At 46.9% G+C, this 1101993-nt stretch overlaps 14 protein-coding genes, 3 non-coding genes and 7 pseudogenes across 46 annotated transcripts; 9 read left to right on the top strand and 15 right to left on the bottom strand.

Annotated features, from left to right (window-relative positions):
- The first annotated feature begins 19741 nt into the window (after positions 1-19741).
- On the top strand, positions 19742-118241 carry USP48 (ubiquitin specific peptidase 48). Of its 2 annotated transcripts, none has more exons than XM_075551965.1 (27): positions 19742-20062; positions 49940-50060; positions 52417-52573; positions 55231-55358; positions 58191-58315; positions 58938-59046; positions 59637-59770; positions 60334-60416; positions 65156-65335; positions 68707-68832; positions 71965-72114; positions 76001-76198; positions 77424-77538; positions 78366-78496; positions 80780-80851; positions 89128-89252; positions 89402-89524; positions 89793-89854; positions 90186-90296; positions 91891-92021; positions 92328-92434; positions 101303-101407; positions 108971-109126; positions 113596-113721; positions 115322-115370; positions 117149-117175; positions 118045-118241. In XM_075551965.1, exons 1-27 carry the CDS (start codon positions 19929-19931, stop codon positions 118065-118067), a joined length of 3108 nt encoding a protein of 1035 aa, XP_075408080.1. In that variant the 5' UTR covers positions 19742-19928; the 3' UTR covers positions 118068-118241. The 2 variants fall into 2 exon arrangements, with proteins under 2 accessions (XP_075408080.1, XP_075408070.1); XM_075551955.1 differs by having other exon boundaries at positions 68704-68832.
- On the bottom strand, positions 24530-24590 carry LOC142438309 (U7 small nuclear RNA). Its single transcript, XR_012782709.1, has one exon. It is a non-coding gene; the product is annotated as a U7 small nuclear RNA (small nuclear RNA).
- LOC142437885 (small nucleolar RNA SNORA40) lies at positions 24914-25038 on the bottom strand. Its single transcript, XR_012782388.1, has one exon. It is a non-coding gene; the product is annotated as a small nucleolar RNA SNORA40 (small nucleolar RNA).
- Positions 41758-43326, bottom strand: LOC142450235 (glucose-6-phosphate 1-dehydrogenase-like). The gene has a single exon (XM_075551941.1). It carries the CDS (start codon positions 43261-43263, stop codon positions 41758-41760), a length of 1506 nt encoding a protein of 501 aa, XP_075408056.1. The 5' UTR covers positions 43264-43326.
- A 60447-nt stretch (positions 118242-178688) lies between the features above and the next one.
- On the top strand, positions 178689-202218 carry RAP1GAP (RAP1 GTPase activating protein). Of its 3 annotated transcripts, none has more exons than XR_012784921.1 (23): positions 178690-178879; positions 181177-181212; positions 182140-182187; positions 183019-183057; positions 183775-183960; positions 187014-187117; positions 187294-187372; positions 187792-187845; positions 188892-188975; positions 189187-189287; positions 189420-189549; positions 190304-190459; positions 191019-191090; positions 191535-191621; positions 192470-192607; positions 195083-195214; positions 197866-197975; positions 198921-199034; positions 199832-199955; positions 201106-201208; positions 201486-201620; positions 201778-201819; positions 202124-202218. XR_012784921.1 is itself a non-coding variant. In XM_075551918.1 (23 exons), exons 1-22 carry the CDS (start codon positions 178805-178807, stop codon positions 201784-201786), a joined length of 2085 nt encoding a protein of 694 aa, XP_075408033.1. In that variant the 5' UTR covers positions 178691-178804; the 3' UTR covers positions 201787-201819; positions 202124-202218. The 3 variants fall into 3 exon arrangements, 2 of the variants coding, with proteins under 2 accessions (XP_075408042.1, XP_075408033.1); XM_075551918.1 differs by having other exon boundaries at positions 178691-178879; positions 201517-201620; XM_075551927.1 differs by lacking the exons at positions 197866-197975; positions 198921-199034; positions 199832-199955; ... (2 more) ...; positions 201778-201819; positions 202124-202218 and adding an exon at positions 197105-197829 and having other exon boundaries at positions 178689-178879.
- Positions 202219-217344: 15126 nt separating this feature from the next.
- On the bottom strand, positions 217345-243439 carry ALPL (alkaline phosphatase, biomineralization associated). Of its 2 annotated transcripts, XM_075538443.1 has the most exons (11): positions 243293-243439; positions 235889-236008; positions 235544-235659; positions 233376-233550; positions 232312-232487; positions 228980-229123; positions 227249-227318; positions 221631-221765; positions 219714-219905; positions 219148-219267; positions 217345-218307 (listed from the first exon to the last, which is right to left on the bottom strand). In XM_075538443.1, the coding sequence occupies exons 1-11, from the start codon at positions 243351-243353 to the stop codon at positions 218042-218044; spliced, it is 1575 nt and encodes a 524-aa protein (XP_075394558.1). In that variant the 5' UTR covers positions 243354-243439; the 3' UTR covers positions 217345-218041. The 2 variants fall into 2 exon arrangements, with proteins under 2 accessions (XP_075394558.1, XP_075394561.1); XM_075538446.1 differs by lacking the exons at positions 235544-235659; positions 243293-243439 and having other exon boundaries at positions 235889-235995.
- An 85579-nt stretch (positions 243440-329018) lies between these two features.
- On the bottom strand, positions 329019-329778 carry LOC142461170 (tRNA wybutosine-synthesizing protein 5-like; annotated as a pseudogene).
- A 13665-nt stretch (positions 329779-343443) lies between these two features.
- LOC142461098 (perilipin-3-like) lies at positions 343444-345513 on the bottom strand (annotated as a pseudogene).
- Positions 345514-379163: 33650 nt separating this feature from the next.
- ECE1 (endothelin converting enzyme 1) lies at positions 379164-500231 on the top strand. Of its 2 annotated transcripts, XM_075551903.1 has the most exons (19): positions 379164-379322; positions 439732-439818; positions 448396-448537; positions 455290-455502; positions 468221-468342; positions 471997-472143; positions 473257-473322; positions 473768-473959; positions 479091-479233; positions 480571-480685; positions 485496-485606; positions 486893-486991; positions 487413-487490; positions 490043-490146; positions 494095-494205; positions 494775-494842; positions 495258-495448; positions 497289-497384; positions 498006-500231. In XM_075551903.1, exons 1-19 carry the CDS (start codon positions 379320-379322, stop codon positions 498180-498182), a joined length of 2265 nt encoding a protein of 754 aa, XP_075408018.1. In that variant the 5' UTR covers positions 379164-379319; the 3' UTR covers positions 498183-500231. The 2 variants fall into 2 exon arrangements, with proteins under 2 accessions (XP_075408018.1, XP_075408009.1); XM_075551894.1 differs by lacking the exon at positions 379164-379322 and having other exon boundaries at positions 439675-439818.
- A 24179-nt stretch (positions 500232-524410) lies between these two features.
- On the top strand, positions 524411-907171 carry EIF4G3 (eukaryotic translation initiation factor 4 gamma 3). 13 transcript variants are annotated; one of them, XM_075551768.1, is made up of 36 exons: positions 524411-524877; positions 622759-622834; positions 670648-670767; positions 725430-725504; positions 726879-726992; positions 730300-730332; positions 743856-744035; positions 744615-744729; positions 753074-753171; positions 755191-755313; positions 765431-765539; positions 773689-774519; positions 815240-815328; positions 819597-819843; positions 824507-824640; positions 826845-826964; positions 827292-827402; positions 832153-832323; positions 840144-840341; positions 854371-854517; positions 855015-855251; positions 859370-859474; positions 860770-860902; positions 865537-865631; positions 869100-869193; positions 870592-870709; positions 872673-872893; positions 880733-880851; positions 885028-885200; positions 891767-891892; positions 892957-893038; positions 895820-895918; positions 899288-899434; positions 902390-902471; positions 904529-904675; positions 906302-907171. In XM_075551768.1, the coding sequence occupies exons 1-36, from the start codon at positions 524693-524695 to the stop codon at positions 906481-906483; spliced, it is 5436 nt and encodes a 1811-aa protein (XP_075407883.1). In that variant the 5' UTR covers positions 524411-524692; the 3' UTR covers positions 906484-907171. The 13 variants fall into 13 exon arrangements, with proteins under 13 accessions (XP_075407883.1, XP_075407872.1, XP_075407899.1 ...); XM_075551757.1 differs by having other exon boundaries at positions 725409-725504; positions 765434-765539; XM_075551784.1 differs by having other exon boundaries at positions 725409-725504; positions 870649-870709.
- On the bottom strand, positions 601085-601399 carry LOC142433670 (BBSome-interacting protein 1-like). The gene has a single exon (XM_075538439.1). It carries the CDS (start codon positions 601397-601399, stop codon positions 601175-601177), a length of 225 nt encoding a protein of 74 aa, XP_075394554.1. The 3' UTR covers positions 601085-601174.
- On the bottom strand, positions 654511-655104 carry LOC142433659 (ER membrane protein complex subunit 8-like; annotated as a pseudogene).
- On the bottom strand, positions 777202-777335 carry LOC142437744 (small nucleolar RNA SNORA42/SNORA80 family). Its single transcript, XR_012782269.1, has one exon. It is a non-coding gene; the product is annotated as a small nucleolar RNA SNORA42/SNORA80 family (small nucleolar RNA).
- Positions 784778-785022, bottom strand: LOC142450199 (protein CEBPZOS pseudogene; annotated as a pseudogene).
- Positions 804617-804772, top strand: LOC142450204 (NADH dehydrogenase [ubiquinone] 1 alpha subcomplex subunit 1 pseudogene; annotated as a pseudogene).
- LOC142433648 (protein N-terminal glutamine amidohydrolase pseudogene) lies at positions 848421-849489 on the bottom strand (annotated as a pseudogene).
- Positions 907172-923269: 16098 nt separating the features above from the next.
- HP1BP3 (heterochromatin protein 1 binding protein 3) lies at positions 923270-958471 on the top strand. Of its 7 annotated transcripts, none has more exons than XM_075551675.1 (13): positions 923270-923403; positions 928765-928959; positions 929407-929503; positions 932184-932337; positions 933371-933530; positions 942345-942488; positions 944374-944454; positions 945286-945437; positions 951493-951583; positions 952299-952458; positions 953752-953863; positions 955952-956065; positions 956541-958471. In XM_075551675.1, the coding sequence occupies exons 2-13, from the start codon at positions 928864-928866 to the stop codon at positions 956833-956835; spliced, it is 1656 nt and encodes a 551-aa protein (XP_075407790.1). In that variant the 5' UTR covers positions 923270-923403; positions 928765-928863; the 3' UTR covers positions 956836-958471. The 7 variants fall into 7 exon arrangements, with proteins under 7 accessions (XP_075407790.1, XP_075407799.1, XP_075407781.1 ...); XM_075551684.1 differs by having other exon boundaries at positions 929404-929503; positions 945289-945437; XM_075551666.1 differs by having other exon boundaries at positions 929404-929503.
- LOC142450145 (protein cornichon homolog 4) lies at positions 948571-949137 on the bottom strand. Its single transcript, XM_075551737.1, has one exon. The coding sequence runs from the start codon at positions 949126-949128 to the stop codon at positions 948709-948711; it is 420 nt and encodes a 139-aa protein (XP_075407852.1). The 5' UTR covers positions 949129-949137; the 3' UTR covers positions 948571-948708.
- On the bottom strand, positions 949157-949946 carry LOC142428818 (small ribosomal subunit protein eS6-like; annotated as a pseudogene).
- Positions 958472-971356: 12885 nt separating the features above from the next.
- On the top strand, positions 971357-985861 carry SH2D5 (SH2 domain containing 5). 4 transcript variants are annotated; one of them, XM_075551648.1, is made up of 10 exons: positions 971357-971478; positions 978065-978396; positions 978785-978868; positions 979303-979377; positions 980007-980153; positions 981335-981544; positions 981706-981880; positions 981997-982105; positions 982458-982617; positions 983342-985861. In XM_075551648.1, exons 2-10 carry the CDS (start codon positions 978310-978312, stop codon positions 983543-983545), a joined length of 1251 nt encoding a protein of 416 aa, XP_075407763.1. In that variant the 5' UTR covers positions 971357-971478; positions 978065-978309; the 3' UTR covers positions 983546-985861. The 4 variants fall into 4 exon arrangements, with proteins under 4 accessions (XP_075407763.1, XP_075407745.1, XP_075407755.1 ...); XM_075551630.1 differs by having other exon boundaries at positions 981296-981544; positions 983342-985860; XM_075551640.1 differs by having other exon boundaries at positions 978788-978868; positions 981296-981544; positions 983342-985859.
- Positions 985862-986890: 1029 nt separating this feature from the next.
- Positions 986891-1028528, top strand: KIF17 (kinesin family member 17). 3 transcript variants are annotated; one of them, XM_075551569.1, is made up of 15 exons: positions 986892-987472; positions 993031-993177; positions 994272-994373; positions 1000846-1001035; positions 1003393-1003845; positions 1006653-1006762; positions 1011222-1011369; positions 1015661-1016355; positions 1017109-1017189; positions 1018103-1018299; positions 1018888-1019119; positions 1023203-1023461; positions 1025002-1025069; positions 1026602-1026719; positions 1027862-1028528. In XM_075551569.1, the coding sequence occupies exons 1-15, from the start codon at positions 987242-987244 to the stop codon at positions 1028038-1028040; spliced, it is 3210 nt and encodes a 1069-aa protein (XP_075407684.1). In that variant the 5' UTR covers positions 986892-987241; the 3' UTR covers positions 1028041-1028528. The 3 variants fall into 3 exon arrangements, with proteins under 3 accessions (XP_075407692.1, XP_075407684.1, XP_075407677.1); XM_075551562.1 differs by having other exon boundaries at positions 986893-987472; positions 1026599-1026719; XM_075551577.1 differs by lacking the exon at positions 1017109-1017189 and having other exon boundaries at positions 986891-987472; positions 1026599-1026719.
- A 2350-nt stretch (positions 1028529-1030878) lies between these two features.
- Positions 1030879-1038532, top strand: DDOST (dolichyl-diphosphooligosaccharide--protein glycosyltransferase non-catalytic subunit). Its single transcript, XM_075551616.1, has 11 exons — positions 1030879-1031080; positions 1031248-1031358; positions 1034755-1034841; positions 1035654-1035757; positions 1035884-1035978; positions 1036219-1036312; positions 1036545-1036693; positions 1037099-1037246; positions 1037764-1037884; positions 1037961-1038067; positions 1038155-1038532. Exons 1-11 carry the CDS (start codon positions 1030927-1030929, stop codon positions 1038302-1038304), a joined length of 1320 nt encoding a protein of 439 aa, XP_075407731.1. The 5' UTR covers positions 1030879-1030926; the 3' UTR covers positions 1038305-1038532.
- A 1667-nt stretch (positions 1038533-1040199) lies between these two features.
- PINK1 (PTEN induced kinase 1) lies at positions 1040200-1050038 on the bottom strand. 2 transcript variants are annotated; one of them, XM_075551592.1, is made up of 8 exons: positions 1049581-1050038; positions 1046542-1046817; positions 1045141-1045241; positions 1044428-1044610; positions 1043621-1043784; positions 1042963-1043156; positions 1042406-1042642; positions 1040200-1040497 (listed from the first exon to the last, which is right to left on the bottom strand). In XM_075551592.1, exons 1-8 carry the CDS (start codon positions 1049971-1049973, stop codon positions 1040240-1040242), a joined length of 1806 nt encoding a protein of 601 aa, XP_075407707.1. In that variant the 5' UTR covers positions 1049974-1050038; the 3' UTR covers positions 1040200-1040239. The 2 variants fall into 2 exon arrangements, with proteins under 2 accessions (XP_075407707.1, XP_075407718.1); XM_075551603.1 differs by having other exon boundaries at positions 1042963-1043090; positions 1049581-1050036.
- Positions 1050039-1068981: 18943 nt separating this feature from the next.
- On the bottom strand, positions 1068982-1101315 carry CDA (cytidine deaminase). Its single transcript, XM_075551547.1, has 4 exons — positions 1100845-1101315; positions 1080180-1080291; positions 1075660-1075717; positions 1068982-1071103 (listed from the first exon to the last, which is right to left on the bottom strand). The coding sequence occupies exons 1-4, from the start codon at positions 1100996-1100998 to the stop codon at positions 1070987-1070989; spliced, it is 441 nt and encodes a 146-aa protein (XP_075407662.1). The 5' UTR covers positions 1100999-1101315; the 3' UTR covers positions 1068982-1070986.
- Between the last annotated feature and the right edge of the window lie 678 nt (positions 1101316-1101993).

The raw sequence follows: 1101993 nt of genomic DNA, 5'->3' as shown, positions 1-1101993 counted from the left end.
TGGGGATCCCACAGCGGGGCTTTGAACATGCAGTGACATGATTTGCATTGATGTTTCAAAAGGCTCTCCTAGTCACCGAGGTCAGAGGGCATCACATAGTCCACAAAGGTAATGCTCTATAGCCTACTCCGATGAGGCGCGACTAGGGTCTTAACGATGAAAAGGATTGAAGATAAGCATCCCAGTGGGTTAATGGACCATCCAAACACCAGGTCTCCATGATCCTGGTACCAGAGGAATGAAATGGTGCTCAGCTCCTCTTACCAGACGCTTGGAACATGTCAAAAGGTCCTACATGCACAGGGAGATCATAGACAGAAAGATCTTCTATTTAATCCTAAAACAAACACCGAGGCTTAGTGCTTGCAGACTCCCCCCCCACCCCGTGGCTCAGTGTTCAGCCCGGTACTAAGCATGTCTGTCAGGACCACCGTCACATGAGGGAAGTGTGCGTCCCTTGGAAGCCTCAGCCATTTGTGGTGACGGGGCAGCATCTCCCTAAGGACAAAGCTCAGAAAGGCAAGGGAAGAGGAGTCACAGGAAGTGATGGTCCACTGTGGGTTTGGCGGTCAATGACATGAGACGAAATACGGAGGAACTGTTGAATGGAAAACGGATCTTCTCGCAAACCTTCATCCCATCACAATAAAAGGCCTTTACAGTGCTCCCCTGGGCTCCTTACATGTGGTTTGTGCACTGTGACTCCCAAGTGACACCGAATGGAAAGAGGGAGAGAGGTTATGTTAGATCTCTCTGGAGCTAGATCTATACCTCGGTCCTTGGCTCTGCGTGAGAAAGAATTCACGCCGAAGCCTGGTTTGTGATCCAAGTGAGTTTTATGAGAGTCAGAAGAAGTTTCAGGTTTACAGGGCACCCATAGGACTCCTCCCAAACATGCAACCTGGCTGGAAACTGCTCGGTGTCACGCAAAAGATGTTGCTCCACTCTGGCCTCTTGCCTTTTCAAGGATTCCACAAGGAGGCGTGGTGGACGACCCCTGATCGATCCCATTGGCTGAACTGAATTCACCTGGCCTAGGTGGGCCAATCCAGGTTCAGCGCCCACCCATGCCTACCGGCGGGAAACCTGAACCTCTGAGCATGTGCAGTGCGCCACTCCTTTGTTTCTGTAGCTTGGCCCTCTGGGCATGCATTACTGGACATTCCCAGCCCTGCACTAGCCTGCCTAACAGTTTTAGTGAAGAAACCAGAAAACACTCCCTCGGGTGAGAGGGCCCATGTCAACCATCTCAGTGGTCCTCTTCCCCACCCCACTCCCATCCGGGAAGAGAGTGTATGCCCACAAACTCTCAACATTCATGCATTAAGGAGTCTGGGAGGCCAAGGCTCCCGGGAAGGAAACCTTCACGCCTGGGTGGGAGATGAGTCCCACTCACATTCTCCTAAGTCAAAGTCATCCCCCAAGGTGTCCCCCCATAAAGCCAATTTTAAGATGCTGTTTGCAAACACTGGTCACTGAAGATACACTTAGAGGTCAACTGCCTGAAGGTGATCTACCTGAATGTAATGTTGTCAGCCATCAAAAGCAATCAGACCCCTGAGGAGGGTCCACTCCCTTCTGATAAAGTCATGGATTGTTCTCCTGGAGAAGAGCTCAAAGACATCTAAGGTCAAGCCAATTCAGGGACCACCAAGGTTAGGCTGCCATCCTGATTCTAAAGTCCATCTGCCCAACTTTTTACATTCGTGCCTTCCTGTCACATGTGTGCCTCTAGCGCCTCCCCTTCCTATTGCATGTACACCCTAGCTCACTCCCCTCCTGTTAGGTGTATGCCTAGTGTACAGCCCCTTCCTGTTCCATATGTGCGTGCCGTGGCCTATGTGCCCATGATTAGATAAGCTCAGGGGCTTACCTTTCTCTCTGCTTGGACCTGGCTCCTGAAGTCATGACTAAGGTGAGTCCTAGCATGCTTTATCTTGTCAAATGTCTCTACCCCGCAATTACATAACCGCCCCTTTGACCCATTCAGTTGTGGGGAGGCTGGCCACCCACAGGGAAGAAAAACAGACAACTTCCAATAATGAGGTGTCCTCCAAAATGCCTGACCAGGACTGGCAAGGCCATCAAAGAACCAGGCAGCCTGAGAAACTGTGCAGCCAAGAGAAGCCTAAAGAAAACAGTGAGGGGAGGGAAGGAGATACCTGGATGCCACCCCAGGGGTGAAGGGGAAATTAAAATCTGAATAAATGTGGACCTGGTTAGTCATTGCCACTGAGCTGGCCCATGCTCAATGGCGTGAAATGCTGCCGGTTCTGCACCAGCCCCATCATCAGTAGCCGATCAGAGGTGGTCCGTCGGTTTATCAGTGGCTAATTGTCAGAAGTAGATCACCAGGCCTTTCTTCCTAGTCTGTCTGAATCTGCAAGCTCCACTCAAACCTGTCCAACATCCTAGCAGCACACTGGCAGACTCCACGGACAGACAGGTGGTGACTGCACCCAGTGCTTTGGTCAGAAATGGATCTCTACAGAAGCAGACAGCTTCATCTTCCTGATGGATTTGAACTGCCAACTTTTCCGTAGCAATCCAGCGCCCTAACCGCAGGGCCTGCAGGGCTTCTGAGTGTAGACGCCGTGGGGCTGGTGTGTGTTCTGCTGCGTCCATTCTCGCAGCAGCAAATGAATTATTTTCAACAAGAAGAAAATAGTGTGTCCATATTGACTCCTGGGTTGGAACAAATACCTCCTCCTAATGTAAGACGCTACAATAGAGGGCACTTGGGCGGAGGGGGTGGGGGTGGAAACTGTCTGCAGTGTCTCCCCAGGGCTGTCAGACATAAAGTGTATTAACAGTTCAAAGAATGAAGGAAAGGTCAGCGTGTGTGAGAGGGAGGGAGGGAAGAAGGATGCGGCGGAGGACGGCAAGGGAGGCAGAGAGCCCTCTGCGCTTTAGTGGGGAGGAAACTCAGCAGGGTCCAAGAACAAGGGAGGAGGCCAGTGGGCAATAACTGCCAAGATCTGGACAGGAGCTGAGAGGGTGGCTCAGAACAGGCAGTGACCCTCAGGTATACGCAGCAGAGTCTTCTGGAAGCTTCTAGATGGGCTAAGAGAACAGCGCAAGTGGCTCTGAAGTCGCCCCTTGGTGAGAAGGGGAGGACGTCCTGGGGCGAGGAGGGGCTTGTTCCCGAGAGTTCGGTTTCCAGTGCTGCCCACACATCCTTGTGGAGATGTCCAGACAGGGGGTGGCTTTGTGACGAGCTCAAGGACACGTCCTGCTGGCCGTTAGATTCAAGGATGTCAGCAGATGAGGTCACTGAGGGCATGGGCGTGGCTGGAGGAGAGACACCACCACCACCACCCAGCAGGGGACAGCGCTGAGTCAGGAGGTGGCCTTGCTGTCTTTGTGGCCTCAAGTCCATTCTGACTCAGGGTGGGGGTGGCCCCCAATCACCTCCCCCACGGCCTGCTCCACGGGGGTGGGGGGTCAAGGCTGTGATTCCCCAGCCTGCCTTCCAAGGTCCCTCTGGGTAAGGTTCGGCTGTCACCCTTTCAGCCAGTGGAGCACATAACCATTTGTGCCACCAAGCCAGGGGGTCAGGAGATGGTGAGGAACTGGCCCTGGAGACTCAGAAGGCGGGGCTTGTGGGTCCCTCGAGGAGGAGCGCGGGGTGGGGTGAGTCCAATGAATGTCCTGGGAGGCCACCTCAGCTGGGGACTGAGCCCTGGTCTTCTGGTGGCCTCTGAGAGCAGTCTCAGTGGCTCGGAGAAGTGAATGCCTGCTGGGAGTGGGCTCTGGAGGGGCTGGAGGAACCACACAGTCCTACTAGACTAGCAGTTCTCAGCCTGTGGGTCGTGACCCCTTTGAGGGGTCAAATAACCCTTTCACTGGAGTTGCCCGATTAATAACAGTAGCAAAAGGACAAGTATGAAGTAGCAATGAAAATAACGTTATGGTTGAGGGTTGAGAACTGCTGTTCTAGACTGCTCAAGGAAGGGGCGGAAAGATGGGCTGGAGGAAGGAGCTCTACCCAGACTTCCCAGCTGTTGTTTTCATGGTAGACACGACCCTGCCTGGGACAGCAGCGATTCAGTCTGATGGTGCAGAACCTCAGAGAGAAGAAGGCCTAGGGGGTGCCCATGCGGAGGGACTGGCTTCAGAGGAGAGGCATGCAAAGTGTACCCTCGGAAACCAGAGAAAGGCCGCGATGCGCCCAGATGCAAGGTCAAGAGCTCGCCATTGGGAAGGGCTGTCAAGTCAGGCATCTGTCCTCCAGGGATGAAAAAGTCGGCAATCCAGGCAACGTCAACGCCATCCTGGATGTCCACGCTGCTTAGCATTCTCTTCCCCGGCCAGTCCCTGCATGCTCCCACCCTCAGAGAGCCGCTCTAACTGCCCCGTCCCAGATGCCTGCCCTCACCACTCCAGAAGAACGACCCCCGTGCAGTGTCCTGACCGGCGTGCCTCTATCTCCCCAACCAAGCATCTCTGGTGGCATGGCGGGTTAAGCAGTAGATTGCTAAGTTCAAAGTTCAGCATTGGCTCTGTGGGATAAGGCTGTCTGCGCTCATCAAGATTTACCGCCCTGGACAGCAGAGGGAGCCTGCTCCCAAGGAGCATGCTGGTCGTAGCTTCTAAGACTGAGTGGCTTGTTCTTTTGGCAGTCCCTGGCACGTTCAATGTTCTTCACCAGCAGCACGATTCAAATACATCGATTCCTCTCGGGTCTCCCTTATTCAGTGCCCAACTGTCACACGCAGAGGAGGCAGTTGCAAATGCCTTGGCTTGGGTCCGGCACACCTCAGTCCTTAAAGCAACAGTCTTACTTTCCAACACTTTAAAGAGGGCTGTGCGGCAGATTTCCCTAATGCAGGGTGTCTTGACCACTGCTTCCTCCAGCATCCACATGGCTCCAATCTTGTCTCCGTTTAGCATGATCCAGGTGTGAGGATTTGGGTCTTCTTTGCTGAAGGTGCGTTTCATCAGCACGTGTTTTAAGTCCTCACTTTCAGCAGACGAGGTTGGGTCATCTGCGTGTCGCAGGTGTTGCTGTGATGCAGACGGCTATGTCACAGGAGCAGATAGCCCATCTTAGTCCAGCGGAGTGCCTGGTGGGTTTGTAATACCAACCTTGCAATTAGCATGTGTCAGTCCGGGTAGACTAGAGAAACTAATCCATAGACTCTCATATGTGTATAAGAAAGATGGTGCCCGGCTATCAAAAGATATAGCATCTGGGGTCTTAAAGGCTTGAAGGTAAACAAACGACCATCTAGCTCAGAAGCAACAAAGCCCACATGGAAGAAGCACACTAGCCTGTGCGATCACAAGGTGTCAAGAGATCAGGTATCAGGCATCATCAGAACAAAAAAATCTTATCATTGTGAATGAGGGGGAGTGCGGAGTGGAGACCCAAAGCCCATTTGTAGGCCACTGGACATCCCCTTACAGAAGGGTCTTGGGGAGGAGACCAGACAGTCGGGTTGTGATGTAGCAACAATGGAAAATACAACTTTCCTCTAGTTCCTAAATGCTCCCCCCACCCCCACCCACTGTCATGATCCGAATCCTACCTTGCAAGTCTGACTAGATCAGAGGATGTACACTGGTAAAGATGGGAACTGGAAACACAGGGAAGCCAGGGCGGATGATCCCCTCAGGACCAGTGGTGCGAGTGGCGATACTGGGAGGGCATAGGGAGGATGGGTTGGAAAGGGGGAACCTATTTCAAGGCTCTACATGTGACCTCCCTGGGGGACATACAACAGAAAAGTGGGGGAAGGCAGATGTGGGACAGAGTAAGATATGACAAAATAATAAATTATCAAGTGTTCATGAGGGCAGGGAGAGTGGGGAGGGAGGGGAAAAAATGAGGACCTGATGCCAGGGGCTTGGGTGGAGAGCAAATGTTTTGAGAATGATGATGGCAACGAATGTACAAATGTGCTTGACACAATTGATGTATGTATGGATTTTTATAGGAGTTGTATGACCTCCTAATAAAATTATTTCAAATGAGCTGATACCAAGGGTTCAAGTAGAAAGCAAATGTTTTGAGAATGATGATGGCAACAAATGTACAAATGTGCTTGACACAATTGATGTATGTATGGATTGTGATAAGAGTTGTATGAAACCCAATAAAATGATTGGGGGGGGGGAGAGCTTGATGTACAACAGTAGTTGAATATTGAGGAAACAACCCAGCCCAGTCCACATCAAGTCCATAAGTCTGATATTAGCCCATATGTCCGATATCAATCTATAAAATCCTCTTCAGACCCAAGAAACACATGCAATGATGCTCAATGCAGGAAGATTACAGGCCAGGGGTTGGGAAGTCTTGTGGATCCAATGACATTGTAAGCATCTCAGCACTGACAGGGGTCTCCACGTGGCTTCTCCAGCTCCAAAGATCTGGCTCCATCAGCCTCTCTCCATGTGTCTTCTCCGCAAGGATGTCTCACAGGGAGTGAGCATGTGTCCCACCTCCAGCGAGCTATTTATCTTCTTAGCACCTCCAAATGAGGTCATCAAGCTGCGACCCGATTAACAGGCTCGACTGCACGCTTCCACAAATAGACACCAGATGATGTAACTACCACATAGCAGCCTAACGCTTAGCCAACAGCGCCCCAGAGAGCCTTTTCTGAAGCCCATCTCTGCTGACAGTGTGGAGTAGCCACAGCGTGCCTGGCCTCCCTGGGTGACCGCTGCACCCGGATGAAGGGCAAAGCTCTATGGAGGGAGAGCGGGACAGAGGAGGGCAAGGGCCTGGGGAACTGTTTGCATAGGAACAGAGATCTTCCACTGCCCGTGACCTTTCACAAGGTGTGCATTTCACATCGATATCTGAGAGCTAGCATCTCCCATGGAGCAGAGAGAGAGTCTAAGGCCCAAACTCAGACCTTATACCAATCTAGAAAGAACGAAGGTGGGGCTTGGCTAAAGAGACCAGTGCGTCTTCCTGGGAGCACTCTCCCATTATCTCAGGCATGAGCAGGCCCCCCAGGACCAGGCATGCCAAGGTCTGCTCTTGGGGAACCCGTGTTGGCTCTCAGAGCCCCCATGTTCTTGTCTCCATGTGCTCCCAAGTCCATGTGGAATGGCTCGATCTGGATGTCAGCCATCATGGGCCTGCCATCTCTGGAGACGGCCAGCCAGGGCCCCAGTCCAGGCAAGCCTGGTGGTCCTGAAGTCCTGAACTCGATCTGCATGCGGGAAGACATGCTCCAGTAGCTAAAGGGCAGCTGCTTCATGAGCAGGAGGGCCCGGTCACCTTACGCCACCTTCCTAAGCCTGTGCCCCGTCTGTAAGTACAATGTTGCTTCAAGGGACCCATTCTGATAGAGGAGCTCCAGCGGGCCAAAGGCCAAAGCCAACACTCGCTAACTTGTTCTTAATGTCAACTCTGAGAGGTTCCTTGTGTTGCTTGGTGGGTTTCCGTGACGTGTAACGTCAGGAGTCCTGACTCCTCCCCTCTGTGAGCATCTGACAGACTGGCTCCAGAGAGAGGAGCCGGTGTGAGAACAGGAGTGTGGATGTGTGAGTGTGCAGGGCGTCTTGTGGGTGAAGCATGTGTGCAGTGAACTATGGGTGAGTGTGAAGTGTGAGGTATGTACTGTGTATGAGAAGCATATGTGACTTGCTGTGTTTCTGTGATGTGTATGTGCATTGTGTGGTATGTGTGAGGTATGTGTTATAGGAAGTGTGTGTTGTGTATGGCCCTTGTGTCCTGTGGTTGTAATCATGTGGATGTTACTGTGGGAAGTCTATGTGTGTGAGGTGTGCGCGCGTGCGTGTGTGTGTGTGTGTGTGTGTAAGAAGCGTCTCCATGTTCTCAGGCCTGGTAGGACAGTCTGGCATACAGGGCCGCCTCGGGGCCTTTGCCCTCACTGTTCTCTCAGCCTGGAGTGGCCCCCGCAGTCTCCAGGGTTGGCTGGCTTCTTCAGGGCACTTAGTTCTTGCCTCACCTGTCCCTCAAACCACAATTCCCTGACCATGTCACTTGGCCACATCCCAAAATGTACGATCTCAGCACTCTCTGGAATGGCTTTACTTATGGATATGTCTGTGTTGTCCATCGGTCCCCTAGGAAAGTGTACATTCCACGAATACCTGGTACTGCTCTCTGAGCGACCGTGAGCAGCACAGAGCCCAGAGTGAACAGACACCCAGCGACAATAGCCTCATGGAGCAAATGGCCTCCACTGCTCGGGGCTTTCTTGAGGATTTTGATTCCTCGTGTATAAAAATGCGATGACAAAATAATAAGAATTTATGAATTATGAAGGGTTCATGAGGGAGGGGGAGTAGAGAGGGGGAAGATGAGCAGCCGATATTAAGGGCTTAAGTAGAAGGCAAATGTTTTGAGAATGATGATGGCAACAAATGTACATATGTGCTTGACACAATGGATGTATGTATGGATTGTGATAATAATTGTACAAGCCCCCAATAACATGATTTTTTTAATGGATATTTGATGGCTAACAAGGTTGGTGGTTCAAAACCATAAGCCACTCCACAAAAGAAGTATGAGGCTATCTGTTCCCATAAAGATTTACAGTCTTGGAAACACCATATAGGGTCGCGATGAATCAGAGCCAACTTGATTGCAGTGGGCTTGGGATTTTTGGTCTTGTGGATCCGTGTAAAATAAAGTGCTAATTCAGGCTTCCCCAAAACGTGTTATTAGAACTTTTTCCCAAAAAAAAGACAGGTTACCTAGAACATTAATATTGACAACAGACACTTTTCAAGTCTCCTATTCCTCATTTGTAAAACAGGATGACGGTCATTTCAATGTCAAATGAATATTGTAAGCTTAAGTAGATCAATACCAGTGGGGTACTTAGAGTCACGTCTGCCACATAGTGAAGTACCCAACACACGTCAGCTTGGACAATGACTACTAACGCATTTAAACCAAGTTGAAGAAGCAGGGATCGGGCAGGGGAGGACATTACAGCAAACAGCAGCCCGAGACATCCCCTCAGAGTGCCAAGACTCAAACCCGTTGGACCGGATGCTCTCTGAAGGGCTGACGCTCAATGCAACCTTGATTGCCTAGGGTGGGTGCCATCCAAAGGTGTGAAGAGTTGCCCAGCTTGGCTAGTGACTGAAAGGTTAGAGATTGGAGCCCACCTAAAGGTGCCTTGGAAGAAAGGCCGGGTGTTCTGCTTCTGGAAAACTACCCATGTCTTGAGGCTGCCCTCAAGGAGGGGTTTGACACCACGATGCCTCAATGGGCTCAGGCGTAGGAACGATTGTGAGGATGGCGCAGGACCAGGCATTGTTCACTGAGTCGCGATGAGTCAAAGCCGGCTCAAAGGCACCCAACAACCACCGCCACCACCCCTGGTCTCTTACCACATACTTACAGCATTAAACTCAGTGGACTGCATGGAAGATGGATACTCTCCCTGCCGTCCTGATCAACCAATCAATCGCTCCTGGGTTGCAGAGGTCAAAGGGAAACTGGACCAGAGGATATGATCATATATATGCTCATGCATCATGGTGGTGGGGCAAGTGCCAATCATGTTTCCACACTGCCCACCTCAGGGTACCTCAGGTACAGAGCAGCCCAGGCCCGTCTGTCCTCCTCTTCCTCAGGTGATGAGACACGAGAACCCTGCACTTCTCTTTTGGCCTCTGGACTCTCCTCTGATCGTCCACACTTGGAAAAATTGGTGAGGACATTACAAAGAGCGTGAGCGTTAGTCATCCTTTGTGTGTCTCTGTCTAGGTAAAGGCTCTTGCAATTAGAAAGACGAACCTATTTCTAACCACATCTCTGGAACAAGAACATTAGCCCTTAGCCAGACTGGCACGTACTCATTCTCTTAGCAAACTGTGGTAGTGACATAATTTCATGTCTACTTGATAAGTAGAGTGAAGGGGTAGAGTCTAGCCTGTCAATCAGGTCACAGCCTGATGATGCCTCCTGGTGGGCGTGAACTTCTCATGAGGATTCTGGGCATTTTCCCTCTTTCTCCTGGAGGAGGGCCATGCGCTCTCTGCTTTACCTTCTTGTTGAGGAACTACATAGAGATCCTCACCAGCGCTGAGATACTTCCACCGCCACTGGATCCACAAGACTTTCCAATCCACCAGCCTGTGATCTTCCTGCATTCGACATCATTGCATGTGCTGTGCAAGTCTGCAGAGGAATTTATAGACTAGTATCGGACATATGGGCTAATATTGGACTTATGGACTTGATCTGCACTGGGCCGCGATGTTTTCTCCATATTGACTCTATGACAGTGGGTTTTGGTTTATTAAGTGCCTACTACGTGTCAGGCTCTAAAATTATCTGGGTGACAAACAGCTTGTGCTCTATGACTATCCCAGAGGTTGGCACTCAGCAATACCACAGGAAAAAAATTGTCCATCTGTTTTGGTTGAGATTACAAAACCCACTGCCATCCAATTGACTCTTAGGGACATCTCAGAACGACATAGGGTTTTCTGAGACTGCATCTTTGTGTGGGAATAGACAGTCCCCTTTTTCTCCTTCAGAGAGTGAGGAAGCTGTTGGCCGTTAGTAGTCCAATGCCTGGCTCAGAGTGCCCCAGGGCGCCAAGGAAACTTGGTGGGCAGCTCTACAGTGTAACACACGGGACTACCATGAACATGGAATGGCCTCAACTGCGGAGGTCACGTGTCAGCCACTGCTCTGGGTCTGGGAACACAGCCATGAGCATGGTTCCCTCTGTGGAGGAGCGGATAACCGAGAGGGGAAGACACACAGCGAGTATTAGGTATGCAACTATGTCCTTCTGTGGGGTCCTGGTTTACGACTGCCGGCACCAGAACCATGACAGTCTGTATAAAACCAAAGTCTGGGGCAGGCTTAAGCTCTAATTTCAGATTCCTGGACACTGAGGTAATTCTGTCAGAGAAGGCATCCCCTGTCCCAGACTGACCAGTAGGGAGCAGCGACCCCCCCCCCCCCCCACCTCCAATTGACCAGTCAAGAGAATACGCACAGAAGTACTCACCAACCACTACTGGACAACGCTGATGCCAGAACTTTTCTCCAATAAATTTAAAGAACAGCAACACTGGACTGCCCCCCGTCTCTAGCCCCATAAAAGCCCAGGGAACTAAGAACTCAGGGCTGATTCCCTTTTGGACGCTGGGTCCCGCTGAGCTGGGCAGTGCAGGGGAAAAAGCCCTAGCTCGAGGAGCTAGCAAATAAACTCCTTTTGCCGTGTTTACATCTCAACTGGTCGTAATTCTTCCGTGCACCCAAGGTGAGCTCACGTGTTCCCTTCCCCAATCTAACACCTCCCCGGGAAATGCTGACATCCCAACTCCTACACCTAGGGGTGTTATCTCGTGTCATTTAACACCTTTCCATATGCAATCTACTGTAATCAACTAGGTGAATGAGGCCAGACCAGTGTAGGGTGGGTCCCAAACCTAATCCTCTTGAGTCAGGTGAAGAGCAGCAAAGACTCAGAGACCTGCACACACAAAGGCCAGGGGAGGAGCCCCAGGAACTAGAAATGGCCGCGGGGGCTGTGGACGAGGAAACAGATGGACATGGCTGAGACTCTGAGTAGCACTTGGGCTGCCACGGCTGTAAGAAAATCGATGTCTGTTCTTCACAGCCTCCCTCTTGCGGCATTTGTGCTGTGGCTTGCACCACCGGGCAGCCAAGAAAGCAACGCGACAATAATGCTTGCAGTCTCTTCAGATGTGAGGACTATTAGGACGGAAGCAAACAAGGTGGGGGCAGAGGGGGTGGGGGTATGAGACCCAGAAGTGTTTCCACTTCACCAGGCTGGCTAGGGAGGCCTTCCCTGTGGAGGTAACAGTTGAGCTGAGAGCTGAAAGCAGCAAACATGGGAAGAGCTGGGGAAGAAGAAATTGTAATGACAGAGGCCCTGAGGCAGGAAAGCACTTGACTGTTGTGGCCAATGCACAGGGAATGAGGGACACCAGTCACGTGACATGGTAGAATTAGGAGGGACTGTCGTCGTAAATAAGCTTCCTGTCCATGCTGCAAGGGAACCCAAGGGGAGCAGGGGGTGCGGTCTGTGCTGGGCTGTACATCTCAAGGTCGGCAGTTGGAAACTACCAGTGCCTCTGAGGGAGAAAAAGGAGGCTTTCTCGCATACCATCTCAGCACCTCACAGGGGACGGTTTCGCTTCGCCCAGCACCGTGAGTGGGAATCAGCGTGATGGCAGCGAGTCCCTGATACTGCAGAAGGTGGCATCCTGGGTTACTAATTGGACAACTAATTGTACCACCAGTTGCTCGGTGGGTAGAAGACAGGGCTTTCTGCTGCCATCAAGATGGGCAACCCCAGAAACCCAGAGGGGCCTCTGTCTCTCAAGCAGCTATGATTTGGAATCCATCCGATGGATTTGCGAATTTGAATGTTTGGGAGTTAAATGTACTGCAACACATTAGCACAAATGTAGTGACTTAACACTATTCGTCTTGCTGTTCTGGAGACCAGCAGGCTCTGAAATGGGTACCACTCAGCTGAAAATCAAGGTGTCCATTGGATTGCGTTCCTTTTGGGACTCTGGGTGAGCTCTTTTCCAGCATCATGCATTGTTTGGCTCTTGGTTTCCTCCTCCCTCAAATTGGTGACTCTGACAGCAGCACAGTGTCTTCAAATCAGTGACTGACTCTTCCCTGCCTCCTACCTTCAGCTGTGAGAACCCCTGTGAAGACATGGGGCCCACAAGATGATCAAGCATAATCTCCCCACCTCCAACTCTTTGACAGATCCCATCTGCAACTTCCCCCTTGTCACCTGAGGCAGCAAAGCTCTCCCCAGGTTCCAGGAGTTAGTGGATAGACCTCTTTGGGTAGCCATTGGTTCCCTGTGAAAGCCCTGCAGGTCAGAAAGGTTTCAGTGTTATTCAAAATGCAATGGAGTGCTAAGAGGAACTAACATGAATCTAAATGGATACCTTCTTTTCTTTTTCACTTGACTGATATAGAAGAGGGTCTGGGGCATCCTTTAGAAAAACTCCAGCATTTGGAAGACCGATAGAGAAGAAAACCTACGCTCTCTGCCACCAGTCAAAACCAACTCGAAGCAACCCTCCAGGACAGGTAGAACTGCCCGGGGTGAGGAGCTCTTCACAGAAGTAGAGAACCCCTTCTTTCCCCTGCAGAATGGTTGGTGGTTTCAAACTGCAATATGTATGGACTACGGCCCCCCGGGGCCCCACTAGAGGAGAAGCAAGTAACAAAAAGGAGCAGACATGGAGAGTTGGAGAACCAGGAGACGGTCCTATCCAGAAACCGAGAGATGTACGTGTCGAGGTGACAGGGCATTTTCATCTGTGCTGGTGATGGCTGAGAGGAGGTGAGTGCTGAGGTCCAGGAGAAGGCCCTGGATTTGGACCTTGCCAAAAGCAGCTAGAGAGGAGTGGCAGAGTCCTCCAGATGAGAGACAGCTGATGAGTGAACAGAGGTGTGGAAACAGCGAGGGCACACCCATCCAGTCCACGGTGTAGGCACTTGCCATCTGTGGCTATGAAGCATTTGAAACGTGACTAGTTGGAATTGAAAGGAGCTATGAATGCATGAGCTCCTCTTTCCACGGCAGAGCAGCTGGTAGGTTTGAACTGTTAACCTTGCAGTTAACATTCCAAAACTTGCCCAACAGCACTGCCATGGAAAGAGGAGGCTGTCTGCTCCCATCTACAGCTTTGGAAACCCTCCACAGGGCTGCTTGGAGTCGGAATTGGTTCAGTGACAATGGATTTGATTTTTGGTCTTGGACCTTTCCAAGTAAAATACATACCAGCTTTCCAAAATAGTGTTATTTTTCCTTTGGGGGGGCATAATATGAAAGATCTCATTAGTATTTTATATTTATGACACATGAAAGGTAAATATTTTGTATATATTGGACAAATGTTATATTAAAATAAATTTCACCTAACAAAAAAGCTTTTAAAACTGTGGCTACTTGAAGATGTACACAGCTCATAGTACATTTTTCTCCAAAACATATACCATACCATTTCTTTTTAATAATTTTATTAGGGGCTCATACATCTCTTATCACAATCCATACATACATCGATTGTGTAAAGCACATTTGTACATTCATTGCCCTCATCATTCTCAAAACATTTGCTCTCCACTTAAGCCCATGGCATCACCTCTTCATTTCCCCCCCTCCATCCTCCTCCCTGAGTCCTTGATAATTTATAAATTATTATTATTTTGTCATATCTTACACTGTCCAATGTCTCCCTTTGCCTACTTTTTTTGTCCATCCCCCAGGGAGAAGGTTATATGTAGATCCTTGCAATCAGTTCCCCCTTTCCACCCCACCCTCTCTCCACCCTCCCGGTATCGCCACTCTCACCACTGGTCCTGAAGGGATCATTCACCCTGGATTCCCTGTTTCCAGTTCCTGTCTGTACCAGTGTATATCCTCTGGTCTAGCCAGATTTGTAAGGTAGAATTGGGATCATGATAGTGGGGTAGAGGGGAGAGGAAGCATTTACGAACTAGAGGAAAATTGTATGTTTCATCACTGCTACCCTGCACCCTGCCTCATCTCCTCCACGCAACTGGAAGGTACTCAATTCTTACCTTTCTCCTAGGACTACTGTTCCACATCTGGACCTTCTTCCCAGGCTCCTCTTCCTGTCCCCCTTGTGCAGCAGGGGAAGGGGCGTCATGGAGGGAAGAGTGTCCTCAGCAAAGGGAACAGCAAGTGCAGAGGCTGGGGATGTACACGGTGAGGGGACATACGCTGTGTTTCTTTGAAGGCATCATGTCAAGATCTGCGGAAGGACTCTGAGGGCATGAGACAGAGGGTTCTGGCTTCTCCTGAGATTTCAGGAATGATCGAATGGCATCTACATAGATGGGAAAGCTTATAGGAGGGTATGTGGAGTCTGGGAAGTGGCCGTGTTTCTCGAGAGCTCCGTGGCCCACTGGAGAGGTCAAGGACGTCGTAGGAGGTACAAAGGTGGCATTCAGGACAAAGATCAGTTGTCATCCTTGGTAGGTGCTGTCAAGTTGGTTCCAACTCACAGAGCAAACCGTTCCACAGACCTGTGCCAACTCGCAATAATGGTAAGTTTCAAGCCCTGGCTTCAGCTTTCCATGCAGTTCACTGAGGGGCTTTCCTTTTTTCCCCCTTTCCCTTTGATGACCTGCTATCAAGCATCATGGTCTTCTCCAGGGATTGGACCCTGCTGATAACATACTCAAGGTGAGACAAAATCTTGTCATCTTTATTTCTAAAAAGCATTCTGACTATACAGCTTACAAGACAGATTTGTTCACTCCCATAGCAATTTATGGACCATTCAATATTCTTCACCAACAGTGTGCGGATTCTTTTTCCTCTGCCCCCTGCCCCACTGTTCAACTATTGCATGCACGTACGGGAACTGAAAAGACTCTGGCTTGGATAAGGTATATTGAATCCTCACAATGACATCTTTGCTTTAAAACACTTTTTAAAGAAGTCTTTGTGGCAGATTTTCAAGAAGGTGGAAATTTTCAACACAGGAATGGAATGGAAAACTATAAGAGGCGTAAGAGCTGAACCTTTGGCCACACAACTTTATAGGCTGGGGAGGTCACAAAGATCACCCACAAAGGTGCAATGGGAAAACCAGAAGCTTGTGGTGTTCGGAAAGGTGAGAGCCCCCCCCCCCCCCGCAGTGTCTCATTCTGTTGTACATAGGGTCGCTACAGGTCAGAGCCAACTCCATGGCACCTAATAACAGCAACACTGTTTAAGAGCAAATTTATATGGTAAAGGGATTGGTTCACTGGGTCAACTGCTGCGGAGAGGTCAAAGAAGAGATGCTCTACGGGTACCACTGCCTTCTGGTTCACGTACAGGTCACACATGAACACAGTGCTCTGGGACTCTTGTTCTCAATGGTATCCAGAGTGCCTTACGATCCACATGGCTGAGTGCCTTTATCTAGACAATAGAACACAAGTAAACATCTTTCTGGTATTCTGGACTTAGAGGCAAGCTCCATCTGACTGCAGCAACGCTATCTTTAATGTATGCTATCTCTATTGTTCTGAAGTACCTCGAAATTCTGGCAGCTCCTTTATGATGTACTGACTACTGCAGCCATTTGTTAATGCTCTCCGGCAAAGTTTTACTCGCATGTCACATTAATGATATTGTTTGATAATTTCTTCATTCTGCTCGGACATCTTGCAAATTTATTTCCAGGCATAAACTAGTACGTGCTTCCAGTATATCAGTTTGTGGAAACATTCCCGCTGATGTTTTATCCATTTCTGGAGCCTTGTTTGTGGCTAATGCCTTCAGTGCAGCTTAGACTTCTTTCTCATCATTCCTTCTTGATCATAGGCTACCTCTTGAAATGGTTGATTGTTGACCAGTTCTTTTAGGTGCAGTGACTCTGTATTTTACCTTCATCCCCCCCCCAGGGTTAATTAATTTTTTGTTATGATAAAATCTGCTGTGTGGTGGTCAAATAGGAGCCTATGTCCTCTGAGGACTTTTGTGTGGGTTTTCACAAGATGGACACTGTCTCTTTCTGCATGGCAGGGGCCCAGTTGCATTTCTAGGAGATGGCATCAGAGTGGTCTGGTCGAAGTTGCTCAGGGTGGCCATGCAGTTCTTGGCCGAGGTGCAGCTGTCATCAATACCTGTCCCTATCAATGTCAGAGCTGATTTGCTTTAGCTATTCCATATTCTGCTTCTTCTGTTGAGGCTTTCAGTATCTGCCTGTGCTTCAAAGCTCTGCATAAGGTTTGCAGAGGCTTCTTCCTCAGAAGTGGGGAGCCGAGCATTTCTTCATTGTCTGTTCTTAGTCTGGAAGCTCCGCTGAAGCCTGTTCAGTTTGGGTGACCTGCTGGCATTTGAAGTACCAGTGACATAGCTTCCAGCAGCACAGCGACACATAAACCACCAGTGTGACAAACGGACAGACAAGTGGAGAGTTAAAAAAAGAGAATTACATGAAGATGAACGTGGTATCAGGATTCCAGGAACATGAACAACCTGTGATATGCAAATGACATAACCCTGCTTGCTGAGAGTGAGGAGGAATTGAAGCCCTTGCTGATGAAGATCAAGGATTGTAGCCTTCAGCGTGGAGTACAGCTCAATGTAAGGAAGACCAGAATCTCACAACTGGACCAATAGTAATATGACAAATGAAGAAAAAGGTGCCATTGTCAAGGATTTTGTCTCACTGAGATCCACAATCAATGTTCATGGAAGCGGCAGTCAAGAGATCAAATGACACATTGCATTAGGTGAATCTGCTGCACAAGACCTCCGTAGAGTCTTAAAGAGCAAGGAGGTTACTCTGAGGACTAAGGTGCGCCAGACCCAAGTCATGGTGTTCTCCATCGCATCGAATGTTTGTAAAAGTTGGACATCGGGTAAGGAAGACTGTAGAATAATGGCTGCATTGGAAAGGTGGGCTGGAGAAGAACATTGAAAGTACCATGGACTGCTAAAAGGACAAGCCAATTCATGTTGGTCGGAGTCAGGCCAGGATGCTCCTTAGAAGCAAGGATGGTAACACTTTGTCTTATAGACTTTGGATCCATTGTCAGGATTGACCAGCCCCTGGAGAACAATATCATGTTTCATAAAGTGCACGGTGGTGAAAAAGAGGAAGGCCCTTGAGCTGGACTGACACAGTGGCTGAATCAATGAGCTCAGGCATAAGAACAACTGTGAGGCTGGTACAGGACACCCCCCCTCCCCTGCAGTGTCTCACATTCTGTTGTACATAGGGTCGCTACAGGTCAGAGTCAACTCCATGGCACCTAATAACAGCAACACTGTTTAAGAGCAAATTTATATGGTAAATCTCCATATAAATTCGGCCTCCAATGAGCTCTTTCTAAGGCAGAGTATGTTTGAAACAGTGTTGCTTCTCTAGGGCAGCCAAGGGAAGGGAGGTCTTGCCCTCAGGGAGTTGCCTGGGTGTGTCCTAGATGGAAATAAAGTTACCAGGGTTGAAAGGTGGAGTCCCAGGCAGAGCAGGGTGGTTTCCTAATCTGCAACAGTGCCTGGATCCCAATCATGGTCCCCTCTCCTTTGGTAGTCCTGCCTGTAAATGGATCTGTTGTCAATCATGACTGTAACAATTTTTTAACCTTCTAAAATTAGCTACATTTTCATGAGCCCTTTGGACATGTTTTAGGGCACAAAAGAGACCCCATCTCGAATATAGTGTAAAGATAACCTTTATTAAATTTTAAAAGAAACGAAGACACAGCCATATTATTTAGATGAGGGTGAATGGCAGGTGGCTCACAATTGAGACTTGAGATAAATAAGATATAGGGGTAGGCAAAAGAACCTGTCACAAAAGCATGATTGGTGGCGGATCAATATTACAGAAGCAGGAGACCATAATTTGGACAGCATGCAATGTTAGCTAGAAGAGCTTACAAGATTGATTCAGGGCCGTTGAACCAAAGCAGTCAGGGTATGACTCAAAACTATGGGACCCCTAGTACCTTTTCCAGTAGGGTGACTTCCATCAAGGATACACCTAGGTTAGCACTGTTTACTGGAGTAGAAAGCCAAGTCTTTCTCTTGCAGAATTGCTGGTGGTTTCAAACTGCCTATCATGCGGATTGCAGCCCAAAGCATAACCATCATAGCACCAGGGCTCCTAAGACTTAATCAAAGGTTCTCTGTAGAATACACTTGCGTTTGGGGTATTCCCCCTTACAACAATGGTCCTCATACATCAAGGGGTTTCTCTCCCTTGTGTGCCTACTGTGGCTTTGTTTAGAATGGTGACTTATTTTTATCCTGGTAAAGAGCTACTCATTTTTGAGGGTGGTGGGCTTAGGGTTATTGCTCCTAATAGGCCTTTATCCAAGTACTCCATATGTCGTTCCTAAGACTGAGAAGGGACCTTTGTGTTTCACTTCTTCTCCCCTATAACACCATGACCCCCAGCTTGTTCACAATATGCCTTCAGTGAATGTCTGATTGATAGCACATCACCGGAGGTTACCCAGCTGGAAAGCAGCTGTATCACGTTATGTGTAGTATACCTCGCAGGGCTGTCGTTCAAAGGTAAGGACTTCACTATTCGCACTCCATGTCCTTTAGAGTTTGTTCTGATAAAGCTATTCTTTTATGTCTGGGGGCAGGAATTGCAAAACGGAAGTATTGTTAAACCTGGAGCACTCACGAAAGAATTGTAAATAATTATATGCCATTTTGAGTTCCGGGGAGAATCATTGGGCTGCAACGTTGTCACTGCATTTGGAGAAACTAGGCTTGGACCCTGGCTTAATCAGGAATCAACAAGCTCATTTCGAAGACTACAAATCCCGGCATGCCTAGCATTCAACGAGGGCCCAAGCCCAAGGCATGACGGGATATGTAGTCCCGTTCCAGCTCAAGAAAAGTCCGGTACGTCCCTTCAGCGCACTGACCTGTTTTTTATTTTGGTGACCTGGTTTATACTCTAAGCAGGCCCCCACCAGTATTCCAAGCGTTGAGTAGTCTCTTGCGTGGTTAAAGGGGAAGGCCATGGCCGGAGGGCCAGAATAAGTAGCCTTCTGCTATTGAGACGCGGGATGATTATAGAGTAGGTACGCAGGACGCTACCCGGGACAATAGTTGAAACGCTGCTTTCTCAGATTTGCACCGCCGCTTCCCCTAGCCCCGCCAGTCGGGCAGAGGTGTGTCAGGCGCAGAGGCTGCTGGGAACGCGCATGCGTCCACCACACCAGGAAAGTACATTTCCAACGTCCGCAGGCGCGGGGGTTGTCGGGTGTCGGCGGCGGCGCTTTGCGGCTGGTCGTAAGGGTGGGGCGCGGGCGGGCGCAGCGGCAGTGGCGCGCACAGGTGATTGACTGGCCGGCCCGCTGGCTGAGGGAGCGCCTGGTTCCCGTCGGTGGCAGGTGGCGGGAACCATTTGGGCGGCGTTGGAGGCGAAGGCGGCGGCGGAGGCCCGGCTCTGGGAGCATTCCGCGGGCCGAGGCCATGGCTCCGCGGCTGCAGTTGGAGAAGGCGGCCTGGCGCTGGGCGGAGACCGTGCGGCCCGAGGAGGTGTCGCAGGAACACATCGAGACCGCCTACCGCATCTGGCTGGAGCCGTGCATTCGCGGCGTGTGCAGGTGAGGCTCGGGCACCGGTCCGCGAGGCTCCTTCAAGCCCGGCTTTGGAAAGCGGAGCCCGAGGGCAAGGAAGACGACCGTCGCTGCGTGCATTGGGCGGCATGGAGAAGGGGCAAGGTGGAGGGTTCCTCCTTTCCGTTGCCTGGGCGTTCTGGGAAACGCAGGATTCCCGGGCTCTGCGTCGTGGTGATGTCGAAAGCCTTTTAGAAAGGAAGGGTGCTGGGTTCTCATCTTGAAGATGGCGGTGGAGATGGTTGAAGTCAGAAACGGAGAGCTTACTTATTTCGTATACGCTGCTGGTTCGTATATCTTCACTAGGGTTCGGCTTTTCTTTTGTAAAAAGGGAACTTTTTCAAAGTAAACTTCCTCACGACTGGATTTTGTATTAGTGTTGGCGCCGAAAGCTTGATCACCTTGGTATTATTTTTGGAAAAGGCAGCTTTAGGAAATGGTATGGTTAGCCTAAGTTATTGGTATCTTCCACCTCCATTTGATTTGGTGTTTCTTTAGCTTTTGTTTTTTAAATCGTCCACAGTTGGTACCACTTAGTATCAAGTTTGAGCTGGAAGTACTGCCGTTGAGTTTTGCGTAGTCGCTGAATTTTGCCTTTTGTTAACTCATTTTAGATCTAATCTTTCGACTTTGCGTCTGTTTCTTCTTGTCTTTTAACGCGGGAACGATAGTTTTTGTTCCGGAATGTTGCTTGAATAGGCTTTGCCAAGCCGGACATGCTTTTTACACCCTCCAGGGGGGTTTCCAAGGAATGGAAGGCATGGGTCTCTGGCTTGGGAATTGAAGAAAAGAATAATTTCCAAGCTCTGGGCTTCCGACTCGAGCGGGGTACAATTGTGACTACAGTATTAAATACTGGAATGACAATAGCATATATCAAGGCGTAGTATCTCAGTACAAATAGGTTCCAGGTTAGCCAAAAGATTTAAATGGGTTCTTATAATAGTTCTGATTTTAACGGAAGTAGAGGGGGAGCAGAAATTGGCTGTGAATGTCTTCGATTAAGCTTTAAATTGCGATTGCAAAGTTAATCTTCCAAGTAGCTAAAAAACAACTGCAAAAGTTTTATTGAAGTATGTGTAATATACTATGCAGTTCGTCTATTTAAAGTGCACAGTTCACTATTTTTAAAAGTGTATTTGTAGGATTGTGCAACAATTTTCTAACGTTTTGTTCGCCCCTTAAAAGAAACCTTTTACCCATTAGATTAGCCCCAGTGCCCCTCTCCCACCCAGTTACATGCAGAGCTTTAACCTCCTTTGTCTAAATTTACTTATCCCCAGTGCATTGGTTGGAGCCCTGTTGATATAGTGGTTATACATTTTGGGCTGCTCACTGCAAGGTCAGCAGTTCGAAACCACCATCTGCCCCATAGGAGAAAGACAGAGTTTTCTATTCCTGTAAGTCTTGGAAACACAGTTATACCTTGTCTTATGGGGTCACTGTGAGTTGGCAACGATTCGATGGCAGTGAGTTTGGTTTTTGGTCTGACCCATTGGATGGGGAGCACTGTGGCTCAGTGGCTAAGTAAGTACTTGACTGCTAAGGGAAACGTTTGTGGTTCGAATCCACCTATCCGCTCCACGGGAGAAAAATTACACCGAGGAAACCTGATGGATAACCCTCGGGCAAAATGGCATTTTTATTTTATATTTATTAATCACCATGTGGACTTCTATGGCTGACTTCGAGGGTACAGTCCATATTGTGGCTTGCGTTAGTACTTCATTCCTTTTATGGTCAAATAGACCATTTTTATATAGCCATTTAAAGTTGATGGACATTTGGATTGTTACAAGTAATGCACCTCTTAACATTTGTATACACGTTTTTACTTGGATGTGTGTTCTTGTTTCTCTTGGGTCCAAACCTAGTAGTGGAATTGCTATGGCAGTATAGTTAACATTTTAGACAACTGTCAAACTTTTTCAAAGGCAGTGTGTCCGGGAGTGGGCGGGAAGGTAGCAGTTCACGTCCATAAGCAGTGTGTAACGGTTCCAGTTTCTTTACAGTGCTGATGGCTTGTCTTTTTCATTATAGCTGCCCTCGTCTGTGGGGTTACATTGTAGTTTTGACTTGTATTTTCCTGGTCACTAATAAAATGTGGAGCATGCTTTCCTGTGTCATATATCATCTGCCCAGAATTGTCCGTTTAAATCTTTTGTTTAAGTTGGATTATTTGTCTTGTTACCGAGTTATGACAGTGCTTTATATAATTTGGATACAAATACTGTGCTAGATACATGGTTTACATTCCCCCCTTTTTGTGTTGTCTTTTCACCCCTCTTGGTGTGGCGTGCAGCACAAACGTTTTAAATGGTGATGTAGTGCAATTCTTAGCTACTTTTTCATTTGTGCTTGTGGTTTTGGCTTCCTAAAAACCCCTACTTAACCCTAGGTCTTGGCAATTTTTAGTCAGATATCAAAAAAGCTCCCTCCTCCCGTTCCTTTTCCCCTATAATCATATATTTTCACCTTTTAAATTTGTTTTCTTCCCGAATAATTTTGCATGGGGAATCTCTAGGCCAGTGGTTGTCAACCTTCCTAATGCCGCAACCTTTTAATATAGTTCCTCATGTTGTGACCCCCCCAACCATAAAATTATTTTTGTTGCTACGTCGTAAATGTAATATTGCTACTGTTATGAATCGGGCAACCCCGTGAAAGGGTTTTTTGACCCCCAAAGGGGTCGAGACCCACAGGCTGAGAACGCTGCTCTAGGCTGTGCAAATGGCTAAGTGCTCACCTGTTAGCTGACAGGTCGGCAGTTTGAGCCTCTGGGTCAGACCGACACAGAGATCTGCTGTAGGAAGATTCCCCTGGAGCGGTTTCATACTACACATGTTGGGTTGCCACGACTCTGGTAACTAGCGAATTCATTTGAGTATATTTAATAATACATTATGTACTTGACACCAGGGTATGGAAAAGGGGGATTCATTTTAAGCAAGCTTATCAAACTACTTTTGTCCATCCACACTTTCATTTTCTTATTGTAACAAAATACCTGCCATTTGAACTACTTTTGCACGTATATTTTTACATGTATAATTACATGTAAAGTTGACATTAATTAGTTTCAGGAACCCTGGTAGCACAGTGGTTGCACATTGGGCTGCTCAGCACAAGGCCAACCGTGTGAAACCACCAGCCGCTCCACAAGGCTTTCTGCTTCATAGAGTTCAAGAGTCTCGGAAACCCACAGAACAGTTCAGTTCTACACTGTCCTACAGGTTGGCTACGAATCAGAATAGACTTGCTGGTGATGAGTTGAGTTTAAATTACATTTACCATGATATTCAACCAGTGCTCCTGTCTCTAATTTTTTTCCAGCTCCCTTAACGGAAACTCATCATCCATTGCACAAATAACTCCTCACTTCTCCCTGCCAGCTGCCCCTGTTAACCACGAATAAGCTTTGGTCTAGTCTCTTCTAGCAAATTCACTTCAACAGGACTATGCAGGATTTTGCCCTTATGTCTGACTTATTTTACTCTTCAAAATGCTTTCAAGATTCATTTAGGTCACAAATTTATCAGGACGTCATTTATCCTTATAGTTTGGTAATATTCCAGTCTTTAGAGAGACTGCATTTTGTTTTTAAAATTAATTTTGCTCATGGATGTGAGTTATTTTCACCTTTTGACTTCGGTGAATGAATAATGGTACAGTTAGCAATGATGCACATGAAACTGAGTCCTTTCGATTCTTTGGGTGTAAACAGAAGTGAACGAATGGTTATAGTGTTTTATGATTAAGTTTCCAAAGTGACTACACTATCTCATCAGAATATCCTTACCAGCACTTTAAAAAAAAATAGTCATTCTCTCAAAAGGCAAACAATCAAACAAAGCACTCACTGCAAGGAGTCCATTCTGACACATGCTGACTCCATGGGTAGGGCTGGGAAGAACTGCAGTCTGGAGTTTCTGCGGAGGTGATTCTACAAAAGTAGAAAGCATCTTTCTCCCCTGCTGCTGCTGGTGGCTGATGACTGCTCACCTTGCAGCCACCTTGTAATACACTCCAATTGTTCCCTTATTTTGGTTTTGATTTGTATTTCCTTAATGACTGCTCATGCCAAGAATCTTTCCGTGAGTCTATTTGTATTTATCTTTGGGGCAAGTCTACCCAAGTCCTTTGCCCATACTTTGATTATTTTTTGTTGTTGCTAATGTATATTGGATGGCAAATCTTTAATAGATAAATCTCTTCATTTTGTTGGTAAAGTATTTTGTTACGTAAAAGTTTTAATGAAGTCCCAATTTTGATAAGCCCTAATTTTCTTTTTTAAATTTTCTACATTGTAAACATTTTTATTTTATAAATTTTATTTAATGTTAATAACTTTTATTTAAGGAGTTATACATGTCTTTGTCATCCATCGGTTACTATTTAGTTCCTCTAAATCTTGTAAAAGTTCATTTTCAAGATAGCCCTTTTTTTTTTTGGGGGGGGGGTTTTCCGGGAAGACCAGAAAACCTGCTAGACAAATTCTAAAAGAGCTGTAGCACTAAGATAGCCCTTTTTAAGGAACCTATGCTAAAATCCACCATTGTCAAGATACTGTCCAGTAGGCATTAATCTCAGATCTGTCAATTCTTCTGGTTACACCACATTAACCTCCATTATGGACAAATGTCAAACATTTCATGCATCTTTGGATCTCATTCATTCTGCATTCCTCTCAATTTCAGATATCCTGAACATTGAGTTGAAATCCTTTGCAGTCCCTGGTTTGTGTTTCGTCTGAAGCACCTCAAAAGCAAGGCTTGGGAGCAGTGTCCACATTATCAGACACTGACAAGTCTTACTGTGCTCTAGTGACTGGTGTAATGACATGTCCCTTCTTACCTGTATCAAAACTCATACTGCACAATGAGTTTTGGGTGGCAAAAGAGGATTTATTCTTGTACCTGTCTTTCAGTGTTTGTCCACTAATTGAACAGACACGTGCAGATAATTTTCTATTTATGCTTTAAAAAATTTTTTTCTATTTATGTTTTGATGTTAAATTTTTTAAGGCACTCGGCAATATAGTGGTTTCATATTGTACTGCTACATGCAAGATTGGCAGTTCAAAACTACCAGCTGCTCCTCCTTATAAAGATAAGCCTTTCTTTCCCATAAAGAGTTACAATCTTAGAAACCTGGAGGCACAGTTCTGCCTTGGGCCCTGTTCTATATGATTGCCATGAGTCAGCATCCAATCAGTGAATTTTGGTTTTGTTACTTTGATGTTGCAGTTAAGGCTAGTTGTTGACAACTTAGGCTACATTGTTGAAAACTAAGTTTTTAAGTTTTGTTTCAAGAGTTGTGAATTAAGTTTTGAGTTCTTTACTCATTGAATTGACTTAGTACTTTTGTCAAGATCACTTGCCCCCTGCAATGTTTGAGGAATGATGAGTTTTTCCATTTCCTTAAAGAAAGGCTGTTGGATTTTTGATGGGAATTCAGTATGGATTGCTTTGGGTAATAGTGACAGCATAGCAACAGTAGTAAGTCTTCCGATCCATGCACACAGAATGTATGTGTTTAAATTAAATTATTGCATTTCTATCAGTAATATTTTATATTTTTCAATATATTTTACCTCCTTGGTTAAATTTATTGCTAGATGTTTTATTCTTTTAGACACTAGTATAAATGGACTTATTTTCTTAATTTCCTTTTCCTGTTGCTGATATGTATACACTCACCTGATGTATATGTGTGTCCTTGTACTTTGCTACTTTGCTGAATTCATTTTTTTAACTCTTGTACCTTTCTTGGTGATTCTTTGGGACTTCTGAATATGAGGGGGCTTCAGATGCAATTTTACTTCTCAGTTTGGAGATAGTATGTTTTTCTTGTGCTTTTTGTATGTGATATACCCACCAATGTCCATGATAATTTGAGAATCCTGGATAAAATGAAATTAATTTTAGTTATACAAGGATAAGTCAAAGGATATTACTGCTGGTGTTCCAGTTTTTCATATGTTTATTATAAATATAATGTTTAAACATGCCTCTGATCTGGGGATGGCTGCAGGCATGTTCACTCTGTAATACCCTTGTCTCAGTCTTGGTAAACCAAAATTTATAGTTTGGAGTAATCAGGATTATACTTTTGGAATCTCAAAATACAGTTTCCATTCATAAACTTTTGAGCTGACCTTTCTGCTTTGAATTGAATTGCTGACGTCCTTGGAAGCCATCGCTTTGATGGCATCTTCCCTTTTTAAGCCATTGCAGTGGACCTGAAGGAGCCCTGGTGGTGAGGCGCCTTACACACTGGCCTACTCTGTTCTGTAGGGTCGCTATGAGTCGGAACCAACTCAGTGGCACAGAATTCGGTTTTGTTGTTTTGATGGGAGAAAGATGAAGCCGTCTCTGAAACCACTCTGCCCTATAGGGTTGCTCTGAGTTGGAATTGACTTGATGGCAGTGAGTTTGGAGTTTTATTGTAAATATCTTTTAAAAAGTTGAACTTATCTTACATAGAAAAAGACCCAAAAAATTGCCCAAGGAATATTTCCCATCATGATGAAGGATGCACCTGCTCATTCTTTGAGGGTAGCAAGGACTGTCCTATGGGAATTTTGTTGGGACACCTTATCCTATACGCTCTACAGCTCTGATTTTGCCCCTTCAGACTTCTTGTTACTTAAAGTCTAAGACTATTGAACACATTTCCCTAAAGGGTCCCAAAACTGACATGACAGGACAAAGTTGATATGTTGCAAATTGAAAAGCACAAATGTATTTGGGGGATGGTTAGATGGAAAACCACTTTAGAAGTGTATAGACTTATATATGAAGGTTATGCTGGAAAACAATAGCTTCACATTTTTGATATTTTTGTTTCATAAAGGTTTCTATGATTTTATAGCAATGGTTTTTTATTTGCTCTTCTGAGGTTTCTTGTGAGTCAGATCTCATTGCTGAGTTAATAAACTCATGTCCAATAAAGACTACCACTCAAAAAACATATCTAGATTATAATGTATTCATATACCTCTTGATTTTTTGTACTTACATAAAAACAAAGAAGCCTTATTGAGTGACTTCCCCAGCTACTAATCAGAAGGTCATCAGTTTGAAACCACCAAGCCACACTTGTGGCGAAAGATGAAGTTTTTTACTTATATAGAGATTTAATCTCAGAAATTCACAGGAGAAATTCTGCTCTGCCCCATAAGGTCTCTATGACTTTTAGTGGGTTTTTAGACATGAAAAAAAGACATGTTATCAACACCTAATACTATCTATTAGATTTTAATTCTTAACAACTCTCTAGAATAGAGCAGAGCTGCCCTGTAGAGTTTCCAAGGCTGTAATCTTTACAGAAGCAGACTGCTACTAATTTTCCTGCAGATTGGCCATTGGGTTCGGAAAACATCTTTCAGCTCACAGCCAAGCTTTTAAACTACTTGTGCTACCAGGGCTCCTTTGTATGTATATTTGCTTGTTTTAAATATTTTCCCCCAGGACATTACATTGTTTGAGAAGTAATTTCTAATCATTGCATAATATTACATATTAAATACTCCAAAGTACTTAATCATCTCCCTGTTAGGGTATTTGTCAATTTCACCTTCTTTCTTTTCCTCCTCTTGTTTCTTCTATTATTTATTGTTTTTTTGGTTAAGATCTTTTAATGCTTGAGTCCAAATTGACTCATTGGCATTGAGTATGTTTGTTTGGGGGCGTTCTTATAAATATATTGTCTTCTGCTTCTCTAGTTGTTAGGCTCCTACCAACTGTGTATGAACATTCCTGTTTTTCTGGCCTTGCCTTTGATGAATGTTAACTTTTAAAAAATCTTTGTCAATATCATAGGTGAATGATGGTGCTATCCAAATTTAAGGATCCAAATTTAAAACAAAGATTATAGTAGAAAATGTCAGTGACCACCTCAGGTCCCTCTCGTATAAGTGCATAAAGTAGTTTTCCCATCTCTCCATGGAAGATCATTACATTATATCACACTCATATATAGGGATTCAGATTTGAATACATATTTTATGGAGACTTGATTTAGTCCATAGTAATTTCCTGAACAATCATGGTATAGACCTGGATCAACAAAGGTGTATTAGCAGTAAGGTGACCAGGGGATACACAGTGCAGTCTGTTTGACCTACTATTACTGGCTAGAAGCCAAGTGCTTGAAAGAGGAGGGGAAAGACATTCTACCGAGTATGAGATTGATGGTTTTATATATTGAGGTGTTTGCCTTTTATTATGAAAAAACAATAGATGATTTTTAAGTAAGTTTGAGCAAGCTCGCTTTTGAAATCAAGGCTTCTAACCAATTAGAACCCATTCATTCATGGCCAACAGATGCAAAATCTGGATAGACCTGAATTTTAGAAATTTGCTAAATTGGAATGATAACTGGAATGGGAAACATTAATAGACTGAAGCTCTGGAATGGGAGGCTCAAAAAAGTAGTGAGCCCTTTTAGGAGCATGATGTGGGGGAATTGGATACGTGCCTGGACTATGGAGCTCGACAAAGCTTAGTGTTTGGCTGCCATCTTTGAGTGGAACACTGTTGTTTCCAATTCTTGTCAGTCAAGAGTTTGATTGCTACGCAATCCGTACACTCCCTTGTCTTCTGAGAGGGAGACTAATTAAGATTCTAGTAGGGTATTGACCCATAAGTTTCCCCATTTTGGTTATGGTTCTGGTTCACCCACATTTTCGAAGTGTGGTTCCATTCATGTTTTGCTTCCTCAGTAATAACTGAACAAGGAAGAACTGGTTCAAAGCCCATCTGACCATAATGGGTGAAAGAGGAGTCTTTCTGCTCCTGTAAAGATTTACAGTCTTGGAAACCCTCAGGAGCAGTTCTACTTTGTCTTAACCGGTTCTCTGTGCGTGGTGTTTCCTTATGTGATGTATTAGGCCAGCAGTTCTCAGGTGTCACCCGATTCGTAACAGTAGCAAAATTACAGTGATTGAAGTAGCAACGAAAATAATTTTATGGCTGGGGGTCACCATGATGTGAGAAACTGTAGGGTCACGGCATTATTAAGGTTGAGAACCACTGTATTAGATTTTCACCTCTATGCCTGTGGCTATAATCCCACTTGAGAGTTTTCGCTTATGCTACTGGACAGTTGAGATTAAGCATCTACTTAGAAGGTATGAACCCCGTCACTACCCCTTATTTCTTTGGGGATATGGTCTTCAGAGAGACAAACCTCTATATAAGAGCCAGCTTGGAGCACAGAGAAGTCTCAGAATTGTAAAGGAAGGAGAGCTCGAGCAGTGGAGCTTGTTAGGGATTCTGTTGAAAGTGGTGGAGGCAAGATCAGACACTGGCATGAAGACCATGAGACAGCTAAGGAGCCAGGTCTAGTCCAGAGGCTGACAGAAGGAGACCATGAGAGAGAACAGAGGAGCAGCCCTGAGACTATGAGGCCCACCAGCTTATGAGGCCCACCAGCTAGCTATCTGACTTCCTTGACCACGGAGGCTGAGAGGTTGAGAATTAGAGGAAGACTTGGCTATTGGCTGAGCAGGAATTGCTGTGAACTAAGAATTAATGACTCTATCCTTAATGTTTTCTGATCCTGGCTTGTTGGTAACATGTTAATTTCCCTAAACCCCTTTAATGGTAAGTATTGCCTGTGAGTTCTGTTTGGCTATTAGTTAGAATGAAATAGCAAACCCAGAATAGAAGTAGAATGTCATGGGAGGAATGATTTGATGTCATAGTAGGTAAAGAGGGATGGAAGCATGTCTGACCTTGGCCTCTTGCCAATAGGGAAGCCAGAACATGTCAGATGTGCCTCTCCTGAATGGACATTCTTTTCCCAACTGGACATTCTTGTTAATTGTTAATTTTAACACCACCATCTTACTAATGAGTTGTAAATCCAGTATTTTACCTCAGAGCTCAAAGTTAACTATTGTTCTGAGGGAAAAAGACCTCAAATTCAAATGTATTTGAGAGATTCCTTTATTTTTAAATAGAACAAAGATAAGTCAAAGACAAATCATCTAGAGAGGGAGACAGTCTGCATGAGGCCATAATGGTGTCCAAGGATTCCGTGTCATGTGGTTACTGAAATAGGACACAGAACACAAAGGAAACTCACAAACTCATAATTGGTGGCAGATCATCACAATTGCAGGCAGTACTACAGAAACTGGAAGACAGGCCTTGATATCTATACATACACTATTGCAAAATGGAAAGCTTCGAGATTGGTTCAGACCCCTTCTGCCACCTTGGTTGAGGCTAAGACTCAAAATAGACAGGTGACTAAAAGGTGACCAGACGCCCCGCTTTTGGCAGGACTGTCCCGATTTTTAATATTTTTCCCCGCGTCCCGTGGCGGTTTACAAAAGCCTCAATTTTTGGAAAGAATGCACGACAAGCTAGGGTATACGGTTTTTGCCTGCCATGTGGCTGTTTTGCCAGGATATGAGTTTTATCAATGGTGTCCCGCTTTAGCAATGTTAAAACCAGGTGACTCTCATATTTCCACAAAGAGCACACCCAAGCAAGTTCCCGAGAGCTATCCACCCTCCTCACCCCCCAGGGAAGTAGCAGCAAACACTGCCCGAGGACAAAGCTTTTCTGGTCGCCACTCTGAAAGAACTCAGATAGTCAAAGTGGATTTAGAGCTCCCACCGTACCTTCTGAAAACCTCCAGTGCTTAGAGTGTCAGGTCCAGTGCATTGTAGCAGGTGTGTGTGCATTTTTATTTATTTATTTATCTATCTATCTATCTATTTATTTATTTATTTTAACAGTTTATTGGGGCTCATACAATTCTTTTCACAGTTCATACATATACATACATCAATTGTATAAAGCACATCTGTACAGTCTTTGCCCTAATCATTTTTTTCTCTTTTCTTCTTTTACATTTTATTAGGGACTCATACAACTCTTACCACAATCCATACATATACATACATCAATTGTATAAAGCACATCCATACATTCCCTGCCCCAGTGTGTGTGTATTATGTACACTTTGTTTCCTATGACTTACCATACAAATTATAAAGAGTATGTTGAACTTAGGATAACGGAAAGCTGGCTCAATATTGTTTGTAGCATCTTTTTATTATTATAAACATTATTAGTTTTAATAATTTTATTGGGCTCATACAACTCTTATCACAATCCATACATACATCAGTTGTATAAGGCACATTTGTACATTCGTTACCCTCATCATTCTCAAAACATTTGCTCCTCATGTAAGCCCCTGGCATCAGCTCCTCATTTTCCCTCCTCCCTCTCCTCTCCCCCCTATAAACATTTATTTTAAAGTTAGCAGTCTAGACTTAGTCCAAGATTTCTCATTTACTTGGTGCACATACATTTTGGTATGTTTAATGTTACAATTAACTGTCAAATACCAGTGTTTAGTCACGTTGACTTTTTTCTATTTTTCCTACCCCATCGAATCAATTCTGAAATTCTTTCATTGCTATTGCACTGAATCTGTCTAGTGCCCATGAAAACAGTACGCAGACCATGTCTGACCGCCTTTGCTACTGCACAGCGGAGGAGAATCCAAGTCTACTTGATTGTCATAGAGAGGCCAGATATGCTTCTACCCTCCTTTCTCCTCTCCCCTATTCTGACACCAACCATTCCTCCCATGACATAGTTGCTTTTTGGGTTTGATAATCAGTTGCAACCGCTACATAAAACTCAACAGACAGTACTTAAAATTGAGGGAGTTTATTGGGCATGTTTAACATATTACAAGTCAGGATCAGTAAATAGTAAGGATATAGTCATTGGTCAACAGCAACACCTTCTCCAGCCAGTAAGTAAAAGTCTCTCTTTAGTCCCCAGCTTCAGCCTCTCAGGCACATAGCCTCTTGCGTGTGTCTCAGTCTCTCTCTGGCACCAGGAAGTCCACCTGCTTGTTCTGCCTCATTGTCTCTAGTTTAAGCAATGATTCACTTTTTCTCCCACGATAGTCTTGCTTTAGCCTCTGTTCTTTGCTTGGTTCCCCTGCTCTGTCCATGGCCTTTGTGCCACAGCCTCTGGTCTTGGCCCCACCACTTCATACACAGATCTCAAATGAGTTCCACTAGTGGCTCTTTTGATGGTCCTGGGGTTTCTCTCTATGTTTCCACTTCTGAGACAGTTCATTCTCATGGAGGTGTGGTGTTTGGCTTTCCATAGAACACATCCTCAAGAACAGAAATGGCACATTGAACACTAATGACAAGACCTCATGAATTGTAGAATGGCATAAAGAACATGACACACGAAGAAGCAAGAGATCTTTAAAAAGGCAAGAAGACTGAAGTGGATTTTGGAAGAGACACTGAAACTGTCATTTGGGCATGGTTTTTCCATTTTCATAAAAGCTGAATAGAAAATGTCAAAGAGCAGCCAAAAAGAGACAAAGCAGTGTAATGAAATGTGCAAAGACCTAGAGGTATAAAGTCATACAGGAAGAACATGCTCCTGTTTCAAGCTGAAAGACCCGAAGGGAAAAAGTTTGAGTCTTGAAGGATTCTGTGGGAAAATGTGGGATGATGCAGGAAGCATCGAAATAAGCTGAGGGAAAGAAAGAGGAAGGAATACAGTGTACCAAATAACACTGTAACAAAAATAACCAGTCCACACTCAGCCATTTCAAGAGGTAATGTATGAAAAAGAACATGAAGGCATTAGCCAAAACAACAACAACTAGGCTCCCCTAATTGAGAGAATGCCAATTGAAATGATTCAACAAGCTGATAGAAGCACTGGAAACATTAATTTGTCTATGTCAAGAAATTTGGAAGCCAGCTACCTGGCCAACAAACAGGAAGACATCCACATTTCTACCCATTCCATAGAAAACTATCCAATAGAACAGGGCTCCTCAAACTTTTTAAACAGGGGGCCAATTCACTGACCCTCAGACCAGTTTTTTTTTTTTTTTAAAAAAGTTGTGAACAAATTCCTATGCCCACTGCACATATCTTATTTTGAAGTAAAAAAACAAATGGGTAAAAACACCCGGCAGGCCGGATGTGGCCCGCAGGCCATCATTTGAGGACACCTGCAGGAGAATGTGGAAATTATCAAACAACATCATTGATAGCACCTGCTAGTACAATTTTGCAGACGCGCATTCACCGGTGGTAACAGCAGTACATTGACACAAGATTCAGAAGAGGGTGTGAGACAAAGAGACGGCATTGCTGATGTCAGATGGAGCTTGGTTGAAAGCAGAGGATTCCAAGTAAATGTTTAATTGTGCTTTATTGACTTGTCAATCATAACAAACTTGGATTATGAAGAACAGGAATTCTAGAACACGTAATTGCGTTTATGTGAAACCTGAACACAGATCAAAGTATACTGCATGACTTAAAATCAGGAAAGTTGTGAATCAGGGTTGTATCTTTTTACCATACTTACTTAATTAATGTATGTGCTGAACAAATAGAAGCTGGACTATATGAAGAAATTCATAGCATCAGGAGTAGAGAGAGGCTTTAGAAAATGTTTTTAATCATTTTATTGGAAGCTCTTACAGGAACCAAGCTGATTTCAAGGAGTTCAAGAAGACAGAACATGTTTCTAAACTGATTGTGGTAGCAATTGTACAATACTGCTTGATGTGATTGAACTGTGGAATGTTATGATATCTGTAAGAACTTCCAATAAAATAATTATTTTTAAAAAAGCATTCTCCTGACAGTTGCCATCTCCGTAAGATTGCTTATCCTGCCTATCTTTTGTAGATAAACACCAAAAATAAACCAAAACAACATACAGGTGATCACAAGACTCCCTTTCTTCCAGAGCTACATATCAAGAGTCCGCTTGTCTAGAAACTGGTACACCCGTATAGTCTTCAGCATTTGTGTTTAAAGTCAGAGCCCATGGTACACAGTTAAAAGACATACTGCATTGGACAGATCTGCACAAGACCTCTTAGAGTGTTAAGGAGCAAACGATGTCACTGTGGGGAGTAAGTTTTGTGTGATCCCAGTCACAGTGTTGTCAGCTGTCTCGTGTGCATATGAAATCTGGACAATGAGTAAGCAACACTGGAGAATATGGAAATTACTGTGGATGGTCAGAAGAGCAATGAGATGTTTTGGAAGAAGTACAGCTAGAATGTTGCTTGGAGGATGATGAGACTTTATCACACATACTTTGGAGATGTTCTTGGAGAGAGCCCAGTCCCTGGCAGAAAGTCAGCAAAGAGATTTTAATTTTTTTAGAATGTCTTATTAAGTATTTTATTTCCAAACAAGATTTGAGGACAGTATTTTATGCCTTCAGAAAATATATCTAACAGTGTCTCGTGATACATAATTTTTAAAGTGAATTTTTAAAAATAAAGCATTTTATTGGGGCCTCCTACAGCGCCTATAACAATCCACATATCAGTTGTAACAAGCACATTTGTACATATGTTGCCATCATCATTTTCAGAATATTTTTTTTCTCTTAGCCCTTGGTATCAGCTCCTCTTTTTTCCCTCCCTCTCCAGCAGAGAGATTCTTGATGAGTTGATTAGAAGCAGTGGCTGCAACAGTGGCCTGAAGCATAACAATTGTGAGGCTGGCCTAGGACCTGGAGGCGCTTCCTTCTGTAATTCATATGGTAGCCAAGATTCCACTGAGCAAACAAAACAAATAGTGCTTGTGTGAAATACCTTGAAGTCTTTATTTGCCCTTAAGTTTTGAGTTGGGTCTGCTTATACTTAGTCTTTGCTTGGTTTCCTGTTCTTTGACAGATTCTCCCTCCCACCCCCATGACCTGTCCCTCCCCTCCCCAAAAGAGAGAAAAAAAACCCAGCTACACACTTCCATATGGGACTTCTGTCCTGAAGGTTGAGCTACAATTTGGAAAGCTTCACTGGTTAAGCCTAAGTCCCATTTAATGCAAAGCATGCCTGTGTTTTTGTTTTGCTTCACAGTTCAAGTATGGGAACAAGAAAGTTACGGGTCTACCCTGGGACTGGGACTGTTCAAGCCTTCCTAACAATTACTTTCCCTGCGGTGTTTAGCAATACTTAGGCAAAAACCCACCCATAGTTTCTGATACTGTAACACTTAACAGGAGTAGAAAGCCTCCTCTTTTTTCTGTGAAGCCAGCTGGTAGTTTTGAACTGCTGACTTAATGGTTAGCAGCCCAATAGTTAACCATTAAACCAGCAGGACCCTTCAATGCGTAGTCAGTTAATAATTAAAGAAGAGGCTGTAAAAAGAACAATGCTAGCATTCTTGGGCCAAATCATGCAAACGATCTCCAACCTCTCACATTAGCCTTTGAAAGTCTTTAACATTTTTCTGTTTAAAAGGCCTATTGTAATTTTTTTAGACATAGATTTGTATTTGTTTGTACCTTTTGAAGTCAATTTTGGGTGACTTTACCAGCCTCCCCCTCTCCCCTGTGTGGGGGCAGTGAGAGATTTTCCCTTTTTATCCATTTTCTTTATTATTTTGCCAACAGGAACCAAAAACAATCCCCACCAAACTCACTGCCTTCAAGTTACCTTCCAGAATAGGGAGAACTGTGTCTACGGGTTTCCTTGACTGTAGCTCTTATAAAAGCAGAAAGCCTTGTCTTTCTCTCCTAAAGCCATTTCAAACTGCTGATCTTGTAGTTAGCCCCACACGTAACCACTACACCACCAGGAACCAGAAATGGAAATCTGAATGGTTTCAGTGGAATCTTCTCTGAAAGAATGATGCAGATCTTGTATGGCGTATGTTTTTCCCAGCCAATGTGTCATGGGGAAAAGTCCTCTTTGTTTAAGTGGAAGTAAGAGACTTGTCTTTATACTTTTGAAAGCACATTTGAAAGAATTAGCTAAATTAATGGATACATTTTCATTCCTGTTACTGATACTATCTTTCAAAGACCTTGTAGACCTATTTCTGTTTGTTGTGATTTTTTTTCCCTTGAAAAAGCACTTTAGTAACCCTCCTCACTACTCCAGAGAAAGATTGTATCCTTTTTGCCATCCTAGTCCCTGGATTAGGATTTTTGTTTGTTTCTTTGTATCTTCTTTTTGTAAAAGAGAAAAATTACTTTTGAAAAAATAACATTCAAAAACTCTCACTTATTAGACTCGTAGACATTAACGATACAGAACAATTTTTCCATTTCTTCCTGGCAAACTAGCTTTTGACATAAACCTAACAAAGACTCAAATTGGTCAAGCTTGTTTTTATTTCTTTAAATCTAGAAGACAATATGTTTAAGCAGAACTTTAAAAACACTTCATGTATTTTTACATTGTTTTAGAGCAGGGATCCTTAAACTTTTTAAACAGGGGGCCAGTTCACTATCCCTCAGACCCGTTGGAGGGCCAGAATATAATTAAAAACAAAAAACAAACGATGAACAAATTCCTTCCTATGCACACTGCACATATCTTATTTTGAAGTAAAAAAACAAATGGGGCAAAAACACCCGGCGGGCCGTATAAATGTCCTCAGTGGGCCGCATGTGGCCTGAGGGTTGTAGTTTGAGGACCCCTGTTTTTGTTTGTTCGTTTTTAAGGAAACAAGTAAAATTTATTTTTATCCTATTTTTTCTTCCAAAGCTGAAGTTTCATTTGGAATGATCGGATCTTTTTTTTTAAATCAGTTAATTAGGGGCTCATTCAACTCCGATCACAATCCATACATACATCAATTGTGTAAAGCACATTTGTACATTCGTTGCCCTCATCATTCTCAAAATATTTGCTCTCTACTCAAGCTCCTGGCATCAGGTCCTCACTTTTCCCCCCTCCCTTCCCACTCTCCCCTCCCTCATCACATGAACCCTTGATAATCTATAAATTATTATTTTGTCATATATGCTCTGTCTCACATCTCCCTTCCCCCACTTTTCTGTTGTATGTTCCCCAGGGAGGAGGTCACATGTAGAGCCTTGAAATAGGTTCCCCCTTTCCAATCCATCCTCCCTATGCCCTCCCAGTATCGCCACTCGCACCACTGGTCCTGAGGGGATCATCCTCCCTGGCTTCCCTGTGTTTCCAGTTCCCATCCTCTGATCTAGTCAGGCTTGCAAGGTAGGATTCAGATCATGACAGTGGGAGGAGGGGAGGAAGCATTTAGGAACTAGAGGAAAGTTGTATTTTCCATTGTGGCTATATCACAACCTGACTGTCTGGTCTCCCCCCCAAAACCCTTCTGTAAGGGGATGTCCAGTGGCCTACAAATGGGCTTTGGGTCTCTACTCTGCACTCCCCGCTCATTCACTATGGTAAGATTTTTTGTTCTGATGATGCCTGATACCTGATCCCTTGACACCTTGTGATCACACAGGCTGGTGTGCTTCTTCCATGTGGGTTTTGTTGCTTCTGAGCTAGATGGCCACTCGTTTACCTTCAAGCCTTTAAGACCCCAGACACTATATCTTTTGATAACCAGGCACCATCAGCTTTCCTCGCCACATTTGCTTATGCACCCATTTGTCTTCAGTGATCGTATCAGGGAGGTGAGCACAAAATGATATGATTTTTTTGTTCTGATAATGCCTGATAACTGATCCCTTCAGCACCTTGTGGTCACATAGGCTGGCGTGCTTCTTCCATGTGGGCTTTATTGCTTCTGAGCCAGATGGCCACTTGTTTACCTTCAAGCCTTTAAGACCCCAGACGCTATCTCTTTTGATAGCTGGGCACCATCAGCTTTCTTCACCATATTTAGGGAAGGTGAACATCATAGAATGCCAATTTAATAGAAGAAAGTATTCTTGCATTTAGGGAGTACTTGAGTGGAGGTCCAACCTTATAAATATATGCACATAGATCTATTTCCCCATAGATCTATTTCCCCATCCTAATGTATAAATATATTTGCATATATACATGTCTTTATCTAGACCTCCATAAATACTCTCTGCCTCCCAGCTCTTTCCTCTATTTCCTTTGACTTCCTTCCTGTCCCACTATCATGCTCAGTCTCCATCAGGGTTTCAGCAATTCCTCTTAGTTACATTACCCTTGATCATGCCCAACAAGGCCCCCCACACCCTCCTCATTTGGATCTCTTGTTGTTCCCTTTGTCCCTGGGTTTATTAGCACCACTACCTTTGCCCCCACCCCCTCACCCCTGTCTCCCATTTTCCCCACGGAACTATTGGTCCCATTGTTTTCTACTCTGATTGTTCATCCAGCCTATCTTATTTAGACAGACCTGCGGAGATAATTACATGCACAAAAACAAGATAGATCACAACCAAGCAACAATATACAACAAAACAGCAACAAACCAATGACAAAAACACAACATGAAAGAAAGTTGTAGGATTGTTTGTTGGCCTTTAGGAGTGTTTTCCAGTCCAGTCTGTTGGGGCACCATGCCCTGGCCCCAAAGTGCACCTTCAACATTCCCTGGGGACCTCGCCACTCCATTCCCTTGCTGTTCTGTTGCACCCCCTTAGTGTTTTGTCTCGGTATTCCGCTGTACTCCCCCAATGCCCTGTCTCGGTGTGGTGGGATCAGGTCAGGCATAATTCCCACATGTGTCTCCAGTGCTGTCCACCGCAGGGCCATGGGTCAGTGAGGGACATCATGTCTCAATAGTGGAGTTGGCCATGTGGGAGGACCCCTGTTTTAGAGTATAAAAGAGACCCCATCTTGAATATAATTTAAAGTGAACATTTACTAAGTCTTAAAAGAGACAAAATTGGAAGATATGGAGCAGGGCTACAGAGAAGGTTGGTGATTAAAAAAAGAGAGACAAAACAGCACAAAAACACAGACACATAATCAGTGAGGGAGGCCACCAACATGAGGCTGAAATGGCATCCAAGGACTCACAATTGAGATGAGAGATAATAAGATAGGGGACGAAGGGAACTCATGAAAGCATGTTTTGTTACAGGTAAAAATTGCAGAAACCGGAACCAGGACTATGATTGGGATTACAAGGGATTACAAGATTGATCCCGGGGCCTTGTGACCAAATTGATAGTGTATGATTATGACTGGAGGAGAGAGGGGGATGCGGGGAGAAGACACCATCTCCAGCATGGGGACCTCTTTCTAGGACACACCTAGGCAAACCCCTGAGAGAGAGACTGCCCCTCCCTGGACTGATAATGGACAAGATTATGTACACCCTTTGTTAATGATCTAAAAGCACTCAGTGACATCGCAATCTATGTGGGGATTCTGCAAATAGATTTTGGGCTGTTACTGCCATCATACTCTTTCACAAACCAGGGTGCACAGGCATTTAAGCTCTTAACACAGCTCTCTGTATATTGTGTAATTCAGAGTTAGAATGATATAAAAGGATAGGAACCTGTACACAACCTTTACCCTGGCTGGCCTGCAGCTAGAAAGTACCCAGGCGCCTCAACATAGATGCTTATTGCCAGCTTAATCCTTCTGTTGCCATTTTGTGCATATATAAACAAACAGGTGTATCCTCACCCTTTTGTCAGTTTATTAGATTTTCCCTTTAGTAATTTTTATACCACTTGTTCCTAGCCACTGGTTACAATTTGTACACTGTGTCAGCGTTCTTAGAATTGCCATTCTGCTATTGCCACTGATGTAGCTTCTTTCCATCCCCCTCCCCTTTGCCTTCTTACCTTTACTTTCGGTTAGATGTTGCTAGTGTGGACTCACACAGTTCATTGATTGAAGGAACCCATTACTGTTTATTTTAGAAAAGTCAATCTAGGAATTGGTTGAAAGATTACTTCTCAGAATAGCTGCAATTTCATGTTGAAAGGTAATCTTAGCTAGTATACTTTGATTAAATTAATGATACTGTTTGAGTTAGTTTATTGTGCCAACCTGCTTGATAAACGCATGTGGGGTTAATTGAAGGACGGAGGGATAAATTGCTCAGTGAGCCTTACCTTTCCGGTTCTCAGGTCTCTTGCTTTGTGATGGTCGGATCAGGGTGCAGCTGCCTTAGCAGTTCCCTGCTTCAGCTCGCAAGGCTCACTTCCTGAAAGATGTCCCCAAGGAGAAGCCACATGGACCTACCCTGATGCAGCCTGGGCGCTGGAGCAGCCGCATGGAGACCCGTGTGGAGACCCCTGCTAGCGCTGAGATTCATTGACTTGGCTTTTCTCTTGTCAGTGTTACTGCGTCTGTTTTGTGACACGGAGGAGGACTTTGTGGATTGGTGTTGAACTTATGGGTTAATGTTGGACATGTGAGCTTGGGCAGCACTGGGTTGGGAGATTTTCTTGATGCGCACTTAACCTTTATATAAAACTCTTATACATGCATTTTTGAGGATTTGTTTCTTGAAAATACTCAGACTAATAAATACACTGTTACTTTTCACAACATATAAAATTTTTATGTATTTGGGAGGGATAAGAGCAATACTTTCTGTTTGATAAAATTATACTTTATTTTTTTAGCTGCATATTATTTTAGGGTACAGAAGAGACCTCAATCTCATAATTTAAGGAGAACATTTATTAATTCTTAAAAGAGACAAAGACAACATGAAAACATGGACACAGACACCTCATCCCATGAGGAAGGCTATTAGTCTGAGGTCAAAATGGCTGGCACAGATTCACAATTGGGACAAAAGGAACTGCGACAAATTCACTATTGGTGGGGACTCATGACTGTGTGACCTCTCTCCTGTTCCTAGTATGGTGACCGCCAGCCATCAAGGACAATCCAGGCCAGCCCCTAAAAGAAAGAGACTGTGTCCCTCCCTGGACTGGCTAGATAAGGGTGGAGGCTATCCATTCTCCAAGACTTTGTACCGGAGGGCAAGATTGTGAACCCAGTTAATGAGAGGAAAGAAATCCATAGAGACTTAAACTTTGTGGGGACTTTGCTAATGGATTTGGGGCTCTCATTGCCTCTTTAGCCTTTTGCTCAGAATTTAAGCTTGAATACACCGTTGATGGGCATTATTTTGTGTTTCCAGTTTTCTATCACCAGTAACAAATTTGTAGTACACGACCTTCAGAAATACCTAGCTCATAATGTCCTAACATGTCCGTAATAGGTAAAGATAATTCTAGCTAGTGTTTCATGCAGTTGTCCTGTCTCTTTAATTTCTTTTCATCTAGAATGATTACTAAACCTTTTTATTTGATGACATTAGCATTTTTGAAAAGTACTGAAACTAAACCCACTACTGACGACTTGACTCAGACTCAGAAAAGCACAGGTCACTTGTGGAAAGTTCCTTAAATCACTCAGTCATTGCTGTCTGTGTTAAGTTGAATGATTTGATTAAGACGGTGTCTTCAGTGTTTCCCCACGGAAAGTTTATTTCCTCTTGGAATTAATAGTTTGGTGAACTACTTTGAGATTATATGTTAATATTCTGTTACTCCTCATTAACATCTATTGATTTTTTTTTTTTTTTGGTGGCATGTGGCTTTAATGGCAAGGGGCGAGGGGGGCTGGCTGCTGGCCTTGAGGAGTGTGCTGGAATGTCTAGTGGTGCCGCAGCACGTTCTCAGAGATGGAACCCCTCCTTTCTGAGGGGGCTGGGTAAGCCCATAGCTTCCTGGTGGTGGCCACAATCTTGCCTCTTGTCCTGGGCCTGGGAACAATGGATGGGGCCCCGCAGGAAGGTCTTTGCCTACAACCTGAATTTTGGAATGTATGGAGAGCTCAAGGCTGAGCTCAGGGGGTTGGGGAATGTGAGGTTGGTGCCTGGTCCCCAAGTCCTACTGAAGTGAGGGAGGCACAGATGCCAGGGTGGGGGAGCAGGCCTTCAGAGCTTGTGAGGGTTCACCCACTTATATAGGTGCCTTCATACTGGAAGCCGACTCTTCACCAGCTCGGCTGCCATAAATGTAGGAGATGGGCTTGGGCTTCTCGCGCTCAATCTTGCGCAATAGTGGGGTGAAGATGCGCCAGGCCTCCCGGAGCTCGTCACTGCGCACGAAGTGCATCTGGCTCCCGCAGAAGACGTCCAGGATGAGGCGCTCATAGGCGTCAGGAAGCTTCATGTTCTTGTATCTATTGCCGTAGGTCAGGTCGAGCTCTGACTCCTCGGGGTTGAAGAACATGCCGGGCTTCTTGGTCATCAGCTTGGTGTACATGGCCTCGTTGGGCTGCACTCGGATCACCAGCTCATTGCGCTTACACTGCTGGTGGAAGATGTCGCCGGCCACATCTCGGAACTGCAGTCGCACCTCAGCCTTGTGCTCATTCAGGGCCTTGCCGCAGTGCAGGATGAAGGGCACGCCGTCCCACCTATCGTTCTTAACATATAAGACGACAGCAGCGAAGGTGGCCGTGGTGGAGCCGCGGGGCACCGTGGGGTCGTCCAGATATCCTTTTGTGGCTTCACCTTCTCCGCTAGGGTTCCCCACATACTGCCCCAGGACCACATCCTCAGCTTTCACTTCAGAGATACACTTCAAGACTTTGACCTTCTCGTCCTGGACGTCGTCTGAGTCAGTGGAGGCGGGCTTCTCCATGGCCACCAGGCACAGCATCTGAAGCAGGTGGTTTTGCATCACATCCCGGATGATTCCAAACTCATCAAAGTAGCTGCCACGGCACTCAGTGCCAAACAGCTCTTTGAAGGTGAGGATCACACAGGCAATGTTGTCTCGGTTCCAGATGGGACTGAAGATCCTGTTGGCAAACCTCAGCACCATGAGGTTCTGGACCATCTCCTTGCCCAGGTAGTGGTCGATGCGGTAGATCTGGTCCTCCCAGAACAGCGAGGCGATGTGGTTGGACAAGCGGTCAGAACTCTGCAGGTCCTTGCCGAAGGGCTTCTCCATGATGACACGGCTCCAGCCCATGGGGCTCATGCAAGTCTCACGAATGTTCTTGGTGATGACCACCTCATAGACAGTGGGGGGCAGGGCCAGGTAGAAGAGGTGGTTGGCCTGGGAGCCCTGGTGGAGGGCGTTCACATGGCTGTTGAGATGCTGGTAGGAGGCAGGGTCATCATAGTGGCCGGCCACAGAGGAGTTGCGGGCAAAGAACTCCTCCAGCTTCAGCTTCTCCTCTGGGGTTGCTCTGAAGAAGGGCTCGCTCTGTTTGCGGATATCAGCCACGCTGAGGCGAGAGCGGGCAAAGCCCACGATGAAGGTGGCTCCAGGCAGAAGGCCATCTCGGAACAGCCACCAGATGGTGGGGTAGATCTTCTTCTTTGCCAAGTCACCCGAAGCGCCCATGATGATGAAAATGTGCGTTTCAGGCTGATGGAAGTCATCACCCTGGTACAGCTCTTCCCGGAGGATGCCGTACACCTGTGTCCGGCTCAGGGCCACCTGCTCAGCCATGGTGTTCTCTCAGTGTCCTCAGACGCCTGCAGCGATAGAATGTCCTCAGCCCCGAACGCGTGGCGGTTTTCTCTATTGATGATTTTTACCTGATAGCTATCAAATTGGTGTTTTCTAATTCTGTCATTCCTTAGGAATGAACTCTTTACGTTGAAAAGCCAACAAATTCCATCATTGCTGTTGAGTGGATTCCAACTCATAGCAGCCTTACAGGACAGAGTAGAGCAGTTCCATAAGGTTCCCAAGGCTGTAATCTTTACAGAGGCTTCTTTTTTCCTGCAGAACAGTGGATGGTTTTGAACTTTAGCTCTTTTGGTTAGCAGCCAGGCCAGTAACTAACCACTGCTGTACTGAGTAGAATTGACTCATAAGGTTTTCCAGACCTAATTAATTAATTAATTCTTTTAATGTGACTGCTTATAAGTCTTATTTAGCAAAAATAAATACAGGGTACCCCAATGTGAATTTCAGCCAAACAGCACAAGTAATTTTTTATTCTGAACATGTCATTGGTCTAAAATTCACATAACCATTATCCTCTGTTTTAGTCTACCTACTTAAATAAATTCAAACCCCTGAATTTAGATTTATACCTGTAATTATACTTAGAGTTCATTTCATTTAAAAAAAAAATAAATTTCTTCTTTGGAATTGGATTTCCTTTTCCCCATATGTTTGCCTATGTGTGTATATTTAATTGCTCCCAAAAATTTTGGCTCTTTTGGGTGGTGGTGGTAATCCATCCCTTTCTCTTTCCATGGTTACTCTGTACCTTGACAAACTGATTAGTTTTCACTTTTGTTTCTATAGATTGTGCTGCTCCAGTATATGTATTTAATTGTTAAGTTGTAGATTCCCCAGAAGGTTGTTAACCTATGCTGCTGGAAAAGAAGCTTACTGAACAGAGTTCAGTATTTGTATCTTATGTCTTCCGTCTCAGGATACTGATCTTGCCAACATTTGTGTTCCAAAGTTAATGTGGGTTTTTTTTTTAATTTTAACAATTTATTAGGGGCTCATACAATTCTTATCACAGTTCATACATATACATACATCAATTGTATAAAGCACATCTGTACTGTCTTTGCCCTAATCATTTTTTTTCTCCTCTTTTCTTTTTTTACATTTTATTTGGGACTCATACAACTCTTATCACCATCCATACATATACATACATCAATTGTATAAAGCACATCCATACATTCCCTGCCCCAATCATTCTCAAGGCATTTGCTCTCCACTTAAGCCCCTTGCATCAGGTCCTCTTTTTTTTTCCCCTCCCTCCCCTTTCCCCCCTCCCTCATGTGCCCTTGGTAATTTATACCTCGTTATTTTGTCATATCTTGCCCTATCCGGAGTCTCCCTTCCCCCCTTCTCTGCTGTCCTTCTCCCAGGGAAGAGGTCACATGTGGATCCTTGTAATCAGTTCCCCCTTTCCAACCCACTCACCCTCCACTCTCCCAGCATTGTCCCTCACACCCTTGGTCCTGAAGGTATCATCCACCCTGGATTCCCTGTACCTCCAGCCCTCATATGTACCAGTGTACAGCCTCTGCCCTATCCAGCCCTGCAAGGTAGAATTCGGATCATGGTAGTTGGGGGGAGGAAGCATCCAGGATCTGGGGGAAAGCTGTGTTCTTCATCGGTACTACCTCACACCCTAATTAACCCATCTCCTCTCCTAAACCCCTCTATGAGGGGATCTCCATTGGCCGACACTTGGGCCTTGGGTCTCCACTCTGCACTTCCCCCTTCATTTAATAGGGTATATATATATATATATACACACACACATATATATACATATACACATACAAACACACATATCTTTTTTTTTTTCGCATGATGCCTTATACCTGGTCCCTTGGCGCCTCGTGATCGCACTGGCCGGTGTGCTTCTTCCATGTGGGCTTTTTTGCTTCTGAGCTAGATGGCCGCTTGTTCACCTTCAAGCCTTTAAGACCCCAGACACTATCTCTTTTGATAGCCGGGCACCATCAGCTTTCTTCACCACATTTGCTTATGCACCCATTGGTCTTCAGCGATCCTATCATGGAGGTGTGCAGTCAATGATATGATTTTTTGTTCTTTGATGCCTGGTAACTGATCCCTTTGGGACTACTCGATCACACAGGCTGGTGTGTTCTTCCATGTGGACTTTGTTGCTTCTGAGCTAGATGGCCGCTTGTTTATCTTCAAGCCTTTAAGACCCCAGTCACTATCTCTTTTGATAGCCGGGCACCATCAGCTTTCTTCACCACATTTACTTGTTCACCCACTTTGGCTCTAGCCATTGTGTCGGGAGAGTGAGCATCATAGAGTTCCAATTTAATAAAAGAAGGTATTCATGCATTGAGGGAGTGTTTGAGTAGAGGCCCAAGGTCCTTCCGCCAATGTGGGTTTGTTTACTTGCCATTTTTTTCTCATTTTATTGGGGGCTCTTACAGCTTTTATCACAATCCATACATACATTCATTGTGTCAAGCACATTTATACATATGTTGTCATCATTTTCAAAATATTTTCTTTCTCCTTGAGCCCTTGGTATCAGATTCTCATTTTTCTCTTCCTCTTTCCCTCATGAACTCTTGATAATTTATAAATTATTATTTTTTTCATGTCTCACACCAACCACTTGTCTCCCTTTACCCACTTTCATGTTGTGCATCCCCCTGGGAGGGGGTTATATGTAGATTATTGTCATCATTTCCCCCTTCCTCCCACCTACTCTTCCCCCTCCTGTTAGCACTATTCTCATTATTGGTCCTGAGGGGTTTATCTGTCCTGGATTCCCTGTGTTGTGAGTACTTATCCGTATCAGTATATATGCTCTGTTCTAGCCAGATATTTAAAGTAGAATTGGGGTCGTGATGGGGGTGGTGATGGTGGGAGGAAGCATTAAAGAACTAGAGGAAAGCTGTATGTTTCATTGGTGCCATACTGCACCCTGACTGGCTTTTCTCTTCCTTGTGACCCCGACTTATTTTCTTAGTGTGGGTTGCCTGTTCAATGGAAATAGGCTTATTTGTTTTTGTTTGTATTGAATTTTAGAATCCCATAATATTTGTGTGTTTGTGTGTGAGAGAGGGAGAGAGAGAACAGGGAGAGGGGTACTGGTGGAGAGAACAGAGAGAGAACATAAGATGATAAAAAGTCAGCAGTTCATAAAAATACATTCAGAAAAGTGCTCTAGCCCCTCTTCCTCCAAAAACTTTTATTCGCATTCATATATTTAAGGAAACAATGTCATTAGCCTCTGGCTTATCTTGTGTGTTTTTTTTGTTGCCTAAATGAGCAGATGATATGATGCATACTTTCTTGTTTCATCAGTTTTACACAAAAGATACCTTTTTGGTCCTGTGTTCTTCCTCCCTTTGGTTTTAACATTCTGGAAATCACTTCACATCACTGTGCAGAGCGCATCCTCATGTTTTTATTGGTCTTTGTTTTGCAGTTGCAGAGCACTTCATAGTGTGACTAACCCGTCAGCGGGGGGTTAGGCAGTATTTCAGCGCTCTCGTGACTGACCTAGTGAGTGTGTGGGAGACAGACATATCACTGGAATAAATTCTCAGAAATTAGGTTGCTAAGTCAAATGGTAGCCACTTAAGTAGATTTGTTAGACAGTGTGAAATTCCTCCCCCAAAGTCCTTGTAGTTGGGTGCCGTGAGTCAGTGCTGGCCACATGTGCAGTAGAAGGCAGCAGCACTATTTGATCCTATGCTCTCAACATTGTTGGCATGTTTGAACCCTTTGTGGCAGTCCCTGGGTCATCTACCACTCTAAATTCATCCCTTCAGCAGAGCATTCTCAAGCTTCTTTTCCTACAACCTTTCAAGTTAAGTGTGTTGTTAAACTTTCTCGGTTTTGCTAATCTTAGAGGTGAGACGTGTTGTTACGTGTCATGGAGTGGGTTTTGACCCAAAGCACAAAAGAACGAAATATTGTCCGATCCTGCGCCATGCCAACCTCACAGCTATTCCTGGGCTTGAGCCCATGTTGCAGCCGCAGTGTCCATCCACCTCCTTAAGGGCCTTCCCCTTTCTCACTGCCCCTTCACTTTTCCAAGCCTGGTGTCCTTCTTTAGAGACTGGTCTTGCCTGACAACATGTCCAAAGTATGTTAGATGAAGCCCGACCACCCTTTCCTCTAAGGAACACTGTGGCTGTACTTCTTCCAAGACAGATTTGCCTGGCCCTTTGGCAGTTCAGGGTACTCTTCATTATTCTCCAGTACCACAATTCAAATGCAGTCTTCAACAGTCTTCCTCATTCAGTGTCCACCTTTCACAGTGTATGAGGCAGTTGAAAATATCATGACTTGAGGCAGGCACACCTCAGTCCTCAAAGTAACCTTGCTTTTCAACACTGTAAAGAGGTCTTGTGCAACAGATTTGCCCAATGCAACATGTCTTGATCTCTAGACTGCTGCTTCCAGGAGCACTGATTGTGGATCGAAGTAAGACAGAATTTTTGACAACTTCAACCTTTTTGCCATTTTATCATGATATTCCGTTGTTCCAGTTGTGAGGACTTTATTCTTCTAAGTTCTAGTTCATACTGAAGGCTGCTGTAATCCCTGAAGATCAAAGATCATCAGCAAGTACTTGAAGTCTTCACTTTCAACCAGCAAGGTTATGTTATCTGCATATTTTAGGCTGTCAATAAGCCTACCCCCAATCCTGATGGTGCCTTCTTTTTCCTGTAATCTGGTTTCTCAGATTACTTGCTCAGCATATGGATTGAATAAGTATGTTGAGAGGCTACCTTGAGTAACATGGCGAGAGGTGAAACCTGGCATCTCCAGAAACCAACAAAGCGCATCGCCATCAAATCAGTTCTGACTCAGAACAACCCTACACGGCAGAGAGTAGAACTACTCCTTAGGGCTTCTAAGAATGTAAATCTTTATGCAAGCAGACAGCTTCATTTTTTCCCTGTGTGTTTGAACCACTGGCTTTTATGGTTAACAGACTAATGCTTAAACCACAGCACCACCAAGCCTCCAACTAGTATCTTGGTATTATTTTAATATGGATGCTCCTTGTCTCAGAACTGCCGTCCCGCATGGTGACTCTGTGGGTTAGATGATGGGCTATTTAACCACAGGTCTGTGGTTTAAACCCATCAATTGCTCTGTGCGACAACGAGGAGGCTTCTATGCTTCTGTAAGGTGTACAGTCTTGGAGCTCTACAGAGAGCTGCTCTGAGTTGAAATCACTTTGATGGCAGTGAGTGTTTGAATTAACAAAGGGTGCTGTCACAGTAGAAGACCGTCCTGGCAGCATGCTTCTTTAGGGAGTGTATTGAGAAAGCCCATGGCAGGCGGCTCAGCTCTGTAATGTATGGGCTGCTCTGCGTCACTGGTCATACCAGTGGTTTATTCTTTCTGCTTTTAATCATAGAACTACTCAAAGCAAACCCACTGCCATCGGTTCTGACTCTCAGTAACTCAAAGTGAATCCTGTACAGGGTTTTCCAGACTGTCAGTCTCAGCTTTTCCCCAAGGAATGATGGGATTGAATGCCTAGTCCATACAGTATTTTTTCCAACCGTTTTATTGGTACATAATTTACATATCCTGCAATTCAGTAGTTCATTCATATCAAGAATTGTACAATCATTATCATATCAATTTTAGAACCCCCCAGTTTAAACATCTTTAAAATGAGTTGTGCAGTCGCAATCAGTTCTAGTGTGCCCTCCCTCCTCCCCCTTCATTATTTACTCCCTAAATCCCCTTTCCCTCCCTATCACCTGATCCTCACCCCTACATTCCCCTGTAAACTCTTACATGAATTATCACTATGCATCCACTCCTGTGCTGACAACTGGGAAACCCAACAGAAACAACAATAAACAAGATTGAAATAAGATGATAAGGAAAAAATAATAATATAAAGATAACAATACAAATAACAAGTAAGAAAGAAAAGATCTCCATCAACATTCAAAATGCCAGGGAAGAAATTTATGTCATGGAACAAGAGATAACACCCAGAACAAATTCAGGTTTGTCTATAGCAGAGGTTCTCAACCTGTGGGTTGCAACCCTTTTGAGGGTCACCTGTCCCTTTCACAGGGGTCACCCGATTCATTTATGAAGTAGCAATGAAAATAATTTTATGGTTGGGGGTCAACACAACATTAGGAACTGTATTAAAGGGTCGAGGCATTAGGAAGGTTGAGAACCGCTGGTCTGTAGGGAGGTCATCTGGCCAAGTATCAAGTTCAGTCCAGCATAATAAAAATTACAAGGTTTCTGCCTGAAAGTAAGACTGTCTGAGCCTCTCCTGTGACTAGAGGGGGTCTGCCAGCATCTCACATGGGGTTTGGGCTCCCACTGTCCTTCGCAGCCTTCCACAAATTGGGGGTTCACAATTTTAGCTCGGATACTTTTAACTTTCACCATATTTGAATTTTGGAATTTTCATCTTTGGATCACACAAGTTGGCGGGCTGCTGGTGGACTTCTCTGTTAACTTCTTCCATGTTAACTCCTTGCTTAGAAGGCTGCTTGTTTGATTGACTACAAGCCTTTAAGATCCCAAACACGATGCCAGTTGATAGCTGGGCACCATCTACTTTCTTTACCCCACTTTGTTGTCCATGCAGTAATTTTAAATGAGGCAGTAATAATATGTTTTCTTCTTTCCTTTTTTCCTCTTTAAAAAATAGGCGAAACTGCAAAGGAAACCCGAATTGCTTGGTTGGGATTGGTGAACATATTTGGTTAGGAGAAATAGATGAAAATAGTTTTCATAACATCGATGATCCCAACTGCGAGAGGAGAAAAAAGGTAAGCCATCCTTTCTAAGTGATTGCTTGCTGTATGTGTTCTTTGCTCCTGTTCACATCCCAGGACCAAAAACACTACTGGTTTCATATATCTATGCAGCTTTAAGCTAACTGGTGGAACTTAAGACCCTAAGCAATCTTGAAGTGGGATAGTCTTCGGTGGTCTGACTTAAAATAGGCAACTTTTTAAGTCTTTAAGTAGTCGTTTTAGTTTAAATGTGGGTTTTATGTTTACTTTACCATGTCATGTTTTCTTTTGAATTCTTTTTTTTTAAACATTTTATTAGGGGCTCATACAACTCTTATCACAATCCATACATATACATACATCAATTGTATAAAGCACATCAGTACAGTCTTTGCCCTAATCATTTTCAAAGCTTTTTGCTCTCCACTTAAGCCCTTTGCATCAGGTCCTCTTTTTTTTCCCCCTCCCTGAATTCTTTTTTAAGTGTAAAACCTGAATTCACTGAAGAAACATTTCTAGAGTGTGTCTTTATTCTAATGAGTGCTCGGCAGTTTAGAAATAAAACAAATGAAAATATGCACATGGTTTCAAAGTTGATCCTTCATAGTCTCAGTATGTTTTTCAAGTGAGTGAAGAAGATGACATGTAAAGGGTTTCAAACTGCTTATGGAGAAATGAAATTAAGAAATAAGGAATTGTGTCATGAACCTTTTTACTGGCACAGTGGGTTTAGTATTGGCTGCTGGCTTTAAGCTGGGTGGATTAAGATCTCCTCTGCTGGTCTGTAGGAGAAGGAGACTGCTCCTGGTAAAGATTTAGTCTTAGAAACCCAGAGGAGTAGTTCTTCTCTGTCACTGAGTGGAAATTGGCTTGTTGGCTATTTGTTGGTTTGAGTTCAAGGTGAAAGGCGCTGTCCTAAGTGCTGTCACCGGTTTCTATTGAGTCAACGCCCACTCACAGCATCCTTCATTGTGAGGGTAGAGCTGTGCTTCACAGGCTTTCCCGTGACTGCAGAACTCTCTCCCGTGTGGCTGGAGGGGAACTTTTACTTCTAACAGTTCACGTAGCACCATATACTTAGTATTGCTACCTAACCTATAGATTGTTGCCCTGCTCTATTGGCCAATTGAAGTAAAGGGGACATTGTGGGCAAGATCAGCAGAAGAGGATTTTATTGTCTGCGCAGGTCTCATGACCAAAATTCTGGGGGCACCTGGGTCTTTTATCCCCTTAGAGTTCTAGGATTCTGACTTTTTCCCCTTCCTGCCCTTTAACCCCTCTTCTGTAAACAGAAGTCTAGCTTTTGAGTCTTGTTTTCCCTAAGGTTGTAAAGATGCACATCTCAGTTACAAAACTTGGAGAGGAGGGTGGGTCAGAGACTGTGCTCCCTTCTGGGGACTCCTGCCTTGAGGTGAGCTGGAGGCCGACAGCATGTCTGGATTGCACCCATTCTCCAATCTGGTTTAGGCTGGAAGGAGCCAAGGGCTGTTCTTTGCAGGAGGGTCTTGTGAGGGAATGCTGCTAACCAGGGTATGTACGATCAAAGATTTAGATAATAGAGGGGTGGGTAACCGTAACATACCACAGAAAAGATGATATTGATCTAAAGCAGTGGTTCTCAACCTTGGACCCTTTAATACACCTCATGTTGTGGTGACCCTCCAACCATAAAATTATTTTTGTTGCTACTTCATAACTGTAATTGTGCTACTGTTATGAATTGTTAAATAAATATCTGATATGCAGGATCTATTTTAATTGTTACAAATTGAACATAATTAAAGCATAGTCATTAATCACAAAAACAATATGTAATTATATGTTATGAAATATTTATTTCTAATTACAAATAAATGAAATTTTGTCTTGAAGCATGGGGTAGTATGGGTAACAGTCTTCATGCTGGGCCCTCATAGATGGGCATATCTGCATGTGGGCGGATCCACTTGGAGACGAACAGAGCAGCAGTCTCTCGGTTCCTAAGACCATCGTTTTCTGATAGTCTTAGGTGACGCCTGTGAAAGGGTTATTCGACCCCCAAAGGGGTCGTGCCCCATGGTTGAGAACCAGTGGTCCAAGGATTTCAATAACAGTTTGCATCAACCCAGGTATATACTAAGCTAGTCCTATCAAAACCAAACCAAACCCACTAGCAGTTAAGTCAAATTCAACTCAGAGGAAGTCTATACTGTATCTAGTTTCCCTGGCTTTAAATCTTCACGGAGATAGACAGCCTCATCTCTCACAGAGTGGTTGATGGATTTCAGCCAGCAACCTTTGGTTAGCAGTTGAGTGTTTGACCATTGTGTCACCAGGACAGCTTTACCCATTTTTTTAATCCGAGAAATTAAGCAAATCATTTTATAATGAAAATGTCTGTTTTTATTAGAACTCCTTTGTGGGCCTGACTAATCTTGGAGCCACGTGTTATGTCAACACATTTCTTCAAGTGTGGTTTCTCAACTTGGAGCTGCGGCAAGCACTGTACTTATGTCCAAGTACTTGTAACGACTACCTGGTGAGCGATGGCATCCAAGAAGAGAAAGGTTAGTGTCCCACCTCGCGGTACACTGCAAGCTAGCTCAGTTGTTGTGAACACACCCCAGAGAAGAACGAACTGACTCTGGAGTGCTCACTATGTGCCAGGTACAGAGCTAAGGCCTTCACAATTATTGTCATGACTTCTCCCCATACGGCTTCATTTATGCACCAAAGGCTAATATGCAAATGAAGGATGCCTATTGGATTATTTTTATATGATGTACAGCTGTGATTTCTCTAGGCAATAAGTGTTATTAGCATCCATTTATTTCTGGAGATTAATAAAAATCTGTTAAATATAAGATTACATGTGTTCACTTGAAGAAACTTCATGAGTACTATGATAAAACTACACCGAAGTAGCCCACTAACATTTCTGACATCGTGCCCCGTACGACAGAGCAGAACTGCTCTGTAGGGTTTGTTTTTTTAAGGAAGCTGATTGCCACCTCTTGCTTTTACAGAATGGCATCAAAATTTTCTCGTTCTCAGAGCTGAAGGGAGTAAAGAGAGTGGGTGTCTAAGATTATTTAGGTCTGGAAAGCTCCAAAGTGGACATTCAGACTCTTGGTCCTCTCTGTAAACCTTATCTGGTCTTTTTCCTACCTGATTTGGACTGACGGCTCTTGTCTTTGGCTTTAGCATCTTGCCATCTTGTAGACAGGAGTCACACCTCAATGTTCACCCTACTCAGTAGTCATCTTTGTTTTAAAAGTGTTTCAAAATTCTTTTTTAAAAATCATCTTATTGGGGGCTCATACAATTCTTATCACAATGCCTATACATACATCCATTGTGTCAACCACATTTGTTGCCCTCATCATTCACAAAGCATTTGCTTTCTACTTGGCCCTCAATATCAGCTCTTCATTTTTTCTCCCTCCCCACAAAATTCTTATACTGTTGCTCCAAAAATTTATCCATGTAATTCTGAATATTTAAGTCCAAGTTAATTGTATAGTATATAACATAACAGGGTATGTAAAGATGAGTGATTTGAGATACTTTACATTCTTAGCAGTTTTGCTGGTGTAAAATTATTGAGAACATTAAAAAATAACAGTTTCTATTTTATAAAATTAGGTACTTTGGCCACCGTTGGATACTGTAGCTTTAATGTATATCTAAGCAATATGTTTCTCCCCTTTAAATACGTAAATTTTTGTATTTCACTATATTCTCTGACATGAGTCCTTACTGGTAGTTCCCTCCCACCCTCCCTCCACCTGCTTTTCGTAAACAGATTTGACTGTGTACATCTGAGACTCAAGCTGATCATGATGACACATGTAGTGGGCAGGGGTTTGGGAACTGAGTTCTACTTGTAGCTCAGAGTTGCTCCCTCTCTTAGAGATAGGAAAACTAGCAGAGTATGAGTTATTTAAAGTTTGTAATTATAATACATTCCGAACTATAAAATGAGAGAGCTTAAACAGATATAGACTTACCCAAGAAGCTTTTAACAGCTTGCAAAGCCTTTGTAACCCAAGAAATTAGATTTTATCTTTATTTTACATTTGAAATGCAGATTTACTCAAAGTCACAATCGGTGATTGTGCGCCATTGTGCATGGCTTTGCCATTCAGAATCTGCTCAGGAGACGTAAACTTCACAGTAATCTCAAGGCTAAAATAGAATTATCCACAAAGAATTAGAGTCGTGAGGAATTAGAATGAGAGAGATTAAAAGAATATCAGCTACAAAGAGTTCCTTGGACACTGAGAGTGGAAGAAAGCACTGCAGGGACAGACCCACAGGTCCACTGCTAGGCCTGCGATTTAACCCTGGTAGAAAGAACACTGACTAAAAAGGCACCAAAATAGATACCTTGTTAGTGGAACTTGATGGAAGCTGTCTGCAGGACTCTAGGACCTCTACAAAGTCATCTGAAGGGTTCTCGGGAGGCCACGACCAAGGGAGCCTCACCTTAGGTTTTGCACTGTGGAGCTACAGCAGACGAGCTGAGGAATCTCTGGGCATGGTGTTCTGCAGAAAACTGCAGCCTTGGGCTGGTGAGAGGCACAATTGAACCTGCTAGAGAAAACCCCTCTGCCAGTGCCTCTCCAGTGTATTCGTCTAACAAGACTCAACTTTAGAGCAGCTGACAGGGAAACTATTTTGAATTCATCTTCATTATCATGGAGCATAAATTAGGAACTGAGAGGCCATACGTTGATAATTGGCCTAGGAAGCCAAACGAATTGGGCCTTTTAGGTCCCAGTGGTGAGATCTTGTGATTTATATGCTCTCGCAGCTAAAACCCGCAACTCTAAAATTACCGCACTTCATTGTGTTCTTTATGCAGGTGAGTTGCTGTGCTTGAGATTTGTCACTTGCTCTGTATGTGGGAAGTGTCCATTAAAGAGGTTACATTAAAGTATGAGTGAGTATGTGATTGGAAGCTAGAAACTGTAGTCAGATCGCCATTGTGACTGTGAGGAAGGAAGGGTCTGCTTTTGTGGATCTGGTGAAAGTCCGGCCTCTTGCCTTCAGGAACCATTTATGTAGACATCATTTCTAAGACAGATAATTGGGAATTTGTTCCTTTCAGAGTTTTAAAGCTATAATAAATTATTAACATAGTTTGGATATATGAATGTTTAATTAGGTCCTCATGTGAAGAAATGGCATTTTACAGCTTTTAAACACATTTTTCTGATAGATTATGAGCCCCAGACCATTTGTGAGCATCTCCAGTACTTGTTTGCCTTGTTGCAAAACAGTAACAGGCGATACATTGACCCATCAGGGTTTGTCAAGGCCTTGGGATTGGACACAGGGCAACAGCAGGTAAGACTTTTCCCTTGTTAATATTAAAAGGTACCCAGATGTTTATAATACTTATTAAATGAACTGAAATGAAACACTTTATTTTAAATGGTGGTAAATATGTAGCACAATGTTGGCCATCTTACATTCCGCTCATGTACAGTTGAATGACACTAACAGCTGAATACCATCACTATCACTTGTTTCTTATTTCCTCATCACCCTTAATAGACACTCAGTTTCTCCTAAGCAGTGAGTTCCTCTTTCCCCTTCTCAACCCTGGTGGCCACTTAAAAAATGTTACTCTGTACACACGTGCTAATCCAAGATATTTCACTTAAGTGTGATCATGCAATGTTGTCTTTTGGTGACTGACTCAAGTTACTCATAGTCTTAGTTATCTAGTGCTGCTGTAACAGAAATACCACAGAGGAGTGGCTTTCACTGTGAGAGAAATTTAGTTACAGCTCAGTTTCAGAGCGCCAACTCTAGGGGAAGGCTCTCTGTTGGTTATGGAAGAAGCTCCTTCACCCTACAACTTTTGGTTCTTGGAAATTTGGTATCTAGCTGACGAGATCTCTCATAAGCCCCTAAACACAATCCCTCTGTCTTTTTAAAAACTTTTTATTGGGAGCTCTTGCAGATAGCATAACATTCCACCATTCAATTATATCAAGCAGTATCATACAACTGCTACCACAATCGTTTTCAAAACTTTCTTCTTGAGCTCCTTGATTTCAGCTCCCCTTTGTCCTCGCCCTCCCCCCATAATCTCTTTTTTTAAATCATTTAATTGGGGGCTTATACAACTCATCACAATACATATATCCATCCATGTGTCAAAGCACATTTGTTGCCCTCATCATTCTCAAAACATTTGCTTTCTACTTAGAGCCCTTGATATCAGCTCCTCATTTTCCCCCTCCCTCCCCGTTCCTCCTCCCTCATGAACCCTTGATAATTTATAAATTATTATTATTTTGTCATATCTTACACTGTCCGACATCTCCCTTCACACACTTTTGTTGTCCATCACTCAGGGAGGAGGTTATATGTAGATCCTTGTAATTGGTTCCCCCTTTCTACCCCACCTTTCCTTCACCCTCTGGGTGTTGCCATTCTCACCACTAGTCCTGAAGGGATCATCTGTCCTGGATTCCCTAGAAGTTCCTATTTGTATTAGTGTACATCCTCTGGTCTAATGGGATTTGTAAGGTAGAATTGGGGTAGGGGATGTCCAGCTGCCTACAGATGGGCTTTGGGTCCCCAATCTGCACTCCCCCTCATTCACAATGCTATGATTTTTTTGTTCTTTGATGCCTGGTACCTAATCCCTTTGACACCTCGTGATCACACAAGCTGGTGTGCTTCTTCCATGTCCCTCCACAATCTCAATATGTCACTGGTGTTAGGTGCTGTCCAGTCTTCAACTCCGAGAGACTCTACAACAGAATGAACTATTCCTTGGTTCTCCACCAGCTTCACAATTATTGTTATGGTTGAACCCATTGCTGGAGACCAACCCACCCTGTGCCAACCAGCCCACCCTGTTGTGGGTTTTTTCTTTTTTGCTGACCCTATATACAAGATCCCTACTGTGCTAGTCTGGGTTGGCTAGAGAAACAAATTTATAGACACTCATGTGTATAAGAGAGCTTTATATACAAGAGCAGTTGAATATTGAGAAAACATCCCAGCCCAGTCCAGATCAAGTCCGTAAGTCAGATATTAGTCCAATTGTCCGATACAATCTGTAAAGTCCTCTTCAGACTCATGAAACACATGTAATGATGCTGAATGCAGGAAGATCACAGGCCAATGGATGGGAAGTCTTGTGGATCCAGTGGTGTAAATATCTCCGGGCTGGTAGGGGTCATGGGCTGGCAGGAGGGGCAAAAGAGAGGGAGACCAGGAGAAAGGAGAGAGTCTCCCACCTAACCAGAGCTCCCCAAATCCTCAGTAGAATGCCATGCCCACACAGAAGCCTCATTGGCTATCACCTGATTGACAGGCTAGACTCCACCCCCTCCACTCTTAATTCTCTCAAATTGGAGATTATATAACTACCATACCTACCCACTTGTCAGTTTGTCCTACAGTGATCACAAGCCTTTTGCTTGTGACACTGGAAGCTGTGCCACACGAGTCAATAACAGTAGAGTAACCTGATAAACATGTTCCAGTGAATCTTCCAGACTAAGAACAGACTTAGAAGAAACAGGCAGACTACTTCTGAGGAATACGCCAATGAAAACCTTAATGAGAACAGACTGATGAGATCAAGGATTTCATTTTACTTGGGTCCATGTTAAACGCTGTTAATGCCAGCAGTGAAGAAATCAAAGTATTATATTGGGCACATTGGATGTGTATGACCTCTTTTAAACACTGAAGTGCAAAGATACCACTTTGAGGACTAAGGTATCTTCCATCGCCTCCTCTGCATGTGAAAGCTGAACAGTGGTGCTTGGTAAAGGAGAGGGTCAGTTGTACATTTGTTAAGCATCTGGCTACTAACTGAAAAGTTCAGTCTAAACCCATCCAACTTCTTTGCAAGAGTATTGCCTAGAAAACCCTGTGGTGCAGTACTACCCTGCGACAAAAGAATGCTATTTGCCAGTACCGAACAACAATAAACCAACATTACACTTTTGTGTAATTATACTTGGTGTCTGGTTCTTGAAAGTTCATTGGTAGTCACTAATGGTTCAACACAGCCGAAGTCTGTCATAGCTGATTGTTAATACTAAGTTCAACATACAGGTGTTTTTTGGAATTTTTAATTTATTCCTATTTGTTAAGTTGAAAGGAGCAAATACAGCTTTTTAAAATTAGTCCAAACTTTTATTGTAGGATGCTCAAGAATTTTCAAAGCTCTTTATGTCTCTATTGGAAGACACTTTGTCTAAACAAAAGAATCCGGATGTGCGGAACATTGTTCAACAGCAGTTCTGTGGAGAGTATGCTTATGTAACAGTGTAAGTATGTCAGCCTTTTAGTGTAAGGTAGAGCCCTAGTGGGTTGTCCTGGGACAGGAAATCTTTATAGTAGTAAGTTTCTATGGGAACCTGTAAACAATTGAGTTGATAATTGCTGATGATCTCACTTAGGTGTTTGGAACTATCTGGTTGAGCGCTTGCTATTTATTATATGACAGGGTCATGTGACCTGAAAGAATAAAACGGAAGCCAGTTAGTATCATACAATACAAAGAATGAATGTAAAATAACTTAAAAATGAAATTCATTTCTTAATCATGAAATACATGTTTGGTCTCACCAACTTGTATTTTGCTTATTTTTAGTCTACATAGTATAAATGTGGAGAAATTAAGGTTACTGATGCTTCCTTTCATGTTTTTAAAAATATTATTAAAAGTATTTATTGGGGTTCTCTTACAGCTCTTTTAACAATCCATACATCAATTGTATTAAGCATATTTGTACAGATGTTTCGCTTCATTATTTTCTAAACGTTTACTTTGTATATAAGCCCTTTGTACTAGCTCTTCTTCCTCCCCTACCCCCTTTGTTGTTTTTAAGGTCTATTGACACTCTCCTTTTCTAATCTGAATTTTACCACTTCTTTTTTAAATCATAGTTGCAACCAGTGTGGCAGAGAATCTAAACTTTTATCTAAGTTTTATGAACTGGAATTAAATATCCAAGGCCACAAGCAGTTAACAGATTGTATCTCGGAATTTTTGAAGGTACTAAAGTTTTAGTGTATATGTTTTGCTCATTAACAGTTAAGTACTGTCCTGACTGATATTTTCATTTAATGGGTGGATCAATTATTCCAGCTTTTTTAGCATAAGATGCGTTTCTCGTTTACATAATGGCTTTGAAAATCCTTATATGTAATGACCTAGAAGAAAAATATTGCATTAATTTGAAAGAAGCAGGTTGCATATTAAAATAATTTTTGGCCACTTCAAATTATTTTATATTCAGATTTGTATATGTGTGAAATTTATGTTGGGATAGTGGAGTATTTAAGGAAATCAAAGTTCAGTTATAGGAGTAGTTTGCCTTTTCATTTAGTGAGAGCTGGTTTATGTGAAATGCAAACTTTTTCTTCATCAATGTGGTTCTTCTTCAGTTGAGGAAGGGGCAGGTCAGCTAATAGTGGTGTCACTGTTAAGTAGTGCCTCCTCACTCTGTGTCCATTGTTTTTAACACCTTGAGTTTTAAATGACTTGAATGAAATTGTTAAATGAAATGAAATTTTTTAAATCAGAGATTTTAAATCTTCCCATCTTCTTTTATTTTAGAACTAACATGCTTTATTCCTCACCAGGAAGAAAAATTAGAAGGAGACAATCGATACTTCTGTGAAAACTGTCAGAGCAAACAGAATGCAACAAGAAAGATACGACTGCTGAGCCTTCCTTGCACTCTGAACTTGCAGCTGATGCGCTTTGTTTTTGACAGGTAGATCTGGGCACATGCGGTGGCTGGGAGCACACCATTCCTAAGCCAGGGGTCTGTCATTGAGACTTTAAAAAATAAGTCCTTAATATTTTTGTTTGAAGAAATTATTATAAACAGCAAAGATAAAGCAACTATTTAGGTAGAAATGGAATTAATCTTTAGACACTCTTTACTGTATATTTAAGTAAAATTTCTACTTATTACAAATAATGCTCCCGTGAGAACATATTATTGCTTTATAAAGTCTATCCAATGTACATACCTTCTATAAAGCAGGAATTTCTGGTGTGTGTGTGTGTGTGTGTGTGTGTGTGTGTGTGTGTGTGTGTGATATTAAATGAAAATTTCTGGAAATAAGCATTGTATTTAGAATCACCACTTTTTAATTCATACCTTTTAACTTGTTATTTTTCCCAACCATATTAGTTTTATGGTGTTTTGCGCATGGTTACTAAGTGAAAAATCTACCTTGCTTTACTGTTAAATTGATTAAAACAGCTGATAAGCTCGTGCATTTTATGGTTTTTTAAAGTGTAAATATAATAAAATTTCCTCTTGGGTAGGCAAACTGGACATAAGAAAAAGCTGAATACTTACATTGGTTTCTCGGAAATTTTGGATATGGAGCCTTATGTAGAACATAAAGGTAATGTATTTGCTGAGCAATGGGAATTATAATGCATAGCGACTATAACTGTTGATCTGTTGGTTAATACTGTCACTAGAGTTGATGTGTACCCCATTGTAGTATGTCCTGGTGTCTCTCCCTCCCCTGAGGAGCGCCTGTACCAGACCATTAGAATCCTTAGTAATGTTTATAATTTTTAATTCTTGGATAATAGGTGATATTCTAAATTGATTAGATAGGAAACAGGAAAGGTGTAAGAGAGAAGGATAAATGGAAATGGGAGACGGATTAAGTGGGATTACTGTTATTAAATTGTTGCTATTGCACTGTCATGACACAAACTGCGTAGGAATTGTTGAATATATAACTTATTAATTTTTGTTAAATGAAATTTCTTAGATTATATGCATACTAACAATGAATTTCTATTTTAAATTCTTTCTACATTGAATTACAACATTATCTGTGAAGACACTTGTAGTAAATGGAGTAGAAACCTTTTAAGATTTTTCTTGAATTTTTCCATTAATTACCACTAGCTTCTCAAAGCAGTTATTGACATAGATTCATAAGTACAAATTTCCCCAATATAGAACCTGAGGCACCAGACTATTAAAACCCGACAGAGACAAAAACACAGTGTTGAGTGCAGCTAGAACCACATGGTTTGATGCGTGATTGTGATGAGACAATGATGACAGCTCTGCAGGGTCAAAGAGTGAATCAGTGTGGATTTAACTGTGCAGGTCTAAAGGGGTTTCAGAAAGTTTGCAGAAAATGGAATGAAAAGATAGTGGAATTTTAATGAATTTTGAACCCCCCTTCTATACTGATACACATAAGTTGGGACTTAAGAAAAATGTTTTTGTTGTAAAACCAACTCTGGAGATTTCTTTATTTAATAAACAAGTTTTTCCGGAAACAGTGCAAAAATGTTAAAGGCAGTTAGTTTATGTCGCCCAGTGCAGAGTGCTCCCCTGCATCTCCGGAGCAACACAGCGGCTGCTGTAATTACAGAATCGCAGTCCATTGCTAATTTTCTGGTGACACCTGTGGGAACCCAGCCTTTTAGGTGTGCTGAAATACTGGTTTCCTTTTCAGTGCGTAAGCATGTAACAAAGATTAGCTCATCAATAGCTATATAGTTAAGGGTATAAAAGACTAAAAAATGAAAAGGGTATTTATTATTCCCTCACTTGTCACCTTAGTCTTAAGAGCTACGTGTCCTCAAGAAAACTGGGGCTCTGAAAGTCGTGTTATTTATTCCTTCTCTAAAATTTTATCAAGCATTGGGTGGCATGATCCAAAGTTTATGCTGTCTGTCCTTGTTTATGTCTGTCCACTGAGATGTCCTAGGATTCTGTATCATTATCTCCACCAAGAATTAATGACCCCGTTTATCTTTTGGTAGGTTTCATTTTACCATATTGCAGGATTCTTGCTAGAGGAGATGAATGTCTTCTTATTCTTTGGTTTTCTTTCCCTGACCTAAAGGACTGTTGTACTTTCCTGTTAGGTTGATTTTGTGAAATAATGAAAATATAGAAATTATAGCTATTCACGTGAAGAATGTGTTAAAAGTGCGCACGCCAGCATGTCACCAGTTTACAATTCAGTGGCGTTGATTACATCATTCACGTTTTGCCTCCGTTATTCCTACTCTTTCTCACCACTATGGACATAAACTTGGGGTGTTCCTTCCCCAAGCACAAACTTTTCTCTTTCATACCTCCTTCTCATCTCCGGTAGCAGATGGCACCTTGTTTTTGCTCATGTGGACACGTGCTGTCCTTTTTTGGCGATTCATTATACAGTTCACTTAGCATACGTATAGTCAAGATTCATCCCTATTGTACCATGCATAAGAACATCATTTCTCTTCTTGGCTGTGCGATATTACATTGTTTGTCTGCTTGTCTAGTCACCTGTTGATGACATTTTGATTTTTTCCCCCATCTTTCAGCTGATAAGAAAAGTGCCTTCATGAATATTGATTGATGTACACGTTTCTATTTTCTTCCTGTCCTCACTTTTTTTTTGGCGGGGGGTGTATACATACCTAGGATTGGGTTGCCTGGATCATTTGATAATTCAGTTATTTTGAAGAACTGCAAAACTTTCCCACAATGGCAGCATCATTTTACATGCCTATTAGCAATGGAGGATGGTTCCACTTAGTCTACACTTAATGTTCAGATTTTTTAAAAAACATTTTTCAGATTTTTTCATTTCCCATACAGTCTTGAAAACCTACAGTGGGTAGGTTGACCCTACCCTAGAGGGTTGCCATGGGTCAGTTTGTGTCTAAAGATGATGAGCATTTTGTTGTGGGCTTGTTTTCCATTTGAATATCATCTGTTCCAGTTGTTTATCTTTTTTTTTCTTTTGTTAAGTGGTAGAAGTTGTCGATAATATTTTGGATATGAGCTCCTTATCTGGCACATAATTTTATAATTTTTCTTCCAATCTGTGTGTTGTCTTTTCTTTTGGTTGATAAAGTCCTTTGATGCATTCGCATCCTGCAACACCGGATTTAAGTCTGGTCCCTCTTTCCCTGTGGAGACACAAACAGTACTCTTTGCTTGGCCGGGTCAGTTTCCACCACCAATCAATCAATCAATCAATCTCTCTCTCTCTCTCTCTCTCTCTCTCTCCCTCTCTCTCTCCCTCTCTCCTCTCCCTCTCCTTTTTAGTTGGCTACCATATGTACCCCTGGACTTGGTCTGGCCCCTGCCATACTACCTGGACCTCACTCCTAGAGTGTTTGTATACAGTAGCTTTTTCTCTGTGCCCCCCTCCCCCCCCCTTTTTTTTTTCATTTTTCTTTTCTCTTATACCATGATAGTGGGACAAGAGGAAAGTAAAAGGAAGTAGAGGAACTAAGAGGCAAAGGGTATTTAGAGGTCTAAATACAGGCATGTACACATGTAAATGTATTTATATAGGATGGTGGGGAAATAGATCTATGTGCATATATTTATAGGTGTAGTATTAAGGCAGCAGACAAGTACTTACTCAGTGCAAGAACACTTTGTTCTATTAAATTGGTGTTCTATGATGCATACCTTCCCGACAAGATTGCTGAAGACAAATGGGTGCATAAACAAATATGGTGAAGAAAACTGATAGTACCCAACTATCAAAAGATATAGCATCTGGGGTCTTAAAGGCTTGAAGATAAACAAGCTGCCATCTAGCTGCGAAGCAACAAAGCCCACATGGAAGAAGGACACCAGCCATGTGTCGAAGGGATCAGGTATCAGGCATCAAAGAACAAAAAGTCATATCCTAGTAAATAAGAGTGAGTACAGGTAGAGACCCAAAGCCCATCTGCAGGCAACTGGACACCCGCTTAAAGAAGGGTCACAGGGAGGAGTGAGCCAGTCAGGGCGCAGGGTAGCAACGATGAAACATACAACTTTCTTCTAGTTCTTAAATGCTTTCTCCCCCCACTATAATGATCCCAGTTCTGCCTTACAAATGTGGCTAAACCAAAAGATGTACACTGGTACAGATAGGAATTGGAAAGACAGGGAATCCAGGGCAGATGACCCCTACAGGACCAGTGGTGAGAGTGGTGATACCTGGAGGCTGGTGGGGTAGAAGGGTGAACTGATTACAAGGTTCTACATATAACCTCCTCGCTGGGGGATGGACAACAGAAAAGTGGGTGAAGGGAGACGTTGGACACAGTCTCAGAGAGTCACCTGGGTGGTCCTATCCTGTCCCATAGGATTGATGAGTTGGCATTAACTTCCTGGCAGTGAGCTTGATTTGGGTGGTGGTAAAGTGGGTTAAACATCAGAGTGCTAAAGGTGAGATCAGAAGTCCCAGCCCAGCAGCTGCTCCCGTGAAGAACAACAGTGAGACTTTTTGACCCACAGGGATTTTATAGTCTTGAAAACCCTAAGGGGAAACTATTCTATTCCAGTGGGGTTTCTATAATTGACTCATCCACGCATCCATGGGGTTGTTGTTTTTATTTTTTTGGTTGTCCACATTGTAGTCAAAGTACTTTGCTGCTAACCAAAAGGCTGGTGGTTCAAATCCAACTGTACCGCAGGAGAAAGATAATGGCTGTCTGTTGCCCTATGAATCACATCTTTGGAAACCTACAGCAGTTCTGCCCTGTCTTTTAATGCCACTGCGAGTTGAGATAGGATTTGCAGAAGGCTGTGGATGGCAGTGGGAGCCCAAGATACTTTTGTGGGATCCACTCAGGAAATGAGTCTCTGTTAAACTCCCTCTATTCATAATAGAGGGATGGGAGGAGAGTGGTCACTAAGTAGAGTACGTTGGAGAGATGACTATAGAATATCAAAGGGATAAACCCGACTTAATATGGTTAAACCTGCTGAGGCATGCTGGACCTGATCTAGTTTTCAGCATTTTCTGTATTGTTTTGTTTTGTTCATATTGGGGTTTATCTCAGATGTGTTCTGGAGGGTGGGTGGTCACCATCTTGAATTTGTGTTACATGTTTTTCTGTTCTTTGGTATATGAAACCCAGGATGGATGAATCTGTAAGGATAGCAAGTAGAATAAGAATTTTGGGGGTAGGGGTAGGTACAGTGATGGGTGGGTGGGGGACATAAAAGAGAGCTGGTGTCAAGGAGACTGGGAAGGAAAATAATGTTTAGAAACAGATTATGGTATCAGTTCAATATTTTTTTGTGTTTATTCAATATTTGATGTGATTGAACTATGGAGTGATATATCTTAATTCCAAATTAAAAATAGAGTTTTTTCTTTTCCAGGTGGGGGCTATGTGTATGAACTCAGTGCAGTCCTCATACACAGAGGAGTGAGTGCTTATTCTGGACACTACATTGCTCATGTGAAAGACCCTCAGTCTGGAGAATGGTACAAGTTTAATGACGAAGACATAGAAAAGATGGAGGGAAAGAAATTGCAACTAGGGATTGAGGAAGATCTAGGTAAAACCTTTAAGTTGTGAGTGCCCTTTTAAAATATAACTTCTTTTAAACCAGAGATCTTTGTGATACAACGTTATGGCCCGAGGTTGTTACCTGTTTTCAAGAATTTTTGCATTTCTCAAACACATAGAACATGTCTGCTGATCTTTTGTTATTAAGGGCTCATTTTTTTTCTTTATCTTTTTTTAATGTTTTTATTTTATTTTTGTTTTGTTTTAAACGTTTTATTAGGGGCTCATACAACTCTTATCACAGTCCATACATATACATACATCAATTGTATAAAGCACATCTGTACATTCTTTGCCCTAATCATTTTCTTTTCTTTCTTTTCCCTTTTCTTTTTTTACATTTTATTAGGGACTCATACAACTCTTACCACAATCCATACATATACATACATCAGTTGTATAAAGCACATCCATACATTCCCTGCCCCAATCATTCTCAAAGCATTTGCTCTCCACTTAAGCCCTTTGCATCAGGTCCTCTTTTTTTTTTTCCCCTCCCTCCCCGCTCCCCCCTCCCTCATGTGCCCTTTGTAATTTATACATCGTTATTTTGTCATATCTTGCTCTATCTGGAGTCTCCCTTCCCCCCCTTCTCTGCCGTCACTCTCCCAGGGAGGAGGTCACATGTGGATCCCTGTAATCAGTCCCCCTTTCCAACCCACTCACCCTACATTCTCCCAGCATCGGCCCTCACACCCTTGGTCCTGAAGGTATCATCCACCCTGGATTCCCTGGGCCTCCAGCCCTCATATGTACCAGTGTACAAACTCTGAAGGGCTCATTTTTAAAAGCGCAAAAGATTTAGCTTGAGGTCGAGTCACTTTCAGTTACCAGGGTAATTGGGGTAAGGGGAGTTTTAAGCTAAAAAGGATGAATCATGGGGGCTCACTATAATAGGATTCATAGTCCATTTCTCTGGGTCAGGACATTTATTTTTGGCAAACAAATATAGCATTCAAACAACTCTGAGGCCAATGCCTTGTCTTGCCTGTTACATGTCTCACCCCTTCCCTGGAGTGTGTGTACAGTACAGCGGGGCATCTGTGGGAGCGGCCTGCTGTTTTGCAGCAGTGAGATCTGCCAGAGAAACTGTTTCCTGAAATTTTATCCTACAATGTAGCTGTCATTGCTCACTTTTAATATCTGGACCAAAATATCCTTTTATTCCCCTCAAAAGAGTGGATAAATCTTCTAGTCAGAGCTGTCTCAGCTGACCTTTTCCTCAGTCTTCTCCTGCATGTCATTTTGAGGTGGGGGGGACTGGGTCTGAAGAGAAGAGAGGCATGACAGTAGATGCCGTCTCCTCCCACTGCTCTGACTAGATCAGAGCCACGAGCCCCTTTGCTTCTCTAGCTGACACAGGGAGGAATGCGACACTGCAGACTTGGCTCAAGATAATGGATACGTTCTGTGTTGTAACTCTTCCTGTAGTTTAGAGGAATTTTTATATTTTCCAATCTTATTAACTTGTTTTTAGACTTTCTATAATCTTTTTCTCTCTGATAATCAAGTTTTAAAATTTGCCTGTATTTTTTACTTGTGTAGCTTGTCCAAAATAAAGGTGTAGCTTTAAATTGTCCATCTTTGTATGAGATAATGAATAAATGCTCTAACTTGTAATACGTTTCAATGAGAAGTTAATAGCCCCTCTTTGTACAAGCTCCTGATATTTTAATTTTGTGTAACAGTGTTCTTCAAATTTTCTCACTTGTGCATTTGCTATCAGAATGTTGGACAATTTTATATCGTGCACATTTTTTATGGCATCACATGTTTTTATTATAAATTTAAGTAGCCAAAAATAATGTAATTTCTAGCATATTATAAATATTGAAACTGACATTTTCCCAAAGTGTTTAAATAAAATTAAATAGCTAAATAATATTTCATCCTTTTCAGTGGTATATACTTGTTTTATAGTAGCATATTTTTTCATTCTTATAGAATTGTAGCTAATGGATTATATTATGGTTTTTTTGTGAATACAGAACTCCAAATTGTGTGGGGAACGTTCAGAACTAAATGTTTTTTTAAAATGATAAATACCACTATATAATTAGCCACTTATGTAGTGATACTTCTGAATTATAAATTTTTATATTTTTAAGTATAAATTTTATTATGTGAAGTACAAAGGAAAATTTTACTGTGAGTATACTTTAAGACAATGGATGAGACTAGTTTTGTTAATTCATGTATGTAAATTAATGTTAGAGTAAATCAAATGTTCGCATTGCTCTATTCCTGTGTTTTTGTTTTTTAATACAGAAAGCACTGAAGAAATTTGTTTACATATAGTTGTAGGTGAGATAAAAATGAATTATTAATAGCAGTGTCAATTCTTTCTTAGTCATATACCAAAAAATATATAGTACTCTGTGAACATAAATTATATCTAATACTCTATTGTCAGTTGATATTTTTAAACATCATTTGGTTGTTGATCCTTTTACAAGTAGTCCAGATCTTTCCTTTGTAAAAAGACAGGTGAATATGAAAGAAGAGGTGGATATCACCATGTAATTAAATTCATTTCATATCAATTTAGAGAGTTAATATTGAATTGACAATCTGGTCACTGATTTCCTCTTCCAAATGGTCCATGACCTTATGCATTTGGAACATTGTCCTGGGATACTCACACCCAGTTTGAAGATCACTGTCTCGGTATACTTGTGATCTGAATGCTTAATAATGTTTTCTTTTTGGTACTAAATTCATTATGTTCATGGCTAATCCACTTGCCCACTAGAAAGAATTCTATTCCATTCTTCTGGATGTGGTATTTTCTTTTTCTTTGACATGAATTACTTTGTCACTAAAGACTCCCAAGTCCATTTCAATTTTACTTACCCAACTTTTATTTTTTTTTTCCCCCATGCAGCTCAAACTACTATTTAGGTCTGAGGGATAAGAATCTGGAGTGATGTTTTTTAAAAAGGAAACATATTATATATATTTACACAACCTATTTCAAGAAATGAAATAAGTAATATCGCATTAAGGCCCCCCACCCCATGCTATTTTCTTTGGCCAGTTACATTGTCCCAATTTATTTATTTTTTTGTCCCAATTTATTTTGTAAAATTAATTCATAGTGCTTTGCTCCAGGTTTGTCCTCATGAAAGTTTCTGTCTTAAAAATGAAATGTGGTAGTAGACTTAAAAACATTTGAAAAGTCTAAAAAGCTTACCACCTTTGCCTGGTCTTTTAGTGTTCAGAAGTTATTGGAAAGTATCTGAGAGCACATTCAGAAAAGTTTTTTGTGGGTTTTGTACTCTTTGCCCTTATCTCCTAGGAAAGAATGAACAAACTATAGGCGTTGTTGGTTTAATCATCTGGAATTTTCTACCTCAGCAGAGCCTTCTAAGTCCCAGACACGTAAACCGAAGTGTGGCAAAGGAACTCATTGCTCTCGAAATGCGTATATGTTGGTTTATAGACTTCAAACTCAGGAGAAGCCAAGTGCACCTGTTCAAGTACCAGGTAACCACAGTGTCAGAATTCTGCCAGTTATTTAATTTAAAACATACTCAGTAACAGGGAGCGGTTTTCTGTTATTGATGATAAGTTGACTTCATGTAGTCATCACTGGTAAAAGTAGATATTAATCATAAATTGGCCTTATTGTTTTAAAAATAATAATAATAAGACCCATAGCAGTAAGACATACATCTAAAGATCAATTTATTTTTATTTAGAGAATGCTTACATGCATTTGTGCCACTTACTTATGAATAGACTGGGGTTTGGGGATGGATATACAGTACAAAGACTACACGAATAGTTACTGACGTCAAGCTGAGAGGCATAATTTCACTCAACCCGGTTCTGTGCTCAGTTCAATTTTGGAGTGGTATTTTCCAACCATTTGGTGAGTCTGGGTGGCCCTTGAAGTTGTGGAATGCAATTTAGATTCATCACCTAGTATTGTTACACTGGATGTTTTCAGCCATCAGGTTAGACGTCTCTTAGGAGAAGGGAAGGCTACAGCGGGAATTGTCTAGCAAAGTATTAGGCAACATTGGATATAATTTAGAGAGATTAGCATAGTTTCTTTGAAAACCAAGGTTCTTCCCCTCAGGACCAATATTGAGAGTAGCAATACCAGGAGGGAAAGGAGAAGGTGGTGGGAGAAAGGGGTAACTGATCACAATGATCTATATCATATAACCCCTTCCTAAGGGGATGGACAACAGAAAGTGGGGGAAGGGAAATATCAGTCAGTGTAAGACATGAAAAAAACAATTATAAGTTATCAAGGGTTCATGAGGGAGGGAGGAGAAAATGAAAAGCTGATACCAAGGGCCCAAGTAGAAAGAAAGTGTTGTGAAAAGATGATGGCAACAAATTTACAAATGTGTGTGGCATGATGGGTGTATGGATTGTAACGAGTTGTATGAGCCCCCAACAAAACGATTTAAAATAAATAAATAAATAAAATACAATTTTAAAAAACCCTAGATTATTCCAACAATTACTATATATACTTGAATATAAGCCGAGGTACCTACCATATATTCTCGTGTATAAGCCGAGTTTTTCAATACCAAAAAATGTGCTGCATCCCCCGCCCCACGGACGCCCCCACCCCCCTTTTCTGGCTAACACGTGGGGTTGGGGGCATTACCATGAAAGTTCTTTTTCAAAGTCTTGTTTTTTTATCCTATTATAAATGGGTACTCTTGAACCAAAACAAAAACGCCAGTCATATGAGGCTGGTTTCAAAATGAAGGTTGTATCAAAAGTAGAAGAGAGCAATAACAGTATTGCAAATAGGGGATTCTGTGTTGATGAAAAGCAAGTGAGGGAGTGGCGGAAAATGAAGGCTGACTTGGAACAGATAACAAAAGCTAAAAAATCTTGTGATTTAATGTCTTTTTATGGGACTCTAGAGAGTGAATTGCATAAATGGGTTCTGGAGTGTCAAAATGGTTACTGCATAACACATGGTAATCCGCATACATGCTCTACACATGGCTAAGGATGACAAGTATAAAGCATGAGGCATTGTAAAATTTGCTGCATCAGCAGGATGGTGTACCCGCTTCAATGAATAGGTTTGACCTACTATGTTTGAGACAAAGAACAAAGATTTCCCAGAAATTGCCACGAGACCTTGAGGAAAAAAATTATGTCATTCCAGTCATTTATTATAAAACAAAGAAGGATTTATAATTATGACCTGGCAGATATTGGGAATATGGATGAAACTGCCATGACTTTTGATCTTCCAAGCAACAGAACTGTGGCAAGTATAGGAGAAAAAAACATTTTTCTCAAAACCACAGGAAATGGAAAAAAAAAAAACCACTTTACAGTTCTATCATGTTTGGCTAATGGAACTAAGCTGCGTCCTGTCATTTTTAAAAGAAAGACCTTGCCTAAAAAGATCAATTTCCCACCAAGAATTACTGTGAGTGCACATGTTAAAGGCTGGATGGATGAAGACAGAACAAAAAAATGGCTGGAAGAAATTTGGAACCGACGACCAGGAGCAGCCTTAAAGAAAAAGCCATCGTTACTTGTTTGGGACATGTTCAGAGACCATCTATCAGATGACATAAAAAAAATTGACAAAATCTAGTACAGTTACTTTAGCCATTATTCCAGGTGGGCTTACATCTGTACTGCAGCCTCTGGATGTATCTTTGAATAAGCCTTTTAAAGACCGTGTGCGAAGGATGTGGCATGAATGGATGTCATCTGGTCAAGCCCGACTAACAAAAGGAGGAAATCTCATGAAGCTTGACAGAGAGTTAATAGCAAAAGGGGGTTTGAGATGCATGGGCAGACATTCCAGAAGACATGGTGCGACGTGCCTTCCAGAAATGTAGTATTAGTAATGCCATGGATGACAGTGAAGACTACGCTTTGTATGAAAATGACAGCAGTGATGGTGATGACGGCGATCTCAGTGAGGACAGCGTCTATGATGACCTCACACCAGCTGAAGCTCTGCTTTGGGATACGGATGATGATGAGGAATCCAGTTTTGAAGGATTTTAACTCTTTACATTTTAGCTTGGTTGCTTATTGAGCTCAGGGAATAGTACTCTTAAGGTATTGTTGATACCTTATTGTTTCTGTTGAACCTATTTTTCACTTACTGTGCTGGTTTACTAATGTTAAATGACTTGTCCTTTCATTTATGTTTTTTATTTAAAATAAATATTTAAATACATCACTCCACTGATGTCTCAATTTTTAGTAATTTTATTTTCATTTGTTTTGATTATTGAAACTCACCAGTAGCTTCTACATTTTCTACCCTAGGCTTATACTCAACTCAATCAGTTTTTCTGGTTTCCCAGGTAATAATTAGGGACCTCGGTTTATACTCGGGTCGGTTTATATTTGAGTGTATACGGTAGGTTTTAGTATTTTCTGTTTCCTTTTTGATTGAGGCTTTACTTTGTTATTGCTGTTACGGTTGGGTTTTTTTCTGCATGTGAAATGCAGGATCGGTAGATATACAGAGATAATGTGATGAGTATTCAAGTCTTAAATATGATGGTACTATTGAATTGTATGATAGTGAGTTACATGCTAATAAAACTGTAAAAATAGTACAAAAGTGAAAACCAAGATTATTTTTTCTCTTTCTGTTTTGAATAGCTTTCCTTCAAGAGCTGGTAGATCGGGATAATTCCAAATTTGAAGAATGGTGTATTGAAATGGCTGAGATGCGTAAGCAAAGTGTGGATAAAGGAAAAGCAAAGCATGAAGAGGTTAAGGAGCTGTACCAAAGGTTACCTGCTGGAGCTGGTCTGTAAGATAGTCTGGGCAGCACTGTTGCCATTAAGTGCCTTTTTTTTTTTTCCTTAATGGTCACAACTGTATGGGAACAGATACTTGTGTCTATCCTTTCTTACAACCCACTAAAGTCTGCTCTTAGGCGTTCTAAAGGTGCAATGGAAACCAGCAACAATTTGACGTGCAGAATTTCATATAGCTTTCGTTCTGATACACTTTTTAAAAGTGGGAGGCAAGTAGTACATTAGAAAGTTTAGGTCATCCTCTGTGTAGTATTATTGTCATAGACATCCTCACAGACGTTTCTCAATTTGTTCTTAAATCATAATCTGACTGGATTACTTGGAAAACAAATGGCCCGTTTCTTCGTGCCCTTACGGTCATGTCTTTATTATGGATACTAATTTTTTTATATTATTAGTAGACTGATTTGAAATTTAATTTGAAGTATTTGATAGAGTAGGGAAGTTTTCTGCTGTCTCCTGATTTCCTAAGAATTATCCTACATAATCCAGCTTATTTTACTGTAGATATTAACTCACATTGACTTAGTGCCTCAGAAACAAAACTTCTTTACAGCTGATAATCCACTTGTACAAATCTTTGTCATTTTATCAACTTATCAGTTCCCTCAAGGCGGGTTGTGGAGAGGAATACTCAAGTATAATTGTACTTGGGATTTTTGTCTTTGCTGCTGGATATGTAAACAAAAGGTTAATATAAATTGCTAAATCCGTAAGAAGAGCTTTTACAAGTTCTAAATGACATCCTAATTTTACTTTGCCTTTTCACTGTAACCTTACTCTAACACTGTCCCAAAGGTTGAGACTATCCTAAAGAATTGAATTGACCTAGTTTTTCTGGAATTAATTTGGTAGTGAGCTGCAAATTGCTCAATCTTTGCTCAAAGGAACTGGGACCTAGAAAGGTGTTTCTTGAACATTATCCTCAGTGTGTTATGTAACTGAGCAAATCTAAGGAACCTGGCTTATAATGAAAGGCTGTTCCAAACCAATCTTCAGAATTACATGATCCAAAGATGTTATATGTCAAGTTAATACTGTGCTTCTCTTGGCCATTTTCTCCCAGTTTATAAAAACCACCGGTGCTTATATTCCTAAGAATATGTTTATATGTTAACTATCCTCTTACACATTATGAGTGTGGCAGTTTTTTCCGTATACAGTAAACTTTCGTAGCAGGAAGTCAATGATGTCCTAAAATGTTGTAAAATCTCAGCCAGCTGGAATCTTTTTTAGACATTTTCTACAGCTTATTTTGCTTGAACATATTTAAAGAAGGTTCGTTTATTTTAAAATGTGAGCCTCACTGGGGACATGCGCTGTTTAGCCCTTTGTATTGAAATAAAAATATGCTTGAATTTTTTAAAGCAAAGCATTTCAGATGTTTTTAATGCAATGCTAGTCCTAGACATTACTTTCCGATAGAAAATTTCAAGTGTGCTTTCTTCTGGTAAATACTCAAAAGAGTTTCTGACCTTGTTTATCAATATCTCCAATTGTACCGCGTTCTCACTTCAATTTGGTAGCTGATTGTACATGTCTTTGGAAAGCAGTTCTCAGGTCTACTCAGCAATGTAGGGGCAACATATTTGAAAGACTGACAAGAGTTTTTCTCTAGAGAAGAAATATACCTACTTGGATGCTGAACTGTAAATTCTTTCCTAATTATAAGATGTGCTGCTAGACCATTATTCTCAGAGAGAAACTCTAGTAGAGATGGATGTAACATTTTTAGTGGCTTTGATTGAAAATAGGAATCTGGAAAACTTGTAGTGTTGATGTGGATTGTATTGAATCAGAAATAGGAGCTCTGTCTCTGCCTTTGTCCTTCCTCTCCTTGCTGTAAAGCCCTATGATTTTCTCATCTTTCTATCTTACATGGAATTCTTAGACTATTCACAACCAGTACAATAAGCTACAGTTGGAAATTTTTGTGGGATTCTATTATGAGATTAAACATTTTATCTTGAATGAAGTATCTTTGAGCCATGCTATTATATGGTTTATGCTCACTGCCATCGAGTCAGTGCCAACTAATTGCAGCCGTGTAGTTGCCCTGAATTCCAGCAGTGCATTGTACACATAGTACTCCTGAGGTCCCTTCTTAGTAAGAGTCAGGATTCTTTCAGATTATTTTTCCAGTTAGCAATGGCAGACACCATTCTCTTTTCATCTCTTCCACGCTGCAGGAGACACTCAAACCCCCTAGTGAATTCTTGGATGTTGTTGTGTACCACAGTCCTGTCTCTCTCCCACCCTCACCCCTCACCCCTGATAGCCTTCAGAGTGTACAAATTTTAATCTATGTAACAACACTTGTGAAAAGGTTAGGTAGACTAAGAGTTTAATTTTCTCTCTTTGACAATGTTCACTTCTTAAAGATACCCAGTATACTCTATCCTTGGCAGCTTAAACTGAATAAATGAAAAAAATAATTTGGAAGTATATTGAGTATAAATGACCATGCCATTTTATATATATAATAAAATAGCCACCATCATGTTACTTGTACTGCATCTTACGGTCTCCACTTTTATATATTGTGTGAATGTATAATTAACTTTTCTATATCTCTTTTCTTCCAAAAAGCTCAAAATGCTTCACATATCTTATCTTTTACACTCAGCAACATCCCCGTGAGGTAGGTAGAAGGCAGGTATTATTACCTTCATTTTGCAAATAAAAGACCCAAAACATAGAGAGTTTAAGTGACTTGCTCAAGTTCAGTTCAGTTTCTTGGTAGCAGAACTTGGATTAGCTCTTGATCTCAACTTGCAGTTCTTCGCTCTTCTTCTGCAGCCATGTTAGAACCCATTCATCATAAGGGTCCCCACTGATGTGTAGTTTGCAATTCCAAATTTCTTATTTGTAAAAATTGAAATGTGTTACACTAAACTGGGAGTTCGTTTTCTAAAGCTGTAGTCTCAGGATAGTGTTAAATTGATCAAATTGGGCTTTGAGTCGAAGTATCTGGCCTTTCAGATCTCATTGGTATGTACCATAAACATAAGTTCAACCTCTGTATGTTTCCTTCTATATTTTATGCTGGGACTCGCTGGAGATCGTTGTAAGTAATCAACAGCTGTCCCTCTATCTTTAATTTTGGCATTTAGGAACACCGGAACTCCTTTTCCCTGAATTAATGTTCATTTTAAGGTATTTAGTTTGTCTTTTAATTTTCACAACTTCAAAATTGATAATTCAGTTCTAGTGTGCTTCATCCTGGAAATTGATTAAAATTGCTTCCTGTCTTGAAATAAATAGCAATGAGAAAAGATTATAATACTGATTAGGGTCAGGGATTGAAATACCATTTTTAATATCCATATATCATCTTAGCTGAAGAAAAGTTCAGTGGTTGAAGTGTGCTTTAGAAGTGTGATTATAGTAGATGAGGTTAATTTATAGCTTAAAATGAGAAGTCCGGTTGAGGTCTCAACTTCAGATATAGATTATAAACTTAGGAAAATAATACTGGTGAAGCTTGATAGTGGTTGAGGTTGTATTGTTTGTGAGCTAGTGTGGAGCATGGCTTATACTTGGCAAACTTGAGTGTCGTGATCAAAGCTCTGCTGTGCTATCAAGCGAGACACCTCTCTCTGTGAATGCCTCTTTATAGAATGTGGTTCATAATACCGGCCAATCTCATAGGGCACTGTGCAGTCTTGTATTTATCGTGTGCAGATGGTTGAATTCAGAAGAGCAGTTCATCCTTGCTTTGTGTTGTAGTCATCACACATCTTCCCAGCACAATGATTCCTTCTGATTCTGTAACTCTGTAAGAGTTTGCATCACCTTTTGAGGAAAATGAGAGTATCACTTGGTTGGGAAGTCAGTAAGAATACATAGGCTTTTCCTGTTGCTTTCTTCTCCAGAGCCCTATGAGTTTGTCTCTCTTGAGTGGCTGCAGAAGTGGTTGGATGAATCGACACCTACCAAGCCTATTGATAATCATGCTTGCTTGTGCTCCCATGACAAGTTACATCCGGACAAAATCTCCATCATGAAGAGAATATCTGAGTATGCAGCTGACATTTTCTACAGTCGATACGGAGGCGGTCCAAGACTGACTGGTAACTTGAGGATATTTTCTTAGTTTAAAAAAGAATAATGCAGTAAGTCCTTCTAATGTGAGCTTTAATGAACAGGGCTTTATGATTATTAGGCTCTTATACTAACCTAAATGTTTATTACTCTTTGCAAAAAGGACTGGCCCAGTAAATGAGAAGTTAAGCAATATCATACATGTATATTTAATAATGTTATTTTTTTTAATCCTGATAGTGAACATTAAAGGCCTTTTTTTTTCTCTCAGAAAAGTAGTCGAACGGGAACACTTTTAAGAGGAGTATATGTTATCTTGACTCTTCAAAGTAATAGGTTTGCATCTCTGTGACTTAAAGTGAGAATTGAAACTTGAACTCTGATCTGGTTGTTTACAAGTCATTTGTCTCCATGTCATGGCGATGGATAATAGTATGAGATGTGTAGATTGCTACTTAGCTTCGTGCACGGGAGCTGCTTGACATCATAGAGTTTTCTACATAAGCATGTAGTTTACATCCCTGTCTATTTGATTCTGGCTTCCTGCCTACCTTGAAAATGTGTATTGTATCTTAATGAGCATCTGGAAACAACCCTATCCCACTCCACAGATGAAGCGAAACAAAACTGCATAACCACCACCTTCTCGTCTTTCTTATATTAAGAAATTTTTCTTTTTGATTGTGCACAACTTATTACATAAAAAGTGCCACTTAACTACATGCTGCAGGCCTTCCCTGTATACGTTTGAACTTTTGTGTGCTAAATATCTCTTTCTGGTTCAGAACAAGTAACCTTCAAATTGGAAGATCTTTAGATAATCACATTTTATGATGCTTAGAACTCGTGTTTTAAAATCAGACCCTTGATGTTTTCTTTTCCTTTAATGTTCTTTGCTTTGAAGTGTTATATTCAATAACCACAAGAATTTGCCAAATAATTGCCATTACATATTTGGTTGTCATATATACCATGAGACCCTTCCTTCTCGCCTGCTTGGTTTCAGTTTTGTAAAATTTGTGTCTACACTCTGCAATTTGATAATATTCTGTGGTATGGACGATTTAGCATATTGTAACAGTTTACTGCTGTCTTGATAACTATTATCACCAAAACAATTTGGTGGTATATACAATTTTCTGTGCTGTAACATTTTGTATTACTGGTTTAAAGTTTAATTATAGTGCAGCAAGCATTTTTTTCCTAAAAGGTAGTCAATGTGTGAATAAATTACTTTCTTCTTCATGACTCCAGTGAAAGCCCTGTGTAAGGAATGTGTAGTGGAACGTTGTCGTGTGTTACGTCTCAAGAACCAACTCAATGAAGATTACAAAACTGTTAATAATCTGCTAAAAGCAACTGTAAAGGGGTATGTTTCATGATTTGTCCTGTTTATGATGAACACTTAAAAAAAGTCAAAAACCAAGTCACTGATTTCTGGGAACAAGGGAAAAGGAATGGTAGGTTTTGTAGTACCAGATCAGAAGTGAAATTACACTGATTGCCACTGCAGCAAAAACAAAGCTAAGTCAGACAGCCTTTGAGATTGTGTCCTGTCCATCAGAGTGAGATTTAAAACTGTGAAGCTGAAGCTTCGCCAAATCAAAGGACAATCTTAGCTTCTGTTCTGGCATGGGATTACTGAGACCTTACAGAAACATCCTGAAAGGCATCCGGGGGAGTTCCTCTTTGTGTTACCGAAGGGTACCCAGTGAAATGTGTGTCAGAGAAGTCCTTGCAGTACCTTCGACCAATGGTATTTATTAAGATTGAGTTCCATTTAAATTTTAAAGAAAATATCTTCCAAACTACAGAGTAATCTAGTTTACTATTTTTGGTTATTCCACAGATGTTTGGGTATAGACATGTATGTGCATGCATAAAGATACACCTGCATGTAGTTGTGAATGGAATCAAGTGAAAGAAAGTAACTGGTTGGTTGGTCTGATTGGTATGAATCTAAAAGAGGCATCAGAGTCAGGATAAGATTGAAGATGGACACAAAATACCTTCAGTTCCATTAAACAAAACCTTTGAGAATAAGGAGTAAAATTGCTCATAAACAGAAGCAGATCTAAAAAGAAATCTATGCAGAAGCAGTTGATTTGAATGTTTATAGTGTGTCCTTTACAAGGAAAGAAAGGATGGAGACGCCAGAAACTGTTCTGCAAGTGTAACAATTTCTGTGCTTCACAGCAATGATGCATTTTGGGTGGGGAAGTCCTCCTTACGGAGTTGGCGCCAACTAGCTCTCGAGCAACTAGATGAGCAAGATGGTGACGTAGATCAAAGTAACGGGAAAATGAATGGCAACACCGTGACTAAAGGTAATGACTCTAACCTGGTATTTAGATGCTTAAGATTGAAAGTCAGCATTTGTTATTGCGCATTAAATTTTCATCCCTATATATAGTAATTTCATTTTTTTCCTATAGTAATTTTAGACACATTTTTTTATACCAAAAACTTTTAAAAGTCTTTAGAGAAAGAACAGATTTTCAAACTGTTGAAATTTTAGCAAGATCTCATCAAATCACATGTGGAACTATATATAACTTAGCATGTTTCTATATAACTATATTATTTAGCACATTTTGGGGATCAGGCTCTCTCCAGCCAATTACATGCAAAATTAATTGTCATTTCATTCCAGGCTAATATTCTTGAAAAAGCAAAGTCTGCTGCAAATTGCATAGTACCTTCTGACTTCCCTTATTTTTATTTTAGATGCTTTGCAGCACTTTTAAAAGTTACCTTGGTCAAGTGAAAAAGCAGGTACCTCTCATAGTCAGTCACGGGAGGCAGTTTTTGGGTAGCCTTTTGTTTATATATGCTACCTAATTTCTTTTGATCTCCAAAGCTGTACTTTCAAATAGAAAATTATGTTCAGTAAACCACTAATTTTTATAACCAATGCTTATAAGAAAGATATATTTAATAAAGGCCTCAATAGTATTTTAAGATATAAAGTCAAGATTAGTATTATGATTAGTTTTATTAATGAAGAGAACTAGCACATTTCCTGAAACCAATTATTTCACTAAATTTTCTAATCCAGAGATTGGCAGCCAAGATGCATAAATGTGTGTATATGTGGATATAAAATACTCATTTTGCTGAATGCTTTGCTGTTTTTTTGTTCTCAACAACAAATTGAGCTTAAAATATTTTCTTAATAATAATTTATGAATTATGAAGGGTTCATAGGGAGGGGGAAAAATGAGGAGCCGATATTAAGGGCTCAAGTAGAAGGCAAATGTTTTGAGAATGATGATGGCAACAAATGTACATAATGTGCTCAACACGATGGATGTGTGGATTGTGATAAGGGTTGTACGAGCCCCCAATAAAATGATTAAATTTTTTTTCTTAAAATATAAAGCAGTACAAAAGTATGTGTCGTAGAAAAAGTCTTCTCACCAGATATGCTTACTATGGGGCATTTTTATAAAATGGAGCTCACATAAAGCATAGCTGTGGAGCTTTCTCCTGTCAAAACATATGATTCTTTACATTTAATGGCCACATTTCATAATTTATTGTATTATAATTTAGCTTTTTATCATTACTACATAAGCACAGAGAAACTTCACATTTTAAAGATGATTATTATTATTTGGGGGGGGGCATGAGGCTTTATTGGGAGGAGGCCATCCGTCCTGGCCCACAGCTCGCTGTCCTGGTCAGGGACACACCCCTACCCTTGAAACTCCGGGCAAGCAGTCCACTCAAAGATTATTTTTCTAAAAGATAAATTCCTAGAAATTGCAAAGCAGAGATTTATGTTCATGTGCAGTTGCACATGCATTCATCACTGTGATGAATTTCCCTCAAAAGTGTGTTAAGATGGTTGGTTCTGCGTGTTGTCGAAATAATGATTGCATCAGTGTTACCAGCAGTCTGTACTGGTCTGATAGATGCAAATTGACTTCACCAGTGTTAAAGTTTATGTTTTCAAAATTATAATTGATATTGATCATCTTCACATATTTGAGAAGTTATTTGTGTGTATGGAAGAGTAGTTATCTGGTCATGTCAGTCTTCTGCCCATTTTTCTAGTCAATTTTTAAGATTATTAGTGTTTTTATTTTTATTTTGTATGGTAATGCTTACAGCTTTATTGTCTGTGTGCATGTACACTTGGCCAGTGACACTGTGGAGACAAGGAGGTAACGTAATTACTGGAGGAGAAATGTGTCTAGGAAAAGTAGACTTAATATATTTTGTTTGACCTTAAAGATTAAATTCTTATTTCATTAGCCTCTAAGCTTTCTGTTCAACCCATCAAAGAAGTAGGTAGGTGGAAATGACATGGCATATAAATGATTAATTTGGCTTATGACTAGAATTAATAGATTGATATGTAACTGAGTTTTTTTCCCAAATTAAAAGAGGCACATTTTCTTGCATAACCTGATTCTTTAAAACAATAAAGCTGTAATTGAGGGGTCTTGTACCCCCTTTTAAATGCAGAGGAAATGTGACCTCTTTTCAGAACAGTGTCAGGATCACTTGGGTGGTTTGCACAATGCTGTTCAAGTTTCATCGTTCAGAATTGTGTGTTCTTGTTATTCTGACCAGCACATTATCATCTTTCTGTTTTTTATTAGAAGAATCAAAAGAAGAGAGAAAAGAAGAGGAAGAAGAATTAAATTTTAATGAAGATATTCTGTGTCCACATGGTAAGCTAGATATAGGTACTTGTTTGCTTCAGTTTTGCACATCAATGTTTCACTGAACATTCCCATTCTCTGTTAGGGTCTAAGCCAGTGGTTCTCAACCTTCCTACTGCCGCACCCCTTAAATACATTTTGGCATGTTGTGGAGGCCCCCTCCCCCCTCCAACCATCACATTATTTTTGTTGCTACTTCATAACTATAATTTTGCTACTGTTATGAATTGGGCTACCCCTGTGAAAGGGTCCTTCATCCCCCACAGGGGTCGCGGCCTTCAGGTTGAGAACCGCTGGTCTAGAGCAGCCATGGTGGAACAGCTGGTTTTCTGAACGGTTCTTGTTTGAATGTTTCCTAACATTTTTTCAGCTGTCAGCTTCTTCTGCCTGTTGTCAGGCTTTGTGTTTTCTTCTCACCGTGCTATAACAGCAAATTCAAACTTCCCATTCTCTGAGGTAACTCTTGAAAACTAAACTCTTTATGACTTGTCAAATTGAGGGCCATTCTGGATATGAGAAACAGAATTTCAGTTATTCCCCCTTGATTTGTCTTTTTCTAATTTGAGTATTTGGAGTAGAGCTTTGTATGTCTTTTAATCTAATTTATTGAATTCTTAACTCTCTACTTATGTACCTGGGGCAATAAATCCCAAATTCTTATAAAGTCCTACCTAGTTGGTTTATGTTTGAGGGAGGCTTCAACAAGTTAATGGAAAAAAATTCGTTATCTTCTTTTTTTAAAGCATTTTATTGGTGGCTCATACAACTCTTATCACAAGCCATACATCCACCCATGTGTGTCAAGCACATTTGTACATTTGTTGCCCTCGTCATTCTCAAAACATTTGCCTTCTACTTGAGCCCTTGGTATTAGCTCCTCACTTTCCCCCTCCTTCCCCCTCCCCCTCCCTAAATTCATTATTTTTTATTCCATTTTCCATTAACATTTTGAAGCCCCTCTCATGCAACAGACTCTTCTATATGAGTCATGATTTTCATAACACTCTGAAAGTCTGCTCCTGGCTTTTTACTGTATTTTTTCCATTTCTTCCTTACATCTATCCTTAGAAATATTGAATCTAGGGAAATTAGAATATCAGCGTTTAACAATATTAGTTTTAGCTAATATATTGCTAATATTAGAATTTATGTAGGTTCTCCTTTGGTTTTTGTTGTTGTTTTGTTTTTTTAATGGTATATTTTGTATTTTACCCTCCCAAACTCTTTTATTAGGAGCGAATCCAGAAATCATTCCATTTCAGTCACGTTCAGCAGTATTGCACATTGGTACCATTGTCGTTCTCTTTCTTTAATTCCTTGATGTGAGCTCCTCTTTTTACCCTCCTTTCAGGCTACCCTTATTCTAGTCGTCCTCTCCACAGATTTCTCAATCCTCGGTTTCGGACAGCGAGAAATAGAAAAACTCAACATGAACATTCAAGGCTGCCCACAATGACAAAATACATCAGAGTTAGACCCAAAATGCATATGACTTTATATAATATATGTTGTCTAGTTCTTAATTTGTTTTGTTTTTTTAACCAATGGCTGGTGTCTCCCACTTAGTCCTGTAGATGCTAACATGTTTCTATTGCCTGTCTGGGTCCTTGATCACAGCAGGGATAATAGTTGTTGCTCAGAGTGGTATCTTTGGTGGGCGTTCCTTACTGCTCCTGAGCCTGTGAGATGAGCGGCGTCGTTGGTTTACAAGCCACAGAGCTGGTGGAGAGGGGTCATCTGGGTTGTGGATCCCAAGCCAATCATCATGCAACCTCTCCGTTTGTCTCCCCTTACACAACCTTCTTAGTGGTAGACAATGGGAGTAAGTAAATTGGAAAGGAGAAGTGCGTAGCCAGAAGCAGGTTAGTTTCTCCAATGATGCGTTCACATCAGCTCTTTTATTTTAGCACCATAGGCAGTAAAAAATAGGACCTATACCTCTCCATTTTGAGAAGATTCTTGCTTTTTCTGCCAGCTTGGTAGCGCAGTGAGAGAATGTCGATTGCCATCTTACTCCTTAGCTCATTGACTTCCGCTCTTCCCTTCGCACTCCCGTCTTCTCTTGTCACGTCAACAGTGGCAGCTTTGACCAGGAAACGTGACAGCGTTGATATGATTTCAGGATTATGCTGCTCTCCGTGGCCTATGAGAAACCATATATACAAGCACTATTTTTTTGACCTCTAGTTTGATCTGCAACTCATTGGCATTTGATTACATACTAGCAATTTGGTGACTTTTAAAAAATGGGTTTCTGTATTTGTGTACATTGTCTGTCAGAGCACTGTGCCCAAAGCGTCAGGTTATTCTGGGGCAGAGCATCCAACCTTCCATAGGAACCATTTCACCCATGATGTTAATGTTAGCACCTGTTTTTAGAGATATGTTGATAGACGTTGGTAGGTGTCACTATGATGGCTTTGTGTATAGCAGCAAAATTTAACTGGTCCTGTGTCATCTTCATGATAGCACAGTGAAACCCCTGAGAGCTGTAACTGGATAGGACGGATTGGGTTTTCTGCAAGTTTTCCGCCTCTAACAGGGTGAAGTCTTCACCACTTATCTGTCACTGTGTTGGTCGAAAATATCTTAGTTTTCCTTTCCTGATAAGTTTCTACCTCACACAGACGGATTCTGGCTTTCCCAGGTTTCCCTGGTTGATATGTTTGTGTCCATTGTTGTGGTTGTTGTGTTATTCCACTTTATGGAGGGTGTCCCTCGCTTTTATTGGTGTCGGTTTACCAAACCTGATGTCTTAATCTAGCATTGGTTATAGTAGTATCCATACATACAGTAATGGTGGTGATGACCAAGGACACTGGGTGCCTGCCAATTTTCAAAATGTTTCAGACATGAACTTATTACGCTACACCATTCTGGTAAGGCCAGTAATATTGTCACCTCTAGTCTGCTGGTGGGTAATTAAGTGAGGCACCGAGTAAAAGTCATTTGCTCAGGGTCGCTGCTACACTTGATCGATAGTTGTGCTTAGGAATTGGATTGTCTTTCGGACACTGTTTTTCTACAGCAGTTTGGAAAGGTTTAATGTGCCTTTCAGTGTGTCATCCTTAACGTCTAAAGCTGTTCTTTGCAGGTTTTTCACCCCACCCCACCTTTCCTTTTAAACTAGTGGGAAGTTTGCCCCCAACGTAGTGGAATTTCGCACTCATCTGCCTTGATGTTGTTCCTATGTAATAATATATCCTGCTAGGTGTCCAGTGAATTAAATCTCTCTTGACTGGTTTGATCTTGTATCGAGGGCTGTCTCTCAGTGGGTGAATTGAGTTGATTGACTTTTTCTTTTCAAATTTAAGAAGTAATATTGTTGCAGAGTAAATGTCTTTTTAAGATTCCATATATCACAAGTAAAAGTTAAATATTATGAGATTATAGACAGTATTAGAATATATTAAGTTCTGACATGAAACTGAATTTAGAAACATGGCTAAGACATAAAGAACCTTGTGTTCAGGTTGTTCTTAACGACTCATGAGAGTAAAACATATCCAACAAAAGCCCAGCTGTGAAGTTAAAATATTTCCACATCAGAACAAGAGGCAACACATCCATAGTCTTCTGTGGAATCTTGTGTAAACTTATGTATTAAGTAATAATAAAATATTGTTTCCTTTATTCTTTCTGTGTCAGATGGGGTCATACTACATAGGAAGGAACCTTAGAAGTAGAAAGTTTTAAAATGAAACCATTTAAAATTTTAAGTGCCATAGAGTTCTTTTAATATCAAGTCATGATCCAGTAACCTGACATTCTGTGTTGCTCACCTTCCCAACATAATCGCTGGAGACAAAATGGGTGCATAAGTATTGTGGTGAAGAAAGCTGATGGTGCCCAACTATTAGAAGATAGAGCATCTTGGGTCTTAAAGGCTTGAAGTTACACAAGTGGCCATCTAGCAGGGAAGCAACAAAGACCACATTAAAGAAGCACACTAGCCAGCGTGATCACAAGGTGGCAATGGGATCAGGCATCAGAAGACACAGAATAGTCATATCGATGTGAATAGGGGAGTTGGAGTGGAGACCCAAAGCCCTCCTGTAGACAGTTGAACATCCCCTCATAGAAAGTTCATAAGGAAGGGATGAGCCAGCCAGGGTGCAATATAACTGATGAAAACATACAACATTCCTCTAGTCCTTTTTAAAAAAAAATCATTTTATTGGGGGCTTGTACAACTCATACCACAATCCATCCATATATCCATTGTGTCGAGAACTTTTGTACATTTGTTTCCCTCATCATTCTCAAAACATTTGCTTCCTACTTAAGCCCTTGGTATCAATCAGCTCCTCATTTTACCTCCTCTCCGTACCCCCTTCCCCCATGAACCCTTGATAGTTTTATAAATTATTATTATTTTACTTCCTCTGTTTCTTTAATACTTCCTGCTCCCCCCCCCACTATTATGACCCCAGTTCTACCTTGCAAATCCAGCTAGACTAGAGCATGTACATTTATTTAGATAAGAGCCTTTGATAATAGAATCTAGGACAGATAAACCCCCCAGGAACAGTAATGGGAGCAGTGACACCATGAGGGTAGGAGGAAGGTGGGGTGAAAGGGGGAACTGGTTGCAATGATCATGTATTACTACCACCGCACCCCAAGGGGATGAACAGCAGGAAAATGAGTGAAGGGAGACAGTGGACAGTGTAAGATATGAAAACAATAATAATTTATAATTTATCAAGGGTTCGGAAAGTGGGGGAAGGAGGGAAAAAAAGAGCTGATACCAAGGGCTCAAGTAGAAAGAAAATGTTTTGAAAATGATGATGGCAACATAAGTACAAATATGCTTGATACAACTGATGTATGGATTGCTATAAGAGCTGTAAGAGCCCCAAATAAAATGATTTATGGGAAAAAAAACCCAACTAACAACCATTAAGTTGATGCTGATGCATAGCAACCCTGTAGGACAGAACAGAACTGTTCTTATGGGTCTCGTAAGCTGTAAACTCTTTATAGGAGTAGAAAGCCTCATCTTTCTCTGGAGGAGCATCTGGTGGTTGCAAACTGCTGGCCTTGCGATTAGTAGCCCACCCTGTGGTTTTAGCCCAACTCTGTAACCACTATGCCACCAGGGCTCCATTTCATCCCTATATACTTGTATAACTATTTTTTTTAATGTGTAACTATTGGTTAGAGTGTATAAAATGTAAGCGTTCCAAAGGAGGGAAAAAAAATAATAAAATCAAGTCATGGATATCTTCTGCAACCAACTTTTCACTGCACTCTGAGAGTAAGGCTGTTCATACCCTATTCTGTGGTCAGAAGTTCACTGAAGGTCTAATGCATTTTTCCTCTTTTTTTTTTTTTTAAATGAGCCTTTGGAATGTGTCAAGGGAGATCACACGACATTTTAATTTAACTGCTTCTGTCGTAATTGCGTTTATTGTCTTAATAGTAAGGCTACTTATATCCCTCAACTATGTACGCTGTAAGTGAATTTTAGGCTTATACTGTCATCTATAGCCCTACTTCAAACCAGGTGTTCACAGTTTAAGCTCGGATACCATTCCCTCCTTCACTTTGGGATTTTATTACTAAAATCCTTGTATTACATAAATGGCATGCTTCTTTCATGTGGATTTAAAGCACACCTCATTTAGATGGCTGCTTGTTAGAGAACAAGCTTTGAAACCTCAGATGCTATTCACTTGAAAAAAAAAAAACAGGTACTATTTAGTTTCTTTACCACACCTGGACAAAGCGCCCGTATCTTCAGTGCTATCTTTGTGAGCCTGAATACCAAGCAGGACTATGTCTTAAGAACTAATTGTTCTTATATTGGGGTTAGAATTAAGTGCAAGTCCAAAATCCATCCATAAATCTACAGTTTGTATATGGTTAACCTTAGAGACCTCATTATCATTTTATGATAGAGAACATTATTAATCATCCATAAGGTAATTCTATTGATAGTGTCATTAATTTACCCATTGGTATAAAATTTAGCACACTGCTGAGAAGAGGAAATTATGTGTGTATAGGAATTGCACAAATTCTTGGCCTATGCATATCAACTCAAGTGATTCGACACCACTCAGACATCAACTGTGGCGGGTTGGTGGTAGGATAAATTTTCCAATAGCACTCACTCATTCACAAAGCCATGCCAGAACCTTAATCATTTTTATGACTGCATTGTATTTCATCTTAAACATATGCTAAATTCAGCTTTGATGAGCCAATTAACCATTAAAAATTAATTTCCTGATTATGTCTCAGAATAGACATGCTAGGAGTAAGTTTTGCTCCAGAGGAAAGTGAATTTTCTATTTAGAAAGAGAGTAAATCTTTACATTGTGACCTATATTCTAGTTAGACGTTTATTAAAGCAATCTTTCCTAGTATTATTCAAAGCCCAATTAGAGATGAAGGTTTGAAGATAAGAAGAGACATTTTGAGCCATTAGAAATGATGTGCTTTGCTTAAGACATACCAGAGCTCACATCCCAGCTTGTTATTTTCTACCTGTAATGAACTTGGCCCTATTATTTAATATGAGTGTCAGTCTGTTTATTAAACAAAACCATAAAACAAAGAGTAATACTTCATTAGAAAGTCCCTAGTTCATCACTCTTAAAGCTGCAGACACCTATGATATCGGGCAGAAATACATGCCTGGCTGTGGAAACGGATTTTCAAGGTAACCCTTATGCTCATAGTTAGTCCACTAATCTGTCAGATGGAAATGACTCATGGAATCAAATGTGTAAACACACTATCAGTGTGGAGTCGTGAGAAAGGCCCAGTCATTTAGAGCTGGTGTCCGTTTGGATTGTAGATTGCTCTGACCTGGGCATTTCTGTAAGGAGAATGGTGATTAATATTACCATTCTCATTCCCTTCTGGAATGTTCGAAGCGATTTGAGTTATGATTATGGTATTGGCAGATAAGTTGAACTTGAGTAGAATTTTCAGATTGAGTACTAGATTGCTGCATTATGTCACTTTAAGTTGATAATGTGGAAGAATGGGCCTGTGAGGGATGAACACAATCTTCAAACTGCCATTTCAAGTGAGAATGGTTTTGGTAAAGTAACAGTTAAATAGAGATGGATCTGCCGGAAATTATAGCACCTGAGCCATGTGGGGTTGATGGAGCTCTGTGAGACTGACAGTCCCGGAGAAGACTATTGAGAGCACCAGGAACTGCTAAAAGGACAAACCAGTCTGTGTTGGAAAAAGTAAGGCCAGAATAAGCTCCCTAGAGGCAAGGATAGCAAGACTTTGCCTTACATACTTTGGACATACTGTCAGGAAAGACTAGTCCGTGGAGAAGGACTTCACGTTATAAAGTACAAGGGCAGTGAAAAAGAGGAAGACCCTCCACGAGATGGACTGACACAGTGGCTGCATACATGGAGACAATTGTGAGGATGGGACAGAAGTAGGCAGTGTCATTCTGTTGTGCACTGGGTCGCTATGGGTCGGATTGGAGCCAATTGGATGGTACCTAACAACAGTAACCCCTGGCCATGCCTCAGGCCTGCCTCTCTGGAAGCCCCTTTTCACTGTTGTCTTACTCAGCTGGGAAAAGAATGTGCAAGATACTCTCCTCACATGGAGCTCTAGTGGCGATCTGTTTCTGAAGGAGGGGAGTGCTTAGGTACTGCCGAATTGGGGCTGACTCAAAGTGACCCTGTGCACAGTGATTCTGTGCCATCCTCACCATGGTTCCTAGGTTTGAGTTCAGTATTGCAGTCTGGGTCGGTCTCTCCTTTTCCCAGATCATCTACTTCTATCCTAAGAGCATGCCCCAAATACTCAAGACAAAGTCTTGCCATCTTCGCTTCCAAGGAGCATTTGGCTGTACTCATTTCAAGGCAGATTTGTTCATTGCCTAGTAGCCATGTTCTAGGGAACTCTCGGGTAGCCATGCTCTGTTGTGCAGGGCCTTTGTAGATAGTCACGTTCATTCAGCAGTGCACATCAGTAACTGCCACACCCAGCCTTTCTTGCCATAGATCTACATCAGGGACACAAAATCGAGGTTAGTGGCTAGCTACAAAATTAAATGAAATTTAAGTTTTGGGAAGAAATAAAGTGAGTAGTGGCCATTGAGTGACTCCCTAGGAGTCAAACTCATTTATAAAGTACAAAAAGAAGGGTACATCCTGATTTTATTTACTTCAGTGTAAGGAATGGGAAGTTGGATGTGGGGGCTGTATATCGATCCTTCCCCCCATAGCATCCCCTTTCCCCCAACCAATTTTGATATGTGTATGTGTTTTGGTCTTTTTTTTTTCTTCCTTAATCAGGGGAATTGTGCATATCGGAAAATGAAAGACGACTTGTTTCTTTAGAGGCATGGAGTAAATTGCAGCAATACTTCCCAAAGGCACCTGAGTTTCCAAGTTACAAAGAATGCTGTTCGCAGTGCAAGGTACTGAGCTGTTGACACCTGTGGAAAGTGCAGCGCTCCCTTGTGACAGCCCCTCCCCCTCCCACTAACTTCCCAGAAGCCTGAGCTTGAGCTTTTAACAGGACTGTGCTGTCAGCAGGAAAGGGTTGATTGGCTTCATTCTCTTTCAGATTTTAGAACGAGAAGGGGAGGAAAACGAAGCCTTGCATAAGATGATTGCAAACGAACAAAAGACTTCTCTCCCAAATTTATTCCAGGACAAAAACAGACCTTGTCTCAGTAACTGGCCCGAGGTACAGTGACTCCCACAAAGGGAAGAAGCTTTCCTACCTTGAGAAGGCCTTTGCCAGCCTCCTGAAGAACTGCTTCAGAACAGCTCTCCATTGTTCAGTTACCTAATGGGAAGATTCACTCTTCCCGAGCTGTTTCTTGGTAGAGAGCTGTAGTTTTGTTCATAAGCCTGGATAAAGAAAACGGCAGTTTATGACAACAGCATTGGCCTCGGGCACGCGGGCCCAGCGGGCGGTGGGTTTAACGGAAGCGTGTGGTTTTGTGTTCCAGGGCACGGACGTCCTCTACGTTGTGTCGCACTTCTTTGTAGAAGAATGGCGGAAATTTGTTAGGTAGAAACCAAACTTTTCTATTTCCTTTTTGTTATTAGCTGTCCTGTAATTTAAAAATCATGGATTCTGTGAGTGATCTCTTTGTAGTTACTTTTAATGGCATACATCGACAGCTGTCTTCACTATTAAATTACATGAATAATCTCATAAACACACTTAATTGCTGATACCCCTTTACATATGAGGGGGCCTCAAAAGTTTAGGGGGGAAATGCAATGTTCTTCCACAGACTTTTGAAGCCCCCTTGCGTAGTTTTAAATAATTGTTGAAGACCGTCACTTTGGGCATACAGTAGTGAGGTGTACTTATCCTCCTTGTCTCACCTGAGTAGAAAGCCCACGAGATGTACGCCAGTGTCGTCGGTGGGAAACAGCGCTCTTCTGTGTCCCCACGGGGGCCTCATGTTTACATTTGCTTCCATGACCAAAGAAGATTCTAAACTGTGAGTTTCCTCTCTTCGTGAGATCTTTGTGTTTATAATGGTGAATGAAGTGTATTTAGGGAATTTCCCTTCTGATCTAAATCCAACTGCTTTGAGAATCTCGTTCTTTTCTGGGTTGAGGGCTTTTTTCCTTCTTCTCCTTTTATATATACTACCAGAGTGGACACTTGTGGGGGTTTTTTTTAGGGGTTTCCTTACCCATAATAGCCAGAGGCTTCCTAAGATTACCCCACTCTGTGCTTCTTCAAAACCCCACCTGGAAATGGGTGCTGTGCCTCCTTTCTAAGCTGCTGATAGCACAGTGACGCGCCAAACTCTCCGCCAGACTCACATAACCTACGTGGTCTACACTGTGGTTGCTCTCTCTGTAGCTGCCAAGCTTCAGAAAGTAAAGGACCAGGAAGTGGTTAAGAGTACAGCCATTGAGGAGCTGGTCAACTGGAATTCTTAGGCCCCCCCCAAAAATTTATTCCACTCCCTAAATGCTTCCCAAAGAGCTCATCTATGAATTTCACTCCTTGTGTTCCAGTTTTGTCCTCTTAAATGGTTTGAAAATAACCATATAAAACGTGGGATGCTTCTGACATTGCCAGTAAACTCTGGAAAGAAAATTCAGACAAATAAATAAATAAAATTCCCCTATGACGGACTAGTGGTTGGTAAAAATACTGGCTGCTAACCAGAAGATCAGTGGTTTGTACCCACCAGTGGCTCCAGGGAAGAAAGATGTGGCAGTCTGCTTCTGTAAAGACACGAGGCCTTGGACACTCAGAAGTTCTACTCTGTTCTTGTAGCATCAGTCCTTCAGAATCCCATCGTGGGAAGTGGATTTTGGGTTTATGCTAGCGTTTACCAAACATTCAATGCCAACAAGTCGATTCCGACTAATTGCAGCTTTACAGTAGAACTACCCTGTGGGGCTTCCAAGGCTGTGTCACTGGAACAGTGCCAGGCTGCTGCCACCTTTTCTCCGAGCCAACAACCTTGTTATTAGCTTCGTGCCTGACCTCTCTGACGCCAGGGTTTCTCAGTCTAACAGTGTATTATTACATATCGATGCTCGGCCCCCTTTCATGTAGGTAAACATCAATACATGTGTTCTCCTAGGTATTTTTCCCCTACCCTTTTTAATCCCTCCCTCAAAGCTTCCCGTTGCTTGTTGTAAATTCCAGGCATCCAGCAAAGTAGGCAAACGATTCGGAAGCACTTGAGGCGCTGCAGTGCTCCTCCTTCTTCCTTTCACACACAGCCCCCCCCCCTTTATTTCCTCTAAAGCAACTGCTCTCCGTCCTGAATGTGAGAGCTACACAACCACATAGTGCTGTTTTATACACCTTCGCTTTTAGGGAAACAGACTCATACTGTGTTACTATTCTGCAGCTAACTTAATTTATGTAACGTAATGTTTTTGGAATTCACTGGCGTAATTCTAGTCTATTTTGTTCACTGCCGTTACCGCCTCCCACGGTATGAAAAACGTCCGTTCTTTCTCTATCGTGTTAGGTACTAGTGGACTTTGGTTCAGGAGGCTACTGAATGACACTTGTTTTTGTAATTGCGATGTGTCTTAGGCATGTTGTGTTTTTTTGCACAGTATAGCTCTCATATGGCCCAGCGAGTGGCAAACAATACAAAAGCTCTTTGTCGTGGATCATGTCATTAAAATCACAAGAAGTGAAGTGGGTGATGTAACCTCTTCAGAAACACAGTATACTTCCGATCCTCGTAAGTTTTCGCATTGTTTATGATTTCGGTAATTAAAAGTTGACACTACGGAGAAAGAAGGGTGGCATGAATGTTCTATTCTGCGTTTACAGTGAAAGAACATGTGTTCGTAGTATAAACATATCTTCCTCAAATAGGAACTGCAAACTGTTCATCTCGTTACTTACATACTGATTTGTGAACAGTAAACTAACTTCCTTGTTTGCATGCAATGGAATACAACAATTACTAGGCAATGTTATTGATATTTAAGTGAACACTCACTTGTAACTTTGATATGTCTTGTTGGCGTTTTGCTTCTCTTAGAGCTCTGTCCAGAATGCAGAGAAGGCTTGCTGTGCCAGCAGCAGAGGGACCTGCGGGAATACACACAAGCCACCGTCTACGTACATAAGGTTGTGGACAATAAAAAGGTACTGCTCCCCCTTGTGGCCACGAGGGCAATAATTGAGATTGCTTTTTGGCGAGCTGTTGTGTTTTCCCTGAGAACTGCTGAGGACAGTGTTTTTGTTTCCTCAGAGCTATTTGGCATCAGCATTGAAATCGGACAAGAAGGGTAAATGAATAGTTGTGTGATTATATATGTGGATCTAGTGAGTTATTTCCTATGCAAATATTTATTGACTGTTCGCTGTGTGCCAGGAATGATTTTGCTGCTAGAAGTACAGTGATGAATCCAAACAGGAACATGTGCGCATGATGAAGACAATCCAGAAGACTCCACCAGATTCACAGAATTGTATCACCTGGGAATGATACTTTTTAAAGAAATCAAGCAGAAAAAAGATGGAGGGCAGGCTGCGGGGTTAGATGGGGGTAAATGAAGGGCCGCCTGGAGGATGAGAGTTGATGGGGGATAGTAACAGTAGCATCGACTGAACCCTTCTAACTTCAAGGTAAATTAAGAGACTCAGCCGTCAGCCCAAAACTAATATCTATGAGATGGAGGGTCAGCCATTACCTCCACTCTCCAACCATTTTCCCAAGCCCCACGCCAGCCACCTCCACAGCACCTTCAGATTCCTTGCTGGACTTGATAAGGCATGGTATTGGCCACATAGAACTCAGACCACGCTTAGACTGAAGTGGTTTATAAGGAACTGGATAAAATCACAATCAAGATGCTGCAACTCATAATCAGGAACCAATGTCGTGCAACTCTCGAAACTCCTCTTGACCACACAGGCCCCCCCCTCATTCTCTCCTTCTCGGCTCCTCTTTGCCACCGACGCCGTCACTGGGTCTCTTCTGCACCTCGTGATGTCTTCACTGTCACAACTTTTGACCTTTGTTACTGCTCTTTTAGGAGGTATGTGCCACTGTGCGCCACCCCCCGCCCCAGCTGCTTCTTGCTTCCTGATTCTTTCTGTGCCAAGGAACCACGTGGATTCCTCATCACTTTTAAGGCATAGGCCACCCATAAAGCTGTGAACTATTTAACTCATAGTCCTCTATCAGTAGGTCATGGATACTTTATTTGTACTGTAGGCTAAAGATGCCGCATTTGCATAGTTTCTCCACCAGTGAGAAAACAGGCCTTATCTGATCTTCTCTGGCCACAGAGGGAGGAGAATCCAGCTCTATACCAACCTCTCACCACAAGGCAGAGCTCAGACATGCCTTCACCTGCCATCCTTCTTTTTACCGCAGCCTGACACCAACCACTCCTCCCACACCACTCTACTTTTCTCATGTGGATCTGATAATCCCTTGCAATGACTACGCAAAGCTGATAGACAGTACTCGTGGTCCTGGAGGTGTATTAGTAGGGACGTTCAATGGTCCTCAGCACACCCTCTGCTGAGCCAGCAGCAGTGACTTGTTACTCTGTCCCATGGTCGCCATGTCACGGCTTCTGTTGCCACTTTCTCCATTTGTGGTGTTACCTCCTTCTATCTTCTGAGCTGCGCATCCTTATTGCCATGTTGTGGGAATAGCAAATAAAATGGACCAGTTCTTACTTCTAGTGCTTCATACACCCTGTCTACATGGTCCTACCCAATCATTTGAGAGGAGTTGCAGAGGCATGGATCGAAGAGCTTATTAAGAAATATCACATCACCACAACCAATCCCTGCAAGGGGCACACCTACCACAGGGCACACTGCAGTCCAGAGCCTTAAAAAATGGATCAGACCAGGTAGTTTGCAACATGCTCTTGCAAACCAATCTGGCAAAAGTAACAGCCCCTTTGGGGTAGCAGGTAGCAAAGGAGGGCTATGGTAGCTCCTCCAGAATTTGGGGGCGGGGGAGGAGACATCTCGCAAACTTTTCTCCAAAGAAACAACACAAAAGGCCATAATAAAGAACCTCATTTCACTACGGCAGAAGATTAGTTTTACCCCGAGTTTTGACTGTCAAATTTCTGGCCTTTTAAAGAGCCAGGAAAAAAGCTCCAGGCAAAGGGAACTTAAGTCCTCAAGGAAGCCCCAACATGCTCCAGTAGCAGAGGAAATGCCAGTCCTGGGCAGGAGAACTTTCAGCATGGTGGGATGCTCTGAATCTGTGTTGTATGCTCTGGAAGCCCCTAACTCCAGATGGCTTTGGAGCGACTGAGGAACTGCGTTTTTATGTGTTCTTCCTTTAAATGTAGGTAACCACATGTGGTTCGTGGACAGCACTAGTGGAGAGTTCATTCTAAGGAAGGTTAATGATATGAGTTAAGTGGCTGTACTCTGTGGACACCATTCCAAGCATGTGATGTTTTATACTAAGTGCTGATGGAAGTTCCAATGAGTTTCCAAGCACGGGCATGACCTGCTCTGAAGTTTGCTCTCAGGATATGCTGACCAATGCTTAGCATTGTCACGCGTATGACAGGACCAAGGAAGGCTGGTTTAGAAGTTTTTGCAGTCGATCTGCAAAGGCAGGTGATTTAGACATATTGTGACATGTTTTTGAAAGAAGAACATTAGGAGTTGCCACAGATTGGATTTGGAACATTTTTATTGTATTTTGGCTCTTAGATTCTAACCCAGATATCTGGATGTCTTACTAATTAATGCCAGCTTTTTAAAGAATTAAAGACAAAATAGAATACAGTTTCTTTGACAGTGGTTGCCCAACACGTTGCTTTAAAAGACTGACTTTCAATTCATGCACCAGGGATCTAGGATTCTGCCCTAGAAATTGAACTAGCACCTAGCACTTCCGCTTCCTAATTTGCAGAGAAAATAAGTTACTGAGTGTGACGGGTCTGTTTTTCCTTCTGGAGTTTTCTTTGTATTTGGTTGCACATACATACTAGTATATAATAACCTCCAATTATTTGCAGTTTTATTACTTATAGAATTCTGTGGCAGTATTTAGTGATTTTCAAATGAATATTCTCAATTCTTGATCATTGTCCTTGTGGCATTCTGCCATCTGAACAAGTTTGACAAACTAAAAGTTTGGTAGAGTGTTAGAAAGCTACAGTACATCTTTAAACTTTCTGAAAAACTACACCTATTTTTAAATGTTCAATAATTCTTCAGAAACCTCTTATGTACATACATTAAATAAAAGACTAAGTTATCAGGTTAAAATACTGACACGTTAACAAGACCGTACTCACTAAAGAGAGGCATTAAGCTCTTGGCAGATCCATACTCGAGCCACAGGCCAGGGACTCATTTTGCTATCAGACAGAGATCACTGTCGACCTGATTATGCTGGATTGAATTTCATACTTGGTCAGTTGATCTCCCTCTTGACCCGACCTGAATTTGTTCTAGGCATAAGTAGTTCTCATTTGTCCGTGACAAAAATTTCTTCCCCCAACTTTTAAATATTGATGGTGGTCTTTTCTTTCTTACTCATTACTTGTATTTTTATCTTTATATTATTTTTAGTCTTACCATTTAATTTTGTTTTTTATTGTTTTCTGTTGAGTTTCCCAGTAAGTGGAATTGAAAATATTCTTTTGAAAATCACTAAGAAATGCTGGCACAGAGCTGTTGTGGAGGGGCGCTTAGTTTATGCCAGTGGTCGTAGCGTACTTCGAAAAGAGCCGTGATCGTGGCTGCACAGCACGAAGAGTCTGACCAGTTACACGAATTATACGTGTAGAAGTTGTGGAATTGGAGATTTGTTGTGCACATTTTGCCACAATTAGAAAAAAATTACATGAATAACAGTCACTATAAGGAAGAAATGTTCTGAAATTGAATATGAAGACAGTTGAACAACTCTTCTTGATCTGGTTGAATTATTGAATTGCATGACGGGTGGATAAAATGCTAGTAAAACTGTTACAAACGAGAGGTGGAGAGGTTTTCACTTCAGGTCCAGATGAAGAGAAGGATGCCATCCTGGCTGCTGATACCACATGTTTTACTGGAAGTCCTCAGAGCAGGTTGCACAACAAAAGAGAATCGAAAAGCCAAAAGCTATTCAAATAGGGAAGGAAGATGTAAACCCACCTCCTTTTGAGGTAACATGATGCTGTGTATATGTAGAAACTTCAAAGATGTCATAGGAAAGCTACTAGTGAGAAAAAGTGAAGTCAACAAAATGGCAAGGTTCAAGGTGAGCACATGAAAATTAATTGAGTATCTTCTGTATGACAACTTGCCATGTGAAAAGAAAATATGAAAATCATTTTAATTTATACTGTCATCTAAATCACCACTTGCTTGTCACACTGTGCTGGCTGTGCGTTGCTGTGTGCTGGAAGCTATGTCACTGATATTTTACATGCCAGCAGGGTCACCCACAGTGATTGAATAGATGTCAGCAGAACTTCCAGACTCAGGACAGACAACTAAGAAGGAGTTGGCTCCCCACTTCAGAAGATGTAGCCATGGAAAATTACCAAGCATAGTGTCCTTTTCCAGTGACTGCTCTTGATCCTGACATGTTCGAAGTGGATGAGATGAAACCACCTCTTCCTTGCCTCCCAAGAGCATTCTGACTGTACCTCTTCCAAGACAGATCACTTTGTTCCTTTGACAATCTGTGGTAATTTCCATAGTTTTTGCCAGCACCACCATTCAAATGCATTAATTCTTTTTTCAGTCTTCTTTATTCAGTGTCCAACTTTAACATACATATGAGGCGATTGAAAATACCATGGGTTGGGTCAGGTACCTTAGTGCTCAAAGTAACCTTGCTTTTCAACACTAAAGAGCCTTGTGCAGCAGACTGACCCAGCGCAATGCTTCGATTGATCTCTTCACTGCTGCTGCCCCGTGTGTTGATTGAGTTGTCATCCCCACTGAAGGCTGCAATTCTTCATCTTCATCAGCAAGTGCTTCAAGTCCTCCTCACCTTCAGCCAGCAAGCTTAGGTCATCTGTGTACATCAGGTTGTTAATAAGCCTTAACTCCAATCCTGACATGATATTTCTCTTCATATAATTCAGCCTTTCTTCTTCACGAAGTCTAGTTTACAAGTGAGAAGCTGAATGTTCAAGCATTTGATCAGGAAGTACCTGAGTCCTCTTGGCTTTCAGGAAGCACGGTGTGTCTTCCTGCAGCCCAGATGCCATTTTCTTATTCATCGAGTCCAACTTTCAAGTAATTTGCTCTTCATTGAATACATTGGGCACTTTCTAGTTTTAAGTCCCATTGTTTTGTTCAAATGACTACCTTGTGGTCCGTGTACACATTCTTTTCCATGGATACCTGAAGTGTCCTGCCATTTCTAATCCTTGTAATACCCATAATTGGTTAGGATTCACGCATTCAAGTTCCTTTACATAAGCAATGGGGGTAATCATCTTTCTAGCAGTCTGCTTTCAGCGAGAGCCAGCTAACGTGAGCAATGATATGCTTTATGCCTCATCTTCTTCGGGCTCTCCTTTGAAATTTTAGCAGTTCCCTATTGATGTACTGGTACAACTGTTTTTTAAATATTTTCACCAAATGTTTACTTTAATATGTAGTAATATTGTTTTTATAAATTTCCGTAGTCATTTGGAATGGACACAAGTAAGGATATTCCTGAGTTAGTGATCCATGTTTTGCGGGGTTGGGGGGTGGAATAGATGAATGTGCATTTCCAGCAGAAGTTTTAGAAACATTTCAGTTTATATTCTGTCAGTTCCTAGAACCTTGTTTTCCCCTCGTGACTTCAGTGCACCATGGACTTATTCCTTTATTACCGTTGATCATATATTACCTCCTTATACATCACCTCCTTAAATGCTTTAATGGCAACCACTTGTTTTTGGTACAGTAGTACTCTGTTCCTTTTATCTTCCATTGATGCGTCCTGTGTTCAATTTTTCCCCCTACAGACTCCTTCAATATTGCAATTTGATCCTTGAATTTGTTTAGTTCTTTCCGCTTGAGAAATACTGAACATGTTCTTCCCTTTTGGGTTTCTAACTCTGTAAGTCTTTGCATGTCTTACTATAATGCTTTCCAACGATCCTTTGTTATTAGGGAAATGCAAATCAAAATCGCTGTAAGGTACCACTTCACTCTCACTAGGATGACAATTAGTGGAAATCAAATGTTGAACACTTAACTATTGCTGGTCGGATTGTAAAATAATGCTAATGCTATGGAAAACAGTGTCAATTCCTCCATGAGTTAGTTATAGAATTACCATGTGGCTCATCAGTTATCTCCCTGTGGGACCAAGAATTACTTCATAGGACCCTGTTAAGTGTGAGATGATTGGGTGGGACTATGTAGATAAAGGACTTTTGGCCCCTATGTGGATTGAACAGCTTGCTACTAATGCCTGGGGGGGGGGTGACCTACAAACAATATGTATGTATGAGATCCTGCCAAAGTGACTCGTCAGCTTTGCTGCCATCCTGCTAGACTTAAGGGAACCAACTCTAGAAGTGGAAAAGGGGATGTCGCCACCACTAGGAGAAGAGCCCATGCAGAGCACAGCCTTTGGATCCAAGGTGCTTGAACTGATAACTTGCTTGACCAGGAGACAGCCATAACAATGGAGATAGTCGAAACAGTGGCACACACAGCACAGTCTAGCAATCTTGGCATGAGGCAAAAGAACCAGGAGACTGGCCAGAGTTGGTATGGTGGGCTTTCAGGCTGTCAGAATGTGACGGCTATAGTGGGCTTGCAGATCCACAAACTCGAGAGCTAAATGAATGCCTTTGGGCAGAAGGCTTACTGACAGAGTGCCATGTCACAGACCATCAGTGGAGCTAAAGAGCTGCTGACACTTGCCAGGCTGGAGTAGGCTTCTAGACAGGAGGCCTGTGTGGCTGAGAGAAGCTGAAGACCAAAGAAAGGAGGAGTATGCTGCCTTTGGGGCAGTCCTTCCTTCTATGCCTTCGGATCCTGAATTGTAATCTTGCTTCCTTAATAAAGCCCAGTATGACCTATGAGTTCTCTGTAACAGCTGCAACAGATTATTGAACCCAGCAGAGGAGAGAGTGCCATGGTGAGACGTAGTCCATTAAAGTGGATGGGCCTTTTAGCCATATAATCCCTTTTGTGATGTATTATAAATTCTGGCCTCTGTGCCTATGACTCTAATCTCCTTGGGAAGGGTGTTCTCTGTTAGACTAATGGATTGGATTATGGTGGGGTAGATTCTGAGTCTCCACATTATTCGAGGATGTGAACCAAGTCTCGGGGAGCATGGCCTGCTGATAGACCAAAACCACACCTCTATATCAAAGAGGTAACGCAGAATGAGGAAGAGAGAGTTCTGGAACTATCAAGGGAGAAAAGCTACCAGCAGGACACAGATTGAAGTGGTAGAGGCAGCATACGCCATGCCCCACTGAAACCAGAGGCCACGGCAAGGGGGCCGTGAGACAGTGTAGCAGAGACGGCCAGACTGTGACGTAGAGCAGCAGGTGGGCCACCTGGCCCAAAGAAGCAGAATGAAAGGGGACAGAGATTTAGACCATTGACTATATATTTACTGTTAACTGATCCTGACTTTGGTGACCTGTTAATTCCCTAATAACCCCCCATAATTGTGAGTTCTGTGGCCATCATAAGGAACTATTAAACCCAGCAGAGAAATAAGAGTGCCTCCTATAGGAGAAATGGTTGGTGTCGGAACAGGGTACAAGGAGGATGGGGTTGAAGTGTATCTGACTTCTGCCTTTGCCTCTTGGCCTTAGGTTTATGTGGAGTTAGCTTGCCCTCCTCCCTTGTGTAGCCAGAAGAACACAGGCAAGAGCTATGCATTATTTTCTCAGGTGGCTATTGTCAGGTTTGGTAAAAAGGTTGGAGAAAGAAAGTATGCCCCACCTCATTGAGACCTGCTTTTGGTTCATGTTGAATGCCCTTCCGGCTTGTGCAGTTAGCTGAGGAGGTCTGTCATGGTATTTTTACAAGACCTAAGAGGTTTGACAACCAGGACTTGGACATGCTTCATACATTATTCATTATGGCTAATTGGCTGTCGAGTTGGTGCGAACTATTAGCAACCTTGTGTGTAATAAGAGAGTGCTTTTAAAAGTTCATGAGGAAATCCCATTATCTTTTAATTCCGTTTTCCCACAAACTTTTTGAAGCCCCCTGTGTAATGAAATATTTCCTGGTTTTGTTCTGTCTTATTAGTTCAGTGATTGGACACAGGTGTTCTCTGCTTCATCATTCACAATAGCCAAAAGATAGAAGAAACCCATGTGTCCATTAACAAATGAATAGCTAAATAAAATATGATATTTACAGAGAATGGACTACTACTCATCCATAAAAAGAACTGAAGTTCTCTTACATGCTGTGACCTGGAGGAACCTTGAAATCATACTGAGTAAAAGAAGTCACGCACTAAAGGGCAAATATTGGATGTTCTGACTTGTATGAAAGATCTTGAACAAAGAAAAGGAGCTCGGTGGACATAGTAGTTCTGTGTTGGTTTGCTAAACACAAGGTCAGCAGTTTGAAACCACCAGTTGCTCCATGGGAGAAAAACTCGTCTTTATTCCTGTGAAGACTTACATAGTCTCAGAAACCCACAGGGGCAGTGAGGACCTGCTTTATTGGGTCACTACAAGTCAAAGTGGACTTGATGACAGTAAGAAAAACAAGCAAATACCAGGGATTTGGGCAAGCAGAAGCTAGTGCTTAAAGGACACTGGCTGTCAGAGTAAGGACGACTCTGGAAACGGTTAACGGCGATGGTTACACAGCGTGGTGAATGTGATGAATGATAACCAAATGTGACAAATGTATTATGATAGATTCTAACACAATAAAAAAGGGAAAGGATATCCAGTGTCTGGTCTCTTGCCCCACCATGGATGCAGGCTTCTTTCAAAAAAAAATCTACAGGGAATCCCCACATCGAACCCCTCCATAGCATAGCCTCTTAGGATCTGACCTACTTCATCTCTGTTGTCCTGGTCCGTCCAGGTGATGAAGGATTCTGCTCCGGAGCTGAACGTGAGTAGTTCTGAAACTGAGGAGGACAAGGAAGAAGCTAAGCCAGATGGAGAAAAGGATCCAGATTTCAATCAAGTAGGTGTTGAAGCTGCCTTTTATCACTACATCTCTCCCTGTTCTGAAAGATCAGCTACTCCATGCCCTGTACACCTCTCTGTACTCTGTGGGATGTGAGTCCTCAGTGTTTCCCCACCCCCACTCATCCTTATTTCCTCAGTTTTAGTAATGCACTATAGCTGTTGTGATTTTTCATGAAGAGCTCTGGACTACATTCCAGAATTTCAGAAATGATAAAATATATGTGATGATTACGTTAACTAGGAAAACAGACTAAGACATTTCTGAGATTATTGCTTAGTTGTGAAAGCTTTTTTAAAAGTATGAAAAATTTGCTTAGCTCACATTCCCTCATTACGGGTACCTTAATAATGAAGTAAATGCAAGAGCTTTTCGGGGATCCCTAGGAACAGAGTGGCTTCTGTATGGGCCTGCTAACCTCAAGGTAAGCAATTCAGACCTACCAGATAAATTTTATTCCTGTAAAGATGTACAGCCTTTGAAACCCAGGGAAACAGTTCTATTCTGTCCTATAGGATTATTATTAGTTGCAATTGACTTCGATGACATTGAATGAGTTAATTAAAGTGTTAATGCCAAAGCAGTTCTCATTTCCTATTATAACTAAAGATTGTTTTATTAAATTGGACTCTTTGCTATTGGGATTTTCTACACCTCTTGTTTAGTTCCTTGGTTGTGTTCTACATGTCCATAGTGCTTAACTGAGAAAATTGTGTAAGAACAGGAAGTAATGTGTGGATGTGTTTCGTTGGTTTGTGATGTAGACAAGTTTAACCTCTCAAACAGACAGTTTTTTTCTGGGACATTCTAAGACACTTTAAATTCAAGAAATGTTTGATATCTTGTGGATAAGTTTTGAAAGCTGAGAAATCAATTTTCTTTTTTTAATCATTTTATTAGGGGCTCATAGAACTCTTATCACAATCCATACATACATCAGTTGTGTAAAGCACATTTGAACATTCACTGCCCTCATCATTCTCAGAACATTTGCTCTCCATTTAAGCCCCTGGCATCAGCTCCTCATTTTCCCCCCTCCCTCCCTCCTCCCCCCTCCCTCATGAATCCTTGATAATTTATAAATTATTATTTTGTCATATTTTTCCCTGTCCAACGTCTCCTTTCACCCACTTTTCTGTTGTCTGTCTCCCAGGGAGGAGGTTTTATATAGATCCTTGTAATCAGTTCCCCCTTTCCAACCCACCCTCCCTCCACCGCCACTCGCACCACTGGTCCTGAAGGGATCATCCGCCCTGGATTCTCTGTTTCCAATTCCTATCTGTACCAGTGTACATCCTCTGGTCTAGGCAGATTTGTAAGGTAGAATTGGGATCAGGATAGTGGCGGGGAGGAAGCATTTAGCAACTAGAGGAAAGTTGTATGTTTCATCGTTGCTACATCGCACCCTGATTGGCTCGTCTCCTCCCAGAAACCCTTCTGTAAGAGGATGTCCAATTGCCTACAGATGGGCTTTGGGTCTCCACTCCGTACTCCCCCTCATTCACAATGATATGATTATTTGTTCTGATGATGCCTGGTACCAGATCCCTTCAACACCTCGTGATCACACAGGCTGATGTGCTTCTTCCATGTGGACTTTGTTGCTTCTGAGCTAGATGGCCACTTGGTTACTTTCAAGCCTTTAAGATCCCAGACGCTACATCTTTTGATAGCCTGGCACCATCAACTTTATTCGCCACCTTTGCTTATGCACCCATTTATCTTCAGCAATCGGATCAGGGAGGTGAACACACAATGATAAGATATTTTATTTTTTGATGGTTGCTAACTGATCCCTTCAGCACCAGGCTCGTGACTACGCAGGCTGGTGTGCTTCTTCCATGTGGGCTTTGTTGCTTCTGAGCTAGATGGTCACTTGTTTACCTTCAAGCCTTTAAGATCCCAGACGCTATATCTTTTGGTAGCTGGGTACCATCAGCTTTCTTCACCACATTTGCTTATGCACCTGCTTTGTCTTCAGCAGTTGTGTTGGGAAAGTGAGCATCATAGAATGCCAGTTTAATAGAACAAAGTATTCTTTCATTGAGGGAGTACTTGAGTGGAGGCCCAATGTCTATCCGCTACCTTAATACTAATACACAGAGAAGACCACATGGCCGGCCCCACTATGAGACACGACATCCCTCACTGACCCATAGCCCTACAGGGGACAACACTGGAGACACAGTGTGGGAATTCCGCCCAATCTGATCCCACCACACCGAGGCAAAACACTATGGATGTACAACAGAACAGCAAGGGAACAAAGCAACAAAGTCCCCAGGGAATACCAAAAATAGACTTTGGGACCAGGGCTTGGTGCCCCAACAGACTTGACTGGAAAACTCTCCTAAAGGCCAACAAACAGTCCTTGAACTAACTACAAGCTTTTCTTTCTTGTTGTGTTTTATTTTTGTCATTGGTTGCTGTTGTTGTTTTGTTGTATATTGTTGCTTGGTTTTGCTCTGTCTTGTTTTTGTACATGTTATTATCTCTCTAGGTCTGTCTAAATAAGATAGGCTGGATCAACAATCTGGAGGAGAAAACAATGGGACCGACAGTTCCGGGGGAAATGGGAGAAGGGGAGGTGGGGGGAAATGTAGTAGTGTTAACAAACCCAGGGACAAGGGAACAATGAGTGATCCAAATCGGTGATGAGGAGGGTGTAGGAGGCCTGGTAGGGCATGATCAAGGGTAATGTAATAGAGAGGAATTACTGAAACCCAAATGAAGACTGAGCATGATAGTCGGACAAGAGGAAAGCCAAAGGAAATGGAGGAAAGAGCTAGTAGGCAAACGGCATTTATAGAGGTCTAAATAAAGGCATGTAAATATATTTATATATGAGGATGGGGAAGCATATCTGTGCATATATGTATTGGACAGGGTTCTCTAGAGAGACAAACCAGATTGCTAGTAATTATATATAAATATATTTATAAAGATAGATATATAATTCGAGAAATAAACCGTTAAATAATATACAGATAGATAATACAAGAAATTAACAGTTAAATTATAAAGCAGTGAGACACTAGCAGTCCTTCAAGTTTTGAGAGCTGCCAGATGCCAGTCCCCTTCTGTAGAGAGAGCTGGGCTATATCTACCCAGGCAGCAAACAGCAAGGCAGGTCCCCAACTGTCATCAACTGTCAGTCCCCAGCTCCAGAGATGAACATTCCGATCGTGTGGGCTTAAAGGGACCTCAACTTACAGCGCTACAGTCCACAGGCTAGGCATCCCACAGGTAGTGTACCCCTTTAAACTGAGACACAGAACAACCAAGGTGAGGCTCACCGAGTCATTTATCCCTCTGCCCTTCAGTTAATCCTACTTGTGTTTATCGGCCAGGCTGGCACAATAAACTATAGCAATATATTTATAGGTTTAATTTTTAAGATAAATCTGTTTTACTGCTAAAATACATTGTAGTCAAGTCAACGTTAACATTCTCCTTGAAGAAATAGTATTATGGCCATCTGCTAAAACTGTTCCTGAGCCTAGATAGTTGGGCTTGTTGGCCTTTCTAAGCAGACTGATATGGTTGCTTAATTTTCAACATTGATTAATAAAGTCTGAAAACCTTCTCTACTTAGACTTTGGTTTCCCTGAGATAAACGTTCCGTGTAGTTTCCCAGCTGGCGCAAAAGAGTATGTCAATATGGAGTAGTTCCATTTGTTTTCCAGGGCTTGTTGGATCTCCTAAAAGGTTAATTTTTAAACACCCATGAAAGAATACACCAGGCTGTTGCTATGCACCAGCTCATGTATTACAAGACCCTTGCCACGTTTGTATTCCAGTCCATCAGGATTTTACAGTCCCTTTGCATTAGTGCAGGACCAGTCCTACCCATTTTATAGGAATGTTACTTTCTTCACATAAGCAGATTTTCAGAATTTTGTGTTTGTGTTCATGCGGGGGACAAGGATGGGCATGTTTTTCTGGAGTGTAAAGTCTGTACATGTATATACTTGTGTTCCTTTGAAGGGAAGGCCTTTTGAGATTGCTTAGTCAAGTTATAGCCTCTTAGCCCATTCTCTGCTCTTTTCATGCCCTGTCACCATGTACAGTTCATTTTCCAAACCACCGTCCTACAAGGCAATGTTTTTCCTTTTGTTTTTAAGTTTGTTCACTGAGTATTTATTGAGCACATATAGTGTACCAAGAATTTCTCTAGGAAAGGAGACAATCCTCTTCGCTTAGAAATGTCCTTGGTAGATCTTAACCATTGGCAGTAACTCCTACAGATAGTGCTGCAGCCCTCTGGTTGATGAGCAGTCACATGCCAACCCCACAAAAAAAGAAATCTGATATATAAAGATCCCGGTAATAAAAGACAATACTAATATGGGGTGGGGGGTGTTAATAAGACTGAGACCCAAATGAAGAGAACTATTACAACAAAAGACCCTGTCATGCACTGGGAACTACCGTGTGTGCGCGCGTACACAAACGCACACAAAAAAAAGTTTTGGGGGAAATGTTATTAACCTTTCGTTTTACAGCCCTTCCCCACCTTTTTTTAAAATCATTTTATTAGGGGCTCACACAACTCTTATCACAATCCATCCATACATCACTTGTGTAAAGCACATTTGTACATTCATTGCCCTCATCATTCTCAAGACATTGGCTCTCCACGTAAGCCCCTGGCATCAGCTTCTCATTTCCCCCCTCCCTCCATGCTTCCCCCTCCCTTATGAACCTTTGATAATTTATAAATTATTTTTTTGTCATGTCTTGCCCTGTCCGACCTTTCTTCTCACCCACTTTTCTGTTGTGCCCCACCTTTTTCAACAAACTTGTATTTCACAAAGGATCCAAGTTTGTTTCCTCCTTTTGTAGACACTCAAACCATGCTTAGATCTAGTAGCTAAGGAACCTGGAGGGTGTTAAGGCTATATAACTCTCAGCTCTTTGTTAATTTTAACTGTGTTTTTGTTTGTAGATATAATATATGTTTACCTCCATGTGTTTGTGGGATGGAACACTTGCAAAGACAGACGTCGTCTGTGTAGTTGCAGAGCCTGTCCCATCAGATCATGCAAACAGAGCCCCGTTTCCTCCCCTCCTCCTTGCCGCCACATTCCTCCGTGTGACCCCTCAGTCTAGTCTCTGGACGCTTTAAAGCTCCCTCGTATGTGTTTGAGTTTGTGCTCACACATGTACCCATCTAGATTCTCCATTCTCTTTTGTTCATCTGCCTGGCATGCAGTACCATGCTCTTTTAATTATTGCAGCTTTGCAGTATAGTTTAATACCCATTTGAGACTCACATTTTTTAATGATGCCTTTCTTGTCTGTTGTTACTTTAGTCTTGCTAGTAACTTTAAATTAGTTTGCAAAACTTTGTATGTTCATATTGTCATTAGTTTGTTATATTTCAAGCTTTGCTTCTCAGCCAGCCCAAGGGTTATTGAGAAAACTGCATTTTGAAATTACTTAGATTTGGGAGAGACAATTTTTTTGAGTGTCTAGTTTTTACTCACTGTGGTCATAACCACAGCAGTTTTTGCAATGTGGATATGGAATTACTGCTCAGTTGTGGGTCGCAGCAGATTTCAAATTTTTAAATATGATAGAGAATGTTGGGAAGCTTTTATGCTATAATCATTGTTTTATACTTTATAATTTTTTCTTCTCCTTGATGAGATGTAATACTCTAGAATGTTTTTAATGTTTTGGGTCCACAAAAGATCTCACGGCCAACCTTCTTTAGAAAACAGTAGGTGGTACCTGAAGAATAGCTAGCCTTTTCCATTAGGGGCTGCCCTCTTTTCTTAGTAATGTGCTACAGGACCATAATACATAGATATCTTCTATAATTGTTATTTTAAATCTCTGCAATAAAAAATGATGCATTTCTGCCCCTTTCTAATGGGGTGAACAAATCTCCTTTCTCTAAGCCAGATCAACCCAGTTCCTTTGACTTTATCTAAAATTTAGGTTAATGATCCAGGTTTGGATCTCATTTAGATAATTGGAGGCCTTGTAAAACCATTGGGCTGGCTTTTGTCGATTAAGTTGGATTTGTATTCTGTGTATATTTCTTTTTAAACCCATTTAAAATCCAAGCCATTATAAAAGCTGTCTTGTATGGTGCTCAGGACTTTGTTTTTCAGTTGAGTTTTCTATTTCTAAAGGACAGTTGTATTTCATTGTAGATACTTTCTCATGTTTTTATTTATGAATTGACTACTTTCAAGGGTCAAGAACCCTTTTTTTTCACTCTCTTTTTTGGGTCAAGTTCTTCTGAATGTATCTTAGAATCAGCTATGTATCTATGTAGACTCGGTGGGAACTGAAGCTAACCTTGCGCCCGTGCCTACGCCCCACCCTCTCACCTGCTTCATGTTCTTGTTTGTGTCTTCTTCCTCTTCTGCTTCTTAAGTCTGTGATGAGTATGTGGAATCTGTGCCCACAGTGATCCCCAAGCCACTCTGCCCGGCTACGGCCGAGACCAGCGACAGACAAGAGCAGCAGCGAGCGCTATGGCCTTGGGGTTACCCCATCCAGAGTTCATTAAACCGGAGAACATGGTTCTCTAATCCTCCTCCTCTCGCTCTCTGGCCTGGTTCACAGCAAAAGAATCTTGACTGTTGCGTATTATAGATGAACTTTTGACCCTTGTTTATCAATTTTTCTTAACGTTGTGGCAAAAAAAATACATGTTTCAGATCTGTGTGTGCCCTTTTATAAACTATTATCAGGCAAATGTGGCCATCATGACATTTGACCCTTAAATAAGAAACAGTATCTTTATAGCAGTAATTCTATGCTCACAGAAAAGTATCAAATTCCCTAATGTACACAAACCCAAATTTTCCAGTTATCCCAAGTTTGTCTAAAAATGCCCCTCGGACCACTGTGCCATCCAGGTGGGCATTGTTTATGCTGGGACCGTCCTGAGTGGTCCTCTTCTGCCGCCTCCCGTGTTTTCTCTTCCTGACATTGACTAAGAGACCCCTCTGATTCCTTGAAGATTATCCCACACTCAGGGTTTGACTGAAGGTCTCCCTTGAGCCCTTGTATTTTCTGTGTGTGTGTGATTTTTCAGAGGGGAAGCCGAGTATTACATCATCATAACCTCAGGCACACTGCTCATCCTACTTTTGGTTAAAACTAAATTTGATGGTTTTGTTATGTTACTATCTTTGATTTTTAAATTCACAGCAGTTTTTTACTTAGCTTGTACTGTCATTCTCCGAGAAGAAAAGATTTAAAACAAACGAGAATTTAGGCAATTTAGTAGTTTTGACCTTTTCTCCCCAGTTTATTGTTTATATTTGTTTTCTGATTTAATATTAAGCTTCTAAATACCCCCCTTTAAAAAAAAGATAGTGAAATGAAAAGTCCTGGAGCTCACGTGCAGTTTGAAGTGCATCTTATGTAGTATGCACCCTTCCAGCTTTCTCCGGGTCCTCTGGCTCCGTAGTTACATTGCATTTCAAGTGGTTAAGGGACCATTAAACCAACAGCTGATGCTTGCAGGATGAACTTTATGAACAAGGGTCACTGGATCAGTTCACTGTGTTTGTTCTGTGTTTTGAATCTTTATAGAGCAATGGAGGAACTAAACGGCAAAAGCTATCCCATCAGAATTACATAGCTTATCAAAAGCAAGTTATTCGACGAAGTATGAGGCATAGAAAAGTTCGTGGTGAGAAAGCGCTTCTTGTTTCTGCTAATCAAACATTAAAAGAATTAAAAATTCAGGTAAGGAAAAGGGACCGTTTGTTTAAGTGCCCTGTGGACTTGTGAGGGCCGGGGCTGGACTGGGTTCCTGCTCTCATTGATATTGTTGTGCATATCTGTTTTCTTTCTGGGTTGGTCTTTAACATCTGTCTGTTCACTGTCAGAAGGCATGGAGAGAAGCTTTTTATATTTTCAGAGTAATGCTTACATTGTAAAAATTATGACCATTTTTTATCTGTAACAATCAAAGGTGTGTTTTGAAAACTTGAGCAAGCCTGAGCAGCCTTCTGATAATGAGAAACACTAAGAACCACTTAATTAGTCACATGTTGAGGTTGTTCCAGAAGAATTGTTCTCTGGCTTTATTGTGCTGTATGCTTGCCTTTGTCCACGGCTAGGTATTTGAACCAGGTGACCAGGATCTACTTTGAGATGTAAAAGGTGCAACTCCTTAATTGAGTCAGAAATTCTTTCTTACAGTATTTTTAGTGGCGGATAAATCTGCTTGTTAGAATTTTAAAATTCCTTCTACCCCTTGTAATACAGTGATTATTCAAACTTAAAAAGGTATAAGGCTTTGTTTTGGATGTTTTTTTTCCCCTCCCATTGATAACACTAATTGCTTTCTGTGTTTTATCAGTTGGTGACCATTGTGGAGGTGTTATGAAAATGCTTGGGATAATAATATTTCTTGGTATTAGTTCTAATGTACTGTAATTGAGTATTGCACTATTCAAAGCTTAGACAGACGGATCAGATAAATTCAAGGTGTCTCTAAAAACAATCTAGTCCCTAATCTGTTTCAGTCAGAATCCATACCCAAAAGTTTGATCAACGTCTTCCCCACTTTGCTACCGCGATGTGGCACAGTTGACTGGCTGTGCATTTTTCTTGTTGCTGATGTTTATCATCGCAATCGCAGCAACAATACAGGCTTCCTTTGAGGGTGTTGTGTGTGCCAAATTGTCCTGAGTACAGTACTTCCCTTGGTTGAACCCAAGGCTCTGAAAATAACCATGTTGGCATAATGTCTTTACTCTGTTATTGTACTTTTTATATCTGAGACAGCTTGTTTTTATCACCAGCTTTCTGCCTGTCAGTGGTAAACCTCGAATATGCAAGCCCTTTAAATTATAAAAAGAGCCCCTGTGGCTAAAGACATTTTTAAAGCAGCCTCTGCTGCTTTTATTATGGACTGCCATTTTTGAAGAATAAATCATAAGTCAGCAGAAGTAACCTCTCCATCTGAGTGTGTGTTACCTGCACGAATGAGCTGCTGAAAGACAGCAGCTGTCGGTGAAGCCCCAGATGTGCAGGCCCTTTGCAATGTCCTCCCTTTCATTTCCCATTCTTGCTTCCAGGATCACTGTGATCCACAGAGAGTTAGAAGAAAGGGCAACAAAATGTGATTTTCCCTCTGCGCTCAGTGGTGGTCTCTTCTGCAGCCTGAATAGCCATGGCTGTTCTATAGCATTAGGGCCTGTAAAGGGGGGGGGGGGGTTCTCAGTTTGCAGCAATGGGTGGGGTTTTTTTAATTAATGAGTATGCAATACATTTCATATGGATGAATAGTTTTTCTCTGGGTGATAATAAGATTACAGCCTCTATAAAACTAACTGTTCATTTAGACAGAGATCCATGTGCAGCTGCTTAGAAGTATAATGCTCCTTAGTTGTCCTTCATCCTCCTCTGATGCCGTAAAGTGAATGAAGTACAGTTTATTCATTGTTGCCCAGAAGACGCCATGTGTAATGGGACTGGTAAATTGAGGCTCTGAGCAGGTGATAGCCCCGGCCGCAGAGGGGAATCCATTTTGACAGCACGTTGAAATGGGTGGGCTGCTGAGGCCCCGTGCCTGCATTTCCCTCCTTAGCTCTGCCCTTGGCGGGCAGAGAGCTGCTCACCTTCAGGAACAGGCTTTTCATTGCTGGTGTTACACTCCCTGGATCAGGAATGCCGCACCCGCTGCTTAAACAGATGTGCTGGGCGCCTGAATGATTCATTAGGGATGATCCCAGTTTCCCTGGTCTTCAGTTCACCTTCCTCAGTCGTCTCCTCACTGCAGACACACGCTCATGTTCCGTAGCACCACTTTTGGGAAAGCTGCCTTAGCCCCTTGTCTTCTTTCCTCATGCACACATTAGACCACGCATGCACTTCCTGCCACATTGGAAATACTTTATGGCCTTCATTCTGATGAACCCCTCTAGTATGGGATTGAACATTTTTTTTATACGAGGATAAGTTACCAAAAAAAGTATTGCTACTGGGATTCCAGTTCATGCATGCACTACCCGTTTATTCCAAGCAAAATGTGCTTGTACTTGTCTCTGCCATAGCGGGTGGTCCAGACAGTGAAGAAGGCACTTTAGGGTGCCTTCAAATCCAGGGTCCAATCAAATAGTGCCCTCCGAGGGGATCTGCAGAGAGGTCAGCTCAGAAGGCTATGATGACTGTTGGGGTCCCAATTGGGTAATCTTGACAGATTTGAAGAACACAGGACTATCTTGAGGATTTTTCCCCCTTTTTTTGTTTTAATCACAATGGTGCACCTGCACATCAGGAGGCCATACCCCAGCCATCCTCTGGCCCTGATAATGCCCCCTTCAGACTTCTTTCTCTTCCCCAAATGCTAAGAACAATTCCAAGAAACGTGACTTAAGTCCTTTGAAGACATGAAACTTACCATTTTGACAGGATGTGAATTAAAGAGCACAAAATTCTTTGGGGAGGGGTCAGAGAGGAAGAAGAACTGCCTTCAGAAGTTCAGTTTAACAGAGATTGCTGTCCTGTGGTTTCATAGCTATACTTTTTTACTTACCCTTGTATTTTGAGCACTTAGCGTGTGGCACACAGTCGCTTCTTAAAGTACTAAATGAATTTGTATATTGTTGCCAGCACCTCTCTCCGATACGCCTGTCTGGAGGTGAGTGCTGTTTACCGCCACACAGGGGAGGGCGAAGACCCTCAGCATGTAGGAAGTGGACATGGATGCTCACCATCCAGCAGCTCGCACGGCGCCCCCAGCACTTCCTTCTCCTTTGCTCCCATTTGCTACCCTGGGCCTGGATGCCCCTTCTTCCTGCCTGTGTGTGAAACTGGGAGAGAGCTCTGGCCAGTAGGACTTGCTCACCAGAAATAGACTTATTGCTCAATATTGCAGGTCATTAACCATGCCAGTACACTTCATTTTGTTAGCCATAGATCCTGTTTAATCCGTTCTTGCTTGCATCTTGAGGCGTGATGCATATTTGAGAAGTCCAAATAAGATTCTGGCTCTCCAGCCAAGGAAGAAACTAGTGCTGTTGTCATTGTACTTCTTTAGCTCTGTGCATTATCAAAATGATACTTTAATTACAGTCTCCCAGCTTTTAAAGCTCTTGGGTCTTATTATACACACAGTTGGATCAGAACTGCTTTGCTAATAAGTTCCAAAAGTGTGTAGGTAGAATGGTTTCCCGTAACACCATAGACCAGCGGTTCACAACCTTCCTCATGCTGCAACCCTTTCATGCAGTTCCTCATGTGGTGGTCACCCCCAACCATAACATTATTTTTGTTGCTGCTTCAAAACTAATTTTTCTACTGTTACGAATCAGGCGACCCCTGTGAAAAGGTCGTTTGACCTACCCACCCCAAAGGGGTCATGACCCACAAGTTGAGAACCACTGCCATAGAGGTTGGTGTAATATAAGATATATGCAGTAGAATATGCAGCCAAGTTAGGAAGCATAATAAATGAATACTCGTCAACTTGCCCTCTCAGCTAAAAGTTTCCTCTCTGTGTGTCCCAGCCTCAAGTCTGCTTGTCTTACCCCCACCCCAAGGTAACTTATTACCCCAAATGACCATGCACACACAAAAAGGGAGAGACCACTTTCTAAATGGGGGTGGGGAGATACATTACATTATTAAACATAAAGGCAATTCTGAATATATTTTATTTTTGCCTCTTAGACCAGAACTAGAGTTGAGTGTAATACTCCCTACCTTTCAGGAATACACATTTTGTTTTATAGGATGGACACACAGTCTAAGAATAGACCTGAATTATGTATCACAGGCTACTTGCTAAAGGAGTGAAAACAAATAGGAGAAAAGTCCAAAAGGATGACTATTTCATATGAAAATGGTTTATGAAAGTTAAATTTATACTGCTTTATTAAATGACATGGACCTGACAGAGGTAAAAGTGGTAGTGTTGACCTTGCCCGTGCCTTATAACGGGAGTAGTTGATGGCTGGGTTTCCCCCACACCCCACCCATGAGTTGGTGGTTAGGTACAAAACAAAAGACTGTGTAATTGTTTCCTAGTTCTTGTGCAGCTATATTAGGGAGATCTTCTCAGTGGGAATGTAACAAGTGGGCAGACTGCACATTGTATCCTTTGTACGCTGGATTCTAAGCGTTCCTACATTATTGATTCAATGAGGATATAGGTCTCCATGTTTTTCTTAATGCAAGCTTACTGTACTTTTATATTGTCACAGATCATGCATGCGTTTTCAGTTGCTCCTTTTGACCAGAATTTGTCAATTGATGGAAAGATTTTAAATGATGACTGTGCCACCCTCGGTACCCTTGGCGTCATTCCTGAGTCTGTCATTTTGTTAAAGGTAAGTGTCAGCTCCTGACTTAAGGAGCTCTAGGGAAGTCTCGTGGATACACACCCAAGTGTCAGCTGCAGGGAATGGTGATTGAAGGGTGCCTAGATGCCTCCGCAGGCTGGACTGAGACCCAGTTGCCAGGAGTTTTTACTGGCTTCTGTATTCCCCAGGTCCAACCAATTCTTACGAGACTGAGAGGCGATTAAGACGTCTTTGGTCTTGATTTTGTGTGTCACCGTAGGCTGCAGTGGCACCAGACCCTCACCAGCTGCCTGTACCTAAGAAGGCCAAAATCAATGTCCATGCCTTTGTGAGGTCAGGTTCCTGATGCCTGCAACTTACTTGGAGTGGATTGAGGTTGCAGGCGTAAGTGATCATAATTTCCCTAACACTTCATGCCTGAAAACTGGTGTCCCTGTCCCATGGGATCTTTGCTGACTGACTCTTGAAGGTCTCAACATCCTCCCTAACTTTGGAATCAGGAGAATTAACAATCTGCCTCCTAATAAAGTACCCTCTCTTCTTGGCTCAAAAGTACCACACAATCAAGCCAGGAAACACGAATAAAGGACAAAGCTCTGTCAAGACAGTCAAAATCCTTTCCATTGGCTTAATGAGATTCTTGTCCAGGATATGGAAATTGGCTTTGGGAAGAATGTGTTTAGTAGTAGACGTGGAAGGTACTTTAGAAAAGGTGGGGGGTTCTGAGAAGTTGCGGAGAGAGAATCATTGAACCAGCCTCATTCGCATGGTCCTCCTCTCCCCAAGGACCTCATTTAGTCAGCTTTCCTTTGCTGCCTTTGTTTCTTGGTGGCCAAAAGGATCCTATTGTGCCAAACACCACTGCATCATGTGCTAAAGTAATTTTTCAGGTTTTGAGCTGTGAAAGCTATGCTTTTTATACCCTAATTCTAATTCTGATGTGATAAAGCTCAGCCCTGAAAATGATGAAGCAGACCCACACCTGCCCCTACCTGCGCACACACACGCTGTTCACGTCTGGACACTAGTAGGAGATTCAGTGACATGATTTTGAAAACCATTTGAGATGCTGAATCCCAGTGATGCTGTCTTAAAAGCCTAGCACTGGCCAGCCTATGTTATGAAAGGTTTGTTCTCAAGGTAGATCAGGAATCTGGTCACTTGCCCCTTGCTGGAAATCATACAGACTCCCTGATTCCATGCCGACTTTGCCCTGAGAAAGAAATGAGTATGCTTGTCTTTAATCATTTTAGAGTAGAGGAAAACTTATTTTCAAAGGTCTAATTTTACTTTACATCTCCCTAACTCCTTGTGCTACCACGAGCTTCTTAACTCATATTAAATATTTTTCTTGTCTCGAACATTTCTGTAGCCAAAAGCATTTTAAGGGGCCAGAAACATACCGCATGCATCCTGTAGGGCAAAGAGTCCAGATCCGCACTTGGCAGGTGAGCTGTGTAAACCTGGACCTTGCCAGCCAGGACTGGAGCAGGGCTCTCCACTGCATCTCATAGCTATCTCCCCGTATTTGAATCATAGCCCATACTTGAATGTGATGAATATCTGACATTCTTCCTCCTGGATCCAACTCTTGTGTGGTTTTGAATTGTCTTCGTTTGTTTTCCAGGCCGATGAACCAATTGCAGATTACGCTGCAATGGATGATGTCATGCAAGGTAAACATGAATTTGTTTTAGGAATATCTGTTGAGGAACTGTTGGCAAGAGGTGGAATTAGAGATACTGCGATGCTCTAACCTTCTACCTTGAAAAAACTAATCTTACAGTATGTCCACCAAATTTTGGAAACTGGAAGCAGAGAGAAAAAAAATGTATTAGCCTAACCAGAGGAAATGAAATAAATAAATATAAGCCTGAAAACAGGCATGATAAAGAAGAAGCAACTCACTGCCATCAAGCAGATTCTGACTCATGGCAAACCTATAGGATAGGGCAGAACTGCTCCTGCCGAGTTCTGAGACTAACTCTTCCGGGAGTGGGAAGCCTCGTCTTCTTTCCACAGAGCGACTGATGCTTATGAACTGTTGACCTTGACGTTAGTTGTAACCACTATGCCACCCAGACGCTTACAAGAAGCAAATCCCACTGCTGAAACAGGCAGCAATGGGAGGAAGCAGGTACCTCTGACGGAGGCTTGAGAAGGAGATGTATACCTAAACCCTGGACAGCTGGTGGAAAGGCAGTGTCAGATGCAGTTACTACCTAGCCCACAGACCTTCGGGTACCCCTTCCTTCACAGTTTTGTTACTCCTTCTCCACTTTAGAAGGACAGTCAGTGCTGATCCATTTCCAAGAACTCCATGAAGACATTGGACTAGAAAGATGGGAATAGGCATTGTTAAAATGCTGGCAGCCAACCTCATAGCTCCAAGATATCAGCACGGAACATCTCTGGGGAAGCTGGCCAATTTTACGAGAATAGTCTCCACATTTTTAAACACCAGTTCATCTTATGGGTACTTTTCAGTGAAGGCCACATCGCATACCCATTGTGAACAGAGCTCCAGGGAATGTTCTTAGTACCTTGCCCTTAAACAGATAGAAGTGGACAGTGGAGGCATGAAATAAGAGAGGTCCACCAACTAACTGGAATAAAGGAAGTATAAAGAAAACTTAAATTTTCCTACCAAAAAAATTAATATTTAAAGAGCAAACTAAGCTAAGGCTTAGATAAAAGGGACAGTTGAAGAAAAGAAGGAATTTGGGGGGATACAAAGGCTCCATATGAATGAAAACTCATGCCTAGAACAATCCTAAACGCTCTAGAAATAGTTACAGAAACAATAGGGCATAAAGAATGCAGCAGTGACCAGGTCCAGAAAGATAGAAATGTGCCAGGCCGGGAAGAAATCTCACCCAGGTATTCCAGGGGGCTCAGCAGTGGGCAGCATCAACAGTGAGAATGATGTCCGAGGTGGAGATGGGTTTAACGGCAGACATTTCTGTGTCAGAAGACTGCCTTGGCAGGTAGGTAATATGTAAAGCTAAATTTTATCTTAGCAACGTAGTCGTCATCTAAAATGACAAAAGAACAATGTGTGCATGTTGTTCAAAAATAAAGAGGTGAGAACCAGAAGAAACAGCTGCCACTTGTGGAATTGGGGTCTAGCAGGCAGGGAGGGGGGAGGTGTCACACTCTCCAGAGGATGGCACTCAGGGTGCCCCTCCAGCCCTCCTCTGGCATCTTAGAAAACGGTGGCCCTGTCACCAAGTTTGCTCCACCAGCATTTGACTTTTTAGATGCACTGCTTCCATCGAAGCAAACTGGTGGGGAGGGGGCTAGTTATCAGATGAATATCGCCCATAATTTACAAGTAATGATCATAGGTGAGTAAGGTAACGAAAGTTATTTTAAACTCTACATCTTTCGGCATTGAGTGCTATCACTGTCACAACAGTCTTTTTAATTTAGAATTCTTTTCTTCCCTCCCCAGTGTGTATGCCAGAAGAAGGGTTTAAAGGTAAGTTATATTTGTCATGTGTGGTTCAGGAATGTCAGGGTTATGTTCTAATTTTCTATTAAATCAAGGCTACAATTTGATTTAAAATTTTGATCCCGTCTCAGTCTTGTGACTGAAGTTAATTATCGTTAAATGTGCGTTATTCGAGCTCCTTTACTAACTCTTTCAGCATCAGGCCTCAGATCGGGTCTGGGTGTTGGAAGCATCTACCGCCAGATGGCCGCTCACTTTCTCCATCTCATTTCATGGGAGGAGTTTGGGAAATTAGCTGGTGGCATTTCGAGATTCATATTTAACCTTTGCCGAATTCTTCCTATCAGTCCCATTCTAGAGCATGTCCGTTTGTATCTAACTGATTGCAATTAGAGCTGGAAGAACTCACCAAATTATATCAGGTTTAGTGTAAAGGTTTAATGAATTTATTTGGAATGTATGCATTTCTTGGATTATTTCTTGGCTCCTGTTCTGATCAACAGAAATACTTCTTATTCCATCCTCTGACGTTTGTAGCTGTCAGTGCTGCTATTCTGCTTGGGGTGTTGGGTGGGTGCGGGGGCCCTCCAGAGTTCCACTGGAGCCGTGTAGGTTTGAATAGAATACTAGGGGGGTCTTTTGCCAGAGCCAACAGATGGACAAAGCTCCTGGCCTCAAACCTCCTCTCAGCCCAGCTGTCTATCTGGGCCACTGCAAGAAACTCCTGATTGATTTAAAGAAAACACAACTCTATATATTCTTCAGCAGCAAAGGTCTGCTGTGTTCATTTATTAAACTGGACATTCCCGATTGGGGGTGCGTTCTTGACAAATGGAATACGGTAACACTTAATTTGTAGTTCACCACCGTGCCTCCGTGTGTGTTTCTTTTCCCAGGTACTGGTCTACTCGGACATTAATCTGTGAACACTTGCTGACTGCTCAGAGTGACCAGAGAGGAAGAAGAGTTTGACATGTTAGGGCATTGAAAGAAAATTAAACTGCTACCTGACTCTTCCAAAAGGCAAACATCCATCCGTTCGAAAGTGACTCCCAAATGCCTTATGTCAAATAAAACAGATTGCACTGAAGGACATCAGACTTGAAGGAAATGTTTCAGATTTTATATTTAAGGCCAGGGGTGGCGGGAGGGAAGAGGGTCAAGTGAAGATTGAACAAGTGTCGTAGCAGTAACATAAATCATGCTTACATGCGATTTCTAGTCGTGGGAGGGAATAAAGTTCTGTGGTATTTCCTTGCTCAAGTTTCACATCAGATGCATTGGTCCATAAGGAAGTATATCACTATAGATGGAACAACATTCTGCTCTGAACTAAAATCATTCTTTAGAGACGTCAACCTGCTTACCAGTCCCTGTCTTTGATACATACGCTACTTTCAATAAAGCATGAACATGAAGAACCTGCCATAATTGTGGAAAACTGTCTTCAGAACTAGACTCGTCGGGGCAGTGCCAGCATACTCGCCTTACCTGCTGCCCGCCCACCCAGCGGTCTATCTCTTAGCATTGGGGACAGGAGGGGCCCCACCACTCCCCCTCCTCTTGGGCACAAGGAAAATGCCTCAGTGCTGGCTTCATAGGCGCTGCGGCACGGGGCTTTTCAGGATGCAGGAGCAGGTCCGTCCCGAGTGGCGGCACCCTCCTCCAGTCTTGCCCGCCATGGCTTAAAAGTGGGAGATCAAAGGCACCCTGCACGTTCGTTCCAGAGATCCGACCGCCTTCCCCAAGGAGCCAGTTGGACTGCAGCACATTTGGATAACACAAGGTCTCCCTCAGACTGTGCCTGTCTCTTGGATCTCACGTCTGTTTTTGAAAACATTCTTCCACAGTGCCCAGACAGGGTCTACCTTTGTTTAAAAGAACGAAAATAAGGGATGGGGCTGCTATTGTATCCAACTCAGGATTATTGTTACTTGCAACAATAACTGAAGCAATATTCCTAAGAATATTGAGGGGTTTTCTAATGGAACTTTGAGGTTGGAGTTTGTTTGTTTTCAAATAGTCTCCGCTGTTGAGTCCGTATATGTTATGTATATGTTTGTGACAGAGGGACTGTCACAGGCAGTTTCCTTGTTAACACTTTTGGGGGCTTTGTACTAGGCGCTTTTTTTCTTCCCTCCCCCTGAACATTTAAAACTCAACGGATCGGGAAGGCAAATTTTAATTTGAGGACCAGTAACCTTGGCAGCACCTCTTCTGAATAGCCCTTTTTTATCAGAATAATTATGGCCGTGTGGCAAAATTATAACTTCTTGTTTGTGGTTCCCCTCTGTAATGTACTCAGCCAGTGCCCCCTGGGAAGGTGGGGGAGTGGCTAATGAGCCTGTTGGGGGAGCGAGAGCTGCACAAAGGACTCGCCCACACTGCCTGTAAGAAACCCCCAGGAACCAGCCGAGCTGGCCCCGAGGTCATCCCAGAACAGGAATCCGTTGAGATGATGGATAGCTAATCCAGGTTTTTAAGATTTCAATCTTCTCCTTAGCTCCAGAGACATGGCACCGGAGCACAAGATAAAAGTTCACAAAGCATCTTACTCTCCCCCAAGGTAAGGACTTGTGTGCACGCTCCCTCTGTGCCCGCCGAGCTGGAGCGGCTTCCTGTCTCTACACGTTAGCTTGCCAGTCAGATGGACAGACGGCATCAGTGGCCCAGAAAGCGGATCTATTTTTCCCCGATTTGCTGTTGACAGCTTTTTCTTTTGTTATATGTGTCTCATCCCTCATGCAGTGGTACCAAGTAACTTTCTCCAAGTCTAGGCCCCTGGGCAGTGTGGCTGCTGGCGCCTGTGCTAGCGCTCAGGGCAGAATGGGCTCAGTGGGCACGGGATTGCCAAGAAGTCTGTCCTCAGAGCCACAGCTGCTGCCTCCTTCCTGGCCTGGCCCTGGCTGATGGTGACCCGGCAGCACCACCAAACCCTGATCCTGTGTTAAAAATGCAGAAGCCCAGGCCCCCTGAGCCAGAACCTGGGCCAGAGCCTCTCTTGCCCCACAGTAGGCAACAATAAAAGGAATCGTTTGTTCACCCTGACTGCTTTGTACAGGGAAAACTGGCTCCAAATCGGGAGAGCCTGATTCTTGTTTTGTCTGTATTTACAAATAGATGGAGTCCAATTGTCCTCTGGGCTGTGACATTAAAGTAAAACCTTGTCCACTGGGTTTTGAATGCAGTGCATGTGTGCTTTTTTATATTGGTGCAGCCCTCCTATAAATGGTATTCCAAAACTTGCGGTGTGTCATCCCCCGTCCCTGTTTTTGCCCCTTCTTAATCCCCGCCTCTGTGCACGTCATCACTGCTGGCCTAACCTGCCCAGATTGGTGCCAGTAACTGAAACGCAGGTTGTAATTTTGCTGTCTTCATTCACTGGGGGAGTAAGCCTCTGCATTGGTGACGTTTGTTGTTTGGAATTATTGATACCTTTCTGCCAAACTAAAAGCACCTGCTCTCCCTTTATTTCCCCAAACTCACAATCCCGGGTGAGTTGTTTTATGTCCACTGGGTCGGTCTCAGCCAGGACTTATCAGACCCTGGTTAATATTTGAAGCTAACTCTGAGGTTGAATTACCTGTTTTAAACACCTTTGTGGTGATTTATCTCTTGTCTACACAAACTGCTGAAGTTAAATGATCATGGAAGCCAGCCTTTCCTGCTACCGCGGCATAGTGGGGCATCACCCCTTTAAGCCTGCAGGCACTGGGAGCAGTGTTCAGTCAGCCAGCCAGCCTTTTCACTTAACGAGATGCTCACCCCAGTGCCAGTGTCCCCCTCCCCCAAGGTAAGATACAGCTGCCTTATCCTGAAAGCTGGCAGCGCAGCACCACCCCAGGTCTTGCAAGGGATTGTCAACACAATCGGAATCCTTTGTTTTATTCCCTAAGATGTGAGCTATAAACAATTGTAAATAGATGCCACTTTGCTTGACAGACCTTTCCTTGAGCATCAGCCAGGGAAGCAGTTTTGATAGAAAGCCATCTTCCCATCCCATCCTTTTGTTTCCCACGTCTGGCGGTCGAGTTTATTGGGCCTGGCTCTGGTAGCCATCCAGAGAACCCAAGCATCAGTAAGGCAGCGGTGGTGGTGAACGGGCAAGTTTCACCATCCATCTTACGGAGGTTCCTGGGCCTCGCTCTACCTTTGTGTTCTCTGAAAGCAGGGCAGCCAGCGCTGCCTTGTATAGCCTGCCATGCTGAACATCACCTGGCAGTAAAGGCCGCTCCAGAGGAACTCGTTTCTGGAAATGCTATAGAATATCTTCAGCTGTCGCCTGGCAGTCCAGTGGCACTCAGGCTGCTGGAGGGGCCCCTTGAAGTTGCCTCTCAGGCCTGTGAACTCCCTGTGCATTCAGCCACTGGACGATTACCAGCCATGACACCGAGACAGGACACTCGGAATGTGAGGACATGTCTTGCTGGAAGCTCTTGGGACTAAGATGACCACACAGCTGCTCCTTCCCCGCCCCCAAATCATTTTTAGTTATGTAATTTTTCTCTTGGCTCATGGAAAATGAAGCTCAGACCTAAGCAGTAGGCCTCCTTGGTTCTCTATCTATTTGCCGGGTTTGTGTTGAAAGGTAATCCAAACCCCTGGTTTTAGAAGGCACTTTGAAGATGGCTGTCTTTTCCCGGGAAGAGGAAGTGTCTTCATTGCAGGGCTTGATTCGTCAAGCCGGGGGTCTGCTTATGTGGTGCCGCGCTAACAGTCACCACCGGAGCTGTGCTCACAGTGGAGGGGACTGAACATTGTTGCTTCCGGGGGATGGTCCTTGCCTACAGCATCTGTGGAGCCCGCATCTCTTGGCGCTCTCCCTGTTTCCTGATGCCCCCTGGGCCTAGGAGTTTCTCAGCACAGGCATCCAGGCCCGCGAAGGACCAGCTCAGTGCCCTGCTCTTGGTAGGACCAAGGTCCCCATGCTGCTTTCCCCTTGATTGATTTTCACGATTAAAGGATTAGTACGGAAGTTAACAAGTTGCAATGGCAGGGTTGACTTGTTTGCCCCAGGACATATCACTACGTACTTTCAAGTCTGCAAACAAACAAAGAAAGCCCCACGGGTATACCACTCTGCTGTAAGGCTCAGTCTAAAAGCACTCCACCAGCCAGCCTCCTGCACACAAAAGCCCCCACCTCAAACTCATCCATCCAGGCAGAGCTGTGGTCTCATCCTAACCCTCTGATAGGCCATGTCCCTGGATGCAGTGCCATCCACGACTCCGAGAACACCAGGAGCAGGTGCCGTGGGCACCAGAGGTTTCGTGGTACAGAAGATGGTCCAGCACTTAAAGAGCCACCTCCAGACCGGGAAATAGTGTTGTGCATTCTTCATTTAGACATGCTGTTCTAAAGTACTTGAAACAAGTCTTTCTTGTAGGAAATACCTTTGCAGATAGCTCCAACAAGCTGCAGAACCAATTTATCCGTAAACTTGTTTTTAAGGATGTGTACATTTCGGATCAGCTGGTGACCTCACCCGTGGGAAGGTGTGTGTGTCTTCAGCTCCACACTAGACTTGCAGAATGCATCGCACTGTGACCTGCCAGGGGTGCTAGGTCACACTGGACTGGTGTTAGTCGAGGTCTGGACCCAGCCTTGCTTGTGCCCCTCTCAGTAGAGGCTGCTGTCTGCAGAAGACCTGAAGCCACCTGCCTCTGAGTTCATTCCTGCACGTTTGCCCCGCATAATTACTGTGTTGCGCTCGGCATTATGTGATGTTTTCCCCCGACGTGTGTAAAACATGCAGATGGGAGGGCTGCAGATCTGCTCTCAAGGACTTGACTGAGGCCGCACAGGCCAGGGCCTTTGCAATGAAATTGCTCTTGTTCAAGTGAGCCAGCCTTATACCAGCTGGAATGGCTGTTTGAATTCCAGGCCCACAGTAGCGCTGCCAGGCCCGAGGCCACAGGAAGTGGGGCCGCACTCCAGGGCAGTCAGAGCCCAGGCAGCCTTGCTACATCAGAAGCGCTGCAGGCTGGCATATTGGCATCTGCATGCCTGCATCTTGGCTCCCCCAATCCCATCCCCCTTGTCTCGGGCGTTTTGTAACCGAGGGAACTGCCATCAGCTCTTTTTATGATCCTGGGCAAGTCTGTGCCCCTTCAGGGAGCCCACTTGGAGAGTTTCCAAAGTGGACTGCCTCTAAGAACCTTCCCTGTGTTCAGAGTAGGAGTCACCTCTCTGGCCTCTCGCATCCTCAACACCCCTCAGCTTCTTGGGGTGAGAGAGGCTCTAAGCTCCTGTACACAGATGACAAGCATTCTGGAACTAGAATATACGGTTGGGTTTTATCCCAGGCAGAACCAGTGCTAAAACTGTCTGCTCTTGACACCAGAAAATGGATCTGCCTAATTAGTGCTAAGGAGCCCTGGGGGGGAGCAGGGGAGCCCTGTGTTAGGGTGGACCTTGGGGTAGCAACTCAAACCCACCTGAGCTCTAAGGGAGAAAGAGGACACTGCTTCTGTAAAGATTCAGGCTCGGAAACCCTAGACAGGGTCGCTCTGAGTCAGACTTGACTCAGTGACAGTGGGTTCGGTTTAGCTTGGACCCTTGGTGGTGGTGTGGTTATGAGTGGGCTGTGGTCCGCATGGTCGGCAGTTCAAAGCCAGCAGCAGCTCCGCAGGAGAAAGACTGGGCTTTCTATTCTGGCAAGCTGTTACAGTCTTGGAACCCCACCAGGGGTCCCTACGGGTCAGCATTGACTGGATGGCAGTGAGTGAGAGACTACCGGGCCCCCAGGGCAAAAAGCCCTGGCCCCGCTGGTTCCCCATGTGAATGAACACAGCGTGAACCTTTAGAAGCTCCCCACTGAACTCAGGACCCAGGAGGGATCCCTGGCAGCATAGTAGATGATGCATCAGGCTGTTAACTACAAGGTCAGCGGTTCTGAACCACCAGCCGCTTCACTAAAGAAAGATGAGGCTTTCTACTCCCATAAAGAGCTACGGCCTCAGAGACTTGGAGGGGCATTCTGCCTTGTCCTGTCGGCTTGCTGAGTCAGAATTGACTGGACAGCAGTGAGTTTGCTTGTTTCTGTTTAGCCCTCGGCTTTGAGCTTCTCCCCTTTGCCTTCAAAATGGGGACTTCCTAGGCATGTTTACATCTGTAATCCAAAGGCCACTCCCGCCCTGTCTCCCGACAAGCAGTAGCTTGGCTGCCTCCCAGCCCAACCGAGGTCTCAGGTCCTCCTCGGTCGGATGCGCCCTGGCACAGACTCAGGCCACAGCTCTTGTATTCTGACCATTCTCTTCCCTCAGCCACTCTGAGACCTTCCTCCAGGATCCCTTCCCGCCAGCCCCACCCCATGCCTGCTTTGATCTATGGGCAGTCCCATTCTCCTCTCGCTTCCATTTGATCTGGCGGGCAGAGTGCAGGGGCAGGGTGCGTGTGTGAGGGGGAGGATTTGAGGGGGGGCATGGTAGTCCTGAGAGGCGTGTTATCTATACCCACGTTAGGACTTCTGCACCTTGCCACCGTGTCCATTTTCAGAGGTCCTTGTTGCCCCACCCATATTTTCCTTCTCCAGCTGTCTTACATGTCTTTGCTTGGAGGGCAGGGGTGGTGGCTGGGTCAGGACGCATTAAGGATTTGAGAAGGAAAAGTCTTGTGCCGAGGCGGCCATGCATGTGTGGTCAATCCTGAGTGGTTTGGATTGAAATAGGGCAAGAACGCAAAGCCCTGGGCGCCTCGCTCCAATGTTTGCACCAGTACCAGCCTTCTCACCAGCCCTGCGCCCCGCACACTCCCAGCATGTGTTGCCTCCTCCAGGGGGCCCTGGCAATCTCAGAAGGGTGCCCCTCAAGACCCACAAGGGATTATAATTGTGCATTGAGGGAGGTTTTCTGCAAATAGGAAAATGCTATAATTGAAAAGCTCCTTGATTATAAAGAGAGAGGCCTGGCATGGAAGCGCCTTCATTCTTGGGCCTACTCAGCAGGGCCGGGTGCATTCAGTCTCCCAGAACTGACAGGCTCCTGGACTTAGGGAACCTTGGAGCCCGCTGATCCAGACCCCTGAAAGGATAGCTGACCAAGAAAATCTCAGAGCCATAACTGCTTGCTGTGTGCATCTCCATCTGCCCCTCCCCCCGGCTCACCTGCAGCATCTCCCTCCGTCTGGCCGACTGCACTAGCACTATCGGTATTTTGTGTGAGAGCTGACGGTCTCTGCCTCCCATGTGGAGCTGGGAAGAGGGTTAGGAGGCAGGGCAGGCACTAGAACTGGGAGGAATTGCATTCAGGGAGAAGCTGGCCCCATCTAACAAAAATTGAAGGCTGGGTGGGCGGTGCCAAGCTTGAAAGACTCATGGAATTCCCACCCACTTCCTGAGGGCTGAGTCCACCCTCAGCGCACTGCCCCTGCCCTCTAATCTTCAGGGACTCAGCTGGCATTTCCAGGGCATGGTTTTCTTTGGCTAGGCATCTCCCAGGACCAGCGCCCTGCAGGACATACAGACAATCACCACACCATGCAATTCCTTCCAGAAGTGCCATGGCCAACCTCGTCTGACTCATGCCCTCTCATTAGAGCTATCCACCAGAACCCTGGCCCCAGTGTGTCCTGAGAGGGATCCATCCGGTCCTGGGACAGGCAGGAGATCAAAGGACTCCAAGGACAGGTATGAGCCCAGGTGACGGATGTCCAAGGACTCTGCCCTTGCCCTCAGTACTCTTCTTCCTCTTGCTCTGACCTCGGCTGCTAACCCCTTTCTTCTTTTACCAGCACTACTCAGGGGATTGCACCAACACCTGCAAGAAATGTGAAAGCGTAGGCCCGAGACTCACTGAATTCAGATCCGCATCCACGCTGCTAGACTCTTAGAAGTTTTCAAAGCCCCTTTCGACCCACACCCCAGCTGGGAAAGGGGGAGAAATTGATATACAAGAGGGATGTGCACCTCCCCAACCTCTGCCTTTTCACATTTAAGGAGTGGGGTGAGGTGAGGCATTTCCCATTTTTCCCCCTTAACTCATCCCTTCTCCCTTGGGATGAGAGTGTTGACCAGGAAGCATGTCCTGGACCTCAGCCCCTGTGAGACAGAGAGGAAAGCCCAGGGAGGGACCTGGGTACCTCAGATCCTGAAAGGCCCACATCCTCAGTGACCTGCAGTCCCGGCGGCTGGGGAAGCAGAGGGATGGTAGGTGGTCTAATGGTGGCTGTGTGTGTTGGTTAAAGGTTGGGTGTCAGATGGGCCAGGCCACGCTGCCAAGCATTCTGTCATTCTCCCTTGATGTATGTCAGGAATCCGATGTGGAGCTCTGCCACTTGTTAAATATTTCAATTCCATCTACACACCCTGGAAATGGGGGAAATCAAGCACCCTAGGATGAACTGGGGGACCCACCAGATCTGCTATGAGACGAACCTGAACTACGACTCCACTAATAACCACCATGTCTTTATTCTAACTGGCGGGCCACAGTGGCATGTCGGGTCTCCTAGAAATAGTGCCAATCCAGAGCCATTGTCAAATTATCCTCCAAAAGTCTGATTACCCTCCCTGCCCCAGTGGACTGCCACTCTTAGAAAAGGCCACAAACTCATCCATTACAGGCAGTGTAGTGTAGAGCTGTGGGAAAAACCAAGTGGAGGGGTCATGAGGGAGGGCGAAAAAATGAGCTGATACCAAGGGCTCAAGTAGAAAAAATGTTTTAAGAATGATGATGGCAACAAATGTACTTTATACAATGGATGGATGGATTATAATAAGAGTTGTATGACCCCCAATAAAATGATTTTTAAAAGAAAAACCGAGTGGAAACCATTAGAACAGTCCCTAGTTAGAAAAGGGGCAAGCCAAGCGCAGTGCCACGTGTCTGGAGTGAGGACAGAGACTAAGCCATCATCAAGGACTTGACGGACGCAGCGATCCCACCATGTCCCCATTTAGCCAAATCCATCCCAACGATGCATGGAGCTGGGCAAATGATAGCGGGTCATCGTACACGTGAGCAGACGGTTACTCCAATTACAACTGCGCTTCCCGATGTCTCAGTGCTCAAGAAGTTTGCATCTGGCTCCTGGTATGCAGCTATTGGTCTGGCTAACTCCTTTTTCTCAATTTTGGAATCAGGAGAACCCCCTAGCTAGATACCTGGCCCATGCACTTGGAACTTGCCAGCCTCTACAACTTGATATAAACAAGAGGGCTTCAAACAGTTCAGGGGACAAAATATTATCTTCTTTTAATTCCTTCCCCCACCCCAAAGCTTCTGAAGCCTCCTCATCTCTTTCTGTGTATACATAACGACCGACATATATAAGCTTCCACTGACTGGTCTTGCTTCTGTAGAGAATCCAGCCTAAGACAACTGCCCTCCTTGCACCAGTGACTTGGGAATGAGCTATTGGTCTGGCCAATGCCTTTTGGTTGGTACCGTTTCAAAGGACCACCAGAGAAGTTTGCCTTCAGATGGTCCGGCCAGCAGTTCAGTTTTACAGTCCTACCTTAGGTGCCTATCTGCTCCCCAGCCTGTGTCATAATTTAACCTGCAGGGACCCTCATCACTGCTTGCTTCCACAAGATGTCACAGTGATCCGTTACTCTGAAGGCGGTGTGCTGAGTGGACCTCGGAAGCATCAATGACTCTCGATTTGCAGGGAAGTCACGGGAGTGAGTGCAGAGAGTGGGAAATCAACTGAACCAAATGCCAGGCCTGCTCCGCCTCCGTGAAATGGCTAGGGATCAGAGGATGTGGGAAATGTCAAGATCTTTCTTCTAAAGGATAGCTCGTTGCATCTGGCCCTTCCTTCAACTCAACAGGAAGCACAATGCTGGTGCCCCTGCTTGGATTTTGAGGTGACATATCTCTTATTAACAAGCCACCTGGAAAGCTCCGAGGTCTGAGTGGGGCTCAGAACAAAGAGGGCTCTGCCGCTTGTCCGTGTGATCCGGCTGATGCAATGGTGTGTTGCTGTCGGTGACAACTAGAGCTGCTGTTTGGGGTGGCTCGTTATCGGTGAATCGCCACTCCGACCCTCAGGATTTGGGAGCACTTCCCTGCCCACCTCTGCCAGTAACCACTCTCCTCGTGAGTAATAGCGTTTGGCTTGTGACTAGGCCTCAGAAGAGACTGAGCACTGAAGGCACCCGTGATGTGCCCTGAGCTGCCATCGCAAACAGGGTGTTGTCTGGCCCTTGAAGCCCCCTGCCTGTCGGGTGTACACTCCATCGTGAAATGAAAGTGGTGTCTGTGAGGTTGGACTCACGCAGAACCCAGCGGACACAAGTCTGCTGCACGAAGAGGTGGCCACAGTTCCACATGGCTTCCCCTCCAGCCGCATTCCCTTCCCTGTCCCGGCCTGCCCCACGGTCCTCAAGGGGAATGCCCTATGATATCAGTTAACTGAGGAAGAACACGCGTGCCTGTGGACAGGTGTTTTTCTGCAGGCTGTGCAGGCACCGCTTGAAAGGGGACAGCGGTGAAGGGAAATACTCTTGACGGATGGAGCAGTGAGCAACGCGCCTGCTGGTTTCTTTGCTTGGAAGGAGAAGTGGCCAGACTCATGGGCTGTGGCCAATGGTTTGGCTAGATGGCCAGCATCCTGGGGGGGACCTGATTAGACATTTGATGACGAGTATGTATGGGAAAGAGGTATGTGGCTAAACCTCTCTGACAAAGTCAACGCAATGAAGGTACTGATAGGTGAATGCTCACCAGAGGGTGACTTCAGCAGAGAGGGTTTTAAAAATCACGGGGAGAGGGTGACGTGTCCTGTGGAAATCGGTCACTCTCCCCAGCCACCTCTCATTGCTCAGGGACCTTATGAACAAAGTGGCCGTGATGGTAGTTATGCCCAGGCTCAGTAACACCGACTTCTCACCAAGACCTATGGCTCCAGCCACTGCCAAGTGCCCTCTTTTGCCGGCAGCGGAGACCAACACAGACCCGAAGCGGCGGCACCAGTCCTCGGGATGACCAGCCAAGAACACGGTGGCAGGTTGATTACCTTGGATTGCTTCCATTGTGAAAATGGCTGCTTTTTCTTCTTACCGGACACTCGCGATATGGATCTGCCTTCCCTGCATGCAATGCTTCTGCCAAAAGAGCCATCTGTGCACAGACAGGACGTCTTAGCCACAGTCATGGTACCCCACGCAGTGCTGCCTTGGATCGAGGGGCTCACTTCACAGCAACTGAAGTCCAGTAACGAGCCCGTGCTTATGGAATTCACTGCTCTTCCCAGTCCCCGCCATCCTGAAGAGCGGCTCGCAGACTAAAGACACCATCTAGGTGGCAATGCCTTGCAAGGATCGGCCAGTGTTTTCCAGGTGTCTGTACATGCCCTGCAGGAACTCTGGTGGTCTGGTGGTTACGAATTCAGCTGCAATCTGCAAGGTCAGCAGTTTGATACCACCGGCATCTCCTTGGGAGAAAGACAGCTTTCTACTCCCGTAAAGACTTACAGTCTCAGAAACTCACAGGGACACTTCTGTCCTGTCCTGCAGGTTCACTATGAGTCGTCGTTGACTCAATGGCAGGGAGTTTGGTTTGGGTTGTTCTTGTTGTTTGGTATATGCCAATGTAGTATTACTCCATGTAGCGAAGCCCCACATCCTCACAACTGGACCATGATCCGTGGACCAAGTATTTAAATGATCAAGGATTTTGTTCTGCTTGGATCCACAATCAATGCTCAAGAAGCAGCAAGCAGTCAAGAGATCAAAAGACCGAGTGCATAAGGCAAGTCTGCTGCCCAAGACCTCTTTAGAGGAGAGTGTTGCAAAGCAAGCAGGCTCCTTGGAGGACTAACGATCGACCACCTTGGGGTCTTTATGCCTCTGGATCCCCCAGCAAAGAAGGGAGCTACATACTGGTTGGTGTGATAAGTCCCAATTGCCAACTTATTATTGAATGGAGGTGACGAATAATATGTCCTGAAGACAGGAGAACCCTTAGGAGGTCTCTCAGTACTGTCGTGCCCTGTGACTAAGGTCAATAGAAAGAAAACTACAGCGACGCAATTCCCACATGACAACTGAGGATGCAGACTCTTCAGAGTCACCCTGCCTGGCAGCGAACCACACCCGGCTGAGGCCTACTAAGGACAGAGGGAATACGGAATGGGTGGTGGAAGAAGGCAGTTCCACACAACCATTTACAACCACATGACCCGTTGAAGAAACCAGGAACATGATGGTTATGAACCATTCGTCCTTTATTCTGTGTATGCGTGTGTGTATGTGGACACATAGCATTCTCTGTTGCCCTCACCACCTCATGTATAAAATGTAACATGCCAATAGGGCTTGTGTTAGGCACAAGCATGGATTTGGAATCGCCTTTACTCAGAGGAAATGTGTGAAGGTATGGACGGTGGGATGGACTAGGGATGCACTGGGCTAGCCCATGCTGTCAACGTGGTTCGACCACAGTCCTCAGGATTACATCATGTCCCTCCGTATGATGATTTGAGATCAGGGAATTTCCTTGGAGACACGGCCTGCGTTTAGTAAGTCTAGGTGCTCTGGCCAAGCTCCTGATTCTTATCCGACCTTTCATCACCTGACCTGTGTTCATCGGGACGGGAGCCAGCAGCCTACATCTGACCTGCCAGTTTGGGCTCATCGGTCATTCAGGGCCATGCGGGTCAGGAGAAGCCTCCAGCAGGGTGCCTGGCCCGTGGTTTTGGACTTGCCAGGTGCCACAGCAGGAGAAAGCGTCTCCTTGAAATGAATCTGCCCTCTCTAGAGAACCCGGCCTACGCCACCGTGATGAGCACCCTACAGGTGCTCGATAAACTTGCTGAGTAAGTAAATGCCTGTGACCCTCACCCCAAGCCCTGTCTGTGAGGTGGCCCCTTTTGGACTCTCTGACCTTAGAAGGGCCCTGTTAACTTGGCCAACTAATTCCACACGGTGGATGACGGGGAGACTTGTCCCACTTCCTGCCTCAGCTGCTCCCCAGTTAGAACAAGGAGAGAGGGCCACAGGATCACAAGACCGCCACAAACATGAATGTTCTGTGACTTAAGGCCAGCACCCACACTCTCCTCAATGTCCCCCACAGCTCTGGCCTCTGGAATTGTCTTTATTTAGACCTGCAGCTTGTTTCTCTGGAGTTGGCCCTTGGAGAGAGGAACCATGGAGCAAAGAAAGGGGTCTGACGCCCTAACCCACTCTCCCCTGTGTGCGTGTGTGTGTGTGTGTGTGTGTGTGTGTGTGTGTGTCTTCGGGGGTGAGAGTCCCACTGGAGTCTCAAGTGCAGTAAGCAGACTTAAGTGTTGGCACTGCTGTTCACTTGCTGGGTGACCTTGGGCAGGCCTCTTCCTCTCTGTGGGCAGCAGGGTCAGACCGAGGTGATGTGAGCAGGGCCTTTTCTTGCCATCGGCCCTCCACTCTTTCTGCTCTGGAGTGTGGCCTGCGAGCCGGTGATCTGCGGGCAGGAGATGGGGGCGTGGCGGGCTGCCAGGAGACCATGTCTGAGAGCCAGGACCGACTGCAAGGGTGGGAGTGAGGGGGTAGGGGGGCGCGCCCCGCCCGCCCCGTCTCCTAGGGCGTGTCCTCTGCCCCTCCCGCCGCCCCACTGGCCTTGAACCTGTCCCCCTCCCCTCGGGTCCTGGGCTGTTCCACGCTGAGCCCTGACCCAGGCCGAGTCTCCGTTAGGCTCTGTAACCCCGGTTCCGCCCCTCCCCTTTAAGGCCCTCAGTTTCCCCACGGGTAAAGTGGGGTGCAGAGCTCCTGCCGCCCGGACCTTGGTGAAGGGGGACGCGAGCCGGCGGCGGCGGCCGGCGGGCCGCTCCTGCGCGCGGCTCCGGCTCCGCAGTGATGGTGGGGGGGGGGGCGGGGGGGGCGGCGCCGGGAAGGAGCGCTCCTCGGTCACGTGACGCCCCCTCCCCGAACTGCGGCGGCGGCGGCGGCCGCGTCCAGGCAGAGCTGCAGCGGCGCCGCGGGCAGCGGATGCCGAGCCCAGGGCGCCCCCGGCGCAGGCCCACGGGTGAGTCCGCCCCTCGCGGGCGCGGCCCCGGGAAAGGGAGGGGACCCGGGGGGCCCGGCGCCCGCGGCCAGGCTGGGAGCCAGGGGCAGCGCAGCGGGGGACCCGGGTCCCCGGGGAGGGGTGCACAGGCACGCGCAGACCGGGGTCGGCGGCGGGCGGGCTAGGGGAGGCCTGCGCTGCTCCGACTGAGCCCCCTTCCCGGAGGCTGGTCAGGCCGCAGCCGAGCCGGGGCCATCGGTCCCATCCCTGGGGTGGTGAGGGTCCGGTTTCCGTCCACCCCGGAGGAGGGGCTGCTTGGGATTCGGAGCAGAACTGAGGGCAAGTGGGCACGTTTGCTGGCCCTCTGGGGAGGTGCTCTGGCCGAGGCGCTCTGTCTTTAGAGGGAGGAAGTTGGGGTCCACGGAGCCCGACGACCCTGGTCGGTGTGATGTCCTTGCGTCCGCGGAGAAGAGCGTTCCCCCGGCTCCCACCCTACACCCGCCGCCCTGTCCCTGACCCGCTGCGGAGCCGGGCACACGCGTCACGCAGCGGGGCGCCCCCTTGTCGCCTCCCCTGGCTAGGCAGGATCTGAGGACTCGGTGGGAGTTCACAGGGCGGTCCCCGTGCCCTGCAGACTCTTCAGGGTCAGCCCGGAGGCGACCCTGTATCCATGCAGACAAACACGCAAACACACACGTAAACACGCCAGCTCCGGAGGTGAGTGCGGCACCCAGCAGGGCAGTGAGACCCCAGCGCTGTGACTCCTCGCCCTTGTTGGCCTCCCACTGCACCCTGGAGGAAGGACAGCACCCTTATCTCAGCCACATGGCAGGCTGGCATCTGCCCCCAGTGCATCTGCCCCCCAGCCCCCACCAAAGTCAGAGGGTTGAAAGATGCTTCTGGAGCTGGTGGGGGCCCAGAAGCTGGCTCAGGGTCAGCAGGAGAGAGGCAGAAGGGAAGAACCAGGTGGTTTAATGTCTTCAAATCTGCCAGGCAGCTCTCCCCTCTTCCTGAGGGAGTTTTTTTTTGGGGGGAAAGGAACCCTGAGTTTTCTGGCTAATAAGCGGAAGCTGTGGTGCAGGATGTCCTGAGAGGATACCTGGACTGGCACAGGACCCGGAGGGCCAGCAGGTTTGTGGTATCGTGGTGGCCAGACCCACCAGGTCCCCAATCCCTGAATCCAGGGCTTCAGCTTCACTCTGAGGTTGGGGCAGTTGTGGGGTCTGGGTCTGGGGTGAGAGTCTCTTCATGGCCTTGGAAAGGATTTCAAGGTAATAGCTCACACTCAGACAGTGGGGCGCCTTTCCAGTCCAGGCACTGAGGGCTCCAGTTCACAGATGAGACTGAGGGTCAGAGGGGCTAAGGAAGCTGCCTTCATCCCCCAGAGTCCTGTGTCTTCCTCCAGGAGCTCCCTCTCCACAGTGGTGGGCTGCGGGAAAGGCCACACTGCACCTGCTGCCCTTTGCTGTCTAGGGGATGGGGTGCACCTGGCTGGAGGGGGGGAGGCTGCGCCATGTCCCCTCAGGGTCCCGAGCTCAGCTCCCGGAGCTTTGTCCTGGCTTTGCCACCTTCTACCAGGGCTGGGGTGGCGTTCCTTAACACACTGCCAGCCCTGGAGGGAAGCTCTCTCTTCTCCCAGAGAGCAGGAGACCCCTGTCCTGGAGCTGACCATGTCCCTTCTTTTGTCCTCTGGGAGTATGCCAGGTCCCCTTTCTGGCTCAGGATTAGGGGGATGGGGTCCGCTGTTTAGCCTTGCACTGCCCCCCCCACCCCCCAATCCCATTCCCAGAATCTCCCCTTGCCTAGGATTTAAGAGCCTGGGATCCTGCTGTCTGCCTTCCTCTCACCTGCCTCCACTGCTTCACTGCTGCCTTCCCCCAACCCCACCTGCCTGTCACATTCCATGCTAAAGGCCCTTTGAAGACTCTGGGGCTGGTCTGTCTTCCCCACCACCTGTCTGTCTGAAGAGGCCTTTGTCCTGGCTGTCAGGAGCTGAGGAGAGGCCACGCATGCTGTGCAAACAGTCAGTACTGCGCACACACAACTCTCATTCGCTCTCCCTCCCTTCCTCCCTCCCTCCCTCCCTCCAGCACTGTCAGGGCCCTGAGACCCCAGCACACCTAGGCTGAGGTGCCCCCTTTTCAGCCCCGCCCCACAGACACTGCCCTGTGTTCACTCGGGCAGGCGGCAGCAGGGCTGGCAGGTTTTCGGAAGAGGAAGTCCGTTCAGGGCTGCTCTCTGCTTTGCCTCCATCATCTGCTGGGCGCATAGACGCACTCACATATGCAAGCCCGGCACCTTAAAGAGGAGCCCGGCACACACGTGCACCCACTACAACCAGGCCCTGTGGGTGCTCACACTCGGGCCTCACATCAACCTCCTGCGTGTGGGACATGAACTCCTTACCACCCCTGGGGAGGGCGTGGGGGAGGGGAGGGGGCATAGCAGAGGCCCTGTTGGTCACCCCCAGCACAGCTCCACCGTCTTCCCTCTTTTCAGCCTTCCCCTGACCCCAGCTTGGAGCTCCAGAGGACACTGGGAAACTGCCTGGTAGGTGGCCCTTGGTGGGCACACATTCCTGGCCCCTCCCGAGACAGGACACCCCGCCAGGGGTTCCCTTTGCCTTGCTGTTCCTGACAGAAGGCCTTGCTCGAAAAGTCCCACTTCAGCCCTGTCCTCGAAGCAGGGCTGAGGGCCAGCTGGTGTGAGGTGGGGGCCCTCAGAGTTCTCGCAGGGCAGGACATCTGCCAGACTGGGTCCTGGCATCTTGGTCAGGCCTCTGAGAGGCTGGCACCTCTGGGCAGCAGCTGTGGGAGGTGGTTCTGGGGGGCCCAGAGGGGCCTGAGGGCAGGCACATGGCCTAAGAGCTCCAGGACAGATGCCAGGTGAGGTACAGTACAGGATTCTGGGGGGCGGACCCAAAGTCCAAGGCTGGCCCTGCCTCTCAGCTGTGTGGCCAAGGTAAATCGGTGGCCCTCTCTGGGCCCAGCTCCAGCTCCAGGGTGGCCACTCAGGCTGGCTGGGGAGTGAGGTCAGTGTGAGTGAGGTGGCAGCACTGTGCTCATGAGAAAAGGAAGCCTGGCAGGCCTGGGCAGCTCCAGACCGAAGAGGCCCCTGCCTGTGGATTCCCCGAAGGCAGCCAGCGCCCTCCCTGAGTCAGCACAGAGGGCAGGGGCTGCAGGCCGTGAGTATTTTTATCCCCCCAACGAGCTCTCTATTTATAGGTCAATTGACTGGTATTGGTAAGCATGGCTCAGCAAAGAGAGGTGAAGAGTGACAGAGGGGTGCTGGCGGGAGGTACTCTGCAACATGAGAGTCCCTGGAATATCAGCCTTCCTCGTTGGGAGAACATGTTCAGAACCCTTCATGCCCGTTCACTTGCTAAGGATCCATTGAGCACCTAGTGTGTGCTTGGAGCTGTGACCATACGCAGAGAGTGCTGAGGTGAAGGCTGGCATCGCTATCCTGCCACTGGGGCGTGCACGATGGTGGCCGTGATGGTGTCTCAACAGACAAGGTGATCTTCCAAGACATCAAGGGACTTGCCCACTCCACTGTGAAATACCTGTGCCAGGTATTCCCAAGTCCCCGTTTGGAGGAAGCAGGCCCGAGTTCAGATTTGGCCGTTGGCACTGCCTGGCTGCCTGACTTGTTCCAGCAAGCTGCTTCCCCTCTCCGACCCTCCGTTTCTTGACCGTTTTCCTTTTGTGTGTGTAAAGCTTTCAAAGGCGCTTCCAACTGCCACCCAAAAGACAGCCAAACTTGGTCGATGGCACCTCCTCGTGACCCTCTAGGACCGAGCAGGACTGCCCCTGTGAGGTTGCGAGACTGTCACTGTGGACAGAGAAGAAAGCCCCATCTTCCTTCCCGAGACTGACACAGACTGGGGAAATGGCCCGTCAACCTGCTCCCGGGAATCCAACAGGGCAAGGGGGCTTCTAGATACTGGTAGCCAGGACGCGGCAGGGCTGGGCAGCCATTCACGCCGCTTCCTGCAGTTCCGCTGGGTGGGAGCGGACTTACTGACAGCCACCCAGACACAGCGGATGGACGGGCTTGGAGGATGGGAGGTGTTGGGTGCTCTGATCGGAATCGCCGACTCACAGCGGCCCTGTGTGTCAGATTGCGATCTTTACAGTTACAGATTGGGCTGCTAATCTCAAGGTCAGCAGTGCGAACCCACTAGCCACTCCATGGGAGAAAGACGGGGCTTTCTACTCCTGTAAAGAGTTCCGGCCTTGAACTCCTACAGGGGCAGTTCTACCCTGTCCCATAGCCTGTAAGTGAGCATCGATTTGATGGCTGGGAGTTTGGTTTTTTGGAATCTTTAGTCTTGGATAGCAAATCAACTCACTGAATGTGGGCTTGGTAATCTCTGCTGAAGCAGACCACAGGCCTTTATCCCTAAGAGCTGCAGGATGGATTCGAGCCATGAACCTTTCCGAATGGCTGCCAGAGAGTCGTTGTGCCCCAGGGCTCCTTATTTTGAAGGCTTATGTGGGCAGCGTAGGCCAAGCAATGCCCAGCTCCTTGTGGACCTTTGCCAGAATTTGGAAGGAAGTCCCAGTTCTATGGCCACCTTGTTGTATGACTGGGCAAGGGCCTCTGGTTCTCTGAGTTCCTCTCCATCTCTGCAGGCGAGGAGGGAGAAGCTCTTGCCTGCCTGCCTGCCTGCCTACCTGGGAGCGTAGCCTGTGAGGCTCCGACATCTCGGGCTGGCGGGGGCTGCTTTGACACACAGGCGCAGCTCTCAGAGATGGGAAGGCACAGAAGGAAAATCAAAACGGCAGAAAAATCTGGAGAAAAGGATTTTTTTGGAGACTTCAACTATTTTATTACAGCAAGAAAAAAAACCCCAAGCCTTTTGGAAATGTTCCCTGTTGCTTCACGCTCCCAAGGCAGTTGGCATTGCTATTGGCACTCAGGATGGGTCTTTCCCTCTGGGGGAGCTGGCCCTGTGGGTGGTTAATCAATGGCCGAGTGGTCATTCAGAGAATTGTGAGTGAGTCGCACGACTGGAAGGAGGGGGGAAGGCATTCCTCATGGCGTGGCCGGCTGGGACCTGGGTGGTGATGAGGACACAGGGTGTGCAGCGGTGGGCTGGGACCGATGTATGCACGACCTTGAATGCCAGGCCTAGGAGCTTGTGTTTCCCTGAAAGCCAGGAGAGAACCATTGGAGGCACCTGCAGTGCCTCCTGTGGGCAGGCTTGGGTACCTGGTCAGGCCCACCAGCCAGGGAGCGTCCCCAGCCCGGATCTCTGCCTGCCTCTGCGCTGTGCTCTGTCTGCAGCATGTTGTCCTCCGTCTTCTTTCCCTGTTTGTGCAGAGGAGGGGGCTCCCATCTCAGAGGGCCAACCTGTATGGAAACCTGGGGTCTCTCACCTGTGCTGGGAGTCAGGAAGCCCGTGTCCCATCCTCCCCAGCTTACCCCTGTGAACCCCATCTGCAGTGTGGGTGGATGTGGTGTCTCTGGAGCGAGCCTTGGGTGTGTCATGTCTCTGGGGAGAGTCCGTCTGTTGCTTGCAGCTACCTGTTCCCCAGGCTCTCCTGAGACTGTGGGGGCCACTGGGGGCTGGGTGAACGAGTGAGGAGAAGCCCGGCGGGAGCCACCTGCGAGGGTATGACCTTCTCAAGGCCACAGGACTGCGCTGCCGCAGCCAGGCCCGTGCGTGTGCATGTGCATTCGGGGAGTGGAGGGAAGAGGAGTGGAGTGGCGTGCAAGTCCAGCGTCTGCTACCCCTCAGCGTTGGGGCCCAAATCTGTGAGGGGGAGACACTGGTCCTCAGGTCAGAGGAGGGTACGCCCAGCCCTGCTCCTCCATGTTAGAGGAGAGAGAGGTGACTGATGGAGGTGACCTTGGGGACATGTTCCCCCTGTAAGCCTAGTGCCACAGTTGCTGGGTCAGCCCCCGTTTCAAACACGGGGAGAATGGGAGTGTGAGAGGCTGCCATGCTGAGGCTTGGAAGAGGGTCCCTGCCTGGCACCTCTGAGGTGCAGAGGGAGGCCACCTGACCCCCAGGCCCTGCTGCAGGCAGCAGTTCTGGGTAGGTGGCCTCTGCCCTTGCCCTGTTCGCCACCCACTTGTCTTTCCTCTGGTGTGAGAGGCTTTTCCAGAGGCAGGCTGGGAAGAGTCCTCTGAACCAGAGACCTTCCTAAACTGTCCATCATTGGCCCTTGTCCTCCCTGGCTGGGCAGGTGTGGCATGCTCCTCTGAGGCGGGGAGGGAGCTGGCAGGGGGGCTTCTGGGGGAGAAGCAGCATGTGACCCAGTGGTGGGGCTCCCCAGTGAGGGCCTCTGGTCCAGCACCTTGTCTGGGGTGCCGGCCAGGGCTCTTGAACCCTCAGAGCAGCCCTCTGAGGCCCCGGTTCCTGGCCTGCCCTGTCACCCAGCCCATTTCCCACACTCCTGTTCCCTGCGTGCAGAGGGCTAGGCTGTGCCCTGCGGGGTGGGAACAGTTCTTTGGGAGGGGATGGCCCTACTCTGGGCGACCCTCAGACCCGAGGGCCCTAGGCAGGAACCTCCAGTTCCCTGAAGATCGGGCTGAGGTTCCCCTGGACCTACACCCCCAAGACCCAGTCTTCCTCTGTCCGCTCAGACTCCCAGCTTGGAAGCCCTGGAAGCCCTCAGGCCTCCGAGCTGGGGAGGGGCCGTGGACAGCAGCTGGCCCAGGCCCTGGTGTGACAGATGATTATTATGATTACGACGGATGGTAGCAAATCCCCAAGGGCTTCCACATCTGGGTTACCGCTGGTGCTCAGCTGAGCCGGGGGGGGGGGGAGAGGGGGGGAGGGGGGGAGTGGACTGACAGACTGGGGGGGGGGGCGTGCTTCTCCTCCCCATGCTGCAGCTGAGAAAAGGGAGGCTCAGAGAGGGGACAAGATATCCTCACGGCACACAGTGGGCTCTCACAAGCCTGGCCCACCACTCCTGCTGCCCGGGTTGTGTCCGGCCTGAGGCCAGGCAGTAAATCCGGCTGCTTCCGAGAGAGGGGTGTGTGGAACTGAGGAAGAGTCTGACCCGCGGTGGCACCTGCTCCTTTCTTGGCAGGGATCCCCTCCCCCTTCGTGTTGGCAGTGACAGCCTGGCAGGCAGAGCCATCCCAAGCGGCCCCGCCCGTCATGCCCATGGGGCCCAGGATGCCCCAGAAATGAGAGGGAGAAGGAGGTGGAGCCCTCATTACACAGAGAAGGAAACTTGGCTTCAGGAGAGTGGAGGCCGGCCAACAGTCACCACCAGTCAGGGCCAGAGCCGAGCCTAGAAACCAGGTCCCTGGTGCTGAGTGGCCACTGCCCTCTAGGGACAGTCCTAAAGTTAGTCCATTTGTCGGGTGCCACTGAATCCCCAGAGCCAGCCTCCGCGGCGAACGCTGTTATTATCACTGATAGATCTACACACATCAATGTACGCACATAGATTTGCCCCAACTCGTGACTAACTCGTCCAGGTCGGAGTAGACCCGCATCTCATCTGGCGCTCAGTGGTGGGTACCCTCCACATGTGGGGGTTCACAGACCAGGGAAACGTACTGCCCGGGCTTGCGCAGCTCCTGGCTCCAGAACAGACAGTACCTCCCTGTCAACCTCTCCACCACCCACGTGGTTCTTTCTTCTTCCCCACTCCCCTCCCCGGTTCTCTGTCCCTCTCCCCTCCCCACTCCCGACCATCCCTCCCTAGATGTGTGTACGTGGGGGTGCGTGGGGGTGGGGAGGTGGTAGATCACCAGGCCTTTCTGCCTGGTCTTGACCATCCAACATCTCAGAGCACTCAGTGCTGCCTCCTGCAGGGACTCTCCTTGTCATCTTCCTTGTGTGCCACTGAGCCCTTTCTGCCTGGTGGCAACCTCACAGCGCACAGGGAGGCCGCCCCACAGGGTGTTCTAGATGAAATCTCTACGGGAGGGGTTGGGTCTCCCTTTTTCGGAGGAGAAGGCTTTGGGAGGTTACGGAACTGGCCCAAAGTCACCGGCCAGGAGGTAGCAGATAGTTCCCTGGACCCGAGTCTGACTGACTCCAAATCCATGCCGATGCCAATCTCCAGACGTGTTGTTAGGAGCAGGAAAATAATCCGTCTTGTTGTTGTTCAAAGTCCACCCAGAGCGGCATCTGTCCACTTGTTCCTGCATTGAGCTGTTGGTGGGGAGTGCTTACCGTGCTAAGGAGACCAGGAAGTGAGGGCAGTGGTGTCTAAAGTCTCTGCTTCACCACGGATGGCTGCCCTCTTCCTGTCCCTAACCCAGCCACTTCCTTCATTCGCTGCCCCTTCACATCCTTGACCAAAATGTATGTCGTAGCCTGGTTTGTCCTTACAGGAAATGGGACATGACTCAGTGGGGGCTCCTGGGCTTTGAACGCCCCAAAGAATGCCTACTGCTGATAGCACAAGCAAGTACCACCATGCTAGCCCACTATGGGCACAAGGCTGCGCCGAGGAGGCCTCCGCAGCATCTCATGGAAAGCTTGCCGCCACCCTCCGAGCCAGAGCTGGGACGCGGGTCCTTCAGACAGTGGTGCCACAAGGCTTCCGGGTCATACACATGCGTGCGCTGAAAATTCCAAACAAAACGTGTTTGACCAGGTATCTGTGGTCAGTGGAGAGCTGCATACACGTCCTCTAAGTAACACTTTGATGTCAGTCTTGTTAGGGTGAGCCAATGCGGGGCTGGTTCAAGTCACGGTGGAGATAGGCTTGGAAGGTTGTGGTGTCGCAAAGAGGTCATCTTGATAGATGTTCTCAAAGGACACAGGATGGCCATGGGGGCTTTTAAGGAAACGGGAAACCATGTTGGTTAGAACAAGGTCAGAAAAGTTGGGCCTAAGATTGCTTGGTTGACTTTCCCATGACAATTGTGCACTGGCTTGTTCTTGGAGGACAGCAAGCGTTGCCGTGGGGACTTCGCTGGGAAACGTTACCCCCACACTCGGACCTTACTCACCCCCTCTCTGACCTTACCCCCCCCTCAGATATTAACCCCTCCCTCGGATCTTTCCCCCCTCTTGAGCCTGGTCTTGTCCCTCCACACTTGTCAGTTTTTGGGTCCCAGGTCTCAAAGAACATTCCAAGGGAATGTCCCTGAGGACGCCCTAAGTGCCCTTTAACCAGGAAGTAGACAGGAGAGTGCAGGATTATTGCGGGGAGGGGTTACAGAGATGGAAGCTCCCCCTTCACCTGTGAATGGACATGCTCCATGTGGGGGTGGTTTTGTTTAATAAGGGGTGATGCGATAGTGCAGTACTTTCTGACTGACCCTCGGACTGTGGCCCTAACTCCCAGGGCCTTCCGCGGACGAGCTCTGAGCCGCTGGCCTGGAGCCAGCAGGCCTGCCTTCCCTGAGCAGTGGTGCCTGTGTGTGTGTGCCCGTGCGTGTGCGTGCCTGGGGGGCGGGAGCTGAGGTCCCGTGGGGCGTCCGTCGAGTTGGATGGGCCTGCGTGTGCTCTGTTAAGAGCCTCAGTTTCCCTCCAGTCACGGCGGCGACATAAACCTCCGCATGCGCCGCCTGCCGTGGGGCTCACAGCGGGCTCAGGTCGCGTGGCTGCCGCTGTGTGCGCGGCCCCAGGGGCGAGGGGGCGGCCGGAACACCGTGGGCGGCGGCACAGGTGTGCCTTTGTGGGCGGGGAGAAGAGCCGCGATTCGTGCTGGGGAGCAGGGGGAGCTCGGGATCTGGGGGCGGCCACCGCGCTCGGGGAGCGTGGGGTGGGGGGTGACGAGGTCGCGGTGGGGGTCGCCCAGCACGTCTTCCCGTGGGCCACGGGGTCCGCACCTTTTCCGGATGGCGCGCGGGGCGCTGTCCCTGGTCCTGGAGCCCGGCGGGTCCCCGCCCTGCAGTGTCTGCGGTGGCCGGTAGAGGGTGCACTGGACCACGGCGAGCTCTCAGCCCTTAACTTTAATCCCCGTTTTTTTTCAGTGCAAAGCATTCATTTCCCTGTAAGGAAATTCCTAAGCAATAAGTCTACCTACACACCGGATTTCAAAGACAAATTAATCATCTGTCTTAAGAGAAGTACCAAGCGCTCTCTATTTCCAGCAATAAATTCTGTGACCACGCCACAGGACCTAATGAAGTCACAACCTCCTGCCACCTGTTTAGCACAATAAGATAAATACGAGCCGAAAATCACACTGATCTACCTAAATTCTGGAGTCCCTGGGTAATGCAAACCATTAGGTGTTCAGATACTAAAGAGAAGGTTGGCAGTTCAAATCCACCTTCTGGAAGAGGGCCTCATTGGAGACCCTGACATCCGTGGCTCTCCAGGAGTCATGCCAGCTTTCTCTGGAGGGATTCTTTTTTCTGGTTCATCGTGATCCAGTCGTGGGGTCTCTGGAAGAGTCCGTATGTCAGGACCACTGTCTGAAAGCGCTACATTGGCTAAAGGAGTGGTTCTCAACCTGTGGGCCTCGAGCCCTTTGGGGGTTGAATGTCCCTTTCACAGGGGTCACCTAATACATCCTGCATATCAGATATTTACATTACAATTCATAGCAGTAGCAAAACTACAGTGATGAAATAGCAATGAAAATAATTTTATGGTTGGGGTCACCACCACATGAGGAGCTGTGTGAAAGGGTCGTGGCATGAGGCAGGTGGAGAACCACTGGTCTAGAGCATCCCACCACTAACCAGAAGACGAGCAGCTGTGAGAGATGTGGCAGGCTGCTTCCCTACAGGGCCAGCCTTGGGACGCCCATGGGGAAGTCCCCCTCTGTCCTACAGGGTGGCAGCAAGTCAGGATGCCTGGACAGCAGGGTGGTATTAGTACCAGGGCTGTTGCTATTCACTGTGGACTTAGCTCGGACACATGGCAGAGGGGAGCCATGCCCAGCCCTGTGCCATCCTCACCACCACTGGTCTCTTGAGTCTGTTGTCATGCCAATTGTGTCCCCTCCATCTCAGTGAGGTTGTCTCTTGTCTTCTTGGAACACACAGAATGCACTTTGCTAGCAACTGCTGAAGTAAGAAAGCCAAAGTCAGGGAGCTGAAGTCTCACCATCTTCTCTTCTAAGGAGCACCCGGGTTCTGATGTTCTATTTCTTCCAAGACGATGTGCCTGTTCTGCTGGCAGGCCATGGTACATTGATTAGTTGTCACGAAGGCCACACCAGATAGTCACAGGTTCACCTGAGTTAGGGTCTAGGATAGATTTAGCAGGCTTTTCACCTACCTGGATGTCTGGGTTGTGGGAGGGGGCTGTGGGTGGGGAGTTATTTGCTGCCTGAAATGCTGCCCTTGGGTGGGACTTTCCAAAACAGAACTTTCACCCACTGACTGACAGTGGAGATCTGGGTCACTTTGTTGTGGCATGCCGTCAAGTTGACCCATACTGACCCCATGACAGAGCAGAGCTTCCCCGTGGGGTCCCCAAGGCTGGCATCTTTATGGGAACAGACCACCAAGCCTTTTCTCCTCTGCAGTGGTTGCTGGGCCCCACCTTTCAGTTAGCAGCTGAGCACTTAACCATTGTGTCACCAGCGGTCATCTCCCAGGACTTCAACCCATACCTGTTGCCGTCCACTCTGACCATGGAGACTGACTCTTCAGGACACAGTAGAACTGCCCCACAGGGTCTGACTATGGTGACTGACCCTTCAGGACACACTAGAACTGCCCCGCAGGGTCTGACTATGGTGACTGACCCTTCAGGACACAGTAGAACTGCCCCGCAGGGTCTGACTATGGTGACTGACTCTTCAGGACACCGTAGAACTGCCCCACAGGGTCTGACTATGGTGACTGACGCTTCAGGACACACTAGAACTGCCCCGCAGGGTCTGACTATGGTGACTGACCCTTCAGGACACAGTAGAACTGCCCCACAGGGTCTGAGTATGGTGACTGACCCTTCAGGACACAGTAGAACTGCCCCCATAGGGTCTGACCATGGAGACTGACTCTTCAGGACACAGTAGAACTGCCCCACAGGGTCTGACTATGGTGACTGACCCTTCAGGACACACTAGAACTGCCCCGCAGGGTCTGACTATGGTGACTGACCCTTCAGGACACCGTAGAACTGCCCCACAGGGTCTGACTATGGTGACTGACCCTTCAGGACACACTAGAACTGCCCCGCAGGGTCTGACTATGGTGACTGACCCTTCAGGACACAGTAGAACTGCCCCGCAGGGTCTGACTATGGTGACTGACCCTTCAGGACACCGTAGAACTGCCCCACAGGGTCTGACTATGGTGACTGACCCTTCAGGACACAGTAGAACTGCCCCGCAGGGTCTGACTATGGTGACTGACCCTTCAGGACACAGTAGAACTGCCCCCATAGGGTCTGACCATGGAGACTGACTCTTCAGGACACAGTAGAACTGCCCCACAGGGTCTGACTATGGTGACTGACCCTTCAGGACACAGTAAAACTGTCCCCATAGGGTCCGGCCATGGAGACTGACTCTTCAGGACACAGTAGAACTGCCCCGCAGGGTCCCCAAGGCTGTAACTTGTCTGAAGCAGACTGCCACATCTTTCAGTGACAGAACAGCTGGTAGCTTTGAACCAGTAGCTTCTTGGTTAGCAGTCATGTGCTTAATTACTGTGCCACCAGGCCTCTGACCCCATAATGGTCCTGAGGACCAAACCACCCGCAAGAATGTCCCAAATGTCCTGTAGGAGCAGAGCTGCTCCTGTTGAGGCAAACTGCCAAGGTGAAGGCCTGGGTAGGTCGGTGTAGAGGGGACCACAGACTGGCAAGCTGAATGGTGGTCCTTAGGGGACTCAGAGGCTGGAAGAAGGAAGGGACATGTGCTAGAAAAGGACACAGGGTCAGCTAAGCGGCAGCCAGAACCTGCGCCCCCTCCCCATGAGGACAGGGTAACTCTGGGCATCAGCAGTCCCCCTCACGCTCAGTCCCAAAGCTCCAAAGATGGGCTGGGAGGGCCATGTCCTCAGCAGGAGATAGGAAAAGAGGGAAGCATCTGGGCCCTCCCTTAGCTCTCCTTAAGGCTTCACAGTTACACACCTTGCTGGCCCCTGGCCTCTCTCCTGCCTTTGTTTCTGCTCTCGAGAGCTGGGTCTCTGAGTGGCTGTGTGTGTGTATGCCTGTGTGGATACCTGTCTGTGTGACCCGGTGAGAGCACAGTATGATCCGAGGACGGGACTGCGTGTGATTTCTGTGCCTGGCTCTGAGGGCAGCGGTGAGTGTGCACAGGTGGATACAAACCCAGGAGATGAATGTATGCTGAACTGGGGGCGGTGGGGTGAACTTGATTTGACCTCTGCACTTGTGTGCGCAGGGCAGGGGCTGATGGTCCTGTGAGCACGTTCACGTGCATTGGATCCTGGTCTGAGTCCTCCAGGCACCCATCAGCTGTTGCTGTGGGCATGCAGGTGTGCACACAGGTCCCAGGACACCTCGCCCGCCTCGTTCATCCTCTCGCACCAGAGTGTGAACAATGCCAGGCTCACAGCAGGTGTTGTATACATGTATTTGCTGAATGCCCGAGGGGGGAGGGGAGGAGGCTGCACAGGGTACCTGGTTTCCCAGGGACCCTCCAGGCGCACACTCCAGATGGAGAGCTCTGTGGAGGGAGTCTAGATGGGGACATTTTCTATTGGCCATTGTGGCCTGGCTACTGCAGTGGTCCCTGATGAGGACACCTTGAAGGGTGAGGGGTCTCGGGAGTCCACTGAGTCAGTGGGAGCCTCAGAGTCGGGCCAGGGGAGAGTCAGAACAGTAGTGCACAGGACAGCTGCTTGGGGAACTCACAGTTTGCAGCTCTGAGTGGCTGCGGTTTAGCTAGAGAGGCCAAGGGCCAAGGAAATGCCGCGTCTGGCCTCTGAGTTTATGGGATCCACTCAAGGCAAATACATTTTCCCACTTCTATGTCTCCACCTCAGAGATGTGGGGACTGAGCAGTGCCAGGCAAAGTCACACAGCCTGGTGTCCCCCTCTCTTGCCCAAGGGGTCCAGGCAGACAACCAGAGTCTGATGAATGGTGAGGGGGAGAGGGTTGTGGGGACAGGCAGGAGTTAGGCCCCCTTACCCCATCTGGGGCTCAGGCCTGAGGTCCTCCCAGGAACCTGTGCCTAGCACTTCCCTGCAGAGGGAGGGGAAGAAGGCGCTGGAGGCAGGTGGGTGGAACTCCCAGAGTTCAACCCAGGGTGAGCACAGGGAAGGGAACTCAGCAACCTTCTGTCCCCCGCCCTCCCTCGTCTCCTCACGTGGTCTGGCACCTGTTTAAACAACTTGGGCACAAATCTCAGAGGCCCAGAGAGGGAGGCTCCCCCCTTCCCATCTGAAGAGCAGCCAGCCCAGTGTCTAGGCAAAAGCTGGGGTGGGGGTTAGGAAGAAGGGGCTTTACCCATCATGCAGGTAGCAATGGCTTGTTTGTGCCGCCTGTGCTGGCATGGGAGTAGGGAGTTCCCCAGTGGGGGAGCCAGGTGTCAGCGGGTGGTTAGGTGATATGTTTGCGGTTACACCGCAAGGGAGCGTCCAAGCTGGAGATCCTGGTCCAGTACGCCCACCCTTACCCACTGTGCTGGGTCTGTACACCTCTCTTCCTGTCCTGGAGGAGGTTCCTGGCACTCACACATGGGGGGGGAGGGGAGTATTGCCCAGCTCGTGCCAATAGCTGCCAAGCACTGGGTGCCGTCAAACCAAATCTCGGCCATGGGCTGATTCTGACTTACAGTGGCCCCACAGCGCAGGGAGAACTGGCCCTGGGTGCGCCCGACTGTGCCGGAATAGAAAGCCTCGGCTTTCCCCCACGCATGCGGCTGGTGGTGTGAAACTGCCCATCTCACAAGCACTGCGTCACCAGGGTTCCCCGGTGGCATCAGGGGACGCTGGGTTGTTCACTCAGTTCCCTCTTGAGGAGTTTTTGGTTTGGTTTGGAATGCTAGATTCGAAATCTCCCCCAGCCCGAGGGGAAAGGGTATTTCATAGCCTCGGGCCTCATTAGCAGACACTGCGGCACACGCTCTACCGTGTGTCCAAGATTGGTTTAAAGGCCTCGCCCATCTAAGCTGTGTCTCATCCCTGGCCCAGCCGTTTGAGTGGGGACTGCTTGAGAAGCAGTCTTTGGCGGATGGAGACACGGAAGCACAGGTGTTTAGGTGCCCTGCCGAGTCCCAGGGCTGACAAGTGGGAGAGCTGGGACATGAACACTGGGAGGGTCACAAGACTGAGGATGGAAGCAGGGACTCCGCTGTCCCTGGTCCGCGGCTATTACAGCATGGGAGGGTCCTGAAGACCCCTTTGGGGTGACCCCTTTTCTGTTGACTCACAAATCCGAATGAACGAGATATGTGAGTCACACACACACACACTCACACATACACTCAGATATACACACATGCACCCTATATAACTTCTTTTTTTTTTAATTTTTTTACATTTTATTAGGGGCTCATACAACTCTTATCACAATCCATACATATACATATACATACATCAATTGTATAAAGCACATCCGTACATTCTTTGCCCTAATCATTTTTTTAAATCTTTTTATTGGGGCTCTTAAGGCTCTTATCACAATCTGTACATACATCAAATGAGCAAAGCACCCTTATACATTCGTTGCACTCATCACTCTCATAATTCACCTTCCACTTGGGTTCCTGGAATCAGCTCGGTTTCCCTTTTTTTCCCCCCATCCCCCTCCCTCCCCGATCCCACCCCTGGTCCCTTGATAGTTTATAAATAATTATTATATCTTATCTTACACTCCCCGGCGTCTCCCCTCACCCACCTCCCCCTTGCCAATCTCCCAGAGAGGAGGTTACACATAGATCTCCAAGATCGGTTCTCTATAACTTCTTTTTAAATCATCCATCCTCATTCCTTAACTGTCCATGTATCGGGTGAATGTAGCAAGTAGTAGATTGGATAGCCCCCCCCCCTATTTATTAGAAAGAAATACTTCCAAGAGACCCCTTGAGATAAGGAGAGTGGATTCCCCGGGAGGAGACCGAGGCCGCTGAAGGTGTGGAAGTGGTCGGGGTCTTGTAGCTGAAACCAGCTTGCACGTGGGCGCCCTTGTGGCCCTGCGAGGACTCTGTTTCCGGGCAGCCTGCTCTTGTGCACTGGACCGGGCGCAGTGCCACTGAGTGCCCCGCCAGCTTCCTCCCCTGGCTGCTGGCTTTCCCTGGGGGTCCTGTCTGTTGCTCATTTGCTGGGGTTCTAAGCACGTACTCGCCTTGCCTATTGGGCAAGCCGTCCCTGGTTGTGATGCAGAGGGAGTGTGCTGGGGTGTGCGGTGGTGGGCTAGGACGGTGCATACAATGCCGTGGCTCCAGGGTCCGGGCTAGAGTGGGCAGTGGGGAGTGTACTGCAGCATCATGGCCCCAAGAAATGACCCCCACCAACCACCCCACCCCCAGCTCCTGCCAACAGGGCAGCTGCGGCCTAAGAGGCCCATGCCCACACTGGGCTCTTTGTCTTCCATGGGAACCCTGCAGCCCCCACGGCCCTTCTCAAGGGCCCACTGTCCTGGCACTGGTGGGGCCTCCTGGGGGCCAGGCCCGGCTGAGAAGCTTGGCACACTGGAGGCCCTGAGCCTCCGTGCCAAGTGGACAGGCGGAGCCCACTCAGGAGTTATTCCCATGGAAAAGACAGTGAGGTGCAGCAAGCCGATGGGGTGACACCTCTGGCCCAGCTCCTGGTTCCCCTGCCTCCCCCCGCCACCCCCACAGTCTGCTGCCACTAGCCACCCCCACCAGGGTTTCTGTGTCTCAGAGCATCTGTCTAGAGGAGCTGGGCCCTCTGAGGGGTGAGGGCCGAGTGTGTCCGTTCCGGGGGTGAGAGAACTCCTCTGCCCACTCGGGCGCCTCCATCGGCCTGGGTCCAGGCGGGCGCAGGGAGGTGAGGTGGTAGTTGGTGGGGTGGGGCTCCTCAGAGTGAAGGAATTGCTTTGTGTGAACTGATTCTTCATGTCTGCAGTGGTGAGGGGTGGGGTGGGGGGATACCCTGTGCTGGCTCTCCTCCCCTGCCCTAGCCCTTTGCCAACCATGCAGCCTATTGGCAGCACTGGCCCAGCCCTGCCCTAAGGCCAAGGAGGAGGAGTCCCTGAAAAGTAGCTTTGTCTTCCCCTCTTACCCCTCAATGCCTGTTCCCCAGGTGGTAGCTTTCCACTGAAACCCCCTTAGGAAACCTCCATCCTTGGGGCCCTGCCTAGGTGCTAGCATGCCGGAGGTGGAGGGTGTCCTAGGTGAAACCTGGGTGGGCTGGTCAGAGCCGGCTCCGAGTGTTTGCTGAGTGAATGAGGGACACAGACTAGAGTCTGGAGGGTTGTTGAGTCAGGGGACCTGCGCTTCCTCCGCCCCTGCCAGGGCCTTGGGGGCTTCTGGAGCAGGGGGTGAGAGGGCAAGCCAAGGACCAGGAGACTTCCCTCTTTCCCTCCCTCCTGGGCCTGAAGAGCAGCTTCTAACCAATCTGATGTTGGCCTTGAGGGAGTGCTTGCTGTGGGCCAGGGTCAGGGCGGAGCACTTTGTACGCACTAACTCAGACCATCACCAGGACCCAAGGAGGCAGAGGGACAAGTTGGAGGCTCTCGGGGAGGGGCGGTGGCTGTGCCCAGAGCGGCCATCTGCAGCCTGGATGTCAGGGCCCTAGCCCTGCCCACTGTGAGCCTCCCGCAGAGATGAAGGGGAGGTCCCCTGGCCAGAGGGGGCCCACGGGAGGGTGTCCCTCCAGAAGGACGGCGCCCTCCATACGTAGCGACTCCGGTGGTGGTGGTGGTGGTGGTGGTGGTGGAGGAGGAGGAGGTGTGGGCAGCGGGTCAGTCCCGCGGAGCCCCCGCCAGGCGCTCCTCGAGGGCGACGCAAACAAGCGGCCTCTCTGTGCCCGGTGGCCCAGCAGTTGGAGCGCTGCCCGCGGGGGCGCGGACAATCCCGGGGCTTGTGGCCAGGGCGGAGCGGCGGGGTTGCCAAGGTGACCCGGGCGCTGGGCCTTGGCTCGGGCTGGACGTGGGCCGGGCGGCGCGGCACCATGAGCGGCCGCAAGCGCAGCTTCACCTTCGGCGCCTATGGCGGGTAGGTGCGCCGGGCGGGGCGCGCTCCGGAGTGGGAGGCTCGGCGGCGGGACTGTGAGTGTGCGCGTCATCTTGAGCCGTCCGTGTGGTTCCTGGTGCTTACCCACGTGCTGGAGCGAATGCTCGTGTTCTGGGTGTGACAGTGTGGATGTGTGTGTGCACTGACAGGTGGTGTGTGGTATGTGTATGATGGGTGTGTATACTGACAGGTGTGGTGTGTGTGTGTGATAGGTGTGTGCACTGACAGGTGTGTGGTGCACTGAGTGTGATTGGTATGTGCACTGACAGGTGGGGTGTGTGTATATGCATGTGTGTGTGAATGGTGTGTGCAGACAGGTGGGGTGCGTGTGTAGGGATGTGTGTATGATTGGAGTGTGCTCTGACAGGTGTGTGTGTGTGTGTGCGTGTGTGCGCAGTGCACTGACAGGTGTGGGTGCATGTGTAGGCATGGGTGCCGGGGGAGGTCAGGGGAGGCCTGCACCGCCCCCTTGTCCCAGTGCTGCAGACCACCCTGATGGTGACTGTTTCATTTGGGGCTTGGGGTCCCTCCTGGCTCTGAGTGACCCCCATAGGGGTGGGCCGACTCCTGTCTGAGGCCAAGATTGGGCAAAGCAGAAAGAAGGGGAGGCTGGCAGCATGGCTCTAGAGCCCTTCCTGCTGCAGCGGTATATGTGTGATCCTCACCAGGTCCCTGCCTCTGGGCACAGGTGCCAGCCGGCAGAGGAACCCCCAGGACCCACCTTTGGAGTGTGGAGGCAAATTGGGGCTCGTATGAGGGAGATGTTGGTACATAGTAGGTGCTCACTGAACTAACAGGCTTGTTTGTGTCCTTGAGATGTCCCCTGAGGGGTCTCAGCCCAGGGCTGGGGTGGGAGGTGAGGGCCTTTCTGGGGACCTGCTAGGTGTCAGGGAGTGTTTTCTGGTCAGCTGAGCCCAAGGGGGAGTCCAAGGGGGTGTGGCTGGGTTCTGTTGGGTGACCTTGAGCAAGTCCCAGCCTCTCCGTGGCTTCATTTTCCCTGACAGTAAGCCAGCCTCCCACACTAGGTGTCCCTGGGCCTCCACCCTCCCTCTGAGAAGACACCCCTTGCTGGCCGAGTCCAGTTCTGGCCTCTCCACGGTCCCCTCTGACCCCTTCCAGACAGGAGTGGCTTGTTGTCCCAACAACTGTAGGAGCCCCTCGGCTCCCCACTGGGCCGGAGGTGGTGGCTGCTCCAGCCCTCCCCCACCCCAAGGTGCCCTCAAAGGCACTGAGTCTGCAGGGGTCACTAGCCACACATATGCATTCTCTGAGCTTTTACCTAGAGGGCTGGGGGGAGACAAAGTCTGGAGGTGTCCTCTAAACTCTGGGGGCGAGAAATCTTCCCCAGGCTGTCAGGATGGAGGGAGGAGACCAGTTTCCCCTCAAACTCTTGCTCCTGAACGTCTAGACATTTGTCCCCTGCATAGAGGCAGGATTGTGAGTGGGGTCGAGGCAGGCTGTGAGTGGGGTGGCAAGAGGACAGACAGGAAGACACATAGGGAAGGTGAGGGTGGAGCACTGTGGGGAGGGGGTGCTGGGCGCATCCCGCCCTCTACAGCATGAGCACCCAGCACACCCTCAGTTCTGTGCAGAAACAACCCCAACTGGTTTCAGTTGCATCCTCACATTGCTGACCACTTTCCCGCCCACCTGTCCCAAGACCCCTTCCCATGGCGGACCCCCATCCCTGCCAACACTCACAGCCCAGTCCTCAATCCCTGCTGCTGGGCCCCATGACCCCAACCCTACTTCTTTTCCTTCATCTTTAACCCCCACCCTTATCCCTAACCTCTTATTCCCTCCTATAATGCTGCCTGTTCTTGGGGCACCCTAGCTTGGTGAGGGTCCCCACAACTTAAGGGAGATGGTGAGGGTGTTCAGCACCCCCTGAAACAGCCCTCCCCCAAGGCCCTCGGCGAGGTGGGCCCATGGGTACAGGGAAAGGCTGCTCTGACCTGCTGCCCCTTGCTGTTTTTCAGGGTGGACAAGTCTTTCAGCCCTCGCCGGAGTGTGTGGTGAGTAATGGGCTCCTCAGCAAGGCTGGGTTGGCTTGACTGCCCCCGGGGACCCCTAATCCCATTCTCATTCCTTACAGTGCCAGCCCGCACCCTCTGGCCACTTTCATCAGAGCGGCAAGACCCTCTTACTAGTTTTGTGCTCAGATGTTCTTGTGCTTTCCAGAGCTCAACCTTAGAATTAGACAAATCAGGTTCAACCCTTACCTCTGCCTCTGCCTGGGTAACCTTCAGCAATCCAGCGAACTTCTTTGCACCTACTTATTTAAGGGTGGATGTTGTGAAGGACAGGACTGTCTTAGTCTTGGTTGACTAGAGAAACAACTCCAGAGATACTCATGTGGATAAGAAAGAGCTTTATATAAATAGGAATTGTATATTAAGAAAACATCCCAGCCCCGTCTGGATCAAGTCCTTAAGTCCGATATTAGTCCATATGTCTGATACCAGTCTGTAAGTTCCTCTTCAAAATCATGCAACACATGCAATGTTACAGAATGCAGGGAGATTACAGGTCAGTGGGTGGAAAGTCTTGTGGATCCAGTGGTGGTGGAAGCATCTCAGTGCTGGTGTGGGTCTTCATGTGGATCCCCCAGCTCCAGGGCTCTGGCTCCATATGGCTTGTTAATAGGAATGTCTCGCAGGGAGACAAGCAGAGAGAATGTATCTGGCCTCCAAATGAGGTCATCAAACTGCTACCTGATTGACAGGCTAAATTTCACCCCTTCACTCCTAATAGTCTCGAGTTGATACCGGGTGATGTAATGACCCCAGGAGCCCTGGTGGTGTCGTGGTTACGTTTTAGGCTGTGATCTGCAAGGTCTGAAGTTTGAAACTACCAACTTCACTATGAGTTGGCGCTGCCTCGATGGCAGCAAGTTTGGTTTTGAGTATTGGGGGTGTGATAAAGGAGTCCCTGAGTGGTGTAGGCTATTGAGTGCTCGCTGCTGGATGGAGAGGTTGGTAGCTCAAATCCTCCTCCAGGTGCCTTGGGACATTGGCCTGACAGTCTATGCTGCCTGCCTCCCCCTTCTTCCCCCTGTCACCCTACAATTAGTCATTGAAAACCCCCTGGAGCATACTTTTTCTCTGGGGTCCTGTGAGTCAAAATGCCCTTAAAGTTGAAGAGCCAACCACCACCCAGCCGGACCTGACATCTCATAGGGTCTCCCTAAATGTGCTTCCTCAGCCCTCTTCTTCTCCATCCCTGGACACCTCTCCCAGCTTGGACTGGGCCGGAGGTACCTTTTCACAGTCCCCAACCTGGCTGTCCCATCTCTTGCACGGTTCTCAAAGGCCCGCTCAGCCCCTCCTCCGTCCCAGCTCCCTGGTCTGCTTTGGGGGAGAGACAGCTGCATGGAGGCTTCCCCAACCCCGAGAAGTGGTAGGCGGAGGTGCAGCCGCACCTCGCCTCGGGAGTTACCACACCTCCGATGCCCTTGCAGGAGGGCGCCTCTCGGCTTCCCTGGCACCCACGTCACATGGGCCCAGCTGGCTGCTCCCGCTGTGAAGGACTTCCAGGGTCCCAGGCTCCACAGGGGTCCCTGGCTGATGATGATTCCTCTCGGGCACCATGGGGTGGGGATGGGGTGGGCCAGGCTGAGCTCCAGACTGGTCGTTAGATGCTCTCTGCGGGGCCTGGAGGAGCCCCGGTGGCCTGGTGGGTTACACACTGGTTACAGGTCGAACTTTCCAGCCACTCTGCAGGAGAAAGGTGAGGTTTTCTGCTTCTGAAAGATGTACAGTTCAGAAACCCACATGCGTTGGTTTGCTCTGTCCCACAGGGCTGAAATGAGCCGGCACTGACTCAGTGGCAATGAGTTTGGAGTTTGGGGGTATGACTGGGGCAGGGCCTCTGCCTCTCTGTGCTCCCTCACACCGTGGGCACTCCGGAGCTGCTTCTCTGGGCAGTCCCCAGAGCCCGGCTAGGGCGAGAGGAGGCCACCGAGACAGGCAAGGCAGGCATAGTCCTTCCCTCCAGGGGTTCAGTAATAAGACCAGCAGCAACCCTCTCTAGTTGAGCAGGTATAGTAGGCACTGCTGGACACGCTTGCTCTGCAGCTTAAGGCCACGCAGCTAGTCAGCGTCAGTGCTTCCATTTGATGGTGGTCTTCCAGACAGTGCCGAGCCCAGCTCCTCACGCTCGGGAGGGTCTGAGCTAGGGGTTCATGTCCAGGAAGACTTGGAGACAAAAGGATGATCCAGAAGCCCCCCTTGGGGACGGGGTGAACCGTGGACCAAGTCTCAGACGAGCATCCAGGGTTGGTAGTTGTGACTTTGGGCACGCATGTCCCTTTCCTTCTCTGGGCCTTAGTTGACACATCTGTCCCTTAAGAGTTGAGATTCCTCAGGACATACCCATTTCCCACAATGCCTTGCCCTGCAGCCCCCTCAAGGTGCTAACCCCTAGGCAATCCCGTCCCAACTACAGGAAGCCAGTTCAGCACCAGTGTGAGCTTGGCTTCACTGCCTTGTTGTGAGCCATGTGGTCCATTCCCACGCGCTCGCCAAGGCGCCGAGGCTGGATCTCTAGGGAACCACACCGCCATGTCTTTTCTCCCTTAAGTCTGTCTCAAAACTCACTGCCGTCGATTCTGATGCACAGCGACCCTACAGGACAAGGTAGAACGGCCCTGTGGGCTTCCAAGACTGTCACTCTTTATGGGGCAGAAAGCCTCATCTCCTCCTGTGGAGCAGCTGGCGGGTTTGAGTTGCCCATCCTGTGGTGAGCAGCGCGATGTGGGACCTGCTCTGCCCCCTGGCCCCCCTCTTGGACCTGTAGGTGGGGTACACACCGACTTTTCTGTTTGAAGGCAAGCACTTTATCCATTGTGCCACCAGGGCCCCTCAGCACAGGGCCAGGGCTTGGTAAGCGGTGGTCATTTGTGCCTTTAACTGACATTTCCTGGTCTGTCTCCACCTCTTTCCAGCTTGCCCTGTGTCCCCCCACTTCTGGTCAGCAGTCATGCGTGGGGGGGGGCAGCTGGCATGCCATGCTTCTGCTGGTGGCATGCCTTTCCCTCCCACACCACCAGCCAGCCTCACCCGCCAGCCCCCTTTGGCCACCATTGTTGAGCAGTCCCTTTCCCACCCCATCTCATCCCTCTCCCTCCTTGGGTCAGAGCGCCCCAGAGCACCCACACCAGGCTAGTGCAAAGCTCCTGGGCCTGGGGTCCGGCAGGTGGCTGGAATCTGGCCCCGGGCGCATCACTTCCCCTCTGAGTCCCACAGGGCCAGTCCTACTGGCTCTCTCCCGGGGTTGTAGCGGCAGGCTCTGAGCTCCTGGAAATCAGGTGTTGATTGAGTTACCTCAGGGCTGGATTTAGCCCAGTTCCAAGCAGCAGGCGCTCAGTTTTTTCATCTGTCAAAGGGGATCAAAATATCTACTCAAAGGCCAGCAAGGCTGCAAAACGGGAGGAGAGGCCAGACGGAAGGAAGGAAGGCTGTGTTCGCTCCCTCTCCCTGTCCTACAGACTCAGAGATGCCATGGGGAGGTTTGTGACGTGTAATGGACCATGTTTGGAGAGTGCATGGGGTCGAGCTCTGTGGAATAGCTGGGAAGGCTTCCTGGAAGAAGCCTGGTTTCCCCCCTGGGTCCCTTGACCTTTTCCCTCTTTTTTGTTTGTTTGTTTGTTAAGGGTTAAGAGATTAGGGTTTAGATAAGGAGACCAGCAAGGCCTAGTATTGACCAGAAGCATTTAAGGTTGGTTCTCCTTCCTGGTCTCCATCAGCAGGTGGCTTACAGTGGGGGCGGGGAGGGGGAGAGGGGAGGTATCAGGCATGCAAATGTGAGAGGAAATGGGACTCAGACAGAGGTTTGCTGGTTCTTCAGCTCCCTGGGGCCCAGAAGTCCAGTGGAGAAGAAGGAGGTGGCGGGAGGAGAAGCAAGTCTGACAGGGAAGCTGGGAGCCTGGGGGAAGGAGGCAGGACCCTCAGGGACTGAGCACCAGTGGGGCCCGGCCTTCTGCGATGGTGGCCTCATGAAGTCACCCCCACAGTCCTGCAAGTTGACCTTAAAATACCAGTGGCTGCCGAGCTGCTGCTGGCTCATGAACGGCTTCATTTCTCATGGCTGGTTTTTCCAGAGTGGGTGGCCTGGCCTTTCTTCCGGTGCTTCTGTGTAGCCTGGACCCTCTAGCCTTTTGGTCATACCAAAGTGCTTTCACCATTCACACTACCCAGAAATCCATGGTGATCCCTGTTCTCCCCATGTTACAGAGGCCAAAGCCACGGCCAAGAAAGAGGTGACACTTCCAAGCCCAGTGTTACACAGCTGGCCAGGACTGGCTTTGAACCCAGCTGTTTTTTCTTTTTTGTTTTTTCTTGCCATGGACAGGACCTTGGTTGGAGGTTAGGAAGCCCCTGAACTGAAGGAAATCCTGGTTATGGGGTGAGATGGCCCCCAATGCCCACTACATAGGACCTCCTGCCCTGTTTAGATGTAATCCCCTGGGCAGTGAGGCTGCCAGTTGCACCTGGAGGACCACATCTCATCCTCACACTACCCAGCTCCGTCTTACAGATGAGAAACCGAGGCTCAGAGAGGGCGCATAGTCAGCGGGTGGCGAACCAGGGCTGGCAGTGAGGTGGGCCGGATGCCTGAGCCTCAGATACTACTGTGCCGACTGGGGGCTTGGATGGGCAGGCGCTGTCCTCAAGTGGCTCCTCTAGTCCATCACTGAGCAGCCGGAGGCCCGGGGACCGTGAGCTGCGGCAGGAAGCATGAGCTGCCTTCATTAGCAGCTCTGAAATGCCAAGTGGGTAGGACCTGCTGGGCCTCCTCATCTATTATGCATCTGGTGGGCAGGCCCCCAGCAGGCAGCTGGTAGGGCAGCAGCAGCTGCTTCTTGAGCCCACACCTGCCACCGGGCTTCTGGGCAGAGCTCCCCTGGGGCCAATGCCTAGGCGTCGCCTGCCTCCTTCTCTTGGACTCGCCCAGGTGAGAGAGTCCCACTACTGGGGTCAGGAGCAGGGACGCTGGTCCCCAACTCATTACTAGGCCGTTCGCAGCAGCCACTTCCGGGAGAGACAGAGACCCCAGTGAGTCTGGGGTGATCTGGGACCAGCTGGATAGGGATGGGCTGAAACACCATCTTAGAGACGAGGTCCCTGGCTACACAGACCTTCAGTATGATAAGCTGGGACCATGATTCCTCATTCTCTGAGTCAGTAGCTACCGAGCCCCTTGTGTGTGCTTCGGGCTCATTGGAAAATGAGAAAGTTCCAGTGCCGGACATCACAGAGAGAGCCTGGTTTGGCCAGGTCACCTCGCTGAGCCTCGATTTGCTCTGCTATAAAATGGGGATGTAAGATCCAAAAATGATGACGGCTGCTAGAATTGTACAGCCAGGTTGCATGCTAGCAAGGTCATGTCCTGGGGCTCTGTGTGGCGGGCTGCTTCCTGCCCTTCACACATCGCTGGAAGCATCCTCATAGCAATCCCGCGCCTGCTTTCGCCGTCAGCGCCGTGGACTGGATTCCAGCTCACCGCGGCCCGCGGTACTGCGGAACGAAACTCCACCCTCACGACGGACTGTGTGAGTCACTGTTGCGGCCACTGTGTCCGTCCATCTCTCCCAGGCCTTTCCTCTTTCTCATCCGGGCCCCTCCACTTTACCGAACACCACGTCCTTCTGACTGTGTGAGTCACTGTTGCGGCCACTGTGTCCGTCTGTCTCACCCAGGCCTTTCCTCTTTCTCTCTACCCCTCCACTTTCCTGAACACGATGTTCTTCTCCAGGGACTGGTTTCTCCCGACAGCGTTCCCATAGTATAAGACACCCAATCTTGCTATCCATGCCCCTAAGGAGCATTCTGGCTGTACTTCTTCCAAGACCGATCTAGTTTTGTTTTTTTGGGGGGAGAGGGGGTTTGGGCAGTCAATGATACTTACAATATTCTTTTCCAACACGATTGTTCAAAAGCATCCATTTTCCTCCCATCTTTTTAATTCACTGTCCAACTTTCCAACATGCATAGGAGGCAATTGAAAACACCATGCCTTTGGTCAGCTACATCTTAGTCCTCAAAGTAACACCCTTACCTTTCTAAAGAGGTCTTGTGCAGCAGATTTACCCAATGTAATGTGCCCTTCGATCACTTGGCTGCTGTTTTCATGAGCATTGACTGTGGATCCAAGCAAGGCAAAATCCTCGACAACTTCAGTCTTTCTTCTGTTTATCATCATGTTTCCTATTGGTCCAGCTGTGAGGATTTAGGTTTTGCATTTAGATAGAGCTGTGGAAACCGAGGTGCAGAGGCCACATCAACCAAGTGTTGATGGAGCTGAGATTTAAGCCTCAGCCACTGAACCCAAGCTTGCCCGTGACCCTATGCTGTCAGCCTGGAGAAGGAAGGTGGTGAGGCATGACCTTTATAAGGAAGTGGCATGTTACTGAAATCCTGACGAAGGAGAGGAGACAGCCACAGGAAGAGCTGGGCTTGCAGTCCAGGCAGAGGGACAGCAGGTGCAAAGGTCCCGAAGTACTAAAGAGCTCAGTATGTCCCAGGAACAGCAAGGAGGCCTGTGTGGCTAAATGGTGAGGAAGAGTAAGGTTGGTGATGGTTTGGAGAGGGGACCAGATTGAGCAGGACTTTGCAGGTAGGGTAGGAGTTTGGATATGATGTCAGGGGCACATAGAACCTTTAAGTCTGATTCCTGGCTTTGGTGGAAGAGACCTTCGAAGTACCTCCCATGGCTCTCACTCAGCAAGAAACCCTGTTCTTTAATTCACAATCCCTTTGAGTGTTGGGAAAATTGGTGGGGGGAAACATACTTTTATTCTCAGTAACTTCATGGACCTCTTGAAGCCCACCACTTCCAAGCTGAGTCTACCATGACCCCTTGGTATTTGCTTTCTTGTATACTCCCAATAACAAGAGGATCACTACCTTAAAAGTAGCCCTTTCCATTGCCAGTAGCTCAGATGGATGGAGGAACCTCCTCCTTACTTCGAGACAATGGCCTGATCGGAGGTCCACCCACTCCCACGTTGGCAACCCAAAGATCAGGGCAGGGATTCCATCTCCCCAGGTTTGCTCTCTCTGGGCTTTGCCTTCTGTGCCTCCTCCATTCGGCTCATCTACTGCAGGCCTCCAACTCCCAGCCCCTTCAGTTTGCCCTCCCCATCTCTTGAGTTCCAGGTCACCACCCACCTGAGGAAGGCTACCCCTTTAGGGGGAGTTTCTGGAAGGGACACAAGGCCATAGAGAGCCCTCCTTCAGCGAAGATCCCTCTAGTGTAAGGAGACATGAGAAACCCCCTCCAGTGGGATTTGATCCTGGGGCGGCCAACTTGCTGGGCATGTGAGTCTCGGCCTCAGCCTCAGCCTCTGCCTCTGGGCACGTTCCACCCCCCGCCTTGGCACAGTGAGGAGACCCTGATGGCCTCTGGGGTCCATGATCAGAGTCCCTGTCTCCTGGAGATGCTTGGGCTTGGGCCCCGCATGTCTGTGGTACATAGACAGGCCCAGAAGGCTTGGGGTCTGTAGCTACCTGAGTTCAGTACCTCACTTGAATTTACTTGCTGTGTGGTCTTGCCCTAGTTAATTTGCCTCTCTGAGCCTCTGGGCATTCATATGGCAGAAATAGCATTGCTTACCGCCCCCCCCCCACCCGGGGGTCTTAGGATAAGATGAGATTCCAGCTGGTGCATCAGCGGTATTTGCATTTAGAGAGAAAAATCTCATTAAAGCCAAGAGAGCCACTTGTGGTGGGATCAGGTGGTGGGCTGGTCTATGGAGTAGAGCAACACCCCCCAAAGGCTTCCTGATTGCAAAGTCTCCCACAGGCAGCCACTCACTCACTTTGAAAATTAAATCCACAACTACTCATGTGGAGGTGGGGCATCTGAGCGCCAAGCCTGCCTGCCAGTCACTGAGGATGTGGCATGGAAGGAGCAGACACAGCCACTCTCCTCTCGGGGCTCATATTCTAGGGAGGACAGGGAAACAGGTGGCATTGATGGGGTGATGAATATCAATGGGGGAGACCTGGTTGTGGGGGACAGCTCAGAGTTCAGAGAAGGACTCCTCCAGCCTGACAATCAGGGGAGGCTTCCTGGAGGAGGCGGCTCAGAAAACCAAGCCCAAAGAGCAAGCTGGAGTGGGCCGGAGGGGTGCTTGTCTGGGGTGGAGTGGGGGCAGTGCCGAGAGACTGTTCCAGGCTTGTCAGGAGACGTCAGGAGTGGGTCGTGTCCCTGCTCACGTCGTCAGGAGTTCTGGCAGGGTGGTCTGGGAGGGCTCCAAGTCCCCATGCTACCATGGGACAGAGACCTGCCATCTGTCCCTGCTCACAGCTCCAGGAACTGCTCTGTGCTTGAAGTCCCTTGATCCACTTGTTCTGTGCTATTGGGGCGGTGCTGTGTAAGCCCTGGAGCCGGGATTCTGGACCGGATGGTGCTGTGTTATTGGGGTGGTGCTGTGTGTGTCCAGGAGGCCTGGCTCTGGACTGGATGGTGCTCTGTGACTCCTGCATGCTATTAACGGCTCTGAGTACCTACCTGAAAGGATTGTGGGGGGCATTGAGACCCTAAAGCCAGGCCTGGTCCAGTGAGTATAGCGGCTCCCAGATGCCAGCTGCTACTGTTACTGCTGTCGTATGACGTGTGTGGGCTCTGCCCTCCATGCTCACCACCTGCCTGAGCATGAGCATGCCCTAGCCCTCGGCACTGGCCTTGACACTGGCCCTGCGTCAGGCAGGCCTGGTCTTGGGTCCTGGCTGGTGACCTTGGTGTCTCCCATGTGCAGTGGGGGTATTAATGGTCCCTCCTGCCAGGGAGAAGGTCCACATAACAGGGACGTGTCTCAGGCCACGAGTCATTGGAGGTAAGAAACCTGCTCCGAGATTCACATCTTACCTATAAAACGGGACATTTGTTATGACACACTCCGAGGGACTGGACTTCTAGTAGCATCAGACCGTCTCTAAGTTTTACCTGGTCCAGGTGTTGGCTGTGTGACCCTAGGCTAGAAACTTAACCACACTGAACTCTAACTTCCACATCTGTAAATAAGGACAGCAATATGCGCCTCCTAGGATTCTTGCGGGGCTTCCTTCCATTAGCTATCTGGTCACTCACAAAAGCTTCCTCAGTTCCCACTAGGTGCCAGGTACTGGCATCGAACCCAGGGTCCTGGGCCCTGGCCTCATGCAGGCTACATTTCAGTGTCAGAGACAGAGAAAGAAAACATTCCCGATGGGCTGAGGAGGAGCCCCCTTTGCTAAAGGGCAAGGGAGGGCCTTTGGAGAGGGCTGCAACTTGGGAAAGGAGGCACCCAGGCAGCAGGTGTAAAGTCCTGGAGGCAAAAATGGGACCCCTTCCCTCACCCCAGTCCTGGCACATTCCAGACCATCTGGTCACAGGGGATGGGGACTGAGAAGGCAGGGATTTGGAAGCCCACTGTGACGCAGGTCAAGCCCGGAAGACAGGCCCAGGAGGTGGGCAGGCACATCTGTCTCGGGATGTGGGACAGGCCTGGGCTGGGCCTGAGGAGATGAAGTGTGTGGATAGAGGGCTGGGCCTCAGAGCTGTTGGAGCAGTCAGGGGTAAAGTCCATGCCAGTCACAGGGGGTGGGGTAGCCTGGTGCTCACTTGATGGACCCCATTGCACAGAGACCCTGGGCCTGGCTGTCTTAGGAGAGGCTTGGGGGCGGGGGTGGGGGCAGGGGAATGCAAACCCACTCTGCCTCTCACTCTAGCTAGTCCCCGGCGGTCCACAAGAACAGAAGCTCCTTGAGCTGACCCCCACACATGCATACACACCCCACTCACATGCATACCTCACTATTCATGCCCATGAACTCTTGTTCAGTCAGCTGTGGCATTAACAATGAGTCATACACACACACACACACACACACACACGGAGGCTCATTCCTACCTCAGATCCTCCTTTAGCTCGGACTATGTGCCCAGCCCCCGTGCTGACCCAGCCTTCGCCAGAGGAAGCTCCAGGCCCCTGGGGGAGACAGGTTGTAATCCTGCCATCACCCAGGAAATGTGCCAATGAAGTGGGCAGATCTCTGAGGGCTCCGACCTGGGGAGGGGCATGGTCAGAGATGGGGGAGGGTGCAGCTCATGCCAGGGCCCTGAGGGGGGAAGAACACCTCAGGCTTGGGGAGCTGAGAGGGCCTAGAGAAACAGGTGGGGCAGCCACGCAGGGAGCCATGGGCCCCTCGAGGCAGGCGTCTCCATGCCGTGAGCTGTCAGGAGCCCTGGGGACTTTCAGGGAGGCAGTGATGTGCTCAGATGCAAGCTGCGTGCACACAAACCCACGCAGCCCAGACACGCGCTCTTTGTCCCACCCCAATTCACGTGCCTGCCAGGCCTACCACCCACGCTCTCATCCACCAGTCCCACACACCCTCTCACACCTCCAGGCAGAGCCGCACAAAACCAGAGCCTGGCTCCCGACAAGAGGAGCACGTTACTGGCCTCACCCATACGTGGAGGGGCCATTTCCACAGCGCACCATTGGTCAGGACTGACCGTGCCACAGGCCCACAGACATAGACAGACACACACACACACACACACACACACACACACACACACACACACACGGGAGGTGCCTTCCAGCTGAGAAGTTCTCCTGTACCACTGGCGCTGCATTCTGCAGGCATTGAGTTGGCGATTGGGGAGGTGTTCTCAATCTTATTTTCCAGCTGAGGACATGGGGCTCCCAGACAGGGAGCGTGGAGGGACTTGCCCCAGGTCCCACGCGAGGGCTTGACTTGGCTGGGATTTGAACTCAGCTCTGTTTGACGTCCAGGTGTGTGTGCATACATCCTGACCTCTCGCCCAGACTCACAGGCATGTGCAAGGTGAGCTTGCCACCTCGCCAGGCTTTGGCTTCCAAGAGGACATGTGACCTTCAACACCAAACTCTTCCAGAGACATGTTGACCCACATGGGAAATTATTTAGAGCCCTAGGAAAGGCCCCAGGCCAGTGCGTGCCCACCTGCTTGGTGACCTTGTGGTCTTGTGGGGTGGGACTGGACGCCTGCCAGCTGACCAGGCTGAGGCAGCTCAGGGCATGAAGTTGGATTGGAGAAGCAGAGCCTGTATTTGTATTTGCATTTGCATTTGCAAATGAGCCAGACAGCCCTCCCTGTCCCTGCACAGACTGACCCCAGCTGGCCTGGCTCCCGGGATGTGACAGCCGAGGTCCCAGAGCCCAGCCCTGTGCCCAGTTGCTGGGGCCACTTCTATACTGCCTTCCCCCTCCCCTGGCCCTCAGAGCAGGTTGCCTAATGTCTACTCAGGGGAAAGACCATCATCTGTGCAGTCTGCCAGCCTGGGTTTATGCCCCAACTATGTCGCCTCCTGGGTGCGGGATGGAGGTCAGTATTTACCCTCTCTCAGAGTCAGCAGACCAACACGCCCAACCCCATCGTCGTGGAATCGATTCCAGCTTACAAGTCTGGGCATTAAAGGGCAGACGTGCTCCGTGGATTTTTCTTGGCTGTCGTCTTAGCAGAAGCAGATGACCAGGCCTTTCTTCAGCAGCACCTTGGGATCGGTTGGAACCACCAACCTTTAGACAGAGCCATACAAATCCTTCGCACACCCCTAGGGACCTGCTTGGAAGAGGGAGGGGTGGATTGTACCTCGATCTCAAAATGGTTGAGAAAAGTAAAGGAGGCAAGTACCGAGGGGGCTGACTCATAGTGGGTGCTCAAGGTGTGAAGACCCTGAATGCTTTTCTCCCGATTAGAAAACTAACACACGCTCACGGAAACAATGCGAACAAGGTAGAAATATGCACCATGTGGTGGTCCCCCTGGCCAGGGGCAGCCCCTGGGGACTTTCATTTTAACTTTACTTTTAGACACACGAGCCTTTTCTCTTGCACCCTGCCATTCCCATCCAACTCTGTGCCGAGGCCCTTTCTTTGCCAGGACCAGAGAGAGCCCACTGCCACGCCTGCGGGACATTCCCGGCTTCGCTCTGCGTGGCTTTGCGGGATGCTCCCAGCCTCTTCCTGTGGATGTGCGGCGGGCTTCCTCCTTTTAGCTACTGCAGACCCTGCTGCCCTTTGTCCGTGTGTCTGTGTGCCATTTGTGTAAGCATTTCTGAAGGACAGATGCTGATGTGGAACTGTTAGAGCCATTGCTTCCCAAATTTATTTGGCCCACCACCCTCTTTTCACTTTTCAGGAAAAAAAAATTACTCAACAACATCCTACCTCCACCTCCACTGTAATTAAAAACCGTCGTATTCCGGTCCGTAATCCAGGATAAAGTTTAAGAATCTGATTCTGCAGCACGGCCCTCCCCATTGGCCTAGTGACCCCCAGGGGGCGCTCTCCCCCACTTTGGGAAACTGCGTTAGGCACAGCTTTAGACAAAGAGCAGCACATTTTAATCTCAAATGATTTTAACAGTGATAGACCGTTGCGACCGAGTCCTCGCCAACTCCTGGCCACCGTGTGCATCTCAGAGTAGACGTGTGCTCCGCTGGTCTGATACGGGCTGAGTCTTGAGACGTGCTCGGGCAGGCCTTTTTTCTGAGGACGTGGGAGGCCTTGACTGGCCAGCTGAGCGTGGTAAGCATTGGCACCCTTGCCCCCACGCCCAGACTCACAGGGACCCTCTAGGACAGGGGATAACTGCTCCCGTGAGTTTCCGAGACTGGGACTCTCTGTGGGAGCAGAAGGCCCTGTCTTTCTCCCGTGGCCACCCCGAGGCCTCTCTAACCAGAAGTCCTTCAGAGAAGTGGTAACAATTGCCTGAGAGTCATGAGAATTCACACCCCCAGCTTCTCGCTGCGGCCACACAGTCATAGCGTCATCGTGTCAGTGGGAGTCACAGAACCCAAACAGGGAGGCTCCTGTGGGTCACCCTCTGATCCAGTCCTCCTCCCCACCCTGTTCTCCCGAAGCTCAGAGCCTTCTCCGTACGGGGACTCCCTGACTCTGCTTGTCCCAGAGCTTAGTGCCGCCTTTCATGGCTGGGGAGTGCTAATGGTCACGCTGTTCCTGAGGTGAACGCCAGCCTACCTTTCCACCACGAGGGAGCCAGGGAGAAGACGGGGGCGGCTGCAGGTGCTCCTCGTTAATGTTTATCAAGCCCTCCGTCCGCACAAACTCATTGCATCCTGAGGACAACCCTTGGAGGCTGTCGCTGTTGCTGTCCCCATTCTACACATGTGAAAACTGAGACGTGGAGAAGTTAGGAACTTGCCCAAACGTGCATAGCTGGTGAGTGGCCGAGGCAGGAGTTAAACTCTAGAGCGCCCATCTCTGATGCTATACTGCTCTCCAGGCAAACCAAGCCCTCTGCTACTAGTTGATCCTGACTCCCAGGGCCCCCCAGGACGGAGCAGAACTCCCCTGGGGGGGTTCCGAGGCTGGGTCTTCACAGGAGCAGACCGCCTTCTCATTCTCCTGCACAGCAGCGGACAGGTGCGCACTGCTGCTCCTGAGCGTCAACCTGTGGGCTAAGCCAGCCACGCCCAGCTCACAGTCCCCTGGAGGTACCTAGCACCTCAGGCAGGACCCTGTAATGAACAGAGCCCTGCTGTATATTCAACTCTGAGCTAGTCAGGGGGTGCGTGTCATAGCTAATTGATTGCACACACAGACACTACTACCATCAAGTCAGTTCCAACCCATAGCCACCCTATAAGACAGAACTGCCCCTGGGGGGGTCCCAAGGCTGTAACTCTTTACAGAACCAAAAAGCCTCATCGTCTCCTACAGAGTGGCTGGTGGTGTTGAACTGCTGGTCTTACAGTTAGCTGCCCAATTTGTAACCCACTAGGATTTCTACACACACACACACACACACCAACTCCCTCTCCCTGTAAAGTAGGTATCACCTTCCACTCTGAAGAGGAGGGCTCTCAGATGCCCTCTCCAGCCCCCCGACCCCTGGGTTCTACTTGCTGGGCTCTCACCTGCTCCCTGCAGAATGTTAGTCACCTCACCGCTGAGTCTCAGTTGCACTATCGAAACAAAGCCTTGGGGAGGTAATCACAGACACGTGGTGACTTAGAGCCCGGCCTCATCCCAGGAGATGATGGCTACCTCACCTGGTAGAGTCAGGAGAGGCAGGACTTCCTGCTCACCTGCCGGTCCTGGGTCCCATGAGGCAGCAGGCCCAAGCTCCAGGTCCTGCTGGGGTCAGGGCGGCTGGAACCAGGCTGTCCTGATGGTGAGCAGTCAGGGAATAGTCAGGTAGGTATCACGGGCTTGCTTTGAGGCGAGGGGAGGCCTGGCTCCACTGTGGGTGCGCGGGTCCTGGATGAGTGGCTGCATTCGGCAATGAAGGGCAGGCAGGAAAGTGGGGATTGAACCAGCGGGCAAGCGAAGGAACACCTGCAGTTCAGAGGGGGGCCCCTGGGCCACAGAAGCCAAAGAAGGACAAGAAGGCTAACAGAGTGGCTGGGATGGAGTGTGCCGGCTCAGGTGCTGGGGACACATGTGGTTGGGCTCTCAGGCTGGGCGGCACAAGCCAGGCCCATTAGTGGGCGGTGTTCCAAGCCTCTGGGGCCAGGAGTAGGCCTGCTGGCTTTGAGCCTCAGGGTGGACCCTGGGGCCAGTCACTAGCCCTGTCTGGGTTTCAGTTGCCCATTCCCCCACCCATGGAAGGGGAGGGCTTCTCCCTGCCTAGCCTGACCTCTGTTGGGAGGGTCTGCAGTACAGATAGTCTGCCAGGGCGTGTGAACAGATGCCCTGCCCGTTTACCTGAGCAGGAACAGCATGGCTGTGGCTGGCCTTTCTTGGTCATCTCCCCCCCCCCCCCGCCCCGTACTCCAGGGGACACCCACAGAGCTGGAGGGTCAGGGTTAGGACACAGCAGGTCAAGGGACACCTGAGTAGGGGAGGTGATAGGCAGGCAGGCAGGTGGATGGCAGGCTGGGTGCCCAGGGGCTGTGCCTGCAGGGGAGGGGCGCCCTGTGACCTCCTCTCGGGCTGCCAGCCTGTTGTTTGCTCAAGAAGCTGCTGCCTGACCCAGCTCTAGGATCCGGGTGTCTTGGCACCCAGCCAGCTCAGGGTGATGGTAGGGGCCCCAAGTGGCACCTTCTTGCTGGGCCTTCTCTGTCTACCCTTCTCCCACAGGGGGTCTCCTCTACCCACCCCCAGCGCCAACATGCTCTACCACTTGCAGGGGTAAGCCCCTGGCCTTCCGGCCACCTCTGGGCCCCTGCCACCTGACCTCTGAAATGGGCTGACTCCAAGAGCAGGCCTCTCGCCGCTTGTTATTGTAGATCTAAGTGACGTCACAGCGCTTGGCCCACAGACCGCGGTGCCCGCCTCCACACCCTCCCCCTCCAGCCCCAGCAGAGGTCACAGGTACCTGGGAAGGACATTGGGCTGAGCCTGTGTCTGGCTACCTGGGTCCCTGGTGAGACCAGGGAAGAGGCATCTCCTGAAACTCGCTCACCCTGTCCTGGCACATTGGCAGGGGCAGTTCCGGGGTGGCCACTTGGCTCTGGTTTCAGGGATTACTGTTCCCTTAAACCTGAAACCCATGACTGGGAGATGCGGGCACTGACCAACCCAGGCCCTCTCTTGGGGGTGGGGGCAAAGGGTCTCTGGGAGCACTTCTCTGCAGCACCCTACTTTCTTTGAGGTCTGAACCCTTCCCCCCACTGCTCCATGGGAATCACCAGTTGGCTCAGGGAGGCTTGGCGTCTTCAGGGACCCAGATGGTGGGTGACCGGTGCTGGGATGGCCTGACCCCCTCAGCTACTTGAATTAAGGTGACCAGATTTTAACATTGGTAAAGTAGGACACCATTGTTAAAATTCATATCCTGGCAAAATAGCCACATGGCAGCCAAAAACTGTAAACCCTAGCTTGTCATGCATTCTTACCAAAAATCGGGACTTTTATAAAACGCCGCGGGACACGGGACAAATTGTTAAAAATCAGGACTGTCCTGCTAAAAGCAGGACATCTGGTCACCTTATACTTGTTATGCACTGTGCTTCTGTGCCATTGAGTCGATTTATACTCCTAGTGTCCCCACGGGGAAGGCCAGAGCTGCCCCACAGGGTTTGCAAGGCTGTAACGATCACAGAAGCAGACTGCCTCATAGTTCTCCCTAGGAGCAGGCTGGTGGCTTTGAACCCCTCACCTTTTGGTTAGCAATGCTCTGCTTAACCACTATGCCACCAGGGCTCTCTTGTCATGTGATCAAATTAAACCAAACTCACTGCCCCTGAGTTGATTCTGACTCATAGCAAGCCCATGGGCCAGGATAGAACTGCCCCTGTGGGTTTTTCCTGAGAAGGTAACTCTTTACAGGAGTAGAAAGTTTTGTCTTTCAGGAGAGAGACAGCAGTGTACCTGGTGGTTTTGAACCACCGGCCTGATGGTTACCCGCCCATGGCGTAAGCATCACGCCACCGGGCTCCTTGTCCAGTGATAGCCCTCCACCAAACTTTCCCAGCTCTAGCCGAGTCCCTCCTCCATCTTGACCAGCCTCATTTGGTTTTTCAGCCATGCATGTCGGGCAGCTGGTCCTCCTGGAGGTTCCTCTTCTCCAGGTTTTGTCACCTGCTCAGCACACCTGCTCTCTCTCTCACAGTCCTCCTGGCTTGGTGGTCACATGTCACCTTCCCTGGCCACCACCTGGGCTGCCCCTGTGTAAGCTGTCTTTCACTGAAGGAGAGCAGGCAGGAAGGAAAAGGGAGTCCCCCACCCCCAACCCCGGCAGCCCAGCAGGGCCTGAACAAGTGGGCTGAGGCAGGACGGGAAGTTGGGGGAGTGTGGAGACTGGGCTGAAGAGCCAACAGGGGCCAGCCCTGTCTGGAGACTTCTATCTAGAAGTTCTTTCTGAACGGTCTGAGTGCCAAGTCCTACCCATGAGCCAGCCAGCCACCCCTCCGTTCCCCTACGGTGAAGAGCAGCCACTTCCTTGCTGAGGAGCCTGTGGTGCACAGTGAGCCTCTGACCTGGCATATTGCCTCTCACCTGCAGATGAGAGCACAGGTAACAGGTGCGCAGCCCCCCAGGAAGCCTCTGAGTACCGTCCCCTGTGCCCCACACCATGCCTGCAATTTGTAGAATGTGGCGTCCCCTGGGATGCCTCCTGCCCTTTTGTGGCATCTGGAGCCCTGGTCTGGGGGACGGCCCAGGTTCTAGCCTCTGAGCTACTCCCCCGCCCCCACCGAGCCTCACTTTGCCCTTCTGGGAATTGGGTATCCTAGCGACGTCTTCATCCCTTGTTCCAGTCCCTGTGCGAGTCCCAGGAGGGAGCAAATGAAGAGGGCTTTTGATGAGCATGGAGAGCTTCCCTCACGGCTGCGCGGTGATTATTGTTCGCGCAGTGCCGAGATAAGGGTGGGGAGGAGGCACAGTGACAGTTGCCAAGAAACCTGGGAGCTGTCAGCAGTGCTTCCGGCTGGCCCAGCCCACTCAGCCCCAGGAGCTAGGCCCACGGGGCCCTCCCCCACACCCTGCCTCACCCTTTCCCTGGGGAGAGATGGGTGCTCTGAGATGGGGAGGGGCCTGGGGCCAGCTGGCAAAGGGCTGAAGGTGACCCTGGAATTTGCCAGGTTGGCGCTGGCTTCCCATGTGACCTTGGGCAAGTTACCTCTCTGGCTGCCACCTTTATCTGTTGAAGAGGCGGTGACTGGGCATCTAGACTGGTCAGGGCAGGATTGGACCTGGAGGGAGGAAAGATCCTTGGAGGTGGTTACGGGAGCCCTGGACTTTGGTGGGGAGGGGCCAGCCGACAGGGTTGAGGACCGGGACTGGGATGCCCGGCTGGGGATCAGACCTCGGTGCTGCCCTCCTCTCAGGTTGACCTGGGGCGTGCCCCGCAACCTCTGGGCTTTCTCACCTGAAAACAGTTTGTTAATAGTGAAAGCTCACAGAGCGGCCGGGTGCTTGAGTGACCGGTGAGGAGGACACTGTACAGAGCTGTGCAGACTTGACTGTGGCCATGGAAGTGGGGAGGGAAGAGGGAGCTCTCCCCACATCCCAGCATGCTCCCTGCTGCTCCGTGTAGAGAATGCAAGTACCGTTAGCTGAGCCAGGCCAGGGAGTTAGGAAGGGTCTCCAAGAAGGGGGAGGGCATGGGGCACCAGCAGGGGGCCAGGAGGACATGGGGGACAGGGGGGATGGGAGGGACAGAGAAGTTGGGCAAAGAGAAGTTGGGCAAAGAGGCCAGAGGCAGAAGGGTGGAGGAAAGGAGGGTTCGAGGGGCAGGGAATGAGATGCTGGGGGACAAGGAGGTGGGGAGGGTGGAGAGGGAGGTAAGAGACTGAGGTCATCCATTTCTCCTTCGAAGTATTGGTTGAGCAACTCTCCAGCGTAGACCATGCTGACTCACAGCAGCGCAATAGCAACCGTGAGTCATGAGTTCAACTCAGAGATGTGTTCAGCCTTCAAGGCACAGCGTCTAAAGCCAGCTGGTCAGGGGTTCAAATCCTCAGCTCTGACTTACTGGCAGTCTGATATTTCACCTCACTGTGTCTTAGCCCACTCATCTGAAAGGTGGGGGCTCAATGACAACACAAGCAGAGTCACTTGAGCAGCAGCGCCTGTGCCCAGGAAGCCCCCTGCTCACCCCCCTGACCGCCATGCTGGCTGCTGCTGCCCTGCGACTAGTCTCATGGCCTACCGGCAAGGCAGGGCTTAGAAAGGACCTACTGGGTTTAACCCACAGGGTGGACCACACGTGGTGTGAAGTAAGATGGTGAGATTTGGAGTTGAAAAATCTGGGTTCACACATCTCTGCTTCACTACACAGCCTTGAGCAAGCTGCTGCTCCTTCCTGGGCTCCGTTTCCTCACCTGTAAGATGGGTACCTTCCTCGCGAGGAGCTCATAAGAAAGAACTGGGGGGAAGCTGTGGCTCTTGTACACCCTGCTAGCCGGCAGGGCTGAGGCTGGATGAGGCAGGCCATTCTGGAGCCAACGGTTTCTGACGCCCTGCCCCTGAGGGAACCCTGGCAGCTCAGTGGTTCAAGTGCTCGACTGCTAACCACAGGTCGGCATGTGAACCTGTCTGTCCACAGAAACCTTTACGAATGGGACCAACAGAGAACATCCTGATCACCGGAGAAAAGGTTGACGTGGTCAAGGAGTTCATCTTGCTTGGATCCACAGTCACTGTTCTTGGAAACTCATCAGGATATCAAACGAGGCACTGCACTGGGTAAACCTGCTGCACAGACCTCTTCAAACTGCTGAAAAGCAAGGAGGTTACTTTGAGGATCAAAGTGGACCTGACCCAAGCCATGAGGTCTTCAATGGCCTCATGTGCATGTGAACGGTGGACGCTGAGTAAGGAAGACCGAAGAAGAAGCGATGCACTTGAATTATGATGTTGATGAAGAATACTGAAGAGATGATGTGGACTGCTGGAAGAACCAGCAGATCTGATTCGGAGGAAGTGCAACCAGAAGGCTCCTTGGCAGCGAGCATGGTGAGACTTGGTCACACATACTTCGGACATGTCAGGAGAGTCCAGTCTCTGGAAAAGGAGGTCATGTCATGTTCGGGAAAGTAGAGGGTGACAAAAAAGAAGACTCTCAAGGAGATGGACTGACCCCGCGGCTGCAAAGGTAGCCCAATAACACTTGTGAGGGTGGTGTGTGCCCGGGCAGTGCTAGGCTCCACTGCACACAGGGCCACTCAGAGCCAGAGCTGACTGACAGCACTTATCAGTGACGGCAGGGACAGCCAGCTCTAGGGGAGGGCCGTGTGGCAATCTGCTTCCATAACGATGTACATCCTTGGTAAACAAGCGGCCATCCAGCTCAGAAGCAACAAAGCCCACATGGAAGAAGCACACCAGCCTGTGCGATCACGATGTGTTGAAGGGATCAGGTACCAGGCATCAAAGAACAAAAAATCATATCATTGTGAATGAGGTGGAATACGGAGTGGAGACCCAAAACCCATCTGTAGGCAACTGGACATCCCCTTACAGAAAGGTCATGGGGAAGAGACAAGACAGTCAGGATGCAGTGTAGCAATGATGAAACATACAACTTTCCTCTAGTTAGTTCTTAAATGTTTCCACCCCTCAACCCTCACTATCATGATTCCAATTCTACCTTACAAATCCAGATAGACCAGAGCATGTCACTGGTACAGATAGGAACTGGAAACACAGGGAATCCAGGACAGATAAACCCCTCAAGACCAATAATGAGAGTAGTGATACCAGGAGGGTGAGGGGAAGGTGGGGGGAGAAAAGGGGAACTGATCCTCCCTAGGGGATGGACAACAGAAAATCGGGTGAAGGGAGACATCAGAGAGTGTAAGACATGAAAAAAATAATAATTATAAATTATCAAGGGTTTGGGAGGGAGGGGAGGGGAGGGAAGGGAAAAATGAGCCGATACCAAGGGCTCAAGTAGAAAGGAAATGTTTTGAGGATGATGATGGCAACAAATGCACATATGTGCTTCACACATTGGATGGATGTGTGGATTGTAATAAGAGTTGTACGAGCCCCCAATAAAATAAAAACAAAATAAGATTTACAGCCTTGGGCCCCCATGGGGCTGTTCTGCTCTGCCCGGTAGAGTGGAGTGGACAACAAGGCAGTGGGCTTGCTGTCCTTGGTTCTCCTGCCTTTTCGGGCCTCAATAATGACTTTTTAGATAGAACTGCCGGAGGAGGGAGAAGGATCCCTAGTGGCCTTTTGGGTTAAGCTTCGGCTGCTATATGGAAAGTTGGTGGTTCAAACCCACCAGTCGCTCAACAGGAGCAAGGTGAGGCTGTCTTGCTTCTGTGGAGATGTGTAGTCTCAGAAACCCCAAAGAGTGGCTCTGCTTATGCCATAGGGTTGCTATGAATCGGAACCACTATTTGGCCATTGTCTGGCTCACAAATCCTCAATGACTCCTTACTGCCAATCATCCGAGACCATGGGGGAGGCTGGGGTGGACCGTGTATGAGTGAAGAGGCAGGTGTTCGTTGAGGGAACCCTGAATCGTTGCCAGACTGTGACAGAGTTTGTAGGAAACGGAGGCTGGGAAGGCCTGTACCACGGACTCAAAGGCATGCCGTTGTGGAGCGTCTGGGAATTCCTGCCATGTACTGATCTCATCATCAGCCTTCTCGGGGCTACCAGTGCCCATTACAGACTGTCCCTGAGTGTAAGGTGCTCATGCCTCTGGGAGAGAGAAGTACCCATGCTACAGGAGGGCTGTGGCTGGGCTCCCCTCGACCGTGTCTCCTGATGGCATGGCCAGGAGGGGCTCAGAGTTTCCTCACCGTCTCCTCCCCAAGCCAGGTTCCGGCCTTAGGGTGTGGCAGCCCCAGCCCTGCCTGACTCAAGCCTGCCTGCCGTGGGCCTCTGAAGATCATCTGGCAGCCCTGAATGACTCACCCCTGTAAGACCAGCCTTTTTCCACGGTCCTGGCAGGGGCGCAACCCCATCAGGGTACAGCCACGTCAGGCTGGCCCTAGGCAGTGATGGCAGCAGGGCCTGCTGGTCCTGGCTCTCAGGAGCTGCTGAGCATTTCCTGTCCCTGTCCCAGGTGCCTTCCTGGGCGGTGGGGCTGGCCACGCCCTCACCAGGCCCCTTTCCTCAGGGGCAAGGGTATGGGCTTGGGCACACAGGTCTTGCTTCGAGGCTGGCTCAGCCTCAGAGCTGCTGTGTGACCCCTGTGTGTAGACCCGGTGCACAGTAGGCCAGTAAGCTCCAATGCTGGCCTCCCCCTTAAGGTTCAAGAAGGGGATTATAGGGAGCTTGTGGACCACCCTCCACAGCCACCCTTACTGTCTCTGTCCTCAGTCTACCCTTCCCGGAACGAACTGGAGTATACTTTTATTGTTAGCTGCTGACTCATGGACCCCAGGCCCAAGGGGTCCTGTCCAGCCTTGCACTTGCCCTCTGATTGATTGTGGATCGGACCATTGTAATCCACAGGATTTTCATCGGCTGATTATCCCCAGGAGATCACCAGCCCTTTCTTCCTAGTGTGTCTAGAAGCTCTGCTAGAACCTGTTTAGTGTGACAGCAACCAATATGCACGTCACCACTGATGGACAGAGGGCAGCTGCACACGAGGTGCACTGGCTGAGTCTCTGCTTGGAAGGCGAGAATTCTACCACCGAACCACTGCTGCTGCTAAACTAACCTGTGCTTGACGGCGGCCTACTGGGTCCACAGTTAACACTTGTGGCAGCGGCAGTCAAGAGATCAAATGGCACGTCGCACTGGGTAAATCTGCTGCATAAAGACCTCTTTAAAATGTTGACAAGCAAGGATGCCACTTTGAGGACTGATCTGTGCCTGACCCAAGCCAGGGTCTTTCCATCATCTCACCTGCAGGTCTAAGTTGGGCACCGAGTAAGGAAGACCGAAGAGGAATCGATGCATTAGAGTTACCGTGCTGGCGAAGAACATTGGAAGAACTATCAAAAGAAGAAACAGATGTCTTGGGAGAAGTACAGCCAGAATGCTCCTTAGGAGCAAGGATGGCGAGGCTTTGTCTCGTGTACTTTGGACATGTTGTTGGGAGAGACCAGTCCCTGGAGAAGGACATCCTGCTTGGTATCGTCGGCCCTCAGTGAGATGGACTGGCACGGTGGCTGTGACAATGGGCCCCAAGCTATGAACAGGTGTGAGGATGGTGCAGGCCTGGGCACTGTTTTGCTTTCTTGTGCAGGGGGTGGCTGTGAGTCAGAGCCGATTCAGTGGCATCCAACAACCACAACTATGGAGCGAGGGCTTGGGAAGAGACCCATCCGTGTCTCTGATTCCTGGGGTCTGAGAGCCTGTTGGGTAGTCCTGCCAAAGAGACCGGGCCTCCCTCTACCCGCAGGGCACTCAGAAGTCCTTCCTCTCCAGAGTTCTGCCCTCCCTCCCTCCCCTCAGCTCTGAAAGGGATTCTTCTTTCCAAAGGTCCTGAGTCTACAGACTTGGGGCCCCCCCTGACCTCAGACTCATTTTCTCTTCCAGGAGGAGTGATGGGCAGAACCAGCGCTTCCCTCAGGCACTAGACCTGCCACGCGTGGACTTGGCTCCCACCCACAGTGCTGCACTGCACCCTAAAGTAAGTTCCCCTTCCCCACAGCCCTAGGGCTGGGGAGACTCCCACCCCACCTGACCTCCACCTTTGTGTGGGGCTGGGAGGTGTCCCTGAATAACTACCTGGCAGAGGTGGAATGTTCAGGCAGAGGTGGCTCCGTGTTAGCTTCCCAAGGGGATTCCTTCCTGAGCCCTGGGGTGAGGGGGCGATGGGAAGGGGGTGGGGGCTGGTGCGGAGAACTGTTGGAGGGCAGTCGCAGACCTTAGTCTCAGCAGCATGGAGGGCCACCAGCTCTTCCTCGTGCTCTGCAGCCTGGGTCCGTCGGGGATCATGACTTCGACAGGGCTGCCGTGGGGTTCAATGCAAGAGTGCTAACCAAGCCTCTGGCACAGGGTCAGCGCCCTATCAATGGGCCCATTATCGCTCCTATCAGTGGAATCAAATGTTGGCCCAGCACCTGCTTTGTGCTGAACCCGGTGCTGGGTGCCAAGGAGCTGGGAACCAGCCTGTCACAGACCTTGGCCTCCTAGTCCAGTCAGGAGAGAAGCACGGAGACACCCTATGCAGAGTGTCCAGCACCAGGAATGACCGCCCGTTGCGATCGAATGGGCGCTTTTCAGGCGTTACCGAGCTCCCCCGCTCGTCCCCAGCTCCTGTGCCAGACTCTTAGATTAGTCCTGTTTCTCAGAGGAGCACACGGAGACCCAGCGGTGAGGTTCTTGGCCCAAAGTCAGGTAGCCAGGATGTGCTGAGTGAGTGCTGGCGCACAGGCTGTCTGTCCAGAGTGGTCTGACAGCCTCTGGATACAGAGGGTGCAGTAAGTGGCCCCTTTTGCAGTACACGCTGCAGTTCATGGGAGACAGAAGGGATGTTCGGCCCCCATCAGGAGGGAGGGACCGTCTTGAAACTCACAGGGGCGGTTCTACTCCGTCCCCTGGGGTCGCTGGTGTCAACTTGAGGGCAGTGGGTTTGGGGGTTGCAGTTTTTGAAGTGTGCCCACAGATGTCGTGTCTCCTAGTCTTTTCAGCAGACCCGAGGCGGCAGACATTCTCGTATGAGGCTCTAGATGCTCAGAGAGGGGAAGTGCTTCTCCTGAGGTCCCACAGCCAGGAATTAGTGGAGGCAAGTTTGGCTGGATTTCTCCTTGCCCATGCTTGGGCCCAGAACAAGGGCCAAGCACCTCTCTGTGGTTGGGAGGGCCACTAGCCAAGGAAGTGTGGGGAATCAGGGGGCTCACGTGGGGGTCCTGAGGGTAGCAGCAAGGGAGTTCCTGAGACCCTCTCCTGCTCTGTGTGTCTGGGCCACAGCCCAAGACTGGGCCACATGGATCCTGGGGCTTGGCACAAAGGGGAGAACCAATGGCAGATTCTCACTCTGCGCCTCTGGGTTCCGATGAAGCTTCCAGCCTCTCTCCCTCTAAGCATCCTGGAAGCGGGCCTGGGTTCTGGCCAAGGGCTGTGTGCCCTTGGGCTGCGTTGTCCCCTCCCTGGGCCTCTGTTTTCAGGAAAATGAGGATCAGAGCAGCCTTGCCTAGTCCTGCCTGCTCACACAATATGGGACTGGTCTTGGGCTTCCTAGCCTCCTCCTAGTCTGGCCAGAAACCTCCATTTGTGCCAACAGAGCCCAGACGGCGGCTCCAGGCAGCTCCATCCTGATAGCCACCCCACTCCAGAATCAAGGCAGCCTGAGGCTCATCTTCCTTCCACAGGAAAAGAAATTGGCCCGGAGAGACGGACCCATGTGACTCCCCCACAACTAACAGTGAGGCTGGGGGAACTCAGACACACTCCTCACTTGCCTTGCCTACCCCCAGCCTAGCACTGTTATATCTGTAACAGACTGAGCAGTCTGAGGGGCACATGGCCCAGGACCCCCTGCCCCTGTCGGGGCCTCCGTGGCCTGCTCTGTGCAGTGGAGGATGATCTCTCCTCATCTATCCTGCTCTCGGGTGGCGATTGGGAAAGTCAAAATTAGGAATCTGGACTGTTATCAGTGTCATTCCATTCCCAGGGCTGGATAGACACCCAGAAGGGATAGGTCCTTTCCGCTGGAAAGCCTCATGGGTCCACAGACAGAGCTATTCAGAATGCCCCCTCCTCCTTCCAAGGTTTCTCCATTCAGGGATTCAGAGAGTCGCCCACGTTTCACACACAGACTACTCACCCCCACTCCACCCTCACAGACACAGCAACTGACATAAAACACAGACCCGTCTGCACATATATCAGAGATTTGCGCATGTGCACACCCCTGTATATATAGACACATAATTAAAAGCACACAGGCGCACACACCCAGGCATTCTTATACACACCGAGACACAATATATTCATGCACACACATCCCCAGGCCCCAGCCACAAAAACATGCCCACATCCATGCACACACGTGTGAATGTGTGCACACCCTCCCCTCCACCTTGCACACAGCCATCTCCACTGAATCAAGAAAGCCTTGCCTCCCTCAGGGGCAGTGTCGGAATGGATCTCTCTGGCTGCATTTCGATGGGTGCCCGGAAGCGCTCAGGCTTGGAAGTGGCTGCGTAAATCAATATTTGCTGCTGTTAATTATTAAAACCAAAGCTACACTGTGTCTGGAACACACGTCTCCGGGGTTCCCGCTGGCTCCCGGGGCCCAGCCTGACTCAGGGCCAGGTCTGGGGAGGAAGGGAGGGAGGGAGGCACAGTGGCCCTGGGGAAGGAGGGTGGTGGGCAGCTGTTGATGCTCCTTCTGGAAGCTTCAGAGGGTGGGCACTCAGTTGGGGGCTGACCCTGTCCTGCAGCATTCAAAGCAGCTGGTGTCGACTTGACCACAGCTCAGGCTACACTTGCCCAGTTCCCACGGTCTCTGTGGGGGCTGGCTTGGCTAGGCCACCCCCTGCCCGTGCTGTGCACTGGAGTTTTCCAGGCCACGGACACACTTCAGGGTCAGCTGGAAAGGTCTACAGATGGGGAAACTGAGAGCCAGAGAGAGGTAGGGACCCACATGAGGCCACTCAGAGAGCTGTAGCAAGGCCAGCCCTGTCCCCATGTCTCAGGAAGCCTTTCCTCCATATCCTGGGAGCCAAGAGCAGGGCCAGGGGCAGTAAAGACAGACAGCCTCCCTTTCCCTGGGTTCCCTGTTCTGCTTTTTCCTAGCTTTGAATGCAAACGATTTCGCCTCTTGGAATCCGTTTTCTCGTTGTGCTGGTACCTCCTGGGGTGTGGTGAGAGGTTTATGAGAGATGAGACATGGCGCGGGGGCTCAGGAGTAAGTAACTGCTCAGAAAAAGCCCTGTTTTGTCAAGAAACTCGTTCCTTTTCCAGACCCACTTCATGCCCGTCCAGCGAGCCCTTCCTTGAGGCCCTGAGGGGGGAGCACAGAGTTCCGGAGAACCGACAAGCCAGGGTCAGCGGGGCGCGCGGGGCAGAGCCACAGAGCCCCAAGGTGTCCCAGGCTTTGAAAACATCCAGCACCCCGGGCAGGAGCGCGCAAGCGCAGTGTCCAGTGGGCACGGGCGGGCCGGACAGAGGGGCGGGGCCTATGTGTCCCCGCCCCCAGCTCGCTGCAACCCCGCCCCGGTGCCTGCGCCTCCCGTACCTGGCGCCCCGCCCCCTCCGGGCCCGGCCGCCCCGGCGAGCCCAGCGCAGGCAGCGCCGCCGGGAGCCCGGAGCCGGGAGCTCGGCGCTGCGGGACGCGGGCCGCGGGCCGGGACCCGGGCGGGCGGGAGCCGGCGGGCCAGCTGGAGCGCCGCCGGGGCGGGGGCCGGGGCCGGGCCGGTTTCGGGATGGCGCAGCCGCGGCCCCCGGCGCCCTCCGGCCGTCCGCGGAGGGGCTCGCTGCCCGCTGGAACCGGCTGGCAGGTGAGGGCCGGCGCGGGGGCGGCCTGGCCGAGGGGGCACCCGGGGACCCGGGCTGCAGGACTTCCTCGGAGCCTGGCCGGCTCTGCCCGAGACAGGGCGGGTGTGCGAGGCTCGTCACGGTGGGTGTGTTAGCTCCAGGGCTGACACCCGGCCGCCTGGCCGCAGGGCTCACCCCTCCCCTGGGGTCCCGGGCTTCGGGGTTCTTTTTGCACTAACTGCTCCTGGGACAGAATGCCCGTGGTGACAGTGTGGTTCTGGGCAGCAGTGGACAACCTGCGCGCACCCGTGTGTGTGAGAGTGTGTGCGCGCGCCCAACCCAGGGTCCTCTGCCCCACGTCCCTGAGCCCTTACAGGGGGTCTGAGGAGCACAGCATAATCTGTAAGGGTGCCTCTAGAGTGGGGATGCCCCATCTGGACCTGCTTCGCTCACAGCCTTGGCCATGTGTCAGGGCGTCTGCTGCTCCCCGTCAGTCAGGTTGTGACTGTGGGTGTTACTTGCTGTGTGTACACTCTGGGTGACAGTACCATGTGTCAGTGTTGATGTGACTGTGAATCGCAGTGCAACAAGGCATGTGTCGTCGTCGTTCCCGGCTGTGTTCAGTCACCCCAAGTGGGGTGCCTTGGGGACTGTGAGCTGACAAGCCACTGGACTGACCCAGCCATGGAGGCTAGCATTGCTCTTGCAATGTGTTGGGTTGACAGGTGTGTTTGTCTACCTAGGCTGCAGGTATGTGTGTGGTTTCTGCTGGAATCACCTGTGGAGTGGTTTCTCGGTGTGGGGTGTGGCCACATGCGACTGTGGGTCAGCACCTCCTGTGCATGCCTGTGACGGACCCTACAGGCTGGCTTGTCCTGAGGGCAGGCCTCAATGTGTGCACATGGGTGTGTGTGTGGTGTTGGTGGGGGTGTTGTGTACTGTGGGTGGGTTGCGAGGTTTATGCAGCGCCCCCCATCTTTGGTGATTAACCACACTCACCCTTGTTGGTGGTGCCTGTCACCTGAAGGGTGTCTTTGAAGTGCAGGGGAAGCTTAAGTGTGTGAGGCTATGGGGTCTGGGTTTAAAGTGTGTACACACACCTGCTTGTAGCTGGGAGTGCCTGCCACTGCATCTCCTGGTGTGCCTATATCAGTAGCTTTGTGTGTTGTGTAGCTTTGTGTGTAATTATTGGTGTGCCAACCTGCACACAGGTGAGTTTGCATCTGTGTGTGTGGCTCTCATGGTACCAGCGCCCCACGTGTGTAAGTGTAGCTTTTAAGTCTTGTGCACACCTGTGTGTGTGTTTGTGAATACTTGGGACACAGACATGAGCATGTGTGTGTAGGCATAATTCTGAGTCTCAGAATTGGTGTGCACAGACCATGTGGGATTGTGTGTGTGTTGCAGTCTTGGTCCATATATGGTGACATGTGACAGTGTCATTTGGGGTTGAACTATTGAGGCACAGGCATGTGTGTCTGAGCAAACGTGAGAGATTGTGGGGTGTTTGCTGCTGTTCAATCCCTAGGACACGTGTGAGTTTGGGCAGTGTCTGGAGTTGGGGTCTGTGGGGGAGGGGTACCCCCAGAGACTCTGGGGGCTCCCCAAGCCCAGCCCCACCAACCGGCAGGGATGCCTGCTGCCTTCCAGGAAGGCTTGGAGAGAGTTGGCACTGGAGAGGCCAGTGCTGCCAAGTGCAGCTGGCAGATGCCCGGATTAACCCTGCATATGCCGATACCAGCCTCAGACCAGGCTGACTCAAGGGCGCGAGGGGGCGAGGTGCTTGTGGACTCACAACAGATACTGGGACCGTGGGCACTTCTTCATCCTCCCCCCAGAGAGGCCCCCTCCCACTGCTTGGGGGCGGGGTGTCACTGTCTGAGGAGGAGCCAATGAGCTGGCTTCACTGAGAACTCGCCCACTCCAGGGACTCCCGAGGGACACCTGTGGAGGAAAGAGAGCACCCACACACCTCTGGATGGGCCTGGGGCAGGGACCCAGCTCTTTTGAGGGATTTGTGCATTCACCTCGCCACTGCCAGCCCTCAGTGGCATGAGGAGATTTGGGTGTCCATCAACCTTGGCTCTTGACCCTCCCCCAAGGAAGCAGGGTAGTGGGGTGGGGCAAGGTGCTGTGGGGGAGGGTCTGAGTACAGAATGACCTTCACTTGGCAATTGGTCTGATGCACAGTCCCTCCCATGACTCCCCTCCTTCCCCCTGGCTGCCCCTTTCCTGTGTCATAGTGGTTAATTAGAGTTGGGGTGGGAGCAGGAGACTGGGGACCCCCAGGACTGACCGGATGCCCTCCTCTCCGTTGCAGAACACAGAGCTCTTTGAGATGATTGAAAAGATGCAGGTGAGCTGGGCGCTGGAGCCTGTCCTGGGGACCTGGAGGGTGGAGGGCTGGGGTCCATTCCTGCATCTCTATCCCTGCCCTTCTGTGGACTGGCCAAGAGCCTCCGCCCCCACCAGACAGTTAGGGGCAGGTGGTGACTAGGTGTGGTCCAAAGTACCCTGTGGCTTGGGTGTGGGTGGTGGGGTGCTGGTCTGGTCCAGCTTCTTATCAAACCCAGGGGCCCAGGCACCTTTGCTGGGAGCAGTTGCATAGACCTCACTCCCACCGCTCACAGAGAGAGAGAGAGAGAGAGAGAGAGAGAGAGAAATCTCCCTCCACCCATGCCCTAGGGAAGCTGAGAGTGTAAGTCCTGAACCTGCCCCAGTGCTCGCCCACCCCACTGGGGACACTGTGGTGGTGGGGTTGCAAATGAGCCCAGCATCCTGGGGTTCAGCCAGCCCCCAGGAACCCTGCTCACGCCCATTTTCAAGCCCTGGTCTCAGAAGCCCTGGTCTGAGGTTTGCAAGCGAGTTGAGTACCTTGGAAGGTGGGCCGGGACTGGCAGGGGTGGGCTTGCCTGTCAGCTTCCCCTCCCCCCACCCCTGCAGCTCTCCTGCCCCCTCCTCAGCTCTGCCTCTCCTCTTTCTGTCTCCACCTTTTCCTCTTAACCACACACATCTGTGAGGAGCCTGTGCTCCCCGCCCCCCCTTGCACAGGCTGCGCACAGCGCCCCTGCCCCCACTCCCAGAGGCACTCGCATTCCGGTACAGAACCCAGCCCCCACCCGCTCTGGCCTCCCTGGCTCAAGGCTTAGCCAGCCCCAAGGAGAGGCTCAAGCCCCCACAGGGAGCACTTCCCATCTACAGGCTCCCCAGGGCTCCCCCTTTCCCACTAAGGGGGTGAGCCTCCAGTGGTGGGGCTGATGTGTATGCTGTCTTCTTTTCGCAGGGAAGCAGGATGGATGAACAACGCTGCTCCTTCCCACCACCCCTCAAAGTAGGCCCCGCCCCTCTGAAGAGGGTGGGCAGGGGGGGTGGGTGTCGTGCACCTGTGAGAGCAATACCCAGGAGACTCCAGCCCCCTTTCTGAAAGGGTCTCTGTGTTGGGTCAGAGCTGCAGGATCTGAGATGGTTGGGGCAATCTGGGACTTGAGAAGGACTCCCTTGCCCCTTTGCCCTGGGGCCGGACTTCCATGCCAACCTCTCTCCGCCCCACTCTTCACCTTCTCACCTCCAGCTTCCCAGAGTGCTTGCCCTAATGTCAGCACCCCCGCCCCCCACCCAAGGCAGCCTGCCATAAGATGTGCTCCCTAAATCTAGTTAGGTCAGCCATCATGCGAAGACTGACTGACCCCTGACCTAGAGAGCTATGGCTCCCACCTGGGGAGGGGGCCGTGCTTTGCCCGTGTTTTCCCCAGGCCAACAGCATCAGCAGTTAGACATGCGAGCTCTCAGACCCTGCCCCAGGCCCGCTATAGCAGACACTCTGTCTGGGGGTAATCCATGCTTTCACGAGCCTTCTGCTTGGTACAGTGAAAGCTGCTGGTCCAGAGGTTTCTTCCCCGGGGGGTGGGGGAGGGCAGACAGTGGGGGACACAGGGTGCTGAGGAGGGGGGGGTAGAAGGCAAGCAGGCAAAGAAGGCTCCAGAAGATGCCGGGCCTCAGCTACCTAAGCCTGCTGCAGCCTCTGCCTTGTGGAGCCTTGCAGACACCTGGCCGGCCAGCCCCACGCAGCCCTGTGCTGGCTGAAGACAGAGTCCGCGGGAGAGTGGAGGATGTAGGGAGGCAGCCCCGCCCCAGCTGACTCTTCTCCACTTGTGTTTTGCAGACGGAAGAGGACTACATTCCCTATCCGAGTGTCCATGAGGTGACCATGTGGACCCTAAGCCCTGAACTCACCTTCCCCCTGAGCCCCAGGACCTCAGCCTGCTCCTGCCCCGTCCTGGCTGTGCCCTCTGGGAACTCAGACTTCAGAGGGAACATGTCTGCCTGCTCCACTAGCCCCTCTCCCGCCCTTCTTGCCAGGGACCTGGGGCTGGATAGGGCTCGAGCAGGTACCCTGGGAGGTGGACCACACAGGCTCCAGTGCCCCTTGGTGGTGGTGGTGCCATTGAGTCTGTTTGACTCAGTGACCTCCTGTGACAAGGGGGAATGGCCCCATAGGATTTCCTAGAAAGTACTCTTTCTTTACAGGAGAATCTCTGGGGCCATAGTGAGTGAGCCCACTCAGCTGCTAACCAGGAGGTCAGCAGTTCGAAACAACCAGTTGCTCTGAGAGGGAAAGATGAGGTTTTCTGCTCCCGGAAAGAGCTACAGTTTTGGAAATGCACAGGGGCAGTTCTCCCTTGTCCCCCAGTGCTGCCTTGCATTGGCATCGAGTTTGAGCTGAATCCGTAGGAGCAGATTGCCCTCGGAGCTACCAGGTGTCTTTGAACCACCCACCTTTTGATGAACAGTCAGCTGCTCCATCGCTGTGCCACTCTGTCCCCTTCTGTACCCTTCATTGTGGCAGAAGTGGCTCCAGACTGGGGATGTATCCCCAGGGCCCAGGGTGGGGCTTAATGTGGGGTGGCTCCCCCTCCAGGTCCTGGGGCGAGAAGGGCCCTTCCCCCTCATCCTGCTGCCCCAGTTTGGGGGTTACTGGATCGAAGGCACCAACCACGAGATCACCAGCATCCCGGAGACGGAGCCCCTGCAGTCCCCCACGACTAAGGTGAAGCTGGAGTGTAACCCCACAGCCCGCATCTACCGGAAGCACTTTCTTGGCAAGGTGGGTGCCTCCCGCCCAGACGGGACCCGGACCAGGAGCAGGACCCATCGGCTGGGCCTGGGTGACAATCTCAGAGCCCTTAGTGTCAGTTCATTCACTCGTCCCCAAATAAAAGGCAGCCCTATGACAGCCAACACTCTGCTAAGGTTTGGATCCTGGCTCTGCCACCTACTACCTGGACACCAGACAAGCCCCTGTACCTGTCTGGGCCTCCTTTTCCTCAGCTGTAGAAATGAGGTTGTTAACGAGTCCATTTCAGGAGGTGTTTGTGAGGCTCACATGGGAGGATGCACACGTGGTGCTTAGAGGGGCGCCTGACACAGAGTGACCATTCCGTCAGGGTCAGCAAATATGAGGCCAGTGAGTGCCCGCCTCTGCTCTAGGCCAGGTTTGGGGGCGCTTTAAAAGTTTGTGAAAAAATCGAATGAAAAGAGAATGTCATTCCCCACCCACCCACACACTTTCGAAATCTCCCGTATGTGGTAGCCCCCCATAAAAGGGCCCTGGGCAGCTTGTGGTGGGCTGCAAAGACTGGCTTGACCTGGCCTGGGTGCAGCCCCTGCCTTTCCAGCAGCCCCAGGCAAGGCCCCTGCCTGGTGACAGTTCATCAGGGTGCTGCCCCAGACTGTGCCAGGTGAGAGCGGCGAGGCTGTGTAATACGGAGGCGCTCAGTTGGAGGGGTGGGCATACTCTGGGCTCTGGGCCCTGAGCTGTCTGAGCGCCAGCACCACAGACCGTACCGGTGTCGCTGGGGCTGGCGTTGCATGCTGGGGGGCGCATCTTGGCTCTTCCATGTCTTAGTACTGCGATCTCGGGGGAGTGACCTCACCTTCCGGAGCCCATTCCCTCCCCTGTGAAAACAGGGTACACGAACCAGTAAAGTACATAGAGCCAGCCCTGCCTGGCCTGTGTCAGTCACTACGCTTTCGCTGTTAGTGCGGGATCTTCACAGTTACCCTGTGAGATCAGCGTTAATCTTCTGCTCTTTTCAATAAGCCACTTTATTGGGGGCTCTTACAGCCCTTCTAACAACCCATACACCCATTGTTCATTTTCAAAGCATTTTCTTTCTCCTTGGTATCAGCTCTTTTTTCCCCACCCTCCCGACCCCTTGACAAATTATACAATATTATTATTATTTTCTGCTTGAACGGAGGAAGGGGAAGCTCCGAGAGGTGCAGTGACCTGCGAGAGCATTGATGACTGAGAGGATGACTGGACAGGCCTGCGTATATGCGCGCGTTGCGTGGGTATTTGTCCCCGCATGGTGGGGGATCCACAAGACCGTGACTAAACCGGCAGGTCCAGTCTCAGGGACTTTTGGTTGGGAACAAACCCAGAACACAAAACCCGGATCAAACCAGTAGTGGTGTTGATTCCAACCCATGGCGTTTGCACCCGTACTCAGGTTTTAATGGCTGGCTTCTCAGGAGGGTGCCATGCCTGTCTCTCTTTGGAGGAGCCCGAGTGGCCTTGAATGGCCAGCCTTTCAGCTGGCAGGTGAACGCAATCCTCATTCGGTGACAACTAAGCATGTCAAACCCAGGACAGGACATGCGCGTTCAACTTTGCACCCTGTGGGCAGAAACAGCCTGCATCCCTCTGGCCCGCTGACCCAAGGCTCCCCAGTGGTCCAGATCTGAGTCTGGGTCTGGGAGGCAATACTGAGGAGTGATGAAAGCTAGGTTGGAGCTGGCATTGGTATGGGATGCTGAGGAGAGATACAGAGTAGGGGTTCAGATGCTCCATTTGCAGGGCAGGGCAGGGCAGGGCCTGGGCCACTAGCACCAAACCCAAGGGAGGAGCTTGTGCTTTGGGGGCTGGGCTTGGCCTGGAGCATTCAGGGACAACTTCCTGGGAGAGGCCTGGTAAGCAGGGACAGGCTTTCAGTACAGAGGCGGGGAAATGATGGTGGTGGTGGTGGGGGGGGGGGGGGTTGTTCCAGAGCTGAGCAGAGCGGAGACTGTCCACTCCCCTTTCCCCTGCTGGCAGCAGGGCAGGGCATCTCCTGGATCCTGGTAGAGTGACTGCCCCAGCATTGGGTCCTGCTCTGGTGGAGGGAGAGGCTTCCTGGGGCCCCGAGCCCACTCTCCCACTGTGTCCCTTGAGTTCCTCTGGCTGGGTTTGGGGCTCTAGGGAGCTGCCTCACCCCCGTCAGTGGTCTCCTTGCTCAGTGCTCACACCCCCTCTCTGTGGTGGGAGCCCACATCTTTGGGTCTCTGCCACTCTGCCCAGTGGAGTTGGGGGGACTCTGCGGCACTACATGCAGAATGCCCCTTGCTGCATGAGACTCTCTGGGGCACAACCCTGGCCTCGGCCTCCCTGCCGGCCTTCCCACTGTGCACAGGTTCACGTTTAAACAGGATGATTCCTGCAGTGGGCGTGGCTGGGAAGCCAGCTCCACTCCCAGGGCTGGAGCCGGGATTGGGAACCCAGGATCACACTGGCCCTGGGTTGGTGTCTCCCAGCACCCACTGCCCTTGGCTTCAGGGCATCCCCTCTAGAGGTGCCAGCTCTGGGCACCTCTGGGGGTGCCATTCCTGCTGCAGCAACCCCTGTGCCCTTTGGAGTATTTTCTCGCCAACCCTATGACTGGCTCTCCAGGTGAGCAGTGGGTGAAAACCTGCCTGGTCAGCTGCCCGCTGTACTCATGAGCCATGCACTTCCTGTTTCCCACAGCCCTGGCTGCAGGGCCTTCAGAGCAGTGCGTTAGGGTGCTTTTCTTGAGCACCCTCTGGTGGACAGGTAGCTGTCACACAGCGGGCTCCTGAATGTGGGAGGACCCCAAAGGCCAAGGCTGCCTCATTGCATAATCCCCTGTGCCAAGTGCTGTGTCTCCTTGGGAACCAAGGCACAGAGGGCTAAGTGACCTTCTCAGGCCACTCAGCTGCAAGGGGCAGAGTTGGGACTAGAATGCAGCTGTCTCCACAGTCAGCCTTCCGCTGCGGCTCTTACTACCAGGCCCAAGGCCCTGGGCTGCACGCAACTCCTCTGGTCTGGGGGCCCCGGCTCAGCCTCCTCCCCTATTCCCCTGCCCTCCCCTCCCACCCCAGGAGCATTTCAACTACTACTCCCTGGACGCTGCCCTGGGCCACCTGGTCTTCTCCCTCAAGTACGATGTCATCGGGGACCAAGAACACCTGCGGCTGCTGCTCAGGTAAGGTCGAGGGAGTGACCAAAGCCGACCTGCAGGGCCCAGGCTTTGCCCTCTGAGAGCCTGGCTACTTTGAACTGCTGGGATCGGAGCCCGGGGAAGCCCAGGCCCTGTTGCCCCCAGGTCTGCCCGCTCTAGTCTTTCCCACCACGTCATCCTCATGCCGTCTGACTCCTCAGGACCAAGTGCCGGACGTACCATGATGTCATCCCCATCTCCTGCCTCACCGAGTTCCCCAATGTGGTCCAGATGGCCAAGGTGAGACTACTGCTTCTCACTCGGGCAGTGCCCTTGGGCCCAGCCCCCTCCGGGAGCCCAAGTGGGTACACGCCGGGCTGGGGCTGTAGCTGCAGGTCCTGCTCTGGGCAGTAGCCAGCTGGTGTGGTATTGCTGCCATGCGCCCACTCTGCTCCGGTGCCCATGGCTCCTGTGCCTGTTTGGGGCACACTCTAGAGCACTCTCAGGCACTAGGAGACCCCAGTTCTCTTGACCCCATTCAGAGCAGCAGTGAGCTGCTCTCCCCCCGCCCCCCCCCCCCCCACCAACCTTGGCTGCCTCGGTGTGGCCTCTCCCTGGGCCTTTCCGCTGATGTCCTCCCCCTTTCTGCTGTTGTCCTCCCTGTGGGTCCAGGTCCCCACCCTGCCCTGACTTGGGCCCTCCCTTATCTCCTCCTGCAGCTGGTGTGCGAAGATGTGAACGTGGACCGCTTCTACCCTGTGCTCTACCCCAAGGTATGGCCTGCTGTCTGGGGGGTGGGGAGCTGGGGAAGGAAGCAGTTAAGGAGCACCCACTGCAGGCTTTTCGTCAATTCTCTCACGTCATCCTCCCAGAAACGCTGCACAGTTCTCAGAGGCCCAGAGAGGTTCCCTGCCCTATCGAAGGCTGCACAGCAGATACGGAAGGCCTGCATAAAACCTGTGTCTGTCTGCAGGCCACAGGGCCAGGTCTGCCTTACAGTCAGTCATGCCTCCTGCTGCAGGAAGCCCCTCACCCGTGTGGCCTGTGCTTCCTCATGAGGGCCTCAGAGCTCCCTGGGGAAAGACCTTTCCTCACTAACCTTGCCCTCTGACCCCAGAAGAGACAGGGTGGAAGGGTGAGGGGTTACAGACACCCAATACGTGCTGCTCACAGAACGTGGTTGTGCTGCAAACCCAGTGCTGGGTGCTGGTGTGTAGGTTCTGTGACAACGTGGGGCAGCAGGGGGCAGGGGCTTCTACCTCGGTGAGCCAGGAAGGCTTTCTGGAAGAGGTAGGCTTGACAGTCATGTGGCTTTGCCTGACTTTTAGAATCGGGTGAGATCCCTGCAGAAGAAATCAGGTTCTTCCTCTCAGGTTCGGAAGAGGAAATTGCCCTGGGCCCACAGCCCAGTGGTGGGACTCGTCTGTTCTAGAAGGATGTGCTGAGAAGGAGTAGGGTGGGTGCAGAGGAGTGGAATGGGGCTGGACCCCCCCTCCCTGGCAGAAGGGGCTCCTGGGCAGCCTCAAGAGCAATGCACTGAAGCTTTACAGTCCAGCAGACTGGGGTTCAAGTCCCACCTCTGCCGCTTGCAAACAGCTGGTCACAGGCAAGCTCCTTCTCCAGCCCCCGAACTTGGTATCTCCGTCGGTGAGCTGGGGACACAGGCCGTCGGTGAGCTGGGGACACAGGCGTGTCTCCCTCATGGGCTTGTTGGCAGAACTCAGTGGGTGGGATCCACAGAGGGCCTGGCCGTCGTTAGAGTTCTCTCTGAGACAATCTGAAAAGCCACCCCATCTTGTGCTCTGTCATCCCCACCCAGGCTTCCCGCCTCATCGTCACCTTTGACGAGCATGTCATCAGCAATAACTTCAAGTTTGGAGTCATTTACCAGAAGCTCGGGCAGGTGTGTTCCCCTTCCGCTCCCTGCCACTCCTCATTGCCCTGGATCTGGGACCTTACACCTGGGGCCAGCAGAGATAGCCTGCAGGGCGTTCTGCTGCTGCTGCCCAAGGGCTGCCCGGGAGCCTCCCTCTGACTTTGGGTACCAGCTGAGTGGGAGGCAGGGCTGCTCAGCGGCGCCAGCCTGGTGACCTGGCTTGTGTGTGTGGTCCCAGACCTCTGAGGAGGAACTCTTCAGCACCAACGAGGAAAGCCCAGCCTTTGTGGAGTTCCTGGAGTTTCTTGGCCAGAAGATCAAACTACAGGACTTTAAGGGGTGAGCGTGAGCAGGGTCAGGCAGAATGTAATCTGACCCGCACCCCAGGGCAGGGAGGGAGCCCCGGCCCGGGCCCTGTGGAGGCCTGACTGGGGCAGGAGACTGAGCCGTGGCCTGGGGGCCCCGGGACAGGTTCCGAGGAGGCCTGGACGTGACCCACGGGCAGACCGGGACCGAGTCTGTGTACTGCAACTTCCGCAACAAGGAGATCATGTTTCACGTGTCCACCAAGCTGCCCTACACAGAAGGGGATGCCCAGCAGGTAGCCTGGCCACCTACCCACCTGCCCACCTACCTACCTATCGACCCAGGGCTTCTCAGCGATGGGCCTGAGAGGCAGACGCCGCAGTCCCCTCACTTCCTGTCTGGAGTGCGCAACCCATTTGGGCAGGGGAGACAGGCAGGGCCCACAGTTTCCCAGTCTGTGAAGTGGGGTCATCGGTGCACTCCCTCACAGGTGCTCATGCATGAGGGGGCACACAGAATGACGAGAGCCCGGCCTGGCCCGCAGCACGTGCGCAATAACCGTGAATGAGTAAGGGCCTGTGGTGGCCCCCGGGGCACGGAGACTTGGAAGAAGGGAAGCATGGCGTGTTCAGGCCGCTGGACCGAGACCTGTGCCCCTTCCCGGGCCTTCCTGCAGGGTTGTCCACCTCACCCTACCACGGCCCTCTGGCTCAGCAACACGAGCTTATTCCCCAGAGGGCTTGTTCCTTCCTTCCGTGAGAGGCACCCTTGGGGGTGACCCTTAGATAGAAGGATGGAAATGTAGGCCCTGGGGACCAGGAGGCCTGAGCGCAAGTCTCTTAGCTCACTATTGGGTGAGTCACTTCCCTCGAGCCTCCGTTTCCTTATCGGTCTTGGGATTTCCAAGACAGTTATAATACGTTGAAGACAAGTTTTCACCACTTTTCTTGGAGGGGAAGCCCATCTTAGACTCCTCCCCTGCCCTGCAAACCCCGCTGCTGGGGGCCCCTCTGGCCGGCTGGGTGTGAGGGCCGTGACCCTGTGCTCAGTTGCAGCGGAAGCGCCACATCGGGAACGACATCGTGGCTGTGGTCTTCCAGGACGAGAACACCCCCTTCGTGCCCGACATGATCGCCTCCAACTTCCTGCACGCCTATGTGGTGGTGCAGGCCGAGGGCGGGCCCCCCGACGGCCCCCTCTACAAGGTGAGTGAGCCGGGAGCACCATAGGCATCGTTGCAGCCCCATTCCCCAACTGTAACTAGGGGGTTCTCTCTGCTCTGATGAAGGAGGAGTCTCCTCCCCACTCTGCCTCTCCAAAAGTCAGCCTTCAAAGGTCAGCCTCAAAGGGGCCAGTTGCCTTCCTCCACTCCTGGGCCAGGAACCGCCTGCCCTGCCTCCTTCAGCCTCCCTGCATTCACAGCCGCCCCTGCCCCTCCCCCTGACTCCTTCCCACCACATCCAGGGCAAAGGGTCCAGGAGGCAGGACTCTCACCCTACCAGCAGTTCCTGAGCCCAGGGAAGGCAGGGGAGGAGGGCTCTTTAGGGTTCCTCATGTGGCCCAAGTGGTTTGGGCTTGGTTACTGATCAGTGGACCTTGGCAGAAAGGCCTGGTGATCTGCTTCCATCGAGATGACAGCCAAGAACACCATAAGGAACAGCTCTGCTCTGAATGTGGGCCAGCTTTGTGGCAGTGGGTGGCTTGGTTGGGTTGGCTGCTGTGAGGCGGGGTTGGGGCAGAGCAGACAGCTGTCTTCCCTTCCAGGTCTCTGTCACCGCCAGGGATGATGTGCCCTTCTTTGGGCCCCCTCTCCCGGACCCTGCTGTGTTCAGGAAGGTGAGTGGCAGCCCTGGGCAGAGGGGCTTATGCTACCAGATGAGGACCTGAGGCCTCGAATCTGCAGCTGGGCCTGGCTTTTCTGTGCCATCTGGGCTGCTTTTGCCAGGCTACACAGAAGGCAGCTGCAGCACTTTCCATTGTCACAGCAGTCCCCCCCCAACTTTCCTCACCTCTCCTCTACGATGATTGGGGAGTAGGGCACATGATTACCCACCTCTCAGGAACTCCAGCCCTGAGCTCCTGCTCCCCATGGAGGCAGGAGGAGACCCCAGGCCTTGTATTTATGGGTTGATCCTTTTGAGCAGATGGGTGGGCATGCTGGGGGCTGAGCCCCAGACAATGACTCCCTTCTGCAGTGAAGTGGGGGTAGGTTCAGTCCCCTGTTTCTGGGTTCACCTGATTCCATTTTTCTCCTCTTCTACCCTATCCTGGTACTCCCAGGGGCCTGAGTTCCAGGAATTTTTGCTGACAAAGCTGATCAATGCTGAATATGCCTGCTATAAAGCAGAGAAGTTTGCCAAACTCGAGGTGAGGCTGCGAGTCTCCTGAAGGGGGGACCCCGCTGCCCCCCAACTCACTCTCAGCCTTTCTCCTTGAGGGAGAAGCCTTGTGCTGGCTGTGGAGGGGCAGCCGTGGGGGGCTTGCATCGGCCCAGGGGCAGGGCTTAGGAATGCATTGTCAGGTGCCCTCCAGTCGGTTCTGACCCGTAGCGGCCCCATGCACAAACATGAAGGAGACACTGCCTGGTCCTGTGCCACCCTCACAGGTGTTCTTCTATTTGAGCCCATTGCTGCAACCCCCGTGCCAGGTCACCTTGCCTGGGCCTTCCTCTCTCTGCCCTTCCACTTTCCAGGCATGATGCCCTTCCCTGCCTCTGGTCTCCTGACCACTTTTCCAAAGTACGCCTTGGAAGCCCTTTGGAGCCTTCTCCCTCCTACCTGGGCTCAGGACAGCATTGACTCCGCAGCCACCAGCACCAGGGCTTGGGTGGAGCCCCTGGGACTCCTGGTTGAAGCACTTGGCCACTGTCATGGAGAGGTTGGAGGTTTCAGTCAAACAGAGGCCCCAGCTTTCCAAGAGCAGCCGTTGAAAACCCCATGCAGCAGGATTGTGCGCCAACCACCAAGGGTCACCAAGGGTTGGCATCTCCAGGGCAGCTGGATAGGGGCCCTGAGTAGGAGGGGTCTCCGAGGGGCAGGCTGCTGAAAGGCTGGGGGATGGGATATAAGGCACCCACCCTGGAGGCTCAGACTGCCCAACTCCCTGCTGGCACCGTTGCTTGATGGTGGTGGTGGTGGTGTGAGCTGGAATGCTGCCGCCACCTCCCCCACCCCGCACCGTCTCCTCACCTCACCCACACCTTCCCGGGCCCCCAGGAGCGGACACGGGTCGCCCTCCTGGAGACGCTGCACGAAGAGCTGCATGTCCACAGTCAGTCCATGATGGGCCTGGGCGGGGACGACGACAAGATGGAGAACGGTGGCGGGGGCGGAGGTTTCTTCGAGTCTTTCAAGGTGCGGCCTGGGAGATCAGAGGTGGGGATGTGGCATGTTTCTGGGGTAAGGCTCTGGCTTATGCCTTGAGTCCGCATGGTCTCCAGTTGGAATCCACTGCCTGTAGCTCCGTGGGAGAACCACGGGCGTCGCGTGGCTTTCGATGGTAGAGTAGAAGGTGCACTCTGCTCTGGGTCGGAGTCAGACAGGTAGGGGTAGGGGGTTTCGAAGGTATGGCACCCACCCTGGGCACCACTAAGCAGTTTCAGTAAACCTCTTGCAGCCCAACCCTTCTTGGTTGAAATTCAGAGGGTATGGGTCAGGAATGGGTGTGGGGGAGTGTTTGGCTCATGTGCAAGTCCAACGTGGGAGGAGGGGCAGATGAGGCACAGCATGACCGGATAAAAGGGGCTGAGGCGCCTCCCTCAAAGGCATGTCTGCTGAAGGCGAACTCCCTGTCACGGTTCAACTCTGACTCACAGTGACTCTGTGGCTTTCAGAGACTGAATCGTAAGCCTCAAGCCTCCAAGCGGCTGGTGGTTTCGAACTGCTTGCCTTGCAGTTAGCAGCCAGACGCTGCTCTGCAAGGTCTACTCATTTTGACATCGTGGCCGCAGGCTTGTTACCCTTGAGTAGTCGGGGGGGGGCGCTACTGAGGGGCCCCAGGGGGTGGTTGTCCGTCAGTGTGCTGAGCAGGTGGTGGGGGCCACCCTGATGGAGGTGTGGAGACTCAGCGGCCGTTGGTGAGGCACCCGGCCTCGGTGCTCCCCTAGTAGCTATCTCTGGCTTAGCTCTGCATGAAGGGGGCAGGCTCTCTGAACCTCAGTTCCGTCGCCTGCTGAGCTGGGTCATAGTGCTTACTTCATCGTGCTGGTGTGTTGGGTTAGTACTGCCCTTTTCAATAGTTAATAAGCAGAACTGCCCCTGCTGCTGACTCAGCAGGTTTTTATTGTTCCGAGTGAGAGGCAGAGGAGTGTGGTATGAGTTGGGTGGGGCTGGCCCCCCACCACTAATCACGGGTTCAGTAAGCACAATTGTACGGTTGAGAGATATAAATCTTATACTAAGGTCATCGAGAGCACGAGCGATAGAAGAGACATTGCAGCATGGTAGCATTGCTCACCTCAGCCCCACCTGGTGGTCCTTGTGGAGAGAGGGGGAGGGGAAGGAGGACAAGGGGAAAGGGAAACAGGGGAGAGGGAACCCAGGAGAGGCGGGGAAGGTGGGGAGACCAGTGAGAGAGGCCTCTGTTGCTAACTCAGGCTTATATACCTTTGGGGGCCGTGCAAGCCCACTAATTACAGGTAAAGACATACGTCACAGGAAGGCGTTGTGCTATAGGTAGTACAATAGTGGAAGGGGGTGATCTAGGGGGATCCGCCGATAGGCAGAGGAGGGATTGGGGGTACACATGTGGCAAGATGGGTGATCCTAGAGTCAGGATGGCAGCGGGGACCTCCATAAGAACCATTAGCAGTAGGGTGTAAACCCCACCTAGAGGAACCAAGCCATGGTTGCAAGCTTCAGGGAGAAATAGTCCATTGTTCCCAGCAGCAGGGAGTGGGGCCACCCCTGTGGTGGGGTGAGACAGCAGTCTGGCAGACTGCCTTCAGGGAAGATATCTGTAAGCATCTGACCTCCCCCCACAGAGGAGGGAGGGGGAGGGGCCTGGGCTCCCCCCACTGCAGGTCCCTAGGGTGCAAGTGCTACATCCCTTTGCTTCCATGTTCTCCACCCATAGGAGGAGGACTGCCCATGGGTGCCTGACCAGACCCTGCGGAGAGCTCTTTTTTCCCAGGGCGGCCGCAGGGCTGGAGCCCTGGGTTTGCGTTAGGGAACTGCCCCCAGAGCTGGGGTGCACCAGCCTGGCTTTTGAGGAAGAGGCTTGCCTCTGCTCTCTGGAGGTGGCCTGAGCATAGGTCTGGGATGCCTTCTTTGGGACCGGCCTTGGTGGTCCCACATCTGCCAGGTGCCAGATGGTGCAACTATATGAAGTCACCGTGTTTCTAAGAGCCCACACTGAAGGGCAGAGAATTTGGCTCACCCCTGCCTCAGTTTTCCTCATGGATAAAACGGACATCATCATAGTCAGCCCTCCACAGGGTCAGATAGATATGTGACCTGTGTGGTAGGGTCACTGGTGAAAGGAAGAGGGGGAGGAAAAAAGGGGCCCTAAGAATCTTAGAGGGGTGCCAGCAGGTTTCGGGAGGACTCTCGGTTTTGGGGTCCTTACACCTCAAGAGGAGGAGAGAGGCTCAGAGGAGTGATGTGGTTTGCCCGAGGGCACCCTGTTCCTTGGTGGCAGAGCCAAAGGACCCACAGGTACCACATGGACCAGCCTCTTGTATGACAGATAGGGAAACTGAGAACTCACGAGGACAAGGGACTTCCCAGCATGACATTGGTGGCAAAGGACCAGAGGCTAGCTCCTGGCACTGCCTAGGCTTTCCTGGGGGTGGTGCCTAATGAAGCTTGTGCCCCATCCCCACTCTACAGCGGGTCATCCGGAATCGAAGCCAGTCCATGGACGCCATGGGGCTGAGCAGCAAGAAGCCCAGCTCTGTGTCCACCAGCCACAGCGGGAGCTTCACACCCAACAACCCCGACCTGGCCAAGGCCGTTGGCATAGTGAGTGCCCTTCCTGCTGCCCCCGAGGGACCCTTGGCCCCAACCCCCTTCCTAAGGCCAGTGTCATCCTATTGCCCTGCTGTCCACGTGCCCATGTGGCATTGGTCCAGTCACTATCTGCCATGGGACTGAGTTCCTAGGCTGAATCCTGGGCAGCTGATAGCCCATAGCCCCCTCCCCAGTTCTTTATCACACCCTTCGGCCCAGCCCCTGCTCTGGGTGTGGACTCCCTTCTGGGTAGCTGGGGCAGCTTCTCTCTCTTCCATTCTTCCTGAGCACCTACTGTCTGTTATGCGGTGGGCCGGGCTGCTGTGTGGGGCACCCACTATCCAGCCGTGGGTGACTGTGTGTCAGTCTGTGGGTGCCTTCGGTGTGTCAGGACCCGTGTGACCGCCAGCTGTATGGCTGGCTCTGGGGCACTGGGTGTGTACCTACTGTGTGTCAGGACTGGAGCTGCTGTGTGGACGTGTACACTGTGAGCATCTGGTGTGTACCTGGCCCCAAGCTTCTGTGAGAGAACCTACTGTGTGTTGGGTCCTGAGCTGCTGTGTGAGCACCTACTGTGTGTCAGGACCGGAGCTGCTGTGTGGACATGGTCCCTGTGAGCATCTGGTGTGCGCCTGGCCCCGAGCTTCTGTGTGAGCACCCACTGTGTGTCAGGTCCTGAGTTGCCGTGTGGATGGCTACTCTGAAGACCTACTGTGTGTCTGGTGCCTAGCTACTGTGTGGGCATCAACCCCGTGAGCATCTACTGTGTGGCCAGCCCGGGGCTGCTGTGTGGAAACCTTCCATGGGCCCGGAAATGGGCTGTCGTGTGAGCACGTGATGTGTGCTAGCCCCTGGATTTCTGCAAACGCCTCCTCTGTGTCGGGAAGCGAGCTGGTCTGTGGGCATGGACTCCGAGAGCCCCTCCCATGTGCCTGGCCCTGGGCTGCTGTGTGCCCGGGCCTCTGTGGCCCTGTGACTACCTGTTGTGTCAAGACGGGGCTTCTGTGGGACAGCTCCTCTGTGAGCACCTACTGTGTGGTTACTACTTCCTGTCAGCTAGCCTCTGATTCTGCTGCTAACACCTAAGGGGATGCTGGGGCCCAGCCTGCTAGACGCGGCCTCACTCCCAGCCCTCTCTGCTTTCTGCCACCCAGTGGCTGCTCAGGGCACTGCACCTGTTGCTTGGCTCTCCTGATCCCCGCCCATCCATCTATCCATCCATTCTTTCATCCATCCACCTTCCCCCTCCCACCCCCACCCACGTTTCCTCATTTAGTAACTGACTGCTGCATGCCAAGCTTGTGCTTGTGCTCAGTGCTGTGAGGCTGTGTCATAAGGCAGTAGGGGGCCCCCCATCCCTGCCCAGTGGTCCCACCTGGCCAGGGGGACGAGCTAGGTTCTCCGCTAACTAGCACTGTCCACAAGCCCATTGGTGCTGGGGTGCTGGGGGACAGGCCCAACCCCCCTCCACCCACTTACATTCACTCCCCTCCCCTTCTGGAGGGCCCAGCTCCTGTGGGTGGCCAGAGAGGGGCCCCAGGGGCAGGCCAGCAGCACCCACCATGGCAGTAACCAGACTCATTTCTGTTTTTGTCTCTGCACAATTCTCCTCTCTTCTTGTCGTGCCTCCACCTTCCACTCTCAACTCTTTTGCTTTCTGGCTCTCTCTCCCACTCCCTTTCCCCCCTCCTCTCCTCCCCCCTCTCTTGTTCTCTTTGTTGCCTCTTATCTCCCTACCTGTGCCTTCTATCCTTGCCTTGCACCTTCTCTCGGTTCCCTTTCCTGACTCTGTCCCCTCTTCCCTGCCCGCCCTGCCTCTCTTCTTCCCCTGATCTTACCGTCTATCCCTCTTCCCCCGCCTCACCTCCGGGTCTTTCTGCTCCTGCCCTCTGCTCTGGGCAGTCATTGCTTATTCCTGGGAAAGGCGCGAGTAGGTTCGGACGCCGGGGCAGTGCCATAGGCATAGGAACCGTGGAAGAGGTTGCTGTCCGCGGGGCCGCCAGCTCTGGAGGCCACCTGCACGCGCTGCTCTCGGCTCGCTCTCAGGACGGAGGCCATATTGGGGACGTTCCCCCCATCCCCTGACCCCTGGGGCAGGTCCAAGGGTGTGCAGGATGGAGTCCTAGCAGCTCTGGTGCCCCCAACACCCTGCCCTGATCCCTGGGACCCTAGCCCAGTGACTGCTGGGATTGTGTACCCGAAGACCCCGTACCCAGCCGCACGTCCCCCAATATCGCCAGTTCTGTATGGAGCTCCATCCTTCCCCTCTGCCCAACTGCACCCTCCTTCCCCACCATGACCTGCCCTGGGGGCCCTGCCCTGATTCCTCCCTGGGGCTCCCCAACTGCTGTGGGAGGGGGGACCGGGTGGGTCTCTTGGCTGCTGTGGCAGGGGCTTGTGTTTTCCTGTGCCCACCCTCACCACCCCTCATTGGGCAGGTCCCACAGAGACCTGGGGGGAGGGTGGCAGAGGATGGCTGTTTTGAGGCCTTGACCTCCCCCCTGCTGTGGCCCACTTGGTGAGCTTGCCCTCGCTGGACCTCAGTCTCCCACCCTGGAGATGGGCTGTCTCTGAAGGTGGACTTCTCTTGCTTCTGGCTTGCTGCTCTCTTCAGGGGCTGGGGCAGGCAGGGTGGCGGGCACTGAGCCTTGCTCTCCCTGCAGTCCCTGATCGTCCCTGGGAAGAGTCCCACGAGGAAGAAGTCGGGCCCCTTCGGCTCTCGCCGCAGCAGCGCCATTGGCATTGAGAATATACAGGAGGTGCAGGAGAAGAGGTGGGTGGGCGAGCCTCGCTGAACCCTACCCCCTGGCAGAGAGAAGCAGGCCATAGGGGGGCCATACCCCCATCCCCATCAGTGCCAGCTGGGCAGTCAGGTGTCACCCACCCAGAAACACCGTCACCCCCTCAGCAGCTCCAGCTTTGGGGGTCACAGAAGCCACCGGATGGGGGGCTGGGGATTAGGCCTGGCCACACCGCTGGGGTACGTCCAATGCCAGGCCCGTGCTTCTGGCCCAGTGGGTGCAGGCTAGTTCACTGCCACTGTCTTGGCATGAGGGCAGTCATCCATATGAGGACCAGTCGGTGAGCAGACACAGGGCAGCAAACTTGTCTTCTCAGCTGAGCAAACTTTCCCCTGCCTGGGAAGAGTAACCTGGCCTGTAGGAGTGGCATGCAACTGGGCCATGTGACCTTGGACAAGTCAAGGTAGCTCTGAGCCTCAGAGTCTGAATGTGAGCAGTGGGTTCAGAAGTGGGATGCTGAGCCGGCATCGTGGTGTGCTGGGGGCATTGGGCATGCTGCACACAAAGCTCTGAGCTTGGTGTGCCACGCTGAGGAGGATCTGCGAGGAGCTGCTGTGGTTGGCCCTTGTCCCCAGGCTTGAACCTGGCCTTGGTCTCGTCCTAGCTGGGCGTCCCAGGACATGTGCCTTCCCATCTCGTAGTCCCAGTGATGGGGTCGTTGTCTGCCATGGTGGTGGGGGCTTGGGCTGTGCCCTGTCACGTGGATGCTCCAGCAGCACCAGCTCCCTCTTTGCCAGCATTGCCCCAGGACCCACTGGGACTGGTTTGGGCAAGAGGACTCCCGGAGTCAGGCCCATCGAGTACAAGGCATGAGGTGCCCATGCCCTCTGCTCACCACCCGGGCCTCATTCTGATCCCAGGTCCAGTGCTGAACCCACCCCTCCCCTATTGCTCGGCTGTCCCCGTGTGCCCCACAGGGAGAGCCCCCCAGCTGGCCAGAAGACCCCAGACAGTGGACATGTCTCACAGGAGCCCAAGTCAGAGACCTCATCCACTCAGAGCTCTCCGGAGATGCCCACGACCAAGAACAGGTAGGACACATGGCACACCAAGCTGGGGCTCTGCCTTCCTCCCTCAGCCTGGACACGGGCCCCAGAGACACTGGTGCTGCCACACCAATCATCCCCCCAGACACACTCCCGAAGGCTCTGTGCACACCAGACCCCCGCCCAGCCCTGGCACTCTGCGGCCAGCAGCTGGCCCAGCCTCAGAGCTGGCAGTGCAGTGTTCAGAGGTCCTGTAAGTGCTTGCTTTGCAGAGACTGCTTACTGGTGGGGGCAGGAAGAAAGCAGGGCATCGGAGAGCATGCCAGGAGTGAAGTGATGCTCAGGGCGGACTTCCCCATGGGGTGGTGTGTGAGGGGGACCCATGCGAGGCACCTTGCTGAGGCGGAAGCAGCCTTTGCTGAGAGGGAGAGACTTGGCGCTGCCGCACTCAGGGAACGGGATGGGGCCCCACAGGCTCTCCGGGGGGAGGTGGCTATAGGGACCTAGGAGCCTTTGGAAGAATGTGATTAAGGGTGACCGCTGTATGAGGGCTGGGGCCAGCGCAGTGAGACTGGGCGAGAGTGCTGCAGACGTGCAGAGCGTGGCCTGAGCTTCAGGGAGATGTGTGGGGCCTGGCCTATGTTTGGGAGGTGGAGTTGGCCTGGGGGGCTGCCCCTTGGGCATTGCCCCTTTCATTGAGCCTCTCTGCAGGGTTCCAGGGATTGGGCGAGAGGGTCACAGAAGCACTTGCTGGCTGTGGGCCTGGCCTCTGGGCAGAGATGGGAGGTGTGGCCCTGGCAGTGCCCTGGGCATTGCTGGTTGATGGGTCCTGTTTGTGGCAGAGCGGAGACCTCGGCCCAGAGGGCGGAAGTGCTGAAGGACTTCTCCCGCTCATCGTCCAGTGCCAGCAGCTTCGCCAGCGTGGTGGAGGAAACGGAAGGGGTGGACGGGGATGACACCGGCCTGGTGAGAGGCCCCAGGGGCAGCTCCACAGGGGTCTGATCTTGGGGAAGGGGCTCTGTTTTCTCTGGAGATGCTCCCAACGGGAGCATGAGCCTAGCCCAGTGGCTGGAGATTAACACTGACACTCCCTCCCACCCCCCTGCCCTGAGCTGTGGTTCCTCTCCAGCACCCTCCACAGGGGCCCACTGTCAGAGACCATCTGGGGTCTCGCTGGTTCCTTCTCCAACTTCGTCTCTTACCACTGCAGCCCCTGCGCAGTCCCTTGCCATCCACCAGGTCTCCTGAACCTCAGGATCAGCCTCTGTCCGGAACAGCGCTCTGCCGACTTCTATTCATCCTTCTCCACTCAGTCTCACATCCCCTCCTCCTGAAAGTCCTCCCTGACTGCCCAGTCCTAGGGGAGGTTAGGAATTCCCTCTAGACCCACAGACACTCAACCGTTGTCCCCTGGTCATTCTTCAGTCAGTGAACCTTACCTACCTGGCCCTGGCACTGGTGCCACTGGTGCAGGTACAGCAAGCATTGATGCAGTCCAAGACCCTACTCTGGGGTGAAGATTCTAGAATGATTCATTCTCTTCTGACCTATTCAAGACTTGGAGCTCCCCAAGGCCAGGGTCAAGTCATAGAGAACATTAAGGAATATATGCTGCAGGGCTGACTGCATGGATGGATTTTGGATAGATGGATGGATGCATGGGTGGGTTGATGGGTGGATAGATGAATGAACGGGTGGGTGGATGAATAGATGGGTGAGCAGGATGATGGGTGGGTGGGTGGATGGATGGATGAGTGAGCAGATGGATAAATGTAATTGGATGGTGAGTGGATGGATGGATGGATGGATGGATGGTGAGCAGGTGGATAGATGGATATATGGGTTGGTGGGTGAATAGGTAGCAGGATGAGTAGATGGATGTATAGATGAGTGGATGGATGGTTGAGTGGATGGATGGATAGATGGATGGATGGATGGGTGAGCGGTGGATGGATGGATGTGAGTGACTGGTTTGGGTCTGTATCTGAGTCCGCTCCCAGGCCACCCTCTTCTCTGTTCTCCTTGCAGTTGGGTTGCTTCCTCAATGGGACAAGGGTAGGAAGTGAAATGTAGGTATGTGGTGGGGGTTGACCTCCTTGCCTCCCTCCTCCCCCAGGAGAGCATCTCATCATCAGGGACCCCCCACAAGCGGGACTCCTTCATCTATAGCACGTGGCTAGAAGACAGCGTCAGCACCACCAGTGGGGGCAGCTCACCAGGTACCCGGCCAGGGCCACAGGGCTGGGCACGGAGCATCTGAGACCAGGTTTCCACCTCAGTTGGGGGCAGATGGGCAGCACACCCAGAACAGCCACTACTCTTTGGCCTCCTGGGAGACCCCGCCTGCACAGTGGGCTAGGGGTCGGCTGGGGGTGGGTCTTGGAAGGTGAGGTTCAGGGTAGGGGGGTCCCCGAGGGAGGTACTTAGCCTGGTTGGGGAATGTGGTGCCGACCGCCCATCCATGCCCCCGTTTCCCTGGTGCCTCCCCTTGGCCAGTGAGGTGGCTCCCTCCTGCCCCCCTCCCCAGGCCCTTCACGGTCACCCCACCCAGACGCCGGCAAGTCGGGGGACCCTGTGTGTCCCGAAATCAAGATCCAGCTGGAGGCGTCTGAACAGCACACACCCCAGCTGGTAGGTGCATCCCCTGGGGGTTGGGCTGGCGGGCAGGGTGGGGAGCTCCCGGGGAGGGCATCGGGGGGGGGGGGCAGGAGTGGGGCTGGGCTGGTGCAGCTGGGGTGTGTCTCCTGCCCCACACCATCGCCTGCCTGGCTATCTTGTCTGTCCACAGGGCTGTTAGTCGGGCCTCCCTCTCTGAAGACGTACCGAGCAGGTCAGAGCCTGCTCCTGAATTCTGCTTGGTGCGGGAGGTTGGGTCTCTGGCCTTAGTTCTTGACAACCCAGTTGCTGTGTAACTTGAACAGGTCATGCCCCCTCTCGGTCTCAGTTTTCTTTTCTGTACAATGGGGCTTTGTCTTTGCCCATAGCTATCAGGAGGATGCAGGGGGAATTTCGGGGGTTGCGGGGAGCAGGGGTTTAAGGGTTCCCCGTGGGCAGAAAGTACCCCGAGGCCCAGAACTCGAGGTGAGTTCCCCTCCTCCCTGCTTCATGGGTACCCCCTCCCCAATGCCCTGCAGATGAGGCGGCAGAAGCACAAGGTGAAGCTGTTGTGTCCAGTCCAGGCAGAAGAGACCGCTGCCCTCCAGGCCCGCCCCCACCGTGGCCTGACCCCGCCTCCTCAGTCCTCCCCCGCCCACCTGTCTGGCTGCTCTGCGGGGCAGAGCCCTGCAGACCTTGAGCAGGGAAGCTGCTGGCATACTCCCTGCCCGCCCCCCCCCCCCGCCAGGCCAGGGTTCTGGGCTGGGGAAGGGAGTGGACACCCCAAGCTCCCTACTCCATTGCCCCTGGACATCCTTCAGACTCAGGGCACCCCCTGGAGGGGCCCCTGAGCTATCTCCACCGTGCAGCGGCTCCCAGGAACAAGCAGGGGGAAGCACAACCGGGCTTCTATGGGGTCTGCTGAGTGGCTCTCAGAACTCTCTGGGTATCTCTGCTGCAGAGGACAAGGTGTGTCAGACTCTGAAGCCTGTGCTCTGTCCCCAGCAGAGGGCACTCCCAGGGACCTCTCATCGCCCTGCTCTGCTTCTTGGGGTCCCTGGGGTACCAGGTAGGCTGACAGGGGCAGGGAGCTGGTCATGCTCACTGACCCCCGCTCCCCAGGCCCTCAGACTCAGCCACAGTTCTGCCAATGCCCTGTCCACTGCCTTCACAAGATGGACATATGAGACCCCTTGCAAGGGGAAGGTGGCCGACCTGGCTCCCCAGCTGGCACCCAGCTTAGTCCCCATCATTCCATGCTGCTGGGTGCCCCCGGGCCGGCACAGATCCATAGACCTCCCTTCTGCACCCCTCCCCCACGGAGGGAGCCTCGTCCCGGCTGTGTGCGCAGACTCCACGTCCTTGTGTGTGTGCATCTGCCCACACTTTTTAGGCGCCACGCCAAAGGCCAGCCTTCCAGCCCCAACACCACCCGTTTGGGACGCTCCCGTGGCCGTGTGAATGTGTGTGTGTCAGTAACAGGTGTACAAAATAAATTCTATTTATCGCTATTGTATCCTGCGTTGGGCTGGCTCTGCAGCGTCCCTGCCCTAACGGACCTCCGCAGGATCTCCTGGGTGCCATGGGGGGGGGGGCGAGCCCATCTCCTCAGCGCTGCTGGATCGGGGGCACCTCTTGGACCGGCTGCGGACCCCATGACGTGATCACAGCATGGCATCCCCTCTTGTCACTGCCTTTCTTGGCCCCCGGCTGCCCTCCCCCATGAGAAGGACAGCATTTTAAGAGCCAGGCTGTCCCAGTAACGATCTTAGGGCCATTGGACAGTTTAGGCAGCTTCCCTGAGCTTCAGTTCCAGGCTGGCTCTGAGGGTCTCAAGCATCCAGCAGTGTCTGCCCCAGAGGAATGAATTGCTTCCGTCTTGCCTGCTCAGTGACGCCCAGGAATTTCCCCAGCATGGCCAGCAGGGGGCACCAAGGGACCGCTTACAGGGGTTGAGGCCACCCCAGCACCTGTGGGTGTAGCCTCTGCTTCCAATGAGATCTTGGTCTGCACCCTCAGGGTAAAGGGCCATCTGGGAGCTAAGGGGCCGGCCCAGGGGCAGGGCCCTCCTGGAGCAGCGAGCTCACTCTTAGACCTGGTTACCTGAGGTGTGCCAGGCTCAGAGGAGAGCCTGCATAGGAGGAGGGGAGGGAGGGCTGCAACTATTTTGCATGATAGGAATGTTGCCAAGGGGGCCATCCTTGCCAGACCCTGGGCTCTGCAGTGAGGGGCTGTGAGCAACTGGGAGGGATCAGGGGAGGGAGTGTTGGGGAGGCTGTTGTTGGGGGACAAGGCATGGCCAGGAGGAAGGTGGGCTGGCCTGGGTAGTGGGTGCATGAGCAGTTGAGGGGAGGGCTTAGTGGGCAATGGCGCTGAGGGAGGGTCTGGTCTGGGTGTTGGGTCAGGGGATTGTCTTTGAGGCAGGACCACCAGAGGATGAGCCAGCAGGCTTGGAGGGCAACTTAGGGACAATGGGGACAGGCCCAGGCTTGGCCCACCTTGACCTCCTGATGTCTCTGTGGCCTGTCACCCCTCCAATCCCACCCCTCTCCAGGGCAGGGTGAGTGTACCCCAGGGGCTCTCCCAGAGTGCCTGCCACCCTCAGATGCCTCAGGCCACCCAGTGCCTGTGACTCAGTCACACCCCAGTCCCACCCACCTGAGTTTGGTTCCAGACAGCCTCAGGCTCCACGGATCCCGAGCTAACCCCACTGTGTGCCCTTGATGGGCCTCACCCCCTCTCTCACTTCAGTGCCCTGCCCCAGCCCCCCAGTGCCACCCACTGGGGCCCAGTAACCACAGCCCAGTCCCCAGGTCAGAAGCTTATCCTTGTTCATCATCCAGCCCTGTGGCCCTGGTGTGGAGCGTTTGGCTCGCTGGACCTCAGTTGCTACATTTGTCCAGCAGGGTTGCTAACATTGCCATTCATCTGTGCCTCTTGAGTAGTCCTGTACACTGGTAGCCATTTAGGGTGCAGCCCCAGAACACAAGGTGCTGAAAAAGTAGCATGGTTGGGTGGTAGTTCAGAAGAACCCCATCGGGCAACCTTTGGAGTCAGACAACGCACCCCGTGTCAGACCCAGAAGTCCCCGGTGCATTACTCTTGGCCTTTCATGGAAGAACCCCGATGGCCCCTGCACCCCTCCTGCCCAGCTTTGTCTTATAGTGGAGGAGGAGGATGGAGCCAACTGGAGACCATGGCAGGCAGCTTAGCAAAGGGCCCTGCCTCTGCCACCCCCCTGCCCATCTGTGGGAAAGGAAGGTCTCTGGGTGTTGTCCCTCCTGGCTCTGCGGTGGGACCTGGGGAGGCCAACGATCAAAGTGTCCAGGGCTGTTTCTCTTGTGCCTTCGCCAGCGCCAGGCCCGGGCTTTGAGGTGGGGAGGGCGAGCCAGGACTCTGACCCGAGGCTGGAATTAGGACTTGGGCAGGCGGGGGGCACTGGTTCCGGGAAGCGCTGGCCTCTGCTTAGAAATAGCTCTGGTGGTGGCCATGCAGCCAGAGGGCTCCTCACACCCTGCTGCTGGAGACCAGCGGCCTCTGTGGAGGGACCTGGGGGCTGGCAGCCTGGCTGTCTGTCACAGCATCCCCTCTCCCTAGCTCGTCTCCAGGGCGTCTCCGACTTTCAGAGCCTGTCTCCTCACCTATAACCTGGGTTACAGGTGTCCCTACTTAAGGCTTTGAAATGACCACCGAGCCTGCTGAGGTTATAGCCAGGTGCTTGGCACAGAGCCCATGTCCAATAGGGGGTCCTCTGCCCCCTAACTGGGCTGTCTCCTGAGATCTATGGCCAGCCTGGGACCACTTTTTCACAGAGATGGCCAGAGGCCCTGGCCTCCCCCTGCCAGGGGACTGGGACTTGGATGTTCTCTGCCGCTCAGGCCACTGAGGGTGGGGTAGGGGGTGCCCAGCCAGGACCCTGGAATGTGGCAGGTCCCTCCCTCCCAGGGCCTGCCCTGCCAAGGGGACAGCCTGGGACGGAGCCGCCGAGAATAACCAGAGCTGGTCAGTGAAGAAGCTAATTTTAAAAGCCACTCTGACTGCTCTGAATGCCCTGTGTGTGCCCCTGGGAGACAGTGCCCTGCCTCCCCACTGTGCCTGACCTGCCCAGGTGAGCCCTGGAGGCCTTTCAGGGCCCTTCGACCCACACAGAGTCTCCCCAAAGCAGTTCTGGGGGGTGGGGGACGGGGGCTTCTGCTCTCCATCTCACTGTGGCCTGGCTCTGCCTGCTGTCTTTGCATCTCTGCCTCAGACACACTGGGTCCCTCCCACAGGGCACCGAGCGCAGTATCTGATGGCTCATATGCTGGGCCACATGCTGGGGGCCGGGCAGGTGTCCTCGGGTGGGGCTAGGGTTTCAGACCTTTCTGGACGGGCATGGGCCAAGTTCAGGCAGGACTTGGGCCATCTGGTCAGGCTGGGTGCCAGCAGCAGGAGTGAGCAGCAGGGGTGCCAGACCCAGCAGACAGGAAACACAGGTGCCCAGAGAAATGCGAATTCCGGGTAAACAACCATCACTGGCAGGGTCAATCCCCTCCCGCCCCCCCCCCCACCCCCCACCCCCCCCACCCCGCCATGCCAGGAGATCTGGAGATCCAAGCCCCTTCCACTAAGGCAGCGGTTCTCAACTGCAGTCAAGGGTCACGCCATTAGCAAGGCTGAGAACACTGCACTAAAGCATCATGCACTGAATATCTGCCTCTGGCAGCCTGTCCAGGGAGGTTCTGGGAGGGAGGAGAGTGGTTTTAGAGAAAGTGCGAGTCCCCAGTCAGGGGGTGTCACCACCATGCATTGGGGGGCCCCAGTTTGAAGAGGGGCCCCAGTTGCTGCCCACCAGGGGGGAGCTCAGTTTTCTGGGATGGAGAGAAGACACAGAGACACCAGCCTCCTCCCTCAGTGGGATGACAGGAGTGTGTGTGTGTGTGTGTGTGTGTGTGTGTGTGTGTGTGTGCGCGCACTGAACCCCAACACAGGGCCTGGAAAGCCGGCAAAGCACTCTCACAGTATTCATTTTCTTCTTTTTTTCTTTTTCTTTTCATTTTCTGAATTAATGAGGAATGGTCCCCTCCCCTGCCCACACAGGGCATATGGCCAGCAGGGGGCCCCAGTTCACTGGTTCCTCTGCTTCTGGAACCTCTGGTGTGGGGGAAGGGCATCCAGGGGTCTGGGGAGAGCTGCAGAGGGGAGGGGGCAGGCAAAGGGGTAGGCACAGCTGCCTCCTGCCCAGATCCCAATCCTAGGGGGAAGCCAGTGAGCGGCTGCTCAAACAGCAGGGAGCTGCTGAGGACCTGTCAACGCTGTGCCCGCTCAGTACCAGTACTCCTTTGGATCAGCCAGGGGGTCCCATGGACCGGAAAACTGAGAATGCTTGTTGCTAGGGAGGTGGGCTTTGGGCTGTGGTCTCAGGGGTCTTCCAGGAGGAGGGGCTGTGTCCTCCCCAAGGGCAGAGTTCCCTTCTTCATTCACTCACTTGCTGCCTCCCACCCTCCGTGTGCACCCCGCCCACCCCCAGGCCTGTGCTGGAGGATTCCAGGAGCCAGACCCATCCCAAGGGTTACCCTTCTGTTCCCCGCCCAGCATTGCTGAGGCGAGCCTCATTCTCCCCATCCCTACAATGGGGGGGGGGGGGACCCTAGTCACTTCCTCCCGGTTCCTGTGGGGGTCAGGGAGCTCTTGTCTGTCCCTGGGAGTGCTTGATCAGGGGGTGAGGCTGTGACTGTTACTGGTATGATTTTAAGGCCCCTGTGGATTGGGCTAGGCGCCCTGGGGTCCCAGTGCTAATGGGAGGCTGGTGTAGAAGTTACGCAGGAGGAAGACTTAGCATCTGCTTCTATAAAGATCCACAGACTTGAAGACCTCAGCAGGCAGGTCTACACTGCCCTCTCGGGTCATTATGGACTGGAGTCGGCTCAACAGCAATGGGTTTGGTTTGGTGTGTGTGTGTGGGGCGGGGGATTTGGACAGGGAGAGTGGTTGGCTGGCCCCTGGCCCTGGCCTCTGGCCACTGCAGGCAGGCCCCACTTCCTCTGGGGTCCCCATCCATCTCAGCCCCACACCTCCTTGTCATGGAATGTCCGATCCTTCCAGGTGCCTTTGGCCTCCAGACTCGGCAATAAATTCTTCAGGGGAACACAAGTGACAGGTACAGAGGGAGCTTGGAGCGGCTGCCGGGAGGCTGAGCTTAACCTGTGGTGTGAGCTGGAGCCTGTCCCTTCCTGCCCTGGGCCTCAGTGTCCCCATTGTGCAGCCAGGGCCTGGGCTGGACACCCTACCCTGCCGTGCCCCTGGAGGCCGGGAAAGGGTCCCTCTGTGTCATCCTGTTAGTAACGCTTTAGCCTGGAGCCTGTAATCACCTCTGTCCGGGAGGGAGGGAGGGACGGACACAGCTTTCTTTTAAATTGGGCTCTAATTGTGGCTTCTAGTGGAGTCAGATGTGCCCATCCCCACGCTGGGCTAAATCAGTAGGTTGTCCTGGCCTGCCCTGCCAAGACCCAGGGTCCCCCCCAAGGGCTCTGGCCCCCACAGATATCCCTGTGGCCCCACTGTGCACCCTGCCTGGCATCGCTGACTGTTGTCTCACCACACCTCTGGGGAGAAGAGACTACAGGGCTGTTTTTAGAGGGAACCGAGGCACGGAGGCACTCACTTGCTCACAGCAAGGATGTGGCAGAGACTGGATGTGAATGTGGGTCTGATTCCAGAGTTTAGTTTCTGGCCCGAGGCTGGGAGGAAACTACCACCTGGCTGCAGGCTTAGGACCACCTGAGCCAACGGTAGCAGGCTTCTCCATCTCCCCAGCCCTGGCTGTACTGCCCCTTCCCTTCCCCCCTGGCTTCCACAAACCTATGCAGCCTTTCTTTCTGCTCTGCGGCCTGCCTTCCCCAAGCTCAGAGCCCTCTAGCTGCTCGCTGGCTCCCCTCTGCCCCGCCCACCCCCTCCCCTTCAGAAATGCCTGGGGAGTAGGGTGTTGGCAGGGAGGCCAGGGGCAGCTCCTTGTCCTCAGCCAGTGGGGCCTGCGGTCTCCCTGTTTGTTCTGGAGCTCCCAGCGCTTCCCCAAGGAGACAGCTAGTGGCTCCCAGGCCGCAGGCCCTCAGGCGGAGCCAGACTGTGGCTGGCCAGCCTGGGAGCGTGGCCCACCAGCCCCCGCCGGGCTCCACCAGGCTCAGTCAGGCTCTGGCGCTGGGTGGTCTGGACAGGAGCCAGGAGGCCTCCATCCTGGTCATGGGGTAGGAGTCTCCACCAGAGCCAGGCTTAAGGTCACGCTGCCAGGGACCTCAAGGGGTTCTGACCACCACGGAGGATGACCTGGTGGGAGAGGGGCAGGCACACAGCCCCTTCGGGCATCAGGAAGGAAGACCTAGGGTCCCAGATCCCTCTAAGGGCTCCCAGCAAGACATCTCATCCTCAAGAGAGCCACTGTTGGATGCTTTCAAGCCATCCGGCGAGCTGGTTCAGACAGGAGCTCACCTTGGATGCTAGTGGAAAAGTCAGGGCTGGCAGATGTAGCTCTGTAGCCCTGTGCTCTGGACAATGGGCAGGAGCCAGGCCTCGGTGCTGAACAACAGCCTCTCCAGGCTGTGGCTGAGGGTTGGACACCCAGGGCTCCTCCTTGGCCTCCCGCCTCGGAAGTCCCAGGCTCTGCGCTATGCCTCAGGCTCCCCAAGGCTGTCGATTGCTAGAGTCAAGAGAGTTCCCACCGGCTGACAGACCCCAGGGCCACCCCTGACCGTTAGTCACGTCCACTCTGCCCTGTCCCTCTACCATCAGACCCTCACCCTTTGGTCTCCAACCTGGACTGCACTTCTGAATGCTAGACATTCCCTGCCACCACCACCCCTCCCTGACGCCACCCAGCCCCGTCAAGCGCCCTAAGCAGCTTCTGCACTTGGGTCCCCACCGGGCACCCCAGCCTAGAGTGGCCCACAGAGCTCTGCGGTCATCCCAGATCTGCCCCCCTTTTCCCACCACCCAGGCCACTGGCCCCAAACCTGGGGGATGTCTGATTCCCCCGTGTTTTCCCCTCCCCTCCCTGCATCCGCTACATCTAAAACCCCTTGTGGGCTTCAACTCTGAACAGAGCTGGGCCCGACTGCTCCCACCAACCACCCCCAGCTCGGTCAAAGCCACCACCATCATGTAGCCCTCCAATGTGTGCTTCTGCCCGAGTCCAGGCCCCCTCTGCTCGGCAGCCGGGTGAGCCTTTCAGAGCCTACCTGGCCTCCAACCTCCTGCCCCACCCCAACCCATGCATGGCTGCCCCTGTGAGCAGGAGAGTAGGACACCTTACCGCCACCCCAAAGCCCCATCCTGCATTTCTTGCCCATTCCTCCCATCTGGCTGCACCCCTCCCCCTTCTCCATGGGTTCTGGCCACGGCCACGGGGCCTTCTAGCCTCAGGACAAACAACCCCAGTGGGCAGTGGCTCAAGTGCTCAGCTGCCAACCCAAAGCTTGGCTGAATCCGCAGGGGAGTGTGTAAAGACTGACAGCCTTGGAAACCCCCAGGGGCAGGGCTACCCAGCCTGAAGGGGGTGCTGGGCGTCGGAGTTTGGCTTGGGGTCAGCCGCGGGTCCTGCTTTATTCTCTGCTTGGGATGTGCTTCCCAACAGGCCTTTGCAAGACTGCCATCTTGCCGGCTGGCCACCTCCGCTGGACGCCCAGCGCCTTTGGAACCAGACGCTCTGACCTTGGCTTGCCTGTCTGTAAAGTGGGGCCAAGGCACTCCCTTCCTCCGATGCTAAGAAAATCCAGCTCTTGTCACGTCCGTTCCAACCCCCAGCCACCCCTCCGGTGCCAGAGATGCACCGCGTGCTGTTTGGGGTTTTCAGTGGCTAATGTTTCAGGCTTCCTTCTGAGGCAGCTCCGGGCAGTCTCAAGCCACCCAGTCTTCCTCTTAAGGAATGAATGCACCGATCAATCTTAGGGAGCTGCCCACAGTTGGAGAAGCAGCACGGAGTACACAGAAGGCAGGCACGATACACCTAGGGGTCCGCCCTTCTCACCAGCACCCACAGTCCCAAGGCTCAGGATACAAGAAGTCCGCCTGACTCGTGGTTGTCTCATGAGGGTGCCAGCAAAGCACTCTCGCATGCCCCAAGGAGGGTGGCTTCCCAGGCGTTGGCTCAGAGCTCTCCCAGGCCCCAGCTGGCCAAGCCCCTCCTCTCACCCTGACCCAGCAGGCTGCCTCAGGACAGAGCCTCAGAGCTGCTGTTTTCTGAAATCGGGACTGGAGCAGTCAGGAGCTGTGTCCCTCAGGCTGACCCAGGCACGGAGGGGGAGGCAGGGGCTTGTCCCCACCTGGACAGGGACCCCTCCCTGTTTCTAGACCCAGAGGGCAGACTCAGCCGCTGCCTGAGCACACCTGGGAAGATTGCCCTCGGGGTGTCCCTTTCTGCGCCTCCCCACCCCGGGGTGTGCAGGAGGCTGTGGCTGCAGCCGCCCCCAGGCCTAAAGTGGGTAAGACTGGGGCCCAAACCCAGGACAAGAGGCCCAGCAAGTGTTTAGTGACTAGCCCACCAGACACGTAATCCTCCCTCCTTGGCTTTGAACTTGGCTGCTAGGTCCAAGTTCATATACCAGGTCAAGGCTGAAATCTGCAGCCGAAGACCGGGTTTTCAAGTCTCACTGGTCCTGTCTCTGTGGCTGGGAGGGTGAGTGAGCTCCTGTGTGTTCCGAGGGACTCAGTGTGGGTGAGCAGGGACACTATAGAAACAGTCCCCAGCTCCTACCGACTCCATCATTCATTGGTCCATCGGTCGGGGGAGATAGTGACAGCTCAGTCAGGGACCCCAATCAGACTGCCTCCTGCTTGGCTGGGAGGGCATATGTGACACCCCTCCCCATTGTCCCCCATTGAACGCTGAGGAGCCAGGAGAAGCCTGATGCCGTGAGCAAGACCCAGAGGAAGCCACCCAGGACTGGGGAGCCCTTGTCCGCTGACAATCCCCTTCCCAGTGCAGGGTGCTGAGGCTTGGTGGGAGGGCTCCAGTCCAGTCCAGTCCAGTCATTATACATGCTGCCAACTCTGGGGGCTCTCATTTGGGTCTGGGAATTGGGTGGGAGGTTCGCAGTGGGAGGTCCATGGTCTGTGGCTAATGGGTCAGGGGTAGTTTCCCTGGGCAAGATTAGCACCCCAGGGGTAGCAGGGAGAATGTCGATTGGGAATCAGGCAGACTCAAGCTTAAATTCTGCCTGTCACTTACACACCATGGCACCTGCAATGGGTCCCCATGCCCTGCTGGGCCTCGACAATGGGGATGCTGCTGCTCACCTCCCAGGACAGACAGAAGGACTCCAAAAGACAGGGCATGAGGACATGTCTTCCAAGAGCCACGACCCTGGTGTGTTAGTCTGGGTTTGACTAGTGAAGCAAATCCAGAGACACTCATACGTGTAAAAGAAAGAGCTTTAAAAAAATAGAAAGAAAGAGCTTTGTATAAAGAGTAATTGTATGTATATGTATGAACTGTGATAAGAATTGTATGAGCCCCTAATAAATTGTTAAAATTAAAAAAAAAAAAGAGTAATTGTATATTAAGAAAACAACCCAGCCCAGTCCAGATCAAGCCCATAAGTCTGATATTAACCCATATGTCCAATACTAGTCTGTAAATTTCTCTTCAGACTCACACAACACATGCAATGACACCAAATACAGGAAGATCACAGGCCAGTGGGTGGAAAGTCTTGTGGATCCAGTGGCAGTGAAGCATTTCAGTGCTGGCGTGGGTCTCCACCAGTTCCAGGACTCTGGCTCTTTCAGTGTGTCTCCATGTGGCTTGTCAACAGGAATGTCAAGCAGAAAGTATGTCCTGAATCCAGGGAGGAAGACAGGAGTTCCCAGAATCCTCAGGAGAAGGCTCGCCCACACAGAGGTCTCATTGGCTATGATCTGATTGACAGGCTAGACTCTACCCCTTCCTCAAGTTGACAGTAGATTATGTGTCTGCTTCACCTGGCCATCCCCATGCTCAGATGAATGGGCCCATTGACCTGCTACCTCCTGCGCACATGCTCCCAGCAGTCAGTTTATTGGCACGCTGAGCCAGCCTTCTTGACTTTTAGGGACAGATTGGAGGTCTCTACACGCTGTCCCCTCATCACACACCCCACCCCACCCTGGCCCTGACCACAGTCCAGCTTCTCCAACAGCCTCTTTACTGCACCCCTAGCCTCTAGATCAGCAGTTTCAACCTGTGGGGTCACCTGATTCATCACAGTAGCAAAATTACAGTTATGAAGTAGCAATGAAAATAATTTTATGGTTGGGGGTTCGCCACAATATGAGGAAGTGTATTAAATGGTTGCGGCATTAGGAAGGTTGAGAACCACTGCTCTAGTTCCTTGGCTCACGGCCACCTGAATGATCTTAAAAGGGATGCTCACTCCCCTGCTCCAGAACCTTTGATGGCTCCCCAGGGTCTCCATGGTCGACCCCCTGTTCCTCTCAAAGGCATTTGAGGTTCTCTTGCCCATTTCTCCAAGCCCATCCGCCACAGAGCTGCCTTTGGAATCTCAGCCTGCCCCTCCCCTGCCCTGCTTTCATTCTCCCTCCCCTCTTCTACTCGCCCCGTCATTGCCCACTCTGTCTCCACTCCCACTGTGTCCCAGCTGAGCCAGGTGTCTCCACAGTTCCCTGCTCCCACCACCCTGGATTGTCTCTGCCTCTAGCTGTGAGCTCCTTGTGGGCAGGGCAACAAGCCAGGCTCCATGACAGCCAGATGGGGGCTCAGGGGAGCCACCCCTGCCCCCGATGGGCAGTGGCTTCTTGGCTCCAACTGACCACGGCCCTGCAGAAACATGGGGCCAGCCAGACTCCTCATTTGTCAAAAGGACCAGAAATTGTGAGAGAGAGGTGGCCAGTAGACCACCCACCCCATCTTCCCACATCCCTTCTTTACTTTAGAACCTGGACGTGCACTGATTTTATGCCCAGGGGCCATTGGGCAATGTCTATGGCCATCTTTGGAGTCACACCAGGAACAGTGGTGCTACTGGTGGGAAGTTGGAAGGGGCAGGGACCCGGCTGAGGATCCTACAATGCACAGGGTCATCCTGCGAAAGAGAACGAGATGACCCCAAATGGCCATAGCACTGAGGAGGCGGAAAAACCTGTTTATGGGCAGAGGTGGGAAGCAGCTGCCCAGTCAGAAACTACGTTTCCCAGCCTCCTTTGCAGCTAGGCAGAATCATGTGATGCGTTGTCGCCCATGGAATCTGAGTGGAAGTGATGCCTTCAGGTGAGCTTCATTGTGGAGTTGCTACATGCCTCTGGTGCGGACTGCTCCCTCATGGAGTGAGTGCTGGCCGGTGGAAAGGGCATTCAAATCTGAAGTGGGATCCTCGGTGTTCATTGAGGGAGCTACAACCAATGGCATGAGCCCAAACGTGTATGAATTGTTAAGTGGAAATCTGACCTGCTCTATAAACCGTCCCCCCCCACCCACCCTCCGTCACACACACACACAAAAATGCCTGGCAGCCGAGGCACAAGACGGAAAGAGCCTGCGTCTTCTCATCACCCGGCTAGAGGGTCTGGCACTGGGCTGGTGTTTATCACATCAAGGTACTGAGCTCTCTGGTAGTCTGCAGCAGCAGCCAGGTGACCACTGTGAATGGAAGAGGACGTGTCTCAGCTTTGTCCCTCCTCCCTGAGAAGGCCTTGAGGACAGCAGACAGACAGACACTCTTGCACTGTGATCACTGATTGCCCATCCTCAGCTTCCAGGTCTACAGCCAAGGGTTTTGATAGATGGGGTGGAGCGCCTGCTTCTAATACAACTCAGCGGAACTGCCAAGAGTTACTTACCACAAAGCGTGATGAGCGACCCCGGACCAGCCTAAACGAAGGAAGAGAGGGGAGGACCGTGTGCAGAGGCAGCTGCTCGGCATCACTGGTGCCACATCATCCCATCGCGCCTCAAGTGGGGCAGGAAGACCTCCTTGTCACCAAAAGTTTCCTAAGAGTTTATTGTGTGCTAGACAGAGGGTGTGGCAGTTACATAATTTCCCACCAACTTGAAGGTGTAAAAGTGAAGGGGTGGAGTTTGGCCTGTCCATCAGGTCACAGCCTGATGGTACCTCCAGGCAGGCATGGCCTTCTCAGAAGGAGGCTCCTGGGAACTTGCCTCTTGCTTTCCCTTCGCCTTCCTGCTATTAAATGGCTTGTAGAGGTGCTGAGTGCTGTGTGAGGCCTGGAGATGCGTCCACCGACATCGGATCCACAAGAGTTTGCACGCACGGGCCCGTGATCTTCCTGCATCATTGCGTGTGGCTTCGTGGGTCTGAAGAGGTTTATGGGCTAGAAATGGATTTATGAACTAGTACCAGACTTAGGGGCTTGAGTGGGACTGGGCTGGGATGTTTTCCTTATATACAATTAATTATGGATATAAAGCTCTTTCTTATACATATATGAGTGTGGTAGTCACCTAATCTGGTGTCAATTTAAAGATTAAAGTGTAGGTGTGGAGTCTAGGCTATCAATCTGGAGACAGCCAATGAGACTTCTGGGTGGGCATGGCCTTCTGAGAATTCTGGGAAATCTGGTACTTCCTCCTCGGAGGCAGACAACGCCTCTCTCTGCCACTCCCTGGGAGACACTGCAGAAGACAAGCCACATGGATGTAACCAGACCTCAGAAGCCACCACTGGACCCAAAGACTTTCTACCCACTGGCTTGTGGTTGTCCTGCATTTGGCTTCATTGCGTGTGTTGTGTGAGTCTGAAGAGGACTTTATAGATTGGTATTGGACATATGGGCTAATATCCGACTTCTGGCCTTGGACTGGACTGGGCTGGGCTGTTTTCCCAATGTTCACACGCTCTCGTATATAAATCTTTCTTATACACATGTGTGTGTCCATGGATTTGTTTCTCTAGTCTCCCCAGATGGACACAATGAGTGTCCATGGATTTGTTTCTCTACTCAAGCTGGCCTAACACAGGGTCAGAAAAGTTAAATAACTTGATTCAAATGACAGATACCAAGAAAGGGGTGGCATAGAGATGCACATCCCTGCCTCACAGCCCATGCTTTCCAACCCTGTCCATGTAGCCCAAGGTGTATTAGATGCTGTTGGCCATTTGTATTCTCTGTGCATTTGATGCTCCAGCACGTACCTGGGGTTTTCATTCCCCCAGCGGCAGGCAGTCCTCCTTAGTGCAGGACGCATGAGTGCTGGGGACTCTGTTCCCCCTCCCTCCCTCTTCAGGGAGCAGTTTCTATGCGGTCTCCCAGAGTGGCCAAGGCGCAGTCGCCCACAATGAGAGCAACACAACGATAGCTTTGACAGCAGTATCGACAATACGCTTGTTCAGCTTCTTTCCCTTCCCCCCTCCCCCACTTCGCTGGGTCCCTTTCAAATCCTGCCTCAGGACCCGGGGAAAACCCAACCTCCTCCACGAAGGACGTGGCCACACGGGAGAAATACAAGTTGGGTCGACACTTCGGAGGTCTTTAAACCCAGCTTCTTACCGATGTGACTTTAAAGACGCCCTCGAGGCACTGAGAGTGCGGAGGTGCCGCATCAGTGGCAGAGGTGGTGTGCGAAAGGCAGCAGGGAAACTGTGCTGTGCAGGGTCCAAGATGGGCTGGCTCCCTGTCCTCGCACTGAAGTCCTTTCACTGCTTGCCCAGCCCAGCCTGGCTGGGCTCCTCACGTTTCCAGGGCTGCTGGGAAGCTCCGAGTGGACTGTTCCTGCTGGGTTGCATTGCCCCTTCTGAAGTTCTCCTACTTCCTACCGGCTTTTCAACTTTCCGAGCTCGCATTTAACTGGTCGTGGTGTTGGCTGCCGGAGAACTTGGTTGGCAGGTGGTTGGGCAAGTAAGTCAAGGCTGGCACGGAGTGCCCTGAAGACAGATCTGGATTCGAACCCCAGCTTCACCGCTCATCTAGAGGGAAGCCACTTGGGCAGCAGCAGCACTAGCCACACCCACCCTTGGTCTCCGGTCTGTAATGTGCATGGGAGGTCTGCTTCCTAGGGAGGAGCTGGTAAGATCAAGCCCAAGCTTCAAGTTCAGGGCCCGCCCTTCAGGGGACCATAGTGCTCAAGGAGCAAGCGTCATGCTGTCACATGCTCACCCTGAGATAAAATACGCCAGGCAGGGGTTGGTCCCTGAGAACTTCCACACCGGAGGCCACTTTTACTCCCAGAAGCCATGCTGTGTGAGGCCTGCTTCTCCCTCCTCCCAAGGGCCCGGGCAGGAAGAAGAGGGTTTATGTTGCAGCAGGAGGGCTGTCGGTTAGCTAGGGCTCAGGGCAGAAGGCTGGGATAGAGCATAGTGCAGAGCTGGGGCCGATTTCCCAGGGCTTCTGTGGCCCTCGCTCCGAGCTCTTTAGAGACCCATCACCTCAGCCTTCCGCTTTCTGGAGGCAGGAAGATGGCCCAAGGGACCCAGTGGGACCTTGTGCAAAACCTGCAATCCTGTCATTATGAAAGAACAACCTGGACCCAGGCCGGCCCCAGCTGCAGGGTTGCTGTGGGACTGCCATGCCCTCTCTGCTGTGGATTTCTTAACACAGGGATGCTTCGTGACTCCCCATCGCACCCCACACGCTGGTGGAAACGGAGCCGTAGAGACACAAATCAATACAGTGGCAAAGGCCCCAGGCTGGCCAGAGATCCCCAGCCCCACCTGTGGCCCTGCGTCCAGCTATTCCCAGAGAAATGAACTTAATTCAGTATGTTCCTCACTGACCACAAAGACTCTGCTCTGTCCTCAGAAATATTTGGAAAGTTTTATTTAAATGTTTTGAGTTCCCTTTTAACCAACACCAAAAAGAGAATTTTTTTTGCCATTCCAAACAGGAGAGCCACTTCAGGGAGGAGCTGGCTTGCGTGCTGGGAGTCAGGAATTGTAGGCCCAGCTTGGCTACCCTGAATTGGGGGGCCAGTCCCACGAACTGACTTCCTAGTCACCCGAATGGCCTTGGAATGAGTCAGGGAGCAGACTTCTTCTTGCGAGAGGGATTTAGTCTCCTCTGTAGCAGGACGGGGCTTGAAGGCAGGGACAGAAGCATAGTAGGACATTGGTGGGTTCCGGGGGCAGGGAAGGGGACAGCAGTGGGGGAGGGGGAGTCAGATCTGGAATGTTCCATAGAGGCTCTAGGGCCTCCAAGTCTGGAGAAGCATGTTTGTTAGAAAAATAAGATACTTTGAGAATTCTGCAGTCTGTACTTGCTGTCTGTATGCTCAAGAGCTTCCCACCCTGTTGGCCGAGAGGTGATGGGGAGGGAGCAGAGGCCGGCGGGGGGTGGGGGTGGCAGGAGCAGTCCGGCCTGGTATTGCAGAGCTTGGCCAGGCAGTGGCAGGCTTTGGTTTCCTGGGTCCCCTCTGAGGCAGCTGTGGAGGCCACCTAAGCCTCCCCAGCCCTGGAGGTGTGGGCTGCCAGCAGGAGGGCAGTGCAGGGAGAGGGAGGTGGCCATTTCTCATGGCTGGTGTGTGCCCAGGCCTTGGGGGCTCAGAACAAGGTGATCGTGGGGAGCAGGGCCAGCAGGAGCATCAGGGGCCCAGGAGAGGGGCCGTTCGTCGAGCTCTCCAGGGCACAGTGGTCTTGGTTGGCACCGATGCAGGCTGCGTAGGCCATCACGTGGGGAATGTAGTTCTGCTCGTGGACACCGTGGAGCAGGTGGGCCATGGGGCCCTTGGCGAAGACGGCCACGTCCTCCCCGCCGTGGGTCTCATGACGCAGGGGCACGGCCGACTGGGCCTGATAGTTGTTGTGTGCTGTGGGCCAGAAGAAGCACTTACTGAGAGGTGCCAGCCTGGGAGTGGCGAGGCTGGCGCTGTGTGTGCCCAGTTCCAGCCCCGTGCCCGCCACGCCCCTGCTTCAGAGAGCAGGAACAGAAGCTCATTGGCTTCCTTTTGTTCAAAGCCGTGGGTTTTGAACCCGAGTGGGTTCTTGAGTCAGAAGCTTGCACTGCCCCCCAAACTCCCCACCAAAAGAAGAGCCTCTTTGGGGTCACAGAGAGCCAAGGCTTCTAAGGGGCAGGTTGGCAGCTCCAATCGGCCCAAAAGAAAGGTTTGGATATTTACTTGCCCAAGGTCAGTCCTTGCAGACCCTGTAGACCCTGTGGGGCGCAGGGTCATCTACTCTGACACATATGGTCTCTGGAGGTTGACAGCTTGTTGGGCTGGGCAGGGCAGGGTGACAGGAAGGATTGGGGTTTGTCACTAGACACCCCCCCCCCCAGCGGTCTCTGAGAGCAGTGAGAACGACTAAATATGCCACTGTCTTAGCTTATTAGGGAAAGGTCTTTGAACACTACGCAGCCCGGAAAACCGGTAGAGTACCATCTAGGCCCTCTGCATATGGCAGGTGCCCAGCTAAGCTCTTCACGCCCGTCTCGGACTCCAGACAACATGTGGAAGTAGACTGCTTTTAAAGGGGAAACTGAGGCTGGGGAAGGTGGATGATTTACACACCCAGTCACACTGCTGCTAACATGTAGAGCCCGGGTCTGATTCTGATGCTTCTGCTGGCCTTGCCCCAAAGCCTGAACTCTGCTCCCAAGTGCCTCCCGGGGCCAACTGTGTCCCCTCCCAGCCCTGGCCCGGCAGCCTCACCGTAGTCCACCATGGAGACGTTCTCTCGCTCCCCGCCCACCACTTTGTAGCCAGGTCCGTTGCCATACAGGATGGAAGTGAAGGGCTTCTTGTCGGTGTCACTCAACATGGGAGCCAGACCTGCACGGGACGGAGTAGTCCAGGGGTCATGTTGGAGCACCAGGAGCCCACCCCTGGCCCAAACCAGTTTGAAACCCAATTTCTTTCTAACCAGCCATTCCCAGTCCTCTGTGCCTCCCTCCCTCCCGCCCTCCCTTCCTCCCTCCCAGCATCCTCTCTGGTTTCCTCTCTACGTGATCCTCGTCTGCCCCCTTCTTCTGTCCACTCTATTGCATTCATCTTCCACGGAGCCTTCTACTCTCCCACCCGTCCATCCACTCAACCCACTCAGCCTCTCATCCCTGTTCTGCCACCGGGAGCCTTTCTTCCCAGCCAAGCGCCCACGGAATGTCCACCATGTGCCAGGCCCTGGGCTTACTGGCTCTCCCCCAACGCTCCTGCTCCCAGGTGGGCACCCAGGGGACCGTGAGCGAGCCCGGTGCCCTCACTAATGGAGGCCTACCTACCAAAGATGGAGTTGCCACGGGGGGTGTAGCCACCGAAGGTGAAGACATGGGAATGGTCAGCCGTGACCACGGTCAGCGTGTCCTCCAGAGAGGTCATGGTCCCTGCCAGCCCTATGGCCTGGTCCATCTCCACCGCCTCGTGCAAGGCCTGCTTGGCTTTGCCCTCATGATGTCCGTGGTCAATTCTGCCTCCTTGGGATATCAAGACAAGGTCTTCAAGTGAGGAGAGAGGTGGGGGCAGGGGGAAGATCCGTAGGTACCCCCATCTTTCCTCCCTTTCCAGCCCAAGTAGCCTTTCTTGGGGAGAGATGAGCAATCAGCTTCATCGGGCACCTCCTATGCTCCAGACACTACAGTGGGCATTTCCTGTTGCCCTTGGACCTTTTCAGGCGTCCAGAGAACGAGGCTCGTGATCGCAGTCACACACATGGACCGTGTTGAGCACCCACCGAAAAGTGTGGGCCTTTCCCCAGGCCCCTCGAGCCTAGCTCTGCTTCTTCAGCTGCCCGAGGAGCTGTGGACGGTTTCAGGGCCACAGGGGAGGGCAATGGGCATGTCTGAACACCTACTGTGTGCCAGGCATGCCACACGGATGTCTCCTTCACCACAGTCCTGGGCAGAGGTGGGTACCATACGCCCCACAGAAAGAGGGAGCCACCGAGGTCGCCCAGGAAGGGAGCTAATGTTCTGGGCGGGATTCGATGGGGTTGGAGTCAGGGTGGAACGTGCCCTAGCTCCTGTTTTTCTACCTCTGCCACGAGTGCGTCCCTCCAAGCATGAAGACCAGGGCGGGGGAAGCCCTGGGGGACCGCTTCTTTCTGCAGGCCAAGGCCTGCTGGCTGTGTGCACTCCGAGGGCGACGTGCTGTGTGTGCGGCCCTGGGTGGGAAGCCAGCCTGGGTGGGTACTTTCAGTTCTGAGGGTCGTGGAACCAGCTGCCTGGCTGCCCTCTCCTCCACCAGCCTGGGCCTCCACCACACTGGCCTGGCAACCTGTCAGGGGTCTGCCCTCCCTTTGTTGTGGTTCCCGAGTCCTTGGCCTGGAGGGCCCAGCCCTGCCCCTGCTTACAAAGACAGTCACTCCCCAGGGAGCCCATGCCTCGCCAGGGCGGGCTCCTGGCATCAGAGGCCTGCTCGGGGCCAGGCTGAGACTGCTAAGCTTGAGTGGGAACCCCGGGGTTTGGCAAGAAAGCAGCCAAGCCAGGCTGGCAGTCACGGGCCTCTGGAGGGATGCGTGTGTGTGAGAGAGAGACTGTATGTGCACATGCGCATGACTGTGTATGTTTACATATGGATCCCATGAGGTGGCAGCAGGAACCACAGAGGACAATGCTGTTAGAGTGGGGGAAGATAGATTTCAGACTCTTAGTCACAGCCTCGCATTTCTTACTGTACTAGCTTAGCCCTGCTGAGTGTCCGGGGAAACCCACAGGTTGCAGTCTCTGCTGGGCCCCATTCCCAGGCTCACAAGCCTCTGGGAGTGAGAGCCGTTGGTATCTGCACTTTATAGAAATGTTCAGGTCACGACCATGCAGCCAGTGACAGCCACATCAGGAGGCGACCCCGTGTGCCTCTGGGCCTCCAGACAGCACGGGGGCCGCTGTGCGCGCTGTGCTCAACATCCAGCTCTAGAAAACGTGCAACCCCCCAGCCCCGCCAGGCCTGGGAGGCTGGGCTGGAGAAGAACGATGTCTGTCTCATGCCTCAGAAGCTCCCTCATCTGCGGAGGCCCACGTGCCCTCTCCATGCCCACGCCTCCGACTGCAGGCCCTCCCGGCAGCTCCAAGAGGAATGCTCTCCCGGGCCCCATGGAGGGACAGTTCTCCCCGAGGCTGGGCACCCCACCCCTGGCCCACAGCTCCTTTCTCAGCAGCCACCCCCAATAGTGTCCCTGTGGCCAGGCCCGGGGGGGTCCCTACCTTCCACCAGCAAGAAGAAGCCTTTGGGGTTTTTCTTGAGGATCTTGATGGCCATCTCCACCATCTCGGAGAGGGACGGGTCCGTCACATTGTCCCGGTTCAGCTCATATTGCATGTCCCCCGGCTCGAAGAGACCTGAGGAGGGCAGGGGGCACTGGATGGTGAGGACCCCGGATGCAGCTGGAGTCTCCCAGGGAACTCACATTCCCCATAGGCCAGAGGGTGAGCGTGTAGAGAAAGCGGCAGGGAGCGTGTCCGTGGCTGTGTGGCCCAGATGGGACCGGGTGCTTTGGGAAGCGCTGTCTCCGTGAGCTCGCGCAGCCGCCATGCCCATGGCAGAGGCGGAGAGCGAGGCTCTTCGGATGGTCACAAACCCCAACCAAACTCACCGCCATTGAGTCCAGGCTGACTCATAGTGATGCCCGTGGATTCTGACCCTGCAACTGTTGACAGGAGTAGAAAGCCCAGGCTTTCTCCCCGGGGAGCTGCTGGTGGTTTCGAACTGCCAACCACGTGGATCGCATCCCAGCTCGTAAGCTCTACACCACCAGGGCGCCTCGAGCCACTTGCTAGTTCAATAGGAAGTTCAACAGATCTGACTCAAGATGAGAGGAAACAGCTACCAGCAGCCCTCAAGCATCGGAACTTGAAATGTATGGAGCACGACTCCAGGAAAGCTGGAAAGCGTAAGCAATGCAGGGAAGTCATAGAGATCAATGTCTTAAGTATTAGTGAGCTGAAATGGGCTGGCATTGGCCATTTTGAATCAGACAATCATGTGGTCTACTAGGACCACAAAAGCAACATGTCACGATCTATCCTGAACTGGAAACACAGGAGGACCAGTGGTGAGAGGGGTGATACTGGGAGGGTGGAGGGAGGGTGAGGTGGAAAGGGGGAACCGATTACAAGGATCTACATATAACCTCCTCCCTGGGGCACAGATAACAGAAAAGTGGGTGAAGGGAGACGTCGGACAGTGCAAGATATGACAAAATAATAATTTATAAATTATCAAGGGTTCATGAGGGAGGGGGAAGCGGGGAGGGAGGGGAAAAAATGAGGAGCTGATGCCAGGGGCTTAAGTGGAGAGCAAATGTTTTGAGAATGATGAGGGCAATGAATGTACAAATGTGCTTTACACAATTGATGTATATGTGGATTGTGATAGAGTTGTATGAGCCACTAATAAAATGATTTTTTTAAAAAAGGTCTATCCTGAAATATAATGCCATCAATGATAGGATAATATTCACATTCTTACATGCAAGACCAATTAATATGGCTACTATTAAAAAGTATGCATTACCAATAACCACAAAGACAAAGAAATGGAATATTTTTAAACGATTGTAGTTTGAAATTGATTAAACATGCCATCAAGATGTGTTAATAATTACTGGTGGGGTGGGATTGGGGAGGGAGGGGGACGGGGGAAAAAAAGGGAAACCGAGCTGATTCCAGGAACCCAAGTGGAAGGTGAATTATGAGAATGACGAGTGCAACGAATGTATAAGGGTGCTTTGCTCAATTGAGGTATGTACAGATTTGGTAAGAGCCTTATGAGCCCCAATAAAAAGATTTTTAAAAAATTACTGGTAATTGGAGTGTGAAAGTTGGAAAGAAAGAAGGCTAGGTAGTTGGAAACTATGACTTTGGTGATATAAATTTTGCTGGTGATTACATAATAGCATTTTGCAAGTTCAACAACAGAAATGGTGACTCTGCACATAGACCATACCAGATGTCATATACAGAATCAAGGGACTACCCCTGTGGGAAGAATCAATGGAGCTCTATACCATCACTCAGAACAAGGCCAGGGGCCAACGCCAGAACAGACATCTTTCATTCATAAGCAGGTTTTTATTTCCCAAGATTAACTTTTTAAAAAATTGATTTATTTTTTAATCATTTTATTAGTGGCTCATACAACTCTTATCACAATCCATACATACATCACTTGTGTAAAGCACATTTGTACATTCATTGCCCTCATCATTCTCAAAACATTTGCTCTCCATTTAAGCCCCTGGCATCAGCTCCTCATTTTTCCCCTCCCTCCCTGATCCCCCCATAAGCAGGTTTAAGGCGAAATTGAGGAAAATGAAAATGAGTCCATGAGAGCCAACGTATGACCTTGTGTATACCCCCACCTGAATTCAGAGGCCATCTCAAGAACAGATCCGATGCATTGAACACTAATGACCAAAGGTCAGATTCGTTGTAGGATGACATCAAGGACATCATTCATACAAGAAGATAGTGAAAGGTCACTAAAAATCAGAAAACAGAAAACACTGAAGTAGATGTCAGAAGAGACTCTGATATTGGTTCTTGACCATTAGCTAGTTAAAGAGAGTCAAAGGAATGATGACGTAAAGGAGCCAAACAAGCTGAACGGAAAACTTCAGAGGTTGCTGGAGCAGACAAAGGAGAATCCTATCATGAAATGTGCAATGCTCTGGAGTTAGAGAACCAAGGGAGAAGAACACCCTCAGCCTTTCCCAAGCTGAAAACATTGAAGCCTCGAGTTTCAATATTAAATAATTCTACAGGCAAAATATTGAACAATGCAGGACACACCAAAGAAGATGGAAGGAATACACGGTCACTATATAAAGAAGAATGAGTCAATGTTCAGTCTGTTTTAGGAGGTGGCATATGATCAATAACTCAGGGTAATTTTACCCATGGAGATTATTAATGTTCCCCAATAAAATGATAATCATTTTCTAAAGTGGACCAGGGATCTATATAAACTGACACTCTATGAATGGATTTGGAGACTGCATTTAGCTGTAAGCCCTAACCTAAGAACAATTAATTCTTATGATACGGCCCTTCTCAATACTTGTCCTCATGAAGAGATCATTAAAGATAGGGGTGCTATAGCAAACTGTGGTGAAGAAACTAGACGGTGCCCGACTATCAGAAAGAATAGTTTCTGAGGTCTTACAGGCTTGTCTTAAAACAAGCAACCATCTGAGGTGTCAGCTAAGTTCATATGGAAGCAGTACACTAGCCTTTGTGATCCAAGGACTGTAAATAATAAAAACCCAGAGGAACTGACAAGGGCTCAATAGAAAATAAATGTCTAGAAAATGATGGTGATGGCAACACATATACAAATGTGCTTGACACAATTGATGTCTGGCAATAAAATGTTTTAAAAAAACCCACATGTTATGACTAAACATTTTTAAGAAGTAGTAATTAAAAAGTTTATTCAATTATAAAATAATAATAAAGTCCAAGACTGGATGAGGGAATTGTACTAGAGCTCAAGTTCTGAGCACCAGTTTGCAGAAGGCAATAAATGACAATGAAAACCAAACTCATTTGCAGAGTCTCCACATCAATTATGCCTCCTGATTAATTAGTTAGGTTAAAATTTAACATCTTATCATTTGTTCTCCCTTTTGTTCTCCATTTTAAATTTGTTCTAGTCCCCTCCAACCTTTCTTTTGGATTGAGGTTTTCCTTTGTTTTATTTTTTAGGATATGATTTTCTGTCTATGAAACCTATAGACAGTAACTGGATTAATAGTTTCTTAGGGCTATGCAAGGGAGGTTGGGGGAAATGGGGAACTAATGAATACAAGAATGAAGAAATGTTTAAAAAACAATTGCATTGGTACATTAACAGGGACTGGTCAGAACGTCAATGCTGGATTTAGAAGAAGACACAGAATGAGAGATCCTGCTGAGAAGCCCTGAAAGAAGTGGACTTGTGCTCTAGTGACCTTGCAAAGACATTGGCCTTGTGAATCTGATTCTGTGGAGCATGTATTATGGATGACATTGCAAACACTGAGAATTCCAGAACACTTGGCTGTGCTCATTTGGATGGAAGCTGTCCACAGACCAAGAGTCCTTCGACTGAACAGAAGAAAGGGATACTGGGCGCCATCGGATCAGGACAGGTGTGAGTCAGGGTTGTATTATTTCACCAGACTGTATACTGTATATTGAGCAAAATCCCCGAGAATCCTTGCTTGCTGCAAATGAAGACGACTTGAAGCGCTTACTGAGGACGATCAAAGACCGTCCATCCTTCAATGTGAATTATGCCTCCACACAAGGGAAACAAAAATCACAATCGTGCCAATTAGCAACGCCAAGACCGGCGTTGTCAGGGGTTGCGTTCGATTTGGAAGCGGTGGTCAAGAAATCAATTGCCAGGGTGGATCGGATACATCTACTGTAAAAGACCTACTAGACGTGTTACAAGGCAAAGATGTCATTTTGAAGACTAAGGTGCACCTGACCTAAACCATGCGAATTTCAATAGTCGCCCATGCATGTGAGCGCTGAACCACGGGAAGAGGAGACCAGAGAAGAATCGCTGCCTTTGAATTATGGTGTTGGCATAGAATATCGAATATGTCCTAGGATGCCAGGCCTTCCAAGTAGTACAGCCAAAACGCACCTCAAGACGTGAACACATTTCATCAGAAGGGACAGTCTTGGAAGCGTGTCAGTCATTGGTAACATGAGCGCAAAGACAGGATCCCCCATCAGGGTTGTCGTTGAGGGTCAGAAAGAGCACGAACGTGATGAAATGGATTGACACGGTGGCCGCACAACGCAGCCGTCGTGAAGATGGTGCAGGACAGGACAGTGCTTCATTCTGCTGAGCACAACGTCACGGGGTCGGAACCAGCAGCACCTAACAACCATGCGCTCCAAATCATTAAACCTAGGGGAATTTGTTACACAAGAAGACATCATTTATGGTGTGGGTTAGCTTACTTCATCCTCACGACAATCCTGATGTGAATCCTGTCTGTGCGCTCCTGTTGCAGGTGAGTCCTTAATCTCACTGAGCCACAGAGAGAAGCCACTGAGCCATGGTCAGCCTCTCATTGGTGGCAGAGCTGGATCCCACCTGCTGCTCTGGCTTTGAGCCCAGTCCGTGGGCCTGGGTATGCTGCAGGATGGGCCTGGCTCTGTGTGTTGTGGGGCCATAGTCTGCGGGACCCAGACAAGCAGAAGGGTGTGTGTGTGTGTGTGTGTGTGTGTGTGTGTGTGTGTGTGTGTGTGTCCTCCAGGAGCTCATAATCATCGACAACACACCCAGGACCAGGGAGCTGTGCCTCCAGGGAGACATTTGCTGCAGGTGTTTGCTGCCACGTATGGGTGCCAAGCCAACTGGGGACAGGACCCAGGTGTCTGCACGGTGGTCCCAGGGACTTGTGCTCTCAAGCCTGGCAGACCCCTGGTAGGACTGCCAGGGACAACACGCTGGCTTCTCGCCCTGGTTGCACGGGAGAGCAGACTCGAGAGCCCTCTCCACAGCCCAGGAGAAGTTCAGGTCCCAGCTGCCAGCAGGGTGGGGCTCGCCCGCCTGGGTCATAACTCTATGATCAGCTGTGTGCCGGGCCCAGGCTCCCTCTCCCTCTCTGGTTTCCTCCCGATTTTGCCCGAGGTGAGTCACGCTGCACAGCCATCCGATCCTGGCCTCTGTCCTTACTTCTCCCACAGGCTGGAGCCCAAGGGCAAAGTGAGGACAGGGTTGGGGGGCTGTCGCGGCCTCACCCCAAATCTGACTCACTCAGCCCTGGCCTTGAAGACTCCACTGGGTGTCCCCCACAACTCCCTCTCCACTTACTTACCCAAGAGGTAGTCCACAGCACGGGGGTCAAGGGCCAGGAGCTCAGTGCGGTTCCAGACGTAGTGGGCATGCTAGAAGGAAGGGCCCCGGTTAGCACTTGGGTGAGGGGGGGCCTGGGCAGAGCCTGGAGGAGGACTGCATTTATTTCTTCAGTCGGTTAACAATCCTTCTCTGTAGACCTACTCTGGCTGATCTCAAGAAATCACTAGTCAGCAGGCAATTGATTCTGCAGGGGACGAACCCTCGGGGGTGTGGCTGGCAACTTTGGCCGGGCGAGTCCAGATGCAGGGATCAGGGCATCCGGTTGGCAGTTCTACCTGGGACCTGAGCGTCCCAAAGTGGAGGAGGAGGGCCACAGGCAAAAGTAGGGGCAGGGGCAGGTGATGAGGAGCTTGGGGTGCCTGCTAAGGGGTATGAGTTGTGTGTCTGGGGGTCATGGAAACCCATGGAGGAAGCAAAGGCGGATGGGAAGAAGTGGGGCTTCCCCAGGGCATGGAGACCACGGGAAGTGGTGGGCCGGCGCAGCTGGTAATGGCACCATTCAGGGCCCGGCCTCGGGCTCCCGGCAAGACCAAGGCTCAGCATTGTGTCCTTAGGAAGTGAGGCTCAGGATGGATCCCTGCACCACTGAAGAGGTTCTCATGCCTTATCTCATTTCAGCCTCACGTCAGCACAAGGGGGGCACAGTTAGGATGATTATTTATTAATGAGGGCACTGAGGTACACAGGATGCAATGAGGAAGTAGTCCAAGTTCATCCCACTCTTAAGAAATGTGCTTCTCAGAATATGTTTTATCTGGGACACTACAACACTATCTTGACAGCTCTAGGGACAGCACCCTGCCTAGGCAGGAAGGATTAAGCTCTGGCCCCACTTTCACATGGAGAAAATGAGGCTGGGAGGGGACGTGTCCCCTGGGGGTGGGCCAGATGCAGCTCCCAGGAGCCTGAGCTGAGTCAGAAGGGAAAGGGTTGAAAGCCACCCAGGGCCCCACCCCACCCCCATCCCGTGGGGGCCATTCCTGGGGCCTGCCTGCACCAGGCTCTTGGCCCAGCCCCATCCCACAAGGCCTCCCTGAGGACTAGTCCTGGAACCCTCAGAAACCCAAGCCCAGAGTGACATCAAAGTGGCTGCCAGACTGCTCCCCACTGTCTTCAGCCCTGACCACAGTCATTTCCAGACCCCAGCTGCCCCGTGCCATGGATTTAAAGGGCCGTTCCCACGCCCCCGGACTCCCCCGCCCACTCTATGCTCTGGTTAAAAGGAGCGCCAGCGCAGGCTTCCCCCCAGGCAGCCCACTGGGCCGTCCAGCTGCCACTGCTACTGCAGCCACCTGCCCCTGCCTTGGCCTCGCCCCACTGTCTACCTCCCCCTTCCACCAGGGGACTTCTCCAGCCCTTCCTGGTGCGTGTGCAGGGCTAGAAGCCCTCCTGGGACTTCTCCCGGCCTCCCCTGGGCTTCTGGGCATCCACTTTCAAGTCCCAGCCCCACCTGATTCACCTTTGGTACTGCTGCCCAGCCAAGGCCCTGAACACAGTAGGTGTTCAGACTGTCAGAAAAGCCGTTCAGGTTACTCTCCCCACCCTGACAGCCCCCTAGCCCTCTCTAATACCTGCCCCGCCGCCCCCTCCCCCCAACCCCCTGGGAGGAGCTGCTCCATTGCCTACGATGACCCAGGAGAGAGCACCCCCATGGGTTAGCACAGTGACCCTCTGGCCCTGGAGGCAGTACCTTGTGTCTCGGCTTGAAGCTCTTCCAGATGTCGATGAGGTTCAGGCCATCCAGCCTCGTGCCCCTGGCCTTGTCGTCCATCTCATACTCCACGTCAGTTCTGTTCTTGGGGAACATGTACTTCCGGCCGCCCCCCATGATCACCTGCAGGGGACAGGAGCCATCAGTGTGCCCTGATGTCCCAGGACATCTGGGGTCTGGGGGTGGTGGGAACACTTGACAGCCTGGTGAGTCCAGTCTGTCTGCCCCCCGCTGAGCGGCGACCTTGCCCACCTGGGAGGGAAAATCAACTTCCTGCTGACCCCCAGCATGGAGTCAAGAGCGTCCCGGGGCTGTGGCTTGGGCTCAGACCTGAGCTCCCTGAGCTCCCGCGAACCTGTGGCCATTGTCACTCAAGGGACCTCACTTGAGTCAGACTAGAGCTGAACTCCACCGTTACCAGGGGCTGCGTTTTTGGAGACAGGCCATCAGTACTTTCTTCAGAGGCACTTCTGGGCAGACCTGAACCCCTAGTCCTTCAACTAGCAGCCGAGTGTGTGAAGGGTTTGCACCCCGCCCCCCAGCAGCCTCATTGACTGGCCTTCCAGCAGGCTCCCACTGTATCCACAGAAGGCCAGGTCCTGGGTGATGAGACAGGGAACTACCCACTGCACGGCACAGCCGCATATCACGGCACCGACTGAGAAAGTGGCTTCTATTCCCCAGGCTAGCTAGTAAATGCACGGTCCAAATTCGAACCCAGGGCTTCTCTGACCTGATGCCCGCCGGAGGAGCCCTCTGAGGGCAAGACCCTTCTGCCAGGGAGGTCTTGGGGCAGCCCAGCTGGGAGCCGGCCCGCCGCAGGCTGGGCAAACAGTGGGGCTGGCCTCCCCGTCTGTGTAATCAGGGCCAGGCTAATTTTACCCACCCGGCTGGCGTGTGCGGGCGGATGGACGTGGGGCTGTTTGCTTTCCTTGGGAACCCATGTTTGAAGTCCCGGCTATTTTAAAAATGGGGGCCAAGAGCAAAACAGCTGCCGCCCGCGGTGACCACCACACCGCTGTCCTCCTGTCACCGTGGGCTCCGGCCCAGGCCACTGACCCTGGCCGACACCTTGGGAGAGCAGAGCCCAGCTGGGCTGATGCCAGCACGCCAGTCTCCAGGCCTGGTGCTTCACAGCTTCTACTCTGCCTTGCACCCCATTCCCCACCTCACCACCTGGGGTCTGCACGGCAGAGAGGGGGCCTGGAGGCCAGACCAGGGGCGCAGGGCAGGGCAGGGCAGGGGCTAGGGTTTGGACCCTGGCTATGTCGGTTTTTGAGCCCGTTACAGAACCTCAGATTCCATGCCTGTAGGTGGAAGCACCCTACTACCCCAAGAATGGTCACCGGGAGGAGAGAAGAGGGGCCTTCAGGATGAATGTACGTGGAAAAAAACAGAATGGAATTTTTCCACGAAATTTTTTGAAGTCCCACCTGGCCCCATCATAGAGCTATTCCACACGGTACCGGTGGCCCTGATGGGGACTCTGGGAGCCAGGCTCCCTGCCAGCAGTAGAAACGCAAATACTCCTGAGGGGCAAGCTCCTTGCTCGAGCTCCAGCCCTGAGCTCTGGGGCAGGGAGGCCATGTGGAAGAAGGGGACCCCATGTCACTGCCTGCGCCCTTTCTTCTTTCCCCCACCCCCTGTTCCCACAGAACCTGGCCCCTTGGCATTTCCAGGGTGGGGAGTGAAGCCCCCAATCTTCTTGCTGGAGCCGCAGTGCTTCCAGCCCAGAAGGGCCTTCACACGGGCTCATTAACCTCCCAAATAACAGAGCGGCTGTTTGGCTTTGGGGTTTGGGTTGGTGTCTTTTTCTCTCTTTCTTCTTTTTTAGCAGAAGCTATTTATTTTCAGGGCGGACACCAGGATTTGTGTTTCATGAACGGACAGCCTGGGGACTGAGGGGCTTTGGGCAGTGATGGTGAAGGGGGAAGTGGGGCTGAGGCGGAAAGGGTGAGAGGAGAGAGAGGAGAGCAAGGGGAGGAAAGGCCTCACAAGTCTTCCCTCACTCCTCCTGTGAGTGACCCCCCTACCTTTCCCCAGCTGGAAAGCCTCCCCCCTCAGGCTCCGGTCCCCCAGTTCAGGCACTGTCTGCCAAATCTCTCTGAGGATCAGTCCGTAATTACAGCCTGGGTTTGTCCGACACATGTTCTCACATCGGTGACCTCACTGTGCTCTCCAAGGGCCCCGGGGAGGAGGGGGCAGGTGGGGCTCTCGGCCTTATCACACAGGTGGGGAGGGAGCGCACTCTAGGATGGGGTGACTTGGCCTCAAAGAGTTGCTGGCTGGGCAGGCTTGATTGGGTGCTGTCCTCCAAGGTGGTCCATGATCCACAGCTTGGAAGAGGGAAGCCATGGGTTGGTAGAGGGATGAGGTGGCATTAGGTGGCACTTAGAAATTGGGGGAAAGGTCACAGGAGGAAGGAAAAAGACAGAGCTGGTAGTGGGGAGAAACAGTGGTGGGGGTATCTGGGGCCTGGGTGTCTGAGCCTCAATGAGCCCCCATTTAAGGTTCAGGGCCTTACACCCCCTTCCCCCCTGCCATACCCTCATTTCAGGCAGCAACGAGGAACAAGCCAGAAGTTCCTCTTTCAGAGCCCAGAGTTGGGACTGTCTGTGCATCAGGCGGACAAGGTCCTCGGGACGCATGCTATGCCTGTGTGCCCGGGCGCGCTTGGCATGTTGGAGCAGGGGCACTACCACGGTCTGGCCACCTTGAAGGATCAGGTCCTGTGCTGGACTCTCTGTAGAAGGAACATTCTTTCCTTCTTGCTATGGGGTTATGGAGGTGAGCGCATTCCAGAAAGGGGCAAAATGAGGCTCAGAGAGGTCAAGTCACCGACCGAAGACCACACAGCCAGCAAACAGCAGGTCCACGATGCAAAGGCTTGCTGTTTACGACGAGAGCGTTCACTCACCATCGTTCACCCTGCCTCCTTCCCAAGTGCATTTGAGTGTGTGAGACACCTGGTGCCTCTGCCCGTGGGAATATGCAGGGCATGCCCTCCCCTCCGAGGCCACGCTGTACCCCCCTCCCGCCCCAGCCACCAGCTCCCGTGTTGAGGGGGCCGCCACACCAGTTTCCAGTGTTTGCAATAATCCCTTGGCGCCGGGCTTTGGGGGCTTCACCCCCAGCCAACCACAACTAAATCCCCCAGTGCCTCCCTGCTCCAGCCACAAATCCCCTCAGGGTGGGGAGTCCTCCTCCCAGGTGTGTGGGCAGCCAGGCCAAGCAGCTTGTCCCAGGCCAGCCCGGGCGTGAGGCAACCCGCTCAGGAGCCCTGTCCCCGGGCTGCCCCAGTCCGCCCTCACCTCAATGTCCTTGATGTTGTGCATGAGCTGGTAGGCAATATCTTTGCAGCCCTGGCTCAGGGCCTCCGGGGGCATCTCGTTGTCTGAGTACCAGTCCCGGTCGGCAGAGTGGGCGTAGGTAGCGCTGGGTGTGGCATGGTTCACTCGCGTGGTGGTCACGACGCCCACAGACTTGCCTAAGGGGCACGGGGGGGGGGGGTTGACCGTGTCGGACATGGGGTGTCTAAGCTGCCTCAAAGACTAGCTTCCCAGCAGTTCCAGTGCCTGGGTCTCAATATCCCCATATGGACAAAGGGTGTGGCTTCCAAATGCTTGTGACCCTCTTGTGCTGCGTGACCCTCTTGAACTGTGAGCACCTGGGCTAGACACAGCAGAACCCCACTCCTCTGGGAAGCAGTCCACCCCCAGGAGCCCTTACCAAGGGGCCCCAGGTAGGATCATTTGGGTGAATCTGCCTTGTACCCTGAGTCACCAGTTCCTGAGGGTATGGGTCAGGTCATCCCAATTCCAGGTTCACCTCCTTTAGGGAGGAGGGTCAGGAGTGGGGTGAGGGTCTCTGTATACAACATCTCATTTCCTCTTCACACCCCACCTTCGAGCGGACTGCTTTTCCACGCCCATTTCCTGCCCCGGCACACAAACCATCAGCTAACCAGTTGTCATTGAGTCAAACCCAGCTCATGGCGACCCATGTATCAGAGGAGGGTTGCCAAAGGCCGGTTGTTGGAAGCAGATCACCAGGCCTTTCTTCCAAGGAACCTCTATGGGGTCTTGAATCACCAGCCTCTTGATTGGCAGCTGGGTGCATGAACCATTGGCACTGCCCAAGGACTTAGAGAATAAGGCTGTCTGCTTGGGGCCTCCTCGGCTGGTCAATGGCTGAGCTAAGGCTAGAACCTACTCCTACCACTAGACTTTCCTACCGCACTGACTTCTGGAACATCAGAGCGGAAAGCGTCCCGGAGAAGACCTTCTCAACAGTCTCCCCATTGCACGGTTAGAAAGACTGAGGCCCAGGCAGCTCACAGAGCTGGATCCAGCTCCCTGTGGAGGGCCCCACTCACCAGCGTCCTTGGCCCAGCGCAGGATGGACGTGACCTCGTTCCCCTGAGTGGTGTTGCACTGCGAGCGCTCAGTCGCTGCACTCACCCCCACGGTACCCTCGTTGGCCTTCACCCCACACAAGTAGGCGGTGGCAGTGCCCGCGCTGTCGGGGACCTGAGCATTGGTGTTGTACGTCTGCAGGTGACAAAGGAAGTCAGGAGATGGCCAGGCCTTGCCCCACACTACTGCCCACCCCTGCTCTACACAGGCATGACCTTCTGAAGCTCCCCCCAGGACCAACAGGCTGTCTGCTCCCTGCCCTGTGCCCAGGCAGCCATGGTGAGGCAGGAAGGGACCAGAACCTGGGTCTCCAACCTACATAGAAGAGAGGGTTTGGTGGAAGAGAAGGGGGCAGGGAGCAAGCTGGGTTGGCTGAGGTCACTCTGTGGGAGGGGGCAGTCGTAAAGAAGGAAGGAGTCAGGAGACTGGGAGCAGGGGCAGCAGCAAGGGCTGTTGGGATACAGAGCAGTGGTTCTCAGCCTTCTGAATGCCGCGACCCTTGAAAACGTCCTCATGTGGTGGTGAGGAACTGTGGAAACAGTTCCACAGCTTGAGAACTGCTGAAATCCACAGCTACGGAACCGAGGCCGACTCACAGCAGCCTGACAGGACAGTCGATCCGAGCCTGTCACCTCTACAGAAGCAGACGGCTACAGCTTTCTCCCACAGGGCACGGTGCGTTCAGACTGGCCACCTTCGGGCTAGCAGCTGAGTGTTTGCCCATGGTGCCACCAGGACCCCCCTGTGAGCAACTAGAAGGCACGCACACATGCACACACACACAACTATGAGCGCATGCATCTGCTATTTCCCAAGCAGTGCGCCGGGGCCGGACCCTGAGTGTCCAGGGGACTTGCTGTCACCCACCAGCACCAAAAGCGAGAGCTACTGCTGCATGTGTCCTGCCTCCAACCCTTCCCATCAGCTACCTGATTCCTCTCCCAAACCACCTCAGGACAGATGCATGAAATACAACGAACAAAACAAAACTCACTGCCACAGAGTCAATTCCGACTCCCAGGAACCCTATAGGGCCGTTTCCAAGACTGTCTCGAAACCGAGTTGATTCCAGGAACCCAAGTGGAAGGTAAATTATGAGAATGACGAGTGCAACAAATGTATAAGGGTGCTTTGCTCAATTGATGTATGTACAGATTGTGATAAGAGCTGTATGAGCCCCAATAAAAAGATTTATTAATTAAATTAAAAAATTACCACTAAAAAAAAAAAAAAGACTGTCTCTATGGTAGAAGCTTTATCTCTGAGCAGCTGCTGGTTTCAAACTGCTGACCTTGCAGTTAGCAGCCCAATGTGTAACCACGATGCCACCGGGGCTCCATGGCTGGCGCACAAACAATCCTGAGTGTACGCGCACCAGCTGGTGTTTCATTTACACAGCAGGCCCAGTGCACCTCTGCTGTGGGAAGGCAGGCGGGTAGTGACTCTTGGTGGGGAAAGGGGTGGCCCGAGGAGACTTGGGGTGACCTTCAGCTGCTGTCACGTTCAGTCTCTTGATCTGATGATGGGTAGACAGCCATGTTGACTGTGAAAATTCAAACTGTCGACTACCTGCGCCCTTTTAAATACACCATGCCATCTTTTACTTAACGAGGCAGGGGTGGCTCCGTGGGTAGAATGCTCGCCTGCTGTGTGGGAGACCTGGGTTCGATGCCTGTCTATCAGCGGAGGCTTGCAGGCTGCTGTGATGTGGAATGGCTTTCGGCCTAAGACAGACTAGGAAGAAAGGTCTGGCACGCTACTTCTGAACACCAGCCAATGAAAACATGCTGGGTCATTACAGAGCTGCAACCAACTAGGGGGCTTGTGCAGGACTGGGTAGCACTTTGTCTGCGGGGTCACCAGGAGGGGGTGCTGACTCAATGGATGTTAATAACGCACTGCAATGCAAAGTGGCTTTGTTTGTTCATGAGCTAAACTTTCGAAAGTCTTGCAAAGAAGCGTTGCTGCCCTCACTTGACAGCAGGGCCCTGGGAGCCAGGCAGCGGAGGCAGCTGACAGGATGTGCGCAACTCAGCCATGTCTAGAGGACCCCATGCCTCTTCCTTCCTCCCCACGCTGTTGTGTTGAGGGGTCAGCTTGCGGACAGGACGGCTTGGGGTAGGCTCACCTTGGAAAGGGCGACGAAGGGGAAGCGGTCCATTTCCAGCCTGGTCTCCTCCCCGGGCCTGTGGTGGAGCTGGCCCTTGAGGATGCGGGCGGCTGTCACCGTAGAAACGCCCATGCCTGCAGTGGGGAGTGGAGGGGCTCTGTCTCTATGGCTCCTTGCTCCCATAATCCTGAGGGGCAGGGGTTAGTTTGGTGCCAAGGCAGGCTTGAGTAGTGGGGACCAGAGGTGGCTCTGGGAAATGGTGGTGCTCAGGGGACTCCCAGGAAAAGCAGACTTTTTGGTCCCTCCCATGCCTTCTAGATAGACCCCATCACCTGAGATCCTCCCTCCGCCCCCAAGGCTCACCATCTCCCAAGAACATGATGACATTCTTAGCCACATTGGTGTTGAGATTCTGAAGTTCCAGTGCATTCTTCAGGGTCTGCTGAGCCTGGACGCGCCAGTAGTTGGGGTCTTTCTCTTTCTCTGGACAGGACAATAGCAGATTAGTTGGCAGGGTAGGGATGGCTTCCCTTCTTTTGATTTAGGGACACCCCAACACCTCACAGGGGAGGGCTGAGCACCCTGGACGTGGAGAAGGACGCCATGGTTGCCCATTTGATGGCTTACAAACGTTACGCTGGTCAATTCCTCCAAACACATTGTGAGCCACATCATAGATTGAAGAAACAGACACTAAGCGACTGGGCCAAGGCCACACAGCACTGGCAGACACCGGCGGAGCTGGGCTTTCCTGCCACCCAGGTGAGAGCAAGGTTCTGCAGAGACAGCAGATGACTTGTGCCAGCTCCCTGAGAAGGGTAATATCTAACCTCTCCGAGGGATCTGACTCCTTCCAAGTGCAGGGATCCCCAGATGTACCCAGCCATCAATTATAAACTCTGCTCGGCTTAGCCATTAATGCAGGTTCAGCACAAACTCGACGTAGCCGTGATGAGCAGTGTGGCCAAGCAAGACTTCTTGCCTTTTCTGTGAAGTGCCGAGTTTAAAGCAGTCGCCCTCATTTTCAGCAATTCTTATCCCCCTGTCTCACTTGAGCCCCTTGGCATCTCACTCCTGATAGGCCAAGAGTGATAGCCAGGGGATCATGTTGTGTCCCTGCCTCCGCATCCCTCGTTCATCCTAATCAAAGCTTCCCCTGGGCAGCACTTTACCATCTGAGACTAAAACAAGGGCCAGAGCCACCCCCTTCACTCACTCGTGTATGTGTGGGCCCAGCAGTCAGCCCGCCGTGGGAAGAATCTGACAGAGGCAGCGGATTAAAATGAAAGTCAAGACCCAGGCTATGCCAAGTGGTAGCTGTGTGACCCCGGGCACATTACCTCCTCAGCCTCAGTCTCCTCTCCTGTCAAACAGGGTTGCGGTTGTTGTGAGCACTGAATTGGATCAGATAAGGAACATTCCTGGCTCAGAGGAAGGGATCAGAGTGGACAGCCTCTCCACACCCCCTACCCCATAACTCCTCCCCCAGGGCTGGAAGCCCTGCTCTCCTAGCAGAGGCCTGGGATTCCTGTCCACGGGAGCCTGGCACTCGGAGGCAGCTTGGGGAGCTATGACTTTTAATGGCCTTCCATTGCACAGGAGGGAAGACCGAGGCCAGGAGATGTAGGAGGGGTCTTGCCCAAGGTCACTTTGCATGTGGGTGAGCTGAGGACATAGCTCCTCCCCTTGGCCCTGCTCAGGTGAGGGTGAAGAGCCGCCTTCCGCACGCACTTCCTGCTGCGAGCCAGGGTGCAGAAAGTCAGAGTGGGTGGAGCGGGAGAGCTGAGCAGAGGCGCCACAGGTAGTTCCGGGAGACTAAGTGAAGCATAAGCAAAGTGAAAGCAGAGTTTAGAAACCAAAAGGGAAGACCCCGCCCAGCACTTCTCAAACTGAACACACGAGGGGACCCTCCAAGCCTCAGGCGGAAATCTGGAAGGAACACACAGTACCAGAAAGAATTGGCCAGCATGCCACTATTTCAGGAGGTGGCCTGTGATCAAGAATTGATGGCCTTGCGACTGGACATCGCCTTACGGAGGGGTCGAGGGGAGAAGACGAGCCAGTCAGGGTGCAGGGTAGCATCGATGAAACATACAACTTTCCTCTAGTTCCTAAATGCTTCCTCCTCCCCACTATCATGACTCCAATTCTACCTTACAAATCTGGCTAGACCAAAGCATGTACACGGATACAGATAAGAGCTGGAAACACAGGGAATCCAGGACAGATAAACCCTTCAGGACCAATAATGAGAGTAGCGATACCAGGAGGGGAAGGGGAAGGTGTGGAGGGGTGGGGGGTGGGGGAGTGGGGGGAACCGATCACAAAGATCTACCTATAATCCCCTCTCAGGGGGATGACAAAAGAAAAGTGGGTGAAGGGACTCATCGGACAGTGTAAGACAGGACAAAATAATAATAATTTATAAATTATCAAGTATTCATGAGGGAAGGAGGGGGAAAAATGAGGAGCTGACTCCAAGGGCTCAAGTAGAAAGCAAATGTTTTGAGAATGATGATGGCAACAAATGTACAAATGTGCTTGACACAATGGATGGGTGTATGGATGGTGATATGAGTTGTATGAGCCCCCAATAAAATGATTTTTAAAAAGAAAGAATTGATGGCCTTGAAGGAAGAAGTCCAAGCTGCACTGAAGGCCCTGGTGAAAAACAAGAAATTGGTGGGAAACCAACCGAGTTGCTTCGACAAATGAGTGTGCCACTGGGCGCAGTCTCTGGTCCATGCTCAGGCATTTGGAAGACAGCTGCTTGTTTAAGTGGCTAGAGGGGATCCCTTTTTGTGCCCGTTCCCAAGAAGGGGGCTCCAAAGGCTCTGGAAATCACCAACAATATCGTTCATGTCAAGGCGGCCCAAGTCAAGTTTGACTGAAGCCAATAAACAAAACCTGCTGCTGCTGCTGCAGTACATTGACAGGGAGCTGCCAGAAAGTGCAGCCAGATCCAGGAGCGGGTGTGGAACAAGGGGTAGCTTTGCTGAGGTCCGGTGGATCTTGGCTGAAAGCAGGTGGATCTTGGCTGAAAGCAGAGATCGCCAGAGAGATGTTTGCCTGTGCTCGGTGGACCATACAGACATTAGACCGTGTGCTGCCTATAACAGATTACAGGTAACATTGTGAAGAATGGATATTCTGGAACCTTCGATCATGTGCCTGCAGAACTCATACATAGACCAAGAGGCAGAAGTGCATGGGCCATTCTCATTTGAACAGAATAAGCAGAGACGGCCCGGTTTTAAATCAGGAAAAACGTCAGGCCGATCACATGGTTTCACCATCTATATCCAGTCTGTATGCGGAGCAAACCACCCGAGAACTGAATGAAGAACCGAGTCAGGGTTGAAGGAAGGCTCATTAACAACCGGCAATATGCTGACCACGTAACCTCTGCTGGCGGCACAGGGGACTCGAGCACTGACTGATGCGGATCCAAGGCGACAGCCTTCAGCATTGAACCCAGCTCAATGCAAAGAAAACAAGAGTCCTCACACAGGCCCAAGAAGCAGCCCATGAGAAATGGGGGAAAGATGGACGTGGTCAAGGTGTTCTTGCTTGGGTTCAGTCAGTGCTCCTGGAAGCAGCAGTCAGGAGATCAAACGGTGCATTGCCTTGGGCAAAAGCCCGGTTTCAAATGTTAAAAAGAGGAGCAGATGCCAAGGGCTCCAAAAGAATCTAAATGTTTAGAAAATAATGATGGCAACTTAGATACAAATATGCTTGAGACAACTGATTGTTATAAGAGCTGTAAGAGCCCCCAATAAAATGATCTGAAAAAAAGTTCGAAAACCAAAGACGTTACTTTGTTTTATTCTTTGTTGCCCTTTCTTGCTTTGAGGACGAAGGTGCGCCCACTGGGAGCCACCTTTCCCATCACGGCATATGCGTGTGAAACCTGGAGATGGCGAACGCAAAGCCAGGAAGCACCGAGGCGCTGGAATGGTGGTGTTGGTAAAGACTACTGGGAGCAGCACGGCTGTCAGAAGAGGAGCACATCTGTCTTGGAAGAGGGACAGACAGAAATGCTCCTTAGAATCGAGGGTGGGGAGACCCAATCTTCTGTACTGTGGACGCGTGGTCAGGAGGGACCAGTCTGGCAAAGGACACCATGTTTGGTCAGCACCAAAGAGGAAGCCCCGCAGCGGATGGACTGACAGAACAGCCCTGGTGAGGCTGGCCCAAGACCAGAAGGATGGCCCTGGGTGAGAAGGGACTTGAGGGCAGCTAACACCCACAACCATGATCTCTTCCTGAAGAAACCAAAGGACTTAAAACTCACACACATGGCTCTGGCCAGCAGGAAGGACGCCCAGCCCCCTGCCTCAAGCTGAGGAGAAGCAGGAAAGCTGCCTGCTCCTCACGCCTAGGGTCCACCCACACTCATGCTGCTGTTCCTACAGGGGACCTGTCTCCTTCCTTCGCAGCCACGTGTTGGGGACAAGAGTCCTCTCCCTGCATTCCCACCACAATTTCTTTCATTCACTGCCTTCACCCCCGCAGTGTGCCGCTCGTCCTGGTTCGTCTGGACATGTCTGCTCAGGTGTCCCCCATTCCCAGCCGGGAACGTGGAGAGCCTGGCCCTCTGTTCCACTTTTGTGTGCAAGTTCCTGCCCTGGAGCTTCTGCCCAGGAGAATGGAGAGAAGGTATGAAATATGAGGCCTGGTGGTGATTGTGGCCAGAGAGCCCGCGGGCTCCGGGCTGGACCCAGCTTCATCCTACTTTCAGTGCATCAGAGTGGGGACTGCCTATGAGCCCCCAACCCCCAGAAGCTTGGCCGAAATGCCAGGGCTTTCTCTGTGTCTCCCCAGGAGCTCCGACACCAGGTGCCCCGGGTCACAGCTGTGTTTGCTCCCTGCTCCATCGGGAATCTGAAGAGGGCAGAGCCCTGGTCTTTGCACCAGGGCCACCCCAGCGCCTGGCCATTTGGTGATGATGGTGGGAGGGGGGGCGTTCAGTGGATGTCAGGCTGACCTCGTGCCAACAGACTGGCTTAAGCGATGGTGTCTTGTTTGGGCACATGAATAGCCAGAAGGCCATTGTTTCACGGACCATTAAATGGCAGGCAAATGCTTGTGAGAGAATGCTAATGTAAAGAGTGCTTGTTGATACACACAGTCTCATTCCTGCTAAATGAGGTTCCAAACAGGCAAAACTAGTCTTTGTTGACCAGAAAGCCAGCCTAGCTGTTTCTTTTGGCATGGGGGCAGGAGTATTGGTTGGGAGGGGCAGAGGGAAGTCTTGGGGCATCTCATGACCAGGAATGATATGTCTTCATCGGGATGGAGGTTGTAAGCAGTGGGGGTGGGGTGGGCAGAGAGACGGGGGGGGGGGGGTTCAGGGGACCGATGGTATTGCCTCAACGCTGGTTCGTAGCGACCCCTTGTGTTACAGAGCAGAACTGCTCCATGTGCTTTTCTTGGCTCTATCTTTATAGAAACAGATCACCAGGCCTTTCTTTGGTGGTACTGCTGGGTGGGTTTGACCTGTCAGCCTTCTAGTTGTAGTCCAGAGGATCCTGAGCCGGGTGTACATATGTGAAAGCCTGTCGTAAGATACATTCGGAATGCACGCACATTAATTTAAGTTCTATTTCGTGAAAGGGACAGGTGTGGGGGAGCACTCACAATGCAATACCATGACACATAAACCAGAATGCCTAAGAAGAAACTGGGAAAAAATGAATTGCTGAATATTGATTTTTCATTTTGCCTCTTTTCCGCTTAAAAAAAATTGATCTACTAATCTTTCACCCATGTGGGTGTGACCACCAAAAAGTCAGAGACCCTATACCAGAGTAACACGGGGTCCCCAGGAATGCAGCTTAGATTAGAGGACAGCCTGGACCTCCGACAGCTGGGGTTCTATCCCTGGCTCTGCCACTGCCGGGCTGTCAGACCTGAGGAGGGCCAATATCCCCCTACACCCTCATTTCCTCATCTCCTAGCTATGAGGCCAGCTGGTGGGAGCCAGCAGCTGCTCCTTGGGAGGAAGATGGGGCCTTCTTCTTCCGTAAAGAGTCACAGTCGCTTGTTGGGCCTCTGAGGCTAGAATGACATGTGTGACGAGCGCTGTTATTATGCCCTTACTGATGCTCACGCTTGCTCCAATGCTTTCATCCTTCGTAGTTTGAGTTATTTTTAGATGGTGTGATGTGTGTCTGCAGTGGATAAACCGAGCATTCGAAAACGTGAAAGAAAAAAAAAGTCAGAGTCTCAGAAACACAGAGGCAGTTCCACCCTGTCCACACGGGCCGCTATTAGTGGGTGCTGACTCCATGGCAGTGAGCGGTTTGGGGAAGAGGAAAGGCTGGCATTCTCTGAGCATCGACTACCTGCCAGACAGTGACAACCCCACGTAAGCCTCACACTGGTCCCAAACCAAAACAAACAAAAAACAAACCCACAGCCACTCAGTTAATTCCAACGGACAGTGACCCTATAGGACTGAGGAGAACTACCTGGCCCTTAGGCTTTCAGAGGCCGTCAATCATTAGGGAAGCAGATGGTCATAGCCCTAAGAGAGGAATTACTCTCCCCATTGGAGTGATGGAGGCTTGGTGACAGTGAGAGGGGACGAAGTGCCAGAGGGCTCCCTTCTCCAGGGACAGATAGAGGAATGTGGGGTGGGGGTGGGAGGGGAAAACAAGCAATCAAATACATCAGTGGAGGACTTGAAAGAAACGCAGGGGCTGGAGGAGGACAGGAGACAGAAATGGGAGGCACTCAGAGGGGAGCTGATGGTGAGGACTCTTGGGATGTCAGGCCAGATTCAGGTCTGGTTTGGAAGTCACTGTCAGACACATTGCCTTTGAGAAACAAAGCCCTCGATGAAAAATTTACCTTGCGACCCTCTGCCAGGTCTGTGGGAAGCTCTGGACTTAGAGCGTAAGAACCTCAAACAGAGACATTAGCAGAAAAATGTACTCAAAATGAGTTGACCTGTGAGTGCCAGCCGGACCTCGTCTGCATTGCCTTAACGCCTGGGGCCCCACGTGTGGGCACTGGGAGGCCCGAACACCCCAGCAGTGGATGGTGAGGAGTGCAGGCTGGTGTGAGCGAGGACCGAGCAGAGGGCCCAAGGTGGAGGCTCCGGCAGCTCACTCTCCAGCCCGGCCCCAAGCTGCCAGGGGGCTCGGACACAGCCCAAGTGGTACCTCCTTCCACACCTTCACAGGGGCCAGGGGTCCCCCCACCCCCCCACCCACTGCACAGGGCACGCTCCCTGCCTGTTCTCGGGAGCTCAGCTCCGGCTATGGGGAGTGGGAGGGATATTTTGCACCGCAAAGGTTTTCTACATAAATATATTTTGTTTGTAACAAGTCATTAATAAACATTGTCACTGCTGGGTGGCCACAAAAAAAAAAATGAGTTGACCTCCCAGGGTCCTGCACTCTGCTTAGACATGTGCAGGCGGAAGATGGACCCTTGAGCATGGATGACAAAGCCCATGAGTAGCACACTGCCCCGAGGGACAGTCAGCAGACAATACCAACGGGTGACCCAGCATCCGTAGACTTGGGGGACCATTATCGGGGGCTCGTTGCATTTTAGCTGATTAAAGAACGGATTGAAAAAAGAGGGCAAGTGGCCCATCAACACAACACCCACAGTGGAAGGGCTCTTTGTGCTGTCTTGCCACTCCAAAGCACTTCAGATGGCTCCATGGCCTTGAACATACACGTTTCCCACCCACCAACCCTTTCCCCTGTACCAGGTCTCCCCCATCCCTCCACCTCGGATCCCCAATCCTACCTGGCACTAAGGAGTTGCTAAGGCAGGCACCAACGGCCAGCACTAAGAACGATGAAATCATGATGCGCCCCAAGACCTGCTTCCTCTCTGGAGCACAGAGATGCCGCGGATGTGGTGGGCGGGCAAGGGTCAGATGTTAATGGACGTTCCAATCCTAGAAGAAGAAGAGACATGTGGGCCCAGCTCCAGATTTTATTCCCTCATTCATTCTTCAATTCATTCAACACGCATTTGTTGAGCATCTGCCATGCACCACGGGTGGGGTTAGGCGGTGGGAATACAGCGGTGATGAAAACACAGACAGCCCTTCCCTCAGGAAGCTTAAGCTCATCAACAGTTGAGTCCCTGGTGCAATAGAGCTCCGTGTCACATCCCACTCTCAGCCCACCTGCGGCCCACCACGGGGGAGTCCCAGTCTGCTGGTTAGTGTTTCTCCGACTGCTGGGTGCATTAGGATCAGCTGGAAGGTTCGTTCAAACCGATTCCTGGGCCCCACCTCCAGAGACCGGGATGCTTGTCTGGTTAAGTTCCCAGCGTGGCCCTCCCCTTGAGAAGTCCTGTTCTAGAATGCCAGCTGAGCTCGTCCAAGATGAAGGCCCCACGTAGAGGGCCAACACCCTTGCTTCATTCTCTGGTATAGCTTGTAATCATAAATATTTATAAATTTATAAAATATTTATAAATTATATTTATAATTAAAATATTTTTTCATACTATGGTTTATTTAACTCAATATAGATAGTTGCTTAGAAGTGAGGATGATGCCACTTTGTTTAAGGCCTCAGACTAATATTTAGGTGTGAAAGATAAGGAATCTGGAGGCAATCAAAAACTTTTTCTTGGTTTTTAAAGAAGCACACTGTCTATGTTTACACAGCTCACCTCAAGAAATGACGTCAACAACAATATCCCATCAATCCCCCCATGCATGCGGTTCTTGCCTTCCCCGCCTTCCTCCCTAGCCTGTCTCTCCCCTGCCCCGTCCACGCTCCCTCTACCCCCCCAGGGCCCTGGCCTCCTTGCACAACATTTAATGGCAGGCAGTATTTGTTGAGAAAACATTCATACTAGCTATGTGATTGCTTTTAAGGATACAGAAGTGAAAAACAAAAACAACTTCATGATCCCTTTGAAAAACTCACAGTGTAGTGGTGGCTGACGGTCACATAAAATGGCATGGATGGAATTCTCAAAAAGGTGGTCTGGAAACCCTGATGGGATTTTCCATTGCTGGCTCATAGTAAAATGACTAAGAGCCAAATGTGAGTCTTGAAGAGCCTTAGGTGTGTCAGGATGGTGAGACTTTGTCTCACATACTCTGGACATGGTCTCAGGAGGGCCTGGTCCTGTCTGCGAACGCCGGCCCCTGACGTACACAGGTAAAGGACATTGTGATGGGTTCAAGCAGAACCCAAACACCAAGCTCACTGCTGTCCAGTCAGTTCCGACGTGGCGGCCCAATTGGACCTGTGGGTTTCTGAGACTGTGACTCGTTGTGGGGGACACGGCCTCCTCGTTCCCCTTGGAGGGACTGCGGTTTCGGACTGCTGGCCTTGCAGTGAGCAGGTGTCATTGTGGTGAAGTAGAGGGGCCGTGGAAAGGAGGAAGGCCCCAATGAGATGAATGGACACCGTGGCAGTCCCAGTGGGCTCAAGCCGAACCATGGTGCGGATGACGCAGGCCCGCCCGTGTCTCCTGCCGTGGTTCACACGGGGCGCGTGTGTTGGAGAAGGCTCGACAGCACCTGTCAGCAAGAGCATTCACAATACTGTGCGTTCAGCCTGCGATCGGCGGAGAGGGTCATTCCGGGGCGATCTCATTCTGCGTCTTTGAAAGCCGTGTGTACTTGGCACCTCGCACACTTCAACACGCCGCACGTGGCTCGTGGCTGCCTGTGTGATGGTTTGTTCATCCCATTCGATCCCCAAACGTCCTAGTCGGAGGAAATCCGGAAATGCTGACCTGGTTTTGCTAGTTTTGCTACACATAAGCTGGTTAGCTAGGCGTTTCTGTCACCTGCAACCTCAAGAATCCAGACTGTCCCTTACATGTCCCCAGGTTCCGCTCAAACTCTAGAACAGTGGTTCTCAACCTTCCTAACGCTGCAACCCTTTCATACAGTTCCTCATGTGTGGTGACACCCCCAACCATAACATTATTCTCGTTGCTCCTTCATCACTGTCATTTTGCTACTGTGATGAATCAGGTGACCCCTGTGAAAGGGTCATTCGACCCCAAAGGGGTCTCGCCCCACAGGTTGAGAACCGCTGTTGTAGAATCTTGTAGCTGGTCCCTTATGTCGAGAAACACGGGAGAAACACGGCAAGAGCATTTACATAGGAAAAGATTAAACGTGAAGGTTGGCCATTCCTGAGCTGTGATGTGACCATTTTTTTTCTCCTTATTTTTTCTGCGTTTCCTAACATTTCCCTCAGGGTTGAGATGTGACTGCTACAATTTTAAAATGTTACTATAAAAAAAAACGGGAAAGAAAGACACCACAATGTTCACTGTGGTCTTCCCTGGGTGGTAGGACCGTGAATGATTCTTTCTTATTTTGCCGAATTTTCCAAATTGCCTGAAATGAGCATGTATTAATGGCAGAAGAATGTTTTTAAAGTGTGGTCATCCTGTTAGGGTCATACGAGACAAGCCCCATTGGCAGCCGAGCCATGGCCGAGCCCTGCGTTGTGGACGGATGTGACTGGAAGGTGGTAGATTGTCATTGGTTAGGGTTTCTCGGGCACGAAATAGTATGACTACACCCCAAAGCAAGATACAATGATGGGTTCACGTGTTGTGGGCAGCGGTGGTCCTTCGTTTCAGTAGTACCTGCTATTGGAATATCAGGACCCCTCTTTCACCAGAAAGAAGTGGTGCCAATAGTGAAGCGCTCGGCTGCTAACAGAAAGGTTGGCAATTCAAGTTCGCCCCGAGGTTCTGAAGGAGCAATCCAGGCAGCCTGTTCTGGGAAAGACTTTGGCAGAGGAAGCCTTATGGGGCAGTTCTACTCTGTCCTACGGGGTCACCAGGCATCACAATAGGCTCAACAGCCCCCAACAATACTAAACCCACTGCCATCAAGTCAACTCCGACTTGCAGCCACCATGTCGGAGCCCTGGGGGGGGAGTGGTTATGGGGGGAGGGGGCTGCAATCCACAGGGTCGGCAAGTTGGAACCACCCAGCTCTCTTCGAGAGAAAGAAGGGCTTTCTACTTCCATAAAGTTAGTCTCAGACACCCTAAGGGGGCAGTTCTACCCTGCCTTATGGGGTCACTACGAGTCGTCATTGACTCAATGGCAGTGAGCTTTCTTAGTTTTGAGTGACTCTACAGGACAGAGTAGAACCACCCCTTGGGTTTCCAAGTCTGTCACTCTTTATGGGAGCAGAGAGCCTCATCTCTCTCCCTCGAGGGGCTGGGGGTTTTGAACTGCTGACTTTGAAGTTAGCAGACCAATGTGTATCCACTACGCCAGCACCACCACCAGAAAAGGGGATCTTGATGGAACCTTTAAAGCATGCAGTGCCCAAGATGAGTGCTCACCAAAACGCCCATCCCCCAAACACTCAGTGTTCTCCAAACACACCCCCAAACTGCACCTCCCTGTGGCCCATTCTCATCCACTAGGCTCCCTCAAAACCAAACTTAGAAGCAGGGAAGGAGAGCGGCAGGACATATATCCTATATCTAACAGCACTTAACTCTGCGTGCTACTTCCAGATGATGTCTCAATTGTTCTTATCTGTTGTATACTGTTCCAAAGTGCATCCTAAAACTCAGGAAAAACCCTCCATGAAAACCTTAATAAGAAATGCTCCCCTCCCCACACACACACTATCATGATCCCAATTCTACCTTCCAAATCCCGCTAGACCAGAGGATGTACACGGGTACAGATAGGAACTGGAAACACAGATAATCCAGAACAGATGAACCCTTCAGGACCAATGGTGACAGTGGTGATACCGGGAGGGTGGAGGGAGGGCAGGGTGGAAAGGGGGAATCAATTACAAGTATCTACATATAACCTCCTCCCTGGGGACAGACAACAGAAAAGTGGGTGAAGAGAGATGTTTGACAGTGTAAGATATGACAAAATAATAATAATTTATAAATTATCAAAGGCTCATGGGGGAGGGAGGAACAGGGAGGGAGGGGAAAAATGAGGAGCTGATACCAAGGGCTCAAGTAGAAAGCAAATGTTTTGAGAATGATAATGGAAAGAAATGTACAAATGTGCTTGACACATGGATGGATGTGTGGATTGTGATAAGAGTTGTATGAGCCCCCAATAGAATGACATAAATAATTTTAAAAAACCTTAATAAGTGGGTTACAGTGTTAATACATGGAAAACATTATTCAAGGCATTTTAAGTCACTTCCCACAGGAAACTTCTAAGAGGGTCACTCGTTCCTTTAGGTCACCTATAAACTTCCCGAGCCTGAGAAGGGTTAGGACCAGCTGGAGGACTTATCTCTGAACCGTCTAGGACGAAAAATGCATAGAGACAGCCGTTTGCTCCATCTCTGCCTTTGCCGGCTCCCTGACCACATGGGAACTTCGGAGAGCAGGGCCTTGGCCTTGTCAGATAATAGTCTACTTACACCAGTTGGAGGCCAGGAGGGTGGGAAGATTCACTCAAATCTCCATGTCCCTGGGTGTACAGAAAAGTGAAAGGATGAGTCAGGAGGTGGAGCAAGAGCAGACTCCCTCACTGCCTGGTGGATGCCGATTGGTACAGCCACCTTGCTAAACAGCTGGGCGGTGTCAACCAAAGCCGAGCATCATACATCGTCCCTGTGGCCCTCATCCCCTAATAGAAATGTGTACACACGGTCCCTGAAAGACATGAACAGGAAGACTCATAACGTCAACACTCTGTCTGCCTGCAGGCAGAATGGCTAAGTCCATGCGTGTGGATCGAAAATCGATACCATCCCTTCCGCCATGCCACAAGGTGGGGGCATGGCTCCCGGGGGAGCAAAGGGAATCAGACCCAAGAGAACACATGCAAGTGTAATTCCAGTGATAACCTGTGTCCACCGAATCCCTGTGGCTCTATGGGGCAGAGTGGAGCGTCCGCATCTGGACTGGGGTTCCCAGCCCAATGTGTCACCCACTCTGCACCAGGGCGCCGGTCACACCCCCGAGGACGGCTATCATCAGAAAAATGGAAACAGCAAGTGTTGGGGAAGAAGTGGAGGAACTGAAACCCTTGTGCAATGCTGGGTTAGAAGAAGATGTTGCTGCTGTGGAAGTTTGACAACTCCTCAAAAAATTAACTACCATGAACTCACTGGGCTTGGGAGAGTTCAGACTTACCGTAACCCCATGGGGCAGCGTAGAACTGGCTCCCTGGGGTTCTTTTTATCTTTTAAAATCATTTCATTGGGGGCTCATACTGGTCATCACAATCCATCCATCCATCCATCCACCCATGTGTCAAGCGCATTTGTACATTTGTTGCCATCATCATTTTCAAAACACTGTCCTTCTGAGTCCTTGGTATCAGCTCCTCATTTTCCCCCCTCCCTTCCCCACCAGCACCCTGGGTTTGAGACCAATTCTTTATACGAGTAAAATGCCTCCCGTTTCTCCCAAGGAGTGGCTGGTGGTTTTGAACTGCTGGCCCGTGGCTCTTAGCAGCTCTTCAGGTAACCCATCAATTCTCCTCCTCGGCATGCACGCAAAGGAACTGCAAGGAGGGCTGCAAATAGATACCTGCTTACTGGTGTTCCTTGCAGCATTACTTACCATAGCCAAAGGGTAGACAGCACCCCCATGCTCAACAGGTGAATGGATAACAAACGGCACCAGCATTATTCAGCCACGAGGAGAAATGACCCTTGCGACGTCATGGAGGGGTCTTGGAAAGTTTGCAGGAATCTTACTTTTGTCGCACACGGGAGGGCCGTGCGTGGGGCCAGTGCAGTGACAGCAAGCGACATGCCATCAGTCAGACTGAAACGCAGACACTGCCCGACTCTGCTTACGGCGCTATCAGACCAGGACACGCACAGAGACAACGTTACCACTGCTGACCCGGGCGGAAGGGTGCGCGAGGGGAGACCGAATGCTTAATCAGTGCCTCAGGGGTGCGGGTGTGTGTTTGGGGTGATACAAATGCCTTCTTTAAAAAAAACCCCCAAAAAACAAACAAACCCAAAACCAAATGCTTTCTCTAAAACAGATAGCGGCAACAATGGCACTGAGTCATGAACGTGACTAATGTCACTAACCGTTTGCTTGAGATGGATTATGACAGCAACATTGTTACAATATGTACTTTACCGCGAAGGAAGACAGGGAAGGCTAGAGGGGGCAGGGAGGGCAGAGGAAGGGAAGAGGGCAAGAGAAGAGTGAGTTACCCCATGTACTCGAGTATAAGCTGACCCGAATATCAGCCAAGGCACCTAATTTTACCACAAAAACGGCATTAAAATGTGCTGGAAAACTTTGGTGTATACACGAGTATATAGCTAGATAAAGCGAGCGTGAGCAAGTCTTCAAAATGATTGAATCTGATTGCTGGTTCTCGGTGGGGTGTTTGTGCATGGGAAAGAATGTATCCTCTCCGGATAGGGCAAGATATGACAAAATAACGATGTATAAATTACCAAGGGCACATGAGGGAGGGCAGGAAGGGGGAAAAAAAAAGAGGACCTGATGCAAAGGGCTTAAGTGGAGAGCAAATGCTTTGAGAATGATTGGGGCAGGGAATGTATGGATGTGCTTTATACAATTGATGTATGTGTATGTATGGACTGTGATAAGAGTTGTATGAGCCCCTAATAAATTGTTAAAATAAATACATTAATTAATTTTAAAAAAAAGAATGTATCCTCGTACTTCTGAAAGAGGTGTCTGCAGGGGTTAGAAACAACCATTACGGTGTGACTGTGGAAATGTAAAGAATAAAATGCAGGCCCTGTAGGACGCACACCAACACACACACACCCACACACACACACACCCACACAGGGTAGCAAATGCGTTGGCCTGGAGGCCTTTGTGGGGGAGAGGATAAAGCAAACCAAAGCTGAGCCCACAGTGATATACGAAGCACTAGGAACAGGACTTACTGACTTGCTCAGCGCCTTGGTCTAAATGAAATGAATATACAAGGAAAACGCAAGTGCAGGGTGGTCCCCGGAAGTCTACGGGGTCCCTTCCACCCTGTGCGGTTCTTCTTCCCCTTGTCTGTCTCTCTCCACGGCGAGACCACTTACCCCTCGCCGTCTGTCCCCAGCAGTACGCACGTCGTGAACCCAAACCAAACCAGCTCCTATCAAGTCATTCTGACTCCTGGTGACCCCGTGTGGGGCAGAGAGAATTGTGCTCCCACGGTTTCCACGGCTGTGATCTTTGAGAAGCAGGTCACCAGACCTTTCTTCTGAGGTGCCTCCAAGGGGGGTTAAACCACCAGCTGTGGCCCGATGTCAAGCCGTTTGCACTGCCCAGGGACGCTGTGGCTCTGTAGATGCCGACACCGTGAAAGGCCTGCCTTTGTGGCCGCTGACGCACCCAATCTTGGCTTTTCCACCTGGCACCGAGATGGCCCGTCTGAGAGACAGGTGCCCCGTGCCATTGCCTCTCCCAGGACGGAGCAGGGGTGGAGATCTGGGCGACCCTCAGAAGCCAGCGCCTCCCTGCAGGTTCCGCCTCCTGGCTGCCTCCCTCACAGCTCCACAGCTGTGGTCTTGGGGGGGCGGGCAGGCTCCTCAGGGCCCTGCCCAGGGGTGTGAGGGCCCTGGCAGCCTCCCCCAGCCCCCGCCAATGCTCCACCAGGCCGGAATGGAGCCTCAGGGTTCCGGGTCTGCCATCTTGTGGCCCTCTCCCCGCAGCGGGCCTTCTCTGCCAACCTCCCGGCTACGTGCCCTGATTACTTATAACGAATGTGCAAAAGCCCTGGCTGGCTGCCCCCTGGCCCTGCGAAGGAGCAGCTACTTGGCAGGGCAGGGGAGGGGGTGGAGGGGCTGGGCTCTCGGGCTGAGGACTGACTCAGCCTCCCAGGCCGAGGGCACGGGTACCCCTAGGAGGCAGGCAGAGAATGGCCCTGGGCTGGGACACAACAGATCCAGGGCAAATGGTAATGACAGGACTGATCAAAATCGTGACCGTTTGGGGTGTCCGTGTGGTACTCAGCCCTGTGCTAGCTGTTCAGTCCTGCAATCTCACTTCATCCCAGCGATGCTAGCCTACCCCCACCCCCACACCCACTACTAGTCCCGATCTTACAGTTTAGGGAACGGGTGTAGAGCGTCTCAGCTCAGTTTCCCACCATGAAAGAGGCAAAAGGGCAGTGCCCACCCGCCCCATCTCTCTTGAGACCAGATGAGGGAGTCCTCCTACCTGAGTGGCCTGGCCAAGCGGCAGGTGAAGAAGCACAGCAGGGCTAGGACGGGCATGAGGACCAGGAGGCTGAAGACCACCATGAGGACCATGTCCAGGGTGAGAGACAGGAAGGCCATCTCTGGATATAGGGTCCTCTGGGGCTGGCCCACACCCTGTACCTGCCTGGCCTTCAGAGCCTGGTCTCACACTAGCCTCGGGTGCCCTGGATCAATGGCTGTGACCTTAATCCACGGGGATTACATCCACAGAGATGAGATGGGAGGAGTGTGGGCAGTCCGTGAGGCCTCACACCCCCAGTCCTTCCCTCTCATGCTTATCAGTCACTCTGCATTTCCCAAGCACCTACTGAGTATCCAGCTCGGTTCTAGCCTCCAAGGAAGCAGCGGCGATGGGGCAGGCCCAGTCCCTGTTCTCATACTGACCGACCTGTGTGGACTAAGTCCCTACTACGTGCTGGCCATTGTCTCTGGTTGGCACAAACGGTTAGACCCTCAGTTGCTAAACGAAAGATTGAGGTGCCTCAGAAGAAAGGCCTGGTGATCTACTTCTGAAACATCGCCCCCCAAATCCCTGTGGAGCACAGTTCTGCCCCGACCACCATGCAGTCACCACGAGTTGGAACCAGCTTGATGGCAGTTGAGAATGGCATGTGCAGCACCCACAATGAATTCCCCCCAAATAACAACCGCTGCTCTCCCCCATTTGCACAGACCCCTAAGTGTCCAGAATAAGACCTGCTCTTCCCGAGCACCCCCATTGGAGGTAAGGGAGTAGGATCCCCATTTACAGGTGGGGGCCTAGGATGCAGGGGTGGGGCCAGAGTCTGGGTCCAGATCTGTGAGCCCTACTGCTAGCGCTGCCTTGTAACAGAGACAGCGCCAGGCCTGCCGGGCGGCGCCGAGGCTTCAGGCAGCTCTGCCATTGGTGGCTAGGCTCCAAAGCGAGCGTCTTCCTGAGAGGCAGCAGACAGACAGACAGACTGATGTGACCCAGTTCACGCAGAGGCCCTTTCTGCTTCCAGAGCACCCCACTTCTGGTCTCTCAGGTATGAGCCAGGATGGTGGCTTTGGTCGCCATGCACAGACCCACATGCTGAGGCTCAGACAGGTGAGACCCTGCGAGCCTGGAAACAACACCCAACGTGCACCTTCCAGACCAGACGGGCCAGCTGCACACCTCCCGGAGCACCTCCCTCCCGGAGCACTACCTCCTGGAGGACTTCCTGGTGCGCCTTAGCTACTTCTAGGCTTGCAAGGCGAGGGCAGATGCTTTGACTCTCTGAGGTCAGGGGAGCGCCTCAGGGCACCACTGGAGCCTCAGGATAGCCGCAAGCTGCATCCCCCGCTGTAAGGGAGCTGGATTTCTTGGTGCTGCTCAAGCTCCGGCTGGAGGTGGCCCTGTGTTCTTGGTGGGATTGGGGGTGGTGAGGTGGGGGTTGGGGAGCTCTGGCAACATCTACTTGGGCAGCAGCTCAAGTGATATTTCAATTACTTGAATTCAAGAGTAGCCAGGAATGTTCCAGCTGTAGGGGCAGAGGGAGGGGACATGGAATTCTGCTCTCAGCCAAGTCCAATGTCTCCGGCAGGCCCCGCCCACTGGCAGGGGCCTTATTCATTCAGCCACAGAAGTGGTTTATGGCTGCCAGGAAGCAGCCTCTGGGGGGAAGGCTCAGAGAGGGATGTGGGTTACAAGTCAGCTCCCAGGAGGGACTTCCACCGAGGGTGGAGAGCCAGGTGTTTCATAGAGAGTGGGGTTGAGACACCTCTAATTTGCTGTCGGCACTTCATTCCCAGCAGAAACTAATCTCCCCAGAGTGGCAGGGTGGGGAGTGCTCCAGGGCCTCTTCTCCCTCCTGAAAGAGCCAGGTCATCTGGACCAGACGCCAGCTGTCCCGTCCACTCCACCACCCTGTGCCTCGACGCCTTTGCACACTGCATTCCCGGGTCTGGAATAGTCCCTATTGTCTCCCTGATGCCCTGCTCCCATGATTGTCCCACCTTGACCTCAGCTCTGCCGGCAGCCTGGGGGGCACCCAGCTCCTCTTAAGCTCTCAGGGGCCTGAGCCCGCATGGTGGCGCTAGTGTTTCTCAGAGTCTTAAATAACCATCCTGTCATTCCCCACCACCCCTACCCCCCACCCCCCGCCCAAGGCAAGAGCCCCCAGAGAGCCGGGTCACACTGCTGAGAGTGGTACGTGTCGAGGACGGTCAGTGGGCGGCGGGAGGAAGGCAGAGTCTTCAGCTGGCTTCTCCAGCAATAGCCGCCCACTGTCCTCCAGTCGATTCTGACGCATAGCAACCCTGTGTTGGAGCAGACAGTCTTGTCTTTCTCCTCTGGGGCAGCTGGTGAGTTTGACTCGCCAACGTTGGGGTTAGCAGCCCAACACCCAAACCACAGTCCACCAGGGCTCCTTTCAGGCAAACCCAGTGAACTACCTATAATGAGAACTCACGGAAGCAAGGGCTCAGGCAGTATAGAAGCTGGCGCGTCCTAGGTCTGCGGGTTAGATGTCAGGCTGGAGGCTCTTCCTGACATGACTGAGAGCAAGGCTAGACCCATAGCTGTACACCAGGCACCAGGAGATGAAGTCATTGGCTTAAGTAACGAAACCATAGCAACTGTCACTGAAGTCTCTGGCTGGTCCGGTTTGTGGGAGGGACCCACTGTCGTTCTTCAAGAAGGCTTCATCTTTTGTGCAGGTCAAACAGTGAGTCAGATGGGGAGGGGGAGGGGGGAAGAATCACCACTGAGCGCGCATTGTTGCAACCCCTCCAGGCCTGTGGCCCTGCTTTGGGGTTCCTATTATCCTGCATAGGGCCCATCCCAATGGCTTCTGCTTGGCTCTTCCTGCATTCATCGCCCTTGCTCCATGTGTAGGTGGCCAGTGGGGGGGCTCTGTTCGTTGCTGAGCACGCCTGTCCCAGATAGGTATTCTAGAACGGAGGAAATCACTGCAGGATGGCTTTGGGGATCCCACGAGACCCAAACTTGAGCTGAGGCGCCATTGATAACTTGACCTCCACACGCCCCTCCTTTGTCTGGTGGACCATAGTCATGGGTCTCTGGAATGATTGTCAGTCCCAAGCCAGTGCCCAGTCCTCCTGAGCACACTGCCAATGTCTCTGCCCCTGAGCTGCAGCTCCCTTCGGGAAAGGCTGGCAGTGAGAAGGGCTCTCCTCTGAGAGGACCCAGTGTCTTCTCACAGCCAAAGAAAGAAAGGACGAACAAGAAAGCAGAGAGGAGGCGCCCAGCCTCCTCAGAGTCGCACAACACACGAGCCAGCTAAGGATTTGGGTGGACAAGGTAGTCTGCAGACTGCTGCATAAGTGCAGGCATCTTCAGGGAGGTGGGGTGACGTGCCAGAGTAGAGTGACAGAGAGTGTCGCTCAGGACCCCCTGAGCTCTTGCCCTGAACCAAGCACAGCACCTGGGACTTGTGGTCAAGACCTCAGGCCAGGCTCCTTGTGGTAGATATATAATTGTTTGTCAATTTGAGGATTAAGAGTGGAGGGTTGCGGTCTAGCTTGTCAATCAGATCATAGCCAATGAGGCCTCTATGTGGACATGGACTTCTCCTGAGAATTCTGGGATTTTCCTCCTTTGGGGCAGGAGAGACTCTCTCTCTGCTCACTCCCTGGGAAACATGGCAGCTGACAAGACACATGGAACTACTCTAGTGCCTGAGCTGGAGAAGCCACATGGACCTACCCTGATGCAACCAGACCTCTGAAGCCGGAGAAGCCACATAGAGACCCCTGTCAGCACCTAGATGCTTACAACACCATTGATCCAGACTTTCTACCCACTGGCCTGTGATCATACTGCATTCGGCATCATTGCATGTGCTTCGTGAGTCTGAAGAGGACTTTATAGATTGATATCAGACATATGAGCTAATATCGGACTTATGGACTTGATCTGGACTGGGCTGTTTTCTCAATGTTCAATTGCTCTTGTATGAAAATCTCTTTCTTATACACATATGTGTGCCATGGATTTGTTTCTCTAGTCTACCCAGACTAACACACTCCCCGTCAGCTAAGGGACACTAGACAACCCCTTCCCTCCCCCATTCCCTGAGTCCGCTCAACCTCACGCAGACCCCAGGCCTTGCCTCTCCCCACTCTCCACCTAAGAAGCTCCTGGCCTCCCTCCCCTGAGAAAGGATGCACCCATTCTCCAGAAGGCCTCGCATGGGCCTGGGAGAGGCAGCAGAGGCAGGGAGATAGAGCATGAACCTGATACCAACACAAGCAGTCCCCTGGATGGCAGAAGCAGGGGGCTGTCAAACACCACCCCCACCCTCCCACTTAGTTTGGGGGCAGGGAGTCTGCTGATGTTCCCAAGAAGCAGCCGGGCTCCCAAGGCAGCGCTCCTCGCATCCCTGGAGAAGAAGAATGAGTGTTGCAGTCTTGGGAGGGCGCAGGGCAGGGAGGATGCTTGAGTCCCAGGCTGGAAGCTCAGCAGGGCCCCCAGGGTTTACTGGCTGCATAGCCATGGGCACGTGACCCTCCTTTTGTCAAATAGGAGTGACCGTGGGAGTGCCTGTGTCATTGTGTCACTGTGAGAATCCTGGGAGACGTCAGTGGTGAGAGATAAGCCTGTGTCTGGCAGGCACTGGGCACTCACTGCGGGTCACTGCCAAGACCTGAGCCTTTGTGCCATGCTCATTCCTGGCAGGGTCCAACCATGCTCCACGGGCGTTTCAGCGCTGGTGCTTCTGACGTAGATCTCCAGGTCTTTCTTCCAAGGAACCCTAGGTGGATGTGGACTTCCAGCCTTTTGAGTTAGAAGCCAAATGTACTAGGGGATACCCCCAAACAGATCCCCCCCAAAGCTATGTACTTATTTTTTTTTTTACAAAATAATTTTATCACCTTAAAAGTACTCTCCATTGCACTTAATACATTTGTTGAATCTGTGATTCCATTCTTAGAAACATTTTTCAAACTCATTGAATAGTTGACAGCACCTCCTTCATTTTTGTCTTCTTCACCTCTTCTACGTGCTCAAATAAATGTCCTTTCATGTCCCTCTTCATTCATAGAAACAAAAAGAAGTCGCACAGAAAGAGGTCAGGTGAAATTAGGTGCCTGGGGCAAGAGGGACAAATTTTTGGGTCAAAAACCAGCTCACTGAGATGGCTGCCTGAGCAGGTACATTGTTGTGGTGACAAAACCAGTGCCCAGAGTGCCACAAATGAGGCCCCTTGTGGTTGCACTGTTACACAATCGTTTCAGAACCTCTAAATAGAAAGCTTGATTAATGCGCTAATGGGGTGGAATGAACTCCAAATACACTGTGAGTCAACATTTTCATCTGTTCGGGAAGTTGACCGACGTCCAGAATGAGGTTTGTCATAAATTGACATTTCACCTTCTTGAAATGAGAAAAACACTTGAGTTTTTCCCCGTATCGCTGTCCTTGTGCGGCATTCTTCACAATTGCGCAGCTGTTTGCTGTGCTCGGCCATCACAAAAAACGAGGTTCAAGTGAAACTGCTTTCACGAAAAAATTCACGGTGACCAGAGAGCCTTCCCAGGCCACACCACTAGGTGCTCTGCCTCCGAGCGACTTGCTCAAGACTAGCCTAGCAGGAAAAATGCGTACCAGGAAAGTTCCACTCTGCCCTGCGCCATTCCAGTTTGGGGGGTGGGGGGGAGCACCCCCTCATATGAACTGCTTGCACCACCTAGGGCCTCCCAGCAGCTCTTCGCTAGCAGTAATCCTGATAATAACTAAGCTTTACCTGCATTAACTGGTTCAACACAGTCACATATCTCACCCTCAACCGGGTTGTGAGGAAGAGGCAGTCACATTGCCCCCAGCAGGCGGAGGCACAGGAAAGTTAAGCGCTTGACCAGGTCACATAGCTATCAGCAGAATGCTACAAGAGGTGGGGATGATCAGCCCAACTGAGGTCGGGATGTGGGAGAGCTGGGATTGAGGCCAGGCCTGTCGGCTCTGCCAGCCCCTCCCAGTCATTCATTCACCAGTACCTCCGTCACTGACCGGCAGTCAGCCTAGAGGCGTGGTCCACCCAGACACTGGAAGCAAGTGTCACTGCGCCTGAGGGTAGAACCTGGCCACCAGCTTGCACACTCGGCCTGGTCCCTGGCCACCATCCTATCAGGCAGTGGGGGGGGGGGGGAAGCTGCCCTGGAGTTTGTAATTCCCCCGAATCCGTGGGGAGAGGCTGCCGTTATGAGTCAGGGTCCTGGCCAAATATTCCAGGATTCTTTCTTCCTCGGTAAAATACCCTCATAAACTCCACTCTGGGAGTGGGAGTCTTTCTTCCTCGGTAAAATACCCTCATAAACTCCACTCTGGGAGTGGGAGTCTTTCTTCCTCGGTAAAATACCCTTATAAACTCCACTCTCTGGGATCCGCTGCGTGGGAGCAAAAGGGCAAAGCTATGTCGCTTCTCTGGCTTTCCCACTCCTCCCTCTCCGGGAACGGTGGTAGATACTGGCTGGGGTTTTGGGCCACCCAGAATCCATCCCCTCTTCCTAACTCTTCCTAACCACCACATCAGCCAGAGGATTGTCTCCAACCCATGTCAGGTGGGCCCTGATCGGCTCATGCTGGCGGTCTCCCTCTATCTGGCTAGGCTGGCGGGCAGGTGTGAGCGGGCTGGAGGGACCCTGTGCAGTGCCTGGCGAGGTCCCAAGCTCTCAGGAGGCAGGACCGGCAGATGCAGAGAAGCTGAGTCTCTGGTGAAGTTGCTTGAGCCCCGAATGCAGCCATGCCTGATGCCAGCCGTGGAAGCAACCGCATCTTAGTCTCACGAACCAGGTAATCACCTTCACCATCTGACTTGGATTCCCTGTTACTTGGCACACAGAGCTCCTCCTCCGTCTGCAGTCCGGCCAGGCTTTCTCCCGACTGCGTGCCTTTCGGGCGGAGGAACAGCTGTTCCCGCCGGAGGACAAGCTCCAGGAACAAACAACCTAAAGCCTGGAGGACACGCACATGTCGAGCGAAGAGCCCAGCATTTCTTCTCAGGATTTGTCAGCGTGTACAGCATGTGCAGCTGCTGCTTCTGCTTTTGGGTCGTGCCGTGACCAGCAAATGGAAAGTCTCGCTCTGTCCCTGTCACTCCTTGGAAGAGGCGATGTTTGACTCATCCTATTGTGAGGGCCTCCCAACCTGAGCATGTTCTTTCTGCTGATTTCCTTAATTCTAGGTCTTCAAGCATGTCAACCCCAGGGACTCATGTGCCCTCGCTACATCCTCTAAGGTTCCACAACTACACATCAGGATTTCCCCAAAAGCAGATTCCCAGGCCTTTCTTCCCAGTTGGTCTTAATCCAGAAGCTTCACCGAAACCCGTTCATCATGGTGAACCTGCTAGTATTTGAAATGCGGGTACCATAGCTTCCAGCTTCCCACAGGCCACCAAAGTACATCCATCTCACGGAGCAGGAGTAAAGCTTTCAGGATCTCCATTCGCGGAGGTGGCACGACTCGAAACAAGAATGAACAGCTATAGACACCCATTGATAATCAGGATTTGAACCTAGGGAAGTTGGCAGTTATCAGAAATCACACGGAGCACAGATAGACTGATATCTCAGGTATTACTGTGCCAAAATGACGTGGCATCAGCCATTTTGGATGGGATAGTCATCCGGGCTACTCTGCCAGGAAGGGCCAATTGATAGGAACAGTGCCACGGCCCACACCCAAAGAGCATTTCGAGACCCGTCTTGGATGACAACACTGTCAGTGAGAGGATGGCACAGAGGGGCCTAAATGGAAGACCAGTTCATAGGATACTCTTCAAATTTATGCACCAACTACCAGTGCCAAAGATGAAGAAACTGAAGATTTCAGCAGTCTGAAGTTAATCAAACACACAATCAGGATGCATTGAAAATTACTGGTGATTAGGATGCAAAGTTAGGCAGAAAGAAGTAGGATCAGGAACTGAAAATTATGGCCTTCGTGACAGAAACAATGCCAGAGATGACGTGATACAATTTTGCAAGAACAGTGAGTTATGCATTGAAAATATCTCCTTTCGGCAACATAAACAGTGATTAAACATGTGAACCTCACCAAATCAAACACACAAGAATCAAAGCAACTACATCAGTGGAAAAAGATGATTGAGAAAGAATCCCATCAGTCAGAGTAAGGCCCTGGGTCTATGAAACAGACTGCCAATTGCTCAAGAACAAGTGGAAGCTAAAGAAATGAAACAAGACCACAAGCGCCAAAGTCTGACAATGAGCACATCCCACCTGAATTTAGAGATGGACAGAAGAATAGATTTGAGGTATTAATAACTGAAGACTGGAAGAGTTGTGGGATGACTTCAAGGAGCTCATATACGGGAAAGCAAAGGGTCATTAAAAGACGGGGAAGAAAAGGCCCACGTGGATGTCAAAAGAGACACCGGGATTTATTCTTGAATGTAGAGCAGCTAAAGTGAATGCAAGAAATGAGGATGTTAAAAAGCTGAACAGAGGATTCCAAAGGGCAGCTTGAGAAGACAAAAGATTACATTGAAATGTGTAAAGGTTTGCAGCCAGAAAATCCAGAGGGAAGAATAGCCACAGGATCGATGGAGCTTAAAGAACTAAATACAAAATTCAAGCCTCAAGTTCTCATACAGAAGGATTCCACGGGCAGGATATTAAACAATGCAGGAAGCATTTAAAGGAAATAAAAAGAACCTATGGAGTCACTGTAAGAGAAAACTCAGTCGCATTCAATCATTTTAAGAGAAATAATATGATTAGGAACCAGTGGTATTGAAAGAAGAAGTCCAAGCTACACTGAAAGCATTCATGGAAAACAAGGCTCCAGGAAGTGATGGAATTCCAATAGAAATGCTTCAAACAGCTGCGGCAGCACAGGAAATACTCATTGACCCATACAAGAAATTTGGAAGACAGCTACCTGTCCAAGCAACTAGAAGAAAGATCCATATTTGTGTCTACTCTAAAAGAGACAATTCAGGAGAATTTAGACACTATCAAACAATAGGCTTACTAGCACATGTAAAGATAATTACACATGGCGGCAAGAATTACATCAACAGGGAGATGCCAGGAACTCAGGGGAGATTCAGAAGAGGCTGTGGAACAAGGGACACCACTGCTGACATCAGATGGCTCTTGGTCAAAAGCAAATAATACCACAGAGATGCTTACCTGTAGCTTATTGACCATGTAAAGGCACTCCACTGTGTGGGTCATAACACATTATGGATAAGATTGTGATGACTGGGGGGTTCCAGGGCACTTTATGGTGTTCATGCAGATTCTGTACACAGACCGTAAAGAAGTCAACTGAAGAGAGAAAGGAGATACTGAGTGGTATTAAATCAGGAAAGGTGTGTGTCCGGGTGGTCTCCTTTCACCACCACACTCATGCAATCTTTATGTCAACCGAATAATCCGAGAAGCTTGGTTATCTGAAGAAGAATGTGGACTCTGGACTGGAGGAAGATTCAGCAACAGGCACAGATAGGCAGACAACAAAGCATTGCTTGCTGTTTAAGTGAAGTGGATTTGAATCACTCAAAGATGAAGATCTCAGACCACACAGCCTTCAGTACGGATTACACCTCAACATAAAGAAAACAAAAATCCTCACCCCGGGACCAGTGAAGCATCATGATACACGGAGACAAGACTGAAGTTGTCCAGGGTTTCCTTTTAGCGAGGTCCACAAAAAAACTCAGTGCCCATAGAAGCAGCAGTCAAGGAATGGCTTACACTGGGCAAGGCTGCTGTAAAAGGAGCTCTTTAAAGTGTTAAAGAGCAAAGATGGCGTTTTGAGAACTAGGGTGCCCCTGTTCCAAGCCAGGTGGCTTTTTCAATCACCTCATCTGCATGAAAACTGTACAACGAATTAAGAAAACCAGAGGAAAAAACCATACATTTGAGTTATGGTGTTTTGTAAAACAGATTAACCCAAACTCACTGGAGTCTGATTCCGACTCATAGACATCCTACAGGACAGAGAACTGACCCTCTGGGTTTCTGTGGCTGTAAGTCTTTATGGGAGTAGAAAGCCCTGTCTTTCTCCTGGGAGTGGCTGCTGGTTTAGAACTGCTGGCCCTTGCAATTAGCAGCTCAACTTGTACCCACTACAGAGCCCTAGCGAAGTCGTAGCAAGGAGTTAGGCTGCGACCCTCAGAATCAGCAGTTTGAAACCACCAACTGCTCCTCAGGAGAAAGGCAGGGCTTTCTCCTCCCAAACCCAGGTGCGGTCTTAGAAACTCACAAGGGCAGTTCTACCCTGTCCTAAAAGTCACTGGGAGTCTGAGTCAGCTCGATGGCAGTGAATTTCTTTTGTTCTGGGTAAGAATATTGCATTTACCGTGGATGGCCAGGAAAGTGAACAAATCTGTCCTGGGAGAAATATGGTCAGAATGCTTCTTAGAAATAAGGGTGATGAGACGCTGTCTCAGATGCTTTGAGCATGTTATCAGGACTGACTGGTTCCTGGAGAAGGAACCGATGCTTGGTAAAGCAAAGGGTCCGTAAGCAAGAGGAAGACCCTCAGCCAGAGGGATGGACAGAGTGGCCGCAACAAAGAGCTGGAGTCCAGCGATGCTTGTGGGGCCGGGCCGGGCTTCGTTCTGTCGTACAGCTAGAAAGGACAGCAGCTGACAGGAGCTTCGCGGGCCTGATGCGCCTCGCAGCCCTACTCTAAGTGGGATTCAGCCCCTCACTGCCCGGAAGGTTGTCGTCAGTTCGGTTTAACATTCATTTTTACTTTTACAATTCAGTGATTTAAAACAAACTAACAAGTACAACAGGAAACCAACCAACCAACAACAACAACAAAATAACATGGAAAAACTTCAATCCAAAAGAAAGCAGAACGTATTAAAAACTAGAACACGGTAAAAATGGGTCAAAAGGGAAAACAAATTGTAAGCTGTGCTGTTAAATTTTAACCTAAGTATCTCTTCAGTAATTCCCTTTACAATGCACTCTGTCAATGGATTGAAGGAATTCAACCGAGATTCGTCCCTGTGGGGACTCTGTAAATGGGCTTGGGGCTTTCGCTGCCATCCATAGCCTTCTGCTAACAGGGTGTGTTTGAGTTCTAATATAATCTCCCCCTCTGATCTTAGATTTTATTGTTAATAATTCTTTGATCGCACTTGCTGGTATGCTTCTTCTGTGCTGACTTAGCGGACACCTGAGTTAAACACTCTTGAACCACATGGTCTGAGTGCTTACCGTGTGCCTGACCCACAAGGACAGGCCTTCTAGCACAAGGTCAACCTTCTAAGCCCTTCAGTCTCATCACGATGAGTGATGATTCATGGTTTGACTGAGCTTTACAAGAAAGTCCTGGAAGTGAGGGTAAGAATTCTACCGAAACACCAGTAAAGGAAGGTAGAGTGGCTTAGAAATCTATGGAAAACAGGAAAGTCGAGTGTCCTGGACCTCCTGCTTGCTCCAGGGTCCCTGAGGTTCATCCAGCTATACTCTCAGGTGGGGCTCTCCTCTCATAGGCTCTGGCCAGAGAAGAAACTCAGCACCATCTTGAAATCCTGATTCCAAATGATCTCATGGGTCATCCTTGCCACCCCAACCTCCCTCATGCCTCTGCCGACATTTCTAAGATCCAGCTGACCTTGACGTAACATTCCCTGCATGTGAGGCCTTTCTCCATGCCATGCTCAACCTATATTCACCCAACAGCCATCCAACCACCATTTATTTATCCTCTGCATAGGTGGCCTAAACAGCTACATGCCCAACTATAAACCGAAGGTTGCTGATTTAGATCCACGCAGGTATCTCAGAAGGAAGCCATGGTGACCAATCTCCCCCCAAAGTCAGCCACAGCTCTACCCTGACATGGGCTCACCGAGTGTTAGAGTCGACATACAGGCAACTAGTTTGGTTTGGTTAGACTCTGCGTATGCCAGGGACTGTCTGGGCACTGAATAAAACACTGCCGGTGGGGTGAGACCGACAGACATAAATAAGAAAACCCCACAGGCTGTCGGTCGGCAGTCAGCAGGTAAGTGCTCTGGAGAACAAAGCAGGAGGCAGGGGAAGGGAGGAGGACAGAGGCTGCTGCAGTCTGAAACAGAGAGGTCAGAGAAGTGCTCGTCAGGAAAGGACCTCACTGTCCTCATGCCAGAATCCCATGCAGCAGCAGGTGTGATTCCCAGGTCCCAGGATGAGCAAACCGAGGCTTCAGAGTGAAATCTGGAGCCTGTCCGCACGCCATTTGATAGTGCCCAGATCCCTCAGGGTGCCCCTCCACTGACGCTATCCGATGGTTCGAGCAGATGAGGAAATGACGGCTCTGAGCATAGGAGCCTGTGCCCATGCCTGCAGAGGTGCCCATGCCTGCAAAGGTTCCCATGCCCGCAGAGGTGCCCATGCCCACAGAGGTGCTCATGCCCGCAGAGGTGCTCATGCCCGCAGAGGTGCCCATGCCCGCAGAGGTGCCCATGCCCACAGAGGTGCTCACGGCCACAGAGGTGCTCGTGCCCACAGAGGTGCTCATGCCCGCAGAGGTGCCCATGCCCGCAGAGGTGCCCACGCCCACAGAGGTGCTCACGCCCACAGAGGTGCCCATGCCCAAAGAGGTGCCCATGCCCAGAGGTGCCCATGCCCAGAGGTGCCCATGCCCACAGAGGTGTCCATGCCCACAGAGGTGCCCATGCTGCAAAGGTGGCCATGCCCACAGAGGTGCTCATGCCCACAGAGGTGTATGGCAGGGCTGAGGCTGCCTCCTGGGCCTGCTCCACAGCAGCTTCTCCAGCTCTGGGCTAGTCGAGCCTTAACCCCCCTCCCAGCTCCTCCTTGCTCTCCAGGCCTCCTCCTCCTCCTCCTCTTCCCAGAGCCTCCGGAGCTCTCCAGACCAGGTCATGTTAGCTCCAAAGGGTCTGTCCCAATTTGGTTTTGCCTCAAATAACTTCTGGCCCATCACTAAACACATATTTGCATGCAGCCTCTGAAAGACATCTTGCCCAGGGGCAAGGGGAGCAGATGGCTCCTCCGCTTTTCATCAAGGCTGTCTGGCTGTTCTTGGTCATGTCAAGCGGCCCAGTGGATCCTTTCAGAGCTCTGTGGCTGAGTGGGAAGAGCTTGGATGCAGAGGCAGTGGAGCTAGGGTCAAGCCTTGGTCATCTGGCCTCGAAAGTGGCTGTCTAGAACGCCGAGTTTCTCATTCGTAAGAGGTTTCATTATCCCCATGGTGAAAATAAGACGCAGGAATGAGAACCTCTGGAAAGATAAAGGAACCTCGCAGGGCCTGGAAGAACAAGGCAAGAACTTGCTGAACCAAAGGGAGACGTTTGGGTAATGGTGAAACCAGCCCCAGAACAATAGCTGCGCTCACCGGGACCAGGACCCTTGTTATGGACAAGTAAAACCAAGCACAGAAAGGTTAAGTGAGTAGCCCAAGGTCACACAGCAGGCAAGTGGTAAAGCTGGGATCGAACCCAGATGATCCAAGTCCAAAGTACAGATTATGTTTATACTAGGTTTTGCTGTCTGTTGTTATTTGGAGTTAAAAATTTATATTTAAAACAAAGCATTGAGTTTGTCAACATTTTTCATGTGGGAAATTCAGTGACATCCATGAGGCTCACCAGGTTGTGCAGCCACCACTCCTGTTGGTCCCCAAAGCTCCTCATGACCCTGAGCAGAAACTCAGTGCCCCCTCCCCTCCCCTGCCCTCAGGGACCCCATGAGACTCTTTGGTCTCTGTGATCCTATATATGTCGTCAAGTGAGGTCATACAAGATTTGTCCTTGTGTATCTGATGTATTTTACTCAGCGTGGTGCTTTCAAAGTTTCTCCAAGTCATAGCTTGTATCAGAGCTTCATCCCTCTTCATGGCTGAGCAATATTCCATCCAGGAAGGAATTGTGCTCAGCCTGGAGGGGATAGAGGTTGGCGGATGAAGGGGATACACCCTGCCCTTAAACCAACAGTGGTTTCTCATCTTCAACTCAACCCTCAAGGAACAATAATGCCACCAAACCCAAAAGTTATGGTGAAAGCTGAGATTTTTCTGGGCGGATGGAAGATGGTTTTGAACTGGGCAGCAGGGAGGGAGGGCTGGCAGGGGAGTGGAAGGAGGGTTGGTACAGTCAGGGGAGTGGGGTCGGGTGTGGTCCTTGTCAAGGTGGTGAAGAATATTACAGATATCAAGTGTGAATTCTGCTCTTGCCCTCTGCATCAAGTCCTTCCCACATTTCTACACCGCCCCCCACCCCTGCCCCAGGCCGACACACATGTACCTGGTGGCAGGGGAGGGAGGTGGGGGACACCCGCAAGGGGTAATGCAAGGTCGTAGGAATCAAGTGGGGACCAACAAGCCTCTAGGGTCACTCTGCCATTCTCCCCCCCCCCCACCCCCAGACCCTCCTGCTGGTGGAAGCAGATCTGAGAAGACGGCCCTGCCTTCTCTGCCTTCCCCTGGAGTACTGAAAGGGAACCCCAATCCTGTGGAGTTGGTTGCTTGAGAGCAGTGGGGAGGTGGTGACAAACTCAGAGACAAACCATGTGTTTCAGAGTTTGGGGATCCTCACCCTGGGACTGCCTTCTCTTTGAGCTCATTGTTTCTGACAGAGGTGAGGTTCAGGACCAGATTCTTAATCCAACGCCCCACCAAGCAAATAGCTGAAAGTCATGCAAAGGCTATGATCTCACGGGCTAAAAGAACAGGGTAGCCAGGGAGCACAGGATTTCAAAAGAGAAACAAGCTCGCTAGAGATACCACTGAAATCAGTGGTATTAGAACAAGCAGACCAAGAATTTTAAATAAGTTTATTGTTCTTGTGAGACACCATGGAATCGGTCCCCAAGCAACCCTCTGCACATAGAAAGTAACACTGCCCGGCCTTACCCCACCCCGTCGGGCCGACCTTTGAGCCCGTTGTCACCGCTGCCATGCCACTCATCGCATGGAGGGCCTTCTAGCCATTAGCGAGTATGACGACCTTCTCCAGGAACTGGTCCCTCAGTATGACATGCCCAAGGCACCTGAGACAAAGTCTCACCCTTCTCACGGCTTTTATTCAGGGCAGGGGGGAGTGGGTAAGCAGAGAAGACTATCAGTAATATCAATAAGATACGGCCATCAGAAACACCATTTAAAGATCACTAACATTTTCTTCTTGGGGGTTGTATTGATCTTCGAGGCAGAGGGAGCTGGAAGACAGGCGGCCCAAGTCCTATTCCCATCAGAGGACTGAATCCCAGACAGGAAAATAAAGCACAAGCCTTGTGAGCACCAGAAGCACCAGCTGCGTTTTAAAAAGTGTCTTCAAACGACTTGACCAATCTAGCGCTCTTGTCTTCCAAGGGCCCCCCTCACCACCACCCCCGTCCCATCTCTCTTCCTAGTCTCCTCCTCACGGAGCTCACCCAGCTGAGACTTCTGGACGGACATCTTTGAATCCCGACTTTGCCACCAAGTTGCATGGCTATGGACATGTGTCTCATTGTCTTCATCGGCTGGGGCAGCGGCAGGGGCAGTGGCCGGGCCGGGCCAGGCCAGCACAGCGCCCGTGCAGCGCATCAAGCACTGGAATCCCCGCTCCAAGCCTCCTGCGGGCGGCGGTGGCCAAGGCTAGCTGGGCACCGGGCAGCGGCCTGGAGGCCCTTCTCGCTTCTCAGGCACCGTCTGGCTATACTCCTTCCATGAACAACGTCTTCATTCTCCTGGCAGTCTGTGGTATATTTACTATTCTTCTCCGACACCATAACTCAAAGGCATCCGTCTGCTCTCCTCACTGTCCAGCCTTCGCGTGCCGTGAGGCCGTGGAAAATACCACACCTGGAGGCAGGTGTGTCTTGGTCCGCTAAGCGAGGTCTTTGGTTTTTGTTGGTGGGGTTTCAACCTTGGAAAGGTCTTTTGCAACAGATGTGCCCAGTGCAAGACACAGTTTGATTCTGGCTGTTGCTGCCGTGGGTGTTGATTGTGGACCCAAGGACAATGGAATTCTTCAGAAGGCTCGTTGGCTTACCGTATTGCTTATCGGCATTTGTGAGGCTCTTTGCTTTCTTTACGTTGAGGTGTCATCCAAGTAAAAGGCTTAGTCTTTCATGTTTGTCATGAGGACTCCATGTCCTCTTCACCTGTACCTACCTCGCAAGGTTGAGTCATCTGCATATTACAGGCTAATCATGAGTCTTTCTCCAACCCTGATGCCAAGTTCTTTTTCATATGAGGAGCTTTCAAAAGCTTTGTGGAAAAAATGGAATTGAAAGATAATAAAATTTTCCCATAAACTTTTTGAAACCCTTTTCTATATAAAGCATCTTTCAATAAGGCTACACGGCACCATTGAGTCAATCCGACACAGAGTGACACTATAGGACAGAGCAGAATGGCTCTCTAGGGTTTCCAAACCAGTAACCTTTCACAGGAGCAGACAGGCCAATTTCTCCCACAGAGCAGCTGGTGGGTTTGAACCATCAACCTTTCAGTTAGCAGCCCAATGCTTAACTCATTACACCATCTCAAAAGTCATTGCCATTGAGTCGATCCTGACTCATAGCAACCCTAAAAGATAGCGTAGGACTGCCCCTGTGGGTTTCTGGGACTGTAATTCTTTTCAGGAGTAGGAAGTCTCATCTTTCTTCTTTAGAGAGGCTGGTGGATTCAAACTTCTGACTTTGTGGTTAGCGGCCCAACATGTAACCGCTTTGCCACCAATAAGTTTCCAGGAGCTTGTAAAATAAGAAAAGGACGAAAAAGGGGGTGGGGGGAAGCAAGCAGAATGAATAAAAAATAAAAGACCCATGTGAAAACATTCCAATGAGAAAACTGGCTGAAAGAAATGAATACACAGGCAGTATCAAGTGTGCAGTGGATGATGCAGCAGTGGAAGGAGGAAATAGTGAACTGGGCTATCAGCTCACAGAACTCTCCCAGGAGGAAACAAGGAAGGGTCACCAGACTGAAAACATGAAAGAAAAGAACATCAACCCTGATTTTATTCCATTCCTTTGGGATAGCGCATAAATAAATCTAATTATAAAGCCAGGACCACAAGATTTCTAGAAGAAAACATTAGAAGCTGTGTGTGTGTGTGTGTCTTGGGGGAAGCAGAGAGTACTAGCTACATGAAAGAGGGAAAAAATGAAGAACCTTAAATGGTTCTGCTCTTGAGAACAAAAGGGGTGCATAAGAAAACGTTGTCAAGAAAGCTGATGGTGCCCGGGCATTAAAAGATAAGGCATCTGGGTCCTAAAAGGCTTGTAGTTAAACAAGTGTCCATCTAGCAGGGAAGCAACAAAGCCCACATGGTAGAAGCGCATCAGCCTGTGTGATCATGAAGTATCGACAGAAAGAAGTATCAGAAGTTCAAAAACAAGCAACCAAATTGATGTGAAGAGGCATGGGTGCAGTGGAGATCCCAAACCCACTTGGAGGATAATTGGTCAGTCCCTCACAGAAGGGCCACATGGAAGGGATAATAGATCCTGGGTGCGGAATGGCATGATGAACCACATAACTATCCTCTAGTTCTTTAACGTTTCCTTCCCTTACTGCTTATGGTTTTTATTTGTTTTACCTCATTAATCATGTTAGATTTGTGTATGCTCACCTGCATATTTAAGATCATTCCATACATGAAAGTACCAAAGATAGAGAACCCTTAGAAACAGTAAAGGGGGTGATGGTTTCCTGAGGGTACAGGAACAGGGGGGCCGCGGGGACGGGGTGCTGATAGCATTGATGATCGTTATACTATTATACGGGGAGGGGGGGAATACGGGTGCCTGGGGCAGTGGTGGGGGAGGGAGGGGACAAAGAGAGGGGATACCAAAGAGTTCAAGAAGAAAGAAAACGCTTTGACGCTGACTGTGGTAGCAATTGTACAATACTGCTTGATGTGATTGAACTATGGAATGTGATGACATCTGTAAGAGCTCCCAATGACATGATTTAACAAAAAAGAAAAAATGTTTCTGCTCTTTGAAATTTACCATTAAGATGAACAGGCAAGACGGACACTGAGAAAAAATATCCGCAGTATCTGTAGCTGACAAAGGACTTGTCTCAGGATACCAAACCTCCCCCCCTTAAAATTGATAATAAAATTATGAGTAACCTACATCCACATATGGACAAAAGGCTCAGTTACTCCAAAAAGAACATATTCAAATGATTGAAAAATTGAGGGAAAGGTATTCAGCTTCATTACTTATCAGGTAAATGAAAATTAAACCCATTCCACATCCAGCAGGGTGACTGAAATCTAATGAAAAACCAAACATTGGAAGAGGATTGAAAAACCTGAAAGTCTCACATATTGCTCATAGGAATAGAAGAATAGTATAGCCACTTTGGAAAACAGTTTGGACAACCTCCCAATTCCGTCACTGACACAATATCAAAACTAGCTAGATTTTATTTTTGTTTCGAGGATAGCTCTTTGTTCTTTTCTTTGATCTGGGATTTCTAAAATGATGAAACTTTACTAAGTTGTCTATTCACCCTTTTCCACACATCTCTAATACCATCTGCTTAAGCAGTTCTTTCAAGGCTGTGCTCAGTAAGGGTCTTCTGGTATACGACTGAGGCATTGAAGCTGTTATTTTCATTAGCCTTTTATATTTGATTGACAGTTTAGCTAGATATAAAACTCTCAGTGTAAAATTCTTTTCCTTTAATACTTATTCCTTTTGTAAATAATCTGTCTCTTTCCAGACTTTCAGTTTTTCCATTGTCTTTTGATATTCCCTATATGTCAGAGTGGGCTTTTCCTCATGTCTCCTGTTTAGTATATTTTGAGACCCTTTAAAACTGAGGGTTTTCCCATCTTTCTTTAGTTCTGATATTATACTCATTATTTCTTTAACGATATCCTCCCTTAATTTGTCTTTCTCTCCTAGGGACTCTTATATCAAGAGGCTGGCATTTAGCTACACCTCACATGCTTACACTTCCATCTGCCAAGCCCTTTGAAGTAGAGGATCCTAAAAATGTACATTCCTAAAAGCATAACCTACCAAAACTGACTCAAGAAGAAATCAAAAACTTGAAAGAGAGGTAAAAAAATCTTCCCACAAAGAAAACAACTGGTCCCTGTGATTTTATAGGTGAGGTCTACAACTGTTTGCATTGAACCATGTTCTACCTAGTACAGTATGGTGAGAAAACAGAAAAACAAGCCCCATCGTTATTTGTAGTGGGAACCTTTCTGAAGGCAAAGACTGGGTCAGATTCATCTGTGCACTCCAGTCCCGAGTCCCAGGCCTGGCAGGCAGTTGGGCTAAAGACATGTTTGCTGGTCAAGTGAATAAACGAGTGATCTCTTGCCCCATCTGCTTCCTCCTGACTCGGCCCAGACATTTGCCAATAAGACAGCTCTCCCAGGTGAGCTGACAAGCAAGGTCACTCTGCAGGGATTTCCGGAAGCTGGTGCCTCCTTTCTCTCCCCGACCCGGGCAGTGAGGGGACAGAGCCCAAGGCACGCGCTGCCTCTGTCACAGGCCTGGTCTACTGAGTGTCAGAATGAGGAATTGGCAAACCTTCCTGGAGCCCCAGCCAGGGGCCTCCCACAGCCAAGGTCAGCCTGGTTATAGGTCAATTGGAAAACATTCGATTATTCAAGTCATACAGGCATGCAAAAGGAAATAATCTACTTCATTAGAGAACAAGGTGGAGCAGAGGGCCGATCCAGGGGTTTGGGTTGCAAAAGGAAATTTCAGACCAAGTTCTAGCTGAGCCATTACCGACATGGCGCACCCCAGGAAGCCTCTGGAAGGCTGGGAGGGTCAGGCTTGGGCCCTGGGGCTGCAGCCAATCCCCCACTGGGGTTTCTGAGGGAGCAGTAGCCCCAGCCAGACTAACTGCTCCAGCCTCACCCTGACCCTGCCCTGCCCCTGCCCCCAGAACAAGCGGAAAGCAGAGAAAGTGAACTCTCTACTCAGGGGGCTGGAGCCATGGGACACCCGGTGACTCCCCTCGAGGGTCAGAGTGTCTTTCCTGCAGTTCTCTCAAGTCCTGCCCTGCGCTCGCTGTCCCCCCACCCCTGTCCCCCGGCCTGACTCGGGAAGAGCCCTCGGATTCTGGCTTGCAGGGAAGAAGCGAATATTTATCCTGTGACTCAGAGCTCTGACTTTGAAGCCAGGTTGCCCGGATTCAGATTCTGGCTGAACTACCTATGAGCTGAGTGGCTCTGAGTGAGTCTCCTCCTGGAAACAGGGATGGCGTCCTTACCCTGTGCGACGTCAGGAGAGCTAAACCAGAGAAGGCGTGTAAGACACTTAACTGGCAGGCCACATAGTACAAGGAGACTTAGTAGACACCAACCTGCTCCTGGAAGCAGCAGTCAGGAGATCAAATGACCCACTGCGCTGGGTCAACCTGCTGCACAAGACCTCGGCAGAGTGCTGAAAAGGAGGAAAGGTGCTCCTGACCCACGTCATAGTCTGTCATTGTCTCATATGCATGTGAAAGTTTGGGCTCTGGATAAAGAAGACGGGAGAAGAATTGGTGCATTTGAACTATGGTGTTGGTGAACAGAATGGAAGGTATCAGAGACCGCCCAAAAGACAAACACATCTATCTTGGAAGAGTGCAGCCAGAATACGCCTCAGACTCGCTTCGTGGCCTTTTGGCTAAGATAAAGCGCAGAATGCTCCTTACAGGAACTGTCTTGCATACTTTAGATGGGTTGTCAGGAGGGACCAGTCCCTGGCGAAGGACAGGATGCCAGCGAAAAAGGGGAAGGCCCTCAACATGAGGGGCCGAACCGAGACTGCACCAATGGGCTCAAGCACAGGAACAATTGTGAGGATGGTGCAGGCCCAAACGAGGCTTAGTTCTGCTGTGCCCAGGGTAGCTCTGGGTCAGAACCAGCTCGATGACATCTAGCCACTACTAGTCTGAACCGTTATTATTATCATTAAGCAAATTAACGTTAGTTGGGGCCCAAACCTGGGTCTCTGGGCCCGATACCCGCAAGACACATCCTCCTCGCCAGAGCCCAAACTACTTGTTGGCTCAGAGATGACCTGGAGGCAGAGGAGAAAGATCTCATCTCTACTACCTACCAGCTCTGTGACCCTGGACAAGTTACTTAACGTCTCTGAGCCTGATTTCTGCTGCTATAGAATGTGGATGGCAGTAGCGTGCCCCTCAGCATTATTGTGAGTGTAGAAGGGCGGTAGTCCCTGCCAGCCCTGGGCAGTGCCAGGAAACTAGGCAGCTGACACACACTGGGCTTCCCCAGGCAGGTAGGAGATGACAGGTGAGTTTCCCTTCCTAGAAACCTCTCCGGGCTCCTCCTCAAGGTGTGACAGGGATGTCTCTCTGAAGAGATGGGGACACCTTCTCCTCCACTCGGGGTGCGCTCTCGCACCAGCCCTTGGCAGAGGTACCAGGGACCCACAAACAAGAAATGTCAACGAGTCCTTACATAGAGGTCGCAGCCAACAATCACGAACCACGCGCCGGGCCTGGGCCTACTTCCCCACCTTGTGGATGGGCCTCACAGTGCGTCGTGGCTGGCCAAGGTGGTTTGAGGATTCAGGGAGCTCATAAATACACCCAGAGCACTTGGAGCAGTGCCCGCCCCTCAGTAAACAGGAGCTGCAAGACCGACTGCTCTCGTTTCCTCTCTGGCGGCTCCCCTGGCTTTCCCCCCCGCAGCCTGCGTGTCCTTCCCCCATGCTTCTCCGGTGAGACTGCTGTCAGGCCATGCAATCTGCCCTGACTCACGGGACCCAGGCACCAGGGAAAGAAACCCCGCCTAGTCTTGCCCGCCCCACTGAGTGAGCTTCCCGGGTTTCTCGCGGCTCGTTTTTAGAAGGAGACTTTTTTTTTTTTTTTAACATTTTATTAGGGGCTCATACAACTCTTATCACAATCCATACATATACATACATCAATTGTATAAAGCACATCTGCACATTCTTTGCCCTAATCATTTTATTTTTTTCCCTCTTTTCTTTTTTTACATTTTATTAGGGGCTCATACAACTCTTATCACAATCCATACATATACATACATCAATTGTATAAAGCACATCCGTACATTCCCTGCCCCAGTCATTCTCAAAGCATTTGCTCTCCACTTAAGCCCTTTGCATCAGGTCCTCTTTTTTTTCCCCTCCCTCCGAGATTTCTTTTTTATGGGAAGTTTCTTTGTTGAGGCCCAAAGACCACTTGACTCATCTTTTCGTGTTTCTATTTGTTCTGATCTTAAGATCTGGGACAGCGGGTTCTGGGTTGTGGGAAGAGGCTGGCAGGGGGAGTGGCTTCCTTGGAACACGGCCCTGGAAATATCAAAAGATCTCTATTTGGTACCTCCGTCTTGCTGGTTTCCACTCAGCCCACGGACAGGGGCCAAGCCTGTCTTGCTCCCACCGTGTCATCCAACAGAAGAAAATACCTTGAGTGGGTAAGAAAGGCAGATCGGGGGCAAGCGCGTAATCCCCTCACCAACCAGGGGACCTGCTTACCTCCTGGCCCATAGTTGTAAAGATAGATAAATAAATAAAAGTCAAAGAGCCTGGTTCATAATACACATAGAACTTAACCATATATGTCAGCCCTGGTGGTACAGGGGTTAAGTACTTAGCAGCTAACCAAAAGGTCAGCAGTTCAAAACCACCAGGAGGAAGATGAAACTGCTTCCATAAAGACTTATAACCCAGGAAGATTTATGGGGCAGTTCTATTCTGTCCTACAGTATCAACTTGAGGGCAGTGGGTTATACACACACACACACACACACATGCACCACACGCATACACGCACACACATGCACACACCACACACATACACACACGCACAAGGGGCCTTTGAAAAGTTGGTGGGAAATGGAATAAAAAGACAATGTGATTTTCCCACTAACTTTCTTTAATTACCTATTTATTCCACAAATTGTTTGAAGCCATCATATATATATATATATATGACTCATTAACAGCCTCCAGATGACCCAACCTTGCTTGCCAGATACAAAGAGGATTAAGATGACAGCCTTCAGGATGAGCTACACCTGAACACAAGGAACACAAACATCTTCACAACCGGACTAATAAGTAACACCAGGATACACAAAGAAAAGATTGACGTTGTCAAGGATTTCATTTGATCTGGATTCACAATCAACATATATGGAAGCAGCCGTCAGGAAATCCATGTACTGAATTAGACAAATCTGCTGCAAAATTGCTCTTTAAACGGGTTCAGAAGCCAAGATGCCACGTTGAAGAACAAGGTATGCCTGCTGCTCACGCTATTTTCAATGGCCTCATATGTATATGAAAACTGGACAATGAATAAGAAAGATTAAAGAAGAACCGATGCTTTTGAATTTGTTTTGGGGGATTTTACTAGCATATAATTCACATACCAAACCCCTCAGGACCAACAATGAGAGTAGCAATACCAGGAGGAGGAGGGGAAGGTAGGGGAGAAAAGGGAAACCGATCACAATGATCTACACATAACCCCCTCCCTGGGGGACAGTTTACAGAAAAGTGGGTGAAGGGAGACATCGGAGAGTGTAAGACATGAAGAAAATATAATAACCATTTATAAATTATCAAGGATCCATGAGGGAGGGAGGGAGGACAAGGGAGGGGGGGAAATGAGGAGTTGATTCCAAAGGCTCAAGTAGAAAGAAAATGTTTTGAAAATGATGGTGGCAGCATTTACAAATGTGCTTGACACATGGATGTATATATATATTGTGATAAGAGCTGTACAAGCCCCCAAAAAGAGAGAATATATCGAAGAATTAAAAAATTACTTAATGATTTAAAAAAATTCACATACCATACAATTCAATGACTTAAAATATATTAAAAAGAATTGTTCAGTCATCACCACAATCCATTTTAGAAATTTCTCTTCAATCTTGTACCCATTATTATTAGCTCCCAATTTCCCCCCAACTTTCCCTGCCATAACCCCAAGGAACTATTAATCCAATTAATATATCTATGGATTAGTTATCCTGGATTTCACATAAGGAAAAACATACAGCACCCCCCCCAACAACAACAACAAAACAAAAAAACCTCAATCCAAAAGGAAGCAGAACTAGAAACTAGAACAAATTAAAAATTGGTCCAAAGGGAAAGCAAATCCACTTTCCCATAAATCTGAGGGCAAGACCATACACCTCCCTAATCAAGGTCCGATGGAGTTTAACGGAGGCTTAATTGGAGTGGCAACTCTTCAAACAGATCGGGGCTTTCGCTGTCATCTATAGCCTTGTGTCAGCTGTGTACTAATACAATTCCTTCCTCTGATCTAGGATTTTACTATTTACAGTCTTTAGATCTCATGAGCTCCTTCCATGTGAACTCAGCTGAGATCTCACTTAGATGCCTGGGATGCCTTTGAATTATGACATTAGAGGAGAATATGAAATAGGTTGTGCTTGCTTCAGTGGCACATATGCTAAAAGAATATGAAATAGGTCATGGATTTCCAGAAGAACGACCAAGTCTGCCCTGAGAGAAGTACAGCCAGCATGTTCCTTAGAACAGAGACTGGCGAGACTCTGCCGCACGTACTTTGGACATACCATCAGAAGAGACCAGGTTTGGTAAAGGACCATGCCTAATCAGGACATCATGACTGATAAAGTGGGCGTCAACCAGAAAGAGAAAGACCCTCAGGGAAATGGACTGGCACAGTGGCCGCAACAATGGACTCAAACATAGACAACGTGATGGAGAGAATGAGGCAGGACCAGGCAGTGGTTCGTTCTGTTGTCCACAAGGCTGCTATAAGTCAGAACGGACATTCAGCACCTAACAGCCACCTCGTCATCGACTCAGTGGCAGTGAGTTTGGAGTTTTGAGGCAACGATGTGTCAGGCAGCGCGGTACACACGTGGATTCGGCAGGTGACGGCTACTTATGCAATTAAAAAAGAAATCCGTGTTGTTTGAGGCTATGGTATATCGGCAAACACAATGAACACAAAGGTCTTTCAGAGGAGCGGCACTGGCTGAAGGCTTGAGGCGGGGAAACTGGCTTGTCCTGATGCCAATCACTAATGAGTCATTTGTGGGCTGGTGTCAGCAGAGACAAAGTGAAGACACCTGGGGGAAGGACTGCTCTGGGGTTTGGCCCAGCCAGCCAGAGGCGACCATGCCCACCAGGCTGGGGACAGCCAGCAAGTGCAACAGCCCTGAGCTAGCTCTGAAGCCCTGAGCTCGGGCGTGTTCGGTGCTGGCACCATGATGATTCAGGCAGGGTTCTTGCCCTCCAGGAAGTCACCATCAGAGGCACGTATCCGGAAGATGATCCGAATACGGAAGGGTTCCAGATTTCCCAGCAAGATCTAGAAAAATGGCCAAGACGCTTGCCAACTGGAGCGACCGCTGCAGGGGAGGGGGTGGCAGGTGTAACAAGGCACAAGGCTGGGGGACACTTCTGTGGGGAGATCTTTCAGCCTGAGCCCCTGATCTGAGGTTGAGGGCTATTGATTTGACCATGGGTAAATTACCTGGCCTCTCTGAGCCTTAGTTTCCCCTTTTGAAAAATGAGGATAATATTCCTTTCATACGGTGATCTTAAGGATCCGGTGAGTTTATGAATAATAATGGCCTTTTAAAAGTAGATTGTATCATAGGAACTGTGAAACTGAGGGTGGGAATGATAGTGCATTTTGCTTACAATGGTGTGGGCAGATTAAAACAGGAACTGAGCCAAATGCCCCCGGAGTCAATGCCCCTCCAGACTCCTACATGCCCACAGCAGTCTTTCATGACCTGCCCAGCAAGGCCCAAATCGGGCACTTCACTGCCTCATGCCCTTACTACCATCGAGCCAATCCCAGCACAGAGTGACCCTAGCTCAGGCTTTACAGTTGACTGGCTATGTGATCCAGGACCTACACCTCCCCTCTCTGAGTCTCAGCTTTTGAATCTATAAAAGAGATGCTATTCCCAGTATAGCTTTCATTGAGAGTATGTGTGGGGAAGGAAGGTTCTGGCTCTCAGGGAGAGCCGCTCCAGTCCCCAGACTGAGCAGAGGAGGAAGAGTCAGGCAGAGGAGAATTCGGATCTCCACTTACCAGCTAGGGGGAACTGGGGCAAATTGCTTCTGAGTCATTTTCTTCACTTGAAAAATGGAATGGAATGAGGATTAGATACATGTGTGTAGAAAAAACATTTAACAGAATGGTTCAGTGCACAATGACTATTCAGCAAAAGCTAATAATCCTGAATTTGTACCTTCATTACTATTATTAGTATTATTATAGAGCAGTGGTTCTCAACCTGTGGGTCTCAACCCCTTTGGGGGTTGAGTCGAATGACCCTTTCACAGGAGTCGCCTAAGATCATCAGAAAACACATCTTTCCCACGGTCCTCTGTCCGTCTCCAGGCGGGTCCGCCCACAGGCAGAGATGCGCACCTACGAGCACCCGCCGTGAAGACTGTTACCCATGCTTCAAGACACAATTTCATTTATTTGTCATTAGAAATCATTATTTCACAATAGACAATTTACATATTGTTTTTACATTCATCACTATGCTTTAATGACATTCAATTTGTAACAAGGAAAATACATCCTGCACATCAGATAGTTACATGATGATTCATCAAAGCAGCAAAACTACAGCGATGAAGTAGCAAGGAAAATCATGTTATGGTTGGGGGGCACCACCACATGAGGAAGGTGACAACCACTGGAAGGTTCCCAGGATTTTCTGCATCAGCCTCCTCCTGACTCCTGAACTGCCTCCCCCTTGAAGAACTGAGCACGGGCGCAGCCCCCACCAGAGTCCCCATGCCAAAGGATGCACTCTGGTATAAGCTAGTGGAGAGTTTCTCTCAAGACAAGCAAACCGGGTGCCACCAGAGCTTGCCCCTTCCCTGCACACAGTGACCGGATCTACTTTGGTTCCAGGATGTCCTTTCATCTTGTGAGCCAATTCTAATTACTTGATAACAGCTGCCTAGGGCATGGTATGTAGAAGAAACCTGAGGTTTTTTAAAAAGTGAGGAAGGAACGATGACTGATGTCTGACATGGATGTGGGACGGGGGAGTGGCGGCACGCATGACAATTATTTGCCACCCGGATCTGCAAACGTCCGCAGGTCATGCATGCCTCCTCACTCATGCTGGGGTGGGGAAGGGAACTAGAAACCAAGAGAGGCCAAGGGACTTTCCCAAGGTCGCACAGCTTGAAATTGCAGGGCTGGGATTCAAACGCAAGCCCCTCTGGGTTTCTGGGGCTACTTTCCCCCAGGATCCTGTTATAACTTGCTTCTTGACGTGTGTGTGTGTGTGTGTGTGTGTACATTTCTGTCCAACATGTACCTGGTCCACTCCCTGTGATAACCTGACCTCCTTGTCCCCTTGCAAGCCCCAGAGGCAGATGGTGTCACACGGCAAAGCCCCTGAGAGCTTGCATGGAAGTATGAACATTTGAATCCGCAGTCAACCTGATTGGGCGGAGGGCATGATTTGCATCTCACCCCCACTTTAGTGGGGCCTTGGGAAAGTTACCCAACTTTTCTGAGTTTCCATGTCTTTCTCTGCAAAAGGGAGACAGTAACAAGCTGTGGTTGTAAATAAATATGATAAGGTCATTTAAAGTGATTAGCCCGGTTCCTGACACACAGTCGTCTGTCTCTGTGATGTTAATGATAAGGATTAAGTCAAGGCAGAAACAAAACAAAACAAAAAACCCACAGCATGTTCACGGAAAAGACTCAGGTTATTACAGCCAGGGTTTGGATGTACTATTGAAAGGATGTCTTTTTATCCTGATAGGCTAAATCATAGGTTCTCAAACTGATTTGGCTAACTGCCCCTTTGCAGAAAAAAAGAAATTACCCAGAGGCACTGAAAGACTTCTGTACTATAGCCCATAATCTTGGGTAAATGTAGAAGTCTGCTTTTGCAGCCTCCCCGGATTGTCCCAGCACACACACACACACACACACACACACACACACACACACACACACCCCAGTGGGCGGTCTCACTCACTTTGAGACATGCTACACTAGATGAAGCCAAACCAGGAATGATCCAATTTGATGATTTGAAGACAAATAAGGAACAGACTCTTCTAGGAAACCTGGTGACCACACCTACCACGGGGAAAGAAGCATCCTGTAGCAATGAGGGGGACAAACAAGTGTATTGCCCACATCTTGGGCGCAGGGGGTTGACTTGGTACCCCAGCTGTGTGTCCCCATCTGTAGTGTGGGGACAAGACCAGCACCTGGCTCGGAGGGCTGCTGCAGGACCAGATGAGCCAGTTACAGGGAGGCCCTGAGCATCTCACTTTGCACATCAATGTTAGTGGTTTAGCAGCGGGGGGTGGGGGGTGGGGGGGGGATTGCCGCTTGGCAGAGAAGACACAGCTGCCCCAGGTGTGCTAAGAAGGAGCTGAGGCCTTCTACCGAACTCATGTGTGGGAAGAGGCAGGTGAATAAAGGGGAGACAGGTGGAGGGAGAAAGGCACACACACGGAGGAGGCAGATACAGGTCAGTGGCAGCCGACAAGAGGCCAGAGCATTTCAGAACAGAGGGCTGAGGATGCTCCAGCGCAGCTCTGAGAAGGCCCCACCCTCCTGTTTTTTAGGACAAAGTAAACTGCAGATCAGAGGAGGCAAGAGGTTGACCTTAGCAGTCACCTGTAGACTCTTTCAAAGGCCATTTGATGTTTTGTTGTTGTTGTTTCAAATACAAAGCCATTTGCTTTAGCGAACTGAAAATGTTATAAAACAAACACAAAATGCTGGCTGAGTCCTTGCTGTCATCTCCCCCACCCTCCTCTGCCTCGGTCTGGGGGTGGGGTGAGGGGGGGTGTTGGGGGGCTGAATCAGGCTGAGCAGCCCGAGGCTGGGCCTGGAGGATGGGAAACAAGCCCGGGTTGGGTCCACACTTCACCCAAATGTCTCCAAACCCCCCTGGACTTAGTGCCAGGAGTCATCGCCCAGGTGCCCTCCCCACTCACCAAAGGGCACCTAGGGGTGGGGTTTGATCTCAAGGTATAGTCCTTCTGAGCCTCAGTCTCCTCACTGGACAAGCGGAGGATGGGCGGAGGGAGGAGCATGAAGATCCCAAGGCCCGTGTGCAAGTGCTTGGTACCCAGAGGCCTCCACATCAGGCAACTCCTCACGCGGGCCCATGCTGAATGGCCCCCTGTACCATTCTGATAGTGATTCACTATCAGAAACCAGGGATCCCCTTGCTCACCGTGTAGCCCCACACATGCAGTTTGTATGGGGGCCCCTTGTAGAATTTCTTCTCCATGAGATGGCTAAGGCTGAGATTCTGAGCTGCAGCCTAGGTGCAGCCTCGGTGCCTATGGGTCGGCTCCCCAAGCAGAGCCTAAGGCGGGATTTTCTTGTCAGTGAAGCTGGGTGGGACCAGTGCACAGGTCCCTGGGAGCATCAGGTGGGTGGCCGATGTGGAGGAGACCCTTGCCAGAGGGGCGGGGCCCTCTCTGGAATGAAGCACCCAGGTTTCCTGCTCCTGAGGGGTAGGTTCCAGGCCCTGCCCCTTGAGCCTGGACAGGCCTCAGACTCCTCTCCCTGGGGACTACTGGACCAGGAAGGGAACCACCTCAACCCGCCCTCCACCTAGCCAGCACATGCTAGAGATGCTGCCAGGCTTCAGGAGAGGGGCCTGGCATCCAGGAGCCCCACTCTGAGTCTGTTCCCTACCAGGGCTGGCCCAGGCCAGCCAATGAGCCTTGGGTACCTCCCGGATGGTCCTGCTGCATTTGAAAACTGGGGAGCCAGTCAGGTCATGTCATGTGGGCTGGGTGTGAGGCAGTGGGGCAAAGTGGAGCAGGCAGCTGTGGGTTAGCCCCGGCAGGAAGCAGACCCAGCATGGCCCCACCTTGTGACCTGTCCAGAGGCGCTGCAAACCCATGCTTTCCTGAACATGCAATCACCTGGCTAACCAACCCCGGGACCTGAAGTCGATCATCCCATCCTTGCCCCAAGCCCTGTCTCCCCAAATCTCCACCCCCTGGGGCTGGCAATTCCTGGCTGACCTACCATTACATTATCCAGCACACCAAAAATTAAAAAGTTAAACCCGGACCAGTTGTTGCAAGTCAATTCCAACTCAGAGTGACCTGAGTTTTGCAAAATTAAGTGGCACTCCTGCGTTTTCCAAGGCTGGGACCTTTCCTCCACCTTCTCTGGCACCTCAGGGGGAGTTGAACTGGCAGCTTTTCAGGTCACAGGCTAGCACTTCACCCCCAGAGGTTCCTCATCTAGCACACTAATTTAGGGCGCACGTGCTTAAGAAATCATATCCCTCCCCTGTGGTAGGGAGTCCCACCTTGTCACGCCTGCTCCTGGGTGTGTGTGTGTGGGGGGGGGGAGTAGGGGGTAGGGGTGGGGGGGTCTTGGTTTACAGATGAGGAAATTGAGACCCAGAGGAGGGGAAATGGCTTGCCTGTGTCACACAGGTAGTTTATCAACAGCATAAGAACTCCTAAAGTTAAGACCTCTCATACCACATGTGTCCTCCCTTGAACAAATGTTTCTCTTTTAAAAATAGGGAAAAAAAGATACTAAAGAAACATATGGAAATGATGCACTCCCATTTCAGGTGAGTGGTAATCTCTGGAAAGGTCAAGGAACGGAAAGCTGAAAAACCCCATACTTACTGACACAGAGTCGATGCTCGTTAGGCTGCTAACTGCAAGGTCAGCAGTTCAAAACAACCAGACCACCATGGGAGAAAGATGAGGCTTTCTACTCCCATACAGATAAACAGTCTTGGAATCCCACAGGGGCAGTTCTGCTCTGTCCTATAGGGTCGCTGTGAGAACGGAGACACAGGAAACGCTAAATCTGAGGGCAGCTTCCCGAGTGTCAGGTGACCCTGGGGAAGCCTTTGTCCCTCCCCAGGCCCATCTCCCTTGCAAAGAAGCAAATCTACAAAGAGGCGGCTTCTAACCACCTTCCAGCTCGGAAATTACAGGCATTGGCAAGCTCTCCTCTCTGGCTAGTACTTTGTGGCCTCCGATGCATATAAAATAGTAATAATGATAAAAATGGGAGGGCGAGTCTACACCAGCTGGGAAAGAACAAGGAACACTACAATTTTTAGTGAAACCTGACCCCTGGTTACTGGAATTCAAAAAAGAATCACAGTAATGCTTGGGCAGTTTAACCACCATCCTACAGTTAACAAAAACACATCTGGTTTAACTCTGCTTCCCTCCCCTCCACCCCCTGCCCCCATCCCCATCTCAAATGCTACCCCTTCACTTGAGAAGTCAGTTTAAATGCAAACAATTGATATCATGCCGCAGTGAGGTTGGGACTTTGCACATGGAAAACTTGAGTTTTTCTGGGAGCAATTATGAAGTGTGGGAGCTTGGGGGCGGCACGGGCAAGTGGAAAACCGTGGAGAATGATCTTGCCTGTGGTTTAGACACGGAGCATCATCTCACAGCTGGTGGGTGCGGGCTATGTGCGTGGCCCCTTACATGAACGGGTCTGCCAGACACACGGGACTATTTGCTTTTCAGGGAGGTTCAGAGAGGGTAAGTGACTTGCCTCAGGTCACACAGCTAAGGATTGGAACCCAAGATGCTGACCCCAAAGCCAGTGGTTTTCCTGATGGCTCAGCTTTCATTCCCTTAAGAGGGAGTCCCCTCTGGTCCTTCTGGAAAGGTTAGTACTGATGAAGAAAACTGCCACCTAAACCCACTGTCGTTGAGTTGATTCCAACTCTTAGCGACCCTGCTGGCCAGCTCCAGGGGATTTCCGAAGACGGACATCATTATGGAAGCTGACGGCCTCGTCTTTCTCCCTCACAGCAGCTGGTGATTCCAAACAGCCCACCCTATGCACCCCAGTTCCACACATAACCCACGGCACCACCTGAACTGGCCCCGGGGAGGCCCAACTTCTCAATAGCAATCATAACACAGGTCAGACCAATGTCAGAGGGCCCTGTGTGCGCTGGCTGGCCCCTTGTAGCAACCTTGCAAAGTCCATATTGGGACCCACATGACAGATGTGGAAACTAAGGCCTCAGAGAAGAGGAATGACTTATCCAGAGCGCTCAGCAGTCGACTGCCCCCAGCTGCCCTCTACAAGGGAGGACACGTCCCGAAGGGAAAAAGAACACCGTGGCCAGCACGGCCTGGGGAGCCGAGTCAGCATTCCTGTGGCCACACAGAGGTTTCGGAGCGCTGGTCCCCAGCCCAGCTTGCTCTCTCCCCCCACCCCACCCCCACCCCCAGTGCTCTCTTCAAGCTTTGGGTTTTGTATTAACAGCTCCAGTTGGACTTAGTTCAAGGTGAGACCTCTAGGCTATACCCCTGGATGCTCCGCCTTGAGTTAGGAGGCCTGGAGGCTGGATCCGAACCGGACCTGGAATTCTAGACAGCTGGCTTCCAACCCCAGCTCCCCCAGGCAGCATCTGTGTGTCCTTGGGCAAGCCACTCTCCATCTGCAAGATGAATTCCTTTACAGATAAAATGAGAGAGACTCGCTTCTCGCTGGCAGAGAGGCCAGGGGCACAAACAGGGTCCGAGTTTGCCGTTGCCCCATTTCCAAGCTGGGACATGTTGAAGCACAAGGATAAGCCAAGCGCAGAGTCACTGCAGAGGAAACCGCCTCAGGGGTGGTCCAGGCATGAGTTCCGGGCTCCTGGCCTCGGCTATGCCATTTACCCTGCTGGGCACATCAGGGAACAGGCAGGCCCTGGGCCAAGGTGGGTGCTGGGATCACAGGCCTCAGAGGCAGTGACTTAACATTCAGTCAATCATAGACTGGCTTTTGCATTGTCTACTGAGATTAGAGATGATTGTACCGGTGCTTTCTGAAGCAGAGGCATTAGATGTTTTGCAGGTATCAATTACATCTTGACCTTAGCCGCAAAATTGATCTCCACAGCTAAACACAAGGTGATAGAGGTACTGAGAGGGAACCTACTGAGCCACGATCACACACCTATGCTGTCTTCTTGATCCCGGCTCATAGCAACCCTGCCGAACAAAATGGGCAGCCCATAGGGCTGGCTTTATGGCAGCAGATCGCCAGGTTTTTGCGCCTGGAGCCTCTCGGTGGATTTGAACTTCCAACCTTTCAGTTACCAGTCAAGCACTTAACAGTTGTACCACCGGGGCACCTTTGTTTTGCTGTCTCTACTTAAAAATCCCAGGATCCCTGGTGGTGGAATGGGTTATGCGTTGGACTGCTAATTGCAAGCTCACCAGTTTGAATCCACCAGACTCCCTGTAAGAGAAAGATGTCCTTAGGGTCACTAAGAGTCAGGGTGGACTCAGCTTTGGAGAGTTTATTTTAAAGCCCACTGCCATAAAGTCCACTGGGACTCATAGCAACCTCTGTAGCAGAGTAGAACTGCCCAGAGGGTTTCCCAGGCTAATCTATGCAGAAGCAGCAGGTGGCCAATCTGTCTCCTGCACAGCAGCTGCTGGGTTAAACCTCTGTTACCAGTTGAGCACCACCAAGAGCAAATGTTAGCCGGCCAATTGTTTATGTTGGTGCATTTTTTTGTATCACCTGCCTTGTGAATTGCTTGATTTCAATTTTAAAATGCCAATATTTGACCGTCAACATCAAAGCTGGAAAAACAACTGTATTATGAATACCAGGTCCATGAAGAGAGCCTCTGCCTGCTTGATTTACTGCTGCATTTCCATACCTAGAGCAGGCTTGGCACAACGTTGGTGTTCAATAAATCTTTGTTGAATGCAACGGCATTCTGTCTTTCTGGCCTTCGTTCAGTATATTCCTCATCGTGGTTCTGCAGTAAAGGCTTATTCCCCATTTTACAGACAGAACAATGGACACAAAGAGGATACAGAAGTTGAGAAGCTGGACCAAGGTCCTCGCTTGCTCTTCTGCTTTGAGATCTACTTTGAGAATTCGGTGGGGTCCGCATTCCAGAAGAAAAGAGAAGGCGGAGGGATAAGATGGGTAGGGGAGGGAGGGAGCAGGGATGGGGTGGGAGGGGTGTTGGGTGGGGCAAGATCAGCTGTGACCAGTGTTCTCTGGGAAGAATGGGGACTTGGAGGGCAGGTCTGGAGGGTGGAAGGAAGTAGCACTGAACCCAGGGAAGGGCCAGAAGGAAAAAGCAACCGAATAGCAGTGTCCTCAATAGGCCAAAGGCACCCTGGTGGCGTAGTGCTTACATGTTGGGCTGCTAACCATAAGGTCAACAGTTCGAAACCACCAGTAGCTCCTGGGGGGGAAGACATGGAAGAGAGTGACAGTGTCGGAAACTCACAGGGGTAGTTCTCACAGGACCCTGTCTACAGGGTGGCTATGAGTTGGCATCGCCCTAACGGCCCTGAATTTTTTGGAGAGCACAAAGATGCGTCAGGGTGGTGTTCAGGCCTAGGTGGGCTCTGGGCTCTAGCTGGGGGCTCAGGCCCTCCTCCCTGAGCTGCAGCAGAGTGGGAGGCTGAGGTTGCAGGATTTGAGCCTGGGCACCCAGTCCTTCACTAGCTTGACTTCACTAAGCCTGTGTCCCTGAGATGGTGCAAGTCACGTGTTGAAGCAGGTGGCACCCCGCAGGCATGGCAGTCTGAGAGGGGAGCCCATCCCTCCTCCCTGCTGGGTGGATGGGTTGGATGCCCACCCATAGGGGGTTTTCCCCGCCTTTCCCACAGTGCAATAGGGGTTTCTGGCCTGAGAATGGCCCCTTCTCCTTAATTTCAAGAGTCCCTCCCTGCACCCAGGAGGTCTTTGTGCTGAGCCCTTCCCCCAGGCCCGGTCTGCGTTGAAAGGGGCTCAGAAGGGACAGTGTGGCGGTGAAGCGGAGGCTTTTCTCGGCTTCCCGCCTAATTCCTGTGAACACGCCGTTAACCCATTCTTTCCAGGGCTGGGACGGGAACCAGCGCCCGGCAGCCGACCTCACAATAAGTGGTGTACACCACGAGGGCCAGTGTGCTTGGGGGTCAGACACACCGGATCTCCCCTTTTCCTCTCCCCACTACGGCTCCCGGATCCCGGGGCCTCCCTCCCTCGACTCTCCCCAGCTGCAGCCCAAACTACTTAGACCCCTGCACACAGGCGAGCCCCCCTCCCCTGGCAGCGAGGAGCGAAGCAGAAGTTGCACCTGGAGGTCTGAGACCGCGGAGGGACGAGAGGGGCTTACTATGCCGCAGAGCGCCACGCGGAGGACAGAGACCAAGGTCGGGGGTCCCAGGCAGCGACCCTGGAGAGGAGACCCCGGGACTGTAGGAGGGCCAGAGCGCGCTCCCTTAGCTCGCCGGCTTCGCGAACGTCACGTCCAACTTTCCTCTAGGCTCAGCGCGCCCGCCGGGGACCTGGGATGCGCGCGCGGAGGGACGCCGGACAAGTGGCAGGGGCCCTGCGCGGGACTGAGGGCGCGGAGATCTCCACTCTGCCATTTGTACCCAACCTCGCCGCTAACCCAAGAGGGCCCGGGGGGCCACCACACACCCAGGGGCCCACCTGGTTCTTACTTGCGCAGAGTTCGCGGGTGAGGATCTGTCCTGGCGTAAGTGGCGTGAGATCGGGGTGCAGGACCCAGGGCAGGGACGCACGGTCGGGAACACGGTGCTGCCGGGCCGCCTCCCCGGCGGGCTTATATAGGCGGCCGGGAGCCCCGAGCTGCCCTGCCGCCCACCAGCCCTGGCCCGCCCCCGCCGGCCCGGCCCGCCCCCGGCCCGCCCCTGGCTCGCCCCCACCCCCGGTCCGAGCCCCGCGGCCCGAGCACACCGCGGGACAGGGTGCCCTCTGGCGGGGAGCGGAGCGCGCACCCCCCTCCCCCCGCGCCGCGCCCCCGACCCGGCTCCGCTTGGCCCGGTCACGTGGCACCCCTCTGTCACGGAGTCAGCGAAAGCGCCCTCCCCTCCCCGTCTCTGCCTGCCTCGGCGGGTCTCTGTGTGTCTGGTCTGTAGCCCAAACTACTTAGACGCCTCTCTCCAGGGTGCGTCCCTCTCACCCCACCCCACCCTGGTCGCCCCAAGCGTCTATCTTTGGTGCCCTGTCGCTTTGGGCTTCCTGGTGGGTGCCTTTATCTCTCGCCCTCTCGCCTGCCCTCTGAGTATCTGCCTCTGGGCTTGTCTGCCCATTTGTCACTTTTTGGGTCTCTCTGGCTCTATCGGCCTCTGCCCAGGCATCTCTGATTCCTCTGTCTCTGCCCATCCCTGTCTCTGTCTCTTCTTCCCCTGCCAGGGCAGACAGCGGCCAGAGCGGGCACCTGGACGGTAGGCCAGGGAGGGAGTCAGAACAGAACCCAACCGGCAGGTTTTGCTGACCCGTGTCCCTGGCACCTGCCTCGAACTAGCCCTGGCACCTGCCTCGGGCCCTGGCACCTGCCTCGAACTAGCAAACACAGCAGTAGAGCCCCATGAGAGAGGGGCTGAGAAGTGCACAGGAAGCTGGGTGCCTGGGAGTGGGCCCTGGCACCTGCCTCAAACTAGCAAACACAGCAGTAGAGCCCCATGAGAGAGGGGCTGAGAAGTGCACAGGAAGCTGGGTGCCTGGGAGTGGGGGTTGGCGGAAGTAACCCCTGTGAGACGGCTATCCTTCCTCTGTGTGCTCCCCAGGACCAGATGAGCGGGTCTCCTGACAATTCCATGCCAAGAAATCTCTGGTTACATTTCAATGTCTCCTGTGGCAGAGGTCACTACCTCCCAAGAAAAGGGACTCTTGGGGCTGCCTGGAATGGTTTGTGTCTCCCACCAGGACAAGTTGTCAGAGATTTGAAAGCCAGGACCACGGCCCACCTTGCGCTCCCTCCCTTCGCCAGCATCTCTCCTCCAGCAGCTAGCCTGCCCTGAAGGTAGCGAGGATCCGTCAGAGGGCAAAGCAGAGCAGAGGGCTGATGCCAACCAATCCAGTTCCAACCTAGAATTCTCTTACTTGCTCCATACCAGACTGTAGGCCAGCATCTTGCCTATATTATCTCCAACAAAGCCATGTTACTGGAGAGAACACGGAGGCCCAGAGAGAGCACATGGTTATCAGTGAGGCTGGAGCCAGAACTGATCTCCTACCAGAAGCCAAGAATGTCTGTCTATTTATTTTGATTTCTGCTTGTATTTTTGCCAACCGGGTATGACTTCTCTGTTTACAGGAGTGATATAAAATTTCCTTTTTGAAATTAAGTGTGTTTGTAGAAAGTGCACTGAAAATATCAGATACATATCCTCTCTCACACACACACACACACACCAAATATATATTCTTGGCTCTTTCATGTGCCAAGCGATTATATGGCAATGTTGGTGGAGGTGGTGAATGAATGAAGTTCAGGAAGTACCATGCACTGTAGGAAGCTGTGTGGGAAAGCACCCAGCTCAGGGCTGGAAACACGGGAGGGGCCACGTGCAAGCTCACAAGGAAGGGTTTAGGGATAGGAGAAGGCCTGCGATGTGTCACCATTGGCGAGGCCAAGTTGAGTGCCAGGCACAGAGTGGCTGCCTGTTGGAGCCTGGGCAAAGGCTGGGAAGCTGAACCAGCAGGATGCTGGGTCCCTCACTCCCGTCCCATGGGCCCCTAGCACCTGTCTCTGACTTCTGATCTCCTTAATGCCCCAGAGAATGGGTCCTTTGGGTTGGACCTTAGCCCCACGGTGTCCGGTCAATTGTCCCCTAGGTAGCCTCACTTTGGGAGTCCAGATGTTGGTTATCAGGAAGAAGGACTACTGCTTGCTCACCTTCCCCTCTCACGTCATCCTGTCTGCTCCCAGGCACTGCCTCCCAAGGAGAATTAAGTGGAGATAGAGAGGCCAGCACCTCCCCTGGTCCCTAAGTGTCACCCCTCCTGGTGCACTCAGCAGAGGAGGGAGGTCTACAAAAATTAGGAGCCTGGAGAGCAGGGGGAGCTGGGCAGCTGGGCAAGATATTTGTCTTGTCTGGGGCCAGGTGCTCCTTGGTGATTAGACTAATCGGTCTCCAAATCCAGCCCCAATTATAGGACCAATTTCTCCTCAAAGGTAGAAAGTGGTTCCTTACGTTCGCTTATTTCCCTTGTTGCGGGGCTCCCTTCCCTCGTGGAGAGAAACAAACTGGACTGCTTCACCTCCAAGCTCCCTCTGCTTGGAGAGCTGGTCATCTTACTTGAACCTCACAATAGTTTTGTAAAGTGGGCAGGGCTGCTGTGTATAATCCTCATCAGAGTTGAGGCAGCTGAGGGCCAGACAGGTTATTCATGGAAAGGTCAGGGTCAGAGCTGGGGTGGGAAGGCAGAGCTTGCAGCCCAGCCCAGGGCTTTCCTACTTATTCCGCTGCTCCACATTTATTCATGGACTGCTGCCTTACACAAGACCTGAAGTTCATGAGGCGTGAGAAGCCGTTAGAGATGTGGAAGCAGAGACCCCAAGAGTTTCTGGGTTTGCTGTTGCTGAGGGCAGACGCCCCAATCATTTCTGCACATATGATCAGTGACACTGATGACATGGCTTCAACGTATGCAAACATTTCAGAATTTTTCTCTGCTGTTCACATAAGCTCACTGCCCTCCCTAAGTTTCCTGTGTAATCTTTTGAGCTACTGCTGTTGACTGGACTTCAAAGAGCTAGTTCTTTAAGAGAGTGTAATGCTCCCAGCAGACCCTCTGTACTACTGACGTCGTCCACTATTTGATTCCAAGAGCATATCGGGCATGCGTGGGGTTTAAGGCTTAAAGATGGTCTCAGAACGATAGTTTGGGGGAGGGGGGTTATCCAGTTTTCATGGCTCTAATGAGAATTTGAAATATTCTGCCTCCCCTCCCCCCCTTTTGATCTGTCTTATCTTTGATCAGAGGATTCTCCTTAATGACTGGTAGTCAGGCAGCAATCAGTTCTCCTGGCCTCATGGTCCATGGAAACAATTAGCCACACACTCTATTTCCTCTTCTTCCTCCTCTTCCTTCTCCCTTTGATACTTCCTGGCAAATAGAGACCCCTTGTTGTGTCTTAGGTGGCCACTTACAAATCTTTCAGACTTCAGGCACTCCACAACAAATTAGGAGACAGGAGCCTGAGAGTTGTAATTCTCACATCCAGTGGCCACTGGGGACCCTTCTTTAGTGAAAGGATACTGCAGCGGAGAGCATGCGTGAACCGCAGGCCAGCACCTTAGTGATCAGGAATTAAGGAGAAAGGACAGAGCCAGGAGCACCAGAGTCTGAAGCCTGAGCATGGGGGAGCCGCATGGACGAAGGGCTGGCCTGCTGCGGTTAGGTGCTGTCAAGGCGATTCTATCTCATAGCGACCCTATGTACAACAACGGAATGAGCTAGGGCGGGGGAAAGCTTGAAATCGAGGCAGATTTTTGTCTGCTTACATCTTTGGACTTCAGGGATCAGACCTAGCCAAAGATCCAGTCATTTGATCCCACTGTCACTTCCAGCTCCACCTTCAACTCATTAAAAAGATAAATCCTAAAGGGATCAGTTAAGACCATATTATTTAACTCACAGTGATGGTAGCCAGAGGTATTGAGCAATGGCTGTCCTACATGCTTTGTGTGACTTGATCCAAGACTCTTTGGCACAACTTGACAGAACACTTTAATCCCCACTTTGTCGCCGAGGAACCAGAGCTGTGGCTCCCTGTGTGCTTTTTCTGAGCCTGGTGTGCAGCTCGTGACAGGGGGCAGCATCGCTAAGGCCATCCTCCCTTTTCAAATGAGAACTCTCTCAGCTCGGAGAGGCTCGGTAACTTTAGTCACTTGTTTAACAGCCAGTCCGTGGGTCCTTGGCACAGGATCAGGCAATGTTGCGTCTTGTTAGACATCATAAGGCCACTATGAGTCAGAACAGCAACTCACAGCCTCCGCCGCCAGGTGCTGTCCTAGGAATCAGGGAATGGAACGGAGGCGGGGAGGCTGATGTGAAGACTGGGAAGAGGCCAGGGGCCCTGCTCAGGAACCACCCAGCCAGTCAGGGGAGAGGCAGGATTGAACACACTGCTTGACTTCCCGGGCACTGGGAGGACCAGGCCTGACCCCAAGCGAGCTTCACCGCTGGCCTCAGCCTTCCTCCTAGGCTAAGGTGACCAGATGTCCCGCTTTTGGTGGGACAGTCCTGATTTTTAACAATTTTTCCTACGTCCCATGGCGTTTTTAAAAAGTCCCAATTTTTGGAAAGAATGCACGACAAGCTAGGGTATACGGTTTTCAGCTGCCATGTGGCTATTTTGCCAGGATATGAGTTTTTTATTAATTTAATAAATCTTTTTATTGGGGTTCATACAACTCTTATCACAATCCGTACATACATCAATTGAGCAAAGCACCCTTATACATTCGTTGCCCTCGACATTCTCAAAATTCGCCTTCTACTTGGGTTCCTGGAATCAGCTCGTTTTCCTTTTTTTCCCTCCCCCTCCCTCCCCACTCCCCCTTTCCCCCTGAACTCTTAATAGTTTATAACTGCCCGGCGTCTCCCTTCACCCACCTTCCCATTGCCCATCTCCCAGAGAGGAGGTTACACATAGATCTCCAAGATCCGTTCTCCCTTTCTATTCCCCCTTCCCTCCCAGTGTGGTCACTCTCACCGCTGGTCCTGAGGGGTTCATCCGTCCTAGATTCCCGGTGTTTCCAGATCCCTGCTGCACCGCTGTGCATCCTCTGGTCTAACCAGGTCCGCAAGGTAGAATTGGGATCATGATAATTGGGAGGAGAGGAAGCGTTCAAGAACTGGAGGAAGGTTTTGAGTTTCATTGTTGCTACACTGAACCCTGAGTGACTCATCTCCTCCCCACGATCCCTCTGCAAAGGATGAAGATATGAGTTTTACCAATGGTGTCCCAGTGTTAAAATCTGGTCACCTTAGCCTAGGCTTAACCCCTTAATCCCATGGGAAGTCTAGCTCTTGTTCAGACTGGCCCTCTCTATCTTAATCCTCTCGCACAAAGAGAATCAGTCCAAGTAAGGTAGTTAGTTTATTGTGCCAACCTGGCCGATAAGCACATGTGGGGTTAATGAAAGGGCAGGGGTGATAAATGGCTCGGTGAGCCTCACCTTTCTAGTTCTCAGATCTCTTACTTTCTGATGGTCAGACCAGCGTGCAGCTCCCTTAGCCATTTCCCTGTTTTAGCTGGCAAGGCTCACTTCCTGCAAGACATCCTACCCCGATACAGCCCTGGGTGCTGGAGCAGCCGTGTGGAAACCCCTGCCAATGCTGAGATGCTTACACACTCACTGATTTGGCTTTCTGTAGTCAGCATCATTGTATCTGTTTTGTGAGATGGAGGAGGACTTTGTGGATTGGTGTCAGACATTTGGGTTAATGGGTTAATGTTGGACTTGTGGGCTTGGTCAGCATTGGTTCGGGATGTTTTCTTGATGCGCACTTAAACTTTATATAAAACTCTCTTATACATGAGTTTCTGTAGATTAGTTTCTCTAAAGTACCCAGACTAACACCAAGATAAGCCTACAGGTTCACTTCCAGACCCCAGATCCCTCCCAGCCGTCAGCCCTCTTCTCAGTAACCCAAGGCCCAGAGTATCCCTGACCCAGAAGTTGCCCTCCAGCCCCAGGCCTCTGAACTCATGACCATTAAGTCCATTCAGACTCCTATCCAACAGGCCGTTTGTTAGAATGGACTACCCAGAGTGTCCCCAAGGCTGTAAATCTTTACAGAAGCAGACTGCCACGCCGTCGTTCTCCCTTGGAGAGGCTAGTGGGTTTGAACCACTGATACTTTTAGTGGTTAAATCACTTGGTTGGCTGCTAACCAACAACCTCAGCTTCCCTTAAAGGAAGCTGTCCTTACAAAGGCTCAGAGAGGCTGCCATGTGCCGAAAACCCCAATTGTCCAGGGAACAATGTCCCTATTTTATCCTTTGTGTCTATAGGGAGTTGTGAGTAGCTCTAGGCTCTGTGAGGGGGCGTGTTGTTTCCTATTCTCAGCCCCAGAGGCTTGAACAGATTCGAACAGGCCCAGTCACCTTCTCTTAGTGGCCACATGGCACTTTCCAGAAGGAAGGCAGGAGAGAAGCCATTCCTAACAAACAGAAGAGTCTGGCTGGGCCACTCCCGCCCTGCCCCCTGCCGAACTTTCATGATCTCTGATGATCTCTTCCAGAAGGCTTTCATCTCTGCCCATCGATTTGTCTATTCATCTCAGGGGGCGTGGGAAGGCTGCACCATGTTACCTACTGACTTCCTATTGGATGCAAATTCAAGGACCCAAGGATGCTTGGGAAAAAGCAGGCTAAGAATGACCATACTGGAACTTTCTTTAGCAATGTTCTCACAGACCTAGTAAGTATCGGTTCTGTTGTCCTCCAATTGCAGTCCAATTGCCTGGACTGTAACCCAGGCCACCGACCTTATCACATCTTCATATCTGGAACCTGACCTGGGAATAGCTGTCTGCTGACACCTGGCCTTGAACTCTGAATTCTCCAAGCCCTTGGTTTAATGCATGGGCAATCCCTTGGTAAGTCAAAGTCATGGGCAAAGGTGAAGAGGTACTACTAACTATCCTCTTGTCCAGAGTCTGGATCCCAACAGAAATTTAAGAACAGGAACTGGGTCTCTTTTGCAGGCAAAGAATAGGATGTTCTTGGCTTAAAGTGGAACAGAAATATATATATATATATATATAGACCTTAGATGTATGACTAGAATTTAAACTCACATTTAACCATAAACCCTAACCTAAGAATATCTTATGATGCAGCCCTGATCCATACTTAATGCTCATGAAGGGATCACTCAAGATATGGGTGCTACAGTAAAATGTGATCAAGAAAGCAGCTGGTGCCACGATGTACAAAAGAATAACATCTAAGGCCTTTAAAGTTTGTCTTAAACAAGCAGCCATCTAAGTGAGGTGACAGCTAAGCCCTCTTGGAAGAAGCATACCAACCTGCGTGATGCAGGATTATAAATAATGAAATCCAAGATCAGAGGAGGGAATTGTGTGAGAATTTAAATTCTGAACACCCACCTTGCAGAAGGCTATGTATGACAGTGACAGACCCAAATGCATATGCAGAATTCCCATGGAGATGAAGCCGCCATTGAATTCACTCAAACCACTGACTGGGCTGTGGAGAGTCTTGCCCTCACACAGAGTGCATCAGAAAGTAGATTAGTGCAGATATAGTTCAGTTGACTTTAATATCATTTCTCCTTTGATTCGTTTAAAATTCGTCCCAGTTTTCATTATTTTCTGCTTCTTTTGGATTGAGGCTTTTCTGTGCTTTATTTTGTTACTGTTGTTGGAGGGTGTTATATGATTTTCTTTGTATGGAATCCGGGATAGGTAACCCTGGAGCAACAGTAACTAGCTGAATAGTTCCTTAGGGTCATGGCAGGGGCAGTTTGGAGGGAAATGGGGAAGTCACAGTAATGAGTACAAGGATGAAGGAAAATGTTCTAAAATTGATTGTGGTGATGACTGTACAACTCTTTTTCCTATATTGGAACCATTGAATAACATGGTTTGTGGATTATACAAAATAAGAAAACCCGTAGGCCAACACCGTGCTAGAAATCGCCCTCTTAGAAAACAAGGGCAGGTTGCACACTGCACAGCAGCCACGTCCTCGAACGGCTGAGTTGGAAACAACAGTGCCCAGCTCAAAGACGGGGCCAGCCACGGCACCTTGACTTTGTATCCCTCTCAGCAATCCCGGCACTAATTCAATCTCCTGCCTTGGGCTCCTGACAGGCGCACTCGCCCTCTTCTGGGTCTCCCATTCCAAGACGCAGACTGGTCATTCTTCCTGTCCTGGGTTTCCTTCCCAGACACTCACATTTGGCAGATTGGAGTCCGTTCCAATTTCCCGGCATTGACCATGAATAAACTGGTTGGAGCCAGTCTGGAACCCTGGTCTGGGGGCTAGAATCCTGAACTCGGGGTTGATTTGGATTGCAAGCCCCATAGATAAAGGTTCTCTCTCTCTCTCAAAAAAAAAAAAAAAAAAGACCTTTCAAGTCCCCAATTCTTCCCTTTTTCCTTTCAAACAGACCCCTTTCAAAGTCTGCATGTCTCTTTCTGGTCAGAGCTTAATGAAAATCTCTCGTAGTCACTTATTTAATGTCGACAAGAAGCAGCCAACTATGCCAACATCCTGAAGATTTCCCATCAGTCTCCTACAAGAAAGCCTGACAAATGCATTGAATTCCAAGAACCAACAGGGATTCCAACCATTCTGCTACCAGCTACTTTAGAAGGGCAAACTTGCCAGGCGGGGCCCACCAGTGCCCTCTTCCACCTGCCTCCTCAGCTCAGCCGCTTCCCCGGTGTAGGGCCTAGAACTTGCAAAGCTCCCCTTCTGGTCCCAGTTTCATCATCAGGTAGGAAGTTGTAAGGAACAGAAAATCCAACTTTGCAAACTGGTTTTGACAAGAGAATGAATTTTCTGGTTTGTTGAAGTGGAAAAGGTCTAAATGATGTAACACGGGCTGGTTTACTCTTTCTCTGTTTCTCAGTTCCTCTTCCTCCTTCATGGGCTTATTGCCACTTAGCTGGAGGTGCCCGCGTGAATGGGAATCTACTTCCTCAGATAAACAAAAGTCTTGGAACTGCGCTTGGGGGATCCAATTTCCATCATGGGATCCCTAATCCAGTCACCACGATGACTGGTTTAAGCAATCAAGGCTCTAGATGAGATGCGCTCAGCCCACCCAACATGCCCCATAAAGAGTAGAACTCAAAAAAACAAAAAATCCTAACCCACAGTGACCCTATAGGGCAGGGCAGAACTGTCTCTGTGAGTTTCCAAAACCAACTCTTTATGGGAGTAGAAAGCCTCATTTTTGCTCCCAAGGAGCTGACTGGTGATTTCGAACAGCTGACTTTCGGGTAATAGCCAATGTATAACCACTATGCCACCTGGGCTTCTATAAAGAAACGTGGGAGGCAATTCCCAAATGCACCTCGTACCTCAGGCAAGCCCTCACAACACGCCCTTTGTGGAAGACTCTATATTGCCAAGGTACTTTGAAGTACAGAATAATAAAAAGATTTCATAAGATTAATCTGTGTTTTCAATACAGAAACCATCTATGGTCATGATCGCTTTTATATAAAAAGTAAATTAAAATGCTCTATCATCTTATCATATGGAGCTATCCATTTTGTAGCTTGATATTTTGGGGATGTTTCCAGATTTAAACAAGCTAACCAAGCTGGGAAGGATGGGACCGTGAGAGTCATTTTGAGAGGCCCCTGCTTTCTACATCTTTCCATTGCCTCCCGGGTTTTTAAGTCCTTTAGATCCATTGTCTCATGCGCTCCCCCTGGCCGGGCTTATTGCGATTCCCATTCCGCAGATGGAATGGAGGCTGAAGAGTGCGTCCAGAGCAGGAAGCCAGCAAATGGCTCCCAGGCCGAGCCCCTAACCAAGGCTTCTCTGGGAGAGGGCGGAGCAGTGAGGGCTTCTGGAGGCTGGAGGGATTGTGTCCTGCACCCCAGGGCCATCTAGTCCCCATGCCAGCATACTCCCATGCGGTCCCAGCGCCTGCTGGGTACTCATAATAAGGCCAATGGGTTTAATGTTTACCACCCTGAAGTGCAGTGTCATGAAAAGCCAGGAACTCTGGACTCTCCCTCTCCCTCCAGGGGTCGGGGTGGTGGTGAGGCAGATGTGGTCAGGACAGAAGGCAAGCGCTCCACCACTGTCTCCAGCTCCAGCTTTCCTTGTGGGGCCACGATTGGGGCAGGGGAGGGGGGAGCACGTGATGGTGGGGCAGGCCCAGAAGAGGAACAGGCTCAGAGGCGTGAGTCCCTACCACCTCCCTCACCTTCCCAGAGGTCTGGGCTGAAAAGAGAATGCTGGACAAGGATCTGGGCTCTGGAGTCAGGCTGCCTGGGTGCGAAGCTGGCTCTACCACTCGCTAACTTGAATATGTGAGCCTCACTGTGCCTCAGTTTTTTCCATCTGTGAAATGGGAATGGTAATAATGCTCGATAGTTCTTGAGAGGTTTAAATAAGATGGTGTACCTAAATCCATCGAAAGAGTGTGTGGTACAGATTACCCACTCAATAAATCTCAGCACTGGCTCTTGTTAAGGAGCCCTGATGGTACAGTGGGTTAAGCATTGGGCTGTTAACCTGCAAGGTCAGCAGTTCAAACCCACTGGTGGCTGTCAGGGAGAAAGATGAAGCTTTCTGCTCCTATCAAAATGTACAGTCTCCAAAAAATTAATTTTAAAAAAATGTACAATCTTGACACACACCAGAGGGACTCCGCAGAATCCAGCCCAGGAGAGTTGTTCAGAGTGAAACTCGACGCCACTGGATCGCAGGAGGTGCATCATAAAGTTAAGTAGGCACAGATCCACGGGGTTTTGAGGGGCTGGGGGCTTTTGGCTTACCTCAGTGGAAGCCGGCTGGGGCTCGACCCTAGTCCAGCTGCCGGATCTGCCCAAGCCGGGACCATTTGGAGCCTGTAGCAGGGCTTGGTCTCAGCACAGCCACAGTTTTCTCCTACCTGCCTCAGGGCAGGGACAGGACGCTTGCGGCTCCACTGGCAGGGATCGGGGTTCAACTACATTGTTGCTTCTGTTTGCTTCTCTGCTCTATATTCCCACACAGCCTAGGAGGGCTGCACAGGGGCTTTTTCAAGGCACAGACGCAGCCGCTCCTAGTGGTCTGAGCAGGGACTAAACCCAAAGCCCCACAGCTCCATAGGCAGGGATCAAGCTTCAGCTACACTGCGGGCGTCTGTTAACATCTCTGCTCTCTGTCCCCCCACTTCTCTGGGGGCTGCTCAGCAGTTTTCTTGCGACACTTCTTGGGGCTCAGCTGCGGACTACCGCTGGGGCTTGGGGCAGGGAGTAAGCCCTTGCAGATCCACAGGCAGGGAGTGGGACTCAGCTACATAGTTTCTTTTGCTTCCCTCGCTCCCCTGTACCCCTGCACAGTCTATTCTCACTTTTTGATTTTTCTCGCCCCCCCCCCCTTGTTCCTGCCCTGCTCTCTCACACTCCGTTTCGGACTTACGGGCACTCCCATTGCCCTAGGGCATTTGCGCCTGGGTCACACCCAGCTAGGTGAGCTCCACCCTGCATAGATAGCCCAAGGCTAGGGTAAGGCCCACTTGCTCTCCAGGGGATACTCCTCAGACTTCTCACCAGGGAGTTCCTGCCTGTGTACCTGGGGACATAAGGCAGCTCAGCCAACACTTATCACTATTCAAACCAATAGCGGGAACTTCAGCCCAGCCTCTGCATCACTGGGGCAGGCAGTCGACCTGCCATCTGGGGCACTCCCCTGATAGGGAAGCCACAGGAAGATAAAGTGGTAGGTTAATCCCATAGCAAAATCAGCTGTAGGTTAATCCCGTAGCAAAATCAACTGTAGGCAGATCGAAGAAGCATTCCTATAAGTCTTCCAGAGAGAGACTAGAAAATGGCACCTGGTCCCTCAAAAACAACTCAACGCAAACAGCCATCACCCCCAAGGACCTCAACGAAAAAACAGGAGAAACAAAAGACGAAGGCAGAAGATGTCCTGAACATAGCAACATACACAGAAGAAGCAGACATTGAGATGCCATACAAAGAAACTCTCAAAATGCTGTTTGGAGCCATGCAGGACATGAGGGAAACAATACAGAAAAAGGATGAAACAATAGAGGAGATAAAAGACATACACCAAAGGGAAATACAGGAGCTTAAGGAGCAGATAACGAAAAACAATAGCAGAATCGTGTTCCTTGAGAATCGATTGGAGGAATCAGAGAACCACATCAGTGTCGTGGAGGACAGCCAAGCAGACTTTAATAAACGTGAACAAAAATCTAATAAGAGCATCAGAGAAGCCAAAGAAAACCTAAGAGCTATGTCTGATGCTATGAAGCGGAACAACATTAGAATTATTGGCCTACCGGAGGAAGACACAACAAAGAAGTCATCTGCAACAATAGCGAGAGAATTCTTGGAGGAAAACTTCCCCAGCCTAATGAATGAAAACCAAGCAACCATCCAGGAGGCTGAAAGAACACCAGCACGACGGGACCCCAAGAAGAAATCACCAAGGCACATAAAAGTTAAACTATCCAACTTTGAGGAAAAGGAGAAAATCATGAGAGCAGCTAGGGAAAAGCAAGCAAACACATATAAAGGTTCCCACATAAGGATATGCTCAGACCTATCAACAGAAACTATGAAAAAAAAGGAGAGAGTGGAGTAACATATTCCAAAAATTGAAAGAAAACAACGCAAATCCAAGAATACTCTACCCAGCCAAATTATCAATCAAGATCGATGGAGAAGTAAAAGTCTTCCCAGACAAGGAAAAACTCAAAAAATACGTTACAACAAACCCAGCCTTACAAAAGATCCTAGCCGACTCAGTATGGGCAGAAGAACAACACTCACCAAGCACAAATAAGAGACCAACACATAGAACAACCTCACCCAGAGCACAACAAAGAGAAAACAGACCCCAAGATAGCAATGGCTTAAGGATGGAAAGAAGTCAAGAATGATACACACACAAAACACACACTAATGAGAAAGGAAAGTAGGAAAACTCCCAACACAAAAAGTATAAAATGGCATCACAGAGTCCGCACATGGAGATAATAACCCTGAATATCAATGGCCTGAACTCAGGCATTAAAAGACTGAGACTAGCAGAATGGCTTAGAAAACACAACCCATCAATTTGCTGCCTACAGGAGACACATCTCAAGGCTACAGACAAAAATAGGCTGAGAATCAAAGGCTGGAGAAGGACCTACCAAGCAAACAGCAATACAAAAAAAGCAGGGGTTGCAATCCTTATGTCGGATAAAATTGACCTCAAAGTGCAAAACATAAAAAGCGATAAGGAGGGACACTATATAATGCTCAAGGGAATGATAGACAATGAACAACTAAGCATTGTAAACATATATTCCCCGAATGAGAGACCAGTTCAATACGTCAACCAAACACTCCAAAAGATTAAGAAAGAAATCACAGACTCGACAATTATAGTGGGCGACTTCAACACACCACTCACTGAGAAAGATAGATCACAGGGAAAGAAACTCAACAAGGAGACTAGAGAGCTAAACTCCACAATTAGACAATTTGACCTAATAGATATTTACAGAGCTTTTCATCCAAATATAAAAAATTTCATATTTTTTTCAAGTCCCCATGGCACATATTCGAAGATAGACCACATGCTGGGGCATAAGGCAAATCTACATAAATTTAAGCACATTGAAATAATACAGACCTCTCTCTCTGATCACCGTGCCATAAGACTCGAAATCAACAAAAGGAAGACAAAGAAAATAAGAGCAAATAATTGGAGGATGAATAACTCTCTACTGCAAAAGGAGTGCATACTGGTGCAGATCAGAGACGAAATCAGGAAATTTCTAAAAACCAATGAAAATGAGCACACGACGTACCAAAACTTATGGGACACAGCAAAGGCAGTCATCAGAGGAAGGTTCATAGCAATACAAGCACACCTAAGAAAAGAAGAGAGACTCATGACGGATACACTGATGCAAAATTTACAAAAACTAGAGCTGAGTCAGCAGGACAACCCTACTAATAGAAAAAGAAAAGAAATTATAAAAATCAGGGCTGAGATTCAGGAGAGGGAAAATAAAAAAACTATGGAAAAAATTAATATCGCTAAAAGTTGGTTCTTTGAAAGGATAAACAGGATCGATAGACCATTGGCAAACCTAACCAAAGAAAGGAGGGAACAAATCTCAATAGCAAGAATAAGGGATGAAAGAGGGGTCATTACAACAGACCCTAATGAAATCAAAAGGATAGTTACACAATACTATGAAGGATTGTACTCCAATGAATTCAACAATTTGGAAGACATGGACAAATTCCTGGAAAAACAATCCCTTCCTAGACTCTCCTCGGTGGACATCAAAAATCTCAACAGACCCATAGCAATAGAAGAAATAGAAAAGGTTATCAAGGGATTACCAACAAAAAAAATCCCCTGGACCAGATGGATACACTGGAGAATTCTATCAAGCATTCAGGGAAGAACTAATACCAATCCTACACAAACTTTTCCAGAACATAGAAAAACATGGCAAACTCCCAAACTCCTTCTATGAAGCTAGTATAACTCTGATACCCAAACCGGGCAAGGATCCCACAAGAATCGAGAACTACAGACCGATATCCCTAATGAACATTGATGTAAAAATCCTTAACAAAATACTAGCCAACAGAATACAAAAGTATATAAAACAAATAATTCACCATGACCAAGTGGGATTCATACCAGGGATGCAGGGATGGTTCAACATACGAAAGACCATTAGTATTGTTCGTCACATTGACATGAAAAAGTATAAGAATCACATGATAATATCAATAGACGCAGAAAAAGCATTCGACAACATCCAACACCAATTCCTGTTTAAGACACTAGCGAAAATAGGAATGGAAGGAGAGTTCCTCAAGACAATACAAGCTATATATGAAAAACCAACAGCCAAAGTCATAGTCAATGGAGAAAAGACTAACACAATCCCACTGAAAAAGGGAACCAGACAAGGATGCCCCTTGTCTCCACTCCTATTTAATATTGTGCTGGAGGTTTTAGCTAACAGCATAAGGCAAAGAAGTGACATCAAAGGTATTCGTCTGGGGAAGGAAGAGGTGAAACTATCGTATTTGCAGATGATATGATTTTATATATGGAAAATCCCAAAAGTTCCACAAGGGGAGTACTGGAAGCAATAGAGGAGTTTGGCAGAGTGGCAGGATACAAGATCAACAAACAGAAGTCCATCGGACTGTTATACACATCAGATAAGACCACAGAAGAAGAGATCAAAAAGGTGGTACCCTTCACAATAGCCAAACACAAATTGAAATATCTAGGGATACACCTGACTGAAAAAACAAAAGATCTATATAGGGAAAACTATAGAACACTATTACAAGAAACCAAGAGCGACCTCAACAAATGGAAGAATATTCCATGCTCTTGGATTGGGAGACTTAATATAGTTAAGATGTCAGTTCTGCCAAAAGCACAATATAAGTTTAATGCTATCCCGATACAATTACCATCATCTTTCTTCAAAGAAATGGAAAAACTCATTACCAACTTCATATGGAGAGGGAAGAAGCCCAGAATTAGCAGAGAACTCCTCAAGAAGAAGGACACCGTGGGAGGGCTTGCTTTACCTGACTTTGGCACATACTATGCAGCCACAGTTCTCAAAACTGCATGGTATTGGTACAATGACAGATACTCAGACCAATGGAAAAGAACTGAAAACCCAGAAATAAAAGCATCAGCATACACACAGCTGATCTTTGACAAGGGTCCCAAAAATATCATATAGGAAGCAGATGCCCTCTTTAACAAGTGGTGCTGGAAAAAATGGATATCAACATGCAGAAAAATGAAGCAAGACCCTTATCTCACTCCATGCACAAGAATAAACTCAAGGTGGATCACAGACCTTGAAGTTAAACCCCAAACTATTAGGGCCATCAATGAGGGAATTGGGACCAACTTGAGAACTTTGTCGCAGGGAATACACAGGCTATCAGAAACAGGAAAGGACACAAACACAGAGGAGGCACAAATTGACAAATGGGATATACTGAAGATAAAATACCTGTGTACATCCAAAGAATTCACCAAGAGAGTAATAAGAGAGTCCACAGACTGGGAAAACATCTTTAGCAATGACACATCAGACAAAGGTCTTATTACTAAAATTTACAATATTCTGCTAGATTCCAAAAAGAAAAAAACCAATAGCCCACTTGAAAGGTGGGCAAAGGACTTGAACAGAAATTTTACAGGGACAGAAATCCGAATGGCCAACAAACATATGAGAAAATGTTCCCGATCTTTAGCCATAAGAGAAATGCAAATTAAAACAACAATGAGGTACCACCTGACACCCTCAAAGGTAGCCCAATTCAAAAAATCAGAAAGCAACAGGTGTTGGAGGGGCTGTGGGGAGACAGGAACTCTCATCCACTGCTGGTGGGCCTGTAAGCATGTACAGCCACTATGGAAATCAATCTGGCGATACCTAAAACAGATGGAAATAGAGTTACCATATGACCCAGCAATCCCCCTACTGGGCATATACCCAGAAGAGGCAAGAAACAAACCAAGACCAGACATCTGTGCTCCAATGTTCATTGTGGCACAGTTCACAATTGCAAGGAGTTGGAAGCAATCCAAATTTCCATCAACTGACGATTGGATTAAAAAACTGTGGTATATACATACAATGGAGTACTACGCATCACTAAAAAGCAGTGCTGAACGTATGAGGCACATAGCGGCATGGGAAGAACTGGAGGAAATCATGCTAAGCGAGGTAAGTCAGGCACAAAAGGACAAGTACAACATGAGCCCGCTGAGGTAAGAATTAAAATTTTTTTTAAAAAGCAAAAGGGGCATAGGGGAAAAAGCTACTGTATACAAACATTTTAGGGGTGAAGACTGTGTAGTATGGAAGAGACCAGACCAAAACCAGGGATGTACATGGTAGACAATGGTGGAGGAGGTGGGGAAAGGAAAACAAAAGGATGAATATAAGGAAGAAAAGGGGAGCGGGGGCATGGGGCACTAACCCACCCAAGGGGAGGGTATTGTTTATATCTCCACAGGGAAAGTGGGACCAGACATCAACCCAGTGCCGCAAGGTGTGAATGCAATATCCCGGCGTGGAGTAGGGAATCAGTGGAGAGGTCTGGGAGGCTGGCCCCAGCACCATAAATTAAGTGGATTCCTGCCCCTCCCCCGAAAAGAATGTGTTCCAAAGGACGACATTGACTCTGTAGCTCCAGGAGATGAACATATCTGATCAGAGCACACGGGAGCAGATGAAGGGGCAGGAGGAGAGAGTGGAGCACAGCCTGGTCCACCAGGCCGTGAGGATGATGTTCCTGAGTAGAGCAGCCAGTTCACAGAGAGAACAACATGGCTGGCCCCACTATGAGAAATGATGCCAATCAGTGACTAAGGGCGATACAGGCACACCGGAGACACAGTGTGGGAATTGCACCTGACTTGATCCCACCACACCGAGGCAAATCACTGGGGGAATGCAGCGGAACAGGAAGGGAATGGAGTGGCAAGGTCCCCAGGGAATGCTGAAAGTGGACCTTGGGGCCAGGGTGTGATGCCCCAACAGACTGGACTGGAAAACGCTCCTAAGGGCCAGCAAACAATCCCTGAACTAACTACAAGCTTTTCTCTTGTGAACTGTTTTGTTCTGTTCTTTGTCAGTGGTTTGTTTTTGTTGTTTTGTTGTCTGGTTGTATACTGTTGCTTTGTTTTCCTCTGTCTTGTTTTCGTGCATGTTAGTGTCTCCACAGGTCTGTCTGAATAGGACAGGCTGGATGAACTATCTGGAGGAAAAACAACATGATCGACAGTTCCGGGGGGACTTGGGGTGGAGGGTAGGGGGGTAAGGAAGTGGTGTTAACAAACCCAGGGACAAGGGAAAAACATGGGACCCAAAATGGTAGAGAGTGGGGAGTGGCAGGCCTGGTGGGGAACGATCAAGGGTAAGGTTGCTTAGAGAAAAGGTATACTCTAGCCCAGGTGGCGACGAAGCATGGTAGTGGGGCAGGAGGAAAGTCAAGGTAGATGGAGGAAAGAGCTAGGAGTCAAAGGGCATTTATGGAGGCCTAGACAAAGACATGTACATGCAAATATATATAGGAGGATGGGGAAATAGATCTATGTGTCTATATTTATAGGTTAAGTATTAAGGTGGTGGAAGGACCTTGGGCCTCTACTCAAACACTCCCTCAATGCAGGAATACTTTCTTTTATTAAATTGGAACTCTATGATGCTCACTCTCCCGACACAACTGCTGGAGCCAAAGGGGGTGAACAAGTAAATGTGGTGAAGAAAGCTGATGGTGCCCGGCTATCAAAAGAGATAGTGACTGGGGTCTTAAAGGCTTGAAGATAAACAAGCGGCCATCTAGCTCAGAAGCAACAAAGTCCACATGGAAGAACACACCAGCCTGTGTGATCGAGTGGTCCCGAAGGGATAAGTTACCAGGCACCAAAGAACAAAAAATCATATCATTGACTGCACACCTCCATGATAGGATCGCTGAAGACAAATGGGTGCATAAGCAAATGTGGTGAAGAAAGCTGATGGTGCCCGGCTATCAAAAGAGATAGTGTCTGGGGTCTTAAAGGCTTGAAGGTTTACAAGCGGCCATCTAGCTCAGAAGCAAAAAAGCCCACATGGAAGAAGCACACCGGCCAGTGCGATCACGAGGCGCCAAGGGACCAGGTATAAGGCATCATGCAAAAAAAAAAAAAAAGATATATGTGTGTGTTTGTATGTGTATATGTATATATATGTGTATATATATATGTATGTGTGTATATATATGTGTATATATATATATGTATGTGTATATATATATATATATATATATACCCTATTAAATGAAGGGGGTAGTGCAGAGTGGAGACCCAAGGCCCAAGTGTCGGCCAATGGAGATCCCCTCATAGAGGGGTTTAGGAGAGGAGATGGGTTAATTAGGGTGTGAGGTAGTACCGATGAAGAACACAGCTTTCCCCCAGATCCTGGATGCTTCCTCCCCCCAACTACCATGATCTGAATTCTACCTTGCAGGGCTGGATAGGACAGAGGCTGTACACTGGTACATATGAGGGCTGGAGACACAGGGAATCCAGTGTGGATGATACCTTCAGGACCAAGGGTGTGAGGGACGATGCTGGGAGAGTGGAGGGTGAGTGGGTTGGAAAGGGGGAACTGATTACAAGGATCCACATGTGACCTCTTCCCTGGGAGAGGGACAGCAGAGAAGGGGGGGAGGGGAGACTCCGGATAGGGCAAGATATGACAAAATAACGATGTATAAATTACCAAGGGCACATGAGGGAGGGGGAGAGGGGAGGGAGGGGAAAAAAAAGAGGACCTGATGCAAAGGGCTTAAGTGGAGAGCAAATGCTTTGAGAATGATTGGGGCAGGGAATGTATGGATGTGCTTTATACAATAGATGTATGTATATGTATGGACTGTGATAAGAGTAGTATGAGCCCCTAATAAATTGTTTAAAAAAATGAAAAAAAAGTACAATCTCAAAAGCCCAAGGAACAGTTCTATTCTCTCCTATAGACTTGCTCTGAGTTTGCTTTTGGCTTATTGTTATTTTCCTGGACATCTGGATCATCTGGATTTGAATGGCAGGAGATCAGAAAGCCATTCCTGCTAGATTCATAGCAAAGGGGACTTATGGAAAGGGAGTTTTTTTCCATGACAGCCCCAGAGAGAGGCAGCGAGGTCCAGGAGAGATGTAAAGGAGATTTGCTCAGTCTCCAGGCCGCATCATTTCTGCCTCAGAGCTGCCTTTCCCTGCCCTTGCTTGGTTCCACTGCCTCTGCAGACCTGTTCTCTCCTTTTCTCCCTCCTTTCTCCAGATTTGAGCCTCCCCAGGATTCCCCAGGCAAGTCCATCCAAGCATGGCCTTTCCAATAGCCAAGAGACAGGGCTGGATTGGACCAGCTGGGTCACATGTCCATACCGAGGTCAACCAACATGGTGACTCCCAAAAAAAGTTGGGCTGAGCGGATCAACTCAGATGATGAAGTAGTTAACCCATTTATTTCCTTTGGCACAAACCACGGTTTTCTCCTTGGGTTCTCCAATGGGAAGGATAGGCTTTACATTCTCACTTTACCAGTATTACTGCACTTGGTCTGCCAACAGTCACCTTCATCCTGGAGGGAGCTCCACCTACAACCCCTATTGTTCCAAGCAGCCTTCACATGACATTACACACACACACACACACACACCTGGTCACTGATAATAGGCTTGAGTGGGGACAGGAGAAGAGAGTAGTTGCCCAGGGAGAGAGCGAGGTAAGAAACTTACAGCCAAGACACTGAGCTCCTGGCTTCCATCTCTGACTTGCCCATTCCCACTTCTAGGACCTGGGCAGCCTCGCTAGACATGATTCTCCTGGATGATGGAATTCTGTTACAGTCTCACAACCCATTCCCCCCTCCGCCCACCCACATTTTTTATGTTTTGTGTTACCAAAAATGTCCTGGCCAGAAAAATCCACTTCCTCATTTCTCCCTAAAATGAGTTTCAAATAATCTAACTTCCTCATTTCTTTAGAGAGAATGGACACAATTAGCCTGCTCACTCCTTTCTCTGCCTTCAGAGCTGTGTGCATGGCTGTAGGCATGTACCCGTCTGTGCCTAGAGCATGCACCAGAACCACAGCCTTTTAAGGACACCTCCGATGCCCGTTCCCATCACAATGCCCTCCTTGTCCCCATATCACCTGACCTCCTCCACGAGGGTGGGACAGAAAGCAACTTGACCAAAATGGCTGTTAGGGCTGCCAATCCTAGAATGCGGGCACTGTGTCCCCCAAGGACAGCAGGGGAGGGCCCCCAGAATACCTCTGCAGGCCTCTGAGCTGGCCTGGTCACGCAGGGTACCTCCAGCCCAGCAGGCTCGCACCTTCAGGAGAAGACTTCATCTGCAGGGACCATCGTGGGGCATCTGCACTTGCTTGAGAACAGGCTGTCTCCGTTTGCACGTGCTGTGATAAGAGAAATGCCGTAAGGGGGTGGCTTTCATGAGCAGGGTTTCATTTTCTCCAAGTTTAGGGGACTGCATTGAGGACACCGGCTTCGGAAGGCATCCTCCTTCTGTTGGCTCTGGGGCAAGCTCCTTGCCTCTTTCCCACTTCAGCTCCCTGGAGAGCTCTCCTCTCTCCATTTCACACCTGCTTGCTTCTGCTCTTGCTTCTTGTTGTTGCTGTTGGTAGGTCCATGGAGTCGGTTCCACCCGGTGCACACAGAACAAAATGCTGCCCGGTCCTGCGCTGTTCTCAGTTATTCCTCTGCTGGGGTGCTCCTCTTAGATCTCTTCCAATTTGGCTTAAGACACTCCCACACTGACATGACTCATTCACACACGGAATCCCTGTTCCCCAATGGGATTGCAATGGGGTTAGGGGCTAGAACACATTTTTAAAAACGTTTTTAATAGTATTATTGACATATAATTCACGTCCATACAAATCAATTTTAGGACATTTTCTTACATGGAGCTCTCCATTTCCCTCCCACCCCCACCCCAACATCCCTTGCCATAATTCTAAGAAACTATTCATCTAGTTACGGCCTCTATAGATTTATCTATCCTGAGTTTAATTTTAAATAAAATCTTAAAAAGCAACAACAAAACAGAAAACCTTCAACCCCAAAGAAAGCAGAAAATAATAAAAACTAGAACAAGTTTAAAATGGGTTGAAAGGTGGAACAAATCATAAGGTGTTAATTTTTAACCTAACTTTGCCTGCATTCGTCCGCTTTCCAGTTGCACTCTGCCTGATAGCAAGACAATTCACATCCCGGTCAGTCGTCAGAGGGGAGTCACCAGAGGCTTCATCACGTGGGGACTCAGCAAATGGATTTGGGTTTTCACCGTCATCGATAGCCTCCTGCAAAGTAGGTGCTCAGAATTTAAGCTCTGCTACAATCCCCTCCTCTAGTCATGGATTTTATTATTTGCAACCCTTGGCTCACACAGGTTGGTTCAACACATCTTTTTACTGTTGTCACACGCCCAAACCCAGGGGCTGCTCAGGGACCTGGGGTAGGAGAGGTTGTCACCGGTGTAAGGTTCTTCCCGCCTCCCTTCCCCACCAAGCCGAGTGGCTCAACTGAAACCTCTCTCCACCAGCAAATGGTCAGCAGATTTCGTTTGGTCCAGGAAGCTTTTGTGGGTGTTTGGTTTTGCTTTGCTTCTGTTTGCTTGAACAGCTACTATGCGCCTGGACCAGCCTATCATCCAATCACGCGCCCACTGGGTGCTTGTCCACAGGAGGCACTGGTCATTCTGAAGGCTTGTTTGCCTTTTGCAAAATGGCAAAGTGGGACCAGGTGTAGTCTGGGGCCCCACCCTACTCTGACAGTCCAAGAATATGGTGTCCCCTGGCTATTGTGTGCGGTGACAATGGACGGTAAATGGTTTCATTCCCTGGTCTCGGGCTGTTTTCCAGATAACTGCTTCCTGGTCTCCCCACGGCCCCAGTGCAGGACTCTGGACTCTGCAGTCCTTGTTCATCATTGCTGGCCACAGAGCCCAGAAGCCATTCAGCAAGTGGACAGGCTCTCCACTAGTGAGAGCAGCCCCTGCCTTCCCCCAAGATGTCCCTAACTGGCGACAGGGGATTGACAGGACTGGCGCCAACATTCTGCGTCTCCAACTAACATGCTATCAGCTGGGCTCAGAGACATTGTGGGGGCCCCGGGCCGGATCCCTGGATCTCCCTCCGACCTTATTTAGCAACCAGTGGTTGAAAAAAAGTGCCCACGGCATGAGGAAGTAGGAAAACCCCCACGATCTCTCTCCCTCACCCCAAAATACAAACAAAACCAAGAACAAAGAAAGCTCACTTCAGCAGTCTTAGACATTGACATGCCCCCGACGTGTGTGTTTGCGGTTTAATATTATTTAGATTTTGGATTGCATGCTGTGGTGAGCTGGATTCTTTCATGTGGCCTTTTGTCTGGACTCTTTGATACAGCAGCTTGAGAGATAGAAACCCCTACACTCTCCGAGGCAGTCCCTCTGCCCGAGTCTTCTACCCCAGGGGGGTTGTCATGTCGCCCAGGTTGAGTGACCTGTTCTGGGTAAGCAGTAAACAAGGATAATGCTGTACTTTGTTGGGCCTGGGCTACAGCTTGCCCTGGGATTGGGGCGCAGGCTGCAGGGAATGTAGAGCAGACCATGCAAATAAGTGAGTTGCAGTCTGCGTGCCAACAACGTGTCTGTGGCCTAAGTGAAAGGGATTGGTCAGGTCACGGTGCTAGTGGGAGTACCGTGCCTCGAAACAGACAAGGCGTTTCTGTACCTAATCACCCGCCTGTACAGAGGGTTTCCAAGGCAGAAAGAGGCAGGGGCTTGAAAGAAGGAGAGACAGAGAGACAGAGAGAGAGCAGAAGAGACAGTAGGAACAGGCAAAGAACCTCCTAACAGAGCTAAAGCACTGCAGACAGTGACAAGGCTGGAAAGGAATCCAGAGCAGAGCCAGTGGTGACAGGCCTAGCAGGAGCCTAGTCCGTGGGAGAAGACAGCAGGGCCAAGAGCAGACTCCGCAGAGAGCACGCGGTGCTGAGAGCTGCCCTTCACCGAAGAAGGGAGATGCTGTGTGCATGCTTCCTGATCTGCAGCCAGATCTGTAACCTGTTGGTCCCGATCCCACGTTAGACCCTGTTCCAAAATAAGCCATTCACTCTAAGTGTGGACTGTGACTTCTGTGTGATCGTTGCAGCCAACTGTGAAATCTGGCAGAGACACCGAACGTGCTGTGCAGAGAAGGGCTGGCATCCGAACCTGCGGAAGAGAGTGGAAGCGTGTCTGACCTCTCCTTCGGGAGGCAGCCGTGGGCGGATGGCGACTCTCCACAGAGTCGGGCAGGTTGGATGCTCGCAGCAGGACCACTGCCATTCACGCCTGGCCACTCCCCATCGTGCTGGTTCACACGCAGAGTGACCCCACGTGGGTCGCTGTAGAACTACACTCCGTAGGGTTTTCGATGGCTGACTCTTTGACAGCCCATCATTAGGCCTTTGCGCGGCTTCGCGTGCCAACCTGGCAGTCGGAGACATCACCGTACTCAGGACCTTGGGGGGCCTCCATGAGGCCCTGATGCAGGGATTGGATTTCCCATCCTTGGTGGCTTCTCTCCCTTCACAGAAGACTGAGCTATGCAAAGCCCTGTCTGTTTCCCTATCTCTGTCCCTGGAAATATCTGAGGGTCTGGTTACCAAACCACATGCAGCTCACTTGGTGCTAACCTAGTCTAAGTGTTTTTATTTATATTAAGTCCTCCCTCCTCTGTCCCCCAGGGAATTCGGTGGGAAAGAGGGAGACAGTCCCCCAAGGAAAACAATATTAAGGCTGTTAATTATTGCTTTTATTCCAAGAGAAGTCTTTGCCAATTGATTCTGGGCCAAAAAAAAGCTCACTTCTCTGGGGTGTTTGGGAAATAGGTGGGTCATGGATTCCACAGGACAATTGTGAATTCATGGTCCCAGGCGAATGGCACCGTTTCTCCAGACCCCAGACAGCTCCCCCTGTCTGTGTCCGTGTGGACTTGTCCTTGTGCCATCCCCTGCACTATGACTTGGTTGACACACTTTTTCAAGAGGTGGCAACTTTTCTTTCTGTTTTCATCCCAACGCACTTATTTTCAGAAGGAATTTTGCATCGCTTTCATAAATGAAAAACCAATCTTGCCATAAATAGCAGGTGACCCTGACTGCCATCCTGTGAAAATGAAACAGTCTCTAAACGCACGCCGGAATCTGTTCCCTGCCAAAGGCTTTTAGCAAGTGGTCAGGACTGTTGACAATGTATTGGCCTGGATAGTTGGAAATAAAATGATGAAAGGAAAAACCTTCTCAATATGGGATGTGATGTACTGAAGACTCCATCTGGGTACCACTCCATAGCATTTCCTACTCTGGGCAAGGTGGCTGTGGGTTCCGGAGGGGGGGGCAGGACAGGGAGATGAGCCAGTGCTCTTTGTTACCCCAAAGCATCCAACTGATTATCTTACCTGCATTAAGGGATAGGTAAATATTTCCTGCATCTTGGGCGTTCTGTGTACAGTGGCAATCTGCCAGGCCTGTGATAGGCCAAGCCAGGGACTAGCAGACTCCCCCCTGATTTCTAATGACAGTGAGAAGGTTGAGGGGAGTCTGTGGATCAAAGTGTCGGGGTGAAGAGGGAGGCTCACTGCCTGGTACTATTGCTGGGCTCTGGGGCATCATGATTGCCTCTCCATGCTCTGACCCAGAAGGCTCTGGAAAGTGGGGTGTGACAGACCTCTTGCTGGTGACATTGCAAAGAGGTGATAGCTGTCTGTCCTTCTCAAAGAACAAGGAGGAGTTGTCCTTTCTTCCGTGACCCCAGACCACATTTGCTTCTTCCTACTCTCCTCAGTCGGGGACATGACTCTGGGGGCAGGTTGCCAAGAGTTTGCATTCAGTGTAATTATTCCCACTAGCTTGGGAATGTTGTGCCCTCTCACTCCAGGCAGAGGAAGAAGAGGAGCTGTGGAAATGAAAATTCCAGGAGCCCTGGGGCTGCCGTGGTGACACGCTGGGCTGCAAACCACAAAGTGAGCAGTTCAAAACCACCAGCCGCTCTGTGGGAGAAAGAAGAGGCTTTCCCATCCCCGCAACGTTCCAGTCTCAGAAATGCACAGGGGCAGTTCTACTCGGTTCTGTAGTGTGGCGTCACTGTGTGTCAGGATGGATTCGATGGCAATGAGTTTGTTTTCTCTTTGGAAAGTATTAAGAAGAAGAAGGGGGGAAAGCCCACAAGCCTTACTGCCAGTGAGTAGATTCTGACTTGGAGGGCCCTGTACAGGGTTGTGAATCTGCAGGAGCAGAAGCCTCACCTTTCTCACGCGGAACAGCAGTGGGGTCTCACTGCTGACTCTGCAGTTCGCGGCCCAGCCATTTCATCAGCATCATTTCCCTTTGTCAGATTCCTGAGCCCTGGGTGCTTCCGGGTGGGCCTTGCTCTGTTCCTCCTGCTGCCCAGTTTCTGTCTGGCAGGAGGTGGAGCCTCAGCTCTGCCACCTGGAAGCTGGGTATCCTGGAACAAAAGCACTCCCCTCTCTGAGCCTCAGTCGCCCTATCGACAAATATGCAAATTCCTTTGTTTTTTTTTAAGTCAATCTAGCCATTAAATCCTCACAGTATATGCAAATGTGTTATGGAGTCCTTGGCTCCTCATGGGCTCCATCTGAGTCCCTGGGTGGTGCACACGGTTAAATGCTCAGCTATTAACCGACAGGTTGGTGGTTCAAACCCACCCAAAGGTGCCTAAGAAGGAAGGACTGGTGAGTTTCATCGGTAGAGATTACAGCCACAGAGTCCTGTGCAGTATAGAGCTCCTGAGACACACACTGAATCAGACTAGAGGGCCGTTTGCTTTTTGGTTTGCTTTGGACATAGTGGGTCCCCCCAAAAGCTCCCCCTTGCTTTTTCTTTCTTGTCTCAGCAATTAGGATTTCTGGGAGAAGGAAATGGTTCCCATTCCTAATTTGGCCTCTGAGTCTGAGGTAGCCGAGAGGTCCGCGAGATTCAAGTGGCTTCAAGTCTTGAAAGTGACGGTGGTCACTGTGCGCCTGCTGCGTGCCAGGCGCCACGCACTGCTACCTCGGGTACTCCTGCGCTCTTAGAAAAACAGTGTTCTGGCTTCCTCCTTGCCGAACGGTTCTGCTTTCCATCCGGGGTGTGACGTGGTTTCCAGAAAGCGCAGGCAAGGGGTGCTCCGGCCTTACGCAATGATGCCTTTCTAATGGTCCCCGAGCTCAACACACACACCCCCACACGCCAGCTGGACGTGGCCTCCGGAGCAGCAGGTGTTCAAAGTAGCACCATATCCTCCCTTGACCCTTCTAGAGGGGGAGGATTCTTCACAGAATGTTGGCTTCTTCAACTGAACCGAGGACCGAATCGTTGGCCTCCATCAAATCCGGCCCGCTCGTGATGACTGCGTGCACGGTGGGACAAAGCCATCCCTGTGATGAGTAGCAGGTTGGACCATTGTAACCCATAGGCTGTCATTGGCTGGTTTTCAGGAGAGACGGCCAGACCTTTCTTCCTAGACTGTCTTGGCGAGGAGGTTCTGCTGAAACCTGAGCAGCATCCTATAGCATGGCACCTCCACTGACGGACAGGTGGTGGCTGAATGTGAGGCACATTGGCTGGGAATCCAACCCCGTGTCCCTCGTGGAAGGCAAGGATTCTGTCGCTGCAACACCAGCATGAAGATGTTAGCATCCAACCTCACCCTCACCGCTTAGTCCTGAGGCCTGGTCCCCTCTCAAGGTCCCCGTCCCACTGATATCACCTTCCATCATGACTCAGACCCCGTTCCAGAAATTGGAGAGCCATTTTGCTCCTCTCTGCACATATCCAGACCGGGTCCAAGTCCTGTTTGCTTTACCCGATAAATGCCTAACTCTTTCCCAGTTCAGATCCTCTCCATCTCCACCGCCGCCATCCTGGTCTGAGCAAATATCATTCCTCACCAGGGTGACTGCAAAGGCCTTCTGGTGTCCTCAGTCTGTCACATCACTCTCCTTTCAAAAAGAAAACCTGATCGCATCATGTCTCCATCCACCAATACCGCAAAGTTGTCCATGGCACCTCCTTGTTCTTCCACTAAAGACCTGATTTCTAACCATGGCCAGCTGAGTCCAACAAGATCTGGCCCTGCCTCCCTTGGCTACATTTCACCCCAGGACATTCTTTTCATCCCTTGGATACACATGCTACGACCTGGGTAATCGGGACATCACTACAGACCTTTCAGAATTATAAGAGAAGACCATGAACAATTATATACCAACAAATTAGATAACTGTGATAGTTGGGTTTTGTGTCAACTTAACTGGACCAGGATTCTCAGTGGTTTGGAAGTTAAGACTAGTAATCCCCTTAGATATGACCTAACACAATATAATCAGAGCCATAATAGGATATGCTACGAGCAGCCAGTCAGTTGTAAGAAGTTTCGGGTGAGGTGCCACAACCTCACTCAGGCCACAGTCCCGATGAAATTGAAAGGAAATGTCTTTGCAGGTATGACTTCCTTCCAATATAAGTAGATGCCGAGGGAAAGCTTGCTTTGGTTTTTGCTGGGTCTGGGTCTTGCAGGTAGCTCATTGACCTCCAGTTCTTTGGATTTGAGCGCATGGTCTGCCAACTGGGAATAATAATCTTCAGCCTGTCATCTGACCTACTGATCTGAAATTCACTCACTTCTAACCACAAGCCTGAAGCGTTGATCTTGGATTCATCTACCCCTGCAGCCACCAGTCATGGTCTCCTGACAGTCTTGAGTTCATCAACTCTCACAGCTATGTAAGGCATGAGGTCCCCCCGCCTACCACCAGACCCATAGTCTTGGAAGCTGCCTGAAGCTGGACTCGCTTGGTTCTCTAACCGTGGGAGCTCGTTGTTGCTCGTTTGTTTTGTCATAAATGTCTCTCTACAGATACACATATAAAGTGCCGCTGGTTTTGCTCCTGTAATGGATTCAGTGGAAGACAATTACGAAGATGAAATGGACAAATTCCTAGAAAGACACAGACTGCCAAAACCGAGTAAAGCAAAATAGAAAGTTCAGAAAGAGCCATACTGAGTAAAGAGATTGAATCCATAATTTAGTGGTGGGCAAAAATCCCACAAAGAACAGCCCAGGACCAGATGATATATCTGGCAAGGGACTGATTGCTAAAATTTATAGAAAATATCAACACTTCAACAACAATAAAAATAATGAATTAAAAAGTTAACAATGGACATAAACAGCCAACAAATACATAAAGAGATATTCAGGATCATTAGACATTAAAGAGACATAAATCAAAAAAACAACAAATATCATCACATCTCAGTTAGTGGCCAGGATATGATTACTGGTCAAGATCATCTTTCTAACACAGAGCGGCCAGTGGCTTTGAATTGCTGACTCTACAAATCACAACCCAGCTCACAATCATTACACCATCAGGGCTCCTTCTTCCCATCAGCAGCAAAGAAAACATCTTTCAGTCCTTAGAGAAATGCAAATTGAAATCACAAGGTCCCATGTCATCCTGAGGCATCAGCAAGATGGACCATAAGTGTTTGGTGAGGGTATGAAGAGCTAGAGCCTTAGACATTGCTGTTTGATATAGAAAAAGGCGTGGCCATTGTGGGAAGCAGCGGGACGGTTCCTCAAAGCAGGAAACGTGCATGATTACCTGTGAGCACGACCCAGTAATTCCACTCCAAAGCAGATAGATGCTCAAGAGAACTGAGAGCAGGAGTCCAAGGTGAAAGGAGAATTCTTAGCACTGTTCATAAGAGCTGGCAGTGGAAACCACCTAGGGGGACTTCAACTGATGAATGGCTAAGCACACTAGTGTCCATCCATGGAACATAAAAAGGATGCATGTACTCACATGTGGCTAAACCGCAAACACCGTTTACTAACAGAAAGAAGCCAGATACCCAAAATCATGTAGTCTGTGTTTTCACTTTGAAAAAATGCCCAGAATAGGCAACCCTATAAAGCCAGTAAGTAGTGATTGCCAGAGTTGAGGGGATAAAGGGCGTGGGAAAAGTGGAGAGTGACAGCTAACAGGTATACGACTTCTTTTTAGGAAAATGAGAAAGGTCTGAAGTTGATTGTCGTACTGGTTGCACAACTCTATGAATATAATGAAAACATCAACTTGTATACTTTAGATGACTAAATTATGTGTTATGTGTATGTGTTAGGCAGTGTTTTCTAGAGAAACACAACCAGGACACTTCTGATTAGATAGATAGATAGATAGATAGATAGATAGATAGATAGATAGATAGATAGATAATGAAGGAATATAACAGCTAATTAGTCCACACAGCAGTACAAAGGGCTCAGTTCAACTCACTTCTGTGGAACAGTTAACATACTGAAAGTCCTTCATTTCACAGGGCTGCCAGGTCCATGGTCAAGGAAGCAGACAGCTGAGTCTTCCCTTGGGCAATGCAGTAGAGTCCAGCCACAGGCAGCATACAGCAGGGCGTGTCAGCAACAGCCACAGCTCAGAAGCTTAGTGAAGTAGACCTGGATGGGATATCGAACTCAAGTAATGCAAGACAAAAGGGTCCACCAGCCTCAGGCTCAAGCGATGTACACACCAGCAGCATTGCAAAACAGGTCTTGAAGGAACCTCGAGCTCTAGCAACATGATCCATGGGTTGGCTGTCCCACAGGTAGTGAAGCTCACAAGTTGAGGCAGAGAACTAACTAAAGCAGCCACACGCTGGTCCAATCACCAGAGACCAAGAGAGAGGGGTGGGCTTTACTGAGTCATTTATCTCTTTACCGTCCAATCAAACTGTGACCTGACTAATCCCACATGTTCCTAATGGCCAGGTTGGCACAATAAACCTACCTATGACAGCTATGTACGCTTGAACACGTTACTTAATCTGTCTCAGCCAGGGGCCTGGCACTGTACTGTAAAGTGAGGCTGAGAACCGTGTTTGCTTCTCAAGGTTTCAAAAGACGACTTAGTTCTGCTCCAAGCCCAAAGCAAGTGTTTATAACAAGGAGCTAGGATTGTTCTTCATCGTGCACGAGTGGAACCTGTCCGTGGATCATTTGAACAACACAGGAAACGCAGTGTGGTTCAGAACCAGAAAAGGTGTGATGCGGCACGGTGGTTTCCTTTCACCAAACTTATTCAGCCTGAGCAAATACTCTGAGAGACAGGACCATGTGAAGAATGCAGCATCAGGTTTGGAAGAAGCCTCATGAAAAGCCTGAGGTAAGCAGATGACACAATCTTTCTTGTCCAAAATGAAGACAACCTGAAACACTTGCTGGAGAAGATTGAAGGCGCTCTAGCTTCTGGGGTACGGATAACACCTGCAGGTGAAGAGGAGAGAAGTCCTGGCACCGGATAAAAAGCAACGTCATGACAAGTGGCGAAGGAGCAGAACTGGTTTCGAATCTCATTCTGCTTGGATCAGCAAGGCCTTTGGAAGCAGCAATCAAGAGATCAAATGATATGATGCATTGGGCAATTGGCGGCAAAATATTTCTTTCTCTCTTTTTTTTAAAGCAAAGGTGTCACCTTGGCGAATAAGGAGCACTTAAGCCAAGCCAGGATCTTTTCCGTTGCCTGATGGGCATGTACAAGCCGATGAGTGAAAAGGACCGATTAAAGAGTAGACTGGCTACGTTTGGATTATGATCTGGAGAGAATATTGACAAGTCACTGCGAGAAGAAAAACAACCAGAAAACTCCTGTGAGGTGAGAGCGGCAGGACTTCATCTTGCTTACCGTGGACACATCACCAGAGAAGACCAACTGCTGGAGGGTCAGCGGAAACAAAGGGGACTCTCCAGGAGACAGAGCGCATCACAATGTGCTCTCACACAGCACGCCTCCTGGAGATTCACTCACTGAGCACACACAGATGTCCCCATGAGTCCGCACAAGTCCAATGGCAAGAACAGCAAGACCAGGATGGTTGAGGACCCGGAGAGAGAGCAAAAGAAGAGCCGTGGCGCGACTGCGGCCTCAGGCTAACACTTGCCAACTGTCTGACCTTGAACGTCTCAAGTGAAGGTCCAGCTTCTGACCTTGGGAAGTTTTCCGTCTAAAATGAAGGTCAGCTCTGGACCAGAGCTGTGAACAACCTTGCTAACATGCAGTGTGCATTGGAAAATGGACAGCTGCAGATGTGGTTGGGTTCAACGTTAACACCCTATTGGATCTCCCTTATGATCCATTTAAATTTATCCTGATTTTTAATATATTTTACATTCTTTCTATTGAAGTTTTATGTTTTACTTTGTTATTCTTGTGGGGTGTTTGCTTGTTTTTTACTGTATATGGACTCCTGGCTAGGAAAATCTATAGAGTCAGTAACGAGATTAATGGCCCCTTGGGGTGTGGCGGGGGTGGGGGGTGGGTCGAGGAAAATGGGGAGCTAATAATGATTACAAGAATGAAGAAAATGGAACCGATCTTGGAGATCTATGTGTAACCTCCTCTCTGGGAGATGGGCAGTGGGGAGGCGGGTGAGGGGAGACACCGGGGAGTGTAAGATAAGATATAATAACTATTTATAAACTATCAAGGGACCAGGGGTGGGATCAGGGAGGGAGGGGGATGGGGAAAAAAAGGGAAACCGAGCTGATTCCAGGAACCCAAGTGGAAGGTGAATTATGAGAATGATGAGTGCAACGAATGTATAAGGGTGCTTTACTCAATTGATGTATGTACAGATTGTGATAAGAGCCTTATGAGCCCCAATAAAAAGATTTTTTTTTTAAATGAAGAAAATGTTCTAAAACGGACTGTAGTGATGACCGCATGACTCTTGATGTGAATGAACTATTGAATTGTATGATATGTGAATTATATGCCAATAAAAATATTGGGGGGGGGAAAAACAAAAAAAGGTCAGCTACCTCCTGAGGGACCAGATTATTTATGCCGGCTTAGTTTTGTCAAAAATAGAAAGAAAAACAAAAACACCGGCATGGTTTCACACTGCTAAGAGCTTCCAGCAACGGGAAGCTGGCGCAGGACGGCGCCAGGCAGGGCTCCGTCTCCTGTTCTTAGGGGTCTCTCCAAGTCAGACCAAGTCAACGGTGCTGCCCGAACAGCACGGGCACACTTGGCTTCGCCAGGATCAGAATCCCCTCCACAGCAACTAACAACCACACAGAGGCCCGGATGGAAGGGCTCCTTCTTCCCTGAATGCTGGTGTGACCCTACCTCTCCTCCCCGCCATCGAGTGGACGCTGACTCAGAGCGACCCTACAGGACCTGGGAGAACCGTCCCTGTGGTTTTCCAAGACTGTGACTCTGTACAGGGGTAGAAAGCCTCCTTGCTCAGCCGTGGAGTGGCTGCTGGGTTTGAACCTGGCTTTTGATCAAGATTGCTGAATCTCGTGGTCAACGGCCCAATGCGTAACCCCTAAGCTGACTCACAGTGACCTGACTGCCCCTGTGGGCTTCCAAAACAGTAACTTTCTTTTTTTTTAACTATGATCTTTTTTAAAAAATCGTTTTATTGGGGGTTTGTATGGCTCTAATCATAATCCATCCATCCATTGTGTCAAACAACACATTTGTACATATGTTCCATCATCATTTTCAAAACATTTTCTTTCTACTTGAGCCCCTGGTATGAGCTTCTCATTTTTTCCCCCTTTAGCCCCCACCTCCCTCCCTCTGGTAACTGTTACTCATTACAGTAATAGAAAGCCTCATCTTTCTTCCTCAAAGCCACTGGGGGTTCTGAACTCCTGACCTTGTGATTATCAGACCAACACATAAACACTAGGTCACCAGGGCTCCTCAAAATGTCCTTAGTTTCAAGAAAAGATGACCCTCCCTAGTGAAAAGCTACCTAAGGAGCTATCCCCTTAGGTAGCAACCTTAAGTCAATCCTCAGTCTTATTTGTTTGGAATTGTGGATGTTCAGGAAACCTGAGGGAGGAGGAGTCCACATTCGGGAGTCACTACATTCAATTCCCCAGGCATTTGCATGTGGAGAGAGAAGCAGCCAGTGCCCAGCCGGCGTTTGTCTGTGGGAGTTCCAGACACATTTACATCAGTCTTTGCCTGTTTACTCAACAGTTGTTTCTCAGAGAATGGTATTTCCTCACAGTGTTTCCGGCTCTTTGTAACCCAGGCTTGGTCCCAAGGTTAGATGGCCCTCTGGACAGCAGGAGGTGGGCAGCCCGGCAGAAGAGAGGGTCCTATCCTAGCGCCTTCTTGCTGAGTGAGCCTGGGAAAGTTGCTTTTCTCCTATGAGCCTTTATTTGTTCCTCCTTTATGAAGAAAATCTCTTCCCAGAGTCAGGTAGCTCCTCTTGCTCCATTCAAGTTTAATGCTCACTTTCCTGAACTGCAAAACGAGCACAGAGGTCATACCTATTTTATAACCTGGCTGGGAGGATGAGCCTTGAGCAGAGTTCCTGGCACATGGCAAGTGCCAAACAATGGTAGCTGATAGTGATCTTAAGGTTACTTGTTAGGCTGCTAAAGGTTAACACACGGCTGGCCGCTCTGCAGGAGAAAAAGCCAGGCTGTCTGCTCCCCTGAAGACTGAGTCTCAGAGACGCAAAGGGACAGAACTTGATTCTGTCCCACTATGTGTTAGCGCTTTATTTCTGAACACCCTGTTTGCCGAAGGTGATGGGTGACCGACGAGGAGCCCTGGTGGCACAGTGGTTATAAGTTGGGCTGATAACCTCAAAGTCAGCAGTCACATCCTCCAGACACTCCTCAGAAGAAAAACGCGATTTTCCACTCCCCTCAAGAGTTACCGTCCTGGAAACCCACAGGGGCAGTTCTAGCCTGTCCCATAGGGTCACTCTGAGTCAGAATTGACGAAGGCCATGAGTTATGGATGACAGTATCAGCTCAAAACCCATTTGCAGGGTCCCGGGTAGGAGGCCTGGTGGTGTGGTGGTTAGGCGTTGGGCTGCTAACGGCAAGGTCAGCAGTTCCAAAGCACCAGCCGCTCGCTCCTTGGGAGAAGCTGGGGAGGCTCTACTCCCGTCAAAGGTTACCATTTCGGAAGCCTCTAGAGGCAGTGCTCCTCCGTCCTGTAGGGTTGCCCTGAGAGGTGAGCTCCTCACAGATTCAGCCTCCTTGGAATTCCTTCTGATCATTAACCAAGGAAGTAGATCGTTTTGCCCCCAGGCAGAGTGCAGGAGGAGCAGTGTCTCACAGGGGCTTGCCTGGGTGTGTCCTTGGTGGCGGTCACATGACTGGGGACAGCACTGGGGATTGCAAAGTCCCTCCTTCCGTCCTGTCCATCCTTCCCTGACTGCCTCAGTCAGGAGACCCTGGGCCTCCTTTGTAAGCTATTCTATAATGCACCTGTCCCCAGTCATGGTCCTTTTCGGGTTCTGTAGCCCACCGGTAGCTATGATGTACTGATCTGCCATCAGTCATGAATTTGTGACAGTTCCCTTTGACCTGTGCCTTATTTGACTAGCTTCCCGACTTGAATCCTCAGCTGCCATTCGGATCTCCTGCTAAGGGCCTCCCTCACCTGGATGAGATATTGGTGTTGTCGTCGCCCTTTTTAAGACTTAACAAATGTGCTCTTTAAACTATATTTGAGTTTGGGGTCTCTTTTGTACCCTGAAACACTTATACCAAAAACCCAGCAAAACCAAACATACCACCATCGAGTTGATGCCGACTCGTAGGACAGGGTAGAACTACCGCCTGTGGGTGTCTGAGATCATAACTCTCTACAGGAGTAGAAAGACCTGCCTTTCTCCCAAGGAGCCGCTGACGGTGTCAATTTACTGACCTTGGCACCAGCGCTTTCGCAGAACACCGGTGGGATCCCTGTGAGTTGAAAATTGCCTCGATGGCAGTGGGTTTGGTTCGGGTTTAATGCTGGCCATTAGCGTTTATTACAGACTTACCATCTAAATTCCAAAATGTCCTGAAACCTAAAAAGTATTTTTTGTAAGTTTAGCCCCCAAAAGTTTAATTGGAAAAGCTGACCTGAACTGATATCAAGTCACACATAACCTTAAATTCCCCACTGGGTGTGGACCCAGGGTATGCTCCAAATCAACCGGACAGATGACTCAGAATTCAGTTTTGAATTCGAGCTATGAGCCATGCAGCAGTGGCCGTGGAGTAGACTCTGACTCACAACAGTCCCGTGAGGGTCAGGGTAGAACTTCGCTCCCTAGGGTTAGGAGCCTGTCCTCGAGAGATCTGGTAGAGTCAAAATGCCATTGCTTTGGCCACAGCCAGGGCTGATGGAGTGCAGGGGAGTAGAGTGGGAAGGGGTAGGAGGAGCTCTTTGATGACGGAGGAGCACAGAGGCCGTGAGCAAGGGGACCTGCTGCAGTGGCTCCTGGTTACAACAGAAACTGACCTGGGCCAGTTTCAGCAGTCAGGGAATTTGTTGGCAGGGTATTGCGTTCGTTCCCGAGTCTCTGGGAGGCCGGGAGAACAGGCTTGGAGGCCACAGGGCTAACAAGTCAGCAACATCACCACCAACAGAACTGGCTGGTGGAGGAACACTTGTGTTCCAAAGCCATAGCCTATGCTGCTGGCCCTGACCCACGACTGGCATCAGATGTGACAGGTCACTCTTGTCCCATTCATTGTGGCCCCACGAGGGTATATGCTCTGCCAACACCACCCCACCCCTCACTTCAAATGCAAAGTCTGGAGTAGGAGCATCTGATTGGTAGGAATGAGGTCACACGACCATGTCCAAGCCACAAAGCCGCAAAGGGCATATGGGAAAACAAAGATCCAGAGACTTTTGCTCCTAAAGTGAAAGGTGGGCATTCCCCTACAATCTGACTGAAAAGGAGCCAGACACTGAGCAGCCAAACAAACAAAAGCAGGCAAAGTCTTAGTAGCAAAGGCTTCCCGGAGGAGGGTGAGAGTCTACCTGGGCCTGGGAGGATGGACGATCAGGCGTAGGAAGGGAGGGCCGACGCAAGGTGTAGGCACTCAGGCCAGGGCAAGGCTGGCGGAAGGTGCTTACTGGATGCCAGTCACTAAGCTAAGCACTTCAGTCTCGTTGAAACCTCACAACAACCATAGAAAGCAGGGTTGTGTTATTGGAAGCATTTTTTCAGACAAGGAACCTGAGGATCACAGAGGCTATATAAACAAGCTCAAGGTCTGAACACAGGTAGTTGGATGCCTGGCTCATCATCCTCATGCTTCATCTTGAGTGTCTGCTCCTACCAGTGAATGTGGGGTTCCTTTGCTGGGAATTCGGAGGTGGTCTCTCGGATGGAATTTAAAAGGATTGTGATGTCTTCGTAATAAACTTGACCTGAGAACTCAGAGTTCACTTTTCTCCCCAAAGTGACCATTTGTCAAAAGCAACCCTATGAAAAAGATTTCCTTTCAGGTGACATGTTCTCTGACCGCAGAGAGCTGAAGCAGAAATCAATTAGCAAAAAGATATCCAGAAAATCCCTAACAGCCTGAAAATTAAATGTGGCACTTCTAAATAGCCCCGAGAGGAAATGAAAATTTGAAGACATTTTGGATTGAATGATAATGAAAATGGGACACATCAAAATTTGCAGTATGTACCTAAAGCAGTGCTTATAGGAAATGTAGTGCCTTCAAGGACATATGTTGAAAAGACGGAAGCTTGACAATCCGTGGACCCTGCTTCCATGTGTCCAGGAGCTACACGAACAAGAGCATCTAACCCAAGGAAAAAATAGCAAACCGAAGAAATGAAAATCAACAACTTCAGGAGTTGGTTACTTGAAAATAGTGATACAATTGAATAAATGCTATTTGCTGTCGGCAAGACATGAGGAAGAATGAGAAGGCACATATGCCAGATGGACCTTATTATTCAAAACCACCACCACATCATAGATACTCACAAAAGCATTAGATTGAATTTAAGGAGGGCAGAGGGACATGGGGTGCTTAAGGGGTGACAGGCGATCTAGGTTGGGGTTGAGACTGACAGTAATGGAGATGAATGATTCAGGGTGCTCTTGTAAATAACAGAAGTCTTACGTGGAGCAAATGTTTTGAGAATGGCGAGGGTAACAAATATACAAATGTGCGTCATACAATTAATGTATGTGTGGATTGTGATAAGAGCTGTATGAAACCCCGATAAGTGATTTTTTTAAAGTAAATAATAGAAGCCCAACTCAAACGGACTCAAACAAAACGGGACTTTTTTTAGTTGGCAGAGCTGAAAAGTCTGGAATGCCGGCGTTAGCCACAGTTGGCTCTGGTTGTTTAAATGATGTTGCCCGGGAAAATAGCCACAACAAATTCACTGCTGCCGAGTTGATTGTGTTGTATAGTGACCTTATAGGACTGAACAGAACTTCCTCACGGGGTTAGAATCCAAGGTTATAAACCTCTACGGAAGCAGACTGCCACCCACGGAGAGAAAAGTCGGGGGTTTCAGCTCCCAGCACATCACCGCCGGAGCGCCAGGGCTTCCACGGGCCCTTGCCGTGGCTCTCCATAGTCTTTCTCTTTCTGAACCGGCTTCATTCTCAAGCAGGCTCACCCAAGTGGAAGCCAGGTTAGCCACCAGCAACCGAAGGGGTAGGGGGTACTCACTGGCAGAGAGTGAATTCTGACTCACTGCTAGACCCGGCTGGGGGTGCCTGAGACGGGAAGCTTCACGGGGACAGCCAGCCTCATTCTCCCATGGAAGAGTCGCTGGGCTGGAACCAACAGCTCTGTGGTGAGCAACCCACCCTGGAAGTCACAGGCCCACCAGGTACCTCTCTGCTAGGAGAGGTACCCGATAGAGGAGGGCCTTTTCCTAGTGGGTCCAGGCTTTGCTCTGATTGGCAGGCCTGAGTCACACGCCCACCCCCAGTGTGTTGGGCTTGAATAGACTCAGCATGAGAAAGATGAACAATTCGAATGCAGTTGCTACAGGGCAGGCAGAAACTCAAGGGGGCACCTGCAGATGGAGTGGGAGAGCATGACTGTGTCCCAGGAGACTTATGTCACGCTGCAGGCTCGCTGGTCTCACCACCCCCCCCCCCGCCCCCTACACCCCCCACTGCAGGTCATTCTGCTACACACCCTGAAAGGGCAGCTGGGCCAAATGCATGGAAGCTCGCCTATGGACCAGCGCTGGAGAGGCCACAGACCCATTCCTGGCATGGAGTCGATCACTGGCTTCCAAGTTTCTGCCCTTCTCTGAGCTCATTGTTCTAGATAGTAAAATGAAAAGTTTAGCCAAACTAAATCCTTCTTAGGCCTGCAACCTGAGAGCCAACCCACTGACCAGTCGCCGTGGCTCCAGCCACGAGAGAACTCTGTTCCACGGGGTTTTCAATGGCTGATTTAGGGAGGAGGACCGCTAGCCTTCCTTCTGCGGTGCTGCTGGGAAGACTAGAGCCTCTCACCTTTCAGTTAGCAGATCGTTTGCACCACTCAGGAACTCCTGATGCTGAAGAGCACTTGCCTTTTCTGGTTCCCAGAGTGGGAGGAAAAAAAGAAGTAAATTCAGGAAGGAATATATTCATTTCATCCAACTTTGTCTTATCCTTCGCATCTATGTCTGTGTAAAAGCCAATCCCTAGTTGAGCACACAATTACTTGGTGACCAGTTTCTGAACTCACCGTACCATGATGTTTTGCCTAGAGTGTATATCAGTGTTATCCTCAGATGAGTGAGAAAAACAGTCTTGTGTCTGATAGGTATATTTGAATCAGGGGCATAGCTTCCTCAATTCTGCTTTACTGTGTGTATGAGTGTTTTTAATTTCTCTAAGTGGTTTCTTTAAAAAAAATAAATCCTTTTATTCGGGGCGCTTACAGCTTCTAAGTGGTTTCTGAGAAGCTGATCTATATGAATAAGAAGTCCAAACCACGCTCATGAACAACCTGTGATGTGCAGGTGACACAGCCTGGCTTGCATTCCTGACGAGGACCGGGCTGCCGCCTTCAGTCCGGGTTATGACACTGTCCAGAAAGTCCACATCTTCCCAGCTAGACCAATGGACAGGCTCGTGATAAACAGAGAGAAGACTGAAGTTGTTACGGATGTTCTTTTTCTTGGATCCAATCAACACTCATGGAAGCAGCTGTCAAGAAATTGAACAATGTACTTCCGTGGGCAGCTCTGTTGCACAAGACTTCTTTAAAGTGTTAAAGAGCAGAGACGTTACTTTGCTGAGTAGGAAGTTCCTGACCCAAGCCAGGCCCGGTATTTTCAGGGGCTTTACACACATACAACCACTGGAGAATGAAACAGGAAGCAGACAGTCTCATCTTTCTCTTGAGGAGCAGCTGGTGGACTTGAACCTCCAACTTTGCTGTTAACAGGCTAATGCTTAAGCCACATTGCCACCAGGGCTCCTTAGACATGACAGGGGGAGGGAAAATTCTCTTTGTCTACCATGAGACCAAGATAAGGGATATAGAGGGTTTTTTTTAAAGACCCAGAACAAAAAAATCATATCAATGTGAATGAAGAGGAGTGGGAAGTAGAGACCCAAAGCCCATCTGTAGACAATTGGACATCCCCTCACAGAAGGGTCACAAGGAGGAGATGAGCCAGTCAGGGTGTAGTATAGATAGCATCAATTAACCATACAACTTTCCTCTAGTGCTTTAATGCTTCCCCCCTCCCTACTATCATGACCCCAATTCTACCTCACAAATCCGGCTAAACCAGAGCATGTACACAGGTACAGATAAGAGCTGGAAACACAGGGAATCCAGGACAGATAAACCCCTCAGGAGCAAGAATGAGAGTAGTGATACAGGAAGGGAAAGGAAAGGTGCAGGAAGAAAGGGGGAACGGATCACAATGATATACATATAACCCCCTCCCTAGGGAACGGACAACAGAAAAGTGGGTGAAGGGAGTCATTGGTCAGTGTATGTAAGACATGAAAAAAAATTATAATTATTAAGAGTTCGTGAGGGAGGGTGAGGGAGGGAGGGAAAAAAATGAGGAGCTGATACCAAGGGCTCAAGTAGAAAGAAAATGTTTTGAAAATGATGATGGCAACAAATGTACAAATGTTCTTCACACAATGGATGGATGGATGGATTGTGATAAGAGTGTTACCAGCCCCCAATAAAATGATTTTTTGAAAATGGGGCCAATATTCTAAATACATAGATATTGGCTCAGTCTTGAGCATTCTGGCTCTTGGGCTTCGTGCTGCTTCATTTCACTCGCTCTTGTTAGTTGCTGTCAAATGGGCTCAGACACATGGCAGGTCCACGCACAGCAAACGTGGCCTGGCCTTGCCCGGTCCTCACGACTGTTGGTCTCCCGGAACCCTCTGTGTATGGCGCGTGCCTCCCAGTCTTGGGGCTCATCCTCAGCCCTACAGTGGACAGCATTCGGCTGTGCTCAATAGGGCTGTACGTGGGGATTTGGGGAAGTAGATCACCAGGCCTCTCTTCTTGTCTGTCTTAATCAGGAAGCTACACGGACACCTATCCTCTCTGGGAGACCTCACTGGACCTTCAAATATCGGTGGCGTACCTTCCAGCATCTAGGCAACGTGTCAGCCATCCTAGTAAGGCAAACAGACAGAGGCGGGGGTGGGGCCCTTTCACTACGGACTGCTAGCTTTTTCTCCAGAATGGCTATACCTGTGGACCCGCCCCTGAGCAAGTCCCAGCCCCCACCCGTGCTCAGTATTATACCCAGCCCTCTCGGTGTTGGCAAGCTGATGGAGAATGGCTTCTCACTGCTGTCTCACTTGGTGTCTCCGATGACGTTTGCATCTATGCATCTCCACTCCTCTCAGACATTTAGATTTTCCCTCTGTGAATTGCCAGTTCCTCTCCTTCACTCATTTCCCCATCGTGTAGTCTGTTCCTTTGCCACTGGTTTGTAGGAATTCCAGGTGTATTCTAGATACCAGTACCTTGGCAGCCTTAGATTTTGCAAACATCTTTGACGAAACAGTTTTCCATCTGAGAATGTTATCCATGGACTCAGTCACTGAACAGAACTTTTTGATGCAGTAAAAACTTTGAAAGCCAGAATCTGTGTAAGGCAGAAAGCAGAAATCTCAAATATTTTCTACTAAAAGAAAGTGACAGGGTGGCGGTAAGAATGCACTGTTAAAGGCAGAAAACCTGTGAGACTTGGAAACACAAGAGCATCCCTTGGATCACATAGGTCTTTACCGCATAAGCAATGGTGGCTTTTCTTTCTTTCTTTTAAATTTTAATCATCTTATTGGGGCTCTTACAGCTCTTATAACAATCCATCAATGTGTCAAGCACATTTGTACATATGTTGCCATCATCCTTTTCAAAACATTTCCTTTCTTTTTTTTTTTGAGTTAGTTAGTTTATTGTGCCAACCTGGCCGATAAACACATGTGGGGTTAATTGAAGGGTGGAGGGATAAATGGCTCGGTGAGCCTCGCCTTTCTAGTTCTCAGGTCTCTTGCTTTCTGATGGTCGGACCAGGGTGCAGCTGCCTTAGCCGGTTGCCTGCTTCAGCTGGCAAGGCTCACTTCCGGGAATGAACACTTGTATCTTTTAGCCTTGGAAAACAGTGGACATTTTGCCAAGTCTGGCTTATCTATATTCAGCACTTCTGATTTAGTACCTGATAAATATGAATACTGGGCATCTCAAGGACTGAATAGTGCAACACACTTTTTTCCTGCCACTTGTCTTAAGAAGTTATCCATAATATCATGAGTCCAGAGTTGTAATCCCCGTGAGCTAACATGAAAAACACTTGAAAAGAACAGCTCCTCTCTGAAGAAGTCTGGGAATTTAATATCTCCTTCTAATCAAGGAAATTGCCTTCCGATGTCTGCAATATCCTTTCTAGGATCTTCCCCAATTGAACGTAAGTAGTACTCCTCATCCTCTGAAATAAAGACTTCTTTATGCTTTTCTTCTGCTGTCTCTGGACCAATTTGCTCAAAGGTAATGTTTAATGAAATCCATCTTGACCTCTGTCGTCCTTCCTACTCAGCTTAGGGAGTCCACTGTCCATCTGCTTGTACATGGCGCCAAATCAATTCCTTCCAACACAAGTGGTTTTCTCGACCACAGGCAAGAGGCCGGAGGGTCTCGTTGTGATACGGCTGTATGCTCGCTTGCGGTTCTCCTGGTCACTGTCCGGCGGGGCTGCCGGGCTCCGGCTTTCTGGTGCGGCCGAAGGGAAGCCACTGTTGGCTGGACTCTGCTGTTTCTGCCTTTGCCACCTGGGCTCGGGAGTGGCCCCGTTTGTTTGCGGAGCATGGGCTGAGGCGTCCTCGACGCTCCCTGCTCAGGGCCCTGCTCAACATTTTCTCTCTACTTGAGCCCTTGGTATCCTCATTTTTCCTCCTCCTTCCCCCACCCTCAAGAACCCTTAATAAATTATAAATTATTATTATTTTCATATCTTACACGTCCGCTGTCTCCCTTCACCCATGTTTCTGTTGCTCATCACCCTGGGCAGGAAGGTTATATGTTGATCCAGAATATGCCCAGAATTGTGATCAGTTCCCCTTTTCTCCCCCCATCTCCCCGCTACCCTTATGGTATGACTACTCCCATTACTGTTCCTGAGGGGTTTATCTGTCCTGGATTCTGTGTGCTCTTATCTGTACCTGTGTACATGTTCTGGTCTAGCCAGATTTATAAGGTAGAACTGGAATCATGATAGTGGGGGGCAGCAGGGAGTATTAAAGAACTAGAGGAATGTTGCATGTTTCATCGGTGGCATACTGCACTCAGGCTGGCTCGTCCCTTCCTGTGACCCTTCTGTGAGGGATATCCAACTGTCTACAGATGGGCTTTGAGTCTCCACTCTGCCTCCCGCCCCATTCCCATCAATATGATTGTTTGTTTTGGGTATTTTGATACCTGATCCTGTTGACACCTTGTGATCACACAGGCTGGTGTGCTTCTTCCATGTGGGCTTTGTTGCTACCCTGATAAAAGGCCGCTTGGTTATCTTTAAGCTTTTAAGACCCCAGATGCTATATCTTTTGATAGCCTGGCACCATCAGCTTTCTTCACCACATTTGCTTATGCACGCGCTTTGTCTTCAGCGATTGTGTTGGGAGAGTGAGCATCATGGAATGCTAGTTTAGTAGAATAAAGGGTTCTTGCACTGGGGGAGTACTTGAGTGGAGTTGGCCATGATTTTTAAAACTAGGAGCTCTGGTGATGTAGTGGGTTATGTGTAGTGCTGCTAACTGAAAGGTCAGGAGTTCAAACCCACCAGCTGCCCTGTGGGAGAAAGACAAGGCTTTCTGCTCCTTTAAAGAGTTACAGGCTCAGAAACCCATGGAGGCAACTCTATGCTGTCTTATCTGATTCGATGGCAATGACTTGTGTCATCTTGACGTACACAGGTGAAATGATCCTGCAATCTTCTTTCCTTGTTTTATATTTCCAGTTTTGAGAGAAAGGATCCACCATCTCACAAGGTGAGCTGGACAGCATTTCCTTCCTCTGTCTGTGCCTGCTTTTGAGTTGGGCCCATTGATATTCGGAGGCAGCGCACCCCCAGAGAAGTTAGTTACACTTTCTTCCCAATGTTTTTATTGCAGTGAGAATGTACACCACACAATTCCTGCAGGTACAATTCCGTGACCTGCTGCCATTCTCCACATCCTGCGCAACTATCCACCCCCATCGACTTCACCTCAACTCCCTCGAAGCACAAACTCCCCTCAAGTGAGATGAGAGCCCACATCCTGAAAAGACACCCCGTGGAGATGTCATCTCAGCAAGTTGTTGGTTGACAGATGTTCTCCGGGCATTTCGGTCGGTCTTGGGTTCGAGTCCTGGCTTTGCCACGGACTTGGCCTCTCTGACCACCAGCTTCCTCCTCCAAAGGCTGGGCGCCTGCACTCAGACCACCTGGAGAGGCGCTGGAGCCCCGGCAACCGAGGCCTCTGAGCTCCTCAGACATCTTGGGGATGAGGTCAAGTTGCAAGGCCACAAACGGAACCTAGTGAAGAAGCACTGTCCACAGAGGCCAGCACGTCCACGGGGTGGTAGCCTCGTGTGGACCTTGATGCCGGGGACAACAGGCTCTGGAGGACAGGTTGCCTGGGAAACTGTCAGGACAGAGAAGGGCCTGGGAGAAGGAGGAGGGGGCAGGGAAGGCAGCCTCCCCATCTGCGGGTAGAGACTCAAGTGTCACACTGGGGGAAAGGAGAACTAGGGGTCAGCTTGGATCCCCCCTGTTGGTGAGCCTGGGACTCTGCGGGGAGGCTCCCCTGGGCCCTGCCTCTCCTGCGCCCTTGACTGCTCACGCCTCCCTCTCCCTCCAGCCCTCCCTGGGTCCCAGCTCCCTGCTGCTTACTCTGCTCTCCATCCACCCACCAGTCCACAAAGCCCTCCTGGTGCATTCACTCTCCACTCAGGCCAAACTGTCCTTTCGATCACAGCACATCAGCCTCTTCCCAACTTAACGGAAGCTAAGCAACTTGCCAGGGAGTCCTCCCCTGTGCTCCACAGGTGCTCGCTGCCGATTTTCCGGAAGCAGACAGACCATCAAGCCTTCCTTCTGAGGTGTCTCTGTGAGGACTGATTTGCTGCCAAGCCCGGTTACTGCCTGGGCGTGCGACTTTGGGTGTCCCAAGTGCTTCCCTGGGTGGACATCCACTGTCCCCTGCCGGTCCGTTTGCTGTCAAGCCTGAGCCAGGCCCAGGCCCAGGTGTGTGAGCCAGAGCTGCCCTCGCAGGAGCTGTGAGCACTCACCAGTGTCACCTAATGGCAGGATCTTCAGGGCGACTTTACACAGTAGCTTTCCTTGTTAAGCTCCTTTCACAGACTTGAAGCTGAGGCTCTGGGATGCGAAGCCATTGAGCTAAGGGGTAGAGGCCGTTTTGTGTCCAGTGCAATCGGTAATCCAAATCAACGCCACTTTCCAGGCACGATCTCCTTAAAACTGCTTTTCTCCGTGGATCTGTGTCGCAGCCGCAAGGCCCCACCCCACCCCACCCCCGCACACAGACATGCTGAAGTCCTGACGCCCATGGTTGCTGTTGCTCCGCCTGTCGAGGCCCTGCCAAGTCGTCGCAACCCTTGGCACCACCACACGCACGCACGCACGCACACAGCACAGCCTGGTCCGGTGCCATCTTCAGAGTGGACTTCGTGGCTCGGCCCACTGCTGCAGCCACTGTGTCAACCCACCTTCCTCTTGGTCAATGGCCTCCTACCTTAGCCAGCAGGGCATCCTTTCCCAGGAAGGCCCTGGTCTCTCCTGATAACATGTCCAAAGCACCTGAGACAAATTCCCACCACCCTCGCTTCGCAAGAGCAGGCTGCCTGTACTTCTTCCAAGACAGACCTGTTTGTTCTTCTGGCCGTCTGTGGTCTTGTTGATGTTCTGCAGCACCATCATTCAGATGGGTCGGTTCTTAGATGCTCTTCCCACCCCCTGGTATCCCCGAATGGAAATGTGTATGGAAATTGGGTCTTTGGGAATGCGATGTCATTAAAAGGAGGTCTTTCGGAGAAAAGGTGAAGGGACCCAGGCACGCTGGGAGAGCGACCGGGACCCAGCGGAAGCAGAGATTGGAGCGACGTGTCTACAGGCCTCCATCAGAGAGAGCAGGGTGTACTCACACCTTGGCTCAGGATGCTGAGGGGATACACGGCTGTCGTGCGGGGCCCTCACATTTGTGATGATTAGGTTCAGCGGGCAGCTCTGGGAAATGAACACACCTTCTCTTCAATGTCCCACCGCCTGGAATAGTCCCCGCTGCTCCCTCACCTCCACAGGCCCTGCCACAGGCACACCTGCATGACCTGCCTTCTCCTGAGCCTGACTCGTGCTGCAGAGCATGATGGGGCTTCGTCGGTTGTCGAAGGCTGTGACCTTTCATGCTGAGGCCTTTCTTCCGCGGGACCTCTGGGTGGCTTCAAATCTCCAGCCTTTCAGTTAGCAGCCAAATGCTTAACTGTTGGCACCACTGAAGGACGCCTCACACTGCCCAGAAAACAGCAAGACCCCAGCACCGCATCCTTCCTCAGCGTCCTCCTGACGGCTGCCAGGCCTGCCCCCAAATCCTCAGCAGGCATTCCTCGCTGCCAGCACATTTGACCCCATCCTCTCAGCCAGACCCTGTTCCTGGGACATTCAGAATGCTTGCCTCTTTCTCACCTTACAAACTAAGCGAGCACACCCCACCCCTCCCCTGCATCTAGCTACCCTTCTGTTTTTGCTCACAGCAAAACTTCCGGGGGAGCTGTCTCCCCTCACCGCCTCCTCTCCTGCACATTCCTCAGCCCAGGGGTGGCCCGGCATCCCACCGCAGCACCCAAGCTCACCCATGGCGTCCTGTTCTCAAACCCACCGACACCAGACTTCAGACCTCTGCCTTCTCTCGGTAACTCTGAGCACCTCCGGGGCTATCCTTTCCTTCTGGAAACACCCCCTCCTCGTGGCCTGTGGCTCTCGCCCACCTCTGGGTCTGCCCTTCTCTGCTTCCTTTGATGAGCCCTCATCATTTATCTGGTGGCGCAGTGGTTCCATGTTGGGCTGCTAACGGCAAGGTCAGCAGTCTGAAACCATCAGCTGCTCCTTGGGAGAAACACGGGACTTTCTACTCCTGAAACCCATAGCGGTAGTTCTACCCTGTCCTATAGGGTGGCCATGCCTCAGTGTCCATTGGAAGGCAGTGAGTCTGGTTTGGGGGTTTTGTCACTTATCTGGCCACCATGGGGGGGCTGCTCCCCATCACTTGCCCTAGCTCCTCCTCCCCTTCCAGCCTGCTTGCTCTGCATGAGCCGCTGGGATGCCCAACTGTGGGCGGTGCTGTGGGGACTCAAATTCTGCCCCGCCCTGCCCCCACCCCCAGGAGGTGACCACAACTGGGCTTGCTTAGCAGCCCCAGGACAGCAAGAGCACATAGTGGGCTCGGTACAATTCGGGAAGGATGGAGTGAGTGCCCCGGCCAAGGCAAACCACCCCAAAAAGATGCACCTGCGTCTTCAGTCCTCTCCCCCCTCCACGCCTACCCCTCATTCCTGAAGAACCTTTCCTTCCTTGTTATAGAAGAAAGCCATGCTCTTGCAGAAACTTCAGAACACAGAGAGAAACAAAAGGAGAAAAGTGTCATCCTGCAGCTTCTGTTTTGGAAAAGAATTTCTACCCAGAACAGTGTAACACAGACAACAGGTACAAACGAGTGGCGGCAGCATTGTGTTTCCTGCTCTCCTGGCCAAGAGCCGGGGTTCTCAGCAAACCTGCTGCATCAGATTCACCTACGAAGCTTTGTAGGAGACAGATGGCCAAGCCCCACCACCAGTAGATTCTGATTCAACGAGACTTAGGTGGGTCCCGGGAATGGCCACTTCTTTACCATTCCTTGGAGATTGTGATACACATGTCAGGGTTGGCTACCACAGGCTTAGCTTCTGCTCTATTTGGGCTCCACAGTCCGTTTGTCATCCTGTCCTGAATGATGCTGTAATATGGGAAACTCCAACAGTGGGATTTCAAATACCTGCGGGGTTCCTGTGGTGGACGTGTTCAGTGGAGCTACTAGGCTAAGGAAGCAAGCCTTGGAGAGCGACCCCTAAAATACAGCCAATGGAAGCCTTCCCCTATGGATCTGAGCAGAATATTACCCCAGACAGGGCTGAAAGATGAGCCCTGCCCTGCTCAGGAAAAATGCCGCAGAAACTGTTGTGATGTTGAACATAGCTTACAAGGACAGCGCTATGGGCAAACCTCAAGTGTACGAGTGGTTTTCTCATTTCAAAAAAGGTGAAATGTTGATTGATGACAAACCTCACTCTGGATGTCCGTCACCTTCCCTAACGGATGAAAATGTCAACTCGTAGTGCATTTGGTCAGACTGTTCATCCAGCTTCTATTACAGGTTCTGAAAAGATTGCATAACAGTGTGTGGGGACAAAAAAGTCCTGATTTGTGGCAGAGAGGGACTGGTTTTGCCACCACGACAATGCACCTGCTCACGCAGCCATCTCAGTGCACCACTTTTTGGCAAACAAACAAGCATACTTCTCCTGCCCCACGCACCTTAATCACCTGACCTTGCTCTATGCAACTTCTTTTTGTTTCTGAGAATGAAGAAGGACATGAAAGGAAAGTCACATTCTCCAACTGCTGTTCCTTCTTTGTTTCCAACTTTCTCATTCCAATTGCCAATAATAATCAATTGCCAACAATCATCAGTTGATTGCATGTTTGATCAATTGCAGACTGAAGACATTGGAAGAAGTCTTCAATGTCTTCAATACTAACTTTAGTGATTGGTACATAGATTTGAATAATCATTGTATTAGCTGAATTTCCATGTATGCATATGGATATCATCCTATCAAAAACAGTACAACAGACATTGTACTCCAAGACAAATCTTGAAATGTTCTTTTGACAATGAACTTGATGCTATTTCTCTTTCATTTGTCCAATTCCAGCATATAAACCAAATTATCATCTGATTCAAATGGTCCATAACAGTCCCTTAAGCTCAAGGGTGCCTAAGATATCAATCTTTATACATGACATTTCATTTTTAATGACTTCCAATTTTCCTAGATTTGTACATTATACATTCCAAGTTCTGATTATTACCATATGTACTCGAGTATATACCAACCTGAATATCAGCCGAAACACCTAATTTTACCACAAAAACTGCATTAAAAATGTGCTGAAAGACTCGGCTTATTCAGGAGTATATACAGCAATGGGTGCTTACAGCTGCTGTTTTTAATTTTGAGATTTTAGTGACTAATTCCTCCGAAGTGGACAGCTTATTCCTTCTTTGTTGTCTATTCGTCTCTGCTGAAACCTGTTCCCCTCGGGGCACCCTGCTGGCATTTGAAATGCTGGTGACACCGCCTCCAGCATGGTAGCTACACGTAAGCCACCACAGGATGACAAACGGATAAACAGGCTAGTGTGATCCTACAAGCGCATTTATAGCATTAAATTCTGAGTGGTTAGCATTGGGCTGCTAACTGCAAGCTCTGAAGTTTGCAAACACCAGCACTTCTCAGGAGAAAAACAGGGCTCACCACTCCGGTAAAGAGCCCCGGAAACCCATATAGGCTGTCCTACCCTGCCCTATAGGGTCACTCTGAGTTGGCATTTATTCAATGACAGTGAGCCTTAGAAATTGAGCAAATGGCCACAGAGTTTCATCCCCGGCATCTGGACATTTCTCCCACCCCCAGCCTTTCCCAGGACCTGGCCAGGGCGTCCCCAGCTAGCTAGTGTGAACATTGACCCGCAAAGGTCACCCCACAGACCACACTCCCAAGTGCTCACCTCGGTTTACCACTAGGGGTCAGGCGTGCTCTATGTCTGTCTGCTGCAGAGAGGGTGAGATGGGGTCATTGGCAGAGCTTGAAAAAGAATCTCAGACCTGGCCCAGGAGAAAGGAGAGGAAGAAGGGAGGGAGGGAAGGAGAGGCAGGGGAGGGACCACTACGGTTGCCTAGCTATGGCGTCCTAAGCAATCAGCTCTCTGTAGATCTAGGGAGGTTTCTCCATTGTTTTTCCTCCCCAGTCTCCCTTCTCTTACTTTATCTCCTCCTCCTCCTCTTCCTCATTCATTCGTTCATTCATTTACTCAATAAGCAATTTTAAAACGCCATCGAGGAATAATTTGTCACCCTGTATTGGCTTGCACGTAGCTGTGATGCCGTCTTTCCCACACCAGCAGTGGCAGCCCTGGTGAAAGACTTCAGCAGAGCGTGCTGCCCACGAACAGATGAGGAAGATGACCCGGGTGGCGTGCCTCTGAGGGACTGCCACAGAAAGACCCATGAATGAACGTGGAGCATTGTCTGACGTGGGGTTGGAAGCTGAGGCCCTCCGATTGGAAGGCAGAGAAGGAAGAGGTGCCCCCTCAAAGTCGAGTTGCCCTTCAATGAAAGGCACGGTGGAGCCAAGCTTGCAGGACCTTTGTTTGCTGCTGAGGCACGACTCAACGGGAGAAGCCGACGGTCACCATCACCTTTCTTCACCACACTTGCTTATGCACCCATTTCTTTCTTCAGGGATCACGTCAGAAAGGTGAGCATCACAAGATGCCAGGTTATTAGAATAGGGTGTTCTTGCGTTGAGGGAGGACTTGAGTGGAGGCCCGATGTCCATCCCCTACCTTGATCCTAAACATATGTGTACATAGACCTATAGTCCTATCATTATATATAGGTATTTACATGTATACATGCCTGTGTTTAGACCTCTATAAATGTCTTTTGCCTCCCAATTCTTTCCTCTATATCATTTTACTTTCCTCCTGTCCCACTATCATGTTCAACCTTAATTCGGCTCTCAGTAATTCCTCTCGGCTACATTGCACTTGATCAAACCCCACTAGGCATTCTACACTCTCCTCACCATCAATTTTAGATCTCTTGTTGTTCCCCTGTCCCTGGGTTTGTTAGCTCCCCTCTCCCTTTCCCCCACTTCCCCTTCTCCCCTGCCCCCCCTCCCCCCGGAACCATTGGCCCCATTGTCTTTTCAGGATTATTTATCTCGCCTATCTAATATAGTTAGACATGAGAAAAAGAAGAAGAAAAAGAAAGGGGGGGCTATAAATAAATAATTCTAGGTCTGGCTGCATGTTTTCTGACCAAGTGTGATGAGGTGCCAAGCCCTCCCCTCGAGTCTATTTTGGGGATTCCTCAGGGAGTTCGGTGCTTTGCTCCCCTTGCTGCTCTGTTACGCTCCCTTCATACACTCATCATACTTTGGATACAACACTCCATTTTCACTCCCTTGCATTTGCTACTTCAATAAACAAACAGAACGTAAAGACAGAGTCCCAAACAGACAGGGGGCGACACGCTGTCATGTGTTTCAGCTTTGTGTTAGGCCCCGAATCCCCACGAGATAGGATGAGTGAATTACGCTGTTCCTGGAAGTGTTCAAGACATAAGAATATTGTCAGGGCAATTTCTATAAGCTCAAGGAAAGGATTTTTCAAAGATGAATATAATATGTTCAGAGAACTCACCTGTTTCTAATCTATCAAACAATAATTATTGTCCAATTTGCCTACTTCTAAAGGCATGGGATCCTACTTCTGCAGTGCAAAGATGGCCAAGGAGAAATCACACGGCCGCTGAGAAACGCGAAGTGTATTGCCCAGTGAGGGCAATATGGAACTACTTGAAGGTCTTGTTCGTTTTCCTTGGGCATCATTTAGCAGTTTTTCATTACTGTGTTAACACTCTTCTTAATAACATAATCTACTTACCAATTGAACTGTTTCACCAAGCTGATGAAGCACTGCACCGTGCCAGGAAATTTGGAAGACAGCTACTTGACCAACTGACTGGTAGGATCCATATTTGTACCCTTTCCCAAGAAAGATGACCCCACGGGATGTGCAGATTCTGGAACAATATCACTGAAATCGCACACAAGTAAAGGTTTGCTTATGAGCACCCAACAGTTGAGGCAATGCACTGACAGGGTGCTGCCAGAGGGTCAGAAGAGGACGTGGAGCAAGGGCTATCCTTGCCGGCGTCAGATGGACATTTTCTTAGCTGAAAGCAGGCATGATTGGAAAAATGTTTGCTTGTGTTTTATTGACTATGCCGAGGCATTTGACTGTGTGGATCATCACTGTGAATAATCTTCAGAAGCAAGAGCACTCCAGAACACCTCACTGTGTTCACTCAGAGTGAGTGTACGGATCAGGAAGTAGCGGGGGGATGCTCCATGGTTTAAAATCAGGAAAGGTGTGCAACAGGGCGTATCCTCTCGCTGTACTTCTTCCATCTCCGAGCTGGCTGAATGATATGAAGAAGAACGCGGCATCAGAATTGGAGGAGGGCTTATTAACCACCTTCAAAATGCAGGTGACAAACCTTGCTTGCTGAAGGTTAGAAGGACCTGAAGCACTTGCTGATGAAGCTCCAGGACTGCAGCCTTCCATATGGATGGCAACTTAATGTAAAGAGACCCAAATCCTCACAGCTAACATCATGATCAATGGAGACAAGGTTGAAGTTGACAAGGAATTCATCTTGCTTGGATCCCCCCTCTCTGCTCGTGGAAGCAGCAGTCCAGAGATCAAAGGAAGCATTGGGGGCACGTCTGCTGCGCAAGCCCTCTTGAAGGTGCTGAAGAACGAGGATGACACTGTGATCAGTCAAGATGTCACTGATGCCCGCCATGGCACTTCCAACCACCTCATTGCATGTGAGAGTTGGACATTGACTAAGGAAGACCAAAGAAGAACTACGGTGCTGGTGAAGAATATGGGAAGGACCAGGGCTGCCAAAGGAACAAACAGATCTGTCTTGGAAGAAGTGCAACCAGAAGCTCCTTGCAGGCAAGGATGGTCAGACTTCATCTGGATATATTCTGGATACAAGTCGCTTTTCAGATATACATTCTGGATATATTCTGGATACAAGTCATTTCAAATATATGATGGGGGGGCAGCCTCCCCACAACTGAATGGGTTGAAGGGGTGGTTGTGTAATGGAGGGGTCAATTAAAGAGATATGAAACAAGATCAGGCATGCAAGGGGTCACCTCTCAGCTTTAACTTCAGGAGCCACGTCGGAGCAGAGAGATAGTGTGGGGCAAGCTCACGAGCTTATATAATCCTGGGCACGCAGGCCACAGTAAACACGTACGTAACAGGAAGGGGTTGTACACTAGGCATACACATAACAGGACGGGATGAGCTAGGGGTGCACATGCCATAGGAAGGGGTTGTGGTCGGAGCACACATGTGACAGGAAGGCAGATGGCAGCCTAGCCCTGATTTGGCTTGACCTCAGAAGTCTTTGCGCTCTTCTCCTGAACAATCCAGGATCCTTATCAGAAGGGAGTGGGCCCTCCTCAGGTGGGACAGCTAATAGGGCCTGGTTGCTGTTGCTGGCAGTAGCTTTTAGGCAGACGGCCTTCAGGCAGTTGACCTTCAAGCTTTTATATAGTAGCAGCCGTGTGTTTGCAAACAGCACCTTTAACTTGGCATTACTATGGAGGGACACCTGGAGAATAACTTTTACTTAGGAGAATGTGAGTGGGACTCCTCTCCAACCCAGGAAGGTAAAGGTTTCCTTGGCCTCCCAGACTCCTGAACGTGTGACTGTTGCGCTTTTGCCCGCATGTGCTTTCTTCCCGGTCAGTTTCCCACGGTATGACTGTCAACCACCTCTCCCAGTCTGTAGGCTCCTTTGCTTTCTTGAGAATGTTCTTTGAAATACCTAGTAAGTTTTTAATTTGGATGAAGTTCAATTTATCAGTATCTTTGTCATTTTACTTTTTGTGTCCTATGTAAGATGCCATTATTTAATGCCCGTTCACAGCAGTTTCTAAGACTTGGATCATTTCTGATCTCACCTCTGGGTCTGTTCCGGTTTGAGCGATGTTGTGTTTCCATCGGTGAGAGGGAAGGCTCGAACGTCGGTATGTTGGATGTGAGTATCCAGCTGTAGCCGCATCAGTGATTGAAAAGACTTCCTTCCTCCTTGAACTGTGCTGGCACCCTTGTTAAAAATCAATTGGCAATAAAGGCAAGGGTTTATTTCTGGCCTCTCAATTCTTTTTTGCCAGTCTATCTATCTAACTTCATGCCAGTCCCCATGCTGTCTTGAATATTGTAGCTCTGGAATAAATTCAGAAACTAGAAAGGTTGAATCCTCTGACGTTGTTCTTTTTTAAAAATTGCTTTGTTCTCTGATATTTCTGAGTGAATTTTAGGATCTGCTTTTCAATTTATTGGGGGGAAATGGCAGCTGGGAGTGTGATAAGGATTGGATTAAATCTGTAAGGTAGATCAATTTGGGGAAGGACCGACGTCTTAACAATTTTTGACTTCCAATCAAGAACATGGGCTGTCTTCCTACTTATCTAGGTCTTCATTTATTTCTTTCAATGATGTTTTATAGTTTTCAGCATACAAGTCGTGTACTTCTTTGGGTAAGTTTATTTCTGTGTATTTTATTCTTTTTGCTGCCACTGTACACAGAACTGTACGTTTATTTTTCGATTATTCACTGCTACTGTGTAGAAATACAATTATTTTTTAAATTGACCTTTTATCCCACGACACTACTGGACTTATTTATTACCGTTAATGAACATTTTCTGTGGATTCCTCGGGGTTTTCTTTAGCATTTGCAAATAGAGATCGTTTTACTTTTTCTTTTCCAATCTAGGTGCCTTTTGTTTCTTTCTCTTGCCTAATTTTTCTGGCTGAAGCCTCCAGTAAATGTTCAACCTTCGCAGTAAGAGTAGTTCTCTTTATCTTGTTCCTGGTCTTAGAGGGGAAATCATCAGATCTTTGCCATTTCTTATGATGTCAGCTGAGGGTTTTTCATGGGTGACCTCTATCAGATTGAAGAAGTGCCTGTCTATTCATGGATGACTGTTCATGTTATTATCATGAAGCAGTGTTGGATTCTTATCAAATGCTTACAAAATGTTTGTGGTTGCTGTGAACTGGGTGAAGCTTCCGTGTCTGTTGAGCTCCCTGGGTAGGTTTTACCTTTTCTTCTGCAGGTTCACTGATGATCTGTTGGATAGGTTTTGAATTCTTGGCCTAAATCTCACTTGGTCACTGGGCTTAAACCTTTTTATTCTTTAATAGTTTTATTGGCCCTTCAACCACATGTCACACAATTCAGTAATTCAATCATATCAAGAAGAGTGGTACCATTGTCAACATTCATCCTTTTTGTACATTACTGAATTTGGTTTGCTACTTGCTTTTGTTTTTAATTTGCTTGCAATTTTTTTCTTGAAGATAAGCTTTATTTTTAGAATAGTTTTAGATTTCCAGAAAAAATGTAACTAGCACCCAGAGTCCCCAGACAAACTCTTTAGTCGCTTTTCTCTCTTATTATTAACATAAGTAGCGAGAAACATTTGTTACCGTTAATGAACCTATATAGGAACATTTGTTGCATCTAATGAACCTATATCGATACATTAGTGTTAATGAGAGTCTATCGCTTATCCAGATTTCCTCAGCAGTTTTCACCTAGTGTCCTTTTTTTCCCCATTCCAGGATCCCATCGCAGATACTGCATCACATGTAGCTCTCATGTCTCCTTAGACATTTCTTGGTTGTGACCGTTTCTCAGACTTTCCTTTTTTTTTTCTTTTAATTATGTTGACCATTTTGAAGAGAACTAGTCAGATAATTTGTAGAATATCGTTCAGCAGGGAGTGACCAAGACAGACATGGCTCCTACTCTTCTGAGTGTCAAGGTCAACAATAGACTTAGATAATAAATGAGTAACAAATTTATGCCAGGAGCGGAATGATCAATAATTACCTAACACTCTTTGATGTTTTCGAATGCTCGGTTTATTCACTGCAAGCACACATCCAACAATCTAATAATCGCATTAGGTAAGAAGTATAAGGGCTAATATCAAAATATAAGGGTGACACACTACACACATTATTATATCAGTATCATAGTCCCAATAAGCATTGCCTTCATCAGTGTACTCACCCGGGCAGAGTTGGAAAGAGCAGGAGTTGATGTCTCCTTGGTTCCTAGCTCTCTGAAAGCTCGCTGAAAACCTCTCCCGGGTTCCCCACCCACCCACCCTGGGTTCAGCTGGCTGTTTGACATCATTCTGGAAATGCCGCAGCCTTTGGCCAAGTCTTATTGGGGTTCCCCAGACTCTCTGGGGTGGCTCTTCAGACCATCTGTTCGATCTTGGCAGAGACCCAACATTCAGGCTGGGTCATATACTGCTTTCTCCTTACTTCCGTTTCTCTTTCAAAATGGACTCCCTTGTGTCCACGTCTTGCAGGAAGGTCTATGATGCTCTCCTCATCAATACATTAACAACACAAGTTCAGGAACATGTGAAGTTCCTCTGAGAGAGTGGTGGAGCTGCCTTCTCAAAGGGGGTGGAGAGAGCCCCTCTGGGGAGGTGACACCGGTAGAAGACATGTCTGGCAAGAAGGAGCTGTCACCACATTTAGCCCTAGAAGAAGAGCGTCCTAGGCAGAAGGGACACCAAGGACAGAGGCCTTAACACCTAAGGAGTCTGGCATTTTCCAGGAACACAAGGAAAAGCATGGGATGGGAGCTGAGTGAGCCCGGGGGCAGGACAGGGAGATGAGTGTGTCTGTCGGCCTTGGCCTAGAGAAACTGTGCCCCCCCCCCCACATTAGCAGCCCTGCCCCCACCCCTCCTCGCTCTACTTCTCTTCCTGGGCTTTCTGGAGGGGGGAGGGGGGCAAAAGGGCCCACCAGCCACATGATGAGCATGTTCTGGGCCACGTACTCCACCATCTCCTCGAGGGTCTCACGGGCCTTCAAGACCCGCTCTCGGCTCTGGGTCAGGACGGTGCTGGACAGGTCCTGGAAGGAGTGGATGCCGGAGAAGCTGGCCTGGAGGTCCTCGGCCTCGGCCGGCCTGCTGAACCTTGTCTTTGACGCTGGCGGGCAGGCCCTAGGGGTTGGACATCAGCGTGGCGCAGGTGGTCTTCTGCAGCTGCTGGGCAGTGTCCCGAAACATGGTGCGGGCCTGTGACTCAACCTCTGGCTTGGCCACATCCTGCTCAGTCGCCTTGGCATCCTGCTCGGTGGCGGTCTCCTTGGTGTCCTGCTGGGTCCTCTGGAGCTGCTTCTGGCTCCAGCTCAGCCACATTTGGTGCAGCTTCTCCTGACCAGCTTCTCCACCAGCTTCTGGTCCATTCCTTGCTTGACAGTTTCCATCAGGCTGAGCCCGTCCAACAGCTGCAACAGGGCTCCTGGGCCCTCTGCTTGGTGAGCTGCAGCTTGCCCAGCGAGTGCTGGCAGCCGTGAGAGAGCGAGCCCAGGCGCTCAGCGATGACCTAGCTCTGCTGCTGCCGCAGCTGTTGCACAGGAGAGATGTGCACACCGCCGCCCTCCTCCTCCAGGGCGGTGGCAATGTCGACCAGCTCCTTGTCTGTCATGGGCAGGCGTTTGTCCATCCACTCCTCTGACCTGCCGAGCACTGTGTCTACCCCACCTAGGACCATCTGGCCCATGCGGGATTCCATGACCAAGTGGAGCCCGCTGGTCACCATGGACTTGGTCAAGTCCACGGCGCTCTGCACAGTGCCCGGGGTGGCGCCCCCCGCCTCGGTCACACGGCTGGCCACTGTGTCGTTGGCACTGGATACCGTGTGGGTCACCATTTCCCGGGCACCTGGCACTTTGGAGGAGATGAGCTCCGTGGTGTTTTCCAGGACCTTCTCGGATGGGCAGGTTCTCGGCCTGTCCAGCCCTGTGGGCATACTCCCTGGCAGAGGCGAGCTGTGCTCCAGCCTGGAGAGGATGGGCTGGGCCCCACTGACCGCGGCCGCCGTGCGGGTCCTCGCACCCTTTGCTGCTGCGTCGTCGCAGACGGACTTGACGTGGGCGTGGCACTCCTTGGTAGAGGCGGAGGCGGCAGACCCCGTGTCACAGGAGGAGCTGATGAAGGGCATGTTGACCACGCGGTCTGTGTTTGACAGGGTTCTCTAGAGAGACAAACCAGATTGCTAGTAATTATATATAAATATATTCATAAAGATAGATATATAATACAAGAAATGAACCGTTAAATTATATACAGATAGATAATACAAGAAATTAACAGTTAAATTATAAAGCAGTGAGACACTAGCAGTCCTTCAAGGCTTGAGAGCTGCCAGTTGCCAGTCCCCTTCTGTAGAGAGAGCTGGGCTATATATACCCAGGCAGCAAACAGCAAGGCAGGTCCCCAACTGTCATCAACTGTCGGTCCCCAGCTCCAGAGATGAACATTCCAATCGTGTGGGCTTAAAGGGACCTCAACTTACAGCGACACAGTCCACAGGCTAGGCATCCCACAGGTAGTGTACCCTTTGAACTGAGGCACAGAACAAGCAAGGTGAGGCTCACCGAGCCATTTATCCCTCTGCCCTTCAGTTAATCCTACTTGTGTTTATCGGCCAGGCTGGCACAATAAACTATCGCACGGTCCATCATGCTTGACTGCATTACTGGTCCTTCCGCAGCCGCCTGGGCACTGGCGGGGGGGCCTCTGTCCCGACGGCAGACATAGTGTTGGCAATAAGCACTTCCGACGGCCGTACCAGCAACTTCCAGGTCCAAAACGGTTTTCGCACTTTTAAAAGCTCTTTCTTAAAAAAAAAAAAAAAAAGCTACTGGGGAGCAAGGGCAGAAGCAAGCGGCAACGAGGAGGCCGCTGGCACCGTGGTCCAGGGCATAGGGGGTGCAGGGCCTGGGGCTGGCTGTGTTTTGGAGGGAGGGCAAAACACATTCCCAATGCGTTGGATGGAAGCCATGAAAGAACAAGAGGAGACGTCTTCCTGCGGGTCCCTCTTGCTCCACAAATACATGCCAAGGCGTCAGGGTGCTGTGTTGGCCGCTGGAGCCATTAGAGACACACCTGAAGACCTTCCAGACCTCAGCCTGCAGACCTGAGCTCCACCCCACGGGAAAGCCCGGGCCACCGGCAGTTCCGGTGAAGCTCTAGCAGCACTAAACCTATTGCCATCCAATTGACCCCTCTCCTCAGGACCCTTTAGGACTCGGTAGAAGCACCTCAGGGTGCTTGCAAGGTTGAGAATCTTATGAAAGCAGTCCGCCACACCTTTCTTTCACAGAGCAGCTGGTGGATTCAAACTGCCAACCCTTTCGGTGAGTAACCAAGAGCTTCATCAGGACGCTGTCTACAGGCCCGCCAGGCCTGCCCTCAGGTAGCTGAAGCCTCACATTCACCTTGCCCCACTACAGCTGGTTTTCCAGGTCACGCAGACCACCCACCACCCTGAGCCCTGCAGGGGCACGCTCCCCAGCATGAGCAATATACAAAGAGGTTCTTCTGCAGGAAGACACTTCTCCCATCAAGGCAGTGTTGACTTAGATGATCGTCCTTGTATTCCTTAGAACATAAAGCAAGGCACAAGCTCCTCGGGCTGCTCATCAGCCATACAACCAAGTCACAAATTAAACCCAAACATCTCCACAAGCCCAATACAGTTCAGATGAACGCCACACATTGGATGCACCAGATGATGTGGGTTTGCAGACTGGAAACCACCCCTTGGCACTAGGAATGTTTACTGCCTGGACCAGTGTGTTCTCCTTTGGTCTTTACTAGATGACCCCTACACTGCCACGCGCTGCCTTAATCTGCTCGCCTCACCTCGCCTCTTCTTCTGTCTCTGGGTGGCACAAACAGTTAATGTGCAAGGCTGTTCGCCAGAAGGTTTGTGGTTGGAGTCCACCCAGAGGCAGCACCTTCGAAGAAAGGCAACAGTCATGCAGGGCAGTGCCACACTGCCACACAACGGGGTTTTTAACTCTTAATCTCCAGATTCCACACTCCTCCACCCCCACCCCTGGTCACAAGCCTACGCTTGCCTACTAACCACACATAGTGAATCTGACTCAATCTGCCACTGAAATGTCCAGAAAGCACAGGTCTGTTCGGACACAGGGGAGGTGGCCTGGACTCAGGGTCAAGGCCAGAAGTCGTGGTCATTTGCTCATGTTGCAAGTACAGCCTGATCCTTCACGCCTCCTTCCCTGAGGACACACCCACCGTTTCAGCTCTGGGCTATTGAAGTACCTTCGTAGGTGCCCAGGGTCTTCCCTTTGGTGGCACCCCCCCCCCAGCCCCCATCAAACACATTAAAATGCAGAGATGTCCCGTATAAACTATGATTTTCTGGTGCAAAAAGGAAATGCTTTGACATGTTTGCTATTGAAACGATCTCTTCGGTCCGCAGGCGCTCTGCCTCTTCATTTTGGCTTTGGTATTTTGGTGGTAGTGTTTGTCCCTCCAGTGACATTGAAACTCTTTTTTACCCCCGGCCTGAAATTACTTCTAGGTCCCTGGAGTCCTCCCAGGCTCCAGGACTCAGCCAATGGCGCTTGGAGAGCAGGCTGCTCGGAAAGGAGGCCTGCTTCTTTCTTCCCTCCTCAGCTCCAGACAATGAAAGTGGGGCAGCCGGCGCCACCCTGACCCCAAGCACAGGGCAGCGCAGGGCTGGCAGCTGGCTGCTGAGGCCTGGGCCAGGCAGAGAGTCAGTGTTCTTAAACGCATTGTTGGTAGGTTATTGTGAAAACAAAAGGCCCAAATGATGGAAATGCCAGTGGAGCCAGCTTCCGGGGAACATGGGAAGGTCCCCAGGGGCCCTGGGCTCCAGTCTCAGGCCCTGGAACTAAAAGGTCAAGTATTAGCTCTTTGGTCCTGAACTCAAAGCCTGCACACTGTGTTGCGAATACCCCTTGCCAGGGGCTTTTCTCTGCCACCCCTCCCCTGTCTGGTCCCCAGAGATGCTCGGAGTGACTCTACACCAAACTCCCGGCCATCGAGTCCATGCCAACTCACAGTGACCCTATAGGACAGGGTAGAACTGCCCCTGTGGGTGTCCGAGACCGTAACTCTTTTCGGGAAGGGTAAAGCCCCATCTTTCTCCTTTGCCAGGACTTGGAAGAGACTTAACAACCGCAGGTTCTTAGTGCTTTAAATGACAGTGTTTCCATCATACCGACATTCGTCTCAATAAAACGTAAGGAGTGTTATTTCTCAAATGCAGTGTTGTAGCAAGCAGAAAAATATACACATATAAAGAATATGATCACACACACCCATTTTTTTGGTTTGTGTGTGTGTGCTATTTGCTTTACCTCTTTAAAAATAATAATAAAATCTAACAGATATGGCTGGAGTCCCCTGATGCCCCTTTGCACCCCTCCCCAGAGTCACTCTCTTATATTTTAGTCTGGCTACTTCCGTGTGCTCTCCACGCATGCGTACCTCCCAAGAGCAGTGGTGTCATGTATGCACAACCCTTGGCAGCTGGCTTTTTAGGTGAGGTGTCCTGGTCCGGAGATATGCGCGTGTCAGTTTGGGTCACTCTGATTCGTTCCTTTGTCCTGCCACACGGGATTCTGTGCCAGCAGTAGGCCACAACCTCGTTCCCCATCCCCCGGATAATGGGCATTTACACGGTTTTCTTTCTTTGCTTTTTATTTTTGCAAGCAGCAGCCTCGCACATTCTGGGACAAGTCTTCTTAACTTATGTTTGGAAACACAAACTTCTCTGGGATCGAGTCCCAAGATAGCATTGCTGAGTCATAAGGTACATGCAGTCGCATAACCTTCCTTTCACTTAATTCTACTATAAATCACAAACATTCTCCAATTCAAGAAACACACTACATCAAAATCTTTGAAAATAGTTCTGGAGATCCTGCCAAAATGTTCTCAACAAAGCCCCAGGGATGGGCACAGGTGGTAGTCTGGGTTCTCTAGAGAAGCTAACCAGTGCTGCTTTTAGCTCAATTGATAGGTAGACATTTATATCAGGACAATGGTTCACACCGCTGTAGAAGCAGGCAAATCCAGTCTGTTTCCAAGTCCCTAGGCCCCATGTTAAGCTGGGGGCTTCTCCTAAAACTTCTCAAGTAGCTTCAGGAACTAACGAACCCCAGAGGGGCAGGAGCACCACATGGTAGCTGCAGAAGCAGATCAATCCAAAGTCAACAGATTAGGCTTGGACTGGAAAGGTGAACGAGTGCAAGGTTGGCAGGTCAGATGTCAGGCAGCTGATGGCTCCCAGGACCAGCAGGCAGTATGGCAGGCCGTTGGCTCAATTCTAAACAACTGGAAGTAGATGAAGCAGATGTAGGAGCCAGACCAGTAAAACACAGGCAAGCATTCCCGCAGCATCTACTTGTATAGAAAGTAGGCCAGATACCCAAGAGAACATCTTTTCAATTGTATCGGGTCTGTGATCTGAGTGCGTAAGTGGGTTGCACTACTCCCCAATCTCCGTACAGCTGCTTGGTTAGTCACAGTAGATCCCTTCACGGAGTTAATGACATTGTATTAGACCCTGTCATGGGGGCTTCTAGGCCTCAATGCCAAACCACTGATCACCCCAGCCAGCCCACTTGACACAAAACCAACTACCCCCGTAAAATCACAGAATAAGTCAAAGAAATATTCCGATTTCTTCTTCTAGTTAAATCAACTCTGGGAATGCTACACATACACTGGGTGTGGTTTTATCGCTTCCTCAAGTGTAAATGTTTTGATGTCCGGAACGCTATTTTCTGGACATCAGGTGTCATCAGGTTGGTGCCAACTCAGAGTGACACCAATAAAATACTGTGCAGTCTTCTGTTATATCTGAGCTGGTGTGGCAGCCACTGTGGCAATTCCCCTCCCGGACCATCTTCCTCTTTATTACTGACCCTCCACCAAGCATGCTGTCCTTCTCCAGGGCCTGGTCTGGTCTCTCCTGACAACACGTCCAAGGTATGCGAGACAAAGTCTCACTGTCCTAGCCATTAAGGAGCATTCTGGTTGTACTTCTTCCAAAATGGATTTGTTTGTTCTTTTGGCAGTCCACCATACTTCTAACATTCTTCACCAACACCATAATTCAGATGCGTTAATTCTTCTTCAGCCTTCCTTATTCAATGTCCAACTTTCATGTGTATATGAAGCCATTGAAAATCCTATGACTTTTAGTCCTCAGAGTAACATTTTTGCTTTCCAGTCTTCTAAAGACGTCTTGGGCAGAAGATGTACTCAGTGCAACGCATTATTTGATCTCTTGACTGTTGCTTCCATGAACACTGATTTTGAATCCAAGCAAAATGAAATCCTTGACAACTTCAATCTTTTCTCTGTTTATCATGATGTTACCTATTGGTCCAGTTGTGAGGATTTTGGTCTTCTTTACACTGATTTGTCATCCATCCTGAAGGCTGCAATTCATGATCTTCATCAGCAAGTGTTTCAAGTCCTCCTGACTCTCAGAGAGCAATGCTCTGTCATGTGCATACTGCAGGTTGTTAATAAACCTTCCGCCAATCCGAATACCCCGTTCTTCTTCATAATCCAGCTTCTCTGATGATTTGATCAGCATACAGCTTGAGTAAGTATAGTGAGAGGATACAACCCCATTGAACACCTTTCCTGATTTTAAACCATGCTGCATTCTCTCCAAGTATGTGAGACAAAAGTCTCACCATCCAGCTTTTAAGAAGCCTTCTGGCTGTACTTCTGAGATAGATGTGTTTGTTCTTCTGTTAGTCCGCAGCACTTTCAGTATTCTTTGAAAGCACTATAATTCAAACACATCAATTATTCTGTGGTCTTCCTTATTCCTTGCCCACCTTTCACAAGCATTTGAGGGGATTGAAAATGCCATGCCTTGAATCAGGCCCATTTTAGTCATCAAAGTGACATATTTGCTCTTCAACACTTCACACATTTGCTGTATTACCCAGGAAAGCTACCTCTAGGTTAAGTACCTGCTGTAAAAATATTCAATCCATTCCACCGAGTCGATTCTGACTCATGAGTGACCTTACATCTATTCTAGAGAAATGAAAGGGTATACAGATATTCACGGCAACCTTGTTATACAGATAAAAAGGGAAAACAATCCAAGACAAAAGGTAGCCAGCTAGCAAATTGTGGTGTACCTACCTACAGGACAGAATGCTACTCAGTAATAAAAAGGGAAACAAAATATCACTATATTTAACAATGTGGGTGAAACTCAAAAACTTCATGCTAAGTGCAGTCAAGAAGCCAGACGGACACACATGGCACATATTGTGCGATTCACTTATAGTAAATGTCAAAGGGGGAAAAACCGCAAAGAGGCAAAACCTGAGAGACAGAAAGCAGGCCAGTGCTTCGGGACGTGAGGTACAAGCAGGAAGTAATTGCAAACAAGCTGAGGGATCTTCTGGGGGCGGCGGGCATGCTTGAACACTGGATTACTCTGGGGTGGCTGCATAGTTACATAACATTTATTTTAAAAAGCATTACACTGTGCACTCATGGTGACTGACGTTATGATATTTAAATTATCGCTCCAAAAGGAGCTATGACACCACAAAAAAGCTACAGTCCCCCCCCCCCCCCCGTTTGTGGACCTTATGATCTAATTGGAGATAGAAATGACAGCTAGGTGGTCAATTAACTAAGCAGAGAATTGTATTTCTGGGAAATGTCGTGAAGGAAATGAGTTGGGTACAGTGATGAAAATGAAAGGGGAACTGCTTTAGAGAGTGTCCCTCTGCAGTGCCCCGAAGGATGTGCTTTGTTGCTAATCTGAAGGTGGTGGTTTGGGCCCCCCAGAGGGACCCCCCTCAAAGAAATCTACTTAGAAAAAAAGTCAGCTTTTGGTCTTTGGAGCTCCATTCTACTCTGATCGCCCACCCCTGGGCTGCCCGAAGTCAGAGACTATTGAAGAGTGACTGCTTCATTGCTGTTCCCTCAGAGAGAGGGGAGAGAAAAAACCTTGCTGAAGATTTGATATTTGGGCTGGTACCTAAGGGGAAGACACTCCAGGGGAGGACACAGTGAGGTCAAAGGTCAAAGGTCTGTTGCCGGAGTGTGCCGTAGGATTAGGCTGCATTTTGCATGCATTACACTGACTTTCAGAGAGGCCCAGCGACCTGCCCGAGGGCCCACAGTGCATCAACAACAGGTGCTGGAAGGGAAGCAGGTCTGCTGTGCGTGGGGTTGGTGTCAGCCTCCCTGCTGGTCTGCTCCTGCCTTCCCACACAGGCTTGTCTGCGTGTCCACACCGGCCTGCTGCCTGCCACCCAGGCCTGGGGCACAGCCCTTAGTGGAGGTGTCTGGGCACGTGCTAAGTGCTGGGGAGGCTGAGGGTGGGTGACCTCATGTCGCCCCAACATCTGCCATCCCGATGGTGTGAATCATGGGCAGGGATGGCGGGGGATCCCTGTGATGTGCCCCACCCAGGCTGGGTGCCAGAGACGGCCCAGGCTCTGAGGTGACCTGCCCACCTTCCCCGACGCTCCCTGCCTGGCACCCTGCAGTCCCTGAGGACAGACTTGGGTTCAGACCCTCTGGCATGTCCCAGCAGTGTGACTTTGCACTGCTTGGCGACTCCTTTCTTATGAGGGTTGATGTAAAGGAAGAGTGGATCTGTCCGTAGAACCCAGATCACCTGGGGCTCTTGGGCCCACGCTCAGGGAGGAGGGTTCGATGGATCTGAATGGGTCTAGGGAACAGTGTCATTTCACAAGCTCCCAGGGGATTTGAACCCACTGCCAGGATCAAGGATTATGAACAAACTGAGGCTTAGAGATTCTGAATAGCTGTCCCCTGCTCAAGGCCCCTGGCAACCTGCAGCTGCAGCGAACGCTCTGAATGCTCCCCTCCACGTAGATGCACTAGAGCAAGGAGGACCAGCGTCACCGTGGGGAGCATTCACAGCCATCCAGTTGGTTCCAACTTGCAATGATCTCATAGGAATTCTCAGAATGTGACTCGTCATGGGAGCAGCCAGCCTCATCTTTCTCCCGAGGAGCGGCTGGTGGTTTCAAACAGCTGGCCTTCGGGTGGGCAGCCTAGTGCGTAACCCAGGATACCACCCCAGGGCTCCTTCCCGCGAAGAGCAGGCACTTTGAAATCAGAGGTTGGGGCAAGTCACCTGACCTCTCTCACTCTCTGGCACCTCCTCTGTGAAAACAGGGGTATGTTATGACTACATCAGCTTTTCAACGGAAAGGTCATCCCTGTGTGACTCAAAAAGCTAACACATTTTAGGGTTGACCATAGGGTTGAGGGCTCAAGTCTCTCCAGAGGTGCCAGAGGAGAAAGACTGCCTTTGACAACCTGATGGTACATTGTCCTACTCTGCTCCATGGGGCCACCTGTTAGGGTGAGTCCCAGGCAGAGACCTTCGAAACAGTTGTGTATGCCTCTTGAGTTTCAGCTACGTGCAAGCCTTTGTTTCTGGGCAGAGGCTGCCGAGCTGGGCTCAGGCAGGGGGGATTCGCAGAGGAAACAGACCAGACCAGACAGAGATGGTGGGACTGGAGAGGGGTGGCAGGGGAGTTCTGTGCTAGACCACTGGAGGAGGCTTTGGGAACACAGATGGGGGAGCCCTAATCAGGCCTGGAAATCAGGGAAGGGGTGAACAATGGTGGGGGGGAAGCCATGTCTGTTCTCCTTTGGCTACATCAGGGAGAAGAAGAATTCATCTCCACATTTGCCCAGAAGGGAGAAGGGCAGGCAGACATGTCTCCATCTTCCATCTTTCCCTCCCTATTCTAACACCACTGCTCCTCCCACAGCACTGCACTTCTTTACTGGGTTCAAAAATCCATGACAATGGCCCCCAGAGCTCACAGACAATAATGACGATGTTGGGGGTTATCAGGGAGGTCACCAGCTGACTATAAGTCATGACCAGTAAACAGTAAGGATACAATCATTGGTCCACAGCACCACCTCTCCTCAACCAGTAGCCAAGGTTTCCTCTTGGTCCTCAGTCTCTCGGGTCACAGTTTCCCTTGGCTTCTGCTTCTGTGGACCCCGGCTCTGTGGACTTCTGTGGACTCTCTGATCTACTTTGTCATGGCTCCTTTGCACTGTCCCATGGTCTCCACACCAGGACCTTTGGCAACTTGGATCTCAGCCTCTGCCCCTTAGGCAGGAATCTCGAATGTGCTCGAGGGTGGTTCTGTTTCCTTGATGGTCCCTGGATTCCTTCTGTCCCTGTTTCTGAGTTGGCTGTCTGATAGCCAGGGGAATGGCAATAAAACTAGCCAATCCCCACCATCAGTGTTTCACACACCCTTTTTGTACCCTTCCAGCCTATCATCATTGAAAGAAGTAAATCCAGAGCGCCCCTGAGAGGCAAGGATGGCTAGACTTGACCTTGCATACTTTGGCCATGTTATCAGGAGAGACCAGTCCCTGGAGAAGGGCGTCATGTTTGGTAAATTAGAGGGGCAGCGGGAAAGAGGCAGGCCCTCATGGAGAGTGTGATAGTCTAGGTACTTTAACAAATCCACAGAAACTGATGTACAGGAGAGTTTTATATAAAGGTTAAGTGTGCACCAAGAAAACATCCCAACCCAGTGCTGCCCAAGCCCACAAGTCCAACATCAACCCATTAACCCATAAGTCCAACACCAATCCACAAAGTCCTCCTCCATCTCACAAAACAGACGCAATGATGCCGACTTCAGGAGGAAAGCCGAGTCAGTGAGCATGTAAGCATCTCAGCGCTGGCAGGGGTCTCCACACGGCTGCTTCAGCACCCACGGCTGCATTGGGGTAGGTCCATGTGGCTTCACCTTGGGGATGTCTTGCAGGAAGTGAGCCTTGCCAGCTGAAGCAAGGAACTGCTAAGGCAGCTGCACCCTGGTGCGATCATCAGAAAGCAAGAGACCCGAGAACTTGAAAGGTGAGGCTCACTGAGCCATTTATCCCTCCATCCTTCAATTAACCCCACTTGTGTTTATCAGCCAGGTTGGCACAATAAACTATCTCAGAGAGGGACTGCCACAGTGGCTGCAGCAATGTGCTCAAGCACAGGGACAATGGTGAGGATGGCGCTTGGCTGGGTGGTCTTGTTCGGTTGTGCACAGGATTGCTAAGGTTGGCACCCACTCGGTGGCTCCCAACAACCAGAGCCCAATCCTTTGGTGGGAGGTACAGAGACTTGGATGGCTCGAAGAGCCGTATTAAGAAATGTCTCTTCACCCTAGAAGGCTTCTTAGAGCAGGTGATGCACTAGGCCAAATCTTAGTGAATTAGTTGGGTCAGGCAGGCGACAGTGGGTAAGCAGGACCTTCAAGGAGGAGGGGCCAGCGTGAGCAAAGGCTCCGAGGCTAAAGACAGAGGCTTGAGGAAGAGTTGGCGAGTCTTTCCTTCTGAGGCTTGCCTTGCAGACTTGAGCTGTGTGTGGCAGGGATATGGAGACGGGCGTGACTGCATCGGGGTCTCTTTACTGGCTCCCTAGAATTAGGGAATGAGCATTCATGCGTTTGCAAAATAGTTTGCATTTAAATTTGCATCTAGTTTTGAACACAACTCTTCAGAGTCAACAGGTCATAGAAGTAAAGGCACCAGTGTAGGCTCCTTCAGCCGAGGAGAGCAAAGCCCAGACTCCACCGCAGGCGTCTGATCCAGAAGGAAAACTCATCTGAAGAGCTGATACCCCAGGCTTGTCCTAGCCTTAAGCAGGTGGCAACTTTTGATGGATCCCAGACCACCTGCTGGCCTGGTAGAAGCCCTGAAGCTACTCTTGTCTCTGGCTGGCCAAGCAGCCCCCAGGAGAACGTGCCCTCATCCCAAACCCAGAGCATCAAGAGCACCTGGCTCAATGGTGCTCTCTGGTCATCACCTTGGACTCTCATCACTCCTCTGGCCTCAGTGTTGTCACTGCATCCTTTAAAGATGCCCAGGAGTAGCCCAGTCCTCGCCTTGGCCCTGAGGTCAGCTCCCAGGGAACATGCTTCTTCAAGATGTGGGTTAAAAGTCAGGCAAATCCTGAGTGCAGGTCCTGGCCTGGTCTACCATCCGCCAGACCCAGCTCACCCACCCATCCTCATTGTCCTCACGGCCTCAGGCGTTCCAGCCACTGGACTCTTCTGCACACACCCCCAACTCCCCATGCTTTCCTCCCATACCCTGGCCTTTGTACCAGCCTTTCCCTCTGTCTTCAGCACCTTCCCTCGTGACCTCCAGAAAGCCCCTAACCTCCTCTCTACGGTGATATCTCTTGCACCATGTGACCTAGCACCAGCATTATGTTTGTCTTTTTTTAAATCATTTTATTGGGGGCTTGTACAACTCTTATCACAATCCATCCATACATCCATTATGTCAAGCACATTTGTACATTTGTTGCCATCATCATTCTCAAAACATTTGCTTTCTACTTGAGCCCTTGATATCAGCTCCTCATTTTCCCCTCCTTCCCAGCTCCCCTCTCCCTCACGAACCCTTGATAATTTATAAATTATTATGATTTTTTTCATGTCTTACACTGTCTCATGTCTCCCTTCACCCACTTTTCTGTTGTCTGTCCCCCAGGGAGGGGGTTATATGCAGATCCTTGTAATCGGTTCCCCCCTTTCCACCCACCCTCCCTCCACTAAGTTGGTCTTTTTTCTTTTCTTTTTTGGTAAAAGTTTACACAGTAAATTAGGTTTCCATTTGACAACCTCTACACAATTTGTTCAGGAGCTCTGGTGGCATGGTGGGTACCTGGACTGCTAATCTCAAGGTCTGCAGTTCAAAACCACCAGCAGACTCCACGGAAGAAAGATCGGGCTTTTTACTTTTGTAAAGAGCAAAAGTCTTGGAAACTCACAGGGACAGTTCCACCCTGTCCTATAGGACTGCTCTGAGTCAGAATCAGCTGGATGGCAGTGGCACAGGGCTCACAACCACGCGTCACAACGTTCACCCGGCATTTACACTCTCTCTAATTGCATCGGGCTGGTCTGTGTCCGGTGCTGCCATTCTTTGCCCCCTTAGTGGCTCAACTTCGCTTTGGAGACCATATTTCTGTTTGGGGAGGGATGTTTGCTAATGGAATTGGGATAGAAACATGTCATGTATAAGGCTACTGTAACATTTTTTCATAAAAGATACATTAATTGATCATGATAGAATTGAGGGTAAGGTGCTTGTACCATTAGGAAACAACTTGTTAAAAGCATGGCTTTTGGGGAGAGCGGGGAGGGATGGGGAAAAAATAGAGGACCTGATGCAAAGGGCTTAAGTGGAGAACAAATGCTTTGAAAATGATGAGGGCAAAGAATGTACAGATGTGCTTTACACAATTGATGTATGTATATGTATGGATTGTGATAAGAGTTGTATGAGCCTCTAATAAAATGTTTTTTTTTAAAGCATGGCTTTTAATATAAAATTTAGAGTATAGATTTCTGGAAGTCGAGGATTATGGAAAGCGCCTAAAGAGGAAAGAGTACTAAGGGCGTTTGTTATCCTGCGATCAGCAGACTCAGCTAGGACAAATAGGGCAAGCGGGCCTGCTGCTTACTCCACACTGAAACCCGATATGGGCTCACCTCCACCTTCCTTCAGATCAAATGGTTTCTGCTAAGGTAGAAACAAACCATCTAGTAGCTGAAGGTCACGCAGGGGTAAGGAGTACTCAGTGGTCTTGAGAGGTTGGTAGGTTAGAGGATGTGTTACTGATGAGCGAATAGAAGTTGGTGACCCTTCAGAGGAAAGGGTTTGGGCTGGGGCTTGGAGGGCTCCCATAAGGACTGATTTTTTTTCTTTAATCATTTTATTAGGGGCTCATACAACTGTTATCATAATCCATACATATATCAATTGTGCATTCATTGCCCTCATCATTCTCAAAACATTTGCTCTCCACTTAAGCCCCTGGCATCAGCTCCTCATTTTTTCCCCTTCTTCCCTGCTCCCCCCTCCCTCATGAGCCCTTGATAATTTATAAATTATTATATTGTCATATCTTGCCCTGTCCGACATCTCCCTTCACCCACTTTTCTGTCATCCGTCCCCCAGGGAGGAGGTCACATGTAGATCCTTGTAATTGGGTCCCCCTTTCCAACCCACCCTCCCTCCACCCTCTCGGTATTGCCACTCACACCACTGGTCCTGAAGGGATCATCCGCCCTGGATTCCCTGTGTTTCTGGTTCCTATCTGTACCAGTGTCCATCCTCTGGTCTAGCCAGACTTGCAAGGTAGAACTGGGATCATGATCATGGGGGAGGAGGAAGCATTTCAGAACTAGAGGAAAGTTGTATGCTTCCCCATAAGGACCTGTGTTGAATTGAATGCTCAACCTGGCGCAAGGATGGAAAATGCAGCTACACTGGAACTGCCAAGATAGACGGTACACCTAAGTTCCTAGTCATCAAAGGGTGAGGCACTGGAAGGGGGATTCATCTTCTTCATGGTGGAGTTTGTGCTAAGACGAGGCAATCATAAATATTAGTATGAGGAAGGAAGGAGACAAACGGGTTCTTTAATTAAAAGTTTCACCATATCTGCAACAGGTTGAAGAAGACCATAGGTTCAACAATATGGGGTCCTTTACAGAGGTGGGTGTAACCTAACACTTTAGGTTCAATTAGGGTTCGGAATGTGACGGCTAAAAGAATTGGGGTACTAGGCGAAAGAAGGTTAGTTCGCAACACCATTCAGAAGAGGGGGTGACTATCTGGGCCTAAAGGCCTAAGTTGTATGCAATTTCTGAGTTCTGCCATCTTAACAAACCCGGTTCTTGGGCAAGGATATTATTTTATGAATTAAGATTTTTCCCTCCCATTAATCTAGGAAAGATGATTTAGAAAAGTTGGCATCCTCTCTCTTATCCTTTCACACTGGAGGAAATAATTGTATCGATAGAAACCAACCTGGTTGCTCCAGGCTGAACTCCGCTCGCGCCGGCTTTCAGCGTTGCACAAGTGAACCTTTGATACCAGCTGCAGTAGCACGGTGTCCTCATCCCAATCCAGGTTGTCAGCGCCATAGGGACTCCAGCAAGGTCGCTCTGTTATTCCTAGGGCAACTTGGTCCGTTGATCAATTAATTGGATCAATAAGTGACTAGAAACTTTGACAGCTTTGTCTGAGTATATCATTCGGACATTATTTTATTCTCCAAGGTTACCTCAACCAAAGCTCTTCGTTCATATAACTATTTAGGGGGGTCCACAGGGGCAGTTAATGGTTAGTAAATGAATTAATTAAAGCTCCACAGGTTTGTCTTATCTTCAGAGTTTTCCCCAGACTCTTCATGGGGAGGTCAATTTCACTGATAAAAAAGCAAGTTAAAGCCTCATTTAGCCATTTTTACAAGTCCTTATTTAGAGAACAGATGGCTGCCCGACCTCTGCCATTACCACGTGTCACTGGGCAGACAGTGCCTCTAACACCAGCAATGCTAGAAGTGCTGGGTTGTTTATTGTTTGTTTGTTTTTGAAGTGATGCTTCTATAAACAGGGGGGCCTATTGTCTGCCAAGTTCCTTTGACTTTTTTTAATCTTTCCTTATAAATAAATACTTGTGTTGGATTAACATTAGTAATAATAATAAATTTATGCGAGAAGCCATTTTATTAAATTCTTCACTATTGGTAACAATTCACGCTGATATAAACTAATTCAAAGAGATAAATATTCTTGTTACTTACAGTAACAATATTACTTCTACATAAATAGCAGATTGGCCCAATGATTCTTTAGGAGTTAGACAATTTTTTTGTTATCATAATGATTTAATTGTAGAGCTTTAATGCTTTCTTAATTGGCAGTTGCTTTGAGGCCAGCTGTGAACACCTCTGGGTTTCCTCGCTCCGGAAGGTTGGGGTGTGTTGAAAGAGCTGTACTTCTTTAACGGGAGAGTGACGAGGCTCGCTATTCCTGCCAAGAGCGCAGGCTCAGAAAGCACAGGGGCAGATCTCTTCTCTCCATTGGCGTCGCCAAGAGTTGTCGACATTGACTCGATGGCCGTGAGTTGAGTTACCTCTTTTAACTTAAGTCCAAATCCTACATTAAGATGAATCATTCTTTAGGTAAGATTCATGCTAAACGTATAATCTGTTACTGGACAACCAGCTATTACCAAGCTCGCCTGGGCATTTCACCTCTCCCTACAAGTCTTCCCACTGCCCTGTGACATGGATGAGGTGGGTTTGAGCCACTGCTCCGAGGTAACCCATCAGAGTTCGGAAAATTTGGCTCAAGTTAGCTGTGCTGGATGTGTTCTAGTTAATTCGTTATGCAAAAGGTAGAAGGGTTCATCCGTGCCATGTTACACTTTGAGTACAGTCTTTCATCTTTGGCTAATCTCTCAGCTATCAATATTTCTATCTTGTACACTTTGGAAAATGTGTACATATTTTTCTTTCTGATGTTACATTGCTTTGCATTGCTGACGATTGGGCCACGGTCTAATGCCAAGCAGTCGATCTGAGTTGCGATTTTCTGGGTGCAGCTCCCAGGCTGCAGTGCGGCGACCGTGCAGTTGTCTGAGCACACTTTCCCGTGTGCTCACCTTGTTATGACTCATCTCCGCTCAGCCAGTGCACCGGGGAAAAGTTGAGCAGTGTGTGTGCATGCCACGAACAACTTTAGCTAAGAAGTCTAGTCTTAGTTTACTGCTAAATTCTCCTCGGGGCAGTCATTTCCTAGGGATGTTTGTAAGAATATTCTTGGTTGGAAAATGGAGTCCATTAATTTCCACCACATAGGTGCCACCTTGCCCTAACGTGTTTGATCATTGGGTGCTTACTCTGACCCCTTCTACGGGCTTGCTAGAGATGGCGGGGCAGGGGCTGTGCCAGGAAGAGGTGGTGAGGTCTCACGGGGTTTGTGGATTGCACAAGTCTCCTCCAGGGGGCTGTGAACACTGCCAAATCAATGTCACTTTGGTAATATATTTTACTTTTATCACGGACTTTTTACGGCATGGAAAAAGTTTAACTTTATAACCATCTCCTCAACCGGCTTTCCGCTGCGTTTATTAATTTGGGTTACTCCTATGACCGGGTGGCTGGCATGAGATTCACCAGCACTAGAAGGGATAACTGAATTGAGTTTCGTCTTTTGCTTAATGGAAGAAGCTAGAAGGCATTCTCGCTGAGGCAGAAGCTTGGAGCAAACCTGTATGTCTGCGGAGATGAGTATAACTCATGGAGGCATTTTCAGCGCCTTGCTGTGATCTATAAAGCTACATTAAGTTTGTTGTTTTTCATATCTAGGGACATAGGTCTTAAGAAGAAAATGAACTTTATAAAGTAAAATGTTGGTATTAGTGTAGGGTTAGGTTTAATAAATATTCGTGTCGTAAATCTTAGAGTATGGTCTTGGTTTAGGGGTTTGGCAGGACAAAACAATCCTCATATGCATAAATTTGATAGGTTGGGGTCAGTTTGCGATAGGATACTTTAATACCAATTCTATTTGCATATGCGTTTGCTTATGTAGTTGTCTTTACCTGGGCGGGTGTGGGTGTGTACAGGTACATTCAGGTGAAGGTGCTCTGGGGAATTAGTGCTCATGGGCTGAGTCAGCAGTTCCAAACGGCAGCTGCTATGCAGGAGAAAGCTGAGGCTTCCCCACTCCTAGAGAGCTACAGTCTCAGAACCCCCTGGGGCCGTCCTAGCCTGTCCTGTACAGTCACGATGAGTCAGACCTGGCCCCATGACAGTGAGTTTGGGTTTGTTTGGGTTTTTTTGGACATGCAAACGGAGTTTCTTTATTTGTTCATTCATGTTGGGAGAGAAATTTATTGTGCATCCTGTTTCTGGACATATGAATTATTGGCATCGCACATCTGTGGGCCGTCATAGCAGCAGCCTTCGCGGGCTATGTACTCCCATGACGACAGAGGGCCTTCGGGGATGCCACTGTCATGACAGATCTCAGCTGCTCCCTACATCGGAGCAGACTGACTACAATGAACCCGAGGGAAATTCTCCGTGAGTAAAGCTACCCTGAGTCAGCTTTTCACTTTCCACTTTGTTTTTCCAATCATAACAGTCCTCGTGAGAGTCCATTTACTACTTCTTCAAGAAACAGGCTCTAACAAGCCATCAAGATTAATATCAGACTCAGATGAAGTCCCATTCCAGCTCTCTTATGCTATTAAAGGTGTTTTCGTACCAATTACCTCCTCATTAACACTAATCCTTTTTCCCCCTGACAATTACGTGACTCAGACAACTACATCCCTGCCAGCCTGCTTAACACACCGCCATGTATTAAACCCACTTCCGCTTTGCAGATGCCATCTTCAGAACAAGCCCCAATAAACGTGGAGGAGCCTTAGCCTTTATCCGCTGAGTCGCTACCTTAGCTAGTTTCCCTTGACTTCATTGCCCACTCAGACATGGTTACACTTATCCTAACACGAATTGAAGGTCAACCAGCACGTTGATCCTGGGTCTCCCTATGACCCTTCTCATCGTACCAGCCATTAGCATGTTTCAAAATCACCTATTAAAATGAAGACCCCTTGAAGTAAACATCTCATCGTGGTCTTGTCAGCTCTCTCACTCACTCTCACTGCCATTGAGTAGATGCCGGCTCACAGCAAGCCCACAGGACAGAGTAGCTCCTGTGAGCTTTCCGAGACTGTAACTCTTCATGGGATCGAAACCCCCATCTTTCTCCTGACTGCGCCACCAAGGACACTAAACTCAGGAAAGAGGCCTTTTGCCCCACCGTCAGCACCCAGAGCCAACATTCTATTTTTTTTAGAGCCGATATATATTTTTAAACATTTTATTAGGGGCTCATACAACTCTTATCACAATCCATATATATACATACATCAATTGTATAAAGCACATCTGTACATTCTTTGCCCTAATAATTTTCAAAGCATTTGTAGAGCCGATATTTTTATTGAACAATTTCCTGATATTATTTTATCATTAACTTTAGTCTCACTACCTTCTCAGCATGTACGTGTCACCTCTCCATTGCATCTGTACTTCATCTGCCTTTCCATGTTTACATATGTGTAACATTTTGCATATACTATTATATGTATATTCCACATTAAATGAATACCCCCATGCTTATAAACTAGCATATTTTCACTTATGTATAACAACTTTCACACTTCATCCACTAAGCCATTCTCCTACAAGCTTACAATACTCAAATACCGCCTCATATATTATATAGCTTATATTCTATACAATATAAAGCTTGTATGTAATTATATGTGTATGAAGCAGACATAGCATTTCTGAATCCATCCTCATCCCACACATACCATCTCCCTTACCATCCATCAATCACCAACCTTTGAGAAACCAGCAACCCTCTCAGGACGTGTCTCTCAGGGCTCATCTGGGTCCATGTCCTGTGGAGGTTCTATACTGAACCTTTGTCAGGCATTTGGTTCTTCCTTCAGGACCATCTCAGCTACAATCAGCTCCTCTTCAATAAGACATCTCAATGGACTCGTGACTAACCAGCCCATGCTCACACTTAACTGTGGTGTCATGCCTTCGGTATTTTTATATTTGGGGGATGCTGTGACCCCACTAGGCCGTCTGAAGACTTAATTAGGTCAAACAACTTATAGCTGAGCTTAAATTGAACTACTATGATTTCACTTCATTTACTAGTAGGTGTATTTTAGTTAATGCTTGAGGACATAAAAATATTGACACCAGATTTTCCAGCACCATTTGCGTGTAGGTCGTGGATAATTCAAGCACAATTAACATCCTGACAGATGCAGTCACCGGGGAGAATGCAGTCATTGTGTCTGCGGTCCAAGGGCGGCTGAGAAGAGGCCAGTTAGAACGTGCGGCGCGAGGCAGACTCCAAATAGAGAACCCAAGTCTCGCCAGGCACAGGTGCTTGATGGAGCAGCGAGATCACTGAGGGAATGGCCAGTACTTTTACTTAGAGGGTGAGTCTTGCCAAGGTTGATCATTAAGGATTTTATAGTTGAATTGCAATGATGATTTTTCTTTATTTTAATCATTTTATTGGGAGCTCATACAACTCTTATCACAATCCATCCATCCATCCTTTGTGTCAAGCACAATTGTACATTTGTTGCCATCATCATTCTCAATACATTTTCTTTCTACTTGAGCCCTTGGATCATCTCCTCATTTTTCCCCTCTCTCCCCCATGAACCCTTGATAATTTATAAATTATTATTATTTGTCATGTCTTACACTGTCCCATGTCTCCCTTCATCCACTTTTCTGTTCTCTGTCCCCCAGGGAGGAGGTTATAAGTAGATCATTGTGATCGGTTTCCCCTTTCTCCCCCCTCCTTCCCCTTCCCCTCCTAGTATCACAACTCTCCTTGTTGGTCCTGAGGGGTTTATCTGTCCTGGATTCCCTCTGTTTCCAGCTCTTATCTGTACCAGTGTACACAATACTGATTCTTCATGTCATTGATTTCTGTTTAAATCTGTGAGAAAATTATGATAGATACTGTTTTTGTAAGAAGTGTTATATTTCTAATTAATTTTGTGGGGTTTTTTCCTATGCCTTCTATTTATGGAGGTTTAGGTTTGATAGTAATGGCATAGGAAGTATAATTGTATTAAATGTTGGTGGGTCTTTTTTAGGATTGATAGTAATTTTAGTATATTTTCAGGCTACATAAGTGGTATCTGGTTATACAAAAGCTGTGGTGATTTAGGAATATCCAGAGGGATGAGTGTCTAATGCTATGGTTTTATGACTGCTAGACATAGGTTTATTAATAGAAGGTAAAATCATTTATTATATATTACATGGGAATAAAGTAGGTAATTTATATTATGATTTAAATGGTTTTGAATGTTGAGGGTTATATGATGGTGGGGAGATTGGCTGTGTTCAAGTGGATTATGTAGGCAGATCTTTATTGTATAATTATGGTAGCTGAATAATAATTATAGATGGGTGATCTTTATATGTTAGTGTTTTTTATTGTTGAAATTACTCGGAGGGCATTAGGTTTATCAAATAAAGTCAGTTGTTAAAGAAATTAAAAGGGAAAGAAAGTAAAATTTAATTATGCCTTTTTAATTAGAAGTGAACGTGAAAGCCGGTTTTTGGATGTGACTACTATTTTCAGGTAAAGATTTTTCTAACCGGAATAAATCAAGGAGGAATAGAGCCTAAGTTCTGACCAGCAGTCAGGAGAGAGAAAGGCAGGAGTGGATGTATACGAACAAGGAGAAACCTTAATGTGTTCAAAATTTTGTGTGATTATAAGAGTATTAAATTTTAACCGATGAAGAACACAGCTTTCCCCCAGATCCTGGATGCTTCCTCCCCCCAACTACCATAATCCGCATTCTACCTTGCAGGGCTGGATAGGGCAGAGGCTGTACACTGGTACATATGAGGGCTGGAGGTACAGGGAATCCAGGGTGGATGATACCTTCAGGACCAAGGGTGTGAGGGATGATGCTGGGAGAGTGGAGGGTGAGTGGGTTGGAAAGGGGGAACTGATTACAAGGATCCACATGTGACCTCTTCCCTGGGAGAGGGACAGCAGAGAAGGGGGGGAAGGGAGACTCCAGATAGGGCAAGATATGAAAAAATAACGATGTATAAATTACCAAGGGCACATGAGGGAGCGGGAGAAAGGGGAAGGAGGGGAAAAAAAAAGAGGACCTGATGCAAGGGGCTTAAGTGGAGAGCAAATGCTTTGAGAATGATTGGGGCAGGGAATGTATGGATGTGCTTTATACAATTGATGTATGTATATGTATGGATGGTGATAAGAGTTGTATGAGTCCCTAATAAAATGTAAAAAAAGAAAAAAAAGAGTATTAAATTTTAGGTTATGAATTAATAGATTAAGCCCAGTGGCTAGGGAGACCGCTGATCAGGTTACTATTGCTGTAAATTTAAGATAACTTGGCTTTGTTATTTGAAAGATTCTTGTGGCAGGGAGGCTGCATGGAAAGGCAAAGGCTGCAAAAGTACTTCCTAATGCGAGGCGGTTAAAGGCATTAACAAGAAAAGGGTTATTTTCATTAATCAGGATTAAGGGGGGAACTTGGAGCTGATTGAAAAGGCCAAAGAAAATACTATGAGTGCTATAAATCACTGTTCTAGAAGGTTGCAGTCAAAGTTAATAAAATTGCTCCCAAATTGGCATAAGACACATGAGTGGTTTTAATAATTAAGCCTTTAAAATAAAAACCTGTGAGAAAGGTGAGCCAGTTAGTGCTTGGCTTCCAATTGCTAATGCTGACATGGGAGAGGACGGTGCGTTATACAGACTTTGCAGACATCTTGCTCCTCGCGAGGGCTATGAATGCATCCAGAGCATCTAAATAATGAAGCCTGACAGGCTGTGTGTGCACAAACATGGAGGAAAGCTAAATGGGGTTCATTAATACCCATTGGAACTATTATTCATCTTAATTGGCTAGAGGTTGGAAAAGCTACCATTTTTAAAATATCCCATTTGCATGACAGCACAAATGTCATTGTTCGGTGCCATTGAGACAGTTTCGATTCAGAGCGACCCTGTGCACAACAGAGCGAAACACTGCCGATCCCGCGCCCTCCTCGCCATTGTTCCGATGTAGAGCCCATTGTTGCGGCCCCTGTGCCAGTCCATCTCCTTGAAGGTCTTCATCTTTTTGGCTGCCCCTCTATTTCACCGAGCGTGACAGTCTTCTCTAGGGACCGGTCTCTCTAGACAACATGTAAGGAGAGCCCTGGCCTTCATCTTCCAGGACAGACTGCTTGTCCTTTTAGCGGTGCATGGCATGCTCGATTGTCTTCGGCAGCGTGAGAGTTCAAATGCCTCAACTCTTCCCACCAACTAGTAAACACGATGTAGTGCCAGCACCTTCCCATCCCATAAATCATTGGAATAAGTTGTTGGCAGTAATAAAATTATTACAGTAATTAGGAATAGGAGAAGTTATTTGAAAAATCAATTGATAAATGGATCTGAATATGTATATAATATGGAGAATTCGATAATGGATCATGTAACAAAGAGTGCTACCAGTATGCAAATCAATGAGAAGTTCTGAATTGCTTGTGGTAATAATTGTACAACTCTTCTTGATATGATTGAGCTATTGAATTATATGATATGTGCATGATGCCCCAATAAAACTGTTTTTTGGTTTTGTTTTATTTTTAAATCAATGAGAAGCAATCTAGCTTGAAACTAAGAATTAGTTTTAAGTTTTGAAAGGTAAATCAATGTCAGTTATAGATAGTAGCTTTTCTATTTGATAAAATGAATATTTTAGTTGGACTAGAACTGGTAAAGAATGCATGGGAAATGACTGTTTTTGAATAAGATGGAAGGGATTAAATGTATAGATATGTGTTGCTGGAGGTGGTGGAATATAGACTATTAGAAAGCAGTAGTGAGGTCTATTAGGTAAGAAAGATTAGGGAAGGATTAAAACCAACATTTTCGGGGTATGGGCCTGATAGTTTATTTAGCTAACTTCACTATGGATTATAGGTGCCCTGGTGGCTTAGCAGTTATGTGTTGGCTGTGATCTGCATGGTTGCCAGTTCAAAACCACCAGCAGCTCCTTGGAAGAAAGACGGGGCTTTCTATTCCGGTAAGCCAGTGGTTCTCAACCTTCCTAATGCCACGACCCTTTAATACAGTTCCTCATGTTGTGGTGACCCCCGACTACAATTATTTTCATTGCTTCTTCATAACTGTCATTTTGCTACTCTTATGAATTGGGCAGCCCCTGTGAAAGAGTCATTCAACCCCCCAAAGGGGTCGTGACCCACAGGTTGAAACCACTGCATAGTGAGTCTCAGAAACACCCAGGGGTTCCATGATTCAGCACTGACTCGATGGCAGCACGTTTGGGTTTTGTTACTCTAGAATATGGTGTAAGTTGGTAGCCCAGAGATTCTTGAATTCTTTAGGTTTGAAGCCTACAATTTAGAAATAAGAGGGCTTACCCTGCTTTCCTGAAAGTAAGACACCCCTCGAAAATAAGACCTGCTTACAGTTTTACCTCTCGCTGAAATATAAGGCACCCCTGAAAATAAGACCTCCCCCAAAATAAGGCCCCCAAAGCTACTGTAACCCTGGACTCTGGACAGCACCAGCAGGCAGCACCGTGCAGCTCACTGTTGGCCGCAGCGCAGCCGGAGCAGACAGGAAGTGTGAGGTCTCTTTTAATAAAACAAAAAATGTGTACCGTGTTCTTCTTCTTGGAAAAATAAGATATCCCCTGAAAATAAAACCTAGCGCATCTTTGGGAGCAAAATTAATACGAGACACTGTCTTATTTCCGGGGAAACAGGGTAGCCTCTATTTTTTACTCTATCAAAGTAACTCTTTTATCAGCCATATTTTGGTCTCAGATGGCTTTTTAATGGGGCTCTTCACTTACAGACAACGTCCTTTATTTGGTGTGACCATCTGTTATTTCACTAAAAGGTGACCTCAGGGGATAGTTTGGGTTCAAGGTTTAAGGAGATTCTAAAGAGGATAGTCTCAGAGGGTCTTCACGTCTCAGGGGTCCAGTGAGCCTGGACTTTTGAGGGACTAGTGTTCTGTTCTGCGCATGTTCTCCTTCTGTCGGGGTCCATTCCCTGCGGCCTGATCGGAACAGGTGGTGGTAGCCGGGCACCAATTCCTACAGGTGTCTACGTAGGTGAGGTGGGATTTGTGTAGGCAGTCCACTCTGGAGGCTAATTTTTTCTCGGAGACTTTGATTTTCTTCCATTAAATAGCTTTTGACATAGTTTCCCTCCTACCTGTCCCACCTTTTCTCATTCCCCAGCGGTCAACCAACAAAATCAAGTGATAAAATGTTTGTTTATAACCAGTATCTCCTCCCCTTACACGTGCGATCTAGTGCAGCTGCTCGGTTTTAACAGAAGCACCACAGAGCATCGACCTAAAAAAGAGATCGGAAATCATTGGAGAGAGAGGGAGAACTCAACCAGGAACCTAGACTGAACCGGTTATTGAGGCTGAGTATGCAACTTACCGAATTGCTTCCTAAGGAGCTCTTAGGAAGCTCTTTTCTCTAGTAGCACGGCTGGGTAAGCACGGGACTGCCAACTGTAAGGCTGGCGGTTCAAACCCACCAGCCACTCCTCGGGGAAAGAGAGGGGGTATGGACAACCCTGGAAACCCTAGATGAATTGGAGTTAACTCAAAGGCAGCGGGTGGGTTTTAAGAGCTTCCTAGTAGCCATGGCAAAAAGGGAAACATACCGAGTATAGGAGTGTGACTCTGGGATGCCTTGGTTCCTTGAAAGCAAACGGATCTTTACTCCCTCTCTCAGGAGGGGCTGTGTGCCAGTGAGTTGTCCTGGCCGCACGGGCATTTGAGGAGCTGGTTTATTTTCTCCCTTTCTCCTCCTGCCCGTCCTGGCACCCTCTGCACTCAACCCTGCTCCTTCTCCGACACTTCATCTGCGTCCTTGATCCAGCCTGGGCTCCTCTCTCAGCCACGTTTCCCGGAGCCGAGCTTTGGCCTCCCATCAGCAGAGGTCTTCAAAATGGGCCAGGTGGCCCTGTGGGGAAAATTGCAGAGGGGGGGCTGAACTTTCCATGTTTTCTCCAATACAGCTTGCGGGGTCTAAATTTGAGCCTACATCGCTCACTCTCTCTCACCCCAGCCCAGACTCCTCTACGGTCCTACAGAAAACTCCGACCAGTGCGCATTTGCTAGGAGTCAGTTCTGACTCATGACAACCCCATGAGTTTCCAGCAGTTGTTTTCTTTGCTCAAAGTTGTTTTCTTTACTCAAAGTAGATGTACTGTTGTTCAAAGTAGAACGCCGGATCTTTCTTCGGAGGCACCTCTGGGCGAACTTCTTTGCTAATCTTTACCCTTCTGGTGAGCAGCTTTGCATCCCCCAGGGACGTCAGTGAAACCACAGTTGGATTCGGATAGTAACCTAACTTGAAAGCTCTGCTTAGTGGCTATGCCCCGCTCAGCTTTCCCTGCGCTCTTAGCGTAGAAAACGGCGCTGGCACGTCTGCAGAGCCTTGTCAGGGGGCTGGATGAGAACTTCCGTAACGTATTTGTAAACATCCCGGCAGGGTCACAAACCCAAAGGGAATTTGACGCGGCTTCAAAAAGCAAACAAGGACACCCAGCAGATTACAACGGGTGGTCTGACCGCAGCTCTCGGGTTTGCTGCCTGTGGGACCTTGGGCAGGTTGCCCTGCCTGAGCCTCCGTCTTCCCATCTATGAAATGGGACGATACGGACACCTGTGCCCATCTGCGTAGTGTAGAGTTGAATCGCTTAATAGGGGACAGTACTTGGCACCCTGGTAAGTAGGCTGTACATGCCAGCAGTTATTTTTATGATACCATTTCCTGTTTATAAAAAAAACAATAAATCACTCTAGAAAAATTGGAGCCACCTTTTGGGCAGTCTCAGCCTCCTGCTGAATTCCAAAGAAACATTTCTCCTTGCCCCCAAACATTGAAAAGCCCTTTCTATACACAGATCAAATGCGTTGTTGAAAATCGCAAAGAAGTTTTCACTCATCATTTCAAGTAGTTGTTGTTAGCGCCTGGCCCTGGCGAGTCAATCACCTCACCCCCTTTCCTGGGCCCCCACCCTGCTGACTCGGGGCATCCCCTTCTGCTCCAAGACCAACCGCTCGCAGGGCTTGCTGGGCTGGGGATGCCGCTGAAGCCGCTCATCAGGTCTTTCCTTACAAGGGGTTGCTGGGCAGGTTCCAATGGCCCATACTCAGGTTATCAGCCAGCAGCAAACTGCTGGAGCCAAAAACACCTGAAATTCCCTTTCCCTCCCTCCCTTTTCCTCCCTCTGCCAGATGCCCCCTTCCCGCTTGCTGCTTTTCTTTCCTCCTGCGCTCTCATATGAGAACACAGGTAGAGAGAGCTATCACAGCATCAGTCATCCCCAACTGTTTTCTGGTTCCCCAAAGCTCAGGCTGCACTTTATCATACCTGTTCCAGATTCTCTCCATCCATCCTTTCCGGTCTCCGCACCACCGCACCCCGTCTGCTCTTTCTCTTATACCATGCTTCTGCCCCCTAACCCCTTACCCAGTGATGCCCAATAAAGACGCAAGCCACACCTGCCTAGACTACAAAGTTTCCTTCTTTGAAGAAGTCAGGGAGGAAAAGATGCTGTGAATAGCTCTCAGTGCTCCTTCTGACATGTGGGGCTGCCAAGCCGTGGAGGCACCTTGACAGCAATGATTAGGTAGGAGGATGTGGCTGATCAGGATCACAGGTAGGGGGAAGTGACTGATCAGGATCACAGGTAGGGGGATGTGGCTGATCAGGATCACAGGTAGGGGGATGTGGCTGATCAGGGTTTATTGGACTTCTACTGGAAGAGCCCTGATGGTGTAGTGAGTTGCAAATTGACTGCTACTCCCCAAGGCCAGCTGTTTGAACCCACCAGCCACTACTCTGTCCTACAGGCCACTGTAAGCTGAAATCAATTCAAGGGCAGTGGGTGTTTACTGGTGCTGTCGGTTAGAAGTTGGGTTACCAACAGTAAGTTGAGCAATTCAAGCCCACCAGCCCCTCCACAGGACAAAAACGAATCGATGTGGTCCCGTGCAAATCCAGAGTCTCAGAATCCTTATCTAGGCTCACGATGAGTGGAAATCGACTTCCTAGAAGTAGGTTTGGTTTTTCGGTTTGGTATTGCTCCTGGATGGTGTCCTGGTGGCACAGTGGTTAAAGCGGCCCACTGCTAACCAATAGGACCACCGTGAGAACTATATTTACTCCATGGGGTTTCCAATGACTGTGATCTTTTGGAAGTAGGTTTCCTGGGCTTTCTTCTGAGGCACCTCTGTGGGAACCAAACCATCACCCTTTCGGTCAGCTCCTGGGCATGGCCAGTCTGAGACACCCCCCGGAGAAGCACCTTCCATTGCTTAGTCGTTGTTGGGGGGCATTGAGTGGATTCCAACTCACAGCAAGCCTGTGTGCCAGAGGAGAACTTTATAGGGCAGCACAGCCCCAGCGGAGGTGCTGCCCAGGGTTCCACGCTGACCTTTGGGTTAGCATTTGAGCACCCCTGGGGCACCACACGGGCTCCTTGGACTAGACATGCCCAGGCATCATTTCTGTGTAAGATGACAACAGAGACAGCACTGAGGAAAAGTGCTACCATCGCTTGAAGACTCACCATCTATTGAAAGCCTCTGAGGGCCAAGCCTCCCTGTCTCCTCGTGGACACGGGTGACTCCTGAGACCAGGATGAGTGAAGCCCCTCCTGTCCTTGGAGCCAGCTACCTGGTCTTGCGCTGGCCATTCAGGAACCTCACTTGGGGACCTCTGTTGGAACAGTGGAGAAAAGAGCGTCTCAAGCAGGGACGTCTCTGGGAGGGCAAACACTTACCAAGCGAGGAAGCTAACCCAAAGGCTGGAGGTGGAATCCCTCCAGAAAGGAGATTTCTCTCCTTCTAAAACACCAGTCCGTGGCAACCCTATGGGCACAGCTCTACTCAGACATGCATGCGGCCACCAGGCATCAGAATGGAGTGGACAACCACTATTTTTCCATTATGTTTTCTTCCTCTTGGCATCTCTGAGGGTATAACATGCATGTCTGGTGCTGTCAACAGCCGTCTTGGTGTCGTGGGGCGATGGCCTGCCAGAGAGTGAGGCCGGCCTCAAACAAGCAGCCCTGAGAGACAGAGTGACCCGGAACACTGCCGCCATCGCCTGAGTTCCTAAACCCAGCGCTGCCTAAAACTCGCTCTACCTCTGTACTCTCCAGGTCCCAAAATGCCTACCTTCGCTTCTGGCCAGGTTGTTGGGTTTTCTGCCAGCTTACGCCTCATGCTCCTCTTCAGCAGGCTGTGCCCAGAGGTCTGAACATTGGAGGACATGCCTCTCAAAGCCTACCCTGGAAGGAAACATGTTCTCCACCACGCACCAACCCAGATCCCCATCAGAGGACAGTGTGAACCTGCCAACGCCAATAGGGTGGCATGATGCCAGCGAAGGAGACCCACATAAACTAAGATCATGCCAAACATACCTAACCTAACACAATGCCCGGCACATAATGAGTAAGTACCAAGTTTTGGCTGTTTCTAGTAGGCTACTTGGAGGAGGTGAACTGGGACAGTCCCTAAGGAGCTGGGAGCTAAGGTCAGAGTCAGCAGCAAACTTTTTCATTTGCTTTCTCCTAAGCAGCATTATAGAGTCCTGTGGCACAGTGGTTATGCATTCAACTACAAGGTCAGTGATTCGAAACCACCAACTACCTCTTGAGAGAAAGTCGAGGCTTTCTACCCCCATGAAGAGTTAGGCTTGGAAATCCTCAGGGGCAGTTCGAGCCTGTCCCATATGGTAGCGATAAGTCAAAATCGATTCAATGGCAGTGAGTTGTGTTGTTGTTGTTTTGTGTTTAAAGCATCATAAGATTGCCCAGGTATCCTGGGGAGACGGCAACGCCTCAGGCATAGACTTGCACAGCCTGTGCCCCAATTCTGATGTCAGCCCAGTGAGAGGTTTGGGACCAGCTCCCGTCCCTCCTTCCCACCTGGGCTCTTCCAGAGTTGAGAAAGCCACGCATTCTACCTTTTTCTTCATAGAGCAGGGCCGCCTTATTCACCAAACTCAGCCCAGTTCCGTCCTTGCTGATAGACCCTTCCAGAATGCCCCTTGTCTGAGTGTATAGAATACCATCTTGATACCCTCTCTTTCTTTTTATTTTTTGGAACTTGTTGTTGGAGGATAACCTACCCAGTACACACACACACACACACACACACACACACATCACAAAACAACCTTACTAGCACCCCTGCGACCTCCTTCCAGTCATTTTCTCCCCAAAGGTCTGAGGAGCCTGACCGGCAGCAGAGAGTAGTGTAATTTTTGAACGTCAAGGTAAATGGGCTGATGCCGTATTGTTTGTTTGCTTGTTTTCTTCATTTGTGGCGCTTACAAAGTACCCGCATGCACAGCGGCGAGTTAAAAGCACAGTGGCACCTCAGCTGTCATCGACTCCACACTCAAACTTTGCACTACTCGAACAGAAAAGGTAGAAGAATAAAAAACATGCTCGATAGTCGAGCCAAAAATCCGACTTAAAAAAAAAACACCTGTATGGACTGAGAGCGGGTCAGGGTCGCACGTCTCCGCAGACACAAAGGGGGTCTTAGTCTAAGCGTCACTCTTACTCAACGTATAGTGTGTTGGTGCATCAAAACATTTATCTTATGAAAAGATAATAACAATTTATAAATTATCAAGGGGGAGAGAGGGAGGGGAAAATGAGGAGCTGATACCAAGGGCTCAAGTAGAACAAAAATGCTTTGAAATCGATGCTGGCAACAAATGTACAAACATGCTTGGCACAATGGATGGATGCATGGATTGTGATAAGAGCTGAATGAGCCCCCCAAAAATGATCTAAAAATTTTGTCTTGTCTTTTTTGGAACTTTATTTGGGTAAAAGATCGTAACCATGCCTCCAAAGAAAGTCAGTGATGCCACCAGTAAAGCTAAGAGGCAACCGGAGAACCATGATAGAGGTGAAAAAAAGAAATCATTGCAAAATTTGAATCAGCTTGTTTGATTTGGCGGCTGAATGCAACATGACTAAGTGGACATTATCAGTGCTTTGGGGGAAATATGTGCTTAAAGCGGCAAACGTATCGAAACGTATGAAATTGTTAAAACACAAAACAGCCCAGACCGTTGAAGAGGTTGAAAGGTGACTGTTAATTTGGATGAACTGGAAAGAACTCTACGGTGATAGCCTATCCAGACAGTGATATGGGAAAAGGCTAAAAGCCTCCATAGGACTTTGTGGGGTGAGGGGGGTTCCCCCACAAATCATCACAGGTCCGGTAGGCACAATTGTACAGCGATAATGAGTAAAGTTATAAAGAGCATGAGAGATCGAAGAGAAACATTGAAATAAATGGAGTCAGACACATTTCATGGTAGCATGCTCACCTCAGCCCCGCTTGGTGGTCCACATGGAGAGAGATATTTAATGCTAACCCAGGCTTTTATATTCTCTGGAGACATGCAAGCCCCCTAATTACAGGTGAGGACCCACGTCACAGGAAGGGGCTGTGCTATTGGGAATACAGTAATGAGAGGGGGTGATCTAGGGGTATCCATGCAAAAGGAAGAGGAGGGATTGGGGGTATACATGTGGCAAGATGGGCGGATCCTAGATTCATGATGGCAACTTAACTTTGGATGTCACAGAGCCGGTTTGACTTGCTCCCTGGCTCAACTGACAGAGACCATTATCAGTAGGGTGAGAACCCTTGGTCCTGAACCTCAGGGAGAAATAGTTCATTTTCCCCAGCAGCAGGGGGTGGGGGGCTACCCTGTAGTCTGGTGACTAACAGCCCTGAGGGAGGATGTCTGTAAGCATCTGACCTCCCCCCACAAGATTCCATGAAAACTGTCGTGGGAGGGAGTGCGGAGCAGCTGGAAGCACCCACAGGCAGCCAGGGTTGTTTGCAGCTCACACAGAGAACAGGCGTGTGCAGGGCAGTGAGCACGGGGCAGGGGCGAGTGCAAATACAGACGAAGCCCATCAGTCGTGGCTGAATCTGCTGACTACACAGAAGCTGAGGGGCTCCTTCCCCAGCAGGGGCTTAACTGGAACGAAACGGACGTTTTTTGGGGAAAAATGCCCAATAGGACCTTCATTACTAAAGAGGAAAAGGCCTTGTCAGGCCACAAACCTGAGCTTTCACTCTGCTGCTGTGTGGCCGTGCCCGTGGGGACTCCACAGGGAAGCCCATGTTCATGTACCATTCCGGAAAACCATGCTTGGGATGGGGTTTTTTGTTTTTGTTTACATCACCCTTTTATTTCAATTAGAAATAATAGAATTCCACAGGGTGAGTCTTCAATAAATATGTTTAATAGGTAAAATCCCAAATCTTTGGCATCTGACAAGATTCTATTTCTTGTCAAGCTAGCAAATGTGTATAGTTAACCTTAGTGATCATTTGTCAATACACTGGTACAAAGGTGCAATTTACTTTCATACTACAACGGCCCAAAAGGTCTAGCCCGTCAAGAAATCTGATCAGCTCTAAGACCTACCCACCCATCTCGGGCCTTTCACCTCATTTGTCTCAGTGAAAGTCAAATAAACGTTGATTAAGAGAGTTGAGTTCCTACTTCCTATTCTGCTCTAAATAGAGTTTGTCATTCATTCTGGATAATGAAAATCACAATTACACCAAGTTAGCTAAAAGGTATTATTGCATATGCAAGATTGCTAATTCCTAAGACACTCGCAAACGTAAACAATTTTGTGCTGCCAGACACCAATTCAGTGATAAATTGAACCCATGCATTTTTATATAGCAAACATAATAAACAGTAAGTTAATTTTATTTACCGTATTGTATTTTGATAATTAAAGTATGGTATTTATTGTGTTTAGATGTGTTAGGGGGTATTTCTACAATCTAGGACCAGGGGTCATCAAACTAGGGCCCGCGGGCCACATGCGGCCTGCCTTGGACATTTATCCGGCCCACTCGGTATTTTTGCCCCGTTTGTTTTTTTACTTCAAAATAAGAGATGTGCAGTGTGCATAGGAATTTGTTCATAGTTTTTTTTAAACTATAGTCCAGCCCTCCAACGGTCTGAGGGACAGTGAACTGGCCCCCTGTTTAAAAAGTTTGAGGACCCCTGATCTAGGACTGTTAACTTTGTGCTGTCCTGGAAAAATGAATAAGTGTAATCTTGGAGCTTCAGAACCAATTATTTGGTTTTCCATGATTTCTTATGGGAAAAACATGTTCAGTTCCCAAACTTTATGGTGTTGGAACACACATTTGGAACTAATTGAGTTTGACAAGCGAAGTATTGCTGTGTTTCTACTAAGGTGGCAGTTCATACAGTCAGGGGTTTATTCCAAACAAAACATGTTTAAGCCGGTCTCTGCCACCAGGGGATGGCTGCTGGCAAGTTCTCTCAGAAGTACACTTGTCTTAGTCTCGTTAGGGTGCCTTAAGAATCTTTTTTTAAAGTCCAAGCAAAGCAATGGCTTCAGAGGGGCTCTGCTGGGCCAGTTATGTTCAAGGCAGCGAGGTCAGTTCGGAAGGTTATGGCAACTGTTTTTATTGGGGAGATTGGGGTGGGCATGGGGTGGGGGAGAGGTTCCCAAAAGGTCATCGTGATAGATTTTCTCAAAGAGCACAGGATGACCGGCAGGAGCTTGCTGGGAAGAAGCATTAAGAAACCTGAAAACTGCATCAGGAAGAGCAAGGACAGCAAAGTTGTGTCAAGATACCACCAGCCCGTTCCTGGAGGGTAGAAGGGCACCCTGTAGCGATAGCCATCATCTTTCCCTTTCAGACTTCTTTTTGGTCTCCAAACTTAAAAAAAAAAAAATTTAAGGAACATGATTTGAGTCACCGGAGTATGCCCAAAATGCCCTTTTGCTGTGATGTAAGCCACAGAGTGCAGCAGAAATCTTTTGGAAAGGAGCAGAGAATTGGAAATACCTCTCTCTAGACCTATAAAGGCATAGGGATGCTATGCTGAGAGATGACAGCTGCACATTTTGACATTTTTGGTTTAATAACAACTATAAACTTGAACCGATACTTTCTGACACATCCTCATACATTAACTTATTAAACCTCCACATTAGGACAGTGACGTAGCCAAGAGTTCTGAACCTCATTTTACAGAGGAGAAAGCTGAGGCTCCGAGAGAAGGGCATCCGGCCCTCACGATCACCATCCTGGACAGTCAGGATGCTGGGTCCCCTTTTTGTATCTTTCCAGATCTCAGGTTGTACCTCCGGTCTGTGTTTCAAATCCCAGAGCGACCCTCCAGGAATGGATGGGAACCCCAATGGGGCCAGGCCTGGGAGCCTGGCTGTGAGTTATTTACCCTCCAGGACGGACAGGAGGTCTGCACCTTGAGGACAGGGCCCAGCCCTCTCCTTGCTACCCCGCTTCTGGTGCGTCTCTGCTGCACTTGATGTGCTGGGTGCTTTGGACAAGTGATCCTCCTGCCTGTGCCCTTCCCCTCGCACTGAAGATATCAGCGTTGCTGAATGGAAGAAGGGGAAGGGCTACTTCCCTAGAGACCCCACCTCATCCTCCGTCCTTTCTGCCCACTTCCCAGGGGCACCTGTTCTGTGTATCTGGACCATTTCTCCACGCACACCAGGGCCCAGCTAGACTAGCTCCTACCTGTGATACTACCACCAGCTGTTTCTACTCTCTCTCCTGACTCTAAGTCACCTCTTTCTCCGAATCTACCACGGTCCCCCACCAATTTCAACCCCCACTGTCAGCCGGCAAGATGCCTCAAATCTGTCCTTCCCGCCTCATGCACTCCTATCTGTCCTCCAAAGGCCAAACCCCACCTCCTCTGAGACGTCTTTGTCTCTCCAGAACACTCAAACAAAACAAAGCAAAACCCGGAGCCGCTCTGCTGATTCCAAGTCGTCCTAACCACAGGGGGCAGAAGAGAATGGCCCATAGGGATTTCCCAGCTGGAAACCTTCACACAAGCAGACTGCCACGTCGTGCACAAGGAGCGGCTAGTGCGTTTAAACTGCAGACCTTTCGGTTAACAGCCAAGAGCTTCACATCCCTTAAAATTAAGGCTTCTCTTCTTGAACACAACACAAAAATAGATCACAAACTCCCACAGACAACACACACATACGTTTACCTCCACACGGTTTTTTCTTGGCGATCGTACCAAATCTCAGACGCATCTGCACCCTACAACTCATACACATTTGCAACAGGGTCACAGAGTCTCTCTCTGCCACCACAGACAGGCACGCGCAGCAGGTCACCACACAAACACAGACCCACGCCTCTCCTGTCCCCTCCTCTTTCACGCGGGCACATACCCGGAAAGACAATCGCTCTCCTGGACGTACTCAGGCATAGGTAAGGCTTCCTTCTCTGGTCTCCCCCAAGCCCCTTCGCTCGCCCCTCTCTGCGTTCTTACACACACGCTGCAACCTGGTATGCAGACAAACCCCAAATATAGGCAGTCTCTTTTTTCGGCATATCCAAACAGTCAGACAGGAGGAATCCAGCTCTCTGCCTCCCCCAAGGCTCCCCGCTGCGCTCTCTCTCTCTCTCTCTCTCTCTCACACACACACACACACACACACTCACACACACACACACACTCACTCACTCACACACACACACACACACACACACACACACTCACACACACACACACACAGCAGGAGACAAAGGTCACGGAGGCTCCCGACACTGGACACCACAGAACCATTTCCCCCTCGACACTGAAGCCGGTCCAGGCGAAGACTAGCCCCCCAGGCCCCGCCCGCACCGGCCCTCCGAGCCGGGGTCCCCCCAAGCCCTGGCCGAAGCCCCGGCACGCGAAGGGTTAAGAGCCTGCTCCGGGGACGTCAGCTTCGCGCCCGATTGGCTGCGCGGCCCGGGCCTGGGCCCCAGCGCTCTGCCATTGGCCCCCGGCGGGCCCCGCCTTCCGGGCCTCGACGCCGGAGCCGCGCACTCGCCCGCGGGAAGCCGAGTGCGCGCAGGAGCCAGCCAGCTGCTCGGCTCCAGGAGCGCGCCCGGGAGCGCGGAGCCGGAGTCCGGCTGCGGGGCGCGGCGCGCGGCCGGAGCGGAGCCCAGCGCGAGCGCTATGGTAAGTGCTGCGCCCAGCCCGCCGCCCCGGTGCGTCCAGCCTCGACGGCCCCGGGCAGCGGCGTCGCGAGCGGGCCTGGCTCACGGGGCGCTGGGCGCCCGTAGCTGCGGCGGCCCCGGCGCTGCCCTGGGCTGGCGAGGAGTCGGGGGGCGGCGGCGCGGCGCTTGGCTCCTTCCGCGGCGGGGGGAGTTGGAGGGGAGAACTGCCGCGCTGAGCTGGGTCTACTCTTGGCAGCTGCACCCGGCTGGGTTTGGAGGACTCGAGGTAGCTGGTTCCGTTCTCGGACGGTTGTTTCTGATTCTGGGCGTCTTAGCTGGGTGTGGAGACCCTGGGTCCAGTTCGGAGTGAGAGGTGATTCCGAAGCAGCTAGATCCAGCCGAACTTGAGCGTCCTGGGACACTGAAGGTGCTCTAGGGCGGAGGCATGGTTTGGAGCATCGTGGGTGGCGGGCGGGAAGGAGCGCACCCCGGAGGGCGCTGGGCGGTCGCTGGGCGTGAGGTTGGGGCACTTAGGGACATGTGGTGACCTACGTGAATGTGGGAGTCTGGGCAGCCAGGTCCCTTCTGTCGGAGTACAAGGGTCACTTGGTTTTCTATGCCCAACACCCCCATTCTACCCAGCAGATTCCTCAAAAGAAGGGGTCTCTGAGGCCCAGTGCTGTCTGGATGGGGCAGGGGGCCCAGGAAAAGGGAGGGAGATTTTCTGGGGTTCACCAAGCCAACATCCTAAGGAAGCAATCGCAGGCTGAATTTGCTGAGGCTGTTGTGGAGGAGTGTGTGTGTGTGTGTGTGTGTGTGTGTGTGTGCGCGCGCGCGCGCGCGCGCGCGCGCTATCTCTGGACCCTGGGAGCCAGGTGCCTCTCAGATACCTCCCCAGGGCCTGGTAACCATCTTTCTGTTGTGAGAGCGGAGGCCACCTCATTGGTTAGCTTCCTTCCTGTGGATAAGCCCCTTTGCTTTTCCTAGTTCTGTCAATGCTGCCTGACTGGAGACCTCAGAGGGGTCACAATGGGCCCCTGCACACTTGTGATCTTGAAGGGGTCCTCATCTATGCCCAAAGCCGAAGTCCCCTTATAGCACCCCCTTAATCCCCCTGGCTGCTCCCCTCCTCCTCATCACATGCAGTATCTGCCTGCCTTCCCCCAGCCACCCCCTGCGTCTCCAGAGTCAGTAGTAATGGAATTATGGCTTCACTTTATACCCAGAGACGCTTAGAGACCAGCCTGCCTTCTTGATCAGGAATCTCTTCCTTGGAACGTTCTTCTTGGATAATTTTACCAGCAAAGAGGTTACAACCTGTGTACTGACCTTTGATTGAAGGTCTCAATATATAGAACGGCTTTCCTCCTCAAAAACCACCAGAGAAAGGGAGCGCTCCACCCAATCTTAGTGACGTCTTTCAGAGCCTAATAGCCTAAGGAGCCTCCCGGACCGCCAGGAAGACAAGGTTTGGGCACCAGAGAGAATCGGGCTTGAGTCCTGACTGCCGCTTCCCTACTGAGACTTTGGTCAGGCTCCCCTGGCTCTCTGACAGCCGGCTTCCTCCTCCTGAGAAGAGAGGTGAGGCCTTATCTCCCAGGGATGTGTGGGGATTTAGGAAGATAATCCAAGTGAGAGTACTTTGCTCAAATGCAGTTGAGTTCCCTTTCTTTTATAACTTTAAACTCAAGTTGGGAAATTCGCCCTGACCTCTGACCTATTGGCTAGTCTGGACTAAGGACTGTTGAAGGGAGACACGAAACCCTGCTGGTTTAGGGCTAGGGGCGCAGAGGTTAACAGCTTGGCTGCTGCTGGGAGGTGGGGGAGGATGGAGCAGTCTTGCGCTGGTAAAAACGGCCGTCCTGGAGACCCTGTGGGCAGTTCTACTCTGTCCTGTAGGGTCACTTTGAGCCCAAAGTTCCTGCATGGCAGTGCGTGCTGTGGGTTTTCTGTAGGGAGAGGAAGGGAGCCGTTGTTATTCAGCCAAGATTGATGGAGCGGTTAATGTATGTGGAACCCTGTGGTGAGGAGGAAGGAATGCCGCACAGGCTGGTCAGGGAGCTCCCACCACATCCTAAATGTCTACGATGAACCGCAGGCGAGGTGGTCCTAAGAGAGTTAGGGATGCCCTGCCAAGTGAGGGCTCCTTCTGGCAGGAGAGGTGAGAAGGTGTAGCCCAGCCAGGGAGATGTACCTGGGAACAGAGGAGCACAGGGGTCAGCGCACCGGAAGGCGGGCGTGGGGTTTGCCTGGCGTCTGGGAAAGAAGAGACAGACGGAAGTTGCTGGGCCCCCAAAGGCAGAGGCTGAAATCAGCTAGAGTTGAAAATCCCATTAGTTGTGGAGCTGCCACATCTGGGTGGGGTGGAGGCTGACGTCAGGGCTGCCGGCCCCTGCCATTTTTGTTCCCTTGAAACGCTGGTCCCTGGGCTGTCCTTCCTGAGCCAGGCGTGACTCGGGCAGCTCAATGTTTATTCCCCGAGTTTCCAGTGCACTGAGTTTTAAAAAAGCTCCCCATTCCCTCTTCTCTGGTGAGGGCAAGTTTCTTTCCCCAGCCCCACCCTCACCCCCCAGGTTCCTAACTGGGCTTCTTTGCAGAGCCTGTTTCCTGTTGTCCTAGCTGAAGCTCCCCAGTGGTTCCATCTCTCCACCCAGGTCTCTAACCCCCTGGCAGGGAGTCAACACCATTCTCAAAGGCCTCAAGTGGACCCCTCAGCACAAGCTGTTGGATGAGAGTTCCGGATTTTTAGATTGCACACATCTGGTTGTCCTCAGAACACCCAGCAGCCAGCACAGAGAGGGGAAGACGGTTGCCATGGTCACACAGCATTAGAAAGCCAGAGCAAGAGCAACCTGCTGAATTCGTGGAGGGTTAGCTAGGCAGCTTCGTGGGAGGGGGAGGAGGCCCAAGCCAATGTTCCCAGTCTGCAGCAGTGGTGGCACTGTGAGAATATTCCTTCATATTTCAAGCGAGGGGCTGAGCTTAAAGCACTGGCTGAGAGCTAGGTGTCTTTTTTCTGTGCAGGAACCAAATGAAGGACGGGGTCCCGGGGCCTAGATGTGAGTGCAGGATGCAATTTGCTTTGTGACCTGGGGCCAGCCAGGACCCCTCTCTACCTCCTCCTTGCCTACCAAGTGGGGCCAATGTGTCCCAATTCTCCAGATAAGGTGAGGTTAGAATGGATGGAGGAGCACTTGGCAATTCGCGAAGGAAAGTGTTATTGTGTATAGAGGTTAGGCCAGCCAGGTGCCTCCCTAACCCCCCCAAATGGGGTGCTCAGAGCACAGCCAGTACCTTTCCCCCGGTGGACAGCGCAGGTGTTTCCTTGCATGGCTACGACTTTGGGTCAACAGGGAGGTTGGGCGTGTTCATTATGGAATGCGTACATTTTTTCCAGACCTACCTGGAGAGACCAGGCCCTGACAGGGGAGGGCTGGGATTTGAGGAATTAGGAAGCTTATTGGTGGGCTTGGCAAAACGCTGGGTAGGTTTTTGTGGGGGTTTTTTTTTTTTGCATTTATTGTCATAAAATAAATATCTGTAGACATACAGCATTTTCCCATTCAGTGTTTTTCATGTGCATAATCCGGCGGTATCAATTACATTAATCGTGTTGCGCAACCAGCATTCATAATCATCGTGGCCTAAAGTGTTGGGCATTAGCTGAGACTTAACAGGGGAGGACTCTGGGGCAGGGCTAAAGTCCACACTTTGTGTCTGCAGTGAGGGAGAAAATCACCAGCCAATTTTTTCGTGTGTGTGTGTGTGTGTGTGTGTGTGTGTGTGTCGCTGCTTCATTTTTTTCCTTTGCCAGAGTGATTAGGTAAGCCCCTTGTGGTGGCCAGTGCTTCACAGTGCTTCATGCAATCACTCATTCATTCATTCATTCCCTCATTCACTGAACAGGCCTTCCTGGCCTAAACGTGAGGTTGTCGGGATTTCGGCTGGTGTGGACAGACTCACAGCTCCCTCTACTGCAATCAGGTGGGCAGGGCAGTAGATGCTGTGCAGGAAATGACCAATGCGATGCCTGTTGCCAGGGAGACACAGTGCCAGTGGGAGCAGATAGGGGAACTAGAGAAGGCACCCCGGGAACAGGATGCTACACAGTGGCTTAGGGAGCAGTCTACACCCAAGCACGGCGTATCCTGGAAGTAGTTCATCTGCAGGGGCAGAAGATCACGCTGGGGAGTTGCGCAGGGGGGCACACACACAGGGAGGGTCATGTTAAGGGTTTGCTCCTAAAGGCAGTCAGGAGCCACCCAGGAGTTTATAGATTGAGGGGATGACTTGCTTGGATTTTCATTTCATTTTGAGGTGGTCTTGCAAGCTACTAGGAGGAGGCTGAGAAACCAGTTAAGAGGCTGCTAGAATGCGCCTGCGAGGGAGGACGGTGGTCTGGACAGCAGTTACACCCCATCACCTCACCCAGAATGGGCAGTGCTGAGAGGAGGGGGCTTTGACTCCTTCCCTGTGGGTTTTGAACTTCAGGCATTACCCTCCCACCCTCACCCTCGCAGGTAAAAACTAAGGGGAGGGAGGCTTCTGCCCTCACAGACCTTTGATCTAAGAGAGGAATCGTGATACATTCCAGCTCGGGCTGTGTGTCAGGGAAGACTTCCTGGAAGAGGTGTCATTTAAGCTTCCCAGGTATCAGCCTTTAGAGAGAGGGAAACAACGACAAGATAGTCTCAGCCTGGAAGAGTTTGCTGTCTAGGGGAGCAATGACGAATGGACAGCCCATGCTGATTTAATGCCCCCCCCCCCCCACCTTCGCCAGAGTACTCTGGAGCACTGAAGGCCTGAGGTCCGGAAAATGGGAAATCCACATGGAAAAAAACCACAGTGATTGATTCTTGTTCACAGTGACCCCAAAGACAGACCAGAGCCAGAACTGCCATGGTGGATTGCCGCGGCTGCAAATCCTCTGGGAGCCCAAAGCCGCATGTTTCTGACCTTGTAGTTCGCAGCCCAATGGACCCCCATCTCCGCCACCTGTTTGATGACATGCTTCAGAAGAGCACCCTCCTGCCTACAGGGCTCCTGGGGGCTTCTGTGCAGTAAACATGTAAATAGAGACACAGGCTTCCAGAAAACATTCAGAGAGGATGTAACTTCAGTGAACTGGGCCTGGCTGTCAGGCCCTCATAGAGCGTCGAGTGTGGTGTTCGACAGGGATCAGTCACTGTCAAATCCAGCACTCTTGTTCTGCAGGGTCTGGGGGGGGGGGCGGGACTGGGGGCAAAAGGGAATTGCTGTTCTTAATCCAGGCACTTAAATGCCATCTGTTGGTTCCTCATATCCACACTAGCGTGTAGAGTTAGTCCCATTTTTGAGTTGAAAAAGTAGAGGCTCAAAGGTGACAGCCTCCTGCTCTTGAAGCCTCAGGATCCTGACTTCTGCCTTGATAAAGCAGAGACTTTGCCTTCCTGGGCAGGCCCCCAGGATGGGTCCCTGTGTGGCTGTGGCTAGGGGCTGTGGGGACTGATTGGGGCTGGTATCCCCCACCTTTGCACAGCACTTGACAGTAAAGCCCCGGGTCTTCAATCTCATTACCAATTAGTGGCAGAGCTGGCATGTGAATTTGGGCCCTGCCTGTAACTCCCAGCGCAGACATCACCCCCCGCCCTCAGCCTCTTCCTACCCATCCCTGTGTGTGTGATGGTGGTGGTGGTGGTGGTGGGGGGATACAATGGTTTCCTCATTCCCTAAAACTACATGACCCCATGAGTGAGGGGCTGCTCCAGATTCTGCAGCAACCTGCCTCCTCACCCCCCACCTCCACCCCTTCTCCCCACTTGCTCCTTTGCCTCCTTGGCTGGGAAGTCTGGAGGCGGGAGTGGGCGGCTGCCAGGAGGAGTAGAGTTGCAGAGTAAACACTGTCATGTCAATATTTACCTCAGCCGGCAACCAGGGCCTCCCTGCCTGCCTTCCAGTACTGGGGGCGGGGTGGGGGTGGGGGGAATCGGCCTGCCATCCAGATGCACATGGCCTGCTCTGCACCACTGGTCGGACCACTGAGAGCAAGGCCATGGGGGAGACCAACTTCGAGTCCTGGCTCAGCTACGAACCTCTCCTGGGAGCCTGGGCAAGACACTCTGCCTTCCTGGGCCTCAGTTTCCCCCTCTGCACAAGGCCAGGGCACCTATGAGTCGGGGGAGGACGGATTCTGAAAAGGAGGGTGAGAACTGATTGCATGGCTTGAAGACCGCCGTCGGGGCCACTGAACTGTGCACGTGGGCCGGGCTGAATCAGAAGTTCTGATGGCCCGCATCTGTGCCGCCACCACCGGCCCCAGGCCCTTTCCCAGCAGGGGCATGGGGGCAAGCATGCCAGTGCAGTGGCGCAGAGCACAGCATCTAGCCAGGCCAACCGGGTTTGAATCTCGGCTCCACCACTTCTGGAGCGGGAGACTTCAGGCTAGCCCCATAACCCTTGGAACGTGGCTCCCTCATCTGTAAAACAGATCCAACCAGTCCCCTTTTGGAAGGCCTTTGGTGAGCATTAAGGCGCCCCTGCTGGTCAAGCTCAGCACCGCTCTTGGCATAAGATAAGAAGTTAACATGGAAGGAGTGGGGATGGTGGCGGTGGGGCCAGACAAGCATTTTCTGAGTCTCTGACTCCAGACACGGGCATTGCGTCACTTGGGAACCAGAGCCAAGGGTGGGGACTCTAACCTCAAGCCCTTCTAGTGCTCTGAGACCACAGGCTGGACCAGGGGAGGAAGCCTGGAGTTTGAGAAAGGCCCCTGGTCAACAGCCAGCTTGTGGGGGTCCATCCTAGTGGGAGGAGGGCCAAGGCTGCCCTGACTTCAGCTGGGTGGCAGTGAGAGGGTGAGGGAGGACCGGCAGGGGAGGAAGGACGCATTTCCTAAGCAGCCCTTGCCCAGAAGCTCTGAGTCCAGTCCACATATGAGCTGTTTGCTCTATCCCTGGAGAGCAGGGGCTGGGTGAGTTGCCAGCAGAAGGGGCCAAGCCCCTGTAGGCGGGGGTGGGTGGGGCACAGAGAGATGGGGCTACCAGCACAGTGGAAATAGGCCTTGGAGACCACAGAACTCCGTCCCATTGTCACTTGGACAGTTGGGGCATGCCCCTGAGCTTGTCATCCCCTCTAACTCGTCAGCTAACGAAGACAACAGCAACCTCGTGGAGCCCTGAAGGCCTGTTCGGGACAGTAGTTGGAAAGTTTCGATCAGTGGGTGTTTCAGAAGAAGCCAGCTCAGAGCTGGCACAGGCAGGGAGGGCCTTTGTTGATCTCAGTGGCGTCATTGTCCCCGCTGGTGTTAGGATGATGCTGAATGCCAGTCCCCATGCCCAAGCTTCCTGAGGGCAGAGACTGTGCATTTTAAAAAACCGGGGTATCCCTTATTCAAGTCAGATGTACACCCCTTGTCCGATTTCAGGCCTCCAGTGGGACCACCTTCCTGGTCCAAACGCAGACATTTCCGCCTCCCCAGAAAGTTCAGAGGGAGTCCTGGTGGCACGGGGGCAGGGGGATACAGACTGGGCTGCTAACCACAGGGAGAAAGGCTTTCTACTGTGAAGAGGGACAGTCTCGGGAGCCCAGAGGGGCAGTTCTACCCTGGCCTGGGAGTCACCATTGACACGTCGGCAGTGAGTTTGGGGTTTTTTTGACACAGTTCCCAGTGCCCCTTCCACCAGCCCCCCTGCAGCAGGCCACTGCAGACCCGTGCTCTGGCTTCCTCTGCAGTCTTTCTTGGGTTGGATTTGGACCAGATGCACTCTGTGTCTAGCTTCCTCCACCTGCACTGAGTGGGTTTAGGTCCCTCAGACTACTTCTGGTGCCAGTAAGGGCCCCCTCCTTTTAGAGCGGAGTCGTGTTTCGTTGGGTGGGTACACCTCCGTCTGTGGACCGTCATCTCGGCCGGTTCCCGGCTGGGTCATTGTAAGCAAAGCAGCTGAGAACGCATCCCACCAAGGAGTGGAAGTGCTGGGCTCGAGGCCAACGTTCGCTTCACTCTCTGTAGGAACGGCAACTCGGTTCCCCGAGGGAGAGTTTCCTTCTCAGAGAACCTTGCTCACCTTTTGGCCCTGGAGCCCAAGGCTTAGCTGAGAATAGGCTCTCGATGACCGCATTTTGAAAGAAGGAAGTAATCGGAGGCCTTACTTTGTCTTAAGGTTTCGGATCCACATGGCCTGCCCTGCCCCTGGGAAGGTGCCTGGCCACTCCAGCTGGCTCTCCACTTAGACCCTGGGCTTTGGACCTCCCCTCATGTCCTCAGGGCAGGGAATGGGCACCAGAGACCACAGGCCATGGGCTCTTCCAAAGACTGGTTATGTGGCTTGAGGCAAGTCACTCCCCTTTCCCTGGTCACCACTTTTCTCTTCTGGATAAAGGTTCCCCAGTTTCTGGTGGTCTCCCCTCTATGTGAGCCGCTTGTGTTCATTTGCCCTGTGCTGTTCCACCCGCTAGTGAGCTCCTGCTGCCCATGTCTCGCAAAAGGACCATTCTGGAAATGGGTGGGCTCTTGATGCCCTCCCTACGAACCTTGCTGTGACCCAGTCCTTCTGGGTGAGAGCACCCCCACCCGACCCCTGACCAAGGAGGCTTGGCAGTGTTGCACCCGAGCTCCAGCATCCTCCTCTCCAGGCTTGAAGGGACCAAACTCAGCTCCTTCTCGCTGCAGGAGCAGAGCTGTGTTCCCGGGGCAGGAGAGAGAGGAAACAGGCCAGCAAGCCCACCAGCCGCACCGCTGGGAGGGAGGAACGGAAATACAGTGAGAGCAGGCCTCCGTGTGGCTCATGTCTCGGAAGGCCCTGGCTGCCGATTGGAGTGATCTGCGTGTCCTCACCAGGTCCTGAGGGCAAGGGCGCTTCAGTTTCCCCAGGACCGGGGCCTTTAGGAGCTACTTCAGTGGAAGGAGAGCCAGAAAACTGACGAGCCTATTCTAGTCACGGCGATGCCCCACATGTACGACCACTACATAGGGTTTCCAGAGAGGTGACATTGTGGAACTAGATCTCCAGGCCTTTCTTCCAAAGTGTCTCTGGGTGGGTTCGATCTGACAACAGCCAGTAAGTAGTTAAGCACTACTTACTGTGGGGAGAAAGAGACCCAGGGCATCTCAGATTCTTTGTGATGGTCCTGGCCATAGCAGAGGATGGTGCGTAAAAATGACCTTTGGAGCCACCAGGCGGGCCTGCCTGTGAAACCGCTGCTTACACTAGGCCTTCCAGGGTGAGCCTAGGGATTTTCCCAGCGTGGCCCAGTTCGCACCACCCTAGGCTCTGCGGACCACAGACATGACACGGGGCCAGAGCTGGCCTCCCCCCTTTCCCCGCACCCTGCCAAGAAGTGAGCGCTGAGGAAGTGAGGACGCAGAGGGCTGCCACTCCCAGGCAGGCTCTGGGGTATCCTGCGGCTTCGTGGCTGAGTGTCTGAGGTTGGCACTTCATCTTTTCTCTTTCCTGAGTGGGCGGTTCCGAGTAGGTGTGGTGGGTCGGAGAGAGAGAGGGGAGGGCAGAGCAGGTCACAGGGCCACAGAAGGTCCAAGTGGAGGAGGGACTGGCACAGACGGCAGCTAGAGCCACCTCCCTTCATGGGGAGGTACTCGCCCACCACCGAGCTGATTCCAGTGCTGTAGGACAGAGTAAAACTGCCTCTGTGGACTTCCCAAGATTGTCAATCTTTACAGGAGCAGAAAGCCTCATCTTTCTCCCAGGGAACTGCTGGTGGTTTTGAACTGTTGACCTTATGATTAGCAGTCCAATGAGTAACCACGAGTAACCACTACACCACCAGGGTTCCTCGCATGGGTAGACAGAGACTCAGAAAGGCAAAGACTTCTCTGACACCACACAGAAAGTTAGAGGCAGGATTCGGGCCCATCTCCACCTCCGATTCCAATGTTCCTTCTGGTTAAGGTGTGGGTTTCTAAAAACAACTCACTCACTACCATCAAGGCAGTTCGAACTCATAGCGACCCCATAGGACAGGGTAGAACTGCCCCTGTGTGAGATAGTAACTCTCTACCGCTGTAGAAAGTCTCATCTTTCCCTCTTGGAGTAGCTGGTGGTTTTGAACTGCTAACCTTTGGGTTAGCAGCCCAATGCATAGTAATTAGTAAAGAAAGTCTGCCTGAATGAAGCATTGTGTTCTTTCAAAGAACTATCTCTATGGGATGAAACTGACAGCAATAACTAAGACTTCGATGAGAAACGTAGACCTTTGGGTGTATTTTAATGAAAGTGGGACCATTTGGAAAAGGAGGGAAGAATTGTTGCACACTTCGGAGAAGACAAGTCACCTTCACTCATTTCTACATGAAGAAATTGATGAAAAGGAGGCGGGGCGGTTTCATCGTGTATGTTTTCAACAACCACAAACAGACGTGGTTTTAGAACCAGACGGAGCCGGGGCCACGTTTCTGCTCTGTTGCTCTGTCTCAGCTGGGTGACCTGGGGTGCGGGGCTTCACTTCCGTGAGTGGGAGGACAGTAGCCCGTCCTCGTGGTGTTAGGAAGCCTCGCCAAGCTCATCCATGTCGAGCTTGCAGGACGAGGCGCACAGGCGCTTATAAAGGGGCCCTGCTTAGGAGCCCTGGTGCTGTAGTCCTTGGGCTGCGATCCACATGGTTGGCAGTTCCAAGCCTGGGCTTTCAGCTCCCATAAATAGATACGTCTCGGACACCCACAGGGGACAGTCGCACTGACTTGATGGCAGTGAGTTTGGAGTTAATGATTTAGGAGCCCTGGTGGTATTGTGGGGCTTACTGCAAGACCAGGAGTTCCAACCCGCCAGCTGCCTTTTGGGAGAAAAATGAGACTGTCTGCTCCCTTAGAGATTGATAGCCTCAGAAACCCAAGAGGCACTTCTACTGTGCTCCAGTGTACCTCGGAGTTGGCATTGACTCGGTGACCCTCGGCTAGGGGCTCAGAGTTAGTCTGTCATCTTTACAGAAGCAGATTGCCAGTCTCTCAGCGCCGCTGAGCAGGTTAAGCAACCAAGTGCCTGCATGTCGTGCCACGAGCGCTTTTAAAGATGTTATAGGAGCTGGTTGTGGTTGTGGCCTTCCTGGGCTTGTGAAGCACTGAAAGGAATGGCTGAGTGCTGGCCCTTCTGCTTTCCTCTTCTGATGAACACAGCTGGGCAGGGGAGTGATGAGAGGCCTCGTTTCTTTACGTCCCCCTGTCATTGGGATACCCTTTGGTGGACCCTGAATGCCCTCTCTGTGGCACCCCACCACCACCACATGAACAGGTACACTGCACATGTGCACACCCACATGGCTGTCCTTGAGCTGGGGCTGTGTTGTCTACACAACTAGTGGTCCCAACCTACTGACACCTGTTTGTGCAGAAGGACCTTGGGGTTAACTTCAGTCTCATTCCCAGATCAGCCACTTCCCGGTAAAGGACTTGGATGATAATGTTGCTGCCAGGCTCTGCTGAGTGGGTTTTGACTCAGGGCGCCGCCATGCGATGGAGTAGAACTGCCCCTTTGGGTTTTCTGGGCTCTCATCTTCCCAGATCTTTTTCTCACAGCGCCGCTGGGTGGGTGAAGCTGCCAAGTGCTTAAGTGTTGTGCCACCAGGGCTCCTAAAAGATCTTTAGCAGGTGAGCTTTCTTCTTGGAGCCTGGTGCTGTGCTGTGAATCGGGGGTGGTGGCAGCTCTGTCCCAGGTGGTTGCACACCTTAAAGGAGAGAGTGTCCGCTCCGAGCATGGCACAGAGGTGGGGCTCACTAAAAGCAATATCAGGAGATGTCCCAAACCTGTTAGGCTGATGCCTCTTCCGGTAGCTGTTCCCAGAAACGTTCTCCATGGTCCCCTGGACTGCCTCCTGTCGGGGTACTAGTCACCGTGGAGTGACGTTTATGTTGCTCGCCTCACCCCCAGCATGGAGCGAGAGCCTGCCGTCTCTGAAAAACACAAAGCCCAAACTCATTGCCATCGAGTCGATTCTGACTCACAGTCACCCTGTAGGCCTGCCTCTGTGGGTTCTGAGATGATAACTCTCCAGGGGACTAGAAAGCCTTGTCTTGCTCCCAAGGAGCGGCTGGTGGTTTCGAACTGCTGACCTTGCATTTAGCAGCCTTACTCGTAACCCCGCTCAACACCAGGGCTCCATGCCATACAGGAGTGAAAGCTTGTTTCCTCACTAGACAGCGTTCCTTGGGAGCAGAGCCCCTGCCTTTTCACAGGCCCGGTGCTGCCCTAATCGCTACACTTGGCAAGGATTGGGGATTCTGTCAGTTGGTCATATTGTGGTGGTTCTGGTGTTGGAAGCTGTATCCTGGTATTTCACATACCAGCAGGCTCACCCGTGATGGGCAGTTTCCGTGGTGCTTCCTGACCGAGACAGACCAGGAAGAAGGGCATGGCAATTGCTTCTGAAATTTTACCACCGGAACCTTCTGGACAATAGCACATCCGGATATGTGGTGAGGAAGTGGAAGTGGTCCAGGATTCTATCCTACTTGGATCTGCAACCAATGCCATGGAAGCAGTAGTTAAGAAATCAAGGATGCATCACGTTGAGGAAACTGCAGCAACAAAGCTGTTTCTGCAACTGAAGATGGCTTTAAATGTTAAGAAGCAGAGATGCCACTTGGTATAAGAGGAGCCTGACTTGGTCTAGCCACCCAGTAGGACAGACTAGAACTGCCCCTGTGGGTTTCTGAGGTTTCATTCTTTATAGGCGCGAAAAGCCTCATCTTTCTGGTGGTGCCTGGTGGCCTCGAGCTGCCGACCTTGCAGTTAGTTCGAGTTTGACCTGAGCCATGGTATTTACTGCTGGGTGATGAAGAAGGAAGGCTGAAGAACAGAAGTGAAGTTCGAGTGGCGGGGTTGACAAAGACCATTGCATCTCCTGTGGCCCGCGAAGAGAATGAAGGTGTAATGAGAAGACCCCTTCAGATTTGACGGTGAGACCTAGGGTAGCTTGCTGTGGCCACGTCATCAGGGAAAGGATGTCATGTCTGACGAGGGACGAGTCCGAAACGCACAGGCTCACCCACCAGGAGGTGCTTAGACCCAGTAGCGACAGCAGTGGGCCCCATCAGCACACTAAGGATTGTGTAGGACGGCGGAGGAACGGGCAGCTTTGCAGCCGACTCGACTACCGCTAATGACAGCAACGGGGATTTGCATTGTGGGAAATCGAGAGTCCCTTACCAGGGAAACAACCTCGCCAGAAAAACTTGGCCCATCACCTTGTGCCCTAGAGCCAAACAAGATGCCCACGCTGGAAATGGAGTGGCCAGCCCAGTGGGGAGAAAGGCCTTTGGGGTAGACTTTCTAGTCCTTGTTGGCTTCCAACCATGTGCTTTCCAACACAAGCACTAATCAGAGGGCTGAAAAGAACCTCATCATTCTACACCAACCTACCTGTTTGTTAGGTAGAAAAAAGGAGCAGGAACTTGGCCTGGACTCCTGGCTTCCAGCCCAGACCTTCCTCTGGCTTTGGAGCAATCTAATCAGATGGGGAAGGGTGGATGCCTCACTGTGTTCTTAGCAACCCTGGAGTGGGAGGTCTTTCCTGGGCATTTTCTCTCGTCTATAAAAGTGTCTATAACCCCCCTACCCCCCAGGCACCCTTCAACAGTCCTTTGTGTGTCATTCCTGTGGCTTTCGAGCTAGGCTCCAAGCTCCAAGAGGCCAGCAACCATGTCTACTTGTTCTACTTGTTTCCACTGTAACGCAGTCTGAGCACGGTGCCAGATGTCCAACAGGTATTGTTGACTATGGAATAATCAACTTGGGAATTGGATGAGCTGGATTCAAACTCCCTTGTGCTGCGTTGAGTGGTGGCCCTCCAAAAAAGATCTGCCTGTGAATGAGACCTTGCTTAGAAAAAGGGTCTTTGCAGACCATGGGTCATTGCTGGCCCACAAAGCATCCTCCCCACAATCAGGATGTCTCATCTGTCTTGCTCGAGCGTCTGTTTCTGTCCATCGAGTCTGCTTTCATTTGGAGCAAGGTGGCAGGCGTGGAGCACAATGCCCTGGTTGTTTGCCCTGCGAGCACCATCTTGCCATAGGGAACACAGTTGACCGCGAGTGCCAGCACCGTCTCGTGTTCTCGTGGCCAGTGCTCAGTCCTTGGCCAAGGGCATGCGCCATGGTGGGAGCTGCTTTATTTGGCAGGCACTTCCTGCCATTCTGCTCCCAGTCACCTTGCCAACACAGGGCTGCTCTCAGTGAGTGCTCCATCCACAGGAGAGCTGAGGTAGGACCTCCCCAATGCAATCCGATCAGCAGGGGTTGGGCAGGTCCCTTCAAACAAGGCTTCCTGGGTTGGTGGCACTTGATACTTCCTTGGGGCACAATACAAGGGGCTTCAAAAAGGTCACACAAAGATGGGGTTAGAAGAACAGCACTTTTCCCACCAACATGTCGAAGTGCCTCATGTCTTGTCAACTTGTGGCTGCACTGGGGTTTCAGTTCCTGTATTTTGTAACTCTGTGTGGCAGAGTAGAACCGTCCCATTGGGGTTCTCTCTCCTGTCATCTTCCTGGGGACAAGTCGCCAGGTCTTTCTCTGTCCCACAGAGTGGCAGGCTGGGTTAGACTTGCTCAGTTAATCATTGCGTTATCAGGGCTCTTGTAGTCATTCGGCTATAATGTCATGTTTACTCAACATGTCCTGCATTCCAGGTACAGTGCCAAATATTCACTTCCTCCTCACATCAACCCCATGGAGTAGCTATAACCCCATTATAGTTGTGAGGAAACTGAGGCACAGAGCGGCCACCTATCCTTTTGTTACGTGTCACTTAACCAAACAGGATTTGGGCCATGGCAGTCTGACCTCACTCAGCTATAGAACTTCATCGGTCACACACCTCCCCACCACAATAAACGTTCGATCTATCAGTACAGCTTGTTTTTTGTATCAGCCAATCAAGCGAGAGGTCCAGGAAGTCCAAACTCTAGAAAGCGCAGGCCCTGTATCAGGAGAGGAAAGAGGATTCAAACCAGAGCCTTTTTTGGTGGGGAAAGGAAGGAGACAGAAGGGTGAAAATGTAGGCATTGAAATTGAGCCAACATCTGTGCCATGTGTGACAGAGGCTGGGGGGTGGGGGGGCGGTCTCTCTGCCTTCAGGGATCTCCCAGAGCTATGAGAGAGGTAGGCAGGCCAGCAGGTATATTGCTGAACACTGAGTGTTCTGGGCAGGAAACCAGGCAGATGATAGTTCAGTTGGGTCCTGAAGGATGAGTAGGAGTTTGCCAGGCAAGCAGTCAGTGTTGCAGGCAGATATAACCTGAGCAGTCTGACCCCAGACGCTGTGTTCTCACTCACCATGGTGTGCTCAGCTCTGCTGCCATGCCAGCCATGACTTTTAGAGATGCAACTCTTGGGTTTTCCGAATCACTCATGCAAACCGCACTCTTGCCTCTTCTGCAGGTGTGGCTGGCTGATGAGCCTGGCAAGGCAGGTCTGTGCCCTCTGTGTGGCCAGGATTTATTACACTCCCACTTTGCCCATGTTCCTGTGACCGCACAAGGGGACAATGAAGCATTTCCTGGTGCACTTGTCAACTGTCTTCCCTGGGCATCTACAGTGCTTCAGACCAGGTCCAGCAGGCTGCTGTTGTTAACTGCCATCAAGTTGACCCCAAATCTTGGTGACCCCAGGAACAATGGGATGAGAGATGTTGAATGTTCCTGAGGCAACTGGTAATCAGTGGAAAAGGGGGCATTGTGGTCCTGGGGCGCTGCCTGGCTGACTGGTGGAAGTAGATCAACCCTGGCAGGCAGAGGTTATGTGTCATCATTTTACACATGAGGAAACAGGCTCAGAGTGGTTGAGCCGCATGTCCAAGGTCACACAGCCTGGCAAGTTAGTAAAAGGACCAGAATTTCCACCTCAGTCTGTCTAACTTGGAGTCTTGCGCTCATGCTTTTAAGCATCTGGGGATACTGGTGATGATGGGCCATGTGTCTGTTCCTGGGCACCTCTGTGCTCATAATCAGGACGCCCAGGGTGGCAACAAGATTGGATTGATGGCAACGTTTCTAACACATCCGAGGGTGCTGCCACAGTCACCAAGGGTACTGCTTACAACCGCAGCTCTCACTGCCCCTGGCAGAGGGCCTGACTCAGTAAATTGGGAGTGGTCCAGGAAACCACATTTCCACCAAGCTCCTCAGATGAGCCCAGTGCTGGTGGGCCACCGATGGTACTGGAAATCTTGATTTCCTATGTGACAGCTCTGGGCTCTGCACTGTCCGGGACATTTTATGTTGTCATTGTAGCCACCAGAAGGTCACCTGGGACCTTCCATACAAAGGCAGGTGGAGAGACTTGAAGGAGAGTTCGGTCAGCTATGATGATGGCATTTGTAACCCGAATGTTTGAAGTATGCATTTAATCTTCAAATCAACTCGATAAGGACATTGTGGTTCAGAGGGGTTAGGCAATTTGCCCAAAGGCAAACAGCTCCCAGTGACAGAGCTGACATTACATCCCAGACCTCTGCCTGCTCCACGCCTGCGTTCTTCCCAGTACCCCACCCTGCCTCGTCAGCACCACCCCTGGTCAGAGCCTTGGAAGTGTGAATCCACCTTTAGAACCACTGCTTCAGGTAACTAATACTCCTGCAAAAGACCACTGCCTCGGAAGCCCACAGGGGCCGTTCTGCCCGGCCCTCTAGGCTCCCGGTAAGTCAGAATTAATTGCCCCGATGGCAGTGAATTTGATTTGATCTTGTATTCAGTGCCAGGCTTTGCCGGATGGTGAGTGAGCATACCCAATCTTGGGAAATTGCACCCCTTTCTTCATTATGAGGAGGTTACTGTACAGCAATCGAGCGCTCGGCTGCTAACCAAAAGGTTGCCAGTTGCCACTCCATAGCCATCCCTGGGAAGAACACTCCCCCTCCCCCGCAACGTGCTCCCATAGGAATGACAGCCTGGGAGTCCCCTGGGGGGCAGTTGGAGTTGCCCTACAGGGCCAGTGTGAGTCGGCATGGACTTGACAGCAGCCAGCAGGGGACAGTGCGGCCAGAAACTTCTTTCGGGTATGACTTCTCTACACGGCCCCTTCTCCCCTGGGTAATAACCCTTTAGCCTTGGACCACAGCTTGATCTCTCTTAGGGACAAGAGGTCCCCCGACACACACAGACATGCACGCAGGCACTCGCCTCCTCTCTTTCCTTCTTCGCCCTCCCCTCCCTCCCGGGGACAGTGTAGCTGCACCCTGACACTTTGTAGTTGCTGAAGAAATGTGTTCTCTCCTCCTGCAGCCCTCTCGGCACTCCAGCCCAGCTTGTGGCTCCGCCCCCCCTCGCCCGCCCTCGCAGGGGTATTTTTGCTCAAGGAGTGGCGTTCTGTGTGGCAGCTGGGCCCGGGAAGCAGCTATTATTGGCTCAGAACACCGAGTGGAAGGAGGAAGGCTGAGAACCCCCAAAATCCATTGCCCCCATCAAGTCATGTCCGACTTAGAGGGACTGTGGTGGCTAAACCTTGTGCCACCTTGATGGTACCTGGATGGCGGTAAGGGTGCCGTCACCTATCAATCAGGTGGTAGCCTGCTGCTGCCTTCTTGGGGGAGTGGCCATTTTATAAGACAGGCAGTGAGACGTTCTTTCTCTGGCCCTTCATTCTCTCTGCTGGCTGGTCTGCTTCCAGGGGCGGCCCCTTGTGGGCCACTGACTCAGAGAGGCAACCTGAGAGCTGTCAGTGCCCTGCCAAGTGCCCACTGACCCCAGATCCACGTAACTGCACCCACCGGCCTGTGGTGTCCTGCTTCTCTCTTTCCCTTTCTGCATCATCGGCCTATGGCTAGGTTAAGTCTATAGAGGGCTCTGGCTAGCATCAGACCCACGGACGCACGTTAGACTTGGGGGGGGGGGGGACACCTTGATATGTAATTACTTCTTGCTGTAAACTTCTGTCTTGCACATACATGAGTGTCCCTGGTTTCATTTCTCTAGACAACCCAGCCTAACACAGGGAGTCTAGCGAAAAGGGTAGAACTGCCCCATAGGGTTTTTAAGGCTGTGACCCTTTCAAAAGAGTGGCTGGGTTCGAACCGGCAACAGCCAACCCTCCTGATAGCAGCCAAGCACTCCTTTCAGGGCTTCTTTCGGAGTTTGGGATATAGATGGGGCTCTCTGCTCCCATAAAGATTCACGGTCTAGGGAACTCTCCCCAGGGTCACTCCGAGTTGGAATAGACTTGTGATGGCAATGGGTTGGGTCTGGGTTCCCTTATCTGTAAACTAGAGGAAGTTTCGAGAGTACAGCCACCAGTTTTGAAACCCAGATGATGAAACATCCGCAGAGCAGCCTCATTTCCTTTGAGTCCTCGAAGGAAACTCTAAAGGGTAGCTACCTCCCCGCCTTCCCAGGGAGGTCTTCTGTGACTGCTCTAGTAAAAAGACACCCCCCCCCATTTTCCCGGAGAAAGATATTTTTTCTACCCCCATAAACAGTTAGTCTCCGGGTGGACAGGGGGCTGTCACTATGAGTTGACATCAACTCGGTGTCCGTGAGTTTGGGTTTGGGGGTTTTGTTCTTTGCCATGGCCCCTAGAGTAGTGGTGGTGAGCACGAGTGGGTGGGTGGGTGGTGCAAGCACCTGGAAGAGCGGCTGGCCCATTGGAGGGCCATGTCCAATTTGGTTTCCTTCCGTCTTCCTCCTCCTCTCTGACTGTGAGAGTCTTGGGGGACTCAGTCCCTTCTCCCTCCGCCTGTATGGGTCTTGCCCTGCTGCCCGGGTTTTATGCTTGCTCCTTACATCTGGCTTCTTCAAACCAGGGTTGAAAATAGCCTGGGGAAAGTCATGAGATGCTTTCCTCAGGAAGCAAAAAGAACCTGCCTTGGGGAAGAATACAGAATTAGGGCAGGATGCTTCCGACTTAAGAGAAGACAGCAGCTTTGTAAAACCTACCCAGGGCACTGGGGTGGAAATATGCTCTATCTCAGAGACCCTCCTGCAGAGCCTCGGCAGGAATATTCCAACAGCACTTGTGGTTTTCCCCGGGGACCGGATCCTAGCCATCATCCTCTGGAGAGTCAGTCTCTGGAACCAGGAATTCTGCCATCTGTCCTTTTCATTTTGATAAACATGTTATTTTCGCTCGGGGTTACAGGAAAGTGGCAAGATGAATACTGCATCCCCATAAGCCCGCCCTCCGAGTTCCCTCACGTCAATGCTGCCCATGGTCGGGTGCACTTCTCGAAATGAAGAGGCTGCCACAGCCACGTTCCAGACTCCACTGGGACTCGCCACTTTCCCAACAAGATTCCTATTCGTGTTCATTCTGAAGAAAGATGGCTCAACAGAATATGGAACAGATCAAATGACACCGTTAATATCGCATACAAGTAAAAGTGTGCTTGCGATCATTCAAAGCATGGTTGCAACGGTACTTGGATAGGGAGCTGCCAGACACTCAAGCCCAAGTCCGAAGAGAACATGCAGTGAGAGCGATCCCTCCTGATGCCAGGACCCTGGCTGAAAGCAGAGATCAACACAAAGATGTTTAGTGATGTTTTATTGACTGCACAAATGCATATATCTGACTGTGGGTCGTAACAGGCTCGAGACAACCCTGAGAAGAATGAGGTTTCCAGAGGCTCCATTGTGCCCATGTGGCACCTGTACACCTGGTAGAACAGAACAGGAAACACTGCGTGGCTTGAACTTGGGAGATGTGTGCAGGAGAACCAGGGGTGAATCCGACCACCACGCTTACTAGTTTGTCTACTGAGCAGGTAACTTGAGAAGGGGGACTCTAGGAAGAACATGGTAGATCAGGATTAGAGGACGGCTCGTTAACAACCTGTGGTAGGCACATGACACAACCTTGCGTGCTGAAAGGGAAGAAGAGGTCTTGAGGGACTTGCTGATGGAGATGACCATTCCATATAGAGAAAACCCAAATCCTCACACCTGGACCATTAGATAACACTATGATAAAGGGTGTGTGTTAGTCTGGGTAGACCAGAAAAACAAATTCATAGACAATCATACATGTGTAACAAAGAGCTTTATATACAAGAGCAATTGAATATTGAGAAAACATCCCAGCCCAGTCCGGATCAAGTCCATAAGTCTGATATTAGCCCATATGTCTGATACCAATCTATAAAGTTCTCTTCAGACTCACACAACATATCCAGTGACGCCAAGTGCAGGAAGATCAAAGACCAGTGGGTGGAAAATCTTGTGGATCTAGTGGCAATAAAGGCATCTCAGCCCTGGCAGGGGTCTCCACTTGGCTCCTTCAGCTCCAGGGCTCTAGCATAGCTCCATGTATCTTGTCAGCATGCATGCCTTGCAGGGAGTGAGTGAGTGAGCATCCCGCCTCCAGCGAGCTATTTATCTCCTTAGCGCCTCCAAATGAAGTCACAAGCTGCAACCTGATTGGCAGGCTAAACTCCACCCCTTCATGCTTAAGTCCAAATTGACAACAGATTGTGTAACTACCACAGGGTGAAAAGATTGAAGTTGTCAAGGATTTCATTTTACCTGGACCTATACTTAGTACTTACGGAAGTAGTAGTCAAGAAATCAAGTTATGTATTGCCTTGGACAAATACACTGCACCAGACCTATTTACAGTGTAAAGAACAAAGATGTCACTTGGAGGGCTAAGGTGGGCCTAAGCCGAGCCATGGCATGTCAGTTGCCCCCTGTGCATGTGAGAGCTGGACGGTGAATAAAGAAGATGGTACCAGAATTGATGCCTTTGACTTAGGATGTCGGTAAGATTCCTGACTGCCAGGAGAGGAAACAAGTCTCTCTTGGAAGAAGCAGAGCCGGAATGTTCCTTAAGAGTGGGACTTTATCTCATTTACTTTGGACATTATCAGGAAAGGACATTGCGTTTGATAACAAAGAGAGTCATTAGAAAAGAGACTTCAGATTATAGATCAGTGGTTCTCAACCTGTGGGTTGCAACCCCTTTCACAGAGGTTGCCTGATTCATAACAGTAGCAAACTGACAGAGATGAAGTAGCAGTGAAAACAATGTTATGTTTTTGGGGGTCACCACCACATGAGGAACTGTTTGAAAGGGTTGCGGCATGAGGAAGGTTGAGAACCACTGCTCTAGATGAGAGCTAAGTTGAGAAACAATCGCCGTTTATTTGGATATGTTTGGCGTCAGAGGGTTCTGTGATTTTTGCACATGAGAGGAAAACTCGCCATCAATGGGTTCACGTGGGGCCTGCAGTGATGGGCTCGAGAAGAGCAGTGATTGGGGAGGACGCACAGGGTAGGACGGGCTCGTTAACTGAGGGCCAGCCACTCCGAATTGGCAGCTGTGGAGGCGGCGGGACAGCACCTAACAACGTCCTGTCCCAGGATCCCACGGTACCTTTAGTTGTAAGTCTCGCCTTAGACTCCTCTGGTCTTCGGCCCTTTCTCAGGCACCTTGCTTTTGATGGCAGTGGCAGTTCGGAGAGTACTGGCCAGGAATCTTGTAGAGCATCTTTCAGTTTGGGTTCCACTCTCTTAATTGCACATCAGACTGGTCCCCAACACCCTCACCTCTTGCTTTTCCTAGACTCCACTTGTCCTCTCTCTTCACCTTGGTGGCAGCCACCTCTAGAGCCCCCACCCCTGCCCCACTCCTATACCTGTGCTCTGTCTATTCAGCTTACCTTGTTGAGTGGTATCTTTGTGTATCGTTATACAAATGGAAATCAGATTGCACGGTGATCCTGCACAAATGATATCAATTCTGTCTGCCCAAAGCTTTAATTCTTCCGCTTCCCTCCACTCCTATCCTTGTTGGCCTCAGGCCACCCCTCTCATTTGTATGAAGACAAAGGCTCCTCCTTGACCCCCACCTGCCCACCCCCAGGTATGCTCTGAGCCATGTATGTATATAGTGCCTCATCACACAAATGAATTCTAGTTTGTTTCATGATCTAGTCCTTGCTTGTTTCTTCAGCCCTTTTCCCACCCTGCCCTGCCTGCTTCAGGCAGACAGAATAACAATTCCTCCAAAGCAACCTACTCTTTCTCCTGCCTCCATCCACCATCCTCCAACCGCCATCCTCCATCCTCCATCCTCCATGCCTTTGCGTGTGTTGGACCCTCTTTGTCTGTTTCCTCTCATTACAGTGCAAACGCTATGGAAGTAGAGACCCTCTCTGTCTTGTTCACAGTTGTCGGTGAAGTACCTAGTCCAGTACATGGTATATAGTAGGTGCTTGATAAATGCCTGTTAAGAAAACACTTTTCCAAATAATCACAAACAAGCATGAATAAGTCTAGAGTCCTAGTGCTACACATGCCTATAATTGGGGTTTGACCTAGTCAGGAAGTCAGAGAAAGCTTAGGGAACATTAGCCACTGTTAATCTATATTTAACTTACGTGGAAAGGAACATGCATGCTAAGCATAGGGAGTAGCATGTGCGAAGACCCTGGGTATACGGGATATTGTTAGGCGCCGGTGAATTGGTCCCATCCCATAAAGACCCTGTGCACAACAGAACGGAACACTGCTTGGTCCTGCGCCAGCCCACAATTGTTCCTGTGGTTGAGCCCATTGTTGTAGCCATGGTGTCAGTCTGTCTCACTGAGGGACTTCCTCATTTCTCGGCCTCTGTACTTTACCAAGCATGACGCCCTCCTCCAAGGATAGCATGTCCAAAGCATGTAAGACTAGGTCTCCCCATCCTGGCCTCTGCGGGGATATGAAGGACTAGAAGAAAACTCTCTAGAATGTGGGTTAGAGGCAGCTTGTGAAACAAGACTAGACAAAGTAGCAAAGCCAGAGCCCAGGGGCCTTGTGGACAGCCGAGAGCTTTATCGCTTTCCTCACAGCACAAAAGCAGGTCATTGAATGGAGTTCGAGGGGCAGGGGAGGGGGGAGAAGGAAGAAGAAGAGCACAGGAGAGAAGGAAGGATGGGAGGATAAAGTGGAGGAAGAAAAACAAAGGAGAGAGAGTCACGGTCATTTCCTGTGTGACCTTAGATGCGTGAACCACTGGTGGCAGAGTGGTTATGTGTTGGGCTGTGATCTACAAGATCTACAGTTTGAAACCACCAGATGTTCCTTGAGAGAAAGATGGAGCTTTCTACTCCCATAAAGAGTTATGGTGTCTGAAACTCACAGGGGCAGTTCTACCTTGTCCTATAGAGTCACTATGAGTTGGCATCGACTCAATGGCAGTGAGTGACCTTAGACAAATACTTCACTTAGCCTGCTTGCACTTCCATTCTCGTCTAGAGAATGGGGTGCAGGGTTACCCACCTTTGTAGTTGGTATGTGGATAAAACAAAATAAGCAATGTGAGGTACTTTGCCTTGTTGTGGTCTCTGGTTGGGAGCTTGACAGCTGTCTAGTGTCCCCCCTTGTTCTGTTACCCTGATCCTGCTGTTGCAAGCGATTGACTGGCATTAACAAGCCCTGGTACCCAGACATCCCAGTCACCTCCTTTATTCTAGCCAAGAGCCAGGGTGCTGTCCCTGCTGGTCCCCACTGACCTCTGCCTTAGGAGGCAGGACACTGCCTTCTGTCTCTCCTAAGACCTGCCTCCCACCCCTCCACCCCATGTTCCCCTCAGCAAGAGACTAGGATCACGGTGGCCTGCTGCTGAGTCCTGCATGGGGAGCAGGCTTGGCTCTCCAACTGTATTGAGTCTGGTGTGTAAAAGCTGTTCTGATAATTCAGGAAGGCACGCAGCCCCACCCCGCCCACCAGCCCCTTGCCCTTGCAGCACTATTTGTCCTGCCCTGTGATAGCGGTGGCCACTGGCCCAGGTATCCACCTGTGCAGGAGTCTGTGACCATTCCCTCAGCTCAGCCACAAAGCAGTCATGCACAAAGCAGCATTTGTCCCTTTTCTACAGATGAGGACAATGGGGCCCAGACACGAATATTCCCCAAATTCCTGAGTGTTGTTAGAGAGGACTTGAGATCTGGTGTGACTGGCTCAGAAATCCACCACCCCGCACTGCATACCATCGGCAGATGACACTGGCCTGCTTTGAAGGGGGATATCTGCCTCCCTAGCCAAAGGGACCCGGGTGTCTTGAAGCCATGGCTCCACTAACCAACCCCCTCCCAGACGCCATCTTTGAATGCCCGAAATCCTGATGGAACACAGTTGCATCCTGGCCACCTCGCCCAACTCTGGACCTGCCTCCGCTCTTTCCTTTCTCGGAGGCTCACAGGCCTGCTCCCACAGTTTCTGTTGGTCTGCATCCCCTTTCAGTCACCATTCTTCTCCCTCTGGCACCCCTAACGTTACATCTTTGGGCTAGGTACCGCCCTGCCTCAGCCTCAATTTCCCTTGCTTCTAAACCAGACAGTACATTGACCCACAAACATTTTGGTATCTCAAATGTTAGACTTGGTTCTAGGTCTCTTTGACCTGCTGATTCCCAAAAGGGCGTCTGTTTTCCTCTGTCAGCTCTGGGCTTTGAGACACAGAACAGGTACCATATGCCACTCTTCACTCTGCTCACCCCGAAAAAAACCAGGCTCTTTGCATGTCGTGTTTAAATTAATCTCTTTTCAGCATGCAGGAAACATACGAAAAATTAAAAGGGCACTACATGGAATATCTACCTGTGTTTCGTACCAAAAGCACAGGCTTCTGCTAGAACGCTCCAGTTATTTGAAACACAAGAGGCTCCTTGGTGAGACTCCCGAGAGTGGGGTCTGCTTGGACCATCCCGCATCAGGTTCCAAACGTGGTCTGCCAGCTCTTGTGCGTCCCGTCTTCCTCGGTGTCTGGATTCCATTGTCTTTATGTCTTGGTGAGATCTTTCACCTTGCTCTCCTCTCAAGTCACCAAGGTCCTCTGGAAAGTGACTGGGTGGGTAATGGACTTGAGTCCTCAGGTTACAGCCCAGCCTCCACTAATTGGGTGCAGTTGTCTGCCTTCTTGCTGCGGAGGAAGTTTTTCACAACAAGAATATGTAAAGACCAGGCACAGGATTCGCTGTCCCTCACTGATGCTGTGAAATGCAGGTCATTTCTGACTTGTCTGATCTGTGGACCACTGAAAAGGTCTGCCTTCAGTTTTTCCATGCTAAGTTCAGGTAACTTGTATGCGATGTATTCAACACAAAACCATCTTTTATCCAAAGTCTTTACAAATTATTTCATCAGGCCTAGCTTTAATGTAGTGGTGGAAGTGTGACTTGATCTTGCGTACCAAAGTCATTGATAGGATTTTGTCCTCCAGCACCCACAACGGCCAGTGTCTTCTCGCCCGATGGTCACGTTTGGCTCTCCTATCCCCAAGACATGCAAAGCAAGGGTACTTTGTGCAGTCACTTTGTTGCCCGAGAAGAAAATTAACCATCTTCAAGTCTACACAAACCGAACATAGATGTTCACGGTAATTTCTTTTTTTCCAGACTAAAGAGATGGCCTTATACTCTTCTTCATCCTAGTGCAGTGACTGATGGGAATACATTTGTCTTTATTTAAAAGAACACATTTTAAACGTTGTTTTCAACTGTTGATGAAAAGATGCCACCCACTTAGGTTATATTCTGAAAGACTGCCCCCCCCCAGATTTCCGATATCATTGCTGAATGCTAAGTCGTTATCTCCGGTAAAGAATGGCAGTAGATCCTTTTCTCTGCTTTGATGGAGTGTCGTCTTGTTCCAGGCCGAAGGACATCCTTTTCCTTCGGTCTGGAGGCAAGCCACTCAGAAGATTCCTTGGAAAGATAGAGGTCCCTGATCAGATCACTCAGTCCATTCTGGTCGAAAGGTTCACTGCGTACCGTTGTTTGGAAATCACTGGCGCTGCCCCACTTTCTTTACCTTGTGCGACATCAGACATGCTGGACCCATCTTCTGAGCCGTGGCAGTTCGGGGCCTGGTGAAACGGCTCCAAGACCCGAGTGCACAGCCGTGTGCCTTGCAGGAAAGCAGGCAGACTTGTAGTGGTGAAGCAAAGGTTATTGGACACGCACCAAGATATGTGGGTAAGTTAAACACATAAATTTCCCATTCCAATGACAAAGCTTGTTATGACATACCAGTTCTGCAAAAGAGATCTTTTAAAGAGCAGGCTAGATTTTTATAAATTCAACCATAGCTAAGAAACTAGAGCTGATGCAGTCTATCCAATGCAGTTTTCTGTATCAGTGTCTCCACACCCCCCTCCCCATAACTCCAGGAAAAAGCTTTAAAACCAAGACACCAAGAAAAAATATGTATTATTGCACTCTGTTATCCATCTCTCTTGTGGGACAGGGTAGTTCAGAGGGGCAGGTGACGACAGGAGGGTGAAGAAAGTGCTTGGTTGATGCCAAGCCATTGTCCAGGCTTAGAAAATGTTTGCCACATTAGAACCCCTTGCCTACCTGATAATGCTCAGACTGCCCCTCTGTCTGTCTCTCTTCCTCGATCCCTCTCTTTCCATCTCTGTTTTCCTCTTTTTTATCACCTAGCCAGATATTTAGTTCTTCCTACCACAGGGCCAAAGTGGCACCAACCCCCTGGTGTCTTTGTCCCCTCTGCCAACAGGGTCACTACCGTTTTCGTCACAAGGCCCCAGGCATGAGGGAGGGGCCCAGGCACTGCCCAGGGTGGTGTCCTTAGGCTGCTGTTTACACTGGTCTTGTAAGAAAGTGGGGCTGACCTCTTGTCCTCAGAGCATCCTCTAGTGTTTCCATGGCAACCATGCAGTCAGGCTCCCTTGGCTTCTTTTTGGAGAAGGGCATCACAAATTCCTCACGGGGTGCTCCTGGTCACACCCCTCTTCCTGCCCACCCCACTGGAAACGTGTGCTGTGACCTCTCTCAGAGCCTTGGTTTCCCCATCTGTAAAATGGGGCTTCATGCCAGCCACAGAGACTGTCCTGGCTGCCCATGGTAGCTACTCGGGGGCACCAGCTGGCAGGGAGAGGAGCTAGAAGCAGGGCCAGAGCCGTGAGAGATGGCTGGGCATGGGAATCAGACAAAACTGCCACTTTCAAGCAGTGTGATCGTGAAGAAGCCCCTTTCCCTCTCTGGGCCTCAGTGTCCTCTTCTCTAATCCTTCTCATGACAGAAGGACTAAGATAGTGTGTTTTCACCCCAGCCTGGCCCAGCACGCCTTGGCTCAGTAGGTACTCATGAACTGTGGATTTCCTGTGAAGGCCAGAGGTGGCCGGCCACAAATGCACAGGGCTGGGGAGGTGAGGCATTTCCTTTGGTCAGCATGGTCCCCTACTAGCCCTCCCTCCTCTGGACCTGCCAGTGGGGACATCCTCTTGGTGTGGTTGACCAGACTTCTCAAAGCTGACAGAGCCCCCTCGAAGGGAGGTTTCTGCAGCAGTCTGTAATCTGGCCTTCACTGCAGGGCCCTTATCGCTCTCTGGTTTGTGTCCTGGCTTCTCTCTCCCAGGAGCCAGGCGGCCTGGCGAGGACCAGTGCTGTGGCTTTTAAGCCCAAGGACGCAGCTCCGGCATGTACTGGCTGTGGGACGGTGGGCAGGTGGCCTTGCCTCGAGGGACCTCAGTCTCCTGTATGAAGTGGAGAGTGTGATACCTGCAGTGCAGGGTGGTCATGTGCTCCCGCGCAGTGCCTGCATGAAGCAGACCGACTGTCGATGTGATGGCTCCTCCCCCTTTTCCAGGCAGGGGCCCAGCAGCAGCCCATTACCACCCAGGTGGTGGGCAGGAGTTTCTGCACAAGCTGAGCCTCTGGTTGCTGGCATCAAACCCCAGGAAGACATCAGAAAGATCCCCAGAATGAGGTGGGAGGGGGTCCAGAGACGAGGTCCTACAGGAACACAGGTGAGGGTGGAAGTGAAGACCATCCACTTCTTCCACTTCACCAAGGTCTGTGTAACCCTCTAGAAGTGACTCAACTTCTCTGAGCCTTAGTTGTTTCCCACCTAGGAAGCAGGGGACAATGATACGCTGAGTCCCCCAGGATTGCTGTAGGCAGTTGATAAGTTAATACAAGGGAAATGCCTGGCATAGTTTGCCCAGGCATTTCCTCTGATTTATTTTTACGATGTATTCCTCTCAGGGCCTACTTGGCTTCCTTGTCTCATACCACAATGATCCATAAACAGAAATGAACAAAGTGACAAATTTGTTTTTCCGTGAACCCCTGAAGCAACTGCCCCGAGATCATCTTGAAATCCTAAACCAAAAATAATCCCTGAAGTTATCTTAAAACTAGACAAAGCTGGGGCTTTCTACTTCGCAAAGAGATACAGTCTCAGAAACCCACAGAGGCAGTTCTACTCTGTCCTATAGGGTCACTCTGTGGCAACATCGACTTGTTGGCAATAGGAGAAAAAAAGTAATGGGGGAAAAATGAGGGGGGAAGTGTCTGACTTGAGTACAAGGAGTACCCCCCCCAAAAAAAAAACCAGAATTGCGCTGGGTAGAGCAGAGTTTTTGTAGTACTCATTTTTCCCACTTAGGCAAGCATTGTACTCACTCTGAGTTAGTGCACCCAGTGGTGTCACCTGGGGAGGTTCTCTTTGGTCACAGTGAATATTTTTCATAAAAGCAGTTTTACTAGAACCTCACTTTTTGTGATGGCTGATTTTAGACAACAGTGACAGCTATGAAATTTTATTTCCTGCTTGGGGGGAGGGGGAAAATGCCACAGAAACTGTTGTGATGTTGGCCACAGCTCATAGGGAGAACACTGTAGGGAAAACTCAAGTGCACAAGTGGTTTTCTCATTTCACAAAAGATGACATGTCCATTGATGACAAACCTCATTCTAGACATCCATCCACTGCTTGAATGGATGAAAATGTTGATTCAGTGCATTTGTAGTTCATTCCTCCAGGTCAGACTGTTACCAAGCTTTCTATTTAGAGGTTCTGAAAAGGTGGCATAGCAGGGTGCCACAAAAAAAGGCCTGATTCGTGGCAGATGGGAACTGGTTTTTCCACCAGGACAACGCACCTGCCCACACAGCCATCTCAGTGCGCCAGTGTTTGACAAAAACCGCATGCTTCTCTTGTCCCACACACCTTTCTTGCCTGACCTCACTCTGTGAGACTTCTTTTTGTTTCCGTGAATGAAGAGAGACATGACAGGACAGCAATTTGACGATGTAGAAGAGGTGAAGGAAAAAATGAGGAGGCGCTGTCAGCCATCCAAACAGATGAGTTTGAAAAAAATGTTTCCAAGAATGGAATCGCAGTGTAATGGAGAAGACTTTGAAGGTGATACAGTTGTTTTGTAAAAAAAAAAAAAAAATGCCTAGCTTGGGGGCAGGGGGCTTCTGGCTTTTGGGGCTACCCCTTGTCTATGCTCTTTAAAGAACTACCTATATGGGATCAAATTGACAATTGGCAACAGCAACTCAATAGGTGAGGTCGGAAGCTTAGGGGGCCGTGAGTTCATGAGGATGAGGGAGGAGCCACTCAGAAAGGCCAGGTGAGCAGGGTGGCATGGCTCCAGGGCTGGAGCCCGTGCCACCAAAAGGGACATGGGTAAGCCATTGGATTGGCGTGTGATGTGCTGTGTATGTTCCCAATAGTAAAATAGAGCAAAACTTAGAAAAAAGATGTCTCCAGCACCTTCCGTGAGCCAGGTGCCGTACTCATTTCCATGATCACAGTCTCTCATATTATCATTCTCATTGCTCAGCCGAGGAAACTGAGTGGCCCAAAGTCACACAGCTCTTGGCTGCGGGGAGCCTGGCCCCTCCCTCTCTTGTCCCTGTCTGGAAACAACCCTGGAATGGGTTAGGGTATCTTGCCAGGTGTCAGCTGGAAGCAGCCACCCTCCATTGTAATCTGGGGGCAGAATCTGTAAACCGAGGATCTGGCGTGGGCGGAGGAGTGCCTGGCAGGCAGTGGTCTGTGGGAAGCTGGAGGCAGAAGCCGTGTGAACGTGTGTGTTTATTCAGCCTGTCCCAGGGCCCCAATCGGCCAGTGTAAACATCCGCATTGCTTGTTGGCCCAGTGGGGGGCTGAGGCAAGCTGGAGGGAGCCAGCCACTGGTGCCTCCAGTACCCAGTGTGGGGCCTGAAAGACCCGTCTTCAGAGGGGAGGCCGCTGAAGCCAGCATCTATTGGGCACCAGTACTGTGCACCTAGGAGCCCTTGTGGCACAGTGGTTACACCCTCAACTGCTAACCCCAAGGTCCATGGTTCCAACCCCCCAGCCCTTCCATAGGGGAAAACTGCAGCAACCTGCCACAGAAAGTGTGTGGCCTTGGAGACCCTTGGGGGCTGTTCTACTGGTCCTCACAGTTGCTCTCGGTTGGAATCGACTCAGTGGCAATGAATTTGATTTTCAGTAGGCATCAAGCTGTTTATACCAGGACTTCAACCCAGTAAAATCATGGCTAACAAAGCAGAAGGAAAACAGATCCAAGTTTTTTTTAAATGCAGCTGAGAAATGATCCCCAGAATTGGAAAACGGAGGTGTGTGTCAAACAAAGTCCTTAGAAAGGGAGACATGGGAGAAGCATGGCGGGCCCTTCAGGAGCCTGAGGCAGGAGACTGGATTTTTTAGCAGGCCTGTTGGCCACCAACACTTAAACAGGACACTGTTGTCCCTGACTGCTCAGAATCCACTGGGGGAGAGATTTGGTTGCTATGCAACATGTAGGCTGCCCTTGTTCCTAAGACAGAGATTAAGCTTCTAGTGGGGCTTCTACCTACAATTACTCTGTTTCCGGTTATGGTGCCGGTTCACTCCCATTAAGAAAAGATCTGCTCTGCCGAGCCGGTTCAAAGCACTGGCTTACCCACAGCACACTGCCCCATCTTCACAACATCGCCATGTGGCCTCTTTCGCTACGTCTCCTTAGCCGCTAAGGAAACAGAGCCAAGGGATCGTATGTACTCAGCTCCACCAAAAGTCCACCACATGGGACTTGCTGGGAGGGCGGGTTTGTGAATGCGGAGCCTGGTCTGATCCCTTTGTATCTGCCCAGTACTGATCGCACACTGTCGATCCACACACCCCTCTAACCCGTATCCCCCTCCCGCCCTTGAGGTGCAGTTGTCTGAAGTTGCTGCAGTCAATGACCTCCCTGAGCTCTCTTTTGGCAAGTGGACTGGTGTGAGACTGGCTGGGCTGCGGGTCAGATTTGGTAGCCTTCTTGGTGGACCCACCTGCCCCAGTCCAGGGATTTTGCCTCTTTCTCCCTGAGGGAAGGTGTTTTTGCTGAACCTAGAGGGAGCCCCAGGCAGGCTGCCTAATTCTAGGTCCTTAAAATAAACGGTTTTGGGATTCGAACATCAGTTGCCTTCAAATCACTTCTGACTCATGGTGGCCCCATGCATCCAGAGTACAAACTTCAGGCCTTGGGTTGTCATGACTGTGGGCTTCAGAAGCACACAGCCACACGTGATTCAAACTGCCGACCTGAGGCCATGGACACCTTTGAGGGACGCCTTTAGGAATTGATTCAACCTTAGTGATCAGCCCACCCATTTATAGATGGAGAGACAGAAGCCCAGGCAGGGGAATTGTCTGCCCCCAAGACACAGAACAATGCTAGCTGAGGCAGAAGCAGAGCCAGGCCTCTAGCAAGGATGGGGGTGAAACAGGGTGGGGAAAAGAAGGGGACCACACCTCAGGGTGGCATTCTACCCATCCCTCTCCCACCATCCCCTCACACCCCCCCCCCCCCCGCATGCATCACCACCAGAAACCAGCTTCGATAGCCACTCCTCCTCCTCTTTACTATCATCTCCGAGCTGTGTCTCAGATATGCCCTTGGGCCCTGGGAATGCTGGCAAATTCTTGTGCCTGTGCCAGAGGTACTTCTGTGGTTGGGTTGGCAGAGCTGAGAGCCCGTGGAGGTCTCCCCGTGCCCCACTTTTATCCACTTCACAGCTCAGGGCTTCTGCCCTCTCCCAAAGTCGCTCCCTCACCACCTGCTGCTCCTGGACTCTGGCAGGGTTACTGTTTGGGCTGTCCCTGAACCTGGAGGGCTTGTTTCAGAATGGGAGCAGCCAGCACCTAGGCCTGACACCCCCTCCCGCCTCCCCATACCCCCAAAGTACAGACCCTGCTGTTCTCATTCTTCACCGCCACTCTGAGGAAGAAGGGGGGCCATCCCCCTTTAAGGTTAAGGACCTTGAGGGTCACCCCCTGAGCCTGCATTTGATCGAGGAACAGTGCACTCTCGGTCACATCCGCTCAATCCAGGGACCTGCAGGAATGACTCTAGAGGTTCACTTGGGTCCAGAGGGGGGGTGAGACGAGACTTGAGAGCGAGTTTCTGCAGGCTCAGGAGACTAAGAAGAATCAACCAGGGAAGGAGTCCGGTTTTCCTACCCAGCTCAGATACTGTCCACCCAGCCCATGCCCAACGGCCAGATCCCAGCTGAGTCGTCTTGGGCCAACTTGGTCCTGCTCCTTGGGACCAGTAGTCTCTTCTTCCCTTTGTCTGAAATCCCTGCCCTGCACCTGTGCCCTCCATCCATTGCCCCACAGCAAAGGTCACACACAGTAGCAGCCAATGTGTGCGGAGCACCTACTATGCACCAGGTCTCTTATGAACCTGTTCATAATTCTCAGAAGGGTCTGCAAGCTAGAGAGATAGGCATTCTGGTGCCTTCTTCACAGGGGACCATCCAAGGACCCAGCCGCCAAGCACAGCTCTGGCCTTGCATCCAGTCAGATTCCCAAACCCATGGCTTTTGTGATGTGGAGAAATGTATTGCAGATATACAATTAGTCATTGTTAGCTGCTGTTGGGTTGCTCCCTGACTCATGGTGACCCCAGGCACAATGGGATCTTTCCTAGGTCTTTTTTTGGCTGATGTTTAGAGAGGTCAATGACACCAGGCCTTTCTTCCTAGTCTGCTTCCTCTGGAAGCGCCTCTGAAACGTGTGGAGCATCACAGCACTATACAGACTCCCCCCCACACACACTAGAAAGGTGGCAACTGCATGAGGTGCATTGGCCAGCAACCGAACCCTGCTCTTCCTGGAGGGCAAGACTTCTACCACCATCCAGTCCTCCTTAGATCAAATGCACAGAGCTCATTAGAAAAGTGAGCCAACCTCTAGTGTAAGGAATATGACATTTCAAGGAAAATAGCAGCCCTGCTGTATGCTGCTCACTGGCTCCACTTCCTGCTACCCCATCTCCCAAGAGGAACCACTTTCTTGCGTGACTGCTTTGATACTTTTACTAGCTGTTGCTACTTCCCCAAATGCCACATCGTATCATTCATGTGTTCTTAACCTTAAAATCACTAGTAGGATGTCACTTGTTTGTTTCTGCAGCTGCTTGTCTCTCCCCCACAGTGTGTTTGCCATGCATCAAGTTCATTTCCAGCACTTGGTTATTTCCCAGTAGGACTCCCGCTCAGTGTGTCACAGTTGCCTTTCCGCAGTCTCCGTTTGACTTCTCGGGTCTAATCTCCATTGCAGTGACTACACAGAGCTCACAGACAAAATTTAATGATTGAACGGTTTATTAAGGCAGGTGACAGCTTGTAATATAAGTGAGAAATGCTCAGGATACAGTTGTTTATCAGGACATGTTACCGAGTTCTTTCAGGTCTGTTAATGAATACCCAGAGGGGCCTACCACTCTGCTGTTAGCCTCAGCCTGCGGCATTCGACTCAAGCTCCACGAACCAGCAAACCCAGCTCCACAGGACCTCATTCCAGTAAGCCTCCGCCCAAGGCACTCGGCTCCGATTCTGTGGGTCAACAGCTCATCTTCCCCAACTAAGTGCACAGAGCACCCAACTCCACAAGCCAGCCTCCTGCACAAAGGCCCTCAGCTTGACTTGTCCGCTGGGCTGCGAAGTCCACCACGCTGTTCCCGCTCGGGCTCCTAGTTCTGCTGCTGCTGCTGCTGCTTCCGTGAAGTTCCAGCTGCCTTCTGGGTCCAGGAGATGGGGTTCACTGCACAGGAATCTCAGGTCCAGAGGATGCGCTCTACCTCTGGCTGCTTGTCACGGGGCTCATTTTATACAGCCGGGCAACACGCCAGGAAATCCTGTTTACTCACAGGTGAATCTGCCTTCCTACCAGAAACGGTCATTTGGTGGGAGATTAAAATTTTGGCTGAAAGAGCCACATGAAATAACCCACCGCCCCTGCAGGGTCCATGCCACGGTAGGTGGGCATGGAGTGGTTTCTCCTTGTTGTCAGACACCGGCACACAGTGACCCTGGGTGCAACAGAAGGGACGGCCCTGCGCCCTCCTCGTGGGTCCTCTGTCTGCGTTCATTGTTGCAGCCTCTGTGCCAGTCTGTCTCGTTGAGGGCCTTCCTCTTTTTTGGTGGACCCTTCGCTTTACCAAGCAAAATGCCCTCCTCTGGGGATTGGGTCCTCCTGACCACATGTAGAAAGTCAGCGGTTCTCAACCTGTGGGTCGTGACCCCTTTGGGGGCTGAAATGACCCTTTCACAGGGTCACCCAATTCATAACAGTAGCAAAATTACAGCGATGAAGTCCCAGCGAGAATAATGTTCTGGTTGGGGAGTCACCACACATGAGGAACTGTATGAAAGGACCGCGGCACGAGGAAGGTGGAGAACCGCTGCAATTGAAGGAAACCTTGCCGGGTCTGCGCGCTTACGCTGGAGCCCACCCACCATCCTCTCCCGATTCACTATAGAAATGATGTGGTGGGCTTCCCTGCTCGTGTCTCCTGGTGGCTACGACCACACCTGGTCACGTGTTCTGTATGGTAAGGAGAGAAATTGGGTAGGACTGTCACGTACGTCACAGGTCTCCTGGCTGAAAGAATTGGCCGAGCTAGCAATGCCGGGGATCCCTGCTCTGGAGATTAACTCCCACACCCCACCCCCCGGTTTGCTTGCTGCCGGAACGAGTGCCCAGTGCAGTGTCCAGCCCATCTCAGGTGCTCAGATGCTAATGAGCAGACATGCCCCGGGCCACTGTGTTCTCGGCGGCTCACAGCCAGTCAGTACCCAGGTCGACGGTAGGTCAGGCCACTTCTGGGTGTCTCGTGCTGGACTTGGTGCTGACAGTGCCATGCCTCTGCTTTTTCGCCAGCCAGCCTGAAGTCGTCCACTGTAGACAGGGAGTGGATTCGGAGATGCCTGGATTATCGGGCGGGGGGAGCTGCTTTGAATGCCAGCTGCCAAGATACAAACCCTTAGGTTCTCCTGTCAGAGTGAGGCAGGTTCCACTGGTTGGTCACCTTTGACCGAAGATGCCTCCGGGGGTAGTTCCAAGTGGGCCGAGAGAGAGTGACATCTCATCCCTGCTCCGTGGGAAACTGTCAGATGTCGTCAGAAGGCAGTGGCAGGTCACAGTGAAGACGGCCTGGGTCAGCAAGCAGGAGCTGGGCGACCTGGGTTCCCACGGCATCCCTGCTGCTGTCCTTAGGCAAGTCTCCCCACCTCGATGAAACCGAGGGCTGACCCCCATCTGTGTAAGATTTAGAATTGGTGACTGTTACCCCGAGGACAGTGCCTGGCAGGTGGTGGTCATTGCAGGCCTTGCCGTTATTGTCAACTGCCGCCCATTTGGCCCACGACCCCGTGCACAACACCGCCCGGGCCCGTGCCATCCCTGTGTGTGAATCAATCTGTCAGGTGTTCACTGGGTGATTTCTGGCAGTAGATAGCCAGACCTTTCCACCTCATCCACTCTAGCTCTGCCTGCTCAATAGAACAGCAGTATGGCGGGGGCGGGGGTGGTGGTCAGGGGGGACTGTGTTTGAGGTGCTGAGTGCTGAGTCCTTCTTATGGGAGGCAAACTGCCCCGGACCTAACACTGCCTCGTCGTCGTCATGAGTTATAGCGTGGGGAGGAGTACTTTCATGTTATTAGGGGCTCACGTAGACCGGGTGGCTTGGGACACAGCTGAAACTTCATGGAGGAGATGGGATCGTAGCCGGATTTTGAAGGGTGAATAGGAAGTCCTCCAGCTGAGAAGACCAGGCGTCCAGCAACTTCTGTGTCCTGTACCAGATTTGGAGCTGGGAGGTGCGGGCAGGGTGCTATACAATCTCTGCAGGGATGCACATCGAGCTGGACACGCATCCCCCGATGAAGATGTATCAGCAGAGCTGGTGAAGCAGGGACCCCGTGGTGTCAGGGTCCCAGAGCTGAGCCCGTCTGTGGGCCAGAGTGCTCAGGAAGCTGGACTGGAGGAGGGGGGGAAGAGTAGAGTTCAGATGAAAAAGGAAATGAAGGGGAGAGACGCCCCCACCTTAATCTCCTAGCAGAGCTGGGTCAGGGGAAGGGCCGCCCCAGCCTGCGGGACCGTCTGAAGCCCAGCTGTGTCCCTGACACAGGGCCTCCTGCCTTGTCTCTCTGAAAGAGAAGAGAAGTTGTTCCTAATTGTGCAATTGCAAATTGGCTCCTTAGCCTGGGCTGAGCAGGCGCCAAGCCTCAGAGAAGGGAGGCGGCAGCCCAGGGCTGGATGGTTATGAAGCCAGGAGTTGGGGGACCTGGAAGAGGCAGCCTTGGGAGTGTTGCTGTGTGTGTGTCCCAGAGCTCCCGCTCCAGTCTGCAGGATCCTGGTGTCTCCATGAGTTAGGTAATCCTGGGCTCAAAACTCAGCTTGTTGTCACTGCAGCTGTGAAACTTTGGGCTGGTTGCTTACCCTCTGTGCCTCCGAGCCCACGTGCTGGTTGAATTAGAAAATGTGGCCACTGCTCTAGAGAGTTGTCGCGGTGATAGCTCTGTACCATCGCCATCATCTCCGCTGTCCTGCCCTCCAGTCCCCAGGCCACACTGAGACCCAGATGGAAGGAACCCCAGGCTCTTGCCAGGTGTCAGCACTCGAGCCTGGGGCTGAACTGCCAGGGTCTCGTATCTTGGCAGCGCCCGCCGAGGAGGAGGAAGAATTAGAATCCCCCTGTACGTTCTCGTAGATTCGCTTCTTGTTTCTCACCACAGCCCTGTGACATCCGTTCACACATCCCTGTTTCACAGATGAGGAAATAGGCTCAGGGAGGGGAGGCCACTTGCCAGGGGTCACACAGCAGGGTCATCGCAGGGATTCAAGCCCGGGCCTGTCTACTTTGCTCTTCCCACTGTGGGATGGAGGGAGCAGCTTGTTCCATGGAATCTGAGCCTGGCTCGGCACTCACTTCCTTCCTTCATACCTCTCCCTACCCCACCCCTTCCTGGTTCTCTGCCCCCTCAGCTCAGTCCCAGCTTGGGGTCCCCTCTGGGTGAGGGTTGGGGGCCAGAAGAGCATGGTGCCTTCTGGAGCTAGTGCAGCGGGACTCCTGCCCACTCTCCCTCCAGGCCTCTCCTCCGGGATCCCCCTCACCCCAGACGAGCGTGTGCTGTGTGCTCAGTAACGGGGACCAGATGGGAAGCGGAGCCTGGAGTTGGTTTTTGTTAGGCAGACATTCCTGGTCCCTGAGGCAACACCAGCTCCTAGTATCTGGTTTGGCTGAGGGTCCACCCCTCCCCCCCGATGTGGGAGGGGGTTCAGTGGGGTGTTGTGGGGTGGAGCTTGGCAGGTAGGGGCATGCACTTTGTGCTGAGATGTGATTTCACAGTCCAGAGAGAGGCAGTGTTTGGAGTCAGACAAGTCTGGTGCCCAGTCCTGGCTCCGTCACTTGCCTGCTGGGTAATCCCCGCAGGTCATTGCCCCTCTCAGAGCTGCTGCGAAAACACTTAGCCCACCGATGCCAGAGACGACTAACTAAACAACCAAGTCACAGTGTCAGTGTTCAGGTTGCTTTCCCTGCTTTAGTTCATGTGAGCCTCGTAGCCACCTGAGAGAGTGGTTCGCTTACTCTCCCCGCTTCACTGACAAAGAAACTGAGGCTCAACCAAGGGTTCAAGTAGAAAGAGTTTTGAAAAGGATGTTGGCAACATAAGTACAAATGAGCTGGATACAATGGATGTATGGATTTTTATACAAAAATTTATGTATTAAAGAAACTTAAATACAAAAATAAATATTCTCAACTTTCAGAAGAAAGGAAACTGAGGTAAAAAGAGGCCATGTCACTTGCCCCAGAATTGTTGAGGAGTAGGAGGCAGGGCTGGCATTGAACCCTTGCCAGCTAGGACCAGCATCCACATCCCTGCCACCTACTGTCCTGTCTCTCCGTGGCGTGACAGCATGCTTGTTCTCATCGGAGCCAGACGCCTGTGCTGATGACGGCGGGTGGGGTGGGCCCATTGGGTTTATAAATGGACAGACGAGGATTGGCGGGTGTTGTGAACATTCCTGCACGTTGGGCGAAGAGGAGGCACTGGGTAGTGACCCTCCTGCCCTGTGGTCTGGGCAGCCGGCCAGGCTATTGGTTGCCCCGAGAGGACCAGGGAGCCCAGCTCAGAAGTCAGTGGTTTCCATTCACCACCTCCCTACTGTGTGTCACACACCCTACTAACAGTCCCCCACCTCATGGTCCCAGCCGCCCCAGTGGCCCACAGCCATCATGTGTGTTGTTAGAGGAAGCTGGGTCTGAGGCTCGCGCTGTCTCAAAGCCAGGGCTTTTGTTTGGAGGGGCACTGTCCTGGGACGAGCTCGTGCTTCTGGTCGGGGTGCGCTTGGATGATTGCAGACAGGGGAGGGGGCTGCAGTATGGGGTCGGAAAAGTCTAGACTGAGGTTGACCCATCAGGGGGCAAAGCTGAAGGCGCCAAGATGATCAGGACCTTGGTCCTGTAAAACGTTGAAGGCTGGTGGGGAGAGAGCCACATATACCCATCCTCCTTAGCAGAGTTGTGGGAGGGGGACATAGAGTGTGCCAGGAGAGTGGGTCTAGGGGCTTCAGGGGAGGGGACATGGGCATAGGCTATTTTTGACTTAAGGTACCTTCCCTTATGCTTCTGCTAACAGCAGCTCCCTTTTTGAGAGGGGGACTGATCCTCCTCCTCCTCCTCAGTACAGAGTTCTTCCCTAGGACTTTTAACATTTAACAGAGAGAGAGAAAGGGGTTTCTTGTCTCTGGGGTTCCCAACTGCCGTGAGGGCATCCAGGCCTGGTTCTCCGAGAGAGTGAGGGTAACACTCACAGGGAGGGGGGGGGACCTAAGGGGAGAGAGAGAGAAGCCCAGCAGTATCACCTGATGCCTGTTCCTCCCTCCCTCCCCTTCTCAGAGAGTACAAGCCTAGGTGCTTGCTTTTCAAGCCATGTAGGACTGGATTTCCGTCCCTAGAACCCTGGGGGTCCTGACTGAGGAGGCCTCCTGGAGCAGGTGGCGTTCTAACCCGGTATTGAGGGCATTTTTGAACCAAGCAAGGCTGCATCAGGCAACAGGAGTTGGTGGGAGAAAGACGATCTTGACCTGCATGGAAGGAATGACAGGTAGTGACATGTGGGTGCTTGGAGGCAGAGCCTGAAGGTCCTGTGGGCCATGGAGCAGAGCTCAGGCTCATGGGCTCATCCATTCATCTGTGCATGCAACCAACTCATCGGTACTCACTGTCCCGGGAACTCTTCTATGTGTGAAAAAATGATTCTATCTGCCTAACAGCCCACTAGGGAACCCTGGTGGCTTAGTGGTTAAGGTGTTCAGCTGCTAACCCAGCAGTTCTCAACCTGTGGGTCGCGACCCCTCTGGGTGGTCAAATGACTCTTTCACAGGGGTCGCCCGATTCATAACAGCTGCAACATTACAGTTATGAAGTAGCAATGAAAATTTTATAGTTGGGAGTCACCACAACATGAAAAACTGTTAAAGGGTCGCAGCATTAGGAAGGTTGAGAACCACTGCCTTAGAGGAGCAAAGAAACCCGAACCCTTTGCACTGGAAGCTGGTCCCCCAGACCTGGGGAGGGGGCGTGGACAGGTAACTACAGTGCCCTCTGAGTGCGAGAACTGCCTCGTGGGTGCCCGTGTGCCTGCCTTTCTCCCAGCAAGCACCAGCACGTGTCTAAAGGCATCCCCTTTTGGAACATGCACCGTGTACCTTTATGCACTGAGTCTCGTTGCACACTCAGCAGAGCCCTGCCTGTTGAGCCCCTGCTGTGCCCTCATTGTGGAGAGGGAGGAAACTGGCTGAGAGGGACGTGACCTGCCCACGGTCACACACCCCTTGCATCTTGACCCCACCGTCTGTCCTCTCTTCCATGGGGCGGAGACTTGGTATCAGCCCCGCAGAATTACTGTGAAGAGCAGCAAGTTTAATGAATGGCCAGTGTAGCATGGCCTTGGTGGGGTCCTGTGGACAGAAGGTCACCACAGGGTGGTCTGGGCTCACAAGGAACCCAGAAGATGGTGGGTGCAAGGGAAAAAGGGGCAACTCTCTGCCTGGCTCAGCCTTGGGCACCAAGCCTTCAAGGCCCAGGGTGCAGGATCCAGAAGGAGCACTGAGCCTTGGAGAGTCCAGAGCCCTGGCGTCGTGTCCTCGCCATGTCTCTGGTTGCCTGTCCCCAGGGGCTTGTGCTCTCAGAACCTCCGTGAGTTCATCTGTAGCATGGGGTGTAGCATGGAGGTCAGAGAGGGGTCCCTCCCCTTCAACCATCCTGACCTTCCTTCTCCTTAAACACTGGCTTCTGTCACACCGCCTGCCTGTGACCACTTAGGCCACCAGTCACTCTGCAGTGAGATAATTAGTGCATTGGTTAAGGGCAGAGACTCCAGAGTCTGAAGTGTCCGGGTCCAGAGCCCAGCTTCCACACTTACAGCTGGGGGAGCTTGACCTTAGCTCCTCTCTGTCTGTTTGCTCACCTATAAAATGGGGGTCAGTGGAAGACATAGAATTAGCTGCAGAAACGCAGAACGAGCTAATGTGCTAAAAAGCACTTGTGTGTTTACACAGACCCAGCTGGTTCTGCTGCGCTCTGCTTTTATCATGATGCCTCAGAGACCGCATTTTTTTTTCAAATGGAAAGTTTGCGGCAAGTCCACCCACATTGTTTTCCCAGCAACATGTGCTCACTTTGTGTCTCTGTGTCGCATTTTGGTGATTCTCACAGTCCTTCATATCCTTACACACATAACAGACCCGCAGGCTAGTGTGAGTTCAATGTTCATAGGCCCCGGGAACCCCCAAAGTCGGCTTCCTTGCGACACTCGCTTTAGATCGGTGGTCTCTAAGCAAACCGCAGTACCAGGAGGTATGCCCCTTTACGTGAACATGGCCTCACTTCCCTGGGGACCAGAGGAACTAGCTGGTGCCCCGCCACTGCTGCTGCCTGCGCAGCCAGGGCCACAGTAGAAGACTAGGTGGGTTCTGGTAGGATGGAAGAATAGCGAGCAGCAAAACCTCAAATTCCCAAAACAGACAGACTTACTGACTGATTGAAGCTGAGGGACTCAGCTAGACTACTGCCCGGAGGTGCTCTTCAAACCTGGAACAGAAACCAGCCCCTGAGGTCTCACCTTGTAGCACAAGAACTACAGAAAATAATTACTGAAAAAAATAGCGACTATTACCCATGGAGTACTATGCTCCTTTTAAAACAATATGCTGGCACTAACAGAAACAAAACACAAAACCCTCAATAAATGCTAGCTGTTTTTGGTATTTCTATTAGCAACATTGTCTATTGTTATTCTACTGTTAGAATTCAGACTCCCAGAGAGCAAGGACTTTGTCTTGTTCAGTGACACATTCCCAGCGCCAACACCATTTCCTGGCAGAGGAGGCAAAAACCCATCGGGCAGCCTTCAGTAGGCCAAGGCCAACTGTGCCCCACAGGGTCAGTCTTTGGGCTGTGACCTTCTGGAGGCAGGTCTCAGGCCTTCCTTCGGAGGGGCTCCTCTCTGGGAGGGTAGTTGGTTGGTGGGCGGTAACTGATTGCAGCCACTCCAGCTACTCCTTCCTGGCACAGGGTGAGCCAAAACCAAAACCAAACCCACTGCCATCGAGTCGATGCTGACTCACGGCGACCCTAGAGGGCAGGGTCCAACTGTGAGTTTCCGAAATGGTAACTCTTTCCAGGAGTGGAAAGCCCCGTCTTTCTCCCATGCGACTGGCTGGTGGTTTTGAATAACTGCTGACCTTGTGGAGTTTTGCCCAGAGCATAACCACCATACCACCAGGGCTCCTTGGCACCTAGTAGGTGCCTCCTAAATGCTGGTTGAAAGAATGGAGATGGGTGCTGACCTTCCTCACTGCTGTGAAGCCTACATATAGAGGAGAGATGCTGAAATGCAGACCTGGGCCAGCAGCCCCTTGCCTGGGGCCCAGTCAGCCCTGCCCCGCTCCCAGCATCAGCCACTCTGGGCCCTCTCCCACCCTGCCTTGGTGGATGCCACCCTCCACGGGGGCCGAGGGGCCTTCCCCGGCCACTCTTCCTCCCCCTAAGCCCCTCCCCACTGTTGCAGTGTTTGTGGCTTCTTCCTCCTTGCCAGCGCAGCTCCGGCCCTGGGCCCAGGGGCCAGCAGCCCTCCCTTCCTAACCCGCAGAGCGGGCCCGGGGCCTGTTTTATATATCTCTACCCACCTCTCATTCCCAAAGGCTGCTCCCATGCACAGAAAAGACCCAGCTACCCTTCACACCCCTCCCAGGCCTCTGTCCGGGACTAGAATTTCAGGTCGACGTACTGACACATCGGTTCTCCCGCCGGTTTTTGTTTGGGGGTCTCCAGTGCTCTCAGCAGAGTCCTGGTGGCCTAGTACCATCAGCTGGCTCCTCACGAGACAGATTGTGCTTTCCATTCCCATTAAGAGTTACAGTCTCAAAAAAAAAAAAAAGAGTTACAGTCTCAGAGCCACGACGGTGATTTCTACTTCCATCAAGAGTAGTCTCAGAGGGGCAGTTCTACCCTGCCCTGTAGGGTCACTGTGAGTCAGAATCCACTCGCTGGCAGAGATCTTTTACAAGCAAGGTGCTCTGAGCGCTCCTGAGGACATCAGTCTTATGTGCCCAGTCCTGAAAAGGAGGGAGAGATTGTCACACCATCTCCTATGGAGAGGACACTAGGTTCAGAGGGCAGGTGTGCAAGGTGGGAGTGGGGGTTGGGGGTACACATTGGCGAGGACCTGAGTCAGGATTCAAACCCAGGGCTGACTGTTGGCCTCTGGTCCCTCCATCAGTTCATTTGTTCGATCCTTCCTTGTGTGTTGAGCACCTGTGTGTGTCAGACACGGCGCTACAATGACTGGTGCCTGCCTACCCCCCAAACATCAGTGTTCTAGCTGGCGTTCATGCCAGCATTGTCCGGTACAATGGCCGGTGATGGAGGGAATGCTCTGTGTGTACCGTTCATTAACCAAGTGTGACTTGCACATGTGGAATGTGCCTGGTGCAAATGAGTGGTTGAATTTTTGTCTGAGTTTAATTTTAATTAAAATAGCCACCTGTGGCCCATGGCACTTGTGTTGGGCCATGCGGGTCTCCACAGGTCTTTGAGGAGGGACATTTCAGAGCCTTAGCCTGCGCCACACCACAGGGCTGGGTGGATTTCCCAAGGGCACCTTCAACTGGGTCTCCTCTCACATTCCCCAAAGGGATCGATCCCCATCTTCCTTGACACATGAAACTTTCCCAATCCATTATTCCTTTCTCCTGCTTTTATGGGGTGAGGCACAGCATACATACGAAATCAACAGCACCCCGAAGGAGTCATGTGGATGCCGGTTCATGGCAGCCCCAGGTAGTGTGGAGTACATGGGCTTTCTGAGTTTTAGTCATCCGAGAGGAGCCCTGGTGGCGTAGTGGTTACGCGCGGGGCTGCAATCTGAAAGGTCAGAAGTTCCAAACCACCAGTCACTCCACAAGAGAAAGACTGGGCTTTCCGCTCCCGTAAAGAGATAACTGTCTCAGAAACCCACAGGGGCAGTTCTACCCTGTCCTCTGGGTTGCTGTGAGTTGGCGTGGACTTGGTGGCAGGGAGTGAGGGAGTGGATCATTGTCAGGGGCGGATTGCCAGGCCTTTCTTCCATGGGCCATTGGGCAGGTTCTAACTAACTTGGTTAGTACTACTCAAAAACTTTCACTCACTGCCCTCAAGTTCATTCCGACTTGCAGTGACCCTATAGGACAGAGTAGAACGGCCCCATGTGGGTTTCCAAGACTGTTAACTCTTTACGGGGGTGGAATCCCCCCATCTTTCTCCCGCAGAGCAGCTGGTGGTTTACCACTACACCGCCGGCCACCTTTGTTAGAACTCAGTGTAAACCGATCGCACCACCACGCGGCCTGTGACATATAGAGGCCTGTGAAGGATGCACAAATGTTCCCAATTTCTGACAAAGGAAGACACCCATGTAACCACACTGCAATCAAGATGCATAGCAGTCTCAGTCCCAGAAGGGTCCTTCGTGCCCCGCTCCACTAAGTCCTGTCCCCCGAGGCTACCGGGCTGTCACCACAGATTAGTCTCGCCTGGCTTTAAGCGTCACATAAATCTTGTTCCCACTTTTGACAGCCACATGGGTGCAAGGAATATTTCACTTTTCCCTTTCCTCTGAGAATAGAGCTGCTGCTTGATGAGAAGTGGCAGCTGGCGGGGGTGTTGCAGCGGGGAGGGGAGGGAAGGCTGCAGAGCCTGTGCTGGGCAGTCGGTCACTTCTCGTGCCTCTTTTGGCTTTAGTCTCTGCAACACCATTGAGTCAATTCCAGCCTGTGTTAGACAGGGTTCTCTAGAGAGATAAAACTAGGTTGCTGATAATTTTTATAGATAGATAGATAGATAGATAGATAGATAGATAGATGATATATAACACAAGAAATGAACAGTTAAATTATAAAGCAGTACAAATGGCTCCGTACGACTCACTCCCATGAGAGAGTTGTGAGACACTGGCAGTCCTTCAAGTCTTGAAGGCTGCCAGGTCATCTTCTGTAGAGAGAGAGAGCTAGGCTATCCCATCACAGGCAGCAAACAGCAAGGCAGGTCACCTACCGTCAGCCAGGTCACCAACTGTCAGTCCTCAGCTCCGGAGATGTAAATTTCATTGGAATGGTCTTAAAGGGACCTCAACGTACAGCAACACAGTCCACAGGCTAGGCGTCCCACAGGTAGTGTGGCCTCTAAATTGAGGCACAGAACAAGCAAGGCAGCTGCACACTGGTCCGATGATTAAAGAGCGGGAGACAAGAAAAGGTGAGGCTCACCGAGCCATTTATCTCTCTGCCCTTCAATTAATCCCACTTGTGTTTATCAGCCAGGCTGGCACAATAAACTATCTCAATCCACCCCTTGCCAACCTGGCACCTGTACACAATTCTTTGGCCATATACACTTATATAATTTCCAGACATTGATGAAATCACACTTATACTTATCTTCAATCATCTATCATACATATAAATGAAAACACACTGAGTCCAGTTGTATCTGATATATCATACCTGAACAAAGGAAAGATATGCAATAAGCACATAAAAAGAAAACACATTGACAATTACAAACCTTACTTTTGCAATTGATCACGTGGTCATAATTGATAGGTAGAACTACATTCTACTGCTACCCATTCTGTATTACCTTTGCCCTCAGCAAGCACGGTTTTTTGCCTGGTGGGGTGACCCAGACCTTCATTCCTGAGGGGTCTGGGTCATTATAGGTCCTGTCAGGATTGGGTTGCTGCAACTTACCATTTACTTTAATCAGAGGGCATGGTAACACTAAGAGTCGGCCTATGGGATCTCCAGGATTCCAGACATATTCTTCTTTACTGTAACACTAGTCCAATTTCTCCTTGGTAATCAGGATCAATCACACCACTTAGTACAGTGACACCCTTCCTGACCTGTTGATGCAAAGGCATGAGAAGTCCAAAGTGCCCAGGGGGCATTCTCAGCTGCCAGTTCAGTGGAATCCGTGCTGTGTTTCCAGATGGGAGAGTTCCTTCCTTCGGGACCAGGACCTCCAGGCCTGAGGAACACAGGGTTGCTGGGACAGGAAGCAAAAATGCTGCAAGTGGATCACTAGGAGTAATAGTGAGTGGTACCACTCCAGCTTCCTGGACCCATGAATTCTGGCTATTGGAGCCCAGCACCATATATTGGCCGCTGGTTTAGAGCGTATACAGCTTCCTGGAGAACATTGCCCCAGCCCCGCAAGTTGTTGCCACCTAGTTGGTGCTGTAATTGTGACTTTAGGAGCCCGTTCCACCGTTCTATCAAGTCAGCAGCTTCAGGATGATGAGGAACATGATACGACCAGTGGATTCCATGGGAATGGGCCCATTGCCGCACTGTATTTGCTGTGAAGTGAGTTCCTTGATCTGAAGCAATGCTTTGTGGGATGTCATCCCGGTGGATGAGGCATTCTGTAAGTTCACGAATAGTAGTTTTGGTAGAAACATCGTGTGCAGGGAAGGCAAATCCATACCCAGAGTAGGTGTCTATTCCAGTAAGAATAAAACGCTGTCCCCTCCATGATGGAAGTGGTCCTATATCTTGGACTTAATGTTGGTTTCTGCTGCTGGCAAATGGGGCACTCAGCAGTGGCAGTGGCAAAGTCAGCCTTGGTGAGTGGAAGTCCATGTTGCTATGCCCATGCATAACCTCCATCCCTGCCACCATGTCTAATTTGTTCATGTGCCCATTGGGCGATAACAGGGGTGGCAGAGGAAAGAGGAGGACCAGTCTCCACAGCGCGTGTCATCTTATCCACCTGATTATTAAAGTCCTCCTCTTCAGAGGTAATCCTTTGGTGAGCGTTCACACGAGATACAATTACCTTTACTTTCTTGGCCCATTCAGAGAGGTCTATCCACATACCTCTTCCCCACACCTGCTTGTCACCAATTTTCCAATCATGGTCCTTCCAATTCCCCGACCATCCAGCCAAGCCATTAGCCACAGCCCATGAATCAGTATACAGTCTCACATCTGGCCATTTTTCCAGTGTACAGCCAGGTGCACTGCCTGAAGTTCTGCCCATTGGGAAGCTTTCCCTTCACCACTGTCCTTTAGGGAGATCCCAGAAAGGGGCTGCAGTGCTGTTGCTATCCACTTACGAGTGGCACCTGTGTATCGTGCAGAGACATCCATAAGCCAAGCATGACTTTTTTGGTCTTCGGTTAAAGTATGGTAAGGAACTCCCCAGGAGGCCATAGGTGCAGACTGGGAGAAAGGAGGTAATGTGACAGAAGTTGAGACTGTGGGCATTTGGGCCACTTCTTCATGTAGCTTGTCCCTTCAGGTCCTGCTTTGGCCCGATCTCGTATATACCACTTCCATTTAACAATGGAGTGTTGCTGTGCATGTCCAACTTTATGATTCTGTGGGTCAGACAATACCCAGTCCATGGTGGGCAGCTCAGGCCGTATGGTGACTTGGTGGCCCATGGTGAGGTGTACAGTCTCCACCAAGGCACCGTAACAGGCCCACAGCTGTTTTTCAAAGGGGGAGTAGTTGTCTGCAGAGGATGGCAGGGCTTTACTCTCTGCCCTTCAATTAATCCCACTTGTGCTTATCGGCCAGGCTGGCATAGTAAACTACCTCACAGCCCATAGTGGTAACACCATGCAAAGGAGGTGCTTATGGCCCGCCAGGAGATTGGACAGCTTGCTAATAAAACAAACAAACAAACTGCATGTCACTGTTGTGAGTGTGTTGTTGGTAGGTACCGTCCAGTGGGTTCTGACTCACAGTGACCCTGTGTACAATAGCAGGAAACACTGCCCAGGCCTGCCCCATCACCATTGTTCCGATGCCTGAGCCACTGTGCCTATCCGTCTTGTCAAGGGCCTTCCTCCCTGTCACTGCCCCTCCACTTTACCAAGCACGATTTCCTTCTCCAGGGCCTGGTCTCTCCTGATAACACGTCCACAGTGGGTGGGCGTGGGACTGTGTATATCAGGCATATGGACCCCTCACAAGGGGGTCGGTCAGTTCCGTGCCACTTCGGCCAATCCACAGGCAGAAAGGAGGAGTCTGGATTACAACCAAGAAGAAGGGATGGGAACGGAGTGCATCCTTTGGCCCTGGGGTCCATGCTCTAGGAACCTAGACTCAAGAGACAGAGTTGTAACCAGTTGCAGAGCAGAGACCGCAAGGGACAGCGAGAGGCAGCAGGACATGGCCCAGTGGGCGGCTTGGGCTGCGGAGCGCAGAAGCAGAGCACCTTCAGGCAAGAGGCTTGCTGGTTTCTGAGCTGCAGGCAGAGCTGAGAAGAGGCAGTCCTGAGCAAAGTACTGCATCGAGTCTCTCCTGGTCCTGATTTGTATCTTGGCTCTTCCGAATCAACCCCATAATTGTGAATATTATCCACAAGTGAGCTATCAGTGTGTCAAAGAACCACCGAGTCCAGCAGAGATGTAGAGAGCGTGGTGGAAATGATTGGTATCAACTAGTAAAGAGGTTAAAGGGTGGAAGTATGGCTGATCTCCGCCTCATAGGAAACAGCCTTGAGCTGATGTGGATGGTTCTTCTCCGTGAGGTTGGAGGAAGTCAGATGTCTTCGCCACTCCATTTTCAGTCCCAGCTGGCTGCTGCCACGCGAGAATGTGGGTGAACATTGCCAAGTCTTTAAAAAAAATTTCCCTTGACAAAAGCTGAAGATCCTGGTTCTCTTGCAAAACCTCCTGATTTCTAAATGTTGGCATTTCAAACAATTTTACAGGACTGTGAGCCAAAAAATTCACATCTGTAGCCAGATTTGACCTGTGGACTGCCAGTTTCTGACTTCTGCCTGAGGCTGATGAGAGTGCATTGTGGTTCAGGGCCCCAAGTTGATTCTGATTCATAGCGACCTTGTGGAACAGAGCAAACTACTGCCTGGTCCTGCACCATCCTTAGCTGTGAGGCTGTGTTTGAGGCCTTTGTGGAAGCCACTGCATCAATCCATTTTGTCTAGGGGCTTCCTTGTTCCCTCTGGTCCTCTACCTTATCAAGCATGAGGCCCTTGTCCACAGGCTAGTCCCTCCCCATATGTCCAAAGTACATGAGATGAAACCCCCCACCCTCCCAGCCTCTCTTCTAAGGCGTATTATGGCTGTACTTCTTCCAAAACAGATGTGTTGGTTTTCCTGGCAGTCTGGTATATCCAATATTCCCCACCAACACCGCAATTCAAAGGCTCCAGCTCTTCTTGGGTCTTCCTTATTCGCTGTCCACCTTTCTCATGCATGGGAGATGATTGAAAATACCATGATTTAGGTCAGGCGCACCTGAGTCTTCAAGGCGCTTCCTCCTTTTTTAATACTTTATTTTTATTTTTTTAAAAAACATTTTATTAGGGGCTCATCAACTCTTATCACAATCCATACATACATCAATTGTATAAAGCACATCCGTACATTCTTTGCCCTCATCATTTTCAAAGCATTTGCTCTCCACTTAAGCCCTTTGCATCAGGTCCTCTTTTCCCCCCTCCCTCCCCGCTCCCCCTCCCTGTTTTAATGCTTTAAAGGAGGTCTTTGTAGTAGATAGACCCAGTGCAAAATGGTGTTTGATTTCACAGTTGCTGTTCCATGAGCACTGGCTGTGGACCCAATAAAATGAAAATCTTCACAAATTGTCATTATGTGTATCATGATCCTGCTTAGCGGTCCAGATGTGAGGGCCTGTGAACCACACGGCAGGCTGTATGTAGTCCTTGTTCCTTGTCAGCGAGTGCGTAAAGTCCACTTCACCTTGAGCAAGCAAGGTCGTGTGATCCGCACGTCGCAGATTGCTCCGGAGTCTCTCCGACCCGAATGCTCCATGCTTCTTCAGGTCCTTGTCGCTGGTGCCGTCCAGTGGGTTCCGACTCGCAGTGACCCTGTGTGCCACCTGCCTGCCCTCACAAGTGTTAGGTGGGAACCCAGTGTTGAAGCCACAGACCAGCCTGATGGCCTCCTGTTTTTTTTAAAAAAATTATGACTGATGACTTTGCCAAGCGAGATGTCCTTTTCCGGTGTCTCCTGGTAGCAGGTGTAAAGCCTGTGCTGGACCCTTACCTTACCCTCCTCATTTCTACGGAGGGATGCGCCTGTTCTTCTGGCTGTCCCTGGGGCTGCCAGTATTCTTGCCCAGCACAGTCATTCAATTGCAGACATGCTTCTGCACTCCTCCTCATTCGTGCTCCCCTTTCCCATGCAGACGAGGCAACTGAAACTCCCACGGCTGGCCCAGGGGCCCCTAAGTCCTCAGAGTGGCATTCTTGCTCTTCGCTACATTAAAGAAATCTTGTGTAGTCACTTGCTCAATGGAACACCTAGTTTGATTTTGTGATTGCTACTTTCATGGGCGTGGGTTGCTTTAAAATAAAGGACTCTGTTGGGTTTTTAACCCTGTCTGTGAACCATTGTTTTAGGCCAACACGTACTGCCTCCCTGTTTTATTTATGAATACCTGACTTTAAAGTCTATCCATTTCACCATAAATGGAAAGGGTATTCAGGCGTTGTTCTAAGGGTTTTTTTGTTTGTTTGTTTGTTTCTTTGTTTTTGTGGGCAGTCGGTGGGGGGAGGTGTACTTGCTAATTGTTGAAATCCTGTGAGGGAGACACAATGCTATCTTCATTTCACAGATGAGGAAACTGAGGCTCAGATGGCAAAGTGGCTTGACCAAAGGGTTAGAATGAAAGGAGGGGAACTCCCAAGTCCAAGCTTCCAGCTACGCTAAGCTGTCAGATACACACTCACTTTGTTCTAAGGCCAGGGCATGGCTGTGTCAGAACTGGGACCAGAATTTGCATCTCCTGCCTTCTAGCCCCAGCCCTGATCATCTTCTGCTGTCCTCAGGCATCACCTGGGCTAGTGAGGAAAGATGGTATGACTGTTCAGAAGTGAATGAACTTTTCTGAGCCTTGTTTGCTCTCCTGTAACCCCCACCTCAGGGTTCTCATGAACATCAAATGTGATGAAGGGGAGTGCAGAGTGGAGACCCAAAGCCCATCTGTAGGCAACTGGACATCCCCTTACAGAAGGGCCGCAGGGAGGAGAAGAGCCAGTCAGGGTGCAATGTAGCAACGATGAAACATACAACTTTCCTTTAGTTACTAAACGCTTCCTCTCTCCCACCCCAGCCCCCCACTAGGATCCCAATTCTACCTTACAAATCCGGCTAGACCAGAGGATGGACACTGGTACAGATAGGAACCGGAAACACAGGGCATCCAGGGCGGATGATCTCTTCAGGACCAGTGGTGCGAGTGGCGATACCGAGAGGGTGAAGGGAGGGTGGGTTGGAAAGGGGGAGCCGATTACAAGGATCTACACATAATCTCTTCCCTGGGGGACGGACAATAGAAAAGTGGGTGAAGGGAGACATTGGACAGTGTAAGATATGACAAAATAATAATTTATAAATTATCAAGGGTTCATGAGGGAGTAGGGAGTGGGGAGGGAAGGGAAAAGTGAGCTGATGCCAGAGGCTTAGGTGGAGAGCAAATGATTTGAGAATGATGAGAGCAGTGAATGTACCAATGTGCTTTACACAATTGATGTATGGATGGATTGCAATGAGTTGTACGAGCCCCTAATAAAGTGATTTTTTTTTAAAAGTTTACAGTCTAGGGAAAAAATTAAATAAAAAGTCACCTTGGGGGTGGGAGAGAGTTGCTTGGCACAGGGCCCAGCACTAACAGAGGTGAGAACCCCAGGCAACCTTGGTCTCAGGAGTCCCCCAAAGCTGCCTGCCCCACCTACTTCCTGTTCCCTCTTTCCAGTCCCCACCCACCCACACAGATAACATAAATACTAATTACAGCCATTTCCAGGAGCTGCTTCCTGGATGAGCCTAATTACAGCTCAGCCAGGCAGTTCCGTCATCTCAATGATAAATATCATCGAATGAGACGGGTTAACTTTGGCCTCAGTTTTGTGTGATGAGATCAGCAGATTGCGCAGGCCCATGTGTCGGCCTCTCCAGCTTGGGACATTCCCGTCCTGGGTGTCCTCCTCTTAGGAAACCACACCAGGGATGCCGGGGCACAGGAAGGTCGGGGCTTGTAGAGGTGGCCCTGGAATCGAGACCAGTTACCTGCCTCAAAACTCAGTGCTGTGAGGTCAGAGTAGATAACGCAGCAGACGTCCTCTGGCTAGGAGGTGTCAGCTGAATTGGAAAAGATGGATCAGGTGGGGAACAGAGCGGCAAAGCCACAAGCTTTGGGTTCGATGCCCCAGGATTTACATCCAGGCCTTGCTAGTTAGAGATCTCTCACTGGGGACAAGTGACTAACCCTCCCTGTCCCTCAGTTATTGTACTCTGCAGGGAAGGAGCATGAAGGAGATGAATGGGCCAATCCCAGTGCCCGGCAGCTTATTGTCATCAAGTCAGCTCTGGCTCATGACGCACCGTGTGTGTTGGAGTGGAACTGACCTCCACACGGCTTTCAGGGAGTGAGTTCACAAAAGTAGATCACCAGGCCTTTCTTCCACGGTGGACTTAAACTCCCGACATTGTGGTGAGCAGCCGAGGGTGTTCACTGCCCCCTGGAGCCTCTAGGCCTGTAATGCTGCTGTTTTGGGAAGCTGCAGAGTCTGTTCCAACTCCCCCCAGCCCCAGCCAAGTAACAGTAGAACCCCTCCCCCGCTGCCCCACCCCCGTTTTCTAGGCTGTGATTTGATGGAAGAGGATGGCCAGGTCTTTCTTCCTCAAAGCCGCTAGATGGGCTCAAATTGCCAGTCATTCTGTTAGCAGCTGATGAGTGCTCACCCATAGCCCCAGTCAGGGCCTCCCCAACCATTCCTCCCCAGCCCTCTCCCATCACCCTCCGTGCAATGTGAAGTGCTGGTCCTTTCTGAGCCCACCACCACCTGTACTAGCACTGGCCAAGTGGGGAGTCTTCACCAGACCCTGGGCTAAGAGGTTCGGGGGAGTCTTGCTTTGTTTAATACAAAGATCCTCTGGGGTGGATCTCGTTGTCATTTCCATTTGACAGATGAGAAAACTGAAGCCCAGAAAGCAGGTGAGGTGACTTTGTGAATGTCATACAACTATACTTTGCTGCTGGGTCACGATGCTGAGCTTGGAGCAGACAGAGGAGAAGCCACAGGGCAATCAGAGAAGGCTGCCTGGAGGAAGGTGCCCCTGGGCTGAAGAGGGGTCAGGGCCAGGAGAAGAGGATCACTTGACAGATGGTGGTGGGTGGGGCAGGGGGCCTGGGAGCTGGAAGCAGAGTGTGAGGAGGGAAGCCCGGAGTGTTTCTTTGAGGTTCCAGCACATGGGGCAGAGCACTGAGGGGCGGCTAGAGGGGAGCCAGCTCCTAGTGTAGGAGGGAGGAAGGGAGAGCTTGGAAACTAGGCCAAGGTTTGTGGTCTTTAGTCAGCCCGCTCCAAAGAGTCGGCATAAGAGTGGAGGAGTAGATGGATTACATAATTCATCTAGAAAGTTCTGTTTAGAGCCTGCCAGGAGATGAGAGACTGGAGGGTGTTATAGCTGAAGGGCAAAGAGGCAGAGGTTGATCCAGGGGAAGCTTCCTGGGCCGGGAGGAGAGCCAAGACTGGGACCATGCATGGCCGAGGGAGTGGGAGTAGGAGGCTCAGCGGCACAGTGAGCAGCCTGGGCCTAGGAGTGATGGAGAGGCTACTGGCCAGGTTAGGGAGTTGGGGTGGGAGTGGCCTCTACAGTGGGTCCAGAGGGAGTGGGTGGCAGCACTAGATAAGGCTCTCAGCACCTCCCGGCGCCCTGAGGCAGGTGAGTCAGGGCCCAGCCAGTAGATGTAAGCCAGCTCCCCCGCTGTGTGCCCACTCGGCCAGGCCAGCACTGGGTAGCCCAGTCCTGGGACTCTGGTCCAGATCAGGTGATCCATCCACCAGGCTGGGAGGGCTGCTGTCTTCTCGGAAGAGACTGTTAGCAGCCTGGACTTCTCATGGTGCCCCGTGCCCTTGCCTTCAAGTGAGGGCCATGGCTTCTCGGAGCTCCCTGTCAGCTTGCAGCCCAGGGCCCGCCCAGTATCAGGGGCTTCATGAGCTCCTGGCAGGTGAGGGGTCAGAATGACAGCCGCACTATTGTGGAAGAGGGTGTTCGGGATGAGCCGGGACAGGTAGATTTTAGCCGACTGAGGAGTCCTCCAAGGCCAGGCTAAGGAGTTTGGACTTTAATTTTTAGGTAGTGAGGATCCATTACAGGTATTTATGCTGTGTGACTTCTAAGTAGTTCTAATACATCTGGGCTTCAGAAAGTTCATGGCGAAATGGGATTAAACGAGATTTGCCCCACAAACATGTTGAAGCCACCTTGTAGAAATGACAACAGCTAACACTGCGTGGGTACTTGCTCTGTGCCCAGCTCTGTTCTACGTGGTTCACCTATATCCACGCACTTCAGTACTGCAACAGCCCTGTGAGGGTGCTGGAGGAGTCCTTGTGGCGTAGTGGTTACATATTGAGCTATGAATGCCAAGATCAGCGGTTTGAAACCACCAGCGGCTCCACAGGAAAAAGATGGGACTTTCTACTCCCATAAAGGGTTCCAGTCTCAGAAACTCACCGGGGCAGTTCGACCCTTTCCTATAGGGTCACTATGTGTCAGAATTGACTCAATGGCAATGAGTGTGGTTTTCGCATGAGGGAGACACTACAAACCATCGTCATTCTATGGATGTGGCAACTGAGGCACAGAAAGCCTGAGTCTCCTGCCCAACATCACGGAGCTGGAAAGTGGCAGAGTGGGAACTGGAACCGAGGCTTGGATCTATGATATCCTCGTGCGTGTCAAATAGAAACATTTGGTTAACACGCGTGTGTAGTAGATAGCATGTAATAAGTTAACTGATCCAAGACAATTAGCAGCACCAGATCCAGGAACTGGTAGGTGTCACAAATGATTAAACTCTCAATTACTAATACAGGTTAGTGGTGTGGACCTATACAGAGGCACTGAGGAAGAAAGGCCTGGTGATGTTCTGCCCAAAGGTCCCAGCCTTAGAAACACTCAAGAGCATGGTTCTACTTTGCAACACGTGGGACCATCACGAGTCAGAACTGACTTGATGACCACTCTGTGTGGTTTCCAGGTTGAGGGAGGTCTTGGTGGTGCATGGTTGTTGGTTTGGGTTTGTTTTTGTGTTATTTTCTTTTTTTTGGGGGGGGGGGGCAGAAAAGACAATGTACCCAAGGAGCCGAGGCTTCAAAATAAAATGTGAAAACAGCTAGGAGGGTGTGGCCGATGAGTCCCAGGCCTCTGAATTTCACTCTCCTCTGACATGCTCCCAGACTCCATGAAGATCCCCGCCTTTGGCAAACCACACACAAGAGCCATCGGAGTGAGTAATGCAGTTGGGGCAGATGGAATCATGCCCAGTGCCACTGGGCCTGGAGGGCCTGCCCTCCTCTGTTGTCAGACACTGTGTTTCTAGCATCTCCACTTCTGTTTACCCCGGGCCTTTGTTCTCCACAGGGTGGGGTTTCCAGAGCTGGCTGCCCCTCCGTCTGCCTGGCTTTCATCACTTCAGTCTGAGCTGGGGGTCAGGAGGACTGGGGAGGACCAGACCGCCAGTCCAGTCTGCTGGGAGCCAAGTCCGTCCCAAGGACACCAGGCCCACATTCAGTCCAGATTTCTCCTCGAGGGGGCTCAGAGCAGAAGCCAGCAATCCACAGCAGAGGCTCCCCCACAAAGCCTCAGAAGTTCTTCCCCTTTCCCTGAAGCTCAGGGTGCTGGGTGTGGCACCCACAGCCACAAAGGAAGCAATTCAGGAGAACGAGTGAGGCCATGCTGCCAGCCAGCAGTCTGCAGCACGAGGCGCCTGCCTGAAGGAGCAGCTCCCGCTTAGACTAGAAGAAGTCTGGGAGGCAGGGTCTAGGATCGGCTCTGCCACAAGTAACTCTGTGGCCTCCGTTCTCTGGAGACAGCGTAAAGAAGTCAGGACACTCGGGGTTTGGAGTCAGGCAGGTGAGGAGCCACATCCCAGCTCCCTCTCCCTCTAGCCAGCCAACCCACCCTCCTGGCTAGCCCCTGTCCCCATAGGTATAAAGTGGAGTACTCGTTGTTAACAGGCAGAAGAATATCCTGGAGCTAAACCTCAGTTCTGGTTTCCACTCTGCCACTTATCAGCTCTGTGATTGTGGACAAGTGGCTCAACCTGCCTGTCCCTCAGTTGTCTCATCTGTAGAATGGGGCTGACAAAGCTAGTCCCACCCTCGTTGGGCTGCTATAATTCTGAAATGAATGGATTTGGGGGGAACCACTGCAAGTACCCATGCAGTGTAAGTTATTCACACTTGTTACACAATTACTTATAGGACACAAGGTTCAAGAGTCTTCCCTGGGTTGCCCACCTCCGAATGGTACCAGTGAGTCCAAATAGGAGGTTCCTTCTGCCCAGCCCCTCCCATCCTTACTCTGTACCATCGGAGCGAGGCCTGCAGAAGCTAAGGCTCCGGTGGGCCTGGGGATCTACGCAGACTGTGCTGGAAGGTCCCGGCCCTGGGAGTAGTGCTGCTATTGGTGCAATGTGGGGGGCTGTGGTTCCCCGTCCTTCAGCCTCGGAGAGCTGCATTAGGAGGAGGGCTCCAGCCTTGGGAGGATTATGGGCGATGTGTGTCATTCATTCCCAGACCACAGAGAACAGCCTGGCCCTGGCCACCTGGAGGGAATCCTGGGAGGTGGGGGTCTGCAGGATGTGAATGGACCAGCCCTGAGTGCTGTGTGCACCACAGAACCAGGCGATGAGGGAGAGGGTGGGGGAGGCTCTGCCTGCAAAGGGTGGGGTGGGATGCAGAGGAACGGTGGTCAGGAGATCTTCTCAGAAAGATGGTCTTGGCCCAAGGCCCAAGTGTCAGCCAATGGAGATCCCCTCATAGAGGCGTTTAGGAGAGGAGATGGGTTAATTAGGGTGCGAGGTAGTACCGATGAAGAACACAGCTTTCCCCCAGATCCTGGATGCTTCCTCCCCCCAACTACCATGATCCGAATTCTACCTTGCAGGGCTGGATAGGACAGAGGCTGTACACTGGTACATATGAGGGCTGGAGGTACAGGGAATCCAGGGTGGATGATACCTTCAGGACCAAGGGTGTGAGGGACGATGCTGGGAGAGTGGAGGGTGAGTGGGTTGGAAAGGGGGAACTGATTACAAGGATCCACATGTGACCTCTTCCCTGGGAGAGGGACAGCAGAGAAGGGGGGAAGGGAGACTCCGGATAGGGCAAGATATGACAAAATAACGATGTATAAATTACCAAGGGCACATGAGGGAGGGGGGAAAGGGGAGGGGAGGGAGGGGGGAAAAAAAGAGGACCTGATGCAAGGGGCTTAAGTGGAGAGCAAATGCCTTGAGAATGATTGGGGCAGGGAATGTATGGATGTGCTTTATACAATTGATGTATGTATATGTATGGATTGTGATAAGAGTTGTATGAGTCCCTAATAAAATGTAAAAAAAGAAAAGAGGAGAAAAAATGATTAGGGCAAAGACTGTACAGATGTGCTTTATACAATTGATGTATGTTTATGTATGAACTGTGATAAGAATTGTATGAGCCCCAATAAATTGTTAAAAAATAATAATTAAAAAAAATTTTTTTAAAAGAAAGATGGTCTTGGAAGCGAGAGGCAAGCAGGAGGCACCGTTGCTTATCTGCATCTGGGCAAGTGGACTTCCCTGAGTCTTGTTTTTCTCTGTAAGAGGCTGCACGATTATATCTGCTTCAGGGGAAGTGCCAGAGGCTTACCTCAGGCGCCTGGTGGAAACCAATGGCCCTTAGCCGGGTCCAACTCATTGGCGACCCCGTGTGTGTCAGAAGAGAACTGTGTCCTATAGAGTTTTCAGTAGCTGCTTTTCAGAAGATGCGCCTCGACATAGACTTGAAATGCCAACTTTTAGGTTAGCAGGAAGGCACAGTCATTGCTTTTAAGCACAGATGGACTCCTGATGAATGTAAAGGAACCAGCAAAGGCCTCGCGCCAGAGCTAGATCCCCAAGAAGCACAGCAATGGGTTTGGTTCATGTCTTTATGCCGGACTGCAGGGGCTCTGGGGCACTGTGGCTCAGCATGCAGCCGCGGACCTTAGAACCCACCAGCCGCTGGCCCCTCGGTGCAGTTTACAGCCTGGGAAACCCAACGGGGCCGTTGCTCTCTGTAGGGCTGCTATGAATTGGCATGAACTTGACAGCAATGGGTTGTGTCTGCCTGGGAAGCTCTTTGGAGAATGGAATTTCTTTTTCAAGAGTCTCTTCTCAGTGATCTAGTGTTGCTTTGGCAGAAATACCCCAGGGAACAAATTCTTTCTCTCACAGTGAGACGAGAGGCTAGAAGTTCCCATTCAAGGTATTGGGGTAGGAGCCGACTTTTTCTCTGCATTGGCTCCCAGGGAAGGTCCTTGTCATCTTCCGTCTTACCCTGGTCCTGGGACTTTCTCAGCACAGGGACCCTGGGTTCAATGGATCACTCTTTTCCTGGATCTGCCTTGGTGGTAGTAGATTCCTCTGATCTCTGCTTCCTTGTTGAATCCTTTTTATAGCTCAGAAGAGACTGACTGCAGACACCCCCTAAACCTGTTGATGGCAGCCTCTAGTCCTGCCTCAGTAGCATCACAGAGGTGAGGATTCATAACCCAGGGCAGTTACATCAGGTCACACAATGGAGGATCATTATATAATGCTGAGAACCATTACCCAGCCAAGTTGACACACGGATACCTATTTGGTGATCTAGGGAGGGCACAGTTCAGTCCAAAACAGGCCTTTTCCCTTAAAAAAAAATTGACATCTAGTAACTTCGATTAATTTCCCCACTGAAAGAGGTGGACATGTGAGCTCAGAGAGATTCATTCTCCACCCCAGGCATACAACGCTTCAACTGGGTGCTGGAATTGAAATCCTGGGCTCGCCCTGAGCTTCCTCAGTCACAGGAGAACATGCACCTGAAGGCCCACACCTCATCCACTGGGTTCCATACCTAGGGTTGAGGAGACCTGAGTTTCTGCGCACTACATGCTGCCTCATGGGCCTTCAGACCACCATCAGCCCAAGGCTCTGTTCCCTCATCTTCCAGAAGGCTGCTCAAATGCCCTTCATTCCCAGATAGATGTACTTCTGCCCTCCATCAGTGCGGAGACTGGTCTGTCCCCTCCCTCTGTGGGCATAGGGTAGCCTGTTAGATGGGGTTGCCTTGAAGTCTCTGCTGTCTGAAAGCCAGCAAGAGCCTTTAGAAATTTTTTAGGAACTTGGGAAGGAGCCATTGGACTGAGTCTGTGCTAGAGATGGGTTAGGGCTAGCTCCCTAGCTAGAGATGGGCTGTGGTCATGGGAAGGAATGTCTGGTAGATCAAGGCCATGTTTGCAGTTCATTAAGACCATGGGTCGGCTCTTTGCCATGAAGCCAGAACTGAATGGTGCTTCGCTACCACTACTGAACAGTTTGATCAAAGATAATTTAGAAAACTCCTGATCAAAAAAAAAGAAAAAAGAAAACTCCTGATCAAAAGGTGGGAAATGCGGAACAGAATCTCAAATTCTCATGGAATCCATATTTTTCTGGATCTTGACGAACCCCAGAAACTAGTACTCTGAAATAATCTTTGAACCTTGAACCAAAAACATAACCACAATTCCCCAAAATCTTAAAACCAAGGTACAATGTAGCTTAACTGGTGAAGAATGTCTGCCTTGAGCTCTGTGCTCTTTTACGGTCTGTCTATATGGGATCAAATTGTCAACAGCAATGCAAAGGGTAGTGTGTGTGTGTGTGTGTGTGTGTGTGTGTGTGTGTGTTTGTGTGTATGAAGAGGCAAGGCACACCTGGGAAAGGAGGGTGAGAACCCCTGCAGAACTGAAGGGACATCCTCTGAGTCACTGGGTTAAGCACGGTTGAATCTGTTGCTGTGTGTTCTGCTGTATTCTCACAGCAACAAATTGAAAATAAATTATCTCTGTTTTCAAAAGACTGTGCGTGGGCTGGGGAGGGGGCACTTGCTGAGGGACCGTGGGAGGGAAGGTGGCCTATCTGGTTAGTTTGGTTTTTTACTTGCTCCAAAGTGGCTCATAGTGCTTTCCTAGCATGGAGGCCACACACCCCACTCCCAATGCATGTGCACACGGCATACAGTGTTCATCCTTTATCAAGGGGGTTCCCCGGAACTTCCTGAAACTCCTTGGTGAACTCTGACTTTGAGACCGCTGGGCTAGAAGAAGGGGAAACTGGGGAGTCCTCTGCTCTCCCTGCCTTTTACATTGAACTCTTTTTCACTAAACATTCTAGTTCAAATGGGGGAAGCCCCCTGCCCCACCTCGTCAAAAGACGGGAGAACTTCTCTTTTACCTTTTGGGTCCAGCGGGGGCGCAGGGGGGCGGAGGGGAGGAATCATGTTTCTTTGGATCTCTATTGGGGACCCTTCGGGAGGTGGGACTTAAAGCTTCTTTGTAGAAAGGAGGATCGCCCCCAAGACTTCTTCCTGGCCCCTAGGCACTTGTTTGTGGAGTATCTCGGGGCAAAGAAGCACCCCTGCCCTCTCCTGCCCTGGCACATCACGGAGCTGGTGGGGAAGCGGTGGGAGGGTCTTTCCAGTGAGGGCGTGGCCTAGAGTGGGAACCGGAGCCCGGCGCTGAGTACGCCCCGCCCATTGGTCCCGCCCCGCCCCGGCAGCTTGGCCCTGCCTCCTGCCGGGCGCCCAGCAGTGGCGGCGGGGACCCGGGTGTCACCGGGCGCAGCATGCGGAACCTGTGGCCGCCCCACCCGGTGGCTGCTGCGCTGTCGGTGCTCGGGGTGAGGCGTGGCGTTGCATAAGCGTGGAGGGGGCGGGGGGACGAAGACCCCCCCCTCCTTGGCCGTGGGCGGGCCAGTGCGCTCCTCCCCGGTGTCCTGGCCGGGGCGCCCTGGTCGCTTCCCCATTGGCGAGCAAGAGCCATGGAGACACTGAGGGAGTCCGTGCTGCACTTGGCCTTGCAGATGTCGACCTACAAGCGAGCCACGCTGGATGAGGAGGACCTCTTGGACTCTGTCTCCGAGGGCGACGTGTACCCCAACGGCCTACAGGTAAGAGCTCACCTGCCCCGACCCTCTGCACTCATGGCGCCCCAGCCTCAAGCCTGCGCATTCAGGCAGGAGCCCTCCCTGCCAGTCCCGTAGCCAGCAGTGCCAGTCCCACAGACTGGCAGCTCCGGGAACACGTGTCCAGGCTCGTCAGGGAGAGTCCAGAACACTTTCTAGAGCCAGAATGCCCACCAGCCTCCCCGTACCAGCCAGCTCTGCCTGTCACTAAGCCCTCTGCCCTGGGGCCACAGCCGAGAGTTGAAGCACCCCCCAAACCTGAACTTAGTCCAATTCTCTTTACACTACAGAGGCAGCTCGAGTGACCAAGGACTTGGCCAGGGTTACAGGACCAGTTACTGGTGGAGTCTAAAAGGTTCCCAGTTTTAGTGAGGGAATTCTTACATCTCTGGAATGCCCCTGAATTCATGGGCAGATAGGGACAGTTAGTCACCCTGTCAGCAAAGTCAGAGTCAGTTCAAGGCCCCCAACAGAAAAGACCTGGCGACCTGCCCCCATAAAGATTCGCCTAGGAAACCCAATGGGGCAGTTCTGCCCTATGGATGCGGTCACAGCAACAACCATGATCACCGGTCCTACCGCATCTCATGTGAGTGTCAGGAGCAGCCCGCTGAGCTCTGGGAATGACCCGCCCCACTTGCAGATTTAGAGCAGAAACGACTTCCTGTAGGGCCCAGAGTTAAAAACCAGGTGTGAGAACTCAAACCCAGGTCGCCAGGGACCTCATCCCTGTGGGCCCTCCTCAAGAGGCTGAGCCCAGCAGGAAAGTGGATTTGTGTGGCAGGCACTTTCCCTTCACAAATCAAAACAATCTAATCAGCGATCTTTTTCAGTCTCCTCTTCCACAGGAGGTTCTAAATATATCAGCGCAAAAGCATTTTGGCATTCACAACAAAGATAATAGGCTAGGTTGTTGCCATCTTCATCCTGGCAGCCCACCTGCTTATCAGATCACAGAGTGCTCCATCCACCTGAGGCCGGAAGGAGGCTTGTCTCTGAAGCCGGGGACCTGGGTTTGAGTCCTGACTCCACTCAGGTCTTTGGGCATGCCCTTTACTCCTCCTTTAAAAGCCACAATTTCCTCATCTGTGAGATGGAGGCTGGAGACGTGACTACAGAGCACACAGCAGGGGCCTGCTGGGATGACGGCTATTGTTTTTCTGACTTATGAGGTAAGGGTGGCTGTTCCCACGTTACAAATGATGAAGCTGGGTCGCAGACAGAGGGGCATTCCTGTGGCCACACTGTCATTATGGGGGTTGGAATCCCGAGTGGATTGCCCTATACCGAGCTTCGGAACTGGGCACATCTTCAGCTTTTCATGAAAAAAGAGACACACACACACACAAAAAACTGCCCCAATGATTTGAGCTATTTCTGCAGGTACCCTAACCCTTCACAACAAAGTCAGAATAGCTCTTACCTTGAACGAGCTCAAGAATCAAAAACTCACCCACCTCAACATACAAAGCTGTTTTCTGTTAACTGTGTTTTTCCATCTCACCCCCACCCTGCCCGAATCTATGAGTTTTGCATGCTCATTTGTGATAGGGAAGGATTTTAAATGGAAAACAGTAATACCATCCTTGGGAGACACCCATTAACATTTTAGGTAGTTTGCTCCTAGTGTTTTATACGTGTGCACATCTTTATAGGGCATACGGTGGTACACACTCTAAATATATGGTGTTGAGCCCTGGTTTTCTCTCACTCTTTCTGTCTCTCTCTCTCTCTCTGTCTGTCTCTCTCTTTCTCTTAATGCCACTTCCTTAGGATTGCCCTTTTTGGCTGAAACTTTGCTACCATCAAAGATCATAGCACCTTAGAGTACCAAAGTACAAAATGTGTTTATCCAATCTGCTGTCCTTGGACAAACAGCTAGACTCTATGCGGATTTCCTGATTTTCCTCTCCCCCTCCCCAGGGTCTGCCCCCGTGGGTGTCTCATATGCCTCACCACTTTTGCTCTCCTCTCCCTACAGCGGCTGGGTGGGAGCCAGAGAGGTAGGAATGCCAGGGACACCCAAGGAGCTCCTGCGGAGTCCTAGGTGGGCATACGTGTTAGCTTTCCAGGTCATTTCCTACGGAATGGCTGCCAGAGACATCATTGTTCCCTCAGTTTTAGGCTTTTTAAAAGTTGGCCTCATTCCCCCAAATCACTCACTCTTCACAAGCAGCTATCAAAATAAGACAATTTGATTTTTAAGATTTTGAAGGCCTTTGGTTCTAGAACCTCCAAGTTGCCCTACCTGAGTGACAGGGGAATCCCATCAGAGAACAACTCTCCATTTCCCCCCATTTCCCCCCAGACTTGACGGGACATGCTAGCAAAGAGTGTCAGATTTAGCTAGAGACCCAAAAGTTAGAGGGAATTTACAGCTGTGTCGCCGACCTGAAAGAGCTCTTCTCGCCTGGTTCTCATCCTTGGCCACCCACAGAAATGAGTCCCTTGAAGGTCAAGGGCAGAACTCAAAGCCAGGGAGCATGGACCCTGCTCTCAGTCTCTCCAAGGCTGTGGGGCCTAAGAGCACCTCCAGCGAAGAGTTCACTTTGTCTAATGGAGCTCATTCTATCAGCCTGCCTCTCAAAACTGTTACCAAGACACAGTAAGTGGAAGCACTCAGTGTCGAGTGCAGGAAATGGGCGCGCTTGTCACTGGGATGGTGGTGGTCATGATTACTAGATAGAGACGTTCATATTGGGAAAGGAACTTGGGTAAAGAGTGTGGCTCGCAAAGCCAGAAAGCTACCCAGCCTAGCTCTCAGCCTTATTAATGAAAGCTGCCAGGCATGGTCTATTCAGGGATAGCCTAAATAGCTTTTTCAGCCAACTTCTGCCCCCAGCATGCACCACGTCACCACGTCAGTGGCTTGAAGGGAAGTAACCTAAATTGGTGCACTCAAGCCCGAAACTCAGGAACTGCTCCCTGAAACCTCTACCACTTTCTCTCCCTCTCAAGAAACAAGGAAAGCTGAGGCATGGGTTCTTGCTAGGGCTTTTCTGCGCATGCACGGGGCTGTTCCTCGGGTAGTTGCAGGGCCAGCCCCGTTCAGCACTTTAACAAGGCCTCTGCTTACCAGGAGGTTCTTCAATACCACCCTCCCTGTGACTGAGAGACTCGTGACTGAAAGCCCTTCTGGAATCAGGGATGAAGTTGGTTCCATGGTGTCATGGTTAGCACTCTGGACTCTGAATCTAGAACCAGGGATGATCAGACCTGAAGCCTTGCCTGGCTTCCGCATCCGAGACAGGGCCCGAGGCCAGAGAGGCAGGCAGCAGGCAAAACTCTAAGCTGATACCAGTAGTTGGAAGTGAATTTGGGTGTGGAGGCAGAGGACAAATAGAGGCCAGGCCAGAGGACCAGAGAACATTATAGTTTTGCTCTCAGCTGGCCCCAGTGTCCTCAGCCGGAAGTCCACCTCATGGAAACTGTACTGGAAGTGACTTCCCCAAACAGACTCTCTCCAAGAAGCCAGGCACCCCATTGAGCAAAGTGTCATAGATCTGCCTGCCCTGAAAGACTGACTCCGGGAAGGCAGCCTGGTCCCCCTGCCAGCTTTCACTGCAGCAGCCTGGCTCCTGGGCCACAGGTCAGCTTCCCACCAAGCCCCTGACCAAACTGCTCTGTGTGCTGCTCCACACAGCCCAGGTCTCAAGGTCCCCCGCTGTGGCTCCAGAGGAGCAGCCTCCTCTCCAATTCCCCTGCTTCCTCCCCAAATAAATCAGGCTCTGCCCAGTGCCCTCGCCCCCTCTGTGGCTGGCTCGCCTCCTAGGCTCAAGGCTGTGACCCATCCTCCATCTGCTCCTGCAGAACTTGTTCTTACTCTAAGCCTAAGTGAGCCAAGCTCTCACTTCTGTAACCAAATATTTATCCCACACCATGGCTTTGTTTCCTTGGCTGTGAGACACAGGGAGCCCCTGGGCCTCCCAGCCCGACTCCCTTTCCCTCTCTGCCTCTCTTCCCTCCTATCCCGCCTCTCCAGGGCGTTCCTTTCTGTGCCCCACAGGACAAGATACAGGAAATGGAACCTGCCAGTGGTTCTCAGCAGCTGCGCCTTGGCTGGTGGCCACCTTCCCAGTTACCTCTCCTGAAACGGATTAGGGAGCTTGCCGTCAAGCCTCCTAAGCCACCAAGCCGCAGCAGACCAGTTTCTCATGATTGACATACCCTCACTTCCAGAGGGCAAGTGAGAAAACACTAGCATCCCCCAGCTGGGACCTCATCTCCCAGGCTCCTCGGCTCCATCCTGTGAAGGATGCCAGGCAGGTGTGAGCCAGCTCAGGAGTGGACAGCCTCTTCTGAAGAGATCCTAGTTCCCCAAAGCAGTGCCTCCAACTGACTTCGTCCCTCTTCTCCCTTCCCCAGGGATGTCTCTGGATAAGTCCTGGATAAGACAAAGGCTTTACCCAGAAACCAAGAGGCCTTTGGTCCAGCAGTGTAAGTCGAGGGAAGCACATTGCAAAAAACTAAAAGCTCAATTCTTGGATTCCGTTGGCTCCTCTTGCCTGGGCCTTTGAATCTTTAATTTAATTCTGACTTAATTCTAATTTAATTTCACAGTGAACACCATCTGTTTAGATTCGGCACTTTGCTTGACATCAAACAAAAAGGCCCCTCTGGGGATCATGCTGGCTAACTTGGGCTGAGGCCACCAGTTCTGGAGAGCCAGGCTGCCTCACTCTCTTCCTTCCCTCCCTCCCTCCCTCCCTCCCTCTTCACACTTCCTGTGTTTCCTCTGGAGCTAACACTGGAAGAGCTAATACTAGCGCATACTGCTGGTGATCAGGTGATGGTAGAAAAGAGAATTAGCACCATGCCACAAACACTCCAATGTCGCCATCGCCTTGGAGTCGAATCCAACTCATTGCAACCCTAGTGGACAGAGTCAAACTGCTCCATGGTGTCCCTGAGATTGTAACTCTCTCCAGGAGCAGTCGGCCACGTCTGCCTCCTGAGGCAGGGCTGCTGGTGTCCACCCAGTTAGCCGCTGCGTGCTTCACCACTGTCGCACCGTTCCATGTAGTTCATTCGTCTTCCTCCGATGTCCCCTTCCCCTTTCTGCATCCTTGCCATCCCCTGCCCCAAGCTGAGCCATGGTGATGGGGACACTGAGTGACCTTGAGGTGAAGGAAGGGGGAGGCAGATAACAAATCCAAACACAGAATGGCAGTAAGGAAGTGTACAAAAAATGCCGGCACCCCCACGCGAGGCTGCATCTGTCTCACACCCCTGGTGCCCAGGGTAGAACTGCAAGCTCCCATGTCTCTGGAAGAGCTCTTGGTCACCTGTACAGGAGCGTGGTGATCACATTTACATTGTCCCGAGTTCTCGCTGCTCCAGGCCCTTGCAGCCTAGAGCCGTCTCCATTTCTCACACTTTAAAACAGTGTCTTACAGCATCCCCTCCCTCCCTCCCTCCCTCCTGCCATCTGATGCCGCTGCCTTAGGCCCTGGGGCCTCTGAGGGGCGGAGCACAGGGATTGGTCAGCCTGGACCTCTTTGGAAAGAACACCAGACCTTCAGTTCCTTCTCTGGGTCTCAGAGGACCCCGCCAGGCAGGATTTCTTCAGAAATGAGCTCAGACTGCAGTTCCTTTTCTCCATTTCAGTTATAGCACCTACTTTGTCTTCCTCAGAAACTTCACGTGTTCTCCTCTCCAGTCCCACTCATTTCCTGCCCAGAACACACCCATGGATGGCCGACCGCCTGGTGCTTCCGTGCCCTTCCCTGAGGGACCTTGCAGCATACCTTCCAGGCCAGGCTCCCTCCCGCTCGGACCCTGGATCGCAGAAGCAGGCACCCCTTCAGCTGCTGGTGGGGTACTTTGCAGCCTGAGATCTGGGTCTCCTCTCCAGCTGCCCCTGGCACAGCCTCCTTAGGAGTCCCCCTGTATCCACTCCCCTAAAAGCCTGGCTCTCCCTCACCTTGACCTTTCCAAACGGTGATTCTAAACTTGCCACTCTAGCCCTTGGGGAAAAAGTGCCAACTTGTTAAGCTGGCTTGTAGCCAAAGCGAGGGTCTGGGCTGGGCCTCCTCACCCCACCCCAACACCCTCCAACCCCACCTGGCTTCACTTCGCTCCTCCATAAAACCCAAAGCCCGTGTCCCTGCCGTGGAGAGGGTGCTGATTCATAGCAGCCCACAGGCATCACCCCCTACAAGCAGTTTTCTTTGATTGAGCCCCACAGGCTCCTCATTGGTTTTGGTTTGAGGTGTAGAGAGCAAATTAAGTTTCCACGCGGCAGCGTCCACTTTTCCGTTTTGTGGAATTGGTGCCGTCCGGTCATTGGAAGAGCGTGTTTTTTTCGATTCTGCCCTGGGTTCCCAGGTTGTCTTCATCTCCTGCCTGCCTGCCTGCCTGCCTGCTGAGCTTTATTTTGAGCAAATGCTGCTTTTCCAGTGCCTGATCGTTGATCCCAGGCGCCCCTTCCCCGCGGCACCAGTGTTCGCTTTATAGACCTGCATCCTGAGGGTGGGTTCAGATCCAGGGTGAAGGGCCACCGCTTAGGGGTTCCACCACTCTCACTCAAACCAGCAAGTCTGGTCTTTTTAACGATTTTTCATTTTGTTCTGCATTTTTCTCCCACCTTGTCCAGAGCCTTCTGTTATGATTCAGAACAGCGTGGTGGGCAGTCGCAGGAGGGCGCCATGTAGCGCTTCTGATTCTCCAGCTGGCAGAGACTGTAATTCGTTCATTGGGTTCACTAGTCCTTGGGACAAATCGTTTCCTTGAGTTTTGTTACGGTTTCCCCTTTGCTCTTCTAGGCTCTGGATGAGGAGAGGCCAAGTATGGCGTCAAGATGGCCACTCCCCGGCCTTTAAGACCCCACCTGATTCCAAAGTAGAATATAGAACTTTATCTTTGTGCACTGTGTTGTGCCACTTAACCTAGGACCCAAGTTCCTAAACTTGGCCTACTGCTCTCTCTTCAGAAAAAAAAAAATTACTCAGCATCCACTTGGCAATGAAAAGCTCTGTTCTATAACCCATAATCCAGGATGACGTAGATATCTGCTTTTGCAGCCCCTCCCCACAGCATTGTTCCAGCAGCCCCTGGGGGCAATATCGCCCACCTTGGGAAACACCGCCCTACACTTTCCCGAACTATGGTCCCTAAGCGCCCAATGACTCATTCCCTCACGGTCTCTGGCTATGGCTAGGATTCATCACTCTGCCCCGTATGCTCTACTGTATTCATGGGTATATTTGTAGCGCACATAAATAAGAGGGGGTTCCAAAAAGTTGGTATAAAAATGGAATATAAGTGAGTGGGATTTTCCTGCCAGCACTTTGAAGCACTCCCCATAAGCCAAACCAAACCAAACCCACTGCCATGGGTCAAGGCTGACTCGTAGCGATCCCCCCCCCCCACCCCCATGGGTTTCCAAGACTGGTCTTTCTCCTGTGGAGCAGCTGGTGGTTTTGAACTGCCAGCGGACTGTGTGGGCAGCAGCCCAACACGTGACCACTACACCACCAGGGCTCCTATACGTATGCAGCAATCGCCTTGGCTCAGCCCACCATGCTTGTGGGTGTAGTCCGTGTTTCTCTGCCTCCCTGCTGTGCTGTGAGCAGCTGGAGGGAGAGCTGGAGCATTTCCATTGCGGCCCTGAGTCCCTGGGCCAAGCCCCGCCTCTAGAAGACCCTTCCTGTCTCAGAGCTCCAACTTTGGTGGGAAACACCCCAAGGAACACAGGGGAACCCTGCCCTGGCCTCAGGTGTGAAGTGCCTGTACTGCGGCCTCTGAACCCTGGTGACTTGGTATGTCACCTCCTCGAACTTGGGATGCCCCGTCACACCCTCTGCTTCCGCTCATTGTGCCTCCCTTCCTGTTTAGCTAGACTGTTCAGCTGGGGGCATTCTTTCTCCCTTTAAGGACTTGCCAGAATGGTGCAATATTTCTCCTGACATCTCCATCTCCCCCAACCAGTTCCTAAGACTGGAATCTCTGACCCACTGGAGGGCTCCCGAGGCGACTGGCTTGGGATCAACCCCCAGCTCATTCAGCCGTGTGATTGGGACACGGCTCTTTGGACCTGTATCCTCACCTGAATTGGAAATGAAGAAATTAAATTTGGACGGCGAAAAATGAGAATGCAGGCCCTGTGGGCCTGTGAAGGGTTAATGGGCCAGGCCTGCCTGTGCTCCTCAACAGTGCCACCACTTGGGGGCCACGGGGGCCTGTGAGGGGAGCCCAGCCAGCCGCTCCCTGGATGCCTGCAAGTCCAAACATCCCGTTCTTTTTGAATTCCTTATAGGAGAAGCAGGGGAAACATGGCTTTGTTTCTGTTCCTTCCGCCCATATCGGGTGACACGAAAAACACCGGCCCAGCTGGGGCGAACTACGGACTCTGATGTTTGGGAGTAAATCTGAGCTGCCGGGCAGGGTGGCCCTGTCTTTCCTGGATTAAGGCTGAGTCTGTGGGAACCAGACCACCTCTGAGGCCGCAGCGTGACCCTGATGCCTCCCCGGGGCCTGGGCCTGCCACGGAGCCCCTTCCTCCCGGGGAGGGGGGGCCCTGGGCTCACGCTCTCCCCACCCCTCCTGCCTCCTTCCCTGCAGGTGAACTTCCGCAGCCCTCGGAGCGGCCAGAGGTGCTGGGCGGCACGGACCCAAGTGGAGAAGCGGCTGCTGGTGCTGGTGGTGCTGCTGGCGGTGGGGCTGGTGGCCTGCGTGGCGGCACTGGCCGTCCAGTACCGGACAGGTAGGTGCCTCCATGCCGAGGTCTGGGCATGGCTCATGCCTGTCCCGGTTCGTGCTGACATTGGCCCCCAAGCCCAAGAAGTGGAGCCGGCCTGGTAGCCTAAGGTAGCTGAGGCGGACGGAGCAGGGACTGGGAGGCAGGTCTGGGGTCGTGAAAAGGACATGAACCCAGATCCTGGCCCGGCGACTTCTTGGTGGCATGACCTTGGACAAGTCACTTGGCCTGCCGACCTGTGTCTTCTCTACTTGAAGTGGGTGGGGCCAGCAGTGCCCAGGCTGGGCATGGCTTTGAGACCCTGTCCTCAGAGATGACTTGCCTGGCTGCTTTCCCTTCTGCTGTGGGTGCTCTCCGTAGGAGGTGGGCTAATTAGACACACTGGTTAGGAGGCTTTGGGCCAACCAAACGGCTTCTGTTTCCTGGTTCCTTTCCGGGCAGCCGCCCCGCTGCTCTCGAGGTGTGACCTCATGGGCTCCTCACAGTAACCCCACCGCAGCCCCATGTAAGGACTGCGAAGTGAAGGCGCTCAGACTTTGCACTTGCTGGAGGTTACAGGGCTGGGAGGGAGGGAGAGGGTCCCCCTGCTCAGGAAGCCCTGACCGCCAGGAGTGGTTGGGGGTGTGCGCGCATGCATGCTGCGTGCTCCGTGCTTTGGGCTTGAGAAAGCCCTGTCCTTGAAAAGCTTCCCTTGGTGACCCACTCCTGTAATATCGAGATCTCACTTACCTCGTCTGTACTGATCGTGAGCCCTTGAGCCGACCCCACGGCCAGGGCCTTGAGGCTGGTCGTCCAGGCCTCTCGCTAAGTGGCTTCCTCAGGTTGGATGCTCATTTCTGGGACGAGAAAGGGCAGGTCCAAGTTAAAGCACAAGGAGGGGGCGGCCCCACCAAGCCCCTTGCTCTCTGATTGCAGATAGTCCCCCTGACGGAAGGTCCTCTGAGGACTCTCTCTGCTCAGGGTCCCACCCCTCCAGCTTCAAAGAGACTGTGACCCTGCCCAAGTCAGAGAAACGTCTTCCCCGGGCTTGGGCAAACCTGGCCCCTCTGTCAGGTTGCTGGCTGGGCTGGACTGGGGTGGGGACTTCATCTGAATTATCCTGGCCTCCCTCCCGACTCAGGTGCATAGCCATTCAGTCAAACCTTTGATGGTTCCCTAAGCAGTTAGTGAGCGCTTACTCTGCGCCAGGCACTGGGCTGAGCATGCAGAGTGGTGCTTCAGAATGATGGCATATGTAACTGACCGTTTAACAGTTTGTAGTTTGTTTTTATTTTATTTTTACAAAATGTGCCATTACTGTGCCTAGCCCTACGAGCACTTGACACACATTTGATTGATTGGTTAATGGTTTCCTGGCCCGCAGCCATATGTGCTTGGCCTAAGCCTGCAGTACCATGGGTATGCAAATAATCTGCAAATGATTGGAGGGACTGAGGAACTGGAAGAGGACTGGGTCTGGGCCAGCATTTCCCCACTCATGTCCCTCCTCCTCAAGTCAGCTTCCAGTCATAACACCCTGTCTGTCCTGTCCGTCTCGAGCCCCCTGCTGCCCAGACTCCAACAACCACTGGTGGCCCTTGGGTCTTCCTAGGGCCTTCTCCCCCGAGCCAGCAGGGAGCCCCTGAGGGCTGGCTCCTAGAGATCAGGCCCAAACGAGAGAGCCTGCTGTTCTTCCCAGGTGACATCCACCAGTCACCCACCTTGAGACTGTCCAAGGATCTTTCCCAGGCCTGGAACTGAGTGAGAGGGTCACGCTGTCTGTCTATAGCGTAGGATGGGGGCCCAGTTTGACCTCATGGACTGGGATGGCCTGGGAAAACATAGCCACCGCAGATCTCAACAGCAGGCGCTGGCACAGACCATGTCTGAGTAGACCCTAGGCCTGTCAAGGCCAATCCGCTGATGATCCCGCCAGGCCCACCTGCAAGTGAATGTCTGGACCCTGGTCGTATCTATCCACCTTGCTGCTGCACCCTCCTCTCCAGACACTGCAGGTGCTTCGCAAGCACTGGCAGGAAAGCAAGCAGCTAGTCCTCCCAGGAGATCCTCTGAAGTGTCTTTCAGAGTGTCAAGCCCAGGGGCGTCTAGGTGAGTGTCTGTGAATTCCACCCGGCACCTGGCCCTGCCTTCTCGACTGGTCAAACCCTCCCACCCCCTCGCCTGAAGAAAAGCAAGACTTTCTACCTCTAGGGTGGTGACTGAGTGCCAGACGAAGTTCTTTAATCTGTTCACTCATCAGTCAACCATTGATTCGTTGTTCCAACAAACCTGTGTGGAACAGCTGCCAGGTGCTGGTTTTAGAGAAGTCGTCAGACTGCACAAACCATGACCTCATCTACCCTTAGACCAGAAATCTTGGCTGGTGCCCAGCTCCGCCACTGACCCTGCTCATTGGGGACATAAGAGATGGTCCAGGATAGAATGGGCCATAGTCTCGCAACTCACAGGACAGTTCCACCCTGTCCTGTAGGGTTGCTCTGAGTCGGCGTCCACTCGACGGCAGTGAGGAGGTTATACAGTTTAAAAAGCATTCATCGCAACAGTTTGCTCCCGAGACTTTAACTCTTTACGGGAGTAGAAAGCCCTGTCTTTCTCCAGCAGCGTGGCCAGTGGCTTTGAACTGCTGGCCTGGCAGCTCGAAGGCCAGTGTGTAACCACTGCACCAGCAGGGCTCCTTTCAACTGCACAGTCACCGCAACACAGAGATTTTCCTCAAAGTCAGAAACCCTGCTGTTCCCGCCGCCGTGTGGCCCCTCTGAGCTCAGTCAGCCCGCAGGACCTTGCGTTGTCATCGATGTTAATAAGCCCCCAGTTCACCAGTGCTCTGTGTGTTCTGGGTGACCGTCTCCAGCAGTCTCTCAACACGTATTGTTTCTATTCAAGCTACACGAAGGAAACCCTGACAAGAGTTCGGCTGCTGTGACTCCCCAGAACGAGGTCTAGAAGACAGTGATTTGTCAGGGAGGCGGCCCATCAGAACCAGTCTGTGTGCACCTGTGGGCTGCGGCGGCTGCGCTTGCACACGGAGAGAGAAGGGGGCAGATGAAGGTTTTTGTGGTCATCATCGGACCCTACAACTTGACGACGCCGAGTCCCCACGCGCAACCCTGTGGCCCCAGGGACAGTCGGCACGCAGGAAGGAAAAGGCGGTGGAGGAAGAGAGGTCGGGCACCAGGGGCCCAAACCTGTGGCATTGCTCCAGGCACGTGTGCCCGGATCCCTGCCCGAGGGGATGGAAAGAGCAGAGGAGAGGCCGCGTGTAGGGAGCACCAGCCACCGTTCCCCGAGTCTCAGCTCTGAGTAATTCGTCCTCGCAGCAACCGTGTGCAATAGGTGCCACTGTTCTGTTTCCTACTTGGAGAAACAGGCACACAGAGATGGGGTCACGCGCAGCTGAAAGCTGGGGTTTGAACCCAGGTCTAACATCCCCACCCCCCACGCCCTTGTCCTGCACAGTCAGGACACCCCGTCAGCTAGTCGGGCCACACTGGCCCCTGTGGGACAGCAGACTAGCCCATAGGAGCTGACCCCCCCGCTGGGATCAGACCTCGACTCCCATGCAGCCTTGTGCCCGGATTCCATTCATTCTCGCAGAGCCTCCATTTCCCATCTAAGAACACGGCTCTCGCGCCCATGCCTGCTGCCTGTTGTGAGGCTTGAATGAGACCCTGGCAGTGTGTGACGTGTCTAGTAAACTCAGTGTTCAGTCCTCAGCTCACAGCCATCAAGTCGATTCTAACTCATAGCAACCCTGTAGGCCAGGGTAGACCTGCCCGTGTGGGTTTCTGAGACGGTAACTCTTCCCAGGAGTAGAAAGCTCCATCTTTCTCCCCCAGGTAGCATCCCAGCACGTACATAACCCACGACACCATCAGGTGAGAAGTCCTCCGGCAAGGCTTGTGTCCACAGACGGTTAGGCTGGGTCTGTGGCCCAGTCTCCTGCAGTCAGGTTCACCGTGCTTCTCTGGTTGGGCCACTCCTGAGGCTGTCCCTGGTCTGCTCTGATCTGGATCGTTTGTGAGAGCCCCACCACCGCGGGTCCTCACGTGCTGGGGGCAGAGGTCTGGCCTCTTCTTTTCCTCTGGCCTTAGGACAGGCCTCTCTGCCACTGGCCTGCAGTCCTGAAAGAACCTGCCCAGAAGTACCACAGGACCAGTCCCACTACGAGACACAACGTTTCTCACTGACCCATAGCACCACGGAGGACAGCACTGGAGACACAGTGCAGGAATTGTGCCCAATCTCACCCCACCACACGGAGGTGAAACACTAAGGGCGTGCATCAGAACAGCAAGGGAAGCAGAGCAATGAAGTCCCCAGGGAATACCAAAAGTAGACTTTGGGCCCAGGAAGTGGCACCCCATCAGACTGGACTGGAAAATACTCCTAACGGTCAACAAACAGACCTTGAACTAATTATAGACTTTTCTCTTTTTTTTTTGTCATTGTTGTTTTGTTTTCTTTTGTTGCTTTGTTTTGCTCTGTCTTGTTTTTGTGCATATTATCTATGCATGTCTTTCTAGATAGGCAGGATAAATACTCTGTAGGATAAAACAATGGGACCAAGGATTCAGGGTTGTGGGGGGACATGAGAGAGGGTAGACAGGGGAAAGAAAGTGGTGTTAACAAACCCAGGGACAAGGAAACAACAAGTGATCTAAAATTGATGGCAAGGAGGGTGTCGGAAGTCTGGTAGGGCTTAATCAAGGGCAATGTAACTGAGAGGAATTACTGAAATCCAAATGAAGGCTGAACATGATAGTTGGACAAGAGGAAAGGAAAAAGAAGAAAGAACTAGGAGGCAAAGAGCATTTATAGAGGTCTCAATACAGGCATGTACATAGGTAAATATATATATATGACGACGGAGGAAAAGATCTATGTACATATATTTATAGGTTTAGTATTAAGATAGCAGATGGGCAAGTACTCCCTCAATGCAAGAACACTTTGTTCTGTTAACCTGGTATTCTATGATGCTCACCTTCCTGACATGATCACTGAACAGAAAGCAGGTGCATAAGCAAATGTGAAGAAAGCTGATGGTACCCGGCTATAAAAAGATACAACAGCTAGGGTCTTAAAGGCTTGAAGATAAAAAAGCCGCCATCTAGCTGAGAAGCAAAAAAGGCCACATGGAAGAAGCACACCAGCCAGTGTGATCACAAGGTGTCAATAGGATCAGGTATCAAAGACCCAGAACAAAAAATCATATCATTGTGAATGAGGGGGAGTGCAGAGTGGAGACCCAAAGCCCATCTGTAGGCATCTGGACATCTCCTTACAGAAGGGTCTCAGGGAGGTGACGAGCCAGTCAGGGTGCAGTGTAGCACCGATGAACATACAACTTTCTTCTAGTTCTTTGATGCTTCCTCCCCCCACTATCATGACCCCAACTCAAGCTTACAAATCTGGCTAGACCAGAGCATGTACATGGGTACAGATAAGAGCTGGAAACACAGGGAATCCAGGACAGACAAACCCCTCAGGACCAATATTGATAGTAGCCATACCGGGAGGGGAAGGGAGAGTTGGGGATACCGATCACAATGATCTACCTATAACCCCCTTCCATGGGGATGGGCAACAGAAAAGTGGGTGAAGGGAGAAATCGGTCAGTATAAGACATGAAAAAATAATAATTTTAAACTATCAAGGTTTCATGGGGGATGGAAGGAAAGAGAGGGAGGAAGGGGAAAAAATGAGAAGCTGATACCAAGGGCTCAAGTAGAAAGAAAATGTTTTGAAAATGATGGTGGTAGCAAATGTGCTGGACACGATGGATGGATGGATGGATTGTGATAAGAGTTGAACGAGCCCCAATAAAATGATTTTTTTTAAAATCCTTACTCAGAACAAGCTGCCCTCTGTTCATTGGTGTTTGGGAGCATATGTAGGGGGGCTAGCCCTGTCCCCTGACCAGCCGGGCCAACTATCGTCCCTGCTTAGGTTGCTAGCTAGGAGGCAGCTGCCTGCCACTGGCAATGTGGGCAGTCATCACAGAAGAGAGCAGGTGCCCCAAAAGAACCTTTGCCCTACCTCTCGTGGGAGGGAGGAGGAGGCACTGTGGAGAAAGAGCAGGACTGGCCTCCCACGCTGGCTGCAGAGCCAGGTTCTTTGCCTTCCTCTCCTCGTGTGTCCAGGGCTCCCAGGCTGGCTTTGCTTGCTGAGGATTCAGTGAGGCCACTCTTCTGGCCTGGGGATGGTTTCCAGGTTCCTGTCCCTAGTCCTGAGTGTCCTCCCTACCACCTGTGCCATCTTGTCGACACAAAGTCAGCAGTTTTAGAATGAAGGACCGTCTCCTGCTGCTATCTCTTGACGCTTCTCACCTAATGTTTGTCTCCCAACTGAGTGATTAGCTCTTGAAGGCCACTGCCTCTTAGAGCACATGCGTATGTGCGGCCCATCCCCAGCAAGGGTAATCAATAGCTACTTTGTGGAAGAAACAGATGGGTGACCGAGTGGATAGATTTGTTGAATGCCAGAGGCAGTGTTTTAAAGTTCAACCAGAAGCGGTGGGGGATGAAAGACTAAGAGAATCTCTTTGGTTCTGGATGGTTTTTGAGTCTACAGAAAGGATTTTCAACAATGTCAATCAGGAGTAAATTCAACAGGTCTGAGTTTACAAGCCAGGGGGCTATAGATCTATTAAAGCCATTTATCCACAAGGGTCATCCCTGGGCCCAGAAGAGCTGCACTGTGCTCTCCCTCCCTGCCCGCCCTTCACTAACTAGCCTCTTGCCCCTGGTCCCTGGCAGGGTCCCCCTCCATGTGCCTGAGCGAGGCCTGCGTCTCGGTGACCAGCTCCATCTTGAACTCCATGGACCCCACGGTGGACCCCTGCCAGGACTTCTTCAGCTACGCCTGCGGCGGCTGGGTCAAAGCCAACCCCGTGCCAGACGGCCACTCCCGATGGGGGACCTTTAGCAACCTCTGGGAGCACAACCAAGCCATCATCAAGCACCTCCTCGGTGAGCACCCAGCAGGGGGATGAAGGGTGGGGCCAGCAGCCAGGCCTGGGGAGAGGGCGGTCTTGCAGAGGGGTAGACTATAGACGTTGGAGGAGGAGAAAGGAGAGCTAATCACACTGACGGAGTGAACCTGAGCGACCCAGGCGGTAACCACGGAGCTCCAGGCTCCATCTCTGATGCCCACACTGCAGGGTTTTAAGAGGTATAAATGCAGACCAAACTCACTGCTGCTAAGAAGATTCCATAGGACAGGGTGGAACCGCCCTGGTGAGTTTCTGAAACTGTAACTCTTAACGAGCGTAGAAAGCCTCATCTTTCTCCTACAGAGCGGCTGTTGTGTTTGAACCACTAACCTCAAGGTTAGCAGCATAACTGTAACCCACTGTGCCATCAGGGCACCTCCTGAGAGGTGCAGAGCACATCGGTAAAGCATCCACAGGCTGCGAGACACATGGAAGCACACAGAACGGACAGCTATGGTGGGCCTTTTGTAGCTTCTCCTTGGAGGTTTTTCCTTGTTTTGTTATTTTGACTTTTGGATAAGAGCTTTATTGAGCTATTATTCTCAGGCCCTAAAGTTCACTTTTAAAAACTGTCCAGCTCAGTGGTCTTCCGTATAGTCACAGGATTGTGTACCCACAACCACTAGTCCGCGCATTTTCATTCTTCCCCAAGGGAACCCCACGCTCACTGGCAGCCACTCCCCAGTGGCCCCCATGCCGAGCCCTACAACCCCCAGTCCCCCGTCCTTCTCCATAGAGCTGCCCATGGAAGCATCTAAATGTAGTATCACAGTATTTCGTCCTTTGTGACTGGCTTGTTTCACTAAGGCAAATATTTTTGAGGTTCATCGTGCGGGATAGCTTGTGTCTGTCTGTACTTTGCCCCTTTTTATTGCTGGGTTCCCTTCTGTGGACGCACATGCAACCTTGTATTTGTCAGATGGCGGGCATCTGGGTTTGTGCCCACCTGTGGGCTCTTAGGGATAATGCTGCTGTGAGCGGTTGTGTGCAGAGTTCCGTGTGGACCTGTGTTTTCAGTCGTCTGGGCGTGTGCTAGGAGTGGAACTGCTGGGCCGTGGCCAACTCTCTGCTTAACGGCCTGAGGAGCTGCCAAACAGATGGTCTTATGAAGCAGCTGCTCGCTTCCACTCTGGCCAGCGACATGGGCGAGGCCTCCCCCCTCGCCCCCGCGGTTGTCTTGTGTTGATTCTGAGCGGAAGCCTCCAGGTGGGCGCAGAGCGGTGGTAGCGCTTGTGGTTTCGGTTTTGTTTCGTGTCCTTCTGTGCATGTGTGGAGGAGGCTGCTGTACGTTGATTGGCCAGCTGCTCTGTCCCACCTGTCGCGCTGAGGGAGTTTCTTCCCACCAACCATAGGTAGTGAGTCCGCATTGCAGCACACTGACCTGACTCTGGATAGGATTCATAACGCTGTAGCTATATAGCTACCCCTGTCTGCTGTGTATTTAGTTTAGTTGGTTTTGTTTTTAATTACTTCTATTTTTCTATTTTGGGTACAAATACACCCAACAAACATACGCTCATTCAACAATCTCCACTTGTGCGTGAGCTCGTCAACCAGGGTGGCATACGTCACTCACTTTGTGGCCCCGCCTCCCTCTCTCTCTGCCCATAGTGCTTCACGCCACGAACGCCTTCCAGGGCTCATCTGTCCTATGGTTGGCCACTGTTCTCAGGAAAAAGCGCCATTCTCGGGGCGAATCTTCCGGGCTCGATGAGCTGAGTTGTTTGGTTCAGAGATGGCCTCGCGGGCTGCTTTGTCCTGATCAGTATTGGCTGTGCTTTTGGAAAGTTGTAAGCAGGCAGGATGGAGGCTGGGCACACTGGATCCCGTTTTAAGGCTGCGAGCCAACCACAGTTCGAGCTGCCTGTTGGGGATCAGAAATCCTGGGTCTCATGGCGGTAAGGCTTAGTGCTTAGTCATGAAACCAGGGTGTTGGTGCACCTGGTTAGGCTCTTGGCACCTCTAGTTGTCCTCAGTGTTGGCAGTTTCATCCCTAGAGCTGGTTTGCAGTTAATGTTTATGGAATGACCAGGATCGTCCTCCTCTGGCCATGCTGTGATATGTAGTGGTCCTGACTGGAACCCCTGGGCACTGATTGTCCAGGCTGTGACATGCAGAGGTCCTGACTGGAACCCCTGGGCACTCCCTGTCCCAGGTTATGACATGCAGAAGTCCTGGAACCCCTGGGGCACTGGGACCTTCATCCCCTCCCTCACCTGCTGGCCCCTGTCCGGTCATGGACTCACGAAAAGGCATAACATGCATTTGACAGCCACTTGCTGCATCGCGTTTTCTAAACAGCCTTCGAGGTACTCAAATGTAGATTAAACAGAAGATGGTCCGTAAAGGGGACAAATCTATCCCAAAGGGACTCAGTCCTTCCTATGAGATCGGGAAAGCTGAGAATTGGGCAGTTCTGAGTTTAATGCAGTTGTGTCTCTTAGAGAACAGGCGGCAATACAAAGGCAGGTTATGAAGACCTTTCCTTGCTTTCCCACTCCAGCTCTGGTGACACTGACCCAGGCAGGAGTCCCTGACAGTAGCCGAAGCTGCGGCTGCCGCCTGCCTGTCCCCTGGAGGGTGTGGGATGGAAGTGGGCTGACCCAATCTGTCAGGAACACCGCAGCCCATCCTGAGCTTTCTCCCTGCCTGCCGTGTGCTGCCAGAGGCCTCTTTGAACGAGGACACCACCTTCGTTTCAGAACTAGAAGCTTAAAGAGCAAGTGTGTCTGTCACAGAGCTCAGAGATGGTCCTTCCCCCCGCATTCAAAGGCCCTCTGGGACCCTCGGCAGAAACAGAAACAAAGAAACCGCCCAGGTAATTTAGCAAAACTTGCTTCAGAACCACAAAGACCTGAATGAAATCCTCGCTCAGCCTCTTACTGAGCTGTGTGATCTCCAGTCCATTCCAAATGGGAACCAGCCCACCTCCTTCCCGCCCCCCCTCCCTCACTCACTCAGGGCCAGCCAGCCCGTCTGACCCCCGGGGTCCCCAGCGGACAGGGTCGAACTGCTCCTTGGGTTGCGAGGCCGTGAATCTTGAGGGGAACAGACAGCCTTATCTTTCTCTAGTGGAGCAGCTGGTAGATTCCAGCTGCTGACCTTGCAGCCCAGCCTGTAACCGTACTAATGGGGAAGTATATTTGAAGTGCTTTGTTGATGTTTGCGTATGTTGCTATGTGCTGTTTGTGTTGATGCCGCTCTTCTGATTCACCTCGGACCTTGGCCTGGCATTTTATCATTAACTGCCCAAGACTAGCTAGTCAGCGTCAGACTCGAGACTTGGCTGACTGATCCTATCTCTTGCTTCTGGCCTGTACCACCTTCTTCAAGTACAAGGGCAGATAGGGCTCCCTTCTCACCAGACCACAGAGCACTCTAAGCCTGGCAGAAACGGGACTTGGGTTCAAATCCTAGCTCAACCTTTTCCTGGCTGTGTGATTTGGGGTCAATTGCATAACCTCTCTGGGCTTGTTTTCTCATCAATGAAGTGGAGTTAAGTCCATGCCCCACCAGGTTATGACAGCTAACTGGGTAGGTATATTAAAGTGCTGTGCATGGGCCTGGAGTGTTCTCAGTACTGCTGCTTGTGTTAAAATCTGTTGCTTGCCCACTGTGTGCCCTCTGCCCCAGGCTCTCTATCCACAGACCCCTAACCCTCACCACAACCCTGGGGCTTAGGAAATGTTGCCCCATCTTACAGATGAAGCACCTGAGGCTCAGAAAAGTTAAGTAACTGCCAAGGACATATAGTAACCAGTTCAAAATAGAGACTCAAGCTCTGGAAGGGGAGTTGCCACCAGGAGGGAGCAGGACAAAAATGGTGGCCAAGCCCTCGAACTTCCTCAGTCCAGGAGAACTAAGCCTCCTGCACAGGGAGCTGCCTGTACATCTGCCCTGGGTCCCAATCCTGCTGGTGCTGGGGCAGGAAGACCTGGGCTGTATCCCAGCTGAGTCCACACCCCTTCCACTGTCCCCAGGTGGCAGTGCTCATGAGGAGTTGGACACCTGTCCTGGGCCTTACGGGTCCCCTGCCCTTGTGGGTCAGGTTGGGGTGCACTGAGGTCCCTGACCCCAGGGCCAGGGTCTGGGGATATCTGGGGGCCTGGCTGCCTATCAGCAGGCACCATCTTCTTCAGGTACAGGGGCAGATAGGGCGCCCGTTGCCCAGAGCGCTGTAAGCTTGGCAGAAATGGGCCTTTGAGAGAAACTGGAGTGCCCCTCTCTATCAAAGGGGACTGTGCATAACGCGTGAAGTGCCTGTCCGTCTGCAATCCACGGTGAGCTGGTGGGTGAGCTGCAGGCCGGCCACCCCACTGCATCACAGCAACCCAGCGCCTCGCCTGTCAAGGAGACAAGAAACAGAACATGCGTTGTTTCTTGTGTCAGTTTTATTTCTTACAAAAACACAGGAAGGAAGGGGGTGCCAGGCATTTCTGTGGCTTGCCATTTGCTTGTGTTACTCTATTTCCTTCTCGCTGTACACTCATGGAAAGGCTGTCTGTCAGTGCCTCTTTCACTGATGAGAGTCAGAAAGACAACGCCACTTGGCTGAGATCACTAAGCCAGGAGGTGGTGGAGCCGGAACACAAAGCCAGGGCTGTGCCTTTTCACCTGGCTCTGCTGGGGCAGGTTCCCCAGGTAGAGCAGCACTGTTTCTGAGGGTGGCCGGGAAGCCTCCTTAACCCAGGCGCCAATTGGATGAGCCGCCCAGGGCCAATGACCCCAGGAGCTTCCCCAGAAGGTACATCTTGGGGTCCCCCCACCCTCTCCGCGTTCACCTCTGGGAATGGCCCCTCATCTGTGTACCTGGAAACCCCTAAGGATCCAAAGGCAGGTGAGTGGGCGACAGAAATGCAGGCGTGAGGCCAGCACGTTCTTAAGCACAGGGCTAGGCTTGTTTCAGTCAGTCTCCTGGAGACAAAGGGACAGCCATGAAGACAGCAAAGGGGTCCACAGGCTGCTGTAGGCCAGCCTGGGCCAGCTTCCCAATGTGGAGGAAGGACAGCACCCTCTGAATGCCAGGGAGGATTCCACTGACTGGGTGGCCTTGGGCAAACCCCTCCTTCCACTAACTGTGACTGTCACCCTGGCCCCTGGAAGCAGGCAGGCAGAACTAAGCCAGGTGCCACAGTGGCATGGCATGTCCACCCGGACAGTCAGCAAGAGGGTATGTGACCTCAGCCTTGTGAGACTCAAGCCGCTGGCAGATTGTATGCCCCTCCCCTCCTTCCTTCCCCTAGGAAAGGGGCCCTGTAGATTTGACCCGGCCTTGGGCTTTCCTGCCTCTGAGCTATGAGAGTGCCTTATCCACCCTCCTGAGGCAGAGGTGGTCCCGGGTAGAATCCTCGCCTGCCACACAGGAGACCTGGGTGCAGTCTCTAGCCCGTACGCTTTGTCTACAGCCCCCACCCACTGGCCAGCAGAAGCTGGCGTTTTGCTCTGATGCTGAACAGGGTTAAACGGAGCGTTCAGACTGAGAAGGACTCAAACGAAAGGCCTGGCGATCTATTTCCAAAAACATAGCCACTGAAAGCCCTGTGGTCACAGTGGCCCTATGGGCAGCCAACCAGGGGAGGGCAGCACTGGGCAGCACTTGGTTCTGTTGGGCATGATCACCGTGAGTTGGTAGTCAGCTCAAAGGCAACCCATAGCAACTCGCCCCTCCTCCCACCTCTCAGACTTCCCTCAAGCCCACTCCCTCTCCTGGTGCCAGCTACTCTCCTGCCGTTTACACTGTCAGGGCAGGGCAGGCTGTGGTCACAATGCAAGCAGCACAGATCCCAGCCCCCCAGAAGACAAAATTATTCCCAAAGTGTTCACTCCCCGGTGCTCAGCGGCAAACCGCAGGGTCGGTGGTGCAGACCCCTCAGCAGCTCCGAGGGAGAAAGACGGGCAGGCTGGGCACCTTACAGGAAGGCCATGCTACTCTGTGACGCCTTCCTCTGCGGGCCCCTTTGAGTCGGAATCAACTCGACGGCAGGAGTGTGGGGTTGATGTCACTCATCACGTCCCCCTCCGGCGTCACTACCTTCCGTGATTGTTCCGATTGGTTTCCCAGCCTTTCCTGTCTACTTCGGTTCAGTTCCTCTCCCTGTGTGTTTTGTTAACCCTCTGTGGACAGGACCTGCATCTCCGCCACTTTTGAGCCCGGGCGGGTGGGCCAGCGGCAGGGCTCACCTTCCTCGTGTATGAAGTGGTTAAGCGGTGGCATGGCTTGTATCAAGGATGCTAGGTTGGGTGTCCGGGGCTTCTGGGGGAGCGACAGGGCTGTTCCACTTGTGACTTCCTGAGCCAACCAAACAGAAAGAGCAGAGTCTCCAGGCCTGGTCCCTGTGACAGTCAATAAGGTACCCAACCTCTTGCCTATAGATCGGGTGTGACACACAGCGTGCCCACCTGTGGGGATAGATGGCCATGGCAGAACAGCCCTCTCTGGGAGGCGTGAGAGTGCTTGGGACCCAATTCCAGCCACGCAGCTTAGCTCTGCAGGTCGCCGCCGGCCGCCCGGGCTCTGTCCTCCCTCTGTGCGGTGGGTGGTAAGCCCTTCCTGGGGGCATGGGTGTGAGGAGCCAGAGGCAGCCTTGTGAAGATCTCAGCCAGCCGGAGGCACCAGTTATCGCTAGTTTTGACCTGCAGAAAAGGGCGCCTCCTTTATCGGCTCCCTTTTTTCCCCTCACAGGATGACGCTCCAGAGGCCCGTGCTCTCAGAGCCGAGTCGGTGTTTTATCTCCAACAAACACTGGCTCTGCCCTGGCGTGGAGTTCAGAGCTCCTCGCCCGCCGCCCCTGACCAGCAAGTGGGGACTGCACAGCCCCCGTCGGTCACCACTCTGCCTGCGGCACCTTTGCTTCCTCCCTGCGCCGCACAGGGGAGGGCCTATCCAGGGAGACTCCCATGGGGAGAAACAGCCAAATCAGTGGCGTACTGCCTCTCCTCTCGAGGCTGCTGATGAAGCTGAGGACGTTTCTGGAATTAAGCTGGAACTAAGCTGAGAGTTGCTGGAAGTAAGCACCTAGGCAGTTGAGAAACCCTCTTGTCTGGCCCTGGACTACCCTCCTCGCCTTGAAGGTGCCCATCTTTAAAACATGTGCCTGGCTCAGTCCTAGAAGCTGCCCCGTTGGCCTTGCCTTTGCCCAGGGAACCAGGGAATAGACACAAACCGTTGTTGGGGGCAGTCAAGTCCATTCCCAGCTCTCAGCAACCCCGTGGGACAGGGTAGAATTGCCCGGGAGGGGGCTGACTGTTGGTCATTTTGACAGGAGTAGCCCCCAGGTCTTTCCTCCCTGGCAACCCCTGGGTGGGATGGCACACCAGCCAGGCTGTGATGAGTGGCCAAGCACGTGATTGTTGTACCAGCAGGTGGTGGTTGCTGCTGTTGTCAGGTGCCATCGAGTCAGCGACCCCGAGTACAACAGAACGACCCACTGCCCGGTCCACACAATGGTTCCTATGCCTGAGCCCCTTGATGCAGCCACTGGGCCCATCCATCTCGTCTGGGGCCTTCCTCTTTTCTGCTGCGCCTCTACTTTACCAACCACGATGCCTTTCTCCAGGGACTGGTCTCTCCTGACAACACGTCCAAAGTATGTAAGACGAAGTCTTACTGTGTTAGTCTGGGTACTATAATGTGTCAGTCTGGGTAGACTAGAGAAACAAACTCATGGACACACATGTGTATAAGAAAGAGATTTATATACAAAGCGATTGAACATTGAGAAAGCATCCCAACCCAGTCCAGTCTAAGTCCATAAGTCTGATACTAGCCCATATGTCCAATACCAGTCTATAAAGTCCCCTTCAGACTCATGAACCACATGCAATGATGCCGAATGCAGGACAATCACAGGCCAGTGGGTAGAAAGTCTTTGGGTCCAGTGGCATTGTAAGCATCTCATGCTGGCAGGGGTCTCTCTGTGGCTTCTCGGGCTTCAGAGATCTGGGTGTGTCCATGTGGCTTGTCCCGCTCAGGGCACTAGGGTGATTCCATATGTCTCGTCAGCTGCAGTGTCTCCCAGGGAATCGGCCTTGTCAGTAGAGCATCTCCAAGGGAGTGAACTGAGAGAGAGATAGTCTCTCTTGTCTCCAAGAAGGAATACTGCATTTCCCAGAATTCTCAGGGGAAGGCCATGCCCACACAGAGGTCTCATTGACTGTCTCCAGATTGACAGGCTAGACTCCCCCCTTTCACTCTTAATCCTCAAATTGACACCAGATTAGGCGACCACCACACTTGCTTACTAACTTTGCCTCTGAGGAGCACTCTGGCCTTACTTCTCCTCCAGATGGGTTTGTCCTTTCAGCAGTCTGTACCACTTTCAGCAGTCCTCTCCAGCACCGCAACTCAAATGTATGATTCTTCTTCGGTCTTCCTCATTCATTGTCCGACTTTCACGTGCGTAGGATGCAGGGGAGAATGCCATGACTTGGGTCAGGCACGCCTTAGTCCTCCAAGGAGGACCTTGGCTCTGCAGTGTCCTGCAGCGGTGTCCTGCAGCAGATGTACCTCGGGCAGTGTATCTTTCCCTGACTGCTGCTTCCATGAGCATTGATTGTGGATCCAAGTAAGACCAAATCCGTGACAGCTTCCGCCTTCCTCCAGCGATCACGATGTTACCTATTGGTCCACTTGTGAGGACATGCTGAGCGTGTTCACCCCTTTTGGTTTTCTAGCTCTCGGTGAAGAATTCATGCCACCAAGTAGAGGTATCTTAAAGAACCTTTCCTCACAAGAAAACTGCCTGTGGCCAGTTTTACTTTGAAGCCAAGCCCGAACCCTTCTTCTTTCGGGGGGGCTCCCACAGCACTTTCGTTCCTTCATCAGTCACTCGGCAAGGATCCATGACGCACTGCCATGGGCTGGACGCTCAGTCCTTCTCCATGCAGCTGTCGTCCAGCAGGGGGACAGACCGACAGCAAGCACAGATGGGAATCAATAAATAATGCGGGAGTTCCGGGGGGCCGTAACAAGGAGCTCTGTGTTAAGTGTGGGATGATAACCACAAGGCCCGCACTTTGAGCTCACCAGCTTCTCTGCGGCAGGAAGATGAGGCTGGCTCCTCCCATAAGGATTGACAGCTGCAGAGCCACACACACAGGCGCTGAGAGTCAGAGTGGACTTAACGGCTTTGGGTTCGGTGGTGGTGTGTCCAGATTAGCAGGATGGTACAAACAGTGAAGGATTAGAAGTGTTCAGAGGTGCCTCAGAAGATAGGCCTGGTGATCTCCTTCTGAAAAGCCAGCAGCTGTGAACCCTGTGGAGCCCTGTAGTTCAGCACTGACACGCAGGGGTTGCCATGAGCCAGAGTTGACTCCGTAGGAACTGGCGTTTTAGAGAGTGAGGACTCGGGGGAAACCAAGCAGGCCCCGGGGCTGGAGAGGAAAAGGCCATTGGAGGAGCAGTGGCCATGATGGAGAGGCCCTCTGAGGAGGGGGCCTGAGCAGAAGCTGGAGCTCAGTGCAGGAACAGACCGCATGGCTGCGAGGGGAAGGGTGGCCCGGGCAGGAGGAACGGTGCGCACAGGGGCCCTGGGGCGGGCCTGTTTAGGGAGTCACAAGGAAACTGTGAGGTGGGACGAATGGGCTGCTTTCCAGCTGCTTCCCGTGATGTGATCGCCTATGTCAGGTGTATGTATGTATCTGTGTACGGTATGTATACCCGCGCCCCCAAGAACTAGATGTTTGCTCCCTGAGGGCACTGTAGCCCTGTTGAGCATGCAGGAGCCCTAGTGGCACAGTAGTTAAGTACACGAGTGCCCGCAAGCTGAAACGAGGCAGTTGTACGGACTTCACAGACACTGGTTGTCTGCACGGAAGACAATTCAAGACCACAACCGCCCTTAGTGCTGAGGGGTGCTTTCCGCTTGGCGATAGGAGATGCAACTCATGCTTCCTGAGGGCAACTGATCTGCTTGCTCCTTGGCCTCCTCTAACCTGCCCGCCCCCGCCTCCCACTCTGGGACTGGCATTTGGGTCCTTGGCTCAGGCCAAGGACATCATTCTCAAACACCCGCCCCCTTCCTCTCTCTCTCTCTCTCTCACACACACACTACCGCCACTTCTGCTGTCTTCTCTGCTGCCCTCCTGGCCCAGGCCCCCCGCCAGCCCCTGGCCTGTTGCATAGCCATTGTCCATCCCTCCTTGGCCTCCTGGACCCGCAGTGCAGCAGGTGGCAGGGAGCGGGTAAACAGAGGGCGGGGGTGGGGGGCACTGGGGAGGCAGCATCAGCAGTGAGAAGGCAGGGGAGACGCACATAGATTCCTGGTGGGATCGGACATCCTGTCATACCTGACCCTTCCTGCCGCACAGACCTCACTGCCCCCCAGGACAAGCTCCCGTCAGGCACCTGGCCCCATCTCCTCTCATCCGGCCTTGTGCAGTGTCCTTGCAGATGGTGGGCGCTGTTCTTTTGGCAGGTGTTGCAGAGGATCATGGGGAGCGGGGTAGAAAGCTAGCTGAGGCAGCCCAGTCCCCAGGCCCCCATCATGTTGACCCAGCACCAGTCTGGAGCTCCAGCAGGGACTCCTTGGGGCAGGCATCCACACCCTGCCCGTGAGGCCCTTTTATCTCTCCAAAGGCTTCCTGATCCTCCGATGACACCTTCCTGCCGGCACTCTGGCCCCGGGCCTGGAAGCTTGGTGAGAGCAGGGCCCTGTGTGTGCCCTGCCCGTTCCACCCTTCACCCCTGCCCAGCAGGAGGGGTTGTGTATCCGGCAGGCTCATTGTGACTGGGAAAGATGAGAGTAGAGCTGCCTCTGGACTCTGTATGGGAGCAAATACCAGAATACAGATCTGCTCTGCTGGATTTCGACAGCCAGCCTGGCTGTTCTCAGCCAAGTGCTTAACCACTGCTCCACCAGGCATCCCTCCTCCACCCCGGGCCTGGGACTTGAGAAACATTGGCTGAGAAACAAGGAGGTGGGAGTGTGACCTATTGGATCTGGGCAGCCTCTCCAAGGAGTGGCGCGGGCTGCCCATGATGGACAAGTTCCCGCTCCCTCTTGATGTCCAGGTGGCGGGGAAGGCGGGTAGGAGGCTGTGGTCCTCAGGCTAGGCTGTAAGTTGTCCAGCCAAGCTGCTCCCCCAGAGGCCCTTGAACGGATATCTTATCTCAATGGCCTTGGGGCCCTGGGGAGAAGACAACAGGCCCTCTCCAGAGCTAGACACAGAGAAGCCTCCCCCTCGCTGCCCCGGCATTTCAGGGTCATGACCAAAGCCAGATGTGGACCAAGAGATGCTGCTTCCAGGCCCTGACAAGCTGTGATGATCCTCGCTCTCCCTCCCAAGAACCACATTGCCATAGAAACCAAGCCTGTGTGCAGGCAGGCCGACTGCCCTGGGATTGGGGCCACAGGCTCTGGAGTCCCTGCAGGGGCTCGCAGGGCTCAACCACCGCGGTGCCTGGTCCTGAGTGAGCATCTGTGTCTGCTTGGGAGGCACATGTCTACAGCTCTGCCCAGCAAGTCTACATGCAGGACAGGGACAGGAAGACAGCAGGCAGGACAGGCGGCACGGAGGCATTGAGCTCAGCACGTGGTGGAACCTTTATGGACCGGAGCACCTGGCTGGTGCCCGGCTGCTAATGAAAGGTTGGAAGCTTGGACCTACCAGAAGCACCTAGAAGCGAGGCGAGCTGTCTCCTTCCAAAATCTCCACCAGCAGGAGCCTGCGGGACACAGGTTCAGACCCATGGGGGTGGCCATGAACTGGAGTCCCTCCGTGGCCTCTAGCTTGGCTTCTTTTTCCATGGACCTGAAGGACTGTTGTCGTCCTTCCCTGAAGAATCTTCCCCATGCTGTGTGCCTGTGGGCGCTACCTCAGGTGGCATCCGATCCAGGGAGTCGGGATCAGTGGCTGCTGGGATCTGGGTGCAAGGTTGGTCAGAGAAGCCACACTGAAGACCGGGAAGGTTCTAGAGAGCAGCCCTCAGAGTGGCTGACAGCCCTCTGGGGAGCGTACAATGTCAAGCAGTAATCAGAGGCCTTTAAACCTCCCATCCCACCCCAGTCTCTGGCTAGACTCTGAACACCAAGGCCGGCGGTCTCCCTGCCATGCGCCTGGCGGGGTGTCTGTGCCAGGTGTTGGCCAGCACGTGGAGCAGGTGGACCTGCTACTGCAGGTGAGCCCTTGCTGCCAACCCCTGGACACTCCTCCAAACACAACCCAGGGAGGCCTGGACATACGGTCCTTATTGGCAGTCAGCTCAATTAGAGAGGGCAGTTGATCTTGCCTTCTGAGCAGGAGCCCCAGGTTCAACTCCTGGCCACCGTGGACCTCGTGTGTGTCCGTGGAGGCTTGCACCTTACTATCGTGCCAAACTGGTTTCAGCCCAGTTTCCAACTCAGCGGACTAGGCAGAGAGGCCCAGCAATTTGCTTTCAAAAGTCAGCTATCGAAAACAAAACACTATGGAGTACAACAGACTGACCCACCGTGGACCAAGAGGGGGTGCAGGGCCAGGCAGGTTTGTGTTTTACTGTCCCTGGGTCACACTGATTGAGGAGTGAATGGCACATCAGGAAGATTGGGACACACCTCTAGTTTTCCAGGCTTTGCCGGAGTCTTTTCTCGCTGCCCAGACTGGCAGTGGCCATAGCTCTGTGACAGCCTAGAAGATCTAGAAATGGGACTCACCCAGGCCCACCTGTGGGCTGTGAGGGAGACTGGCAAACTCTGCTGTCACCCTTGTCATTGCAGAGAACGCCACAGCCAGCGTGAGCGAGGCGGAGAGGAAGGCCCAAGTATACTACCGTGCGTGCATGAACGAGACCAGGATTGAGGAGCTCAAGGCCAAGCCCCTGATGGAACTGATCGAGAAGGTGAGTCCCTGGACACATCCTGCCCAGCTATCTGCCTGCCCTCTGGCTCCCACCCCAGCTGTCAGGTACCACGGGGCCCAGCCAACTCACCCCCAGCTGGACCAGTGCCTAGAAGCCTGTCTGCTAGCAGACTGAGGTTGTGTAAGCACTCATGCGTGTGTGTGTGTGTGTGTATGTATGTGTGTGTTTTTACACATCTCTGTGTGGGTGAGCCTGTCTGTGTTGATGGGCTGTGTGCTGGCATCTGTTGTGGATGTCTGTCATGGTTGTGTGTCTGTACATCTGGGGGAGGCGGGGGGCTGTATTCACAGGGAAAACATGACTCTGTTGCTGCTTCCCTCACTTCTAGGCTGTGTTTATCTGTGTGGAGGGATAGGGGCGGTTCTAGAAAGTCGGACTTGGACCAAGAACGGAACCCCCCCCCCTAGAGGAGTGCCCTGCCAACCTGGGGGAGTCTCTCTTTCCTCCTGAGCAGAGGAAGGAAGCTCTCTTCCCCACTGGCCATGAGCGGCCTCTTAGGGGGCTGCGAAAGGCTGCCTGGCACTCCCTCCAAAGCCCTGCCTCCTGGCTGGGCTTCTTGCAGGTATTGCACAGAGCAGAGGTTGCAGGCTCTGGCACTGTGCCCATCCCTCCCCCGTGATTGTGTGACCGGGACTAATGGCAAGAGGAAAGACTCAGGAGATTAAAAACATTTTTTAATCTGAGAAGAAACATTTTTTTTATAATCTGGCAGGCGTGACTTTGTATTTTAATAGGTATTATCTTCTTGTGGCTCAGTTCTTAAAAAGTCAACAGTTGACAGGGAGAGTCTCCTTCCATCCCGTCCCTTGTCCCCACCCACAGGGAGCAGCCTGGAGTCCGGGTTCCCGCCCAGGAATTCTTGCTCTCCCTTTGGAAGCTCCTCATGAAGACCGTCTCCTTTGTTACACGTGCAGTCAGGGGCTCATAGCAACGCCAAGTTCAACACACAGAGCTCTGCCTGGTCCTGCAGCATCCTCGCAAACAGTGTCAGTTGAGCCCCGAGCTGCAGCCACTGCCAGTGCATCTCTGAGGGCCTTCCTCGTTGACGCCCTCCTGGGACTGATGTCTCCTGATGACTTGTCCAAAGCCCATGAGACAAAGTCTCACTATCCTCCCTTTCAAGTAAAGTGAATTCTTTGAAAACTTGGTCTTTTCTGTTTCTCATGATCTTTGTCAGTTTCCTTGTGAGGATCTTTGTTGACTTCATGATGCGATGTTGCGTCAGTCTCTATAATACAGATCATGAATGAGTCTTCCTCCATGATTATTACAGAATTAATGTTCATTCTGATGCCATGGTTACTTAATCCAGCTTCTCAGATTATTTGCTCTGCATACAGGTGGTGACAGGATTCGACTCTGACACACACCTTTCCTGATTTTAAACTACACAGTACCCCCCTTGTTCTGTTCAAACGATGGCCTCTTGGCCCCTGTAAAAGGCTCCACCGCACAGTAAAGAGTTCTGGGATTCCCACTCTTCCCACTGTTAGCCATCCTTCGTGGGGATCCACACCACCGAATGCCTCTATGCTGTCAATAAACACAAGCAAGCATCTCTCTAGTCTTCTCTGCTCTCAGCCAAGATGCACCTGACATCAGTAGTGACGTCCCTCGTTCCACGTCCTCCTCTGAATTCCACTAGCATTTCAGACAGCAACTGTTTTTAAGCTGTCTTCAGCAAAATTTGCTTACGTGTAATATATGATATTCCATATAAAATGTTCCATAATTTCCACATTGCTAGACCACTTTTCTTTCGAATGGTCATAAAAGGGATCTCTGAGGAGAACAGGAGCCACTGGACCACATAACTGTCTTTTAAGTTTCTTGGCAGAGACTCGTTTCCAGCACTGTATCGGTGTGTCGAAACATCTCAATTGGAATTTCATCAAATCCTGGAGCCGCCTTGTTTTTCACCATTGCCTTCAGGGCAGCTTGGCCGTTTTCCCTCAATAGCGCCTGTTCTGCATCAGAGTCCACCTCCCAAAGCGGCTGAATGCCAACCAGTTCTTCTGCCTTTCCATGTCTTGCCCAGAGAATCCTTCAATCTTACAACTAAGGGCTTGGTTGTTTTTTTTTTTCTTTTCAGTCCGTTCAGCTTGAGAACTGTTGAGAGCCCCTTCTCATTCCATAATACTTCACTCTCTCCTCTTCTCTGAGATCATCTCTTTAGTTCCTTCACTTCATCATCGTCATTCGATTCAGCTACCCTACAGTCAAGAGCAAATTTCAGACTGTCTTTTGACATCCATTTCGATCCTCGTCATCCTTTTTTTGTCTTGTTAGTGACCTCTTCCTTCATGTATGATGCTCATGATAGCATTCCACAGTTCTTCAGGTCACTCATGTTCGGTGCATCCAGTCTGTTCTGGAGATAATCTCTAAACTGAGATGGAAATACTCAAGGTCATGCTTGGGCTCTCATGAACCTGTTTCCATTTTCTTGAGTTTCAACTTGAATTTGCCTAGGAGCAATGTGATGGTCTGCCCTGCAGCCAGCCTCTGGGCAGAGATCTTCCATTGGCTCTTTCCACAGATGGAGTTGCTTTGATTCCTGTCTGTCCTCTTTGGCCAGACGCACGTGCATAGTCGCGTTTTTGTTTTGAGCAAAGGTGTTTGCAACAGAGAATCCGTTGGTCTAGCAAAAGCCTGTCACTCTGTCCCCGCAGGACTTTTGTTCACCCAGGCCCGGTTTTCCCTTTCCTTTCCCGCCTTCTTTCTTGTCAGCTTTCACATTCCAATCACCAGGAATTAAAATGGATTTCGATTGCAGAGGTTGGCACAATCTCTGATTTCTTCATCGTAAGCGTCTGTGGTGGCTGCGTGCATTTGAATAATGTTCTGCTCACTGGTCTTTCCGGCAGGCGTAGGGGTTCTGTCCTCTCCCTGACAGCGCTCTGCCTCAGGAGCGATCTAGAAATGGTCCCTCTCATGAGGAGCGGATGCCCTTCTTCAGGGTGCCAAAGGTGCCCAGACAGCCTTATGGTGGTCCCTTCCGGAGGCCTAGCACCAGTCTAGTCCAAGCTCACTAAGGACGAGGACTTCGCTCTTGATGCATTCCGTGTCATTTTTTTCCAGTGTCCTGATTCCTTGCATTCATTCTACGTTCTGAGGAATGATGGATGTTTGCGGCCATTTCTCCTCGTTTCGAAACCTGCCACATCAGCAGGTCCTGAAAGCTTTACTCTAGCCGTGTCATGAAGTGAGCTCTAGCTCGAGACGGCAGCTGTTTTTCCACCTGGCCCCTAACCTGAGGGTCTCCTCTCAGCACTACATCAGACACCGGTCTGTTGCAGTTCATGAAGTTTCCACCTGCCAGTTTGTTTTTAGAAGTAGATCGCCAAGTCCTTCTTTCTAGTCTGTTGTGTTCTGGAAGTTTCGCTGAAACTTGTTCACGCTGGGTGGCCCCGTTGGTATTTGAAATGGTGTCGCTTCCAGCACGGTAGCAACATGCAAGCCGCCACAGTACAACAGACTGACAGCTGGTGATGGTTCCTCAGGAGGGTCCTGAAACCCAGAGTCCCGGCCCTGGGAGATCTCAGGCCCACTGCGGCCTTTCCTGGGATGGGTATCAAATCAGCACAAACCCAGAATTCCTCACCACCTCCCTAACCCCTCCCCGCCCCACAGCTCGGGGGCTGGAACATCACGGGGCCCTGGGACAAGGACACCTTCCAGGACACTCTGCAGGTGGTCACTGCCCACTACCGCACCTCTCCGTTCTTCTCTGTCTATGTCAGCGCCGACTCCAAGAACTCCAACAGCAACGTGATCCAGGTGAGCAGCCGGCAGCTCGGGGCCTAGGAGGGCCTGACCCCGTCGCCCATTTGGAGGTGGGCAAGTGCTGGGGTGGAGGATGGCTTGCCCTAGGTGACAGCCTTTGGAGTTTTCTAAGCCTGGGCTGTGGGTTTTTCTAAGGCCCTAAGTGTAGGACGTTAACAACCAGGAGATTATAAAAGGAAGCCAAGGCGTCTTTATGGTTCTAACAGTTCCTTGGGGTTGCCAGGAGTGACACACCTCCTGGGCAGGGCTAGAAACACTGCCTGGTCCCCCTGACCTGAGCCTTTGGCCTTGGTGGCTCTGCTCAGCCTCGAGGTGAGTCCGTCCCCCCCTGCCAAACCTGCCCCAGACTCCCAGTGGCGGCCAGCACGGGTCTGCCCCTCCCCCAGATCCAGAAGGGAGACACCCAGGAAGAGCCTCTAGTGACTCACTGTGTGTCCTTTCTGAGCTGCACTTGGCACGTGTGTCCAAAGGCCGCTAATCACACCTGCCCCAGGGTAGGGCTCTAGGGCTCCAGTCATAATTACTGGGCGTGGACGCTCCTAGTCCACCTTAGGCAGAAGAGAGCCAAACCTCCTGCCATCAAGATTTACAGCTTCAGAAACACACAGGGACTGTCCTACTCGGCCCACACGCCGCTCAGCATGGATTCTGGCAGTGAGCTTGGGTTTGGGAGTTTTTCCACCTTGTGCAGGCCGTGGGCCAGCAGTGCCTCTGTGGCTCCTCATTCCAGCTCGGGGCTAGAAGAGGGGCCGAGGAGCAGAGAGGCTAAGGAACTTGACCCGAGTATGGCGTTTGCATGACCGTCTTGGGAGGTGTTTGGCCCTGAACCAAGGCTGGGGGCCATTGAAGGAGGAGCGTGGGTCTGTGCAGTCCTCCAGTAGGGCTCAGAATACCTGCCGCTGACCATGTGTGGGTGGGGATGCAGCCCCAATTGTATCTGTCCCACTCCCGGGGGCCCCACCCCCAGGGTGCCCCAGCAATAGGCTTGTCCTGCTAGAGTCCAGGAGAACCCCCTGGTGCCACTTACCAGCTGGTCCTGCAGGCAGGTGGAAGTGGGCTGGGGACGTGCCCTGGAGGGTACCCTCTCTCACCTGCCTTTCTCTCCAGGTGGACCAGTCCGGCCTGGGCTTACCTTCAAGGGACTATTACCTGAACAAAACTGAAAACGAGCAGGTGGGTGTGCCTGTCCAGAGAGTGCGCTTCCCAAGCCCAGCCAACCCCCGAGCCCGCCTATGTCATATTCAGACAGCTTGGGCCCAAAGGACAGAGGGCAGGTGCCACCTTCACCCAGTCTACAAAGAGGCAGCATGCACTAACCCCACCACGTGTGGCCTCCAGGCACCCTGCAGGGGCGGCACCTCTCCGAGCTTCCTTTGCCTCCTCTGGCAAATGGGTATGAGTGTGCCCTTGCCCTTTCGAGAGGAAGGACTAAGGCTCAGAGACACCAAGTGATCTGGCTGAAGTAACACCGCAGAGTGGTAGGGCTGGGGTTTGACTGCAAAGCTACTCCCTCCAGAGCCTCCCTCTGCCCCTCCGAGTGGCCTGCCTCTCCATGCCCCCAGGTGGCAGTAGGTGGCAGCCCCTCTCTGATGGTAGGGGCCCCGGGGTCCTCCCACAGGTGCTGACTGGCTACCTAAACTACATGGTTCAGCTGGGGAAGCTGCTGGGCGGGGGTGACGAGGACAGGATCCGGCCTCAGATGCAGCAGATCCTGGACTTCGAGACGGCGCTGGCCAACATCACCATCCCCCAGGAGAAGCGGCGTGACGAGGAGCTCATCTACCACAAAGTGACGGCCGCCGAGCTGCAGGTACCGTGGCCCCGGGGCTGTCGCACCCGGTTATCCAGCAAGCAACATCCCCGGGCAGTGCTCCCAGTTTTGCTGGCCCCTAAACTGACAGTTCCAGTCTACCCAGGGGGTTCTTCAGAAGAAAGGCCTGGCCATTCGCTCCTGCAGGATGACAGCTGTTGCTATAACCCTCTGGAGTACCATTCCACTCTGACACATGTGGGGTGCCTTGAGTCGGGACCTACATTTAAGGCAAGGGCTGGTGGTTCATCAGATCCTTCAGAGAACCCTAGAAAAGGGGGATGACTGCTCTCCCCAACTCACAGATAGTCTCTTCCCGTAGGCCGGGCTGCTTTTTTGTCACGTGGCCTTTCCCTGGGCAGATGCTGTGAGCACCATCATGTCGGCGCATGGTGACAGGGCATTCCAATCTGTCAGGGACCAAGCGCAGCATGCCCGGCACACGGTATATGCCAATTCCCCTGAGGCATGGCTGCTCTCCCGACTCCCTTGTCTGGGCCCGGGGTCTGTGACTTGCTCACAACTTCAAGGCTCCTCAGTGACAGTAGCTGAGATTTGGACTCACGGAAGGACTGCTCTTGGGTAAGAGCATTAACAGCGGGTATATGTTTCCGCCTCCCCTGGAAACATTTGGGATGGGCAGAGGCCTCATGGGGGTTCTGAGTCCAGAAGGAAGCCTCAGAACTAATGGCGCTCTCCGGGCTCACTGGACAGTGGCCCAAGACTGACCCCTGATGGCTGCTCAGGGCTTGCAAGCCTTGAGCGAGTACCCTCTGGTCCCTCTTTCCCGTTCATCAGCTGTTGGTGTCCAGCCTTGGCCTGGCCTGGCCCCAGGGTCACAGAGGAATTACCATGCCTCTGTTCTCTGTCTTTGGGTTTCCTGCCACCACCCAAGAAGCAAGCTCAGCCTTGCCCCTCCCCTGAATCACCAATATCCTCTCCCTTCTGAACTTGCCAACAAGCCACAGTCGGGCTCACTGCCCAAGTCTGGCTCAGTTCCTGCCTCTTGGGGAAGTGGTCCCCTACCCTTTTCTCCCTCAGGCACCTGTGCATTGGGGGAAAGAGACCCAGTCCCTGTTTCCAGCCTGGGCGGGGACAGTGACCCAGAAGAGTTAGGAATCCCAAGTGAGCTGAGACAAGGAAGTGGGGCATGGGAAGCCGGGCTCCGGAGAAGGCAGGGAGGGGCAGTCTAACGTAGGGTGGGTGTTTTGGGCAGCAGAAGAGCCCATGTGGAGGCCTGCAGGTGAGGGAAGGGCAGCCTGGCTTCCTGCCAGATGCCAGCAGTTCTCTGGATCCCCAGAGAAGTTGGCATCGGGGGGCGCGGTGCTGAGGGGTTGTTGGAGAGATCCACAGCTGAGTTGGCACCATCTGACCTGGGGTCAGGAGGTCGAGGGAAGGGGTATTTTCCCAGCAGTCACTTTGTTTGCACCAGCTGGCCCGTTCTCAGCCCGAGAGGGGCCCCAGAAGACCCTCAGCCCCCACCCCCCACCCACACACACAGTGGGCTCACTGCTGTCTGTCTACCAAGAACCACAGTCATGGCACAGTAGCCCTGAGTGTACCGACCCTGATGGGCCCCCAGACTCGCCCCCGGGCTGCTGTCACCATTGCTTCAGCTCTTCTTCCAAACCAGACGGGAAAGGCTTCCCCACCACCACCAGCCGCCGCCACATTCACAGGGGGGGAGCACAGGGGGCGGGGGCAGAGGCAGCAGCCTGAGTGGTGTGAGCACTGGGCTTGGAGTGAGAAGACAGCTGACCGCTAGCTATAGGCCTTGGGTCAGTCACATAACCCAACTCTGAGCCTTGGGGCTTTGCTCATTCATTCACTTAATAAGCGCCTGGTGTGCACCAAGACCTAGGGCCCTAGCAGCATAATGGGTTACACTTTGGGCCGATACCACAAGGTCAGCAGTTTGAAACCACCAGCTGCTGTGCCGGAGGCCAAGGCTTCCTGCTCCTGTAAGGTGTCCCAGCCTTGGAAATCGCAGGGGCGGTTCTCCCCGGTCCTGTAGGCTCCCAAGGGGTTGGAGTCGACCTGGTGGCAGGGAGTGTCAGTTTTGCGTGTTTTTGGTGCCAGGACACAAACACGGCACCATCTGGGAAGGGCCGCTGTTCTTAGCTTTGGTTAAGTTGGAGTCCTTCGAGAATGACATCTATGACATGGCTCGCCTAAGAAAGAGGCATATGAACACCTGTAACAGGAAGCCTATTGTTGAAAGAAGTCCACCGAGCCCTGGCGGCACGGCGGTTCAAGCTCCCAGCTGCTAACCCAAAAGGCTGGCAGTTTGAGCCCACCGAGTGTTCTGTAGAAGAAAGACGAGGCAGTCCTATGCCGTAGAAGTTCAAACGCTGTGGGACCATTCTGCTCTGCCCTGGAGGGTCACTGTGTGTCAGAATCCACTCAACATCCCTGGGTATGGACCCTCAGAAGCCTGGTGCCCTGGCTAGGACCCTCGGCCTCACCTGGCCCCAGAGTTGGGAGGGGAGAAGACAGGCAGAAGCAGAGATTTCAATCTTGTAAACTGACATGCCTTGGACAAGTACATTGTGGCATCCTCTGGGCATTAGGGGAGCCCTGGTGTCGTAGTGGTTACTCATTAGGCTGCAGTCCTCAAGGTCAGCAGTTCGAAAGCACCAGCAACTCCCCTGGAGAAAGACAGGACTTTCTACTCACAGTCTCAGAAACGTGCAGGGGCAGCTCTGCCGTGCCCTGTCGGGTTGCTGGGCATCGATATTGACTTGCCGGCAGTGAGCAGTGATCACTGTGATTATGCCTTGGTTCCTGGTGATGCCAGCCAGCTCCCCGTGGGAAACGGAGTGCCTTGATACCAGACTCTGTCTGCACTCTGAGGGTCAGCCTTGCTCTCCTGGAGGGCCCAGTAGTCCCAGGCTAGCCCCCAGCAAGGAATGAATTCAGAGCCGTGACCAGACATGCTCTCTGGACCTTCCTGAGAACCTGCCGGCCTTTCTACAAAGGCTGTTGGGGAATGAGCCTCATCCTCTGGCGTAACTTCAGGTTCCTCTTCCTGGCTCCCCATTGGGAGTCTCCTGGACTTGGTGGCGGATGAGCAGTAGGACCAGAGCTCATCCTTGTGCGCCAGAAGGTTTGGCCGCAGTCTCTCCAGGGTTCGAAGACTTGGGCCCATCATTCCAGACTCACCAAGGCATGGAGGACTGAAAGTGCACCACACCTTGGTGTTCTCCAAGTGGTGGGAACTAACCTGCACAGCACACCTGCGCGTCCTGGAGATGAAAGCTCGTGTGCAGCGCTGGGGGCCTTATCAGCACCTGATATCGGGCCCTGGATCCGGGCGCCCAGTGGCCCGCAGAGCATGAAGGTCCTGTCAGCGGTGTAAACAGTGACATTCTGTAAACATAGCAATTTTCCCAGGCGCCTCGCCCGCCCTCACAGCATGTCAATTAGCCGCCAATAGGTGGCTCTCATTGCTGAACTGTAGCTGAGAACTCCTTTGTGTATAGGTCTGTGTTTTAGAACCTCCAAAGTGCTCAGGAGTTCCCCAGGAGATGGCCTGCCAGCCTGAAGATCTTGCAGAAAGAGAGAGCCCAGAGGGCAAGCTAGGCAGAAAAGAGACTCAAGTTCACGGTGCAAAGCACAGTCACCCCTGGAAGAAGGGTCACTGCCCCACTTTTAAGAAAATGGCTCGAGGCTCTATAGCTGATTCCAGGTGGAGATGCCACCTCAGGTCTTCCCATCACTCAGGACCCCAGGGCGTGGCCAGCCTGCTTGCCACATGCCCAGCTTGGCATCAGGAACATCCGTGGGCAGGTACCCGTTCCTGGGATTGCCTTTGGAGAGCCGGTGTGTTACGCATTTGTCACCACACCACACCACTTCCTAGCACTGCCCCCATCAGCCTCACCCCATCTTCGGAAGCCCTTGTTTCCTTAACACTGAGGTGCCCGAACACCCAGAGAGACCTGTGCTTGAGGGGAGGGAAGGGGGGGCGGTCAGGCCTGCATCGTAGGCGTGGCCTCCAGAAAGCCCCCTGAGCCCGGCCACACGGCTGTGGCTGTTCCGGGAGCAGTTTACAGCTGTCGGTCTCATGGAGGGTGTTGAGGGCATTTACTGACAGGTTATTGATTGGTCTGCTGCTGCTGATGATGATGGATTTTCCCTGGTGACGGCCATTTATAGTAGGTCTGTCACTCTCAATCTCTCGGACACATTTCCTTTTTCAAAAGAACAGGAATAGAATTTGGCATGGGAGGGAAACCAGCCCCCTCTCAGGAGACCTTGAGCAGTAATTGCAAGTGTTAATATTGATCAAGTGGTTGCTAAATGCCACTTACCATTCCATGTGATTGGCATGTTTGCTGTAGTACAGTATAGGGAGAAGCACACACACAAGAAACCCTTGAACACACAAATGTAACAGGACATGTGGGGAAATTACGAGACCCTGGTGGCACACATGGTTAAGCGTTTTACTACTGGCCCAAAGTTGGCGGTTGAAACCCACCCAAGATACCTAAGGAGGCAGGCCTGTGGTCTGTTTCTGAAAGGTCACGCACAGTCCTGCAACCCTGTGGAGCCGTTCTCCCTGCCCGTGCGGGGTCACCATCAGGCCCAACCAAGTCACCAGCGACCGTGGGGAAAACAGGCCCCGAGCAGACCCGTTATGCAGCTTCATCGGCAGAGCACAACCATGCCTCAGCAATCCCGCTCTGCGCCCAGAACTGTGCGCGGCTGGCCGGGTGTGTCTGTGGGGAGGGCACTTCCAGCGCAGGTGCTCAGGGTTGGTTTTCTTACCAGAGCCCACCGAGTGCCATGGGCATTAACCCTTCAAGGGCGACCATTCTGCTCAGGCTGTGCCAGGTCCCCTTTCCCGAGAGCAAGCCCCTATTAGACATTCAATGTCGAAATGCTGCTTTCACGTTATACCGTCCTCATTCTGGAATGTACCGGCCTCATGTGAACTAGGTGATATCGCAGAATGATGCCAAGTAGAGCAGACAGGCCTAACTGACGGAGTACTGACTCTGACGAGGGCGGCGGCTTCTGTCAGAGGATGGAAAGTGATAATCACGCTCTTCTTCGGAACAGCCTGGAGACCTGGGTCTTGAGGAGAAAGAGCCCGGCCCGATTCACCTGCTCTCTCTCCTTCCAGACCCTGGCACCTGCCATCAACTGGCTGCCCTTTCTCAACACCATCTTCTACCCTGTGGAAATCAACGAATCAGAACCCATCGTGGTCTATGACAAAGAGTACCTCCAAGAGGTGTCCACCCTCATCAAAAACACAGACAAGTGGTAAGGGACCCTCGGTGCCCTGGGACGGGCCTCTCTCAGCCAAGGCCTGGGTGAGGGGTGAGGAGCAGACCCGGGCTGCCTGTGATGATGAGCAGTAGCCAGGGCTCGTGGTTACAAGCACAGGTTCAAGCCCCATGTCCTCCACTTACCAGCCTCATTAGACCTTGGTCGGGTTCATTTTCCTGCTCTAGAAGGTGAGGGCACCAAGAGCACCCCTAACAGCAGTGGTTCTCAGCCCTCCTCGTGCCACGGCCCTTTCATACAGTTCCTCATGTTGTGGTGACCCTACAGCCATAACATTATTTTTGTTGCTACTTCCTAACTGTAATTTTGCTACTGTTGTGAATCGGGCAACCCCTGTGAAAGGGCTATTTTACCCCCAAAGGAGTTACCACCCACAGGTTGAGAACCGCTGCCTTAGAGGCTGGTTGTGAGGCTCAGGGGGAATAATATAGTGTGACATGTTTTATCACAGGGCCCGACACAGACTGGGACTCAAGAAATGTTAGCTAGTCTTGTTAATTTCATTAATACTTATATATACCCTTTAAAAATTTTTCAAGACTATAGGCACTTTTTTAACTATGTAAATATTTATTTATTTATTATTACCCCAAACCTCCTCTTGGTCTTTGGGGCAGTGTCTGTGTGTGTGTGTGTGTGTGTGTGTGTGTGTGTGGTTGCTCAGTGTGCGTGAGAGGGTGGGGTTGTCTTATCCACGGTCTGCTTGTCCCGCTCATTCCGGTTCAGCTGTGTAGTTCGCTTTTCCCTGGACCTTGATCGTCAGCCTTCCCCCACATCATCCCGGACAGCATTTGCCATGGCTCTGTGCTGGCCCGTTGAGTAGAAATAGACTCCTTTTCTCTCTCCTGGAGTCAGGCATTTAAGTTGGTTCTGATACAAAGTCACTGTGGTGGCATCTTTGTTGCTAGGGCGACTTCTTTGTGAAGATGACAGCAGCCATTGGTTGCCTGTGCCCCAGGGCTGGCGGCAGGGAGAGGTCTCCTTCACAGAAACCATGGCCTGGCCAGCTGGAGCGCCCTACCCTGCCCCTGTTACTCCTGAGCCCTGCCTTCCCCTCTCTGGCCTCTCCGGGGTGTGGAAATGTCAGTCCCACAGCCCCCATCCTCCAGGGGGAGACTCCACCCTGCTTCCCAGCTTCAACAAAAAGCAGCGAAGCTGTGCACCCAGGCTGAGCGCCCACAGTGTGCCAACCACTCTGTGGAGCACCTGGGCTAAACTGGAGGGGGACGTGTGGGCGCCTCCTAGGGGTTGGCACCAGAGGTGCTGGGACCGTGCCTCCCGTGTCTGATTCCCCTTGTGTCCTTCGGCCCTAGCTTGCTGAACAACTACATGATCTGGAACCTCGTGAGGAAAACGAGTTCTTTCCTCGACCAGCGTTTCCAGGACGCCGATGAGAAGTTCATGGAAGTCATGTACGGGACCAAAAAGGTGAGCCTGCCACTGTGCGTCCCGCTGTGTTGCTGAGGGCTGGCACAGACGACCACGTGCCCGCCTGGGGACTCTGTGAACACACCTTACACCAGCGTCAAATCATTAGCATAAAATACACTCGAACAGGGAATTATGCCAACAGCCATAGGGATTCGGATTGGCAACATGGGTTGGGGAGACGCAGTTTCACTGTCAACCCGCCCCCACGAGGCAGCAGTCACCAGCCAGTGGAAGGCTGCTCACTGACTCAAACCCTGCCTTATGCCAAGCCCGGGGCTCAATGGGAATAATGCAGGGGAGGAGGGGCTCGTGCCCTCAGGAGCCTGCCTCTGCTGAGAGACACTGGAGGACTGAGTAGCCCTCAGAGTACTGACAAGACTTGCCATACCAGGGGCCTTAGAGGATGCCGGGGAGGGCTCAGCTGCAGAGCAGGAGAGCTGGCGGGGCGGGAGGCGGAGTGCTAGACCTACCTGTTTCCACCCGCTCCATCTGAACACTTTTCTCTGACCTCCAACAGCAGCTAGCCAGACCTCAGCAAAGCCTCCTGAGGGGGCAGAGCAGGCCCCACTGGGCCCTACCCTGAAGCCCCCAGTCCCACAGCCCCTCCCCTAGCACAGGGAGCTGAAGGCAGCACATGGGGAGGGTGCCACAGAAAGGATGTGCACGCCTGCCTCTGTACTGGGGCTGGGGCTCATCACCTGGGTGGCACAGTGCTACTCAGCTGCTCACCTGGGGCAGTGCTGCTCTGTGCACCTGACTCACACCTGAGGAAGGGGGCTGCAGGTGAGGGTCTTGGCGGGACCCCTGGTCCTGAAAAGCAGGACTTCTCAAAACTTGACCCCGAGAGTCACCCTGGCCCTACAGAGGAAGGAGAAGTGGCAGGGTCACTTTCCTGCCTGACCAGCCCACCATCCTGTTCCACTGGCACTACCTAGGTCCTGCGTCACTGAAGTGAGTGACCAAGACACAGGCTCTGTCCCTGGAGTGTGTCATCTCTCAGGGGCCTCTTCAGGTCTGGTCAGGACCTGGGATGGTAGTTTCAGAGCTGTGTGTGCCTGGAACCCACCCCTCCACTAGCATTATCACCAACCCCTCTCCCCCACACCGCTCACCCTCCCTCCAGCCTTAAAGATGAGGAATCAGATAGAGCAGCAGTTCTCAACCAGTGGGTCTTGAATGACCCTTTCACAGGAGTCACCTGATTCATAACAGTAGCAAAATGACAGTGACGAAGTAGCAAAGAAAATAATGTTATGGTTGGGGGTCAACCACAACACGAGGAACTGTATTAAAGGGTCATGGCATTAGGAAGGTTGAGAACCACTGAGATAGAGGCTCAGAGAGGCAAAGGCACTTTCCCAAGTCACCCAGCACCCTGAGCTAGAAGTGCAGCCCAGGTCCGAATGACTGCCACTGTCATGCTCATTCAGCGCTCACTGGTCATGAGGAGGAGGATAGTCATGTCCTGTAGACATGGCTCTCTCTCTGTGCTAGAAATCATGAACACCCCCACCTCACAGATGACAAGACCCAGCCAGGCTCAGGGAGGCGCAGGGACTGCTCAGAGTCACACAGCACATGGGTGGGGAGCTGGCTCTCTGCCCTGCCACATCTGAGCCCACCGTCCATACTCCAAGCGTCGCTCCTCTCAGCCTTGGCCCGGGAGGAGCCAGAAATCACAAAGGAGCTGCTCAGACAGATTCAAAGGGCAGTTAGTCCCAGATGCCCCCAACACAGGTGACCCTGGGCAAGAGAGGCTCCGACCTTGAGCTAGCCCTGGTGTCCCTCTGAGCCTGATTTTCCTCATAGGTAATAGAGAATCGTTCCTGACCGACTGCCTCACCTCCCGGGACCCTGTTCTGGGTAACCACTACCTACCTGGCTGTCCTTGGTACGCAGTAGGGAGTGTGCGTGAACACTTGGGGCATAAGGGAGGCAGTGTAGAGCTGGGGGTCAGTAGCTCTGGCCCTGAGGTGCCCTTTCTGACTCAGGAGTCCTGGTGGCAGAGTGCGGGTACTTTGACCTGCAGTCCTCAAGGTCTGCAGTTGAACCACCGGCCCCTCTGTCTGCCCCATGCACAGTTCACAGTCTGAGAAGCCCACAGACGCAGTCCACCCTGTCCTATAGACCGCTAGGAGTCAGCAGGGGTTTGGTTTGGTTTTTCCCACTAACCACTCAATCATGGACACATCACATAACTGAGGGGGACACAGGAGGCTTCTCGGCTGTAAAAAGAGGTAAATAATTTGCCCTGCTTCCCAGAGAGATGGACAGGATTGGGGGTGGGTGGGGATCCCAGGAAAGCCTGTTCTGAAGGCTATAGACCAGCCGCATCAGCTGGGCCTCATCTGCTCCTACCTGTGTGTGATTTCAGTGTTCCAACAGTAAGGGTGAATCACACACACACACACACACACACATACACACACACACACACACACACACACACACACACCCCACCCCCTCTCCCGCTCCTCCTGGCCTACTGCTCCACAGACTACAATGAAGAAGGGGGTGGGGATGCAGCCAGTTCCAGCTGGCTGGCTGCCCATGCCTCATCTTTCCAGACTCAGTCACTATCCCCTCTGCAGCGACTACTTCCTGACCCCGCCAGGCCTATCTGACCTTCCATTCTTTGCCACGGGACTTTCTCGTCACCCTGTAGCCCTTTTGAGCATTGCATGACTTGTGGACAGTGAGGGGGCCACTTAGAGGGCAGACATGTAACCAGAATCCTTGGGTTCAAATGCTGCCTCGGCCCCTTAATCACTGCATGATTCCCTTGGGCAAGTGACCCAACCTTTCCAGCCCTCAGTTTCTTTATCTGTGGGATTCTGACGGGGTTGAAGAGGTAGGGCCTGGCTCCCAGTCAGCACTCTGCAATCACTGCAGCGTCCTTAAGCGCTGCAAATGTTAGCACACTGCACTGCTCACCAAAAGCACTTTGAACCTCCCCTGTAGCTCCGCGGGAGAAAGACCTGGACATCAACTTTCCTAGGGATTCCAGCCAAGAAACCCCTACAGGGCAGTTCTGTTCTGTCCCCGGAGGCTGCGCTGAGAACAAGCCCAAGGACCCAGCACCAACAGTGACCACAGAGTCATTAACAGGCTCAGCTGCTAACCAAGAGGTGTCAGGGTCAAGGCCACCTAGAGACACCTTGTAATAGGAACCTTCTGAAAAATGAGCCCTTGGCAACCATGTGGGAGACTGGTCTCTGATAAGCACAGGCTCACCCTGAGTCTAGCCACGGGATTGTTGCTGGTTTGTCTCTCTGGCTCCTGCCCTGGTGGTTCCAGTACCGTAAATGATCCGAGTTTTTCAGTAATAAGTCTTTAAGGGCAATGGGTCCCTAGATCCAAAGACCTCGCACTCGGGTACCAAAGTTCTGTCCAGAGAACAGAGGGTGAGTTCCTGAGCACAGGCATGAAGAAATGGGCTTAGCCAAAGAATCACCTGAGAAGACACACGGGAATCTGTCCATGATTCAGCCCTCCCAGCCTGGAGCTTCCACGGAGCCGAGAATATTCTAGAATGTCCCTAGTCCTAACCGCCTATGTGGCCAGCTGTGGACTTCCCAACTGTGGAAAGGTGGGGTAGGGATGAATCAGAGGCAGACACTCAGATAAACGCATGGTGCGGAGAACCGGAAAGAAGGCTAGAGTGAGTTTCCTCCCCACCCCCACACCCCCGCCCCCACTTCCTGCTTGCTACCTGGAAGAAAAAAAATTAACAAGTATAGTTTACATGCAACCAAATATGCCATACACCCTAAGTATTCAGTTCATTGAGTTTTGACAAATGAACACACCCCTGTGACCATTGCCCCAGGGAAGGTGAGCATTTCCTTCACCCACCTGCCAAGTGTTCTCGGAGCAGAAATCCCCCTCGGGTCCCTTTCCCGGCACTCCTGCCCCGTGGACCCCAGTTCTGACTTCTGTCTCCCTGACAGTTCTGCCTGGACTAGAACTTGATGTAGAGCCGTCTACTCTGTTCTTGTCCACATGAGGCTTCTCTTGCGTGGCATGATGCTTGTGCGCATGTCACTCCACACGTAGTCCTGGGTCCCTTTCTGTTGACGAGCATGGTGTGCAAGGCAAGTACCTGCCTGTCAGCACCTGGGGGGCGATGAGGTCCAGAACATGGACAGGGTCCTCGGCAGCACCTGGATTGACGTGGCAGGGCTGCCACGTGGGGCCCTGGAGGGATGGCTGGCCTGGCTGAATGAGTTGGAACCAGGACTTCCCTCCTCATCGAGCGGTGCTCCATGAGGCTGCCACCCACAGGGATGCCAGGCTCTGTTTGCACGGAGGCACCCTGTCAGCTAGGGGGGCCGGAGACCCCAGGACATCAGCCAAATGAAGCCCTGCTGTGTCCCTGGGGCCCCCTCGCTGGGAGACTGTAGGTGGAGCTGGGCCCCTGCCTTCTGGGAAGGGCCATAGGGAACACCCCACCAGTCTCCTCCACTGGGAACAGCCCAGGGTGGGAGCATGGCATCAGGGAGGTCTGAGCTCCAGGCCCCGCAACACCGCACACTGGATGCTCATTGGTCAGGAGCCTGTGACCCCTGTGTCCTGGATCACCATGATGATGATATTGTTGGTGACATCCCAAGTGTAGAACTTGGCCTCTGACATGATCATGAAGGATAGCCCATGGCCACTTGTCTCAGTGCATGAAATGATGCCCCCTGATCAGGAAAGGGCTCTCTGGGGTTCTGGAGGGAAGCTTGGGCCCAAGATGCTGCTACGTCTGGAATGGGAAGGAGTGGGACTGGGCCTGAGCCACCTTCGCCCTTGTCTTTTCCAGACCTGTCTTCCTCGCTGGAAGTTCTGCGTGAGTGACACCGAAAACAACCTGGGCTTTGCCCTGGGCCCCATGTTCATCAAAGCAACCTTTGCAGAGGACAGCAAGGACATAGTAAGTGTCTCGCCGCAGGCACAGGCCGGGACAGCCCAGCTGCAGCGGCCTCGCAGGCAGGACAGTGGCCCCTCCGGGCTCTGCTGCCTATAGGCCCCTGAGCTCCAGGCCTCCAGCCTGAACTTAGAGCTTCTGTTTCCTCAAGCCGTGACCGTGTGAATGACTCGCAATAGCTCTCATGACTTGAGTGTCAGACGCGTCACGTAGTCCCTCAGTTCCCTGCACAGCGACCCTTCACAGCCTCACCTGTCTCCTGCAGAGCAGCGAGTGGGTTTGAATTGCCAAACTCGTGGTTAGCCATCACCATCAGGAGATAGTCTTGGCCTAAGGAAGCAGAGGGAGGGACACCAAGGAGACCACTGGCCTGGCTGGGTGACCGGGACAGTATTCTCACCTCATCCAGCTGGTGATCCCCGTCCGTAGAGGGAGGTCACATGAGCTGCTACATACAAGGGCTTAGCAGAGCCCCTGGCACCGAAGAAGGGCTAATTAATGGTAGCCTCTGCACCAGCATGATGGCCCGTATTCCTGAGATGAGGGAGAACATTGCTGTTGTGGGCGGTCCAGGTCAGAGAGCCGAGCGGCCGAGGACTGGCCAGTGTGCAGGGGAGGCAGAACCGTAGCCAAGGTCGGTCGGACATCAGCCCCTCTGTCTTTCTGCTACCAAGACTCTATCTTCTCCTTCTAGAACCTTCCACTTTGAGGTCTTCCTGGGACGTTATGACCATCAAGGGCAGCCTTTCATCTTTAGATTTGTTTTTAATAAATCATTTTATCGGGGGCTCTTACATCCAAAACAACTCACACATCAATTGTATCAGGCACATGTGTACATATGTTGCCATCATCATTTCCAAAACATTTTCTTTGGACTTGAGTCCTTGGAATCAGCTCCTCTTCCCCCCCCCCACCCTCGTGAGCCCTTGATAAATTAGAAATTGCCATTCTTTTCCTCTGTGAAGCCCATTTCATCAAAAAGGAGTTCTATGATCTCATCATTTGGGAAAGGCAATTTGTTCTCTTGTCCAAAAGCATCACAATATCTCCAACGATATGAAAGCTTCCGGAAGGCTCGTCCATCGCAAGCTGCTTGGGCCGCTTTCAAGTAGCCAGGCTGGCCGAGCAGGGGCCAGTGTCCGAGGCACACTGGACATCTCGACTGGGCTCTCTCCTGTCGCAGCCAGAACCTAGCAGCCGGAAGCCCAGCCCTGTGCTCAGGACCAGCCCCACATAGTCTCCCTCTGTGGGGCGCCCAGACCTTACTGGGGCCACGTGTATGTCTGCAGGCCAGTGAGATCATCATGGAGATCAAGAAGGCGTTTGAGGAAAGCCTGAGCACGCTGAAATGGATGGATGAAGACACGCGGACGTCGGCCAGGGAGAAGGTGGGGGCGCTCCGGGTGCTGGCAGGGCCCCAGCAAGCCAAGCAGCCACCGCGAGGGGAGGGGAAGGAGGGGCTAGTGTGTGGGGTAAGCACAACGTGGACTGGGCTCCATGAGCACCAGGGTGGAAGGACAGCCCTCATAGCTATGATCGCACTCACCCTAATGCTCAGGCGTGGGGCGTGGGAAGTGAGGGCGCTGGTGTGGCTTGGTGGGGTGGTGGTCACAACAGACTTTGCTCAGGAAATGAGACCCAAAGTGAGCAGAAGGGAGACTCATTCCAGGAGGCTTGAAATCCCTGAGGCAGAGAGAGCCTGGCCCCCGTGGCCTGTTGGCCGAGCCTCCAAGCTCGGTCTCCCCAGAGTATTGCGCCATCCTGGGCCGTGTGGCACGCCTCTCACCGCGCTCTGTTCCTCTTGTGCAGGCGGAAGCAATCTACAACATGATAGGCTACCCCAACTTCATCATGGACCCCAAGGAGCTGGACAAAGTGTTTAATGATGTGAGTGCCTTCCCCGGCCCCAGGGAGCCCCGCTTACAAAAAGGTAGAGGCAGGGCTGGGTCCCAACGGTGCTAACGCCTCGGGGCTGCTGAGGTACCAGGAGCTGGTTTGGTATGAGGTCCTTCCCTGCGCCTTCCTCTCCTGGGCCAGCCAGGCCCCGGCTCGCTGGAGCCAGCCTCAGGGAGTGCCTGGACAACAACAGCAGGACCCCTAGTGCGTGCCCCCCTGGAAGTGGCCAGCTCTGTGTGGCAAATGGAAAATAATGGAGAGATTCTAGAGGTACAAAAGAACCTGGTACCCCTAAAACATCCAGGCATAAATAGCAAAGCCTCTCACACCGACTCTCCTTTCCCCACCCCTAGAGTTGCCTCCTATCCATGAAGCCCTCCCACAAAGAAACCTGGGCCCCTGGTTGTGACCTTGAAATGTTCCTGGGGGGAAAGGGAGCATACACCCCAAATACCCTCTTAAGCTTAACTCAGACCCCAAGGGCAGGTGGTCCATCCCTGCTGGTTAGACCTCCCAGCAAATCACCCTAGAGGGATGATGTTTCTGTCCTGAAAGATAAAAGTTTTAGATCTTAAAAAAAAAGTTTTATATCTTCTAGTGATTAAAATGGTGAGTTCAAGCCTTTTCTTCACCCCCGCTGGTTCAGCCTGCTGCATTTTTAAAAAGTTGTTGTAAATTCATATAGAACCAAACGTGTGACATCGCAGCTGTCTCTGCGTGCAGCTCCATGACATCAGCTACCCGCACCCTATTGTCCCTGTTGCCCTTTGGGGCCCTCCCCCTCCCCTTTCCTCACCACGCTCCTGAGATGGTCGCATGCCGAGCATCCCAGAGTCCCTCTGAGAAGACTGGGCTCCTTGCGGGGACTTTGCTCTCTCCTTTTTTTTTTTTTTAAATAATGTTTTTGGTGAAATTTTACACATCACTTTTCAAAGTGTTCCCACTTAGCAATGACTACACATACTTCGCAGGGTACTTGGCTACACTGGCCCGTGTCGGCACCCCAGTTCCTTCCCTCTGGGCCCCTCACTCGCAGTCACTGCTCTCCCAGCCCCCTCACCTTCCATCTCCGCCCCGAGGCGTGCTCACTGCCGGTATTTGGTATTGTATGTGTTGATCTGTGATGTGGCTGAAAAGGGCCCTGGGGGCAGCGTGGGTTCCAGGGTTAGGGAGTATCTCAGGAGGCCTGTCCTAGCAAGTCCGCCTGCCCCAACCAGCCAGCAGGTCTGCACTTCTCAAGAATTTGAGTTGGGCTCCACATTTTCCCCCTCTTCCATTCAGGTCCATCTCTTGTGGCAGTTCTGATGAGAACGGCCGGTAGTGGTCGCTGGACACCGTCTAGTTCTGGTCAGGGGTTAGACCCGGCTGGAGTTGGGGCACTGCTAGCCCTGTCAGCTGGTTTCTCCTCTGTCTCTGGTTTGCTTCTTGCCCCTTTGCTTCAGACGAGATGTGACCCATGGGCTATTTCTCCTGAGAGTCCTGGTAGATGCTCCTGAGTGTCCGGCTACAAGGTCCAGGGGCCCTTGATGCGACCCAGGCCCGCGCCCCATAAGACTGAGCATGTTACTGAAGTGCTGCCGTCGAGCCAGAAAGATCTGTCAAGAGCACAATGTTGGGGCTGCGTGGGAGAGAAGGGTGTGTGCCCCGGGACTTTCTGTCTTAGCTCTGTGCTTGCCAGGTAGCAGCCACTGGCCCTCTCTGGCTCCTTGATTCATTTCACTGAAAGGAATTAAAAGCAAATAAAATTTAAAATCCCGTTTCTTGTCACGCTGCCCACATTTGAAATGATTCAATGGACACCCGGGGCTGGTTGTTGTTGTTAGGGACCATCGGATCAGGTCTAGCTCATAACTACCCCCATGTCCACCAGAATACCCCCGCCCCGTCCCCTCAGACCTTGCTGCTCAGAGTTCACTGTCAGTCCATATCAAGGGGGCCTTGCTCTCTTTCCCTGACCCTACCGACTTTCCCAACCATGATCCTTCCCCAGGGACTGGCTTCCCCAGCACCCCAGCTGTCTGTCCAAAGTGCATGAGACCAAGGCTCTCCATCCTCAGCTGTAGGGCGCTTTTCTCCTCTTCTGGGAAAGACCTGCTCATTCTTCCAGCAGTCCTGGCAGAGTCCCTATTCTCCGCCCACAGCGCCCGCCATGTTGGGCAGCGCAGATCCCGAGCATTTCAATGGTCACCAAAGGCACTAGAGACTCTTTGCCTAAGGCTCCGGCACTCTGGGGGTGGGGGATGCCCTTCAGCCCAATGATATTGTCAGAGGCTCCATGGTCAAAACTTGAGGGGGGGGTGCTGGAAGTGGAGAGCTAGTGTCAGGCCCCTTGGGGGGGAGGGAGGCAGCAAGGCCTGCGGCCCAGGCACACCAACCCCCCCCCCATCTAGTCTCTGCCTGCGGGCCAATCCCACATGTGTGTATATGTGTGTGTGTCTACCTCCCTTTCCTTGTTTTCTCAGAAGGAGGGGCTTCCACTGGAGGGTCCGCAGTGCCTCCTGTCTCACGCATGCTCTGACCCCGTGCCTGCTTTCTCTTTCCAGTACACTGCGGTCCCCGACCTCTACTTTGAGAATGCCATGCAGTTCTTCAACTTCTCATGGAGGGTCACGGCTGACCAGCTTCGGAAAGCTCCCAACCGAGATCAGTGAGTGCCCCTGGCTTCCCCAGGGCTGGCATGTTGGGGTGCTCTAGGATGGGCCCGCATTTATCCAGCACTCACCAGGTGACGGCTCTCACTGCCATCGGAACCCTCTGCAGGGGAGCACCACTTCTATCCTGCTTTTCAGATGAAGGCGCCAAGCCCAACGAAGAAGTGATACTCAGACCAACAAACCAGCTCTCTCTGGCTCCACGGCTGTTGGCGGACTGAGCCCGGCTCAGGGCTGCGCCACCGAAACCCTCTGAGCTCTGGTTCATGGTCTGCATACCACAGTGGGCGTGGCTGGTTCGCCTTCGAAACAAAACAAAAAAACGCTATCGAGTCGATGCCAACTCCGAGCAAGCCTATAGGACAGGGTAGGACTGTCCCTGTGGGTTTCCGAAACTGGAGCTCTTCACAAGAGGAGAAAGCTGCATCTTTCTCCTTCAGAGTGGCTGGTGGTCTCAAACTGCCAACCTCATGGTTAGCAAACATAAGAGCTTGGTAACCTTCAGCAAGGGCTAGTTTCCCATAATCCCTCACTGATACAGGTGGTGGCTTCTTAAGGACTGGTCCCCACAGTAACCTGGAGATTTTTCAGCATGAAATTCTGAGAGCAGTGATTCCCAAACCTCACTGCATATCATTCATATATATATATATATATATATATATATATATATATATATATATATATATATATATATATATATATATATATATATATATATAGTTAGGGTATATACACACACATACATATATCCTTGTATACCTACATGTATGGGGGGGTATATTGTCCTGCCCCTCCACCTCCAGACCTTCAAACAGAAATCATGTGGACTGATACCTAGGGAGTCTTTGTTTTCCAAAAAATCTCAGAAAAGTCAGGTGTGGTCTCCAGCCCTCCTGACACTGTGTACTTCCTCCACTCCAAAAGCAGTTTGCAGGAGAAAACCTACCAGAAAGGCAAAGCAAGCTATCTTTGCCTCTGGCGCCCCCTCATGGACGACCGAGATCTGAACACCTTTGTTCCCCCTAAGTCTGCATCTTTGAGCAAGACCCACAGGAGGTGGGCTTTTACTTCCAGAGGCTATATTTCAAGCCCTGCCACACGATTGTGAGTTTTACTTTAAGTCTTAATTCGGCTTTAGAAATCCATATAAGTTCTATGTTGTTCCCTACTCCCCCCCCCAAAAAATGTGTTTTTCAAGGACTCAACGACAGTAGGTCCCATGAATATAGTGGCACAGCAGTTAAGTGCTGGACTGCTAACCATAAGGTTGGCTGCTTGAACCCAGCCAGGAGTCCTGCAGGCCGGAGATCACCACTGCAGCAGGCAGTTCATACTGTCACCTGGGGTCATCGTGAGCAGGCATCCTCATCAACACCCCATAGTATCCAGGATTACTTGAATATAAATAGGAGGCTTGGAAGGTCTCACTCACTTTCCAGTGGCTCCCCACACGCCTGTGGAGCTCCCCTAGAGAGACAGAGAGCCTCGTTCTGGACTACTGAGGGAAGTGGCCTTCCTGTTCCGCTCCACGCTTCACTGACCCCAGAAAGGCTTTGAGAAGCCAAAAAATTCATTCCTCTCGGCAGTCAGTTTCAAAATTTCTGTCCTCAAGGCCCTTCTGAACTCTATAAAAATATTGGAAACAAAAGAACTCTTGCTTCGGTGGATGACACCAGTTTTTCGTGGAATTTTTATTTATGAAGAATCATTTCTATTCTCCAAGACAACAACTCTGGGGAAAGAAGTATTGCATCCCTGCCACTGGCTGTTTGAAAACACAAAGAAACCCCACCCTCACACAGATAGGTAGTTTAGAGAAGGAGAGAGAGACGGTCTAGTACCCTGCCCTGGAGCCTGTGCCCGGTCTTCTTTGAATGCTCACAGAGTAGTTTCTGAAAGGTTAGTTTCCATATGGAGTCTGAAGCCCTGCCCATGAACTCTTCAAACTGTTACATTACAGTCTGTCTCGCACTTGAAAGGAATTTGTGCCCGGCCTGGTTTCTCAACATCATACTCAGGTCTTCTGGAACACACCATACAAAATCAAGAATACTATGTTTGTTAAATCAATGTTGATCTCATGAGAAAAGTCTTTAAATTGGGACAAACGATTGCATTGTTGGTAGTGAATACAAGTTTTTTCTTTAATTTGTGCTGCAACCGTGACTTTTTAGCATTGGCAACCCGCAGCACCAGCCTTTGGCTCTGAAGCGACCAGCACTCTTGGTCCATGGTTGAGAAGGACCACTCCTGGGGGCCGGCCTTAGCAGTTCCACGTGGGCTGCTGACCTTGGCAACCAGCAGCTCCCTGTGGGGAGAAAGAGGAGGCTTTCTGCTTCCATGAAGTCACGGCTCTGAAGCCCACAGGGACAGTTCTACCCTGTCCTGTGGGGTCACCTTGAGCCGGAGTCCATTGGATGGCCGTGAGGTTTTTTGTAGTTGGCCACGTGCCCCTGCCTGGACTTCCCCAGCTTGGCAGTGGTTTTCTCATTCCAAGCAGCGCCCCTCCCCGAAAGCAGGGCTGTTTACGTGCACTTCCATTCGGTCACCCAGAAAAGACTTAGGCTCACGAGTCTCGGTGTGATGAAATGAATAACGTTGCTGCCCCTTCAAGGTCGTTCTTAGGTGAAAATGGCATTTTTCCCTCCTTGACAGCAAGCTGTGACTGGCACGATGGCCGCTAGAGCAGTCCGGTGTCGTGACGCGGCTTAAGGCTGGCCGTTTTGCCCACCGTGGCTTTTGCAACCACGAGTGCCAACGAAATGTAAATTGTGTTTTATTCGGGGCTTTGAACCAGTGTCCTCCTGGCTAATGCCGCAAAATCGGAAGAGACCCAAATTTATAAACTATGGTGTACCCGATTGGAATAAGTATAGGTCAAAACCCTGGCACAGGAGACTGGGAGGAGGCATGCAGATCCCGCAGAAGCCTGATGCAGGAGATTGGCTCATCGCGGGACCAAGGCCAGCAGCACCGCTCACCCCCATTTCCTGCTGGGCCCCATTGTTTCCAAATGTACTCTGAAGAGATTTGGATGCTATGCAATGCACGCAGGGTCCTTGACTTCTAGGAGGGGGATGGAGTTTCTAGCAGTGCAGTGCATTATGCATTCTAAAATTCAGGTCTGCTCCAGTGTCGCGTCGTTGCCAAGACTGAATCAGGGAGAATTGGTTCGAATCCTGGTTTTAATATTCCCAGACATCTGAAAGGCTCTTAGATGCCTGCCCAGGATGCCTCCACAGCACACTTTGAGACCTGCTAATAGATGCATTTTGAGCCGACACAGTGATGGCCGGTGTCAATGGTCCACCTTGTCTTTTGTGAGACGCTTAGTATCTCACTGTGTAAGTATGACATCGTTGATGGAACCAGCCTCTTCTAGTTTTTCCCTTTCAGAAGCAGTGTTGCGATAGATATCCATATAGTTGTTTGTTCACTTGGACCTGGGGGCCTAGGGGCATCGTGAGGTTTTTGGGGTTTTAAAAAATAATTTATTTTTGTTGTCGCTCATGTTAAAAGATGTGACATTGATGACATTCCTCACGGTGTACACCATTCTCGCCCTCCTTTACCATAACACTCCCCACCACTCCGGCAAGCTCCCTGCCCCCCCACCCCCACCAGCTTCCCAGCGAGCCTTCCAAGATGCTGCTGTTACTCTGACCCCGTGCAGACAGCTCTTTACAAGAATGTAACAACCCAGCGGAAGGCGAATTTGAAAATGATGAGGGCAACGAATGTATAAGGGTGCTTTACTCAATTGATGGATGCATGGATTATGATAAGAGTTGTATGAGTCCCAATAAAATGATTTTAAAAATAAAATAATGTAACACTCAGAGGAGGTGGGCAGCACATTTTGAAGGATTGCCAGGCTGGTCCCCACTGTTCCTCTTAGCCCGCTGTACCTAAGAGCTCACAGGTGTGTGTGTCCCTTACAGGTGGAGCATGACCCCGCCCATGGTGAATGCTTACTACTCACCCACCAAGAACGAGATCGTGTTTCCAGCTGGGATCCTGCAGGCACCCTTCTACACCCGCTCCTCACCCAAGTAGGTGATGTCGAGTGCTCCCCCAACACCCCCACCCCCGTGGCCCGCCACTGACCTCACAGTCCAGCTGCTCTGAGTGGGTGGTCCTGGCTCCAGTGGCCCAGGGAGCGCCCAGCGCTCAGAGAAGGTGCAACAGAAGTAGCAGCCTGCCTGCCTTTCCCTCCACCAGTGTCTCAGCTCTGGGAGGCCCTGCATTGTGAGATCGTGGGATGTCATGGAGTTAGGAGCCCTAAGTAGGGGAAATGCCCATCTAATACTCTTCTTTTTTTCTTGAAGGAGAGAGGCATTTACTGTTTTAGGCTGGAATCCTCCCGCCATGGGTTTGAATCCCAGGTCTGCTGTTTGCCGACCGCATGGCCTTTAGGCAAACTCTTGCTCAACCCGTGCACAGCACTGGTTAATCATGCCTGCCTCTGGTAGTGACGGTGAGAACCGTGCAGTTCTGCAGCACATCTGGGACAGTTGTTGGCACCCACTGGACACCAGCTGAGTCTCTAGGATTGGCAGGTGGCATCACACACCTGGGCAAGAGTGAGAGACCCTCTCAATTTTGTGTCCTTCCCCTCCAGGGCCTTGAACTTTGGTGGCATCGGCGTCGTCGTGGGCCATGAACTGACGCATGCTTTCGACGATCAAGGTACAGGCTCTCAGGTCCCCTTCATACAGGCTCTACCCTGGCTCCCCGTCTCTGCCTTCAGCTCCTTCTCTTTAGCGCCTTAGCTCCGGAGATAGATGGATCTGGATCCAAATCCTGGCTCTGCCATCTGCTAATTATGCCGACATGAGCCAACCGACCCTTTCTTCCCCACCTCCATCGCCCAGTCGACAGCGGGCTGCTCAGAGTGCTCCCTGGCCATCTCAGGCTCCTGTAGGAAGGGCAGAGGCTCTTCTTGTGGGCAGTCCAATCGCGCCCATAGGGTCCCAGCTGGACATGCGGCCTCGGCCCAGGCCCTCGCTGGGCTCCTTGGCCTCCTGTAGTAGGTGGGCGGGGAGACAGGTGAGGCTACCTGTCCCCGCTCCTCCCTCGCCCTGATGCACCCGCTGGCCCACAGGCCGCGAGTACGACAAGGACGGGAACCTGCGGCCGTGGTGGAAGAACTCGTCGGTGGTGGCCTTCAAGCAGCAGACGGAGTGCATGGTGCAGCAGTACAGCAACTACAGCGTGAACGGGGAGTCGGTCAACGGCCACCACACCCTGGGCGAGAACATTGCCGACAACGGCGGCCTCAAGGCAGCCTACAGGGTAAGGGTCCCCCGGGGACGTGACGAGCGTGCAGAGACTCCTGCCAAGGCGGGTGCTGATGGGCCTGGTGGCAGCTGTGTCTATGACTGAGCCCAGAGCTGGGCACTCAGAGGCACAGCAAAGGACTGGGCTGGACCTGCCTGGGGACTGCTTGTTCTCAGAGAGAACACCACCGTGTCAGCCCACCGTGGGCCTCAGACATGGAGTAGGCCTGACTCTGGCCACCCTCCCCTCCGTGGACTAGGCTGTGACCCTGTAGCCCCCGCCTACCTGGGGCTGTACAGTGAGACCATAGAGCCGGCCGGGGACTTGGTACAGAGTGGCATTCAGAACACTTAGCCGAGTTGGACTGAAAACAGGCCACAGGAGAGTCTCAGGGAGAGTCTTAGGAGACAGTACAGGGCCCCACTGCAGAGCGGCAAGGCCCAGCTGCACTGTTTTGAGATCTTGAAGACTGGCCAGGCTCTGTACTATAGATCCCCCAACAGCCTCACCATCAGATACTGGAACCCCCATTTTACAGATGGGGAAACTGAGCCCAGAAGCCTTCATTCATATGTCTGAAATACACTAGTCGGAGAAAATGCACAGCGAGCCTTCCGCCCACCATGAACTGCAGGCCCTGGGAATGCACTGCAAGACGGGCCCTGTTCTCCCAACACTGACGGTGGTAGCGGGGGCCAGATAGTCAAGAAATGCCTAAACCTAAATCCCTGATAGAATGATGACTGTCCAACAGGAGGGGGTAATCATGAGCAGTGGGGGAGGAGGGAGGGGTCATTGCTGGCCTACTGGTGGGGACGAGGCTGGGACAAAGACCTAAGCGGTTCAGAAGAGGCGAGGAGAGCGGGGAGAGATGGGTCTCAGCAAATGGAGTAGCCAGTGTCAGGGCGGGGAACAGGGCCAGGGCCAGAGGCCAGGAGAGTGCTGGGAAGAGCGGTGGGACCTGGGGGCGCCTGGCCTCTGCAGGGAGCTGGTTTCATTCTGGATGCAACAGGGAGCCCCTGGGAGGTTTGGTTTTACGAGAAGGATGCGTCTAACAGACCCTTTCCAACAAAGTTCAGCCAGCCGATCGCCCATCTAGCCTGTGGGCCAACTCCAGCCTGTGTTTGTTAAGTAGTTTTCCTGGTCGACGGCCGCCCATTTGCTTGTGGACTGTGTGCGGCTGCTCTGGTGCTGCTAGGGCAGGACTACATGGTTGTGATGGAGACTGTAGCCCACAGAGCTGACAGGCTCTGGCCTTCCACCAGAAAGGTTCACCAGCCCTGCTTTGTGAAGATCACCTGCGTTGTGGGTGGAACCGGGCTCACCTGAGTTCGGAAGACTTAAGGCGAGAGCTTTGAGGCAAAGCCGACAGGCAGGATGAGAGGTGGTACGATTTGGGGTGTTTGGATTGATTGAACGAGAACAATCTGCTGAATTCTAGGGACTTGGGCTTGAACTGGGGGGTGGGAGGGCTGTGGATGGTGGCAACATTTAACTAAATGTATGATGGTGAAAGTGTGTGTGTGTGTGTGTGTGTGTGTGTGTGTGTGTGTGTGTGTAAGTAAGAGCAAACAAGAGAGACGTCTGTCATTCTCTTTGGGCCCGATTGCGGTTGAGATTGGATCTCCTGCTGCAATGGGAGTCCGGGAGGAGGCTGGAGCTGGCGGTGTATATTGGAGAGCCAGCCTCAGGCAGATGGCACGGAAAGCCGGAGGGTTGACTGCGGTTTCCCTGGGAACAATGGCAGGCCCTGAGGAGGGCTCCTCTGGGCAGAGCTGAGACCCTGACCCCAGGGAGGCCTGCCCCGCCTGCTGTGCGGTGGTGCACTCTGAGCGTGGGTTCTGTCTCCCCGCAGGCCTACCAGAACTGGGTGAAGAAGAACGGGGAGGAGCAGACACTGCCCACGCTGGGGCTCACCAACAACCAGCTCTTCTTCCTGGGGTTTGCGCAGGTGAGTTCACAAAGAAGAGTCACTCTTGAGCCTTTCCGCCATCTTCGTGTTCCGAGACCTGAAAGCCAAAGGGTAGGGTCTCCTGAAAAGGAGAGCTTCCTGGCTCCTGGCGATGCCCCCGGGGTGCCTGCGCTGTGAGGACATGAGCTTCCAATCATCAGAGCAAAGGGCCGGAAGTGCTAGCCAAAGGGTCCCTGCAGCAGGCAGCTGATGGGAGGATGAGTTGGTCACTAAAGTCCCTTCTGATTCTGAGGTTGTAGAACTTTCTTAACCCAAAGACGCTCCAGGTTGGGCCTTCAGAGGGTATTTTCTGGGGGCCTGCAGTTTGTCCTCCCCGGGATGAGACGTCTGGGCTCAAGCCAAGGTTCCTGAGCTAGTGTAGCACCAACAACTTGACCACGATGGGTTGGGATTTAAGATGGACAGAGATGATGGCTGTGACAGAAGGAATGGTCTACAATCGCCTACCACAGAGGATGCTGGGATTGGGGGAAGTAGCCCAGGAGCCCACTGCCTGCTCCTCAGCCCCTTGGCAGGACCTCCTGATTCTGTGAGAACTTGCGGGGCTGGGGTAGTCTGGCAGCCACAGTGCCCTGACCTCTCCCTGTTGCCCTCATGTAGGTCTGGTGCTCTGTCCGCACGCCAGAGAGCTCCCACGAAGGCCTCATCACAGACCCCCACAGCCCGTCCCGCTTCCGGGTCATCGGCTCCGTCTCCAACTCCAGGGAGTTCTCAGAACACTTCCACTGCCCGCCCGGCTCCCCCATGAACCCTCGCCACAAATGTGAAGTCTGGTAAGGGCGGAGCGGAGAAGAAGGAGGAGGACAGGCAAGGCCCAAGGACGAGCCCCAGCCAAGAGCCAGCAAGTCAGCACATCTGCCCTGCTATCGCCGTCCAGGGCACCGCCAGGCCACCAGGCCACCCCTTCCCCTCACCAGAGGGGTTTCAGCCAGAACCATGCCTGTGATGTGGTTCTCAACACAGTCCGAGGTTAGCTCCCCTGTGAATGCCCTATCACCCCAGGCACACCTGCGTCAGCTCATGGGCATTTGGGGGGTCAGGCTGGCTGCACCCCAGACCTGTGCCTCAAGCCAGTGAGGGCAGTGGGTCAGACCCCCGGCCCCCATCCAGCACCAGATATACCACAAACACCACTGTGTCAAATGCTTTAAAGATATATTTTTGGGGAAACGTTTTTAATCATTGTGGAATACACTGGAAATCTTCAGGGAGAAAGCAAAAAACATTGTCAACCCTTCTTTTTCTGTTAAGAAAAAGCTTGGTATATTTATTACGCTCCGTGTTTCTGAACAGCCTGTGGACAAGAAAGGTACCACTGGTCTGCCCGGTCCCTCTGCCCTCCCTCACTGCCAGGCCCCCAGCCCCGGCCCCAGAGCCTCACTCTGCCTCAGCCCTCGACACTGCAGCCCCTGGCCCCAGAGTCCCACAGTGGGACCCCTCAGCAAGGAAGATCTCAGCCCTGGAGTGGGCACAGGAATGGCTGGGGCAGGAGGAGTCGAGTCAGGGCCCTTGAGCCCTGTCTGGGGCATGAACCTGAGTCTGGACTCTTGGAGCCCCTGCACAACCCAGTCTTCTGGTTCCACCCATGTCTGCCCTGGGGCTGTCGCCCATCCTCAGTGACTTTGGGTCGGCCTTGCTAGATGAGAGACGACGGTCCTCATCTCCCACAGGGTCCACGTCTTCCCTTTGAGTTCGGTCCCTACCCACTGGCCTAGCTCCCAGGACTTTGGCCAGCCCCCCTCCACTCTTAGTGCCTTATTGGAGGCTGTGGTCCCTGGGCCGCTTCCCCCAGAGGCCCTCAGCCCCCTCAGTGAAGCCCCCAAGTGTCCTGATAAAAGGCAAGGCCATACCCTGTACTCCCCGTGCCTATATCGTCCTGCTGCCTCTCACCAACCAAGAGCCTCTGGCTTGGACTGCAGTGGCCCCGAAGGTCAGGAAGCCAAGCCAGTGCTGAGCGTGCCCCCAAGTGCCGCCCCATGCTTGTCCCCTTGGCTTGAGTCAGAAAGCATCTGCAGCTATTGGACTCTCTTGTGGAGGATGCTTTCGGCTGTGGAAGACAGGGGAAGGCTCTTCCATCCTGTTCTGGCCAGGGGCAGGGGGCAAGAATGTCCTTTCTCCCAGAAGCCCTAGCTTCTCCTCACAAGAGGCACAGGGACTCCCCCAGATGGAGCACTCTGGCCCTCTGGAGAAGCAGCCCAGATCACCTAGCCACACTTCTGTGCCCACAGGATACCCCCCACCCGTCCCCAGGAAGACAGTCCTCCTTACCCCAGAGGGGAGGACAGCTCAGTGTCAGCCCCGCTCAACGCCCTCCCAAGTAGCAGACCTGGGGGGCTTCTCAGAGGGAGAGTCAACAGGAACCAGGGGCCTGCCTCTCACCTGTCTCCACCTGGAAGCCAGCCTTTCCCAGCCGAGCTTATACTGCCCCCACCTCTCAGAGATGGCGCACCACACCTTGCAGCCAGAAGCAAGGGTCCCACCTGAGTCACTGTAGAAAGTCAGCCATTGTTGAGACTGGCAGGGGAGTGGCGGGAAGTAGGGGGAGGAGAGAGCTTAGCCCCAGCATGTACAAACACAAGGGAAGCCCCCCCCCCAAATACCACTCCCACTACATAGCGTGAAGAAGGTTGAAGTGAGACCAGTTGAAGTGAGAGACCCTTCCCCTTAGACCCGAGGAGCCAGAGCGTGGCTATCTGCAGGTGTATGGACGCGGGGCTTGCCGCTGACACTCGCCGCTGGGAATCTATGTTTTTGTATTCTCGTGTTTTGTGCTACTGTAGTTTGGGTGTGGCACTATGTAATTGAAATAAAGTACTTGTACCTGGGGCCATGTGTCTGTGTCTGTGTGCTCTCGGTACTGCCTGCCCCGGCCTGGGCAGGGCTGTGACCACTCCTCCTCCCTAGAACCGTCCTGAGACCCCCACCTCAGATCCAGGGCCTGCTGGTAAAACTGATGTTTCCGTTATTGTAGAACAGAGAATGTCGGTCCTGGGTTTCCAGACTGCCAATGGATGGCCAAGGCAGGAGTCGGGAAATGCCACGATCCGAAGAAGAGGCTGCTGTGCGCTCCTGCCTTTTCCTGGTTTGTGCACGGAGCCTGTGGCATGGTGGGCTGTGCTCTGTGCTGCTGGCTGCAAGCTCAGCGTCGGAAACCACTAGCCACTCTGCTAGAGAAAGACGAGGCTTTCTACTCCCTTCAAGATCCACAGTCTTGGAAACCCACGGGGGCAATTCTCCTATGAGGTCCCTCTGAGTCAGAATCAACTTGATGGCAGTTTGGGCCATTTTCTTCTCTCCGCCTGGAATGCTCAGCCCTGATTTCTCTCCCTGGTGAATTCCTACACATCCTTCAATGCCCAGCTCAGCATCACCACCTCCAGGAAGCCCTTCCTGACCTCCCACTTTCAATCAGGTGGACACGCCCCTCTGGGCTCCCTGTCGCTGCCCACCAGACTAGATGTTCCTTGAGGGCAGGATCTGGAGTAGATTCCTTTCGCTGTCCGTCCTGCTGAGCTGAGTCCCATACAGAGTAGATGTGCTTGATGGATTGTTGAATGGTGAGTGCCCGCAGCCCCTTTCTCACAGACCTGCCAGACTGGGCCACTGTCTTGTCTCCATGCCTTTACTCGTAGGCTTCAGAAGCCCCCAAACACCCATCTTTCCTTTGTCCCAGATCCAGAGATATGAAATGCCACCTCCCCCAGGAAACCTTCCTGGCCCAGCTGGCGACAGCACGTTTTCTCATATTCTGGTGCTTTATGTCTGCATCTCTACTCCAGAGGTCCCCCCTCTGATGAAGGACACAGGACCAAGCACGAGGTGGGGCTCACTGGCTATTGAAGGATAGACTGATGGATGGACAGACTACCCTAAGTAATGAGCAAGCGAGGGGAACATTCCAGAACAAGCCTAGTGATCTTGCTGACCAGAGACGACTCCTTGGAGAAGGAACACTCGTGTGACCCTGGCCTGAGGGGTCAAGATCTGAACTAGGATTCATGCTGCGACCTTGGCAGGGTGATGACGGCTGAGCAAATATCTCATCGCTTGTCACCGGAACTTTTGCTGCCTGCTTTAAAGAGAACGAGCCATTTCTGTTCTCTGCGCCTCTGTCGCTGTACGTGTCTGTCGCTCTAAGATAGCCAGTTATTTTCTCCTCCCTGTTGGGACCCACGAGTATGGGGAGGTCGCGAGGCTGTTGAGACCATGATGCTCTCTGATCTCAAAAAGATCCCTCAGGTTGCTGCCCACAGGTGTGCTGGAGCCCGTGGCCCTGGACATCTCACCTGGATGGCAGCAGCAGCCCTGGTCCCTCTGAGCACTGGCCTTACCCAGTGACCTTTGCAGCCCTCCTGCGGGCCCTGGGTCTGCCACCCCAGCCATCTTTATGTGCTTTGAACAGCCACACGCCCTTTGCTGCCGCCTCAGACCTTTTGAGCTTCCCTAAGACTAGGGGGTCTCTCTACATGCACCCTTTGCCCCTGCGGGATGACGGCACCAGCAGCGACCTAGGGAAAGCAAAGCTCCTTCAGTCGCCTGTGCGGTGCCTGCCCCTCGCTTCTCCGTACTCCTCTCTCACATATCAGGCCCCTGGGTGATGCAAACGGTTTTGGGGGAACTACTAACCTAAAGGTTGGCGATTTGAACCCACGGAAGAAAGCTCTGGTGATCTGCTCCCATAAACATGACAGCCAAGAAAACCCTATGGATGGGTTCTACCTTGCAATGAGTGCATGGGGCCACCAGGAGTCGGACTCCGCAGCCACAGGTTTCATTTTAGTTGCAACACCTGAGGCTCAAAGAGTTCGGTCACAGGGGACTGTGTGGCAGAGCTGCTTTGTGAAGGCCAGCACCAGGGAGGAGCTGCTTGGGGAGATGGGAGAGGCTGCTAAGGAACAGTTCCCAGCACAAACATCCCAGGGACCGACCACACACACACACACACACACACACACACACACACACACACACACACACACACACACCATACCCCCGGTGACACTTCATCCCCTGAGCCTGACCTGTTGCTTATAGGGACCTCTCTTCCCTATCCCATCACTGAATTAAGTTTTCACTGCTGAGCCCTGGGCCCCTTGAAAACCCAATCCAGCTGTCTCGTTGAGGACTTAGCCTGCGGCTGATCAGTGGGAGCGCAGGCAAGCTGCAACTTCGGATAAAGGAGAAATGCTTGCAAACAGGCGTGAATCCTGGTGACACAGGGTCGGAGTCTGGCTGCTCTCTCAGACTGGTGGTTTGAACCCACCCATCTGTTCTGCGGGAGAAAGTCCCAGCAGTCTGTCCCCCAAAAGATTACAGCTTAGAAAACTAAATGAGGCAGCTCTGTGCCTCTGAGGCTTCTGTGAGTCAAAATTAGCCTGGCTGCACCCAACAGCACGGCAAAATAGGACCCAGCAGACGCTCTCTGTAGGGCTGAGAACAGCAGAGGGGACTGAGAGGGATTGGCCTCTACACTCAGAATAGCCCAAGCAACTCTGCCAAAAAGTTAATTCCGATGCAGTTAACCCCAATGTATTGTATCCCTGTAGGACAGAGTTGAGCTGTCCCTGTGGGTTTCCAGAACTAATGCTGCGGGAGTAGAAAGCCTCATCTCTCTCCCTCAGAGCAGCTGATGGTTTTGAACTCCAGACCTTGTGGTTAGCAGCCCAGCACATACCCACCAAGCAACCAGGGCTCCTGCTTCTACTCTACACTAGCACAATAATAAACCACAAGAGGAGTGGGCAAGGCTTTCACAAAGAAACTGAGGAGTGGAAGGGAAGACCTGACTAAATGCACCCAGATCGCCTGATTGGGAGTGGGCATGTCCCATGAGCCCAAAGCTCACCAATAATAGCTGTGCACACGCTTAACTGAAATCCCAAGATCATTTTTGATGAAATTTGGTAAATTGACATGAAAGAGAAGATGCATAACAATAGCCAAGACTGCTCACCTCCCCAATAGGATCGCTGAAAACAAATGGGTGCATAAGCAAATGTGAAGAAAGCTGATGGTGCCCGGCTATCAAAAGATATAGCATCCGGGGTCTTAAAGGCTTGAAGGTAAACAAGCGGCCATCTAGCTCAGAAGCAACAAGGCCCACACGGAAGAAGCACACCGGCCTGTACGATCACGAGGTGTCGAAGGGATCAGGTATCAGGCATCATTAGAACAAAATATCATATCATTGTGAATGAGAGAGTGTGGAGTGGAGACCCAAAGCCCGTCGATAGGCAATTGGGCATCCTCTTACAGAGGGTCGTGGGAAGTGGGAAGGAGAAGAGCCAGTCGGTGCAGTGTAGCAATGATGAAACATACAACTTTCCTCTAGTTCCTAAATGCTTCCTCCTCACAACCCCCCCCCCACACACACACACACTATCATGATCCCAATTCTACCTTACAAACCTGGCTAGACCAGAGGATGTACACTGGTACAGATAGGAACTGGAAACACAGGGCGTCCTGGGGGAATGATCCCTTCAGGACCAGTGGTAGCAGTGGCGATACCAAGACAGTGGAGGGAGGGTGGGTTAGAAAGGGGGAACCAATTACAAGGATCTACATATATCCTCCTCCCTGGGGGACGGACAACAGAAAAGTGGGTGAAGGGAGATGAGACGTTGGACAGTATAAGATATGACAAAATAATAATCAAGGGCTCATGAAGGAGGGGGGAATGGGGAGGGAGGGGGGAAATTAGAAGCTGATGCCAGGGGTTTCAGTGGAGAGCAAATGTTTTGAGAATAATGAGGGCAATGAATGTACAAATGTGCTTTACACAATTGATGTATGTATGGATTGTGCTAAGAGTTGTATGAACCCCTAATAAAATGAATTAAAAAAATAGCCAAGACAATTTGGGGTGGAGAGTGAATAGAAATCTGTCTTAAACTTAGAGTAGGTAATAGTTGGTGTTGGTGTCTGAATAGAGAAATTGCCTGATTGGGCTCACTGAAGCTGCCAGGAATGAACCCGAGTCTCTGGGCTTTGCGTGGGGGAAGGCCACGCCTGACTCCATGGAGACACTGTGATGACATGTTGAGTACCTAGTATGGGGGCATGCACAGGGGGTGGGCGGTTGAGGGGTGGAAATAAATTTAGATCCATGCCCGCCTCCAAAGAAGACATTCTAGATGTATTTGAGACCTCCAGATTAGTTAAGACGGAACAGACTAAGGGTTGTGGGCAAGGCCTTTAAAAAGACCAATGCACAACAAACCGCCAACCACCATAACATGAACACAGCTGGCAACAGAAACAATTAAGTATTTAATAAAATCATGCATAAGTGAAACTAAAAGACAAATGACTGGGATAAAATCTTTATAATGTAACTACTAACTCAGAGTTTAAAAAAAAAAATTTAACTCACTGCCATCAAGTCAATGCTGACTCATAGCAACCGAGACCATAACTGCTTAAGGGAGTGGAAAGCGCAGTCTTCGGAGGAGCTACTGGTAGTTTCTAACTGCCGACTCTGTGGGTGGCAGCCCAAAGAGTGACCCCTACACCACCAGGGCTCGTGGCCATCCAGAATAAGCCTTTTACAATAAAAAAAACTGAAGCAGATAAAGAGCAAAAGAGTTTTAAAAAATAACCTTTCATTGAGAATTGGGGGACAGTTTAGACTGCAGTGATTCTCAACCTTCCTAATACCGTGACCCTTTCGTACAGTTCCTCATGTGGTGACCCCCCCGACCATAACATTATTTTCGTTGCTACTTCATCAGTGTAATTTTGCTACTGTGATGAATCGGGCAACCCCTGTGAAAGGGTCATTCAACCCACAAAGTGGTCCGAGAACCTGATCCCCCTTCCACCCCGCATTTCCTGTCCCACCCCACCTTCGTTCCTAATCCTTTGAAAATTGGTCTTTGAGTAAACATTGCCCCTTTGATTGCAAATGGCTGATGATCCTCCTAGTGTGATTGTTCCCCTGATCTAGACCCATCTATCCTTTGGCTGAAGACCAATGACCAAGGACAATGTTCCTTTTCACAGCTGAGGGTGATTAAGGGCCACAGCCTGGGGAATGGGAATTGCCACCTGTTGCTATCTGACCAGTAAGCCTCCTTTTTATGGTTTTGACTTTCATTCCACTTTTACTCCTGCTCTGTTCAGGACCTTCTAATAAGATCTCTCTCAGAGCAGTTGTGGAGCCCTGGGGAGTAAGGGTTAAGTGTTAGGCTGCTAACTGCAAGGTCAGTAGTTCAAAATTACTAGCTGGTCCTTGGTAGAAAGATGAGGCTTTCAACTTCCCTGAAGAGTTACAGCCGTGGAAGCTCACAGGGACAGCTCTACCCTGTCCTGTCAGATGCTATGAGTCAGCCTCGACTTGACGGCAGGGAGTGTTCAGAGCAGTTGGTGATGGATGGTAGCCAGGACCGTCTGGTTCTGGTTCCACGGTCGCGGAGACTGATGTTGGAGTGGTCCGTTAGTCCATGAGACTCATTGTTTCCCTGTGTTTGATTCCCTTCTTCCTCTGGACAGAAGAGACCACCAGCTGAACCTCAGATGGGTGCTCCAAGCTTTTAAAGTCCTCCTCTGTCAGTGCTCACTGAAGCAAGATGCAGCACAGTTGACTATGTGATTACAATTGATGTCTGTCCCCCTGCACCCCAGGCCCAGCAACTCAAGGTGTCTGGTTGTGTCTTGGAAGTTTTCATATAGAGGGGTGGGGGTGGCTCCCGGGGCTCTTCACTCTGGACACAGCGGGTGCTGAGACACTTTGCTGCTCCCAGTGTCCTAGCTGGGTCGTGGGGCCCGCTGGCTCCTCCGGAAGGCTCAGGAGACAGTGATTCTCTCCTGGTTCCGAATGGCCTCCTTGAGTTCGTCTCCTTCATGCCCGAGTGACATGGGTCGGCAAGCTGCCCATGGCTTCTTGCAGGGCCGCCTGTGCGTGGTGCAGTGGGAAGTTGTGGGGGGGATGGGGTGGGAAGGGGAGACACAACCATGGGCTCAAATACAGTAATGACCAGGAGGATGGTGCAGGACCCGCAGGCCTTGGCTCTGTTGTACATCACTCCCAGACAGCGAGTCAACTCAGACTCAGCGACCCTCCGACAGCGCTTCCGACACCATAACTCTTCACAGTAGTGAGCATTGTACACACAAGGGGGCCTCAAAAAAAAAAAGCCCCTGTAAAATTTTTCATTCCATGTTCCCCAAAACCCTTGGCCACCCCTCGTCGAATGGCTGCGCCTCGACAACAAAGAAATGCACCATAGTCCAACAGCTGCCTCCCCCGGAGCTGCCAAGGTCTGGAGTTCAAAACCATCTGCTGCCTAAGCCCCAGCGTGAGGGAGAGGGACGCGGTGCACTTCGGGAGAGGAAGCGCCGACCAAATCACCCTCAGGAAGACCAGATGCCCAAATGCTGAATGCACACTGCGCGGGGTAAAGTCTGGAAAGATTAGCAGCCTCGGACTGAGGAAGAACTGGCTCCATTATAGAATTGCCGCCCGGCCCCATGATGGCGAGATCGGACGGACAAGAGGGGGACATTCCGTCTCCTGCAGAAACAAAGGAGATTTTCAAACGCCCAGCTTCTCTGGCCACCCCACCAGCACTTTCACTCAGAAAAGTGCACAGACTCTCCGGCAGCAGGGGGCGCGGGTGCATCAGGAACCTGAGTCAAGGCCACGGACAAAACAGCTCACACGCTTTCAAAATCCCTGCGGAGCGGCCAAAGAAGAAGCAGCACTTCGTGCCACCAAAGTGATTTGACTGATACAAATTCCCGAAGGAGGTCAAGCCTAAAGCGGAAGAGAGCCGACTACAACCCTCCGAAAAGGATTAACAGCCTGAGAAACGCCGCTTCGCTAGAACCAAACCACGCTGAGCCTGTGGGTCAAAGGAGCACCCAGGGCGGCCAGAGTCAGTGTCACCCCGTGTGTAGCCTCCCCCGGCCCGTGGGTCTCCACCCCTACCAGACCACACAGCCTATCCCGTTGTAACCGTAGAAAAATATGGGATATAGTACATTTCTTCAATGTCGTATTTCTTAGACGACGTGACTGCCACCAGTTTTGTAAACTCCTCCCCTGTGGAATGACAACGTTGTTGACTGCATTGTCAGTAACTGAGCAGAAGCCGTTTTTGATTTCCTGCTTTTTTTCCTTTAATGAAAGAGCCCCAGCGGCCCTGGTGGAGAGCCTTGCTGGCTGAGTAGATACAAACTGGACTGCTAACGCCAAGGTCAGCAGTTTGAATCCACCAGCTGCTCCAGGGAGAAAGGCTGTGCTTTCGACTCTAAAGGGTTCCAGTCTCAGAGATGCCCAGGGGCAGCTCTACCCAGAGGGCTACAGGGTCGAGATGAACCGGCAGTGAGTTTGACATTGAGATTTACATTGAGTTGCAATCCACACTGAAGGCTTCGATCCTTGATCTTCATCAGCTAGTGCTTCGGGTCTTCCTCACTTTCAGCCAGCAGGGGTGCGTCGTCTGCAGAGCAAAGGTTAAGAAGCCTTCCTCTAATCCAGGTGTGGAATTCTTCATGCCTGAGGAGCTTGTCCTTGGTCAAGAAACACAAGAAGGGCCTGAGGAAACCGCCGGCCAACAACACCAAGGCCACAGATGCTCGTGTGGAGGTGATCAAGGCTCTTGTGAAGGCCCAGGAGGTCAAGGCCAAGATCCCAATGAGCATCAACCACAAGTTCAGTCAACTGACCTACATCACCCACCCCAAGCTTGGCACTCGGCCTATGGCATGTATTTCCAGGGTTCTGACTGAGGTTCTGCCAGTCTCAGACCCAAAGCCAAGGCTCAAAGCAAGGCTGCCTCTCCAGCCAAGGCCTCGACTCCAGCTCCAGCTCTTTATGCTTCCAGGGCTCTAGGTCAAGCTCCCAAAGTTGCCCAGTCTCCCACAAAGTAGAGAGAGCTCTCTGTCTGAAGACAAGAGGGACTGATGTGACCCTGGGCTGCCATCTCCTGGAGCTGGCATCCTCCGGTGCTGTTGGCACAAATAAACCTAAGGTGGACATGGCAACAATCAAACAGAGAACTGCCGGTGTAAAGGCCAGATTAGAAAGAAGCTGGGATACATAGGCACAGGCAACAGGAAGAAGGCCCGTGAAAGCTCTGATCTAGGAACGAGGGAGGGAGAGCGAGAGGGAGTCTCACTGCCGTCCAGTGGATTGCGAGCATAGCCGCCCTGTAAGACCGGGTAGAGGTTTCAGAAAGCCCTTTCGCCCACAGAATGCTGGTGGTTTATGAACCGCTGACCTTGCGGATAGCAGCCCAATGCATAACCAGACGCCTCCCATGGGCATACAGCTGGCTGGACTTGCTCCTCTGACGCATGGGTAGCTCCTGCAGCTAACAGGATCGCGTTGGTTGGGAAAAGCTGTACTGAGGGCTGAGGGGAAGTGGGGAGACGCGCGAGGGGGGGGCGGGGGGCAGCACTCCAGGGCAGGGCCTCTCCACACTGCAGAGTCAAAGACAAAAGGCCAAGGTTGGAGAGGGAGGCCGCCAGGCCGCGGGGCTTTCCATGGGACTGGTTGGTTCCAGGGAGCAGCTTCTTGCTTCTTGCTACGGCTCTTAAACGTGTTCCCAGCAGAGGATCTAGAACCCGTCTACGCCTGGCATCAGCCCCCATCTGTCTCCAGTATCAAGCAAGCCACAAGAGCCATCCTAGGTCGCAAAGACAGCTCAGGCTCTGCCAGCTGGCGGAGCAGCCTCCCTGTTCTTAGGCGCTGTGGGAATGGGCAATGTGTGAACGGATGGATCCTGAGCTGGGAGCCCGACTCCATGAACGCCAGCCCCTTCCCTACGCGCAGCAAGCGGACTTGGACTAGTTATTTTTTGAGAGCTAAATGGAGCTACCAAACCCTGCCTCTCTTTCCCCCAGCATGGCCCAGCCTGCTCTGGCCAGCCCCAGGCCTCCTCTCCCAGAGAGGCCATGTGCTGTAGTGACCTCAACCTGAGAGCCAATCCCCCCGCGCCAACCACGAGCTTGTTCAAGACAGTCCCCCTGGTCTCTGAGCACACCTCGCGAAAGGCTGCCCATGTTCAATGAGGTGATGTCCGTCTTTAGCACAGCTGCTGGCGCTTCAAAAGTCCTCAATGCCAGCTTATTATGTGGGTAGAAGTCTGACTCACATTCAGTACATACCCACCTAGTGAATCCTGAGGGCCGGCACTCAGCTTTGACTGCTGTTCTTCCTGCCATGGCTTTAGAAAGGATTCCTTAGCAGAGAGTCTAGGTTTCACCACCCCAAAACACGAGAGAGATGCAATCCGGTCAGGTCAGCGCAAACAGAAGAAATTCCCGATGAGGCGAGCTGACTCCAAGCTCCCTCAGTGGACCCACATCCCAACCAGGCGACGTTCCCTTCTCTGAAATATTGAATTGCCACGATCAGCTAACACCTCAGGACAGATTCCATTAGATCAGCGGTTCTCAGCTTGGGGGCCACGACCCCTTTGGGAGTTGAACGAGCCTTTCACAGGGGTCGCCTAAGACCATTGGAAAACACAAAGATATTTCACAGTATCTAGAATTACATATTGTTTTGTGATTGATCACTATGTTTTCATTATCTTTAATTATGTTCCATTTGTAACAATGAAAATACATCCTGCATCTCAGCTATTTCCATGAGGCTTCATGAGAGTAGCACACTGACAGTGATGAAGGACCAACGAAAATAATTTGATGCTTGGGGGCCACCACAACGTGGGGAACTGTATTAAAGAGTCGAGGCATTAGGAAGGTTGAGAACCACTGCTTTAGATGCTGGGGGTGGGGAGGGGGGTACTTCCTCTCCTGCAGGCCGGGGTGCGCTCATCTTCCTACTTCTCTCCCGTCACACATCGCTTCTTCACTGCGCCAACAACTTTATTGAGCATCTACTATGTCCCAGGTGCGGGACAACAAGCCCCAGGGAAGCAGGGGTGCAGGCTGGGGAGCCAGCCTGGTGGAAGCGTGTCCGTTCAAAGCTTTCTTTGTCCTCTTCTCCAGCAGTCACTCCTCGCAGGTTGTCTTATGCTTGGAATCGGGGGAAATCGTGCCAAGAGTTTATTTTTGTGCATCTCTGTGCGGCTGTGTACACACACAGGAACACACACACATACACGGTTATATATAACATTTGCCGCTGCGTTGTCATGGGAACTGCTTTTCAGTGTCTCTGGGCATGAGGGATGCCTGTGAGTGGAGGCGCTTTCATGGAATGCCCCCTTCGTGCACTTTTGTGTGGCAGGAGGTCCCTGCTGGGAGAGTTACCCCGAGAGCCTTTGTCGGCCCTTTTGATCATCACTGCCTATTTTTCTCATTGATCCTGTCAGATATGCGTGGATTTCACTGAGAGAACTGAATGTCAAGCACAGTGACTGGCGGAGCAAGATCCCCTGGGACATTCACCAACCTAGTGGCACAGAGCGGTCAGCTTGGGCCTTTTGTCTTTCTCGGGCCCTTGATTCAGGAATGTTTAAGTTGTTTGGGGAAGACTTGTGTGGAAAGACAAAGCAGCCAGGGCATGTATTTTCAGAAGTGACAGCTGCAGCAGCCACTTTGGAACTTGGTGGGCAGTGCCAGAGCCGGGAGGGGGGCAGAATGCCAGCAAGAGGGCGAGCAGGGGGATCCAGCGAGTAGTTCCTCTGGGCCTGCTTCTGCCAGGGGAAGTGTTGGGGGGTGAGGGGGGGGGCGCACTCGGCAGATGGGATCTCTCAGCATCCTCCAGTTAACCGTTAGGGTCAGTCAACCTTGTTAACCATTGTTAACTATTATCAAGCCCGGCAAGATACTGAGCTCCAGAGAGGAAGCAAGGCATGGCTAGAGTCCATGGTGGCTAGGAGGCTGACCCACCTCATCTACCCATGGCATTACATTCACTCACAATGCAAGAGTCGGTTCATAATGTGCTTGGCGACAGCTTACGATGTCTGTCGGGATGGGATGGGATGTCTTAAGGAGCTGAAGGAACTCAAAGGCGCCCAACCCACCCACAATCGGCCTCCAGGCGCTCTCTCAGCATTTGTTCGTGTACTCATTAGAAAGTCCTAACAATATACGATTGATCAAGGATACATGAGGGTGGGAAGGTGGGGAGGGAGGGGAAAAAGAGGAGCTGATACCAAGGGCTCAAGTAGAAAATGTTTTGGAAATGATGATGGCAACATAAGTACAGCTATGCTTATACAATTGATGTATGGAATGTTATGGGAGCTGTAAGAACCCCCCAAAAAATGATAACCCCCCAAAAAAGTCCTATGAGATCGATGTTATCATTACTATCTTACAGGGAAAGAGACTCCAGAACAGAGAGATGTCACAGCTAACATGCTGAGATTTGATCCAAGCAACCAGACTCTAGAACCTGAGTCTTTAGCACAGGTTTTTCTGAAATACCTCCTCACCGCTCCCCACGGAAAGACCAGCTTTAGTTCAAAGCAACCTGAGAGGAGCCACCAGAGGCACCAGAAGTGCATCCTGGGAGAAGGGACCCCCCAGTTAGTTACCTGGCTCCTTGGCAAGGCCCCAGTTGGGAGTCTGTCAGTGACTGCTCATTGCCCAAACCCGCCCAGTGTCCTTTGCAGGTGGAAACGGAAACGGTGAGCTTGGTGGTGACCGTGACGTGCTTGCTGTCCAAACACGCTTCCAGCTCAGGACAGACGGCGCCCTGGGTCGACACTGAGTGCGTCTGCTAAGCTCTTAAATAGGTGCTTTGGGAAGAACATTCATTCAGTAACGTTCTTCACAGTTTCACATTCTTAAAAGAGCCCTGGAGATTTCGTTCGTGCTTTATTAACAGCCGAGTTGCTAATAACCCTGTCATTGCTTTGCTGGAGTGCCATTCAATGACGCCTCACAACAGGCAACGGGAAGGAGATGCCGTTGATGGAGCGGCGGGTTGGGTGGCATCGGCAATGGTGGTCAAGTCCATGAGGTTTCTGGGTAGCACACGCTGGTATTGGACATCCTAGTTTGCCAGCCCTTATTCTGATATTCCAAAGCCTATCTGGTAGAAGGCCACTGTGGTCAAGTCTGTACCTGGCCTGGAAGCAGCCAACAGCCCCAATTGCAATACTACAGCCACAGAGCCCCGTGGGAGATAGGCTTGTCCATGCATGAGAGCTGCATGTGGCTCTACATCTGTAAGTGGAGCCCCGGCAGTGTGGGGGTTGCACACTGGGCTGCCAACAGCAGGTCAGCGGTTTGAAACCACCAGCCGCTTCTCAGGAGAAAGTTGAGGCTTTCTACTCCCACAAAGATTCCCAGTCTCTGAAACCTACAGGGCAGTCCTACTCTGTTCTATGAGGGTCACTATGAGTTACTACCATCCGCTGGGTGGCAATGAGTTTGGTTTTGGTCTGGTGTAAAGAGCTTCAGGTGTGTGACAGCAGAGGTGGAGAAGAAGGAGGGGGTCAGAGGAGCCCCACGTAGTGAAGATCACCTAGGTGTGTAGTGCTAGGTCCTCCCACCTCACAACTTTGGGGGGGGGGCACTGGATGGCTCTCATTCCCTTTGCGCAGATGAGAGAAATGAAGACCCAGAGGCAGAAATGATTTAACGAAGATCCCAGCCCTAGAAAGTCATTAGGTAGGCATTTCATGAATATGAGTCAGACTTCTACCTGAATCACTAACCTGCATTGAACAATTACTGTGTGCCCTGCTCTGGGCCCTCCTCCTGTATATCCCAGTTACGATGTCAGGAGCATGCAGATAGCTATTCTCCCAAGTGCACAGAGGGCACTCTGAAATCCTTTGTATGACTTTAGATGAGCAAACTCAGTGAGATAGACAGAGAGACGAGACACACGCAGAGATACATATACACATACATATATATACATATATTAAGATTTATTTCAAGGATATGGCTCACACAAGTGTCGGGGCTGGCAAGTCCTAAATCCACGGGATTGCTGGGACTGTGACTCCAAGATCTGTAGAACAGCCAGCAGACGGATGTCTTCTGGGGTTTATGGCCCAAGGGTCAGAGGTCAGGCATAAAAACAGTGCAGGCTTAGGAGAGAGATTCGCCACAATAACCCTTTAGCTACTGAAGGCAGCCCCATCCCAAGGAAACCTCCCTTTCCGCTGCTTGGCCGTTCACATCAGACCACCAAAGGGAAGGTGATTACCTTATGGAAGAGCATGTGCTACACTACTGATAATATTGACACGCGGGCACACACACTCCAGTCCCACACACACTTCCAGAGTAGGGGTGCACTCAGGAACGCAATCAACACCCACCTCTCCACTGTTTACGAAGCATTGTGAGGGGTACTGGATGGAAAAATCACAGTCCCTGCCATAGCTGGGCCCAGCCACGGCACAGGTCATTCCAAGTGAGAGAGGAGAAGGGGACTCTGGCACGGATAGCAGGGTTGACAGTCAGTGTGGGTGTTTTACATTTATTTAAAGCCAAGGAGTGGTCCTTTCTGACACTTTGGCTTGAAAAGAGCAAGAATGTAACTTACTGCTTCTGTTGCCAACACGGAAAGCCGGCCAGACTATGGGATGGAATGACAGAGGTTTCTAATTTCTTTATATTCAAGAGCAAATCATGATTCTTTTCCCCAAGCCATTTCCAGTTTCATAGAAGAACTAAATAGGCAAATGTTTATGGAATACTTACTACATACCAGACACTATGCTAAGTAAGTTTAACCCTTATAAGACTGAAACATTTTGGATGAAATGAAAAGGAATTCTTCTTGAGGTACTATGAATTGTGATACAATCCGAGGGGCACATAGGTCCTTTGGTGGGGTCTGGGGGAGTACCCTCTGGTGCAGAGGCTGGTGGGATGAAGCCCCTTTCTTTAGACTTACACAATTATACAGTCCTCCCTCCGATGGCAGCACACACTAAAAGTGGGCTAGCAGATTCCTTTTAAACCCTAGGGATGGACAACTAAGTGGGGACTATCTATCCCATGGCTCACAAAGGGGTTAAAACAGTGTGATAGAATCACAGAAAACAATGTCCCAGCGCAAAAGTAGCAGAAGGGAGCCACCAATTAAATCTGATTGGAGGAACCAAGGGAAGTTTGTTCTATAAATGATGCTTGAGCTGGGTTTTGAAGGATGAGTAGGAACTTGCTAGGCAATCCAAAGCAGGAGGTATTCCAGGTGGAGGGAACAGCATATGGAAGGGCTTGGAGACAAAAACATGCATGGCTCTTCAGGGTGCATCTCAGTGGGTTGTGCTAAACTGCAGGGATAGGAAAAGGCCAGTTAGGATCAGGTGTAAGTCACCTGGCTGAGAATCTGGATTCCCTCTAATACATTTGCAGCACGAACGGACGGACTGCTTGGGCTTCTCCATTTCAGGGGAAGGTATGCAATGAGGGTGGAGGGGGCACTGGAAAAAGGGCACGATTACCAAATTTGGGAAACCAAAAACCATTCATCTGCAGAATGAATTCTAATTGCTGCTATCCTTTTCATTCTCGTGCCAGTGGCTAAGGCAGAGAACAGTAATGTGCTTCAGCCTCTTCCCAGGTGCCAGGAGTGCTGCCAGGCCGTCCTGGCAGGCTAGCTCCCACGGAGATGGTGGGAGCCAGGCTGCAGATTGGCGCCAGCTGTGGACATCTGGAAACTCAGCTTCCTCTCCTAGTCACTGGATGGGGAGGGGCCAGTCTAGCATTTTCCCAAGATAGAGAGCTTGGCAGAATGCTGCAGTGGCATCAGGCTCGACAATGGCCAGGGGAAAGCTGGGTCACCCTGGGTAGAAGGCTATGGTTTCCAGATCTGAAGGGGCACACAGGGATGGCGTGGGTTCATTGGCTCATACCGGGCAGGGCTGCAGGGAAAGTAGAGGAGCTCTTTTCCTGGCCCCAGTCCCTGGAGTTGGGGAGAGCAGGTTTATCAGTAACAGGGCAGTTCAGTGGATTTGGTGGGGGGATAGGGGGGTTGTAATTCTTGCTAATACAGTTGGACATCTATGAGGTCAGAAGGAGCCCTGGTGGCACAGTGGTTAAGCACTTGACTGCCAACAGGCAGGTCGGCAGTGGGAGCCCCCCAGTGCTCTGCAGGGATAAGATGGGGCCATCTTCTTCCATACAGATGACAGCCTTGGACACCCTATGGAGCAGTTCTACTTTGTTCTGTAAGGTCACTGTGAGCTGAAATCCACTCACGGGCATACAGCTACTATCAATGAGCTCATAGGCTGCCCTGCGCCAGGCCCAGCAGCCGCCCTCTGAACCTGAACCTGCCAGGTGATTAGCCCAACAAGAGAGGCCTGATGATGGCTCACCTCCTAAGGGCGGTGGGCCCCAGCAGTAGGAAGCAGCAGTGTCTTCAGGAAAACTGGACACATTTGGATGGCATTTAATCGTTTTATTTTCTAAACATGATCTTGGCAGCCGACATTCAACTTGAGGGGCAGGCTTCACGGACCCCCACAACTTGTGCCAATACCCACTGTCACCCAGTTGATTCCAACACAGTGACCCTGGAGGGCAGGGCAGAACTGTTTTCTAGGTTCTGAGGTGTAAATCTTTACAGGAGCAGGAAGCCCCATCTTGGTATTGCAAAGCATGGCTGGTGTTTCGAACTGTTGACCTTGCTGTAAGGAGCCAAATGAATAATCCATTATGCTACCAGGGCTCATCAAACCTTTATTAAGCACATAATGCATGCCAAGCACTATTCTAGACCCTGGATATACAACAACAAGCCATCCAAGTCTGTACCTTTATAGAACGAACCTTCTAGAGCCGTGGTTCTCAATCTTCCTAATGCAGTTCCTTATGGTGTGGTGACTCCCAACCATAAAATTATTTTCATTGCTTTTTCATAACTATCATTTTGCTGCTGTGGTGAATCATAATATAAATATCTGATATGCAGGATATATTAGGTGACTCCTGTAAAAGGGTCATTCGACCCCCAGAGGGGTCGGGACCCACAGGTTGAGAACTGCTGTTCTAGAGGGAAGCGATGGGTCATAAACTCATGGGCATGGAAATACTGTCATATGTCAAGCGGCGATAAAGGCCAAACCCACGGCTGTCACAACCCAGGGAACCTCCAGGTGGCATGGAGCTGCTTCATGGGGTGTCCAAGGCTGGACATTGTTGTAGAGCTGAGGGCCATGTCTTCCTCCTACAGAGCAGCTGCTGGGTGCAAACTACTGACCTTTGGATTGGCAACCAAGTGCTTAACTGCAGTACCACCATGACTCCTTGTGACCCATGTGGTAGAGAAAAGCAAAGCACAGCGAGGAGGCCAGGGGATGCTGGCATGGTAGGAGAAAGGCTGGCAGAGAGCAAGAACTAATACCCTAAGGCAGGAAAGCACTTCCTTTAAAGGACCAGCAACCAGGCCAGAGCCTGAGCAGGGAGCAAGGTAGGGCAGAAGCTCAGGGAAGTGGAGGTGAGGGCACAGGTCAATGGAGAAGGGAAGACAGTGAGGGGCTCTGAGCTGAGGGGTGACCTAGTACAATGCCTGGCAGATAGGTGTCCCTCAGTAACTACCTGGTCAATGGATTGTGAAGGTGGGCTGTGATTCCAAAGGCCCATGGGGGAAGCCCCTGTGATTCCAGGGGCCCATGTTTGGCATGGCAAGAGTGCCCTATGTTTTTTTTTTTTAATGTTTTATTAGGGGCTCATACAACTCTTATCACAATCCATACACACATCAATTGTGTAAAGCACCCTTGTACATTCATTGCCCTCATCATTTTCAAAGCATTTGCTCTCCACTTAAACCCTTGGAGTGCCCTACTTCTTAATGAGAGGATAGGATTGGTGTGGGAAACATACTTTGGCCTGGTTGGTGGGGGGGGGGTCAGAGTTTCAGCCCTGGATTTGCAATCCCTTGCGGTATGTTCTTGAGAAAGTCCTTTTCCATCTCTGAACCCTTGGGAAGGTCGTCTCTGAAGGGCAGTCTGACACCATGGCAACGCATATGGTTTTCTCCCACCCTGCTGAAGCCGAACTAGCTGAAGCCCCACTGAGTGCAGAAGGACGGCGTGGTTACCTCCATGGGTGTCCGGATAGAGCTGGGTTCCACTGTGTTTTCAACAGCTGTGTTTGCAGAGGAGCTCTGGTGGAGTAATGATTAGAGGTTAGGCTGCTGTTAGGTCTGCAGTTCAAGACCATCAGCTGCTTCGGTGGAAAAAGATGGGGCTTTCTACTCCCATAAAGAATTAGTCTCAGAAACTTGCCAGGGGCCTGTCCTATAGGGTCACCATGAGTTGGCATCGACTTGTTGGCAGTGAGTTGGGTTTGTTTTGGGTTTTTTTTGGAGTGTTTTCAGAAGTAGTTCCCAAGCCTGCCTTTCTTTCTTTTTAAGATCAAACATTTGTTCATCTTACACGATGGAACACTGCCCTCTCACTTTTGCTGAGATGAAATTGATATCAAATCACCACGCCTTTCTTCCAAGGCATCTCGAACCTTGACCTTTTAGCTAGCAGCTGAGCATTATCCTGCACGCAGCTCCAGAGACTCCGGGGTGGAAACCCACCACCACGGACAGTGTGTGGCCAAAGGGCGCAGAGCCCCAGAAGGGAGAGCAGCCGCAAGTCAGAGGGGGTGGGACTGGCCCAGAAGGAGGGGGACAGAGAGGGAAGGAGGGTCTGTGGAGGGTTCCTTGCACTCTTGCTCAAATCCCTTAAAGGAAAGCCTCCTGTCTTTGTTTGCGATTTGCCCAGAGAAGTGGGGGGAAACCCGCTTAGGGTCCTGATAGCTAGTGTGTAAGGATGGCCTCCATATGGGGCTTCCAAGGCCAGGCCCTTTGAAAGGACCCCTCACCACCACCACCACCACGTGCCACCCTGCCATCGAGGCTGCTGTCACGGGTTTTTCCCGAAGAGCCTTTGAGGCCCATTATGACCAAACTTGCAGTACCAGGGCGGAGTCAAATAGTTCTCTATTTCTCCCTTGGGAACTTTGTGTCTTCCATCCACATCCACTTCTGACGGGTGTCTTTCAGGTAGTCTCTCCTTCCTTGGTCTCCCGGGGCCCTCTCCCTCCCCCGCTTATCTCTTTTCAACCTCTTGGTCGTCATGTCATCTCTACCTCCAAGGCTGACATCTTGAACCGTCCCGGTCCATGCTTTTGGCCCAGGGTGGGTGTTTGCATGTCTCAGAGTGCAGCACCTGGTGCCCAAGAAGACCCTCTCTGGCTAATAAAGATAACATCTCTTGACATACTATGTTTTGTTTTTATGCTAAAACGGTCAGCTCCTCTGGGAGCTAAAGATCCCCAGCTGGCCACACTATTTTTGGAAGTTGTCGTGTGTGAATTTTAACCTCAGGCCATGGAAAGTAGAGATTCACTTGCTTTGTGAAGACTGTCCCCGGAACCCTGCAAATCATGGCATTAAGGAGCCCTAGTGACCCAGTGGGCTACGTGTGGGGCTGCCAACGGAAAGGTCGGCAGTTCGAAGCCTCAAGTGAAACCCGTGGTAGGCTGCTCCCATGAAGATTTACAGCTTCTGAAACCTGAAGGAGCAGCGCTACTCTGACCCACAGAGGGGCCTTCTGAGTCGGAACAGACATACTGGCTGTGGGCTTGGTTTGGGTGCGGAGCCCCGAAGGAACCCTGGTGACATCATGGCTCCGTGCTTGGCTGCAACCGGTGTCAGTGGTTTGAGCCCAATAGAACCTCCATGGAAAAATGGAGCACAGACCACAGTCCAGGACACCCGTGAGGGCAGTCCTGTTCCCTTCCACTGGAATTGACTGGACAAGCCACAGGTTCGTCTCCAGTTTACTCCAAGCCCCGGGTGCTGGCCCCAATGCTAGTGAACCGACAAGGAGCCATGGTGGTTAGTGAGGAGATGGCATACAATGTCTGCTGGCTCTTGGAGTGAAGGTGAAGTAGTGTGTTTATTCCGGGGCGGGATATAGGTGTCAGCCAGAGGCAGGGTGGTAAGCTCTGGGAACGTTGGAGGTCTGGCCAAAGTTACCACACTCCCCTGGTGGGCTCCGGGATCTGTCCTCCTCTAGGGCAACATGAAATCCTCTGGCAACTTCATTCACCAAACCTTCCATCTGCTGTCCTGGGTGAGTCAGTGCTCGGCTGCTAATTGAAAGGTTCAAATAGACCAGCAGCCCTCAGGGAGAACAGAGCCGGTAATCTCCTTCCCCAAAGACGTCAAGCTCAAAACCAAACTCACCAACATCAAGTTAATTCTGACTCACAGCAACACTATGAGACAGGGTAGAACTGTCCCTTCGGGTTTCTGAAATGGTAACTTTTTATGGAAATAGACAGTCTTCTCTTTCTACCACGGAGCAGCTGGTAGGTTCGAACTACAGATCTTGTGGTTAGCAGCTCAGGGTGGGGCCCACGGTGCCACCAAGGCTCCTTCTGAAAAGACTGCAGCTTAGGAAACCCAGTGGGGCAGCTCTCCTCTGTCCTATAGGGTCACCGGGTCACCGTGGACTCAAAGGCACAGGACAACAGCTGTCAGTGAGGAGACTGTGTGATGCAAATGGTTAATTGTTTAGCTGCTTACAGCACGGTTGGAGGTTCAGGTCCACCAAAGTGCCTTGGAAGAAAGGCCTGACAATCTATGGCTGAAAACCCTATGACGCAGAGTTCTGTTCTTGATGACAGCCGATTAGATATTGCAGGTTTTTGAAATAACTAATAAGTCTCCATGTAAATGAAAAATAATAGCTAAAATGCACCCAAGAATTACTCTGAGCCAGTAACTGAGGTAGGTGGTTTATATTTTTTGTCTTCTTTCTCATGATAAGTCTTTGAACTAGAACTTAGGTTTACAGATGAAGTGACTGAGACTTGGAGAGGTTAAGTGATTTCCCCCAGGTCATAAAGTTAATGAATGGCAAGGCTGAGACACTAAGTCAGGCAACCTGCATGACTCCCATGACTGACCTCTTAATCCCTCAGCACTGGGAGTGCCCTGAGAGTTAGCCACTCAGGGCAGAAGGATTCTAGAGGAGGAGTACCTAGCTCCTAGCAGCCTGGGGAGGAAGGACAGACTACCTGCAGGAGGTAGGAATGAAGCCCGGGCAAGAGCTCGCTGCCGCTTGGCTAATGGGAGAGCAACATGTAGTGGGAGCAGCCTGCCTCTGGGGAGAACGGCTTCATTGTGGCTGCGATTCTGGATGTGGAGTGGAAGATGGCAGAAGGCAGAAAGCAGATGCTGAAGAATCTTGGATTTGGATGGCGTCTTGAAGATAATAAGGACACTCGGCAGAGAGGCAAAATCAGCTTCACCTGCCGACAGTGCCAGTGACCTCAGGCTGCCATGCTGAATGTGGCAATTGGATCTGGGTCACATGCCTTAGGTTTAGACCCCAAAGTCATCGGCAAGCTGCTTCACACTGTTTGACATCAGGGTCTTTGTAGATGGGATATTAACTCTTGCCGAGTTGTCTGGAACAGGGGCGGAAGGGCCCAGAGCTGGGAGAGAGAGGAGTAGGAAATTAGAGCAAATATAACAAACTATTTAGCAGAGGTGTGGCTTGGCACATAAACCCATTGTCATCAGGTCGATTCTGATTCGCAATGACCCTAAAGGGCAGAGGGCACAGAATGGCTTCTTAGGGTTTCCAAGACTGTGAATCTTTATGGGAGCAGATTGTCTCATCTTACTCTGGGGGTGTGGAAGTACACCTGCCTAGTACTTAACCTTCAGCACCACCAAGGACCTTACGTTGGCACGTTTTGGCATTCTTAGGTACTGTCAAGTCGGTCTCGACGCAACCACCCTATTTAGAAGAACAAAACACTGCTTAGTCCGGCTCCACCCTTGCTGGGTTGGAGTCCATTGTTGCAGGCACTGGGTCTATCCCAGGGACTTGTCTCTCCTGGTCACGTGTCCATAGTATGTGAGATGAAGTCTCACCATCCTTGAGTCTAAAAAAGGTTAACACACAGTAGGTGCTTAATCAACATTAGCTGCTGGGTGAGTAGGCAAGGAGCCCTGGTGGCATATCGTGGGTGCCAAACACCAGGTCTGCAGGTGAAACCCACCAGGGAGAAAGGGGATGTTTTTGGCTGTCCTGGAGTTATCAATAGTCCCACTCTGTTCAGAGTCACGCGGTGGCAGTGACTGGGGAGGTGGTAAGCAGAGCTATGCTTTTGGATGAAGACAGCACACTTAATCTTTTTAGGCTTTACTTCCCACAAGCTGCTGGGTTGACTGCAGGTGACCAGCATTTCATCAGGGACTCTTTCCTTCTTTTGTCCAAGATCTATCGGTTTTAAAAGAGGGAATACAAATAAGTAAAATAAATAAATACGCAATTATCAGGCATTATCACCCTGGTTTGAATGAGAAGTCTAACCTAGGAAGGAGCTTGGGAAAGGGAGTCTGAGGTCTCTAAACATGATGAGGAATTTAGGGACCTAGTAGAACTAGCTCTACCACGGGGGTTTTTCACGGAGAAGACTTTCCAGAGGGAGCCCTGGCGAAGGAGTGGCTTATGAGTTGGGCTGCTAACCACAGGTCTGCAGTGTGAACCCACCAGCTGCTCTGCCCCTGTGAAAATTTACCCCCTCAGAAATGCACAGGGGCCACTAGGAGTCAGAATGGCCTGGGTGGCAGGGAGTTTTTGATGGTTGCTGTTGTTAGTTTTTTGGTGATCTTCCAAAAGTCCAGTGTTAGGGCTTATTTCCAAGGCCCCTCTGGGTGGGCACGAACTGTCAACCTTAGCTGTAAGTAGCCTGGCACTTAACCTTCTTCTTCTTTTTGTTTTATGTTTAAGGAGATTTCTTTCCCCAGTGTTTACAATAACAAAAATAAAATGGAAACAAATATCCCTTTGTAGAAAATACTCATATATATAAATATATGTATTTTTCTAGATGTAGTTCTGTAAGTGTTGACATGAAACTTGTCCATCATATTTTAAGAAGTAAAATAAAGCGTCTGATCTGGTTTATTTTTTAAATAATGAAATCCATGAAATAAAATTGAAAAAGAAATCCATGATAGAAGAATAGGTATAAAAAAAAAAAAAAAGAATAGGTATAGAACCGGGGTTCTCAACCTTCCTAATGCCGCCACCCTTTAATACTCATGTGGTGGTGACCCCCCAACCATAAAATATTTTCGTGGCTACTTCATAACTGTAATTTTGCTAGTTATGAATCGGGGGGCCCCTGTGAAAGGGTTGTTTGATCCCCAAAGTCAATGCTTAATCTTTTGCACCGCCCAGGGACATCCTGCCTGGACACCACAAACCAAAGCAGACCAAACTCATAGTGACCATCAAGTTACTTCCGAAACATAGCCACCTTGCGACCCCCACCTTTCCAAAGCTGTCACTCATTCTCTCAAAGAGTGGTTGGTGGGTTCAAACTGCCAACCTTCAGTGACCCTATAAGGGTGGGTAGCAGGACCCACTTTGGGCTTCTGTAGCTGTTTATGGCAGCTGATGGGGCTGGTAGAGTCCTAACTGTTGACCTTGGGGTTTTCTGCCCAGGAAGGCTTTTCTGCCCAGGGCTCCTTACTTCAGGCTAGGAACTGACAATCTAATCCTAAATAATTAAGTGTTACAAATCCACAAAGTTCAGCATTCCAGAGCATGAAGTAACTCCTGTCACCCAGTCTGGAAATTTTCCGCTTTAATGCCAGCAATGGTGGCTGGATTGGTGGTCAGAGAGATGCCATCTGAGGAGCTGGCATCACCCTCTTCCAGGCGCCCTTTGGAGTTCCCAGGGCTGCCATGATGGAAGAATCCACTCTGTGTAGAGTTTTCTGGGATTGTCACAAAAGCTGAAAGGCAGGATGAAGGCGTGGGGCAGGGGTCAGGAGAACTGGGCTCTAACACCGGCTCTGCCAACTACACTCCCCCTGTGACCGTGGGAAAGCCTCTGTCCATTCTGAGCCTCTATTTGCTCAAGTGTGAGGATTTGTAAAACGAGTTGATGGCTTTCTCACAGGACTGCATGTGGTAACGGAGAAGTGCCCATGCCTGGTCTCACAAGCCCCCTCAGTTCAAGGTGACTGGCTGTGCCCGGGAGAAAGCCCTTATGGGTTGGGGGGAATTAGTTCAGGTGGGGAGAAAAGGCCTTCATCAAACATTGTTTCTCCGGCATAGGGCACCGCGGGTGGGGTAGGGTGGTAGAGCTGATAGTGGCTGGCGGCCTAGGGCACTCAGGTCCTGGGGTAGGCCGAGGTTAGAATCCACCCACAGAACCCTTAGTCCAGGTGAGTGATTAGATAAGGTGGGCTTGTGAAGCCCCCCCAAGCCAACTTGGGAGGCAGCAGGGTTCATTCAGAAGATGGAATTTAGTTCCAGGTCTGCCTCTGCCTTTTCAGGGTTGGGTGACCTTGGCTCCGTCACTTTTCCTCTTTGATCCTCCGTGTTCTCTAGACGCGGGGCTCCTCATTCCATTCCCCCTTCAGAGTGCTGTGAGCGTGTCATGTCGACATAATGGTCGGGCAGCGCGTCGTTAAGGGCTGGCGGGTGGTATTTGTTAGGCTCAGAACTCCGGCAGGGTTCCTACCCACCAGCTTGCACGTTGGCTAAGCGGTTCCAGGCTCGGGATCGGGGGTTTCTCGCCTCGAAGCCTGAGGGCTCTGCGGACCGCAGGTCCAGGGCCATTACCATTGTTCTCCGAGGCTGGGACGCAGGGGGTGGCGCTCGTACACCAGCCCTGGCCTTTGGTCTCTCCCATCGCCCCGCACCCCCGCTGCCCTGAGCCTGGGAAGCCCGCTTTAGCCGATTGTTGGCTCTGAGGAAGCGAGCCAGCTCCAGCGAGCTCCCGAAGGGCGGCCGAAGACGCCTCCGAGTGTTTCCGAAGAATCCCGATCGCCAGCCATCTCCGGAAAGAGCCGAAGAGGCTTCCCACCCTCGGCCTCCCGAGCCTCTCCGAAAAGGCCCGAAGTTTTCCGAGCGGCCGTCCTGCCGGACTGCTGGAGGCGGCCGCAGCGCCATGTTGGATGCTCTGCTCGTTGAGTGAAGAAAATCCGCCGGCATCGCCTGAGCCCCGCTACCGAGAAGGGCGCCGCTTCCCCCGGGGAGGGGGATAAAGACCCCCCGCCGCCGGCCCATGAGGATATTGCCGTGAAAGGTCCGGTCTCTCCGCCTCCTGCCCCCGCCGGGTCCGGCCCCCCCCCTGGGGTCGCGTTGTCACGGAGACCGGCAGCCGGTGGTGCTGGCCCGCGGGGCGGCTGCTGCTGCCGGCGGCGGCGGCGGCGGCGGCGGCGGCAGCGGCGGCGGCGGCGGGCGTGTGTGACCGGCCCCGGCCCCCTTCTCCTCCTCCCAGGCTTCCCCCGACCCCCCGCTCCCGCCGCCTCCCCGGGTCTGCCCCCATCCCGCCCCCCCGCTGCCCCCGGCCCCTGCACCCCGGCGCGCCCGGTCCCGCTCTGGGGGGGTTGGTGGCTTCGCTTTGCCATGAGTTTACCGCAGAAACCGGCTCTGAAATCAGGCTCAGCGGCTGCAGCAGGAACCGGACCCGGCACCGGAGCGGCGGCGGCGGCGGCAGCAGCGGTACCGCCTCCTCACCCGGCGGCAGCGGCAGCGGCGGCGGCCCCTCCTCACCCGAACATCAGGGCCCTCCAGACCCAGGCGCCCCAACAGTATCCTTTTCACCTTCCCGCCGGGCCCCTCGGCTCTCCCCGCCGCTGACCTGGGGGCCGGTAGCCTCCGGGGTACCCTCCTGCCCGCCGCCACAGCACAGCTAGGAAAGGGGTGCCCCTCCAGCCCCCGCCTGGCTTGGCCGGAGCTTTTGGGGTACCCGACAGCAGTACTGCGGGGGACCCCGCGACTCGCTGCAATAATGTGAAAACTCGCCACGTTCGGCGATGGTTCTGCGGTCCTTCCCTGCGAGAGTTGGGGGCCCCCTGCTCGCCGCCGCCTCCCCTAGACCCCCGTCCCCCTTTATTAGGCAGAATTTGCTGGTGCCCGGGCTCAGCCCTGCCAGGAAGGCTTTTCTGGGATTGTTGTGAAGACTACACCCTCATGTCGTCCTCACCCCCCCTCCCTTTTCCGCGCCCCTTGCAGCGGGGCCCGGGCGTGGGGTGGGGGGCGGTTCCCCTAGCCTTCCTGATAACATAATAAACTTTGTCGGTAAAATTTCTGTTTGCAAAGAAGCCGTTCGTCTCGGAGGTAAGTCGGCTGTGAAGTCCCCGGTGCACGTTGGCAGCAAGCACTCCCCCTGGCTAAGGTTTCCGAAGCGATTTGGGGGGAGTTGTGATGTGGTTTGTGGTGGAACGCGATCCGAGGAGGAAATGTTACACCGGGCGCTTCCCGGTCTTTGACCTTTTTAAAGGAAGAGGAAGTGACCCGACGTTACCCACCGCCACCCAGACTCTCACTCCGGGAAGGCTGGTGGCACGCTGACCGCTTTTAAAGGGCTTCACTGTGCTCTTCCTGGGCCTGATGGCTGCAGGGTGCCTGGCCTCCCGCAGGGAAGTCCAGTCCCGAACGCGCCTTAGTTTCCCGTGACTTGCTCCATTGTCGAGTGTCTGGACCGCTTTGAGGGAAAAGATTTGGCGACAAGGTGTTTGGGTCCCAAACTAGCCGCTTGAGTTCCTGAAGTCCACGGGGATTTAGGAAGGTGTTGCCTGCCTGACAGTAACATTTCATCATGGAGTCCCCCACAGCCCCTGTGTTCGTGCTCCTCAATAAATAATCCTTGGATGTTAGGTGTGTTTTGTGTTTGTGCCACCGTGTGCTTGACTTTTAGAGGGAGTCGGGTGTTGGAGGAAATCAGCTCAGTGCTGCGAGGGGCCTCAGATGATTTCAGTGTGTCCTTTGATTCTTGACAGTATCGATTACACGGAGGGGGGGGGGAAGGCATCTGCCCTCTGGAGTCATTTCAGGTCACTGTTTTGGTTTCTGTCAAGTATTTTCTCTGTTCTTTAAATATTGTTAGACCACATTTTTCAGTCCAGGCGGTGTGGCGCAGAGTAAAGATAAATTCCATTCCAGGGTGATGTGTGCACTGATTTCATAATGTTTCTCCCCTGCATGATTCGGTTCCGTTCAGAAGTGTCCACCGGGGCGAATGGTTTTCCCCACAGACAGCCTGCGATGCTTCGATGTGGCTCATGGAAAACCTGTTTGGTTTTGATTAGTGTCCTTAGTTGCTTGACTGCGGGTGGGGGTGAGTGGGTGAATGGTTGGGGGGCTGCTCTGCCTACTTCTGGGGAGAGAGTAGATTGCTAAATCTCTTAACATACCTTCACTCAGTACTTAGTGAGTTTCAGTTCTTTTCTAATTTCAGTTTTATTTTTGTTTTGCCTAGGTTAGGGCCGTACGTTTCAGTAGTGTGCCACCAAGTAAATTATTCATTACTTGTATCTTTGAGCTATTTGGCAATTAAGCAGAAATAAAAAGCCTGTAGTATGGGTTCCTCATGTACAAAGCAGTAAGTCCACGGTGCTGAGTGTGATATGCTTGGTGAATTGGGTGGCATTTCTTGGAAACACACATGATTGTTAAGTGCTTCAAACATGCCTTTTCACAATGTATTTCACACAGGTAGGACTTCTCAAAGCTCCGCCTTGGTTGCAGCCTACAAGTAGTTAAGATTACAGTTTAATCTTCTTTTCAATAAAGGGAGTGGCTGTTACAGGGCATAAATTGAAGAGTTGGACTGCTTGCTAACCCAAGGTCAACCGGTTCAAACTCACCAGCTGACCTGTGGCAGAAAGATGAGGCTGTCTGCTCCCTTGAAGGTTTACAGTCTTGGACACCCCAATGAACAGTTCTGTTCTGTGCTACAGGGTTATTATGAGTTGGAATTGGCTTTATGGTAGTTGTTTTCCCTCCCCCAACTGAAATAATGTTGTTAACCTGTTTGAGGTAATAGCTAGTTCCATGTGGCTTTAAGTGTTCACTTTGCTTCTCGCCATGGAAGCTAAAATTAATTTTCTTCTTGATGTGTATCATAAATGTTATCTTGGGTTATATACTGAAAGGTTACAAAGGTTGCTAAAATTTAAAATCTCTTATACATATAGTAAATGATGTATTTCAGGTATTACAGAACATACCAATGGTGAAATATAATCTAATGGGGAATTAGCTAACACATACATATTTTTTTAGTTGGTTAAAATTTTTATTGAAATAGAGCAATTCTGTGGAGTTATCAAGTTCAATTTGGTTCACTCTTTAGGTACCAATACTTTGTATAATTTTTAAGCAAATAAGTCAAATGAAGGCACCGCTTACAATCGGCAGGACCCACTATTTATTCAAGGTTTCTGCTTTTCTAGCTTTCCAAGTATGTGGGAATTTGTACTTGACCATGTGGTGAGCAAGTGGTCATTAAGCTGTAAATTGCTACCATTGAAGCATCAGGCTATTGTGAATGTCTGGAGTTGTTCCCTCCAGGGCTGGAGTAGATCTTGTTCCTTGGGTTACAGGTAGGGGGTTGTGTTTGAGTTGGATTCTTAAGTTCAGGCAACATTTTAAATTTGTGAAAACACTAGGAATTTTGCATGGCAACATGCCCTTCATTTGTTCCTACAGTGTTCAAGGGACAAAACAGCAATGAAGGGAAAGGTTAAGCATAATGGATATGAATCTGAATTGGGACCTGTTAAGTAGGTACCAGTATTGCATGGCAGGGTCCTTAAGCAGAGACCCTTCCTTTATTGTAAAGGGGCAAGGTTGGGGTGGGGTGGTGTATGGGAGAGGAAGAGAAATCCTGAAGTGGAAGGCACTAAAGAGCAAGAGAAATAAGCATAGTTTTCAGAATATAACACAAAGCTCATCGCTTATCAAATTGACACTTCACAGTACTTGGCCTTGTGATATGCTCACCCCAAGTTCCAGGTATAAGCTTTCAAGAGGCTCTATTGAGAACCTTGACCTTTTCATCATAGCAAACAACTCTGACATTTTGAAGGGAGCTGTATAGATTCTCCACAGAAAACAACCCAGAAACAGCTCCTGCCGACATTTTCAGTGGACTCCCGTGACAGAGTCCAGTCCTTCAGGTAGCAATTGCTAGCCCTTCATTCAGATCATGCAATTAAAATGCTTTTGGATTCAGGTGTCAAAAAAGTTCTGACTTAATAGTTTTGCGGTCTGTTTTTGAATACACTGTGTTCTCGCTATATGGAAAGACTTCAGGGTGTAATTTCTCTTGGTTGCTGACACTTCTGGGGAGTCTAGTTACTGGTTTGGGGCAACCAGTTTGGTAAAGAGAATCAGGACAGTGAATTCTTTGCAGGAACTAAATTAGGTACAGGCCTGTGGCAACCAGAATATGACCCTGTATTTTGTGCTAGATATGTGACAAATACATAGCTGAAAACCAATATGCCTTTGCTTCTTATTTTTTATATTGTAATTTGCCTTCATTTTTTGTTTTCTACATTGATTTTCTGGTTTCCCTTACTGGCTGAAGCTGAAATTGTCTTTTTTTTTCTCTTTAGTCCCTTGCTACACAAATGAAACTTGCATGATACTGATGGTCATCTCCTTTTATTGAATGCACACTATTCCTAGGAACCCTCCATGCATGCTTTCATAAATTCTCATTAAGAACCCCAATGAAATAAATACTGTCCCCATTGTACAGAGGAGGACACTGAAGTTCAGAGAAGTAATGCTTTCAAAGCTATCTACCTAGTAAGCTGTGCTTCAGACAGTGGTTATGACGGGCTCCAAGCAAAACCCATGCAGATCTTTGCTCCCGTGCCAAGCTGGAGAGTGACTTGAGGGGGAAGAACACATTTCTGTGTGGCAGGCGGGCAGGTCTGTGGCTAGTAAAGAAACTGTGGAGTGACCTAGAACACAAGCATGCTCCACCTTTGAAAATTAGCTCATAGCCACTTACTACTAGACAAATAGGTTATCTTCATTGAGGCATAAAGCAGAGAAATAAATGGATGTGCTAAAAGAGATTCATAATTGTATTCATTTCCAAGGAAGATGCTCAGCAGAACATGGAAATTTTAAAATAGTATCACCAAACCCAAAACCAAATCCACTGTAATTGGGTTGATTCTTACTCATAGTGGCCTCTGTAGGGCTTCTGAGACTAAATCTCTACGGGAGCAGATAGCTGTAACTTTCTCCTGAGGCGCGACTAGTGGGTTTGAACTCCTGAACTTGTGGTTAGCAGTCTGATGTCTAGCCCACAGTGCCAGCAGGGTTCCTTATTAATATCGGAGGCAAGTGAAGCTTTGCAGAAGATAATTTAAAAATGGTTGCACCAGTACATTGATAAAGAAACTGCCAGAAATTCAAGTTGGATTCAGAAAGGATGTGAAATGAAGGGTATTGCTGGTGTCAGATGTATCGTAGCTGAAATCAGAATTCCAGGAAGATGTGTACTTGTGTTTGACTGACTGCAAAGGCAGTTGACAGGGTCATGACAAATTGTGGATAACATTGTGATGAATTATTGTGCTCATGTGAGCATAGACCAACAGGGGTTACTCGGTGGGTTCAAATCAGAAAAGGTGGGTGTCAGGGCTGTGCTCTTTCCCCATACTTGTTAATCCACATGCTGTGCAAGTAATCAGAGCAGGTGGACCAGATGAAGAAAAGGAAGGTAGCTTCAGGACTAGAGGCAGACTGACCTGGGCTGTGGAGGTGAAGAGAATTTAAAGACACGGCCTTAAGTGTTGGTTACACTTCAACATAAAACCAAATTCCTCAGAACTGCACCAAGAAGCAGCAGCATGATACACAAAAGATGGAAGTTAAGTTATTTCATTTTACTTGGATCCACAATCAACGACCTTGAAAACAGGAAGTCAGGTGACATACTGTATTGGGCAAAAGACCTCTCTAAAGTGTTCAAAAGCAGGGAGACCAAATTTAGGACCAAGAGGCACATGACCCAAGCCATGTGTGTGTAATCTAGAAGCATGAAAAAAACGTAGACATTTGAATGATGTGTTAGTGGAGAATATTGAATGTATCAAGGACTGCCAGAAAACGTCCAGCCAGAATGCGCCTGAGAGGCCAGGACGGCAAGCCTTGGTCTATAGCCTTTGGCTCTGTTATTCAGAGATGGATGGGCACAGAGGGTGCAGCCATGGCTTTAGGCACAGAACAGTGGTGAGGGTGGCGCAGGACTGGGCAGTGTTTTGTTCTGTTGTGCATAGGGTCACTTTGGGCCGAAACCGACTTGGTGGCACCTAAAGGGTCTGGAGAAGGACATCGTGCTTTGTAAAACAGGCCAGGGACAAAGAGGAAGACCTACGTGAGATGGATTTACACGGTGACTGCAACAGTGGGATTAAGCATAGCAGTTGTGAGGATGGCCAGGACCAGGCAGTGTTTTGTGCTGATGTACTTAGGGTTGCTATGAGTTTCAGTCTACTGGATAGCACCTAACAACAACAACAACAAAAGTTGGCATCGGAATTAAATTAGAAGGATGGGTAAGGATTAACCCAGATTTACATAGATTTCTCCTTTGCTAAGCCAACTTTTCCTAATTGAACATTGATTGCTGCTGCCTAGTTTTCAGTCACGATTCAGCTTTTTAGCAGGAGCTATAAAGCTCAAAGAGGTTTTAAGGAAAGTGACTATGAAAATAGATAAAGATTTGACATGTCTTTGAATCATTCTGGAGAATTAGTGTATGGAGATGAGATAGATACCTAACCTGATCTCTGTGGTTGCCCTTCCTGGTCCCCTTTCTACTTCATTGCATAATACTTGGTCTCTCTCTCTCTGTCTCTGTCTCCATTGTCTATCTGTCTCTATTATGGTAAAAACATCCCCCAAGACAGCTTCCACATTTACTATTCAGTGACTATCCTCATTCTAAACTTTCCACCAAAATAAATAAATAAACGCAGTGCTCCCAAACCACTACTACACCTTTTCCCCTTTCCCATCCCTGGCAAATATTAATAATACTGGGCTTCTATATATTTGCTTGTTTTGTGTAAGTGGGGTCACTTACACAAAGGACAACATTTGCCCTTTTGCGACTTAATTTTGGTGAACATATTTTTAAGGCTCATCTTGTGGCATGCATCAGGACTTCATTTTTCTTTATGGCTGCGGAACGTGGCATTGTGCATCTGCATATTGGTAGACATTTCCTTTGGGTCTAACTTTTGGCCGACATGAAAAGTGCTACAATGAGCCTTGCTATATAATGGGTGCAGGTCGGTTTCTGCCTTCCCTCTGGGTGTGTGCCTAGGACTTGGCTTTCTGGGTCTTAATGGTAATTCTGGGTCCAGTGTTTGAGGCACTGTCAGACTGTTCACAGTGGTGGTACTGTTTGACTTGCCTTGCCAGCAGTGGATGATGGTTGCAGTTTCTCGTCAATGCTTGTTCTGTTTTTTGTTTTTGTCTTTAATCCTTGCATTCTGATGGCGGTGAGATCTCATCTCATGGGGGTTTTGGTTTTCATCTTCCTCCTGGCCAGTAATGGTAAGCCTCTTTGCATGTGTTTGTTGACCATTTGAATAATCTGTTCAAGTGCTTTGCCCATTTTTTTTGACCCGGCAGTCTTTTGCTGTTAAGTCATAGAAGATTCGTATGGCTTGTCTGACTATTGGACCCTTAATCTGATAGAAGGTTCTCTAACATTTTGTCCCAATCTGTAGGTTTTCTTTTTTACTTGGTTGATAAGGTCCTCTGCTGTACAGCTCCTGCACTTTCGTACGTATTACATTTTTGATTGGGAATAGTAGCTGGTAGCCTTTATCATTGCCTCGATGGCAGTGCGTTTGCTTTGTTTTCTTGTAGCCTTTATCACTTTTTAAAATATAAGTAGATTTAGTTTGTTAGAGGGGCAGCTGTGAAGAGGAAGCCCCTCAATCAGACATTGATAACAGTGGCTGCAACACTGGGTTCAACATGAATGATGTGAGGAGGGGCAGACCCAGCAGCTTTCTTCCCCCCTCCCCCCATGCCAGCTGAGTCAGACCTGACTTGATGGAACCTGCCAATAGCAGCATTGAAGTGTACACATCAGAAAATCTGGATTTGTGTTTGGCTCTTTCATTTTAATAGAAGTATTATTTTGCACTTGTCACATTACTCCAATGGGCACAGATTCTCCCTACTTAACATAAAGGACTTGGACTCCTTTGTTCTGTGAGACTTTCATGAATTATAATGGCTTATGATTCTGATCTCTTGTGCATAGAGGTGTGTGGTGGTCTTGCCAGGAGTGGGGGAGGATTCAGAGACCTATTAATGACTTCTTAGTCTATTCAGTGATCACTGACACATTTCTAGGTTGCCTTATTGATATTAAGAGCATGCTAATGTAAACAAAGGAAATAGAACCTGCCTATATGAATATAGTATAGAAATCTCTGGTTTGGGGCTTCCTAGTGTTAGGTTTGGACACAGGCTGAAATGCCTCCACGATGGTAACAGTGAATGCTCCGTAACCAGTGGTGGGTGGTTCGAAACCATAAAAAAGAGGTTGCTGCAGTCAGATGCTGGCTGGCTTTGTGTGATGATACAGTTTATCCAAAGGTATGTTCTGGGATAAACTTCTGTGATGAGACACAATTTTTACTTTAGGAATAATACTTCAAGCTAATAAAGTAGCCAAACACATGACTTCAAGTGATGTATAAACTGCAGCAGAGATTCCTGTCCATGAAATATTGCAGAATCCCAAGCTGTTTTTGAATTCACAAATGGCTTCTAGTTTTTGGCTTGTTGCCAAAACTCATTCTGTTGCCTCAGTTGAAATTTGAGATCATTTTAGCTACTTTAATTGCGTTTGAAATTTGTCCGTTTTTATGACCTTTACTAACTAGGATTTTTTTCCCCTAGTGTTTGCTGCCTGATTCTTAGGAGATACTAAATTTTATCAATGAAATACTTGTTCCATGAAGGCAGAGATTTCTGTCTGTTCATTTTTGTATTGCCAACATCTAGAACTTGGCAGAAAGTAGGTAATCTATAAATATTTGTTGGATGAATTGTTGATTAAGTAAGTTGGAAACTGGGAATTAGTCTTAAGATCAGTGTTATGGATAATATAAATTGCATCATAATTCATTTTTAACCCTCAAGGGCTGCCCTAAAATGGTTTTATATTGAGGTATAATTGAGAGCTCTATTTTTTTTCTGATGGAATATTAATGATTTGGCTTACAAAATCATCTAAAGAGCCAAATTGCATTTGAAATACTGAGAATGAAGGTGGTATAAAGGCTAACTAGTCAAATATTAAAAGAATGCTATCATCCAATGTAATTTAGACGTCTTTTTTTAATTATAAGAATTGCATCAAATTAGGAGAAAAATTAAAATGTAGAAAAGAATGAAGGACCAAAAAGCCACCCATAATTTTACCACATAGTGGTACCAGTTTTAACTTTTTGGTATATTTTTTCCTGTCTTTTTTCTATAGGTTTTAGTTTGAATGGGCTTAAAGTCTATGTTTTCTTACAGAACTAAGGTCAAAGTACATAGAGAGTTTTATATCTTATTTTGTTATTAACTCTCTGCCGTTCTTTAAAGTTCACTTTTGGAGTAAAATGAAGTTTTTGCATTTCTTTGGAAGATTCTTTTACCCTTGGCTTGTAGCTGAGAAGTTAGAATTGGGCATTGTATAGAAAAGAATGTAAACCTTTATCAATAAGTCAAAAATTATTGAGTTTTTGTATTTGTAATATATTATTTACTTTAAAACTCAGTGTGGGGGACCAGCTTCCCCACAACCGAGTGGGTCCAAGGGGGTGGTTGTAGAATTGAGGAGTAAATTTTAGAGAGACACGAGACAAGATAAAGCATGCAAGGGCTCCCCTTTTTCCATGATGGCCGGAACCAGAATGAGACCGGGCTTTAATCTCTCACAGACAGACATAATCTTGGGCAGGCAAGCCATGGTACGCTCATACATAACAGGAAGAAAGGGTTGTATTAAAAGCATACATGTAACTTGAGGGGGAAAACCTTGGGGTATACACACAATAGGAAGGGGTTGTACTAGGGCAGTGATTCTCAACCTTCCTAATGCTGGGACCCTTTAATACAGTTCCTGGTGTTGTGGTGACCCCCAACCATAAAATTATTTTTGTTGCTACTCCATAACTGTCATTTTGCTATTGTTATGGATCGTCATGTAAATATCTGATATTCAGGATGTATTTTCTTTTTTTTTTTAATTTAATCATTTTATTGGGGCCTCGTACAACTCTTATCACAATCCATACATACATCCGTTGTGTCAAGCACATTTGTACATTTGTTGCCATCATCATTCTCAAAACATTTGCTTTCTACTTGAGCCCTTGGTATCAGCTCTTGATTTTTTCTCCTCCCTCTCTCCCCGTTCCCGGCTCCCTCTTGAACCCTTGGTAATTTCAAAATTATTATTTTGTCATATCTTACACTGTCCGACATCTCCCTTCACCCTCTTTGCTGTTGTCCATCCCCTAGGGAGGAGGTTACGTGTAATTGGTTCCCCCTTTCTACCCCACCCTCCCTTTACCCTTCTGGTATCGCCACTCTCAGCACTGGTCCTAAAGGGATCATCTGTCCTGGATTCCCTGTGTTTCAGTTGCCATCTGTATCAATGTACATCCTCTGGTCTAGCTAGATTTTTAAGGTAGAATTGAGATCATGACAGTTGGGACAGGGTAGGTGGGTGGGGAAGGGAAACATTTAGGAACTAGAGGAAAGTTGTATGTTTCATCGTTGGCTACACTGCACCCTGATTGACTCGTCTGTCTCCTCCCCGCCACCCTTCGGTAAGGGGATGTCCAGTTGCTTACAGATGGGTCTTGGGTCCCCAATCTGTACTCCCCCTCATTCACAATGATTTGTTTTTTTGTTCTTTGATGCCTGATCCCTTTGACACCTCGTGTTCATACAGGCTAGTGTGCTTCTTCCATGTGGACTTTGTTGCTTCTGAGCCAGATGGCCGCTTATTTATCTTCAAGCTTTTAAGACCCCAGACGCTATATCTTTTGATAGCCAGGCACCATCAGCTTTCTTCACTACTTTAGTTTATGTACCCATTTGTCTTCAGTGATCATGTTGGGAAAGGTGAGCATTACAGAATGCCAGGTTATTAGAACAGTGTTCTTCTTGTTGAGGGAGTACTTAAATAGAGGCCCAAAGTCCATAATTAAAGCAGAGTGATTAATCAAAAACAATGTGTAATTGTATGACAAATCACTGAAATTTTGTCTTGAAGCATGGTGTAGCATGGGTAACAGTCTTCACACTAGTCACTCATATGGGGGCGTATCTACATTTGGTCGGACCTGCCTGGAGATGATAGAGGATAGGTGTCTCGGTTCCTAAAACCACTGGAAATAAGTGCTTTCCGATGGTCTTAGGCGAGCCCTGTGAAAGGGTCATTTGACCCCCAAAGGGGTTGTGACCCACTGGTTGAGAACCACTGTACTAGGGGCATACATGTGACAGGAAGGTACATAGGTACCAAGATGGGCAGGCTTAGAGTCAAGATGGCAGCCTAACCTTGGTCATCTGACTTGGCTTGACCTTAGGTGTCTTTGAACTGTTCTCCAGGGGAATCACCTATGATCCTTATCGGAAGGGGGTGGGCACCCCTTAGGGTGGGACAGACAATAGGGTCTAATTGCTTTTGATGGAAGACACCCTTCAGGCAGATAGCCTTCATCCAGTAGACCTCTAAGCCTATAGTAAGTGGCCATGTGTTAGCAGGAAACACCATAAATTTGGCATTATGGAGGGACATTGAGAGGGATACCTTTTACTTAGGAGAAACATGATGAATGCATCTCCGACTTAGGAATGTGACGGTTTCTCCCACAGGAGCCTTGGCCTCCCAGAATCCTTAACCTATAGCATTGAAAGTTTGTCTTCCCAGTTCAGTTTCCCACAACTCAGTGTAATTATTTTTACTTGGTACATGTACACCCAAGGTAAGAGGGTGGCTGATACAAATCAGGATCATATGATGACATTTAATATTCCCATATTCCAATCGTACAGCCCATATGGTGTCATTGAAAAAGCGAGGTAAAGACCATAAGGGATATACAAAAGGGGCTTCAAAAAAGACCATGAGAAATGCACCTGATCTTTCCATTCCATTTTGCCTTGAACTTTTTGAAGACCCCTCATGTGAATTTAAAGATTGACATGTGGGAATATGAAATGTATCATTGGATTATCCTAATTTGTTTTAGCCACTCTCTCTCTGGGTGTACATGCATCAAGAATTTGTAAATGGTGGTTGAAACACTTTAGAATGGTAAGGGGGAAATATATTTAGAAATAGTGACTACAACCCATTGTGAGCCAGAATCTAATATTTTGCATTGGGAATGGAAAAGGGTGAACCTTGATGGTAGGTGGAGCAATGTAAGGAAGAGTGAATGAGATACTCACTGCTCTTTTTTTAGACCCTAGAAAATACGTAAGAGAATTTTGAATTGAAAGAGGAATAAAAAAAATGTGAAACTGTCATCCGGGTTTGGATGATCAGAGGGGAGTCCATTGTGGTGAGTAAGTGACTAGTATAAAGAAAGGCTTAGGCTTGAAAATAAGCATGGAATTTGCTGGATTGTAAGGATCCCTTTTATGCTTAGAATGCAAGATTCTTAAGGTAATGGGTCTAGATTCTCCAGGGCTTTGAATGAACTTAAAACCAGACTAAAACAAAACTCACTGCCATTGAGTCATTGTTGACTCAGAGTGACCCTAGAGCTGCACTGTGAGTTGTCAAGACTGTAACTGTTGGCAGGAGTAGGAAAGCCCTGTCTTCCTACTGATCACAGCCCAGCGCGTCACCACTAGTCATCAGGGCTCCTGGCAGTGAACTTAAGGTTATTTACCCACGTGAGTCCATTTCTTTTTTCTTTTTAGCAGTTTTATTGAGATATAATTCACATAGCAGACAACTTGCCCATGTAGAGCTTACAGTTCAGTGATTTTGAGTGTATTATAGAATTGTGTAGTTACCACAAGCATTTTTAAGAATCTCTAATTCTTCCTGCTCCATACAACCACTAATGTACCTTGCCTCTATTGTTGTGAGGTATACTTGAGTTGGCATTGACTCATAGTGATGTTATGGATCAGAAAATAAAATGTCACATGGTCTTGTGTCATTTTCGTTGTCATTACTGTTTGAGTCCATTGCTTTGGTGATTGTGTCAGACCATCTCATTGAGAGTTTCACCTGCCTTTGCTGACTCATTTATTAACCCTGACTTTTAATTCTTCTGGATTTTAACCAGTTTAAAAAAAATCATAGAAAGACCTAGTATGTTCACAAGAATACGTGTCGAGGGTGGGGGAGAAGGGAGGTTGGCAAACAATTGTAGACGGCACGTGTTATTTGTGTGATGTACTGTGTAATACTAAGTGGCTTTCAGTTGGCAGTACTATCTAGGTTTCTACATGTTGTAGCAGGTATCAGTACTTCATGTGTTTTTATTGCAAGATGTTATTTCATATAGCATATTTTAACATTCATTTATTAATTGGATTTTCCCCCGATTTTTTGGCACTCATGAATAATGCTGGGAACATCTGCGAACATTTTTTGTGGACATATGTTTTCATTACTATTAGTTTTATAAGTGGAAATGCTGGATCATATGGTAACTCTATTTAATATTTTGAGGAACTGTCAAACTTTTTCACAGTGTATTCACCATTTTACTGTTGTTGTTTTCAACCAGCTATGTATGAGGTTTCTACCTTTCTCTACAGCCTCTCCAGCACTTGATAGTACCTGTGTTTTTTATTTTAGATCCTCCTGTGGTGCTGTTGGGTAAGCTTTGAACTGCTAACAGCAAATCAGTTTAAATTCACCAGCTGATCTGCAGGGGAAAGATAAGGCTGTCTACTCCCATAAGATTGACAGCCTTGGAAACTAGTGCATTCTGACTCATAGTGACTCTGTAGACTGTATAGTAGTGGGGGCTGAGTTTTGATTTATAATCAAGTGTTAAGTGAGAACTCATAGTTACGGGAAGATGAAGTGCAGGCGTTTATTTTGCTATCATGTGAAGATAATTTGTGGCTTTGTTTTGTCTTTTGATTATAGGCCCTCCTACTAGGTGTTAAGTGGTAGCTCATTGTGGTCTTGACTTGCATTTGCCTAAAAGCTAATAATGTGTTACTGCTGCTTATTGATAATTTGACTTGGAGAAGTATGTTCAAATCCTTTGCTCAATTTTTAATTAGATTTGCCTTATATTATTGAGATATAAGATATAAGATATTTTGGATTTAGGTCGCATGATTTGCAAAACATTTTTTTCTTACTCTCTGGGTTTTTTTCACTTTCCAGTTTTTTAATTTGATGAAGTTCAATATATTTTTTTCTTTTTTCATTTATTCATTTTACATCATTTAAGCCAAGAAGGCTTTTCTAACCCACAGTCATGAAGATTTCCTCCTATAATTTTTTAAAGTTTTTTTTTAATAATTTCAACTCTAAGTTCTGTCTTGAGTTAATTTTTGAGTTAAAATTGTTTTTAAAAACTCTGAAATGAGTGAAGGTTTATATAACAAATCAGTTTTTCATTGAACAATGTATACACATTTTGTTTCATGTAATTGCTTGCAATTCCTACATTGTAATATTATTTATCTCATTTCCCACATTTCCAATTCCATTCTTATTCCCTTCCTAAACTTTTCTGCTTTATGGAGTTTGGTCCTTAGGTTTGTTCTGCCCTTTGAACTCAAATGGTTGATTATTTGTTTTGAGTTAATTTTTGTGTATGTTTCTAGGTAGGAGGTTCAACTTCATTCCTCCCTACCCCTTTTCAACTTTATTCTTTTGAATGTAGATATCTAATGATCCCAGTATCATTTGTTGAAAATACTATTAACTATTGATCTGTCTTGTTGCATAATTTTTACTTTTTGGGAATACTTGTGTTTCTTCTGTTTTTGCTTTTCATTTATTAAGAACAACATGATGAAAACAGACTTTTTCAAGATTTATTTGGTTGAGGTAAGACATGGAAGTTAAAATAAGGACCAGGAAAGATTAGGAGATTAGAAACGGCATTATAAGGTTGCAATCCACTGAGATGAAATTAATGAATAAATGCACTCTGACCATTTCTATGGTGGTATCATACTTGGAAAACAGAAGAACTGCTCAGGAGATTTTGCCTTCTTCTGTTATTAGCAAGGTACATTTTTTATTTGCTAATGCTAACTTTCTACAGAAAATATAGTTTGGTCATTTGATTATTTTGCTGTCATGTAAAGAATTGAAATAGTGGATTGAGATAAGTTATATGTTATTGTGTTAATATATTTCACATAGAATACTTGTTCTACATGAGGTCATTTATATAATTTTTAAGTTAAATTAGATTCCTGATTTATTAAGTTACCCTCAAGCCTGTTTTGAGCCACACAGCCAGCTGTATGGATCATAATAAGCTATTGATAACATTATGAAGAAAGGGAATTCCAGAACACTTACTTGTGCTCGTGAGGAACCTGTGCATAGATCAAGAGGCATTTGTTCAAACAGAACAAGGGAATCCATATGGTTTAAAATCAGGAAAAGAGTGTGTCAGAGTTAGCACACTCAATCATTTTATATGTTGAGCTAATAATCCAAGAAGCTAGACTATATGAAGACCATAGCATTAGGATTAGAGGAAGGCTTATTAATGCTCTGTGATATGCAGATAATAGAACCTTTCTTGCTGAAAGCTAGGTGGACTTGAAACACTTGCTAATGAGGATCAAAGACTATAGCCTTCAGCATGAATTACTCAACATAAACAAAAATCCCCCAAAGTGCACCAGTAGACAGCATCATGATCAGTGTAGAAAAGATCGACATGTCAAGGATTTCATTGTGCTTGGAATCCTATCAACACTCATGGAAGCAACAATCAAGAAATCAAAGGACTGATACCATTCTGTATACAGAATTTTATAAAGTGTTGAAGATCCAGTATGCCACTTTGAAGATTAAAGTATGCTTTATCCAAGCCATGGTATTTTCAGTCACCTCATAAGCATGTAAACGTTTTACAGTGAATGAGGAAGACCACAGAAGAATTGATGCATTTGAATTATGGTGTTGGTGAGGAACATTGGAAGCACTGTGAACTGCCAGAAGAACAAACAAACCTGTCTGAAAGTATAACCAGATGTTCCTTAGAAGTAAGGATGGAGGAGGGGAGCTGGTGGTGGGGGGGGGGGGGAAGTAAGGACGGCACAAGGGAACAACAAGTGATCTAAAATTGATGGTGAGGAGGTTATAGAATGCCTGGTGGGGCTTGATCAAGGGCATTGTAACCCAGAGGAATTTCTGAAACCCGAATGAAGGCCAAACATGATATTGGGACCAAGAGGAAAGTAAAAGGAAATAGAGGAAAGAACTAGGAGACATGGGCATTTATAGATGTCTAAATACAGGCATGTACATATGTAAGTATGTTTACATATAACAATAGGGAAATCTATATGTTAAGTATTAAGTTAGCAGATAGACTTTGGGCCTTTACTCAGGTACTCCCTCAACGAAAGAACACATTGTTCTAATAACCTGGCATTCTGTGATGCTCACCTTCTCAACACAATCGCTGAACACAAAATGGGTGCCTAAGCAAATGTGGTGAAAAAAGCTAATGGTGCCTGGCTATCAAAAGATAAAGCATTTGGAGCCTTAAAAACTGGAAGATAAACAAGCAGCCATCTAGCTCAGAAGCAACAAAGCCCACATGGAAGAAGCACACCAGCCTGTGTGATGATGAGGTGTTAATTGGGATCAGGTATCAGGCATCAAAGACCCAGAATAAAAAATCACTTCAGTATGAATGAAGGGGAGTGCAGAGTGGAAATCCAAAGCCCATCTGTAGATAATTGGACATCCCCTTACAGGAGGGTCACAGGGAAGACATGAACCAGTCAGGGTGCAGTATAGCACAGATGAAACATACAACTTTCCTCTAGTTCTTTAATTCTTCCTCCTCACCCCCAGTATTATGACCCCAATTCTATTTTACCAATCCAGCTGTACCAGAGCATGTACATGGGTACAGATAAGAACTAGAAACACAGGGAATTCAGGACAGGTAACCCTGTCATGACCAATAATGAGAGTAGCGATCCCAGGAGGGTAAGGGTAAAGTGCGAGGTGAAAGGGAGAACTGATCACAATGATCAACATATAAGCCTCTCCCAGGGCAACGGACAACAGAAAAATGGGTGAAGGGAGACATCGGTCAGTGTAAGACATGAAAAAAATAATTTATAAATTATCAAGGGTTCATGAGGGAGGGAAAAAGGAACTGATACTAAGGGCTCAAGTAGAAAGAAAATGTTGGCAATGAATGCACAGATGTGCTTGACACAATGGTTGTATGTATGGATTGTGATGAGCTCTATGAGCCCCCAATAAAATAACTAAAAATAAAAAGAATGGCAAAACTTTGTATTACTACTTCAGACTTGTTTTCAGGAAAGACCAGTCCCTGGAGAAGGACATGATGTTTGGTGCAGCGAGGGTCAGTGAAAAAGAAGCCCCTCAATGAGATAGCTGGACGCAGTGGCTGCAGCACTGCAGTCACACCTGAAGACACTTGCGAGGGCAGTGCTGGACAGGGCAGTGCTTCCTTCTGGGCACCTGTCTGGCCACCTCCACCAACCCTAGGCTACTTTAATTTAAACTAGAAATACTGCTAACTGCTCCCTAATAGGATTTTTTTTTTTGCAGTTAAGGAAAAGAACATTAAGAAGAGGCATTTTATAACTACTCAAGTCTAATAAAAACAGGGGTTATTTATTTTGGATGAATGTTTTCCTCATGAAAGACCCTTTCTAAGACTTAGAATTGAAATATTACAGTGTGGGAATGGGGTTGCTGATTTTAAAAGTACTAAAATTCTTAGATCTACTTTTTTAAAGTTTTATAAATTATGTGTATATCTAGCTTAGCTCTTATTAAGTATGCAAAGGAAGTGGGTCTTAATTAAGTTCAGTATTTTTAATAACACTAAGTACCAGATCAATATCGTTGACTCCTTGAAGGAAATAGATCATCCAAAAAGCACTGTTGCCATTTAGTCCGTTCCAATGCATGGTGACCCTGTGTAGGGTTTCTGAGACAGTAAATCTGTATAGGAGCAGATAACTTAATTTTTCTCCTGTGGAGCATTTCTACCTTTGATGTAATGCTCAACACCTAACCCACAGCACTGCCAGGGCTTCTTTCAACTGATAATCTTACATTATTGATAATTCTCAGGAAGATTAGCATTTCTAACCCCAACTTGGTGAAGTAACTTGTTTCAAAGGCAGATAGTCGTGCAGAGGTTTGTTTGAGGAAATGACTCAGTGTGGCTCTTCTCGCCACAGTCTACCTCCAGCCCGATGACCTTTTCCTGCGTGGGTCTGGCGGGAAGGTGGGGGAAGATACTGATAGCATTTACCTGTGAATAATTGTGACCAGGATTCCTCAGAGTGCCATCCTGCTGGGTAGAAAACGAGCCCTCAAAGAAGCAGGAGGAGGGATCTTATTATCAGCAAGATCCCTGCCCAGTGATCCTCGTGGGTCCAGAAGACAGCAATAACATCCCAGGAGCAGCAGAACCAGGAGCTAGAGCATGGCACAGACTGATGGACTTCCCAACCCACACAGCAAGTAAAGCTGAGGGCTTATGTGCAGGAGCGGGGTGCCTCTGAGCACTTATCTGAAGTTATTGGTGTACTGACCCACAGAGCTTGGGCTGAATGGCTTCAGGGTGAGGCTTCTAGTAGAGTGGTCTGCCCTCTTAGGTATTTATTAGCAGACCTGAAAGGACTCCGTAACATGTCCTTATTAGCAACTCTACCCTAAGCCCTTTCCACTGGCATTACAACTTGTTAATGTCTTTATTAAACCCTTTAATCATGAATTTTGTTCCCGAGTTTTGTGTATCCATTGCAGTGGATACTAGAACCCAGAGAGGTAAATTATAGAACATTAATTAAGGCAAATCAAGCCGAGCACTTGATCTTACTCTATTACCTTTGATAGGGTGATGCCCTATCAAAGGTAATGGTGCCTGATGGTGCCTGGATCTTCACAGGAAGGTCAGTGATTCCAACCTACGAGCCACTCCGCAGGAGAAAGATAGATAGCAACCTGCTTTCAGAGCAGGTCCAGCCCTGGAAGCATTTTGGAGAACTGCTCTGTCCTACGGCATCGGTCAGAATGGTCTCTGGCTGTGGGTGTGGATTTAAATTTGTTTTTTTATGTTGTGACTGGGTCGGTGCATTTTGAATATGGTACATTTTAAGCAAAGCATTGAAAGTTGAATGTTGCTTTGGAAAGTCAACACTTTTTTTAACACGTACATTCTTTTATTTATTTTTTAACACATTCATTCTTAATACCATGTTAAAAACATAACAAATCTAAGCAAACTAGTATATATTTGAAAAATGGTGTTGTTCCCCTGCCCCCCATGCTGGAAGGGCGTTTGGGGATTTTGTGATCTAACTGGTCTCCCCCTTTACCTTTGTTCTGAGGCTGAGTGAGGTGTGTGAGACCTGCCATAGCAGCAAACTTAGGTAAATTCAGATTGATTTGAGATCTTTAATAGCTTTGGACACTTTTTCCCTCACAAGGTCCCCTTTCTGTTGACTTGGCCCTGGTTTGGATGGTAAATTACATAGTCACCTTATGGAGGAACCATTATATAGCCTAGAAAATACTTTTTGTAGATACGTTGCTGACATGCTTTTTGAGGCAAAAAAAGCTCTGTATACCCCTTGCTCCAACAATTTGTATTAACTATTTTAACTGTTGAATTTTTCAGTATTGACTTAATGATTAAAGTGAAAAGAGTGTCAGGTATTGTGTTTTTAAAACCACACACTTCATAGTTAGAACTAATTTTAGGTTTGTAGAAAAAGTACTAAAATAGTAGGAAGAAGAATCCCCTTATATCCCTTTCTATAATGTTAATCTTTAATTACCATTTACTTTGACGAACAAGACATTAACATTGGTTCAAGTTAACTAAGTTAGGAGACCTTCCTCAGATTTTACCAGTTTTTCGGCTATGTCTTTTTCTGATCTAAGATTCCTTAATACATTTAGCTGTTACTTCTCCTTTTATCTGGTCTCTAGTGGTTCTTCAGTTTTATCTTTCATGACCTTGATACTTGTGAAGTTATTTCATAGAATATTCCTTGAGTTTGTTTGATGCTTTCTTATGATTAGAGTAAGGCTTATACCTTATCTCCCCCTCCCCCCCCACCCAAAGAATACCACAAAAATGCTGGTTTTGTTGGTGCATTATATCAAGAGGTTCGTGGTGTAGCTAGGATGATGCTTACCTTAATCACTCGGCGTCTTGGTGAGACAAAGACTGGTGATTTGTTTCATAAAAATTACAGCCTAGAAACTCCAATGGAGCGCTTCTGTTGAGTTACATGGCTTGTTAAGAGTTGACCTAATAATAACATACTACATAATCACTTGGTTTAAGTTGGTATTTGCAAGTTTCTCCTCTATTAGAGTTACTTTCTTTCCCTTTGAATTGGTAAGTATCTTGTGGGAGGTCTTTCTGGACCTTTCTGGTCATCTTTGACCTTTTTAAGTTTAGCAGTTAGTAGATCTGGAACCACTGGTGATGTAGAGGTTAGGAGTGGACTGCAACCACCAGCTTTCTACTCGTATAAAGACTTAGCAAGCTTAGAAACTCACAGGGGCAGTTCTCCCCTGTCCGGTAGGCTGGCTCTGAGTCGGCATTGACTTGATGGCAGTGCGTTTGGTCTGCAACATTTATTCCAGTTGTGGGTGCCTCGTGGTTTTCTGTGCCCTTCATTCCTTCTACATTTATTACTTATAATTCTGTTGGGAAGCACTCTTCTCGTTTTATTTACTTACTTGATTATTTACACATGTCACCCTGGACTTAGCCTTTCAACAAGCCTTTCAACCATTTATGTAATTTTGAGAATTTCTTACTTTCTGGCACCAGGAGAATCGTCCATTTTCATGGTTAGAAATTAAATTTGGGGCAGCCGTGTGCTCATTGTTGCTTACAGGTCATTGCTTTTTTAGAGACTTTCAACAGAACAAGGAAACACAGGGTAAGTAAAAACAAAAACCTCTACTAAACAAAAATATAAACATATGAAGCTATCATTTCACCACCTGGCCTCCACGTAGGTCCATATACTCCTGAAGGTGGTACTGTCATCTCCCTGACCCTTCCCCAAATAATTTTGTGATTTAGATTTTACACCATAACAAAATGGTAGGTTTGGCATTTTCAAAGAATGTGTCTCTCTTAAATGTTTATTGGGCTTTAGAAACAAAAAACTGCAGGTGACCCTGGGTTGTAAATGCATAGGGTAGACTTTCTCCTTCTCTTTCGGATGCCCTATTTTTTCCGTGAAGAAGGTTTTGCTTGAAGGGCACCCTCATGAGACAAATGTATCATTGCGAGAACTTGTCTGCAGCTATCCACTGACCTAGCTATACAGATTTTTATTTGAAATAAACCCCTACGTGTATGAATTGGACCCTAATATAATACCTTTTAAATTTACTCTCATACATGTCTACTAACCCTTGCTTACACACATATCTATGTTTCTTTATCTATCTGTAAATTGTTCAGTGCTGTGGAGTCAGTTCTGACTCAGCAAATTTATGTACAACAGAATGAAACTCTGGCTGGCTCTGTGCCAGGCTTAGAATTGTTATATTGTAGCCCAGGGCTCAGTAAACTGCTTCTCGAAAGCCAGATGTGGCTCTTGGTAAGTACATGTGGCTCTGAATCAAAGTGAAAGAAAAGGATGTTCAGATAATAGTGATTTCATCTGTTTGTAAAAATATATTTACGGCTTTTGAATAATTTTCAAATTGTTTGGTAGGTCAAGATTGGCTGCTCCTCCTCACAAGCTAGCTTACCCTTTAGCTCAGTGCTGCTGCCGTACCATCACTGTCTTTGTGGTTCTTCCTCTTCTAGCCGATTCTCAGCTTTATCAACATGATGCCTTTCTTCCTGATAACATAGCTATAGAACATGAAGCCTCACCATTTGTTTGTTGTTCTGGTAGTTCATGTGACTTTCAATTCTGAGCCATGGCTTAAAAAAAGCATTTAATTACTTATTGATTTGACTGAAAGTCAACAGAGCAAGTAGTGTTGTATTCAATAATTCATGCATAGATATTTTGTTTTGTGACATTAGTTGCCACCCCCAGATGTACTAGCCCTCTTTCCACTCCCTGTGTTTACTGATTTTATTTGTTGTTCGTTCCTTTTCAGCTTTATCTCTGTGCCAGTAGTGACCCTTTGGGCTTACATGGTGGTATAGTGGATTACAATTGGGCTGTAGTTTGAAAATGCAAGGTTTGCAGTTTGAAACCACCCAGCTACTCTTTGGGAAAATAGTAAAGGCTTTCTACTCCTTTGAGCGTTTATAGCCTTGGAAACCCACAGGGGCAGTTCTACTCTGTCCTATAAGATTGTGAGGAGTTAGATTCTCTTCAGCAGTGACTGAGTCTGTTTTAAGGCGTGCACACCTCCCTGTTACCACTTCACTTACAGGCGTATGTGTTTTTTGCTCAGCATATTGTCTTCCAGATTTATCCCATGTTATAAAGTGTTTTGTAGATTCATTGTTAGTTGACGTCGTCAACTTCGCTTACTGTTCCATTTTTAGTGTATGTATCACAGTGTGTTTATCCGTTCATGTTGATGGATACTTAGTGGTTTCTTCCCTACCCACCCTCTTTTTGTTTTTCATCATGAACAATACTGCCATGAGCATGGCTACGCATGTATTTATTTGTGTCATTGCATTTGTTTTTGTAGGGAAAATATTTAGTAGTGGGGTGGCTGGATCATACGGTATTTCTATCTTCAGCTTTTTAAGAAAGCACCATATCATTTTTCCATTGTCAATGTGCCATTTTATAGTCCCACCATGAACCACAATTTTTCACTGATAGCTCTAGTTTCACTTCTAAACCTCCTGGCTCATTTTAATCTTCCTCCTAATTTGTTAACTTCCCCCCCCCCCCCAACAATGAAAATTTGGCTCTTTTTTTCTACCACCTGTTTAATTTTAATGCACTTATAAAGTAATTTCCAAATTTTATAAAGTAATTTCGTATACATTCTCTAATCTTGTCTTTCTGTAGTTTATGGATGTGTACGGCATTACTGTGCTTCTAAATGTCCCATAAAGAAAGACAAATTCAGAGAAGTTTTACCCCCCCCACCACTTTCTTGTTTCTCTTTTTATGTTTTTGTAAGGTGTTTTAAATATAGTAACCGTGGTTAGAGTAATTGTACCAGATACACGATAAAAAAACTACACTTTTTTAAAAGCATAAATTCCCAGACTTATTTGGCCTACTACTTTTTTCAGAGGGAAAAATGACGCAGTGACTCCCTGACAATGAAAAACTCTCATACTGTCCCATAATCCAGGGTAAAGTGTGGGTATCTGCTTTTGCAGTTGCTTGAGTTGTTCCCGTGTACCGTCACACCCCCCACCCCTTCCCCAACTCTACTTTAAAGCTACCTGAAAAAAGGGTTTTCTGTTCACTTAGCTTTAATTTCTGCTGCTTAAGGAGCCTTGATGGCACTGTGGTTAAAGTGCTGAGCTGCAGCCCCAAAGGCAGCTGTTTGAATCCACCAGAGGCTCCGCAGGAGGAAGATGGGCAGTCTGAGTCTGTCAAAGGGCGCAGCTTTGGAAACCGTATGGGTAGTCCTACTTTGTCCTACGGGCTTGCTGTGACTTGGAATGGACTCAGACTATGGATTGGGATTTTTTTAGGCCTAAATAGACTGTGTCCATAATAATAAGTCTACATTTTTACTGCAGTAGGCATTTGAATATTTTGCTCACAGTAAATTCCTTTTTAGCAATACATTCATATATTCTGTAAAATAGGATGTGCATGCTGCAGTTTTACTAGAACTGGTATTAATTTGAGGAAGGTGAAACTGAAATTTCTGATTTAACTTTAGGGGCTTTAGTTTTTACATTGACATCTGAGTTGCCCAGTAGTTCAGTGTCATAGAATATATCATATTTTTGAAGATGGCTTAAAAGTTATCTGGACAACCTCTGACGGACTGTAGCATGATTTTTGTATAGCATTGTTTTTATCCCAACTATTCGAAAGTACTACTTGGAGGGGGAAACTGAATACGATGGGGAATTGAGCTCTTATGTAACTGCGCTGCTCTTTTTGAAATAAAGGTTTTATTATAGGAAGCTTAAAAACAAAACTCAAACTCACATCTGTTTCTCTTACCCTAACACAGTGATACTATTTTTGTCTATTTGCTTCTCCATGCATATGCTAAGTGTTGCATATGCTAAGTGTAATCAATACAGTGCATGCAATTATGTTTTCTGCCTCTTTTTACACTAAGCATATGTTTTCTTGTTGTGACAGACATTTTATTTTTTAAAGAGGCCATATACTACTTCATTGATTGGTTATTTGCTTATTTACTAACTATCAACCTTTAAATAACTTGCTTTTCGTTAATACTTAAGGGGAATAAAACTAGTTTGTACAGTTGAATTTTATTAAGTAACTACACTTTAAAAATATTTCAGGTTACTTATGGCTGTCAAATAATGGAACGGACACTGGACCTAAAAATCTAAAACTTGGTGTATGGTCTTGCCTCAGCGATGCTATGTCATCTTGGATAGATTCCATCATTTCTTGAGTCCCAGTTCTCCCATCTGTAAACTGGGAGAAATAGAATCTCTCCCTTTTTCATAGGGTTTTGGTGAGGATTACATGGGATAGTGAAAGAGAAAATGACTAGGTAAAATGTTAGAATATGGTGTTGTCTCTATGGTAGGTAGGTAGCATTAGTGGTTTCAGCTCAGGGAAATGCACTTGATTTGAAATTGTAAATATCAGTTAAGAAGCTGTCATTTCTATTTATCGGAGTTCTCAGTGAAAATATTCTGAGATGGGAAGTTTTTTCTTGTTCTGATTTAAAAAAAATTTTTTTAAAATTATCTTTTTCTGATTTTTCATTTAATTATTTTGATCAGTTTCCATGTTAGGTTCAGGTTATCATCATGTATCATGTGTATTTATTATTGTTCTACTTTTGGGCTTGGCTAACATCCGAGTTCCCTCAGAATCATATTCTTACCTCTTCTCGGTTGTGAAGCTGGCCCAGGCTGTGGCTGTGTGTCTGTGTGTCTGTGGTCCCTACGGTGTTTGTGAGTGGATGCTGACTCCATGGCACACCGCAGCAACAGTAACAGAGATACTTGTGTACCAATCAATTCAGATTAGAGTAGATTAAAAAGGAGGAAATGTGCAGGGGTGGGGTGGTGGTTTTTTGTTTCTTAGGTTTATTTGGATGATTAGAGACTTCAGTGTGATTTCCCTTTTATGTTTAGGTTGTACCCACTGATCTAGTCAGTGTCTTTATGTGTTAATTTTGTTAACAGTTTGGTATACTTAGAGAATGTGTTTCCATTCTTTGAGTTTATCTAAGAGTTAAATTATTTTGATGGGACTTAATACACAAAGATAGACTAGCTATGGAATGAACTACTTCCAGGGCTTTAATGGTGTTAAATTTGAATAGCAGGTCAAGCAGTTTTTATTTTAATGAGCTAAATTGAAGTAGAGTTTTGGTTAGCATAAATTGTAGTTCATGTGTATATTTTAAATGATAACATTTTTCTTCAATTTAATCATATGTTTATCAGACACAGAGTCAGGCACAAAAAGGAAGTTTACCCCTGATGCTCTTAGTGAAATAGAAGGCTTTGGTTTATTCATAAGTAAGTAAAAATACATTTCAGTGATACATACAATTGTGAGAAGCTTTCAGTTAATGAAATGGATTCAACTACATGCTCTGGTCAGTGAATTTTCTGAGAGTATTTTGGGGACAAAGTAACACTTCCTATACACTCCAGAATTATGTTATGAAAGTAGCCTAGGTTACTATTTATCGGAATGGAAAAGAACAGCTGGTAATGATATGGTTAGGATACTCAAGGGAGAAGTAAGGAACCAGTGGAATCTTGAGAAAAACACCTCAGATTACACCAACACTAATCTCCAGATTTTTCTTTGCCCAAAGATGCTTTTAGGGTGGGGGACTTAGATGCTTTTAGGGCGGGGGACTTAGATGCTTTTAGGGCGGGGGACTTGAGCTGTCGGCATTTCAGTCAGCAGCTGAGTGCCTAATCATTCCACCACGGTGGTGGGGGCGGGGTGGGCTGAGATCTGGATGGATCTGAAATTAGGGGAAGAACATTTACACTTGAGGAAATGGCATGAGCCAAAGACTTGGTCAGCAAGTAGGAAATGGTTCATGGTGTGTTTGGGGGTAGTTGGAAATGAATGTGTAGTGCATGTTATAATCTCAAAGAACTTTCCACTGTTTAAGCTGAATAATCTTTACTTTTATCCTATAACAAGAGGAGGATTTGAACAGTTTTGTAACAGAATCGGAGATGGGGTAAGATAAGGAAGGATGATTGTGTTTGGCTGAATTGAGATGGACAAGAAGCCTGGTGATTTTATATATATATAGTAGACCATTTCTGAAGATTTCCTGAGGTTTTGCTGATACATATCTAGTCTAACCAATTGCTGTTAAGTTGATTCCAATTCATAGCAGCTGGGAATGACAGCATAGAAGTGCCCCCACAGGGTTTCCTCGGCTGAAATCTTTATGGAAGCAGACTGCTACATCTTTTTTCTGTGGAAGCAGTGGTGGCTTTGAACCACCAACTTTTTGGCTTGCAGCTGAGCACTTTAACCGCTGTGCCACCATACTTCTTCGATCTAGTCTAGGGGGAAGTAGGATGAGATAATGCAAGCTAACAAAGGGATAAAGGTAAGATTTGGTTACTCCTGATATGAAAGGAAGAAAAGCTAAAACCTCTGAGATCTTGAGACTAGAAGATGATACTGTTGTTAATGGAGTAAGAAAGATTATCTAATTTTACATGATGTTTTAAATTGGTGGCCAGATAACTTCATTTTAGGGTGTGTTGGATTTTAAATGACTGAAACATACCATATTCATTAATAAACAAATGGAGATACCTAGAGATTTTTGGAAATAGGGAAATTGAAGTCAGATGAACAGAAACGTTCAGAAAAAATATGTGAAAATACAAGTATAATAGAAAGAGGAACGAGAAAAGCAAAGATTCTTTGGGACAATGCAGTGCGCCTGGTGGTCTGAGGCGGGTGGGAAGCTATTAAACAAGAAGCTGCTGTTGAGAGGAAAGAGGAGAACCAAGAAAGCAGCGCTTTAAACTGTCCAGATCTGATTCCGACTGAAATTTCTGTAGGTAGCTGGAGGAAGAGACATTTGCTGCTCGACAGGCAGCCTCTGGTGTTCAGCTGAGCCCTGCCTGAAGAAGGGCATTCAAGGAAGCTCAGTGACTGAAGTTTCTTTCTGAGGAAGCAAACAATTAACCATGGAAGGAGTTGGTTGAGATGACAATGTCAGCTACCATCAAGCCAGTTCTGGACTAATGGTGACCTCTTGGTGCACAGTAGACCTTTGTGAGTCATAACATTTTCTTCTTTTTTTAAAAATCACTTTACTGTGAGCTCATACAACTCTTATCACAATCCATACATACACCAATTGTATAAAGCATATTTGCACATTTGTTGCCCTCATCATTCTCAAAACAGTTGTTCTACACGTAAGCCCCTGGCATCAGCTCCTCATTTTTGCCCCGTTCTCTCCCCGGATTCATAGCATTTTCCCTGGTAGATTTTGGGACGTAGATTACTAAGTCTTTCTAGTGTCTCTTAGTCTGGAAGCGTACTGAAGCTTGTTCAGCTACGAAGCACCATGCAAGCTAACACATATGAGTAGCTGCTCTTGAGATATACATTGGCCAGGATTGAACCAGGTCTCTGCCATGGAAATGGCAGTGCCCAAAGAAAGAAAGACCCACGGGACAAAGAGTGCTTCAATCAGGGATGGCAAATACGTAGACTTAAGACAGTGAAAAATGGCTTGTTCATCAAAGGTCTTCTAAGATACACTAAGGAGCTTGGATTTCATCCAGATGACAGAATGTAGCCATCAAAGCTGTAGGCAGGGGAACGATGCTGGCTAATTTGTGTTTTAGATGTAGGGTTGTCTTGGAATATTTATAGTAAGTAGTTAAAATTGAAGACTGAAGCATGTAAGGAGCTTTACTTGAAACTCTTAAATAGGTTGTGAATGCTTTTTCAAGCGGATACCAAAGGCTCAAGTAGAAAGCAAATGTTTTGAGAATGATGATGGCAACAAATGTACAAATGTGCTTGACACAATGGATGGATGATTTTTTTAAAAAGTAATGCAAAATACAGTTCTGACTCATTTATCCTGTAGGGCAGAATAGAACTGCCCCTTTGGGCTTCCAAGACTATAAATCCTTATGGGGATAGAAAACCTTATCTTCCCCTTTGTAACCCGCTGGTGGTCTCGAACTGCTGATCATGCAGTTAGCAGCCCACAGTAGAACCCACTACTTCTTTCCTCATGCAGAAGAATTCTTGAAGATGAACCACTTGTTTTTTTTTAACCACTTTGGCTCTGAGAAGTGAACTTGAAAATATTAAAAAATAGAACAAAGAGGAAGGTAATTCCATTAAGTTTTACGGGTTACTCTGCCTTTTTGAGTCTCACGATTGCAAGGTTAGCAATTCATACTTTTTCAGTTCTTTTTGCTATAATTAATAGCACTTTGTGATGTACCTATGCATAAGTATGTATGTAGATGTTTATGTGTGTATGTACACATTGTTAAATTCTGCCATTAGCTTAATTGATTTTTCTTGTGTCTAAGCATGCCTAACATTAATGTTAGATGTAGATGCCAGGTTGTTGCAGTCAGAAGCATATTCCTACTTGCGAATATAATTTTTGAGAGTTTCATGATCTACTTTCCAGTTCAGATATTTTCAGAATCGGACAAATTTGGTTAAGTGTGTAACTTTATTCTCTTGAGAAAGGATTGCTGGGTGTGCTCTAGGAGCTGCTGGCTTCGTCATTAAAGAAAGTGGGGCTTGCTGACAATCGAGTGTTGTGCAGACTGTGAAACCCGACAGCATGTTCGGCAGTGTAAACAATGGCAGCTGTCTCTTGCTGGCCTCGCTGTTGTTTGAAGTGTAATGGAACTGCAGCCTCTCACAAAGAGCTTCACCTGCTGACTCATCTTCCAGGCCCTACGCAACCAAAGTACTCTGTGTGATTGAGTCAAGAGAACCAGCGTCTTAGAATGTTAATGGATCTTGGAAATCCTCTAATTTAGGCCGTTCTCAAATGACCTGAACTATCAAAAAGACATTGTCAATGCTGAAAGTTAATAAGAAATAATGAGGCTGGTTTTCAATTGCTACTAGAGTCTTCTTATGAGTGGAACTTTTCTGTCTAGGAATCCTGGAAATGTACTTTTTAGCTTCCTTTAAAACTGTTATTCTGAAATTGGCTAAAAACCACTCTGAGCACACATTTATGCCTTCCATCCACTTCAGGACCCTTATGGGAAGGATAGAGGCCATTGTCCCTAACAGTGCTCTAATTAAGTTGCAAAATAAGATGAGGAAGTAGTGGGAAGCATTTAGGAGCCAATTTACAGACACATATACAGCCCACTCACCTGATAATGACACTGAAAGGGAAGCTGTCATAATTTTTTATTATCTCTTAGAGCAGTTATTTAGATTTTTGATGCAAAACAAATCATTTGCTGAAATAGTTAAAAAGCCTCATAGATTTGTCTTTAGACAAGAGCACTGGGGGTTGGGGGTGGGGGGAGGAGGGTCCCAGAAATCTGCATTTTAATGCAAACAACAGGAACCTAAGGCAAATATCCCACAGTGAGGGCCATTTACTTAAAACTAATTTTTCCCAGATTTTTGTTTTTGTTTCACGATTCCTTTTTTGTGGCTGTTAGTTGGTGTGCTACAGTGTAGGATGGCTACATAGCGTTTTCTTGTTTGTAATCTTGATGTAAGTCTGTCGTCCTGGACCAGCTGTATGGGTTTGACCCACCAACCTGTAGGTTAGCAGTCATGCTCAAACCATTTGCACCTGTCAGCTTCATAACGGCTACTAAGTCTTTTCAAATACTAAAAAACAATTATAAAAAGAATTGTTTCTTGTGTTTTAAAAGGCATCAAATTACTTTTAATAAAAGCAGTGACTCATGTATTCTGCTTACTGTTTTAATGATATTTACAGTTTTAAAAATTATTGAGCATCTTGAAGAACATTTTTATGTGGCTGTATTTGTTGATATTTGTTGCTGCTGTTAGGTACCATCTAATCAGTTCGGAGTCATGATCCTGTGCACCTCAGAAAGAAACTTTGTCCAGTCTTGGACATTCTCACCATGTTTGTGCTAACTCGGCACTAAATTTAATGCCCTTCTCTAGGGGCTGGGCTCTCCTGGTAACATGTCCCAAACACCTGGGACAAATCTCATTGTTCTCTTTTTAAGGAGTATTCTGGCTTAACTTTTTTCAGCCCAATTTGTTTGTTCTTCTGGCAGTCTGTGTCAGAATCTTCTCCAACAATACTGTAATTCTAATTTGGCTTAATTTTATTATGAGATCACCTTTCTTTGGAAGGGACACAAATAGGGTTCCCTTCTAGTCGGCAGGCCAGGTAACTAGCTGTCTTCTAGATTACCTGGCATAGAGGACTGTTTCCAGTGCTGTATTGGTTTGTTTAAACATTTCAATTAATTTTCTGTGAATTCATTGTCTTGTTTTTCACTGGTGCCTTCAGTGAGTCTTGGGCTGCTTTTTTCAATATCATTGGTTCTTGATTGTATGTTACTTCCAGAAATATTAGAATGTTAACCAATTCTCAGTACAGTGATTCTGTGTAGGGCTTCATCTCTAGCTGCTTCTTGGCAGCATTCAGTATTTTGTTCATAGAATCCTTCAGTATGGCAACTCGAGCCTAGAGTTTTCTTCAGTTCTTTGAGCTTGAGAACTGTGCTGAGCGTGTTCTGTTCTTTTGGCATTCTAAATCTAGGTGTTTACACACTTCAGTGTGATACACCCACTCCTCACAGGTCTTGTTCTAGCTCCCAAAGACCAAGTCATTGTGTGAAGATTTGCATTATGCAAAAAGGGAGGATGACCTCAACAGGTGGACTGCATTATTCCATAACTGCTAAATCACTAGCCAAAGTGACACAGAAATCTTAGCCATAACAACCATTGCTACTCAGCTTCCTCCTCCGTGTTCTTTATTGCCAGAGTACATAATTAATGTGCAAAATCGTCTGGTGGTAGAGTTTTTAGTATTTTTGTAAATATGAAATGTCATCTAACAAGATAGTTGGTAAGTGAGGCGTAGGTGTTCTTTGTCTTTTCAAGCAGCTGTTTAAAATCCGGCAGGGTCTTTTACCTCAATACCTTTTGCTTTTGCTTTTGCTACTCTATTAAAATCAACAACAAAAACACCCAAACTGCCAGTGAGTTGATTCCAACCCATAGTGACCCTATAGGACAAGGTAGGACTCTGAGTTTCTAGTAAGAAAGCTTCTGTCTTCCTTTGAGAGACTGGCAGTTTCGAACTGTTAACTTTGCCGCTAGCAGCTCACTTTGTAGCCACTACTCACTCCACCAGGGCTCCTCTGGGCTGGGGTGGGGGTGCACAGTGGACTCACCTCTCCCTGCTGCTCCTTGTTCTCTAAGTTCTCCAAGAGGCAGGAGACTCAGGGTTGCCAGATACCATGTTTGCAACTCTTTGGGGACATGCTTAACCAGAAAGATCATTCTGTTTTTACATCTGACACTCCAGTGTCACCTTAGTGACTTTCAGGAAGCTGAACCTTTGGACAAAAGTCTGGGCTTCTCTCGCAGTCGCTACAAACCCAAAGCTTTGCTTCTGGTCTCTTCCACCAGCCCCTAACCGTTCAAGGGAGGAGAACAACAAAGTCCAGCGGTGGCCCCTGGGATCCCATGGAGGAGAGAGATGGCAGGTGACAAGGACATGGAATTCATTATGGTGGTTTCATTCTGCCGTCCACCGCTGGGCCACGAGGGCTCTTCTCAGATCCACTGTGATCTTATGCTGACTTTTTATTGACCTATTTACTCTCACTGTATGATGGGTCCTTGATGTCATTCCATAACTCATCTGGTCTTTTGGTCAGTAGTGTTCGTGCGTCAGATCTGTTTGTGAGATTGTTTCTAAATGTGGGGTATACTTAAGGTCATACTTTGGCTCTGTGCACTTGGTTTCATTGTCTTCATTTTCATCTTGTACTTGCATTTGAGCAAGTTGGCCCCTACCCTTGTTCTGAGAGATGATTCTGAGCTTCTCCATTATCTCTACCCATAGATGTAGTCAATTCAGTTCTTGTATATTCCATCTGGTAAGGTTCAAGTGTAGTTGCTTTATGTATATAGGTATTTCCAGTGACTAAGAAGGTGTTGCAAAAGTTTGTCATGTGCTACCTGTTGTTTCTATCACCAAGGTCATCCTTTCTAAGTACTGATCCTTCCTTTTGCTTCCAACTTCCCAATCACTAGTAATTATTACTAGAGGTCTGGAGGTGTAGTGGATTACACATTACACATTGGCCAGCAGTTCGAAGCCACCATCCACTTCATGGGAGGAAGACTTTCTAACCCTGTGAAGAGGTACACTTCCAGACACCGACAGGGCCAATTCTACTCTGTCTTAGTGGGTCACTGTGCGTTGGAATTGCCTCAATGACAATGCATTTTTGAGTAATTATTAATGCAGTTTAATTGTATGTTGGATCAATTTGAGACTGCAGAAATTGCTAAAAAACTTTAATTTTTCATCTTTGGTATTTGATTCATATGAAAATTTACACAAAAATCATTTTCTTATTGGCCTATGGATATCACTGGCATTGTACTTCAGGATAGGTCTCTGAATACTCTTTTTGTGTGTGGTTTTTGTCTTTATTTGAATACTCTTAACAATGAATGTGCTACTTTTCCTCTTTTAGTTTGTCATCCCTGGCGTTGCAGACCAGGTGGTTGTTGATACTTAAAGAAGTGGAAGTTAAAGCAAAAAAAGTTTAAATTTAATGAATTAATTAGTTATTCAAAAGATTCATGTTAGCATAAATAACTTTTAAGTGAAAACTTATTTTTTAAGATTTATTTTTCAAAACAAGTAGTGCAAAGTATGGTTTTATATTTTTACAGTTGATAACTAGATTCTCATCTGCTTCTGCATTCAATATATTGTTTTGTTTACAGTATTTGAAGAACGTCTGGTCTCACACAGATATGTAATTGGGAAGGGGAAGAACATTTTAATAGCCTTTTTTTGTAATTATAGATATAATTTGTTACCACAGCAAAACTAGAGAAGCGACAGTTTCAAAAAGTAGGTTTCAATGTGGATCTTGAAACATCATGTCCATCGACTTTTCATATACTTTTGTATAGGAAGTCCTTGATTACGAATGAGATCCTTTTCTAATGGCCTTTAAGGCAGCTGAAACATGTATATGGCTCTTAGTTAACTTGATGTTAGTGTGATGGTTAAAGTGCTCGACTGCCAAACCGAACTTGGTGGTTGAGCTTGCCAGTAGCTCTCTGGGAGAATGGTGTGACAGTCGACTTCTGAAAGACCGAAAACCTTGAAAGCTTTATGGGGCAGTTCTGTTTCGTCCTTCAGGGTTTTGATGGGTCAGAAGAGACACAGTGACAATGGGTTTGTTTGTTTTTTAAATCATTTTATTGGAAGCTCGTACAGTGCTTATCACAACACATACATGCATCCATTGTGTCAAGCACATTTATACATTTGTTGCCATCATTATTTTGAAAACGTTTTCTTTCTACTTGAGCTCTTGGTAGCCTCTCCCTTCCCTCTTCCCCCTTGCTGATTTGGGTGGTTTTAGTGCAAGGAAAAAGCTCAAAGACTTAGCAATAGTTTAAAAACCAGTAAAGGTGATTGTGATGTTGAATTATAGTGAATAGGAGTTGATCTAATCTTTTCAAAAATGAAGACGCGATAAAGGAGTCCTTGTGGCATGGTGGGTTATAGTTGGCCTGCGAACTGCTAGGTCAGAGCATTTTGAACCCATGGACCTCTCTGGGGGATAAGGATGAGGCTGCTATTTCTGTAAGATTCAGCTTTTTAGTCAGAAACTCAAAAGAGCAACTATTTCAGAGTGACTCAGATTTGTTTGTTTGTTTGTTTTTTGCGTGTGCCGAAACCCTTGATAGAATATTTGTATTTTTTAAGGGTGAATAGAAGTTGTGTGTAAGTCTTTTTATAACCTGAAGACTGCTAGCATTTGAAATCATTGGTCTGTCCAGTACTTTGAGTGGATCTTTTACCCATGTGTGATGGTGTAATATGCACCAGCCATTAAAAATAAAGGTTTGCCAAGGATGGTGCCGGATTGGTCGGTGTTTTGTTTTGGTACTTAGGATTGCTGTGAGGTGGACCAACACTGTATGACACCTGACAACAGCAAAGTATGCAGACTTTTCAAATCCTGACATATTTCATTCTATAGTATCATAATCACATTAGTATATCACTGCTGGTCTCATGAGAAAAGTCTTGGGCAACTATCAAGCTCATAGACTGTGTTGACTATGACTTGTGGAGGTTGGAAGGCAAGTCCTCTGGATAGGAGAGGGGAGTACATTTCATTTATATAAAGAAACTTTAATGTTGAAGATCCTGGCAAGGGACATTTTGTTGTCTGGGTTTCTTTTTTATTTATTTTTTGTCCTGGTTTCTTTTCGAAGAAAAAGAAACCCCTCCTTTGAAGGGGGTTGCATCAGAAACAGCTGGCCTTTCGACCGGTCTGTGGAAAGGAGAAGGGGCAGTTTTGCTGCTGTGATTTTCAATTCAGGGGACATTAGTTATTGTAGTCTCTTTCCCAGTTCTACATTTCAAAGTCAGAAATAGTTGAGCTTTTCAAGTGAATTTGTTGACCTAAAGGATTTTTATAATGGGATCCATAGTTGTACTTTTGGGCTTGAATACTTGCTAGCTTCTTGGTTCCCTCAGTGCAGATCTGAGAGCCTTTCACGCACCTTTGAACCTTGCTCCCTGTTCCACTCTATGGATGGACCTCAGAAATGCCCTTCTTACAATCCTCGATCAGTTTGTCTAACGGACCTGGTTTTGATTTTTCCCCAAGCTTGCCTATTTTTTTTTTAAATTGAGCTTAACCTGTTTTATTAAACCCGTATGTAGGGTAAGCCAACTAAATGGAATCTCTTTTTCCCAAGAGGGGTAGGCAAGACAGACCTTGTGGCAACAGAATCTGAACAGTACTCATTCTCTATTTTGTTCATGAATATTCTGTCAGCGGTTCTCAACCTGTGGGTTGTGACCCCTTTGGGGGTCGCCTAAGACCATTGGAAAAATATATTTCACAATATATAATTCCATATTCTTTCGGTGGTTAATCTCTGCTTTAATTATGTTCAATTTGTAACAATGAAAATATATCCTGCATATCATGACGATTCATGACAGTAGCAAATTTAGAGTTAAGAAGTAGCAATGAAAATAATGTTATGGTTGGGGGTCACCACAACATGAGGAATTGTATGAAAGGGTCGCAGCATCAGGAAGGTTGAGAGCCACTGCTCCCTAAGTGCTTGTAGCAGCATGCATCTTAGGATCATTTGTCCAGCCCTGTTTTCTACAACGCGTGTTTTACAGAAAGTTGGAATTCAAAGAAAATTCTGATTGGTGTCATCATTTATAATTACAAACTCCCCACCTCCCCCATTTTCAACCCACTTTCCATCAAATATATTCAAATCTTTACAGATAATGACTGCTAAAATCCCATATGGATTTCATAGTGTGTAATTAGATTTCTACTGTTAGTATTTAAACTGGTGGTAAAATGTATATAAGAAAACATTTCATCCATTTTTAGATGCACAACTAGTTTCTTGACATGTTCACTGTTACACAACTTTCAACTCTTTTGGATGTCATTCCTAGATCATTTGATAAGTCTATGTTTAGCTTTTAGAATAAGGACAAAATTACAAAACAGTTGAGTGACATATTTTTCATAGTTGCTGCACTATTTTACAATCCCACCACCAGTGGGTGAAGGTTCTAATTTTTCTGTATTCTTGTCAAATTTTGTTTTCCTATTTTCCTGATAATAGCCACTGTAGTTGGGAGTGAAATGATATCTAATTGTGGTTTGATTTGCATTTCTCTAATGACTAATGACATTGAGTATTTTTCCATGTCCTTCATTGGCTATATGTAAAATGCCTATTCAGGTTCTTTGATCGCTTCTTTCTGGGTTGATTTTTTGATGTGTTATAAGAGTTGTTTCTTTATTAAACACTTAAAAGCTATATGGTTACTAAGTATTCTAATCTCTGGGTTGTCTTTGCACTCTTTATAATACTCTGGTTTTGGAATCATTTTTTTCTTATCCTTTATTAGTAGTAATGAAAATAATTTAAATAAATTATTTATCCTGAAAAATAGCCTTTTTGTTCAAAAATGTATAATTTTGATGAAATCTCATTTATCCATTTTATCTACTGTTGCTTGTGCTTTGGTGTCATAGCTAAGAATTCATTGTCAAAACAATTCTGAAGTATTATCCTTATTTTTGTTGTTCTAAGTGTTTTCTGGTTACATGTAGGTCATTGATTAATTTTGATTAATTTTTAAATATGTATGGGCCAGGCTTATTATTTTAAACATGAGAAGACAGTAGTTTCAGAAAGATTTATTGAAGAAGCTCCTTTCCCCATTGAATGGACCTAGCACCTAGGTTAAAAATCGGCTGATTGAGCTCATGTAGAAAGAAAATGTTTTGAAAATGATTATGGCAACAAATGTACAAATGTGCTTGATGCAATGGATGTGTGTAGGTATTGTGATAAGAGCTGTATGAGCCCCAATAAATTGATGTAAATAAATAAACTAATAAAAACCAGGCGATCATAGATTGTATAGGCTTATTTCTGGCTTTTCAATTCTATTCCATTGGGCTATTCTATCATTTCATCAGTTTATACATTTTTATACCAATTCCAGATTGTTTTGGTGACTTAGATTTATAATATATTTTGAAATTAGGAAATCTGAGTCCTCCTGCATTGTTTTGTTTTGGTTCAAGATTACTTTGGTTATTGGAGGCCTCTTTCAATTTCACATACATTTGAAGATTGGCTTATACATTTGTGCAAAGACTACTGTTGGAATTGTGTTGATTTGTAGATAATATAACAGCAAATTTTTCAAAGCAAGGTCAAGGCCCAATTAAGGGCAAATTAGAGGCTGCATAAATTAAAATACATTATAAAAATATTAAACATTCATCAGCATTAAAAAGCTCATACTTAGTCTGTGGAATCCAGGTAAAAATAAAATATATGATAAAATTTTATTTAAAAAATACATAGGAAAAATTTGTAGCTACATTAAGAATTATATGATTATATTTAGTTGGTGGTGATATTTGGGTGATTTTATTTTTTTTCAGTGCTGTTATTTTTGTGTGTGTGATTTTTAAATAAGTATTACTGTTATAACCAGAAAAATAGAGCTATTTTGAAAAATGAAATCAAGTTAAACTTTGACTGCAAGTTCCTTATTCAGCAGACAGATTAAATTGTTATTTTAAGAGAGTAAGAGTAAATAGGTTAAAATTCATTTATAGATTTTCAACAGGGAATCAAGTGAGAAAGGTTTTTTTCATTTTGCTAACTGTTAAGTAATTAAACACTGTGGTTCCCAAGCATTCTGATGAAATCTATCTTGTTTTACTATATTAGTCAGTACTAGGAATGATTTAAAAATGACTTGGTCTAGATTTCCCCTAATTTGTAAAGAAGTGTCAGGCCGCATTAGTGCAGCCTTTTCCACGAGGTTTGGTCCCTTGGTCTTTGTGAAGAGTTGTTTTTACAGCCCTTGCCTTCTTGTCCTTGCAGCCCTGGCTTTCCGCTGGGGCTGTAGCAGGGCTGAGCCAAAAATGGCTGCTGTTGCTGCAGTGGGGCGGGCGCAGCATGGGTGGCTGTTTCCTGGCCTGCAGCAGCCTTAGGGAGTGCCCTGACTCAGGATTCTCATCAAGGTTGTTGCCATTCGAACTGGGCTCTTGTGGAAGTTTCTATTTTGCAGATTCTGCTGTAGGAGGGATTGCCACTGTGTATTGGGATTTATAGATTTCGCAGGGAAACCGCCCATCTCTGCAGGAGTAGGAGCTCTCAGCATATGCTCCTGTTCACTGAGCTGGATTGGCCATTTTCTGAAACCAGCAAGGCCTCCTTATCTATGTCCCTTGATGACAGAGGAGAGTACGGAATGACAGTGATTTCCAGCAAGGTGGAAATCAGGTAGCATTTCCCTTAGGACTAGAGTGGCTTATTGAGGAAGATTGAAAAGGCTTTTCCTGACTTGCAGACTGTGTGAGGAGGGTACAGTAAAGGTTTATAGATTGCTTTTTGGGCTTTTTTTTGGGGGGGGTGGGGCACATCTGAAGTAAACCTAAAATGTTAAGGTGAGAAGGTGGGGAGTAGCTTGAGTTCCACTCGGCTGAGAGAATTGAAATTGCTGAATGTGTTCTTCAGGCCATTCCCCAGAGTGAATACACTGCCATTCAGTCGGGGTGGGTTTTGTGCCTGAGTTGCTATCCTTTTTGCCTGTGACTGGAGATAGTCAAGATGTAGACTCGCCAGGGTCTGCTGCTTAGCAACCAGGAGGACGTGGTATATAGAGATGGGCAATAACACCCGAGTTCACTCCTTTTCTTCTTGTCTTCCTCAGTGTAATGAGCAGAGGCGCTTCTGCTTAAAAACAAAACAAGAACTCCCTTTCACAGAATATAGAGTGCTGTATGCGATCATTGTAGAAGAAAAATGAAGATAAAATCCATATTTCCTCAGACCATCATCTATTGCTAACATTTCGATATATTTCCTTCAAGATATTGTTGATGTATTTTCTGTGTACATGTCAATATGAGTATGTGTTACATATGTGAGTACACACGTACTTTCAATCTACCAACCATACTGAAACCATAATTTTGTAATTTTTTACCACAGGGATAAGGGAAAAGTATTGTCTCAAAAATTGAATTGGTCTTTGTTAAACAAAAGGTCCATCTCGATATATGCTCTCTCTCGATCTGTACATTTTTGAAGGAGGTGTTTCCATCTCTAACCCTTCCTCACAGAATTCTGTAGTCTTGGCATCCGAAAGGGACTCAAATTGTGTTCCTTTGAAATGTTCTTTGAGCTTTGGAAGCAAAAAGAAGTCTGAAGGGGCAAGATAAGGGATAGAGGAGATAAGATGTTCCGATAAAAATCCTGGAGGACAGCCTTTGCTACTCTGAAAGAATGAGAAAAATTTCTCAGTACCACTTTCCAGGCCTCTTCCTCACCAATACAGTTTTCAATTTTCTTAAAACTTGATTGTGAGCCACACATGATTGTGCAGTATGTCAAGAAAATCTATCAACTTTACTCTTTTAGGAGTCTCCCACACAGTTGCCTTAACTTTCTGAATCAACTTTTCTGCTTTGAATTTAACTGGCCCAGCAGATTACATCCGCCCCCCCCTCCCCTCCTTCCCCCCCCACCTTTAAAGGCATCCTAATGAGACTAAGACACATTCTATTACTTGAGAGAACTTGTGTGTAGCCATCCATTGATCCAGACATATTTAAACACATTTTGCTTGGAATACACCTGTATTCCAAATATATATTCCAAATATACACACTGGATGTCTACCAGCAATCAGAATGCTTTTAGAGCTACCCTTGTTTTAGAGATATGTTCTCATTTCACTAACCATTTTGAGGGTGACTTTAATGACTTAAATTTTTCAGTATGTGACTATACCACAATTTACTTAAAGTACATCCTTTATTGCTAGATCATTGCCTTTACAATTTTGCTATAAGAATGCTGAAACATCTTTTTGTATACAGCTTTCCAATATTTAAGATATTTCATAGTATAGTAAAAGTAAAAATTACTGAGTCAACTTAAGTTGTCAATATGTAACATAATTGATACCTATTGCCAGATCTCTATTTTTACTGTAATATGAGGGGGAAACCCCTAAAAAAAGAGCTGCACTGGATGGAGCGGAGCTTCATAGTACACATTTTTCCTGCTAGGTGAGCATCCAGCAACTCTCGCCCAGTGGTGTTGCCTAGGAAGGTTTCTTTCTGGTCACAGTGAGTTTTTTTGTAAAAGCAGTTTGCTTGACCCTCATTTTTCGTGTGATGGCTGACTTAAGAGAGTAGCCTGTGGCCGTGGAATGTTGTTGCAGATTGTGCCACCATTCTCACCGTACTTTTCGAATAATCCCACCTCCATTAACAGACTCCCTGCCATCACCTTATTTCATGCAAATGAACTCATACAGCTTTTGACTTTTTTGGTCTGACTTTGTTCAGCATAATGTTTTGAAGATTCATCCATGTTTGTGACATTCATCAAAGCTCCATACATACATGCGCACACACATGTATACACACTAAACCAAAAAACCAAACTCACTGCCATGGAGTTATGCCAACTCATAGCGACCCTATAGGCATGGTAGAACTGCCCTTGTGAGTTTCTGAGACTAACTCTTCATAGGAGTAGGAAAGCCCTGTCTTTCTCCGTCAGAGTGGCTGGTGGTTTCGAACTGCTGACCTTGCATAACTTCACTGCAGTCCAACACATAACCACCAGGGCACTTATGTATAATGCTACATTTTGCTTATTCATTGAATGTACTTAATTTTGGGTCTTTCCATGTTCTCAGAATTGGTAAATGCAAATAAAGTTTTACTTTTTTTTTAATCGAAAAAGGTTATATTTAGCCCAGCTGGGCTCACTTTAGATGATTCCAGTTTTGTTGGCAACATCTAAAGCGTCATAGTCGGGAGCCAGTCGAACATATGCCTTCTTCTCCCCGTCAGGCCTGATCAAGGTGTTGACCTTGGCTACGTCAATGTCATAGAGCTTCTTCACAGCCTATTTGATCTGTTGTTTGTTGGCTTTGACATCCACAATGAACACCAGTGTGTTGTTATCTTCGATCTTCTGGGCAGACTTTGGTCAAGGGGAACTTGATGGCATGATGGTCCATCTTATTTCTTCTGGGGGTGCTCTTCCGAGGGTATTTGAGCTGTCGTCTTAGTCTAAAGGCCTTGGGCTGCCAGAAGGTAGGTGACTTGTGGATCTTCTTTTTTTTGTGTGGCTGTGGACGCCTTTCAGCACAGCCTTCTTGGCTTTTCAAGCCTTTCTTTGGCTTCCGTTTTAGGAGGGGGGCAGGAGCTTCCTTCTTCACCTTCTGCGCCATCTTCGTGAAAAGGCCATTGTTTTTTAAAGAATAAAATAATCATTTAAAGATAAAATTACAAATAATGCTTATTAAAAAAAGAAGACCACCATCAACATTTAAAAAGCCAGGGAAGACATTTTCCTCATGGAATAAGCAAGAAATACTTGCACCTAGACCAAATTCAGGTTGAGTCAAGAGAAGTCAACTGACCATGTACCAAGTTTGATCCAGCATATCTGATAGTAAAGCTGTTCAAGACCCTTGCCTGTGGCTAGAGAGGATCTGCCAGCGGCTTAATCTGACAGTAACTCTGACAGGTGAGTTTTGGGCTTCCACTGTCTTCCATAGCCTTCTATAAATTACCGGTAGATTTTCAGAGTTTAAACTCTGATAATTTTCCTTGTGTCATATTTGGATTTTGTTATCGGCATCTTTGGATCACACAGGCTGATGTGCTTCTTCATTGTGCACTTGGTTGACTTTTTGTCTTATACCATCTCTCTCCCTATGGTTGGCTCTTCCCCCACCTTCTTTAAAATCTTAATTAAATCTTTGCTTTCTTACTGTCTGGTGATTAGTGGTTTCTGTTCATATTTATGAATGTTCATTGAGGTGAATCAGAGTTTGTTGGCCTGGCATCCTTGTAATAATTACACAATAAATTCCTCTCAGAATTTAATGTTGTCTATAACTTTTGAGGGTAGTGCTAAGTAACAGGAGCATTATACTGTATTTACCCCTGGAGTAGTCTTTTAGAATCACAGGATTGTTTGTTAGTATACCAAACCAGACTTGTTGCTGTCAGTCATTTATAACTCATGGCGACTGTGTAGCACTGACTCTGTGAGTTTCTGAGACTGTTAAATCTTTAGGGGAGTAGAGCATCTTATTTTTCTCCCTTAGAGCAGCTGGTGTAACCACCAGGGCTTCCTGTTGCTAGTATAAATGGAAGTTATTATAAGAGAATTTGTATTAGCAAGCTTGCCTTATAATCAGGTTTTCTTTGTGTATTAATTTTATGGTGTTGTTCATATAGAATATTCTCTAAATCTATTTCAATTACTTTTTAACCCATGTTTCAATGTGAAAATAGGTAATTATGTGTGTGGGACCAGCCTTCCCCCTACTGAATGGGTCCAAAGGGTGGTTGTGTAATTGAGGGGTGATTAGAGAGACATCAGTCAAGACAGTATGTAAGGGCTCACGTCTGTCGTTATGACTTCAGGAGCCAGATATGAGCAGAGAGAGAGCCCATAATGTAATCTCAGGAGTTTATGTAATCACTGGCACATGGGCCACAGTAAGCACACCTGTAACAGGAAGGGGTTGAACATGTGACAGGAAGGCACATATATAACAAGATGGGCAGGTTCTAGAGTCAAGATGGCCGCCTAACCTTAGTTGTCCCTGAGTTGGCTTGACCTTAGGTGTCAAGGTGAGCTCTTTTCCAGGGAAATAATCTATGATCCTTATTAGAAGGGAGTGAGTCCTACTTGGGTTGGGACAGACAGTAGGGTCTGATTGCTCGCAGATAGCCTTCAGGCAGTTGACCTTCAAGCCTGTAGAATAGCAGTTATGCGCTTGCAATACTTTGCATCTTAAAATGGGCAGTATTATGGGAGACGTGGTGGGGAATAACTTTTATTTAGGAGAATGTGAGTGGGACCCATATCCAACCCATAAATGCAAAGGTTTCTTCCAGGGGAACCTTGACCTCCTAGACTCCTTAACGTATGAATGTTTAGAGTGTCACCATACACTCTTTCTGGATTTATAATTATGAAGTTGAAGTTCCTAAAGTACTAAAAATACTCATCTCTGGAGGAAACATTAACTTTTGAAGATACAAAGAGGTTTATCTCTGTATTCTTGTAATTGAGTTGGTAGTTATTGTACCTTATAAATGGAGCCCTCGTAGTGGTTATGCATTCAGCTGCTAACTGAAAAGTTAGCGTTCAAATCCACCAGCTACTACTCAGGAGAAAGATGAAGTTTTCTACTCTTATTAAGATTTACAGTCTCCGAAACTTGCAGGGACAGTTTACTCTGTCCTATAGGTTTTCTCTGAGTTGGCATTGTCGTGCTGCCGTTGAGTTTGGATTTTGGTTGTTACCTTACAGATTTTCTTGTGTGAAATGAAAACTTTCTTGTAACTTAACTTTTTGTACATTTAAGTTATTAGATAACTATTATCATTTAGTATATAACATCTGGGGTAATATTGTACTGTAAGAAACCTTTCTGATTTGTGTATCATTAATTATGGAGTCTTGTTTTTATTTTTTGAGCCTTATTGTTAAAACTATGTTTGCCTGTCATTAGCTGTAATTAAAAAAAGACAAACTCTTTATTTTAAATTGGGTGAAGGCTTGTTAGATTCCGTGGGTGGGAAATGCCGCGGTCCTTGGCCTCCCACGAGAAAGAATTCACGCGGAAGCCTGGTTTGTGATCCGGGTGGGTTTTTATAAAGGACAGGCGCAGTTTCAGGCGCTGCAGTAAACAACACAAGCACCCTCATGGTGCGTGGAACTGTGAAGGAGTAGCTGGAAAAGAGGCTTGTGGTCTCTGAAGTTCCAGCCTTTTTAGGGCCTTCCGCTGGGAGCATGGTCAATGGTACTGGTTGATCCCTTTGGCTGAATTAAATCCACCTGGCTTAGATTGGGGCCCACCCAGGTGTACAGGCTTTCTGGCTCAAGGGCCTGAATTTGCGCATTCCATTTAGCCTTTATGGCTGGCTCAGCTCACCTGATTCTCTGAAGCAAGCTCCTGTAGTAGATGCCTTGGCATCCAGAAGCACAACTTCAATCCGACTACCTAACAGACTTTCAGAGCATATCATCAGTTTTTCATCTAAGAATTGATACACATTTTGTTTCATGTTGTTCATTGCCATCTTCTCACTGTGACACTCACGCTTTTCCAGCCTGGATTTCTTGTTTCCTGTTTCCATTCCGCCTCCTTCTCTAACCTTCTGAACTTTGTTCATGAGCTTTGATCTGAAATGCTTGCTTATTCTAAGATATGCGTACCTCATTATTGTTATTTGTTTCCCTTAATAGACCTGGTCTTGTTGCTTGCCTGAATATTGAGCCATGAGATGAATTTAGTTTTAGACATCAAGCGTGTCTGGGTTGTCTCAAGGATTATACCGGTTTCTGTCCAATTTTTTTTTTATGATTTTGAGTTTTGTTCCACATTCGTGTTACCTACCTACCCCCACAACCCCACTCCTGCTTCGATCCAGGACCTTCTAGTATGATTCCTTTCTGATCTGTTGGTAGTGGTAGTTGGGCACCACCTACGTCTTCTGGTTTCAGTGTTTGAAGAATAATATTGGTGTAGTCCATTGGAGTAATTGTTTTCCATGTTTCGTCTTTGGTGAAGTATCTGTTCACTTCTCTGTCCATTTTAAAATAGGATAACTGGTCTTTTTCTTGTTGAGGTATGGAAGTTTTCTATAAATGTTAGAGATTCATCCCTTATTCAATATATTATTGCCAAAATACTTTTCCTAGTCTTTTTCCTCTTTTGGTATTTTATTTTTTTGTCTTAGGTTTTAGGAGGCCCCAGTCACCTGGTGTTTTTCCTGCTGTATATTTGTATATTATATATTTGATGGTATATTCAATTTTATTTGTATTTTTTCATTGATGGTCCTTGTAGCTCTAAGTTTTATGTTTTTTGGTATTTGTTCTATCTTGAATTCATTTTTGTATATTATGTGAGGTATGGGTCCTCTTTAATTTTTTCTGTAAATGGATATCCAGTTTTGCACCATTTGTTGTCAAAGACCAGCTATCCATAGGTAGATGGACGTATTTATGGGTTCTCAGTTAAATTCCATTGATCTGTATGTCCATTGTTGTACTAGTACCAGATTGTTTTGACTACCCTGGCTATGTACTAGGTTTTGAGATCTGGACGTGACAGATCTCTCCTACGTTGCTCTTCTTTAGTAGTGCTTTGTTTATTCAAGGTCTCTTTCTTTTCTTTATAAAGTAATTGACTGGTTCATTTCTTTAAAGAACAGTGATGGAATCTGGACTGTGATTACATGATATCTGTAATATTGACATTTTCACAATGTTTATATCTTTGTGTCAGTGAGCAGGGTATAATCTTCCATTTATGATTTTTTTTCTTTTGTGGTATTGCTTTATGTCAATGGAAGGGTGAACAAATAATATCAATTTTAACCTGTTAGAGAGCAATCAGGAAGAAAGAACTATATATGTGTGTGTGTGTATACACATATATGTATGTTTGTGTATATATGTTTGTGTGTGTATATATATTTATATGTTTATGTGAGAGTAATTCCAGAACAGGAAGGGACAAAAAAGATCTCAGGGAAATTTATTAACAGTTGTTGGGAAAAATTTTCCCTAATATTATGATGCTGAACAAATCCCAAACAGTGTAGACCCCCAAAGAAAATCACCCTGACATATCAAAATCAAGTGTAGCTTGGGGAAAACAAGAAGTGACTTACAAAGAAGAACCAGTAAGACTAGGCTTTGATTTCTTAGCAGAAACCAGGCAGACAAGAAGGCAGTGGAATAACATGTATAAAACTCTGAAAGAAAAAGTGCCAACCAAGAATCAAATACTCAACACCTCACATCCGATGACGATTCAGACAGTATTAGATAAACAAATTAAAAGAATTTGTAAAAACCAGACCAGTCTTCTAGGAACTATAAAAGGGAGTTCTTGGACAAAGAACCAACAGTGGCAAACATGGTGGAGATTAACGTCCTTTGGGGAAGTAGGTAAGATTTTCCCCAGAAGCAGCACTTGTGGATTTCACTCGCTGATCTTGCTGTTAGCAGTCAGTCTACATGTGCCAGCAGCATCACTGGGGCTCCTTAATATTCAATCGAGGACAAAATAGGAACCCTTTTGTGAAGACTTTACGCTATTTCCTAGGATACAGCATTATCAGTGTCTGTTCTAGTTACTTTAGTATTATGCCGTGTTGAGGATTGTAAGGTGTCTAAGTCCGAGGACCCTGTGTGGTCAGAAGGTAAGAGGGTCAGGGAGTAAGAGAAGCTTGTCCTGATGCAAATGATTGTTGGTGAATTTTTTGAAAAGCTCTAGGACCCACTCTTTGTTGTCTTTATTATAACTGATTCAGCGCTTCCCAGAGCGGACCATACCACCCTCTGAGAGGCACTGAAGTGATGCTGGGGAGCTTCAAAAGAAGATGCCTTCATTTTATTCTGGATTATTGGCTGAAGTACAAAATTTTGTAATTGTCAGTATTATTTTTTCCTTTTTTTGAAAAGGGGGCAGTGGGCCAAATAAGTTTTGGAGCGTATGGATTAGCTAATCAAAACTTGCTTCATGGAAAAACAAAACAAAAAAAACTTGCTTCATGGCCTGTTAAGTTATTTGCTTTATACTAATGAGTTCCAACTGAACCTCAGTTTTGTTGTTACATTTGGCTTTTATAATAGGATCCTAAAGTTCTTTTATTTCCTTTGATGCCCAGTCAGTTTCATTTATAGAAATGACTGCAGCAGATAAAGAGTTGTTGTGGGAAGGATTAATTTTCCCCCCAAGTTAAACACTGATATTTGGGATTATTTTGTGGAGCCCAGAAAATATCAGAGTATCAGAATCATCTCTCAAAAACACGTGATTGCATCATTTTGTGTAGATGATTTGGGGGAAATATTTTGTATACCTAGTATATGTTTATTATAGTGAATTTTATTTTATGCTAAAAATGGAAATAGATCATTTATTGTATTTCACAGAAATACGTTAGTAAGTGCAATTCCTTGAACTTCAGCCTTTCCTGAGTTGTTTTTGTGTTTGTGTACAGTTTAGTTTTTATGCCTATTTTAACATTTACTTTTAAAGTAATTTTTCCAATTAACCATTATTAACTAAAACTGGATCACAACATACATATTCTTTATTAAAAATATACTGGAATGTTTGTTTTAGTAATACAGATATCTTCGGTTTTTGGAAGGACTAGACTTCTTTAGTATGGATGCTACTTACTTGCTTACAATTAACTCCCTAGTCTATTTGCATCATTTCCCTTTCTATTATGAACCATGCTGCACTAAACATTTTTATACAAATACTTTTTGTACTTGAATGGATATTTCTGGAGAGAAAAGTAAATAAAGTAAATCAAAATATGTGAATAAGAAGTACGTCAGTGAGGTAGGTCAAAATTATGAGTATTAAATGTTAGCTCTTGTGAAATTAAAATAGTTTGGGTTCCTGGTTTCATTTAGATAGTTATTGTTTTTCTTCCTTTCTTGTGTCTTTTACTTAATATCTTTGTTTAGTCAATGTGAGCCACTTTAAATCTCTTTCTAACAAAATGGAATAACTGTATTGTCATTAATTATAAAAGGAAAACTACTCTTTTTTGTAAACCACAATATTTCTATTTGGCCAGGATAATAACACTACCCTCTTGCTCCCCCAATTATGGTAAATATGTTTTCATGTGCTTATTGGCCATTGGTTTATCTTCTATAGAGAAATGTTGATCCAAGTCCTTTATTCATTTTTAAATTAGTTTGTATATGCCAACCTTTGAAAAGTATGTGTAGAAGAAACTACTGATGTGTAAACCTTGAGTGTTATTCTAGGTGGTAGCTAGAGGATACGTGAGTGAATTCACCCAAGTTTGAACAGTTTGGTTATTTGGAATAAAAAACACAAGTTTAGATAAGTAAAGTACAGTGCTAGTGGGTTAACGTTATTGAAAAAAGGTAGTTCATTTACTTTGTGCCTCATCTGTGCTGAATGGCTTAAACCTACAAAGTGATGAATGAATCTCCCTGATTTTAAAAAACATTTTATTGGGGGCAATTATAGCTCATATAATATTCCATATATCAATTGTATCAAGTATATTTGTACATATGCGGCCATCATTTTCTAAACATTTGCGTTCTATTTGAGCTATTTCATTTTATTGGAGGCTCACAATCCATACATCCATCATGTCAAACATATTTGTACATTCGTTGCCCTCATCATTGTCAAAACATATGATCCCCACTTAAGACCTTGGTTTCAGCTCCTCATTTGAGGCTGTAAATTTTTATGTGAACAGAAAGTCTCATCTTTTTCCCAAGGGTGACTGGTGGGTTTGAAGTGTCTACCTTATGGTTACATCCTTAAGTAAGTACAACTTTAATTTTGTTATATATATTTTTCTCTCACCAGGAGAAAATTGTGAGCTTTTCATTTAAGTAATACCTTTTTTTCTTTAACTTAGAAAAAAGTATGTATTGCTATTAGCATTCCAGTTCATAATAATGGGTTTATTCCTAACAAAAATGTGTTTAAATATATCTCTGATCAGTAATACACTTGTTTTAATCTTGTTAGAGTGCCTTAAAAAAAAAAAAAGGTCCAATCAAAACAGTGATTTTTAAAGCCAGTTAAAATTCAAGGGAGAAAAGTCAGCTCAGAAAGTCTGGTTACTCTTTTTCTTTGGAATTGCAAACTGACATGCTTGCTCTTCAATACCGGTTTAATAGGTCTGTGTTTATTTTTCAAACTACAAAATTAATTTGAATGAGCAGCCAAGATTGAGTGTTACTACTCAAGCCTTAGCGCGTTCCTGAGATTAGTTAACTTAATGAAGTAAAAATTTAAACAAAAAAAATTATTAATATTTTCCATTAAATAATTAAAAGGTCAGTTATTTGGGTCCCTCAAGAGTCTTAAAAATATTAATTTACATAATGACTAAAGAAAAATGTTAAATATGTCTTCCATTCATAAGCACTTCCACTTTGCTTTATACTACCTCTGTCGAGTGTATCATAAAAAAATGTGTATTTTCAGGGAAATATAACAATCCCTAGATAATTTTAGAGAACTAACACAATGACAAAGTAATAAACTGATTTTCAATTACAAAGATGGTAATAAACTAAGGCACCAAAGAGAAGAACAATAAAATGTTGTCTCCCTGCACTTCAAATTTCCCACAGCCGGGGCCTAATTAGTGACTAAGCTTCCTTCCCTTGCTGAGTGTGCATTCATGGCAGCTTCTCCTGTTACCTGGTTCAGCATCCACACTGAATAAGTATGCTGACAGAATACAACCTTGCTGTCCTGCCCTTCCCGAATATTATGTAAGAGACATTAAAGTGAGGTTAATGACTAAATTGACTTAGTGACTAAAAAAAATTAAATAATTCTCGCACTCGTAAACACTCTCCCAATTTGTTTTATGCTTGTATCTCTCAAGAGGAGTAATTATTTGAACAGTATGTTTTCTGAGAACTTTGAATGCTAGCATGGTGTTAATTGTTGGCCAGTTTATATTCTGAATTTATTTCTTTTGATAATTTTGATTTATTGTAATCATGAAGCTAATAGTTCCTCTACCTCTTGGTAGACACATGTCCTGTATGTTTCTTTACATTAGATTGATAATGAAATAGGAGTTTGCCAAATGACCAGAGAGAGATGATTCTACTTGAAATGGTTATTTTGGGGCCTGGTAAATTTAAAGCATAACCTGTTATTTTGTACCTCTTCTTAAAACTTGGAATATCTTATTTCTAGTATTAGTTATGGTACATTGATAAAACCAATGGCATCGATGGCCCTTTATTGGTTTTCCTTTCCGTTATGAAGTGAACTTCCTAAATTCAGTCAAATTTCTTTGTATGCATGGCTTTGTTGTAGATCTATGCTGATGATTAAGACACGAACCTTCCCTAAAGAGCCCATTGTTACTGAGAATTAATAAAAATACCTTAGGTTTGCTTAACAATTTTTTTTATATATGTGCCACAAGCTACTAATACACTAGTTAGTGTTTAGAGGGGAGATTTTTTTTATCTTTACCTGAAACCAATCAGTTCACATATAACCGTGGTATCCTGAGTCCTTATGGCCCTCAGGTGTGTGGGATCCCAGTTGTGGCTTTGAGCTTGCCGTCTTTGGCCACGTGCTCCTCATGTTCCAAGAGGCTGCTCCAACTCTCGTCAACAGGTTTGGTATTTCAGCAACAAGGAGGACAAGGAGATGCTGCCTGTCTTTAGGGGCACTTAGCCAGAAGATTCATGTGACACATCAACTTAACATTGAGGAAAACCCAAAACCAAGTCGACTGCCATGGGGTCGATTCTGACTCGTGGTGACCCTCTCTAGAGCAGAGAAGAACTCCTCTTTATGGTTCCTAAGACTCAGTTTCTTCAGGAGCAGATGGCCTCATCTTTCCAGTGAGTTTGAACTGCTGACCTTGTAGTTAACAGCCTAACACTTAATCCACAGTGCCACCGGGGCTCCTTTTGGCGACGAAAATGGGGGAGTTAACTGGGGACAACTGGCAGCCTCTGGAGGTGCCCTGGTGCTGTAGTGGGTTATAAGTTGGGATGCTAGCATCAAGGTCAGCAGTTCGAAACCACCAGCTAGCTGCCTCTTGGGTAAACGATGGAGTTTTCTACTGCTGTAGAGATTTACAGCCTCAGAAACACACAGAGGAAGTCCTGTCCTGTAGGTCCCTATGAATTGGAAATGACTTGATGGCAGTGCGTTTGTTGTTTGGAGCAGCCTGTGGCACATAGGGTTTTGTTTTGGCTTTTAGGCATGGGGGGCTTTTACGAGGATGCACCCTGCAGGATGCTGAGCTTATTCTGGCTCTTAGCAACCCCTGTAGGACTGACTGCTCCTTAGGATACTTGAGACATTCAGGCTTTCTCATGAGGAGCAGCTGGTGGGTTTGAACTTCTGACATTTCAGTTAGCAGCCCAATGCTTAGCCCATGGTGCCACCAGAACTTCTTAGTTAGTGGTAGTTTATGTTTTGTTTTTAGATCATTTTATTGGGGGCTTTTATAATTCTTATCACAATCCATACATCCATCTATTGTGTGAAGCACATTTGTACATTTGTTGCCATCATCATTCTCAAAACATTTTCTTTCTAATTGAGCCCTTGGTATCAGCTCTTCATCTCCCCCGCGCCCCCCCCCTCTCTCCCACCCACCTTCCCTCACGAACCCTTGGTAATTTGTAAATTACTATTTTTTTCATGTCTTACACTGACTGCCTCCCTTCCCCCACTTCTCTGTTGTCTGTCCCCCAGTTTGTGTTTTAAAATTAAATTCTTTGGGTGCTTACGCTTGGCTAGTTCTTTGCTTCACTATATGCACTGGAGCTTTAAGAAAGAGAAAGGTTGGCAACTATGCTTATTAAAACACATTCTTTCCTCAGTTACCTTCAATGGCTCTTAGCAGACAGATAGTCACAGGAAACAGTTAAATAGCAATTCATTAACAGGAACACAAAAGAAGCCTGTGGTACTTTTCTTAGCTGTTGAAAAGGAAGATAGTGAATGGAGTAGATTCTCCGGAGGCAGTTTGGGCTAAATGCTTCTTTTAACAGCCCACATCCCGCTTGTAAAGGAATTTTAAATGGTATAATTGAGTCATAGCCCAAATAACAGAATTATACTTTAATAGTATAATGTATTCTACCCTAAGATACGTAATAATTCATCAGTAACATCTCTTAGCTGTGTCAAATAATATTGAAAATCTCTAGAAATAAACCAAAAATGAACCTGAAGAGAACTTTAGAGTCACAAAAGATTTTTGAGCTGTTTCCTTGCCCCTCAGATTAACTACGGCCGCAGTATTGTTTTACTTCTGTTTAATTTTCTAAAGTTAGTGTTTTAAAAATGTGATTTCCCATTATTTAGCATGTCTTTAGGGAGGTATGAATATTGAATTGTATTAATTAATGATGCAACATAAAAAATATAATTCTATGCTATTCATTTGTTCTATTTTCTCTCATATTGCCATGAAGGTTTTCTTCTTTTGGCATATTTTATTGAGATGATTTGGATATATTATCGATACTTTGTATTTTCATTAAAGCATATTTATATATGAAGGTATAAAAAATCAAAATTAAACTCATATTCCTTTAAAAACAATTCAATAGCTGCACGAGAATTTGAAGCTGAGAGTACCCAAAGTACTATGTCAGCACCATTCCTATTTGTCAGTTTTTCTTTTTTTTTAAAGGTTTTCTGTTTTAAAAACTTCTTAGGACTCGCTACATTGAATTTGCTTCTTCTCATATTTAAGTAGTAATAGACCTTATTTGCATCATTCATTTTTGTTTATAATTCATGACTTAATGAAACTCTTAAAAATTTGATAACCTTCCGTTTTCACTCAAAAATTTCAAGATGATTCAAGTCATTTCATTCTTATTACAGAAGTAAATTATCTCCTTGTACTTTCACTTTCATTGTTTCTGTTCTAACCTCATCCTTGAAATTCTGTTTGCATTGAAAACAGTAAATTCTGTTACAGTTTTAGTCACTTATATTTGAGGTCTTCACGTATAAAACAGTTCTGACTAAATAAATTCTACTTAAGTTATGCGAAGAAAAAGTAAACTGCCAGAGAAGCATTTAAGTAATATTTTAGAGTTTGTAAGGGAGAACTGAAGTGTTTAAGAACACCTGGGGGAGTTTCTTCATCTTGCACTGATGATTTTCATTCCCATGAGATGTAGGGTATTTTAATGTTTTGGGTTAGATGCTCTAATTCTTTGAAATACATGCATATTTCTATGTAGCTTGCTTTTTCTTAATGCTGTGGGATTGATTGGCTAGCCTTCCACATCTGCTCTCTCTGGGTTTATTTTACTCTCTGGGCTGTCTCCTCCTTTGTAAGATTGGTGAACTAGACCGAAGCAAGTCCATGATTCTTTTGCCTGTTATATTCTATTAGCTTGAAATAGAACAGAAATAGTTCCACATCCTTTTTTTTAAATCTTCCTTGAACTAAATTTTGATGGTTTTTATTACTAAGGACTTCTAAAAAAGGTATAATTGGAACATGTATGTGGATAGGAGACTGGTAACCAAATGAACCCTTAGAACAATAAAGAACTACCAGAGAAGTTGTAAATTCAGTTGATTTTTGAGAATCTTGAAGAAGAGCTCTTTATTTTGATTATATTGCCTATTAGGGCATTCTTTTGATTCTCTCTTCTAGAGCAATAATCCTTTTAGAGAAAAACTAATAATTAATAGCACTTGAAATTAGGCCAGGGTAGCTGAGGAACTAAACTTTCCATTTAAATTAATTTCGTAATATATAAGGGATTTCAAAAAGGTTGTGTTTTTGCAGTAGCCATGTTTTATGTGCTGGAGATTATCTCTCATCTGTTGAATAATGTGGTTCCATAGTTCATCTAAAAGAAACAAGTGGCTTGCCTGTCTGCTTTCAGAGAGGCTTGGAACCAGCAGGACTGGGGGCATGAGAAAGATGAGGAACGAGGAGTAATTACCTGGCAAGTGTCGATTAGGATAATGCTTTCCTATTTCTTCTCTAGGTGGAATTAGTTGGCACTCTATTGTCTTATTTATGTCCTGCTGCCGTAACAAATGCTACAAGTGATGGCTTTCACAAACATTTATTTTCTCACTGTTTAGGAGGCTGGAAGTCTGAATTCAGGGTGCTGGGTCCAGGGGAAGGCTCTGGAGAAAGGGTCCTTGCGTATTTTGAATTTCTGCTCCTGTGAACCTTATCATCTCTCTTCACCCCCATCTCTCTTCTCCCTTATTTTCTGTCTTATCTCAAAGGAAATACGGTAATCCAAGTCACCCGTGTCCTGAATCTTGTCTCATTAGCATAGTAAAGACAGTCTATTCGCAAACAGGATTATAACCACAGGCAATGGTGATTTATAACTTATTTGGGGGGACACACTTCAGTCCATAACTTCTAATAACACGGATGCCTGATTTTGTCTAAGCACTCATCACTTTGTTGCGGTGTTAACATCTGTTTGTTAGTTTGTCCACTGAACTAACTGCTGAAGGCAGGGACTATGTTCCACTTCTCTTGAGAGCTCTTCCATCCTTTTTCAGTTTCGAGAATTCCTAAATCTCGCTTCACATAGCTTTCAAGTTCATAGATTCTTTCATCAGCTGAGCCTAAGCTATTGATGAACTTGTGGAAAGATTTTTAAAAATCTTTGATACTTTGTCTTTTATTTTAGTGCTTCCATTTGACTTCGTTCTTTCTGCTATTCTCTCCATTCTTTTTTTAATCATTTCATTTGACTTTTTAAAATATTTTCTCTGAAATTACCCATCATTTGTGTGCAACCGCCGCTTTCCTCCCAGTAAATCCTTTAACATTTTAATCATGACTATTTTCATTAGTTCAATGGTGATAAGTTTTATGCAGCAAGATAATACAGGGTGTAAGGCCAGAGAGAATGAAGTTGGGGAGGGTTGTTATTTTGTATAGGGTGAACATAGCAGGCATTTTTTAAAGGAAAAATGAGTGAAGGCCAGCTTTAGAGCATTACGTTACGGATATCAGGGTACTTGTATGCTCATTGTATGCTCTCCCTCTGGCAGAGGGAACAGTAAGTGCAAAGTCTCTGAGGTCTCATGAACATATTTTAGGCAATTTGAGGAAGTCCACCCATGTAGTTGAACATGAGAGCACAGAGGAAGCTGGGGCAAGGTCACATAGACCCTTGTAGGAAATTGTAAGGGTTTTTAGATTTTGTTTTTCTCCCAAAGACACTTATTGCCTAAGGAAGGAGGATGTCCCCAAGTATAGCAGGGAGAATTGGACAGGAGAGCCGGGCTCCAAGGGTGAACTCAGTGACTCATCAGTTGACCTGGAGTTGTCTCAGGGTCTTGTCTTTAATACCCGATGCCTTTGTTTTCTCTGTTTTTTTTAAAAAATCTTAACATGATGTTGAAGTCACTTATGTTTCAGAATCAATGTAGTATGGTACTGTGATTGAGTGTGTGAGCTCTGGTATCAGAATTGCTAGGATTGAATCCATACTTAGTAAGCTATTAACTTTGTCTGTTTTCTTGTCTTGAAATGGGGTTAATAACAGATCGTTTTATTCAGATGTGCTATAACTGACGTAATGTGCATATAACAGGACCTGAACCAGTAAGTGTCAAGTCATGTTACCTATTTTTATTATGCTGAATTTATAACTATAGGATTTTGTCTTTAACTTATTGGCATTACCAAAATGAGGTCAATAGTGTTGCATTTTCAATAATATTTCAACACTATAGAATCTTACCCAGTTTTTTGTTAAAGCAAAAATACTCTGGGTTTCTTTCAGTTAGCATAAATGTTAGGATTGTAGGTTTTTCATGAAAGTGGAGTTGTCTGAAATGAAATTTAGAAAAGGGTATACCTGTGTGCAGAGATATCTGTTCTTAGATAACTAATTGAATTATAAACTTAAGTGGCATCTAAATTGACTTGCTTTTTGTCATGTTAATCTGCCATTTGAAAAGTCTTTTGATGCTTTAAATTTTTGTGTGCAATTATATATTTTAAGCATAGATGCCATTAAATATTTTAAATTAGATAATCTGTAGTTATCAGAATTTAAAAAACAAACAAACAGCAAGTACCATTTTTCATACCGTCACCTCTTTCTACCTGTGAAGAGCTCACCGCGACTCAGAGAGAAAGTGAGGCTTTCTGCTCCCGTTATAACACCATAGAAACCCGGACTATGTTGTTGACTGTGATTCTAAATGTTTGTCTTAGTGTTTAGAGTTTTTGTCACATTTCTCTCAAGTTTATGAATCTTACTCTCTTTTTCTAAGTGCTCAGTTCTCCAGACATAAAGAACAATCATAAAACCCAGCGAACCGCCATCGTAGTCTCTTGTTATCCTAAAATGATCATGCTTTTATACTCATCCCTCTTAAAAAGCTTTGCTTTTTATATCTCATATGCTTAATGTTTCCAATCCAGATTTGGTATTTTTGCATGTCAGTATTGTAATAGATACACAGTTCCGGAGTTCATAACTTTAAGGGGAGATGATTTTCCAGTCACATCTCTGTAATAGCTGAGCGTGTCTTCTTGCATACTTTGGTAACATGGGGGAAGAATCACTTTGGAGAAAGACTTGTGAAACTAGTTTTTTAACTTGAATGCGTTGAAACAATCTGTAGGTGATGCTAGATGTACTTTGGCATTAAAGAAGAAAAATAAAACAGAAGAGCCTAGGTGGCATAGTGGGCTATGAATTGAGCTACTAGCTACAAGGTCAGTTGTTCAAACCCACCAGCAACTGGGAGAGAAAGACGAGGCTTTCGGCTCCTTTTATAACACCTTAGAAACCGAAAGTGGCCGTTCTACTTTGCTCTATAGGGTCACTGTGAGTCACATTTGACTCAATGACAGTGGGCTTGGTTTTTTTGGTTTTCTAGAAAACACTATTGAGAAAAAAATCACAGTATAAATATCTTTTCTACTTTTTTGATTAGCAGGAAAGAAAAAACCTCCTAATTCTTTGATTTTGTCAAAATTAAAGTCTTTGGTTCAACCAGTGGCCTTAATATTAATTCTAGTGAATTATACTACTTATTTAGGAACATAATTTGTGGCAGGACAAATTAGATGCCATTTTTATGTTTCCTTAAAGCAGTGGTTCTCAACCTTCCTAATGCCACAACCCTTTAATACAGCTCCTCATGTGGTTGTGACCCCCCCAACCATTAAATTATTTTCGCTGCTACTTCATAACTGTAATTTTGCTACTGTTATGAATTGGGCGACCCCTGTGTCGCAACCTACAGGTTGAGAACCCCTGCTTTAAAGGTTTCAGAAAAATGTCAAAGCCCCCAGCATTCCTCTAGTTCTTTAATGTCTCTTCCCCCCACTATCATGACCCCAGTTCTACTTTACAAATCTGGCTACACTGGATCATGTATAGTGGTATAAATAAGAGCTCTCGACACACGGAATCCAGCACAGAGAAACCCCTCAGGAACAGTAATGGGAGTAGCGACACCATGAGGGCAGGAGGGAGTTGGATGAGAAGGGGACTCAAGCACAATGATAGATGTATAACACCCCACCCCCACCCCTGTGGGATGAAGGGAGACAGTGGATGGTGTAAGACATGAAAATAATAATTTATAATTTCTCCAAAAAATTTTATAATTTATCAAGGGTTCATAAGGGTGGAAGTGGTTGGGGGAGGGAGGGAAAAGAAGAGGAACTGATACCAAGGGCTCAAGTAAAAAGAAAATGTTTTGAAATGATAATGGCAATATATGTACAAGTAGTTGTTACAATTGATGTATGAATTGTTATAAGAGCTGTAAGGGAACCCAATAAAATGGGTTATTTTATTTATTAAAAATTTTTTTCAAGCGCAACATATTGAAGTTTTTAAATAACTTTGGGTGGGACAGCTTGAGGTGATTTCAAAATTCCTTTCTTAAGAACCTGGCTTTACTGCTGAGAATTTGGGTTCAAAAGAAGTGTGATAGTTACATAATCTCCTATCAACTTGAGGGTGTTAAGAGTGAAGGGGTGAAGTTTAGCCAGTCAATCAGGTCGCAACACAGCTTGATGACCTAATTTGGAGGTGCGATGGAGATAAATAGCTCATTGGAGGCAGGACAGACCCTCTCTCTGCCTTCCCTTTCCTGCTGTTGAGACACTTAGAGAGCTGGAGGGAGTCGTGTGTAGAGACCTGAGATGCTTCCACCGCCATCATCACATTTCCTGCGTCAGTCTAAAGAGGAATTTATGGACTAGTATTGGGACATGGGCTAATAGAATTATGGACTTGGGCTAGGTTGGGATGTTTTCTCAATATATAGTTTATCTCTGATAGAAAGTTTTTTCTTATACATATATGAATATCCCTGGATTTGTTTCTGTAGTCATCCCAGCCTAACACAAGAAGCATCAAGGGAAGGTGGAAGGGATTACAAGTCACTGTACTAAAAAGGACTTGTTCACCTTCATCCATTTCAAGTGGTAACATGATTACGAACCAATGGCACTGAAAGGAGAGGGCCTAGCTGCATTGAAGGCGTTTGCTGAAATCAAGGCTCCAGGAATTGATGGAATACTAACTGAAATGTTCCAACAAGCTGATGAAGCACTTCAAACACTTAAGCACCTATGCCAAGAAGTTTGGAAGACAGTTGCTTACCAACTGACTGGAAGAAAGGTGGCTACACAGAATGTAGAAATTAACAAACAATATTATTAATATTGCATGTAAGTAATGTTTTACCGAAGATCATCCAACAGCAAATGCAGCAGTATATTGATAGAGTTGCCAGGAATTCATGCCAGGTGCAAATGAGGATGTGGAATAAGGGATATCAATGCTGGTATAAGATAGAGCTTGGCTGAAAGCAGAGAATACCTGAAAGATGTTTGTGTTATATTGACTGCAAAGGCTGTCAACTCTGGATCTTAACAAACTATGGATAGGCGTGAAAAGAATGGAAATTCTAGAAAACCTCATTGTGCAACCTGTCTGTGGATCAAAGGGCAGTTGTGCACCCAGAATAAGGGGCTATTGTTTAAAATCAGGAAAGGTGTGTGCTAGGGTTGTGTACTCTGACCATACTTGGTCTGTATGCTGAGAAAATCATAAAAGAAGGTGGATTGTATGAAGAGAAGAATGTGGCATCAGGATTGGAGGAAAGCTTATTAACCTGCGATATGCTTGAAGTGAGGAGGACACGAAGTGCTTGCTGATAAAAATCAAAGATTGCATCCTTTAGTTTGGGTTGCAAACTCGATGTAAAGGGAACTAAGATTCTCACAACTGGACCAATAGGTCACGTCATGATATGGAGAAAAAGTGAAGTCAGTGATTTCATCTTGCTTGGCACCACAATCGGTGCTCATGGAAACAGCATTCAAGACTTTAAAGAATGGTGCATTGTTGCTTGACACAGTGGATGTATGTGTGGATTGTGATGAGTTTTATGAGCCCCCAGTAAAATGATTGAAAAATTTCAAAAATTTATAAAAACACAAAGGAATGGTGCATTGCATCGGGTAAATCTGCTGCACAAGACCTCTTTAAAGTGCTGAAGACTAAAGGACCACTTGGAACACTAAGGTGCCCTGACCCATACCAGGGCCTTTTATTTTTCATATAGTTTTATTAGGAGCTCATACAACTCTTATCACAATCCATACATACATCATTTGTGTCAAGCACATTTGGACATTCATTGCTAAGGCCTTTTTACTTACCTCATATGAATGGAAAAGTTGGTCATTGAATAAGACAGTTCGAAAAAGAATCGATGCATTTGGCAAAGAATATTGAAAGTACTGTGGACTGTCAAAAGATGAAAAAGATCTGTCTTAGAAGTACAGCCAGAATACTCCTTGGAAGGAAGGAAGGAAGGGTGGCAGGATGGTGTTTGCTGTGCTTTGTACAGGTTATTCGGAGAGACTAGTGCCTGGTAAAGGTAAGTGGAGAGGCAGCAAACAGGAGGAAGGCCCTTGACGAGATGGATTCATACAGTGGCTGCCACAGTGGATTCAAACCGGAGATCAGTTGTGGGGATGGCTCAGTCCTGGGCGGTGTTTTGTTCTATTGTACACAGACTCACTGTGCATTGGAACCAACTTGATGGCACATAACAATTACAACCCCTCCTGCCTATTTTATAAAAACAGAATGAAAACCTATTCTAAATTATAATGTAATACCAATTTGCTGCCTCTCTGGTCTTTGATTTCAGTGAAGAAAACACTTAAACATTACATTGATTTTTTTCTACTCACAATGGCTGTGTATGTGTAGAGAGCTCTGTCATAGGGTTTTGGTGGCTAATTTCTTAAACATTTCTCCGAGGTACCTTTGAATGGAATTGAACCTCTCTATAATTATTGATTAGCAGCTTAAGATTTTAATTGATTGCATCACCCAGGCACTTCAAATCAGTTGTCAAGTTGTCTCTACCTTATGGTGAGTCCATGTGTGTCAGTAAAATTGTATTCCATAAGGAATTCTGTAGCTGAGTTTTTGAAAATCATTTTATTGGGGGCTTGTATAATTCTTATCACAGTCCATACATCCATCATCGTGTCAAGCACATTTGTACATTTGTTGCCATCATCATTCTCAAAACATTTGCTTTTTACTTGCGCCCTTAATATTAGCTCCTCATTCAGTAGCTGATTTTTGTAGAGTAGATCACCAGGCTTTCCATCTGATGTGCCTGTGAGTATACTTGAACCATCAACCTTTGACTTCTGCTATTTAAAGTAAATATTGCTCAATGCAATGTCTTTCCCATTTTTTGCCTTGAATAGAAAAATTTAAGCAAAAATGTTAGCCCACACATTTAGGTTTATTTCACCTTGAGTACTGAATACTTCAATCCTTGATTTTTAGATTGAGTCCTTTTTTCCCCCTCATGTGTCCTTTGTAGTATTTAGTCCTAGGGCACTCTTAGAGTTTTTTTAAAGACTAGGGTTAATATTTTAAAAACTTCAGCTTGTCAGATACATGGTTTTCAGTCTTTAAATATTTTGATAATTTACCATTAAAAATGGAAAGGTTAATGAAATCAAGAGGAAAGCCAGGCTATCAGATGGGAACTTGTTTTTAATTAGAATTGGATTAAAACACATCTACATTCACAATTCCAACTGTGTTGTTTTAATACAAATTTTGGCTTGTAAATGTGTGACCTCTAAAATGATCAGTATTCAGGTCTTGTCTGAGACAGTAGCTGTTTTAAACTCAGTATTGCTACCAGTGTAAGTGCGATTACACATCATTCACATGTGTTATGGAAACTGGCAGACTAAGCCCCCAGCTGATATGTTAAATGCACTGGAAAGAAGTTCTTCACACATTTAAATTGTTACTTTCTTACATGAAAGTACTCAATAGTATGTGTTTGCCTGGACTTTAGGAATTGGATCACTTTTGTTTGGACACTAGTAATAGAATCTCAGCCCCGCCCCTGAATGAGCTCAAATTAAAAAACCCATTGTTTTGACATGGTAGGAACTTTGTTCTAAATCTGTTTGCTCGCTGCTGAAAATACTGAAACAGTAGATGTGTAAAAGCATACTAAACAATGATATGTTCATTAAAAATAACAAGTTTATGTTTCTAACTTATTTTCAAATTAATTTATGACATGGGAAAAATGTAATGCCCATTCTTAACTTAGATTTCTTAATTGATAATGAATCAGAAAATATTTTAGTATAGATTTTGCATCGTTTGAAATGGTCATTTTGGTTTTTTAAAAGTTTTTTGGTGTCCCAACATACTGGAGGATACATTATTTGACTTATTAATATTTACTTTTGATTTTACTTAGTAATTACATTGTATTCTTTGGTACGAAGGATTTTTTATATCTTTAGACATTCATTTGAGAGTCAGTGTGCTTTGAATATTGTGGAAGGAGTACTATATTGGAGATTAAGGGAAATCATGTCAAGTCCTTTATCCTCAGTTGAAATACACCATTGTTTGAACTTAGGTTCGTTGTTTATAAGTACTATGTATGAACTTACTCAAGGAGAGGCCGAGGGATGGTGGTACTGGATGGTGGACTTCAAAAGTCCTGGAAACTTTGGTTAAATAATCTCTGCTCTGACTCTACTACTTCTGTCACTCTGGGAAACCAGTTGTTGTAATAATGAAAAGATAAGCCAAACCGTGTTGCTATAAATTCATAACCTTTATTTAGCAAAAATATCAAAAGGTGAAGCAGTTATGTCTTGACATATCCTCCGTATCTCTCCCTAACTCCCCCCCCCAAAAAAAAAAAATTCTGTACTCTGTTTTACTAGGTCAAAATAGTTTTGGCATCCTCAAAGGACTCAACTCGTGTTTTTGAAAGGTTCTTTGGGTTTGGGGAACGAAGAAATCTGAAGGGATAAGATTCGGGCTGGATGTCAGAGTTTTGTAATGAAATTCTCATAGGACAGTCCAATGAGCGAAGTGCATTGTTATGATGTGTGTGTGTAGGGGGTGGGGGCGGCAGGGTGGGCTTCCTCCTTGGAACACTCTCGGCTTTTCTCACCAGTGCAGTTTTCAGTTTTCTTGAAACTTCCTAAAGGCCCATTTGATTATCCTGTTCTTCAAGAAGTTCTGTCAAGATTATGCCTCTGAAACAGTCTCCACAACCTTCAGAGTTGACCTCTCTGCCGTGACTTGAACTGCCTCAGTAATCATCTCAGAGCCACTGTTTTGAGTGCACTTTTTGGGGGAAGCCCTATGCTAGCGTTAGTGGTTATGTTTTGGCCGCTAACCACAAGGCCCACAGTTTGAAACCACCATAAAGAGTTACAGCCTCAAATCCTGTGAGTTTGCATTGACTCAATGGCAGTGAGTGAGTAACAAGACTGAGATAAGTGTATTAGTGATCAGACATGTTTAAGCACATTTGATTTGGAATCAACCTGTGCATGTGCATGGAACGCTAGTAACAATACCTTTTGACTTACCATCCTAGAACTGGCCTCATACATGGTTTTGCATCTAAAATGACAAACAGTGTGATGGGCGTTCCCCTATTTTCTACCTAGACCGCTAGCTGAGCAAGAGGAATTAAGTGTTCTCCTAACTTCTGGTTCCTTAGGAGAAACATCACTGCCCTTTTATCTTTGGCCAGCTTCTCTTAGAGGTTTATTTTTATATCAAGAGTATAAAATTATTTTTTTAACATCTACTTTTGGGGGTGTGTTTTTATTTTAGTTTTCTTTTTATTGAAGTGAGATGCTTAAAACATGCAGGTAACGATTTTGAAGAGTACCATTCTGTAGCTTTTAGGGCTTTCATAGTGTTAGGCAACTACTTCCTTTGTAGCTTCAAAACTGCATCACCCCAACAGAGCACATTGTACACATGAAGTACCCTCCTCCCATTCACTGGCAATCCACTAATCAATCTATCTTCTCTCTTGAATTTTCTATTCTGGATAGTTCATATAAAGATATATAACACACCTAAAAAAAGTACCAAACTCACTGCTGATTCCAATGTGTAGCAACAGCCCTATTAGAGTAGAATTACCCCTTTGTTTCTGAAATGGTAAAAAGACAGGGAAGATTTTCATCACAGTCAACATCTATGGAAGTAGGAGTCAAGACATCAGATGACATATCGGACAAATCTGTTGCAAAAAACCTCTTTAAAGTATTAAAAAGCCAATATGTCACTTTGAAGAACAAGGTACGCTTTACTCAAATCATTGTGTTTTCCTTCACCTCATAGGCATGTGAAAGTTGGACGCAGACTGCAAAATTGATGTCTTTCAGTCAGGGTGTTGTGAAGAATACCAAGTATACCATGAACAAATTTGTCTTGGAAAGAGTACAGCCAGAAGGTTCTTTAGAGCAAGGATGACAAGATTTTATCATGTACTTTAGACTTGTTAGCAGGAGGGACCATTGCCTGGAGAAGGTAAGGCTAGGGACAGTGAACGAGAGGAAGTCCTTACTGAGATGGATTGACATGCTGGCTACACTCTGGCAGAGCAGTGATGGTGCGGCTGGTGTGTGACCAGGCAGTGTTTTATTCTGTTGTGCACTTTCTCCTGTAAAATAACATGGGCTGTAGTTACAGGTTTTAGCCATAACTGTTGTAAATGTGGCAGTTGATGCATGGTAAATTCTAGCTGCATTAAAAACTCAGTGAATTTTGATAAATGAGCAGTTTGGGAAGGAACGGCTCACAAATGTACTTTTTACCATAAACTTCATGTATCACAATTATACTAGTAGTGACAGCTTAAAAATTGGATGACAGTGAACTGGTACAGAATTGCTAATGTACCTGTAAATGTTTTAGAGTTAGACTACAATACAAAAAGGAACCCATTTTTCTCTTCCCATCTCTCTGGGTTTAGGTGTGAATTGTTTTGTTTTAGGTGGTCATACAGGGAAAAGGGAAACGAAGCTTCTATGTTAGATCCAGAGTTACATTCTCATGTTTCTTTCTACTTAAAAAAAAAAATTGTGTTTTTGGTGCCGGTTTACACAATAGTTGAGTTTCCCCATTCAACAGTTTTTACTCAAGTTGTTCAGTGACAAGGGTAACCCATGTTCACAATGTGTGAACATTCTCATCATTGCCGTTTTGATAGTTCTGTGTCCATTAATAGGAGCCCTGCTGGTGTAGTGGTTATGGGTTGGGCTGCGATTGGCATGGTCAGCAGTTCAAAACCACCAGCAGCTCCAAGGGAGAACGGCTGGGTGACTTTCTGTTGCCATAGACCAGGGCTGTCAAACTGGTGGCCCGTGGGCGCATGCAGCCCTTGAGGTAATTTTATGTGGCCTGCAATGTTCTGAAATAAAATGAAAATAGAAAAAATTGTTATGAAGAAAATAGTGCTTTGGGGAGATGGTGGCAATACCATACACACAGTTCCTTGTTAACCCTTTAACTACTGAAGACGAGCGCACACACAGCCCAGTGCCTTTCCTGAGGGCCTGTGGACCTGTATAAACGCGCTGACTCAGTTCCAGTGACGTCTGGACGCGGTATGTCTGCCACTCAGTGTCATGTCATGTAAACAGATCCTCATAGTGAAAAGGTTAAAAAGAGCACTCTGGGTGGTGCTGTTTGGAATCATGGCCAGCGACAGCGCTAGTTAACAGTTTCAGAGGGAAGCCATGACGATTGTGCATCATGTTTGTCCGCTGACCAACATCCGGTGTTTTTTATTAGTCACTTTGTTTTATTTTCCGGTCACAACATAAGAGGTAAGTGAAAACTGGAAGGACGAAAGTGCTGGCAAGTTTCAGGTAAAAAAGAATAATCTTAGTTTTATAAATATATTAAATAAAAGCAATGTTTAAATAAAAGCAATTATCTAGACTTTTAATTATCCTATCCATATTCCTGAATCCTCACTTAAAAAGATAAATTTAACAAAATTTGTAAATATGATATGGTCTCTGTGAATCTTGCCTGTTGTACCAAATAGCCCGCGTTTTCATTTAGTTTGACACCCTGCCGTGAACAATCTTGGAAACCCGCCGGGGTTGCTATGAGTCAACATTGACTCTATGGCAGTGAGTTTGGTTTTGGCTTGATTTCCATTAATCTAGTTTTCCTGACTCTTTACATTCTCATCTTTGTTTCAAAGTAATTGTTGACCATTTAGTCTCAAATAAGTAGTTTTCTAATAAGCATGATATTTATGCGTGGTATGTGTGTATGTGTGTGCCCTCATGCCAGTTTGTAAGTCACTACCAGGTGGCTTGGGGTGGGGATTAGGGGACGGGGATCAACTTTGTTTGAAGGTTTGAACAGTATCTCAGGGCAGTAACCTTGGAAATCCCTCCTGTTGCAACCAGCCTACCAGGTCTGCTTTCCTTTTGGTCTTTTTTTAAAAAAGGAATTTGTAGTTCCTTCCACATTTCTCTCCCATTTTATCAGAGTCCATCCAGTTCTTCTGGTTTCAAGGTGTTTGTATAAATCAGAAGTCAGCAACTGAAGAGCCCATCCTGTCCTTCACAACAATTCAAAAATCATTCAAGAGCCAGAAATGTCTTTTGACAAACAAATGAAACCACCTATCTGAATAATTTACTTTAACATTTTATAAGTGAAATCTGAAAGTTTTTCACTTTCAATTTTACTTTAGAGCCACATGTACATACCAAAAGAGCCGCTTATGTCCTGAGAGCTGCTAGTATTTGTCTTGAAAACCAGTTTTTCTTAATCTTTGGTTACTGCTGTCTCTTTTACTCATACTTTCTGAACGTTATCTGTATTATTGCATGTGCATTCAAAAATGGAAATATATTTCAACTATTTTACTCTTATACTGAGAATTTGCTTTGTAATTAATATTCTGTTAAAGATATAGGAAGTATCTTATAGCATATGAAAGCTCTTTTTTAAAAAGACAACAACAACTATTTGGTATATGTTTACCAGGTGCCAGGCTTGTTAAAAGGCTGTCATTTTATAGATTTGGAAACTATGGTTGGTGGAGCTGGGATTCTCGCTCAAGTCTGATTTTATGAGATTCATCTTTAGTATCAGCCCAACCCCCTACCCCAGTCAGCTGGGTTATATATATTTAAAACTAGTGTTTTGATGACAGATATTAACTGAAGATTATATGTAATGTGTTAGTTTTTTTTAAATCAAGACTTGGAATGTAGCTTATGCCTTGGCTAAATTTTACTTATTAAGGAATAATTATTGGATTGGTACAGATTTAATAGGATGTAATTGAAAGTAAATGATTGAAATGAAGGTATGCTAGACTGAGAGATTGTTATAAAGATTAGTAGAGTATTTAACTTGTCAAAAGTGACCAAGTCATTTATCTAGTAGGTGTATGTTAATTTGATCCATTGTGAAAATAAATGAAAAAGTTGTCTATGCAGTTGGAATATTAGACCAAATAGTCTGTAATACTTGAATACATTTATTTTTCTATTTTAACTTTGTTCTTATCCAACAATCTACATAATCCTGTTTCATAATGGTAATTGACCTATATTTTAGAAATTTTGTTTAAATTTATAGTGATCCTGCTTAAATTTATAGTGATCACACATTTTATAAAATTTTGGAACATTGATTTTTTTGGACCAAAGCTGCTTGTACTGTGGGTTGTAACCTTACATGGGTTGAGTAACTGAATGTGGAAATCATGAAAAATTTGGCAACACTGAAAGATTTCTGAACATAGAATGACCAAAAATTAATTCAAAATTAAATGTGTGATGAAGCTGATGTTTTTCTAGCAGCACCTGCCATGTTGCGGATCTCTTTGTCAAGAAAGAGGTCATGGGTGGACAGGAAGCCCTGGCTCTAGGCCAATGTGTGGAATACCTTAAAAGTATCTCTAAGGGACTTGTCAGTGTTCCCTTTGGGGAGAAAAAAAGCTGGATGATAGAAGGTACTTTGTTCCTTTTGTCCTTTTGTATCCTTTGAATCCTTTTAAACAACAAACAGGTGAAACTTGACAAATTGACTACAATTACTAGTGCAGGACTTGCATAGACCTACAGAATATGGTTGTAAGCACTGTTTTCTTTGTCCCTGTTTTCAAAGTACCGAACACTCAATTCTTCCTTTTATTTACCAAATAAATGTAGTCAAGTCAGTGTGATTTTCAGAAATCTAGTTTGATTGTCCTCTGGGACTAGTAGATTTATGCACTTGCAAATCCTGACCTCCAAAAAATGATGTTGCAAAATGTACATGATATTTGCTTTACTTACACTACTGTCTTTATGAAGAAAGCAGCCATGTGACCTTCAGCAAGTTATTTTTTTGAATCTTTTTTCTCTTTATATTGTAAGATAGTTATTTTCATAAGATTCTCACAGAGCCATTCCAAATCTCTCATTCTATAATTATAAACCCAGTTCAACTCACAGGTTAAATTTAGTTCAGTTGTTCTTTTTTAAAAAAAACATTTTATTAGGGACTCGTAGAACTCTTATCACAATCCATACATATACATACATAAATTGTATAAAGCACATCTGTACATTCTTTGCTCTCATCATTTTCAAAGCATTTGCTCTCCACTTAAGCCCTTTGTATCAAGTCCTCTTTCCCCCCCTTCTCTCCCTGCTCCCCCCCCTCATGAGCTCTTGATAATTTATAAATTGTTATTTTGTCATATCTTGCCCTATCCGGCGTCTCCCTTCACCCCCTTTTCTGTTGTTCAACCCCCAGGGAGGAGGTCACATGTAGATCCTTGTAATCGGTTCCCCCTTTCCAACCCACTCACCCTCTACCCTCCCAGTATCGCCCCAGTTAAGTTGTTCTTAAAAAGCAAAATCCTAATTGACAAAAATCTAGATAATCTTTACAGTAAACTTTTATTATTAAAATGTATTTGCAACTTGATTTGTCTTATAAGTGAATTCTAATACTAAGTTTATACATATCAGTTATGCTCATATATACAACCTTTGTCCTGGAGTGGCAATTTGAATGGAAAATTCCAGTAATGAAGACAGATTAACTTATTTTTATTGATTTTAAACAAAAATATTTTTCCATTAAAAAAATCAACATTTTAATTTTTAGTCTTAATCCTGGCAAAATAATACCCTTTTTTCCTTGTTTCCTTGTTGTAGAATCTTAAATTGTATCCTATGCCAACAGTAGTTTTATAGATAATTATATAGTGAGCCATCCTTGAAATATCATGATATCGTTTGTGATTTGTGGATATGTAGTACCTACATTTTCTACCTCTGAGGTTTAGTGGGAATCACTTATCCCACTTTAAGTGTGTGCTGCCATCTGGTTGGTGCCTGTATAATGGCATGAATCTGAAACTATGAGCCTTATCTCACCAATCCTTAAGGTATATGTTTTCCAAATAATTGTGTGAACATTTGTAGTGCCTCAAAAATTGTTTTTATGTCATTCAAAATATCTTCCATTACTGAAAAATCATGGTTTTAACAAAACTTCAAAGCAGAACATTTGGTTGTGCAAGGGTTAAACTTCAATAGCTTTTTCATTAGTTTTACCTCAATTAGTATAGTTATAGCAGTGGAGAAGAGAGTTATGATTTATTGCCCGAGACCCTACTATTTTCAAGCGTGTGTGGCGTACTGAAATGCGAGGAGTCCGGCTCTGAACGTGTTATTTGTCCATATGTGAGGTGCTTATTAGTAAAACATTGAACTTAGGGAAGCAGCCTCCTTTGATCACTTGCCCTTTTGAAAAGTACCTGAATATAAAAATGGAATGCCTTTCTTCATTTAAACTTTTCTGGTGTCTCCTCAGGCAAAAAAGATGGGATTATGTTGCTGGCATCCAAATTGGAAGTCTCTGTAGTTTTTTGAATGAGTTGGATTGAAAGGTTCTATGTGATATAGAAATGCAGTTCCTGGAATTTTGTTTAATAATAATGTGAGATGTAGAGCACATCAGTTCTTTTTATTGGTCTGTGTTAATGGACAAAAGACTGGGTAGCTGTGCGCTTGGAAAGCTTTTCTGTGTTTATGCAGTCTTCGCCCTGATTGCAGCCAGGCAGCTGAGGAGATATCCCCTAAAGAGCAGAACTCCTCCTCCACCTCCTCCTCTTTCTCCTGCTTGCTTTTTACTCTAGACTGGGACATTCAAAGGCCTTGCATTGACCAGAAGACAAAGAGTGCTTTCATTCCCTGGTTTAGCCATAGCCTCTCTTCTGGGCCTTTGTTAGGACTTGCACTAGCCCTTTCTCCTTGCCACCCCCAGTCTCATTGTTCATGCTTTGCAGTGCCAACTGTATCATTTTTAGAATTTTACTGCTGTATTTAAAAATAGTTACAAGAAAAAAATCCAGTTTTTGAAAATTGAAAAATGTGCTCAATTTCTTCCTGTGTTTATTTGCTTAAACAAAGTGTTCTGTTTTAGCCAAGTACCACAGTGCAAGACTTGATTGTATTGAAATTACGCTTATCATTTCAAAAGTACAATCAAAAGGAAACTTACTTCCTTTCTGTGGCTGTGTCCCTTCTGATTCATAGTTTGGTGTTTGATATCATTCATAAAATACAAGACATTTTTTCCACCAATAACAGTATAATGTAAAATGAAGTGGAGCATTTTGGCAATTATGTAGATAATTCAAAGAATACCGTTTGCCTCGGCTAGGTGGACTTTTTAAGTTAATGTATTTTCTATAGATTAATGTTAATGGTGTTGTTGCCTTTGCCCTACATTTTGCATAGATGGTAACTATTAAATGAACTAAGAGTTGTTTTTTTATACACATTTTACATTTGGATATATAAACTTTATTAAATACAACCAGGCTGTATTTTAAAATTTACTTTAATAAGCACTCCCTAAGGGTAATTATTTTTTCTAATGAAACATTTTGTGCACATGCGAAATTAGAGGAACTATGTACCCTGTTGCTGTTAGCTGCCTTGTTACTGAGTCCGGCTCCTGACGACACCCTCGCCCCTTTGCTCAGTAGCTGGGGCTGTGCTGTTTGTGCCACCCAGGAACACTTCGTATTGTTTTCCGTTTAAAGAAGGATTTTATTGAATTCTAATGCCGTAAGCTGTATATTGTGAAAGTTTATAATCTTTTCCCCTTGAGATCCACTTGGTATGGTGCTATTCTTCAAACCACACTGTATCTAAGTAGTATTTGAGATCCTCAATATTAGATAAGTATTTCTTAAATAACTTAAGATACATTAGAGATAATATTAAAATATTTTATATTAAATTTTTGACCATAATATTTGGCTGTCACATGTTCTAAGAATGGAATATACTACATGATGAAGTTTTATTTACAGATGTTATATCAGCTGGTATATACATACGCCAATGGACACTGGAAATTTTATTTTATAATTGGTTCAGCTGATAATGAAGTATTATACCTCATTTTGACCTTTATACTGAAGAGGAATTGTTTTAGAGGTCATAATATTACTAATGGTATAGTGTGTGCTACCATTTAACAAGCAGAGAGTTAAATGCTCTCAATAAACCTCATTTAAACTATATCTCAACTCTCTAAGGTCATACCTGCTGTTGTCCTCATTTTCCAGTGAAGAAATACATACTCAGGGATGTTAAATGTAAGTTGCCCAGGAAGTAACACAGGGAGTAAGTGGAAGGACTAGAATTGCAAAATCCAATTTGTACTCTAATTACTCATGTAAGTAAATGGCCTGTTAAGGTCAGTATATTGTCAGTTCTCAGTCACTTTGTAGCCAACCTATAGGACATAGATTCCAGTCCCCACCCCACCCTCCAAAATTACTCCGTGCCTTTGGTAATGAAAAACTTTTGTCGTATAACCCATAATCCTGGATAGAGTGTAAGCCTCTGCTTTTGCAGCTCCTCCCGTGGGGCGGGATCACTCACTCTGGGAAACTACTCTAGGACAGCAGAGAGCTGTCCCTTTGGATTTCTGACACTTTAAATAGAACAGCCTCAACTTTCTCCCAGGACTGGTAGGTGTGACCCCTGGCTTTGTGGTTACCAGCTCAATGTGCAGTCCACTCGCTGTGATGAAAAGTGTTTTCATACACCCTATGGAGTATTAAGATCATCAGTTCAAGCCCATCACTGCTTGCTCTGTGGGAGAAGATGAAACATTCTGCTTAAGTAAAGATTTATACTGTGGGGCAGTTCTACTCTGTCTCTAGGGTCACTGTGAATCCAAAGCAGCTTGATGGTAGTCGGCTTGATTTTTGTAATACCCTCTTTAAGACAGACTGAAATTGATCTGTTTTCAGTTAAATTGGGGGCTTCAAGTTGAAGTATATTCAAGTTTTTTGAAACCTAGATGTTGGCTGTGATCGCTGGTTCTTGTTTATAGATCGAAGGGATTGTGTGGTAATGTGAGTAATTGAACCCACAGCTATTGGACTAACTAGGTAGGCCCATGTCATTTGCTGTACCCACTCCAGGCTGATGTCTCATGAAGTGGGTGCTTAGCTACTTAAAACTGAAGTTAGAGAAAGTAAGACAAGGTTTTACAGGAGAAAGGCAGGAGAAAGGGGTGTGTGTGTCTTTATTTTCTTAGTGATTGAAATGGGACTGATGAGTGAGAAGCTTAAAGGATGGGCATGAAGTGTGATAGCTGATGGAGAGTTAGTGGGCTAGGCACCAAAGGAATGTCTGTAGAAATGTCAGGAGAGTTTGACTTTGCTATAGTGATTTTTAGAAATCTCTTAGATATGGAATGCAGTTCAGCCTACCTACCATTTTTGTCCCCACTGCTCCCCCCCACCCCAATAAAGAACATTAATTTTATTTCTGAAATGTATACTAATTGCTCTCTGTAACAGAATGAAAGCTCTTTGCATTTGATCCCTGTTCTTTGCATTCATTTGGCATAACTATATTTGTGGAGGACTCGGGCGCCTTTGGTTGTTGGGAGCACTATGATTTCTGACCTCATTACATTGTCTCTGCTTGAGAACTGTGCTCTAGATAGTAAGAGTGTTAAACTCTGCTGTTGCCATTGGGGCTCCCTGGGAGAGAGTATGGACTTCTTAGGACAGCATATTCATCCTGTGTAGGGACAAAGGTCAGAGCTATTTTCATAATTATGCTAAGATATTCTTTGCAGCTTCATTGTATTGATGTTTTTACTGGTGGTACAAAAGCAATGAGGGATAAAACTGTTGATGTCTTCGCTGGAATTAAGGGATTAGTACCAAACTGTATGAGTCTGATTGACCTTAACCAACATGCATTCTGTAGATAAAGTCGGTTTTACATAATATCTTCAGTGAAATAGTAAAAATTATATATTTGATTAAATCTTGACCCTTGAGTGCACACTTCTTTGTTACTCTGTCTGATGAAAGGGGAGGAGGTACACATGAAGTACTTCTGGTGAATCGTTGTCCGAGAGTGGCCTTGAGGAAAATACACTTGTGTAATTGAGTTGTGAGTTGAGCTAACAGCTTTTTTCATGCAACCCAACTTTACTTGAAAGAATTCTAAAACTGCTTATTTGGCAGATTTTTTTTTTCCTTCCCCAAGTAAACAAGTGTGCCTGTCACTCCAAGGAAAACTGTTTCCAATGATAAAATTATAGCTTTTCAGAGAAAATTAGAATATTGGAAATGTGTGTCTGTCACCATGTATTTGATTCCCTGTATTTAACAAACTTGATAGAATCCCAGTATTTAGCAAACTTTTCTGGAGAGACCATCAGAGGTAAACATACAAGTGAGATCTTTTAGTCTTTTAATAAGTGAGATGAACTATAGCAACTTTTCAAAAGCCTGTGTAATTTATACACCAGTATTTTGCAGATGACCAATGCATGATTCTACAAAATGCAAAAGATCCATTTAGAATTCAGTATGTTACTGTTGCTAAATACTAATGAGTTGATGTTCAGCTCCTAGCGACCCCATGCGACAGAGTCAAGCTGTTCCAGAGTTTTTGTAGGTGGTCATTTTTATGGGCACGGGTCACCAGGTTCTTCTCTTGTGGACTGCCACCTGGACTCCTTAAAATTCAAGTTAGATCAATGTATTTGTAACATTGTACAAGTCCACCAACTTGCACCTAACTTTAACAAATTGCTGCTGGTTGAGTTTTGATAAAGTGTTTTAGCACTGCATAATGTTCAGTTAGAAACGAATCAGAAACCCTTCCCTTTCTCAACCACACACACACCTGTGCAAAACCAGATTTTCTTCAACTTCAGCTTAAATAATATTTCAGCAGAATGATTGTTCCCTTTTCCTACAAACCTTCCCACAGGCTCTCCTTGCATCTGGGCCATCTGGAGTTGTGCCTTTTCTGGTCTGTGGTAGTTTGTGGACACTGCAGCTGGGTAAGCCGGCTGAGAAGAGAGACAGTAGGCATTTGGGACTTCCAGTTGACGTTTAGACAGTATCTGTAGTCTTCTGGGGAGTTGCTTGGGCTGGTTTGAGGGCTTTATTATATTTTTGTGGTCCTAATTAAAAGAATTAATTTTAGTTGTTCAGACCAAGATTTACTTTGGCAGAGTACTCTCTAACCTAAAAGCTTAAAGGTAAAAACGTTAAAAGGACTCTAAGCACGTAGCTTCGGAAGTGATTTGCTCTAGTGTCCTTTTCAGTGAGCACTCCTTCTGAAACTGTGGTCTAGCTGCGAAAAGGAGGTCAATATTATGAATACTTAAAAATAGAGTATGATTCCAACATCTTTTTTGTCATGTGAAATAATATTTATTGAATACCCAACAGTTACCAAACTTGTTGCTTACTCTGTCGATTCCAACCATAATCACCCTGTAGGACAGCTGTTCTTAGCCTGTGGGTTGCAACCCCATGGGGGTCGAACGACCCTTTCAGAGGGCCAACCTAATTCATAACAGTAGCAGAATTACAGTTAAGAAGTAGCATTGAAAATAAATTTTTGGTTGGGAGTCACCACAACGTGAGGGACTGTATTAAAGGGTTGTGGTATTAGGAAGGCGGAGAAACACTGCTCTGGGACAAAGTAGAAGTGCCTCATCAGGTTTATGGAAACCGGCTGCCAGATCTTGTTCACCTAGAGTAGATGGCAAATTCAAACCTTTTGGTTAGCAGGCAAGCACTTAACCAGTGTGCCTCCAGGCCTCCATTTATTGAACACCCACCATCTCTTCTTTATGTGGTTGTTAGATGCCATTGAGTTGGTTCCATCGCATAGGAGCCCAGTGTACCTGGTTGGCTTTGCTCCATCGTCACAGTTGTTGCTGTTTCAGCTTGTTGTTGCAGTTTCTGTGTCCGTCTTTGGCATTGAGCGACTTGTTTTACTTCTCTTCTTTTCTAACTATACCAAACAGGAGGTCCTTGAGAAGGCCCCAGTTTACTCTGCTTTGAGGGAACCTAGTGGCACTGTCACATAAGCATTGGACTGCTCTTGATTTGGCCTCTGGTTGAAACCCATCTCCTGTTTCTTGGGTGAAAGATAAGGCTATGTTTTACCGACCTTTACCACCTGTAATTCAGGATAGCCTATGCAGGGTCACTATGACTTAGACTTGATGATGGCAGTGGGTTTGGGGTTGGTCTACTTTGAGGAGGTAGCTCTTTATCAGTTATATTTTGAATGCTTCCAACTTGAGGGGCTCATCTTTTGTACCCTGTCAATGTTCTGCCTGTTATTTATGAGGTTTCAGAACTACACTGCCACAACTTTCTTTCTAGTCTGAGTATGGAAACACTACTGAAACCTGTTCTATCAAGGATGCCCTGGTTGATGTTTGAAATACCAGTGGCATAGCTTCCAGCACCACAGTGACCGACAAGCCACTACAGTGTGACAAACTGACAGATGAGTGGCAGTGTTTCATGTTAGAGCATCGGAAATACGTATGAATGGAGGAGGACGAAGAGACTCAAGTTGGGAAAGCTTACTTAGGCAGTCTTGTGATAGAGGGTAAAAAGAAAAGATGGAGATTTGAATGGTGGAGTGTGGCCATGCCATCTGAATGGGGGACGGTTAGAGTGACTTTCAGGAAAATTGCTGGGAGTGGCACGCATAGAAAGGAAATAGAATGGATTTGGAGGCTAAAAGTGTATATTATTGATTAGTTGCTCCACTAATTAATGACTGACCTGCTGTTTTGTTAAGATAGAGATGGTATAGATCCATTTTAGCCCACAGCGTTCTCCATCTTCCCTTAAATTGTTACTAGGTCGATTTTCGACTCATAATTACCCCATATGACAGAGTAGAACTATCCCATAAGTTTCCTAGGCTATAATTTTTTTTTTTAGGTTTCATTTATTTATTTACTTAGTCTTTTGCTGTTTCTGCTTTGATCTACTTTTAAAAAAATCTTTCTTAAAGTAGACATTCTGTGTTATAAATCCCTCTGAAGATTGCCCTCACTGTATTCTCGAAGTTTGGGATGCTGTGCCTTCGTTTTCATTTGACTCTTAGGTTTGTTCTTACCTTTCTTCGGCTGTACCTTTCACAGAAGCAGATCACCGTGTCTTTTTCCTGTGGGGCCATCAACCTTTCAGCTAGCAGCCACCTGCCGATTCTCTTTTCATTTTTAATGTACTGGAATTTAATTATACATACTGACTTTTGGTAGACTCCTATATATCCCTGAGCAGGAATCATCATAAGAATATAGCTGGTGCAAAACTGAGAATTGAATACTTGGAGTGTCTGTTTTACTACATACAAGTGTACACTGTTGGGTGGGGGTGTGGGAGGAAGCTGCCCTGGATGGTATCAATGTTTCTATGCCTGATTAGTAGCCAGAAGGTTCAAGATTTGAACCCACCCACCCATAGGTGCCTGAAGCCTAGGAAATTGCTTTGGAGCCACCTTTCTCTGATACACACACAGTGGGTAGCCTGGAGTTGGAATCGCCTCGTTGGCTATTAACAGTAACAAGTGGTGATTATTTATGAAGTTGCAACAATCAGAATTATTTTGAAAATCCCTTTTAAAGGATTCATGTCAGTAATCAACCACACTGGCAGTTTTTCTTCTAGGTTGCTGTTTCTGCTCAGAATGTAGAGTAACTCTCCCCCCTCCCCCCACCCCTTGAGGCCAGCACATATATCAAATGTGTATTTGACCTTAGAGTTACACTTAGGACCTTGTGAACCCCAAGACATTACTTAGACTCTTCAAGTAGGAGTTGGCTCTTTTCACGTTTCTCTGCACCTCTCCTCCCTTCTGTTCTTCCCATGACATAGTTGAATTTGTGTCAGTGAAATACAATAATGATTAGACGCTGAACCTACATAGCTCTGTACCCACATACATACACATTGTATTTTATTTATATATGGTAAGCTAGCTAACTCCATTTTAATGCCATGAATTCTAGAAGAAATATTTCTCTATTATGTAAACAGGAGTTACTTCAATTTGAATTAAAAAGTAATTTGTCACTTTACCCCACTTTTTTCTTCTTCCAGTTAAGTTGAATGGTAGCTTTTAGGATGGAATGGTCTAATTGAGGCCAAGCCTACTTTCAGATATCAAAATAGACACTTGATATTTATATAAGTCAAAAGTATGTTTCTGCTAGCATTTATCTTCATTATGCTTGTGATACTTTTTTCTTTTCCTTTCTTTTTTATTAATCATTTTATTGGGGCCTCTTACAAATCTTATAACAACCCATCATTCATTTGTATTAATAAGCACACTCGTATATATGTTGGCATCAACATTTCTAAAACATTTTCTTTCTACTTGAGCCCTTCGTATCAGTTCCTCTCCCCCCACCCCATGAATCCTTGATCAATTATATATCATTGTTGTTATTTCGTGTCGTACACTGTCCATTGTCTCTCTTAACCCACATTTCTGTGATTTGTCCCCCTGGGGGTTGGGCTATATATTCAACCTGTTGATAAATACTTTTTTTTTTTGCAGTATCTATATGAGTATTACTAGTTTTATTAATACATTTCTATTAGTATAAGATGTGGATTTTCTTTCTGGTTATTATGAAACAGGCCGGGGTGTGGTGGAAGTACTAGGTCATCGTTCGGTGGGTTATTTGCTGCTTTTCCTTTTCTGCCAATTCTTGTTGGTGAACTGTATCCTGGGCGACCTGCTGCATTTTCTCCAGTTTTTCCAGAGTCAGAGACTTTAAGGGTAAGAGTTTAGGATTACATAGCACCGTTGGGGTCGTGTCTTCCACAGACAGCTGCCCTTGTTTTGGAAGCACTTTCCGGAACATTGACTTCATTTCTGCCATATCTTAATTGTAAACTTTTTCCTTTATTCGCCACCAGAGTTGATAAGGGAGCCCTCCCCCCAACCCCCGAGGGGCGGGAAACACACTTCGATAAATACTTTTTAATTTAATTTAACAATTAAAAAATTCATGATAAAATTTATATGTAGATCATAAAATCTCCTCTGCACTATCTTCATTTGCTGAGTTGCCTTTCTCAGAGGCTTCAGTGGTTGTCAGTTTCTTTTGCGTTCTTCCAGAGATGTTTTGCAGAGTTAGCCACCAAATGCGAGACCCCAAGCAAGGAGCCTTGGTGGCCTAGTGTTTGCACATTGGGCCTTAACTGTTTGGTCAGCAGTTGGAAACCACAAGCCGGACTGCTGAAGAAAGAGGAGAAAACCCATACAGGCAGTTTTACCCAGTTACAAAGGTCTCTCTCAGTCAGAATTGACTGCATGGAATGAGTTTATTTGTTCTAGGCACCAAACACTTAAACATTGTTCCTAGTCTTTAGAAAACAACAGGAACATGTTTTAATGAGAATTAGATCCTTTCTCAGGATAAAATTGTAATTCTAGATTTATGATTTTAAAAGTACACAATCTAGTGCAAGAAGAGTTTCAGCATTTCCATTATATGATTAATTGTTGAGGCCTATTATGCATTCCCAGAGCTCTGCTGCTCTGCTGCTAATGAATATGTTAGCTGGTCATACCTTCCCATGGCTCCACTGGAGAAAGACAGGACAAGATCTTCCTTCATAATGATGACGGTCAAAGAAATGTGGGGTATCTCTCACATGTGGGTCTCTTATTAGTTGACGTTGACTTAACTGTACTTAGCAAGGTCATACTTTAGGAGTTATCTGCAACTTTACTGTTCTTTATAGTTGATTAAGTAATGTATTACATCTGAAGCATCTGGACTGCCTAAGTAAGCATTTTCCTAAGACCTTTATGTATATTAGTGTAACTGGATGGAAATTAGAACTCCTAATTGACTCAGAGCACCAAGCCTAGAGGAAGGTCAGCTCGTCGCCCAACTTGGAGATACATTGGTCTAGAATAGCTCTTCTCACCCTGTGAGCCCTGACCCCTTTGGGGGTCCAATGACCCTTTCACAGGGGTTGTCTGATTCATCACAGTAGCAAAATTACAGTTATGACATAGCAATGAAAATAATTTTATGGTTGGGGGGGTCACCACAACATGAGGAACTGTATTAAAGGGTCGCGGCATTAGGAAGGTTGAGAACCACTAGTCTAGAACCTTCATGCAAACATTGCTGGATTCTGAAGTAGATAAAGGAACATTGGAGGAATATAGGAATAGCTTTCATGAAATAAATGTTCGTGATGTGGTGGTGGTATTTGATTTGAAGCACTGTGTTTTAGAATTTTATATATCCATAACTGTTATGGTATATTAGAATCAAATAGAAGTTAATTTTTATTAAAATAGGTCTGATCTTTTATGCTAAGGCTTGGCATTATAAGTTCAGTCTTATAAAAGCTGTCTTAGCAATCAGTATTTAAATACTCTTGATGGAGTTCTGTGCATTTCGCACTAGTTACTGAATACATGTCAGATAACAAATGAGTTTGTTTGATTTAATTTTCATTAACGTACAGCAGAAGATAATTGGTATGTTTTGTATTGTTTCTAGTAATTCTTTCCTCCGCCTTTTTGTTCTTTTTTAGTTTTCAGTTAGGACCTTTCTGATCTTATCACTCAAATTTATTTTATAAAGTGACATTTTATTTGCTTGATATTTTTAAGAAGACTCTTTAAATTTAACACGAGACACTGACTATATAGTGATTAGATTATTCTGGAATTTGTAGACAAACGTTGTCTTGACTGGCCATTCTATAGAAGACCATGCAATTTGTAGAATCTGCTAAAAATGTACTTGATAGTGCTTTGTTATAGCCTGCCTTTCTTTCATAGTCTTACATTGAAAAGAAATCTTGCCAATCATTTTCCCTTAAGAAAATAAACATCTTTCTGGGAGTTGGTTGTGTCTATAACGAGAGAGGAAAGCATTGCCTGTATTTACTTCCATACTTCAAAATCTCCAAATAAAATGCTGACTTCATGTGGGCCTCTATCCCCTGAAATTATGTTTGAGTTATGATAGTTTGAAGGATTTTTTTGTCAGGACATTTTATTTGAATATTGAGTTATACTCACTAAACCAGACCTACTGCCATCAGTAGGAGCGGCTGGTAGTGGATTTGAACCACCAACTCTGCAGTTAACTGTCCCATACTTACCTGAGAGCACCACTGGGACTTCCTTGGAACCATTACAAGTGATGGAAAACTTTGTGTTGGTGCTATTTTAACTCAGTGCTAAAGATAACAGCTCACTGTTTTACTTCCTGATTGAAATCCATGGTCTGTCAAGTATAGTGCTATTCCACTAGAGGCTTTGAAAGTCAGGTGAGATAGAATGCTTTGTCAACTCTTACTGGCTGTGAATTTGCAAGTAGTTGGAGTGGTAAAAAATGCTTCCTGCATGCTTTGATATTATTTCTGATTACAGAGGAAGAAAGATTTGATAATCTGAGTGGTGATGACAGGTGTCTTATGTTGCCATTGGTATTTATTTGATAATGTTTCTTCAAGGAGAAAAATTAAAACTGGTCAGTAAATTTTAAGTGGTAGAGGAGACCTTTGTGGATAAGTTTTGCCAATAATGATTTATTTCATTTGTTTCTTTCTTAATAGCTGCCGTGTTGAAGCAAGTCTTTTCAGTAATCCAAACCTGGCATGAGACAATTGGCCGGATTTATTTGGCTGACAACACTTACTATTCAGATATAATATCTTGTCACGCTTTGCTATAAACTGCTATGACCTGAGATAGATGTTGTTATTACTCCACGTATCCGATAAGATGCTCACCTTAGAGATCTACTAAATCAGAATGACTAGCAATTTTATAGCAGAGTGAGATTCTTTCAGGAGGTGAATTCATATATGTATGAAAGTTTACTACCCAAAGTGGTAAAGATCAGTACTTTTCAGAATGTTGTCAGCTAAAGAACAGAGCATTCTTTGCAGAAAGTGTTGTTTTCTGGAACTTACTATATATGTGTTAGATGCTACCACATTTTTCAGTTGAACTCTTCTTAGCTTCAAGGAATGAGCTAGGGACACTCTTAGTGCTATTAGGCAATTGCGCGGCGCAAGTAAGAAATATGTTTAACAACTGAAGTGTATAACAACCTACTTAAATTGATGCTAGCTTCAGTAATAAATACTATTTAGTAGTGTACTAAAATTGCTATTCCTATACCATTCCATTCCATCACCTCTATGTAGTTGTCATAAATGGCATCTTTATACAGTATGTACCCATTAGTATAACTTCATAATTGTATGTATTTGTATTTTGGAATCATGTAGGAGAAAACTACTAAATGTAATACGAAAAATACATCAAACTGACCCCTGTGTGTGTTCATGACATTACCTTCATTCGAGAGCTTTCCTTCCACCACACACCTTTAACGTGTCCTTAGAGGCAGGTCAGGTTACCAGGACTCTTTGTTTTTGCTTATCTGAGATTGCTTTACTTTTGCCCTCATTTTTGAAAGGCATTAGTTTTGAATTTAGAATTCTTGATTTATTACTTCTTTTCTTTAAACATTTTAAACATCATTTCCCTGCCCTCTGGACTCTAAGGTTTTTGAAAGGCCATTACCCGTAATTGTATTGAAGGTCTTTTGTATGTGAAAATTTGCCTCTTTCTTGCTGCTATAGGATTTTTTCTTAATTGGCAGAAGGAGTAAGTTGGGCTAAGCTGCCAAATTACTTTTTTTTCTTTTGCCAAAGTACTTCTTAATTCAAATTTAATTATTATATATAACCTATAAAAGCAACTTTTCTCTCAGAATTGATAGTATTGAAATTAGTAGATTATTCTGATTTGGAAGTATATGGCTAAAATCTTGGAGTCCCTATCAGTCTCTGACTGGTATGCTTGTTCTTTTTCATGATATCGAGTTCTCTTCCATGTTTTCCTCCTATCCTATCTAGGACCTTACAATGTGATCCCTTTGAGCTCTTGGTAGTGGTAGCTCAGATCATCTTATGCTTGCGTAGATAGACTGAAGCTTACGTGACCCAGTAATCTATTGGACTTATTGCTTCCATAAACATGATGCTGTTGAAAACTCTCACGAAACTCTTGGTTTGGTTTTCCCTTACATCTTAGGAGTTAATTATCTATGTCATTTGTACCATTTTGCTCCCTGGTGATTAGTACCAGTCACCTCCTGCAGTCTTTCTTTGCTTGTCACTCTTTCTTGCCATTTTGAACTTTGAGTCAACATTAGAGTGAGGCTGCAGTCCTTTAGACAGCTCTCAGACTTCTCAAAAGAGACACTGAGGGCCTCGCCAGCAAAGTGTGTGCTATTTATTGCGGAGCTAGAGATTTCCCTCCCCCTTGAGGATGTAAACTTTGGTCTACTTGTATTGTTACTGCTTTAGTGATCAGCACACCAGGATTGGAACAGGAAGAGCAATAGGAAAGAAAGATTTTCCTACTGTTTAAAAGTCATCTGTTTTGTTTTTTTGTGCTTGTAGTACTGCATCTCTTTGCTTTTTAAAGTTTGTATAAAGTTTAAGTTACAGGTTTCTAATTGCTTTCTTTGTTATCTTCCTAGAAGTCTTTTGTGTTTGATCTTTGGAGAAACTGACTATTTGTTCATTTTAGGGATAGAGTTCTATGAGTTCGAAAATTGCTTTGAATTCATAATTTAACCACAATAAGGAAATTGATCGGTTGCTTCATGTAAATATATATATTTTTCTATTCTGCCCCATAATAGACAAACTCTCCTTCAATCCTTGTCTTTTCCAGAATGGTGTGTAAACAGACACAGTCTTTGTGAGTCTAGCTTCACTTACTCACTCACTCACTCACTCACTCACTCACTCACTCACATAATAAGCATTTGTGATTCATTCGTGTCATTATATTTATTAGTACACAATTTAAAAAATGTTTAGTATTTGATATGGATGTGGACTATGTTGGGTGTCTCCACCCACCAGCTCACAGTATGTGGGTTGTATCTAGGCATAAAGAATAAAACAGCTGTTTAACATTTGTTTATAGGTTTTTATGTGAATGTATGTTTTTATTTCTCTTGAGCACATACCTAGGAGCAGAATTACTGGATCGAATGTTAAGTATACATTTAACTTAATAGGAAACTACAAAAATCTTTCCAGTGGCTGTGCCATTTTGTATTCTGCCAACAGTGCATGAGAATTTATACGTTTCAGGTCACATTAGAAGGCCTTGCTATTATCAGGTTTTTAATTTTTTTTTTGGTTCTGCTCTTTATTGTGATTTGGGTGAAGGTTTACAAAGCAAATTGGTTTTCTGCTCAACAGTTTGTATCTATTTTGATTTGTCATTGATTGTAATCCCTGTAAAGTAACCGAATTCTTCCATTTCCTCCCTGTGTTTACTGTTTCCATCTGGCCTTTCCTTCCTTTTGAGATTTATCCTTGGGCAAATGCTGCCCTTTTCATCTTGAACCATTGGTTAGTTCTTGTTTTTTTTAAATCATTTTATTAGGGCCTCATACAACTCATCACAGTCCATATGCACATCAAGGGGCCAGCTACGCAGGGTGGAGCTCACCTACCTTGGTGTGGCGCAGGCATAAATGCCCTAGGCTAAGGGGAGTGATCTAGAGGTTAGCAGTACTGTGTCAGAGACCAAGAACGAGACAAAGAGGAGGGAAAAAAAGTTAAAAAGCAAGCCCCCAGAGCCTGGGAGGGGGTGAGAGGGGGGGAAAGGGGAGATACAGTGTAGAGATGGAAACATACAACAATGTAGCTGAGTCAGGATCCCTGCCTGTGGAGCTGCAAGGATTTAGTCCTTACCGCTTGTGCCTGTGTTGGGAAAAAGCCCCTGCACAGCCCTCCAAGACCAGGGGAGGGGAGGAAACAGAGGAGATGGAAACAAGATCAGCAATGTGGCTGAACCTCATCCCTGCCCTTGGAGCTGCTAGAGTCCTGTCCTTGCCCTGAGGCGGGTGGTGGCAAACTGAGGCTGTGTTGAGACCAAGTCGCCCTACAGGCTCCAAATGGTCCCTGCTCTGGCAGAGACAGTGGCGGGGCCAAGGTCAAGCCCCAGCCGCCTCCACTGAGGTAAGCCAAAAGCCCCAGCCCCTCAGAACCCTGTGGGTCTGTGCCTACTTATCTTTATGATGCTCCTCCTGTGTTCCAGCAGTGTTGAATTTCCCTCTAAGCAACTCTCCTGTGCTGGATTCTGCAGAGTCCTTCTGGTATGTGTTATTCCTTCACCACCTTCCTGGAAGTCCAGCCATTGATTAGTTCTAAGAGTACATTTCTTTCTTTCTTTTTTTTTTTATGTGACTCCAGTTTATTTGGTTTCACCAGGACTATATTTTCTTTTTTTTTTTTTTAACAATTTATTGGGGCTCATACAATTCTTATCACAGTTCATACATATACATACATCAATTGTATAAAGCACATCTGTACAGTCTTTGCCCTAATCATTTTTTTCTCTTCTTTTCTTTTTTTTTACATTTTATTAGGGACTCCTACAACTCTTATCGCAATCCATACATATACATACATCAATTGTGTAAAGCACATCCATACATTCCCTGCCCCAATCATTCTCAAGGCATTTGCTCTCCACTTAAGCCCCTTGCATCAGGTCCTCTTTTTTTTTTCCCCTCCTTCCCCTTTCACCCCTCCCTCATGTGCCCTTGGTAATTTATACATCGTTATTTTGTCATATCTTGCCCTATCCGGAGTCTCCCTTCCCCCCTTCTCTGCTGTCCCTCTCCCAGGGAAGAGGTCATATGTGGATCCTTGTAATCAGTTCCCCCTTTCCAACCCACTCACCCTCCACTCTCCCAGCATCATCCCTCACACCCTTCGTCCTGAAGGTATCATCCACCCTGGATTCCCTGTACCTCCAGCCCTCATATGTACCAGTGTACAGCCTCTGTCCTATCCAGGCCTGCAAGGTAGAATGCGGATCATGGTAGTTGGGGGGAGGAAGCATCCAGGATCTGGGGGAAAGCTGTGTTCTTCATCGGTACTACCTCGCACCCTAATTAACCCATCTCCTCTCCTAAACCCCTCTATGAGGGGATCTCCATTGGCCGACACTTGGGCCTTGGGTCTCCACTCTGCACTTCCCCCTTCATTTAATATGGTAAATATATACATCTATACATATACACATATACATATACACATACATACACACACACACATATATATATATTTTTTTTTTTTTGCATGATGCCTTATACCTGGTACCTTGGCACCTCGTGATCGCACTGGCCAGTGTGCTTCTTCCATGTGGGCTTTTTTGCTTCTGAGCTAGATGGCCGCTTGTTCACCTTCAAGCCTTTAAGACCCCAGACACTATCTCTTTTGATAGCCGGGCACCATCAGCTTTCTTCACCACATTTGCTTATGTACCCATTTGTCTTCAGCGATCCTATCATGGAGGTGTGCAGTCAATGATATGATTTTTTGTTCTTTGATGCCTGGTAACTGATCCCTTCGGGACCACTCGATCACACAGGCTGGTGTGTTCTTCCATGTGGACTTTGTTGCTTCTGAGCTAGATGGCCGCTTGTTTATCTTCAAGCCTTTAAGACCCCAGTCACTATCTCTTTTGATAGCCGGGCACCATCAGCTTTCTTCACCATATTTACTTGTTCACCCACTTTGGCTCCAGCCGTTGTGTCGGGAGAGTGAGCATCATAGATTTCCAATTTAATAAAAGAAGGTATTCATGCATTGAGGGAGTGTTTGAGTAGAGGCCCAAGGTCCTTCCGCCACCTTAATACTTAACCTATAAATATAGACACATCGATCTACTTCCCCATCCTCCTATATATATTTGCATGTACATGTCTTTGTCTAGACCTCCATAAATGCCCTTTGACTCCTAGCTCTTTCCTCCATCTCCCTTGACTTTCCTCCTGCCCTACTACCATGATTCGTCGCCACCTGGGCTAGAGTTACCTCTTCTCTAAGCAACCTTACCCTTGATCATTTCCCACCAGGCCTGCCACTCCCCCTTCTCTACCATTTGGGGTCCCATGCTTTTCCCTTGTCCCTGGGTTTGTTAACACCACTTCCTTACCCCCCCTACCCCACCACCCCTAGTCCCCCCGGAACTGTCGGTCCTGTTGTTTTTCCTCCAGATAGTTCATCCAGCCTGTCCTATTCAGACAGACCTGTGGAGACACTAACATGCACGAAAACAAGACAGAGGAAAACAAAGCAACAGTATGCAACCAGACAACAAAACAACAAAAACAAACCACTGACAAAGAACAGAACAAAGCAGTTCACAAGAGAAAAGCTTGTAGTTAGTTCAGGGGATCGTTTGCTGACCCTTAGGAGTGTTTTCCAGTCCAGTCTGTTGGGGTACCACGCCTTGGCCCCAAAGTCCACTTTCAACATTCCCTGGGGAACTTGCCACTCCATTCCCTTGCTGTTCTGCTGCACTCCCCCACTGCTTTGCCTCGGTGTGGTGAGATCAGGTCAGGTGCAATTCCCACACTGTGTCTCCGGTGCTGTCCCCTGTAGCGCCCTTAGTCACTGAGGGGCATCATTTCTCATAGTGGGGCCAGCCATGTATTGTTCTCTCTGTGGACTGGCTGCTCTACTCAGGAACATCATCCTCACGCCCTGGTGGGCCAGGCTGTGCTCCACTCTCTCCTCCTGCCCCTTCATCTTCTCCCGTGTGCTCTGATCAGATATGTTCATCTCCTGGAGCTGCAGAGTCAATGTCGTCCTTTGGAACAAATTCTTTTCGGGGGAGGGGCAGGAATCCACTTAATTTATGGTGCTGGGGCCAGCCTCCCAGACCTCTCCACTGGTTCCCTACCTAAGAGTACATTTCTTTTTGGAATTATTGTTTATAGACGTATCTATTGTGTGTCTGCAAGTTGAGCTAACATGGGTGGATTTGGTTCTAGGCTTGAAGGTTGTTTAAGAGCTACTTTCAGGGGACCCGCTAATTCTGGAGTTCCTACAAAGAAAACAAGCAAAATAAAAAACAATAACGAAATAAAATAAAAACCTCGATTGAAAATAAAGCAGAAAATAGAACAAATTTAAAATGGACCAAAAGAGAACAAATGATGTGTTAGATTTTAACCTGACAACTTCTGTATTAGTCCACTTTCCAATGCACTCTGATTGCAAGCCTAGGTCCCATTACTGGTTCATGGTCAGAAGGGATTCACTAGAGGCTTAATCGTGGGAGGACCCTGAGATGCATTTTTGGTTTTTACACCATCAATCCTGTCTCGGATTTTATTATTTTTAGTCCTTGCATTACTCAGGTTGGTGTGCTTCTGTGTGAATCCGTTGGCACTTAACTTACCTGGTTGCTTATTTTAACATAAGCCTTTAAGATCCCAGATGCTATTCTTTATGATAGCTGGGTGTGGTCGTTACATAATTTGGTGTAAATTTGGGATTTGAGAAGATTGAGAGTGAAGGGGTTGAGTCTAGTCTGTCAGTCTGGTAATAGCCAATGAGGCCTCTGTGGGCATGACCTCCTGAGGATTCTGGGAAACCCTGAATTTTTTTCCTCCTCGTAAGTGGGAGACACTCTGCTCACTCCCCGAGAGCGGTACTACCCTGATACACCCCGGGCCCTGGTAACTGGGGGAGCCAGCCAACAGTGAGATGCTTCTACCACCACTGGATCCCCAAGACGTTGCACCCACTGGCCTGTGATCTTCCTGTATTGGGGTCTTTGCATGTGTTTCGTGAGTCTGAAGAGGAGTTTATAGATTGATATCGGACATGGGTAATATCAGACTTATGGATTCGATCTGGACTAGGCTGGGATGTTTCTCAATACTCAATTGCTCTTGTATATAAAGCTTTTATACACATGAGTGTAAATGGATTTGTTTCTCTAGTTTACACACTTGGCACCTTCTATTTTATTTGATACACTTTGCTATAGCACTTCTGTCCTCAGTGAGCTCTTCATGAGGGCAGCTATCAAGTGAAGCCATATCACAGAATTAATTGGTCTTAGATGAGAGCTATGATTGTTTGCGCTCAAAGTCCATTTATCTGTCTATGATTTATATATGTCCCTCGTCCACTTTAGAGACATTATAATTTTATTGGTTATTTATGGTTGTGTTCTACATTTTTCTTTTTATCTTTTACCTTCCATTGTGATCTCTTTCAGAATGATCAGTAGTAGTATTCAAGCATTATCTAGTTGGGTTTTTTTATCATTTTATTGGGGGCTCATACAACTCTTAGCATAATCCATCAGTCTCTTGTGTCAAGCCCATTTGTACATATGTTGTCAGCATCATTTTCAAAACATTTTCTTTCTACTTGAGCCTTTCATATCAGCTTCTCATTTTTTTCCTGTCCCTCCCTCATGAGTCCTTTATAATTTATAAATTGTTATTTTTCATGTCCAACACTGACCGATGTCTCCCTTCTCTCACTTTTCTGTTATCCGTCTCCCTCGGAGGGGTTATATGTACATCGTTGCAATTGGTTCCCACTTGCTCTCCTACTCTCTCCTTACCCTCCTAGTATGGCAACTCATTATTAGTTCTGAGGAGTTTTATCTGTCGTGGATTCCCTATGTTGTGACCTCATATCTGTACCAGTGTACATGCTCTGGTCCAGTCAAATTTGTAAAGTAGAATTGAGGTCATGAGAGTGGGGTGGGGGTGGGGGACGGAGGAAAGCATTAAAGAACTAGAGGAAAGTTGTATGTTTCGTCGGTGCTATACTGGTCTCTTCCTTGTGACCCTTCTGTGAGGGGATGTCCAATTGTCTCCATATCATTCACATCGATATGGCTTCTTGTTCAGGGTGTTTGATGCTTGATACCTGATCCAGTTGACACCTCATGATCACACAGGCTGGTGTGCTTTTACCATGTGGGCTGTGTTGCTTTTCAGCTAGATGGCCTTGTTTATGTAAAAACCCTTAAGAGCCCAGATAGCCTGACACCATCAGTTTTAATCACCACTTTTGCTTATTTACCCATTTTGTTTTCAGCGATTATGTTGGAAAGGTGAGCATCACAGAATTCCAGGATGTTAGAATAAAGTGTTCTTTCGTTGAGGTAGTATTTGAGTAGAGACCCAATGTCCATCCACTACCTTCATACGTAACGTATAAATATATTTACATAGATCTAGTTCCCTATAATTATATAAAATATATTTACATATGTACTTGCTTGTATTTAGACCTCTATAAATGCCCTTTGCCTCCTAGTTCTTTCCTCTATTTCCTTTCACTTTCCTCTTGTTTCACTATCATGTTCGGCCTTCAATCGGGTTTCAGTAATTCCTCCTGGTTACATTGCCCTTGATCAAGCTCCACCAGGCATCCTATGCCCTCCTTGCCATGGATTTAGGTCACTTGTTCCCTTGTTCCTGTGTTTAACACCCTCTTCCTTTCCCTTGCCACTCCCTCACCTGTTTCCCCCCAGGAACTGTGGTCCTTTTGTTTTCTCCTCTGGATTGTTTATCCTGCCTACCTTATCTATATAGACATGCCAGACAATAATCACAAAAACAAGACAAAGCAAAGGAAAACAACAAAAGAGGACAAAAAACATTATCTAGTTCTTCTGGTTCTTCCAGTTCTCTAGTTTCTAGTCTTGGAGGGCCGCTTAACCTTTTGACTAATCATTTCTATGCATCTGTGATTTTCTTCACTCTTCTTTTTTCCGTACAGGAAGAGATCAATAGTTACACCTTATATGTTGCTTTCAGACTTTTACAATATTATCTTTGAGCTTTAAAAAAATAACAAAACCTAAGTACCATTGAGTTCATCCAACAGACAGTGTAGAATTGCTTCATAGGGTGTCCCAGGTCCCCATAAGTCTTAATGGGAGTAGGCTGCCTCATGTTTCTTCACAGTGGCTGGTGGTTCCAAACCGCCCTACTTAATTAGCCCGCTAGACTACCTAGAGCTCCTTCCCTTTGCCGTTAGACCTTAGTATCACCTCCGATGTAGTCCTACGCCCTAGACCCAGTGATTGACTCATTTCCGAAGATATTTGACTAATACTAGGAAGTTTTCAGAACTTTTCCCTGGTATTCCGCTATATTCATGGATATACTTACAGCTGATATGTAGAGCTCTGTTAAACCTATATAGTGTGTGGTTATAGGTCATTTCACCTTCTCACTCCTATTTAGCGTCTCTTTCTTGTGTGTATTTACCCAGATTATTATTTTTGACTAGTACAAATGTTTCTTTAACAAAAAAATTAATGTGAAAAGTGTCCACAGCCTTATTCTTACAATTTAGTAAAAGGCCCTTTGGAGATGGGATGTGTGGAAGCAATTGATAGCTCTGCTGAAGATGACCATGACTTATTCCTAGACTTCTCATTGAGTATGCTATTCTCTCATATTGCCACCACTCCCATATTGTTTTGTTGTCCACCCATGGCCATCTTCACACATTCCTCTATCACAAGATTGAAAAAGGGAACAAATGTGTGTTGTGTCCCTGGGGCATGCTGCCACCATTTAATTTCAGTGCTAACTTGTCCACATATTTATTATGCCTGCTGCTTAGACTGTTTAGTATGTCCTTGGAACACCTATGCGGAGACTGTTACTGTTACTGCTGCTGAAAGATTTCGTATGTAGTAGTACGAACTTTTGCTGTTCTTAAATTCATGTGTACTTCTCGGTGTCTTTGCTTTGTTAATTTTGGCTGACCTCCCCTTAATTGTGTATGTTCAGTATTGAGTATTATATGTATGTGTGTGTGTGTGTGTGTGTAAGCTATCTTAATTAGTGATAATTTTAAGGTGTACTGATATCTCATCATGGTTTTAATTTACACTCTCCAATGACTAATAATACTCAAGATCCTTTCATGTTCTTGTTTGCCATCTGTGTATCTTTAATGAAGTGTCATTTGTTTAAAACTTTAGTCCATTAAAGAAAATTATGGTACCCCCTGCCTCCTTATTTTTGATTTTTGAGAGTTCTGAATATGTCTTTTCTGAAATAGAGGATTTCACATATATTTTCTCCTGGTCTTTATCTTGTCTTTTAATATTTTGTAGCTGTTGACTTTTACAGAATAAATTTCAATTTTTGTGAAATTCACTTGGTTAATCTCTTTCTTTTATGGATCATGTGTTTGATGCTATAACTAAGAGTTTTGTACCTAATCCAAAGTTAGGAGTATCTAAAAGTTTTATTATTTCACATTTTATGGTAGATACACAATCTACTTTGAATTAATTTTTATATAAGGGTTGATGTTTAATTGGAGTGGTTCATTAGTTCACTGTTTTACATATTGGTGCCCAATTCTTAGAGCACCATTTGTTGAAATGACTTGTATTACCAATGAATTTCCTTTCTATTTTTGTCAAAAATCAATTGACCCCATTTGTGTGGATCTGCGTGTAGACCATCTATTCTGTTTCATTGATCCATTTGTAGTTTTAATATTGCCATGATAATCTTGATTTTCAAGTGTGAGTTTTGTGGCTTAGTTATTTCTTTTTATATCCCTTTTTCTTTTTCAAAACTAGAAATGTCATGTTTCTTTTTATTTGCAGTAAAACATGATTATTAAGTTTTTATGTGCACTTCTCATTTTGCTAAAATGTTAGAAGTTTGAAATAGTGTCACCTTCAACATCTAGATTCTCCAAGATTTTTGGCTTCCTCAAATTTTACCAAGACAGGGTGCCCGTAAGCCTTCACAACCCCTTAGAGAAATATAAGAGGTCCTTAAAACTTCCTGGAAAAAATGGATTTAAAAGATGATGAAGTTTTCCCACAAAGTTTTTCGAAGCCTCCTTGTACTGGTTTGATTCTTTTAACTCATAGGGTAACATACTTTCATTTGAACACCTTTTGAATTTTCGAAGTTCTTTTATCTTATCTTTATCCTCATATGAAATGACTTGAATGTACAACTTTTCCAAAATCATAAAAAAGATAAAAGTTAAGATTGAATATTAATTTCACTTAGTTTTATTATATATACATTTGCATATGATATAATTTTGAACATTGAGTCATCTTTTTAAAAGCTGAGTTTTATGCATTTCTGCTGAATTTTCTATGTTTTTGTTGACTGGCTATGTGTGAATGACTGGCTCATTCAATTCTTCTTCAAGGATGTGCCCAACTGTTATTCTCAGTACATAAGTTCAGAGAAGTAGCTAGTATGTCTAATTGTTTTGCTATTTTGCTATTTAATTTCACTCACAGTGAAATTTCCTTAAGTGGGAGGAAAGCTTTAGGGGATAAAGTGGTGTGTTACTTTATTCCTTTACCATGTGTTTCATCTTTGAAAATCTTTATGTGGTAGTAAACACTTAAATGATATTTGTCTATCTTAGAGCTTAAAAGTTGAGAATATTTGAATCTAGATTTAGATTTGTGTGCATTATAATTTTTTATTTGCACTAGTGTATATTTTTATCTTATTGAAAACTATTAACAGCCTTTAATCAGTAGCAATTCTCTTTAGCAATTTTGGCTTTGTGATTTTTTTTTTAACATTCTAGGCAAGGGTATATTTCTGCGTAGCATGTTATATGCTGGCTTTGCAAGATAGATGTGGAATTTCAATATGTATTAAACTGTATTCTGAGTTAGTGGAAACCAGGAGTACAAGGGCTTATCTGGCGTAGTTCATTGAGACTAATGTGTTCAGACTTGTTGAAAACCCAATGTAAGGGGTCCCTGGTATTCACATTTAAATGCTGATTTCCAGAGACTTTTAGACTCTAGAGGCAAAGTCTAATAGCATAGAAGGTAGATGGAGTCTTGCAATTCTGCAAGCTAAAGAGCTGGGGGTGGTGGTGTTTATTCTAGTAAATTTGGCACAAATTCTGGAAATATGAATTTGCTTAAGTGATACTGCCTCAGCCTTCATTTGGAGGGTGTTAGGTAAAGTATAGAAAATAACCACTATTAGTTTTCAAACACTAGAAAGATCTGAACTCCTAAAGGGGATAAGGGAATTTGGACCTGAATTAACCGAATATAAAGTAAATAGAAACAAAGATAAAAAGTAGCTGGTTTTATTTTCTGTCTACCAGTAGTTGCAAAGAGACCTTGTAGTATAATGGGTTATACATTGGGTTGCTGACTGCAAGATCAGGAGTTCGAACTCCCCAGCTCCTCCATGGGAGAAAGATGAGACTTTCTGCTCTTAGGAAGATTTATCGTCTCCATTATGCACAGGGGTGGCTCTATGTACTCTGTCCTACAGGGTTGCTATGAGCTGGAATAGACTTAATAGCAGTGAGTTGAGCTGCAGGTGATACAAGATTAACAGAGCAGTGAATAAAACTTTTTTCTTAGAACCCTTATCTTTTATTCCTTTCTTTTTAACACATTCAGTTAGAAACATTATAAGTTAAAATAGGAGTAATTATTTCTGTGCACAGGAAGCGACTGAAGTATTTACCTCTGCGATTCATATGTTGCCTTTAGTAGAGTCATTCAGTGTTCTGCTTGGTGCAGCCTATTATATGCCTGCGGTCTAAGTTTGATACCGCCACAATCGAATCCACTCCTGCCCCATCTTTCAGAATAGCATGTACTAATTTTTCAGGCAGCCCTAGTAGTATATTACAGTGGTTACCTGTTGGGCAATGATCTGAATTGGCAGCCGTTCAAAACCACAGGAGCTCTGCAGGATAAAGACTGGTCTTCCAGTCCCATTAACAGTTACAATCTTGGGAACCCACAGAGGGTTGCTATGAGTTGGCATTGACTTGATGGCAGTGAGTTTTGCTTTTGGAGTTTGGATCTGATGAATATAGTCTTTTGGGTCTGAGATGGCTTCTTTCTTTGTTGTCATCTAGGTAAGAAGAAATGAGTTGAGGATGCTTTGCTATTATCAGTTGAAGGTTCCATTCTGGAAGTTATTGATCTACAGTCTCTAGTAGTACAGCTCATAAACATTATCTTTACAAAGCTTTCTTTCCTCAGCCTAAAAAGACTAGACAAAAGTAAGGGTTTTTTGGTTGTTGTTTTTTTAAGAAAATTCACTCATTTACAATTCAGTCGTTACTCATATCCACAAATATGTGCAGCCACACTCATTTAAAACCCTTTCAAGATCTCAGTCACAAATCCATCTTGTCCAGTCACAGTGCCAGGAGAAAGATGAGGCTCTCTGCTCTCGTAAGGATTTACAATCTAAAAACTGCCATGGGGTATTTCTACCCTGACCTGCACATTTGCTATTGGTGCAGATGGGCAGTCTCAAACTTCAGGCAACCTTAGACTGCTGAGAATGCACACCATCCATTCTATCTAGAGTATTGCATTCAGCAGTGATTGAGCCAGGCTCACGAGACACTTATACAGTGTTGACAAACTGAAAGCCATTATTGCTATTAATAGAAGGCAAACATTAAACAATAACAGACTTCTAAAGAGGTGAAATATTTATTCTTCCCCAAATAACTCATGTCCATTTTTAAGTTGCTGGGTGTAGTATGAGTTGGAGGGTGCCAGCCCCCCACCACTAATCATGGGTTCAGTAAGCACAATTATATGGTGGAGATGTATAAATATTATATTGAAGTCATCCACAGTATGAGAGAGAGAGTCAAATAATGGAGTCAGACACAATTCATGGTAGCATGCTCACCTCCTGGATGGCCATGACCTTACCAGCCAGGTCCATGCACAGTGTGGGCCCAGGGGAGGTGGGGTGGAGACCAGGCATGAGGCTGGAGGATCTGCTTATTGCTAACTGAGCATTATCTCTTTTAGGGGGTGCGTAATTGCAGGTCACACGTCCAAGTGTATAGTCATTCGCAAGCAGCTAAGTTTGGCATATGTTTGGGGGAGACAGCTTGGGAGAAATCCCACAGCTGGGCAGGTTCACATCACATGCTGTGTTGATAGTATTGTAGTCTTTGGCTACAACATTGCTACCTGTGACTTTGCTCTGCCACTGGGCCTTGCTTGGCTTTATGCCATTGGAGAGTTCTCTGCTTGGAAATCCTAAGCCTCTGATGCTGGGCCTTTCTAAGCTGCTGTCAGCTGCTGTCATATACCAGGGCCTTCAGGGCTCTCTTGTGGCATACTGTCCCAGGGGAGGAACCTTGTAACCCCTGCACGAGGCACGCTTGCGCCTCTTGCTCTACACACAAGCAAAATGTTTACCGAGCCTGAAGACAATACCACCTTACCAGCGAGCCTTCTGCATGAAGGCCCAAAGTGCTTTGCTCTGCAACTCAGCTCATCGCTATCTTCAGCTGGCCTCCTGGCTCCCACTGCTGCACTGCTGCCAGTGTTTCTCACTGCTGCACTGTTTCGCACCATCTGCATTGTTAGAGCGCTTGCGTCTTGGTCTAAAGAGTTCTCCATGCACGGGCCTCTGCTCCTTGATCTCTAAAGGCTCACTCTGCTCTAGACTTTTCTTGATGATCATGTGGTCCCCTTCACTCAACATCTCTGGAATTGGCCCTTATATACGGAAACCCCTTTGTCAGTTTCAAGGCCTGGCTCTCTCACCAGGACAAGGACCTGACTAATTACCTCAGTAGGCCATATGGGTCACTGCATTTGCATAGTCCCAGCTAATTCTTTTGTGGGAGTAAATGAGACTGCAGTTAGAAAGATCAAATAAAGTGGACTGATTGTACTATACCTGATAGCTTTTTATTTTTACTTCCTTATTCTCCATCCCCTCCACAATGACTTAAACAACCACTTGTCTATGTTCTGTATAGAATTGTCTATTACAGATTTTTCATAAAAATTAAAATAGATGATTTGTGATCTGTTATGAATTGTTTCTTTGAATTAGGTGTTTTCCAGATTTATCCATTTTAACCATATGTCAAAATGTGTTTTATTTTTATTGCCAAGTAACATTCTCCATATACCGCCTCCGATTTATCCATTCATTCATCGATGGATATTTGGGTTGTTTTTACCTTCTGACCATTATGTGTATTGCTGTTGTAAACATTCATGTAGAAGTTTTTATATAAGCATGATTTTATTTTTGTTGAGTATGTTTGGTGCCATCAAATGAGTTCAGACTCAAAGTGATCCCAACTGAAGGAGAACTTCTGGGGGGTGGGGGGTGGGGGAGGAGGTAGGTAAGGCTGTAGCTTTCACAGGAGCAGCTTGCCAAGTCGTTCTTCCATGGAGCCTCTGGATGGGTTCAAGCCACCTTTCGGCTCGCAGCCAAGGGATTAACCTTTGCACCACATGGACTCAATCTTGGGGTCTATGTCTATGTAACAGTAGGAGTACTGCATTGTATAGTAACTCTAAGGAAGCCTGCTGGTGCCGTGGGCTACGCATTGGGTTGTAATCACAGGGCCAGTGATTCTAAGCCACCAGCTGCTGTGGAGAAAGATGAAGCTGTCTGCTATCAAGAGTTGTGCCTGGGATACACTATGGGGCAACTCTATTGTGTCCTTGAGGCTCTCTGAGCGGAAATGGACTCACTGCCAGTGGTAAATCTATGTTTAACTGAAGAACTTGCCTGGCTTTTTCTAGAGTTGCTGCACCATTTTAGCTTCCCACCAGCAGTGTATGAGGTTCTAATTTCTTCAAGTCCTTAGTTTTCTCAGCGCCATCTTACTGTGTGAAGTGAATGGTATCTCACTGTAGTTTCAGCCTGCATTTCCCTGATGGCTAATGATGCTTGAGTATTGTTTTGTGACTTTATGAACCACTTGCTTGTCTAACGTTTTTTATTTAGATTATTTGTGTATGTATTGAATTGTGAGAATTCTGTATTCTAGGTGCAAGTATCTTATAGTTGCACCTATTCTATTATGTGGAATTGTTTGCTTTTTTTGTAATATATGTTGTTGTGAAGATGGCAGGCTGCCCTGTGCACAAAAGAACAAAGCACCTTTTGGTTCTCTTCCAGCTCAGTGACTGGTTGTGCAGACTTTTGGGATCCATAGGGTTTTCATTGGCTCTTTTTTTTTTTTTTTTAAGTAGATTGGTCTGTCTTGCTACTTGGAGCATAGAAATTATTTATTTTATTTAAAAAAAATAATTTTATTGATATACAATTCATCACAATCCATAGAAATTGTTTATTTGAATGACATGCAGATTGGCTGTTATTTTGTTGTTGTTGTTCGTGTCAATGAATGTCCAAAAAATGCCTCTAGTATTGAATTTGCATTACAAATAAATCTTAGCACATGTTGCATTTGTATTGAATAGCAAGAATTGATTCCTCTTCAGTGACTCATTTACTACACCGTTGCTTAGATTTATAGCCAGCCTTTATATTTACCTATCCTGACTTGCATATTCAGTTTTCTTTTGATAGGTCTGTGTTTTTCTTTTAAGTAATTTTCCCCCAAAGCCATAAAATCTGTTAAGACACACTTGTTATTAGGTGCTATTTAGAGTGCTCTTCGAATGCAACTTGACCCCATGGGCTATTCTGGGCCCTGATCTGTAGGGGAGACAATCTAGATCTCCGTGTCTGTCTGCTGTGCTCACTTGCAGGTTGAAACCACCAGGCTTTTACCGCGAGGGTCCCTTGTTGGTAATTTACTGAGAGAGAAATGAAATGAAATTAAAATGAACATTCTTTATCTGTGACCAGTGAGAAAGAATGTTACTTGGCATATTACCCAAATATGAGGGGACTTCAAAAAGTTTATGTAAAATGGAATTAAAAGATAATAGAATTTTGCCATGAACTTTTGAAAGTCCTCTCATACATGATTGTGTCTGTAGAAATGTCATAATTATGCTAATTTTGTTATCTAGAAATTAACTTGGATGAAAATGAGGAGTTTTAACCTCTTTATAAGGGAGTATGATGGAGTGGTGCTGCTTATGGAGCGTAGCACTGATCGTTCGTCTGAGAGTTTAGGCCCCATAGGATCAGCGCTAGCTGGAGAAAGCACTGCCCAGGCAAGAGTGACCTTGTAATTTTCACCTGTCATGTGACCAGACTGCTGAAATACAATTCAAAGAGTTTTATTCCATCTTTTCTGTTCTGAAATGAATTGACCAGTTATATGAAAAGTTTTTGTCTTGAAACATAAGGAGCTCATGTTTTCTTTATTGTAAATATATATATATATATATAAAATCTAGTTGCTGGGATGAAGCAGTTCCTTCCTTTTATTAGCCACTGTAGCCTTGTCAGTTCTCAATGCGGCATTTAAAATGAATTCTTTGTGTGCAGGAGATAGAGGTCGCACATTTAACCAGTGCCTCAGGCTGCTTATTTAAGTCTAGAGACCAGTACTGTTTTATTAAATTTTAATAGAATGTAATTTAATTTAAAATGTATTAAATTTAAATAGGTGTAAGTAATTAAGAGATAAAAGTTTTTGTTGTCACTCTTTTCCCACCTGAGTAAATTCTTGCTAGGCGGAAGTAATTGTAGTGATTCCTTCAGACTTCTGCAACCTTTGGTCATTTGTATAATTATTATTTATGGCTGTTAAAACTTTGTCTTCCAAGCTGTGAGCTTTAATTAGAGAAGGATGTATTAATGCTGAGGTATTAAATAACTTGTTAGGAGGTCAAAATGTGTCATTTTGGCTTTACTATGTTTGTAGATTTAAATTATGTAAGTAATTTATTCCCATTAAAAAAAGTACATAATACAGTTAAATAATTCCACCTTCCAGAGATGATTGCTATTTATCTTTTGGAGACAATCTTTGGTCATTCTTAAGGAGACCTAGAGAGCTCAATCAAGCATTTTCTATTACACAATATCACCTTACCAGGAAGGATTGCTTATAGTGTTCAGTTCTGAAGCTGAATAAAATGATTGTCTTTTGACAGAATACCATGCCAATTTGAGGAAATATTTTAAACTAAATAATGCTCGAGAGTCTGTTTGAAAAGGGGACAATTGGTAGATGGATAATGGGGGCAGGAGCAGCTAAAATAGAAAACAAGGCAATAATTGTCTTTCTATTTCTGTGTAGTTAGCAGAACAGAGTGGGTCTTTGTCAGCAATTTCACGTTGATGAATTGGACTTATCTTTCTGATGAATATCCTATTTATACCTACTGTGTTGTTCTTTTTCTCTAGAATTAAAGGTGGTGGGTTCTTGTCACGGGCCCTGAGTTTGGAGACTTGGATCATTTTATTTGTTTTGCATTCCCATGGAACGTTTATCACAGGGAATTGGCTTTGGAGAGAGTGATTTGATCATATTAAGAAATTTGAAATAATCTATTTTCCAGAGTCCATAGAGATCTAAGTGTATAATTCCATGGGTGGGATGAAAATGCCTGGGACAGTGACAATTTAATGGTGGCAATTTTCGCTTACTTTGAAAGCAATCCATTTTTGAGTTCTTTATCCTTAACTCGCTCTTCCAGAATTCCTAGAGGACCCGTGCAGCAGCCTCTGGAGGATCGAATCTTTACTCCAACTGTCTCTGCAGTGTACAGCACGGTGAGTGGCAGGCACATACATGCTTGTTTGTTGTTTGTGATGTTATGTAATTGTTTTCACACATGGGCGCTTATGAGCAGTGCTTGACGGACACATGCTAGATTTTTGATGAAAGGATCACTAAAATTGTGAATGGAATGCATCAAATTAAGAATAGACATCCACCCCCACCCCCCATCATCAATCTAAGAAGTTGGAGATAAAAGAGACAGTATTTTGAGATAGATTGGTCTGTACAGTCATTATCCTGTTGTTTACATAAAGATTACCCTCCTGCTTGGTCTTTAAGACATTGAGTTTTATATATAGTTATTTCAACATAACTTTCCTTCTTTTGGCCCTACACTGTAACATTTTCCTCTTTTACTTTTAAATGTATCAGTCGCATTTAATAGACATTTAAACAATGTTGATTTTCCAGTTGCTCTCAGGGAGATGTCAGCTCCTTTGGGTATGCAGTACCTTTCCCAAGGGCCATCCGGATGATCAGCTGTGCATTGTTAGGGTTAGTACGCCTCACTCCACAGGCTCCCTCTCGACTTCAGCCGGCACATCTGACAAGACAGGCATCCTCTTCAGTGCCATTGAGACGCTTCTGTCTCACAGTGACCCTGTCGATTGGATAGAACTACCCCAGTGGGTTACTGAGGCTGTAAATCTTTACGGGAGCAGACATCCTCCTCTTTGTTTTGAAGGGCAGCTGATAGGTGTGAATCACAGGCATTTCAGTTAGCAGCTCCTTAATTTAGCTACTGGCTATATTATAGCCATCACCAGGGATCCTTATATAGCTATTGCTTAGTCTCTGGGTGATGATGCATCTGTGCTTGGCTCAGACGCACCTGGAGCTGAGTTTATTTTTGTTTATACTTCACTTACTTAGTTTGTTAGTCTCTCCCCTTGTCCCCCCATTGCATGCACATACAGAAAGTGGAAAACTTAGAAAAGAGAACATTGATTGTAATATGAAATTGATACTGAATTCTTTTTTATATGGAATGATTAATGCAAGTTCATAAGGGAAGAAAAACTGAAAAGTTTGAAGATCAGGGTGATACCAATAAGCAAATTTCGGTGATCTTGCAGTAAGTCTAAGTGCATTGATTTTATGGGGTTGGGGTTCAAACATATCTTTTTAAATATAATAGTTCAATATACGATTGAATTCCAAGGAATATAAAGAAATAATCTAGTGAGGGAGGCGAGCAAATAAATAATTGTGATCTAAAGTAATATGATGAAGCAGTGGTTCTTATTCTTTGGCTCATGAGTCACTTTTAGAATTGAAAACAGTTGCATGCTTTTTCCTCAACAAAAGAGTACAAACTAGGTTTTTGCATATAAATTCAGCCTCACCAAAGCCCCTTAAGCCACCCACAGACCCCAGGTTAAGAACCTTTCATTTGAGAATTTGTTGCTCTTTGGGGAAAAGAAGATTGCCAGAGACATAGTTAGGGGGAATGTCATCACAGTTTGTGAGCAAAAGAAGAGAGAACAGATAGGTGGGTTTGGGAGAACGATGGCATGGCGTCAGTGGATGCATTCTGGTTTGCCTGAGACAAGCGTCAGCTTTCCTGGAGAATTTAAACATCTGTTAATTATTTTCTGCACACTATTAAAATGGACCCAGTTTGGATGATGAATTATCGGGTTATCATAGTAATTGGGAATTTTAATTCCTATGGAAAAATTATTATTATTATATTTTCTGACACGGTTTTCCTTTTGAACATAGGGTTTTGTTTTTTTTATTTTTTTTAAAGTACTGGGGATAAAAGCATTGTATATTTTGTCCTGCACAGGTTTTAAGAAATGATTATTTTCCTCTCATTACCAAATACCAAAATACCCTTTCATCATTAGACTTCAAAAGTAAAGAACAAAAAATTAAAAAAGAACAGAACAGGAAAAAAAAGAGAATTTCTAATAATCTTGAGTGCTTTCCAGCAATCTGTCTTGTGTGTATGTTATTATTAAAAATCTGTATCTTAAGAGCTAGAACGCAAAGGGCATATACAGAGGTCTAAATAAAGGAATGTACGTATGTAAACATTTATATATGAGGATGTGGAAATAGAGCTATGTGCATCTATGTATAAGTTTAGTATTAAGGTAGCAGATAGACATTGGACCTCCACTCAAGTTACTCCCTCGATGTAAGGATACTTTGTTCTATTAAACTTGGCATTCCATGATGCTCACCTTTCTCACACAATCGCTGAAGACAACCCGGGTGCATAAGCAAATGTGGTGAAGAAAGCTAATGGTGCCTGGCTATCAAAAGATATAGTGTCTGGGGTCTTAAAGGCTTGAAGGTAAATAAGCGGCCATCTAGCTCAGAAGGGAACAAAGCCCACATGGAAGAAGCACATCAGCCTGTGTGATCACGAGGTGTTGGAGGGATCGGGTATCAGGCATCATGAGAACAAAAAAAAAAATCATATCATTGTGAATGAGGGGGAGTGCGGAGTGGAGACCCAAAGCCCATCTATAGGCAATTGGACACCCCCTTACAGAAGGGTTGCCGGGAGCAGACGAGCCAGTCAGGGTGCGATGTAGCAACGATGAAACATACAACTTTCCTCTAGTTGCTAAATGCTTTTTCCCCGCCACTATCCTGATCTCAATTCTACCTTACAAATCTGGCTAGACCAGAGGATGTACACTGGTACAGATAGGAACTGGAAACAGGGAATCCAGAGTGGATGATCCCCTCAGGACTAGTGGTGAGAGTGGCGATACCCGGAGGGTGGAGGGAGGGTGGGGTAAAAAGGGGGAACTGATTACAAGGATCTACATATAACCTCCTCCCAGGGGGATGGACAAAAAAAGTGGGCAAAGGGAGACATAGGACAGTGTAAGATATGACAAAATAATAATTTATAAATTATCAAGGTTTCATGAGGGAGAGGGGAGTAGAGACGGAGGGGGCGAGAATGAGCTGCTGCCAGGGGCTTACGTGGAGAGCAAATGTTTTGAGAATGCTGAATGTACAGTGAATGTACAAATGTGCTTTACACATTTGATGCATATATGGATTGTGATAAGAGTTATATGTACCTCTAATAAAATAATTTAAAAAAAAATATATTTTATCCCATTGTTTACAATGTTGGCATTTCCTCCAGTGTTACCATTTAAATAGCAAATAGCTATATATTGTTATTTTCAAAAGGATTTACTATTCTCCCAGCGTTTGGTAAACATTTTCTAAGCATCTGTGGTGTCATGTATTGTAGGTCTTGGGAATATAGTGTTGGGTAAAACAGACCTGCAGCTTTTATGGGATTTACATTTTTTTGATACCAAGACAGTACACAAATATATCCAGTATGTAAGATAACTTTGGAGAGATTAAAAAGCACTTCTTTGAAAACAGGCAGATAGAATCACTGGTGGCCTTTCTTTAAGGTAGGGGCCTCAGGGAAGCCCTGTGTTAGCAAGTTGCATTTAAGCCGAAACCTGAATGAAGGGAAGGAATGAGTCCTGTAGATTTCTAGGAGAAGATCTTTTTTTTTTTAAACAATTTATTAGGGGCTCATACAACTCTTATCACAGTCCATACATATACATACATCAATTGTATAAAGCACATCTGTACATTCTTTTCCCTAATCATTTTTTTCTCCTCTTTTCTTTTTTACATTTTATTAGGGGCTCATACAACTCTTATCACAGTCCATACATATACATACATCAATTGTATAAAGCACATCTGTACATTCTTTTCCCTAATCATTTTTTCTCCTCTTTTCTTTTTTACATTTTATTAGGGACTCATAGAACTCTTATTACAATCCATACATATACATACATCAATTGTATAAAGCACATCCATACATTCCCTGCCCCAATCATTCTCAAAGCATTTGCTCTCCACTTAAGCCCTTTGCATCAGGTCCTCTTTTTTTTCCCCTCCCTCCCCATTCCCCCCTCCCTCATGTGCCCTTGGTAATTTATACATCGTTATTTTGTCATATCTTGCCCTATCCGGAGTCTCCCCTCCCCCCCTCTAGGAGAAGATCTTATCCAATAGAAGGAATAGCAGTTTAAAGACCTCAACCTGGTCTTAGGGTTTGCCAGTGTGACTATAGAGTGGAGAGTTTAGGAGATAGAAGTTTGAGAAATATATGCAAATAGTATAATTATAGCCTAATTTTCTCCTTTGACCATTGTGAGCGTAGGACCCCTGAGGTGGCAGAAACTGTGTGTTCACTCTAGCATATTGAAAGGTTGGTAGTTCAAGTCCAGCAAAAGGCACTGAGAAATATTTTAATAACCAATCACCAGCGAGTCGATTCTGATGGATACCGATCTTGTGGTGCATGAAAGCAGAATAGAACTGCGATTCATAGCTGTGACCTTTCAACAGTTGATTGCCAGGGCTTTTCCAGGACGCCTTTTCGTGAATTCGAATCACCAACCGTTCATTTCGTAGTTGAGTGCTCATTCACTTTTATTCTTCTTATGTGGGGCATTATAGACTAGTAAGGATGATGGAAATGGTGTTTGAAAACCTTTGGAGGATTAAGAGCAATTGATCTAGTTTCTATTTATAAGGAACCACAGTGGTGCTGTGGGTTAAACCTTGGGCTGCTAACGGCAGGGCTGGCAGTTCAAAGCTACCAGCTGCTCTGCAAGAGAAAGATGAGGCTGTCTGCTCGCGTAAAATTTTGCTGTCTCAGAAACCCTATGTAGGGTCACTGAAAAGGCATTTTTACAGCATTGTGTTTTGGCAGCAACTAGATGGATGGTTAGTGCTGTGGGAGGATGGTGGTGGTGGTGGTGAAGTAGAAGCAGGGAGGCCAGTTAAAGGCTCGTGGCTTGCTGTATAATGATAGAAGTAAAGGACAAGAGTATTGGAGTCTGTTTAAATTTTGAAAGTAGAGTCAATAGAATGTGATGATAGCTTAGATACAGCACCTGAGGGAAAGAAAGGCTGGGGATGCTGTCGTGGACTTGGCTTGAGTAACAGAGTACAGGGAACGTCTGTAGGAATGAAGACTGAGTGAAGAGGAGCAGCATGTTTTGTTTAGAATAATTAACATTTTGGGTGGGTAGGTAACACTAGATTTATGGGACATGTCATTTTGATGCATTTCAATTTCGAAAAGTGGGCTGAAGGGAGAAGTCGGATAGGGCAAGATATGACAAAATAATAATTTATGAATTATCAAGGGTTCATGAGAGAGGGGGGAAAATGAGGACCTGATGCCAGGGGCTTAAATGTTTTGAGAATGATGAGGGCAATGAATGTACAGATGTGCATTACACAATTGATGTATGTATGGATTGTGATAAGAGTTGTATGAGCCCCTAATAAAATGATTTAAAAAAAAGAAAATTACAGAAACCATGTACATTTACCTCCTATCTACCTTTAAGCTTCTATTCATTTAACAAGACAAATATCCAAATTAATTTTCTTCTAAGCCGTCTAACCTCAACATTGTCTGCATGGTATTCCTGTTGCTATGGAAATGTGATTTAACACAAAAGTAAATTGAGTGTTAATCCCAGTAATTTGGTTTCATTCATGGTAGTAAATATAAACATAGTCAAAATGTACTTAGAAAGTAAGCATCAAATGTAAAGACAAAAAATGCCATGGAAATTGTCAAACTGACCGACCTAAGTGACACTTTGGATGCAGTGAACCCAATATCTCAAGTGTTGTATAATGTTAATATTATACATTTTATATAAATATAAAGTATCATACAGTTTCATTTAAGAGTTAAGTGTTTAAATTGTTTTTAAAGAAAACAGATTGTTTTTGAAAGAAAATGTGCGGCTTTGTTCACATGTTAATTTGACACATGTCCATAGGAAATGTCCGTAAACCTACTGTGAATCATCTAGGTTGTTTTTAGTTTTTGTTATTGTCAATAACTTGTAAAATAGACTTTTTATGATTGGTGTTTCAGGTTTATTTTCATAGAATACCTGTGCAGAAGTATAACGAGTTTAAGAATAGGCACATTTCTCAAAAGATCTGACCTTTAGATGGACAGCTTTAGAAACGCCATCTTAAATTTGAGCCCCGCAGCGCAGGTTCATATAGTTTACATAAGATGCAGTTCACCTGCTGTTAAAATGAGATTTAAAGTACAGATCAAATTCCCTTCTTACCATTTCTAATAATTTCCTTCTTACCGTTTTAAACTCATACTGTATATATATGATGTACGTAGTTCTTTAGTCAATTAAAAAGTACTTTTTAAAAAAGTATGTTTCTATGATGATGTAGCCCCTGTTCTGGAATGAGGGCAGTAAATCATTTTCTTTAAATTATATCATTTTCTGTTTTTGTTTTTATTTCTAAGTAATTTACCCTTTAGCACTTTTATACCACGCTGTCCATATGTTATTTTCGGAATGAGTAAGCAGCGTGGTTAACAAGTGTTTTGACGCCTTCAGTCTCCCTTCCTCAGCCCCAGGACTGTGTATTGGTCATTCTTCCTACAGTATCTAGTTTCATTAGTATTGTTTTTGTGTCATAAAATGAAGACTAACCTTTCATTTACCTCCTACTGTCTCAGCATATGGTGCCCATATGCCATTTTCATTGGGCTGATTAAATTCCTTGAAAGGCAAAAAGACTCCTGGCCAGTCTTAAATCACACACAGATTTTACTCTGTATGTCTGTTCAGCAGGCACTGTGCTCTCATGTAGCCTTTGTAGCCAGTTTCTCTGCTGGCAGTTGAAGAAGCGGCTTACATTTGCATCCACGTCTGAAATGGCGTCTGGGTGTTTTCTTAACCAGGTTGCCCTTGGAGCATTATCAGGGATGAGAGGGACATTTCTGTCATTTATTCCTCATTGACCACAGTTACATGAGAATGATTGATCAGTTGAACAAAAATAAATCAAACAAGAGATTTTAAAACTTTCATTAAGAGCCATTATATGTTATATAAGGGGAAATAGTAAAGCTAAACAATTATGAAGTAATTAGAAAGCCGCTAATAACTTTCTACATATATAAATGATGTAGTTTATCATATTGTATAGTTTGGTCATATATTTTATTTAGAGAAATTAGATTTTAGTATTTTTTTATTTTAGTATTGTTATACCAATATTTTAATTTAATAATTTAATCAATAGATGCACTTTTAAAAAATCTTCTGGAATAATTAGTTTACAAACAACAGTCTCTTCTGAGAGATTTGGAGAATTGTATTAACTACTTATGAAATATTCCTATACATCAATTAGAAATTTGAATAATTTGTTAATATCATAAGATTAATGCTTCTTTTAGCCAGTGTATATATTTTATAAAATCTTGATTCTATTTCCTTATTGCTATGTGTCATGTAATCAGAAAATAAGTAATTTGAGATATTTTTCAAAATCATTAATAAATCTTGAGTCTTGCCAATAGAGTCTTCTATTCTTTTAAATCATTTTATTGGAGACTCATACAATTCTTTATCACAATCCATCCATCCATCCATTGTGTCTAGCACATTTGTACATATGTTGCCATCATCATTCTCAAAACATTTGCTATCTAATTGAGTCCTTGGTATCAGTTCCTCATTTTTCTCTTCCCTCCCTGCTCCCCTCTCCCCCATGAACCCTTGATAATTTATAAATTATAATTATTTTGTCATATCTTACACCATCCTGTGTCTCCCTTCACCTACTTCTCCGCTGCCCGTCCCCCAGGGTGGAGGTTTTATGTAGATCCTTGTAATCTGTACCCCCTTATCCCTCACCTTCCCTTCACACTCCCAGTATCGCGGTGTTGCCAGAATCCTCTTCTTGCTGTCGAATCATTTCTTACACTTAGTGACTGGAGACAAAATTTAGCCTTAGTTGATCAATATTCCTTAGGCAGTAGGGTTAAGACGGATATAAATCTATTTAATTATTCTGTCATGTAGTACAGAATAATATTCCATTCCCTCTCAATGGTGGATACATAGTTGAAATGATGATTTGTTTGTGAATACTTTATTGAGGATTGATTGGTATATAGTAAACTGTATACATTTAAAATGCACAATTTGGTAAATTTGACATGTATATGAACTCAAATAACCCAAACTCACTTTCGTCAAGTCAATTTTCACTCCTAGTGACCCTGTGGACAGAGGAGAACTGTGCCCCTGTGGGTTTCCAAGATCACAACTCTTTATGGGAGTAGAAAGTCGCCTTTTTTTCTTGAGGAGTGACTAGTGGTTTCGAACTGCTGACCTTGTGGTTAGGAGTCTACCGCAGAACCCACTTATGCCACCAGTTCTCCTCGACGTGTATATACTTACCGAAATATTCACCCCAATCGAGAAAATGAACATACCTGTCCTTTCCACAATTTCCTCACCCCCTTTTAATCCCACCTTCTCATTCCTTCCTCCCCCCTCCCCATATACTTTCTGACATTATGGACTCACTAATATTTTCTAGGCTTTTATGTAAAATCACACACAGTAGAGTGATGAATCATATGAACAAGAAAGAATCCTTTTTCTTTTTAACTTCAGTAAGAGTAGTATATAGTCTATGTTAGAGGGAAGAACTAGAAAAAAAGAGGCATGAGCTAATTTGAGCTGTTAAATTTTTTTTGTCCCACCTGGCATAATTGAAATTCATTTGTGATGTTTCAGTACTTTGTTCTGGAAGAAAAGGCAAAATGACCCTATAGCTATTATAACCATATGTTCCATATGCTAATTCTCCTAACAATAAAGTTTGGTTTCAGTTAATTTGTTATGATTTTAAATAATGCTGATTATATAACTTGGTAATTGTCCTTTTTGAATACAACTTTGTATTGTAAATATTCCCTCCACTACCACCATCCCCAAAACCAATTGCCATTAAGGTGATTCCAACTTCTAGAGATAGTACATGTCTGTTGAGTTAGAACTGTGCTGTGTAAAGTTTTCTTTACTTTTCTTTTTTGTGTGTTAGTTGACACTACACACAGCAAGCATACTCCAATATGGTTCTACATGTACGGTTTGAGGGTGCTGACTCTGTTCTTTGACTTGTGTAGTCATTGGCATAGTGGTTATGCGATGGACTGCTAGCCAGAACAAATGGCTGTTGTTGTTGTTGTTTTGCCACTGGTTGTTCTGGGGGAGAAAGATGAGCCTTTGAATTTCCAGAAAGTTAGGGTTCCGAAATCCATGGAGGCACTACTCCCTGACTTGTAGTGTGGCTATGAGCCAATGGCAGTGAGTTTTTGTTGTGTGTTTTTACCGAGTGTCCCTTTTTCATCAAAATCAACTTTCTTCTCTCAAACGTTACGATGTAATCCTTGGAGTTGCTGTTGTCAGTGGAATCCTAGTTCTTACAAGAGCATATTGATTAAGGTAGACTTAAAAAATTTTTTTAGTATATGTGCTGCTGAAGCGAGCACAAGGTAGACTTTTTCTATGATTTCAGACTAGACTAGACTTAAGACTTCAGGGAATATTTTTGGTTTAAAGTTTAATGATTTCAGTGATATAGTTTCTAGGGTTCATCAAATGTCTGTTGCTTCAGAAACTCTAGAGTCCATGACAATTGGACATTTTGTTCAGCATTTTACCACTTTTGATCAGGATTCGTCTATGGAATCTTTTTACTGTGTTCAGTAGCAGTATCCAATTTCTCTGGTCTCATGGTGAAAAATGCAGTTGTTCATGGAGGCAGTTAGCCAGCCCCACATTTCATTTCCTCCTATTGCTGACTTCCCTTCCTCTGTGCTCCAGGTGAAGAGATTAGTTGTACATTAGATGATTGTTTACAAATTTAAAATTTTTTTTATTTTTAAAAATCATGTTATTGGGAGCTCGTACAACAACTCTTATCACAATCCATACATCCATCCAGTGTGCCTAGCACATTTGTGCATTTGTTGCTGTCATCATTCTTAGAACATTTGCTTTCTACTTGAGCTCCTCATTTCCCCTTCTCTCCCCAGGCCCCTCCCTCATGGACCCTTGATAATGTCAAAGTTATTATGTCTTCTAATGTCCACCTTCTCCCTTCATCCACTGTGCTGTTGTCCGGCGCACAGCAGTCCTTGCGATGGGTTCCGCGCACGCACTTACGAGCCGGGCAGTGCAAAACGAGCTAGGAGGGAGAGCAGACTCACTACACATGTCACTAGACCAATTGGCCGGCATGTGCCATGAAACCATGATCCCAAACCTCCAAAGCAAGGAAACAAAAGTATGCGGTATTTCGTTGAACACAGTCTCAACAACTGCTCTTGCTTATTTTCCTAATTGTCATACTTTTGCCAATTTAATTTTTTATAGATATATTGATAGCAATTACAGTGATCAATTGTGTAAATTATATAGCCTTACCTTCTATCTATCTATCTATCTATCTATCTATCTATCTATCTATCTATCTATCTATCTGTATTTTTAAATAATTTTATTGGGGGCTCATACAACTCTTAACACAATCCATACATACATCAATTGTGTTGTAAAGCACATTTGTACATTCGTTACCCTCGTCATTCTCAAAACATTTGCTCTCCATGTATGCCCCTGGCATCAGCTCCTCATTTTTTCTCCCTCCCTCCCTGCTCTCCCTTCATGAACCCTTGATAATTTATAAATTATTATTTTGTGATATCTTACACTGTCTGATGTCTCCCTTCACTCACTTTTCTGTTGTCTGTCCCCCAGGGAGGAGGTTATATGTAGATCCTTGCAATTGGTTTCCCCATCCACACCACCCTCCCAGTATCGCCACTCTCACCACTGGTCCTGAAGGGATCATCCATCCTGGATTCCCTGTGTTTCCAATTGATCTATATATTTGTAAATCACTACTACCCTCTGTATTTTCCCTCCCTCCTGCCTCTGGTAATCACTAATAAATACAGGTCTCTATACATAGGCCTTTTCTTATCTCTAAGTGATAAAGATAGAATATATGTCTTTTTGTGATTAACCTATTCCATCCAGCATAATGTGGCCAACTTCTCCCCGGGTAGTAGCATTTTTCAAGATGTTGTTTCATTGTATGTACTTACCATATTATGTATATTTATTTAGCAGTTGCTGGGTGTCTGTTTTCTTAATGTTTCCTATTTTACCTTTTAGGATTCTAGTACTAGAATGGCTACATAGAACTCAAGAGATCTGTGATTGAATGATTAAAAGGTTCATTTATGTATTTAATTTTGGAGGGACTGGCTGTGTTTCCAAAGACACTTGTTAATTTTCAATATCAGAGCAGTTGAACTGTTGGTTTCTCGCTCCCATAGTCCATCCTCAAAGGTGGTCACACCAAAGGAGAGTGTCTGTTAAGCCAGAAAGCTGCAGGATGCATACCTAACGTACTCCACAGAGACGTCCTCAAAGGGGGGCACAGTGAGGAGAAGACTTTGAAAAGATCGGCACACTGCCAACTTACAGATGGGTGGCCTGTGCACCCCAGCCCCCCAAAAATGTTTCTGAATATATTAAATTTTTTTCTTTTAAGTTTTGTACATAAGATATTCAAGATTTCTACAGCACTGAGTGATTCAAAGAAATTTTAGGTGCCACTTTGAGGCCTAGCAGCTTCAGACCCAGAGTATAGGGTTACAAGATGAGTTTTATGTGGCTAAACCAGTGGCAAATGGTCACCCTGACATCAGGGCCTGTGCTCCATTTTGTGAGTAGTAGGGAAGGGACAGTGGAGAAAGGATACAACAGTGATGTGATCCCAGATAGAAAGCTCATCATACTAATTGGTTGCTATGAGATAACTAAAGCTGAAAGCCTGAACAGACTTTAGGGGGTGGGGGACATACATCTATATATAATATATTTGCTAACTCCTCCCAGAGGCACCTTGTGTTTCCAGTTCCTATCTGTACCAGTGTACATCCTGTGGTCTAGACAGATTTGTAAGGTAGAACTGGGATCATGATAGTGGGGAGGAGGAAGCATTTAGGAACTAGAGGAAAGTTGTATGTTTCATGGTTGCTACACTGTACCCTAACTGACTTCACTCTTCCCTGGGACCCTTCTGTAAGGGGATGTCCACTGGCCTACAAATGGGCTTTGGGTCTCCACTCCACTTTCACAATGATATGACTTTTTGTTCTTTGATGCCCTAATCCTTTCGACACCTCGTGATCACACAAGCTGGTGTACTTCTTCCATGTGGGTTTTGTTGCTTCTTAGCTACATGGCCACTTGTTTACCTTCAAGCCTTTAAGACCCCAGATGCTATGTCTTTTGATAGCCGGGTACCATCTGCTTTCTTCACCACATTTGCTTATGCACCCATTTGTCTTCATCGATTATATCAGGAAGATGTGCACACAATGATATGGTTTTTTGTTCTTTGATGTGTGATGTCTGGTTCCTTTGACACCTTGTGATCATGAGCCAGTGTAGAAGTTTTTATTTGAATCTCTGCTTTCAAGTCTCTTGAGTATCTATCTAGAAAGAAATTTTGATTTATCTTTTTTAGTGTTTTGCGAAGCACACAGTTTTCTACAATGGCCATGCTATTTTGCATTCCCACCAGTAATAGACAAGAGTTCCAGTTTTCCCACATTCTTGTCAGCTGTTGTTATTATTTATTTATTTTTGAGTATCTTATCCATCGTAGTGCAGATGTAGTGGTGTCTCATTGGGGTTTTGATATAATCATGATGGTGAAGGATGCCTAGCACCCTTTCGTGTGCTTGGTGCCCATTTGAATGTTCTCTTTGGTCAAGTGTCTATTTAAATACTTTCCATACTGATTTCGTTGGCTATGGTCTTTTGGCAGTAAATTGCCAGACATTTCTTCTAACAGGTCTCTAAGTGGACTCTCATGACATTGCAGTTATGACACTTTTAGTGTTACCAGCAGTAGAGGAATTTGTCCTTTTCATACTGTCTTGACAGATTCAGGTCCTCCCAATTTAAAACATCTTTGTTAATTTGATAGATCAAAAGTGACATTTTTCATCTTATAAAGAAGTTAATTAGGAGGTGAATGACTCCGGAAGAATGTAGCTTTACTTAATTGAAATTTAAATAACTGCTGTTAGGTGTCCATTTAAAAGTGTAGTTACAAGAAGTTTATGTTATGCTGATTTGATCTTGTAAGGTTCTGATTAAGTCACTTGGATCTTATTTAATATATAGAAAGAGCCTTTCTAAGGTTTTAAGTAAGGGAATGAAAAGATATGATTTAAATTATAAAAATAATATCCCACTTGTCATGCCAGCAGGTGAATACGAGTTTATAGATTATGGGGCCACAGAACATGTAGCAGCAGTTCAGGATAGCTCCATGGCGTTGGAGCCAAACCGAATGGATTCACTCCCTGGTGCTGCTGCTTAGCAGATATGTCTGCCCCAGACCGTGTTGATGGTTAACCTAGGACACCCTGACATGCAGCTATTACTCAGGTATTAGCAGCAGCTGCTTCCATACCACCATCACAGTCACCGTCCTCACTGTTTTTCTAGTCTTAATTACTAGGATGGTGAAGTTGTTTTTCACATAGAACTAAATCTGGATAACTTAATACATAACAAAGATAATGTTTATGTGTTACATTTTGATAAGTCTGGTTTAAAAAATTTTAGTGTGAATCAAATGTTTGCTACAGAAGGTAATCTATGGGATACTTAGCTTTATTTATCTTTGGAATACTTAGTGTTGTTAAATAAAAAACTAATCCCTTTCCACAAGTGCATATCAAAGAAATTTCCCAAATGCCAAATGTTAATTTTAAAAAATCATTTTATTGGGGACTCATACAACTCTTAGCACAGCCCATACATACACCAATTGTATAAATCACATTTGTACATTCGTTACCCTCATCATTCTCAAAACATTTTCTCTCCATGTATGCCCCTGGCATGAGCTCCTCATTTTTTCTCTCTCCCTCCCCGCTCTCACCTCCCTCTTAAACCCTTGATAATTTATAAATTATTACTTTGTCATATCTTACGCTGTCTGAAGTCTCCCTTCACTTACTTTTCTGTTTTCTGTCCCCTTAGGGAGGAGGTTATATGTAGATCCTTTTAATCAGTTCCCCCTCTCCACCCCAGCTTCCTTCCACTCTCCCTCCACCCTCCCGGTATTGCCACTCTCACCACTGGTCCTGAAGGGATCATCTGTCTTGGATTCCCTGTTTCCAGTTTCTATCTGTACCAATGTACATCCTCTGGTCTAGCCAGATTTGTAAGGCAGAATTGGGATCATGATAGTGAGGGAGGAGGAAGCATTTAGGAACTAAAGGAAAGTTGTATGTTTCATCATTGCTACACTGCACCCTGACTGGCTGGTCTCCTCCCTGAGACCCTTCTGTAAGGGGATGTCCAGTTGCCTACAGATGGACTTTGGGTTCCCACTCCGCACTCCCCCTCATTCACATTGATATGATTTTATGTTCTTTGATGCCTGATACCTCATCTCCTCAACACCTTGTGATCACACAGACTGGTGTGCTTCTTCCATATGGACTTTGTTGCTTCTGAGCTAGATGGCCGTTTGTTTATTTTCAAGCCTTTAAGACCCCAGATGCTATATCTTTTGATAGCCTGGCACCAAGCTTTCTTCACCACATTTGCTTATGCACCCAACCAAATGTTAATTTTTTAATACTCATTTTTTCAGCTGTTTCCATTGTTATACAAATGGTTTACTTCTAATAATTTCCTAATTTTTTAGTAAATACAATTTTAATAGTGCTGCACTTTATTTTATAAAATATTTAACATACAATTTTAAATATTTAAAATACAATTAATATTTAATAAATATAATTTTAATAAAATATAATTAATATTTAAATGCAATTTTAATAGTCCTGCACTTTATTTTTATAAAATATTTCCTTGCTTTGTCTTTGACTTGTAGGAGAAAATAGCATTTGGAAAGTAGCTCAAAGTGCCTTTCTTCTATTATGAGGTAATATTTGATGTGGTTTTTATCCGTGGAACCTTTTGTAGAACATTACAAGTTTATTGGGTATTATGGGCTAAAATGTTCCTTTCATTGGATAAGCCGAGGTTAGTTTTGGGTCATTAAATTAAGCTAAGTGAATTTTCAGTGCATTTTTTATATCTTAGGAATTTCATTAACTAATATTGAAAATCAGGCAGTTGTATTTCAGGATTAATTATGTACAAGGTATCATGGGATGGTCGTGGTTACTCAAGTATGCCTACTTGCAAAAAAAGTAATGAAAAATAGAGTAAAATTAATTCATTAATTCGACAAATTGTAAATACGAACCAGCTCACTTAAATTCCTTGGAAATTTCTTTTTACACTTCCAATGTAGATTTAATGTGATATTCATTACTTGTTATTTATGAAGAGTCTTTACTGAGTAGGAATGTTTATTTGAAATTCCAAAACTGCCATTTTTACAGTTTTTGAGCTATTCTTATTTATGTCAATTGACATTTACAAAGCAGCATAAAGAAAGTAATGTTTGTTCGGCTCCAAAAATAATTGTAAGTAATACAATTGTATTTAAGTTAACCTGTTAAAATATTGTGGATACATTTATACTCTGGACTATTTCCATTTAGAAAAAATGAAACAAAAATATTGGGATGCAAACATTTCTGCTGTGTTGAGAAGTGAGGGAGAAAATGTGGCATCTGATAATTGTATGGTTACAATTATGCATGAAACATATGTGAGTATATAGAAAAGTCTTTGGAAGAAGGTGTATATCAGCAGTGGGCTAAGATTTGTTGTTTTGCTACTTGTCATTGAGTCAGTTCCTATTCATGGCAGCCCCATATCTGCAGCGTCAAATTGTTCATAGACTTTTCAGGACTTGGCTTTTTGAAAGCCAGGCCTCTTCTGAGATGTATTTGGGTAGCTTTGAACTACCAGCTTCTTTGTTAATAGTCAAATGAAATGGAATTTGGGAGCTTAAAGGTTTATTAGTTCTTATGTTCTTCCTGTTTTCAATATAAAAGAAGCATGTTTATATATTGTTTTGGCAATTAAAATCAATAACTTAAGAGGGTTTGTTTGCTTGCTTGTTTGTTTTTTGCATTCTTATGTCTGAAAAAGTGAACCGGTCAAAGTTCTATCCTGACCCAGTCATTAGCTGCAGATAATTATTCACAGTGACCTTAACATTTCCCATTAATATCTAAAAATAACACTGAAATAATATTAATACATTGTGACTTGCATTTTTCCATTATGCTATGTTTTCATTTTCTCAGAATTTTGATATAGGGTAGGTATTTGAGTCTGAGCACTGCATTCCTTTTTGAAATTTTCTACTGTGCATAGGGAATGCTTGCAGAGCCAATCATAGTTTTTATAGTCAAGACTTGATACACAGTCTGAATACATTCATCCTTGTAGGTTGCACAGTGCACCATCACTGTTTCCTGTTCCCATTCCCACCTTTTCCCCTAGAACTCTGAACTTTGTCATTGGGTGAATGCTGCCCTTTTGTTCTGAAATGGTTGGTCTTCTAACTAGGAGTGAGTTCACTTTCAGACCATAGTTTTGGAGGACTTTTACCAGTGAGCCCGGTCTTTTTTATGATTTTGTTTCACATTTCACGCCCACTATATCGGGACCTTCTAATGTGATTCATTTCAGAGCAGTTGGAAGTGGTCGCCAGGCACAATCTAGTTCTTATCGGCTCAGGGCCATGGAGACAGATGTGTGCATGCTTCATTAGTTGATGGGAGTCATTATTTCTTCGTGCCTCTTTATTTTAGTCTTCTGGATGGGGAGACACCAATAATTGCACCTTAGATGGCTGTTCATTAGTTTTCAAGACCTTAGTCACTACTTACCCTACAAGGAAGTAGAACATTGTTTTAGTGAATTTTACGATGCTTATTTACCCAGTATCAGCCCTGACCACTCAGGCCCAATAATTCAAAGTATGTCTTTGGTTATGTGTGAGAATATTTCTTGATTTTGTTCCCTGTATGCTGCACTATATTCGTGGATATATTTGCACCAAGTGCCCCCTCTTAAACCTATATCCATTTATAGATACACTTCACTTTCCCTCTCCCACCTCTTCAGCTTGTATTCAACCTGCCTGAGCATCTACTAAACAAGAGTCAATCTCCACTTTTGGAGAATTGGGTGTATAACAGTATTTGCCTCTGTTGCCCTTACAACTCACTGTAAAGAAAACCAAACCTCTTCGGAACTAGGCCCATAGGTAACATTATGATCGAGAAAAGGTCAACGTTGTCAAGGATTTCATCCTGCTTAGATCCACAATCTCATGGAAGCATCAGTCTAGATATGACACAATGCATTGCAAATCTGATGCACAAAGTGTTGACAAGCCAAGGTGGTACTTTGATGATTAAAGTGTGCGCTAGGAGGCTGGCACAGAACCGAGAGCTGTTGGAGTCTATTGTCCATAGAGCCCGAACCGACTCAATGTCCTATTCTCCATGTTTTCATTCATGTTATGAGGCATTTCACAGATTCATCATTATTTTTCAAAAGTTGCCTAGTATTCCAATGTGTGCATGTATCCATGTTGATTTATCCATTCTTCCATTGTTGGGAATTTAGGACTGTTTGCATAGCTTTGCTATTGTGAATAGTACTGTGATGGACATGGGTGTGCATATATGTTTTCATGTTGTTGCTCTTATTTCTCTGGGATATATACCAAGTAGAGGATTGCTGGATGATATGCTATTTCTATTCCCATTTATTAAAGAAGCTCCATAATACTTTTCACAGTGGTTGCACCATTTTAAAATCCGACAAACTGCATGTCTATTTAAATAAGATCTGCCGGTGTGGGATACAAAAGGGTTTTCCCCCAGATTGTCTCCCCAAATAAATGTCAAACTTTGGATACTGCTTGCATCACATGGTAAATGACCACACACAACCTGAGATCAATGCAAGCTGCTTAGAGGTTGTTTTCAGCCATTGAGAGCAATCATACTGTATAGTCTGTCCCACCCTAAGCAGGACCCACTCCCTTCTGATAAGGATAGAGGATTGTTTCCCAGAGACAAGGTCAAGCCCACTCAAGGATGACCAAGGTTAGGCTGCCATCTTGAGTCTAGGATCTGCCCATCTTGTCACATGTGTATCCCTAGTCCCTCCCCTTCCTATTGAGTGTACACCCCTAGCTCATCCCCTTCTAGTGATGCATATGCCTATTGTACAGCCCCTTCCTGTGTTGTATGTGGTTACCTGTAATCAGGGGCTTGCGTGCCCCCAAGTATATGTAGGCCTTGGTCAGAAATAAAGAGGTCTGCCCCCTCTCCTCCTCCCACTCTCTGTGGAACCTGGCTGCTGGTATCATTGTCGTTCCGGAGGTGAGCATGCTACCATGATATGCCTGACTCCTTGATTATATTCTCCTATCTTCTATTACTTTCTGACAAAAGGCACCCAATGTGCGGAACTGTAGGAAAAGAACTCTTTTGAGCTGTGCTTTAAAATTGTACGGCCCCACCAGAAGGTAGAGTGAATTGGGTTAATTGTTTGAAGTGAAGATCCAGTTGGGAGATTAGCAGATAAGCAGTTGAAATAGTATGTTAAAGAGGACAATGGGACAAGGTAAAAGTAAGCCAAAAACTTATGGTAATGCGTTCATCCAGTTACTGAAAAGAGGGGTGTAAACGTAACAAAGAAAAAGGTATAAGCATTGTCCTAGGTTTGCATATATTTCGGGGAGACGATCTGGGGGAAAAATCCTTTTTGCATCCCACAGGTGGGATAAATAATCCAGAGGAGAAAACAACAGGACAGATGATTCCAGGGGGAATATTTAATGGTTGTCACCCCTCCCCCCATCATGATCCCAATTCTACTTTACAGTTCCAGCTAGATCAGAGCATGTACACTGGTCCAGATACGAGCTGGAAGCACAGGGAATCCAGGACAGATAAACCCCTCAAGACCAATATTGATAGTAGTGATATTAGGAGGAGAAGAGGAAGGTTGGGGGGTGGGCAAAGGGAAGGGGGAACTTATCACAATGATCTATATATAATCCCCTCCCTGGGGTACGAACAACAGAAAAGTGGATGAAGGGAGACAGTGGTCGTGGTAAGATATGAAATAAATATTAAGGATTTATGAGGGAAGAGGGGGTGGGCAATGAGCTGACACCAATGGCTCAAAATACAAAGAAAATGTTTTGAAAATGATGATGGCAACATATGTAGAGATGAGCTTGACACCATGGATATATGTACGGATTATGGGATGAGCTATAAGAACCCCCAATAAAATGATTAAAAAATAAAATCTGACCAGCAGTGTAAGAGTGAAGGTTTCAGTCTCTCATCTGTCTCTCTACTTTTGCCAGCATTTATTACTGTCTGTGCTTTTGAACTTTTTTGTCACTGTTGTTTTGATTAATGTCTCAAACATTTTTCATGTTTGTTGGCTGTTGTGGTGTTGTCTTTGGTGAAGTTTTTGCTAATATTTTCTGCCAAATTTTTAATTGGATTATGTCTCCTTTGCCTGGTTTCTGCTGAGAAGTCAGAGCTCAGTCTTACTGGTTTATTTCTGTCGATAATGTTTTTGTTTTTCCTTAGCTGCTCTCAGGATTGTTTCTTTGCCTTTGATTTTGGCAAGTTTGATTTTGATATGTCTTGGTGATTTTCTTTTGACGTTCTGCCCTATTTGGAGTTTGTCCAGCTTCTTGAATGCATATCATGTTTTTCATGGTGTTAGGGAAACTTTCATCCCACAACTGTTGAACGCTAAGCCATTTATTACCTTTGAAGATCATCTAGGATGGGATTTTACAAAAAATGTATAAGGTTTCTATGGTTGAGTATATTCTATAACTCCCGTATTCTTCCTAAGTTCACCATTTACTCACCTCTTCAGAAAGTTTTACTTTGTGCCATCTCATTATTGCTCATCACTAACATCATTATTTCTTTACAGAAAACTCATAGTCAGCACTGTCAAATGTTTATAAAGTACTGATGCCACCATTACTAGATATCTGTTTTCCCCAAATACATGACAGGTTTATCTGTGTGCTGTAGCAGATTAAAGTTGCTTTTCCATGTCACTGTAAGCACAGAACAAAGGGGGAAATCTTTTGCTGTTTGTGGGGTTGCTATTGGAGCCTAAATTTGGGACATGTAGTCGAGTTTTTGAGACAAACTGAATTTAGGAAACGATAGCCATATGGAGGGCTTTGTGCCAGGTAATTTGAGGAAATGTTGTTGGCGTCATTAAGTCGGCTCTGACTCATAGCCACTCTTGTACAAGAGAACGAGACACTGCAACGTGGCTGTGCCGTCTCCGCAATTGTTGTGCTTGAGCTCACCAGTGCAGCCACTGTGTCAGTCCATTTCTTGAAGAGTCTTCCTCTTATTCGCTGCCTGCCATGCTTCTTACCAAAACGTGATGTCCTTCTCCCGGCACTGGGCTCTTGTGGAAAACTGGAGTTGCTCTTCTAGCACACATTCTTCCTGCTAGGTGAGCGTCAAGCAAATCGCTCTGGTTGCACCCAGTTGAGTTGCTTGGGAAGGTTCTCTCTGGTCACAGTGAAGTTTTAAATTACTATTATTAAATACTTTTATTGGGGACTCTCTCGGCTCTTATCACCATCCTTACATCCATCCATTGTGTCAAGCACATTTGTACATTAGTTGCCATCATCATTTTCAAGGTGTTTTCCCTTACTTGAGCCCTTGATATTAGCTCCTCATTTTTTCCCTTCCTCTCCTTCATGAACCCTTGATAAATTATAGATTATCGTTTTCTTATTTGTTTATTTTTAAAATTAATGTTCTTGGAGACTCATACAACTCATCACAATTCATTCATGCATCCATTGTGTAAAGCACATTTATACATTTGTTGCCATTGTCATTCTCAAAACATTTTTCTTCTACTTGAGCCCTTGATATCAGCTCCTCAATATTTCCCTTCCTCCTCTCCTCTCCCTCCCTCAGGAACCCTTGATAAATTATAGATGATTATTTTCGTATCTTACATCAGCCTCTGTCTGCCTTCACCCACCTTTTCTGCTGTTCGTCCCTTAGGGTTCTTGCTCACACGCTAACCCCCTGCGGTGGTGGATGTCTGCTAGTTCCTTTTGGTACAGAGACTCTATGGTCTTTCCATCTCAATGACTCTGCTTTCATTTTCTTCAGATTCACCCTGAACTTAGATATGAGCAATTATGGTCTGTCCTACTGTTTGATGGTCAGCCTCTGGCCTGGTTTTAGCTGCTAGTATCGAGCTTTGTCATTTTCTCTTCCCACATATGTATCAGTTTGCTTCCCGTGCATTCCATTTGGAGAATTTCCCATGTATAGTTGCCCTTTTATGTTGTTAAAATAAGGTATTTTCTATGAAGAAGTTGCTGTTCTTTTCAGATTATATTATGCTATCTCCAACTTCATTTCTATCTCCCAGGCAATACTTTCCAGTTATTTTTCTTCCTCTTTGTTTTCAGTTTTTGCATCCCAAATCAACATTATGAATACAACTTTATTTCATGTTTGATCAATTTCAGACGGAATACATTGTAGAATTCTTCAGTTTCTGTGCCACTAGTGTTAGTGCTTGGAGCATAAATTTGAATAAAGTATTCATTAGATTTTCTTGTATGTAGATCATATAATTCTCACAGACAGCATCATTGTACTTCAATAGATCTTAAAATGTTCTTTTTGACAGTGAAGGTAATGCTATTCCCTTTGATGATGTCATTCCCAGCATACTAAATCATGTTTTTCTAATTCAAAAGGTCCAATGCCAGCTCATTTTAGCTTATGAATGTCTTTCATGTCAATATTTATGCATTAGATTTTATTTTTTCAACTCCCAATTTTCCCAGATTCATACTTTGTAGTCCACATTCCAATTTTCATTAGCGTTCTTCTCTTTTTGAGTCGTGCCCAATCGGCAGTTTAAGGTCTTGAAGGCTGTATTCTCAGATTCTACTCCATCCCCTTGATTTTGGTTGACTCCACTTTGAGCAGGCAGGTTTTTCTCCATTATGTTGGAGTGGTTTCCGACCTGAGGAGCGCCTCTTCTCATACTGTCTGTCAGTGTCCCGCTTCTTTTCATGAGGTTTTCAGTATCTGTAATGTTTGCAGTGTTGAATTCCTCAGATGTGAACATCCTAGTCCTTTTTCGTAGTCTCTTTGTTTGTAAGCTCTGCTGGAGCCTGCATCCTTTGGGTGAGCCTGCTGGTATTGGAAATGCCAGTGACATAGCTTCCCCTATCACAGCGGCACTCAAGCCATTATAGTATTACAGACTGACAGACATAGTTACGTTTGTGGAAATAATGGTGGGTAATGGCCTTGTTTTCCTTGTACCAGGTGACATTGTGATTATGATAGGTAGGTTTTATGTCAACTTGTGTGGGCTAGGATTCTCCCATGATACGATGTAACATAGTATGATCAACTTCAAGATGGGGTCTTTTGCCATGTAGATATGAGGGGGAATAAGCAAAAACAACTGGCAGCCATCCAGTCAATTCTGACTCATAACCACCCTATAGGACAGCATGTGTCTGAGAATGGTAACTGTTAAAGGGAGTAGAAACTCATTTTTCTCTAGTGGTTTTGATTAGCTTACCCTGTGTGTAATCACTATGCCTCCCAGGCTCCACCTCCTTAATCTGATCACAGCCTTGCTAAGATTGAGGGGGTTCCTTCAGTGTATACTTAGTGGTGTACTCTCAGTGCAAATTCACAGCATGTGGAAGCTAGTTTGCTTCTGCTGCTTGATTTGCATCCTGCATCTGGTTTGTTGACCTTCTGTTGTGTAATCTGGCAATGCCCTTCTGATTCATTGGGTTACCCTAGCCTGGGGGCTTCCCGCCTCCAGCTTCCTCTTCCTTTTTCTGTTCATCATCTCCTGCATATGTAAGAGTTAGAAGAAGCCTTCAGTTTACATCTGACACATGGACTTGAACTGGATAAACTCAGCTACTTCTACAATGGTGTGAACTGTTTCTTAACATAAGTCTCTTTCTGTATGTGTACAAACTTCACTGGTTTTGCTTCTCTAGAGAACCCAAACTAACACATTTGGTGCTCAGAGAGATTCTAGAGAAAGAAAATTATTAAAATGAGTTTTCTAAATTGGCTCTCAAGTCTGATTAGGCTAAAAGGCACTAAGAACGCCTTCTCTGTCTGTAAGAATGGCTGATTCTGTAACTGTTAAAAAGGATTGCTCTGCTAATCCCTGGCAAATTTAATATCCACATTAGCACCACCAATAGATGAAACATTGGTGAGAAGTGAGGTTCAATGTGATCTTGTGCTACATGTTTCTACAGTTTGGTCAGGATGAGAAGTATAGGGAAGCTGGTTGGTTGGTATTACTTACAGTAGACAAATTGATAAAGGTAAGAAGTGAATTCAGAGCCTTATAAAAATTCAACAACCGACTCCCACTCACTCTCACTCTCACTGTCTCACTGATTCATTCTCACTCACCCTTACTCTCTCACTCTCACTGTCACTCACTCACTCACTCACTCACTCACTCACTCACTGTCTCTCACTCTAACTCACTCTCTCATTCACTCTAATTCACTCTCTCTCAAAAAAAGCATAGTGATGACTCATGAAAAAAAAATTCAACGGCCATACTCAATGCCACCAATTCGATTTTGACTAGTCGCAATGCTATAGAATGGGGTGGGACAGCCATGTGGGTTTCAGAGACTAATTCTTTATGGGATTAGAAAACTTTGTCTTCCATGGAGTGGCTGGTTGGTTCAAACTGCTGTCCTTCCAACAGGTAGGTTTACCTTGATGCCATCAGGGCTCCTCAATCTAAAATGATTATCTGATATTAAATGAGAGTTGATTTGAAAGAAATGGGACCCCAAACTTGGGATAGGCATATATGGGCTGATAATCTAGAAATGAAGGACATTGAGCCCCTAGATTTCCTTTGGCCTCCCAACCACCAGCACCACCCCTCTCATCCAAAGAAATGATTCCTTTGGATAATTTGAGATTGCCTCAATTGTGTTGACACATAACCTTGGGCTCTGTCTGGAGCATTGCCTGAGGTAGAGGCTTTGCAAGATGTTTCTTTGTGATCCCTGGAAACACCCTCCCCACCCACATTGCTTCTTGACCTGTAACTAGAAAGACTGGAGCCACAGCACCGCCCTAATGGTGGCCTTCAGATGGCGACCCAGGAAGAATGAGATGCACTCCTAAAAAATTGGCTAGAGTTTTCAAATATTTACAGGCAAATCTGGAGAACATACTGTATATACTCAAATGTAAGCTGAGTTTTTCAGCACATTTTAAATGTAGTTTTTGTGGTAAAATTAGGTGCCTCGGCTGCATTAAAAATGTGTTGGAAAACTTGCCTTATAGACGGATATATACGGTATGTACAAATGTGCTTGATACAATTGATGTATGAATTGTTATAAAAGCTGTAAGATTCCTCAATAAAATTTATTTTTTAAAGAACAGATTTTCCTATACTTCTATCTTGAAGTAAGTTTGTTTTTGTTTTCAATGTACTTATGTGACTGAACGCAATTATAGCCTGTTAATAAACATTTTGGATGTTTTCTGCTCTTTCGGTTGTCTAATTAAAGACATTTATGTAAGTTAGGATTTCTTGTTAATATTTAATGTGTATTATTAAATATTAAATCAGATACCTAATTAAAATATTAATATGTGTTTACTTTATATAGCTCCTTCAAATGATGGATTAACCTTAAAGATGAGCATTCAGTTGTTAAATATCAACTGTAAATGGCATTTCAATGTCTCACATCAGAAAATAGTAGAAATATAATCTAGCCCTCTAATATTTGAGAACTTTGATAATAAATAGTGGCCTTTTATAAAACACTATGTAAATGTTAAAAGCAAAATAACTGATGTGACCAATTTAAATAAAAATGAATCAGGAAATTGGCCTATCACAACTAATTGTGTAGTAAATGGAGTTGCAATTATTTTAACCAGAAAACCCACAAGAACATTATTGCTTAAAAGCATGGGTTACACATGAGGAAGGGGGAGCGGGGAGGGATGGGAAAAAAAAAGAGGACCTGATGCAAAGGGCTTAAGTGGAGAGCAAATGCTTTGAGAATGAGTGGGGCAGGGAATGTATGGATGTGCTTTATACAATTGATGTATGTATATGTATGGATTGTGATAAGAGTTGTATGAGCCCCTAATAAAACGTTTTAAAAAAAAGCATGGGTTAGTTATTGGCATGAATTGAGAGGTCTGTTTTATTGTCAGCTGTAATAGGCACTGCAGTCTTTCACTTGTGCTACAGACGGCATTTTCCTTTTTATTTTTCAAAAGCGCATTCTGATGTAAAGGAAATCCTATAGGCAAAAGATGGTGAATGATCAGCAACTTTGTCAGATGTACATCTAAACTATCATTGTAGGGTTGCTCAATTGTCAGATAAAGTAGAGTGTTGAACAGAAGAAATAAATCATTTTATTTATTTTTTCCTGGTATTCTCTGCTTAAAAATTGTTTTAAATCATTTTATTGGGGACTCGTACAACTCATCACAATCCACACATCCATCCATTGGTTCAAGCACATTTGTACATTTATTGCCACCATCATGTTTAAAACATTTGAACTTGACCCCTTGATGTGGTTACCAAACCTTGTTAGTGGTTACCAGTGGTAAAGAGATTAGGAACATGATTACTGCTGAGGGGTAAAAGGATAGTGGTAAATGGTTATACAACATGAAGATAATGTCACTAAATTGTACTTGTAAAAATTATTGATTTGGTAAATATTTTAGATTTTTACTATATATATATTGATTTTTAAGAAGCAGAATTTACTCACCAGGAATATTTAGTTAAATAGTTCATTAGCAAATGATTGAAAATCAGCAGACAAAAGAGCAACCCTTATGTTAGGAGGAAAAAATTAAGATGGGAAGTCACTGATATTGCGCTTTTTCTGTATATATCAAAATCCTGCCAGCTTACTTAGTACCATGTTCATGGTAGAAAACTATGAGCTGTGGGCATGGCTTATGGACATTTGTCTGTATTAGAAGCCAATATTGGTGCCTCAGAATGTCAGTTATCTATTGTTCTCAATTCTGAACACCCGGGAAAGCACATGAGCTACAAAGTGTAAAGTCCTTGAAAAAGTAAAGAGTAAAACTTCTTGTGCTCAGTTAAGTGGTAATTTATGTGCAAAATCCTCTAAAAGCAACGTCAGCAAGAATGACCTGAAATGGAGTAAAGAAAAGCCTTTGGGGAGTAAAGTCTCGGATCTCCTTTTACTGATGGAACATGGCTCAAAATGAAAAGAAACGTCCAAAAATATAATAATTGGAACTTGGAATGTGCAAAATATGAATTTAAGGATGAAATGGATCACAAAGATCAATATCCTAGGTGTCAGTGAGCTGAAACAAATTAGTATTGACCATTTTAATCAGTGATGTATCGTGTCTATGCACACAGAAGGAAATCTATATTTACACAACAACCACTGAAGCCAATGATGAACTAATTGAAGAATTTTACCAAGGTCTGAAATTGATCAGACATGCAACCTCAGTGCTTTGATAATTATTGGCAATTGGAATGCAAAAGTTGGAGAAAAAGAGGAAGGAGCAGTAGTTGGAAAATATGGTCTTGGTGATAGAAATGAAGCTGGACATTGAATGACAGAATTTTGCAAGACCAATGGTTTGTTCATAACAAATACCATTTTTTAACAAAACAAAACTCATTGCCATCAAGTCCATGTTGAATCATAGCAACTCAGTAGGACAGGGTAAAACTCACGCTTTGATTTTCCAAAACTGTAACTGTTTATGGTACACACAAAAATAACCCACCTTTGATTGCTGAAAGTGAGGATGATTTGGAGTACTTGCTGATGAAGATCAAGGATTGCGATCTGCAGTATGAATTACAAATGAATGTAAAGACCAAAATCCTACCAACTGGACCAATAGGTAACATCTTAATAAATGGAGAAAAGAGTGACATTGTCAAGGATTTGTCTTGCTTGGATCCACAAACACTACTCAATGGAAGCAGGCAAGAGATGAAATGGTGCATAACATTAAATGAATCTGCTGCACAGGACCTCTTAAGGTGTGCCTGACCTAAGCCATGGTATTTTCAGTTGATCAGTATTGATGTGAAATTTGGATATTGAATAAGGAAGAATAAAAAATTGATTCATTGCATTGTGGTGCTGCCCAAGGATCTTGAAAGTACCATGAACTGCCAAAAGAATCAATCATTCTGTCTTGGAAGTGCATCCAGAATGCTCCTTACAGGCAAAGATGGTGAAACTTTGTCTCATGTACAGTAATACCTCAATCGTTGAATGGTTCCAATCGCGAACTTTCCACAATGTGTACAGCAAATTAAAAAAAAATCTGCTTGGTTTCTTCCAACTTTACTAGATAGATAAAACGAAAATCCAACTTGAAAAAACCCATATGAGCTGAGAGTAAATCATGCATCTCGTCTCACCTTGGACCCGAAGGTGTAAGCATCATTCTTTCTCAGACAACACATAGTGCTTTTATTAGTGTATTAAGGCCCTCGACATTGTACTGTTTGTTGTGCTTTATTTGCATAAAATATTGTAACCATGGTGAAGTTTGTGGTACTAAGAGTAAAGCTAAGAGGAAAACAGAATCACAGTAGAGTTAAAGAAATCATTGTGAAATTTGAATCAGGCCTCCGCTTATCTGAGTTGACAGCTGACAACATGGTTAATTCAACATTATCAACATTTTTAGAGGGAAAAAAATTATCATTAAAGCAGCTGAGGTGGCAAAAGGTGTGAAATCGTTAACCAGGAAACGAAGAATCCTGACCATCAGAGAAATTGAAAAGTTGCTGTTAGTATGGATAAATCAGAAACAATGCAATAGCGTATTCCAGACAGTGATCAATGTGAAAAGGCCTCTATTGTGCCTTTGAAAAATTCATAAGCGTAATTTTTGGGTCTCAGAACCAAATATTTGATTTTCCATTATTTTCTCTGGGAAAAATATATTCAGTTCTCACACTTTTCGATGTTTTAACATGAATTTGGAATGAACTGAGTTTGACAATTGAGGTAAGACTGTCAGGAGAGACTAGACCCTGGAGAAAGAGACCATGCTTGGTAAACTAGAGGGCAGCACAAAAGGAAGGTCTTGGCCACGATCAAGGGGCTTTCATTACAGTTGTGGGGATGGTGCAAGACTGAGTAGTGTTTTGCTCTGTGGTACTTAGGGTCTCTATAAGTTGGGACTTAATTGATGTCATCTAATAACAATAGGAAGAAAGCACATTAGGGATGGTGTGATTTATAAAGGACTGTGTACTTTTATTTATTTTTTAATGTGGTAAAAGTTCAACACTAAAGCATTTTGCCAGCATAATTTCCACATTTTCAATTCAGTGATATTAGTTTAACATTATTCATGTTAAATTAAAACCAAACTCACTTATTTCTTTATTTTGTATAAGTGAGCTCATACAGCCTTTGTCCTTTTGTCTCACTTGACTTTGTTCAGCATAATGTTTTGAAGACTCCTCTCTGTTGTGACATTCAACAAAAACAAAACTACCATCAAGTCAATGCTGACTCATAGTAACTCTACAGGACCTGGTAGAACTGCCCCTGTGAGTTTCTGAGACGGACTCTGCCGGTATAGAAAGCCCTGTATTTCTTCTGCAGAGCCTCTGGTAGTTTGCTGCCTTACCTTAATGAACTACTACTGTCCCACCAGAACTCCTCTGTTACTCATGTTCTGCCACCATTTTCACCATTCTTTTACAAAATCTCCCACCATGGCAACAGAAACTCAGTGAGCCATTCTTAGCCTGGGTGCTTTCAGAGCAGCGGAACTCGAGATGTGTGTATTATGTTAAGTTCTTTCAATATGGAAGAGCAAACATTCCAAATCTGCCAAACCACTGAGAATCCGAGAATAGCAAAGTTGACACGTAAAATTAACTATCGCATTCCCCTAACAAAAAGGCTTTCTTTCTAGCATCCTCCCACAACTGGTAGGCCTTACTAATAGTTTCTATATATTTGCTTATTTTGTCTTTTGGTGACTGACTTAGTTTAGTCGGCATGATGTTTTCAAGGTCCATCCAAATGTGGCTTGACAGTTGCTTTACTTAGCACAAGTGTAGAGCAAGTTGTGTTTTGTTTTGTTTATCCATTTGTCTGCTGATTGCCATTTGATTGTTGCCATCATTTGGCAGTGCACTTTGGTGAGCAGGTTTCTGTGTACATGTCTGCTTCCTCTGCTTCTAGATGCATGCTTCGGATTGGGATTGCGGGTTGATTGGTAGCGATTCAGCTTGTGCAAAAAAGCGTTTTCCACGGCTCTTACCATTTCACACTCTCAACAGTGCTTGAGGGTTTTATTTTCTCTTTAAACTCACCAGTACCTCATGTTATCTGTTTGTTGTTGTGGTTTTATCCGCCCGGTTCAGTGGGGATGAGGTGATATCTCATTGTAGTTTTGATAGATAATAAGGTTGCATCTTTTCATTTGCTTGTTGGCATTTGAGTATGTTGTGCACTTGATGGTTCTAATCAGTTGCCCATTTTTTTGAATGGCTTGTTTTGTTATCTGGTAGAAGTTTTATGTGTATTTTAAATGTGAAGGCCTTATTGGATATGTAGTTTCCTAACTATTTCTCCCAATCTGTAGGTTATCTTTTCCCTTTGTTGTTAAAGCCCTGTGACTTACAAAAATATTTCATTTTTATAATATAAAGTGCCTATTAGTTTCTTTTATTGCTTATGGTTTTAAAAATCATATCTGATAATCTCTCCTTAAACACTAGGTCTTGCCTGTGGCATGCCAGCCCCCATATTGAATGGGTCCAAGGGGCGGTTGTATAATTGAGAGATAAAATTAAAGAGACATCAGACAAGATAAGAGATGGAAGGGCTCACCTTGGGGGCCATGACTTCAGGAGCCAGGTCCACGTAGAGAGAGAGAGAAGATATTTCCATCCAAGGTTTTTGTACTGTCAGGGGTCATACAATCTCTCCTGATTACAGATAACCACGTATGTAACAAAGTGGGCTGTACCCTAATATATTGGAAGAGTAACCTAACACCAATGCTAGGGGCAGGTATGGGAGACTCGCTGTTTTCAGAGCCTAGAGAGCAATTGCACGTGTCTGCTCCTATAATTAAAGCTGCCAGCTGGGTAGCAATCAGCCCCTTGATTGTAAGAGGGAACTTTAAGGCAGCACTATAATGGGAGGAAAGAATGGGGAACAATATTAATTCTGAGAATGCAATTGGGACTCACCTCCAACTCACAAGGGTGAAGGCCTCCCTCCACCCCAGAAACCCAGCCTGCCAGGCTTCTTAATAGATGACAGCAGAGGATTTATCCGTGTACACTCTCTTCCCGTTCTTTGCTGCTCACACTTGTCCCAACATTTTCTTCTAAGAATATCGTTTCTTAATTAATTTTGGATGGGTTGTTGTATGGTGAGGGGCATGGGCCCCTTGATTTTTTTTTCTTTTTTCTGCATGTGGAAATCCAAATGTCCTATTTAATGGACTCAGCACCTTTTAAAAAAAAAATTAGTTGGTCATTGATGTACGGATTTATCTCTAGTGTATTTTATTAGTCTGTGAGCCTATTTTATTAGTACCAGCCTATTTTAATAACTGTAGCTTTTGGTACGTTTTAAAATTGGGACTTGTGAGCCCTCTTAAATTATTAATACTATTATTATTCAAAATTGCCTTTGATTTTTGTGGTCCTTTGTGGTTTTTTATACATTTGAGGATTGGCTTTTCCATTTTTACCAAAAAAAAAGGCTGTTGGGATTTATTTTTCTTTTTAGGCTGTTGGAATTTTGGTGGGGATTGCAATGAATCACTACATTGCTTTGGTTAGTAGTGCCATCTTAAAAATACTAAGCCTTACAACCCATAAATATTGAATGTCTTTCCATTTATTTAGGTCTTTTACATTTTCACATACCAATGTTGTATAATTTCTTGTGTATAAATATTTCACCTTCCTGGTTATAAATATTCATAGGTACTTTGTTTTACATTCTATTGTTTATGATAGTGTTTCCATAATTTTCTTTTGTTTCCTCCTTGCTTCTGTATAGAATCCCAGTTGATTTTTGCGTTGATTTTTGACCTTGTATCCTGCCACATTGTTGGATTCATTTAGTAGTCCTAGTAACTTTCTTGTAGACTCTGTGGTTTTCTATATATAGGATCTTGTCATCTCTAAAAAGGTATCTTTTTACTAATGTCTTTTGGATTTGGATGTCTATTTTCCCTGGCCTAATTGTTTTTAAGGACAGTGTTTTCTTTGTATTATAATTTATGTAACTTGTCATCTACTGATGAATATTTGGGTTATGTCTGTATTCTTGTTTTTATAAATTATACAGTGATGAAATGTTTTTGTCTAGAGATCTTATTTTGATTTTGATGATTCTTAAGTAGTGGATTATCATTTATCTACTTCATGAAAAAACCAAGTATTGAATACATGTGGGTTTTGTTTTGTTTGAGTTAAAATGGTATAATAGGAACGACACAGACAAACAGAACTAGCTTTGATTTGGAAGATTCTAAGCAACAGACAGCCGGGAGGGGCTCCACAGGGCTGGAAAGGGCCCAGGTGCTTGCCAAGGGACTTCAGTAAAAAGGCAGCTGTGTAGACACCCTGCCCTCCTTCCGGGCCCAGGCCACTTCTGGACACGGGTGACGTCCCAGCTTTCCATCACGCCCAGTCCCAGGCCGTCCCTAACACAGGTGGAGGACGGGTTTGTGGATATCAGGGTTTGTCCAGTCATTCCGGATGTCCTCTACGTGGTTGTCGAAGTCCACTAGGACCTCGTAGGAGCGGCTGTCCAGCAGTGAGGCCACGATCCTCCGGGCTTCAGGCCAGTCTTCCCAGGAATCGTAACGAGGGTCTCTACAACGCCACTCGTTCTCGTGGTGCTCGTACACGGGGGTCGTGGGCACCAGGGAGTCCATGGTAAACCTCGTGTGGTCGACCAAGACGAGAGCCGTGTGGCTGAAGCCCTCGGCGGGCCTGGAAGCTGGTTGGGACGGGCATCCTTCACCCGTTCATTGGCTTGATAGTAACCGGCAATCACATAGCTGTTGTCTTTGCACCAGGAATCAGTCAGCGTGAAGGCCAGGGTGCCGTGGAAGAGGGGGACACAGGGCAGGAAGAGGGTGTGGTGGGCACCAGGGCGGCTCAGGGGCAGGTGCTCGTTGCACGGCTTCTGCCTCTTGGCCACCAGCAGCCCCTTGACGGCACAGTGGGGGTCCATGGCGCCGTGCAGTACCCATAGTCTTGCAGTAGGCCTGGCTAAGCTTCACCCCGGGCATGCTGAGCCCCGGTGCCCGCACCAGCAGGCGGAGACCTCCCAGGGGCCCCAGACCCTGGACGCCTTCTCTTCACCTTCTAGTCTTGCCCTTTCACAATAATGTATAATAATTTTTGCTTTAATTCTTCTGACATTACTTATGTATCTCTATAATAATAATAATAATAATAATAATAATAGGATTTTACTGTGAGTTTTCAATATATCATTGTCCATTAACCCTTTACTTTGATAGTGCTTCAGTGTTTTCCTCCTTTCATTTTTCTTTCATCTCAGATCACTTAAAAAACAAATCTCCTAACATCTCTGTTAACTAAGTTAACCTTTGGAACATACTGTTTGGGCACTTGGTCAAAACTATATTTTAAAAATCAAACACAGGATACATTTTTCTTTGTTTCTCTAGAATACCTTATTTCCTTATTTTTTGCTTTCCTTTTTTCTTTCCTAACCCTTCTTCTCTTAGCCTTTTACCCATATACCTATTTTTCTCATTTCACTTGTAAGAGGATTTATATTAACAACCCTTGTAGTTAAGGGTGTTTTCCTTGTGAGATTCTCTCTTGTGGCTTCTGGGTAGAGCAGACCAAACCTTAGGGGAACTTTCTCTGTACCTGATTCAAATATGTAGGTTAGATGTCCTATTAGTCTTGTCTCGTGGGACATTGTCTTGTGTAATGGCTGAGCCTGAATTAAGAATACAGGAAAAAAATCTTGTTCTAAAGAATATAGAAAAGTCGATCATTCCCTTCAAGCTTTATCAGGAGAAATGGGACTTACTATACAATTAGTAAGTTAGTGCTTTTCCACTAGCCAGTGATTTAGTGCTGTATATGTATCTCATATTGTTTTTCATGAGCATAATCACTGTACTTCTGCTGTACTTTTTACTAATTTATTTTTGTGGGACAAATCCTCGAATGTGACCTCATTTACATTCCTAAGCTGATAAAATCCTTTTGGTTTTAAAATACCCTAAGCTGACCTAGAACTCTTCTAACCTCATGCATATTCTGTAAATAGCATTGATGATAAACTCATGTAGTCTATGCTTACAAATGCCCTAAATAACAAATTATATATTTAATATTGATTTATATATTCTTATAAAATTCTTCATGAGCCTAATGTTTAATTTACGGGCAGAAGTATTATCAGCTTTTAAATTGTGTGTGTCAAACCCTTTATTAAGTGAACTCTTGATGTTCACTACAAGCTCTATATAATCTTCTTACTTTTACAAGGTAGGAAAGTTACCGTTTTTGCCCAAAGTACCACATCTAATATAAATGATAGAGTTAAAAATAGTTCTGCCCAGTTTTCTCTGTTCTAGTTAGTGATAAACATGGTCAGGCTCTCTCCTATACTGTCTTCAATTCTGTAGCCTCTAACATATGGAAAAGGAATAGGGCAAACAAACTGACAAAACTCCAAAAATGATAGTAACTAAATATTGAACATGCAGTTTGCTATTGTATCAGCAAAACCAAATTCAGGACAGATGAGGAGAGTAGATAGTCTGCACCTTTTCTTGCAGTCAGCCATGAATTTTCGTAGGTGTCCATGTATAGTAACCTAATCACTGGAGTGAAATCCTATTCACTGGTCCCCCTCTTCTCAAAGGAAGACGATTACATAAGACAAACACTGTGACAGAGCTGTTGAAGGCCATCTTGGAATACCGCTTTCCAGTCTGCCTCTGGTTGGAAAGGAGCCACAACTGTCCTATGTTCTCTTTTTTCTGTTATTATTTATTTACTTTTACATAACATTTTATGGTGTTTTTGGTGACAGTTTACATAACAAATTAGGTTCCCATTAAACAATTTCTATACAAACTGCTTAGGGACACTGGTAGATTTTTCACAATGTGTCAACATTCTCACTAATTCCATTCTGGGGTGATCTGTTTCTAGTTTAGTTTCCTTAACACCTTACCTTCTCATTTTTGTTTTAGGGTAATTGTTAACCATTTGGTATATTGGTGATTTTTTTAATAGCATATATTCATATATTCTGTTTTATAAGTCATTCTGTTAGACATAAGCAAGACATAATCTTTGACAACGTCAACCTTTTCTCCATTTTACCATGAAGTTACCTATTGGTCCAATTGTGAGGATTTTGCTCTTCTTTACAATGAGTTGTAATCCGCACCGAAGGCTGCAATCCTTGATCTTCATTAGCAAAAACTTCTAGTCCTCCTTACTTTGAGCAAGCAAGAATGTGTCACCTGCAATTCACAGGTTGTTAATAGCCTTCCTCCAATTCTTATGCCACATTCATTTTTGTAGAAGCCAGCTTCTCAACATAGAGATTGAAAAAGTCTGGTGAGAGTCTATACTGTGGTGAAGCACACCTTTCCTGATTGTAAATTATACAGCATTCCCTTGTTCTGTTCTCACAACTGCCTCTGGATCCACGTGCAAGTTCTGCACACGCACAATGAAATGTTCTGGAACTCCTATTCCTCTCAAGGTTATCTGTGGTTTGCTATGATCCATACAGTCAAATGCCTTGGCATAGTTAAGAAAACATAAGTAAACATAATTCTGGTCTTCTCAACTTTGAGCCAAGATCCATCTGACATTATCATTGATAGTCCTTGTTCCATATCCTCTTCTCAATCCAGCCAAACCTCTGTCAGTGTCATGCTGCAACTGTTGTTACATGATTTTCAGCAAAATTTTACTTGCATGTGATATTGTTCTGTAATTTGGGCACTCTATTGGTTTCCTTGGGCACAAATATATCCATTATTTATGGATCTCTTCCAGTCAGTTGATCAAGTAGCTGTCTTTCTAGTTTCTTGGCATAGATGAGTGATTGCTTCCAGTGCTTCATCAGCTTTCAGCTTTCTGAAACATTTCAATTAGTATTCCTCAATTCCTGGAGACTTGGTGTGTGTTTTTGTAATCATTTTATTAGGGACTCTTACACTCTTAGAACATTACATATATCAATTGTTTCAAGCATATTTGTACATATGTTGCTATCATCATCTTCTAAACATTTACTTTCTCTTTGATCCCTTGGTATCACCTTCTCTTCCCCCCACACATACCTTTGGAACCCCTTGATAACATATAAATCATTATTGTTTTCATATCTTATACTGACCCCTGTCTCCCTTCACCCACGCTTCTGTTGTTTATCCCCCCTGCATGTGAATTATGTGTTAATCATTGCAATCATGCACATACACTCCTCTTTCTCCCTACCCTCCTGGTATCTCTACTCCCATTTCTGTTCCTGGAGGGTTTATCTGACCTGGGTTCTGTGTGTCCTGTGCTCTTTATCAGTGCACACGCTCCTGTTTAGCCAGAACTGAAAGGTAGAACTAGGGGTCATGATAGTGGGGATTGAAGAAGCCTCAAAGAACCATAGGAAGAATGTGTGTTTTAGTGGTGCTATACTGTGTCCTGGTTGACTCAACCTTCCTTGTGACCCTGTTATCTACAAACAGGTTCTGGGTCTCTGCTCCAGCCCCTCTTGTTTTCAACAGGATGTTTTGTTTGTTTGTTTTGGATCTTCTGATACCTTATCCCATCGAAACCTTGCGATCACACAAGTTGGTTTGCTTCTTTCATATGGGCTTATAGTTTCTCTGCTAGGTGGCTGCTTGTTTAACTTAAAGCCTTTAAGACCCTAGATACTATATCTTTTGATAGCCGGACACCATCAGCTTTCTTCACTACAATTGCTTATGCACCCAGTTTGTCTTCACCCATCATATTGGGAGGGTGAGCATCACAGAATGCCAGGTTATTAGAACAAAGTGTTCTTGTGTTGAGGGCTCAAAGTCCGTCCATTTCCTCAATGTATTGCCATATAAATATATTTATCTAGGCTAATACTTCTTTTTTTTGTTCTCTACCTCTATTTTTATGAATTAATATGTTTACATAAGTACACATCTATGTTAATACCTGTATCCATAGCTTTGCATCCTAGATTTTCAGTTTTCTTTTACTTTCTTCCTGACCCTGCATCACACTCACCCTTCTTCTGCCTCTTAGTAATTCCTCTCAGTTGCATTGCTGTTGTGCTAACACCACTGGAATCTCTACGTCCTCCTTGTTGCTTTTAATTCCCTAGTTGTTCCTCTGGCTATGGTGTTGTTTGCTCACCGCCCCTTTCCCCCACTTCCTTCTCCACCAAGTCCCTCCAGAACCATCAGACCCTTTGCTTTCTCCTGCGGCTTGCTTCCCAAGCCTATCATATTGGTAGGCAAAATAACCATAACAGAGACAAAATAAAAAGAATGCATAAGATGGAATAAAAAGGGGGGAAAAAAGAAAAACCTAGCGAAAAAGCATACATAATTTCAAGTCTACCTGCTGACCTTTATGACTATCTCCCCACTGGTCCTGGGGGGTTCCAGAAACTGCCCCTCCTAGCCTTAAGTCTATTTTGGGGGCTTCTCAAGGGTTTTTGTGGCTTAACTTTGTTCCCATTGTGGTCTATGTTCCCCTCTTGATTCGCCCCACTGAGGAGGTGATCAGACCGGACACATTTGCAACCATGTGTCCCCAGTATTGTCCTCTGACTTGGTATGCTCCAGTGAGGGGATGTCATGTCTGGCGCTGTTGTTGGCCCTGCAACAGGTTCTCTCTGTGCCTTAGCAGCTCCGTGCAGGGACGTCATCCTTAGGGTTTGGTGTTCCAGTGTGGGGTCTAATCCTTTACTTTCTCATTTTCCTCCTTGGTTTGCTTCTGTATGGATGTGGCAGGTTGGCCTCTCTCTCCAACCTCCAGGTGTAGTGTTGTCTTCTGTAGCACATATTTCTAATGGTGCTTGAGTTTGGCTCTAATTGGGGCAGGTTCTATAGACCTCTTGGTTCATGAGTTGTTCCATGTGGTTACTTTGCCCTGGAGTTTTGGTGTGCCGTGGTGGGGTTTGCCCAGACACCATCTTGATTCCTGGAGTCTTGTTTTTGATTAATGCTTTCAATGCTGCTTGAACTTCTTTTAGCACCATTGGTTCTTACTCACATGCGACCTCCTGAAATGATCAACTTTTGACTAGTTATTTTTGGTACAGTAATTCTGTATATTTCCTTTAAAATCTTGATGTTTCCTGAATCATTAAATATTTTAGCTGTAGAATCTTTCAAGATATGCAACTCGAGGCTTGGATGTTTTCTTGAGTTCACTGAGTTTAAAGATATGCTGAGTATATTCTTCCCTTTTTGTTTTCGAACTCTAGGTCTTTGCATATTTCATTATAATATTTGCTTTTGTCTTCTTGTGCTGCCCTTCAGTTTTTTTCTATTCCGCTCTTCATCGTCATCCTTTCTTCCATTTGCTTTAGCTACTCTGTGATTAAGAGCAACAACTTTGAGTCCCTTCTAACATTCACTTTGATCTTTTCTTTCATATCTTATTAATGTTCTTTCAATGTCTTCATGAATGATGGTCTTGATGTTCTCTCACAGTTTATCAGGTTTTCTGTCATTAGTGTTCAGTGCATCAAATTTCTTCTTGAGAAGTTCTTGAAATACAGGTTGGATAAACGTCATGCCAAAGGCTTAGTTCTTATGTCTTAAGTGTTTTCTGGAACTGTGACCCCTCTATATTCTTTTTTATATATACACACACACATATATAAAATAGTTGTATTTGCAAATATGTATGTGGAAATAATCTGCCGCCACATCTATATATGTACTTACAAATGATGATTAGTTATTACTGACATTGCAGGAAGTCTGTATGTTAACTGCATTTGTCAAAGTTGTCCTTTATTCGTGTGTGCCTCCTAGTGCCGTCCTTTACCTTGTTGATTGTAGTATTGACTACTCCCATGAAGGCTCTCGCACTGCCCCTCACCAGAATTTACTATCGTGTAGTTACTTCTTCCACTCTCACTCCACTCTTGACTTTCTATAATAGGATCTTAAAACAATTTTTATTCTTTTTAAAAATTTTTTTATGTTTGACTTGTTTCTTCAACATGATGTCCTATTGAAAACCAACTTGGTGGAGTGCTTAGTTATTTCTAAGCAGTATTTGTAACTATACCCTTACATACATATATCTGGTATACCTGTGTATATATTCATAGGTACTCATGTATGTGTACCCCTAAACTCATGAAAGTAAGTAAAAAAGCTTTGCTACTAGGGTTCTAGTACATAAGTGCAAGCATTTATTTAACATGTTAGAAGGTGTCTATGCAATCAATGGTGGCTGTAGACAAGTTCTCTCAGTAATTATCTAGTCTCACTACCGTACTTTCCCCCAAAGATCCAATCAAACCAATTTGATTCTGAAAGGGTCTGCTGGAGCAATTAAATTCAAGGCAGAGAGATGTCATTGCAGTTATTGCAGTTATTGCAGTTATTTGGTGGGAGGGATACCAAAGTGTTCATTGCGATGTATGTTCTCACAGGACACAGGACAATCATGGGAGTTTATGAGGGAAAAGTTTTAAGCAAATGGAAAATTATCTTGGTAAAGAAAAGGCCAGGAATGTTGGGCTGAAGAAATGCCCTTGTTCATTCTGCAAGGGTAGCCTGAGCTGTATTACAAGAATTCATAGGGAAAACTTACCCCATTCAACCATGAGCAATGATCTTGCCCTCTCAAGAGTTATTTTTGTCCCCATTTTAAATCCAGAGGAGCATGATTTGAATTGCTCAAGGATGTCAAATGTACTGTTCAGATATGGTATAAAATTTTTTTAAATGAAAGGTTGCAGAATTCTTCAGGGAAGGGTTAATGGATCTTAATAATACCTTCAAAGTGTATAGACCTAAGCGGGAGATATATTAAGAAATAATAACTTGAACATTTTGATATTTTTCCTAAAATGCATATGATTTTAGAAATAATTTTTGACTTGCCATCTTATATGCAGTTTTGGCATTCTCAAGGAGCTAAAATCATGTTGAAAATTATAGATGGATGGATTTATTTATGGGTTCTCAATTCTACTCTTAGATGAGTAGATTAGCTGTATCTTTAGATAGTTGGAAGTAAATTATTTGAAGGAAGAACTAGAATGATATGAAAAACAAATGATAGGATGAAGTTTACTAAGTCATTCTGCAGCTTGAGAAATGATTTTTGAAATTTGCCACGTAAGAAGAACTTTCGGATGTTTCCTCTCTAAATTGAACTAGACCCTTTTCATGTCGGAATTATAGCTGTGGGAGTGTTTGTAGTGACCTCACTAACAAAATGACCTTGAGATTACGAAAAGCAAGGGTGTCTTCTCAGACATCAATCTTTTATTTGTCTTTATATGAATCATTTGTTATTGAAAATAATTTTTTAAAGAAAGAAATTAATGTTACTGTATAGAAACCCTGGAATTTTCCTTGTCATCCTTTTAGTAATGACTAAGATATATTTAAAGTACTTTTTCTATATGGGGGAGTAGCTCCCTCGCAAAGTAGAGTCGACCTTAATGACATGCATGGAACAAAGTTCTCAGGACCCTCCTTTCCTGGTAGAGCATGACGCAAACTGACAAGCAACATTACTCAGTTGGCCAATGTTTGATCATGGGGTAGCGTATCATCAAGAACTGATGCAATTGAAGATATCTAAGCCGCAGCGAAGGCATTAGTGAAAAATAAGACTCCTCGAATTGACAACATGCCAATTGAAAGATTTCGAGAAGCTGATGCAGTGCTGTTAGCACTCACTAGTCTGTGCCAAACACCTGGCCCATTGACTGGAAGAGCTCCACATTGTGCCCGCTCCAGAGAGTGGCCCGACAGAATATGGAAATCAGTGAACAGTAACATCAATATTTCAACTTTGTTGAAGACAATTTTTAAATAGCCACAATAGTATGCTGACAGGCAGCTAACAGAAATTCAGGCTGCACTCAGTAGAGGACATTGGACAAGGGATATCATTGCTGACATCAGATGACTCTTGACTGAAGACAAGAAAATACTACGAAAATATTTACTTATTGACTTTGCAAAACAATCGACCGAATCATAACAAACTATGGATAATGTCTCAAAAAGTAGGAATTCCAGAACACCTAATCGTTCTCAAAACTATGGATAATATCTTAAAAATAGGAATTCCAGAATTTTTAATTGTACTCATGTGGAACTTTTTCATACACTAGTGGCAGTTGAAACAGAACAAGGGGACATTTCCTGGTTTGAAATCAAAGAAAGTGTGTGTCGAGGTTGTATCCTTTATCTATAGTTATTTAATTTCTATGCTTAGCAAATAATCCAAGAAACAACTATATGAAGAAGATTGCAGCATCAAGTTTGGAAGAAGGCTCATCAATAACTTGCCATATGCAAATGACACAATCTTGCTTACTAAAAGCCAAATGGACTTAAAAGCACCTACTAATAAGATCTAAGACTAAGCATTCAGTATAGATTACCCTTCATTGGAATGAAAACAGAATTTCTCACCACTATACCAATAGGCAACACCATAATAAATGGAGAAAAGATTGATTTGATGAAGGATTTCATTTTGCTTGGATCCACAATCACTATTCACCTAAGCAGCAGGGAAGAAATCAAGTTGTGTGTTTTCATTGATTAAATCTGCTGTACAAGACTTTTAAAAAATGAACAGTAACGATGTCACTTTGAGGAGGAATGAGGTGTTGCTTGACCTAAGTTGAATAACCCTGGTAGCATAGTGGTTTCATGTTAGGCTGTGATCCCCAAGGTCAGTAGTTCAAAACCACCAGCAGCTCAGAAAATGAAAGGTTGTGCTTTCTACTTCCTTAAACAGTTACAATCTCAGAAACTCACAGGAACAGTTCTTCCTTGTCCTATGTAGTTATTACAAGTCAGTATTAAGTCTATGGCAGTGAGGAGTTTTTTTGTTTGTTTTTATCTAAGCCTTGATCTTTTCAATGGTCTCACATATATGAAAGCTGGACAATGAATAGAGAAGACGGAAGAATCGGTACATTTGAATGACTCTACTGGCAACAAATAGTGAATCTTCCATAACTGTCCCGGAAGAAGTGTAGCCAGAATACTTCTTAGAAGCAATTGTGGTGAGGCTTTGTCTCATGTACTTTGGATATGCTCTCAGAAGGGACCAGTCCTTGGTGAAGGACAGCAAGCTTGAGAAGTAGAGGAACACAGAAAGGGATAGATCTTCAGTGAGATAGGTGACACAGCGGCTACTGCAATGGGGTCAAACGAAGGCAGGGTTGTGAGGGTGGTACAGAATTACTCAAGCAGTGTTTCCTTCCGTGTCCACAGGGTCTCTGTGAGTTGACATTGACTCCGTGACCCCAAACAACATGGTTCATCACATAGTTATAATATGTTACATACTTTCAATCCATTAAAAACATAGTGCATTATGTGTATCTTTATCCAGTCAGTATTTGTCTAGAATCCCCACAGTGACAGATCCACATGTGAACATTGCTTTCAAAAAGAACATTTGTATTTGCCGTGATCTTGAGATACCTCTTGAGCCAGTTTCATATACTAGCTAATCTGTGTACTTAATATAAAATGATTCTGACCTACATCAGACTTAGATTTGTAGAATTCTATTCTGATGTTTTCACCTGCTGTGACCTTTCAACAGTAGATCCCCAGGGCTCTCCCCAATCCACCTGTAGATGTGTTTGAACTGGCAGTCTTTTAGTGAGCTGCCACGTGTGTAGCTGTTTGGATCATGCAGAGACTCCATACTTAATGAACAGAAGTTTCTGCATGTAGGCTCTGAGCCCCAGAGTGTTAGTGGCACTTGGGATTTTGTCTGAATATCAGAAGAGCCGTGAGGAGACACCATGGACACCACAGATGACGAAAGTAAAAGGTCATTTAAAAGAAAAGAAAAAGACGAAAATGGATGCCAGAAGCTATTCTAAGGCTTGCTCCTAGCTATCGTGGCTAGAAATGACGTTTAGACACTGAAGAGAAAACTACAAATGGCAACTCAAGAAGACAAGTGCTGTATTTAAATGTGCAGACACGAGGAGTCCTCCAACCAAAAGGCAAGAGCAGGTTTATCATTTCTCAAACAAAAGGAACTGAAGAGAAAAGTCAAGCTTTGAGGTGCAGTCGTAAAAGATGATACATATAAAACCATGACGCAGAAAGTACTGAAAGAAGATAGAACCATTATTAAAATAAACAACAGTTTAACTGTTAATAAAAATGTGTGAATCGTGGAGGGGGGATGGGGGGGTGGAAAGGGGGAACCGATTACAAGGATCTACATATAACCTTGGGGTTCGGACAATAGAAAAGTGGGTGAAGGGAGATGTTGGACAGTGTAAGATATGACAAAATAATAATTTATAAATAAGGGTTCATCAGGGAGGGAGCAGCGGGAAGGGAGGGAAAAAGTGAGCTGATGCCAGGGGCTTAAGTGGAAAGCAAATGTTTTGAGAATGATGAGGTTAATGAAAGTACAAATGTGCTTTACACAATTGATGTATGTATGGATTGTGATGAGTTGTACGAGCCCCTAATAAAGTGATTTTTTAAATGTGTGAATCAATCATGGCACTTTCCTTATATTTACCTATATGAAATAAAATTGACAACAGTTCATCTAAAGCACAGATGAGAAATCTAAGCATTTGAGAGCCCACATTAATGATGATAAGCATAGAAAATGGTCACATGTGAGGTATGTAATCAATGTTACTGAACTTTCAATGTAGAAATTATGAATGGATATAGTTTAGCTGTTTATATTGCTACCAAAAGGGGAAAAATAAGACAGAAGCTATACTCAGAATTAATGTACCAAAAAGAATTGGTCAAAGTTCAACCATTTTAGGAAGTAGCATAGATTTAGAAGGACTGAAGGAAGAATGGGCATCCAAGTGGTGTGCTGGGTGTGCATTAGACTCCTAACTATATTATAGTCAGTGGTTTGAAACCAGCTGCTCTGAGAGAAAAAATGAGTTTTTCTACTTCCATATAGAGTTAAAGTGTGAGAAACCTACAGGGGCAGTTCTACTGTGTTCTATAGGATCACTCTGAGTAGGCCTCAACGCAATGGCAGTGGCTTTGATTTTGGAAAGAAAAACTTCAAGCGGCACTGAAGCAATGGCAAAAAAATAAACAACTTACGGGAATAGATGACATACCAACTAAGATGCTTCCATAAGCAATTTCAATGCTAGAACAGTGAAACTGTGCCAAGAAATGTGGAAGATAGTACTTGGCCAAATGACTAGAATTGATACATATTTGTGTCCATTCCAAAGATAGATCATCAAATGGAATGCACAATTATTGAACACTGTCATTAATATCAGATGCAAGTAAAATTAAACTGTAGGTACTTAAGAAATTACTGCAGCCACAATATTGACGGAACTGCTAAAGTTCAAGCCCACTTCAATGTGTGTGTGTGTGTGTGGTTTTTTGATGATGAGACATTTGACTAAGAATTTTAATATTATAGGTAAAATTCCAAAGAATTAGAATTCCAGAACAGTTGTGCATATAGATGAAGAAGCAGTCAATTATTGAAACAGAATAAAGGAATACTGCTTGGGTCACCATTGAAAAGGATGCATGGCAGAATTGTATTTTCACTATAGAAAAGTATATTATTTCACTCAATCTTTCACCATAAAAAAGTATATTCTTTCACTCAATCTGTATTCTGAACAAATACTCAGAGAAACTGAACTACACAAGGAAGAAAATGGCATCAAGATTGGAAGTAGACTCTTTAACAACATGCAATATGCAGATCACACATAACTTTGCTTGCCCAAAATGTAGATGACCTGAAGCAACTACTGACAAAGATCAAGAATTACAGACTTATAAGCATGGGTTGCCCTCGAGTTTGAAGAAAACGAAAATTCTCATAACTGCACCAATAACACCATGACAGGTAACATTAAATAATTTCATTTTGTTGTAACGATCAGTGTTTATGGAAGCAGCCGTCAAAAAGTCAGGTGACATACTACTTTGCTGTGGCAGTTTGCTAATTTTATGTCAACTTGATTTATAAAAGGGTAGGGATGGAATCAACCTGTCAATCGGGTCACAGTATGATGCTGTCTCCTTGGGGTGTGACCTTCTTATAAGGTGGACTGGGGGAACCACCCCGTCTTTTTTTTGCCCCTTCGCCTTCTCACGATTTGGGATTTTGCCACCGAGCCTGAGAGCTGCTGGAGCTGTGCCACGGTTCCCCTGACCTTGGGTCTGCACATCCCTGTACCCACGGGCTTGTGATCTTCCTGCATCCCGCATCATTGCATCTGGCTATGTGAGTCTGAAGAGGGACTTACTTCTGTCCTAATATTGGACTTAAGGACTTTAGTTGGACTGGGCTTGGGTGTTTTTTGATATAAAGTTCTTTCTTACACATATATGAGTCTCGCATTATTTGTTTCTCTAGTCATTCTGGTCTACCACAGTTGGTCAAGACTGCCACAAAAATACTCTTTAAAGTATTAAAAAGCAAAGACACCATTTTGATGACTAAGTTGCACCTGACTCAAGCTATGATCTTTCAGTTGACATAGGCATATAAACACTAGATAATAAAAATGGAAGACAGAAAAGGAATCCCAGCAACTAGTACCAAACTTTCCATCTCCATAAATAAAAACTCAGTGCTTACCAAACAGTGAATCCTCATTCTCCCTTTCTGCCTCTGGTAACCGCTGATAAACTTTGTCTCTATAAATATAGGTGTTTCTTACAGAGGTGAGATAATATTTATCTTTGTGAATGTCTTATTTCACGATTTAATGTTTTCAAGTTGTATTCTATGTTGTAACATGTAATAAGGGTACCATATATCTAAGCAGACCCAAATATCAGCAAGGCACCTAATTTTACCAGAAAAATTGCATTAAAAATGTGATGAAGAAAGCTGATGATGCCCGGCTATCAAAAGAGATAGCATCTGGGGTCCTAAAGGATTGAAGATAAACTAGCGGCCATCTAGCTCAGAAGTAACAAAGCTCACATGGAAGAAGCACACCAGCCTGTGCGATCACAAGGTATTGTAGGGATCAGGTATCATCAGGCGGCATCAGAACAAAAAATCATATCGTAGTGAATGGGGGTGGGGAGTGCAGATGGGAGACCCAATGCCCATTTGTAGGCCACTGGACATCCCCTTACAGAAGTGTCTTGGGGAGGAGATGAGCCAGTCAGGGTGTGACATAGCAACTAGAAACAATGCAACATACAACATTCCTCTAGTTCCTAAATTCTTCCTCCCCCTGCACTATCATGATCCTAATTCTGCCTTGCAAGTCTGGCTAGACCAGAGGATGTACACTGGTACAGATAGGAACTGGAAACACAGGGAATCCAGGGCAGATGACCCCTTCAGAACCAGTGGTATGTGTGGCGATACTGGGAGGGTGGAGGATGGGCGGATTGTAAAGGGGGAACCGATTAAAAGGATCTACATATAACCTCTTCCCTGGGGGATGGACAACAGAAAAGTGGGTGAGGGGAGACGTTGGACAAGGCAAGACATGACAAAATAATTTATAAATTATCAAGGGTTCATGAGGGAGGGGGAAAATGAGCTGATGCCAGGGGCTTAAGTGGAGAGCAAATGTTTTGAGAATGATGAGAGCAATGAATGTACAAATGTGCTTTACACAATTGATGTATGTATGGATTGTGATAAGAGTTGTATGAGTCCCTAATAAAATGATAAAAATATGCTGAAAAACTTGGCTTATACACGAGTATATACGGTATTTGATTTCTCTTTTTGGCTGTGTAAAAAACCCATTGTCTAGATGCACCACATTTTGTTTATCCATTCATCTTTTGATGGACACAATTGTGTATATGTGGGTTTTTTTATGATTGATTACTTTTATTTATTTTTATTAAAAGATTAATTTATTGGGGGCTCTCACAACTCATAACAATTGATACATCAATTGTATCAAGCATATTTGTACATATGTTGCCATCATTTTCTGAACATTTGCTTTCTATTGAGCCCTTGGTATCAGCTCCCCCCGCCATTTTGTTTTAACATGTTGATGCCAATATTCAATATAATTGTATTTGTTATAATCTTCTTTACTTTGTATGTTTAAAACTATGACTTTAATAAGAGCTTTTCACGTTTCACTAGATTTTCAAAGTGTTCCTTCCCCTCACCCCCAAATTAATAACAATGGTCTTAGTCAGTGTTTCCCAAAGTGGGCAATACTACCTCTGGAAACAATATAATCTGTAATTATTTGTTAACATATCAACATCCTTCTAAAGCATTTTTAATGTGTGCACGTGTATGTAGACACTATACTTATATACATGTATTTATATATTTGAAAACTTATATATTCTTTAAGTACTTGCCTTTTTGTTATGTAAGTTTATTAAGGTATAAATCACGTATCAAAATTTAACCTTTTTAATGTATATTTCTGAGTTTTGACATACATGCGAAAAATTGGTTGCCTTTAATCTGAGGCACCTCTGGTGTTTCCAACCATCACCTGTCATAGTCCCAGGGACTTCTAACAGGCACCCCCCTCAATATAGCTATCATGTCATCCCCTGCAAAGTTAATGTGTTGACAGTTGTGTCTATCCTCACATCTCCTCATATCGTTTTTGTAGTTACCACTCCCCACCCTCACAACCACAGGTCTCTCTCATCTCTTTTATGGTATAGAAATGAAATCATATTATCGTATGTAATTTTGAGCCTGGCTTCTCTTTCCTCTTAGTCATTTTTTTTTAAGGGGTCTTCTGGAGAAAACCGGAAAATTGGCTAGATACATTTTTAGAGTTAGAACATTGAGACTGGCTTCTTTAATTTAGCATTTTTGAAGGTTTCTGTTTTTTTGTTTGTTTTGTTTTAATCATTTTATTAGGAGCTCATACAACTCTTACCACAATCCATACATACATCAATTGTGTAAAGCACATCTGTACATTCTTTGCCCTAATCATTTTAAAAGCATTTGCTTTCCAGTTGAGCCCTTTGCATCAGGTCCTCTTTTTTTCCCCTCCCTCCCCACTCCCCCCTCCCTCATGAGCCCTTGATAATTTATAAATTATTATTTTGTTATATCTTGCTCTGTCCGACGTCTCCCTTCACCCCCTTTTCTGTTGTCCGCCCCCCAGGGAGGAGGTCACATGTAGATCCTTGTAATCGGTTCCCTTTTTCCAACCCTCTCTCCCTCTACCCTCCCAGTATCGCCCCTCACACCCCTGGTCCTGAATTCCCTGTGCCTCCAGCTCCTATCTGCACTAGTGTACATCCTCTGCTCTATCCAGACTTGCAAGGGAGAATTCGGATCATGATAGTGGGGTGGGGGAGGGAGGAGGAAGCATTTACGAATTGGAGGAAAGCTGTATTCTTCATTGGTTCTGCATCGCATGAAGGTTTCTGGTTTTATGATTATGTTTAAAGAATATTTTATCAAGTTGGTAGAAATGTGTATTTCCCCCCCCCCCTAAGAGTTTCATAGTTTACACTGATCTGTTATTTATTTAATGTTGATTTGGGGTTGGGGGAAATATTCCAATTTTTTAAAAACCATTACATTTAAATATACTCATGATTGAATCGCTAATATAAGGCTTTTACTAAATAGTGGTTTCTTTACAGGTAGCAAGACAGCCAGGACCCCCAACCCCTTCCCCTTATTCAGCACATGAAATAAACAAGGGGCATCCCAACCTTGCAGCAACGCCCCCGGGACATGCATCGTCCCCTGGACTCTCTCAGGTAAGAAAGCTGCTACTGGTTTTTTTCTCCAGAAATGTCTGGTTTTCTAATAAGCAGGCTATTAATATACATCTTGTCTCATTGATTTCTTTTTATAGGTTCCTTCTATAGTGGTATATATAATTTTTTACATTTCATGTTGACTCATCAAAACTTATCAGTGGTATTTAGTTTTCTTTTTATTTATGAAATTAGTGTGATTCTAAAGCTCATTTGACAAAAAAGCACAAATTTGCTCGCCAATGCTCTATCTGCTATAGCCTATTTTTGCTGAAGTGTTCGTAGTTATTTCTACTTGTGAAAAATATGTGGGCGTTTTCACCTTTTGAATAGGTTTTTTTGGTTGTTTTTTGGTTGTTATTGACTTGACTTTTGGTTTTGTAAATAGGTCATTGCAGTTTGTCCTGTGAGACACAGCTCAGGTTGTAACACTGGTTTCAAGAGATACTGTTATGTATTCATGGAATTTTAAGGTGTTTCCTCCGATTTGGTTTAACCCCTTACCAGCCAATTAACATGCTTGTTGCTTTATTTGTGGTTAAGAACTGACTAGCATTATTAAGTCCTTACAGATAGTGGCAGGAGCCATGGTGGCATAGTGGCTAAAGATCATGACTGCTAACTCACCAGCTCCTCCAAGAGAAAAAGGTGTGACAATCTATTTCTGTAACAATTTAATGCCTTGGGATTATCCTATGGGGTTAGTTCCATTGTGTTCTATAGGGTCATTATGAGATAATAGAGATGCTGTGGCAGTGAATATTAGAATGTGAAGAGAATCAGGCTAATCACTTAGATCCAAGCTGTTTGATAATGTCAGTATTTATAAGATATAATCTTTTTATAATAAATATAATTTTATAACATTTAAAATTTTGGTTTACATATTCTTGGCCTTTCAGTGGTTCAGTAAAAGGAGAAACTAGGAATTACTAAAAATCATGCCAATGCTATTGATTATAGGTTAACAGAAATTAAAAATCCCCAGACCAGTTGCCATTGAGCTGTTCTGACTACTAGGGGCTGGTGTTGAATGTAATCTGCATGATATTGGTAGCTTGGCCTTTCTGCACAGGGAAGTGTGAACCTTCAAGTTTTGGATCAGTAGCTCAGCACTTAGCCATTTGGGCCACTCAAAGACTCCGGATCATAGGTTAAATTCAAAAATTCTGTTGCCAACACATTCACTTGTCAGTTTTGGTTAACCCATGGGTTGCAGGATAGAACTGCTCCATAGGGTTTTCTTGGTTGGAATTTTTAAAGAAGCTGATTGCTAGCTCTTGGTTCGAAGCATCAACTTTTGGTTAGAGATTGAGACCTGTCGGATCCCTGGCCCTGTTGAAATAGTGGGCAGCAAGATCAGCAGTTCAAACCCGCCAGTTGCTTCACAGGTGACGACGAAGCCCTCTGCTCCTGTGAAGATGTGAGTCTTGGCACCCCAGAAGGGCAGTTCTGCTCTGCCTTGTAGGGTCAGTGTGTCAGATGGACTTCATGACACTGAGTAAGAGAACTAATTATGGATTTAAGAAAATCTAAGGGAAAAAAGCCAAAATCACTCTCAACTGATGCAATTCACACTCATAGTGTCCTTCTATTGGGTTCCTGAGGATATACCATATGTACTTGTGTATAAGCCAAGTTTTTCAGCACATTTTGAATGCAGTTTTGTGGTAAGATTAGGTCCCTCAGCTGATAATCGGGTCAGCTTATACTGGAGTATACACAGTAAATCTTTACAAGAGCAGAAAAGCCTCACCTGTCTCCAGAGAATCAGCTGGTGGGTTTAAACTGCTGATTAGCAATGTTAGAAAATAATTAGTGACACTAGACTCTACAATTTTCCAACTTTCATTTAAGGGGTAGAAATTTACCATGGATTTTGTACTGTGCTTAAACTTCACCCAGATCGTTTTTATTAAATTTAAGTTTTAAAATAAAATATAATAATAAGTTGAACTCTTAACTGGTTGACATGAACTTACCATGTGTTCACAGAAACCGTGCAATCTAGTGTTCACAGACTGCTCCGAGTCTGATCAGGTGAGGAAATGTGGGTCCTATATTGGCTACTGTCGTATGCAGTTGCTGTCAATCAGAACGGACTCCCTGGCACAACAACCACAATTTGAATAGAGGATGTTTACTATTAGAAACGATTCAATATTTTTAAAAAAAACTTAAGTAAAACAGGAGATTAAAGAAGGACTGGCTAGTAAGAAAGTGAACTATCAAGCTAGTAAGACGAGCTAACAAAAGGAGCAGCTGCTTTTACTGGAGCGAGATAGTGGCCCAAGGAAGAACCTTCCTCCACGTGCCTCAGATGCAGACCTTACTGCAGAGAAGACATGGCTGAGGCTTCTTTCTGTACCGTGCCAATGGAACTTGCTGGAAAGCGTTGCTTTGGAATTTACAAGACATTCTTATATTGTTGTGGGAAGCTGGATTCTTCAGCACTGAATTTACAGCAGCGAACTGCTGCAGTGCAGTGACTGTAGCCTCCTTACATTGCATGTCTGTGTTCTTGGATCCTAAGCCCTAGGTAGTAGAGCACCTTGTGCTGCTACAGAGCTTTCTCTGTTCTCTTCCCTGCTCAGTTAGAAACCTCCCTGCCTGCAGCTGCTGGGTTAGGTGAGAGAATGCTCCTTCACACCCAGGGCTGTGATCCAGGGCATGGAATGGCTCACTAAAATGGCTGAGAAGTTTTTCTGGTCCCACACCAGCAGAACCGGGAACTTACAAGAAATCCATTCCGCAGTGTGTTGAAGAAAAGCGAGCTGTCTGGGAGCACTCTGCTGCAGGAGATGGCAGGGATAGCTCCTGGCCCCTAGATGCTGCTGGCCCAGCTTGGAAGAAGCCTTGCAAAACAGGCTTGTTGGCTGACTTCTAGCACTGCAGGAACCGGGAAGCAGAACCCCTTCCTTCTGCAGTATCTGTATAGCTCCCTCTACTGACAAAGCTTAATATTGTACTATTCCAAAGGGACACTATTTAGAGCCCAGATTCCTTTTCGCAGAGCCGGTTATAAACATGATTAACTTGGATCTGAAAGGCAAGAAATTGATAACTGGCAGATAGGGATAGAGTTTAGTTTTCCATTTCAACTTTTTAACTGTGTCAGTTGACCTTAAACACCTATATTTTTTCAAAGCGATAACTGCTTACATGTGCATAGTTTGTTTTTTAAGATCGCATGGTCTTTGAGTGGTTTCAGTTGTTAAACCCCGATTTTGTCTGTTGCTTTTAGAAATCAGAGTACATGAATACCAGAATACCAGATATCGCTTGTTTCCTTTGTAGTCTGTTTTGCTACCATATTTTGTTTGATGCTACCAGATTTGATACTATCTGGTTGCATGAAATAGAGTAAATTATTTAATATATGTTATATAGGGGAAATTAGAATTATACCACCTTTCAAGAGGGTTGCTAGGATTATGTATAATCCTGCCTCAGAAGCGAGCACCTTAAATGTTCTAAGTAAATGGGCATTTCTTCTGTTCTTACCTATCAGACTCGGTACACTTCATGATGTGTGTGTAGCCTTGTCTGCTGACCATTCTGATTTGGTTATCCTTCTGGTATTAGTATGAAACTCAAACTCTCCCCACAAATTTGAGACCTCTTTCAGATCCTAGCTTATTCCTGGTGTTAAGACAAAGGTAGGTGCCTGGAAATAGTGTGATTTATTCTTGTGCGGAAAACTGTTAAATTCAAATCAACTCATGAATGATAAAAACCATGACCATCAGTTGATTCTGACTCACTGCTTCTATAGATATAGAATGTCTGAGACTGTAAATCTTTATGGGAGCAGACAGCCAGAGTGGCGTGTGTGGGTTTGAACTGCTGACCTCGCATTAGCAGCACAACACCAGAGCTCCTTAACTGATCCGGAAAGTTATTCTTTAGCCACATGTCCATTTTGATGTCACAGGCTCCCTTTCCTCTGTGAGTCATCTTCTATCCAAAGTAACCACCGTACTCGAATCTCCGTATTACTTCGTGCATGAGCTAGCATGACTCAAGCATGGAAACAATTTTGAGGGTGGCGCAGGACTGGGCAGTGTTTCATCCTGTTGTACATAAGGTCACTCGGGTCAGAACCGACTCAATGGCACCTAACAACCACCAGGTTGCATCTATTATGGCTTAGATTCAGATAAGCTGGAAGAAAAGGAATGTCATAGCTTTAAAACATAAAAGAGAGGAAATTGCTCCCATCTGCCCCTTTCCATCATCAGTGGCAGCTTCTTCCTGCCTTCCTCACTTTAAGTCAGATACACACATGCACACACACATGTGCATATTTCTTCATTACATGATTTCTACTTCTTTTTAGCTTCCTTTCTTCACCCCCTCTCACTTTGTTTAATTAGAGGTTTTATCAGTAGAGATTGATAGTTAAAATTACGTTTTGAAACATTAGTGAAATATTCGGTGAAGCACAATCTTTTTCAACTTCTTTGAAAAGGTGGCATTTGAACAGCCTCTTGATTTAGAATGCCCTGCTCTGGCAATGGTGAATGATGAAAAGCTGTAAAGACACCTCTGGGATGGGACGCAAACGAAGTGGAAAAGTGTACTCTAGAGTCAGGAGACTCACCAGTCGGCTCTCTTCTTGCTATTTCTGACGGACTTTCTATCTGTTCCGGTTTAAGCTCAATTCCTTTTTTGTAAATGAGAAGTTTGTGCCAGATGAGGCTGAATCCCCTTGTTCAGGTCCTTAGGGGTTTTGGAAACTCACTTCAAAATAGCCGATTGTTGTTATGAAAAAAATAAATCGACATCTATAGTTTAGATTTAAAATTATGTAAACATTGCATTATTTTATAATGTCAGATGCTTGTTATTTGAATTATTTTAAATTACTTGTCAAGATAAGCAAAACCAAAATGCCCTCCTACCTTTTGATAGCCAAATTGGTGGCACATATTTGCATTCTACTCACTTAATATTCACAAAATTGAGCTAAATTGCAAAACAGAAACAAACTAAACCCGCAGTGGATAGCAGATTCAAGATGGAAGCAGTCTCATTTTTCTCTCAATGGCACTGTCATTCACATTAATCAATTCTAATTAATGCTAGTGTGGTGTGATATGTGTTGACTGCCTAACATTATGGGAACTTTTATTCAGTTTCTGTCTCGGAGACCAACTCAACTATGTGGTAGAATGGACTGAGATGGTGATGACATGTGCCACTGGGAAGAGTCTGTCTTGTTTCTGGAAATACTAAGTGAAGCATTTCTTCACAGAGGAATGATGATTGATGAAGACATTTATTTTATTGTTACAATTTTCACCATTAGTCAAGGATGAGTCTCATATCCCTTGTCCCCACAGCCTTTTTGCTTCAACTTCCAGGCTGCCTTTTCATGCTAGGACTCTTGCTTTTTACTAAGGATCCAGTCTCTGTGTGGCCTTGCAGTTGTTTTTATAAGCAACTTTTTTTTAATTATTAAGGTGAATGGTGATTTCATTGACTGCATTCGAGTCTTTGTGAGTTTTGTTTTTTTTATTAATGAAGAAATTGAAATGTGTGACAAGTCTGACAAGTGGCTTTGATAACTGTAATAAAGTAGAGCAAGCTTTCAAAGTTTTTCATATTTAATTGTCCAAATAACTGGATATTGAATTACCTTAACAAGAGAAAAGAAAACAAAATGTAGTACAGTTTTTGTTTTATTTTTTACGCCTGTGAAGCCCATTGTAACCGTTTAAGGTGATGTTTGAAGACACATTCATGGCACATATGGGAATTTGATGCAGACTAGAACAGCTGCAGGACTAACTTGTAATAAGTTGGCCTTCTTGGTGCCGAGTCTTCTTGCAGTCCAGTCCTCCCGCTGCAGACCCACTGCCACTGCAGCTCAAAGGGGCCCTCTGTAGAGTTAAAGACAGGGGATGTTCAAAGGAGCAGTTTGCTTCATCTTTCTCTCAGGAGTAGCTTGAAGGGTGGGAACCGCTGACTCATGGTTAGCAGTCCCACATTTATCGTATATATTCGAGTATAAGCCGCCCGAATATCAGCTGAGGCACCTAATTTTACCACAAAAAATGCATTAAAAATCTGCTGAAAAACTCAGCTTGTACATGAATATAGAGGTACCTTACAGCTGCAAGTACTACAGATGTGTATTGTCCTGAGTTTAATTGGACAGATGGGTAGATATATCTATCCAGATTAATTGGAGATGGGCAGTTTTGACATGGAGAAAGGGAGAGGACAAGGTCAATACAGGGCTATTTGCTTATGTGGGATCAAAGAAGAAAGTTTTTGCTAACTATGAAGCATGGTATGCAAAAGTTAGCTATCTTCGTAGAAATAGAAAGGATGAATTTTGGTGACTCAATAAGCAATGAAAGGCAGACACAAACACATTAACCTTTAGAAACGTGATCATTTTAAAATATTGCCACTGAATAATGAAAATAGGTTAAGTTAGTCAAATTTCAAGCAAGTAAAGAAAAAAGTTTCAATGGAGTAGAATCAATTAAATTATGAAAATGAATAAAGCGTGAATATTACATATTGAAGTATAGAATGACATCTAAGAAAATAAAAGTATCATCATTGACATACCAAACAATTGTGGGGAGTATTGCCTCTGGGCCTATGTATAGGTTTTGTATGAATATAGTTAGATATTCTAGAATTCCCATCATTTGTTATGATCCACATAGTCTAGTGTTTTTACATAGGTAAGCATCTTCCTGGAATTTTTTGTTTTCTGCTAATATTTGAAATACTGGCAGCAGAGCTTCTAGCACCAGAGCAATATGCAATATATGACAAACTGACAGATGAGTGGTGAAAAATTGGGTTAGAAACAGTGCTGGGATTCAGCCAGTTGCACACAAATTTACATTCCTTCCTCTTTTTATATGTTTATCTGAACAATAGCATATTCTAAGTACACATGTAATTTTCATTCCATCCATTGGTGGTAAAAATTAGAAGGAACTGTGCTTGTAATATTTGTTCCATAAAATTTGTTATACTTGATGAAATACTACATTTTTATTCCCTTGCAGTTATGACTTCAGTAAACAAACATATGATGCAAAGAGAAAAGGTGCCAAACATCCAGACGGTGATAAGCTGTCATTCGTTTCAGCTTTGTGTTACCTCTCAAAATCCCATGAGACATTATGAGTGAATGGTGCAGTTCCTGAAAGTGTCCAAAGAGCTGAACATATTGTCAGAACCATTGCTGTCAGTTCAACAGAAGTGGAAGGGGTTTTTCAAAGATGAACATAATATGTTCAGAGAAGAGCAGTCGCCTGTTTCTACTCTTAACAGACACAGTGCTAGTTGCCTGATTAGCCTGCCTCTGAAAGCATGGGTCCCACTCCTACTGTGAACAGATGGTTAAGGATAAATCACATGGCCAATGATGCTCAGATAAAAGCAAAGAGTATTGCAAATGAGGACACCAATCAGAAGCATTATGGAAATATCTGTAGTTTTATTGTTTTTTGGTCAGGTACTAATATTTTTTCATTCATATATTAAAACTTATTATAAATCTAGCTTTGTATACATCTTTTATTCTTATTTAACTGTTAACTGTACAAAGCAATAAACTGCTTCTTGGTATATTGTTTTGTAATACTTAAGCAGTCATTAGAGCGGCAAACTGGCTGTTAAATTAATTGAATCTCACCACTGGTTAGAAATGTATATAAAGCCAAATGCGAGAAATTAAAAGCAATAAATCTTTAATTAACTTGGGCTGCTGACATCTCTGAGAAATAGATAGATCAGTAGGCAAGCACATTGATCAGGGATTTGCAAACTAGGGTCCAGATCTGACCACTTGCCTCTTTTTAGTAAATCAAGTTTTACTGTAATACAACTTTGCCCGTTTGTTCATGAATTCTGCTTTTGTGCCTCAATGGCAGACTCAAATAATTGCAGCAGAGTATATGGCCTGCAAAACTGAAAATATTCACTATCTGACTTTTTAGAGAAAAGTTAGCCAGCTTCTGGCATAGATCAGGAAATTTTAACTCTCAAAGGCTAGATCAATGGTTCTCAACTTTCCTAATGCCGCGACTCTTTTAGTACAGTTCCTCATGTTGTGGTGACCCCTAACCATAAAATTATTTTTGTTTCTACTTCATAACTGTAAGTTTGCTACTGTTATGAGTTATAATATAAACATCTGATATGCAGGATGGATTAGGCCCAAAGGGGTTGTGACCCATAGGTTGAGAACTGCTGGAATTTTTAGTAAATATTTTCTACATTGTGACCCAGATAGTCTTTTGTGTATTCTTATTTTTAATCATTTTATTTAGAGCTCATATAATGCTTATCACAATCCATAAATATATCCATTGTGTCAAGCACGTCTGTACATTTCTTGCCCTCATCATTCTCAAAACATTTGCTTTCTACTTGAGTCCTTGATATCAGCTCTTCTTTTTATCCCCTTCCTCCCCACTAGCTTCTCCCTCATGAACCCTTGGTAATTTATAAATTATTATTATTTTGTCATATCTTACATTGTCCAATGTCTCCCTTCACCAACTTTTCTGTTGTCCGACCCCCAAGTTATATGTAGATCCTTGTAATTGGTTCCCCCTTTCTACCACGCCTTCCTCCCACCCTCCCGGTATTGCCACTCTCACCACTGATCCTGAAGGGATCATCTGTCCTTGATTCCCTGTGTTTTCAGTTCCTGTGTGTACCCAGTGTACATCACCTGGTCTAGCCAGATTTGTAAGGTAGAACTAGGATCATGATAGTATTGGGGGGAAGTATCTGAGAACTAGTTGCCTGCAGATGGGCTTTGGGTTCCCACTTTGCACTCCCCCTCATTCACAATGATAAGATTTTTTGTTCTTTGATGCCTGATACCTGATCCCTTGTGATCACACAGGCTAGTGTGCTTCTTCCATGTGTACTTTGCTGCTTCTCAGCTAGCTGGCTGCTTGGCTATCCGCAACTAAATCTTAGTTGAAACTTTCTCACTCACTGCTACTGAGTTGATTCCAAGGTAGAGATGAACACTGAACACTGTTCACTTAGCTGCATATCTGGGTGGAATCTCTAGACGCTTGGATGAAAGTTTCAAAATTATTGCTATAAAAACTTACCATTTTCTGATCAAGGGCATTTGGAATGGAGAACCAAAGCCCATCTGTAGACCATTGGACAACCGCTCACAGAAGGGTCACAAGGAAGGGACGAGCCAGCCAAGGTGCAGTATAGCATCGATGAAACACACAACATTCCTCTAATTCTTTTTTTCCCCCTTTAATTCTTTTATCCTTCCTACCCGACTCCCCTACTATCATGACCACAGTTCAACTTTCCATATCTGACTAGACCAGAACATGTATACTGGTACAGATAAGAGCTCTCAACACACAATCCAGGACAGATAAACCCCTCAGGGTAGGGGAAATATGGGGGGGGGGGTGATCACTGAAAAACGCCCTGCCTCTAGAGGGATGAAGAACAAAAATGTGGGTAAAGGGAGACAGCAGATGCTGTAAAATATGAAAATAAATATGTCTTGTAGAGGAGAGATGGGAAGCAAGCAGAGGTTCCCAAATCTTAAGTCTGGAAAAAAACAAGTGTAGGCAGTTCATGGGATAAAATGAGATTTGTTTCTTACTGTGTCTTAAAATTTGTAGATAAATTAGAACAGGTTCGTACAGTTCTTATTTAGAGCAAGAAGACGTACATAGACCAATATACAAACAACAGAAGAATCAAATACTCCATGGTTGAACATCAGAAAAGGTGTATGTCAAGGTCTTTTTTTTAATCACTTTATTAGGGGCTCATACAACTCTTATCACAATCCATACATATAACAATTGTGTAAGCCACATTTGTACATTCATTGCCCTCATCATTCTCAAAACATTTGCTCTCCACTTAAGCCCCTGGCATCAGCTCCTCATTTTTCCCCCTCCCTCCCCACTTCCCCATCTCTCATGAACCCTTGATAATTTATAAATGATTATTTTGTCATATCTTACCCTGTCTGATGTCTCTCCTTACCCACTCTTCTGTTGTCCATCCCCCAGGGAGGAGGTTACATGTAGATCCTTTTAATCGGTTCCCCCTTTCCAATCCACCCTCCCAGTATTGCCACTCACACCACTGGTCCTGAAGGGATCATCTGCCCTGGATTCTCTGTGTTTCCAGTTCCTATTTGTACCAGTGTACATCCTCTGGTCTAGTCAGATTTGTAAGGTAGAATTGGGGACATGATAGTGCGTGGGGAAGGAAGCATTTAGGAACTAGAGGAAGGTTGTATATTTCATCGTTGCTAGTTGCTACGTTGCACCCTGACTGGGTCATCTCATCCCCGAGACCCTTCTGTAAGGGGATGTCCAGTGGCCTACAAATGGGCTTTGGGTCTCCACTCCACACTCCCCACCTCATTCACTATGGTTTTTTTGTTCTGATGATGCCTGATGATACCTGATCCCTTCAACACCTTGTGATCGCACAGGCTTGCGTGCTTCCATGTGGGCTTTGTTGCTTCTGAGCTAGATGGCTGTTTGTTTACCTTCAAGCTTTTAAGACCCCAGACATTATACCTTTTGATAGCTGGGCACCATCAGCTTTCTTCACCACATTTGCTTATTCACCTGCTTTGTCTTCAGCGGATGTGAGCATCATAGAATGCTAATTTAATAGAAAATAGTATTCTTGCATTCAGGGAGTACTTGAGTGGAGGCCCAATGTCTATCTGCTACCTTAATACTAAACCTATAAATATATGCACATAGATCTATTTCCCCATCATATATAGATGTATTTACAAATGTACATGCCTTATCTAGACCTCTATAAATGCCCTTTGCCTCCCAACTCTTTCCTCTATTTCCTTTGACTTTCCTCCTGTCCCATTATCATGATCAGTCCCCACCTGGGTTTCAGCAATTTCTCTTGGTTATATTACCCTTGATCATGCCCTACCAGGTTTCCCATACCCTCCTCATCACCGATTTGGATTACTTGTTGTCCCCTTGTCCATGGGTTTGTTAACACCACTACCTTTGCCCTCACCTCCCTCTCTCCCATGTTCCCCCCCAACTGTCGGTCCTATTGTTTTCTCCTCCAGATTGTTCATCCAGCCTATCTTATTTAGACAGACCTGCGGAGATAGTAACATGCACGAAAACATGACAGAGGAAAACCAAGCAACAATATACAACAAAACAACAACAAACCAATGACAAAACCCAAAACACAACAAGAAAGAAAATCTTGTAGTTAGTTCAAGGATTGTTTGTTGGCCTTTAGGAGTGTTTCCCAGTCCAGTCTGTTGGGGTACCATGTCCTGGCTCCAAAGTCCACCTTCAGCATTCCTTGGGTACCTCACCGCTCCGTTCCCTTGTTGTTCTGTTGCACCCCTTTAGTGTTTTGCCTCAGTGTGGTGGGGTCAGATCGGGCATAGATCCCACACTGTGTTACTAGTGTTGTCCCTGCAGGGTTATGGGTCATTGAGGGACGTCATGTCTCATTTAGTTCTCTCTGTGGACTGGCTCCTCTAATCGGGAACAACATTCTCAAGGCCTGGTGGGCCAGGATGTGCTCCACTCTCTTCTCCTCCCCCGTCATCTGCTCCCATGTGCTCCGATCAGATATGTCCCTCTCCCAGAGCTGCAGATTCAATGCCAACCTTGGAAATAAAGACTTCTGGTGGGGAGGGGCAGGTGTCCCCATTAGTAGTTGGGGTTGGGGCCGCCCCCTCAGAAGGTGTATCTTCACCATACTTGTTCAAACCCTCTGCCGAGCAAATTGTCTGAAAAGCCTAGACTGTATGAGAAGCCTGTGACACCTGACGACGACGATTGGGCTTTGTTTATATTTTCCAGTTTGTTTTTATATTAGATTGGTCTGTATTAAAAAGTAGGCTTGACGTTTTGGAGTATTTAGGTGAAGGAAGCCCTCAATTAAAGGGGCGTTGTAAAGTTCATGGAAGACTTATATTAGCTTTTCGTTCAATTTTTCCTTGAACTGTTGTAAGCCCGCTGTGTTGTGACTGTTAGAACTCTGATTTGATTCTTTTAATCCTCTGCTTCTGCTTCTATTTTTCCCTTCTGCTTGTGCACAGCTCTGAGCCAGGACAGGCTTAGTACTGATCTATTGAGATTACCAGGCGTTACAAAGAAGTGTTACTGTTCATTTACTTAATTGAAGTGTTCCTGGTGATATAAAAATAAATCATAGAAGGACATTATTTCATTATAAAAAATGAACAGGAAGCTTTGTAGGGAATATTGGCAGCTTTTAAAAATCTTTTCTATCAAGAGAAGTTATGGCCAGATTTGTTATTTGCAGAACCGACAGCATACCCGAATCACTGCAACACTCTCTCTGTTTTTCTCCATGAAGTTGCTCCCGCCCTATCATCGTCCTTGCACCATTTGAGAATCTCTGCTCCACTGAGCTGAAGCTATTCGTGGGAGTGTGGGCATTGCTCAGGATGGGACGACCGTCCCTGGCCTGGGAAGCTTGTCTGGGAGACAAGGAGAGCTGTCAAGTGGCTGAACAGCTTTCCTCGCCTCCCTTTCCTCCTGCCTCCTCCCGCACGCCACCGCCTGTAACCTCTGCTTCTGCTTCATAACCATTGAAGTAGTGCACACACTTCAAGGGAACGTTCCTGAAAGTTTTACTTAAAATGTGCTATGACCATACTCACACCTGTAAAATCTGGTGTTTACTTCTTCAATGTAGCTAGACGATTGATTGCATCTTAAAAATTGTAGTACAATCTCAGGACACATGGAGATTTTCTTCTCTCAAGAAAACAATAGCAGATATGGAGAAACACTGTTCTGGGTTTCCAGAAAGTCTTGCATGTTTCAAGGAGCTATAGAAATGCTTTCCTCTGAGTAGAGTGGTCGTGGTGGTACAGTGGTTACACATTGGGTGTGATTCCCATGGTGCGCTGTTCAAAACCACCAGCTCTGCTGGGTAAAGACTGGGATTTTTAATCTTGTAAAGCAATGGTTCTCAACTTGAGGGTTGAACAACCCTTTCACAGGGTCCACCTAAGACCAATGGAAAACACATATTCTGATGGTTTTAGGAACTGAGACACTGCTCCTCTGTCCATCTCCAGGAGGGTCCTGCTCACATGCAGATACGCCCACAGACAAGTACCCGGCGTGAAGACTGTTACCCATGCTACACCATGCTTCAAGACACAATTTCATTTGTTTGTCATTAGATATAAATATTTCACCCTCTGCTCTGCCAGGGTAGGCCGTGGTCTGTCTCTTTCTGGCCTGTGGCTGCCACGTGTGGGTGAGCAGTGTCCCGAGGGTGCCCGTGTCCAGTGACTGTGTAGTCTGAAACTTCTTCTGTCTTTGATAAAACCCATTTGGATCACCAAAAAAAAGAAATATTTCACAATATGTAGTTTCATATTAATTTTAGATTAATCACTATGCTTTAATGATGTTCAGTTTGTAACAATGGAAATACATCCTGTTTATCAGATATTTACATTAAGATTCATAACAAAGTGGCAAATTACAATTATGAAGTAGCAACGAAAATAATGTTATGGTTATGGGGTCACCACAACGTGAGGAACTGTGTTACCGGGTCATGGCCTTAGGAAGGTTGAGACCTACTGCTGTACTCAGTTAGTTACTCAGCAAACCCCCAGGGTGAGGGTCGGGTGGGGTAGCTATGAGTCAGCACCGACTAGATGGTTCCCAGAACAGAGCTATGTGAACAACAGCAGCTGACTTCAACTTGACTGATTGAGAACAACCACGGAAAAGCTCACCACTGTGCTCAGGAAGTCACAGGAAAATTCTCAAGGTTTCCATAGGAAGTTTAAGTTGGATACAGAAGTAATGTGACTCAGAAGCCAGCTGGCTTTTTTGTGTCACCATTTGGCAACAGTGATAAAGCGAGGGCAGTAGCAAAAAGAAGGGACACTGGCCAGCAGACATGGGAAATCAGTATTAAGGACCCAGAAGGCACCACTCAACTATATCCTCTTTGATTTTTAGAGTAATTATTTAACTTCAGTTTCAGTACGGTAGCCTGAAAGTAAAAACTAGAAGTGGAAAGAGACAAGGTTGTGTTAAATACATCGACTCTTCACTTTTCATCAACAAGGTTGGATTTCAAAGACTTCGTCGTTATGGGAAATCAGCATGTTAGATTTAGTCCTATCTTCCCACCTTCACTCACTGCCTATCTGGTGCCCCTCTTGGGATACATGTGACCCTGCAGGGGCCCACTCCCCACTATGTTTTCCCCACTGGGAACTTAGGGGTCCTCATGGTTGGGTGTTAGCCACTGCCTTCTGCCATCCACCCTGGGCAAGGACCTTGTTGGTTTTTGCCTGCTGCCACCACCTGCTGCCTACCCTGGGTGGGGGACCCACACACCCTTCATTTGACCCAGCCCCTCTTGGCCCTCTTTGTGTTGCCTGTTTCTCTTTCCTCCTCTTCCTGCCTTCACCAACCTCCCTAGCACCTTTGGGTACCACCTATATTCCCTCTGCACTCTGTTATATCATCCCAGTTGCCCTTGGCCTCTGTGGCTGGACTGGGACACTGCAGACAATTAGGAGAAGGTGTCACATGGGCCAGGTTACCCCAATGTATGGTGGGTGACGCAGTCATTACCAAGGGCCTCTGAATATCATTCTGGACAGTCCAAACCGGGCCAGAACCCTTCATGAGGTCTAGACCATCAGAAATAACACCTGGGAATTTATTCAAAGTTGTAAATGTGAAATGTTGGATAGTGAAGTGTAGTAGAAAATGAGTTGTGTTTTTGTACAGCTTTTGGAAAAGATGACAGCTATCAAAAAGCATACAATAGGGCATCCTTCATTGAATCTTCTGCTTAAGACGACTGATTCCCAAAGCCCCTAAGGAATACACATTTCTTCTACTTTTTTATTTTCAGTTGGCATTTAATACATATTATTCCATTTTTCAATCACATCAAGTAGAATATACAGTTGCTACCATTGTCTCCTTTTTACTGCACCTCCACCACCTGTTCCCCCTACTTACAGTCCCTCTAGGTTAATTTATCCTAGGTTTCATGTACAGAAAAACGGTAAGAGGGTGACCTCTTTAAGAGGGTGACCTCTATTGACTTATCACTTCTGAGATATACTGTAATGTAAACAAACAAAAGTCAAAGAAAACAATACAAACCAAAAGCACAGAAAAAATTGGAAAGCCGATCAGGTCCATTGCATATCACGGGGAAACGACTGACAAAAGTTTTAACTGTTCAAGTTAGATTTATGTCTTTGATCTTATACTCCTCGCACCCACGTACTCTGTGTAGTGATGACTTTCCTCCCTCCCATCACGTTTAGATAAGGGGAGTTCTTCGGAGATTTATTTCCAAATTCTACAAATGAATCTTGGGCTCCCACTGTCATCCATCTCTGTGTGCACACCGGATTCTCACATCTTAGGCTTTAATTTTGATCCCTCCTTCAATGTCCGATCGTTCAGTGACTGATGATGGTGTGATTCTTCCATGTGGACTTAGTCAACATCTCACTTAGATGGCTGCTTGTTTGGTGACAAGCCTTTAAGACCCCAGACAATATTTTATCTGATAGCTGGGCACCATCTAAATTCTTCACCACGTTTTGCTATAGCACCCGTATCTTCTGAGGAACACACATATGTTAGACAGGGTTCTCTAGAGAAACAAAACCAGGACACCAATGATTTTATATATATTTAGATAGATAGATAATCTATAAAGTGGTACAAGTGGCTCAGTACAACTCACTTCCATGAGACAGCTAATACACTGACAGTCCTTCAAGTCTTGAGGGCCATCAAGTATTCCTCTGTAAAGCAATTCAGCCTATCCGGGCACAGGCCGCAAACAGCAAGACAGGTCACCAACAGCCAGCCAGATGATAGAGTCCAACAGTCCCCAGCTCAAGTCATGTATATTCCAGTAGTGTGGCAAAGCAGTTCTTGAAGGAATCTCAAACTACAGCGACACAGTCCACGGGTTAGGTGTCCCACAGGTAGTGTAGCTTACAAATGGAGGCACAGAACAAGCAATGCAGCTGCACACTGGTCCAATCATCAAAGAGCAAGAGACGAGAAAGGCGAGGCTTACCGAGCCATTTATCTCTCCACCCTTCAATTAATCTCACGTGTTCATTGGCCACATTGGCACAATAAACCTACCTATCACAATCTACCCCTTGCCTACTTGGCACTCGTACACAATTCTTTAGCCATATATAATTTCCAGACATTAATGAAATCATACACTTAACACCAAACAAGTATCATACATGTAAATGAAAACACACTGAGTCCAATTGTATCTGATACTTCATACATGAACAAAGGAAAGATAGTCAATAAGCACATATAAAGAAAATAAACTGACAATCATAAACCTCACTTTTGCAATTGATCACGTGGTTGTAATTGATTGGTAGAATTACCTCCTCCTACTACCCATTCTGTATTACCTTTGTTGTCCTTGGCAAGCACTTCACCTGGCTGTTTGTTTCTTTTGCCTGGTGGGGTGACATTTTGATATTTCTTTTCTTTTAAAAAATCATTTTATTGGGGGCCCGCATAGCTCTTATCACAATCCATACATAAATCCTTTGGGTCAAGGACATTTGTGCATATGTTGCCAACATCATTTTCAAAACATTTTCTTTCTACTTGAACCCTTAGTATCAGCTCCTCATTTTTCCCTCCCACCCCCATCCACCTTCACGAGCCCTTGATAATTTATAAATTATTATTTTTTTCTTGTCTTATACTGGTTGCTATCTCCCTTCACCCACTTTTCTGTTGCACACCCCTCGAGGAAAGGGCTATATGTAAATCATTGTGATCAGTTCCCTCTTTTCCCCACACCTTACCCTTACCCTCCTGGTATCGCTATTCTCATTATTGGTCTCAAAGGATTTATCTGTCCTGGATTTCCAGTGTACATGCTCTGATCTAGCTGATTTTTAGGTAGAATTGGGGTCATGATAGTGGGGGTGGGGTGGGAAGCATTAAAGAACTAGAGGAAAGTTGTACGCTTCAATGGTGCTATACTGCACCCTGACTGGCTCGTCTCGTCCTTGTGACCCTTCTGTAGGGGATGTTCAGTTGTCTACAGATGGGCTTTGGATGTACACTTTGCCCTCCCAACCCATCACGTTGATATACTTTTTTAATTCTGGGTCTTTGATGCCTGATACCTGATCCCTTTGACACTTCATGATAACACAGACTGGTGTGTTTCTTCCATGTGGGCGTTGTTGCTTCTAAGCTAGATGGCTGCTTGTTTATCTTCAAGCCTTTAAGACCCCAGACGCTGTTATCTTTCCATAGCTGGACACCATCAGCTTTCTTCACCACACTTGCTTATGCACCCATTTTGTGTGAAGTGATCGTGAAAATCAGAGAATGCCAGATTATTAGAACAAAGTGTTCTTGCATTAAGGGACTTTTTTAATTGCGGCTCAATGTCCATCTGCTGCCTTAAAACTTAACATATAAAGATAAGCACATAGATCTATTTCCCTTTTGTTATATATAAACATATTTACATACATACCTGTATTTAGACCTCTATAAATGTCCTTTGCCTCCTAGTTCTTTCCTCTTATTTTCTTTTGCTTTCCTCTAAATTTGGAAAACAGCTACTTAGCCTATTGTCTAGAAAAGATCTATATTTATATCTCAAAGAAAGGAGACGCATTAGAATGCTCAAATTATAGACCGGTATCATTAATATCACATGCAACTAAAACTTTACTGAAGATCATTTAACATCAATTGCTCCAGTACATTGACTGCCAAAAGTTCAGGTCAGATTGAGAAGAGAATGTTGTACAAGGAATATCATTGCTGATGTCCGATGGATCTTGGCTTAAAGCAGAGACTGCCATAAAGAATTTTGCTTGTGTTTTATTGACTGTGCTAAGGCATTTTACTGTGTGGATCATAACAAACTATGGATAGCCTTGAGACGAATGGGAGTCCCGGAAAATTTCATTGTACGCATGAAGAACTTGTACATGGATTGAAATAGAGGAAAGCCCTCGACAAAATTGATTGACACAGTGCTGCAGCAGTGGGGCCAAACAAGAACGATTGCAGCGATGGTGCGCAGTGGTCAGTGACTGGTCAGTGTTTTCTTCTGTTGTATGTAACATTACTATGAGTCAGAACAGACTCGATCCCTAACATTACCAAATCACTATGATTTGAAGTAGTGAATCGCTTACCTGTTAAGCTAAAGTTTTCAGAACACCCCTTACCTTTTAAGCTAGAGTTTTCAGAATACCTCTCAGTTACTTCATCACATATTCTTTATACTCCCTGTAACCCTATGAGATAGATATGATTACTCGCATTTTTCTGGGAAAGGTTAATCTGAACGGTGACGTGACTTGCTTCAGTTTCCTTAAACAACACAGTGCATAAGAAGCTGAGTCCAGAACCTGTAGGCACAGCTCTTTATTCTATTCCTTGCTTCTCATAGTTTACCATCATTTTCAATTCGTTTTGGGTAAACTAGGTTTTTGCAATCATCCTGGAGGTGTAATTTACTATTTGTAGCATTGTTTTATGAAATGATATACTTCAATATCAGGACAATCAACCTGAAATATCTTTGTGGAATACACGCAAAATTGTGGCTTTATAGAAATTAAGTTATCCAGTATTCACATTTGTTTCTTAAATATGAAACTACGCTTCTAAATCTGAAAATCAGGAAAATCGTGGAGGCAGTGGTGGTCTTAACTGGGAGCAGCAGGATGGAGAAGAGGTGGCGTCCAATATGATGAAGGGAAAGCAACTTTGCCTGAGAATGATTTAGATACCGAAGAGGGGAAGTTAACAAGAGATGAGAGGTTGTAAAAGGGAAGAGGTAGAGGGTGAAACGCAGCTGAAGCGATTAGTGATGCCTAGAAGTAGAAAGAACAGGGATGGGTGGCAGATACTGACTTTGGAAGTGGAGAGTCAGCAGTGCACTTAGGATGAAACAGTTTGTTGTCAGCTGCTATGTCAAGTGGGCCCCTTGATCATGGCAACCCAGACTATTGCATAGTAGATTTACAGGCCTTTCTTCCTAGTTCAACGTAATCTAGAAGTTTTGCTGAAACCCATTCTGCATCATAGAAACATGCCAGCGTTCACTGAAAAGAGATGGCCATGCTTGCAGTTTATTGGCCTCGAATCGAACCTTGGGATGTGAGAATTCCATATCTGAACCAGCCACCTTTGTCCTCCTTGGGATACCTTTTTGCCTGGGAATTCAGTGAACCAACAGCGCTCTCCATATAGAAAAACCAATACGTTTTGTTCCAAACTATTCCTGCACTAGAGAATGGGCGCCTGTATTTATATGCTTTTAAAAGTTTCTATCATAGAAATACAAGTAGTCTTCAGATGGAAATGAAATTCATCCTATCATAAAAGTCTATTGCTGTCTCCTGAAAGGCAAAAAATCTTGCAGCATTTAAATATTGAACTACTTATAAAAATACCAAAGTGGTGGTGAATTCAGCACAATGTTTTCCTGTTTGTGTAATGTCAATGCTCAGAAATGAGGAAAGGTAGATACGTGCTTTAAAATCCTTTGATGCCTGTACCCCATTCTCCAGAGATTCTCATTTAATTGTTTGGGATGGGAAGCCAGGGTTATTTTCATGTAGAGCCATAGCTGAGAAGAAAGCTGTGGAACAATGCCTGTTTATGCCCATTACCTGAATGAGAACGCTTCGGCCCTCTGTCGGGAGTGTTTTCAGTGAGAAGAGCATGCAGTGCACCCAGTTTAGACGACATACAAGGAATCAGACCCTTTCTTAATAGAGGGAAAGTGGCTTTGGTGGTGGAGAAGCCATTAGGAGCTAATATCCACAAGAGACAGTTACAACCTTAATAGATCATTTGTTTTGCATCCTAATCTATATTCACATAGCTTTACGGTATTTATTATATATGGCACAGTAGATACTTTTTGGAAACCAGAGCACGTAAGCTACCAGTGCTTTTGGCTTCCACGCAGTCAAATGTTTCTCCATTTCAGACTGTAGCACAGTGATTTACAGAAATTTTAAAGCAGCAAAACTCTTTTTCCTATATAACTAGCACCCTGCTTGACCCATTAAGAAGTCCCTTAATCCTTGATGAATGAAAACTCTCTCTTAATGAAGATTTCCAGAAGGGTCTCTTGGCTGTTTTATCCTGTGTGCTTTATTTGTCTAAGCAGAGTAGTAGTTTCCCCTGACTGGTACCATTAGCTTTTTTGTACAATTCAACAAAAGTTTAATTTACAGGTATAAGCTTAACAGAAAGAGAAAAAGAGCCAAACATTCTGTTGCATACCTCTTACTTTGAGATAGTGTTAATGCCTGGGAATTTTTTGGTAAGTTCTAGTCATTTTATTTTCATGAATCATATAATTCAGATTGAGTCCCTAAGCAGGGAAAGTCTTTGGTAATGATATCATGGCAGGAATTTCATTTGGTTTTTTTTTTTTAGCTAGTTTAGGACTATTTTCAATAGAGAGTTTATAACCTTTCCCCAGCAGGAGATCTCATTTTCTGGTGTGACTATTCCCAGAATATACTGCACAAACAAACCTTTTAATAGAAACATGGCGGTGGTTATGCACAGAGGAATATTGTCCACAAGCAACTGATTTTACATGGTAAAGCCTTTAAATAAATGCATTGTTAGGGATTCAGATCTGTGTCTGTACAGTTACTGATTTTCGTTAATGGAGTGTATGATAGTCAGTGTACTTTTCAAAATTATGTCATTCTAGAATTCATTTTATAGTGATGAATAAGTTCAGGGTTGGGTTGTTAGAAAGAGCGGCATGACAATACAGCTGTTGATGATGAATGATAAGTGAAAGTGTACTCTGATTTTGTGTAGGGTAATGTTCATTAAATATCTATTTTTGAAATAAACAAAGAGTAAGAGTAATTGAATGGTCCTAATGCAGAGTAAAACACATGTTGTGACTTAATGAATGGTTGAATTCCCTAAAATATTCATTAAATTTTTTCCAAAAGCCACAATTAAGTAAACAGTATTTTTGGTAGATAACATTTAAAATACAGCCCTTTTTATTTTCTAGCAGCAATGCCCCTGGTGTTGAAAAGAGTTTCCCTTCAGAAATTAATTACCTCTCTACTGGAGCACTTAATTGAAGAGGCCTCAAGCAAAGCCGAACAATCCAACTGATGAAGTCTCAGAAAGATTTCCTTTTATCGATCTAACCAAACAGAAGAATTGATCACATAGGTGTCTCCCAGATTCTCTCTGGTATATAGAGCTTACTTCCACATCCAAACCACACGCTGTGGAAAAGAATTCTCATGCTGTGGTGTAAAGATTGCATTGCATGAGGTGGAGTTTCTTGTAAATTGAGACCTGGTTGCAAATCCTCTGTGAGCTCTTCAGGAGGTTCCACCTCTCTCCAAGTAAAAGTTTTACTATTTGTTAGATGGAAATAGTAATACTTACATCATAGGGTGTGGCGAGGATTAAATCAAATAACATGCAGAGATCCTGGCAAATGTTAGATGCTCAAAAAAATGTCCATTGCAATAGTTTCCAGTGTCATATTTCCAAGGCTTTTTCTGAACTCTTTAATAGCAATTGATGATGCTTTATTCATTATTATCCCAAACCAGGTCTTATTATATAGACATGTATGTCAGTAAACATCACTACCTAGTATTTTCAGAGGGTTTATTAGTTTGGATGCCACAGTATTTAATTCTTTCAAATTTATTTAGTCTGTAAAGTTGCCTTAGAGAGCACTTCCAGTACAGGCACAGGTGATATGTATAGTGGTTTAGAAATGTCAGGATAACCACTGAGAAAGCCATGCAGTGACCTTGCTGTCACCTAGAGACCACATGGAGGTTAATCTGAGCTTGCCTGAGAACGTTCAGTGTGTTGTCAAGAAAACATTGTAGCACAGAAAAAGTAAACTGTCTCTTAGGCACAGCTGTTGTTTTATTCTCTTGAGAAGCACTGCACTTTACCTTGAGTGTGACCTCTTTGGGAAAAAGTATCAAGTACCAAAACAGGTAACTAATCTAGTTTCTGATAGAGTTGCTAATGAGCCAGAATAAACTCAATAGCAGTGAGTGGTTTTTTTCAGTTGTTGTTGGTCCCAGTCTGTGGATGCAGTTTCTATTTGGTAAGGTGTGTTATAACCTCTTGTTATAACCTCTGGTTCTTCTGCACGGCCTTCTCACTCACTCTTTTGCCATTGCTTATATAGCACAGTTGAAGCTTGGGAAAAATAAATGTGGCATCTGATCCATTGGTGTCACTAAAACAAACCTGTTGCTGTCTAGTTGATTCGGACTCATCGTGACTCTATAGGGCGGAGGAGAACTGCCGCATGGGGTTTTTAAGATTGTAAATCTTCACAGAAGCAGACTGATACAACTTTCTTTCCAAGTGGTTGGTGGGTCCAAACCACCAACCTTTCAGTTAGCCAGCCAAATGCTTAATCACTTTGCTTGCTACTGGGACTTCCATTGGTGTCACTTTTTGTTAATAAAATTTAAAATAGGACTCACGAGGAGAATGTTTGAAAATCAACACCTGAACCAAGGACCTTGGCCTTTCTATGAAAATCCCCTCCCCCCCTTCTCTTACTGTAACCCAGTATCTTAGGCCTTTTTTGGTTTAGTGTTTTAAACAATAGAACATTTTTCTAACTAAACCAGATAAAACAATAATTTTGTTCTGATCGAAGGTATGAATGGGAGAGAGAGGGGGATGGAAAGAGTATGTACTGTCTGTCAATATTTGGCTCCAATGTTTGTACTATGTTTTAGCTTGGTTAAGGTTTATCCTAAGTCATCCATTAGAGCCATGCTTGGATTAGACCGTATGATTTATATAACACATATTTTTAATTGATCACATAGCCATGTTGTCAGAAATGAACAATTCTGCTGAGATTAACTATAAATAAGACAAATCTAATGAGAATCTTTTTGAAGAGAAATTTTTTGTCATTAATTTTCCTCATTTTGTTGTATTTTTATCAGAATAAAAAACTAGAAGAAAACTACCTGTTGGGAAACCCCTATGCTATATCACCAGTTTGATAAAACAGAAAAAATGTGGGTAACTCGAATAAAATATAGAAGTACATACGGATTTGTTGTAACAAATAGGATTTATGTAGTTTGATTTCTCTTCAAGCTCATTTAAAAAACGGTTCTATCAAATGATCTTCCCATTTTTTTCAGATTTTATTGTTAGACAGTAGCTTGAATTCCAAAGTAGATCTTTTTAGAAGGCCATTTTCCCTACCAATATTTAGATGCTAGGTATTTGTAGAGTTTATACTATATTTGGAATTGACCAGCACATAAAATTAAAGACTGTTCTTTTCCTTATAATCTTCCAAATAAATATTTAAACATTTATTTTTCATATTTTAAGCTAAGAATATTTTGCATATTCTAAGCTCCAGAATAGTAAATATGTTCAGTTCTAGAATCAGGCAACTCGCTTGCTGCTCTGTATTGGTTCATCTGTTCATACTTTTATATCTTAGTGCTCAGATTGCTTGTTTGCTCTGTGCTACTGGAATTCTGGGGTGCCTATTTTGTTGTTAAGATTCTTATGGACACTCTTATTCCTCCTTTCCCCTCCCATTTTACTTGCTCTACAGAAATTTAGCTAGTGCTGCTCGGTATCAACTCCATGGCAGTGAGTTTTTATTTTTAACATTTTAGAAGCAGATTGTCAGATCTTTCTTCCAACTCACCTCCAGGAAGGCTAAAAACAGCAACTTTATAATAGTAGTCAAGTGTTTAGCTTCAAGCAGGGGAAAGTCTCACTCACTGCCATTGAGTCAATTCTGACTCATAGAGACTTCAAAGAGCAGGGTAAAGTTATCCTTGTGGGTTTTCAAGACTGTATAGAGGAGTAGAAAGCCTCCTCTTTGTCCCACAGAGCAGCTGGTAGTTTTGAACTGCTGACCTTGAGGTTAGAAGCCGAACTCATAACCACTGTGCCTCCAGGGCTCTTAAAAGGTTACAGCCTTGAAAATATTATGGAGTACAATTCTACTCTGTAGCACAGAAACTCCATGAATTGGAATCTACTCTGAGGCAACAACTGGTTTAGTTGTTTGGATGACTCACCGTTGTCCTGGCTCTTCATTGCTCTTACTAAGTCCTTGTATAAATACATGATATTCTCACTGCCATCCTGGTCAGTCTTCCTGGACAGTTCTTCCCATTTTTTGAGGATGTTAAAAACTCACTACTATCATGGAATTCATCCCATCTCAGTGGACAGCTTCATCTTTCACCCACAGAGTTCCTAGTAGGACTACTGACTGCATCCACCCCACCGAGCGCTGCTTCTGTTAGCATCTTACTTCTCCTTCCTATTTTCCTTCATTTCCCTGAGAACAGCCATTTATTTTTGTCTTACCCAAAAGCCTCTTAGGGATTTCTTTACCTACCTTGCATTTCTTCCTCTTCCTCACCTCCCCACAGCAACCATACCTAGCAACCCTTTACGGAGGCATTCCAGACTTGCACTTCCAAACAGGGTAGCCATTAGCCACATGTGGCTTCAGAACACTTAGTGTAGCTAGTTTGACTTGAGATGTGCTTTAAGTGGTGAGGGAGATTTTGAGAATTACTTATGAAAAAGGAATGTAAATTACTTCTGTGACTTGTATTATGTTCTTATTGTAGAGAGGTGGTCTAAATCTAGTCTTTACCTAGAGCTTTTCTGCCTTTGAGTGCTTGAAGCCTAAACTTTGGCCACACACACCTATCCTTTCACTTTTCCAGGTTCAGTCCTATTGTTCCTGTTCTGTAGCATATCACTCTTTAAATCTTGGATTCCTTTCTGGTCTCACTATGGTAGACCCTTCCTGCTTTCACTTTCAATCGATAAGCCTTAATCCAATGATTAAGATAATTATTAACTTCACTCTTAAAAATATTTATAGGTTCCCTACTTTCCTACATTTCTGGTTTTGTTTTTGTTTGTTTGATTTTATTTTACCAATTCAGAACTCTGAATTAATGTAATCTAGTAGGTAATTCTCTTTATTCTGGCTCCCAGGGAAAAGAGTTCTGCCGAAATAACATTAGTCTTCTGGCCCCTGGCATAAGGGGTGAGTTCTAGGCGTGGCATCTCCAATTCAAAGGCTCTCGTTATCAGTCACAGGGTAGAACTTCAGGTGCTGCCAGTGTATGGGCTCCCACGGCAAGGAGCTGAGCATAGAGTTGGGAGGCCACCAGCCCGAGCACCTTTGGCTAGGCAGACAAGTGGATATGCAGAAGAGGGTAGGATGTTGTCTTGTGGGCCACTGGCAAGGATTGCTAGGTTGAGAAGTGGGTGTTGCTGTTCTTTGGAAACCTGGTAGAGGTGATCAAGTAGTCACCTCCTCGTGGGGTAGTCGTGCCATCAGCCGATGGGGTCCTGACTCTTGGGGCAAGGCAGTGGTAGGTTCTCCCAGACAATGATCGCTTATGTCAGGGGCAGGGTGAATGGTGGGGCATTGCAGGTCTCTAAGAACTCAGGCTTAGAATTTGGATGGGCCAATGTAAGTCAAATTAATACATTAACCTTCACGGAATGGCAAGCTTTTCTGCCTTCCTCTGGACATGGTGCAAAATTGCAGCTGCGTGTCTGCAGCAGATGATGTGAACTTTGTCCAGGCACACCTTGATTTCTCTCAAGATGGACGTCCTGTGGCAGTTTGTCTGGCAGGGTGCTGGAGCTCTCCCCAGTGCTGTGTGTCCACTGTTTTTGTACAGTCTCTCCACTTGGCATGCAGTTTGTGTTTCCTTTCTCACCTTCTGAAGGTGTGTGTGTGTGTGTTTGGGGTCAGTATCTTTAGTGTAGTTCAAATTTTTGTCTTCAGCACCAGTGGTTTTGGATCATAGGCTACTGCCTAAGATATGAACATTGGCTTTGTGTGTTTGTGTTTTCAGTAGAGTGCATCTGCGTATCCTACATTGTTGTACTCTACCTACCAACCAATGACTAACATTTTTGGACGTAGATTATCAGGCTTCTTTCTTCCAAAACACCCTCTGGATATACTCTAACCTCTGACCTTTCATTTTCATAGTTGAGCATGTTAACTGCTTGTAATAGGCTAGGAGACCTTTTCTTTTGATGGTTCCTGCATTGATCAGTATTTTGCCCATATTGTAACAACATTACAGCCTTAGGCGTTCTCGGTTGGCGTCAGCTTATAGCAGCCCGATGCACAGTGGAGAGAAACAATGCAGTCCTGTGCTAGCCTCACAATTTTTGCGCCTTGAGCCAATTGTTACAGCTATGGTGTCAGTCTATCTCCTTGACCTCTTTTTTTTGTTGGCTATCCACTTTACCAAGCATGACATTTTTGGTAAAAGAGTGGTCTCTACTGATAATATGCCCAAAATACTTGAGGTGACATCTTGCTATCCTTGTTTCTAAGGAGTATTTTTCCCATACCAAAAATCTCCCTGTCATTGAGTTGATTCTGACTCCTAGTGACCCAGTAAGGTAGGGCAAGACTGCCTCTCTGGGTTTCTGAGACCATAACTATTTATAGGAGTAGAAAACCTCATCTATCTCTTGAGGAGCTGCTTGTGGTTTCAAACTGCTGAGCTGGCAGTTAGCAGCCCAGTGAATGAATGAACATATGACATCACAGCTCCTGATGTGGCACCAAGGGTTCTGTAGTATCATTACAACTTCAGATTTGACTTTCCTTCAGTCTTTTTAGCTTGAGGAATAAATGTCAATCATGTCCTTTGCTTTTAGTTTTCTGACTTCAGGTCTATGTGCCTTTTATTTAATTATCTTGTCTTTTTGAGCTTTCAAATATCTTACGCAGCTCTTTTACTTCATTATTTCTTCTGTTCACTTTAGCACTTAAGAACAAGCTTCAGTGTCTTCTGACATCCATTTTGGTCATTTCTTTAGTTCTTGTCTTTTATCTTTAATGCGTTTTGTGTATGATGTCTTTGATGTTATCTCAGTTCTTTTGATCTTGGAACATAATGCTTAGTGCTTCAGATCTATTCTTGGAATGCTTTCTGAATGCAAATGGAATATATGCAAGGCTAAACTTGGCCTCTAGACTGGATTTTCTTCTGCTTTACATAAATTTTGTACATGAGTCTTTGCCATAGTCAAGCTCTGATTTTGTTTTGACCAATAATATTTAGTTTCTTCGTTGTCTTTTTCCACAGATGGTATTGATTTGATTCTGTGTCATTCTTCTCCTTAAAATCACATGTACAGTCATCCTTAGTATTGTTGAAAGAGATGTATTTCTGGTAATAAATAAGCTGTTGCTTTGCAGAGTTCTGTCATTCAGTCTCTGGTATGGTTCCTATACCGTCATTTCCAGCCACTGATCCTTTTTCTTTGTTTTTGGCTTTTATATCCTAATGAAATTATCAATGAATCTTGATTGCAGATTTGTTCAATTTAAGATTGCAGCAGTTAGTTAAAAATCTCCCATTTTTCCATCTTTGGGCATTTGTAGTTAATTTGTATTTTTTCTTGTAAACATATCAACCCACAACTGACAGCATTGTACCTAAGTTTCTATCTTGAAGTGTTCTTTTAAACAATGAATACAGCAGCATACTCTTAAGCTTGTTATTCTAGGTCTAAGAGATCATGTGATTGTCAGTCAAAGTGACTGAGAGCAATCCATTCCCACTGACTAAGTTATAGGCTATTGAATTTTAAGTGTTCCATTTCGTGTTGACAACTTCCAGTTTTTCTCAACTGACATTTTGTCCATTTCACCTTTTTCTTAATAAAGGATATTTAGAACTATTGCCTTTCATTTTCAGTTCTGTCATATCAGCAGATGCAGGTCCCATATCATTAAAGTCATACATATGGGGAAGGCAGATTCATGTCTACATAAAATATCGGTTCTACTAAGTGTCTTTTGGTGTAAAAACAAAATGCTGTCTTTTCCATGATGGACGTGGCCCTATGTAATCAACCTTACTGTTAGGCTGCTTGCAGGCCGATCTCCCTACAGGATGGTCCCTTATCTTGAGCTCACTATTGATCTCTGCTACCGGCAGATAGAACACTTAGTTAGCAGTTAGCAATAGTCAAGTTGACCTTGGCGAGTGGAAGTACCTGAATTCATACATAACCTCCATGCTTGCCCTCATGGTCACTTTATTTGGGCAGTGCCAAAGCGGCTGGGGAAAGAGGACGACTGGTTTTCACAGAATGTTATTCTATCCATTTGTTAAACTCCTCTTCTGCAGCGGTAGCCCTTTGGTGAGCATTCACATGAGACACAAGAATCTTCAACCTTTGACTCACTCAACGAAGTCTGTCCTCTTCCCACACATCCCTGTCATCAGTTTTCCAATCATGCTCCAGACGACCTAAACCATTAACCCTGCAGCCCATCAGTCAGAATACAGTCCCACATCTGGCCCTTTCTCCTTCTAAGCAAAATGAGCGGTCAGACGTCCTGCTCGAGCTCTGCCTATTGGGAGGAGTTCTTTTCACCACTGCCCATCCAGGAGGCCCCACAAAGGATCTGTATTGCTGATGCTGTGTACTTTTGAGCAGTACCTACCACCTAGGTACCATATATACTTGTGTACCAGCCTACGTTTCCAGCACATTTTTGATGCAGTTTTTGTGGTCAAATTAGGTGCCTCTGCTGATATTCGGGTCTGCTTATGCTCAAGTACATACGATATTACAGAACCAACTGTAAACCAAGCTTAAGGAACTCCCCATGAAGCCTTAGCTGCAGACTGGAAGAATGGAGGTGCTATGACAGGAGTGGAGACCATAGGCATTTAGGCCACTTTTTGCAACTTTTCAAGTCATTTGATAAGTCGGCTAGAGAAGCACACCCGACTGAGGTATCCAGGTATGTCCTCCCAAATCCACAGAAGCCCACTGGTGCTGTGCGTTCTTTTCAGTTGTGTGAAGGGCCAGATAGAATAACATATTCTTCACTTTATCAGGGACTATCTCAATATGCAATATACCAACGGACCCATTGAAATTTCTCTGGGGTGGGATGTGCCTGAGCTTAGTAGTTCTTTCACATGGGATGTGCCTGAGCTTAGTAGTTCTTTCACAATACTTAATATCTGTGTTGAGCAGATAATTCTAGAAGCTGGACTATATGAAAAAGAACATGGGATCAGGATTGGAGGAAGGCTTATTAACTGCCTGTAATATACAGATGATACAACTATGATTGCTGAAAGCAAAGAGAATGTGAAGTATTTACTGATGAACATCAAACTCGACAGCCTTTTGTGTGGCTCACACCTCAATGTAAAACAAAAGTTTTCACAACTGAATCAAGCATTATTAAGATAAATGGAGAAAATACTGAAGTTGTCAAGGACTTCATTTCACTTGTATCCACAATTAACACGTATTGAAGTAGCAATCTATAAATCAAGGAATATATTGCACTGAGCAAATGTATTGCAAGAAAGACCAAAGAAGAACTAATGTATTTGAAATAGTCTGTTGGTTACAAATACTAAATGTACTCGGAACTGCCAGAAGAAGAAACCCAGCTGTCTTGAAAGAAGTACACTCAGAACGCTTACTGGAATAAAGAAGCTTCTCCTGCACTTTGGGCGTCTTATCTGGAGGGACCAGTCCTAGGAGAAAGCCATCGTGCTTGGTCAGGGGAAAGGAGGCAGACCCAGCAGTTTCAAGAATTATACAAAAGGAGGCTGTTTCTTTCTGTTGTACATGGGGTGGTTTGAGTTCAAACTAACTTGTGATGGCACCTAACAAAATAACAGAACAACAGTCTTGGAAATAGGAAGTGAAAGAGGTATTAGTGACTCAGCTGTTTTCTCAAACTACCTCATGTGATTGAGAGTGCATGATGTCTGTTTATTCTCAGCAGAGTAAGTACTAGGGGAGTCACATTACACAGCAGGCACACTGTTTACTTAACCAGTGCAGTGATGATCTAAAAATAACTCCAGGGGGATTTTTGTTTTCTTCATACATTCAGTATCATAAGGTATAAAAGTCATAATGAAGACACATCATTGAAGGCTTTCCCATGGATAACTTTGAATATGTAGTTTTCCAGTACTATTTTACTGTTTTCAAACATAAAGATTAAAAGCTTCATTATTTAAACAAAAGGTTAGAAACAGAAGACAGTCTTTTGGTTACCCTGAGAATAATTCTGCACCATTACATTTTAGCTTGTATTCTGGATAGATATGCCTTCTGAGTGCTTCAGGGCCATCATTGAGGTATTTATGTTACAACATTTTTATATAGGAAGCATATTTTTCCTTGTTGTGAAAATATAATGGATGTATTTTTAATATGAAAATGTTAGTGCTTCATGTTTTCTGGGTGCTAAGTTAATATTCCAATAGTAATAGTTTTATTTTGACTTTTTAAATTATTCACCTTGTAAGGCATATTGTAATTAAGTCTTTTCGGTGTGGGAAATGTACTTAATAATTATCCTGTGTACCTATTTATAAGCTTGGCTCTGAAGGAGAGAGGAGTTGGAAGTCTTGAGTGTGCATAGTAATCATAATCTGCTCATTTATCTGGGAAGCAATGATCATGGATTATTCTTTTTGACATTAGAGTTTTCTTCTTCAAGGTGCAGCATAGACAACATGTAAATTTGTATCAGATTATTTTGAAAAGGAAAGGGAACTGTATTAAGTAAATGCTAGCATTCAGTTTACAATAATGTGTTATTAAATATTTGATTATTTTGGTTGGCTATAGGATTGTTACATATAGTACTGTAAGAAATGTATACCTTTTATAGTTGATTGGAAGAATTTTGTTCATTCAATAATTGCAATGTGTTTGTTTTTTTCCATGTTTTGAAAAAAATAAGGAAACAGGATTTAAATATTTCTTTTTTAATACCAATAATAGCACATTTAATGGGATTTCTATTTTTGCACTTTTTTAGTTATTATGGTTTTAAGAAATTTGGGGTTAACTTGGAATATTAAGCTTTTACCAGATTTCCAAATATTTTCTCTCATTCTGTGTACTGCCTTTATATGGTATCTTTAAAAAATTTTTTATTAAGAAATCATTTTATTGTGGGTTCTTATAGCTCTTATAACAATCTATACATCAATTGTATCAAGCATATTCGAACATATGTTGCCTTCATTATTTTCTAAACATTTACCTTCTATTTGAGCCCTGGGTATCAGTCCCTCTTTTTCCTTCTCACCTTCCCACTGTCATGATTCCTTGATAAATTATAAATTATTGTTATTTAGATAGTGTTTTTTAAAAAATCATTTTATTGGGGGCTCGTACAACTCTTATCACAATCCATACATCCATCCATTGTGTCAAGCACATTTGTACATTTGTTACCATCATCATTCTCAAAACATTTGCTTTCTACTTGAGCCCTTTGTATCAGCTCCTCATTTTTCCCTTTCCTCTCCAGCCCCCTCCCTAATGAACCTTTGATAAATTATTATTATTTTGTCATGTTTTACACTGTCTGACTTCTCCCTTCACCCACTTTTCTGTTGTCCGTCTCCCAGGAGTGGGGGTTATATGTAGATCCTTGTATCAGTTCCCCCTTTCTACCCGACCTTCCCTCCACCCTCCCGGTATTGCCACTCTTACCACTGTCCTGAAGGGTTCATCTATCCTGGATTCCCTGTATTTCCAGTTCTTATCTGTATCAGTGTACATCCTCTGGTCTAGCCAGATTTGTAAGGTAGAATTGGGATTATGATAGTGAGGGAAGAGGAAGCATTTAGGAACTAGAGGAAAGTTGTATTTTTAATCCTTGCTACATTGCACCCTGACTGGCTCGTCGCCTCCCCGAGACCCTTCTGTAAGGGGATATCCAGTGGCCTACAAATGGGCTTTGGGTCCCCACTCCGCACTCCCCCTCATTCACAATGATATGATATTTTGTTCTGATTATGACTGATACCTGATCCCTTTGACACCTCGTGATCACACAAGCTGGTGTGCTTCTTCCATGTGGGCTTTGTTGCTCCTGAGCTAGATGGCTGTTTGTTTACCTTTAAGCGTTTAAGACCCCAGATGCTATATCTTTTGATAGCCTGGCACCATCAGCTTTCTTCACCACATTTGCTTATGCACCCATTTGTCTTCAGAAATTGTATCAGGAAGGTAAGCATCATGGAATGCCAGTTTATTAGAACAAAATGTTCTTGAGGGAGTACTTGAGGAGCCCCAATGTCCCTCTCCTACCTTACTACTAAACCTATAAATATATGCACATAGATCTATTTCCCATCATCATATATCAATATATTTACATATGTACATGCCTGTATTTAGACCTTTATAAATGCCGTTTGCCTCCTAGTTCTTGCCTCTATTTTCTTTTACTTTCCTCTTGCCCCACTATCATGCCCAGCCTGCATTCAAGTTTCAGTATTTCTTCTCAGTTACATTGCTCTTGATCAAGCCCTACCAGGTATCTTACACCCTCTTCACCACCCTTTTGGATCACTTGTTATCCCTGGGTTTGTTAACACCTTCTTTTCCCCCACCTTCCCCTCTCTTCATGGCTGCCCTGAACCCTTAGTCCTGTTTTCTCCTCCAGACTGTATATCCAGCCTATCTTATCGAGATAGACCTGCAGAGATAATAATATGCACAAAACAAGATAGCAAAACAAAGCAACAAAAGAAAACAAAACAACAACAAACCAATGACTGAAAAAGAAAAGCCTGTAAATAGTTCAAGGTCTGTTTGTTGATCTTTAGGAGTGTTTTCTGGTCGAATCTGATGGGGCCCCACGTCCCAGCCCAAAGTCTATTATTGGTACTCTCTTGGGACTTCCTTGCTCCGCTCCCCTTACTGTTCGTTGCACGCCCTTCATGTTTTGCCTTGTTGTAGTGGGATCAGATCAGGTACAATTCCCACACTGTGTCTCCAGTGTTGTCCCCTGTAGTGGGATGGGTCAATGAAGGATGTCATGTCTCATAGTGGGGCCAGCCATGTGGGCCTCTCTGTGCATTGGCTGCCCTGAGCGGGGATAGCGTCCTCAGGGCTTGGTGGGCCAGGGTGTGCTCCACTCTCTTCTTCCTCCTTCAGTTGTTCCTGTGTGCTATGATCAGATATGTCCCTTTCAGTGTCTTTTTATTAACTCAATAAAAGCATTTTATTTTTAATTTTTAAAAACATTTTATTAGGGACTCATACAACTCTTAACACAACCTATACATACATCAATTGTATAAAGCACATCTGTACATTCTTTGCCCTCATCATTTTCAAAGCATTTGCTCTCCCCTTAAGCCATTTGCTTCAAGTCCTCTTTTTTCCCCCTCCCTCCCCGCTCCCCCCTCCCTCAGGAGCCCTTGATAATTTACAAATCATCATTTTGTCATATCTTGATCTGTCCGGCATCTCCCTTCACCCCCTTTTCTGTTGTCCGTCCCCCAGGGAGGAGGCCACATGTAGATCCTTGTAATCGGTTCCCTCTTTCCAACCCACTCACCTTCTACAATAAAAACATTTTATGAGTCTTTCAAAAGCAAATTTGGCCTGTGTTTAGTTGAGCATTAGTTTTGATTGTAGTTAAACAGATAGTCTTTACTTTCATTCTTCAGAGAAACATGAAACAGTCATTAGTGAGTTCTTATAATGTTACCTGAATGAACCGTCTGGGACAAGTCTCATACTTTAAAAAAATACTTCTAGGGGACTCTTACATCTCTTATCACAATTCATACATTCATCCAGTGTGTCAAGCATATTTGCGGCATATGCCACCACCATCATTTTCAAAGCATTCTCTTCCCACTTGAACCCTTGATATCAGCTCCCCATTTCTTCCCCCTCCCATACTTCCTCACGAACCCTTGATAAGTTACTAAATTATTTTCATATCTTACATCATCCTCTGTCTCCCCCTCACCCACTTTCCCGTTATTCATCCGCCTGGGAGGGGGTTATAGATTGATCCTTGTGGTCAATTCCCCCTTTATCCATGTACCCTCCCTTAAACCTCCTGTTATTTCTACTCTCACTGTTGGCCCTGAGAGGGTTATCTATCCTGATTTCTTGTGTTGTGGGCTCTTATCTGTAGTGGTGTACATGTTCTGATGTAATTCCAATTTGTAAAGTAGAATTGAAGTCATGATAGTGGTGTGGGTGGGGGCGGGAGGAGGAGGACTAAAGAACTAGAGGAAAGTTGTGTGTTTCATCAGTGCTATACTGTATCCTGACTGGCTCAACTCTTCCCTGGGACCCTTCTGTGAGGGGGAGGTCAAATTGTCTACAGATGGTCTTTGGGTCTCAACTTCATGCCCACCCTACCCCGTACACATTGGGTATGATTTTGTTCTGGGTATTAGATGCCTGATACCTGGTCCCATCGACACCTCATGATCACACAAGCTGGTGTGCTTCTTCCTTGTGAGCTTTGTTGTTTTCTCAGCTAGATGGCCTCTTGTTTGTTTTCAAGCCTTTAAGACCCCAGATGCTATATCCTTTGATAGCCAGCCACCATCAGCTTTCTTCACCATATTTGCTTAGGCATCCGTTTTGTCTTCAGCAATCATTTCGGTATGGTGAGAATCACAGAATGCCAGCTTATTAGAACAAAGTGCTCTTGTGCTGATGGAGTGCCTGAGTCGAGGCCCAATGTCCATTTGCAACCTTAGTTCTTAACATATAGTTATGAGTGCATAGTTCTATTCCCCTCTCGTTATATATATGTACATGCCTGTATTTAGACCTCTGTATATGTCCTTTGCCTCCTGGTTCTTTCCTCTATTTCCTTTTACTTTCCCCTTGTCCCATCATGTTCGGCTTTCATTTGGATTTAGTATTTCCTGACTGCTACATTGCCCTTGATTAAGCCCCACTGAGCTTCCTACACCCTTCTCGCCATTGATTTTAGTTCACTTTTTGTTCCCTTGTCCCTGGTTGGTTCCCCCACCCCCTTTCCTTTCTCCCTCCTCCCCTCTCCCGTATCCCCCTGGAACCACTGGTCCTGTTCTTTTCATCTCTGAGTTTCTTGTCCTGCCTGTCTTATCTAGCTAGACATGCAGAGACATTAATGAGTGCAATGACCAGGCAAAGCCAAACAAAACGACAAGGAAGTGAAGTCCAACAAAATAATAACAACAACACAACAAAAACCCAAACAAAATAGCAACAAAAAGAAAGCCACTGACAAAAATGGAAAAGCCTATAAATAGTGCAGGGTCTGTTTGTTGGCCTTTACAAGTGTTTTCTAGTTGAGTCTGACGGGATGCCATACTCTGTCTCTAAAGTCTATTTTTAGTATTCCCTGGGGATTTCTTCACTTTGCTCCCCTTGCAGCTCTGTTGCATGCCCTTATTATTTTGCCCCAGCGTGATGGGGTCAGATTGTGCACAATTCCTGCACTGTGTCTCCAGTATTGCCCCTGCAGTGTTATGGCTTAGTGAGGGACATTGTGTCTTGTGGTGCAGCCAGCCCTCTGGCCCTCTCTGTGCATTGTCTGCTCTGAGCAGGAGTATCGTCTTTGGGGCTTGGTGGTCCAGGATGTCCCCCCACCCATCCCTTTTCTTTTCTCCCATGTGCTCTAATCAGATACACCCCTCTCCCAAAGTTATAACCCCAGTGCTGTCCTCTGAAGTGCATTCTTCTGGGGCAGGGGGTGTCCACATTGTTGGATTGGACCGCCCCACAGATATAATATCTTTTAATACACACGTGTGTGTGTACGTGCACATGCCTGCACAAATCTTCCCTTGTGTGGTCTTTGCTTTTGGGAACATATTTCAATATCTTTTATAAAATCCAAGTCATGATTATTTGCTCTGATGTTTTCTACTTATTTGTTTTATGGTTTTTAGCTCTTATATATAGGCTCTTGAACTTTTTTTTCTTGATCCATTTTTAATGAATATTTTATGTTGGTAGGGAGGAGTTCAGTCAATTCTTTTGCACATTAATATCTAGTTTTTCTATGGCCATTTGTTTGAGACTCTTGACCATGGGTGTATTGGTTATATCTGGACCTTCAGTTCTCTTCAGTTGTTCTATATGTCTTTCCTTATGCCAATACCCGTCACCTGTTTGTCCTACTGTGGTGACTTGAATATTAATATGAAGCTGGAGGTTAGACTACCAGTGTTTCAAATTCCAGTAGGTTTTACTAGAGCTTTCAGACTTAAGAATAGACTAAGAAGAAGGAATACACTGCCCACTTCTGAGGAATGACCACTGAAAACCTTATGATTGACACTGAAACATTGTCTGATAGATATGGTACCAGAAGACGAGCCCCTCACATGGACTGCACTCAGAATTCAGCTGGAAAAGAAGCTGCCTCTTCAAAGTAGAATTGACCTTGGTGACCTAAATAGAGCAAAGCTTTGAAGACTTTTATTTGCTGATAGGGCATGACTCAAAATGACGAGAAACAGCTGTGAATGTACAATGATAAGTCTAGGATGAATTAGAATACACAAAGTGAGTGTTTTAGGGATTAATGAGCTTACCTTACCAAAAACCAAAACGAAACTCACTACCGTCATGTCATGCTGGCTCCTAATTATCCTTCAGGACAGTGTAGAATTGTCCCTGTGAGTTTCTAAGACCTAACCCTTTACAGGAGTAAAGACTGGTAGTTTTAAACTGTTGACTTCATGGTTAGCAACCCAACACATAAACACTCCGCCCCCAAGGTCCCTCCGTGAGCTGACGTGGGCTAGTATTGGCCATTTTGAGTGAAGAGTAATGTGGTTCACTATTCTGGGAAGGTCCGCTTCAAAAGACAGGACGTCACGGAAAGAGCATTTTAAAATATGCTGACTGTATTGTGATGCTGTCTATGCACCTACAGGAATGTCCAGTTCACATAGCTACTCTTCAGGTTTTCACACCATTGCTAGAACTAGCTGTCAAGAAAGTGAGGAATTACACCATCCTCTCCAGTAGCAATTTGTTCAGACATGCAGTCAAGAGACATTGATAATTATTGGCAATTGGAGTGTGAATGTTGGAAACAAAGAAAATTGAGTAGTTGGAAAATATGACTTTGGTGATAGAAATAAAGCTGGAGATTGCTTTGTAGAATTTTGTAAGACCAATGACAACTTCATAGCAAATACTGTTTTTCAGCAACTTAAATGACTGGTGAAAGAACTCCTTCTGACATTCTTATTACCACGAGGCAGGGATCAGATATGCCTCTGTGTTACATCCATATACTCTGACACCAGCCATTCCTCCCACGCCACTCTCCATCGAAGCTGGGTTCAAAAATTCATTTCAATGACTACACACAACTCATAGGAAATGCTCATGATTAATGGGATTTATTAGGGAAATTAACAAGTTACCACAAGTCAGGACCAGCAAAAAGTAAGGATATAGTCATTGATCTACAGCAAAACCACTCCTAAGCCAGCAGCCAAATCTCTCTCCAATCCTCAATCTCTCAATCATGTGGTCCCTTGTAAGCATTACCTCAGCAATATATAAGCACAACCAAAAGTTTCTTAGTAAGTAAACGTGAAATGTAAAGACGAACAATAGAGCATAGATTGTCATGCTGAACAACCCAGTGACCCTTCCAATACATCCAACCCAATAGCTCAGATGTTGTATAATGTTAAATATTATAAATTTTATGTAAGTATGTAGTGTCACAGAGTTTCATTGATAAGTTAATAGAGTATAATTATGAGTGTAATTAAAAGTATGGCTTCTCTCGTGTTAAGTTCACACATGTCTGTAGAAATAGGTGTTCATAAACCTAAAGTTAAAGATGCGTCCAAGGAAACAATGGGTGTGGTTTGGTTCATAGTTCACTAGAGATAGTGAGGTCAAGACTTAGTCGCACCTAATCTTGTGACAGAGAACTCCCTCTAAAAGGGGATCATAGTCACAGGCATTTAGTTTCAGCATTATGTCACATACAGAGCTATAGCTAAGAACGCCATAATTATTGATGAGATCCCAGTTGCTGTATACATGAACCTCACTGGGTGAAACCTGCTATTAATCGTAGAGTAGCTAACACAAATGGAAGAAATGATGAGGTCAAAGAGCTGAATAGAAAAATTCAAAGAATAGCTCAGGAAGACAGCAAAATATTATAATGAAATGTGCAAAGACTTAGAAAGCCATAAAGGAAGGACAAGCCCAGCAATTCTTGAACTGAAAGAACTGAAGAGGAAACTCAAGCTTCGAGCTGTAGTATTGAGAGATTCTGTGAGCAAAATAATGACTGCTGTAGGCAGCCTCAAGACAAGATGGACAGAACATGCAGTCACTGGATCAGGAAGAACCAGTCAGCAGCCCACCGTTTCAGGAGGTAGCACATGCGCAATAACCAATGGTGCTGAAAGGAGTTTAGGTGACTTCATAGAAAACAGGGCTCCAGGAACACCAGTTGAAACGTTTCAACAAGTTCATGAAGCACTGGTAGAACTCACATGTCTGCCAGAAAATTTGGAAAACAGTTATTTGTCCAACTAACTTGAGGAAATACATATTTGTGCCCATTCCAAAGAAAGGTGACCCAACAGAACGCTCAATTTATAGAACAATGTCATTAATATCACATTCAAGTAGAATTTTGCTAAAGATCATATTGCAAGGGTTGTAGCAATACATTCGTTGCCAGGGACCTACCAGAGGTTTACACTGGATTCATAAGAGGACGTGGAACAAGGGATATAATTGCTTATTTCAGATGGATCTTGGCTGTAAGCGGAGATACCAGAAAGATGTTTACTTGTGTTTCATTGACTACGCCAAGACATTTGACTGTGTGAATCATAACAAACTATGATAACTTTAATAACAGGAATTCCAGAACACTTCATTGTGCTCATGTGAAACGTCACATGAATCAAGAAGCAGTTGTTTAAACAAAAAGGGAATGCACAATGGTTTTAAAGTCAGAAAAGGTGTGCACCATAGTTACACAATCTGTATGCTAAGCAAATCATCAGAGTTGCTGGATTATTTGAAGAATGTGGCATCAAGATGGAAGGAACGTTGAGAAACAACTTGCAATGTGCAGATGACACAACCTGCTTGCTGAACGTGAGGAGGACTTGAAGGATTTGCTGATGAAGATCAAGGATTACAGCCTCCAGCATAGATTACTGCTCAGTGTAAAACCAAAAGCCAAACTCTCTGTCATCAAGCCCATGCTGACTCACAGTGACCCCCGCGGACAGTTGTCCCGTGGGTTTCTGAGGCTGTAACTGTTGACAGGCATGAAAAGCCCCTCTTTCTTCAAAGCAGCTCCAGTGCTTTCAAACGATGCAACTTGATTAGCTCCGCCCAAGGCATAACCATTACACCACTAGGGGTGGTTCTTCCTTTGTAAGGAAGATCGAACTGCACCGCTGGGTAACATCATGATAAATGGAGAAAAGATTTAAGTTGTCAAGGATTTTATCTTGTTACTTGGATTGATAGTCGGTGTTATGGAAGCAGCAGGTGAGAGATCAAAATACTCATTACATGGGGCAAATCTCCTGCACAAAACTTCTCTAGTGTATTGAAAAGCAAGGAGGTTACTTTCAGAGCAGCGGAGCACTTGGCCCAAGCCTATTTTCAGTCACCTGTTGTGCACGTGGAAGGTGGACATTGAGCAAGGAGGACTGAAGATGGATTGATGCATTTGAATTGTGGTGCTGGTGAAGAATATTGAAAGTACCACGAATACCATAAAGACAAACAAACCTGTCTTGGAAGAAGTACAGCCAGAATGCTCCTTAGAGGCCAGGACGGCAAAACTTCATTGTACATACTTGTGCATGTTGTCAAGAAAGACCAGACATAAAATTATTTTAGTTGCTACTTAATTATAATTTTGCCACTGTTATGAATCAGGCAACCCCTGTGAAAGGGTTGTTCGACTGCCCCCCCCTCCCAAAGGGGTCACGACCCACAGGTTGAGAACCACTGCTATAGAAGGATATCATGTTTGGTAAAATAGAGGCGTGAAAAGGAGGAAGGCCTTTAAGGAGATGAATTGACACAATGGCCGGAATGATGGGCTGAAGCATAGGAATACTTGCGATGGTGATGCAGGATAGGGCAGTGTTCATTCCGTTGTGCATGTGTACTTATAGGTCTGAACCAATTTGATTGCATCTAACAACACCACTGCCAGTTGTTTTGCATTGTACTGCTAACTTCAAGGTCAGCGGTTTGAAACCGCTAGCTGCTCTGTAGAAGAAAGACAGGGTTTTCTACTCCCATAGAGTTTACCACCGAGGGTAGGTTGGAAAGGGGGGAACCTGTTACAAGGATCTACATGTGACCTCCTCCCTTGGGGATGGACAACAGAAAACTGGGTGAAGGGAGACGTCGGACAGGGCAGATAGACAAAATAATAATTAATTCTGTTTCCCTTCAAGCCTTTAAGACCCTAGACTTTATATCTTTTGATAGCCGGGCACCATCAGCTTTCTTCACCACATTTGCTTATTCACCCACTTTGTGTTCAGCGGTTGTGTCGGGAAGGTGAGCATCATAGAATCCCAATTTAATAGAAGATAGTATTCTTGCATTGAGGGAGTACGTGAGTGGAGGCCCAATGTCCATCTGTTACCTTAATACTAAACCTAAAAATATATGCACATAGATCGATTTCCCCATCCTCATATATAAATATTTGCAAATGTACATGCCTTATCTAGACCTCTATAAATGCCCTTTGCCTCCCAACTCTTTCCTCTATTTCCTTTGACTTTCCTCCTGTCCCACTATCATGCTCAGTTCCACCTGGGTTTCAGCAATTCCTCTTGGTTATTTTACCCTTGATCATGCCCTACCAGGCCCCCCACACCCTCCTTACCACTGATTTGAATCACTTGTTGTCCCCTCGTCCCTGGATTTGTTAACACCACTACCTTTCCCCTCACCTCCCTCTCTCCCATGTACCCCCCCCCCCCCCCCCCCCCCGCCAACTGTCGGTCCTGTTGTTTTCTCCTCCAGATTTTTCTTCCAGCCTATCTTATTTAGACAGACCTGCGGAGATAGTAACATGCACAAAAACAAGTCAGAGCAAAACCAAGCAACAATATACAACAAAACAACAAACCAATGACAAAAATAAAAACCCGAAACAAGACACAACAAGAAAGCGAAGCTTGTAGTTAGTTCGAGGATTGTTTGTTGGCCTTTAGGAGTGTTTTCCAGTCCAGTCTGTTGGGGCACCACACCCTGGCTCCAAAGTCTACCTTCAGCATTCCCTGGGGACCTTACTGCTCCGTTCCCTTGCTGTTCTGTTGCACCCCCTTAGTGTTTTGCCTCGGTGTGGTGGGATCAGATCAGGTGCTATTCCCACACTGTGTCTCCGGTGTTGTCCACTGTAGGGATATGGGTCACTGAGGGGCCTCATGTCTCATAGTGGGGCCGACCATGTGGTCCACTCTGTGGACTCACTGCTCTAATTGGGACCATCGTCCTCACGGCCCTTTTATTTTTTTAATTTTAACCAGTACTTGATGCAGTAGAACCCTGAACACTGGCAACTTGATTTGTCACTGAAATTTTAAAATGTTAGATAACTAAGTATATAGCAACCACCTAATAGATTTTTTTATACTTACATATGCAGTTGTTTATTTTTACAAATCATTAAATACATACAATACATTTGCCAATTCAATATATTTAATTGACTAGTAATTACATTGATCCAGTTGCACTTTGTATCCTATTTCTTTTCATTCTACACGTTAACAAGATACCAAGTGATTCCTGTAGTAAATCCTCAGGTTATTCTTATAAAAAACCAAGGACTCTTGTTAAAATGTACACTCCGAATCACCATATCCAGGGGCAACACCCTTCTTATCCATTACCAACAAGTCAGTTACAACTCACAGTGACCTTCGGCACTGTGAAACGGCTCCATAGGGTTTCTAAAACTGTTAATCTATAAGGGAGCCGACTGCCTCATCATTCTCCATTAGTAATGGCTGCAGTTGGAACCTCTGACCTTGTGCTTAGTAATGCAATGTATATAGTATAGAAATGCAAATCCCCAGCAGTTGGGTTTGTCACCCTAGAATTAACCACGAGGTGGTTCAAAACCCTGATTTTATTAAGTCGTTTATAATGAATGTACTTCCTCACCTTCCACCCCTTTCTATTACCTTTGGTCTGGCTTCCGCCTCACCAATCCTGGCCTTTGATTAGCCACGAACTCCTAGAAGCCCAGTCCTGTTTCTCTCTTCGTGGCTTCTCCTACATGACGTTAGTAGGTGTTGACACTGTCCACTTCTTCTCAAGACTTTGTTCTGTCTTCACCAGTGTGATTTTTCTCCTGCTTTTCTAGTCTCCTGACCGTTTCTTTGATGTAACCTTCATTGGCTTCTACTGATTCGGAGAACCCTGTAAATGTCCATGTTTCCTCATTGGCTCGTTTAGTTGCATATATATATATATCCAATGGAGACTTTTAAACCTTCATTTAGTAGTCTGCGCAAAATACCCATGCCTTTATATACTTCAGCAAAGAGGGATATCAAGTTCTCATGTGTTATTTCAAAGAGGGAGAGAAAGAAGAGCAGGCCCAGGAAATACGTGTTTATTTCGTATTGAACGACATCAGCATAATGACAGAAGCAGCAGCTCCAGATACCCATCCCGCCACACACACAAAAAACACGATAAAACAAGCAGACCAATGGAAACTGTCAACATTAACATCTGAGCTTTAGGGGAAAAGTTACAAGAACCAAGAGAATGCAGAGACAAGAAAAAGGCAATTTTGAAATGGTAGGAAAACGTTTAGGCATTTTTACCTCCTCCGTTCTTAGCTCCTCAGTTCAGATGCCAAGATTGAAGGCAGCACCCGTATTCTGAGAGAAATGGGGCCCTGGTTCCAAAATGTGTAGAATAGTTCTAATGATCAAATGCCCATAGTTGTCCGTTCTAAGAAAGGTCAGGAAGTTCAGGGGAGCTACCTAAGGGACTGACATAAGATGCTAGTCTCTGTTTTGCCTGAGAGCCCACTTACCGAATGTTCAATAAACACTCTAAAGTGATCAAAACATCCACAGACACTTGGAACAAAAGACTGAGGTGAGATAAGAAAATTTGATGTGTGGGAGGAAAAGCTGAGGAGAAGCTTGAGGAAATGAGAATATTCAGATGTGCTCATTTACACCAGACAGGGTAGAAAGCCACCTGAATGTCCAGGGCTGCACTTAGTCTCACCAACAACATCAGAAGTCCTTAACTTTTCCTGCTGCCTGACGTACCCGTTTAGGACAAGAAGAAAGCAAAGGACTGCCCCGCAGAGTCACGCTGCAGAGACTATGAGAATGTTTGGGTTTTGTTTTACTTTAAGCTCCTGGCCTTCAAGGCTATTTCTGTCAACACACTGGAGAAGCACAAGCGAATCCCCCAACAACTGAGAAACAAAGTCTGCAGAAAGGGGAGGATCTGGTTTTTGTAGTTTAACACATTGTATTTGCATGTACAGTTTTAAGAAAAAAATAATGGAGATTACCAAGAAATCTAAAAGGATGGCCCAGTCAAAATATAAACAGAAAATGACATGATCCATGCCTCTTTTGTAAAGTAGAGGGGCACGAAACAGAGGCAGCCCCTCAAGGAGATGGATGGACACAGTGGCTGAGACTAGGGGCTCAGGCAAGGAACAATTCTGAGGATGGAGCAGGACTGAGCAGTGTTTTGTTCTGTTGTACATCTGGTCACTATGGATCAGAACTGGCTTGATCCATAGTGCAGAAGTAGCCTGAGGAGAATCAAAGTCCACTCAGCCTGAAGCCAGTTCCTGTGAGGTGAAGGCTAGACTTGCCTCCACCCTTGTTTACCAATCCCAGCGCCCTCCCACAACACCCTCTGCTTTCCCAGAGGGTTCAGTAATTCATTGCAGCAGCTGCACTGCCCACTTCCTTTCCTTGCTCCAGGGACTGATAAGCCCACCACTTCTGGTTCTGCAGCTGATGCTTTTTGACACCCTCTGCTGCTGTTCTAGTGTCCTGGAATTTCTGTATCTGGACTGAGAAGGCTCAATGTGTAGGTATCTCGGAGTCCTTAGGATGTGCTCCATTCCTGACTTCCTTCTTGATGGAAGTAAGATTGAGATGACCACTTCGTGGTGCAGAAAGGGCTCATTTATGCCCAACAGTCAACCAGTCCCCACACCACAGGTCCAAGTTTTACCATCACATTTACCTTGTTAGCCATCACTCACAATTGACTGAGTCATGTTCTGTCAGCTTTTCCCCCTACCACCTCATACCTTGAGGAAATAAATTCAGTCTATCTGATCTCACCGTCTTTGATGAGAGTTACAGAGCCTGTGGCTTGAAAAGCCATATTAAGTCATTCACTGCACTTCACTTATACAGGGGAAACTGAAGACTAGAGGTTGTCTTCTAGAAAGAAGATTTTTATTATAAAAGTAACCAAGTCTTGACGTTGAAAATGATCCACACAGTCTAATGTCTTTGCACAGTCCATGAAACAGATAATCATCTTTATGTTCTAATATATAGAGTAAAGCCTAAAATTCATCTCATTTATTCTCTTCTTTACTTCCTCTGAAGCATACAATGTTAAGTTTGCTATGTGCCCTCTAAGACATTTTGTCTCTGCATGTTGTGTGTGGCTTCATGTATTTATACATATAAATTTTAGTAAACACAAGAAGGATTCTTTTATACATAATAATTCTCCAGTCTGATTTTGTCACTCAACATTATACTCATCTTTCTGTGGCAGCATATGTAGATTTACCTCATTCTTTTTAAGCTGATGTGATCTATATTCTCTTACTGATTCACTGTAATATAATTCATTCCACCTGTCCCCTATTTGTATTAAATGTGGAAATTATCAAATAATATCATATCACCTGCAAGTAAAATTTTGTTATAAAGGACAAGCAAAACCAAAAAGTTGCAGCAGTACATCAACAGGAATTGCAATGGAGAGAAGATTATCATTGCTGATCTTAGATGGGTCTCTGCTTTTAAGCAGAAAAGAACCAAAAGATGATTATCTCTCTCATTGACTGTGCAGAGGCCTCCGACTGTGTGGATCATAACAAATTATGGATGATATTGTGAAGAATGGGAATTGCAAGACATTTCATTGTGCTTACAAAGAACTTGATCAAGAGGCAGTTGTTTAAACAGAACCGGGGGATGCTGCATGGTTTAAAATAAATAAAGGATGTGTGTGTCAGAGCTGTATCCTGTCACCGTGCTTATTCAGTCTGTATGCTGAACTAATAGTCCGAAATGCTAGACTATCTGTGACAAATACTGCATAATGATAGGAGAAAAACCAATCTTACATGCAGATAAAATGATTTTGCTTCATGAAAGCAAAGAGAGCTTTAAATATTTATTCATCAAGATCAAAGACTGCAGCCTTCAATAAGGATTATACCTCATTAAATGAAAACAAAAATCCTCAATCAGTAACCAACAAAAATAAGCAAAAAAAGAACCAATATCATGACTTACAGAGAAACGCCTGAAGTGTCAAGGATTTCATTTTGCTTGGGTCTGCAATCAACGCCTATCAAAGGTGTGGTCAGTAATTCAAACAGTGCATTGCAAAAAGCAAAGACATCAATTTGAACACTAAGGCACACCTGGCCCAAGCCACGGTATTCCCATTCACCTCATAGTTGGACATTGAATAACGACCACTTCAAAGTTAGTGAATAAGGAAAACCAAAAAATAGAGACCTTTTAATTACAGTGTTGCTACAGAATATTATCTGTCTAGGATAGTCTGCCAGGAAACCAGTTAATCTCTGAAGGAAAGACTGCAGCCTCATGTACTGTGGACGTGCCATCAGATCTGGAAAAGGACATTGTTTGTTGGAGCGTCAGTGAAAAAGAAGTTCTCTTTACAAGAGTGGTTGGCACAGTGGCCTCAAACAGCAATGATTGTAAATATGGCACAGGACCAAGCTGTGTTTCTTTCTGTTCTACATAGGGTTGTGATGAGTCTCAACCAATTTGAGACTTACCAACAACCAAAACAACCTAGTGCTTTCTTGCTTTCTTTAGCCATTATGGGAATGTCCATAGGGGAGGTGACTGGAAATGGAACTGCGGAGCGAAAAGGAGAAGCGTATTTAAATTATTATTATTACTGCTAAAAGTGCTTTGAAAATTGGGGCAACTTAATATGTTAGACAAATTTATGTCTACACACATGTACAATATTGAATATCTTTATGACAGAATTTTAAAAGAATTTATTATAAATACTTAAGGTGAATTGGGGAGAGTGCTACAGCAAGAGAAATTACCTTCTATGTCTGTGTGTGGGAATAGAAAAAATGACCTTTTATGTCTTAGATGCCAACCAGTGCTTGCTTAAGTTCATTGTATTATATAGTGAAAATTTGAGAATCCATGTTAATTTTTTATATATATATACTTTGAAAATCATCATATCTGAACTCTGTATACTGTGTTATTTTGCTGTGATAATGTGCCCTGTCTTGTAGTGGAATTTAGTCTCAGATTTTTATTGTTTTTGACTGCCGAAATCATTGTTTTAATAGTTATTTTGTACATAGAAAATATGTTTGTATGAACTACAAGAATTGTTTTGATTGGTTTGTCTTGGTGGCATTCAGCTGTTTGGCCAGTGGCACTATTTGGTAGCTTTTCTGTTACTGTGATGTTGCTCTTTCTTCATTTACTAACAAAAGGATCAGTGGCTCAAGAGGGGTTGGCGGAATATTAATATATATAAGATGAAAATGAGACTGGCTTATGACTCTTTCAAGCTTAGACAATAAACTGAACTGCATTGTAACATTAAAATTTGTATATTTTGGAGAAGTAAATCTTTCCAGTATTTGAAAAAGGAAATCATTAACAAAAAATGTGACCATTAAAATGTTATTTTATTGACGTATCCCTAGTTCTCTGTGCATTAGATATTATGAAACACGATCAGAGTATTCTTCCATTGGAACTTTTACGTTATTTTTTAACACAAACTAATAGGTTAATCAATACACTTGATTAATTATGTACTTAAATGTGGTGGGTGAAGATATCAAAACCATAAAAGCATCTTTCTCAGTTGTATTTCTTAGAGAACCAATGGTTACATTATTCCCAAGAAATGTCTTAGGCTAGCCATAAAGATTAGAAAAGGTCTGAAGAGAAAGCTGAATTATATTCCTTTATCAAATGCTACTATAAGACAATTCATCTTGCTAATGTCATAGTGCCATATATTGTGGTTTGCACTTAGATGAAACTATTTGTGTACGGTGTATGAATCAGTTCTTAACATATATACAATTCAAAATAAAATTAGGGACGTGGTTACCTTTTTTCATCTTGCTTAAAACCGAAAACCCAAGATGACGGAAAATAAAGTCTCTCTTTTATTAGTACTGGTAATTTTAGCGAGTAATGGACCCTAGGAAAGATACATTGGAATCTGTATTGAGAAAACGCCACCTGAAAGCTCATTCACTTACTGCATTTTCCCAGTCAGTAGTGTCTTAGTGGCTCCAGTGTTAGAGATATTATTTAAAATCTTGAAAGATGTCAATTATAGTCATCATTCATGTTTTCAACATGTTCTCTGAAAAAAGAGCTACTTCTCTTAAGTACTCTAGGAGAGAGAAAGTAGCTCACTTAACTTTTGAAACGTTGAAAGAGATGGTATTTTTCTAAGTGGCACATTCTAATTTATGTGTGTTAATCTGACAGCCTAAAAGCTTATGCATCAAAATGCCACCAACTTAAAGTTTGAGAGTAAAATATCAAGATGCTTCTGAAAACGGCAGTTGTGGGATGTCTGAACTTCTGGGAGAGAAGAATTAACATCCTCCCAAGACTGATACCCCCACTCTCCAACCTCTACCATTTCAGATACCAGTCATCCGCTTCCACTGCACTCTCTTAAGTCTCTACTGGTTCAAATAACTTCAATAAACTTGTTTCAGTGGTCACACAGAACATACAGGCAATATTTATAATAATGGGGTTTACTAGAGAAGTTGACAGATTACAATTCAGCATCAGAAATGCTCAGTTCTTCTCTCTAGCCCCTTCTCGACCATGCCTTCTGTCATGTTTATCCACCACAGCCTTTCAGCCACACAACCCTTGCTTGGACAATTGTTATAAAACTTTTTTAGCTCTACTGACAAATGTCCAGAGGCATCCAATTCTGCCAGTAAACCTCAGTGGGAAGACACCAAGCTCCTTGTCCATGGGTAAGCAAACTTAGCTCCCCAGAATAAGTGGTTGGGTGACACCTCCCTGTGCCAGCAAGCCTCCTGCCTGAAGGCACTTGGCTTTCTTCTTCCCTGGGCTCGGAACACTACTACCCTGTCTCCTGCTGGTTCTGCCGCCACCACTGCTTTCTCACTTCCCGACACTAGTGTCTGTGCCATTCCTGCTGTCACACTCTGCTTCTGGCTTATCTTTCTTGGTGGTATAAGATCTTCCTTTTCTATCTCTAGCATAGCTCATTTTAAGACTCGTGAAATGGCAAAACTAACCAATCCCTTTATTAGCCTTATTGTTATGGTCCTACCCCAGAAGGTTGTCTTACTCCATATTTTCATATTAGCAAGTTAGCCACTCCACTTAGCAGACCCCAGGCATGTCACATTTACACAGTTTTACCCTGTCATTTGGTAGGAGTGCCACAGGCTAGAAGAGTCCTCTTTTGTAATTCACGGCAACGTGGTGCCTGAGTAGCAAAGACCACCCCCCCCCACCACCACCACCATTGAGAATAAGATTTTTTTGAACATTCAGTGATTTTCTTTAATTGGTGAAGAATAACATTAATGTTGTACTTTAAAACTATGCCCAAATGCTGCAGTAGAACTTGAAAAAGAAAAGCACCCATCTTTATAGAGTTAAATACAGCTGGAGTTGAATCTGTTCCTCTCTGCTTTCCAAGTTAAAATAGTCAAGTTTCAGTTTTCCAGAGTTTGAATATGAAGCATAAGTGTAAACTTGGTATAGTGAGAATAATCTTTGGTAAGTAAGCTCTGAATAATTTTTGGATCGTATTTAATCCAATCATTCATTATTTGATATAGGTTTGTTGGGTGCCATCAGGTGCATTCAAACTCAAGTGACCCCATGTGACAGAGTAGAATTGACCATAGGATTTGGTTGGCAGTCAGCTGTATGGAAACAAATCCCCCAGTCTTTGTCCTGCTGAGCTGCTGAGTGCATTGGAATGGCCAGCTTTTCAGTTCATGATCAAACACTTAACCATTGTGCCACCTGGATTCCTTGGTAGATACCAGCTACTTATTCCCCTATTTTTCTATATTTGGTTAGATTTGATAGTTATAGTAAGAAAGAGAACCAGTATGTTGTGGACTCTTAATGTTACCCATAGAAACAACTTATGTGGGTGTAGATTACCATGTTATTAGATTGCAATATTATCCCTTGTGATTAATATGAAACTGTTAAGCTGGCCAACACGCATTTTGGTGCTTCAAATGTTAGATTTGTTTCTGGGATTGACTTGCTAATTCCAAAATGGCACCAGTTTTCCCCTATTGGCTCTAGGTTTTGAGATACAGAACGTATGCCATATTCCACTCTTGACTCTGCTGTCCCATAAAAAATGATATTTTAATGTAGTGTTAGCTAGCCTGTACACTATAGAAGAAGTGTACAGAGGCTTTATTTAAAGTACTTTTAGTAGTGCTAAATAATCTAGTTCATTTCACATGGTATCCTTTGATCCAAAGATATATTTGAACAGTGTCAAGTACTTGAACTTGGAATTTTCCCCAAAGTATCGCTTCATGTTTAATAGGAACCAAATAGCATGCATTTCCAATATTGTGATCCTAAAAAGGAGCCAGAAATAAGAGTTCCAGTACAATAAACAAGGAGGGCTGATGGCGTAGTGAGCTATGTGTCTGACTACTAACCACAAGGTCAGATATTTGAGCCCACAAGCTGCTTTGCAAGAGAAATTTGAGATACATATGCCCTTGTAAAGATTTATATTCTCAGAAACCCACCCACCCATAATCGACTGACTGGTTGTAAGTTTGTTACAATAAATAGAGATTCAAATGTTCTGAAACCCAAAATGAGTCTGTCAGAGTTCAAACACCTGTATTAAAATTAAAATGTTCATCTTGTTACAAGATGGTACAACTTCACCTGTGCACTGAAACTCTTTTTTATTTTTAATAAATCTTTTTACTTGGGGCCCTTACAGCTCTTATAATAATCCCTACATCAATTGTATCAAGTACATTTGTATATATGTTGCCATCATCATTTCTGAAACATTTTCTACTTGAGCCCTTAGTTTCAGCTCCTCTTTTTCCCCCTCTACCCACCCTCCCACCCTTGCGAACTCTTGATAAATTATTATTATTATTTTCATATCTTACACCATCCACTGTTTCCCTTCGCCCATGTTTCTGTTGTTTGCCCCCCTGGGGGGCTTATATGTCATTGCTTGTGATCATCTCCTCTTTTCTTCCCATTCTCCGGAGCCCCACCTTCCCCTACCCTCATGGTATAGCCACTCCTATTCTAGTTTCTGAGGGACTTGTCTGTCCTGGATTCCATGTGTCATGAGCTTTTATCTGTACTAGAGTACATGCTGTGGTCTAGCTGGATTAGTAAGGTAAAACTGGGATCATATTAGTGGGGGTGGGGGTAGGAGTGGAGTATTAAAGAACTAGAGAAATGTTTTGTCTTTCTTTCCTGCTACTCCACCCTGGCTGGCTCATCCCTTCCTTTTGATCCTTCTGTGAAGGAATGTTCAATTGTCTACAGGTGGGCATTGGGTCTGCACTCAAATTCCCCCCATTAGCATCGATATAATTGTTGTTTGTTTTGGGTCGTCTGATACCTGATCCTGTTGACACCTCATGATTACACAGGCTGGTGCGCTTCTTCCATGTGGGTTTTGTTGCTTCCCTGCTAGATGACTGCTTGTTTAATTTCAAGCCTTTAGATCCCAGATTCTATGCCATCTAATAGCTGGGCATCATCGGCTTTCTTCACCACATTTGCTTATGCACCCTATTTGTCTTTAGTGATCATGTCAAGAAGGTGAGCATCACAGAAGGCCAGGTTATTAGAACAAAATGTTCTTGCATTGAGGGAGGACTTGAGTAGAAGCCCTATGTCAGTCTACTACCTTGACACTTAACATATGTATATAGACCTATATACCTATCGTTATATTAATATATTTACATATATGCATATCTATATTTATACCTCTGTAAATGTGTTTTGCCTTCTAGTTCTTAACTCTGTTTTCTTTTACTTTCCTCCTGTCCCCTATTATGTATGACCATCATTCTGCTCCCAGTAATTCTTCTTGACTACATTGGACTTGATCAAACCCCCACCAGGCATTCTACGCCCTCCTTGCAATCAATTTTAGATTTCTTGTTGTTATCTTGTCCCTGGGTTTGTTGGTTCCTTGTCTTTTTCCCCCATCTCCCCTTCTCCCCTATACCCCGGAACCATCACTCCCATTGTCTTCTCCCTGGGACTGTTTATCTTGCCTAGCTTATATAGACATGAAGAAAAAGAAGACAAGAGAGAGAATAAAGGTGGGGGGGGGGCTATAAATAGTTCCAGATATGTTTGCTGACTCTTAATGAATGTTTTCTGATTGAGTCTGATGAGGTGCCAAGCCCTGCTCTTCAAGTTTGAAGTCTGTTTTTGGGATTCCTCAGGGACTTCTTTGCGTTGCTCCCCTTTCTGCTCTGTTGCACTCCCTTCTTGTTTTGACCTGGTGTAGGGGGCTCAGACCAGGCACAATTCCTGCTCTGTGTCTTCAGTATTGTTCCCCATTGTGCTGTGGGTCAGTGAGGGGACATCGTGTCTCATGGTAGGGCTGGCCGTATGGTCCTCTCTATGCTTTGACCGCTCGGAATGTCATCCTTAAGACTTGATGTGCCAGGATGTGGTTCATGTTCTCTCCCTCCCTCCCCCACCCCCTACCCCTCTCTGTCTTTCCCTCTTAGTTTGCTCCCGGCACAGAAATTTTTTAAAGTGAGAATTTTTCTTTAAAAGTTTGTCATCAACCTCAAAATGAATCCATTGACTTCTATATATTAAAGTGTGTTCCTAAATGTGTACTGCATAATTTGAGTAAGAAAGATTTAGATCTTTAGACTATGTATGAAAATTGCTGTGAGTCTTATATTTTTGACACTACATTGTCGTCACAGTTCCACACATGTACCTTTTCCAGGTTCTTTGACTTCTCCACTCCTCTGAAGCTGTAATAGCGCTTTGCAGTGTCCATCTTGTAGTCTGTATGTATTACACAGCCTCCCATACCCAAAAGAAAACCAGTGGTCGTTGAATCAATTCTAACTCATAGTGACCCTACAGGTCAGTGAAGACCTGCTCCTTTAGGTTTCCAGAAACCTTTAAGTCTTAAAAAGGTTGCGGAGTGACTGGTGGGTTCAAACCACTGAATTTATGACTGGCAGCTTAATGCTTAACCAACTAGCCACCATGAGTCCATATACAACTTCCATTCGAAGTCCTTTAGGAAATATTTTTCAAATATTTCTTATCATTTTTGTCTTATCCTCTAATTTGTGGGTCTGAATTCTTCTCATATTTAAAACTAGGATGATAAGTTAATTAATTAGCATAACTTAATAGCTAAAATGCAGTGAAACATCGTATGAGAGAAACTAGAGCTGATGTCTTCTAGTCAGTGGAATTTTCTACATCAGCACTAAAGTAACCCCAGGAACAGACCTAAAAACCAAGACACCGGGAGAAAAAAAATTTTTTTGATGTTGTGTTTTCTTTTATTAGTTTAATTTTTTTCTTGTTTGAAGGTTATATCTACTTGTTTCAAACATTTATATTAAACTGATGATTTCCTGTGTTTAACTGAAATTCCCATTAAACAATCAGCAGAAGTCAAAGGCTGTATAACCTTTTCAAAAGTACGGTTAATTCCCATAGAGACCCTACAAATGGATTTTGGGCTTCTACTGTCATCTCTAGCCTTCTGCAAAAACAAAACAAAACAAAAACACTATTTTCTCCTTCACATATGGGTCTTACTATTTATAATCCTTGGCTCCCACAGGGTGTTGTACTTCTGTGTGGACTTAGTTGGCCCCTCACTACATGGCTGCTTGCTTTAAAACAACTCTCTAAGACCCCACAAGCTTTTCTTTCTGGTAGCCCGGCACCACCTGGCTTCTTCACCACACTCTGCTATGGCACCCATGTCTTCAGTGGTACCAATAGTGTTAAAAGAAACAAACAAAAAAGTGCAACTAGTATGCTTTCTAGGTGTATCATTTACTGACTTAGTTACCTAGAGTGAGAAACTTCACAGTTCGGATCCTCAATTTTCTCATTTGTGGAACTAGGATAGTGGTAACTAGGTTAACTGTATGGTTATTTACTTTGTCTCATGGGCATGATAGTCAGGGATTCAAGCTAACAACTGCACTTGTTAAGAGTGGAGCTGAAGTGTTTTCTATTGGACTTGTTAGCGTTGCATGTCAACCATGTTACAAGAGTTTCCCCATTTGGCTGGCTGCCTTTTGTTGTTAGTTTAGGAGTTCTTAACATGTTCTTGATATTAAGCCTTTAAGATATATATGGTTTCCTGAGGGTTTTTCCCTGATCTGTATGCTGTCTTTTCAGTTTGTTGAGTAATTCCTTTGATAAATTTAAAGTAGTTAATTTTTATGTGCTCTCAACTTATCTGTTTTGTCTTTTGCTGCTCCTGCTTCATATCTAATAACAATCCACTGTTAGAAACTAGGTCCCAACACAGTATCCTAGATTTTTTTCCTAAGCATTTTATTAGTTTAGTAGGTACTTGATATGTAGGTACTTGATTCATGTTGAATTTGTTTTTATATATGGTGCCAGTTCTTGTTTTGTTTGTTTTTTTTAAAACTGGATTTCCACTTATCCCATTTTTTTCTTTATGAAATCACTAGCTTTAGAGTACATTTGTTAGCCTTTTCAATGTGGATCCATAATTTTTTAAAAACTTACATTCTTTAAAAATCTATGGCAAGTTAATATAATAAATGGTATTATATCACTATTTATTACACACTTTTCTTTAGCGTTCTCATTGATCATAGATTTTTATGGAATCATTTAAAAGGATTACTATGTAAGCAGTTGCAAGAAAAAAGCAAGGATTCACCAGTTTACTGTATAAACTGCTACTTGGGGCTCAGGGATGTGTCCCTAAAGGGCTGCCGTTTGTTTTCATAGGGGCCTTTGGAAGGCAAATGACAGGAGTAACAAGTGGTTGAGTCTGTTTGTAGCTTGAATTGTAGTCTCACTTATAAGATGAATTGACAAATGAGTTGGCCATGGGGACTTGGTATTCTTGATATCAAAAAACTACAACTGGAAATTGGATTGATGATACTTCCTATGAGGAAATTTAAGTTAACTTAACCCAAAACTTTTTTTACTGAATTGCTGATTCTGAATTGCTGAGCATTGTGAGAAAGTTCAACTTTTAAAAGTAGAACTGTAACCAACCTTAATAAGCACTTCTGAGTTTTTTTGTTTGTTGTGTGTATGTGTGTGTTTTTCTTTTCATCTTGAATTAAGCTTTACCTGACTATGTTTGTTTGGTTTTTTTTCAAAATATGATCTTATTCTTGCCATTCTTTGACAGACCCCTTATTCCTCTGGACAGAATGCAGGTCCAACCACGCTGGTGTACCCCCAAACCCCTCAGACAATGAATTCACAACCTCAAACCCGTTCTCCGGTAAGTGACATAAGCTTGTTCTAGAGAATATGGTCTGTTGTCATTTGTGTGTGTAGTACCTTGAGTTCTCTTGACTAATATTGTTTATTGGATTTTGGAAGCTTATTTCAAAGATACATTATTACTATTATTGGACGCTGCATTTTAGACTTTTCTATGTAGGAATAGTTTTGATTTATTAAGAAAAAGAAATGGAGCTTTCTAATGACTTACTTTTTACTTTTCTATGGCATGGTTTTTCTTTGTTTTTTACCCTTTGTTTGCCTTCAGGTTTACTTCATTTCAACCCTGAATTTATTAATTGTACTGTTCAAACCTCAGAAGAGTAAAACAATAATTTTCAAAGTAAATTGACTTTGATGAACGAAATTCTGCATTTAGTAGCGTAGGAAGGAAGATGACCGAGCCAGTGTCACAGGAGTGGTCCTGACTGTTTGACAGTGTGGACAGATGCATGCCATACAATGTGGGCCATTCCTTTCTTCAGATGGTAAATGAATTCTCATGCCAATGTAAATGCTATCATCTTCTTTGCTCATCTTTTACATGGACTTCAACAAGTACTGCAAAGACTGAGATTGTACTCAGGGATCATCTTTTGTTTCAGAAAAGTGTGCAATCGCTTCAGCTGCCCATTCCTTAGAAAGCCATCTCCTGTCCTGCATGATGAGCTTTGACGGATGGTGCTTCTGTAGCATCTCATTCTGTATCTCTTTGTACCTCAGCTCTGTTGTCCTCAGAAAACAGGGACCTTCTTTTTGTTCCTACCCCTGCTTTGTGCCTGTCATACAGGAATATTTCATTGCATTAGCTCTTATTCTTTTGATTTTATGCATGAATTTAGAGTTATTGAAGTACACGAAAGCATCGCTCAAAGAACTAGGACAACACAGACTGCACCCAAACTCTTTGCTTTCTTACCCTCTTTCTGTCTTCCTTGTTCCTGTTGTCTTTTTCTCCAGTGCTCATTCTCCCCGGGGTGTGAAGGAACCCATTCTATAGAGTGAGGTGGGACTTCCGTCCCATTTGCCTGTTTGCTTGTCTTGCTCCCCCACCTCACCACCACCACCCCTCTTTTTTTTAATGCTGAAAAAAATCAACAAGGTGTCTGATGCAAGTTTTGTTTCTGAGAGTGGCTTGGGAATGTGCACACTAGACTACTTGGAATGGGCCTAAATGATCAAATTTGATAGGCCCCGGTTCTAATCATTAAATATGGAACATTATGGTAAGCTCTTGTTGCAAAAGAATTCTATGGCCTTTTCTCCACCCCTCCCCCATTTTTTAACTTTGAAAAAAAGAAAAATTTACATGGTTAGAACTGGCGCAAAACCTGACTGAAGAGCTGCATCTCTAAACCAGTTTTTTTGACAGCCCAGCAGAACAGTGCCAATACATTGCACAGACAACTGGAAGAGGAGGAAGGTTTTGGAACAGACTCCTGTTTACAGGTCCTTGGCTGGAAGAGGCTGGATAAAATACTGCATTGTAAGCAATATAACAAACTGTACTTCTTGCAGGCAGTGGTGCCTCTGGCACGTATTATTTTTGACCACATCCATGTATTGGCTGATGAACAGAAATGCATTGATTGTTTCCTCTCTGAAAGTCTAACCTAGCATGGCAGTTTCTGCCAGGCATGAGGGGTGGGGGGTGGGGTGGGGAATATCAAATTGGGTGGGTCATCTCTATTGGGAATTAGACAGGAGGAATTGGGTTTAGATTTATCTTTATCTTAAACTTCAAACAAAATAACCCTTTCAGGGAAATTTGATTTTAAAAGAAAAATTTCAAGGCTTCTTCCCCCCCGCCCCCTTTTCATTTATCAATCAAATATCAAGGGGGAAATTATCTGCAATTGTCAGCCATTTTTCTGTGGTCATAAACTCTTCAGCGTACTATTCTCTATGCAATTTTTTGCCATCCGCTCTGCTAGTGACATCACCCACCCCCATTACTAAACACCACATACATAGCATTCCATTACCCACCCAAAACACGTGCAAGACTAGAAGACACCACACTACTCTTGCTGGTTGTTTTGGGTCCGATTTTCTTTTTCTTTTTTTCATGTTGTGATGGTGCGAGGAGGTTGATGTTGGGATATGAAATTTGGCCGGATTGCATTTCCTTTTTACATCCTAAGTTCCCATAGTCTAGTCCCATCCGTCGAGCAGCCGTCCTAACTGGTGGGGAGAGGTAAGCTGTTGCACAAGGAAAGAACCCTCCTGGGCTTTGTAGGGCAGCTCAAGCTTACTCCATTCTATTTCTGCATTAATGGGCCATTGGCAATTGCACGGTTTAGGCTTTTCTGTTCTTCCCTGGACAGCTGCCTTTGCAATCCCAACTGGCTTCAAATGCCTCTCTCCCTCCCTCAGGTCATCTTTGTGCCTGTATTGCTATTTAATCCATAGTATCTTAATTACGTTTCTATTGTGGGGCATCCCATTTTAAAAAACACTAAACTTCAGTAAAATTTACCAATCTGTTCCATTTTCTTGTTATGCTAGAACTCTTAAACACTAATGAATTTTTAAATAGCCTGTCAAACATAGCGAAGCAATTGAATACTTACTTGGGAGAGGGGAACAGTTTAGTTTTTTTGCAGTAACCTGTAAGCATTGGTGACTTTAATACTTTGTGACACTAAGTGCCAAAGTTGCACCAGTCTTATGTTGGCTGTGCCCAGTTAGCAACTGTGCACAGAAGGATATGTGAGCAAATGGCTGGGTGGTGTTAACACTGGATCCAAGTTCACAGAAGGTTGTTTTCCTTTATTATATCTACAGTCCTCACCATCTTAAGACCCTTCTAAATGGAAAAAGGAAACAAAAGTTTCTGTCTTTACTACAAGCCAGCAGCGACTACAGTTTGTTCTGTTGCTTACAGTTACCCATAGGATTCAGACTATTGTCTGAATTCCAAATTAAAAACTCAATAGCCAATGGTGACTAGTGCAAAATAGAGTAGGGTACTTCCCAAGACACTTTCCCACTAACTTGTGTGTTGGTTGGTATTGTTTTTAATAGATGCATAATTTTATAAGGTATTCTTCTTGTTCATAGAAAGTTCTCTTTGGTCTGGAACATCCCAAATACATAAATGTTCAACTTTCATTTTAGAGCCTGAGAAATGAGTTCTTTCTGTGGAACAGTGATAAGACAGGTACTGCTATGCTCAGGTTAAGGTTTTTCACATGGTCCTCCTCTCCCATTGTCTTCAAAACTCTCAAGAAGACCCATCTCAGGTACACCCTCCTCCCCCCTCCATTTTCATACCACAGGGGTGGTATTGGCTATTCGTAAAACGTGATGTTCACCATAGAGGTATGATCTGTTTTCTTCTCATCATTGGAAAGCTGAAAATATGAGACTTCAGCTTCTTTTAAGAGGAAAAATTCTGTAAGAAATGTAGCTTCCATAATCATCACTAAAATATATGAAACAGTGGTTAGCCAATAGAGTGGCTTACCTAACACACTAAGCTGATAGGTCCCTTTGGAACCTTCCTGAAGATGTACCTAATGGCGTCACAATGTTAAAGAGTTTTTTCCTTCCTTAAACAATAAGGTGACATTTTACCTAAGGTGAGTTTTGGGTAGAGGTTGTCATCAGGGATCTCCTAGCTTGTGCTCTGTGCTCCACTGTAATCGGTAGATCGTTTTTAAAATATTGAATAATGGCACTAGGGAAACCCAGATCTCTTGCAAATTATTCGTGCACATAATTTAAAATCTAAGTAGTGAGATTGTTTCTCAGTTTATCTTCAATCTGCTCCAGCTATTCGGATGAGCTGACAGAAGAAAGGTACCAGAGGAAGTAAAACCACCAACTCCTGAAACGTGTGGTTTGTGGGGAAAACGGCTCACTTGTATTTGCTTTTCACTCTTAGAGTGGGGTTGGAGTATTGTTAAGGTGTTAGGAGTCCGGACAGGGGCTCTACGCGCTTCAGTCATTTTCTTTTTTAGTAAAAATGCATTTGTAGCCAATTTTTTTTACTGATGATAACATTAGTTAAGCTGAGGAGCTATGTTTGGTTTTATTTCTCCATATCAGCAATAGTTACATGCATCCAGTGTTTTGCTCTTGTCTACAAATAGTTTTTGAGAGAGTACTCAGTTGACTTCTTTTTCTTTTTCTTCTTGAGCTTATAAAAGTAGCACTTTGCTTAATTTTGTGCAAGAGCTGCATGCTGCTATTGAACTGTGCTAGTTAATCATACTTCAAATACAGACCCACAAAATCAGATTCTTTAGCTTCAAGTTAAAAAGAACGGTATTACAAACCTTCTATTCATATATGAGAATACCCATTTAAAATAAGAAAATTTGACATCAGTCCTTTCACATTCTTTATTTCCTGTTGAATATTATAATTACCACCTGGCGATTTCTTATAATGTAAAAGCATTTCCTTTAGCTAAATGATTGCCTACAAGTATTTTTGACTTCCATAAGCTTGTCGTAAGAGAGCCACTTAGTGTTTCAGACTCTCTCTTTCCTTATATTAGGGTTTTTAAAGAAAGTATTTCTTTTGCTGAGCCCCCGAAGGTGTTTAACAGCTTAGCTGCTTCTCGCCAGCTGATAAATGACCAACTGGTAGTGGTGGTGTTAACCTGTTGACTCCTAGTACCTGTCTGTCACTGTCCTGCAGCAAAGCTGTGACTGTGTGTGTTTTTGTTTTGTTTTGTTTTCTTGTGGGTTTTTCTTTGGCATATTGTGTGGCATTGTGGTTTTGTTGTGGTGTTTCTGACTCTTTGTGCCTTTCCTTTGTGTTTGTTTCCCTCCTTTTCTCAGTTTGCAGCGGGGCCTCGACCTGCCCATCATCAGGTACTGTACTCTTGCCCCTTCGCTGTCACCCTTAACTAATAGGTGAGACCTTTAGTAGCTGCAAACTCTTAGAATGCTGCCATCCTGTGGACCACGCAGATGACTTGTGTGTACAGTGATGCTTCTGATATGATTCAGTTGCTTTTGTTCACTAATTTCATTGCATTTTGTTATTAACAAACCCATTTGCGTCTGTTCACAATATAATTTAAAACTGCATTTTTTTCTTTTTAAAAAATTGCTTTGAATTTAAAGAAGCTTTGAAAATGTGTAGCTATAGCAAAGTCTCACCAAATCTGTGGACAGTTGCATGAAATTGAACTGAATTGAGCAGGCAACATTCTAAGGGTTTGGGGTTAACATTCTGATATAAATGGTATTGATATATATAAAATAGCATTAATATTTCTAAAACTACTTACTCTCAGTTACTAACCAGATCTATTAACAAATTGATTAGCAGTAAAGTGCATTCATTTGCTGCATAAAATTTTCTTTTTTCCTAATACATATAGAAAATAGATACTTTATTATTTAAGTTGAATAGTTTTTGGTTTTTGTATAATTGTATAAATTAAAATCTAAAAATGCATTTATGTAAGCATTAGGTTTTTTAGCAGAAATCTCTCAGACGAGTTGGTGTCAGGGAAACAAAGACTTATACAGAGTTTCTCCCCACCAAAATAGCTTTTCTGTAAAATATCCTGAACCTTTCCTCATGCTGTCTTAGGAAAAGTCTGTGCTTGAGGTTGTAACAGGCCTTTGTCACCAGTGGGGTCACTCAAGCGAGTCTTTTTCTGAGCCTCAATTTTCTTTTGTGTGAAATTTGGATAAATTATCTAGACTAACTGTAAAGCAATTGTCACAAAGTAAGCAGTCAGTTAATATTATCTGTTGTTAATAATATTATTGTGTACTATAGTACATAAAATGATAAACATTTTATAAATGTTTACCTATGACAAATAAATCATATTTTAAAATATTATTACCAAATTGATATTATTTAACTAAAGGCTTTCATTGTCTTAGAGTGATTTTTAATACAAGACTCCATTTGTGAACATGGAGGCCCAGAATTTGAAGGGTGCAAAGGCCCAGCAAATTCTTAGCTGATAAGGACACTGATACTTGAAGAGGTAGCAAAATGGTTAAGGACTTGGCTACATAGCCTATAGTTTGGAGGTTCCCATCCACCTACCAGCTGTTGGGGAGAATAACCTGGCAGTTTGTTTCCCTAAAGGCCACAGCCTAGAGAGCCCTATGAGAGAGTTCTCCTCTGTCCCATGGGGTTGCTATGAGTTGAAATCAACATGACACCACCTAACAACAGTGGATGGCTATTTTTGGCCCTGGTAGTGGAGTGATTAAGTACTTGACTGCTAACCAAACTGTTAGAACCAAAGCAGTTCTAATTCATCAGCCAAAGCAGTTCTAATTCATCCGTAGCTCTGCGGGAGAAAAGACACTCTGATTTGTAAAGATTACTGCCTCAGGACGTTGTGCGGAACTACTACTCAGCCATCCATTGCTGCTGAGTTGAATTTAACTTGAGGACACATGACAGCAACCTTTCACATGTCCAAAGCTCCTGTGTTTGGACTTCCATACTTTAGGCTAGTAGATGGGTCCTTAACCATTCTTTTCAACCAGGATCTCTGTTTTAGGTGATAGGGCTGTTCAGGAAATAGAGAATGAAATGAAATTTGTGAATTGAGCAGAAACTGGGGAGGGAGGAGAATTTTTAAAATAAATTCCTTTATGTAGTGTCCTTTAATTTGTTCAGTGTTTGTGTGTTTGTTAAACCCTGCCTTAAAAAAAAAAGGTCAGATAGATTAAGGCACACTTTACCCACTTTACCTTTACATTATCTTTAGTTATAATTATTTTGGAGTATTGTCTGTGACACAGACTACTAGGTGACTTGAAACCAGAACCATATTATTAAATATCTCAGGGCCCTCTTTTTAAGAGTTGCTGTTTTAGCTTCCTGGAGTCAAGAAGCAGCAATAGTTAACTTGCAAAAATAAGAGAGAAGAGGCATGGGTTGAAGTGGCACTGCCGAACATATTACTGAACCGATGTTGTGGTAGGCATACAATAAATTATGAGGAAGAGTTTGCTGTTCTGTATCCATAAGAGACTTGTGGGCCTGTTTTATTTGTGGAATTGGTATTGGCATTTGGGGATAAGTAGTTATGAATTGGGATGGGGGGGGATTTGGTGATGCCATTTTTTATTCTGGAATCAATGGTAGGAGACTAGCATCTGACCTAACTTCAAAAAAGGGAAAGAGACAAATTACCCATTAACTTTGGATGCTAAGGTCAAATTCTGTGAGGTGGAGCTCAGCCATGCCTACCATTCAAACTTTTTACCAATTCTGACTCTAGCCGTTCATCTCACAGTACTCTCTACTTGTTTACCGAATTTAATAATTCATTGTGATGGCCACCCAGAACTCTCAGACAGTACTTAGTTTTAGGATGTCACTGAATATATTCAGAATCTGAAAAGCTCAGTGTTTTCTGATTAGGCCAACCTCCTTTCAGCAGCCGTGACATGGGCATGCTTCATGCTGACCCCACCTCTCAGCTACATGGCCCTTTGGCTCTGCCCTGCTTGAGATGTGTTATAAAGTTACTTTAGCTCTGCTGATAAATGCCCAAAGGTTAACCTGAAGACACCCAGCGCGCGCTCTCTCTCTCTGCATCAGGAAGCTCATAGCTCTATCTTGCACCTATTCTGTGGCCATCTCACTGTCTTTGCTCTCACAGCTCTGCTTCCTGAGTGAAGGGGGGTTCGTTGCAGGGATTTCAGCTCTAAAGGACACCTTCTGACCCCTTCTGCCTTTGGCATGATGCATGTTCAGTCTAGCAGAATGACAAAACTGACCAACTACCGTCCATTTGGGTTTCACAGACCTTATTTCCATGGTCCCACCCCACAAGGGTGCCATGCCCTTACTTAGATTAACAAGCTATCCAATCCCCTTGATGTGCCACAAGCACTTCAGATTTTCATTGTTCTACCCAGTCATTTACTGGAAGTTAAAATTAATGGCTACAAAGGGCCATAGTAAGTAATTCACTGCATTGCACTGACCAGAGTGAAATATATCCAAGAACAGATAAAAAGAAAAGTGAAGAACAAGTAATCATAACCCCCCTCTGGTATAAGACAACTGTGATAAGCATGAAGCTGTTTATAGTTTCCCTTGTGCAAAAAAATTTACCTTTAGGCAAGTTCTGAAGAAAAACAGCAGTGGAACTAAAGAGTTGTCATACTTGCTCTAAAGGGCGGAGACTGGGAGTGAGGGCTAGAGACTAAGCGCAGCCTAGAACACGACCAACCACTGAGAGGTTGGAATGTCTCCTGTCTCCTGAGTTGTTCTTCCAAGTTGATCCTAATCTTGATTCTAAATTGTAGCCTGGCACTTCTGTGATTAACCCCATAATTGCAACAAATAATCAAACCCAGCAGAGAAATAGAGAATGCCATGGGAGGGGCAACTCGTGTCAAAATGATATTAAAAGGTTGGAGAGTGGCCCATGTCTGACCTCCACCTCGTGGTAATTAGTTTGGGGCTAATGCCAATGCTGATTTTCTCTCCTCTCCCTGAAATTAGACAAAGGTCTGATGCCCCCCACAATACAATTAAGAGTATTTTCTCATATTTATTGATGATGCTCTCTGTGCCAGACACTACTAAACCTCAGGAAACTGGCAGACCTCAGTCTAGGAGTCCCTGGGCCAGCCGGGAACATAGCACATCGACGGTAGCAGTTCTACGAAGGAAGTCAGAGCTGGTGATGTAGGAGGTCACACCTTGGATTGCTGACCACCAGGTGAAACCACCAGCCGTTTCTTGGGAGAAAGATGAGAATTCCTACTCCCATAAAGATTTACTCTGAGGAAATGGATGGTGCCGGGGTATCAAAAGATATAGCATCTGGGGTCTTAAAGGCTTGAGGGTAAGTAAACAAGCGGCCATCTAACTCAGAAGCAACAAAGCCCACATGGAAGAAGCACTGCAGCCTGTGTGATCACGAGGTGCCGAAGGGATCAGTTATCAGGCATCAAAGAACAAAAATGCATATCATTGTGCGCTCACCTCTATGATAAGATCACTGAAGACAAATGGGTGTATAAGCAAATGTGGCGAAGAAAGCGGATGGCGCCCAGCAATCAAATGATCTAGTGTCTGGGGTCTTAAAGGCTTGAAGGTAAACAAGTGGCCAACTAGCTCAGAAGCAACAAAGCCCACATAGTAGAAGCACACCAGCCTGTGAGATCACAAAGTGATCAGGTATCAGAACAAAAAATTCTTATCACCATGAATGAGGGAGGGAGTGCAGAGTGGAGACCCAAAGCCCATTTGTGGGTCACTGCACATCCCCTTACAGAAGGGTCTGGGGGAGGAGTCGAGCCAGTCAGGGTACCATGTAGCAACAATGAAGCATACAACTTTCCTCTAGTTCCTGAATGCTTCCTCTCCCCCTCAACCCCCAACTATCATGATTCCAATTCTCCCTTGCAAGTCTGGTTAGACCAGAGGATGTACACTGGAACAGACAGGAACTAGAAACACAGGGAATCCAGGGAAGATGATCTCTTCAGGATCAGTGATATGAGTGGCGATACTGGGAGGGTGGGTTGGAAAGGGGGAACCAACTACTACAAGGATCTACGTGTGACCTCCCTGGGGAACAGACAACAGAAAAGTGGGTGAAGGGAGACGTTGGACAGGGCAAGCAAGACATGACAAAATAATAATTTATAAATTATCAAGGGTTCATGAGGGAGGAGGGAGCGGGGAGGGAGGAGCCAAAAATTAGGAGCTGATGCCAGGGGCTTAAGTGGAGAGCAAATGTTTTGAGAATGATGAGGGCAATGAATGTACAGATGTGCTTATACAATTGATGTATGTATGGATTGTGGTAAGAGTTGTATGAGCCCCTAATAAAACGATTAAACAAAAAAAGATTTACTGTGAAGATTGAGGTGCACCCGACCCAAGCAGGGCATTTTCATTTGCTTCACATGAATGTGAAAGTCAGCCGTTAAATAAAGAAGATGGAGAAAGGTTGAAGCTGCATGAGTTGTGTTATGGCGAGGAATACCGAAAGTACCCCAGGCTGCCAAAAGAACAAACAGATCTGTCTTGGAAGAAGTACAACCAGAATGCTGCTTAGAGGCAGGAATGGCGAGGTTTTGTCTCACATACTTCGAACATATTACCAGAAGAGACCAATCCCTGAAGAAAGATCTCTGCTCGGTAAAGAGCAGCCAAAAACAGGACCGCAGTAGCTGCAGCAAAGTGCCTAAAACACAATGGGCTCATTGTGAGAATGGTGGAGGGCCAAGCAATGTTTTTCTGTTGTTGTGCAAAGGGACAGTGAGTTGGAGCCCATTCGTTGGCACCTAATGAGAAGGAATTCAAACCAATTTGGAAAGATGCAAATATTATATCTTCTGTTGGCAAGAACTAATTCTGTAGGACACCTTTGACCAGCTAGCTCACTTTAGTTGTCCATAGCTGGTTTCTTCAAATTAGGATAATATCTCAACTACGTAAAGTAATAGCACACATCTATTGTAACTCATATATGTTAGAATGACAATGTAGACCAGAATTTGTCAGATGGATTTTATTTGGTCCCCGCACTGCCATGGTAGGGTACTCTGGCTTCCACGGCAGCAGTGAGGTGGCCAGACTCCTCTGTCCAGAGACTTAGTGCCTTTGCAGACACAGCTCTAACGGCATGTGTCTGTGCCCCCTCCCCCATCTCCTCTGCTCCCACCAGAGGAGACTGACCATGACGTCATCATCATCAGACCGCAGCCCTAGAAAAGGAGCCCTGGTGGCATAATGATGCCCATTGGGCTGCTAACCACAAGGCCATCAGCAGTGCAAAACCAGCAGCCACTTTGCAGGAGAAAGATGGTGCTTTCTACTCCAGTAAGGTTCCGTTCTTGGAAATCACCAGGGACCGTTCTGCCCAGTCCTATGATGGCAAAGAATTTGAAGACACAGACTTGCCAGAAGGTAGGAGGAAAGGGGAGATGCTGAATATAATTTAAGAAAGTATTGAAAGAAATAAAATGAGAATTACCATGCTTTACTGGAAGAAAAAAAAAAACATCAGACAGTGACGTTAGCTGATTTCAGTAAGGAGGACATGATTTCCGTCAACCAAACTTAGATTGGCCAGTAGTTAATTTTTATTGTTTCTTCTTCTCCCTAAAAGCCTCATTTTAAGTAGCCTAAACTGAGTCTTTCGATTTTCAAAAGCAACATAATACCCCTGCTTACAGAATAGCGTTTGAAGTGATAAAGAATTCTACTTCTAGGGCTGATGAGTGCGTATCTATGATAGTTTGGCTTGTTTTTGTTTATGACTAAAGTTGAATTTAGAGCAAAAATAGAGTTAGAATCAGCCTTGAGACCAGTGAATAAGTTTCTCACTTCTTTATTTTATTATTCATCAGTGGCTACTTTTCTAATTACGTACATCTTTTCATACTTTAGTCATCTTTTGAATTTGAAAGTTAGATGCTATTTCAAATGATTATTGTTTAAGTTGAATAGCAAATGAGCAAACTTTTTGTGGATGCTTGGTAACCAGTGGTTCTATAAACTCATCAAAGAATCCAAATATTAAATCTTATTTAGGTAAACACCCTAGTCTAGTTTAGTAATCCAAAGCATGTATTTTTCTGTATATAAAATGAAGTAATAAGAATATAAATGAAAAACATAGTGAGATTTTCTACCCTAAATGGTTCTTAGAATACATTTTCGTAAGATAAATCAAGAAGGCCCAAGTAATTTTGTATGCCCTTGGCATACCCTTAGCTTTAGAAATAAGTCAACTATTTTTGTACTAATACTTGAAAATCCCAAGGTAATTATAAACAGAAAGAACAAAGAGCACATGCAAAATTAAAACAAGTCAACTGGCATAATTTAGATTCTGGCTTATGTCATTAATTTATTTTCTTTGGTGATTGGAGTCTGTATAGGTGAGGCTTAAGATTACTTATACTCCGGTCCTTATTGTTGAATTTCACAATAGTTTTTAAATCAAGAGGAAAGAAAGCAAAAAAGAGCCAGCAACTGGCTTATTGATGTTTTCCTTAGGTTCTCTAAGATTCCCCAAGTTAGGTTGTTGCAATCAACCTTTTCATTCTTTTTTTTTTCTTTTTAACTTCTTCATTCTTAGCGTAGACTTATTTGTTTGCTGAGGAGCTCTGGTGGTGTAGGGGGCAAGGTCAGCAATTCAGATCCACCAGCCACTCCAAGGGAGAAAGATGAGACTCACTACTCTCCTAAAAGTTACAGCCTTCGGAACCCACAGGGGCAGTTCTTAGGATCTTGTCCTGGTGGATCACCATGAGACGGAATTGACTCTATGGTAGTGAATTTGGAATTTGATCATTAGGCTGTTTCTTAGAAAGTGAAAAGAAGGCTTGAGGCTTGACTTAAACTCATCGATCTCTACATTTATATCTATATCTATAACTAGCCTTATGACCACAATCCTTGGATCTTTTAAAATGTCATGCTGACAGTTTTGCCTGGTATTTAGGGTGGCACCATAGATAATGAAGAAAGAACAGGTTGGGAATTGGCAAATCCGAGATTCAATCTCAGTTTCTGTAGAAACTTACTTTGGGCCTCAGTTTTCTTATCTGTGAGATGACTAGGTTTATAAATTAAATAATGTTGAGGTTGTATTTCTAAGCTTGTTTTGAGTATTAAAATTCTGCCTACCAGAGTGCCTTGGTAAGTGTTCATCTCCTTTATCAGTTAGACAGTCTTAGCCTGCCTTTCCCTTTTCCTAGTTATTTCTAGCTGTGATTGAAGTGTTCTAGAAGGATGCTCATTTCTCAGACTCCACATTATGATCTGACAAAATACCTTCTTGTTCCTGACAGAATCCGTAGGGCTTGCTTTCCTCCATCTGGCATAATTCTCCAGGGCAGTGCTGTCTACTAGAACTTTCTGTGATGATGGAAATGTTCTGTGTCTGTGTTTCCAATTGGATAGTCATGAGCCACATATGACTATTGAGCACTTGCGATGTGGCTAGTTTAACTGAGGAATTCAAGTTTTAATTTAAGGAAACCACATATGGCTGCTGTGTTGGACAGCTCGGCTCTAGGGCATATATCTTAGTTTTTTAGGAAAATCGAAATTATATGCAGGGAAACAAAGAATAGAATGAATCTTCATTGTAAATTGTTGTGAGTTAGCAGAACGTGTGAGTGATACCTGAATGATATCCTCTTATATGGGCTTTTGATTGCTTGTCAGAAAATCACAGCACTGTCATTTCTCAAGAGTATTTTAGAATTTATAAAGATACTTATACACAAAAAAATCTTAAGCAATTCCACATCTTTCTGCTCATCCCTCCAGTAGGTTGGACTATATTCTCTAAGCAGCACAGGATTTCACCAGCATATTTTCTATGGTTTGTATTGCTTTGTAGGTAAAGCAGTCGGTACCCTTTTTTTCTGTGTTGGAGAGCTAGCATGATTGTGTAGGATTATCTAGTTGTTGAAAATGAAGAGTTGATTTTTAAAGAATTTCTGTTTTTTGTGCAACTTTTAGGGGCATCTTTGTCTTTTTATTATTTCTGCTATCAAAGTCATTCAAAATGACACATTCTAATTAACATCTTTAAAGACCATTTATTATCAATATTATTGGCCAGGGATCTTTAGGAAACAGTATTAAATCTATCTTTTATAGAATTTTCCACAAGGAAGCATTTAGTGCATTTGTGTGAAAGTTAGTAATTAGGAGCACCCTCAGGTTAGCCTGTGTTTTAAATATTTTCTAGGCTCTTTGGAGGTGCCCACCGTACTACTCAGATGAGGCCTGTCACCTTCCTCTGTCATTCTCCTGACACACCAGTGAACCTTGAAAATGAAAAGACTTGAAACAGAATTAATCAATTTTTATGCATGGTTCTCTTTATCTAGCCCTCCTTAACATTGTTATCAGTGGCTTGGATAAATGGCATGCCTGTTAGATTTGCTGATGGTTGTCTATTTTTCACATTACATAATATAATCAAACTACACCACCACCCCCTCCTCAAACCTGAAATGATAGGTTGACTTTAGGTAGATGGGTTTTCAAAGAAACAAAACTACAAGATTCCTCATCTGGGCTTCAAAACACAACTGTAAGAGTATTTACAGAACTTTTATTGCTTGGTAGCTTACATATAAGGATAATTTCAGGCTTTTAAAAAATTTCAGGATTTTAAATTATTGTACGCTCAAAACCAATCAGCCATGACAGAAGATCTCCTGTGATTCTTCTTTTTATGAATTTTAACAGCAAGAATAAGAGGTGTATAGTGCCCATTTATCATCTACAAGTGCATTTTGAATGAATGCCAAGTTCATTCTTGTCAGAGTCTGCCTTCCAATTTGGGTTGGATTCTCTACTTCTTGAACAGTGAGCAGTGGAATTGGACTGAGAGACAGGAGCAGGCTGACGTGGGGTGAGAGGGTAGTGAATGGTTTGAACAAAAACTGGACAGTGGTCTGAAAGGTAGCAGGGATGGAGGTCTTGAGATTACTTAGAGGCCTGCCACTTAGTGAAAAGAATTGAACTTCTATGTTGTTTCCAGATAGACATTGATACAGAGAGAAAATTTTAGAGCCACTAGAAGGAATAAAGCTGTGTCTAAAGTTGCTAAAGTTTCAGAACCCCAAGAGCATGCCATAGAAGAGAATCAAATTTTAGGTAAACGGTTAGACTAAATGCCCAGTACAGTCCTTTCATCTAGGAGATTGTTTGAATCTTTTAATGACTTGTTCTCACTCAGCGGAGAGGAATCAGGTTCATGAGAATTGCAAGCAGTTTTAGGAAATCCATTCCCACATTCCTTTGAATAACATGGTTTGCTGCCATGGTCACACATCTGAGAAGCTGAATTCCCTGCACCATTATTAAATCTGTGTCTTCATTTATAATTGAATGGTTAAGAAGTAAATAAAAAAAGACTCCATCTATTTTATTTCTTTGCATTTTTAGCTGTTACACCCATTCCAGTCCTGCTGATGTTACCCCCTCTTGTTGCATGCTGTATATGACTAGGAACAAAAAACCAAGTTCCAGATAACTTGTAAAATCATTAGTTCTCTAAGACTTATCAAAAATAGTCCTGTAAAATGTGCCACGAATGTTAAGACATGAACAAATTTCAGTTATTTTCAGGGTGATGGGGAATGCAGGTTTGTAGGCAGAAGAGATTTGTTTTCTGGATGCCAAGCATAAATTTTGTGAATTAGCTGGTGGAGCATTTTTCTTACCAAGGTGCAGTTGTGTTGCGTGAGATGTGGCATCCCTAGTGAGTGGACCCAATAAAGCCCTATCTTTCTCCTTTGTTGAAGAGAAGATTTCTTCTGATTGGTGACACTTGCTTAAAAACACAGGGCATTCCTCTTCATGAGAGGCAGGATGTGTAACAGTTTAGCCTACAGGTTTAGAACCTGATTCTGAGAATTACAAGGCTTGAGCAAGTTATTTCTTCTCCTCGTTCCTTAATTTCCTCTTACATCAAATGACAGTGTGAATAAGAGTACTAGACACAAACGTTTGTTGTGAAGAGGAGTTAATTTAAAAAAAATACGTAGAACGGTGCCTGATTGGTAGGAAGTGCTATCAAAGTCTTCATTATTGCTACTGACTGTGTCTTTGTAAATATATTCCTACATAATTTCAAAATTGAAATGTTAGGGTTTTTTGTTTTGTTTATAACGATTGCAAGTTAGCATGAATACACAGTTTATGATTTACTAGCTTAGTTGATTATTAGTATTACTATTAGAAACCCAAATATTTGCTTTTGTTTTAAAGTCATTGAAGAAAACATTTTTCTACTCTATAGTAACTTCCTTGACTAAGATGTATTTTATTCAGGACAGGCTGGTTAAAAATTCCAGCAGCATAATTGGGGGGTGGGGGGGCGGATGGTAAGAAAAGTACTCATGTTTAATCATCTTAAATTGTGGAAGAACTTTGCCCCTATTGAACCTCACCAATTCTTCTTACTCTGCATAAATTTTAAAAATTAAGTTACCTTTCTCTACGTATACTGCCATGTCTCTCCAGGCAATATGTAAGACATCATTGGATTTTAATATAACCACAGTAGATCATTACCTGCGTTTGGTGTGAGTCTTTGTCTAGACTGCCCTCTAGAGTTGGTGGGAAAAGTCCTACAATACTCATCTTTATTCGCTATCTGACGGCTAGTGATGCTTAGGAAGTGGAACAGATAAACGCCGCTCTTCTTCTGGAGGCCTTTGACATTTGTGTAGTTCCTGATAAATTAACCAAATTATGAAGAGGATAGTAACTTTATCCCTAAAAGCTACTTAAAATTCACATGTATTGATGTATAATAAATTCTATTTGCTGTATGATTAAGAGAAGTAGTGCAGTTGATGGAAAGTTTGATACCTCATTGTTCCTGTTTGCAACCAACTGAGCTTCTTGGCTCTGCCACTAAAATTGTGTCCGTGGAGACAGTGGAAAGAAAGTCTACTGTAGCGGTGTGCCAGCCCAGCTTCCTGTGTGTTCTCAACTTGGCCTCCTGTGCCTTTCTCCTCATTGCCATCGTCTGCTCGCTGTGCGCCCTAGTCACTGCTTCCTCCTGCTGTCGCCTGCTGTCTACTGCTCTGCTGCGACTTAAACCTGCTGGGGCTTTCTTTTGTCCTGGGGTTTGAAGGGTGAATGGGGCTGAACCCCGGGCACCAGTTCTCAATTCTCCTGCTTCAGCACAGAATGAAAACGTACTTCCTGGCAGTGCACATGAGTAGGGCAGGATGAGAAAGACCTGAATATAAGCCCATAGGTTAAAGCTCAGCCTTGTCTTGATTTGGACCAGTTGCAACCGGGTATCTGGACTTGTGAAACAACTCAGGAGAATGGAGCTAGAGCATATTTTAGACAGTTATTCTACTTAATATTTAAGTGACCTATTATATGCTTGCTTAATGGAGAAAAGCAAGTTCTATCACAGAGTCTGGTATATGTTAAAAACTTAGCTATCTCTCAGCCCTTCTGCAAACTTTAAAATTTCAACTGGATTTTATGATTATTAAAACTTACCTTCCTTCCGGATGGAGATTGGGTCCTAGAGATGCTAAACAACTAATGTCAAATTCCATAATGCCTAATGAGTGCCCATAAAGCCACCATCCACTGCCATCGAGTCATCTCTGACTCAGGCCGAGAGCCCAGAGTAGGAGTTAGTAGCCCCAGCTGCGTGTATGCCACCACGCAGCCATTTCCTTCTAGTTTTTACCACTTGTGCCTACTATTAGAAGATTGTGCCATTGGGTTTACTAGTTTTTAATGTGGTTTAATCTCTTCATCCCCTGATCCTCCAGTTCTCAGGGGAGGATTGCCGCTCTGATTTCTAGTCTTTCATCTAGCTTCTTTCCTGTTATTACTAAATAGAGAGTTTGTTGAGTTGCATGCTATGTCCTCCTCCTTCCTACTGATCTCTAAGCTCTTCCATTGGCTTTCTTTCTGTTTCCTGCTGCTTTCTTGCTTCATAATTGAAGGGAGGATTCAGACCCATTCAGGTAACTAACAACTGGTTCTGCATGGCCTCATTATTACTCTTATTCCCCATAATGTTATTACAGTGAGATTTGTTATTTGCTGCTGAATTGATACATTCACTTGGAAATTCACTACTGATATATTGTTTCAAGGCTTTTAAGCCTACAGTGTGAACTACAGGTAATCACAGGTATTAGCTGTTTGCAACTTAGGCCATTTAAGATTTGAGCCACTCTCATTCCAGACTATCCCTAGGCCTGTGGAGATTCTCTGTTGTTTTTTGTTTTTTTGTTTTTTTAAACTGTTCTAGACATCGAGATCTGTTTACTATGGCTTCTGTTTAACATGGGGGTCTTATCTTTTTTTAAAAGGAAGGCATGTGACAATTTTAGAAATGGTTTTAGTTTACCTTGGACAAAACAAAAATAATTTCTGATGGACTGGAATGAAAATTTTTATGTCTAAATAGATTTGCTTGCCCTTCGGAATATTTTACACATAGCTTGAGGAAGGACTACTTTCAATAAACGGATAGCGAACCGTCTCCTCTTTCTGAAAAAGTTGATGCTTTTATGCATCAGAACAATTTTGAGAACGATGCCAGCTATCCCTTTTGTTATATTTTGTCATATGTTTTAAAGTGAATAGTTATGCAAGAGAATGTTTCTTTTAAAATAGCTGAGACTTCGTTATATAACAGTTGAAAATGACCTCCTGTTTTCAACGTGTGATGACACGTTGACCTAGTCTGGAATGTTTTCCACGAACCCAGTGTTTTTCAGGTATACTGTGTTTCTAAATCAAAGTTACCAAATGGTTATTAGTAGATAAGAAGGGGAATGTAAACATTTATTTATTCCCCTTTCAAAAACAAACTATATATATATATATATATATATACCTATTTGTTTCCCCTTCCCAGTTTTTCCAGAGGCCTCAAATACAGCCTCCTAGAGCTACCATCCCGAACAGCAGCCCTGCCATTCGTCCTGGTGCACAGACCCCCACTGCAGTGTATCAGGCCAATCAGCACATCATGATGGTTAACCATCTGCCCATGCCGTACCCAGTGCCCCAGGGGCCACAGTACTGTATTCCACAGGTAAAGTATCCCAGGCCCATGAGGCCAACTCAGAGTGGGAATCAGCTCATACTCCTACCTCAAGGAACAGGGAGGGTGGATGATAGCAGGGTTTTGGGTGATGTGTGGGCCTTTTTGAAGGTTTGAGGCCCAGCCATTCTGTTGGTTTCCATAATATTGTGAAGAAGTGATTCTGCATCTTGTTTACTTGCCTTCTATGGGAGTAGGTAAAAATTTAATGTAGCCTTTCTCAACCCCTCCCCCACAACCACCTGCTCTAAAGTGGAATTAGTAACTATGTTCTTCCTCTTATGTCCTTTAATGTTATTGAAAGCTACCAAGTAGAAGTAATTTGACAATGAGCTGATGTCTGTGCATTGATTTGCTGAATGGCTTTGCCTGGCATGTCTTTCTCTTCATCCTCATTGTATTTATTGGCAAGCAAGCATTTTAAATGTGTTTGATCAAACTCATTCATTTCATGTAAATTATTCTCTTAGAAACACATACGCAATTTTATTTCTGAATAAGTAAGCAATATTGTACCCCCTAAATTTCATTCATAGTATTTATTAAGTGTATGCATTTTTTATGTTCTAGTACCGTCATAGTGGCCCTCCTTATGTTGGGCCACCACAACAGTATCCAGTTCAGCCGCCAGGGCCAGGCCCTTTTTATCCTGGACCAGGACCTGGGGACTTCCCCAGTGCTTACGGTAAGTCGGAAAATCGAGCCAATTCTGCGAGACTGTTGTGTGTCTTTTATTTTGTCGTGTGGTGGGTCAGTTTGGATAATGATGTCTAGTGTTGTAAAAGCATTTTGTTTTGTTTTTCCAGTGTAACAAAAATTCAGAGCCTGTCATGTAATAAAGGACTTAGAGGGGAGCCTCTTCAGAAGCAGAGGCTGGGGTTCTGCTGGAGAAGAGCTCACATCTTGGAGTTCTAAATCTGCTAGTCAGCTACCATTGCCCACATTTCTGCCAGTGGCATGTATTTAGGTCATCTCTCATCCATGTTCTCGCTTTCTTCAAGCATGTTCACCACCTGACATCTCCGAGTTAGCCCCCAGGTGGCCGACGGAGATGGTGAAGTGCTCAACTGCTGATTGTAAAGCTCCCCAGGGGTAGCTCACAAATAAGGCCTAGTGGTCTGTTTTTAAAAGGTCACAGCTTTGAAAATCCTGTGTAGCTCGGTCCGACTCTGACCTGCCCGGGTGCACTGCGGGCTGCCATGCGCTCAGTAGCAACAGGATCCCATCTCGGTGCTTTTACTTACCCTGGTTCCTTTTCCCCGTTAGACTGTAAAAGCCCTGACAGCAGGGATTTTTGTTTGTTTTCTTTGCAGCCATATCTTCAGCATTTAGAACAGCGGTTCTCAGCCTGTGGTCTGACCACTTGGGGGTGGGGGTGGGGTGAGTGTTGAACGATACTTTTATAGGGGTCGCCTGATTCATAACAGCAGCTAAATTATAGTTATGAAGTAGCAACGAAAATAATTTTGTGTTTGGGGTTCACCACAACATATCACTGCTCTAGAACGCAGTGATTGACAGGTGCTTGGGAAGTAGACATTAAGTCCCTGAATGTAACTTGGTGAACATAATGTACAGAAGCAAATGCCAAACCTGTACTTGGTGTGTGAGCCAATACTGAACTCCAAGGAGTAATAGAATTACTTACTTTATTCAACAAATTGGCACCGTATGCTACACATTTGATTTATTCCATGGAATGTGTATAAGGGCTGAAATACTAGAAAAATTATAAACTACCAACAAAATTTAAAATTTCATATTGTTCTTTTAAAGGTAAACATGTTAGAGCTTACCTGTGTAAATAAACCTGAATTTACTAGCCAATTTCTTCACATGAAGATTTAGTGGTCCAATCAAGAATCTTTATAGCAGCGTCAAAGGTAGTAAGTTGATCTAAGAAAACTTTCTTCACTTTTGAAGTGAAATAGGCAAAGTACTCAAGAGAAAAGCTTGTGATTGCTTTGGTGACCCAAAGGTCAACAATTTCTCTGAAGTACAGATGAAAAAAAATTGGCAGGGAAACTAGAGTGCTAGAAATGGAACAACCAGAATGCCTTGAAATGTTGACAGTGAAAAATTTAACTCATGTGACTGAGCACCTTGATTGGAAATTTTGAAATGGAAAGCTAATTTGCTGTGTAAATGTTCACAGAAAATGTAATAAACTATTAAAACTTAAGTGGCGAGGGGGAAAGGTTTATCAGTATTGCCTTGTGAAACTGCCATCTTAAAGTAATACAGTATAGTCTAATTGAATATCTCAATATAGGTGTTTATTTAAAACATTTATTAAGTTGTAATTTTTACTATGAAATAATTGACATTTTCAAAACAAAATGATAGTGTATTTGTGTGTTTTCTTTAATTATAATGGGTAGTATGTCTTTGCTTTGCACTAGGGCCCTTAAATTTGTCCCGACTTTCTCTTTGATGGCCTTTATAGCTCTGGGCTTCACATTTAGGTCTCTGATCCATATTGAGTTTGTTTATGTATATGGGTTGAGGTTTGGGTCCTGTTTCATTCTTCTGCTGATGGAGATCCAATTTTGCCAGATCATTTGTTGAAGAGATTCTCTTTTTTCCATTTACTGTTTTTGGGCCCTTTGTCAACGTGGTTGAACTTATTTCTGATATTTGTGAATTTTAAAGTATAATAATGTTTACTTCTTTTACCACTCTTCATAGAAAGCATTGCCAATACTGTTTTGTGCTCTTGGTGTACCCCTTGACCTTAGTTGTAATCCATTGTTTAAATCTAATTGTAATGCCTTTGCATCAGTCCTTATTTTGAAACCTTCACTCCAGTTAAAAGCACGTGTGTGAAAATGGTTGGTGGTATACTTAGAACTTGCTGAATAATAAAGCTATAAAACGAGATGATCCCTGTCAGAGTAAACCTTCAAAATTGACAATATTTCTTTCAATTTCAAATTCAAAGTGAATATAGTTGCCTTTTAATTCACAAAATAATTTTCAACGGTATCTCAGTAACTTGTAGTCCTCTATATGTTTATAAATTTTACTATTTATGTAATTGACACAAAATTCTCATCATTAAAATGCTTTTTAAAACCATTCTAAGCCCACCCTCCTATTGCTATTCATCCTACTGAAATAGTATTTATGGAACAACATGAATTTGTATACCAACTAACCAGTTGACTTTGACTCATGGCAGTCCCTTGTGTATTAGAGTGAAACTGTGCTCCGTAGGGTTTTCAAGAGTTGCTTTTTCTGAAAGAAGATCACCAGGCATCTCAGTCCAGGCAACTTTGTATAGACTGGCATGTTGTCTGTCCATTGCCACTACACAAGAACTCCTAGATAGGGAGTGGCCACTGCCATGGAGTGGATAAAAACTCATAAAGACCCTGAATAGGGTTTCTGAGGCTGTAAATCTTTAAGGGAACAGTTCAGTTTCATCTTTCTCCCATGGAGGGCTGGTTAAGTTTGAACCGTTGACCTTGCAGTTAGTGCTCCAATACTTAGAAACAACAGCACCACCAGGATTCCTTAGAGTACTTTATTAGAAGGGAAATAATTCACAGGTTTGCATATATATTATTTAAACATTTTGCCTCTATTTCTATTATGCATAGACTATATGTTTATTTTTATGGAAAACTAGTATACTGAGGTACAGTCGTAGCTCAGATATTATAGATATCTATTCTCTGTTATGGATAGTCTTTCTTCCCCAAGAAGTTATCTTGCACAGTCTAATACTCATAAAATGGGCAATGTGTCACCAGTTGTTGTTGTTTTTAGGTACCATCGAATCAGATTTTACTCAGTGACCCTGTGCTGCACAGCAGAGCAAAGTACTACTGGGTACTGTGCCAACCTCACAACCGTTCATTTGCTTTGAGCACCTTGATGCAGCCGTGGTGCTAATCCATCTTTATGAGGTCCTTCCTCTTTTCTGTTGCCCCTCTACTCTACCGCCGATGTTGTCTTTCTTCATGTACTGGGTCTCTCCTGACATCTCTCAAGTATGTACGCCGAAGTCCTGCTATCTTGTTAAGGACGTGCTCCTTTAAGGAGCATGGCTGTACTTCTTCCTAGATAGACTCATTTGTCATTTTAGCAGTCCGTGTACTTTCAGTATTCTTCACCAGCACCACCTACACTTCAGACACATCCATTCTTCTTTGGTCTTCCCTATTCAGTGTCCAACGTTCACATTGCATGTGAAGCATTTGAAAAGAACATGGTGGCACCTTAGTTCCTCAAAGTAACATTTTTGGTTTTAACACTCTAAGAGGTCTTGTGCAGCAGATTTACCCAATGCAACTCACCTTTTGCTCTCTTGGCTGCTGCTTTGGTGAACATTGATTGTGGATCTAAGCACGACAAAATCCTTGACAACTTCAACCTCCTCTCCATTCATCATGATGTTACCCAGTGGACCAGTTATGAGTATTTGGCCTTCTGTACATTGAGTTGTAATCCGTACTGATGCGGCAATCCTTCATTTTCATTGTCAGGTGTTTTAAGTGCTTCAAGGCCCTCCTCACTTTCGGCCAGTGAATTTGTCATCTGCATGTCGTAGACTGTTAACTAAGCCTTCCTCCAAACCTGATGCTCATTCTTTTCATAGAATCCAGTTTCTCTGGTAATTTGCTCAGCTTGGTTTATCAGTAAAGGTGTGTATCAGGTTTGTGTCCTCTTATTCAATCTGTATGCTGAGCATATCATCAGAGAACCTGGCACCTAAAATAAAGCAGTATTAGCCCCAAATTAGAAAACCTATTTTAAAAGATTTCATTGTAAAAGTAATCAATGATCAATAATTTAACATTTCAAATAATAGGTGTTGTTGTTAAGTGCCATTGAGTTGGTCACTGTGTGTCCTACCTGTGTGTTGGGCTAAGTTCTTAGAGAGGCAAGACTAGTGGCACTTTTGTATGTGTATATGGAGAGAAATTTATGTCAACAAAATGACTCACATGTTTGTAGAAGTGGGCAAGAACAAGTCCAAGTAGGTTCCAAGTGGGTCAGATGCTAAGCTGTAAGGTTCTCCTAACTTGCAGAGCTTCATGGTTTGGTGAATCCAAGGTCAGCAGATCAGGCTTGTGACTGGAGAGGTGACTTGAGTCCAAGGTCAGCAGGTCAAATGGCAGACACTTGCTGGCTTGCTCTAGTACAAATAACCAGACGTTTATGAGCCTGATGCAGGATCCAGACCAAGCAAAAACCAAACAGGCTTTCCCACAGTATCTGCTTCTCTAGGAAGTAGGCCACACTCCCAAGGAACCTTTCTTTCAATTGCATCATGGCTGTGGCCTGAATAAAGGGGATGCCCTCCACCCTGATCCCACAGCCAGTTTCATCTTAGAGTTGATCACATTATGTGACGTCACATCGTGAGCAATTACAAGCCCTTCGTTACCAAAGCACTGAAAATACTGGCCCAACCAAGTTGACTCAAAACCTAACTATCACACTAAGTGGTATTTTATAGAGAAAGTGGTTTGGGAACCACTAAACACCAGCAAACCTTTTCTGTCACAGCCCCTTAGTACATGGTTTAGGCTTTGTGAGCCTTGTGTCTCTGTCTCAACTCTTCCACTCTGACTGGAGTGCAAAACCAACCACAGGCAATCAACTAGGTCCTTTGATTGGGTGTCTTTGACGAAGCTTTCTTTACAAAGCCAGGTGCTTGATCCATGCTTCATTCTGTGAGGTCCAGAGAGGCTAAGTAACTTGCTTAATTGATGTGGTATACAAAGTTACTCAGAATTTTAATAGAATAAAATGTTTTTAATGCCCTTACTATATAAGAAGTTTGACTATAGATGCACTGTGTGGTAGATTGGAAGCCTCCCTCTGCTGGGGCCTACAATTTAGAAGATAATTTGATGTTTTACTAATTGTGCTCAAGCCCAATTAATTGAAATTATCTTTGTCTTCCTGGCTTATTAGCAGTTATTTGTTGGGTATATGATATATCAGGCACTACCCCAGACATGTTTCATCAGAAGAATTTTGTCTTTTTTAAAAAAGAAAGAGAGAGATGGTTCACCTTTTAGATCTTATTTCACTTAGCTTGAAAAATATGGCAAGGTGAGCAGAGTGTGCTGCTTGTCTGGCAGCATTTGAAACCCCGTTTTCAAGGGATTTTTTCTTCTTCTGATTTTAGAAGGTAGTGACCTAATAGGGTGGCACAGAATTAGCTAACCGTATATACGCGAGTATAAGCCATGTTTTCCAGCACATTTTTATGTAGTTTTTTGGGGGGTGGGGGGTTGTAAAATGATGTGTCTCGGCTGATATTTGGGTCTGCTTATACTCAAGTTTATATTTCAGCACTGTTTTGTGACTGGTTTACTCTCTGGAAGAGGGGCGGGGCAACGTTTTTTTATTTCTTTACAGTGAACTTACCGAAATTCTAGTTATGCCCTCTTTTTAGATTGTTTCTAAACCTGATTCTCTAAACCTGACAACTACAGAGTTCTGGTTCTGTAACTCATGCCGCTTCCAGGAAGTATCCACTTTGAGGTTATTGTGATGAGGCTGGGGATGGAGATGATGACAATGGTAATCATTTCACTTACTGCCATCAGGTCAGCTCCAACTCATAGCGCCCCTAGAGTGTAACTCTCCCTGTGGGTTTCTAAGATTGTGACTCTTTACTGGAGTTCTGTGGAGCAGCTGGTGATTTCGAACTGTCCACCTTCTGGTTAGCAGGCCAGTTCCACCAGGACTCCAATGATATTATTACTATTATTAATGATAATGTAAAATAGCCCCATTCTTTGGCTTGTTTACTAAGTACCGGGAAGTTCATTTGTATTAACTACCTGCGTGCACAATGCATCTGTTGTTATTACTGTGGCTGAAGTCTCCACTCCATGCTGAAGGTCGACCTTTCACCAAGTCCTAAACCGCCTCCTGCATCCATGTAAGGATAGCATGCTGGCAGAATCCTCTTTCCCCTGTCCCATTGCCACATCTTTCGTTCTCCTGTTGGCTTAGTATTATCAACACACTTCCTCACTTACCAGCTTGTTCAAAAAGGAAAATAAGATTCTTGGCTTCATATTTTTGTCCTACTTAGGAGCCCTGGTAGTACAGTGGTTAAGTAAGCCAAAGCAGTCTGAATGGACTCGCTGACGCGTCAAGAGAAAGATCTGGCAGTCTGCTTCCTTAGAAATCACGGTCTTGGACACCCAGTGGTTTGCTTCTCCTCCTCAGGGTCATTGTGAGTTGAAATGTATGCACGCATCATGGGTATTGTTGTCCGACTCTTTCTTGTTCTGCTTCCCTTTACAGCAGGATTTTTTAGGGTGGGGGGGGGGCGGGAGTAGTTATTCACACTTGTTGTTCCTTTACTTTCACCCTTTTCACTGTTGAATTCACCCCAAAACTAGAATGTGCACGCCCCTACCCTACCTCTCCATCCAACAACTTTTGTCGCGGTCGTAAGTAATTTCTACCATCAAAAATTCAACAGGCCCTCTTCCCATCGTTTGACATAAACACCTTCCTCTATTCCTCCTCTGGATTCTTGATCCCTTTTCATGTCAGTCACTGCATTGATTTTCCCTTCTCATACCCGTGATTTCTTAACACACATAGAGCCCCCCAGGATTAAGGCTTTGGGTTTCTTATTTACTTGTATTAATTTCCTGAGTTATCTTATTTAGTTCACCTTTAGCTCAGCATGGTTTATCAGTAAAGATGTGTATCGGGTTTCTATCCTCTTATTCAATCTATATGCTGAGCATATCATCAGAACCTGGCACCTAAAATAAAGCAACTACCCCAAAATTAGAAAACCCAATTTAAATAATTCATTTCATTGTAAAAGTAATCAATGATCAATAATTTAACATTTCAAATAATAGGTGTTGTTGTTAAGTGCCATTGAGTTGGTCACTGTGTGTCTTACCTGTGTGTTGGGCTGAGTTCTTCAGAGAGGCAAGACTAGTGGCACTTTTGTGTGTATACATAGTGCTGTCGTTTAAATGCCTATATTCTACCAATTTCATGATGGATTTATCTAGTTGATTCCTATCCTCTGACTCCACGCACATGTCTCTTCCTGCCTACTTATTTTTTTTCTTTTGAAGGTCTAATAAGTGCTTAAAATTGTCATGTCCCTTGCTTTTCTAGTTCCCCTGATCTCAGTAATGGCCCCTTTAGTCTTCCACTGTCTCAAAACAAACAAAAAACATAAAGCATTTCCTTGTCTTTCATTCACACCCACATCCAATCCATCAGCAAATCTGTGGGCATTTCCCTTCAAGTTCTCCAGTATCTAGCTTCTTTTCAGCACCTCTCCTGTAAGCACTCTGGCTTAATATTAATTGGCATAACAGACTAGGTTCTGAAAGTTAAAATAATTCATTGTTACTACAAGCAAAGGTAGAAGTAGGGCAGAGGGCAAGAGAGTCAAAAGCATGAAAGATGTAAATGAGATCAGTATACGCAAGAGCAAAGGCATGCGGTTGAAAATGTAGTTGAAAGCAGGAGTCATGGATCTTGGATTCCATGTTTAGTCTCTGGCCTTTTTTCCATGTTCACATGAGGGCATTTCCCAGCAGGACATTGCCTCCATAACTAAGGACAGGAGGTAGACCAACTCCAAACAGGAGATAATCCGATGTCTACATCCTGCTCCTGACCAATCCGACAAACTCAGAGACCTGCCACTGAGTGTTAGTCACTTTTTCAGATAATGGACAACCAGAATAACTTTGTTTTGTTTTCTTTTTAAGCAGGATTTGCGTTGGAAAGATAACACTAGTGGAATTCTCAGGTGTTGATTATTTGGTTGTTTTATCCGAGACAAAGGTGCTTATGAGTGATTGAAGATGTGATGTATTTGGGGGGTCATTTATTGATCATTTCAGTGGCTAAAGGAGAGGAACACTTATCTGTGTCACATGGTACAGAGAACTAGTGGGAAAAGATAGATAAGAATTTTTAAAAGGATTATCCAGAGTTGCAGTGCCATTGATGGTCTTCTAGTGGCTTAAAGTGTTACTAAATGCTTCTTCTCATTCTTCTCTGCTTCTCAGGAACGCCTTTTTACCCAAGCCAGCCAGTGTATCAGTCAGCACCTATCATAGTGCCTACGCAGCAGCAGCCCCCTCCAGCCAAGAGAGAAAAAAAAACAGTAAGAGATCTTTACCTCTTTTTACGAATTGATTGAAAGTACGTTCACCTGCCAAACATATTTACTCAAAGCTGCAATCATCAGCCCTCCCGTTCACAAGCAACGGTGCCATTTTCATCCCTTCCTTATACCCACCCTCACCATTAGACCTGGAGGATTTCTATGGGCACAGAACTAAAAAGTCCAAGTACAATTTACTTGGTATCAGTTTCAGCCTATGTCGAGTTAGGTGTACTACATAACAACATATGCCATACCGCTTTCGAACTGGAAGAGCTCAATTTGTCAAGTTCCCACTCAGTTGGAGGAGTTTGTGCTCAACTCTTACACCTTGTCTTTTCACACCACTCCTGATCAGCTGGCTCTCCATCTCTGAACTCAGCAAAGAGCAAAGGTGCAAATTATTAAAGACAAGAAAAATCCTTCTCGTGAAATAGATGTATTTTAAGAAACTGTCAACAGAATTTACTAGAGTCAGTTACAGAGGCATCACTTTAATAAGCAGGCCCACGGCAATAAAAATGAGTAATGCACAATTCATGTTGCAGAACTCTCCATAGTAGTTTGCAGTCTTTTAGACTACAAAGCGATTTCATAACAGTAGCCTTCAAAATTCTCATTTTAAAAAAAGAGATTTACAAACTTTCGGTATGTCGTTGTTAGAAACAAATTACTTGTGTACTGTTCACAATAACAAGGCTATGCATGTATTATTACACTGCCTTTGAGAGAATATTGCATCAGTGTAGTCAAAGGTAGGTTTGAAGAGCATTCTCAGAATAAGGAAAAGAAGTTCACGAAGGTGGAAGACAGTAATAACAGATGTTACAAAAGAAGAAAATGGAACAAGTAAATTATAATCAATGTATAAAATTGCAGTAGAAACCTGTTTGCATACCATAGAAAGGATTGAGATTTAAATCTTACTGAAAAATAATCTTCCATATCCAGAGATTGTCTTAGTGAATTCTTTGAGATTCTCAAGGGTCAGAGCTTCGGTAAGCCCTGGGAGGAAGTCATAACGAGCAAGGTGGGCCTTTCCTGTATCAGCCCCGTCCCGCACGGAAGGCTTAGACGGGTACTCCATCTCCACTGCAGCACCACTCTTTAAGAGACGTCAGAGTAAGACCTTGCACGCTGCTCCTCTGTGTCTTGCATCTTTTCACTTGCTGCATACATCTTGAAGGTCATTCCATATCAGTACTCAGAGAACTGCTTGATTCTTTCTGCTGGTTTTTAATTTCATGGAAGTAACATAATTTTTTACCTCTTCTCATCTTGGGGGACCGTTAGGACGAGTGCACGTCTTGCTGGAGGGAAAGACCGCTGCAGTGACTGCAGTGATGATCCTTTTCTACTTACGTCCTCCAGTGGTTATTTGCAGGATGCACGATGCACTTGTCATAGGAGGGGTGCATTTTTTTATCGTTTTACAGAACCTCAGAGAACTGAACTACTTAGGTCACTTAAAGCTTTATAGAACATCCACATATTAAAACTATTTTACCAGCCATGTCTTATTAAACAATGTAAACAAAATCAGTTTATTTGATAGTGTAGAGCCCTGGTGGCATAGTGGTTATATGTTAGGCTGCTAACTTCAAGGTCAGAAATCCAAAACCACAGAGCAGCTGCCCTGTGGAAGAAAGACAAGGCTTTCTACTCCCACAAAGAGGTACAGTCTCAGAAACCGACAGGGCAGTTCTACTCTGTCCTATGGGGTCACTAGGAGTCGGAGTGGACTCAGTGACAGTGAGTTCGGTTTTGAGTTTTCTGCACAAGCATGGATGCTTTGCCTTTTTTATCTAGAAATTGACCAAACCAGATACTATTTTAACTAGTTATTCCTATGGCCTAGATCTCTCTGGATGACTTCATATGGTTCTGAGATGGAAGCAGAATCAATCTGGTGACCATCAAGCTTTGATACTTGATCGACTTTCCAGTTTACAACTTTAATACATGCCATACTTGTAAATCTACTACCTACACAGATGCCATTTTATTTTAACTTTATAGATTAGAATTCGAGATCCAAACCAAGGAGGTAAAGACATAACAGAAGAGATTATGTCTGGAGGTGGCAGCAGAAATCCAACTCCTCCGATAGGAAGACCTACATCCACACCTACCCCTCCTCAGGTAAGCCAGAGTAAGCCGTGACAGATGATGATGTAAATGCGTTCAATAACCTCTACTGAACTCTTTCTTTTCTATAGCCACTTTCTCTACTTACCGTTCCCACCAGTTGTCTCATAGCCTTGAATATCTCAAAGGCATAGAAGCATGATTTCTTTTTCACCAGTCATGACCACTCCCAGTTTTGGGGGGTAATTTGTATATTATTGTCATGTTCATAGCTGCTGCCACTCTTTCTGATGAACTATTGTGTGATACCAAAAAGAACTACATTCCTATGGAAACGTCATCATTCGATGAATATTTTTTGTTTTCCTGTGGAATGTTAGGAATTAAATACTGCAGACTTTGTTTATTCTGGAACTTGCATTGAAATCCACATATTCTAATCTTTTGTCTTTCCAAGTGCATGCCTTGAAAAGCCATAGGCACTAGAAAGACCTCATTTTCCCTTTTTACAAACTAAACAAAACAACAGACAAGTCTGATGATCGCACAGGACTCTTGCCCCATTTCCCAGTAAATCTTAGAGTGGTGTAGATTATAGAGCGACAAGAAGGCCTTGCTGCCTGCTTTATGTAAAAATGTTAACCTATTAGTTCAAAGGACATAGAAACCTTTATTTATGCGAAAAACCTGCATATTTTCAACTTTGGCAGCTAATTTCACTAGTAAATAGCACAATGTCAACTTTTTAAAAACAAAACAAATTTAACCTACGATCTTTTGCTGTTTCTAGACATTTGAAAAGTCTAATGCCAAGAAATCCTGAACCATCTTCGGGTTGGAAAACCTGAAGATAAGACAATGCTATGCACGAGAAGTTTAGACTCACTAGTAGCGATTGTGGTGCCTTTTGGTCTCATGGAGAACTTGCTTCGGTTCAGGCAGTTACATGTGTGGTGGCCAGCAAAGCTCTTTCCTTGTCACTGGGGAAGTAGTAGTCACATTAAGGAAGACAGGCCAAGGGCTGTGATCATATATGGCATTCCTTCTTTGAAGTGTGTACAAAACACAGAGATGATTAAGAGGGGGGCAGAATTGAAGCACAGACTGAAATGTAGCAAATCGCAGAGCCCTGCTAATGACAACACAGGCTAAGTAGTACATGCCTATGAGCTTTGACGTGGAGTTACATACCTGGTTTCGAGTCCCAGTGCCTTAGTTTCTACATTTAAAGAATGCGGAAAAGGGAACCCTGCCATTTAAAGTTATTAACAGGAGTAAATGAAACCAAATACTTAAAACTGCTTAAGCTCAATGCCTGGTACCTGCTGAGCATTCAATAAATTTGGCTGTTATTAGTATTATAATTAGTATTGCTCTAGGAGGCCTAGAAGAGAAAATGCCTGGGAAGATTTCACAGCACAGATGCCATTTAATGATCTGAGTTCCCAGATTGGTGTTTATGAATGGGAAAATGGGAGAAGGCTGTTCTAGGAATGGAGAGCATGTGCAAAAAGCACATCTTAAGAGAATTGTATGAAAGGGAGGTTGTGGTCCTGTTCCAGATGAGGAATTAGGAGATCAGTTGAAGGGCCTTGGCGATATGTTCACCAATTGGTTATTAACTAGATGAGATTAGAATTTGTTTATCTTGATTAGGGCACTTTGGGAAAGAGTACTCTTAATGGATACTATTAATCATTATATTTAGACATCCGGCCTTTGCCAGTCCTGTTCCAGGTACACAGTGACTTATAGTACCCCAAAATGTAAGGGAGGAAGAATCAGGGATGGCTGCTTTTGTAGTTTTTGTAACAAAAATAGAGGAGAAATAGGTATTTGCTCTTGTTTTTGTACTAAGAGAAAGAAATTGACCTTGAAGTATTAAAATTATCTATTGGATAGTTCCTGGAGATTTTAGATCTCAGTGTGTAAGAAATATGCATGTGTATGTATTCAGACCCGTAATTACAGGTAATTACAATACATAGGCATAGGTGCATAGGTTGGCAGTGCAGAGCAGTAGACATACCTACATGCTCACCTTAAAGAATTTGTAATTTGGGGCTTATGGTTAGAAAGACATGGATTGTGATAAGAGTTGTATGAGCCCCCAATAAAATGATTAAATTTAAAAAAAGACTTTTGTACACCAGATAAAACCACTCTTATATATTTCCTTTAGTACTTAGATGGTTTGATTATTTTACTTGTCTTAAAAGAGTGTATATTAAAACACGCAGTGAGGTTTGGATCATGCTGCTGCTCCCCACCCCTCCCTCCCTTTAAACCAAATGGCTTGCTTCTTGTTTCATTAATAAAAAAAATCTAATTTGCTTTATTGAAGAAAAGAACACATATTACTTAAACATTACACACATTTGGCCATAGTTTATCTGCAGGAACACATGATCATGTGAACTTTATACAGTTTTTGTAGTACATTTTTTTTCTCAAACCATTTTATAAGAGCTAATCCAAACATCATACCCTTCCATAGTTCAATCATATCAAGCAGCATTGTACAAATTGGTACCAAAATAATATTTTTAAAACATATTGTTACATTTTGAAAGGCTTTATTCATTTACTGAATTAGCATATATATCTGTGTTTGTATTTCTATATTTCATTGATCCACTTGTGATACTTTTTCTACACTATCATATATATCATATATAATCTGTATAATACAACTTTTAATACTTCAGAGAGCACTTCATACTCTCTACTCCTGTCTTCTAGTGTTTCCTCAGCTCTGCTTGAGGGCCCCCACCCCTACACGGGAACCGCACAATCATTCCAAGTCCCTTAACATTGCCTGGTCGGGTTACTCCTGCCTATCCAGCTTTGCCTCATCCTTCCAGAGACTTGGAAGCCTGTTTTTTGACTTCAGGCAGCAAGTTCTCACTATTGCAGATCTAACTTTGTTTTCGCAACTCGGTGTTTAAAGAAGTCTTTCCATCTGAATGCCTTCAGCCTGAGCATCCATTTCCAGTTTTATGTTCTACTCCTTCGCACCCTTTTGCATCACCCACTGATGGCTTATTGAGGGCATTTACATTTGCTACCGCTTTGATGCAAACCGTCTAGTTAGGGATCTTGTTTTCCTTTCCTCCATCAATTATAGCAGAGTCGACCCCATTGCTCAGACAGCAAGCCTAGGGGCCATCTTAGTGCCTGCCATTGAGCGACCTGTGTGGCACAGCATGGAGCCAGCCCCATGGGGGCTTCTTGGCTTTCATCATTACAGGAGCAGGTGACCCCGTCTCACTCTGCAGGGCCGCTGGTGGCTTTCTGTTAGCAGCCAGGCACGTAACTGCACCACCTTTCACACACTCTGCCACTAACAGCTCAGCAAATTCTGGCCTTTCCTCGCCACTTTCACAGCTCCCATTACCCTCCAAGCCACGTGAGTGTCTCTCCCAGATCATAACAACTTCCCTACTCAGCTCCTACTGTTTTGCTGCTGCTAGATCTTAACATTTTCCACAAGAGCCTGCGTGATCTTGGAAAAGCATAAATCAAATCATGTCTCTTCCTTACCTGGCGTTGCTATCATTTGAAACCTACTCAACTGCACCTGACACCAACGCTAGGTTTTCTATCTGATAAAGATGGGATGTTTTCTCTGTTCTTTACGTCATTTTCCACTTCTTGTCATGACGATTTGTAGTTTTCAGAGCATAAAATTTTTATTTCTTGTGCTAAGTTTATTCCCAAGTATATTCTTCTTCTTGATGCTATTGCTTGTTTGATGCTATTGTTAATGGAGATGTTTTCTTAATATTTTTGTTGGATTGTTCATTGCAAGTTTATAAAAAGACAATTTTTGTATATTGATCTTGTGTACTGCAGCTTTGCTGAACACATTTATTCGGTCTAAGAAGTTTCTCAGAAAGGAGCCCTCGTGGTGTTGTAGTTACTCTGCGACTGGTGGTATGGCGGTTGGGCTGCCATCGGCACGGTCAGCAGTTTGAAACCACCAGCAGCTCCGCAGGAGAAAGCCTGGTCTTTCTACCCCTGTAAGCAGTTCAGAGTCTCAGAAACCCACAGGGGCGACCTATGAGTCGGCATTGGCTCGAAGGCAGTGAGTTTTCTTGGAATCATTTTTCAGTGGATTCCTACTTCATGCTTTCCAGATACCTTCTTTTATATAACAAGTCGCTAATTTCTAAGCTTCAGCTTATAATGTCCTTCTTTCTGCCTGATGTCTGTATTCAGATATATTATAAATACCTCAGACTCAAAATAAAAGTTCATGGTTTCTTCTGCCCAGGGAACACCAGATAGCTCGTCCAGTACTACTTATTCTCAGTGACTGCTACACCTCTCATTGGTCAGAAATTTTCATGCCTTTCTATTTCTCTCCTCTTCATTGCCTCCCTCCCCACCACAACTAATTAATTACTAGCGCCACAAATCAAATCCACTGCCATTGCGTCTATTCCCATCCCTAGAAACCCTAAGGTTTTTAAGGCTTTGTAAATCTTTGTGGGAACAGACAGCCATTGCAGCTAGTGGTTTTGACTCACCAACCTTGAGGCCAGCAGTCCCGTGCTGCCCCAGTAGCACCCCAGGGCTCCTTAATGAATTACTTGGCCCTGTAAGTTTACCTATTTATTTAAATGAAATCCACTCACATCTCTCTATGATATCAAGCCCTGTCAGAGAAACAATGGAGTACTCACTGGCCTTTGATGGTTCAAAACCACCAGTGGCTCTAAGGGAAAAAGGAGAGCCTATTCCCATAAAGATTTATAGCCTCAGAAACCCTTTGTCAGATTTCTATGAGTCAGAATTTACTTGATGACCATGGTTTTAAAAATGTTATTATTACCACCACCAAAATTATTCCCTTGGGCTACTTTAATAACTTTATGTAAATTCTTGTGGTTAACTAGTCTTGTTTCCCTTAGTCTGTTCTCCATGCAATAGTCCAAAGAATCTTCTTAAAATGCAAACCTCGTTGTCATGTTACTGCTTATGACTTTTCCTTTGACTTCCTCTCCTTTTGCTCTGGGGATAGAGTTCAAAATGCTTGGTGTGGGTGGCCCTGCCTGGTCAGTTGACTACCGGTCTCGTTTCACACAGTGACTCTCCTACAGTCCTTGCACACAGACGTGTTGATAACATCTTACTTTTTCTGTTGGAACCATCTTCAGTCTTTGCACATGCTATTCCTTCTGCATGAAGTGCTTCCTCCTCAGTGCTGCTTCTGTGCCTCCAGAATGCATACCTTCACATTGATTCTTTGAAGATCAGTGTGAATGTTGCTTCCTCAAAAATTCCATGCACAGCAGAACGAAACACCGCACGGGCCTGGGCCCTTTGTTGCAGCCACGGCATCGATATCTCTCTCTGAGGGCCTTCCTCGCCTTCGCTGCCCCTCTACTTTACCAAGCATGATGTTCCTCTCCAGGGACTGGTCTCTGCTGACAAACACGGCCAAAGCGTGTAAGACGAAGTCTCACCATCCTTGCCTCTAAGGAGCACTCTTGGCTACGCCTCTTTCAAGACAGATCGGTTTTCCCTTCTTGCTGTCCATGGTACCTTCAGTATTCTGCAGCACCACAACTCAAATGCATCCATTCTTCCTCAGTCTTCCATTTTCATTGTCCAGCTCTCACATGCTTAGGAGGCAGTGAAGAAGAGGAAGCCTTGGGTCAGGCGCACCTTAGTCCTCAAAGTAAGATCCTTAATTTTCAATCCTCTCCAGAAGCCGTGTGCAGCAGGACATAGAGCTGTTGTAGGGCGTGCAACTATTATAATGAAATGATTAGTGTTGTGTTTTGTTCTTTAATGTTTTTGCCCCATGACAGAAGATCAGCTCTGTGAAGCTGAAGATTTTTGTCTGTTGTAGTAAATGCTTTGTGCATGGTAGAGCTTAGGGGCAAATTTTTTATTTTTAAGTTTTTTGTGGGGATTTTACATGCACATCTTTTAATGAATGAGTATGGGAGAATTCTCTCCCACTTATGAAAGAGGCATGCTTTGATCAATTTGTCATTAGATATATTATCAATTTGCTGCTCTATTTAGTAATATTTCTTCATGGAGGCTATGCTTACTTATTTGTAATATTTACATATGTTAATGTACAAAGTTCTTGGAACTTTAAGTAGCGTAGCCTCTTAATGTGACATAAGAGAGTCTCTGTCTCCCCATGATTTATAACAAGAGTCAGCAAATTGTTGTCTCTCAGAGACCAGACAGTAAGTGTTTCAGGCTTTGTGGGCCAGTGCAGATAGGCTCCTCCCACAAACGAACTGTGCTGCGGCAGTAAAAGGCAAGCCCGGGGCTGACTTGCTTACTGAGGACACTGAAATTTTAATTACATCTACGTTTCTCAGGTTAAGAAAGATTTCTCTTTTAATTTTTTCACTCAACCATTAGAAAATGTAAACAGTACAGATAAACCCTTCAGGACTAATATTGAAAGTAGTCATACCAGGAGGGGAAGGGGAAGGTTGGCGGGTGGGTGGGGGGGTAAGGGGAAGGAGGAACAGATCACGATCTATCTATGACCCCCTCCCAAGGGGATAGACAACAGAAAAGTGGGTGAAGGGAGATATCCATCAGCGTAAGACATGAAAAAATAAAAATAATTGATAACTTATCAAGGGTTCACGAAGGAGGAAGAAGGGGTGGAGGGGGTATAATGAGAAGCTCAGGTAGAAGGAAAATGTTTTGAAAATAATAGTACTAAATGTGCTTGACACGATGGATGGATGGATGGATTGTGATGAATTGCATGAGCCCCCAATGAAATGATTTTTTAAATGATTTTAAAAGAAAATGTAAACATTATTAGTTCATGGTCAGTACCTAAGTAGATGTTGGGCAGTGGGTCGTACATAGTTTGGCGATCATTTACTTATAACTTCCTCAGTTGTTATGCATTCTGTCACACATGATTCAAAAGATAAAGTAAAGCATGGTGATGACCCCTTTTCTGGACTGTGTGGAGAAAAATGCATTTAAATTATTCTTCAAAAGTGTTTAATATTGAGGGACAGCAGAGAAGGGGGGAAGGGAGACTCCGGATAGGGCAAGATATGACAAAATAACGATGTATAAATTACCAAGGGCATATGAGGGAGGGGGGAATGGGGAGGGAGGGGGGGAAAAAAAGAGGACCTGATGCAAGGGGCTTAAGTGGAGAGCAAATGCCTTGAGAATGATTGGGGCAGGGAATGTATGGATGTGCTTTATACAATTGATGTATGTATATGTATGGATTGTGGTAAGAGTTGTATGAGTCCCTAATAAAATGTAAAAGAAGAAAAGAGAAAAAATGATTAGGGCAAAGAATGTACAGATGTGCTTTATACAATTGATGTATGTATATGTATGAACTGTGAAAAGAATTGTATGAGCCCCAATAAATTGTTAAAAAATTTTTTAAAAAGTGTTTAATATTAAAATTGGGATTTGTTGCCTATGCCTAGTATAGAATCTGGTACTTGATAAGTTAGAACTCATCACTCATAGTTGAGACTTGAGAATTTTTTTTTCCTCTGCCAACTATAACCTTGACTTTCAAGAAGTTTGTTGAGGGAAATTTTCACATTAGCATATATTGTGAACTGTTGTAACAATATGGAAAGAATTACTAAATTGACCTTGACCCTGACTTTCTGAGCATCTTTATTGAAACCTTTTACATTTTCATACTGTAGAAGCTACCCTTCCAGAATAATTCAAGCATGTATCATCCCCACCTGTATATATGGTTAGGAGTCCTGGTGGCATAATTGGTTTAACTTGGGCTGCTAATCCCAAGGTTGGCGGTTTAAATGCACCAACTTCTCCAGGGGAGAAGGAGGAAGTTGTTTCTGTTCCTCTAAAGACATTTAGTCTCCGATACTTTTAGGAGCAGTCTGCTCAGAATGGGCTTGATCAGTGGGTTCGCATCTAGGTTCTTTAGCTGCTCGTTAGCTTCGTTTCTTCGTGTAACTAAGTGCATTGAGTGTGACGTTTTGAGTCAGGACAGTAAGTATATTTCCTGATTTTTCTGACTTACTGATTAGATCAAGCAAGCCATGATTAGTTGTGCTTTTGCAGGTTTTCTTTTATAATGAACTCTTTCTGAGTGAGAAGAGCAATGTTAGAGCTTAAACAACAATTTGTTATCCTAATTAAAATTGAATTTAAAACCAGATTCAAGCATTGCCTTCTACTCTGTCCATAGCGCATACTGCTAACACTGGCTTACAGAATGTTGAAGGGACCCTAAGAGCTCCGGTTCCTTTTGCTTGGAGAGCTGAGCAACCGTGGGAAGGACCTGGAGCATTTTGTGGATTTGCAACTGAATCCGTGTTCTTTGGATTTGAAGCAAATCCACCTGCGATCTCACTCCATCCTTGGGTGCTTCATATGCAGATCCTCCCTGGGCAGTGTTAATTTAAACTGCCTTTGCTGTTAACTCTTCAGTATGGTCAAGGATGCTACAATCGCAGGCTGCAGACCATCTGCTCTACATAAATGTATATGGATCAACAGCTTTTTACTACCTTACGCAGGCACTGTAGCTATTGACATTTTAGCAGTAGGCTCTGTATTTTGTAACAGTTACCTTTTTCAGCAGGGGAGAGAGTAATTGCCCAGACAGCTGCAATAGTTGATATTTTCCTCCGTTCAGGTAAATGATACAGTTTTACGAGTCTTTCTTTCCTGAGAAATCTAGGTAATGGTTTAATAGAAGCTCAATAACATGGAACATTTCCTTTGTTCCAGATGTATTTTCAGCCAGTAGAATTGAACTGAGTTGGTATTTTTCTTTATGGCTATGAAGCCTTTCAAATTTTTGAATTTCAATTATGCAGTGGTATTTTTCACTGAAACTAAACATTCAGAATAGAGTAATGATGTCAGGCAATATTTTCCAATTATTTGTTTATGGCTTACAGTGAAATAATAACTTCATTTTTTATATGTAGAAATATAATTTTAGGACTCTTCATTTAGCAATAATTGTGGAACGGGAGCATTTTCATGTTGTAATGAGTAGCTGAAATTACAGCATTTTCCCCGTTCCTGTTTCTGTTATATCAATCTGTAGTCATATAAGATTGCATATTTTATATTCTTTTCAGCATTGCGACTTGAATGGCATCTGTCATCATAAATAGTGCATGCCCCAAACAATACATTTCATCTTGAAGTGAAATAACTGACTTGATAACATTTTTAGTTAACCCTCACTTTGAACTGCCCTTACCCACCCAGTGTCACCCATGCCTCAGTCCCCTCACCGTCAATTAAAAAGAGTCGTACAGGGAGATCTGCTCTCACAGCACCGACAGAATGCAACGGAGGAGACAAACACTGACGCCAAACCACCTTCCATCTCTGAGGAGAGACACTGCTGTGTTTTGTGACTTTTGCGTCACCCTCAAATCCAGGAAGAATGCCTGCCTGGAATGTGTTGTAGAATGAGTGTCCGTCCTTCCTCATGTAATTCTCGTTCCCGCTAACATGAACAAGGGCTGCAATCTTCTCGGCTTGCTTAGTGATGGGCGTTTCCGCTTTCACTGCACTGGCTGTGTGCAAACGTGAGAGCCCTCGTAGTTCCGAAGAGACAGTGATTTTACTCAGCTGCCATCATTGCCTCAGAACCGAAAGACTTAAGGTGAAAGTGCAGTTGGATACTTTGTAATTGCCTTTTTCCTGTGTAATGATGCGGACAGAAAAGAGGAATCGTCCTTCGTTTGTGTTCTGTTTGTCCTGCTCTGGGCAGAAGTGCCTGTACTACGTGGAGAGTATAGGTAGGAGTATAGGTAGTCCTTGATAAGTTGGCCAAGTCCCTTTGGGAGGACGCAACGTTCCCCCTCGCGTGTGGCATCGATTGTTAGATTGAAACGTCAGCGTGCTCTTCGAAGGGACAGCAGAAAGGAATTGCACTGGTGACTGGTGTGCGGGCTCTCCTGCTGTGGTTAACAGTAATCATCTTTTTCCTCCCCCTTCCCTGCTGCTTCTTCCCCTCCCTGCCTTGTCTTGCCTTTTTGAATTTATTAAATTGGCCCGTATATTTTTTCCTCGCTTTTCCTTCTTTCTTTTTTTTTTTTTTTCTTAATCTGCCTTACTGTCTTCCCCACTTGCTTGGGTTCCATGTTGCTAGCTTTTATGTTCGCACGCTCATTATCACCCTTTTTTGTACTTCAAATCCCAGCAGCTGCCCAGCCAGGTCCCCGAGCACAGCCCTGTGGTTTATGGGACTGTGGAGAGCGTCCATCTTGCTGCGAGCACCCCTGTCACTGCACCTAGCGACCAGAAGCAAGGTTTGTGGATGACCCTTTTCCTCCTTTTCTATTAAGTCTCTTTTTTATGAATTGCATTGTCCTCACCATTCAAGAGTAAGATTAAACCATATGAGGATTATTTAGATACCTGCTTTTAAATAGAACTTTGAGATGAAAATCCAGACAGTTCTTCCTCTAGACGGTGAACAAAGATGGTTAGTGAAAGTTTAGTCCTATAGTGTATCAGTGGCCCTCCATGATTATCTTTAGCTCAAAACTTAGGTACCTTAAAGTTGTGTTGGGAACAGCATTGGGAGACGTGGATAAACCATTGTATTCCTTTTTAAGAACAAGATTGTTTATATCTATATATGCATATCAAAATGCTTATGGAAAAAATTCTGTTATCGTTTAGTTCCATTTTTCCACAAACTATTTAAGGCCCCCCCCAACATGTGTTTTGCAATTATTAAAATGGTAAATTTTTTCTGATAAGATTGGGCTTCTGTAGCCACAATCAGAGAGAGTACTGAGTTCAAGTCCTGGCTCCATTGTGCAGTGAGCTAGTTGGCCTTGAGAGGGACACTTAATTTGTGAATCTCAATTTCTTCACTTACAGCATGGAATGCGGAAGACCTACCTCACCAGGTTGTTGTTGTAGGACCTAGAGATGCTTGTCATTTAAAAAGTGCTAGGTAGCTTACAGTTATTGCTGCTGCAGAAGCCATAATAGGGTCTCTACACCTAATGATCTTGACCATAAAAGTGCCAAATTGCCTTTTAGATTGTAAAAATAAAACTTTTAAGAGGAATCTCAAATACAATGAAATATCATACTCTCTTTGTTGCTTGTTTGGGTTTTAAGTTGACCTTAGCTAACACTGGGAAACAATTCTCACTAAGCATAGCAGGGGAAAGCAGTGACTTTTAGAATTCTTTTCTAATGTCTCTTCCATCATTTAAAAAAGAATATAAATGATAATAGGGTTATATACGTTCTTGAATTATTTATTCTTCAAAACCCATTATTCTGTACCTGTTATTAAATGCACTTTCTAAACCGTATTCTTTGGGGAAAAAAAGAAAATCATTTTGTGATTAACTCATAATATAAATAACAGGTGTTTAATATTAGTTTCTTGATTAACCTGTAGGTTAATCACAGTTATAAAATCTTTCAAAGAAGAACTTCTAATGCCTCGTTTTATTACTTTTCTATGGCATGTGCAGATAACGATGGTGTTTTAAAAGAAAAGATTCTTTTCCCTTAAATATTGAAGAGTCTAATAAAATAAACTTCAGCTGAGACAAGTCAAGTCCTCTGTTACTGTGTTTGTTTTATAAGATAATTTTAAATTAGAAGGCAGGGAAGGAACCCTAACCTTGGTCTGCTTCTGAAAGTTCCATGGCCAGATACTTCTTTTAGCAATAATATCGAGTTAAAGCAGAATTCTTCCATGCTTGAAGCCGATTGATTTAATATGAAATCCAATCACCTCCTGGAATGTGGGGGTGATTGTAAGTTTGATGAAAGATCAACTTCCTTACTTTCAGTAATGCACCTTTTATTAAACATTCCAAATATACACAATCTAGGTGGAGAAGAATTTTTAGTATATTCCCATCAAGACTTTTTTTCAGTATACCTTTACACAGTTGTGGTCTAGCTATTTAGAATCACTCAAAGCATTATCACATATGTCCCATGAAAAGAGGCCTTCAAATCTATGCTGTCTGTAAACTTGTTGATAAACCTTCTCTTAGCTTGCTGAGATGCAACAAATCTAGAACACACCCTCCTGATGATAGGTCTGACTTGCTTGAGGATTGTGCTGTTTCTATGGCAGATTTTTAAAATAATGTTTAAGAATGCTATGATTTTTGCCAGACTGGGCCCAGTCCAGTCATGTCGACCCCCTCACCAGAAGAGTGCACTACAGAGGACAGCACTGAAGATACAGCCCTGGGAGAGTGGCGGGTCTGCCCAACCACACGGGAGCAAACTAGGGGTGGAGGGGACCTCATCCTGGCCCATCAAGCCTCGAGGACGCTATTCCTCCTGTGAGCAGCCAATGCACAGAGAGGACCAGGACTTTGGGGCCGGCCCCAACATGAGACATGACGCCACCCCCCTGACCCACACTGCTACCGGGGACTGCACTGGACACACAGGAAATTGTGCCCAGTATGACACACACCCTCCACTCCCACACACACACACTGGAGTGAACCCAAAGGGAGTGCAACAGAGCAGCAAAGGGAGTAAATCAATGATGTTCCCGAGGCATTCCGAAAACAATTTCCCAGATTGGTGGGCAGGGCATGGCACTTCACCAAATCCAATTGTAAAACACTCAGTTCAGCAGACAGACCTGGAACTGTTTATAGGCTTTTAAAATTCTCTTTTCCTTTTCTCATGTCTATCCGTATAAGATAGGCAGGATAACCAATCCCGGGGCTGATGGCTCGGTGGGGCGGCAGGGATCATGGGAGAAAGGAGGAGTGGGGAACCCAACAAACCCAGGGACAAGGGAACAATAAGAGATCTACAGTCGATGGCGAGGAGGGCATAGGATGCCTGATGGGGTTTGATGAAGTTCAGCATAGCCAAGAGGAAGTACTGAAACTCAAATGAAGGTTGAATATGATAGTGGGACAGGAGGAAAGTAAAAACTAGAGGGAAGACCTCGGAGGTAAAGGACATTTATATAGGTATAAATATAAGCATGCACATATGTAAATATTAATGTATAATAGGGACATTGATATATGTACATATATTTAAACATTAAGGATTAAGGTAGCAGACTGGTGTTTGGGCTCTACTTACATCCTCCGTCAATGCAAGAAGACTTTGTTCTAATAAACTGGCATTCTGTGATGGTCACCTTCCCGACATGATCACTGATGACAAAATGAGTGCATAAGGAAATGTGAAGAAAGCTGATAATGCCCGGCTATTAAAGGATACAGCATCTGAAGTTAAACAAGGGGCCATGTAGCATCGAAGCAACAAATCCCACCTGGAAGAAGCACGCCAGCCTGTGTGATCACGAGGTGTCAACAGGATCAGGTATCAGGCATCAGAAGAACCCAAACAAACAAATATATCTATGCAAATGATGGGGTCAGAGTGGAAGCTCAACGCCCATTTGAAGACACTTGGACATTCCCTTACAGAAGGGTCACAAGGAAGGAATGAGTCAGCCCAGAGTGCAGCATAGCACCAACAGAACTTACAACATTCCTCTAGGTCTTTAAAATGCTTTCTCCCAGTCCCACTATCGTGACCCCAGTTCTACCTTTCAAACCCAGCTTGACCAGAGCATGTACACTGGTACAGATAAGAACTCTCAACAACACATGGAATCCAGGACAGATAAACCCCTCAAGAACAGTAATAGGAGTAGAGGTGCCATAAGGGTAGGGGGAAGGTGGGGGGGGGGGGGCTGGGAATAGACTACAGTGATTGACATATTACACACACACACGCAGGGGAAAACAACAGAAACATGGGCAACAGGGGACAGCAGATGGTGTAAAGATATGAAAATAATAATTTATGAGGGGTTCACAAGGGTGGGAGGGTGAGAGAGGATGGGATAAAAGAGGAACTGATGCCAAGGGCTCAAGCAGAAAGAAAATGTTTTGAAAAGATGATGGCAACATATGTGCAAATATGTTTGATACATTTGATGTATGGATTGTTATAAGAGATGTAAGAGCCTCCAATAAAATTATTAATTTAAAAAAAGAATGTTAAGATTTTTATTTTGACACCCTTGCATTTTGCTGAACTTAGGTTTTGACTGCCAGAGGGAAGGCAAATTTTGATTTCTTCTCAAGTCTTTTAGTGGAAACTTGAATAATAAAACCAACAGTTTAATTTTTTGTGGGAAATAGATGATGAATGAAAAAAACTGAAAAGAGAAACTTGGGTCCATTTCAATACATTCAGAGGACTTCTAAGTAGCTCTCTGAGACCACTGCTTTCTTCTTCCTGGGGCCAACTATTCACCAGAACACTGCCATACCGTCTAATTCCAACCGTTGGCGGCCAATACATAAAATGATGTTTAGAAACTTTTGTAAACCAGCCTGTTTAAAACACATGATATATTATCAATACAGATAACATTATTAAAGGTTCCCCATCTTTAATAATAAAAAAAATCTTGCTTTGTTTTTTAAAAAATATTTTCTTAACTACAGATCCCCTTTTGAAATTGAATTAGGATGTAAAAAGGAACTGGTTTTAAATGCTGCTGCATTCCTTCCAGAAATAAGACTGCATTCTGCAGTAGGATCGGTTTATCTCACAGTGGAGATGGTTTTACTATAGATTTGCACGGTTTCCACTCATGTTAGCACCAAAGCCTCAAACTTGAATAATTCACCTAAATAAGTCTATTTATCTAAGGTTGTTTTTTTTCCCCTTCTCCCTCTTCCAGAATCGGAAAAATGTGGGCTTTGGAATCATCCCTAGCTTTCAGCACTTAATGGTTATATGGTCCTGGTCCTGTGATTAATCTCTCAAGCCTTTTCCCCACCTACAAAATGGGAACATCACAGTCCCTACCCTGCTGGTAGTTGTGAGAATGAAGGAAGTCTATCTCCATGTGGTGTTAGGCCCAGTTCCTGGCACAGAAGTACTTAATGTTGGCTGTCACACTAAGTGTTCCGTTTTCTCGGGCGGTGTGGATGTGAACAGCCGGAATGCTTCCATGAAGACTAAGTTTCCATTTTCTATATGTTTTGGTGCTTTATGAAAATTTGGGGAACCCCTCAGTTTGTTAAGGGAAAGAGTTGAATGAATTTAAATTTTCAGTTGTTTAAACAGATAAGATGATTACTATTTCCCAAGTGACATGTGCGTTCACTTGAGTGTATTGAGGGTATATGGCATGGCTAATTAAATACGAGGAAGACTTGGAAGCTTCCTTAGGAAGGAGTGCCGGTTGGATGGTATTCTGTTGTAATTCAACCATTTAGAGTCATTTTGCTTTGTTGAATTTTTAGACCAAACAATGATATTTTAAAGGATGGCTGGTGGTAGCGTGGTTAAAGCTCGACTCCCAGCCCCAAGGGGGCCAGTGAGAGCTCCCCAACCATTCCAAGGGGTGAGATGCGGCAGTCTTCTCTTTGAAAGATTCCCAGCCGTTGGCCCCTTTGGGGCAATCCTACTCTGTGACTTGATGGCAGTGGATTTTTGGTTTTACTGGTTTTCAAATGAGACTGTTTGTCTCAAGTGGCAAAGTGTTTTGCGCTCCAGGTCTCCACCCAGTTAATGATAGTAGTACCCCCTTAGTCAGCCGCACACCACAATGTAAAAATACAAGAAGGGTTGTTTTTTCTTCGTATAAATGTATGAGAAGTAGCGGAAGAAAGATAAGCAGACAAAAGTAAAATGGAAAACTGCATTGTTGGGAAGGAGGCCAGGAAAGCTGCATGGAGGAATTTGATTTCCAGTACAGGAACACACCTGCTCTTGCTTCACAGGTAGCAAGGACTGCCTTTAGGAATTTCACTAAACTACCTTCCTCACCCTTGAAACCTATCTTGCTCCTTCAAACTTCTTTTTATTCCTGAAACTCAAACATTTCAAAGGAGCACATATCGAGCCTCCCGAGGATGCTCAAACTACTGTTGGACATTCATTGCCCTGTAAAACCTGGGGGCGTTAGAGAAATGGAAACACTGCCTTCACAAAGGGGTGGCTCTGTATGGAGGACATGTCAAGAAGCAAAGCTTCCCACTCTGATACTTCTGTTCAGTGAAGGTTTGCAGGATTTTATCCTAACCCTCATGTTTGTTCGTAAGCGTACAAGCACCTTTTTATGTCATTACTCTTTAAAGGCCCACTTTAAGATACAGAGCTTTCCCGCCACACTGCTTCTAGGAGAAATTTGCTGGTTCTCCTGGCGGTCCATGGTGTCCTCAGTATTCTTCACCGGCACCGTCATTCACATCCATCCAATCTTCAGTCTTCAGTAGTCATTATACAACTGTCACATGGTTTTGTGGGTCAGGTACACCTTAATCCTCAGAGCAACATCCTTGTTTTTGAACACGCTAAAGAAGCCATGCACAGGGAAAGGCTTGGTTGTTAGTTGTTAGGCGACGTCGGGCCGTCTGACTCGCAGCAGCCCTGTGTACAACAGGACAAAGCAGAAGCCTTTCGCAGGGGTCCTCAAACTACGGCCTGCGGGACACATGCTGCCCGCCGAGGACATTGATCCGGGCCGCCAGGTGATTTTGCCCCATTTTTACTTCAAAATAAGATATGTGCAGTGTGCATAGAAATTTGTTCATAGTTTGTTTTTTTAACTATAGTCCGGCCTTCCAACGAGTCTGAGGGACAGTGAACTGGCCCCCTGTTTAAAGAGTGTGAGGCCCCTGCTTTAGAGGGATGAAATCAGTGATCTTTAGATCGTAGCTCTGTATTGCACTTAGCAGCTCTCTATGTTAAACCTTTATTGAGTACTTATTGAGTGGATAATGGGACTTATATTGCAAAATGAGCTCAATAGAATTAACTCTCATTTTGCTTCTGTCTCTCTTCGTTATTGCTGGATTAAAAAGGAATGCTATGTATTATACACTTCGGTTAATTCTTGACCACCAGAAATTTTGTGTCCCAGGATTAATTATTGAGTTGACATTCTCCTAATGGATTGTTAATGCTAGAATTATTGTGGGCTTTGTTTTTTATTTTATTGCATCTGGATATTATTTAGCGATCAGAAAAATGCTTTCGGATACAGTTTTATTCAGTACTGGCATGGGTCTGAAGAACCCATGTAACGCCCTAATGAGCTGGGAGTTAATTTCATCAGAGATACCTTCTCACTTAAAATAGTTTTATCTCATGTCCTGGCAGAATTAGTTGTGGAGGATTTGGCAATGAGAGTCTATTGGTCTTTCTTCACCACTACACTAGATAGAAAGCGGAGTCCAATTTTACAAGCTCCAGCTTCTATACCTGTAAATGAAAGTGGATTTGAAGACCTGTGAACGTAGGCACGGTGAATGAATGTAACTTGGACAGCTTACTGGTAAGATTTACCGTCTGCTTACCCGATTCAGTGAACTCTCTCTGGCAGACTTATCTACAACTTGTTGTAAAGATTCGTTGTCACTGACGGAAAGATTTCTGGAGGGGAAAGTGAAGGAAAGTCTTTGCGGTTTAGATAGCCTTCCCGTAGCCCTTGAAATTGTTTGTTTGCATTGGGCAGACATGCTCAAGTGTTTTCTGTTTCTCCCATGGATCCTGTTTATCACGCTCAAGAAACACAAGGGTAGGAACAAGTCTAAATTCTCTCTCGTTTTTATTCCCTCGGGAGTTGTTCACATCTTGGTTTACCTGGAATCTAAACACCGAAACATTTTGTTACTTACTTCCATGTGTTTTGAGTTTATCTTGCTGTCATTCTGTCTAGAAACACACACACACACACACACACACACACGAACAGAGTTTGTATATTATTCTGAAATATGCAAGTATATATATTTTTATCTGAGTACTAACTAGTTTCTTTAAAAATTTTAATATTTGAAGACAGTAAATTTTCCATTTTTCATCCTTATATTATTTGTGATACAATCATGTTGATAAATGAAAGTTAAACTATTCTCTAAACTTAACTTTTTATGCTCCAGAACTTAAAATTTTCACCCAGACTGTGATGGTCTCTCTTGAAATACAAGTAAATTCCAAACAGTGCAAAAATGTATTGAATAAAAAGTAATGCCATTCTCTTTATATAGTTCAGCCATAAATCATTTGCCCTTGCAGTGTCCTGTCACAGTAGTACACCCCTGGTAGAAAAACTTTTCACAGGGACTCCTGATACAGTAGAGCTTAAGTTTTCACTACCTTAAAAACAAAAACAAAACAAACAAAACCTCCCCTCCCAAGAATAGTTTTGCTGTGTTATTCCAGTTTACCCTTGACACAATCACTCAGTGACTCAATCTTTTCTTTTACTGTAAAATAAGTTGTATATGTAATGGAGACCAAGTAACTGTGTAACTGGAAAAAACAGCAGTATTTTCAGAATAGTTGAGTACATATTATAAGTTGGCTTCTATTCTGCATAATTTAGACTTAGAGGATAAAATAATATAAGGTAGTGTGGGATGCACAAATTATTCCTAAAATTATTTTTTGTGTTTCCTTCCGTAGAAGAGAAGCTAAAACCAGATCCAGTGTTAAAGTCTCCTTCTCCAGTCCTTAGGCTTGTCCTCGGTGGGGAGAAGAAGGAGCAAGCAGGTCTGACGACGGAGCCTGCTGCAGTGGCACCCACCCCAGAGCCGCCTCTGCCAGCATCACCTACCACTGTTTGTCCACTGGCTTGCAGCGCGATTGCTCCTCCCGCCTCTGCGGCTCCCAGTAGCCAGCCGATATTCACCAGTGCGATGGATGACAGATGTGAACTCTCTTCCCCCAAAGAGGACACATTTCCTATACCCAGCCCCCCATCTTGCACAGAAACATCAGCCCCTTCACCAACAGATGAAATTGATGATGATATATGCAAGAAACCTTGTAGTGTAGCTCCTAGTGATATTCCAGGGATTTCTAGTACTAACCTAATTAATGAAATGAATGGAGTTAGTGAAAAATTACCAGCCACGGAAAGCATTGTGGAAATCATAAAACAGGAGGTGCTACCATTGACTCTCGAATTAGAGATCCTGGAAAATCCCCCCGAAGAAGTGAAAGTGGAGTGTGTCCCAGCTCCCGTGGCTCCTTCCACAGTGCATTCCTTCTCTTCGGCGCCGCCAGCCCCTCCAGCTTCTCCTCCTCCCTCTCCGGTGACAGCTCCGGCTGCAGCCACGACCATTAGTGCTCCCACCAAAGCTCAGGGAGTCTTAGAAGAGGAAGAAGGCCTAAGAACTTGCTATAAAGAAGGCGCAAGAGAGAATCCAGACAAAATAGAGGCAGAAGCAGACGGGCAAACCGAGGGAACTGTGGATTCTCAGAGTTTAAATTCAAGAAAGAGCCCTGTCCCAGGTAAGCTTTTCTGCGCTTCCTAATCTTATGCTTGCGGAAAGTGAAGAAGCAGCAATGTTGTTTTTAATTGGCTACTTTGCTTAACTTCCAGAAACATCGAATGAATGCTGAAATTCCTAGTCTGTTTTCTTCAATGGTGTGTTTGTGTTGTAGTGCAGCCTGCGAAAGAGTTACTCCATTGTCTAAAAATGCAAATGAAATTCAAATATACAAATGCCTCCAAGGGATATGTCACTATGCACATTCTTTTTGCCTCATTCATATGAATAAATTCCTCAATCGTTTATTTCGTTTATTTGGTGCTGGAAATGGATCAGAAACCACCATATTTCGTAACCTTGCACTAGTTAAATCCTAAACGCCCCCCATGCATGCCCTCTTCTTTAATCTTGCATCTGAGAAAATAGTGCTTAGTCAAAGGCTTACACAATCAGTTTTGAAAGTAATCGTTCCCACTCACAGTTAAATTTAATCCTACTTTTAAAATAGTTGCGTTTTTTATGTATGTTTTGTGTCCACTAATATTACTCAAAATTATTTTCTTTTGAATGTTGCTTCACCGAAGATCTTAGGAACTGACCATTGGATTTTTAAAATTCCAACCTCAAACTTTCTGAGGCCTACCTACCATTTTGTCAGTAACCCACAGAATATGATGTTTTAGCTTAAAAAAGTCAGCCTAGCCCTTGTCTTTAACTTTGTCCTTCATTGTATAATTTGTTGTTTACCTGTCAGGTGAGTCATGGGCATTTCAATTAGGAAATTTGACCAGTGAGTGGAATCTCTAGTTTATCTAGAAATGCACCAGGACATTGTTGCTTACCAACGTTCTCTGTATTTTCTATTGAGCTGTGTGATGGAGAAACTTGGAAACGGAAACACTTGATCCTACTCTCTCTTAGTTCTCAGCATCAGAGGTGTCTGGTCGCTTAGAACTATTTAGTATCTATGTCAACACTTCGAATCAGAACAGGAAAGCAAACAATGCAAGAAGTTGGAGCAGGGAGAAATTTATCACGGGTTTTGCAAATCTCCTATCTTATCAAGGAGACTGGGCTCCATTGGCATTATTGGTATTCTCAGGACCAAACTGTCGGAGGACTCTCCCTTCTCTTGGTGAGGGAGAGACCTCGGACTTTTATTTTTCAGTTTCCCTTTGGAAAAACAGTCAACTTTGGTGAGGCAGCAGGTGAATGCCTCCCAAAGAACACCTGTTTGTAATTTGATCCTGTATCATGGCCTTCTGTTTACCTATGTGACATTTGTCTTTCAGTAAGATTGATATGGGTAATTCTGAAAAATAGAAGAAACTAGTAGACAGGTTTTTTTTGTTTGTTTGCTTTTGTTTTTTAAGCCAGGTATTTTTAACATTTAAAAACAAATAACAGCAGAAAGGAAAATAAAATAAGCCTAAGAAATAGGATTTAAAGATGTAAATCATATCTCAGAATTGAATTAAGTGCAAGCATGAAATCACACTGCATTCTCTCTTTTTATGAAGTTTCTTATAATGGTCCGATGCTGCGAGATGGTGGCTGGAGCTAGATGGACAGACATAGATATGGGTGTTTGGGGCTGTCATCTTGATCCCACAGCAGTTTTTCAAAGTGCAGATGCTCTTAGAGTTGGCAGTGTACATCACCAGCACCTTAGTCAGAGAGTACTAAGCAGTGAACCAGGGGATACCTCGAAAAGAAAGGACAGGTTGGGGATGAAGTCGAGGCTGTTGATGTATTAAACTCTTTGGAAATTTTTCTAGTCTTAGTTTTTTTTAACCTATAAAGTTATGGTTTACATGAGCTAGAAATTCTTTTATTTTTTCCTTTCTTGTGCTCTTCAAATACCAACAGTGAATGTGAGGGGGCTTTAAGAAGTCCATGGAAAAATATCTCACTTTTTATTTAAATCCCACTAACTTTTGGAAACCCCATGGGAAAATTGAAGACACTATGCGGCTCAAGCTCTTTTACTTATTTATTTTTATAAGACCCCCCCCCCCGAAACATTCCTGGTTATTTTATTTTGATCCAACATTCTAAAATATGTGTTTCAAAGGGTAACAATAAAAATTAAAATCACCTTCAGTCTTTCAGTTTATCCTTTTTGAAGTGTGCATATTCTTAATATAATTTTATTTGGTATATATACTTAATATACTTTACATAGTCTATAGTGACAAATTAATAAATCATAAAAACCATTTTGTTTGGATGTGAACCAGTCTTTTGCTGTTGACGTTTTTTTTAAGACAAGCTCTTAACTGTCTCGGCAGAAAGGTGAAGGCTTTCCCAGTCCATCTCAGGAACTACCGACTTGCTCTTTGGTACAGTGGCACTTGGGCAACACAGTAATGAAAGTCAGAGCTTCTTTGCAACTGTAATTCCTGACTAGATCAAAATGCAGAAATTTTGGATGCTTTGGTTTTAAAGAGCAAGCCCTGTAGAATGAAAACTATGTGTATACCTTCATTGTACTCCAGAGAGTCTCAGCGATTTTCCAGGCTTGATTATTTGTTCTACACAATCACTTCAGTAATTATACAGGACAAAATATACATTAATTTGGATGATCTTGAAATCTTAAGCACCTGTGTTCTTGGTAGGTAAGAAAGAGGGTACAGGACACCTCCCATTCATGAACCAGGAATTTATTTATTTATTGGTGTGTTTGTTTGTTTTCTTTCACTGTGGTGCCTGCTTCAGGACCTGAAGTCCACCGGGTAAAGCCAAGCAATGGTTTGGGGTTACAGTTTGCTTTGGCATGGGACACAGTGAGAGGCCCATGGGATCGGACCTGCCGTAAATCCAAGCCCATGCACCCAGGAATTTATTTTATACAGTTTTTGGAGGCATACGCAGAGTGTGTATTCACAGCAACAAAAACTCCTATGAACTCTACAGGACAGAGTAGAACTGCCCCCTGTAAGTTTCCGAGACTGTAACTCTTTATGGCAGTAGAAAGCCCCATCTTTTTCCCGAGGAGGGGCTTGTGGTTTTAGTTGCTGACCGTGCAGATCGCAGCCCAGTGCATAACCAGCAGGGTTCCTAGAGAAATTAATACCAGTGACTTAAAATTATTCTTATTATGTCTTTTCACCACAATTCTGTTACTTGAAATTATTTTGGCAGAAGGTTGTTTCTAATCTTCCTGTTTTGTCTTCTGGCTCTTGCTCATAATGCGTTGTGTTATGAATTTGTTTTGTGGACTTATGTTCAGCCAAACTTTACTAGATATACATGAAGGGCAAATCCTTCTATTTGCTGATGTCTTAGCAAAAGCACTACCTAGAACTAAGTTGGAGCTTTAATTTCCTAAACTTATATTCATATCCCAAACAAAATCTAAGGGAATTCCTTGTTTATCCTCATTTTCAGGGCAATAGCAGTTTCCTCTCTACTTAGCCGCAGGGGGGCGGGGGGAGTGCATCACTGCCTTACTTTGTTCAACTTAATTTCTTTATCTACTCTTGCAATTAAATTTATCACTGTTGCAAGAGGCTCAGGGCTGTACTTGGCAATATCAGCTCCAGGCCTCTCTTTGCAGAGATCCAACTGTTCATCTCTCTTTCACATCAATGTTAAAATGTCAGCTCCTTGATTAGAGGGGTTACCATGATGTCCATACCTTTCCCTTCCCCCCAAGATACTGTAGTGGCCGCCCCAGCAGCAATGGCGCTTCTTGTTCCATGAATCTCCTGTAGGTCCTTACAGTCTCAGCCAGGAGAGGGAGAGGCTTTCGGGATCTGTAGGTTGCAACTTAAACATAGATTTAGTTTTCCAATGGAGATATATTTGAGAGGTGTTTTATATATATATCCAATAAAACTGGGACTCTTTGAATAGATTAGTTAAACTTAAAGAATCCTTGAATGTAAGAAAATCTTTCATTAACATTTGATTCCTCATGTGAAAGTAGTAATGAAAGTGTCAGCTTAGGTAGACTGATCAGAAGCAGCCTCATTTTAAAAACTATACCCCGAAGGTCAGCATCAGAAATAAGAGATTTTGAAGATTTGTTCTTGCTTTTGCTAAATGTTTACCTTTTAGTAGTTGAGATTTTCTTGGATGAAAACTCAAGTCAACAGTGCTTTGTGTGCCTTTAAAACCTAATTTCCATTCTACTTGGTACCTTTATAATTTGATCTTTCATCTTCTACTAGAGAAATACTTCTGGGCCCTTGGGAACAGGATTTCAAGTTACTGGATCTATATCATCCTCCAAAACTAGCAAAACATTCATTAACTGCAAAACTCATTTTTTTAGAGGCTTGAGTGTAAGTCACCCTTGGTGCTGCTACTTGGTGCTGTCAAGTCAGTCTTGGATCTTCGCAACCGTGTAGTCAGCAGGACAACACTGCCTGACCCTGCCCCACCATCTCACGTGTTACCTTTGCAGCACAGTGTCAGTCCATCTTATTGAAGGTGAACCCCTTCATCATTCACCCTCCATTTTCCCTGACCCTGAGGGATAAATTAGAATTACTCGCTTTTCCCTACCCAATTCATTAAAAAGATGTTAGCAAGGCTTCCTTAAAAAAAACCAAAAAAAAACCTTTCTACCATGCCAGCCCTATTTTCATGTTACACCCTCCATGATGAAATCTTAAGTCTCTGTTAAAAGCTTCCCCTTCCTTTCTCTGACACCCATCTTCATCTCCTGAACATTTCCATCTCCTTTGATAAGATATCCAAATTCATTTGCTTGAAGGATACAGCTTTTCTTCATTTATTGTTGTGTTAGTGGAACCTTAACGTTTCACCCTCGTCTTTACCAAGCACGAGGTTCCTCTCCTCCTTTCTAACATGTTCAAAGGTACACGTCTGAGGAGCGTTCTTGCAGTACCGTATATACTTGAGTATAAGCCGACCCAAATATCTGCAGAGGCACCTAATTTTACCCCCAAAACTGCATTGAAAATGTGCTGGAAAACTCAGCTTATACTCAAGTGTATACGGTACTTCCTCCAAGACAAATATGTTTGTTCTTCTGTCCATGGTGGAGTAATATTAGCCAACACCATAGTTCAAATGTGTCCACATTTCTTCCATCTTCCTTTGCCCAGATCTTGCAGGACAGGGCGGATTGGAAATACTCTGGCTTGACTCCATTGCTCTTAAGTCATCTACATGATGCCTTTGTTCGCTCTAGTGGTCCTTTGCACTGTTTTATATTCCTCTCCTCCTTTGTGGGTGTTTGTTTTACATAAGTTCATAATTTTATATATTTGCTTTTCCCCTAGTCAGTTGTAGATGGCTCCCCGTGCTGTACACTCTGCTTCTCCTCTGAGCTTCCCTTTAGTTTCCTCCTGCCTGCCGGATGCTTTCTACAGCCAGCTCACAGCCAGCGTTTCCAATGCTTGTTATGTGCCATCCTAAACCTGGTACTTCAGTTATAGACAACTGGCTTAATAAAGCTAAAAGCCAGAAGTAGATAGACTTTTTCCTTGAGTATTTGTCTTCATATCTAGTCATTTAACAAGCTACCCTGATCTTTTATTTTTTTAAATCATTTTATTAGGGGCTCATACAACTCTTATCACTATACATACATCAATTGTGTAAAGCACATTTGTACATTCATTGCCCTTGTCATTCTAAAAACATTTGCTCTCCACTTAAGCCCCTGGCATCAGCTCCTCATTATTTACCTCCCTCCCCACTCCCTCATGAACCCTTGATAATTTAGAAGTTATTATTTTGTCATGTCTTACGCTGTCCGACATCTCTCTTCTCCCTGATCTTAACCCAGTACATTTATTAAATTTGTCCCCTCTTCTCCATTTCCTTCTACCACCGCCTTAGGTCTGGGCTTTTTCCAGGACATCACTCATTTTCCTAATTTCAGTTTTGTCCTGCCTGAAATTTTTTTTCCCAAGTCGCCAGATTCCCCTCTTTGAAATACAGGCCTGGCCTTGTCACCCTTCTTCCGCATCTCTGTTTAAAGCTCTCAGGGTGTTGGAAGCAGTCATCTCTAAAAGAAACTTCATTTTCTTGATTTGTAGTGTAGGCCCTGTCACTCTGTTGCAAGTCCTAGTGGGCAAGACCAAGGCAGTGGAAGGCAGACAGCCCTCAGTCTTATTTAGCCTTTTCCTTTTTCGATCCCTGTCACTTTGGCTGATTTCTTAACCTCTTTGAGTCTGTTTTCTCATCCAGAAAATGAGGGTAATTATAGTATTTACCTCATAAAGTGGTAGAGAAGATGAAATATGATATATGTAAAGTACTTGTCACAGACCTGACACATACTAAGTAAGCACTGTGTAAATGTTAAATGTTAAGACTTCTATCTTCAGCCCGTATTCAGTGCCAAATGTACCCTGTGAACTGTCCTAATATACAAGACAGATAGACAGATGAGTGTTGTGATTGCTGCCCTCTGGAATTTGCCCCAGAGAAGAGCGGCTCCCGGCAGATGATCCCCTCTGAAGAATTCTTAGTCACATCCCTCAAAGGGAATGTGGAGAGTCCCGGAGGAAAGTCCCCATGTGCATATAAACTTGTTTAAAGGTGTTTGTGCCTATAAATCTCGTCTAATCTTCATGGTGGTCAGACTCATCTGTACGTGACCTCTGCTGTCAGTGAGAAGGGAAGAGAAGCGCTGCTTCAGACGGGATTTTTGGGAAAATCTGTGCACTCCCAACCTTTAAGGTGTTCATTTTTAAAAGCAGATAGTAATCACGTCTGTCATGGATCCCTGTTAAGAATAGGAAATTAGAAGTAATGTGGAAAAGAATAGAGACAATGGATCGGACCGCTAAAAAAGCAGGAGTAATCCTCATGTCCGTGAATGATTAGACACAATGTTATGGTGTAGTGCTGCTGCATCGTGGATGAACCTGATAAGGGGGAAAGGACAGTCACACCTGATTACTTATTGTAACTTTTACATGTCTCGGAGACTAATCTGTGGAAACAGTGCATTAGTGATTGCCGTAACAAAGTGCCAGGGGAAGTGCTTTAGGGAGGCAGTGCAACACACGTAAAATGAACGTGTTGGTGGCTGCGTGGCTCTGTGACGACAGGACAAACCCAGCCAAGCTGTGCATGTGGATCTTGTTTTAATAAAGCGGTTATTTCTTAATGTGCCACCAGCATCTTCATAAATGTCTATCAGTAAGAGGCATCTAGGTAAAAACTTAAAGCCAAAAAACCCTAGGAAAGCTGTAGAAATTCAGGAAGTAGCTTTCAACACTATAATAAGCAATGTAAGAGAGACAGTGGTGCTGAGATAGCAGCCAAAAAGCATGTCCTCTTTTGACCTGTTTTGTCGGGACAGTGTGGTCTTTCTTACTCTCTCGTAGCTACATTTCACCTGAGGGTGGAATGTACCACCTAAAGCAACCACTCTGGAGGCATTCCTTGATGTCACAGCGGTGGACTACCTGGCAGGGCTCGGATACCTCATGCTTCTTTTGGGTCAGACAGGAAGCTGACTCCACGCTTCCTTTGCATTTAACTTGACTCTCTAAGTCTTTCTTCTGTTGCTTCCCAGCTATGAGACTTACCTTGGCAAGTATTTTAAACATACATTTCCCAGGAAAGTCTTCCAGAGGAAAGGTTGTTTCTGAGCCTCAAGCATGGGTAAGACAGAGAGACAGATTTGTTTTTCTGTGGGTACAAGATCCAGAGTTTGGGGGAGCCTGCAGGGCTCTCTCTTGCTTGTTCTTCTTAGCTTGGCTAACTTTTTTCCTTCCCAATTCCCCATATCCATGTGATAAGAGTCCATTCCTATATTATTGCCTCAACACTTGACCTATGTTCATACCACTGTGCCGCTCTCTCTGGTACTCTTTTGACACTTTAGTACCTAAGCACGATTGTGTCCATTCAAAACACTTATAGTACTTGTCGAATGTGAACGTGTATACATTTTTTTCATGTGTAAACGTTTTATCCAGCTATCTTATACCATCTTAAAAGATAGTAGAGCTTTGATTTTTTAAAAAACTTAATTGTGTGGAGTAATTTTTAAAAAAAGTGTATTTGAAGTAGGCCGCACCACCCTGTAGGACAACATGATATAATATTGGCAATAATTGCTATCATCACTTGAGTACTTATTGTGTACCAGGCACTGGTATACGTTTCACGAGTATTAACTTCTTTATTCTCCACAACATTCCAAGTCCTGTTTCACAAAAGAGGAACCGGGGCATAATGTAGTGAGTCTCACCAAGGTTGTATGGTTATTGAGTGGCAGCTACCATTCAAATCGGCTCCCCAGCCAGGACTAGTAACCGGTACTTGTTTACATTGCTTCCTCTATTATGCCAGGCATTCAGAATATAACCTTCCATAACCCATGTGGAAACCATTTAAAGTAACTTTCTCAGAATATACCCTTTTCCATTAACAGTGGAACAAACAAGTAGATGTGACAGTTCAAATGTATGCAGCCTGAATAACTAGGGACAGCAGACACTCAGAAGGTGACATACTCAGACCATTCGTTAACACCTGCCCCCCAGGTTTCCCCTGATTCCAGAAGACATGCCTGTAACCTAGAATACATCTTGCTGTTAATTGCCAACTAGTGAATTCTGACTTCAAGTGATCCCGTGTGCCACAGAGTAGAACCTTTAGGTTTTCTTGGCTGTCATCTTGAGGCAGGTTGCCAGTCTCTCTTCTCCAGAACCACTGGATGATCACAGACTGCCGACTTTTGAGGTTCGCAGTCAAGCACAAACCACTTGTATTACCTAGAGACTTTGATGCATTTTACTTAGTACCTGATGTCTGGTTTAAAAATAAAAATAAAAACAAAAACATACAACTTTCCTTTAGTTCCTGAATGCTTCCTCTCCTCCACCCCACCACACCCCCCGCCACTATCCCAATCCCAATTCTAACTTAAAATTCTGGCTAGACCAAAGGATGTACACTGGAACAGAGAGGAATTGGAAACACAGGGAATCCAGGACAGATGATCCCTTCAGGACCAGTGGTGAGAGTGAGGATATTGGGAGGTTAGAGGGAGAGTGGGTTGGAAAGGGGGAACCTAGATTACAAGGATCTACATGTAGCCTCCTCCCTGGGGGATGGACAGCAGAATAGTGGATGAAGGGAGATGTAGGACAGTGTAAGATATCACAAAATAATTTATAAATTATCACAGGTTCATGAGGGAGAGGGGAGCAGGGAAGAAGGGGGGGAAATGAGGAGCTGATGCCAAGGACTCAAGAAGAAAGCAGAATGATGGTGGCAATAAGTGTACAAATGTGCTTGACAGTGGCTATATGTATGGACTGTGATGAGTTGTATGAGCCCCAAATAACATGATTAAAAATAAATAAATGAAAATAAAAGTCATTTATATGATAGCATGTAGTATTCAGTTAGGTATTATAAACATTCTACATCTATTACAGCTTTGGTAACATGACACCATCATTGATAGGGACTATTTAAGAAATGTTTTCAGAGCTCTTGGCCTGCTAAATTTTAGTTAATAATTATTAGTTCTTTTTTTAAATCATTTTTACTGGGGGCTCGTACAGTTCTTATTACAATCCATACATCCATCCATTGTGTCCAGCATATTTATGCATATGTTGCCATCATTGTTTTTAGAACATTTTCTTTCTGCTTTAGCCTGTGGTTGGTATCGGCTCATTTTTTTCCCTTCCCTCCTTCATGAACCCTTGATTAATTTTTTTTCCATGTCTTACACAGACTGATGTCTCTCTTCACCCACTTTTCTGTTGTCCACCCCACTGGGATGGCAATTATATATAGATCCTTGTGATCAGTTCCCCTTTTTCCCCCCACCTTCCCCTTACCCTCCTGGTATCGCTACTCTCATTATTGGTCATGAGGGGTTCATCTGCCCTAGATTTAGCTGTGATTTCTAACATAGAATACAGAAAAGAATTTGAATAATTTGTGAGATTGAAGTCAGGATAGCTGATCATAGAAGGAGAAACTATGAAATATGATACACATTAAGCTGTTTTATAACTCACAATACAAATTATATTCTAAAAGCAAGGCTTCTCCCTGTACCTCTGTTAAAAATGGAGTCTATTCTAAATTTTTAGGTATGTTTTCAAAATACTATTTTATTTTTAATATAGTCAAAACTTCATTTACAACAATATACCTTCAAAAAGTTAATTCAAAGAATAGTACCTCTCAGGGTAGTTGGAGTTTTCATTTTTCTATAAATATGCCCAGACCCATTGATGAGTGCTTTAGGATTTCACTCTTGCTGATACTATGATGTTTCTTTTATGGATAAATATTGATCAGTGGCCAAATTGCTAACTTTCACTATGTAGCCATTTTTCTTGATCCTGCTCTCTGATTCCATACATCCCAGATTGTTCAATGGATTTGTAATAAACTTACAAGATTAAGAGAAATTTCTTGTTCATTGTTTGTCTGAAATCTTGGCTTGTGTTCATTTTATTAAACAAACAGTAAGCTACAAAAACACCTGCAAGTTGAGCTCCTAAGACTCCTGTTTACACATCTTCTTTGCCGGTGGTTTCATAGGGTGGACCATCCTGAGGCTTGAACATGCGGGAAGGTCTGCCCTATTCTAATTTTAAAACCATGCACGTTACAGAACATCATGTCTCCTCACTGCCACTGAATGAACTCTGACTCCCAGCAATCCTACAAACCAGAGCAAAACTGCCCCTTTGGGTTTCAAGGGTATAAATCTGTATAGGAAGTTGAAAGCTATATCTTTCTCCCCTGAAGCAGCTGGTCTGTTCTACTGCTGACCTTGCACTTAGCAACCCAAAGCCAGTCCAGCACATGACACCACTGTGCCACCAGGGCGCCTTAAGCAGCATGTAGCGTATGAAAGAAAAAAGACTGTGTGTATAGTCACGCATAAAATATGCATGTACACTGTCATGCTTGCACATGCACTGGTATTTTTTGAGAGTATAGTAAGAAATGCTTATAATAGTTTCCTCTGGGGGGAGAGGCTTGAGACCAGGTAAGAAGGCTTTTTTTTACTTTATTGCTCTTTGTTCTGAAAATATTTTTGTCCATGAGTCTAAATTAGTATTGTCATCATTACAACTGAGAGCACGTTTAATTATAAATTTTGCAGTTTGTTACCTGGGTCTTATTCAAATTAATTCTTGTGGTAAATTATCTCATATTAATATGAATTGTCAGATTTCCAAATTGACTTACCTGTATGTTTTTGATCATTCCGAGTATTCCTTAAGACTTTGCAAGTCCTACTTTATGAATATCAGTTCATATTACTAGGAAGAGGGAAAGTACTCAGAAATTCATTTCCTCTCCATTCCTGACAGCATTTGTGCCAGGCCTCTTTTCCTCCTAACAGCAGGTACAGACAGGTGCCACCTGTTTACATGCGCTTTCCTCTTGTGGATTTCAGTGATAGACTCCTGGGCTTCTCTATAATTTAGGTTTATTTTTAGATTAATTATAACTTAAAATACAGTTTGTCTCCATATCCTCATCCATATTTTGGAGCAGAATATGGGTAGGACAAGATGTTTGGTAGAGTGGAAGACCTTTGATGAGATGGATTGATATAGTGGCTGTAACACCTGAGTCTGTATAATGTACCAAGTGAGAACCGGATGAACCCAGACTTACCGTGTCTATTTGAGTATAAGCCGAGCTTTTCAGCATTTTTTCTTTTTAAAATCATTTTATTGGGGGCTTATACAACTCTCAGGACAATCCATACATCCATCTACTGTGTCAAGCACATTTGTACATTTGCTGCCATCTTTATTCTCTATTCATTTTCTTTCTACTTGAGCCCTTGGTATTGGCTCCTCATTTCTGACCCCTCCTTGCCCACCTCCCCTCATGAACCCTTGATAATTTGTAAGTTATTATTTTGTCATGTCTTACACTCTCTGACGTTTCCCTTCACCTTTTTTTCTGTTGTTTCTCCCCCACCTTCCCCTTGCCCTCCTGGTATTGCTACTCTCATTATTAGCCCTGAGGGGGTTTATCTGTCCTGGAATCTGTTTGTTTCCAGTTCTTATCTGGACCAGGGTACATCCTCTGGTCTAGCAGGATTTGTAAGGTAGAATTGGGGTCCTGATGGGGGAGGGGGAGGAATCATTAAAGTACTAAAGGAAAGTTGTATGTTTCATCATCTCCTCCTGAGACCCTTCTGTAAGGGAGTGAGTGTCCAATTGTCTACTGATGGGCTTTAAGTCTCCACTCTGAACTCATCCTCATTCACAATGATATGATGTTTTGATGCCTGATACCTGATCCTATTGACACCTCATGATCACACAGGCTGGTGTGCTTCTTTCATGTGGGCTTTGTTGCTTCTGAGCTAGATGGCCGCTTGTTTATCTTCAAGCCTTTAAGACTCCAGACACTAGATCTTTTGATAGCCGGGCACCACCAGCTTTCTTCATCACATTTGCTTATGCACCCCCTTTGTCCTCAGTGATAATGTCGGGAAGGTGAGCATCATGGAATGCCAGTTTAATAGAATCAGCACTTTTTTATACCATTATTGTGGTATAATTAGGTGTCTTCGCAGATAGTCGGGTCAGCTAAATTCAGAATTAACACCTTCAGTGCACCCAACAACTGAAGTCAATGAAGTGATTACTAAGGCACATCTTAGCACTGAGAACACAGTGATCTTGGAGAGTTGCTATGAAACTGTTGTTAATTGTCATCAAGTTGATTCCAACTTACAGTGATCCCGTGCACAACAGAACACAACACTGCCCAGACCTGTGCCATTCTCAAAATTACTATATTTGAGCCCATTGCATTCGCTGTGTCCATCCATCTCAAGCTGTCCTTTTCTAGAGACTGGTCTGTCTTGATAATGTATCCAAAGTACAAGTACAAAGTATCTTTGTGTCTGAAAAGTATTCTGTAATTCATCCAAAGCAGATTTGTCTGTTTTCCTGACAGTCTGATAATTACTAAAGCAGGTGTAAATATGTAGAGGAATCGATAAGATAGAGATGAAGTCAGTGCCTTTCTTAAGATGTGGCTCATTGCATGGAGTTGACTCCTTTGCCCTTTGCAAAGACTAGCCATGTGGACTCCTCTGATAATGTTCTTGCTAGGTGCCATCGAGTCAGCTCCTACCCATAGCATCCCATTCACAACAGAGCAAGAGACGACATTGTCCTTCTCCAGGGACTGGTCTCTTCTGACAGTATGTTCAAAGTATGTAAGATGAAGTCCTGCCATCTTTGCCTACAAGAGCACTCTGGACTTCTTCCAAGACAAATTGGTCTGTCCTATTTGCAGTCCATGGTACTCTCAATATTCTTCTCCAACATCACAATTCAAATACATTGATTTTTATATGGTCTTTCTTATTCAATGTCCAACTTTCACATACGTGATACAATGGAGAATACGATGGCTTGGGTCATGCGCACCTTAGTCTCAAAGAAACATCCTTACTCTTCAATACTCTGAAGAAGTCTTGTGCAGCATATTTACCTCATGAAAAACATCTTAATAATCTCCTGACTGCTGCTTCCATGAGCATTGATTGTGGACAACTTCAACCTTTGTTCCACTTATCATGATGTTACGTGTTGGTCCAGTTGTGAGAATTTTGGTCTTTGAGTTATAAGCCATACTGAAGGCTACAATCCTTGATCTTCAGCAGAAAGTGCTTCAATTCCTCCTGTCAGCAAGCAAGGTTGTATTATCTGCATACTGCAAAATGTTAATAAGCCTTCCTCCAATCCTAATGCCACAATCTTCGTGTAATCCAGGGGCTCCTGATACAGGGTTTTTTTAAATGCAGGTTTATAGATCCAAGCGAACAAGATGCAATGTTCTATTAATGATGGAAAGCAGTGGAGTAGAAAAGGTAACTGTTGAAATGTATTCTCATTAACTTAATATTTGTGCTGTAGTGGTTGACGTTTCTGCATCTATGCTTGGCGTCCCTCAAATTGCTTTATATTTTTATGATGGTCGAAAGCATTGAAGCGCAAAAAGTACCTACAAGAACATTCCAAGTTCGTTATTAGATTTTAGCAGCCGTTTCCTCTCATTTCAAGCCATGCCCCAGGAGCTAATGGAGGTCCTGAAGTCTTTATTCTCTCACAGCCTTTCCATTCGGGTCATTATGGTGGAGTCTTTAGAGAAGGCAGCTCTCCTCAGTCATAGCCTTCTCACCTGACTGGCTCAGTTTCAGACTCTGTCACTGATAAAGTTCTGCTTCTCTTCATTCGGCCTTCAGTAGCTGACAATGTTGCAATGCTGTGCATACGGTTTTCAGCGGCTGCTTGCCCCATAGCAGACAGCCAATTCATTCTTCTTAGTCTGGAAGCTTCCCTGAAACGTGTCCACTTTGGGGGACCCTGCTGGCATTTGAAATACCAGTGACATGGCTTCCAGCATCGCAGCAACACACAAGCCTCCACAGTTGGACAAACTGAGAGTGAAGTGGTGGAGAGGCTAGAGAAAGAGAGTAACATATAATAACATAGAGGCCTAGAAAATATGCCTGTGGCCTCAGTGGAGTCGTCTCTGTTGTCATTGTGGAAGAAGGGCATAACTGACTGTTCTTGCTGAAGCTTTTGGAGCAGCCTTCAGTGTAGTCACTGCCGTGTGATTGTCCCAACAACTTCTGTACTCAACTCAGCACCATCTGGCGACACGTGCGAAACAGTATAACAACAACAAAAAAAAGTAGTTGGAATTCAGTTAGGGTTGAGAAGGCAGAGTATTTAGTGAACCCGGGGGGAGGGGGGGCGTGGAGTGGTGGTTTTTTGTTTTTTTTTTAACGATGGGTAAGATTTTATTTGAAATCAAAAGACCAAAAAAAAAGTGTTTTAAGTTACATCTATTTGTCTCTCTGGGTTCTGGTTAACCTCTACGACATTTAGTTTCCTCCTCCCTAAATGAGGGCAATGTAGTTGTACCTACCTGGTACAAGCTGACTTAACCAATCTTATTGTTAATGAGAGACAGAAACCTTGTGCTTAATTTTGATAGGTCAGTTATTTTATCAATAGCTATTCAGTGAGCATCCGCTGTCGACTCATTCTATTTCAGATATTAGTTACATACAGGGTACGAGGAAGATACAATCCCTGTTCTCTCAAACCTGGACCTTTAATGCAAGTCTTTATGTAAATTAGCAAGGGTACATTAAGTGGGTTTGTGGTCTTTTTTGTTTTATTTATTTGAGTTGCTTTATTTTATTATTTTTGGGCGGGGGGGGGGGAGAATGTCTTTTTATTTTGTTGTTGAAGCTTCTCTCGCTTTCCCCTTCTACCCCCCCTCCCCACCCGTGAGAGGTTAAAGAAACAGGCTATAAAGGTCACCCATGTCCTGCACTCGAGAACCAACACCACCTGTGGCCATGAAACCTCAACAGTGAAAATCCCAGGAAAGCACGTGCCGGGGGCGGGGCTGCTTATTTAAGCAACTGGCGGTCTTCAAAGCTCCCGTGGCTGTACACAGTCATCGTCTGAGTCCTCACTAAATTTGTTATCTTCTGGTTGATTCCTGAATTCTACCTTAGGAAACCTTTTCTCGGGATGAAGAGTCTTTACAAGTTCTTCAAAGGAGCTTTATTTTGAACAATTTCACCAACATAAATTCACATCTCATACATTGCAGTAGTTCAATCACATTCAACCGTGACTATAATCAATTCCAATAGGGTTTATAGTCTCGTAATAAAATTTTTAGTACTGAGAGGGCAGGAAATGGTCCTGTCATTGACCAAAAAGATTAGTTTCTTATACTGATAAGGCTCAAGGACCAAAGAAATAAATGAGCTTAGAGTGTGAATCTTACTCCAATGGTTCCATTCTATTGCATGTGGAACCATTTGAAAATCTTTATAATTTAAAGATTTATTTATATACTGAATAAATTTAAATTTTGTTTGTTTTTATTGTTTTTTAATGAACATTTAGGAACTTTTATTTATACAAGTGTTCATATACTATATATTTGACAGCTTCCCCCCACCCCCAGACTCTTTTAAAAAGCACACAGCAACCTAATGCAGTTTGTCGTGGGGAGATGAAATGAATGGGATGGCAGTGGGTCTAGTTTGGTTCTTGTATTTGTAGCAGTCTCAATTGCCAAGTGTCTTTTTTTTTTTGACATATTACTTTGCTTACTTTATTTTCTAATTAACATAAAAATGTCCAATTATATTTTGTTATTTTATAGGAACACTAAATAATAAATACAACTAACTAAATAATATAATCTTGTGATATAAATACAGTCTTTATATCAAAAGAATGAATGGGTGCATCTTTATTTTTGTCATTTGACTCATTTGCCATTTTTTCCCTTCAGTTCTTTAAAAAAAAAAATTTTTAGGGGCTCATACAACTCTTAACACAATCCATACATATACATACATCAATTGAATAAAGCACATCTGTACATTCTTAGCCCTAATCATTTTCGAAGCATTTTCTCTCCACTTAAGCCCTTTGCATCAGGTCCTGTTTTTTCCTCTCCCTCCCCGCTCCCCTCTCTCTCACAGGCCCTTGATAATTTATAAATTATTATTTTGTCATATCTTGCCCTATCCGGCGAATAAATTTAAATTTTTGTCAATGTACCCCCCAAAAAAGACTTTTTTGCTTTCCTTTCAAATTAATTACATTTCATTTTCAACCTGTTTTCAAAGATAGCCCATATTCATTACTGATGATAATATAAATACATGAAGATAAGATAAATATAAAATTATAAATTTAAATAGTTTGAATTTTGTCTTGGAAAAACATTTTTTCAAAACAAAATTAAGATAAACATCCGACTTAGCAGAAGAGTGTCAGCCAGGTAAAGTGTAAAGTCCGACAAGTGCTTGGGCAAATGGTAGAAAGAGGCAATTAACAGTAGAAAGGCCCCACAGCCCATGAGAATAAGAAAAGATGCTTCATGCGTTAGTGAACGTGGGGTGCTCTGACTGCAGCCATCCCTTTGGCAAATACACAGTGAATGAATGATGCCCTGCATACATCTCTTCCTGGTAGAAATAAAAATTATTTCGACCTTTTAGAACTATATCTGGTACTATCTATTAAAATAGATGAATCTATGTTTGTGTGGTATGTATACATGAAGAAGTGAAGGAAAAAACATTAAGTCTTTGCAGAGCAATCAATGTCTGATGTAGTGTGCATCTACATGCTATGGCATATTAGAAAGGTTGATACATAGATAAGATTGGTATTGGTGTGGAGGATGCTTATCACAACATAAATGACAATGAGTCGTTAGGGAATACCTTGAATAATATCCCATTTTTCTATTTAAAATATATCTGTATATTTGGTTGTGACTGTATGAACCACAGAAGTATAAAAGAATACATACCAGAAACTATTAATATTGTTCACTTTAGGCAAGAGAGGGATATTACTGTTATAACGGTTTCATTTTGGGGTGGAACAAGTCAAAGATAAAAGTTAAAGGAAAAAAACTTTGAAATATCATAACATGGATATACAGATATATATCTTTTCATAATGGGGAAAATATGTATATGCTACTTTAGAACATAAAAAACAAGTTGGAGATAATTCTGTCAGTGAACACATTATTTTTAGTAGTTGCATGCATAATAGATATATGGATTTGCTTGTGTTTTAATAGGTTTAGAAACTTCCCTTTAACAGTTTTATTGTGGCGTAAATGATATAACCTTAGGATACATAGAAGTATATCCGTTTTAACATTTTTTCAGACATTTGTAAAACTGTCACCCCAGAAAGTTTCTTCATGCCTGTTTTTAATTTCTCCTTATAGCTCTACCCAGACACTATGGCCCAAGCAGGCAGTAACATAACTATAGATGCATTTGTATTTCCTAGGGTGTTTATAAATGAAATAAGAAAATGTAAACTATTTTTGTCTGACCTCTTCCACTAAGCATTATTATTTTGACATCCATCAGTGTTGCATATACAGGTAGCTCTTTTTAAAAAAATAATTTCATTGGGGGCTTTTACAGCTCTTAGGACAATCCATACATCAATTGTATCAAGCACATTTATGCATATGTTCCCACCATCATTTTCAAAACATTTTCTTTCCACATTGTGTCCACAGTATCGACTCCCCTTTTTTCTGCCCCTCCACCATCATTTTTTAATTGCTTATACAGTCAGTATAGATAGAATCACAGTGGACTCATTCACCTATTGATAGGTTTTTGGAGCTGTTCCAACTTTGGGCTATTAAAGTTGCGAGGACTTGATGCAAAGGGCTTAAGTGGAGAGCAAATGCTTCGAAAATGATTAGGGCAAAGAATGTACAGATGTGCTTTACACAATTGATGTATATATATGTGTGGATTGTGATAAGAGTTGTATGAGTCCCTAATAAAATGTTCAGTTAAAGTTGCTGTGAGCATCTATGTACAAGCCTTTGTATGGATAAATGTTGCCATTTCTCTTGAGGAAATACCTAGTGTTGTTTTTTTCCTTCCCTTAAATAAATTGAAAACCATTGTTTTCCAAAGTGGTTCTATTTTACGTCCTGACCAGCAATGTATGGGAGTAGCAAGCTATCTTTTTCATTTAGTTTTGTTTTCACCCTTTCAAAATATGTAATATCGTTAAATAGGTGGGTCTGTTTCTGGTTTCTCTATTTTGTTCTTATTAGTACCACACTGTTAGGATTAATGAAGTATGATACGAAGCATTAAAATCAGGTAACATTAAATCCTCTTTGTTTATTTTAGAGTTGTTTTGGTGGTTCCAATATTTTTTTTAAATCATTTTCGGGGCTCGTACAACTCATCACAATCCATGCATACAGCCATTGTTTCAAACACATTTGTACATATGTTGCCATCATCATTTCCAAAACATTTACTTTCTCCTTGAGCCCTTGGTATCAGCTCATTTCCCCTTACCCCCACCCTCCCTCCCTCATGAAACCTTGATAATTTTTTTTTCATGTCTTACACTGACCGATGTCTCCTTTCACCCACTTTTCTGTTGTCCACCTCCTGGGCGGGGGTTATATGTAGATCATTGTATACCCCTCTTCCACCACCTTCCCCTTCCCCTCCTGGTATCACTACTCCCACTATTGATCCTGCGGGGTGTATCTGTCCTGTATTCTGTGTGTTTCCAGCTCTTATTTGTACCCGTATACATGTAGAATTGGGGTCATGATAGTGAGGGGGACGAAGCATTAAAGAACTAGAGGAAAGTTGTATGTTTCTTCAGTACTACACCAGCTGTCTCTTCCTTGTTACCATATGTAAGGGGATGTCCAATTGTCTACAGATGGGCTTGGAGGCTCCACTCTGCCCTCCCCTCATTCACAATGATATGGGGTTTTTTCCTGTGTCTTTGATGCCTGATCCCTGATCCCATCAACGCCTCATGATCACACAGGCTGATGTGCTTCTTCCATGTGTGCTTTGTTGCTTCTCAGCTAGATGGACATTTGTTTATCTTAAGGCCTTTAAGACCCCGGACACTATATCTTTTGATAGCCAGGCACCATCAACTTTCTTCACCACATTTGCTTAGACACCCATTTTGTCTTTAGCCATTATGTAGGGAAGGTGAGCTTTATGGGATGCAGTATTAGAACCAATGTCTGTCTCCTGCCTTAATACTTAACATATAAATATATGCACATACATCTATTTCCCTATCATTATATATAAATCTGTTTACATATGTACATGCCTGTATTTAGACCTCTGTATATGCCCTTTGCCTCCTTGGTCATTCCTTTATTTCCTTTGACTTTCCTCTTGTCCCACTATCACGTTCAGTCTTTATTAGGGTTTCAGTAGTTCATTTCGGCTACATTGCCCTGATCAAGCCCCACCAGGCATCCTATACCCTCCTCGTCATTGATTTTATATCACTTGTTGTTCTCTTGTCCCTGAGTTCTTGACACCCACCTTCCTTTCCTCTGCCCCTCCCATTCTTGTGTCACCATGGAACCATCAATCCATTGTTTTCTCTTCTGGATCCTTTTGCCCGCCTATCTTCTGTAGAGAGACATACAGAGACAATAATAAGCACAAAAACAAGACCGAGCAAAACAAAACTACTACCCAAAAACCTCAATGACAAAAGAAAAGCCTATAAATAGTTCCAGATCAGTTTGTTGACATTTAGGAATGTTTTCTGGTTGAGTCTGATGGGGTGCCACACCCTGACCCCAAAGTCTATTTTTGGTATTCCCTGGGGACTTCATTCCTTTGCTCCCCTTGCAGCTGCTCTGTTGCATGCCCTTAGTGTTTCACCCCAATGTGGTGGTGTCAGATCAGGTACAATTCCTGCACTGTCTCCACTGTTGTCCCCTGTAGCACTATGGATCTGTGAGGGATGTCATGACTCGTGGTGGGGCTGGCCTTATAGTCCTCTCTGCATTGTCTGCTCTGAGTTCTTACATCTCTTTTAACAAAACATACATCAATTTTATTAAACACATTGGTACATATGTTGCCACCATTCCTTTCAAAACATTTTCTTTCTACTTGAGCCCTTTTTACTTTTTTTCAAATCATTTAATTAGGGGCTCATACAACTCTTATTACAATCCATACATACATCAATTGTGTAAAGCACATCTGTACATTCTTTGCCCTCATCATTCTCAAAACATTTGCTCTCCATCAGCTCCTCATTTTTCTCCCTCCCTCCCTGCTGCCCTCTCCCTCATGAGCCCTTGATAATTTATAAATTATTTTGTCGTATTTTGTACCATCCGACGTCTCCCTTCACCCACTTTTCTGTTGTCCCCCAGGGAGGAGGTCACATGTAGATCCTTGTAATCAGTTCCCTCTTTCCAACTCACCCTCCTTTTACCCTCCCAGTATCGCCACTCGCACTACTTAGTGGTTCTGAAGGGATCATCCGCCCTGTATCAGTGTAAATCATCTGGTCTAGCCAGATATGTAAGGTAGAATTGGGATCATGATAGTCGGAGGTGGGGGAGGAAGCATTTAGGAACTAGAAGAAAGTTGTATGTTTCATAGTTGCTACATCACACTCTGACTGGCTCTTCTCCCCGAGACACTTCTGTAAGGGGATGTCTAGCCCACCAGTGGGCTTTGGGTCTCCACTCCACACTCTCCCCCTCATTCACAATGATAGGATTTTTTTGTTTTGCTGATGCCTGATACCTGATCCCTTTGACACCTCGCGATCACACAGGCTAATGTGTTGAGCCCTTTTTTCTCTCTCTCCACCAACCTCCCACTCTTGTGACCCTTTGATAAACTTTAAATTATTTACATACCTTACACTGTCCACTACCTCCTTTAAACAACATTTCTGTTTGTATCCCTGGGTGTAAAGGGGTCATACATCAAACTTTGGGATTGGGTCCCCGTTTCTCCTTCTCCCCCACACATTCCTCCATCCTCATGGTATTGCTATAACCATTACTGTGCCAGAAGGGTTCATCTGTCCTGGATCCCATGTGTCGAGAGCTCTTATCTGTACCAGGGTACGTGCTCCGCTCTAGCCGGGTATGTAAAGTAGAATCGGGGTCAAGATAGTGGGTGGCAGGAAGCATTAAAGAACCAGAGGAACGTTGTGTGTTTCATTGTGCTATGCTGCACCCTGTCTGACTCATTCCTTCTTTGTGCCCCTTCTGTAAGGGAATGATCAATTGTTTACAAATGGGCTTTGGGTCTCCAGTCTGACCCTATCGTTCGCATTGATATAATTGTTTGTTTTAGGTCTTCTGATGCTTGCTACCTGATCTTGTCAGTACCTCACAATCACTCATACAGGCTTGTGGGCTTTGTCCCTTCCCTGCTAGATGGTTGCTTGTTTAACTTCAAACATTTAAGACCTCATACACTATTTGTTTTAATAGCTGGCACCATCAGTTTTCTTCACCACATTTGCTTATGCACCCATTTTTTTCTTCAGCAATTGTGTCGGGAAGGTGAGCATCACAGAATGCCAGGTTATTAGGATAAAGTGTTCTTGCATTGAGGGAGGACTTGAGTAATCTCTCTCTCTCTCTCTCTCTCTCACACACACATACACACACACGCACACAATATCCTACATTGAATTTCTACACCAGTTTTGGAAGAATTAACATATTGAGCCTTTCAACCCATGAACACAGCATCTCTGTCCATCTATCTGTTTTTTAATTCTCAGTTTTTTCTAGTTTTCAGTATACTCATCTTTTGTATATTTTTATCAAATTCATAGTTTTGATGCTGTAAAGTTTTTTATGATTTGTCATTAAAATATGGAAATATAATCTTATATCCTGCAACCTTTCTAAATTCATTTATTAGTGTTAGTGATTCTTCTAACTGGTTATATCTTTCCTTTTTCATGACTTGTTGTACTAGCTAGACCTTTCAGTACAATGCTGACTAGAAAGGATGAGGGCACATATTCTCTTGTTGCTCCTGATCTCTGGGGGAATTGTTTTTATTACAATTTTGCTATTTTTCCTTTAATCCAGCTTCTCTAGAGAAAAGTCATGGGGTAGGTTGTAATACCAGTGATAAGTGCTCAGGATACAGTTATTTATCAGGACACATTACAGAGTTCTCCAAACTCTGCTAATAAATGCCCTCTGCTGTATGCGTCAACACGAAGGTGTTCAGTTCAAACTCATGGGTCAGCATCTTGCTCCCTAAATTAATTGTTCAGAGGCACCCCACTCCAGTAAGCCTCAGCCAGAAGGCAATCAGCTCCACTTCTGTTTTGAAAGTCTGTTACTCTGGTCCATGCTCTGGCTTCTGGTTCTGCTGCTGCTTTGATGTTTGGCTGTCATTTAGATCCAGGAGGGTCACTGTGCAGGGATCTCAGGTCCTGAGTATTCTCAGAGGGTTCATTTTAACACTGGAGGATGAACTTCAGGGAATCCTGTTCACAGTTACTCACAGGTGAATCCCAACAGTATTTCCCCCCATGTTCTTACCAGAACAATGCAGGGAGAGGTCATTTGGTGGGAGTTAGAGACTTGGGCTAGAAGATCCACGTTAAATAATTCACCAACTCTACAATACTTTATTTTTATGGGGAGATAATAAAGTATTGGTACATACATGGGTTTATTTCAAATGAAACATTCAATAATATCTCTGCAATCAGTGGATGACTGCCAACAAGTTCTCTCAGTTCTACATGTGTCTCCTGAAAGAGCTTTCAAAAAAGAAGGCTCCATTAGAAAACTGGCTTCCAAGGAATCTGCTGGACCAATGAAGTTCTAGGCAGAACCTGTCAATAGGCATTCTTAAAGCGCACAGGATAATCATGGGGGCGTAGTAGATAACTTTTGAGAAAATGGGAAACTGCATGGGTTAAAAAAAAAAAGGCAAAACAATTATGCCACAGAATTTTTCCTTTCATCACAATATAGGTAGGTTCTTCTTTGTAGGTGGCACGGACAGTTCTGCAAGAATTCTGTTGGGAAACCTTACCCGACCCACACCACAATCCTGCTTTTTTTGCCTTCAGACTTGATTTTGTTCTCAAAACTCTGAACATAGAAAAGCAACGGGATTTGAGTCCTTCAAGCTGCTGCTTTGATGTGGTGTAAACTAAAGAGGTCATGATTCTCTGCGGAAGAGTTAGGAACATGGCAACGCCACATCATTTCAGAAGTGTTAGTAATTTTTGTTTAATAAAGGATTTCATGATTTTGTAGTGATGCTTTCTTTTTCTAACCTTGTATATCCATTTATTAAAACGTGGTGTAGAATGTTGCATGCATATTCATGAGGGATTCTGATCTCTAGCTTTCTGGTGACGTCTTAGCCATGTTTTAGTACCTGAGAAACACTGACCTCATGGACTGCATTGAAAATTTTGCCTAAAGGCAAAAGACTGTTTAACATTGCTATTATTTCTTTCCTAAATGTTTGGTAGAATTCGCCAGCCAGTGAGACCATGCTTGCAAAGAAAGAATAAAAAAACATGACCCTTTACTAAGGAGGAAAATACATCAATCAGAATGGGTTTATAACTGTCTGTTAAGTACAGTTATTATAGCTGTTTTGCATGCTACAAGTTGAATAGAAATGTAGGTTTGAAATAATTGGAAAACACATAATTAAAATTAAGAAACAAAGTTGAAAGGAATTTAGAGTACAGTCACCCAGCTTGACCTAATTGACACGTATGGAACATTTAGCAACAGGAGATACTACAATGCAAGATCATTGTCAAGGCACATGGAAAAGGAACCAACAGAGATCATATTGTGGTCCGTGATTCTAGCAAAAGCAAGAATTTTCTCTAACCATAATGCAGTTAGTTTGGAAACCCAATAGCAGTGCATAATCCAAGGGTTAAGGAAAAAAATCAAAAGGACTTTGTGAAGTGTTTTGGACTGAATGAAAATGAAAACTCAGCATAACAAAATTTCTACAGTGCATTCGTTTCCTGTTGCTGCTCTAAGGAATTACTACAAACTTAGAGACTAAACACCTAGAATTTTGGCAATCTGCAGTAGCTTTTATTGAGCTGGAATCGAGGCATCATCAGGACTGTGTTCTTTGTAAAGCCTTTAGGAGAGAGTCTCCTCCAGCTTCTAGAGCAGCGTTTCTCAACCTGTGGGTCATGACCCTTTGGGGGTTGAACAACCCTCTCACTTGATTCATAACAGCAAAATTATAGTTAGGAACTACCAACAAATATAATGTTATGGTTGGGAGGGGGTCACCACAACATGAGGAACTGTGTGAAAGGGTCACGTCGTTAGAAAGGTTGAGAACCACTGTTCTAGAGGCTCCCTGAATTCTTTGAATTGTGGTCTCTATCTTCAAAGCCAGATTTTCAAATCTCTTTCTGATCTTTCTACATTGTACTTCTACTCGGAAGGACCCTTTTTATAATACAGGCTCCACCAAGTGATCCAAGATGACGTTCCCCCATTATAAATGCTTAATTTGATATTATCTACAAAGTCACATTTGCCCTGTAAGATAACTTATTCACAGATTCCAGGGACTTTAGCATGTGGACATCTCTAGTGGGCATTATTCTGATTGATCAAACTGCATTGGGGAGGAAGAGGCCAAGAACATTTCACAGAGGAATTTTTTCTCCATCATAACAATACACCTGCCCATTTCTTCAAAGGTATTGATATTTTTGTTGAGAAACCTTACGCCACCACCCTACAGACTTGATTTTGCCCCTCCAGCCTTCTCTCTGTTTTCAAAACTTAACGTTAGAAAGGAACAGATTTTGCAGTTTTCTAGGATGCTCAAACTGCCATTTTGATGTGGTATGAATCAAAGACCACAGAGATCTTCAAGGAAGGGTTAATTAAAGAAATGGAAACCGCCTTCAGAAGTATATAAACCTAATTGAACAATAAGCCAAGAAACAAATAGCATCACATTTTGATATTTTTGTTGCAGTGCTTTTGGACTTAGAGGTTTCAAAAAGTTCATGAAAAAGTGGAATTAAAAGATAACAATTTTCCCCTGAACTTTTTGAAGCCCCCTTATAAATTGATGACATTTAATGTTAAAAAATGGTAGGAAATTAAAAAATAAATGTTATAGCTGTCTTTTATATATAATGCAAGTCTCGAGTAGTACTCATTATATTTTTTTAGTTTCAACAGTAGACCCTGAGGAGACTTGTTCAAACTTCTTGAGATGCAGAAAGTCATTTCTTAATGTCTAATGGAAAACTTAATTAATGGAAAACAATCAACCATTTTATTTCAAATAGTAGCTGCAGCTCAGATCCTAGAAACACTGATAGACTTACCCTCTGTAGTATTTCTCTTAGTTGAGGGTCCACCATTCTTTATCTCTTCCAATTCATTTACATGTTCACTGTAAAACACCTTTCATAATGCTATTCTATTAGAAAACTGACCTTACTCTTACCTGGATTTTTTCCTTTGCTCTGTTGCCGGTTTCTTAGATAAATCATCAAAATTTGCTAGATGCCTCTAAGGGACCCATGAGACAAAACTAGATCCCCACCTGAAATAAACTCTTTAAGTAGAGAGACAGGGTTCATGGGTAACCTGATGCAATCAGAAGGATCTGGCATCAAAAAGTCAGGAGAAAAGGTACAAATAGGAACGTGGAAAATATTAAGCATAAGCTGAGACTTGAACTTGTTAAGGGTGAGAATTCTCATCCAAAGTTCCGTTTTGGAACTTTCCACTCTGTTTATGTACAGTGCTATGACAACACACTTGGACCCTTTCCTCACCATTACTCATAATCTCAGCTCAGTTGTGTTTCATTTCCATCCAGACACCAAAATGTTGGACACATTCATCCCAGGTCTTGAATTTATCGAATCCATGCTGTACTTCAAAAGAAGAGAGCCAGAGAGAGACTTTTTTTGTGTGGTTAAAGATATTTTACCTGACTGTGTGAATGAACATAAGACCTTTACAGCTACTCAGTTCAGGCTCTTCCAGACCACTTCCCATCCTTTTGGGCATACTGTTGGGTAAAAATAGGTAAAGACCCCACGCCAACCCAGAAACTCCTTTTCACAAATGCAGAAAAAGAACAAAAATAGTTTTACTATCGAAAAGTGTTAAACCACAGACATAACTGTACATCACAGACAATCCTTTAAGGATAGAAACTAATTAGAAAGAAATCTCGCCCTTTTGAGAGCCTGGAAGGTATTATCGATTACATATTCCCAAGATACATGATAACAACTCTTGGTAGCCATCTTTACAAGCTACATACTAGTTCATCCAAAATTCACCTGGTGGTAATTTGGTTTGGTTCATTTTGTGTTGATTTCCTTCAACCCGAGGAGAAAATAAAACTCTTGCTGACAAGCTGGTGGGTTACAGCTTGGAACCAGCTGCCTAGGCTTAACTCATGTGGGGAACAGGAAGATAGTGGCAACGTCTTCCTTGTTCACTACCGTCTGTACTCAAGTACAAGCCGACGCGAATATCGGCTGAGGCACCTAATTTTACTACGAAAACTTCATGAAACATGTGCTGGAAAACTCGGTTTATACACGAGTATATATGGTAACCTGAAACACTTCCTAGGTTGTGAAGTTGACATTTTCTGCTTTTAAGAAATGTCACAGATTTACATGCACAAAGGGGGCTTCAGAAAGTTTGTTGAGAAATGCCATTCTACTTTAGTTCTGTTTTTCAATTGCCTTCTTGCAGCGCCTGGTACATCAAATAAGGAAGATTTATAATTACAACAAAGGGAACCTTTTTAGAACCTGGGGTTTGGGGGGGACATTGTTTTTTAACCCTTACATTTATCTGGGCACCTACCTGACAGTGAAGAATACGCAGTAACAAAGAAAGGGCATAGTGAAATGAAGCAACATTATGTTTTCTGACTTGGCATCTGTATTAAAATTGCATTCAGAATGATATTGCCTACCTAGAGAAATGCCTGGAGATTAAAAGGTTACCTCTGCTGTGTTATCAACTTTCACATTCTTTTAATGTGGAATTGATGATCTTTGTATTTTTCAGTACAAAATAGTGCCATCTTAGAGCTCCACAAGTTATCGAGATCAAAAGTATTTGCAGAATTATAACATTTCCAGTAATATCAGCACCAGTTTTCAAAATCGACTCCAGCAGTCGTTTTAAACAGAACAGTCTCTCCTAAAATGCGCACCCCCCCTCCCCCCCCCAAAAAAAGCCTCTGCTTCAACCAGGCAAAGGAAAACTAGACTGGGACAATGTATAAAACCAGCCTTAAACGGTGTCGCTTTTTGTGCTTTTCCCAATTGTATAAGTATTGAATGACATCGAAAGGCCATTAGATAATCTCAAAGTATTAGCATTAAACTTTTCCTCATTTCTCTCCAATCTTCACATAAGTCTCTTACATGGTTACAGAAGTTGTTTAGGTGCTGTAATTTTGTGTTTTTCTTTTTTTTTTCTCAGATTAATCTCATTAGTTTGAGACCAAATCCTTATTTTTGCAAGTAGTTCATAAAATCCTGTGCTGTGACTTGGGCTTTGTCAGTAAAAGTGAAATGTATCTATTTTCATGCTTCCTTAATGTTGACAACATGCTCTCATATTAGTCACGAAAAAACCTTGATTTTTATTGTCTCTCTATTAAAATGACTTAATTTATAAACCATGTCCAGCCCTGTTATAAGTCTCACCACATCTTTGCCTTTGCTAAATCCTCCTTAATTATTTCCCTAGTGACTTAAATGCTTTCAAAGTATCCTTTGAGGTGAGCTTGTTTGTCACTACAGCCTCCAAGTCCATTTCAGTTTTACTGGTTCTCCTGCTCATTTTTCAGCCACTCAAACCAGTACTCAGGTTGAAGGGATAAGCCATCTGGAGGGATTATTTTAATTATTTTTTGTAGACTATATTTGTTGGCCAAATTCTTTTGTTGTTGTTATTAATTTGGGGATGGTGTAAAAGAAACATACGAGAATTACACAGGCCATCTGAAGAAATAGAATCAACAATATCCTTTTTTAAAAAAATAGTCTTATGGTGGCAAATATGTATAAATCTGTGTGAGTATATAACAAAAAACATTTGGCAGTAAAATCTATGCTTTGTGAGGACCCACTGAACTGTTTTCGACATGGACTACCATTTTGCATTTGTTCCAGATCCTACTTTGTTTTACTTTGATGACAACCATTCCAGTATGGGGTGACAGAGTGTCTCTGAGTGGTTTTCACGTGCAGCTCCCTAAATGATGACCGATGTTAATAATCTTTTCAGGTGCTTGATGGCCATTTGTATATACACTCCTGCAATGTCTATCTAAGTCTTTGCCCAGTTGTTGTCAAATTGTCATTTTCAAATATGAGTCTATGAGCTTTTTACCAACCTAATAAAAATTCAGCAAGCAGGGATTTTGTCAGAGTTGACATGTTAAGACAGTTTTTGTTGAAAGGGCAAAATTAGATTTAATTCCTTGTCTGATGTAGCAAAAAGTGTACATTAAAAGTAATTTTGCATTTTTTAAAAGTAGCCTGCCTGCTAGATTCTATGAAATGGCACTTACTGTTTCCATTTTTCTATCTTCATTGTTTACCTTAAATGCCAAGTTCCTCCCCCTTTGTTGTTTGATGACACTTGGTTTGCTTAGGTTTGCAAGTGAGTCATAATCTCTGCCTGCTTAGGAACTGTGGCTGGGAGGGACTGATGAGAATCACTAGAGAAGGGAACTGTGCCGATGATAACAGTGCATTTATCCTCCTCTTTCCTCTGCAGCGATTTCATTCCTTGGAGATTCAAAGCATTCTTATTCCTGCAAAAAAAAGTGAGCTGCTTCAGATTCTTAGAGGCTAGCTCCCCAGGGTGTGTTCTCTTCCTTGTTTCTTAATTGTCGACACTTCTGGGATATGAACCATCTTTTTTTTATTATTTTAACAATTTATTAGGGACTCATACAATTCTTTTCACAGTTCATACATATACATACATCAATTGTATAAAGCACATCTGTACAGTCTTTGCCCTAATCATTTTTTTCTCCTCTTTTCTTTTTTTACATTTTATTAGGGACTCATACAACTCTTACCACAATCCATTCATATACATACATCAATTGTATAAAGCACATCCATACATTCCCTGCCCCAATCATTCTCAAGGCATTTGCTCTCCACTTAAGCCCCTTGCATCAGGTCCTCTTTTTTTTTTTCCCTCCCTCCCCTTTCCCCCCTCCCTCATATGCCCTTGGTAATTTATACATCATTATTTTGATATGAACCATCTTACTTAGCAATTTTTCTTTGTCTTCTTGTTGCCTCAAGCTTCAGGGGAGTCTGCATATGAAAATTCCTAAGGGTTTAATACCAATCCATATATGAATTGTCTACATTGGCCCTCATTCTCCTAGTTCCAGTGGTTAGTTCTCAAATTGAGCAGGACTCACATAGAACTCACATGACTCACATGCAACTTATAGGAGTTTTTAAAATTCAATGAACTTTTCCACTTACAAGGGTGACTTGCCAAATCCCATAGATATCAAAGCTATATCACTGCGCTACGCTTTCTCAAATTTTCAAATCTTAACATAGACTTATTGCCAGTTACAGCAGTTTTGATGTGGCACATTTTTCTGGCATTTGTATGTCTTACTCATGGGATGAAAGTTGAACATTGGAGTTGAGGGGAAAGCGGGTCACCTTTAAGTGGTCTTGGAGGAAAGCTCGCCGCGATGTGGTTTGAGATTCTCCCCCGGACTCGCTGTTATGGCGACCTGTCTGGTGATTCCCGGGATAGCGACGGCTCATATCCGCAAGTTCTCTAACGGGGGCAAGGAGAAGAGAGTTGCTCATTTTCCGTACCAGTGGAGTTTGATGGAGAGAGATAGGCGTGTCTCTGGGGTGAATCGCTCCTGTATCTAAGGGTTTGGAGAACATTGACTAAGGCAACATTTTTCTGACTGCAGAACAAACAATTTGATAATGTTCACCTCCGCCAGCTACAGAAGCGGATGCAATATAGTACGTAGTATGTTATGTAGCAATTAATAAAAGTTAAATTACAAAGAAAAAAAAGTTGAACATTGGAGCCGTCCTAACTTGATGTAATTATCTCCAAATATTAAAACTGACAGAGAGAAGACAAAGCATCTTCCTTACACCATAATTAAACTTTTCTGTATTCCTATCATTGTTCTGAATTTGTCTATTGTCTACTTCCTATAAAGAGTACTGATGGTGGTGGGAGTGGCGATGACTGGACCCTGGGGGGAGGGGAGGGTGGAAAGGCGGAACCGATGACAAGGATCTACATATGACCTCCTCCCTGGGGGGTGGACCACAGCAAAGTGCGTGAAGGGAGATGTCAGACAGTAGAAGACATGACAAAATTATAATAATTTATAAATTATCAAGGTTTCATGAGGGAGGGGGGAAATGAGCTGATACCAAGGGCTCAAGTAGAAAGCAAATGTTTTGAAAATGACGATGGCAACAAATGTACAAATGTTCTTGACACAATGGATCTGTGTATGGATTGCGATAAAGAGTTGTACAAGCCCCCAATAAAATGATTAAATAAAAGCAAAAGGAAGAAAGAGCACTGATGAAAAGCAAGTTTTTCCTTCCAGTAAGGTTAAAACATGCACAAATCTTGAAATTACGGCTTTTCTGTTTGTTTCTGTTAACATAGAATTTTAATCCATAGCTATATGGTTTTTTTTCTCAAGAAGTATCGTTTCCCCTCTTTTGTGTACTTAACAAGAAGTAGAAGGAAAGTGTGCCTCTGAGCCTACCGTAGCAGCCGGGTTCTGCCGGAAGTTCAGGCCGATTCAGAAGAGGACATGGAAGCAGGGATATTATATTGCTGATGACAGGTGGACCTTGACTGAAAGGAAAGAATACCCAACAGATGTTTACTTGTATTTACTCACTTTGTCAGGCATTCAAGTGTATGTATCATAGCAAATTATGGATAACCTTGAGAAGAATGGGAGTCCAAAACACTTCCTTGTGCTCATTTGATGCAGCCTTCAGTGTGGATTACAACTCAACATAAAGAAAACCCAAATCCTCATCACCGGCCCAATAGGTGACATCATGATGAACAGAGAAAAGGTTGAAGTTGTCAAGGAATAGATCATGCTTGAATCCACAATCAGTGCTCATGGAAGCAGCAGTCAAGAGTTCAAAAGACTTGTTGAATTAGGTAGATCTGCTGCACAAGACCTCTTTAAAGCATTAAAGAGCAAGGTTACCATGCCATGGTGTTTTCAGTTGCTCACTTGCATGTGAAAGTGGGACATTTAATAAAGAAGGCCACAGAAGATTTGGTACATGTGAATTGTGGTGCTGTAGAGAGTTATTAAAAGTACCAAGAACTGCTCAGAGGACAAACCCAGAATGCTCCTTGGAAGAGTGCTTCTTGGAGGCAAGGATGGTGAGACTTCATCTGCTGTACTTTGGACATATTATCTGGAGAGACCAGTCCCTGGAGAAAGACATCATATTTGAGAAAACAGAAGGGCAGCGAAGAAGAGCAAGGCCCTCAAGGGACTGAATTGACATCTTGGCTGTAACAATGGGCGTAAGCATAGGAACAGTTGCCAATTACGCAGGTGGTGTGGGGCTGGACGGCGTTTCCTTCTGTTACGCACCTAACAACAACATGAGCTATGTTTTTATTGGAAAGGGAAGGCTGCTTTGAACATTTTTTAAGTCCAGATAATTATGAATCTTGTATAGAAATTGTGGGGGGTTTTCCCCGAGGTTTTATAATGTAGGAAAAGGAGGGGGGTGAAGAAACAAATGTGCCTGTCTTTGGAATACCAGCAATACCTGTTTTACACAGGGCTGCTATTATTTATTCATTCAACCAATTTGAGTATCTACTTTGTGCAAAATAATTTCTTTGGCCCTGTGGCTGATATTGGAAAGATTGATTTTAAGCAGACAAATAACTAGTCGCATAACTTATTTAGAAAGGCCACCATTTGATGTTTTGAAGTAATAAGAAGCAGTGCATTAGGAATTAAATTAATGCATAAAACGACTTGATCTAAGGTGTGGCCATGGAATGAACTAGGTGGTGGGGATGTCATATCTGAGCAATATCTTGAATTGAATTCCCCTCTTCTAACTAATCTGGTATTAATTGACCTATATATCTGTGGGTATCCATCTATGTACTTATCTGTTGTCTTACCCCTTACTCTAGCACACCCAAATTTTTCTGCACTTCCCCATAAGAAGGAGTGGGCGTGTAATACAGTCTCCGTAGAGTGTGCATATCTACCTGCACATGTTCACTTCTGGAGCTGTATTTCTGAAAGAAGTGTGTGCTCTTTTCTCCACCTCTTATTGTGAATTACTACTTTAAATTGATGCTTCAAAGAGGTACTCAAGTAGCCACTTAACCAGGCTGAGTAATAATTCCTGCTGGCTATGCAGCTATTTGGCTTCAGGGGGAGGAAGCATGTTAAATGTCTTGTGTTATACCCATGGGAGAAATCTTTGGCTTCGTGCTTTTGCGTACATTTGTTACATGCTTGGAGAGAAAACCAGCTTCATCCTACTTTGGCTGTTTATTGTTTAGAGAAAATTACTCTGGAGTTTATATTTGATCCCAAAGAATTCTCAAGAAAGTGGTCCTCCCCTTTTTTATGATTGGAGGATAGAGTTAAATTCTTATTTATGTGCAATAAAATATGCCGGTTCCTCAAACTCTGTAACTCTTAAGGTTCTATTTTGGAAGCAGAATTAAAAATCATAAGCATTTTGGAAAGATACAAATAAGCAGACTGGTTATGGGTGCCCTGGTAGTGTAGTGATGGTTGGTAGAAAAACTGGGCTTCCCACTCCTCTAAACAGTTACAGTCTCTGCAACCCACAGGGGGTCACTATGAGTCAGTATTGAGTTGGTAAGGGTGATTTTGGTGGGTTTTTTTGTTTTTATTTTAGTGACCATTTTTAATATATTTCAAATCCAAGATAGATAAACCCCTCAGAAACAGCAACTGGAGTAATGATTCCTTGAGGGTACAGGAAGAGAGGGGGTGAAGGGTGGGGAAAAAGGGAGACTGATAACAATGATGACTATATAACCCTACTGGAGGGGAGCGAATAACAGAATGGTAGGTGAAAGATACATTGGGTGGTATAAGATATGGCAAAAATACTCATCATCATAATATATAAATTACCAGTATTAAAGGTGGAGGAGGGAAGAGATAAAAGGAAGCTGATATCAAAGAGTGTCAGGTGAAGCCAGCCCCTAACACATCATTACGGGTCTGGTAGGTGCAATTGTACAGCGATAATAAGTAAAGATCATAGTAAAGTTATTGAGAGCATGAGAGATAGAAGTGAAGTATTGAAATAAATGGAGTCAGACACAATTCATGGTAGCATGCTCACCTCTGCCCCGCATGATGGTCCACTTGGAGGGAGAGAGAGAGATTTAATGCTAGCCCAGGCCTTTTATATTCTCTGGGGACGTGTAAACCCCCTAATTACAGGTGAGGAAATATGTCACTGGAAGGGGCTGTCCTATAGGTAATACCGTAATGAGAGGGGGTGATCTTGGGACATACACGCAATAGGAAGGGGAGGGATTGCGGTTATATATGTGACGAGATGGGCAGATCCTAGGTTTAGGATGGTGGCTTAACTTAGACCTATTCCCTAGATCTGCATAGGAACCATTGTCAGTAGGGTGTAAACCCCACCTACTGGAACCAAATAGATGTCTGCAGGCGTCCATTGTCTCTTAAACAGCAGGGAGTGGGGCCCACTGCAGTCTGGCTACTGGGAGGATGGCTGTGAGCCTCCCCCCATAAAAGAGTTGAAGAAGAAAGAAAATGTTCCGAAAATGATGGTAGCAGCAACTGTACAACTATATTTCATCAAATTCAATTGTAGATTGTTATATCTGTAAGAGGTCCTAATAAAATGATAAAAATAAATTTCAAAAATATGTTCTGCTAACAGAAATGTTTTCAAACACTAATGCAGGAGGGAAGTGCCATTTTTATACATAAAAAGGACACAATGTTTTTTTTAATCATTTTATTGCGGGCTCATACAATTCTTATCACTATCCATACATACATCCATTGTGTCAAGCACATATGTGCATTTGTTGCCATCATCATTCTCAAAACATTTGCCTTCCACCTGAGCCCTTAATATCAGCTATTCGTTTTCCCCTTCCCTCCCCACTCCCCCACTACCTCACGAACCCATCATCATTCATAAATTATTATTATTTTGTCATATGTTACACTGTCGGACTTCTGCCTCTGCCCTTTCCTCTGCTGTCCATCTCCCAGGGAGGAGGCTATACGTAAATTCCTTTAATCAGTTCCCCCTTTCTACCCCACATTCCCTCCACCCTCCAGGCATCGCCACTCTCACCACTGGTCCTGGAGGAGTCATCTGCCCTGGATTTCCTGTTTCCAGTAGCTATCTGTACCTATGTACATCCTCTGGTCTAGCCAGATTTGTAAGGTAGAATTGGGATCATGATAGTGTGGGGGAGGAAGTATTTAAGAACTAGAGGAAAGTTATATGTTTTATTGTTGCTACATTGCACCCTGACTGGCTCATCTCCTCCCCACAGTTTGTTTTGTTTTGATGTAAAGTCAGGAGACAGTCCACAAAAACATCTAAAGAGACAACCAGAGGAGGACTATGTATTCAGTATGAAACTGTAAAGCGATTGCAGAATTAAACCTGCCCAGTTTCCATAATCTGAGTTCCCTACTTTAAGAAAATTGTTTGCCTAATGTGGACCACAAAGGAAAATATCTGTCAGCATGATAGTGTTTACTTGTCCTTTATGGCCCCTGAAGGAAAAGGTAAAGAAAAGGTAAAGGTAAAGGTGTGTGAAGGAGGCTGAACCCTTTTCAAGATTAAATGTCTTGTTGCTTTGAATTTTTTTTTGGAAAGCTGTGGGGATAGCTAGCCCCCTACAGCTAATCACGGGTTCTGTAAGCACAGTTGTACGGTTGAGATATATAAAGATTATAATAAAGTCATAGAGCATGAGAGTAAAATAACGAAGTCAGACACATTTCATAGTAGCATACTCTCTTCCTGGATGGCCACGATCTCAACAGCCAGGTCCTTACACAGCATGGACGAGAGGGCAGCCAAGAGAGCTCAGGAGAGAATGATTTATTGCTAACCAAGGCTTATATCTCTTTAGGGGTGTGGATGCCTCCTAATCACAAGTAAAGAAACAAGTCACCAGAAAGGGTTGTACCATAGGGAATACAGGAATACAAGCAATAGGGGGAGAATATACAAAGGGCATAAGTGTAACAGGAAGGGGATGAGCTAGGCGTTCACACATGATAGGAAGGGGTGGAACTGATTTATGATCATGGTCTAACCTTGGCCACCCTTGAGTAGGCTTGACCTTCCTGGGTTCCCCTTCAGGGAAACAATCTACCAAGATCCTTATCAGAAGGGAGTGGGCCGACCTAGGGTGGGCAGACTATACCCTCTGATTGCTCTAGAAGGCTGATAGTCCTTAGGGAGAATAACCCCTGGCCTACTTTTGATTGACCTCCAAGTGTATAGTCATTTGCCAAGTGTAGCAAGCAGTTAAGTTTGGCATATGGGCGAGACAGCTTGGGAGAAATCTTTCTGTTTCCCACAGAAGCCACGCATTTTCATTAATAGAAGGCATTTTGAATGTAATGAAAAATATTTTTTAGTAAATATGTATTTTTATACAATTAGTGGGATATATGTATCCTGGGGTTGGGGGATGACTGGTGCTGGTGTTGGTGGGCTGTTGTTAGGTGCTGTCCAATACATTCCAGTTCATTATGTACAACAGAACAACACACTATCCACCCCTGTACCATCCTTACCATTGTTTGAGCCCATTGTTGAAGCTGTGTATCAGTTACATTGTTGATGGTCACCCTCTTTTGCTGACCTCCTTTACTAAGCGTCATGTCCTTCTTGATAGCATGTCCAAAGATGACAGTGCGCACTAAAGATGGGATGACAATTTCCACTAAGAGCCTAGGCATAGGAAATGTTCATTAGGCCCTGTATGTCCTACAAGGAACGCTAATAGTGATGTGGGGTAAGTGTTGGCCTCAAAGTCAGCAGTTCAAATCTGCTGCTGGAGAAAGGTAAGGTTGTTAGCTCCTGTAAAGATTTGCAGTTGAATTGACTTCAAAATAGTGGTTTGGGGGTTTGTTTACTATATGTCTTGCAGGTCATAAAAAGGTTAAAGAGTTGAGTAAATTACATTGGGGCCATGTCTGACCTCCTCCAGCTTCTATGGAGAGAAGGAAAATCCACCTGGGCACTAGCCCAACGTCAACTGCCACAAGGCAGAAGTCATACTTGCCTCCCTCCTCTATCTTTTAACTTACTCTTAAACCATCTATTCCTCCCCTAGGGCACGTTACTACTCTGCAGGGTTTGACAATCCACTTTTGTGGTCATCCAGATAAAATCCACCTTTATAGGGGTTTAATAGAGACATTAACAGGTTACTTCAAACCAGGATCAGAAAACATGAAACAAAGTTCATGGTCAGTGGTCCACAGAAGCACCTCTCAGCCAGCAGTCAAGTCTCTTTCTGGTCAGAAGTGTCTCAATCACATGGGTCCCTTGGCCTCACTCTCCATGGACCAGGAAGCCTGCCTGTCTCTTTGCCTTATGGCCCCATGGTCTCAGTGGTACAGCACCTCTGCTCTAACTTGCTGGGGCTTCTATGGTGTCTCTGCTGCTTTTGCCACTTCAGACACTTCACACTGTCCATTGGTGGCTGTTCTTTTTTTTTTTTTAAATCATTTTATTGGGTGCTTGTACAACTCTTATCCCAATCCATATATCCATCCATTGTGTCATACATACATCCATTGTGTGAAGCACATTTGTACATATGTTGCCATCATCATTCTCAAAACATTTGCTTTCTACTTGAGCCCTTGGTATCATCTCATTTTGTTATATCTCTCTGAAGCTAGATCTATACCTCAGTTCTTGACTCCCTGCGAGAAAGAATTCACACCGAAGCCTGGTTCATGATCCAAGTGAGTTTTTTGAGAGTTAAAAGAAGTTTCAGGTTTACACGGCACCCATCGCACTCCTCTAGAAGATGCAGCCTGGCTGGAAACTACTCGGTGTCATGCAGAAAGTGTTGCTCCACTCTGGGCTCTTGCCTTTTCAAGGATTCCACGGGGAGGCATGGTGGACGACCCCTGATCGACTCCATTGGTTGAATTGAATTCACCTGGCCTAGGTGGGCCGATCCAGGTTCTGCTTCCACCCATGCCTACCAGTGGGAAACCTGAACCTCTGAGCATGTGCAGTCCGCCACTCATTTGTATCTGTAGTTTGGCCCTCTGGCATGCGTTACTGGACATTCCCCAACCCTAAGGTAGCCTACCTAACAATTTTTCTCCTCCCTCCCTGCCACCCCTCGTCAGAACCCTTGATAATTTATCAATTATAATTTTTCCATGTCTTACACTGTCTGAAGTCTCCCTTCACCCACTTTTCTGTTGTCCGTCCTCCAGAGAGGAGTTTATAGATCCTTGTATTCAGTTCCCCCTGTCTACCCCACCCTTTCCTTTACCCTCCAGGTATCACCACTCTCTCCACTGGTCCTGAGGGTTTCATCTGTCCTGGATTCCCTGTGTTTCCGGTTCCTATCTGTACCAGTGTACATCCTCTGGTCTAGGCAGATTTGTAAGGCAGAATTGGGATCACGATAATGAGGGTGAGGAAACATTATAGAACTAGAGGAAAGGCGTTCCATCGTTGCTACACTGCACCCTGACTGGCTCGTCTCCTCCCTACGCCTTCTGTAAGGGGATATCCAGTTGCCTACAGATGGGCTTTGGGTCCCCACTCTGCACTCCTCCTCATTCACAACGATGATTTTTTGTTCTTTGATGCATGATACCTGATCCCATCAACACTTTGTGATCATACTGACTGGTAGGCTCTTGTTTATCATCAAGCCTTTAAGACCCCAGACGCTATATCTTTTGATAGCCAGGCACCATCAGCTTTCTTTATTACATTTGCTTTGTCTTCAGTGATCATGGTAGGGAAGGTGAGCATCATAGAATACCAATTTAATAGAAGAAAGTGTTCTTGCATTGAGGGAGTACTTGAGTGGAGGCTCAATGTCCTTCTGCTACCTTAATACTAAACCTATAAATATATGCACATAGATCTATTCCCCCATCCTCATATATAAATATATTTGCATATATACATGCCTTTATTTAGACCTCTATAAATACCCTTTGCCTCCTAGTTTTCCTCTATTTCCTTTGACTTACCTCTTGTCCCACTATCATGCTCAGCCTTCATTTGGGTTTCAGTAATTCCTCTCGCTTACGTTGCCCTTGATCAAGCCATTCCAGGTCTCCCACACCCCAGTTGGCTGTTCTTGATGGTCCCAGGATTCTCGCTGTTCCTGCTTTTGACTTGGCATTCTCCCAGCCAGAGGAAGGAGGAAACTAACCAGCTCTCCAAGCTTGAGTCCTCTACACCCTATTTGCATAGTCCCACCCAACCGCTTGGTAGGAGTTTGAAATGGATAGAAACTTAACTTCATCACAGTAGCAGTCCTTTGGATGCTAACTTCAATTAGAAAAGTGTTGATCAAAAAAGTGTTAAATGTCTTATATTCCTTCTGCCCAAGAATAATGAGTGGGCGTTTCCTTTGTATTGTTTCACCCCACCCCCAAAGATTTGAGACTATCCCAGAGAGATTGGTTGGTTTAGTCTTGATGAATGAGCTTGTATTTTCACAGAGGTATCAGATCAGATGAGATCTTTCAGCTTTGTTTCTTTCTTTTTGGTAATGTCTCGGTGAGTGGTCTTCCTTTGACTCTTCCCTCGATCCATCCTAGAACACCTCACTCCTAGCTAATAACTCACATGCTGCCTTCTGACAAACTCCAAAACCAAACTCACTACCATCGAGTCAATTCCAACTCATAGCAACTCTGTAGGATAGGGTAGAACTGCCCCTTTCAGTTTCTGGGCTGTCAATCTTTACTGGAGAAAAAAGCTACCTCTTTTCCCTGCAGCACCTGATGGCTTCAAACTGCTGACCTTCAGTGACACTCCCCAAGGAGTTACGCACTGCTTCATCAGGACACCTTTTGCCTCTGTAGGATTCTTTAAAAAACACACAAAAAAATTTTATTAGGGCTGGGCTCTCACAGGTCTTATAACAATCCATGCATCCATTGTGTCAAGCACATTTGTACATTGTAGGATTCTTTTAATATTTCTGTTTACTGTCTGATGGTTATCTTTAAAGTATGCGTCGTGTTGAATAACTGACTCTGGATTTGTAAGCAGAATGACTTTCTGAGCTTCTTTTGTATACTTAATATTTAATCTAAAACATCTGATACAATAGAATAATCCAGTAAAAAGTTATCTACTTCCTTGGAAAATTTTTACCCCATCAATATGAAAGGCTAGACCCAATGATAATTTGAGGTGAGACCCAAAATTGTAGAAGTCCTGCCAGGCTAATCAAATTTTAAGTGTTCTTTTGCTGTCTAGAAAGCTTTGAAAAACAGAATCCTGAGCTAAATATTGCTTTATATAATTTAAAACAGAGTTCCTCAAACGATGGCCTGCGGGCCACATGCGACCCGCCGGGTGTTTTTGTCCTGTTTGTTTTTTCACTTCAAAATGAGATATGTGCAGTGTGCATAGAAATCTGTTCATAGTGTTTGTTTGTTTTTCCAGTAATGACCCACGATCCAGGGGCAGGTAGATATTTGCTTTTCCAGCCTCCCTGGATCAGTCCAGCATCTCCTCATCCCCCCTCCCCCTCAGTCCGCAGGGAGCAGTATTGTCTACTTTGGGAAATACTGGTTTAAATTAGATATTGTCTAGTCTTATTTATAAGGAGTCCTGGTGGCATGTTGGGCTGCTATCCACAGTGCTTTGAAACCACCAGCTGCTTCTCTGGAGAAAAGAGACTTTCTACTCCCGTAAAGAGTTACCACCTCAGAAACCCACAGCAGTCCTCTACTCTCCTGTAGCGTCGCTATGAGTCAGCATCCACTGGATGGCAGTGAGTTTGGTTTTTTGAGTCTGACTCAAGTGTGACTTGCTTCGTGTTGCGTCGTAAGCCTAGGTATATTTAAGCATGAGAAACCTAGGCCTCTCGCCGGAAGACTATATGGACTGGTGTGAGTAATTTGAGTCTACAACACTTGCCATCGGCATGTCTGGGCTCCCCATGCAGTTCCTTTATCCTCCAGCCTGCTGCCTATTGGTTAGGAGTGACATCTTTTATTCTACTGAATATCATTTAGACTTACTGTTTCCCAGCCTCAGCTGACAGTGGTAAGTAATGGATTCTACTTTGTATTTCAGCTCAGACAGCTGTAACTGCACCAAAGATGTGGAAGAAACCAAAAGAGCGGACCCGGACCACTGAGGAGGCCTCAGAGGCGGAGCTGGAGGTAGGGGCAGAGCGCAATCTCTAGCTTACCTTCTGAGCATGGCGCCATTTCCTAAGACGTGCGTGGCTTGGTGCAAACCTCTTTCTTGAGATACTGTTTTCCAAGTCAAACGTGATATATAAAGCTGAAAGACTGACTTCAAAATCTAGGAAAATATCAAAGAAAAAATGAAAATATTTTCTTTTTTTAAATATTTTTAATAATACTTTTTTTTTCAAATTCTTGTCTTGCTTTTCAAATATCACATCTCAGGTGGCAAAAATAAGGTTAATATTTTTAGTTGAAATTTAAACTTACCTGATAGGCTAATCTGGTAAACAAAGAAATGAAAACTTTAAGAATAAAATGCACATTAGCAATAGTGGTAGAATGACCAGTTACATTTTAGGTAAAATTTTTTTTTGATCTGTCATCTTCCAACTAAATCCCAATAATAACTTTGCCACGTGATTTGTTTTCTGAACTAAACAACACTTACTTGTGCCATTGGTTATAGAATTCCAAGATCAACAGGTGATGTGAAGAAGAGACAAGGCTTGGCCTAACAATCTCCTATTCTGTGATCTAAACACAGAGTGTTAGATTCTGAACCTCATGTGATGCATAACAGAAGAAAATAAGTAATACCTGAAATGAGATTTTTCAAGTTAAAATGTTTTCCACCCTCTTCTCCCTGTCCTGTCACTGGTCTGAACATCAAGTTCTGTTGATGTCACAGTTAGCCCCTTAGCAACCACTTAGATGCTGCATGGATGTGATTCCATCATACATATCGGGGTGTGAGCTGACAGTAAGTTATCGGGGTGTAAATGGCTACTGCACTCTTCTGACTCGACCAAGAAAATATCGCTCCGACAGAAAGTTAACATTTAAAGCCTTCCTGAGGCGGGAGAATTCCATACATTCCTAGTATGACTGTAAGAATTTCATAGACTGATTTGCTAATTCAGCTACTGTTTATTTTCTTCTGTTCTGCATCACTTGCTCCTCTGCCCTGTGACCAGATTTCTAAGCATTATTGATCTTAAACAGAAGTGTAGGCCACAACTCCTATCGCTTCAAACATTCGTCCTCTTCTTTCACTGGGGCCGGTAAGCGTCTTCTTACAGCGGCAGGTCATTTTTAGGAGCGTATCTGATTGTTTCTGACCATTTCTCCGGCAGCAGCCCCAGAGCAGTGGGATGATGCAAAAACACGTCGGTGATTGCAGTTTCCAAAAAACCCTTCACTGATGGAAACAGGAATTGGAATTTTTTAGGTTTCTATTCAACCATCACGGATGTTAAATACCATTCTTAAGGTTACAGTTTGTACAAAAACAAATGGTGGACCAAATTGGGCCCATTGGCTATAGTTTATAGAAACCTACTTTAGATGGTTAATCAGGGGTGGGTCCTCAAACTCCGGCCACATGCAGCCCGCCGAGGACATTTATCCAGCCCGCTGGGTGTTTTTGCCCCCTTTTGTTTAGTACTTCAAAATAAGATATGTGCAGTGTGCATAGGAATTTGTTCATAGTTTGTTTGTTTTTTAACCATAGTCCGGCCCTCCAACAGGTCTGAAGGACAGTGAACCTGGCCCCATGTTTACAAAGTTTGGGGATCCCTGTTTAATCCTCAAACATTTTGAATCAAAACTTTTTTCTTAACGTTTTAATTTAAAAGTAAAATCAAAAGGTATTTCATGATTTACAGACTTCCTTCAGAAATCATAGTTGCTGGCCTTTCTTAAAATCAAAAGTTGTTCTTTTTCAGTAGCTTAGTGCTTGTTACATGCCGTTGTCTTCATTTCCATCTATCAGTTTTCTTCTCCTTCAAAATAATGTGTTTCAAGCATCAGCTTATTTTGGGTTATGTATTAGGTTTTTAGTCGTTGAAAATATTCATCTTATAAAGTTCTTTATATTATAGCCTAAACAGTAGAGGATTCATCTTAAAATTGCTGATCAAGGTCTCTTGATGTGGTTGGACATTTTAGAATGACTGTATTTCTCATTCACTACGTACATAGGGATCAATCTACTTTTCTAGCCTACAAAAACAATACATTAAACAGTTTGTCAAGTAAATTATGCTTATATAGGTTCCTTTGATAGTCCAACCAATGATATGCTTTCTTCCTCCCATCTAGTTTGCTAAATAGACAGTTTAGGAAATACTAGACACAAACTTCGGGACAGTCGTCATCCTGCTACAAGGAAACTTTTCCTTTTTAGTAATGAATTGAGTTGTTTTTGTGGATTTGCTCTTAACGGTGTGCCTCAGAAATCTTAATAATTCTGGGTTCTCTGGATTATGGTTTGTCCTTAGTGGAAAAGTTTCTGTAGGTGTCTTTTTCTAGTTGGAAATTTAATTGTCAGGCAATGCAGTTTCTATTAATATGAAATGGATTATTTGTTGTTGATTTTAGAGAATAAAATAATTTTCTTTCCTGAATAAGAATACTATGTAATTGTGTAATGTAACTAACCTGGTCTTTATTAAGTTTATTTTTAAGTACTATTTATAGACTTACACCTCAAATTAATAGACATCTGTATGACATTGTGCTGTTGTTGCTGATGATGGTAGCCTCCAGTGGGCTCTGACTTGGATTGGCTTCATGCGTAGTGGAAAGCTCTCTCGCTGCCTGGTCCTGGGCTGTCCTCACAGCCATTCACATGTCTGAGCCCATTGCTGCAGCTGCTATGCCAATCCACTGTGTCAAGGATTTCCCTCTTTCACTGCCTCTGCATTGTTAAGCATGATGCCCTTTTCTGGGGACTGGTCTTTCTTCATAACATGTCCAAAGTACATGCATGAAGTGACCTTATAAAGACTATTAAATAATTGTGTATGGAATATGAAAAAATTGAGGCTGCTGAATCATGATTCATACTCAGTAGATCTGTTTTTTCCCCTTAACCTACCCCCTACCATGTTTCATTAAAGATAATAATGATTCCAATATTATATATATGGATCTCCCTATAGAAGGGAGGAGAACACTCTGTGTATTTATAGAAACTTTTTATTGTCCTTTTGGAAATTGAATCTAAAACCATCTGTTACTGTTGATAACATTTTTAAAATCTAAGTAGTATCTCCCCTGCTCCATTCCCCTCAAAATCTCAGATGTATAAAAGAACAAAATTTTATTATAACTTCTCTTTTCCAACAGAGCAGAATTCATCAGTTATGTATTTACTTACTCCTTGTTTTTAAAATAATGTTATACACCAGTTGGGTGGAACCACTTTCTGATGCTCTTTATATTCTTTCATACAATCTCTGCTGACTCAACCCTCATTTCCCCCCTTCTTTTTGTAGTATGAACTTATCCTTCGGAAAGTCACTTGCTTAGTGCTCCTGCCAAAGAATTGCTTTTATAGTTTTTCCTTTAATCGAAAAGAAAAAGACTTTAATTTCCTGGAGACCTTTGCTTCCAAGCATTTTGATGGTTCATGTGACCCCTGAACAACCTATATTTATTTGATATGTGAAACTGAGATAGTCAATAATAATCTAGTGAATAACTTCAATTCTACCTTACCTTTTAAAGTCAGGTATATTGCATCACGGAGCCTTGGGAGTGCCTTATTAGTTAAGCACAACTGCTGACTAAATGGTAGACGGCTCAGACTTACCAGCCACTCCACAGGCATGGTTGTGCTCTGGCCCATAGGGTCTTCTGAGTCAGAATCAACTGTCCTGCAACAGATTTGGTTTGGTATATGATGTCCCAGAACCCTAAAGGAATATGTTCCACGCATTTTCAGTGGATGAGTTAAATAAGATTTAAAGATCCAGATAATTTTAAGATCCAATAAATATAAATAGACTTTCCTAACAAGGGGCCTACTTATGAAATGAAAGATAACCAGCTCCATTTCAGTCCGAAGATAGCACCAAAATATGCCCTCTTGTGTTCTTGTTTATATTTGCTGAGCTTCCCTGGTGAGGATAGGAGTGCTTGTTTTAGATTTCTAACTCAGACTTTTTCATCCCCATCAAGTTCAAGGATTAACAGTTCTTTCCATTCGAACCTTTGGTACATTTGGATTTCATTAGTCATGTTAAAGCATTTCAGTAGCCACTTGAATTGCCTGCCCCATCCCAGGAGAGGAAATGAGAAAAGTATTTAAAATAAACATACTATTCTAGCACTGTGTGCTGAAAACAGATGCCCTGGTCTTGAATAACATGGTTTCCTATGCTTGTGAGGAGTGGGCGTAGGTCTTCTTGTCTATTTACACACACTATAACCTCTTTGTTCACTTATGCTTTTAGCCTAAAGCCGAAGAGGAGCTTTCAGGTGACAAAGCAATTGAAGCTGAACAGGATAAAATGAAACAAGGGTTTCATCCTGAAAGAGACCCCTCTGACTTAAAAAAAATGAAAGCTGTGGAAGAAAATGGAGAAGAAGCTGAGCCTGTGCGTAATGGCGCTGAGAGTATTTCCGAGGGCGAAGGTATCGACACTAATTCAGGCTCCACCGATAGTTCTGGTGATGGCAATACATTCCCTTTTAAACCAGGTAAGTTTGTTCCTGTGTACCTCTTTCCTTTTCATTTTCACCCTACTCCTCAGCCAGACGTACTGGATGGAAGGAACGGGCCCCTCACCTATGATATGTACAGACTAGCTCAGCAGGCATGGGTTAAAATGACCAGCAGATTCCCTGAGCGACATGTTGGTGGGAGTGTAATCTGATGCCGGTACGGAACTTTACCAGCTTTGGAAGAGCGCCTAGCATAGGGGAAACAGTCAGTACCAAGCTGGTGGAATTTGATAACAGAAATTTAATTTTATTTATCTTTACGTAAAGGATATTACAGTATGACCATGCCTCCGGAGATAGTGGTACCTATCGTTTCACAAACCTTAGATTGAATTTGGGGACAGAAATGACTGTTTAGAGCTGAACTCTGATGTAATCTGTCAGAATCAGAGTGACAGAGTATTGAGCACCTGGAATATGGGAGGTACCCTGTGAAATGTATGACAAGCCTGGGAGGATCTTTAGTTTTAAAATCCCATCAGATGTGGCATCTATCCCAAGCACATGCAAAGTTTGACTGGCTTTCACGTTTATGGAAAACTCTGGTGTGGACGCTTGGGGAAGACAAGTTCCTTTGATAGAAAGCTTGATGTAGCTGAACTTTTTTTCAAATTCTGCCAGGTCTAAAGTGACTTTTACATAAACTAAAATTTTAATGTAAAGTACCAGCCTCAAACATAATCTAGACTGGAGGGAGCCAACAAATGCAGGGAAAGGGAGCAATAGGAGATGTAAAATTGATGACGGGGAGGGTGTGGAACGTCCGGTGGGTTCGATCACGTGTGCTGTAGCCTAGAGAAAGTACTGAGAGTTGAATGCAGCTTTAACTTGATATGGGACAGGTGGAAAGTAAAAAGAAATAGCGGGAAGAACTAGGAGGCAAAAGACGTTTATAAAGGTGTAAATGTAGGCATGCATATATTTAAATATATTAATATATAGCGATAGAGATACAGGGATATTTACATGTTAAGTATTAAGGTAGCAGATGGGCATTGAGTCTCTACTCAAGCCCTCCATCAGCACAAGAACACTTTTTTCTAATAACATGGCATTTTGTGATGATCTCCTTCCCAACACAATTACAGAAGACAAAGTGGGTACATAAGCAAATGTGGTGAAGAAAGCTGATGGTGCCTGGCTCTTAAAAGATCTAGCGTCTGGGGTCTTAAAAGCTTGAAGTTAAACAAGTGGCTATCTAGCAGGAAAGCAAAAAAGTCCACATGCAAGAAGCACACCAGTCTGTGTGATCACGAAGTGTCCATGGGGTCAGGTATCAGGCAACCCAAAACAAACAAATTGACCAATGCCAATGATGGGGGTCGAGTAGAGACCCAAAGCCCATCTGTAGACAAATATATATTCCCTCACAGAAGGGTCACACGGAAAGAATGAGACAGCCAGCACCGATGGAACACACAGTATTCCTCTAGTTCTTTAGTGCTTGCTCCCCCCCCCGCCCTCCCACTATCATGACCCCAGTTCTACCTTCCAAATCTAGCTAGACAAGATCATATATCTAGATAAGCACTCTCAATGACCCACAGAATCCAGGACAGGCAAACCCCTCAGGAACAGGGAACTGACTATAATGATCTAATGATTGATGTACAAACACCACCCCCACTCCCAAGGGGGAAGAATAGAAACATGGATGAGGGGAGACAGCAAATGGTGTAAGGTTTGAAAATAATAATTTATAATTACTGGGTCCACGAAGATGGAAGGTTCAGGGAACAAGGTTAATAAGAGGAGCTGGGAGGTTCAAAAAAGGATCTGATACCAAGAGCTCAAGTAGAAAGAAAATGTTTTGAAAATGATGGATGAAAACATATGCACAAATGTGGGTCACACAATGGATGTATGGATTGTGATAAGAGCTGTCAGAGCCCCCAATAAAATGATTTATTAATGAAAACATAATCTAGACCAATTTTTTAGTCTGCCTATTTAATCACTTCACAGGTTGTGAAATTAATATAGTGGGTCACAGACAATATATATATATATATATTTTTTTTAATACTATGAAATATATGCTCTAAAGCTAAATATTCTTTGGCAAATTCCTGTTTTAGTTTGTGTGTGTGTGTGCTTGGCTCTGGCCATAAAGTCAATGTATTTTTTACTGTGATCAAAAATGTTTAAAAGCCACTGGCCTATACTTAACTTGACCACCTTCATGTACTCTTTCTTCCACTGCCAGTTAACAATTGTTAGTGGGCTTTGTAAAATGGTCATGTTATGCTATTTTAAAACAGTATTTTCTTACCTCAGGACTTCATGCACTCAATTCCCTTTTAAATCTGGGCTTTTATTAGATCACCAAACAGTTGTTGTTGTTGTTGTTAGGTGCAATCAAGTCGGGTTTTAAAATTTTTTTAACAATCCATTGTTTATTGCAGAGATTTTAAATTGGACTACCCTTACAATATGAAGAATATCCCTAATGCTCATAGCATAATATTGTAAATTAATGGCCTGAGTTAAATTGAAGATTTATAAATAATTTTCATATCTAATTTTTAAAATCATTTTATTGGGGACTCACAGCCCTGATCACTATCCGTACAGATCGAGTCAGTGTTTATAGCAACCCTTTGAATATTAAAATGGAAGTACTGCCCAGCCCTGTGCTGGTCCTCACAGAGACTCTGGGCTTGAGCCCATGGTGGCAGCCAGGTTTCAACGCTGTAGCCGCCACCAGCCTTTTGCACAGAGAGCTCTCAGTACAAGGACTATAGGCAGTGTTTTTCATTTTCCCTTGGTCAAGGAAAAGTTACTCTGCTATCTAGATGCCAGCTCTGCCCTTAGCCTCCACAATACCCTTCCCCGTAAGGGAGAGGGCGAAGGCTAGATCCAAAGAAGATGATGTCTACTTTTTAACAGACAGAGTAGGCAGCAAGAATTTGTTTGAAATAAGCTGCTAAATACTCAACGACTGTCAGAGGTGATTTAAAGAAGAATGCGGTCTGTTATGTTGAAGTCATCTGGAACCTGGTTCTGATGGAAGTTTTGTTAATTACTTTCCAGGATAATTCTCAGGGAATTTTCAGCTTTCTCTCATGGGAATGAAACTACTGTTAGTGAGAGATGTTTCAGTATTAATGTCAGCAACTCTGTTGGCCCTCTGCTGATGTGGGATAGTACAGATAGGACCATTTTATTTCCTTCTGCAGTTTCAACTGCGGGTGGGGAAGAGAATTCTCTATCTAGCTGCCTAGGCTTTTCAGATTATTAAATAAGTTGTTCGCTTTTGTCACTTGTGTTTTTTTCTCTAGTATTACATTCCCAAATGAACAGCAAAAGAATCCTTTTTCAGGAAACAGCATATTATCAGATTTCTCATTTGTGGGGTATTAGGAAAGCTAATTTTTTTTAGAACTTATTTTTTATTTAATGAAGATTATTGGCCCTTTTAGTGTGTATATAAAGTGGCTTCTATAGCAAATTGTTCCATATAGTCTCATATCAAGAAGGGATGAAAGAGCAGATGAAAGCTTAAAATACATACATGTGGCATTATCTGGCAGTACTCACTGTTTGTGTTTCTAACTTTTTAAAACAACACATAACTGAACTTACTGCCATCAAGTTAATTCTAACTCATGGCAACCCAACATCGCAGAGTAGAATGGCTCCTTAGCATTTCTGAGGCTATCTTTTTTTTTTTAATCATTTTATTGGGGACTCATACAGTTCTTACACAATCCATACAGTCATTCATTGTGTCAAGCACATTTGTACATTTGTTGCCATCATCATTTTCAAAACATTTTCTTTCTACTTGAGCACTTGGCATCAGTTCCTCATTTTTTACCCCTAATGAACCCTTGATAATTTATAAATTACTATTTTTTCATGTCTTATGCTGACCAATGTTTCCCTTCACCCACTTTCATGATTGGCTCCCTCTTTCTCCCCATCCCTTCCCTTTCCCTCCTGGTATTGCTACTCTCATTCATCTTGAGAGCTTTTATCTGCCCTGGATTCCCTGCGTTTCCAGCTCTTCTCTGTACCTGTGTGCATGCTCTGGTCTAGCCGGATTTGTAAGGTAGAATTGGGGTCATGACAGTTGGAAGGGCCGGGGAGGAAGCATTAAAGAACTAGAGGAAGGTTGTATGTGTTTCATCAGTGCTGTACTACACCCTGACTGGCTTGTCTCTTCCTTGTGACCCTTCTGTAAGTTGATGTCCAATTATCTACAGATGGACTTTGGGTCTCCATTCCACACTCCCCCTCATTCACATTGATAAGATTTTTTTGTTCTGGGTCTTTGATGCCTGCTTCCTGATCCCATCGACACCTCATGATCACACAGGCTGATGTGCTTCTTCCATGTGGACTTTGTTGCTTCTCAGCTAGATGGCCACTTGTTTATCTTCAGAGGCTATACATCTTTGTAGGAGCAGAAAACTGGAGTGGCTTAGTGGCTTGGAATGCCAACGTTGGGGTAGCAGCTTAGTGCTTACTCATTATGTCACTAGGGTGCATTACTTAAGACTAAAATAAATAGTGAAGTTTGGTTATGACTAAAGTAAATATTGGCGTCCAGTTTTACCTTCAATTGAATGTACTTTAAATGGATCATATATAATGGTCTTAACAGATGGCTGACTACCCATGTCCCCATTCCTAGAATCCTGGAAACCTGCTGATACTGAAGGCAAGAAACAGTATGACAGGGAGTTTCTACTGGACTTCCAGTTCATGCCAGCATGTATACAGAAACCAGAGGGCCTGCCTCCCATCAGTGATGTGGTTCTTGACAAGGTACGATGTATTCTCAGAGAAAACTAGGGCTGGGCTTTTAATAGGGACTCATTTTAACTGTTAGTTCGAACAATATATTAAGTATAAGTGACTTTTTTGGTATCTTTAATCCCTATAATATTTGAATAAAATAATGTTTAAGAATTAGTATTTCCCAACAAAAACAATATTGGCTTTTCAGTTTCCCCTAAAGTATAGTAATCTTAGGGTTTGGTCCTTATTTCACTAGTGAATTTTTAAATTCCTTGATCTCTCTACCTGGCGATGTAGTGAAAAGTATGTGGCCATAGATAGAAACATCCAGATAAAATGATACTGTCTCCCCCACTGTTGGCCTTTTCAGTTTGTATGTAGTGACAGTCAGGACAGGTCAGCAACTTAGAAAGGTAATTGACAAGGTAAACTGAAATGGGAGCCAACCTACTTCTATCAGTGTAGGTCTCAAAATAATCCTAATGAATCCTTCCAGTGATGGAAGTTTCCATTCCTTTGCAAGTAGACATCCTTTCTCTATGCATGATCTTAATGGTACTTACAAAAGATTAGTTGCTCTCTAGTTAATGAACAGAGTTAATTTAGATGCATATCTGTCCAAGTTATTTTATGTAGTCAAAGTTGAATCAGTGCTGGTTATTAAATCTGAAGTATTTTTTTTGTTTTAAAGAGGAAATATTTCTGGGTAGACCAGAGGATGTACACTGGTACAGATAGGAACTGGAAACACAGGGAATCCAGGACAGACAATCCCTTCAGGACCAGTGCTGAGAGCAGTGATATCAGGAGGGTGGAAGGTAGATGGGGTCAAGAGAGGGAACTGATTACAAGGATGTACATATACCTTCATCCCTGGGGGGTGGACAACAGAAAAGTGGGTGAAGGGAGACATTGGACAGTGTAAGATATGACAAAATAATAATGATGTATAAATTATTATGGGTTCATCAGGGAAGGGGGAGCAGGGAGGGAGGGGAAAATGCGTAGCTGATGCCAGGGGCTTACGTGGAGAGCAAATGTTTTGAGAATGATGAGGGTAACATGTACAGATGTGCTTTGTACAATTGATGCATGTATGGATTGCGATAAGAGTTGTATGAGCCCCCAATAAAATGATTTTTAAAATTATCAAGGGTTCATGAGCAAGGGGGGAAAGGGAGAATGGGGGGAAATGAGGAGCGGATATCAAGGGCTCAAGTAGAAAGCAAATGTTTTGAGAATGATGACAACAAATGTACAAATGTGCTTGACACAATGGATGTATATATGGATTGTGATAAGAGTTGTTTGAGCCCCCCCCCAATAAAATGATTTTAAAAAGAAAATAGAAGGGAAAAAAGAGGAAATATTTCTCCTTGATTAATATATGGAGTTTATCTTATAGAATAGGGCCAGCGTCTTCGGGAGATTTCCAGTAGCTTCTTTGTTATTTTATATACTTCTAGCCAAAGGTCTTCTTATTTCTCTTGAGAACTAAGACTTCTCTCTTAGGTACTTATGTGAGGACAGTTGAATGATGGGTGATGTTAATTTGAGGCTACTTCAGAGAGCAAGTATTATATCCTCTGAATTAGATTATTCTCTTAGAAAATATTCCTTCCTGTCTTGGAACCTTATCTGTTTCTGACTGGTCAGTCATAGTTTATTTGTCATTGAACTCCTAAGCTTTGCTAGCACATTAATCACACATTATGTGCCTATGTACAGGGCAGACAAAGTGAGATTTAATAATCATATCACATGAAAGACATCTCATTTTGATATTCATTGCGTACTCAAAATTCATGCTTCACTATCAGTCAGCAGCACAGAAACCAGAATGAGCAATGGCAGGGTTCTTACATGCAGATAGATGTCCTAGTGATTACCTTGAAAAATGAAGGCCAGAATTAGGCATTGGTTCAGGGTATTGTAGAAGAGTTTGTCCTGAGCAATCTGATTGGTCCTATGTGTCTAGTAAGCCATTCTAGTTGTGTCTAGGTTTTCTTTGGAAGTGTAGGCCTCATCAGCCCCAGAGCACCAGAAAACAGTTGTCATCCCATGGTTCTCAGGCGAGCCCGAGAGAAGCTTTGACTTCCACTGGTTAGAAGCAAAAAAAGACAGTGCTCACCTTTCCAATAGACCTAAGATTTCAGGCAAGGTTTTACACTCTTTGTGACAGTGAATACGTGGGAATTTGTATGAAGCGTTTCCTTTGTTTCTTGACACAGATCAACCAACCCAAATTGCCAATGAGAACGCTAGACCCTCGCTTTTTGCCTCGAGGACCAGACTTTACTCCAGCCTTTGCAGATTTTGGACGACAGACACCTGGTGGAAGAGGTGTAGCTGTAAGTGCACTTCCCTACAACCATCTAGTTTGACACTGGCAGAGACTCCATAGCGTCTTGTCTAATAGCCCACACAGCTTTTACTCGTTGACTCTTCTAACCAAGAAGAAGTAAAAGAGAAGACTATCCCTGTCATACTAATAGTAAAACAAATAAAGAATACATTTGAATCATTTTTTTTCTCCATTGCTTTTCTTATTGAAATGACCTGCAAATGGGTTAAAAATAGAGCCAACCTTGATAGGATTCCTATTTTGTTTTGAGGTATCCTTATATATTGGAGATTTCACTCAGCTAATGGACATCTCTCTGTCTTTGTTTCTACAGATTTGCAAAGTGCAGAACAGGCATGGATTGCCAATCCTGGAACAGGGCAAAGCCCCAGCATGTACTCCTCTGGCGATGTCGCACCCACCCCTGAAGGGCCTGCCTCTAGGGGTGCGCTGAATCTTTTTTTTCCCCCCCCAACAGTAGTCTGTGGTGTTACACTATCTTCTATTTTGCTCTTCTCATTTTCTCTAGGTTATGGAGTAAAAAGACAAACAAATGTTAGATGCAAAAAGAGTGCCTTACTGGTCGACTGCAGATGGCCATTCCACCCCCAGTGGCAGGCTCTTCAGTGGTGGAAGTGGCATCACCATTGGGATTACGCTGGGCCACTGCACTGTGCAGGATCTGGCAGATTCTGCCTACCTCGTGCTGTGTAGTCTTGCAGAAAGCATGAGGGAAAGTTGCCAAAGATGTGAATACAACGCCCCCACCCCCCACCCCAGCGCAGTCAGAATGACGAGTTAAAAGCACTTAATGAAATTTTGGAGGACCTTGGGTTTTGATGTACATTTGCAGACCACCTTGTTAAGATGACTTTATTTTATGCTTTAAAAATTATTTTTTTCTATAAGGTGACACGTTTTATTTCCCATCAACTTTTTATTTCTGGACTGGCAACTTTGAAACCTGCTTTAATATAAGACTAGTCTCTAAAAATGCATGTCACTTGGTAGTGATTTGAATTATTGGGATATTTGCCTGCAAACGAACAGTAATTGAAAACACTTGGGTGCCTACCATTTGTTATGGCTTTGTAAAATCTGCATAGACCCTTCTTAAATTGAAGCAGATTATGTGAGCATCACTCTCTTAGAGACTTCTGTGTGTGACACTCTTCTCATACAGATTGGGGACTTAGCCCCTATTTTCTCTAGTGCAAAAGTACATTTTTTTCTAAAGCTTACATTCCCTTATCATAAAAGTCTTAGAAAGCAGCTTTCTGAAAACCTTTATATCTTTTTTAATGTTTATTTTTAGCATGATTTTCTTTTTGATTATTTGTAATTATGCTTACACTGCTGTTTAGTTGGTTTATTTTTTGTTTTGCTTTGGCGTGTTTTTAAATCTTTTTTTTTCTTTGTTCAAATATTTAAAATAATGTTGATAGCATTTTGATGACAGAATCTGTGGCTGTATAGCTCAATTTTGTTCCTGGGTCACAGATTTGAAAATTGTTGCACCTTTTTGCACTTCGTTGAATATATGCTGATACTTTTCATTCCCAGCTTGCTCATCATTGCCTAATAATTAGTTATAATGGAAATATTGTGAGTTGAAATAAGATACATATTTTTAAAGTATACATTTTAAATGGAAATTTGATTTTTTTTTCTTTTTTTAAAATTTAAATCATTTTATTGGGGGCTTGTACAATCCCCATATACATCCCCATATACATCCATTGTGTCAAGCACATTTGTACATTGGAAATTTGATTTTTAAAGTAACTATCAGAATTTACAGTTTGCCCATGAGGCTTGCATGTGTGAGCAGAGACTAGAAATGAGACAACATCTACCATTTGTAGTAACTTCAAAATAGTCAGCTCTAGTAATTTAATTCACTTGCTTCTGTCATGTGTTAAAAGATAATTTTCAAGTGAAATTGTGGAGTAAAATTGGTGGGTTAAGCTTTATAGGTTTTCTGACTTTCCATAACTAACAAACATTCCCACTTAATTTACCCATAGAACATACATGGATAACTGACATATAAAAGGACAATAAATAACCTCAGTTTGAAAATGGCAGCCCTACTTTTCAGAGTTTCTGGTTCCATATTGCTAATCATTTTTGTCAGTTCAGATCAGCTTATTAATAGTTGCCACCCAATGACATTAAAATCTCCTAGATATGCTGACAGGGTGATTTAAGTAGCTCCCAGCATAAACTTTCTTGTAACAGGCTTCCTACAAAATGTTTCTTTCTGTCTGGCCAATAGTTCTGAGTGTCCCTGCAGTTACTGACAGTTTTCCAGCGTGGAAGGTACTGATGGTAAAGTAGCATGCCCACTGAAAACTTGCAGGCAGTGTCATCTCTGTAGTTCTTAAAAGAATCCAATTACTTGAGCAATTGTGTTAATAGTAGTGTTTTTTCAGCTCTCATAGAAACTGTTGTAAAAGAAACATCTTAGGAGAAGGGTTATGGAAGTAGACTAGTAATTTGTCATTCGTATTCCTCCCACTGTTACATGTATGGACAAATGCAAAGGAATAAACAAGGTTTTCTCAGCTCCCATCATTCTCTCTTCCCTCTTCAAAGAAACACTGCTTGTCTTCTCTCTTTTTATCTGTAACGTTTAACGTTGGCCCCATTTCCTCTGATTATCCAGGTAATCAGAAGAGCTTGGTGATATATTTCAGTCGCTGAGATCCAAATAAACACACTGCCATTGAGTTGATTGTAATTTATAGCGTTTCCAAGCTGATAGTCCTTTCTTTCTCCTATAGAGTAGCTGGTGGATTTGAACTGCCAACCTTGGAGTTACCAATCCAATGCTTATCCAACATTTCTACTAGTACTTCTTCTGGATGAGACAGGATAAAGTATATTTAGATATTTAGAATCTAAAATGGATGGGTGTGCATAATTCCTTAATACTTTGAAGGAAAATGAATGGGAGTGGTGAAAAAAAAAACCTTCCCACTTATCTCAAACAACAAATGACTTCCTAGTTAATCAACTGCACATGTGATACTTCATTTCAACTCTGATATTTGTGCACTTATGTTGACTACAGTATACTCTTTCACTGAACATAGAGTCTATTCTGAGTTCTGACTCATAGCAACCATATAGGACAAAATAGGAACTGCCCCTTTGGGTGTCTGGGACGTTAAATCTTTATGGAAGCAGAGAGCTTCATCTTTCTTCCTCAGTGACGGGTGGGTTCAACTACACCATCAGGCTTCAGTATATTTTAAACTCACTGCAATCAAGTCAATTCTGACTCGTAGTGACCCTATAGGACAAGATAGAACTTCCCTGTGGGTTTCTGAGACTCTTTACAGGAATCAAAAGCCTTGTGTTTATTGTACAGGGCAGCTGGTGGTTTCAAACTGCTGACCTTGTGGTCTGCAGCCCAACTCGTAACCACTATGCCACGAGGGCTCCAATGTACTCTAAAGTCTTCCTAAATTGACTAGCCACCTCTTACCATTGCCTGTGCTTTATGCTATGATACCAATGTCATCTAGGTACCTCATAACTCTCTTAGCACAGAATCCTAGATTTTCTTTGTGCTTAATAAGCTGCTCGTCATGGTGGCCCTTGAAAGATACTATGAAACCTGGTGATTTGTATCAATTGTGAAGGTTTTCACACACAAAGCACATAAGATTGTTTTTGGTTCTTTGCTATTGCTAACAATACCTTATATGTCATTTTCAAGGTCCTTTTACATGCTTTCTGGCCTGTGATCCTCACAAGACCCTTAAGCAAAGTCAAACGCAACAAAGACACTAGCCCCTAAGAACAGGCTCATAAATTCAGAGTTCGACTAAAGCATCCAGTCCTCTGACTTCTCGTTGACTTCTTTCCATACTCACCAGTCTCCCAGACATCGGTGTTCTCGGCTGTGGTTCAATCCTTGAGAACTTTGGAGATTAATTAATGACACGTTAAAAATCAATACGTATATAAAATGATTGGGAACTCAACACACTTAGACATAACCTATTGTGAACAATGTTTCTCTTAGTTATTTCCAGAAATAGAAATATAATTTATGTATGTGCCTTGAGAAGTTACCAAACTTACCTAGACCATTGCCTTTGAGTCGGTTCCAAGTCACAGTGGCCCTTTAAGACACAGTGGAGCTGAGTTCATGTTCATGCGTGCAGGGCACCCCGCTGTCTCCTACCAAAGCACGGCCTTTGTGTTGCATCTGAGTACTCTCATCATTGAGTCCCAAGGGCTCCTTCTGAGAGTTTGCACTTGGCTGACTTTCTTAAACTTTTTTAGATGAAACACTGTTGTCCCTTACTTAGTAGATTCCTTACACCTCTTTGCTCCTTGCTTGAAACTCACATGTATTGTGGAGGAGCAAGGAAAGAGATGTAACAGAAACCGTTCCTGTCACCTTCCAAATTCAGATAGCAAGGCGTATTCATTAATGTTTGAAATGGACACTTTGGGGCTCTATCCAATCAAACTTGTACCTACTATCATCTTACATGATTTTGACATCTTTTTTTTTTTTTACTTACACCCAGAAACATTGATTTGTTCTTGGCATATGTTTATGTCCAAATGCATGGATGCTAGGTTCATTGTTGTAATATCCAATGATATATCTTATACTTAAGCATTAGCCAAGCTTGAAGAGGATATTATTCAACAAGTCAAAACCAGAAGATAACCTGAATTTTTAAAACTAGCCATTTTGGTGTATATTCTCAACAGAATAACAGCCCTGTTTTGGCTGACCTACCATATCAAAGTTATACATAAATGTTCTTATAGTAGGACCATCTAATTTATCAGCTTTTCTGTGCTGGTACTTTTCCAGTCTAATGATCTATTGCGGTTTTCTTCCAGTTCTGCCCCACCCAGTACCTCTTGGTTTCTTACTGTTTAGGAAATAGTCTGTGATCATATTATCATTTTACGTCCTTAGCTGGGTGCATTTAACAAGATTGGTCTGGAAAACACAGAAATTCTAACTTTTTGTAGGTGTTCTGAGCACATAAGTTCTTTTCTTTAAAAAGAAGAGAGCTCACCCAACCCAAGTGCCTGATGTTCATCTCTGCATCTTGAAGTGTTGGGTGGTGATCAGCAGGCTTGACCTGAGCAGCACAGCAGAGACAGTTACTTGTAAGTCCTCTGTGGAGATACAATAAAGAATATTCTTGTTTCAGCTGTTGAACGTCGGATCACGGAGATCCCAACCTGGACAGAGGAGAGAGCCCAGGAAGATTATCACCGTCTCTGTGAAAGAAGATGTGCACCTGAAAAAGGCAGAGAATGCCTGGAAACCCAGCCAGAAACGAGACAGCCAAGCTGAGGATCCTGAAAATATCAAAACACAGGTGAGGGCAAAGCACACCTGAGCATTATTTGGGAATGATAATTTTGTTTTCATTTCTTTTGACCTGTTTGTATATGTGTATATAGCAGTTTAAGACTTTTTGTCATTTTCTATTAAAAGTATTGTTCTAAACCATAGGTTTCCAACCTTATTTGGCCTCCTACCCCCATTAGCTACCCAAAAGTCTGCCCACTCCAACAGTTAAAAACCTTTTGTACTGTAGCTCAAAACCAGAACCATGCCTGGCAGGTTCATACCAGGGGTACACCAAAAAAAAAAAATGAAAGAAGCTCCCCTGGACAGAGCTTTTTTAATACACATTTTTCTCACAATGCTACCATCAAGCAATTTGCTCTGAGTTAGTGCACCCAGTGGCATCACCTGGCAAAGTTCTCTCTGGTCACAGTGAATTTTTTGGTAAAAGCAGTTTCACTTGAATCTCCTTTTTTGGGGGTGATGTCCAATTTAAGAGAACAACATGTGACTGAAATTTTGTTACCTGTTCAGGAAAAATGCCACAGAAACTGTTGAGATGTTGAACACAGCTTACAAGTACAGCACTGTGAGGAACACCTCAAGTGTACAGTAGTTTTCTTGTTTCAAAAAAGGTGAAATGCTGCTTGGTGACAGGCCTTGTTTTAGATGCCTGTCAACTTCCCGAAAGGATGAAAATGTCGACAAAATTCATGTACTTGGGCTTGAAGATCGATGATAACAGACCATTGAAGATATGGGAAGGTTATCTGCATTGTCTTGGAGCTCAGTTTAGCGAATTTTAACAGAAGATTTGGAAATGTGAAATTTGTGCCTCAGGTTCTGACTGACCAGGAAAAAGAATGTCGAGTGGAAACATGCCATGCTTTGAAAGAACAGCTCCGAAGTGATCCAGACATTTTTTCCAAGGTCATTACTGGTGACAAGACACGGTGCTATTCTTATGACTCCGAAAGCAAACCTCAGTCAAGCCAGTGGAAGACACCATCTTCACCTCACTCAAAAAAAATCTCATCAAGTAAAATCAAAGATCAAGATGATGCTCATTTGTTTTTGTTTTTTATGTGAGAGGGATAGTGCATTGGCATTCTATCCACCAGGTCAAACTGTTAACCAAGCTTTCTATTTAGAGGTTCCGAAAAGATTGTGTAACAGCGTGTGACAAAAAAGGCCTTATTTGTAGTAGATGGGGGACGAGTTTTGCCACCATGACAATGCACCTGTTCATGCAGCCATCTCAGTATGCCGGTTTTTAGCAAAAATCAGCATGCCTCTCTTGCCTCATGCACCTTACTCACCTGACCTCACTCCGTGCAACTTAGTGTATTTTTGTAAACGTGAATGCAGAGGGATATGAAAGGTCAGCAATTTGACCACATAGAAGAGGTGAAGAAAAAAAATTAGGCCTGCTCCAGCTTTACCGATCTGGCCACTGCTCCCCCGCCAGCTGATTTGCACCATGGCCAGCAATGAGCGCACCTGCAGCGTGGCCTGGTGGGCGGCATCATCAAGCGCTTTGAGCAGAAGGGTTTCCGTCTGGTGGCCATGAAGCTAGTTGAGGCCTGCGAGGAACACCTGAAGCAGCATTCTCTTGACCTGAAAAACCACCCCTTCTTCCCAGGGCTGGTGAAGGTACATGAACTCGGGACCAATGTGGTCATGGTTGGGGAAGGGACGAATGTGGTGAAGACGGGCTAGGTGATGCTGGGAGAGACCAACCGAGCGGGTTCTAAGCCAGGCACCATCCAAGGGGATTTTTGTATTCACGTTGACAGGAACCTCATTCAGGGCAGTGATTCGGTCAAGAGCGCCGAGAAAGAAATCGGCCTCTGGTTTATGCCAGGGGAACTGGTGCACTACAAGTCTCGTGGCTGTGACTAGATCCAAGAGTAAGAGGCGGACCAAACAGTCCCGTCCCTGTGGGCCCGTTGGCACTGTGCCTGCCCTGTGGACAGCTCTTCTTCTGGCGTTGGAAGCAGTAGGATTGATGTCCTGTCTCCTTCCCAAGCGCACTGAATAGAGCCTTTGGAGACTGAAAAAAAAGGGGGTTGGGGGGAGTTGCTGTCAGCCATCCAAACAAAGGAATTTGAAAAATGTTTCCAAGAATGGAATCTCAGATAGGCCAAATTTATTAAGTGTAATGGAGAGTACTTTGAAGGTGATTAAAAAAAATTTTTTTAACGCAGAGCTTTGAAAAAAATCCAATTTGGGGGGCTATCCCCTCGTTTGTCATACACTACTTATGTGTCATTCAGGTTTAGAGTAATATTTGCTTTTTTTTAATGGCATTTGCTGATTCTTAGTGATACTGCCTTTACTCTGTGCTAGTACATTTTTTTAATGTCTCCGCATCAGGTTTTCATCTCAGCTTACTAGATAGGATTTAGAAGCCCATCCTATTTAAAGACGATTGCAGTGTAGCTGCTATAAGCAACCCTATGTACAACAGAGGAAAGCACTACCTGCCTGTGCCAACAGCACAAATGTTCTTTAGACCCATTGTAGCAACCCCTGTGTCTGTAGTCTTTTTTTTTTTTTTTTTTGCTGCCCCTGTACTTTACCACTCATGATGTCCTTCTCCATGGACTGGTCTCTGCTTATAGCATGTGCAAAGTGCATTAGACCAAGTATTGCCATCCTTGCCTCTAAGGTGCATTCTGGCTGCAATTCTTCCAAGACAGATTCATTTGTTCTTTTCACAGTCTGTGGCACCTTCAGTATTTGGCACTCAATGCCATAATTCAAGCACATTGATTATTTTCAGTCTGCCTTCTTCACTGTCCAACTTTCAGTTGCAAACGTAGTGACTGAAAATACCATGGCTTGAGGCAGGAGCACCACAGTCCGTCCTCAAAGTGGCATCCTTGCTTTGCCACATTTTAAAGAGATCCTATGCAGGAGATCACATGATCTCGTGACTGCTGCTCCCACGGCATTGGGTGAGGATCCAAATAGAATGAAATCCCCAGCAACTTGTGTCTGTTCTCTATGGTACCTAATGATCCAGATGAGGAGTTTCGTTTTCCTCACACTGCGTCGTCGTCGTCCACACTGAAGGCAGCAGTCCTTCATCTTCATCAGCAAGTGCTTCAAGTTCTCACCTTCAGCCAGCAAGACTGTGTCACTTGCATATTGCAGACTGTTAATAAACTTTCCTCCGATCCTGATGCTGAATTGATCTTCATGTAGTCCAGCTTTTCTGATTATTTATCCAGCATACCTATTGAATAAGTATGATGGCAGTGTATCAACCTGATGCACACTTTTCTTCATTTTAAATAACTCAGTCCTTGTTTTCTGTTCGCACCACTGCTTCTTGATCCATGCCCAGTTTCTGCATGGGCACAATTAGGTATTCTGAAATTCCCATTTTTCTCAAGGCTAGACGTAGTTTGTTATGATCCACACAGCTGAATGCCTTTGCCTAGTCAAAATACAAGTAAATCTCTCTGCATTCTCAGCTTTAAGCCAAGATCCATCAGGCATCAACAATATCTCTTGTTACATGTCCTCTTCCGAATCTGGCTTGACTCTGGCAGCTCCCTGTCCGTATGCCACTGCAGCTGTTGGGTGATGTTGAGAAACATTTGACTTGCCTGTAATGTCACTAATACTGTTCTGCCATTTCACCATTCTGTTAGGTCATTTTTCTTTGGAATGAGCACAAATGTCTCTCTTCCAGTCAGTTGACCAAGTAACTGTCTTCCATATTTCCTGGCATAGATGAGTGAGTGCTTCATCAGCTTTTTGGGGAAAAGTTCATTTGGTATCCATCAATTCCTGGAGCCTTGTTTTTGGCTAATGTTTTCAGTGCAGCTTGGACTTCTCCCTTCAGCATCACTGGTTCTTGTTCATATGCTGCCTCCTGAAATGGTCCGGTGCTGACTAGTTCTTTTTGGAACAGTTTTATCTTCCCATCTTCTTTTGATGCTTCCTGCATCATTCAATATTTTGCCCAGAGAATCCCTCAATATTTCAGTTTGATGCTTACATTTTTTCTTTAGTTCTTTCAATTTAGGATATGCTGAGTGTGTTCTTCCTTTTTGGTTTTGTGACTTTTCCTTTCTGCTTATAGGAACTAATATTGTCTCTGCTTAAGACCTTGGACTTCACACACCTACACCCAAGCCAAGCATCACAGAGCAATACCAACTTCTCAGTGTCTGAATCCTTTTGTACCTTTCCTCTCACCATGAACAGTTTAATATAATAGATAGAAGTGTCAGTTCTGGAGGGAGCAGGCCCAGGTTTGAGTCCAGGCTCTGTTAGACAAGATCTTAATTTCAATGATAAAATAGAAAAACCAGTAGTGCCTATCTCATTTAGAAGATTGAATGGAGTCTAGCATAAAGGACTGTACAGTTTTAGTAACAGTGTCTGAAGGTTCCAGTCTCAGCATACCTGCATTTCATCTGTTTGTTGTTTTTCTGGGTTGTTTTTTTTAACTTTGCTATTAATGCTGGGTTAGCTGATACCTCTTTGTTTTGATTTGCATTTTTAATGAATATAAGGTCATTGTGAATTGGAAATGACTTGATAGCAATGTGTTTGCTTGAGCTTTTTTTTTAAATCATTTTATTGGTGGCTTTTACAGCTCTTATCACAATCATACATACATCCATTGTGTCAAGCACATTTGTACATATGTTTCCATCACCATTCTGAAAACATTTGCTTTCTACTTGAGCCCTTGGTATCAACTCATTTTCCCCCACCCTCCCTCCCTCTATTTTTGTATTTTATTAATGGTTAATGATCACCAGCATTTTTTATGTTTGTTGGTTGCCAAGATTTCTTTTTTAATGAAGTGTCTGTTTATGTCATCTGCTTGTTTTTTAATTGGGTTGTTTGTCTTTTTGTTGTTGTTGTTGTTGTTGTTAGGTGTTGAAAAGTTCCGTAAACTTTAGAGATTAGTCACTTATCTGATATTCATTGCCAGTTTTTTTCCAAGTTTTGAGCTCTTTTAATGAAATCTTTCTTTTCTTTTGGATGATGATGAAATCTGTAAATTCAAGTATGTGTTTTAAGTTTTAGGAGGCTTCAGTCATCATCTAGTTTATCTTCTTTTTATTTTTTTATTATGCTATATATCACGGTCCCTAAATTTGACCATCATTTTGCATTGATGATCTTTATAGTTAAAGATTTTACATTTAGTTCTTTGATCCATCTTGGGTTCCTTTTGTATATGGTATGAGATATGGATCCTGTTTCATTCCACTACAAATGAATCTTCAGCTTTACCAGCACCATTTTTAAAAGACGGTATCAAAAAAATCAACAAAAAAAAAGACAGTATCTCTTAACTGTTTAATGTGTTTCACCCATTTGTTGAAGGTGGATGGATTCTCAGTTTACTTCTGCGTTCTCAATTCTGTCTGTTCTATTACTCTATGTCTGTCATTGTACCAATACTAAGCTGTCTGACTACTGTGACTGTGTGATTGGTGTTTAGATCAGAAAATCTGAAGCCGCCTGCTTTCTTCTTCTTTAACAGTGCTATTATGTGGGCCCTCATTTCCTTATAAAAAGCAGCAGAAGAAGAGTGTTGGAATCCGGATCAGGGTTGCATTTGCTTTGGGAACATTGGCATGTTCACAGTGTTACAGCTTTCTGTTTATGTGCGTAGTATATTCTTCCATCGAGCACGTTTCTTTTGTTGTTGTTGTTGTTGTTTTTATAGATCTCAAAGTTTATTAGTGGTTATTAGGGTCAGTATAAAGAAGGTGGGGGTGGAATGTAGGGGTGATGGGAAAACTATATGGCTCATGGAATGGTATGCTTGCTAACAGATTCTTATAATTGCTGTCAGTAAGGCTTAAACCTGTAAATAATTAAACAGGCAAACGTTGTGTGGTAGATACACAAGGGGGCTTCAAGAAGTTTTTGGGAAACTTCCATTATTTAAAAATCTATTTGCGGTCATCACTGGGGCTATTTCTTACTGCTGATTTGTTTGCTGGCCTGCTCTTCTACCTGCGTGAACAGGCGCAGGGCCTCCATGAAACCTTGCGGGACTGAGAGGTACTTGGTAAGGTTGGTGAGGGTGGGTTCTGTTTTGTTCTCAATGGTCTCCAGGTCATAGTCAGCTGCTTGTCATCTCGGCAGAGCGTAAGTCAGGTTGGCCCTTGCTTTGAGCTAAAGAGGTACAGGGAGCCTCGGGTGAAGGCCTCTTTTGTTTTTTATAGTAGTATTTTACAGTTTTCTATGTGCGTGGACTTCACCCAGTGGATGGGGCTGCAGGAGGTAGAGGTGTGGCTGGGCTTTGTGAGCCTGCTTACTGTCTAAAACTTCATGGAGTGTAGGTTGGAGAGTGGGGTGGGGGCGTCAAAAGGGAAAAAAAAAAGTAAGAAAAAAGTGATTAAGAAAATAAGTGAAGGAAGCAAGCATGGAAAATCAAGCAAGCAATAGGATACAAAAAAACTAGCATTTCTTTAAGACAAGAAAATGATGTTCTCAAATTTTACAACTGCAGAAAGAAAAGGCACAGACACCAAAGCTGAGCGGTGCAGGGGTGGTCATAAGAGAGTAATAAAGAAAAAACTAATAGGGTGCAATTAAAGCAAATAGTGAGAGGAAAAAGGAAAACCGAGAAAGAAAGGAAAAATCAAGGGAAAACCAAAACCAAAAAAAAGGAAAGGACCGACCTCCTGCCAACCCGGGGGTGACAGGAGGCTCCCTGCTTGTACAGCAGTCCTAACTTGAGCGGAGTTCATGTGCCCCCGGCGCTGGTGGTGAGGGTCTGACTCCACCGCCGCCAGAACAGCAGCACGTCAGCAGCTGAAGGGCGGGTAAGAGTGGGGGTACAGTGGTTTTAGTCACTAGGAGAGAATGGTGCGGGAGGGGCAGGGGGAGAAATTACACGTTTCTGACTACCAATCACTGGTCAGGGCCCTCATGCAATCATGGCTGAGGGGAGCGAATTATGAGGGCGCTGTTTTATTCGATCAAGCATAGTTTGCCAAAGTACAAAATGCCTGTGCTGTGTCAGGTGAGCTGACCATTCCCTTGGAACGTATGTGTACTCTCTTGTTGCTTTTGTTCAGCTTCTTTTCCCAATTGGTATTCAATCTACTTCTCTGTTTTTAACTATGAAAATGATAGTTCAGGATTATCACCTGTATCTATTTCATTGTTGTTTCATGTCTTTTTTTTATAGAGGGTCTAAGTATTGTGTCTGCCTACCTTGCCACCTTCCAGACATGTCAATTCTCTTGAGAGTGTTTTTGAGTAGGAATGGTGAAGCGAACATTTTGTCTTGCTCCAGTCCGTCAGCATTCAGTCTTTCACTCTAAGTGGAGCTTTGTAGATGCCTTTTCCCTCGTTGAGGAAATCTCCAGTTTTACTTTCCCTGGAGGTCTGACAACACTTGAAAGGACTCTCGCCCTGTATTCTATGGTTAACTGAACTTATGGTCATGCCATAATTAATTTAGACAAGTGTCTGATTTGTGACATTGTGTGCTACAAAGGTTTATTGTGGCTAAACTCTTTTTGCATATCCTTAAATACGAACAAGTTTCTAAAAGTATACTCTTACCATGCTCAAATAGCACATTTGTAGTTATTCAGGTTCGTGACATTGCCAGGTTGCCTTTGGAAAAGTACCAGGTGATGCTCCTGCCCGTTAATGTCCTAGACTTCCTCTCAGGCGTGCAATGGATGTGATAGAATTTTTGACTAACTGTTGAAATGGATGTGTTTAATTGTTTCTGTGATTTGACAGTCATTAATAATCAGAATAATCAAGCTTACCAAGCAAAATAATTACCTTCCCGCTTACTGTCATGGCTGGCTCTAATGCTCCTCTTTTTTATGGTCCTTCTAGGAACTTTTCAGAAAAGTTCGGAGTATCTTAAATAAATTGACACCACAGATGTTCAACCAACTGATGAAGCAGGTGTCAGGACTTACTGTTGACACAGAGGAGCGGCTGAAAGGAGTCATTGACCTGGTCTTTGAGAAGGCTATTGACGAGCCCAGTTTCTCTGTGGCTTACGCGAACATGTGTCGATGTCTAGTAACGGTAAGAAGAGAGGAAGGAGTAAATCCAGAAATCTCCAAGAGGTATATTCTCCCCTCACTGCACACTCTTCCCAGAAGTGTTATTGGGGAAACCTACAGGGGAGAATATATTTTTAGCACTTATTAATAATCTCATATTCCCATTGCTTGAAAATAATCTTACTGTATTAAAATATCTACTTCACTCTTAAGAAGGTATGATAGACAGACTGATGTAATCATGACATGGCCTTATCAAAATTGAAGTAGTCTCAGTAAGACTTAAATTTGTAATGTGAAATTGTTGTCATGAAAAACACGTTTTCCCTGGGGTGATATCTTACGAAGATAAAACAAATGCTAACTTTTAACATATTTTATTAAATCCCAACCTGAAAAACTTGTTCTAAGCTCGATGAAGAGGAAAAGATAATTAATGTGTGGTCAAAAAGACTTAAAACGAGTCGTTTCATCTCTTAGCAACCATTAGAGTTCTTTTTCCTTACATTGCCCCCAGCTATTTATTCTTCATGGCCTGTCAAATGTAGGGCATGATGGAATGGGGAGACCAAAGAGCCTCTGATTAGCACTTACTGTCCTCTGTGTCTCAGTCATGACACTGCCATACACCGTCACTGCTACCAAGGTACTTGTGTCTGAAATGAGTTTTTTCTTAAATGTCACTACTCATTTTGTTGTGCCTCACTTCTTAGAAACAAGCTATGAAAATGCAAAACTCTCTCTCTCTATCACTATTGAGTACTTATGCAAAAGGTAGGTAAGCTCTTTGGGGAATGTAGCAGTTCATCTGTTTTTAAGGAAATCAGAATCTACATTTGAGAATACAGCATTTATAAGACAGAAAATTACTTACAAGATATTCTATCACTTGGCAGTATGTTAAACCTAAATGAATGGTTTAAACCAGAAGTCAAGTTGGAAGCAAAAGAAAGCACTATGTTGGTGGAAGAGAAACTTTTATGAAGCAATGGATTTTGCATTGGACTTAGGAGGATGAGGGATACTCACAGGCAGCTGTAAGAGAAGGGCAAAGGTATTCAGGCAGGTTCAAGCCTGAGGCCAGAAATATGGAGAGATGTAATGGTTATAAACATTGGCTATGGCATCTTACCAGTCTAGAATTAAACTTTAGACTTTATTGTAAGATGTGAAAATAATTTATAATTTATCAAGGGGTCATCAGGGTGGGAGGGGAGGAGAGAAAAAAGAGAAGCTGATACCAAGGGCTCAAATAAAAAGTGTTTAGAAAATTATGATGGCAACATATGTATAAATGTACTTGATATAATTGATGTATGGAATGTTATCAGAGCTATAAGAGCCCTCAATAAAATGATTAAAAACAAATTTCGAGTTTTAAATTTAAATTTTGACACTTGGTAATTTTATGACCTTAGAATAAGTGTATAACCGCTTTAAACATCAGCTTTTATTCTTTAAGATAACAATAATTCACAGAAAGAAGAGCAAGGCTATTGGCACGATGGAATAACTTTATGATGGTGCACATAAAGCTCCTAGTTCACTGTTTAGCCTGTAGTAAGCCCTAAGTAAACTGAAACAGTGTTGGTTTTAGAGTCTAGGGCCAGATTGTGAAAGTCTTAAAATACTGGCTATAAAATGACTATGATTATTTATTATAACGTAAACCTTCTATTTAGTATCTATTCAGTTTACATGTGGATAGGGTCTTTATAAAGTAGGGTAGGTTATAAAGAAGGACTACTAGGGGTCCAGCTCAGAAATGCATGCATTTCTTTTTTTTAGAAAATAATTTTATTGGGGGCTCATACAACTCTTATCACAATCCATACATGATGTACATCAGTTGTGTAAGGTACATTTGTACATTCGTTGCCCTCAACATTCTCAAAACATTTGCTCTTCACTTAAGCCCTTGGCATCAACTCCTCATTTTCCCCCTCCCTCCCCTTTATCCCCTCCCTTGTGTACCCTTGAACATTTATAAATTATTATTTTGTCATATCTTACACTGTCCGATGTCTCCCTTCACCCACTTTTCTGTTGTCCATCCCCCATGGATGAGACGGTTATATGTAGATCCTTGTAAATGGTTCCTCCTTCCCCCCCCCCACCCACCCTCCCTCCACCCTCCTGGTATCGCCACTGTCACCACTGGTCCTAAAGGGATCATATGCCCTGAATTCCCTGTGTTTCTGTTCCTATCTGTACCAGTGTACATCCTCTGGTCTAGCTGGATTTGTAAGGTAGAACTGGGATCATGATAGTGGGGGGAGGAGGAGGGAGGAAGCATTTAGGGACTAGAGAAAAGTTGTATGTTTCATCATTGCTACACTGCACCCTGACTGACTTGTCTCCTCCCAACAACCCTTCTGTAAGGGGATCTCCAGTTGCCTACAGCTGGGTCTTGGGTCCCCAATCTATACTCCCCCTCATTCACAATGATTTGATTTTTTTGTTCTTTGATGCCTAATACCTAATCCCTTCGACACCTTGTGATCACCAGGTTGGTGTGCTTCTTCCATGTGGGCTTTGTTGCTTCTAAGTTAGATGGCTGCTTGTTTGCCTTTAAGACCCCAGACACTGTATATTTTGATAGCCAGGCACCATCAACTTTCTTCACCACATTTGCTTATGCACCCATTTGTCTTCAGTGATCATATCGGGGAGGTGAGCACACAGTGATATGATTTTTTGTTCTTTGATGCCTGATAACTGATCCCTTTGGCACCTCGTGAGCACACAGGCTGGTGTACTTCTTTCATCTGGGCTTTGTGACTTCTGAGCTAAATGGCCACTTTTTTACCAAATGCATGCATTTCTTCAAAATAAATAAATCAAGATAAAGCAAGATATTGATTTTCTCAGGTACAAACTTTAAATATGGCTTAAAGTGTTTAAACTAGTTTCTGTGACCAGTGGATGGCAACAGACAAATTCTTTTAATAATTCACATCTTAATCTTCTTAGACTGCCTGAAAAAAACAAAGATACTTTTTATGCAGTGGGGAAAATTAATTTTGAGGTCAGGACTAATGTCAAGGGGATGTCTTACAAAATCACTGAAGCTGTGCGACAAAGTTACTGAATGTTGCCTCACATAACATTTTAGGTGCATTTAGAGATGGTCTGAAAGACCTCATAGAAGAGCCAAGAGAGAGAAAGCCAACAACACCTCAGATAAACAGTGACTGGAGTCCAGAAACTCGGAGGAGATGAGTGTAGAATTACCATTGACGTGATAACTATATCCACTTGCATGGCTCAACATTGCCCATTTTGAGCGAGTGTCTTGTCCTCATCAAGCTTTCAGATTGATGAGTGTCAAAGCTTTGTATGAAGACCAGCTAGTGCAGAGCTGAAATTTCCATTAGTCATGTTTATAAGATTGAAGCTAATGCAGATGATTTTACTAAATGAATTACAATTGGGGAACAGTCTTTGATGAATCAAAATATGTTATAAAAATATTAAAAGCACATCCCAGAATGCATATAATGTACAAAATATTAGAATCTATAGCTTTTTGTTTTGTTGGTTTGTTTAAAGCAAATCAGTACAAGAGACCCCAGTTTAAAAAAAAAAAAGGTGTTTCATAGCAATGTAAATCCACTGGCTGATAAACTTTTGGAAAAAAATTTAAGGTTACTCTTTATTAGGAAATTGACTAAAGAAACCAATATTCCATACAGCTCATACCCATTAAAATTTTTTTTAAATGAACCATTTTATCTATTCACAAAGATGAATATTACCACTTTGGAAGGGACTGAGCAATATTGTTGAAGATTTGCTAACATGCAAATTGGTATGAAATTAATAGATATCAAGTAAGAGAGACGAGAAGAGTTGGGATCAAGGAAAACCACACAGGGGTAAGTAGTAGAGATAGGGTCAATGACAGGTAAATTGAACTACCTTTTCATGGAGTACAACAGGAAAGCTGCTTTGTAATGGTTTTTTAAAAATAATCGTAAAGAGATTTATAACCATGAGCTAGGAAATGACTTACTATCAAAGGGACTGTCTTAGCCAAATCAATTTCACTTTTAAATTTGGATTATAGTGATTTTTGGATTACTAGTGCCTCTGATGTATCTGTATGAAGCAAACATCTTTCTTTGAGCCTGTAATACCTAGACTTCACATTATTTATATGAAAAAAAATTTCCGCTAAAATCTCTAACAATTTAAAATATTCAGACACCCAAGACAAATAGAAATCAACAGGAGCCGGCAGAAGCAAAAAGTAGGGAGAGGGGGCCATATAGAAAGTCCCAATATTAGTTTGATCAGATAAAAACTTTAGAATATCAGGTAAAACCTTTAAAATGACGATACTTATGATGGCTATGTGATTAAAACTGAAAAATTCAACTGAGAATTGTAAAGTGTTAAGAAGAACCAGATAGAAATTCTATAACTGAATATTAGAATAAAGGAAATTAATAGCTTAATGGCTGAGAATAATAGCAAATCAAACACTGCTGCATAGAAAAATGATGAACTGGAAAATATAACCATAGAAAATAGCCACAATGAAGAAAGACCAAAATATGGGGAAAGGACACGGAAAATGGGGAGGGTTTCCATAAGAAGGTCTAATTTGTCTTTTATTAAAATTCCAGAAAGAGAATGGAAAAAACAATAATTGAAGACATAATGGCTTGGAAATTTTCCACAATTGATTAGACATTAAAGTCAGAGATTCAAAATTTTTCCTGTGATCACTCAGCATCAATTTTAAAAGGAAAATGATTGAAAGTGGGAGCGGGAAGCTATAGCTAAACTGGTAAAAATGAAGCTATTAAAAGCAAAAGATGAAAAGTAGCCAGTAGTTAATTAGATGATACGGAGTTGATTGAAACTTAGAGGCCCTGTGCACTAGCACTAAACCCTCCCAGCTTCCCCACCAGCCTCACAATTAAGCTTCTGTTTGAGCCCACCTTTGCAGCTGCTCTCAGCCTATCGTCTCAGGGTTCTGCCCTTTCCACCGCATTCTGCATTTCCAAGCACATTGTCCTTCTCCAAGGACTGCTCTCTCCTGGTGACAAAATATGTAAGACACAGTCCCCCCCTCCGGACCGCTAAGGAGCATTGTAGCTGTACTTTTCCAAGGAAGATTTGTGTGTTCTGTTGACAGCCCATGGTACTTTTAGAATTCTTCATTAGCACCATAATTCAAATGTATTGATTCTTCTTTGGTTTTTCCTTATTCAGTATCCACCATTCATATCTGTGGGAGGCCATTGAAAATATCATAGTTTAGGTCAGAAGTATCTTGTTCCTGAAAGCAACATCCTTTGATTTTCAGCACTTTAAAGAAGTCTTACACAGCCAATCTACTCAAGGCAGTGTGTCATTTGCTCTCTTGACTGCTGCTTCCATGAGCATTGAATGTGGATCTAAGCAACAAGAAATCTGTCACCAACTTCAGTGTTTTCACCTTTTTCTTTTTTTTAATTGATAGGACTTAACTTTATTTTTTTCCAGATGTAGCCTTTATTTTATTATTTTTTCTTTTAAAAATCATTTTATCAAGGGCTCATATGACTCATAACAATCCATCCATCCATCCATTGTGTTAGCACATTTGTACATTTGTTGCCATCATCATTCTCTACTTGAGCCCTTAGTATCCGCTCCTCATGTTTTCCCTTCCTCACCGCCCCCCTCCCTCATGAACGAATCCTTGATAATTTATTAAATGTTATTGTTTTCTCATGTCTTACACTGTCCGACGTCTCCCTTCACCCACTTTTCTGCTGTCCACCACCCATAGAGGGAGTTATATGTAGATCCTTGTGGTCGGTGTCCCTTTTCTCCCCCACCTTCCCCTTCCCCTACTGGGATCGCTACTCTCATTGTTGGTCCTGAGGGGTTTATCAGTCCTGGATTCCCTGTGTTTCCAGTTCCTATCTGTACCAGTGTACATCCTCTGGTCTAGCCGGATTTGTAAGGTAGAATTGGGATCATGAGGAAGGAGGGGGTGAGGAAGCATTAAAGAACTGGAGGAAAGTTGTATGTTTCATCGTTGCTGTACTGCACTCTGACTGGCTCGTCTCTTCCTTGTGACCCTTTTGTAAGGGGATGTCCAGTTGCCTACAGATGGGCTTTGGGTCTCCACTCCGCATTCCCCTTCATTCACAATGATACGATTTTTGTTCTTTGATGCCTGATACCTGATCCCATCGACACCTTGTGATCACATTGGTTGGTCTGCTTCTTCCACGATGGGAAATAGATCTATGTGCATATATTTATCAGTTTAGTATTAAGGTAGCAGATGGACATTGGACCTCTACTCAAGTACTCCCTCAATGTAAGAACACTTTGTTCTATTAAACTGGCATCCCGTGATGCTCACCTTCCTGACAAGATCACTGAAGACATAGCAGGTGCATAATCAGATGTGAAGAAAGCTGCTGGTGCCCGGCTATCAAAAGATACAGTGTCTAGGGTCTTAAAGGTTTTCTCCTTTCTCATATTACTTATTCGTTCATATTGGAATTTTGTTTTCTTTCCATTGAGTTGTGATTCAGACTGAAGGCTGCATCCTTGATCTTCATCAGCAAACACTTCAAGTCCTTCTCTCTTTGAACAAGCAAAGCTATTCATTTGCATATTGTGGGTTGTTAAGGAGTCTTCCTTCAGTCCTTCTGCTGCATTCTTCTCCATATAATCCAGTTCTCTGATTATTTGTTCACCATACAGACTGAATAAGCAAGTTGGAGGATACAACCCTGACACATGCCTTTCTTGATTTTTAATCCAAAAATCTGGATTCCCTTGTTCTCTCCACACAACTGCCTCCCCTTGATCCACATACAGTTTTTGCATGAGCACAGCAAATGTTCTGGTATTCCCATTCTTCTCGGGGCTGTCTCTAGCTTTATGTGGTCCACACAGTCAAGAAAACACAAGTAGGTATCCGTGTCCTTTTTTGAATCTGGCCTGAATTTTTTCCAGCTTCCTATCGATGTATTACTATTGCAACTGCTGTTGGATAATCTTCAGAAATATTTTAGTTGCATGTGTTATCAATGGTATTGTTCTATAATTTCAGCATTCTGTTGTATTACTTTTCTTTGGAATGGGCACAAACAAGTATCTCTTCCTATCAGTTTGCCAAGTAGCTCTCTTCCAAATTTCCTGGCATGGAGCCGTGATTGCCTCCAGTGCTTCCTCAGAGTATTGAAACATTTCTGTTGGCGTTCCATCAACCCTGGAGCCTGGTTCTTGGCTACGGCCTCCAGTTCAGCTTGGACGTCTTCCTTCAGCACTGCGCATTCTTGATCATATAACAAAAATAGTGGGGGAAATAATAATAAAAAGAATATTAACTGGTCTGAAACTATTATGGTTAGGACATAAAAATCACTAATTACAAAGGAATAGATTGGTAAATTAGACTACATAAAGTTAAGAACATTTATTCAGCAAAAGATATCAGAAGGAGGGGAAATACAAATTGAATTTAAGAGAAAATCTTATATATATTTTTAAGTTACTACAAATCAGTAAGAAAATCTTTTCGCCATATAAGTTATCCAAATGTCCCACAAACATGACAAGGAGATGCAAAAAAAAAAACCATATAATATTCTAATTGCTACAGTCACCTATTGTTCTTAAAGAAGTGAAAACAGAAATAAGAACTCTCATACCCTGCTGCGGCAATGTAAATTGCCAGCAACTACAGTTGGATAATGGTTTTGTTTTGTTTTTTAAATCAGATTTATTTACAGCATACAGAACTAGGCCATAGGGCTGGCTGGCCTCTTTTTTCAAAACTGTTAACAGTCCTTAAAGACAAATAATTATTGCTGACTCGGCCCATATCATCATCCCTCTTCAAGTAGCAGCACAGTGGCTAGCCAACATTTTATGAGCACCTTGTATGGGCACCCGATTCACGGAGCGATGGGTCACAGGCCTGCCCTCAAGGGGCTTCCAGTGTTGCTGGTGAGATGAGAAATGCATGGAACAGACCCAGAAAGCCGGCTCCACATCCACACCTCTATCCCAGGAGCAACCCCTGGCAGATGTCATCCCGGGGTTGAACAAATGAGTCGTAGGAACGGCACTTACTTAGTATACATTAAGCCAGGGAATCTCAAACTTTTTAAACAGGGGGCCAGACTATAGTTAAAAAAAAACTATGAACAAATTCCTATGCACGCTGCACATATCTTATTTTGAAGTTAAAAAAAACAACAAATGGGGCAAAAACACCCGGCAGGCCGGATAAATGTCCTCGGCGGGCTGCATGTGCCCCGCGGGCCGTAGTTTGAAGACGCCTGCATTAAGCTGCAGCATGACATATCTACAAAAACAAATGCTTAATTTAGCTAGGCTATATTTACAGTCATTCATATTTTAACTAAACCGGAGTGTTTTTGTAAAAAGAACACAAAATCCCAAGCGAGCTGTGCCATAATGATTCTCTCCTGAGTGTGTTCTAGAACATCCCCTCTTCCAGATCCTGGGGTCGGGGTCAGTCGTTCTTACTGCTAAACCGATGGACAAATTCTGACAGCGTGTAGACAGCTCCCCAGCCCACCTCAGGATTCATGCTGATAAAGTTGTCCAGGTTCATTTTGGAATCTCCAGTCTCAATGCAGGGATACGGTGGGGGCGGCTGCCTCCAGTTCCCACTGGGGTCCTTCATGTGAGAACGGTCGGAAGCAAAGTGCTTCAAGTAGGAATCTGCGCGGACCACTCTGAATTTCCTTCTGAACTGTGGTTGAATGTCGTCATCAGACCTGAAGGCATCCTCCACGTAGGCGTCAAAGGGGCAGGGAAACGGCAAGACCGTGTCCAGATCATAGATGAAGCTCTGTCCTCCACCAGATCACAGGCCCATCTCCAGGTTTCGTCTTTTGCTTCCAGATGGGTATCATCTTCCTCTCGTTGGATATGAAGACAGCATAACACTCTTCTAATGGATACTGGTCCTGGGTTTGGATGTATTGACAGAGCTTCCAAATATTTTCTTCGCAGTAGCAGCTGCTGTAGACACAGGCGTCCCGCAGGGGGCTGGCCGGCTGGTACCAGGAGGTGGTGGCGGGGGAGCGGTCCCCTTCCATGGCCAGAGTCGCGGCCGCAAGCCGACCACCTAGCCTAATACCAGGGTTCAAGGGCGGAGAGCCAGCGCGCGCACGCGAGGAGCCGGTTCTAGAAGCAAGACCGGATAATGGTTTTATCAGCTAATTCTGTCACGCTTTCACTAACCAGCATTTCACTCAGCCGTATTCCTAATGGGGGTTGGGGTGGGAGGGTGGGGAGTCTAAATGTGACAAGAAACAGAGAGAAAATGTTTATAGCTTTTTTTTATAGACAAAATCTTAAGGTCACTAGGAGAATGATAGGTGGATTGTAACATGTTTGTAGAAGGACAATGAGCCTGAACTACAACTGCATGCACATAATACACTTGAGCAAAAGGAATCATGTGACTAATTTACTTAGCATCAAACTTTTTTTAAAGATTAGGCTGTGCTCTTCAAGACCAGTGCTTGGGTGGTAGAAGCGGCAAGGCGAGGAAGTGCTTATCACAAGCATGCAGCAAAGTGGGATTGTCTTTGGGGCCAGGGAGGTGTGGGGTGGTTTGGAAGGTTTCAAGTGGGCTACTGGGATGGTTTCACTGTTCTGTTTCCGGTGGCTTCTTGATTGTAAGTAAACAAATTTCCGTGTCATCAAGTCGATTCCAACTCATAGTGGCATTGTGGTACAGGCCACTGGGCCACCGGGAGCCCAACTATGTGAGCACACTTTGTCATAATTAATTCACTGACTAGTTAAAAGCTATTTAATAATTTCTGCTTTCTTTTAGATTTGGGTTTTTCTGTTCTTTTGTTGTTGTCATATTTCTTTGTTATGTTTTTCTACATACGAAATCAAGTTAAGTAAATCTATAAAGACAATAACTGCATTAATAGTTTCTTAAGGGTATGTCAGGAAAGGTTGGGGAAAGGGGGGCTAAAAGCATAAGTAAAAGAAAGAATAAAATGTTATAATATTGATCATGGTGATATTTGCACAACTTTTTAAAATATGAAGTTTGAATTATATGATATATGAATTATGTGTTAAAACCTTTTTAAAAGTCAGACCAAAAAACCAAGCAAGCTGTACAGTGAAAAATAAAGTATTTAGGGCTCTTGAGCTTTACACTTTATATTTATTTTCTTAAAAAGTAAGAAGACCGTATACCCTAGCTTGTCATGCATTCGTCCCAAAATCGGACTTTTTTAAAAACGCCACGGGACACGGGAAAAACTGATAAAAATCGGGACGTCTGGTCACCTTATTTTAGAATAACAGATGCTTCTGTCTGTTACTCTTTGTGCTTCTTTTTCTAGCAATGAGCTAACTTTGCTCACACATTTTCCCTGATGACTCTGTTATTACAATGTAGATGCCTCTCCATTTTTGGCTATTGCTATGTCAGACACAGCTCCAGATGTTTAAACATGAGTATTAATTTGGGTCCTTACTATGTGCCAATCACTACTTCTTGGTTTGCCTAGACTTACCTCTTAATCCTCCCAGCAGCCCTAAGAGATGTTATGATGCTCTTTTTAGGAAGAAATGGAGGATTGGAGAAGCTGAGTAATTTGGTCAAAATCCCATGGCGGGGTTGGATTTCACGCACTCCAATTTTCTTGTTTCAAAAGCTATTTTATATTGTCCCTCAAGCTGCACTCATTTGAAATAGCACTTCTACAGATGAGGGCTACTGGCTCAATAAGTTGATTTAAATTTACATAGCTGATTAGTTATTGAACTGCTAGTTGAATCCTGATTTTGTAATTTAGACTCAAATGTCCCAGCACACCCTGTTACAGCTTTGTAAAATGCTCTCACCAAACACTCTTTCGTTGGATGTTCAGAGTTAGACACGGGTATTATACCCCTTTACAATTATGTTTTAAATGATGAAACTGAAATTTGCGTTAAGAGACTTGCCTTTGTTTATATGATGAGCAAGCAAACTGAGCCTTAACGTAGCTCTTTCAATATATAGATGATACAAAAGTCATGACTGACCATCACAAGTTATATTTATTTTTTCTTTCTAGCATTTATACAACAACAACAGCCCTCCCATTTTCTGTACGTCTGTAGGTTAGGAAACATCTCTGTAGAGCAGATGTGCTACAGTGTGGTCTCTTTTTATCTGTATTTCCTTAATGTTGCTGTAGATGATGTTGGTGCCTGTGCCAAGAAGGTCGATAGGACAGTTTGCCTGGTTTACTCATGTTGCTGTAAAGAAATTGACTGAATGTAGCAGCTAATTTGAAGAATCTTTGGTTTATTCTAGACCCTGAAGTTATGTTGGTGTACTTTTATAATATGACAGCCTACTCATGGGTACACTTCTTGGTTCTATTTAAAATGTTTTTAATCGCCTGCTGTGAAGTGTTCTGTGTCCTCTGTAGTAGAATGTCACCCCCTCACCACTGTGCTGACTTCGACGCAGAGTGACCCTGTAGGACAGAGATGCACTGCCCTGTGGGTTCCCACGGCTGTCACTCTTTATGAGAGTGGGAACCCTAAGCCTTCTCTACGCGGTGCCTGGTGGTTTCTAACTGCTGCACTTGGGAATAGCAGCCCCACCCAGCCACAGTGCCGCATGCACTCCGCTACTACGGAGTCTGCTTTTGACTGTTGCTTTTGAGAACCTTTGATTTTGTTGATTATTTCATCCTTTGAAGGCTGATAAACAACTTGGGCCCTTTTGTGTGTTCATAAGGTAGGTCTGACTATGAAATGACCTATTGTGTCTTTCATTTTTGTTGCCTGATGAATTTAGAGATCAAGATAAGTCAACTTTTTTTTTTGATAAGTCACCTTTTCTATGACTCTCTTTTAAAAGTATTTGATGATAATTCCTTCTTCCTCGGTTAATAGCTCTTGCAGATAGGAAATATGTAATTAACCCCCTGGCCCCTTAGTTGATTAGAGCTGGCCATGTTAAATGATGGCATCAGTTCTCAGCCTCGATAGGTGTTGTGTTGGCTCTGATTCCTAGCAACCCTATGTGCAATAGAACGAAGCACTGCCAAGACTTGTTCTGTCCTTATAATTGTGGCTGTGTTTGAGGCCATTGTCGAAACCACTGTGTCCCTATCACTGGAGGTCTTCCTCTTTTACCAACCTACTGTACCAAGTGTGTTAGGCCCCACTGATTAAAGAAACAAATTCGATGACACTTTTATGTGAAAGACAGCTTTATATCAAGGAGTAATTGGATATCAAGAAAACATCCCAGCCAGTCCAAATCAAGTCCATAAATCCAGTATTAACCTATAAGTCTGATACTAGTCCATAAATTCCTCTTCAGACTCGCACAGCTACATGCAATGATGGAGAATGCAGGGCGATCACAGGCCAGTGGGTGCAAAGCCTTGGGAATCAAATGTCGGTGGACGCATCTCCAGGGATCGGACAAGCCCTCTTCAGTTCTCCAAGTGGTTTGCCAGCAGGAAGGTGAAGCAGAGAAAGAGGAAGTTCCTAGAATCCTCATGAGAATGCTATGCCCACAAAGAGGCATCATCAGGCTGTGACCTGATTGACAGGCTGGGCTCCACCCATACCGTACACTTAATGTATCAAGTTGACATGAAATTATGTAACTAGCACACCATGCATGATGTCTTTCTCCAGAGACTACGCCTTCCTGGTGACATGTCTGAAGTACTCTGGCTATACTTCTTCAAAAACAGGCTTACCCTCGCTGCCCATGGTGTATATTCAGTATTCTTCGCTGGCGTGATAGCCTAAAGACATCAGTTCTTCTTTGGCCTTCTTTACTCATATACCTTAGCCCTCAGAGTGACATATTTGTTTTTTAACACCTTAAAGAGGTATTTTCCAGCCCATTTTCCCAAGGCAATATATTTCTTGGTTGGCTGCTTCCGTGGGTATTGATTGTGAAAGCAAGTAAAGTGAAATCCTTGACAATTTTATGATTTTCTTCACTTATGGTGATGTTTATTGGCCCATTTGGAAGGATTTTTGAGTTCTTCATATTGAGGTATAAAACACCCCCAGATCAAAATAAGCATGTGTAAGCATTACAGAGTATTATATATTGTGTGCATGTAAGTACATGGAATCCTGTTCACCCATTAAAGCAAAGCCCATGCAGAGTTTTCAGAGTTTGTGGAGTCGCTTCATGATTTCAGAAAAAGCGATTTGCTATGTTATGTAGCACCTATTCAAAATTATGCACTGGGAGTATTTTATTTGTAAAATTATATTTCAGTCAGGTAGAAACACTCCTTCAATTTGCTTTTCTGATGTTTTAAACATTCATAAGAATCTCTCGGTATGTGGTTATATAGGCGATTGCAGTTACCAGAAAGTAATCATTGTTGGACTTGGATGGAAATTTTGTAAGCATCTTGCCTCCAAGAGACCTCTCTACCTCACGCAGAGTCTTTTGTATATCAAAAGAATATTCCTCAGGTGACCACTGGGTCGCTGAGGTTTTGAAAGGCTAGTGTAGCTTTTGTTTTGCACAGAAGCAGTAGTAAACATGCCATGTTGGTGGTCAGGTGAGCATGGGCATGTGATGGTGTCCTGAGGAAAAAGTTATCGCAGAAAATCCTCAAACGTCTGCCTTTGTCTTTCACCTACAATGAAGTCTCATGACAGGTTAATAGCCATGAACTTCGCCCTGGCTTTATGGCATTTGTACTTTCTTCTTTGAGCCTAAGTCCTTTTAATGGTAATCAGAAAAAAGCAAACCAAAGGAAAAAACCCTACAGTTTAAAATGTAGAGTCATAATTAAAATGATGTCACATGGACTTCAAAGTGGCCTGACAGGCACCGTACATGGATGAAGGGAATATGTCTCTCTTCTGGCTAAGGTTCAAGACAGATTTTGTTACTGAATCGTGAAATGCCTGGAACTAAACTCTTTACCTCGCATAAAATGCTGGCATCTTTTGTGCATAATACAGAGAATAGGTATTTTGAGAAGAATTTTTGTCTTTAAATAATCTTTCTACTTTTGTGTTCTCCCATCTGGATGCAGCTGAAAGTGCCTATGGCAGACAAGCCTGGTAACACGGTGAATTTCCGGAAGCTGCTACTGAACCGTTGCCAGAAGGAGTTTGAAAAAGATAAAGCAGATGATGATGTCTTTGAGAAGAAGCAGAAAGAACTGGAGGCTGCCAGTGCTGTACGTATTTTCAGAGAAGGTGCTTGGATTTTAAAGCAACTCGGCACCAAGGATTTAGGAGGTTACTGAGCTCTAGAAATCTCTCAAAATGGATGTAAACATTTAGGTGTAGTTCATAATTTCTTTTTTATTTTAAAAAGATCATTTTATTGGGGGACCCCTCCTGTGATGAGTTGGAAAATAAAAAAATAAAAATTTAAGAAATCATTTTATTGGGGGCTAATACAACTCTTATCACAATCTATACGTACATCCATTGTGTCAAGCACAGGTGTACATTTGTTGCCCTCATCCTTCTCAAGTTCATACTTTCTTAAAGGGATTATCTGACCCCTAGAAAGGGCTGGGGTCAGGGAGTCCCTGTAAAACTACCCAGCTCATCAGTGAGCTAGAGAGGGAAAGGGTCCTAAGTGTCAGTGTATGTTCTTCGCGTCCATCGGGCAGGCAGCACGGCTTTCGTCGTCATCAAGTTCTTGGTTCTCCTCTGTCCCCCACAGCCAGAGGAGAAGACAAGACTTCATGATGAACTGGAAGAAGCCAAGGACAAAGCCCGGAGGAGATCCATCGGTAACATCAAGTTTATTGGGGAACTCTTTAAACTCAAAATGCTGACGGAAGCCATCATGCACGACTGTGTGGTGAAGCTGCTAAAGAACCACGATGAAGAGTCCCTGGAGTGCCTGTGTCGCCTGCTCACCACCATTGGCAAAGACCTGGACTTTGAGAAAGCAAAGGTAAAAGTGCGAAAGCTGACACACCATCAGCAGGGCGTGTGGTCTGTAGGAAAGGAACTGTGACTGTCAGCCAGAGCTCCCGTCCGTCTAGGCTGTGTGTTTTACTTCCTTTCCCTTCCACAGCTCGGTCGGTGTCTGAGCATAATGCTCTTAAAGGCAGAGGTGAGAAAGGATCCCACATTATATAGAAGCCAAGTGTGGGTTGTTCAGATAATTTAGCACTTACCATTTTTCTTCTGCCATAACATCTTACAGGTCATTTGTATACTGCAAATTGTGGGCAGAAATCAAGGGAGCAAAGCTGTGCCAAGCCTGAGCGTGATGCACACATACGGTGGCCCAATAGCTTTCTTACAAAGTTTATGCACTAGCTAATGAAAGAATTGACATATAACATGATAAATGTTTTAAAAAGATTGTAAGTCAAGCATAATATGGTTAGGTCAAAATAAGATGTGAGGGAATCAGAAACGCTTCAAAGAAATGATCTCAAATGTCCCATGACATCTGGGTCTGCTAGTTTGACGTTGACTGTAACAGGAAACCCCAAACAGCAGTGGCTTACAGAGCTAGGAGTTGCTTTCTTTCTCATGTAAACTAAAGTTTGGAGGCAATAATTCTCAAACTGGTATGGTGGTTTAGATATTAAGGATCCAGATCCTTCCAGCTTCATACTCTACCATCATTTGTTAGGGTGCTATCAAGTCAGTTCTGACCTATCGCAGCCCTTTGCACAGTGCAGTGAAACACCACCCTGTCCTCTGAGGAGCCTCTGGCAACCTCCTCCACGGCAGATGTGTCGGTTCTTTTGACAGTTCCATGTCCTTTCAATGTTCCTCACCAGCACCATCGTTCACACATGTTGATTCTTCTTCAGTCTTCCTCATTCAGTGTGTCCAACTCTCACATGCACATGAGGTGTTGAAAATAGCGTGACTTGGCTCGAGGGCATCTTAGTCCTTAAAGTAACATGGTTGCTCTGCAACACTTCGACACAGGTCTTGTGTGTCAGGTTTACCCAGTCTCCTGGGCTGTTGGGTCACTTAACTACTCTTTCCATGAGCATCAATTGTGGATCCAAGAAAGATGAAATCCTTGACAATTTCAGCCTTTCCCCCATTTATCACGATGTTACCTATTGGTCCAGATGTAAGGATTTTGGCCTGCTTTACCTGGAACTTTAATCTATTCTGTAGACTTCAATCTCTGACCATCCATCCTCACTTTCAGCTAGGTTGTGTTATCTGCATATGGAGGATAGTTAGTACGTCTCTAATCCTGATGCTGGATTCTTCTTCGTATAATCTGACTTCTCTGATTATTCGCTCAGCATACAGATTAAAACAGTATGGTGAGAGGATCTAACCCTGATGCACAGCTTTCTTGATTTTAAACCATTCAGTATGTCCTTGTTCTGCTCACACAGCTGCCCCTGGATCGACAGACAGGTTCTGTATGAGCACAATGACGTGTTCTGGAGCCCCCTGTATTCTCAAGGCTATCTGTAGTCTGTTATGAGCCCTACAGCCAATGAAGTTACCGAGTCAGTAAAACACAATTCTTGCATTCTCTATTTTGAGCCAAGATCCATCTGACATCAACCATAATAGTTCTCCATGTTCTATTCTGAATCCACCTTGAATTACTGACAGCTCCTTATCAATGTATTGTTGCAACATTGTTAGATGATGTTTAGCACAATTGCACTTGAATGTGATATCAGTGATGTTCTATAATTTATGCCTTCTGTTTGGTTACCTTTCTTTGGAATGGTTACAAGTAGGAATCAAATCTCTTCCAGTCAGTTGGCCGAGTAGCTGTCTTCCAATTTTCTTAGCATAAGCAAGTGCTCCCAGTGCTCCATGTGCTCCCAGTGCTTCATGTGCTCCATGTGCTCCCAGTGCTTCATGTGCTCCCAGTGCTTCATGAGCTCCCAGTGCTTCATGCGCTCCCAGTGCTTCATGCGCTCCCAGTGCTTCATGAGCTCCCAGTGCTTCATGCGCTCCCAGTGCTTCATGCGCTCCCAGTGCTTCATGAGCTCCCAGTGCTTCATGAGCTCCCAGTGCTTCATGTTCTCCCAGTGCTTCATGAGCTCCCAGTGCTTCATGAGCTCCCAGTGCTTCGTGAGCTCCCAGTGCTTCGTGAGCTCCCAGTGCTTCGTGAGCTCCCAGTGCTTCGTGAGCTCCCAGTGCTTCGTGAGCTCCCAGTGCTTCATGAGCTCCCAGTGCTTCATGAGCTCCCAGTGCTTCATGAGCTCCCAGTGCTTCATGAGCTCCCAGTGCTTCATGAGCTCCCAGTGCTTCGTGTGCTCCCAGTGCTTCATGTGCTCCCAGTGCTTCGTGAGCTCCCAGTGCTTCGTGAGCTCCCAGTGCTTCGTGAGCTCCCAGTGCTTCGTGAGCTCCCAGTGCTTCATGTGCTCCCAGTGCTTCGTGAGCTCCCAGTGCTTCATGAGCTCCCAGTGCTTCATGTGCTCCCAGTGCTTCATGTGCTCCCAGTGCTTCGTGAGCTCCCAGTGCTTCATGTGCTCCCAGTGCTTCATGTGCTCCCAGTGCTTCATGTGCTCCCAGTGCTTCATGTGCTCCCAGTGCTTCATGTGCTCCCAGTGCTTCGTGTGCTCCCAGTGCTTCGTGAGCTCCCAGTGCTTCATGTGCTCCCAGTGCTTCATGTGCTCCCAGTGCTTCGTGAGCTCCCAGTGCTTCGTGAGCTCCCAGTGCTTCGTGAGCTCCCAGTGCTTCGTGAGCTCCCAGTGCTTCATGAGCTCCCAGTGCTTCATGAGCTCCCAGTGCTTCGTGTGCTCCCAGTGCTTCGTGAGCTCCCAGTGCTTCATGCGCTCCCAGTGCTTCATGTGCTCCCAGTGCTTCATGTGCTCCCAGTGCTTCATGTGCTCCCAGTGCTTCATGTGCTCCCAGTGCTTCGTGAGCTCCCAGTGCTTCGTGAGCTCCCAGTGCTTCGTGAGCTCCCAGTGCTTCATGTGCTCCCAGTGCTTCATGTGCTCCCAGTGCTTCATGAGCTCCCAGTGCTTCATGCGCTCCCAGTGCTTCGTGAGCTCCCAGTGCTTCGTGAGCTTGTCGAAACATTTCAGCGGGTATTCCATCGTTCTTGGAGTCTTGTTTTGGCTAATGTTCTCACTGCAGCTTGTGTCGCACTGTCTCACTGGCTCTTGCTTACACGCTGCCTCTAGCAATGGGTAGTGGCAGCTCGTCGTTCATTTTCTCTGTGCATTCTTTTCATTTCCCTTCGACACTTTTCTTGAGTTCCTTCCGTCTCACATGTGCTGAGCGTGTTCTTCCTGTTTGGTTTCAGCATCATGTTTGACTTTGTCTTCTTGAGCTGCCCTTTAGAATTTTCTATTCAGCTCTTTGACGTCATCATTTCTTCCATTTGCCTTCACCACTGTGATGATGAGCAAGTTGTGGGGCCTCTTATATCCACTTGGATCTTCTGTATGTATCCTGTCTTTTTAGTGACTTTTGTCCTCTTCATACATGATATTCTCAATGCCATTGCACGAGTCATCGGGTCTTCTGTCATTAGTGTTAATTGCATCAAATCTGCTCTTAAGATATTCTGAAAATCAAGGTGGGATGTACTCAAGTTCATATTTGGCTCTGGACTTGTTTTAATTTTCTTCAACTTCAACCTGAACTTACATATGAACAATTGATGGTCTGTTCCACAGTCAGCCTCTGACCTGGATTTAGCTGCTGACATTGAGCTTCTCCATCATCTCTTCCCGCAAATGTAGTCTATGTGATTTCTGTGTCTTCTGTCTGTACATCATTAAGGTTGTGCTTATCTCGCTCAGAAGTGGCAAGGGGATAAAGGACCCTGCACTTCTGTCTAAAATAACTTTTCAGGGAGCTTCCAGAGGGCATTTTCACTCACCTTCTGTTGCCCGAGCTTAGGTCCATGAGCACAGCCAGCTGCTAAGGAGTCAGGAAAATAGAGTCTTTATTTTGGAGCATCACGTGCTCGATTAAAAATCATATCACGGCGCCTTTTAAAAATTGCTATTTCTAAGCCATTTAAAAATTCTACATGGTAAAAAAAAAATTGTACATGGCAAAAGTTTCATTTGAATTCCTCTGCCAGAAAAGCTTATGCTTTCTCTCTTACAGCCTCGTATGGACCAGTATTTTAATCAGATGGAGAAAATTGTGAAAGAAAGGAAAACATCATCTAGGATTCGATTCATGCTTCAAGATGTGATAGACTTAAGGCTGGTAAGTGGGGAAAATCATTGAAACTTATCGGTTCAATATTATTTTAAAAATTGGGTTGAAGAAGGGAAATCTAGAAGAACTTCATGATTTTACTTCAAAACTCAAATTGGCATATTTCTGTGTGAGAGTGATGTTGCAGGGTTAAAGACATGCATACCTGCCTGTTGGTATTTGTTCTCTTTACTCCAATTATCAAACCATACTGCAGTTTTCAAATTTTCCATTGTGAAGTCAAATTTTTGTCCATCACATTTAGTTATTGAACTGTGAGCTCACCCTAAGTAATCAGAAAGCCTCTTGATAGCTTTTCAATGTGGGTACATTTCCCTGGGTTTTCACCTACCTTGAGATTCCTTGTAACCACTCTGTGAGATAATTATGTAATCATGTGACCTGTCCAGCAGAGAGAAGATGCTGAGGTTCCGTTTTCTGCCCTATTGTCTTTCCTATAGACCCTTCTGCTTTCTTCTCCTTCCTCGTTTCTCATTCCAGGTTCGAGTTTTACCTTTACCGCGCTCTATTCTTTTTTCTTAGTTTAAGGCTACAGGGAGCGTACTCTAGTCAATTGTAAACTGGCAAAGGTGAAAAAGGGCAGCCCCTTTTCCCTCTCCTGCACACACAGCATCAAGGATGGCTCAGGTTCCTCCTTGGGACCAATGCCACCACCAGTTGAGAATTTGCACATAGTATAAAAGTGTTTGCCAACCTTGCTTCTAAACTAATATAAATGAATATCAAGATGTCACCTATCTTTCAACTCCTTTGCACTAATATCAGACACTGAATGAAACTGAAGCTGGGAGAGGACAGAGGAATGTAATGATAAGGAGAAACAGCTGGTTTTGTCCTCGGCGCGTGTGCGTGTGTGTGTGGATGGTCCTTGATGTGAGGTGCCAGAGTGGTGACATGACGGGAAGAGCCGTGCTGAGCATCCTTGAGTTAGAGCCCCGTGAGTGTGATGTGAGGAGTAGGCAAGGCCGTGAAAGTAAGGCAAGGCCAAGGAGTCCTTACCTTCTTGTTTCTTCTTCCCTCTCCTCCTGTCAAATACGAAAAACAAAGTATATTTGGGCCAATCTTTTATTTAGTCTATTTTTTTCTCTGGTGTCTATTGGAATGTTTATAGCAGTTTCGTTAAGAAAAATTTAATTCTTTAACTCTAATCCACAAACTGCACATAGTACTTACTATCTATGAGACAGATGAGAAACTACCATAGTGCAAGATCTTGAAGATACTTTATAAGTATTATTTAGGCGTTTCCATCTGGCTGATGACCTTATTTTCTGTTTGTTTAGTGTAATTGGGTATCTCGGAGAGCAGATCAAGGCCCTAAAACTATTGAACAGATTCACAAAGAGGCTAAAATAGAAGAACAAGAAGAGCAAAGGAAGGTCCAACAGCTCATGACCAAGGAGAAGAGAAGAGCAGGTGAGGAGAGACGTCCACCAGGCTTTAGAAAACGTGAAAACTGGGAGGGTGGCTCTATGGGCATTCGCTAGTTACTGTAAAATGAGATCAGACAGAATAATGCAAAGAAAAGAGGAAGCAAGTGACGGAGTTTCACCCAGAGACACACTTTCTCGTTGCCACTGTGTCGACGCTGACTCATGCAGCCCCATGGGTTTCTGATCAAGTAAGGACAGCTAGTCAGGCACTCACCATCGTTTCTTTAACCGCTTTACCATCAGAATGATTCTGATGAGCCTCTTGTAGATACTCAGAGTGGATGAAGGAAAAGGCAATGGGAGACACACTTCTTCCCACTAAACGCTTGTCGTCTATCTGGGAAGGCAAGACTGATGAGCTAGTTGTCAAGCAAATGAAAATGAATGTTATGGAATGTATTACATATAAGGTTGTGAAAGTCAGAGAAAAGAAATCAATGTCTTTATTTCAGGAAGGAGTCCGTGAACTGGGTCTTAAAGCAGTTGGCATTTGAAAGGCGAGGGGTGGGGGGTCGTTTTCGTCATGAAACTAAAATACGCATATCTTGTAAGAAGTGTTTCAAGTGTTCGGAAGGAGTTTGTCTGAAAGAGTGGGGCAGGTTAAGAAATTTTACTTTAGGTAATGACCCTGTTTTACAACATTCTGCATTTGGCAACTAAGCAGTGCTGTCAGGCTGCATTGCTGGTGGGCGCCCTTGGGAAGATGCCCAGCTCACAGAAACCCAAGCGGCGGGTGAGTCTGTCGTCTTTATGGGGGCAGAGCACCGGGTACTTTTCTCATTCAGTCATTGGGTGGGTTCAAACCACCAGTCTTCCAGTTAGCACTTGTACCATAATCATTGCCCTACCTGGACCCCTTAATGTCATGTTGAGGTATTAAATATGCTTTTTATATTCATGGATCCACTGAACTCAGCAATGTTGCTGTTGGGAAAATCCTCTGTGACAGTTTGTAGTGATAGAATAACCAAAAAAACTCACTGCCATCTAGCCAATTTTGATTCATAGTGAGCCTTTCAGACAGGTGGAACGTTTAATTTCCAAAGCTGTAAATCTTCACACGAACAGAAAACCATTTCTTGGCTCCTGCAAAGCATCTGTTGGGTTTAAACTGCTGACCTTGCCGACAGCAGCCCAGTCTGTAAGCCACTACACTATATGAGTCATAAGAATAGAAAGAAGGAGAAGGAGGAGACGAAGAAAAACTAATATAAGAACCACGAGAAAGGAAATAAAATGCATTTAGCACTTAGGAAAATGGTTCCTTGAAAAAGTTAGGAGTTTGAAAAGAGTAAATCTTTTTTATTCCCTTCTTGGAGGAGAAGTAACCATTTTTCCGTAGAGCCTATTTATGTTGACATGTCCACATGGGATCCAAATGGGAATGCCTATTAGTCCACTGGGCAGTGAAGGGGATCATGGAGTAACTTGGCATGTGTAGTATAATGCTGGACAACATAATCTTTGCATCTAAACTGTCTCCATTTGAAGTTTAGCTCTTCTGCTTCCTAAGTGTTGGATCCTATCTCAGTCACTTTGTAGAACGAAGCTTCTGTCTGAAGATAAAATAAGGCAGTACAAATATATGTAAAGCATTTAACAGCACTGCATATAGTAAATGCTCAACAATTATTTGCTATTATTTATCACAAATCTGTCAGTCTGTCTTACTGTGACGGCTTGTGTGTTGCTGTGATGCCTTAATCAGGGGTCCTCAGACTACGGCCCTTTGGCCACATGCGGCCCACCAAGAATATTTATCCAGGCCGCCGGATATTTTCTCCCCATTTTGTTTTTTAAACTATAGTCCGGCCCTCCAGCGGGTCTGAGGGACAGTGAACTGGCCCCCTGTTTAAAAAGTTCGAGGACCCCTGCCTTAATTATACCACTTCTCCTTCAAATACCACTTGAGTCACTCTGGAGACAGCTTTCAGTCGAGCTGCACACTGAAATGACTAGGAAGGAAGATCTGATTATCTGTGTTCAAAAGTTAGTCAGTGAGCTAGTGGAAACCTTATCACTCAGCAGAGCGTTGTCCAAGTCCCTTGCTTTGGAACTTCATCAACAAGTACAGGCACCAGGGGCTCATCGTATTTGGTGACGTAGAAGAGCAGCAAAGGTGAGGTGGATTGATGCAAGAACCCCAAGTGTGCACTTGGACATGCTAGCAAGCAGGAAGATGGTATAGCACCCGGCAGTATTTCATTTTGTTGTCCTTAAGTTGGAGGCGACACAAAAGCAACTGTGACTCTGTGATTTGTTGCAGACACAGTAGAACTTGAAATGAAGTTGTTAGATGAGGTGAGTCTTCCAGAAAAGAAACTACTTGTACGTTTCATGGGACAGTTGTTGAGGCTCTGAAGAAGGGAGGTAGGAGGAAGTGTGTAGTACAAAGATACTGTCATTTTGTACCGTTCTTATTTCAATGAAATAGAGAGTTTATGTTTAAAATTTTTTTTCTTTAAAACATTAAAGTGCAAAAATGTCACTTTGTGGACTAACGTGTACCTGACGCAAGCCAAGATATGTTCCACCGGTGTGCATGCAGATGAGAACTGGACGATAAATAAGAAAGCGAATTGGTACGTCTGAATTATGCTGTTGGCAAAGCCTATAATTATATGTACCATGGACAGAAGCTTGGTTATATTAAGACGAATGTGGCATCAAGAACGGAGGAAAGCTTATTAAGTATCCGTAAGGCAAAAGAATCCGTAAACCGCAGATCCACAACCTTGCTGGCTGAAAGTGAGGAGGACTTGAAGCTCTTGCTGATGAAGATCAAGGATTGAAACCTTCAGTGTGGAGGCTTAAAACTCACTGTAAAGAAAACTCAAATCATCACAACTGGACCAGTAGATAACAATGGTAAATGGAGAAAGGGTTGAAGTTACTTGGACCCACAATCAGTGTTCATGGAAGCAGCAGTCAAGAGATCAAAGGATGCATTGCATTGGGTATATCTGCATGAGACCTCTTTTTTTTTTTTTAACAAGACCTCTTAAATTGTTGAAAAGTGGGGACTGTGAGGACTGACCCAAACCTCATATGCGTGTGAAAACTGGATGTTGCATAAGGAAGACTTTAAGAAGAATTGATGCTTTTGAATTATGGTGTTGGAGAAGAATATTGAATGTACCATGGACTGCCAAAATAACCAGCAAATCTATCTTGGAAGAAGTACAACCAAAGTGTTTCTTGGCAGAAATGGTGAGACTTCATCTCATGAACTTTGGACGTGTTTTCAGGAGAGGCCAGTCCTAGAGCAGTAATGGTATAGTGCTCGGTAAAGTAACAGAGGAACAGAAAGAGGACGGCATTCAAGGAGATAGCTTTACACGGTGGCTACAGCATTGGGCTCAAGCACAGTAACAATTGTGAGGCTGGCACAGGGCCGTTCAGAACTGACTAGCTGGCACGCACCTAACAACACCAGTGCCATGGACTGACAGGAGAACAAGCAAATCCGGCTCTGAAAATGTCTAGCCAGAGTGCTCCTTAGAAGCAAGTATGGTGAACTTTTTCTCACTTAATTTTGGATCTGTTATCAGGAGAGACCAGTCCCCAGGCCTAGAGAATAGACATCATGCTTGGTAAAGACCATCACAAGGCCTACAACTACAAACTTGAACATAGCAGCAATTGTGAGCATGGCGCAGGACCAAGCACTGTTTTGTTCTGTTGTACACAGGGTCACTGTGAGCCAGAAGTTACTTAATGCTACCCAATACCTCCCCCTGCACTCGCCCCCCCCCCAATAAAAAAGTAATTTGTAATACCGTTATCTCTTATTCTTGGAATGAGATGGGAAGAGAGCAAAGGTGTTTTGAGCAGAGAAGTGACATGTTCTTACACTTTTTTATAATCAAAGTCATAGTGGCACAATTAAGTGCTCAACTGCCAACTAAAAGGTTGGCACTAATCACTAATCCCACTCAGTGATTCCATGGTGATTTGCTCTTGTAAAATTTACAGTCTAGAAAACCGTCTGTGGCAGTCATACAGAGTCACTGTGGGTGGAAACAGGGAGACCAATGAGAAGATTTCCACAGTAATCCAGGAAAGAGATGTTAGTGTCTTAAAGACAGGTTAGCACTGGTGGTGGCTAAGAGGCACCGGATTCTGAATTTACCCCTCAGTTAGACTCAGAATTTGCTGACAAATGGGGGTGAATTGTGAGAGAAAGAGGACTCAAAGTTTTTTACCTGAGCCGCTGAAAGTTTAGACAAAGCAGGTTTGGGGGGCGGGAGCTCAAGCTTAATTAGCATGCTTATGTGATTCGATAATGCTCAGTGAAATGAGTTTGGAAATAATCATTTTCACCCGACTTCACTCAGGTCTTCTAATCACTAACTCTTAAAAGATTGAAATTGGCCCTTCTTTACCCAGCACTGAATCTCCATCCTTGGTGTCCGTTCTTTCAACTAGGTTGTATGGGAGGTCTAGAGCAGAGTGCTTCTGCTTGGCAGCCTCAGCCTTGGGGTGTTAGAGAAATGATTGCCCTTTCCTGCCCTCCGTTTTGATTGAAACAGTCGAGTTTAAAACATGCCTGTTCTTTCAGTTCCAGTTGAACTTGAGACAGATGAGAGATGGTGACTCATTCTGTTCTCTCTGTAGGTGTCCAGAGAGTGGATGAAGGTGGCTGGAACACTGTTCAGGGGGCCAAGAATAGTCGGGTACTGGACCCCTCAAAATTCCTGAAAATCACTAAGGTGAGTGACATTTAAAAATTATTTACAAAAAAATATTATTCTAAAAAATATACAAGTTAAATATATATGTATGTATGTGTGTGTGTGTGTGTGTATGTTTACATAAATTTACAGCAATCCCAAAGCATCAATCTCAAAATTCTGTCTTACTCATTTAAGATATCCACTCTGTTACCCTGAGGGTAGGAGGGAGAAGGGGGAACCAATTGCAATGATCGACATATAAACCCTCCTCAGCAGTCCCCAAGGGGACGAACAACAGAAATGTGGGTGAAGGGAGAGAGTGGACAGTGTAGGATAAGAAAATAATAATAATTTATAATTTATCAAGGGTCCACAAGGGTGGGAGGGTGGGGAATGGAGGGAAAATAAGAGGAGCTGATACCAAGGGCTCAAGTAGAAAGAAATGTTTTGAAATGATGATGGCAACAAATGTACAAAAGTACTTGATACAATTGATATATGGATTGTTATAAGAGTCCCTAATAAAATGATTTATAAAAAAAGAAAGAAGATACCCACTGTATACTTTGTGGGCGGTAGTTTACTAATGCCGGCTGTTTGTGCAGGTCAGTATGTATCAGTATGCTACATACTTTTCTTGGCATTAGCCCTTTTTTTTTCCCTAATGAGAGTTTACCAAAGAGAAAGTAACTATATTAATTTTTATAGTTGTATCATACTTAACATGAAAGCAATGATAACAAGGATACTTCAGATACCGTAGTCGATTGCAAGCTTTTATGCTTGGCTGTCAGGAAGCAGCAGTTCCTTATTTAAACCTCACAGGAAAGGAGTTCATGGGTTTACCATAGCCATGGCCCACTAGAAATCACCCGGTAAGAACCACTTACTGAGCTCTCGTATGCGCCCTTTGGGGCCTTCATGACCAGTACGAGGAAAGGATTTTCTCCTGGGAGCTGTTTTTAGCAGAAGTTCATGGGCATGAGCAGGGAGAAATAACTTTGGAGAATGTGAAAGGCTGAATGCTGTTTTGGCCAGGGGAAACTTCTGCAGTCCATGGGCATTTGCAAGTCGAGTTTGATCCTAACATGGAACACATTTTCCATATTTCTGAAAATTGGCAACCCATCCATAGAAAAAGAGCATTTCAAGCTAATGTGAACATACCAAATGAGAGATGTTAATGGACAAAAAGAAAGCTTGAGACTATTGAAAGAAAGTGGGCATTGTCATTTTACTGACTCTTCCTGGTTTTGTGAGAGGATTGCTTCAAAACAAAGCACCCTCTGGGGCTCTCTCATGATGACCCCTCTGGAGCTTCTCTTTTCCACACTCCTGTTTCTGTCTCCGAGCAGCAATTCCCTGGCTGAGTATGGCTCAGCCAGAGATGATTTTAATCAGACCCTTACGTTTCAAGAACTCCTTTAACTTCAGCCCAGCGTCCCTGAAAATAATATCTATACTATTAGTAGTACTTGAGTTTAAACTACTCTATTATAGTTATGTACTTCATTAGTGGTATTTGAGCTTTAAAATATAGTTATGTACATGGACACTGTAAAAAGAATAGTGTTGGCATTAAGCCTCCAATTTTACCTTAATATTTTGAAAAGTATGTCACTTTATATTAATGTTTAGTGTATTAAAATAATTACAAGTATTCTATATGAATAGACTAGAGAATGTTCAAACTATTAAATTTGTTGTCATATGTGTTTTACCTTGATGCTGATTATAATGCCATTCTGTTGTATCAGAGTTGTAGGCAGGAGGCTTACATCAGAGCGAGATCAGAAAACTTACCTTAGTACACTCTCATGGCTAATATTTCATTTCCTTCTCTTTTTCTGTGAGTGGGTATCTGTGTAGTGAAATAGTCTGAAACACAGAAGTTTCCATTTGAATCTTTTCAAAGTGTATAATTCAGTGGCATCTCGTATATTCACAATGTTGGGCAACCACCACCGCCGCCTTTACAGTTGTTTCATCATTCCAAACAAACTGTCGGATAAAAACTCCTTTAGCCCTTTGGAGTGCTCATCCCTCGTGCCAGGCTGTCAGTGTTGGGATTTGCTACAATTTTTTTTAATTGGCATCCATTTTCCTGTTTCTGTCTGCTTAATTTCTGGCAATCACGTGGAAAAGTTCATTAACTAATTTTATAGCATTTATTCGGGCATACCTTGTTTCATTGTACTTTGTCTTATTGCATATCATATCATAGATGAAGCTTTAAAATTTTTTTAACATGTTGGAGGTTGTCAAGCTTATTTAGCCTGTGCCCCCATTTCAGAAAAGAAAAAGAAATTTGAATGCACCCTGGCAATTAAATCCTTTTGTGCCATACCCCATAATCCAAGATAAAGTGTGACAGTTCATTACAGCGCCCCCAGGGGGCAGTATGCCCCCTTTGGGAAACCGTAGTGTACATAGCATGTCTTACCGGTGCCGTTTTTCTAATAGCATGTGTTCACGTTGTGTCTTGGTATCACATTTTGGTCATTCTCACAATATTTCCAACATTTTCATAACACTATTTCAGACTTTACAGACTGTAGCATAATGTAAACATAACATGTATTGTCAAAGTGGCACACAGAGGGCCATATATGACCTCTCCTGGCTACCCTGTTGCCGTGAAGCGGAGCTCAGACATGCCTCACCCTCCCTGCTTTCCCTCTTCTGACACCGACTGTCCTCCACAGGCACTGTGCTCCTGTGCTGTGCTCAGTCATTTGTTCTAATGGTAAGCAAGTTACCACCGTGTGCAATCAGTGAACAGCAAGGAGACAGTCGTCCACATGAGTGTCGCTCCTCAACCAGCAGCCTGTACTCTCTTTAGTCCCCACCTCTCAACCACGTGATCCCTGGGCCAGGGAGACCGCCTGCTGCTCTCCCCAGGGTGCTCTGTCTCAAGGTCATCTTCCCTCAGCCTTTGGTCATGGGCTGGTCCCTTTGTTCTGTCCCATGGTCACCAGGCCATAGCCTGTGGTGCCTCTGGTCTCAGTCTCTGCCACTTCAGACAGAGATCTCAAATGTACATCACATCACATGGTGCTGGGTTTCTCTGTCATCCTGCTTCACAGATGGCTTATCCTTACAGCCAGAGGAGTGACAACCACAACTGCCCTATCCACTCTATTAGTGTTACACATGCCCCGTTAGCACAGTTTCAGACCATTCATTTGCTGGGAGTCCCAGAGGCATGAGTAGAGGAACCATATTCAGAAAATCTCCCGCACCACAGAGATGTTCTGGGAAACTAAAACATTTATGCGACTCAGTTTACTGCAAGATTTGCATTATCGTGGTGCTCTAAATTCAAACCTGTAATATATCCAAGATGTGCCTGTATGTTTTGTTTCTTTAATCTCTTTTTAAATTGATATTCCAAATAAAACTTTATTCCTAAAATTTTTGTGTGAAACTGAGGGAAAAGGAAAAAAGCCAAAGTGTCCTTCTAGAGTATTTCCTGTGATTGACTTATGGTCACTTACGTTACAGCCCACAATTGATGAGAAAATTCAGCTGGTTCCAAAAGCGCAGCTGGGCAGCTGGGGGAAAGGCAGCAGTGGTGGAGCAAAGGCGAGTGAGACTGGTGAGTATGCAGTCACCCAGTAGGCTCAGTCAGCATTCACCGTTCACTGTATTGAACGGTGTTGAATTGAATTGAATTCAAACGCATTGAGCTAGTCATGCCTGAACTTTCGTGAGGTCCTTAACCCTTTCTGGGGTATGTGCTGGTCTGCTAACAGCAAGGCCAACAGTTTGAACCCACCAACCACTCAGCAGGACAAAGGAGAGGCTTGCTGCTTGCATAAAGATTTACAGCCTCAGAAACCCACAGGGACAGTTCTACCCTGTCCTTGCAACGACTTGGAATGGACTCAATGGCGGCGGCAGCAGTTCAACACCACCAGCTGCTCTGCGGGAGACGGATTTCTCCTCCTGTAATGTGTTACAGTCTTGGAAACCTGCAGGGGCATTTCTAACCTATCCTCCAGGGTTACTATGAGCGTCTTAGAAAGGTTTACTGTGTACTATACACAAAGACAAACCTTTGACTAACTGACATTAGATATGATCTGTACCTACCGTTCTGACGTACATTGCCATTTCCACTCAAAGCCAGACTTGGGGACATAACTCAGTAACCCAAGACTACTTACTATAATGTTCTATTCTACAGAGTGTATAGAACAGTGGTTCTCAACCTGTGGGTCATGACCCCTTTCACAGGGGTCGCCTAAGACCATTGGAAAATGCATAAATATTTCACAGTCTATCATTACATATTGTTTTGTGATTAATCACTATGCGTTAAGTATGTTTAATTTTGTTCAGTTTGTAACCATGAAAATATATCCTGCACATCATATATTTACAGTATGATTCATAACAGTAGCAAAATTACAGTTATGAAGTAGAAATGAAAATAATTTTATGGTTGAAGGTCGCTACAACATGAAGAATTGCATTTAAGGGTCGTGGCATTGGGAAGGTTGAGAACCACTGGTAGAGAACATCATGGATGTTAAAGCAACACAATTGTATTCACTTAAATATACACCTAATCTCACATAAATGGAATTATAGTTCACGCAACACATAATTGTATTCGCTTAAATATACACATAATCTGACATAAATGGAATTGTAGTATTGGTGCAATGGTTTTATATTTACTTCCATCCTTATCCTCCCAACCCCACCCCCTTAATTTACCACTCCTATTCCCACGCCCCAAAGAGGACAGTTCAGTTGCTTTGAAAGAAGCAAATGGTTTTAAATGAGTGAAGACTTCTAACCTGTCTTTTACATACAAATTCCTCTAATGCCTTGCTTCTCAGAGTATGGTCTGTGAACCACAGATTGGCACCACCTGGGAACTTGTTAGAATTTCAAGTCTCAGGCCCCAACCAAATGAGGAAGGTGAATCAGAATCTGGATTGTAGCCATGTGATTTGTATTTTTTCTAAATCTTCAACACCTGTAGATGCCTTACGGTCAAGTGCTTCCAGTTTAAACAGATTCTCTGCTCTGCAACCCCCAGCACCCTCAGGCTCCATGTCATCCACACCTTCGGAGTTTGATTCTCGACGGACTTTAACCAGGTGAGAAGCCCACTTGCTCGCTAGGCTGTTCTTCCGGTCAGTGTGTCTGCTCTCACTCACTCTCAGGGGGAATGGCCCTGGTGGCAGAAAATCACCTTTCCGAAATGGACTTTCTCTCTTTAATCAGGCTGATTTTCCTTCTTCTTTGATCCTCGTAGTCTAAAATTTCCCAAAGAACCTAATTCAGTGGTAGGGTTGATAGAAGGTGAAAGAGAAGGGGAGGTTGAAAGCCAGCTCCACCCAGAGCCTTGGAGGAGTTCCTGCAAGCCACTGCAGAACAAGCTAGCCTCGAGGGGGTGATAAGGAACCCCCTACTCCTCTTACAGCTTCTCCATGAAAGTAGTCTTCATGGTGGACTTGAAATGGCCATTTAGATCTCACTAGTCTCTGAATCTCCACTATTTTTCTACCCCCCCCCCACTTTTTTTTTTTTTTTGGCTTTACAAAGAGAACTTTATTCTGTCTTCCTTGAGGTACAGGACAAAGAAATGTAGACGTGGCTGTTTAAAAAAAATAAGGTTCTCAACAGGTTGACTATAGAAAGTACTGGTCTCTTTTCAACATCTGAGGTGCCTGCATTCCTCGGAGATCTCCGTGTCTGGGCATTCATGTTTTACTGAGTCAAGAATGTTTCCAGGGCAGGAATCTTGGCTTCAAAGGAAATGATTGTCTCCTAGGAGCCTGGTGGCGTAGTGGTTATGAATTGGGTGAAATCTGCATGGCGGGCAGTTTGAAACCAGCAGCAGCTCCACACGAGAAAGACTGGGCTTTTTACTCCCTTAAACAGTCTCAGAAATTGCTAAGAGCAATGGCAGTGAATTTGGGTTCCTTGTTTGCTGATGAGAGTCAGCATCCTCTCTGCCTGCTGGCTTTGCTCTCCTTTTATGTTCTACCCCCCTTTTTAAAAAGTATTGATAGTATTGAGCTTCAAGTGTTCGTTCCTTTGGCTGGTTTGTTGAGAATGAATGGTGAATGAGGACCTGTAGGGCAATGAGTGACAAAGAACAGCATTTTCATGGCAGACATGCAGAGCTGCAGTGTCTTAAGCATATATATAATATAATATTATATACTTTTAAATCCGTTTGGCTAAGTTTCCTTTTTAAGCTATGTGCTTTGCTCCCTTAGATTCAGATACAAAATATTCTTAACCAAAATCAGTTGTTGCATGACTCGGGCTGGCACTGAGCATCAGCTGTGCTGTTGCGATGTATTTGGTTCCACCCTAAATGTGTCTGTCCGATGGGTGCTGTTTGGGCTGCTCCTGTGTATCTTCTCTCCTAGGGGTGAGACTATTGTCCTGCCTCTAGGCGCTCCCAACCTTCTCCCTTCACACCTGCTGCTTCCATCTGCCATTGGCTAGCTGGTTAAACAACAAAATAACCCAGAAAAGTAGAATAAGAAGATTTGAAGTCTTTCTTAAAATGAGGAGCATGTATCACTTTGACTTTTTTGGAAAGACTACTTATTTCTGCTACCTAGTTCTGAAATACTCAAATATATGAACTTGCAGTCAATACTTTTATCATGGGCATCTTTATTTTTTTATTATGTAGTTAAAAAACTTTTTAAAGGACTCGTTGAAGATCGTTTTAGAATGCAATAAGTATCCCTTTAAAGCACTCTTTAGTTTTCTTTCTTTAAAAAAAAATCATGTTATTGGGGGCTCTTACAGCTCTTATAACATTCCATACATCCATTATATCAAGCATATTTGTACATGTTGCCATCATCATTTTCTAAGCATTTACTTTCTGAGTCCTTGGTATCAGCGCCTCTCTTCTCCCCCCCCCCCCCCCGTAACCCCTTGATATTGAGTTTTATTTTTTTATGAATTAATTTTACTTTAAATGGTGTCTCAAACACTTCTGTGACATTTTCCTACAAGTGTTAAATATCTTTAGGGTTACTTTTAACTGACTGTAGGGAAGGAGTAGTCTTAAGTAATGTTTTCTCTTTCAAGTCGTGGAAGCATGGGCAGAGAGAAGAACGACAAACCCCCTCCGTCGGCCGCAGCTTGTCCAAACACCTTCCTGAGGGGCAGCAGCAGTAAAGATCTGTTAGACAATCAGTCTCAAGAAGAACAACGGAGAGAGATGCTAGAGACCGTGAAACAGCTGACAGGAGGCATGGATATCGAGAGGAGCAATACTGAGGCAGACCGCAACAAAACAAGGGAGCCAGGTGAGAGACTGCACGTGAAGATGTGGGCCCTGAATTTGGAAGAACAAATACTATGGAAACTTTGTGCTTGAGATTTCATAGCCAGTACATGGAAGCAATACAGCTAAACTGTGGGGGGGGGGGGGCGCAGGGGGCACCCAAACCTCTCGCCATCGAGTTCGTCCTGGCTCATCACAACCCCATGTATTATTACGGAAAAGAACTGCTTTTCTCAGTTGTAATCTTCAGAAGAGATCCCAGGCCTTTGCTTGGAGGCGCTGCTGGGTAGGTTCGAACAGCCACCCTCTAGGTTAGTGACCAAAAGTAAAGATCTGGCACCACTCGGGGGCCTCTGCGCCTTCTTTGCAGGGCAGCTGCATCATTTTGTCACGTAGTTCTCAGGCCTGGGTCTTTAGCTTCCGCGGCAGTTTTGTACATTTTCCTCTTTCTTATTGACTCTTACTGTTAGTGCGCATCTGCATCTCTCCTCGGTCTCTTTAATCAAACCCACTGTGCGCTGGCGTCAACACACCATTCTCTCGCTCCCACTCCCTGCCAGCAACTCAGGTCAACCCTGTGAGGCAGAGTAGAACTACCCCTTGGATTTCCAAAGCTGTCAATCTTTTCCCTTTTTTTCAAATCATTTTATTGGGGGCTATTACAGCTCTTATCACAAACCATACATATATTCATGTTGTCAAACACATCTGGAAAAAAAACATCATTTTCATAGAAGAATTCCATTATCTTTTCTTCTTATTTTCCCATGAACTTTTGGAAGCACCTTTGTAATTAAGACCCATGACTTTGAAGATCCTGTTCTGTTCTTCTGGATTGCTTCTTCTTCTTTTTTTAAAAAAATAATTTTATTGGGGCTCATACAACTCTTACCACAATCCACACATACATCTGTTGATCCACGCATACATCTATTGTGTCAAGCACATTTGTAAATTTATTGCCATCATCTTTTTCAAAGCATGTTATTTCTACTTGAGTCCCTGGCATCAGTTCCTCATTTTGCCCCCTCCCGCTCCCACTACCCTTCCTCCCCCATGTCCCCTTGATAATTTATAATTTTTTTTCTATGTCTTACACCAACATCTGTCGCATTTCACCCACTTTTCTGCTGTTCAGTCCCCTGGCATGAGAGCCATTCATCAATCATTGTGATCGCTTCCCCTTGCTCCCCCACCCCCCCACCCCAAACCCTTCTCCTCCTAGTATTGCTCCTCCCCATAATTGTCCTGAGGGGTTTATCTGTTATAGATCCCTGCGTTTCTAGCTCTTATCTGTACCTAGTATACATGTGCTGATCTAGCCAGATTTGTAAGATAAATTTGGGGTCGTGTTGGGGGTGGGGGGAGGAAGCATTAAGCAACCAGAGGAAGATTGTGTGTTTCATCGGTGCTGAACTTCACCCTGACTGCCTCTTCTCTTCCTATGGCATTCTGCCAGGGTGTCCAATTGACTGCTGATGGGCTTTGGGTCTCCACTCTGCCCTCCCCCTTACTCTCATTGATAATGCTTTTTGTTTGTTTTGTTTTGGGTCTTTGATGCCTGATACCTGATCCCATTGACTCCTCATGATCACACAGGCTAGTGTGCTTTTTCCTTGTAGACTTTGTGGCTTCTCTGCTAGATAGCCACTTGTTTATCTTCAAGCCTTTAAGACCCCAGACGCTGTGTCTTTTGATAGTCGGGCACTGTCAGCTTATAAGTAAATATATGTACATATTTCCATTCCCCTGTCGTTGTGTGTATTACATATATACATGCCTGTATTTAAACCTCTATAGCTGTCCTATGCCTCCCAGTTCTTTCCTCTATTTCCTTTTACTTTGCTTCCATCGCAGTACCACGTTCGGCCATCATTTGGGTTTTGGTAATTCCTCTCAGCTACTTTGCCTTTGATCGAGCCCCAATCCGCCGCAAGCCTCCCCCCGTACCAACCAAGCATCCTATGGCTTCCTCGCCATCAATTTTAGATCACTTATTTTTCTCCTGTCCCTGAGTTTGTTTGCACTCTCCTCCTTTCCTCCATAGCTCCCTCTCCCCACTGCCTCCCCACCCCACAGCAGGATTCATCAGTCCCATTGTTCTCTCCTCCGAATTATTCATCCCACCTACCTTGTCCAGATAGACATTCATAGAAAATATTACCCAAAAACATAACAAAAAAGACCAAAATTAAATCATCAGCTAATACAACAAAACAAACAAACATAATAATAAAGAAAAAGAAAACCCAACAGTAAAAACTGTAAAGCCCTCAAACAGTTCCAGGTCTGTCTATTGATCTTTATGAGTGTTTTCTAGTCTAGTCCGCTGGGTTGCCACTCCCTGGTCCCCAAGTCCACCTTTGGCATTCCTCGGGGACTTCATTGTTTTGCTCCCCTTGCTCCACTGTACACTCTTATCGCTCACCCAGTGCGGTGGGTCGGATTAGGCACATCTCCCACACTGTGTCCCCAGCGCTGTGCTCCTTAACACTATGGGTCAGTGAGGAACGTGTTGTCTTGTCTGATGGTGGGGCTGGCCCTGTGATCCTCTCTGTGCTTTGGCTGCTCTGAGCTGGTATATTGTCATTAGGTGGTCCAAGACGTGTTCCACTCTCTCTCCTTCCCTCTTCATTTGCTCCTGATCAGATGCGCCCCACTTACTGAGCTGCCACTTCAGTGCTGTTGTCTGAAGTGCATTCCTCTGGGGTGGGGTGTGGGGGTGCTTACGTAGTTGGGATTGGTGGCCAGTCCCGCTGACCTCCCTGTTGGTTCCCTGGTTCATGCCTGTGTGTTGCATTCCCGTCTTGGCGCACCAGGTTGAAGCCTGGTCCTTCTCTCCCTCTCCTGTAGAGATAGAAACAACACCCTCCTCTGGGGTGGTTTAGTGCCCTGTTCCCCCAGCATCCCTGTCTCTCTCTTTTTTTTCCCCCTCGCTCATTATTTGGCTGCCATACATGGCCCTGGGTTGGGTTTGGCACCTGTCAAGGCTGTAAGTCCTTATGGGAGAAGACAGCTTCATCTTTTGCCCAGTGGAGTGGCTGCTGTGGTCAAACTGCTGACCTTGTAGCTTCCAGCTCAACATGTAATGCACTATGGCACGAGACCGCCTTCCTTATTCCTTATATACATGATGATTAACAAACTTCTGAAATGTGTCGTGTAAAATCAGGAGTGAAGGGTGACTGTAGGACATAAACTGTATTTACCGTCATGTTTAGGACCTCACACGTGTCCAAAGGACAGGACATGAACAGAAATCTAACCACACGTGTTACATTTATGCATGTTCTCATAGGATTCTTAAGGGTTGACACACAACTGAAATCCTTCCCATAGCCCTTTTCATTATGTGCTCGCTTTCTTTCAAGCGTTCACAGAGAAGTGGTTAGGCTAGGGTGGCAACTGCAGGCTTAGCCACGTTGCTTACGCTCAACAGTTATCGCAACCCATGTGAGACCTGATGTGCTCAGTGATGGTGCAGCCATGAAAACACATCCATACTCAACAACCTCCTAATGGATTCCCTTTTGGAAAACATACTTTGTCACGTTCCTCAAATGGATGCAATCCCCACATGATTCAAGCCATTGTAAGACTCACCAAAGAGCCGATGCCAAGTTGTCTTTTGTTGCTCACATCTTCCTTGGTCAGCTCCGTGGTTTGGGTGTGTGTCTATTAATAAGGAGCAACGCCCCCCCCCCCCCCCCGGCACACTGGGCAAGTCCTCAGCTGCTACCAGAAGGTTGGCACTTTGAACCCACTTGCATTTCCAAAGGCGACAAGACCTATGATCTGCTCCCATAAAGATTACAGCCTAAGACCATTACTGAACATTTCTTTCTTTTTTAACAGTTTTATTGGCACATAATTTACATAACTCATTTCAATAGTCATTTATTTAATCATTTCAAGGATAATTGTACAATCATTACCGTATCCATTTTAGAACACCCCTTCCCCAGCTCCCCCACGATTAAAACACCTTCAAACTAAGTTGTGCAAGCACAGTCAGTTCTAGTGCTCCTTCCCTGCTCCTGTCTTTATTTCCCACTCCCCAAAGCCCCCTTCCCTCCCAATCACCTACTCCTACCTGCGCGCCTATCGACCCCTGATCCATTGTTGTCACTGTGCATCCACTCCTCTTGTGGGGCACACACCGGGAGACCCAACAGAAACAATAAAAACCAAGTTCAAAATAAAATGGTAAGGATAAAACAATAGTAATATAAAGACCAAAATACAAAGAAAAGACCCTCATCAACATTCCAAAAGCCAGGGAAGAAATTTCTTTCATGGAACAAGTATGAGATACTTGCACATAGAACTAACTCCGGTCGGGTCTATAGGGAGGTCATCTGGCCAAGTTACTGGACATTTTGATCAAAGATTCTAGTGAAGACCCTGATAAAAAGGGGGGAAATGCAGAAGGGAATTTCAGTTTCTTTGGGGTCTACACTTTCTGCAGCTGGGTGACTCCCTGGCACTATAAACCCTATGCCAAAAGTATCCCCTGCTGTCTTCTTAGAGCAAACAGGGGTATGACTTACCTTGAAAAGAATATTTCCCTTAGCTCTGTGCTCTTTCCAGCTCTATCTGTGTGGGATCACATGGACCACCGCAACTCGAAAGGTTAGATAAGAAACACAGGCAGTGAGTTTCTGTTAATGGGAGAGAGCGCTTGGAAAAGGTGGGTAATCTATGTTATCTATGGAACCGATGACAAGGATCCACATACAACCTCCTCCCTGGGAGACAGACAACAGAAAAGGGGGTGAGGGGAGACGTCGGACAGTGCAAGATATGACAAAATAATAATTTATAAATCATCAAGGGTTCATGAGGGGGGGAAGGAGGGGAAAAATGAGCAGCTGATGCCAGGGGCTTAAAATTGTTTGTTTTTTTGTTTTTTTGTTTTTGTTTTTTTAAATTTAGCCCGATTTTATTTCTGCTACCAATAACAAAAGAATACTAGTTTACACACTTACTAAGATTGCATTAGGTGATACAAGTAAAATAATTTTAAAAAGGAACAAAATGTATAGGTGTTAATTATAGTGACTATTCTTTTTTTTTTATTTTAACAATTTATTGGGGCAAAATTGTTTGTTTTAAAAAAAATTTTTTAATCATTTTATTAGGGGCTCATACAACTCTTTTTTTAAAATTCATTCTTTGTTTTATTTGATTCTTTGTATTTTAATAATTTTATTGGGGGCTCATACAATTCTTATCACAATCCATACATCCATCCATTGTGTTAAGAACATACGTACATTTGTTGCCATCATCATTCTCAAAATATTTGCCTTCTCTGCTGCTCATTTAGTATCTTAATATCTGCTGCTCATTTCCCCCCCTCCCTCCCCACTCCTCCTCCCTCATGAACCCTTCATCATTCATAAATTATTATTATTTTGTCATATGTTACACTGTCTGATGTCTTCCCCCGCCTTCTTCTCTGCTCCCCCTCCCCCAGGGAGGAGGCTATATGTAGATTCTTGTAATTTGTTCCCCCTTTCTACCCCACATTCCCTCCACCCTCCAGGCACTGCCACATCTCACCATTGGTCCTGGAGGAGTCATCTGTCCAGGATTCCCTGTGTTTCCAGTTGCTATCTGTACCAATGTACATCCTCTGGTCTAGCCAGATTTGTAAGGTAGAATTGGGATCATGATAGTAGGGAGGAGGAAGTATTTAAGAACTAAAGGAAAGTTATATGTTTTATCATTGCTACCCTGAACCCTGCCTGGTTCATCTCCTCCCCACAACCCCTCAGTAAGGCGTGTCCGGTTGGCTACCATTGGGCTTTGAGTCTCCACTCTTCACTCACCCACATTTTCAATGACACGATTTTTTTTTCCTTGATGCTTGATACCTGTTCCCTTCGACAGCTCGTGATCACACAGGCTGGTGTTTTTCTTCCATGTGGACTTTTTGCTTCTGAGCTAGATGGCCACTTATCTTCGAGCCTTTAAGATCCCAGACACTATATCTTTTGATAGCTGGGCAACATCAGTTTTCTTCACCACATTTGCTTATGCACATGTTTGTCTTCATTGATTATATCAGGGAGGTGGGCACCCATTGATAAGATTTTTAGTTCTTTGATGTCTGATAACTGGTCCCTTGTGCACTTTGTGGTCAGACTGGCTGATCTGCTTCTTCCATGTGGGCTTTGTCATGCAACTCTTATCACTGTGCATACATATATCAATTGTGTAAAGCACATTTGTACATTAATTGCCCTCATCATTCTCAAAACAAATTTGAGAATGATGAGGGTAACAAATGTACAAAGGTGCTTAACACAAATTGATGTATGTATAGACTGATAAGAGTTGTATGAGCCCCTAATAAAATGATTTAAAAAATAAAGAATGTAAACTGTATCATCAAGTTTTACATGTAGAAGCTGATGCAGTGGTGTGTATGTGCTCCTCGGCAACAGTAGACAAGATGGCAAGATGATTTCCTAGGAAACCCAGCTGGGCAGGTGAACTTTGCTGTGTCTGCCACTGTGGGTTGGAATTGACTGGACAGCCTGTTGCAGCAGTAACATGTATTGGACTTGGAGACCTGTTCGGAATAACTTTCTAAGAATTGCTTCATGATTATAAGTTTCCTAGTGCTTCTCTGTTCCAAATCAAAAGGTTTCTGTCTTCTGATTTCAGATGTCGTGCTTTGTCAAGTATCTTTTTTCAATGCTTTTACTGTGAGAAACAATGTAATAACCTACCTTCCACAGCCTCACGGGGACCACCAAGTGGGCTGGGTATCCACAGCTTTTATTCTGCGGCTCCTGGGCAGTTGCCGTTGGTTCCATCGCTGTTCTGCCCATGTTACTTTCGCTGCCTCGAGAGGTCACTTTTGTCTTTCCAGTGACAAGATGTTACGCTATCTCTTAAAAACAAAAGCCATAGTAAATGCACCTGAGATGCACAGTCACAACGTGCCCCTCACAGAAACGATTGCAGAACTGGGGGAGAAGATTCAGCAGACAAACTCTCGCTTACATTCACTAGTGATGATTCCGAAGGAGGCAGTAGTTGACCAGTCCAAGCTAGTTGACCAATCCAAGCCAGGAAACTGAGCCGGAACCAGGGCTTGCGTACAAGCGTCAGGCTTCGGTGTGATGGTCCACAACTAGTGCTGCTTGGCCTTTCTCCGGAATGGTTGACTGCAAGCATGGGGGTGGGGCATGCAAGTTGTTAAACTAAGAAGCCTTTTACTAGGGCTTCATAGCTATTTGCTGTAACATATTTTAGCTTCTCAGATTTACTTCTATAAACATTTCAAACTCCAAATGTAGAGATGAGAATGTAGTGTTCCATGTGTGCCATAATTAGAGATTGACAGTTGGTGTGAAAAGAAAGTAGAGTTTATTATTGGCTACTATTATCCCCACATATAGCAATTGTGTAATGAATACTGTTAAACCATTTTTTCAATGTAAAAGCAAGGACACATTTACTCTGTAAGTAATAATCAATGATTGATTAATAAAACCATTTATCTCATAAAAAACAAAACAATTGATTGGGGCAGGGAATGTATGGATGTGCTTTATACAATTGATGTATGTATATGTATGGATGGTGATAAGAGTTGTATGAGTCCCTAATAAATGTAAAAAAAGAAAAGAGGAGAAAAAAATGATTAGGGCAAAGACTGTACAGATGTGCTTTATACAATTGATGTATGTATATGTATGAACTGTGATAAGAATTGTATGAGCCCCTAATAAATTGTTAAAATTTAAAAAAAAACAATATGACAGCACAAACATTGTTGACTATGATCCCACCATTTTAACAGTAACCGTCATTTTCCCTTTCTCGCTCTTTTTAACCTCACTAGTAACTAAACTGGAAATTTCAGCCACTTCAGCCCCTGACAAGCCTGCGCTGTCAGAAGAGGAGATGGAGAAGAAGTCCAGATCTATCATTGATGAATTCCTACACATTAATGACTTTAAGGTAAATGAGTGTTTTCGAAGAGAAAGCCGTTGTCAGCAACAGAAGTAACCGTTTTTAATTTGTAGCAACTGCCCTATGGCACAGCCTTGATTCTTGTCTAAACTTGAGTCTCTCTGTGTATTTGATAAGACTTCGATCAGGTTTCTCAGCCCTGCTTCATATAGTTTACTTTGATGCATTCCTGTTGAGTTCTCTCTTTTAAATTGACACAAGATTGAATGGAAGCAAGAGTGAATGGGAACTAACCCATCCTCAGTGTAGGAAAACCAAAGTGACTCTCTGTATTAATGTACAAAAACAGACATGTCGTGATGAGTTTCCCTGGGACTCTTAGTTAGAAGCTTGTCATGTTCTTTCTAGTCATTTTATTATCCTTTTCATATTGACATTGAAAGTGCAAAGGATCAGATAGCCTAAACGTTCCAAGACATGCTCTGTGAATTTGCCCCTGTAAAATAACCCTTCTACTTGGGTTCTATTTTGAGATGGTACTGAATGAAATACACATATTGCCCAGCCTCATAAGCACTACAGTTTAGTGGCAGAGACAGATCATAAATGGCTAAATCAATAATGTTACATAAATTACAGTTACATATATCTATATGTAGTTACACATATACATACTCAGATTTGTAAGGACTTAGGAGAGAGCATGTAATGGGTGCTAATTTAGTATCTGGGATCAGGAAGACTTGGCTGTTAAAAATGTCTCATTTCTTAAAACATTTCTGTCATGCATATTAACCACTTTTTTTGGCATTATATTATTAAAATTATTTCAAGGTTATTTTCTTGTCAATCAAGTCACTGTCTTCTTTCTGTACACAAACATTACCTTGACTTCTATAGCCCAGTCTTCTAAAACCCTCACGCCTGTGAAATGGTCACAAATTGAGAAGCAACATGAAGATGTTTCGTGATAGTGAGATAGAGAGGACTGCTTTGCAGAAGACTGATGACGTAGGTCTCCCCCACTTACCCCAAAATTCATTATCTGGAAAAAAATCCCACAGAATATAATGATGTTCTCATATGTTTTGTGAGTAGAATTCCTAGAAAATACGGTGTATTCTTGTAAACGAGAAGGACAGCTCTTTTCTTTTGTGAAAGTGGGACGTGTGTGAGGAAAAAGAACAGCACTGTAAAGCTAAGAAAGGTATAAAGTAGAGATGTTGTGGAAGAAAGCAGTGGAATTTGCCTTTAGAAGTTATTTGAAGACCCTGTGAAGTCAGCGTCACATCGATTCTTGCAATGCCCTGAAAATTCACACGGTCGTCTCTAGGCTCTCATGGAGTGGTCTTCATTTGCTTCAGCTTCAACCTGAACTTGTACACAAGCAATTGATGGTCTGTTCTGCAGTCAGGCCCTGGCCTCATTTTGGCTATGGTTAGGAGCCTTCTCCATTGTCTCTTCCCACGAATGTGGTCAGTTGAATTGCGGTGTATTCCATCTGGAGAAGTCCGTGTGGACAGATGCCCTCCCTTTGTTGTTGAAAAAGGTATTTGTAATGAAGAAGTCGTTGGCCTTACAAAATTCTGTCATGCCATCTCCAGCATGGTTTCTGTTACCAAGGCCACCGTTCCCATCTATTGTTCCTGCCTCTTTGTTTGCAGCTTTTGCATCCCAATCAACAATAACTGTCAGTGCATCTTGATGACATGTTTGATCAATTTCAGACTGTAGAAGCTAATAGGGCTCCTCAGCGTCTTCATCACTAGCTTTATAGTGCTTGGTTTGTAAATTTGAATAGTTATTTAGAAACTAGATTTCCTTGATACATGTATAGATTTTATCCTTTACTGACAGCATTGTATTTTAAGATCTTGAAATACCCTTTTTGAAAATAATGCCAAATTTTCTTTTTGAAATTAATTGCCAATATATCCCACCAGAATTCGGAGAATCTCTCAAGAATAGATTTGACACATTGAATACTAATGACAAGAGACCTGACAAGCTGAGGGGCGCCATCAAGAACGACCTCAAGAAAGTAAAGGGTCATTAGAAAAGATCAAAGTGGACGCCACGAGAGACTCACAGTTGCTCTTGTTCACCAAATTGCTACAGCACATGGCAGCCGTGAAGTAAAAGTTCTAAGTAGAAGATTTCAAATGGCAACTAAAGAAGACCAGTTATTATACAGGGAAAGGCATGAGGCTAGAAAGTCAGAAAGAACACTTGTAGCATATCTTGAGCTGAAAGAACCGAGGGGAAAGCCAGCCTCAAGATGCAATATTGAAGGATCCTCTGAACAAAATATTGAATCATGCAGGGAACATCAAAAGAAGACAGAGGAAATACTCAGAGGCACTGTACCAGTGGCTAACGTTCAACCGTTTTAAGAGGCAGATGTGATCAAGAAATGAGGCTGCTGAAGGAAGAAGGCCAAGGGGCACTGAAGGCACTATGAAAAACCCGGCTCCAGGGATTGACAGCAACCAATGAAAATGTTTGAACCGGCTAAAGGAACACTGGAAGTCTCACTTATACCAAGAAATATAGCTAACAGTCTGCCCAACCGACTAGAGGAGGCCCCTATTTGAACCCATTCCAAAGGTGACTCAAAAGAATGTGGAAATTATTTGGCAACATCATTGCTATTGAATGCAAGTCACATTTTGTTGAAGATCGTGCAACAGCAGCTACAGCGCACATTGACAGACGGATGCCAACAGTGCACGCAGTATTCAGAAGAGGAGGTGCAACAGGCATAGCATTGCTGGTGTCAGGTGGATCTTGGCTGGAAGAAGAGGGCACCAGAAGGATGTTTACCTGGGTCTTATGAAGTACGCTAAGGCATTCAGCTGTGTGGATTATATAAACTATGCATGACCTTGAGAAGAATGGGGATTCCAGAGCACTTCATTGTGCTCCTTTGGAACTTGTACATGGGCCAAGAGGTGGTCATCAAATAAAGTGGGATTACTGCATGGTTAAAAATCAGGAAAGGTTTACATCAAGGTTGTATCTTTTCACCATACTTGGTCAATCTATATGCTGAGTACTTGTGCTATATGAACTATACGAAGAAGAATGGAGGAAGGCTTATTAACAACCTTCAAAATACAGGTAGCACAGCCTGGCTTGCTGAAAGTGAAGACCACTTGAGGCACTTGCTCATGGAGATCAAGGACTGTAGCCTTCAGTATGGACTGCAACTCAATGTAAAGAAAACCCAAATCTCAAGTGGACCAATAGATAACAACCTGGTAAACCGAGAGAAGATGAAAAGTTGTCAAGGATTTCATCTTGCTTGAATTCACAGTCATGGGTCAGAGAAGCAGTCAAAAAATCAAATGTTGTTTTTTATTGGACAAATCTATAGCACAAGAATTTTTGAAAGTATTGAAAAGCAAGGATGTTGCTTTAAGGACTAAGGTAAGCCTGACCTAAGCCATAGTATTTTCACTCACTTCATATGCATGTGGCAGTTGGACATTGAGTAAAGATGACTGAAGCAAACTCAATTCATTTGCCTTATAGCGCTGGCAAAGAGTATTGAAAGTGCCGTGGACTGCCAGAAGAATAAACGACTCTGTCTTAGAGGAAGTCGAGCTAGAACGCGCTGTAGAATCAAGGATGGCGAGACTTCCTCTCACATACAGTGGACGTGTCAGGAGAAGGACACATGCTTGGTAGAGAGAGAGAGAGAGAGAGAGAGAGACAGAGCGCGCGGAAGCCCCTCAACAAGATGGACTGATGCAGGGGCTGCAGCAATGGGCTCGAAAATCTTTCTCATTGACGATTGTGAAAGTATTATATTGTAGAACAGAATTACTTCTGTTGTCACATTAAGGCCTTTTGAATCATGACTTTGAGTTTCTATTTCATAATACACCATTTTCACTTTTTAAAGTAAGCACAGGAAAGGTTAGACATAAAGGAAAAATAGATTTGATCTTTAATAGAATTATTTCTCATAAACATATTAGCCTTATAAAGAAACAGTATTTTGATTTTTTTCAAGTATGACTAATATTGCCCGTTTCAACCTGCACCTTACTTAGCAATGTTAGATGTAAGAAAAATGTGGCCACTGTCCTGTACTTGAGCTTTCTCTCTGTTGACTTTGTCCTAAGTGAAAGATAGTGAAGTTCTTGACAAGAACTTCAGCAAGAACTCTGGTGGGGCTGTGCGGTTTCAGGAGTAAGCCTCCATTTGTTATTTGAACAGGAAGCCATGCAGTGTGTGGAGGAGCTGGACACCCAGGGCCTGCTGCATGTGTTTGTGAGAGTGGGAGTGGAGTCCACCCTGGAAAGGAGCCAGAGCACCAGGGAGCACATGGGTCAATTGCTGCACCAGCTGGTGCAGTCAGAGAAACTCAGCAAGCAGGACTTTTTCAAAGGGTTGGTATTCTTCTCAAGAACTATTCTGTTTCGAGGCTCTTGGGTAGCAGTTCGTTTTTAAAGTACTTATATTTGTAAGTATTTAGCTTCTATCGTAGATAAAAATTAAATTGCTATAATATGTTGATAACATGTAATAGATTGGTTGATATGACATTTTGTGTATTCTGCTAGGGCACAAGGTGATCTTCTGGTTTTTAATATCTGATTGTTAGACCTGTACCATGGTGTGGTAAGTTAACAGAGGCACCTTAACCTTGAGGAACCTCTGGGTTCCTCATCGGCTCATTTACATATAAACCCCTACATATCCTCTGAGAGGGAAAACATTTTTATTTGTAAGAATAATTGTGGAAAGTTGAAATTGACATGAAAAGGCTTGTTTGGTTTTGTTTGTTATTTCTGAAAACCAAGGTTATTTTGGTCACGAAATGCTTCTTACCTCCACTGTAGCCCCATAGAGGCATCGTTTGTCCAGTCAAGGTCACCCCTTGTCTGTGGCTGGTTTGATGAAGTCTAGCCACAATTGGAGAGGTTGCCTCATTTTGTCAGGACCTGGTCTCCTTGTGATGTAGACCATCACAGATGCATCAGCTTCTTTGTGGCATGGTCACAGAGTCTCATCCTTGGATAGGTTCTAGAATCAGTCAGTGGTTAAAGTAAAACTTACATATGGTAAAAATGTTCCTTTTAGGATCACAGTGTACTAAATGGAAACAGAGAATCATACCCAGCACTGCCAGCTACCCACTCTCTAAGGCCTCCTGGCAGGAATACCAGATACACATTCTCCATCTTATGCAGTTGTTATTTTTCTTTGTGAATTTTCTTCTTTCCAAGCTAATGGTATATTACGGAAGCTGGTAGCACAGGATTAAGCGCTCTGTTGCTAACCAACAGATTGGCAGTTTGAATCCACCCAGCAGCTCCATAGGACACCCTATGGCAGCAGTTCTCAACCTTCCTGATGTTGCGACCCTTTAGTACACTTCCTCATGTGGTGGTGACCCCCCAACCATAACATTTTAAAATCATTTTATTAGGGGCTCATACAACTTTTTGCACAATCCGTACAAACATCGTTTGTGTCCAGCACATTCGTACGTATGTTGCCATCATCCTTAAAACATTTACTTTCTACTTGAGCCCTTGGTATTCGCTCCTCATTTTACCCCTCCCTCCCCACGTGCCCCTTCCCCATAAACCCTTGATAATTTATAATTATTATTTTGTCATATCTTACACCATCCGACGTCTCCCCTCACCTACTTCTCTGCTGTCCGTCCCCCAGCGAGGAGGTTATATGTAGATCTTTGTAATCTGTTCCCCCTTTCTACCACACCTTCCCCCCACCCTCCCGGTATCGTCACTCTCACCACTGGTCCTGAGGGGTTCATCTGTCCGGCATTCCCTGTATCTCTAGTTCCTATCTGTGCCAATGTGCATCCTCTAGTCCAGCTGGATATGTAAGATAGAGTTGAGATCATGATAGGGTAGGGGGCGGGGAGGAAGCATTCAAGAACTAGAGGAAATTTATATATTTCATCATTGCTACACTGCACCCTGACTGGCTCAGCCCTTCTGCAAGGGGGTGTCCAATTTCCCACAGATGGGCCCTGGGTCCCCACTCTGCACTCCCCCTCATTCACAATGCCCCCCTATGTTTTGTTTTGTTTTGTTTTTGGTCTTTGATGCCTGATACCTGATCCCTTCTACTCCTTGTGATCTCACAGGCTGTTGTGCTTCTTCCGTGTGGGCTTTGTTTCTCAGTTAGATGGCCCCTGGTTTATCTTCTAGCCTATACAACCCAAGGTTTTATATCTTTTGATAGCCAGGCGCCAACAGCTTTCTTCACCGCATTTGCTTATGCACCCACTTTTTCTTCAGCGATCCTGTCGAGGTAGGCTGATGCATAAAATTATTTTCATTGCTACTTCATAACTGTCATTTTGCTACTGTTATGAATCAGGCGATCCCTGTGAAAGGGTCATTTGACACCCCCTCCCCCAAAGGGGTCACGACCCACAGGTTGAGAACCGCTGTCCTGGGGTGTTCTACTCTGTCATTTAAGGTCTCTGCATCAGAACTGATTCCACAGCACACAATAATAACCATGTTGATTTCTTGTCCATTAAATGTTGAAAGAAAAATAATCCAGTTTCCAGTGGACTCAGACTGCCAGTATTTTGGTTAGCAGCTTAGCGTGCACCACCCAGGGACCCCAACTGAAATGTTTGTTTGATGATATGTCACTGTGTGTCTTCCTGTAATCATTTCACATATAAGCCAATGTCTTGGAGGGGAAGCAGCTAAATGCCAAGGCTTAAAGGATTTAAGAATAGTTACTAATTTAATTTTGTGAGAAATGAAGATGCTGCCCTTGAAGTGGTGGAAAGTGTATATTTGCTGCTTAGGATCAGAAGGCTCTTTCCACAGTAACCTGGAGTTTGTTTAATTCCCTCGTAAGGTCATTTCACCCACTTAACTGAGTTGGAAACTGTGGCCAAAGTTGTAATGGGTGGCCTTTAAGTGCAAAGCCAGGATGGTTTCCTAATTTTAAGAGAAAAATCTGCGCTTCATTCCAGTGGCAACCAAGGCAGAGAGTAAAAGAGCAAGTAAGGATGGTTCCGCTTTGACGAACCAGCCCAGGCCTTATCACGCCAACTTGAAGAAGCAGCAAGATTCAGAAACTATAGTTAGGCCATGTCAGTTTATAAACAGCCTGCTTGCAGTGCGAATGCTGGACTTTTATTTGCCACTTTCTTTCTCTCTCCATACTGCTCTCAGAAGTTGATTTCATATCTGGAGAGACCCACTGGCAGTGTAGTCCTGCTTCACTAGCTGTGCTTGAACTTGTGAGGCACTAGCGTGGTTTCTGGAGCTCTTCGACATTTGCCTTTCTCTTCGAGAGCTTCCCGGAGGTGGGCGGTGGGGAGGGGCCCAGGCAGACATGGTGGCCAGGCTTTCATTGGCAGTTGTACTGTCGCTGCTGCTTGCAATAAACGCCACAACCACGACGTTTTTGTTTTAAATGGAAAATGAGATGAACAATTCTGTGTCTCAGCCGCTACTTCATCTCTGAATTCCTTCTTCTGCCAGAAGGCTTTTAATGGTTAAACCAGACCATCCTTCGATCAAGACCCCGAAACGATGAATTCTGTTTTCCCCGGCAGTTTTATCGGCATGTAATACAATTCACGTGCATACGGTTCAGTAGCTCGGTCACATCAACAAGAGTCGCACAGTTGTCACTGTAACCGTGTTAGAACATTTCCTTCTTTCTTGTGCTCATTGGTATTAGTAAGAGATGTATTCTTACCTAAATGGAGTGACCTGGTAATAAAGTGCCCGTCTTTGTCTAAGATGGACAGTAGGCAGTACCTCATGTCAGCCTCATCCAAAGGCCTCCTGGCTAGTAGATCAGAGTTTCCCAATCATTTTTAAAGTCCACGGTATAAGTTGTCCATATTGCCAACACAGGCTACGGGAATGCCCTGAGTCTTGTGTGTCACCCCAACTTCCAAAGAGCCCGTCCTTCTAGTTTGAGAGTATTGTGGGGAACATAGTGTTTGAAGGAAGTCAGCTCCCTTACAAGCTATTACTGCTTCGATGCCAACTTCCAGCAGTAGTGGGTGCAGTTTGGGCCTAGCTCCCCAAACCAGGCACACTTGGGAAACCTGGACAGAAGACGATGCCCTAGCTACACCATGGTCCCTCTTAGTCAAAGTGCAATCTGCCGCTTAATTCCCTTCAGGGCATGCATTTGCTGCTAAGGACAGCAAGGTAAAAGTTGCAAAGAAACTCGGTTTATAAATAAAGTTTTGGTCCTCTGGAGTTTTTGTTACGTGATGCTATATCAATGCTGAGCATAATAGTAGCTATAATATAACATAACTTCAAAAAGCACCATTAAGCTTTCCTCTTGATATTCTCAGGACTTGGATATAATACTTTGTGATGCAAATTGCACATTTCAAAATTCAAGCAAGAGTGTTAATGCAGTCATTTCATTTTACATATCATGATCTCAAAAAACAGTTTTTTAAAAAAACTGCCCCATAGATGTAACTAAGTGTAATGCTCTGTCAACAACAGAATTGGAATGACTTTGAGAGTCCGATATATAAATGAAAATCAACATGGTAAACATTGGAGTTGGTAATACATATAACATTTGGCTTGATATATTTCACTTTGGAAGTTGTTTTTTGGAGAAGTCATTTTTATTTCCTCGTTGGCTACTTTTCTGGAACGTATTGCTGCTTATGGGAGTTGTGCCTTGGTTAAAAAAAAATACTGTTCAGTGCCTACTCAAGACACGCACCTATTTTCAAAGGCAAAATGTCTGAGGGACTTGTTTAAGAGTGAATAGGTCCTGTTTGCTCACAAGGCCAGGTCTGGTTTAAGTCATCCTTTTTCTGACAGTCCCACAGTTGAATGATCCTGGACTGTAAGTCAGCTTTTCGTCGTCTATTTCTTCTTACCTGTATGTAGAGAGAGTCGCTTTTATGCGTCAAGGTAATACTTGGTTTTGAACTTTCAACTTGCGTCCCTTTCTTTAATTAGATAGGAAGCTAGTATATGAAATAAAGGTAGAGCCTCTGTCCTTGAAGTAGGGCAGGCAAGAAGGATCCTTAAAGTCACATCAAAGTGTAGTCCAGTGGGTCTCATGGTCACTTGATGACGAGAAGCAAACCTGTGGTATGGCTGTTGAATTTATTCAGCCAACAGAACACAAGTGTTGTTCAGCACATTGTTGTAGGCTGTGTAGATTAGTAAAAGATATCAAGATAGTTACCCAAAGCTGCTGCACTCCTGTGTGTGTGTGTTTGCTTGTCTGGTTTTAGACCATGGCCGAAGCACTCTGGATCTGTAAATCTGAGGAAAAGCACAGGTCTCTTCAGCCTGTTTTTTTTTTTCTCGCAAAATCCTGTAGTCAGCCTAAATGTTTCTTATTTTTATCAGCAAAATGAATATGACCAATAACTGTGTTCTGGAAACTAAGCCATGATGGAGTAGACAAAACACGGCAGGAACACAGGCATCTTTTAGTTAGGACACCAGATGAAAATGACAGTAGACATACTGCCAAAAGACCTGCCGGGATGGCTGCCGTTGGCTACCGTTGCATCTGAGCTCATTAAGCAGCGTAATCTATGCTGCGGACCCATGGAGCATGAACTGACAGTGTAGCATGATTAACTGAGCCATCCTGGAGGCCGGCCAGATTATGTCCCATCAGTGGCCCATGAACTGACTGTCAGTGTACCACTAATGAGAGGACAGTCAAGTGTCCGTTGTCTAGCAAATAGATGTCAAATATTTGCAAGCTGTGAGGTCAGGAGGCTGGCATTAAGGATTCATGAAACCCAGAGTTGGGTAATGCGGCTGAGCTGCAATCTTGTATGCAATGGCAGCTTCAGAAAAGCGCCCCTGCCTTGTAGTGGTAGCTCAAGATGAAGCATTTTAATGACCTGTCTGCCTCAGAGGCGGGTACAAAGAGTGGCCGGTTCTGGCTGCACCCTGGATCTGCGCGGCTTTGCATGTACAGCACTCTGAGAGGACGTCGGCACCATGGCCCGCAGGCCTCCTCTTTCTGGTTTTTCTTCCTACGGTAAAGTTCACTTTTGCTTTTGTGCTTTTGAATATGCCTTATGTAACCCATTAAAAATGATGAGCCACTCTTGCATTATGATTGTTTATATAGTCTAAAGGAGTAACCATGATTTTCAGCCTAGCAAAGACTGCTGGTAGTTTGCATTTGAATTTTCCGAGGTTTTTATTTATTTTACTTTACCACTCAGAAATACATGACTCTGTGCCCCATACTACCACCACCGAAATCTCAAACTGAGGTTTCCCCAAGGTTTAACAACATGTGGTACCCCCAGCAAGTCAATTCCAGATGATGACAAGAATAACCATGGTAATGTCTGGCTTTTGTACCCATTCTGGTTTTGCCCTCAAAGGATGTGGACTTTTGTCCCTTTTTCTCTCTCTGTGCCTGGCCTTTACTTCAGTCAGGGTTTACTCAGTGCTTCTGACTGGCTTGGAGGCCATGCATTTTGCCTGCGGTGAATTCCTTTCAGTGTGAGATGAACCTGGAAGCTGGTTCATGTTCGCGTGGATGCGTTTCTGACCACCATCTGGATGGTTCCGGGATCCTCGTGCTTGTTCTTAAACTGTATCCTCCCTCTCTGAAAATCTGCTTTTGGTTCTGCTGGTCTCTGTCTCCTTTAAGCCTGGGACAGTGTCTAATACATGTTGTCGTGTGTTTGAGGGTGACGTCCGACTCAGAGCAGAGCTGTCCCCCAGGGTTTCCCAGACCGGAGTCTTTCTGGGAGCAAGTCCAGGGCCTCTCTCCTGCAGAGCATTGGTGGGTGCTAACTACTGGCCTTCCGTTGGCACTCCAGTCCTAACCATGGTGCTGCCAGGGCCCCTGGCCCTGCACATAGTAGGTGTTAAGTATGTATTTGTTAAATAACTGAATTTCGTTGTCTTAAAAAAAACTTTTTTTAACTTTTGCATTTGCATGCACTTTTTTTCTTTTTCCAATTTCTTTTCAGTTTTTCAGAAACCTTGGAGCTAGCAGACGACATGGCTATTGATATCCCTCATATTTGGTTGTACCTTGCTGAACTGGTGACTCCCATGTTAAAGGAAGGCGGACTCTCCATGAGAGAACTGATCGTGTAAGTGACGCTCGTTTCTTTTGCTCTGCATCAGGGTAACTTGTCTCACAGTTCACCGGTGGGCTGGCCCTCTGTGCAATGCCGATTCATTGGAAGTTCCCATGGATTTAGCCTGTGAGTCTCTCGGAACTCTTGACTTGGGTGTCAAGATCGTATATTTTGTCAGATGTCTCCTGGAGAAGTGATTGGGGACTGGAGGGTAATGGCCGTCTGTTCTGTGAGGGGTGGTTGTCACGGGCACACCTGCTCCTGGAGGCTCTGTGCTGCTCTGGCTTTGATGCCTGCCTGGCTCCAGTGCTGTCAGAAGCCCTCTCCACGGCGTGACTTGTCAGACTGTGGCAAGTACGTAGCCCTGGCTCCCAGACCCAGCTCGCAGAGCGTTCCTAGATTTGGATGTGAACGAGGAAATGCGGCTACATGGGATAGAGCATACTCTGTTCAAAACCCCAGTGTATCCCCCTAATTTGTTTATTTAGTCAGACTCTACATACTCTTTTGTCCCTTTTCATTGAAATTCAAGAGTGCATTATAGCACATTAAAAATTATGAGAATCCTGTAATAAAACAGAAACAAGTGAAAACGAGTTTGGCTTAATTTAATACTGCCTTGCTTAATAAACTGTAGAATCTGTAGGAGATAATTATTGATAATCACTGGTATTCTGTGGAAAGACTAATGTAGACTAGGAAAAAAAATCCTCTGCTATTTCATCTGTATTTTAAAGAAAAACTTTTTTCCTAAATGCCACAAATTGCCTCATAAACGAAGCCTCAAAACTCCTTGTCACTTGAGGGCAGCTTCTCTCTTATTTGCTGCAAGTGAAGCTTCATAAATAGAGTAATGTTGGCACTGCTTCCCACATGTAAGTGGTTAAAGAAAAAGTCATTTGAAAGTCCTTACCAGCTTTCCCATGAAACTCAGGCGGTCCTGCAGCCACTGACCATGCCCCGGACCTTTGGCTTGTGCTACTATACTAGTTGGTTTTTCAGGCACACACGGTTTGCCTACTGTTCCAAATGGAATTTGTTCAGAAGTACTTAATCATTGCTGCTGTCTTTTCCAGAGAATTTAGCAAACCATTACTTCCTGTTGGAAGAGCTGGGGTCTTGCTTTCTGAAATATTGCACCTCCTATGCAAACAAATGGTGAGTATTTGACTCCCTGTGTGGCAGGGTCTCGATACTGGGGGTCTGGGACGACCTGCGGACTCATTGTTCAAATACTTCCATTTCCTTGTCCTACCAAGGCTGCTTCAACCTTGCTTCTTCACGAAGCTGGGTGTACTCATTCTTATGTGTACGTCTAACTTGGGTAAAAGTTGTGTGATCAACACTAAGTCAGGTATAATTCTGAAGACTCTCAAGATACGTTTTATTGTCAATGAGTAGTTTTGTCCTTTCAAAAACATCAACATTATTTACTTTTTAGTAGCTTTTCATGAAGATGTCTCTACCTTAAGTGCAAGAGAAGACTCCTGAAATGATCGAGTTTATGTTTCTGGGTCGACTGCTAGTTAATCTTATTAGGAAAAAACAGCAGCACCACCAAAAGCTGCTATCGCTGAGCCGACTGCAACTGATGGCTCCTCTCCAGGTCTGAGCCCAGCTGGCCCCCGGCTTCCCCAGGCATCTCCCTCCCCTGGAGGGTCCATGTGTTCACGCCCTGAGCACTGAGCCGCTGCAGCCACTGGGCCTTCTTCATCCACTTGGAAATTGGTGGCAAAACTGATCTGACAGGCTCGTGAATTCCTATCTGAAAGCCAGTGTACCACAGGAAGTTTCAAAAAGTTCATGGAAAAATGGAATTTAAGATAATGACATTTTTCCATAACTATTTGACACCACCCCACCCCCGTAAATACGTGGCAATTTTTCTCTGTAAAGCTCTCTGGTAGGCCCTCAAACTAACCAAGCCTTCCAAGAATGTAGAGGGGAGAAAGACAGCTCTAAGGGGAACCGTTCCCGAGATCTCAGAGGGCAGGACAGTGTGGCCTCACAACGGCAAGGGAACACGGAGGGTCAGCGATGCGCGCACAAAACAGAACTACCGTGAAAATGCCTGGGCGGCGGCTTGTTTTTCCTGAGCAGTTTCTGATTTATCCAAACTGGAACCAAAGATAATAGGATGATATATTTCAGTGTTTCATTGGTATTGATGAGGGAATGTCAGAATTTCATTTCTCCCTCTGAGTCTAAAGAGGTCTCCTATATCCCATGTGTGCCGTAGTGGTTCAAAGGCAGTTAAACTAAATAGCCAGGTCCCTTGGGCCAGCCCATCACCAAGTTGTTTGTTTAATGGCACTCAAATTTTTACTGAACCTAATTGGCACGTCTTAAATTCCTTCCTTCTCTCTTACCCACCTTAGCACATATCAAAAACTCAAATTCTTCTTTCCCTTTTATTTATGGAAACAGAAAACAAATTCCCACTTCTAAATAAAGCCAAGTTCCCATAGAGCATAAGCTGTGAAGTCAGCCGGACTTCAGATGCTGCCTCCATCATCCTGTCAGCTGTTCCTGGGCCAAGTCACCCTTTGAGATGATAGATGTTTCTTAGATGACAGTTGCTTCTCAGCTGACACTCCCTTTGTCACTGTGGACGTGGTTCAGGCAGTGGGCCTGCATCTCCTCACCACTTGACCCTGGTGCCTTGATTTTCCACGTGACATCAGCTCTTTAATGTTGTTCGTGGGCCCAACCTTGTGCTGCTTGCCCGTGAAACGCTACTCGTTCCTGGTTCAGACCAAACAGCTGTCCTGGGCATATCTTATTAGGAGCAGAATCATGATCCTGTAAGAAAAGGGATCCCAGTGGGGCTTTCTGAGTAACTTTGATAGCAAATAGACATATATGAGGGGATGTCAAAATGTGCTGCTACAAAATCACAGAAACTTTTTATTAAGCAAAACAATTAAAATAGACAGCTGTTGTTTCTTGCCGTATCCTCCTAGGTCTGCATACCCCTGTGGTGGTGTTTCCATCTAACCTCCCCAAAAAATCCTGCCTTCTTCACTTTATACCACATCCAAATGGCAGTTTGGGCATCCGCAAGGGACTCAAATCATGTTCCTTTGCAGTGTACTTTGAGCTTATGGAACAGAAAGTCTAAAGGGACAAGATCAGGGCTATAAGGTAGATGGGGCAAGTTTTCCCAACAAAATTTTTATAGGAGAGCCCTTCTACCCATTGTGATGGGTGGGGGTGGGGAAGAATTCCTTTATGTAACTTTCCTAGTCTTTTTCTTGGCAATGCCATTTTTTAGTTCTTTTTCTTTTAACTGTGAGTTGGCAACAACTCAATGGCAGTGAGAGAACAAGCCCCTGAGCTCATCCTGTGTCCGTGGATAAAATTTTTTAACACGATGCAGTGGGAGTCCAAAAAATAGTCATCATCCCCTCTGAGCTGACCTCTCCACTTTGAGTTTCACTGGCGCAGCAGATCCCTGTGAAATCCACTGTTTGACCTCGATGTGGTTTTCTGAAGGTGCCCTGACAGGACTCAGACAGGTAGCTTACTGAGAGAATTGGTCTGTGGCCATCCACTGATGCAGAAACATGTTAAGCCCTTTTTGTTTCGATCGTACCCATGCATGTATGTATGCCCCGGAGCCCTGGTTACCACACTTTTTGACTGAGTCATATAGTAGTCTCTAGGAAGGGAAATAGAGTTGAGTTTCTAAATCCTGTATACTGGACGCTTCCGTGCCAGCTTATGGGTCCCAAGCTCACCCATCTGATCAGCGCTGCACCTTAATGTCCCTCTGCACAGCAGCTGTGCTGGAATCCCGAACCACCTCGTTTACAGACACTCAGCAAAGGACACTGCTGTGTCTTCCGTGTTTAGGGTTCTGAACGCTTGACTTTATGCAATCCTCTTCTTTCTTCTTCCAATGTGAAAGTAAATGGATTGGACTTATCTGTGTTTTAGAGCCATAAGAAAGTGGGAGCCTTATGGAGGGAGGCTGGCCTCAGCTGGAAGGACTTTTTACCAGAAGGGGAAGATGTAGATCATTTTCTTTCGGAGCAGGTGAGTTAAAAAAAAAAAGGGCTTACATTTTCCTGCTTGATAGTAGTTGGCTGGTTTTACAGAAGAAATAAAGGGAATTTTAATAGTATTTCAGTAATGAAAAGTAGATCAAAATAGAAATCTTGGTCAAGATGGCGTTGTAAATTTCATGCTTTGAGGCCCCCTCAACTTCACTCTCACTAGAGAGCAGATACAAAATTACCAAAAACTGTCAAAGCTCTAGTGCTGCTCAGAAACAAGCTGGCCAGCTGCAGGTGGCAGACATGGCTTGACTAGATCAAGCACTGATAAAGCGGCTGAAACTACATACCTGTGGGACATTGGGTCCAAGAACAGGCAGCAGCAACCACAAGTTATTTATGTCAGGTAGTGGAAACGAGCTGTCCAGTCCCAGGTAAAGAGTCGAAGTCAGGCTGGCTGTGTAAGACCTGTGTGGTTGTGGACGTAGGGGATCTCCACAGAGAATAAACACAAGGAAGGAGGCACAGTTTTTCAGGCAGATCCACAAGTAGCCTGCATACCAACTTAGCAACCAGATCTGTAAGCCTGCAGTATCACAAGGCAGACGTTTCCATGACCAATATATGGGGTTGATTGTAATTGAGGAATTATTAGGGTCAGGTAGGTCAGCCATTAAACTATTAGGTCAGTGGTTCTCAACCTTCCTAATGCTGCGAACCTTTAATGTAGTTCCTCATGTTGTGGTGACACCCCCATCCAACCATAAAATTATTTTCATTCCTACTTCATAACTGTAATTTTGCTGCTGTTATGAATCGGGCGACCCCTGTGAAAGGGTCGTTCGACCCCCAAAGGGGTTGCGACCCACAAGTTGAGAACTGCTGTATTAGACTAAGGAAAGTGACAGAGAAAATAAAACTCAAAACGATCCTACAAAACAAAATCTGAAAACACGTGAAGAAAACTAAAGACAGCCAGCAAAATCAGCAGTAGGAGTGTAGACAGATGAAAAAGAATGAAGTGGGTGTGGAAAAGGTATTTTCCGTTCTGCTGGGCTTCAGCTTCCACTGTGACTAGTCTGCACACACTGCAGAAGACCCTGCCACATTAGTAAGATCTGAATAAGGCAGCATGTCCGTGCAATGCTGGGCTCATAGAAAGTGCAAGAAATTGTCAAGAAGCCAAACAGAAGAAAGGAGCAAAGTCAAGTGAAATTTGAGATCTGAGCAGTAAGCACATATCCAGGGCCATGCTGCTCCACGAGCCTCCAGAGATCTTGGGAGGAAGTTGAATTGGTCCCTGTTCCTTGACACCATGGCTCCCAGAGGAAGCAAATCCCAGCAGGGTCTCCTGTAACGCACAGGTTTCAGCAGAGCTTCTGACTGAGGTAGACTAGCGAGAGAGAGACCCTGGAACGCTGCTTCAGAAAGCTCGCCCATGGAAGCCGCGTGGGCAGACCGTTGTCTGACTCTCTGTGGAGTCGTCATGAGGGAGTCCTTGGAGGGGCATCACGTCTGGTGAAGTAGGCCAGAGCGGGGGCCCCCTCACTGAGATGGGCTGGCACAGTCGCTGCAACACAGACTCGGACCTGGATGATCGTGAGGATGAGGAGGACTGGGCAGCGTTTTGTTCTATTACATGTATGGACCCCGGGAGTCAGTTGAGACTCAGTGGCATCTATGTAAGCATTATATAGATGTAGAGAGGCCTTCTGGTTTGAAGTCAAATGGGCTTGGAGTCCAGTTTTCTACCGCTTCCCATGCACCTGTTAGCAAATAGCTTGCTTTCTCTAAGCCTCAGATTACTCATCTAACAGTACCTCCCTTGTAGATTTTTTGTGGGAGTTAAATGAGCTTATGCTGGAGATGTACCTCAGTGTTAGCCCAGAGCATTGCTGTTGTTTCTGTTATTAATAAAGATATTTAAGAGTCATATTAAGAAAATAAGGGCCCAGAGAAACCTGCCTTATATACCTGCCTTTTATCTTTCTTCTAAAATAGTTGGGAGCTTTTTCTGTAAACTCTGGAGCATTCTCTGAGAGCTAGCAGTGATCTGATCCCCAAACCCAAAGTCTGCCCTACTGGGTACCACAAAGATCAGGTCATTTACCCAGGAACACCAGGGTCCTGAGAAGGCAGGTATTTCTCTCCAGTGGCCACTTAGACCCTTATGGCCCACCACTGATGCCTTTGGCAAGGCTAAAGCCTTTCCTTGTCCAATTCTATGTCAGAGTTTACTGATGAGCACGTACTATTACTTCATGCTTGGTTTTGTGTTGTTAATTGCTCTTAGACCTTAAATTATTTTTGTATGTTGGAGTAGATTAAACAGGGAGCCTTAGAATGTTAGAATAAATTTGGAAAACGTTTCATTGCTTTAAATAATTGACTGGATGGGGGAGAGAAGGGGAAAACATGAAGAGCTGATATCAAGGGCTCAAGTAGGAAGAAAATGCTCTGAAAGTGATGATGGCAGCAGATGTACAAATGTGCTTGACACAATGGATGAATCTATGGACTGTGATAAGAGATGTAAGAGCCCCCAATAAAAGTATTTAAATAAAAAAATTTTGAATAAAAAATATTGACTGGCTGTTTTAAAAAGAAACTACCTATCCTCGTTGGTACATGTTGGCATGTAGGGATTGGGGCATTTCATTTTAAATGCTCATAAGGAAATATTGTTTAGAGATGCTATATTAGGGGTAAAAATAATTGAAACAGGATGAAAAACAGAACTCGAGAGAATGATTTCCGCCCTATCAGTGAGATGTGCACTGTAGGAACATTCCAGGGCCTTCTAGGGTCTTTAGAAACCTTATGTGAATCACAGTTCATGTTTTCACAATTTTACTATTTATGTTGTTGCATCATGAAATTCTATGAAGGAAACCATACCTACTTACTGTATTGCCTTGGACTCTGGGGAATTGCCAGTAATTTTGATTATAGATATCTAACTCCCCATTTAAGAATCAGTCATAGCAACAACGACCAAACAAACCATTAATGATGGCAGCAGTTTCCCACTTGGACTCAGTTGGAGGCTGTAATGAAAGGCAGTGGTTTTTGACAGCTGCTCTTCAGTGCCACTGCAGAAATGCAGCCACACCGTATCCCTGTTTGGTACCGCTGTCCCAACCTAAGGAGCTTTTAATAGTCAAGAGCAAAATGGGAACTTAAAATGATGTGGAGATTATGCATAGCTGAAGAGATCGTGGAAGGGGGGTTGTTTGTTTCTGAAGAAGGTAGAGATACAGATATAGAATGCAAAGTTGGAGAACTGGTCAGAGGCTCGTGGAGCAAGGTTCCTGGTCATTGTTTTGATTCCATGGGAAGTAGAAGCAAAAGCCTCTCCGGGTGATATACTACTGCATTATATTGATAGGTTTAAACATTTCTGTTACAGAACTTGGACTTTATACAGTCCGACAGCTCCTGCTCCTCTGAAGCACTTTCCAAGAAAGAACTCTCTGCTGAAGAGCTCCATAAGCGACTGGAGAAACTAATTATTGAGGACAAAGCCAATGACGAACAGATCTTTGACTGGGTTGAGGTACAAAGACTGCTTCACTCTCCCTCATCTCCAAAACAAAATTCTTGGGGGAGCCCCTTGGACTGCATACCCTGCCCTCTAGCGCACGAGAGTTTTGTTTTTGAGAGCTTTTCACCTTAGAGAGGTTTGCTTTTATTTTTACATGTAAAGTTGACACTTGCTAAGACTTTTAGATTCACACTTCTGACCGCATTGACATCACAAAGAATACTCTATTTCCAAACAGGATCACATCCACAGGAACAAGAGATAGGATTCAGAAACATTTGGGGGGAGAAGGGGGGACAGAGTTCAAGCTGTAATTAACCACATAACTTTAGGCAAGTTGCTTCATTTCTGTAGTACTTCCCTATGCCATGTAACAAACATTCCCTCAAATTTCAATGTCTTATCCCAATAAAGGCTTATTTCATAAAATAATCAAAACACAAGCCATTTCTCCAGGTCACACATTAGTTCCTTATATGCCCTACATTTTTACCATTCCGTGGTTTGCATTCCTTTCTGAATCCCTCACATTGGAAACTCTATCCTTAATACAATCATGCAATACATTGTTGTGAAGTGTCCAGCTCGAACTCATAGAAACCTTGTGTGTAACAGAAAGAAACATGGCCTACTCCTGTCCCATCCTCGAGCCCTGGTGATGTAGTGGACTGTGCATTGAGCTGCTAGTCGCAAGGTCAGCAGTTCAAACCCACCAGCGGATCTGTGGGAGAACGCGCTGTCTGCCCCATAAAGAGATAAAGTCTGGAACCCAGGGAGGAGTTTTTATGGGCCCTGTAGGGTTGCTGAGCCAGAACTGACTCCGTGGCCCTGGGTTCTTTGTTTCTTATGCCACCCTCACAATCATTGCTGTCCTTAGCGATGTGTTGTCTTTCCATATTCATATTGTCTTCCGAAATTGTTATGTCCTCAGTACCACCTATGCTCATGTATCAGCCAAGTTTTTCAGCCCAGTTTTTGTGGGGAAATTAGGTGCCTCGGCTCATATTCAGGTCGGTTTATACTCGAGTATTATTACTTTGGAGAATAGTTTTTGTTTATAAAGTAGTACTTCATTTGTACATATTTTTTATGAGATCATTGAATAATTAAGGTTAAAAAGAAGCTGTTAGGGGCTACCCTAGGCCTTTCCCTGTTGTATAAAATTCCCTAGTTTTACTGGGTTGTTGTCTCTTCAGTCATTGAAAAATGATGTAGCATCTAATCATTTCTAATCATTTGATTTTGTACCTGTTTTTCTACTTTATCACCACAAGATAATTCAGTCTTTTCTCCTCTAGTCAGGAACCTTTCAAATAATTGGAATAGGTTATTCCAAGTTTCTTCCCTCCCTCTTTTCAAACCTTGATACCCAGGCCCTCTATCAACCTCAACTCATTGCCATCAAATTGGTTCGGACCGTAGAAACCCTGTAGGACAGGGAGAATTGCCTCTGTGGTTCCCCAGACTAACTATAGGAGTAGAAAGTCTTTGTCCTGCAGAGAAGCTGGTCATTAGTTTCAAGCTGCGGTCCTTGTTGCAGCCCAACTCACACCCCAAAACACTGTGTAGTTCAGGCGTCCTCAAACTGCGGCCCACCGAGGACATTTATCCGGCCCACCGGGTGTTTTTGCCCCGTTTGTTTTTTCACTTCAAAATAAGATATGTGCAGTGTGCATAGGAATTTGTTCATAGTTTTTTTGTTGTTTTTTTTTTAACTATAGCCCGGCCTTCCAACGGGTCGGAGGGACAGTGAACTGGCCCCCTGTTTAAAAAGCTTGAGGACCCCTGGTCTAGTTCCTCTGATTCATGCTCAGCCTGGGCTTTCCGAGTCTCTCTCATAAAAGAGATGTGCAAACCGAGCATGGTCACTGGGTGGTGCCACCATGTATGGTCTGCCAGGACTCAGGCATTTCTTGTTCTGGACTCGATGCTGTGGCGGTCACACCACTCTAAGTCCAAACTGCTTTCAGTCACTTGTGCCCATTAATTTCTGTTGTCTAGCCATTTCTTGCCCATCCTGAACTTAGGCCTTTGGCTTTTGAACCAAAATGGAGGGTATTTCCATTTATTTCTGCTGATATTTATCTTCTTAAACCCATTTTTTGTCTCTCATGACACTTCGGGGGTGGTTGCTAAGTTATGGGTGAGATGTGAGAGCAGGCCAGCCCCTGGAGTAAAGCAGCAGACCTCCAAGCCACCCCGTTTGGTTTTTTTTTTTTTTAATCGTTTTATTAGAGGCTCATACAACTCTTATCACAGTCCATACATACATCAATTGTGTCAAGCACATTTGTACATTCATTGCCCTCATCATTCTCAAAACATTTGCTCTCCACTTAATCCCTTGGCATCAGGTCCTCATTTTACACTGTTGAAAAAGTTACTTTTAAAATACATGTGCACAAAATAAATATAGATAAATGACATGTACACGTGATTAGGTTGTTCTTTTAAATGTATAGATTTAAGCAAAATAATTATCTACTGGGAAGGAAGAATGTCATTTTTTAAGTAGTTGCATTTAGCACACCGCACTGTATGATTACATGGGCAGAGGAGGGGCAGCGTTAGATGCTCTCTGAAAACAAACTAAACCAAAGCACCGCCAAGTAGTCAATGCCGGCTATTCATGACCTTTGCGACAGGGGAGAGCTGCTCCCCAGGGTTTTCAGGCTGTAAATCATTCAGGAAGCAGACTGCTTCACCTGCCTCCCGCACAGTGACCATTGGGTTTGATCTGCCAACCTTGCACTAGTAGCTCAGGGCTTAACCCACCACGGTGCCCTACAGGTGCTCACGGTGTTTTCAGACAGCCTTGGTGACGTCCAGTGAATCGGGAAACACATTTTGGCCAGAGGTTGACTGTGACTCCATCTGCCCTTGGTGTCCGAGCCCTGGATGGGGAGCGCCTGCTCTGTGCAGGGTGACCTGCCTGCCTGTAATGGTTCCATGTGCTGTTGATTGCAGGCTCATCTAGATGACAGCCAGATGAGTTCGCCTACATTCCTTCGAGCGTTGATGACGGCTGTTTGTAAAGCAGCTATTATAGGTAAGTAACATCACTGAGGGTAACTCTTAGCATCTACATTACCCAAGGTGTTACTTGGCTGCTGATGGGGCACGGGCCAGAATTTACACCGTCTTCAAAACCGGCCCAGTACACACAACGTTTCTGTGCAAGCCAGTGCCGTTTCTGTCTCCACTGCATGACCGTCTCCAGCAATGGGCTGAACAGCAACTCTGCCTGCAGAGAGCCACGCCCGGAGCCCTGAGTGTGTAGTTCAATTCCACAAGGTGGTGTTGCATATGCCTTGCGTAATGTTGTACTCTGTTCCGTGTGGCTTTTCTCTTACCTGTTCACCTCTAACGTTCTAGGCCATGGCTTTCTTCTGTCTGTTAGTTGTAACAGCTCAGCTGAATATTCTTAACCTATTCTCAGCGGAGAACTTATTCTCAAGAAGAAGTCACTCTGTAAACACAGGAGAGAAGGAAGGGGCTCACTGTTCCCCCGTTTCACAGTGACTGTGATGAGACCATTTTATCAAGTATTTCTATACTACATAGGTGGATACGACTAGGATTAGTGGAAACCCTGGGTATGCCAAGCTGACTGCAGTCTCTAACAATATTGAATGAGGGAATCCACGCAGTCAAGCATGTCTATGACTGAAGAGAACAACAAATCCATCAATTTAAAGAATGTCTCTGAGTTCCAAGCATGTCTGTCATTTGAGAAGACAGCTAGCTCTCTGCCATGTGGTTTAGCTCAGAATTGTAATGGAAGGTTTTGCATCAGCTGTAATCTTTTTTGGGGTGTTACTTCTTTAATATGGTAAAGAACAAGCTAAGTGGAAACTCTTTCAAGAGATCATTTAAATTATTCCCAGTACCTGTGGCCCAATAAAATTATGGTTTTTTTTAAATCAAACTTGGAAAGATGAGACAGCTGCTTTTAAAAGCAAGACTGTGTCCCAGTGATAACCTAGAAAGAAAACAAGACACTGTACCTCCTGGCCCCAAAAATGCTCTCCTCCACCTGCTCTCGCCATGCCTGCCCTCCCCAGGACCTAGGGGCGAGCTGCTGGCGGGGCGGGGCTGTGGAGCCTGCGATGGCCCCAGTAAGCCCTGGGCTTAACCCTAGCCTTAATCACAATGGTTCCACTTCTTCTGACTTGAAATGATTTCCACAAACTACCGATGTAATTTCCTCTGTTAGTGTCCCTTTTTTAGTTTGGAATGTCATAAAACCACTGGCCTGCTTTCATTATTATTGGTGCATTACTCTTGAGGGAATCCAGCACCCAAGAAGTATCCGTCCTCACTGTTTTTATTATTTCCGAGAGAATTCCCCGTGAAAATTTTCAGAGAATTTTGGATATCAGAATCTTTGCCTGGGCTTTTTGCTTCCTTCCTCTTCCCTTGCAGAGCCCCACGAGTTCTCTACGAGCTACTCTGAAAATGGAAGGTTGGTTGGGGGTGTTACGCCTTCAGAATAATGCCTAACAATGAGTCCAGGGAAGAAGAAAATGTTCTAGAATTGAATGTGATAATTGTACAACTCTTATCTTTTTTAAAAGTCATTTTATTGGGGGCTCTTAACAGCTCTTATAACAATCCATGCATCAATTGTGTCGAGCACATTTGTACATTGTTACCATCATTTCACAAACATATTCTTTCTTCTTGAGCCCTTGGTAGTATCAGTTCATATTTTTCCCTCCCTCGCACACCCTCCCACCCTCACGAACCCATGATAAATTATACGTTGTTATTATTTTCATATCTTAAACCATCTGCTGTCTCCCTTCACCCACGTTTCTGTTGTTTATCCCCCGAGGGGATGGGTGGGGGTGTCACTTATACATCAATCATTGTGATCAGTTCCCCGTTTCTCGCCCTTCTCCCCCCCCCCACCTTCCCCCTACCCTCATGGTATCATTACTCCCGTTACGGTTCCTGAGGGGTTTATCTGTCCTGGATTCTGCGTGTCAAGAGCTCTTATCTGTACCAGTGTATGACTCTTCTTGATTGAATTGTATACTGTGGATGAAGTGCTGATAACACTTTAAAAAGAAAAAAAATAACGCCTAGTTCTCTTCTCTCTAGCTGACTGCTCTACGTTCCGAGTGGACACTGCTGTTATCAAGCAGAGAGTGCCGATCTTACTCAAGTACCTAGACTCAGATACCGAGAAGGAACTGCAAGCACTTTATGCCCTGCAAGCGTCGATAGTAAAACTGGATCAACCTGCCAGTAAGTTTACGGAACGTGACCCTTCACACCAGTGGGTGAAGTTCGTCCAAATTAAAAAATGGTTTGGAGTTGGGACAGTGGACAATAGAAGCCATGCAAGATACATATACGCTGATAACTAGTAGCTCTAATAAAGCTGAATTTTTATGTACTTTTATGAGTAAATGACAACAGGAAAATTAGCTTTGAGACTTAACATCATTCTAGGGTAGGTCTTCTGAATCAAATTCTCTGTACATGGTCTATCTGATAGGGTCGCCGTGGGCACCGGGTGGCTGTTGAGCCCTTGAAATGTAGCTCTTGTGACTGAGTACCATGGCTTCTAATCTTATTAAATTTAAAATGCCACGTGTGGTGCCCGTCTAGGCTACCTTTTGGTACTGCCTTACATGCAGTGACTCTCACGCGTCTTTAATACAGATCTCAGCAACGAACATTTGTTAAGGAGCTTGATGCTGTTCTTCAAATCTTCAGACGCCAAAGATACCTTAAGTATGTTACCATGTTGTATTTACAGAGGACTTTTAAAATCTTAAACAGTGTTCAGCTAAGGATTATGATTAGCTCTTGACTAATTAGCTAAGTAGGTAAGCTGGAAACACCCAAGTCTTAGCAATTCTGGTTAGTAACTGAATTTTATTAGAATTTGAATACTTAGTTGAAATTTGTGGAAGTGGCTAATTCGTGGCTGCTTTAGAGGTTTGGCACTCTTGGCAGTTTTCCCTTCTTGACCTGGGGCAGTTGAAGCCCTTGGGTGGGGAGGGCACAAGGGGGCGAGATGAAGGAAAAGCTCTGAAACAGATAATCCTCAGAGTGTAACAGAGGAGACATCTAAGTCTGAACCATAGTATTTAATCTGGGTTTGCTTATTTTTCTGTCTCAAGACCTCTGGTCTTTCAGGTGAGCAAAACAAAAAGCCTTTAACTTTCAAGTCGAGGCGTGCTTACATAGACCCTGCAGGTGGAGTGGAGCTGCCCCACCACAGCGTCCTCCCACGGAGCTCATGGGTGGTTCCTTCAACCCCTGCCCCACCCAGACTTCCCCTTGACGCTACTGCACAGCGACCAAAGCCACTGCCAGAGCCTGTGCAAGGCATCGCGACCCTCGACAGGGTTTCCGAGCCTGTCAGTCTTTGTGGGCCAGGCAGCCTTCTCTTTCTCTGAGGAGCAGCTAGGGGGTTTGAAACAGTGGCATTGACGTTAACAACCCAGTATGCATCCCACAGCACCACAGGGAGGAAGCAGAGCCTGCTCTTATGCAAAAATGATTTTTTAAAAAGTTTTCATTGTAGCGATCTAAACTGGAGAAATGAAAAAAGTTTAAGAAAAATTTGTATTTAATTTAAAAAGTATCAAGTTGAGGCCTATAAAATAGCAGACAACTCACTTCACCCAGAAAATAGTTCAAATGGATCCAAAGAATAGATAAAAAAAACAAATAAATAAAAAGTTCCAATTGCTTGTTTCCTTTCCTCTTTAGACCACCCGGTATGGGAGGAGGAGCCGCAGCCGCTGTCGCCCAGTGCCCTGGATTCCCCGGGGGAGGGGTGCTTGTCCACTCGGGCCGGGACCCGGACGGGCACCCCCCCAGTGCCCCAGGCTGAGGGTTTCTTTCCGCCCGTTGCAGACTTGCTCCGGATGTTCTTCGATTGCCTGTACGACGAGGAGGTGATCTCGGAGGACGCGTTCTACAAGTGGGAGAGCAGCAAGGACCCCGCGGAGCAGAGCGGGAAGGGCGTGGCCCTGAAGTCTGTCACCGCCTTCTTCACGTGGCTGCGCGAAGCCGAGGAGGAGTCCGAGGACAACTGAAGCCCCGCCCGCAGGAAAGGGAGACCCGAGAAACAATTTAAGTATTTTTTTAAACCGTTTCACGTCTTCGCCAATCACAGTGCAGCAAGGCCAATTCTCGCAGAAACCCCACGTGTGCACGAGTGGGCGAGGGCAAAGAGAAAAGGTGATCATGGAGGAACAAGTCAGCGTCAACCTGAGGGCCGGAGCACTAAAACCAAAATACGTGTATTATTTATAGAAAATATTTTCTGTTTTAATCTTTTCTTTTTAAACAAGGACTCATACTTTAAAGAAACACATCTGTTTAGCAAAAAACAAAAACATAAAAACCCAAAAAAAAAAAGTTGAGAACTTTTAATTTATTTTAAGGACTGCAAATGCCAGTGTAATTTTTTAATTTGCAGTTTCTGTAAACAACTTGTATAATAGAAAAGCAGAGAAATAAATTTCCCTTCCCTTCAGATGCACCTCACGTTTGTTTTAAGAGCATAGTAGTTAGTCCAGATTTAAGAAGGTTTGGGGTGACCAAGGTAAGAATGATTTTTTGGGGGGGGTTATCAAATCTTTCTGCCTGCCTCTCAGCTTGCTTCAGAAAATAAAAAACAAAATAGTTATCAAAATCTACATAACCTTGGAACAGAAGGAAACCTTTGTGAAAATGCTGTGGACCAGAGAACTCCAAGAATTGTTTAAAAAAAAAACAAAACAGTGCTACCCCGGAACACAGGACTCTTAATACTTTTGGAATCTTTAGAGCAACTTTAAGGCTTGTAAATACATAGAACAAATATTTAAAAAAAGAAAAACGAACAAAAAGAAATTGACTCGATACTATTTCTTTTCACTTTCAAAATATAAAGAACAAAATAAAGACAAACATTGCAAGTTTAAAAGAAAGTAAACCGACTTCTCCTTTTGACATCTGCTGCCTGTGGCCGGGCTCCTCTGTCTAACCCCCACCGGGGGGGCTGCGGGTGGGGGAGTTGGGGGCGAGGCCTGGGAGGGCCTGCGTGTCTGTGCCTGCCACAGGAAAGGACCTGCCACTGGGTGCAGTTGGCTGGCAGAATCTCTGCGGACATGAGAGAAAGCAGTTTCCAACACCAATCAGAGATGCGTCCAGGGCGGGTGCAACCCTCAGGGCAAGGTTTAAACAAGTGCTTTTCTACTGTTTCAGGACATGGGACACTTTTATTTTGAGATCTTAAAAAACAAGCCACCTGGCCCTCCCCCAGCCCGACAGCCCTTCTTTTCCTCCACCAGCCACTCTCCATGGTGGTTAAATCTCCCGTCAGTTGTCTCTAATGCCGAAGAATGACAGAAACCAGAGCCAAATGATGCTTTTTAAAAACTGTTGTTCTCGGTGTTGGAAAGCCAGTTCCCATTCATAGTGACCCCAGGCACTGCAGAAGGAACCGCTCCCCTGGCCAGCACCAGCGCTGTCCTGGCAATCTTGCAAAGAAGTAGGGAGGGTGGGAGGGATTTTAAACCAAACCAATGACGTGTGAAAATCACATTGTTCCCCAAAGTCCTGCATCACTCAAGCCATGCTGGTGAGTCTAAAGCCAAGCTAGTGGGGCACCGGCACCATGTGTTTCCCACAGACATGGGGGAGCTGCGCTGCTTTGCTTCTTCCCGTTTATAACGTTGCAGTCTCCATAGAGGCTTCCCATTGTAGTTGGTGGGCTTTTAGCTTAGCCTGTGTATTTCTGAAGCAAGCCAGGGGGCCGCTCCCTAATAAAAAGGCTTGAATTTCATGTCAGGGAACCCACAGATCTCCTCTGGCTTTCCTATCTGAACAAACAGCCACATTTAGAGATTCGGCAAAAGTTAGCACAAGACGAAATTTTTCAGAGCAGTTTTCTCTCCAGAGTCTGGTTAAACACAACTAAGGGTATTCATGAGCCAGTGAGCACATTCTGCAGTGGTGGAAAGCCGGAACTGAAGAAAATCTGATTTGGGGTCGGGTGGGCAAAGCAACGTACCTCCGTGATAAGCCGAGTTTGCACAGTCTCCAGCATGGAGAAGCAGAGGACTCTAGTCAGGGTGTTCTCTCGAATGCTGTTGGTTTTTAGAAAGAGGTTACTTCCTCTTGGAAATCAACAAGTAGTAAGTGTAGCCCTATTCATCAATATTTTAAATACAAACAAGTGTAAAACATGAGACTGGATGGGGAGACACAGAAAGAGCATTTACAACCAGAACTAAAGTGTTGAAAATGCTTCCGTTACAAACATCTATAGGACAATAGCAGAAATCATGTTTGAAATCTCCCCAATAGCAATGAAGTGTGATAGTCTACAAAGTAATTTGAGAGTATCTTGTTTTTTATGAGAAGGCTTCTAAAAGTTTATGGGGGAAATTCCGTTGTGTTTTAATTCACTTTTTAAATTTAATCCATTATCTTTTCATTCATAAACTCTCTCCCACCCCACCCCCCTCATGCATGGAATATTGTATAGGAGGCTTCAAAAAATTCATGGGGAAATGGGATTAAAAGATAACTTAATTTTAACATAAATTTTGGAAACATCTTCCCACCCCCGTGAGATTAGACAGTTCGTTTCTGGCAAGATAATTGATCCCTATTGATACCACTGGGAGGCCTGGGTGGTGCAAACAGTGAATGCGCCCAGCCGCTAAGCTTAGAGGTATGAGTTGAACCAGAGGTAGAAGACAGGCCTGGTGAAAATGCGCCCTTGTGAGCCCTATGAGCACTTCTCCCCGAAACACACGGGGTCACCGTGCATTAGAATCAACCTGACCACAACTGGTTGATACCAATTAAACTGCAAACACAAGGTTCTAAGCCCTCTTCACGGTCTTCCTAGGAAGTCAGACTTGGGTGCGTTTATCCTAAAGTAATAGCAGCATTGACTTCACTATTTCAAGCTGCCGCATAAACTACCCTTTTAAACCAACAGACCTGAGAGACAAGGAAAGCGCCTCCTGTACTGGGTTAATTCAAGGTGCTTCATCCTTGTCTTTAAACCAATGGAAGCCATTTGGTAAGTTAAAAAAGGCTCTGTTTCTAGCAAAGGCACACGATGTCTCTTTTGAAAGTAGGCTCACTTTAGATTCTTGCATAGCCAGTTTACAGCCACGCCATGAGCGTGCTTTGTTCAGCCCCCACTTCCTGAGCCCCACTACAAGTGCGGAGGGCGACTACAAGAACAGGGGCTGCCCTCATGGGGCGTCTTCTACTAAGGGACTGCCCCGCCTTCCCTAACAGATCATTGAGCTGGCCTTTTTCTAAATAACGTCTGTTCTTTTTGGCCAGGAACCCCAAGATAGTTTTATCTACTCTTGACCCACTCTTCAAACAAGTTAGCATTCTGGGTTTTTGCTTTTCCTCTTTTTGTTTCAAATGGGTGCTTTTATCTTAAAGTAATGGCATTGACTTGACTACTGTAAGCTGCTAAATAAACTAGTCAAGTCAAAAATATCCTAAGCTTTAGCAAAACAAAAGGCTATTGAATATAATTTTGCATTTTCATTACTCAACTTTTGGTCTTTCATTAGAATGATGCAGCTTTTCAATTCTGACCATGCCAGTTTTTCTCCCTTTAAAGAAAAAATGTTTTAATGTTTCCCCTTCGGTAGAGAGTCACTTTAAATCATTTTTTGGTTGCCTTTTTTTAAATTGAGATATAGTATTGCCACCACAAAGCTCACCTTAGCATACACGTCAGAGTTGCATACCCATCATCATTGTAGAACATTCTCAACACCTCAGGTAGAAGCCCCTCACCCATCGGCAGTCACTGCCCGCTCTCTGTCTTTCTCCAGACCATGGCAGACATTACTCCACTTTCTTCCCTCTGGATATGCTTGCTCTGGGGGCGCCCCATGGAAGTAGAACTCCACACATTGCATTGCCTCTTGTTCTGGCTCCCAGTCTCCATTAATGTTTAGCAAACGGTCAAGCTTCCCGGGTGTTTGCCTACCACATCAGAAACAGCAGGCGTTCGGTTCCTGAAGTTGGTACGTATTTACCCCTTCCTCGTAACTGCTTTTATGTGACAATGTTTACAACGGCTCCCGCATGTGAAACCTCCTCCCAACAACTTCCTTCTGTCTCTCTGCAGATGGGTTGTTTCTCATGTAGGGCGCCTGGCATCTTAGCAGCCATTTCGAGCTCTCCCATCATGGTTTTGCTTGGGACTGAAATTCCTGCATGAGTCGTGGAGGCTACTATAGTGCACCCTGCAGAAAGGAAGCTGAGTGTGACTTGAAGTCACAAAACAGAAGAGGAGTATCTTCTACTTCCTAGTTTCAAACTTAGGATTTCAGAATTGGCACTTGCGTCTTATTGTAATCAGTCCTTGAAAGTATGAAGTTGTGTTCTTTTTATTGAGGCCATGTGGACACTGGGTACTGAGGTTACCTGTCACAGGGTAAAATCAGCCAGGTAAGGCACAGAAATGCCTTGAGGCAGGTCACCCGACCACCATTGGATGGAGTGCCCTGGGTGTAGGTGCAACTGCCCCCTCTGTGTGATAAATGCCCCATGGCCTCCGGAGGCATGGCGAGATCAGCGCCTAACTCGGTGCCATCAAGTTGACTGACTCCGTGGCCCCTGTGGTGTCAGAGGCTTCACTCGATGGAAGTAGCAGACCTCATTTTTCTCCCTTGGTGCGGCTGCTGGTTTTAAGCTGGTAACCTTTCAGTTAGCAGTCCAATGAATAACTTAACTACCAGGGCTCCTTAGAGATTTACTACCTGCTCACATATATGCTTCAAATGCTAAGTGTATTCCTCAAAAGAAAAAAAAAAGATCATCTACTGGAAATACTGCCTTGGGTACTCAAAAACAAACAAGAAAACAAAACATTTCTGTATCAACAAAGTGTGACGGAATTACCACATCTACGACAGAAGTTCTATAAAATCATGTAGCAAATTTTTACAATGCTTCTTAGAAAGTTGACCCCAATAAAAATAGTCACCAAAAAAAGTTTAGACTTAGAAAAAAATGTTGCAAAGACAGTACAGTGAGTTCCCATATAGCTTTCCCTCCTGCTAACTTCTTCCGTGGTTTGGCACAACTACAACCAGCATTAGTGTGTTCCTGTTCACTCCAGGCATTGTTCACTAATGTCCTCTTCCTGTTCCAGGCTGCGCTCCGGCTCGCCTGTATGGTGTGTAGGCATCCTATCTCCTTAATGCACTGACAGTCTGTCCCTGTTTCATGGCCTTGGCAGATTTCAGGGGTACTGGCGAGGCATTTTGTAAAATGCCCCTCGACTTGCGCTTCTCTGACGTGTTTCTCCTGGTGGGCCGAAGTGCTGGGTCCAAACCGCGGAGGTGAAGTGTCTGAGCTCATCCTGCCAGGAGGTTCTTGATAGCCTCATGGCATCCCTGGTAGCATGACCCTTGATCACGCGGTCACTACGGCGCTTCCCCTTCCTTACTCTACCCTGTTGTTTGGAAGCCACACAGCTGAGTGCACCCCGATCTGGTGAAGGGAGATGGGATGTGAGAGGGTGAGGCGCCCCTCTTAGAAAAGGGAGTATCTCCACCAATTAATTGGAATTCATCAAGAAACCTGTATCTTTTCTCCCTCGTCTCAAAGGGAGCCTGGGTGGTGTGGTGCCACACACCGAGCTTCTAAGCAACAAAGCAGTTTGCACTGTCCCACGGGAGAGCTGAAAGTGCCGGCTCCATAAAGAAGTTTCAGAGCCCACGTTTCTCCCTGCCCTTTAGGGTCACTGGAGTCAGAATCGGCTCCATGGCAGTGGGTTGTGTGGTTTTGTTTCCCTTGGTAGAGACGTATGTCACATAGTCTTTTCTACTTTGAGTTACAGTCCAGTACCACACTGGTTTGTTGCTCAGATGCGCCAACTTCGGCTATCAGGAGCTCTTCCAACTAGGTGGCAGTCACCTGACCAGCTCCTCTCCTTTTCTTTTGCTGAGTACTTCCTTCCTCCCTGACAGTGTAAGATACCAGTATTTTCCCAGCCCCAGCCCTAAAATCAGCCATTTCTCCTTTTAATGGACCTTGGTATTTAGAACCCATTTTAGATGTGGTCAATGGTGCGCTTCCTACTGGGATACATATCTTTCCAGTTTTTCTAGCATTTCAAACTTCCTTTTTTTTTTTTACTGAAGGTGAGATCTTGGCAGGTGAGGAAGCTACATTTACAAGGAGCACTATGAATTTTAAGACGTGTGTGTGTGTGTGTGTGTGAGTGAGAGAGAGAGAGAGAGAGAGAGAGTGTGTGTGTGTGTGTGTGTGTGTGTGTGTGTGTGTGTGTGTGTGTGTGTGTGTGTCAGTCATAGTCTGGCCACCCCAACCACACAAGCCTAAAGATAAGTCAGTTGGGTATTTTGTTCAGCATACATGATGAAACAAAGATGAGAAGAACTCTTTGTCTCCCTCTTAGCTGCTCTATTGTCCCCTTTTCTTAGCAAAACTCAGTCTCCTAAACGCAGCGGATCTCCGATGATGGGTATCAAGAGTTCACACACACGAGGTGTTATGCTGCAGGGGAAAGAGATGTACTTTGTGCTTTCATGCCAACTCTGCTGTGCACTGGCCATTTGAGCTCCTGCCATCTTTAAAGGGCACCCCGGCAGTGCAGCGGGTTATGCAGTTTGAACTCACCAGAGGCTCCTGATAAGAGAAACGAGGCCTCCTGCTCCTGTAGAGATTTGCCGCCTCAGGAGCCCACAGAGGCCATTCTGCTCTGCCCAATGGCAGTGAGTTTGGGTTTGCTTGTATTCCTTCCTCTGTAAAGAGGGTTCACTCCTGCCAAACCTCAGGAGCCCAGCCAGAATCATTTTGAACAGTACCTGTGAAGCATAGTGAAGAAGGAAGCCCTGTGATTATAGGGTGTTGAACATCTCAAGGAAGCACATGAGGAGGTTCTAAACACTTCCAAACAACCCACCATCCAGCAGTTGAACTTAACACTGAACTTCCTGTCTGGCACTTTGGGTGTGTCTTGTGGCTTGAGGTCCCAGGATAGATCCATGTCCTACCTTCTTCCTAGAGCAGCATCGGGAGACTCATCAGAATCACCTGGAGAGATTTTAAATATGCAGATCCTGGGGCCTCCTCCCAGAGCAAATGCATGAGAACCTCTGGGGATGAAACATCCTGTGTGATCCCATTATGAGCAGGGTTGAGGCCACAGGAAAAAATCAGTTAAAAGTACCTGCTGGTCACTTAGGAAGTCATCTATATTTTCATGTAATTAATTTATTTTGGCATATGGGTCGCCCCCATCTGATCTTGTTAAAAGTGTCATCGCCATTTGTTTTTGCTATCGTTCTGCTGCCACAGGGATACCACAAGTGGATGGTGTAACACAGCATTTCCCCACCCGGTGAGGAGACCATTGCTCCGAATTCAGGGCACCCGCTCAAGGGAAAGGCTTTGTCAGTCCTCCGCAGCTCCAAGAGCCTGCAGTCCTTGGCTATCTCTTTGTGTCTTGGCAGCTGTGTCAGTCCGGGCGGACTAGAGAAACAAATCCATGGACAGATATGTGTATAAGAAAGAGGTTTAGGAAGATTCTCACCCGAGGCGGAGTCCATGAAAATCCACGGGGTCCACACCATCCCACTCTCCAAATATGGGAGGGGAGGCCTTCCCCACGGGAATGGTCCTCCACAGGATGGCTGCAAGGAATGATAAAAAAAAAAAAAAGAAAGAGGTTTACATACAAGAGCAATTGAAGATGGAGAAAACAGCCCAGCCCAGTCCAGAACAAGTCCATAAGTTTATTTGCCCATATGTGCGATATCAATCTATAACGTCCTCTTGAGATTCACGAAATATGCAATGAAGCCAAATGCAGGACGATCCCAATCCAGTGGGTAGAAATCTTTGGGTCTAGTGGCGTAGTTAGCATCTCAGTGCTGGCAGGGGGCTCCTCTGTGGCTTCCCTGGCTTCCGGAGGTCTTGTGCGTCCATGTGGTTTGGTTTCTGCAATGTCTCCCAGGAACTGGCAGAGAGAGAAGTGTATTCTCCCTCCATGAAGGAAGTACCAGTTTTCCCAGAATTCTCAGGAGGCCATACCTACAGAAGTCTCATTGGCTATCTCCAGATTGATGGCCTAGACTCCACCCCTACACTGTCCATCCTTAAATTGACCCCAGATTAGGTGACTGCCACAGCATCAATTCATCTCCCGCCTCCCCGGAGTGGATGATCCCTCAGCACAGGAAACTTAAATGCTCCCCTCCCAGCTCTTTTTTCTTGGGGGTAAGAAGCCCCCACCCCCACCCCCTATTCCCTTTCATCTCTGGGAAGAGAGAAGGTGATGCAGGCCCCACTCCAGCAAAACTCAGTAGGGGTGCTTTCTCCTCCAGAGGGGCTCTGCTGGTGAGTGGGTTTTACACTGGCCTTTTAACTTTAAGGCCAGGATATATCAAGCCCATGACTGACTGTACTGGAGAAAGATGGGACTTTGTTTCCATAAAGATTTATAGCCTTAGAAATCCACAAGACCCATTTCACTCTGTCCTCCTTGGTTTGGGTTTGTCCTACGCTAACCCCACCTCATGGACTCACAAACCAGTTCTGAGTCTTCACTGGAACTGTTCCTCCAGGGTTCTGAGGCTATAAACTGCTGCAGGAGATAGCTGTCCTTTTTCATATTCATCGTGGCGTGTTTGAACTTCTGAACTTGCTTTTAGCAGCTCAGTCCCTAATTCAGTATGCTGCCAGAGATCAGGATTCACAGCACATCACAAAGTGGAACAACACAAAGTACCGGAGAGTCAGTTGACACGTAATTGAAGGGGACTGACTCAGTTCAATCCATGGCACCCTGCAGGTTGCTGACGTAATACAGAATTGCAAATGGCCCATGTTTGTAAAGTAATAGTGCTCTGAGAACATGGAATGGGAGCCCGTGTAAACTGGAGCGTTAGGCCACCAATAGCTAACCAGCCACAATTACCGTTGGGAAGACATTGAGGGTTTTCTCCTCCATGCTAATAGAGCAATAATCCCTCTCTGCATCACAGGAGCCCCGGATTACTCACTGCTGAGTCAATGCTGACCTGTTGCAATCATGAGTTTCTGGGACGAACTGCATGAGTTTCTGGGAGTAGAAGGGCCAGTCTTTCTCCTGAGAGGCAGCCAGTGGTTTTGAATTGTGGAATAACAAATGCCAAAACACTTTACAAGATGTCATTTGGCATAACATTCCAGATGGCATATAATTTGGAGTCCGCCGTGTCTAACTCATGGCTACCCCATGGGTTACAGATCGCGACCCCATAGGGCAGGGAAGGACTGCCCTAGAGGGTCCCGAGGCTGTGGTGTTTAGGAAAGGAGCCCTGGTACTGCAGCGGTTAAAGACTCAGCTGTTAACCAAAAGGTCAGAGGTTCAAAAACACACCATCCACTCTGTGGAAGGGAGATGTGCAGTCGGCTTCCCTTCCACGAAGATTGTAGCTTTGGAAAACCTCTGACGCAGGACTTCCACTCCTACGGCATCATGATACGTTGGAATCAACTCCGTGCGATGGAAGCGCATTTCCACATCTTTCTCCCAAAGAGTGACTGGCTGGTTAGAACTCAGATCTTTCTGTTAGCAGCCAACAGCTTAACCACTGCACTACCAGAGCTGCTTAATCTTTTTAGAAGAGTTTGACTCATGTTTTCCTTTAAGTTACGGAGGTCTTCTTGGGCAGAGGGCAGTGGGGAGAAGATGAGGAAGTCTTACCCTTCAAATTTTCTCAAATTTCCTGTGCTCCACAGGGAAAGGTGTCTTAGGGTGACCAACTCATTTTGCAGACTTGCCTGATTGTTTTTAATCATTTTATTAGGGCCTCATACAACTAACACAATCCATACATACATCAATTGTGCAAGGCACATTTGTACATTCATTGCCCTCATCATTCTCAAAACATTTGCTCTCCACCTAAGCCCCTGGCATCAACTCCTCCCTCCCCACTCCCTCCTCCCTCATGAACCCTTGATAATTTATAAATTATTTTGTCATATCTTACACTGTCTGACATCTCCCTTTACCCACTTTTCTCTTGTCTGTCTTTTCTATATGTAGATACTTGTAATTGGTTCCTCCTTCCACCCTACCCTCTCTCCCCACTCCCAGTATCACCACTCTCACCACTGGTCCTGAAGGGATCATCCACCCTGGATTTCAAGTTCCTATCTGTACCAGTGTACATCCTCTGGTCTAGCCTGATTTGTAAGATAGAATTGGGATCATGATAGTGGGGGACTGGAAAGGAAGCATTTAGGAACTAGAGGAAAGTTTCATCATTGCTACACTAGACCTTGACTGGCTGGTCTCCCCGGGACCCTTCCATAGGGAATGCCCAATTGCCTACAGATGGGTTTTGGATCACCACTCCGTATTCCTCCTCATTCACAATGATACAATTTTTTGTTTTTTAATGCCAGATACCTGATCACACAGGCTGGTGTGCTTCTTCCATGTGGGCTTTGTTGCTTCTCAGCTAGATGGCTGCTTCTTTGCCTTCAAGCCTTTAAGAACCCAGATGCTATATCTTTTGATAGCCGGGCACCATCAGCTTTCTTCATATTTACTTATGCACCCACTTTGCCTTCAGTGATTGTGTTGGGAAGGTGAGCATCATGGAATGCCAGTTTAGTAAAACAAAGTATTCTTGCATTGAGGGAGTACTTGAGTGGAGACTTGCCTGGTTTTAAAACAGAAAGCCCTACCTCCCACTAACCTCTAAGCTTTCCTTTGAGCAGACCAGGATGGGTGTCATTGGGTTCCCGACCCTCAGTCTCTGGCCACCACCACAGGCCTGCTTCCATTGTAGACATCTCCCTACAGAGATTTGCCTACAAGCCAGGAAGTAGGAGAGAGCAAAACAGTTGGAAAACTTGCTTTTTATTACAGTTCAAACCGACTATGTTTTGCTCTTAAGAATCCATTCAGACCCATAGCAACCCTGTAAGGCAGGGTAGAACTGTCCCTGTGAGTTTCTCAAATTGTAACTCTTTATGGGAGTAGAAAGCCTTTCTTTCTCCAGCTGAGCAACTGGTGGTTTCAAACTGCTGACCTTGTGGTTAGCAGGCCAGCACTAACCACTATGCAACCCAGCACTCCACGTGTTGTTCTACAGTATTAAAAATAATGAAATCTGCATATAAGAACACAAGGTATGTTCTGAAAAATTATTCTATATAGAGAGAGATCATTTTGATGCAATAATAAAGAGAAGACGAAGAAAAAATAAAGACGACCACCCATTGGCTAATCAGCATGATGCGTGAACCCCAGATATGTTTTACTGAGAACTGATACAACAGGTCACAATATTATTCCGGGCCCCTGCCCTGCCATAGCACTTGAAAATCCAGTTTGGTAAGCCTAACTTCAGATAGGGACAGCAAGGATTTGTAATTTGGGGTGAAAGAAAAGCTGCTGGTGGGTTAATTTTGGTTTGGAATTTCTTTAAAGTCAATAGTTTCATGGGTTAAAAAAGAGAGAGAGAGCAAGGTATCTGCTATTCATTTATCTCTATGACAGTAGGAAATCTAACAAATGATGTCTCTATCTCTGACCTAAAATGTAGTTTTGCCTGTCATTTAAACAGAAGAAAATATAAATGATGAGCACAAACTTGTACACTTCCTAAAACCTGCCCTGAAAACGGGTTTAAAAGTAAATCCTATTAAAAACAAAGCAAACCTGTGGTTTCCCTGGAGGGTGCATCTTAGACCTTGGTTCAGATCCTCCCCCTGAAAACACGCCACCGAGGTTGCTGTTCCCTCCAAGGTCAAACTGTAACTTTATCTAATTTCACAGATGCAGCAAACAAAAGATACCTTGTTCACAACCCTCGCCCTCAAAATAATAGTAAATTATTTACTGCTTTTCAGACCCTTCAAGTAACAGTTGCAACTAGAAACTGATTTTCTTTGGACACTAAAAGATTGCTAACATATTCTCAAACTGGATGACAAAAAAATTTTTAAATAATTTTATTAGGGGCTCATACAACTCTTATCACAATCCATACATCCATCAATTGTGTAAAGCAAATTTGTACATTCATTACCCTCATCATTCTCAAAACATTTGCTCTCCACTTAAGCCCCTGGCATCAGCTCCTCATTTTCCTCCCACCCTGCTCCCTCATGAACTCTTGATAATTTATAAATTTTTATTTTGTCATATCTTACTCTGTCTGACATCTCCCTTCACCCACTTTTCTGTTGTCCATCCCCCGGGGAGGAGGTTATATGTAGATCCTTGTGATCGGTTCCCCCTTTCCAACCCAGCCTCCCTTAACCCTTCTGGTATTGCCACTCTCACCCTGGTCCTGAAGGGATCATCCGCCCTGGATTCCCTGTGTTTCCAGTTCCTATGTACCAGTGTCCATCCTCTGGTCTAGCCAGATTTGTAAAGTAGAATTGGGCTTATGATGGTGGGTGGGGGAGGAAGCATTTAGGAACTAGGTGTATGTTTCATCATTGCTACACTGCACCCTGACTGGCTCGTCTCTTCCCCGAGACCTTTCTGTAAGGGGATGGGATGAGAAAATTAATAGCTTGGAACCAGCATTAAAACATCATAATCACTAGAGCCTGTGAGTCTATCTGAGGGTAAGTGAGGTACCCTGATGACACAGTGGTTAAAGTGCTCACCTGCTAACCCCACAGTCTAAGGCTTGAACTGGCCAGCTGCTTCACAACATATTCCAAACCCAAATCAAACTCACTGCCACCATGTCGCCCCCAACTCACAGCTGGGCAAACCCGCCAGCCACTCCTGCCTGCTTTTGTCCAGAGTGCAGCCTCAGAAACCCTATAGACTATGAGTCAATTGACACGCTGGCAGTGGTTACAATCAACAGTTGGGAGCCACGAAGGCTTTTAGAGCAAAGTTTTAAAATTGGATTGCTAGTAGGCCAAATGGCCTTGAAACTGCCATCACTATCGAATAAGAGAAAGTTTGACACAGGCAAGGATGCTGTTGATCTTAGCTCAGGTACACCACAAACAATAAAGGAGGAATCATGCGTAGGGGGCAGAGGGGCCAGTAATATCAAATCATCAGTCTCCATTTTTTCCCTAAATAGTTCTCAAATTGTTAATTCTCTTGCCATCCAATTTCAAGCTGCAGCTAAATTGGGAACTGTTTCCAGTCTTTCTAACTGCAAAGTAGAAAAATCAAGTGACCTGATGTTCCTAAGAGCCCAATCACTGGCCTAAATGTCATTCCCACTGTCATGATTCATGAAAAGAGTAAAGATCAACCCCCTTCTAGACCCAAAACCTTTTCTTCCCACCCAGCCAATCCCTTGATAACACAAGCTGGGAGCGTAGTTTCCCATACTCAGCCCAGTAAGTGCAAAACCGGAACTCTAGTCTGACACCGACACCTTAGACTCTGCAATCATTGCAGCTTTCTCCACCCTAACTTTTCAAAGTCTCACACGTGCTTGTTTGGGCAAGAGACCTTTTACTCTAAGAGTTGACAATCAGCATTGTCCCCTGTGCCCTGCTCAGGTGCAAACAAATATCAAAACCCAAATAGCCAATTTGTTGTTGTCCGGTGCCATCAAGTTGGCTGCAACTCATTGTGACCCAGTGGACAACCAAGCAAAACGCTGCTTGGTCTGGCACCGTCCTTCCGTTGTTCTACGTGAGCCCTATTGTTGCAGCCACCGTATTAGTCTATCCTGTTGAAGGTCCTCCTCGTTTTTTGATGCCCCTGTACTTTACCAAGCATGATGTCCTTCTCCAGGGACTGGTCTTTTCTGACAACATGGCCAAAGTATGTAAGTTGAAGTTCCGCCACCCTTGCCTCTAAGGAGCACTCTGGCCTTACTTCTTCCAGTACAGATCAGTCTGTCCTTTTGGCAAGCCACGGTACTTTCAATAGAGTTCACCAACAAGATTCAAATGCATGATTGTTCTTCAGTCTGCCTTCTTCCATGTCCAACTTCCATGTGCAGATGAGGCAACTGAAAATACGATGGCATGGGTCAGGCACAAGGAGCCCTGGTAGTGTAGTGGTTATGAGTTGGGCTGGGATCTGCATGTTGGCAGTTCAAACCACCAGCAGCTGTGCAGGACAAAGACTGGGTTTTGTACTCCCATCAACAGTTACAGTCTCGGAAACCCTTAAAGGGGTCACAATGAGTCAGCATTGACTCGATGGCTATGAGTTTGATTTTGGTTGGGTCAGCACACCTTAATCCTCAAGGTAATACTCTTACTTTCCAGCACTCTAAAAAGGCCGTATGCAACACATCTTATGATCTATTGCTGCTGCCGTCCATGAGCATCGAATGTTGCAATCAGCAGAGGTAAAACACCTGAGCCTGTGGATGTGCGATAAAAATCACAAATCCCTTTGCAACCAGAAAAGGTACAGCTTTGGTCTTCACCGTCATCTTTTATTTCAGTCATAGCAAGTGGCAGCCCTTAGTTTGTCCTCCAGCAAGGATTCTGTTTCAGGGCGTTCCTGTTTAGTGTACTGTGAACAGTCAGAATACGATTTTTGTTGTTGTTTTAAGCAAAGATTTCACCATTTGTTCCTCTCTGTGTCAACTTCTTTTGTAAAATGGGATTAAAGGCAATTCTGAGTAAAAAAAGAAGGTAGGCTATTTAAAGCATGCATGAACACACCTCCACCCCATATAAAAGTCTTCAAAAGGAAGGGAGGCCACGGAGCGAACTGTTGATAAGAACAGGAATTCCCAAAATGAACAAAATCCCTTGTGAAGAGGTTGCGTCTTGCAGCAGAGTGTCAGACGTGGTTGTGTTGGCAGGACGTGAATGAGAAGGTCACTTTTGAGAGGGGTGGTTAACCTTTGGTACAGCTGCTTGGGACTGATGGAGTAGAGGACCTGCCTCGGGAAGCCAGGCTGGACAAGACAACGGGGCTAGGAATTGTTGACAAACTGCCGACAGTAGGTCATAGTGACTGACAGAACTGCCCCGCAGAATTTTCAAGATGATAAATCTTTACGGAAGCAGATTGCCTCATCTCTCTCCAATGGAGCTGCTGGTGGATTTATCTTGCTGACTGTGTGTTGAAGCCCCGTGCTTAACCCGTTTCACCAGTTTCTATTGGTAGGTGCCATGGAGTGAGTCCGACTCATAGTGACTGCATGTACAATAGCAGAAACACTGCCTGGGCCTGCGCCACCCTGTGACCCATTGTTGTTGCAGCTACTGTGCCAACCCATCTTGTTGAGGGTTTCCCTTGATTTCGTTCCCCGGCCACTTTACCAGGCAGGATGTCCTTCTCCGGGGACTGATCTCTCCCGACGCAGTGTGTTGTTTTCTTGACTGCTGCTCCCATGAGCATTGAGTATGATCTAAACAAGACAAAATCCTTCACCACTTACTCTCCTCTCCATTTATCATGGTATATTACCTGTGAATCATTGTGAGGATTTTGGTTTTCTTTACATTAAGTTGTAATCCATACCAAAGGCTACAATCCTTGATCTTCATCTGCAAGTGCTTTAAATCCTGCTCACTTTCAGCAAGCACGGTTGTATTCTGTGCATATTGAAGGTTGGTAATAAGCCTTCTTCATATAATCCAGCTTCTCTGATGATTTGCTCAGCATATAAACAAGTATGATGAGAGGATACATCCCTGACACGCACCTTTATTGATTTTAAACATGCAGAGTTCTATTCTTTTTGCATAATTGCTTCTTGATCTACATAGTTTTCGAATGCGCATAATGAAATGCTGGAGAATTCCCATTTTTCTCAGGGCTTTCCAAACTTTGTTATAGTCCACATAGTTGAATGTCTTTGCATAGCCAAAGCTCAGGAGTTCCTAATAATGGCTCAGGTGGTTTCAAAATAAGATGATTGGCTCATGCATTTGATTATGGGTCAGAATATGGGCTTTTGGACAATGTTATTGTCCCCCCTTTCCCTGTACTACCCACCCCACACACCCAAAAGGCACAAACAACCATACCTTCAATTCTGCTTAGAAAATATCAGATCTTTTCAAATTGCTTTGGAAAAGCTAAATTTTCATCAGTATGTAAAGACCTTGATCAGGAGGATTCCCATAAGCAGGTTTGGGGTTTACTTTTGATTACTAATTTATGGTGCACTATTACACAGGCCCTTGCTTACTGGGATTGTAAACTGAAAGGAAGCTTTGATTCTGGAGTAAGGTGTTGGGGAAGTGACAGATGCCAGCTCTATCTAGAAGCGGAATCTTTGATGTGGTGAAATTTATCTTGTTTAGGGATAATTAAACACTGATCCTGCTATCAACTAAAAGGACAATTCGAAGGGAGTTCCTCCCCCTCGGCTAATCTCAATCGATTGACTAGATAACATCATTGACTTGATAACATCAGGTTTGGGGATTCCAGTTTCCTTTTCAGAAACCCTCTCTCCATTGCGGATGAGGGAGACAGGGCAAGACTGGCAATGCTTGTACTCTTTAGTCGGGAGTGTCCTATGCGATCTGGATACTTAATGGGACTGAAAATGGCGTTCTGAAACCTCCCGCCATCTGGGTGTTCAGTTCTTCCAAGGTCTGTCTTCAAAGCAGGGTGGGCTGCTCGTGCTGCAGAACTGAGAAGCGGGAAATGTCACCCGCTCTAAAGGCAAACGGATCGTTAAAGCCCCGAAAGGCGGCTGAGCCCAGGGACCGAAATGGAGAGCCGAGCGGAAACCTCGGAGAGCCCCGCGGCCATTCCGACGGGACTCCGGCCCCCAAGCCCCCGTCCGCACGCCCGGGCATCCTCCGCGAGCGCCCCCTCGCGGCCCAGGTGGCACGTCTCGCGCGCCCCTCCCGCTGGCTGGGAGCGCGCGCGGGGGGCGGGACCGGCGCGCGGGCGCGCGCGGGGCAGCGGGCCGGGGGGCGGGGCGGCAGAGCTCGGCGGCTGGGCCTGGAGGACAGCGGCGCGGAGGTGACTGGCGGCAGCGGGAACGGCGCCGAGAGGCCGCGCGGGAAACCAGCGCCAAGAAGGAGGGAGCGCAGAGGTAACGCGGGACCGAACTGACGGGCGAGGAGTGGGCGCGGGCTGGCTGGGCCCTGAAGGCCAGCGGCGGAGGCCGCTCGCCGAGGCGCCGACGCCGCTCCCGGGGAGGAGGGGGCGGGGCGCCGACGCCGCTCCCGGAGGTGGCGCCTTTTGTCTGCCTGCCCGCGCCGCCCCGCCCTCTCCCCCGGCTCCCGCGCCCTAACCCTCGGCCCCTCAAGTTGAACGCCTCCTCCGGGGTCCTCTAGCGCGCGCGCTCCCGCCCTTGTTTTGTTCGGAATTGGGGGGGTGGAGGGGAGACGCTTCCCTCGCCTCAGGACCCCGCGTCCCAGCGCGCCTGCGCCTGCCCGCCGCGCCCCGATTGGCCGAGGGCGTGCGCACGCGCACCGGCCCCGCCCCGCCTCAGTGCTTCCCGAGGCCGGTTCGAAATATGCCGGCGGCGGTGACTGGCTGTGGCGGACCCGCCCCCTGGCTTCTCCGCCCCCGCCGCCGCCATTACGGAGCTCCCTGTGGTGAGTGAGCGGGACGCTGGTTGCTCGGGGGCCCGCAGCTGCTTGCGTCGCACGGGCGGGAGCTCCGAGGTGTCACGCCCTCGGTGTCTTCGCCTGGACGGGCTTCGCCGCCTCCGCCGCTCCCGCTCGCTCCTGACTGGTTGCGTGCGCTGCCTCCTGCCTCTTTGTCTCTCCGCGCCTCTGCCTGCCGCCACCTCCTCCTCCTCCTCCTCCCCAGCCAGCCTCGCCGAGCCCTAGGCGGCCGCTCCCCGAGTGCGTGGCGTGCTGCATCCCTAGGACAGGTGGCGCCCCGGGCCAGGGGGCGTCTGTTAGAGCAGTGCTTCCGGTAGGTGGTAAAGTTAACCCTGTGAGCGGGAGCGTTTGTTAGACCCCGGGGCAGGGTTGGTGCGGTGTGAACCCCCCAACCCGAGTTGATCCCCGAATGCACCACTCAGTAGCCAAGACCGAAGCCAAGCATCCCCCCACCCCGGTGGCGCAGTGGATAAGCGCTCTGCTGCTAACAGAAAGGTGGGTTGCTAAAAGTGAGACCCAGGCCCAGGAGAGAAAGGTGGCCGCCGAGGACCCCCCGGGGCTGTTGTCCGCGGTCCCGCAGGGTCTCTGGAAGTAGGGATCCACTCTGCGGCACACACCACCCCCTGCCTGCCTGCTCCCTGCGGCGGTCCCCGGCACCTAGGCTTCTCCCAGTTTTCATTCGAGGGGGAAGTTGCCAGTTTTATTAGAAATGCCCTTGGACTTTGGAGCGAGCTGACTTGTTTTAGAGTAAAACTAGGTGTGACCAATGTCGTTTTGAAAGATGAACTTGCTTACTCTGGAATAGGCATGAAACGATTAGCCTGTGTGTAACTTCCTTCCAAAAGTTGAGTGTGATTTGTTGTAAAGGAGAAGAAGCACTTTAAGGCAGCGGTTCTCAACCTTCCTCGTGCCGCAACCCATTAATACAGTTGTTCACGTGGGGGTGACCCCCAACATCACATTATTCTCGTTGCTCCTTCATCACTGTCATTTTGCTACTGTGATGAATCGGGTGACCCTGTGAAAGGGTCGTTGGACCTCAGGTTGAGAAGCGCTGCTTTAAAGTGTTTGTTTGTAAGCTTACTTGGCCGGTTGAGGATGGAGAGTTGATGGAGGAGGTATCCTGAACTTGTCATCGGTAGATTGGCCAAAATTAGATTGTGATTTTCTTGACCGGAGAGGGTTCTGGTACTGTGTAGCATCTGGGGCCAAGATAGACACTGAGTGCACACTGAGCTGATTGAAATGTAAAAGAAGTAGTTGCTAGCAGTCAAGTCACAAGTTTCTGACATCAAATTTATTTTATAATGGATGAACTGATACTTCCCTTAAAATACAGATTATGGACAATAAAACAGTATCAGCACTTTCTTTTCCATTGCTTACAATACAGGGAAAAGTAAAATTTTGACTCATTGCTTCATGCTTTTGTTTTAATTGCCTACATTAAAGCAATTTACTTTTAAGAAGGCAAATCTTTGTCGTGTCATTCTAACATTGAAATGTAAAGGGGGGGCGGCATACCACATAAACCACAGATTTAACTCTTAATGTTTTAGGCACATGTAAGAATCAGGTTACCAGGAAACAACTCTGTTTATTCATTTTAACAAATATTTGTTGAGTACCTATGCTATGCCTAGAATGGGTTAGGCACGGGGTGCAGCGGTGAACCCACCAGGAAAGAATTCTGCAGGAAACAAGCATGACTGCTTCGAAACTTGGTCAGGCAGGAATGGCAGCAACATACATAGAGATTTTAAGGCACCGGTGCTCACCCTTCCTGATGCTGACAGCCTTCATACAGTTGCTCATGTTACGGTGACCCCACCACCACCAATAAATTATTTTCATTGCTACTTCATCACTGTAATTTTGCCAATGTTATGAATTGGGCGACCTCTGTGAAAGGGTTGTTCAAACCCCCCCCCCAAAGGGATCGTGACCCACAGGTTGAGAACCACTTTTTTAAGGCTTTGTGAATTAATCATCCAACTAGTTAACTTCTTAATGAACAGTGAATTTAACTTGTTAACTATTGTTGCCATTAACAGTTCCACCTTAGCTCGTGGGCACAAACTGTGCAAGGCTGTGACCTTTCCATGGCAGACCCCCAGGCCCAGCTTGTGTGTTGGGTTTGAAAAGCCATCCTTCCAGCGAGTAGTTGAGTGCTTACCCACTTGTGCCACCCAGAAGCTTGACCCTACCGACTAGCTCACTGTAAAGAAAAGACCACACTGATGTTCTAGGACCTATCTTTACTTAGGAAATTCACGGGGGAGGCAAACCTGCTCTTGTGTCTAGAGACCAGAGCATCCAGGGTTGGTGAGAGCCCCAGGAGGTGAGCGTAAAGGAACAAGAAACCCCCACAAAAGGCACTGCTTTTTAGTTGATTCCGACTGACTCCGTTTGGGTATCCAAGGCTGTGATTTCTATGGAGGCAGATTGCCACGTCTTTCTCCCACAGAGCAGCTGGTAGTTTTAAACTGCCAACCTTTGTGTTAGTGCTCTGAGCACACTGGGGGTTCCTCAAGAAACAAAGGGTGGCATTTGGAAGATTTTAACTAAGAATGCCAGGGTGTCCCCCCCCCCCATTAGTTACGTCCAGGAAAATTGGTCAACCAGTTTATTTCTCAGACATTCTAACATAAGCGCACTTCTTATCTCTGCTAATTAAATCCTTAGAGTAGTGAGGCCATTATGGACCATATTATCCTGGATTTAATTAGTCAAATCTTATTTTATGATTAAGAAAACAGATTTCTGTGTCTCCCATCAGGATTTTTGTTGGCATAGTGATAGTGGTTAAGCACTTGACTGCTAACAGAAAGGTAAGTGGTTCAAACCCACCACTGCTCCTCAGGAGAAGGATGTGCCCATTGACTTCTGTAAAGGTTTGTACCTCAGAAACCCTTTGGGGTGCTCTTCTGTCCTGGGAGCTGTTGAGCTGGAATCAACGTTTTTTTCCATTGGTATTTCCCTCTTTTTAACCCAGTGAGTGCCACCTAGATGGATGCTTATTTTAACTTTTAAGTGTTTAGTGAGCGTAGCGTTGACTATAAAGGTTTTGACACTTCTTTCACTCTCCCAGGAAAATACATGAGCAGTGGGGATTTTATTGATTTCAAAGTAGCATTTTCATTCTAGAGAGTCTTAGTATGGACTAAGAAGGATGTGAGTGAGGGGCTCCAACCAAAAAACCCTCAAAAACCAAACTCACTGCCATCGATTCAATGCTGACTCATAGTGACCCTACAGGACAGAATAGAACTTCCCCTTTGAGTTTCTGAGACTGTTTGCAGGAGTAGAAAGCCCCATCTTTCTTTCCTTGGAGCTGTCTGGTGATTTTGAATTTTGGACCTTGCAGTTTGCAGCCCAATGCATAACCATTACATCACTAGGGCTTCCAGATACATTCAGTCAGCTGCTGAAACCCCTCGGGAGAGCAGTTGTACTCTTACACACATAGAGGTCTCCACAAAGTTATGTGCACATGGTTACTTTTTTTTTAAGAGTTAGGGCTGTTTTAACCTGGTATACTGCCTGGGTAAGCTTTGGGCTGATCCTTGCAAGGTTGTAAGTTCAAACCCACTTGCGGGGTGGGGGGAAGATGAGGATGTCTGAATCAAAAAAATAAAGCTGTAGAAATGTAGGATCATTGTGAGCCAACTCGATTCAGTGGCAGTGGGTTTAGGGGTATTAGTAATAAGTTTGAGTGCATTTTGCTGTCCCGAATTTTTTTTTCCCCTGAATTTTTTTCAGCTGCTTTTCTGATGCAGCCCATGGACAATTCACAAGTCTGGTATCGTCCTTGTTCATCCCTTAAAAGTGATTCTTTCATTCTTTGTTTTTGTTTGTTTTTCATTTGCCCCATTGTTTAGAATTGTTGACTGGCAGGTTTAAAGCCCTTATATTCCTTAGTAGTTAGAACTTAAATTAGAAGATAAATGACTAAGCTATTATTCCCCAGTTTCTTGTTACTTGTTCATTACCTGTTCATTGTTCAGATATCTAAGCACTTACACGATTATTTTCTTGTACTGAGAATTTTATTACTCAACAACTCAAGTGCTGTTGAGTCCCAGATGAGGCTTTGGGGATGAGGAGGTATAATGATCAGGTAAATTCCAGGGGTTGCATGGGTGTTAAGCTCTGGCTATTTAATCATTTGCTTCTGTGTGTGTTTTGCTTATATTAAAAACATGGCAATTGAGGTCTTAACAGCATACTTCTGTCCTCATAGGTGTTGGTCTAGATTTGTTTGTCTGGTCTGGAGCCTCTTTAAGAATGTCATGATTTTGTGTGTGTGTGTGTGTGTGTGTGTGTGTGTGTGTGTGTGTCATGATTTTTTTAGCACTACTTTTGCCCTTGTACTTTCTGTTTATAGAAAAATAAATGACTTGTCTAGCGGAAATGGCATTGATGTTACAGTTAACTGCCTTGGCTCCTTTAAGAACAGTAACAATAAAAGTCTCTCTTTAGTTAAACTGACCATTGTCTAAATATTGTGAGTAAACTCTCCATAATTCTCCTTAGCCCATCCTTTCTAAGTCCTGATGGCAGCAGGAGGGGAGTAGTAGGATTACAGACCAGCTCTTTTGTCCGTGTTGCCTGGGTGTGGAAGGTGCAAGAGCTGCTGTGGCTTGTGCGCTTGTCTTAGTTGCTGCTTTACATAGTCTATGTTTGATAATGGTTTTTATCTTTTTGAGGAATATGTGATCAAGTGAGCTGTCACAAGTTTTATCGTTGTGTTTTTTGCCATTTGGACCTATATTAAATTGAGATGTTTTAGTTAGTTTTGTTTCTGTTAATCTTCACACCAGGTCTTTTTTGTGCATTAGGTGACTCTTCACCACACTGAAACCATTAGGAAAAATCCTTGTGGTTAACAGCAGAGGCTTCAGAGTACACCCTGTACTGGAGCCTAGAAATTATTTTAAATGGCGACTGATACGTCTCAAGGTGAACTCGTCCATCCTAAGGCACTCCCACTTATAGTAGGAGCTCAGCTGATCCACGCGGACAAGTTAGGTGAGGTAGGGGCCGACACATTCTTGAAGCTCACTCTTGGATCAGTTCCTCACTTCAGATCCTGTTGGGACCTCCTTGGTACTTGTTCCTTCCCTCACTTTGGGGTGCCTGGGTTACAAATCTGAAAAATCAAATAGATATCAACGTCTTTTCCATCTATCCTTTTCCCTTAATGGGGAATTTTTGAGAAAACCTCCAGTCTTCTAAATTTACTGCAAATCAATATGATTATTTGTTCCCATTTGCAATTGTAATTAAAATAAAGTACTTTTGGAAAGTATGTCTTTAAAAATATTTCACCTCAAAAAATGTATTAAACGTAAATTGCATCGGATCCTGGAGTTGACTTGAAGAATGTCTTACATCTCCTGACACCCAGTTAGGCCCCTTGAGAAAGAAGTTAGACAGTATTTGTATGCTTGTTTGATTATGGCCATCTCTTCTCTTAGAAGGTAGAAGATAGCACCATGCCGATTCGACGAGCTGTGAATTCTACCCGGGAAACCCCACCAAAAAGCAAGCTCGCTGGTGGGGAGGAAGAAAAGCCAGGTACAGTAAAGCGGCAGTACAACTCAGAGCCAATATTGTTCCCCCAATTTGGAATGCCCCTTAAATCCCCTCGAAGTTCATTGTTTCATTGTTTCATGGGGAATATCTAAGGAGAGAAGTCATGACCATTTCCAGACCAAGTAGGCAAAGTAAGATTTCTTCTTCTCTCTCAAGATTTGGGGAGATGCAAATTTCGTGTTCTTTGAATTAAAAACTGAAAACTGGTTGGAGAGATACGGTGTAGTTGATGGGTAGCATTCTGTGCTTAAGAGTGCCAAAGAGGAGATGGAGGCTTTATGGGAGGAAGACTAGGAGCAACAGAGAACTAGTGGAAGAGTTTGACCTGTAAAGGAGGAACAAACGAGTGATCAATTACTGGTCTATAACTGGTGTTGCTAAAGAGAAGTACAGACCTATCCCGTGGAATGCTAATGCTCATTTCTGACGTCTCTAGTCACCTCTCCTTTTTTTTTTTTCTCATGACCGCTTCATTTCTCTCCTTATTCTGTAACATTTTGTTCCTCCTTGACTTTTCTCTCAGGTTGTGCCACAGGGAGCACACTGTGCTTCAGGGTCTTGGCTGTTAAGAACCATGTACTGGCTGGTTAGCAGAGATAAGCAATAGGATATGTGTCCCTCTGCTTTTTTTTTCTTTTAAATACCTTGTTAACACTTTGTTTATGCTTCACTGGGTTCCAGGAAGGATTTAATAAGGCAGGCATACAGTGTCATGTAAAACAGGACATGATAGCTCAGTCAAAAGCAGAACCAGAACAGTGTAGAACTCCCTGGCGAATTTCCTAGACTAGAAATTGTTAGGGACTAGAATATGCCCCTTCTTTTCCTCACAGGCATGGGCGGTTTTGAACTGCTGACTTTGGGGTTAGCCGTGCAGTGTGTAACCACTACACCACCCGAGTTCCTTACAAGTTAAAAGTGGGGTTTCATGCCAAAATGAACATTGAAATTTGTGGGGGTTTAAAAATTGACATTACAATGAGAATAGTTGACCAAGCTGTCAAATATTCCACAGCAGCATTTCTTAGTGAAAGATTTTATTGTTGTTTTTTTTTTCAATTTATCATTTTATCGGGAGCTCCTACAGGTATACCAATCCATAATTCAATTCAGATCGTGCACAATTGCTGCCGCCATCCATTTCACCCCCTTTTCTTTCTTCTTGAGCTCCTTGATTATCAACTCTTTATCCCCCTCCTACCCTGCCTTACCCCCTAAGAACTCTTATTATTATATGATTTTGTCATTAGAGATTATCTGTATCTTATACCATCTAATGGATCTGTTCACCTACAATTCTATTGTTCATTCCCCTTGAGTTCTCTGCTACGTTTATCTTCAATTGTACCAGGGCAGACATTTAACAAATATCCTTTCTCCAATCATATCTGGATTTTGTTTTTAAGTCCTAAGATGAATTCTACACCCATATTGGGCCACTCTGGCCTGTGGCGAGAGCACTTTGGGGGTGTGGTGGGTTAAGTTAGATGGGGGTTGAATATGAGAAAGGTGAAGCATTTGCCTCTCTGAAGATGAAAAGTCTCATGAATCTTGAGGTGCAGCAGTTCTAGGCTGCCTTAATAAGTTGCTGTAAGTTGCCATTGACTTGACAGCACGGATTTCGTGGCAGTAGCTTTTGGCGCTGGCAATTAGGGGACACAGGAGCTGGTTTATAAAGAAGTCATAGATGCTGGTGAAGATTATCTTGTCCACCACCGGGACAAGCCAGCTTAACCCATATTTAGCAGCCAGCTGAAGTCGCCAATTATTAATAGTATTTTATTACATTTATTACAAAATAAATAATCTAAAGGGCAGAGAAGGGCTTAGGTATAACATTAGGTTAGTCAACCAAGAATGTATAAACATTTTAAGGGTATACATTGCAAAGAACAATAATGACTTTACGGATTACATGTTTAATCTGTGTATCCTAATGAACTGTTTTTAAGGGATCATGTAGTAAATACATTATTAGACTTTTAACAAATTTTTTCTCTCACAGTTAAGGCATCTAGAAGTCTGAACTCTGGGTCCAGTGCTTGCTTTCTGTTGGTTCTGGGGGGTGGTCCTGTCTTCTTTCCACATTTGTGGGCTGGGTGTCTGTTGGAGTTCTCTGCGTCAATCTACTGAGAATTTACCTGCTCATTTTTTATGATTTTCTTAGGTTTGTATGTTAGTATAAAATGGCTCGTGTTGTATGAGTTTTTTCATTAATATTGCTCACTGCCCCGGAGACCATTGTGATTCATAGCAACTCTCTCTGTAGGACAGAGTAGAATAACTGCCCGGGTGGGTTTTTGAGACTAAATCTTTACGGGAGTAGAAAGCCTCATCTTTCTCCTAAGGAGCGTGGGGTGGTTTCAAACTGCTGATCTTGCCCCACTCATGACAGCTGGGTTTGTTTGTTTTGTCATTGATGTGCAGAGGAGAGCGCTCAAGTGGAGTGAAATGTGAGATGATCTCGTTTTACTTAATTGGGTCAACAACTACTTGAGTAGGCCACTTGAGTGACATAAAGAATGAAAGAAAACCACTCATAATCATGCTGTTTGTTTCAGAACTCATGTGTAATTGAACATTTAGCAGTTTTAGTAAAATAAAGCTTTTACCCTTTGTTAACTTCAGCTGTTTGATTCAGTTCTGTTCACCTGATTTTTAGAGCCAGACATAAGTTCTGAGGAATCTGCCTCAACTGTAGAAGAACAAGAGACTGAAACTCCACCAGCTACATCTAGTGAGACAGAGCAGCCAAAAGGGCAACCTGAGAACGAAGAAAAAGAAGAAAACAAGGCTTCTGAGGAAACCAAAAAGGAGTAAGGAATTATCTTCCTTGCCATTTAGAATGAAAGCCTGCCACCATTTATGGAAAGGCCCATTCATCAGATTGGTTTAAAGCCCGGCGTTGGTTTGATGCTGTTTGGAGTTATTTTTAAAGCTCTCATTTGAAATAGGTTTAAGGAGTTTGGCCTTTTAGAGTGTGTAGTAGGTGGCAGAACAATGGTTTGGGTAATCTCAAAATCATTCTTTTTGGCGTTGGAGTGTTTTTTGTACTTAGAATTTGTTGTAGGAGTGTCCAAGATTTTAAGCATTGATAAAAATTCAATAAGAAATGGAGTGTGACTCAAAATATAGCCTGAATCTGTCTACAGTTTTATCCCCTCTTTTCTGGCTGGAGAGCTCAATCATTTCCTTGAGTCTCATAATTGATCTTAAAAGTTAATAATTACTTTGAACAATAAGAATAATATAGTTACAAATTTTAAGGTGCTGTCCTCGGAATTATTCCTGTTTCATAGATGTAATATTGTGAAATTTTTATTAACTGTATTTTTAAAGTGCTCTACAGTGCATTGTATTTGTGAGATCCATGGAGTGATGATGTTATTATTACTTAGAATAAGTAAGTCTTTGGTCAATATAATCTCAAAATTATTCCAAAACCTTGTGAGGTAGTTGACATTATATTGCTTTTTTACAGCTGAGAGGAGACTGAGGTTCAGATCCCTAAGATTATGTAGCTAATAAATGTTGGAGCCCAAACCCATGTTTTCTGACTTAACAGCTTGAGCTCTTTCCACTGTAACTGTTAGTATAATACATTACAAAAAAATTTAAGTACTGAGCCTTTCATGCCATGGCACTCCTCTTCCACACCTAAACCTAATCTTTTTCCTTCAATTTATAGCACCAAAATTTTAAAAATTTTGTTAATTTTTTTATTTTACTTACTACTTTAGTGTAGTTTGGCCTAAATGGATAACAATGATTTTTATCTTCCCTCGTCGTCGTTTTTCTCTTCCTGACTTTATAATTCTATCTTGCATGTATCAATTCTTTGTTGTACAGTGAGAAAGAGCCATCTAAAGAAAAGGAGAAGAAAGTGAAAAAAACAATACCTTCCTGGGCTACCCTTTCTGCCAGCCAGCTTGCTAGGGCCCAGAAACAAACACCGATGGCTTCTTCTCCACGGCCCAAGATGGATGCAATCCTAACTGAGGCCATTAAGGCAAGTATTTATTTCCAGCATATCATCTTATTTATTCTGTTCATCTTTCGTTTATTTAAAAATGACGTATTTCTGGCCAGACGTCAGTGCCCTGGTGTGTAGTAGGTTGAGTTTTGTACTGCTAATCAAAAAGTCACTGATTTAAAACAGCCATTCCAAGGGAGAATGAGGAGTTTTGCTTCCATACATAAAGCCGGAGAAACTGTAAGGAGCTGTTCTTTTTTGTCCTGTGGAGTCACTAGGAGCAGTAGAATTACTGCAGCAGCAATGTGGGGTTTTTGTTTTCCTAAAAGAAACAAGTGGAAGAATGCCATTGTGAGGTTTGATAAGCCCTGTTGTGGGTTGGTTTTGGATTACAAACTGACTTTTAATAATAATAATAATTTTAGATATAAGAGGTAAATCTGTATATTTTAAAGTAAATCAGTGTACATCATCCTGGCCCGTGGGACCTCTGTGCATGGCCACAAGTCTTTCCCCTACCCCCCTCCTTTGCAATCCAGCATGAAGTGGCCAAAGAGGGAAAAGCAGTCGGGGGCGGGGTGCCAAGATGCTATGATGTCTTGTTGATTTTTTTTAAATTAAATAAGCCATAGCAAGTATCTTTAGCTTTTAAGAAAAAACTCACTTTACTGATATTTGCATGTTGAATGTAACTGTATATACAGCTATGTAAGGAGCACTGATGGCCCTGTGCTAAAATGCTCAGCGAGTAACCAAATTGTTGAGGTTCGAACCTACTGGTTGCTTCCAAGGAGAAAAATACAGCAGTTGCTCGTCTAAAGATTTACAATGTTGGCAGATCTACTCGGTCCTGTAGGGTTGCTATGAATTGGAATTGATTCAGTCATGGATTTTATGCATACGTTTAAACACAAATATGTACATACATATGCATAAATTATATGAGGGGTTTCTTTTTTATTATTAATCATTTTATTGAGAGCTCTTACAAATATTGTAACAATCCATATTTCAGTTACATCAAGCATAATTTTACAAATGCTATCATAATCAATTTCAGTACATTTTTTCTTGAACTATCTGATACCATTTCCCCTTTATCCTTTTCCCACCCCACCCCCCAGGAACCCTTACAGTTAGGTAATATAATTATTTGCTGTTATCTTACACCATCCCATGTATCCATTCACCTGAAATTCTGTTACTCTTTTTCCTCAGCTCTCCCCTGTCCACCCCCTATTCCGGTACACTCAGGCAATCATTACTCCTGTTACTGTTTTTGAAGGGTTATTTATATTGGCTTTCATGCATCCAGTGAGCACTCTTCATTATATAAATGAATATATGCAGGTCTAACAAGATTAATGAGGTAAAACAAAGACCATAATAGTAAGGGGAGGAAATATTAGTTATGTGTCTCACCAGTGCTATACTGCTCCCTAGATTTATCATCCCTTCCGTGTGGCTATTCTGTGAGGGACTGTCCATCTTATGGGTGGATTTTTAGGTCTCCATTTTATCCACACTCCTTCGGAAGAGTTAGATTGTTTTTGAACTTCCAAGGGATTTCAAGAAGGTTGTGGTTAAAAGGAATTAAAATATAATACAATTTTTCCATGAACTTCTTGGAATCTCCTCTTGGAGCTAAAGTTTATTTTGAGGAACCCCTGTGGCACTATTAGGTTAGCATTGGCTTTCTAACCGCAAGGTCGGCAGTTCAAACCTCCTAACAGTTCCATAGTAGACGAATGAGACTGGCTTCCATTAAGATCCATAGCTTTATGTAAACCTTCTATGGGATCCCTATGTGAGAGTCCACTTGGATGAGGTGGGATTTGGGTTTGGGTGATGCAGTGGTTAAAGCATTTGGTTGCTAACCAAAAGGTTAGTGGTTTGAACCCATTAGCCACTCTGAAAGATGTGGCAATCTGGTTTCAGAAAGGTTTACAGCATTGGAAATCCTCTGGGGCAGTTCTAGTTTGTCCTATAGGGGCACTGAGAGTTGGAATCTATTTGAAGGCTATAAGTTATGATACTAGTAAAGTTTTTATTTGAAGTCTGAAAATGTTAGTCAACGTAATGGACTTCAAAGGACCATCATCTCTTTTGCCAAGCTGTGCTGCATTGATAAAAGATAGAAAGTGTCCTGGTCCTTGCAGCCTTGGTTTCATTGTACTGATTGCAGTCTCCACATTGTGACATCACTTCATCTGCTTTCTTCCTTGCCTTTCCTACTCCTACTCCTCCTCCTTTTCTAATTCATTTGAACTTTGTCCTTTGGTAAATACTGCCCTTTTTATCTCAAGTTGTTGATTCTTCAGGTTTATGTCCCTAGAAGTGAGTTTAAACCAATTTGTAGAAGATGGTGGATGGCAGTGGGATCCCCAAATCTATTTGCAGGGTCCTACATGGATTAAGCCTCTGGTGAGTTCCCTCTAATAGGGAGATGAATAGCTTTAATATCAAACAGAAGGTGTTGTGAACCCAATTATGGCAGATGTGATTTGGGTAAAATGTAATACCTGATCATTTGTTCTCTTTTTTTGACATATTTTAAATTTGTTCCAGTCTTTAATATTTCCTCCCCCCCCCCAGGCTTGTGTGGTGTGGGTGGGAGAGAATAACTGGATTAGTGGCTTATTGGGGATATAGGCGGGGAGATTGGAGGGAAATGGGGAGCTAATAATGAATACAAGAGGAAAAAATGTTCTAGAACTGATTGTTGTGTTGATTATACAACTCTTAAAATATGACAGCTATGGAAGTGTTATATATGTGAATTGTCTCTCAAACTATTTTTTTTAAGTGAGTTCAGTTCTAGACCTGAAGGATGATTAAGAGCCATAGCCTCACTCTTACTACCTGACCAGTCAACCTTGTCCTTTTAAAGATTTTGTGCTTTCCAAAGTTTCTCCTACACTTTAAAGTTGTTCCTCGGGATGCAGGAGAAGTGATTTAATCCTCACTCATGTTCATTGAGTCAATTCTCACTCACAGTGACCCTACAAGACAGTAGTAGAACTAATGGTCCTGTGGGTTGCCAAGACTGTAACTCGTTTTTTTGTGTGTTTTTTTCTAATTTAACTTGGGATAAAATTTAGCTAAATAAAATGGACAATCTCAATCATAAAACAGAAAGTATTAAAAACTACAACAAATATATAATGTGTCAAAAGGGAGAACAAATGATAAAATGTTAAATTTTAACCTAGTTGCATTTGCATTAATGTGATAAAAAGGCTATTTATATCCCTGGTCAGTGGTCAGAGGGAATTCACCAGAGTCTTAATCTATGTGGGGGCTGCAAATGGCTTTTGGGGTTTGTTTGTGTCATCCATAGCTTTTTGCAAACCGAGTGCTCAGAATTTAAGCTTTATTACCATTCCCTTTTCCAGCTTTAGATTTTATTATTTACAATCTTTGAATCACACAGGCTGGTGTGTTTCTTCCATATGGACTTAACTGGCAATTGAAATGGCTGCTTGTTTTAAGACAGGATGGTAAGACCGCAGATGCTATTCTTTCTGATCACTGGGCACCATCTGATTTCTTCACTACGCTTTGTTAGAGCACTCATATAGTCCATGATCTCTTCATGAGGACAACTATCGAATAGGCTCGTGTCATAAAACCTACTTGTTCTTAGATTACAACTACAATTAAGTTCAAGCTCAAAATCCATTTTTTTAAATCATTTTATTGGGGGCTCTTACAACTCTTACCACAATCCATACATACATCTATTGCGTCAAACATATTTGTACATTTGTTGCCATCATTTTCAAAACATTTTCTTTCTACTTGAGCCCTTGGTATCAGCTTCTCATTTTCTCCCTCCTTCCCTACCTTATAGATCATTGTAATCGGTTCCCCCTTTCTCCTCCCACCTTCCCCTCCTGGTATGGTTACTCTCATTATTGGTTTTGAGGGGTTTATCCTGGATTCCCTTTGTTTCCGGCTCTTACCTCTACCCCTGTACATGCTCTGGTTTAGCTGGATTTGTAAGGTAGATTTGGGGTCATGATAGTAGAGGGGAGGAAGCATTCAAGAACTAAAGGAAAGTTGTATCTTTCATCAGTGCTATACATCTTTAGCAATGATACATCAGACAAAGGCCTTATTCTAAACATCTACAATACTCTGCTAGCTTCCAAAAAGAAAAAAAGAAACTAATTGCCCACTGAGGAGGTAGGCAAAGGACCTGAACAGTACTCCCCTTGTGAAGCTTTTGGGATTTTCCATATATAAAATCATATCATCTGCGAATAACGATAGTTTCACCTCTTCCGTCCTCGGGCGAATACCTGTGATGTCTTTTCTTTGCCTTATGATGTTATCTAGGACCTCCGGTATGATGTTAAATAAGAGTGGGGACAAGGAGCATCCTTGTCTGGTCCTCTTTTTCAGTGGGATTGTTTTTGTCTTCATTGACTACATTGGCTGTTGGTTTTTCATATATAGCTTGTATTATGTTAAGGGATTTCCCTTCCCATTCCCATCCTCTTGAGTATCTTGAACAGGAATTGGTGTTAATGTTGTCGAATGCTTTTCCCCCACCTGTTGATACTATCATGTAGTTCTTAAAATTTTTTAGGTCAATGTGGCGAATAATACTAATGGTCTTTCTTATGTTGAACCATCCCTGTATCCCTGGTGTGAATCCCATTTGGTCATGGTTAATTTTTTTTGTTTGTATTTCTGTTGGCCAGTATTTTCTGAAGGATATTTACATCAATGTTCAGTAGGGATATTGGTCTGTAGTTCTTAATTCTTGTGGGATCCTTGCCTGCTTTAGGTATCAGAGTTATACTAACTTCATAGAGGTTGAGAGTTTTCTATCTTCTGTGTTCTCAAAGAGTTTGTGTAGAATTGGTGTCAGTTCTTCCCTGAATGCTTGGTAGAATTCTCCTGTGAACCCATCTGGCTTGGGGAATTTTTTTTGTTGGTAATCCCTTGATAACCTTGTCTATTTCTTTTATTGCTGTGGGTCTGTTGAGGTTCTTGACATCCATCTGGGATAGTGTAGAGGGGGAAAGAAAGAGGGAAAAAGCCATGGGTGAGGGGAGCAGGGCACTCACCCACCCAAGGGGAGGGTATTGTTTATATCTCCACAGGAGAGGGAGAGACCAGGCTTCAGCCCTATGCGCCAAGATGTGAATACAACGTACCAGCATGTACCAGGGACCACCACCCCTCGCCCTCTCAGAAGAATGCACTTTGGAGGACAGCACTGGGGCTACAGCTTGGGGAGAGGGGTGCGTCTGATTAGAAAAGCAGAAAGGGATGGAGAGGAGGGAGGGAAGGACATCCTGGCCCACCAAACCCCAAGGATGATATTCCTGCTTGGAGCAGACAGTGTGCACAGAGAGGACCACAGGGTCGGCCCCACCATGAGCCACAACATCCCTCACTAAACCATAGCACTGCGGGGGACAATGCTGGAGACACAGTGCGGGAATTGTGTACAATCTGACCCCATCACGCTGGGGCGAAACACTAAAGGCATGCAACAGAGCAGCAAGGGGAGCAAAGTGATGAAATCCCGGGAAAACCCAAAATAGGCTTTGGCGACAGAGTGTGGCACCCCATCAGACTCGACTGGAAAACACTTGTAAAGGCCAACAAACAGACCTTGAACTATTTATAGACCTTTCCATTTTTTTTGTCAGTGGCTTTTTGTTGTTATTGTTTCTTGATCTTGACTTCTTTTGTTGGTTTTTTTATTTGGCTTTGCCAGGCTTTTATGCTTATTAATGTATTTGCATGTCTTATCTAGATAAGATAGGCAGGATAAATAATTTGAAGATGAAAACAGTGGGGACCAGTGGTTCTGGGAGAAGGGGAGGTAGGAGAAAGGAAAGGGGTGGGGGCCAACCCAGTGGCAAGGGAACAAGTGAACTAAATCAATGGAGAGAAGGGTGTAGGATGCCCAGTGGGGCTTAATCAAGGGCAATGTAGCAGTGAGGATTTGCATCTTCTGGATGGCTAGTGAGCATGAGCATTTTTTCGTGTGTGTGTTAGCCAGTTGGGTGTCATTTTTGGTGAACTGTCTCTGATTATGTCTTTTGCCCACTTTTTAATTAGCTTGTTTAGGATTTTTTTCCTTACTGAGGTGTTGCAGAATTCTCTTGGTTTTAGAAATTAGTTCCCTATCTGTTATGTACTTGCTAAAGAGTTTTTCCCAGTTTGTGAGCTTTTCTTGAACTTTTGATGAAGTCTTTTGGTGTGCGTAAGTGTCTTATTTTCAGTAGTTGCCAGTCATCTATTTTGTATGCTTCCTTTCTTATATTTGGTATCTAGAACATTCTAATGTGATATTTTTCAGAGCAGTTAGTAAAAGTAGCCAGGTGCCATCTAGCTCTTCTGGTCTCTCAGTCCATTAATCTATGAACTAAATTTATTTCCATGTGTCTTTCATTTTGCACCTTAGATGTCAGCTCACAATCTTGAAAGACCCTAGTTGCCATTCACCAAAGTAGGGTGTAGAACAGACTTTGTGGACTAGGATGTCAGCTGACCCTGGTGTTCCGCAAGGTAATGTTCCAAGGCCTAGCGTGTTTGGTTATGCCTAACAAGTTTTCATAACTTTGCCTCTAAATGCTCTACCAGATTCATGGATCTATTTCAACACAGACAAATATCCTCCGCCAAACATGTGTACTTGTAAGTGTACACCTACCCTCCTTCCTTCACCTGGTCAGCCTGTGTGTCTGCCCACTACATGACTTTATTAGTTTGTGTAATTGTCGTATACAGCTATCTTAGTTTAAATTTTAAGGCTTTATTGCAATTTGATTGTTCTTTTATTGAGTACTTCTTTTTTATTAATTTTGCCTGTTTATCCCACTTGGTCAGATGATGATGTTGTTTAAGGTGCCATCCAGTCGGTTCCAATTCACAATAAACCCGTGCACAGCAGAAGAAAGCCCTGCTCAATCCGCACCAACCACAGTCGTTCCTCTAGCCACTGTGTCAGTCTTGTCTCCTATTCTTTTCTGCTGATTTTTACCAAGCGTGGTGCTAGAGTTAGAATAAGAACCACTCAAGTCCTCATTATCAGGGGCTCTGTCACTGGGGTCTGTATCAGGATCGGGACAGAGACATGAGATCAGCTAGGTGTGGTGTACATAGAAAGGAGCAGCCTGTTTTGTCATTTGCAGAATTTCATCAGTCTGCACTAACACAAACTGTAAAATGTTTGCCTTCAGACCGCTCTCTTCCTTCTCCAAGACTTCTTATCCTGTCACCTCCAGATAACTGGATATTATTATAGTCAGAGCTCGCTCTATTCCTGGCTTTTCACTAAGTTAAGTCGGGTACATCATTATTGTGAGATAAAAAGGAGTTAAAAATTTGAAACATAAAACCAAGACAAATATAAACTAGATCTAAAGAATGGTTTGTTGTGATTGTGCATATTTATACAAATATTATCTATGTAGAAAGTGTTCCACTACAGTATACTGTCATGATTTCAGAACACTGATAGCATATTTTGTATCAAATAGTAGTCATGCTATCACCTCCATTTCATTATCAATTTGAGAGAGCACAGAGTTAATTTGTGTTTTAGCATTAGCATTATTTTCAGCTTGACTTTCTTTGCTTTACAAGATCAGGAGTAAATTTTAGTAGGTTACTATAGTTCAGGAACATTTACTTGAATTCATTGTTCTGGCCCATCTGTGAGTTATTTTTCTTTCTCATAAAAGTGTATGAGATACTCTTCCCCCTCAAAAAAAAAAAGTATGCGATACCATTCAATGCAAATCAGCAGGTGCTACATTCAGCTTATAATTGTCCATAAACTTGAAGAACTAGCCCATTTAGATAAACGAGAGATATGTTTTTAAATTTAAAGTATTTGGAAAAAAGTAAACATTTGCTGCCTTTGAGACCTGAGTTAGCTACTTAGTTTTGCATGGGCATTAATATAATGGAGTATAGATAAATAGGGTGGGATTGAGTGAGAGAGAAAAGGGGAATATCGAACCCATTGCTGTGGAGTCCATTCTAATTCATATGAACTGTATAGGACACATCTTCCGTCTTTTGGTTAGCAGCCAAGTGCTTTAACCATTGTATCGCCTGGGTTCCTCATAGTAACAGCCTTTAATTCTGTGTGTGTGTGTTTTTGCAGATAGGTTTCTAAACGGTCAAGTAGATTTTTATTCATGGGGACCCTACAAAACCGGGTAGAACTGCCCCTTAGAACTTTCAAGGTCTAAATCTTTTGGGGAGCCAATAGCTATATCTTAATCTGGCAGAGCAGCTGGTGGGTTTGATCTGTCAACCTTTCATTTAGTACTTGCATGTTTAAACACTGTGCTACTAGGGTTCCTGGAAATGGGAAAGAACATGTTTATTTTAATAGGGTGCTCTCGATGTTACCTGCCACTTCCCTCAAAACTTTCATCACTTGTAAACCCACTTTTGTGCTATTTATTCGGGTTATCTTTATTCTCTGCCAATGCCCACATAGTGCTTACTGCGTGGTACTGGTCTGCCATGAAATGCACGTTGTTGTTTATCTTCCAAATGGTAGAACCTTCTGTTGTCTTCTTCACTTTGATGTGAAAAGTCTGTCTTCTAAGTATAAACTAGGAGGAAGATAGGAGGAGCTAGTTGGTTAACATGGAATTTTGTGCACATATTGCAAGGTCTTGAGTTGTTTTAAGCAACTTAACATTGTTGTAGATTTTTTTTTTTCGTATAATTCTATATTCGTCATAGTCATTGTGAAGCAAAGATATCTGAAATACTCTTGATGCTTTATCTCATGAGAAAAGTACTGTAAGAAGGAAAACTTGTTTCAAAGTGATGTGAATGCCATGGTAAATCGTTTTCTAGGCATGCTTCCAGAAGAGTGGTGCATCGGTGGTTGCTATTCGAAAATATATTATCCATAAGTACCCTTCGCTGGAGCTGGAGAGAAGGGGCTATCTCCTCAAACAAGCACTGAAGAGAGAATTAAATAGAGGAGTAATCAAGCAGGTACCAAATAGTCTACTGTGATTCTAAATTGATATTTAGCAAAGTGTAGGGTTTTTAAAATGTCTTTCTTGCTACTTAAGTTACATTGTGATGTAATTCTAAAATTATGGTTAGTTTTGTTATCTGAGAATACGTTTCTAAAACGTCACTGTCATTTGCCTTCATAGTTAACTATTCTAGCGATCAGAAACAATCCGATAAATGTATAAATTTTTTTCTTCTGACTCCTGATACTAGCAATTGAATTCTCTTTGGCGTTTGCTTGTGCTTGAGCACATGTGTTACTGGAGAAATGGGCTTGAAGGAATCATAATATTCTAACAACAAAAAAGGATGATTGCATGACTTCGGTTTATTGGCTTAAAAGCCTAACTTATATAACTAGACGTGCTATAATTCTAAATTAGTTTTGTAAAAGGGTCTTTTTAACTTATTAGTGTCTAAACCTATTACAACCTATTATGAGCATCTCATCAAAGAAGGCTTGATGACTTGAGACTAAAAAAAATTGGTACTGATTTCAGGCATACATCCATGTTACTTTGTATAGTGTGTTGAAATAACTACCAAGACCCTATAGAAATGGCAGAGATGGTCGGTCCTAAGACCCTATTTACTGTACTCCCAGAATCCTACTGCCTTCTATACCTTGCTGTACTTCCTAGTAAATATAGAACTATGTGCCACTCAAACATTTACACTTTGCTCAGGAACTTTCAACAAATGTAATCCCACAAATGCACTTAATTCTACAATATGGATTTAAACTGTGTAGATATACTTCTATAAATTAAAACAAAACAAAATTTTTTGAAGCCCCTTTATATAAAATACATGCTGATCAGTTGAGTATGTTATTATCCGTAAGACTTCAGCAGCAGTAACCCATTAATACTTTGAGAAGTGAAAAGTACAAGTGAAATTTTGACAGTGATGGGGATTCAGCATACTTAATCCGAACATTGTTCTAGGATCAGCTGTATGCTGTCCTCTGTGTGCCAGAGGCACCAACTGATTTCTGCTGTGTGCCACTTAAATTTTAGTTTTTTCAAAATGTAATAGTTATGCTTAAATAGTCTTTCAAATGATAATTGTTTCAAAGGTGTTACCTAGCCAATGTAATTATTAGAGCCAAAGACCCATTTTATATCATGGTATGTATCAATACAGCTTATGGGCTGGCTTTGTGTTTATCTTTATAAATTTAGTTTGTGATCTTCTCTTACAGGCTAGCTCTCAGTTTGATGCTTAAACAATAGTTAATAGGTTAAAACACATAATATTGAGTTCTAAATTCTTAGAAATGTAGGTAAAGCTAAGCTGTTCAGGATTTGGATCATTGTGAGTCAACTTTAAAGGTCTATGGAAAGTGCTTGGTAAATTGTAGAAATAACTAACAGTATCTACACATTCCATTATGTGCAATGAATTGTTAATTAGTAATTAATAGGTGAACCGATACTAACTAGACTCTAAATTGTTATCAATGACCCATCTTTCCTCCAAGTCAGTAAGGACTTTTTTCAGTTTTGCTAAAAGATTCCATGGGACGTTTTCTTTTGAAAACTTGGAATAGGCCATTTAATCTGGTATCAGTAGCATTCTTACTCAGTTTTATAAAGGGGGGCACAACACGTGAGAGAATTAACTGGGTCATCCAATATTGAATAGCTTGATGATATTAAACAGAGCATTTTGTCTCCAGTCTTTTGACTGCTTATCTGATCTTTATTCCTTATTATCTGAAGTGTTAAATAGTGTTTGACTTTTAAGTCCTGAATTACCATTTTTTGTGATCTAACTAACCTAGTGTAAAGTTTAAATGTAAATACCAGAATAACTTTAGCAGAGTTTGGTTATTATAATTTAAATTGATTTATTTTAGGTAAAAGGAAAAGGTGCTTCTGGGAGTTTTGTTGTGGTTCAGAAATCAAGAAAAATACTTCAGAAATCCAGAAACAGAAAGGTGAGTGCTATTATTAATAAAATTATTTTAAAACAAAGCTGAATGGGACTTACGGACTTGATCTGGACTGGGCTGGGATATCTTCTAATATACAGTTACTCTCTGATATAAAGTTTTCTATTATACACACACACACACACACAAAATAAAACAAAGTAAAAAATGAATGTCGAACCTAACAGTGTGACAGGAGGAAAGTAAAAGGAAATAGAGGAAAGAAGTAGGAAGCAAAGGACATTGATAGAGGTGTAAATACAGGCACGTACATATGTAAACTATCTAGGACAGTTTTTCTTTTTGTCTTATGACTTAACATTCGTCCTCCTGAGACACATAATTCCACCAATTATTTTTCCCTTAATATAAAGAAATACTAATTATTGCAGATGTAATCATGAATATTTTGCTTTTTTAACAACGGAAGATTCTTACACTTTTTTCATAAAACTTTCAAACATTTCAAAGTGAACTTTTGCACATTGCTGATCCTTTTTATTTTGTGTTGTTACAGTCAAAGTGAATTTAGAACTTTAAACAAAGTGTGCCTTGTCTTTTTACTTTCATATGTACCATTCATTCTTTCAAGCTGAGGTTTGTATTTCAAGGAAATTAACAGTTTCCACACATTGCACACATGTTTGGATGTGTGTGAAGAAGTGATAGTTTTAATTTTCAATCAACTGAGCAATAAGTCTTCAGCACAGGGAAATGAGTTTCAAAAATTTTTAATTTTAAATGGATTCGTAAAGCCTTTGAGATAATCTTTAAAAACATTTGAACAGAAAGCTCTCTATTCTGTAATGATGATAACCTTTTGATATTATCTTTCAGAAGACACCTGCAGTGGATCCAGAGCCACAAGTAAAATTGGAAGATATCCTCCCACTGGCCTTTACTCGCCTTTGTGAACCTAAAGAAGCTTCTTATAGTCTCATCAGAAAATATGTCTCTCAGTATTATCCTAAACTTAGAGTGGACATCAGGTAGGAGCTATCAGCTTGGAATTTTAAAATCCACAGACATTTGTTTAGTGGATTTGAAGAACTACTCTTCCCTTACCCGTTTTTCATGAGAAATGAGAAAAATAATTTAGGAGGCATTCGTTTTACCTGAGCTAGTAATAGATGCTTGATTGGCAGGCTTAATTGTTTGCCTCATTGTGTTTTATTTTTTGTATCTCCATGTGTAGTTCCTTTTAAGCTCAAGCTACATCTTTTTATAAGACCTTGATAGGATAACTTTTTACTTTGGTCAGCTATTGGAATATTTTTTTAAATTAATCATTTTATTGGGGTCTCATAAAACTCTTATCACAATCCATGCATCCATCCACTGTGTCAAGCACATCTGTACATTTGTTGCCATCATCATTCTCAAAACATTTGCTTTCTACTTGAACCCTGGGTTGTTGGAATGATAATTGTTGAACTTACTTTCCTCCCAATCCTGCTTAATTTTATTTATGTTGAGCTATGGCTGAGAGCATAAGATAGTTAGACTCTGTAGCATGTACCTTTACATTTAAGTAGCATATTGTCTTCAATATGTAAACACATTCTGAAAGAATTTTAATAGTTTTTTATAAAAATTTCTACTTAAAACATCCTGATGGCATGTATTTTGCCCTGATACAGTTTTAATGCCAGCATTTCCTTGTATGACTAAAAGAAACTATTAGAATTACTGAGGCATTAGCCCAGAAACCACATTTTCAGAAAAACATTTAGTGCTATTCAGAGTGCCAAATTAAAGAGTGAAAGAGTGTTAAAAGAAAGGGGAAAGCAAGAGCAGAAAGCTTAAATTGTATTTGGTGATATTTCCATATTCGTACAGTGGTAGTAGCCACTGCTGCAACTGAGTCTGGAATACATTGTTTGATGTCCCCACACTGGGAACATTTCGCTTTCTCTCTCTGTATTCTCTACTTTGTGTTGTCTGGAAACCACATGTCCCGTCTTTGTGTCCTTGTCCTTAATAGGTCTACTCAGATAGCTAACTGCACTCCAAATGTGACCTTAAACATTTCCTATGACCATCTGATGTTGAAACAGAATGTCTCTGGCGCAAATGAACCCAGAGACCTTTTCCCAAGACTCTTTCCCTTCATTGCTGTGAAGTCATACTGCTTTCTTCTTTCTCTGACTAGTGCAGTTCTGTCATGCACACTTGTACGCTGGAGATTCAGCTGTATTGTTAGGTACTATCAAGCTGGCTTGTGACCCAGAGCAGACTATGTATAACAAAAAGGAACAAAGCATCCAGTTTTCCTCAGTTTTCTATTTGTGCCCCTTGTGGCAGCCCTCTGTATCAGTCCCCTCGTTGAGGTGCTTGCTCATCTTCCGACCTACCTACCTTACCAGGGAAACGGTCCCTTCTGATGTCCATGTCTTTTGCTTCCTACTTCTTTCCTCTATTTCCTTTTACTTTCCTCTTGTCACACTGTTAGGTTCGACATTCATTTTTTACTTTGTTTTATGTTGTGTGTGTATGTGTGTGCGCGCAATAGAGAACTTTATATCAGAGAGTAATTGTATATTAGAAAATAGCCCAGTCCAGATCAAGTCCGTAAGTCCCATTCAGCTTTGTTTTAAAATAATTTTATTAGTAATTATCACTAGTGCTAAGCCCAAGTCGTCTTGTCCCCACTTCTAAGGAGAATTCTGGCTATACTTTTTCCAAGACAGATTTGTTTGTTTTTCTGACAGTCCATGGTACTTTGAGAATTCTTCACCAGTGCCATAATTCAAATGCATTGATTATTCTTTGGTCTTCCTCATTTATTTCCAACTTCCACATTCTTATGAAGCTATTGAAAATTCCAAGGCTTAGTCTCGGAAGTGACATCGCCTCTCTTCGGCACTGCAAAAATGGCCTTGGACCAGATCTTTCCAGATGGATTCGCCACTTTAGAGGTGCTATTTCCAGCAGGAAATTTCCTATTTCCATGAACTCCAAAATGGTGGGGAAAGACTGAGGCATGTAATCTTTGATCTTCTCAGTTAATGCTCGAAAGTCCTTGCTTTCAGCCTTCAAGATTGTATCATCCTCCTGTTTCTTGTTCTTCGTATCACCCAGCCGTAGATTGTAGGACTAGCCTACAGATTGAGCAAGTCTGGTCAGAGGATACACCCTCGTTGCACAGCTTTCCTGATTTTAAACCATACAGATGCCCTTTTTCTGTTGAAACAACTGCCTCTTGATCGATGTACAAGTTCGTGAGCACAAGAAAGTGTTCTGACATTCCTGTTCTTCTCAAGGTCATCCAGTTTGTTATGGTCCACACAGTCTTAATGCTTTTGGATAGGCAGTGAAGCAGAGGTAAACATGTCATCAGCTATGCTAGTTCATGTTCCACATCTTCTGAATCTGGCCTCAACTTCTAGCTGTTCCTGTCACTGTACTGCCACCACTGATGATGTATGATCTTAAACAAAATCTTAACTTGTGTGCAATGTCAGTGATACCATTCTATAGCTTGAGCATTCAGTTAGGTCAGTTTCCTTTGGAATGAGCACAAATAGAGTCAGTTGACCAGGTCCTCTGAATTTCCTAGCATAGAGGGGAGTGAGTGCTTCCAGGACTTCTTCAGCTTTCTGAAACATTTCAATTAGTAGTCCATCATTTCCTGGGACCTTGTTTTTGGCTAATGCATTCAGTGCCACTTGAACCATCCTCCTTCAGTACTATTGGTTCTTGCTCATATGCTACCTCCTGAAATTGTGGGCTGTCTGCTAGTTCTTTTTGGCACAGAGACTGTATTCTTTCCATTTTCTCTTGATGCTTCCATGCTTCCTGCATCGTTCAATAATTTGCCCGTAGATTTTTTTCAAAATTGTTTGAATTTCTTTCTTTGGTTCTTTCAGTTTCAGAGATGCTGAGCATGTTCTTCCTTTTTTGGTTTTCTAATTCTAGGTCTTTGCACATTTCATTATAATATTTTTCTTCTCAAGCTGCCCTTTGAACTATTTTATTCACATCTTTGACTTCATCATTTTTATTTGCTACTTTACGATTAATCACTAGTTTCAGAATCTCTTCTGAGAACCATTTTGATCGGTTCTTTTTTTTCCTGTCTTTTTTTTTTTTTTAATACTTTATATGGTAAAAATACAGCAAAAATAGTTTCGTCTTTTTTTTTTTGTTCAAAGAGGAAAAATATACTGCTATGGTCACTTCCTAAAGATGATTGAAGTAGTCTCGGTCTCCTCAACTGTGCACTGTAGTGTAGGCGGACTTCACCTGGGCTCTCCGGCTTCAGTCGTTGATCAGCGCTAGAATCATGCTATAGAGATACATGAAGAAGCACAGCAAGTGAAAACCAAGCTTGATCATGGCTTCTTTCATGTGTGACTTCAGCTGCCCTCGATTGTGTATTTCTGTTGGGTCAAACACTCCCATGTTACCACTCGGCACCATAATGAACCGATATACATTCCAAGTGGCAACAGGCAAGTTGAGGAGAAAGATGAACCAGTGCAGTGAAACTAGCATTAATACAGTGACAATGGTATGGCCAATTACTTCTGGAATTACCCACTTGTTTAATTTCGAGCAACATGATCTAGCATTAATGTAATCACATTCTAAATCAGACAAAGTAATTATGAAGTAGACGGAGAGGAAGATGAGCGCGCAACAATCGAGAAGGGAAAAGACGAACACCACAGCCTCCATCCTCTTCCGCCGCCATTTTCCTGTCTTTTTAATGACCTTTTGCTTGCTTGCTTTTTTTCTTAGAAACCTGTTTACTTTTGACAGGACTCAGGCAGAAGTTCTCAGAGAGCGACAGCCTCTGTCTCTTGGCAGTCTGTTCCTGATGTTTCTCTTTGGCCTCCTTCATTCTGTTGACCAAAAGCTTGGCATATTCGGCAGCCTTCTTGTTTTTCTTGGTGTGCTGTTTCTTCAGGGTTATGTGCCAGCACTTGTGCTACCGGATACGTGGAGTCACGAGACTCTGAATCTCGAGGGCTTTGGTCCTGGGTTTCTTGCCTCTTTGGTATAGAGGTTTTCCCACAGCATACTGATGGACGTCATCTTTAGAGAGATTGAATGTCTGCAATATCTTCTCGCTCTTTGGGCTCCCAGGCAACGAGGCACAGTTGTATTAGTCAGTCCTAGGATGTTTATCTCCCCCCCTTTTTTTTGGACAATAACCAAGCTGAGAATGCTCAGATTGGCATCCACAATGCAGGCCAGACACATTTGTGCTTCCTCTCTCCAGTTCTTGGTCTGTAACAGGAGTGCCCCTTATTCAGCAGCAGCCAGATGCAGCCGTGGGTCAAGACACCTTGCTTGATGGGAAAACCTTGCTTGTCATTCCCACCACTGATGTGGACAGCATACCCCTTCCATTCATCACCCAATGCCTCAGCAGCAACTTCTGTGGCCATCCCCTTCTCCTAAAGGGTGCAAACTTTTCATTCATCATCCACTTCAGTGAGTTTCTGGCAGTCAGTGACTGGGAAGGAGATGTTCAGCTGAAACCTCTGCATTGCCATGGGAAAGAGCCGACCTTTTGCTTTGTTTGTGCGTTCATCAGTCTTGATCTCCTTCCACAGCTTTTTAAGTCTTCTGTCGTTAGTGTTCTGTGAAACAAATCTGTCCCTAATAGGTTCTCGAAATTCAGGTGGGATAGACTCATGGTCATATTCATATTTTGGCTCTCATGTACTTGTTGTAATTTTCTTTAGCTTTATCCTGAACTTACATAACTTACAGTCAGCCTGGTCTGGTTTTAGCTGTTGCTCCATTGTGTCTTCCCACAGATGTAGTTACCAATTTAATTTCTGTGTATTCCATCTTTAGTAAAGCATCATATAGTTGCTTTTTGTGTTGTTGAAAATGTAATTTGCTATAAACAAATCATTGATCTTGCAAAATCCAGCTTCGTTTCTGTCACCAAGTCCTTTTTTTTTTCTGAGCACCCCCCAAGTCCTTATTTTCCAATTACTGTTCCTTTCTCTGTTTCCTACTTTTCATTCCAAGCACCCAATAATCATCAGTGCATCTTGATTGCTTGTTTGATCCATTTCAGACTGGACTTGTTGGTAGAATTCTTAAACTTCTTCCTCACTAGCTTTTGTAGTTGGTGCAGGAATTTGAATACTAGTTACATTGATTGGATTTCCCTGGAGGTGGATAGATACAATTCTATCACAAACAACATTGCGCTTCATGATGGAGTCACCAAGATCCTTTCTGACAGTGAATGTTCCCTGCACAGTAAATCATAATGTTTTTCTGATTTGAAACAGCCAGTGCTAGTACACTTTAGCCCACTAATCTTTATGCACTCCATTTCATTTTTGACAACTTCCAATTTTCCTGGATTCATACTTTCCACATTCCTATCATTAATAGATTTTTTGCAGCTATTTCTCTTTACACCTTGAGTCATGCTGTACCAGCAAATGAAGATCCTGAATGTTTCACTCCCACAGGCTTTTCCTGATTCACATCACCATGGTTGCCTCAAGCAATCAGCTGCTCCTCGGTCATAGTTCAAGTGCCCTGGGGACCCGTGGGGCCCATCCTCTGGCACTGTCTCTGACAGTGTGCTGCTTTCAGATTCTAACAGTGGTTCCAAGCTATGCAAAAGGCTTTCAATAGCTCCTTTCTTCAAACTGGGGAGCCTAGTCCTTCATTGTTTTAATCTGGAAGCTCCCCTAAAACCTGTTCACTTTGGGTGACTGGTGGCATTTGAAATACAAGTGACATAGCTTCCAACCTCACTGCAACTCAGACTGCACCACAGTATGACAAACTGACAGACCGGTGATGGGATTAGTTGATAGGATTTTAGAATGCTATGGCAATCTGGAAAGTAGTTCCCAATCATATTAACTGCAGGTAGTATCAGCTTAGGAGGAAGAAATGCATTTGTTTTAGAATGCTAGCAATGCTTACTACTTTATTGTTTACTTTAACAAAGTATTATGTATAAAAGGAATCAGAACTTTACATTTGGGACTAACCCTAGATCTGTTTATTCAATTTCTTTTCAGTAATTATCTCTGCCCTTTTCTTCTCCCCCTGCAGGCCTCAGCTGTTGAAGAATGCTCTACAGAGGGCAGTAGAGAGAGGCCAGTTAGAACAAATAACTGGCAAAGGTGCTTCAGGGACATTTCAGGTTAGAAGGCTTGGTTGTAGTGTTTCTCAACTTCTTTGATTCCAGGGCCTCTATGTAAAAACAACTACAGTGAACCAATTCTATTATCAATATCAATAACAATTTTGTGGAAAATGACTTTTCAAAAATATATTTTAATCAGAGGTATCATTTTTGCAAATGTCTTAAGACATTATAGAAGACAGCTGGTATCTGTTCTAAAAATGATTTTTTGATAAATTCTATGAAGAAAACTCAACCTCAGAAAGAAATAATAGTTAGAAAACAGAATGTGATATGTCCCCTTTACCTTTTTTTTTTTTTTAACTTTTACCTACAACTGTTTAAATGGGTTAAAGGCTTGTTTTTATAATTACTTTACTTTTCAGACTTAAAGAGTATTCTCAATGTTACCTTAATTTACTGGGAGCATAACAGGTTAGCTTCTTTATTAGAGTAGTTCTGTTAGTATCTTTGGGTAAAGTTCGCCATTTCTGTTTTAGTTTGGAAGGAGGGGGCTGAATGGAAAAAGAAACTATTCATCAGCGGGTTGGAACTCCTTGGTTTGGTTGAATACCTGGTGAATGGGAAGGGAAAGCCCTAACCTGACAATTCATTGTAAAACGTGTCTGTGCTGATGCAGGAACTCCAACCCACCTGGTGCAGAGGAGTCTTGCCTTGACCTGCTTTGGGAGAGTGTTGTCTTGATGCTTTTCTCTTCCTCCTTGGAAAATAGCTGAAGAAATTAGGGGAGAAACCCCTGCTTGCTGGAAGCCTGATGGAATATGCCATCTTGTCTGCCATTGCCGCCATGAATGAGCCGAAGACCTGCTCCACCACCGCACTGAAGAAGTATGTCTTGGAGAACCACCCGGGGACCAATTCTAACTATCAAAGTAAGACTCTGGATATGTGTAAGGGGGACTTTTTTTGTGAAAAAAGTAAAACGTGAAAACAATACTGTGAGTGTCTAAAGCAGTAATTACTGACTGGTAGTCAAGAGGGAACAGCTCTACAGACTGGCCATTTGCGAAAAGGAAAGCAAAGATGGTTGTGTTTTGTGTGTCTGCTGAAGATCAGAAGTTTGTTTGTATTAAGTAGATCCATAGGTTTGAAACACCTCAAGAATTTTATCCCTCTGTATACTTCTGAACGTTTGTGATATAAAAGCATGTAATTTCACCATGACATCAAGCCAGTGTTTAAGAATGTTTTCTACTTAGATTGTTTCTTATTGACTTAAATCCGATAAAAACATTCAAAAAGGAGGTGATTTGGATTAAAACCTAATCTTATAAACATTATCACAGATAAAGTGGTGAGATTATGTAACTTGCTTAGAATGTGAGGAATTTAGGAATTAAGTGGCAAAATGCAGATTAGTATATATTAAACAATATTTTGAAATAACGACTTTACGAATGCTTTCTGGTTGTTACCTACTGTAAAGGGATAGATTATGTTTTTGTTTTCTTACTGTATTTAAGATTCCTAGTCTCTAGTTGTGCATATTGACCTTTAGAGTCTATTTTACTTTTCTCTGTTGGCCAAGTGTTACAGAAGAATCTAATTGGGCTTATTAACCTTTCTGCTGTCACTGGTTTGACTGCTTGGTTTTGAACACTGTCACCACACAGTATCTTTTTATGGTGGCTTTGCATTAAGATTGGTGAGGCCTCGAGGAGCCACCGTAGTGTTTTGTTGTGTAACTGCTGGTCAGTAATGAATTGGTTGTAGTCGACTTTCTTTTTATTCATCGTCCTTAATAATTGTCGTGCACTGAGCAGATGTTGAAGGAATGTGAATTCTGGCTTTCCAGTCGACAGTTAACCCTGTCTGTGTATCCTTAGGACAAGTCACTGATCATCACTTTAGTCTCCTATCTCCACGTACATGAAATGAGAGCATTTGAAACTCTGTGGTTTCTAAATTTAATCGAGCACTTAATAAATGTTTAGTGAAGACGCTAATACATTTACCCACAAAGTATTCATTCAGCACATGTGAAATATTCAAGGGGCTTCAAATAGCAAAAAATTACATGAAAAATTATGAAATTTTTCTACATTTTAAAGTTCCTTCATGTATGTTGAGAATGAATTGTTTAATTGATGGCTATCTAATTGCAGTGGAAAGGATTATCACTCAATACTAAATAATTTTTGTACTTTACTGAATTCCTTTTTCAGTGCATCTGCTGAAGAAAACTCTGCAGAAATGTGAAAAGAATGGATGGATGGAACAGATCTCTGGGAAAGGATTTAGTGGCACTTTCCAGCTCTGTTTTCCTTATTATCCCAGGTAAGCATTTCATCCATAATGACAAGTATTGGTCACTGGCTTTAGTTACCTTATTTTATTCTTATTAGTACTGTACGCAACTGTGTGGATAAGGGGCTTCAGGAAGTTTGTGGAAGCTTTTCATTATTTTCTTTTTTATATATAAATCATTTTATTGGGGGCTCTTACAGCTCTTATCACAACCCATACATACATCAATTGTATTAAGCACATTTGTACATAATGTTGCCATCATCATTTTCAAAACATTTTTTTTTCTACTTGAGCCCTTGGTGTCAGTTTTTCAATATTTTCCACAAACTTTTGGAAAAACAAGAACCACTGCAAAGAGTACAGCAGAGTGTTTTTTAATGTAAGAACAGGGAAGCTCTGTCCTATGAGTGTTTCTGAGGAGCGCTGGGAGCCAGGCGGGTGAGGAATTGGACTGTTGCCCATAAGGTCACCACTTCAAACCACCCCGCTGTTGTGTGGGAGAAACCGAAGGCTTTCTGCTGGCTCAAGATTTGCAGCCTCAGAAACAGGACGTTTGCCTTTGGTCTTCAGGGTCACTGTGAGTTGGAATCCACTCAATGGCAGTGAGGTTTTAGAATTTTACTAGAGCTTTGGAACCAACAGTTCTGGAATCTAGCATTGAATGCTTTGAGATCTATGTCATTTTGATGTTGATTTCTTCGTCAAGTAAATTATTACGGCAGGCGGATTCTTTGAGGATTCCTTCCAACTTGTTTAGTAGTCCAGCACCAAATAAGGAAGAACATGGGTTCTTTCTAAGACTCCTGACTCTGCTTTCATCCTCCTGTAGAGATAAGAACATTTGTGTAGAATACCCTGACTCTCACACATACCGCACCATTTAGTCATTCAAACAGAAATTGAGTACTGCTGTGTGCACTGCTGCTATAGCTATCTTATACAATTTATTTGAATTTTTCAAACATTGATTTTTAATTTCTAAAGCCACATAGAATGTGTGGTTTTAAAGCTTTGTAACTATAATAATCAGAATTCTACCATTGACAGCAAAAAGATGTAGGGCATCTTGCTGCCCTTTTCAAAAACTTCAAAGAGATTCGGGCCTTATAATACTTGGAGACCCTTTCCAGTGTCACGAGGGCAAAAAGGGCTGCACTCTGCAGACTGTTCACTGCCTTGTAGACCGCTGTACTTCGTGACTTTCGGGGCCATCAGTAATTGTCCATCTAGTAAACGATTGAATGAATTTTATGAGATAGAGGAAGGGAATAGGGTGTGGTTAGATGCTTGTTCAAAATTGCTTAAATTATGTATGATACTCGAATCCTAACTTTTGCAAAGTGGATGAGAATGTATAGAGAATTTCTTTTTTATCTTCACATTATTTTTCATATCCATATGAGGCTTGTTTCACCTGTTCACTTTTTTTTTTTTTCCGGAGATTAAAATATCTTTTTTTTAAAATTTTTTTTTAACAATTTATTGGGGCTGATACAATTCTTTTCACAGTTCATACATATACATACATCAATTGTATAAAGCACATCTGTACAGTCTTTGCCCTAATCATTTTTTTCTCTTTTCTTCTTTTACATTTTATTAGGGACTCAAACAACTCTTACCACAATCCATACATATACATACATCAATTGTATAAAGCACATCCATACATTCCCTGCCCCAATCATTCTCAAGGCATTTGCTCTCCACTTAAGCCCCTTGCATCAGGTCCTCTTTTTTCACCTGTTCACTTTTTTAAAAATCATTTTGTCAGTTGTTCCTACAGCTCTTATCACAATCCTTACATACATCCACTGTGTCAAGCACATTTGTACATATGTTGCCATCATTTTCAAAACATTTTCTTCCTACTTGAGCCCTTGGTATCAGCTCATTCTCCCCCCTCCCCCAGGCTCCCTCCATCATGAACCCTTGATAATTAAGAAAAAATGTTTGCTTTTCATGCCTCACACTGACCGATGTCTCCCTTCACCCACTTTTCTGTTGTCCATCCCCCTGGGAGGGGGTTAGATGTAGATCATTATGATCACCTCCCCCTTTTTCTTCCAACCTTACCCTCCTGTTTGTTTTTTGTTTTGTTTTGTTTTTAAATAGCCCAGGAGTTCTGTTTCCAAAGAAAGAGCCTGAGGATTCTAAAGATGAAGATGAAGATGATTCATCAGAAGAAGATGAAGACTCTGAGGATGAAGAGCCACCTCCTAAGAGAAGGTATGGAAGTGTGAAAAAACGGGATGTGTGTGTGTGTGAGAGAGAGAGAGAAAGGGTGCTAATGGGAGAGGCTAAAGATAGAAGAGTGATTTTTAACAAGTCAGAATCTTAAGTTCTTTGCTCGACATGTGAACTTGTCTTCTTCCTTGAAAATTCCGGGGCTTTGAAGTTATGGTGAGCTCTGAAGTATAATTTACTCTTTAGTCAAACCTCTCTTAACTAGTCTGGACATTCAAAGAATAATAGTCCCATGTTTCCCTTGAAAGACCATCATAGAATTGTGTAGAGTTCCATAATTTGGTTGAATATTTATATAATTTTACTAAATGTAGTTGAAAAGAATAAATCACATTCATCTTTTTTTAATATGGGTGACTTCTCCCTTGCCTTTGCATGTTTTGCAAAACGTGATTTTCCTGACTGACAAGTGAATCTGCTGTACTAAGCCATTGCCTTTTTTCTGTGGCTCTTACAGGTTGCAGAAGAAAACCCCAGCCAAGTCCCCGGGGAAGGCAGCATCCATGAAGCAAAGAGGCTCCAAGCCCACGGTTAAAGTCCCTGCTGCCCAGAGGGGGAAAGCAAGGCCCCTGCCCAAGAAAGCCCCTCCTAAAGCCAAAACTCCTGCCAAGAAAGCCAGACCCACACCCTCAGTCATCAAGAAACCAAGTAGTAGCTCTTCAAAGAAGCCCGTAGCCAATGTGAGGAAGGAAGCAAAACTGTCCAGCAAGGGCAACTCCACCATGAAGAAGCCTTTCAAAGCAAGGAAGTAAATTTTATAGGAAAAGAGGGTATCATGATTAAATTCAGAATCTTATTTTCTAAGGTCAGTGTGCATTTGTTCTTAGTCTTGAGGTTTATAAGTTTATTTTCTTCCCCCAGATTGTTGGGAGGAAATATAAATAAAACAATATAGACAACTTTTTAGCTTTGGGTGCTGTTCTTGGTGCCTACCCAGCCCTGCCCCCTGCAGCCGTCTTAATTTCTGCTGTCACTCGGGATTTCCTAGACCATCCTGGTCCTTTTTCTGACCCCTACCCTAGCCACCCCAGTCCCCGTTTTCTAGTTTTGGTCAGCGTTGGCTTTTTACCTCCCCCCCTTTCTTCCAGTTAGATGTGAACGGTTGCAGAGACTGTTTTATTTGTAGAAAGCATCAAGAACCGGATGCTGGTCCGGTGCTAGAGTGAAGAAGAGGCAGCGCAGCTCTAAGTAAAATCTGAATGCTTCCTGCCCGGTGACTTCAGTCACAGCTAGACTTTGATCTTATTTATAAAACCACTCCACTAACTTCTCTCCAACTGTAAACAGAGACCACATTGGGAATAAGCCCCAGATGTGATCACAGTCGATTGTGAAGATGCAGGCTGCGTGGAGCCAGCTGTTTCTCACACTCAGCCGGTTTTTAGGTGGTGGTCTCTGGGCCAGGAGCAGACACCCATTCTCTTAATGTGCATACACTCTCCACCACTCAGCTTGTGACTGAAGGGGAAGTAGAGAAATACAGGGAATTGCATTTCTGATGTCGCCTGTGTTACCAAAAATTAAAACAAAATCTTCTTGATCAAATGTTCAAGTATATTTTTTAATATTTGGAGCATGGATTGTCACTTCCTCTTTGCCTTTTTTTATAAGGAAATATTGGAGAGTTACATGATCGCTGATGTTAAGTGGAAAAATACAGTTTGCTAAAATAAACTAGATTCCAGATTCATCTATGGAATTTTTTCCCCCACCTTCCTTTCCACTGCATTTTTTATATCAAGCAAGTGGCTTCCTTTTGAAATAATAAAAATAAAAGAGAAAAAAAAAGCTAACGAAGCCCAACTACCTACCCTTTTCTTACTTGTACTTGTTTTGGTATTGTGAAGTTGTGTTACATAGCACTAGCTTTCTTCTAGAGAAATAATTTCTGGTTATAATTTCCTCTTCCCTGTGACACTTGACAATTTAATTGTCTTAAGCTTCTTTGGTGTGCCATCTCTTGGCTCCTTGAGTGCTGCCAGAGGCGGAAAATGTTTGTTTCCTGTTCATTCCACTTGCATCGTCTTCTGGGATCCCTTCTACAGCCTACACTGTGGCTGGGAAACGGACTTGAGAAGATCGGCTTGAACTACAAACCACAATCATGTGTGATCCATCATGGGTTCATTGGAGTTGTGTTGCATGTAAGGCAATCTTTCCTGTTGTAAATCATCCTTTTTTAATGTACATATATTTTGGAAAAAAATGAATAAACATGAAATTTTAAAAGTTGCTGAACTGTAGCTTATATTTAAAAGTTACTACTTTGCCCTCAAAAGTAGCTAAGTGTTGCCCCACTTGAAACTTTTCTTTGCCTCCCAATAGTTGTATTTTCCTTTTAAAATAACAAGCTCTGAATAAAATAAGCTCTGGTTCCTTGCTTTTGAATTCGTGTGTTGCTAGCAAGTAATGTTTCTAGATATGTTGAATGTTGATTATTTAATCAAAGGTTTGAAAAATAACAAGTTTGCATCTTATTAAGGATTATAGTCAAGGGCACAGAGCCCAACTTCCTCTTGGCCTCAATGTTCCACTGTGTTCTTGAATTAAGAACAAATTACAGGACTGCAGAGATGAAGAGATAAACCCTAGAGACCTAATTCAAGAAAGGAATTCTAATTCTGTGTGCTGTTTGGAAAGTGATAATTCCTATCATGGATATTTTTATAATTCTCTTTTCTAAATCAAAAGTTGGATATTTCCGTTGGTTCCTTTGTTTTATGCGCTTTCTCATAAGAATGGTCACCTGGTGGCTGTGTTTATACATCAGGAGAGCAAGCATTTGCGTGCCGTTTAGCGTAGTTCATTTAAGGCCCCTTCCAGCTCTAGTAATGATACGCTAGTAATGTCAGAACCTTAAAAGGAGAAGAAATGCATAGTCCATTGTCTTCCTCCAGTGACGATTGCCAGCTATCCAAAAACATGCACTTTTCCTTATTTGAAATAAAGGCATTTGAAAAGGAACACAATTTTTACTTCTTTGCTACAAAAAACAACTGTCAAATCAGAGAATCCCAGTGGTTTTAGCACTCTGGATGTACAGTGTCCTGCGCTACAAGACAAACTTCCTTTGTTTAGGCTTTCAGTATTTGAAAATGCTGCAAAGCTATGCATGCGATTTTTCAGGGCTGCTTCCTCTGAAGTAGGGAGCCCTCCCTTGTCTGTTCTTAGTCTGGAAGCTCTGCGGAAGCCTCTTCACTTCAGGTGACCTTACTGGCATTTGAAATACCAGTGACAGCCTCCAACATCACAGCAACACACAAGCCGCCACAGGTCAACAAACTGATGGACAAGTGGTGAGTGACCACAAGTTCTGGGAGTGAAGTTGTCAGTTCATTTTGCCTACAAAATGGGAAAAAGCAAACATTAAAGAGTAATGTGAAGACCTCTCCTTAATGAACAGAACCTACTTCAGCCATTCAATTCTGACCTTAGGTAGGACTTGGCGACTAAATCGATCAGGGCAGAGAACTTCATCTTTTTCCCATGGAGCCACTGAACTACTGACCTCGAGGTTCATAGCCAGTCCCGAATCCACAGCACCACCAGGGCACTTGACTGACTGCCCACAAGGGCTTAAAGGAAGCCTAGCCCTGGGTACATTTTAGAAAACAGCTGTGTGTTTTAATCATGTCTGTTGGGCATAATTAACAGGGAAATGACATGAAAACAGGAGTTAAAACAATATGCCACATGCTTTTTTATATTTATTTCCATCTTTTACCAGATTGTGTTAGCCGTAGGTTTGCTGCCTTATTCCTTAAAGAGCCTGTGAAATTATTTTCCTTCAGACCAACACACTTTACATTTGAATAATGAGAGGGCTTCAAAACAATGGGGAAAGAGGACATCTAGCTGAGAAGCAACAAAGCCCACATGGAAGAAGCACACCAGCCTGTGTGATCACAGGATGCCAAAGGCATCAGAAAACAAAAAGCCCTCTCGTTGTGTGCTCACCTCCCAGATAGGATCGCTGAAGACAAGCAAATGTGAAGAAAGCTGATGTTGCCTGGCTATCAAAAGATAGAGCATCTAAAAAAAAAAAAAAAAGATAGAGCATCTGGGGTCTTAAAAGCTTGAAGGTCAACAAGTGGCCATCTGGCTCAGAAGCAACAACGCTCACATGGAAGAAGCACAGCAGCCTGTGTGATCACAAGGTGTTGAAGGGATCAGATATCAGGCATCAAAGTACAAAATTCGTGGGGAGTGGGGACCCAAAGTCCATCTATAGGCAACTGGATATCTCCTTACAGAAGGGTCGCCAGGAGAAGAGCCAGGGTGCAGTGTAGCAACAATGTAACAAAACTTCAGTTCCTAAATGCTTCCTCACACACACACACACACACACCCCAACTATCATGATTCAAATTCTTACAAATCTGGCTAGATCGGATGATGTATAGATAGGAACTGCAAACAGAATCCTGGGCGGATGATCCCTTCATGACCAGTGGTGAGAGTGGCGATACTGGGAGGGTGGGGTGGAAAGGGAACCGACAGGAATCTACATATAACCTCCCTGGGGGACGGACAACAGAAATGGTAAAGGGAGACATCGGGCAGTGTAAAATAAGATGACAATTTATAAATTTTCAAGAGTTTATGAAGGAGTGGGGAAATGAGCTGATGCCAGGAACTTAAGAGCAAATGTTTTGAGAATGAATGTATAAATGTGCTTTACACAATTGATGTATGCATGGATTATGATAAGAGTTGTATGAGCCCCCAATAAAAAGATTTTAAAAGACAAAACTAAAAATGAAATTAAAACATGGCATTTTTCCATGAACATTTTGAAGCCTCTTGTGAAGCTTTATTAACTGCTATATTTTAAGAATTTTAAACCTAGGATTTTAATTTAAGGTTTTCTATTTTTGAACCCTGAGAAAACTTGATTAAGACTTTGTCTCACATACTTTGGATGTGTTGTCAGGAGAGACCAGCCCCTGGAGAATGGCATCATGCTTGGAATATAAATGGGCCGCACAAAAGAGGAAGGCCCTCAATGAAATGGATTGACACTGGCTGTAACAATGGCCTCAAGCAGAGGAACAGTTGTGAAGATGGCGCAGGAGCAGGCAGTTGTGCATGGGCCGCTGTGGGTCAGAGTTGACTCAATGACCCCTAACAACCACACAGTGCTGTGGTCTCATTCGAATCGTCACCTGTTCCCAAATAGAGGTTAGAGTCTAGCATACCTATATACTCGTGTATAAGCCGAATTTTTCAGCACATTTTCAATGAAGTTTTTGTAAAATTAGGTGCCTCGGCTATTCGGGTCAACTTATACTCAAGTGTACCTGATATTTGAGGACACAATCCAACCCATATAAAATCCCTAACATTAATTTCTTCCAGATGCCAGGCTGAGTATAAATCACTAAACCTAGCAGTTCTCTGAGATGGCCATTTTTGTTGTTTTTTTAATTTTTAATCGTTTTATTAGGGGCTCATACAACTTTTTTTAACAACAAAACCAAAGAAACGTTTATTAAACATACGAAAATATGAAACTGGTTTCCTTTTTTTTAAAAAACAAGCTTTTAAATTTGAGTTTAAGTAACGCACTACAGAGAAACTAATCAATTTTACATTGAACAGTTCATACACATTTCGTTTGAACTTGTCCATTGCAAGCCCCTCAGTGTACTCTGGCTTATCCCACTTTCTGCCTGTGCTGCTTGTTGCCATTCCTCCAATTTCTTAATCTTCTAAATGCTGTCCTTGGGTAAAAACTGTCATTTTTATCTTAACTAGTTCTTTTTTTTTATCGTGAAATTTATTAATCTTTGGATCACACTACTTGGTGTGCTATTTCCATGTGGATTTATTTATTTTTTAATCGTTTTATTAGGGGCTCATACAACTCTTATCACCATCCATCCATACATCAATTGTGTAAAGCACATTTGGACATTCATGGCCCTCATCATTCTCAAAACATTTGCTCTCCACTAAAGCCCCTGACATCAGGCCCTCATTTTTGCCCCTCCTTCATGAACACTTGATAATTTATAAATTATTATTTTGTCACATCTTGCCCTATCCGACGTCTCCCTTCACCCACTTTTCTGTTGTCTGTCCCCCAGGGAGGAGGTCCACATGCACATCGTTGTAATCGGTTCCCCCTTTCCAACCCACCCTCTACCCTAGTATCGCCACTCACACCACTGGTCCTGAAGGGATTATTCGCCCTGGATTTGCTGTGTTTCTGGTTCCTGTCTACCAGTGTACATCCTCTGGTCTAGCCAGACTTGCATGGTAGAATTGGGATCGTGATAGTGGGGGAGGGAGGAGGCATTTAAGAACTAGAGGAAAGTTGTGTTTTTCATTGTTGCTACATCGCACACTGACTGGCTCATCTCCTCCCCGAGACCCTTTAAGGGGATGTCCAGTGACCTACAAATGGGCTTTGGATCTCCACCCAGCACTTCCCTCCTCATTCACTATCATAAGATTTTTTGTTCTGATCCCTTTGACACCTCGTGATCACACAGGCTAGTGTGCTGCTTCCATGTGGGCTTTGTTGCTTCTGAGCTAGATGGCCGCTTGTTTACCTTAGAGATGGCCATTGTTTATTACCCTCATTATACAGAAGGGTAAACCTTAAGGTTTAATCCTTGCCTGCCAGCCACCCCCAGCTGGGAGGAGGGTGGTCAGAGTGAATGGCAATACCTGAATTCAAAAGCAGACCCTGAATTCACAACCATCTCTATTCAACTTGATCACCCTCCTGGTAAATGTTCAACTTGTGAAACCTCTCTCCTTGTCCCACAAGCGAATGACCCCATGAGAGAACTAACTTCAAGAGCGCCAAGCCACAACTCTGCTAAAGTGGCTTTTGTTTCAACAAAGGTATGATAGCTTAGAATTAGATTGACTGGGAAATGTTGACCTAGGTTGCTCAAAGTTTGTCTCTTTTTTTAGGATACTGTGCAGGTACTTGGCTTTGCCAAAGCTTAGCCACTGAGCACTTTCTGCTATCCCTTTTTTACAAGCAAATTCTTCATGCACACAGGAAGCTAATACTAGGTGAGAACTCCCCTGCCCCCAGAGCCCATCTTCTCCCAGATTCCTCATGTTGCTGGGAGGAGCGTGCTTTCTCTAGGAACTGAACTTGTGTTCTAGGATGTCTACCGCCAACAATTTGGGGGCCATGATACCTGCTTAGTAATCCTGAGCTGAAAGGTTAGGAGTCTTTGCTCTTATCCTCATGATCCTGAAAGAAACCTTACTCATCCAGTCTGCCCCGCTATCGCTGGGAAAATTTGTTTATTTAATACCAACAGATACATTTTTCCTTTTAATTCCCTAAGGGTGGGGTTTCATAATATTCTTGGTTATGCATTTTTAATGCTTTCAAACTTCGGTGCTGACGAAATTCTTGGGTCCAAACTAAGTCCCCATTGTGCAACTCAAATCTGCTAGTGCATTTCCATTGGTCCTGAACTAAGGTTGACTCCTGTTCACACCACCCAGCCCAGTATCCTAACATCTGTAGCGGTGGGCTTGAACAGCTGTGGTCCTCAATAGGTCCTGAAGAGATGTGGGAGTGTGGGCAAGCCATTTAATCTCTGAAATCTGTGTTGTAATTCCTAGCCTCCATGTCTGTGGTTCCAGGAGAAAGATGAGGCTTTCTACTGCTGTAAAGAGTTCTGGTCTCAGAAAGCCCCGAGCTCCGTTCTGTCCTGCTTTGTGGGGTCGCCATGAGGTGGACTCTCGACAGCAGTAAGTTTTTAGTTTTATGCCTGTGGTTATTATACCATTTAGGTTGACTTTGTTAACGAGGCGGGATTCACGAAGGATGAATTTTGAACGGACCTTTCAATATATAAATGGAGCAGGTGAAGCAGGAGCAGGGGAAGATAGTTGCCAAGCCAGACTCTGGAGTCTCCGAAGCAGAGAAGGAAGAAACTCAAGGCTGAAGCATGCATGGGCACGTGGACGATGGCTTGTCACAAGGACACTCCTTTCCTTGGATCCAGTCAACTGCAGGGAAAAGATGGAAGGGGCGGGGTGGGGGTGGAGGTGGGGTCCTCTGCTTGTGCATGACACTGCTCGTTTAAAAAGGCCCAGGAGACCAGGCCTCAACCTGATACGCACCAAACCTTGAGGACAACATGTTAGCATGAAGCAGCGACCAGGCCCAATCCCAGCTTCGTCAGCCCCTCCCAGAAGATGGCACTACAGAAGACAGCACTGAAGATCGAACCCAGGGCGAGTGGCAGGTCTCCCCTGACCACATAGAGGGAGAGTGGACCGCAGCCTGGGCCACTAAGCCCTGAGGATGGCACTCCTGCTCAAGCAGCCAAGGCACAGAGAGAAGGTTGACCCCACCACAAGATAAAATGTCCCCTCACTGACCCACAGTGCTGCAGGGGATAGCATTGGAGACACAGTTCAGGACTTGTGCCCAGTCTGGCCTACCCCCCACCAGGTAAAACAGGAAACACAAAGGGTGTGCAACAGAACAGCAAGGGAAGCAAAGCAATGACGTTGGGGAGAAATCCCGAAACTAGACTTCGGGGGTCAGGGTTGGCACCTCATTAGATTCCATTTGAAAACATTCATAAGGGTCAGCAAACAGACCTGGAACTATTTATAGGCCTTCTCCCCCCATCTGTTTTTTTCATGTCTGTCTATATAGGATAGGCAAGATAAACAGTCCCCCCTCCACCCTGAGGAGAAACAACAGAGGTGGGGGAAAGGAAGAGGGGACCCAACAAACCCAGGGACAAGGGAACAACAAGAGATCTAAAATTGATTGCGAGGAGAGTGTAGAATGCCTAGTGGGGTTTGATCACGTGCAATGTAGCCAAGAGGAATTGTTAGGTAGCCTTGACTGCAAAGGCCCCTGCAGAGGAGGTTAGAAAGAAATCAGGAACTCCATTAGACACCTATGGGAAGGCCCCCAAATTGACCATGCACAGACACAAGCCCCTAGACTCAAGTAAAACCAATACCTTGGACACGCCCACCTCAGGTACATCACAGGTAGGCCTAACAGCCAATGGGGTCAACCAATACCTTCAACCTTTTAACCCAGCCAGGGGTGTTAAAAACTGGTTGTGGGAAAGCCACTTTCTCTTTTGCTGTGGTCTTGTGGCAGGTCGGAGGGTAGGGATACACACATGCTGCTCAGACTTGCCCCACGTGCGCTTGGCCTCTTGGACTCCGGGTATTCCCCAGTTCTACATGTGTGGGTGGTCTTTTCCAAGTGGTTGTTCACGCCCAGTTGTGAACCCCAGCTCGACTTCAGCGAGGCTTGGCATGCTTTCCAGAAATAGCGTCTACTCATTTGGGACTGTAAAACCTGAAACTTCTCATTCCTTCATAAAAACCCACGCAGATCACAAAATGTGCTCTAATGTGAATTCTTTCAGCATTGGAAGCGAAGAACAGAGGTATAACCCATTCCAGAAGCCTAACAGGATTACTGAGAGCCGAATGAAGTTGGAACATGACAGTGAGACAGGAGGAAAGTAAAAGGAAATAGAGGGAAGAAGTAGGAGGCAAAGGACATTTATAGAGGTATAATTATTGGCATATATATGTAAATATATTAATATATAACATATTTGATGTTAAGTATCAAGGTAGCAGACAGACATTGGGCCTCTACTCAAATCCTCCCTCAACACAGAACACTTTGTTCTAATAACCTGGCATTCTGTGATGCTCACTTTCCATGACACGATCGCTGAAGAAAAAATGGGTGCATAAGCAATTGTGAAAAAAGCTGATGGTGCTGGGCTATCAAAAGATACAGGCGGCCATCTGAGAAGCAACAAAGCCCACATGGGAGAAGCACACCAGCCTGTGTGATCCTGAGGTGTTGATGGGATCGGGTTTCAGGCATCAAGGACCCAGAACAAAACAAAAAATAATCACATTGATGTGAATGAGGGAGAGGGCAGAGTGGAGACCCAAAGCCCATCGGTAGCTAACTGGACACCCCTGTCAGAAGGGCCACAAGGAAGGGACAAGCCAGAAGTGGGGGTGGGGAGTAAGGGTGAACTGATCACAATTACTGACCTATGGACCCCTTGCTAGGGGGATGAACAACAGAAAAGTAAGTGGAGGGAGACTGCGGTCGGTGTAAGACATGAAAAAAATATATATATGTATATAATCAAGGGTTCATGGGGAGGGAGAGAAAGAATGAGCTGATACCAAGGGCTCAAGTAGAAAAAATGTTTTGAAAAAAATTATGACAACATATGTATAGATGTGTTTGACATAATAGATATATGTATGGATTGTGATAAGAGCTGTAAGAGCCCCCAATAAAATAAAATAATAAAATTTAAAAAGAAGCAAATGTGGCGAAGAAAGCAGATGGTGCCCAGCTATTACAAGATACAGCGTCTGGGGTCTTAAAGGCTTGAAGTTAAACAAGTGGCCATCCAGCAGGGAAGCCACAAAGCCTGCGTGATCACAAGGGGATCAGGTATCAGGCATCAGAAGACCCAAAACAAATAACCATTTCTATTCGAACGTGGGGGGTCGAAGTGGAGACCCAAAGCCCATCTAGACAATTGGACATTCCCTCACAGAAGGGTCACAAGGACGGGACCGCTTGAAACGCTCCCCGTAGTGCGCAGTAACACCGCACTGCCCCGAGACCAGCACTGAGCCACCGCGGAAAGGGGCTTAAGCGTTAGTTGCATTTCACACGTAACCCAGGGACAGTACCTTTGAATCCAGAGGATGTTTGCTGAAGGAGACGGTAGGAAAGGTAGGAAGAACTTGGTCAGCCAAGATGGAAACGTCACAACAGGTATTTTTCTTCAAATACAGTCAAGGTGGCAATGCAGAAAGTGGCAGTACAGAACGCAGCTCCACTAGCTAAAACAGCATTGCCGTATTTGCCGTGCGAGCCAGGTGCCTGTGTCTGGTGGCTTTGCCTTCCTGCCATTGCTTGCTGACTACTTCGCATTTGAAGATGACTTAGTGCGTGTTAGGGCCAGGGAAACCTCGAGAAGATGTTCACAGAACTGTGGCAACCACGGTGGCTGGCCTTTTTGTAAGCTGAAATATCATCAGCTTACAATTTTCAACAGAAGTATTTTAGGTGGTATTTGGTATATTCTTATCGGTCATTTCATAGTTCTTGAAATGCATCCCTAGGCTTCCAGTTTTGTATCGACCAACAAACTTTGTAAGCAAGCGTTTCTGGTAGGGATCCCCGTGACACCCCCGTCAGATCCCCCCCGACACCCCTGTCACTATGAATCGCAGCAAGCAGTTCATTTCCATAGTGGAAAGTACCCATTCCTTGTTCCTCTCAAATGGTTCAAGATTGACAGGGGCCTCTTCCTGAGGCAACAGTTGTATTCAAAGTTATTGGGGGGAAGGGGGAGGCGGGGAGGAGAAGAGCCCTGGGGTGTAGTGGTTACACCTTGAACTGCTAAAACTTCAAGGACCACCATTCGAAACCACCTGCCTCTCCAAGGGAGAAAGACAGGGTTTTCTGCATTTGTAGAGAGTTACAGTCTTGGAAATTGGCAACCCTGTCCTATAGGGTCTCTATGAGACCACTGCCTGAAAGGCAGTGAGTTTTATTGGGGGGGTTCCAGTGCTATTAATGATCATATTGAAACAAATGGGAGGGAAGGATGCAGAGTCCCCAACAGTAGATAAGCTCCCCAAAGCAAAAACCAAACTCGCTACCATCAAGGGGATGCTGACTCATAGTGACCCCCTAGGGCAGGGTAGACCTGCCCCCATGATAAGGTACGGGGAGATTGAATAAAGCCTCAGGTCCACTTTTGGTGCTTCAGCCGGAGGCTGTCCATGTGTCTCCTCTTTGGAACTAATTTCCTGGACAACCTCAAACAAGTCACTTGACCTTCTGGCTTGTATCCAGCTCCCCCAGAGCTGACATTTTCTGATACCAAAACTTCCTGACAGCCATACCATCAAATGTCCATTTTTAGAAGAAGGGACAAAAAGGAATCTTGTTTTAATCAATGCCTTTGTTTGGTTTTGTTTTTCTTTAGCTTTGTTTCAGTTTTAGGACATTTATTCCGGGGATCGCTGTTGAGAAGAAATTGCTGGGAGCGGGACAGCCATCAAGGCCTTCCTGAGAGCACAGAGCAGGGCGCCTGCCTCTCCTCCTGAGCTATTTCTGGAAGTGACTGTCCGTATAGGAAGGTGGGACAGTGCGAAGGGGGGTGTGGCGCAGATGCTAGAAAAGCAGATGTGCAGGCAGTGTGAGTGGGGGGACCTGCTCCCTGCTCACCACTTTGGCTCCAGCTTCCAGTCCCGTCAGAGGTCAGCCTGGCAGGGATGCGCCACCTCCCACGCGCATCTGTCGGCTGGCGACTTCGGCACCAGCCTCTTGGGTTTTTGAGCAAAGGGAAGGCTGCGACGGCACTTTCGCACCTGTGTGGTTTAGTAATTGCCAGTGACGCACCAGTGACGCACCAGGACATACCATGACGTGGCTGTGTGCCCTGACATGTTCAGACCCCACCCCCCCACCCCACCTCAGCTTGTCTTCCTCCCCTCTTCCCCGTACTTAGCATGATTCATAAATCCGGTGGCTGAAGTGGCTCGCGAGGGCTGTGTTGTGTCACACACGCAGGCTGGGATGCACGCCGCAGGGAAGGGCGCAGTGGTGGTCGTTTTCTGCCGCAGTGCTGAATGGAACTAGGCTGTTCGGGTGGCCTGCCTGAGGGATGGTTGCGACCAGTTGAAGTCTGTTTCGTTTGCTGGCCGCAAACTGCCAAGCTCTGGCATCTGACGTTCCTCCAGCAGAGCCACGGGCACCGCACGAGCTGCTGTACCTTTAGTGAAGTCAGATCAACGGACTTCAGACAGCCAGGCGCATGCATGCCTTTGACACACGCACCCAAATGAAGCAAGGGACTCACTCCGGTCAAAGTGCACGTGGTCGGGAAGCACTGGGTTTCTGAATAAGGCGAAGGACCAGAAAAAAGAAGGCCGGTGGTGGCAGCAGAGTCGGGTGCCAAAGTCCCATACTCTGAAGTACATTTCTCTTGTCGGGTCTGGTTTTGTGTGGCCTCGCGTGCTTTATGGTAAATCTCTGGGTCTGGCACCCACCTCCTGGCCCAACTCCTCTTCTCAGAACGATTGAGAAGGTAAATGTTTTCCTTGGGCTTCAGCTATTCCATCATCTGGATTTCATTCCCCAGTCCTTTAAGATTGGGGCCTGAACAGGTAGGTTTCTGTCACTCTTTTTAAAACAGAATGTCATCAGAATGAGGCCTGTGCCTCCGATGCTCGTTAGAGCCGGGCCTTACCGGAGGTGCGGGCCCTGGATTGCTCTCAGCGTAGCCTCAAAGAGGACCGGGAACGCATGAAGACCGGGCTGCAGGGCCCGCCCCAGTCACAGACAGACTGACCCCCCTACCCTACCCGAGTGCACTGCAGAGGACAACACAGCCTGCATACAGGCTGGGGAGAGGGGCCGCATGCCACTCCCACAAGGAAGCAAACCAAGAAGACCAAAGAGAAAGGGCCGTTCTCGACCTAGCAGCACATCAAGCCTGGAGGAGGACGCCCTGCACAGAGCTGCTACGGCACAGAGAGGACTGACTGTAGGGCCGACAACAGCTTATGACATGTTGTCCCCTCACTGGAGCACACCGAGACAGAGGACAATACTGGAGACACACGGCGGGGAGTTAGTCCAGTCTAAATGCCTCCTCCTCTCCTCCAAAAAACCTGGGCACCTAGTCGTGGGTATGTCCTCTTTTGAAAACCGGCTTGCTTCCTCAGAACCCGTATCTTTGAGGGTTTCATAAATAGGCCTGCAGAAAGCAGGGCCGACTTGGAAACCTGCTTGGCCCTTCTCCTCAGTGGGGGCTAGGAGACCGCCAGGGTGAATGACCACTTCCCGGCACTTCCCACATGGGGCTCAGTCAGTATGTGCCATTCGATCCCAGCAGAAGAGCCCAGTCTGGATTAGCTCATATTTATGGAGCACTCCACCTGTTAATAGCACCTTGTCACAGATGAGGTGCCCGAGGATTACAGCGCTGCCCAAGACCCCACATTTAGAAAGACGCCCTGCCCAAGCCTTCAAGCGTTCCACCTCAGTAAGTGTACCCCATGCTTTGGGGAAAGGCCAGAGCGACTCAGATCTGCCTTTTGGGGAACCTCCCGAGGACCTCAGACCCTGGTCTGGGTTTCTGTCTGCGGCGCCCATCCTGTTTAGGGTGCTCACAGCCTCTTGTCCCCTGTACCTGAGGCCTGTGGTGTGTGGGGCATGGGGCAGTTTCTGGCGTTTTCTCTGCAGGTTTCATAGTTCAGACACACCCAGAGCTAAGCTGGACCCAGATCTGCTATTTTATATTTTGTAGAGCCCTGGTGGTGCTGTGGGTTAAGCATCAGCCTGCTCACCGAAAAGTCAAGCGTTCCAACCCATGGTCCCCACCCTACTCCTCTACTCTCACGCGCAGTCCTGGCGGCCTTAAGAGGCGGAACTATCTCAGTGGCAGTGGGCTTGGTGGTGGTTCCATGGGTGCCAAGGGCAGCAGAAGTGCCCTCTAGAAGCTAGCTCAGGGCAGTTGCCATACACATAGCTGGATTTGCCCATCGATGTGAACGTTCATGTTAGCCAAGGCACCGGGTGCCCGTGCGCAGTGATCAATATTCATCCCGAGACTTGGGTGCCAGACCCTGAGCTGGGAGGGTTGCTTAATCTACCGGAAGATAGTGAGGAAGCCCGAAGCCAGCTAGATGCGGAGACGAGGGCGAGGTTGGCCTGAGGCCAGGTCCTGGGCGCCTTCGTTCACACGGGGTAAGGCATGATAGCTGCCCACCAGAAGCAGGCTCTGCCCTGCGCGCTGTGGCCGAGGCCCTGTCCAGGGCGGCCGGCAGGCAAGCTAGAGAAAGTCGGTGGGCAGCCGGCTAGGCAGCCTGCAGGGTGGAGAAGGAAGGCCAAGAAGGCTTCCCGGAGACGTCGTCGCTGCAGCTGCTACGGGACAAGGAGGACGGATGCTTCCGGGAGAGCGGAGTGACTAGGTGCGCGCTCCACCGCCAGCCGTCCGCCTCCCCGCCCCCAACCCCGACCCTCTAAGGAGGGGCGCCCGGGGAGCTGCTGCGTGGGCGGGGACGGAGCCTTTGAGCGGCAGCTGATTGGATGGCGCGGCCGAGCGGAGCGGCTCCGGGGGCGCCGATTGGTGGGTGCTCTTAGAGCGCCGCCGGCAGGTAATTCAGAGCGTGGGTCCCGGCGGCCGCGTTGGGGCGCGGGGGTGGCGGGGGTGGCGGGGGCGGCGGGGGCGGGCCGGCTCGTGGCTGACGGGGCGGGCGGGACTTGGGTCTCCAGAACCTCCGGGCTGCTGCGGGGCGCACGGGCGGCAGACGCTGCCGAGAGACGGCACCGGGAGACGAGGTGGCCACGGCCGTGAGCGCCCCCGAGAGAGGTGGGTGAGCGGCGGGGAGCCGGGGCGGCGGGGGGCTGGGTCCCGACCAGCTGCGCCCCGGGGGTGACGGGGGCAGGCTCCGGAGGAGTGCGGAAGACCCGGCACTTTCCTCGCCATCGTCATTCCCCTCTCCATCGCCTGCGCCGCCAGGCCCGGGGAGGCTGGCAGCGCTCACCTGGAGCAATCGTAGCGCCCCGAACCGTGGCCAGCCGGGACCCAGGCGCCGACCCCTCCCGGCAGCCTGGGCAGACACCGTCTGTTTACGGAGAGGCTGACCACCCCTGCCCGCCTCAAACCGCGCCGGCACACGCGCGCACAGATCCTATCCCCGCCCTGCTTTACCCTAAGCCCCCCAAAATGTTTCCCTCGGTCCCGCTCTTGAGCCTCCTCCCCCCAGCTCGGGCTCCCTGAGGGCAGCGACGTTGTTTTGTTCATTGGCAACTGTCCCTGGCACACAGCCGGCTCGAGGAAATATTGTCAAAAGTACCGAAATCGGGAGCCACCCTGGGGGACAGCCACCGTTACGGTGTCCACGTTACAGATGAGGGTAGGGAGCAGCGGGACATGCCCAGGCCCCGTCCCCAAATGGGTTGCATGCTGCCGTCCTCTCCTGACCCTTGTTGGTGTGGCCCGGAGCGGGCAGCATAGCCAGTGTGCTGGGGCAGGGGACTCCTGAGTGTGCTGAGCCAAAAGCAAGAGCGGCAGCCCTGGCCACCAGACCATCTGGCCGAGAAACAGCTGGGAGAGAGGCAGCTACTTGCTGCTCAGTCAGCATCAGCACCGGTCCCAGGGTTAGATTGCTGTGGGCGGCAGCTGCTTCGTGCCTCCACTCCTTCGGGTCTGACAGCCTGACAACCTCCAACCTGGACAGCCTGCTGTTTCCTGCTGCTTGCTGAGCCCAGCGTCTGCCGCTGCGTGGTCTCCTAAGATACTAGAGGGGGGCCGCTCCCCACTCCACAGCTCACAGTGCACTCAGGGCTTTCCCAGAGGCAGATCAACCCATCCCACCCTCTGCCTCAGAGCAGGGTCACCCACAAAATCTGAGAGGTGGGTGGGCTGCCCTCTTGGGATGTATTCTGGTCTCTTTTCAAATGTGCTCCCTTAGGAAGCTGCCATCCCAGTCAGGCAAAAATCTCAGCAAGACAGTTCTGTCCAAGGGGCTTCGTCGGGGGTTGTGGCTGGAACTGACCAGCAGGTCAATCTGAGCCTGGCACCCTCCCTCGTTCTCTGTGGCTCCCACCCCTACTTTGACCTGATCCTGCCTGGATTGTGCCCCTGATGGTTGGATGGGTTCCGGGGAGGAAGAATCTAGTTTCCTAGCAGGCTAAGGACCAGGAGCTGAGGAAAAGCTGGATTGGGTAGGGGGATGGCTAGTAACAGGTGGCCTGCTGCTGCCACCACCACCCGGAGCTAGGGCACTGGATGGCTCTGTTCACAGCCCTAGATGCCACTGTCTTCCCTGGAGAGCCAGTGAGTGAGAATCAGCTTGGCTCCCCTCCTCCTCGCTGTCTGCAGAGGCAGAACCAGCTCTTGCCTTACCAGTCTCCCACCTCCTCTCTCCTCTCCTGCCCCTCTTCCTGCCTCTTTTTGCTTTCCATCCCTCTCCCTTTGCCCCCTGATTTGCCTTCTGGACTTCGCACCTCCTCTCCTCATCTGACTGTGAGGTTAGAGAGTGGGTTCCTATCTCTTTTTCCCGGAACCAGCAAGATGCTGGGCACACATCAAACTTTGCTTTCTCTTCCAAGCGTAAAACAGACACTAGGCAACGGACATGACAGGAAAGTTGGTTTTCGATCCCAAATCGGGAGCCGGGTGGTGTGACAGCCAGAAAAGAAGCCATAGGGGCAAAGTATAGGATTGAGGAACCCCACAAGGGGACCCCATGTCTCCTGGGATTGGAGGTCATGCCGGGGTGGACCCATTGGGGCATCAGTGGGAGCACCTACACCCTCCTCCTCCCCCCAGGACTACTGAAGGTAAGTGGGGGCAGACCCAAGATGCAGCAGTGTCACTAGGGAGGTATGGGAGGGGGTGGCAGATGGCTCCAGGTGACACTGTTAGAGGTTACACTGTGTGCTGTGCTTCAGCAGACATGTATTAGTTTTTTTAAAAGCATCCCTGGCATTGACAAGGGAACAACAAGAAATCTAAAAATGAATGGCGGGGAGGGTTTAGAATACCTAGTGGGATTGGATGAAATGCAATGTAGCCGAGAGGAAGTACAGAGAGCTGAATGAAGGACAAACATGATAGTGGGACAGGAGGAAAGTGGAAAGAAATACAGGAAAGAACTAGGAGGCAAAAGGCATGTATTGAAGTATACGTATAGGCATGTATATATGTAAGTATATTAATATATAACCACCAGGACATATGTCTTTGTACATATGTTTATAGGTTAAATATTAAGGTAGCAGACGGACATTGGGCCTCTACTCAAGTCCTCCCTCAATGCAAGAACATTCTGTTCTGATGACCTGTCATTCTGTGATGCTCACCTTCCCAACACAATCGCTGAAGACAAAATGGGTGTATAAGCAAAAGTGGGGAAGAAAACTGATGGTGCCCGGCTACTAGAAGATGTAGCGTCTGGGGTCTTGAAGTTAAACAAGTGGCCATGTAGCAGGGAAGCAACAAAGCCCACATGGAAGAAGCACACCTACCCATGTGATCACGAGGTGTCGGGGATCAGGTATCAGAAGATTTGACACAAGCACCCATTTCTATGTGAATGAGGGGGATTGAAATGGAGACCCGAAGCCCATCTGTAGACACATGGACATTCCCTCACAGAAGGGTCACAAGGAAGAGACGAGCCAGTCTGGGTGCAGTATAGCCCTGATGCAACACACAACAGTCCTCTAGTTCTTTAATGCCCCCTGCCCCGCCCCCCGATGACCCCAGTTCTACCTTACAAATCCAGCTAGACCAGACCATGTATACTGGTACAGATAAGAGCTCTTGAGACATAGAATCCTGGTCAGATAAACCCCTCAGGACCAATAATGAGAGTTGTGTTACCATGAAGGTAGGAGGAAAGTGGGGGGAGAAAAGGGGAACTAATCACAATGATCAACATACACCCTCCACAGGGAGACGAACAATAGAAACATGGGTGAAGGGAGACAGTGGAAGGTGTAAAATATGAAAATAAAAATAATTTATAAGTTATCAAGGGTTCACGAGAGTGGGAGGGTGGAGCAAGGAGGGGAAAAAAAGAGGAGCTGATACCAACGGCTCAAGTAGAAAGAAAATGTTTTGGAAATGATGATGACAACATATGTACAAATGTGCTCAATACAATTGATGTATGGATTGTTAAAAAAGCTGTAAGAGCTCCCAATAAAATGATTTAAAAAAAATGTTTAATGTTAAAGGACCATTTTCCTAAGTATAAGTAGGTGGTGGTGAAGCTGCCCATGTGAATTTCTGAGACTGGAACTCTTTGTTTTTTAATCTTTTTATTGGGGGCTCATACAACTTTTATCACACCCATACATACATCAGTTGTATATGGCACATTTGTACATTCATTACCCTCATCATGCTCAAAACATTTGTTCTTTACTTCCCCCTCCCTTCCCGCTCCCGCCTCCCTCATGAGCCCTTGATAATTTATAAATTATTATTTTGTCACATCTTACAATGTCTGACATCTCCCTTCACCCACTTTTCTGTTGTCCATCCCAGGGAGGAGGTTATATGTAGATCCTTGTAATTGGTTCCCCCTTTCCACTCTGTCCTCCCTGTATCCTCACTCTTAGCACTGGTCCTGAAGGGATCATCTGTCCTGGATTCCCTGTTTCCAGTTCTAGACCAGTGTACATCCTCTGGTCTAGTCAGATTTGTAAGGTAGAATTGGGATCATGATCGTGGTGGGGAGGAAGCATTTGGGAACTAGAGGAAAATTATATGTTTCATCCTTGCTACACTGCACCCTAACTGGCTGGTCTCTCCGAGACCCTTCTGTAAGGGGATGTCCAGTTGCCTACAGATGGGCTTTGGGTCTCCACTTCGCACTCCCCCGCATTCACAATGATATGATATTTTGTTCTGATGATGCCTGATACCTGATCCCTTCGGCACCTCATGATCATACAGGCTGGTGTGTTCTTCCATGTGGGCTTTGTTGCTTCTGAGCTAGATGGCCGCTTGTTTACCTTCAAGCCTTTAAGACCTCAGGCGCTATATCTTTTTTGTGTGTGTATGTGTGTATGAAAAAGAGCTTTGAAAAAAAAAGAAAAAGAGCTTTATATAAAAGAGAAATTGTATATTAAGAAAACATCCCATTCCAGTCCAGTTCAAGCCTATAGGTCCATTATTAACCCATATGTCTGATACCAGTCTATGACTGTCTCTTCAGACTCAACACATGCAATGTTGCCAATTGCAGGAAGATTGCAGGCCGGTGGGTAGAAAGTCTTATGGACCCAATGGTGGTGGAAGCATCTCAGCACTGGTGTGGGTCTCTGTGTATTTCCTCCAGCTCCAGGCTCTTGCTCCATCAGCACGTAGCTCCATGTATCTTGTCATCAGGAATACGAAGCAGAGAGAGTGTACTGTGTCCACCTGCAGTGAGCTATTTATTCATCTCCATAGTGCCGCCTACTGAGGTCATCAAGCTGTGACCTGATTGACAGGCTAAGCTCCACCTCTTCACTCTTAATAAGCCCAACTTGGCACCAGATGACGCTATATCTTTTGATAGCAGGTCACCATCAGCTTTCTTCACCTCATTTGCTTACGCACCCATTTGTCTTCAGCAATTGTGTCCGGGGAGGTGAGCATCATGGAATGCCGAGACTGGAACTCTTGATGAGAGTAGAAAGCCTCTTTCTCCAGGGAGAGAAAGCTACTGACTTGGCAGTTAGCAGCCTAATGCGTAACCATGACAGCATCAGGATTCCTTAAGTATCAATAGACATGACTAAACTTCTATGCTAATTTACTATTGGGACCTTCTCAGCCATCCTGCTGGCCACAAGGCTGCTGGTTCAACCCCTGGTCTCCCTGAGGGCAGTCGCTGAGGCTCTCTGCTCCTGTGAAGCCCTGTGCGTCATTTGGAATTGATGCCAGGGGCCTCGCTTTGGGCTTCAGAGGCGTCACAATGCATTCTGACACTGCATCAAGTGGGTTCTTTTGCATGCACTCTCGTGGTTGAAAGGTGGGGTTTTAATTTTGCTCCTCTTTATGCCACTGCACCATGAGCACATTCAGAGATAGGTAGGAATCCCCATTTACCTGGGACACTGGCACAGAAGCCTTCCTGAGGGAGGGTGGGGTGGTGTGTGGGGAGGTCCGCAGGAAGGGGGCACTGAGTTCCTAGTGACACAAGATGGATGCAGCTCATGAATTCCTCCCAGACAGGGTGGTCGCACCACAAGGGGGCCTGGAAGCAAACCTCACTGCCCCCCTAATCTCCCTCCAGAGCAGAAGGCTCTGGGGTCCCCGTCTCCTGGGAGACCATGCTTGTCGAGCCTGGCTGGTACCAGGCCCGTCCCTGCTGCTCCTCTCAGGGCTCGCCAGCCCCCACGTGACGAGGAAAGGGCGGCTCAGAGAGGTGAGGCGGGTTGCCCACAGCACACAGCATTCAGACCCAGTGTTTGGAAGTGCGCCCCAGCAAGGAGGGGGAGGGGAGTCCTGGGAGACCCAGGTAATGTCTCTCCACCGAGCCACCCATCCCTCCTTCATTGGCCCAGCTGTGTCCCTGAGCACATGTGCGGAGGAATTGTCCTGTGCCCTTTGTGGGGGGACATCTGGCGAAGGATTTGTGGCTCTTCTGAGTCGAGGCTTGGAAGGCTGGTGGCTGAACGACTCCAGGAAACATGAGGGCTTGGGGGCCCCTCAGCCTCCCTCCCTGTATCCTCACTGCTAGCAGCCTGCTGTTTCCCAGACTTACAAAGGCCTGGAGACGGGGCGGGGGGGGGGGGGCTTTGGAAAGGGATTAGCCTTATCAGTCCTACTCAGAAACCTGTGGGCCATGCTGTGGACTCCAGAGGCCCCGTCCTGGAACCTGCCGTGGCCCCCCACTGCTTGCAGGGCACGGCCTGAGTGCATAGGTGTTGGAGACTGAGCCCAGGCTGGCTGTCGCCTGGCACCGCACCTCAGAGCCTTTGCACGCTCCATCCGTGCCTCTGGAATGCCCCACCCTCCCTAGGCCCACCATTCATTCCCAGCCTGCCCCTGGCCCCTGGTACTAGCTCAGCGGTTCTCAACCTGTGGGTTGCGATCCCTTTGGGGCTCAAATGACCCTCATACCAGTGGCAAAATGACAGTGATGAAGTAGCAGCGAAACTAATTGTGTGGTTGGGGGTCACCACCACATGAGGAACTGTATGAAAGGGTCATGGCCTTAGGGAGGTTGAGAACCACTCTACTAGCTGGTCTGTGTCCCCCCACCCCCACTTCTCCAGCCCCCTGGGGACAGGGCGCAGCTCAGGTTATCTCTATAGCTGGCACAGTTGTTCAGTGCGGGTGCTCCCCGCCCACACCCCAGCTAGGCTCCCTAGCTACAGCTCATGCCCACCCTTCCCTGCTTCGCCACCAGCTAACCTGGGATGTGGCTTTCCTTTTGTTTCCCTTTCAGGCCTGCCTTCTGCACCGCTCCAGGTGCAAGCCCCGGTCTCGCCTTTTTACCCTGAGCTGTGTCCCTAGAGCCTGAGTTGGTGCCTGGCCGACAGCCGGTGCCCAGGGAGGGCATGTCGAGCATGAGTGAATGAACGCAGCCACCTTTGACAGGGAGGACCGGGGCTCACCTGCCTGGGGCCAGCCTCCTCCTCTCGCCCTCGGCAGCCTTCTCCCTGGTGGGCTGGAGCTGGCTTCCTGGCGGCCATGCAGAAGGCTGGGGCGGGGGGCCGGAGGGCCTCCGACTGTGGCCCCGCTCCGCACAGGCCCAGGTGCATCACCAAGTTCGCCCAGGTAGGTGGGCTGCCCTCTCAGGGTGCATTCTGGGGCCCAGTGGTGGGAGGCAAGCCCTGGGGCGGGGAAGCAATAGGTCAAGTATCTATACCTCCATGACAGAGGGTTTGGCCTTGGTGTGTGTGTGTGTGTGTGTGTGTGTGTGTGCGCGCGCGCGCGCGCGCACACGCACACATAAGGAGATAGGGCCACCAGGTGCTGAGACTCCACTGAGGTCACCTGCTGGGAAAGCCGTAGACCCTGGGCTTGGGGCCTGGGCTCTGTCCCCTGCACAGCTTGCCTGAGGAAGGAAGCAGTGTGTGTTGGGGGTACTGGTGCGGAAATTGGAAGATGGGTGTCAGGAGCCGTGGTCCTGACTCCCTGCCTCCCGGCCACCCCCCACTTGGAGCAGTATGTGGGCTCCTTCCCCGTGGACGACCTGGACCCCCAGGAGAGCGCGTGGCTGGTCCAGCAGCAGCTGTGGGCTCTGAAGGTAGGTGGCTCAGCTGCTGGGGCTCACTTTGCGGGGAAGGTCTCTGTCCGGGGATGTGGGGTGGGGAACGGCCCTCCGGGACCATGTTGTCCACCCTCCCCACCCCACCCCGGCCCGGCCATATAGAGATGGGTAGGTGCAGCGCTGGAGCTGCGGTACCTACACCACTGGGAGGAGGCCCAGCCAGGGCACTCCCTTCTAGACACCTGACCCTCACAGTTGGAAGTCCCCAGCAGTGGTGAGAGAGACGGCCTAGAGGGTCCCCTGGGAGCCATGTACATTTCCCCAGCTCCTGGTGGGTCCACTGATGCACCAGGGCTCAGTCCCCTGGCAGGTGGGGTGGGGTGGGGTGGGGTTGGCCGAGTAGCTTAGGGAAGGGGCTTGCAGTGGGGCATGTTCGCCTTCTGGTTCTTACCAGCTCTCTTCCTACCCAGGACTGTCCTCGACGCCGGGCGGTCATCCTGAAATTCAGCCTTCAGGGCCTCAAGATCTACAGCGGGGAGGGTGAGGTAGGAGCCTGTGTGGGTGCAGATGAGGGCCCATTCATATCCACCTGGTGTGGTACAGCTCAGCCCCAGTTTCCCCAGCCATTCCCCCTCCCCACGCCCCACCAGAGCCCAGAGCCGGGGCTGGACTTCATGCTTTCTCTCTGTGAGGGCCTGTCTGCAGGCTTCTCCTCCACCTCACCCTCCAAACTCTAGGACCATCCCCTGGCCTGATCCCCAGGAACATGTGGCTTGGGTGTGGCCAGGTGTCCGTGGGCTGCCTGACCTTTTTCAGGCTGGCCCAGCAGTAGTCAATGGCTGGCTTCTGGTGGCAGTGGGAGGAGGGCCTGATTCAAGTGTCAAACCACTGGGGGTTCCCCTCTCAGATGCCCATCCTTTAGCCCCTCTTTCCCGCCTTCTGCCCCCCAAGTTCAGTGCAGAGCAAGGAGCCACAGGAAGAAAGAGGTTCATCTGAAGCAGGGTTGGGGAAGGGAGGGAGGAGTTCTTCATCCCAGGAGCCAGTGGACTCCAGGTTGGGCAGGTGTGTGAGCAGACTCTTGGGGGCTGCCAGCAGGCACGGGGATAGCCGGGCTGGCAGATGAAGGCGGGTGGTGGGTTTGATGGTGGTCGCTGTGTACCTCCCCCTCCCCCAGGTGCTCCTGATGGCACACGCCTTGAGACGCATATTCCACTCCACCTGGTGTCCGGCCGACTGCCAGTTTGCCTTCACTGCCCGAAACCCACGGAGCCCAGCCACCAAGCTCTTCTGCCACCTCTTTGTGGGCAGCCAGCCTGGCGAGGTATCTGGGTCTGAGACACAGGACCCCCCAGGAGGAAGACTGGGCATCTGCCCTGAGCCTATCCTGGGCATGTGCCCTCCCCATATAGGCTCTCTTGGAAGCTCTACCTACTAAGAGCTCTCCAGAAGAGAGCTAGCATCGTCAGTGTCCCCTGGGACCCAGGGCAGGGCCTGGCCCTGCATTTGGACCTTGGAGTGTCACCCTCCAGGTCTTCCCATGCTATTCTCTGCCCTGAGTGCCCTGCCCCTTCCTTATCCCCCAGGGGGGGGCCAGCTGGGTGTGTCCTTCAAGGCACAGCCCAGGTGTCCAAAGCCCACCCCTACCCATTCCTCTGGGTCATGACATGACATAAACGGCCTTCCATCACTAGCTGTCACCAATCACAGACACTTGAGTTCTTTGAGAGCAGACAGCACATCTTGCTGGGTGGAGACTGACAGACAGGTCTTGGCAGCCCAGGCTAGTGTGACCACCACGAACAACAGCCTTCCTGACAGCCATGTCACAAGCAGAGGCTGGGTTTGGGTCGGTGCAGTGAGCATTTGGTCAGCAGTTCAAAACTACCAGCCTCTCCTCTGGAGCAAGATGAGGCTGCCTGTTCCCATAAAGATTTGTAACCTCAGAAGCCCACAGGGGCAGATCCACTCTGTCCTGTAGCGACACTGTGAGCCAGAATTTATTTGATGGTAGTGCTTTTGTACACCGGATGTGGTCTGGCTGCTGAGGTGGCAGGTGGCTAAGAGCCTGTCCTCAGGGAGGTGGGGATGAGGAAGCAGGTCCAGAGACATGCCATGCTCTGCCCGGGATCACAGTGCTCCCAAAAGGCGGAGGCAGGACTGGAACCTGGACATGTGACAACAGGCTCTTAGCCACTCCTTTCAAAGGCTTATACTGCCAGGGGAGCGGGGGCAGGACACACTAAGGGGGACTGTCTCCTGGCAGAGGGAATGTTCACTGTTTGTTGAACAACTAACAGAAACTGGCCGAGGCGGCTATGCGGGTGAGGTTTAGAGGGCTTGAGCGGAGTGTTCCAGGGAGCGCATCCCCAGGCGCGGGGCTGGCTGGGCGCTCGCACCCAGTGGGTGGATGCCTGAGGAGCTCAGCAGGAGGCCTCTCCCAGTGGAGCCCCCTCCCTCCCACAGGTCCAGATTTTGCACCTGCTCCTCTGCCGTTCCTTCCAGCTGGCCTACCTCTTGCAGCACCCTGAGGAGCGGGCACAACCAGAGGCTTGCCTAGGGACTGTGGAGGACGTGCCCCGGAAGCCTGTGCCCTGCCCTGGGGGTGCCCCTGGCCTGGCACGAGAGCCCTTTGGCCGTGATCAGCTCTCCCAGAACGTCCATGCCCTGGTCTCCTTCCGGCGGCTGCCCGCAGAGGGGCCAGGAGGCAGTGGGGTATGAAGCACCCCAACCAGAGAGTGGGCGGTGGGCAGGGGCCCTGGGCCAGGTGCTTGGGGGTCCTTGAGGGGCATACAGGGCCCTCGACTTGGAGAATGGGGACGTCACGTGGCCAAGCCCTAGCCTGGCCACCCCTCTCATGACTCTTGGTGCTCTAGAGGGAGCTGCTGGATCTGGAAGGCCGAGGGGGCACCCGCCATGCTCGCCTGGGGAACCCCTACTGCTCCCCCACCTTGGTGCGCAAGAAGGCCATCCGCAGTAAAGTGATCCGCTCGGGGGCCTATCGCGGCTGCACCTACGAGACGCAGCTGCAGCTGTCAGCACGGGAGGCCTGTGAGTGGGCCTGCAGGGCCACAGCCTGGGACCCACGGGCGCGCGGCAGGGAGGGGGCGGCTTGATGAGGGGATGCAGCCTCTCTCCCGCTGACCCCGCCCCGGTGGTCCCCTTAGTCCCTGCTGCATGGGAGGCGTGGCCCCGAGGACCCAGTGGCCCTGCGTGCCTGGTGGAGAGCGAGGGCAGCTTGACCGAAAACATCTGGGCCTTTGCTGGCATCTCCAGGTGAGAGGGACCTGGCTGGCCAGGCGCCCAGTTCCTTTGCTGGTTAGATGGGCTATGGTCGTCATCCGCCCCACCCCCAAAGGCCCTGAAGTGCACATGCAGGCCAAGGCAGTCTTACAATGGCCTCGAGATCCTCCGACGTGAACGGAGGGTACTAAAGGGCCCGGGGAGGGACGCACCACACGGTACGGTGCAGCCGAAGCCCTCGGCACCTGGCCTGTCATGGGGCGGGCCCGAGCGGTGTGTGTTATGGAACAGGCTTGGCCATGGCCCCCCGGCACGTGGGTAAAGTTGGGGCTGCAGTCTGAGCCCAGACAAGAGCTTCCTCAGCTTCGATCCTCTGCCCGCCCAGGCCCTGCGGCCTCACCCTGCTGCGGAGGGACGTGCTGGGGGCCTTCCTGCTGTGGCCTGAGCCAGGCACCACGGGCCAGTGGCGGCTGTCGGTGCGGACACAGTGTGGCGTGGTGCCACACCAGGTCTTCAGGAACCCTCTGGGCCGCTACTGTGTGGAGGTAAGAGTGGGGCTGCCGGCCGGGTCCTGCCTTTGGCCCCCCTTCTGCCCCTGCCGCCTCTCCCTTGCCCACCTGTGAGGAGCAGTAGTGGTGGTGTGGTTAGGCTTTGGGCTGCTAAACGCAAGGTCAGCAGCTTGAAACCACCACTCGCCCCGTGGGAGAAAGGTAAGGCTTTCTACTCCCGGAAAGAGTTACTGTCTCGGGAACCCGCAGGGCCAGTTCCACCCTGTCCTCAGAGGGCTCCAGAGGCCCGGTGAGTGTCTTGAACCTGGCTCCTTGGAGGCTTCACTGGCTCTTCCTGGCCCCGCCCCTTACTAGATTCCACAGCCCCGTTCTGGCTCATGGCGTCTGTCTGGCCCTGCCTCCACTGGCTCTGCCCTGGCTTCCAGGCAAGCTGGGTACTGCCAGGGGGAGGGGTCATCATAGTCTGGAGCCAGGGGCCAGGCCTTTGCACCCTAGCCTAACTCTGGGGAGAGGAGGAAACTGACTCAGAGAAGTCAAGAGCTTGCCCAGGCCCACACAATCTCTGACCAGGTCTGGGGTCACCAGACCACAGGCTTCCAGGGACTGGGATGGGCTAGGAGGGGGCTGGGGGAATGGTGTCTGTCATTTGAGCTACCCTCAAATGAATCAGGATTGTGGGAGCGGGTGGCAGACACCTGGCGTAAGCCTGGGGGAGGTGGGAGCTGGCAGTGAAGCCTTCTTACCCTGTCTCACCACCTAGCACCTGCCTACCGAATTCCCCAGCCTGGAGGCCCTGGTGGAACACCACTCAGGCACGGAGCGCAGCCTCTTCTGCTCCCTGAACATGGGTCACCTGAACCCTGGCTACGAGGAGCAGGACTGTGGGCCAGAGGGCAGGCCACCCCGGACGCTCCGGCCCCTGAGCCATGCCAAGTCAGAGGCAGAGTTGCAGGGCCTGGGCTAGGCTGACCCATGCCCCCAGGCCCTGCTGGGCCCCAGCTCCTGGGCCTCAGCTGGCCACTGGACCTTCGACCCTACTGGTTGGTCACCAGTCCCATCCGGCTCCTCAGTCCCTGGGCCGTTCTTTTGTCACTCCAGTGCCTGTGGAATGGGACTCTGGAGATTCTGAGAGCTTCCAGGAGGGCTGTGGGACTGAGTGACTGGATGCTGTCCTCTCTGAGTTCCCACGTGTCCCCTGAGGAGGGCCAGAAGGGTTTTGCCCTGTGGAAGGGTAGTCAGCCTTAGGGCCCTGGGTGAGGAAGCCAGACGAGGGAGGTAGGGAGAGGTGCCTGGGAAGCAGGGATGAGTCCTCACTGGGGACCAAGGCCTGGGTGTGAGTCAGCACCCCCCACCCCTCGCCCCCAAGAGAACAGAACTGACTCAGTGGAGCGTGTAGGTGTGGAGGCAGGGCTGACAGTCTGCTTCCCCGTTTGCCTGGGGCTCAAGGGCTCTTCCCTTGCATTCCAAGAATGGGGGGCTGGGAAGGTGTAGAAAGGGCATGATGGACCAAGAGCTGTGCCCCCTGAAGCCTGGGCAGGGCTTGCTCCTGCATGCAGAGAGACCCATAGCCAAGAGTACTGTTTAAGAAGGCTGGCTGTGTCTGCCCCCACCCCACCCCCACCCATCCCCGTTCCCTCGGAACATACAGCACTGAACCCGGCCTTCTCATCTCAGTTGTCTCTCCCAGGAAACACCCAGACCTCCCCACCCCGGGGCTCATTTCCTTAGGTCATTGGACTGGGAGGGGAAGTGGCAAGCCACAGGATTAGGGGTGACGGGGCCCAGGCCCTTGCTTAGAGCATTCTGGGGTTTGGAGGCTGCCGTAGGAACTCCCCAGTGTGGGTATTTCATGACCTTGGTGATGGGGCCACCTGGTTGGGCCAACTCTCTTTCCCTTCCTGGAAGGTAGCGTAAGAACAGAACCAGCCACGTGTGGATCTGGTGTGTGGGCCCTGCCTAGGAGCTTGGGGTAGGGATGGGGTGGGAGGTGGGGTCCCCATGGAGAGTGGGCCTAGGGAACTGGCTCTAGTCTTCAGGCAGTAGCTCTGACAAACCTAGGCATCAGCTCCACAGACAAACCTGAAGCTTCTGAGTTTGGGACCAGCCCATTTCAGAACTTCTGGTCCTGAGACAGATAGGAGCCCTTATAGTGGAGTGGGTTATACGTTGGGCTGCTAACTGCAAGGTCAGCAGTTCAAAACCACCAGCCACTCCTGGAGAAAGATGAGGCTTTCTACTCCTGCACAGTTAGTCTTGGAAACCCTGCCCTATGGGGTTGCTAAGAATCACAAGTGACTCCGTGGCAGTGAGTTGAATCCCGAAGCCAAAGCTTAGTCCTGAGACAGAGTGGGACAGGACTGTCACTGCCTTCAAACCAGCAGGTTCTGTAGTCTTGGAAGGAACAGAACAGGGAGCAGGAGGTGGACTTGGGACGTGGGAAGGCAGGAGCCCAGGAGACTCGGGCCAGGGGTGCCCAGCCTGTAACTCCCACCCAGAATGTGATCTTCGATAAGCACCATGCCATTTTCCTGCCAGGCAAGTGAGTCATCTAGTCCCAAGGGAGAGGAGGAAGCTGTCCTGTTGGGGTGGGGGAGGGGGCTTATAGTCAGTGTGCTTAGGGCCCAGGACTAGAATGTTAATCTTGTCTACTGAGCCCATCTCCCTGGCCCAAGTCCAGGCCCCAGACCCACTTCCCCCTAATGATTCAGTGCCCCAGGTTACACCGAGCATGGGCACTTAAGAACGACTTATAACTGGATAGGCTAGGTCCAAAGCTAACCTCAACGGGGGTGGGGGTGGTGTGGGGGTGTTTTGTTGCATCCAGAATCCTGCACACAAGGATCCTTCTTGGGTGCTGTCACATCAAATTCGATCTAGCCCACAAGGTGTCCAAGGCCTGTGATCTCTGTGGGAGCAGGTCACCAGTTCTTTTCTAGCAGAGTGGTGGGTTTGAACGTTGGAACCCACGAGTGCTTAACAGCTGTGCCACCAGAGCTCCTTGCTGAGGTGTCAGGATACTTAGCACACCAGCCTTCCCCAAGCACTTGCACATGGCTTCAAACCATGGGTCGAGCACATAGTGAAAAAGTGCCCCGTGTCTCCAGTGTAGGTCACAGGTGTGTCTGTTCAAACCAGCACCGCTGGGTACCTCATCCTCCTTGCTCTGGACTTGAAGCAAATAAAAAGGCATTCCTTCCCATTGTCTGGCACAGAAGTTTCCTTTGAAAGGGGAGGTCTTTGTTGAGCTTGCCCCGTTCTTTTTTTTTGTCACACCCTCTTTCAGCTTGGGGGTGAGGGGGTGGGCGGGGACAGGCATGGCCCAGTGCCCTGACCGATTCTAGATGTTTAAAACCTTCCGTGGGCACTTCCCTAAGGAAGACTCAGCTCCTCATTTTCTGGCCTCCCTGGTTGGTTAACTCTGGCTCTGCTCTCCCCCCCCCCCCCATCCCTCCAAGCTGGGCACCGCCACCAGGACAGCTAGTCAGATGCCACCTCACCTTCTAAATCGCAAATCCATGCTCTGAAGCCATTATTTTACCCACTTCACTCGGCCGGCCCTGTTGACGCCCCTCCTAGGACATGGGGTCCCAGCAGCAGCATGGGAAGGGAGGACAGAGGAGGCCCTGCCCAAGCGCACTGGGCTGGGGAGCAGGGACTCCCAGGAATCCCCACCTGAGTGATTCGGTGAGGTTTCCTTCCTCGTCAGATGGCCCATAATTTGTAAAATTCGTAATCACTCTACTTTCTGTGGGATTTTCTTAATAATGTCAACCTCCCTACTGACTATGGTTCCAGGACAGGGTTCAGGCCGGCGCCCCCGCGCTGCTGTCACTTGCTGGCCTGTAGCTGACACTTTAAGTGCAGAAGGCGCGCTTAGAGGAGCCGTGATGACAGCGCTACCTTGCGGAGCTGCGAGGGGTTGGAGGATAAGCTTTTATTATTTTTAACCTTGAGCTTTGAGAAACCCGAAGGGAGGCTCTGGGGCAGCCTATCAGCACGTCTAAGCCCGGCGTGAGGTCGCAATTCTGGGCTGTCCCGTAGCATCTGTTGATGTCCAGCCTGGGCGCCCGAGCTGGACGGGACAACCTCGGGCTGGTTGCTTGCCCTCTCTGGGCTGGCGCTGTCAGCCAGGGACACGGCCACGGCGCAGGAAGCCGCTCCAGGCAAGCCCGGGCTGCTGGAATGTTGGACGCTCCCAGCGGCTGGCGCGGCGCGGAGAACGCAGGCTGGCCCCCGCGGCCGACGCCTGTGACGCCACGGGCGTTGCCCAGCAACCGCGGACGCCGCGGCGGCGGCGGCGTGCGGGCCGGCGGCTTCAGGGGCTCGGGTTCTGCGGCAGCGCCTGCAGCGCGGATCCCCTCGTCCACGCCCGGGCCGGGCTTCAGGGACGGGCGAGCCCGGGCGCAGGAGGAGGCGGCGGCGGCCCCGGCCCTGCGACTCCCCCACGGCCCCCGCGTCCCTCCGTCTCCTCTCGGGGCGCCCCCCGAGAAATCCTGCCGTCCCGCCGCGGCCCCGCCCCCGTTTCCAGGCCCCGCCTTCCGAGCCCGGCGCTGGCCCCTCCCTTTGGTCCGGGCCTTTCGGGGTCCCCAGGCTTGTGGGCGTGTACCCGGGCCAGGGCGCCCACTACGGGCCGCGCCCTGGGGTCCCCGGCCGCGGCGCCATGGCCTCCGAGTCGGTGAAGGTGGTGGTGCGCTGTCGCCCCATGAACCAGCGGGAGCGGGAGCTGAACTGCCAGCCGGTGGTGACAGTGGACTGTGCGCGCGGCCAGTGCTTCATCCAGAACCCGGGCGCCTCGGAGGAGCCCCCCAAGCAGTTCACCTTCGACGGCGCCTACTACATGGACCACTTCACGGAACAGATCTACAATGAGATCGCATACCCGTTGGTGGAGGTGAGAGCGCCCGGGATCGGCCCTCCTCCGTGGAGGACTGGTGAGCAGGCCGTGGGGACAGCACTGCCCCCAGTCCAGGCCTCTGGAGGGCGCAGGTGGACACCAACAGGTTAGGCAGGAGATCGCCATAGTCCATCCATAATGCCCTGGCCACCCCTCCTCGGTTGCCACTCCAAACCCTGTCCCCGCACTGCTTCCCCACGGCCACCCCCACCCTCTTCCAAAAGAACTCCAACGCCCAGGCCTTGTGTAAAATCTCCAGCGACTTTACACTTTACCTAGCCACCTCCTGCCAGCTCAGCAGCCCCAAGTCTCCTCCTCCCCTGCCCCCTCCCCAAGGCCCCTTCAGCCCTGCACTCAGAATCTTCCCCCACGATCTGATCCGACCCGGAGGTGCAGGTGCACTGATCCAATCTGGAGGTACAGGTGCAAACCTGTGTGTACCAGGTTTCTGAGAGACCTTCTTGGCTCTCTGGCGTCTGCAGAGAAGGTGACTGACCTGCCTTTGCACGAAGCAGAAGCCCTTCAGCTGGGGTTCAATGTATGTCGTCTGTCTACTTGCGGTTGGTTGAGGAAGAGGGAGAAAATAGCAGTTCGAGTTCGCCGACACTATGTAGCTCCTTTGAGTCCTTAGGAGAGGCACTCACATTTCACCGGCTGGAAAGCAGAGATCCTCTCACCTGGCCAAGCGTGCCTTCCTCCCTACCAGCAGCATCTCCGCAGTGGTTCAGTGAATTCACTGAGCTGCCTCGAGCTGGTTCACCAAGTAAAGGGACCCTAGCCCTCGTCCACCATTTGGTATCTTTTCTGTTTGGTCCTGGCAGGTGGGTGACCCCTGAGAATACCTGCTTTGGCTGCCCGTGCTCCTCTGGCAAGAGTTGGTGGAACCTGGGTAGAGACTTGATGTGTTCTGAAACACAGGGCTCACCACTGACCAGGACATGACGAGAGGATGGATGCCCAGGGGACAAGGGACAGTTCTTCCCCAGGAGGTGGTCCCAAGCTCTAGGGATAATGGGGCTGTCCTGCTGTCATTGACTCACAGAGTGGAAAATCCCTGGGGGGGAGGGGGCCATCTACAACCCATCCCCCATTGGGTCTTTGCATCACCCCTGAGTAGGAGTAGCTGCTGCTTACACATCTAGAGTAGCCCAGTCTACCTTTGCCACCTGGAACATGCTAAGTCAAACCTGCCTCCCTGCCACCTTCAGCAACCCGCCCTGACGGTGTGCTCAGGGACCCCAAAGGGACACCACTGCTTCCTCCGTCCAGGACAGCCACCTTGAAGATTTGAAGAGAGTTGTTCTTTGGCCTTCTCGCCTGCAGGGTCTTCCACCTTGCTCAGGGTGGGCTTTCGGATGTCTCTTGATTCTGGCAGAGCCTCCCTTCTGGGGAGGGGTCCCCTGGGGAGCCAAAGTCCACAGGGGGAAGCAGAGCCCCACTCTCCTCCAGCTTGCCCTTCTCTGTCACACACCTGCCTCTGAGCATCCCACGAAGCCTCAACACGGCGTTCATTCACCCATACATTCAGCTGACTGGATAACATCTCCATACCAGGCAGGGGAACACTCAGGGTGGACTCTGGCCCTCAGCAAGTTCAGCATACTCATGGGAGCAGCTGGGAGCTCTGAGTGCAACTAGCAGCTCAGACCCACTCTCAGGAAGCAGAGTACGAAGCAACCTGGGGGGCTTTGAGAAGCTGGAGAAGGCCAGCAAACCTGGACTTGGGGGGGGGCAGGGGGAACTTCTGGGAATGGTGCTTAGCTGAGACCTGAAGGATGAGGGCTCTTGGCCAGTCGAGAAGGTGGGGAGGCAAGGGGCTTCCAGGCAGAGACCAGTGTGTAGCCTTGGATCTGCACAGGAGCTGGTCAGTGTGTACACTGGAGGTCTTTATTCCAGATATGGAAACTGGGGCTTGGAGAGCCATGGAACAATCCTGGTGCCCAGTGGTGCCCAGTCTCCATGGCCTCTCCTACTGCCTCCCCTTAAATGAGGCGAGCTGCACTTCCCATGCACCAGGCCAGCTCAGGCACCAGAAGGGTTGCGTGGTGGAGCCTCTGCCCTGGGGGACCCTGACCCGGCTCCATCCCGCACCGTGCACCCGGTTCATTGTTGCAGCCATTGTGCCCATCCATTGCGTTGAGGGGCTTCCTCTTTTTCACGATCGTCTACTTTTCCAAGCACGATCTTCTTCTCCAGGGATGGGACCGTCCCGATACCCTGCCCAATGTAAGGAGACACAGTCTCCTTGTCCTCATACTGAAGAGGCTTCTAGAGGTACTTCCCCTAAGACAGGTGTGTCCCTTCTGTCGGTCCGTTGGTCTCCTTCACCAACACTCTACTCCAAACACAGCAGCTCTTCTTGGGTCTTCATTCCTTTGGCAGGCACATGCTCAGTAAAACCCGACTGCCATCAAGGCCATGCCAGCAGAGTGCAGGCAGAACTGCCCCGTGACTTTCTGAGACTGTAAGTCTTCATGTCTCCCATGGAGCGGCTGGCGGTTTCAAACTGCTGGCCTTGCAGTTATCAGATGCCGAACCCTCCGCCACCAGGGCTCAGTGACGGAACATACTTGACTTGGGTCTGGCACACCTTGGTTCTCAAAGAGGCATCTTTGCTCTGTGCACTCAAAAGTGGTCTTTGACAGCTGCTCGCTCAATAGAGTCCATCATGTGATTCTTGACTGCTCGTTCCCTGGGCCTTGATGACAGGTCAACGAATATATAAAATGAAAACCTTGACAGCTTCCTTTTCTTTTGTTTTCACGATGCTGCTTATCGGTACAGTTGTGAGGATTTGGGTGGTCAAATAAAGTGGCCATTGTGGGCAGTGGGCACATATACAGGCATGACTGCTAACTGATTGGTGGCCTGAACCCACCAGGCTCCATGAGTCACATCCAACTTGCACCCACAGCCCTGCCTCTGAGGCTCTAGCCCAGTTGTAGAAGAGCCCTCCCCTACGTGCCTTTGAAGTGGGTTTTCTGGTGGCTGCTCCGGAGGTTCCTGGGGTTGTGTGCTCGTAGCTCCCCAAGCTTTGCCTCCTAGTTGGGTGCTGTCTGTGCCACTGCCTCGCCCCACACCGCAAGAAGCACCCCTGGGTCCCCCACCCGGCTGGTGGTCTTGGTGTCCTCTGACAGTGAGGTGGGTGTCCCCTGGTGACTTCCAGTCTCTTCCCCCACAGTTTCTGGCATACTGAGCTTTGTTTTGCCTGCAGGTAGGGTCTCTGCAGGGGGCCGCAGCAGAGATGCTGGGTGGACTCTGGGGCCTGGAAGCAGTTCTGTGGGCCCTGACACACAGCTCTCCTTCAGCGCAGGGCAGGGCTGTGTCTGTCTACGTGGTTACCCTGCTCTGGTCTGGAGTGCCATGCCTGGTCCAGAGGACATGCTCAGTGACCGAGTGACTGATGGCTGTGTCTGTGTCTGTGAATGGCAAGTGTCCCCCATCTTACCTCCTGTCTTCCTAACCAGCCTTGGCTCCATGGGGTCTCAGGGTGTCTCACTTCTTCTGGGACTGGAGTGCCTGCCTTCCCGACACAGCCACCTGTCAATGTTCAAGCACCCTGTCGGTTCTGCTCTCAGTGGTCAGGGCAGCTTTGCCTCCTCTTCCCCGCACCCCATGGATACATTTCCCCTCCCCCTTTGCGCCCACTGGCCGAATGTCCCCCCTCCTTTCTCTTTTCCTCACCTGTCTCGTAGGAGAAACACCTGTGTATGTCATCGTTGGTCTGCCCCACCCTGTCCTCACCACCAATGCCATCACATTCCGGGCATGCCAGGAACGGTGCCAAGTGCTGTCTGCTCTGCCAAGGGCTCTCTCCATGTCAATGGGCGGTGATTCTCCGATGCTTAACCACAAAGGAGCAAACAGGCACAGTGAGCCTGGCAGCACCAGCCCAAAGCACAGAGCCAGTGCCCACGTGTACCTGTGACAGAAAGTCCACAAGTGGGTGGCTAGGCAGGCACAAACGTGCAGCCTCTCGCCTCCTGAGCGGAGCGGCTTCTTCTTTTGTTGTTGGGTGCTGTCGAGGCGGCTCCGACATAGCACCCCTTTGAACGACAGAAAGAAACACCGCCTGGTCCTGCACCGTCCTCTCAATGGTTCGTGGGTTTCAGTCACGGTGTCAGTGCGTCTTTTTGAGAGCCTTCCTCGTTTCACCACCCCTAGAGCTCACCAAGCAGGATGTCCTCCTGCAAGGACTGGTCTCTGCAGACAACACATTCCAAAGCGCCAGAGGCAAAGTCCTGGTCCTCTAAGCAGCATGCCCGCTGTACTGTTCCCAAGACGTGTGTGAGTGTGAGTGTGTGTGCGTGCGTGCGTGTGTGTGTGTGTGTGTGAGTGTGTGTGTGAGTGTGAGTGTGGTGTGTGTGTGTGTGAGTGTGGTGTGTGTGTGTGAGTGTGGTGTGTGTGTGTTCGCTGGGCAGTCCTGGCACTTATGGAACTCGTTGCCAGAGCCACAATTCAAGTGCCTCGATTCTTCTTCGGTCTTAAATGCCCAACTTTCACATGCACGTGAGACATGATGACCGGGGTCATCTGAGTCTGCAGAGGACGTCCTTGATTTTGAAAGAGGCTTCAGCAGCAGATTGACCCAAGGACGTGCGTCCTTTGACCTCTTGACTGCTGCCTCCATGAGCAGTGACTGGGGATCCACACGAGACGCCATGCTTGACGACTTCAATCTTTTCTCCAGCTTGATGTTACCTATGGGTCCCGTTGGGAGGATTATTTTGGTTTTCCGTCCATGGAGTTGTGAGGCGTCATGAAGGTTCCAGTGGCTCCCAGTGGTCATGCGCTGGGCTGCTAACAAGGTCAGCAGTTCAAAACCACTTCTGGAGACAGACGAGGCTTCCTATTTCCATGAAGAGTTACAGTCTTGGAAACCCACAGGGGCAGTTTTATTCTGTCCTACAAGGGCCCCGTGAGGCTGCATCGACCTGATGGCAGTGCGTTTGTGGGTCCTGGTGTTCCCCGGCCCCCCGTGTTGCCTCTCTGCCCCATCGTGCTGCTCCTCGTAACTCAGCGACTCTTGAGCAGGGCACCCCGGGTACCAACAAGCACGGAACGAGCACACTGCCCCTCTTTCCACACTGGACTCCACCGAGGGACCAGTGTCGTGTGTGTAACTGTGTGGCTCATCCAACCGTGGTGGCTTCAACCCTTTCGGTTAGCAGCCCCGTGCTTTGACCTCGGCGCCACCTGGGATCCATCCACAGGTGTGGGTTGGGGTCAGGATTACAGACACAAACCTCTCAAAGGCCAGGGAGGCGGTCCTGGTGGGATCTGGACCCAGGCTGCCTGGCTCCACAGCCCAAGCTCTGGAACTCTTAACCACTGCAGGAAGCAGCCCTCCACTCCCCAGACAGCCAGCTCCTGGCTCGGGGGTGGGGGGGGGGGCACAGCCTGGGTCTCATTCACGTCCCTGCTCTCCCTGTCCTGTGACAGCCTGGTGAGAGACCCAAGGGAGTATCTGGGGCAACACCATGGAGCAGGCCTGGCCCAGAGCCTGGCTTTCGTCAGTCGGCCCGAGCACCCAGACTTGGCTTTCTCCCACGCAGGGTGTCACTGAAGGCTACAACGGCACCATCTTTGCCTATGGCCAGACGGGCAGCGGGAAGTCCTTCACCATGCAGGGCCTGCCGGACCCTTCCTCCCAGAGGGGCATCATCCCCAGGGCCTTCGAACACATTTTTGAGAGTGTCCAGGTAGGAGCCTGGTGGAGGGAGGGGCTTGGGTGGCTGCTCCGGCAAGGCCTGTAGGCTCCCGCCAGCCCCATGGCCACCAATGGGGCCCAGAGCCCTTCTGACCTATAGCGAGGACCTGGGGCAGTAAGAGAGCCCGGGCTTCCCCGGCACAGATCGGCAGAGAAGGGCTCCAGTCTCTAAAAAGGTGGTGGGAGGAAAACCGGAAATCTGGAAAATTCTGCCAGCTCCATGCTCTCCTACCATTTCATAATGCCACGGAGATAGGATCTCTTCCCTCTTTTCCGCCTGCAGCCCCAGCCCTCTCCACTAGCCTGCGAAGTGGGTCCTAGCAAGGAGAGGTGTGCTCTCTATTGACCAAGCCTGGGGAAAATCGGCTGCCCCTTGCTCTTGTCGCTCCTACACGGACCCAGGAGGTGGCTGGGCCAGGGAAGTCAGGTGCAGAACCCTCATGGGCTGGGCAGCCAGGCTCGGCGCTTTGTGCAAGTGGGTCTGGTGACCATCCACAGCAGCTGAACACCCTGCCGCCGGGAAGGGCAGAGTGAGGCAGGGACTTGGCCAGCTAGAGCTCACCGACCTGCTCCCAGGACTCATGGTGGTAGTCCTCAGAAACTTCTAGAGACCTAGAGGGACCCCAGGGATCAGCCCAGGGCTGGTGCTGAGTCCCAGCCTTACCTGGGCCCTCATTTCTCCATCTGAACAATGTGGAGGCCCTTGTTTCCTTCCCAGGAGGCTGGCCAGAGCATAGTCAAAGCATACGTCACTGCCATCAAGGGGTTCGGACTTAGGTAACCCTACAGGACAGGGTAGAACCACCCCTGTGGGTTTCTGAGACTCACTCTTTACGAGAATAGAAAGCCCCATCTTGCGCCCACAGACGAGCACAGAGCAATGAGAAATCGAAGTTTTGAGAAATCCAGGTCCACTGAGCTGGAGAGGAGAGCTTGTATGGCAGGCAGGCAGGGGTTCCCTTGCCCACAGATCCCACTCCTTCTGTGACGTCCTGCCTTTAGAACCCCGGGTCACTGGCTGCAAAGGTCCCAAGGGCAGTCTGACAGGTGGTTCAGGTGCCCTTGCTCTCTGTCCCCTGTCTGCAGTGTGCAGAGAACACCAAGTTCTTGGTCCGCGCCTCCTACCTGGAAATCTACAACGAAGACATCCGTGACCTGTTGGGCGCTGACACCAAGCAGAAGCTGGAGGTGGGTACAGACCCAGCGTGGGCCAGTGGGCACTGGGGAGAAGGCTGGCCTCGGATAGCGAGCGAGCCTTCAGAACCGCGCAAGGTGCTGACTGGCATAGGCCAGGAAGTGAACCCAGGTCTGCATGGAAAGGGGAACAGTCCGCTACTAAACCACCAATGCTCCTGATAAAAGCCCAACCCAACCCAGCCCATCAGGTCTGTTCTGACTCACGGTGGCCCCATAGGACGGAGCGCCCCTGCTCCGGAGTATCTCAGGTGGTAACTCTTTACAAGAGCAGATGGCCTCATCTCTCTCCCTCGGAGTGGCTGGTGGGTCTGATCCACTGATCTCTGAGAAGCCTTCATGAAACCAACGTGTGTCGTGCTCTCTGAGTGATTGATACAGGGTTGGAGTTCCTGGGGCTCCCCCCACCCCCCACTCTGCAGGGGAGCTGGAGCCATGTGATCTGTTGAAGTGGGAGTCTTTGGTGTAAGATTGCCTGCTGAAACGGGCTTTTACTTCTAAAATCAAAGGCTTCTGAAAATCTCTGAGAGCTCGTCTAGCCAGAGGAAGGGAATGCCTGCCATATGAGCCCGGATGTTTCCTTTGGCGGCGCATCATCCCGCTCTGTTCTCGCAGGAACCCTGAGCGAGAGCGATCGCCCCGACTTCTGCAACGAGGGGAGGGACGCTTTTGGCGGTTGTTCGGTGCCATCGAATCGGTTCTGATTCGTAGCGACCTGATGCTGCACAGCAGAAGGAAACCCTCCCTGGTCCGCACCAACCTCGTAATTAATGGTTCCCATGGCGAGCCCATTGTTGCAGCCACTGTGTCCATCCAGCTCCTTGAGGGCTTTCCTCTTTCTTGCTGCTCCTCTGCCAAGAGGAACCCTTGTGGTATAATGGTTTTGAGTTGCGTTACAATCCATATGGTCGACAGTTCGAAACCATCAGCAGCTTCATGGAAGGAAGACTGGGCTTTCTGCTCCCAATAACAGTTAACAGTCTGGAAAACCCGAAGTTGGGTCTACTTTACGGAGCATGACGTCCTCCTCCAGGGACTGGACTCTCCTGACCGCATGTCCAGAGCAGGTGAGATGAAGTCTCCCCATCACTCTGGCCACACTGCTTCTAAAGCAGATGAGTGTATTTTAACAGCTGGTGGTACTTTGAATAGTCTTCTCCAGCACCACAATTCAAATGCGAGATTCTCCTTAGCGGCTAATTGGTTTGGGAGCTAATGACTTTGCTCAAGGTTCACACAACAATAAGGGACCAAGTGTAGGCTTGAACCCCCGTCTCTGTTTGCCTTCAAGACCCTGAGTTGCAAGCAGCCCATTGCACACTCGCTCCCTGTGAGAGGGGTCCGCCATCAGGGGGCCCCAGGACTCCTGGTGCAGCCTCAGAGGGAGGCTGCTGTGGGGATCCACCAGGGGCTGTGAGGGCAGCTCAGTGGAGGCTGACACCTGGTAAATGTTTGCTGCGCCTGAGACTGGGACAGGGGAGTGGCCAAGGGCGAGCCTGGGAGAGCGGAATCCAGGACTGAACGGTCGGGCTGGTTCCAGCAGTCACCTCAGGAGCTTCACACACCTCCTAAACTACGGGAGTCTCCTGCAGGGCTAGACTCTGTAAAAATAAAAGGTTGTCACTCCCTAGCACGGGAAGCAGGGCCGGGTATCTTGAGGACTGCGTCTAGGGATTTGCTGGGCTAGTGGTAGAATTCTCGTCTCAAAAGACCTGGGCTTGACTCCCAGCCTAAGTCCTTCATGCCCAGCCACAGCGCGCCTGCCATGTCAGAAGCTGGCACGGCGGGTCACCCTGGTGCCGAGCTGCTTTCCACAGAGCGTCCAGGCGTAGATGGACCAGGAAGAAAGGCCGGATGGCCTACTCTGGAAAACAGCCTGTGGCAAACCCCATTGGCGCATGGTACTCGGTTCGGAAGGCAGCTCACAACTTCAGGACCCACAGTGTTAGGCTGAACCTCTGCAGGGCAAGGTCAAGTGACCTGTTAGGATTGCAGAGTGAGTTGGTGGCAGGGTTGAAGCCACGTCCAAGTCCTTTGGCCTTCACCTCAGTGAGAGGCCTGGTTCTGTGTTCCATCTGAGGCACTTTAAACTTGAGCAGGCTGGGCTGGGCTGGTCCACAGAGGAGAGGCCAGTAGGGAGATGCTGACCCAGAGCTCCCTCAGCTCTGGTGCTCTGCCCACACAGCCAGCAGAGCCACCCTGCCCGGGGAAGGGACATCCACCTGGGGCTCGAGTGTGGGTGTGGTGAGTCCAGGCTGGGAGGCTGGTTTGCCTGGAGTCACTGGACCAGGAAGCCACTTCCCCTGAGCCCCAACTGCTGCCTCTCCCAAGGACACAGCCCTGGTCAGCCATGGGGCAGTGGACCAGCATCAGAGAAGTAGGCACCAGGTGATAGCTGTCAATCCACCTGTCCCTCTGGACACAGGACTCGCCTGGCTCCCACCTGGGCCACACCCACGGGGGCAGGCCTGTTCTCCTGCCTGGCTCTAGAGCTTCTGCTCAGCTCCCAGGTCCCCTTGCTTCCCCGGGGGTGAGTTGAAGGTCAGGGAGAGAGGGGCAGCCGCTCCATGGTCCAACAGAACAGACCAGGCTCCCTTCAAAAACTTGTGCGAACTGGTTCACAGCATGGTCATGTCCTTATAAATGAAGCCCAGAACCCCTATGAGAGCTTCTAGTGGACCCCTCCCTGATGCCCATGAGGACACTGGTGCCTCTGGGGGTCAGGGCGAGGGACTTGGTCAAGGTCACACAGCATAATACTAGCAACAGAGTTGCGACCAGAGTTTGTGGGCCCAGAGTGGTTCCTGGAGCCCCCTCCCCTCTCCGCGGACAGTGCCAGCCGTCTGTTTGCTGTGGTATGTGGCTTTCATGTTGCCGTGGTCCCGGAAGCTGTGCGGTATTTCAAATGCCAACAGGTGACGGGTTTCACTGGAGCCTCCAGACTGAGACAGACGAGGAAAAAAGGCCTGGCGATTTTATTCTGAAAATTAGCTGCAGGCTCACGGCAGAGGGTTGTCCGATAGATGGCTAGCTTGCCGGATGATGGCGTGACGCCCTCGGCGGCCTCACTCGGTGGAGGAGGGCTCACTCGGCCCACAGAGACTTTGTGGGAGAGCCTCGTGGGATCCAGGTGTCAGGCCCCAGGCTGCACCACATGCACAATTTGCACGCAGACCCTACTCTTGCTGGGGAAGCTCTCCCACGCCGCCTCAGACTCATCTCAAACACAGCAGCATTTTGCCTTTTCTGGGAAGGCGCCTCCGCCTCCGCCCACCTGGAATCTTTCTGCTCTTCCCAGTTCCGGAGCGGGCACAGCTGAGTCACAGCTCAGCCCCCAGATGAGGAGATAGGGAGGGGAGGAAGGGCACCAGCACCGGGAGCTGAGGTGGGTCCGGATCCACTGCCCACATGATCTGCTCGGTACCAGGGCAACAGGCAGCTCTCCTCTGGATTTTATTTGGAGGCCCCAGGCTCTGTAGGGCCAAGGGCTGGCAGCCACGGCATTGCTCTGCTGGAATCTTGGCCTCAGGCGTGGTGATCAAGCAACGCGATCAGCAGATGTGCCCTGGAGACACCATGGGCACCGTAGGCTTTGGACAAGCTACCCCCGTGCAGGGCGCACACACGCTTGGTGGGAGGAGCCTGGGGTCAGGAGCCGAACTTCTGACTGAGGCAACTCCTGCGCTCCCCACACCCTTCCAGTTTCTGAATCTTCACCCTCCCGTGAGCGGGGTGGGGGCACAGGTGCTGAGCTCCAAAGACCTTTCTGGGAGTCACATCCGATGAGTGTGGCTTGGGGACACTGGAGTGGGCTCAGTTGTGGAGTGAGGTGCCGCCTGTGTCGACAGTTCCCTTCCCACGGAGCCTCTGGGTGTGACCTTCCTCCCTGCCATTGAGGCCATGCCGAAGCACAGCGACCCTGGAGGACAGGGCAGAGCTGCCCTGTGGGTTTCCCAGACGGTAACTCTTTGCAGGAGTCAAAAGGTGCGTCTTTGTCTCACAGTGGCTGGTGGTTTCGAACGGCCCACCTTGCTGTGAGGAGCCCTGTGTGTATCTGCGACACCACCAAGGCTCATCTGCAGAGTAGGGATAAGTCCGGGGAGCGGCAGGGTAAAGATAAAGTCGATAAAGGACGCCCAACAAGGCCCGATGCTCTGTCATTAGATCAGCGGAGCCAGCAGGGGAGCCCTGGTGGAGCAGTGGTTAAAGCGCTCCACTGAGCCAGTCAGCCGTGGGAACCCGACTAGCCGCTCTGAGAAGCCTGTGGGCAGTCTGCTTCCGGCCTGGGGAACCCTGCGGGGCCCCTGTACCCTGCACAACCCCAGGGTTGCTGGAATCGGGGTTGACTTGGCAGCAGGAGGCTTGCTTGCAAGCCACCAAGATCTTTTGGGAAGCATCAGGTTAGAGTCACAGCCTCCTGTACCCGCACCCCCCCAATATTATGCAGTGAGTGCGGGTGGGAGGGAGGCAGGGGGTGCAGCGCCCCGCCGCCACCCCCTCTCCTTTTGATGACGTTTCCTGACTCCAGTCCATCCTGGATGCAGCTGGGCCCTGTCCTGGCTGCATCCCCCACTGGTTGCCATGGTGACCAGTTACTGGCTCTATGCGCATAAGCACTTCCCGAGGAGAGGAATGTGCTACACAGCTGTGGGGGCCTCACTCTTGGCGTCTTCCTGTCGCAGAGGTGGGATAGGGGTGTGAGCCGGGAGTGCAGGGCCTCACTGGGGAGTCTGCCCCAGTCACCGGGGTTCTCCCCCAGAGGGTAAGGGGTCAGGCTGCAGACAGAGCATCCTCCCCCTCCATATGACTGTCCAGCCGAACGCCCTTCGTCCTGTTTCTTATCAGTCCTGATGCTCACAGCCACCTCCTCCGAGAGACAGAGTGGAACTGCCCCCAAGGTGTTGACGATGGAATCTTTCTGGAGCTGACCGCCAGGCCTTTCTGACATGGCTGCGGCAGGGATCCCACTGCCGCCTGTGTTATCAGCCAGCAGAGCTCCTGAAAACAGCCCCACTGCACTGAAGGCTCCACTGTTCCCATCGTACAAAGGAGGAAGCCGAGAGGCAAACGGACTTCCCCAAGTTCACACAAACGAGCAAGTGGGAGACTCGGGTCTCCAGCTGGAGCTGCCTTCCTCTGACTGGGCCCTGAATGCCCGCAGGGTTCCCTGGGGTGTGGTGTGTGTTCTCTGGGCACACAGTTCATCCGGACCTTCAGCATGAGGGCTGGCACGCGGCCCCCTGCCCGGGGTGTCAGGGCTGGCTCAGGGCTACCTTGTTCACCTTCTAGCACAGCCTTTTGTCCCTGCTGCCCTCAGTTACTACAGGATTCGCCAGCCTCTCCTGACCTCACCCACTCCAAAATGCCCTGTCCCCAACCCCCTGTCCCAGCTTCTGCCCCCATCTTCCCGGGATCTCTTTGTTGCCCTGGGTAGCTCTGTGACCTTCAGCTGCTGGGCCACGGTGGCTTGCACGTGTTTCTTGAAGTCCGGTTCTGAGCTGCTGGCTGGGGTAGGCTGTCCCGGCTTCACCCATTCGTTTTCAGAAAGGGCAGGCCTGTGCATGTCCCCTGGCTGCAGCAAAGGGGGACTGGCCCTCGAGCACGCCCCCTACCCCACTCCCAAACCAAAACCTGGGAGCCTCTGTGGTTCCCCCGCGTGGGCCCATAGGCGCTTGACAAACAGACAAATCCTGACTTAATGTATTCGGCTCGCCGGAGTAGCTTTGCTTCCCTTCACACTTGACGCACTGCGTTTCGCAGCCGTGTATCAGAGCTGAACAGCTTGGCTGCCTAGAAAGTGAGCAGGGCCCGAACCCATCAATTCACGTGCTCACCGCCGTGACGCTGCGGGCGGGGGCCTGGCGGAGCTGGGTGCTAACGGGTGTTGGGGACAGCCAGAGGCCATTCACCAGGTGCTGGGGCCCAGGACCTGGGGAAGCGTCTGCTGCTGTGGAGCTGGGAGGGCCGAGGCAGCGGAGCATTGTTGGCAGGGCCAGGGTGCCCGCTGTCAGAGCCTGTGGGGCACTGATGGCAGGGTCAGCCCGGGCCCGGGAGACAGGGCGTCCAGATGGGAAATCGCCTTTGTCATGTTCACGGCCTGGGCCGCAGCCAGCACTGCTTGAGCGCGTAGATGCGCCAGGCTCTGTGGTGTGAACATAACACCGTCAAAGTCCGTGGGGGAAATCCCATGATCTTTCCATTCTGTTTTTCCACAGACTTTTTGAAGCCCCCTTCACAGGGGCTTTAATTTGCTGAGTCCTCACCGCATCCAGAGGCATTTCCTGCCCATTTTATAGCTGTGGAAACTGAGGCTCAGAAACGTGAAGTCACTGGCCTAGGGCACGGGGCTGGGCCTGGGGCAGGTACTGGGTATCGGAGGTACCAGCCTGAGCTGCGTGGGGGAGATGGAGCTCCGGCTGGGCCCTCACTTGTGATTCCCTGACCGTGCCTGCCCTCCCACCCGCAGCTGAAGGAACACCCGGAGAAGGGCGTGTACGTGAGGGGGCTGTCCATGCACACGGTGCACAGCGTGGCCCAGTGCGAGCGCATCATGGAGACGGGCTGGAAGAACCGCTCCGTCGGCTACACCCTGATGAACAAGGACTCCTCCCGCTCCCACTCCATCTTCACCATCAGCATTGAGATCTGCGCTGTGGGTAGGTGGTGCTGGGTTCTGCTGCCTCCCGGCCAGGCACTTGAGTTTGGGGAGCTTCCGGAACTCCCTCTGACACGGGGAAGAGACCCAGCTCAGGAGGGGACCACCCAGTGACAGGAGTAGCAGTGAGCCCTGGCATGCACGGGTGCCCTTCGTTCGCTTAGCAGCTCTGGGTGGGTTTCCTAAGGCTGCCGAAGCACTTGCTACAAACTTGGTGGTTTATATCCTCCTCCAGCTCGGGTGGCCGGAAGGCCAAAGTCACGGGGCTGGCAGGGCGATTCCTCTGGCCCATGCCTCCCCCTCTTGTGGCTCCGGGCAGCCCTGGTGTCCTTGGCTTGTAGCTGCACCACCCCTAACGTCTTTTTCCTCCATCTTCTATAGCCTTCTTCTCCGACTCTCTCTTTTCTCTCTCTCATAAATACACATGTCATTGGTTCGGGGCCCACCTCCAGCCTCCAGCCTCCAGCCTCGTCTCACCTGGAGAGCCTTACTTTAAAGAACATAGGAGAGGCCCTGACTCCAAATGAAGTCACATTCAGAGAGGTCCAGGTGGCCAGCTCCTTTTCCCTCGGGAGGGCACACTATACTAATGCGTCCCCACCTTACAGACGGGGACATGGAGGTCCCCCGGGGGTCTGTCCCGGGCCGTCCATCAGCCAGGCTCTTTGACTTTGCTTTCATTTCCTCCTTTTATCTCTCTCTTCCCTTTTTTTCCTGGAAGTTACTGAGTGAGAGGAGAAGAAGGATAGAAATCTACAGACCAGGCTGTGAAAACTAGTTTAGAAGATGTTGATTGTTTTCCTGATGAAACAAGATAAACTCCAGAATCAGAATTTAACCCCTCGCGTGCTCAGCCAAACGGCTTCCCTCCTGCGGGCAGCTGCGCTCATGGCGTCCATCCCAGGCTCCTCTCTGGTTTCACCCAGCAGCAAACGGAGGGGAAGCTCTCTCGGGCCTAGTACAGTCATCAGAAATGTGGCCATCTCATTCCAGGTGGCAAGTTATGAGGCGGTCAGGACCCGTGGTGGCATTGTGGGTAGGCGCTGGTCTAATTGCAAGGTCAGCTGTTTGAACCCACCAGCGGCTGTGTGGGTGAAAGACAAGGCTTTCTACTCCATGTCTCAGAAACCCACAGGGGCAGTTCTCCCCTGTCCTTCAGGGTCCCTTTGCGTCAGGATCAACTCGGTGGCAGTGCGTTTTTAAAATTTCAATTTTATGATGTGATCTGATGACAGAATTATCGAAGGTACCCAGAGCGGCGAGCTCTCCTATAAGAAGCCAGCTGCGAGCCCGTGTGCTATACATCGGTCCTCACAACAGCCCTGCAGGGTGGAGGTTGGATCCCCGTTTCACTGAGAGAAAGGCCGAGGCTCAGAGTCAGGGATGCCATCTCCCCGAGCTTCACAGCGACAGAGGTAGAAACCGCAGCAGACCTCCCGGGTCCGGTCTTCAAACCCCTGCTGCTGAGCTCTCCTGCCGCCAGACCCGGGCGGTGCTGGCCTCGGGTGCCACTGATGTGGCCACGGCGGGATCGAGGCGAGCTGCCCCATGGGGTTGTCTGGGCCATGCCCTGGATGGGAGGAGATGGCCAGGCCATTCCTGCGCAGACGCTGGGGGAGCTGGACCTATCGACCTTTCAGTTAGCAGCTGTGCTTTTAACCACTGCGCCACTAGGCCTTCTCAGACCAGAGCCACCAGAAACCAAACACTGCCATCGAGTCAGGTCTGCCTCACAGGGACCTAGAGAGGGGTTCTGAAGCTGTGGATCTGTATGGGGGCAGCTAGCCTCATCTTTCTCCCGAGGAGCCGCCGGTGAGTTTGAATTGCTGACCTTGTGGTTGCCAGTCTTGGGCTCACCCTGTGTCGAGCATGTGGAAATGAGGTGTCAGTTTACGTTACCTCTCTGGGGAATGCCAGGTGGGGGCTATAGGTAGTCACATTTCATTGATCCGTGACATGAGGATCAGAGAGGTGCGCAGCTTTGCCCAGGTCACACAGCAGGTGAGGTAGACCTGGGATGGGAACCAGGTTCCAAGCAGCAAAGCTGATTTATTTTCACCCTCATTGGAGACTGTAACTCACCGATGACGCATCAGCGAGGACTCCTGCCTGCCTTTGGAGTCAGACACACCTGGGAGCTGATCTTAGCGTCGCCTCTAAGCATCTGTGTGACGGTGGCAGAGCTGTCTGCCCTCTCTGAGTCTCAGTTTCTTGGTCTGTGGGATGGGCAGCCCCCCTCCCATGGGCTCCAGCGTGGCGGAAGTGGGCCCCTGGATGGATGGGGAACTCTCAGTACCTGTCTTCAGTACCAGGATGGTCGCCTGAAGACTATCTCCACTCTACCTGGTCTGTCTGCAGATGAGCGGGGCAAGGACCACCTCCGGGCAGGCAAGCTGAACCTGGTGGACCTGGCGGGCAGCGAGCGGCAGTCTAAGACCGGTGCCACAGGGGAGCGGCTCAAGGAGGCCACCAAGATCAACCTGTCCCTGTCCGCCCTGGGCAACGTCATCTCCGCCCTGGTGGACGGACGCAGCAGGCACATCCCCTACCGGGACTCGAAGCTGACGCGGCTCCTGCAGGACTCTCTGGGGGGCAACACCAAGACGCTGATGGTGGCCTGCCTGTCCCCGGCCGACAACAACTATGACGAGACACTCAGCACGCTGCGCTACGCCAACCGAGCCAAGAACATCAAGAACAAGCCGCGCATCAACGAGGACCCCAAGGACGCCCTGCTGCGCGAGTACCAGGAGGAGATCAAGAAGCTTAAAGCCATCCTGGCCCAGCAGATGGGCCCCAGCAACCTGTCAGGTGGGCCTGCCTGCAAGGGGGGCGGGGATGCCAGGAGGAGAAGGCTCCTTCCTTTGCCTTCCTGCCTCTGGCCGCTCCCATCTCCCATTCATGGAGCACATCTTCCAGGAAGGCCCCCCAGTTGGTGATGGCCCCAGGTGTCTGCTTCCGGATGCCCTCGGGAGAGGCCAGGCTCTGTCACCTGCTGTCCGCCTAGGGGCGGACACTGCCGCCCCACCGTGTTGCCCCAGTGCTCACTCCCAGGCCTTTGGCTCTCCTGGGGAGGCCAGAGAGCTGTACTTGCAGGTCCTTAGAACTCAGGGGCGCCTAGGTTCTCTCCGCCTGAGGGCCTCTGAGGACAGGAATGTAGAAGAAGAGCCTGTTTTTCCCTCCACTTCTCCATCCCCCTACCCACCTTCCTGTCCACCTGTTTGAGACACACGCCATCCAGCCATCCATCCACTCACTCACCCACCCACTCATCCGTCCATCCACTGTCCCTCTCCTTGCCTGTTCAGTTTGTCCATCATTTCATTTACCCATTCTGTCTACCCACCCACCCGTCCATGTAAATCTCACTGAGCACCGCCTCGGTGCCCGGGCATGAGCTGACTCAGAGCCAGGCTGTGCCCTGGGGAGTGGAGCCAGGCTTTGCCCCTGAGGCAAAGGGCACTTGGGCAGGGCAGGCAGAAGGGAGTGAGTGGCAGCTCAGTCAGGGAGGGCTGATTGGGCAGAGAGAGCCCTGGCGGCTGAGCAGTTGCTTTGAGAGTGAGGGGTGGTGCCAGGGGACACAGCCTATGGCAGACCCCCTAGACTGGCTGCTGGCCAGAAGAGAAGGCCGTGGAAGGACGTGTCCAGGCTGGAAGGGCAGGAGTGGGAGGGTCCTGAAGTCAAAGATTGGATTTCGGTAACCTGTCTTCCTCCTCCGGCCCTATGCCCCGCTCCTGACCCTACCTCTCAGATCTTAGGGAGGGTAGACAGAGATGGAAGCAGGGAGGGGGCTCTGCCAGTGGTGATCTTGGTTACCTCGTAGCCTTGACGGGCCTGTTAGGAGCATGAAGCTGGGCCAACAATGGAGCCAAGCGGAGGACCCGGCGACTAGTGGCCAGCCTCCTCCTGGCTCCTCGGAGGCTGGCCACTCCTTTTTGGCCCTCTGAACCTCGCTTCCCTCCTCTGTGAAGTAGAGAGTCCACCACCACCTGGCCTGTCCCTGCTGGAGAGTGACAGCCCACGGTGCAGTGGGGGCTCTGCCCCTGCTCCCCTCAGTGCACACCGCACACCTTTGGTCCCCTGCAGCTTTCTCTCTCCTTTTCGCAAAACTCGAGACATTTGTCCCCTCACACTGGCTCCAGTCTCCCTCCTGGACTCTCACTTGCTCCTGGCCCCACAGATGCCGCCCCTCCCCGTAGTGTTGGGAGACCTCCAGGCTGTGAACCCAGGTCAGATGCAAGTCCTGGGCCTTCAGCTTCAGTGGACTCTCTTTCCTTCCTGGAAACCCTCACTGCTGGGACCAGCTCTGCCCTGCTTCCCCTCCCCCCTCGCACCCACTTGGTTCCTGCCCCCTCTTCCCTCACAGCCCCTCCCCAGCCCTGGCCTCTGGTCTTTCCTGCTGGCCTCTCCAGCCTCACTCAGAAGGTGGATTCTTATGCACACGTAGCTTCAAACACCATTTCAAGCTCTTAAGCCTCATACATGGACCTCCATTCTGCCGCTGCCACCGCCTCCACTGCCTCTGAATCCCAAGTTTCACTCCATCTGTCTGTCCATGGGCCTTTCGCCTTAGAGTGCCCCATACTGTGCTCTGAGCTGCCCACCTCCACTGCCTGCTGGCCTCGCAGCCATCTTCACAAGGCAGGCAGATCGGGTGCATATTCTCTCTCTCTCTCTCTCTCTCTCTCTCTCTCTCTCTCTCTCTCTCTCTCTCTCTCTCTCTCTCTCTCTCTCTCTCCTCTCTGCCAGCAGGACACCCCAGGAACATCCTTACTTGTGTTTTCTCTCAATGACATCCCCACATCCAAAATCCACGTACTTGTCCCCACCGCCCCATCACTCCCACCCTTCTGCCACTCTAGCCTGAGCCGCCAGCCTCTCACCCCTGAGTGACTGCAGCCCTCTCCCAGGCCTCCCAGCGCTGCCCTTGCTGGCCCGATAGGTTCCCCAGAGCCCCAGGGAAGGCCTGATCCAATGCACATCCAACCCCTTGAGTCAGTCACCGCCTCACCCAACCCCCCCATGGCCCTTAACCCAGGAAAACCCAGGACTGAAGCCCCCTGAGCAGTCTCCAAGGCCTGCACCAAGTTAAAGCACTTACTCCTGACTGCTTGTCCCCTGCTCCCAGACACCTGCCAGGGCCTTTGCCCTCACTGCTCCCCTCTGCCAGGCAGCATTCCCCCCTTCTCCCCCCTACCCTACCCCGCAATCTCTGCCTGCCTCTCCCCCTCTCCCTTCCTCCCTTCTTCCCTGGGACCCCTGCTCTCTGAGGCCTGGTCAGAGAGGGCTTCCCTCAAGGCAGCCCCCATCTCAGCCCTTCCCTGCTCACTGGGAACATCTGGCACATGCTCCCTCCCCCCTTGCTGGTTAAGAACTGCGTATTGACTTCGTTGGCCTCTCTCCCTGATTGGAAAGCCAGTGTGGGCTTTGGTCTCTGCCCCATGCTGCCTGCCCAGTGCCGGTTGAGTGGCAGTGTGGATTAGCGCTTTCTTACACAAGGACATGGCCACCCTGGGCAGGCATTCGTGAATGGGCTGGTGGTTGCCTTTTGACTGACCTCAGGTGAGTTCTGCCAACCACATGCCTCTTGTCACAGCCCATCTCTCTCCTTCTCCCAGACCTGCTGTCCAACCACGTGGCCCTGTACACGGTCCAGTCTGAGGAGAAGCCACTGCCTGCACCTGCCACCCAGCAGGACACGGAAGCAGAGAAGCAGCTGATCCGGGAGGTGAGGCCCTGTTGGGGGAGAGGCGTGGGGCTCCGCCTTGGCTGCAGGGTGCAGCTCGAGTGTGGCTCTTTAACCTCGGCCTGGTACACCAGCTCCCTTGCTGGAGTCGAGAATTCAGAGGCTCAAAGAGGTGCCATGCCTTGCTCAAGGGCACCCAGCTCCTGAGAGTCTGCGCAGGAGCGGAGTTCGGGCTCCTGGCACTGCACAGGGCATTGCTGTCGCTGCAGGCTCAGGGAGGAGAGGGGCCATGGAGGTCCCGAGGGGACATCTAGCTCAGGCCATGTCCCGCCAGAGAAGACTGATACCAGCTCAGGTGCAGGAGGAGCCCGCTATATGTGCTGTGTGTGTACGCGCGCACCTGTTTCTGCATGTGTGCACTCTCGGTACTCGTGTGCACGGGCACACATGTGATGTTTGCTCTCAGTTCATGTGTGCTTGTGTCTGTACATGTCTGTTCTTCCTGTAGATGTGTGTGTGTGCATATGTACATGTGTACCTCCTCTCTCAGTACTGATGTGTGCGTTTGTGTGTCTGTGTGCATGTGCATGCTTTCTCCTAGGCCTGATGTGTGCACGGGTGTGTGCACGTGTGTGTGGTGCACGTGTGTGTGCTGCACCCATGTGCGCTCAGCACCGCTGTGTGCCTTTTTGCTCTTGGTACTCTTGGTGCAGGTGCACGTGTGTGTGAGTGTGCACGTGTGTGTGCCCTCTCAGGACTGTAGGAAGAAGTGCTGTGGGTCAGTGGACATGGCCGAGACAGACCCATGCGGATGGACTGCTGTGTAAAGGCCAGGCAGTCACAGCCAAGGGAGGACTGGCTTGCCTGGGCTTGAGGGCAGGACTTGGGGGGAGGGGTGTCTGGGAGTGGGAGCAGTGCACAGTTTGCAGGCAGCCATTTGACTGGTGGGCAAGTGGGCAGTTAGCCTCAAAGAAAAGGTTTTCACCTGGGCCACTTGGGTCCCCTCGCCTGTGTGCCTTCTCAGCACCCCTGCGGACAGCGGGCAGGCCACACCCTCAGTGTGCAGACGGGTCCCTGGGAGCAGGCGGGGAGAGCAGGCTGGCCCCACCTCAGGCTTCGCCCGGCCCCACCCTGTGGCTGCCACAGGCCCCAGTCATTGAGGACTGTGCTCAGACAGGTTGCAGAATTTGGCATGTGACAGTCCCTTTAGGGCATTGATTTTCCTGAACGGAGGACATACCAGGCAGGAACAGCTTTGCCAAGGTGTCTGCTGTCGGGCAGTGGGGCTTAAGTGCAGCCTTTGGGATCCAGAGCCAGTAAGCCCCAGGGGCTCAGTCCTGGGACCGACCAGAGGGCTGGCGAAGCTGGCCAGAGTGCCCGAGTGACTGCCACTCTGAAGGGCCGGGGAGCCTCTGGGCTGTCCTGGGTGTCAGGTGCCCCCTGGGTCTGTGGGCCCGGCACAGGAGGTGCTGGGAGGGAGGGGCCCTCGAGGACGGCAGAGCACAAGTTTACAGGAGGGAGGGGAATGAGATCAGGCAGTGACAGTGGACAGCCAGCTTCTCTATAAGGACGTCCTGTACTAGGTGCCAAAGAGCCCTGGGGACGTCGTGGTTACCCCTTTGGCCCCCTAACTGCTGCAGGGTCAGTAGTTCAAAGCCATCAGCTTCCCCACGGGAGAGGGACAGGGCTTTCCACTCCCGTCAACAGCCGCAGGTTGGGAAACTCGCAGGGGCCGTCAGGCTCCACCCCACGGAGCTGCTCCACGAGTTGCCACGGACTCCTCAGTAGTTAGTATTAGGTGGGTCCGCATCCTGGTTGTGCACCGAGGGGCCGCTGCCTCCCTCTGGTGGTCACAGGGAGACATGACACTGACCTGGGCAGCGCACCTGGTGGAGGATCCTGCCCTGTGCAGGATCTGAACCCGCCCCCCCCCCCCCAGTTTCTGTGGACTAACCGTGGCGTTTCTTCTGTGAGCCGAGCTTGCCCGAGGACAGCCTGCGCTCCCCCCCTTTGTTCACGTCGTCCGCTGATGTTTCCTGAGCACTTTGTGCCGGAGCCGTGCTCCTCCCTTGCAGGAAGAGGTCACAGGACCTGGAGGGGCCCCGTCACAAGCAGAGGGTGTGAAGCGTTTGTGTCCTGCGGGACTTGGCCGTAAGATTTCGAGGGTCTATCCAGCTTGTGTTTCCACAAGTCCGGTTCTTCTGGGGTCCGTGACCTTGGCCCTCACCTCTCCGACGACTCGCTGTCTGCTCATGGTGAGCAGGTCCAGGAGGCAGAGGGCCTGTCTTCCCCTCCTGCTGCTGTGAATGAGTACTGGTGAGGAGCTGGGGGCCTGAGTTTGACCCCGAGCCACCCCTTCCCCCATCTATCACCTACAAGCATTTCCCAAAAGCCCACCTGGTGATGGCATGTGGCTGGAGGAAAGGTGGGACCGAGGGAGGGTCTTTGTGTAGGTTTGCTTGACTTTTGGAGGTCATCGCACCTGTCTTGCCGACTGTAGGGGATGACTGTGCAGAGGGAGGACGTGGTGGGCATGGGGACGGGGTGGGGGGCTGAAAGAGCACAGTCCCCGAGTGGGGTGGGACTGGCTTCGAGTGATTCATCCCCTGCTGGGCATCTGGGGGAGCTGCAGGTGGATGGAGGGTGTGGGGAGGAGAGGGGTTTGAGGTGAGTCTCCACCTTCTCTCTGAAGCAGGTGGACAGTGGGGAGGAGTGGAGAGGGTAGGGGACATGCAGGGCAGCGGAAGGCGCTGAGTGCTTAGGGCCTGACATGGCTGTGACGTGGCTGCATGTGTGTGTGCATGTGCACGCAGATTGTGTGTGAACGTGTGTGTATTTCCAGCCAGTGTTGGCTCAGGGTGTGGGTGTGGGTGGGCTGAAGTCAGGACTTTCTCCGTGGAACTGAGGGAGGGTGCTGGAGGTCCGAGGGTGACGGTGGGTCTGCCGTCTCTGCTGAGTGAGGAAGAAAGCGGCAATGGGGGATGGAGCAGGGGCAGCAAGGCCACCTAGAGCCATGCAGCCCTGATGGAGTAGTTTCAGCTCTTTGGGCCTCAGTAGATCTGCTGGTGTGCCGGGAGGCTGACACCTGGTCTATGTAGGTTGCTGATGCATTGTAGTTCAGGTGGTCTTTGCCTGCTACCAGAAAGGTTGCAGGTTCAAGTCCACTCACAGTTACGTGGAAGAAAGGCCTGGCAATCTCCTGACAAACCAGTCATCCGCCACCCACTAGAGCATAGGTCTTGTACCCACGAGGGCACTGTTGGGTTTGGAATAAACTCCACACCAACCGGTCTGGTGTCCTCCCCTAGTCCTCCCAGACCAGAGAACCTACGTCAGTGCCGGGTACCTCGTTCCCTTCTAGGCTGCTTTCCCACCGACATGGTATCTGGTGAGGTGGGCACTGGTGGTCGGGCTCCCTGCCCCCTCTTGGCTTACTTCAGCCCATAAAGCTGTGGTGGGGTGTCTGTCTGCCAGCCAGGTGCATGCACTGCCTTCAGGATGCCCTGCCCACGTCTCACACGTGACTCCTTAGCCCAGCAGGCCTGCTTGCTAACGGACCCAGGAGACAGCTATCCAGTCCTCCCCTGCGTGAGGCACCAAAGCCACCGGGCAGGATAGGGGCGTCAGGCCAATGAAGCCAGTAAAGAGACTACTGGGAGTATCTGACCGGCGCTGGGGAGAAGTGGGGGAAGTGACAGCCCCAAATGAGAGGAGGTCGGAGGGGTGGGTGGGGGCTGGGAGTTATGTCGGGAGCCAAGATTTATCCTGTGAACTCGGGGTTTGGACTAGAGCTGGCTGGCAGAGCCGAGATGGAGCATGAAGCTGATAGAGAAGCTGTGTTGTCCATGATGGCTTGGGGACCATTTGGCAAGCATGAACTTGTCGGTGCTGGAAAGTATTCACGATATATTGTTGTGTGTGGGGAAGATTTAACATAAAGACATGCTGTGTACATATCATTAACAAATCAGTGGGCTTTGAATCCTGTCCGCTCTCTGGCGCCCCAACGTGGTCCAAGTAGAACTGCGCCCCAGAGGCCTTCCAGTGGCCGGATTTTCAGCAGTGGATCTCACGACCTGCCTTCCCAGGTGCCACTGGGTGGACCTGACCCTCCGACCTTTCGGTTAGAAGCCAAACACACGAACTGTTTGTACCACCCAGGGTGGAGGGCCGGTCAGGGGCACTTTGAAGACTTCCCGGGAAAATTTCACTTTTTATTTTCCCACCCGCTTTGAGAAGTCCCCTCATATTACTGGCCCGTTAACGAGTGCAGAGAGGAAAGTAAGTTCAGGAGAGGCTTCCACGTCAGACATAGGTATCCCAGGGTCATGTGGATAACTTCCATGTTATGCTTTGGGCTTATTTCTGGGTTTCTGACTTGTGTGTAATGAATAGACGCCATGTGGCTGACTCAGAAGCAAGCATAGACTTGTGTTCTGACTTGGTGATCAGATTCCGTCTCCCCTGTGCACCCCTCCCCACCTCCACGGCCCGGCCCCAGGAGTATGAGGAGCGCCTGGCCAGGCTGAAGGCCGACTATGAGGCGGAGCAGGAGTCACGGGCCCGGCTGGAGGAGGACATCACCGCCATGCGCAACTCCTACGACGTGAAGCTGTCCACGCTGGAGGAGAACCTGCGGAAAGAGACAGGTGAGCTGGCCCTTCACCCCCTCTCAGGATCGGGGTGTAGAGAGCAGTTTCTGTGCACGAGGCTCCCTTCCAGAGAAAGACGGGCTTTCCGCTCCATAAAGGGTGAAGCGTCTCGGAGACCCACAGGGGCAGTTCTCCTGGTCCCAGTGGGTTGCTGTGCATTGGCATCGACTCCATGGCAATGAGTTCTTAAAGTCAAAGGTTCGCTCCAACGCCCACGACCGTGCCTCTGGCTGATTTGTTATCAGGCGCTGCTATAGATTGCCCACTCTGTTCAATGGGAAGAGTGCTGCCCGGCCCTTCAGTCCTTCACCGTCCGCACAAGCTGAATTATTTAGGCCTGAACCCGTTGTTGCCGCCACCGTGTCAGTCCATCTGGTCGAGGGTCTTTGTGTTTTTCACGGCCCCTCCACTTGACCAAGCATGATGTCCTTCTCCGGGGACTGGTCCCTCCTGACGACCTGTCCCCTCGCCATCCTCGCTTCTGGGGCGCATTCTGACTGCGCTTCTTGCAAGACAGATTGGTTTTCCCGGCAGTCCATGTGATTGGCAGCATTCTGGGCTAGCACCACAATGCATAGGCATCGTTCGCCGTGGTCTTCCTTATTCATTTTTCAACTGTCACATGTGTATGAAGTGGCTGAAAGCCCGCGGCTATGGTCAGGGGCACGCTGGGCTTCACGTTGACGTCCTTGCTCTGGGACGCTGTAAAGAGGTTCTGTGCGCAGTGTTGTCCAACGTGATAGATGGTTCCAGCTTTTGACTTCTGCTTCCGGGAGGGTTCGACGGGAGACCTGTTAAGTGAACTTCTTGGTCTTTTCTCCATTTCTCGTATGGATTGATTGGCCCAGCAGTGGGGGTCTTGTGTTTTTTATATTGAGTTGTAACCTAGAAAGCTGTAGGTAGTCTTGGATCTTCAGCAGCTGTGACAGAGAGTTATAAAACACCACCTTTGTTTTATGGGTGAGACCTGCCCCCAGTGTCCGCATTTTTGTAGTCTTTTTGAGCTCATCCTGTGATAAACAGTCAGTTATGAGCAAGAATATTTTCCTTTCTTTAGCATTTCTAGAATGTTCCACCCCATCCATCTATGCCATGCTGCCAGGCAGCCCAGATTTCCTGGTTGTTGGGGGTTTGTGGTTGGTTGCTGTGTTAGTCTGGGTAGACTAGAAATATAGACACTCATAAATGTATAAGAAAGAGATTTATATACAAGAGCAACTGTACATTAAGAAAACAACCCAGCCCAGTCCAAAACAAGTCCTTAAGTCTGATATTAGTCCATACGTATCTATAAATTCCTCTTCAGACTCAGGAAACACATGCAATGAAGCCTAGTGCAGGAAGAACACAGGCCAGTGGGCATGTACTCTGTGGATCCAGTGGTGGTGGAAGCATCTCAGCGCTGGTGTGGGTCTCCACATGGCTCCTCCAGCTCCAGGGCTCTGGCTGCCGTCAGCATAGATGCATGTGTCTTGTCAGTAGAGAGTCTCTAGGGGGAGTGAGCGGAGAGAGGGCCTCCCGCCTCCAAGAAGGAAATGCAGGAGTTCCCAGAATCCTCAGGAGAAGGCCATGCCCACCCAGAAGCCTCATTGGCTATCTCCAGATTGACAGGCTAGACTCCACCCCCTACACTCAAACTGACAGCAGATTAGGTGACTACCACAGCTGTGTCAAGTCTGTCTGGCTCACCGTGAGCCCTGTGGACAACAGAGTCAATGCCGCCAGGTCCGGGCTAGCCTCAGCCTTGTTACGTTGCAGCCACTGTGCTGCTGGCCTGGTTACAGGGTCCTCGTCGTTTTTGCTGACCTCTAGTTTACCAAGCGGGAGGGCCTCCTTTCTCCAGGGACCTGATCCTCATGAGAGCGTATCCAAAGCACGCGAGAGGAAGTCTTGTCATCTTGCGTCTGAGCATTCTGGCCGTACTCGTGGTCGTCCAGTTTCTGCCTGCAGATGAGGTGACTCGGGACAGACACACCTTCGTTCTCAAAGTGATGCCTTTTCTTCTGCACCCTTTCAAGAGGGCCTTTCCAACAGACTTTCCCAGCGCAAGGCCATCATTTGGTTCAGTGGCTACCGTTCCCCCGTTGACTATGTGACCCGTCCCGCGGGTCATCAACAGCGTGGGTCCCTGAAAGAGGGACTGGGAATGAAGATGGGCAAGAGACGCGGAGAATGGAGACAAGAGAGGAGTCTGATCAAGTCTCGTTTATTGAACTGAGAGCAGAGGCTTAAATAGCCAGCGAAGGGCGGGCACCATTACGTCATATGGAAATAAGGTATAGCTGGGGTAGCCAATAGTCACACACCTACCAAATAAGGAATAAATGGCAGGCAATTGTGCTCAAACAGGTCCACATGCTCATGAGGCATACCAGGCGCCTGGCGGAAGTGCCACCAGGTGTGTGTTGTCCAATGAGCGTAGTGGCTGCTAGCAATTGAGCACCAATCCTAGCAAAGGTCAAGTATCTAGTGACCGCAGGGGGAACAAGGGCAGGAAGACCACTAGGCACAATTTATATGACAGAAAACCGAGAGTAAATACATGAAGGTTGTATATGGCTTTGATCCAGGGCTGAGGGACATGCAGTTCCCTACAACTGTGGGTGCAGGGAGATGACGTCTTCCGTCCCTTTCCCGGTGCCGTGAGGCTCCTGGGGGCCCGTGGTGAGGATGTGTGTTTTCTGTCAGTGAGAGTGACCCACCCCGCAGGCTATAGTTGCCCATCTCCTCAGCAAGCGCTTCAAGTCCTCTTCGCTTTCAGCGTGCAAGAGGGGTCCCTGCAGCCTTCTAAACAGTCTAAAACCCACTCTTGTCTCCATGAGGCTTTCAGTGAGGTCCTCCGACCTGTGTGCCTGGTCCTTTCCCTCCTGTCCCTCTGGGGGCTCTCCCCACAGCCCAGTGAGGCAGGGGCTCCTGTGATCCTCGTCCACCAGAGCAGGAACCCAGGCTTAGGCCCCAGTGGAGGAGCAGAGGCCACCTCTCGGGGACAGAATGGTCAGGACTCTAAGACCAGGGGTGAAGTGCCGGACAGGAGGGAGGAGAGCCGGACTAATACCCCGCTGGGGGGGCGGGGGGCAGTGGGGCTCGGCTCAGGGGCCCAGGCCTCATCTTCCGCCTGGAGTCCTTGGTGTGAGTCCAGCCAAGGCGGCTCAGGCACAGCGATGCTGCGGATGGGCTTCAGCAGGGCTTCAGACGAGCATGAACTAGGAACAGGCCAGTGAGCCACTTCTGAAGAGCAGCCTGTGAAAACCCAGAGTCACACGCTTCGGGGCCCACTCGATGGCAGCCGACAGAAGCGGCAACAAAGTCCTCCTGGGCCATGAAGGTCCTTGTGGGATCCCAGACCCAACTCAGGTGCCACTTCCTCCGAGAAGAAGCCCAGGGGCAGATCCCAGCAGGTTCTGCCCTTCGGAGGGTCTGCTCCAGCCTCCCAGCGGGTTTGGCCTGGTCTCCCGTGCTCACTTTCACTCGGCATAGTGGGTTCCAGGACCCTCCGAGCCACAAGGTGTCTCGTGGGCCCTCGCCGTTGTTCAGGGGAGCATAGTATTCCCTGGAGTGTATGTTCCAGAGCTGATCTGTCTGATGGGACTTCAACTCCAACCTCCAAGGAGCACTGGGGCCTAGTGAGCAGTGTCAGACTGCGAACCCCACGACCAGCAGTTTGAGCCACTAGCCGCCTGCGGGAAGAAGAGGCGGCTTCCTGCCCCTGTACAGATGGACAGCCTCAGAAACCCCAGGGGCGGCTCCTCTCTATTCTGTACAGTAGCGAGGGGTCAGAACTGACTCGATGGCAGCGAGTTGAACTGTCACCTTCACCCTTTCATTCAATTGCTGTGACTCTAGAGCACCTGTGGGCAAGAGCCCTGACCTGGCAGGATACTCGGGGCACCCAAGGGCATGGGGGCGGCATCTGCTGCCCAGGAGCTCACAGCCTGCAAAGGTGATGCGACCACAGGGCCATCCTGGGTTGAGTGGTCACAGGCAGCGTGGTCGGAGCCCAGTACCTGCTGGCCCGTGTGCTCAGAGCATGGAGACATCCTAGTGTGGTCATGGTCATGGTCATGCTCAGGCGAGGCTTCCTGGAAGAGGTGGGAAGATGCGGTGGGACTTCCGATGGGGAGAGCTGAGTAGGCACGTACGGGCTGTCAGCAGACTCAGTGGGGTGTGGAGTGGGGTGCCTCTCATTCTAGCGGGTCTTTGGGGGATGGTGAGCTTGGGGCCAACCTCCAGAGAAAGAGTCTGTGCCGCCTAACTCCTGACAAAGCTTTGGACGTGTCTTCCTTTACAGAAGCGATCCTGAAGGCAGAAGTTCTCTACAAGGCCGAGATCATGTCCAAGGCCGAGTTCGCCCACAGGTGTGAGTCCCTGCCTGCTTTCCAGTGCGAGGTGGCCCCAGAGCCCAAACTCCTTGCGAGACCGGCGGCTCTGCTCAGAACCCAGGCCTCCAAGTCGGAGGGCTCCTCCCTGCCTGATGAGCTGCCCACCCTGCCCAGCTCCAAGTCAGAGAGCTCCTTTGCCTTTGACGGGTCAAACATGCTCCAGGGCCTGGCTTTGTCTGAGGCCTTCCCTGGGCTTGATGAGCCCTCCAACCTGGAATTCTCCCTGCATGAGCCGGAGCCCGAGCCGGAGCCCGAGTTGGAGCTGGAGCCGGTGCTTGAGCCTGTGCTTGAGCCGGAGCCAGAGCCCGAGCCTGAGCCTGAGTTGGAGCCAGAGCCAGAGCCAGAGCTGGAGCCTGAGCCTGAGCCCGAGCTGGAGCCCAAGGACAAGTACTTCCCGGAGGAGTGTGTCAGCCAGGAGGCCACCAGGTCTCCTTGGGGGGATGTGAGTTCCCTCCAGGAAGAGAAGCCAGAACTGAAGGTCCTGGAATTGCTGCCGGGCCTACAGGACCCCTTTGCTGAGCTGGAAGCCAAGTTGGCCAAACTTTCCGCCACCGTGGCCAAGGCAGACAGGCCCCCCGAGGACACAGCCAAAGTCCCTGAGCAGGTAGCTGATGCCATGCAGGGCTGGGGGTGGGGTGGGGCACAGAGCTGTTGGTGAAGCACAGAGCTGCCCCTTCTGCTTTCTCCCCATGTGGTACGGGCTCTGGTGACCACTTGGGGCCTGGCATTCATGGGACTGGGGAAGGGAGTTCTGCCAGGTAGGCCCTGGCCTGCTGCCCAAGGGACACCTGTTTGGGGACTTTGCCGAGTGTGCAAGGCCTGCAGGGCTAAGGGGTCTTGGCCCAGCCCCTCTGCATCTCGCAAAACTCAGGCCCCTCCAACAGAACCAGGGTTGCTGCCCTCCCTCACCCTGGCCTTGTCCATCATCCTCTCCTCTGGCAGGCCTCCTTGAAACTCATTTAGAAGTGCTCCTTTCCCCATGTCTGATATCTGATTTCTCTCTCTCTCTCTTGTGCGCGCATATGCATGTGTGTGTAGAGACCCCAAGCCTTTGAGTCAGGCACACAGACCTGGTTGCAGATCTCAGCTCCCCCGCTTAGTGAAGTTGGGTGACATTGGGCATTGAGCTCTCTGAGCCTCCCTTTGTAATCCTTAAAGTGGGGGTGGTGCTGTGCGCCTCCCAGGAGACAGTGTAGGCTCTGGCATACAGCCTGTGGGTGCGCAGACCACTCTCCTTCTTGCCCTTCCTTCCCTCTGGCCCTCACTGCCCCCAGCCACACCTCCTCTCAGCAGGGGAGGTAGGGCAAGAATGGGCTTAAGACCCAGGACTCAGACCATGCTTCCCCCCCACCCCCAGCAACCCTTCCTGGCAGATCTGCCGCAGCTCAGCAACCCTAGGCCTGAAGCTGAGACCAACGGCCCTGCCCTGCCCAAGATCGTGAGTGCCTGGGTGGGGTGGGGGGCTCTCTGTGTGGAAGGGGCTTCAAGGGCCTGTCTCCTCTCTCTCTGTTCCCCTACTGGGCACCGGGGCAGCACCCTGATCGTAGAGTTGTACCAGATGGTCCCTGCAAAGCGAAGCCCCAGTCAGAGGACTGCAGTGCCCAAGATCTCTGGTTTCCCCAGGGGGGGGGGTGTGGTTACAGCCCCAAAGTGCCCCCTTAGACAGAGGAAGACCCTCAGGGCTCCACCTGCTTCCCAAGAAAGCCCAGCAGGCCACCGTATTGGGTGGGACAAAGCAGGGGCTTTCGATGATGTGCTTTTGTAGAGAAAGAACATAGGCAGCCGCTCTTAGGCCCTGATGGCTGGTGAGCCCTGCATCCTGGAGTTCGCCCTGCCCGAGCCAAGCCCCAGGGTGGAAGGCAGGGCAGAAGGTCGGTGGAGGCCCAGGGAGCTCTTGCCAGGAAAGTGACATACTGGATGTGACTCCTGCAGTAAGCAGGAGCCCAGGGAAGGCAGAGGCAAATACGGAGATCCCTGGGGCTGGAAGGGTCTCGACTTTATTAGAAACAGGCCAGAATAGCTTCAGGTGGATAGGGGTTGGCCAGGGTGAAGCCATGTTGGGGGGAGCATTGCAGGCCTGGAAGGGAAGTGGGGATGGGTGCCTGGGACTTGATTTCTCCTCTCGGAGTGGCTCTGCCTTGTGGAGCTAGGATGGAGTGGGTGGGCAAGCTGGGAGAGTGTAGAATTCACTGGGAGCTGTAGAGCTGGTGTCTCTGCCACAGATCTATCCCAGGCAGTGGAGGGGCTGGGATGCCCCCTTGGGGGCTGAGGGCCCCCCGGGGCTGAGGGCCCCCCGGGGCTGCCTCCCCTCCCCGCTTCTGCCACCCACAGGCTCATTTCTCTCTGCTCAGGAGGCTGGTCTAGCCCCAGAAGTGTCCAAGGAGGTGGCTCCTGCCCCAGAGCACAATGTGGAGGCTGAAGCGGAGACCCCCGTGGCCTTGGTGGCCCAGCCTTGCCCCCTGCTGGCCCCAGGAGGCCTGAAGAGGGAGAGCGCAGGCGTGGAGGTGGCCGCGCCACACGTGGTGGACCAGCAGCAGGTGCTCGCCCGGTAAGCTTCCCTCCCCAGGGTGGGACCTGGGGTGCAGATGGCTTGTCCCAAACCTCCAGGGAGCATCCTGGGTCCCTGTCCCACCCTAGAGTCAGGCCACCCCAGCAGTAAATAGCCTACCTGGAGCGCAGGCCTCACAGATTTGGCTGCGAAGCTTCTCTGAGCCTCATGCTTACTTCTGGCTCCGGGCTTAGCCCCTGCCAGTGTCGGATCCCGGAGCCCAGGAGTGCAGAATGGCCCTGACCATGCAGAGCGCCTCAGAGCGAGGAGGCCCCAGTCTGCCCAGGTGTGGGGTGCAGCGCCCCATCGGCGCGAAGAAGTGGGGGAAGCTTGGCACTGCAGGAAGAGACTCACCTCCCTTGTCCTACGGTCACCACCGCTGCTGGGGACAGATTGGGAGGTTCCCCGCCCCCCACCCCCCCGGGTCTGACCCTGAGCAAGTGACTAGACACACTGAGTCTCAGTTTCCTTCTCTGGAAACTGAAAGGCTTTCTGGGAGGATCTGGGTAAGACAAAGATCACCTGAGTCAGCACGTGAGCAAGTGTTGACCAAACGTCAGGTGTGGTCAAGTTGCCTTTCTCCTCCAGCTTGCAGCTGCTGGAGCGGCAGGTGGTGGGCGGGGAGCAGGCCAAGAACAAGGACCTGAAGGAGAAGCACAAGCGGCGGAAGCGGTACGCGGACGAGCGCAAGAAGCAGCTGGTGGCGGCCCTGCAGAACTCAGACGAGGACAGCGGGGACTGGATGCTGCTCACCGTCTACGACTCCATCCAGGAGGAGGTCAGGGCCAAGAGCAAGCTGCTGGAGAAGATGCAGAAGAAGGTGAGGGCCGCCAGCCCCTCTTCCCACACCCAGGCATCACTGGCCCCGGCAGGCAGGCAGGAAAGGTCACAAGTCTGTCCCTGCTGCCAGGGAGCAGGGCTGGGATGGACACTGAAGCGTCAGAAGTGGGCGGTGCGGGGAGAGAAAGCTGCAGAGCTGCTATGCACCTTTCATGGGGGTGTAAGTGCCTTGCCACGGCCAGCAGGGGGGCATTAGCAGAACCCCCGCGTTCCTGGGGGCACTGTGCATGGGGCCAGGACAGTTCTCAAGGAAGCAGGGACTCTGAGGTGCGACTTGTGACCAGAGGGAAGCCCCTCCTGGGCTGGCTGAGCTCAGCATGGACAGGAAGCTAGGGGAGAGGAGAGCGCACTTCTGCCTCTCTCTGCATTTTCCCTGCACAGGGTCCTCCCTGCCCATCTGCAGTGGTCCTCCCCCAGTCCCTGCCCTGGAAACACTGGTATCACTGGTGAGTAGCTTGCCAGAGCATGCATCTGGTCTCAGGATAAAGTCTCATGCTCCTGATAAACTCTCATTTTTAAAAGAAGCTGATTCATTGGCTAAATATAAAATAAACAGATATCCAACATTCCCCTGACCTCATTAGGTAACGCATTTAAGACAGTAAGACCACGTCAAAGAGCAGTTGAAGATTATATTTGCACATGTAAACATGCACAATCACAGGGCGGAAATACGTTTGCCAACAGACATGAGAACACTGGTTGATAACCTGCAGTGCCGGCAGGGGTAAAGGGCGGGGCTGTCCTTTCGGCAAGATGGAGAGCAATTGGGTATCTGCCAGTTCACCAGTCAGCACACGTCCAGGGGGTGCGAGGGTCTGCCGGGCAGCGCCGACACTCTGCAGGGAGATGGCATCACCTCTTCGGCCTATTTCCAGGGTCTGAGTGTTTTCTGGATCGCCCTCGGCCTGACATCTTCTAAGTCAATTACTTTTTGTTGTTCGTTTAAAAAATCTTCTTGGCGATTGTCTTGCTTTTTCATAATACCCCCTGATGTTCTCAGGTGAATATCCTGTAATTTGATCACCATTTCGAAGACTAGTTCTTCCTGAGCAAGCAGACGTGTGTGTGTGTGTGTATATGTGTGTGTGTCCTAAGCCGCCCTTAGAAGTCCCCCCTCTCCCTGACTGAGCTGTCCCTCGATGGTGCGAATAGTTAAGGTGCTTCCTGCTAACTTAAAGCCTAGAGGCTTGAGTCTACCTAGCGGAGCCTCTGAGGACAGGCTGTGATGTACTTCCAGACAGCCAGTCAGTGGACACGCTGTGGGACACAGGTCTACGACACACGTGAGACGGCCGGGTGCCAGCGCGGCCGCGTTCACCCCGAGGCTGCCCTACAGCAGTGTGGGTGGAGAGCTCTCCTGCCTGCCTTCTGAAAACAAACGAACAGATGGCAACAAGTCTTTGTTTGATTTATTTTTAAATCATTTTATTGGGCGCTCTTAGAGATACAACATTCCATAGTTCAGTTGTTTCATTTCATCTTCAAGATCATCTAAATGCGCTCACATGACTGAATGCCAGTTTCAGGCTCTTTTCTGTTCAGCATCTGCTTGTGCCGGAGGTGGAAGTGTATAAGCAGTGGGTTTTCCATTTCAATAACGCTCACGCAGCTTGCTCCAGGAGGGAGCCTGCCTGCACTCTCTGCTGTGCCCGCTTCCCTGCTTCCGTTGTTCCCCTGGCTGCCCCGCCCCATGCTGCCTTCTTTCTCTTTCTTTGTGGGCAGATGTTGCCCTTTGGTGTCCTGTAGTTGAGTGTCCTCAGGAGCACACCCCTCCCAGGGGCCAGCACTTACTTTTGCCCTGTCATTGGGTGGCGAGGTGGCCATTGCTGTGGCCCCTCCTTAGAAGAGCCCTTTAGGACAATGGGCTCGGGGTCTCTTCTAGGCTCCACCAAACCAATAAGCCTGGTCCTTTTGACTTTCTTTTTTAATGAATTTGAGTTTCTCCCCTTCTACCCAGAACATTCTCTTGTGCTCCCGATCAGCATGGTCTGTGGTGGCCAGGTACTGCCGGGTTCTGGTCTCAGGCACAGGTGACTGTGGGCCGCTAGCCCTTGGACAGATGTCCCCTGAGCCTGTCTTCTCTCCACGCTCCTTTTGGGAGGCGAGCAGGGGTGGCTTTGCAGATGGCCGCTCGCACACTCGTAAGACCCCACACGCTGCTCACCAGACAGGGGTGCTAGAACCTTGTCTGCGGGTTTTGGCTCTTGACTCGCAGGGCTGTGGCTTTTAGCTTTCAAGCCAACTCCCTCAGTCTTGCAGGTGAGTCTGTCTAAGCCGTTTCCACGGCTGTGCGCCCTCTGTGCTTTATCGCATGTGTGACTATGCATTGCAGCAAACTGGTAACTATGTGGAGACCCCATGACCACCCCGATGTCTGCACATGGCGCAGTCCAGCCCACCTCTCACTCCTTTGCAGCATAGGTGTTGGATCGACGTACGGATCCGCTCACACTATAGATGTGCCCGCGTGGTTTCTGCCTCATTCCTTTGTGCTGCGCCCTACTCCTCCCCCGAGAGGTGTACACTGTCCACGTGTCTTCTCCAGACGGACATGGGGGTGCTTTTTGGTGGTTGGCTGGTGTGAAGAGTGCTAGACCGCCCCTGCCCTTAGCGATGATCTCACATGCCACCAGACAAAGCCCACTGTCCAGTTATTGCACACATCAGTGACATAGTCACAAATGCAAGGTAACACTGGGCCTGATGCACAATGATCCGGCTGTGTCATGACGTCGTCCTCTTACATTTTGTGAGCGGATATGGGCCATCCTTCATTATTGAAGAATGCCGGATTCCACATAACAGCCCAGTCTTTGGAACCTAACCATGCCGGTAAGCGAGGCCTCATGTACATGTCCGTGTATGTGTGCATGTCAGTATACATGTACACACATGTGCATACGTAAAAAAACTTATCTGAAGAAACAGAGTGTTGTCAGTGTAGACTGTGACTGAGGCGTCGGTTCTGCCTTCAGCAGATGTCATTATGAAGTCCACTGGTAGGTCCCGTCCTGGGGAATTGCTGCCCCTCCACGGCCAAGTTTCTGGACATCCTGCGTCAGATTCTTACGAAACCTAACCATCCCTGTAGTGATCAGTCTCGGGAATTTACACAATCGAGCTTTGCTATTGTTTGAACTGTATCCTCTCTTTGTGGAAACAGACCGTGCAGCAGGCCTTGTGGGGCTTGGGGGGGCGGGGTGGGTATGGCTGGAGTTGGGTATGGCTAAGCACCGGATGCTTAGAGAGATCGGAGGGCCCGGCTGGCAGACCTGGGCAGGAGAGTCTGGAATTCATGGCCAAGTCCGGGATGGGGTGTGACTCTTAAGCTCAAGGCTTGTCCAAGCTGGAGAGAAACTAGCTGTGGATCGTTCCAGGTGGTTCAAAGTCTGCTTTTGCCCCTGGATGCCTGTGTGTCTCTCTGAAGGTTACTGGTCATCAGTCCCTCCAGCGTTACAATAAAGGCTTGGAGAGATGGATCTGGAAGGTCCTCCCCCTCCACCGAGTCTCAGAGGCCAGTCAGAGCTCGCTGGGGTGTGAGGATTGTGGCAGTGGGAGAGAGCGAACTCAGGGGTGTCTAGGGCTCTGCTCCCTGAGAAAAACGATTTGTGTCGTTCTGTGAGACTCTTCAGGACTGTGGTGGGGTCTAGTCTTTGTAGGGTTACTTTAACAAAAGGTCCTAGATACAATGTGTGAGTGTGGGGTCAGGAGCAAAGGCTGGCACATGGCTTGTTGAACACCACCTCTTTCTTCTTCTTCCTCCTCCTCCTCCTCTTCAAAAACCTTTGCAGGCTTAGTAAAAACCTCTGCAAAGTAGGTGCACATGTGAATGCTGGAGGGGAGTTGGGAGGAGTATACATGAGTGGATGGATAGAAGGATTGGTGGTTGCAGGGCAGGTAGATGAATGTATGGGAGACAGGATGGACGGATGGTGGAGACAGGGATGGATGGCTAGATGGATGTGTGGCCAGCTGGAAGGAGTACTGGTTGGATGGTCAGCGGGGCGGGCGGGGGTGGGGGGCGTATCCCTGCTCACCACCCCTCCTGCTTTGCTTTCAGCTCCGGGCGGCAGAGGTGGAGATCAAGGACCTGCAGTCGGAGTTTGAGTTGGAGAAGATCGACTACTTGGCCACCATCCGCAGGCAGGAGCGGGACTTCATGCTCTTCCAGCAGCTGCTGGAGCAGGTGCAGCCCCTGATTCGCCGGGACTGTAACTACAGCAACCTGGAGAAGATTCGGCGGGAGTCCTCCTGGGACGAGGATAACGGCTTCTGGAAGATCCCCGAGCCTGTCATCATGAAAACCAGCCTCCCAGTAGGTCAGGAGCCTGGCTGTCCCCTGCGTGCTCACGCCCCACGCCCCTTCTTCCCCCCTCCCCCCGTCTACCCTCCTACAGTCTGCCAGGGCGCCCTGCCCATGGACCCCTGGGGGCCCACACTCAGGGGTCTGAGAGAAAGGTCCGTTCTGGAGTCAGGCTGCTGGGAGCGGGATCCCGGCTCCTCACTCCAGCGTCTCTCCCGTGAGTTGGCCGCCTCACCTAGGAAGGGGGATTCCTGGCAGCACCTTAGAGGGGGGTGTGAGGGTCTATGGTGTGCTTCCTGGAAGTCAGTGAGAACCGGGACTTGGCAGGGTTCCCCAAGCAGCAGGGTACAGCCTCAACCCATCCTCACTCTCTGTAGTGTAGTGGGAAAGCAGGAGCCCATGGGGCTGCTAGCCGCAAGGTCCAAACCAGAAAAGCCAACTGACAGCCAGCGAGCGAGGCGATGCCCACTCATGACCACCCTGCAGGGTTGGGCAGAGCTGCCCCTGTGGGTCTCCGAGACTGTAGCCATGGGTGTAGCTCCTCAATCTAATGAGGAGCAGGGAGCATGGGCTTTTAGCTGCTGACCTTGTGGCTTGCCGCCCAAAGTGTAAGCACTGCGCCAGCAGGGCTCAACTGCAAGGTCAGCAGTTCGGAAACCCCTGGGGAAAGAGTTCATCTCAGAAGCTCACAGGGGCAGTGCTATGCTGCCCACAGGGTCTCTCTGAGTCAGAACGGACTTGATGCAGTGAGCTTGGTTTGGTTTTGGTGGGAGAAATTGGGGCTTCCCTTTTCTGATGGGTCACCACCCAGCACAGGTCCCAGTTGTTCTGGGCTTCACTGCCCCTGTGAGATGCTTGGTTAGAGCGACGCCTGGCCTATAGTTGGTGTTGGATGCCTTCTGTCACGGCCAGGGATCTTTGTGATGACTTCAGCCTCGCAGGGGCGAGTGAGGAGAGGGAATCCAGGGGGTTGAAGGGACTTAGGTGGAGTGAGCTGTAGGTACAGGGCTGGACACCAGCGCGCATGCTCTGGTCTGCTGCCTGCGCTTGTGATGGCCCCCCCGTGGGACCTTCGGTCACCGGTCATCACTGACCTTCATTGTCCCATCTTTACAAAGTAGGGGTTGGGCAGGATCATCTGGAGGGTCCCTTCATCTCCCCAGACCTCACCTTGGGTCTCTCTCCAGCCACTGCCTGGCTCTACTCCTTCATGAAGTGGCAGTGCCCACCTTGTCCGGCCATGTCCTGAGGGCCTCCATTCCACCTCCCCCCGGCCAACAGTGTCTGTCTGTCCACGTCCGCCCTCTCTGATGGGTGTGGCCGGCCACCTACTCCTCCTTGCAGAGACTCGCCTTCCCTCCCCTGCCCGCATCTTGCATGCAGCCGGGGTGGGGGGAGCTTTCTTTGGTATCTGTTTGTCAAAGCTAATGAGTTTGGACTGAGGACGTGCCCTCCCCTGAGCCCAAGTTCTGTGGATAGCCCCTAGCTTAGTCCACCCCGTCCATCCACTCCTCTCTCCTCAGCCCAGGACCTCAGCATTTCTTTTCTCATGGCAGTCCCAACAGGGCCACCGAGCAAGCCTGTCCGCAAGACCTCTGCAGCGGACAACGGAGACCCAGGCCTGGTAAGGAAGGCCCTGGCAGCGTGGCGGGGGGCACGGGGCACTGCTGTGGGGGCCTGGACTCCTGCCCTCCTTTCACCTAAGGATTAAGGCCGGGCCTGCGCTGGGAGCCTAGGCCTAGGGGGAAGTACAATGGGGTAAGGAGGCCCATCCTGCTGGTGCAGACGGACGCTTCTCCAAACCGAGACGGCAGCATGTTCAAGGGTCCTCTGGGGGCTGGGGGGTCAGAGATCCAGATCCTCGGGCCACGCTGCTATGTTGTCCTCTCCCACAGTTGATTGTGATGATGAAAGGCAGAGGGGGCTTCAGAAGCTGGGAAAAGAAGGAAGAAGACACTGGAATTTCCCCGCAATTTTTCTGAAGCCCCCTAATGCCTGCGAGGCAGGGTTTGGGAAGCATTTGCTGTGCCTGCTTGAACCTTGCACGTTCATGGTTCTTCTCTGGGAACCGCCGAGCACTGCTGGTCGCAGGAGAACAGCCATGGTGACACTTAGGGAATGTGTGTGGCTGTGTTTCCATAAAGCTGTATTTACAGAAGCAGGCTGTGGCCACAGCAAGTCCACACAGAACATTCCTTTCAGTCATACGGCCCCTGCCTGGCTAAGGAGGTCTAGCCAAGCACCTGGAAGGGTGGCTGCAGGGAACACCGCGTGCCGCCTCTCTTTAGTAAGGGAAACTATTGCCGACCCCATAGAGGGGTCCCGATTGATCAGGGTGCTTTTTCTCCCCAGCGATAGAGATCATCAGGAAATATTCAACAGCAAATTAGGGGATTGGTCAGTTCATGTTCATAGACCAGGCGCAGGCATGGCTGGATCTAAGGGTGCAGTGTCAGGGTTCTGTGTCCCTCTGCACCGCCTGGCCGCTGGCACTTCATAATCCAATGAGACAAGAGACCAGCCTGCTCTCTGGCAGCATCCTGAAGGTTCCGAGGGCATCTGCCTGGGTCCCGGGCCTCCTGTGCCCAGGGAGCCGTCTTTGTGAGACTGGCCCAGGTGGGGTCATACAGGCAGGAAGTGTAGAGGGTCAGCCCACCAGAACGCCAGAGGCGGTTCCAGTGGGAGGAAGGTGTTCCCTGCAGGACAGACTCGACCGAGGACAGCAGGCCCGCTGCCCTGATGAAAAGGCAGTGAGGAGAAGCTGGGCTTGTGGTGACAGCAGGGCCAGTGTGCCAGCTGGCTCCTATGTCATATCTGCTTTGGATTCCCCGTGACAGGCTCAGAGGGTAAAGCAACACACACACACACACACACACACACACACACGAGCTGGCAGGACACCCAGTTTTGAGGTTGGCCTGATTCAACCAGGGAACAAAGCCCTCCCCAAGCTGAGGAAGGGAAAAGGGGGCCCCTGGCCACTGTGGCTGCCCTGGCCTGAGCTGCCTGGGGGGGCTGGAGGTAAGGTGCCCCAGAGTGGGCAACACCTGCTCCACCCCTCCAGGTGAGGGGAAGGTCAGGGAGGCTCCCCCACCAGGCTTCCAGGGCCCGCACATACCAGGGGCCCTTACCAGCCGGGACCCGGGATCCCAGCAGGAAGAAGACCGCTACAAGCTGATGCTCAGTCGAAGTGACAGTGAAAATATTGCCAGTAACTACTTCCGACCCAAGAGGGCCAGCCAGATCCTCAGCACGGACCCAATGAAGAGCCTCAGTGAGTGACACCCCTCTGCCTTCCCGCCCCTTCCCCAGCGCCAGCCAGGCCTTCCACCCCTGGGAGAGGCACAGGGGCCTGGAGTTGGAGGTCCTGCCAACCCGAGTGTCTCCCCAGCTGAACAACCAATTGAGGCGAAGGGCTCAGTGGGCAGTCTCCATGTCTCCCTTTGGGGGAAGGGCCTGTGTTGGAGGTGTCTGTCTCCCGGGGCACAAAGCTCAGGGCGGCATGTGGTGATTTCTCACTGCCTCAGGGCCACCTCCATGGGGGGACAATGGCTAACTTGAACCTAACAAGGAGCAGAGAGCCACAAGAACACACACCATTTTAAAAGCAAGAATAGAAAATGACTTCATTCTTCTGCTTTTAAGATAAGCATCAGACCACAGAGCTTCCAGTCATTGGTCGGAAAAATAAAACGTTAGTTCTTTAATGCCCTTTCAAGGATCCCTGATGGTGGAGTCTAGTGACCCTGTAGGACAGGGTCAAACTGCCCCGAGTTTCCGAGACTGAAACTCTTCATGGGACTAGAGAGCCCGTCTTTCTCCCAAAGATTGGCTAGTGGTCTCCGACTGCCGGCCTTGCAGTTAGTAGGCCAGTGACTAACCACCGCACCACCAGGATGTCAGCGTTGACCCCATGGCAGTGAGTTGGTTTCACTTGTGTCCTGGGCTACACATTGAGTCGCCAACTGCAAGGTGAGGGGTTCAAAGCTCCCAGCTGCTCCCTGGTAGAAAGCAGAGGCTGTCTGCTCCTGTCAGGAGGCAAAGTCTCGGAAACCTACAGGGTGTCGCCATCAGTTAGCCTCAGTCCGATGGCAGTAAATTTTGGAGAATGAAATTTAAGTGACACCAACTGGAGTTGGGGGACCAGGAAAGAAACTAGCATCGACCTGGCACTGTGCCCCCGGCACAGATAAGGAAAGTACGGCCCAGGAGAAGTGGCTCGCCCAAAGGCAGCCTTCTGGAAAGTGGTGGAGCTGGGCCTTGAGGTCCCAGGCCGTGCCAGTGTGAGGCTTGAGACCTCCACATGCCCATCTGTCTCCTTGCACTGGGATTCCGGGCCAAGAATGAGACCTCCATTGGAACCGCTTCTCAAGACTTTCTCCCTGGCTTTACCAGCACTTTCTGCCTTCTCCACAGCTCACCACAGCTCGCCGCCGGGCCTTGGCTCCCCTCTCAGCAACAACTCTGCCATCACACCCACCCAGCTCCCGGAAATGCCCCAGCCCCGGCCCTTCCGCCTCGAGTCCCTCGACATCCCCTTCTCCAAGGCCAAGCGCAAAAAGAGCAAAAGCAACTTTAGCAGCGAGCCTCTGTGACCACCGGCTGCTGGCCGCTGCCCTGCCACCGGGCTTCTTGAGCCCGCCAGGCCCTCCCAGGGCAGCCCCAGCCAGGCCTCCCTCACCTGCCCTCAGCCCTGGGAAGACTCATCCTCCTCCGTGCCCCAGAGAGCTCAGTCCGGGCTCTGTCTGAGGTGTGACCCCTCAAGGCTGGGCCCTGGCCAGCTCTCCACACCATGTCAGTATTGCCACCTGCTTGCCTGCCCAGAACCTACAATTTCTGCCCACCATGTGGGTCTCTGCCCGGGCTCTGGAGCCCCAGCCCTGCCCCCGGGCCTTTACCAGCGGCCCTGGCAATGTGCAGTGACTTCCGTGTGTGAAGCTGACCATCTTGGCGACTGTGAGGTGTGCCTTCCATAAGAAGGTGCAGCCGCTCCCAGCTCACCTGCTGCTGCTGGTCTGTAGCCCTTGATTGGGCAGTGGCCACAATAAACTGCCTCTTAAAGACAGACTCCTCTCCCTGGTCACTGCCTGTGTCACAGGGCCCTCCCTGCGGTGGCTCGTTGGTCCCTGAAGCCATGAGGGCTCTGCAGCCCCCGCAGTCATGGGCATGAGTGCATTTTCCCGTGAGGGGCTCTGCAGCCCCGCAGTCATGGGCATGAGTGCATTTTCCCGAGGTGCGCATCTGAGCTTCCACGAGATCCTTAAAGGTGTGGCCTAGGGAATTGGAACCCATGTATTGGAAAATAGAGGTCCTGCCTTGTGAGGCCAGAGAAAGGCCTAAGAATCAACTCATCTCCGGGGGTTTGCCTGCACGGGTTTCTTGCCGGGGCCAGAAATTAATCCAGGCCACCCTGGATACTGGGGATACCCCTTTCCGCTTGGGTAGACAGAGTCCAGGTCTGAAGCAGAAGTTTTGGCCTTTGGTGCTGCCCTCTCGGTTCACTCTCTGGGCCTCATCTGTGACATGGGGCTAGTGCCCATTCATAAGGTTCTTATGAGGGCTAATAGTGATGTGTGTTAACATCCTGGCACATAGTAGGTGTTCCATATCACTGTCTTGCCTCATTTGCAGCAGGGGGTGAAGAAGGGGGGGCCTCACAGCTGGAGGGACCTGCTGAGGCGATGACAAACATGAGCCTCATTGAATGCAGTTGCTAGGGTGAGTCACATCTCCCAGGGAGCGAAGCACCCTTCAGAAGGGAGCACCACTGGGTGGGTCTGCCTCAAGGGGGGTGCACCCTGAGAAGCTGGAGTGTGGGCAGGGTGGGCCTGCTGGGAGCTTTGTGAGCAGATGCCAGGGGGCCGAAAACCCAGGGATTGTGGAGGTGGGGTGCTGCCTGTTCCCTGGAAGCCCTTAGCAGGGGCTGAGACTACAAGAGGTGGAGACCTGGGGTCCTTAAGTTGTGCCAGACTCCTAAGCCACGGGTTTGCCACCCCTGGGTCTGAATGTGGGGGAACTGGTTCTGCGGGGAGGGTGAGAGAGCTTGGTGGATGGCTTGCAGGATTTCATGGCGAGGACTCAGTACTGAGCCACTGGGGATAGAGAGGAAGCTGAACCGGGAGGCTTGGTGGCTTTTGACTTCTGCCCCTCATTCTTGGCTTGGTGGGCAAGTGTGTTGTTGTCAGGTGCCAAGGAGTCGGCCTGGAGCCATAACGACCCTGTGCACAACAGAAGGAAACACTGCCCGGTCCTGTGCCATCTGCAGCTGTTCCTGAGCCCATTGCCACAGCCATGTCAATCCATTTCATTGAGGGCTCTCGTGGTTTCCACTGCCCCTCCATTTTACCAAACATGATGTCCTTTTCCAGGGACAGGTGTCTCCTAACAATATGCCCAGCGTCCTTGCCTGTCTGCCCTTTCAGCGGTCCCTGGACTCTTCCACATTCTCCTGCAGGAGCACAATTCAAAGGCAGGTGGGCACGTGTAGGTCAGAAAACATCTGCCTGTTCATCATTTGTCTTCACCATGGAGCCGCTGAAATGTTGACAAGCCACCACAGCTTGGGGAGGCTTTGAAACCACATGGTGCGACCAGTGGCCTGTCGTCCTAGGAGGGAGGGGGCCAGCATGACTGAGAGGTGCTCAGCCTGAACCCTGGGCGCCCGGAGTTGACGGACCCAGCTCAGATGCCAAACAAAACGCCGAACCCACCGCCACTGGGTTGACTGGCTCTCCTACCGACCTTATGTAAATCGGGTTTGCGCGGCTGTAAGTTGCAGAACAGAAAGTTTTGTAGTTAGCAATCCAACGCTTACCCAACGGTGCCGCCAAGGCTCCCTAATTCCCAAACTGTAGCTTACTAAGGGTTAAGGCCAGTCCATCGCCCATCCACGGAGCCGCCAAAGTGGCCGCCACGGGGCCGTCCGTGCTGGCCACCTGGGTGGAGAGCCCCAAGCGTCAGAAGGCCCCGGTTCCTGATCTTGTTTATTCAGCCCCTTCTCCCCGGGAACTCAGGCTCCCGTCGGGAATCCGCCCAGGCTTCCGCTAACGAGGGACGAGGAGGTGGCTCGGAGCGGCGGCCGTCGCCGCAGTCCCTGGCGGACAGCGCTGTGAGAAAGAAGCAGAACTCGCAGATTGCAGCCGGTCCAGCGCCTGGAGTCGGCTGGGAGGAGCCAAAGCTGTCCGACCTTCTTGATTGGCTACGGCTGCAGAGCTGTCTCACCAGGATTGGGTCATTTCCTTTTGGAAGGCGGGGCCCAGCTCTCGATTGACCAATCAGAGTTCAGAGAAGCCGCCTCTGGCCCGGGCCGGTGTAGCGAGGCTCCGCCCTCTTCGCTGCCTAAGCGGCGGCCGCGGACTCCGGGTCCCGGTCTTTCCCGATCACTTCCGGGTGGAACTCCCGGGCCGCGAGCTGCGATTGGACGACCGTGGACCTGGCACTTCCGGTGCCTAGGTGCGGGGCGCTTTGGCAGGAAAAGGAAGATGGAAGTGCACACCTCGCTGCGAGCTTGGTCCCTCTTGTGGCTGTTGTTCTCCTTGCGTGGCCCGGTCTGCGCCAGCGGTCCCCGCACCTTAGTGCTGCTGGATAACCTAAACCTGCGGGAGACGCATTCGCTCTTTTTCCGGAGTCTCAAGGGTGAGAGCGGGACCCGAGGGGGCGGCGGGTGAGGGGCAGGGGCTGGAAAGGCACCCGGGCCCGAGGGTGCCAGCCGACCTCCCTTCCATTGGAGTCCTGCGAGCGGGGCCCCTGGACCAGCCCTTGCAGCCCTGGTTTCCCGTGCCTCAGCCCGTTTTCTTCTGCAGACCGGGGCTTTGAACTTACATTCAAGACAGCCGACGACCCCAGCCTGTCCCTCATTAAGTACGGCGAGTTCCTCTACGACAATCTCGTCATCTTCTCCCCTTCCGTGGAAGGTAAGGCCCGCGTTTCCCCAGACTCGGGATTTGAAGCCCTAGGCCTAATTGCGTTTTCTTGGTTCTTGAGTGAGGCCCTGGACAGGTTGCCAGCCCCGAGGGCTGCTGCAGAGAAAATGTCTATTTCTGGCCTGGACACGGGAGGCCCAGCAGAGGATAGTGGGGGTCGATCGAATGTTTCCACAAGTCGTAGGCCATGTGGCTCCTGCAGCAGCTGCTTTGTCGAGATGGGGAGTGTCGCTAAGCCTGATGGAAGATGGAGAGCTGGGTTGTCTGTGCGGGAATTGGAAATGGCCTGCGATTCATGCTGTTAGATGCCACCGGCAGGTTCGCACTCATCGAGACCCTGTGCGCAACAGAAACACCACCTAGCCCTGTGCCATCCTCTTAATTGTTCTTATGGTTGAGCCCATTGTTGCAGCCACTGTGTCCACCCGTCTTGAGGGCTTTCCTCTTTTTTACCAGGCCTGATCTCCTCCAGGGGCGGGTCTCTCTGGATAACATTCAAAAGACACGAGGTGAAGTCTCGCCTGCCTCTAAGGAGCGTTCCGTCTAGTCTTCCAAGACAGGCTTGTTTGTTCTTTTGGCAGTCTGTGATGTTCTCAGTGTTCTTCGCTAACACCATAGTTCAGAGGCATCGTTTTGTTTTTTCTTTCAGTCTTCCACCTTTCACATGCATGTGAGGCAGTGGAGAATATCATGGCTTGGGTCAGGTGCACATAGCCGTCAAGGTCACATCCGTGCGTTTCAACACTGTAAAGAGGTCTCGTGCAGCAGAGATTTACCCAGTGCAGTACATCTTTTGTTCTCTTGATTGCCGCTTCCATGAGCACGGTGGAATTCTTGACAACTTCCATCTTTCCTCCACTTATCTCGATGTTACCTATTGGACCAGCTGTGAGGATTTTGGTCATCTGTACCTTGAGTTGAAAGGAAATATAGTTTGCTGTAAAGAGACTCTCTGTATGTTGACATTAACAGATCATATTTGTAGGCTCAGGCCAAAAATGAACCTAAGCAGTGTGTAGGCTACGCCCCTCCCTGAACCTGCTGATTAGTGCAGGGCTGGCACTTCTTGAACATAACAAATATCTGTCGAGATTATCCAGTTTATACCTCAGCATTCCCGTGGCAAAGCGCCCCGCTATTTTATGAGGGAATTTACACCATTCCTGGGCTTCTTGGTTAAGAAGTTCTTTCTTATTTGAAACCGAGGCTTGCCTCCTTTCTTTTTGGTGGGGCATGGGGAAGGGGTTTCCTCTTGCTTAGAGTCATGTTGTTGTTAGCTGCTGCTCTGTCAGTTTCCACTGTGACTGGGGCTTTTGAAGCGACGATTCTCTGGGAGCAGATTGGCAGCTCTTTCTTCTGCGGGGCAGCTGGCTGGGCTCAAATCACCCACCAGCCTTTTGGTTAGTGGAGTTCTAGCCTTCTTAGCTTACTCGGTTGTCTTTTCTCTGGGCTGAGGCATCTTCACCCCCACCCCCGCCTGCTGCCCCACTTTCTTGGGTTACTTTTTTTGTTTTTGGGGGAGCTACTTTCGGTCATTCCTTGTCTGTGAGCATGCTAGATATTTCTTTCCTTACTTGCTTCATGCCCCTTCGTCCCCTGCTGTCCTCGTCTGGGTGAGACAGGACTGCTGCGCAGTTGATGAAACTCAGGCGCCTGTCTGCTCCTTTACTCTGTAGTTTTGGTGAGACGGGGTTCCGGAAGCATTTCACCTAGCTGCCTGGTACTGGTCACACATACTGCTCCCCCTAGGGCTTAAGGTCTAGTACAGCAGTTTTCAACCTGTGGGTTGTGACCCCTTTGGGGGTTGGACGACCCTTTCACAGGGGTCGCTTAATTCATAACAGTAGCAAAATGACAGGGATGAAGTAGCAACAAAAATAATTTTATGGTTGGGGGAGTCACCACAACATGAGAAATTGTATTAAAGGGTCACAGCATGAGGAAGGTTGAGAACCACTTGTCTAGTAGCTTCTAGTCCATCAGTCACTCTGTTTTGACTCCCCCTAACCCTTGGTACCCAGCAGCTGGAATTAACCGACAGCCCTGCAGGAAGCGTTGTCCTTGCGGCCCATCTGCTGTTTCCGCTTCACCCTCTCCAGCTGAGCTGCACTGGCCTCTGGGCTGGTGAACATGCTTAGACCCAACTCCACCCCTGCCCCCACCTCACCTTCACCCCCCTCCCGGTACTTCGCACCTGCTCCCTGCCTGGAGTACCCCACCAACGCTCTGTCACTCGCATGTCTTCTCCAATGTCACTTCTCTCAGGTTTTCGCTGGGCGACGTCTGTATGACAGCTGCCCCCTTTCTTTGTCCCCTTCTCAGCGCCCACTACGTAGAGACTGATTTACTGAGTAAACGAACTACTGATCCTGTCCCCCATTACTGTAGGCCGAACATCAGGGTGTATTGGGGGGAGAGGAGAGTTGCAAAGTTTTGCACTAGTTTGGGCTACTGGTGGCAGTCACTTGGCCGAGTGAATGTGACCAGAAAGGCCCCGATCTTACAGCGGCAAACATTGGGAACGAATGCGCCTTCTTGGCGATCGCTTCTTCCACTGCCTGCCCTGTACCCAGTGGTTCCATTGTGGTGGGAGGAATAGGAAGAAGGAAGAAAGAGCCTTGCTGATATTAGGCAAAGAAGTACTGTGTCAGGTGACAGCCTGGGGGACCGATTCAGAGTGCTCTTTCTCAAGCCACTTTTGACGGAAATGAAGTTGATGGGCTTTGGAAAGCTGGAAGGCGAGCCAGGAGTTGGCTCCAGTGATGACAGTAGGTACTGTGTCCAACGTGCCGGTGATGGCCTGAGGAGTTGTTCCTTCACCATAGTGTTCTCATGCCTTGGACAGAGCCAGGAGGGGCTGGTCATTCTGATTCATTTTGTTTTTAATTCGATAATGGGAAAATGGACTCTTGATGACCAAAACATAATTTGCTGGAGGCACAAGGAGACCCCCTGGAAGTTGTGTCCATTAGTATGCAAAGGACAAGAGGCTGTATTCAGTCGCCTCTTTAGATGTTTGATTCGTCTGAACCAACATCCTTTTATGAGGTTATTTAAGGAAAATAATCATAAAGTGCAACAATTTTGAATTTTCATATATGACTTTAAATGTGCATAACTAACTTGGCAAATATAACCAGATGGTTGGCTGTTTCATCTGTATTTGTGCAAGTTTACAAATTCTAGTCATTCTTTTTGGGTCTGTGCTCTGGGGAATCAGTTGTTTGTTTTCAGGGCACATGCGAACCCTCTTGTTCTGGGACTCCAGAGGGGGGCACTCTTGTGGTTGAATGGGGCAGATGGGCAGCTCACTCCCCAACCCCCAAAGTATTTGTCGGAGGAGGGGAGGGTGCCTGCAGGGTCACTGTGTCTGCTGCCTTTTTCCAGATTTTGGGGGCAACATCAATGTGGAGACCATCAGCACCTTTATTGATGGGGGAGGCAGTGTCCTGGTAGCTGCCAGCTCAGACATCGGTAAGTCTGTCCCGGTGCTGTCCATCATTTCTCCCGGGAGCTTGGAGAGCTTCTCCAAATGGGAGCCTCCCATTGTCACTTGCTTGGCAGGCTGTGCTCCTCCTGTGCTTCGAGAGCGGGAGCCAGAGAGAGGCAGGCCCTCTGAAGGGCTGGGGGGCCTGGGAGGATTGGTTTGGGTCGTGTCATGGCGTAGGCGCTGGGCTGCTAGCCTGGCGGTCGGCAGGTCAAACTCACCAGCCGCTCGTCTGGAGAAAGATGAGGCTGTGTGTGCCCATAAAACGTACAGCCTTGGAAACTCCTCTGTGCGGTGGGGCGGTTGGTTGGGAGGTGGCTCCCTGACGCGAAAGAAGGCAAGCCGTGGGAGGAGGATGAGAGGGCACCCGGAGCCTTCATTTGAGAGACGATTGTTTTGCTTTCTATTTTAGAAAATTTCAGGTGTTCCAGCCCCTAGCTTCAATAGTTAGGAACACCTGACCAACCTTGGTCCGTATTTCTCAATATTGACAAGAGTTTTTTGAGGAAAAATTCCTATTCCTCATGATGGAAGGGTTTCTTCTGGGGGCTGGTGACGAGAAAGAAACTTGGTGAACCCAGGCCATCCCTGTCAGGCTTGGCTTTCCTGGAAGCTTCGGAGCAGACCTGAGACCTGTGTGTTTTGGAAGGAGAGAGCCAGGTGCTTGTCCTTGCTCCATCAGTTCCGACTCTGACGCTGGAGGCCAGGCCCTTGCTGTTCTCCAGAGGCCAGGCTGAGGGCCCGAGGCCATAGGGCCTCAGGGTAAGGGCTCAGGCAGACCTCTCTCGGGTCTGTGCAGGTGACCCTCTCCGAGAGCTGGGCAGTGAGTGTGGGATCGAGTTCGATGAGGAGAAGACAGCTGTCATTGACCATCACAACTATGACATCTCAGACCTTGGCCAGGTAAGCAGGCCTCCTCTTTCTGCCTCCTGCCTCCAGCCGTGGACAGCTGGGCTCAGAGATTATGAGGGAGCCAGGATGCGCAGGCTCAGGGCACCTTGTCCTAACTGCCCACCCTCCTGTCCGCAGCACACGCTGATTGTGGCCGACACGGAGAACCTGCTGAAGGCCCCGACCATAGTTGGGAAGTCGCCCCTGAATCCCATCCTCTTCCGGGGCGTTGGGTGAGTGAGCAGGGAGAGCGGCAGGAGACTGGGGAGTGAATGCTTGGCACCTGTGATGGTGTGGGGTATTCTTCTCTGGAGGCTGGGGCCGGGCGAGGTTAAGATTGGAGACTGAGCAGACTCCATGGTGACAGCGTGTCTGTTGGAGGCTCCTTCCTGGGAAGAGAGGGCCTTTGGGGCCTCCCAGATGTGTGGGCTCGGTTGCCGGGGTGAGCATCAGGCTGCTCTCTCCCCCCGCAGGATGGTGGCTGATCCTGACAACCCTCTGGTGCTGGACATCCTGACGGGCTCGTCCACCTCCTACTCCTTCTTCCCAGAGAAGCCCATCACCCAGGTGAGGGGCCGCTGCAGCTTTGAGGCCAGCAGCTCGTGGGCCCAGGAGCAGTGAGGAAGGAGCAGGAAGTGGCTCTGGGGAGCGGGGAGAACGGAACTGGTGGCGCCATGGTGGGTGGCAGGCTCCTCCCTCCACCGGGCCCAGGGCTGCTGTTTGAGGCCTAGTCTGCCCTCTTGCTTTAGAGGGGTCGGCTGCCCGGCCTTTCTTGGTGACCACCTCCCTCGGTCCTCAGTACCCGCATGCCGTGGGGAAGAACACGCTCCTGATCGCGGGGCTGCAGGCCCGCAACAACGCCCGGGTCATCTTCAGCGGCTCCCTCGACTTCTTCAGTGATGCCTTTTTCAACTCGGCCGTGCAGAAGGCCACTCCGGGCTCCCAGCGGTGGGTTTGGGGGGCGGGGGGGGGGGCACATGGACTGGGTGGCGGCGGCATGGGAAGGGAGGTGGACTCTTAGCTCAGTGTCAGAGCCTGAGTGTCTGCAGCACTTGGTTGTCAGATTGCAGGTACCAGCGCTGTGACCTTGTTGAGGCAGTGACAGCCTCCCTCCCCACCCAGCTGTTCCTTTTAGAAAGGCTGTCCCCAAGCCATGACCGAGCTCTGTGGCCAAGCATGTCTGTAGGTTGGTTTGCAGTTAGTCAGAATGCAGCAGCGGCAGCTGCCCCCGCCCTGGTGTTTGTCCTGCGCTGTCCCCGTGACCATGGGTTCCAGACAGCCCCCAGGTCGCGCTCGGCTGTGTGTCAGGGAGAAGTTGGCGCGGGCTACCACTAGCTGCTCTTTTCCCCACAGGTCTTCCCAGACAGGCAACTACGAGCTTGCGGTGGCCCTGTCCCGCTGGGTGTTCAAGGAGGAGGGTGTCCTCCGGGTGGGGCCTGTGTCCCACCACCGGGTGGGCGAGATAGCCCCTCCCAATGCCTACACCGTCACTGACCTGGTGGTAAGAGAGCTCGAGGGGGAGGGCTCCTGCTAAGTTGATCCCAGCCGTTCTACCAGCCCTCGTGGGGCAATCGGCGCCGGCTGGGGCGGGCAGATACCAGGGGAGTCCATCCGTTCATCCCTAAGAAAGCCGGTTTAGCGGCTGTGAGCCTGGCACATGACCGGGGTCCCGTTTGCTGTGAGAGGCAGTGGCAGGATTGGTCAGAGAGGACATTGGAGTTGATGCGTGTTAAAAGCGGGGACGGCTGGAGAGTGGTGTGTGCAGCGGCTCGGGTGGGTGCCAGACAGGGTGGTGGGGTGGGGAACGAGCGTGGTCTGGGTCCTGGTTTCCATTTGACTCCGTGGACAGACCTGGGTGTGGCGTTCATATTGCCGAGTAGGCTGGCAGTCTGCAGCCCGCAGTGGGTGGTGAGGATTCTAGCAGCTTTTCCGGAACCAGGCGCTCCTGGCACATGCCCGGCCGGGGTGGGCAGCGCCAGGGCTCCGGCTGGGGCCGGCTCACCGGGCCCCTCCTGCAGGAGTACAGCATCGTCATCGAGCAGCTCTCCAGCGGCAGGTGGGTGCCCTTCGACGGTGACGACATCCAGCTGGAGTTTGTCCGCATCGACCCCTTTGTGAGGACCTTCTTGAAGAGGAAAGGTTCGTGCAAGTCTGGGGGAGAGCAACCGCCCTAGGGGCCCAGCGGAGCCCCTCCGTCACTGTGCTGCTTCCCCAGGTGGCAAGTACAGCGTCCAGTTCAAGCTGCCCGACGTGTACGGGGTGTTCCAGTTTAAAGTGGACTACAGCCGGCTCGGCTACACGCACCTGTACTCCTCCACGCAGGTGAGCAGCGCCAGCCAAGGTCCCCGGTCCAGGCAGCCTGCTGCCGCGGGGCGCTGCGGCCAGAGCTGACCACCCTGTCCCCCGCAGGTGTCAGTGAGGCCCCTGCAGCACACGCAGTACGAGCGGTTCATCCCCTCGGCCTACCCCTACTACGCCAGCGCCTTCTCCATGATGGCGGGGCTCTTCATCTTCAGCATCGTCTTCTTGCACATGAAGGAGAAGGAGAAGTCGGACTAGGGGCCAGAGCCGACTGCTGCTTGTTGAAAGAGGGTTTGATTAGGCGTCTCCCCTTTTTTTAAGTCCTGGACAGTGGCACAGCCTTACCTCAGTGGGAGATGCAGCAGTGAGCACCAGTGGGTGGGAGCAGGGCATACTTTTGACGTCGCTTTTCCACCTTGGATTGTTCGGGAGCCTTTTTTGTACGTGTGGCCATTCATTTCTCAATAAAGAGATTGGTTGCCCCAACTCCCCTGGGCCCCCACTGCGCTTTGCTGGGTGGCGGGGGTGGGGAGCTGGCTGGTAGTAGCAAGAGACTGCTTGCCATTTTGCTAAAGGCGGAATGAACCTGTTTCTTTACTGATGAAATGCTAGAGCCTTCTAGATTCTCAGGGGCTAAAGTAAGGTTAATAATGGGGCTGCCCTGCAGGCCCCAGAAACGAGAAACTGGGTTGGGGCTGGCAGCGCTTGCTCAGCTGTGTAATCCTTAGAGCTCACTAAAGACACACCGTCGTGAACAGTTTATTCTCCATTCTTGTATCACACACACATTACAAGCACGATCAGGCTTACACCACCACACAGCTTGTGTCCATGTGCAGTGGTGTCCTGGCTGCTACACTCCACCAGCCCCAGGCTGTGTTGTCTGTGCCTGCATGTGACCAGGCTGTCCTGACCTTGACTGTGTGCTCGGATGATTGCTGGCTTACTGCCGTGGCAGGATTGCCCCTCTCCCAGCACTCACCAACATCACCCTTATCCGGTCTCTACCTTTGCCTTGTTCACCCTGTGCCAACTTCCTGTGTGCTGTCAATTGATTAGAGTTACACATAAAATTCAGATTTCAGGGTCCATAAACGTGTCTGCTTGCCCACAGCCATGCTTGGGCCTCGCTGAGCAGCTGGCCATGCTGCCTGCCTACTCCGACTACGCCAGCACCTTCTCCATGAGTGCGGGGCTCTGCGTCTTCAGCCTGGTCTTGCATGTGAAGAAGTCCGGACTTCTCTACAGAAATCTACCGGCTCCTGCTTTAGACTTTTTTTTTTTTAAATCATTTTATTGGGAGCTCATACATCTCATCAGAATCCATCCATCCATTGGGTCAAGCACATTTGTACATCTGTTCCCTCATCCTCAAAACATTTGCTTTCTACCTGAGCCCTTGGGATCAGCTCATTTTTCCCCTCCCTCATGAACCCTTGATAAATTATAAATTGTCATGTCTTACACTGTCCGACGTCTGCCTTCACCCATTTTTCTGTTGTTCATTCCCCAGGGAGAGGGGGTTATATGTAGATCCTTGTAATCAGTTCCCCCTTTCTATCTCCTCTCTATCCTCCGGATATCACCACTCAGCACTGGTCCTGAGGGGTTCATCTGTCCTGGATTCCCTGTTTCCAGTTCCTAACTGTAGCAGTGTACATGCTCTGGTCTAGCTGGATTTGTAAGGTAGAATTGGGATCATGATAGTGGAGGGGGGGAGGCATCTAGAAACTAGAGGAAAGTTGTATGTTTCATCATTGCTACATTGCACCCTGACTGGCTCATCTCCTCCCCACAACCTTTCTGTAAGGGGATGTCCAGTTGCCTACAGATGGGCATTGGGTCTCCACTCTGCACTCCCCCTCATTCACAATGGTAAGATTTCTTTTGTCCTTTGATGCCTGATCCCTGATCTTTTCGACACTTTGTGGTCACAGGCTGGTGTGTTTTAGACCTTTTAGAGGGAACACAGGCTATAGGGTTCCCCCTGGAGTGCATTAGCTACAGACAGAAACAATGACAAGTTCTGGTCACACTTGCCATGCCTGAGGCCTTTTGGGCTGACATTCTGCCATCTTTTCTTCCGACTCCGACCCTCGCACATCTCAGCGCCCCTCCCACAGCACTCCCAGATCACCGGGACACACGGACACTGCTACTGAATCCTTTATCACACAGCGGCGCACACAGCCCTCATGGGGCTGCCCTCCACGAGTGGAGGAGGAGGGCTGCTTGGCAGAGCGCCTCGCACTCCAGGTGGGCCAGAAACAACATCTTCAGCTTTGTCTCCACACAACTCTTCTTGGCGAGCCGGCCCGCCAGCAGAGTGGCTGCCGACTGCTGGAGGAGCCAGCCGACCATCTGGTCTAATTTCAGGTTCTTCAGGGCCAAGATGTCTTCACCCCACAGCTGCAAATGGAGCACATTGGCAGCCACTCGGGCAGATGGCCTCTGAAACGAGAGGGGCAGCTGGACCTGAGCACAGTGTGCCCGCCCTCCGCTTGGTTTATTTCTGGGTCTTCATCTTTGCTCAGCCAGTCTCCTCCTATTCCCCTTCACGAAACAGACACACTGCTGCTCTCGCCCCAAGCTCTGGATTTCTCCTGGGCTGTGTGCCCTGCTTGGAACAGCCGCTTCCATTCACTTGGTGGCCGCCACACCTCCTCACTGCCCTGTCCCATGCTCGGAATTCCTCACTGCAGCTCTGCTAAGGCAGGCGTTCACTCCCAAGCAGGCCCAGCAGACCCATGGATTTCCTGCCCCTGTCAGGCCCGGTAGAGATCCTGATTGAAGTATATGATTCAGTTGTGAATGACAATGACACTTCATTGTGATGGTAAGAACTTGGTACTGTGGTGTGGGGATTGGTCAATGTTACCCTCCTGCTGGGTAGACAATGAGCCATCTCAGCAGGCAGGAAGAGGAGGGTCTCACCACAATCAGGAATGCAGTGTGTCCTTTGGCCCCCAAGGCACCTGTGCATGGAGCCTCTTCTATCCAGGGACAGAAAGCTATGACACCAGGGAAGAGGCCAAGGGGTGGCAGCACCAGAACCGAGTCAGAGCAGAAATAGCAGCTAGCAGCCTTCCTGGCACACACAGCCTTAAAGCTGGGTGCCTTCAGGTGGGGTGTGCATGTGGGTGAGGGCGCCTCCACTCGTTGGTTCAGGCTAAGGCTGATGGCAGAGTGGTGTACCCTTTGGGCACGTGATGGCGTCATTAAATAGCTTTGTAACTTGCAGTGGAGAGGTCAACACCTGTAGGTAAGACTAAGGAGCTTCTGACCAGAACTATCCTGAACATGTCTGATCCTAAGTTGGAACTTGTTAACTTTCCTCATGAATCCTGCGCAAGTGAGTGTGGTCTGTGAGTTATGTGTGGCCACTGCGGTGGTTTACAAATTGGACACACAGAGTGTGCCCGCCATGGGCCTGCTGGTGTGAGACTTGGTAAAAGGTTGGAGGTGGAGGCCTAGCTCACATGCCTGAAAGGAATGTCTTGGGCTGATGGGTCTGATTCTGTGATGCCCGAGGCGGTCAGATGTGCACTTCCGCACCCTTCTTTACAACTCTCGTCCCTTATGCTGGAGGCTGGAGAAAGCATCTCAATCGCTAATGGCGGAGGTGGCCATCTTCACATTTATATTCTTATATATATCTTATATATCTTCACTTTATATTCTCTGGCGCCTGGCGGCAGCGTGGCCAACAGTTTAAAACCACAGGCGCTGCGTGGGAGAAAGGCCTTCTGCTTCCACCATTGAGAGTTACTCTTGGAAACCCACAGCAGCTCTACCTTGTCCTTCAGGGTTGCTATGAGTCGGGATGGCCCGATGGTAGTGAGTTAGGTACTTCTTTCCAGTGATTTCAAAGTGTCTGGATCTGAACTTGGTAGATGTTTCCCTGCCTGACTAGATCTTGGCCGTTTCCATAAGCTACATCCCTTTAAACATCAAATAGCTCCCTTCTCCTCTGAGGTGTTCGGGGCCATCAAGTGGATTTTGGCACCAGGATGCTGTGTGGCAGAGCAGAGCATCTCCACGGGGGCTCTAAGCTCGAGTGTTCGAGAACAGACTGCCAGGCTTTCTCCAGGGGTACTGCTGGGTGGGGGTGATCACCAAGCTTTCCGTTAGCAACCGAAAGCTGCACCACCAAGTTCCCGAGTCAGGAAGCAGCCTGAGGTGAGTCAAGAGCAGCACTGCTAGGACTCTGCTGAAGGGGTGGCTAGCCGCCCATTTCAGTGAGTACAGTTACATCCATTGGATTGGCCCCTCGTGCTTGCCCAAACCTGCCCTTCACTCTGCAGTGTGAACCGGGGTTTCTAGCACCACAACGCACAGTACCTGTGGGCACAGCCTCACCTTGCTGGCCTTTCGTTGAAGCAGTGACCTCACCAGGCGCCTGGTGTCTGCAGGCACCGACTCAGGCAGTGCCGGCAGCTGAGCCTCTTGGTAACTGCGGCTTTCCAGGTGGGCAGGGCCCCGGCTGTAAAAGGGATTGGAGAGTCCGAAGATCTCATAGGCGATCGCTCCCACAGCCCAGACGTCCGCCTTGCTGTAGTCGATCACTGCGCCGGGGCCAGGATGGGCTGTGGACACCTGTTCGGGAAAGGAAAGCAACTGGTCAGCAGTCCGAGGCTGGTCGGTCACTGTCCTCACACACCCAGAGCCCTGTCAGGGAGTCCAGCAGTGGAGTCCACAGTGGTTCAGCCCCAGGAGAATCTGCCAAGGGACTGGTCCTGTTCCCCAAAGGCCCTGGGAACATGAGGGAGAACTGAATGAAAGTCAGGGGCAGGAAGGTGCCAAATTAGGGGTTGGAAATGATGGCGGTGCCGAGGAAATCACGGGGTGTCAAGTCTATCATGTCATAGGAGGCGTGGGGAGGTTTCTGCTGAGGACAGATGCACAGCAGGACTCACCTCAGGAGCCATCAGGCAGCCGTTGCCTCCCCGATCCACATAGCAGCTGCTGAAGGGCAGCTGCAGGCCGATGCTCTCATCTGCCAGGCAGCAGCCAAAGTCAGTGATCACCAGCCAAGGGCAGCCGTCTGCAGAGGGCCGGGCACAGGTCAGAGCTGCTGCTCCAGAGTTGCCACTACAGCCACCGCCAGGCCCTGGATGGGAGTCCGCTCACCAGAGCTGAACAGGAGGGTCAGTCCCCGAATTCAGAAACAAAATAGCCCAAGCAAGTAGCTGCTAGGTAATAACCCAGGAACAGGTGCTTGGTTCTAATGGTTCTAAGGGCCCTGCATCTCATGAACGTGAAGCCCATTGCAAGTTAAAAAAAAAATAGGGGCATTAAGTTGTCGATTGGTATGAGGTTCCCGATTCCTTTAAAAAATGCATGTAACTATTTGAAATCTAATCGCGTCAATTTTACCAGATGCCTGAATCTCCCTTACCCAGTTCCCAGACGGCAATAGAGCTGCTCAGATGCTTCTAGTGATGGGAACTCGTTATTCCCAGGGGCAGCTGGCTTACGTTTGCAAGATTGTGTGGACAGAAAAAGTCCCTAGGTTTTCCCGGACACAAACCCTCCTGCACCTTGGATGCCTCTGAGCGGGCGAGGGGCACCTACCTGCGTCCAGCTCCACGAGGATGTTGTCCGACTTTAAGTCTCTGTGTGCGATGCCCTGTTGAACCAGGTGGTCCACCCCTTCCAGCAGCTGCAAGGTCATCATGGTGGCGAGCCGGGGGCTCGGGGCAGCCGTGCCAAGATACTGGCGCAGCGTACAGGGATAGCTAGTGAGGGACAGCGGCAGGCTAGCCAGAGCATACCAGTGGTCTCCGGCACCTTCCTTACTGCCTCAGGCTTCCTGGAATCAACTAGAGGTGGTGCCTTTGAAGTCCCTCCCGAACTTTCTGTCCCCACCCAGCCTCATTCTGAGATGACAGCCCCGACTTTCCGGAGAACCCCCCAGAACGTTAAGAGGCTGTAGAACAGTTCACAACCTGTGGGTCTCAACCCCTTTGGAGGTCAAACAACCCTTGCACAGGGGTCGCCCGATTCATAACAGTAATAGCAATACAGTTAAGTAGCATCGAAAATAATGTTATGGTTGGTGGGGGGTCACCACAACAAGAGGAACTATATTTAAGTTGTCTGGGCATTGGGAAGGTTGAGAACCACTGCGGTAGAGGGTGATAAAGAGAGGGGGTTGGCATGCTGAAAACAGGTCGGGGAAGCTAGAGAGAATGTGCCAAAGAGCAGAGTATGTCCTGGGTGAAGAGGAGACTATTGTCATGAACTGTCCTCATGGGAAGGGCTCCCCAGAGCAGAACAGACACCCCGCTGGGAGTATGGGGTCTCCTAGTAGGCTTACTCCTGGACCCAACGTGCAGGCTGGGAGGGCAAGGCCCAGCCACACCCTTGCCACTTACTCACTTCTTCATAACGAGGAAAAGTGTCCTTCCGTGACCCAGGCCATTGGGGTGGAGGCGTGGGGGTAGCATGTCAGGGTAGTCGACCAGGGCCCCAGGCAGCAGTGGCACGGACGAGGTGAAGGCGCGGAAAACCCGAATGATGTTGGGGTGAGGGGCGAGTTGCTTGGGACCTCCTTTGGCTCTTCTATCTCAGACAAGAGGGGAACAAACCCGGCTGGTCTCAGAGAGCACGGCTGGAAAGGAAAGCCCTCAGCACCCAGCACATCGCCACCCTAGCCCTGACCCCGTGGCGTGGTTCTGGACCGTCCAGCTCCTCAGCCACATCAAGACCACTTAGCGACAGGCTGCCTGGTTTTTCAAGGACAAAAACTGGTTGCAAGCTGCAAACACCCAGAACAGTACTGGTGCCGTCCTCCCCACGCCCCCCCCCCCCCACATCCCCCGCCATCCTGTCACTACTGGCGAATGCGAGGTTTGCAGGCTGTACCACCAGGTGGTGCTCTACAGCTGCATCACTCGGTTCCCCCAGTCCCTGGAAGAGGACTTCTTGCCCTTGCTCCACTGAGTCCACCATTTACATCACTGGTGGAGCCTGGATGTTCTGCAGTCGTTCCCAAGCTGAATTAGCCCCATGAACTATGGCATTGGGGCAGAAGCTGTGCTGAGTGCTCGGGACTCAGTTAGCTTGGCGGGCAACACACCAAAGACCCTCACCTGTAAGGCACTGCTCCGTACGCCCCAGCGAGGGCCGCCCGGCTTGCGGGGACCAGCTCCTGGCTCATTGTGTTCAAGATGGCTTCGCTGGAAGAGCCCGCCTGCAACAGAGTCATGGTGAAGCCAGTCCCACACACCTGAGCTAACCTCCCTAAAGCGGCAAGACCACACCCGGTGCTCCAGGAGATGAAGATGGGGGTGGGGCCATCCCTGCTAATTCGTGTCAAGATGAATGAAGGTGGAGGGCGTGGGGCCCTCGGACAGAGAGGCCCCTAGTCTCTACAGTGTCTGCATTGACTAGCAGGCTACCGTCCTATGAACTCCAGCCTGGATGAAGTACCCCAGTCCCATCCCCGAGTAAACCCCAGGGGGAAAACCACCTCCTCCTTCCCCACCCTTCACTACAGATGGCGCTGATTCTGACTCGGTGACCTACAGGGCCGAGCAGAACTTCCCCTTTGGGCTCTGAGACTTTAACTCTGTTGGGAGTGGACATCTGTCTCCATGGAGCAGCTGATGGGTTTGAACTGCCGACTTGGTGGTCAGCAGCTCAGTGCATCGCCCCTAGGCTACTAGGGGGCTCGGGGCTCATGAAACAACTCCTCTCAGAGTCCAGTCTCTGGTAACACAATAGCTGCCCTGCTTCACCATCCGACACGTGAAGCAGTGGTGCTAGGACAGGCAGCTCCTGGGTGGCTAGGAGCCCAGCCTAGCTGGGGGAGCAGCAGTCTGAACCCCATTTTTAGAGCTGGCCTGGCTGCAGCAGCTACCTTACACATTGGCCTTGGGGAGTGCTCTGAGCAGGAGAAAGACTGTCAGGTTGTAAAGAATTCCCCAAACCACTGCAGTGGCAGGCTAGCGATTAGAGTCAGCTGTTTCTGTCGGTGCCAAAGAAGGCGAGTCAGGTCTTGGGAAGGAAGGTGGGGGTGGCAACTTCAGGCAGACCTGAAGCAACCCAGGCCCCAGTGGTGTAGTGGGTGGTATGTTGGGCCACTGAATGCACAATCAGTAGTTTGAAACCACCAACTGCCCCATGTGAGAGAGATGAGGCTCTCTATTCCTTACAACGTGTGTAATCTGGAAACCCAATGGAGCAGTTCTACCGTGTTCTGCAGGGTCGCTGTGAGTCAGCGTCGGCTGGACAGCAGGGAGTTTCCTTTGACAGGGTGGGGAGCAATACTTAGACCCTGCCTACTCAGGCACAGTCCACAGACCAGCCTGCTGGCCTGGGGGACCTCTCCAAACACTGGGCTGCCATTTATTCCCCCATTCCCAGGGGATGTTGGCTGGAGGCAGGGGAAGAAGCCAAAGTAGGTATCTAGGCCCTTTCCTGGGCAGAAAGCGTGTTTTCCTATCTGCTCACAGGACTGGCAGAGAGAAGGGGAAGGGATGCGTCCTCACCGAGATGTTCCACATCATCTTGATGGCTAGGGGAAAGGTCGCGCTCGCCTCAGTCTCTCCGTGTGGTGCCACAGCGGGGCCCCTCGTGGTCAGCAGCCGGAGGTGCCCTGCTCTTTGTGGGTCCTGGGGCACCATGGGCACCATGGCTTCATACACAGCAGCGCTGCAGCCCTTGCCAATGGACCGCCCTATGACGTACTCCTCCAGCTGGAAGCCCTGCCAGCGCCTGCTATTCAGTGGCTCAAGCAACTGCTTGTTTTTCTGGGTAAAAATTGCCTGTGAAGGACAAAGAAGGCTCGGTGAGGATGGGCCAAGTGAGAGCAGGGGAAGAGGTGGGGTGGGGCTTGGTCATCATGCTCCACTAGGCGGGCAAAGTGGGCTGTACCACTCATCCTGGCTCAGGCCAGTCTACCTCTCTCATAACTCAGAAGGATGTTTCTCAAACCCTTCCCACTTCCTTGCCGACAGACACAGCCCAGCATAGCTCACTGGGGGCCAGTGAGGTCACAACTTCTGCACTGTGCAAGTGGCATGGGCTCCTGCTGCCGTCACCCTGAGGCCCTTTCCTGGAGAGTCCCGATTAAGAGAGGGCTCTCTGCAGACACCGTGGCTACCAGAACCTGGGGTTGGGCCGGAGTATGGGATCAACAGTGGAAGCCTTCGCTTGCAGGGTGGGATCAGGAGTCTCCCTGAAGCCAAGGCTCTGTCGATAGGAGTCCACTGTTAGGAAACGGAACTGGAAGTGTCAGGACCGAACTTGTGAAGTCATGGTGGGCTAGGTGCACTGGGAGAGGCCAAAAGCCTAGGTGTGCACTCCTCCTTCGGGCAGTGGTGACGTTCCTCAAGTCACCAGCCTCCACCTCACTCCTCATCACCCCGTCTGCTGATCCCCTCCCACTAATTCCACCATTAGGCGCTCACATGTGCTGGCAGGACAGCCCTTTATAGCCACCCCGGCAGGCCCTAAGGCAGCGGTTCTCAATCTGGGTCGCCTGCTTCATAACAATAGCAAAATGACAGTTATGAAGTAGCCACGGAAATAATTTTATGGTTGGGGGTCAGCACCACATGAGGAAGGTTGAGAACGCTGTCCTAAGGGCACCCAACTGCAGACTCTCCCACTGGCATTTCACTCCTTCACCGGCGTGCTGCTCAGTGTAACCCTGCAGTTTTCTCTGCTCAAGTGCTCCCCACCGTCCGGCTTCCTGACCCTGGTGAGAGCTGCTCCCCAGCCCGCCAGTCTGGCGAAGGCCGAGAGTGTAACTACCGGGCTGTAGCCTCGGTGCCTGTCTAGGTTGCAGGAAAGGTCACGTGGTGGCAGTACAGGCGAGGCCATTTGCCCCACGCTCTCCAGCACGTGGTGCCATCACCCTCTCATTCCACTCTAACACGTGCCTCAAGTTCTCGCGGTGATTCCAGTTTTGGCCTTCCTGATGGCTGGTGGTGGTGACTGGCTGTCTACGAGCTTATCTGGCATCTGAACTTCCTCTGGGTTTGTCTCATTTGCCAACGTTTGGCGACTGTGGTTCCATTTCAAATGCCTCCATCTCATGCCACTACTCCACACCGAGGGGGAGGGGGCTGGCAGGTGGGCTTTTGGGCCTGGCAGATCTTGCAGCTGAATGATCTACTCATGGAAGTCAACTGGCAACTCATTAAAGATGTGAAGACGGGCAGGTGCAGTGTGAGAAGAGGGCAGATGGAGGGCCTGACTAGGTGGATTGACTGTAGGATTTAAAAAAGCCTCCCTCCTCGTCAGTATTCTGGGCTCTGAAAGTTTCCCACTCTTAACTGGCTTCTGCCAGTTAAGCGGTGACCAAGACAAGGGTAGAGACCAGGCAGATGGCACCTGTCACTCAGAACTGGTCAGAGATCAAACATGAGTCTTGTGACGAGGGACGAGAACTTGGCTGGAAACCAGGAAACACGGTGACACCGCTTGGTCCTCAACCAGCTCAGTGTCCTTGGGTCCCGCCTGGCTGCACTGACCCAGGAACGGACTGAGTACAACCGACAGCTTCTTCCGGGTCAGGAGAGCTCAGGGGGTGCCTGGAGAAAGCTCTGGCTAACATGTGGGCACTGCTGTTTTCCCCTGCAGCTCAAGAGTTCCCTGCGGCTCCACTCATCACTGCACAGCTAACCTGTGGAGGAGGCCAGGATCCGTGGCTAAGGCGTTCTTAGCTGTGTGACTTCCAGCAGGTTACCTCGCCTCTCTGAGCACGTTTTCTCATTCCTACACTGAGGATGACAACTACCAACAGGCGCGGGAGTGTGATGACTCAGTTGTCATTAAATGTGCTCAAGGACAGGGACCACTGTGAGGATGGCGGAGGACCCCGGCCTCGACGGCACCTAACACCAACAGGGACGAAACTGCACACAGGCTCACTCGCCCGGCCCCTGGTGTCACTGGCGCTGTAAGAGGAGGTGACCAGTAAGGGTGAAATGAAGCTGAACTGGTGATTTTCGAATCTTTTCCGCTTCCAACGGAAGTAGACCTAGATCTCGGGCTGGAATCATAGGTCGCCTCCAGGCCCCGCCCCCGCCGCGGAGGGACCCGCCCCCGCGGCTGAGACCCGCCCCTCGCCGCTCCGGCCCCGCCCCCGCCCCCGCGGCTAAGAGACCCGCCCCTCGCCGCTCCAGCCCCACGGCTAAGAGACTCGCCCCTCGCGGCTAAGAGACCCGCCCCTCGCCGCTCCAGCCCCGAGGCTAAGAGACCCGCCCCTCGCCGCTCCAGCCCCGAGGCTAAGAGACCCGCCCCTCGCCGCTCCAGCCCCACGGCTAAGAGACTCGCCCCTCGCGGCTAAGAGACCCGCCCCTCGCCGCTCCAGCCCCGAGGCTAAGAGACCCGCCCCTCGCCGCTCCGGCCCCGCCCCCGAGGCTAAGAGACCCGCCCCTCGCCGCTCCAGCCCCGTGGCTAAGAGACCCGCCCCTCGCCGCTCCAGCCCCGCGGCTGAGACCCGCCCCTCGCCGCTCCGGCCCCGCCCCCCGCGGCTGAGAGACTCTCCGCTCCGCCCCGCCCCCCTCCCGCGCGCTCACCTGGATCTCCTGACAGGCCGAGGCTGCCAGGCGGCCCTCCGCCTGCTTCTCCTCGACCAGGCCCAGCCCCAGCCCCAAGGCCAGAAAGACTGCCCGGCCGCAAGGCCCCGCGCCGCCCCGGGCCCGCAGCACGAACTGCCGTTGGAGCCGCGCCGCCAGCCCGGCTACCGACTGGCGGAAGAAGCGGTAGCGGTCGGGGAGCCCGAGTCCGCGCGGTTGCGCGCCGGGTGCCGCGGCCGGGCCGGGCCGCCGCTCTGCTCGGCCCCAACACGCCGCCGGGCCGGGTCGCTCGACCCGCCCCCAGTCGCAGGCCGGGCCAGGCTTGGCCGTGAAGCGCAGCAGCAGCGCTCGACCCAGCTGCAGGCCCCGGCCCAGCGCCTGTCGCACCGCCATGGTGGCGCCGAGGCCTGGACGCGCGGTTGCGGCTGGCTTCAGGTCACGATCACAACAAACTCCTGCGCGGCGCTTCTGCGCAGGTGCGGACGCCGGTGGGCGGGGCCGGCACCAGGCGCGCTTCCCCGGCTTGGGCGCGCGGGGGCGCTGCGGCGCACGTCTCCCACTGTCTCCTGCTTGCCTCGGCGGACGCTAAGTGGGAGCTATGACCGTCCTGGTCCAATAGAGAACTTCGAAAGGGAAACGAGCACGTATTGACCATCCGTCACTGTGCCTGAACTTTTAAATATGCTAATTTAAAAATACGCCCACCAAGGTAGTATCATTAGCCTCTTTTACCTGAAACCTTTTGCCGCCTTAGGTTTGGCTGCAGGCCCACAGTCTGCTTCTTAGCACCGCAAGGCCAAGGTGAGAAATAGCTCCTTTCACTTCACAGCTTGTTAAAAGCCGAGCCCCAACAACGAGAACAGATGACCATTTTTCATCCGTAATTTCCTACTCTATTATTTTGAAGCAACCCTTAGACATGACATTATTTCACTTGTAAACAATTCTGTCTCTATGAGATAACATTTTAAAAACAATATACGTTTAAAAAAACCAAAAAAACAATGTACGTTTTATTTTCAATCTTAAAAGGATTAACAGTAACTCCATCACATTAATATCCAGTTGTGATTCAGGTTTCCCTGATTATTCACAGATGCCCCTTTTACGGTTAAACTGAGGCCCAAAGTAGGCCTACACCATTTATTTGATCAGTGGGTTGTTCTAAGTCTGACGTTCTCTGAGGTACACGGAGGGCCTTGTCATTTTTGAATGGTTTCTGCAGTCACAGATCACTCTACTCCTTACCTTGATGGCCCTCTGTTGATGGTGGTGTAGTGGGTCTGTGTTGGGCTGCTCTCCACAAGGTCAGCAGTTGGAAACCACCAGCTGCTCTGAGGGAGGCAGATGAGGCTTTCTGCTCCCATAATCATTTACCGTCTATGACACCCAAAAGGGCAGTTCTACTCAAATTGCCTAGATGGCAGTGAGTTCTTCCTAAATATACTAGAACACATATACATACACATCTTATGTATCTCTTGTGTGTGTATAGAGATGTATATGTGTGTGTTTATTGAAAACTAGATAGTGAATAAGGGACCTCAGAGAAGAAACGATTCAATGTTGGTGAAGAATATTGACAATATTGTGGCTTCCAGAAGAACAAACACCTTTGTCTTGCACGAAGTACAGTCAGAGTGCTCCTTACAGGTGAGGATGGCAAGATTTCATCTCACGTACTTTGGACTTGTTATCAAGAGAGAGCCATCCCTGGAGAAGGACATCGTGCCTGGCCAAGGAGAGGGTCATCGAACCAGAGGAAGGCCTTCAACAAGATGGGTTGATAGTGGGCTCAGGCATAGGAACAGTTGTGAGGATGGCCAGGACTGGGCAGGCATTCTGTTGTACGTAGGGTCAGGACGTGTGTGTATATGTACTTATTTTTATTATTTTTAATATGTAATTAAAGAAATGAGTGTTGTTAATTGCTGTCAAATCAACTTAAACTCATGGCAACCTTATCTACATCAGGAAAAAATTGTTACCAGGTTCTCCACCTCCTTCATGATGGTTGGCGTGTGTGAATCCATTGTTAGGTTTATTGTGTTAATTCAGTGTGTCGAGAGTTTTTCTCGTTTTTGTTGGCTGCTCACTCCACTGTTCGTGATGTCTTCTTGTAGATATGAATCTTTCCTGATACCCAAAGTGAGTCCGAGTCCAGGTAAAACACATTCTGCTTGAATTGTCAGTGCCTTCCAACATAGCAGGCTCACCTCCCAGCAGGTGGTCATTGGCTAATCTTTGGAAGTGGATCATCAGACCTTGCTTCTAGTTTGTTTTGACCTTGAAGCCCTGCAGAACCTGTCCACCACGGTTGGCTGCTTACGTTTGAAATACTGGTGGCCTGGCTTCCAGCATCACAGCAACACACAAGCCACCCTCGTAAAGCAAAGGGACAATGGCCCTAGTCATTTCACACTTTTGGATGGCGTCTCCGAAATGCGCAGAGACATCCTCCAAGAATGCTCCTGGGAGTGCTACTGAAAACTGGAAACAACACAAATGCCCACTTAGAGTAGATGGCATATATTGTGGGATAGAATGCCCATTTCCAGTAGCCTGGTACGGTGCCACCTAGTGGGATGGCCTGGAAGTGAATGACCTCTAGTCTAACCATATGCCACTACGTGAGTCTATTTGATAGGTTTTACAAACATATCAATGAGTTACAGAAGGTAAACACAAGGAGTAAATACTGTGTGCTATCATTTACATGAAGTCCAAAGACCAACAAAACTGCCATGGTGATTCCGTGGTGTTGCAAGTGTGCACCGTGGCCGCCCTGGGGAAGAGGAAGAGGAAGAGGAAGAGGATGAGGGGTTTCCTGTGGTGCTTGTGATGCTGTTCCTTCATCTGGCCGGTTGCCTGCTGAAAGTTCATCTGCTGTTGCTCTTACGTACCATCTAGTCTCTCCCAATTTAGCTCCCCGTTTACAACAGAACAAAGCACACCCAGTCCTGTGCTAGCCCCTGGCTGTGCTGTTCCAGCTTATACTAGCCACTGTCAATATTTCATTTCTTTAAAAAAATTTTTTATTGGGGGCTCTTACAGCTCAGAACAATCCATACATCCATTGTATCAAACACATTTGTACATAGGTTGCCATCATCATTCTCAAAACAGTTTCCTTCTTCTTGAGCCCTTGGTATCAACTCCTCTTAGCCCAAACACTTATGGACTCCTGGTAAATTATAAATTGTTGTTTTCATATCTTACACAGTCTGCTGTTTCTGTTCACCCACGTTTCTGTTGTTTGTTCCCCTGGAGGCAGGGAGTGTTATACATCGATCATTGTAGTCGATTCTCATTTATCCCCTTTCTCCCCTCCCCTTACCCCTACCCTCATGGTATTGATACTCCCATTACTGTTCCTGAGGAACTTATCGGTCCTGGATTCTGTGTATCCAGAGCTCTTATCTATATCAGTGTACATGCTCTGGTTTAGCCAGTTTTGTAAGGTAGAACTGGGGTCATGATAGTGGGGGGGCATTAAAGAACTAGAGGAATGCTGTGTGTTTCATCAGTGCTATATTGGACCCTGGCTGGCTCATTCTTCCCTTGTGACCCTTCTGTGAGGGAATGTCCAATTGTCTACAGATGGTTTTGGGTCTCCACTCTGATCCTCATCATTTGCATTGATATATTTGTTTGGGGTCTTCTGATACCTGATACCATCGACACCTCGTGATCACAGGCTGATGTGATTCTTCCACGTGGGCTTTGTTGCTTCCCTGCTAGATGGTCGCTTGTTTATCTTCAAGTCTTTAAGACCTACGCTGTGCCAATCTTATCTCCTTGACGGTCCTCCTCATTTTTTCTGATGTACTTTATCAAGCATGATGTCATTTTCCAGGGAACTGGTGTGTCCTAATAACATGGCCAAAGTACATGAGACAAAGTCCTGCCATCCTCACTTCTAAGGAGCATTCCAGCTATGTACTTTGTGCAAGATTCTCTGTAATATTTTAATAAACATTTACCATTAAAGAGTTTTTTTTGGAAACACATAGTAGGTTATGTGACTGTCTCCTCCTGTAAACATTAACAACCTCAGGAACCCTGGGGGTCAGTTCTACTCTGTCCCACTTGGTCGCTATGAGTCAGAATTGGCGGTGTTTTAATACTCATGCACAGTCTCAATTTTTAAAATGAACTTTGATGAGTGCATTTGGGTTCATAAACTTTGCTTACTCATCTTCAAGCCCTGTTTTTAAACAAATGCACTGTAATGAGTAACTTTGTTGCATCATAAACCTTGGCTTGAACTTCGCCCTGCAGGAGAGCACGTCTCCACAGCTGATTTTGGAAACGGGCGATGACACTGTCCGCTGCCGAGGGCAGGCGGCGTTAGGAGGCATCCTCTCCCTGAACCAAGCTTCACATGGGTACCTCTTAGAACGGTGTCCTGGAAAAGGGAGGGCACTGCAAGTGGGCGTTGTGCTCCATCCTTCCTCCACAGGCACCGGGGCCAGGGACATGTAGATGCCAGTCAATCACTTGTCTGCAGAGCTCTGGTCCCAGGCTATAGTTTCTGGCCGGGACAGTCAGTGGATAACGGGTTCAGTAAATGTGTGTGTGTGTGTGTGTGTACGCACACGCGCTGATCTCTCGTGTCTGTCTTCAGGGAGAAGTTACAAAGCTGTTGTGATGTCCAATCATAATTATTCAGGAGGGATATGAATAGATGCATTTTGGGGGAGCAATTTATTTGGAATACAACCGTCAGATTTGAGACTGATCCCGGGAGTGCCGTGAAGTTGTTTCTTGACCTGGATATACTTTCATGATGAAAATCCATCTAGTTGTGCACTTTGGTTGGTACAATAGTTCGTGTAATATTTTAAAAGAAGATTTAACACAGAGGAGCTTTTTAGCATAATGAAAGCTTTTAAAAATTGTTTTGTCTTATTCATGGTCTCAAAATAACTTTTTAATTGAACTTACATGTGAATAGAGCATTAAAGTTCACAAAGCCTGCGCAATTATGTTTGAACTCAGTGCTTTTAAAACAACAAATGCACTTTTAAAAATGAACTTCTGAAACTTTTATTAGAACTCGCATCAGCCAGCCAGGTTCGTTTCAGCTCCTTCACTCCAAACCTGGGGGCAGAGAGCACCTTAGCTTCTCCGACTTCTCCTTGTTGGTGATGACCAGGGTGTAGAGGTCGCTGCTGCAGCGAACCTGGAACTTCACGTATCCTTGTTCTTGATCTGGACAGACTTAGTGTCCTTTTGCTGGGCTGGGAAGAGAATGCCCTTGATCTCTTGGATTGTGTGAGGCTTGGTGAGGAGGAGCAGACAGGCACACCAAGCCGCAAGAAGCGAGGAAGGCGGAAGAGCAACAAAACCGTTGTAATGATTGTGTTACCTTGTAAACCTGGCCTTGGCCTTTGCACTCCTTTCTCAGGACAGAGGTAGAACGTTCTGCAGAGACAGGAGGGCCAAGGCGGTCCCTTTCTTGGATCAGCAGTTCTGGTTCTGTTAGTTCTCAACTATTCTCCTGAGAAGGAAGGTCAATGCCATAGCAGTACCAAAGGGGCTCAGATCTCAAGGGCGCCTTCTTGGCAGGGAGACCATACAGCAGCGGGTCTCAGCCTTCCTAATGCCATGACTCTTGGATATAGTTCCTCATGTGGTGGGGACCCCCAACCATAAAACTATTTTCATGGCTGCTTCAGCACTGTCATTTTGCTACTGTTATGAATCAGGTGACCCCTGTGAAAGAGGTCACAACTCATAGGTTGAGAACCGCTGCTTTACAGCTAGCTCTTCAGTGATGCCCCTCCCCAGCCCACCCCCAAGTGATGCCCCACACTAGTGAAGCAGGAGAGATGGTATACGAGGGGCACCCTCCCAAAAAAGGAAAAAAAAATTTCCCTAAAAGCTATGTCTTTTTTACAAAACAACTGTCAGATCTCACACCAGGAAATGTTCCCGTGCCCACTTGTCCTGAGGCTCACTATGATTCCCAGCAGGGCCTGTTAAAGGTACAGCAGTTTCCTCTACAGGGTACTTTTCATTCATCACATGTAACTCCTCTGCAAACTTCCTAGCACCTTTGAGCACTCGCTCTTTCTCAAAGTCTGTCATGGTCTGTCCCGGTATGACCATTACATCTTTGCAGGCTAAATCATAGGCTAGGGAGAGGAGCTGGAAGTGTTCTATGAACTGTCCCGGTTTGTTAGAGTAATTGCCCAAGTCGCTTTTCATTTGCTTCAGTTCAATTAGAGTAAATGGCTTGTAAATTGCCCGGGGACCAAATGCCCCTGCTGCCTCTACTACAGATAGAATATTCAGGGCTGTTTCAGGGTTGGGGTAATAGTTGCCCTTAAGTCCAGGGTCCCTTAGGGGGGCTCCTGGGTGCACTGGGAATGAAGATCTTTGTTCTTCTTTAAAAGGAAGAATGTTTTAACATACGGCATCTCCGACCACCTCTCTATCAGTCCACAGAAATGTTCTAGCTGTTACAAGGAGGCTATTGAGAGCTTGATGCCTCAAGGTCAATAACCGCAGCTTCAGTGTGCACCTCTGGGGTGCCATGAATCTGAGGCCTCAGACAAGTGCCCCTGCCTGAGGGAAGGGGTTGAAGACCAGTCGCTGCAGCCAACATTTTGGTCTGACCATTTTCTAGACCACAAGCTAGGAAGGCCACTGTGTGGTGTGGCCCCATGGCCTTCAGAGACACCTGCCGGCAGGAGCAGACTCTCAAATTTCTGAAAGGTAGGGATGTTTATCTGGCAGCTCGGGAACCTCTAAAGAATCAGAATTTCTGGCTGGAGGATCCTGGCGGAGGAGCTGTATTAAGAGCTGTCGCAGAACGTGCCAGAGGCAGCATCACTGGAAGGTGAAAGTTAACAGTTACTTGGGCTTGGCTTCCGTATGCCTTTGGCCTAGGCCTGGGCAATGGAGAACCAGCGGTAGCAAGGAACAAACCCACACTGGTAGAACACTAAAGCAGCTTGTTTGAGAAACCAGGAGAAAGCTAAAGGAAATGGAGGGGAAAAGGGAAACATTCAGCTTCCGGGACTAGAGCAGGGACTAGCTACCTAGGCACCGCCCCTCCACGTGGTTGTAGCAGTGGGCGCCATCTTGGCAGGGTCACGTGCTCCATTGCCCCATAGCCAAAATGGCGGACACCAGGTGGTGCCATGCTTCCAGGGCGCCGTGTCTCACATGGTCGGGAAAGTGGCGGCTGCAGCCTAGAGGAAAGCCCGCATGGGTCCAGCCACCAGGGCCAGATTCCTGCAGGAACCAACAGAATCAGCGCAGGCACACCCAGCCATCCAGCTGGCCAGAGCACAAAACAGGCAACTGAGATGAAAAGAGGTTTTGGGAATGGCAAGTCTCCCAGCCTGCAGACAACAGCGTCCCAGCCCCCTCCCAGAAATCCAGCCTGGGAAAGGCATGCAAGCGCCCGGGAAGGCAAGCACAGAGAGGCAGACGTAAAATCCCCAACACCAGCAAGAATAGGCAAGAAGACAGACACAAAAGGACGGGGCTGCGGCAATACACTACGAGCGTCCACATGAGTCACTTCTTGGAGCCATCCACCTCCCACATGTTGCCGGAGCCGTTCAGCCTGGCTTCCTTTCCAGCTATGCGCCGTCTCCCGAGGGTGGTGAGGTGAAAAGAGTCCAGAAGGTGCCTGGAACCAGTGAGACCAGGATGGGAGGGTTGGCGCTGGCCTACCTTAAAGATCCGAGTCACGGTACCACTTACATTAGCTCTCTCTGGAACTAGATCTATACTTCGGTCCTTGGCTCCGCACAAGAAAGAATTCACGCCGAAGCCTGGTTCATGATCCAAGTGAGTTTTATGAGCGTCAGAAGAAGTTTCAGGTTTACACGGCACCATAGGACTGCTCCGGACCATGCAACCTGGCTGGAAGCTGCTCAGTGTCACGCAGAAAAATGTGTGTCGACTCTGGGCTCTGCCTTTTCAAGGATTCCATGGGGAGCTGTGGTGGGCAGCCCCTGAACGACCCCATTGGCTGAACTGAATTCACCTGGCCTAGGTGGGCCAATCCAGGTGGGCCAATCCAGGTGGCCTAGGTGGGCCAATCCAGGTTTAGCGCCCACCCATGCCTACCAGCGGGAAACCTGAACCTCTGAGCATGTGCAGTGCGCCACTCCTCGTTCCCGTGCTTGGCTCTCTGGGCATGCGCTAATGGACATTTTTTAGCCCTGCGCTAGCCTGCCTGACACAACCTGCTCACCTTTAAAGGACTCTCCATTACACTTAATACATTTGTCACATCTGCGATTGCATTCTTGTTCACCTAGCAGGAAAAAGGTGTACTATGAAAGCCTTGTTCAGAGGAGCGTTTTTAGGCTAAGACTGAAGAAAGGGCTGGCAGTCTATTTCTGAAAATCCTACAGAGCACAATGGTGAGGTCCACACTGATCATGGGCTGACCGGCACCAGGCAGCAGTGTGCCCCACTGGGCGTGGAGTTGCATGGGTCAGGGACCCACTGGGTAGCCCTTAACATCCACAGCAACCGTAGACTAGTCTACAAGCCTTAGAGGAGGGTGGGAGTGAGGAATACAGGCTTTTCTCCAGGTTGTTCCCCAAATATAAGCCAAATCTAAGATGCTGCTTGCATCACACAGTAAATAACTGTACATTTGAGGTCACCACAAGCTGCTCAGAGGGCATCAGCCATTTAGAGCAATCAGACACTTGTCTCTCCCACCCTGCTGATAAGGATAGTGGATTGTTTCCCTGAAGGAGAGCCCAGAGGCAAGGTCAAGCCAATGCAAAGAACCAAAGCTAGGCTGTCATCTTGAATCTAGGATCTGCCCATCTTGTTACACGTGTACCCCCAGTCCCTCCCCTTCCTATTGCATGTACACCCTAGCTCATCCCCTTCCTGTCACGCGTATGCCTATTGGACAGTCCCTTCCTGTTACCCTGTGGTTACCTGTAATCAGAGGGGCGTGCGCACCCCTAAGTGTACGTAAGCCTTGATTAGAAATATACTCTCTCTCTCTGCGCAGACCTGGCTACTGAGATTATGGCTTATCCTGGAGGTGAGCATGCTACCATAAAGTGTGTCTGACTTTATTTTACTCTCTCCTATCTCCTAGGACTCTACTATAATCTCTCTATATTATCACCGTACAACTGCGCCCATGAACCCCTCAGTCGTCAGAGGCTGGTTTACTGTGACAGGTTTATATGTGCGAAGGAACCTAACAGCTGATTAGTCCACACAGCAGTACAGAGAGTTCAGTTCAACTCACTTCCATGGAAGAGTTAATATACTGGAAGTCCTTCAACTCATGTGGGCTGGTGGGTCCAAGGGCAAGAAAGCAGATAGCAGAGTCCTTCCAGGCAAGGCAGGCAGAGTCTGCCCACAGGCAGCAGGCAGCAGGGCAGGTCACCAACAGTCAGGAGCTTGGGAGCTTAGTGAAGCAGGCCCAGATGGGATATCGAACACAAACAATACAAGGCAACGGAATCCACCAGCCTCAAGATCAAGCGTGTAAGTAACAGCTGTGTGGGCAGCAGGTCTCCAAGGAGCCTCAAGCTCTAGCAACACAATCTATGGCTTGGCCTGGCCCATAGTAATGTAGCTCACTGGTTGAGGCAGAGAACTCGTTACAGCAGCAGCACGTGTGCTCCAGCACACTCCCATCACCAGCGAGCAAGAGAGGGGGGGGCGGGCCTTGCAGAGCCATTTATCTCTTTGCCCTCCAATCAAACTGCGACCTGATTAATCCCACATGTTCCTATTGGCCAGGTGGCACAATAAACTTGCTGTCACAACACCTGTTCACGAGTATACCATTCATTATACCCATCGAACCTCCAGGCAGGCCAGGCTGTGTCGTTCTGGTAAAGCACATCATATTCCTAAGAAGTAACATCATTTAACCTTCTTCCCCGCAAAGGACATGGACTGGGGTGAGAGAGAGAAAAAGCTGACACAAGGTAAAAGTGGACTGAGACATAAAAGTGGGGGTACTGTTTGGTGAGGGCTGTTTGTCCTTCCCTCCCTCCGACCGCATCCTCTGGCTTGATTCCTATGTTCTTGGTCTCTCTTGGCAGGAGGCGGACACATTGCCCAGCACGGCAGCATCTTTTATCCACAGATTGTTTCAGAAACAGTGTCTCCAAACTGCCAGCGGAGGTGGAGGGAGTTTTTGCTGAAACTGTTGATGGAGCAAAGCTGCCACCCCCTGAAACACTGCGCTTGAGACTCCTTGCCTGTAGTTTTGGGAGGTCAGAGTCAAGCCGAGGGCGGAGAGAGAGCTCGGTGGCCAGCAGTGCCCGTCCTCGTGCTTTGACCAGAGAAGATGGCTGGAAACATGGTGATGGGGTGGCAGGTAGGGAGAGGAGAAAAAGTCGAGGTATTCAGGTCATTGGTGGGTCACATGGTTCAATAAATCTGTTTACCTGCAGTAATTGTTCAAAGCACCAGTAAGCCTTGCTATTTGCTGTTTACAGTCCCTCAAAGGTGCTTTACCTTTGGCCCCAGGGCCCTTGAGAGAAAGTCAAGTCTCTGAGCTGGGCATGGGAGGTTCATCATGATTTGGACCCAGCATCTTTTCCTGCTCTGTCATGTCTTTCATGGCCCGACGAGTGAGCCTCTTGCCGTTGCTCCAAGCATGGAGTCCTTGGGTGCTCCAGATGGCAAACGTGCTTGGCTGCTAGCCACAGGTTGGCTGTACAAGTTCACCCGGAGGTGCCCTGGAAGAAAGACTGGGACGCAGTTCTCCTCTGACACACATGGGGTTGGCATGAGGGGAGATGGGCTCACAGCAGTGGGCTATTGGATCCAAGCAGCGTGCTGGTCTGTCTTGATTGACCCTATTTGTACTTGAGGTTCCTTCCCCCACAGCCCCACAGGAAACCTTCTTTGGCCTCCTCTGGTGTCCAGATGTCCTCTAAACTGCCATCCTTCAGGACTGGGCACCCCAGCACAGGCCTGCGAGGTCCCTAGCACCGGTTTGTGCACCACCTGGACAAGCAGCCCGCTGTGAGCAGGTTCCATCCCAAGAGGAAAGAGAGACAAGGGACGGAGCTATCATTCCTAACACGCTGATCTTTCACGTTGCTCCTGCTTCCAGGGCGAAGGGAGGGCGCAGCGGCCTAGCAGGAGCAGTTGCTGACTCTCCCCTCCCCCCAACGGAACCAACGGCTTTCCGGAGCTGACACAGTTTTAATCATTTTATTGGGGGCTCATACAACTCATTACAATCCATCCATCCATCCATTGTGTCAAGCACATTTGTTGCCATCATCGTTTGCAAAACATTTGCTTTCTGCTTGAGCCTTTGATATTAGCTCCTCATTCCTCACCCCCCACTTGCCCCTCCTACGTGAACCCTTGATAATTTATAAATTATTATTATTTTGTCATATCTTACACTGTCTGACGTCTCCCTTTACCCACTTTTCTGTTGTCCATCCCCAGGGAGGAGGTTATATGTAGATTCTTGTAATTGGTTCCCCCTTTTCACTGACTCTCCCTCCACTCTTTGGGACTTACACAGTTTTCACTTGAATTTCCTTTCCACAGCTTCTTTCTTTTTCTGTTGTTTTTTTTTTTATGTAAGGCACCCCGGTGACCACTAAGGGCCCTGCTGGTGGAGTGGGTGGTGCGATGGGCTGGGACCTGTGTGTGAAAGGAGCGATGGAAACCCCCAGCCGCTCCACAGGAAGATTGTCTACTCCGGACCAAGCTGCAGGCTCAGAAACGCCAGGGGCAGGCCTTCCCTGGGCCACGGGAGGCAGAATCCATCCTGTGGCGGTGAACTTGGCTCTTTGGTTTGGTGACTGCTAACCGAAAGGCTGATGTTTCACACCTACCACCTGCTTGAGTGGGGAAAGTGGTGGCAGTCTGTTTCCCTGCAGATTTACAGCCGCAGAAACACTGGGGAGTTCCACTCTGCCTACTCTGTGAGTCAGAACCGGCTAGAACTCAGCGGGTCTCAACCTGGGGCTCTCGACCCCTGTGGGGGTCGAATGACCCTTTCCCAGGGGTCGCCTGATTCATAACAGTAGCAAAATGACAGTGATGAAGTAGCAATGAAATAATGTTATGGTTGGGGGTAGCCACTATGAGGAGCTATGAAAGGGTCACGGCAATCGGAAGGTTGAGAACCAATGGACTAGATGGTAGTGGATAATGTGACACTGTGCCCTGTAACAATAACAGGCAGCTCACTCTCCCACCTGGTCAGGAATGGGTGCCCTGTAACAATAACAGGCAGCTCACTCTCCCACCTGGTCAGGAATGGGTGCCCTGTAACAATAACAGGCAGCTCACTCTCCCACCTGGTCAGGAATGGGTGCCCTGTAACAATAACAGGCAGCTCACTCTCCCACCTGGTCAGGAATGGGTGCCCTGTAACAATAACAGGCAGCTCACTCTCCCACCTGGTCAGGAATGGGTGCCCTGTAACAATAACAGGCAGCTCACTCTCCCACCTGGTCAGGAATGGGTGCCCTGTAACAATAACAGGCAGCTCACTCTCCCACCTGGTCAGGAATGGGTGTCCTATAACAGTAACAGGCAGCTCACCCCCCTGCCCGGTCAGGAAGGAATGAGTGCCCTGTAACAGTAACAGGCAGCTCACCCCCCTGCCCGGTCAGGAATGGGTGCCCTGTAACAATAACAGGCAGCTCACCCCCCTGCCCGGTCAGGAATGAATGAGTGCCCTGTAACAGTAACAGGCAGGTCACCCCCCAGGTCAGAAATGAAACATTTTTAAATTGCAGCCTGAAACAGGTGTAGCCCAGCCCAGGATGTTTATACTCCAAGAAGCAGCCTAGCCTACCTACAGTATCGTTTGGCAGACCACTGGGGACAAACTGATCTTAAATGTAGAACTTACTTTGTTAGACTTAAAAACTGTTTTGTTTCACTTTTCTGAGAATGCTTTGCCAGTTTCACACAAGAACTTGCCTTCCCCCTCCCCTTGCTTGGCAAGACGCCCCACAAGGATGTATAATAACTTCCCTTTGAAGCTGTTCCGGCTCTCGCCTTACAGACTGAGCCTGCCTCAGTTGCTGGTGAGGGCCCAGATTCGAATCTGTCTGAATAAAGCTTTACTGTTTCCATCTCTGTTTCAGTGAGTGGTCTGGGTGAGGGTCTCGCTCGCTAACAGATAATTTTTTTAATTTAAATGCTTTTAAATCAAAGTAATACTCATGTGTACCTGATGTGAAAAACACCAACGGCATGTGTGTGGTTGTCAGCCTCGCAGTCACGGACACACGGAGGCTCCAGCTGTGCACACGGAACAAATGAAGCCCTGCCCCCAGCCTTCCCCAGGATCGGTTGTGGATTGGACGCTTGGGATCTACCGAGTTTTCCCTGATTTTTCTGAGGAAGGCCTTGCTTCTCAGTCTATCTTAGTCTGGAAGTGGAGCTGAAACCTGTTAGCCCACACAAGTCTCCACCGACAAAGGGGAGGTTGGTGGCTGTGCAGGAGGTGCGCTGGCCTGGAATTGAGCTCAGTCCCCCACTGGAAGGTGAGAATTCTATCCCAGGTCCCCCGCATCCCCCACTGATTAATAGGCACAATGGGTGTATAGTAAAAGCAACAGTGTTCTACCCCAGCTCTCCCCAAGTTCAGTCCCCAGCCCAGAGGCAACCGTATTTTACTCATGTCACGGCGTCTTCCTCTCTATAATATGTCTTAATGTAACCGCTGTCACTTTGTGCGGGAACCAGGTGGCTGTTTCAGTAAAGTCCAGGCCTGCTTCCTCTGACCTGCCACCCTGACCTGCTGTTTCCTTCCTCTCCCTTCTCCGTGTGCATGCTCAGACCTGTGCAATGCCCTGCTCTGAATGTGGGCTGGGCCAAGTGACTGGCTTCTCAGGAACAGAATTGGGCCGGCAAGCTGCGGTTAGCTCCAACAGAAGTCCAGGTTTTCTCTCAGGTGCCCGCGATTGTTTATTTGTTCCCAGGGAAGCCAGCTACCACGTTGTGAACTTCCCTGCTTTAGAGGCCTGCGTAGCATGTATCTCCATGACAACAGCAATAGCTCACAGGGAAATGAACCCTGCCGCCCTGGGCCAGACGGCAGAGACCGCAGCCTGGCTGCCTCCTTGACTGCAGTAGCCCCAGGAGAAGATGTGGGCCAAGGACCCCACTTAGCCCAGACTTCTGATGTGCAGAAACCAAGAGAGAATAAATATTTGTTGCCGGAAGTGGCTAAGTTTGGGGATCATTTGGCATGCAGAATAGATAACAGATACAACCATCATCACACACATACACGCACATTTAGCTATAGGATTGTTCCCCGTCCCTTTTTTCCCCATTCTCACATTTCTCAAAAACTATTAACTGGCTAGATGTGCCCCCCATGCTTGATCACCACAGGCCAAAGATCACGATATGGGGCTTTAGGCCATACCGTTTTATGGACCCGTGACCAGAGTTTTCCAGGTTTCATTCCTGACCCGAGCACCCCAAAGCACCCCGGACTCTGTCAATCATAATCGCACCCTCCTCCCTGACCAAAAGGATATCTGAAAGAACCGCGTCCCTTCCCTGAGCAACGAGCAGCCGCACCTGGCAGAGCAGCTGGCAGGGATCTGCTTCTGTGGGTTTCCCAGGACGCCGGGCCTCTGCTCGGGACCCACGGACAGAGCCGGCCGGAGCAACAGAGCTTCAAAAAGGCCATGCGATGCTTTTCTCTTCAGCAAGCAGCCGCTGCCCGGGAGCCCGATGAATGTTGTTCTTCATGAGGGACATTGTGCAAATGATACCTGGAATTCTTCTTCGAAAACTGCCTTCCCCGGGGTTTCCGGGAGGCACGGGAACGCGGGCTGAGCCCTGTCGTCAGCCCTGAGATTGTACATTGGTGGGGGCTTCAGAGCAGGCTCGTTTTCCATCGAACCATTGCACACACGTGCCGTTTTGTGACGTTAGCTGCAGTGCCCCCGGTGTGTCCGCACAGTTCCTGTCTCCTCCCTGGAGTCCCGGTTTCCGTCCATCCTGCTCCTCTGCCCCTTCCCGGCCTCTGGGCGTCATGCTGGGGCCAATGCTTCCCTCTTAGTCCCTCTTCAGTGGTTGACTCTCCTGAGGAGCCCGTTGCCCCCTGGGGGTGCTGTTCACATGACAGGCCTGTGTGAGCTCCAGGAGCATGCTTGGTTCCAGGGTTGAAGGGCGTCTGAGGGCCACTGTCTGGGGAGACGCACAGTCTCTATCGGACTAGTCAGTCTGGTCCTTTATATGATTTTGAACTTTGCTCAAACTTGTGCCCCTTCAAGTTCTACTGTGATCCTGATCAGAGAAGTCGGCAGTGGTGGGCAGGCACCATCTAGTCTTCTGCCCCCCTTCCCTCACTCCCCTCAAGGCCCCGTTCCCTAGCTCAGGGGTGGGGAACATCGGGGACATCGCCCAAAGAGAAGCAGTTCCTGCTACTGCACGCACACCAAGCCCACCGCCATCGGTTGTTTCTGACTCACAGCGACCCTAGAGGACACGGCAGAGCTGCTCCGGTGGGATTCTGAGACGGTGACTTTCTATGGGAGTAGAAAGCTCCCTCTTCCTCCTGAGGAGCAGCTGGTGGCTCCAACGGCTGACCTTGCGTCCAGCAGTCCGACACAGCACCATGACACCAACAGGGCTGCCAGCTGTCACATTGGGGGTGGGCTAATTAAAAGTTTGATCCGGTGGTCCTCAAATGATGTTATAAATCTCCAAGTGGTCTTGGCAAAAGAAAGGTTTCCCGCCTCAGTAGCTAGATCACTGCCCATCCCCGGAGAGCAATGTCGCTGAGCCTTTGGCAAGCTCGGCTCCTCCTGTGACTCAATCCCAGGGCGCTCTCTTCTCTTCAGGGACACCCCCAGGAAGCTACCATCATCTGGATCTCCTCTCTCCACCTCACCCCACCAGTGCCCGAGTTGGCTCCCAAGGCCACCCTGTATGTGTCCGAGTAGAAATGAGGTTCCTTAGCGTTCCCCAGGGCCACCACCAGGCCTTTCTTCCAAGGCACCCCTGGATAGACTTGAATCGCCAACCTTCAGGTCAGCAGTCGAATGCATGAACTATGTGTACTACCCAGGGACCCCTTGGTTTCCCCAGAACGACTCAGATTTCCATGGGAGCAGTGGTCACACCTGTCAATCACGGCTGCGCCTTCAGTGCCAGGTCCCACCCTGAGCAGTCACCGCTGTCATTAGGTGCTGACGAGTGGATTGTGGCTTCCAGCCGCCCTCTGCACCACAGAAGGAAACACTGGTCCGGCGCCATCTTCCCAAGCATGCCGACGCTTGAACCCACTGTCACTCCATCATTGACCAAACAAGACGTCTTAATAATAGGTCCAGAGTATGTGCGAGGCCGTCTCCCCAGGCTCCTGTGGAGCATTCTGGCTGCACTTCTTCCAAGACAGGCTCAGTCATGCTTCTGGCCAGCCGCGGTTTCTGCCATCTTTTTCCACCAACACCCTAATTCCCAGGCACCATTTCCTCTGCAGTCTTCCTTGTTCATTACATGGAGATTTTTTTTGGTCACCGTGACAAAAAGTAACAGCTGAAATGTATCAAGAGCTTGCTGCAGTTCCGACACCGGGCTTTTAATATTACATTCCTTCATTTAATCCTCACAACAAATCAATAGGTCGGGGGAGGGGCTTCGTCCCCATGTCCCAGATGAGGAAACTCAGCCTCAAATATGGATCCCAACAGTGGAGGCTGTCTAACGCCAGCACCCAAACTCTCTACCATTTTCTGTCCTTACGGTTTTGTTTTGTTTTTTTTTCCTTACTTTTTTTTGCGGTGAAATGTTCAAATGTTTTGGCAATTAAAAAGATCAGAGATGCATAAAGTAGCCCTTATCAAGATGGCCATCAGTAAGAATTTGAATTGAGGTCAACATCTGCATGTATTTTCTCTCTCTCCCTGGCGCCCGCCCTCACCAGTGCTGAGAATATTCCGAAGAGACTACTGAAGGCCACAAGTGAAAGTTGGCTTCATCCAGCAGTGCGGGCGGTGACCTGCTGTCCCCCAGGCTGTGTCGCGTGGGCCTGGCCCTGGGTGTGTGCTACAAACCAGTGTGTTCTGCAGCAGCGCCGGCCCGAGAGCAGGGCTGGGTGGGAAGGACTCCCAAGCAAGGCCTGGCTACCTGCTCACTTCCTTCCTGGGCCTGCACCAGAGACGGATCTCCCAGGGAGGCAGGGCAGACAGGTTTAGTTGCGCTTACTGACTCCTGTGCAGCGAACAGCGCCGTCCGGGAGTGAGCACTTCTAGTGCTCAGCCCACTACAGGTTAGTAAACATCAAACTCCCGGCTGCGGAGGCAATTTCAACTCCTAACAACCCTTTCCGACCAAGCACAACTGCCCCCGTGGGTTTCTGAGACTATGAATCTTCTTCACCTTCCTCCTTCGCACAGCGGGTGACTTTGAACTGCTGGCCTCTCGGTTAGCAGCCCAACTTGCAGGTCAGCACAGTTCCTCCTGGCATACCATACTTCCTGGCTCATCTATCCCCGATCCCGACATAAAGAGCGTGCGCCAAAGGTGTGAGGGGAAAATGGAATGAAGGAAAAGGGATTTCTCCACACACTTTTGAAGTCCCACCCTCCACTTGCATGTCTCAGAGGAAGGCTGGGCTCTGCTTTTATCCCACAAAGCCCTGATGGTCCCCCAGGGGAGCCAGATTTGGTTCCTGAGCAAGCACAGCCGCCACCCGGCTGTCAGCACACGCTCTGTGCTGCCGTGCTTCCCAGCACGTTCCAGCAGAGCTGGCAGACTAACAGGGACTAGGAAGGCTTGGTGCTCTGCTTCTGAGCATCCCTCAGGGAAATCCCATGGTCATGGGGATGGTGCAGGACCAGGTAGGGTTTTGTTCCCTGTGGATGGCGTTGCTCTGAGGGCATGTAGCCACTCTTACCCCAAGCTTGCAAGCGGGCCTCAAGGCCAGGACAATCAGAGTTGTCTGCTCTTGCTCCAGGTGGGGTAGGGTGCGGTGGTGGTTGTCTGGTTGTCTTTATTCAGACCTGACCTTCCTAATTGGATGTGTTGGGGCAGGAGGAGGGCAGGCGTGCTGTGTGTGAAGTTGTAACCTGTATACCAATGAGATAGTCTCATCCCTGGCTCTCCCCATCCTGCAGAGAGCAGCATACCCTCTATGGAGCCTGCCTCGTGCTCCGCACCTGCCTGGACCAGTGTGGCTCTCTGTGCATAAGACCTGTTTCCTCCTCTCGCTCTCCATCAAACTGAGTTCAAAGGCATTGCCTGATCTTTTGTATCTTTCTCTCCACAGTGCTTGGCCCATAAAAAGTGTGGTTGGTTCTGACTCATGGTGACCCCGTGGGGCAGCGGAGGACGGTCCGGTTGGATTGCCTGGGCTGTCACGGTGCCTCTGCCAGCCTTTGGGTTTAGCTGTTCGTCCCTTAGCCGGTGTACCCACTAGGGCTCCTTACATAAAAGGGAGTCAGCAGATCAGAGTCTTGATGGCACAGGGGTTCAAGAGCTCAGCTGCTAACCCAAAGGTCATCAGTTTGAATCCACCAGTGACGTCGCAGAAGAAAGGCATGTCTAGCAGCGTGTTTCTGGTTGATCTGCAGTCTCGGGAATGCACGGGGCCAGCCCCCCTCAGATGTACTGGGTTGCTGAGTCAGAATCAACTCAACAGCAGAGGATTCCGTAAGAGAGGCAGCCAGCCCGCAGCTGTGTGAGAAGGGGAAGGGAAAACACCCAGGAGCCGACACACCTGGTTAATATTGCGGTTCTGCCACCTAGGAGCGGTGTGTGACTCTGGGTGAGTAACTTGACCTCCTGGAGGGAGTTTCTGTTTCCATCTCTGTAAAGTGGGAGCAATGAATGTTTCGCCTTTCCGCTCAGATCAGGGGCACTAACTGGGCTCAGTATGTCAGCAGGTGGTGGCAAAGAGACAGCGGTAAGGAGTAGCCATGATTGCTTCATAAGGGATCCCTGGGTGGTGTAGAAGGTCCAGTGCTTGACTTAAGAGCAGCAAACTAAAAGATGGGTGGTTTGAATTCACTCAAGAGACACCTGGCTGTCGGCTTCAGGAAGGCCCCAGCCTGGAGACCACGGGGGCGGGGGGCATTTCTACTCTGCCCACAGGTCACCTCCACATGCCGCCACTCGGCATTGCTGTTAAATGGACCCCATCTGCAGACAGCGGTGAGAGTTCTGGTCTGAGCTTTGCCAAGAGCCAGTGGCCTCTCTGCAGGCTGGCACCTCCCTCTGTGAGAAGGAGCGACCCCACCTGATGAGTTCCTGGTACTGCCGCTGGGCGAGTGCCCCAGGAGGTGGCATTGATGAGCAGACAGACATTGATTTCCTCAGGAGGCTGGAAGTCTGGATTCAGGATGTGGCTCCGGGGACAAGACCTCTTCTTTCTCTGTCAGCTGTGGTGGCTAGGCCAGGGCATTTTTTTTTTAACAATTTATTGGGGCTCATACAATTCTTATCACAGTTCATACATATACATACATCAATTGTATAAAGCACATCTGTACAGTCTTTGCCCTAATCATTTTTTTCTCCTCTTTTCTTTTTTTACATTTTATTAGGGACTCATATAACTCTTATCACCATCCATACATATACATACATCAATTGTATAAAGCACATCCATACATTCCCTGCCCCAATCATTCTCAAGGCATTTGCTCTCCACTTAAGCCCCTTGCATCAGGTCCTCTTTTTTTTTTCCCCTCCCTGGGGCATTCTTGGTGACCATCCCACCCTCACCCCAGGCCCTCTGTCACCAGGGTTTGGCTTGCTTCTGTGTCTCAGCTGCTCTTTATAACCCAGAAGTCATTAGGCTTAGGACACACCCTTCCCATATTCCCACACAGTATTCTATGACCAGGTTCAGGCCTTAGGATTCCAACACACAGACTTAGATATACTTGGGAGCGCAGGGGGTACCACTTGACCTATCGACACCTCACAGAGTTGTAAAATGCAATATAAACACACACATACACAAATATTTAACACACAGTAGGTCCTCAGAGAAAGAAACATTTGGTATCACATCCATACAAATCCATGTCTGTACAGCAATTGTGCGGTGGGGACACAGGACCGGGCAGTGTTCAGCTCTGTTGTGCAGGAACCAACTTGAGGGCCCTTAATAACAGTCCCGTGTCCTTTGGACTCTCGCTGACTCACCCCAAGTTCAGGTCAGCGAGTGAGTCAAGACCAGAGAGGACAAACAGTGACCGGCCGTGAGGTCCAGCCCAGGAGGCTGTCCTCTGGAGAACACAGTGACAGGGGTCCTCTGCATTTGACTCTCCACAGCAAGGGGCGCACAGCTCCAAGACAGCCTCTCTGGGTCCCAGGGGAAGGTGTCCCAATCTTTGTATAAAGACGAAGCACCTCGTCTCTCCTAAGAGCTGTAAGCAATGACAGAGACAAGAGCAAAATACGCTCTTCTGAGTCAGGATGTTCTGGGAAGTTTATAATTAGAAAAGTCCTTGGAACAGGATGGAACCTCGGGAAGGCTAACGGAGAAGCAGTCCAGACTCAGCTGGAATTTTAAAGAGGCCCACAGGAAGGGCGGGAAGGGGCAGAGTGCTCGGAGCCCAAGGGGGACAGAGCAGGGGCAGGGAAGGGCTGTGGCCCAGGCAGGGCCGGATCCTCTAGTTAGTCCATAGAGACATGATTGTCAGTGGTTAGGCCGATAAGGATGGGTTGCTCTTCCACAAGGTCATGTAATCACCTTCCCGGTGGTGATCTGATAAGAACACCCCACTGGTTGAAAGCCAGTCTGTTTCTTTGGACGGAGGGCTGCATTGACTAGGTATTGCATTGCTCCGGCAAAACCCTCTCGCGCGCGCGCACGCGCCCCCTGCATCTGTCTGTCTTGTCATCCTCTGATCTGAGGATGGGCGTCAGCAGCCTGCCTGCCCTCTGACCTGCCCATTTTGGATTCATGGGTCCCTGCCAACGCCTGAGGTATGAGAAAACCGCCAGCTTGACACCTGCCCCACAGATTTGGGACTTGCCAGCCTCCATGATGGCACGAGCCATTTCCTTGAAATAAACTTCTCTACACACACACACACACACACACACACACACACACACACTGGTTTTGATCCTCTAGAGCAGGGGTTCTCAGCCTTTCTCAGCAGTGGTCCTCATGTGGTGCTGACCCCCAACCATAACATTATTTTCATTACTGCCTCATCACGGTCATATTGCTAGTGATGAGTCGGCGACCCCTGTGAGAGGGACGTTCGACCCCCCAAAGGGGTCGCGACCCACAGGTTGAGAACCGCTGCTCTAGAGACTCCAGCCTCACATTGGCAAAGCCTTCCCTGTCTAGGCCTTGTAGGGTTGGGGCCCTTGGTGATGGGTGTCGTCAGGTGTGTGAGAACATCTTCACGTCGTCTGTCAGGTCGCTGTCCCCTCAAGTGCTGTGGGACTCCCAGCTCTCCCAGGTGCTGTCCAAACGTCACTTGATCTTCTGTAGGTCCTCAGGCCCAAAGGATGCTGGCAGCAACTCCTCCACGGTCCTGACGACGTATGAGCCATCGGGCTTGGTCATGTAGACGGCCCAGTTGGTACCAAACTAGAAGAGAGGCAGAGTCACTGAGGTAAGTAGAGGTCCAGGGGTGAGGGGCGGGCATGCTGTCTAAAGGGCTTCTCATCGCCTCAGTTTTCCCATCTTTAAAGCGGGGTGGCTGATCCTCCCAGGCTGTGGGGTTTGTCGGTGGGCGGGGTCTAGGAAAGAATGCCGGCTGAGCAGTTAGCCTGCACGTGGCTCCTTCCCAACAGGTGACACGGAAAGGACCCACCGGGACTTTCAAAGAGCTCTATCTAACCCCTGGAGCCAGCCCGCAGCCTATCGCAAATCTCAGAGAATGACAGCTCCCCTGGCGGCCGCTCAGAGCCTGCTGCCGGAGAGATCGCTGTGGAGTGTCGTGGGGCGGTCCTGGTCCCACAGACAGCGGGGAGCTGTCTCATAGGGTCCGAGGCTGGAGTCTTGACCGGAGCAGACTGCCAGCCGGGCAGCTGGGGAGTCCAAACTGCTGCTGACTTTCCGGGTAGCAGCTGAGCCGGGCCACCAGGGTACCTCCTGCGACAGGACACCCCAGGTGTGCCACTCGAGCATCCCCGGAGGAGGGAGGAGCTGTTATCGTCAGCCCCATCTGACTGCGGAAGAAACGGAGGTTTAGCAGAGGGAAGCCAGAGAAGCAGACATTTTCATCCACGTGTGTCTCCTTGCACGACCAGGAGCTTCCACGTGCCAGCTGGGTGACTGCAGGCTTCCCAGCGGGGCCTGTGAAGCGGTGCTAGAGAGGGGCAGAGTGGGCCACACCGGGCTGGGCTCAGTGGTGAGTTTAGTCGGCGGCGGCATGATGGTGAGAGCGTGGATTTACAGTCAACAGACCGCGCTCGACCTGGCCGGGTGGTGTGAGAATTAGACACCGGGCATCTGCTACCTGCGGGCACGGCCGCACATAGTAGGGGCTCAATTCACGGCCGCCTTTCTCACCGAGCACATTGACTGCGAGTGGCTGCCCAGATGTGCAGCCTGCTGTTCGCCCAAGCGCCTGTCTGTCTGCATCACCCAGTTATTACTGGGCATAATCCGTCATCCGGATCTTTAAAAAATTAATGTTTCAAAGGAGTGTTTTCTGCTGGGCAGGCTCTATGTGAGGGTTGGACAGATTGAGCGGGGCCAAGTTGAAGTGCCAGGTCCCTGGCCCCCTTGCCACATCTCTTATTTGCATTTTGGTTCCAGTTTAGCCACCCCACCGTCAGCCCTTTGAGTCACCTTCCCTGTTTGCCAGCCTCTAATCTACTTGGAGAGAACAGCAATGAGCTATTGGACCAAGTCGAGGCCTGGGGAGCCAGGGACTAGGTGTCCTGATGTGGCTCCCTCATGTGACCCCAGACCAGCCAACTTGCTGGGAGTAACTTCTGTCTCTGTAAAGCGAGGCAGGTTTCATCTGGTAGAGTCCAGTGTCCAGCACTGGCCTGCTCCATGACTATCTGTGAAGCCTGGTCTGGCGGCCCCGGCAGGAAGCATGGGCAGATGAGAATGTTTGCCAACTCCCTTGGGGGTCAAATGACCCTTTCACAGGGGTCACCTAAGACCATCAGAAAACACATATTTCCCATGGTCTTAGAAACTGAGACATCGCTCCTCTGTCTGTCTCCAGGTGGGTCTGCCCACATGCAGATATGCCCACCTACGAGTACCCGGCGTGAAAACTGTTACCCATACTACATCATGCTTCCAGACAACATTTCATTTATGTGTCATTAGAAATAAATATTTTACAATATATAATGACATATTGCTTTTGTGATCCATCACAATGCTTTCATGATGTTCAATTTGTAACAATGAAAATATATCCTGCTTATCAGATATTTACATGACGATTCTTCACAGTAGCAAAATGACAGTGATGAAGTAGCAACAAAAATAATTTTATGGTTGGGGGTCACCACCACATGAGAAACTGCATGAAAGGGTCACGGCATGAGGAAGGTTGAGAACCACGGATCCAGACAAAAAGGGAATGACGGGGTGGGGGGGCGGGGGGTGGCCTTCGGAGTCCGTCTGGATTGGGCGGGTGTGCCAGCATGTCTCATGTAGCCACAGGAATCATAAGAACACACATGCTTCCTGGCTTGGCCTGGGCTGGGGTGGAATGAGATGCCACATACAGAGCGGCCTCCTTGGCTGGTGCAAACAATGCACTTGGCTGCTAATCTGAAGGCTGGAAGTTTAAGTCCCACCACAGGAGCCTCGGAAGAAAGGCTTGGTGTTCTCCCTCTGTAACACGAGCTATTGAAAACCCAACGGAGTGCAGCCCTACCCTGCCCAGGGTGCTGATGGAGCAGCAGAGTGTGTCGGTGCCACACTCAAAACCAGCTCACTGCCATCGAGTCAATTCTGACTCATCGCAACCCCACAGGACAGGGACAACTGCCTCTTTGGACTTCCAAGGCTTAAATCGTTATGGGAGCCGAGAGTCTCATTTTTCTCCTGTGGAGAGGCTGTTGTGTTTGAACTTGTGAACTGGTAGTTAACAGGCAGTTTATAATCCACTACACTATCAGGGATCCTCTTCCAAAACAACCTCTCGTTCTTGCTCCTAAACTGGCCCATGGAAATAGTTTACAAACAGCTCTCTCTCTCTTTCTGAGGGCACTCTGTATTTCCAACACACACACACACACACACACACACACACACACACACACACACACGAGACTGAGTCTTCTGCCAAGGGTGACCTTTGGCTAAGGTCACTGCAGCTTCCAGGAGGTTGGTCCTAGTCCAATCACGGCTGAGGACGCAACAACACAAGAACAGTCCTGGGGCTTTAAAAGTTGGGGAGAATGGAAGCTGTCACCAGAATGAGGAAAATGACAGGTCTCAGCGCTGCTAGAAACTGAGGCTCCCTCTTAGGATGGCAGGTGTGTTGACTCGCCATCGAATCTTATGCCCACAGGGATGACACAGTGGCATTTGGATCAAAGATGGTCTCCCCATCACTCTGCTTTACACATGCGTCCAGCCTCCTGCATCTGCCTCCTGAAGGTCTCTCTCCACCCTCTCCACTCTCTCGTTCCAGTCATTCAACCTGAATATTCAAAATTTGTGTGAAAAGGAACAATAAGCAGAACAGAGGAACGTTTTCAAAATTGGGATCTCTTCCGGTTGGCTTCATGTTGTCAGTCAGGACTGACCTGCTGGAACGAGTTTGAGGCCCCGGCTCTGACTTGAGGTTGCCTGGAGGGCAGTGGAGGTCAAGGCGACTGGTTTGATTCACAGAAGAACCAAGGTCCTCATGGCGGAGCCCACGGGCAGGTGGGGTTCCTTTAGCTCCTGGCTTTTGTCTTTGGGGATTCTGGAGGGAATAGCCCTCTTTCTTTGAGAATCCACACAAGCCATTGACATCCACCTCCTTCCCACCAAAACTGTCCATTCACACCCACACTCACACCCACACCCACACGCAAACTCACACTCACCGCAGATTAGCACCCAGGAAGCCCTATGGGGCAGTTCTGCTCTCACACAGGGTCCTATGAGAGTCAGACTCAACTTGATGGCGGGCGACCGCCACCACCAAGGGAGGGTCGCCTGGCCTCTGATTTACCTGGTGAGTTCTGTCCTCGAAAAGCAAGGAGGCCTGGAGGCACAACGGTTAAAGCACCCTTGGCTGCGCACCCCCAGCTCAGCTACCGCACCGGAGAAAAGTGGGCAGTGTGTTGCTGTGAACATCCATAGCCTTGGCAAGGCTAGGTTCTACCCTGGCCTGTAGGCCCACTGAGAGTCAGGACCAACTCCATGGGAATAGTTTGACCAGTAGGGCCAACCAAACTCACTGTTATCCAGTCCATGCCGACTCATCGCGACCCCGTAACCCAGGGTAGAACTGCCCCTGTGAGTTTCTCAGACTGTCACGCTTAAAAGCAGAAAGTCCCATCTTCCCCGCCCCACAAAGCGGCTGGTGATTTCAGACTGTGGATCTTGAGGATGGCAGCCCAGTGCATAACCACTACTCCACCAGGTCTCCTGGAGCAGCGATGGACGACACAAACGACGGACCAAACAAATGAATGCATGTGGCTGTGGTCCAGGAAGCCTCTGTTTACAAAAACAGGCAACGGGCCAGATTTGGCCCAGGTGGAAGAGAGGTCTGACAATCGATTGATGTAAAAACACCAGCCACTGAGAACTCTACGCTGAGACACACGGGGGTGCCATGAGACGGTGTTGGCACCCTGGCAGCCGAGTCTCCGGGATCGAAAGCAATAGCTCCTCCGAAGTACGCTCCACTCTTTTCCTGCTATCCTCTCTCTGCAGCCCTCTCCAACTCTGCTTATTGCCCTTGCTTAGTGTCTGTCTCTTGTACTAGACTGCAAGCTCTTACGTGTCCTTTTCCCAGACCCAGCTCAATACCCACTGGCACTCACTCTGTAACCATTTGTTGAATGGGAGCATCATTCACCAGGGACCCATGCGAACTGAGGCAGAAGGCCACTAGAGGCCTGCCCACTGAGCAAGCAGGTCTTCTCCCTGGAGGCCTGGCATGGTTCCCACGGCCTGTGAAAGGAGAGACTCATCCGGTTTACTTTCTAGAAAGAGAAGCTGCTTACCTCTCTCATGACTTGCCTGCAGGCTCCACATGGCGAGATAAACTCATCCTCCAAGTCACTGGGAAGCAGAGAATCACACTCAGGTCAGTCATTCCCAAGGCACGTGGAAAACTGCTAAGGCTCAGGCCCCGAGTCCCTGGCCTATCCCAGACCAGACTGGATTGGATAAACCTTTAGCTGTCATCAAACTTGGGGGATATGTTGGGGAAGGAGAGTTTCTTTCTGGATTCCAAGAGCTTGCTCAGCCCAATGGGCAACATAGCAAACTAAGGGAGTTCTCCCAGTGAGGCGTGACTATGAGGGAGTCAGAGGATTGCTACCAGGGTGCCGCTTTCTTATAAGACAGAACACGCTGACTAATGTCTCCACAGCAGCGGATGGCTGCAGACAAGTTCTCTCAGAAACGCACTTGTCTTTGTCTCCCTAGGATGCCTTCCAAAAAGGGACTCGATCCTAAGAATGGCTTCCAAGGGCCAGTTCAATTTAAAGCAGCGAGGACAACCCAGATAATGTGTTCCTCTGGGTTGACTAGAGAAACAAACCCAGAGACATGCACAAGTGTATGAGAGAGGGCTTTATATCACAGAGTAATTGTATATTAAGAAAACATCCCAGCCCAGTCCAGATCAAGTCTGTAAGTCTGAGATTAGCCCACATGTCCAATACCAGTCTATACATTCTTCTTCAGACTCAGACAACACACAGTCAGGTAAGCACTGGGCTGTTGACCACAAGGTGGATAGTTCACCCACCAGATGCTCTTGGGAGAAACATGAGCTGCCTGTTTCCTTAAAGACTGGTAGCTTCAGAAACTATGACGTGCCACCGTGAAGCTGGAATGGACTGGATGGCGGTAGGTTGGTTTGCTTCACAGAGGCAAATCCATCGGTCTTTCTCCCACAGAGCTACAGGAAGAATTTGAGCCCCAACCTTTACAGGAGCAGACAGTCTGGTCTTTCTCCCACTGAGCAGCTGGGAGGGTTGAATCATTAACCTTGAGCTTTGCAGCCCAGCCCCACGGGCTATCTGGGTGGTGTAAATGGTTAAAGCTAACAGAAAGATCGAAGGTTTGAGCCCACCAGAGACATCTCAGAAGAAAGGACTGGTGAATCGGCTCCTACTTCAACACGTGTGGGTTTGCCAGGAGTAGAAATGGACTCAGCAGCAACGGGTTTTGATTCAGGCATTCTTTATTATCAATGTGGTTGGGGACTGGGCTGCAACCTATAAAGTTAGCAGTTCAAACCCACCAGCTGCACTGCAGGAGACAGAGGAGGCTTTCCATGCCCATCAAGAGTCACAGTCTCAAAAACCCACAGTAGCAGTTTTACCCTGTCCTATAGAGTTGCTATGAGTCAGCATCCGCTTGATGGCAGTGAGTTTGTTTTTTATAGGTCACAAAGGGGGAAATGGCTTACCCAGAGCTAAAAAGTCACAGCGCCAGGATTTGAACTTAGAATCTAGCTTCCTGACTACTCGGTCTTTGGTAGTTGTATGTCTTGCAGAAGTAATAATAAGATAAAAATGATTTTGATTCTGCATACTCTGTGCTAGGAACTGCATAGAAATAATTTCGTTGAATTTTCAAAATGGTCCAATGGGGATGTTTTACTTTTCTCTCTTTTACAAAAGCAATTCCAGGCTCAGAGAGTGTAAGGAACATGCCTGAGGCCACATCGTAAGCTAACAGTGGAGCTGAATTTGAAACTGGGTCTCCAGCCCTGGAGCCTGGACTTGTAACCATCCCTCAACCATCTTAGGAGCCTGGACAGAAAATGCCCCCCAGAGAGATCCTCACAGCCTCCCCGCACACGTCCCGCTTTCTCTGAATCCCCTGCCCTTCGCCGGCTTGTGCCCCTTGTAGGATATTTACGGTTCAGATTTCGCAGGCCAGAAACAGAATGGACTTGGCTGGTTGTGGATTGACCTGGATGGCTTCAGGGAAGGCTGGACTCCTGTGAAGGCTGTTTCTCTGTTAGCGAGATCTTAATCCCCTCTTGGATCCTGTGGCTTCAGGGGCAACCCTGAGTGGGCCTAGGCATCCTGTTCCACACCAACAAGGGGGTTGGAGTCTTCCACGCCTGCTCTAAATTCATCCACTCAAGCTAAGGATCCAAGAGTGCAGTCGTGACGGGGGTGGGGTAGGGGAGTGCTGGCCAGGGCTCCTGGGGGGGATGCTGTAGAGGCTGAATGCTCAGAGTAGAGAGCAGATGAGCCCGTTTGGGGTCAGTAAGGACATCGTCAATCATCCCTGGTAACACCCAGCCGTTTTGAGAAGTAGATCACGCCCACGAGGAAAAGTCTTTCATCTGGAAAACTCCAAACAGAGCCAGACTGCCACGGCATTGCCCTTCTGTTGACTTCGGCCTCGTTTCCCCAGCACACCATGATTGTCTTGGATCGGTTTGGCAGGATTTATTTCCCTCCCTTTCACATCTAGTGTAATTCACATTCTGCTCCCAGCTCTGTCGCACACAATGTTCCCGGCTCGGCCGCATTCACTGGTCCCGAAGCCGGAGGGAAGCCAGCACAGCCCTGGGTCCTCGGGTGGGCGGGAGACACTGGGGCCCTTCCTGTAGGTGGACAGCAGGTTTCCATCACTTAGAAACAAGCCTTCAGTAGCCTGGACCACTCTGGGCCAGAGTCAGGCCAAGGCCAAACTTAGCATCTCATAAAAGCACCGTGGGCTTGTCTCCGTCCACGGCCCCAGCCGCCCCTGCTGTAGAACCATCCTGCCTTTCTGCACCTGGAGAGTCCCTGCCATGCTGCACGAATTCACGCCGGCGCGTGACCGACCGACAGCCAGGTGCCCCTCAGGACCAACGTGGACCAGCCGGGCAGTCTCGTTTCTCATGCCAGTTTCTTGTGTCCTGCACTTGCCACAAGTGCAAAAGGGCACACTAGAACAAATCCGAAGCGTGAGCCCGTGTTCCAGCTTGACTCCTGAAGCTACTGCCTCCTGGTGCAGGGCCAACGAGCATCCAAACTTCTGCCTTTGCCGGGAAACAGGCACCCGGGGCCTGGGACACCCAGGGCATCAAGAGGGCTGACTGGGGCTCTTGTTCAGCCAGTGCCTTGGCTGGAATCTGAGCTGGGACTGGACCAGTCTCAGTGCCGGCCTGCCTGCCAACTCCTAGGTTGTCTGCCCTGGCACCCCGGGCGTTGGTGAGAGCTGTGCGTGAAGAAGCCAGCGGCGCATTGGGAAAGCATTTTGCCTCCTGGCGCCGCCTGGTACAGCAGAAAGAGTCCAGGACTCCGGAGACTCGGTCTCTTGTCCGGGCTCCACCGCTCCCTCCTGGGAGGTGCTCCCTCCTGGGAGGTGCTCCAGCCTCTCTGGGCTTCGGTCTCTTATTTGTGAAGGGTCTGCTTTCTTTCTCTTCATAAAACTAGCCCTATTTATTTATTTATTTATTTATTTACAACCGTTTTATTGGCACTTCATCCACATATCATATCAACCATCACCGCAGTCCATTTTAGAACACTTCTTCCTTGTACTCCTGGTTATTCATGTAATTATGCTGTTCCGGTCAAACGCTCCCCAGCTCAGCAATGTCTACACGTATGATTCAGTGCCATCGACGGCACTCTTTGTGTTGTTCCACCGTTACTGATGTCCGTCTCCAAATGGTTTCACCGGAAGGGTCCCAATTGTTGAATACGCATGTGTGTACACACACACACCCCACACACATATCACAGAACATTCATTGATTCAGTATTTTTCCGTCATGTTGCGTCATTCTTGCTCATAATCACGGCCAACTTTTCCATCATCATAAACAGTAACCGACTTCCTAGTCCATGGCTCCAAGAACATCCCTGGGTCTCTGTACATTGGCCTTGGAGACATCTCAGGAGAGATCACGCATCTGTCCTTTTGTGACTGACTGCCCGAGCTCAGCATGAGGTTGTCAAGGTTCACCCATCCTGAAGTCTATCCTGGACCTCAGTGTAGGCGGCTGTAAATGGGGGTGGTGGCAGGGGGCTGTCTACTGTGGCTCCCCCTGGCTTCAGGTGTCTGTGCTGCTTGATGTTGGGGGAGTTTGTCATGCTCTTGTGCTTTGTTAGTAGACAAACACACCTGCCCTTGCATCGAGGAGCCCAGTGGCGCAGTGGGCTACATATTTGGCTGCTAACCTAAAGGCCTGTGGTTCAAACCCCTCCCCTGCTCTGGGAGAAAGCAGTGTGAGTGGCAGTTAGCTTTTGTCAAAATGGCAACCTGGGAAACTCTCTGGGGCGGTCTGCTCTGCCTGGCGGGGCGGCGAGGAGTCAGGATGGACGTGATGGCCAACAACAACAACAACACTTTGGCCTGGCTGTGTAGGCTCACCAAGGACAGAGTCCATTTTTCATTTACTTCCTTATCCTGAGCACTAGGCCCGGGGTCCTACACAGTGCCTGGCACGCAGCCTCTGCTAGATGCATGGATGGATGGATGGATGGATGGATGGCGGGCGCGAGGAGCGTGTTTGCTGACCAGAGGAACGAACCTCACTGCCCCCAGCGTTCCCACTCACCTAGCAATAGCGATTGCCTTGAAGTCCTTGTACCCTTCGGAGATGGCCTTCTGGATGGCAGTCCGTTCAGCACAGATGCCCAGTGGGTAGCAAGCATTTTCGACATTGCACCCTGAGAAGAGAGGAGAGTTCAGTGGTAAGCCCAGGGGACCCAGGTCCCGCTGCCTGTGTTCAGTGAAAGGCTTGCCCATTCCAGGGTGGAGAGGGCACTGTTGCTCTGACCAAGGTGGAGAGAAAGCGATGGCCATTAGACCAGAGGCACCGGTAGATGCTCTGGCCCAATTGAGCAAGGTCATTCCCAGGAATCTTCTACGCTCATGACTCCCCTTGAAGCACAGGGGCAGCAGAGTCAACCTCACGGGGAAGAGGAACCGCCCTAGCAGAGGCCACAAGCAACAGATGCTGAGGCTGGAGGAGAACAGAGCCCCAGGCCAAGATGGCAGAAACAGAGGCATTCTGATCCAAAGACTAGGCCTGAGAAAAGACGTGTTGGTTACCAGCTGTCAGGGTATATCCAGGGTTCTGTGGAAGTTGTGTTACCAAACAGACGGCTCAGACCAGTATGCCAGCAAACAAATAAGAACAAGCCCAGGCTTTGTAACAGGAACTTGTGATCATGCAGATCTCCAGGCAGTCTGACTCCCCTTGGGTGGCACGCACTCCTCAGGAGGGTGCCCTCCCCGAGATGCTTACGGGGGACAGTGGGAGGGGGTGCTCCTGGCCGGTGGAACATTGGCATAGCCAGATTGACCGAATTTTCTGGAAGGTAAGGCCCTGACAAATGTCCATAGGAGCTGGACTCTCTGACCAGCAGAATATGGCAGATGGTGTGGGTTTTGCCTGAAGCAGAGAGATGCATTGTCCCTCTGCCCCTGCATTCATTTTCCCCTTTTTTCCTGGAAGTAATACAAGTGGCCTCCATTCCAATACAGTCGGTCACATGACCACTCAGTGTGAGACGATATTTCCCAGACTCCCTTGCAGCGTGATGTAACCACGTGACTAAGCTTTGGCCCATTGGATGTGATCCAAAGTGAGGGAGACATCTAGATCATACACACACACACACACACACACACACACACATATCTGTAAGGACAATGTTATTTTCTTCTTTCCTTTTTCTTCTCCTCAGACTAAGAGGTGGAGGTGGTGGACTGAACCAGCTTGGGCCACGTGACTTTGGGTTATCGATGTGGAGATGGCACTTGGGATCTTGATCTACTTGTGGACCAGAGCTGCCTGCTTGCTCTGGACCAGTGGTTCTCAACCTTCCGAATGTCACGACCCTTTAATCCAGTTCCTCATGGTGTGGTGATCCCCAACCACACAATTATGTTCATTGCTACTTCACCACTGTCATTTTGCTACTGTTATGAATCGTCATGTAAATATCTGATCTGCAGGATGTCTTTTCATTGTTACAAATTGAATATCATTAGAGCAGAGTGATGAATCACAAAAACAATATGCCATTCTAGATTGTGAAACATTTATATTGAATTGACAGATAAATGAAATTTTGTCTTGAAGCGTGGTGTAGCATGGGTAACAGTCTTCACACCGGGTACTTGTGTGTGGGCGGATCTGCCTGTGGGCAGACCCGTCTGGAGACAGGCAGAGGAGCAGTGTCTCAGTTCCTAAGACCATGGGAAATATGTGTTTTCTGATGGTCTTAGGCGACCCCTGTGAAAGGGTCGTTTGACCCCCAAAGGGGTCGCGACCCACCGGTTGAGAACCACTGCTCTGGACCAACTGCCTACTCTGAGTTGTTATGTGAGAGAAAAACAAAAATGCACTCTATCGGGGCCATCTTTTTGGTAAAGCAGCTTAGCTGGTAACAAACCGAAAAACTGATACTAAAGTTAGACGCAGACTTAGCAAAACAAACTGTACAATCTTGTAGCCGTGTGGGAGCAGGAGAAAACACAGACACTGCAGGACGGGGAGCGGGTGACCCACGGCTGATGACCTGGAAAGCTGGCCATGCACTTAACGAACGTCCGTATTTCTCGCACTACCCGTTGTCAGTTGATGGCACTGCGGTGGCGTGCCCGGTGCCATGATGCCGGAAGCTAAGCCAGTAGCCTTTCAGATATCAGCAGGGCCACGCATTGGTAGGGGGGTTTCAGCGGAGCTTCTGGGCGAAGGCAGGCTAGGAAGAAATGCCTAATGACCTACCTCTCAAAACCGGCCAAGAACATCCCATGGAGCCAACAGAACACTGATGGCCCGCTAAAAGCTGAGCCTCCTGGCTTAGAAGTTACTCAAACACACCAACAGTGCAAACAATCCGATGGCCGTGCTGATGGCGCCGGCTGGGCCGCGTTTTGTTCTCTCCCATACGAGGGGAGAGAGAGCTGACGGACGCGGGATGCACGGTAACAACCAGCTGCCCCCGGCCGGCACGGGGAGCAGCCCTGTGGCAGAGACCTAACTCAGGAAGCTGCCGAGACCACTTCCACATTCAAAGAAGGCTCCACCAAGGAAGGTCTCTTCCGTGAACTCTTTGGAATTATTGGCCTGATGTCATTGTTGATAATTGTAGCTGCTCTCTGCTTCCTGATCATTTGATCACTTCCCCTTTTAGGAAACAACTGATGTCAACTGAGGAATATTCCCCAAAAGTTGAGGTTACTCCCCTTCCTATGGCTTTGAAAGATCCATGTCCTGACTGCGTGCAAAGTTATTGTGTAATAAAACTAGAAACTGGAAGCCAGAAACCCCCCTTAAGGAATTTATGTTAGATCTTGAGCTGGCTGAGCTATTGCAACTGAAACCCACGGAAATCTCAGAGGCTTGTTGGAAGCTTTTGTGTGAGATCCTAAAAAAGTTTATCATCCTCTTCCAACAGTTTTTCCCTTTCCTTATATTGGTTACTGCATAGGGGGCAGAATATGGCACCCCCCCCCTCCAGGAAATAACCCAAAGAGAAATAGAGTTCCTGACCTTATACAGGGGTTATAATGATTTACCTTATACAGGGGCTTATAATGAAAATGGCATAAGAATAGTTAACAAAGAAGGTGTACAAGTTCCTTTTAGTAGTTTATGTTTTAAGGAATGGTTAGCAAGAGGAGGGCCCCCGTGGTGTTTGAAGTCCACTGACACAAAGCTACCTATTGCGAGGCAACTCATACCTTGGTACAGAAAGACTTCTGGGAGTTTAATTTTTGGGGATTTAGTGGAAAAGAAAAAAACAATAAATGAAAACCCTAGAGGAACAGCCCAAGAAGGAACAGAAAGAACAGCCAAAGCCTTCTCAGTAATTTTTGTGATGGATAATGAAATGCATTGATTTCATAGTTAGAACAATGCGCCCTAGTTGGATAAAGTGTGTTCAGTTATTGTTAGAAGGTTTATCACCCTTGTGGTTGAGACAGTTTTAGTTTCAAGAGGTATTAATTTTTAACCAAAAATCATGATGTAATTTATGTAACTTGTCATGGTCTTGTGGCCTGAGAATTTCCTAATGTATGACCTCAGGCCATAAGCTTTAAGCCAAGAAAAAGAATATATAAGTTGAAGCTTTGCATGAATAAAATTGGAACAGTCACCCGCAACCTTTGAGTCGTGTGGTTTCTGTCTCCCACTCGCTGACACCGTGACCCACCTTGCGGGACCCCGGACCTTGCTGCAGCTGGCCTGCGGCAGGAAGTCATCTTCTGCAGCCTGGGGTTTGGGGCCTTGGGGGCCCTCTCACTGCCATCGAGTCCATGCCGACTCACAGGGACCCGAGGGCTGAGTAGAACGTCCCCTGTGGGGTTCGGAGGCTGTCAGTCTTGCTGGGAATGGAAAGCCTCCTGTTTCTCCTGAGGAGCGGCTGGGGGGTTTGAACTGTTGCTCTTGGAGTTAGCGCAATCCACTACGTCCCCAGGGTGGCCACCTGGTAAAAATGCTGCAGCAGGCGGGGCCAAGCATGGAAGCCAATTAGGATAAAAAGTGATTGGGCAGGCCATATTTTCCGGCTATTATTCCCACCTCTTTCCAACTTTTGCATTTCAGTAGCCAATACTTTTCAATGCATTTCGGTTACATGTTTAATCAATGTCAAACTGAAGACTGTGGTAAAATTCTTCAGTTTCTCATCGCTAGCATTGGCGACTGGTACCTATATTTGAATAATAACCTGTATTGATTGGATTTCCTTGAAGGTGGATTGATATTATCCTATCACCGTCAGCACTGTACTTCAAAATAGATCTTGAAACACCCTTTTGACGATGAATGCCGCACCATCACCCTTGATTGTGTCATTCCTAGCACAGCGAGCCATGTGATTTTCTGATACGCACCTGGCTCACTATACTCAAGGAAAACAAAACAAAAGTCACGGCCGTGGAGTCAATGCAGACTCACTGTGACCCTATCGGTCAGAGGAGAGCTGCCCTGTGAGATCCTAAGACTGACTATTTATGGGAGTAGAAGCCCCTGTCTCTCCCTCAGACTCCCTACGTCTCTCCCTCAGATCAGATGGCGGTTTTGAACAGCCGACCGTGTGGATACAGCTCAAAGTGTAACCACTATGGCACCAGGGCTCCTGACTTTACTCAGGTCTCTGCTAAATGTCACCTCCTCAGAGAAGCCTTTGCTGAGTACCCTATCAAAAACCACCTCCATCACAACCCTCCTTTGTAACCGGGCCAGGAGAACTGATGGCAGCGTGCTACCACTGGGCATTTTTTATTGAAGATGCTTGGAAGACTCCTGATCAAAATTGGGGGGAATTTCACATTCTCATGGAATTCAGACGCTCTGGAGTCACAGAGACTGGATAAACCCCTGACAGTACTGTCTGGAGATAATCTTTAAGTCTTAAATCTTAGAATAAAAAATATCCCCATGAAGTCTTTAAAGCCAAACAATAGGTTGGCTTAGTTAAGAAAGAATGTCTGCCGTATGTGCTATGATCTTTGGAAAAAAAACTATACTTGCATAAGAGAGTTGATAACACCAATTCAAAAGATTGGAGAAACAATAAGGGAGGCAGTGGGCTTATGCTAATGATGGAAGAAGAACGCGGGGAAGATAGATGAGCTTAGTGGCCGGGCTTGAAGAATGTAATCAATGTCACGGAATCGAACCTGTAGAAATAGACGTGTGCTTTGCGGTGTATATTCTCAACAACCACAAGCTGTACCGTGGGTTGCCAGGAAGACAAACATCTCTCTGGAAAGGAGCACAGCCAGGGCGATCCTTTTGAGGATGGTGAGCCTGTGACTCACATTCTTTGGACCTGTTGTCAGGAGAGATCGGTCTCTGAAGAAGGACATCAAGCTTGGTAAACTCGAGGCGGGAGAAAAGAGGAAGACGTTGAGTGAGAGAGAGGGACGCCACAGCCGCAGTCATGGCTCAAACGTAGAACAGATTGTGAGGATGGTCCAGGACTAAGCAGTAGTTAAGTCTTGAACATCGAGTTGCGGTGAGTTAGAACCAACTTAATGGTATCTAACACCAACAACTCCTCTTTACGGGAGTACACAGCCTCATCTTTCTCCTGTAGAGCGGCTGCTGGGTTTGAACCGCTCACCTTACATTATCAGCCCAATGCTTTACCCATGGCACCACCAGGCCCCTTTCCACCAAGGCATCAGCAAGGACAGTTCACAAAGAGGAGAGTGTGGCAGTCACTCAGAGGAGAGAGCATGCAGAGTTCAAGGATAATGCCCACAGCACTGTACCCACCACTCTTCTGAGAGAGCCTAAGATCTGAGCAGGTCTTCTCACACTTGAGCAAGTGGGCATCAGAATCTTCTGGAAGGCTTCTAAAGCAGATGCCCATGCACACCCCTGGGATTTCTGATTATGGAGGTTGAAGACCAAGAATTGGCATTTCTATCAAGTTCCCAGCAGATGCTGATGCTGTGGGTCAGGGGGCCCCCATTTGAGAACTACTGGGCTAGAGACAAAAGGGCCCTCGCGGTGCTGTGGGTTCAATGGCTAACCACAAGGACGGTAGTTCGAACCCACCCGTTGCTCTTAGGAGAACGATGCTGCTGTCTGCTCTGGTAAAGAGCTGTCTCAGAAGCCCTATGAGGCAGTTCTACTCTGGCCTATGGAGGGAGTTTTTTGGGTGGAGTGGAGTGGGGGTAGGGTAAGGGTGGGGTGGCCAGAGTGCTGTGAGTTGAACATTGGGTTCTAAATACAAGGTCAGCAGTTTGAGCCCCCCAGATGCTCCTTGGGAAAACAATGATGTGTTCTGCTCCCATCAAGATGTATGGCCTCTGCACCCCCTTGGTGGCATGGGAGCCCCTGGGCATCGGCAGAGGTCTCTGGTCAGAGATCCAGAAGATGGTAGGGATGTATACTCGACGTCAGTCATCATCGATAGCCTGCGTTGTCCTGACATACTGGCTGGGATCAATGAGTCCCTGCAGTTGAATCTGACAAAGATCGAACAGTTGTGCTCGGGACAACTTCTTTCCAGTTCAAGGACACGCTGTCCCCTGGCTCCATTACTTGGAAGAAAGTGAGTGACATTCCAAGCTAAGCTCGCACACGAATGCATTCATAGCTTCAACATTCTACAAGCAGGATGGGTGTTGACAGAATCATTCCCGTGGGCAAAGTAGTTAAGGGGAGGTTTCAGGACAATTTTGAATGTGTTCAGTGGTTCCAGAAGTGTTTGGATGCACACTAAGATGGCAGAGTTGTAGCCGCCAGATCAGGTCAGGAAACAGCGGTGGCCCTTTGCTCCGGCTCTGATTAAGCCGTGGAGCAAGAAGAGTATAAACAGCCTGAATCAGCAGAGCACCGTCTGAATTCTTCACTTCATATCATGTGCTTCACTGTAAAATACTCCCTTTTATGATTCTGAGAGGACTCACTTGTTTCTTTTCATAAGCAAAAAGTACCCCTTCTTAAAGTGCACTCGGCAGGAGTCTAGCTCCTTTTCCCAGAGCTGTGAGTTAGGAGCTTCCTATCTTGTCGTACAGCAGTATTACCACCCAGGGGGCCGCCAGACAGCAAAGAGGCTGACCAGGAGGATCGCTGTGTGCTTGCCGGGGACAGTGTCAGTGGAGAAATATACAGGCTGAACTGAATTTTAAGCTAATGTGAAATCTTGGTAGAGAACGTTTAGTAAATAAATAATGCCTTCAGAGTATGTAAATTATGCTTCCATCTTTCAAAATACGGAGTGCGACATGCCCGGAGGGTCTGTGTGTTTTGACACTGGGTGGGAAGGCCTGGCCAGACTTGGCTCCCGTGTTTGGAATGTGCTCTTGAGCGACCTTGCAGGGCTGCTGATGCTTGGAGGCCTAGCCTCTGACGGGATAACTTGAGTTGAGAAAGCCGATGAAGGTCACCAGCCAGATCATCCCCGCGAAACACAAAAATCCAGAGACACTTGTACCCGGATGAAGCAAGGTGTGCCGCAGCCCTGAGGCACTGGAGTTGACACACTCGATTTTCCACGAGCATTTCTAGTGTGTCTAGTTGTCCTACCCAACAAACTACTTTTGGGGGCTGGCCCGCCTCTGCGGGATTCGGGTGGGAGCTGGGTCCCATTTTGCTGTCTTTTAAGTTGACATTTAACCCGTGTTTCTGCTCCGCTCCCCCCTGGCCCACAGGGGACTCCTCTTTGCTGGTGCCTTCAAGTTGTCCGCTTAGAGAGTCCAGCAGGCAGGCGACGCGGTTGCGAGCTTCGCTGGGACCTCTGGCCAAGGGAGTGACCCGGGAGGGCCCACACGCCCGTGCTCCCTCGCCAGGCTTGGGTGTTCTCGGTACCCACTGTCCACAGCGCTCCACTGGGATGGAATACAGTGCACTAATCTCTTTGGAGATATAATTTGTTAGCATGTTACGAAATGTTCATTGTCTTTAATAGTTAAACCATTTCATTCCTTAACTCCCTCAATCGTTCTAAACCACGGCCTGCTCTGGCCCCCTTCATGCGTGTAGCAGAATTCTGCAAAGATGTATGTCACCACTACTGGGATTGCTCAGCCCTTGATGTATTTGTGTTGACTCATTTCTGGTGGTAGCTTGTCCTGTAACGTGCACAGGAAGCAGTTATTTTAGGATATGATGTGTAGTGTATGCTCTGTGTGGAATTCAGAGGAAAAAACACAGGTCTCGTGTTTAACAGTGCCGGCAAGAGAAAGAAAGAAAGAAAGAAAGAAAGAAAGAAAGAAAGAAAGAAAGAAAGAAAGAAAGAAAGAAAGAAAGAAAGAAAGAAAGAAAGAAAGAGAAAGAATACAAGTAAATATCCATTGTTCAGACTTCAGTGGTGCCATTTCTTTCGTGGCCTTGTACACTTTTATTGCCCTAAAATTCCAGTTTATTGGGAATCCATTTTCTTGACCAGTTTTTTCCTACTTTAAAGAGTTTCTAGATAAAATTCTGTATTTCGAGAGAGACAAAGGATTGACAGCCTCTCTTGAGGCTGAAATGCCCTAGTGTGAGAAGAAGCAGACAATGACCATCCCAAGGCTAAGCATGAGAAGTCACAGGGTTACGTCCAGAACTTTAGGGGCAACTCACGACGAGCAGACATCGGCTGTTTTCATACTCTCGTTGCTTTCTGAAGGCTTGTTTCAGTGCATCCGGCAGTTATATATATTTGTGAATAAGCATTATTGAAAGTTTTGCCCCATTTCCAACACTAACCTTTTTTTGTGTAAATAGTGTCTAGTCACCAAAATAGCTAATTTGTACCTATCAACAATCCAGGTATTTTGGTCTAAAAACTGTCCTTTTCTCAACAGTGTTTTAAATTCTATTCCATTGGCTAAATTAATGATACTAGCTATAGAATTACCATATACCCCCATGGTGATGATTGATAGTCCCAGTAAAATAATAATGACATCTCTAGAGTGGACCAGGGACATGCATAAACCATAGATGTATGAATGGATCGGGAGGTATGCACAACTAGTTCTTATGACATGGCCTTGAAGATATGGGTGCAATTGCAAAGCATGGTGAAGAAAGCAAATGGTGCCAGGCTATCAAAGAGCATAGTGCCTGGAGTTTTCAAGGTTTATCTTAAAACTAGCAGCCATCTACAAGTACACAGGGAAGAATCACAGCAGCCTATGTGATCCAAGGATTGCAAATAACAAAATCCGAGTCAGGAGGAGGGAGCTTAAATTCTAAACACCTGGCTTTGCAGAAAGGTTATGGATGTCAGTAGAACCCCCACATCCATTTGCAGGGTCCGCATGTGGATTAGTCTCTGGTGAGTCTTCTGCAACTATGGATCAGGTACGGGAATGGCTTTGTGACCAGAGTACCTTGTAGGTGGATTGCTCCAGTAGGAATGAGGATAAATGTGATACCTTGACAATCCAACATTTAATTGTTCCAGTTTTTAATAGTCTGCTTTCTTTTCAATTGTGGCTTTTCTCTGTTCTAATCTGTCACTGTTGTTGGTTTTCGTTTTGATCATGTTACTGGGGGCTCTTACAGCTCTTATCACAATCCATACATCCATCCATGTGGCAAGCACATTTGTACATGTATTTCCATCATCATTTTCAAAACATTTTCTTGAGCCATTGGTATTAACTCAGTTTCCTCTCTCTCTCAGCCCTCCCTACCTCATAGAACCTTAATAATTTATAAATTATTATTTTTTTCATGTCTTTCACTGACTGCTCTCTCCCTCCACCCATGTTTCTGTTGTTTGTCCTCCGGCGTGGTGGTAGTGTTATATATTGATTCCCCTTTCTCCCCCTTTTCCCTCGGGGGTTTATCTGTCCTGGATTCTGGGTGTCAAGAGGTCTTATCTGTATAATTAATATGCTCCAGACTAGTCGGGTTTGTAAGGTAGAACTGGGGTCAGGATAATGGGGGGGGGGGCAGGAAGCATTAAAGAACTAGGAGAATGTGTGTTTCATTGGTGCTATACTGCACTCTGACCGACTTGTCCCTTCCTTGTGACCCTTCTGTGAGGGGATGTCCAATTGTCTACAGATGGGCTTTGTATCTCCACTCTGACCCCACTCATTCATATTGGTATGATTGTTTGCAGTCTTCTGATGCCTGATACCTGATCCTGTCGACACCTCGTGACCACACAGGCTGGTGTGCTTCTTCCATGTGGGCATCGTTACTTCTGTTGGATTGTTTTTATGATTTTTATTTTGTATGTTTTAAATCAAGGATAGGGAAATCCAAAGAGACACTAACTGGATTAGTAGGCTCCTAGGGACAAAGGAACCCTGGTGGTGTAGTGGTTATGTGTCAGGCTGCAAAACGCATGGTCAGCAGTTTGAAAACACCAGCAGTTCTGTGGGAGAAAGACTGGGCTTTCTATTCACATAAGCAGTGACAGGCTGGGAAACCCATGGGGTCACTGTGAGCCAGTATGGATTCGATGACCGTGAGGGGGTTGGTTGGGGGACATGACAAGGGGAATTGGTAATAAATGGACAGTTGTCAACAGTGAGTCCAAGGCAGAAGAAGGGTTGTAAAGTGGATTGTGGCAATGATTACACCACTCTTTCATATGATCAAACAATTTAAATGTATGCTATATGAGTTATAGGTCCATAAAACTGTTAAAAATGTTTACAGCTTGAAAGCCCACAGAGGAAATTGTGTGTTTTTTAAAACCTTTAAACAATTTATTGAGTTACTTTAATCAAGATTAACAATTCCCCACATGGGTGCAAACTAAGAGGGAGGGAGGGAGGGAGGGAGAGAGGGAGGGAGAGAGAAAAAGAGAGAGAGAGAGAGAGAGAGAGAGAGAGAGAGAATAGCATCCTGACCCACCAAGCTTCAAGGAAGACATTCCTGCAATTACTGAGAGCCGAATGAAGGTTGAAAATGATAGTGGGATAGGAGGAAAGTAAAAAGAAATAGAGGAAGGAACTAGGAGGCAAAAAAAAGGTATTTGTAAAGGTATAAACATAGGCATGCACATATGTAAATATATTAATATACAGCGAAAGGGATATAGGTCTATGTACATATAGTTATAGGTTAAGTATTAAGGTAGCAGACAGACATTGGGTACTTGAGTACTCTACTCAAGTCCTCCCTCAATGCAAGCACACTTTGTTCTAATAACCTGGCATTCTGTGATGCTCACCTTCCTAACATGATTGCTGAAGACAAAATGAGGTTAGGAAAGCTGATGGTGGCTGGCTGTTAGAAGATATAGTGTCTGGGGTCTTAAAGGTCTGAAGTTAAACAAGTGGCCATCTAGCAGGGAAGCAACAAAGCCCACGTGAAAGAAGCACACCAACCTGTGTGATCATGAGGTTTCGATGGGATCAGGTATCAGGCATCAGAAAAACCAAAACACACTATTTCGATGTAAATGAGGGGGGTCAGAATGGAGACCCAAAGCCCATCTGTAGAAAATTGGACATCCCCTCATAGAAGGTCACAGGAAGGGCCGAACCAGCCAGGGTGCAGTATAGCATTAATGAAACACACAACAGTCTTCTAGTTCATTAGTGTTTCCTACCACCCTGGCCCCCCCCATCATGACCCCAGTTTTACCTTACATCTGGCTAGACCAGAGCATGTACACTGATACAGAGAACTCTTGACACACAGAATCCAGGATAGAGAAACCCCTCAGGACCAATAATAACAAGAGTAGTGATACCATGAGGGTAGGGGGAAGGTGGGGTAGAGGAGGGAAAAAGGGGAAACCAGTCACAATGATCGACGTACAACATCCCCCTCCCCCAGGAGGGCGAACAGCAGCGATGTGGGTGAAGGGAGACAGCGGACAGTATAAAATATGAAAATAAAAATAATTTATAAATTATCAGGGGTTCACGAGGGTGGGAGGATCAGGGAGGGAGGGGTAAAATGAGGAGCTGATACTAAGGGCTCAAGTAGAAAGAAAATGTTTTGGAAATGATGATGGCAACATATGTACAAATGTGCTCTATACACTTGATGTATGGATTGTTATAAGAGCTGCAAGAGCCCCCAATAAAAAAAAGGTGAACAATTCCTACACCACCTCCAATACCAACATAATCGCAGCACAGAAGCACTGCCACCGGGGGTTGTTCTATTTTGCTCTATAGGGTTGTTATATCAACAGAAATGTCTCAACAAGCTGATAAGGCCCTGGAAGCACTCATTTATCGATGCCAAGTCATTTGGAAGACAGGTACCTGGTCAACTAACTGAAAAGATCTGTACTTGTACCCATCCCCAACAAAGGTGACCCAACAGATAGCTCAAATCATTGATCTCACGTGCGAGTAAATTTTCGTTGAAGATCATTCAACAACGGTTGTAGGAGAACATGTCAGGGAGCTGTCAGAGGGTTAGGTCTCAGAAGATTCAGAAACTTTACTTGGAACAAGGGATAGCATTGCTGAAGTTAGACGGTTCTTAGCTGAGAGCAAAGAATACCGGAAAGATTTACTTGTATTTTATTGCCCTAAGTGAAAGCATTTGACTGCGTGGACCATGATAAACTATGGATAGCTTTAAGAATAGAATAGCATTTCCAGAACACTTCACTGGGCTCATGTGGAACCTGTATTTCAAGAGGCAGTTGCGCAAACAGAACCCGGGAACACTGCATGGGTTAAAATCAGGAAAGGTGTGCATCTGCTCACTATACTTAATCTGTACACTGAGCAAATCATCAGAGAAGCTGGATTCAAGTAGAAGAATACATTATTAGGATCAGAGGAAGGCTTATTAACAACCAGTGATATGCAGATCACACACCCTTTCTTGCTGAAAGTGAGGAGGACTTGGCCACTGGCTGATGAAGATCAAGGATGGCGACCTTCGATATAAATTACAACTCAGTGTAAAGAATACTAAAATCGTCACAACTGGACCAATGGGTTAGATTGAAGGTGTCAGGGATTTTGTCTCGCTTGGATACCCAATCAATGCTCATGGAAGAAGAGCCGTCAAAAAGTCACAAGATGAATTGCAATGGATAAATCTGCTGCACAAGACCTGTTTCACTTGAGGACTAAGGTATGCCTGACCCAAGCCATGGCATTTTCTTTCTTTCTTCTTCTTCTTTTTAAAAAATCATTTTATTGGGGGCTCGTACAACTCTTATCACAATCCATACATGCATCCATTGTGTCAAGAACATGTGTACATTTGTTGCCATCATCATTCTTGAAACATTTGCCTTCTACTTGAGCCCTTGGTATCAGCTCCTCATGTTTTCCCCTCCCTCCCTCCCCTTCTCCCTCATGAAACCTTCATAATTCATAAATTATTATTTTGTCAATGGTATTTTCAATCACCTCACACACATGTGAAAGATGGATCCTGAATAAGGAAAACAGAAGAAGAATCAATAAATTTGAATTACGGTGTTGGCGAAGACTATTGGAAGTATCACCAACTGTGAAAAGAACAAACACATCTGTCTAGGAAGAAGTACAGGCAGAACATTTCTTAAAAGCCAAAAAGGACATCATGCTTGGTAAAGTAGAGGGGCAGGGAAAAAGAAGGCGGCCCTGGACAAGATGGACTGACAATGGGCTCAGGCTTAACCACTGTGAGGACGGCACAGGGCCAGGCGGGGTGGGATTCAGTCTGTTGTACTGCTTCAAGGGCACCTAAGAACAACAAAGTTTGCTTATGAGTTGGAGTCCACTGGAGGAGAGTGGAGTATTGTTTGGAGGGTGGGGGAAGGGGTAGGGAGAAACTAGAGAAATGTTGTGTCCAAGCAGAGGAAATACTCCACTCTCTGGCTCCTGCTTCCCGCCTCCTTGCAAATGCACAGTTTCATGGGTGAAAGTCTATTCTCGCTCAACGACAGAGGGAAGGGGTTTTAGTAAAGCTCCCTCTTGTAACGAGAGACCACCTTTGGATACACATTGGAGTGGGAGTGGGCTGGGCTGGGGTAGGTGGACAGGGACGACGGAGAGTTCAGTGAAAGAGCCTGCTTTGACGCAGCCTGGACGTGCTGTGGGGTGGGGGCTGGACGCTGGAACCAGATCAACAGATGGTGATAAGATCCCAAAGAGGGGGGACTGGTCACCGAAGGAAAATCCCCACAAGAGAGATCAGGGAAGGAATCTGGAGGGGAGGCACCTGTGGAGGGGAAGATGGGTAATGCCAAGGGGCGCTAGGTTCAGCGATTCAACCGGACATCGGTGTCTGTTTTTATGTGGTTTGTTCTCCTCAGTGGGACTAAGACAGGGATTTCTACTCCCAAAGAGTGCCAGTCTTGGAAACTCACAGAGGCAGCTTCTACCCTGTCCGGTAGGGTGACTATGAGTTGGCATGGATTCGATGGCAGGGTGTTTGGGTTTGTTTGTTTTGGGTCTCAGAATTCATCACAGCTGACCCAGTCACGTGGTTTTCCCCCACAAGTGACAGATGGAGCAAGCACAGGGTGCGCGGAAGGCCAGCAGGGAGAAGAGGGAAGGGGAAGGGTGATCATGTTCCCAGGTCCTGAGCTGAAGAAGGGAGCCTCTCCCTTCCTTTGGGTGGCACCTGCAGGGAGGGGGCAACAGCTGTAACCAAGAAGCCTAGTGTTTGGTTAGGTTCCCAAGACCTCTCAGGGAGCTGGGGCGACCTTGCCCGGTTCTGGCCCCATGCAAAGGTAGCGTCACCTGGTGGAGCACCTCAGGTTGGGGCGGTCCCTCATGTTCTCCAACTCTCTCCCAACCGGCCTTCCAAACACATCATCACAATGGAAATAGATCTGTGTGCATATATGTATAGGTTTAGTATTAAGGCAGCACATGGACATTGAGCCTCCACTCAAGTACTCCCTCAATGCAAGAATACTTTGTTCTATTAAGCTGGCATTCCATGATGCTCATCTTTCCGACACCATTGCTAAAGAGAAAGCTGGTGTATAAGCAAATACAGTGAAGAAAGCTGATGGTGCCCAGCTATCAAAAGATATAGCGTCTGTGGGCCTAAAGGCTTGAAGGTAAACAAACAGCCATCTGGTTCAGAAGCAACAAAGCCCACATGGAAGAAGCAATCCAGCCTGTGTGATCATGAGGTGTCGAAGGGATCAGGTATCAGGCATCATCAGAACAAAAAATCATATCATTGTGAATGAGGGGGAGTGTGGGGTAGAGACCCAAAGCCCATCTGTAGGCAACTGGACATCCTCCTACAGAAGGGTCACAGGGAGGAGACAAGCCAGTCAGCGTGCAGTGTAGCAATGATGAAACATATAACTTCTCTCTAGTTCTTTAATGTTTCCTCCCCCACTCTGTCATGATTCCAATTCTACCTTTAAAATTTGGCTAAACCAGGGGATGTACACTGGTACAGATAGGAAACACAGGGAATCCAGGACAGATGATCCTTCAGGACCAGTGGTGATACCTGGAGGGTGGAGGGAAGGTGGTTTGGAAAGGGGGAACCGATTACAAGGATCTACAAATAACCTCCTCCCTGGGGGATGGACAACAGAAAAGTGGGTGGAGGGAGATGTCGCACAGTGTAAGATATGACAAAATAATAATTTATAAATTATCAAGGGTTCAAGAGGGAAGGGAGAGCAAGGAGGGACGGGGAAAATGAGGAGCAGATGCCAGGGGCATACATGGAGAGCAAATGTTTTGAGAATAATGAGGGCAATGAATGTACAAATGTTCTTTACACAATTGATGTATGTGTGGATTGTGATAAGAGTTGTATGTACCCCTAATAACATTATTAAAAACAAAACAAAAAACACCCGGAGCAGCCCAGTGGATGAGGTCCTAGGTGGAGTCCATTTCCCATGCCAGTTTTCTTCCCTTTCCCAATTTTCTTTCTGTTGCATCTCAACTCTTCTTGCTGTCTTTCTGTCCCCCGCCCCTCCTTCCCCCTCCCTGCTCTTCTCCCCACTGGTAGTCACTGGGTGGCAGGTCCCAGTCAGCCACTGGGTGTGTCAGCAGTGGGAGGGGAATTGAGGGAAATTAGGACTAGGAGGTAGTGGCTATGGTTGGCAGTCAGATTTGTTTTCAAAGCCGACAGCTGTCTCTTGAGGGTGGACATTCTGAAGGGGCTGCTCTTTTGTGTCTCAGGCCGGAGCAGACGGATGGGGAGCTCACAGAAAGGAGGATGGGAAGAATGTTCTCACATTGATGGTGGTGGGTGGTAAGTGCACAACTCTTCTGAATGTGACTGAAGGATGAAGATGGAGGATCTGTAAACATATGCCACTAGATCTAGCTGAAAAAACAAAACTGAACAAACAGGCTGCCCTGCCCCACTATCAACTCCCCATGTCTGCCTCCTTAGAAAACATCAGGCAAATCAGTTGCTATCGAGTCAGTTGCTACCCAGAGCGACCCCATATGTGGCGGGTAGAACTGCCCTCCACGGGTTTTTAGCAGGTAATTTTTCAGAATTAGATCACCAGGCTTTTATGTTGAGCGCCTCTGGATGAGTTTGACTCACCAACCTTTTGCTCAGCCAACTGATTGCTTCACCCAGGGCCTCCTCCTGCCTCTAGTTGTCCCCAAGTCAACCCATGATGCTCCCAGCTCTCTGGCTGCTCGAGGGCCTCTGCTCTCCCAGAGCCATCTTGCCTCCCTCTGCACACACCCCATCCCAAGGAGGAGATCGAAGGGCTCTGCTAAGGGCTCTCCAACTGTCCTCCTCTGCTTCTTCGCACAATTCTCCTTTCCCCACTTCCATACGTCCGTCCAGAAACAGAGAGAGCCTGGCACTTGCTATCAGATAAAGCTGAGCCTCGGCCACCTCACTTATAAAATGTAGCTGCATCGGCTCTTGGTCCACGGACCTGCTTGGCAACCCCTCTCTCAGCTCCTACAAACTGATCACTCACTCCCCATGCAGGAGGGACAAGTGAACCAGCTGGCCCAGTCATTCTAGTCCATCATGACCTCAGTGATGGGCTCAGGGGCGGGCATGTGAGTGCAGATGGACCAATCAGAGTTCTTCCCTTGAACTTTTCCTTCCAGACTTGGTGGGTAAGAGTTCTTTCCTCTCTGGCTTTGAGGCTCTAGTTATGAACTGGAGCCCTGACTGGAGGCTGCCTGCCTGTGTTCCCAGATACCAAAAATGCAAGCGAGGGCTGGGTGATATTGGGGTACTTGGATCTAGCTGTTCCTGAGCCAAAACCTACTCTTTCCACCTTCTGGTTGGTTTCTGTCACAGTGGAAAGACCTCTGACTTACCCATAGCTCCTGTGAGGTTGTACAAAGAGCTTCAGGGGGATGTGCTTTGTGAGCTCAGTCCATTGTAGCTGTTGATGCCACTGTGGTTACAAAACTATCCATCCTGTGCCCAGCAACCAACAGCCCTGCCTTCAGCTCCACACCTCAATCAGGGTCTCTTTATCCCCTTGGCCTACTGTGGTTGGGAATCTTAGGACAATGGATGACTCACCCCTTCCCTTCCCTCTATTCTAATTAGCGTTCTCAGCTCCTGTCTAGTTGTCCCAGACAGAACAGCTCTGAGATATTTCCTTCCTCTTTATTCGGCCTGTCAATCAGAGGGACCCTGACTGTCACCCCCAGCCGAGAGTCTAGCCGGGGTGCCAGCCCTATTCCAGCTATCTGAGAAGCGGGCATTCCGATCCCTGGCTTCCAAATGTGTACGCTGAGACTCAGGAGGGAGAAAGGTCTCCCTTAGGCATACTGCTGGGAACGAGCAGCACCTGGACTCAAACCCAGGACCCTCTTAGCTCCAGAGACTTCACTTGTCCTCTTGTAGCTCCCTGAAGCTTCCCCTTCCCTCCCCCCATTCAAGTTCAATCCTTCCTGCCATTCCAGCAGCTCCTCCTCCCGACCACCCTCACTCGCTTATGCCACAAGTCTCGGCTGGAGCTCCCTCCTGGAGCTGAGCTAGATGAGGAGACCTCCATGGGGGCAGAAAATCTGCCATCAAGCCAGTTCTGACTCTCAGACACTTGGTGGGTTGGGGAGCAGAAGTGCCCCATTGTGTTCTGAAACGGACGGCCAGGTCTTGTCTTCTGTGGCATTCATGGGTGGGTCTGAACCACCAACTTTACTCTAGTAGCCAAGAGCAAACGGGATCACTCCAGGGCCCTGTGTTTGTGTGTTCACTGTGCTTCCCCAGCACCTGGCCCACGGCTGGGCCCATAGCTGCTGAGCCAATATTTGGGGAGCAAATGAATCAATGTGAGGATGGCCAGACCTGGCCCTCACCCACAGGAATTCACACTCTACAGGGCTTGCCCAGCAGTGGAGATTGGTCATCTCTCTCGGGGACTTGAAACAACAGCCCAGAGCATTCTAGCAGGCAGCCGCGTGACTTTGGAAGGGCAATGAAACCGGCTGCCTGCCTGAAACAAGCCTGGGAGGCAGCCCGCCGACTCCCCAGGGCAGGAGATGCTGCCCTCAACCTGCTGGGTCCCAACTGGTGGTCCTCCTCCTCTGCCTCTCCGAAGGGGCTGCTCACTCTTCAAGGCCCAACTCGACCAGTCAACAATGACTGAGCGCCTACGCTGTGCCAAGGAGTGCCAGGGTGGGGCAGGTGGTTAATGTGCTTGCTTGTTAACCAAAAGGTTGGCAGTGCCAGCTCCCCTGAAGTCCCCGAAAGAAAGGCCTTGTGCTCTACTTCAGAAAAACAAGCCACGAAAAACCCAGTGGAGCTCCCTTCTGCTCTGCCACACACGGGGCCACTGTGAATCAGAAGGAACTCCGTGGCAACTGGCCATGCTCCTCGGAGCCAGCCAGCTGCTCCGTCGTTGCAGGAGAAGGTCAGATGTACAAAGATCCAAGATGCAGTCTTTGCTCTCTGGAACCCCAGGGCTGGTTGGGGAGGAAGATATGTAAATGAAAAGGGTCAAGGCCACGAGGTGAGCCTGGGACCTGGAGACACGCACAGGGCCCTTCTCTGGGCGCCATCGGGTGGGCAGTGGGGATGTTTGAAAGGATCATTGGTTGTGCTCATGTTCAAGGCCCTGTCGCTGTGGGGTTGTGTTGCAGTAGCTGCAGCGCTGCTTATGGTGATGGTTAAGGTTGGACCCCAACTTGGCTAGGCCGTGATCCCAAGCGTTGTGTGGTTCTGACTGATGTAAGTTCCTCCATTTTATGTGCAGTGAACCCTAACCTCTATGACAGGGGCAGCATTAGAGTTGCATCCTGCGTGACAGCCGTACAAGAGGGTGTCCCTCAAGTTCCACTCTGATGTCAGGGGCGTTTCCTTGGGTGCCTGGCCTTCATCTAAGTACAAAGGACCTTCAAAAAATATGTGGAAAAATTTCGCATCTGTCCATGACCTTGTTCGTTTGTCCGTGAACTCTTTGAAACATCCTTGTGTCCATGATCTCCTTGTTTGGCCTAGTTAGAGAACCCAGCCCAAGACCGTACTCTTGGGGGCCATCAGGCCAGGCCTAAATGTCAGTGTGACCTCTCCTCCTAGTGAGGCTTAGAGACTTTGAAAGAAGGAAGGGGCAGAGTAAGTAAAGATTTAGATGCTTACTAGGATTATTACTGCCTGAGGTGGCTGGAAGGAATGCGGGGAATTACATGTTGCTGCTGAGGGGAGAAAAGCCCTCGCTGGAGTGGCCTGGAGCCAAAACCAAGCAGGCTAAGCAGTGGATGACTAAGTGGGGGGCCAGATCTTAGGGCTCCACTCTGCCCAGGCGCCCAAGGCCATATGCCCATGAATGGAGAGATGGCCCAGAGCTGGGGAAGAGATTAAATTTCAGTGTTTCACTTCCACAGGTGTGATGGAAACCAATCCTGTGATCATGATTCCCCAAAGCTTGTAAACCGACAATCAGCCGTGGGAGAGAGGAGTTCAGAACTGCCTGGAGACTCCCTTGCCATCTTCGCCTCACTCTCTCCCCTCGCAGGGGTGAAGGGGCCCCTACTCTAAAACTCACTGCCATCGAGTGGATGTCTGTGCCCAGGGGTGGGGGTGGGGTAGAAAGCACAATGTTTCTCCGTGGGAACCGCTGACCTTGCCTATGGGAACCCAATGTATTACCACTGCGCCTCCAACTTAGCAAAACCATGTTGTGTTTTTGTTTTTTTATGGCTTTACAAGTGAGCTTTTCCACCAGTGACCAAGCCCTGGTGCCATAGTGGTGACAAGCTAACTAAAAGGTCAGCCACTGGAAGCCACCGCTGCTCCCACGGAGAAACAATGGCCTTTCCGCCCCTGTCCAGAGCCACAGTCTAGGAAACGCACAGGGGCTGTTTTACCCTGTGGGACAGGGTCACTAGGAGCCAGTACTGACTCAGTTGCTTGATTTTCTCCCTCCTCCAAACCCAGCTGAGAAGCAACCAGGGAACAGAAACTTAGAGAGGATTAAGCCCCGTTAAGGACTCACACCCCCTTGGATTCCCCCAGCATAGTAAGGCGCAGGGCTTTGGAGACCCCAGCTCTGGCCTGTCACACCACCTCTTGAGCCTCAGTTTCTTCATCTAAAAATGGGTAAACCCGGAGGTAAGAACTCACTGACTTGAGGGCAGCGTCTATGGAGCCGGACACACCAGAGACTCTGAAAGAATTAACCCTTTCCCTCCCAGCTCAGGATAGGGATGCTCTTGCGCTTGTCCCGTCCTGCCTCCCCTTCAACCTTTCCTTCCTGCTGCTTCAGTCAGAGGTGCCTGTCCGTGGGTCAACGCCCTTAACCCCCACCGCCACCCCACCCCCACCCTGGTAGGGCGCTGGGCAGGGGCTGCCGGAGCTGCAGCCCGCCCAGCTAGAGCGAGGCTGTCTGGGAGGTGCCTGGAGTCTGCGCCCGGTCTGTCCTCCCCTGACCCTTCTGGGGCGGCCGGGGAGAGGGGGCCGGGGCGCCCGCCCTTACCGGAGAAGATCCTGCCGTCCCCGGTGAGGAGGGCGGCGCCCACGGGGAAGCGGCTGTAGGGACAGTAGGCAGACTTCTTGGCCTCGAGGCAGGAGCGCAGCAGCCGCTGGACGTGCTCGGGCGCCAGGGCGCGGAAGGGTGGCTCCTGGGCCATGTCCGTGCGCTCTCGGTCTTGTCTCGTGGTCGGGGAGTGGAGCGGAAACTCCGGCTGCCGGTCGGGTTTGCGAGCGACCGCAGCTCCTCCCCGGAGGTGTGTCCCCTGCGGCGAGGTCTGCGAGGGACTCAGGTGTGTGGCCTTCTGGCCGGGTCAGGGATTGGAGAGCGCCAGAGGGTGGGCGGTGTCCCAGGGGAAGGGTGTGCCTGTGTGGCAGCCCCAGGCTCTGGGACCACCCTAACTGCGGACACACTGGTGGGTGAGTGGCTGCGGGCCTGGGCCAGCTGGAAGGGGTGGGGAAGGCGGCTGTGAACACAGACCACTTTGGGGAAGAAGGTGAGTATGCCAGTGGGTAGTCTTGGAGTTGGGGGAGTGACTGAAGGTCTGGGGCAATGACCCTGGTGTTCTGAGTCACCAGGCAGGAAGCCCGGCAGTAAGATTAGTTCTTCTAACTCCTTCCCCTACTGCTTGGTGTTCCAATGGTTCTCGACTGAAGACAATCTTGGAATGCATCTACTTGGGCTGCCACCTCTTTTTTGTCGCTGCTGAAATGAGTTGGGGGTGGTTGGTGGCTCACCCAAGTGTTTGCAGCCTGACTCTAAGGCTTTCCAGATGGGCAGCTTTGGGCAGGTCACTCGGCCACTGAAGCCCACAGTTTCCCCCTCTAATGCCAGGTCTAGCTCCTGGGCCATTACAGGAGCGGGAGCTTTGGGGTCTGCAGGACCCCGGTTGAGTCGCAGTTCTGCTGTATATTAACGCTATGATCAGGACACGTCCCCCTTATTTCTCGGATCCTCAATCACCTCATCTATAAAATGGGTTGTCTAACAGTATCTGCTTTCCAGAATCGAGCCATGTCTGTACGGGGAGTGCGGTGACCTCACAACATGGGTGCATGTCCTTTGTGGCTTCATCCGGCTGCGGGTGTTGTCATGAAGTAGTTTGGCCAAGATCCATGAGGATGGGCAGGTACCTATGCAGAGACAAGTCCTCTA

This window comes from Tenrec ecaudatus, chromosome 1, assembly GCF_050624435.1.
Source record: "Tenrec ecaudatus isolate mTenEca1 chromosome 1, mTenEca1.hap1, whole genome shotgun sequence".
Classification (NCBI taxonomy): domain Eukaryota; kingdom Metazoa; phylum Chordata; class Mammalia; order Afrosoricida; family Tenrecidae; genus Tenrec; species Tenrec ecaudatus.
Note: the sequence above shows the minus strand (reverse complement) of the source record. Positions and strands in the feature narration are given on the sequence as shown.

Excerpts from the sequence above, each read along its gene's own strand:
- LOC142450145 (XM_075551737.1), bottom strand. The coding sequence starts at position 949,128 with ATGGAGGCTGTGGTGTTCGTCTTTTCCCTTCTCGATTGTTGCGCGCTC.
- ALPL (XM_075538443.1), bottom strand. The coding sequence starts at position 243,353 with ATGATTTCATCGTTCTTAGTGCTGGCCGTTGGTGCCTGCCTTAGCAAC. Across the intron at positions 221,766-227,248 it reads TGCTGTGGACTACCTCTTGG|GTCTCTTCGAGCCGGGGGAC; the intron begins GTAAGTAAGTGG and ends TGCCCTCCTCAG. Across the intron at positions 219,906-221,630 it reads CTTCTTCTTGCTGGTGGAAG|GAGGCAGAATTGACCACGGA; the intron begins GTAGGGACCCCC and ends TGATATCCCAAG.
- EIF4G3 (XM_075551750.1), top strand. The coding sequence starts at position 524,693 with ATGAGTTTACCGCAGAAACCGGCTCTGAAATCAGGCTCAGCGGCTGCA. Across the intron at positions 774,520-815,239 it reads AAGAAAGAGCCCTGTCCCAG|CTCAGACAGCTGTAACTGCA; the intron begins GTAAGCTTTTCT and ends TTTGTATTTCAG. Across the intron at positions 826,965-827,291 it reads CTGGTGGAAGAGGTGTAGCT|ATTTGCAAAGTGCAGAACAG; the intron begins GTAAGTGCACTT and ends TTGTTTCTACAG.
- PINK1 (XM_075551592.1), bottom strand. The coding sequence starts at position 1,049,973 with ATGGCGGTGCGACAGGCGCTGGGCCGGGGCCTGCAGCTGGGTCGAGCG. Across the intron at positions 1,043,157-1,043,620 it reads CCTCGTGGAGCTGGACGCAG|GGCCTGGCGGTGGCTGTAGT; the intron begins GTAGGTGCCCCT and ends ACTCCCATCCAG. Across the intron at positions 1,042,643-1,042,962 it reads GCTGCCTGATGGCTCCTGAG|GTGTCCACAGCCCATCCTGG; the intron begins GTGAGTCCTGCT and ends TTTCCCGAACAG.
- RAP1GAP (XM_075551918.1), top strand. The coding sequence starts at position 178,805 with ATGGCGCAGCCGCGGCCCCCGGCGCCCTCCGGCCGTCCGCGGAGGGGC. Across the intron at positions 195,215-197,865 it reads TGGCCAAGGCCGTTGGCATA|TCCCTGATCGTCCCTGGGAA; the intron begins GTGAGTGCCCTT and ends CTCTCCCTGCAG. Across the intron at positions 199,035-199,831 it reads ATGCCCACGACCAAGAACAG|AGCGGAGACCTCGGCCCAGA; the intron begins GTAGGACACATG and ends TGTTTGTGGCAG.
- LOC142450235 (XM_075551941.1), bottom strand. The coding sequence starts at position 43,263 with ATGGCTGAGCAGGTGGCCCTGAGCCGGACACAGGTGTACGGCATCCTC.
- HP1BP3 (XM_075551666.1), top strand. The coding sequence starts at position 928,864 with ATGGCGACTGATACGTCTCAAGGTGAACTCGTCCATCCTAAGGCACTC. Across the intron at positions 942,489-944,373 it reads ATAGAGGAGTAATCAAGCAG|GTAAAAGGAAAAGGTGCTTC; the intron begins GTACCAAATAGT and ends GATTTATTTTAG. Across the intron at positions 945,438-951,492 it reads AAACTTAGAGTGGACATCAG|GCCTCAGCTGTTGAAGAATG; the intron begins GTAGGAGCTATC and ends CTCCCCCTGCAG.
- CDA (XM_075551547.1), bottom strand. The coding sequence starts at position 1,100,998 with ATGGCCCAGGAGCCACCCTTCCGCGCCCTGGCGCCCGAGCACGTCCAG. Across the intron at positions 1,080,292-1,100,844 it reads GGACGGCAGGATCTTCTCCG|GGTGCAATGTCGAAAATGCT; the intron begins GTAAGGGCGGGC and ends CTCTCTTCTCAG. Across the intron at positions 1,071,104-1,075,659 it reads GCAGGCAAGTCATGAGAGAG|TTTGGTACCAACTGGGCCGT; the intron begins GTAAGCAGCTTC and ends CCTCTCTTCTAG.
- SH2D5 (XM_075551630.1), top strand. The coding sequence starts at position 978,310 with ATGCAGAAGGCTGGGGCGGGGGGCCGGAGGGCCTCCGACTGTGGCCCC. Across the intron at positions 979,378-980,006 it reads TCTACAGCGGGGAGGGTGAG|GTGCTCCTGATGGCACACGC; the intron begins GTAGGAGCCTGT and ends CCCCTCCCCCAG. Across the intron at positions 981,881-981,996 it reads GCTGTCAGCACGGGAGGCCT|TCCCTGCTGCATGGGAGGCG; the intron begins GTGAGTGGGCCT and ends TGGTCCCCTTAG.
- DDOST (XM_075551616.1), top strand. The coding sequence starts at position 1,030,927 with ATGGAAGTGCACACCTCGCTGCGAGCTTGGTCCCTCTTGTGGCTGTTG. Across the intron at positions 1,036,694-1,037,098 it reads GCCACTCCGGGCTCCCAGCG|GTCTTCCCAGACAGGCAACT; the intron begins GTGGGTTTGGGG and ends TTTTCCCCACAG. Across the intron at positions 1,037,885-1,037,960 it reads GACCTTCTTGAAGAGGAAAG|GTGGCAAGTACAGCGTCCAG; the intron begins GTTCGTGCAAGT and ends CTGCTTCCCCAG.
- KIF17 (XM_075551562.1), top strand. The coding sequence starts at position 987,242 with ATGGCCTCCGAGTCGGTGAAGGTGGTGGTGCGCTGTCGCCCCATGAAC. Across the intron at positions 993,178-994,271 it reads ACATTTTTGAGAGTGTCCAG|TGTGCAGAGAACACCAAGTT; the intron begins GTAGGAGCCTGG and ends CCCTGTCTGCAG. Across the intron at positions 1,025,070-1,026,598 it reads ACAACGGAGACCCAGGCCTG|CAGGAAGAAGACCGCTACAA; the intron begins GTAAGGAAGGCC and ends CCGGGATCCCAG.
- ECE1 (XM_075551894.1), top strand. The coding sequence starts at position 439,690 with ATGGAGACACTGAGGGAGTCCGTGCTGCACTTGGCCTTGCAGATGTCG. Across the intron at positions 455,503-468,220 it reads CATCATCAAGCACCTCCTCG|AGAACGCCACAGCCAGCGTG; the intron begins GTGAGCACCCAG and ends TTGTCATTGCAG. Across the intron at positions 468,343-471,996 it reads TGATGGAACTGATCGAGAAG|CTCGGGGGCTGGAACATCAC; the intron begins GTGAGTCCCTGG and ends CCCGCCCCACAG.
- LOC142433670 (XM_075538439.1), bottom strand. The coding sequence starts at position 601,399 with ATGGCAGAAATGAAGTCAATGTTCCGGAAAGTGCTTCCAAAACAAGGG.
- USP48 (XM_075551955.1), top strand. The coding sequence starts at position 19,929 with ATGGCTCCGCGGCTGCAGTTGGAGAAGGCGGCCTGGCGCTGGGCGGAG. Across the intron at positions 77,539-78,365 it reads CTAAAAGCAACTGTAAAGGG|CAATGATGCATTTTGGGTGG; the intron begins GTATGTTTCATG and ends TGTGCTTCACAG. Across the intron at positions 89,855-90,185 it reads GAATGGCGGAAATTTGTTAG|AAAGCCCACGAGATGTACGC; the intron begins GTAGAAACCAAA and ends TCACCTGAGTAG.